General features: G+C 40.4%; 18 protein-coding genes and 5 long non-coding RNA genes across 71 annotated transcripts; 12 read left to right on the top strand and 11 right to left on the bottom strand.

Moving 5' to 3' along the window:
• Positions 1-388: 388 nt before the first annotated feature.
• On the top strand, positions 389-94,320 carry FAT1 (FAT atypical cadherin 1). 3 transcript variants are annotated; one of them, XR_004315421.1, is made up of 28 exons: positions 389-3,670; positions 35,947-36,261; positions 51,584-51,645; positions 52,316-52,645; positions 52,945-53,155; positions 55,386-55,525; positions 59,746-60,021; positions 60,150-60,360; positions 64,435-68,502; positions 69,049-69,245; positions 71,333-71,486; positions 72,310-72,543; positions 73,373-73,762; positions 75,056-75,270; positions 75,521-75,658; positions 77,836-77,979; positions 78,471-78,668; positions 79,069-79,870; positions 80,006-80,137; positions 81,553-81,710; positions 82,393-82,855; positions 83,527-83,680; positions 83,842-83,952; positions 85,438-86,069; positions 86,653-86,790; positions 87,308-87,360; positions 91,805-91,840; positions 92,851-92,953. XR_004315421.1 is itself a non-coding variant. In XM_032468651.1 (27 exons), exons 1-27 carry the CDS (start codon positions 412-414, stop codon positions 93,477-93,479), a joined length of 13,797 nt encoding a protein of 4,598 aa, XP_032324542.1. In that variant the 5' UTR covers positions 389-411; the 3' UTR covers positions 93,480-94,320. The 3 variants fall into 3 exon arrangements, 2 of the variants coding, with proteins under 2 accessions (XP_032324542.1, XP_032324543.1); XM_032468651.1 differs by lacking the exon at positions 87,308-87,360 and having other exon boundaries at positions 92,851-94,320; XM_032468652.1 differs by lacking the exons at positions 87,308-87,360; positions 91,805-91,840 and having other exon boundaries at positions 92,851-94,320.
• Positions 94,321-103,584: 9,264 nt separating this feature from the next.
• MTNR1A (melatonin receptor 1A) lies at positions 103,585-123,852 on the top strand. Its single transcript, XM_032468653.1, has 2 exons — positions 103,585-103,867; positions 121,994-123,852. Exons 1-2 carry the CDS (start codon positions 103,639-103,641, stop codon positions 122,857-122,859), a joined length of 1,095 nt encoding a protein of 364 aa, XP_032324544.1. The 5' UTR covers positions 103,585-103,638; the 3' UTR covers positions 122,860-123,852.
• Positions 123,853-151,888: 28,036 nt separating this feature from the next.
• On the bottom strand, positions 151,889-175,271 carry F11 (coagulation factor XI). Of its 2 annotated transcripts, XM_006178369.3 has the most exons (15): positions 174,943-175,270; positions 173,954-174,009; positions 169,908-170,070; positions 168,564-168,670; positions 167,767-167,926; positions 166,506-166,615; positions 165,658-165,817; positions 163,419-163,528; positions 163,167-163,329; positions 162,972-163,078; positions 159,515-159,683; positions 158,255-158,430; positions 157,609-157,704; positions 156,909-157,048; positions 151,891-156,627 (listed from the first exon to the last, which is right to left on the bottom strand). In XM_006178369.3, the coding sequence occupies exons 2-15, from the start codon at positions 174,006-174,008 to the stop codon at positions 156,466-156,468; spliced, it is 1,878 nt and encodes a 625-aa protein (XP_006178431.1). In that variant the 5' UTR covers position 174,009; positions 174,943-175,270; the 3' UTR covers positions 151,891-156,465. The 2 variants fall into 2 exon arrangements, with proteins under 2 accessions (XP_032324378.1, XP_006178431.1); XM_032468487.1 differs by lacking the exon at positions 173,954-174,009 and having other exon boundaries at positions 151,889-156,627; positions 174,943-175,271.
• Positions 175,272-178,733: 3,462 nt separating this feature from the next.
• On the bottom strand, positions 178,734-199,163 carry KLKB1 (kallikrein B1). 2 transcript variants are annotated; one of them, XM_006178368.3, is made up of 15 exons: positions 198,900-199,156; positions 198,239-198,297; positions 195,038-195,200; positions 193,578-193,684; positions 191,648-191,807; positions 191,162-191,271; positions 187,434-187,593; positions 186,579-186,688; positions 186,280-186,442; positions 186,071-186,183; positions 185,739-185,907; positions 183,526-183,701; positions 182,681-182,776; positions 179,716-179,855; positions 178,734-179,184 (listed from the first exon to the last, which is right to left on the bottom strand). In XM_006178368.3, exons 1-15 carry the CDS (start codon positions 199,064-199,066, stop codon positions 179,002-179,004), a joined length of 2,076 nt encoding a protein of 691 aa, XP_006178430.3. In that variant the 5' UTR covers positions 199,067-199,156; the 3' UTR covers positions 178,734-179,001. The 2 variants fall into 2 exon arrangements, with proteins under 2 accessions (XP_006178430.3, XP_032324329.1); XM_032468438.1 differs by having other exon boundaries at positions 178,735-179,184; positions 186,071-186,442; positions 198,900-199,163.
• A 2,261-nt stretch (positions 199,164-201,424) lies between these two features.
• LOC102512100 (cytochrome P450 4V2) lies at positions 201,425-222,312 on the bottom strand. 3 transcript variants are annotated; one of them, XM_032468767.1, is made up of 13 exons: positions 222,173-222,282; positions 219,073-219,116; positions 218,350-218,458; positions 215,673-215,785; positions 214,169-214,254; positions 213,217-213,407; positions 212,756-212,825; positions 211,300-211,426; positions 208,927-209,112; positions 206,197-206,299; positions 205,197-205,331; positions 204,924-205,103; positions 201,425-203,740 (listed from the first exon to the last, which is right to left on the bottom strand). In XM_032468767.1, exons 3-13 carry the CDS (start codon positions 218,456-218,458, stop codon positions 203,568-203,570), a joined length of 1,473 nt encoding a protein of 490 aa, XP_032324658.1. In that variant the 5' UTR covers positions 219,073-219,116; positions 222,173-222,282; the 3' UTR covers positions 201,425-203,567. The 3 variants fall into 3 exon arrangements, with proteins under 3 accessions (XP_032324658.1, XP_032324659.1, XP_032324657.1); XM_032468768.1 differs by lacking the exon at positions 219,073-219,116 and having other exon boundaries at positions 222,173-222,312; XM_032468766.1 differs by lacking the exons at positions 219,073-219,116; positions 222,173-222,282 and having other exon boundaries at positions 218,350-219,065.
• Positions 222,313-223,626: 1,314 nt separating this feature from the next.
• Positions 223,627-253,705, bottom strand: FAM149A (family with sequence similarity 149 member A). 5 transcript variants are annotated; one of them, XM_032468771.1, is made up of 14 exons: positions 252,757-253,705; positions 238,805-238,915; positions 238,349-238,487; positions 236,210-236,352; positions 234,772-234,897; positions 233,930-234,100; positions 233,144-233,334; positions 232,199-232,353; positions 229,829-229,932; positions 229,023-229,232; positions 228,043-228,163; positions 227,073-227,201; positions 226,908-226,986; positions 223,627-223,957 (listed from the first exon to the last, which is right to left on the bottom strand). In XM_032468771.1, exons 1-14 carry the CDS (start codon positions 253,437-253,439, stop codon positions 223,884-223,886), a joined length of 2,436 nt encoding a protein of 811 aa, XP_032324662.1. In that variant the 5' UTR covers positions 253,440-253,705; the 3' UTR covers positions 223,627-223,883. The 5 variants fall into 5 exon arrangements, 4 of the variants coding, with proteins under 4 accessions (XP_032324662.1, XP_032324665.1, XP_032324664.1 ...); XM_032468774.1 differs by lacking the exon at positions 252,757-253,705 and adding an exon at positions 242,616-242,778 and having other exon boundaries at positions 238,805-238,912; XM_032468773.1 differs by lacking the exon at positions 252,757-253,705 and adding an exon at positions 242,616-242,778.
• Positions 253,706-253,851: 146 nt separating this feature from the next.
• Positions 253,852-265,631, top strand: LOC116660093. Of its 3 annotated transcripts, XR_004315469.1 has the most exons (4): positions 253,975-254,180; positions 256,063-256,373; positions 257,321-257,433; positions 265,497-265,631. It is a non-coding gene; the product is annotated as an uncharacterized LOC116660093 (long non-coding RNA). The 3 variants fall into 3 exon arrangements; XR_004315468.1 differs by lacking the exon at positions 256,063-256,373 and having other exon boundaries at positions 253,852-254,180; XR_004315467.1 differs by lacking the exon at positions 253,975-254,180 and having other exon boundaries at positions 255,363-256,373.
• On the bottom strand, positions 262,474-275,083 carry TLR3 (toll like receptor 3). Of its 3 annotated transcripts, none has more exons than XM_014553913.2 (6): positions 274,980-275,083; positions 274,477-274,576; positions 269,683-270,128; positions 267,983-268,174; positions 263,923-265,775; positions 262,474-263,685 (listed from the first exon to the last, which is right to left on the bottom strand). In XM_014553913.2, the coding sequence occupies exons 2-6, from the start codon at positions 274,493-274,495 to the stop codon at positions 263,457-263,459; spliced, it is 2,739 nt and encodes a 912-aa protein (XP_014409399.1). In that variant the 5' UTR covers positions 274,496-274,576; positions 274,980-275,083; the 3' UTR covers positions 262,474-263,456. The 3 variants fall into 3 exon arrangements, with proteins under 3 accessions (XP_014409399.1, XP_032324661.1, XP_032324660.1); XM_032468770.1 differs by having other exon boundaries at positions 274,675-274,999; XM_032468769.1 differs by having other exon boundaries at positions 274,477-274,999.
• A 148,475-nt stretch (positions 275,084-423,558) lies between these two features.
• Positions 423,559-609,459, top strand: LOC102510351 (sorbin and SH3 domain-containing protein 2). Of its 23 annotated transcripts, none has more exons than XM_014553908.2 (27): positions 423,615-424,112; positions 455,387-455,526; positions 520,938-520,987; positions 525,713-525,805; positions 528,048-528,074; positions 528,305-528,429; positions 529,377-530,018; positions 538,401-538,436; positions 540,701-540,839; positions 544,362-544,534; positions 549,255-549,321; positions 550,042-550,086; positions 552,595-552,784; positions 555,001-555,115; positions 562,591-562,749; positions 563,439-563,522; positions 565,327-565,383; positions 569,716-569,765; positions 572,415-572,602; positions 579,474-579,562; positions 580,930-580,976; positions 584,884-584,998; positions 585,081-585,209; positions 586,679-586,882; positions 601,569-601,618; positions 605,337-605,443; positions 607,309-609,459. In XM_014553908.2, the coding sequence occupies exons 3-27, from the start codon at positions 520,978-520,980 to the stop codon at positions 607,368-607,370; spliced, it is 3,003 nt and encodes a 1,000-aa protein (XP_014409394.1). In that variant the 5' UTR covers positions 423,615-424,112; positions 455,387-455,526; positions 520,938-520,977; the 3' UTR covers positions 607,371-609,459. The 23 variants fall into 23 exon arrangements, with proteins under 23 accessions (XP_032324626.1, XP_014409394.1, XP_032324614.1 ...); XM_032468723.1 differs by lacking the exon at positions 423,615-424,112 and adding an exon at positions 441,830-441,928; XM_032468722.1 differs by lacking the exon at positions 423,615-424,112 and having other exon boundaries at positions 455,263-455,526.
• Positions 575,222-713,024, bottom strand: C26H4orf47 (chromosome 26 C4orf47 homolog). 4 transcript variants are annotated; one of them, XM_032468747.1, is made up of 8 exons: positions 712,868-713,024; positions 710,792-710,979; positions 708,540-708,759; positions 706,709-706,846; positions 706,542-706,617; positions 704,620-704,799; positions 585,351-585,470; positions 575,222-575,351 (listed from the first exon to the last, which is right to left on the bottom strand). In XM_032468747.1, exons 2-8 carry the CDS (start codon positions 710,889-710,891, stop codon positions 575,310-575,312), a joined length of 876 nt encoding a protein of 291 aa, XP_032324638.1. In that variant the 5' UTR covers positions 710,892-710,979; positions 712,868-713,024; the 3' UTR covers positions 575,222-575,309. The 4 variants fall into 4 exon arrangements, with proteins under 4 accessions (XP_032324638.1, XP_032324636.1, XP_032324637.1 ...); XM_032468745.1 differs by lacking the exons at positions 575,222-575,351; positions 585,351-585,470 and adding exons at positions 698,735-698,974; positions 700,560-700,729; XM_032468746.1 differs by lacking the exons at positions 575,222-575,351; positions 585,351-585,470 and adding exons at positions 698,735-698,974; positions 700,560-700,729 and having other exon boundaries at positions 712,842-713,024.
• On the top strand, positions 619,473-639,371 carry LOC116660085. 2 transcript variants are annotated; one of them, XR_004315461.1, is made up of 3 exons: positions 619,473-621,026; positions 625,753-625,898; positions 637,959-639,371. It is a non-coding gene; the product is annotated as an uncharacterized LOC116660085 (long non-coding RNA). The 2 variants fall into 2 exon arrangements; XR_004315460.1 differs by lacking the exon at positions 619,473-621,026 and adding an exon at positions 624,277-624,943.
• Positions 649,857-678,692, top strand: PDLIM3 (PDZ and LIM domain 3). Of its 3 annotated transcripts, XM_006178353.2 has the most exons (8): positions 649,857-650,062; positions 658,042-658,193; positions 659,842-659,926; positions 667,910-667,977; positions 672,710-672,973; positions 674,614-674,744; positions 676,318-676,429; positions 677,734-678,692. In XM_006178353.2, exons 1-8 carry the CDS (start codon positions 649,970-649,972, stop codon positions 677,921-677,923), a joined length of 1,095 nt encoding a protein of 364 aa, XP_006178415.1. In that variant the 5' UTR covers positions 649,857-649,969; the 3' UTR covers positions 677,924-678,692. The 3 variants fall into 3 exon arrangements, with proteins under 3 accessions (XP_006178415.1, XP_006178416.1, XP_006178417.1); XM_006178354.3 differs by lacking the exons at positions 667,910-667,977; positions 672,710-672,973 and adding an exon at positions 667,351-667,538 and having other exon boundaries at positions 649,866-650,062; XM_006178355.3 differs by lacking the exon at positions 672,710-672,973 and having other exon boundaries at positions 649,866-650,062.
• On the top strand, positions 682,224-695,458 carry CCDC110 (coiled-coil domain containing 110). The gene is made up of 8 exons (XM_032468744.1): positions 682,224-682,829; positions 683,151-683,255; positions 688,224-688,279; positions 688,664-688,729; positions 689,944-690,054; positions 690,154-690,213; positions 690,895-692,980; positions 693,583-695,458. The coding sequence occupies exons 1-8, from the start codon at positions 682,820-682,822 to the stop codon at positions 693,720-693,722; spliced, it is 2,634 nt and encodes an 877-aa protein (XP_032324635.1). The 5' UTR covers positions 682,224-682,819; the 3' UTR covers positions 693,723-695,458.
• Positions 713,025-713,301: 277 nt separating the features above from the next.
• Positions 713,302-730,336, top strand: UFSP2 (UFM1 specific peptidase 2). Its single transcript, XM_014553901.2, has 12 exons — positions 713,302-713,385; positions 715,992-716,070; positions 718,737-718,920; positions 719,002-719,068; positions 721,264-721,421; positions 722,036-722,228; positions 723,530-723,676; positions 726,281-726,445; positions 726,641-726,765; positions 728,186-728,262; positions 729,089-729,213; positions 730,166-730,336. Exons 1-12 carry the CDS (start codon positions 713,383-713,385, stop codon positions 730,250-730,252), a joined length of 1,410 nt encoding a protein of 469 aa, XP_014409387.1. The 5' UTR covers positions 713,302-713,382; the 3' UTR covers positions 730,253-730,336.
• Positions 730,337-730,399: 63 nt separating this feature from the next.
• On the bottom strand, positions 730,400-733,167 carry ANKRD37 (ankyrin repeat domain 37). 2 transcript variants are annotated; one of them, XM_006178350.3, is made up of 5 exons: positions 732,923-733,164; positions 732,551-732,703; positions 731,594-731,685; positions 730,878-731,081; positions 730,400-730,632 (listed from the first exon to the last, which is right to left on the bottom strand). In XM_006178350.3, coding segments are annotated over exons 1-5 (477 nt in total). In that variant the 5' UTR covers positions 732,950-733,164; the 3' UTR covers positions 730,400-730,631. The 2 variants fall into 2 exon arrangements, with proteins under 2 accessions (XP_006178412.1, XP_006178411.1); XM_006178349.3 differs by lacking the exon at positions 730,400-730,632 and having other exon boundaries at positions 730,874-731,081; positions 732,923-733,167.
• Positions 733,168-733,249: 82 nt separating this feature from the next.
• Positions 733,250-753,228, top strand: LRP2BP (LRP2 binding protein). 2 transcript variants are annotated; one of them, XM_032468465.1, is made up of 10 exons: positions 733,250-734,980; positions 739,428-740,018; positions 740,132-740,258; positions 740,966-741,078; positions 743,690-743,803; positions 747,084-747,226; positions 747,303-747,408; positions 748,305-748,528; positions 749,921-750,095; positions 752,364-753,228. In XM_032468465.1, the coding sequence occupies exons 3-10, from the start codon at positions 740,153-740,155 to the stop codon at positions 752,427-752,429; spliced, it is 1,047 nt and encodes a 348-aa protein (XP_032324356.1). In that variant the 5' UTR covers positions 733,250-734,980; positions 739,428-740,018; positions 740,132-740,152; the 3' UTR covers positions 752,430-753,228. The 2 variants fall into 2 exon arrangements, with proteins under 2 accessions (XP_032324356.1, XP_032324357.1); XM_032468466.1 differs by lacking the exon at positions 749,921-750,095 and having other exon boundaries at positions 739,428-740,258.
• A 1,971-nt stretch (positions 753,229-755,199) lies between these two features.
• On the bottom strand, positions 755,200-837,270 carry SNX25 (sorting nexin 25). Of its 2 annotated transcripts, XM_032468460.1 has the most exons (19): positions 836,586-837,269; positions 814,214-814,298; positions 810,473-810,689; positions 805,437-805,609; positions 804,112-804,298; positions 792,576-792,646; positions 782,913-783,094; positions 782,359-782,490; positions 780,520-780,792; positions 778,193-778,357; positions 775,193-775,324; positions 772,438-772,578; positions 769,670-769,783; positions 765,495-765,659; positions 763,670-763,787; positions 759,835-759,901; positions 756,912-757,093; positions 756,304-756,404; positions 755,200-755,773 (listed from the first exon to the last, which is right to left on the bottom strand). In XM_032468460.1, exons 1-19 carry the CDS (start codon positions 836,952-836,954, stop codon positions 755,693-755,695), a joined length of 2,955 nt encoding a protein of 984 aa, XP_032324351.1. In that variant the 5' UTR covers positions 836,955-837,269; the 3' UTR covers positions 755,200-755,692. The 2 variants fall into 2 exon arrangements, with proteins under 2 accessions (XP_032324351.1, XP_032324352.1); XM_032468461.1 differs by lacking the exon at positions 778,193-778,357 and having other exon boundaries at positions 836,586-837,270.
• A 742-nt stretch (positions 837,271-838,012) lies between these two features.
• On the bottom strand, positions 838,013-845,688 carry LOC116659997. Its single transcript, XR_004315350.1, has 3 exons — positions 844,702-845,688; positions 841,208-841,355; positions 838,013-841,028 (listed from the first exon to the last, which is right to left on the bottom strand). It is a non-coding gene; the product is annotated as an uncharacterized LOC116659997 (long non-coding RNA).
• A 5-nt stretch (positions 845,689-845,693) lies between these two features.
• On the top strand, positions 845,694-869,242 carry CFAP97 (cilia and flagella associated protein 97). 2 transcript variants are annotated; one of them, XM_032468462.1, is made up of 5 exons: positions 845,694-845,807; positions 850,957-852,011; positions 857,623-857,891; positions 864,848-864,998; positions 866,159-869,242. In XM_032468462.1, the coding sequence occupies exons 2-5, from the start codon at positions 850,973-850,975 to the stop codon at positions 866,284-866,286; spliced, it is 1,587 nt and encodes a 528-aa protein (XP_032324353.1). In that variant the 5' UTR covers positions 845,694-845,807; positions 850,957-850,972; the 3' UTR covers positions 866,287-869,242. The 2 variants fall into 2 exon arrangements, with proteins under 2 accessions (XP_032324353.1, XP_032324355.1); XM_032468464.1 differs by having other exon boundaries at positions 845,805-845,937.
• A 6,512-nt stretch (positions 869,243-875,754) lies between these two features.
• Positions 875,755-879,825, bottom strand: SLC25A4 (solute carrier family 25 member 4). The gene is made up of 4 exons (XM_032468467.1): positions 879,587-879,825; positions 877,804-878,290; positions 877,145-877,285; positions 875,755-876,256 (listed from the first exon to the last, which is right to left on the bottom strand). The coding sequence occupies exons 1-4, from the start codon at positions 879,695-879,697 to the stop codon at positions 876,099-876,101; spliced, it is 897 nt and encodes a 298-aa protein (XP_032324358.1). The 5' UTR covers positions 879,698-879,825; the 3' UTR covers positions 875,755-876,098.
• LOC106728871 lies at positions 879,770-884,518 on the top strand. Of its 2 annotated transcripts, XR_004315352.1 has the most exons (4): positions 879,808-879,901; positions 880,391-880,476; positions 881,100-881,223; positions 884,239-884,518. It is a non-coding gene; the product is annotated as an uncharacterized LOC106728871 (long non-coding RNA). The 2 variants fall into 2 exon arrangements; XR_004315351.1 differs by lacking the exon at positions 880,391-880,476 and having other exon boundaries at positions 879,770-879,901.
• A 6,925-nt stretch (positions 884,519-891,443) lies between these two features.
• Positions 891,444-927,377, top strand: LOC116659998. Its single transcript, XR_004315353.1, has 4 exons — positions 891,444-891,712; positions 892,384-892,534; positions 919,314-919,425; positions 926,441-927,377. It is a non-coding gene; the product is annotated as an uncharacterized LOC116659998 (long non-coding RNA).
• A 33,036-nt stretch (positions 927,378-960,413) lies between these two features.
• HELT (helt bHLH transcription factor) lies at positions 960,414-962,189 on the bottom strand. Of its 2 annotated transcripts, none has more exons than XM_032468708.1 (4): positions 962,163-962,189; positions 961,658-961,762; positions 961,288-961,384; positions 960,414-960,910 (listed from the first exon to the last, which is right to left on the bottom strand). In XM_032468708.1, exons 1-4 carry the CDS (start codon positions 962,187-962,189, stop codon positions 960,414-960,416), a joined length of 726 nt encoding a protein of 241 aa, XP_032324599.1. The 2 variants fall into 2 exon arrangements, with proteins under 2 accessions (XP_032324599.1, XP_032324598.1); XM_032468707.1 differs by having other exon boundaries at positions 960,414-960,913.
• Between the last annotated feature and the right edge of the window lie 81,605 nt (positions 962,190-1,043,794).

Consider the following 1,043,794-nt stretch of genomic DNA (forward strand, 5'->3'; position numbering starts at 1 on the left):
GTGGTAGCCTAAAGTCTGTAAGCTTTTGAGCACTTAATTTATTGTGTACAAAAAAATGTAAGCGATGTTCATCTACCTTTTCAGCAGTCACTTATATATGCCTTGAAGATTGAAGTTTAATACTATTTAGTTATTACAGCTGATGCTCATTATGATTCTTTAAGTCATTAAAATAAAAAAAGATTGTCTTAAGCTTAGTAGTTCTAGCAATACTAGTGTTGATACTTGAGTTGAAAAACAGAAGAAATCAAAACCGTTGCATTTATCCATATTCTGTGTAGATGGAAAATACTATATTAAAATGTAAGGTCTGAAACAAACCTTAAGAAAAAATGTACACCTTTTGTTTGCTTATTTCTCCAAAGTAAGGATTCTTATTTTCCTCTGTTGCAGGATCGAGAAAGTTAAGCGATGGGGAGGCATGTGGCCTTGCTCCTGCTCCTGCTCCTCCAGCATTTTGGAGACAGCGATGGAAGCCAAACACTTGAACAGACGCCTGTACAGTTTACACACTTCCAGTACAACGTCACGGTGCATGAAAACTCTGCAGCTAAAACCTATGTGGGGCATCCCGTGAAGATGGGTATTTACATTACAAACCCATCGTGGGAGTTAAGGTACAAAATTGTCTCGGGAGACAATGAAAACCTATTCAAAGCTGAAGAGTACATTCTTGGAGACTTTTGCTTCCTGAGAATAAGGACCAAAGGAGGAAATACAGCTATTCTGAATAGAGAAGTGAAAGATCATTACACGTTGATAGTCAAAGCAGTTGAGAAGAATACTAATGCTGAAGCACGAACGAAGGTCAGGGTGCAGGTGCTGGATACAAATGACTTGAGGCCGTTATTCTCCCCCACCTCCTACAGTGTTTCTTTGCCCGAAAACACAGCCATAAGGACCAGCATCGCGAGAGTCAGCGCCACGGACGCCGACATAGGAACCAATGGAGAGTTTTACTACAGTTTTAAAGACCGAACAGACATGTTTGCCATCCACCCCACCAGTGGCGCTGTCGTTTTGACTGGCAGGCTCGATTACACAGAGACCAAGCTGTATGAGATGGAAATTCTTGCCGTGGACCGTGGCATGAAGTTGTACGGGAGCAGCGGCATCAGCAGCATGGCCAGGCTCACGGTGCACGTCGAGCAGGCCAACGAGTGTGCGCCTGTCATAACAGCGGTGACTTTGTCGCCGTCAGAGCTGGACAGGGACCCGACGTATGCCATCGTAACCGTGGAGGACTGCGATCAGGGTGCCAATGGGGAGGTCGCTTCTTTAAGCATTGTGGCAGGAGACCCCCTTCAGCAGTTTAGAACAGTCAGGGCCTCTCCCGGGAGTAAAGAGTATAAACTCAAAGCAGTTGGTGGCATTGATTGGGACAGTCATCCTTTTGGTTACAACCTGACACTACAGGCGAAGGATAAAGGAACGCCTCCCCAGTTCTCTTCTGTAAAAGTCATTCATGTGACTTCCCCACACTTCAAAGCTGGGCCAGTCAAGTTTGAAAAGGAGGTTTACAGGGCAGAAATAAGTGAATTTGCTCCTTCCAACACACCTGTGGTCATGGTCAAAGCCGTACCTAGCTATCCTCATTTGAAGTATGTTTTTAAAAGTGCACCTGGAAAAGCTAAATTCAGTTTAAACCACAACACTGGTCTCATTTCCATTTTAGAACCAGTTAAAAGGCAGCAGGCATCCCAGTTTGAACTCGAAGTAACAACAAGTGACAGAAGAGCTTCGACCAGAGTCTTGGTTAAAGTCTTGAGTGCAAACAGCAATCCCCCTGAATTTACCCAGACAGCCTACAAAGCATCTTTTGACGAGAACGTGCCCATCGGCACTACTGTTCTGAGCGTGAGTGCTGTTGACCCTGACGAGGGGGAGAATGGGTATGTGACCTACAGTATTGCAAATTTAAATCATGTGCCATTTGTGATTAACCATTTCACTGGTGCTGTGAGTACCTCGGAAAACTTGGACTACGAGCTGATGCCGCGGGTGTATACCCTGAGGATTCGGGCGTCGGACTGGGGCTTGCCATACCGCCGGGAGGTGGAAGTCCTTGCTACAGTTACTCTCAATAACTTGAATGACAACACACCCTTGTTTGAGAAGATAAATTGTGAAGGAACAATTCCCAGGGATCTAGGCGTAGGGGAGCAAATAGCCACTGTCTCTGCTATTGATGCTGACGAACTTCAGTTGGTGCGATATCAGATGGAAGCCGGGAACGAGCTGGATTTGTTTAGCTTAAACCCCAGCTCTGGGGTGTTGTCATTAAAGCAGTCGCTGATGGACGGCTTGGGTGCAAAGGTGTCGTTTCACAGCCTGAGAATCACAGCCACGGACGGAGAGAATTTCGCCACGCCACTGTACATCAACCTCACTGTGGCTGCCCTCCGCAAGCCAGTACACTTGCAGTGCGAAGAGACTGGCGTGGCCAAGATGCTGGCGGAGAAACTCCTGCAGGCAAACAGATTACACAGGCAGGGAGAGGCCGAGGATGTTTTCTTTGACTCTCACTCGGTCAATGCTCATGCACCGCAGTTTCGAAGCACTCTTCCAGCTGGTATTGAGGTGAAGGAAAACCATCCTGTGGGTTCCAGCATCATTTTCATGAATGCCACTGACCTTGACACTGGCTTCAATGGAAAACTGGTCTATGCCATCTCTGGAGGAAATGAGGATAGTTGCTTCATTATTGACATGGAAACTGGAATGCTCAAGATTTTATCTCCGCTTGACCGTGAAACGACAGACAAATACACCCTGAATGTTACAGCGTCAGACCTTGGTCTGCCGCAGAAGGCTGCCTGGCGTCTTCTGGAGGTCAGAGTTCTGGATGCCAACGATAATCCACCTGAGTTTTTAAAGGAGAGCTATTTTGTTGAAGTGAGTGAAGACAAAGAGATAAACAGTGAAATCATCCAGGTTGAAGCCACAGATAAAGATCTGGGGCCAAATGGACATGTGACGTACTCTATTCTCACAGACACAGATAAGTTTTCAATTGACAGCGTGACTGGAGTGGTGAAAATAGTGAACCCTTTGGATCGTGAGGAGCAGCATGTGCATTACTTAAAGATTGAAGCCAGGGATCAAGCCAGCGAAGAGCCCCAGCTGTTCTCCACGGTGCTTCTGAAAGTATCATTAGAGGACGTTAATGACAACCCACCCAAGTTCATTCCCCCTAATTACCGCGTGAAAGTTCGCGAGGACCTTCCGGAAGGAACCATCATCATGTGGTTAGAGGCCTATGATCCTGATTTAGGTCAGTCTAGTCAAGTGAGATACAGTCTCATGGACCACGGAGAAGGAAGCTTTGATGTGGATAAGCTCAGTGGAGCGGTTAGAATTGTACAGCAGTTGGACTTTGAGAAGAAGCAAGTATATAATCTCACTGTGAGGGCCAAAGACAAAGGGAAACCCATTTCTCTGTCCTCTACTTGCTACATTGAGGTTGAGGTCATTGATGTGAATGAGAACTTACACCCGCCGGTGTTCCCCAGCTTTGTGGAAAGGGGTGTCGTGAAAGAAAACGTCCCTGTTGGTTCATCGGTCTTGAAGGTGTCAGCTCACGATGAGGACTCGGGAAGAGACGGGGAGATCCACTATTCCATTCGAGATGGTTCTGGTGTTGGTGTTTTCAAAATAGATGAAGAAACAGGTAAATATGTTCTTACTCTGGTTTGCTTTTCCCTCCCTTTTCTCTAGAGGAAATATGCCCTGTGGTATAGCTCCATCACAGCTCCCCACTGGACTCTGTGAGGGCTCACTGTAGAAGTGCGTGTTTTTGTGTAGGGAGCCATGAGGGGGATCCAAAGAAACCTAAATGAGTTGGCATAAAATGAGTTAAAAAAAAAAAAACAGAAAGATTGAAACCATACCACTGATACTGATCTCCAAGTACTCTGTGTTATCAGGAGAATCATTGTGGTTTTGCTGTCACTCTGAGAGGCCCTTCCAAAGGTTTTCAGCCTAGTAAGACTGCAGACTTGGAAGATCACGGCCACTACCTAGCATGCCATTCAGACGGTGTTGCACACCAGTTCTTAACACTGACTTGCTCCGTCTATACGATGGGGGCGCTCAAAATTACTGTAAATCTTATTCGGGGATAAAGTGAAATAGCAGGTGTTAGAGTTATTAACGTCTTTTGGAAATGGTAGCAATGCTTTGGCACGATATTCTACCCCCTAGAATGAGGTCTGAAAACCAGAGCATCCAGGACAGCCAACTCGTGCTAGAGGGTGTATTTTCTGTTTTGCACATTGTACATCCCTCTACTTCAGTTGCTTTTCGCAAATTTCGTAATTATATGTCAGTCTCCCCGACGGGGTGTGAGCATTATTATTAGTTGGCCAAGAGCTACCGTAACAAGGTTAAGCCACAGATGGGGCAGCTTAAACAGCAGAAATTTATTTTCTCACAATTCTGGAGGCTAGACATCAAAGGTCACGGTGTCGGCAGAGTCGGCTTCCGAGGCCACTCTCCTTGGCTTGTAGGTGGCTGTGTTCTCCCTGTGACGTCACATGCTCTCCCCTCCGTGCGTCTGAGTCCTGATCGCTTCCTATAAGGATACCAGTTGCGGGGACCAGCCTCTAATGACCTCTTTTAAGGCCCTGTCTCCAAGTACAGTCATGTTTGGAGGTACTGGGGACTTAAGACTTAAGCACATGAACCTTGGAGGACACAGTTCAGCCCAAAACCGCCCTTAAGGACAGGCTTTTAGCTCATGTATTTTCTTTCCTCAGCACCTGGCAAAAAGTGCCTGGCATATAGAAGCTGCTCGTTAAATGGTAGAAGAGTGCATGAGTAAATGAATGATGATTTTGGCTTTGAATGTCCTGCCTTCTGAGAATGGTAGTGGAAATAGAAGGAAACGGGGTAATCCCAGCCCTGATCAGCCACGAATGGGGTTCAGTGTGTTTATTGACCTCACTGATGTTTCCTTTATGAATATGCCCATTCTAAAAGGAGTGTTTTTATTATTACAGTAAACCTTGAAGTTTTTATTCAGTAATACCACAAATGAGTTCTTCCATCAGTGCCCACCCCGGTACCCACGCCTTCCTCTTAATAGGTGTATAGCACATAAGAAATATAACTGTTGTCCTAGAAATAAGTTATTTTAAAGGCTATAAATTTTTAATGTGGTTTTGTTTATGCAAGGGATTCTTTTTCTAGTGAATGATACACCTCTAGCATGTGCTGCAGATCTGCAGATTAAATACCTCATCTAAAATACCTATAATAGTTTAATTCAAGAGAAAGTAGCATTACCAGGAGCAGTTAGTAATCAGTCATCTGAAGAGCAGAGTGGATCTTGTGACACTTTGCAGTCTGAATTAGTTTTCAGGTGCAATGGCGGTGTAGAAAAACACCCAGAATTTAGTAACTGAAGCTGAAACCATGAAGTGTTTTTATGAATTTCTTAAGGACAATTTTTCCTACTTTTTTTTTTTTCCAAGGTGGACTTTGAAAGCCTGTAAGTTCAGACAGAAAATAAGAACAAAATCTTAATTTACATTTCCTTGGTGACTTCAGTTATATGAGCACTGCCTTTTGGTTTTTTTTTTTTTTCTTTTAAGTGGGAAGAGTATTTTTATTGTTGCATTTTAAAGACCCATTTAGAAACTAGTATTTTGTCTATGAATTTAGAAGACTGGGATATTCTTACCACCGGGTACAAGGGCGGGGGAGACACGCAGCCAACATCTGAGCAAGGCAGCGTCCTGAAATAATCTGTAGTCGTTTTCAGGCTGGATGGCAGTGCCAGACTTTCCCAGTGGTAACTTAGTAAGAGGCCAGGGGATGAGTTGGGATTATGGGCCGTGGGATTGCTAAGTGTATAATAAACTGTCATGCATTGGTATAAAGACTAAGATTTAAAGGTGAGAGAAAAATTGGAAATTTCCAGGTCATCTATTCTGTATTCCTTGCTTTACAGAGAACATGTAGTATACAGCAGACTTATGTTTATATGCTTTTCGAAGTCAAATAAAGGTGAATATTATATATTATATATATAATAATATTTACGCATTGACCTGGTATACGTTGTAAAGTATCTTCTTTTTGGCAGTAGAATTATCAGCCCAGGTAATTATTTAGAGAGATCCCTGACACGACGCCTGGTGTCATAGTGTAGAATTCCTTTATGGAAAGTCTATGTTTTGTGCAGTAGAAATACTAAAATTAGATATGCTGATTTCTCATGTGGGGTTTGTCTACCTGACTTTTAGGGCAGGTTGAAAGTGTGGAGAGGTGCCCGTCAGATGAAGAAAGGTAGGGGCGGTTCAGGAACGCCAGTGGGGACCCCGCAGGACGCAGCAGGACAACTCTGGGGTCAATTGGAGTTGCCTTCTGGCCCAGGTCAGGTTCATTAGCACCTTTCTAGAACTTCAGTGTCTGCTCCTTGCCCATTTCTCCTGAGCTCTCAGTCTCTCCTCTCGTGATACATTTGATATCAGGCTGATGGATCTGGGCCTGTGCAGAACTGCTTTGGCAAGAACCTGCCCCCTGTAGTTGTCTGTGTGCTTCTTGCCTTTGACGTAACTTTAAGCAATATGGTGTTAGTCGAATAAAATAACCAGGGTTTTGTGGTGTTACCTACTTCAGCATTGTCACATACGTGTATCACTTGTGTACTTCTCACACGACAGGGGACGTATTCAGCTGTCTGAGTTTAGTCCTTACTATGTTTAAGACATTCCCTTTAAAAAAAATCTGCTTAAAGTTGAAACATCTCCTGCCAAGTTGTTTTTTTAGAAACAGAAACTCTGTGGACTGCCTAAAATACACAGTCGAATGAACAGCCCTGGCAGCTCTGGATTTTGTGCATATTTTGCTAATTGGCTTTGCAGGGAGGTAACACGTACTAGCAGCGTGGGGGCGACAGTCATTTGACTCATCTGATAATCTCGCACTGTGTCACATGCTCTTCCTGGAGAGGCTTCTGGGTGTTAGTGAACTGTTCTGACAGATCCAAGCCCACATGATTGCTTGTCCATTTGAGGTTTGGAAGGGTCGAGTGGTAGGCAGAACATTATTTGGAAAGTCTGCCTTGTTAGAGAGCCAATCTCCAGCGTCTAATTAAGATCCTCCCCCTTTTTGTCCCTTAAAATCTACAGTAAGGAATGTAAAGCAGGTTTGAGGAAATGTTGGTGGAGTATCTTTGACGCATGTGTAACTTCACATTTAGGCTTTTATTTGCCTGACTTTATAGTCCTCAGTATTCACCCCACTCTCACCTCTAGTATGTTCCTGGTTGCTTCGTTGTAAGCTTCCAAGTTCAGCGGAATAGAATCCTGGGCCTTCCTCCTGGAGATTGGTGGAATAAATTCAACTTAGCGTTCTTGGCTGACAGGGACCCATCACTTAATTATTACTTGAACACCAATAAAACGTTGCAACTTTTTGCTCAATTTTAAAACTAAGGTTAATTTTTAAGACTAGCAAAATGTTTAGCCAAAAGATTTTTTTTTTTTTTAATTGTCAGCAAGCCCTCGTGTTGAAGCAGTGTTGAGTTGAGGTCTGTTTCACCCATGTCTGTATGGTAATGAGATACCTTTTAGGTATGTTTTTCCGTTCTGTCTAGAGTACCCTGGTTCAGCCTGGCTGTGAGTACAGCGCAGCCCAGTAAGAGTGTTTTCCCCTTCTGATTCTACGTATTTGGGGAGACCACATTTTTCGCTAAGATAAGAGCAAATTTCTAAACTTATTAGTGCTGTGTTACTCCTAGAATCCCAATCGTGGCTTCAGGACTGAAATTTGCATTTTGATGAAAAGACTTAGAATGAGCTAGTAAGGAAGTACAGCTGTTGCGACAAGATAAATCACTGTTGATGAAATATGGGAGGGAAAATGAGGGCGACATTTTTCTTCAGAGAACCTGGCTGCATTCTCACTACGGGGGAGCGTTTTTGCTCCATCCCTGGATTACCCGTTTGGAGACTGGCTCCTGGCCTGCCTTGCTTAGGGGACACAGGAGGGACGTGTTTGGTAGTCGGAACAGAAGGGAACTCGAGCCCAGGCTAACCTTATTGTTGACTTCAGGGAGAGAGAAAATGTTTCTGGGGATTCTGTCTGGCTTGGCAGGACTCTGAGTATTTTAATTATCCACTCAAGCTTGAAGAACCTTTTCGCATCTTAAAGTAGAATATTCTGCATAGGACCTGTGTTTTTTCCTAGGCTACTTCTCTCATGACAGAAGTAGAACATAGAGGAAGGATATCCATGGGTCCAAGTGTGACCCAAAACTCTGTAAGAGTGGCTGGGAGCTGGGCGGTGGTTAGCGGTGTGGTCTGCTGTGGTGGGGCCAGTTACCTCTCTCGGAGCTGGGTCTAGAATTCCTGGCAGTAGGAACTTAAATAGATACTGGTGGGAGGCCCGTTAGGGAGTTAAGAAATTTGCTGGTGAAAGGGCTTTTGTGTTGCCCTCCCCTCCCTTAAGTAGCCACAGCTGCTGTCCTTTACTTTTTGTTCTCCTCCTAAGAAAGTTGAAGAGAAAAGAAGCTGATTTCCTAGCCCCAGTGAGATTGAAAATCAGGCTTTGGCAGAAATTGTATTACGATCATGTGCTGTCGCTACGTTTGGGAGTAAAAATCTGCCCGTGTGTGTGTGTGTGTGTGTGTATCTGAGTCAGGGCAGGGAGGGCACAGTGATCGTTTCTGCTGGGGAGAGTATCCTCCTTTGAAGCAGGAGGATTCTAGGTGAAAATCAGGTCTCATTAGAAATCGTAAGGAAATTCTATTTTGTTTTAAGGGAAAACAGAGGATCAGCTCTTCTTTAGTTATTTGTATGATGTTTATCAAGTTGATGCTCTAAGTACTGAGTGAATATGGTTGGAGGAGAAGTCGGGATATAAAGCCCTGTGGACTGTGAGTCCGGGTGGTATCCTGTGGAGAAACTGTGTGGGGCCCTTACTTGCATGGTCATCCTGGATGAGGTTTAATGGCCAGAACCTGGAGGGGATGGGGTGAAAACCACTTGAAGTCTGGTCTCTGGCTGGGTGCTTTCAGTGATGATGGCGGTAATGACCTTGGGCATCACTGTATCATAATAAACCACAGGTACTGATCAAGTGTCACAACCAGGTGCTGTTCTGAGCACTCTATATTTATTTAATCCTCACGGCTACCAGATTAATGTTATCCCTGTGTTACCCATGAGGAAACATTCACAGGTTATAACTTACCTGAGACCACCTGAGTATTGAGTGGCAGAACCAGGGAGCCTGTGCATGGAGACCCTGCATTTGACTGTCTCTGACTCAAGAATGGTCTTGTGATGGTGTATGGGAGCCCATTTAAAAGCTACTAGTAGAGTGGGATTCTGGGCCAAATTAGGTTTGGCTGAACTGGGCTGGATGCTTCAATCCTAGATTTGAGGCTTGGTCTTGAAGGAGTATTGACTCTAAGACTCTTCTTTTTTTTTTTTTTTTTCCTCAGAATGATGAATTGCTCTTTAGCACATTTAGTAGGGCAGGATTTTAACGTTATAAAGTGGTGGCATTTAAGCAAAGATTATTCCACTGAAGTGATGAGCAGTGGGTGAGTCATGCTGAGTATAGATAGTGAGCTTTGCTGTCTAGTGGAGATGGACAGGTGCCTTACCTGCATTTACAGTTGTGAAAATTGGCCTTCTCATGAATAAAAATGCTGCTTGTCTGAACTGTGCTGGATATTTAAAAAAAATTTTTTTTCTTTAATGGAGGTACTGGGGATTGAACCCAGGACCTCATGCATGCTAAGCACACACTCTGCCACTGAGCTGTGCTGGGTATTAATCAGAACCTTTCTCATGGAAACATTGTTTTAGATGGTTGTGAGGGTCCTGGCTAACCTTTAAAACCAATTTAAACCACACAGTAGCTGAAGTCGTTGTCTTGCATTGTCCTCCTTGACGCCTTGGCTTCAGCCATTGTCCTCGCCACCATGTGGTGTGTGGCATGAAGTCCTGGTGAACCCGTTCTCTTTCTAAGCCCTCTTGGCAAGGAACCTTCATTATGTTCTAAGAGTGTTGAAGAGCTGAGTGTTCATAACTGGATGAGCAGCCTATGTGTATAGAGATTTAATGCCCAGTGAACATCTGGTTTTTTCTTTCCATCTTGTCTGCCTTGCCTAATTGTGAAAATTGAGTAGATCTCAAAACTTTTAGTTGTTTGTCCATGTTGGTTTTTTTTTTTTTAAACATTTAGTTCCTATTGTTTTGACTTTAAGGATTACTTTAGTTCATAAGGCTGGGTTTGTCAAATTTTTATTATCTATTAGTTTGTATTTTGTGTACTGCTTTCCTTTGCAGCTCCCTTAAAGACACTTAGTTTTCTTAAAAACCAAACCATGTTGTTTGTCAATAGTGCATGTCACCGTACAGGACATAATGGATGAAGCACAATCTTTCGTGTCTGTTACTGGGAACAAATGGACTTGGAAAGATTGCTATTCAAGGGCACATGGCTGTACTTGTTAAACTGGCAGTGATCCAGTTTAACAGCAGTGATAAAAGTCTAGGAAACTGTTCACAAGGGCCAGTCTTATCAGTTAACTTGCCTTGGCAGTTAAAGTATGCCATCTCCCCTTGGAGCATCTGCTGTTGTATTGGACCTGTTTCATTGCTAGGCCTCCAAGTGGCCGAGTAAACTGACCTATTGAAAGAGATTCTTTAGAGGTGAATATTTATTTTATGCTGAGGAAAGTCTACCAAATGTAGTCTTTTTCGTTTTAACCTAGAAATCACTTTGCTGTATATTTGTACACATGTGTAAAGAGATTCAAGAGAACCTGTCATCGAAGGCTATTTCCAAGTGAAATAATAACCTCCAGTGCTTTTGCAAACCTGTGTCATCGGGTGTCCCTATCTCCCCATTAAGGTGTACAAGACAAACGATTATAATAAAATAATAAACAGTCTATCCATTTTTAACTTAAGCAAGCCTCTGGGCCAGAGTTTGATATTTAGTATTGCCATATTACCGTGGAAATCCTCGCTAGGTCAACTCCTAGTATGCCTTTATTTATGAAGGTAAAATAATGTCAGAAAACTCAGGCTTCTAATACTAAAGTTAACTTTCTTGACAGATTGGATTTTTATTTAAATGGCCTTCAAAATAAGAGCATATGGGATTTAATAAATGGTTTTAGTTTTATAAATAGTCCCCTATTCAGAACAAAAGAAAGAATTTGAAGAATAATGCCTATTTTTAAGGCTACTGTTTATTGTAAAAGGAGCAGTAAATAACTTTGTAGTGAAAGATGAAATGAATGTGTAGCCACATTTTCTGGTCTGTGATTTACAGGTATTGATATTCACATCACTTCTAGTCAGTATGTTTTGTCACTTTTTGTTAAGAGTGATTCTGGAATCTTTCATGAAGTAATATGTTTTCTTTATCACAAGTTGAAGGTATTTTGTTAGTTGAAAAGAGCTTATTGGAAAAGGATTTTAGATTTCAATTAACTTCTAAAATATTTTAAGGCAGTTTCACCGTAAATTCTTAGTTAAAAGATTCTCTAAAATCCATTTGCTTTTAGCTCTTTATTAGCTGTTTTACTTGCCTGTTTACTCTGAAAGCTGCTTGACATCAAGCTGTCTTAAACATCTTTATCCTGTCATAAGTGCTTGGCACACAGCTGGTAGTCAGTAAATCAGTAAATACCTGTTCAGTGATGGTCATCTTTTGGTAAACTCAGTAAATGTTTGTCAGATAACATTGTTCTTCTTCTGATTTGTTCCTCAGCTGAAGATGTTTGCATTTTTAAGTGAAAAAAGATGAGCTTCCCATATAAATACCAAGTTAGTTCACAGGTTGAGGCATCAGAATTTAAATCCATTACTGTTAAAGGATAGATAAATAATTTTTTTAAAGAAGTATTTTCTCTTAATAGAGGGATGACCTCATGAAGATGAAGCTGATAAGGAAAGCATGAATGTGAATATTATTCGTGTTTGGTTTTAATTAGCTCAGTGTTGTTGATTTTAGAAAGAATTCAAACTAAGGATCACATCTACAGAATATAAAGTTTTTGATTTAAGGCCCATGATTTTTTTAAATAATGTGTTTTACATAGAGTTTAAAGAATTATTTGACCATATTAAAAAAGAAAGACAACTTTTGTCATTTTATTTCCACCAGGATAGGCACTGTATGAGAGCGGGGACTTAGCTTTGCTCCTCCTTATATTGCTGGTGCCGACAACTGTGCCCGGCTTGTAGTGGACACACAGCAAACACTTAATGGATGAGTACAGCCTGAGCTTGAAATAGATTATTATAAAATATTAAAAGGAAACACACATCTAAGTAACCATTATTGGGAAAGATCTTTTGAATTTGTTGCTCTGGGAATACAGAGAGAAAATTCTAGTTGGTAGAAAGGTGTCACATGTGCTGTAGGTCTGCCTGTTCTTTTAATGCAGTTAAAGCTGTGATCTTCCACTTAAAATGCACCCCGTTCCTATATCTCAGAAATAGCTAAAAACAAAAAATTAGAAAAACAGCCACAACAGAACTTCAGTAGCAAGGCAGATTCCTCGTTTCTGTTTTGCCTTCTCTAGAAGCCAACTTCATTTGTCAGATTGAGTACCAACACCTAGAATTAGAAATCCTAAATTCTGTGGCTTTCTAGGTGAACATGCCTTACAGATTGTTGTTTTCTTCGGCTACAGAATAATATTGCCTGTATCATCCTCTGAATTGAAAAATATTTCTTCTGTTTTAGGTTCAAAAGATGCATATCCATTTATATTGTACATTTTTGGTGAAAAATTTGAACTCTTGAAAGACTTTCAGATTAGTAGAGTCTATTTTTATATTCCAGTATCATTGATGAATTTCCTAAAGCTTAAAAGAAGTTATTCCAGCAATTCATAGAGTATTTTTGAACGTGTCAGTTTCCTGCAATACATTGATCGCATTGTCTTTTAAAAACTGTTGTATATTGTAAATCTCTTGGTTATTTCTGTTAATAGAGTGCTTTTTACTTATAAGCGAACTTTTCCTTTAAAGCCTGGTTGAATTAAGGAGAAATTCAACGACCAGACTGTTTTAAGAAGAAGAATAAATGTAAAAACTGAAAACACTTTCTCATTTAAGTGACTGCATCTAAATTAAAAAAAAAAAATTAACTCTCATTTGCTTTTTGTCTACTTTTCTTGCTTACTTAGGGTGTCTGATTCTAAACTTGTCATCCATATGAATAGACAACAAAAGCTAATTCAGTGAACTGTTTTTCTGATTTATAAGTAACAGCTTTAGGATGATTAAGGGAAGGGCAAAAAACCTTTGTGAAGTGTTTGGATGGAGATCTGTTCATAGGAGGCACATTGAGTGCTGGGAACAGTTGAGAGTTCTACGAAGTAGAGAGAGAGTGTCTAGGGAGAATTCACTGGAGTAAATGCAGACGGAGTCAAAGATGGATTGAAACTTCCATTATCTTTGGGCTGTTTTGAAATACTGTGAAGGAAATCAGAGAACTGTGTGTTATTTAACCTTTTGCTGGGAAATAACCCACTCTAAAACTTGGTGTCTTCCAACAGCCGCCATTTATTTAGGTTGTAATTCTGTGAGTCGGCGGTTGGGGTGAACTCAGCTGGGTGTGTGCTGGCTTCAGCTGGGCTCACTTACGTGCTGGGTCATCTGCTGTCAGCACGGTGGCTCGGCATCTGGGAGTTGGTGAGATGTTGGCTGGGGGCCGGGACTGCAGGCCCTGTGTCTGTCATCAGCCAGCAGACCAGCCTGAGCTTGTTCACACAATAGGCTCGGGGTTCCAGGAGCTTGAGAACAGCCTCAGCAAGACCCCTTGAGGCCTGGTCTCAGAACTCACACGTCGTCGCTTCTCCCACCTGCTGTTGGTGACTCAACAGGTGGGAAAACAGACTCCACCTCTCTTGATGGGAGGAGTTGCAGAGCATTGCCTTCATTTTTCAGTCTATCACAGAGGCACTTTACCTGATTTTTCCCTTTGAGGAAATTCCTTTTGATTATTAAATGTACGTAAGGATTTAAAGGCATTTGAAAATTGTGAAAATATCTATCTTGAGTGTCTTGAAACATTTCTACCTTATATAGCCAGCTCTATCTACATAAGGTTTTTGATGCTGTTAAAACATTTCGTGGTTTTAAAATACTTTTTCAAGTTATTTTAAGTATGTTTCCATGTAAGCTGGAGCTTGAGCCGGGACACCAGGAGTCTGCATGAGTCTAAAGACACCAAAGCCATAGTCTCTATTCCTTCTCCTTCTCAGTTTCTGTCCCCAAGTTTTCTGATGTTTCTTGCCCCAAGGGACTTGCGAATCCCAATTTTCAAACATCATTTTAGTGCCAAAGGCAGATATTTTGAGTGTTTGCTAAAGGCAGCCAGGAGTTCTTCACAACAGCCTTTGGCTTGTAGGTGTAATTTTTCACACCACTCTTCTTGCTAATTAACTTATCACAAATTATTTCATTCATTGATTGCTTTTCCTTAGAGGGAGACTTGGGGGAAACGGAAAGGGAAGTAGATGGACGATTTGGGGGACGTGAAAATGGAAACCGAAATAGAGAGGAGAAGATAGGAGTGTTCCTTTGCTGACTTTTGACTTTGTGCACTTGGAAATGTATTAAAAATAACTTAAAGATGTGTTCTAATGCCACTTAGTGTAATATTAAAGTTAGCTTGTATTAGAGTTATGGGGCATATATGCGACAGAAGAAACAGGAATATACCCCGTGGTGAGTTGAAACAGAAATCTCTGGATTTGAAACAAACTCTTCAATGTACTGACTGACAACGCACACTGATGTTTCTGTCTGGAAATCCGGGGAGTTAATGTCTTCCTATCCATGGAAGAGGAAACTTGTGGCTGTCTCCTTTAATAGGGTTTTTTTTAGAGAAGATGTAGTTAAACCCTGGTTAGTATTATTTGCCTCAAAGAGGTTAGAAAAACAAGCAAGGAAAAATGGTCATCCTGATCACCCTTAGAGAAGAAAAGAATGACCTCAGTAAAGCATAAATGTTCATTATTTACAGCTGGAGAGGAGTACAGTGATCATTAAATATCAAAATGAATGGTCTTGTTTCTAATAAAATTTTCTCACAGGGTGAAAGTAAGGTTCTATAATGGAAGTTTAGTTTAGGTTTCACTAGAAACCTAGTCTAGAGATGCTGACCTAAAATCTGACATTTTAATAAATCGTGAGTCTTGAATAGAGTATACAGAAGATCATTTTATCTAGGAGAATAACAGCCCTAAGTTTTGGGGATTAGAGGTGAGCCTGCATTAAGACAGGCACCTAATCGGTACAGTCTGTGTAATCAAAACAAATCACAACACAATAGTCCGTGTCCCAGAGTAGACTGTAAAACCGTTTATTAGAAATACTCTGTTGTTTCAGCATTTTATTCCAATGCAAGTGCCCAGATGAAAAAAGTGAGCCTCTATTAACAGCTTATATTTGCACAATTATATACATTCTGTCAGCGTTTACTTTTATTTTTTACTTTTCACGTCTTCAAAGAACAGTTAGTTTACAGGTTACGGCAGCATTACTCAGTAGGACTGTCCATGTATATCATTTTACATATTCTAGTTGCCACACACAAACAAATTAGATAAGTGAAATTAATTTTAATAATATATTTTATTTCATCTAGCATATATTTCAGCCTGTGATCAACGTAAAAGATTAGGAACGAGACCTTTTACTTTTTTTTACTCATGTGAAGTCTTTAGTTGATGTATGTTTCGCACTTAAATCACATCTCCATTTGGACTAGCCCCTCTTCCAGTGCCCATCACCTCAGTGCAGGTCTAGAGATCTGTGTGGAGTTCAATTACTTTAAAGAATATTTAATATTTAATTTAAAGCAAGGCTCAGTCACCCAGTGAGGTGATGGCCCCACGTCGGTTCCTCCATGATTGGTTGGTGCACCCTTGCTGGGAAAGGGCGTTGTGTTTGGTGTTGTGTGGGAGCAGAAACCTTCTTGTGATGGTACTCGGTGAGGATGTTAGAAACCCATTATGCTGGTGTTGCAGAAAATCTCTTTGTCAAAGATGTTAATGACCTACATCCTGGCATGGCTTTTTAAATATTATAGTGAAGCATTTCTTGTGATGCTAAAGCTAGTGTCAAAGCTGGATGAAAACTCATTTTGCAGTCATTTGACGGAGGCTCTCTCTTGCTTTGTGTTAATGGATTGCAGGAAAACAGCCTAACAATTTCAAATTAGAACTTTGTTTTCAATTAAAAATTGTCTAATAATAGCTTTTATAAAATTCTGAGTGAATCAAGTGTCTTTTTTTCAGGATAAACTTCTTATTAAACTAGTCCCATTCACATTGCCCTTTAGGGGTATACTTGGGGTTGGTAGCATAATTCTCCCTTGATTTGACCTATAAGGCATCAATCTTCTTTATATGAATGTATGTAATGTCTTAAGACAGTATTTTACAGAGTGATTTTCCAAAAGATGTGATTAGACCAGGTCTACCATTTCCAAGTGAAACAAACAAGTTCCTGTGGGCTTGCAAAATTGTTAGCCTTTGTGACTCAGAACCTGTATTTTTCAGACTTCTCTTTGGAATTAAGGCAGTGATGAAAACTAGTCCTTCTTCTGTAAACTTGCTCTTGTGTTGCTTCAGTTTTCATTCTTTACAGAGTTAAAAAGGTCACATTTTCAGATTTTGGACTTTTCCATGAAAGTTTCAGGATATGCACGCTGAGATGGGTTTTTTTTTTCAATCACATCCTAGTAAGGACACTTTCCATGGCATATGAATGGACACAGACCTTTGAAACCCACTTTGCCATACGTCTTGCCACTGCCGCCTGGTATCTCACACATCTGCCTGTTTCCTTTGGTCTTCAGCAGTTTCACATCAAAAATTGTGAATGAAACTTAAGTAAATATGTGTATTTTGAGCTGGCTGCTGGCTGGGAGTCTGCTGAAGCAGCTGGAGATTTTTTTTTTTAACCCCTGCCGAGGGAACCATCACTGTGACAGGTAAATAGCATTCCTCAGCAAAGCTTGAATGCTCCTCCGGCCCCCCTTCAGGACTGTAGAATGTCGGGATTGTCTTGCTAGGAGCTCTATTGATTAGGTCACAGCCTGGTCTGCGGAAAACAGAGTTGCCCTGGGGCCACCTCACCATGGGGGATTTGCTAAAGCCCGTGTGAAAGGGCCACATGGGGTCTCCAGATTACCTTGTGAACAGGAATCAGTTCAGGCAGCAGAGTCTTCATTAAGGACCTATTAACTTCTTCAAGCATCTCCTTGGATTGAAAAGCACTTGGGAACAAGGAATAATAAAAGGAAATTGTTGCCAAAGCCACTGAAGGTGCATCTCTGGGGGTGCGTCCGTTCAGTTGTAAATTTATTTCCTGCTTGGAGCTCCTGTTAGCTTTAGAAGTCCCCCTTTCAGATCTCGGAAGGGGAGTTTGAAAATGATTATGTAGTGTTGATTCTTGTCTTTGAAGCTTTGACTGTCCATAGAATTTGGGCAAAGTTGGCAGGGAACTACTTGCATTTTAAAATAAGCTTTATTTACCAATTTAAAAAAGCAGTATGTAACCATTGTAGAGATCTGGGAAATATAGACTGTTAAAAAGAAGAAAAAATAATTTTAAGTTCTACTGTGTAGAGCACCACTGAAATTTTTTCCTGACTTGTATACATACACACACACACACCCCCCCACACCCCCACACCCACCCACACCCGCCCCACAGAGCTCCAAATGCTAGACTTTTTAAAATAAATTTACACTGTACATATGGCTTTGTTGACTTCCTTCTAATATAAATATTCAGAGCCTCTTGTGATTTTTAAATATTCTTAGAGAACATGATTCTTGATAATACGATTTGCCATCACAGAGATAAACAGTACGTGTACATCAATAACGAGTTTTTGAACACTGATTATTTCCTCAGACACGTCCTGTTTCTTGTTGCCCTCGCAAATTCCAGGAGGTGGAATTACTGGGTCAAAGGACATAAAAACTTTAAAACCTTTTTGATACAAAGCAAATTGTTGCATTTTTATCCAGAAATGAAAGCCTCATCAGCAGAGAGAGTTTGAGAGAGTTCGTCTCTCTGCAGTCTTGCTGCCCCATCTGGCTTTAAAAACAAAAACCAAAAAGGTACCAGTATTGTTGATGAAAAAACTTCATTCAGGGAACTATCGTAAGTGATACGGTGATTGTTAATTGTGTGGCTGTACTTTTGGTTGTATGTGTGAAAGTTTTTATTTTGACAAACCAACTTTTTGAGACTGTACTCTTGGATTTAGTTTAGCTTTTTTAGATCTTTGTCCCCAGTGACATGTTAATGCTCATTTCTTCATTTTTTAAAAAAATGAATGTCTCCTATGTGCTAGATAAAGGTCCTGTGGAAAAAAAATAACTCAGAAATGGAGGTGCACTTTTTATTTCACTTGGTTAGATACTGCTTACTCCGTAAAAGCATACGTTTGGTATGAATTTCTAATTTTAGCTGTTGAGGCTTTTCAAATGAAAAATATGATTTTACTATTAAAACCAAGAATACATGTTCTTCTCTCTTCCTCCCATAAGTAGTCTTTGTAAATTAATTCACTGGCCCACTTTCGGTTTATATATACTCAGCAGCATAGTGATTGAATTAAAACAAATTATCTTATTTGTGGGATGATTTGAGAACAGATAATCCAAGATCTGTTATCAGGCAGTAAGCAATTCCTCGTCAGCTGTTAACTCAAATTAAGTACCCAGGAGAGACTATGAAGCAGATAAAAGACATAGGTTTCTATTCAAAGAGATTTGTGTGAAGAACAGTTTTTTAAAAAAAAACCAAAGTGCTGAAGTTTTAAGATGATGACTTAGGCAGTAGATCTAAGAATTAAGTATTGAGAGTAGATTTGCAATTGAGGCAGTTCCACATTTAAACAGATTAGGCCCAGATGTTATGAGGCTAATCCATTGATTTAAATATGCAGATGTGATTTTATTGAGTCCTTGAGGGGTGGAACCCACTTATTTGGAAATCCAGGAGTATTTTATTTTTTGTTAGCTTTCTGTTGCAGTTACAATTGCAGTAACTTGTAAAAACTGCATTTTAGAGTCTTATTTGCCAAGAAAATGATAAAGGTGGGAGGAAGAATGCAGGAAAAGAAATTACTACGTTTTTTTCAGAATTTGGGTGGAGAAGAAAAGTCACAGATCATTATGGAGCACAAACTTTCTACCTTACGCGCCGTTGGGGACTCCTTCTACGGGTGACAGCACCAAATGGATGCGTCTTTAATCATCTGGAAGTAAAAATTCCATTATTTTTCTAAACCAGACAGTGGTTGTCTGTTTGAATGGAACAGTTGGTTGATGACAGCTCTTCAGGGCTTTATTTCCCAACGCTTACTTCCTGTACATATTTGAATTCTAGCTTTGGGGATTGTCACAAGTGAGAGAGTCAAAGAATTTAGGGTAGGGATCTGAGGTTGATTCATTTATTTTAGTAGTTTTTTGGTAACCTTACAATCAGACTGTTTAACTAAGGGAAGATTTCCTTTTAGCAGACTCCCACAACCTGGGTGCTTCAAAGTGGATTCTTACCGACAAATACAGAGGCAAAACTTTGATAAATTACAGAGCAACCTACCGAATGGAGCAGAGAATTCAGGGTCTGCCAGTGTTTTGTTTTTGTTTTTGTTTTTGTTTTTGTTTTTATTAGAATAATGCTTCTTACCTAAACTGAAGGAAGTAAAATGGTCTGTGGCAGAAGTTAACAAAAAGTCTTCACAGCTTTTTAAGTAACCGAATGTACGTTGGCTTTATGGAAGGCAGAGTTGGGTTTTAATCACAAAATCTCATGTATAGAAAGCATTACGCAGGCTGAGTGTTACTGGCTACACAGTTCCTGGCTAAATGCTTCAAACTTAAAGAAAGAAACCTCTGAGTTGTGTTCCAAGGAAAAGTTAACTGGAGTAAAAAGACATTGAATGAGTAATCCTTACCTAAGGGATAGCTGGAGGCACTGAAGCAATCCCAGTCCTGATATTTGCTGGTTGCAAAATCTGCTGTGATTTTAAGAAGATCTTAATGAAGATATTTCCTTTGAAGGAGGAAATTGTAGGGCTTCGTGTGTCTCGTGTTCTTACTGAAAAATAAGGATGTTTGGCTTCCCGGTTATCTTTCCCTCTGTTGCAGTGGGCGTTTAACGCTCTCTGATGGCAGTTCCATATTCCAGCAGCTCTGTGAAATTTTATTTCAGGACACAGACAGAAATGCTTCATTACAGCTTATTCATTCATGAAATGTCAGGCTTGTTCTTCCCTTCCCTGGGAGAAGAGTTCATGTGTGTGCCTCTGCCTGTTTGGAATGCTTTGTTTGATCTGAGGGCAATGCCCTTGGAGTGCCCTTCCTGTGATGAAAGTAAGGTGAGGTGAATCAAAGTGGAGGCAGATAAGACAGGAATGTGCTTCTTGGTGACTTCTCCCTTGTTTTTGGCTTTGAGACTCTGCCCCTACACTTTACCTTTCTTGCCCAAGGGATTAGGACGCTGGTTGACTTTCATCCTCCTAGGTACAGTGTTTCATGCACAAATGGGGCTTGCCTGCTGAATTCCTGAAATACGTGACTTAACTTCGGACATAAAAGAAGTTGCCAAGAATAACAAGAGGTTGACATTTTCTGTTGGTTGAGACTGAACTCAGAATAGTAAATGAAAACCACATCTCTTTTATTTAATATGGTACCCTATCCAAAGGTTACCCTTTCTGTTTAACTTGTTAAATTTTTGTTTGCTTTGCTTACCCTATTCAGATTATTTGTCTGAAAGTGTTTCACTGTGCTGCCATTAACACTGGTGGGGTAAAGGGACCTGTGATTTTTTTTTTTTCCCTATTACTCCCCAAAGCTAATGATTAACATATGGTTATTCACTTGTGAAAGAATGTTGATTGCGTTGGAAAATACTTGGTAATTATTTAAAGTTTCCTAAAGAAGTTTCTTAGAGTGATTTCATTCTGTTGAAGATGGGCCAAGTGTCAGTTCCACTTTCTGCGCTCAGAACGTTCAGGTGTGGAAGGCCGGCACGTTCTCCTAGGTGGGAAGCACACTTTGCGGTAGCTGGTGAGTCTTGTATGGGAGCCAACAGGAAATTTGCAAAAGCACTTTTTCTCCTTCTCGCGGCTGCCGGCCTGGCCTTTCTAAAGCACTCATTTCATCGTGTCAAGCCCAGAAGCACTAAAAATGCACTGTGCGGTGTGGGTATAGTGCCTTTGCAAAGGAGGTTCAGTCTAGATCTTTCTAAAAAATGGTGTAATTTTTAAAAATCTTTCAGAAGTTTGTTTTTTCAAAAAGAAGATAATATAGTTCATTATCCTCAAATACACATAGTTCATAATGATCTCATTGAGTGAGTAGGTGAGGCTCCTATGGAATAAAGAATTTCTTATAGATTTAATACATTCTTAAATACGATAGACATCAGAAACTCTAGCTTGCTTTCTTAAGTAGGTAAGCATCTACCTAAAGTTCTGTCTATGCTATTAATTTGCATATTCAGTTACTTGCATAAGTGAGTCATAAAATTACACAGTATGTGTTCGCTCCTTGGAATTAAGGAAGTAGTGATCTTATTGTGCTATAACTCTTGAAAACAACTGGAAAACTCAGTTTTGTTCAATTTTTTTATTTGATACCTTGTGATTTTTTTTTAATTTTCTGTGAATATTTTGGGGGGTCCCTGTGGGAATTTAACCATTTTTAGATTTTCAGAGGGATGTCTACTCCCTAAAAGGGTTAATAAGTCCAGAAGATGAATGGAGAGAAGGAAGAACCAAACAGTAAGCCCTGTGATCTTGCTGGGTCTGTGGCCTCGGGGAGAAGAACCGGTTGACTGAACCATCCTAGAAAGAACGTGAGGAGGGGAAGGAGGTGGGCAGCGCATCAGTGCTCTCGAATCCTGCTTGGGTCCCTGAAAGATGAGGACTTTGGAGGAATCACCCGTGGCCTTTGAAGGTGGATCTTTGGGAGAATTTCACTGAGGCCCGATTTCAGAGGACGAAAAAGGCCTCCCTGGAAAGTTCCTTCCTCCTTCCCTTCTTTCCTCCCTGTGCAGATACACAGCGCTGTGGTCTTCGTGGAGCTTGCTTTCTGGAGAGAGGAGACAGCGAATAAACGAGTAGATAAGAAGATGCGCACGCAGACTTTCAGCTTAGCTGTGGAGAAGATAAACAGGGCAGAGTGACAGTGGTTTTCTGTAGAGTGTGGACCATCTTCTTTAAATGGAGTGGACAGAGGACGTCTAAGAGGAGTTAGGAGCGGGGACTTGAATAGCAGGAGTGGCGAGCCAGCCATTCGAAGACAACTTTTGATCAGAGGGAACAGCAGCCCCAAAATACAGACAGGCTTATGGGGCTGCACGTCTGCACTGAGGGAGGAGAGAATGCAGGGGCCGCGTCACCTGGAGGCTTGTGGTCTGACTGAGGGTGAAGCTGGGCATGCAGGGCAGTCAGACCCGGGGAAGACTAGCCCTGTCTCACCCGAGGAGAGGACCAGCCCGCCGGCCCTCCCAGGTCCAAGCAGATGCTCCTTTCTCCCTACTGCTGACCGTCCTCTCCCGGAAGTCCCGCTGCGAGTTTTTATCCCAGTGCAAGCTTTACTCCTGGCTTCCCGGGGGACCTCTGTGATAGCCGCTAATCACTGGTGACAAGGAGAGAAAGAAGGAAAATGCTCTTTTCAGTTTTGATGGTTTGCCAAACCAATTTTCCTCTTTGGTAATAGACTTTCTCTTGGATATAAACCCTTGAAATAAGATTGCTGTTTTAACTACTTAAAAAAAAAATCATTAAAAGCAAGTTGGTTTCTCTCAGAAGCAAGTTTTTTATTTCAGAAAAGTTTTTCTTTATGCTCATACATCATAAGTCTTGAATTAGAGATATTTATAGTATTTAGCAATTTAGCAGGTAACTTAATGATACTTTGAAAAGAATTTTAGGAGGTATATGATTCATATTCCTGTACCTGGATGGGGACCTCGGTCTTCTTCCAAGGTCTTAGATCCTAGTGTCCCTTATCTCCACATGATACTAAGAATTTTGTACCTTTGGTGACAAACAGATTAACTATAATACAGGTATACGGTTTAGTCTTCAGATTTTTTTAGTCATCATGGTATATTCTAGGAATGACTTCTATTGAACTTGGTTAGTTTCAAGTTATAGGTCTGTAATGGCTTTTGAAAATTTGATGAAACTTGATCAAAATTTGATGAATATAATTGGGGAAGGACAAAGTATCTGGGGGCAAAGATGGACATAATGTTCTTTCTCTGCTCCAGAGATGTCTAATTTGATTTTTTCCTTGTTTTGATTCTCATGTCATACTTGAAATGAGACTGTATTGTTTCTCCTAAAAGTAGTTCTGTACTTTACTGGGGTTTGGGGGGAGAGTTTATGACAGAGCTCAGTGGCCACTTCAGCAGTCTGGATGCATGCGGTGCGCATCTAACATATTTTTTTGTGCTGTCCATTGAAATAACTTATTTGTGTGTCTCTGTTGAACATGTGGCCACATTAGTCTCAGTGTCTTTCTCTCTGCAGCACTCCATTCAGAGCGCTCAGAGTAGTTCAGTCACCTGGTCGTTAAGTGACTAATAGTTCTGTCTCACACACTACTTCACAATAGTGTGGTTTCTGTTCGCTAGTTTTCTCTCTGGAATAATAGTAGCCTCCTTGTAAAGTACAAGGTTAGAATTAAGGTATCATACCTCTTTAAGAAATCTTTCTAAATCTTGACTTTGCTTTAGCTTCTCAAGCATCAAAATAGATTTAGTAGTAGGGACTACCTTTATTTTTATACTGATCACTTAATCCTTATAATGCATCTATCCTCCCCATTTTATACATGAGGAAACTGAGGCATAGACAGTAATAAATTGCCAAGGTCACACATTTCTTAAAATGTAGAGTTGGGACAGTTAACAAGAACACTGTAAGAACGATTGATCATATTGCTTGAAGACTAGTACTTACGAGTAACAGAGTTGGAGAACAGAATCTACCTTGTCTAGAAATCCTGTTTCCCTCTCCAGTTCTGAAATAAGTAATACTCGTGGTCAGTGATTGGGCTGTGTGGTGAATCAGAGTCGTTTCTGGTACCCCTGTAAGGTATGGCCAAGAGTACTTTTTAAGCTTTCTTCGACTTTATGCAAATAGTTAACTCTGCGATTGCACCACTGACGCTCATTGTAGTCATTTCCCCCACAAAGCAGAAACCATATTCACCCCCAGTGGATGTGGGATAAGACAGCCTCTCACTTCTCTGCCAGGTGCCGCTCTTGAAGGTAGGTTGGGGATTCAGGAGACGGGATTCCAGTGACGACTTTGACTCAAGCTCTGCAGCCTGAAGACAAGTCCTTCACTGTTTAGACCTTTCAGACCTGCCGTTGTCTTTGCCTCTGACTACTTCTGACCCCTTGCACATTTGTTTGAACAGATTAAGTTAGTCTGTTGGATTGTATTTCTCTTTTAAAGACAACAAGTAAAGCCATGACTATGCCAGCATTATTTCAGAATATCCCAGTAAAGTGAACATCCTTAAAGTTCCTTTAATATTTGGTTAAATTATTTGAGACTAAATTTACAAACATAATTGTTTTGTTTTTCTTTTTCTAATTAAGTACTGAGATCATTTGGGAAATATTTGTGTATTATTTCTGTTAATGGATATAGTTAGCAGTAAATGGATTAGTTTACTGGATCTGTGAGTTATGGTTGATTGAGAAGTTACCAAATTATAAAGTAATCATTTTGATGACTTTTTTTTTTTCAGATTTTAACAAATAACTTGTTACAGCAAACCAACCAAAAAGTAAAATAACTAGGGAAAAAACGTCATTGCTTTGCTGTCTTTTTCATAAATGGTTGGATGAAGAGGCAGGTCCATCCAGGAGTTTAGGATTGGATGACTATTTTAAAAATCATTTTAAAAACGACAATCAGACTTGATAACAGGACATCTGGCCTCTTGCCTTTGAACTTCTCTATCTGACATCCTGTCAGGAGCTAGAAAGATCTGAGCTTCTTTAGAAATGCCGGTAATGTTTAAGTACCATGCTTTTTTTTTTTTTTTCCTTCTTTGCATTTTGAATTTGTATTAAGCTTTATGGAAAAAGTATTTTGGAAAGTACAGACAATTTTCAAAACGAAGTGTGAAGTACTTTCATTTTGTTGAATTGCCAGTTACTGAACTATGGAGGAAGTGTTTGTTTGATTGTTTTTTAGTGTTTTGTACTTTGACCAGTTATACTTTTGATCAAGAAGGTTTTACTTTTATTTATTTATATTTTTATATTATCTCTGAGACATTTCAGTAACTGTCTTACAGGCTAATTACAACTAGTATGCTGTAATTAACCACTGTGCACTTTTGAATATATTTCTTCTAATGGTTAATTTGATTGTATACACTTCTCTAGTGGCTACATGATGTCCCTGTGTTTATTTTTATACCATATATCATCTATTATCACTTCCATTTTATTCATGGTTAGGAGAATTAGAGAAGAAAATATTTTACTTTTTCATGAGATGTTTGTGATTACTTTTTTAAAGAACAACTTTATTAAAGAATAACTTCGGGGAAAAAACAAAGAATAACTTTGGCCTCCACAGAGGGAATTAAGAACAAGGATAATCTAAGAGCTACTGCAGTTATTATTCTGTGCGGTTAATTTTTCCCAAATTCAGGTCTTGGCTTTTGTTTTTTTTAATACAGTCATGTGACAGCTATTTGAGATCCACCAATCTGCTTTTATATAGCCTCTTATTTTCTCAAGTAAGAATGATGTCTCCAGTCTCAAAGCTGACAAATTAGCAAGACCCTTTCTCCACATGCGTCTGCTCAGGGTTTCAGAGTACTTCATGAAATATGTTCCCTGTGTGCTCGGCGTAGTGCAGATTGCATAATCCCTCGGTATGCCTCACCGTTACCACTGAGAGATCTTGGGTGTGACTGTTCCACCTGGGAGTGTATACCGAGTATTCTAGATGCGTTGAGTCTTGATTGTTCCCCTCCGATTTGAGAATCCACTGATAAAGACAGGTGTGCCCTGTCTTTGTGATTTTTTAAGATATATCAAATTAGAAATCTTCTGGTACAAGTCTTTCATAACACACCTTTCTTCCAGAAAAAAAATTTTTTTGAATTTAGAAAACAGGTAAGGGTTAGAGAGGAGATTGTGTATATTTACAAACTGATGCTTTGCCCCAACAGAGATTCGTAGTAAAGTTTAAATAATCAGCTCTTGCAGGGCATTTAGATCATTGTTTATAGGTGTTTGATTTAATCTGAAGCGTTTGCTAGCATAAAGCATAGCATACTCGAAGTTTATCCTGATTTATCGCTGTCTGTGAATCAGTTCATAACTAGGTTAGCTTCACTTAAGTTTCTGAGTTCTTTTAGAACTCAGAAATACTGGGATTGGGCAGCAAACTGGATATTAAAAGTAGCTGAATATTGCCTCTAAATTGTACCTTTTTGATTTGTAAATTAGTTTGAATTTTTTAAATTTAAAAGCTGTTTTATGGTTAAAATAGAATTTAAGAGATGAGCAGGTTTGTTTCATTCAGTTGATCAAAAGGAAAGAAAAATGCCACTTGGGAGTAGATAGGAAAGGGGGAATTTGTACAGGGATTTTTATTTGCTTCAACTGGTATTCAGTTCATGTAAAACACACCTTTTTGCATAGCTGAATTGCATGTGGACCTTAGGTTTTACTTTAAGAAAAACAAATAGTTGTACTTCTCAGTGTTTAGAATCTGTTTTTTAGAAGCCCAGACAAGCCTTAGAAAGGGGAAAACTTGCTCTTCTTCAAGCCTGGTGCATTCTAGGACTCTGGAGACAACTGTCTGTTTTGGAAAGAGCTGTGTTTACACGGTGACCAGTGTAATACTTGACTGTAGCGGAGGAATCTCATTCCATTCCTTCTTTAGCAAGGGAGTGCTTTAAGGAGTTTGGCATGAGGCTTAGTCATTTCAACTGACATTTTAATCATTGAATAGTGCCTTGTCTTCTTCATGCTGGAACACACTTTGCAATACGAGTGTTTCAGGCAGTTGTTACTTGGCTTATGGAAACCTAGAAGTCACTCTTAACTTTTAAAGGTTGCCTTTACATTTCTGACATTTCTTAAGTTCTGTGGATACACTTTGGATTAATCCTTCATACATGTGGGCTTAAAGAGATATTTTTATGCAGCACATATGTAATTCTTGTAGAAAAGTTACAAAATATGAACACAAAGAAGAATAAATTTACTCACCCCTGTAGCCCACCTATCTTTTCTCACAAAATGGAATTATGTTCTATATATTTTTAAACATCACATAATTACATGTTGCGTCCTAAAATTCCGTCAGGTGTCATAAGCTAAAAAAAGATTTTTTTTGATCTTTGTGTAAGAGATATTTATAAGAGATCAAATAAAGGAAAATAAGTATTAAAGTAACCAGTTGTTAAAATACTCTGTGGCCCTTCTTAACAGGCAGTTTGTGGGAGTATATTACTATTTTATTTAACTAGCTTTCCCATAATACCTTGCTTTATTTTTCTTGATTTCTGTAACACCTCCTACCAGGCCTGGCAAACAGTAGGAACCATGTGTTTGTTGAATAAATGAAAGAAGGTATAAATCAATGCCAGGTTCCAGATTAATTTCTAGCAAGATCCAGGCCACTGTGAACAACATTAAATCCTTTTTAATGATGAAGATATTATAGGGTACAGTTTTTTAAAAATCTGTTATTTAAATATTGGGGAATAAATTAAAAAGTCACCAAAATTTCTCTCCCAAAGGGCGGTTTTCTTTAAAACATCAGTTTTTATCTGACACAAAAACTTTTACAACTGGCTTTTAGGATTTAAAACTCTGATCTACCACTTAGTATTTTAAAGTTAGCAACAATAAGCGCATTCACAACTCAGTTACGGTTTTCTCACAGTGATATGCAGTATTCTGTAATGCCTTGTAACTATTATGCTTCATTTAATCTAAATTTAGTGCACATTTTTACGTAACGCGATGATATAAGTATCCTAACTTCCTGAATAGAGAATGGTGTCGAATTCTCTTTTATGTCCTTTTTCCTCCTACACTTAGTCACGTGGGATTCTTGAACTTTGTGTGAGGATCTGTTTGGCCCACATTTAGCTGGGTTTATACTTTAATTCATGTCATTCCTCCCACCATGGGCAAGTGCTGGTAAACTTCTGTTGATGTGTTGATTTTTTTTTTCCATCATTGGTGATAGATTTGTGAAGATCACCTACCCAGGCTTAGAAGGAAAGAGCCAGGGCTTGAGAGTCAGACGTGCCTGCTGGGTCACAGCTCTGCCACCCCATAGGGACAGGAAAAGCAGAAGAGGGCGCCCTGGGGGTGGTGAGTTTGGGCCCTGGTCTTAGTCAGCCAGGTTTTGGATTCTTGCTTCTCTACAACTAATTGGGTAGCTTAAGGCAATTTACTTAACTTCAGAGGCTTAAACAAGTTAATAAATGTAAGCACTCATTTGATGGCTAAGTGTTAAGGGAATTCATTAATTAAGTCATTGATTAATCTGTTACTGTGATGATGAATGATGAATTAATGGCCTTAGATCAGTGACTTTTCCACTCTGACCTCTGCATCTGCATCTGGAAAATGAGGATCCACCACTGAGCTTGCAGAATAACTGTCAGGATTCAACAGTATGGTATATAGGAAACATATGCTGAGTGTGCAGCCAGTAAATGTAAGGTGGGAAAAGTAATCTAAATTGAAACTGTAGAGCTTTTAAAATATAAAACAAACTGCTAGCAACACTGCCATTGGTATGAGAAATGTACCCTTTGGATTTTAATGCTTCCAAAAGCTGTCTGGTGTCTATAGTTTTATCCAATTAATACGAATTCAGATGATACTTTTGATACCCAAGGATGGTCCTCTTATCCGTGAAAGCCCTCATTAACAATATTAATGATTCTGACATGGAAGTCAGATCTTAGAATCATTTCTTCACAAAGCATGAGAACATGGTTTAGCGGAGCTTGCTGTGGGAGTGACTCTCTTTGCAAAGCTAAGGAAATCCCTGGACTTGAAACATGATGCTTAAAATCTGATTATGAACTTAGTATGTTTTAGTAAGTTTGCAAGTCAGAAAGCTTCCTCAGCTGATTTTAAAGTTATTGCAACAATTTTAATTGAAAGAGTTGTAGCTATACATTTTAATTAAAATGATTTAAATAGGCAATCTAAATGATGAATAAACGGGTTGACAGTTACTACATAAAAACCTTTCCCTTTAATCATTAACTTATGACCTAGCTCTGAGCAATATAATTATAGAATTTCCTAGACCTAAAACTTTGTAAGTAGTTTCATATATGAATACTTTAGAATATTAAATTGTTGAAGCTATCAGAATATCCATTGTTATTCATTGACTCAAATTAAATGAAACAGGTGAAAGTATATCTAAGATATAAAGGGAAAATAAAACAAGAAGTTTATACTAGCAAAACTTTTAAAGGACAATTGGTACTTAGACTTTGGCCTTTTATTGTATGCATTTTAAATATGACTTAAAATTCATGGTTATAGAAATTTACAAGTAAAAAATACCTTAGTTCATTAGGTTGATTTTCTTTATTTTCCCTCCATCACTTTGTGTATTCTACACTTTTTCCTGCACAGGTAATTGTGTATGTGTTTGTGTGGTTTAATTTTGAAATTGAGCTAAGAAAAACCAAGGTTGTATTTTATGTACTTTTATAAAATAAAGGTTTATATTTTTTGTTCAATTTCTGTATTGCTGACGCTGTTCCTCATAATTAACAGACACATCATTTTTGTAAAGCTGCATCGTATGTACCATTATAAATTAACCAAGTCTCCCTTTTATCCTGATGCTGTGCAATGTGCTTAATGTTTTAATAGCACAAAACAACAAGGTTTTTTCAGCATCAGATCCTTTACCTGGATCCCCAGATGTTGGGAAAACAACAAAACCCACTTTTTTCTATCTGGTCATTCCATGTGTATGTTCTGTTGAAGCCAGGACTTTCTCTGTGTTCAGTTGCTCACACGTGCTTCTCTCCAATGAGAGGACACAGCCAGAGACTCAGGTGGTACAGCCTGACTGTCTGGGGCCAGTGTCTTTGGGGTTGAACCCCAGTTCAGCCACCACTAATGAACTGTGTGACTTTGGGCAAATTGTTGACACTGTTTCCTCATCTGTGAAATAGGGATGATCACCTTACCTACTTCGAGTTTCTGTAAAGATTAAATGTTTTGAGAAGTGCTTAAAATTGTGTCTAGTATATCATGAGCTCTGTGTATGTATCACTGTATTATAATATTATCACCACCATCATTACCAGTCCACTGAGTTTGCTGTGTTCCCAAGTGCAATGACTTACTGCAAAATGACACTCATGGCAAGTTAGTGGTTTTGAAAGGTTGGGTCATGGTGACAGTTCCATGTTTTCCAGTTAAACCAGTTAAACTGGAGGGTTAGTTTTACAACATAATTTACTCTGTTTTTAGCTGTAAGAGGGCAGAGGGGTTTCTGTTGAAGTGTGCAGCGTGCTAGGGGACTGCCTGGCAGTGTGCTTGGCCTGTAAGGGACGCTTCTTACTTAACTTATTTTATTTTACTGATTTTTGACCTTTCTACCATGGAATATTTACCTTATTCGTGTGGTCTCAAGTATTTACATATATAAAATAAGCATTTAAAAGTTTAATTATGTATGTATCATTCTCTTTTTAAAGATGTTAGAAACTTTTTTACAGATAATTTTTCTCTGCAAAATAAACCATTAAACATGACTCTTTACATTTTCCTTATGTTTTATGGTTACCAACACCAGTAAAGTAAATGGTAATGTCTTGTATACTTGAGGTGAAAGGAAGTGTCAGATTTTTGATTACTGAAAGCATTTTTTCTGTGTCTTCCCCTAAGTGGACTGAATAGCCATTTTGGCATCTTAAATGTCTTCCGTTTAACAGACTCTTATCTCAGTTCCTGTATTTTAGTCATCAGTAACAGCACAGTTTTGCCAACTAATGTAGAAGCAGGCAGGAACATTAACTGTATATATTATACATTCACATTATGATCTGCTGTACTTCTGTCTCTAAAAGAATTAAAGGGTTTTGACTTATTAGATACTTTTGCATGTCAGATTGATATAGTCATTTTAAAGAGTGGTAAAATTTCAGAAATCTCACTTTTTATATCAGGAAACTCATGTTACCACTTTTCTTTGCACATTCATGTTATCAAGGCAAGCCAAAGTAATACAATCTTTCTTACATTTATAATAAATTTAGAAGTTAAAATATAAGCAGATATGTAATTGATTGCTTTAGCCCTGTCATATAAGGTTTTATTATGTACACACTGGGATCTCTCAAGGTATTATGTTAACAGCATGATCAGTCTAAATCTCATATTTAATGAAAATGAGATTAAAAACAAATTCAAAAGAGTTTTATGACTTAAAGAAGGAAACAAATTAATCTACATACTATGAACTTTGGTGGACATCCTTTAAAAAGAAATTAGGTAGGGGAAGGGTATATCTCAATTGGTAGAGTGCACGCTTAGCATGCACGAGGTGGTGGGTTCAATCCCCAGTTCCTCCGTTAAGGAAATAAATAAATAAACCTAATTACCTCCCCCCTCAAAATTAAAAAAAAAAATTAGATAGATTTAGAGAAAAACTGAGCAGATGGCACAGAGTTCCCATACAGCCCCCTCTTCCCCACACAGTTTCCTGTTAATTCTCTTACACTAATATGTCTAGTTGTAATTAACGAAGCAATCTTGATACGTTCTTATTAACTAGCCCATAGTGCACTCAGTTTCCTTGATTTTTTACCTAATGAGCTTTTGCTGGTCCAGGATCCCACATTACCTTTAGTTGTCATGTTTCCTTAGGCTCCTTTTGGCTGTGCCTGTTTCTCATACTTACTGTGTTTTTTTGATGACCATCTATGTTTCAACACATGCTTAATAAGCACTCATTTACCGAGCCCTGGACGTAACAGACAACAAATCCATGCCCTCAAAGGGTTTAGTTTTTTTAGCAGGGAGCTTATAGTTGACTTCTTAAACTTAATTTTACGAAAGACTGTCTTATAGCAGATTACTGTTTAAGGTGACAATTAATGGGACTTCTGGTTTTTCCATAATTAGCAGAAAAAATTGAGTAACCACTTACAGATTAATTGCAGAAACATAGATCTCTAGTGTGTAGAAGATATCTCTGTTCTTTTTAAGTGAGTGTTGTTTTTATTTTTGGGAAAACACTTAGTTCCAAAAGAGTTACTCTGTTTTTGATAAGACTATGGAATTGGAGAAAGGAGCAGTCAGTCCCTTGTTGCCTGCAGGGAAAATATCATCAAAAATGATGTTTCATGTTTAAGTTTTTCTTGTGATTGACTAAAGAGCCTTTTCATGCAATTGCTGCCTTAAGCCTACTTCCAGAAAAGTTTAAAAAAAGAAAAAGTGACATGATACATCAGAGAGGAGGGTAGGGTTTGCAAAGTTATGTTGTCAGACTGTTGCTGATTGTAAGTATTTTTGAGTTGGAGTTGCTGAAGAGACTGAAATAGCAAGGTTTTTGTTGAAAGCTTTGGCACTAGGACTTGCTAGGAGCCAAGACCTGTTAAACAAAGAAAATAGGAAAATTCTAGGAAGAAAGGTGCTGTGTGGCCATGGAAATTTGAGTCAGTTAAATTATTTTGGGCAGTATAGTGGCCACATACAACTTTATTTTTGCCTTAAACATCACTATGTTGAAAGCATTTTGTCTCACCAGTGTCAGTTGGAGGGACGGACAACTGGCTGTTCCTATCCAAGGACAGTGTTTGCATTCACACGCCATTAGCCATCAGTGATGGGTGTAGAAATTATTCTTGGAAACCTTTATTTACTTTTGGACCATTTACTTGAGCAACTAATGCTGTACTATAACCTTTGAGTAATCAGGCAATACAAGAAGATACCATCTGTACCTGTTCAAGTAAAATATATGGATGTGATGAATCCTTCTAGGAAGAAGTTTTGCTGTGGGCTGTATTTTCAGCCACATTGGTCAAGCTCTTTTAACAATTACATTGTTTTATTTTTTACTTTTAATTTTGCCCAGATTTTCCACTGTGGGCACATTTGAAATCAGTTTCCATAGTGACATCTGGTGGCAGTCTTGACATCCTAGAGAGTATGTTTGGAATGATAAATATTTTTATTTAATAGCTCCAGATTTCCGGCCTCTTTCAAATTTTTCAGCTTTATGAACAACTTTTCCTGAAAACATCTTCATTGTATTCTTGAGATTGGAAGGCCAGGCATTTACTGCTTCCGTCATGTTTCATGAAAGCAAAGAAGTGATTTCTTATAACACTGATGGGCAGTGTATAGATAACAGTCTTGTCTAAATTTATCTTCTCTGCTCAAAATATGCGGCGTAGAGTCACGCAGCAGCGCCCTTACCTTGTCTGCTGCCTGTGCACCGTAACCTCTTGACAAGAGATGTCATTTCCACATTAGTCACCTCGCTGGCTTTCTCTCTTCCAGCACTGATTCTCGTCTGGCTGGAGGGAACCCTCGGTTCACAGCCAGGTTTATGGATCATGTAGGGACATGCTATTGTTGCTTCCCCTAAAAGTGAAGGAAGAAATAAAAAAAAAAAAAAAATAGGATCAGAGATGGAGAAAAGAAAGGTTGCTGAGAGAGGGGGAGATATTTGAAGACAGGAGGGAAACCACAGGAAGTTAGCACATGGCTGTCTGTAGGTGCCAAATAAGATGTGCTGTTACTTTGGGTATGTGTGAAAAAGAAATGATTTTAAAACCAGAGTTTAAGTATTTATCATTGCTGTTGATTCCTCAGAGAATTGCTTCAGGTAAAGTGAATGTATAACCTGTGTGCAAAAAAAGTAGGAGTGATTGCAAATCAGTTGGTAGAGGACATGGGTTGAGAGCAACAGGAGTGGGTGGTGCGGAGAGGAGCGCAGTAGGTTGATTGGCTTCCAGGGATGGCTGGGAGTTGTTCGTTGTTGCTTTTCTGTATTGAAGGAAAATTACTTTACTTTATCTCAGCCTCTGTCTCCTCATTTGTGAATCTGGGATGAAAATCATTTGATACCTGAGTTCTTTAAATGATTTAATGCATATAAAGCACCCAGGGAAGTCCCTGACATACAATAAATCCTTGTATTAAGTTTTTTAAATACAGTAAATATACTCGTATTGTTATTTGAGCATTTTGGTTAGAAGAGATTGGCAGTTAAAAATTTTGCTTTATTTCTTAGTCATCTATAAGCTGTATTAAGTAATTTCTTTCTATTACAAGGATGTAATAATTAAAGTAGATAAAAACATAGACATCTTAGCAACCACTTTGTGAAACAGATGTAAAAATATACATTCCAAGAATTCATGAAGTATGAACATCTGAGCATCTCACTTATGTATGTTTAACTGCTAATTAATACAATTCCAGTTCCTTCCATATTTGAGTAGAGCTACTTTGGTGTCTCAGTTTGAACCGGGGTAATATCTGGAGATTACCCGGGACTTGGAAACTTTTCCTCCTGGCTGTGGCTCAGAGGTCAGGCACAGAAGAGTGTGACTGCCAACCCCCCTCCCCAAGTTACCAGGTTGATTGGGAGGGAGGTTCAGTTCCAAGGAGAAGCAGCCATCCCATAATTGTCCATTACAGTCCAGACTTGAAGTGGAACTTGGTGGGAAATCAATGGCTGTTTTTGTCTATGAATTAAATCTCATAATGTATTTGCATTTTCTCCTTATTAATATTCAAAATAAATGAGGGTTTTTTGATATTAACCTCAAATAAGCAAATCTTTAAATTTACATAATGATCAAAAAATAAGAAGTACAGATTTGTGTTTGAGATAAATACTGTTTCATTTATGAGCATAGATTAAATTGATACTTGTAATTTTTCTCATAGTATTTTGCATTCAATGGGAAACTTTAGTGATTCTAGAGTTGTAGGATTTCCAAAGTTCACCCTGGACCTTGTTGAACCCTGAAAGTAGCATTAATTCAGAATGATTAATGCGCAAGAAAGAATGCTGTGATATATTTTGGGAGAGCCAAAGGATAAGATTATACCAGTGAATAAAAAGGTTGTATTTGCCTGAGAGAAATGGATATTTCCACTGTTAATCATCCTGAGAATAGGTTAATCCTGGGATTAACTAAGGCTTTGACTGGTTTCAATGGCTGGACCAAAATGTGACAGACATTCTAACCCTCTTCTTTGTAGTTATGTAATTTCATCTCTTAGTAGTTGACTTTGTAAGAAATGTGTCCTAGTTTGGGTCCCCATTGAGGACTTTTCTGTACCCTGATGAAGATATCTATTCATTTTGTTCATTCATGTAATAATTACCAGGCTTTGGGTAAGGTGCTAGGTAAACTGGTATTTGAGAAGGATGTGGTCTCTGCCCCTGGGGACCTTGTAACATGGTGGGAGAATTTATATTTTCAGCACCCTGGTTGTCTTTGCCATTTGCTTAAGGCAATTAAAAGAAACTAAAGGATTTCAGGACACAAGAAATCCCATTTATCTCATTGGGTTGTTTTGAGACTTAAGTGAGATAGTATTTTGTAAAGTGCCCCACATAGTACCTGGCATTTAGTACTAATAAAAACAAATTTTTCATAGCCAGTATTATGTGCCAAGTGCTATTCTGATCATTAGATGTATATTAGTTCATTTAATCACCTTACGAACATACTATTATTATCTCCATTTTATAGGAAAGGGAACTGAGGCACAGAGAGTTTACACAGTTTGCTTAAGATCACACAGCTGTGAGTGACACAGATGCCTTCAAGAAGTCAGACTTGTCATTTAGGTGGACACTTTCTTGTTGACTTGCTGCTTCATGGTTTTCTCCTTCCTTCTCTAGGTGTCATAGAGACTTCAGATCGACTGGACCGCGAGTCGACCTCCCATTACTGGCTCACAGTCTATGCGTCCGATCAGGGCGTGGTGCCGCTGTCCTCATTTGTAGAGGTCTACATAGAGGTGGAGGATGTCAATGACAATGCGCCACAGACGTCAGAGCCTGTTTACTATCCAGAAATAATGGAAAACTCTCCCAAGGACGTATCTGTGGTCCAAATTGAGGCATTTGATCCAGATTCCAGCTCTGATGACAAGCTGACATACAGAATTACAAGTGGAAACCCACAAGGATTTTTTTCAATACATCCTAAAACAGGTACATGTTAATACTATTATGTATGAAATGTTCATGCTTATACTCTCTTGATACAGGGAAATTTAAGAATTAATTTTCTTAATTTGCCACTTTAGTTTTTGATAAATCATCTTCGTTTTGAAGGGAACTTTAGAAGGCAGTCTCCAATATAAAAAAAGAAGAATGAGAAGTTTATAAAAATTTCAGAGGAGGATTTTGGAGTCAAGGAACTATTTGCCTGGAAGTAGGGAGGGGTCACAAACCTCAAGAAGCAGAAATCTAGACGCCAAAGCCTTGAGGTGGTAATTCAAGACAAAAATCATCCCTTTTTAAAAAAATCACGTGATGAATTAGACTTTAAAATGTTTTCATTTTTCTTAATGTCTTCTCTCTCTTTTAGATTAGTTTTTAAGTCCTCTCGGAAGGGACAGGCAGGCAAGGCAGACATGCCCTTTAGAATATATGAGTAGATACCATAGGTCTGGACATGATGTGTATTTGAGGAGAAGGAGAAAGAAGAAAGAAACTGAAAGAAAGGATATAAGAAAGGATATAAGTTAGAACTGTTGTGGGGAGCCTTGAAACCTTGGTTATCTCAGGCCTCTGAAATGGTGATGACACTGCTGTTGTGTCCCGTCTTGTAGAAGTGTGATTAACGTGGCCTCGCCACTCCCTTTTACGTCTCTCCATCCTGACAAGTCGTAGGAAGAGATGTCTGCCGAGGCTGCCGAATCCTCCTTACCATCAGGGAGAAGCAGTGCCCTGCAGGGGTCTGCTGCTGGCTCCAGGACCCCTGGGTGGGAGGCACATGCACCCTGCTGATAGAACAGCAGGAGAAAATTCATGAGGATGGCAGAGAGGCTTTATTTCCTAAGAGTAGCAGGCAGATAATAGTGGAGAATACCGATAGTTCACAGCCAGGAGTATGTGCTGTGAAGTATATAGTAAACTGTGTGTCCAGTAGGGAAGTCTGATCATTTCACAAGTCACCCAGCGTCTCTAAAGATCAAGAAGTCACCTGTTTTAGCATGGGCATTATAAAATATTGTAAATTTAGCTTCATGAGGTCTGTCTCTAGATGATTCAGTTCCCCCAACTCAGCAGAACCTCTGGGCATGATGTTCAGGGTCCAAATGTAGTACCTCAAAGGCTACATGTTCCTCAAAACTTTTAAAGCAGAACTGATTTTTGGTAGGTAGGTCAGCATTATTAGGGACCAGACTGTGAAAGCTGGGGAAAGACAGTCCGGTGGAAGAAAGTTCCTGTGATGTGCTGACTCATCACACCGCCCGGGGGCTCTTCGTCATGTTACTTAATAATTAATGGCTGAGTGAGAAAAATCACAGGGCTGGGAATCAAGAGATGTGGGCAGTAGTGAGGCTTTACCCCTGGAATCTTGGAAAAAACTGTCTTCCAGGTCCAGACACTTTGTGATTAGTCGTGAGCGTTTCTGCACACCTGTTACAGCACGTGTGTGCCCGGCGCAGCGCACTCACAGTCGCACTGAGGGAAGGAGGTCACAGCCTTTCCCCCTTGCGAGTGTTAGTTCATTTGCTCTGTTAACTCTACATGAGAGAATCAGCACCTTAGGAGATGGATAAATGTGTGCCTCTTCTTTGGATAAACAAATTTGACATAATAAAATGAGTCTGCTTGCTCCTTAGTGGGAAAGAGAAATCTAGGACCCTGGTGATTATCACAACGTCCAGCAGACTGGAGAAAGCCTAAATCTACTGCCATTCAAATCATTTGTTTACACATCACGTGTTCACTGAGCTTCTGCTGTGTGTCTAGCTTGTTAAGGATGCTTTGAGAGTTTGTCACCTGCATAAGTGAAATAGCAAAGAGAGACAGGTGGGTACAGGTGGCGTGCCCGGGAGCTGACAGACGCCTCTGGGGAAAGCGGGAAACAGGCGGATGTGATGGTGTCATTGGGAGGATGAGGCCCCGCGGAAAAGTGATTGTGCTGATTCTGAAAGTAGTAAAGTGGACGCAGGGAGAAGAGGCAGGGATGTTCCTCTTGCTCAGGGACAATCTGAAGGAGTGGTGATGCCAAGAGAGGGAGTTGATGAGTGTATGGGAGAATGGCTACCCTTGATGGAAAAGTGTAAATACCAGAATGAGGGGTAGAGGATAATATTTATGTTATTTTTATAAACAATGACCTATTTTGGAGACTCAACATGCAATCCCCTGGAATGTCTTATATAAACTTAAATCAGATGACCTCACTAAGTCCTTTTAGAGAGGAAACATCTCCCCAGGACCCTTCTCTCCTTCTGTTGTAGTATGACACATGTTTAAAATAAGAAAAAAACCCTTTCTAGGACTGGGTTTGATGATCCGAATTGGGGATTCTCAGTGACAAGTTTGGACGAACATTTTAAGAAGCATTTTGTGTTCCAGTCACAGTTTTTGTGCCTGGAACTGTCTTTCTGCCTCTCAGACAGTTCTCATTAGGTCATTTATAAGTAGGGTGGCAGGTGGTAGGGGTGTTTCCTTTTATACAAGCAAAAGAGACTTGATCCATTTTCCTTTTCTGATACCCACACTTTTGTTGACACTGGAGATTCTTATAACATTTTTTGTTTGATTATGTTCAATATCAGTTGGAGTAAATTTGCTTTTCTTAGCAAAACTTGCGCAGTTGCCCAGGGCTGGGGAGACAGCAGCAGGAGTGTTGGGTTGTCTGGGCCCTGCCAGCCCCGGCTCCTAGACGCGTGCGTCACAGCCTCCTCTGCAGCGTGTCAAGGACGGAGACCACGGGGCCCCAGACAGTGGGGACCAGTGTGCCCTTCACAGGCTTCGTTATCCACAAGTAACCTTGGGAAACTGGAGCCACCCTGGAAAAGTGTCTTTTTAATATTATCAGTTTGAACTTTGTTTATCTTCCTGTTTGAGAACAAATACACTGAGAAATAAAATTTTTTATGGTTAAAAATAAATTCATCAGAATTGTGTATTAGGTAAAAGTAGAGGCATCTTTTTTGAATACATGTGTGTTTGTGGGTGTGATTTCTGTGTGTCTGCAGGGGTGTCTTAAAAGGGTTAGGCTTTTTGACAACTACTGGATCAGTGCCCATCACTTGAAATTTTAAATGGTTTAAAAACATTGATGAGACTGTTTCAGCTCACTGTTTTCTTAGCTCTTCCTTTTATCAGTTCTGTAGAGTTGAATGTATTTTGGAGGCTGATCTTTAAATCTCTCATCACTATTGAATCTGGAGCACGTGGCACTGTTTGAATCAGGTCCTCATGGTGCCCTCTCTTTGGGCTGATTTCCACCAGCTGGCTCCTGCTTGTTACCTCTCAGAGCTGAGCTTGGAGGAGATGGCCAAAGAGAAGCCAGCAAACCTTGGCTTTCCTTCTTTTAGTACTCCTCTGTCTTGTTTTCGGATCTTTCTTGTACTCGTCTTCCACCCTTGACCTCACTCTTAGGTCAGGCTGGGATAAAACTTTCTCTCAGAGCCAGCAGGGCAGTGACTAGTGTAACTTGCTATGTGCATCATACTTTATATATTACAAGTGACCTCACGTTCTTAATCTTGACAAGAAACCCTGTGAGATGGGTAGGAACTACAAATGCTAAGAGTCTGCTGTCTTCCTCGTTTGTATTTTCCCCATTTTTCAAATAATTAATACGACGTCAGAGAGAGGTAAAGGCCACCCGAGGTCGGAGCCAGAAAGGCGTGCATTTCAGCACTGCCGCTTCTGGGTGCACAGCCCCTGGTTCACGCCACGTGCTTCTGGGTTTGCCATGGAAATGTGATTTGGGAGCCGATTTTTTTCTGTACCTTCTCAGTTTTTCCCCTTAGGGGATATCTGAATTACATAATTGTTGCTTTTTTGGCTAATCTTATTTCTAATCTTATCTTCACACCAAAAAGCACGAAGCTTCTAAATAACACTAGGTGTTTAAACTTAGTTTTATTAGCTGTGTACTGCAGGGATCTCTTAAAGTTTTTCTGTGAACGGCCAGGAAGGACATACTTACGGCTTTGCAGGCCATGCAGCCTCTGTCCCAGTCACCGGGCTCTGTCCCTGTGGAGGGAAAGCAGCCAGACATCAGGGACATGAATGAGCATGGCTGCACTCCAAGAAAACTTTATTTATGGGCAGTGAAGTCTGAATTTCATATACTTCTCATGTGTCACAGTATCTTCTTTAGTTTTTTTTTTTTTCCCAACCAGTTAAGAATGTAAAAGGCACTTTTAAGCTTGCAAGCGTACAAAATCAGGTTGGAGGCAGTTTTCCGACTTCTGATATGTTGGTGAATTGACTTATTTAGGCTGGTTAAATTGCTGATTTATTCCTGAGGGGTTAGACTATTTGATATTCTTGAAGTTCAAATTAAATTTTTCCCCATTGCTCTAAGTGAATACTTAGAAAGGATGAGATCTGTGTTTTGCTTCTCCAGGTTATTAAAATTATTCTTTAAAGCATAGTAGTTAGAATAGTATTAAGGTTAAAATCTGAGATGAGATTTAGCAAGTTGATAATACACTGTGAGTCACATGTTTTCTGCTTTGAGAATTAAGTATTTATCATTAGAAGATAAAATATTTCCAAGTTTGGGGATGTTCACACTTCTTGTGCTGATGTAACCTGTTCAAAAATATTTCAGAGCTTGAAATTCTAGCTTTCACAGTTGGCTCTATGTATATTTATCTGATCTTTACCATTTCCTTTTTTTTTTCTTTCCATTCCCTAATTCTGAATTGAGATGTTTGTGCTCAGATTGCTAAGTTACAGCTTCTTATGCTTAGCAGAGGACAGCTTTATACGGTGGCTGTTTTTCATTCATGTATTTCCATGCAGGATAGAGTAATGTAGGATTATTTTGTGTTCCATATAAGAAATGTTCTTTAGTTGCAGCTAACAGGTATGCTGGGTACTCATCCATGTTCTAGTCCAGGATCACATTACAGCTACCTTTTTCTCAGTCAAGGCAAGTGGCATTTTATTGTGGCTGGAACGGAGGCTGAACGAAGTGCAATAGGAAACAGCTATAGCTGCAAACAACTTCCAAGGGTTTCCGGAACATTTGATAGCTGCGCAGGAAGGAAGTGAAGGGCCAGTCACTTCACAAGGGCAGGAGTCATTTAAAAAAAAAAGTTTACCTATTTGTAGTCTTTTCCCAAAGATACGCAGATGTTTTAAGGAGGAATTTACCAGTTTCTCCTGCTTATTTTTAATTCTATATGAAGTGTATGTTATCCTTAAAGGCTAAAAGAAGTCAGATTTTATGCAGTGCCTTTTCTGTACATGTTGAAATGCTGATAATGCTTTCCCTCCCAAAAATCTGTTAACCTGGAATCCTTATGACAAATTCTATCAGGGGGTATTTAATTTTTTTGTGCATGTTGCTGAATATCATTTGCTAAAATTATTTTAAGAAGTAGTATTTTAAGATTTTGCACTTAAGTGCCTGAGATTAGCCCCCCTTTTTTTGTCATCATGACATTAACTTTATAAAATGGGTTGGGTTTCTTCCCCTCCCTTATTATCTCTGCTGTATCTGACATTTAGAGGAATGTTGAAGGCAATTCTCAGTAAATTGCATTTGGCTTTTGATCTTATGTTTACCTTATGTTTCCGTAACACTCATTTTCAACAAGAAACAGCCAGTAGGACAGAATTAAAACCAGAAGAGAAGCCTGGAGATTTCCAGATGCCAAATTCCTGCTCATGGCCTGTGTGACTGTAGACTAGTCATTTGATTCTTCTTCTTTTTTTTTTTTTTTTTTTTTTTAAGGTTTTCCATGGGACTCTGAAAGTTTGAACTAAATGAGTTCTGAGCGCCCTCCCAGCCTTGACAGGCTATGAATAGAATCCCACTTTTGGCTCCAAGCCTAATCCTGCCGGCACCAGGACTGCAGTGACAAACAATAGCAGTTCAGATGGTGGCAGCTGTCTGAGAGCTGGAGATGGGCTGTAGTTAAATGCAGTCTGAGCAGCACCTAAATGCAGACAGCACGGGGCTGCCGAGGTCTCTGAGTCATGGTATGAAGCTCCAAGGGGATGGATGTTGAGTGATAACTACAGAGAAAATTGAAAGTTTGCTCTTGGCCTGCAAGGCAATCTATTTTTAGGCTGGGGCTGGGGAGTAGCGATGCCCGCCTCCCTGCCTGTCCTTCCACGTCTGCTCGGCCTGCTCTCTGCGCACGCGCGTCTTGCCTGTGTTTTGTGGGCGTTCAATCCTGGCTCAGGTCCTGGAGCGCCAGGGTAGAACCAGGCATGATACGGAGTATGTGCTTACTGCTTAATTCTTGTTTTCCAGTTGACTAAGGATAAAATTTAGCGAAAGCCATATGATTTCCATTTCACCTGTTGAAAGAGGAGTCTGAGAGGTTTGAACAGGAAAATGCCATCCTTGGTCTAGTTTCTGACCCTCCTCCTCGTCTGGTGTCCTCTGTCTATCCACTGTCAGTCCTCAGGACTTAGCTGTGATCTTTGCACATTGCAGTAAGCAGCCTTGTCCTGGGAACATTTTCACTTTATTCAAGCTGGCTAGGTACAGGTCTGTAGTTGAGAATGTCCCTTGGAAAAGTATTTGTCGTGCTACAAGGAATTCTGCAATTATTGTCTCCCGCTTTCCTGTCTCCCTGTCGTTTGCTGTAATACTTTATTTTAAAAATTAGAATAATTACTGGTTATTACTAACAATTACTAATGTATTATGTTCTTTATTTTCCATACATTTGACTAGTCCCTATAGTTCTTTGATAGCTTAACCAGCTCAAAATGGGCCATATTTTCAATAGTATACCATGGAAATTAAAAAAAAAAAATTATCCAGGAGTCAGAGGTTTAAAATACATATCCCATAAATTTTTTAAACACTTTTGTTTAACTTCTGTTAATTTTTCTTGATAATAGGCATTTTACCCTTTTTTTTTTTTTTTTTTGGCCTATATAAGAGGCATGAGAGGTCATTCTGGCTAAAACAGAAAGACAGTTTTGACAAGTGTAGGGTGCGCACAGGTAAATTACTAAAGAGAATACTTTATTGAGTAAGTTATTTTTGAAAACTTACTTTTTGTTATTGTTGTTGGATCCTGAGGGGCCCGTGTTGCTTGTTGAATGTACTCTGAGAAGAACAGAGAGAAAGTGTTTCGGTTTGTTCAGAATATAAGAGTCTTTTCTTTCTTAGTTCTTAGCTGAAACAGCTTTCTAATTGGGACTTCCTATTTTATAGGCATTAAGCTAGTGTGTATACTCTTTATAAAGGAGTTACTGAAAACTAGGCTATTCTTGTTTCATCATTCTGTTATAGGGGAGGAAAGAATATGAGAAATAATATATTCAGAGATACACCTGATATGCACAGTTTGTGGCATATTTTATATATTAATTTAAAAAAAGACGACTTAGTTCATTTGCGGTTCTCAGCCAGAGATGTTCGGGAGGCCCTCCCAGGGCTGAGACAGCCTTCCTCCCCTCAGGGAACATGTACAATTAGCTTGGATGATTTGCAGCGTTTGGTACTTTCCTACCCCAAATCATCATTGGGCAGATATTTTTTTAATTCCCTGCCTTTTAATTGTCTTGTCTATAGAATGATACCCTATAAAGGCATAAGACATGTCAAATGATGACAGTAATAAAACGGAAAATAAGATGAGTGGTTATCTTTGGGTTATCACCACTGGCCATATTCTGGAACACAGTGTATTACTTCAGCGTACTACAAGAGGCATTTCCCAAAAAAAAGGGGGGGAATTGGGCTGTTAACATGGACACTGATACAGCCATTTAGATCGTTTCCTTTTATGTTGTAAAGACTACATTTCACTTATGTTCTAGCAGGATTTAATGATTTGGGTCAGTAGTTGCAAATTTGTCAGGAAAATTCTGGGAGATGCTTTAAGCTTTAGTAAGCAATTTCAGAGCAGTTGGAATCTTCACCTGGGCTCTCCTGGCCACGTCTTTGAAGTAATTTCTGCAATGCTAATTGTGGTTCTTAAGTGCTGCTTATTTCTCCTAAATCCATAATAGCCCTGTTACATTTTTCTATATCTCAAATGGTGTTTTGAGAAATGGATAATATGCTCTGTTCCAGAATGAGGCCAGTGGCGATAATTACAATGACTAAAAGCAGTTCTGCATTTAGAAAACTATTAAAGTGTGGGAACATGGAATTTCTTCATTTTTCGTAAGTGCTTGGCCTGAGATGGTTGGCATGGGATGGACTGCCTGATCCCCTGGAACGCTCTGAAGCTGTATGAGCTGGTAGAGATTCTGACTTGGCTGGGATGTGGGGTGGGAAGGCAGTGGGTTCGGCCGTCACGCCTCGGGGTTCCGCTGCTCCCCTCTGGCTGAAGGTGGGCTAGAGCCACAGAGGCTGCTACACACTTTCTTTGCTGAGAACTCAGCTCTGGTTCTAACTCTGCTGTTGACTCTGACCTTCAGGAATTAATAACATTCCTGGACCATATTTCCTTTTTAAAGTTCAGGATTTGGGCTGGAAGATTTTAAAAGACCTTCTGGCTCTAGCAAACTTTCACAGTGAGAGGATATTTTAGAATGTGTGATACATTTCATTAAAATTTTGTTTCAAGAGCGTATTTTAAAAATTGTGAAAGATATGCTACTGTAATATTTCTAAGAAATTTTAATATTTTATTTTTTAGAGGAAAAATAAACACGGCCAGATGTTTCAGAGTTTTAAAAAAAAAATCATTTGAGAGTTTCCAGCCTGAGATTAGTGTTCAGCCAATAAATATTTCATTATCCTTTCATGCTGACCTTTAAAATATTTTAATGTTTAAATTTCTTTAAATAATACACTCATTAAAGAATAAAAGATGACCTTAATAAAGAAGTGTACACGTGAAAAATGAAGCTGCCCTCTCCTCTCTTCCCTTCTTCTTTCGGCCCACCTGTTCCCAGGAGTAGCCGCAGGCAGTCATCTGGGCTTTAACCTGTTAGGAACGTACACATATTATATATTTTGTATGTAGTCTTTGGGGGCTTGTAGCCCTTGTCTAACAGTTGCTCGAGCAATCAGTGTGCTGACTGTGGTGTGACGGTTGTTGTACCGTAATTGTCCTTGGTGTTGCAGATTATTAAAGCGTGCTGAGTGTCCAGGGAGCAGTCCTGCCAAAGTGGGGCTTGGACATAGAAAGGTAGAAGGAGAATTTCCCCATTATGGTGGTATCAGCTACTGAGGAAGTTCCCCTGTCCATACTGGAGATGCCGGAGACTTAACTCAGTACTCCCTTTACCACCAGCTATACCACAAATCAAGTTCTTAAACTTCATGAGGAATAGAATATATTAAAGTGTTCTAGAAAAATCAGTGGGGAAGATGGTTGACAATGATACACTTGACATGCATGCGTACAGCCAAGAGTTGGTCAGAATAGGGCTGTGATGAGTAAGACGTTGTGGGAGAGACACAGAGGTGTAAGGGTTTCCCTAAGTAAACTGTATACCTTTGTGGACGAGGGCCTTGTCTTAGGCTTTTATATCTGTGTCTCAGAGGGACATACTTGGGGAAGACTTTCTGAAAAATCAGTTGAATAACGTACGTAGTACAGACTGAACAAGTGGGTGACTTTGAGCTAATAAACTTTATGGCAACATCATTACTATTTATAAACATACATTTCATTAATTTTTTAGTCCTCAGCAAGAGATCGTCAGAAGCAAAAAATGTAAATTGGTAGAATAATAATTTTTTGAAGGTTATTATTCAACACAGAGACACTTGACTTGTCGGTATTCAGATAGAGCTGTGAAGTATCCACAAGCCAGGCGTCCTCATGACCAGCTGAGCGCAGGAAGGAGGCCAGTAAGAGGGCAGGGGTGGACGGAGGGGAGCCTTAGGGAGCAGCATCAGCTCTTCAGAATCTTGGAAATTTTCACTTTTCTCACTGTTTAGAGTTAAGACAGTTGCTTATAGAATTTGGAGTTGGATAAATATATTTGCTATTGAATTATTGCTTCAAATTTTAGCCACAGAAAAAAAGATTCTAACTACTGTAAATGCTGAAGTTTTGGGTTTTGACATATTTAACTTGAAATCAGAGACTCTCCAAAGGAGCAGAGATGATTTGTGACGATGTAAATTTAAATTATTTAAATTAACTTAAGGATACAGCTTTTCAGTCCTGCTAGCTACATTTACAGTGCTTGGTGGCCGCGTATGCAGGGGGCTACCGTGTTTGGCAGTCCTTCTCTGGAACATAAGTTGGTATAGTTCATGCATTATTGTAAAATAAGCAAAAGGCTAAAAAAGCCATAGTAGTTGCAGGGGCTAGAGGAGAATAATCAGAGTGGTGGGCAGTGTAAATTAGGTGAGCAGACTTCTGTTTTCTTCCTTGATCTTGCCCCTCCCTCTCCTTATTTTCCAGTAGAATAATTGGAAAATGCTTCAAAGTAAATTTCCTGCCAAGTAAGGTGAACACATGACCATACGGCTTTTTTTTTTTTTTAAAAGGCAGGACCTTTTCCTTTACAGTTTTGGTTCTTAAAAAACTCCTACTGCAGATCACAAGTTATGTTCTCTCTCAACACTGTTGGACCTTAATCCTATTCAGAAATCCTTTTTTTTTTCCTTCCCCAGCTGCCACCTAGCTGCATTCATGGTGCTGATGTTTCAAACCCTTTCTTCCAGCACCAAAGCCTTCGGTCCCTCCCTGGCTTCTCGCATTGTTAATGTGGCCTTCAGACTGATTCTCTGGGTTTATTGAACTCCCATCTTACCCCTTCGCTACATGACATTGAGTTAGCAACTTGATCTCTGAGCCTGTAAAAATACTGATTTATGGTACAAATGCTGCCATGGTGTATACATATGTAGAATGAATGAGAAAATACATTTAAAGCTCATAGCACAGTACCTTGGCATTTAGTAAGCCAAATAACAATCAGAGATGAGCTCATTTGATGCATTAATTAACTTTTGCTTTAGAGCAAACCGTCCCAGAACTCAGGGGCTTGAACAGACACCATTATTTGGTTGGGAATTCTGCTGGGCAGGTCTGGGCTTGTCTGGGCTGGGTTGCTCTCATGCGGTGGTGGTCACTTGGCTGGTTGGCTTGAGCCTGGCTGGTCCCGGGTGGCCTCACTCGCCTGTTGGCTGTGGGTTGGTTGTCTGCCGGAACAACAGAGATGACCCAACTGCATGTGTCCCTCATGCAGCAGGGTACACACTTCTCAGCAAGAGCTCTCAGCAAGGGGCCCTGCTTTTTTCTCCCCTTTTCTGTGTGTAGACTACACTCTGATCTGTCTTACTGTTTCTTGAATGTAGTCTTTACATATATTTATGGGTTGAAGTTACAATTGCAAATTGATGGTGGGAAGAAACCACATTGGCTCTCTCAGCCCACATACATTTATAAAAGTATTGGTCTGCAGAATGGGTTTTTTTTTTTTTAGGCCAAGGAAAGTTTTTGTCTTTTCATTGTTATTTTTAATTTAATGCAGCTCTGCAGAAAAGAAAAATAAAACACAGAATTATAAGAGGCAGCGTTTGCGTATGCATTTTTCTGCCTTCTCCCACTCTTTTATTCTCTAACTTGCTTTTTTGGACCTTTTAAATGAATAACAATTAACTATTTCTGATTTCCTCTTTTTCTTGAATTTCATGTAAGTCATGGTTCAGAATGTGTGAAGAGATGAAATACCATAATGCAGTAAATTATGCAGTGTGGTGGGGAAGGGACCCCCCCCCCCCAACCTCTCATCTGGGCCTCAGGAAAACTGAATTCTAATCCTGGCCTTGATAATGGCTTATCGGTGGTTTGGAACAGTTTAATTTCTCTTTGGCTCAGGGAGCCAAGTTTGATCATCCTGAAGGTTTCTCTCCATTTCTGAGCTATTGTGCTGATCCTTCTGGGACTTAGGAATAATTATTACAGATGAGCACCAGTGTGCAAAAATGAAAGAAATGGATGCACTTGTTAGCTATTTAACACCTGCAGGGTTGATAACATGTGTGTAGAAACGTATACTTTGGATTCATTTTTGAAAATAGGTGTTGGTCAGGCAGGCAAGGTGGAAGGATCAGCAGGACTGAGATGTGCAAAATTACAGAGGTGCAAATGAGTGTGGAGTGCATGCTGAATTCTGCAGCTCGGTTGGCGGGGCGGGAGTGTGGGACACTTGGATAGCATTTCCACTGTCCTAAGCTCCCAGTGCGGCTGATCGCTGGAAGGTAGCGTGTACCTCCAGAGAGCATCCACAGTTTTCCTAGTGTTTTCCTGCTCCATTAGGAAATTTTATTCTCTCTTCAGGGTTCATTTGGTATGGAAATTGCACACGAAGCACTCATTTTCCCTTTCCCTTGGTGACTGCCCCACCTCCTGCTAGCCACGTGCAATGTCCGCACACTGCCTCTCCCGGTCATGGCGTTAAGGACAAGAAAACTGTAACCTTGGTGATAGGATTCCTTCTGGTGCAGGTGTTGCAAAGCTAGGAAGCAAGGTCTTTTTGTCGATCTAAAATACCTTACATGTTCACGGGACAGCTTCCACGTAACTTAAATGGTGATAGCCACGTGAGGCTCGTGGCTACCGTGCTGGTTAGTTCACGTCTAGCTCCATCTCTTCCATCGCGGTTATAGTCACTCACTACGTACACTCTCACGAAACAGTTCATAGAAGAAATTCCTTTCCTGTCTGCCTCCTGCCTCCCTGGCTTTCGCTCCCTCTTCTTTTCCAAGCATCTCTGAAGGCCTTGGAGGAGGGACCTGCCTTTCAGACTTCTCTGCCCCCGGCTTCTGGGACACCTGGCTCCCTCCCAGCCTTTGCCTCTCAGCCGTCCTTATGACTTTCTAAACACGGATGCCCCACGCTTAGTAAGATCGGCCCTCCCTTTTCTATATTTTTTTGTAGACCCACCATCTCTATTTTTCGTACTTTCTTCTGTACCTGGGGAATAACCAAGTCTGTCTCTGCCTCCGATGACTTCCTCTGTGCCTCTGAGTGTCTGCCAGATGCCACCAGCACCTTGACCGCCTGTTGCAGTGCCTGACACATCTTGCCTATAAACACACGTTAGATGGTTTTTCTGTTAACACGCACATAAACTGTAAATTTGTATCATTATTTCCAACATAGTATAGTTCCTGTGGGCCTCTTACTCTAGTGTGTATTTTTAATTCTGCTCTTCTATGGTTTTAAGAAATTCTTGTGTTCACACATTTAAGTATTTTTTAGGGTAATTGCTTGGTTATAACAATACAACCAAGATATACAAGAAAGGCAGAGTCTCGTGGGCGTCGAAGTACACAAAAAAAGACTCTTAAACGAGTGCCTGTAATACTGTGGGGTGATGTTACAACAGAGCAAATAAAAGAGCTCAGGGTAGCCCCACTGCAGGACCCCAGGCTGGGCCGGTCATGGGAGGCCTCAGAAGGGATGTTTCAGGTGAGAGGTGGGGGAGTGGATAGGAGGAGCTGGGCTAAAAAATGGGTAAAAAAGGAACATAGAGTTCACTGTAGCTGAATGGAATTAATATTCCCTTTGAGTTAAGAGAGAATTGAAGTATAGAGAGCATGCAGGTAATTCCTCACCCAGGAGATGATGGGCAGGTTTGCTCTCTGTCTTCATATTGAGCTGGTGGTGTGGGCATGAGGACATCTTTATTAGCAGGCTTGTGTGCTGTACGTAAACTATAAGGTGAGGAATTGTATTTGCTAGTGGATCTTTGTTTATTTGCTAACAGATACCCCTGCAGTGAATGAGTATGTTCTGTAGAAGCGGAATACTATTTTCCTAGTGGACATGCCGAGTTGTAGCCGCTTGTGATGTTACCATTGGCGAGAAGTTTTTGGTGGGCACGTGAGGACAGCGAGATGGGGCCACTCACAGTGATTTCCTGTCATTCTTGAACTTCTTAAAACCACCGTCAGCAAGGGTGGTAAACTTTTGATAGAAAACAGAAACAATTAGCTTTAAAAGGTTTTTGGCTAATGAAAATCAAGCTTGTGCCACAGTAAGCAACATTTTCGCACCATTAAGCCTTGCGAAGCTTTTTCCTCGAACCACTTTGAATCTATAAGTATGGTTTGGGAAAAAACCCAGATTACAATATAGTCTTTTGTTGCCCTTATTATAAAGAGAGCATTGTTTCATTGAATAGTGTGGAAGATAATGTTGATGTAGATTCTTAGTGACTATTAAGAAAAAAAATAAAGACTTCAAATTAAATGAAAATGCAAACCTTTCATTTACGCATTTAGAGAAACATTTTGAATAGCCTTTAATTGGTAGTTTTGTGAAATTAGGATAATAGGAGGAAATCAATTAGAATGATAAAGTCTGTTCTAAATATGAGTTACGGGAAGTACTTCTCTGAGAAACCGCAGACAGCTGGGCAGGAGAAGACTTGGTCCTCGCGGCGGTTTTGCCGCATAAAGACCTTACCTGGTCTTCATATCTTCTGTCAGGACCACTCAGCTTGCACCTGTCCTTATCTGCACACGTTGTAGAGGATATTTTAGTGTTTGGGGGAGTTTTGTTTGTATTTTCTGGGAAATACGAGAATGTATTTCATCGGTTTTAATGGTCTAGGTTCAAACACCTTGGCAGTTTAGCAGACAGTTATTAACAGTTATTAAAGTTCTAGAGAGAGATTTAAACTATAGACATTTTAGTTTGTTAGAAAAATCAAAGAAATAAAGAATATGGGTTTTTTTTTTTTGAAGATCATTTTATTTTCTTCTTTTGAGGGGAAATTAAATGATTGTTATTTGAGCAGCACGACCTGGAAAATCACATTACTTTTTGTAATAGTTCTTCATTTTCGAGGGTAGATGATTCAAAGGTAATAAATCACAGCCAACTTATATTTTCCAGTGGTCCTTTTTAATACAGTTACAGAAGTTATTTCTGCCGATTCTTAATCATCTCTGCAGCAAAGGAGATATGGATGGGGTTGAAATCCTGGAGAATTTCCTCTCACTTTTTGAAAGTCTTTTCTGACAAAGTGTATGTTGAAACTACTAACATTTTTTTAACATGTAACTGATTCAAGTTTTTCCACTTTCTTAATACTTATGTATCTAACATGTTTAAGAATCATTAAGAGGGGAGGGTGTAGCTCAGTGGCAGAGTGCATGAGGTCCTGCATTCAATCTCCAGTGCTTCCATTAAAGTAAATAAATAAATAAACCTAATTACCTCCTCCACAAAAAAAAAGAATCATTAAAATGAGAAGGTGTAACATGTTGTTTGTAAATAAAATAATCAATTGTACCTAGATAATCATTTTTCCCCCTTGAGAATAAATTAGACATTTGCTCAGACTTCTACACTCAGTGTGTGGTTTCATTTACAATATTTCGTAATTGATTTTATTTTGTGAGGATTCATGAACTGTTACTGTTTTATAGGTCTCATCACAACTACATCGAGGAGACTAGACCGAGAGCAGCAAGATGAACACATATTAGAAGTAAGCATTTCTCTATTTTCAGTTATTTTAAAAAATATCATTATGGGAAAGAGCAGTCTTCTTCACGTTAACTAGTATTTATAACTGCTACTATTCTGTTATATTAGCTTCTGGTCACTAATAAACAGGAAACTAAAGAAAACATTGTGAAAATCATTCCACTCTCCTTTACACCCCTTTATCCCCAGAAAAGTGAACAGATACCAAAAGATTCAGAGCAGCAGGTTACAAACAGTGGCATCCTGCCTGGTCCCCTCACCCTGGTGAGAGCACACTGCACACCTGTTAACTGTGTGTCTCGCTCCAGAGCCTTTTCTCAGTGAATGTCAAAGGCTGGATGGGAGTCAGATACAAGATGCTTAGGACTTTCAAGATGCTGTTGTTAAGAGGTTGACAGAAATGGTTGTGTCATAGCGATGTGTGAACTACAGAGACTTCTACAAAGCTGATTATCATTAGGAAGACATTTGCTTTTTAGATTGTATATTTTTAAAACATTTCTTTGGTGGGGCAGGGGGTTAATTAGGGTTTTTTTAATTTATTTATTTTTAACGGAGGTGCTGGGGATTGAACCCAGGACCTTGTGCATGCTAGGCATGCACTCTACCACTGAGCTATCCCCTTCCCGCTAAAACGTATCTTGATGTTACCTTTAAAAAAAAAATGACAGGTTACTGTGACAGACAATGGCAGTCCCCCCAAGTCAACCGTCGCGAGGGTGATTGTGAAGATCCTTGACGAAAACGACAACAAGCCTCAGTTCCTGCAGAAGTTCTACAAAATCCGGCTCCCGGAGCGCAGCAAACCAGAACAAGAAAGAAGCGCCAAGCGGGAGCCTTTGTATCGTGTTATAGCTACAGACAAAGACGACGGTCCCAACGCAGAGATCTCCTATAGCATTGAAGACGGAAACGAACACGGCAAATTTTTTATCGAGCCCAAAACGGGAGTGGTTTTGTCCAGGAAGTTTTCTGGAGCTGGAGAATATGATATTCTTTCAGTGAGTGGAGATCTCGTCTTTGAATGTTACATACTTCGCCTGTTAACCTAGTCTTGGGTCTCTCTGTTCACTACGCCACCTGCGTTGTGATCTAACAGTGGGAAGCGTGGGTCCGTTTTCTCTGTCATTCCAGTCCCTCCTGCAGAGTGTGGTGGGCTTTTTATCAGGCACTAAACACGTGGAATGCATAGCACAGGCACTAAATGTTTGAAATTGGTTCAGGTTAAGACCGAAGTGCTTCGGTGACGGGATGCAACTTTTAATTCACTGTCTTTATCCCCTCTGCTCCTGTGTTATAGATCAAGGCCGTTGATAATGGTCGCCCCCAAAAGTCGTCAACCACTCGACTCCATATTGAATGGATCTCCAAACCCAAACCATCCCCAGAGCCAATTTCATTTGAAGAATCATTTTTCAGCTTTACAGTGATGGAAAGCGATCCAGTTGCTCACATGATTGGAGTGATATCTGTTGAGCCCCCAGGCATACCTCTTTGGTTTGACATCATCGGTAAGTATTCGTGATCATTTTCATCGTCCTTGTGTAGGTTACACCAAGAACCCGTCTGTGATTTTTCTGATTTTTTTGTGCACATCTCAGAATTTAAAATTGGGAGTAAGACCTATACGTGAAGAATTTGTTTTAAATTGCAGTAAAATTCTTCACAATGTCCAACATTTATTATTAAGCTTGTTTAAGATAGATGATCGGTATGTACCTTATTACTATAAAAATAAGGTTTTTTAAACGTGCATCACAGAATTACAGAGAAATCTAAACGTTTTGCTCCAAGAGCACAGCTTCTTAATTTTTCCCTCTTCATATACAGCATATGGCACATAACTATTTTTGTGAATATGATTGGAATGTTTAAAAATAACTGTGCCTGTGTGATTGTCATCTATCAGTATTTTATAAGGCATAAGCTTACACATTTTAATTTGTGAGTTGTAAATGATAGCGTCAAGTAAGGTTTTTTAACTTCGAAGCAGGGTTCACTAGACTAAATCACCCTGTGATAAAAATTACATGCCTAAGCCAATTGTTTTTTTTTTTTTCTTTGTCATTTAATTTGGCTTGGACACAGAATGGAACACAACATACGTAAAACAATTTCTCATTAGAGTTTGACATCTTAGTTTCTTAATTCTTGGAGTCTTCACAGTGTTTTCATTACAAGCACGTTTAAAATCAGAAGAGTGTGTTGGCATCGTCTCTGGTTGGAACCTCACGTCCTTTTTCCCTGTCCCCCCACACCCCACCCCACCCCACTCCGAGCCCTCCTGCCCCTGTTGCCGTCTCAGCAGGTTGAAGCTGCGGGGACCACGGACGCAGGTGGTGCAAGCGTCACCTCTTGAACTTTCACTGTAGACAGCTGGGCTGTTTTTCCAACTTTGGTCGTTGTATGAAATTGTTGATGTTATCACAACCTTTGAAACCATTACAGTTTTAGTTTTAAAGGAAAAAACAAGATTCTTTTCATAGTTAACTGCAGCCAGGATAGTTTGCTTTCTGTTAACTCTGATCACGTCTCTAGTTGAGCAGGCTGCCGCCGCGCGGCATCTGCCTCACGTGTAGGCTGACCGCCTTGGGAACCGCCGTGACTGATGGCCCTCCTTGTTCTGTGCTTGCCTTCCATGCTTGCTTCTTTGGGGCTGTGCCAGGAGACTCACTTGCTAGAGAAGTGTTTTACATCTTTCAGATGACTTGTGACCTGAACTGTACAGCAGAAGGTATCTGCTGAGATCACATAATTTGCCTGAGATTATGAGATCTAAAAGAAAACCATCCGTGGTTCACACTTTTTTCTTTCCAGTGACCATCTTTCATTGCTTTTTTTTTTTTCCATAGCGGGCTCGTGGTCACCCATTCCAATTGCAAACATTCTGACTTTTCATACATCTCTAGATCCTTATTTTTAGATTTTAATTGAAGACTTTGTTTTGCTTGTGTGTGTGTGTGTGTGCGCGCGTGTGCTGTTTTGCTTTTTGGTGGGATTTAGTGCTAGAACTTCATCATGATGTTTAGACTTCATTTTCATTCCATTGCGTCTCATTGATAGAAGTATCTCAAGTTCAGTGGGTTTGAAAAGAGAGTTTTATCTGGAATATAATGGGGGGAATGCATTTGGATAATGTCAGTAACACAGAAAGCTTTGCAGCATTAAGCTTTGTGTTTGACAGCAATGGGGAAAAACTTCAACTACAGTCTAGGAAGAATCAGGACTAACTGATGTTAACTACCACTTTTTTTTTCAGAGTTAATATTTGTTTTTAATAGTTATTTTACCTAGAGCAATATGCTCAAATTGTCAGAATTTTTTTTTTTTAGTAAATTTTTAAATGGCCACGTCTGGTCAGTAAATGGTGTGCTAATGTAACTACTGAAATGTAAATTAAAGAAGTTTTCAGAACCCATGAAAAGCAAACTGAAAGTAACTCACTGGCAATGTTAGCCGTGCTTTTCTGTTCCCAGAGTTGCTTTCTGGCCTCCTCTCATTTGGTAGCTTCCTTGACGATTACAGCTCAGCTTTGCCTTAATAAGCAAGCATCCTTCTTATTTTCTGGTCTTTCCAAAGGAAAGCTCCTTGGAATCACTTTGATCAGTATTATCAGAAGTTTTTCTTTTCTTTTTTTTTTTTTAAAACTACCATTAAGAATGAGAGAGCCACAAAATAAATGACAAATTTTCATCCTGTTGATCTGTTTTTACTTTTCTGTTTGTCCTGACTTTAAACTAGGTGGCAACTATGACAGTCACTTTGATGTGGACAAGGGCACTGGAACCATCATTATTGCCAAACCTCTTGATGCAGAACGGAAATCAAACTATAACCTCACAGTCGAGGCCACAGATGGAACCGCCACTATACTTACCCAGGTAGGCGAATTACTGACGATGATGTGTTTGTCCGAGGAGGATGGATGCAGCGTTCTGAGGTCAGGTTCCCAGCCAGTATGAACAGTTGATTCTGCCTTCAGAGGTTCTCAGGTCAGAAGTTACTGTGTTGATGGAGTTTATGCACGTGTACACACCAAGGACTTTTGTTTAGGGAATGAAAGTTCACTGCAAATCCTGATTTAGATTTTTTCAGGTAATTAACCAGTTTTGAAAACTTTGAAGGGAGACTTTAAAAAAAGTTATGATGCCATTAAAATCTTTTAATTTTATACTCTTTGAATCGTGTTAGTACAAAGTGTATCACTGTTGAGGATGAATTTTCCAAGTCATTTGCAGTAAAGCTAGTTAAGGTGATTTAATTATCTTTTTAAACACTTTTTTGGATTTTTTTTTTTTTCCTATTTGATGATTAAGACAAGGCCAGGTTACTGGGATTTCAAATTTAAATGGTAAAACAATTACACTTAAATTCTCTTCTTTCTTATTAATTCTCTTTGATTCGCAGCGGGGGCTGTTTGAGGATTTGTTGAATACTTGCTAGATGCCAGATGTTGTTGTAGAAGCTGAATGTTAGGAAACAAAATCCTGCCCTCCTGGAGTTTACATTAGGATGCTAGAGGCTGAAGGCTGGTGTATAATCTACTGTATCTGAAAAGTGAAAGGAAGAAATTAAATTATCAGAGGATAAAATGCTTCTGAATTCCAGTTTTCTTTCTTTAGATGATACTGTTTTAAATCTTAAATGACAGATCATCTGCTAAATCATTTAGTTGCATTGAAGAATGGAAGTGGTGTAGTCTGTGATGTCTTTTCAATTAATACATGAATAGGTAATTTAAAGCCAGTTTTGAAAAGACCTTATTCCTTTCTCCAAATGCTTGTGATTTTTTATTATATTTAAAATTGATACATGTGTCATGCTTTGGGGGTCATTTTGAGATTGTCATGTAAAAGTTCCAGGGCAATTATTAACATTTCAATCTTGTCGGTAACTGTTCTCATTGTAGAAACTAGATTTCAGAGCATGAAAATGAGAATAAAAGCATCAAGAATTGTAATAAATGTAACAGGGTAATTCTGAAAGGTTCAAAGAATATAACTGTAGGTAGATCAGTTGAAATAATTGACTAACCAGAAATCTAGCAAAGGAAACTTAATAAGCAGTAGAAATGACTCTGTGCCAAGCGTTCTCATTGCTAAAGATAATGTATCTACCTAAGATTTTATCACTTGTGACACAGCTCCTAGTAATTGTAGTTTTAGTTAGCATAGTTGAAACCTTAGTATGAAATATGGTGAAGATTGACTAAAATTCCTGTAAAACCCAGTAAATATATTCTAGTCTTCTTTTCTCAGGGACACAGAAGATCTTCAGCTTCAGTGCCTTGCGTATACTTCCATAACTTCTTTTGAGTCATTTTCAGAGGGCCTTGATAATACCCTAATGACCTGCTGGGGAAGAGGCAGTAAGAATGTCAGAGCGGTTTACATTAGAGCCCAGGCTGACCTGTTCAGATGTGGGACAAAGGGAACAAGCAGTAATTAGGTGTTGATCCCAGTCTGGGGCTGAGAACAGGCAGATAGCCATCTGAGTGGGAGCAGAGCACCAGAGAGCAGCTGAAGAGGGACACGGAGATCAGAACCTGCTTGACATCAGAACCTGCTTGACACGGCCCTGATCACAGCCAGAGGGTTCCTGTTTGTCGGTGAAACTCAAGAACCAACAGAACAGGTTTTGCTGCATCAAGGTCAATGGCAGCAGTTGTCAGTTGGAGGTTTGGAGAGCGTTGTGGGCAGAGGAGGCAGTGGGAAGGTCAGAATGACTACCAGTGCTCTGTTCAGATGGCTTTCCCGTCCTGTGTTTTCCACTTAGGATGCTGACCAGTGTTAATTCACGTCATTTTGCTTTATCTGGTACCTCAAGGCAACTTTGCCAAATCCAGTTAACATTTGGTTCCTTCTTGAAACAGCTTTGCTCTCGTGTTTTCTTTCCGTTTCTCTGGAGCGTCAGCATTGCATACCTGGAGCAGGCCCCGTTTGAGTCGGGCTCTGCCTCCTACTCCTGTGTGTGGGCAGGTGGCTCTAACCCTCTGTGCTTCCATTTCCCCTGGAAAGTGGGCACAGTGACCTCATCCTCATGGGATGCTGATGGAGGCTAAGTGAGACAGGTGACACACCGGTGCTTGCCCTGCCAGCCCTCAGAGCCTGTCCCCAGGCAGCGCTCACCACATGTTCCCAGTCTCACATCAGCACTGATTTGGGCTCTCGTCCCCCTAGCTTGGCCCAGAGTCACCTTCCTGTCTGCACCCTCTGTCTGTGCGATTCACCCTGCATTGCCTGCTGCCGGAATGGTCCGCCCAACTGGGAGGAGCACTGAAGGTGAATTTGCTCTCATGGGGCGTCTCAGAGCACGCAGGACCTGTAGCTGTGAGCCCCTGCTCCGGACTCAGGGCTCTACTTGTGGACCCCACCTCCCCCCTGCTCCTTTGCTGTGTTCCCTGGTCCTTCTCTCAGAGACACGACATTCCATTCCACCTCTGGCCTTCATGTCTCTGGCCGAGCTTTTCCTCCTACCCCAGTGTACATTCATCTGCCAACCTGAAACCCCTGCGAGCAGAGCCCGCGTCCTGCTTCAAAGCTGCCTGAATGTCCAGACCACCTCTGGCATCCTGAAAACTCACTCGATAACATGGGAACCTTCACTGGGCTTTGCACATTCAAGACATTGCCCGGTGGGGTTGAAAGCTTTGCAAGGGCAGGACTCTCCACGTTTCTTTTTCACCTTCAGTAAATGTAGCAAGTGCTGATCATGTAAGTACCCAGGAGATATGTGTTGATGGAATTATTTGATCAAAAAAGATTGTTCTTACTTCAGCTGTTCCAGTGTAATTGAGATCAGTTGATCTTGGAGCAGCATTATACCTCTCCCCAACACTCACTATGTGAGAAAAATAAAATTTTAAATATACAGTGGAAGGGAATATATAATGATTTAATTTATAGAAGTTGCCTTTTTTACTTATTTATTTTAATGGAGGTACTGGGGATTGAACCCAGGACCTCATGCGTGCTAAGCTTGTGCTCTACCACTTAGCTATACCCTCCCCTCTAGAAATTACCTTTATAGCCATTGCTTCTGGATCATCATTGACCTTTCAAAGTGAGGCATCTTTGTTTTAAATGTTTACATAACCTTCACCTAAAACCTTTCTGTGGTTTGGTGGATGCATTTAGTATTGATATAGTTTAACGTTACAGATCCATCCCTGAGGTTTTTGTGTTCTGGGAGAACGCTGGGAGAGTCTTCACGGAAAGGCCTCCAGTCCATATGCTGCCCCAGTCTAGTTAACACTGTCCCCGTGCAGTTCTGGGACTTAGCCTCCTGTGCCGTTCAGACTAGAGAAATCTGTCCCATGTGAGCCAGCGAAGCTTAGGTTTCTCATCATAACTGTAAACCATCTTTTATAATTGGTAGTGATTTCCACTGTGCCTTATCCACATGTGTCTTTTCAGTCTGAAAATTAATCTTCTTACTGTCAAAGTAATTTTTTTTTTAATTTAGCTTGGGACTGAGTTTTTTAACATCTGCTTTTTTTCCTGTAAGGTTTTAATTCTGTGCTGACATATTTAAGAGAGTTCGCTCTCTCTCTCCAGTGTATTTAAATTGCTTTTAAGAAATAAATGTATTTACTACTTATGTGTAGATTTTATGATCATAAAAATACAAAGCTCATTTCTAATTTTCATATTTATATGTATCTATCAGTAGGGATTTGGAGTCTCAAAGATTAGCACAAGAACTTCAGATACTGTGACCATTTAGTTCTAGAAATATCTGGTCTGTGGAGACCAAGAGAAACCAAGCCTGCATTTCAGTAAAGAGATGTGTGTTTCATTTGTGTGTGTGTGTGCGCACACACCCATGCATGCGATTACATTTTCCCTCCAGAATTAGTCTCAAGAATTTAGGAAGGCCTTTATTATCTTACTCATAGTTATAGAGATACTATTTCAATGAAAAATTTAAAAGATAGTTTTGATTCCAGATTTGGTTGCTTTTCTTTCTCATGCTTTTCTTTTTCATTTTGCTCAAAAATTAGTTTTTTTCCAGTGTGCATCTGATTTTCCCTCCCCAATTCTCTACCTGTTCAAACATCATACTTAGGAATATTGTGACGTGAGTCATTTTGTCATTACAGGTATTCATCAAAGTAATAGACACAAATGACCATCGTCCTCAATTTTCCACATCAAAATATGAAGTTGTTATTCCTGAAGACACAGTGCCAGAAACAGAAATTTTGCAAATCAGTGCTGTGGATAAGGATGAGAAAAACAAACTCATCTACACGCTGCAGAGCAGTATAGATCCACTGAGCCTCAAGAAATTTCGTCTTGACCCTGCAACCGGCTCTCTCTACACGTTGGAAATGCTTGACCACGAGGCAGCGCACCAGCATGTTCTCACGGTCATGGTACGGTGCTCTGATTATTCTGCCCATTCTGCCGTTTGGCTCCTGGAGGGTGCCCTGTGTCTGAGAGTGACCTTTAATCAGTTCAAAGGAAAACCTTAACAGGACTGATAACGCGTTGTTTCTTTTAGGTACGAGATCAAGATGTCCCCGTAAAGCGCAACTTTGCAAGGATCGTTGTTAATGTTAGCGACACCAATGACCACGCCCCCTGGTTCACGAGCTCGTCCTACGAAGGGCGGGTTTACGAGTCCGCCGCTGTGGGCTCCGTCGTGTTGCAGGTTACAGCTCTGGACAAGGACAAAGGGAAAAATGCCGAAGTGCTGTATTCCATCGAATCAGGTATTTTGGGAGCACTCCACAGGTTTATAACTCTGCATGTGTTAGAAAGTGTATTTCTTCTTTTCTAAAATGAGTTCTAGATGCTAAAACATTTCTGTGTATCACTGTAAAAATTGCTTAAATTTTACCATTGGGGTACCATTTTACATGTTAGAAAGAGGAAAAAAAATTTTTTTTTAACTTTTAACTCATTAGTTCTAGCAAAGATAGAGAGTCTTAAGTTTGGGTAATGTTCTTGGAGATTCGTAATATTAACATAATTCAAGGCTCTGAGAAGTCCTGCAGTAAAGAAGATTTCATTTGACCAATTCAGTATTTTCAAAACGGTTTTAGCCACACACTCCTTTTCCTCCATAAGCTATGAAGCACTCTGGCCTAGTACTTTAACATTTTTCTTTAAGTCAGAGAGTGTTTTCTCTTGGGCAGAGCAGGAAATTCCATGACAGAGAGCCGGCTCATCCAGTTCTGATTGGGTCACGTCTCATGAAGGGTGTCACGCCTCTCCTGCCCCTTCTAGGTTTCCCTTTTCTGCCGCTTTCACCCCCCTGCATGTCACGGTTGCACTGCATGAATGGAACTGGGTTGTTGCAGTAGGTCCCAGGGTTGGACGTAGAGCTTGGAGAAATGTTGTAAAGTCTAAGGGGCCTGTGGAGTCAGGCAGGAGACAGCAGGGGCAGGAAGGCCAGCTGGAGCTGTGGACCTGGACAGTTCCAGGGGCAATAGGACGAGAGGTCCAGAGTCTCGCGGGTGATTCCAGGAAGCGGGGTCACCAGGAAGCAAAGTGAAATGTTCATGTTTTGTTTTATGTTGCTCTTCACTCATTCGTTTCTGTATCCCATGGACTCTCATCTTCTGTGCCAGGTACCATGCCAGGAGCACTCGGACTTGTGCTTGATGGGTAGGGCTCACCATTGGTCCACAAATGTATGTTCTTGCAAAAGCATTCTGCCCCTGATTGAAACAGGGATCTGCTTGAGAGCAGGTGATGTATACAGTCAGAAATCACCTTGCTCTGGGACTTCCCCTGCTAGTGCCAAATACTATGAGTAAGTGATTAAATACCTGAGAAGGCAGCTCCCACTTTTCCATCTTTCTATGTGTCATTGTTAGTTCAAAGAATACACACTCTTTCATTTTTCTGTCTTTATAATAATTTTAGAATATTGAGATCATCCACTCAACTTGCCTTTTTTTTGATAAGTCTATACCTCTGCTATATTTAGAAATGTGTGTACCTTTTCTAGGCATTAGAATTAATAGAGGTATAATTAACTGTAGCTCATATAATCCAAAGGTGAACAAGTGGAGAGTAATTAAAAAAAAAAAAAAACACTGCTTAATCAATGTGTCCTGTGTGGTTAAACTATTTTTATTTCTTAATACATTTGAAGTTTCATTTCCTTCTCTGCAAATGGCCAAATTTAGGCCATTACTCACAAATAAGACCTCATATACTGTTTGAGGTTGCAGTGTTAAAATGTACTGTAATGTAGTTAGTGCTTTGAATAAAGATGGCTTTTCCACTGGTTCAGAAATTTAACTGTAAAAAAAAAAAAACAAAAAAAGCAATGCGTTCCACTTGTGCATGCCTGAGCACTTCAATAAAATAATTTTCTCCTAGACAAACTAACTGGGTTTGTGTAGGAGAAAATGTGAAACTTTCCCTTAGCTTTCACATAATTTTCAACAACTGGGTGTTTAAAATATGATTGTTGGTGCCCGACTGAAGGCATGTGCATTCTTTAAATGCTTGTAATGACTGATGGGATTAGTAATTTGGTATTCCAAGAATGGAACTGTATCTCCACTCAAAGAATAGATAATACCAAGGGCCTATTCTGATAGAAAATTTGGACTTTTATAGATTCGGTAACATAAAAATCGTGCTATACAGTAGGAGATGATTACCACTGAAACGCAGTAGGCTCATGTGTGTGTAAATCTTTTGGAATAGTAAGAACTATAAAATGGCCCCATTGCCTTTCATTCAACAATACGTTCATAATCACCTGCTTCTGATTTGTGTCAGATGACATTTAATGGAGTTCAAAAGAGTAGTTATAAATTCAGGCCATCACACTGTATGTTTAATTGGCAGCAATTTATTGAGCAAAAGGTTTGGCCTGGTTAGGAGTCTTGAGGGAATGAATGCACGCGTGGAGAAGCGATGTGACTAGCTGGGGGAAGACTGGTCCAGGAGGGGACCCACCAAATACCCAGGTCCTGGGGTGAGAATGTGCTCACCCGATTGAGGAGCCTGCTTCAGTGCAGATAGAATCTTTTCATTCCTCCATGTGGGGCTGGTGTATCTGAAGCTTTAAGATTTCACTGTACAAAATAAAAGAGACATGCATATAGATGAATGAATATAAAATAGAGTAGGTCGGCTGCTTTATTAGTACAGACATGGGAGAGTCCAGAGGGTGGGGATGCACAGTTGTCCAGAGGTTTTCAGTCCAGGATCAGTCCAGGCGACCAACCAGTCACGGTTTGGAAGTGGGGGCACGAGGGATGCACAGGTGGGTAAGAAAGGACCTTAGAATTCTGCTGACCGACTGAAACACAGTGAGAGGGCACCCAGGGTCGGTGACTCTCCTAAATACAGACAGGCCCGAAAGTAGTGTCTGCGAGACCCGGCAGAGGCAGCGTCACCCCGTTCACGGGCCAGGGTCCGGCTCAGAGCTTCGTGGCCCAGAGACAGCCCGCGTCTCTGTCCTGCTGCAGATCGAGGCGCAGCCTTGGGGCCTGGACGCAGAGCCAGGCCGACTTAATGAAAACAAAACTGGGTCTGGCCTCAGAGAAAGCTATCATGGAGTTCTGGAAAATGTATTCAAGAAAGGAATTGAAAGCTGTAGAGGAAGTGTTTCCTAGTGATGATGTGGAGGAAGGAGTGCTTGGTTAATCCCCTGGTTTGCAAATCACACCGAGTTCATCCTGGTCTGTGAAGTGCCACATTGATTGCAAACCTAAGGGAAAACAGAATTTGAGAAAGTGGTTAAGTGGCAAGTCAGTTTTGTTTGGAGTAGTTCATTTGAGGAAATAAATTCGGTTCTAGGACTAGAATGAATGATTCTGGGCTCTTGTTTATAAAACAGAAAAGGGATGAAGGGTTCATGGAGAAATCAAAAGCTAGTAAACTGTTGACCCAGATTTCTTCAGAAAGATTTCAATCAATGGTACAAAACTGTGGAATACTGTGGAGTTGCATTTCCAGCTAAATACATGTAGATAACATAGCAGGGAAAGGTCCAAAGGAAAGCAAGTAAAACTATCTTAGAGGTTTTTCAGCCTCAGCACTATTGATATTTTGGACCAAAACATTCTTTGGTGTGGGGGCTCTCCTGTGTATTGTTACACGTTTAGCCACGCCCGTGGTCTCTAGCACACAGAGAGTGGTGACTGAGAATGTGTCCAGACATTGTTGAATGTCCCCTTCTGGGTGAAGTCACCTGCAGTTCAGAACCACTCACCTAGAGAATAAATTAACCTAAAAAAAATATTTAGAAGGGAATATTATCGGAATCTTCAAAACCTATGAAGTGGAGCAGATGAACACAAGCTTAGTCATCAATTCCCTGAATGTTGAAAATAAGGGACAACTCTCTTGAAGCTTGCTGAATTTAATTGAAGTCTTCCCTCTCATAGTGAATAAGAATCTTGAGAATTTGCAAGTGATAAATGAATATATCCCAAAGGGTTTTTGAGGGACTCTTGGAAATTATTAACTTAACTGCTTTATGGAAGGATAACCAGATCCTTTCATGACACATTCCCCGTTCAACCAGGGAGAGTGAGTGTTGGCTTTAGGTGCAGAGCGATATTTCTTCTGGTTCTTTTCATCATTTATGGGCAACACTGGACGTTTGCCTTATTTTAGGTGGGTCAAAATGAAAACAAGTGCCAAAATGAGACGCAGTTGAATGAAATAAGTTCCATTCAAATATTGATAACCCCCAAATTTCTGTTTGATTTCAGAATGTAATTTTTGAACATTTCTTTATTCTTGTGATCTCCAACTGCTGCTTCTGTTGGTCGTTGTGTTTTTCTCTGACATGCTTGTTTTTCTCCTCGCAGGAAACATCGGAAATTCTTTTACGATCGATCCCATCTTGGGCTCTATAAAAACTGCCAAAGAATTAGATCGAAGTAACCAAGTCGAATATGACTTAATGGTAAAAGCTACAGATAAGGGCAGCCCACCGATGAGTGAGATCGCTTCCGTGCATATCTTTGTCACCATTGCCGACAACGCGTCTCCCAAGTTTACATCCAAAGAATATTCCGTTGAAATTAGTGAAACCATCAGCGTTGGGAGTTTTGTCGGAATGGTGACAGCCCACAGTCAGTCTTCAGTAGTATATGAAATAAAAGATGGAAATGTAGCGGATGCCTTTGATATTAATCCACATTCTGGAAGCATCATCACTCAGAAAGCTTTGGACTTTGAAACTCTGCCTGTTTATGCATTGACAATACAAGGGACTAACATGGCTGGTTTGTCTACGAACGCAACTGTTCTAGTGCATCTGCAGGATGAAAATGACAACTTGCCAGTTTTCACGCAGGCAGAATATATGGGGCTCGTTAGCGAATCAGCTTCAATTAACAGTGTGGTCCTAACAGACAAGAATGTCCCCTTGGTGATTCGAGCCACTGATGCTGATAAAGAATCAAATGCTTTGCTTGTTTATCACATTGTCGAACCATCTATACACAAGTATTTTGCTATTGATTCGAGTACTGGTGCTATTCATACGGTACTGAGTTTGGACTATGAAGAAACAAGTACTTTTCACTTTACTGTGCAGGTGCATGACATGGGAACACCACGTTTATTTGCTGAATATGCAGCCAATGTGACTATACATGTAATTGACATTAATGACTGCCCTCCTGTGTTCTCCAGATCATTATATGAAGCATCTCTTTTGTTGCCAACATACAGAGGAGTAAAGGTCATCACAGTGAATGCTACCGATGCTGATTCAAGTGCATTCTCACAGTTAATGTACTCCATCACCGAAGGCAACATCGGGGAGAAGTTTTTAATGGACCACAAGACTGGTACTATAACTGTGCAAAACACAACTCAGTTACGGAGCCGCTATGAGTTAGCTGTCAGAGCTTCTGATGGCAGGTTTGCAAGCTTTACCTCTGTGAAAATTAACGTGAAAGAAAGCAAAGAAAGTCAGCTGAAGTTTACCCAGGATGTCTACTCTGCAGTAGTGAAAGAGAATTCCACAGAAGCCAAAACATTAGCTGTCATTACTGCTCTTGGGAATCCAATCAACGAGCCCCTGTTTTATCAGATCCTCAACCCAGATCGCAGATTTAAAATCAGCCGCACTTCTGGAGTTCTGTCGACCACCGGCATACCGTTTGATCGTGAACAGCAGGAGCTGTTCGACGTGGTCGTGGAAGTGACACAAGAGCATAAGCCTTCAGCGGTGGCACACGTCATCGTGAAGGTCACTGTGGAAGACCAGAATGACAACGCACCGGTGTTTGTCAACCTCCCATACTATGCTGTTGTCAAAGTGGATACTGCCGTGGGCCACGTTATTCGCTCTGTGACTGCCATCGACAGGGACACCGGCAGAAATGGGGATGTGCATTACTACCTCAAGGAACACCACGAGCACTTCCAAATTGGATCCTCGGGTGAACTTATGCTGAAAAAGCAGTTTGAACCTGACACCTTAAATAAAGAATATCTCGTCACAGTGGTTGCAAAAGATGGAGGAAACCCAGCTTTTTCAGCTGAAGTCATCGTCCCCATTACTGTTATGAATAAAGCCATGCCTGTGTTTGAAAAGCCTTTCTACAGCGCCGAGATCCCAGAGAACATTCAGGTGCACAGCCCCGTTGTCCACGTACAGGCCAACAGTCCGGAGGGGCTGAAGGTGTTCTACAGCATCACAGATGGCGATCCTTTCAGCCAGTTTACTGTTAACTTCAACACCGGAGTTATAAATGTCATAGCGCCTCTGGACTTCGAGTCCCACCCAGCATATAAACTGAGCATCCGAGCAACTGACTCCTTGACCGGCGCTCATGCCGAAGTTTTTGTGGACATCGTTGTGGAAGACATCAATGATAACCCTCCCGTGTTTGTCCAGCAGTCCTATGCCGCCACCCTGTCTGAGGCATCTGTAATCGGAACGTCCATTGTTCAAGTCAGAGCAACAGATTCCGATTCAGAACCAAACAGAGGGATTTCGTACCATATGTTTGGGAATCATAGCAAGAGTCATGATCATTTTCACATCGACAGCGGCACTGGTCTCATTTCACTGGTCAGGACTTTGGATTATGAGCAGTCCCAGCAGCACAAGATTTTCGTAAGGGCTATTGATAGTGGCATGCCCCCTCTGAGCAGCGAAGTGATTGTCACAGTCGATGTCACTGACCTCAACGATCACCCACCACTATTTGACCAACAGATTTATGAAGCCAAAATTAGTGAGCATGCTGCCCACGGGCATTTTGTGACCTGTGTAAAAGCCTATGATGCAGACAGTTCAGACATAGACAAGTTGGAGTATTCCATTCTGGCTGGCAACGATCATAAGAATTTTGTCATTGATGGCAAGACAGGAATCATCACACTCTCAAACCTGCGCCGGCATGCCCTGAAGCCATTGTACACCCTTCAGGTTTCCGTGTCTGATGGAGTTTTTAGAAGTTCAGCTGAGGTTCATATAACTGTGATTGGAGGCAATTTGCACAGTCCCGTTTTTCTTCAGAACGAATATGAAGTGGAGCTGGCTGAAAACGCTCCCTTGCACACCCTGGTGACTGAGGTCAAAGCGACTGATGGGGATTCGGGCATTTTTGGCCATGTTACTTACCATATTGTGAATGACTTTGCCAGAGACAGGTTTTACACTAATGAGAGAGGACAGATCTTTACTTTAGAAAAACTTGATCGAGAAACCCCAGCGGAAAAAGTAATCCCAGTTCGTTTCATGGCCAAGGATGCTGGAGGAAAAGTTGCTTTCTGCACCATTAATGTCATCCTTACAGATGACAATGACAACGCACCACAGTTTCGAGCAACCAAGTTTGAGGTGAACATAGGATCCAATGCGCCCAAAGGGACGTCGGTCATCAAAGTTCTGGCGAGTGACGCCGACGAGGGGTCCAATGCCGACGTCACCTATGCCATCGAGGCAGATTCTGAAAGTGTTAAAGAGAATTTGGAAATTAACAGACTGTCTGGCATCATTACTACAAAGGAAAGCTTAATTGGCTTGGAAAATGAGGTCTTCACTTTCTTTGTTAGAGCTGTGGATAACGGGGCTCCACCCAGAGAGTCTGTTGTTCCCGTCTATGTGAAAGTACTTCCGCCAGAAGTGCGGCTTCCAAGATTTTCAGAACCGTTTTACACCTATACGGTTTCCGAAGACGTGCCTATTGGAACAGAAATAGATCTCATCCGCGCAGAACATAGCGGGACTGTCCTTTACAGCCTTGTCAAAGGCAACACTCCTGAGAGTAATAGGGATGAGTTCTTTGTGATCGACAGACAGAGTGGGAGACTGAAACTGGAGAAGAGTCTTGACCATGAAACAACCAAGTGGTACCAGTTCTCCATCCTTGCCCGTTGCACTCACGAGGACTATGAGGTCGTGGCTTCTGTAGATGTTAGTATCCAAGTGAAAGATGCAAATGACAACAGCCCCATCCTGGAGTCCAGTCCGTATGAGGCATTTATTGTTGAAAACCTGCCAGGGGGAAGTAGAGTCATCCAGATCAGGGCGTCTGATCTAGACTCAGGCACCAACGGCCAAGTGATGTATAGTCTAGATCAGTCACAAAGTGCGGAAGTCATCGAAGCTTTTGCCATTAACATGGAAACGGGCTGGATTACCACCCTTAGGGAACTTGACCATGAAAAGAGAGACAGTTACCAGATTAAGGTTGTTGCATCAGATCATGGTGAGAAGGTTCAGCTCTCCTCCACAGCCATCGTGGACGTTACTGTCACCGACGTCAACGATAGTCCCCCACGGTTCACGGCAGAGATTTATAAAGGGACCGTGAGTGAAGATGATCCACCAGGTGGCGTAATTGCCATCCTGAGTACCACGGATGCTGATTCTGAAGAGATTAACAGACAGGTCACATACTACATAACAGGTAACACATTTAAACTAAGCGGTTTAATTTTTAAAATTGTATTAGAAGTACAAGTTCTGAGATACACATTTTATGGAAATTGGGAGTTAAAGGGATGATTTTTAGTGTGTCTAAAATAAGTAGAAATAACACCTCTCAAGCTGTGTTTCAGGTTCTTTGCCTAAGCAAAGCCTGTCATTGTTTATTGGATTGTTTTTGATTTTTATGACTCATGCTCTTTTTATACATAGTGTATAAAAAAGATAATTTTTTTTAAAAACTATAGTTTCAGTAAAGGCTAAAGTGTTGCTGACAATCTTTATATTTTATTTGGCTGACTGTTGTGTTTAAATACACATTTTAATGCTGCTTGCTTCGTTTTTCGGTTTTTTGAGGTCTTTTTTGATAAATGGTTTGAAAGGTAATATAACAAATTTAAATGTAATTTCTTTAAAAACTTAACTCTTTTGAATTACAGCATTACATATTGTTTGCACAATTCACTTCTCCTGTTACTTCTTTTATTTCGTCACATTTGACTGTCATCTTCTTCCATTGATTTCATAGGGGGGGATCCTTTGGGGCAGTTTGCTATTGAAAATATACAGAACGAGTGGAAGGTCTACGTGAAGAAGCCTCTCGACAGGGAAAAGAGGGACAGTTACCTGCTGACTGTCACAGCGACTGATGGGACCTTCTCATCAAAAGCTATAGTTGAAGTGAAGGTTCTTGATGCAAATGACAACAGTCCCATTTGTGAAAAGGTAGGCTGCTCTTTCCTCAAATTTATATGCTACGAACTCAGATTTCTTCTTAAACCTCTCAGGAGGACTGTCGTGTGGTGCTGGGGTGTGACTCAGATGTGTTTCCTGTTGTAATCTCTTGCTGTTTAAGTAGAGGGGAAGGTTAAATGGGACAAGGGTTAGCTTCAGAACTACTTCTGAGGAACACTGAATGGCTTAAAAACCTCCTTTGATTGCGGTTATATTTAACTCTAAACATACTCTTTAAGTTTTCATGAAGACGTTCCCTTCATTTGGGGATGAGGGTCTTTGGGAGGACATACTAGGCCAGGAGTTCTGGATACGGAGCTCCGTTGTGCTTCCGCAGACTGTGTTGTGGGCACCTGGCTCCCGCACACTGGAGACACTGCGAGGTTACCGTGTGGCTTCTGCACCTGCCCGAGGTTGTTCAACGAGGGCAGGGGTGACCCCGGAGCTGGACAATGAGGCAAAGCCCCGCCTTGGGAGGTAGTGGTGGGAGAACCAGGAGTGGTCGTGGACGGGCAGTGGGGCGGGCGGGCGGGCAGGGCAGTAACCGGATTTTAGGGGCTGTGAAGGGCATTACCGGGGGGAGCTGGGACTCTCTGAATCCTTTCTCATTTGAAAGGTGGAGCCGACATGAGCGGAGAATCCCTGGGAGAAGCCGAGTTTGGTGGTGTTCTGTCCGTTTAAGATGAGGAGAGCGGAGGCAGGGGCATAGTAGAGGGTGGGCCGAGGTGCGGAGGGAAGGAAAGGACAAGAAGGCACTGCAGTGGGAAGGTGGTGGCGCTTGGTCCTGCCTGGAGACAGCGCGGCAGGCGAGTGAGGTCAGGGTGGACTTCACTGTTTCCCCACGGGAGTGACTGGGGAAGACCAGCCAGAAGCCGGGAGTGGGAATTGGTTTTCGAGGAGGCCCGTTGAGTTCAATTTCAGATTTGTTACGTTTAAGGTCCTGGGACGTTCAGTCAAATGTGTCGTGTAGACGTTCAGAGTTGGCCGGGTTGAGGATGGGTATGTAACCTTGGCAGCGTGGATGGCTAACTGATAATTGGTGGAGGGGAAGTGAGTGTGAGGGGGGACGGGGAGTTGGAGACTGTCACGTGGCGCAGCAGAGGGGCCAGCGTGTCCTCAGGGGAGGGGACGCTTAGAGTTCAGTCGACGGCAAAGTGAAGCTTCTGAGGGACAAGGAGTTCACTTCAGTCTGTGTTTTTGGTGACAGTATTTTCTGGAAGGGAGGGTTTTGTGTATGTGTGTGTAACTTAGAGAAACTAAATGTGTTTTGTTGTTTTTTAGCACTTTCCCTGTTATCTTGGGGATTCATAAAATTCAGACAGTAGATCATTTGAAATCATCAGTGTTGCAAAATATGCTGTTTCATGAGTCAGAAATGTAGTTCACCTAAAATTGAGCTCATATTAAGAAAATAAATGTAACAGCGTCTTATATATTTGTCTTACATTTTGGTTTATGGCCTGGAATTCTAAATAGTTAGAACTGGGAACAGCCGTTCCCTGTGTTTGAGAATTAGGTCAGGTTTGCAGGGAGATGGGGTGAAGCAGAGCAGTAGAAGAGCCCTGGCCTGAGCATCACTTGTCCTCCCCACCCCACCCCGCGGCCAGTCTTTGTCTTCTCCCATGACGCGGGAATCACATCTCTTCTGCTGCAGTTGGCTTGGTTATGTGTTAAGACTGATTGCAAACAAAAAATTCCTGCATTGAAAATAAGTAGATCTAATGTAAACAGGCATTTATTATCTCTAATTTTGGGGTAAATATGGAGTGCTATGTGTATTTTCTCACCAGAATTTACATTAAATTAAATACGAAACCAAATCAAGGGCACGAAGTATTCAGCATCCTGTAGGTTAAATGTCAGGTCAGCCTCTTCAGCAGTGTGGAGTCGTTAACTGTTACGTGACTCCACTTGTTTTAAATGTGTTTTGTAAGAAAAATAGTTTTGGAAGCTTCTTAGATTTTAATTTTAGTTGTTTCCCATGTGTTCAGTGACCAAAGGTAAATGATTCTGTATTTTCTTGGCAGTCATGTTAACTTTTAACGTTGCATGTTAATACTGTTTAAAATCTTTTGTAGACTTTGTATTCGGACACGATTCCCGAAGATGCCTTTCCTGGGAAATTTATCATGCAGGTGTCTGCTACAGACGCAGATATCCGTTCCAACGCTGAAATTACTTACACGTTATTTGGTACAGGTGCAGAAAAATTCAAACTAAATCCAGACACAGGTAAAGATGGGGTTCGGGGGCAAAACTAATTGTGTTCTGACGAAGTCACATATGTGGGTCATCTTGGATCACACAGAAAATTTGAAATTACATTTTCTTCTTGTAAAATTGATTCTCATACTACGAAAATGCCATCTTTCAGAAATGTAAACAGCAATTTAATGTGTAAAATTCGGGGTGAGATAAAAAATTAACAGCAATATTGTCACCTACTTGAACTGAGGATTTAAAATATGTTATTTGTATCAACTTCTTTTTAAAAAACTCAGAAGTTAAACTATATTTCAAACTTTCTACTTTATCCATTTTATATATATTTGGTTTTCTAGGATTTGTGACTGTCAATGTATAATTTAGTATAATCTTTAAAATGATTAGTGATATTTTATTTGTCTTTAAACCTCTAGGGTTGTTTTTCTCTTACAATTTGTATTTTGTTAAAACTGAGGGCCAAGGAACAGTTTTCTATTAGGCTCCCCCCACATTAATTAGAAGCATATGAATCTAATTTTTGAGCCAATTTAAAAATATTGTGAATTTGGTAAATTGGTAGTAGCTCTTTCGCTTTTCAACATCACATGTAATGCAAGAGGCCCTGGCCTTGAGACCTGTATGACTGACAGCTGGCCCCTGGCAGGGTTTAAAAACCTCCAACCTAGAGGGCTGCTGCCACTGTCTACTCACCACTGGTAAAATCGTTCTCCAAAGGAAGGCTGCTACTCGGATTTTGTAAACTCAAGAGAAAAGAGGAAGAAAGAAGATGCGCTGGTGCAGTTCACATATTCAATCTCAAGCAAGTCCATTTATTTCTGTTTGTTTTTAGGAGAGCTGAAAACATCAGCCCCCCTCGATCGCGAGGAACAAGCAGTTTATAATCTTCTGTTCAAGGCCACGGATGGAGGAGGAAGGTTCTGTCAAGCTAATATTGTGCTCACATTAGAGGATGTGAATGACAACGCCCCCGAGTTCTCTGCTGACCCTTACACCATCACCGTGTTCGAGAACACAGAGCCTGGCACGCTGTTGACCAGGGTGCAGGCCACAGATGCAGATGCAGGTACCGCCCAGATGATGCTTTTGCCTTTGAGCTATGCTCTGCGACCTCACGAGCCTCTGTTTAAAACACACCCACACCTCGTGTATCCTACCTCATGTGTGTTGAATCGTTGTTGTGTTCTCATTAAAAGTGGAGTGAAATCTTTAGAATAATGAATTCATTTTTAATGAATATTTGAAGCCTCAGAATTGTGCCCAGTGAACTTACTGTCGTGCCCCCAAGATTCTGGTCAGTGATGAGATTAACTGATCTTTATATCCCGTTGAATTAGTTAGTGAAGTGTTGTTTTTTGTGTATAAACCATTAGTGACAAAGAGATTTAGTATCATAGGAACATAACAGAAGCAAATGCTAAATTGTTCTAATTTTACAGAAGTTTCAAAATTTTTATGGAGAAAATAAGACTCTAGGGTATATATATTCGTAGCATTTTGAAAGCAGAGAATAAAAGTAACTTCTTCAGTCATACTAATACCAAACAATTAGAAGAATAGCAAAGATGTTAACTTTTCTAGTAAATCTTCGTCAATGAAGCTAAATGCTAAATAGGCTTCATTTAAAAGATCTGCCGGGTATTATAGCATAAGTTCCTATATAACATAGTCTTAAAAACGCCAGATAACTATGAAATTATGTTTACATTTGTTTAAAAGCAGTGAATTGTTAATCTAAAAGTTTACTTTTTAAATATCATAGTCCATAAGAATTTCAAAATAATGTATATTATTAGCATTTTCCCTTTTTCATATGTATGCTACATGTTTTTTCAAAAAAATTTGTTTAAATTTCTTGAAATAAAACATTCTGACACAATGTCATGTCTTGACAGGATTGAATCGGAAGATCTCCTACTCGTTGGTTAACTCTGCTGATGGGCAATTCTCCATCAATGAATTATCTGGGATCATTCAGTTGGAAAAGCCTCTGGATAGAGAGCTGCAGGCAGTGTACACCCTTACTTTGAGAGCTGTAGATCATGGTTTGCCAAGGAGATTAACAGCCACCAGCACTGTGGTTGTATCTGTTTTGGACATAAATGACAACCCACCCGTGTTTGAATACCGTGAATACGGTGCCACAGTGTCTGAGGACGTTCTTATCGGAACAGAAGTTCTTCAAGTGTATGCAGCAAGTCGAGATATTGAAGCCAATGCAGAGATTACCTACTCAATAATTAGTGGAAACGAACATGGAAAATTCAGCATAGATTCTAAAACAGGTAACCTACCAGGCAGACGGGAGGAAGCCCTTTACTCTGCCAAGAAGATGAGACTGCTCAGCACTTTGCCTGATGCAAACTGACTGGTCATAGAGGTCAATAGATACTCTACACATAAAACTCCAGTTTTCTTTGTGTTGTTATTTTAAGTGGGATTCAGAGTGGTTTAGAAGACTTTAAACAATAGTTCTACATAATAAAATACATTTCTGGCATATCTGTTATAACTGTCAGCAGAAAAACTTAAAATAGGAAATCAAAACATCATCCTCTAGTAGTTTAGTAAAGTTATAAGATGTAGTAAATCAGTAAAGATAAAGAGTGGAAGGTAGTAGAAGCTTTTGCATAATGGCGCCTTTTAATGTCCCACGCGATCTTACGTGAAGTCGCTTCCCGGGTGAAACAGTAGTTTGACTCTCTTTGCTCTTAGTTTCAGTAGAGGGCATCTGATCGTTCATTACATTGACTTCTTCACTGCGGTTGTTCCATACAGCAGTCAAAGCACTTGGACTGAGTCACTTCCTGAGTGACTGCCAGCAAGGCCAGAAGTCATTGGAGCTCTTGACTCTCGCTGCATCAGTGCCTCTGTAGTCTTGCTCATCTGTCCTCTAAAATAGCTGAGTCTTAGAGCACTATAAAGCATGGCTCCATTCAAACTGTTTTCAATCGTATGTGACTATTTCAGCTGAAAGGTAGCTGTGTGATGATGCTATTTTAAAATGTATTTTAACACATATCATAAAATGTTATTTTGAGGATTCTTCAAGTAGGATATAATGGAGTGAACAGGGAAGAGTTTAAAGGAATTATTAAATCAAAGGAATTACTAAATCAGAAAGGGATTTTTTTTTAATAATAGGATATAGTTATTCTAGAGATTATTAAAAAGGATGTGCATTTCTGTGAAAGAAAATATGAGACGGAAAAGGACACAGAAAGCCAAAGAATAGAATTTTTATGTTTTCTTTTTGTTTTATTAAAGTCTGTAATAAACTGTGGTTAAGAAGAGATAAGACATGTAATTATTTTTATAGCAGGGATGTTAGTAGTACTGACTAGGAAAACAATTTATCACAAAGAACATCAGGAAAATAGTGAAGAGAAATATATAAGGTCCCAACAATGGGCAAATTCATGTTTCAATTGTTGAATTAAGAAATCAGAAAACATACATAAAAGGTATGTAATCCATTGAAGATTCAATTTGTCTAGAAGTGTTTGTCTGTTTCCGTCACAGGAGGAGAAAGTGGTGGCATTCTAAAGCACTGGAAGTAATTTTGATTTTCTGTTTAGGGGCCATATTCATCATTGAGAACCTGGACTACGAAAGCTCCCATGAGTACTACCTGACTGTGGAAGCCACTGATGGAGGCACGCCTTCCCTAAGTGACGTTGCAACTGTGAACATTAACGTAACAGACATCAATGACAACACCCCAGTGTTCAGCCAGGATGCCTACGCAGCAGTGATCAGTGAAGACGCTGTTCTTGAACAGCCTGTCATTACGGTCCGTCCGTTTTCCCCAACAGTTTTCTTCCGGGTCTTTGCAAGAGTTTTTAGTGAGATTGATCCAGTTTTCGTAGTGGCTTTGCTTGAAAATAATTTGAAGATACAGAAATGTCCTTTGTTAGTCTAGTTACTGACTCTGTTATGAATAATTGCGTTAAAACAGCTGGCTAGCGATAGCAGAAGTTTGCTTAACAGACCCCTGTCCCTGCCTTACCCTGTCTGCTAAACCAGAGCCTGGTATTTTCTAGGTTTTGGCAGATGATGCTGACGGACCTTCAAACAGCCACATCCACTATTCGATTATCGATGGCAATCAGGGCAGTCCGTTCACAATCGACCCTGCCAGGGGAGAAGTGAAGGTGACCAAACTTCTAGACCGGGAAACAGTAAGTGGAGAAATCTGACTTAAATTGTTCACAGATTATCAGATCAGCGGATGGAAGTGCCTTGTATCCACCTCTGCTGACGTTTTGGGAAGTGTCAGAAGGGTCAAACCAGCCTTGTTCTCAGGACCTGACAAGCACTATAGAAATACTTCAAAAGCAGTTGCACTATGAAAATCTCCAGGATATGTGATGTGTTTCAGACTAATACGAAGTTTGGATAATAAAAGTTTGTATTCAGGACGAAATTACCGTTGGTGTCAGTGTTTTGAGATGCTTCATGGAGGTAGACACTGGATGTGAAATAATGGCAGAGATTTGGAGAACTGTAGTGTTGAGAGATGCGGATTCCCCGTGAGGAACGACTTGAACACAGGATGGAGGGAGGCGACCAGGGATGTGTGTCAGGGATTTTATTCAGTTGTGCTGGAGTGGAGGGGTCATACCAGCAAGTGAGGGAGAAAAGTTGGATTAAGTGTTTCAGGAACAGATTAAGGGCCACAGACAAAACCAGGTTGGGCCCGGAGCTGCAGGCAGTGGGCAGTTACCACTGCCTGTGAGTCTAGGTGAGACAATTCAGGCAGGTGGTTCTGGAAGACGAGTCCTTCACTAGGTCTTAGGGTTGCTCAGAGCAGTGAGAGACCAGGGAGGTGGGAGGACAGTGACAGTTCATCATTATGAGGCAGGAAGAGCCCGAACTAGGAAAGTAGCGGTGACAGTTGAATGAAAAGACAAACGCAGAAACTCTGTAAAGGAAATGGGACCCGCTGAGCTGAGGGAGCCGTGGTGGCTGATGGCGCAACTGTTTCAGTCTTGCGGTGACCGGCCGGTGCAGGGAGGTCGGTCGCAGGGTGTAAACTTAGCCTGGGAGAGGTGGTCGGATGTGGTTTTCCATTCACTGGTTTTCAGAGGAAAATGGCACATTGAAGTAAAATTATTCAGCCAGGATTTGGAGATTTAATCAAACTTAAGAGACTTGAAAGCACGGCTGTTACACCTGCCTCTGGAGATGATTAGGGAAGTGATCTGGGTATTGAGATAACTGTGGGCAGATGAGGAGAGAGGCAAGCCAGGCTGAACCTGCCTCTGCCCATCCCTCCCCCTGCCCCACTCCATCTATCCATCCACCCATCCACTTACTCTTCTGCTCCTACAGACGGGAAGGGAGCTGCCCCAGAGCAGGTGAAGTGAAGAAGTGAGGGAGCCTTGGTTTGGGGAATTAGAAGGGCATTGATGATAATACAGACTGTAATTTCAGGAGAATAGTGGCTAAGTTGAGGAATTTGGGAAGATAGTGATGAGCTATTGCAGTCAAGTCTCAACTCTCTCTTTTTCTGACCTTTTATTTTTGAGCAGAGACTTTCCAAGAGATTCATAAGCATGACTCTTGTGCTTAGGTTTGCAGTCCTGCTGGGCAGAACACGAAGAACTTCTCAAATCCTTTCATATACTAATGTCCATTGTGAGTGAGCAGAAGAGAGGCCGAAGGGTTCCCAAGCCAAGCTGCCCTTCTTTTGTTGGAATATCCTGCAGGACAACATCCTGCAGCACTGCTCTGGGGTTAGCCAGCTTCCTGGCCTTGTCCACTGCTAATTCTGGAGAAGAGGCTGCCTCATAATTCACTTAATTTTGCAGGAAGTCACGAAGAGGGAATCTTAAAAGCTGTAGACAGTTGCTGCGGTCCAGGTGTTGGGGAGGGTGGTCTGGAGTGTCCTGAGACATTGAAAATGACCGAGCAGCCGGGGGTGGGCGGCGGCTGGTGTCTGTCCTCAGACTTGTGGCTGAGAGTCACATTCGGGCCTTAGGGACATTGCCTTCCCTGCCATCACTAACGTGGCAGCCTTTGAGATCTGTTACCATGTTTTCTCATCATGTGTATTACTTTTCTGTCTTAATTTTTTGTTAGTCTGCGAGTTTTTAAACTTAGAACGGTTTAACAGAATGGGTATGTTTTTGAGTATCGTCAGGTTCTCAGTGCTCATAGTAACTTTTTCTGTTGGGCAAATACATTCCATTTCGCAGACAGTCAGTTGCAGGGTGCTTGTCTGTAGGTTAACGAGTCGCCCACCTACAGGACACGGTTGTGCCCCTCCAGGTGGGCAGAGGCACACTGCAGGGTGAGCCCTGTTCTCGGGGCTCGTGGAGATGACACGCATTCTCTCTGTCTCTTCCCCGGAAAGATTTCAGGTTACACGCTCACTGTGCAGGCTTCTGACAACGGCAGTCCCCCCAGGGTCAACACGACCACCGTGAACATCGACGTGTCTGACGTCAATGACAACGCCCCCGTCTTCTCCAAGGAGAACCACAGCCTCATCATCCAGGTGAGCTCCAGTCAGCGCCCCCCTGTTCACATGAGCTCCTTCAGTGGCCTCAGTTGTTCCTTTGAAGTTTCTTTCTTTTCCAAAGACTGCTTTTTAGAAAAATGGGAAGAGTGACATTACGGGGGTGTCCATCAATACTAAACGATGGGCCTTCCCCGGATGCTTTTCTCTCTCTTCTTTTTGTGCTTCGGTTTTTAAGCTGTTCTCGTAGCTTGATTCTTCACCCTTGCATTTCCTCCTTGGCCCTCCCTCCCCTCCCCCTCCAGACACCCATCCTGCCTCCCCTACCCCTCCCCCACCTCCCCCACACCTTTCTTCTCACCGCCCCTCCTTTCCCTCTTCTCCTTCCCTCCTCCCCATCACTGCCACCCTCTCTCTCCTCCTTTCAGATGGAGCAGCAAAGTCTGTTTTCTGTATGTTCTGTCTGATAGAAAGCATGCCTGTGCGGTGGGGTGGTGTTGACAGCTGTGTGGTTCCCTCACTCTGCGCAGGAGAACAAGCCGGTGGGGTTCCGCGTGCTGCAGCTGGCCGTGACCGACAGGGACTCCTCTCACAACGGCCCGCCCTTCTCCTTCAGCATCGTGGGTGGAAATGAGGATGGCGCGTTTGAAGTCAACCAGCAGGGAGTCCTCCTGACCTCGGCTGCCATAAATAGGAAAGTGAAAGATCATTACCTCCTGCACGTTAAGGTATGACAGCCTTTCTTTATGATTTTATTGTGGATTCCTGCTTTTGGTGGTTATCTTCCCAAATGTAAACAGTTTACGTTTCATGAGAAGACAAAACTGAATTAGAATGAGGGGCTTTTTTTGTTCTTTGTCAGATCTTTATTTTTATCCCAAAGCACTTTGAGGAGGGGCTTATTTATTTGTTCGGTGACTTTATCATAGACATTGGTGGAGCTGAATTTCAATATGAATCAGTGAAAAAGCCAAAAAGAGGTGTTTATCCTGTCCTTGATAATGCTCACATGGCGGATTAAGCATCTAACAATTGATAGTATTTTGGAACTCGAACAACAAAAATACATTTTAACTAAGAAGCTGTAAACAAAGATGAAGGTGATTTTTTTTTCCCCTTTCCTCGTAGGTGGCAGATAATGGAAAGCCTCCGCTGTCGTCTCTGACGTACGTTGACATTAGGGTCGTTGAAGAGAGCATCTATCCTCCTGCGATCTTGCCCCTGGAAATCTTCGTCACTGCTTTTGGAGAGGAGTACTCGGGTGGTGTCATTGGGAAGGTCCACGCGACCGACCAGGACGTGTATGACACGTTAACCTACAGTCTAGACCCCCAGATGGACAACCTCTTCTCTGTGTCCAGCACGGGGGGTAAGCTGATCGCCCACAAGAAGCTGGACATCGGGCAGTACCTCCTCAACGTCAGCGTGACGGATGGGAGGTTTACGACGGCGGCTGACATCATGGTGCACATCCGACAGGTGACCCAGGAGATGCTGAACCAGACCATCGCTATCCGCTTTGCCAACCTCACCCCCGAAGAGTTCGTGGGCGACTATTGGCGCAACTTCCAGCGAGCTTTGCGGAACATCCTGGGTGTGAGAAGGAACGACATTCAGATCATTAGTCTACAGCCCTCTGAGCCACATCCACACCTGGACGTCTTGCTTTTTGTAGAGAAGTCAGGTGGCGCCCAGGTTTCCACAAAACTTCTTCTGCACAAGATTAATTCTTCCGTGACTGATATTGAGGAGATCATTGGTGTGAGGATATTGGATGTATTCCAGAAGCTCTGTGCAGGACTGGATTGCCCGTGGAAATTCTGTGATGAGAAGGTGTCTGTGGACGAAAATGTGATGTCCACTCATAGCACGGCCAGACTGAGTTTTGTGACTCCCCGCCACCGGAGGACAGCTGTGTGCCTCTGCAAAGGTAACACGCGGACGTCTGTGGAAACAGACAGTGCAGATACTTCACGAGCAGCCTCCGAAGGCTGCACAGTAAGGTCGTTTTCTTGAAGCTCCTATTAATTAGCTCTCCCCCCTCCCCTCTTCTTTTTAAACAAAGATGGAAAATGCCCACTTGTGCATCATGGGTGTGAAGACAGTCCGTGCCCTGAAGGGTCTGAATGTGTCGCTCATCCCAGAGAGGAGACGTACAGCTGCGTCTGTCCAGGTGGCAAGTTCGGTCAGTGCCCAGGTGAGAGCTCAGTGATTAAGAATGCTTTTTTTTTTCTTTTTTTTTCAAAAAGTGACTTGCAATGTTTCTTACCATTTTCTTCTTTGTTGGAGTTCATAAGGATTGTAAAGTGTGTTTATTGTAACAAGTCGGACATAGAGATGATGAATAAAGTAGTAACTTTTTCCCTCCTCTTCAACTCACCTGAGTTAATAATTTGATGTTCTTCCTTCTCTGTCCCCAGAGCTCACGTAGACACACAATCCCATGTGCACAGACTTACTGTTCTTTTTCTCTCACACTCTGCTTTTTTTTTTTTTTTAAAGAAGTTAAAAAGTGATCATATCTAGCATAGTCCTCTTTCCCTCTGCTTAGCGGGATATTATGAGCATCCTTCCAAGCTCCAGTGCTTCTCGGTGGCTGCACAGCCTTCCCTGGCTTGGCTGCACCACCGTTCATTCAGCATTGTCCTCGTGTGTGGAGACTCAGGTTATGTCTTATGTGAAAAGAAGAATCTTCGTGCGTGTGTCCTCACGTGTTGGTGCTTTCATTTCTGTGCAGCAGATTGTAAGACTAGGACTCAGCTCTGTCAGAGATGAAGCACCTTTTTAATTTGTAAATATACTAGTATATTAGTTTCCAAAAAAGTGGTACCCATTCCTGTTTCTTCCACTCATGTGTGAAGGTCTCATGCCCCATTCTCTTGCCAGTGTTGAAGGTTTCCAATAAAAAAAACACATTCCGCCATCTAATGGGCATGAAATGATTATCTGATTATTTTAATTGCATTTTTCCTAGCTACTTATGCAAGGTGTCTTTTCATTTACTCCTTGCCTGTTACCACGTCCTCTTCTGTGACTGGCCTGTTCATACGCTTTGCTTGATTGTCTGGATTATTTGTCTGTTTGTTCTTTTTAATGTGTGGAGCTCTTTGTGTGTTACGAGTATTAACATGATCTGCATCCTGCTCTCTGATTACTGATCTTTTGATTTGTTTAATTTTTATTTTGTCGCTTCTGCGTAATTTTACATCACACTTTTCATCTCTGAATTGATATTATCTTCATCGTTTTTGAAGAGTGAGGATTGTTTTATATCTTGAAAGAGAGGGTCTCCCAAACCACCTTGAGACTATATAAATATTTTCCTAGATTGTTTTCTAGTAGTTTATATTGGATATTTTATGTCTAGATCTTTCATTATTTTAGAATTGATTTCTCTGTGATGCAGTAGTCTAATCTACTCTCTCCAAGTGGAGATCCAGTCGTGCTGCACTCTTTGTTAAGCAGATAGACATTTCCCACTGAATTCAATGTTACACTGTTACAATCTTGGGTTCAAAACTTGGATCTGTTGGGGTGGGGGTAGATTTGTTCACCCTCTTCAGAATATGGTTAAACTTGGATCTGATTTATTTTTTCCTCCGTGATTCACAGGAAGTTCATCCATAACGTTTACTGGGAACAGCTTTGTGAAATACCGTCTAATGGAAAATGAAAACAAGTTGGAGATGAAGCTGACCATGAGGCTGCGGACGTATTCTGCTCATGCGGTTGCCATGTATGCTCGGGGGACTGACTACAGCATCTTGGAGGTGAGCACGTGTGCATGTTTGTACCTCCGATCGTGGAAGGCTCTAGAAACATAAATTCTGTTTTATGTTCAGATTTTCTGCTTTTGGAAAAAAAATAAAATCAGCATAATGAAGTGTCTGAATTCTACATTCAAATGGTTTGTTGATACCCACACTTAAGTTTGGGGGGTGAAAGTTCGTGGGATGAAAAGCTCTTTTTGCTCTGCAATAACTTAGAGATTTACTTCTATTTTTTAGAAACATTTTTAGTTACCTGTGACAGCTACATTCAGACTCTAAGTGACATTACACCTTATTAATGTTAGAGTTTACAGGGAGATCCTCCATATGCTTGAAGTGATCATTGGCTTGCCTACTGTTTTTTTCAAAGCATGATTCATTTTTGACTTTTGATATTCCCTAATGCTGTTTTTGGTGGTGGTTCAGTTGATGGTTAGTTATCAGTTGCCTGCACGATGCCTTTAGGATGTGCAGTTGGCACTTGATATCCCTAAAAGGTCCGTTCTTACCAGGTCATGTGCACAGTGAACAAACGAGCACATTCTCTGTAGCACTTCAGCGCAAGGCCTTGCTGAGTTTCTGCCTTCCATCACCAAACACACGTCTTCGTTAGGTGTTTGATCAGAAACTGTCCTTGCAGGCCGTGTGAGAGTAACGTGACCAGTGATTGTTTCCGTCACAGATTCATAACGGGAGACTGCAGTACAAATTCGACTGTGGGAGCGGCCCCGGCATTGTCTCCGTGCAGAGCATCCAGGTCAACGACGGACTGTGGCACGCAGTGTCTCTTGAAGTGAACGGAAACTACGCCAGGCTGGTTCTGGACCAAGTCCACACGGCCTCGGGCACGGCCCCGGGGACACTGAAGACCCTCAACCTGGATAACCACGTGTTTTTCGGTGGCCACGTCCGTCAGCAGGGCTCCCGGCATGGTAGAACCCCCCAGGTTGGCAGTGGCTTCAGGGGTTGTATGGGCTCCATTTATTTGAATGGGCAGGAGCTCCCCCTGAACAGCAAACCAAGGAGCTACGCGCACATTGAGGAATCGGTGGACGTGTCCCCGGGGTGCTTGTTAACAGCCACGGAAGACTGCTCGAGCAACCCTTGCCAGAATGGAGGCGTGTGCAACCCCTCCCCAACTGGAGGTAGGCTTCGCAAGGGCATGTTTTGTACGTGTTACACCTGCATGCGCTCAAGGGGCAGTTCCCCACGGGTTTCTGTTTTTCCCTTTTTATTCGGTCGGTTTTGACGCACAAGCGTCAGTGTGGCATCTGCGTGGCCGGAGAGGTGCTCGAGCCACGCGGGAGCTTAGACGTGGTCCTGAAGCAGCTGCAGGGCCAGTGTCTCCCCGCTGGGCTGCAGACACGCTGTGGCGTGTCCATTCTGCACCAGTAGCCGCAGGCAGCCACGGCGGATCCTGGACTCTGCTTCCAGCAGCATGGACACTGCCCCAGGGGGTTAGAATGGGGTCCTTTGGTTCTTCTCAAGGCCTCCGGGGATCTGATGGCCCAGCAAGGGGACAGGCTTGCTCTACACAGGAGTGGGAGTGTGGCATTCCAGAAGGCCTTGGGCCCCTCATAAATTACGATGAACTCAAGCTAATTATGAGTTCTCCCTTCAGTTCTTTGTTTTGGTGATACCAGCAGTGGAGGTTCTGCTGAGAACTCTTTACCCAGAGAGACTGGGAACTTTACTAGGTTTTACAGATCTTGGTGAGCTAAGTCTTCACCTGCTTAACCTAAATGTAAACACAGTGTCCTAAGACTTTCTGAGCCACTGAATGACAGGACTTTGTTGTTCCCTTTCGCTGGCTTAGGTTATTACTGCAAATGCAATGCCTTGTACATAGGGACCTACTGTGAGGTGAGCGTCAATCCGTGTGCCTCCAACCCATGCCTGTACGGTGGTACCTGCCTCGTGGACAATGGAGACTTCGTTTGCCAGTGCAGAGGGTTGTATACTGGGCAGAGGTGTGTCTGTTTTTCTTAACTTTCATCGTTAATTGTAGCATTAAAATGTCTAATGTAATCACGTACATAAAATGTCTACATTTGTTCATGTTTTCTGTTTTGCTGTATTTGTTTGCTGTAGAAAGATCAAGGTTTATGCTTATTTTTTCCTTATTTTTTAGATGCCAGCTTAGTCCATACTGCAAGGATGAACCCTGCAAAAATGGTGGGACATGTTTTGACAGTTTGGATGGTGCTGTCTGTCAGTGTGACCCAGGTTTTAGGGGAGAAAGGTAACTGGCTTTTTTCAGGATTTATATTTGTACCTGTCTTTCATGTCACAATGATTAGCAGATGCAACAAAACTTTATTTGGACTACACTGCTTCCAAATTTGAATTCAGAGCTCCTGTTGGCTCCCTGAATAATTTATCTTTTCATCTTTAAAAGAAGGAAATATTGAGCAGATGAATATAATATTATAATGCTTGAATAGTATATGCTTGCATATGTAATGTTTCCATACTTTAGAAATATTATTTATAAATAGAGAATGTATGGGTATTTGCAAGAAGTGGATGTTAGTGGAATGCATAAGATTGTGGTGTTTTTAAAGCAGACACCTATGGATTTGTTACCCATCTCTCTTCGAGGGTGAGGGTAATGACGTTTTTTCATCATTTATGTAGCATCTCAAACGGTCCTCAACTCTCTCATTATATTTTGTGAGCCTTCCGTAATCCTGAGAGGTGATCATTTTTTTCCAAGTGAAGAAAATGAGGCGCTGAGGTGCTTGGTGACCTTGAAAGGACAGGCTTTTAGTTCCAGATGTCTCTTCACCTTAGACTTTCCACCAATTCAGTTTAAAAAATTCCCCAGTGCATGTTATCTATAAGTGCCTAGTGCTGTCCATTTAGAAACGCCTTCATCATGTCAGTCTTGTTCGAAGGCTTGAAGTGGGACCTGCTGGCAGGGATTCACATGATGTCTTACTCCGGTGGTGGATATGGTCTTGAATTTGGCCGTCAGTCACGTAGTCTTCATTCCTAACTCTGCCTTCCTGGTTCTAGTCAATACTCAGTATATTTGATGAATTATCTCAGTAATCAGAATGCTCATGCCAGGTGAGCATAGAGGATGGAAAGTGGATACATTTTATTACAGGGGGAAGGGTTTGAGAAGTGTCAGGTAGATCTGTACCGGTACAAAATATGTCCACTGGGGAAGGCAGAGGGGTGGGGACTTGCATGTGGACGATTCTGGTAGGACGAGGAGCTGAAGGAGGTTTTCAACAGGGAGACACATTTAAAGATGGGAAGCAAGGATTCTTCTAGGTTTTCACATGCTTTCTGGATCTGTCATAACCCCACACAGGAACATTCTCAGAGAAATCTAATAAAGCCTCTTAGAATACACATATCAATGTGCCCATTCTAAGTTTCTGGATCAGAAATCAAGACAAACTGAGGTTTAGCCTGTGAGTTTGACTTAGTAACCTGTGAAATCCTTAGAAAAATGGCAGTTAAACATCACCTCGACGTAATGTTCATTGCCCACTCGTACAGAGCACAGAACCAAATGGTGAATTACTCCAGGAAAGGGTTTGTGTGTACTTACGGTTGTCGGACTGTTGTTCCTTGGTGGTTTGACATATTTGGCTCCATTCTGGGTGGATCTTACTAAGGAGGGAGTAGGCGTTAGTGTCTGAGATGTACAGGCCAGGCCCATCCTGATTCGTGTCACAAAGGCCTCTCTCCTGAGTCTGGGCTGTCCCAACAGGTGTCAGAGTGACGTGGACGAGTGTGCGGGGAACCCCTGCCGCAACGGGGCCCCTTGCGAGAACACACACGGCTCCTATCACTGCAACTGCAGCCACGAGTACAAAGGGAGGCACTGCGAGGACGTGGCCCCCAACCAGTACGTGTCCACGCCGTGGAACATCGGCCTGGCCGAGGGGGTCGGCATCATTGTTTTTATCACGGGGATATTTCTGCTGGTGGTGGTGTTTGTCTTCTGCCGCAAGATGATAAGTCGAAAGAAAAAGCAGCAGCCGGAACCTGAGGACAAACACTTGGGACCCAGTGCCGCGTTCCTGCAGAGACCGTACTTTGATTCCAAGCTAAATAAGAACATCTACTCCGACGTCCCACCCCAGGTGCCTGTCCGTCCTATTTCCTACACTCCGAGCATCCCAAGTGACTCTAGGAACAACCTTGACCGAAACTCCTTTGAAGGGTCGGCTATCCCCGAGCACCCCGAGTTCAGCACCTTTAACCCCGAGTCGGTGCACGGACACCGCAAGGCCGTGGCCGTCTGCAGCGTGGCCCCCAACCTGCCTCCCCCGCCGCCTTCCAACTCTCCTTCCGACAGCGACTCCATCCAGAAGCCCAGCTGGGACTTCGACTACGATGGTAGGAGCAGCTCCTTTCACCTCCATCGGGAAATCTCTTCCTGGTGCCTGAGCCCCGGCTGAGCGCTGTGGCTGTGATGTTATCCTGATTGAGAAATTGCATCCAGTCGTGTTCCAGTTCACCTGGAAAGATCCCTTCATTTTGGGGATTGATGTGGGTTCTCAACTCCAATTTGGGGGGATTATTATCACAAAAATATTGGGGGGGCATTTGCATGATGCAGGTTTTTTCAGACATGGCCAGAAGAAGTGACAGTATTTATATTAGTTGCGTGACTAATATATTTGATGCTTTGAAAAAGGCCTGTGTACCATTTTCAAACAAAATTTTAATTCCCCAGTGTTGTCTCATGATATCCGCAGGCAAGTTTATTGCGAATTTCTTTTCTGTGATTCTGCAGGAATATTTGTCAGTTTGGGGTTTTTGTCTTTCATCCGATGCTTCTCTTTTTTCCTCTTAATTGTTCTATTACATCGGTCTCGGGCAGCCTTTGGGTCACGCGGGCTTTGGGTCAGGATACAGCCGGGAACAAAGCAGTCTTTGCCTTCATGGAGCTGAACTGTCTGTCGTCTCCTCCTTTCAGCCAAAGTAGTGGATCTGGAGCCCTGTCTCTCCAAAAAACCGCTGGAGGAAAAGCCTTCTCAGCCATACAGTGCCCGGGAAAGCCTGTCTGAAGTGCAGTCCCTGAGCTCCTTTCAGTCGGAGTCGTGCGACGACAATGGTGAGTGAACGGAAGCTTGCGCGCTCGGGCTCGCCCGCTCACTGTCCACAGCCCTGTTCACGCGAGGTCATAGAATCACGTGGGCGCGCCCAGTGCCCCGGTCGGGTCTCAGATTGTTGTCACGTTTCACTTCGGACCCCCGTTAAGCAGTGCCTTGGACATCCTTGCATGAACATCCGCTGGGGAAAACACCTAAAATGTTCCAAATGCTTAGGTATTTGAACCGTAGCAACTGCTCGGTAATAAGGAAGAAAATATAATTAATTGACAGATAATGTCTATCCGATTGGTTAATTCCGGATTGACTTTTTTTTCCATGATAGTGAATATTATAGAAGTTTTGTAGGTTTTTTAAGAAACCCTTGTCACAGCTTCCTTGAGCATGCCCCACGCGCACAGGCTCACACCCCTGCACCCCTGGGAGGAGATGTTGGAGCCTGAAATGTTCGCCTTCAGTAGCACCTGTGGTATTACAAGGTCTCATTTGTCTCTCCCCCCGACTCCCCTGCGGCCTCAGCTCGCATTTGGATCAGAGCGTACTGACTGAGAGCACAGTTTAAGAGATTGCTAGTAAGTTTGATTATATTTCTAATGAAGAAAGTTTGACAGTGGGATCTTTGGTGCCAGTTACGTTAATCTGATTTCCTAGGGCAAACTGCGTTGGTAACCAGCTTTGCCGTCTTAGCACATACCAGTAGAGAAAACTGTCAATATTCAGTAACACAACGGAGTGAGTGTACAGTGGAAATTTTTGAATGTCAGAATTAGCCAGTTTGACTGTAATTTATTTTGCATAAAAATGCATGTGTAAACATTTAAAATATTTTATTGATGGAAAGAAATATCTCACTAATAATTATTTTGGTTATCTCTATATCCACAGTAATCTTGTCCATAATAGACTGCAGAGTCCTTTTCCAAACTAAGGACATTCCATTCATTCCTGAGCCATTTCAAGCATGTTATGTATGACATCAAAGTACACCTGTGTTTATTTTTTAGTAATGACGTCTGTGAACCTAGCTTTGCCTATTAAGCCAACAACAACAAAATACGATTATTTCTTTCATCAGGTTTAATTCTAAGACGTTAGAGTTGCCAATTTGTGTAATTATATCTTAGTCCTTAAACACTCTTCATAAATACATTTTGGAATTTTGTCAGTATTTTATTTCTTTTCCTAGTTTTTTTTTCCATTGGAACATCATTCTTAATACTCCTGAATACTTTTACTAAACTATAGTTAAATTAGTTATGAACATTAATTGCCAGATAATACAATGTGAGGAAAAAAACATATCCAGGAGTATGTGTATGTTAGTCTTTATCATAATTTTAATTATCAATCATAAGATTAAACTCTGTATCAGGGGTGTATTTAGTTTATGTTTTGTTTTCTAAGGCTGTTGTAATAGGTAACTACAAACATAGCTGCTTAAAACACGATGAATTATTTATCTTCTGGTTCTCTCGGGTGGAGCTCTAGCGCGTGTCTCTGTAGGTTAGAACTAAGGTGTCAGCAGGGCTGCCTCCTTTCTGGAGATTCCAGAGGAGAACCTGTCTCCTCCACCTTGTCCGGCTTCTGGAAGTGCCCACATTCCTTGGCTCATAGCTTATTCCTCCATCTTTCAAAGACGACAACATTGCATCTCACTGGCCATTCTTCTGTTGTCATATCTGCCTCCAATCATAGCTGGGAAAGTTTCTGTCCTTTTTAGAACCCTTGTGATCACACTGGGCCTGCACAGATTATTCAGGAAAAGCTCCCCATCTCAAGACCGTTAACTTAATGCCATCAGCAAAGTCCCTTTTGCCAAGGATGGTCACATGCTCACAGGTTCCCAGGATTAGGATGTGGACATCTCTGAGGGCCATCCTTCTGCCTGTTACATGCATACTTACTTATCTTGGCATAGATGCTTCAAAACAATTCAAATCACGAATGAAAAGAGAATTTACACAGGAAACAGCCAGACAGTCTGCATTTCTCTGCTGGTATGTTAGCTCACCAGCTGTTAATGCGTCTGAAAAAAAGACAAGAAAATTGGGGTGGGAGTACATAGAACAGAGACAAAGCCATTTTTGTATTTATATTGCGTATTTTACCTGGTTATCTAGCTCTTAATTTTTTTTTCTTGGGAACAATGTATGAGTTTATTAAATGGACCCAGAGAATTGGCTTAGCAAGTATTTGATTCTTTGAATGTGAAGTCTTTTGTCCATGGGATGTTAAAATAAAGATTGTTTTGTCATGATTTGTTTCATAATTTTAATTGTGAAACAAATTTATAGCTAAAAAATTTTTTCCTAGATTACAATATAATGTTTACTCTGTTCCTTTGATGAATAATAACAAATATATAGCTTGATTAGAAAAATCTCTGAGACATGTAAGGAACAGAGTTCAGGGGTCGTGCATAATTATATGATGTAGTTAAAATATTCACATTTTTAAATTACAAGGTTGAAATTATATAATCAAGAAGTCCTATTTAATGTACTGTTTCCTAACTAACTGAAGATTTTCCTAATTTACTCCTTTTGTACCTTTTTACAAGCTTCCATAGTGACTGTAATACACCTTGTCAATGCTGTAGTTGACATGGTGACTAAAGAAGGTACAGTCATGTGTGTGCTCTGTGTCTGTGTTCACAGTGACCGTCCCTGGAGTTGTGTGTTTGTGCCTATTATAGTGCTAGAAAAAGTCCTTCTGTTATGGTTCTGAGGAGGTTGAGTACTTCTGTTTTGTGCAGTGTGTGTATTCATTATTCCAGGTACATTGCAAAAATACGTTTATATTTGTATATAGTCTTTGTGACTTCTTGCCGTTCACAGTGAACTTTCACAGATGCCAGATGTCACCCATAGGGTCTTCACAGCTGCCTTTATATGACCCGATACTGAGAAGTTAGAGATAATTCTATCCAAAAATATTTTTAAATATAAAAAATTCTCTTCATATGGATAGGAGTAAGACTTAATAGCACACAGCTTTTATAATTACCTCTAACCAACTCTTCCCTTTTGGGTTTTCCCTGAGTATGATCAAGGAAATTGTAGAAGGTATATTTTTATATTTGGTGGAGTGAAAATCATTTAATATGAGGCTTTATCTGTTCAAAATGATAAGAACTACCTGCCTTATTTTAAGTTAGCCATTTATCAGTGCACTGAAATTCGAGCAATCACGTGCAGACCGCACAGGCATTTCCAGATTGTAAATCAGATCTCTGGAGGGCTTGTTAGAAGCCGGGTAGCGGGGGCCCCAGCCCCAGGGGTCATGATGGCGTAGATCTGGGTTGGGCCCTGAGAATTTGTGTTTCTAACAAGCCCCCAGTTAATTCTCGTGTTACTGGTTTAGGGAATCACACTTTGAGAACTACGGCATAGATCACCAAGAGAACATAAAGCTCAGGGGCCCTTTTTGCTCAGACAAGTCTGTTGTCAGGATTTAGGTGAGAAGAAGGATGCTTTCAAGGCAGATTTGATAGGGTGGGCGGGGGCGTGGTTTCAGTGTTTACCAGTTACAGTTACTGATGAGAGTAACACTTACTTCCCCAAGATGTACCATGTCTTTTGCTTGGTGAATCAGAAAGTCAAATGTATTTTGTCTAGTGACTTCTAGTTTTCCTACGATGAAATTATAGTGTTTCAAATATTGACAGAGTTTAAAGAAGCAGAATGTAAACAGTTATTTCATTGCAATCTCCTTCATTAAAAAAAATTGTCATATTAAATATAAATTGAGTTTAAAATTGGAAACTAGTTTAAATTTAAGAATTATTGAGTGCCTGTTTAGTACCATAGTTATTAATCCTGTTTTCTTTTTAAATTTAAATCCTGTATTTTTACGTTTTTTGCATCCTTTTTAGAATAAAAAAAGATACGTGTTAGCTAAATACTCGCTTATCATTTTTTTAGAATCACCACAATTTTTTCAGTTTTTGATTTGAATTCCTGGAAGAGAACCATCAGTCAAGTCTTATTTGTTCCAAATGACTTTATCTCATGGGTTTTCAAGAACATCATTGAAAGAACATAAGAAAACAGTTGACCTTGTTTAGAAAATCACTCATCACTGTGATTCCTGCTTCCCCAGTAACGAGAGTCATGCTGACGGCCAGCAGTCAGTGCTTGACCTGCGTTACTGATTAATCCTCATAATAACTAAGGGGTTCCCACCCCCTTTTCAAAGATAAGAGCCTGCCGCTCTGGCCGGGTGAGCAGCCTGTCCCCGGGGTCCCGCGACTCCCGGCACCTTTCTGGGCTTCGTGCTGGAGTCCTGGGTGTAAAAGGAGAACTCTGAGAGAGCAGGGGTTGCTACAGCTTCGGGTGGGCCCAGGTTCAGTGCAGCCAGGGGCGTTCAGTGCAGGCAGGGTGGACAGTGTCAACGTAAATCATATTCCAAATGGGCATGGTTTGGAGAGATTTTCTTTTAGCTGTTTGTAAGTAAATGTGTTGGTGGTTTCTGAGTTGAACAGACACGTGAAGGCTATGTTGTGCTGTAAATAAAGCGTGTCCCCTAAGTAGCTGCAGCTTATGTATTTGGATCATCGCCTAAGTGGCCTGCTGTTACTGAGCCTTAGGGGGGAAAATGACTTCATAGCACTTCTCCATAAAATGAGGGTGTCATTTCAATTCCTTATCAATTTATGTTTCATTAGCGCCTACAGACTTCATGTTAATTATTCCTAACAAAGTCCTGTGTTTTCAGGATTAGCCTGCCAGAGACCAGGGAGAGAAAGTAAAACCATGTCTGAGTTTCCTGGCAGAGTCTCATTCATTGTCACTCATCTTTTTGCTCCACTCCCACGTCCCATTTTATCCGTGCTGCACAAGTTTCTCACCATTTGGAATTTTCACGGATAATGGTTGACAGGCACAGTCCATGGCTGACTGGGCCTCGGAAAACAGTTCCTGTCGTGTTATGTACTTAGCTTTATTATTGCCTTTTCAGCCGTCTTTCTCTTTTAATTACACGTGTTTTCTTTTCTCTCTACTCTGCCACCAAAAGAGTCTTTGGCTGCTCCTGACCTCAGCAAATCAAGAGGTGACTTATGCATGCCAGTTGTTCACTGATACTCGCTAGAGCAGATTGGCACAGCTCTGACTTGCTTCGCGTGTTTGCGCAGTAACTAGTACCTGGTTGTTTGTGCCTGCATCCTAAACGCCGACTGCCTCACCTTTTCCTGCAAAGGATTTCAAAAATCCTCAGAGGGTGCAGGGGTGGGAACTACCCCCAAATTGGGAGGGTTTTTTTTTTTTAATATTTACACTTTTATGTAGTTGAAAATGATCCTTAGTCCTTTTTAAAATAACAAAAATTTGGCTGTTGTAGTTTTTCAAAAACTCTGTTATATTTTTCAGGGTTTGATTGCATTTTGCTTGATTTGGAGGCATGCTTTTCATATGTCACTATATTAATATAATTTGGTGGGGTTTTTAGGGCTGATGAAAAAAGTACAATTTTTAATATTAAGCATATGACGTTATTATAAAGGAAATTTTTTTTTAATTTTAGCATGCTAAGATTACTTTTGTTATTTTAAAGACTCGCATTACTTAGCATTTTTTAAATGACAGATAGTGCAGATTAAGTAACATTTGATACTTTGATTTGATAAAATAAATAGAGACTTCTTTCTGAAAGGACAAAACTCTACTGATGTCCTGAGACTGAACTAATGCTCTTCTTCGTGAATGGGTTCTAAATTACAGAACGAAAGCTGAAAGGATGATTGGAATCATTTGAAGAAAAGTGCATGTGATGTAGCCACTAGCACACTGCTTCTGTTAAAACTTCATTTCTTTGAATGTTAGGTACTTACGTTAACTGTAAGTCCACGTTTTAGAAGCAGAGCCTAATTCGTAGAGGTTCTTAAAACTGGTTCGAGATGGGAGGCTGTCTTCAAGCAGAGACCAGGGGTTTCCAAAGTGCTGTGACCCGCCATGTGCGGGGACGCCTGCGCACTGTGCCTGTTGCATACGCTGAGCTCTTTTTTCCGTGGCACAGATGCTCGGGAGGAAAACACATTGAAATCTGTTTTCTTCTCTGCCAAGGGTATCACTGGGATACGTCGGATTGGATGCCAAGCGTTCCTCTGCCAGACATCCAGGAGTTCCCCAATTACGAGGTTATCGATGAGCAGACACCCCTGTACGCGGCAGACCCCAGCGCCATCGATACGGACTACTACCCTGGAGGCTACGACATCGAAAGTGATTTTCCACCGCCGCCAGAAGACTTCCCCGCGCCCGACGAGCTGCCGCCCCTGCCTCCGGAATTCAGCGATCAGTTTGAGTCCATACACCCTCCTAGAGACATGCCCGCCGCCGGGAGCTTGGGGTCTTCTTGGAGAAACCGGCAGAGGTTCAACTTGAACCAGTACCTGCCCAGTTTCTACCCCGTCGACGTGTCTGAACCTCAGAAGGCAGGCCCTGGTGAGAACAGTACTCGTAGAGAGCCCTGCAGCCCGCCGCCCCCGGGGTACCAGAGGAACTTTGACGCCCCCGCTGTAGAAAGCCTGCCCTTGTCCGTGTACGCCGCCGCGGCTTCCTGCTCCGACGTGTCCGCCTGCTGCGACGCGGAGTCCGAGGTCATGATGAGTGACTACGAGAGCGGGGACGACGGCCACTTCGAAGAGGTGACGGTCCCCCCGCTCGATTCGCAGCAGCATACGGAGGTCTGACGCTCAGACTCCCCCCAAAGTGCCTGAACTTCCCTGAACCTAGAGGTTCTCTCCGCGCTCTCCTGCGTTGTTCTCTGCAGCAGTGCTTGCGCGCTTTTTTCGGTGAGCTGCAATGAGCATGGCTGCACTGAATCCCGCGCCTCCTGACCTGTTAGCCATCTCCGGTGTCCCGACCTACTGTCATGCGACGAGACCTACGTCCTCTGGGCCATTTCTGAACATCGTTCTGTATTGACATCTGTCTGTGTTAAAATAATGCAACGAAAATCAGTCGTACTATCTTGTTAGCATGATTCATGTATTTATATAGATTCGATTATTTTAATTTTCCTGCCTTTTTTTTTTTGTAAATTTTATGTACAGATTTGATTTTTCATAGTTTTAACTAGATTTTCAAGCTATTTTGTGCTATTTGTTTTTGACTGGATTTTGGTGGTGTTAGTGTCATTACCTAGCACCCTGTTGTTTTTTTGTTTTTGTTTTTGTTTTTTTTTAATATAACCAGGGTTTCATTATATGTCCTTTTCAGCTAAAATATGGCATTTCGTTAATACATTTCAATATAGTCATTCATTTCTAGCTGTACATAGGATGAAGACAGATCTGGTACATGGACATGTCTTAAATAAATGGGTTGCTGTATTTTAGAATTACAAACATTTTTCATTACTGGAAAGTGTACTGGGGACCTTCTGCATACCTGTTTAGAACCAAAACCACCATGACACAGTTTTTATAGTGTCTGTATATTTGTGATGCAATGGTCTTGTAAAGGTTTTTACTGAAAACTACCATTAGCCAGTCTTTCTTACTGACAATAAATTATTAATAAAATACTTTAGCTTTACTGCCTGTTTTTCTTCCATATTTATGCTCCTGTTTAGGATTCAGTTAATGAATTGAGAAAGAAGGAAGGATGGAAGGATGGATGGATGGATGGATGGATAGGTGGGTGAAAAGATGGATATAGCTTCTTTGACTTGAATGTGGAAAGTCTTCCAATGGCCAAAACTAGGCTGTACTTACAGTTGTTGCCACAGGGTGGCAGTAAATGGCCACTTGATTCTGCTCAGAACTAAAGGTATAAAGGCAAATAGTGCTCTTTTCTATAATAAATATTTTCCTTTGGAAATGTCAAAATTTTTCTTACACATCTTTTATTTTATTACTGTTTCTCAGCCACAATTTAAATGCTCCTATGGTTTTCACCTATGATTTAAAGCAAAACCAAAGTTTCTATGAAGCATTTTATCTTCCTGTTGTCAAAGATGTCTATATGATTTAATTTTGCTGCTTTTAAGAAGTTTTCAATTTTTCACAGAATTCCTAACATTAATGTCTTTCTTAAAAATCCAATATTAATGTCTTTATATATTCATTTTTGTTCCTCTTCAGGGCAGATTTCTAGATATGTGGGTTATTTGTTTTCAAAGTATTGAATATAATATAACAACATTCTAGACATAAGACAACAAAAAAGCTGGAACAGGCATTCTTAGATATTCTTCCCACCGAGTTAGTGCTCTGCTGTGGTCTTTCTATGACAATGTTCTTCTCATGCCTGTTTCATGTCATGGCACGTGCAGAAGATGATAATATTTTTGTGGTCCAGTAGCATGAAAGGACTAGGCTGCTCTCAACCAGAGGTTCCAGGTATGTTTTACGATGCCCCGGGGTCCTTCCAATTGCCCAGAGGGCAAGAAGGTCAGCATCTCAGTGCAAGAACTCTGGATAATCTTGCTCTTTTTTCTCTTCCTGTGAATTTATTTCCATGGAAAATAAAATCTAGGTAAGAACCAATCATCTTCATTAAATTAGCCTTTATTTCCATTTAATCTTCAGGGACTTTATATAAATATAGCATTTAGGTTTATAAGCTATCCAACCTGGAAAACTCTCGCAGCCCTTGCCAGCCAGCGTGCCCAGTCTTTTTTCAGTCGATGGGTTCCCTATAGCGGCCATCTCCACATTCACCAGGCTGCGCAGTCTGGTCAGTAACTTTGTGAAGGTCAGTGCAGGCTGTCCTTTCTCTTTTGCAGACTGGCATTCATTCTGCAAACTTTCTGATTGCTCTTCATCTAAGACATGAAGTTCAATTTCAATTAGTGTACCAGCTGAGAGCGCGAGTTGTTCGTCAGAATTTAATTTCCTCACCAGCAGTTTACTGCCTCGGCAGCAGACAGAATGAGCCACTTGAAAAGAATGACAAGTAATTTTTTCTCCCAAGAAAATCTCTGCTCCTGTGAACACTCAGGCAATTAAGGCACTTGTCACTGTGCTATTGGAAAGTGTGGCCATAGACAAGGCTCCACATTCAGATGATGCTGGATGTAGAGGAGAAAGACGGTGTGTAACAATTGAATGATAATGTCATGGGACCAAATATATCTTGGAAAGAGCTAATAGTGCAGGGTCTCCAAGGAAGAGATGGTAAGTATGAACTCAGTGATTCCAAATCAGAGCTGTTACCCAATTATCTTAAGGAATGAAATGAAATTCTCAAAATGTCTAATGACTATTGCTGCCATTCATTTTAATGTTTATGGGTACTACCTAACAGTTTTAGGATGAGGGGAGAATGTCGGAAAAGGGACAAGTAATTACCCAGAGGGCATATCCGTCTCTCATGCCTGTCTAAGACAGACGCGCTGTCCCACTTCTTTGCCAAATTTTAAGTGTTAACCCACCTGCAAATTAGGATAACAAACAAACATTTTTAAATGATGCTCTTCTCTTGTGATTTACATTTTTACCTGAAATGAGTATTTTTTTCTCTTCTTTCAAAGATAAGCATACTTTCAAATAGATGAACCTTATTAAAAGCACAAATTCCCTTAATTAAAAACTGGATATTCAAATATGCAAAAAGGTTCTCCAACTAAAACCGCTTATTGGACTGAGATAGTTTCTAATAATAAATACTCTGGAATGCTGAGTTTTTACTTCTAATGGGGAGCATGACAAAATTTTTAAATGCCCTCAGGTCACTGAAAAGTGTGGTTCTTCCAGGTAATGTCTCTGCTGTGGAATGATCGTGTGTCCTGATGTCCTCACACTGACTGACAGGGCTAGGTTTGTCCTTTACTTGCATAATTACAACCCTTAGTGAGTCTCTGCTTCCTTCTACAAGCTTAGCAGTATAAGCCTTACCACCATGATACTGGGGAGCTCTGTGATTACCATCAGCCCCCTTTTATATAAGAGAAACTGAGACATTTGTCCATAATGACGAGGCTGGTACATGGGAAGCCCCCTTCAGCCTTGGTGGTCTGACATCAGAGCCCACCCTCCTTACCAACACCTCCCCCTGCACCTGGCAGAAGCCCTCTTCATGCGGGTGGGATGTTCTGGGACTGGGTTGGATGGTCATCCACACCCCTGCTTAGGTAGCTGTACAATCTTCAGATTCAGTTGATTTCATGGATCAAAGTTCAGTCATTCTTATTCTGCTTTTTTAAGGGGGGCTGCTTCTTGATACCTGCACCCCAACGTTTATAGCAGCACTATTTACAATAGCCAAGACATGGAAACAACCCAAACGTCCAACGACAGATGACTGGATAAAGAACATGTGATATATCAACAGAATATTACTCAGCCATAAAAAGCAATGAAATAATGCCATTTGCAGCAACATGGATGGACCTAGAGATCATCAGACTAAGCAAAATAAGTCAGAGAGGACAAATAGCATATATCACTTATAAGTGGAATCTAAAATATACAAATGAACTTATTTACAAAACAGAAATAGTCTCACAGACATAGAAAACAAACTTACAGTTCCCAAAGGAGAAAGGTCAGGGGGATGGATAAATTAGGAATTTGGGATCAGCAGATAAAACTACCATATATAAATTAGATAAACAACAAGAGCCTACTGTACAGCACAGCACAGGGAACTACATTTGATATCTTGTAAAAGCCTATAATGGAAAAGAACCTGAAAAAGAAAAGATTTATTTACATACACACACACACACACACACACACAAACACACAAACACACACACACATACATATATGTATAACTGAATCACTTTGCTGTACACCTGAAACATAAATCAAATATATTTCAATTAAAAAAAACTAAAGGAGGGCTGCTTTTCAAACCAAAGACCCTCACGGCACACTCTCAAATGCCCACACCTTCGGGCATTGGTGCCTTTTGAGTCACAGACTGAGTTTTAAATTGTGCCCTGCCACGGATGCTGTATGATGAGTGTTGCACCAGCTCCTCAGCTTCTACTTAGTCTCCTCGGCTGGAAAGGAGGAGTGACTAACACTGGGTAGGAGTGGTGTGGAATCAACACCGACAACCTGAAAGGGAGCTAATTACATTCCAAGCGTTCCGCGCGGAATCACTCTGAATCCATCCAGCAGCCCTGGCACAAAGTAGATGTTCTGTGAATGCTTTATTACTGTTGTGACTCTTTCTTCCCTCACTGCCATCCAGATTTTCAAATACGCATTTTAATAGTTTATTATTTTTTAATGCATCCCTTACATTTTTAAACATCCCTTAAGTGCCCTCGAGGGACCTGTTATAATTCAAAGGAGTTTCCTAAACTACTAGTTTACATCATTTGATGAATTGACTCTAACGCCGAAGAGCTTTGGCCGTTTGAATCATTTTCCCACCAGTTCAGTGCCTTGAACCCTGGAGATTTTACAGGATGTGGGTGCAATGACGTCTCAAAATGCTACTTTTTGCTGTTCATCATCCAAAAATGATTTCTGAGTGTCTCCCCTAGTCAATGAAAGCCAGAAACGTTGTTTGCCATTCGGTGAAGGATGAAGAAGGTCAAGTCCCTGCTCTTCAGAGGAAATAAGATGAGAACATTCAGGGTCAAGTTCACAGCTTCCTACCCTGTGCCCTCTCATCCTACCCCCTGCTTCATTTAACAAAATAAAAATAGTCTCCCTTTCCCCTTGGCTCCGAGTACTTGTAGCCCCCCAACTGTGGGAACAAAGCACCGAGCCTTGGGCTGGAATGGTAAACAAGTTATAAAAAGCTGCAGACTCAGAGGTGAGAAGGCTGGTTAGCCAACGACGGGTAAGATCCCCAGAGGGGGGCAACCTAGGACAGGCACAGCCGCCTGAGTCCAAGAAGAGTATTGTTAAGCAGCTGCTTCTCATACATTCCGCCCTGACAAGCTGTAAGGCTCGCTGGTGCCAGCACGAACGTGATTTACCAAAACAAAGGGTCTTCTGACCTTGAGCCAGACGCTGCCTGTTAACCATTTCCCTTGTCGTTCTTCTTTGCTATATAAGACTGTGTAACTTAATAAAGCTTCAGAGTAGCCACCAGCTCTCTCCGCATATGGGGTGCATGTGTACATGACATCGCGACACCGACAGTACTAGTGCTCTGAGGCTCGGGTCCCCTTCCCCATTCTGCCCCTTGTCTCCTTCATTCACTCAGCTCAATTTACGTTGTGGGTTGCATTAACAAATATTTGTTTAATCTCCACCCTTAGCACATAAAAGTGAACAAAGCTTGCTTGTAAGTAGTCATGGCCTTTGCCTGAGGAAAAAAATACTTCAGGGTGGTCCAGGGTTGTGAGCTATGAAGCAATACATTTAATAAAAACAAAACTGTGATACTTAGCGCGCTTTTTTCTCCACTCCTAAAAAAGCTCTAGTAAATGTTAATGCTGAAATAATAGTTATATGTTTGAAGCAACAGAGAGTAAATCAAAATCAGAGGAGTTTCCTCACTTACGAGTTTTCTGCCCGGTAACTTGAAACTCATGCAGCACGATTCTGATGCAGTCCTGAATGCCTGGAGAACCTCGGCCGGGACAGTAAGGAGGGCACAGGGATTAACTCTAAGTAGTTTTCAGGTGAAGATATAATCACAACACCATGGGTTTCTGAGGCTCTGATTGCTTCACAAAAGGACATATGAACACAGAGTGGAACCTCTTATCCTCCAGTCAACCTGGATAACGGGCCAAGGTTGATGCATCCCCACCCCTACCCCGACCCCCCACCCCTCCCCCCACTTGGAATGTTAATCCAGCCAAAGAGGTGGAAGGGGAAGTGATTTACTTGGGGAAATCTGCCTGTGTCACTGTGAAACCATCCGTATCTGTTCAAGCCTTTGCCTGGGGTGATCCCCATGTGTGTGCGTCCTTTCCTGGGACATGAGTGTGCCCACACACACACACACACACACTGCCATCTCAGCTCTGTGTGTGGCAAAACCTCTTATTTACACAATCGTACTTCCTGAGTTATTAATGTTCTGACGTACTGAAATGTTTCAGAAGTACTCAGTAAATATTTGCCTTGAAATCACCCGTGGAATGCAGGCCCCCTGCAGAAACATGACTCCTATTTAGATCAAAGGGACTGGAATCTCCGACTAGGGGTTTAAGAGGAGGTCTTGGCCCCGCCAGAGAGGACCTCGTGGCTTGTATTCAGTGTTTCAATAAGGAAGAACCACACTGATTAAATCCTTGGTGAGTGTCTGTTGCTTTAAGTAGGAAAATTCTTTTTCTTTTTTTGCTTTTTTTAAAAATTTTATTTCAGATTTTTTTAATTGAAGTATAGTCAGTGTACAAGGTGGTGTCAATTTCTGGTGGACAGCATAATGTTTCAGTCATACATGTACATACATATATTCCTTTTCATATTCTTTTTCATTACAGGTTACTACAAGGTACTGAATGCAGTTCCCTGTGCTCTACAGTATAAACTTGTTCTTATCTATTTTATACAGAGTAATGTGTTCTGCAAATCTCGAACTCCCAATTTCTCCCTTCCCACCTCCTTCCTCCCGCCCCATAACCATAAGTTTGTTTTCTATGGCTGTGAGTCTGTTTCTGTTTTGTAATAAGGTCATTTGTGTCTTTTTTTTTTTCCCCAAGGTTCCATTTATAAGTGATACCATATGGTAGTTTTGTTTCTCTTCTGGCTTACTTCACTTAGAATAATGATCTCCAAGTCCATCCATGTTGCTGCAAATGGCATTATTTTATTCTTTTTTATGGCTGAGTAGTATTCTGTTGTATAAATATACCACAAGCTCTTTATCCAGTCATCTGTCGATGGACATTTATGTTTTTTCCGTGTCTTGACTATTGTAAATAGTGCTGCTATGAACACTGGGGTGCATGTATCTTTTCAAATTAGAGTACTAGGAAAATTTTTAATGACTACAGCCATGGGGATTTTTGCTCGTGTGTGTGTGTGTGTGTGTGTGTGTGTGTGTATGTGTTTGCTCTCCACTTTATCACTGTAGCTGAGTACAGCAGGCAATATTAAAATTTGTATCTTTGTAGCCCCTTCTCCCTGACAACGGAAGTAAGAGGTGTTTTAACGTACTTAGCTCCTGTGTTCAGTCATTTATTCGATGGGTGGCAAGTACATTTATAAAGAAGTTAATGAGGCGATTCCCAACTTCACTTGCAAAACAGATCCCTCTCCACCAGTCTGCATGGACGGACCAGCCACCTTCCCCTTCTGGTCAGCCTGAGTCCTTTCCCTGCACACAGGATAAATAAGGACAGTCCCCTCTTTTGGAAGTGACACCACACCCGTCTCTTCTGTCCAAATCCTTGTATAGTCCTATCACTGGGGGGAGATTTGCTCAAGTTTTTCAGTTTTATATAGCTTTTCACTTCCTCTTTGCTACTAGAAACACTAGTATGATACTTTCTTTGGAATGCGATCATGGATTCACTGGCCTTTCCCCCCTATATTCTCAGCTTGCCTCCCAGAGACATGGATTGAGTTCAGTGCCCCAAACTGTGGCTTTTCCTGTGGGATCAGTCGGTGAGTCCCCCCCGAGTCAAAAGGAAAAGTCTCAGGACCTCCCAGCCGGACCGGCCCCTCACTCACCAATTCCAGCCCTAGGTGGTCCGTGTTTCTCTAAGTACAGCCTTTCTCTTTATGCCACCAAGTTCCGGCAGAATCATGGGGTATGTTTAATTTTTAACAGCCACCACAGTGCGTACAGAAGGCACATTACTCAACTGCTTTTGTCATACGTCCTTAGGCACGTCAGCAAGACACTTGATTTATTCCTACTATTCCTTGAGCTACTCATTTCCTTCTGTAAACGATATTTGACTTGGGTTAGCTTGAAATGAAACCTTGAGACTATCATTAAGTGATAGTAAAAGATTATTTATTATATGGTATATTTAGCTCCTATAATTAGGATACACGTATATTTAGTGAAAATACATACACACTTTGGGAGAGGATATAGCTCAAGTGATAGAGCGCATGCTTAGCATGCAGGAGGTCCTGGGTTCAATCCCCAGCACATCCCCTAAAAGAAGAAAATAAGTAAATAAACCTAATTACCCCCCCTTCAAAAATAAAGTAAAATTTAAAATTTACTCAACAAAATTTAAATTCCTGAGTTGTATTGTTTTACATCTTCCAGAGTACCTAATGTAATACTCTTCTTACAGTAGGCAGGCAAATAAAATCCATATTAACTAACCCGTCATTATACAATTGTCTAAACCGACAGCATGTAAAATACCAAGGGTGAACCGTAACGTAAACTACGGCTTTGGATAATTACAATGAGTCAATGTAGGTTCGCAGATTGTAATAAAAGTACCACCGTGGTGTGCTGTATAGCAAGTGGGGGCGGCCATGCACGTCGGGGCATGGGGTATATGGGAAATCTCTGTACTTTCCCTCAATTTTGCTATAAACTTAGAACTTCTCTAATAAACTGAATTTATTAATTAAAATCTTATTATTCAACTCATTTAACGTATCGACGAATCCCCAAATTCCCACCCCACTGCTCTGGTTTGTGGGCGCTTTCCTTCTCACCCCAGTATCTCATACACATGTCCACAGTGCTCTGGGCCATTTGGAGGGTAAGAAGGTTATTTTAAGCAGAAAGTCAAATATGTAAAATTTTTCCTGAATAAATACATTAACGAATGACAGGAAATTAATTTTAATCTAGGACTTTACCCTTAAGGCATGGATATGGAGAAGATATAAAAGGGGAAACTGGGATACAGGCAGATTGATTTATTTCCTCGATAAGTGCCCGTCGTTGGTTGATTCACTGAAGAGTTCCAGACTGCTGCTGTCTCATCACATCTCAAACACCTCTGGAGTGACTCCCATGTCCTGGTGGCTGGCAGTTACATACTGAGGTTGCAGATTCGTGGACACCTCCGATGGTCAAGTGAAGTTTGTTTTCAAAAGCTGCGGGGTGAATATGTGCCTTGCAGATATCTGCAAGGAGAGCGTGGGGGTTTGATGGCTAAAGGTGTTTCTGCTCTGTTCTGTTCTGTTCCTGGAAGAAATCTGCTAGAAAACAATTTGCCTGAGTTGAATAGCTGTAGAAGCAAGGTTGTAGCTACTTTGAATCTATTTAATCCGTGACATCTGAAAGCGAAATGACTTTGCAGTTGCTCTGAATCAGCGTTCCCTGTGAAATCTTCTGTTATTTCAAGCCGACAGCGTCCTCCATTCTGGTTCTGATTTTGTGGGGGAAGCAAGTTAGAGGCGTGCACAGAAGTTGAGGGCAAGAATTTGTCATTTTAAGGGCAGCGCTCAAGAAATCTCAAAATAAAAGTACCTTTGGGGGAAAGATTATCACAGTTGTGTATGGCTTTTGCAGTATGTGAGGCGGGGGTGGGAAAACGATTCCTGTTTCAAGAACGGTGCAACACCTGACTGAAAAAGTTCCTTGATTTTTTCACCTCTTTCTATCTGGGAGGTAGATGAGATAACTTATTTTTCTTTTTAATCCCATGGTGGTTATCTAACGTGCCTCAGTCTGAGGTAGAGTTCGAGCCCAAGCAGTCTGGCCCCGCTCGGTGAAATGTCCCGGAAGGGACAGAACGGTTCATGGACCACGGAGTGTTCCGTGGGCCACAGCGCGGCGTTCCCTGCGAGGGCTTCTCTGGGCTCGCGGCGCCCTCGGGCGCAGGCGGCCGGCCCGGCCTCCCCGCACGGGGGCGCTGTCCGCACAGGCAGAGGCGCCCCAGGCGGACGCCAGGTGCCTCGGGCCGGGGCTGCAGGTGCGGGGCGTCCGCGGAGGAGCCCGCGGGATGGGGCGCGGGCGCGGGCGCGGGCGCGGGGAGGGCGGGGGGGAGCCATAAAAGGCGGCGGCGGCGCTGGAGTGCGCTGCGCGGGGGACTCCAGGGGCTCCGACCCGGCCCGCGGGATGGCCGGGCGGCCGTGGGGCGCCCCGGGCGGGACCTCCAAGGGCAACGGCAGCGCGCTGCTCAACGTCTCGCAGCCGGCGCCCAGCGGCGGGGAGGGCGCGCGGCCGCGCCCCTCGGGGCTGGCCTGCGCGCTCGCGCTCATCCTCGTCTTCACCATCGTGGTGGACATCCTGGGCAACCTCCTGGTCATCCTGGCCGTGTGCCGCAACAAGAAGCTGAGGAACGCAGGTAGGGCCCCGCGCGCCGCCTCAGCCGCCGGCTGCCTTTCCCTAGGAAAAGCTTAATCCTTTTTCTTAAGAATGGGGGCCTTTGGGTCACTTTTTAAAAAATAGAGACTGAGGCCCGTCGGTTTACTTTTCCTTGAAGCAGCCCGTCTGAGGAGGTTTTGTTGTTGTTTGTTGTGGTGATTGTTTCCTGATACGGTGCGGCGTCTTCAGCCCCGAAGGCGCAGAAAGCTTTGCGAGAGTCGGGGTCTCTTTATTTTCGGGGAAAGCGCCACTGTACAGTTTTTACTTTCTGAGGTTTTTTAGGTTGACGGAGACTGGAAACAGGTTGCAGAAAGTTCCTCCAAAAGCCCCTTCAGATCAGGTCGACGAACGTTATCAGTCAGTAGCTTGGTTTTCGCGTGATTCATTTTTCCCCAACTTCGGTAAAACGTGAGAAACTATGCAAGTGGGCACAATGGTAGGGCAAGTATTTTAGTTTTGTTGTCAGGAAAGTTCTCGGTTTTCAGCGTGCAATTACGAGAGAACCCTAAGCTCCTGTGCACGCTTGGCAAAGTGACTGTTACTCCCCCAAGTTTAACAAGTTTACATTTTAAACACAGATATTGTTGCAGTGTATTTTCATATACACTATTAAAGCTAATTTGGGGCTTGAATTTAAACTTGCTTTTTCCTGCAGGGAATGCGTGGAAATTGGTTTATCCTGGATGGGAGCCCAAGGACCATGCGTCCATGGGGCAGTGGGTGTTCAGACCCCTAAATGATGGTTAGGTGCCTAATTCTTTACCTGGAGGAAAATTTTTTGGAGGTGGGGGTGGGGAGGGGAAGAAACCTTGTACTGACATGTTTGTCAAAAGCAATATTTTTGTTCTAATTGGTAGTTGATCAACTTTAATTTTATTTAGCTCCTATCCAAGATGGTTCCCTTTTTTCTATAATACTTGGGACGGTCCATAGTTTAAAAGTTAGTTAGTAAGCACCTGGTAATATGAATTGAATTTGCATTAGCCTATGGAATAACCTCACTTCATAGACACTTAAACGAGAGGAATTCTGCCTTTAAGAAGAGACTCCTCGAAGAAAACATAGGCAGTAAACTTGACATTGGTCTTGGCAATGATTTTTTGAATTTAACACCAAAAGCAAAAGCAAAATTAAACAGGTGGGATTACATCTAACTAAAAAGATTCTGCACAGCAGAATGAAAAGGTATCCTGCCAAATGGGAGAAAACATTTGCAAATTATATATCTGATAAGGGGCTAATATCCAAAATATGTAAAGAACTCATACAACTCAGTAGCAAAAACCCAAACAATCTGATTGAAAAATGGGGAGACAAGCTAAATAGACATGTTTCCAAAGAAGACACATAGATGGCCATCAGGTACATGAAAAGATGCTCTGCATCATAAATCATGAGGGGAATGCAGAGCAAAATCACAGTGAGATATCACCTCACAGCTGTTAGAATGGCTGTTATCAAAAAGACAAGAGGTAAGTGTTGGCGAGCATGTGGAGAAAGAATCCTTGTGCACCGTTGGTGGGGATGTAAGTTGGTGGGTACAGCCACTATGGAAAACAGTATGGAGGTTCCTCAAAAAGTTAAAAATAAAGCCACCATATGATCTAGCAATTCCACTTCTGGGCATTTACCCAAAGGGAATAAAACACTAACTTGAAAAGATATGTGCACCTCTGTATTCCATGCAACAGTGTTTACAGTAGCCAAGATATGGAAGCAACCTGCATCCATTAACTGAGGAATGGATAAAGAAGTTGTGTATATGCACAATGGAATATTACGCAGCCTTGAAAAGAATAAAAACTTGCCATTTGCAACAACATGGATGGACCTTGAGGGCATCATGCTAAGCGAAATGAGTCAGACAGAGAAAGACAAATAGCATATTATCTTTCTTACATATGAATCAACCCCCTGCCCACCCACCCTCCCCCTCCAACCCCAGGAAAAAAAAAAAAAAAAAAACAAGCTCATGATACAGGAAACAGATTGGTGCTTGCCACAGGTTGTGGGTGGAGTCAGAGAAATGGGTGACCTGTCTTTGGTTTTTTTACTTTAAATAAACTGAATTGTTTGAAAGGTTGGTATGAGAAGACCCAGCGCTATAAGGCTGGCGGGAGAATTCTCTGTCTCACCCCAGGAGCGAGCCTGTGGGAGAAGCCTGCTTTCTCCCCAGGGCTGGTTTCCCAGTCCTCCCTGTCCCCTGTATCTCTGGGTTCTGGCAGTACTGGCCCTGATTATGATATGTTAATCTGCTTTGCAGTCTTCTCATTGCATAACTGACTGTTTTGATTCCTTGGATTAGGGTTTAATAATAGGACTTTCTCTTTGACCTGTCCAGTGACCTTTGCTCCTTCAAAAAAAAAAAAAAAAAAAAAGGCAGCAACAGCAGCTCATTGCCTCTAGCAATAAAAGCCTCTTTCTCTGGACCAGACACAGTGTTGAGAGCTGTGTTAATTGAATCCTCGGGGCAGCCCTGTAGTGAGGTGCCACTGTTACCCTCTTCATGTGGGAGGAACTGAGGGCACAGATTGATTATACCTACCGACCCTACGTGGTGGATCTGGAGCTAATTCACAGAGCTTTCCCCTAGAGCGAACCTCACTTCGTTGATACCAACAATTGCAGTACCTGGGAAGTCTAAATCCTGCAGAACCTTTCGTAGAAAAAGTATTTCCATGCCTGGAATAACTCTATGTATGTTTTATGAAAAAGAACTTAGGGAAATTGCTCCTTCTGCACTACTTTGTATTTTGTTCATTTTCTAAGCAATTTAATTTTTTTGGTAGGGAGTTTATAAAACACTGCATTCCTGTAGCCAACAGGGAGACAGATCCATGGTGAACTTTAATCTTCGAAGCTTCTCTCTGAACTTTTGTATTTTTGTAATTGGAAGTTTTTATTTAGATATACCACTGTTGCTGTTTAAACCATTTGAGGCTTTCTGGAATGGATGGTAATTTGAAACAGTGATAGAGACCGCTGATTTAAATATGAGTTTCTGGATGCTTATGAAAAGTTCTTATGATTGTTCAGTCCTTCCATTTCACTTAGGTTTATTTTGTTGGCATTAGGGATGAAAAGATGGGTGGAAGGGAATAGAAGAAATGTGATAAGAAAATAAGAACACTAAGACATCTTAAGCTTTGAATTAGTACTTTCTTTTGGGAACCTGGTATAATTGCAGGGTTATCTAAGCCCCCCTGCTCCCTTGAGGGAGCGTGCTGACAACTGACTTCCCAGGGCAGAGATTCAGATGTTTAACAGCCATTCACAGGGACCAGTGCAAATGCAGGCTCTAAACAACCACCAGGATCTTAGGTGCTGGCGGAATGTCTGCTCTGCTCCTATCCAAAACTCAGTAGAAGAATCAATACTATCATATGTGCATCTCCTGAGTAAATTTCATAGCATAATGGGAAAATCCCGGCACTGGAACCCTGGGATTCACATCCTTACTGTCCACCTTGTGATCACGAGAAATCAGTTAAGTTACCCACGCCTCACTTTCCACCTTTGTCAAACAAAGAACATATCTAATCTTTTAGCCTCACAGAATTGTTGCAATTACCTAGAGAGATGATGCATCTCGGAAAGGATTCTTTGCAAATTTTGCATGTGGAAAGTGATGTATACTTTGAAAAGGATAAAGCAGGTGCAGTTAGTGTTCTTTTTTCCAGATACACCTAACACGGAGTATTCAGTTTGTTAAAATGATCAGGCTGTAGCTTATGACTTACACATTTTTCTATATGCACATTATACTTAACTAAAACTTTTGCTAAAAATAAATAAAGCAAGAGTACAATATGACTTTGCCTATTCAAAATTCAATTATCTGGCAGTCCAACCTCTCTAGAAAATAACCAATAAATGGAAATAAGCAAAAATAGATCTCACCCACAGCTCATTTGTTCTGCCTTCAAGTTCCACAAAACTCTGAGGCTAATGTCTGGGTCTTCGTAGATTATAAGCAATAAATTAGGAGAAAAATCGACACATTTAAAGGAAGAGTACACTGTGACCAACAGCATGGGTTGAAACAGACTCATTAAAGCAGGTCTGAAAAACTGAACAAGCACAGCCTTATGTGGGCATGTTGTGAGCGAGCAAGTAACCCTGCCCACCGTGACCTGCTCCTGGGAAGAGCACGGCCCAATAATGAACTTATTATCTACGACCCCGAGCCATCAAGGAAAGGTCCAGTCACATAGGATTCTGCTTAAGAAGACAAGGATGTAATGTTTTAGAAGGATACCTATCTGAAGAGGTTGAGTATCGTTTTTCAACCTGATGCACAGTGCAGTAAATTGTCAGTCTTTTAAAAAAAAAAAAGGAAGGAAGGAAGGAAGGACAGACATGTTCACAGGGTGATCGACCTGTGTTATTCCACTCTTGCACTATTTCATCTTTCAGGTCTGTATTGAGGATTATCCATGTCCGTCCTGCAATGCCACTCAGAGAGGCTGTGTAAACTGCAGAGGGAATGTGGACTCTGGGTCTTGGGATCTGAGTTTAAACCTAGGATGCTCCAGGGCTGGTTTTAAGATGCTTTTAGGTCTTAGAAATGCCTACCCCAAAAATATTATTTTTAAATTGAGGCATAACTTACAGTAAAGTGCACAAAACATAAGTGTACAGCTCAATGTATTTTAAATACATTTATATACACAAGTGACCATCACTTTGGGGAAATATTGGAAATAAGGGTGTTGATCAGTGGTATGATTGTTAATTATTCACAACTTGAACCAGAACTTATGCCAAATCTAATTACTGAAAACCACCAACCTGAACTTTTTGCCTTTACTATCCACGAGCAGATTGGTGCCTGTGTTGAACTTGACTCTGTTCTTGTATCAATTGCTCAGGCAATGAAGGCTGAGGCTCGCTGCCTTCTCTGTTACCTTTGGCCACACTGAACCTCAGGTCATCAATTCTGCAGTCCAGGTCCCACTGAATGTGCTCATAGCTGCCTTGATCGAGCTCTTGCACATTCTGATCATCATGCCACGGTGCTTTTTCTCTCTTTCCCCTCCTTTCTCTCTCTCTCTCTCTTTTTTTTTTTTTCCTTGCTGTCTGATTCTTACTTCTTGGCCTCCGATATTTTTTAATCACCATAATTAGATTTGATCTCTTAGTAGAGGTCACACTTGAATCTCTTTTTTCCTAATTATGTCTGTTGTACATCAGCAAAAAAGATGGCCCTGAACTTATAATCATGTTACAAGCTCACCTATGGATTTCTTGGAAGGATATTTTATGTGATATTTTGGCTCTTACATGAGCCCGTAAAGTCATTCAAATCAACAACATGGCTGAAATAATGCTCAGAATCGCCGAGTCATCTGAAACTTGTGAGTCCCTGAAAGCAACCCTGCTTTGTCTGGGAGTTCTGAGTTCTGAGCCCCTTGTGAGAATGGGAAAGAGTGGTGTGGAAGGGACCAGGTGGAAGCTTCCCTTATGAATGCAGACATGTCCGGAGAGGGTTCGAGACAAGATAATAGAGAATGCATTTAGCATCAGGGATGCGGTGGGTACAAATGTAAGCCTATACAGCTGCTCATGAGTCGAGTGCTCCTGTGTTGCGGACAAACAGGTCAGGTCCTACAGGGAGGTATAGGAGGAGCTTGTACGGAGAATGAGTCCAGAACCTGGACTCCAGGGCTTCTTTACTGAATGTCTGTGTTCATGGATAAGCCATCATTTCTTTGGACTGTTTTCACATCAGTAAAATTGATGGAGTTGAACGAGATCTATGACTCCTTTCTGATTCTAGTGTCCTTTGCTTTACATGATTATGAAACTCACTACGAAGATGGAAATCATAATGCTATGAAATTGACAGCAATAAGGAGACGTGTGGATACAATGACATATGTGTATATTGTCATTATCGGCATCATCCATCTAGGAAAGTGTGTCATGTCTCACTTGTCCTAAACTCTCTGGTTCATTTGTCATCTGTCTGCTGGAGACAAATATCTTAATGACATCTGGTTTCCTTGCTTTATTTCCTAAGGAACGATTGCAAGTTTTAGAAATTTTACAGAGCGTTTCCCTCCCTTGGAAGAGAATGAAGTAACCAGCTACCGAGAATAATTCAAGCCTGTTCTGGTGGGACTCTTTCTGGTTGAGAAACAATGAATGGATTGGTTCTCTAGGACATATGAGGTTCTCGTGGGTTTGGTAGTATGAGTTGGGGACACTTATGATGAGCTGACCAACAGTGTACGTGAGCAGGCCGTCCTCCTGGATGAGCCGACTTTCATGCCTCTGGTTCCTGGGCCCCTGGGGAGAGACGGGCTCCTCTTGGCCTGTGGTGATCCTTTCAAAATGTAACCACTCAGGAGGAACAGCCTCAGTAGGCGGCCAGCCTGGCCATTCAGGCTGCAACAATGCCTGTGTAAAGGACAGCAGCGTTCACACAAGCGAGCACTGCACGCCCACTGAGGTGTTCAAAGGCTGACAGAAGACAAGCACTTCACCACGTTACAAGCAATTCTGAAATAAAGACCCAGACAGTCTCTCCTGCGGTATCAATTCAGGACGTCTGGATTGAGGTCATGGAGGTGGCTAGTCACAAGGTGTACTGGGGATTTGAAAACCAATGCTTGGTGGGATCTTTAAAGCCAAAAACATGAAACAAAATACATAGGAACCAAGTGCCTGAATACCAAAAGAAAAAAAAGACAATGCATTTTGGACAATACTTTTGAGTCACTTTATGCTTTCAGAAATTTTCTTTTGTCATAAAGATTCATTTTGCACCTTATGGCCTCTTCTCACTCTAAGTGATGCTTTTCTGTGATGTACTGAATACCCATGGTCAGCAGGTGTAAGGTAAATAGGATTGTAACGGAGGTCTAACTTCTGGAGTGTACAGCATTCCTCAATAGTCTCTCTGGGTCTTAATGGTAAATCTAAACCTTTTGTGATAAATCGTAAGCCTCCTTTTTATTGTTCTGGTCCTATAAATCATTTTGCAAAAACTGCTGGCCATCTTTTGGTGAAGATTTCCATTTAACATATGAATACTTTTCAGCACCCATATCAAATGACCAACCCTAGTTATTAAAGGAATTCACCTGTTCAAACCTACAATTTAATTTTTTAAATCTACTTGTAAATTTGTGTTTGAAACATTTTTCAAGCTTCAGAAAATTAAAGTAAGAAACTGGTGAAATTGTACTTTGTGTCACACTTTTCACAGACAGTTAATTTGGTCTGATTCCTGTGGATAAAGTTGGAAAGTAACTTATTTCCTTACTTAGAATGTCTACTGCTTGGTACTTATACACACAGAGGAGTTTACAAAATTTGAAAAAAAGCACTTTCCCACATTTTGTTTTATTCATGCTTATAGCAACCTCCTCAGGTAGATAAGAAAACTAAAACCCCAAATTCACAGATAATGATCAGTATTTCTTATCCCAGCACACAACCCAGTGTGGTACCATGGACGGAGGACAGAAATTAAAATCAGAGGATCCAGACTGAGGCTTGTATTTGCAGCCTTTATTTGCAATATGTTGAGACTCCAGGTACTCAATCTCTGTAAGCCTCAGCTTCTCCATCTGTCCAATGGGGTACTTATCTGACAGGGATGCTAGGAAGATAAACTTAGATTCTGTCCATCCAGCCATCCAGCCATCTACCTATCACTTTGAAGTTATAAAATACCCTATGTATAATGGTATTATTATGTTATTAGTAGTATGCATTCTATGATTAGTTCTTTTTAGGTTGTTTTTATTTTTTTAATAGCTCAGTTCATTTTAAATTTTTTTTAAGTGGATACTATGAAATGTCAAGAAGTGAAATCAGTCAGAAATTGAAGATTTAGGATCTAATTCTCTTTTGCAACATTATGCAAATTACAGAAATTCTCCGATGACTCATTTTCCCCTTTTGTAATGAACATTATCTTTCCCACAGCAAGTAGGGCTGAGATTCTGATTATTTCAAAATCCAACCTCTGAGAGACTGATTATCCCAGTATCCAAGCTGCTCTCTAATTTCAAATGAATCAGCTGTGGAAGCTACAGTAACTTTCTCAGACAAGAATCTTACCATTCAGAAAGTTACGACCTAACTTGTAGGTATAGACTTGGAAATGAATAGCTAACAAAGTTAATGTTTAATATAATCCCCAAACTGATAGATTTCTTTTCAAATTATTGATGTTTTCCTCCATTTCTCCATGATATTTGAAATTATTGCCTCAGGGCAGTTTTTTTTTTTTTTTTTTTTTTACTTTTAAAGTCATTTTTTTTTCCCCTTGCATGCTTAGCCATTGTTTAAAGTTTTATGATTTTTCTTCTGGCCTATGCAGTACATTATCATGAAACCCCCAATTTTTCCAGATTTACCAAAGCAATTCTCAGAATACCTTATAAACCTTAGGGCAGTGGCTTTAGATTCCTAAATATGTGATTATATTTGGGTCTACATGACTGAATTTGGATCTTGGGTTCCTTCCACTATTCAATCTCATACGAAAGTGGCAATTTTCAGCATTAAATTAATCACGGATAAAATAAAGCTTACTTTTGCTAGCTTTCAGAATCATTTTTCTGTTGGCAATTTTGAAAGTCAACCAAGGATAAAATAGCCCTAGAATTAAACCTCCTGCTTTTAGTTCTTACTAATATTTGATGGTTCTGCTTTGAAAAAATACGTGCTTTGAAAAATGTCTGTCTTGGAAATCATTTTAAATCTCCATAGGGTCTCTGGAGTTTGTTTGTTCGTTCTTCACTAGCACCTTTTTAAAAATAAAGACTAGACTATTTGAGGTGAATGGTAAGATCTTTACGAGATGCCTTGAGTTTTCCTCTTTTTCCTAACTATTCTGCAGTTGCCTAGCTGACAGAAATGCTCTATCTTTTAAGAAAGAAATACACACACTCAGGATTTTCTAGGCTACCAAAGAGGCAGTTAATGGATTGTTTTTAAAGAAGGATTTTTGCCTGCTCGGAACTCTGCCTGGGATCATTAACGTCGCCTACTCCAAAGATGGTTGCTTCATCAGCAACCTGATCTCACCTTTCAAAGAACTTGGCTAATCAAGCTGACCTGGGACTGCAGGGCTCAGTGTGGTATCTCAAGGAATTGTAGTGAAATTACAGTAATGCTGCATATGAGGGATAAGCTTCTAAGTTTTCTGGTTGAGGATCTCTAAAATCTTTTCTTCTATAGAGCTATACATATGTGGCAATCACATTGAAGAAATTACTCTTAGAAAAAGGGACAGAAAAGGGAAAAAAATGAATCTACTTGGTGCTGAGTATTATTCAGACTAGCTAGGGTGAATCTGAGTTGTTGAGGATTAAATGGTGCTTACCTGCTTTGATGTTGAGCACTTTTGGTGCTCACTGAATTGCGTATTTATTTAAATAAATATTTATTGCATACCTGCAGTACGAGACAGGGTAAACGCTCAGCAAATCCTTGTTGGTTTGTCAAAATGCAGGACACTGTGCGAAGCTTGTGTAAAACACGACTCCTGCTTTCAAAGAGATCACTTTCTATCAAGGTACTTTAAAAATTTTTGTTCTTTTATTTTCAAATGAAAATAGAACATGGAGTACAAAGATCTAAGACTGGAAACATGTTTACATAGCAGAAAGACTTTTCAAGAGCAAATCTAAAAGTTGGTTGGTGGATGACAGCGGGAGCTTAAAGTAGTCGTGAGAATTTTAAAAAGATGTTACCTCAAGATGAAAGAACGATAGTTATAAATAAGGAAATGTGAAATTTCCTTTAAGGGAGAACTAATGAGAGAACTTCAAAGAACACAATCAATAATAGAGACAAAGCATAGCTATTTGAGAAGAATGTATTGGCCCCATATCTTTTGAAAAAAAATCACGCAGCCTGAAAGAACACCTGTTGGGGAAGTTTCCAGAACCAGCAGGCTAGCTTATATTTTTAAAAAAATTTCTCATATAGCTATTAAATGGCAGATGGTAAACATTTATAATCAATAATTTGTATTTCCTCTTCTGTAATTTTCTTAACATTTAGGAATACAAAACTCTCTTGAGGGGGATAATGTGCTTTTATCTTCCATGCATTCATTCCTTTTTTCTTTATTTAAATACCTGTTGGGTGTCTCCCAGATGCCAGATCTAGGATAATCTCAGAGCTTGGGACACAGTTCTTTGGTAAGACAAACACTATTCCAGTTGATTAATTTTTATTTTAAAATTTGTTTTAAATTTTAATTTTTATGTTTAAGAGTTTTGTTTGCCAGTTTTTAAAAAAGTTTTAATTTCGTTTGTGCCCTTTGTCACTTACTTTACTTACCCTCCTCACCGACATTCATTATTTCCTCTAGTTAGAGTTTGAAATACTTTTCACCTATTTTCATTTTGGGGTGTGTGTGCGTATTATATTCTTTTACCAAATATGTTTTTTAAAAGGTTGACATATGATATACATATACTCTTCATATGGTCTCTAAATACATCAAAAACAGAAGCAAATTTTGAATTTTTAAAAATTAACTTTATGAGAATCTTATTTTATACATTTGTACTGTTAACTTTTTTTCATTTCATTCATTTCATTTCTTCTCTCATTCACTTAATTTTTGCATGTAAATAGGGCAATACTATGATTGTATGTTTTTAATATTGACAGGAGTTTTTCTGGAATTTAGCAATGTAGAGCTTTTCTCTAATTAGAGATATTAAGTGCCATTAATTCATTTATTTAAGCTGGCATTTCGCTGAGTCCTTCAAAATTGGGGAAGATGTCTATGGAAGTAAAGATTACTATCCCAAATAGAGTTGATAATAGTTTTTGATTGCCTATTAATGTGGCCAAAGTATTACAATTCTGTTTTTAAAGTTTTATCCTTAATTCTGTAAGATAATAATGCAGACATGAGTCACTTCAGTAATTTGTAGCATAAGGATGAAAGGTTAAACCAACCTGGCTGTAACGTGGATACTTATATACTGCAGGTGTCTCCCTAAGCCCCCTTCTAAGAAAGGAATAAGCAGACTTCTCAGCAGGATTTCACACCTTTGAAAACTGACTGAAAATTGAACTAGGGCAAGAGGGTCATGAGTATTACTTTATTTTCTTTTTTTCCTCTTAAGTTCTTCTAAAACTGAAATATAGTTGGCTACAATGGTATGTTAGCTTCTGTACTGTATGACTTTATTTTAAGCTACTTACGTTATTTTTAGTCTCTTTATATATATATGTATATATGCTATATTAATGTAACAGTTAAGACGATTTAGCCATCAACTGTGTTTACAGTATTACGGAGTCACCACCAGGTTAAGGAGCAGGACAGGGAAGACACCGTCAGACAGAGAAAGAGACTGAAGGTCCAGGAAGGCCAGTGGGGTCGAGGCGGGGAGAGCGAGTTCCCAGATGAAACCAGGTTCTGTAGGAATAGTGTCTTTTCTATTCAGACAGGGTGGTCTAAGGACAGGTACTATAGGAACAGTGTATTATATTCCAGAGACTTTAAAGAGGATGAACGCTGAGAAAGGGGGTCAGTAAGAATGTCACTGATGCCTGCGGGGAAGTGTAAGCAACCTGGTGTGGGTAGAACCCAGATATTAAAGGAAATGAATTCAAAATGGATGGGAAGGAAATAGAGGGACAGTGTTGTCTGAAAAGTCTGAGGGGAGAGGAAGAGGCTGATAGTCAGAGGGTCAGACCAATGAAAGGAGGCTTATTTGCCTAGAGAAGCCCGAGCAAGGTGGCAGGAATCGGGCGAGGAGCCAGGGCGGGGAGAGATGCCTCCTCGGCCTTGACGGCCTGATCAGCGGAGGAACCGTCCGTGAAGCAGGGCACTCAGTTTCCACCACAGCTGGAGAGAAGGAAGGAACGAGTATTTCTCCAAAGCCAAACATGTTCCGTGCACTCTCTTGAATCTTCTCCATGGCCATTATTATCCTGATTTATAACATATTAAGTGACCGAGGCTCTGGGAAGCTGTGATTTACCCAAGGTCATTTACCAGGTGACATAGCCAGGATTTGAATTCAGATGTGTTTTATTTCTAAACTTATGGTCCACAACCCCTCTAATAGTCTGCAAAGACATGTTTCTCAGATACAGTTCTTTGAAGTTGAAGAATGTAAGATGTGGCTGGTGTGCTTTGATGTGCAAAATAAACCCTTTCAGATTCTCTGCCCTGCGCTGACCTGATGCTGATGGAAAGAAGCTTCTCAGCTTCCCGGTCATGCCCTGTCGTTAACATTTAATATGCACATGGAATTTTTTCTGTACTAATCATGTTTGTACATGGCACCTTCATTCAACCAGCCATCTTAGATCTGAGTCTGTGGATTTGCTGTGTAAAACAAATGAAAAATGTTTCCAAGAGTAGCTGAAGCACTTTTTTTTTCCTATTTGATTCAATCACTCTGATGTTAAAGGCAGGCACGGTCAGGTTTTGGGGGGTTTAAAAGAAAAACCTTTTGAATAATAATTTAGTAAGTCTCTAATCAACCTAGCCTGAAGTTCTGTCCAAAGTTCTGGTCACTGAGGATTTTCCTTCCTCCTTGTCCTGGATTAGCTTGGGGTGCTGCACCGTCCAGTTTGGGGGAGTGCCGGCATATCATGAAGAACCTTCTGTAAACCACGCCAGAAGTCTTCTTCCTTATCCAGCTGGTCAGAGGGAACCCTCCGTGAGGCCGTGGTTGCAGGTTGGGAGGAAGTGGGCGGTGGGTGGCCTCCATGGTCATCTGGGCCCCTTACTCACGCAGCTGGTGTGCTTTCAGGGCGAGCTCGAGCCAGATCTTGCACACACTGCTCCTCTTTGATGTTGTGATGCCCAGCGTTGGGATTTGGTGGCTCAGACAATACCTCGTCCGTGAGGGACCTTTCAGATCACATGGTCACTTGGTCAGAGGTTAAGTGTTCAGACTCTACTAAGGCTGAGTAGCAGGTCACAAACTCTTTCTCAGAGGGAGAACATTTGTCTGAGAGGGTAGCTTAGATTTGCTGCAAAATTCTAAGGCTCTGTGTTATGACTGCCCTGTCTGTGCCTGCCAAAGGCTCCTGCACCCTGCAGATCTCCCACGAGCAGTCCAGACACCACGGGGTCAGGACTGTTCAGAGCCTTTCTTGTTCCGAGTTCCAGTCACACCTGGCAGCTTTTGAGGTTACTCGTAAATGGGTTGGTGTAGCGTGTCAACGTGAGGGGTCTTGTTTTTTCTTCTTAGTCTTAGAGGGGCAATGAAGCAACCTGTTACTCACCTTGGCAGGTGAGTACAGGTGATAAGTCACTGAAGCCATGAACTACCAGCGTCCCCTTCACGGCTGGAAACAGAGTTTTTAAAGCCTTTAAATTGAGTCCTCTTAGAAAACCTAATTCAGGTAACCCGGAGCCAATACAGAGAATCGTTAAGGTTCTCCTTGATCTGTTATCAGTCAGGGTTTAATCAACCTGGGAGGCAGAATCACTGGAGAAATTATGGGAGCTGATTAAACAGATTATCCGAGGCTGTTGCTTCTGTGTCTGGCACTGGAACCTTGTATTATTATTGTATATGTTATTATGTTTATATATATATAAGGCATGTTTCTTATGAAGAATCAGCTCGGGTGATTACGGAGGCTGAGAAGTCCCACAGTCTACAACCTGCAATCTGGAGACTCAGGAAAGCCGGGGTGTAGTTCTAGTCTGGATGTGAAGGCCTGAGAACCAGGCGCACCTGTGGTGGACGTCCTACTCCAGTGGCAGGGGAGGACCGAGGTTCCGGCGCAGGCAGTCAGGCAGGGAGGCTGAGTTCTCCTTTCCTTGGACTTTGTGTTTTATTCAGGCCCTCAGTGGAATGGCTGATGCCACTACTGATTCAGATGCTAATTCTTTCTGAAAACATCCTTACAGACACACCAAGAAATAACATTTAATCAGCTATCTGAGCACCCCGTACCCCGGTCAAGCTGACACATAAAATTAGCCATCACAAGCCTGAAGTCCACCAACGAGGCGGCTGAGCAGAAAAGGTGGATGTCAAGGGGAGAGCCAGGGCAAATGTGAACCTTGGAGGAAGGACTGGAACCCAGGAGGATGCACGGAAGCCCTGGGGCTTTCTCCCAGCTGAGGTGGAGTCCGGCAGGGCCACACACTGCCTGGGGCTTCCTGCGGACCTTGAGTGCGGAGAGAACACAGCTGCTGCCTCGCTTCCACTTTTAAACTTCCTGCGCATCATCTCTGACATGGAGGTCTGCGAGCAAATGCCCTTTCGGCTTAGCTAAGCTGACACATTGTAAATCCGCTGTACTTAGTTTTAAGGGTCTGCCTCTATGCCAGGTCCTTTTCAAGGGGGAGAAATCTGTCTGAGACAGACACTGCCTTCATAGTCCACAGCTGGGGCATGGGAAACGGGGGAATTGGAGAAATCCTTGTCGTTGGTAGAAACACAAAGCCACCTTGCTTTGGCTGTTCTCCAGGGGGGGCCACAGGGCTAGTGCTGAGGGAGGCAGCTGAGAAGGGGCGCCTTTTTAGCTGTCTGTTAACTTATTTGATTCATATCTGTGCCGTATTTCACTTACAATTTATGGTTTTATTCACCAGAATGAGTATTTGCTCAGCATTTTATGGTTTGTCTGTGTCTTAACCTCTCTGAGGCTCTCAGCTGTGTCTTCTGGTCACTAGTGTAGTGACCTCCAAGTGTCTTCCCTTCCCTACATCATCTCTGTGTAATTTTCTGGTTCTAATATACTTTTTAAGAATTATGCCTGGAGAGGCTGTAGGCCAGGGCCTGGCCCTCCTAGATTTATGACCACATGAACTTTCTTAGGGAAATGCACTGAGCAACATTGACAAGTAAACAATACGATTGCAGTCTTGCACTAGCCAGCTTTATAATTTCATCCAATTTAATTCCGTATGTCTCAGTTTTCCTCATCTCTGAGAAGTAGAAATTCACCTGGATGATCACTAACGTTCCTCTCAGTCTTAACATCCTGTAAGTCTGTGATTCCTTCGTGGCAAGATCTGGAACTAAATCCAGCAGAGAAGGAATTGTTAGCCATTAAAGAGATTATCCTAAATTTCCAAGTGCATTGTTGTGCCGGTGGGAGAGTCTTGGAGAGTCTGCAAAAATGGATGGGTTGTTATCTATCTGAAGTTGCACAGAGCTGAGATGGAAGAGATGACCTTATAATGTGTATAATTATGATTAAGTTATTTCATTCTTCCCTGGTGGAATTCTTAAATGAAAAATAGGAACTATCTTTCCTCCCCCTCCCTCTCACACAGCAAAGGCACACACGCCTCACAGACATAGAAGCCGCGATAAAGCTCCCAGCGGAGCTGCCTGATAGCCACATCTGCACAGAGTCCATGGCTTCATTTTTTTTTCTCCAGTTGTAAAGTAGGATTATTTCAAAGAAAATTAAACTATTAATTTAATTAATGTAATTACTTGAACAGGAAAGAAGCATAATTGCTGCCAAATAAATGGAGCAGAGGATGAAAGCCATGAAGGAACTCTGTGACATCATTTATTATCTTATTTTTAAAAATAAGTTTATTATGCTTATATTATGTATATTATGCTTATTTTTTAAGTTAAAACATACTGAGTTAAGCATTTATTGAGCTATGCCCACTTTGTCATTTAAGGATTTCATTGGTAATTGGAATTGATCTGTGGGAAAAATATGTTTGCTTTTATTGGTTGAATTTGGCCTAGTTGAACCAATTTTCAAAGAAGCTATTTTTATGACATTTCATCCGAAATTCCTACTTAAATCGCCAAGCCTTGCCTTTTTTTAGCCACTACTGCTATTTTACTTCACTTCTTTGCAATGTTCTTCAGAAGGGAATAAAATTAATCAGGCAGGAACCTCAAGTGCAAGGGTTATTTTATTTCAGATGTTGGGAGAAGACAATTTAATTCACTTCCTCAAACATTTGAGCAAAAGTCTCAGCTGAGTAATATTCAGGATATGAATATGAGGAAGACATAATCTCAGGGAACTACAGTGCAGAAATATAAGACAGCCATGTTCATAAATAAATACACTGCAAGGCAAAATACACATCACTCTGCCTAGACTGTTCCTCCCCACCCCTGTCCAGCTCTCTCCCTCCCTTGATGCCTCTTATTCTGTATGTTCTCTTGTTGTGTGTCTTCCTTTCTTTTAATTTTGCTTTTCTAAGATCAAGGGACGTAGGAGTCCTGTCTGTTCATTCCTGTTTCCCCAGTGCCTATTATATGCACTTAATACATTTTTATTGAAGGGAATTTATTATAATTTAATCTAAATTAGAAGTGATAAAAATTAAATGATTTAGGAGCCTTCAAAAGAGGAGGCTCTTCCTTGTGGTTGGGCAAATAAGCCAAGGCTCTGGGCATTTCTGTTTAAGATGGAGCTGGAAAAATGGGTAACATTTAAAAGTTAGAGGAGTGGGTTGCTTGTTTTTTTGTTACTGAGTTGTATGAGTTGTCTGTATATTCTGGGAGTTAAGCCCTTGTCAGTCGTATCATTTGCATATGTTTTCTCCCATTCCGTAGGTTGTCTTTTTGTTTTGTTTACTGTTTCCTTTGCTGTGTGAAAGCTTATAAGTTTAATTAGGCCCCATTCATTTATTTTTGCTTTTATTTCTATTGCCTTGGTAGACTGCCCTAGGAGAACATTGCTATGATTTATATCAGGGAATGTTTTGCCTATGTTCTCCAACGAAGACATACAAATGGCCAATAGACACATTAAAAATGTTAGGATTGCTAATTACCAGAGAAATTCAAATCAAAACTACAATGAGGTATCACCTCACATGGGTCAGAATGGCCATCATTAAAAAGTCCACAAGTAATGAATGCTAGAGAGGGTGTGGAGAAAAGGGAACCCTCCTACGTTGTTGGTGGGAATGTGGTTTGGTGCAGCTACTATGGAAAACAGTATGGAGGTTCCTTCAAAAACTGAAAATAGACTTACCTATGATCCAGCAATCCCACTCCTTGGCATCCATCTGAAGGAAACTCTAATTCTAAAAGATATGTGCACCCCAATGTTCACAGCAGCACTATTTACAATAGCCAAGACATGGAAGCAACCTAAATGTCCATCAACAGATGCCTGGATAAAGAAGTTGTGGTGTATATATGCACAGTGGAATACTACTCAGCCATTAAAAAGAATAAGATAATACCATTTGCAGATAAATACATAAAATAAACAACAAGGTCCTACTATACAGCACAGGGAACTATATTCAATACCTTGTAATCCTATAATGAGAAATAATATGAAAAGGACTATATATACATATATATAACTAAATCACTATGGCGTACACCAGAAATTAGTACAACATTGTACATCGACTATACCTCAATTTAAAGTAAAACAAAAGTTAGAGAGAGGAGCCATTCAAGGTAAAAGGAATAGTAAGCAACAAAGGAAAATGAGCCACAAAAATAAAGGACATACTTGCAAATCATCTCATAAAATTTGACTGCAGTTCTTTTTTTTTTACTTTAAAATATGTTAAGTTATTGTGTTAATACAGAAAATTATCACTTAATCTGACTATTTAGAGTTTAGTTTTTCTGCTGTAAGTTCTTAATCAAACAGCTGATGACAGAATCCTTTTTCTCTTAACTATGCTACAGATGAATATCTGGTGCCTCTCCAAGGAGTCAGAGGCCTATTTGAGAACCTGTGAAGAGCCAGAGAAGGATAAAAGGCTGGAACTTAGGGCAGCCGTGGCTGGCTTGAGAAATAGCATGAGGTCAGGTTTCTTGGATAAGGCAGAAAAGACTCCAGAATTAAAGATGTGTTATGAGTATCATGAACTCGAGATGTTTTTTAAAACACGAGAGAAATCAAACAGTTTGAAAGACAACAGTTTTGAACATGGACAGCAGTTCTGAACATCCCCCTTTTTGGGGGGATGTGGGAATTTGGGACCAGTGGAACTGATTTGACAGAAGCAACGATGAGCTCAGTTGCTGTTGAAAGTGGCTTCCATTTCATTGGTAACATGGCAGGAGCTGTGATGTCAGGTCACCTGAGTTGCAGGAACAGCTCTCTCGCTCTTTTGTTGCAGAAGAAAACCAATGCAGTCCATGTGAAACCGGTAGTAACCCGTATTCTGTAAACATTTCTCTTGTAGGAAATGTATTTGTGGTGAGCCTAGCAATCGCAGACCTGGTGGTGGCTGTTTATCCATACCCTTTGGTGCTAACATCTATACTTAACAATGGCTGGAACCTGGGATATCTGCACTGCCAAGTTAGTGGCTTCCTGATGGGCCTGAGTGTCATTGGCTCCATATTCAACATCACGGGAATTGCCATCAACCGCTACTGCTGCATCTGCCACAGCCTCAGGTACGACCAGTTGTTCAGCACCAGGAACGCCCTCTGCTGTGTGCTCCTGATATGGATGCTGACGCTCGTGGCGGTCCTGCCCAACGTGTGCGTGGGGACCCTGCAGTACGACCCGAGGGTCTACTCCTGCACGTTCACGCAGTCCGTCAGCTCGGCGTACACGATCACCGTGGTGGTTTTCCACTTCCTTCTTCCTATCGTCATAGTCAGCTTCTGCTACCTAAGAATATGGGTCCTGGTTCTTCAGGTCAGATGGAGGGTGAGACCTGACAGCAAACCCAGACTGAAACCGCAGGACTTCAGGAATTTCATCACCATGTTTGTGGTCTTTGTACTTTTTGCCATTTGCTGGGCTCCTCTAAACTTCATTGGTCTCGTTGTGGCCTCGGACCCTGCCATGGTCCCCAGGATCCCAGAGTGGCTGTTTGTGACCAGTTACTATATGGCGTATTTCAACAGCTGCCTCAATGCAATTATATATGGACTGCTGAACCAGAATTTCAGGCAGGAATACAGAAGAATTATCGTCTCACTGTGTACAGCCAAGATGTTCTTTGTGGATAGTTCTAATAATGTAGCAGATAGAATTAAATGCAAACCCTCTCCATTAGTGACCAACCATAACCTAATTAAGGTGGACCCTGTTTAAAAAAGCAGAGCATTATTGGCAAGATGTGAACACTGCTCAAAGTCTTACTCGTTTTCATGTTTGCTCCCTCTTGACGGATGCCTAGAAAAACAGTGTGGTTGAGAAACTTACCCTCTGAAGAGACTGCCTCTACAGTTCCTGAGCTAACGTGCAGCCAGCCTTTTGAACACATCTCTAATTCTCCGTATCATGAGAAACACAGAACGTATACTGAGTTATATGTTCATTAAAGAATATGGCTCAGGGACAGAGTTGGGGTAATTTTAAATAAAAATGCTTAATATTTTCAAGTGGAGAAGAGTGTACAACCTCTTCTTTTATTGCCAGTGAGTGCCACAAAGGTAGCAATTGCTTTTTCCCTTCACTTTTTGAAAATTTCTAGTAGAAAAGCAAATGATGTATTTTATTTAGAAATGAGTACATGGAACAAAAAGGAGAAAGTGAGGTGAGTGACTCATTACACAGTGAAAAGCTGCAAATAAACCAGTGAATAACAACAACCATAACCACTACCACAAAGTCTTCGACCAGCAGTGTTAGCACTGGGTAGCTGGAGTTACAATCACAACTGTTTGTCACTCTCTATTAAAAGTTGCACATTCAAGTAGATGAAGGACTAACTACATGACAGAGCTCTTTTTCAGATGTCAATGACCATATTATTCCAAAACAATAGCTGCATGTAGAACTCTATTCAACTTTGTTAGACTTTTGGCTTCTTATTATTTTGTCACTGAAGATCATCATCATTCATGTCACTGACCAGCATTTTGAGTTGATCTCTGTTAATTTATTTAGTCATCTAATCTGTTCAGTTAAAAATGCCAAAGAATTAAAGAGCTGTAGATTCTTAGATACATGTGTTACGTGTGATGAATGTGTTCTAGACTGATAATTTGAGCAAGCAAATATCTAGACCAGAGTTTTCCTTTTATAGGTATCTCAAAACAATGTTCTTTAATAATTCATTTCAGTTTTAATTGCCCTAATAATACTTAAAGTCTAGAATTAAAAAATAAAAAAGCTTGAGTAAACTATGGTGTCATAATCCATGGCTCTCGTTTACCCCAAATAGCTGTTTGGAGCTACTGTGAGGTTTGTAGCATGGAGTGCTTTGCAGGAAATCAGAACCATGTTTTCTTGTATGTTAGAGTTCTGCAACAAAACTGTCACATTCTAGAAGGAATTGGTGATTGGCATCTATATGCAGATAAGAAAAAGCAATCTGAATGTGTTTATCGAGGTCTCTATAGCTAGATAATCAGGATCTCCTTGGAAAGTTCGAGGGTCAATTATTTTAAAAGGCTCCTTTGATAATCCTGTTCATCAAGCACGTTTGGGAAACACTCAGTTATGGTTTGTGGTGATGGGGGGGGGGTGTGATAGTAATGGGGGGTGGGTGTGTGTGGAGTTGACAACAAGCCCCAGTAGGAAGCCACTTTCTACTCTCTCTGGAAGAGCACAGCACAGCAGTGTCCGCCTGGCTGTCTCTGGGATATATATCAAACAGTACCTTTTCTCATAATAAACCCCATGGGTTACTTCTCAGGTGCTTTCAAAGTAAGCATTTTATCATAATATCCGTCTGCAGTATTGCTAAAGCTAAATTTCCAGAGCAGTCTTCTGGGCCTCTTATGCAATACAGTAAATCGATTGTAAATCATCTAACTTAAAAAAAAAAAGAAAGTTAGCTTTAAGAAAGGAAACTTCCCTAATACTACTTTTTCTGGTTATGCCATAAACATAAGCCCAGGAGACAGGTAGACAGGTAAGGCATTTCAGGTAAATATTGTTGGAGTTCTTAGAGCTCCAGTATCTGAGCTAGATTCTCCGTGCCAGTGAGTTACTCCATCTCTTTATTTCCCTGCTGTTTATGCGTTTTTATTATGCGCCTTCTCTAAACACAACATGTTCCTTTTGTGAATTAGAGAACAGACGAAAAGGAAAACTTCTGTAACTTATCATTCAGAGATTGTAAGATCGGCCGCTGAAATTATGATGATCATTTTTATTCCTTCCATGTTCCAAGTCTTTAAAAAATATGACTTGGTTTAGTTCTCATAATAGTCTTTAGACATTCATAATCCCCTCACACCTTACAGGTACATGTAATCCAGTTTTCAGGGATGGTGTTTCTCCTTAAAATCCAAAGAACAGTAAACAAAATGCTGATTCTGTAGGCAGTAGGCAGGCCATTTCATGGACAGCCAGGCAACTTCCAAACAATTCCTGTGAATTTTTTCTTTTTTTTCCTTTTTTATTGAAGTATAGTTCGATTTACTATGTTGTGTTAATTTCTGGTGTACAGCACAGTGATTCATTTATATTTATATATATATTCCTTTTCATGTTCTTTTTCATTATAGGCCATTACAAGGTATTGAATATAGTTCCCTGTGCTATACGGTAGGACCTTATTGTTTATCTATTTTATAAGACCAATTTGGCACCCAGTAAGTAATTGTTAAATAAATGAATGAATTATTGATCTATAGATTAGAAATTAGTATCTTTTGCATCTGTTTACAGTTAATATATAGTAGTGAGAGGAGAAGGGGTTAAAAAGCCAAGTAACATTCATGTCATCATTAGTGACACAGTATTACTTTTCTAAGTGCAGTGTCTTAAGTAGTCAGTTTCTAAAAGGCTCTACCTGGAAATTAAGTAGTGGGTTATCTATGCTACTTCTGCTTCCCTTCAATAAACCTGCCTTTTAGCCCTTATTAAAATATATGTGTTGGATTTTCTGTAGAAACTAGCTCAACAAGACATGGGAGGTATCACACTTAGAACCAATAAATATGAAGTTGGAGTCATTTCTACTAGTTATGAATTTTCAAGTGCCTAGTCCCGTTGAAAGGGAGACTGAAATGCTCAGGAGAGAAGGAAGGAAAATGAGTATCTGTTTTAAGACTTTCTTTTATGCCTCAGTCTGCGAACCCAGGCTTTTGAAAAGAGAAGTGTCTCACGCTAGGGCTGCAGCCATTTCTAGCACAATTGTTTCAGACAAAGACACTTCTAAGAGATTCAGAGAGCAGGTGCTTCAGAAGCCGAGAAGGTTCCACCTGAGTGCCCTCAACCATCTTTTCTCAGTCCCGGGCAAGCACGGAAGTGGTATTTCAGCTCTGCCAGCTACATAAATCTATCTGTAGAACTTCATGTTGCTCTCGTCCAAAGGAAACATGCTACCTCAAAAGCAAAGCACCACAAATTAAACCAAGAACAAACAATAAACATGCTTAAATAAGTTCATTAATGTCAGTGTGTTCACTGTAACTTTTTTAGCAAAATGATCCAGTTCAGAATTATGCTTCATGTCACTTAAGTCTTTAAGTTTGGAATAATTCCCCAATCTTTCCTGGACTTTGTAGCTTAAACACTTTTGCAGATTTCAGTCATTTTGTTGTGTCCCTCATTTGGGGGTTTCTGATGTCTCTTCACGATTAGGTGCTCTCTGGACGTGATGCTGTGTTCCTGCTTAATCCTATTAGATGTCAGAGGATTTCAAGTTTGTCCCATAACTAATGATGTTCGTTTGATCACTTGATGAGTTACTCTTTGTAATTAATATTTTGTGAGGAAGCACTTTGAGGCTATATAAATATCCTATTCCTCACCAACTTTTCAAAATATTTGTTTATTTATATTTGGATGAACTCACATTTTCCTACTTTATTCAGAGGATATAGTTTGTTACTACCATTAACAATTTATTTTGATGCTCAAACTGCCCCCAGTTTGGCAAACAGGAAGCCATCAAAGTTGTCTTTTCTGGATTTTTGATATGTTCCATCATTTATTGAGCACTTTCTCCTCTTCTGGTACAATGAGATCTTCCAGGCTATCTTACACTTTCCTAAAGTACATTTGTACATATTCTAAAACTATGTTTCCAATAACTAGTACCTACTCAAAATGGGAATCATAAAATGTTCTTTTTCTCACCTTGAATCTCTTGGGCACACGAAATAAGGTACCTGAACCATATGATTTTCCACTAAAGTTATGAAGGGCAGATAACAAAAAGGTATAAAAGAAAATAAGATGAAAGAGAAAAAATTGTCTTGGCAATTAGATTTTGTTTATAAGAACTTGGTTCCTGTTATTGGTAAATACCATCTGTCTGGGATAACCACTCAATTTAAGTAAGTGAAAGCACAGTCTCGAGAGATAGAGATCAAATCAGTAGGGAAAACAGCTCTTAAGGAGATTGTGGTTGTTAGCATTGTGGGCTGTTTATCCACGCGCAGTGCTGAGTCATTACGTAATCGTCATAAGGACAAATGCTTTGCACAGATAATTAGTATCTTGGTGGGGAGTTTGACTCAGGGAAATAAGAACTGGAAAAAAATAAAACTAGCATGAAGTGAAAGATACAGAATACGTGCATGAGGAATAGGGGCATGAAAGAAACGTGTCTTTCATTCAGATGTTTGCCGATCACCACTGTATGCCAGGCACGTGTCGGTTCTGCTTCTCTGCAGACCCTGACTGATGTGCTGGCGGAGAGGGGAGCACGCCGGGGGGAGCAGTTGGAGAGAGGAGCCAGGAGCAGGCAGGGCAGCCCCTCGGAGGAGCCGGCCAGCAGCATGGCCAGTGGCCAGTGCTCCAAGACCCGCAGAATAGGGATGCAATAATTTTTCACAAACCGTTTTTTTTTACTTCAATAAAGTGGTTTCTCATGTACCTTGTTTCTCACTAACTTTGGTTTTTTTCAGATAGAATTATTTATCTCAATTCATTAACAGTTAAAAAAAAAAAAAAAAGCAACCCTGAACTCCTCCTATGAGGGCATCCTCATAGGGGTCGGTTCTAGTAAGACATGCCTGAACTCTAGCCCCACCGAGAAAGAACTGCTGTTCTTGCTTCAGTAGTTTTTGGTTTTTAAAATTAGAATAGCCAACCACACAATATGGAGTCTAAAACAAAGCCTACAAACTGTGGTGTTCTTGAAATGGTCAAGAATCACATGAAAATGGCATAACTAGAAACACGTTAGACAATTGATTTGTTTCTTTAGGCTGAAGTCATATTTTAATGGAATCATAGTTAAGGTGAGCTGACACTTTTTAATTGTTTAATCAGATGTTTTGTTTCCAAGTAACTAGGAACATGGCAGGTGAATACATGCTATTCAGTCCTTCCTTTTAAAACTATATTCTTCTGTTCTCTGACGGGATAGAAAATAATAGGTTAAATTAACACATGTGTTTGTTACTGCTCTTCAGATAAACGTTAAAAATCCTTAGTATAATTTATGAGGATTCGGGCCCCAGCTCATCTCTAAGCTTGATTTCCTTCCCCTTCCTCCTCGTTGTATGTTTGAAAGTCAGACTGGACTTTGTTCAGCATCCTTTTTCAACTCCACAGCTTCCCTGAACCCCCCCGCCTTTGCTCACCCTCTTTCCTCTGCTCAGAATGTTCTCATCCATCCTCATCTTCACCTGGCCAAGTCTGGTCCTTCTACAAGGCTTAGTGTCACGTTGTCAGAAACCTCTCAATGCCCCCCAGTCAGCCGCTGCAATCAGATGAGGTCCCACACACACGCACCTCAGAACAACATCTAACTTGATAAGCGAACTGTGCCCGGCCCGTAACACAGCCTCTGGCACATGTTAGGGTCTCAAATAAATATTTCTGCAGCACAATATCCATATGGCTCCTTAGGCTAAAAACAGAAAACAGTTTGTACCCAATTTTAATTATATAGCACAAATGATCTTTGATTCCAAATATCTCTTTCAATCAAAAACCTTACAGTTTAAGAACTATGTCTCCGATAGTTCATTTTATGTGTCTACTTGGCTAGGCGGTGGCGCCCAGCTGTTGGGTCAAACATGACTCTTCATGTTGCTGTAAAGGTGTTTTTGTAAAAGTGATTAACATTTACAATCAGTTGACCAATAAACTGAAGACCTTAGAAACAAAAACTGAGACTTTGGTAAGGAATTCTGCAAGACTAACCTAGAAATCCTGTATTGCCAATCCACTGGCCTGCCTTACAAATTTCAGAGTCAACACCAACTCTCACCTGAGTTTCCAGCTTTTTCAGCGTTTCTAAGACACAAACACATACATAAATGAATAAGTAAATTTATTTGTTCATCAATGAATAAATCCAAGTGAAAATTTATTTGTAGTTCTTTTTAAACAATAGCAGTATCTCAATCATATCAATATCAACCAGTGTTATATATTTCTTTAGGATAGCAAAGACAGTAACAGTAAAAGAATAAAGGATATTTACTTTCTCTTTTTCTATTTATCTGTCTTCCCATATATCTTCATCTATATCCTTTCTGGGATCTTTTAGGGTAATACGTAACATGGACCAAAGTAGAATGTATTAGTTAACTCAGAGCAGCTCCCAAATCTGGAAATGCATTTTGAATTATAACTCTTTGTTTCTATTATGTGATAAGTTTCAAGGCTTTTCTGCATTCTCTTAATATCATTTTATTACTGTCTTTCTCCTTAATGTGTAAAATGTTGATGCATACCTGGCAAAAATTATGGTCTTCGTTCACATTAATAAATTTTGGCTGACTCATCACCCTGGAAAACTCTTAGAAACAACTTCATTAGCATATGGTCTATCGAATTCCTAAACAATGTTATTAATATTTTCTTTGAAGCTTTTAAAATTCAGTGGTTCTAAGTGTGACACCGCTATATTTCAGTCTTACTCTCCAGTTTTTCGAGGTTATGAGAAGAATCTGACAACCGCAAAATGAAACCTGCTTTGTTCATACAGCATAGCGCTGGGTCGGGGTGTCCTGTCATGAATGGATTATGAGAGGTAAAACCTGAGAAATTTCCAAACTGCTGCTATTATTGTAGACGTTAAAACTTTTTATTATGAAAAATAGTATTTTTGATACCCAATATCGAAGTAACCATTTCAAACACATAACATCCAACTCAATGGCCTAAGAAACCTCGTCTTCTCATCACCCAGTTTCCCAAATTATCAGCTCAAAGACCATCTGTGTTCAACTACCCCCCAAATTTTCTGCACCCATATTATTTTAAAGCAAGTGCAGACACTGTAGAGTATAGAAGACCTCATACTTTTCAAAAAGATAACTCAAAAGGGATCATAGACCTAAATATAAAACACACACCTAAAAAACTACTAGATAACACAGGCGAAAACCTGGAGGGCCTTGGGTTTGGTGATGAGAGTTTGGACACAACACCAAAGGCGAGATCCACGAGGGAAAGACCTGATATGCTGGACTACACTAAAATAAAAAAACCGCTCTGCGAAAGATGCCGTCAAGAGAATGAAAAGACAAGCCACAGGCTGGGAGAAAATACTTGCAGAAGACACGTCTGCTCAAGGGCTGTTACCCAAAATATACAAAGAAGTTTTAAGAGTCAACAATGCACAAATGAACAGATTGATTTTAAAAATGGGACAAAGGCTTCACAGAAAGTGAAATATACAGATGAAGAAAATATATAGATGGCAAGTAAGCATATGGGAAGATGTGCTGTGTGTCATTAGGGAGACACGCAGTAGCTGAAGGTTCTTGAGCAGGTTATCTAGTTGTTTTATTCATCAGTCTCCTCATCTGGGACACGGGCAGAACAAGGGGACTTAGCACATGCACAGAGTGGCTGTGGTGGGTGAATATGTGCGTACACGGTAAGCTTTCTAGCATAGTGCTTGGCCCATAGTAAGTCCTCACGTAGTATTTCCTCTCAGGTCTTCTCAGTTACTGCGCTGAGCTTTCTGTCCCACAAGGCGGTAATGCAGTATTGCCGGAGGTCTCTCTGCTGTCCCTGCTGGTGTCAGAGCTATTCCTCAGGCATAGAACTCCTCGAATCTCCAGCACATAACCCTTACTGAGTGTTGAAAAATTACACACATTTATGAACGAATGCATGGCTAAAAAAGAAATGATTAATATATAAGTCAGGATTCAGCCAGAGAAACAGAAGCAGTAGGAGATTTATTTCAAGGAATTGGCTTAGTGATTGTAGGGGCCAGTTAGGCAAGTCCAGACTTCACATTGCAGGCGTCAGGAAGGGCAGGCGGGAACTGTCAGGCACGGACTGAAGCTGCTGTCCACAGGTGGCATTTCTTCTTCAGAGAAGCCTTAATTCCTTTAAAGGGCCCTCAACTGATTAAATCAGGCCCACCTAGAAGAGGATAATCTTTCTTGATGTCAGTGGATTATGAATGTCAATCACATCGTACAAAACACCGACCCAGTAACACCTAGATTAGTGTTTAACTGAGTAACTGAGGACTGTAGGCAAATTGACACATAACCTGGCCATCCCAAATGGTATGTAAATTCTTCTGTGCTGCACACACCAGTAAAATATGCCTTGACAGAGTATAGAAGAAGGGCTTGCAGAGGGCTAATGTCTCTTGGAGGAGATTTCGACACAGTGTAGACTCTGCTCCAGGAAATCTCAATCTTTTAGTGGCTGTGTAGACCTCAATGTAGCTGAATTCTAACTCCTAAAAGTAGGGGCTATAATTCTTATTTTATTTTTAAAAATTCTCTTTAGGATTTATTTTTTAAATGGTGTCTCTATTCATAAAAGGTACTTAATAAAATTGCATGGGAAGTTGAAAAGCCAAGAGGAATTTACTTATTTGTCATGCCTAATATTATTCACCACTCCAAGTCTGCATAAAATTTAAACATTACAAGAACATTTGGGGGATTAAATCCTACTGGAAAGCGAGGCGATGTAGAGAGTGTGTGAAAGTAATAAAACATTTCAAGCACAGGATTAAAATGTTCACTTCACTTGGAAGAAATAAATATGCTGTTTTCCAGGGCAAATGATCACTAGAATAAATGGAAGGCTTTGTTGCTTCTTGCCCTCATTGACTGAAGTGTAATTCACACCAGACAGTCAACAGGCAGAACTTTAGTCTCATAAAAATGGAATAATTTGGGGAGAATTGTTAGGCCAAAGAATGCTAAGTAGATGGGAGACATTTTTACTAGCCGGGTTCGGACACATACTCAGATGAGCAGGTGCAGGGACACTGGCCTACGGGACATGCTGGGCGTGTGCGTCTGTGCCTTGATCACCTTAGTTCAGGCAGCTGAGACATGAAAGGGGCTCTCCCTTTATTTGTTTAGTTTTTAAAGAGACTAGGGTCCACTGCTGTCCGGCACAATCTAAAATTTGAGAAACACTGGTAAAGAAATGCCTTTGTGTAGCTTGAATTTGGAGAGGATGGGGCACGGAACATGCAGATTCCCAGGTCCCGTCAGTGACTGGATCCCACAGGAGTGGGATGGGAACCAGACCATTTCTGAGATCCTGGCTTGAGCCCACAGGGACATCCCTGAGAAGAGGCCCTGCCTGGTCGTTTATGTCTGCGATCTGAATCAGCCAGGACTCTCCAGTGAAACAGTCTTGGCCAATCTGTAGTCCTCTGTGCCATCCTAGGGCTTCTCTTCTTGCTTGAATGTTGTTTTAACCCTTATCAATTTGTGATAAACAGAACGGAACATTTAATTTATCTTGTGAAGAGGGGAGCTAATGAGCTAAGAAACTTCCAAGGGCAGCTTAAAACCTGGAGGAATAAGGAAGAAAAAAATGTACTTTCCTTCCCCCAGGAGGAAGCTAAAGGGATTCAGAATACCTTTGTTTTGGTCCTCACTAATTTTGATTGCAAGCTCTAGCAAATCTAACTAAATGCACTCTCCTAATCAAATGGATTAATCTAAAAAGCCGTATGTGATTAGAATTTGTTTGAATTTGTGGGCTTTTATGATGACGCAGATGAGGATTCTGAAGTTTGTGGATACAGAACCTTCCCATAGCAGAAGCTGTTCCAGGGTGGAGCTGACAGTGACCTGGGGTTTGCTGACCTGGGTAAGGACTAACACAGTGCCCTTCACACAGTGGGGGAAATGTTTGCAGCAGGTGGCATTTATTAGTGCTGAATGCCTGAATCAACCGACATCACCTCCCATCATCATCCCTACGCTCCCTTACAGGCCTGGGGGATGCTGGAGGGAATGGCTTTCCCCAGCTCAGTGGAATTTAATTGTTAACATCCATATCATTTACTTACAAACATTATCACTTCAGTTTTCTGCTTGTTATGTCATTGAGTGTAAAGGTACAAAAAAAATTACATGAGATTAAGTAACACAAGTTTTAATACATTTTAAAAGCATTTACTTGATCTTGGCCTTAGTATACAAAGTCATTATTTCACAGTAACCTCCAATTTTTTTGAGTTAGACTTGAAAAAAAGTTGACAATTTCTTCCTATTTTGATATCATTACCAGACCTACTGTGGTTGCAGAAGTAAGACTATGGAGGCAGCAGCCTGGGGCTGTTGGAGCCCAAGGTGTCAAACTCCCGGGTGGTGCAAACATTTGTCTCATGGGCTCTCTGGCCTGCCAGCTGCCCCAGCAATAACTTTTTGAGAAATTCTGTATCATGCTGATTCACACGGATGCATCTCTTTGCATATCATCTATGAACTTTTTTGGTGATTAATAAGATGTTGGAAGATGTCAGAAATTAAGAATGAATTTGTTTGCACATCAATAAACTCATTAAGTTCGTTGGTGAAAATCATTGTAACGATTAACTTCCTAGAAATTTGTTTTTTTTTTCAGTAGTACTCCTGTCTGCTGAGAGAAATAGTAGCTTTTTTTTTTTTCCCACTTCTCTGATTGTTATTGTGTTTGTGAGAGTAGTCATTAATATTTAACCATGTCTGGGTCCCAGCAAAATCATGACTTAGGCAAAGGTTATTTTGATCCACTTACAACTCTGTGTTCAGCATTGATTTTATTAATTCATGCGCCAAATATTTATTCTCAGTGTAAGATGCTGATAAACTTGAAAAGGGCATTTTTTTTGAAGGAGCAATGAAAGTGAAAGCCAGATTGATGGGTATTGGAGGGAGAATGGGGTGAGAAGAATTGGGGGTAATTTTTGGAAAGTTTTGCTGCATATGGTGACCAAAAATTGGGTGATAAACATGGTGGGAGTGAGAACAAGAGAAGGTGTTTTAAGTGGGAGAAGTAACAGTGTGTTATAGGCTGAAGGAGCGGCTCAGCAGGTGTGGAAGGCCTGGTGGTGGAGGAGAAGGGGGGCAGCTGCTGGAATGTGTCTTTCGGTAGGGAGAGGGGAAGGGACCCTGAACCCGGGAATCTTCTGATTCAACCAGCTTGTTGACTTGGCCGTGAGCAACTCTAATAGCAATTGAGTAACCCAGGGATGACCATTCTCCTCACTCCCAAAGGCAAATGGAGTGTTATGCAGAGAGTGCAGAATTTACTTAGAATTTAGGTCAAGTTCAAAATGTATTTGATCTGTACACAAACCAGGACTATCCCTACTAACACATTTCTGTAGATAGATAGATGCAATCTGGGGCCTCACTGGTGGGTCTTATGGTACCTACATGATTTAAAAAAAAAAAAGCAGTTACTATCCTAGAACATTTAGTTTGAAATGATGTACTCTTGACCTTACCAAAGAATTTGTCTACATGTAAATACTATCATGTTTTTGCCCGTCAGAGCTTTGAGGAAGCAGTTTAAACCTCTGAGCAATCCGAATCCCTCTGAAAGTTTTCTTTTTCTTAACAAACCTAAGAGTCCGTTTTCACTAATGCAGCCAGGCAAAGAAACAGGGTTAGAACAGTTGGTACAGGTGATGCCCTGAAAGAGGTGAATCACTGTTGGAGGCAAAAAACTTGAAAGCATAAAGCTCCCTGCAGTGAGTACAACGGAGACGTGGTATGCGTTCACAGGATGATGACCTTGTCTCCGCCATCACCTGGGTTTGTGAATGGCTTCATCAGCGCCTCCTGGTAACAATATGAAATATGAAGTGTCAGGCTTGGCACAGACCGAGGGTGACCTGGACCAGAGCCTGGCTGAATGAAGGATCAATGCCCTGCAGGTCACCAGGCAGAATAATGAATAGATGCAGGACAAATGCAAGCAAAATTGGCAGGAGAAGTGACAAGACCAAGAGTGAGTAGCTGACAGCAGGGCTCAGCTGCAGAAAGTTGAGGAACTAGGGTCACTGGAACCTGAATTTGGAGGCACTGACTGGAATGACCACACTGTCTTTAAAGTAAAGGCTGATTAACTTCTCATCCTTCCCTGCTGCAGTGAAATGAGTGATTGGGGGCCAGGTACGTCCCAGGAACTAGGATTGTCCTGGAAATGCTGTGAAGATCAAGTTCAACACGATCTCTGGCTTCATGAAGCTTGGCGTTTGGGACATGAGACAAATATTAGCTATGTAAACTGTACAAGATATATGTAACCTATGTATGCCATTTTAATATCACATGGGGGTGGGAAATTCCAGCTTTTTAATTTCCCCCCTTTTACTCAAAACAAAGTAGAATTATACAGGATTAAAACTGCAAAAATATTTAATTCGTAGACATGTATACACAAAAAAATCTGGATGGGAAGGCAAGCTTGTTTACAATAAGGTAGTTTGTAGTTTTTCTATGAAACATAAAGAAAATTAAACATTTTCTACATGGGTTCCACTATTTACAGCAGTATTGAAGGAGAGAAAACAACACTTGTTGACAGACAAATAGACCACAAAGTCCATGTTTTACAATATCTGTGCAGTAAGTTCACGTAATAACTGTATTATAGGTCCTGAAGCAGAGTTTAAGAATGGCTCCCAAATATGCCCCATTTTCAGCCCCGAGAGGTTCATTCCTGCATATTTCAACTTACTCTAAATTTCTAGCTACTGAAAGAGAGAACGATTCTGAGCTTTCCCAGGAGTTACAAACTCTCTGTAGACCAGAGGCCGACGATCGTCCTGTTAAGTCTGCTCCCACCAACAGCCCTCACATTTTTCAGAGAAATATCTAGAGAAAAAGTCAGACGCCACAGTAGTCACTATCTCCTAGGCCAAATACATGTGTTGCATGTATCTCTAGGTGGACATGTGCTTATGAAAGGTGATGTTGAAAACTGGTGCAGAGAAGTGGTCCGTGTCCCAGGAAAGCACACACCAGGGATGTTCGTGTCCTCTGAACAGTCAGAAAGTAACACTTGGTTGAAGTAACAGTTGAGCCACAGCTAGAAGGAAGAACCGATTCCTGGGAGAGATGGTGGAGGGCTGTGGGGAGGCGTCACAGAAGGTGATGGATGCTGAGAACAGAAGGTGAGGGGCAGCAGCCACGTGGTGTGAGAGGAGGCCGAATGATGTGAGGCTTCAGAGATTATAAGAAGCACTGGGACTCTATCCTAAAACCACTGAGAAATATTTAAAGTGTTTTAAGCAAGGTGATTACATATTCAGGTTTTCTTTATGAAAAAACCATTCTGGAATGACTAAATACACTGAGCAAGCGAAAGGCTTCCCACATTCAAATACAGTGCAGAAAGCGTGGTGGTCCCATGAGAATGGCGCCCCCTAGGGTTACGCAGTTTGAGGAGCCAGATGTGTTAGCTCTAGCAGTGCAGAGAAAACCCAGGGAAACGTTTAAGGCCAGAACAAGACTTTCTAATGATGTTTTATTTTCATCCATCCAGTGGGGATGAGCACTTGGCAGGCATCCTGCACCAGAGCTAATCCCTCCCTGGTTCTGTTTACTGAGGAAGAAGCTGAGTTGAACCCCCAGCTGAGTATAAGACTAATTACCCGTATTATACAAAGAAGCTTTTCTGTTACAAAAAGTAAAACGTGCCAATAGTTGCTAGACTATGTGCTCAGGGTGCCTGCAACTGGGAAGCCATTGTGTCTCTGCGTAAAGTTGTTTGGATTTTTCCTTTTGGTTGCCCTGTGTACAAAGCCTTTTGGTTTATTTCCACGCTAACAACTGCTTCAGAAAGTTGTCTCATCCTGCAGCAGTCAGAATTAGACCCATTCAGCTGGGGGAAATTCCATTCTTCATGGGGGCCTTTTACAAGTGTTAGTAGTTTTAGGTAGGACATTTCCAAAGCATAAGGAACCAGACACTATTCTCACAGAGTTTGTACAGTAAAGCATTGCCTAATTCACTTCCGTGTCTGTCCTGATACAACAGATTGACATTATTAGATTAAATCTAAGCCCCAATGAAAGGAAAACTAATTGTTACAGTGCGTGGAGGCGCAGGGTTACTGCTTTGATCGTGGAATATCAGTTGTCTAGCACTAAGTACAGTATAAAAAGCCTTCTTGCAACCAAGATGTCCTTCAGTAGGGGAATGGATCAATAAACTGTAGTGCATCCAGACAGTGGAGTATTATTCAGCGTCAAAGAGAAATGAGCTGTCAAGCCATGAAAAGGCATGGAGGAAACGGAAAGGCATGTTACTAAGTAAAGAAAGCCCGTCTGAAATGGAGATATACTGTGTGATTCCAACAATGCAACGGATTTCCAATTCTGGAAAAGGTGAAACTATGGAGCCAGTAAAATGTTCAATGGTTGCCAAGGGCTGGAAGTGGGGAGTGGGATGAACAGTCAGAATACAGAGGATTTTTAGGGCACTAAAAATACTCTAAATAATACCACCATGATGGCTACATGTCATTATACATTTGTCAGATCTATAGAATGTCCACCACCAAGAGTGAACTGTAATGTAAACTGTGGACTCTGGGTGATTAGGAGTCACCAGTGTAAGTTCATCAGTGACAACACATGGACCACTGTGGTGGGGGATGTTGGTAATGGGGGAGGTTAGGCACATGTTGGGGCAAGGAGTTCAGAGGAGATCACTATATCTGCCTCTCAGTTTTGCTATGACCCTAACATTGCTCTAAAAATTGTATTAATTAAAAAAAAATTTATAAGGGATAACACATTAAGAAGATGTTTGTATGAGCAGTCATGTTTGGTTAGTTTCAGTTCAATGCCATCTAAAGGAGACAGCCTATTACATATTCGTATCTTCTGTTAAAAAGATATTTGAATGCCTCCAGGGCTATACGCTTGCATGACTAGGGTCAAATTAGAAGCTACTGAGAAACATGAAAAGTCTGGAAGAGGGGCTGGTTGTGGAGGAATGGTTATAATTTGTACTTAGAAGCACTTTTTTTTTTATCTCAGAAAACCCCTGCTAATATAATGCTGAATATTATTAATGACACAATATTCCAGTAGTATTAAAATACAGTTGTTACTGTACTTTTCTCATAGACTGATAAAAATGGATAAGGATCTTGAGATAGACTTCTATCTTTGACTTAGTTGCACACCTTGAATCCGCACGAGCATACCAGTATAAGGTGAGATAAAACACAGGTTTGCTTTGGCTGCTACACTTCTACTAATGCAGAAATAGTAGTAAAATAATAATAATTTTTGTGTCAGTTACCCAAGAATTTTTGGAGTAGCAGATAAGATTATGTTGAAAAGTAAATTGTAAGTTTCTTGGCTGAAGCTGCTGTGAGGTTTTTTTTCATTGCATGTCCTAATACATAAAATGCTTACCCGTGAGGCACTCCAGGACTCAAGGAGACAGGGAGGAGACTGAGGCCAAGGAAGGAGCCCGGGAACACAACCTAATACAATCTCTACCCCCAACTACAGCGGCCAAGTGATTCCTTGTACAAAAGGCAAGCTCAGCCCTGGTTGAAGTCTAAGGGTATCCAGCTGTTCAGTAAGGCAGGGATAGAGAAGAAATCTATTGTGCCAGCTCATACTGAAAAACAAGTGATCATTGGCATCGCTTTGGCTATTTATTCCATGGCAGAAATACAGCCAGTGGACGGGGGGCTGGGGAGAAGGCAGGAGGTGATGGTATTGGTGGGAAGAGTGTAAAGGAAGCAGAGTCTGTTAGGGAAACTTAAGGCAAATAAATAGAGATTTGGGGCTGGGTTCAAGTCAAGGTTGGTGGGGGAGGCACTGAGATCATAGGCAGAGGAAATTGAGGCATAATATCACTGAGATGAACGGGCCCAAGTGGTTTATTAACTATAATAAGTAATAAACATAAAAATAGTAACAGCTACAATCGATCGAATGCTTAGTGTGCACCGCACATTATATACCTCATTTCATTTGAATTCAGTTTTTACAACATCCCAATGAGATAGTTACTAGTGTGTCTGTTTTTAGAGATGTGGAAAGTGAACAGTTGGAAAATTTAGTAAGTTGGGCAAGTCATACAGTTAGTAACAAGCAGTGGTGGGATCTGAGTGCAGGCTTTCTGACTCCCGCACCCGTGCTCTTGGCTGCTGCCAGATACTACTAGGGGTTAAATCCTTCAACTCTCTGTCCTACTTAGAATATGTTGAGGAACTAGATGATCTGAATCCTGACTGCTGGGAGTTGTCCGTGATTTTATTAAGGGACTCTGAAACATTTTCTCTTTTTTCCATACCGCCTAACTATAGTGCATTACACTCAGTCAGCAAAGTATTCACTGTCCATTTTGGACTATTTGAAACCCAAGTTAGGAAGATTAAGGATAAAAACAACAAAACCTTCTCTTCTGCTACCCTAGGATGGAGATTTATGCTGTTTGAGACAGAGGAATTTTCTTCTCCATAGAGGCAAGATGCAACATACATCTTCTCATAAATCCTGAACCTTCAGGATCCACCTGCGTCGCCATCTGTACAAGTTTGAACAGTTGGCCGATTATGTCAGTTGACCCAATTTAATAAATGTACACATAACTGGAGTTAGACGTCCGGGGGCTAGCCAGACGAACTAATTCAGTCTGTCTTTTCAGGGATTGTCTGTTCCCATGTGTGTCTGGCATATAGTAAGCACTCAGTAAAAGCTGGCTGTTCTTGTGCGTTATTATTATTATGTACAAAGTAGTTGATGTTACAGCTGCAAAGGTTTTGGTTTGAGAGCCCTCTACTAACATAGTGCTGTATTTCTAGTGGCCATTAACCAGGACATCATTAGAGACTTTGGAAAAGATTAGCTAATGAACGGCTCAATTCATTAATGAAACAACTCAGCTGTGCTTTTTCTTCCCTTAGTGGCAGATCTTCTTACTCTCCAAGGCACTATTTAAACTATTAAAATAACTAATGAGATCATTACCGTTGTCAAAAAAGTTCCAGCCTGAGCAGATATCTTTACTGGTAAATGTGAAGTAGTTGCTCCAGCAGAACTTCTTACATGCCTAATAACACCAAAGAAGAAGCAGGTGAGAGCAGAGCAGAGAACCAGCTCCAGGACTTCTGGGTCCAAACACTAGTAAGAATACAGTAGTGACATTTTTTTTCGGTCAGATATGCAGGTAGACTCTCTCTTTCGTGTAAAGTCAATTTCAGGTTGAATCTTTGATTTTTAAGTCTGATGAACACAAAGGGCTTAACTGTCAATCAGACTCACACAAAATACATGTCATACCCAGCACAGACTGTTATTGATCATTCATAAAGTATTTATGGTCATAGGAGTAGTATGTGCAGCATCAGTATCTCAGAGCACCCAAACCCATTAAATAGAGCGTCCAGAGTCCCCCTTTCTGCCAGGATGAGTTTTGGTTTCTGGGTGAGAACTCTGTTGCGAGTAGGTTGATACAAAGCTGCCACTGAGTTTAGAGGTCTCTTGGCTTATTTGTCTTCTGTATCATGTAGCTTTTTCCAGTTCCACCATTTACTCTTCAACACAGCTGCAGCCCACAGCTTGCAGGTTTATTGACAAGAAATGATCTATTCTAGACAGACAAGGAATATCTCCCTAAAAGCATTTCTAGATGAATAATTAGTCTGTGGCAACCCTGAGAGATCCCAGTTCAACAGATTGCATTTGCAGGGGGTTCTGCTCATGGCCAAGTTTGCTTCTGGTGTCCATATGGAGGGAGAAATTGTTTACAGACCTGCTGGTGACCCTTTCCTTCCTAAGAACAAAGAGAAGTCAGCTGGAGTGTCAAAGACATTTGAAATACAAAGCAGCCAGCTGTTATTATCAGAACATCAAGTGCTGTCAAGGGTCAACCATTTGAGTTCCAGCCTGTTTTAACCTGAATGCAGCAGAATATTAAAATCACCATTGCTTGATATCATGGTGAACCCAAAATAAAGTAAATTTTGGTCTTGGGGGGAGAAAAAAAATTTTCTTCTACTCTTCTTTTTAAATCATTTTAGAATCAGATTTAAAAGTGTTAGTAAATAGCAATGAGGGATGGGTCTTTGAACACTTTGGATTTCATTGGAAAATATTAAAAATAATTATTGACCTGTGATTCCTTTCTTAACATTGGTTTATCATGGCTTATTTACCATTGCAAGTTAAAGCTACCACTTTTGTTAGAAGAGCACTGTTTCTTTAGGACATTAAATCAACCAAAGTTTCACCAGGATCCATTTCCATTTTTTTCCAAAGGCATTTTTTTTAATTGAATGAAGGATTCTTTAAATTCTATAATACTTTACAATTTTCAGATGTTTCACATACATGATTTTATATAATCCCATAAGAACCCTTTTTTTAAAACACCCTACACTTACATTGCCCCTGCACCCTCCCCTCTCCTCCCTGGAAGCCATTAGTTTGTTCTCTCTATCTGTTTGTAAAGCTACTGCTTTTTGACTGATTTTTATGAGCCAATTTGCTGTGCTAAACACTTTTTAATTTATTTCAATCAAACCTACAACAGCATTGTGTGATTGACAATTATGCCTAATTTGCAAAGAAGAAATTATTCTCTCAGAGGAAAGTGATTGTCCACCAAACCCCAAGAAGCAACGGGCCAGAATGGGAGCTCGTGCTTTTCTGATTCCAAGCCACTGGACTCGCAGTCACTACATCACCATGTTCCCTCTGCCTGAGATGTTTCCGTTGTGCCCATCCTGGAAAATTCTTACCCATTTTTTGGCCATCTGACTCAAATACAATTTCTTCCGTTGAGTCTCTCTCGACTGTCAGGCAGAATTCGTTACTCTCAGTTACTGTCCTAGATCGTTCATATATACCTCTTTCAAAGTACGTTTTATGCTCCTTCAACTGTCTGTCTCTTCCTGGAGACGCTGAGGTCCCACAGGGCAAGTACCTGGTCTCTTCCATTTTATTGTATTCCTAATATCCAACGTAGTGTGCACTTAGTAAAATCACAATAAATGTTTGTTATTTGGAAAAAATAAATGGTGAAAACTATTTCATAGTTAGGTAAAGTAGAATCCCAGCTGTAGATGCATGAAGTATAAAATCAGAGCACAGGTATGAGTGCTAATTAGGCTACACTGTGCAAGTGGACCTCGTCTCTCTAATGAGGCTGATAAGTAATTTCTAGATATGTTTCTGGCATTTAGAACGAGCTGCAGTTCATCTACTTGCCAAGTTTATGTATTCCTGTGGGTGATGCTCCCAAAGATATCTGTCAGATGCTTCAACTTATTGGTTGTAATCAATAAAAACTTGCATATACACCAAGTTACAAATGAGTAGAGAGGATCATGTTTTATCTGTTTTTAAACAGTATATATAACTAAGACCCATGTAGAAAGGGGACAAGTTGTGCTTTTTACTCCCCTGCTCTTTGATGAGTTTAGTACACCAGACATTTACCAGACTAAGTGGTTGACATAGCGATGAATGAGGCAGAGTTCTTCATTTCAAGGATCGTGAGTGACAAGAACTCTCAGGAAAAAAAGTTTGAGAGTAACACTCAAGTGCAGGTCCACATAAACAAAGGAGAGCAGAGGACTCGGTAAGACTGGCGCATGATCACAAATAACAGCGTTAACTATGCATTCCAAGTGCATGTGTATCACACGCAGACCTCACTGGAGTTCGACAACCACTTACAAGGTTATTCTTTCAGCAAAATAAGTACAAAAATAAGAAAACCTAGGAATCACATGACTTTCTATGGTGCCTATATGCAGTGAGCGTTCCCAGAAGCGTTGCTGTCAGGTTGAAAGCCTCATTTCACCACTCCCCGATTGACAGATGTGTGGAAAACCAGAGAGGGCAGTGGCAGAGTCAATGGATGGTTTAATCACTGCCTGTCTCAAATAAGCTTCCTCTCTAAGTAAAAAAGAATGCCTCACAGCCACCTTCCTCCAGGACTGACATTCCTAAATTACTTTTTTGTAGAAATTGGGAGCCGTGAATGATGCTAAGTAACTTCCTAAGAGTCAACCTTGAGACATTTGTCTTTGGCAGAATGTCAGGCTAGAGATTATGAGGGACCCTTGCACTGGAAAAAACCTGCGCCCTGTAGAAGCCATCTTTCAGAGCCGTAAGTACTAGGCATTAGTCACATAAAAGAAAAGTTCCTCCGAGGCCCAGTGCCAGCACAGCCATCCAGACTCAGCAGAGCTCACAGAAAGGTGAGCGGGAACCCCCTGGACTACACTTCCCCACCCCCACCCCCTCAAAACTGATGTGATTCTAAGTCAGAAGTGCTCCCTGGCTCCCGGCAGAAGAAAATGCATTTCCTCTCGAGAGAAAAACATTTTATCCACGCAGGCTCTTCAAATATTCAATTAAACCAAATATTTTTTGCATTAAAATGATTGAGTCTGTAATCAAAATTCTCTGCACAGAGAAATTAACAGGCCCAGATGGGTTTACAACTAAAAGTCTACCACAAAAGCCAGATGCTCAGAAATACATCTAGTGAGAGATGTTTAAAAATAGTATGGAGAAAACTTAAACAACTGTATGGAAAGACAACACTAAAGACAAAGCAATGAAGTTCTATGCTCCTGGGTAGGAAAACTCAATATCATAAAGCACCAAGCAGCATACTCAGTGGTGTTCACTCCCCAGATTTATCTACATTCAATCCAATTCCAGTCGAACTCCCACAGCTTCTTTATTCTGCTTTTTTTTTCTTTTAGAAACTTGACAATATGATTCTAAGATGAATGCAGAGTAGCACAACACATAAGAATAGGCAGGATGCTGAAGAAGGAGACTTTGGAGAAATGTTTCCTGCCAGAGAGGAAGACATGTTGTAAAGCAAAGGTCAATTATGATAATGTGGTGCTGGCCCTAAAATCAACAGATTGAGAAGAAGAACATAATAAAGAGCCAAGAACCAGACTAACACATACATGAAACACTGAAATAAGAAAATGGTGGCGGCATTGCAGATAACTGAAAAAAGGAACAAGTTTTCAAAACCACTGGGACAATTGGTTATCCAGGATCCCTTCTACATACCATATCCCAAAGTCAGTTCCTGACTGATGAAAGACTTAAACGCGATGCAAAAAATCGGCAGATCTTACTGAAGAAAAATTAGGAAAGTCATTTTATAAACTTACTAGTGAAGAAGGGTGGACAATAAGACCTAAAACTACTAATCATAAAAGACTGCTAACTATAATTTTATCAAATTATTTACTTAAAGTCCATCAAAAGACTTAATAAAGAACATTAAAAAGACAGCCCATAAGCTGAGAGAAGATACATACAGTATGTGTAACTGAGAAGAGATTCGTATTTAAAACTGCTCCCTATCCCAAAGAAAGAAAAAACCCAAACAAGGTGAATAACAGGCAAAAAGGAATGAAGAGCTGTTTCAAAGAGAAGGAAGCCAAATTCCAAATAACCACAAAAATCCACCCTCATTAACTTTTCAGGAAATGTATCTTGAGATCTCAATGAAACACAATTCTGTAAACATTAGGTTAGAAAAAAATAAAGATTTGATTATTTGAATCATTGTAACAATTTATATTATAAATTATTATAACCATCAATACGGAAGTATCTAATAAATTTGAAAACTTGCCTAGTAGACAAGCACAAAAATGTCATGAAATCATTGTTCGCAATAGAAAAATGTTGTCAATAACCCAATATCCACTGATAGAAAAATGAATAAATGTTCTGAGGTATTTTGCATAGTAGAACATGATTTGGCAGGCAATGAATTAGCTCCTGTTACATGAAATAACTTGAAAAAATCTTGGAAATATAATATTGAGTACCATGAGCAATTTTCTGAAGATTGCACATACCTTGGAAAAAATATTACATAACTCACAAACAAAACTATAATCTTTTAAATTTTCTGACTTTTTAAAAGTTTTTAAAAGAGGTAATGCTAAGCCTTCTCTTGGGGGAAGAGAAAGTAATAAAATGAAGAAAGCTCGCACAGGTAGATAAAAGGTATTTTTAGTGGAAGGAGGGGAGTTCACAGGTGTTCATTTTATTATTATGCTTCATAATAGGTAACATGTAGCTTATCTCTGTTCTTTTGTTTTTAGCATGTATTACCCAATATCTTTGAAGAGTTAGTGTTAAGACATTATTTCTTCAGCTAAACAAAGACAGTGAAGCAAGCAGTTTTTGTTAAGTATTTCCTGTAATATAGAAGGAACAGCCAGTGGGGGCAACGGTCTGCACAGAGTAACAGCTGGAAACGCTCTCCCATAAAAGGGTGGTGATTGCGGAGTTTTGGGGAGACACCCCCAAAATTCTCTTTGTTCTAATATGAATGTGTAGTCTTTAGGATTTTGGAAATGTTACCATAACTGGCAATCACGATGCTGGCGTGTACAATAAAATGAGCCCCGAACCCAGGTTTGGACCCATAGTTTAAACTCAGCTTTCTCACTAATTAGCTTTGTGATCGTGGGGAAATCACTTAATATCTTGAGCCTCATATTCTGCAGTTCTAAAGTGTAGTTGAATTTATGAGCACCGAGCTTTTCTCCAGCTCTGAAATCATATAATTTCAAGGCTAGTGAGAAATTTCTTTGACAATAAGCTGAAATATGCAGTTAAGAGCAGAGCTGTTATAAACAGTATCTTGATTGCTTGGATTTTACAGTTTCCTAAATGGTTTTACATGCATCATCTATTTCATAGTTTCTAATAATACTTTCAGTTTTGAAAGCGATATTAGATGGCTTGCTATCTGGTCATCCTTTGATGATGTGTTTCTTTTCAAAATTAATACTAAATGTATGATCAGTCTACACTTGAATATTCCAGTGACATGAAACGATTTCACAAGGGAGCCCAGTTCCACTGAGAGATTTTCTCAAAAGAATTTTGTCTGATACTGATGTTAGCAACCGTCCAGAGGCACTCAACTCTGTGCTCCTCATAGATTATCTCATCTGATCCTCAAATGAGCCCCATGACCTTAGGCACCATCACTTCCATTTTACAGTGCTGCTTGCTCAGTGTTATTTGGCATTTCTGGGTCCAGAGCCCCAGAGCGCCCCGCGGGAAGGGCTGAGACTCCATGGCAACAGCATTCATTACAGCCCGGCTTCGCCTTCACAGGTGTGGATCCCCATCCGATCCCCCCAAATCTCCTGCGTGCTAATCAGTCTCTATCTTAGAGACTGTGTCTGGGGCAACCGGCCTGGTGTCTCGGTATTATTTTTATGCAGAACTGGTACACTGGGGCTGGAGTAAGGTGGGGAGCCAGACTTTAACTGTCACCTGGAGCTCATGAGACAGAAGTCTTGTCAAGCAGATCTTCTATAAGGATGATAAATAAGACTGGTTTACGAAAGGTTTAAATATTTTAATGGTTTAGATATTTGCACAGAACAAAGATAAATTACATAATGTAGGTTTTCTTCCTCCTCCCACCTCCCCTCTTTCTCTGTCCCTCCTCCCCCACGCCTCCCACCCCAGCAGGCTCATGGCTGATCCCTGCCTCCGACCCCTTACCCAGACCTGGGGCTGTGGCTTATGGTGGACAGCGATCCCCAAGGAGAACTTTTCTTTCCTTCCCCTCAACATCCCAAACTGACCTCTCTGGGGCAGGTTCCTTAGGCCCCGCTAGGGACTCTCCAGGACGTCTCTGGACTGCACTAAATGCACTAAATCACATGCTACCTCCAAGTAAAAAAAAATAGGTTTAATTTGCAGGACCCAGTACATTGCAAACATCTGCACTCCAGGAAGGCTAGTATACAGTGGATGGGATGGTGTAATATTCGTAAGTCTCTAGAGCTCTGCTGTTTCTGTACAGCAGCCACGAGACACATGGGGTTATTTCAATTTAAATTTTAGTTTAACTTAATTAAAATTCAACTTTTTGGTTGCATTTGTCACATTTCGGGTGCCCAGTATCCATAGGAGGCCAGCAGCCTCTACGCCGGACAGCGCAGTTCAATACTGCGCTGGAAATTGTTCCAACACTGCTGGAAGTTCCACTGGACTCTGCCACTCTAGAGGTAATTAAAGAGCCAATATTGTCTGAGATAAGATAAAGGACCTAAAGCTGGTGCTAATGTCTAGCCTATGAGGTGCTAAATAAATTTCTAGAAGCCATGAAATCAAAGGCCATCTAAATTTACCTAAAAGATGATTTCATCTTGCAGGCTGCCTTGCTAATATTCAGCTTCCTATGGGCTGGCTGAAGGTACCTCTGATTCCATCTGCTCATTATCCGTGGAGACATGTACCTACCTACCTCGACATATGAAACAGGTGGAGTAAACGGAAACTCAAGGGATGTTGTTTTCCCTCAGTGCTCGGAGCAGTGAGAAGACAGAAGCTAAAATAAAGCTAAGTAAAAAAGAAATTCTTCTTACACATCCATCACTGGACTCTGCAAAATAGCCCAGCTCTTACTGTTTTAGTTGCACTAATGCTTGATCCCTCTGATTTTTTTTGAATGCGTTTGTGTGCAATACTTGGCAAACCTCTGTTAAGTGTTTATGGGGAGCCAGACACTGTGTTGCGGGGGAACAGATGGAACAGGGCACACAGGAAGCCCAGGAGCGGTGGGGCACACATGGGCCAGCCTCTGATTACAGTGCAGCACAGTAAGTTCTAGACAGAGGCAGGCACCAGGCAGCGGTGTAGCCCAGAATAGGAGCTCGTCCTGAGAAAGCTACTTTCTCACTGAATAATAGTATCTCTCAGGAATGCGAGTTGTGCTTTTCTTTATTATCATTTTCCTTTTGCAACTTAGTTCTCTGCTTTGTAGTGATAGGTCTAAAATATGAATAAATATACATCGTAAATGAAAGGGCAGGCCAACAAGAAAGGTCAGTTAAATAAATATTGAAATACTTTATTTTTGCTTCTACATCAGACCAAGTACTGAGGAGGAGGATGTTGCTGACTGTCCACAAGGACTCCAGGTCAACTGTGTGGTTGCAGCCCTGGCAGCCCTGGAGGGCAGGACAGGCAGTGCCAGGCTGGCTGCATGCGAGAGGCTGGAGGAGGGTCCAGGGTGGAAAACCAAGAGACAGGTTTAACCCCTTCGAGAAAGTTCCTCCTGTGCTCCCCTAACAGACCTCTCCTGAGTTGGACAACCACTTTTTCCACTAGAAAAGACTGGTTTTATTTCATCATGAACAGTATCGAGAATATTCTCTAATGGTTTTTTGTTATTTTTTTTTAGTTGTCTTTATTGAAGTTTAGTTGATTTACAATGTCATGTTAGATTCAGGTGTACAGCATAGTGATTCAGTTATACATATATATATTCTTTTTCATTATAGGTTATTATAAGATGTTGAATGTAGTTCCCTGTGCTCTGTAGTAGGTCCTTGTTGCTTATCTCTTTTATATATAGTAGTTTGTATCTGATGAACCAAAAATGAGGGAGCGAGGAGCGGCTCTTTGGCTCCACAGATCAGCCCATCTGCTCCAGAAGGTGAGCTCTGGGGGACCTGCAGGTGCTGGCAGTTTTCTGGGGTGGCCAGGTGGAGGCTATAAGCAAGCAGAGAATCAAGCAGCTGATATCATAATCACCAGGCTCTTGCCTTTGGAGAGCGAATGTCCCACAGTCTGTATGCTCTGATTAAAAGCTTGAATTATTTAGCTCGATATAACATTCTATTTTGCAACAAAATCTAGTCAAAGCTGGTTTCAAATTGGATTTTTTTTTCCTCTCCTTTGTTGGGATGGGAATTCACAGTGTAATCTCAACCTGCCCGAGTTACCAGCACTGCCAAAAACCAGTCTCGCTCTCTGGAAATTGGCCTGTCCTTTCTTCTCCTTACAGTGTGGATTGTTATGTCATCTTTTGCAGCCAAAGGAATACAGCCTCTTCTCCATGAGAAGCATCCACTGCTTCTCCAAACATTTCTTGTATGTTTGAGTGATGGTAAGAGATGAATTGTGCTCAAATGAGGCCCCAAATGAGAAAGGAAATGGACCAATGATTGTGACCTAATCTCTAAGATCAAAAGTCGAATGATGTTGGAAGACTCACATTGCCCAATTTCAAAACTAACTACAAAGCTATGGTAATTAAGACTGTGGGAAACTGGCATAGGGTAGATGAGGATCAGTGGAATGGTATTGAAAGTCCAGAAATAAACCATCACATTTATGGTCAACTGATTTTTGACACGTTTTCCAAGACCATTCAATGGGGAAAGAATAAGGTCTTTTCAACACATCATGATGGGACAACTGGATATCTACAAGGAAAAGAAGGAATTTGGACCCCTACGTCACACTATACACAAAAATTAACTCTAAATTGTTCATATTAAGAGCTAAATCTATAAAACTCCTAGAAGAAATCATAGGAATAAATTTTTATGCCTTTGAATTAGTGGTTTCTTAGATATGACACAAACATTACAAGAAATGAGGAAAAAATAGATACATTGGATTTCATCAAAATTTAAAAATTTGTCCTCCATGGGACACCATCAACAAAGTAACAAACCACAGTATGGCATAAATACATATGCAAGCCATATATCTGACACGGCACTAATATCTAGAACATATGGACAACTCTTACAACTCAATAATCAAAAGCAAATAATGCAATTAAAATGTATAAAAGATTTGACTAGACTTATCTCCAAAGAAAATATACAAATGGTCAATCATGATCTTCTTAACATCATTAATCACTAGGGAAGTGTAAATCAAAACCACAATGAGGTACCACTTCACGCTCGCTAGGATAGCTGTAATCAAAGAGACAGAAAATAACAAAGATGTAGAGACATTGGAACCTTCGAATATTGCTGGTGGGAATGTAAAATGGTGCAGCTGCTTTCAAAACCAGTTTGACAGCTCCTCAAAATGTTAAACATAGTGTTACCTTATGACCCAGTGATTCCACTCCGAGGTATATATACCCAAGAGCAAGGGAAACATGATCACCTACCTGGTTTCATCAATGTAGAATTACTTTTTCAGCCCTTTCCATACTCTATCCTTTGGAAGTGTTGACTGCTAGATATTTCTCTAGCAAAGATGGGATCAGCAGAGAATTGCAATTCAGGGTCTGCAACCACGGGGAGCCACATGCAGGTCCCCACACAGCAAAAAAAAGGACAACATCTTTTTAGGGAGGGAAAGGAAGTGGGGAGGGCTGTCATAAACAGAGTCCATGGCTTTTTCTCAGCTAAGTCCTTGCCAGGAAAGATGAGGAGTCTTTCTTCTTCCTTTTGGGCTCTGCTAGCCTCACAGGGTGTGAGAGCCCCCCTTTGTGGTCTCCCAACCTCTCTCTAGAGCCACAGAGGTTTCTTGGGCAGCGAGCACAGCGGGAGCGGCAGGGAGGGCACCATTTCATTCTCTTTTGTTTCAAAGCACATCTCAGACCCACCCCAAGCTTAAAACAGCATTTTTTTTTTAAAAAAGAACTAAATCTCAACATTTGGTTGACCTATAATAGAGTCCCTTTTAGAGAATAGAAGAATCTATTCAGCTGTTTGTTTGGCGTATTAATGGCAGCACTCTCATTTATGACAAATGTCTGTTCCTGGGGACAGATCTTTCAGGGTAATAATCTTCTACTGGGGAAAATTACACAGAAACTTGAATTTCCAATAACAAGCATGGGAAAACAGAAAAACATTGTGAATTATAAATATTACGTTGCTCTGGCTTTATAAATAGATATTTATAATAAACCAGCAAGAAGCCATGGGCTCTCTGCTGATTCATTTACTCATTCATGTATTCATTCATTCAACGAATAGTTACTGAAAACCAACTATGTTTCAGAAGCAAGTTTTGATGGTAAAAGCCAAATAGTAATGAATTTTCATATGCCAAAAAAAATAGGAACCATTGACATAAAAAAGACAAAAAACCACGTAAGACATATTTTACTGTGATAGGGACATAAAAAGGGTATTGTGTTAGTGATGGCTATGCATGCAAAAATATTTGTTAAGTCTCTCCTCTGTGTACACTGGGCACTTATCATGTAGGAACTGATCGGCCATTGCACGGATGCTGCGTTTTGTTTTGAGTGTAAAGACGAGTCACTGAGAGCTTTTGAGCAAAAGAGTGACATGAGTACACTTACGTTTTAACAGGGTTGCTTTGACTCTTGGGTTGCAACTGGAGAAAGGAAGGAAGAATGAGGCTGAGGAAGCTCATGTAAACAGTGTGGTGTGTCTGTGCGACAGGTTACCCTGAACAATAACCGAGGAGTGGTTGCGTAGCATTTGATGAGCCCTAATAATGAATCAACAATCCGGACGTGGTTACTTAGTATTTCCAAAGATGCTATCAAAATCTACACAAGAGAGTTTGTTAGCAAAATTAACAAAGCAGCAAAATTGTGATGTTTAGGGTGGATGTTGGCTGGCTAGGAACATATGCATAGTTCCCAGGACCCTTGCATGAATAGAGTGTAAGAAGCTTGAAGTCCTAGACTTGGGTCTTTGGTGTTGAGTTCAAGGTCTAGAGCGGGAACCTCACTGATCTTGGATTTGTCTGCTAAGCCTCACCTCAAGGTTTACTGGTCCTCCTGTCAGAACTTTGTGTCCCCCTCTCAGTAAACCTTCCATGCCTGAGGACAGAGGGCAGGATGCCCCAAAGCCATGAGAACACGTAGTGTAACAGTTTTGTATGTGCTTGTTAACAAATATTGGTATATTTGGCAAAATTTGGTCTAAGACTTGCTTTCTCTGTCACATACCATCTTCTAGGGAATTAGTGGGAACAGCAGATGTATAGCAGCGACATTCCTCTAACTGTGGGGACGGTTTACCAAAAGAACCTGACATTTACATCGAACAATATGATTTATCTCATTTTTAAATCCAAATCTGGATTCTACGTGCTTGTGTTTCATGTTGGATTTTTCCAGCTGTATTCAAACATGACATTGCTCTGAAGTTTCCCTTTTAAGTTATCTTTACTGGGTTCTAGAAACATAAAGATGACTGGAAAGAATTAAAGTCAGAATACGAGCAGTGCATTAGGATAATGGAGGTGGTTTTTATTCATTTCTCTGTATTTCGGCATATTTTACAAGTTTCTTCAAGAAACATATCTTGTATTTACACTCAGAAAATACCATTAAAATTCCTAAATATTTAAAAGACTGTTAAATGGTTATTCTTGATCATTTGAGTATGAACATAGGCAAAAGCTTTCACTAGTTAAAAACAGAAAGCTTTTCAGCATTAAACACATAATAAAATATTTAACAGGCATTTTACATGACTTGATCCATTGCTAGTGAGGTAACCACATTTTTAGGTGTACATTAACAAAAAAAATCTTTAAAGAAGTTGATATTTATTTTAAGATTCATGAATGAGTATATTTTAGATTCACCTATTGTTTTTTTAAAGGAAAAATTAAAATACCTGAAATATAATAACATTTGAATAAGTTCTCCAGATGAAACATCATTTAACATGGCTCATTTATACAACTAACAATTGTGTTTTAAAAGTTTCTTTCCCATCTCTTGCCTATAGTAATAAAACATGATCGTTACAGGCCTCAAAACCAATTGTAATTGTTATTCCTGGACGGATTGGATAATGGGCAGGAGAGTTCGTTTGGTTAGCTCGTCTCTAGGAGTCCTGAACGTATTTGGTATTTACATCTTGAGTCCTCTTTGCCCTGGGGTAACTGGAGAGGAGCACTTGAGCCGAAATCCACTCTGAAATAACACTTGTATGTAAAAGTTTGCTCTGTGTTCTAACAGGCTGTACTCTTCTCCTTAGATAAACAGCTTAATGGCTTACGTTTGAATACAATATGACTTCCTAAGGTCTCATTTCTTCCCCAAATATATGGCACTCAGACACCTGTCCAGCAGGCACCTCTTTGCAGAGGGGCGTCATCTGGACTGACCTCCTGAAGGGACCTGTTTTTTCAAATTCCACAGAAGGTGGTAATTCTAGTTTAATGGTGTAGTGGATGCACTAGGGAGGCGTGTCAAGCCCATCCCTGCAAAGTCCAGGCACAGCCGGGGGCCAGAAGATTCTGAAGAGCTTTGAGAGAGCCAGATAAAGATGGAGAGTAATAAGTTTTCAGACGCTCTGCAAAACTTGACCTCACCAACACCTAAATATCTCTGGTTAGTGGGAATTACAATTTTGTTATGGGGGCTCCAGCTAAGACTGAACTACAGTAATGTTTGAAAACTTGAGGCCCACAAATGGAAGACAGGCTACCTGGGGACCGAGAGGGGCATGACATTTTGAGGCTTCAAGAAATGTCTCAGTTCTAGACACTGGAGTCTGGAATCAGTCTTCAGTGCACAGAATAACTGCACCTCTGGTTGCGCGTCATGGAAGCTCTGATGCTTTACGCTGCCCTTTCCAAGACTGGCAGCCTATGTCCATCCTCCCTAGACTTTCTTCCCATCAGTTTAAAAAAATTTTTTCAAGCCCCTAGCCAGCTGGCCAACGTATTAAGACACTGTCCATGAGTCAGGGAAGATTCATACCTCCGGCCTTCTCTCTATCCACGTGTGGTGGACAAACCCGAATATTGATGGATATTCTGCCCCTAAGAGACTTTCTTTGTCAAAGTCATGAAATAAGAATAAGCTTCAGCCCCAAGCCAGCTGGTCTCTGCAAGCTAGGGGGCCAGGGGAACACACAGCCAACGAGAAACCTCTGTGGAGGAACTTGACTCACGGAGCTTTGGCATTATTGTGTCCATATCCACTTCGGAACGTGTGGCGTGTGTGTGTTTAGAGAGGAGGTACATTTTTTCTTTTTTTCTCCTATCACCAAGCCTTCAGAATTGAAAAGTTTCTTCTTGCTTGTTTGTTTTAAATATTTCAACGTGATCTTTGCGATACTCTTGAGTGATCAGGGGAGGGGATTCTGTTCACATGGTGGAGAAGGAGCCGGGAGTGACTAGAGGGTTGTGGGGCGCTGGCGGGAAGTGGGGGAGGGCTAGCAGCTCAAAGGAAGCCACAAAGAGATGGCAAAAAGTCCCGAGCCATGTGACTCAGCAAGATGGCAAGTGGCCACGGGAATGGGTTGGTGGAAAATGGGTGAGCACGCCCTCTGCAGCCCTAGAGATCTTTGGGAACACGGCTTGGGATCCATGACCCACTGTCACCCACCGCTGGGGCCTCCTTCACCTCATCACTAAGCGGAGGTGAAGTCTCTAAAGTTGGGGGAGTCTAGAGCATGTGATTTCAAGACAAAACTTCTGTCTAGGGACTAGATATTTCCAACAATTACATTTGAAAAGTCAAACAAATTTATTGGGTTTTTTTGTTTGTTTGTTTTTTAAGGGAGTAGAGTTATTTATTTGTTTATTTAATGGAAGTACTGGGGATTAAACCCAGGACCTCTTGCATGCCAAGTACACACTCTACCACTGACCTATATCCTCCCCTACTCAAGCAAAGCAGTTGATCTGATTTAGTGTTTCCAGATATGGCATATACATAAAAATTTGTTTACATGTATTATAAATTAAGTGCATTCAGATGCTATGGGTTAAAATGTGGCAAAAGGAGGTATTGAAGCGCCATCTAGAGGAGAAGTGGAGAATTGAGTGGAAAATAATTTCAAGATGTTCTGTCTTTTTTTTTTTTCCCTCTGGAAAAACAATAACGGGATACTGTGTTATAATGGGAATAATGGTACCTCATCTTGCGTGGTGGCAACAAGGGGGATGAGGTATAGCGAGGAGTGAGGCACATCTCAGGCCCTCCCGGGAGGTGCTTCTGTGGCGGTCTTACCTGCATGCCTATTCCAGTTAGTCAATGGGATGTTTCTATTGTTATTAACAACGCTCATTGCTGACTGGTGGGCCCACTAAATTTTAAGTCTAGGAAAGCCACTTAACAAGCTGTCCACTCAACTCAGAATGTCCACCTTAACTCTTCTTGGATAGAATGAAATGACAGTGATAGAAATGATTTCCTTATGGTCACGCCCTCCGTGGGATTGTTTAAAAGGCTGCTCAAGGGGCCCCTCACTTACTTCAGCGCACACTGTTCCCCGACACTGTCCGAGAAGCTGCCGGAGTCTAGGGGAATCTGGGGAGAACGCACAGATCCGGGCTCCGAGGACGGCAGCTGCCTTCAAGGTCAGCGCTGTGAGCGCAGACTGAACAGCAGCTGAATGGAAAACGCCTGTTAGGTCGTAAGGGCGGCGGCTCCTTCTAACATGTATGTAGCAGCCAAGAGAAACGCATGGCCTGACAGAGGGGCAGCCCTTCCATCTAACTCAGGCATCGCCTTCCCTTCTGGTTTAAGGGCCCTGAAGAACTGGGACCGGTGGTTAGGAGACCTGGGTTTTCTAGGCTCAGCTCCTGTTCTGACTCGCAGGGGAGCTGGGAGAGGCCCCCGGCAGCCAGGGCTTCCTTTCCGTGGTGATGCCCACTAATGCCTCTTCCCTCTAACAGTTGTGGGTCCCCAGAATCCGCGTGCCAGATGTTACCTGCCATCAGTCTCATCACAGCGCAGTGACACTTGGGGGAAGGCAGAGAGTCAAAAGGAACAGGTGGATTGGACACTAGAGCCACACCCTAAGGAGCAGGAGAGAAAAGACTGGAACCAGGAACAGAAATACGTATAATGCTAGCAAGTCACCTCAACTAGAAGAGGGAGCACTTCAGGAAAAAACCCCGCTACTTAGAATATAGGGAGCTTCTTTAAAGATGCTGAAGACTCTGCTGTAACCGTCCATTTGTTCCCAAATCACGTCCCCCATAGTGCAGGTGGACTTTATGCCGATTTCTGTCCAATACATTTAGTATCTATAAATGTAGCTTCATAAACTCACACTCCCAGTGGCAGCTCATCTTGGGGAGTCTTTTGCTTGCCCTCCTCATCTTCGCCAGCCTCCCCTACCCAGAATGATGCCAAATAAGTATGTGACCTGTGCACAGATAGTTTTCTAGGCAAGTATAGCTTTAAGATTCGTCCCCTAAGGTACCGGTTCCAGGTAAATTACTGCCTCTAATCCTTACCCACACAGATATTCTGGAGTCCACATTCATACTCACTTGTAGCTTATTGCTACCCAAACTCTTTTTTTTTTTAATGTTAAAAAATGAAAGAACAAGAATTCTTGATTATTCTGAAAACCTGCCACTGAGTTCAGTCAAGGTCTTCCTTTCACAAAGGAGCTGTGTTCACGGCACGCAGAGCACAGAACCTTGCTGTTCGAATGGTGACGGTTCATGCTCGCGTTTTCTCCAGCTCCCGTTTTTCAGTTAATGAATCTTTTCCCGACGGTGTCCTTGAGCAGCTGTACCCCATCTTTTGGTGCCACTACGTGATTCTCTCCTAGAATATCTGGCTATGTTTTGGTCTTCAAATAGTTAATCTTTATAGTATTTCTTTGGCTCAGGAAAGGTGTAACCAAAAAGCAAGAGGCTGGATGCTGAGAACACACTCTGATGACGGTGGGATGGAAGTTTGTTTCCTTTGGTGTGTTCTCACCAATACCAAGCCCTTCCGTCTCTTAAAGTCTCAGTACTGTAGGCTGTGGAGGAAAAGGATGGTGCATGTCTTCTTCAGTGAAGTCCAAACCCCCTTCCAGGGAATAATCTGGTTTACCCTTCAGGGAGTCGAGCGGCATCTGGAAATTCCTTCAGGCTGCTTGCGTTTTCTCCAAAATCCAGTCCACGTGCTCGATCACATTGGTGTAAACACCTGGCCGTTCCCTTTGGGCGCAGCCTTCACCCCAACTCGTGATGCCCACCAAATGCCAGACCTCTTTGTGTTTACAGGACAGGGGGCCCCCCGAATCTCCCTGTGACAAGGAGAGAAAAGAAAAGTCATGCAGAGCCATTCAGGTGCTTCTCATCTTAAATACGTCTTCCTCAGAGTGATTTCACCTAAAATTCTGTCTTGACCCTTTAATAAACTTCAAAGAACCAGATTATTTGTTTTTCCCCCCAGTCTACCCACATCAGATTTCAGTGTAAGGAAAACAAATCCACTGTGTTCCCCGCTCATTGGCAGAAGACTGCTTTAAAAAATGCATTAAACATTCTAATTTGAATATATTCAGTTGGTTCAGGACACTGTTACCTTACAAGCATCCTTCCCTCCTTCTTTGTAGCCTGCACAGATCATCTTCTTGGTTATTTTATGCCCTCTGTATCCTGCCTGGCACTCTTCGTTTGTCACCAAGGGTATCTTGGCTTTCTGGAGAGTATTTTGTATTCTGTCTGAAAACAATTTTTGATTTGTTAATGGAATAACCATACATAATATAAATTAAATTTAAATATAAGTATATATATTTAAAATCAAAGCCATACCTATCTCAAAATGTGGAAGGAAAAAAAAATTAGGTTTACCTCGTAGACCTTTTATAATCACAGATTGTAGAGAAGAAGTTATTCTCGCCATGGTGAGTACCATTTTGTTAACGTTAATTAAGTTCAAAATCAATTATGGCTCGAGCTGGGATGACTTCCCAGAGGAAATAATTGGATTACAGGCTAGGACATTTATTGAAAAGTGCTAGGTTTCAAATTAAACTTCATTAAAAATAATTAATCTTTAAAGAGGTTGTCATATTTAAAATTTCTAGTCAAACAGACATGGTATCATCTTCACGGGGGTGATTTTGTCTTTCCGTCTTTATTAATATACTTTTTGCAACTGGATATGTCATTATTTTACTCTCATTTTAGCCGCACGACTTGGTATAGCAGGAAAGGCTGTGATTACGCTGTGTTGTGTGCATTGAGGATGAAGTGTACAGAGAAACCTCATTTCTTACCTCTTAATTTTCTGTACCCCCATCCAGTCACCCAGCAATCAGTATACATTACATTTCTGTCTCCTTTGGAAGGTAGGCATATGGGTCGTTGAAAATCTAAATTTTTAAAATCATAGTTTAGTTTTCAGAAACAAAGTACATCTTTTTTCCCAGGGGAGACTCTCTTCTTTCACTTTCTGTTATTTAGTGTGTTCTCTGTTTATTATATTCATTTTTTGCCTCCTGGTCATATATCTTCCTTCCTCGTGTTCAGTGTTATCACATCCCAGGATGAGGGAACAGGGGGAAGACAAGCCACGCCCCCCCCAACCCCATCACCCTGGCGAGGTCTGTGACCCTGTAGAGCTTGCTTCCTCGTTCTGACCTGCAAACCTTTCTTCCCTCAAAAGGGGATACAAATCATCTGGTTCATGTTCCAATATATTATAAAGTCATTCTGTGCACCTGAGGAAGCCTGGAGAAAACTTACCGTTTCACCCACACCCCAAAATAAGATTCAGTCATCAGGAAGGAGTCAGGATTAGCTTTGCAGACCCTCTCCCTTTCATGATAACAACACACAGAGAGCTCACCATGGATCAGGTAGTGGGGGACATTGTCTCTACATCATCATTGTACATAACTCTCCCTTGAAATGTTTCCATACCTGTGTAATTCATTGTCGTTTCCAGTTTCAGCAAGGCAATATCATATCCACTTTCTGCCATTTCATAGTGATCATGAATTATTATTTCTTGAACCCCAAAGAAAGATGTATCCTCTTTTATTTCCGATTGATTTAAAATGCCACTATAGACACGCAACACTTTCGGTGACTCTACCCTAAGGAGTAAGTAAAACCGGAAAAGAAAATCCCTTTACTAAAGGATTCCCAAACATTGGGGGTATATTGTCATTTAACTGACTGTTACTAACCAGCTAATATTTTCTGCCAGGGGTGGGGTTTTAGGCGGAAAGAAGTGATTTCATGCTGAGGTTTGTCAGTCACAAATTTCTCCTGCATGGAAGGTCCTAGGCTAGCATGTACCTTATACTAAACACACAAAAATCAATGAATGCTTTTTCCTCCCTCCAGCACACACACACACACACACACACACACACACACACACACACTCATGAAGAGTTCTGGGTGTTCGTTTCAGTGCTGGTGTTGATTGGCTGCAACCCTGAGAAACTCAGTTGGACTCCTGGCACTCCACCGTCCCATAAGTAAAAACGGAGACGATTGTCCTCAAGTGCATCCCTGGGTTATACTATGAATAAGCTGCATACTGATAAAATAAACTAAGAAAACCACAAAACTGCGATTGGAAACAACTCAGAAGGTACAGAAGTGCAAAGTGGAAGTTTGGCCAACTAAAATTTCCCGGGATACACGTACTCCCCCAGTGGAGCTTTTATGTTTGGCCGGGACTGAATTTGACCTAAGCGGGGAATCCAGTTTGAGGATGCATGATGAATAATTCCTTCTGTGTCTGGAAACAGAGAGAAAAAGAAGGGGGAGGAGGAGTGGGGAGAGGAGGCAGGGAGGGAGGAGAGCGAGAACAAATGGGAAATTCGATTCAGGGAATAAGAAGTTCTCTTTGAAGTTCGTTCGGACACAGTGCCGAGGACAGTCACCAAAGATGGTATGCTCTTAAGAAGAAATAACAAGAACTCCCCTGGGGATGTGTATACGTTTAAATGGGACAGTGGAATAGTATGCAAACAGCCACATTCCTGCATCTGTTTTGATGCTGGTAGACCATGATGGCTCTTCCTTTTTGCTTTTTTCCCACTAAAGATAGAAAATTAATTTAGTAAATAGGGTAATTTACATCTTTTAAATATGTGCTAAAATACTAGAGATAGATTTAATATATGTGTGAGCATATGAACAAGTAAAAACAGTAATGGTACTGACTCGTTGAAACAGTGAGCAGCTGTTAATATCCACTGGTTTCCAATGATGGAGCCTCCACACAGGTGTCTCTGGGTGGGTGAGGTGATGTGCAAAGTGATCTGCCACGGCCACTCACCATGAACAGACTCGGTTCCTCCAACAATTCTGGGCTTAATTTTGGTGGTGCATGCTACAGCAGAAGGATTGCAATGAGCAGCTTCCTAAATCTTCACTTTCCATCAGTCGTCATGTTCCTTCAGGTACATGGGGAAGGAAACCTTCCCTGGATTCAATACTTTACCATGACCTTGACTTGAAGAAACTTTGGAATCAAGTTGACAAAGCACAAGACGCAGATAAAAACTGAATGAGGGAGTCAACCCTGTGATTACACACCCCCAGATAATGCCCCATCTGGGACTATGAGTAAGCCTTACCCTCCCTCACATGATAACCCCAGTGGTTCTTTTAAAGCAGTGGTTGTCAAGTGTGGCCCCCAGACCAAGGCATCACCTGGGAATTTCTTAGAAATGCGCATCCTTGAGCCCCACCTCAAGCCCAGTGAATGAGAAACTCTGACAGTGGACCCCGGTCATCTGAGTTTTAATCAGCCCTGCTGATGTTTGAGAACTATGGTTACAAAGAAGAGTGGAGCACCTTCCACTCAGTTTGCAGCCTTTGTCCAATCGCCACCCCCCGTCCCCTTCCACTCGGGGCTGCCCTTTGGTCCCAGTCTCTCCTGCTCCACCCACACCCAACCTGGCTGCTCTTCTGTTTGTGAACCGCTTCCGCCCTTTGGTCTTGTTGACAGATTGGGATTCTCTGTTCAACCCTTGATACTTCCCAAGGACTCTGATTCCAGCTCACCCCTCTGCTTCTTTCTTGTCTTGGCCGCCCTGAGCAGCAGAGCCCATTCTCCTTCTACTTCCTGGGATGCCAAACACAAGAACCCACCCTCCCGGTTGGAGCCTTGGCCAAACCTGCCCCAGTAACCTCAATAGAAAAGGAGTGAGGCGATCACAGACGGCATTTCTCTAGACCAATGCTTCTCCTGTCTTAATATGCATGTGGATCACCTGGTTAGCTTATGAAATGCAGATTCTGATTCAGTCAGTGGCAGGGCCTGAAATTCTTTCCAGCAAGCTCTCAGGTGATGCCAAGGTGCTATGCCCAAGACCATACTGAGAACAGCAGGGCTCAGTGGATCAGGGATGCTCCATCGTCCTTAGACACAGGTGGAGCGTGACGTGGTGTGAGGTTAACAGAAGAGTCACTGGCCAAAAGCCAAGTCCTAGATGCTCCCCTCACTAGTTTTGTCAGCATAAAACAACCTCTCTAGGCCTTTCTTTCCTCAACAGGAAAAGGATGTGTGATTCTGGGGCGGATTTCAAATAGAAGAAAGGACAGGATAATGAGTTTTAAAGGAAACATGAGCTGGTGGCAAGCTGAAGTGGAAACAAGCACGATGTGTCTGTGAATGCCTGAACAGGACTATCAATATGCTAGAAGAGAGTTCTCATTTGAGAGTCTAAAGGGTGGAGATTAGTTTCAGAGGACTGTTTTGAAGAGTTTGACTATATTCTGGAATTACTGGAAAGCCCTTGTAATTTGCAAGCTGGGAAGTGGCCATAAAAGGCAAAGCTTAGGAAAATTAATAAGTTAGCAGTAACTAATACATGTTAGGAACAACTCAGTAAAGACCTTATTAAGGATGAGTTACAGGTCTTGGTGTTCATTCTATTTGGTTTCTCAGCTCAAACAAAATGCTGAAAATACCTGTGTTTAGCCTTATGAGATGTTCTTTGTGTTAAGAGATGGTTCTTTTGATGGCAATTGCTCTGTGTCTACAGAAAGTTAAGTTATATTGTAGACTAATGACAGTACAAGATATGATAAACATCTCAGTTCGACAGTCCCTCTCCTATTAGGGGATTGTTTCATCCAATATAGTGCAGCAATACCTAATTATCAGTTTCACTTATTTCAGAAGGTGCACTAAAAAGACATAAGATTTTATTTTCCTTTGTCTTATATTTTCTGCTTTAGCTCTCAGTCTATTCCTGATATATTCTGTAACCTCTAGAGGCCAGAGTCCATAGATTCATTAGAGAAAAGCATAATGAAGGAAGGAGGGTGGGGAGTGGATTCTGAAATTTAAGGTATAAGTGTTGGTTCCTGTTTTCTAAACTATGTCAGTGCCACTAACAAAATTTGCTGCATCCTTTCTATTGCATTAGTGGCACTAAGACAATAGAATTATTGTAAACACGCCTTCTTCTCTTAGGTACATTTATTGTAAGAAAAACAGAGGTTGTCTGAGATACAACTTAACTATCTTTTAAAAGAAGCTCAAGCCTTCCAAAGATTCCCACCTGACCCCCTCTAAGCTCTAGGAAGGCATAATTTCCTGGCCAGGATGTTCATATTGGACACAGTATAATACTGCATGTTCTACAAAACAAGTTCTCAGAAGTTAAGGATTTAGTTACCTCTCAGTGGAGCCAATATATCTCATACATAAGATTTTTATACTTTGAAACCTATTACATAGCATAATTATCACTTCCATTTCACTCATTAAATCTTAGTTGCAAGTTAATTTAGACCACATTATAATATTGGACATTAAGCAATAAATGTCTAAAAACATGTAGTGTATGTAAATCAGCGAATACTAAAGTCATAATCGGTCATTAGAATAATTTAGGGAAGAGTTTATGTATTAGGCTCTGTCCTGTGCCATCCCTTGGACAATGTCATTGGCCTGCAAACCATTTTTTGTCACTAATGCTCAGAAACTGGCCAGTGGAAGGGAAGTACTGCTGACCTGATGTGTATTGTAATTTTTATACTATTATAGGTCTTGTTTGATATAGATAATCTTATCTCCACCCTACCATACTCATTGTTACAAATTAATAAGGTTTTACTGTAGCATTTTCTAATGTTCGTAAGTATGCAGAACACTTGCAGGAAATCTAAAGGAAATCTAGAAACACTGGAGAATACTTGAGTATTTCTTGAATAGATACCTAATTTTACAAGTGTATTGGAAATGTATTTCAATAAGATCAGGTAACAGCCAATAGAAAGAAAATGAATAATCTGATTAACCAAGATGCTGGATGATACTTCAATTATAAAGGATAATAAGAAAGATCATTGACCTTGATAACAAGAATCAGACATAAAAGTACTGGCTGAGCCCGTCTCACCAGGAAATACCAGTTTTATAAACGTGTCAAATTAAAACACACAGTTGATTAATACCAGGCAACACAGAGTTAGTCAAGACCCAGTATTTACCTTTAAAACATGGTCAGCTGGGGTGATAACACTAAAAATAATGGAAAATTGCTTCTAACTTCATTATTTTACTAATTGCCCTCTGTGGCTATTATTGACTCTCTTCGTGATGACATATTTGGTGTAAAAGAACTCCTTCAGATGTATGTTTTTCAAGTGACATTAAACTCACCATTATCCATTTTACATAACCTTAATGTATATCCAGAGATGCTTCCTCTCCCACGAAGTATTTTAGTTGGCGATCCATTTGAAGAAAGTTTTAAGTAACATTTACCCCTGCAGGTTGGAAACAAAATGACATAAACATGAGGCCCCCTGAACGAGACAGGACAGGAGCATGGATGTAACTCATCCCATATCTTACCCCTCTCCGTTGCAAGATTCTTGAGATGGAGAATAGGTAAAAAATTGGCAGCGGATGGTGTTGGTACATGCTTTCTGGCAGGCTTCGTGCCCAGGCACATCCACAATGTCCAGTTCTTCTCCCAAGAAGTCAGTGTCATGGTAGAATGAAGAGTGACAGAACACTGGACAGCAGAGCACATATGAGACACGAGACACAGAACCTTAGCTCCCACCTGCCGAGCTCCTCAGAAGAAAGAGCAGCATCGTTTACCTGGGATGCTGTGCCTGCAGCTCTGAAGACTAAAGCCAGAAAGAGCTTTGTTCCTCCTAATGCGCGTGCTTGGCAAGCCACTTTTAGAAGTCTTAAGGAGACAAAGATTTCTAAAGGACAAAAAGGGAAATATAGATAGATCATATAAAGTATACCACACACACACACACAAAAACACTTTTTCAGCAGGTACGGACGTCAGCTCATGTTGGCATTTCACAGGGAAGATGCTCCCATTTTGAAAGTACTCTTCGTAAATGGCTGAGTCTGAGTCAGGCTCCATGGTTCATAGGTGGCAGACGGATGTTCCAAACTAAACCGCCTGCTTCCATACAGATTGTCTGAGCCTGCTCTGTTGTCGGTGTTCCTGGCACCTTCCTGACTCACTTCCTTTCTCTCAACTCTTCCAGCCCATCTCAGAGATTCAAGAATTTTCGTGCTACCTAGAAATCTGTGACCCAGAGTTGCTGTAAGCTTAGACGGGGGTCAACAAAATCCAGGACAGGCTCCGCACCCAGGCGGCACCTTCCCGGGAGGAAGCAACTTCTCCTAATTAGCACCCAGTCACAGCCTGGAGCAGCGCAGTCTGACAGAATTTTCTGCAGTGATGGAAATATTCCACGTCTCTGCCAGCCAGTACAACAGCCACTAGCCAGCCATGTGCTGAGTCCCTGAAATGTGGCGAAGACAGCCAAGGAAGTGAATCTTGTTTTATTTAATAGTTGTATTTAATATTCATTAATTTAAATGTAAGATGCCAAGTCTCGGCGTCTAACCCCCACGTTCCTCTGTCACCCCATAATGAGGATCAGATGCGTCAGTAGTGACTGGGAATTTTATAAAAGGAATGAAAAAGAAAAAGAGCTGTGATTAAGACAAAAGAACACATTACAAAGGCATCGTTCTAAGTTCTGAAATTTATAATGCATCAAGGCTCCATCTTTGACCTCCTGTCTTCTCTGACTGGGTTCAATCCTTTGATATCTCACAGTTTCAATAGCATTCATTGCCAGCTGTATGCTGGTGACACCCAAACACGGATCTACAGCATAAGCCTTTCTTCTTAATTCCAGACTTCTCTGTCTACTTGACAATTCAACCTTTCCCTCTGGACGTCTACCAGGCATCTCCCCCCGTCTTGAAGTCAGCTCCTCAGGAAATCTGCCCCTTCATTGGCATTTCCATCCTTCCAATTTTCTTGGACCCAAAATCTTGGCGCTCTCACTGACCTTTCCCTTGCTAGCCAGCATCCAGTCCGTAAGCAGCTCTTATCGGCTCTACGCTGACAATATATCCCAATCTGATCACTTCTCTTTTACTTCCACTCTAGTCCAAGCAGCACAAGGTTTTTATCTATTTAGTTCATTAATGGTATCCCTGCATGTGGATAACAGATATCTGAAAGTAACAGATATCTTTTCATGTGGCAAACCTAGTATTTCTGGAATTATGTCTCCACTGAATTAAAAAAAAAAAAAAAAAAAGAAGTCTTGCCTGATGGGCAGCAACTCAAGGGCTTACCTGGGCTAGGTTGATCTGGGGAACACTCTCCCCAACAGTGAGCCGTGACAAACAAATGCCCAGAGCTCTGAGGGTTCAGATTCAGGGAACATACAGAATCTTGATTTTCAAGCAGACTTAACCATCGAATTTTTTTCTTTTTTAAGTGAATCTTGTTAATGAGGGGCAGCAACCCCAGCAAACTTCCCTTTGACGAGCATAGAACTTTCTTGTGCTTTATTATGGTTTCCTGTGTTAATACCCAACAGTAGGGAAACAGGATCTCGGTTCTCAGCTCTCCCTCCACCATCACTCCCCGTTCTGTTGATGAAGGCCTTCTTTTCCACCCACCCACCTCCGACTTCGGATTTAATGTGTCACTGATATTTCCACCTCTTTCTGCTCCAGGTTCAATTATCTTAAACCAGGCATTGGACTAAGATGCCTCTTACTGACTGACTGTTCCTTATTTTCTTCATTCCGTTCAGAACTAGAACTCTCCCTTTGCTGAAGGCAGAGACCTCCCTGACCTAAGGAAAAGCAAGAGTCCTGGGTAACACTGGCTTCGTGTCAAGTGGGTGGGGAATGGAAAGAGGGAGGAGCTGGGAATTCTTCTTGGCAACTTTGATCAATCCTAGACAGGCATTTAGATGAAATTTGTAGCTGCTCAGAATCTCTAATGATGGCTTTTGATCAACGGTCTTAAAAGCGAACACACAACACAATCTTAGCTCCCTACCTTTCGGATTCTGTTGGCCATTCTTGAGAAAAGAAGGTGAAAAACAAACAGCTGGGGTGGTGAGTACAAATGCTGCGACAGACAAAGGCATCTGGAGCCATGACCCCGTCAACGTTGCTGTCTGCAAACACTGTTTGAGGGAAAATGTCCCGAATACAAGCTGCACGACAGAGGAAACTGTATTCAGGAAATCAGTTCACCAGTAGCATCAGTAAAGTCCCAGTCATGGTGTTTGTAAATTCCATGTAAAAAGTTAGTTGGAGGATGAGGGAGGTTTGTACAGGCAGAACATAGAGGAATTTTAAGGCAGTGAAAACACTCTGAATGATACTCTAACGAGGGAAACATGCCAGTATACATTTGTCCAAACCCACACAATGTACAACTCCAAGAGTGAGCCATAATGTAAACCATGGGCTTTGGGTGAGTACGATGTGTCAGTGTAGGTAACAGCAGTTGTGACAAAGGTACCACTCTGGTGGGGGATGCTGACAGCGGAGGAAGACTCTGCCTGTCTGGGCAGGGAGGATGTAGGAAATCTGTATACCTTCCCCCCAGTTTTGCTGTGAACCCAAAATTGCACTAAGTCTTAATAGTAACTGTTCAAACGTGTGTTTTTCCCAAGATTATTTACATTTTAAAAATTAGGATAACTGAAGCTTTAAATTCAAATATAAGCTTTAATCATTCAGAACATAATGAAATTTTTCACATGGAGAAGGTTAAAAGATCACTGGGTCCATTCCATCAGCGAGCACAAACTGGTACTCTCAGTTAGGCCCATCGTACGTATCTCCAGCCCCTGCTATGTAACGGCTGACCCACCTCAGTAAGGAAATAACAGTTACCCAGATTCGAACGTGCACAGGACTTCAGTGAAAATCCAGACACCACGTGCCCGAGCTTCGTTATGCTGGTTGGCGTCCCCGTTTGGGTGTACTTCAGTAGGCAAACGTTACTGAATAGAGACACAAATGGAAAAATATTTTATCCCTCCAAATGCAGGTAGGGAAAAAAAACATAAGATAATAAGAAATTCCCGTTTAGAGACGTCTGGGCATTTTAGCTAAAGAATTGCTCTGAAAAGCATTGAGCTGAGAGGCTGGACAGCTGGTCTCGCGTCCTAGCTCCACCAGGAGTGGGTGGTCCTGTCAATTCTGTCAACTTTTTTTTTTTTTTTTCATTTTAACTTTTTAATAATGCCTCACAACTCCTGATTTCCTGGCTTGCTGTTCACATTGTGTTGAGTCTTAGACGTAAAATATGTAAAAAAGTGTAGTGTGAGCTGAGCTAAAGACAAGCCAGGAAAGTTTAATGATCAATCTGAGGATTTCATTTTGTGTTATCATTGCTATTCTTTGAATAAATCTTTGATGCTCTATTTCCACTCATCTCCTTTCTGTGAATGTGTAGCGCAGAAGATTAAAATCCAAATATTAGTCACTTGAACTTTCCTTTCATTGTTGGATGTCAGATAAGTATAGTTTACTACACAAATCTGGAATATCTCAAATATTTCTAAATTTAAAAGTTAATGATATTTTCCCTAAAAATATTTTTAGGAGATAACAGATTAAGCTCTTACAGATCAGATCTTTTTATATTCTTACACAACAGATTTATCCCTGGAATATTTCAAAATCCAGGAGGAGATAGGTTTTAAAATATTTCACATGGGCTTCAGTTTCTGTCTCAAGAGGGGAACTGTTATGTCGAAGGATATCTGAGTAGGTTTTTCTTTCTGATTCTGCAGGTTCAAACTGTAGCATCCTTTAGGCTGGGAATGGAACAGTCAGACTCATTGTTTATGTGTTTCAAGATTGCCAGTTTAAAAATGTAGCACTCTATAGATTAACTAGGAAATGAATGAAGCATTTTTTATAAGTATCGTTAAAAGACAGACTCTGTGCTATAAAGTGAAATGCATCCAAGTTGGACTTTAAAATGCATTTTCCATCAGGAAAACTGTGAACACTTATGATAGAATTGTCTTGTAAGGGGTAAAAATAAATTTTGGCATCAAGTTGATGAAAAAAAATTAATGAATCCCATTTTGTTTTCCATCTGATCACCTAAGGGTCACCCAGGCTGAGTCAACAGCTCACTCACCGATGCTGTACGCTTGGGAAGTGCCTTGTTGCAAATGTAAAAAAGTGACAGTGCATGTCGTTCGTGCATCTCTCTTGGCATTCCTGAGCACTCTTGGTCATAGAGCTGTTATAGTTCATGCCTTTCATGTCTAGGTTCACATAAACATTTCTGTTGCAAGCTGGAAATAAAATCAGAAAGTATGGTTGTCTTCCAGACTCCAGGGTCAAGGCTGATAGTTCTACCTTAGTAACTGTCCCTCCAGACTTACTCTTTCAACTTTCACGGACTTTTGCTCAGACCTCCTTTAGGTTTATTTAAATCTGCCTTAATTGCTGCTCTCATGTGGAAGAGAGAGCTGATGTCCTTCTTACACAGCAGCAATGGTAGACTTGTAAATTTCTGTTTCTGTTTTATGAGCTGGCCTCTCTAGTCTCCTTAACTCCACTGATTGATTGGCTAATTAACCTTTTCACGTATCTGTTTCACTATCAAGACAAGTGTCATCTCAACCTTTATAGTTGCTTCCGTTGATTTGAATTAATATGTTTAATAAGGACTTTCATATAAAACCTTAAGCTGGGAAGGAGAAATAAAATAAATGAATGATGAACTGACATAGTCAGAAGATCCTACGAGATAGATTTTAATGAACTTGTATAATGAGATGGGGGGACATGCATGTATGCGCGTTTTTACTCTACACGAAAAGAATGTTATTAGGAAACTCTGTTTCATAGCCATAAGTCCACACTTGATGTAACTGCATGTACACATCACAAAAACTCATATATATCAATTCTAGTAAGATATGTTACCACTTATTTGGTGTGAGCACTGCTTGAAAGAATATCCAGAAATTGCTCCTGTCCTGTTCACCATTGGCAGGGTTTCTGTAACACTGTCTTTCAGGATGCAAGTAAACCTGTTTTTTTAAAAACAGAACATTCCTGGATGAAGATGTAGTTTTTAAAATAACGGGTCTTAAAAGTCAGCCCACAGAGAGTCAATGGAAAGGAAAAACACTATCTCATACCAAAACAAATATTTTCTTAGCAAGACTGTGAGTTTGTTTTTCATCCCAACATCCCGACATTTAAAAGATCATGATGTTCCTTCTTAACAGAAAACAGGAGTGTGTGAACTATGACCTGATGTCAAGTGCAGTTCACTGCCGTTTTCTGTATGGTTCATGAGCTAAGAATGCTTTCTGTATTTTTAATGATTACATTCTAAATGATTATATAAGTATTTATATAATATCCCTGATTTTGCCTCAGGACCCACCCATATTTACTCTCTGCCTTATTAAGAAAAAGTTTGCCAACCCCTGTTATAGATTCTAGAATAGCAAATTTTGTAAGTTTAGGGCACTATGTAAATGTGCAGCAATAACGCACAAAGATGTTGATAACTTCATTCTGCAGTAAAACTTCATTATTAAATTTTCAAGTTCAATATGAAAACAGAAGTGGTGGGTGGAATGTCCTAAAATGTTTTAAAATATGACTATAGAGACCAAACCACTAAATGCAATTTGTGAATCTTGATAAGACTCCGGTTAATAGTTATACATTACATTTGGGGGACAGTTGAGATGCTATAAAGGGATTCTTGTGAAATTTGTAACGTCTTTTGTGTAGGAATAATGTATGTTGAAATATTTAGAGGTGAAGTGTCATGATGGTTTCCAGTTATTTCAAATGGTGAGACATCTACCCATACACAGATAGGGAAGGCAGAAGAGGCAGAAATTCTTGGTGGTGACAGAGAATCATTGTACTATTCTTTCAAATTACCTAGATAAATAGTGGATTTTTTCTAATAAAATAATGGAGGGAAAGTACCAGTTTAATATCAAATATCAATAGCCAGTTGAAAAGCAAAGAACAAGATGATTAGGGGCATAAAAGTAGAGAGAAATAAGAGAGGAAGCGTCAGTGTCCAGAGCACGAGAGGCTGCAAAGTCCACAGGAGGCGGCACATTGTTCCACCCACTCTGCCTAAAACTGTCTTATTTCTGTAATCATTAATATTTCAATCAAAGGACAATGTATCTTCCAGTTGTTAACACTGAATTCTACAAAATGGTAGGTGGCAATTTATTGCAGGGAATTGTCGTGTAAAATCTATTTCTTCCATGTAGAAAAGCAAACATTTACCATTTGGTAGGATCTTCAGCTGCTGAGTCAGCCAGAAAAGTGAAGAGCAAACACCGTGGATGGTGGGTGCAGACCATCTGGCAGTGTGTGGCGCTTGGCGTGAAGGTAACGCTGAGGTCTCCTCCTTTAAAGTAGGCATCTTGGAACAGCTTAGTCACACACTCTGTGATGCAGGACATGGCACGTGTTACTTCGGATTTTAGTGGGCACATTCCTAATCAGGTAATAATGTCCCAAAGGCAAGCGAAGTAGGTCAACTTAACAGGAAATATGCCTGAATTTGGAAATCAGGGCAATCAACACTTTGAGTTTATTGGATAAGCAGCCCCTGATAGAAAAGAAAATCTCAAAATGTGCCTCAGTGGAATGGTGCTTATGAGAGATTGTCTGGGATATGTGGATGCTTTGTGGGTAACTGACTCCTTTCTCATCTTTACCAGCAAAAATGCTCTGCAGTATCCCAGCCAGGTCTAGAATGGCCTCTGCTTTTCCTTTAACCCATGGCTGCTCTGTGTCTAAACTCCATGTCTATATAAAACAGAGGCTCCACAGTGATCATCTCTGGTAGCATGCGATGGTCCTGAATGTGACAACAACATACTGCTTCCTCTCACTATTTCACATGGGCCAGTGTAACTGGCCCACAGCACCATGTTAGTTCCTGGCACACAACATAGTGATGGGCTGTTTCTACACATTTCAAAATGATCATCATGATAAATCTAGCTTCCGTCTGTCACCATACAAAGATACTACATGATTACTGAGGGTATTCCCCACACTGTACATTTCATACCCGTGACTCGTTTATTTTGCAGCTGGAAGTTTGTACCTCTTCATCTCCCTCCTATTTCTCTCCTCCTCTTACTCACCTCCCCTCTGGCAACCAACTGCTTTTTCTGTGTTTCCGTCTTGTTACGTTTGTTCATTTGTTTTGTCTTTTTAGGAACTAACATAGTACTGTAGGTCAATTATACTTCAAAAACAAACAAACTCATAAAAAAAAAAGATCCGATTTGTGGTTACCAGAGGCAGGCACTGGAGGAAAGGGGAATTGGATGAAGACGGTCAAAAGGTACAAGCTTCAAGTTATAAGATAAATAAGTACTAGGAATATAATGTACAACGTGAGAAATACAATGAACACTGCTATACGTTATATATGAAAGCTGTTAACAGTAAATCCTAAGAGTCTGCATCACAAGGAAAACTTTTTTCTATTTCTTTAATAAGGAATGAGATGTAGATAGATGAGATGCATCTAACTGAGATGTAGATATTCATTAAACTTACTGTGGTCATCGTTTCATGACGTATGTAAGTAAAATCATCACGCTGTACACCTTACACTTGGACAGTGCTTTAGGTCAATTATATCTTAATAAAACTAGGAGAAAAATTAAAACCTAATGAATAAATAAAGGTAACAGGAACCTCAGATTTGGGGGAAAATTATTGAATCCCCTTCCACTGAAATCATAAAATAAGTTAAAAGTGCAAAAAAAAAAGCTATATTGCATAAAATTGACATTTTCTTCTGTTTCTAGAAAGAGATATCTAATAGTTGAGATTGTGGATTTTTAGGTCATTATTACTTAGTCACTATAATAAAGGTGTTATCATTTTAATCTTGGTATATTTTAATTGATGATACGATACAGCCCTTGGTCTTATTAATATAAAAATAAATATATAAATATATATAACAAAAATTAAAATACTTCAGACAGAATAAAATATAACTCAGATTTATTGGAGCAGTAATGAAATAGATAGAATTAAAAATAAGTAATTTTTACTGTAGAAACAACCAACATACCAATAAATATGTGGAAAAACACATTGGTAAAAAAACTGTAAAAAAATGAGCATTAGAGGCTTACAGGATTTGGGTAATCCATGGTCTTGCCTGGGGGGAAATTTCATCTTATTTTCACTAACTTCTCACTGAAATGTGGCATATCTTTCTATTATTAAGGTAAGAACAAGCCACCTTAGTGTTCATAGTATCTGTACCTTTGTCGTAATAAAAACCACAGATCTGAATACACAATAGTTGCTGGTATCTCAAAATATCATTATGATTCATTTCTAGTTTGATGGTAATTTCTATGCAGTTTAAACCCACCACTAAATCTTGGTACCTAACATGTTCGTAAGAAGCACATCTATTTCTGTATCAAATTTTTTTTACATTTTAACTAATTATATTTCAATATAATTGATTGTTGGTTAATCCTATGTATTTTCGCTTTATTTCTTTATTTCATCAGTTTTGGCTATGGGGTGAATAACGCTGCTGTGAATTTGTCTTTTTGGTCCTCTGCTTTCGTTTCCTTTGGGTGTATACCCAGAAGTGGTTCATCCACTGATTTTTCAACACTAAGCTAATTTTTCATTCCTGGAATAAAATCAAATTTATCACAATGTAATCATCCTTTTTGGTTTTCTTTTAACATACTGCTGGGTTAAGTTTGATATTTTTAGTTTCTAATAATTACATCTATGTTCATAAGGAAAAAAGGCCTATGGTTAGTCAAAATGTCATAATGTCCCTGTTAGATTTTGGTATCAAGATTACACTGACCCCACCCCCCCCCCCAAAAAGACTGCACAGATCTTATAAAATGTTTTGCAGACTGTGACTAAGTTAATTTCCCCTAATATATGTTTGTTTTTCATTTAATTAATTTCTCCTATTTTGTTTATTTTTTTCTTCTCTCTAGCTTCTTTGCATTTAGTGTGCTATTCTCCTTCTGTCTTCTTAAGCTGGGTTCTTATATCATTAATTTTTACCTTTTCCCTGTTCTAATGTATGTGTGTAAGTGTACACACTGCTACATCCCAAAGTTTTGATAAGCCATATTTTCATTATCATTGAATTCAATATACTTTGCCATTTCCATTATGGTCTCTTCTTTGACCACTATTTATTTAAAAGGGTATCATTTAATTTTCAAACATTTGGGATTTTCTAGTTCTCTTCTGTCATATTTTTGTTCAATTCTATTATGATTGGATAACGTGCTCTGTATAATTTTAATCTTTCAGATTTGTTGAGACTTGCCTTAGGGCCTTATATGTGGTCAATTTTTGTAAACGTTTCATATGCATAGGTAAAGGACGTGAATATGTATATATACAGTTATTGGGTCCAGTGTTCAAAATATGTCCATTGAATTAGCACTGACCTACCAATTAAATAATAGTATGATTTCATAATGATGACAATGAAGAAATGTAATAACCTGGATAAGACTCTTGTCACAGAGAGAAATGAAATTATGAACTATAGTGAAATATATTTTATCTTAAATCTCTTTACCTAGATTTACCATTTTTCACATATGCCAGAAAAAGTTTACTGTGTACTAAATGCTAGCAACAGTAGCAGAAATTAAATGCGATATATGTAAGTTATTTTTAAAAGGAATGCTTAAGCTTTCATTTTAAATAAGAAGTAACATAGGGGCTAAAAATACTTGAACTGATACGTCCTTCTGAATCCTGGTTAAGTGATTTATAAACAAATTTAGTGGATATGAGGTAGAATGGAGAATTCACAGTAGAGGTTAAGTTATAAAAATGCATAAACCACATAGGAATATTTGCATAACCTTTTTCATTCCAAAATTGCTTGTGTGTGTGTGTGTTGCATTGAACTGACTGCTTTATGGAAAATTGACTAATCAAGACAAATAGAGACTTCTGCTTTTTAATATTGCTCTTAAGTATCATTTAAGTGTATGATGTAGATTTGGATATAAATATGGTATATATATGAATATAGATAGAGATGTAGATTCTTACTTACAATTCCTTCACCTCAGTTTCCTTCCCTGCTTTGAAAAACCCTGAAGGCTTAAATGGAAAATAAATGAAAGGATTTTATTTCCTTCCCTGGCGTAGATGGCATGGAACGCTCCCACATCTCTGGGGTCAGTAGTGTGATTTCCCCCTCTGGCCTTATACCCTACTGTTTTCTAATCTGCAAGTCAGGGAATCAAGTTATTTCCCGTCCATACTAAAGATCAAGGTCCACTTACCACCAGAAACTGAGGCAAATAAAATGAAATGGACCATTTCATAGAATAAAATCATCCTACAAAAAGAAAAATGCGCATGAGTTTAGAATATAAAATGTGAATTTATAATTAACTTATTGACATCAGAGTTTACCAAAAAAAGTCAAAAATTTTAAAAAGTGTTTTTTTGGGGGGAGGGGCAGGCAATGAGGTTTATTTATTTATCTTCAGGGGCAGTACTGGGGATTGAACCCAGGACCTTGTGCAAGCTAAGTTTGCATTCTGCTACTTGAGCTATACACCCCTCCATGAGAAATGAGGAGAGAGAGAGTAGTTAATTCAATAATGTTCACAGAGCTCCTATCACAATGCTGAATTCTGTTTTCCCCAATCCTAGAACATTCCTCAGCCTGGCCAAGTGCTGTGTTGACATTTTCATGGTGGGGAAGAGCCTAGGACGGAGAGGAAAGCGTCCTCTCCCCCTCCTCCCCTCCCTCCCTCTCCTCTGCCTCCAGCTCATTATCAATCAGGCATTTCTCATGGCCGACTTCTGACCCTCTCCCCACCTGAGGTTTTCCACATTTTATCTTCTCTCCCAACTTATTTCCTTTCTTTCCACCTTTGCAGTTTCTTTTCTACATCTATCAAAGAAGCTGTAAGTGATTCTCTACCTTCAAAATTTTCTGTTTTTAAAATTCTGTTGCAAATATATTCCTAGTTTATCTTGGTCACCTATACATGTACTTATCCGCACGGAACCCTGAACTGACAGTTCTATGAAAAACCTGCTATCGGTGAGACAAATCCAGTCTTTTAATTTTTTCGTATTGCTCTTGAATATCTCTTTAAGTTGTAAAATGCTTGCTATTGAGTTCAAACTATTACTTTTCCTCCGTTTGGCTCGGCATCTCTTCTAAAATTGCTTATGGATATTAACCAAAAACCTCCCAAACGTTAAATCAGACACATTTTAATAATCAATCCTTAAATAATAATTTTTGAAATCATACCTGAAACACCTTGTTTGCTGCAATTCTTAATAAGAATGTTCTTCTCCCACAATGGTCTTCATCCTCTTCTAAATGAGCGTTTGCAGGTAATGTTCATTTAACTCTGATATTTACTTTTACTGGTTCCCAGTGTTTTGTAACACTGTCTCTTTGTACAGCAAGCCTGTGAATGTCCTTAAAAGCTTTTCCTATCAAACATGTACCTTGGTAGAGGTGCTTGCTTTTTCAACACGTTAATTTTTTTCTCTTATTTTACTGTGTATTCAAACAAGTGACACCCAGAGAGACAGCTTAGAGAACTCGAATTTGCCTGTGTGCCTTAGCAGTTGAGCAAACTCAAAATTAGTACACCTGCTCGCCAAAGCTGCACTTAACCACACTTTCATGTGTCAATTGTTAATCATTAATTCCAGCCTAACTTGAGCCTCACCGTCTAAAAAGAAAACGAGGGACGTGGGATGGACTTATTGATGCGCAGTACAGCAGGGAAACCAGACTCAGCTTCTGAGGGCTGCGAAGTGGGTAAAAAGTAAAGGGCCGAGTGTAGACACCTAGCAGTTCGACATCAGTTTCCCCTTAACGTAGTAGCGTTACCTCCTCAGAGGCCTATGAAGATAAAATTCATTTTATTTTTCCAGCTCTTTTTTATCCCACTTGAGAACATTGAAAGTTTAAATTAACATTTTTTTTGAAAAATGGAAAATATGGGACCTTCATAGCTTTCTTTAGATCTCAGCCCACCGAGACACAAATGGAGGGCTCGGAAGTGACTGTCTAGCTGTTGATTGACCAGCAATCAAAAAATCACAGGTCAGTTACTTTTGTCCCAGAAGGCGCCTCCTAGTGGTAGGACTTGTTACAGTTCATAGAGAGGAAAGCTTGTGAAATACTTCTGGGATTTCACCCTAATTATCTTTCTGTTTAGAGCTTTCCCATTGACGTTGAGGAAGGGCTAAAAGCTCAGTGAAAGTCATGATGACGCACGTCCTCCCTTACCCAGATCTATTCATTAGTTTATTAGTTACGTAACTCAAGCAGAAACCAGACTCCTGTGCTTAAACCAGATACCTGTGCTTTCCTGGCCAAGCCGCCTTATCTCTCTGAACGTCGGGTCTTCATTTAGAACATTAAACACTAGCTCGCTCTGAGGATTTCTATGTGGGCCCCTGGAAACCTAAAAGAAATAAAAATTTTAAAAACCTTTACTATGTCTGATTTAAATACATTTTAGAGAAAGATGCTATGGTTCAGAGAACACATAATTTTCCATTGAAAAGCAAAATGAGATCTTGGGTTTATAAATGGAGTCATAATTTTAAAAAATATTTTGAAGACAAAGGGAGAAATAAGATGATAAATTTGCCCCCATTCAGGACCTTGCTGAAGTCAGAGGTATTAGAGGAAATACTGTACTTTGTTCAGGAACAATATTGCTGATGTGAGTGTGATCTTCCAAAGCTAAACAATGTTGCCAGTTTACTTGGAGCATTTCAATATTTGGAGACAGGGAGACGGTCTCGTTTTATGTCTATCACAATAACGTTGTCTTTATTGGAATGGTTTCTGAAGGTGCGGAATAGCCAGTCCCTGGTTGTCAAATGCCTTTGTAGAAAGATGACCCAAGATTAGGAACACTGGACAGTCTTTTCAAAGCTCTTACAGGAAGGGACATATGGGGGAAAAGAGAGAACTTACTGAAGGAGACAGTGAGCAAAGGTCACTTTGAAGCTTAGCCCCATATAGACTGACTGGAGTCCTTTTGAGAAGAGAAAAGCCTGCATTTTTGTCTCAGAGGGCAGAAAGTTATGGGGTGATTTAAACTTACAAGATGTCTTTATGTAAAATGCTAAGGAACTATTGTGATCTTGTATCTGGAGGGCAGTTATTAGATATTTTTATTTGATCTATTATTTGATCTTTATGCCAAGATAGCTTTTCTGACCTATCAGGTGTGTACCTGTGCCGTGGATCCCGCAGGTACATATGCCAGTGTCCCAGGGCCGGAGCGGTGCTGGCATCCAGGCCTGGTGCCGCCCCTGCCCTCTCTTGGACGGCACTGCCAGAGACCCACGCCTCCCATTTCCTCTCCCTCGTGTGGGCTCAGTCATCCCAACCTCTCTCCTGCTTAACCTCCTACACGCTTCTCAGTCCCATGAGGCTCTTACTGTGTGAAGGGCTCCTCTGTTCACCCCTGTACTGAACACGTGGCGGGTAATAGGCACCATTCCAGTGTCACTGGTTCCAATTTGGCCACTTTGAAACGATCATTTATACCCCAGCGGAATTCCACATTTCAAAGCTGCCCTCTCCTTTTTGCCCAAAGGAGGTCATTCCCTGACCAACAAAAGCCCAAGGGTTACCCTGCAAACACTTCAAAGTCCTATTCAAACACTTGCTTTAGAATACTAAAAGCTGAGATAAAAGATCTTCATTGCAAACTGTTTTTTTTCCTTTTAAATATGAAGCAACACCCACACAGAACAAAGACCATTATCTTTATTGCATGCAAAAGTAAAAGCTGAAGTTGTAGGAGTGTTTTTTGTTTAATCATTTCATGAAATCCAGCCAGATATTACCCAATCCGGAGAATTTACTGGCAAAGTAAACCCTTAACTCCTCCGTTTCCTACCATATGGCTTGTGAGTAACCCAGACCTCATGGTTTTCCTTCCCGTCCCTCCACGTTGGCCCTTTCTACCACTCAGTGTGCCTTTGAGCGTGGAAGAAAAAACTCGATCTCTTTTAGAAAGTTTGCTTTTCTATTTTTCTACTTAGTTTACACAATATTTTGTAAGTGGTCATTTCTGGGTTGATGTCAAGTCAGTTTAACAGAACTGAATTCAGCTCCCTGCTGTCTGTCATGGTGGCCACGGGCAAGCCTGCAATTTGTGTTGCATGAGAACTGATATCATTCATTCCAGGGCTACTTTCTGCTTCCATGAATTTGCCCAGTACTTCTTGGGTTTCTACAACAGAGCCCAGTATCTGAACCCCTGGCAAAGCAGGTCCCTTGCCTTCCATGAAGAATGTATGATGAGCCCATTGCAGGAGCCGCACCCAGACACCTGCAGCCCTGCGGGTCTCCCCTGCATGGCCAGTCTTGGAGCCCTTGTGGCGATGCCCAGGGAGCCAAGGTAGGAGGCCAAGGTGGAGAGGTGCACTACTGTTCTCCCAGGTGCGGATAACCCATCTCTTCCTTGGAAAAGTGCTTGTTACACAGGTTACTTTCCTTCCACTTGGCAGAATAAAATCCAGGCTTACTGGCTCTCCACCCCACACAAGGCAGGCAGGAGTAGTAGGTCTGAATGACCACATGCGTGAGCCCGAGAGAAGAAATGGGGATCGCGGAGATCGACTGAGTTCCAGCGGGAGCGGTAAGATTAGAGTGGTCCCAGGCGTAGGGCTAGAATCTGGGCACTTACCTTCCATTCCGTTTCACAATCAGAAGAAGCCACTTTGTTTTTTTCCTTTTTCCTTTCTGGCACTTTATTTTTTTTTAATTAAAGTATAGTCAGTTTTCAGTGTTGTGTTAATTTCTGGTGTATAGCACAGTGATTCAGTTACACATTAATAATTCCTTTTTACATTCTTTTTCATTATAGGCTATTACAAACTACTGAATATAGGTCTCTGTGCTCTACAGTAGAACCTTGTTGGTTATCTATTTTATGGACAGTAGTTAGTATCTGTACATCCTAAACTCTCAGTTTATCCCTCCACCCTCCCCTTTCCCCCCTGGTAACCATAAGTTTGTTTTCTGTGTCTGTGAGTTTGAGAAGAAACCACTTTTTGATCACACTCTTTTGCCATTTTATTTCACAACCAACAATCGTGGAGATACTCAGTTGTTAGTATCTCCCGCTATAGCATTGTTACTGAATGCTGAAAGCATTATGCATTGTCCGTTTTTGTCCGTATGACAAGGACAGGAGGTAGACATCACTCTCCACATTTTGGCTGATGAGGACCCCAAGGCTCAGTACTTGAATTGAACCCAGGTTGCAAAACTAATGCGCCCAACTGGCTTCTTCCCCATCTCTGTGAAGCTTCGTCGGGCTGGCTACTTCATCAAAGACTGATCATCACCGTCTTGTGTTTTCTCTAAAATCCAGTCCATGTATTCAGCAACTTTGGTGTAGACCCCTGGTTGTTCCCTGCGGGCGCAGCCTTCACCCCAACTGGTGATGCCCACCAAATGCCAAATTCCATTATGTTTGCAAACCAAGGGACCACCTGAATCACCCTGCATCACAGTGGATGGAAAAAATAAAATGATAGACGGTTATGACAGATGTGCCTTTAAAATTCCATAGTCACGCCACACACACCACACATACCACACAGACAATTTCTTATAGTTCTTCAGACATCCCATGTGCCTCATTAGCTATGGATGTGGTGAAGATGACTTAATTCAATAGTGTACAGTTGTATTTTCTGTTTATTCCAACAGAGGAATTTTGACATCGTCATCCCAAAGTGAAATAAATCTAATGCTTTTATATTTTAGTAGAATTCTTGTCTGCACAACTGTCTTCTCTTAAATACAGCGTGCTCCTGCAAAAATTGTGACATATATAATACATCACACATAAAAATTATAAATGTGTATTCACTTTATTAAAGGCTATTTATGAAATTATTAGATCATTTGGCCCCAAAGTTTTTAAAAAGCTATAGTGAAATATAGCGAAGTATACTATTGAAAATACATATTTTGAAATGATTTTTCTCAAGTGGCCTATTGTGTGTTTTTCATAATCAAATGCATTACCTTACAAGCATCTTTTCCCCCTTCTTTATAGCCAGCACAGATCATCTGTTTGGTTATTTTATATTCTTTATAACTTTTCTGGCATTCTTCATTTGAAACCAAAGGAATATTTGCCTTTTGTAGAGTATCTTGGATTTTACCTATGAGGTAACCAATATATAACTTCAGAAGTGGCAGTAAAATAAATATAGAAATAAGACTAGCGTCTTCAAATAAATGAGAATGATGAACTTTTCCTTAAGATCATTTTTTTGGATAAAAATAGTAACAGTGAGAAGGTAGAGTTACATGCACGAACTCAGAGAGAGGAGGGGCACCAGAGGAGACCTGCTGTGAGCTCTCAGGCAGCGTGAGGACAACCCAGGGACCTTGGGCAACCAGAGAACTGACTTCCATTTTCTCTGCCACCCTCTCAACTCCATACAAGTCTCTCAGAAATTCCTTCTTACTGCCTACAATCCAAAAGCCTAGAAGTTCTTATCTTTCGGTTTTTGTTTTATATATTCAAAAAATCATTATAAAACATATTATTTTTACCAACAAAATGCAAAAACGATCTATGGAATGAGAAAACGTATTTGCAAACATATATCCAATAAGGAGTTAATACCAAAATATTTAAAGAACTCACAATTCAATAGAAAAAAATCCCTGCAAATAATCCAATTTTTAAATGGGTGAAGGACCCGAACAGATATTTTTTTCAAAGGAGGTAATGAATGGCCAAAAGGTACAGGAAAAGGTACACAGCATCCATAATCATAAGGGAAATAAAAGTCAAAGCCACAATGATATTACCTCACACGTGTTTGAATGGCCAATAGCAAAAAGATACGCGATAACAAATGCTGGTGAGGATGTGGAGAAAAGGAAACTTTTGTGCACTGTTGGTGGAAATGTAAATTGGTGCAGCTACTAAGGAAGACAGCATGAAGAATCCTCAAAAAATTAAAAATAGAACTATCACATGATCTAGCAATCCCACTTCTGGGAATACATCCAAAGGAAATGAAAACACTGTGAGGAAGAGATATGTGCATCCCCATGTTCATAGCAGCAATATTTATAATAGCCAAGACATGGAAACTTAATGTTTCCTTTGACGGATGAGTGGATAAAGACATTGTGAGATATATGTGGATATATATATGATATACACATGATGAAATATTATTCACCAATGAAAAGAAGGAAATCCTGCCATTTGTGACAATATAGATGGACCCTGAGGGCATTATGCTAAGTGAAGTAAGTGAGACAGAGAAACATAACTATTGTATGACCTCATTTATATGTAGACTGTAAAAACAAACAAGCCAACAAAAAAACCTCATAGAAAAAGTGATCAGACTTGCAGATCAGAGAGAGGTAAGGGGTAAGGAAAGGGGAATTGGAGGAAGGTGGTCACAAGGTGAAAACTTCCTGTTGTAAGACAAGTAAGTACTGGGGATGTATGTACAACCCGATGGTTATAACCTAGCACTACTGTATAGTATGTTTGAAAGTTGTTTAGAGTAGATCCTAAGAGTTCTAACCATAAGGAAAAAATTTTCTTTTTCGTGTGTGTGTATCTGTATGAGATGATGGATGATAACCAAATTTACAGCAGTGATCATTTCACAATATTTGTCAGTTGAACCATCATGCTGCACAGCTTAAACTTACGCAGTCATATATGTCATTTATATCTCAATGAAACTGGAAAAAAAGATACATATATAATTTTTGAAAAAAAAACAAAAAACCCAAACCTTTGGCAGCAGAAGAGTATTTTGTTCTTTGAGTAATTGCAAGTGAGCATTTTTCACTAAGAACAGTTTATGAATAGTTTAACTCCCACCAGTGTCCAGGCTGTCCTTGGACATCATTTGGGAGTGTTCATCATTTAGTTAAGATTAGTTTACATTTCTCCCCATCTCAAAGAACTAGTCAAAATTTTGAAAAAAAAATTTTTAATTCATTGGATAAAGGACTGAATCAGGACAGATGGAGAGAGCTTATCAAGCTGTCTCCTTTTGTAAAGAATGAGGCAAACCTCTAGTGTCTACCAAGAACCTAATTTTGGAAAGGAAGAATGGTCTGTTTCTCAGAAAACTCAAGGGCAATGAAAACACCCCGAGTATCCATAAGCAGGGGTTCTTAACCAAGGGCCCATAGGAAGAATTCACATGGTCTATCAACTTGGGTACGAAAGAAATACATCTTTATTTTCACCAACCTCCAACCGAAGTCTAACACTCCCTTCAGCAGTGTTAAGGGCACCATGACTTTGCCATCAGCAGAGATCACAGACGTTTTCCTGTCACATTATAGTTGTGGCAGATGACTCAAATTATCATTGTGGTCATTGCAGTTTCAAAATTGCGGTAGTTATTAGAACAACTTACTATTTAATATGTTAATAAAGAAGCACAGTATTACTGTAGCACATTTTAGAGTCTTTTGGTAAGTATTCTGCAGTTTCATTGATTTCCTTTGTAATCCTACGTGTTTTATTTAAGGATTTAAAAGCATCATTAGAGAAGGTTTATAGGCTTCACCAGATTGCTAGGAGGATGCATTTAAAAAAAAGCAAAAACAAGAAAGAGAGAGGGCGTGCCTCCCTATGCTTCTGGTCATTAATACCAAGTTAGAAAGAAGACTGGTGTTGGGAGATGAGAGCTCTGTTAATTCTGAGGCCGAGATGGGTTTGGGTGGCCTTTTAGTCCTCTATGAGACCAATCCTTTACGTGAAGCCAAACCAATTAAAGTAAGATGCTGAAAAGATTACCCTATAAATTTCCAGACCCAAGCAAAAATCCATTTTCTCAAGAATCACTGAATAAATATTTGGGAATGGATAATTTGGAAAAAAAATCATGAGTTTGGAAAAAAATTTAGACAGAGGCCAATTAAACGGATCTACTCCACGAATTTTACATATAAGACTTGCTTTAGAAACAACATTTAAAATGTCATGCTGTACCTTTTTCCTCTGTGAAGCCCCATCCAGTTACCCAACAGTTGGTGTAAATTGTATTTGTATCATCTTTGGAAGGTAGGCATACTGGTTTTTGGAAATCTGAAAGGTAATTTTTAAATTAGAGTCTGGCTAGATAAAGTTATGGATATCGACTTTAAAAATACATAATTTTCTCTTCCCATAGTCTCTTTCTAGAGAGTAGCACCAAGCAGAATAAATCTTTTGCTTTCTGCTCCATTTCTAAGGTCAGTGATTCCAGAAAATTTCTCACCGTCAGAGTCAGTTTTGGTGTTAAATTTTCTGGATTAAATTTTAAAACTCAGAACCCAGATTTACTGCCAAAAGCACTTAGAAGTTCTTGCATCTTTTTCTGTGTGTGAGTCTTAATAGTAACAGAAGAGTGTCTATACCATATAAAGCAGGACTTTTAAGTGCTTTAACTTGCAGTTCTGTGCTTCCAAATGCAGCACCTCCAACCTCAATGCTACTTCCTTCTCTAGTCAAGGTCCACCTGGCTCTGCTTGCTTTCACAGAGTCCTTTGTGCCCAAGGCAACGCTAACGCTGCTACTCTTGACAGAGGAAGCCACGCTTCCCAGATGGCAAAGACATGTCTTATGTCTATTATTTCAATAGTGTATATGCAACTGTTTTCCTACCTGAAAGAACCAATTAACATATCTTGGCCCTTAAGTCTTATCTTTCATGGCAACACTCACCTTTCCCACCACTCCACTAACCAAAAAAAAAGAAGAAGACAATCTCTCTGGATTCTGACCTTTCCAAACTGACGTGAAAATTCAAACCAGCACAATTTAGCTGTACGCTCCTCCTTAAACATGCTACGTACCAGTGTAATTCAAAGGAGTCTCAAGTTTTATTAAGGCAATATCATGACTACCTTCCGAGATTTTATAATTGTGGTGAATGATAATCTCTTTTATTTGTGAGAAAGGTGTTTCTTTGGTTATCTTGGACAGATTTAACATGCCGCCATAAATGCGCCAAACATTCGACAAGGGAAGCCTAGGAGGGAAAAATAAATGCCGATTTGAAACCAGAAAGACTGGTCTTTGATATTGGTCCTTTTTCCTTGCACTTTAGTTTTCAAAAAAAAAAAAAAAAAAAAAAAACTAGGAAGAAAGTACTAATATAGCATGTGTTTACATACCTAATTTCTCCCCCCAGCAGTTTATCACCAACAGCAGCAGTGTTGAAGGTTTAGTCTGAAGGTTTAGTTAAAAATATTGGAAAATGTAAAAAAAAAAAGAAATTGGAAAATGTACATTTACGCAGTTATTTCATGTTTACTGTGAGTGAAAATACAAGAAAGTCGCTGTCCCATTCAGGGACGCTGGTCGGGACATGACTAGCAGTTTTTCTCGGGAAAAGCATGCTCAGTTCTCCAGCCTGAAAGCAGTTGCTTCCACGAAATTCAGAGCTGGCAGGAAGTCAGGGTGCCTTTATCCAAGCTCGTATGTGATCAGATAAGGTATGGGGTCCCGGACAAAGAGAACCAGACATGGCTTTCTTGACGTGAGAGAAGCCATTTTTGGCCTAAGCCTTTTTGTGACCTCGGCCTGGCCGCAGTGGTGCCCTTGAACAGGTCTCTGTAATGAATGATCTTAAGGGAACAAAAGAATGCAGAAACACAGGGCTGTTACCGGGCAAGAGAAGTAACAATAGCAACTGGTTGTAACGACGCCCAGTTCTCTTTCAATAGTAAAGATTAGCCTGAAGGGCTCAATCGCCAGATCCACTGGAACCTAAGGGAAGATGATGTTGACCTTTTCTGACCCTCACGACTTCAATCAACTAACGCCTGGGCTTTGTCGGCAGTCCAAGCCCCTTCGCGAATGTGCATGTACCCTTAGCCTTAAACTTCCCCCATTCTGCTGTCCAGGGAGACACGGTTAATATATCAATTACAGCTCAGTAAAGCTGGAAAAAAAGGTGAAAATTCTTGGTCCCAAGTTGGGGTACATTTAGTAAAAGGGGGCACTACTGTTTCCTTTCAGAGTGTCTTTCCTTCCCCTTGGCAAAGCCACGCGCAGCAGAGCCCTGACTGGGGGCCCAGGCTGCCCCGGGGGCCCGCGGAGGAGCCCTGCCCTGCGCCGCCCCGCCCACTGGGCCCCGGCTATTACATTTCGGGGGCAGTGGCTTCCATCCTGGTTCACAGCAACCCATGATGACAGGGGATACGGAGGAATTTTATGAAAACAAAAATACTTTTTGAAAGAGCTCAAGTGTCTTTTACGTTAGGGCCACTAGTCCCTCTTTCCCTTATCCATATGTTTTGTCCGTTTTTACGTGTCTTGTTTAATCATTGCTTATTTTTTTTTTTGAGAAATCTTTATGTTCCAGGTATAGTATTAGGCATTTTAAATGTGTCACTTAACCCTTCCAATGACCTTATGAATAAGATACTCTTTTTATTCATGTTTTACAGATAGGAAAATTAAGCTAAGCGCTGATTATTGCCCGAGGACACTCATGCCTCTAACAAGTGGCAGAGCTGTGACTCAAGCCCCCTTCTGTCGAACTACTACGTCTGTTTTAAAATGGCAAACCCCCCACCATGTGCACTATTTATGTGATAAAGTAGAAATATTATATCTGGTCATATTTATTGAATTATATAGGGTAATACGCAATCACTTTTTTGTTTTACTGTTAGTACTACATTTGTGAATCAAAGAGCTGAAAGTAAAATATCAACGGGTCTGAAAAATATGTCTTTGCAGAATACATTTGGGAAGCGGTGGGTGAAGGTAGCAACAGCTGGGGTACTTTTTAGTTATTCTTGAAAGCAGGAGCGACATCCTCCCGGGAGCGTCACTCCAGCAAACATGCCGCAGTCTGTTCTGATGGGTCCGATGGTTCAGAGCTTGGGCCCTACCGGTTAGTCGACATTTTGAATCCCATCTCTGCTCTAAAATGCCTTTTATTGAAAGAGAATAACCTTCTCTTAATAAACTGACAACATGATGGAGAAATTGATTATAGAGTCTTCAACACAAAAAGGCAAGCGAAGAGCCCAGATAAGATGCAGCCAAACCTTACCCGTCGAAGCAATGGGCTGCAGTCAGGACCCACTGGTGTCCGATGATTGACCCTCCACACAGGTGGTTCTGAGCTCTCAGCTTCACTTGCAGGCTGACCTGCCAGGGCCACTCTCCCCAGTCAGAGTTGGTTCCTCCAACAATGCGTGTGTTTGTTTTTGTTGCACAGACTAGAAGAGAGCGTTGAAGTTAGTGGCTGAACTTGGGGGAGAATCAGAGTCCTCTTCAGCCAAGGAAAACAAGACACATAATTCCACTATAAAAGACCAAACAAGCTATCAAAACAACTCCAACATCCCCTTGCAGTTCTATGAGAAAGTGAGATGTACTCACCAGAGCTGTCCCCACTTTTACACAACCTCAGAGAATAACCAGAGCTTGCTCGTGTCCCATACGTAATCCCAGTGGGGGAGCCATCCAGAGATAATCGTAAGGAACACTTACACCTAGATAAAATCAGGACAAAGATTAACCCTTCACGGAGGAGGAGAGCTCGTGAAACTGTCTTGCCAACTGTCTTTGAAAAAGAAATTTTCACTAACTTCTCTCCTCTACAATCTTCTGGGAGTAAAGAATAAGCAAAAAACTGACAGCGCATCATTTTCGTACAAGCCTCTTGGCAGCCACTCACTCCTTTAACAAAGGTCACATTCAATTCTTCTCCTTCAAAGTCAACTTCTGAGTAAATTTTGGAATGGCAGGGCTCTGTGCCGGTTATAAAGAGAGAGAAAATGCAAACAGCCATAAACCACATTTAGCCAAGTTTCTGGTACATCGTTGAGGATTGTTAGGCAGCCATAACTTTTGTCACATTTTGTGTAATATTATTGAGTCACATTACCAGGCAAAGTTTGTTTGCAGGTTAAAAGGCTGTATCCAGACACGGCGTTTTCCTGAGGAGAAGGGGATCTCGGGGTCCCACTTTGGGAAGTCTTAAGGAAACAGACATTTCTATTTTGAAAGAAAGCAGGAGAAAGAAAGAACACTACATTAAAGGCAAGTACAAAGGCACCTCATATAAAACAACAACAACAACAAACAAACACCCCCTGCAAATTCTGTTCTTCTGAGAAATTCTCTTCAAGGTCAATCAGACTACAGGACTCTCCTAAATTACTGAGATTAAATGTAAATCAAGCCACATCTCCCCCTGAAGAAAACTGCTAAGAACAGACAACCTGAAAAGAGGAGAAAGATAAAGTTCTGCCTTTTAAAGGAAAAAAAAAGGAAAGAACAAATTCTGGAGATTCACCGTGCTGGTGCTGTTACATAACCGTCCATCCTTCTCGGAGCTCCATCTTGTGCATAAAGAAAAGGACAGGTTATCTGAGGGTCAGGGGGTCGAAGCAGGAGAAACAGGGCTCTGGTTTCTGAAACAGAGCGGTTAGAATAAATACGTTCCCGGCAAGTAGTTTTTACTTCCAGCTCATGGAACATTAAGCTCAGTAGGAAAGATACCCTTCTTTCCCCAGGGCTGTTGTCTCAAGGGTTCAATGGTATAAGTGAGAGAAGGTGGGTAGAAAGGTCGGCTGATCTCTTAACTAATCTGCACCTGGAGGAAAAGTACCTAAAACTGTGAGTTCAAGTGTTTTATGGGAAATGAACAAAACTTAAAAAAAAAAAAAAAAAAACAAACTCACACTGTGAAACTAAAGCGCTGTCAGGACAGCCGCGAACGTTTCACAGTCACGCTCACCTTTGTGACTCTGTCTTCTGGGCGTTGGTGTAGAATGTGAAGAAAAGGCAGCTGGGGTGATAGGTACAGATGGTCCGACAAACAAAGGCATCTGGAGCGAGAACCCTGGCGACATCCACATCTGAGAATGCGAGCTGCTGGAAGACGTCCCTGTGGCAGCCTGCGGACCCACGGAGGGGAGATGTGCGTGACGTGATGCAGATGTGCTCGTGCTTTGTCATCGTAACTGCAGGAAACTGTGACGGCTTGTTATTCAGAGCACTGAACGTCCTAAGTGCAAAGGTGTCTGTTAAAACATCCCCAGACTTGTTTGTTTGTTTACCGTTTAGGAGAAGGAAAGATTGGTCTCACGCTAATAAAAGACAGATTCCTATGTGAGGGAAACAAAATGGCTTAACCCGTGCTCCCAGCTCCGTCCTAATCAGTGCGAAATACCTCTGTTACTCAGCCTGTGTTTGTATTTTCTTTCTATGACCCTCACCCTGAATTCCAAGCCTTAGATACATGAGGTTTTATGTTTTCCTGAATATTCTGAAAAAGATTTTGTTTTAAAGGGATCAATAGAAACCTGAGTAGCTAATGCAAATGCCATGTGCCCACTGAAATTAGAACAAGAGGAAATCCACTTTCATTGCCCTTACATAACCCTGTCTCTTAATTACATTTTTTATTTGTGTTCATAATATTTACTCCAGTTTACTCAATTCGATAACTTCTATTCATATTATGCAAGCTTAAGGAATAAGGATAGTGAACGTGGGAAAGACAAAAATAATCCAAATTTAAATGAATGAACGTAGTTGGATCAAGAAAGTGTACCCACCATAACACAACAGCCTGGTCTGGGCAGTGTAGGAAATCAGACCTCAGCTGATCAAATCTTTTTTTAAAAGACATGGACTCTTGAAGCGGGAGGAGAACTTACGCGTCATCCGTGTCAACCCTCAACTGCAGCCTCTCAAGGAGCTCCCTGACAAGTTGTTCAGCATTCACTGAAGACATTTACAGTGGCAAGTTGCTGACCAGCTCATGACAAGGCTCACTTCTTGTCTGGACCACTCTAGGTGTTAGAAATTTTTTCTCATTTTTATCATGGTAGGAGCTACCTAGATCTGCCTTCTGGAACCATGCAGATTAGTCTAATTCCCTTTCCCGATCACAGCCCTTCAAAAACAAAAAAATAAACGACAGTCATCCTGACTCTTTGTCAGGTTAAATGTCTTTAACCTGTTTCTTTAACCATATCTTATTGTTCACTATTTCTAGATATCTTACCATCCTGGTGACTGACTTGTGAAGGGTTCCACTTGTCCACTGGTCCACACAAAACGTGGAACACAGAACTGAATACAAAGTTTCCATCACCATCTGACCCGTCCAGATGACAAAAGGACAGGGGCTGCCTTGTTCCAAAGGACCATTTTCTTTTTTAGAGCTAGTTTGATTTTCATTCGTTTTGTTTATCAGGACATTAGTGGGAAGGACAGAGTAAGGACCTCCGAAAGTCCTCTCCTCCATGAAAGTAGTGAGAGCCCGGGGAACACTGTCCAAATCAACATCTCAACTCTAGAAATTAACCAGAGGTTTATAACGGTCCAGGGAGTGTTTATTGAAGACGAACAGCCAAATCTCCATAAGAACAGCAAGTTTTGTGGTGTTTTGGGACCCCATATGGAAGCTCCATGGAAACCCTGGCAACAGCCCCACAATCACAGTGAAAATCCGCAGTCTAGCAGCACGTGGAAGGGGCAGAACGGAGTTGGGGCTACTCCAAAGCTCTGTCCCCAAATAGTTATTACATGATCTCTGTGGAAGTTCTCAGTAAAACCCCACTTGCAAGGATTGAGTTTATCTGACCTGACTCAGCGCTTCCTCGGTGTTAGCAGCCTTTTCCTTGGAAATGTTTGTCAAAAAAAATTGTGGCAATGACATATCATTGCAGCTGCCTAAGGCAACAGTAACAGCTTGGACAGACAACAAGCCAATAAAAATCTTGAAAGGAAAACCAGGGGGTAGGGTGAAGATCTCTGACACACTGCGGAGACTCTAGAAGCTGTGTGCGTGTACAGAGCTGTGTGCGTAATCAGGGCTGTGCATGTGCCCGTGAAATTTCCGAGAAAGCCCTGAGCTCTCAGTTTGGCTGATGTTGACCTCTGTGAGCTCTGTGTCAGCAGAAAGTGAAGGCCAGGGCAAAGCTGTAAAATCCCCGCCTGAGCACTGAAGGCATGCCCCCTCCCCAGCTCTCCCAAAAAGCCCCTGGTGGAAGGCTGGGCAGCTCGTCGGATCCAGGCATTAACGGAAACCTCGGTCCCGTCATTAGTTAACTACTAGGGAAACCAAGCAGAGACATCAGTGGCTATACACAGCAAAGGCTAACCTCTGTACAAAATTAGTTCAGGAAAGTCACCAGACAAACAGCAGCAACAACACAAAATGGTAACAACAACACAAAATGGTAACAACAACAAACTCTGGGAAAGGAGGGGATTTCATTTCCAGAGTTGGCACATGCTATTAGTTAAAAGACCTAATTTTTTTTTTTTAACAAAAAATTGTTAAGACATGTAAAGAAACAAGGAAACGTGCCCCATACACAGAATAAAAGGCTGATATAAACCACTGCTCAGGAAGCACGAACTTTGGGCTACTATACCGAGGCTTTAGGTCAGCTACTTTAAATATGTTCAAAGAACTAAAGGAAACCCCTGTCTAAAGAACTGAAGAAAAGTATGAAAACAAAGTCTCACCAAATAGAGAACATCAATAGAAATAGAAACTATATTTATAAAAGGAACCAAATCTGACTATTAAAAAATTAAATAATCAGTTAATTTGAACCAGTCAATCCGGTGCACAGCATGGAGGAGGTGTGCCTGCGGGGAGTGGGAACAAGTAGGAAGAGCGATGTACTGTTGCCAACTTCCTAGTCTTGCAGGCAGCTCCCCATACAGGACTTGGCACGGAGCCGGCACTTGATACTGTGTAGAAGTGGCTGTTGGTAATTTGGTTTCAATAACATGTTATCAGTGACACGCTGATACGCTAAATAAGGTAGAATGTGAAAGCAAATTTTCTGGAAAATTCAATTAAAATTACTTCTGTGTCTGAAACTATAAGGTTTCATTGAATCATTATGCTGGAGCTATTTCACTCGACAATGGATTCCACGAAGAAATGACCTTATAGTCTTTCTACAAATCACCGTACTGATTTCTTATTGCTGCTGTAACAAATTAGCACAAACATAGTGCCCTCAAACCACACAAATTTGTCATCTCAAGGTTCTGGAGATCAGAAGTCGAACAGTCTGAAGTGGGTCTAATTGGGCTAAAATCAAGACATGGGCAGGGTTTTGTTCCTTTGCAAAGCTCTGGAGGAGAACCTGTTTCCTTGCCTTTTCCAGGTTCTAGATGCCACTCCTTGGCTTCTGAACCCTTCCTCCATCTTCAAAGCCAGCAACGTAACCTCTTCAGATCTGTCTCTCTCTCCCTCTGACTCTGATCCTTCTGCTTCCTTTTTCTTTTATAAGGACCCTTGTGGCTACACCAGACTCATCCCTATGATCCTGAATAAGCTCCCATCCAAAGTCTTCAACGGAATCACATTTTTAATAAAGCCCCCTCTTCCATGTAAATTAACATATTCACAGGTTCCAGGCATTAGGACATCTTTGAGGAGCTCCCATTCTGTCCACTACAATCACACAGTAATAGTAGCCATATAATTACCGATTTCTGAGACTGCACAGGGCTTCAGTGAGAATCCAGATTCCACGTTAGCCAGCACCTTTATGCTAGTAGGTGTTCCACTCGGGCTGTGCTTTAATAGGCAGCTGTTCCTGAATGGGAAAAACAGAGGTTACTTTGCTTCCTAAACTTCAAGGTGCGTGTAAAAGTCCATTTCAAGTTGAAATGGTCCAGGGTCAGTGGAAAATAAACAAAGAAATCGGAATGATGACCTCAGTATTGAATGGGTTAAGGATTTGGGTTATTAAAGAGACGTCTTCTGCAGAAGGATGGTTAAAGTGAGAACACGGTGGGAGACATCCTTCCACAAGATGTTATTCTGCTAAACCCTCATTCCACAAGCACAGCCTATTTGCGGACCAAACGGAAATTATTCTCTTCAGAGAAAAAGGCACCAAAATTGAATAAATAAATAAATAAGAACTAAAAACACCGTCAGAAAGAACAAACGCTATGGATTTTACTCACCGGTAGTCTGCACTGTGGAACGTTTGCGTGGCGTATGTGAAAAACTGGCAGTGAATGCTGTTCGTGCACATTTTTTGGCACTCCTCAGCACTTTTAACCTTAGAGACATTGAAATTGACTCCTCTCATATCAATTCCTTTATAAATGTCTCGGTGGCACGCTGCACAAATAAAACACATAGAGCGAATTCCGTCAGTTTCTCTTCTGGAAGTAAACCAATTTGGGCAGAGTAGTTTTGAAGGCTAGTATTCCATTTCTGGTAACTGTTATTAATTAGGAGATTTAGAATTTTTTTATAGCCCTAAATTATCAGACTCTGCTTGAAATACATACATTCCAATACGTTTTAGAGGACTAGCATGGAAGAGGGGCTCGTTTACTTCCAAAACTGCGAAGCTTGTGCAGCAATACAGGTAATAGTTCACAATGGAATTATTGATGAGCAGCGGCGGATAAACAAGAACAGAAGAATGATGACAGGCGCTTGCAGGTTATAGAAAAGGAATCTCTTGCCAGTTCTGCTTTACATGAAAAAAGAGACAGGCTGGGAGTTGGGATGGAATACTTCTTAAAAACTTTTCTTAATGGTTAATTGAAAGCTATAAACCTCCCTCGAAATGTTTTAAACTAAAATGGGTCCTGAGTTTAGAAGCTTTATGTGCCCGGGAGCAAGTTTTCGCTTTAATTTCACAAGATATTTGGGAAGAGTTAGAAGGGAACATTAAATGAAGTTCTGTGAGTAGACTAAGTCTGGGGGGGAAAAACAATAACTAAGGAGTATGGAGAAAGGCAGAGTATTATTTTTTCTTTAAATTTTACTATGATATCAAATTGAGAACAACATTTAATTGAATCGTTTACACTAAACTGTATTAAGAGATAAATTTGATCTTATATGATAGGAAAAGTACTCCTTCTCAGGTAAACTATATACTGACTAAGCCAGGCCCCCGTATTTAGAACTAAGGGCTGGTTACTGTGCAAACTGCAGGTACAATGTGTGTGTGTTGAAGGAGAGGTGTTACTGGAGGGGAAAAGGATGAAAAATTTAAAAGCATCTGAAATGTAAGCCCACGCAATTACCTGGTCAGAGTAAAGGTAAAATAGCAGAGGTGTATAGTGCTGCCATGGCTGTTTTAAGGTTCTGTCAGCCCATCGGTTGAGAGAGCCTTTTCAGCACTTTGCACTTGCAGATCAGTCAGGTTAGAGAAGGAGTTCATTTGCCTTAAAGTGATTAGGATGGAGTGGGAAGTTGTTTCCCAAGACATCAGTAGGAATAAGCGTCAGAATGACAGTTTCCTGGCCTCCTAGTCCTCACATTTTCCCCTAAAATGTGCTATTCTTGGCAAGATTTACAGAGTCCAGTTTTTCAGTTTGGGGGCTTAATGGGGCTTCTTAACTTCGACACTATGAACATTTGGGACTAGGAAATCTTTGTCGTGGGGGCGTCCCTGTGCCCTGAAGAATGCTTAGCAGCATTTCTGACCTCTGGTCCCTAGTGTAGCATCCTCCAAAGCTGTGACAACCAAAATGTCTCCAAACGCTGCCAAGCGCCCCCTGGTGGACGGAGAAAATCCCCCGGGGTTGAGAACCACTGAGAACCGCTAGTGTACAAATTACCCTGGAGTGAAACCGGGAGAGAGAGAGAGATGCCCTCTGTGTTTTCTTTAAGGTTCTTGTCTGGAATCAAGGGGAGACTATTGTTTGAATGTGTATTCACTCTCTGTACATCTTACACCATAAATAATAGCGGCTCCTTAAGCATGTGATGGCTGATAAACACAAGAGGATCTGTCCAGAGTCAGACCCCCTCTGTTATCTTTCTGGGGGCTCCCTTCCAAAAGTCCGTGGCAGGACAGAGTTTGCGCAGAAGCTGTTCTAAGGCAGACCCATCCTCCGTTCAAATTTAGCTCAGAAATCCACACCTTACCACTAATTTGATGACCACACTGCTTTAAGGAATGTCCAGAAATTGCACTGGTCCGTGACACTCTTGGCAGGTCTCCTGTAACACTGTCTTTCAAGAAGCAACCAAACCTGTTTTTAAAAGTAGCTTCACTTAGGAAGTAGAATAATAAACACACATTGAGGAATGTCTAGCATTTTTATACACTCATAAATATAGCTTTCCCTGACACCTGCTGGAGAGAACATTCTTAGAGGCGATTCCATAATATCTAACGGTCTTTAAACTACCTAACTTCAGCATTGTTTTCCTTTACATTCACAGTTTGAAGTACAGAAGGTCAGTCATATTAAAGAAATAATGATTTTTCCTGTGTTTCCAAACTTTAGAGGAATTACGTTCCCACCTAGTGATTATTTTTATAAATACTTTCATTTACTTAAGAAATGAAATCAGTCATGAGAGTTGCATCTGTATATGGTGTTCATCTTGGTCACTAACTCCTTCTAGTCCACACCTAATGAAAGACTGCTTTCTGTCTTTAATGTCAACCTTAATGTCATTTCATCATTCACAAGGGTTTGGAACCTAACTTGACTTTTTACATGAAGAGTTACTACATCTTACATACAGTCTGGGTTTTCTGTGCAAGTTTAACATGTAGAATCAGGGGATGATTGTCTTAATTCCTAGTTTTTAAGTTCAAACAAGGTAAAGATAAAAGAAAAGAATTATGGACATGGAAATGGGAACAAGGGAGAAACATTCATTCTGGATATTGATTAAAATGAATGAAACTAGGGTTGTAGCTAGGCACATCTATGACCAAACAAGATTTTTAATCACCAACTATTTTTCAAATTCTCTTACTTTTCCAAATCACCGGTTAATAGTATATATCCATGGCCACGCGCGCACACACACGCATATGCAGGCACACACACACCTTGCATACCACAGTGCCCAAGCTGGCTCACTATAGGCACATTCAGACCTAACCTCTCCCAAGGTTACAAGCTCTGGATCTTAATTATATTCTCAATAAAACTGCTTGCTTTCTACTGTGTTTTCTTAGGACTGTGCTATCCACACACATGATCAGGGGTCAGACAGCAAGTACTTTTCTCGTTCAGGTGAAATATCCACCTATTATTAGACCCTTTCTTGAGATACCCTCTTAGCGCAGTGCTTTTCAAGTGTTTTCCTTGAGGTCTTGGATAGAAAAAGACCACCTTCTACTATTTTAAGTGAATACAGTGATTCCTTAAAATACAGACTCCCAGTTTCAAGAGACTTTGGTTCAGTAGGTCTGGACTTGAGCCTAAGAATCGCTTATTTAAGAACCACTCCAGGGGATTCCACAGAGGCCGGTCCTTGAACCCCCTTCGAGAAACACAACCTGGCTATACGTTACCTTTTTGCACACAACTGATTCCATTTTGAAAAATGACTGGCTTCCCCAGCAATGAAATATCAACTTTTACCTTTTGTTTGTGTCATGAGTGGAACTCGCAGGAAGAAAACTAAATAGCAAACACCTGGGATGGAAGGTGCACATCATCTGACAGTGCTGGGCGTTCGGGGTGTACACGGCGGATACATCCCCGCCTCGGAAGAAGGTGTTTTTATATAGTTGAGTCAAACACCCTGTGATATAGTCATTGAAAAAAAGACACATTAATTTGGAACAAATGCAAATAATACTTTCAAAAGAAATGCACCTGTGTTCTGAACCTTCTTACTTTATCCATGAATATCTTTATGACATGACAATTATAGAGGCAGAATGAAATGTTAAGATTTGATGTATGATGTTACAGTTACTTTATGGGAACTCCTGTATAAAAAACTTAGTTGATTTTTATTGATCATGCAATTCTGTACATAAATTATTCCCCCAAAATGCAATCTTAGCTCAGTTTCTCCCTGTCTTCTAACATGCTCTGAAACTTGCATTAAAAATAGCGATGTATGATCTCTTTTCCAAAATTCTGTCACAACAAACATCCCCACTGGATTCCCTCAACAGCTCGGTAAGGGAGGCTAGAGATAGGTTTAGCACATGCATCTTGAGTTTTTGTTTGTTGTTTGTTTGTTTTGTTTGTTTGTTTTTAAGAAGAGGTTAGAAACTGAGTCTCAGGGCTATGCAGACTTGCCCAAGATCCACATGGCTAATGAATGTCTTGGGACATAAACCCAACTCTTCTGACTCCCAGTCTTGGTCTTTTTTCTTGCTTGCAGTGTTAAATGTTGTTCCTCATTTCAGTTTAATTCAAGCTATCTAGCGGTAATTGAGTATTTATTACTTTAGAAATGAGTGCAAAGGAGGCAATATTTGCTCGATGCCTACAAGCTCAGTTTTTAGATGGTTTAAGCAAATGCATGAATATACCAAATTGAAAATACATTTTGAATCATTTGTTTAGAACTGTTCACAGCTCCAAAGTACCCTGTATCCCACATATTATTAGAATATTAAGTGTTACCTTCACGTTTACTGTTTCATATACTAAAGATAACACTTAAACACGTGCATTTGGGGTTACCTTGAAAGGCCCACTTCAAAGTCTGCCTAATAAGCTTTTCCAAAGGCCATTCACTTTAGTTGGTCAGCAGTTCATTAACCACAGGATATTCCAACGACAACCTTGTCCATCCCCAAGGGCAATAAACACACTTCAATTTTAGCATTTTTATATTGCCTTTCAGAAAATGGGCAGCTAAGACACATGCATTTCATTAAGCACTGAAGTAAAATTTTCTCTGCGCTATCCTGCCCAGCAGGTTGCTTCTCTTCCTCTCAGAGGTGTGGCTAAGATGACTAAGCCTTGGATGAAGTTCATTTTTAGAAAGAGCAGAGATCGCTTCAGGTGGAAGCTCCTGGGAATGCAAGTTGCCAAGTGTACCAGCCTAGATTTCCTGGACACACAAACACTGGGTAGCGGATCCAGTGACAACCCTAACTGCAAAGTGGTCTGTGTTTTAGACAATTGGTGCTTTTGGCTGATTCATAATTATCAAGCAGCCATCCTCCCCCATCCCCATGCAGAAACAAGACTCCAGACAATGGTGGTGCTAGCCTGGGTGTTTCCACGCTGCAGTTGAGCCTTTGTGAATTGCCATGTGTCTCTGCTGACTAGAAATGGACCAACTTTGGAGTGGACCAAGAAGAAAGTTCTAGGAAGTGGTCTTGCTTATCCTCTTAAGTTGGTTACTAATGACAATGGTAGTCATGATGATGACAATAGGCTTGTTTGTATTCTATCTGAGAGTGCATGTACCGCACTGTTACATAAACTGTCGCATAACATAAAATATTTTGTTCTATTGTCACACTGGCCCCTGTGTCCAAGGACTTCGGGCAGGTTATTCAGTCTTGTTTAAAAACTGCCTAATCAATAAGGAGAAAAAAAGCACTTTAATTTTTAAAATTTGAGTGAAGGATATGAAAAGGCAATTTGCAAAAGAAATACAAGCCACTCAGTAAGTCTACGAAAAATGGTGAGAATCGTAAATACAGGCAGTTAAAACAACTAGGTGCCATGTTACACGCCAAGTGAGCAAATATTTTAAATTAGCCTGCGTCGATGTACTGATTCTAGATGAAAATTATTTTTTTAAAAACCTAGTTCAAAGTGACTTGAGTACAAATGAAATGTGTTGGTTCAGAAGCCAAAGAGCCCCTGGTGGATCTGGCTTCAGGAGTAACTGGAGGTGGGGCTCAGCTGATCCCGTCGAGGCAAAATTTAATTGTCTTCACATCTCTGCTCTGTTCCAAAGTGCTGTCTCTTTGTTCTCAAGCTCCACATAGTGGCAAGATGATGCCAGAAACTCAGGCCTCTGTATTCTCACATAATTCAAGTTCATTTGGGAAAAAAAGACGTTGGAAGGCGTTGGTGCTGGTCAGGTCACTGCAGATGGCAGGATGCGTGCCCTCACTCACTGGCCCAGCCCTGCCTGGGTCACAATCACCTGGTCCCAGGCTGGGAGGCAGCAGTTCCCAGAGTAAATTAGGGTGCTGTTTTCTTAAAGGTGAATCTGTACCAGGCCACAAAAAAGTAGATGATTTTCAGCGTTGACCAAAGTGGGGCAAATGATTACTCTCAACTGCTGGTGGAAAAAGTCAACTTGGGAATAACCTTTCTGGCAGACAATTAATGAAAAACAGTGTCCGGCATCACCCTTGTTCTCTGAAAATCTAATGGAATGGATAGAAGGGGAAACAAGATCAAAACCTGATGCTGAAAGTCAAACCATTCAATGGCCAGTTTACTAAATTAAATATAAACCAGGTACTTTCATTTCTGAAATGGTTCCCTAGAGGCTTGAAAGAGTGAAAATATGTACTGTGTACCTGTTGTCCCAGACACTGTAAAATGTCTGACACTCTTTTTGAACATTCAGATAAAGTTAATTTTTTAAATACTGATAATTAAAAATAGAGGGCTGACTACTTTAAGACGTGCTTTGTAGAGAATCATTTCCAAACAGAAGTTTCCATTAACACCTGCCCAAGACATTCTCACTTCTGGCTCCTCCCTCTGGTGTGTTTAGGGCATTGCATCTGACAAGTGGCCGTTGGTGCTGAACCTGAAAAGGATATGTGTCCTGAGGGGTGGACGTCTGGCTTAAGTACCTCTCTCCCATGCACCCTGAACTTCATGTCTTAAAGGTAATCCACTCACCGCAGGAAACGGTAGCAAACAAGCAAACGAAATAAGCGGCTTGCCTGAGCGAAATCATCCTAAAAGAGAAAGCAACACATGCAAAACTCTGCTGGTTGTAGATTGTGTTTAACATGAACCTTAATTTAGGGTGATGTAGATTTCCTCATCCATGTCTGAATCGCAAATCTAAGCCCACCATTAGCAGTAGAGAAAGCAAGGGTTTTTCTGTGCCTTTTGTACCCAAGGACTTGGCACAAGCTACAAACTGAGACCTCTAGACTCCTGTTGTGTTTATTGTTCACTTGGCTCCCATGTTCTTGATAATTATGGAAAGGGGATTGCTAGAAGGGAATTAAACACTTGTGAAACCTCTCGATGTGAGCAAAAAGAAAATTATTGTAAACCATGGCAATAGTATCCACACAGAATCCCTGTGGAGAGATATTCAAAATATTCAAGCCCATTTGAAAATTTTGAATCCATCAATATTCTCTTGGATTTAAAAATACCGCCCACTTAAATTTTTTCTCATTTAAGAATGTCAGTTCCTTCTACATTCTCTAAATACACAGGAAATTAGAACATCAACTTATAGCTTCTTCATAAAGTAAAAACAATGCTTAATGAAGAAAAAAAAAAAACACATTTGGAAGCAATCAGAGTAATAGAAATCCTGTACCTGAAAGCACAATTGCTTCTGTGGTTCTGGAGGTGACGGTGTCTCCTGCCACCTAAAGATGGCCGGTCTTCGAGCTTCCCCAGTGCGGCCCTACGGGCGTATTTGCTTGGCTCCGATATTGACTTTGGTGTTCTGCCAACGGTTTCAACTTTTTGTCCTGTCAGCATATTCTATGAATGTCCCATTCAGCTATTTAATATATTAACTATTTCATGATAGGGCCACACAATTCATGCACAGGGTTTTCCTTTTCCACAATGTCCATAACATTCCCAGTTATTTGGGGTCATGATACATTTCATCTGAGTTTTTCCGGCATGATGACCTGGCGACACAAGTGAATAAGGGATAGGGGTGGCTAGCTCATCCTGGAAGGATCTTTTGGCAAATGATACCCACGCCTTCCTGTATCCTATCCCACTGACGTTTTAAATATGGAAGGGACTCGGTCAACGTTTAGGTCTTTCTCCCAGCCAGTTCAGGAAATAAGACAGAGCAGGGGTTGACAAACCACTGTTCACAGACCAGATCTGGTCCAGTGCCTGTTTTTGTAAATAAAGTTTTATTGGAACACAGTCATGCCCATCCATTCCTGTATTATCCATGCTTGCTTTCACCCGACAACTGAGGAGTTAATAGTCGTGACAGAGACAGTAAGGCCTGTAAACATGATAAAGTTGGGTAAAACCTGCTGCATGGTGCTCCTAGCATAAGAGTTTAGCCTTTTCTGTCAGGATACTTCAACCTGAAAGAAACATCCTGGCTTTCCCAGGAGCCTGTTCCTGCTTAAGGGTTTCTCTTTTATTTTTATTTTTAAGAAAAAGTCTCCCCAAGACCTCCTTGCCACATTTATCCGTCATTCCTAGATTGACTTACTAAATCCACACAAAATAATTTATTCTCCTTTTTGTGCTTTTTAAAATATTTAAAGACTGTAATCCCCTGCCCACTAAATCTCCTTTGTTTTCTAACTATTCTTCAAAAAATGCAGTACATCTTTCTGGCTAGTAAATTAGATTTTTAGGGAGCTGGTTCTTCAGTAAATATTTAATGTGTGTTTCTACCATGCAGAACTGTGTTCATTTAAAAATGTAGGATAATGTTGCCAATAAAATATTTTCTGGCTGTAGTGAAGTAGCATATTTCAAATATTGATGCTGCCCTGATTTTAGATTGAGGGTATCAACTGCTACTCCAGCAAACAGCAAAAGGGAATCAATCTCCTGGTTTGTGCAGTATTATAGAATTTAAATTTGGGATTTCAATTCCCACCAGCCTCAACAGAAATAAAGGATGACCTGGGAAAAAAACTACTCTGTCTCCAAATCACAGCAGAAACTCTCAGAAGTTGTTTCCCTAAAAGGTGCGATTACCAATTTTAACCTGTTTAAATAGATTCCTGTGTTTCTTTTGAATTTTTCTAACAGTGGAACGTAAATTATGTTCTAGCAATAAAGTAAAATGACAAAATTCCTTTATGGCTCCACAAGAACCAAATTGGAATGAAGTTGAAAAGAGGCAGTGGCAGGAAGAATTCTAAAATGTTCCCCAGGATTTTCCAGTCTAATCCCAGGAAGACAGGGATATTGAAGAAGATAGGGTATTCCGTCCATACTTATGTTATATTACAGGACAAAAGAGTTTTGCAGTCTGATCGGGTCTACTCTGAGCTAACCAAAATGGGGGTTATCTGGGTGGGCTTGGTCTCATCACATGACCCCTTTAAAAAGTTTTCTTCTGCTATTTGCACAGGAGAAGTCCGAGAGATTCAGAGTGTGAAGGCGATTGGACGGGAAGGATGCGCTCCATTGCTGGCTCTAGAACCACTGTTTACAGCAGGTGAGGTGTGTTTTGAAGAAGCAAAAGGAAAGGATGAGGAGAACAGAAGGTGGGGATGTGACAGGATAGTTCCAAATATAAAGAGGATGCTGTTCCTAGAAAAAGGGGGTTTCTAGGCAGATCAAACAAAGTTAAGTGTATCTATTAGCATCTAATTTGATGCTGGAGGTAAATAGAGCTGATCTTCTAGGTACATTCCAGAGTGAACATTGACCTTTTTGTGACCAGTATCTCTTTGGGACACCGGTCAGCTGATTCAGAAATGGACACGCTTTGGTTGTCTGCATTACCTGGAGAGGTTTCTAGACTGTAAACCCCTGGGACCCAGTGATGCTTATCATTTTTGCTGGCTCCCAGGTAGCCTGAAGAGATTTTACTTGTTGCTATCAGCTGAGCAAAACGTTCTGGTGTTTCGACTTTTCCTCTAGTCTATTCAGAGGAAGGGAAACTCGAAATCAGTCTGTGATAACAGTGTAAGGATCATTTTGTTGGAAAGTCCGAGTAATACTGATGACATCAGCTCAGAAGTGCTGCTTCTTTTATTACATTGTGAGTCAGTCACCCACTAACTTATCTTTTAAAGTTATCCATGTTTCAGACTGACATCAATTCGTAGCACCCACGTTTGAAATGTGATTTATCTTTCTGGAGATACCTCTTTCAAGAAGGAGTAAGACAAGGTAATGGTGATAGGAACACATATTTGATCATCCTTTTATTTAAAAAAAATCTGCACCTGCATTTCCATTCTGCAAATGATGACATAATTTCTCAATTCCAACTCTGACAGTGTTTCAGAGAATTTCCAATTAAAATATGAATAACAGATTATTCTGGGGCTAAATGAAGATTTTTAGGCCGAAAGGTAACATTTAGCAATGTTTTACTTTACATTTAATTTCACATCTAATGTAGAGTCACTTTAGAAAAAAAAACAAAACCAAGGTTTAAATGTAAGTGCAAAAAATTGAGAAACAAGGCTGATTTCCACAAATAAAAGTCTAATTATCCAAAGTCATCTGGGAACAAGATTTTCTACATATGTCCACTTCCTAGATAACACAGTTCCCAATGGGATGGGAGCCTTTTCCCATTGTATATTTCCTTGGTCTCTCATCAGCTTAGGGACTGGCTTGTCTACACTGGGCTTTCTGGGATATTAAAGTGGGTAGAGATGCTGCCCCTGTCCTCATTGCCCCAGCCTGCAGTGCTTCCCAAATGGCTTTGGTTTCATAACCCCTTTCTTTGATATCCATTGAAGAATACTTATTCTATCCTCTTAATTTGTTGTTTATATCAGCTATCACCTTGGAAAAATTAAAGAAACAATTTTATTAAAATTATTTATTAAAAGAAGTTTTTTAGAGGTACTGACTGAGAGAGTAGAGTTATCGTCTGTAGCATTAAAATTCAGGGAATGGGTGTTAATTATTAGTTTCACAGGTATATCCTGGAGGACTGAATTTACTGGAAGTCTAACGCCAAACTAAGGGAGATATTCCTGGGTTACTTAAAATAGATGGATGGCTTCTCTTTTCCTTTAACGATGGAAGAATTTTAGAAGAATTATTCCAAAATCAGAGGCAGAAGGTCTGTGTTTTAATGACACATCTAGTTGTAGACCTGAGTTCCATTAAGCAAGAGCGTGTTGTAGACATGTCATCATATTGGGAGTGGAGAGACTTAGAGTAAAGACCTCTGTTTCCAGCCCTGTCACCCACTAGTGGCATGGCTTTCGGCAGAAATTTGCCTTTCCTTTCATTTCATTCCCTTCCTTCTAATAAAAGGGAGTGCAGTAGTACAGTCATCCCTTGGTATCCGCAAGGGATTGGATCTAGGACCCTCCATGGATCCAAAAATCCATGGATGCTCAAGTCCCTTACATAAAATGGCGAAGTGTTTGCATATGGATAGGCACATCCAACCACAGACCTTAAATCACCTCTAGATTACTTACAATACGTAATGCAGTGTAACTGCTATGTAAATAGTTGTAAATACAATGTAATGCTATGTAAATAGTTTTGCTTTTTGGAGCTTTCTGGATTTTTTTTTTTTTTTTTTTTTTACTATTTTCAATCAGCAGTTGCTTGAATCTGAGGATGCAGAACTCACAGATAGAGCCCGATGCTCTAAGCTCCTTCCAGCTCCAAAAGCCGTTCGTTCATCAACTCCCTGAGACACAGTGAGGGGCTGGAGATTACCAACAGGAACCTCTCCCAATAACAAATGATATAGAAAGGTAATTGTGATGCTCTGAGGAATGAAAGAAGTCTGTAAGTATGTAAGTACATAGTCCAATGATCTACTGTAGGTGATAAAATCTGAAAGGTACCATAACAATTATTCTTCTCATAACTGATGCCACTGATATAATATTTAAAAATTAAGCTCCTTAAGTCTAAACGCTAAACTATTCACCCTTTTCAAGTTAAATGTATATATACACATGCATATGTGTATTCCCAAGTCAACAAGAATACCTTAAAAGTATTCTGGAACTTCAATTAGATTATACCCTTTGGGTCTGTTGGTTGAAACTGACTTGGCCTGTGGATGCCTCTGTTGGGAAGTTTGTTATGCAAGTATTTGGGTACAGTCATCAGTAGACTCTAGTTATGGGATCAAGACCAGGGGTAAGAGCTCTGGTGGTGAAGAGAGTATAAAACTCTCTTTGGTAGACTTGACCCCAAGGTAAGTAGGAACAAGAAAAAATTAGGTCAAGGGATTGAGAGTATTGAATTCACGACCTACAAATTGTAAATGGAAAGTTTCCTTCAAAGAAAGACCCTTTTTATGATAAGAGCACAGTTCAATGCAATTACACAGTTAGGATTCATCTGTGTTCCTCCTCTTCAACTTGACCCAGATTCCATTACTTGGACGAAGAATCAGCTCTCCTGCCAGACCAAGTTCTTCTCTCTTTTGGTTGGATTCTACCCAAAAATGCCTCAGAATGCAAGAAAGAATGGTCTTTTCTTCCATGATGGCAAACTTTTGACCTTCAAATTAATGTAAACACCAACATTTTAATGATGGATATATCTCAAATGTGAGAAACCACAACTTCTATTAGAGGAAGCAAGCAGTTTTATGTTTTCACAATGATCCCCGAGAGAATCAAAAATCACTTCAGATGCTTGTTAAAAATGAAGAATCGTGAGTGCCCTGACCTGCTCCCATCCAGTGCGTCTGAGTAGCTGGGGTGGGCCAGGTATTTGTAGTTTTGCAAAATCCCAGGTGGATCCTGGGCTATTCAAGCATGAGAATCGCTACTCCAGAATGCTTTCTTATTTGGGTCTTTAATTTACTATAGAATCACTAAATCAGCTTCGGGTTCATCCATTTAAACCTGGCCTGATTTTACAAATACCTGCATTTGCATAAATGATAAAATGCTAGAGATTCTAAAGCCAAGAGTGTTTATAACGCATGGTGATGTGCCTTCATTTTGTTTAAGCACTTCAGCTGGCCCTGTGGTAAGCATTTTGTGGTTTGGTTTTGCAAAATGCAATTCTGAAAAGTAACACACACAGAAATGAGGCTCAATGTAACCGTTATAAATAAGTTGTCTACCATATGACATATATTCTGTTTCAATCCAAAAGCTACAACATTTTCAAACTCTGCCTTGACGCTGATGAGGCTTTGTGTTATGGGCTAAATTGTGTCTCCCTCAAATTCATCCACTGAAGTGCTAAACTTCAGTACCTCACAGTATGACTGTATTTGGAGATAGGACCTTTCAACAGGTAATTAAATGAAAATAAGGTCTTATGGGTGGGTCCTAACCCAATCTGACTGGTGTCCCTATGAAAAGAAGAGTTTAGGACAGAGACACACACACAGGAGAGACCACGTGGAGGCACAGGGAGAAGACCATTGACAAGCTAAGGAGAGGTTTCCAAAGAAAGCAGTCCAGCTCACACCTTGATCTTGGACCTTGAGCCTCCAGAATTGGGAGAATTTAAGTTCCTGTGGTCTCAGCCACCCAGTGTGGTACTTTATTATAGCTGCTCTCGCAAATGAACACACTTTATGACAGCCGTATTTTAAAATAATCACGTATAGTAAAGTGGAGGGAAAAGGGAGCCAGTTTTTTAAAAGATTGTTGCATGTGGGACACCACATCTCAAGAAATTTTTGTGAGCCTGAAAGGTCACACCTGTTCTGATGGATACAAACCTATACAGTTGCGGGGTCCAGCAGAGAAGGGCACGTATGCGTATGAATGGCGTCCTTTCGAGTTCTCGGGCAAGAACCGTTCTGGCACGAATTCCTCAGGATCAGGGAAGTATCTTGGATCTCTGTGCAGTGCGTAGGGCACGATGATTACTTGAGAGCCTTTCACAATTTTGTAACCCCCTGTCAGGAAGTAGAAAATAAGCCATGAGGATGGGGCAAGACAGACATTAAAATAATCTGCTGTCCCTACTATTCAAACAACAGAATTCTTACCAACGTCACAGTCTTCATTCAGATTACGGGCAAAGAAGGGAACAGGAGGGAAAAGGCGAAGGCTCTCCTTAATAACACATTCCAGGTATTTAAGTTTCTTCAGGTCTTCCAAGGTAGCAGGACGATCAGACTTCCCTGGTTTTAAGTAAATGCATGGGATAAGCAATCAGAGAATTATCTGAGCTTGGAGGATGGGACGTCAGCGAATACACTCATCAAAACACTGAATGTTAAAAACCTATGGCTAAAGGAGGATTCCTATTACCCATAATCAAAATAAAATGAGACATGTTTGGTAAAAGAAACCAGACACCAGAGGTCACAATTGGTGAGATCCCATTTGTAGGAAGTACTCCGAACAGGTAGTAAATCCTTAGAGACAGACAGCAAAGTTGCGGTTGCCAGGGGTGTGGGGAAAGGGGAGTGGAGTGGCTGATTAATGGGACAGGGTTCCTTCCAGGTGCTGGGACTCGGATGACATCACTACTGACAGCGTCTAGGACTGTTCACCTGCGTATTACTGGTTGTGTAATAGAAATTCACATCCCATCAGCTTTACACACCTTTTCACTCATCTGTGGCCATATGCAACGCTGTATGAAGCAGTTTTCCTGGACCCCTCGAACTAATGTCACCTGCTCCTCTCTGCTCCCAAACAGCACCTTCTTCACATCACTCAAGCACACAGCCATGACTCGATGCTTTACGTACATATGTCTGCTTCCTCTGTTACGCAGCGGGACCTCAGACAGTCACATTTATCTGGGCCTCCCGAGCATCCACCCCAGGGCAGTCACATGCCAGGCAATGAGCAGATACCTGTACTCTGTAAGTGATGGGTAAGGCCTCGCTAAGAAGACCGGTACGGGAGGGGATCCCATGTGGGAGCCTTCCGGCTTATGTGGAACAGGGCCTACTGCACATTCTTAATGAGCAAGAACAGCATTTGCTCTGGTGGACGTGATACCCACAGTGTAACTAGTGAGGGGGCCAAACATACCAAATATTTCCTCCAGTTCATTGTCCACTTTTTTCTGGACTTCTGGATAAGAACCCAGTAGATATAAGGACCAGTTTACTGCAGCTGCGGTTGTGTCGTGGCCCTACAAATGTTAAGGAAAAAATGACTTACCAGCAGAGTTGCACTGAGAGGATTAGGAGAGAGAACTATTTTGAACTGTCTCTGGATTTGACAGCTGCACTGTGGCTTCAAACATAACAAATTAACTGGGTACAGGATTGCACCTTGGTGAGAAACCAACAAGCAAATAAAACAGTCCCTTCAAAGGGGAGGTTCGTGCTTAAAGAGACGTTTCAACACTGTACAGAGATGCGTACGTAGTGAGAAGTGGCTGGGCTGTGCTCATAAGGGGGCATTCCAAGGGGACTGGGTGCTCTAGACTCTTTTTAAGGGAAAAAATGTCGGACTTTCATGGGCCAACTTTCCAGATCTACTTCTAGCATCTGTAAGGTAGGCTTTACCTGTCGATGCTGGACACCAGGCAGTGTGCGTGTGTTCTGAGTAACATCCTCAAGAAGTTGATAAATAAACCTCATGCAACACTTCCTGAGCTTTTAGGCAAAATACTAAGTACTCTGCAGAAACTAACTCCATTCTTCATCAGAGAAACTCCATGAACTCCTTGATACAGCTATTCACATTTTCAATGTTAACAGACCAAAAACAGTTTTTACATTTACATGAGTTCTTCAGAAAAAAAATATACTTAGAAAATCAAAAATACTATTATAGCTCTATGAATAAGGCTTTTAGGGGAACTAGAGAGAAAACAAATTATCTCCTCTATGGAAGACCTCACTTTTCCATTTTCCCTGTGTGACACAAGCGATGGTTTTCATTTTTCTTTGGCTAGAAATCTCCAAAGCATTTGTTTCATAAAACAGCTCCTAAGATGGTTTGAGGCTTATTCTGCAATTTTTAAAAATGTATATATTTGATGAGTCTCTGATATGGGTGTGCTGTTGCCTCTTCTCATGCTTGCTGTGTATTTACCGAAACTACTCTGAACTCCAAAGATCTGGCCATTTCACTCAGTTGTTTACCAGAGTCACAGAAGGAAGTGCTCTTGCTAAATAGTTTTTAATAACTTCCCTTGAATTTATAAGCGGACGCCTGATCCAAATGTGTCAGAGAAGTCTGCTGAACTTCCTGTTTCAATCGGTCTGATAGCCGAAGAACACAGGATGAAGCAAAGCATAAAGTACAAAGTTTGCAGACGCACAGTGCGGGGACAGGGCCGGGCAGCAACCTTCATATGGAGGGTCTGGCACCTGGGCACGAAAGGCATGGCGGGGACAGCCTGCCTCTGCCTCGAGGAGGGGGTCACGAGATGACAGTCACACGTGGTATGCCTCCTATTTGACGGGGAAAAGGAAAAGTAGAATTTCAAGGAATGCTGGAGCTGGAAGAAAGAGATCATTAGTCTGGCTGTTTTCGTGAAGGTGAGAGGTTTCATCCTTCTGGGAGAAGGATGTGTGTGCACATGCACGTGTGTGTATGCGTGGATTTGAGTGTGTGTGCACATGGGGATGTGTGCATGTGCGTGCAGGCTGGAGATGTGAGACAGGATCTCCACTTCAACATCGAATACTAATAGCCAGTGTCACGCTTCCCGTGTGCCAGGCACGAGTCTCAGTGCACTTTAAGAAGTCATTAATCTAATCGTCATAACTATTCTGTGAGGCCCATGCTGTAACAGTGAGGACACCGGAGCCCAGAAAGCCTGGAGGAGGTGCCCGAGGTCCCACCTCTAGGACAGGTTAGAGCTGGGATTTGGCCCCAGAGCCCACATGCTTAACACCTCTCCATTTTTTTAGCTAATGTAGATGTCCATTTTCTGCATAAAACTTCTTTTCAATAAAATGCTCTGCTTAAAAAAAGATGTTAAAAACCACTGATCTAGTCCATCTCTCTATTTTAGACGCAGGGGAAGTGTGACAAAGATCCAGGATGGCTGGCACCATCTCATACAGCTAGTGAGCATGGAGCCAGAATGAGAACTCGGTCTAGGGACCCCTGACCCAGCTGGCCTTCCTCCGCTGTGCCCCGGGCACCGAACCCACATGGCTGCAGGCAGAGCAGCTGACACCACCCACTGCTTTCCTCCACTTCCAGATTACCACGTGGTGCTTTTGAAAACCACTTCTTCATCTTTATTCGGCAATCCACACACTGAGAGATTCACTCTTTGTAACATTTAATGCTAGAGTTAGTTTTTGTAAAAACTGTACCCTTTTTTCCCGTGATTTGAAGACCAGAAATCCCTTTAGAATCACAAACTAGTTAAACTCTCTATGAGAGCGCCTTACTGTGGTCTTCAGTTAGGGCAGCTCCCAGCAGGAGCCAAGCGCTCCTTTGCTAGACCTTCGGGAAGGAGACAGTCCGGGGACAGACTTGTGGGTTTCAGAGACTTTTTAAAAAGCATGAAGCACTATAGGGAACTGACAGCAATTTCTGGCTGTTGTTCTGTTTGGAAAAGTCTGACGGGTTTCAGGTTTTCTTGAGAAAACGATGTGTGTGCTGCTGTCCCCATCATGAGTCAAAAGCTTTTTCTGAAGAAGGAAGTTGATCTGGTGCTTAACCAAGCTCTGATATTTTCTCATTTCTAATTATAATGACTCTTCCTCAGTTATATGATAAAGATTAAAAAAAAAAAAAAAGGGAATTGGTTTAAAAATACCCAGAAAATAACATGACAATAGAAAATACCTCAAACATAAAGGTGTCAACTTCTTCTCGAATTTCTTCATGACTTAGCTTGTTTCCTTCATCGTCCGTCACATTTAAAAGCAAGTCAAGAAAAGCCCTGCATTTATTTTTGCGCGTCGGAAAGTCCTTGTCATCCCATTTACCCTCTTCATCTCTCTTCATTTCGTTGGCCCGTTCAGTGATGACCTGTGTGATTTAAACAATCGCATGCTTTTGTTTGGAATTTGTTGTAGCCTCATAATGCATTTTCCTCTGAAAATATACTAGCTTCTTTAACTGATTTTTTCCCCTAAACTTTTCCTCTTCTGTCTAACTCAACAATAACTGAGGCTCTCATGAAAATATAGTAAAGCTTCTTGTTAACACTTCAGGGCATTTTTGGATAAGCCTTTTGGAAACAAATTTCATGTCAGACAAATTCAGAACACGCAAGTGTTATTTTTGCCATCTCCAACTCGGCAACAGGGTGTGTAGTCCACTAAATGGTGCCCTAGAGATTGGAATGAGCTAATGAGAAAAAGTTTAGGTGGTGGAGAGAACGCAGTCATTATGCAATAGACTAATTATAGATCACTCTAATTACAGGTTGTGCTGGAGAAAAGAAACAGCGGGTTGATCAGTCAGTTCACACTACGTGCGTGGCCGTTCCTTTTGCCTGGAATTCCTTCTTCAGATGCCAGCATGGCTGGCTCCCTCCCGCCTTTAAGGTCTTGGCACTTTTTCAGACTGTCAGAAAGACCTTCCCTGATCACTGCTACCTGGTCCCTGGCATTCACCGTCTTCCTAACCCTACTTTATTTTTTTCCATTTCACTCACCACCTGATACCGCATTATATTTGCTCTATAATCTAGTACACAACTCCAACATGCCATCCATGTGGCAGCAGATTTGTCTTTGCTCGTTGACTTAATTCCAACCTCTAGAACACTGCCTGGCATTTGAAGAATGTTCGTTCAATCTTTCTTGAATGAATAAAAGAATTAAAGCCCATAAACTTAATTTGGTTATACATTTCAGCTTTCTTCTCCTATCAGGCAGTTGACCAAACCTGCTAGTGAGTGGTTTGAATGAATAGACCCTGAGTGCTTTGAGGACAGAAAAACATATCTCCTTTCATTCTTGGTGGAACCCCAGGTGCCTGGCACTCAGTGTGCAATTTTCAATATTTATTAAAGGAATAATATTGTCCATCCAAGTTGCAATTCATTCATTATTGATATTGATGTCAATGCATGTAATTTGAGGAAAAATGTGATTATAGTTATAAAATACAAACTGTCGGTCATTCTCCTACTGCCCAGCCATGGAGATTACTCTCTCCTCCCCCGTGGCCAACTCAACCCAACGTCTCATTCACCTGACATCTCCTGACTTGGTGCCCCAGGATCTGTTGGTGATCGGCTGTACCTCGCCGTCAGGAAGCACTTCCATTATATTTTAAACCAAAGTCTACAGCAAAGGGAGAATATATTTAACCTGGCACTTTTATCAGTGCACTTAAATCATAATTTAATGTATATTTTAAATTAAATATTGCTTTGTTAAAAACACATTTTTAACACACGACTGACATCCTGTGTCTAAAATGATATCACCATCTCCTTGTTATTTTTGAATTGGGAGTAAAACTCGTAGTATCTAGTTAATTTTAATCTTTTCCAAGTTGAGATACAGCTATAAATGCCCTTTGCCTTTGAAAATGACTGCCTAATCCAAACATTTTCAAGAAGGCTCTTGTAACACAGCTCTTTGTCTCTTCTTTCTTTTACTAGCACCCTGTTTGTTAACAAATGTTTATAGTTCATATCACATTTTGTAATTTTTTTAAATAGACAAGCTCCTCTACTAGAGGTCTTACTTATTACAATGTTTCTAACGCTTGGTACAGTGCTTGGCACCTAACAAGTGTTTAATTAATATTTGGTGAATATATCATCAAAATGTACTCATGCTGGCTACTTTTTCCCATTATTCTTCAGCTTTTATGTATTTTTTAAAAAAATTTTTTGGGGGGAAGGTCATTGTCTATTTATCATTAGGGTTTTTTTTTTTTTTTTTTTTTTGGCAGAAGTACTGGGGATTGAACCCAGGGCTTGATGCGTGCTCTCCACCATTTGAGCTATACCCTCCCCCCAATTCAACTTTTATTTTATGTGATGCAGACTCCAGGGTCCTTCACAGGTTATGTTAACAAAACATAACAATCATGGACTTAGAAGAGACCTGGAAATGGAGGTGGGGATGGTTGCACAACAAGGTGAGTGCACTTAACGGCACTGAATTGTACATTTAAAATGGCTAGAATGGTAAATTTTATGTTGCATATATTTTACCACAATGTTAAAAAAACAACAAAAAAACAAGGACTTACACTGTTGGTAAAATTATGTAGGATCTTTAGGCTCCTTTTTTGCTCCCGCCCTTCTTTAAACATACAGAACAAAAAGTCAAGCCAGAGCCAGGGTGTCTTCATTCTCTGATGTATCGAGTCACTCATCCTATAAACAGGATAAAATTACATCAGCTGATACATTGAAAATGTGTATTTCTTGAGCACCTATTTGATGCCGGGTGATACGCAGGAATGAGGGTGATTAGTCTGAAGGGCTGCTAAAAGCGCCAAGCTTTATGCTGAACCACGAATACATGGGTTGTTACATATCTAGTGAAGCTTAAAAATTTAATGGAATTTTAGGAATGAAGAATCCTTTATAACACATCCTTAGTAGATGGCCAGCTGATCTCTGCTTCTGTTTCTCCAGGGAGAGTTCTTGACCTTCCCGGGCTGCCTGTGGCTCTTGTACCATAGGTTGGCACGAAACCTGCCTCTTTTTAATGTCCACTCATTTGCTTGATCACTCGTCTGGAGTGCCAGGAAACAACAGGTTGCCCTCTCCCACGGAGAAGTCCATCGGCCACACTGCTCTCCCGAGCGCCGCCCTCATCATTTCCAGTGCAAAGCAGAAAGACCTCGACACCATCTCCATCTTCACCACCAGCTCTGAGGCCAAGTCTCCAGAAGACACCTTTCCTGGCCACTCAGTCTGTTAAACGTATCCCCGTTTTCCTCTCATATCAATTTGATCTTTTCTTTCCAAGCAATTATTCTAATCTGTAAGTTTATATTCATCTGCTGTAACACCTGTCTCCCCTGCTATTCCGTCTGTTCTGTGTGCTCCTACACAACTAGTCAGTATGTTGTGCAGTGACTAATAGATGCTCACTATTTATTAAAATGATGTGAGATGAGCAGTGGACTTAAAGATGGGATACATCAAGTCAAATCCTGGCCCTGCCTCTTAATAGCTGAATAGTCACAAGCAATTTTAAAAGTAGAGTTGATTATTTCAATTAAAAAATACTACATACTCAGAACAGAAATACAGGAAAGGAGAATGAGTCACAACAAAAACAAAACACAATCAGAAAGAGAACAACACTTACAAAACAACAGTGCCCACAGCTAACATTTTAGTGTAGTGTCTTCTAGCTTTTTTCTGTGAATAATTTCTTATACCCAGTGGTAATCAAACTACCAAAAAAATTGTTTGTATATCTTTCTTTTATCACTGAACATCATAATGTAATCTCTTGATAATTATAAAATAGTCATTTAAAATCACTGCATAATCTGGATAGGCCATAACTTACACAACGATTCCTCTGCTGTCGGAATACATGCTTAAAATGATGAGGTTAATTTTTAGTATAATGTTTCACTTTGAAATGATGAAAAAGATACACTACAGACAGAAATTATTAGCAATAATTTTTTTAAAGCTCTAATCAATAATAATTTTAGAAACAATCAAGAGGACTTTATTTACCTATAAACTGCTCGAACATACTCGGAATCACCGTTACTTTGAGCACCAATATTCTTCCCCATGGCTGTTTCTGTAAAACACAGTGAGAAGCAACCATTCAGTTCATGCGCATCTCTTGTGTACATTTCCCCATGGCAGACCCTTGAAAAAAGGCACCTGAAAAAAGCCATGTCCCATTCTGTCCGATGTACTTTAGAATCGCTCTTTGCCCTCTTCTCTTATCCCAGTTCCTGCCCTTCCTTCCCTCTGACCTTCCAGGCACGTTGGCTCTGTGACTGCTCGGTTCAAAGTCCTGTGAATGGCTCTGGAGTCCAAGTGGCTAATTTAGCAGCAGGACCACCCAGAAGACCCCAGCGTCCTTCCTGGTCCCCTCATTCGCCTTCCCCCAGCGAACTGTTATCTCCGATTTGAGCCATTTTATCTTTACCGCCTAACTTTAAAAACAAATCAATGAGACTTACCACAGATTATATCTAAGGCACAAAGAGTGATGTAAAAAAAGCAGTTAAATGCTTCTTGGTTAACGTGTTTTTCAAGTTTATTAACCAAAATATTTGCTTGTTCATTCATGACATCTAAGAAATCTTCCAGAATTGCAAAATGGAAAGTAGGTGTTAACATCTTTCTCCTAGAGCGCCACTTGTTGCCAGTACTAGAAATACAATACATGGTTACAAATAAAAAAGCAACATCTGAAACAAATAAAATATAAATATAGTCAAGTCACCAAATTCTCCAGAAATAGCCTATTCTACAGATTCTCAAATGCTTTGGTCAGAATGACAAAGTCTCATGAATAGGCATAGAATGTGGATACTTTGGATACTGTTCTATATGACATGTATAAGAGGGTACTCATTAAAAATGGAAACATTTCAGAATTTTTCTCAATTTCTCAGTTCTGAGGTTCTAAAAATTAAAATTTTTTTCTCCGCTCTATCAGTGCCTTAGTCCTCAGAGATCCACCTGCTCCATGGTTTAATCTCTCTGGTCTTTCAATTCTCCAAAGTGCCCACAAGAGTCACGGATGGAGACCCATTTCTGGATGCAGCTCGAGGACTGAAGTTACTGTGCTCGATATATTTCTCTGGGGCCGACTGCTTTTGTCATTGGATTTTCACAATTTCCCTGCTCCAAAGTCGCCTTTGCTTTACTCCATTCATACCTCACTACCTCCTCATTCTTCTTGGAAGACTGGGCATTACCATTATTGAACGCAGTGACTGGAGAGTACCATCACCCTGGACTCCTGTCTGTCAAAGGCCCATTGTTAGCTGGACTTTTCCTTCCAGCTTCTCCCACACTTCCTGATAGCACAGTCTTACTACCTTGTGTCAATTCCTGAAATAACAAGTTACCCATGGAAGTAACAGTTCCCACAAGACAGCGCTTTACAAATTTCCACTGACATACCTTGTAAGAAGTCCTAGGCCAAGCCACGGTTCTAGGAATTTGTACATAGAGGATTTGTCGATGTGCTTTGAACTAGTTAAAATTACCTTAGAAAGAGAAAACAATAGTTAGAGATACAGACATCAAAATGATCTCAATTATAAGAATCCCCGGCTAGAACACAACTACTTTTTAAAGCAACATTTCATAACCGTTATTTCTCTTTGATTCATTTTCCTTCTTGTGCTTCAAAGAAATTCAGTTAGAGTTCTCAACATAAAACTTTCATTCAGTCTTGAGGACTAAATGGAGTTGAAAGAAAAGAAACTGCCCATGATGATTCCCTGGTACTTGCTATGAACTGGGAACCAAGTAGCTTCATTTATTGAGGGGAGCGGGGGAAAGGCAGGTGAAACTGGAGGGTGAGCACACCTAGGGAGATGGAAATCACAAGTTCATTTTCAAGTATGTTGCCTTGGAGACAGTCAAGTTGCCACAGTCCGAAAGCAGCTGTGAAGCTCAGGATAAATACTTGAGCTAGAGGTACACATTTGAGTGTCTCCAACATGTGAGTAACGTTGGAAGCCATGGGTACGATCAGGTCATGTGGAGTCAGGGTGAAGTCGAAAGAATGAACATTTAGGATTAAGCCCAAAATGCTGCCCAAGCTTCTTACTTGAGTCCCCGACTCTGGACAGATCTCTACTCACATCCACCAAATCTGCTTCTACAAGTCAGCAGTGGCTGAAATCCTAGGCCTGATCCTCTCATTATCTGCTCTGAACCAGGATGCTAGAGTTGATATAAGAGAAACGCCAACATTTTCACCACAATAATAGACAGACATACCCTAGCGCGGATCCCTAGGAACTTCTGTCTAATTTTGTTCCATGAAGGGAAGCTCTGTTTATCCCATTTTTACTCCCTGATCCAAATCCTGTTCTCCTCAAACCACAAAATAATCTCTCCAGTGTCTTAATAATAAGTAAAGGGTATACAGTCTTTTTTGAGGAGTAACTTCAATAGCACCGATGAACGATATCTGCCCTCTCATTATCAGATTAGCATTCTCTTTTAGGAAAATTAATTTGGAATAAAAAAAATGTATAATGGATATAGTATGAGGCTGAAAAACTAGAGGGAAATAGTCATATTTTATTAATCTTATATTTTTAGAATCTTAAAACAGTGCCTGGCAGAAAGCATGTGCCCACCTTGTAGAACAATCTATTCATGGTTCTATTAGTCAATATCCTTCTTCAGACTTAAAAAAAAAAAAAAGGGAAAACAAATATATTGGGATGTGATAAATGTGTACAGACACCTAGAGATGCTCTTCTCTTGAGGATTCAGACTGCATCTGAAAAGCATTCGCTGACAGCTACAGAGTCTAAAATATTTAATGGAATGCTCAATGTACTGAATTCAATTAGATACAAAGACACAGCTACTATGTCTGTTCTAATGAGCTTCTCACGCCTTCTGATACACAGTGGAATATTGATCACCTTGGCCACTTACACACCTCCACATTCTCTGCATTATAAATGGCCACCAGAGGTACAGGCCCAAGCCAGAGCGTCAGGAGTGGCAGGTTTCGGTATTCTTCAGTGCACTCAATTATTTGCTGAAAAAAATCTGGGAGAAAACATTTAATCTTAAAATCAATTGAGATAAGAATTTTGGAATAAGTTCCTTATTGTATCTTTTTTTTTTTTTTTAACTTTAGGCAAGTCACTTAATATCTCCCAGGGCTCTCATATCTTAAAACTAAACCACATGGCCCCTATTAAATGATTTAATAATGAGGATAATTTAATTGAATTATGAACAGGATAACATTTCTAATACCTGTGAAACAAACTGGCTAGCTGTGAAATGCCAGACGTCAGACACGTTCACGATGAGCCTCACCACGTGAATTTCCCAAGGACCCTGGGCTCCCACCTTTCTCCAGGCCAGGTTTGATGCTGCCCTTCTGTGAGAAGAAAAACCTGCCCTCCCTCTCCAGCCCTGGTGGACGCTTCCCTTCCACTCTTGAGAAACGCTCCTGTCCCACAAATCCTTCGACTTCTCAAAGGTCTCAGGGCCTGGAAAGTCTCTCTCCTCTTTATGGGAAACTCCATCCTTACTGCTTTTTGTCTAAAACACCTACCTTTTCTTCAAGTATTGTCTTAAATGTGATTTCCCTGGGGAGTCTTCTCTGATACTTCTAATCATGAGAAAACTGCAGACAAGCCTAAGCTGAGAAACAGCCTACAAAACACCTGACCAGTACTCAACAGAAGTGTCCAGGCCATTCCAGACATGAAAAAATCTCAGAAATGATCACAGATTAGAAAAGACTAACAAAGGGGAACTCAACATCAAAGCACTACCCGAGATCTTGGACTGGGTCCTTAAACAGGACAAGGATATTGCCGGGAAAAGTTGTGAAACTCAAACAAGGGCTGTAGTTTTGTTCATCATATTACACAAATGTCAGTTTTCTACTTTCGATAATCATACTAATTATGTAAGATATCACCATGAGCGAAAGCTGGGTAGAGGGCATAAACGAACTCTGTACTATTTTGCAACTTTTCTGCAGATCTAAACCTTTGAAAAGAATATGGGAGTTTTATTTTTTTGAAGCTGAAGAGCAAGAAGTAAGCTGGGGGAAGATTTTAAAAAATACTTTGTTTGTAGGGGACGAGCACATACACACAGATACATAAATAATTGGCTTGTGACTGTCTTTTCTCTAATGCTGAAAAAAAGTGTTTGCAACTTAACAGTCCATGTGGTGGGACTGGGTTTAGAAATGTGACCAAAAAAATTGTAGAAGAGCTGTCATGGTGAATATCAGAGTCAATGAACTAAAAAGAATTACTGAGCAGCCTTGAGGACAATACAGGGATTAGGCAGGGACATTTTGTAGTCAGTCCTATTACAGGTCCAGAAATGAGAATGAAGATGCTGGAAGTAGTTTGGGGGGGCATGGGAGAGTCTATATTTCTACATAATTATCTTTAATACTCTAAAGCCTTAGGGCAGAAGGGGAGGTTGTCTCTGCTTTTAGTATTAGCCAAGATGATTTTTTTGCAAATGCGGTTTTCATATATCCAATGTGTTGTTGAATCACTTGTGACGTTAGTCACATTGATGTTTGGCTGGTGAAAAAAATTTACTTGGATTTCTTCTGCCCCAAAATACATTCAATATTTTGGTAAACACTCTCCCATGAAGCTTCATTGTATTCTTGTGAGGTTAAAATGACAGTATTATTTTTCTTTGGTGAAACAGAAGTGGAAAAGAATGAATCCCTCAAGCTTCGGAGTTCAATGTTTAGCCTGTAAAACTACTAGTAAACAATGAATCTGAGGGTGCACTGGGGTCTGGTCCTGGGCTCATTTTAAAATATGTCCTGTTGGGCAAATCCTTTCAGCTCTGGCCATCTTCATGTATACACCCAGGAAAATAACCCGCTCTCGTCAAATTCACCCTCCCCAATGGGGGGGCTGCAAATACCAGATACTTTTGAGAGCTTTCTAACTTAAAATGATTCTCTTTCCATCAACAAAGATAGTATAAAACTATCTCTTCAAAAAGATGATTTCAGTTTTAAAAATTCACTCATAAATAAGAGTTTCTGAAACTTGCTGTGTGAGTTTGCAAGAAGGCCTGGCCATGAGTTTTGTTATCATGTAACCTCCTTAAAAGAGCTAAAATATTAAAGGAATCAAAGTTGTGGTCAAGTCTTGTGAAGGCTTGGGGAAAGGCCTCAAGGGAATCACAAGCCCCTTGTTGGAAAGAGAGAGACCCTTTTAAGCCCCGCTTAAAGTTTCTGCCCTCAAGGCTTTAACAGCCAAGACAGACGCAGAGGCAGCGGTGTTTTGAGACCGGAGCCGCTAGGAGGTGGGAAAAGAAGAAGCGAAAAAGCAGAACAAAAATTTAGAATTACTGCAATCTGATGCTGCACATACAGAAAAAGTTCGTTTGGAAGAAGGGGCACTAGCAATTTTGTCCGGGGTCACAGCGGAGCGGGGTGGAACTGAGACTCCCTCGTCTAGCGGGTGACAGATTCTCCGCTCTCCCTGCGGCCGCACCTCAAGTACCGGTGTCCGCGCTGCGAGGGGGCCGGCGGGGCGGCGCGGCCCGGGGGCCCCCAGCCCTCGGGAGGGGGGGGGGGGGACACGGCCGGCCTGGGCGCCGTCCCTTACCTCTTGCGTCCGGCTTTACCATCAGCGCGTGTCCCAGCAAGGGGTAGGCGCCCTCCAAAGTCGGGAGGGCACGCAGCTGCTGCCACTTCCACGCGTAGCTCGTCACCATCTGCAGGAGGTTCAGGGTGAGGGTGACGCCCGCCAGGGAGACGGCGCACAAGCCGCCCCAGAGCAGCAGCTTCTGCCCGAAGCCCAGCATCCACAGCGCCAGCATCGCGCCGGCCGCCGCGTCGCGCGAGGGCTGAGGCTGAGGGGCGGGGTGCGCGCGCGGCCGGCGCCGTCCGGCCCCGGGAGTTCAAGTGCTCCGGCCCTGGGAGGAGCTCCGGGCCGGGGCCGACGCGAGCGGCGGGCGGCAGGGCGCCGGGCGCTGGGGGAGCCGGAGGAGGTGGCGCCAGGCCCGCTCACTTCCCCCTGCGGCCGGGGGTGGGCACAGGCCTGGCCTCCCTGAAGCGAGGATCGCCCCGGCCCTCTGCACAGGGTTGGAGCCTCCGAGGCTCCGCGACAGAGCACCGCGGGGGTTGTCACCCAGCACGGCCACAGCCTACGCAGTGAGCACCGACCCCTGCTTCAAGCGGAAACGAAAGTCCGGAAAACGACCTCATCGCTCCTTAGGCTGTGCTGATGTAAATAAAGGCACGTAGGTGGGCGGAGTGGAAGGATAATGAAGGTGAATTGAATGCAGCTTAGTGATGGAGAGGCGCCCTGGGGCCAGAGTTCGCTTACCTTTGAGTTCTACGTCCCCGCTGCTGGGAGCGGGACCGTTCGGGCTGGGTTGAGCAGGATGTTTTAAAATTGAAATAAAGAAGCATTTGGTTAGAAACTCAGTCTTTGGAGCTCATTTTTTTCCCCCGCTGGGTACCTAACCTCGCTTCCTTGCACGTGGGGCTGTGGTCCACTCTGCTGGGACTGGCTGCCTGCCTGCCTGCTCGGAGGTGGGTAGCATCCTGGCTTACGCATCAGGTTCACTCTGGGCAGCTACCTACTTTGATCTAGAGTAGCCTTAGGGGCACGACCTTAAGGGCATCGAATGGCTGATTGCGACAAGAGAGAGCAAGGTTGTAAGGCTGTTGTGATCTAAATATTTTACAAAATATTTTCGGGACCAAGAAAAGCCAGCACCCAAGAGAAGATAGGGGTAGATAGGAGAGGATGGAGGTCGAAATCTCTGAAACAGGTTGTAGACTGAAATAAAATCACACAACGTGAGAGCTGTGAGTGAAGTTTTATTTGGGGCGAAATAAGGAGTGCAGCCTAGGAGACAGCATTTCAGGCAGCTCTGAATACCTGCTCCAAAGTGGGGGAGGGGAGAGTCAGTATTATATACGATTTTAGTGAAGGGGGTTCCATGCAGTCAAGCACACATTTAGGCTGACGCTTGCTGCTAGTCAGGAGGAGCAAAGGTCAGCAAAAATGATTTTAGTGCTTTTCTAGATATGAGGATATCCAAGAATTAGGGCTCATAAAACCTCCTGAAAATATCTAGCTATCTGAAGGCCTGTTCTGTAAGCTTTCCCTAGAACATAGATTGCCTGATTCCTGATCTCCACCCTGAACTCCTTTCAGGGAGTGTCAAAGGTGAGAAGCTGCAGCGGCTCGTGATTTAATCCAAGCAGAGATAGATGACGAGGGATTTTTAGTCGGCAAGGTGGATAAGCGATGCCGGGACAGGAGGGTTTGATAGAGGAGTAGTTATGGAGAACTCCCAGAAAGAACAAACCACTGAGCCTGCAGAAGGAAACGGTAAAGGCAGTGAGAAGGCTGCCCCAGTTCTGCCCAGGGGCTGTGTTCCCTACCAGTTTCTCTCTTTTCTCCAGGCAGAGGTACCCATTCTTGACTCTGGTTCTTTCGTCTACACTTGATCCTTCTTACAAAGGGGCTGTCCCTTACAAAGAGGGACACCTCTTCTGGCAGCGGGTCCCTAAGCTATAGGAAAAGTGTTAAGGAAAATGAAACACTGAGCAATGCTCTCTGTGTTTTTATTTTGTTTACTGTATAGTTTGCCCACAGCCACCTGCTGAGCCTCTTCGTTGTAGAGAAAAACATGTCTCAGACTTTTCTCCAGCTGATTTTTTTTTTCAGATCGTCTATATATGCTGACACAGAAAGATGTCCGTGAAATAGTAAGTGAAAAAATAATAATAAAACAAGTTGCAGAACAGAGTATAAAATGTAATGCCCTCTTTGGGAGAAGTTTTCTTTTTTCCTCTACAGGGAGACTAATATCCAGAAAGAAAAATACTGACCAACTTTATGGTGTGGGAATGGAGAAGAAAAACTTACATTTTTATGTTATTCACTTCTATGTTGTTTAATTACTTTAAGACTTTAAAAAAATATATTTCTGTAGTACCTTTAAGTGTTTATCTCCGGGGCTTTCATTACCTTCTCTCTAAAGGGTTGAGACTGAGCTATAAGGTCAGTTATGGCTATAAAAGTACAGGATTTCTGTATATCTGACTCTGCTCATCTCTGCGGACAAAACAAGGACTACAACATACAACTGCTGCCCTGGAGAAGTGGAGTGGGGGCGGGGCGGCGGTGAGTGCGCCCGGCAACAGCAAACAGTGCTCCAACAAAGCAAAGAAATGCTCCAAGTCAGGGAAGGTTCTGATGGGCTCAGGAGGCAGTGTGGAGACCCCTGCTTGGGGCACAGGGTGGCTCACAGAGACCAGAGTAAGAGAATGTTGTTGGGTGGCATGGAGCAAGCTTCTGTAGCCCTTGATCACCAGACTTAGATGTTTTATCTTTATTTTGAAGGCAATTTGTGGGTGGAGAAGAGGGCACTGGAGAGTCTTTTTTAAAGGGTCAACAAAATAAAAGCCTGTCCCTTTGTTCATCTTGTCCACTGGTCTCCTTGTCACCAGTGGGACGCTTCTCATACTGCCTGGGATATTGGAATATTGGAATTTCAGACGAAATCACTCCGACAACCTGGCCTGCAAGAAATACATGGCACCCTCCTTCTCTCCTGGCAGCAAAGTACACAGTGCTGCACCTTAGAGCGTCCAGCAAAAACGTAATGATGCTCAGTGTAGGACAAAGGGCATTGCCAAGGAGAAGATAATCTATCTCCATTTGACCATTTGATTGTCAGCTTCCCAGGACTAATCCAACTGAGTAGAAAGGCATGTTCTTACTTCCTCTTCTGAAGATTCATTCTACAGTAAAGGATGAAAACCTTCCCGCTTGGAAGATCTTTGCTTGCTACGCTCCCCAGCTTGAAATAAGTGCTTTTGAAATTTAAAGTCATGGGCCAGACGTGTTATAAGCTACAGAAAGGCTTTGTGTAAGTTAACACTTAGATTTTCTTAAACTTTATGTCACTTGGAATGATTCCCAATTTGAAGAAGATATTTAGTTTAGATTATAAAAATAAATTCTGGCTGGACACAGAACTATGTCAGCTATATACTCACACCCATCAAACCATCAGTGCAAATTCCTCTTGTCTTCAGTTCCTCTCCTCTGCTTCTCCCCTGAACCCTCTGCAGTTGGACTTTTGCCTTGTCCGTTCCACTAGCACGGATCTTGTCAAGATCACCAGTATCTTCTGTACAGCTAAATCTTTAAGTCATTCTGCAGACCTTATCTAAATTGACTTACAATTAACAGCATTTAACCTATTGGAGTCCTTATCATTTCTTTGCAAAACTTTCCCCTCCATTTGACTTTGAGGAGTCCACATCCACATTCTCTTGATTTTTATTCTCCCTCACCAGTCATTCTTTCTGCCTGCTTGCTAGCTTCTCTTCACACCCCATTGCCAAACTTACACCCCCATTCGGCACCTCTCTCTAACACGCAGGTGCTGATAGCCAAGTACCTCGACAGCTCCGCGTAGGCATCTCGTAGGCGCCTCAGGCACACCTGTCCCAACGTGCTTCCAAGTCTGCTCCCCCTGAATTCCCTCCACCCTCAGTAAATGACCACATCATCTTTCCAAGTGACACACCAAAGCCTTGGAGTCAATTCTGAATCACTTTTTGTCACACCCCACATCCAATCCAATAGCAAATCCTCTTGGCTCAAATTTGAAACATGTCTTAAGTCCCTTGACTTCTCACCAACTGCACCACAATCACCTGATCTGAAACAGCATCTCCCAGATTACATCACTGTTCTCAGAACTCCCCAGCGACTTCCTGTTGCAGATAATTTACGAACTTCCCAGGCCAAAAGGGCTCTTAATCCCTCAGCTCCTATTACTTGCTGATCTCACGCTTATTCTTTACCCCTGTGCTAATTCCATCCATGGCTCTTCAGACCTCCGGGTACGCTCCTGTGTTAGGCTTGTGTGTTTTTGCCTCTGTCTAGAATTCTTTTTTTTTTTTTTTTTCTAATCTCTCCAGTGTTAATGAAAGCTAGATTGGTATAATTAGCTGATAGAAAAGAAGAAAATTATGGCCATTTGAGATCTGAGAATATCAAAATGAGTCTAAGAATTTAAGTCACTATAATGGAAAACAATGGTAGGTTGGGGGAGGGGGAGGAGGAGGAGGGAGAGACCCTAGAGGTGTGCCTCCAATGGATCACTGCTCCTGTGCCTTCTCTGTTCCACTTTCTACATTAATGTCAGGTCGGGACACATGCTCTGGAGGAAAATAAAACAGGGCTAGAGGACAGAGGGTGGAGAGAGCTGCTGTTTAGACAGAAAGATCCAGGCAGGCTTCCTGCAGAGATGACATTTGAGCAGAGGTCAGACTGTGATGGCATGAGAAAGATGATTCAGCAAAGCTCTCCCTCTGGTGGACGAGCACTTCCGTTGTGAACAACAGAAATGAAACCATATGTCATATGTTTCAATGACGTTTATATTCAGCTTTTAGAAAATCAATAAATGTGGGATAGTTTTAAATAAACTGCCCGAATTAGAACATGAAAACTAGTGAAACAAAATTGACCTGAGACCCTCAGCCACTGACGTTACTCAGAGAGGTTCATGACTGAAGGGCTTTTTTAAAAGGTGTGAGACCGTTAGCCCAAGGACGAGGGCGCTCTGACTCTCAGTCAGACTGGCACGTTGCGCCAAAGATCACTGCCGTTTCCTGAAGGAGGGAGTGACAGCTACCAGCGACTGGGATTTTGAGGGAATTATTCATAGAATGAGACAAAAAAATATATGTCAAGATATAAAGGTTTTATACAGATTCCTAGATAAAAATGACATATTCCTAGACAATATACTTTCATGTGCTCAGTAGTGTGTGAATGTGAGCGAAGTATGTGTGTGTCTACAGGTAACTGATGAAGGATGGATTATAAACACACGCTAGATTCTTTCCAGCAAAGCTTAAGAGAATCTTTATTGGAATGATTCCGGTAAAGAAGAAGGTTGGTGAGTTTGACTTGTATTCTCTTTACAATGCAAAGTGTTCCAGATTCAGTTGTTCGCCTGCATTTCTCTCAGGAGTCCAACATCTCAGCCGGTCAGACAGATACATAACATAATACTTGTTCTTCCATTTTTCAAGTGATAAACGGTGTGCTGAGGCTTTGAACGCTCCAGCCAGCGTTGTAGCTCTGGTGAAGTCATATCAAGAGGCCACTTGGAATCTCTTTCTTAAGGTCAAAGTTGTCCTCTGGAAAGATTTAGGCAGATACGGTGAACCTGAAACACAAAGCAAAATTTTCATTAAAATGTTAAAAAGGGGAAGGGTATCGCTCAAGCGGTGGGGCGCATGCTTAGCATACACAAGGTCCTGGGTTCAGCCCCCCGTACCTCCTCCAAAAATAAATAAATAAACCTAATTACTGCCCCCCTGCAAAAAAAATTTTTTGTAAGTTAAAAAAAATTTTAGTTCTCAAAAGGACTGTGTTGTATAGTCCATGCAGATAATATTTTATAAAAAGAAAAAAAATTATTTTAATGTCACTTTTACACAAGTCAGGAAACAGTCATGCAAACACTGCCATTTTGGGTGCTGAGAAGAAAGATGGGCACCCCTCCCTGCTCTGAGCCTCCATCCCAGCCATGTGTTCTCCCAGAGCTGGTGGGTTTGCAAGGACCTTCTACCCAGAGGTGGAGCCCTGAGGCCCAGGAGGTTGCACGGGGGGCCGGGGCAGCCCCACTACTTCCCACCGGCAGAAGTCATGGCGTAACTCCTGCCCACTCTTGGCTCCTCTGCCTCCCGTCTTTCTTTTTTTTCTGCTACAGAACAGATGTTGATAAGGTATAGCCCCTGCTGCTTTCTGACCTGGAAGCAAAGCTTAAGAAAGAGACTCCCTGCCTGCTTGTCAGAGAGAAAGAAAATAAACCCTTAGACCTACAGCAACATCTCTCCTGTGTACCTCGGTCACGTCTGTAGAAATGAAAGTGGCCTCTGACCAGCAGTAATAATGGTGGTCATAAAGTTACTGATAAAAGAATGCACTGACTTAGTATTTGGTGAAAAAATGAAGAGTTCAAGTTTAAAACAAATTCAGAGCTGAGTTTCCTCTCCTAACCTCTGCTCCGGTGCGCCCAGCAGACTCTCAGACACCTCCATGTAGCATGCTGCAGTCAGCATCCCCAGGACTGAGCTCATCAAACTCCTGGGGTCCCTGCCTTCAGCACCACTGTCTACGGCCCATCCACAGACTCGGACTCATCAGCCTTCACTCTCCTCTCTCTCACACACCAGGGCTGTCTTCTACAGGAAGAACTATCGTCATTGAAAACGACAGCAAACACTGCTAGGGAAGTACAAAGGAAAAAGCAAACCAAAGGCACAGCAGCTGAGGAGAAAAACCTCAGAGGAATAAAGAATCTTCGACATCACTACGCTACAGAACCACAGAAGGGCTGGTGTAAACCGCGCTAAGCCTGTGTTGTCCCACTGCTTGAATTACACTAGGTTTATTTTAGGATGATAATATGTTAAGTATTTCCCTTAAAACAGCAAATCATCCTCAACATTTCAGATTATTGACAATACAAATGGTTCATAATTTTTGAGCAAACAGTGTACACCTGGCATCTAACTTGTTCCTTTCCATACATTTCCCCAATAATTATTTTTTCCACCCAGTCTATTATAAAGAAGAAACTGAAGCCTACAGAGTCGAGGCTCTCCTAAGACTGCCCAGCTGGTAGAGTCAGAATGGAAACCAGGCACTTGCTTCCACAGTGGCATACCTCATGACAAGGAGATGCTGCCTCCTTGACCAAAAATGGTGGTGACAGTTTTGAGAATTAAAACATCATTGGCCTGAATTCAGTCTAGAAACTTATCCTTTAAATAGCATACTAGCTGAGACGAAGTATTATCTAAAACTCTACATTATAAAATAATTAGACTATTTGTATTATTTTTATGAAGCATTTTTATAATTAGATCTTCAAAGAGAATCTGAAATTAGAGTTTCATTTAGAAGAAAAACATGGATTTCCAAAGTTTATTATAAACCAAAGGATAGAAAAGCTTTACATAAAAATGTCAGTTTTAGCTTCCACATTGTTGCTAGGAGTTTGGGATTAAAAGATACACATTATTATATATAAAATAAATAAGCAACAAAGACCTACTGTATACGACAGGAAACTATATTCAATGTCATAATAATGGAAGAGAATTTGAAAAAAATATATGTATGTATATGTATAACTGAATTGCTTTGCTGTATACCTGAAACTAACATTGTAAATCAACTACACTTCCATTAAAAAAAAATAAAAACAATACATAACTAGAAGAAAAAAAATCTAATGTCAGACCTATCACTGATGGTATATTATTAAAATAAGGAAATTAAAGTTAGTGGCACCAGGAAAAAAAAAAGGATGGAAACTCTATAGTGGAGAGATACATTGACTTCTTGTAAGACTCATTAAGACAGCATTTTATTTTTTGTTTGAGGGTGAGGCCCTAAGTTATTAAGTAGATTTGGGCATTTCTCCTTTAAGACTGTGAAAATTCAGAAAAGGAAATCTCAACCAGAATTGGAGTCAGGAAGGCCTGTAGAGGGAGTTCTCACACTCTACCTACCATTCGCCTTCAATTACCCCAACAGGAGGACATCAGTAACTGTCCCCAACAGTTGGTGACTACGGTGCACTCCCAGACAGGAAGTGCAACTACATTCCTATCCCAGCAGAAGGAAGGAAGACTTCCTTCCTGCCCAGCAACAAGCCAGCCAATGAGAAGCCATCATCACTTGACTTTTACTCTCCTCCAATGAACTTTCACTTCTTCCTTGCTAATGACTTCCTTTCCTTGTCCCACCCTCCTTACTATAAGATATAAAAGCCTTGCATGTCCCATAACCCCTCAGAGAATCTCTCTCTTTGCCAGATGAGATGTTGCTCGATTCGTGAATCATTTAACACAACCAGTTAGATCTTCAAATTTACTCAGCTGATTTTTTTTTTTTTTTAACATGACCAGCAGCAGAGAAGTGCTTGCCTTTGAAGTTTTGCTCTTGAATGCGATTCTGAGGTATGGCCATTGACTACAAACATTTGGAATTTCCTCTTACAGTGATCAAAATGGTCCTATCAAGATAGGTAATCTTTAATTTCTCTTTCCAAAACTTGAATCTTCACATATTATATCATTTATTTGTTTACGGAGGACACTGACCTGTCAAAAAGCCTTGACCGGTCCATGTGTGACCAGCGAATTCCATCAGTGTCAGTGAACCTTTTCTAGGTGTATCTGACTGTCGGAAGAAAAATAAAATGAGGCATGAGTTTTATTGTTTCAGATATTTTTAAAAATGAAAGTTACGGTTAACAGAGAACCTACCCAAAATGTATGGGTTGTGCTGGGCCTTGAAAACTGCTCCACAGTCAGAGATCTTTCTCGAAGAGGGGTTCCTTCTACACTGTCAGGAACCGCACTTAACACACGGTTTTGTGGATGCTTTCCTCTGAACTAAATGAAGGACAATATGTTCTTGTTTAAAATAAGTGCACTCCTTAAAAAGACAAAAGAAAATCTATACATGCTTCCATCACTCACTCGTTTATTCATTTGCTCACTTGCTTATTTGAAAACTTTCATTTAGAGATCGCTAAGCCTTTATGTTCCCTGCAGCTGAGATCCTTCCCTGTTTTATAAAACAGATACAGTTACTTGTATCAGAGTGAAGGGAGCTGTCCCTGTAAATCTGGGGGCATCTGGTTGTGCTTCCTGCGAGCAGCACACCTCCCCTAGACCTTTGGCGTCTGCTTGGCTGAGCTGAGCTCAGGCAAAGAACACACTGCCTCTACACTGCAGTGAACATGGTGAAGGTTACCTGTAAAAACGAGAGCTCGTAACACTGTGCTCGTAATCTATGCCAGGTGTTATCTGGACATTTGTAAATTCATTTAATCCTTGTAACAATTTTTTGAGGGAGCAGTCATTATTGCTCTTTTATAAATGAGAAAATTAAGGCTCAGGGAGATGAAGGATTCCAACACAGATCTCCCTGTCTCCTGACCTAACTTTCATGCTCTTTTCTTCACTACACCATCCTGACTGTCAGATATTTCCTTGGCACCTGGACTTTCTGATTTAGTTCTTGCCATGTTTTTTTATTTCACAAAACATTGAACTACCCCTCCACCACCTGTAAATTCTCACAAGCCATTTACTTTCAGGGAGCAGATTATGGACGCATTTTACACTACTGAGTTCATTTGGAAGTGCCCAAACTAGGTTTTGTTTGTTCGTTTGTTTTCCAACCAACTATGCAAATTGGTGCACTTAAAAATAATGAAATCTGTCTTACAGAAACAGGGCGAGATCCGGGAACCGCCGTATTCTGCTCAGCAGCCTCTGAGCCTATTGGGGGCAACCTGCTCCGAGGGGTCTGCACCGGTGGGGAGGGCCTGCGCTCCGTGCCAGTCTGCCTGCAAACACAGAGACGCGACCAGAGTGCCTGGGGCTGGGGCAGGGGCGGGGGCGGGGGCGGGGGCGGGGGGCGGACCCCACCGCGAAGCTCCTCGCCTTCCAGGGGTAATGCCAGGTAGGAGGAGCTGAGCCTCAGGAAGACGACTGTGGGCGGGGGACTGAGCTCCAGCTCAGGTCACCTCCGAGTTCAGCAAGGACCGGCAACCTGCATTTACCGAGAGCGCTCAGCTAAGCCGGCCATTGCCCGGAGCACAGAAGTTATCCGAGGTCTAGTTCTTCCTCTTAAGGAGATTACAAATTATCGAAAACAAGATGAAAACACATCCAATGATTAGAGTACAAGGCAATGCAGCTGGTATGACAGCGCTACGGTGTGTGGTTCCAAGTGTAAGCACTGCAGAAATTTAGGGAATGGAGCAATCAGTGAAGGATAAAATTAATTCTAAATGTGCAGGGCCAAGATGAGGAAAACTTACAAACCTTTGTGTAAGGCCAATAACGGGAGAGGTAAAATATGTTGTTTCGAAAACTAAATTTTGTGAAAATGCCAGTTATTCCTACATGTTAATAGATTTAATGCTGTGAGGCCCAATGTGATACTTTTTTAAAAATTTGACAACCAGATTGTAAAGTTTATTTGTCAGGATAGGTGAGTAAATTTTAATAAAAGAAGAGTAATGATGATAAGAGATGTTCCCTAACAAGTATTAACATTGAAAAATATCCAAATTAATGAACTATTTAGAAAGCATCCACATAAAATCTGATAGAGGATGCTTTGCCCGGAAGAAACAATAAACCTTAATTGACAAGCATCCTCTGTGACCTTTGGTTTGCCACGAGAGAGACAAGACTTACAGCTTTGTTCCCCTGAGAACTTCATCGCTGTACACATTGGGGGTTTTTATTCTCTGTGAGTCTGCAGTAAGAGAAGGCAGCCTCCTGTGCGCCGGTGTTTTCTTCGCAGACGTCTGTAGTCCGCGAGCATCCCAGACGCGCCCCTGACGGGGCCGGGCCGAGGAGAGAGCAGTGGCCCCCACACCCAGCGATCTGTCCTCTTGCTCAGTCCTGGGGGAGGGAAATCAGGTTCATTACTCAGAGGAAAGTTCTGTGAGAACAGAGTGCAGGCCACGTGTACGCCTTGCTGGACTTTGTCTAGGACAGCGCCTGGCCTACAGATCACAGTCCTGTTTGTTGCATGAATGGACAGACTATCATTTCCAGTTCCATTTTAATTTCTGTGAAGAATCATCCGCAGGGAAAAAAGAGCTAAGTTTCTCACTGTTTGTAATCAAACAATACGGCCATAAGATTAAGAATTGACAGCTACATTCCCCTCTTATCTGCCCCAACCTAACAGTAACTGTTTCGTGGTTGATATTAGAGTAGCATGGGTTTTTTTCAAATTATAGTTGATTTACAATTTAAAAGTTTTTTTAAAATTTTATGTATGTATATATGTATGTATGTACATATGTATGTATGTATGTATAGAATAGCGTGGTTTTGCTCTTACACATCGGCCGTGCCCTCCCCTGGCTGTGCTCAGGCACATCCGGAGTGTGGGATTAAATGCGATTCTCACTATCTTGCCCTCTGTAGTATTTGGTGCTCAGGTGCACCCAGCATAGGGAAGAAACTGGGCAATTATTTTTAATACGTACTGTGTTCTATCTGCAAAATAGGTAGATCTCTGCTGAAGCGGTTTTGCTTGAATTGTCATCACACCATTCAAGTCACTATAAAAATTGTTGGAGAAGCGATGAAACTGAGAAAAATAAAAACAATAAAAATTAAAAAGCATCCGGGGCCATGGTGGTTCCTGACGCCCATCACGAATCCACAGGAGACACTTAAACTGGCTAATTTGTGGAATCTTTACACTCGGGATAATGATTCCTACTTCACAGAGTTCTTGGGAGAATTAAATTAGATAACCTTGGTGAAAGCACAAAGTAAGGGCTAGATAATGATTAAATTCCTATTTGGCCCCAAAATATGGCCAACTAAGATTTAAAATCATATTTAGATTTAGGCAAATGGGATTCTGAAACTAGAATTCTAGTTCGAGAAAAATGTGGTGACCATAATCACATTTTCCTCATACTGAGTATATAAAACAGTAAATGTTCAAGGAATAAATTAAGACATATTATAATTACCACCGAAATGCTTTGACTATTTCAAAATAAACTCTACTAGTATTTTATTTTTACTTTTAACTTTGGTGCCCATTCTCTTCCTTTTAACATTTATCCAAATGAAAACAACAAAACAGTTGTAAAAAGCATTTTAAAAAATCATAAAAAAACATAGAAACAACCAAAAAATCTGTAAAAAAAAAAACAAAAAACTCCTTAGATTTTTAAATTTTCCATTTTTTTCAAGTGTATTTATATTGCCTGAGAGTTAAAGGTTCTTTTCTATCTTGTCCTCAACTGTTCATTTTTGTGGTTTATAGTTCATATTAAAAAAATTTTTTTTTAATTTTTAGTAGAAGTGCTGGGGATTGAACTCAAGACTTCTTGCATGCTAAGAACACACTCTAATGAGACAGGAAGGGGGCAGGGAACAGCCATTCAAGGAATGCTACAGCAATTAACATCAAAATGGTGAAAGATTCAACCCCCAGTAGGCCTTGAGGCTCAAGATGATGAGAGATTTAACTTCTAGCAAATCTTAAACTTCATTATAAGCTCATTGTAATATATTAACATGGTGAATAACACGCCCACAGGCACCATGGCAGTCCCAAGGTTAGCCTCAAAAGGTCAAAGAGTGGAAAATGGCCAACTTCCTGGAAATCCCAGCCCCTTCCTCAGGCTAGTTAGACTAGTCCTTCCACTTATTAGCATATGAAGCCACTGAGCCCATAAAAACTGGCAACACGGTGCCCTCTCTCTCTCCCTCTTCGGAGACGGCCCACACTCTGTCTATGGAATGTGTACCTACTTTTAATCTGAGCACCCAAACCCCACACCTCGTGGCCTTTCTCTTGCCTTTCAATGTATCTCTCTGAATAAATCTACCTTTACTCAACTGTGGCTTGCTTTTTAATTCTTTCCTGTGTGAAGCCAAGGACCCACACTTGTCAGGGCAGGTCCCAGGAGCTCAACCGAAGCCTGGGACACAGCCCTCCTCGCGCCCCACATCCGTTTTTTCTGTATCACTACCACGGAGCTACATCCTCCACCCCATACTTCATATTTTAATATGAAAAGTGGACAATACTGTTGAGCCTGTCAGAGCCACCTAAAGAGACCAAAAAATACAATAAGCTGGTAGCAATTCCAAAAGTTTCTTTTGAACAGCACAAGTGAAGAAGGCGCTTTGGAAAGCCCTTAACGGTGGAGGCTGAAGCAAGCCCAGCAGGCGTCTCTGAAACCGCTGCTCCCTGAACCGCCTGCCCTCCTGCTCTGCCGCGGAATATTTCTGCCCCTGCCTTGTCATCCTCCCTTTTCTTTTTCAGCTTAATAAATCCTGCCTATCATTTAGGATTTAATTCACATATTATTCTACTTTCGGACGGGTATGCTATTTTTCCTCTGAACTCCCCAGCACTTAGGAGCCAAAGGACCTCTAATTACAATATATAATGGAATACAATGTGATATGATATATAATTAGCATCTTATTATAATAATAAAGGCTAACATGATGAAATGTCTTGCTCTGTGAACCCAAGGTATACTCACTGACTGAGTCTTTTATCAGTTTGGTAGGAGAACAGGAAAACATCTGTAACCTTCAAACTGGCTAGAAATATTGGGGGAAAGCATTTTTTTTCTCTTCAAAACTATGGAAACAGCTCTACATCTCAAAGCAGGTGGAAAGTCTCAGATCTGAGTGTCCCTACTCTATTTAATATTCTATTAAACTCCATGAAACAATTATTTTAAAATTTTGATCTTCTTGGCCAACAGACCCAAATTATCTTGCTAACAGAATATAACAGAATGGCACTGTTGACAAACGGAGGCCAGAGAGATAAAGATTGAAGGAAAAAGAGAGAGAGAGTGTGGAAAAGCATCTACCTGAGGTGGATTAAGATAAGAAGCCAGGGGTATGCTTCGAGTTTCAGAGCTTCTGGACGGGGGAACACTTGTGACTTCGGTGTTGACACGGGAAATGACGACAGGTGGAGATTTATTCTCAGCTACCTTCAGTTTTTCTTTCTGTTTTTTTCCTTCTGTGCCAAGAGAAAAAGCAACATTATTAAGAAACATACTATCTAATACATGCACCTAAAATCCACTGTTCCAGGAGAATATTCGTTCTTCAAATACCACGAGTCTGCTGTGGCCACGAGTCTTGCTACAGAGAGGAGACCCTATAGAGCAACAGGCTGATGTGACACTTTCTCGAGAGCACAGAGCGAAATGCCTGTCACATCAGTGTAGGTAGAAAAATCAAGATTATACACCAGGGCAAGAAAGATTCTTGGTATTTTATAATATCCCAATTAATTCCTTTGATTGGAAAAAGTAGTATGTAAATTAACATGATTATTACTCTCTTGTACAAACTGGTTAACACTAGTCACTTCTTGACAGTTCTGTAGTTTGCTTCTCCTCAATTTCAAGTAGTTTAGAAAACATGTTACATAGGTAAATGAAACGATTATTAATTAGCTTTGTTTACATTTTATTTTATAAATAATGTCATCTATAATTAAAAACCAGTACAACATTTCTAGGGATTAATTAGGTAATTTTTTTAACCACAATTTTAAAAGTGACTTCTAGCTTCTTTCTTGTATAGTTCTGTGTTTTTTTCCAGGAGTGACTCTATATGATTTTTATAGCTCAAAAAAACCATAATGTCCTTTTTGAAGTGATTAGAGATCATTTTTGCATAAAGGCAGAAAACCCCATCCCTTCTCACCCCACTCATGTCCTAGGGTTGGCCAAGCTGGTGGGGCAGGAAGCTGAGGAACAGGTGTTACTTCTTCATTAAGCCGAATTCTACAAAGTAAGTACCTGCGAGTGTAACTTCCCAGTTTTTTCTAATCAGCTTTCCCAGTATTTCTACCACATTTGTCCAGACGTGATCAAACACTTCTGCAGCCACCGCATCTCTGAGACAGTCGTGCGGGGACACGGGAGGAAGTCCATGTTTACGCTGCGTCCGGTGATGCCGAGCTGACTTCTGTTCAAGACAGTCCTCATCACTAAGGACAAAACCCATTCTAATTACTGACGTATGAACGGTTAAAGTTAAAATAACGCTGTCTTTCTACCTATCCAACATGCATGCATACATATACGTTAAACACATATAAATAAACCTAACTTTTTTTTTCCAACAGCACTTTGTTAGTTTTTAATGGACCAACTTTCAATCAGGAGGCAAATTTTTTATTATACAGTATTTATAGCTTTTGTCTAAGAACCAAATAGGCATTTAGTGCAGAGACTGGACCTTCCCCTTTGCCCACCTGGGCAGCCGGGCTTGGGGCACGGGGAGCCCCCTGGGGAACAAAGGCCACTAGTAACCTTGTCTGCTTTCGACAACACGCTGAACACAATTCTTTGTTTCTGTCTGTGCCTAACTGTCAGTACGAAAGGGAGCCCCGCTTCACATCTCCACTTCCTGCCAGGAATCTAAAAACTTCGGGGAGCATGTGACTCTCAAAAGAATACAAAATCTTTTGGACAAGTGAAAAATTCACAACACACTGAATGAACATATACTCAAAATACATGCCAAATAAATAAATACTAGTGTACTAAGTCAATGTCAATGTCAAATAAAATTCCATTTACTCTTCTTTTCTGTCAAAAGCGAAATACTCTTCAATCTTTCCATCCACATCATAAACCTCTTCTTCCAGGGATGAATGTGCCGTCAGATCAGTAACCCCTGTGCCGTGAGGACCGGGCAGGGCAGGGGCTGAGAGCACTGCCGGGACTACATGGGAGCCGGAGATGCACAGCCTATGGGAAAATCAGATTCTCCATGAGGGTTTGTGGAACCTCAACAACATAATGTTTACACCATCATGACGGGTTTTTACAATTATCCATAAAGCCACAGAATTCCAAATTTTAAAAATCACTAAATATCACATTTGACAAAAGCCATATATTTAAAAGCAACATTTTAACGCAGGCATCATTAAAAAATTTTGAGGGCTTCTTAAAAGTCTAAATTATTCTACGAGTTTGTATCCTCTTTGCTGTAATGACAGGGACGTCGTGGCCCAGTCCCAAATATGTATGAATGGCATAGAGGGATTTACCAAAATCTGTTCGTGCGCACAAGAAAATGGAATGGAGCTTTATTTCTTCTGCTACTGCCCTGGGGCTTAGGATCCACCCCAATGAGGCAGTTTTTGCTTTTGCATCTAGCCTGCCTTTCAGAGTCTTTGAAACAACAATTTAGAAGTTAACTTCCTTGTTATTTGTATTACACACATCATCATCATCATCAATTTAGAATCAGAAGCATCTTGGGTAAAAAAAAAAATGCTCTGTACCTCCTGCCTGTCACTGAAATCTGAATTTCCAGTTTGGTTGAGCCAAGGCTTGCGGCTGAGATAGACATGAAAAAGCACAACTAAAATGCAATTTAAAACACTTTTCAAAAGCAACTTCTAGGAACATACTCTCTGACATTGCTCCTGTGTGCACAGGCATCAAAGGAGGGTTTGTGGACGGCAGAACCAGGCTCGCTGCCCTGGAAGTGCTGGACCCCTTCATCAGTGGGCGGGATGAGCTGTTTCCCCAATAGTCTGTAAGTGCAAAAAAAAGAGAAATTAGTATTTCTGATTGGAAAGGGAAAGATGTTTTCCCATTTTAAACGCTGGTAAAAGAATCTTCTGAAGAAGCACGTATGAAGCAATAAGGTAGAGTTAGGTAGGTACGTGAGCAGTGCAACGGGATCCCAGGAAAAGCACAGGCTTTGAGGAAGAAGGACGGACTGTTCTTGCAACTGAAGAAAAGACTTGAGACAAAGCTTTCAGGCTCCCTGAGCCGCTGACTTCACCTGTTTGATTTTACATGCAAGGCAGACTAACAGTTCCCTTGTAGGACTGAGTGGCTTAGAGATAATGTGATCAGGATTCAGACAACTCGGGCACACAGAAGCTCTCTGTAAACGTTAGCTAATATACACACAATGAAGAAAGATATATAAATATATATATAATTGGCCTCTGGTCCTTGTCATCTTTTCTTTTTTTCCAGCCTCCCCTCCGTCACTTTTATGTGAACTATGTAAGGCAGTGGTGAGAGGGGCAGGTCTGAGTTCTGGGATTTCGGGTCAGTGCACCAGGATGCCTAGGATCCACCGTTAACATCCAGTGAACACATTATAGTATCTAGGGCAGGGGCTTATGAAGGACTGAAGAGGAACAATGAAAAACCTAGTGAGTCAAGATTTTTTTTTAAAAAAAGCTACCTAGTTGAGATAATCAGACCTATCAACATTTGTATGAATGTTCCCATTTATTCTCTCTGGATACAACACAGGGGAACTTCAGATACTGACATGGATTTTTTTCTTCTAAGAAGGTTTGACTGAGTAGTTGAAGGAAGATGACCTTCACACCCAATCTATAGTCTTCATCTTTGATACAAAAAGTAGATGACCCTTCCTACATAAGGCATCGATTGGTCAGGTGGTAAGATTCATCTATCCAACCGTTCAGCCAATAACTGTTCCTCCCCCCACCCCACTCCAAGCACTGCTCTGGGCACTGAGGACAGACACGCTGCTCACATGTTCAGCGAGTGAGAAGGCAAAGGGGAACGTCCGCCATTCCTCCGTTCCTGCACTGTGATGTGTGCAATGCCTTTCTGGGGACAGAAAGCTAGATTTGCTGCTTCTCACAAATGAAAATGCACTTGAGTATTGGCATGTCTCCAGATTTCCTCAGACACTGTTTCAAAGGATGTGATTTCTCAGTAAGGAAAACGTGTTCCAGATACATATTTTGACAGGGCCAGTGCTTTCACTCAAAATATACCAATTTAGTCAACAGGTGGGGGAGTGAGCAGTTCCTAAACGAATTCTGCAGAGTGACTATGAACAGGCCTCCTTACCTCAGATGGAGGGACCTCCTTGCCCACTCACTGCATTCAGCCAGCAGATTCTGCGTCTGAGGGCTTACTTTCCCTTCAAATAACATTTCCTCGACCTCCCAGAATAACTGCTGTACTTTCTGTGCGTTGGCTTTGTCAAACTCCTAAAATAAAAATGCACATCTACTTACAAGACCAGAAGCTGTAAATACGGGCTTCAGAATCAATGATATGTACAAATTTATATAGGAGGGACTATGACATGAATAAAAACCAGTTATGCCAGTGCTGCAATTTTTACTCTTCTGATAAATTACATCCCGCTCTGAGACTCAGCTTCCTTAACTACTAATAGAGATTATTTCTATGACACCAGTTATGAGACTTATTCAGGTTTTTACATAGACATGTTACAGGGATAGACATACACACTGACGCAAATGTTGCTGTAGATACGCATACACACACCTAGATATCTAAGCACACACGTGCACACATATGTGTACACAGACACGTGTCCCTCACATCGCTGGGTGTGACACACCTAAGCCCTTCTGCAAAATACAAGCTATTTTTTTTCTGATGATCATGACACTGAAAAGGAAAATTGCTTTTATAGGAAGGGCGGTTCATCTTCTTTTAATCAATGAAACAAACAAACAAAAACCTTAGGTAATTTAGGAGATGAGGCCAGAGTACTCATTTTTCCTGTCTGGCCCTGAGACTGAATCTAACTCACAGCTGAGAGCAACCAAGAGCCTATTCAGCCTGACAAACCTGATCCAAAATGGTCAATTCAGGGTGATTTTCACAGAATGTGATTCAATGTCTTCCGTGTTACTTCTTCCCCCAAACTGATAATAAACTAGATTCCCATATTGCTGGGGAGTTGAAGTATCTCTTTTGAAAAGCAAATAAGGAGAAAACTCAGAAGAATGTTTGCTTCCAAGGAGGGGACTGAGGGGCTGGGGTGGGGAAAAGGGCTAATTTTCATTTTCCTATCCTTGGCGTTTTGTCGCTTTTGCAAATATTATCAAAAAGTAAATAAAAGTTTTCAAATTCAAAGCAAACTTTAATGCTTATGGGCTGGATTAATTTAAATTCTATAAATGGAAGTCATAAGACTCTCTCCGGATAATTACGTGGAAATTTGTATTAAATGAATCCCAGAATCCGGACAGTTTGAAGACTGGTCCTCAGCCTTCCTCCTATCTGCGCACTTAACGGAGAAAGAGTGTGAGTGGAGGTGGACAGGAGGGGCGTGCGGGTGGGCGCTGTTTATTTCCAACAGCCCCTTTTTGGAAAAGGGCCCGAGAGGCTGGGAGCCGGCCCCCCTGCAGAGCGGTGTCCCCGCGGCCCTCTCTCCCTCCCGCCGCCTTGAGAACCGCGGTGTAAAACCAGCCCGGGAGCGGAGCCATCGGCGTGTGCAGGGAGGGGCGGAGAGCTGCTGCAAAGAAAGCAAAGAATCCAGGTCACAAACAAGACAAGACCCGGGGTCAGAACACCCGAGGTGCTACGGTGCAGACTTCCACAGCCGCCCCGGCGTCACAGAAGACTGTGTCCCGGAATTCTCAGGGACACTTGCCGGGAGGAAGAGCTCGGAAACCGCGCAATCACAGAGATTTGGCCGCAGCCTGAGCTGTCGGCTAAAGTCTCACCCAGTTGAGTCCCACTCTTAACAAAAACAGGATTAAAGTGAATAGCTTCCGCTAGGGTTAGAAGTAAAATATCTGATTTAAGAATATTCAGGGGAAATTCCCTAATCATGGCGATTTTTTGTTTACAGCTTTTATTTTTCCCCAATTTTTCTCTTATTCATGTTCCTCATTGTCAGAGTCTCTCCTGAATTTCCAACCATAGTTATTACACAAGAAATCATACATAATAAACTGAAGGAGAGGGTTGGGAGGTGGGATAAAACCAAAACTATCAACAGCTAAGTCTCTGGGTTATGAAATTATGGGTGATTTTTATTTTTCCTTAGTGTTTCTGTATTTTTAATTTTTATATGTGACACGTTAATGTTTTTAAATGTATGTCTATGCATGTGTGTACTAGGTAATGATTTTAAAATTGGTGAAAAGATTTTTTTTAAATAAGAAAGCAAGTCATCATTATAAATTGTCATCATGGGATTATCCAAAGTTTTCTGAGACATACATCATCTCTCCAAGAGTAAACGGAGATCCTCTCCGTAGATAAGCCAGTGGTTGAACTCTGTGTCCCAGACCCAGACCAAGAGTTGGCGCCTTCTGTGGGTGTGGGGCTGCCACTTGATGAAAATGATGACACGGAGTCACTGCAGGAAGAAATGGAAAATAAATAACATTTACTGGGAAGAGGTGTATATACTGAGGACTGGCTTTACCTCTCTGAGCCTACGTTCTCTTTCTTTAAATATATTGGTTAATTTTCACAGTGCTCTGATTTTAGAAGATGTATGCAGTGCAACATTTCACTAGGCTAAAAATAAAATTGCTTTTTTTCCCCTCACTTTTACAAGTTCACGGCCTGTCAGTGACTTTGAGTTCACGCCCATCAGTGACTTTGTGTCCCGTATTTGTGATGGGCATGTTTTGATTTGCAATAGGAAGCATTAAACAGGCTAATTCTTACCTGGTGTATTTATCAATGGCTTTCTGTACATTTCTTGTAAAATGTGTAGGTAAAGGATCTTTGCTTTTTTCAGCAAAACTCTGCTTTCCAGATCCTTCTGACAGTCCTCTTCTGAAAAAATAAAATATGAAAAGTATCTGTACGACATAATTTTACTAAGACATTTAAAATTCCCTTTTGTAGAAAGTTGTCCCTCTCCTCCTGCCATGCCCCCCTAAACACACATGTGCGTTCCCATGCGGGACGGGCTCCCGCGGGCACACACACGCCCCTCAGGACACCAAGGTCTAGGACTCTACCATTTTTATTTTTCTTAGAATCAAGGATGTCATCAACCTAGACACCTTTATGTAAACTGGAAAAAAGCAACTTGTGACTCCACCAGACTGGTCAAAGTTGCCCAAAACCTAGGTGGGTAAAGCCTCACTCTAAAACTTGGCAACTGAAAGTGAGCTGGGTTTCAGGTCCCGCCTGTCCCTCGACCAGGCGCCCTTATGCTTACAAAAGCCAGTCAGCCTTGGGGGAGGGCATAGCTCAGTGGCAGAGCACATGCTTAGCATGCGTGAGGTCCTGGGTTCAATCCTCAGTAGCTCCATCAAATAAATAGACCTAATTACCCCCCAAAAAGCCAAATAAACACAAAAAGTTTTAAGCCAATCAGCCTTGTGAGCACACACACAATTATTCCATGTTAATTGTGAAATAATATCAAATTCTTTTGAATTACTAAACACATAAATAAATCAAAGAAATAGCTGAAACACACAAGCAATAGTGCACTTTAGTTTGGTGGCGTAGCCTGATTTGCAGGGAGTTTAAAAATATTAAAATGAATGGAAAACTGAAACAGAAGAAAATTTCTCAATTTCTAATAAGGTATTAAACCTGGCTGGTGCAGCCCAGTTAGTGTTAATCATTAAACTGCCCTTTCAATGGACCTCATAAAACATTTACTTTCCTCTAGTCAAAATACTTTCTTAACGTTTAACTGTAAACAACTTCTGTTCATTTATAGAAATCATATTTTCCCATACAAATAACATATTTTATATTAACTTAAAATATGGTAGTCATTTGGGGAAAAAAAGTCAACTTTCAATATTTTTAACAGGGACACCACTCCAGCATTCATTTTAAAAGTTTGCTTTTGCTTTCAAATGGTACCTAATTTTCAACATTTGTATTTCTGAATGTAAATGGAGTTTTAAAAAATATTAATATAAGAGAATCAATTTTGCCCTTAGTTATATACCTACAGTACTCTACAACAAAGGGAATTTTAAGAACAAATTAATTACTATAAACAGAGGGTAGTGAGAACCTCTCACATATATGTCTTTACAAGAGAGAATAACAGAATTATATGATTTTTTTCCCCCTCTCTTTATTGCTCAGTAGTCTTAAGTACAACTAAGCAATTCTGAGAGTAAAGGTAGCAGAGAAAAGAATAGAGGACAAGCTTTTATGCTAATAAACTACTTTACCTCTCACCCTATTCAGGTGTTTCAAAATCATCAATTATTTGTCGTTTCCATGTGACTCAACAATTCCAGGTAAACATTAAAATACTTAACGACATAAAAGAGGCATCCAACAGATCTGCTTTGAATGTTACAAAATATATACTGGTATAGGAGTTAATTTGCCTGTCATTAAGAAAGAATTTTAAATCTCAGGTGGTGAGTTAGATAAAATAATGTTTCTTTGCCATATTTATAGAATAATAACCCAGATTAGAATCTTGCTCTGCCACCGACAGGCTGTGTGCTTGAGCAAGTTACTTCTCCTGATGTTTGAGACTCAAATTAATGTTAAGTGCCCGCATAACCAGGCGAGATGAATCGGGTTACTCTTACTGCTGTTACTGGTAGCACTTGCCACTCGATAAAAACAGTCTTCTTGCTTCTTTGCGCCTCTCACGGCATTTCCTATCATATACATCTCTTTGCTAGCTTTAGTTTTTTATTGGGATGACCTTGACACTTCGTTAGTATTTTCTATCTGTAGCACCTAAAATACTGCCTGTCACCTAGAGATACTCTACGTTTGTTGAACGAATCAAAAGGCAACGATTAAATTAGGGCCTCGAACAAAGAATGTGCTTTTGCTTACTCTGAATGTCCATGCTTAATACAAAAGATGACGTTGTGACCGAACATGGAAATATCCTCCACATTTAAGACATTTCTGGAGTTTTTTTTTTTTTTTATCCTTTATAAGGAAGGAAAAGCCACAGCTCTTAGCATAGCTGATATTTCCAAAAATGACTTTTACAACCAAATAGACCTTTAATCCACTCACGTCCACCTTGCTTGCTTCGAGCTCCCCTTCTGCCTTATATGCAGCTTGAAAACGAAATTCACTAACCAGACTCATGCCAGCTTGTTTTGTTTTCAATGAACAGTCATTTCTTCCTTCAGATAATTCACCCTTTTTCTAAGGGAGGAGGAAGGAGACCTTTCAGACTAAGAAGAAAGTCATGTACAAAATGGAAAAATGAATTCCTCTCTTCACATTTTACCATACCCTTGCAAAGATCAACGCTCCCACCCACTTCCAAGTGTGGCTGAGGACAGGGGTCTTCAACATTCAGGGATGGTGGTGGCAGTAGTGTGAGAGTGTGTGTCGGGTGGGGGGTATTACTATAAAACAGATGTCTGAAAACACTATCTACTTCCACACCATTTCTCCAGCTTTTTCCTCCTCTGTTCTTCATATCCTCATCTCCTTCAAAGTTTCCATATTTCTGTAGAATGTATTAAACTTCAGAGTTCAGCTTACTAACATATAGATTTGACCACAAAATTCAGAGGAATTCTAAAGAAGAATTTGACCACACACCACACCCCCCACCGCCAAACCCTATGACGGCCCAAGGTCACAAAAAACAATAAGGCTGGAGCTAGTCCCAGGACTCTAGCCATTTGACCTGGATGTCTCTTCAGAAACCATGAGTTACTGACAAAGTCAGCTAAGAACAGAATGCTAGAACTTGCCTTTTTTCTTTGTATGTCTTGTTTTGAATCTTGCGGATTCTGTCCTCTAACCATGCATGGCACAGTTACTTCAGGCATAATACTGAACATCTTTAATTCCCTGTAAACTGTCAACTCCTGTGTAATCCATACAGTCTAGGTAAGTGTACACTAATTACTGGATGTGTCCTACAGATATCTTACAACTTTTTTTTTGAGATGATAAAATACTGCTAGTCAGTACATTTAAGGCTGTTCATTTGGGGACGGGGTTTGGGTTTTAGGGTGGACTGAAGTGCAACTGTGAACTATATTGCAGTAATTTGCTGGTGCATCAAAGTTAAATTAAGGCTGAGTTCCAATCTCCCTAAGTCACCCTCCTCCAGTTGTCAAAAAAATGACTCAGTGATTTATTTTTCCTTTTTAAAAGTTGCCTCTTGACAGCTCACAGACTTCTGCCACTATGCCGTACAGAAATTCAATGATTAAACAATGATCTCAATATTTTATATTTCTGCGTAAAAGGATTGTCTGAAATGAGAACTGTATTCTGAATGGGTTGGAATGCAGGATGGCAAACCCTGACTTATGTGACGCATCCTAGAAGCAACCCAGGTGCCTGGCTCTTGGGACTGATGGAGAAGTCATCTCAGAGCAAGTGAGCAATTGGGCTTGGGAAGGCCGGAAGATGTCAGCATGAGAGATTTCATGAATGGATGCAGGGAAACAGACCAGATGGGTTCTGGCTTTGCAAGCAGGAAAATATCACGCACATGGCACAAAAATGTGACAGGAAGGCAAGTTCATCCCCCCTCCCTTCCCCGATCAGGACTTACCCAATCACCACCAGCCCCAGGCCCGGGCTCGGGTCCCCCGGGCCGGGCCCCGCGCCTCGAGGCCTGGGCGCCGCGGGGCGCTGAGACTCCGCGCCGGCCCCCCGCAGGCGGCGCCCCCGCGCGCCCGGGGCCGGGGCTCCGCGCCCGCCCAGCCCGGCGCCCCCGCCCCGCTACCCCTGCACGTGCCACCGCAGCGCGCCCGGGAACCGCGAGTCTCGAGCGGCGCGGCCAGGGGCACTCCCGGCCGGTGCTGCGGGGCCCATGGGCGCGGCTGATCGCCGGGCGCCCCGCGCGGCTTCCCCCTCCGCCTCCCTCGGCCGCGAAAGCCCAGATTCCGGCGCGACCGGGCGACGCCTCCTGGCCCCGCGCCCGCCCTTCCCTCCTCCTTCCCTGGTCGCCGCGCCCCTCCCGGAGGTCGGGCTGGGCCAGGAGGCCGGTCCCCGGCGGGGTCCCCTCTTCCCGAGCCCGGGCGCTCCCCGCTCCCACCTGCCGCCCCCTGCCCTCGGCCTGCGCCCCGCTGCCCCTGGATCCCGACCTCCGGAAAAACACGCTGTGCCGCCCGCGGCCACATTTCGTAACCCGGTGCCCCGAGCTCTGGCCGCAGGCCACTGCCCCCGCTCGGCCCCGCCCCACCGCCCTCCCCGGGCCTCCAGTGCGCGATGGCCTTCCCACCCCTTCCCCGCGTCTGCCCGCACAGGTGTTTGCTGGCCTTCATTCTTTAAATAGAATTTTAATGAATAGGAGAACTACACAGACTGATTTCACCCAGCCCGCTCCTCCCATCAAAGCATTCCTAGTTGGGCGGGGGTGAGGAGGGGAGGTTGGTAGAGGTTAAAAACAACAACAAAACTGAAGTCCCAACCTGGTAAATGCAAGATGCTAATCTGATTAACAGGGACTCTAGGTCTAATTAGGCGCCGAAGATTTGTTTCCTGTCCTGTCCTGTGTCTCCATCTTCAAATACATGCTCTATCTCATGCAGTCCAATAACTACAAACCAGAGAGCATACCTGCGTTGTGGTTTATTAGCATATGCTTGTTGCAACCTCGGAGTCATGCAATTATACCAGGACCAGAGTCACCAGACTCTATGCTGTGAGTTGACAAAATGGCCATTGTCATAAACTAAAAGAAACAGGAGTGAGTTGGCTTAAGTACAATACATTTTCAAAGCAAGGTGCCCAAGGGTGGACAATGCCTAGGGCCGGCCTTTCCCCACCATGAGATTCTCAATAATCACAATGAGTCAAGTGGCCACCTGAACAATTCCCAGTCCCTTCTCCTTTGAGATCTTAGGCCTGCTAAGTCTGAACAGGTACAGAGAAGCCGACCTCTCTCTCCTGCTCTGTATCCCACAAAAAGGAATTCTGCCAGCAGATTGCCTTTGGTCTTGAATTGCAAGTCTTCCCTGGGTCTCCAATCCCCCCTGCAGATTTTGGATTTACCACACTTCCACAGCTACATGAAACAATTCCTTAAAATAAATTAATGTCTGTGTCTATATTAGCTCTAGAGAGACTAGATACAGATACAGTAATACATTCACATTCTGTTGGTTCTGTGTCTCTGGAGAACCCTGACTAGTACACTGATAAAACTGGAATGAAATGCAGAGCTTACTTAACAGTAATGCACCAGTGTTGGCTCATTGGTTGTGACAGATACACCATTATTACAATATAATGTAATATAATAAGATGTTAATACTAGGGGGCAACTTGTCTGTAAATTAAAAACTGTTCTAAAAATTTTAAAGTCTATTTTAAAAAATGCTTGCATTAAACTCCTCTACACATTTAAATATATTTTACAAGTTAGTAACTACTTTTCAAGAAGACCAGTAAAACAATGTAATGTTTTGTTAGTTTAATGTGAAGAGTATAATAATCTTAGAAAGTGCTAGGTAAACTATAAAGTACATAGATTATAAAAATTATAGAAAAATATAGAATTAATATATTTCAACATAAAAATTAAAAAAAGTTTTTACCTAGGTGATGAAATTTATAAGGACATTTTTCTTAACGGATTTTAAGAAATTATATAACATAGTATAATGTGTGATATTATCTGATAATATCTGCTATTAAATAATAACATAAATTTGCCTTATATGAAGTTTTTCTAAGAACAATCAATGCAAAATAAAGTACAACCACAAATGACTCATTTGGGGATTGAAATGTTTGCATGCAATACTGCTGGAAAGCCACTAGATGTCACGCTTTACCACTTTGAAAACCATGACCAGCTGGATTTTAATCCCATTATGTTTTTGCAAGGATTAGAATTTAGTGAATTTTCATTCTAGTACAGACGTAGAACCCTGTTTAGATCAGAAATTACGATTTCAGTAAATAATACCTAGCCTGCACAACCAACAGAAAGTGTCAAGATGATAACACCCTCCATGGAGGGAGTGCTTTCACTCTGGCAGGCAATTAAGGTCAGGGACCTACGTACCTTGCTTCCAAACTCACAACAACTTCTTTGTACAGGAAAGAAACCCAAGGATGAGAAACATTAAGTAAATTACCAAGGGTAAACAATGCTATCCAGACATGTCCAGCCTGACTTTAAAAGTTTACCCTTTCTGGGGTTCATCTCAGATCTAATTTGCAGATTTCTGTTGACGTTCTTTTAAAGATACTCTATGAATACTTTTACACACAAACTATGTTCTATAACAATATTCGCCAAGCACTGCTTGAATACTTAACCACATCCCCAGTCCCTGTTTAAGCACCTGATGTATGTTAGTGCATTTAAGCTTCACAGTCATTTTCTGAAGGGGGAATATGGTTAGGACCATTCTGCATATTCGTAAACTGAGTCACAGAGAAGTTGATGGCAGGGCACAGCCAACATTCTAACTCAAGCAGTTGGTGAGAAAGCTTATTCAACACCATACTTCAATCTTCTCTGCATAACTCACACTCCTCCAAATTCCCCTGCAGGTGATATGGAGAAACCAAAGCTCACTCATATTTAGCAAAGAATATTTAAAAGTTTTAAAATGTAGAGAAGTGCTGTATCTGGAAAAGAGATAGCAGGAAGAATAATTATTAGACTTTTCACGTGAAAAGTATAAAAATCGTAGACAGTCCTAAGTCATCTATGGGGTCAACAGCTTATGTAAAATTACAGAAAGATACAGCATTAGTATGCAACTCAAAATAAAATACCTAAGTTGGTTTTTCAGAAGCCCAACAATTTCTAAATGTGCTGAAATCTCTCAAAGACAATAATTTTTTATGCAAGATCATATGAAATGGCCAATACTATACTATTTTGAACCAGAAAAACAGAAATTTTGTGCTTTAAACTAATATATTGGACGAATGGGTTCAAAAAGCTTCTTTTACATCCAGCACTTTTTCTTACTTTTAAGCATTGACTTTATAATACTTTTGTCAGTAGAAACTGAAAGAAATAACAAGCTATCAAAAAGTGTTTTATAAATATTTTTTTTTATAAAAAAATCAGGATTTTGAAGGGAAAACAACTACCTAAATCCAGTCTATGAAGAGCTCAAGGTCCCAAATGGCCCCATCAATATAGTAAAATTTTCCAAGAAAGTGTTTTCTAATGTTTGATTTGACTTCTTTTAATAAGCAGAGCAGAAAATGAAGACTTTGCAGTCATTTCTAGGCCACTATTATAAGTTTCACTTTATGTAATTGAACTATTAAAAATACAGTTAATCATCATCATTCGTGAGTTTCATATTTGTGGTTTCATGTACTTGTTAAAATTAATTGTAATCCCCACATCCATCAACACATGCAAAACAGTAATAAACATGGTAGCTATTAATCCATCTATATCAATAATCACTTTGAATGCCAGTGGTCTGAAGGCACCAGTTAAAAGACAGAGATTGTCAGAGTGGATCAAAACAGAAGACCCATCTCTATGTTGTCTACAAGAAAAACTCTTTAAATAGAAAGACACATATAGGTTTACAGTAAATTGATGAAGAAAGATACACCATGCTAACACCAATCAAAAGCTGTCTTGGGGTAGTTAAAAACCTTCCAGTAAATGGTCTTTTTTGATTAAGTGAAGTTTTTGATTTTAACATAGTGGAATTTAACAATCTTTTCTTTCTGGTGAGCATTTTTTGGGTCCTACTTAAGTGATCTTTGCTTACCCCTAAGACAAGAAGATCATCTCCTATATTTTCTTATATTTAGAAGCTTCACTGGTTTACTTTCATATTTAGATCTACAATTCACTTGAAATTTTTTTGCATGAAGTATGACATAGGTGATCCAGTTTCTTTCATTTCCTTAAGGCTATACAATTGATTCTGCACCATTATTGAAAAGACTATATATATATAATAGCTTTATAATAAATTTCATATCCTTTAGAGTAATTATTGTGTTGTTCAATTTTTTTTCTATGTATCTGCTATCAATTGTTGCAAAAGGTATGTTAAAAATTTTTACTACCATTTTGGATTTGCTTATTTCTTCTCTTAGTTCTGTCCGTTGTTGCTGTAGACATCAATAGATCATTGTTTTTGTAAACTCAAAGTTTAGATTGCTTTTCTGGAGTAGAATAAGCTCTTCACTGTTTACAAGGTTACTTCTGAGTGGTAAATTTTCTCCCACCATGTATGATAATTCCTGTATTCCCTCATTGAATCTGGCTGCCGCAATCAGACAGAAAGCATGAAACACTTTTCCACTAGAGTGGAAACCTTAGCAGCAGATGTTAGGTGCTACAGCTCTGTCAAAAATAGATCTATCTTTATATATTTTGATAACGATTTTATTGGTGCCTACAAATTTGTAATTTTCATATCTTCTAATAAACTGACCCTTTCATCTTTATAAAATGGCCCTTGTTACTTCCACTAATTCTTCTTGTTTTAAAGTCCATGTGGTCTTTAAAACAAGATATTATTAAAGCTACCCCAGTTTTCATTAGGAGTTGCATGTACAAACACTTCATCTACACGTTTATATTCAACATTTCTGCACTCGTATTTAAACTATGCCTTTGATGAATAATATATAGTTATAGCTTACGTCTTAAATACAGCAGGGGATAAATTTGGTTCTTATAGCAGACAGGGCTGGGGGCTCTAGCAATCCCACATCATCTTAATCCAATCAAAATTAAGAAGACTTAAATCTGCATTTCAAGCCCTGGGAGGCTGGTCTATTTCCAGTTTACCATAACTCTTGAGTGTGTGTGTGTGTGTGTGTGTGTGTGTGTGTGTGTGTGTTGTAATTTACTGTCCGGCTTTTCTAGTTGCACTCAGGTGGTGGTTTTTTGGAAACAATCCAGTTTGCCATTGTGGGAAGTAGAATGGAGAGAATTTTTGTATTGGACTATCACACAGTGTGTGATATAAATCACCATTCATCTCCCAAGGGAATCTTCAGTGACATAAACATTTCCCCCTAATTCCTTAATGCAAGAATAATTCACTAACACTTAATGGTGAGAACAGCGCTGCATGCTGCTTCATGGTCAGCGTGAGGCGAAAACAGAAGTTTCCAGTGGGAACACGTGTGTGGCTTAGAAGCGTATTCGGAGTAAACACACGTACACACACACACACACACACACAATGCTAAACTCAAAGTGCAAATGAAGAACTTAGGTACATTAAAAAATAAACATTCCCATCTAAGATGAATTTCACATCAACTTTGAATTCACAAAAATCATGAGGTCTGGAACCCAACAAGACATGTTTCCATTAAGCACAGCTAAAGTCTTGGCTGAAACAAAGGCAAAAACTACCTCCTCGGGGACTTCGAGGGTTAAATCAAGAACCAACTTTACTCATCAAGTCCAAGGTTAAACTCCACCCCAAGGTCAAACCAAAAACAAAAGGATCAGAAGTAGAACTTCAATGAAGTCATAGGAGGAAAAGACGGACAGAAGGACAATGGCTGGATATAGAATGACAGACAAGGTTCATTTTTTTCAGCCCCAAACCAGGTGGTGCGCATGTGTGAGGCAGCCCGGAAGGACTGGCACAATCAACGTTTGCATAGTCAGAATTCAGTCACTGTCGTCAGTACTTCTTTGACATCTAGCATAGAGTCCCACCATTTTTTTCAATGTAATTTTGATATGCTCTATTAAAAGAAATTTCATTGTAAGGAATTGAAATCACTGATTAATTTTAAAATTGCCACTTTAATGAATCTTTAAAAAAATAACCAATATCTCATAGATTTTTTTAGATTGTCAAAATTATACCATTTCTGTTAGAAATTAACAAGCAAGAAAGATCCAAAATGTTAAAGGTTATGTGAAAGAAACATACTCATTAGATAAACACGAATGCAAGTGCCTGGCAAAGATTACAGTTGTCAATATTTAATCATAAGACTTCTAAAACCCTTAAGTGCGACATCTAATTAAGAAAATGCTCATGTGTAGGTATACCCTTTTCCCTAGCAAGGGCCATATCCAATCGCTTATTCTCTATTTTTTTTTTCTAGTAAGACAATGCTGGGTAATTATCTGCCTTACTTGTACGAATAAAATATTTGATTTACTATTAAATATACACAAGATAATTGATAAGAAACACATATATAATAAACTAGAAGAGAGATGACAAACTTCATGTTTTAAAGAAGTCATGAATTTACAATAAAAGCCATTTGTTATCTGTCCTTCAAAATGGACAAACGTAAGCTTTAATTTTGGCCTCTTTATCAGTATTAATAGGAATAGCTTCAGGAAGATACTTTTAGATTAATTATTAACATGATTTTTATTTTTCAAACCTATTTTCATTGGAAAGAGTATAATTTCTTAGAGCCAGTTTGTTCCAGGAAAAAAAAAATACTACCAATTACCTTAGAAGTAGATCCTTATTACCATTTTAATTCATTAAAAACAGTTGGCTACACATATATGTGGATGATAAAAATGGATCCCCTGGATTTGAATCTTACATTTTCCCACATGTTAACAACGTGGGATTAAACCATTTCTTATTCTTTCTGAGCCTCAGTTTCTTCATATGTAAAAAGAAATAAAATTCCTACCCTGTATGTTTGTTTTGGGGATTCATGCTAATGACTATAACGTGCACACAGCATCTGGTACCCGGTAGACATGGAAACACTAGTTGTTATTTCAAATGCTAAGAACCTCAGCTTTGTAGAATAAAACATATTTGAGCAATGTTCACATCAACCCATGAAACACATACTAAAAATATTGAAACTAGTAAGTAAAACCAAGACCTTTTCTTGAGAAGTGGAGGCTGACCTAAGACAGGTTTGTGAGGTAAGGGATCAGAATGCCCTGATCCTTCAGGAGAACTCAGGGAAGGTGGTTGAATCCCAGAGAAAAGACAGGCTGTGTGGTGGGTTGGCGCCATCCTGGAAGTCCTGTGACCTAGAATGTTGGTATAAGAGCAGCAGGCTGATCCCAGGGCTCCCATTAGGACCACCGGAGTCAGGGAGGGAGACCCCTAACTTGAAGGGCCTTTGTGGGTAAGGGGGTAAGACCTGGGTTATAAAGAAGGACCAGACAAGACTGTGGATATTTCAGTGGATTCAGCAAGAACAGAGGTTCTCAAAGAACACGTTCCCCGCCACAGAATGTCCTGGTCCCATGTAAGCCCCCCAGAATGAGGCTCAAGTCCAAGACAAAGATGAGAGCCATCCCAGACAATGGGGTTTTCATTTCTACCAGTGGCAGAATGTGAGCTTCAAATGAAAAATAGACCTAAAATACGGGAAAATATCCTGATGGAGCAGCAGGCTCACTGCCCTCATCATGACATGATTCAGAAGGGATAAATACACTACGATCACCCATTAGTCATAAGTAAGGGACTCTTCCAAAGAGACTACGGACTGGCCACAAGAGAGTGGGTCATGGCCGTAAATTTCCTGTCAACAGTTCCTTTTTGTTTGGAAATGACCTACGTTTGCAAGTTATGCTTTATGAGAGAAATTGCCGTCAAGGGTTGTAGTGGATTATGAGAGCTCTGATGCGATGTAGCTGTTGGCGTGCAAGTTCCAAAAAAAAGGCAGTAATAGGTATGAGAAAGCCCCTCCTTTTGAGCAGCGGATCTTGGCCCCAGGTTACATCGCCACAGCCGTGGCTCCCAAAGACACTGTGAATGGAGTGTAATGTCACCTCTAGATTGTGTGAACAATTCAGAGACTCTCATCTTTAATCAGAGGCTACTATTCAAATACTGCTTAGCCTTGTATTTTAGAAAGAGTAAAATGGTAGTGTGATCATTTGGATTTTTATTTTCTCTCTTGGTGTCCTGAAATGTGTTGCTCATTGTGGTCCAAAGGCATCTAAGTAATGTCTGCTTCAGTGCTTCTCAAACTTTTGTGTCGTTTGATCATTTAAAAAGTTTTTTTTTCAATTCATTGTGGATATATAATTTTTGAAGTACAATAAAAATAAATTACTAGAAAATAAAATGGGAAAAATGCACGAAAGTGAAATCTAAAAGTTTTGCTATCAATCAACAGACATAAAGTTACTCTGTCAATTGCTATAAACTTTTCTGAACACTTACTCTTACTTTCTGTACTTATGGATTGGTGACAGGTAACTGCTAATAGTTAACGCATGTTGAGAAGCTCTGGTCTAGCACAGAGAGAAGATCCCTCTTATTTCAGGAGATCTTAAATTACCTAGCAACAAGGACAAAGAACACTATGCATCTTGCAAAGTAGGTCATACTGTAATGTGTGAAATAATTTGTAACTGCTGTGTCTTCACCATCAACTCTACATGGAAAGCTGCCCCATTTGTTTTTCCAGTCCTGTTTTCTCTCCCAAGTTCCACTCATGCATGTCCAGCTCTCTGCCTGACAGCCTTCTTCAGATGTTTACCTAAGACCTTAACTCACTGAATCCCAAAGTGAACCCCTCACCTACCTGATAGACCCACTTCTGTGTTCCCCACTGTGTCAATGACATTCTCCTGGCGGACACATGAAATTATCTTCAACTCTCCCTCTTGCTTCTTTCAGCCTCACCAATGCGTTGCCAGGTCTTGTGATATTACTCATTTCAACATCTTTATTTGTATCATCTTTGTTCCTAGGTTCCTGTACCTCGCACATAGATGGATTTTAGCTAGAGCGTGCCTTCTATCTGTGTTTACTCTCTCCTTTGCATTAGTTTAATCCTGTTAACGCTCAGTGCAGTTCATGCCACTCCTCTACCTAAAAACACTCAGTGGCTTTCCCAGTGTTTACTAAACAGAGTCTGGTATCCAAGGTTCTCCCCAGTTTTCTCTTAATGCTGCTTCACAAATAGGATGCTCCTAACAAATGGAAATCCTCATATGACATGTAGGTCTGTGCCTCTTTGCTTGTGCTCCTCCCGTTTAGCCTCCTCTTACAAGAGGAGTGTTTTCATCACCGCTCTTGGTGGTGAAAGGATAGTGTGTGTGTTGAGGGAAGTGTCCCCCATGTCCCAGTGAGGCGGTTCCCATGATGTCAGTCAGAGCTGCTGGAGGACCTCAGGGCCTAGTGGCAAGAACTCAGGAGCTCTAGGGTATATGATCAGAGGTGTCCTGAGTACTACAAATGCCTTTTGTGTCATATGTAAATTAACTGGATGTCTCCCAGAAAAAAAAAAAAAAAATCCCACTTAGGATAAGAATTGGGGCTGATCCTGGAAAGGAATGGAGACACGGTGCCTCATGGTTTCTCAGAATTGTAGCTGCCACCGTAGGTATCAGGTTACCCTACACATCTTGCAAGGCCTGCATCCGAGAAAGGGACTGGAAGGCTCCTTTCAAAGTCCTTAAGAAACCCAGACTATCAAATGATCTAAGAGCCAAGCCTTCAGCTAGAAAAGAAACAAAGTTTTGTCCTCCTTCCCTGCAAGGCCTGCTTCCTCGCCCCTCCCGCCCCGCGGGCACACAGCAGAGGATTATCTCCAAGAAAATTGAGCAAATGCGTATCAAAGCCTACGTTTGAAAAGAACAGAAAGTCAAGAAACAAAGGACCTAGGAAAAGAGCAAGGAAGGTGCTCAGGGGAGTTAGTGAAGTTATTGCAAATAGTGCAGTTTTATAAAAGACCCCTGGCCAGGCCGGGGTCGGGGGTGGCAGGCGGAGGGGTAGGGATCCCAACCGAGGAAGGACCTGCCTGGCCCCGTGCTGCCTGCTACTCACGCTTCCCCGCCGTCCTCCGAGCTGCTGTCCGAGGCCCATTCCTCGCCGATGCCCGGAAGGGTGAAGAACAGGGTCTTGGGGCCAGGCCCGGGGGGCACCCAAGCGCTGGGCTCTCTGTCCCCGGGGCCAGGCGGGCGAGGGTTCCGTGGGCTCGCGGTCAAACTGCTGCCGCCCGTGGGGCCCCCGATGGAAGGCAGCGCCGCCCAGACCCCGCCGGGGCCCGGGGGCGGCCGCGCCACGGCCACCAGATGTGCGGGGGAGCCCGCGGCGCTGCAGCCGCCGCTGGAGGGGGCCGGGGGCACAGCCAAGGGCTGGGGCTGCGGCTGCGGCTGGGGTGAGGACTGGACTTTGGCTGCTCTCGGGCTACTGGGCCGCGAGAGGGGGCTCCCTAGTGCTTCTGCCGCGCGGCTGGCGACCGAGACCCGGGGGTAGGAGGCGGTGAGCAGAGGCTGGAGCGGCGCCCCCGGTGAGGCGGAGAGCGAGTCGGGCGCCGGGGCCGGGAAGAGGGTCAAGGTCGGGGCCGTGCTCAGCGAGGTGTCTGCGCTGGAACCCGCCGGCCCTGCGGTGGCAGCGCCTCGCGAGTGGCTGGGGGAGGCGACCGGCGAGGGAACCGTCGGGGGCGCCGTCGAGGACTTGAAAATTTTGGCAAAGAGAGACCCAAGGTCCAACACAGCGACCTTCATGTCCTGGCCTTCCAAGTGCTGTCCTGGCTGCTGCACGAACCTCAAGCCCAGGGGGAACCGGGCTGCGGGGCTCCATCCACCGCTGCCTGCAGGGATCTGGACAAGGAGACCTGGGCGGGGGCGGGGGTCGTGGGGTCCCCGCACACCGCGCACCCCAGGGGCCTCTGGTGCTCTCTCTACGCGGAGCAACGCTTCTGGGCTCTGGGCCCCGCGACAATTCGGCTAGACCCTCCCTGACGCCCGGTTGGCCACCGTCTGCAGGGAGCAGTCCCTTCCGTACCCTAGTGCTGCGTGCGAGACCCCGAGGGCCAGGGGTCCGGGAGCCCACGGAGGCGACTGCTGCAGCTGCCAGCGCCACCCCGGGCTAAGGGTGGAGACTGGGGCCTCCGGCAGCCGCAGATACCCCGACCGGCCCCCGGGACCGCGCAGTCGGTTGCTAAGCCAAACAAAAACCCTGCTTAGCTCACTGCTAATTGGGCCCCAGACTGCAGCCTGGAGCTACGTATACAATAGATACCCTGGCTCCCCTCCTTGATCCCTGCCTTAAAGAAACACTCTCCAATTTCTCCATCACCCTTAGAGCTTCCCCAGATTCGCAGAACTCTGGGCTGAGGGTGAGGAGTTTGAACAGAAACCTGGGAATGGTAACCCTGATTCCAAAAAATCTGGACCTTATCAAGACCAAACGAGCCATGGCCAGCTTTCTGATACGAGGGAAGGTTAGTCAAAACATACATTCAGGTGAGTAGACTTGAATCAGCAGTGCCCTTCCTCCCACCTCATGGCCAAGTTCAACGTGTGTCATTAAGATGACAGAGGGGAACAACAGGGTGGCCCCTAATCCAAGAACTTGGAAATAAGATTGAGTTCTGAGAGATAAACTGGTAAAATCCACATACAGTGTATTTATCCGTTAATGTTCAGTGGAGAGTTTCTGTTTTGATCTCAGAAAATATGTTTTCTGATTGGGCAGAGAAAGGAGATGAATAGTCTGGTAGTGAATAAATTAACTGGCATTCGTGATTATATACATTAGTCTTTTGCAAGTTACTGGACTGGATTCTGAGCCACAGTACATTTCTATGGTAATGCCAAACTTTGCATTGTAGACAACTAACTGATCTATTTATGATACCACATCTTGTCTTGATCCCTTTTCTGCATCCAACTACCAGGAACAAACATGTGCTGGGATTTTCTATTTTTCTACTTCAAAATTGGGTTAAGTACTGAGACGCAAAAAAGGTGTTTTCTTGCCGTGGCATGGAATAACCAGCTTCATCTCCCAGGCTAAGTGTCCGTGAGAGCCCCCCAGAGAACAAGTACAGCTGGGCAGCCATCGAAGTCAGCAGTAGCTTGAGGAAGGAAGACTGTGTGTGTGCTTAAGAGAAGTAAGAAACAAGCCAGTCAGGGTCAGATTGTAAAGGTCCTTCGATGTTGGGAGACCGAGAGCATGCCATTGTCAGCATGTAAAGCGCCTGCGAACAAGGAAGAACCAAAATGAGGGAAGGGAGGATTAAATAATACTCATCCGGGAGCAACTATGGAAACTAGAGGCAGGGGTCTCAGGGTCAAGTCAGGGAAGCTGTACCAACTCCATTGTCTGCGGGGGCACCAGAAGCAGGCTGGTGTCGAACCATTACCATTTCTTATATTCTCATTGTCCCCTGTTCATAGCAACTCATCCTGTAGGCTTAGAGGTCTGTGAGCTCCATCAGAACACTGGACCGTTTTCATACAGCACTCTGGCAGGATTGCAGAGCTGTTGCCTAAAGATTTTTTGTTTGTCTTTTTCATAAGGATCTTGATTCTGATTCATAGGACAATTCAATCCTCAGTGCAAGTAGAGAACACTTCTGGAGTATGTGCTTTCAGCGTTTAAGCTGCTAATCACCTGATTGACTCTGAACAAATATAATATAACTCAAAGGGACAGGCAGCAAAAAAGGGTCACTGCCAAGCGAAGCCTGATTCAACTCACCCAGCTCCTTGGGAACAGCTCTTGTCTGCTGCCACATCTCAGGGTTCCGGATTTTACAGACCCATAATCTTCATAGCTGACCAGCCTCTTAGGGTGGTGCCCCACTCACTTGACTTATAAAATACTGATGCATAAGCCACAGCTCAAGTGTGTTAACTCATAACCACACAACTGCCATGTTGGCCTCTGCTCTTTCTCTCCGAGAGGAATTCCTGTTGAGGTCAAATGAAGTTGGAAGATTGTTAGGTGAGCACAAAATCAAAGCAATACATGACACATATTCACATACAGAGGGCAGTAACCCTAGAAGTAAATCACCCCCCTCCATCTTGGAAGAGAAACTCTACTTGAACAGTGGGCACTCACCCATCTGTCTTCAGCTCTCTAACTTGAGCTATTTCTGTGCTTTGATTACCAACCACTTCCCTTCTAGGCACACACTTTCCTTTAAGTATGTAGATACAGTTAATAAGGCTACGGAAAAGCTCATACTCTTCCAAATCCCGCCTTGAACGCAGTCTGTTTCTCAGGTGTGTTTGCGTGCATCCCATCTGTTACGTATGGGTTGAATTGTGTTCCCCATAAAACTACAGTGACGTCCTAACTCCCAATTTGTGTGAATGTAACCTTATTTGGAAATAGGGTCTAACAGACAAAATCAACACAAGACAAGGTCATCAGCATGGCTCTGATCCAATCGTCTTAAGAAAAGAGAAATTTGAACACACACACACAGAAAGAGCATCATGTGATGACAGAGGCAGAGACTGGAGTGATGCACCTGCGAGCCAAGGGACATCAGTGATTGAAGGCCACCGCCGGAAGCTCGGAAGAGGCAAGGGAGAGACTTCCTTACAGATTCCAGAAGGAGCATGGCCCTGCTGGCATCTGACATCAGACTTCTAGTTTCCAGAACTATGACAGAAAGCATTTCTGTTGTCTGAAGCCACCTGGTTCGTGATGGTTTGTTATGGGAGCTCTGGGAAATGAATGCACTATTGGGGTAGTAATTAATTACTGGGGTGCAGCATGATCATAGAATCTTTCTGGTACCTCCCTGAAAGTCTTCAGTGGGCGTATGTGCTCTAAAAAGCTGGCTACAGATTGTCTAAAAAACCTACACCGAGGAAAACATAAAAAGGACGGGGGACGAAATATCATCGCTGGTTAAACAGTGATGTAAAATCTGGCCAGCTTCCTGAAGGCGGCGCGATGAATGAGTGACTGATCCTTTTGTCTGAAAGGCCTTTGAAAACGATCTATTAATTGCAAACGTGATAAACAATTCCTCGCAAGTTGCTTGGTCTTTTATACCCACTGTTCATCTGTCAACAGTCTTTCAGACAGATGTTAGATGCTACCAGGCTTTTCTGTTAATTACCACCAGTGCGCCATTCTCATAACATGAGCCCAGGTGACGTACCACAATGGTCTGGCCCAGAGTAATGAAATGAAAGTAAATGCAGCAGTCTTTGCTTCTAACTGTGACCGTGTTGATTTTAGATAGGTTTTATTAGAAATGTCAAAGCCGTGTTTTATGTGATGAAATTCTTCTGCTTATCTTGCTTAATTACCAATTTGATGAATTGTTTTTCTGATGTGTATAATCACGCTGGGCTACATTACTGAGAAAATATTAGGAAGTTATGACCACGTTGCTGTGAAGGAATGTTATGTTTTGGAAACCTGAAACTTAAAATAAATAGCCTGAGGAATTAATCTGTTTAAGGATTTAAATTGTGTCACTTAGCATGACACCAAGGCCAAGGAAAATACTGTCAAATTTGACTATAGAAAAAGTAAACTCCTGAACAAGGGAAGTGGTATGGTAGACTCTGGAGCTGGACCTCCTACCTTCATGTTGTCTCTGCCACCAACCAACACCCTCTCTGTTCCTTAGTTTCCTCAACTGTAATCCAGGAATGATAACAGTTCCTACCTCAAGTGACGGGACTTTGTGAGAGTTACACTCATCGATACATGCATGGGAGCTGGAACAGAGCCTTGAGCAGGGTAAGTTCGTTTTCATTACAAGTGTTGCAAGAAAATGGGGCATGAGAGGATGATCATGTCCTGGGTTTTGGGTGAGTCCCTGGGACACGCCCTGTCAAGTGAGGGTCCTTGGCTTTGTGCAGAAAAGAATTCAAGAGTGAGCCACAGTAAAGTGAAAGCAAGCTTATTTAGAGAGAGACACACTCCATAGACAGAGTGTGAACTTTTTCAGGTTTCAATTTATTGGTCTTTCACAAGACTGGTAATTATGGTCAAATATAAGTTAAAATAAGTTATTTAAAATAATTTCTTATACAATATGGACGAAATTTCAGTTAACGACTGTCCAGGGTACATGTAACTAAATTTGCCTTTAAGAGGCTCATAAATAAAAAATAATTATATATATTAGATTATTATAATACGTAATATATAATTATATTGTTTCTACATTTTGGCTATTGTGAACAGTAGCTGCAATGAATCTGGGAGGGCTAATGTCTCTTTGAGATCCTGATTTTAACTCTTTTGGATTGTTGACCTGAAAGAAATAGACAGCCAGGTATTTCTCCAGCAAAGATGGGCTTACTTGGGATCAGAATAGAATGGCAGTTGGGGTCTGTAACCATGGTGAGCCACATGTAGGTCCCCCTGTGGCAAGGGAAGGAGTGTGCCTTTACAGGGAAGTTAAAGGAGGGGGTAAGGGGGGAGCTATGGTAAACAGAGTCCATGGCTTTTCGCTGGCTGAGTCCTTGCCAGGAAAGAAGTGGAGTCTTTCTTCTCCCTGCTTGGCTCTGCGATCATCACTGGGCATGAGAGCTCCCCCTTCTGGTCTCTGTTTATCACTTTTTTACAGAATAAATACTCTGAAGTGGGATTGCTGGATGATAAAGTCTTTCTATTTGTAATTTTTTGGAGGCACCTCCATATTACTCTGCGTAGCAACTGCACCATTTTGCATTTCCACCAATGCTGTGCAAGGTTTCCAGCTGCTCCACAACCTCACTTGTTGTCTTTTGGCTTTGTGAGAATACCCATCTTAACAGGTATGAGGTGATACCTCATTGTGGTTTTGACTTGCATTTCCCTGATGATTAGGTAGGTTACATCAGAAGAGGCTGCAGGATCACTGAGCTGCCGGGCCGGGAAGTTGGAACCATTATCAGGGAAGTCCAGAGGGAACCTCTGTTTCTTAACACTGCGTAGGTAACCAGGTTTCTCCGAAGAAGGAAGAACTCATCTGACCCAGTGTTTATCCCCAAAATTGCTTTATACCAAAACAGCTCCAGCAGAAGAATAGCTCTTTAAATCCTCTTGCACTGAAGGGTTATCTTCAGCAAACAAGTAGAATGTAGAAAAGTCTCCCACCTGAGAGTCCCTCCAAGGCAGAGCTGAGGCAAAGCCCTTTCTCCTAACGGGGTTTGTACAGATTCTTGCATCGGCAACAGTGGGCCTTAAGGTTACACATTCTTTAGACTCTTTCTAGGCACTCCTACTGTTCAAGAGACTGACCCTTCCTAACCAGGAGTACTCGGCACAGGGTCAAGTCCTACTAAGTCATCCTACCGAGGAGGTGTGTTTAGGAAGGCTGTAAGTTTCCAGGGTTGGATCAGGTTGAGTCGAGGGTTAGGTCTCCTTATAGAAGCCGATACCTGACCTAACACTTGAAGTCGCCAAAAGTAGTCAAGAAAAGAAGGAGCTAGGACAGCAGTGAAAGCAGAATCACATTGACATAGGGATGGAAACTGCAAAGGGCCAGGCATGCTTGGGAGCCTGCAGGTAGCTCTGGGTGACTGAAGTTCATGGCCTATTCATTCACTTAATCCTTCAATCAACAAACATTTTGTGACTGCCTACTGTGTGTCAGGCACTGCGTAAATATTAGGAAATGATTGGCGATGAAGCATGAAAAGAAAGAGAACAAGATCACAAGAAAACTTAGAATGTAGACTAACGGTATTTAAGTGGGGACCTGGCACGCCTTGGACCATTCCTGCACAGGGTACTGGCCTTTTTGGGTGTAGGTATTGCAGAGTTAGAGGAGGCTGGAGGGCATTTTGAAGCATCCTCATTCTCTCTTGTTTGTTTTCTCTCCCAGAAATAGAATTAATAAATATGAAATTTCCTGGCGTTAAAAATATATTTAAAAAACATCTAATGTGTCTATTTCCTTCTTCTGTCCACTGCCACGGTGCCGATGTAACATTTTATTTTCAATAGCCTCTTGTTTGCAAAATTACTATGTTCCAGTCATTCCTCTAGATATCAAAGACACCAAGATGGATAAGATGGAGCTCTGTGTATTCCAGGTGCTCATATTCCAGGGGTGCAGGGAGGAGTCAGATATAAACAGTGTCCAAAACCCAATGTACAGTTGGACTAAGGTTGTGAATAAAGTGCTGTGGATGCGGAAGGAATGAAATGATTGACACTCTGCATGGTGTGTGGGGCAGAGGTGGCATAGCAAAGGATTCCCACAGGAGTTGCCTGGACGGGAGTGCCAATATAAAAGTAAAATAGGAAACTCTTTTTGTTTCTTTTTCACCTTGATTGGAAGGAACAAATATCGTTATGCTGTTAGCATTCTGAAACATAACATAACGCAGGAGGGACCATGCCATCTTCTTTAATACCACCCTCTGTGACTCTAGAAGTGTGAGTTGGTTCACGTCTTTCTGCCTCTTCAAAATCCACGTATCAGGGCAAATTGATAATTTCTGGAAGAGACTTTATTTTTAAAACTAAAATGGCTGCAAGCTGGCAGAAGTGCTTGCAGAAACCAACTGAACTGTCAATACCTTCGGAGGCGTAGTGGATGCTGCGGGGAACCACCAAGATCTCCGCTACAAGGGCCCAGGCAGCTCCTCTTCCAGTCGCCCCCGAGCGTTAGTTCCTGCCATTTCACAACTGAGCCCCTTCTTTGGAATTGCTTTGTGGCAAAGCTTATCGCTTAAAGTCGCACTTCCTTCCTGGGACTGCCCACATCCGGGGACTGGCTGATGGAGGGCATAGCAGTCCAGCCCCTTTGTGTAGTTCTGCGTTGACCCTGTAGGGGGCTCTGGAGCTCCCCGTGGTAACAGTATCCCCTGGTATAATTAGTGACTGATAATCGATTGTCATGCTTTGTTATTTTAATACAGATTTATATATTTATAGGAAAAAAGAAATGCTTCAAATCCCCTTCTGTTTTCTCAGAATAAGCCTGGCTGTTTGGACCATGAAGTTGTAAGTCATGCTCCCTCTCTTCAGCTAGGTGTCACATTAATCTAAGTCACAGACCCAAGAGGGAATTTCATTATAATTTCTGATTTTGCCAATGGAAACCCATAAAGTTACAATTTCAGAATACCTAACTCTTTAAATCCAAACTCCTTTGCCACGCTCTCTGCAACACAGTTCCATCCTCTGCAGTATCCCTGCTATCTCCCAACGCCGAGTTCATGCCTCCCTCCCTGCCTTCCACCTTGCAATTCATTCTGCCATCTTCTTCCTCACTCACCAAAATCTTCCCCGCCTTTGAAAGATCTGATCCTCTTCCAAGGAGCCCTCCTGTGTCCAGGCCCATCTTTGACAACCCCTTCCTACTCTAACGCCTCTTGCCAATTTCCTACGATGCATCTCATATCCAATTGTACCTTTTAGTGTTTAGCACAGGTCCAGGCACATGTAGCTAGCTCCTCAAAGAATCCTATTTTTTAACAGATTTATTAATATATAATTTATGTACCAAATGTTTTACCCATTTTAGGTGTATGATTCAATGATTTTTAGTAAATTTACATAGTTGTGAAATCATTACCACAGTCTACTTTTAGAACATTTTCATCACTCCAAAAAGATCTCTGATGCCCATGGTCTCTATTGATTGCAAGAAACTTATTTTGAGCTCTAGGTTTGGAACATCTTTACATTTTCTAATGATCACCATCTCTTACGATTGAGACCATTTTACAAATAATCTAAGGCAGACATTTGAATAAGTAAACGTTGTTAAATAAATGGCACTGAAAACTCCCTTCCTCATTAACAAATTGACTGCGCTACTTCTGATTATAGCCTAAAAGGTGCCATTTTTAGGTAAAATCTAAATACCTAGATTTATTTTAATCTCCATGTTGTTGATTCAGCTGGATTTTGTTTTGAAAGTGAAAACAGGACAGAGTTGGGGTGAACAGATTACATGATGACATCCAGAGAGCGTTCAAACAAGTCAATTCACATGTGGAAATTAAATAGGTCAGACAAACATCCTTTTCTGCACTCCCTTTGTCTTGAGCCCAAGGGATCCGGACAACTCTGAGAACAATTAGAAAGCCCGCAGAAGTTCAGGATGCTGCCTCCTGTGTAGGTCAAACACGAGTCAAGGTTTAGACCTTTTATTAGTCTTACCTACATTCAGTTAAACGGGCCATCCCTTGTGCATCCTAACTTCTTGAATATTAAGCAACTTTAAAAAAAATGACATTGGAACTCAGTTTAAATTGTGCCCATTTGATCAATTATCTCATTAAACAAGCAAATAAGAGAAAGAAGGCAAAATTACTTCCCGCTCTGCTTTTCACAAGTGGATAATATATTGATAAATTCATAATAATTTATTTAGAAATATTTTAATGATGTTGAGAGTATCAATAGATAACAAAGTGCATCAAGAAAAAAGTAGTTGTGATTTTTTTCTGTGATGCTAAAATAAAACAGGATTATTTACAGCTAGAAAACAAATCTGAACAAAAAAAGCTATAAAACAAATGTCTCATGTGTGAGGGTGGCTTATAATGTGAGAGTAAAAATTCTCCAAATACTCACATTATTGGGAGACTATAGAGTCTTTCAGAACCAGCAGTACTGCAGATATGACTTTTTTAAAGGATTATATGAGCTTAGTTCTGAGAATACTGAACTGTTTAAAGTTCCAAAATGTCACATCTCAAATGCTCTCTAAATTCAGCAGACAAATGAGTGCCTCAAGTATAAAAATTATCTCAACATTATTACAATTTCAATTCTCCCTTATACTTGAATGCCAGAACTATAAAGTTTTTAAAAAGTTATTCACATCTGTTTCCAATAATTACTCATTTTATTTTAAAACAAAAATAAAACTTAAAATAATCATAAGGACTAATGTACACAAAGCATCCTTTTTATGGTACAATCATCTAGTCTATGTGAATGTACTACACCAGGGTCATTATCACTAAGAATCATGGGAATAGTTACGATTTTGTTTGTCACCGTAATTTTTGAGATCAGCAGTCAAAAAAGTCCTAGTGGAACCAAGTGATTTGGCCAGGGTCATCTCCTGAGTCTGTGACCAGGGGAAGGCAATATTTTGTCTACACAAAGCTAATCTACTAATTAACCTTCAGGAAGCAAGCCTTTCTGCAATACATTTAAGTAAAAGAATTGTTTCTCCTAATGCCTTCTATAGCCGAAATCTAAATAGCAGGAAAATAAAGGTATTTATTAAAATATTTTTTATTAAGTAATCAAAATGAATTGCAAATGTTTTCTGCCCTTGAGTATATTTATTAAAATATGACATTTAATAAAATCAACACTGAGACAGGTACCACTAAGATAGAAAGATTTTCAATCGAAAAACTACTGCTAATTAAACTTTCAAAAATATGGGTGTATGTATTCTTCTGTCACAACTGAAATAGCATTGTACACATTAAAACAGTTGTATTTTATTCTGAGTGCGTCCAGGAAAAACTAGAACATAATTATCACAAACTCTTATATAACTCTAATTTTTCTTTATATGGGGAATATTTTGAAACTCTAAGTTTGCATAGGCCTCAGTAACTAACTGTGTACTCATCAGTAAAGGATATTCTTACATGTTTATTTGGGGTTGAATTAAATCAACTGGTAATGAAAAGCCTGAAATGTCTACGGAAGAGATATAATTGTGAGACAATACTCCCACCTATAAATACAAAGAAACAGGTTTACGTTACTTCCAAGTAAAACATCAACTTACCAAGGAGCTTTTTAAATTAGGGAAGTTACTCCTTTAATTTAGTCTTTAAATAAATTTAATGTGCTGAATTTCTGGATCCAAGTGCTACTTGCAATTTATGATGGAAGGCATCTATCCGTTCTTTCTGAACCGGCCAGTTCAAGATACAGTGAGATTTAAACATTCCTCTTCGCAAACAGAGTGCATGGTTCAGTTTATAATCTGGAATCTCCTCGAGAAAGATCAATATAATGGAATCCAGATTTTGTTCAATAGCTTGCTGAACTGCATGGTGCACCTTGAATCTAAGTTTAAAAAAAGACTGAATTCAGTTATATATCAATATACAGTTTTTAACAGCCCAAAGCTCTAAAATTTAAAATTCCCCTTCCAATTAACTTTAATCTGTCACTAAAAATCAGGTTATTTTTTTCTTAACTTAATTTTAAAAATTCTTTGAGTTGTGAGTAATAACAATAGTAATATTTAAAAGCTCAATTTAAAAACAAGTAGACACTTCAAATTTCACAGTGTTCACCTACCTTTTGCATAATGGATCTTTCAAGAGATGCTGTGTGATAACAAAAATAATTTTTCTGCTCCTTTTGATGCTATTAACGATTGCCTCAAGTTCAAGGGCACCTGCCTCAAAGTCCCTTTCTTCCAGACAAAATTTGAGAGTTTGATCATTTTCCTCCATTGGGGAGAAGTGTTCCCAGACCCAATCCCTATCTTTATAGGCATGAATTATATATGCTGCATATTCAAATTGCTCTGGCTGTCTGTCTATTTCTTTGTAACCAAGAACTCGATGCACTGAAACATTCCAATAAAAAGATATCCTCCAGCCTTCAAAATGGATGAGCAGGACAATAAAGATGAAAATCAAGAGGATACTGGTATTTATCATGAAAAGGAGTTCAAACGGGGCACTGTCTTTGCAGGGTGATAAATCAAAAAGCATCACTGGGAAGCCATGGTATTGAGGTGGAGTATTGCAGAGGTAGTGGCTTGATAGTTCAGAGATGTTGGTGTGGGTACCATTAATCCAATTAACAAACCAGGCAATGCTTTCACATGTACAATCAAATGGATTAAAGCGCATATCTAAATTGCTCAGGTTCTTGAACGCTGGCCCAAAAACATTTTTCTCAACGGATGTTATGAGATTCTTCTGAAGATTTAATGACTTCAGAGACACTTGATTATCAAAGACAGATGGTGGAAGGATGTTTAAATTATTCAATCCTAAATTGATGCTCTTCAATTCAAATAAGTCCTTGAAGACTTCTGCTGGAATCTCATCAAAGCCATTAGACTCTAAGTTAAGGATGTGGAGGTGAGAAAGACCTTTCAGAAACTGAACAGGACCACCAGGGTTTGCATGTTTCCAGAGCCGTGCTAAGTTGTTATGCTGCAAATCCAGAATTTCTAGTTTCTCAAGTCCTTTCAACAGGTCATCGTTTATGTTGGCTATGTTGTTGTTGCTTAGATCCAGAATGGTCAAGTTAAGAAGAGGGAGAAAAGGGGAAGGGGAGCTAGCCACATTTTTAAGGGCCACCCTCCGGAGCATCAGTCGTTGAAGGCTGGGAACCAAGGCAAAAGAGTTGCTAGTCAGCTCTAGGTATTTGTTGTAGGAAAGATAGATTTCAACAATATTTTCCAGACCTCTCCATTCCTGGCCCGTGAGTTCTTGTCCAATTTCATTAAGGCCAAGGTCAAGCACCCTCAGGTGGCCCAACCAAGAAAAGGCACCACCCTCTATTTTTGAGATTTTATTTTTGGTGAGGTTGAGTATGAGTAGAGGAGAACCAGCAAGCGATACAAATGTTTCATTTGTTAAAGTTCGCAAACTTGAGAAGGCGTTGGCTAGACTTAAGTATTTTAGTTTTTTCAGTCCTGTGAACATATTGCTTTTTATGCCCGCAAAGTTGTTATCTTCCATGTTGAGATACTCCAAACAGTTTAGCCACTGAAAGGAAAAATCATCTGTCTTGGAAAGCGTAGGCAGGGAAGTGCTTTGTTTAGCAAAAGAGCGTCTCAAATTCAGGTATCTCACATTGGCAAGCCCGTAAAAAGAGCGAGAAGACAAATGCTGTATGTTGTTATATTCCAGAAAGAGATATTCCAGATGTGGAAGCCAAGCAAAGGAATCATTACCGATCACACTTAAGCTGTTCCGGGAAAGATCAAGCATGGTGAGATTTGTCTGCTTTAGTCCAATGAAAGTCGTGTTGCTGGTTCTGTACAGCTGGACATTGCTCAGGGAGAGATTCTGAATGCTTGTGTTTGATAATTCCAAGCAAAGCTTCTCTGTGAGACTGGGGCCCAGCTGGGCATTGTTCAGAGAGAGGCCGAATAATTTTCCAATTGCGTGAAAACACCCTGGAGAGAACTAAGAACGGGATGGAAAAAGAGGTTAATGGACACAACAAGGTAGAGTCTCTATGACCTTGGAAAAGCTGAAACACAGTTTTTACCCCGTCCCCTCTCCCCTTTCACAACCTTCTCTGGGTTTTCTCTCCAAACTGCTATTTCCCAGCTCTTTCCTCAGTGCCTGTATCACCCACCTCCTGCGCCAGCCCTCACCACCCCCACCCCACCTCCCCGGCCACTGGCTAACTTCTACTCAGCATCCACGTCTCAGCTTAGACACCACTTCTTCGCGGGTCCTCCCTGATCTCCCAGTCTAGGCTAAGTCTCCTGGTACTTTTACTTCACCGAGTATAGTCGTAATCAATACACTATTTGTAAAGTCTCCTTTGGGGCAGATCCTGTTTCTGTCTTGACCACTGTTCTCAGTGAACATCCTGGAACGCCCGGGTGGATTTTATTACGAAGCAGCGGCATGCACTTTTCTTCTGTAACTCTGAGCTCCAGCGATCCTCACTGTCTGCCACCAAGGTTTTCTCCTGACTTTATTCCACTACGGTGTCTCCTGCTCCCTTCTGTTCTGCCTCCACTCCCTCTCCGGAAGCCCTGGCTGCTCTGGGACTTGGCGCTGGGACGGAAGGCAGGAGAGAAGGAACCCGGAGAGGAGAGCGGTTAAGTCTCCCAGGGGAGCGAAGAGGCTCTGATGGCTGCTGTACCACATAGGAGACGTTAGGGCTAACAGAAGAAATGACAGAAATGTGGAAGGAGGTGCGCTTTACGGTGAGTAAAGAGAGTCAAAATACCAAGCAGGAAATGATTAATTATGGTACATCTATATGACAGGATTATTTTGCAGTCACTGAAATAAAGCTTTTAAATAATTCTTAATGACACGGAGGATGTTCGTGACATGATATTCCTTTTACATGGCAGGGTACAGAGCATCCTCAGAGAGGCACTACAGTGCAGCTGTTAAGAGCCTGGGTCCCGGTCTAACACTGCCAGAAGCTCAGCTTTGCCGCCATCTGGTCACCTTAACCTTTCCTCATCTCAATTTACTCTGGTGTAAAACAACGATAAACATAAGTTGGTTACAGGATTATGTAAAATTATGCTAAAAAATAGCTGGTCACTGTGCCCGACATGAAGTGCTCTGTGAATTTCAGCTGCTGTTGTCTTTTTTCCCTTTGTTACAAGCTGGAGATAAACATACCCAGATGCTGACATCGACTGGCCTCGAACTGTGGGCTTTTGGGTGATTTTTATTTTCCTCCTCATTATTTATATACTTATATATGTTATATATATATATATTTTACTTTAATTTATTTATAGATTTCTACAGTAGATGCTCTAAACAACAACAAGAAAATGCTGTTCAAAAGTTAACATGAGTAGCTTGCATAAAATAGTTAATTATGATCTCAGGATAATTTAATTCACAGTCTATTTTTATGTCTGAAAATTAATACAGCCTTTTAAAAAATCTGAATTTGTTTAGAATTCTCAGCATTCTTATTCTTGTCCTGGAAAGGAATAAAATACAGACATACTTGGATGCAAAAATAATTAGCAAATTGAGCATCGTGGACCCAAAAGGAGAAGGTTAGTTAGGTTTATTCCATTATAGGAAGGTTTCTGTAAAAATATAATGCTAGTTATTGTTTACTGAGCATTTACTATTTGCCAGACACTGCTAAATTCCTTACCACATAATCCTATGGGGAAGTGTTATTATTATACCAATTTTAAAGCCAGGGAACTAGAGCAGAGAGGTCTGGAATAATTCGCCTGATTGCACAATTATTAAGACATAAAGCCCAGATAGGCAGTCAGCTAACCTAACTCTAAAGCCTGTGCTCTTAACCATCATACTATTTGAATTCTTCCAGAGATTTTGTGCAATAGATAAAATTATTTCCCCTTGACAAGCGAGGAAACTAGAACCAGAGAGGCTAAGTAAATTCTCCAGGATCAAGGTTCTGGTCTGTAATGGAACGAGGATTTTAATCCCTTCTGCTTAACAGCAGAGCTCCGGGTCCTCATTGCTACCAAACTCCCTTTCTTGGGAGGATGACGTAACTGACCCTGAGTAGTAAGTGTGAAGGATTTCTGGGAGACACGACAAAGGTTATCACCCCTTTATCTATCTCTGTCTTTTGATTCTTATTCCTGTGACACGTTAAGGGGCGGCCCACAAGTACAAGCACACAGACATTTTTACCTTACCTCTGTGATTTTATTTGACGACAGCTCTAACCTTTGCAGAGAAGAATTGCCAAGGAAATCAAGTTCTTCACTTCTTAGTGCATGTATTTTATTATTTGATAATAGAAGTTCTTGAAGATTTTCCAGTTGGAGCTGAGTTCCCAATTTAGTAGATGATAAACCATTATGAGATAGCTCTAACTTGACTAAATTCTGAAAGAAAAAAAAATGTATACAGATTAGAGTCTTGCCATCAAAACCCGTTCATCGAATGTACGTGAATCTTAGAAATAACTCAAGAGCAATGTGTCACATATCTATTACTCTAAGAAAACTGACAGTAGGAGTAAGAATAAATCTTGGTTGTGACTGCAAATACTATTATTACAAAGATTTCGTTTCTCACTTCAGTGAATCACTTTATTTCTCTTACCAAAATACAAAGACTTAAGCTTATTTATTTGTGATATAAGGACTATTCATAATAAGCATTTATTTATTTACTTATAATAAGCTTTTATTTATGATGTCATGAATATTCATGTGGCTTATCAAACATAAATGCTTGTCACCATCAGCCTTGAAACTAAAGAACAGATAGAGATAAGAAATGTTTTCTTAGAAAGAACAAGGCAAACCTTGCTGTCCATGAAATCCTAAAAAGATTTTTATATTGAAAAAGATTGATATTTATATAAATTTTGCATCATGTCTAGTAGAGATAACTAATTTTTGCCTGTTTGTTTTGTCAGTGCTGTGGGACGTTTTATCACTTTGTGCTACTTTTGAACATGTCAACTTCCACTCAGGTAAAACATAAGGAAAAACTGATATATGTTAGGGCAAAATCTTACGTAATGTCTCATAAAGAGAACAACACTTCTATTTATGCTTTAAAAATAAAAATAACATTTTGCCACTGATTGACTAGATTCTGAAGTCTTTGTGTCTAAAGACACTTCATCCACATCAGAATCTAAGGCACAAGAATTTCAGATCCCTAGCTAGCAAGCAAATCATTTCATAAATGTTTCTAAGCATATTTAAATTTGTATGTTTTTCTTGGTAATTGAGGTCAAGGAATGCTCAATTTTTTATAAGTCCACAAAACGAAGAAAAGAGTTTTGAAAATAGCTTAAAAAAAAAAGCACTTAATAATTGTCTCAGACTTAGAGACAAAAGCATACATTTTCATAGATTTAAAATTTGAAGTACTGACAAGAAAAAGGTGGTAGCCAGAAGCAATATTATAGACGACTTCTTAAATCAAAAGCAGATCACTTTTAGTTGAACAATTTGCTTTATCATGCATCAAACTGTTCTGTTAAGTCATAATTCGCACTTCTTTTTTCATTACTGCAGGTGCTAACGGTAGCACTGAGAGGTTATTTGCTGTGTTCCTCATAGGGTATTCTGATTCTTCTCTGATCTCTACCTCTTGTTCCTGAGTTCCACTTCCAGTGGGAGGACGCCAGAGAGGAGATTTCTTTAAAATTAAAATTGGAACTTGATTTAAGGTGATATTTTCTCTTTTGAAAACGTCTCCAGTCATCATGGCCGTATTTGTGTGGGGCCCCCTACCCCCTATTTGGGGAGATCTGGTTTCTTATTCTTCACCTTGATACTTACATACGAAATCTAAGGGTGAATAAATGACTGGAAAACAACATTCGATAACGTATTTTTCATTTTTTACATGGAAATGTTTATTTCCATCTTACCTTCAGGTTTTGAAAGGGATTGTTCTGGATTTTCTGGATTGAATTGGACATTAGATGGAGTTCAGCCAAATTCATGCAGAAGAGAAAGGTTTTATCAGAAAGTTGAGACAGCTCATTGTGTTGGAGGTTCAAAATTTCCAACAAAGGCAGACTTTGGCACAATTCTGGCTCCAGCTTTGAGATGGAGTTAAATCCTCCATCCAAGACAATTAGTTGACTGTATCTTGTGAAATTGGCAGGTGGTAATCTTCTGAGTTGATTATGGGTAAGATTCAACACTGTTATGTTTGCCGGGAGGTCATCAGGAATTTGAGTCAACTTCAGGTGACTGCAGTCGGCTACTTGGTGTCTAACAGCACATCTAGAAGATGTACACAGTATCCAGAAGGGGAACAGCCCCAAAAGGGAGTAGATATGATATCGCAAACGCCTGCTCATGACTTTGCCTTATGAAAGGAAAACATAAAAAGTAATGGACAACATTAATAACACATGCTTTCATATGCATTGGTTTATTCCTTGTAATATATGTAACCAAATGTGACTACGTGTGATCTCATTACTCGTGACTTTTGTGATATACAGGTAATACATCAAATGGAAATAATTCAAACAGCACAAAGAAGTAACAAATGGAACAAACTACCTCCTCGCTCTTCACCTCCACCCTCGTTGCAATGTTCCTAAGGTAAACCTCTTGACGGCTTCTGTTTTTAATTCTCATGGTCACTTCCACAAACCTAAATAATATACTCATGCCTCTGTTTCTTCATTTCCTGACTGAATGCCTGTATTTTCTTGCTACTGAAAAGATAAGGGACTTACCTGTACTATTTCCTTATCCTCTTCGCATTTTTCTTTCATTATTTTTGATTTCATTTAATCATATTACATTTCTAACTTTAAAGACTATACTTAAAATTCTGTCTCTTGCCCAACCAACTTTAGGTAAAAATCTCTTGACCACTCACCTTGAGATACAGGAAATGTGCGCCCCTGTATTTTTCTACACATTTCCTCCATCCTTACATTTCCCCAAACCATCAGCTGTCACATTGCTTGACATTGTCAAGATGTGAAATGTTAGCATTTTTATCATGAAACTATGCCTGAGTCTGACATACGTCATCGAGATCAATTCAGAAAATCTCAATCATAAATATCATTTGCAGTTTTAAGATGATATAAATAAATACTCCCTGCAAAATCAGGAAGACTTAGAGAAACATAGTGATTAAGAGGATAAACCCTGGAATTATGCCCTCTGTGTTCTGATCCTGGCTTCTCTGCTTTGTAGTCTCTGGTGAGTTCATTTTTCCTCTTCTTGTAAGTAGAGAAAATCATGGTAGCTCCTTCACAGGTTGTTATGAAGATTAAAGGAGAAAACCTTACAGTATCTGGGGTAAAGCAGCATTTAACATCATTACTCTTCCTATTAATCAGTACAATGATCCCATGACTTATAAATGGATAATTACAACTATTTTATAGTTCGCAGATTTTTCACTATAAAGAAAATCTATCCACAATGAAGATGAATTATATCATAAGACAACCAGAGCCAATTATTAAACAAGAAAGAAAGAGTAGAGGGAGTCAGGCATGTGAAATAATTAAAATTCCAGGAAACTCATGGATGTTTGGGAAGATTCCAGAAGTTCCTTAGTAACTTAACTTTGTGTTAGGTGGGGAGTTACAGCGCAGATTCTGGCGCTGCTTTCAAAGCCAAAAAAGCAATCATTATCTTCCCTGAACAACTACAATGGTCTTATTTAAGGTCTGACTTCTTTTTTTTTTTTTTTTTAAGAAGGTCTGACTTCTTTAAAATTGCTCTGCTTTTCTCTGCTCCTCAATTTCATTTTAAAGAATAAAAGGGAAGTCCTAGCTTGTGAGGTATCCACGAATCACTTTATCATATTACTTGTTCTAAAGATTGAAAGCAGTAAGTTTAATCATTTGCTAATACATCATTCACAGCATCCAAAGGCATTTAAAAGTTTTAGTAAGGGAGGCACTTCAAGATCGCAGAATCAAAGGATGCGGAGCTCACCCTCTTACACAAATAAAACTTTTAGTAAGAACCTTTTATATATTGTATAATTAAGATAGCTTATGAAATATTACATAAACTACTTTGATTTTTGTGTAAGTGATTCCTATAAATTAAACAACCATGTTTGGTGTATTAAATGGGTGATTTGAGAAGCCTTAATGCTTCTATGACTCTCTTAAAAATCAAATGAGTGCTCAACTGTGTATTTAGCCCCTCTACTCACTTCTACTGAAATATTTGTCAATTCTTATGCCAGCACACATCGTTTCAATTATTATAGCTTTAGAGTAAGTTTTGCAGCCAGAAGTGTAAATCAGCTGCTGTCCCTTTGGAGATGGACCTCATTCTTTCAATGAAATGTGTAGCTCTCTAAATAAATTTGCTTTCACTTAAAAAAAAAAAAAAAGAAGAAGAAGTGTGAATCCTTCCACTTTATTAATTCTTTTACTAGGTTGCTTTTTCCATGATATGGCTGATAGGAATTATCTGAAGTTATTTTATTTATTGTTTACTTAATTATCCCTCCTCACCAGAACATAAAGCTATAACGGTAGAGGCCACACTTGTTCTCATTCTGTGCAGTGTTGCCTCTGCCTAGAAAAATAACTGGAACATAGCTGGCATCGAATACTTGTATGTTGGAGGACATTTATCCCACGGGCAGTTAATCAGCTCAAGAAAACACTCTTATCTCCATATTATAGTCACAACTTTATTTTGATGGGATGTGTACCTGATGTGGTCTTCTCTGCTATGATCATTTACCAAGTTTCCCTTTCAGATATTTTAAAAAATTGAATATATCCTCAGTGCATGGAGATGAATCAGTAATAATGATAGTCAAATAGATTTTCCATAAGATCTAAAAGACCAGAAGAATTCCAGGTAAGTTTTAGAGAATAAAATCATTTTAGAAGATTAATTCTAGGAAAGTAGAGCTAGTGTATTTAGAACTGTTCGAATATGCTTTAAAAATTTAATGGTCTTACTTATATTCTAATTGACTTCTCAGAAACAGGAAAAAAATCAGCTTCCCATCTGATGCCCTTTATAATACTGCCATTAAATATTTTTAAAGCTATACATTTTCCTATGCATAGGCTGTGAGGAACATCATTGGACACACCTTGCCAAGTTACTCAAGTGTGTGGCTGGAAATGATTCTGGAAATCAGGACCAGCTCCCTACTCTCCCAAACCTCTCTGCCCAGCACCATAAGGGTACTGCCTCTATTTACCAACTCACAGGACAGTCCCTGCAATCACTCCACTCTTTGTTCAGGCGACACTTATCTCTCTTGGAAGGGCTGTAGATAGAGATCAGAATTACTGAGAGGGACTCAGCCATTTACAAAACATGAAAGGAATGAGAGACATTCCCAGATCTGAAGATACACTGGAGAAGACTCACCGAAGGCCAGACAGGATGAGTGAAAAAGGAAACACACACAGAATCTTACAAAACTTCAGAATTGTGACCATTCACAAGAAAAAAATTCCTAAACCCTTCCAAGGGGAACATACGGCCAATTGCTTCAGAAGGAAAGAGACCATAATTGCCATAAAACTTTCCCTCAGGATCATAAGCCACGAGAAAACAACAGTGATGAGCTTTCAAAACGTTCAGGGGGAATAATTTTGAACCCAAAACTCCATCTCTAGCTGAACAAGTAAAGATAAGAGGAAAAGGTATTTTGAGATACACACAGACTCAGTAAGTTTATCCCCAGGCAACCTGTAGGAAAAAGTTACTCTAGAATGTGCTTCAGTAAAACAAACAAACAGAAAGACAGTGAGAGAATGAGATGAGCATGAAGAGGTGACGCTGCATGAGACAGAACAGAAACAAAGAAAGCTAAAAAGAGATGAAAAGTAGACTCAGTGGGGCTTGCAATTTTGGAAAGCCTAGGATCACATTTCTTTGTCCAAGTGAGAGACAATGTTGCATCACGATTGGGACGTGGGGTCTGGAGCCAGGCTGCTTAGAGTTAATCATTATTTACAGTTTGGCTTGTAGAGTTTGGTTTGTAAATTCACAATATTCTGACCCTAAATTTATTCAGACACACCTACATGCAGACACGCACGAACACATAGTCATGTTAGGTCGGGAGGCAAATTCCTGAAACCAGCGCTGCCCAAGGCTGCCCAAGCCACATTTGCCGGTGATCATTTCTGACCTTCCTACACATCTGAACATCCTTCCACTTCTGATCCTCCTCCGTTTTCCTTTAGGGGGCCAAAGAAAGCCATTTTCTTACTCCCAGGAGCACCCACAGTGTTTTCTACTTTTCAACCTCACCATAAAATGCCAGCTCGCGTCTCCTCTCCAGCCAAGAAAACTGAGAACAGGAGATAAGCGCTTTCAAGTTCACAGGGCTTTGTATCTTTAAGGCAGAGATGTGATTTTTTTTTTTAAAGGCTGATGGAAAATGATTTCTGTTGCTTCCCTAATAAGCTTTTCCAGTCACAGAACACCACAAAGGGAAAGAAAAACAAATACTGCTTGAAGTGTTCTATCATGTTAGTTAGAAACTGTTGCAATTTCTCATCCTCTGAGCTCTGTTCACTTCTCCCACACCTGGACCATCCCCCTTTCTTCTGCTCTCCTCGTTGAATGATCTGACCTCAAGCACCAGATCAAAGACCAAACAATGCTGAAACCCACAAGGTGCTCTCTAGCTTTACCCACCGTGAGAGATCCCACCCCAATACGAGTTTAAAATATATATCTTTACTTACTCTGACAACAGCTGACCATTCCTTTTTCATTAGTCTAAATCCAATTGTTTCCATCAGGAAGTGTGGCAAGTCTGCTGCAGACTCGAAAGTGAAACTACAGCTTAAAAAAAAAAAAAAAAGGCTTTTCTAGTTAGTGCATTCTAAGAAGGGCAAAGGGAAACCCCCCCCCCCCCCAAATCTTAGCAAGAGATGTTTTACAAATTGCTTCTTAAAAATGTCTTGTTTTTCCTTCTTCAGGTACAGTCCCTTGGGTTTTATTAAAAGGGTCCCAGATTGAGCAACAGAGAAAGTTTAAAGCGTAAGATCGCTCGCTTTGATGTGGGCAGGGCTGATCTGCCACAGGTTAATGAATATCTGAGTGTGAATTCCTTTTTTTTTTTTTTTTTTTTAAATCAAAGCCTGATGCCTGGCTGTCAGAATCTAGCAGAGTGTGGTTAGAGGGACAGAAAACACTCAGTCTCTAATCCAAGCAGAGGACTTTCACTTCTCTTATCTCACTTTACCTTCTTAGCAATCCTGGAAGATAAGCAATGCAGAAATTAACCTTTTGCTCCAAGGAAAGACCAAGTTTCGCAGCAGAGAAAGAGCTGGCCTTGGCAGAGCCAGGAGCCAGGCCTTGTTCACGCCGCTCACGCGTGACTGCGTCCCGGACCGAGACACCCATCTCCATTCACCTCGGCGCATCAGACAGACGGCCGTTTGAGCTGTGCTCACCAGTGTCCCTTCACAGCCACCATTCAGAAGGGACATGGTCCTGCTCTGTGTTACCTGAAATTCTAGCAGACCTTCCTTTTTCTTTGTGAAATCTTTCTCTGCAGTAAAGGTACAGCCTCTCTTACCAGTGTCATTTCCATTTCTGCTTATTGGGCTTCGGCTGACTTAAATTAGGTCTGTTGTCACCCAGACAACAAACTCAGCAAGAACTTGACTGAGAGAGGAAATCACACCGTGCCCTGCCTGCTCTGCTCACTCGCATCTGCTGGGCAGCACTGACCATGAACTTCCCCTCCGAAAAAGAAGCCAGCCTTTGACACTCAGAGCTTCTACCTTAGCTTGAACCTTGATTTATTTACTTATTTGGTAATTTTACCTGGCGATTGAAGAGTGGTGATATCTTCCTACCCCTTGTAAATCTGTGAAGTGGGTCTCTGTGAATGGGGTCTTACTCTCCTTCACTGACAGACTCATGATAGGGCGAAGGGCTCTTTAAATGCTATGCCAAGCTGGATATTCATGTACTACTATGAAAAATAAAATTCTAGACCCAACTTCACTATCATCCTATGCTTTAAACATCTTAATAAAATTTGAATGAACTGATGATGCCTGCTGGGCAATGAATTGAGTCAGAAATGTCAGACAAACCCATTAAGCAACCACACTTAGTACAAGAAAGTTCTAAGTACAAAAGCAAGTCATCATCTACGGTTATCAGGCTGAACTGGTCCTTGGTGAGAGTTTAATGTTCCTGCAGGTTGATCTGCATTTTATAATGCAAATTTTGAATCAACACGGAAAATTACAGAGACAGCCCTGTGTTGAAAGGAAAAGGCAAATGCTTTTGAACATGTTTCTTGCTTTTTCTCTAAGAGGAAGCTGTATTTGTATCTGGGATGATTTATAATAAGAATATGAGAACTGGTCCTTAAAAAACAAGAAGTAAAAGTGGAAGGGAGGTGGGGAAGGGGAGGTTTACTACGCTAAAGATTTGGAAATAAAGTACATAAATCAATGAAATTCAGAAAGGTGCAATATAGGGTTTACAGTCTGTATAAAACGTTAAATGTATTCTTTACTTTAACTAGAAATAGGCTTATGTAACAGTTGAAAATGCACTTCAGTATCACCAAAAGATATGGTAACATTTCCATCTGTTTAAATTTCCGTATGGCACAGTGGCTTGGAGTGTGAAAGCCCTACAAGGGAAGTGGTTGAATTGTGAAGTTAATCAGCTCCTTAAGAAGAGGAGTTGGCAGCCCCCTAGTCAGGGCCTCGAAACTGGTTCAAGATAGCATTTTTTAAAAACTATATTGCAATGGACCCCTTGATGCCTTGACATTAGTTTTGAGTTTTGTTTTTTAGGGTACTTGAAGGCTCTAAATAACAGAGGAGAAGTCTAGAGCAATTTATCATGAGACTGGAAAGGAGGAGAAGACATTTATGGAGTCTTGGTGGTCAGCCCAAACCAGTTCCTCATTTATCCCATTATCAGCCAAGAAAACAGGTCTGAAATTTCTGGGGTCTCTAGAAATATCTTGGCAGTGTGTTAAAATATGAGTTGTATCTTGGTGATAATAATATCCTGGTGTATTTCTTGGGTCAAGGTGGGAGGAGTTACATTGTCAGAAGGCATAAATTAATCATTTAGGAAAGTATATATGAAAGTTAATGGTATTTGTTTATAACCAAAGAGAGGGTCCAGCTGTGGTGGTCGTGGTCAGAATGCGGAGTGGGAGGTCACGGAGGAAAGCTGGAGAAGGGAGTAAGAGAAGGCACTGGGCAGCGGGAGGCCTCTCTCCAGGGACTCGAGGGGTGAGCTGGTCATTTTCATTAATTTGTAGAATGTCACAGATAGCAGTGGCCTCTGTAAGATTTCCCTTTAGGCATGGGAGTCCAGGGGTTTTGGCAGAGAGCAGCAAGGTATGTGCCAGGGTCGTGCAGTAAGCAGGCAGTGAGCTCAGGGAGTGTGACAGCATCTCTAGCATCAAAGGTAGAAAAGCAATCAATGTCCTATGTACAATTTGTGGGCAGCTTAAAGAGGCAGCCATGGCAAAGGTCTGAGAGCCCAGGATGAAGTTATCTCTGACGAAGGGAGCAACGTTATCTTTAGCAGCGAGCTCCTGGGCCAGGGCAGTGTTGTCTGGGATGTGGGACCAGGGTATCCTTCCCGCGTGGATACCCCGTAGATGTTGAAAGCAGGCAATGTTGGGCCTGGGAGCTTGTAAGTACCTTTTAAGTCAAGGGACTTTCTGCGTGCACAGCCAGCAAAAGGGATGCTAGCGCTGGTGACCCAGCACTCCTGCTGCCCTAGCGTGGCCCCCACCTGGGCTGGCATCCAGTAACCCAGCTTAGCCAATTAGGACTGCTCATTTTGAGTATTCCCCCGTCCAGGACATTTGCATAAGGAGAGATGCGGCAATCTCTGACAGACGCAGCAGCAAGCAGCGAGCTTCAAGGGCAAGCTCATCGTCAGGCAGTGATGATGCCCTCACTGGCTCTCACAGCAGCTTGGCACCGGTTAGTAAGGCGAGAGCAGTCCCTTCACAAGGCTACTCAGCAGTTGAGGCCACGCCATCCTGCTCATAGCGCTAACTGTTCTGTAAGATTCGAAGGTTCTTTTGACAGTGAAGAAAGACACAATAAAACTCAGATTAAAGGCATCTCCAAACATGAGAAGGTTGACAGGCAGGCCCACACAGGGAGTTGCAAGTGGGGGCAGGGTGACAGCGAGCTAGGCCATGGGGGCAATATGTATACGGCCGGCTGGGTGGGCTGAGCCGGTTTTGGGGGGCTCCCTGTGGACTGACTAATTTGAATCATTCCCGCAAGATCTGGGGCACAGGGGCTGTCCCTACTGATCTGGTACCTAACTCCCAGGGGAATAAGGGCAGATGTACAGTAGCTTGCGTGTGGAAGCTGAATAAGGGAAGTGGTTGGGGTGTGGACTTAATCAATTGCTCAAGAACAACTGACCAGCCTTTAGCCAGGACCTCAAAGCTGGGCCAAAACAACATTAGAAAACACACAACAGAACAAAACTATATGACAAACTAGGAAGAGAGGAAACTTCCTCAACGGAATATTATGAAAACCCCATGGCTAACATCACACTCAATGATGAAAGACTAAAAGCCTTTCCCTTAGTATCAGGAACAAGACAAGGAAACCCACTCTTGCCACTTCTGTTCAACATAGTATCGTATGAACTTGGACATTCATTTGCTCCCTCTGGAATTCACTTAGTAAGAATATCATGTTTAGCTTTCTTCGAAATTCATTGCAATAAAATTACAATGTTCTTATAATAAAAGTAGATATTTTACTGTATGTGAATTCTAAAATATGATTCATAACTATTGAAAAAGGCATCTACAGTTATAGAAATAATGTGAACTTTGGAGTTAATCAAACCTAAATTCAAATCATGATTCCGCCACATACTAGATTCAAGATCTTTGGCAAAAATGTTTTCATATGAGCATGAATTTCCTCCTCTGAGAAAATGTAACCAACTGACAGAATTGCTGTGAGGATTAGGGACAATTAAACTAAATGTTCAGCACACACAGTGTACTCACTCAATTACAGCTATCATTTTTACTATTAAGAGAAAGCAAGTAATTCTTACACGAAAAATACATAGGCAGTACCTGTGAGTTTTGAACACTCAAAACAAATTGTGTACAATAGCTTGTTAGCATGTAAGAAGAACTGCATCAGATTAACAATGTAGTATTTCTCGAGGAGTAGACACAGATACAGTCTAGGAAAATAGTACCTGATTTGATCTGTAAAATCACCATCTGGTGGCACTCGGATCCCATTACATCCAAGTACCCATACGTCCCAGGGCATGCCACCAGCACATCAAAAGGGGAGACTGGTTAAGGAGATATCATTGACAAAGACTTTACTTAAAGATATTAAGAGACTTAAATGTTTATGCTTTAAAAATAAGGGTATGCTGTTAACATTATGATAGCAAGTGTTCAATCTTCATTCCAAATGTTATACCAGTTACAGAATTACAGTCCCACCAAATAGATCTTCAGAGTTCCTGCTTTCAGATAGCCTCAAGGACATTTAAACTTTGACAATTTGATAAATGGAAAATAGTACCTGGCTGTTTCATTGTGTGTTTTAAATGTTATGAGTGAAACTGAGCATTTTTCTAATCTTACTTTTGTTTATTTGTATTTCTTTTTCACTAAAGTGTCTGACTGTCATTTTCCAGTTTTTCTATTGTTTCTACCCTTTTTCTTATTACTTTAAGAAGCTTTCTAATATTAATGAAATTAACTTTTTGTTATATACTCTTTCATTTTTGCCTGGTTTGTTATTTGCTTTTTTTTTTTTTTTTTTGAGTGTTGTTTAGGCCATGAAAAAGTTTAATCTAATTATATTTATCCATTTGTTCAGTGTCTGAACTTTGTTTCTTGCTTAGAAAGACTTTTCCATTCCATCCTCTTTAATTTCATTTCAGGGAATTTGGCTCCTAAATATACTCTCCAAAATGACTAAAACATTATGTTCAAAAACTCACTGTACCAGTAGAGGAGTGAGTGGTCAATAACATTTGCTAACGCAATAAACAGACTACTTGCAGAGTAGTTTAAAAACGAGATGGAGATACATTTACCATTAGAGAAAGATTTTCAAGTTATGTTGTTTAATAATAGAGCCAAATTGTAAAACAATGGATGATATGACTCCATTCGTGTAAGAAGGAGAAAAAAAAAAAAAGACCTAAACTATCTTTCTTTCATATCCTTAGGAAAAGTCCAGAAAGTTCCATAAGACTACGTGAACAGTAGTTACTTCCAGAGAGTGGGGGGTGGGAAAACTCCAGGTATGTGTAGGAAGGAAAAAGGATTTAACTTTCATGGTAAACTCTTCCATGTTCTTTAAACGCTTATCACGCCCAGGCTGTTTTTACAATAAAGAATGGATATTAAGGTGCACAGGCTTTGAAGTTACGGCAAGTGCTCTTCGAATCTCCCTGAATCATCATATGAAAGACAGGTAGAGCAACTAGCTAGCAAAACCCCAAATCCACGGACCGCATCAAAACCAAAACTAGATGGCAAAGTGTCACAGGGCCAGGATAAGCGACCAGCAACCATAAGACCAGCAATACATCAGCGTGTGTGTGGAAGAAAGTCGAGCGCTGTGGCATTTGGCAGACCTAAGTCAGCTTTCAGCTTTTGGTGTGCAAAAAATCCAGTCAGGTCCCTAAAATTCTCCCTCCTACATAAACCCAGGAATAGTAAAGAAACAAACCTTTCCTTGTTTTCCTGCTGACTTGAAGTTACCAATGACTTTATCCTTAAAGTATGAGAAAAATCAGCTATAAAGTTCTAGAAGGGGCAGATGAGATCTTCCAACATTTCCCTGCCGTAATAGTTCCACCTACTAAGCTTGCCTCCTTTAGCAATAAAACACACTTTAGGCCTAAATCAAACTATGCTCGGATGCTTTGAAGACCTGAAAAATGCCCCTTTGGCCTATCACTCTTTTATGTCCGTTCATAGAGTGTTTCTCTTTTTTTGTTCCAGACTTGAAGGGTTTAATGACCCAGAACATTATGGAATGGTTGGTCCTTGTACAGAGCAAAATTCTCAGCAGGAAGATAATGAAGCAACTTAAGACAGTTGAAGGAGTGCTCGTGAACAAACCACACGTACCTCGTGAGAACACCCCCCTCCCCCATGTTTTGGTTTATGTTTTCGAAAAGCTCTTGACAAGACCTAGCAGGAGACACACGAGTCTTAGGAACTGGCTTCTTTCCTAAGCAAGGAGAGAGTGTGACAGGCTTCCCTCGTGTTGAGGCTGCAGATCTGCTGCTCCCTAATCACGTCAGTGGGCCAAGGTTTCTGGAGAAAAGACCGCCATTTGGAAAGCAACCGCTCCTCACACGGCCCATGTGCTGGTGTTGTTCTTTCCTGGTACTACCAGCCACTCATGTGGAGGGATCACTGTGACATTTGCAAATGTCAAAGGAAGTTATGAAACGCCTCTTCCCTGGCCTCCCAGTCTGGGTGTCTTCCAAGCTTTAAATGATCATCTCAGCCATGTCGCCCTTTTTGCAACAGTAAGTCATTACTTCTGGATATAGTTTTAAACTATTCCAATGGAAATGACAGGAAACAGATAAAGAGGAAGTTGAGCTTTTAGATTTATACATAGTCATGAATTTAAAGCACTTCTGACAGAAAGGGGGCAGCAGAGCACAGCCGTGAAAAGCAGAGTTTTGTAATCAGAAAGACTGAGGTTCACATCACAGTTCTGTTAATGACTACACGTGACCTTGGGTGGCCTCAGTTTCTGCATCTGAGTAATGGTTACAGTGATCTTATCTTAGAGGACTATTGTGAGGAGTAAATGAAACAGTGTATGTACACGTCTGGCATAGAGTAAATATTCAATTAATGGTCATTACTATTATTAGCATCTTTCAGCAATAATTTTACTTTCCTATTTAATGCCTTTTTAGCAATATGCTTATTACAATGAAATAGCCTTATGACCCTGTATTTTATGTAATGTATTTATTTATTTTCAACAGATATGGTTACATGGGAACGATAAACTCTGTCTCCTTCCTTCTCTTCCCTCTTCTCTCCCCCTTTTCCTTCCCTCCTTCCTTCCTTCTATCCTTCTAGAATTGCACATAAATTTCTATAGTCTATGACGTAATTGTCAAGAAATCTGATGTTCAGATAACCCGTAGGAGTTACATTCGAGGCTATGTTTATTCTCATTGGACGGGGAGCTGGAGCTGTGTCCTGTATCTGAACTTTCGAGTCAGTAATTGGATCACAATTACTGCCTTGCCTTAGGTTGGGCAATTTCCTTGGATTCCATCGAGAAAATTCCTTTGGTGCTCGGAATGCATAATCTTCTGCTTTGGAGCACTTCCCGGGGTTATACAGCAGAAGAGGCTCGCCTTCCCCGTTGCCTGCCGTTGTGTAACACTGCCGTTCCTTTGGGGTGTGACAGGTGTCAAGGAGCATGTCATTTCAAGATGCAACGCTAGATGGAGCAAAGAGACCAATTTTTTTTTCATTTACATCCTGAAATTCCAAATACTGGCATAATTAAATTTCGTCTTAAAGCGAGGTGAGTATAAGGCTACTCCGAGATTAGAGTAAGTAGACACTTGAGTTTGCTCTTTGTTCCTCCCTTTCCTCTTCTCTCTCTTCTCGTTTTCCTTGTTTGGACGTGCAGCAGCCTTGAGACTTGGGCTCCCTTGCAGAGCTAGAAGGAGACGGTCCGGGGTAAGTGAAAGACACACAGGGACGAGCTTCCTGTGTCTGTGGAAACGCAGGGGGCTGAGATCCACGTTTGCTTTACATCCACGTGTTGAGGTGCTTATCCTGTAGATTCTGCAAGGCTGGTGTGTTGTGCTTGTGGCCAGCCTCTGCCCTCAGCATCCTTCCCCTCCCCTCATGGGGTCAATCAAGGTCAACGGTGTGCCTCCCTGTCGGTATGACAGCTGTTGCTCCCTCCCATTATTTCCCAGCCTTCCCCATACATCTCCCCTGTCCTCTACAACTTCATTTCTCTTATCCACAGCCCTGCCTAGAAGAACACAACTTTCCATCAGTTCCCTCCTGTGTGTAATAGACAACCGAATCAGATGACACGACCACCACTCTCCCAGCTCACAGAGCTCATAATCCTTGGTCAAGGCCAGTTTATCCCTTCGTTCTTCTCCCCTTCTGTTCCCTGTATTTCACCTCTTGCACAACCTCCTACGAAGTTTATTCTAAATAAGCACTTACTCAGTCCATGAACGCACTGCCAAGTGGACGAACGCCTTGCTCCCTTGACCTCATCCATCTCCAACACTTCCTTTCCTGTTCTCTTCCCCACCCAACCCCCCACCTCCCATTCTATTTACTTGTCCCAATCGTTTAATCGTCCTTTGCCAGTAATTGAATTTAGGGCCCTCGTTCAAATTCCTCCCTTTCGAGTTAATTCATTCGTGTAATCTTTCCTGTTGCTCTCTCATCACTTCCCTGCTGTGTCATTTTAATTGCCAGTGTTTCGGTATTTTGTTTTTCACATTTATCTCTGGCTACGTGCGTTAGATTTCTGCTCCCCAAAATAGAGGGACTGAGATAGTTATTGAAATGGCAGATTTGGCTTTGCCTTAGCTTGCAAATGAGATTTGAACCTGGGTAGTAAAGTTATAAAAATAACACTGAATTGGTAACTTGGATAGTTGGGGAGAAGCAGGGAAACAGAGGAACAAATTAGCTTTACTTCTTTGGAGAATAGTCCGTGGGTCAACGGTCTGAGATGCAAATAAAAAGACTACAGAGTTGAGACTGCTGCTCACCTCCACCTGGGTAATTGCTGGCCTCCACCAACAGGTAACTGATTTTCTGCAACGAAGAGAAATATTTCTCTACCGGTTTCCCATTATTTATATTAAATGTCGGGAGCAAAGTTTCTCCCAATACACGCCAGTCCATGAAATTAGCCACTGAATATGTTACAAAAGCTTATTTACTTCTTTATATTTAAAACTAAGAATGACTGAGATTTTGATAGGTAATTGTATATTTAAGGATTATTCTTTCAAAAGTTGATATATGTAAAAATAAGTTTTTCCACACCATCAACTGTTTCATAACAATTTATTTTTACTTGAAATAATATGAATGGGTAGATGTTTAGTTGTTAATTAGGAAAAATAGCTAGAAATTTTCTTTCTTTATTTTTTTTTTAAAGAATCGTCATAAATCTTTAGAAGAATTTCCTTACTTTGGGGGAGTGAGAATGGGATGTACCACAATGTTACAGCAGGGGCCTGGGAATCCGTATGTGCATCAAGAATTATCCGTACACTAAATAAATCGTAACTCTTGTAGCTGCATGATTGAGCCACTCAGGAGGCCTGCCCTCTTGCTCTGGGTACCAGGTCCTGCTCTACCAGTCCCTGCCTCACCTACACCCTTGCTCACCTGGCTGACCTTCCCTCTTAATCATCGAGCCTGATCAGTATATGCTTATATCCTCGCCCCCAGCCCCAGCTAGGGAGCCTTCCAATCTTCAGATCAGAACTATCTCCACTGAGATAGTTTATCAAAGGGGCAGTGAGGGACGCGATAGTTTATCAAAGGGGCAGTGAGGGACGCGCTCCTCTGCTGGTTTCCACTGTCGATGGACGTGCTCCTCTGCTGGTTTCCACTGTCGATTCCCTTTATAACTGGGAACCTCTCTACCTGCCCCCTACACACACACACACACACACACACACACACACACAGTCTGTCAAACCACTGATGCCTCTGTCACTGATTCCGGGCTCTTTCTTTGGTCTTGAGGATGGGCAAGTACTTCGCTTGCAGCCTGCACGGTGCAGCCCAACACGTGTACAAATGTACACAGCAATCTTTACCTACATAGGTGCTGTTTTACTGAATGAGATGACATTTATTTGAAAGAAATAACAGCTTTGGGTTTTTTGGTTGTTTTGTTTGGTTTTTGCCTGTTCACGTAGTTTCCACTGCCGTCCTAATGAAAGATTTGTGTACCTCAGGGGGCACTGGAGCCCTTGCTTCAGGTAGTTGGCTCCATTTCCCTCAAAGTGTGTTCATCGTCCTTCAGAACCACCTGCTCACTTCCTTGGGTACCTTCTAGGCTTTACAGCAGTCTGCACATCACAGCAAAGAAGCCAGTGATGAGCCGATTGCCGACTGTTCTGTTGGTTCATATAAGCCTGGGAATCCTCAAAAAATAGAAACAAAAGTTGACCAGCTGCTATTCCAAAGCCAGGTCATTTCAGATGCTAAAAATGATTAAAGAAGACAATTTAGCTGATAGAAGCAAACTTGAGCACTTCGTGAAGGGGGCAGTCTCTCTTTCCATGTGTCCAGAGAACTGTAAAATGGAGCAGAAGGCAGGAAGCTTTAATAGGGTAAAGAATAAGAAACATGGAGGAGAAAAACAGAAAATGAATAAGGAACAGGAAGTCAGCATAGAGCCCAGAGCCGCCTTGGCGTTTGGGGCTTGACCGCCTGGATGAACTGTGTTTCTGGAGAAGAGGAGCGTCTACAGGGACAGAGAAGCATCTATAGGGACAGAGAGGTTATTATCTAAGTTTCGGTTTGCTGATGTGGCTCCTCGGTGCAAGCGGCTGCATCTTGGGTCTGGAAATTAATTTCAACACATGTCACGGCTGAAAATAACTCGAGGTGCTGGACTGACTAGGGCTTGACTGGAGTTCAGATTGATAAAAAACTTCGCCTCCCTGTGGTGGATTATGGGTTAGGGGGAAATGGATATGCCCAGTATCTTTTTTTTTTTTTTTTTTTTTAAAGTTTCCTGCCTCAGTGCCTTGTAGTCAAAAGAAAGGACCTGGTCACCAAGATGACTTCAGGTGTCATTTCATGGTCTCCATTTGCCTCCCACAGGATTGTTCATTGACAAAGGAGACATGTAGTCACTGGCTACGTTTAACTGTGTGACCGGGCAGCAGAATTACCCACACCACACTCAGGTGGGTAAAGAAAATGTGGCTTCTCAACTTCTCTATAACTGATCACATCTCACAACAAGTGGCAATCTGCTGGGGTTGGTGGTGGTAGGGCAGGATGGTGAGTTAACCTGATTTTTTAAATTTAAATCCCCCTTCAGTAGATGCTCAGCTTCCAGACTGGCTCTCTCTCCTCCTTCCCACCCGTGCCCGACACCAAGGGAACAGATGCGGCTGTTCGCTCCCCTCCCTCAAAACTCCCCACATCCATCACATCCTCCCAGTAGAGCGGGGCAGGTCTCCCAACCATGCTCTGCTCGGCACATGGTAACTTCTCTACCACCAAGGTGGAAGCGCTGGGACCCCAGCATCTTTACATGCTTAAGAGATTCACAAAATTCTTCCCCGCCCCTCCCCGACCTTCGTCTCTCCATCTCCTTGCCTTTCTCGCTTCCCCTTACTCATACTTTTTTCTTTCCCGTGCTCTTCTCCCCAAAGTCGAGCCTTTGGTCTTACTGTCTTGCTGCCCACAGCAACAGAATTCAAATTCTATTGTCAACGCATATTGCTGCAAGCAGGAATCCACTTTTCCCTGGAAGCACCCTACCACCCCCAAAGGATGGGATGCCCAGGCATTGAGATTTGCCAGAAATGGAAAGATGTCTACAAGGAAACAGCTTGGAAAAAATACACTTCAAAAAACATGGTGCTTATCAGGAACCAGCTCTCCTATGAGGGGCGATGAGCACAAGGAACTTTCTTTTTCCCCTCTTTCCCCTCTGTCGTGGCTATCTTCATATTTCGTATGGGGAAAAATGAGTCTGCAAGGATGCCTAAATTGTCCAAATGACACAGCTTTAGGAGGCAAAGTCATCAGGAAGAATGGCCATTGGAAAAAGAAAACTAATGCAGAAAGCCGATCGTTGTCAAGAAGTTTGGAACAATCTTATTAACTTGCTGCTCACTTGTCTGTTTGTTCGCCCGTTGCTGGCTCTCCTTTGAAAGATGGAAGCCCGACAGATTAATCACTTGAAGGAGTCCGCCCCCATGCCAAGGCCAGGCTTCTCGGAGGCACCAGAACGTGTCCTCCCTCCCTGGGCGGCTGAACAGAGCAAAGCAGGCCTCCTCCTTACTCTACCTGGAGGGGTGGGGCTGGGAGGCTGCATCGTGGTGACCTTGTGACTGACCTTGACTTCGGTCCCTTCCTAGTGAAAGAAAAGGAAAAGCCAAGTGGGGGCTCCTGAGATGAGCGGTGGGCGATACCAACCGAACTAGGAAGTTGAACACGCAGGCAGTGCCCTAAGTTCTTCTCACTAAAACCCAGAACAGTCCCAGCGCCCTGGAACTCACATAACCTTCATTTCTTCTTCACATAACCCTCCCTCTCTGGCTGTTATTCAAGGACTTTGAATCCCTTCTCAGGCCTTGAGCCTCGTTTAAGCCGCAGGAAGAGAATGAAAAAAATGCACCCTAAGACCTAGGATTTCTTTTCCCTCCCGTCCTGTTGCCCGGGACGCGGCCTGAACGGCGAGCTGGCCCCGGTCCCGGGAATGCGCGCGCGCGGGCGGCGCGGTCCGCGGCCCGGAGGCGCCCGGCTCTTGCGAACACGGTGCGAGCCGCCGCCCGCGCTCCCAGGGCAGCGAGCGGCCCGCCAGGGCCACGCTGAGCTCTCCTTCCTGCCCAGGGGCCTGACACGCTTCAGACTCGGCCTTTCCACTTCACTGCGGGCAGAGGGCTGTCACGTACATTTTAATCACTCCGTGAGCATAAACGGCGCTTTGACAGCAAGGGAACGAGGAGGGGATCTGTCACCGCATCCCAGTCTCCTCCCTGCACTTCCCTCCTGTGGACGCTCAGAAAGTCGAATGTAAATGTTGTGCCTGTGACTCTAAGTAGTTTTCCATGGAAAGACTTGTCATTTGCTTTTATTTAATTCCCGAAGGGTCTGCTGATTTCTTCCCCCAGTGTTTACTGAGGGTCAGCTATCTGCTGGGCACTGTGGTTTCCAGTGAGCCCACAGCAAAGGGCTAAGGGACAGGGTCCCTGCATGAGTGGAACTTATAAATGAATGGGGTAGAGGCAGACATTGAGCAAATAAAAATAAACAGATTTCCATGTGTATTTTTGTTTTCATTCTGAGGGGTCTGGCGCTAGAAGGAAATAAGCAGGGTGATGGAAGTCTATCTAGTCGGGTGGAAGGCGCGGTAAATATCACGGACTGGCTCTTATGACTCCTATTCCAACCCACTCAGAGAATCCCTTCCTGAGCTATGGCTAGCATGCATATTTGAACTGCAGAAGCAGAAAAGCCAAAAAATAAGTAATTCAAACAATCCCCAGACTCCCTCATCACTAGGGTCTGACTGAGGCCCCACAGAGGAAACAGGAGGTGCCAGGCAGTGGTCACTTGGGAGGAGGTGGGTTTTGTAGCCAGCCTGGTGGCAGAAGCATTGGATTCACCCAGATTGCTCTTTGCCTGATCTCCACGCTGTAGATACGGAGATGCAGGTGGTGGCAGCGAGATTAGCACAGACACATCTGTGCTGTGTCCTTTCTCTCAGCTGCTGCTCCTGACAGCAGAGCTCCCAACAGCCTTGGCACCTGAGACATCCCCACCTCTTTCCCCAAGGGAACTACCCCAAGGCAATTCCTCCCATTTTTAAAAACCGAGTTATAATTAACATGCAATATTATATTCGTTTCCAGTGTACAACATAATGACTCGGTTATGAAATGATTGCCTCAATGTCTAGTTACCATCTATCACCATGCAAAGTTGTGCTCACATTGTTGGCCATGTTCCCTGTGCTGTACATTACATCCCCGGGGCTTTTTGTTTTTGTAGGTGGACATTTGTACCTCTTCATCCCCGTCACTTAATGCGCCCATCCCCCGCTCTGCCCCAGCAACCGCCCATTTGTTCTCTGAATTTGAGTCTGTTTCTGTTTTGTTTTCTGTATTTGTTTTTTTTTTAATTCCACATATAAGCGAAAGAAATCATACAGCATTTGTTTCTCTCTGTCTAACTTATTTCACTTAGCATAGCACCTCCAGTTTCATTCATGTCTCTGCAAGCGGCAAGACTGACCACTCAATGTCAAAAAACAACCCAGCTGAAAATGGGCAGAGGACCCAAACTTTTTTCCAAAAAACACATACACATGGCCAGCAAGCACATGAGAAGTGACGCTCAACATTACTAATCATTAGGGAAATGCGCATCAAAACCATAAAGAGATACCATCTCACACCTGTCAGAATGGCGCTCATCAGAAAGATAAGAAATCAGTGTTGGTGCGGATGTGGAGAAGAGCGCCCCCTCGTGCACTGTTGGTGGGAATGCAAATAGGCACAGCCACTACGGAAAACAGTATGAGGGTCCCTCAAAAAACTAAAAATAGAATTACTATATGATCTAGCGAGTCCACTCTTGGGTATTTATTCAAAGAAAACAAAACCACTAATTTGAAATGTTCATTCCAGCATTATATACAATAGCCAGGATATGGAAGCAACCCAAGAGCCCATTGACAGATGAATGAATAAAGTAGGTATGGAATATTACTTGGCCATAAAAAGAACATCCCTTCATTTTGTAGCCAGTGCAGGACTCTGCACCTGTGCATTTTCCACCCCACCCCCCCCCCAGGGGCAGCAGATCTGCCTCAGCTCCTCCCCCAGAAGCAGAGCCTGTGTCAGGGACTGTTTCCTTCCTGTCCTGCCCCAGATCCTTCTCACATGTGCACAGCGGGAAAATGATGGGGAAGGGACGTGAGTGCCCCATCTCCCTGTGTTGGAGGCTCCCAGGTGTTCTACATTCTCTCACTAGCCTGCCCTTGGCTTCTAAGACTTTGTGAAGATGTTAGCTGTTTTCTTCCAACCTGCTCTCACAGCAGTTCATCCTCCTCCCGGGCTCTGCCAAAGCTGAGACTTGTCACCCCTTTTCCCTCTGTGGGCTTGTCACTCTTCAGAGCTGAGTTCGCTTGGTTGCCTGACAACCTCGGCTTTCTGACGTGCTCAAGAAAAGTTATGATTTTGTAGATTATCTGGCCTTTTCTCATCCCTAAAGTGGGGGTGGGTGACATCTTCTTGAAGCTACCCATGTCCTATGTGGACACAGAATTTTCTACTTCTGTTTAGAGGCCCAGCATTGGGGGTCTGGAGTACACGTCCCCCTCTGGCACGTGATCAAGGTACTAGCGCAGCTAAAAGCTTCCGATGCGCAGCGTTTGTTAATTTACCACGCATTTATTAAGCATCAACTGCACTTCACCATAGGCAGGGCTGAGGCTGCAAAGAGGAATAAGGCACAGTCTTTGTCCTAAAGTTCCACACAACCCAGAGGGAGCAAAGGCACATAAACAGACACTGGAAAGGCGAGTGCTGAATGCCATAATAGGAGTGGAACGAAGCCCTACGGGAACACGGGCACGAGGAAGCAGGACACAGGGGAATGAGGACGTTTAATTATTTGAGTTATTGCTGAAATTCTGTGCAAGAGTTTTCCAGATGGAGAAGGTGAGCTGACAACCACAGAAATGTGTTCCTTTTCTGTGGATGTCTCCTTCACAAATAAGAATTCCATTTCCTGGCAGGGTTAGCCCTGATCCAAATTCTCTTTCTGAGGTCTAGTAGGTCATCCCCGTCTCAGCTGCAGTCCACACTGTGCCCGAGTCCTCCCGGTGGACTCAGCACGTCTGTGTGGGCAGCAAGTTCCAGGTCGTCCCGACTAGTAACAGGGAATCTAGTAGATGGTTTTTGCTTAAAACCAGTATATATATATATATGTATATATATGTATGTATATATATATATTTTTCAAAAGCAGAAGTTTGAAGCCAATATCTAGGATGCTGTCACACTTGCCCTCTTTATATTTTTCAGAACTCCTAGATTGGTTGTACCCCAGGTGGTGGATGTCTGGCTGTTGGTTTTTTGGGACCACTGGGAGGAGATGTCAGCATGGCTCTGAACAGAAAAGTGATGCCAGGCGGTTGCCAAAGCTCTCCTTTTTGGGCCTCTCTGAGCCCAGGACAATACATCAGTGCCCAGACAGGACTCGTGGAGCCAAGCAGGGACTGGCTAGAGTCAGGTGCTTGTGGAGAGCGTGTGATGCAGGCCAGCGTGACGCAGAATATTAGCAGAGCAGAAGATGTCAACTCCCAGGCACTTGAGCACAGCGATCAGTCTGTGGACAAATCCAAGACCAGAAACTGGTGACAGAGACAAGGACAGGAAGCTAGGCTCCAAGGTGGCCTCAGGAGGTGGGTGAGCAGGTGGGCAGAGTCTGTCTGAAGGCCTCCAGACTCAGCCCCCTGTTCTATCTCCACCGGCATGTGCGCATGGTTTCCGAAAGCCACGCGCAGCAGAGACCTCCAGGCCGTGCGTCCCCAGGGAGGAGAGCAGAGAGCAGGCAAAGCACCGCCCGCGGGCACGAGTCCCTGGGCTCGCCAAGCTGCTGGATGAGCTTTAAAACATTCAACTTGATGACGAGACACGCTGAAAAGTAACTTTCAAAAATGAATAGTGAGGCATAAACATCATGATTCTAAGAAACAGAGAAATTCTTTGGCGTTTGAAAAATTTCTTTTCTTTAACTACTGAGTAATGAAACAAGCTGGAGAGAGTATCAGACTGTAGAAGGAGATGAAAAATTGATGTAGAAAACTCCGCACTCTGGCACCGCACACACCGCCGGTCCTTGTTCCCCAGCATTTAAGGTTCCACCTGGTGGGGTAAGCTGAGCCCCACAGAGTGAAAATTAATTCCACATGCAAATCAAACAGCTGGTTCGTTCTTGACTGTTCAACATCCCTTTGATCTCTTTTGCCGTGATTTTGAACTTTCAAGGAAGCATGAAGTGAAGTAAAATAGTTGTCACATTTGTCAGACACGATCTTAAGTATCTTAAGGGTCATTATAAAAGAACCCCCCAAATTAAGTAACTGTTCCCCGTGTTAGAAATGTTTCTTCATACCCCATCTTCCCAGCACAGCGCATGAGAATATATGTTTCCTCTTGTTTTGTATTTGAATTTTCACTGAGAATGTTTTTCTGGCTGAGGTGGAAAAAAAAATTACCACCACATTATATAATTTGAACCCAAGTGTCACCACCCAATTTTTAACCCTAATGTAGTGAAAAATTCCACATTCCAAGCAGTAATTTAAGATCATTCCCTTCCTTATATTTTAATGACCTGGAAGTGATTTCAAGCAAGATCATTTGGCAGTGATACTAGGTGAGAAACTATGCTCTCGGATTTAGGGCGAACTGTCCACTTTCCATTCCTTCCATACCGAGCATGTGTGTACTTATAGTAATGGCTTTGCAAAGGCACTGTACTGTGAGGATGCTCTGAAAATGTGGGTTATACAGTCATTAAAGAAAATCCCCTTGGGTGAGTCATAAAAGGGTAAGGACTTATATCTCTCAAAGTTTAAAATTGTAATAAGGTGTCTTCTTCATAATGAGACTTTCATTAGTAGGTCTAGAGGGGAAGTAACTGCATAGAATATAAATTACGTTTTATTATTTATGTGTATATATACGTATGTATTCATTATTATGTTGTATTTACAGGTGAAAATCCTAAAACACAGGATTGAATTAGAGAATTGTTTTCAATGATAACAGATAAACATGCATTTTCCTCAATAATAATGCTTGTTCAGAAATTTATACTTTTAAACTGTTTTTATATGCTTTTACTTGATCCTCATCAGAAGTCTCTGAGGTGGCGAAAACAACATTATTTCCTCATTTAACTGATGAAAAACTACATACATATTTAATGGAGATAGAAACATCCTGAATTTGCCATTAGAGAAGCTGAATTATGAATAAAATGGATACACAACTCACTGCCCCAAAGGCTGGCTAGGACCATGCAGTCGCCACTACCCAGACAAGTCAGACAAAACCAGGATTATTTGGGCCTGGATTTAATCCAGTAAATTGTATCAATTTTTCCCTCACTTTGGTAGCAGTGGATTTGCTCTGGGAGTTACTGACAACATCAGGCAGAAAAATAAAAACAAGTGTCTTGACTTTCAAATCTTGCTCTGACCACTAGAGGGCAGTATTGTTCTCTGCACATCTTGCCAGTCACTGTTCTAAGACAAAAGATTAGAACCCTGCGATCAGTCTATCCCACACCTTCACAGGGTGCACCTTGCCAGTAAATGTCAGGGATGGGGCTTTGAATCCCCAGTTCTAGACAGTGTCTCATTTGCCAGCCCTAAGCACTAGCAGGTCATTGGCCTCTATACTAGGTGGTGCAGTTTGGGTGGAGGGAGGAGACAGTCTCTCTTTCCATGAACAGGTCTCTGCATCCAGGCTCCAACTAAGTCTTTAAAACCCAGAGGCCTCTTCCTAAGTGTTAAGTTATCAATGAGCAATTGTTATCTTAGGCTCATAGATTTTCAGCCTGATTCATTTCCTAGACAAAAGAAAACGGTGAATGGATTGCTTTAATCACACTAATAGGCATCAAAAAATTATAAGGGGTGGGGAGGTGGAGAGAAAAAATTCTCTGCCCCTGTGATTAACTACTCTATAAAAAATACTATATAAAACTACTACATAAAAACATATATTGCACTACCTTAAGTATAATGAACTTCCAGTGATATTCAAAATGCTTCTGTGGGTGTGTAGGTGGAAAGATGTCTTTGGTGATTGCAAGACAATTGAGTGTTTCCAGGAGGATATAAAAATAGCCTGTGAAAGTTTTTACTGTGGATAGAAATGGTCCCTAACTCTGCCTGGCTTCATGGTCAGGATGGCTGGTGCTCGTTACAATGCAGAAGATGGTAACTACTGGTCCTCGAAACTTCTGCCACAAGATGAAGCCACACATGGCCCCATACCCTGTCTTACAGGTGAAGTCTTCACTCCTGTTTGGAGTTTCATGGTTTCTGCCTCCTCTGAACTGAACATCTACAGCCTTCTGGTGCTTAACCTACTGCTACTTTGTGTATTAAGTCAATTTCTAGAAAGACTAAGTTGGTAATTCTTTTCAATTCAATAAAGATTTACTACAAATGACTCACACAGCAGCTGAGCTATGTCCTGAGATACATGGATGTGTGACGCTGGCTTCTCCAGAGCTAACCAGGCTATGAGTTCCTCGGACAGCCCGTTCACTACGATGATCTGTTTCACCAGTCAGTCCTTCTTCCTGCAGACACACGCTCTCCAGGCAGCCTCTCCTTGCAATGCCCAGTGCTTCACTCACTACTGCTGGGAATCCTTGAGATGGCTCACCAGCGCCCTCCCTGGGTCTGCCGTGCACACCCACCCTTGTTCACGTTTGTTACCCTCAAAGCCCATGACAGCCAGGCTTCCTTCTGTTCTACTGCCCGTGATCCAGAAGAGGACGGTGCCAAGGGAGCCGTGTCCCAGGGAGCCCGAGCTGCCGATCCCCCGGGGACTTCAATAAACCAGGACTTTCCTCTCCCACAACCCTCCTCTCTATATACATCCCCGCAGATGCAGGTTGAGGGACCAGCCCATCAAAGCTAAACTCTCCTCCTCATCTCTCTTCATCACCACATATCTGCGACAACCCCTGGCTCATTCTCATTCAGCCACAGACCTCCCCCCAGCAGTCACCTCCGTCACCTCCAAATTCCACCACGACCCTATGCCGAGCCTCCCCTAACGGGGGACAGAGAACAGAAGATACCCTTCCTCAGGAGATTCTCCTGCTTGGCTCTGCCTGTTCCTGATACTCAGCAGAGTAAACTGTCGCAAACACCGATGAAATGTTTGGAGAGAGGCATGATGGTGAGTGTGGGGATTTGCCTTACTTTTAGGGGTCCCCAAGCCTGTCTTCAGGTTAATGATTATTCTGGCAAATGCTAAGATAGGAGTCAGGTAGTATTTTAACCCAGAATCCACTTGCTTGTGTGAACCGTACAGCAGAATCCATCTTTAATTACCAGTTTCCAATGATTTCATGTTAATCAACCTTGTCTCCTTTTCTTCCTGCCTTACTTATAGTCACGAGCCCCCTCTCTGTCCTCTGCTTCATTTACCCCATTGCACTTACTGCCCCCTGGCAGGACATTCATTTTTACTTCATTTATTGCCAGCCACCCCCGCTCCTGCCCGCCCGCTGCCAATAGGAAGTAAGCTCCAGACAGGAGTTTTTGTCTATTTCGTTTGCTGCTGTAGCCTCAATGCCTGCACAGTGTCCAGCACATAATCAACACTCAGTAAACATGTGCTGGATAAACTGGTAAACCAAGCTGTTAATGCAGCATCTCCCCAGAGTGGCAGTTAAGAAATGCTTGTGTTTGTGTGTGTGTGTGTTAACACAGCTATGTTGTGATCCGTTCAGGAAAACGGAAGGTCAAGGGCCACTTAGGGATAGATGGTGCCACAGGACCCTGTGGAAGCTCGCTGCCTGTTAAAGTCTCCAGAAATGGTTCTTCTGTGGCAAAAGAAGCAAAACATGCTTTGATACGAAGACTTTGGGATTGGAATCAAGGAAGGCCCGGAACTAGCTAAGCTTCCAAGATGATGAGTTCAGGGATTTCAGAACATTTTGCACAGCAGGACACTTTCAGTGGAGTCAGGCGTTTCAACTGAAGATACTTTACAAGTGCCGAGAAGCACCTAAGGGAAACTCCGCAGCAAAAAATCCGTCAATGACATGACGGTTTTGATCACCAAGGCTCCAGGTTACAGACCAGGGACAGTGTTTGGTGGGAGAATACTTTTCCATATTAACTCTTCCTAATATTCCCCTTTTTCCTTCCAAGTGGGGAGATGAGATGTGAATTTTCCATTGTCTTAAGTGTTATCTGATACTGCAGAATGCAGGTGTACTAAATGTGTCTTATTTTTTTTCTTTTTTCAGCTTTATTGAGACATAACTGACATAAAACATTACAAAAGTTTAAGGTGTACCATGTGGAGATTAGATGTGTGCATAGATTGAAAAATGATAGCATGTTTAAGTTAATGCGTCCGTCACCTCACATCATTGCTATGTCTTGGCTGTGGCTGTGGCTGTGGTGGCGAGAGCATTTGAGATCTACTGTCCTGGCAGCTTTCAAGTCTACAACACAGGATTGTTGACCACATTCACCACATTGTACACTGGATCCCCGGGACTTTTTATCCTATAATTGGAAGTTTTTACCTTCTGTATTTTCTGTATTCTGGTGCTTTGCTGACGCAGGAGGGACTTGCCCTTCCAGGGTTAACCAGTCCCTAGAGATGATAAACAACTCACCCTCAGGCTCTCAACAGCCTCACCTTTCAGAAAGCCAGCCAGCCATTCCGGAGCCCACAACCCCAGCCACCTCCTCTGCCGGGTTCTCAGACTCAGGGTGACTCCCTGCATGAATTACCCAGAGGTCACCAGACCACCCAGGAAGGCCCCTACAGAGCCCACCGACATTACTCAGACTAGCCAGTCCTGAGACTGCTCACCTTGTCTTGCCTACTCCCTCCCGGGAAAGCCACGGGAAAGGCTCTCGCCCACGTTTTCCTTTGCCACCCCTGCCTCCTGACCTACCTTAACGTGCCCCTGGGGACCCTGCGTGGTGTGATGTGCCCCCTCTTCTTGGGGTCCGTGAGTAACAGACTATCTTTCCGTGGTAACCATTCCCTGATTGAGAGCTTGCCATACCTACATAATTATAAACCCTCTATTTTAAAACAGTAGAGAACAAAGTAACTTAAGTCCTGGTTTCTGAGGGTGTCTACAGCCATGGTCCTGGCATGTAACACACAACTCCTACATTAACAACAAATTAGGTTTGAAAGAGTGAAAACTGATTTGGGCAAGAGGGAAAGAGAAGAGCAACAGATGAGAAGAAAGACGTCGGACTCCGAAAGTGACCCCCAAAGTCTACATTTTCACTTGCCCACCTTCCCCTCCCCTGGCTCAAGGTGAGTGAGGAGATTAATAGAGGTGAGGGCCAGGGTTGGGGAAGCAAGATGAAGACCAGTCTTCATCCTGCCTCCTCTCTGGGTTCCAGTACATGGTGATCTTCAGACATCTCCCTCGTTCACACAGAAGTTCTTGAAGCTGGGTGTTATTAATTTACAGATGAGAAAAATGTGATTTATGGAGATGATGCCCACACGGTGATCAGCTTCATGGTGCTGAGTTACAACAGCTGTCACTTACCAGCCAGTTCCTACAGGCCAAGTGCAGTGACGCTGTTTTATTTCATTCGTTCAACCAGAGACGGAGCACGAGGACTCAGACTCCACGGAGCCTGGGCTCGAGTTCTGGTTCTGCTCGGCAATGGCAGAATAGTTCATCCTTTTGGTAGGTCCTAAGTCAGTTTCATCAAGATCTAATTTTTCACTTTAATCATTTTTTTTACATCTTGTCTTTAAAAGCAAGAGATACACAAAGGTTTTGGGGGTTTTTTTTTTTGTTGTTGTTTTTTAAATCAAATGTCCCTAAAGGCTTGCAATGCAAAAACAGCAGTCCCCAGCCTACTCTTAATCTTTCATCGACCTGCTGTCCAGGGGCAAGCACTGGTTACTTTTTCAGGTGACACTCCCAAATAGAATGTAATATGTTATGCTGTTATTTTTGATTCATCCGTGTTAGACAATCTCTATTACCTCACTGTTACGGACGATGAGGATTTCGCGGCCAGACTCGCTGTCTGATGCCATGCTGTGCCCTCTGCATCACCAGCTCCGCCTTCACAATATGCATCAATTACTTACTAATCGTATAAACGCTGTTCACATGCTCGTGGCATGGTGGCTTTGGCTTACTGAAGAATAAGCATGTTCTATGATTACATTCCTTGTCTTGGAAAGTGTCCCTTTTTCTAGGAGTTACCTATAATCCATCTACCTTTTTTTTTTTTATCACCATGGTACTATAATCACTTTTATGCTTTCACTGATGTGTTTTTCTGCCTCCTCTCTCTGGAATGCCGGTGCACGGGGGCCAGGACACATGGCTGTAACACTGGCATCCAGTAGAGGCTTAATAAACCCTACCGAATGAATGAGAGTCTGTGAGAAAGAACATTCTAGTGTGGAATTAACAAAGCTGTGACCAATCCCTGGCTGAGAAAGGTAGAAATGTGTGTGATCTCCCCGAGAGGACAGAGGAGGAGATGGGGCAGAGGCAGTGAGTGGTGCGGTTCCCTGCGTGGACGGCTGTATGGCTCTGTGAGCCCAAGGGAGTTGGGGAGGCTCCAGTGAGGAGGAACGGTGATACCCTTTAGCAGGGCTGGGGTGATATTTATTGCATACAGGTGAGCTGACGAGCTAGCGGGAGGGAAACACAGAAACCACTGAAAAACAATCTGCTTCCCGCTGTTTGTTTATCTGAACCACCCTGAATTAGATGTACTAGGTTAATACCCGTGGTTTTGCCTGCAATGAATCAAATTTTGAATAATAAGAATACTTAAGAGGCAAGTGTTTAGATTAATTGATTTTTCTATTTAATGGGTTTGCCAGAAAATCCTTTTTAATGATTCCTTTGTTAAAAATAGTTTTTAAGTATTTAAGTAGACACCTTTCCTTAATAGTATAATATGCTGGTGTGGTTAATTCATATTTGGATAATGTGGTAGTAGTTCATCAGCATTAACCTGAGGATTAACTGCAGCGAGATAATCCCACGTGGAAGAAAGAGCTCTGTCTGGAAGGTCTATGTTCCAGTCCTCATTTGATCTTATCCAGCCGGAGGTGACCTTTACTGAGTCACTTTATTTTAGTCTTTACTATTTTGCCTCTAAACAAGAGGCTGGGACTAAGTGATCTGACAGTCACTGGATCTTAATAGTTTTTTTTTAATGGAGGTGCTGGGGATTGAACCCAGGACCTCAAGCATGTTAAGCATGAGGTCTGCCACTGAGCTATACCCACCCTCAGTCATCGGATTTTAATAGGCTATTATTCTGCAATAGTTTAGACACAGAATATGTGAGAGGAGAGGATTTTTACAGGCTGATCAAACCAAACATTCAGGAAATAGTGGATTTAAAATATACGTTTTAAAATCCCTCTTACCATTTGATTATCATGATTTTTTAAACTTAAACGAAGAGCAAAATTTCTAGGTATTTGGTAAGCTTAATAATGTGCTCTCAGTTCAATTAGGTGTTATTGATTATAGACAGCTACCTTCCGTACTCCCAGTGAGGGTGGAACTGTACATCTGATCATGATCAGTGATGAGCGATCCACTTAATAAAATTCCAGCCTCTCAGTCTCAGGACTCTAGCTATCATTTGGTCGACTCCTTATATCTTTAGGTAGAAAAAAAATGGAGCTAAAAGTGTGTGTGTGTGTGTGTGTGTGTATAAAAGAGAAGAAAATAAAAGATGATTTCCCCCCCTCATTTTAAACCTTCAAAAGAATCTAACCTACAGCTATCCAAATTAGTATATTGTCTGTCCCTAAATTCTCAAAAGAATGAACCTGTGGGAATCCAAGCAAAACTTGAAGACCATTAAGTTCTTGTACGTTACCAGTCTGTCGGATTCCCGTGGGACAGTCACACGTGAAGGAAGAGCAGTGAAGGTGCTGGCGAGTCTGTGTGGAACCCACGTCAACTTTGCGGATGGTGAGAATATTATCGGGGCTCAAAACCTGAACATCTAGTTAGTCATTCTCATGAACTCTGATAAAAACATCTTTTATCTCTTTTTAGCACAGCAGGCAGCTGATACCAGTTTCTTTGGTGGGAATAGGAAAGGAGGGAGTTGCCAGTTAATAAGCAAACAGAAAGTAAATCAAATTTCCCCATTGTTTGAAATTACTTTTTCTAAATGCTTGAGTGTCTTCCCTTAATAAAGAAAAGCTCATGATAAAATACGTGAGTGAGGGCCTGTCCTCCCTAGACAGCTTGGAAAGCGAGCTCCACACAAGACGCACATACCCGGAGTGGTTCATCCCCAGTGTGTCGTTCATTTCTAGGCTTGATGTTTGAAGTTACGGAATTTCAAAACTTCTTGCAGAATTTAATTCTCCCAAAAATGTCCCAAAGGAGATGCTTATTTAGCTCTGACTCCTTTCTCTGCACGTACAACCCTGGAGAGTTAAACAGTAAAAGCTGAACAGGAAGACCAGGGTTTCTGGCACTGAAATTTAGGAAGGAGCGTAGAACCAACATCGCCTGCAACATGGGACAGAAACCTACAGAAAGGATCTAACAGGGAAGTGACTTCCTTCTCACCACAACTTAGGACCATCTATATGTAACCGTGTCCTGTCACAGTTCACATGGAGAGAAGACATTTCTGGCTAACTGGCAGCTTTGAGAGACATTTCGTTTGTCATGGAAGGTGGCAGACCTACTTTGGTCAGTTTACCAACTGCAGAAGTGTGGGGCAAAGTCTGGGTATCTGTTCACTTTTTAGTTCTTCCGCCTTCACTCTGTGTAGGTGTCACGTTACACTTGCAAAATTCATGCATCCGGTTAATTATAGCTTGTTAAGTGATTATGTTACGGAAACGACAGGCCAGTCAAGAAACAAGCACCACTCGGAGGGTTGGAGTACTCAGATGTATTACGCCGGCGGGCTCAGAGGGGCTTCTGCTCCAAAGCTCTGAGCACCTTCAAGATGTGCACATGAGGTTTTATAGGGTAAAGTACAAGCTTGGGGTATTCGGCCAATAGGCATGGAACAGCTTTAGCAGCATTATCATCACAAAAGTGGAGGCGGGGAGGCAGCAAACCAACATTCCAAAGCCAGATATGTATCTTTGAAAATCCAGCTGGCTAGCAAAAACACATAAACAGCAAAGCAACACTAATTAACCTAGATTTACAAGTTAGTCTAGCAGAACTCAGATCAGTATTCCAATACTTAGATTTGTGAGTTATCTTGTTAGACCAGCCCAGCCTCTCCTTCACATTCCGAGACTTGTGAGTTATCTTGTTAGACCAGCCCAGCTTTTCCTTCACAATTAGGGAGAAGTCCTTTCAAGATTGGGAGCGTAAACATTCTCTTCCACGCACAGCAGAGAGTATGTTTAAGGCTAGCTGGCAGTGACAGGAATGTAAAGAAAAGAAATAAAGTACAGAATGTTCTATTGGAGTAAAGAATGATATGATAGATAAAACACAGAAAGAAAGCTCATGATATATGTTCCCAATGAATCAAAGTTATTGGAGGGGCATTTAATGTCAATCAGATGCATGGAAAACAGGAGGGTAGAATGTTAATCACAGAAAACAATGAGCTGTAAGATTGAAAACAGACAAATCCCATTCCCTTGTCAATCCATCAACAGGCAGGAGGCATTCAGAAGACGGTTTTAGAAAGAGCAGACCTCCTCAGAAGTGGCAGATGTGGTACTTCAAGTAGGCTTAAGGTAGGACCAATGCAGAGGCCGAGACTCTTCTGTAAGTGACATCCACAAAGACACGTCCTGCTGCACACTGATACGGGGCAAAACTGGGACTATAAACTGAGGATGAGCAGAGTCTGAGCCAGGAGAAACAATGAGGGGTCCTGCCCAAATCAGAATGGAGATTAACCTCTTAATCCTTTTCCCCTGATAGTTCAATAAAAATCCCAAGGACAACTCCCCTTAGAACAGCTTAGGTCACGTGACCATCCTTAACGCCATCACTGTAGGCAGAAGTATGGGATATGCCCCTGATCCAGACCAGGATTAACCCCCACGCCCGGAGCTTGGGGATGACAGTGGGAACGCCCAGCTCACAGGACTGAGAGGAAGGAGGAAAGTCACGGCTTGCCAAAAGAAAATCAGGACACTGTTATCAAAGGAAGGTGACTGAATGAGCAGCAAAGACAATAGATCTTTTCAACTCAAATTGAATCTTTCTTTCAATCATTGAGAAGAGATTCTGTTTAGGGTGTTTGGATTTGGGCTCACTTCACCCACAACTAACCATACTAATCTGCTACAGCAAACCTGATGGAAAACCCAAATGTTTCATAAATTACTCAGTAATATTTTGTTTTCCACAGTTATACATAAAGCAGATTTTGTAGGCCAAAGGCAATAGTATAATGCTATAAATAATGATGCTTAAAAGTCAATATGTTTAATTGAAAATCTGAACATAATAACTGATCTGGAGAAAAAAAGCAAAATATTTAGGATTTTTATGGGCATGAAGAAAAGTGGTTGAGAAACGGCTCCTAGAGTTTTATACATCAATGCAAATAAAACAGCTTTGTAAACTTTAAACACAAGCCATCCAAGGAACCTTTGGCATTAGAACGTGCCTTCAGTGCTTGACTGGGCTGGTGAATTGATGCTAAATGTAATTCAGCCCTAACGTGTCCAGTGACCCAGATCTGAAACCTGACAGCTCCCACAATATTACTATAACCGAGGGAAAATTCAGAGCATGAAATCTTGTGTTTATGAGTGAAGAGTTTATCTGAATCCTTGTTTTTCTGACTCTAAGCAATAATGCTGTCAGCTTGAGAATGTGGCCCCTAACATCTTAAAATCAGCAATAGTCATGGTCCCAAACAAGAGTGTGTTAAAGTTACTTTGCTGAGTTATAATCCAGTGTTCATTCATTCATCCTATGCCTCTTTGACACGTGAATAAGGGCTTGGTTTATGACCCGAACACAGAATAGAGCTAGTTGAAAGAAATGAAAATTTAGTGGACAAGCAATAACATTTGTGAACAGTATTTTTTTCCTAAATCATTTGCAGAGCTGTGGACAATTTCTGACTCAAGTAAAGATTCAATAGTTTGAGATGAGTCAATATGTGAACATCTGGCAGAAAGTGATGTACAACTAAAATGTAAATTTATGTTCCATAAAAATTTTCAAATTGCAAACACCATGGCTGTTAAAAATATTACAGGTCACTAATTTACAGCATGGGACTTAGAAAGTTCTACCCTGCTAGTAAATCAGGTGTTAGATGCCAAAACTTCTTTTACATGCAACAATTACACCAAGAGTAAGACAGGGAACAGATTTGCTGAATGCCAAGCACTTCTCATCTCGTTTTGTCACCAACCCCATTACATAGATGAGGAAATCAAGGATCAGGAAGATTAAGAAAATTGTCTAAGGTCATACAGAAATGCGCTTACCTGACATAGACATGAACAGAGGTCCAGCTGGATTGCCAGGCTATGTCCTTCTTGCCACACCATGTCACACCAACGTGTGACACCTTTCTTTTTGTCTTTTACAAAGAGAAAACTCAATTTCTGTATGCTGATTTTTTTTACCCTACACTTGTTACTTTTTCCATATATATATTTCCATAAATACTTTAGACTCATTCATTAAATCTTTTCATATGAGCATGCGTGGACATGCCTGTCTTTACCATTCCGATCTAATTCTATAGAAGATATCACAGGGTCCAGCCTATTACAATTGACACATTATAATTCTAGGATATTTCAAGATATAATTTACTCTTGCCTTTTAATGAAGTCAATATACTGGTGATGTTTTTGAAGTTCATTTTACCTACAGATATTATTGGTAATTTGTTGCAAATAAATTCGAGTAGAATATGACGCAAGTCTTAATGTATGTTCTGCCACATTTAAATGACCATTTTATGGGCAAGTTGATTGCCATTAATTTGGCTTAACCCAAATCTAACACTTCTGTATTTGGTAAATTTTTTTTCTAACCAGTCAGTCCATCTGGAACTGCACTACCTGTTAACTGGTCTTAAAAAGGGATGCCAAATTCAATGCTGCGGTATTTTCATTTATCCACTCTACAGTCTCTCTCACTTATAGTCTGGTCTCCCTAATCTCCTTCCCTCCAAGCTGTGGCCATTTTGCAGAATTCAATTTCTGGCTCAAGCCCATGTTTTAGGGGAATGAGGTCACTCAAATATCATTTGCCAGATCTTTCCACCAAAGGACAATAACCAAGGACTGGATGGAAAATCTCACACAAAGCCAGATTAGAATTTGCGCTAATGAGACTGTGGTATTGGTTACAACGATTGGTATCTCTCAAAGGCAGCATAGTTACCGTAAATGCTCCAACCGTCTTTCCTCCTCTTCAAGCTCTCCTGGGCAGACCCAGTGACTCCAAGTCGAGAACTGACCTTGTTTTTCAAGAGCTTCATTTTCTTTACTGCTCGAAGTGACCAGTGTGGTGAAGTGACTCCTAACTTCTGAAAATTAAGCCATAGCATTAGGAAAAAGTGGAAGTCTCTGGTGCCGACTACATTCCACGCAACCCATTGCTCCAAATTACTTAGTTTATTATAATTTTGGTACATTGTAGAGGGACTTCACTGGAAAATAACTGAACTTGGAGACCTGGATTTTAATTCACCATTTACTTGCTAGATGGTTGTGCTTAAGTCTCTGAAGTCTCTGCGCTTTGCTTTCTTCATTGTTAAAAATTGGAAAAGAAATAATACTCGTGCCTGCCAAACTTACCTGTGACACGTGGGAGCAACCACATAAAAATATAAACAAAAAGACTTTCAAATGCAAGTTACTGTTATGTGTAATGTTAAATTAGAACAACAGCAAAAAAAAAAACCCCTTCAACCTTCTAATGACAAAACCAGCAGTAACAACACCCACGGCGGTATGACCAGTAGGATGAACCAAATTAATCTTTCCTTGAGGGGCGTATCAGAAAGAAGAACTAAACTGGTATGTTTTGTACACATCTGAACAGGCGTAACTCCCATGAAATTATGCTTTTCGTGGAAACTTTGACCATATTAATCTTGGCAGGGTTTGGGTAATATTTTTGGAACTCTGAAAGGACTCTTTCATTTTAATTCCCATGAAAGGCTTTATTTTTATATACTGTATTAGGGGAATCCAAAAAGGAAAAAAAAAAAAGGCACCGTCATACTTCTGATAATATTTTATGGAAATAAAACAGCAGGATCAGAAGGGCACCCTCAGATGTCACCTTTACCAGGACTATAATCTATGTATGAAAGTCAGCCTTTCAGCCTTCATTTATTAATTGTTCATGTCACACTTAGTAATTTCACAAATTCATGTTTGTGCAGTACATTCATAAGCTGGCATTTTCACCTTTAAGTTGTTTTGATGCCAAGTAATTTTCTCTCTCTTAGCATGACAGCGAGCCAGACCCCCTCTCCCCCAGCTGTTTTCTACTTCTAAAACTCCTAACTTCTGCAAAGTACACGGGCTTTTCCAGGCTACCGAGGCAGTGACCTAGTCTGAATGCTACACCGGCTTGCTCACTCCAAGAGTTAATTGACTTCCAGGCTGGAAAATGTGCCCCAGAGAAGCTAAAGGAGAAGCAGCATCTTGCTGTCTTTGATTACTCTGCACTTATTATTCCACTCACGTGGTGATTTCAGGAGGCAGTTGGAGCTTCTTTTGTTCCCAACAGTAGCAATGGAGCTGGGCACGCTGAAGGATTAAGTATCAGAGCCGAGCTCGGCACCCTCAGAATATGGTGAAATCGCCCAGTCGTCCCTACTCCGTGAAAACTGCCTCTAAGGGGTTTTGCCAAAACAAGGCTCTCTGACAGTAGGAGACCGTCAAGGCTCCAATTAGTAAGTCCCTAAGCCCCAAAGTTAATTATGTGGGTAATGAAAGGTGCTGGGAAACTCTCGTTCTGGGGGAAAAGGACGAATCAGATCAGCCATCAGCACCACTGGGTGTGCAGAGGGATTAGAATCCACCGCGAAAAGAAAGGTTTGTGCTCCCTACTAAGATGGAATTAAAAACGATTTAATGACTATTACTGTTGGATAAGTTTTGGTAACTTTTTGAAAGCAATGAGAGTCAGCAGAGTACAATGGATGCTGACTCCTCTTAAAATAGCCCCTCAGCTCTTCTGCACTATGAGGGAAAATATAAAATATGTTTAAGGTATTAGGAAAAAGAGAAGGGTAAAGCATGATTTTTCTTCGGTAGGAAAAACCAGGATTCTCTTACTGATGTAATAATAAAGATTTTTATTATTAAATAGTTGAGAGTAATGTCAACTCCCCCCCGCAAGAAAAGAGGAAGTCATCTATCAAAGACAGACCACCTATCAAAACATCACAACGCTAAGTATAAGCATGAAAAATAATGGTGGAAGATCACATATGACAGTAAGTTAGGGCCTGAGACACTTCCAAACCAAGATGAAATGAACTGGTGTTTATAAATCCAGGTAGATTCCATCATAGAGAACTCACAGAAGTCTAGGAACATGAAGAATTTCACCCTTAAATTGCAAATGAGGGAGTAATTCCTCTTAAGGAAGACTGCTGTTTTGGGGGAGGCTGCTGGAAATCCATCAGAATCTCTCCTGCATTTTCCCACAGCCCTGGAGTTGCTGCTGGGCCCATAACTGCCCAATCAGACCCCACATTTCTGAGTCTTATTTGCGTATAGGTTTGACCACGCAACTCGGTTCTCATCCATACAAATGTGGATGACGTGACTACCACTTGGGCTTGGTCTAAAAAAATATCGGCCAAGCCTGCTTCCCTACTTCTCTTCCTTTCAGGCTAAATCATTGAGGAATCATCGAACGAATGAGGACAGCGTCCTGTAGAACGAGGTGAAAGAAACCAGAAGGAACCTCGCTCCCGAAAGGCCCTCCTGGGGCTCAGAGAGGAGTCACACTGCTGCTCCAGACCATGCACCTTAGTCCTGTCACAAGAGACAGAAACAGACTTTTCAACTTTAAAAATACTTGAACTTGAAACAGAGCGAACATAGTCCTAATTTGCTTAGGACAGCCCTGTCTTTGCCTGTGGCTTTGGTGTAACTATAAATGGATTTCTCTTTCACTGCATCGAAATAAATTACGTGATAGCTGCTTTGTATTAGTAGCTCAGCTCCTCTACGACGGACACAGAAACTGGCACCTGGAATTGGATGCTAACATGAAAGGATCTAAAATAGGTGTGATTAGCGGTCACGTGATGGGAGGTGAGGGCATGAGTATACCAGGTTAGAAGACTGGATATGGTCTGGTAAAATACTGGATAAAATTACCTGCTGTGATAGCTGGATAGGCAGGCCATGTACACCTATCAGATCTGCAGCCAGAGAGCCAGAATGTTCATTTGCATTGGTCAGTCCGTGCTGCTTTTAGCAAGGTATTATAAGAACGAAATAAACACAGGCAAGAATTGGCAAATTTAAAAGCAGAGATGAAGTAAAACAGATGAGGTTGGAAATAACCTCCTGCTTCCATCCTTCAAATAGTCGTAGATTCATAACTTGTTTCTCAGAACCTTTCTCAAAGACTTAACATTAAGCCAAAGCAAAAAAAAAAAAAAAAAAAAATCAGATGAAGAGTGTTGCCTTTACACATAAACTCACTGTTTCAAATGTCATCAAAATAGGCACCTTTAAAAAAATGGAAAAGAAGAATGGATCCCAGAAGCCAGAAGAGGGTTTTATGTATGGTGACTGGAACCTGCGACTGATGGGAAGAAATAAAACCACATAGAAGCCTGCTGAATTTTTCAAATCGCAAACCTGGCTTACAAATGCCTGTGACGACTTCAACCCCAAGCAAGCGTCTACTCTGTCTCTACTTCAGGTATGAACGTGGAAACAATGAACAAGGAAGACCCTCCCCGAATGGCATGGCCAGGGGCCAAGGAAGAGGACCTAGAGTCACTCTGTGAGAAGCAGAACCAGAGGCGACAGGATGAAGTAGCCAAGGACTCATTCGACTGTCAGGATAGAGAATCTGCAGGACTCCTGCCCAGCTAAGAACCATCAGTAAATCTGTGTTTTGCTCCTCCCCTTTCCAAACCAAAGTCTTTATTGCAGGAATGCTGTTTGTGCTCCACCCCTGTGCAGGTGTGTGGATGGGAATGGGCCCCAGAGAACTGGCCTTTTGGTTTATAGGACATTGGATACTGAGCAGCTACCTCTGGACCAGATCAAAGAGACTGCCCCTTGCCTGGAGAACCTAGATCTTGAGCTGGGCCCAGGACAGGTGGGACTTTGAGGAGTCCCCTGGGAGAACGGATGGCTGTGTCGTGTGAATAGGAAAATCACACACAAATATTTGGATGATGCTTGGAAGAATCTGAGGGGGACATAGCTAGCTATACACCAAGATTTGTTCCACATTTTTCTTTAAAAATTATACCATATCTTGGCTTGTGGCCGCGCTTATATGGTGACATTTCTGAGCCTCCTTCGCAGATAGCGGTGGCTTTGTGACTAAGTTCCACCTGTGGAATTTGAGTGGAAGTGACATTTGCCTCTGGATCAGGCTTTAAAACATGAAGCCTATGTTCTCTCTCTCTTCACTCACACTGGTGCACACAGGTGACTTAACCCCAGCCCCAGTTGTGGAGAAAGGATTCTCTGAAGCTTCCTTGCTGGGCTGCATTGTTCACTAAGGATTGTTACATAAGAGAGAAGTAAACTGAAAGGTCCGTCCGTCTGTCAGGTAGAGCAGTGTGCAGTGAGCACCGACAAGGTGTCGATGCCGCGCTGCACTCCCAGACCCAGCTGCCTGGACCACCGGCCAGTCAGTAATTCTGTACACTGAGCCTTTGCCCATATCCACGGCTTCCTGACAAGTTTGCAGTCTCCCCATCCACACCAGTGCGGAAAATCACACAGAATATGAGCGGTGGAACCGGAAATGGAACCCAGAACCGTCTTGACTCTAGAACTGTTTATCTTTCTATTTATAGATGCTTAATTTTGTACCTATTTTTCAAACATACTAAAATCTCTCAAGAAGGTAAGGGATTTAAAAAAAAAAAACAACAGAACAAACATGTTTATTTTGCCTTTCCTATTGGATGTTAAAATTATTTTGCCCATATTTTGATAACTTGAGTTTTTGATATAAATAAATAAAAGTACAGTATACTCAATGCCAACTTAAATTCATAGGCTTAAGTTCTGGGAATTTTCCATATACTTCAAGCTGTAATTGAATTTTTAGTAAAGCAATATTTCAGGCAAGTATTAGAACTCTAAGATTCCATGACTGCAGTGAATGGTGGGCAGAATGTGTCATTTCATCTTCTCATATGTTAAACTTTGAAAAGAAGCAGGCATTAATAACTTTAAAGAAAAATATACTTCAGAAGGAATATTCTTTGGTTCATCTTGGTAAAATCTACTTGGTCACCTAAAATCTTATACACGTTTTTTATACACATTATTTCTTATACACATTATTTCTTTAAGAAGGGAAAAGCAGGAAAAAGGCAGGGGTTTTTTATGTTGTCAGTATGCTAATCTGAAGATTATATCACTTTTTATAATTAGTATTGCTTAATGTTGGTTCTTATTTTATCTCTTGGGATCATGGATGTCTTGTAAGTAATGCTGAATAAACTACTCAAGAAACAAGATGCCTTCTCTTAGAAATTCTCATTGCCATAAGGGAAGTTGGGGAAATCACTCCTGTAGATTTTCATTTCATCTAAAACACGATGCTGCCCGTGTCCAGCCTGGTTCTTGGTGCCTTCCGGATTTGCTTCCCGGGCAGTTGTTTGTTACCTCTTTACATGGCATGTCTGTGTCTGAATTGTCCGTGATGGTTTCTAACTACGGAGGGTGGCTGTAGTGCAACATTTCATTACTCCCTCGTGTATCTTCTGAGCTGCTGCCTGGCTTTGGATGGCATCAAATTAGGCATCTCTAGGTGGGGGGCTAGGGCCACGAGAAAAAGGGAGTGGGCTTCTGTTTCTTCACCTACAATGGATGTGTAATATCTACTTTAAAAGATAAAAGCTTTGTCTATTGTCAAGGCTAAATTAATTTGGTTCCATTCCATTTGTCCCAATACCCACATCTGATGCCCTGCCTCCCTGGCAAATTCTCAAGTCAGTTTGTTCCTATTGTAAATACCAATGTCAACAATGAATAGTGCACTCCAAAGAAATCAACTACTTGTATCTACCTAAAGCTGGGGGCTAATATTGAGAGAAACAACTTCTACCACGACTTTATTAAGAATAAATATAAAAATTCACATTTTCCTTTGTCTAAGTTTTTTTTTTTTCAGGTGCCATGTTGATTACATAATCAGGAACAGCTGATCTTTCTGGTTATTTCCACTCATTCATTAACCCACTGTTAAATAGTTGCTAAGCAGTGGTTGTGCACCAGGCCCTAAGCCAGCCCTGGGATGGAGGGGTGAACAAAACAGATACCATGCCTGTCTTCCCAGACCTTACAAGTCTAGTTGCGGAGTCAGATGCTAACAAGAAGTGCAGCAAGAAACATTATTTTATTTGTGATTCTAACTGAAAAAACAATGGCTATGAAAGATAACTAACGTTGCATAATAAAGATACAGAGGAAACCATTCCTGCATTAAACCTGTTGCCTGTTTCCAGAAAGAAACTGCAGACAGACGTTCCTAACCCTTGTTGAAGGACAGGCTTCATGGATTCTTTCAGAAAAAATAATTCTACTCTAAAAATCAACAGAATGACCTGCAATTGATTCATTGAGATTAAATTCGATTCGATTCAACTCAATTCAATTAAACTGAAGAAACCTTCTTTGAGGATTGTATTAGTGTGGAAAGAAGTGATCCTTTCTCTTGGTGCCCTCAGCACTCCCTCCCCTTCCCAAGGCCCTAATAAGCTATAGATCTGAGCTCATTCCACCACCTAATGAGAGCTCAGAGGACGACGTCAGCGGCGAAGCATCACGCCTTAGCAGACCAGCCGGGCTGGGCGGTAAAGTTTCATGGCATTTTTTTTTTTTTAAATGAATCAAGGGAACGATTGATCGACCTGCCCAGTTGGAAGCAATTAGTGAAAAGTTATGCTCTAGTCTTTTCTAGAATAGATGGCAACAATTGCTCTCTCTCTCTGCAGATTCTTCCTCTTTTGAGTTCGAATATTTAAGAATGGTTTGAATTTTGTGTGTTTTTAATTTTTTAAAAAAAAGTCCATGGCTCCTTTCCTTTCCTTTCAGCCCAGCTGTACCTTGTAAGTTCGTTTTGGGGGCATAAATGACTTGCTCAGTTTGCTGCTGAAGAGCGCCAGAAAGGCCTTAGACAGTTTGATATGGATTTTCTAGGAACACAGGGCCAAAAGTATTCAGTGCTGATTGAAATTTCCATCCATTTGGAAATATTTTCTGCCTGTAAAACTCTAGTGAAACTGAAGCAAAATAAACTCCACCACTGAGGGTTCCAACCACGGTAACTAGAGTGGTTCTCACAGGTTGGCAAGGACTGGTAAATATAGGTGTGTGTGCCTTTCTGTCCAACTCAAAACAACCTCCAAAGTATGTTTGTTTTCATTTTCTGCAGAATTGGAAACTAGATTGCTTATATAAAATGTTTCAAGTGAAAGTTAAAGCTGATTTGATTGCTAATTCTCTAGTTGAGCTTTTGACCATCTTAATAGGGTAAGATTTCTAATAATATGGACAAGAACTGCTAATTTAGTTTGGAATTCACTGAAAAAGTATTTTTTCATATTTCTGGCATGTTAATTTCAACATATCAAGCACCAACATAGTTGGCAACATTATAGGAAAATAAGAGACATTGGAAAGTTCATTTAGTGTTTTCCAGTGCCTTGAGATTACGGTGATATCAGCTTGCAAAAATCAAGGATTTCGGACATAAGCCACATCAGACAGAAAGAAGGTCCTGGGTGGAAGTGGCCTTAAAAATATTTTGGCCCAATAATTTCATTTGATAGAACAGGAATCACCAGACAGTTTTAAGAGGCAGACAGCCATGTCTAGCCTACTTGACTAATTTAAATCTAATGTGTCTCTAGGAAATCTTGTTTGACAGACCATTAATTACTCGAGAAAGAACCTGCTTCTAACATAGGCCTGAGGGCATCCTCAATCCTGAGCCAATGTCTTAATTTCTCATTTGGAGGTTGGAAAGATCGTGGGAAAAGCACAAACTCTTATGAAGCCATACCTAAAACCACAATATATATATATTTTTCCCCACTCAGATCTGATGCTGAGGAAGAAGTGTCTTTCCCTTTGACAACAATAGGATTTTTTTCTAACCCATTCTTTGATCAAAAAAGGCCTAATATCTTAAAGACTTCAGATTTATGAAGAAATCTCAGTTCCAACTCTCCACCATGGGTTGACCTAAATAAAGCCTCGCCTCCCATCCCTCCTGTATTAGGGCTTGAAACTAACTTTGTGGTGTCAGCGAACAATTCCAGGGCCTCCCTATGCCAGCCCTTATTTAAACACCTAGAATTATTGTCAGGTCCTTCAGCTGAATGTTCAACGCAATGAATATATACATGTTCATGTATTAACTGAAAAATTGTGCTCTACACTGGAATTTGACACAACATTGTAAAATGATTATAAATCAATAAAAAAAAGTTATATTGTTAAAAAATGTTCAGTGAAGCATTTAAATATTTACTGAATTTTTTTCTGGTATTTAAAATGTTCTTTGAGAGGTGTTTTCTAGAATACCTAATCTATAGGACTCAGGGAAGTAAATTTCAATGTATTTTTTATTATACTTATCACAGGTCACAGCCCTCTCTGTTGTTTTCTATCTGCCCTTTTCAAACATTTATAACTACTATCCATCTAGCACCTTAAGGAATTTGACTCTGGGATTCCAGGTCTCAATGGGAGGGTGAGTAAATACATTTATGTCTTATTTAAATATATTCTGGAATTCTTAATTCCAACTCTACAGTTTCTTAATTTCTTACCCCTCTTTCTAGAAAAAAATATTTCACTTATCAGTTTAAAAAAAAATTCCACGTCATATGCAAAACTTCAAGGAGAATATTGACTGGGAAGGGGGAGAAGTTGTAGAGGTAGAGATTTAGAGAAGTAATTCATGTATTTAGTCCATAACTGTTTCCTGAGTTGCCTACAAGGTGCCAAGCAATGTGTTAGTAACTGGGAATAAAATCATGAGTAAGTCAGCTCTGGTCTCTTCCCTTATGGGGATTTACAATAAAATCGTATGTAAAATAATGAATAGGTGGTATAAGCAAGAAGTGTAATTAGCTTATTATAGTTTTCAAAGGCTATTTTTGGACATAGAGCCATACAGATAAATTAAAATACTATTAAATTAAAAGCTTCTCAAAGGCTTACCTGCCTTTAATGGAAGACATCATGAAATTTGGTAGGTAGTCAACAATTAGCATCATGGCCTTGAATTTCTGCTTTGGGCTCTGGATATCCTTTTTAGTATTTATCCTCACTTTTGCTCACTCCCTTCTATTTTAAATAATATTTTAGCTATATTTAGAAGTCTAAGTTGAGAGGTTTTTTTTTACCTCCCATCAGTTTGAAGATGTTATTCTATAATCTTTCCACATTTCTTCTTACTAATGAGAACGCTGGTCATCCAATTCTTTCACCTAGGTACGTAAACTGTCTTTTCCTCCTCTTTGTCTTTACAATTTTATTTTTAATTTTAACTTTATGTCGTTTCAATATGAATGTAGGTATGGGTATATTCATCTTGCTCAGAACTCAGTGTGCCTTCAATATAAATAACCATGTCTTTCTCTACTTTTAAAAAAGTCCACTTTTATCCAGCACCCATTATATTTTACTCAGCATAGGTATTCACATCAGCCCAAGTCATGCGTTAGAATAACCGTATAGCTTTATGCACTGTTGACCCCTATTCTGGCTAATCTGTTGTTTTCTAGAACTTCCATTGGACATAAGTTGGATATTCTCCTTTTATCCACCTGTGTTTTAACTTTTTTCCCACAGATTCCCATCTCCTTGTTTCTGCTTGCTTCATTCTGCACGACTTCCTTGCACCTCTACAGTGGACGTTCTTGAGGACCACCCTCTACCAGCAGTGCACCCCTCCTCTAGTTGTTGTGAGTGTTGGCTCCTAAAGGCCCCCAAATGTGCCTTCTCTGGAGAGCTGTTCTTAGATGACAGGAGACACCTCACCAGGAAATGTCTGGCAGGTTATGCCTCCTCTCTCAAGGGTAGCACCCAAAAGTGACTGGCTGCTCTGAGATTAAGAACCTCAGCATCTTTGCCTCAAGGTGAGGCAACTGCATGATGCTATTCAAGACGCAGAACTCCCTTTAGGCTGAAGCTGATGCTCTGCTCAAGACTCAAGGCAAGATCCAATTACATGGGAGATACTTCAACTATAAAGACACAGATAGGTTGAATATAAAAGAATGAAAAAGAATATGCCATTAAAACACTAATCACAAGAAACAGTGTGGTTATGTTATTAGACAAAGTAGATCTCATGAAAAAGGATGTTAAAAAAGATAAAGAGGGGCATTTCATAACTATAAAAGGGCCTTTTTATCACATTAAAATTTTATATATATTTGTAACTAAGAGTAGAACTTTAAAATACAGTAAGCAAAATTGACAGAATGAAATGCAGAAATAAAAAATCTATAACCATAGTGGGAAATTTTAATTTTTATCCATTAAAAATTCCTAGAAGGAGTAGACCAAAAATATCAGTAAAAAAAGAGAAGATTTGAACATCTCTATTAAATATACACTCATCCAACGACCTCACAATTCCACTCCTAAATATTAATCCAAGAGCAATGAAAATATATGTCATAAAAAGACAATCAGAAATGTCCTTATCAGTTTTATTTGTAATATTCCCAAACAGGATTCAACCCAAATTATATCAACAGGAAAATAGATGGTCAGTTTTGATATTTCTTACAATGAAATATTACTCAGCAATAAAGAAGGTATGAATTACTGATATATGCAACAACATGGATGAATCTCCAAAACATTATGATGAATGAAAGAACCCATACACAAGAGTGGCTATATGATTCCACCTATGTGAGTTTAAGAACTGGTAAACCTAATTATTAGTGATATAAATCAGAACAGTGATTGCCTTAGGGGTAAGGAGAGTTTAGAGGAAAGAGGAAAGAAGGTACTTTCTGGTTGATAGAATATACTGGAGAATGCAAAGGGTCAAGGAGAACATAAGGACTCTTGAAGCAGAAGACTTTCACTGTCTACTGGGTAACAGATGAGTGACTATCCACCTAATATCATTCAAATTCTTGAGGGTTAAAAAAAATAATATACTCGAATGCCTTCAGAGAGGCACCATTGGTAATAAAACAGAAGGTTCCATAAGCCCATCCCCAAGTATAACCAATGTTAATAGTTTTTTATTTTTGGTATTTCCATACATGTATCAAGGTATTATTTTTAATAAAAATGAGGTTGTACTTATTTGCATCATGTGTATAATGATTTAAAATCTAAGCTTCCAAGTCTAACATCTGAGTTGAATTTGAACCTGAACTTACTGGGTTTCCAGAGATTTCATTCCATTGACTTATTTGGCATGAAAAGTATGTACTTGTCAATGTGCTCACAACTTAGTGGAGAAGGTGAATCCAGATCAACTAAAATCACAAAGTAGAAATAAGTGAGCTCCCTCAAAATGTTTTTGGAATGGCAGTGTATAAATGTACTGATTTTATAGAAAAATATAGTAGCTACAAGGGTACATTTAGAGAGAAGAAAAGATAAAGCTTGATGTCGTATTGGTACTTCTCAGAGACCAGATATTTTGCCATTTAGATTCCAATGCTACCACTACTTTAGAGTTGTGATTTTCAACCCTCTTTTTAGCAAGAGACTCCTTCCTTCAAAGGAAATCCTGCCCGGAACCCCTGTTTATGAGACAGACACGACCACAGCGATTCTAGTTGAATAGGTTTGGCAAAAAACTAAAGTTTGTCAAGACCCACCCACTATCCGTCCCTCTGTCCTACCCATGTGCCTGGTTCCTCAAAAGAACTTGTAGGACTCCCGTGAACATCTTGAAAAACCACCAATTTAAAGGATAACAGTTTTTTTTTCTATTCTTTCACTCATTTTCCCTCTCCCTAATATCATTTATTTCCCTTTTCTTGTGCAGAAATTTGACAAGTAAGGAAGGAAGAAATCGTTTTAGATTTTACTGGTTTTGGTCATAGAATCAGAAGAATGGTTGAAAGGGCAAGGTGAAGTTACAATCAATAAATTAAAAGTGTCAATGAATTAATGTTCATTTTTGATAATTTCCAAACCAGTGCATTTACTGGCCTTCAGTTTTCAATTTCATAACCAGCTCCACTGTTGCCATCAGGGATTGATTTCCATTCTGGGATTCTAACCCAGGAAACCAGAACAGGGACCTACAAAAGTGTTCAGTGTGTTAAAAATATGATTGTCATTTTCCTGTGATGGAGCGGCAAGAGCTGACACAAAATCTTCAAAGTTCTTACTCTTGACTGGAATCATGTCAACTAACTAAGCTGGCTCGATCATCTCATGCTGATTTATGTTTTATTGGTTAGTTATATTTATATTTGATCTATTCAAGACAAAGAGAGATGAACTTTTATCTGATACATGCAACTCATTCACTTGAAATCCTGGGGTCCATCTGGGGGACACCATAAAAGAGGTCGTTGTGGGTACTATGGAAGCATTGACCCTTAATGACAGTTTTGGGGTTTTGGGGGGGGTAATTATTTATTTTTAAATTAATTATTATTATTATTATTATTTTTTTTAGTGGAGGTACTGGGGATTGAACCCAGGGCCTTGTGCATGCTAAGCACATGTTCTGCCACTGAGCTACACCCTCCCGCTCCTTAATGACAGTTTTGACCTTTACCGGCTTTCTTCTAGAATGTGCACACACTGAATTTTCCTTATTTATCCCCTGACTCTCAGGATCTGACTTGGCCTTCCTTACACTTCTTTCTACCCTCTTATTCTTGAGCCAAAGTAGAAGAAAGAAGGAAGACGCTTTGACAAAAGTGCATTCGGCTCAATTTCCACCTGTTTCCCCACCTTCCTTTGCTTTAGTCGGGGGGCCAAGTGTCCACAGCAGGTGGTTATGATTTAAACATACCTGAAGGAGATGGAGACAATAGGAAGTTTAGCTGAGGGATGACAATTTATTTTTATCAGGGATTAAATTGACACTTTGAAACACATTTTAAAGTAGAACCCTCAGAGTTCCCCAGAATTACTCATAGAGATATAAGTATTTTATTCCCTCTGCTTATTGCCCAGTGAGTGAAGCAATTTATCAGAATAATTACTTTTATCTGCACACTGGTCTAACGGATGACTTTCATATGAACGAATCAGCATCCGAAGTCTCCATTTTCATGAGAGTCAATGAATGAAGTAGGTCGAGGTGGTAAATCTAGACCAATACATTTAGATGTTAAGGCAATTCTGAAACAAAGCATTTCAGCTCTAGGAAGCAGACACCAGCCTTTCGCATTGTGCTTGAGCTCTGCGGCTGAATATGGCTTTGAAGTGAGCAGACAAAAGCAGTGACAGACTCAGAAGAACTAGACGACTGTAAACAGTGAGTGTGTGTGCTGAGGAAGGAAAGGGGCCACTTTGTTATGCCAGTGGTTAAGTACCAAAAGTTTATTCTGTATCCCTGTTTTGTGATTTGGAACTGGCAGTTAACATTTATATTTCAAAACTTCAGAGATTTCCGTACTTTATAGTAAAGTTTCTGTTAGAAATGTACACATTCCATTAGTTAAACAGGCAGTTTGCCATTTTAAGTTAGCTGTTTCACTTCTGCACTGCATAAGAAGTTACTTTATTATTCAATCACTGTCTATAAATGCAAAGATTTAAGAAAAAGGCTGAAATCACTCAAGGCAAACCCAAATTAAAGCTAGGAAGACAAAAAGCATCTGTGTGGATTACCTAGGCTGGGAAGACGTAAATAAATTAGAGGGCATCTCTGGGTGAGTAGTATCTCTGGGCAGGTCAGACGAAGTGGAGGGCACAGGATGGCTCAGTCTCTTCTTCCTAACACTGTTCCCTCCAGTTTCTCTTTCTATACCTTGAAATCCACAGTTCCACACAAATTCAGGTACCAGCACAAGGAGGTATCTAGTTTGATGTGTAACTAAACGAATGAATATATGATTGAATAGAAATATCAACCGTGAAAAGCCATCTTTCATAACAAGTTAGTCTTACAGATTACACTCTGAAGATAAAGGTATGTGCTAAAGCAATGTTTATTTTATTTTCTAACTTAAAGGTTGACCTAAAGAGGTATTTTCATGGCTGCCAAATCCTTTCAGATATCTGCAATTGGATCAAGAATCCTCGACCTTCTCAGAATTCCTCAATAGTCATCTAATGGGTATTTAATTTTTTGATTAACCTTACTTTTATTTGCTTAAAAATCATTAAGAAGTAAAATCGTTAACTATAAAACTATAATTGTATAGTTTCATAAAATGCATCTGGCGTTAAAGCAGAAGGGTAATTTATTTTATAGATGCTCTCATATTCATAAACTAGTTTTCCATTTATTTTTATATAATTGTAAATATTTTGGAGAAAAATAATCTGAACACATTTGCATATTTCTCTTGAATGCTGTTTTAGTTTATTTCACTTTTTCATCACTTCAGAGTTTTGAACATGCTATGTGCATGTTCTATCATTTATTTTAAGATGTGTTATTTTTTCTAAAATGCCTCTAACAAGAAAGTAACTGAAATTGATAAGTCTGAAACAGATAGTACCAACAAACGTATTCTACTTGCTGGAGGATTCCAAGTAGAATTCACAATTTTTGTCAAGCCAGAGATGATCTTGGGAATTAAGCAGGGACCGAGTAATAAAATACTTAGATACTGAGGACTTTTATTACCTTCCATAATTTGCAATTTCAAGCAAAGTATCCTACAAAAAAAAGATATTACAGAACCAACTATCACGCTTACTTGAGATTGAAAGAGAAATACACAAAAGAACTACAGTTTGAGAAAGGCAGGAATTATATAGTGTTTTGTAAAGCTCAGATATATCACAACATTAACTTATATTTGCTTATTTAACATTAAACATTTTAAGGATTTACAGACATTAGCTTATTATAGTGTGGGTAATGTTGTAGGTGAGTTGAGAAAGTTGAGATTCTGAAAGTTTGTATGACTTATCCAAGGTTATTCAGTTGGTAAATCATGAAACAAGCATTAGGATTAAGATTTCTGGATGCCAAAGTGTACCATCATAGTACAATTAGCACCTAGATTTCAAGGTTAAGGCAACGGGGTATGATAATTCACAAAATTTTTTAATATGGATGAAAGTGTTTGTGATGAAAAGGATGAAGATGTCTGAAAGCAAAGTAATTTACATTAAAGGGTTCTTGGAAATATCTCATGCCACTAAAAGCACAAAGGATAAATGGCTGGAAGCTGATCCAAACTTGGAAAGAAGTATGACCGTTCCCCAAGACATGGAAAAGATACTCATTTAGTACTGTAAGTTATATCCCAAAAAGGGGGCAAGCACTATCCTCAGAAAGAAAACACTTTGATTGTTAATGTTTTAAAGTACAGTATACTAAGTAAATAACAGTTTTTCATTTTTTATTTCCTATACGTTTAAAACTGTTAGAGTGAGTTTTTAATGTTCTGAGAAGCTTGTTAAAGTTCACAGAACACTTGTCATTTTCTCCATTCATTATTAAGACGGCTTTGCATTGCTTCAGCTAGAATGGTCATTCTTACAATCCCAAACTACCACGCAACTTATTGTATCTGAGAAACAAAACGTTACAAGAAAGAAATACATGGAACATAAAATGCTCTTGGAAAACTCAATAAAAAGATTGGAAGATAAAGTTGTAGAAATAGTCTTGAAAGTTGAGTAAGAATATAAAAAAAAGGAAAATCATGAGAATAAAGGTAAAAAAATTCTAGGTATGGCCATGGTAATTGAAATTCGAGCTGAAATACCAGGGGATGGGTGCTATAACCCAAACCGCGTAACTGACAATCACGCAGACTGGAACCATGCAAAGAGAGAAGGGCCTGTGCAGTTTTATTTCCACAAGAGCATTAATAATAGTCCTTAACTGTTCTCACTATGCACCCATCATTTCCTCTAATTAAGTTTTTTCATATTTGTCTGTCTGTTATTTGCCTGTTTCTTTTTGGTTTGTTCTGTTTTCTGCTTTGATATTAGATATTTGTCCGATCAACTCATACATAAGGATGGGGCACTAAAACCCCATGGGTAGGGCTTATTAATGTGGCTTCACTGCTGGGTGATCTGGCTGTGTCATTTATTAGGGAGTGACCCGTGTGAGTGCCTTTAAGTCTTGTCCTTTGGGATGATCAGCATCCCCAAAGAGCACTCTTCAGATGGCCTTTCTGGAGAGTCTGTACACTGCTACCTGTCTCCCGGGAGCTGACCACAGGGAAAAAGACCCATTTGCCATTAACTCTCATATTTTCATTTTTGGGACCTTTATTTTTAACCATGCCAGTCCAGAGACACTCTTTTAGTCTCTCCAGAGAATCAACCTCCACTGTCCTGTGCAGGTGAAGGATGGGTGGTCAGACCATCTGGTGTTTTCAGCTGCACCTTATCTCCACTTCCAAATGTTCATTATGTCACCAACTCCAGAGCTAATTCAGGCTGGCATGTTGTAAATTTTGTCGTTTCTTGACTTCCCCTGTTGCTAGTTTAGGATTCAGCTTCCCCTGTTCACTTACCTCCTAATCATCTGCTTTCTAGTTCTCTAAATTTGGTTGCAAATTTCCCTTGTTTCTTTGTCCTTCTAGGTTTATTTTTTTTTTAATAAAAATTTATTGCCATTTTAGTGTGGTCTTGCGAGGAAGAGGTTAAATATATGCAGTCAATTCACCATCTTTAATTTAAAGCCTCTCATTAAAAAATATAATATACTAATGGGTATTTTTTAATACCCTATCCTAAATCCTTGACCAAAGTAAAGTATAAAATTGAATCTAATATATGGATAGGAGATAATAAAAGTGTATTTTTTATTCTTATTTGGCTTGCTTTCATACAACACAAAGTTTTTGTTTGTTTGTTTTGTTTTGCTTTGTTTTAAACGGAAGTACTGGGGATTGAACCCAGGACCACACACATGCTAAGCACGCACTCTACCACTGAGCTGTTTCCCTCCCACTAGAATACAAGATTTGATATTCCTTTCTGGTACTTTTCTTCTAGAGATGTTAACAAAGCCTTTACCGTTTGTCATTGATCTTTATGTTTTCATTATCATAGCTATATAAAGCCAACCACAAATATTGTAAGACCGTTTTGGGTAAGTGATTTATAACACTTTCTTGAGATGGCTTCAGCAGCCTTATGCTATAGCTTCTCCTGGCATTTTTAATAACCTTCTTAATACAGTCTGTCATCCCCATCTGTTTTGATTTAATGTTGATTACACAGACTTGCTGTGCTGCAAGAAGCCACCTGATCACTCCAGGGCTGTGTTATGCCTGCGTTAAAGTCAAGGCATTGTCAGAGAGGAAACATAAAACTGCTATTGTTAAATTATATCCATTTTATTAGGTTTCTCCCGGGGAGGTTATGTGGAACTTTGGGAAATTAAACATTAGGCATTTTCATAGAAAATCATGTCACTGCTTTTGAAAACCAGCTCAATTTAACCTGCCTCTAATTCCCTAACCAGCAATTCTCTGACTATATCCCTAGGGAAAATATATTGAACACCGTAGAGGGTTAAGGCAGAGGAGTACAGTGAGACTAGGAAGCAGCCAATCAGACGGCGAGGGTCTAAAGATCTGATGCCGCGGGTAGGCAGCACCAAGCGGGGCTGGTGAGTCTCCTTTTATTGCGGACGGACACCACATACATGCTGTCATGCTCTCTGTGCTGGCAGCGGCCACCAAGCGGACCCTGTAGCTAAGAAGAGAGAGCTGTATGCCCAAGCAGCTCATTCTGCACAGCAGCCGGCAAGACGATATTCCTGTGCTGGAATGTTCTCCTTCAAAGGTATCGGTTCTTTATCATTGAGTTGTTCTGTTTCTTAAGAATTACGGAGACCAGAGATGCTGCTGTTGGAGAAAGAGCTCTCTGCTTTCTAGTGATGCTTTGTTCCTGCTCTCTGTTTAAATGCCAGCCTTTTAAGATGGTTAACCTCTAGAGGAGACGGTAATAAGCAGAATAAAGGAACACTTTTCTGTGGTTTAAGCTGACTGTTCAAAGGTCCTTTATTAGCTCTGACTCTTTGTTATTGTTGCTATTATTCTGAAGGTAAGCTTGCTAAAAATGTAGCTTTAAATCATCACATTCGGCTACAGTTATAACTGAAGAGACCCAGGCAAAGAACTGGGGGGCGGAGGGGAGAGTCTCAGAGAAAAGGGGCCACATTGCTGATCTCAGGTAGAGGAAGAGAATTCTGTCAGTATGAAGATTCCTCTATGCTTTAGATACAAGTTTTATAAAAAAGCGAACACTTTGCATATTCCCATCCTGCTTAATAATTAAGATACCTTAATGATCATTTATTACTGACAGCTGGTGTAATCACCCAAAAGTCATCAGCATATTAGGAGCTCTTGTTTTAGTTGCCAAGGTAATTGGGAGGATAATTTAATATGTTACAGAGTAACAAAAGACCCATGAGAAATAGATTGCGTTAGGGGAGGCATGAGATTGCTTTGTGGAGCATTTTTTTTTTTAGAGTGAGCCCCTTCTTTTGTCTCTTCTCTGCATCAATTATCTTGTTGGAAGGGATGGATGTAACAGGGACTTCCATCATGTCCCATATATTAAGGCAAGATTTAATTCATGGCTAAAACACATAGGGAAAGGTTTCACTGGGATGGTGTACGTTATCCTCTGTGGGACATTTGGAATTACACATTGGTGGGTTATCGGCGGTGGACTGAATGAAGTTGAGATAAAACTGTTGTCTCAGGGAGCAGAAATGAATGCAGGAAGCGCTTTACTTATTTTCCAGTTATCTCTGAAAAGCATGGCTCATTAAAATTCTAATCTGCCTGGCAGATTATCAGGTCTAACATTTTCCTATTACATCTCTGAAAACTCTCTTAAGTAATGCAGATTCTTTGTGCATTTTCTAAAGAGGGGAGCTATTAAGGCATTGGTTAAAGTTTCTAAATTTCTAGGCCAGTGGTGTTTTTTATCCTCATTTTTATTCATTTATTTATTGATTATGGTCTGTGGAGCTAAACACACTTTGCCTCTGGAACACCATCAATTATGTATTATGATATACGTTGTGACTTTCAGGTTCTATAAATATTTATAAGATGCATGATTTTATTTGTAGAATATCATAAACAATAAAAGTAACATGTGTAGCTAGTATTTCAAAATCACTGTTTAAACTTGAAAAGTCACCATTTGGTTATACGTAATATAATATGTTCCTTATGATAAACTAATATAAAGGTTAAAATTCTAAGTTTTAAAATTAAAAAATCAACTCTATGATAAAAATAAGAATATTTTTTCATATATGTGAAATTATTGCCTTTTTATTTCTACGTTTAAAAGACATTGCATTTGAAGAACACAAAATCAGCCAATTAGTTGGGTGGCCTTGGGAGTTCATTAGCAACTTTGATGCATGACAACAGGAAGCCAGGAATTATTCTGCAGAAGAAAATACAGAAAGTGATATCTTGTACTTGGAACTATTAGAGGCATCCTCACACCTGAGATGTAACATGTATTTTTACTAAAGAATGAAAGGAATAGGCAAAGTGTAATCTTAGAAAATAAGGTGAGAGTCAAACAAGCATTTCCGGACAGTAAGAGACAGGTTAAAGGGACTGAATTAAAGCGAAAGAAGGGGCATTTTCCTCTGAAGCATGAGGGCGTAAAATGATGGACGGAGACTGGCTTTTGGCTCCAGACAGATCTGGCTTAAATCTCAGCATTGCCTCCTCCTCTCTGCATAACCCGTGTAGATTAGCCCTACCTGGCTGGCTTGTGGGAGTTAGAGGGACCCACGCAAGCAGTTTACATAAATATGAGAAGGGTGTAATTACAAAGATAAGATATCGAAGTCAATTCTGACCTTCCTGGGGTTGACTGGGTGTAGACGTGTTATTCTTGACCCTCAGAAGAGGGCTTGACTACAGTGGAAGCAGAGAAGGGCCCTAGTTAGTTCATCGCTGCCCCCCTCCCAGTTCTCCTCCACCTCCCAATAGCGTCTAAACTTCTACCTTTTGAGGGCAATGCCTTCAGGATAATGCTGTGAATCCTATTTAAATGCAAATGGCCTTGGCAAGGCGACTTTAAGATGTTCATACACCTTGGTCTTGGGCAGGACCTGGGAGCAGTTGCTGATGTGGGAATGTTGAGTAGGAGATTTTTTTTTTTAAAGTGGGGAGATGAGGAGTCCAGGCAAAAGGGATGCTATTGCATTGGAGGCTGGGAAACATACCCTATCCTACCAAGATAACTACATAAAGGCCCACAGAAAGAACAGGTCTCCTAGGAACATGAAACTGGGCTGTGGGTCCAAAATAAAGCAGAAAGTCTAGGTGTGCAACAGTGTTGGTGGGAAACATGTTACAGACACACTTTGTTCTCCTCGGCCACCTATGAGGATGTTCTGCAAGCTGTGACTTCATGCTGTTTGTAGGAAGAACTTTTTTTTACTGTCTTAAAGAGAAATAAACAAGGGGAAAGAAAATGAAATCAAAGGGACAGAGCAAAATGTTTATTTTTATGGCTTAATTATTTTTGCCAGGGTGAGGAGATAATGTGAAGGGGGGCTTTGTTGAAAACGAACTCTGGCTGTACGCGTGCTCAGCTTAGATCTAAACAAGGCAGCCTCTGGAAAGGAATGATTGTCACACCCGTGAGGCCCTCCAAACGCTCCCCTTTCAAACTAACTCAGCTGGACCTCCTTGATTTTCCTAAGTGGAAAATTAACGCCATCGACTGCTGTGCCCCGACCTGTTCAGGGGTGCCCAGAAGAGCCTGCCTGCTCCCTGAGGGCACAGCCAGGCAGTGTGGCTAATGGGAGGGTCCTGACGGTCCCAAGTTCAAGCCCACCCACTGGCCAGCGTCTTAAATTCTGCCTTCTATACCAGTGCAAGGCAAACATCTCTGGATGAAGTAACGCTGTAACAAGCTCTTTTAACGTCTCTCTTCTATTACTTTTCATACTCTGCCTTCTTTTTAGAGTTTTGGGGATGCTTGTTTGCACTCCCAGATTGGAGTTCTTCCGGGAAAAGGATAAGAGTCTGACTTCAGGTCTCCCATTGCCTAGCAAAAGGCCCGTCTCATTGAAAGTATTACATGAGTATTTGTTCAGCTTCTTAACCCAATTCATTTCTCAAGAAGCTCATCGATGTATGCACGTTGAACTACCGAGCTACCGAAGTTATGTGAAGGGTACAGTGGCTGAATGAATAGCCTCCGTCTGACCTTGCAATAAAATCTGTGAATTAGGAAGAACTTACTTTTGTCCCTCTGATGCAGGGCGTGGAGAACAATGGGGGGATTCTGCCCCCGTGCTACCAGGAAAGGGTGTCTTGTTTTGTTTAGTGTGATGTCAGTAAGGGGTCATTTGAAGGGAGCATCTGGGTTTATGTATGACCTGGGAATCAGTCTAAGACACCATCCTTCCTTCCCCTCTTTCAACGAGACCATTAGAAATCGTCCTACTGGCAGACACAGGGAAACATTTATGTGTTCGTCTGGTGGACATTCACTTCCTCTTGAATCCTCTGGGACTCTGGTCCATTCATATTTTGTTCACAGGGACTTCGAGCTCCCTTCCCCCGGCACCATAAGAACAGACAGCCCCCTTGTAGAGGTCACTATACAACTTCTCAAGTCTCGAAATCACTTTCCACCTGTTCTTAGTGGAAAAACAAGGCAACACTAATGAAAAAACTCAGATTCTCAACAAGTCAAAATGTGTATTAAAAATTTTAAATATTCTTCTTGTATTTCAAGATCTTGTGTTTCTTAAGGCTCCAAATATGCATTTTTGAAAAATCATTGCTGGGATCCTGAAAGGGGCATTTAGCACTGCCCAGCCATGCTATTGGGCACACATGAGTTGATTAAAGAATCTCTGTGAAATAACTTATAAAAACTGCCTCCAAACCCTCAGTCTGCACATTAATACAGAGCATCTATAACCCACTCTGATCCCTCCTCTTCCCAACTGACAAAATCATAACTTTCTCCCTTGATTATAGCCTCTCCAGGAATTGACTGTTTGCCTGCCTCTAATTTCATTTTATTCATCAGCTCTGGGAGTGCTTTCTAATTTGTTATAAAAAATAGATTGAATTTTGAGCAGTAGCCTGATGTTAAAAGCCTCCTTCTTAAAATGTTCCTGATAGGACCAATTACCAGTTGTAGCGAAAACTCTCTTTTCCGTCCCCTCTTTCTGTCCTCCCATCGTTACAATGAGCTGGTTGACCCTCCATAACTTGGGTGTCACGTGATAAAATGTCAGCGAGCATTTTCAGAATGCTGATGTTGTGACTTACTTTTCCTAAATAGGTCTCAGATTCAGCATTTTCTTGGAATTCCTCATTATCTTTGCTTAGAGTCCTGCACCTCTCACCAATACAGCTTTAGGTTTTAATGGGCTTTTCTGCTTCTAGGTTCTTCCTTGTTCAGTCCATTCTCCACAGTCTGCAAAGTTATGATTTTAAAAAGCAAACGTGTTCACATTGTTAATTTGCTTAAGACGTGTCAGGGGAGTGGAGGGTATAGCTCAGTGGTAGAGTGCATGCTTGGCATGCACGAGGTCCTGGGTTCCATCTCCAGTGCCTTCGTTAAGGGGGGCAATAAAAAGACATGTCAGAGGGCTACTCCTCACCTCCCCACCAACTTAGCTCAGTCCCTCCCAAAACGTACCATAATAGAACATGAACTTTCTATCCAGTGGACCTTCGTTCAAGTCCTGTCTGGACTATCTTCTCCATTGACCCTTTAACTTTCATATCAATGAAACCAGACTGATATCTATCTACCTTGTATTTCACTTGAAGTTTAAATAGGATAGTGAATGTCAAGTATCTGTGATGCCATCTGTTGCAGAGTAGGCATTTAATAGTTTGGAAACAATTCTCTCTGCTCCAGAGTCAAGTCCAAGCGCAGTACTTGGCATAGTGTAAAGGAGCTTTTCACTAGCTGACGTCTGCCTGCCTTAGCAGCCTTACCTTCTGCCCCAGCCGGCCCACTGCCTCCTTCTCCCCTTATTCTCTAGAAATACTTGGAGTTGGCCAACCCTAGACGCTGTTTTAGTCTGCATCCCACCACGTTTGCCTTTATACGTGTTGTTTCCCTGACAAGGAAGACAGAAAGTCTTCCTCTTCCCATTTCCCAGTAATCTCCTGCCCACCACTGAATGCACACCTCAAGGATCCTATGCTGCTTCTCAGTCACATTCTTCATGCCTTGTAAGATGTCTGCAATGTGGTGACCCTTACTCTCTGCCAGCTGCTCTTTTGGGTAAGCATTTTACATGTTACCTAATTAATTATGAAATTATTATTCCACTCATCACAATCTATTGTCTCTCTTCCCCACTACATTTTGACTTTCACGAGAAAAATGTGATTATCATAGCTTGAATGAAAGGACGAACAGCAAGACAGATGGGGAGAAGACAGGGAAGACCGAGATGTATTATAGGATGTGAAACTGCTCTCTGAGATGGGCCAATATTTTAGGGGGAAAATTATAATGAAGCTCAGGGATTTTAGAGAAGAGACTATGTGAACAAACAAAAGCAAAGCAAAACAAACTTAAACCAGAGTGGACTGATAGAGACTGGAGAGGTTCAGGTAGGCATAGTTGGTCTGATAGGAAACATAAGGAGGAGAGGAGAAGCTAGGTCAGGAATTCCTGAGGAAAGAGTTGAGGACTGCATTCAGTATGCGTTTCAGTGTCCAAAGAACTTAACCAGGGATGTCTAGATAGGTAGAGAAAGAACCAGTCGCTTCCCAAATTAATAATATGTATTCAGATTAGCACTTCCTTAGTGAGAGATCATATACTCAGCACATTATATGAACTGACTCATTTAAATGCACTTTAAAACTCCCGAGGGAAAAAGGATCTTGTAATCCCCATTTAATAGATGAGACAACAGAGGGCTGGCAGGGGTATCTAAGACCACTGAGCTGGAAATTAGAAAGCTTGAGTTTGCACCTGTTCGCTCACCTCTAGGGGGCCTCCACCCTTTATTATTCTGTTGTCCTGGCTCTTTAAGTAAACTGTGGGAGACGGCACCGGCCGGAGGGAAAGGTGATTTACTTTGGAAAAAAATATACGGCATCATTCCCAAAGTTTGGACCAGGAGGAAAGTTAAGAAATTGAAAGCAGAGGGAACTTGGACACTAGAAAAGACAAAATCTTCCACTCCGTGCTAAAATATTTGAGGACTGTGAAATTTCCCCACCTGGAGAGTGCACCCTGGAGAGTCCCAGGACTGTGGACACTGAGGACTGACCGCACACAAGGACGGCATTCCTCCAGATGAGCGAGTGGGGAGAGGATGGGAAGGGAATTCAAGATAAGGAAATGGGGAGGAGCTACAGCTGCCTGGACCATGAAGCGTGGAGGCAAACATTCTCCTTTCTCCTTTGGCCCCATCCTCACCCTGGGTGTGTAGCTGTCGGAGGATGGGGTAGAAACTGGCGGGGTGATAGTGCCACCTTACAGCCCAGGGACCCATTGGGTTACTGCCCAAGGAAAGGTGTCTGATTTTATCCCTCTACCACATTGATGAAGGATAATTTCTGGAGTCAGAGAGCAGTTCAACAGGTCGTAATTTTGCATTTTATGTTACTGAAATAAGTATGTTTTATCTATTTGATAAAATAAAACGCTAACTGACATTTTTGAGAAGGGTTTTATTATCTTACTCAGCCTTTTACTTTTCGCATTTTAAAGATGTTTGCTGTGAAATATGTCCTGTTCACAAAATGAGCCTCAGCTGTGCATTAAGTGTTGACCTTCTTCCATTGATAATATGTTTTAAAGAATAAATTTGTTATTTAGGAGAGAAAACAAGGTGGATGAGGAGATGGAGGTTTGTTTTGTTTTTCATTTTGTTTGGTTTGGTTTGTACTCCCTTTGCTGACATTTTGCTTAGAACATTGTCTACCGAGGGAAAATATTTTGAAACATGACTGCTAAGAAATGTCATACGTTGATTTTTCTGGAATTCATGTCTATAGCTAACTCTCATCACCATTTGTATGCCTCACCCATTTTCAGATTTTTTCAGATAGGTAAACTGACAAACATACTTGCGGATTTATTGTTCTTTTCAAACCATCTCTTTTTTTTCCTTCATCCTCACCACTGCCTTAATTCACATTCTCAGATGTTTTTGTTCAGATTATAGCAAACTTGTACAGATCTCTAGTCCCGCCCAGTTCAGCCTGTACATAAAAGGCAGCATTATCTTTCTAAAGCCCATTTTACTCATGTTGGTAGCTTCCTTAAACTTTGTGAGATAGCTCTTTGTTCTCAGAACAGAGTCCAGTTCCCTCATGGGTAACAAAGGCTTTCTTGATCACCTCTCAATGTGTGAGATTTTCTCCTGACTGCCCCTGCCCGCCCCCACTCTTATACTCCGCGCATTTTGAGCTACATGTAGGCTGCCAGACATATCTTGTTGTTTTGCCACCTCGAGCCTTTCTGAAAGCTGCTGCTTCTGCCTGGTTCACTGTCCCCCGGCCCCTCCATCCGGTCACTTCCTGACTCCTACTCTTGACATCTCTGTCTTGGGGGGGGGGCACATCCTCTGCTCACTCTTTCTCGGCTCACACTTCGGAATGTGATGGATTAGGTGTCCTTCCTCAATCCCGTTCAACCTCTTGTTCATATTTCTAACATATGGACCATGTTTTATTTATGTTTTCCTGGTTCTCAGTAAATGTTTGTTGAATGAATAAATGAATGAGGAGAAAAGCAAGAATCCTCTATAAAGAAAGTGGCAAAGTAAAACATATTTCCTATGAAAATGTATTAAATGCAATATCATAAGAGGAGTTGTTTATGAAATCAAAGATACTTTTAGGGATTTGCCAAAATCGTGCAACGATCAGGGAATAACTTGGGATTTGAATTATCATTTTTCATTACAAAAAGCTTAAATCTCTTGCTTGAGAGATCCCCCATTAAATGGGCTTCCTTTTGACCTAACCTGAGTCAAAATTTCAAAGGCATAGTTTTAAAATTTGCTAATTATATGGTAAACCTTGACCATGTTGATGATCCTGTCTGTACATCTGGTTTGGCTTCCTCAGTGACTCAACATGATTCTGTTAGAGCTGATGGGTTCACAAACTTCTCAAAATGGTCAGCCTCTCATTGCCATAGTCACTGTCTCAACTAGTTGACAGAATCAAATAGGTGGAGTAAACAGCCAAGCCATCAAACAAATGCTGCTCTAGCGTCTGTCTTAATAATTGCTAAAGGTCAATATTCCACCCAATGTGCAGGACACCTTTCCAAACCAACACTAACTTTTGATTACAATGTGGAACACACCGGTTTATATGATTGCTTTGTTTAATGTGATTCACAAGCTCCAAGGTCTGCAGAGCGCTAATACATTCAGAGCATCCTTAAAAGCCCTTCTCCCCATGAATTGTTAGTTGCTGCATCTGAAGAATTCAGTAAGAGGGTGATTTGTTACAGATATGTGACACCGCATGTTCTAGCTGCTGATGGCAGTACAAATCCTGCACTTAGCTGTGTCATAGGATTAAAGGGAAACACGTTTTGTAATTGCTAGGTACACCAGATTTATTGGCCTACCAAAGACTTTCATAGAATTCACAGACTCATACTTTATACCTGTCTTCACTTTCCAGGACCTAAAGCCACTTGATCTGCCTGTCCAGCGATGCTTTCCGTGAAGCTTCAGACTCATGTGGTGCTGAACGCTTTTCATATGCCAAGTTTTTCTTGTTAAATATTTATGACTCTGCCACATTTCAATTTTCTACAGTGTGAAAAGAATAAATGCATCACAGGGCTGTGTGATTCCTGCACTGTGCACTGCAGATTCAGATTCTGGACATGCTATGTCTTCAGAGTATCTAATTTTACTGTATTATACAAATTCAGAGCCCGGACTCATCTGTTAGAAAAGGAAGACCATGAAATCCAGAATCTTGGAAATAAAATAAAATTTGAGGCTTAATCTATGCAGGTATTTAAGTGCTTTGGCCAACCTTATACACATGTTAATGGGAGTGTAAGTGTTGGAATCCAGGTCTGGATACTTTCAAGCCAGTATCTATAAAATGGCTTTGATTTTGCACCTAATGTCTCTTTTTGGGGCCCTCTCATACATTTTGGCCAGTCACTAATTAGAATTTGCAGCAGATTTGTAAAAGGAAAGTAGATGACTATTTAAATCATCTTACAGGATAGGATATTTTCATAAAATGATTCCTAAGGAAGAATGCAGACTAACCAATGTGAGTGGGACCTAGCTTTGCTGGGTAATTTCCCAGAACACCACCATTAGCTTTGTTTCAACATTTTTACATTCAACATTCAAACAAATAGAAAAGTTGAGAGCGACCCACTACCTAGACTTCACTATTAACATTTGCCATACTGCTACCTCCCCATGTGTGTGCATTTTGAAGAGGCATTTGAAATTAAGTTGCAGGCATCATGACATACTTTTATCCTAGATATCTGATACCCTAAGAATAAGGACATTATTCCACGGAGCCTTAATCCTACAACACAACGAAAAAAATCAATACTTTCCCAATATCTACTGTCCATTTCATTTTCAAATTTCTTTAATTATTCCTTAGTAATTATTTTATTCTTTTGTTCTCCAACCAGGTTATAGTTTAGGCTCATGCATTTGGTCTCTATTAGACAGTAATTTAGTATATTTCCCTCCACTATTTTTCCCCATGACATTGACTTTTTGAAAGGAGCAAGCCAGCTGTCTTGCAAAATGCTGCACTATCAGGGTTTGTGTGGCTGCTTCACCGCAACGAGGTTTACACTACGTCTCATTCCCATTGTTTCCTATAAACTGGACATTAGTTCCTTCAGCTTGAGTAGATGCTGTCTGTATGTTCTGGGGAAGACCGTGTCCTAGGTGACGCTTTCCAAGACATCCCATCTGTAGGCACACACTTTAATCATGTCAACCTTCAACATGCTACACTTGCTTTTTTGGCTTAAGTAGTTGACTCCAGATCTTTCTGTTATAAAGAACGGTTTTCCTCTTTGAATCATTAGGTAATCTGAAGGATGGGAGTTTGTCACCATGTGGAATATCTTGGTCCCCAAACAACTGCTATTGAAATGGCCTTAAACAACCTAAGGGAGCTTTTCTGGATGTATCTTTCCTGAATGTGTTTAAATAGTGACCCATGAAGAAAGTATTCCACTAGAAACACCACTTATCCAATTCCATTCCATCAGAAAAAATGCCAAAAGCCTCTTAAAAATTATTGTTGGATTAAACCATCTACATTGTAGAACATACAGATGATTCATACAGGTTAACTGTGGAATTTCTTTCCTCTTGTCCTAGTTATTAAATATGCCACTGTCTTTTCACCATCTAGGTGTAAACCAAAACCACATGTCTGCCGTTGCACTCCCAGAAATAATCAGAACAATCTGGAGAGCCATGACCTGTTCTTCCAGTAATTCCCTCAGAATGTGAACCAGTATGAATTGTAAAGGAAGAACTAAGATAAAAACACAGAGTGTCTCTCATCTGTTCCAAACTTCCTAAGGGCAAGGACCATCATTCTGATTTTTAAAAAAATAAATCAGAGGCACAGGTGGAAATTATTCTAGATACGCACATGGGGACACATTGTCCTGAGGGTCAGGAGTAAAGAAAATATGAAACTGGGGAAATGCCATCAGCTAAATAAAGTCAGTACTCGACGTGAGGAAAAGGAAAAGCACTTTGCTAAGCTACAGAGCACTTGCCATCCCAGGAGCTTCTACAGATCATCTCCTCCCGCCAGCATCTCAAAGTTACATGCAAATTCCAAAGAGAAGAAAGAGGAATTGTACTTCTTGTCAGTAACTTATTTAGTTTTTCTGGACTTTATCTGTCTCACATGTAAAATGAAAAACTTGAAGTTGATGATCTCCAGAATTCTTCCCACCAGAGCACAAAGTGCATCTATGGACCTGATGTATGATTTGAGGTGAGGCTGGAGTTTGTGCAAGTGTAGAGGAGAGGTGTAAGTAGGACAAACCAGACCTGGGAGAGAGTGTGGGCTAAGTCCGAGGGAAGGAAAGCATGCCTCAAGGACGTCACCATCTGGGAAGTAGACTTTGTCTGAGAAGGTCACGGGGGTAACGCTGGAAGAGTACGTAGGACCCTTCACTCATTCAAGACTTCTGAGTGCCTTGTATATGTCCAGATAGAGAGCATCCAGGGAGAAACAAGACAGACAAGGCCCCTGCTCTCATGGAGATTATACACTAGGGGGAGAAGACAGCTAATAGACACATAGTCGAAAATGTAATCTCACAGCCCTGTAACAGAACGGCTGAAGGGGTAGGCTTTGGAGCCAGACAGCCTGCACTCAAATCCCAGCTCCCCTCAAGTTTGACCTCAAGCAAGATATTTAAGCTTTCCATGCCTCAGTGTCTCATCTATATAATAAAGATAATGATAGTACCTACCTTGTAGGGTTGGTATGAGGATCAATGAGAAAAATACATGTAACACTTTACCATTTGTATTGAACTTACAGAATCGTGTCTGGCACGTGGTAGCCCTGAAACAAATGCAAGCTATTATTACCCTGCTGGTGAGTGCTGTGACACAGGCGTTCAGTGTCAGCATTACTGACATCCGGAGCCAGCTGTGTCCTGTGCACTGTAGGATGTGCAGCAGGACCCCTGGCCTCTCCCCACGGGCTGCCAGGAGCCCCCTCCTAGTAACGACAGCTTTAACTTTAGACCCTAAGTGTTAAGTGTCCCCGGGGAGGCAAAATCACACCTGGTTGAGAACTGCCAGGCTAGAGAAGAAACAGGCGTGGTATTTTCAGAGCGGGTCATATAGAAGGGCTCTTTGAAGAGACACAAGAAGAGAACTCTGGGTGACGGGAAAGAAGCAGCCATGCAAAAACCTGGATGCGAGGATGGGAGCACCCCAGTGGCTACTGATCAAGGATAAAGGCCCCAGGCAGGAACAAGTGGTGTGGCCTGCGTGGCTGGAGACGGGTGCAGAAGATGTCAGAGAAGTAGGCTGGGTCAGAGTACAAAGGTCAATAAAGATCATGGTAATAAATTTGGATTTTATTCTATACGTGCCAAGAAAGCACCAGGGGATCTTAAGTAGAAGAGTGATATGAGTTGATTTCTGTTTTTTACGTTTATTCTTGGACTGCAGAAGGGCAGCGTGGAAGCAGGGAGACCAGTGATGAACGCATAGTCCAGTGAGAAGTGAGGGGCATGAGCAGGATACTTGGAGGTCCTGGTTGTGGACATGGTGAGATGTAATAGGATTCTCATATGTTCTAGTAGAAGAACCACAGGATGGGTTAAGAGTATGAGGATTAAAGGGTAAATGGGCAAGGAGCAAGTCTGTGGGGAAGGGGTTCAATCAATCAATAATCTGTCCAGGACTTACAGAGTTTGAGCTCCCACTAGTCATTGCCAGGGTAACTGGACTTGTTGGCTATACTGGAGATCAGGTGAGAGGTTGGGCTGAAGATATATGTTTAGTGACATTTAAACCCCGGGCCCATGTGAGATCACCAAAGGAGGGGGAAAGGTGGAAAACCAAGGACCGAGTTCTGAGGCATTCCTACACGTAGAGGGAGAGAATGAAGAACAGTCAGTGATGTAGGGGTGAAGCTCAAAGAGTGTGTGCTGTCCGAGAAGATAAAAAAAGAAATGCTTCAAGAAAAAGAATGTCATCTGGGTCAAATGCCCCTAAGAGGTCAAGGAAGAAGAGGGCTTTGAACTCATAACTGGATTTAACAAGATGGAGAGGGTTGGCGACTATGACAAGAATGGTTTCACTGACATGATGGGGATGAAAGGGTCTAGTGTATTATCCAGAGAATGCGAGGCAAGAAAACTGAGATGGAAAGTGTAGGCATTTCTGCTAGGAAAGGGAGTAAAGAGATGGAGGAGCAGCAGTTAGAGGGCAATGTGGGCCAAGGCAAGCACAATCTTTTCGTTAACATTGCAACATACTTGAACGCTGATGGAACTATTCCAGTGAAGAGGAAGAAACTGATGGTCCTGGGATATGTTAGAAATAATCGCATGGCAGAATTTATTGAGCAGTGAAAGAGTTAAAACCTCCAGTCCACAATAGGATGGCTTGTCTTGTATAGAGGGAAGGAGGGACACTTCAGTACTACGGGAGAGAGGAGAAATCTAGGTCAGGTGGTGTATTTGGGGTAGAAAATGATGTAATTCTCAACAGAATACTTCTGTTTCTTCAAAGAAGTATAAAGCAAGATCCTCAGCTGACAGCGTGTGGCTGGAGAGGAGAGGTTGAAAACTTGAAAAGGAGATAAGTCCTTTAGGCACGAACAAGAATATTTATTGGGGAATCTGTGACAATTGTCAGGTGATATTAATACCTATTTGAAAGGTGTCATTGTATATGTAAAGTCAGACCCATCAGCATGTTTGCGTGCCTTTCCTTAGTCACATTCGTGATTTGAAGCAGACATTAAGTAGTGAGACTGGAATATTGTCAGACAAGCACACACAGGGAAACGCGAAGGACGAGAGAACTTGGGAAGAACACAAGGGACGGTTGCACGAAAGGGTGATGGCAGCCGTGCTGTCGAGCAGAGGCACGGGGAGCAGAGCGGCAGGCTGGTGAGAACTGAGTAGTGCCAGCGCCGTGGAATTCTCAGGGAAATAAGTAATTCTTGGAGCAGCCAGGCTAGAACAAGTCATCTATTACAATAAGAGATCATTGTCAGAGTGGACACTTACAACTGAGATTTCAGAAATGGCCAAGTCATTGGAAACGAATGGTAGGTTATAGAGCGCTTTGACTTTAAGGGCAAGAAGTCTGGGCTCTTATCTTCTTAAGTAAGTGGCTTAACCTGGAGTTTACAGACAGGCTTTAGAGCACTGAGTCAGAATAAAAGCATGGTATGTGTGTACATTTTTCTGGGTGAGAGGACCCTAGGTTCTGTCAGATTATCCAAACCATGCCTGAACTGCAAAATGTTAACACTGCTTCTCTAGGATCTAGGAAATGAGCAGCCACTGAAAGTACCCAAGGAGGAGTAATTCAATGAACACGCTATTTAGAAAAATGGGACTGAGTTTGAAGGGGCAGAGAGAAGAGGAAGTATTCTAAGCAAAAGGAGACGAATTTCAGTTAAAAAAAAGAGAAGAGGTGAACAACCCTCCGCTGACACTGCACAGAAAGGGAGAGGTGAGGGGGCCGACAGCACCGAACGTCTCTGGGACTGAATTCCAGTGCCATCTGAGGCAGCGCCCCTCTTTCACATCATACTCTAGTCCTCACGTCCTCTCCTTCCCCCCCTCTTCCTTTTCTTACTAAAGCAAAGTGGTGGTTTATGGTTTATGGTTTTAAATATGCGTCACCTGGTGAGTTCTTGAATCAGAAGCGTGTAGGAAGACTTAACCAAAGATGTAGAGTCCTGCCAAATGTATCTCTTACCACTTTGGGGCAGGAGGACAGACTAGAGGTACTTTCAACAAAGCGGAGTGTGCGTTCTTGTGCTCAGGAGGTGTGGTTGGGGCTCCTCACCTCTGAAGGGCTCGTCATAACCGGAACCAATAAAGCCAATTGACTTTGAGATCAAGGCGTTATGGTGTCCTCAAGGGCAAAAGGTTCGAATTCAGGCATGTGGTTAAGCAGTCATTTTACTTAAGTTTTTGCAATATCTGTTTTAAAAATTTTATCATTCCTACTCCATAACTGAGTAAGCAGAAGTTGAGAGACGTTAATACCCCCACAAATGGACAGCTAGTCAATTGCAGAACATAGGATGTTTTACAGAAAGACACTGAGATGGACAGGAATGCGCTTCTCAAACGTTTAAGAAATCATTGTCCTCTAATTCTCTTAAAGCACTCACTCTCCCACTAGTGGAAAGCTGTGGAAGACTGGATTTTAGGGAATTTTCCCTAAAATCGGATTAAAGAAACAAGCAGACAGTAAATCGTCTCGTAATTAAAATCAATCAAGTTCCATATTAGAATAGAATAACTTTTCATTCAAGAAGATAACTGTGGGTAGAATTTTAATTAAATTTAGAATAAAAATGATTGTGCTGGAATTTTTTAGACTGTAGTTCTATTACCGTCTAAGTAGTCGAATGTACTTTTTAAAGCACGCCGATTAGACATTCCTGAGGAATTTTCACCTTTGGTGAAACTGATACGCAGTGCTGTGCTGTGCTGTGAGCGGTGAGAGCAGAAGATGGGGAGTGAGAGGGGAAAGAAAGCCCTTGCACGTTCTGGGACCTGGAGAGCAAGGGAAATCTGTAAATTGCATCTCTGTTAACTGTGATGACAGTACTTCCTGGCCCTCACATTGGAACATGTGGCTGGACAAAGAGACAGAATACTCAAAATTAGGACAGACACAGAAATATGAGCTTTATGGTTCTCACTGTACTATCAGCGGTGGCGAGAGGTCAGCTTGGAAAACGCAGGCTTACAGTTTAGGTTAGATTGGAGGAGATTTACTTGAAAATTAATTTCTGAATATGTGACACTTCTGAACATTTAATGCTCTGTCTTTAAAAGCCCACCGCCAACTTCTGCTACTGAATCTCTCCTTTCTGAGTTCCCGCACCTGCTCGGTACACATTTAGCAGCTTTATAACACTAGATAGTGGTTGTGTAACACTGTCCACTGCTTGTGCTAAACTCTATCAAGTCTTTGTAGGAGGGTGCTCTTTCCCTACAGGCCTTCAATAGATGTTGAAAGCATGGAGGTGGGTGAACCTGGAGCTGATCAGAGCCAAAATGAACTGCATTTAATGCTACTTTTTTTGTGAAGGCTTCATGCTTACTATTTTAGGTGCATCTCAGGCTCAGTTTAAATAGCAGTTGCCTCCTCATTAAAAATGCCCTCCCTTCCCACTCAATTTTCAGAGATAACCTATGTCTCTTTTCCATGTTCTCCCATAATACTTTGCATTAACTGTCAGTTACATCTCACTTTGATTGTTGGTGTCTCTATGGAAAGTAAATCATGTTTTCCACCTATGCACACATCTCAACAGCCACATGCCCACTTGACCAGTTTTTAACTGGATAGTTTCAAATGGGTGATAACTACCTCTATCAATACCCTAGTTAAAATCACTATGTCTCAAAAACTCATTCTTGCATGCCAACAATGACTAGCCGGTGGTAAAAATGCTGTGCTTTTTTGTCGTGTGTATTCTGATGATTAAATATCTTAACATTGGTGAAGCACTTGGAATCGGGCTGGTACCTAGTGAACTCCATTTATGTGTTTGCCATGATTTTTGTCTCTACGTCTCAACGAGCATATGAGGCAAAAGCAAACTGATGCAAAGTCAAGTAATCTTTTAAACACATAGTCTCCCATGGCTTTTGTTTGTGTTTTCCACTATAGATAAGTGGTGTTTAAGCACAAATCATAAATGGGAAATATTGCATTGACAGTAGAAACTCAGGCCTGTAGGGTCAGGCAGAGGGCCATGGACATGGCAGATACATTGGATTAAGCCCTCTGGGCCTTTAAGATCACATGAGCTCCTCAGTTATTAAGCTTGGCTTGGGTTTTATTACCCAGCTCATTGGGTAACTCGTACTTTGCCCATTGATTTGTGAGTATGAACTGTGTTTCTTCGGATTTTTCTCAAGAATTGGAGAAAGAACAATAGCTTTTGGTTATTGGCTGATTTTGATATCTGTAACTATCTTATCTGAGATAGGAAAGCTATAACTTATTTGATCCACAGGAGGTGCCACCAAAACATCTAGAATATAAATAATGCAAAAGCTGCTTGGCTCTGTATCAAACTATCTGCCAGTCATGATCAAATACCTTATTCTTAGTGGAGTTTAAAGATGCACATAAGGGGCCATGGAACAATTTTCAGGAACGGGGACCTAATTTTGAGTACGTGATCAGACTCAAATGTTAATTGCTTTGTTTCTTCTCTTAAAAAAAAAATTCCCATTACTATGTAAAATCTCACATCGCTTTGTAGAAGGGATGTCTTTACTCGAGAAGAGAACCTTTATTTGGCTTTAGCCCTAGAGGACGAGCCGGGAGAGCAAGGAGAGTATCTTATCCATGTTGTTATCCTTAAGGGTCTGCAGAGGTCATACGTCCCGAGTGGTACTCAAAACCATTTGTGGAGTGAGTAAGTGAAGGAAAAAACAAGTCCTTGTGTTCTCTAGACCCTCACTCAAATAGTGTTTGAGTTGCTATATTATCCAATGAGAGCATGAGGGACAAGACACAAGGGTTGAGGGAAAATTCAGCAAAACTGCCAGCGAGAGGGAGAGCCTCTAATGAAACCTACTGAATAAAGTTTGAGGATGTGTTTTCCTTAAAGATTTTTTTTTCCTATGGGGAAAAATGCTTTAAAGAAGAACCTTTTGATTTAGAATAAAACCAAAATCTTTGGAAAGTGTGCAGCATGGCAGGCTAGAGGGATAGTTAAGAGTCAGAGGTTACCTTCTATACCTAAGCTTTCTTATCTTTTTGAGAAGGATTCTAATTCTGGGTGGCCTACTTTCACCATAATACCACAGTTAGCCGTTAAATTGTGTCCCCTTCAAATTCGTATTTTGAAGTCCTAACTCCCGGTACCGCAGAATGTGACCTTATTTGGAAATAGGTTGTTAGGTCAATTAGTTAAGATGAGGTCATACTGGGAGGAGGGTGGACATCTAATCCAGTATGCCTGCTGTCCTTATAAAAAGGGCAAATTTGGACACAGACACGCACACCCATGGGAGATACCATGTGAAGATGAAGGCAAAGATAGGCTGATGCATCTACAGGCCAAAGAATGCCACAGATGGCCAGCAAACCACTAGAAAAGCCAGGGCAGAGGCCTGGAGCAGACTGCCCCTCACAGCTCTCAGAAGGCACTAACCACAGCTAGTCCCATCGACACCTCGGTCTCGACTTCCGGCTTCCAGAACTGAGAGATAATCAGCTCCTGTTGTTCAAGTTATACAATCTGTGGAACTTCCTGACAGCAGTTGTAGGAAACTAACAGGCTCACAGAGACTGTTCAATCATAGCCCAGCTACTCTAACGCCTCCTGCTAAGCACCACGCTTCGCAGGAATTCCTCAGTGGTGCTGGGGAAGTGCTGGGACTCCAACGCAGACATAAGATCATTGGGCGGATGGTGTTTTTACTGATGTGAAAATTTAATTATCCGTGCATGCTGTACCACCTTTGAAGACAGTCCTGGTGCCAGTGATTCAGACCTTCCTTGAGGAAACTGGCCAGTAGTAGTCACAGAGATGTTTCATTAACCTTGTCTTTCGGAGAGGCTAAAAATACTCATCGGAGCATTGGGTGCATGCGATCTATTCGCCTTTTCCATGTTGTAATGATAAAAACACTTAATTAGCAGAGGAAGATGTGTTTAGGAGGAGCGTTTTGAACCAGAAGGCTTAAGAAGCACCCCGTTGTCCCCAGGAGTGCTGAGGTGTTGGCTACAGAGAGTTGAAAATGTCCTACAAGGATAATTGATGAAGTGGTCCCTAAAGGTCTGCATTGCTGACGGATGACAGAAGTCTCAGGGAACTTTTCATGTGTGGCTGGGAAGGGTATGTTCCCTTCAGAGGATAAGCAGGAAAGTATTTCACACAAATATTTAAGTTTAAAAGAAAATCACTATAATTATGATACACTTCGGGTTGCAAACTGGTTGCCTGAATGTCAGCAGATTTTGACTTGGTCAGCAGTTCATGGTGTTTTTCCTGAAGAGACTTTAAATGCCCGTGCGTGGGACGTGCACCTCCTGTTTCACTACACTGCTCACCACGTCCCAGCACGCCACACTTTTAAGACACCTGCCTGATCCCTGCAGATGGCCGGAAAAGAAGAACATCGTTTTAAACGGAACCCTTGGGCTACTGGCTTAAATGATGTCCCTTCCATGGCCCTCGATGCCCGGCTCGCCCGCCGCGCCTTTGACTGGTCTCCATACCAGTTTTTCTCATGGAATTAGACAAGGAAGGAATGGTTTTTTTTCTTTGTTTCTTTTATCGCCAATAAATGACTCAAAGAGCATCCTCATGTATCACTTGAGAACTCAACTTTTCTCATAAGTTGAAGGGAAACAATGGGAAAGAAAACACTAGAAATAACAGAAACTAGGGGAAGTGAAACTAAGTTTATATTAAACTGAGAAAACATCATGGCAAGTAAAATGTATCAGACTTCAGCGCCATTTGGTGATAAAAGTCAGGAATTATGTATCCCTTAAGTGCTTAGAGTAATAACACTAAGTGTGCTGGCTTGAAAAGAAGAGCCAGTCAAAAGAAATCAAGACAATTTCGGGGGAAAAGATGACCTGTTTGATGAATTAAACAACCTAACGAAAAAATAATTAAAATGACATATAACCTTAACTTTATTTAATCAACATCCAAGCAATAATTAGAAATAATTAGGCTTACATTTTCCACTAAATATATGTGGTTTTCAAATTAAGACCTAATGGAATTTTGACTAACATTTTACTTAATCGCAAGCCTTCAGTTAAGTACTGAGTGCTTTAAAATATTTTACAACAAGAAAATTAAACAAATAATAACCCCTATATATAAATTAAATAACATGACTTTAAAAGAGTAAAACAGATTCAATTAAAAAATGAGGAGGAAAGCTGAAAACAAAAAGAAAGTGGGTAAGAAATGGTATAACCTTCTGTGTGAGACTTTTCCTTGGTTTTTGAGTTCACCTCGAGCAATTCCTTATTTCCTCTGCTGGTTGAGGATTGCTTTTTTGTGATTAGAATTACTGAAACAGTTAACATCAGGATCAGGAATGCATGCGTGTGCAAGGGGAGCCCACAGTGTACTCAAAATCACAAATTGATTGTCAAAGTCGCTTACTTAGAAATAAAGAAAAATTCTTATGATGCATCAAAAAACTTTAAATGTGCCAATGAACCTCGCATGTTCCCTAAGGAAACAGCCCGTGATATTGAAAAAGGCAAACCTGTAAGGATGTTCATCAGAGCAATATTTAAACTAAACTACCTTAAAATAGAAACAAACTATGTTCCAGAATTAGTAATTTGTTTTTTTAAAATTGACTCATATAATAGAATTCTATGTGGTTACAAAAAAAAAAAAAATGTAGTGTGGACATTTCAAACTCAACATGTCCAAAACTAAATTCTTTCCAACCAAATCTTCTCATCTCATCATCTACAAATGAGTCAGTATTTCCACCACCCCGAGACGATCATGCCAGCAACCTAAAAATTGTCCTCTCTAGCTCTCACTCCCTTGTTTTTCATTTCCCACACCCAACACTGCAGCAAATCCTGCTGGCCCCACGGCACTACCTCCAAGACGTACGGGAAGCTCATCCTCTTCTCTCCATCTCCTCCACTGCCATTACCCTAGTCTGAGACACTGGGACTTCTTCCCTGGAAACTATGCAGGAGCCTTTTACCAACACCCTCTTGGCCCTGTAGCCAGGATAATCATTTTCAAAATGTAAGTCAGACCACACCCACTCCTGTGTTTAAAGCCACCCATGATCCTCTATTAGCTTCACACAATATCCCAAACAAGGCATGCAATCCTGTATGGTGAAGTCCTGGCCTCAGTCTCCAACCCCATTTCACACTATTCTCCATCATACTTCCTGCGCTCCAGAAGTGCTGGCGGTTCTCCTTCAAGTCTTCGTGTCTGCTGTTCCCTGTGCTGGGGGTCCTTTCCTCCTATGCATCATTCCTTCTTTCTATCTTATCCTTGACCTCCCAGCTTCAACCCTGCTTTGTCAGAAGAAACCATCATGCTCTGTGATGTGGATTTGGTCCCTGACCTGTCCTTTCTTATAGTACCTTATAACCCTGCACTAGGGCTCAGTATTGCTTATACATTTTGTAAATAAAATGTCATCTGAGATCATATGAGGGTCTGTTTCACTCATTATATCGTAACCCAATGGCATGGAATCATGTCTGCTTTTTTCCCCACCTGTCTCTCCTGGAACCACAGATACAGTACAGAGCCTGACACAACTGTCGCTTAGTAAAATGTGTAGAATGGGTAAATGGTGTTTGATATTTGATAAATATCATAATATACTGCCAAAATGTATTTTTTAAAAGATATTAATAAACATACATATTTTATGTATTTTTTGAATATGTGACTATGACTTTAAGATCATCAAAGGTTATTTGAATGGTTATCTCCAAGTAGTATTATGCATTTAAAAATACAAAACAATTCCTATTTTCCCAATGTTAACTAGTATTTTGAGTGACAGGGTGGCTTAACGCAATGGGTGATGTTCCTGTAACAGGTAGATCCAACGGTAGAGCAGTTCGAATAAACTAATTTCTAGGAGTGAAGGCTTTGAAGATTGTTGATACTCGAGGTGCTGAGGACTGCAAGACTACTTCTTTTCAAGAAGCATCCTGTGAAGTCCTAGCAGGCTTATTAAGACTCTGCATTAAATAATTGGCTCCAGATAGGGACCAGCGTGGCGGTAGGCTGGTGGAAGGGTAAATGGCAATTGCTTTGTGGTAGTCTGTGCGCTCAGGACCTGGACAGACCTGTGTCTTCTCAGGGATAGTCTCTCCATTTCTTACTTTGCCAAAGTAAAATAGATCCCATTCCTTTTTTCTCTCCCGCTTTCTCCAAACTTCGTTGTTAGACATATTCTTCCAGGTTAATAGGGAGCCATTTAATAAAATCTTTTTCCAAAGCCACCATTCTGAAGCATTTGAGTTTCTCATCTTCACCATCCATCCACAACTCACTGTTTGGAGATAGTTTAACTAAATCAGCTCCATAAGAGATGAGATTCAGTTTTCAAGTGACATTTTCAAAAGTTAAAAAAAAAAAAAAACACAACTCTACACTGACTGCTTAGTACCTACAAATATGCTCAGCTAATCCTCATGGTGTTGGTGTTGTCCCCGATTTAGAAATGGCTAAGTGGAGAAGGATTAAGGCTGCCCAGGAACAGATTAAAGGGTAGCTGTCTAATGTCTCTGAGGAAGAGAACCATGGAAAGTTGAAACCCACAAATAGCACAGAAATAGGACTACTTAAGCCAAGAGCTATCTGGTTTACCTGCTTTCTGCCTCTCTGATCTACACCCTCGGTGAAGAGGAAGTCAGGCTAGCAATTGCCAAGGAAGGTGTCGGCCTTCTCCTCCAAGCCCTCTTCCAAAAGTGGAAGTCCCACAGCTTTCCCTCATATTTAATATTCAGACCCTCATGACAGCAAGTCTCATCGAAAAGACCACTGAAAAGCATTTTGATGACATATCTCTAGGACGACCATATTCTACAAATATGTGCAGATGACTTTCCTTAGAATTTTCTTATAAACAAAAGAGAGAACAGTAACATTGTCTTTTCTTTTAAGCAAGATTCAAAATTCAAAATGTTGCCTTGATTCAAAATTCAACATCCTGAATCAATTCAAAATTCAAACTGATTTTATTAAGTTCCAAGACTTAATGTATTGAGTCTCTGAAACATCCTAGCTTCTCGAGGGAAGCTAGTGAAAATTCATAAATACACTATTTTCTTGTAAATTTTGGGGGGGGTTGCCAATTAAAAAATAAAATAAAAACATTCAAGATTTAAGTTACAGTACATTTGAAATGTTGAGTGGCCAGACTCTCTCAGATATACACACTTGGTTCTGCTCTATTTTTTCACTTTCAATCCCTCGAGCACTTTTAGGAAGGATGGAATGGGGGTGCTTTGTGCGGCAGTGCTCGATGAAGCAGGATCTGTTACAAGTTCCCGGGCTGGAAAAGTAGACTTCTTTCAGCACTATTGTACATCAGCTGTCTCCAGTTACAGCCAGAGTAGGTGTGTAATATATGACTGGACTTGCTACTAATGCAGGTACGCAAGTCCTGGGACAGAGGCGCCTTGTGCTACAGTAAATTGATCTGCCCCAGGCTTCCATTAAGTCATCTGGCACACAAAACGGGAGCTCCCATCAGAGATGGTGGGAACTGGTTTGAGTTCTGATTTTTATCTGGCCACTCCAGATCTGTAAAAGGAGTGAATTTTAAAGTCCTCTTTTACAGAAACTACGAAGACCATTGAAATATCCCAAACATTCTGAATTTAGGTCATTGAGTCTAAAATTTTGCTACTTTATTATTTAAAACAGTGTGACATAAAAATCTTATTTGCTTATCACTGTTTTTATCTGGTTTTATAATATTTTCTCTTAGAATTGTTTTTCATCCAAGGTGAATGGCATGTAGTTTGCATTTCTTTAAGTGGAAATGCCAATACTATCAGTATTATTGAGGAAGATTACCGAAGAAGGTGACATCTGAAGTTAAGTCATTTCTTTGAATAATAGTTTAGAATAGTAGCTTTTTTTTTTCTTTTGCATTTTAGCAGAATCTAAATAAATGTTTATACTGTCAGAAATCATTTACCCTATTTTCTGAGTTAATATGAAGCTGGTGGGAAATTATACATGTAAAAGGCACCAAAGTAGCCCCAGAAACACTGTGACAGAAGCTGTAGATGTTGCGACTATGAGAAAAAGGTCAGACATGGGAAAGGCAAAGCCAATACCCCACTTATGTAATCCAACATGTAATTTTGAGCATCAGACATGTGTCATCTTGGTCTGGGTTTCCCAGAGATGCGTGGTGTGGAAAGATGACAGGAAGAGAATAAGACACCGTGGAAATAAAAATGAAAGAGAAGATAAAAAGCCTGCTAATAAGCGGTGGAGCAAGCCCCTCGTACCATCTCTTTCAAGTGATCTCAGTCTGATACCATGTGTCTGTGACGGGGTTTAACAGCACGTGTGCGTCAAACTGCTGCTTGCATAGCATGCATTTTCCTTTTCTCACCTTGACTACTTTTCCAGACCAGAAATTAGAATGAATTAAGAAAAAAAAAAAAAAACCCTACAGACAAATGGTCCGTGCACTTTCTATTTCCTCATTTAATTATTATCACATGCTTGGGAAGAGATATTAATTACATTGCATAGATCATGAAACTAAGGCTCAGAAAGATTCCCAGGGGGGTAACCACCATTCTGTTCTCTGTTTCTGTGAATTTGACTGTGTTGGCTACCTCATGTAAGTGGAGTCAGGCAATATCTGTCCTTCTGTGACTGGCTTATTTCACTTAGCATAATGTTGTTGTTGCAAATGGTAGGATTCCCTTCTTTTTTAAGGCTGGATGTTCACATATATATACATATATAACATCTTCTTCATCCATGGATCAATGGACATTTAGATTGTTCCCGTATCTCAGCTACTGTGAAGGGTGCTGCAATAAATGTGGCATGCAGGTATCTCTCTCAGATCCTGATTTCACTTCTTTTGGATTTATATGCAGAAGTGGGATTGCTGAATCATGTGGTTGTTCTATTTTTAATTTTTGAGGAATCTCCGTACTGTTTTCCAAAGTGCCTGCACCATTTGACCTTCCCACCAACAGTGCACAAGTGCTGTGATTTCTCTATATCCTCACCAACACTTAAACCTATTTTTAAAAAAAATAATAGCCACCTTAAGAGACATGAGGTGATATCTCATTGTGGATTTGATCTGTATTTGCTTTACTAGTAGTAATACTGATCACCTTCTCATACACTTATCCAATCTCATTTTAAGCTACCTGCCATTTCACTCTGCTATCTTGGTACAGAAATTCATATAAACCCCCCACCACAGGGCCTTTGCATATGCTACTTCTGCCTCCAACCTCCTTTCATCTAGTTGACTTCACATTCTTCATATTCCAGCTCAAATGCCGCTCCATATTAAGACTACCAGATGTCAAACATTCAGTTATCAGAGTTAGTTTTTTTGTTTAACTCTCTTATTGAGCTATGTCCCTTCCATTCAGAGATTTATTTTGCTCTGCAACTACACATTCAGTGGTGCAATAATTTGGTTAATGGCTCTCCTCCAGTAGACCAAAAGCCTGTCCAGGCAGGACCTACTAATTTTCTCTCTCTGGTATAAGTCTAGCACATAGGAAATTCTTAATAAATATTTCTAAAAGAAAAGAAGGAGGATAAGAGATAGGCGGAGGAAAGGAGGGAAAGGGAAGAAATGAAAAAAGCAAAGCAAAAAAAAAAAACAAAAAAAACCGATGTCAAAATAGTGTGTGACTGCAAGCCAACCTGTTTACCTTTACTCTCCTGGTCCATCACAGTCTCACTTAATAGATGGCTTTTTTTTCTTCAATGCACAATGATTTTTCCATTCCATCATAATGATCTGTTGAGCTGATTAGGCTTCTGGTCAATGGGCAAAATGTTCCCAAGACTTACCATTTACAAAAATACTTTGCTAGATAAAACACATATGGAGTGTATGTGAATGCCTTTCAGGAAGACTCATGGGAGAGGGAAATGAACACAGCAAAGCTGATGTGAAAACAGATGCTCCATTCAGCTCTCTCTGAAAGCCACCGCTCACCTGGGTCACTTGGTTACATAAAAATCTTGTTGAAAGCAGAATAAAGGCTAAAAACCTTTTAAAATAATGTGAAAAGCTGAAAAGTGATACCTGTGACCTTGTTCCACAGAACATCCTTTCAGACGAAAGTCCTTTGTTTTCCTTAACTGTCCTTCACGTCTGTCTTGAGTGCCGGAAGTCGTTACACGGTCCATCCTCATCTACAATCCTTTTGCCATGCACTGTCGCTGAAGGAGATGGAAAAAATCCATTAGACATAACCCAGGCTTTTTTCTAACAGCATCAAACAGCCCCATAAAGTCATTTCCCATTAATTACAAATTTATTGTGTATAAACATTTCAACACTATTTTTCAAGTGATAATTTTAAACAAGCCATGATTGGTTACAGAGGGCAGATAAAGATGGTGGGACAGGAAGAGGGGACGGGAGGGGCAGAGAAATGAGACAAAACCACCCGATAGTCAGGCTCTGTGGTATTTATAAATGTCAATTGGCCCTGAATGATGGATGTTTCAAAAACCTCAAAACCCAAAGAATGCATAATGTTAACTTAATAGATTCTTTCAGGCCTGGGTTACCACAGTATTTACAGTAATCGCACATTCATGGTAATAACATAATAGTACCTTTCATCCCCAAATCTCAGATATTTACACATTTATAGACTATCAACCTCCGAACCAGCTGCTGAATGACGTTCCAGTATGTACCTATATAACTTGTTATAAAACAAGGCTATGTGTGGCTTCTCTAAGGTCATAGAATGGCAACTCTTTAGGCTACATTATCAAAGCATACTTTTAGCAAAGAGTGAAACAGTGAAAACGTTCTGTAGATAGAAATTACACTGGAATGGGAAAATGATACTATAACAAAGTTTTCAACTGAGATTTAGTGAAACAAGGAAATGCCATGATACAAGATTATTTTTCTTTTTCCAAAGTTAAAAGGAGAGAAAATAAACACATTTCTAAGTTGCCCTGAGAAAAGCGGACATTTTACTTTGGTTTTTTTAATCTTTGCGTTTTGTGTGTTTCCTTGCTTATAGCTGGATGTGGCAACTTTGGCAAAGCTAGATCAAGCCTCTTATTGTCCACAGGAAAAACAACCCAGTTACTGAACCATGAAATTTCAGACTGGAAAGGGAAAACTTTAAGACGTATCTATTTTGATACTTCAAATTTTCTTTCTTTTTCTCTCTCTCTCTCTCTCTTTTTTGTTTTTCTGCTAACATTTGTATGTAAACAGTTGTACATGTTTGAATGTATGTGTGTTGATAACCTTGAGAAAGGTGTATGGTTTTATGAGGAGCTGCTATAATTAAACTCAGTGTGACTTAGAGTTAACCATCTCCCACAAGGGGATATTATAAAGATTAAGTTATGCTTGCTACATGAACTTTTAAAAAATTTAATCTTCAAAGCTCAAAAAAATTATTTTTCTGGGAATACATTCAAAGTAAATCATTGCAGTGAATGAGTCTTTGAAAAGTAGTTCATACACCCTAAAATCCAGAATGATGAGAATCTACTCTAGTTTTAAGATCCTAAAGAAAAAAGGCATATCTTTCTGTTAAGAAATCATTTCCTTGAACTGCTGCCTTGCTGGGATGACCAACAAGACATCGTGCTCTTTAGAGTCTGATCTAATTAAATCTTCCTGAAGGAATGAGAACATCACTAGCGGTAGGTGACTATTTAAGGTTTTTAACTCAATTATTGAGATTAGACAACAGCGAAGTACAGATTCCAAGTTTAAACTGAATTCTATCTTAACTGTACTGGTTTCAACTTGTCTTGAAAGAGTCACTTGGTGAATGAACCCTTTGATACGGCTTTAGCAGCCACTTAAAAAAAAAAAAATCCAGTTGTCTGGTTAGGTTCATCGAAATCAAGGTATACAAACATTCAAAAGAGTTTTGGACAGAATGGACATCAGTGAGAATACTTTATTGGATGCCATCTAACATCTTTTAAAAACTAGCTTTGTTTCATTTATGTTTATTTATTCCATAAATAGAAGTGATAATCATGACTGTTTTATATAATGCTTGTTTATGTAATAGGATATAACTGTGCAGTGGGTTCCAGGAACATTATTATATTTGTTTGCTCCTGTTTTCCCAAATAGATGGAAGAAGCAAAACATACTTGTACATTTTTAAAGCTGATTGTAGCCTTTGGATTGCCATTCAAGCTGAATCAATTTTCAAAACACAGCAAGACATTTCTAAACTCAATCCTACAGCACTTTAGGAAATGAAAACTATATTTTCCATGAGTCATTCTTTGAATTACAAAATGTTCATCATCCAGGAGGGTTTATTGTATCCACAAAACGAATGCAGCACCATAACAGGTGTTAATGTCCGCAGGATCCAGCTGTTTGTTTGGTACTATTCAGTAGTGAAAGGTTAGTGCTTAATGCTTTTATGTGTTGTCTAACACTTCCAAGTGCTCACGCTATCAAGCGCCTTGTCTGTGGATCAAGTTTGTTCCTTGCTATTCTTCAGAGCAAAAATTGTAAGTTTATTTTTCTTTGTCATCAACATGGTGAAATGGAGGACTTTAAAAATAAATAGCAGCCGCCAGGATCTCAGTGGTGATCATGTTTTTTTCCATCTAGGTTCAGCTTCTCATTTTGGATACGCTCCATTTCTCCTACTTTGACCAAGAAGAAACTCTTAAAGATGGAAAGTAGCCATCTTTATGTACCTATAAAGTATATCAACTAAACTGCATTGCAGAATATTTATATTCTGTAACAATACATACTGTCCTTCATGACTTTTAAGATATATGGATGGGACTTACATTTTAACATTCTAGCATAATCTAGAGGCTTCATCCTTCTTAAATCAGTTTCTTCCTTACCCCAATGGAGAAAGGATAAAGTACACAAAATATTTTTATATCCATGTTACTGACTACCACTTTTCCTAAACTGATACACTTAATCTCCAAGTAGAAACAAAATCAGTTCTTCATAAAAACAACGAAAGGTATTTTTTGAGAATTAAGGAGATAATTTTGTATCATTAATTATGTCAAACTTCACTTCTTTATTAATTTGTTTTGTCTCACAAAGAAATTAAATAAATAGGACTAAGAATTAAGACAAAAAGTTCTACATGCACTTTTATTATTGCTTGATCAAAATCAGTGCTCTTCATTTTCCTCATCTGTTTATTCAGAATAAAATACTTGCCCAGTAGATACGGCGTGGGAATAAAAATATGAATTTAGGTAGAAGCTTTTAAGAATAAAAGTATCATACTGTATTAGTTTTATCGTAAAGTGTATCAAGGGCTCACCAACTATTTGCCACAGTGAGTGATCCTTGGTTTCTAGAATTAAAGGTTAAAATCAAGGCTCTTTATTCTTAATGTATCCTTATAATAAGTTTCCCAAGTTATGTAGCTCACTCTAGACTTAGCATAGTATGGGCTTCTGAGTTCTGGATAAGATTTGAAAGGTTAAGTTTTCGAGAAAATGGATAGAAACAATCCTTCAATAAATGAAATAAGAATTGCTCAATGATTGAGAACATTGCACATACAGTAATATTCAGAGCAATTAAGCACAAAATCTCAACAGATTTTTCTTGAAGTTCGACAAAATAAATATAAAACATTTGGGGAAATGCATAAGAATTGGTTAATTTATTCAGTACATGTATTTTAGGATATTTAAAGCAGAAAGGGATATCCATTAGGACTGCAAAGTAGAGATGGTCTGGAGCAGAGGAAGATGGAGGTGGGAGAATGGAAGGGCATGGGGAATGGAGCTGATGGACAACTGCTACTAACAGATGGTAAACACTCCCAGGTCATTTAAGTGCCGACACCTTTGGGACCACACTGAACCAGCTGTCTTACACAGCCACGTGTAAGCATTTCACAGCACGTAAAATCCTGTGGGTGATGCCACTCAATATTTTGCTCTTCCATTCATTCAGTAAATACTTACTAATAAGCATCTACTGTGGGGCCAAGACTGGGCCAGGAGGCAACAATGCATAAGCCAAATAAGATTGTCTTAAAGCATCATTCTAGATTTATCTTTCATTTGGTTGGGAAGCCATGAGCCTACAATTGAGCATCATGGAATCACTGTTACATCAGTTGTAAGGATACTGTCCAGTCATTTATCCATTACTTCCCAGAGCGCCTTCAGTATGAAGGGCCCAGGGAGAAATATCCTCTGCGCTCAGATTCTCAGGTAGGTTATTTGCCGGCTTCTCAACACTTGTTCCGTCTTCATCGCAAAGACACTGGGGATTGTAGAGCCCTTTTCTGCACCTGGCTACTAGAAAGCTGAGATGAGTTTGTAATCTGCCCACAGCACCTGTGAGAACACTCTGATATATAGGTCTAGCTTCATTCATGGCTCCACTTCATTCTCACCCTTAGTGTGTTTGTTTATTCCTTTTGTTTATTTGTTATATTTTCCCTTTCCTTAAACCCATTTCAATTTCATGCTATTTTGTCATGTTCTTAATGCATGAAATCCTTTATGGAGACAGCCCAGGTGTATTTTGTAACACATAAAAAAGATCAATGGGACAGAAAATACAACCAAGAAATAATTTGTAATGCATATAAGAGAAAAATATATGGTAAACATAGCATCTAAAAACAATTAGGGAGAGAAAAACTGCTTAATAAAATGACTACTTAATAAATAGGATAAGAAATTAGCTATCTGAGAAACAAGTCACTTAGATTCATATTTCATATCATGTACTAAGTTTTAAATTGATGAGTTAAAAACAAAACAATATTTATCAGACTTTGCAAAACTAGAAGAAATCACAAAGACATTTAATTATCTACTTATAACTTCCATAACATGGGAATATGAACAAAATACAGAAATTAGACTAGAAAATATTTATAGAAATATGATATACAAAAAGTTTCTATCAGTCATGTAAAGAAGCATACAGATTACCAATATAACTCTTCATATCCTATAGATAAGTAATTAAATGAAAGCAGGAGTAATTAACAGGAGAAAATGTGGTTGATAAATAAACATGAGAAAATGTACAATTTTATTTGTCATCAGAGTAACGCTGATTAAAATAATGATGTTTTCCAATCTAAATTTTAAAATATTCTCTGTGAGTCTATTTCTGTCCTGTATTTACGCTTTGTTTGTTTGTTTGTTTGTTTTTGTTTTTGTTTTTTAGATTCCACATATGAGCGATCTCATATGGTATTTTTCTTTCTCTTTCTGGCTTACTTCACTTAGAATGACATTCTCCAGGAGCATCCATGTTGCTGCAAATGGCATTATGTTGTCCGCTTTTATGGCTGAGTAGTATTCCATTGTATAAATATACCACCTCTTCTTTATCCAGTCACCTGTTGATGGACATTTAGGCTGTTTCCATGTTTTGGCTATTGTAAATAGTGCTGCTATGAACATTGGGATGCAGGTGTCATCCTGAAGTAGGGTTCCTTCTGGATACAAGCCCAGGAGTGGGATTCCTGGGTCATATGGTAAGTCTATTCCTAGTCTTTTGAGGAATCCTCCACACTGTTTTCCATAGTGGCTGCACCAAACTGCATTCCCACCAGCAGTGTAGGAGGGTTCCCCTTTCTCCACAGCCTCTCCAGCATTTGTCATTTGTGGATTTTTGAATGACGGCCATTCTGACTGGTGTGAGGTGATACCTCATTGTAGTTTTGATTTGCATTTCTCTGATAATTAGTGATATTGAGCATTTTTTCATGTGCTTTTTGATCATTTGTATGTCTTCCTTGGAGAACTTGCTTGTTTAGGTCTTCTGCCCATTTTTGGATTGGGTTGTTTATTTTTTTCTTACTGAGTCGTATGAGCTGCTTATATATTCTGGAGATCAAGCCTTTGTCGGTTTCACTTGCAAAAATTTTCTCCCATTCCGTAGGTTTTCTTCTTGTTTTACTTCTGGTTTCCTTTGCTGTGCAGAAGCTTGTAAGTTTCGTTAGGTCCCATTTGTTTATTCTTGCTTTTATTTCTTCTAGGAGAAAATTTTTGAGATGTATGTCAGATAATGTTTTGCCTATGTTTTCCTCTAGGAGGTTTATTGTATCTTGTCTTATGTTTAAGTCTTTAATCCATTTTGAGTTGATTTTTGTATATGGTGTAAGGGAGTGTTCTAGCTTCATTGTTTTACATGCTGCTGTCCAGTTTTCCCAACACCATTTGCTGAAGAGACTGTCTTTATTCCATTGTATATTCTTGCCTCCTTTGTTGAAGATGAGTTGACCAAAAGTTTGTGGGTTCATTTCTGGGCTCTCTATTCTGTTCCATTGGTCTATATGTCTGTTTTGGTACCAATACCATGCTGTCTTGATGACTGTAGCTCTATAGTATTGTCTGAAGTCTGGGAGAGTTATTCCTCCAGCCTCTTTCTTTCTCTTCAGTAAAGCTTTGGCAATTCTAGGTCTTTGATGGTTCCATATAAATTTTATTATGATTTGTTCTAGTTCTGTGAAATATGTCCTGGGTAATTGGATAGGGATTGCATTAAATCTGTAGATTGCCTTGGGCAGTGTGACCATTTTAACAATATTGATTCTTCCAATCCAAGAGCATGGAATATCTTTCCATTTTTTAAAGTCTTCTTTAATTTCCTTCATCAATGGTTTATAGTTTTCTGTGTATAATTCTTTCACCTCCTTGGTTAGATTTATTCCCAGATATTTTATTACTTTGGGTGCTATTTTAAGGGGGATTGTTTCTTTACTTTCTTCTTCTGTTGATTTATCATTAGTGTAAAGAAATGCAACTGATTGGGGGGTGGAGGGTGGGAAGGGATAGCCTGGGATTTCAAAATTGTAGAATAGATAAACAAGATTACACTGTATAGCACAGGGAAATATACACAAAATGTTATGATAACTCACAGAGAAAAAAAGTGACAATGAGTGTGTATATGTCAATGAATGACTGAAAAATTGTGCTGAACACTGGAATTTGACACATTGTAAAATGATTATAAATCAATAAAAAATGTTAAAAAAATAAATTTTAAAATATTTTAAATGTTGACAAGTTAATTCAGTCGTAAAACTAGAATACTATGCTAGCAGCAGTGTAATTTGATTTTATTACCAAAACACAAGCTATAAAAATATTCATTTCTTCTTATCCTATAATCCTCCATCTGTGTGTTTTTTTTCATGAATATAGTACAAAAGAGAGAAACTATAAATACATGAGGAGGTTTATTAAAGTATTACCTATCTTTCATAGCCAAACATTTGAAAATAACAAGAATGTCTAATAATAAGAGACAGTCTAAATAAATGACTGCTTTAGCCCTAGAAGACAGCTGCACTTCTTGGGTGGTTGTGTCCTGGTTTAAAGGTGTGGGCTTTGCCAGAACTCCCTGGAAACTGCATGTTTTTGAGCTTTCTTCTCTTCTTGGTCCAATAACGTCAAGTTCACTCCACAACGTCAAAATCGGACTTGACGTTGTCCCACATCAAACTGGATGTTTATAAGCTGTGTCTTTGGGCTGCACGTAATGTTATCTATTTAATCAGAAATTTCACAGAAATACCAAGTCAGAGGACAGTGTTACATACAGGCAGAGAGTCACACAAGGGAAGGCTTTTTCCTTTCTCACAGAGAGACAGTGTCCCTCCACTGTCACCAAAGACGCCCCTTCCTGTGTCCCACTCTGGAGTCCGTCATCAGGGTCTACAAACTTAGACATTCCTCTCAATCTGTCTCCATTTCTAAAGCACAAAAATATAGTCTCCCTATGAGGCAGCATTCCTTCTTGCATACAGACAGAGGTCCTACTACCTTATGTTGAAGGGAGGTAGATATTTATGCAGGTCTTTTCACCTAAGAAGTCATGTTCATAGTTAATTAATACAGTTACGGGCTCATAAATTAAATTTATAACATCGGGGTTACAATAGGAGGTCACAGTTCTCAGGTAATAAAATTCCAGTCTCAATGTGGTTTTAAATGAATACATGATGGTTTCTAGAGTTTTAAAAAGTACATCATACTGTTGCCAAGGAAATCGGTTTCCAGAAGAATGGGCTATTTTCGCTCTAGAAGTAAATTCTCAGTGGCAAATAAGACAAGATCCTAAGGGCCAGTAATTTTCTAAATCAAGTATGATCTTGACAGCACATCATTGAAATTATCCTATAGTTCTCTGTATGTCCTATTGATTTTGATACTTTTGATACCCTCCATTGAACAATTCCCTTGAACGTGATTCCTTTACAACCAGAGCCAGCTTTGAAAGATTCAAGGTTATGGTGCAATTTGAGAGGCTCTGAGAAAGACTTCACAAGGTAGTTACCATGGCTTATGCAGGCCATTGCATTGTTATCTCGGCTTAATGAATTGTGTAAAATGTGTAAAAAGTTAGCTTAAAAAGAATATATGAAACTCAACTGTTTAACTTACTTATCTAATGCTTTTCCAAAAACATATCTGGCAGAGGGGGAAGGAAGAGGTGTGGATCAGCAGGTATGTAAGAGGTACCTCCTTCTGTGGGGAAAGGGAATTTAAAGAAAGGTTTATACTCAGCACAGACTTAGCCTTCTCCACAATATTGGAGCCTTGTCACCATAACTTCTGCCTGTGGGCCTCAATCATCCATGTGTCAAGCTACAAAGGACATTTATGTTTCTCTAAACGTACGAAATCATGGTGATAACAGTTACAATGGCATCTCTTACCACTGACTGACTATCTGGCACCATGAGACATGACATTTATTACTTCTAAACTTCGCAGAGCCTAAGTGCTTTCTCTAAGGATTAAGGATTTTGAATTCTGGATCCAGAAAGATGCCAAATCATTTCTTATGGCACACTGCCAAAGGGATCACTGCAAAAAATAAAGCTGTGTAGCATTCTCTTTAGTTCTTAGTAACAATAGTGCCGATGGCTGATACTTTCTGCATGCCTGTTGCGCGCCAGGCAGTCACCACGCTGAGGACCCGCCATGGATTTAATACCCCAAACACCCCATGGAATTCTCGAGTCACAGATGAGGAACCCGGGGCTTAGGGAGGTTAAGGAACTTCCCTGAAGACACGCACCTAGTTAACGGCAAAGTCAGATTCCGAATCAGCAATTACAGCTTCAGAGCAAGAGCTTTTAATTACTCTGCCACAGAATTAATAACTCATTGGGGAATGTCGCATGAGGCCCAGAACAGCTAAACTATTTGCTCTCAACAGAGGCCAGCTGAAGTAATTCACATAACACAAAACCAACAACTTAGGAGGTGTTAGAGCAGTTTTAGTAAGATACAAGGCAATTGAACATTGCGTGATGCATATATGTAACTGACTTATATTCAAGTTATTATATAATATTAATTTTATATTAATATATTAATAATAATTTATGTATGTATGTAATTCCAATAGCTACCAAGTTAGAATTTCTTCCTTCTTAATCTCAGCCTTGTCAAAGACTGTCTTTTTATATTGTCTTTAATAATCATTTGAGACCTTGTAGTTCTAATATAATCATTAACTCTTGTTACCCTAATATACTAGAAAAAATTGTAAATAAAAGATTTAAAGATAATTAATCCATCTTATTTGAAGAGAGACTCAGAAATTGAACTTTGAGAAATTAATGCTATTTCAAAGTGGCACTTTTGCTATTTCAAGAAATATTTTTAACCCAGATTTTGTAAATGGATAGAAGAATATCTAATATGCTCATTGAAAATATTATTTCAAGGGAAAATATTATTTCCTGATATAATTTTAAAAGAGGAGGGAAAATTACTCATAATAATTCTGAATGACAGGTAACCTACATAACAGTTCTTTATACAACAGATCTTTCCTTTGATACCTACACTTTTACTAAGGGGCTACTGTTTTACATTTTGTAAAACTGAGGATTTAAAAGTTAAAATAATCTGAAAGCATGAAGCTCATTTAACCACAAAATTCAGGTTTCCAATTATTTGGTTACACGAATTTTCTGACCAATTAAACTTTAACCTTGAGATCTTGTTTCGATGCTTGCCTCATAAAAATTGTCCAGTAAAGACATATTTCTTTCTATGCTAAGGAGTTTGTAATCCATTATTTGAAAACCTAATAAATATTTCAATATTTGCCTTAATAAGAATAATTTAGCAAACATAAATTCATCTTTGCATTCTAACCAAAGATCCAATAACCTTTCCTAAAACTCCAATTGTTAAAAACGCTATAGACATGAGGGTTTTAGTGATTAGTATGAATATGGAATAACCCCAAAATACCCCCTCAACATCTTAAAAAAAATTTGTGCCATAAATTATCTTATTGTCAATTTTTCTCTTCAGATTTTTGGGTAAGGCAAGGGAAAAATCTAGTTTGGGAAACGTATTTTACACACCATATGTATTCTGAAAAGATGGATGTGAATTAAATGTTATAAACGGCACCATCATTTTAGACTGACTAAGGGAATTCCTGGGCTAATTCTTTAGGAAAATAAATAGATACAAACTAATTTATCTATCTTGTCTCATTCAGCTGAGATTGCAGAAGCTGAATTTGTGCCAAGTGAGGTCAGCCTTGACCCAGAAAAAAATAGATGTCTATAAACGACGTCTTAGACAACTTGATAATTGCACTGTTTTCATTGGACTGTCCTTGGGCTCTGAATTAAATTTAGTTCTTGCTTTTAGTTACTGAATCAGATGCTCAGTCTGAACGGCTGTAATGTTCCTTCTCCCCCCCACCCCCTTCATCAGCATACACACACATACACACTTGCACACATGTACAGAATATTGCAGCAAATTGAATCAAAGTCTGGTACTGTTTGTGTAGCTCCATTAAAGAAGCCCTGGACAAGAGTGGCTCAGGATATTACCACCTGAGCCTGGTAATGGTAACAGGATTGTGTGGGGGTGTGCTAGATAATCGTTATTTAGATTTATGCTCAATGCCCCTTAACTAAATCACACAATGCCTCAGCCTCTATAGTGAAGCTTACAGCATCCAATAATATTCTCCTTACTTTTCCTAAAGATATGAAGTTGACGCCTTTTCCATGTCACTTTCCATTTTGTTCCTACTTCATCTTTGATTTTTTTTCCCAGAAAGACTAAGCAATAGGGCCAACATGCAAGTTGATGTAGTCACACGTTAGTTTACTTTTTGTTTTTCTAGACTTTGTTTTATATTTGTTTTGCCACCATTCACTGACTAACCCCAAGCAATAATGTCTCTGAAACACCCAGGAATTATTCTTGATTCTTCCATTTTTTTCTCACCCAGTCCATCTTTCAATGAATCATTAAGTGTGACGGATTTAACTCGTAAATTTAAAACAAAACAAAACTCCCTTTCTCTCCTTCCTTATACACATGATACTTGTTCAGGCTTTTATTATCTTTGACATAAACTACTGAAATATTTTCCTTTCTAATCTCCCTTCTTAGATTGCTCCCCTTTCATTTACCCACCGTTCAGCTGCTAGAATGATCTATTTAGAATACAAATTTTAAAACTTTCAATGGCTTAGGATATAAATGAGTTTCCTTGGACAGCACACAAGTAGAAGTAGTTACCAGAATTTTGCCCTAACATCTTTGCTCTATCTTCCTACAGGAATGGGATGTTAGCAAGAAAACATTCATGAAAGATGCAGGTTTATTTATATGTCAAAAAGTCATAGTATTATAGTCATTATGCTTCGGTAGAATGTTAACCTCTACTACGGGACTGTCAGAGCCTTCAGCTTTTTGAATTCTCTCATATCTTGGCTTGAATCCATATTCATCCATCGATGTTCCATGACTTTACTTACTCATGGCTACACAGAGCAGGTTGTGGGGTAGATGCTTTTCAGCCTTCAATATTTATGGTTGCTACAGATGATCACAGCTTTTCCCAGTGGTTCAGTAATACATACTAATCACTGACGTGTGCTAACATTTTCCCCCATGCGTAAGCAGCATTAGCTATGGAGGACAAGTATTATCAGCGTAGCTGGGAACTGTTGAGTGAAATTCATCAGCACGCTGATATTACTTCCCAGTGAAGTCATCCTTCAAATACGAACCCTCTGACTGCAGCATCTGCAGAAGATACGGCTCTTTGTTAGCGAGAACACACCGCAGACACACGTGCCTCGTTAAAGGGTACAGGGAACACCCAGCAGGGGTCACAGAACATCCCTTATCAATCATTTTTTTCTGCCACACAGTAGTTCTGTGTTTAGTAAAAGAGCAATAAATTGAAATAAGTAAGGAATTCCCATATCTCAAAAACCAGTTATTAGCTGTTTAAAGAAAATTATTCTGTAATGTGTAACCTCAGTGCAACTAACATAAACCGTTATCCTCCAAGTTAAATTTTATCTGTATTTCCGAAAGAAGAGAGCTGAGGAAAATTCTGCTGTTTGAAGTTTTATCTTATCAGCACATTAAGGTGCTAGTTAAGCTCAGTATACATAATATCTCAAATATTTCTAGTTCTCTGGTATCCTTCCCATTTTCAAGTTCTCATTCTGATAATTGTTCGAGAAAGTATAAAGCTCTGCTTTTCCACCATTGTGAGAACTTTCCTTTTGCTTTCAAAATTAACTTTCGACATTAGTGTCCATGTTTAAATGAAAACAGAACACCGTTGGCATTTCCTTTTCCCTGATCTTTGTTTCCAACCCCACTGAGGTCAGCCCCATCACAACCTGTTCTTGCTGTGAAAACTCCTTCAAGACACAATCCTTGCTCAGTGGGAGGGTGTTAATACAATCATCATTACCTATGGCCATTCCCTTTAATCCAACAGCCTATTTATTTTTGACACCTGCTGAATATACTAAGAGCAGCAAATGTGTCTAAATCCTTTCTCTGAGGTTGTATTGAACACAGAACCCATCAATGCATAAAATTACCCATTTTCTTTAAGTGGATCTCCCTATGCATGAATCTACTGGAATCTATCTTTTCCACCTGCTTCCCACAACGAATGCCATCATAAAATGGCTGTGGAAGCCACTGGAGCACTTATTTCACCCAGTTTCACTAAATGAGATCACTTTGACTAATCCAAAACTTTTTTTTTTTGGCTAATGAGCATTCAATTCTTCTTCAGAGATAAATAATTATGGCCACACCTTTTGTTGAGGTTTCAAATCACTCTAATACATTCTTTCGATCAGTCCTTACTGTTTACAATCCAGAGAAGATCTGTGCTATGAATTTGTGATCAAACTTTTTCATTCATAATTATTTTTGAAAGGAAAAGCCAAGCTATAATTTGTCTACAATTAATGTCTCTGGAAAAAGTATTAATGTTACAGAGTGTGCCGAAGTCACTGTTGTTCAAATTTCTTATTGTTATGGCCAAGTTCTCAGAGACTCCGAGTCCTTCATTCTCAGCTGCCTTGTCTGGGCCAGCCACAGTCAAAGTACTGTTTGGGGCCACAGCCAAGGAGAGCTGGACACTGAGCAAGAAAGCAGCCAGGCGCTGGGACCACAGGACAAGAGTTCCTGACCGGTGTGGTGTTACTACCATAGAACGCCAGATGCCACCTCTGGCACCAGGACCACTGCCGCCCGAAGAAGGGATGCTCACGCCACTGCCGCCCTTTCCTCCGCAAACCTCACCTCTTTGGGCTATCTATCCCTTACTGGAAGCCTGAGGCTGGAGCACAGGCTGAGCTAGGCTGCAGGGCTGGGGTAAATGCACACCTGGTTTTCTTGGGATTCTTTATTGGAATGGTTTAAAAGAGCAGGTGTTTCTACAGGAAGGAATTGCTCAAACAGGCATTGAGTTCGGAAGATGCCATGTTGCCAGAACAATGCCCACGATACCTTGACCTTGATGTAGCTTGTTGCCTTTGCTTCAGGGACGATCACACTCATAAGAGCTTGACTTAGGGTCAGAATTTTGATCTCCAGTGAGCCCTAACCCATTCTTCTTTCTTTTCTACGCCTTGGGTCCTTAGAGGCATGAAATTAGTAAATCACATTTTATCAAGTTTAAAATCAAAAGGAAATGTGCATGTGATTGGATGGAGAGATCACTTAAAAACTGATGGTGCAGTGGAGCGAGGTAGTGGAGAAATGGAACCGGCCTGAGAATCCGAGGGCGCGGGTGGGTCCAGGCTCTGTCACGAGCTCACGGGGTGCCAGCTCCCCTTCTGCCTCTTCCTCAGGAAAATGCCGGGCTGGGAGGAGACGGGCTCCAGGCCCCTTCGTTCCCTGACAGTCTGTGATTTTCAAGTCACAGTGATGTCTGCCGTAGCAATGGGGTGCAAGGTCGGGGATGGCTGCGCTTTGTTCCCTTAATGGGGACTGAGGCAGCAGCTCCATTTGGCATGAGCTGAGCTGTGTCAGCACAGTGGAGCTGATTGGCTGGGCCCCAAGAGCAGACCCCAGAGAGATATTGATTCTGACAGGCAGGCAATTAAAGGGGGAAATTGGTGCCTTGTGGATAAGACATCTGTGTGCTTGTGATATCCTTGACCAAGTCTTCAGTGTAACGTGCGGTTTAACCGGAATGGACAGGGCTGCTCTGGGTGAAGACCGTTCTCCACAGGAGCTGCAAACCCTGTCTGTGGAACTGGAAATAGACACTGAGATTTTCAAATCTGTTGTGATTTCTGAAGACTTCGAAGAGCAGAAATGACTATCTCTTTATGTTTCTCACTTCTGCAGCCAAGTAATAGGTTGGAAAATTAGTCAAAATCTAATTTTAATGTTATGTGAATGTGCCGGGGGGTACGAAGCACTTGGCAGGTTTTACTCCCACTTTCCCCCCACACCTCCTGCCAACATTTCCCTCCGCGTTTGATCCTTTTGCTCTGTTCCTTTTCATCTCTTCTCCTTCAACATGGTCCCGCACTATTTTTACTCTTTAAAAACATGCATATGTATTCCCATGACTCCGTCCCTCCCAGACTTTCATAACATCCATGAATGGGGTGCTGGGGGGCCCAGATCCCTCAGGATTGCAGAGAAGGATGAGGTTTTACAAACTCAAGGCCCTGAGTGGGTGTGTCCCAGCCCCAGCCCTCAGTCCCTGGAGCCTCGCCCTGGAGGTGGCAGTGGGTGCTGTGTCTGCTGCGTTTCAGCCTGCCCCTCCGGCTACAGCCAGGCGCGAGGGGGCAGGTGTCAGGGCCCGATACCAAGCCTTCTTACACCCGCGTCTCCAGCACATGGATTCGTCTGCTCGAGCTGCGATGACCGAATGCCATGGACCAGATGTCTTAAACAACAGAACTTCATCTCTCACAATTCTGGAGGCTAGAGGTCCACGATCAAGGTGCTGGCCCATTTGGTCCTGCATGAGGGCTCTCTTGCTGGCTTATGGAAGGCCACCTTCTGGCTGTTTTCTCACACAGCCTTTCCTTGGTGTGTGCATACAGGGATGGGACGGGGAGGGAGAACAGACTTGTGACTGACTCCCCATCCTCATGACCCTGTCTAGCCCGAATTACCTCCCAAAGGCCTCATCTCAAAATACCACTTTGCTGCTGGTTAAAGCTTCAAAATATGAATGGGAGAGGGGCACACATCAGGCCATAGTAGTACAGGACAGCACAGGACAGCCCGTTGCCTAAGCAGAGCAGGACCCGCCGCTTCATCCTTCTTCCTCATGACACAACACAGAAGTCACTGTGCCTTCTTCTGTCTCGTGCACAGCTGTCTCTCCATTCCTGCCCCTCCACATCTAGCATCCTGAGCAATTTCAAGGCCAGTCACTTCCTTAGGTCTAGATAACAACTGGTCAGAATATTGGGACCAGAGGAGAAGGTATTATATACTTCCCTCATGCATGTGTCCTGATACAGTTGTCCTTTTTACCTGCTCAAAGTTGTGTTTTTTGTGTGTGCGGGAAACTATAAATAACATAAAGTTTACCACTTTAACCATTTTTAAGTGTGCAGTTCAGTGGCATTAAGTACAGTCACACTGTTGTGCAACTGTCACCACCCTCCATCTCCAGATCATCTTCCAAAACCGCGATTCTGCCTCGCGTAACTCTTCTTTCTCCCCTACCCCACCCACCGTAACCACCCTCCTACTGTCTGTCTCTACGAATTCAGCTACTCTGTCTTATATAAGTAGAATCGTACAATATTCGTCCTTTGTGACTGACTTATTTCACTCAGCAGAAGGTCTTCAGGGTTCATCCACATTGTAGCATACATCAGAATTTCCTTCCTTTTTAAGGCTGAGTAATAGTCTATTGTATGTATATATTACATTTTGTTTACCTAGCCATGGACACTTGGATTGCTTCCACCTTTTGGCTATTGTGTGTAACGTTTCTATGAGCGTGGGTGTACAATGAAAGTCCTTCTTAATAAAACAAATTGTTTGGAATTCTGCCACTACTCTGAGGAATCACTAACACTGATTGCTTGGTATTTGCAAAAAGGAAATGTTGTAGTTGCCCGAGTGGGTATTTTAGATTATGTCCAACCTTTGCCCCTTAAGGATCCATGACACAGTTCTAAAACAACTTCAAAGTTCTTTCTTAGCTGGATATTTTCTTTAAAATCTGTTTTCTTCTGTATACTCAAGCTAATTTCCTAAGGCAGTTGAAGTGTTCCAGTTTACTTTGATGCGTAAGGATTTGTGGTATAAACCAGAGTAAAGAAATTAACTTGGCATCAAATTTAACATAAAATATAAAAAGGGGCAGAACAGTTTCTTAGAGATAAATTTCAGGAGATTTAAAAGTTCACTTTTTTTTGTTGACTGATGCAAAAGAGAAATACTAGAATATACAGAATCTTAAACTCATAGCATTTTAGATCTGGAGGGAATCTTGCAGACAATCTATCTCAATTCCTTTATTTGATATTGAAAAAACCCAGAGAGCTTATGTGATTTCTTTTTTCATTCTATTCATTTATTCATTCAATGTTTGAGTGTCAACTATATATGATGGGCAGTGTCTGATACTGCAAAACATGCACAGATTGCTCCTAGTTTTGTTCCTACCCTTCAAGAGCATGTATTCCAGCCAGGCAGACACTCTAGGCATTAGAACTCAGCAAATATCAAGTCACCACTATGCTCAGGTCAACGTGCTCGACATTGAAGGAGAAACAAAGACGAGAAGGAAGGCGGACCCGTACTCGGTGAGCACACGAGCCAACAGTGGGGCAGGACGCACATACGCTGCACTGCTTGTCAACAGGGGCCCAGTGAGGACCTGAAGGAGGTGGGGGATCACATCCACCAGGGAAAATAAGTGACTTCTTGAGAGAGCTAGCACCTGTAGCTGGCTTCAAAGGATGCGGATGAGCTGAATAGGCACAGATGAGAAAATTGAGGAGGGACGTGACCAGGACAGGACAAGAAGGCAGGAAAGTGAGGCTCTTGGGGGGACTCACAATGAGAGCATGTGCAGAGCAGGGCTCGAGGGACAGTCTTTCTCCTGGGCTCTCTCATCAGGCTGTGGAGATAGATATAAGGTCCTGTTCTCATCCCAGCTAAACCTCAGGATCCCCACTTAGAACACCCAAATATTAACGTCCCTGCCACACAGGGCTGCTGTGGGGATCAAAGGCGATAATGGATGTGCAGTGCTTCATAGTGCCTGGAACAGAGGAAAGCTCTGTGAATGCCGGCCATGGCGATGACTTTTGTACCACAAAGAGAATGTCAATGTCAGTTGAAGTCAACTGAATTGAATATACTTCATCCAATAGAAAATGGACAACAATTACGGGATTCTGTACAAAGGAATGCTATGCTAATAAGTACATTGTTAAAAAAAAAATTAATCTGTCAGAGCTGCGTAGTGACGGCTAGAAATGAAGGCGGGCAGGAGGTAGCATGCATGCCAGGTGGTGATTGTAACAGTCCAGGTGACAAGGAAGTAATGAGAACCTCATTATGTCTGATGGAGTGGCGGTCATAATGAATAAATTATATAGACGTTAAGGAAATCAAATTGGCAGGGAGGAGAGGGGGAGGATAGAGCAAATGGTTGGGTATCATGGAAGGAAGTTTAAAAAAAAAATCAAAGACGAACATGTAGCGTCCAGGTTAGAGACTTGGGGGGGACACTGAACGATAAACTGGGGTTCGAGGTGATGATATTGGCCGTAAAGATGTAGAATCTAAAAGACCAGTGGAGATGTCCTTTAAGCAGCCCACAGTAAAGTCCTGGGGACAAGGCAAACGAGGTGATGCCCAGAAGCAGACACTGAACTTTATATAACCAGGAAATCACTAGTGAATTTGAAAAGGCAGCAGATGGTAAGCATGCAGACCAGGTTTGAAATGATTTAGAATGAGTGACTGATGACGCATTGGAAGTGATCTTAAAAAAAAAAAAGGCAGTGGAGAAAAGTTCAGTAGGGTGGTAGACAGCTGAGAGCAGTTGCATGTTCTTTCTTTATCTTAACATGGATGGACCTTATTATGTTTTTCAGCATTGAAGAAGGTGCAAACAGCGAGGGATAGACTGAAATTGTTTTTCAGAAGGGGAAATGGTGAGAGCAAGGTCCCAGGGGAGGTGGAGGTGATTCAGAGTAAAAGACCAGACTCAAGAGGTTAGTGACTGTCTCAGTGTTGAGTGTTCAGTGGTGGAGCTGAGTGACTCCCCTGTGATGCTGGTTGGAGTGGAGACGGGAGGGTTCTCAGGCCACACTGTGTGAAGCTAAGCCTTGAAGCACTGGTAGGATTTCAGCACACAGTGATGGGGAAGGGAGTTCCAGAACATTGTGAGAGCAATTTTATGAAGTCAGGAAAAGGCAGCAAACCATACTTGAGAAGTGAGAAACACGGATTCCTGGGGATGCTGTAACAAATGACCACAAACTCAGTGACTTAAAGCAAAGAAAACATACTCCCTCAGTTTTGGAGGCCAGAAGTCCAAAGCCACGGTGTCAGAAGGGCTAATCAGCCTCTGGAGGCTCTAGGGGAGAATCTATTCCCTGCCTCTTCTAGCTGCTGGTAGCTGCCACCATTCCTTGGTTTGTGGCTGCATCAGTCTAAGCTCTGCCCTCGTTTTCATCGCCTTCTCCTCTGTGTCTGTTTCAAATCTCCCTCTGCCTCTCTCTTATCAGGACATACAGATTGCATCTAGGACCCACCCAGATAATCCGAGATAATCCCATCTGCAAAGACTCTTTTTCCAAATAAACACAGTCACAGACTCTGGGAATTAATACATGGACATATCTTTGGAAGCACAAACACTTTACAGATATGACAAATGCAATGAGAACTCAGAATAAATAAATCTGGACAAGCAATATATGGGATGCCAGAGGACACAAAATCCAGAATGGTAGATCTCATAAAATCTGTGCTTATCAAAATTATAATGAAAATGTATAACAATTCAAGGCATACCTGTGTACAGACTGTGTGATTCAGCCCTGTTAACTTAGTAAAACAAAAAACAAAAAATCAACTCTTTCTTTCTACCAGCAACACCTTATGGATAAAATTTTTGAGGAAAAAGAATTAGACATATAATAGAGTATTTGTTATTAAGGTCAGCAATCACACCTTCTTAGCAACCCTCGAGAAGACATGAAATGATGCTAGCGACAATAATAAAACTAGCTGAAGAGTATCTTCCTGTAGTAGAAGGTTCATTCCACTACTCAGGCTGCCCAAACCTTGCTGGTTTCGGTTTGCAGTATTAACAATGCTAACTTGTTTTACTTAGGTTATAGTAGCTCATTTTGCTAAAGTATCAAGAATAACATTTTTCAAATCCCTTACAAGAAAAATATTTTTAACAAACCACAGTGTCTCTAGTCCATAATACATGCATACTGCCTGGTATGAATTTACAGTGTCAAACTCTTAAATAATAAAAAACCACAGCCTGGGAGAGCTCAGAAGTTGTGATTTCCCCTTCCTGAAGCCAGACTGCGGTTCTTAATTAAGCAGTAGTTTCTCAGCTCTTCAAACAACCAGATCTTTATAACAGCCTCAGAACTGTGTAAAAGAGGGAAGTGTGTTTCTTCAAATGCTGTAATTTGGCTTGCTCAAAGACTTCCTCAAGCACAGAGCACCTCCTTTTCTCCCCAGCCCACAGAGCATTCTACTAACAGATGGAAACGTATTTTTTTCATCACTTGAACTCAAGTGTTTAAGTAAGTGAGTACATCTACATTCTCACTCAACAGCCACGCTTTGTTACAAGGACTCCATCCCTTCACTCCTTGACTGAGTTCTACTGCTCCTACCAGACGGCTGTCTAGCCTTCGCTAATGTGACCCAAGCGCACCGACACCGTCAACACCTGCCCCTCAAGCAGCCCATTCTAGCTTCAGATGGGTTGGAAGGTTCTTCCTCTTACGTAGGTTTTTCTTGTGTTGCTCGAGTATTTCTTGAGTTGCAATCTATTCCTCTCTAGTTCCCAACATTTGGTCAAAGTTCTACCATTTGACTATGCAACTCTCACCAAAGCACAGCTCATCAGATATTTGAAGATGGTGACAACATCCCTTCTTGTCACACTGCGTTTGCTCCAGGCTAAGTGACCCAGACCCCTCCAGTCATCCTTTATGCCTCATAAGCCCCAGTCCTCTCATCGTGCTCTCTCCTTTTCTTGTTACAGATGTTCTAAATCCCTCTGAGTGTTTCTCTACACTGAATCCCACGTCCCAGATTCAGCCTGAGCTGGGGATGGTGGCACAGAACCAGACCACACTGTGTTAATAGTACACATCTCTCAATACAGCCTAAAACACCCCAGCCTTTTGATGCCCACCTCACTTTTTCTTTCAAAACAGTTTCTAGCAGGGATTTAAAACTCTTTGGACATAGTCAGAGAAAAAGTCATTAATCGATCCAAATGCTTTCTCATTTAGTTCATAATTTTCCATCTTTGCCCATGGAATTGCAGTGTTCACTTGTGACACATTGTATTTGCTTGTAAATACTTGTGTTTATCTGCTTGTCAGGTGGTTTAACAAGGAGCACAGTCACTTAGAAGAGAAGGAACGTTTCATGCCATGGATTTCCTCAGAACTTTTAAATAGAAAGGATAGGTTGAGGAAGTTGCCTTTTGGCACCTATGCATTAAAATAGAGTTTTATCTGACATAAATCGTAGCAGTATTTTCTTAGATCAGTCTCCCAAGGCAAAAGAACTAGAAGCAAAAAATAAACAAATGGGACCTAATCGAACTTAAAAGCTTTTGCACAGCAAAGGAAAGTATCAACAAAACAAAAAAAAACACAGATTAGGAGAAAATATTTGGAAACAATGCAATCGACAAGGAGTTAATTTCCAAAATATACAAACAGCTCATACAACTCAAAATCAAAAATACAAACAACCCAAGTCAAAAAATGGGCAGAAGACCTAAATAGACATTTCCCTAAAGAAGACATACAGATGGCCAACAGGCATATGAAAGATCTCAAAATCACTAATTATTAGAGAAGGGCAAATCAAAACCACCATGATGTATCACCTCACACCATTCAGAATGGCCATCATCAAAAGGTCTACAAATAATAAATGCTGGAGAGGGTATGGAGAAAAGGGAACCCTCCTACATTGTTGGTAGGAATGTAAATTAGTACAACCACTATAGAAAACAGTATGGCGTTTTCTTAAAAAACTAAATGTAGACCCAACATATCCCACTAAAATAGACCTACCAGCAATCCCACTCCTGGGCATATATCCAGAAAAGAGGAAAACTTTAATTCGAAAAGGTACATACACCCCAATGTTCATAGCAGCACTATTTACAATAGCTAAGACATGGAAGCAACCTAAGTGTCCATCTACAGATGAATGGATAAAGAAGATGTAATCTGTATACACACACACACATACACAATGGACTACTACTCAGCCATAAAAAAGAATGAACTCTTGACATTTACAGCAATATGGGTAGACTCGGAAGGCATTATGCTAAGTGAAATAAGTCAGAGAAAGACAAAGACTGTATGATACCACTTACATGTGAAACCTAAAAAATAATACAAGTGAACTTATTTACAAAACTGAAACAGACTCACAGATACAGAAAACAAACTTATGGTTACCAAAGGGGAAAAAGAGGGAGGAATAAATTAGAAGTGTGGGATTAACAGATGCATATTACTATATATAAAATAGATAAACAACAAGGATTTCTGTATGGCTCACGGAACTGTATTTAATATCTTGTAATAACCTATAATGGAAAAGAATCTGAAAAAATATATATATGCATAACTGAATCACTGCTGTATGCTCGAAACTAACACAATATTCTAAATCAACTATGCTTCAATAAAAAAAATAAAATAGAAAGTTTTGAAATCCAGTATCATTTACTTTATGGAAACTTATATGAATAAGACCAAATTCTTTTTCTCTAAAAAAAATCCCCGAAGAGTGCAATGGAAAGTGGAGTGGGTGTGTGTGAAGCACGATTTGGCATTCATCGCACTACCCTTTTTCTCTCCACAGAGATGCCAAGGATATTCTAGAGGAATTCTAAACAAAGAGCCAAGTATTCAAGTTCAGGTCTACATTATTACATATTTTATCCTTTTGTAAAAATTTTGAAGAGCGTGATGAGAAGTCATAAAAATAACTGGCTAGTTCTCTTTTTTTTTTTTTTTTTTTTGAGTTTATATATGGTGATGGTGACGGCAGGCCTAAAGAGAACTTGAAAAGTAAACTATGAAATGCTAGCCTTTTGAAGTGCAAATGACAATGGAGGCTACTCCACAAGCCAAATGGGGTCTATGAGCCTGGAAGGGGTCTGGGGTAAGATTTGGCCCCTGAGCTTTAGTGGGTGGCCCTGAACAATGCAGCACTCTGAGCTAGGCCTTCATTTTGGTCTTGACCACCCTGAAAGGCTTGCTTATTCAGCAGCATAAACCAAAGCAACAAGTGCCCCAGGGGGCTGCGTCTTTTCAGAGGCAGGAATGTGAAAGGGCAGGAGCGGACTTTGACCTCACTCTCAGGTTGTGCAGTTCACATAACAGCATCTCCCCCATCCCCAGCATCCCATCAGAAGGCTGCAAACAAGAGCTACTTACTTCCAGCTCAAGTCTTAATAGCTGTAAGGAGAAGCCTGCGAACTGGTTCTGATTATCACTAAGTTCATTTTTGCTAAATGGCACCTTCTTTTCTAGCAACATTACTTATATATCTTGGGTTGTTTTTTTTTTTTTTCCCTTCCTATTGGTATTATTCCCAAGACAATTACAAGACAGGTGTCGAAGAGCTGGCAGATGGCAGACTTGATATATCAATTTATTCAGTGTTACCAGTTTAGTTGTCTGCCTTTTCTACAGGGAAATCAGTAGCATGACTACAACTTTATTACTAAAATTATTGTATACAGAAGTATATCATATATATTTATTTAATATATAGTTATATATTTAATATAATGTATGTGTAAAATATGTAATCATTTCTCCCAAGGACTGAGAAAACATTGTATTCACAAAATCAAAGAACTATCTAAAGAAAATGAGCATTCCAGGAATATGTGGACTTTATGGAAGACTCTGTTAGGAACATATTATGAGACAAGAGTGTGTTTGGAACTAAAGAACACTGAGAGATCACGGAGGAAGCCGGTCCTCACCTGAGGACATCACAATCTAGACGATGACTCACCTGTAAAACACCTGCTCAGCTCAGGACCTGAAACCCAGAAAGAAGTCTGATTCAATCCCCCAGTGAAATCCTGGTTTCCATCTCTGGGCCCTCACTGCCAGTCTGAATTCCTTCTATTCAGATCTTAATGATCCTTTCTATTTTTTGAACCTTTATTTTGAGCTTTTAACAAAAGACTAATGACTACTGTTTTTATTAAAAAATAGTACACACTCATATTAAAAATTAAGCAGTACAGAAATGTGTAAAGAATGTAAAATGTCACCCAAAGTCCCGTCGCTTTGATATATAATCATCATTAGTGTTAATATTTATTTCTCTGTAAGGACATCCAGATAGAAAAGATAAATGGGAACCATTTCCATATATAGGAACTATAAACATGTCAATTTAGTTTTTAAAGTCAGGTTTATTGAAGAATAATTGCATTCAATAAAATTCACTCTTCTTAGGTGTACATTTTTATGAGTTTTGGCACACACAGTCCTGTAAGTTCCACCATAATCAAAATAATAAAAAGAATATTACTGTCACCCCATAAACTGCCCCATGTCCCTTTCTAGTCGATCACCAGCCCTCTCTCCCAGCGCCTGGAAAAACTGATCTGACTTCTGTCCCTGTAGTTTTGCTTTTTCCAGAAAGTCTTGGAATCACACAGCTTGTAGTTTTATGCATCTGATTTCTTTCACTTATCATAATGCTTTTGAGAGTCTCCCTTGATATTGTATGTAACAATAGTTTGTTTCTTGATTTTAGTTGTTGAATAATATTTCACAGTATGATCGTAGCACATTTTGTTTATCCGTTCAGCAGCTGAAGGACGTTTGAATTTGGGCTATTATAAATAAAGCTGCTTTGAACATTTGCACTCAGGACTTTGGGTATAAATTTTCATTTCTCTTGAGTAAAAACCCAGAGGTGAAGTTGCTGTTGTCAGTATGTGTTTACACCACCAGAAACTGACAAACCGTTTCCCAAAGCGGTTGTACCATTTTGCAGTCTCATCGGCAGTGTGCAAGTGTTGCAGGTCCTCTACGTCCCCACCAGTACTGGTACTGTCGAGTTTTAAAATAATTTCAGCCATCTAATGGGTGTGTAGTGATATCTCATTATGGTTTTAATTTGCATTTTCCTGATGACTTACATTAAGCATTTTTTCCTGTGCTTCATTTGTTGTTGATATATCTATTTTGGTGAAGTATCTCTTCAAAGCTTTTGCCCATGTTTCAAACTGAGTTGCTTCTTTTCCTGTTAGTGAATTCTGAAAGTTCTTTTTATAGTATGGATATAAGCTCTTTTCCCAATAAGTGTTTTGCAAATATTTCCTCCCTGTCTCTGGCTTGTCCTTTCATTTTCTCAGCAGTGTCTTCCATAGTAAAGAAGTTTTTAATTTTGGAAAAGTTTATCAATGTCTTCTCTTATGGATTGTGCTTTTGGCATCGTTTCTAAGAAATCTTTGTTTAATCCAAGGTTGCAAAGATTTTTCTTCTGTACTCTCTTCTAAGTTTTATGTTTTAAAGATTTATATGTATGTCTGTGATCCATTTGAGGTAGTTTTTGTATAAGATGGCAGGAATAGGTCAAGCTTCATGTTTTGGCATAGGAATAACCAAAAGCTCCAGCAACAGTGTTGTTGAAAAACCCATCCCTTCTCCAATGAATTGACTTTGCACTTTTGTCAAAAACAATTCGAGATTTGCAGATACTAACTACTATATGTAAAATAGATAAACAACAAGTTTATACTGTATAGCAGAGGGAACTATATTCAATATCTTGTATAACTTATGGTGAAAGAGAATATGAAAATAAATATATGTATGTTCATGTATGACTGAAGCATTGTCCTGTTCATCAGAAATTGATACAATATTATAAACTGATTATAATTCAATAAAAATATATATACTTAAAAAAAAATTGGCATTTATGTGTAGGGGGCAGTCTTGAGCTCTGTTCTCTCCTATTGACCTACGTGTATTTCCCTTCGTCAATACCACACTGTCCTGACTATGGCAGCCCTCTGGTAAGCCTTGAAATTGTGTAATGAGTCCTCCAACATTCTTCGTCTTTTCAAATGCATTTCGTCTATTCTAGTCTTGCAGTTTTCCATACAAACTTTAGAATTGCCTTGTCAATATCTACAAAAAATCCTACTAGAATTTTCATTGAGAATGCATTGAATCTACAGATGAGTTTGGGGAGAATTGACATCTTAACAATATTGAGTACCCTCATCCATGAAAACAGTGGTTTCTGGAAGATTCTTTGGGAATTTTTATGCACACAATCATATTGTCTTTGAATAAAGAAAGCTTTTTCTTTTTTTCCAATCAGTATGACTTTCATTTTTTTCACCAGTTTAATTCTCAAAATGTAGTAAATGTAATTTTGCACTAACTGAAGGGAGACATTACATAAAACTAAATGAATTATAGAAATGCAGACAAACGTTTCTTTGTCATGTGAAATACTAATGTCTAAAAGATCACATCAAGATAATGAAAAAATATGTTCAAAATCATTAAGCAATTTGGCTTTTTAAAGTTTTTTATATCTCTATTTTAAATTTAGATGTTATTGATTGATTCAACAATGTGAAAGATTAAGGAAATTAACAACTTTCTACTTTCTTCTTCTTTTCCTTTCCTTACTTGCTGCTCTTTATGTTGTTACATTTATTTTGCTAAGACTTATAACACTTTAAATTCTGTCACCAAAATCCCCACAATAATTTACATTAGTGTTATATTAAGCAAAAATTCATCCTCATACCCATCCTCTCATAATTGCTTTTCTATTCCTGACATTTTTCTTTTCATTAATGACATATTTGGCCAGACATCACATGCAAAAAGTTGTTGGGGCTTTTTCAGGAAGAATTGACTGGTTCTATATTCCCTGAATTCTGAAGAGGTCTGTGACTAGTCTGAATTTTTCATCACTTTTAGATGACTTCCGTTTTTCCTATCTGGATGGCTGAAAGTTCTTTTTCATGCCTGACATTAAATAATTTTAAAAGAATGTGTTTTGCTATCAGTTGTTTTGTATGCATTGTCCCCAGAACACAGTTTCTGTCCCTCATAGCAGAGAATTTTCCTTGGTACAAAATTATTATGGAAAGAAATACTGGGTGCTTTGATAGTTTCTTTTTTCCAAAGTACTATTTACTTGGATCATTGTTGCCTAGTCTCCAAACCCATTATCTTCCCTCCATTTGCTTTAATCTCTTTCCCTGTGCTTACACTCTCATTATCTGTTTATTGCTGTCTCTAATGTACTGTTCGGCAAAGGGCTATTATTTTGTTTCTCAATTTCCTTAACTCTCAATATCCCTTTTTATATCACAGTTTTGTTATTTAACCATCTAAACTTTGTTTTACTGAAGTTATATGAGATCCTTTTACAGTGCTGAGAACTTGAAAGGAGTATCATTGTGTAAAGTCATTTAATTTTTACTACTTTTAAAATTGAGACTCACTGAATTCCTACTTTATTTTCCTTCCCTTTCCTTATCTTTCTTCTTCCTTTTCTCCCTTCCTTTCTTTCTTTCCTTCTCTTTCCCACCCTTATGTCTCCTCACCCCTTTTCCCACCTCCTTCCCCTCCTCTATGCTCTGTTTGTACAGCTACCATCCCATTTTTCATGATGCTTATATGTACCACAGACAGTACTTTCCATATCTTTTTTTGTATATATATATTTTTTTATTGAAGTATAGTCAGTTTACAACTGTGTCAATTTCTGGTGTACAGTATAATGCTTCGGTCATATATGAATATACATATATTTGTTTTCATATTCTTTTTCATCATAAGTTACTACAAGATATTGAATATAGTTCCCTGTGCTATACAGTATGAATGTGTTGTCTACTACTATACTATATACTATATATATATATTATAATATACTATATAATATATATATATATTATATATGTATGTATATAAGTTAGATTCTGCAAATCTTGAAGTCCCAATTTATCCTTTTCTTTCATTTTCCATCACAGAGTGAGGGGAAGGATCCTGAACTAGCTACCTCTTATCAGACTTTATCTGACCAAGGTCTAGACTACCAGTTGAAAATTGGCTATTTTGTCCTATTTGGTTTCCTGTAGTTTGAGAGCCTGGCAAGGAGGAAAAGTGCCAAGTGGCCCTAAGCACAATGTTTGTTAGAAAATATCAGTGAGAAACTTCCAATGATTCTAGTTGTTTATGAAAACCGTATTGCTATTTTTGTAGGTTTCTTTTCAGTGTTTAGAGTTCTTTGTTTAAAAATACGTTTTCAAGACATTCTCTGCCTTTAACTTTAACTGCCACAATAATAAAACAATGTTCTTTTCCTCAAGACACCATTCATGACTTCATCCCTGTTATAATATGACAGATCAGTTTTGACAAGGCATAATATTCCTCATTTTATTTTAATAAGATTGCTTTTCTCAAGAAATCAGTGCAATTATAGAACAGTTCAAATGCATTTGCAAACCATATCAAACTCCACATGCTCCCCAACCATGCAGAGTCAGGATTCAAACTCTGAAGAGTCAAAATACACTTACAGAGGGAGGGTACCACTCAGTGGAGCATACGCCTAACATGTACGAGGTCCTCGGTTCAGTCCCCAGTACTTCCATTAAAAAAAAAAAACAAGCAAATAAAACCTAATTATCCCCCCCCCAAAACGAACAACCAAGCAACAAAACCCCAAAATACACTTACAACTACCTAACCTAACATCATTAAGTGCAACTGGGTTCACTAAAAAACAAGATGTACAGGTCTCTTCTTCCTGTCCTGGAGGGACAGACTCTGAAAATCAAGACATGGATGGCAACGTGGTGAAGGGGTGGGTAGCAGCACGCACAGGGGAAATGCACAAGAATTAGAACTGATCTTGAGCCTGAACTTGGCCAAAGATTAGCTACTTAATCATGGGCAATTTACAGATCTTGTCAAGCTTCATGTCTTCAATCTGCAAAATGGGAACATTTCCAGTTTTCCTCATTCTTTCAGTTGCACAACTGGTATATTCTGAAAGCCCACTATGTGCTGTCGTACCTCTAGACACGGGGTAAAGCAGGAAGCAGGACAGACCCTTGACCTCCCTGTGCTCATGGTGCTTACTTTCTAGTGTTCGTGATAGGCATTTACCCAAGAACAAATAAATGAGATAATTTCAGAGAGTTGTAAGTCCTCACAAAGAAACCAAAAAGTGACTGGAGAGTTGGTGTTAAATTAGCTGTCGCAGTTGCAGACGTGAGCTTGGCCTGGTCGAGGGACAGAAAGTCAGGTACCGCAGCAGCAGCGTGAGTGGTGGTGGGGAGGTGGGAGATGATGTCGAGGTGGCCAGAAGCCAGATCGTGTAGGTTAAGACAAGAAGCTGGAATTTTATTTGACTACAGTGAAAAGTAACTTGGGATCTTCATTGGGGAGCAATAGGATCAGATTTGAGCTGTACATTACCCTGACTGCTAGATGGGAAACGTACTGCAAAAAGGAGTGTCAGCAAAAACACCAGCTCGGAGGTGGCTGCCGTGACCCCAGAGAGACCAAATGGCTTGAGTTAAGGTTGTGACACTGGAAGTGCTGGGAAGTGGTTCTATTTAGCAAGTAGTTAGAGACAAAGTCAACAGAACTTGCTGAGGATTTGGATGTGGGGTGAGAAACAGGGAGGAACCAGGTATGGCTCTGGATTTTTGGCTTAGGAAATTGGGTAGATGGAGGTGTTATTTACCAAGGTGGGGAAGAAGGAGGAAGAGACAGGGTAGGGTGGGAAGAGGGTGGGCTTGGGGTAAATGCTTTGTTTGTTTTCAGGATTTTTAAATAAAATTTTATAGTAATCTTCATATGTGGACGTACTGAAAATTTTATAGCTTTTCAAATTATGCTAATAATAAATTTTTTCACTTTCCCACTTCTACTTAATTGCTAAAGTAAAGCAAATTAACAAGTTGTTTATCTGATATACATGCAAATTCTTATAGCTTCTTTTTCAGGGAAAATCACTTGGTTTTTCTAGATATAAAATAATATCACTAGCAATAAGACATAGTTTGATCTTTTCTTTTTCAATGCTTATGCAATTACTGTACACCTAAATCATGTACACTAAAATCTTCAAGGGTGATAATAGTGGGAAATGTTCCCGTCTGGCTCTTTATTTTAGATGAAAATGCTTTAATGTCATGCCTTTTTGGACAATATGTGTTTTTGTTGTTTTTTTCTTTTTGCTGTATTTGGTTGTCTCTATTTATTTCTATTTTTAAATTTTTTAAAAATTTATTTCTACTTTTAATGAGCATTGACTGCTGAATTCAGCCTTTTCAGTATATGACTATCTGATTTTTAAAAAATTTTATGATTTTAGGAGAGAGAGCTATATTTTCAAAATTACCAACTCAAATATACGTGATGCTGATTCCTGGTTTACACTGATGAGTTAGAGAGGATGAATGTTTAATACGGTTTGTAAATGCCTTTGAACTGTTATGTAACTGCATTAATTTCTTGAGAAAAACAACTTATTAAATAACTCCTTTTTTCCTGCTTATCCTGGCTCTTTTAGAAAAGATAACTTATAAGGTTTTTAATCAGCCTTTAATTTTACAGCTAATGTGTTTAACAGATTGCAAATTGTAATAATAGGTTTTATCTTTCTGACTCTTTCACGGATGGTTTTATGTATGTGACATTATTACAGCTGCTCTTTATTTGTGCCCCCAGGAAGCCATTTTTAAAGGAAATGTAATTATGTTTCTATCCTTCATGATCCAGAGGTTATTACAGATAATTTTATTCTTTTAGTGAAGCAGAGCTCTGACTTTATGGTCTCATCATCGAAGAGAAATTGCGTTTCAAAACTGAAAAAAAACCCTAAACGACCATCATGACTAAAAAGAATTAACCAACTAAAAGGATACCTTGCTATTTTAACATCATCAGCATATTTTCTGATTCTTAAAGTTTGGTCTGGGGGGACATGAATAGTATGCTGACACTCCAGTTTGTCCAGTACAAATTTATGTCTATTGTTTCAGCATCCTCTCTGGCCTAGCATTTGTCCTGGAATTTTCATTTTAATGGAATTATTATCATTGTTGTTAACATAACAATGCATTAATATTCGCATTGCAATAACATTTGTTATTAACATTTGCACTTAAGTAAGCCAATAGTACTTGCACCTACACTTTATTCTTCCAGGTTCTGCCATGGTCTGGTCTACTAGTGTGTAAGATATATGAGCAGAAAAAGAGGGCTCATTTAGAACGGGACTAAATCTGAAAGCAGATCAGTGATAACCTTCTAGGAGGTTACCTGTCATTCAGAAAAACTTCTGGATGTACTAAAACCAGTCCTTTCCTTTCAAATATAGAATGAAGGGTACTCTGTGATAAAGTGCACCAGGGACAAAGGCAGACGGGGCAGCTAACTCCAGTCTTGGTGGAAGTGTGAATTCGTAAGTCCCCTTTTGAGTGTGAGGGCATTTAAGCAGTAACAATCAAAATTTAAGATGCATAAGAAGTTTAAATCTTAAAATAAAAGTTATTGCAATTCTTCTAGGATTCTGTCAGACATAAATACTTTATAGCCAGGCCAAAAGGTGAATGGAGAAGAGGAACAAATACAGAGGAATGTTTGTCATGAAAAAAACCAGAGAAGAGTGTGAACCACCACCAGTGGTTGGGCGGTGGTTGTTGAAGGACGGCAAATTCCATACGATGCCATACTCCGCCACTTTCAAAAAGAACTAGATCTGTGTATACCGAGGTTAAAAAAATATTCTCGTAAGTCGTGTTACTAAAGGAGAAAAAAAGCAAGGCAAAAAGCCGTACAGACTCTGGGATGACATTTATGATAAGCGAAGCAAACCCTGTCTGCATGTGTCACTGCGTAGTTGCAGCGTATGGGAGCATCTGCCTGGGAAGCTCCTGCAAGAAGCCAAGCACAGCTGCTCCTAGTGCTTGTGTCTGCAAGGGCGGGGGGTGGGGGGGGGGGGGAAGGCAGACGCCAAGAGGATGACTTTCACATTTATTCTTTCCGTATCTGTGGTGTTTGAAACATTTAACAGCGAAAATAGAATCATATTGCTTGTTATAATTTTTAAAAACGAAATGCAGAAGAAAGAAAAGCCACTCTCTATTAACTGCGGGCATCAACCAATACCCTTAACATGAAGGTTCACCCAGTTACAGCAACATGGATTGACCACAAGGGGACTTTCAGTGCCTCCAAAAGCCCCAAGAGACGCTTTGGTTTCGTTGCTGTTGTTGTTCCGTTGATTTTGTTTTGTTTTTATCCAGGAGAGTTTGAACCTCAGAGTTGGGTGGGTTATAAAACAAGTGGCTCAGCCCTGACTTCCGGGGTGAGAGTTTTAGAGGGTGTCCGAAGGACCGCCGCCCTCGCATACTCTCTGAATCAGCCCTACGCTTTCATGGTGAAGCCTGATTCCATTCAACCAGGTATTCAGTCATAAAAATAAAAAGACCCAGGATGTTTAAATACAGGACTGTTTGCACATGCAAAGCCTTATGCTAAACACAATACCCTGTCACGTGGAAAAAACAAAGTAGGGTAAAATGTGGTAATAACTATTTAACTTGGGAATTAAATAAATGGCCTTGTCCCTGAATTAGTAGCAAGGTCATTCACACAATTATAGTCAAGGGCAACTAATGGAAATCTAACGTCAACAAATAACTGAAAACAATAGCTGAAATGCTTACAGATATGGCAGGAATTTATTTATAATTAGGTCCTTTATTTAAAAAAAACTACCTAAAAGTAGCACTAGGGAGTTGAATGAGCGTGGGGAGACGGTATGAGAGAATGATGTGGCCCTAAAGCCCCTACCTAACTTTAGCAGGCCCCTAAAAATGCATTCTTAGTTACAGCAAGCAATAGAAGTTTTTAAAAATCATACATATGTAAAACTAAGAATATAAAGTCATTCAACATGCACTTACAGGGCTCTTACACTGTCCCAGGCCCTGTCCCAGGTGCTGAACAAAACAGGGCACAAAACTGACCCAAGTCCCTTCCCTCAGGAGGCTTATGCTCTAGTGAACAGATTCTCCGTAATTCCACCACTTACACAGAACTGAAGTTTATAGTTTGCGCTACAGCTTTTTCATCCTTTCTCTTTGCATTTACGTATGTCTTTCTTCACAAAATTGAAACTGTGGTGTGAGTGTTTTATACTTAAAATAATGTAGCCACATTTTCCACGTTATTAAATATTTCTCAACAGCGTTATTTTCCTGGCATCACTGTGTTCCAATGTCTAAGTGACTGTGGTTTTATTTAAGTGACTGTGGCTTTATTGTTTCAGATCATTTCACGTTTTCTTTCAACATTATAAGCAATATGATGGATGTCTTTGTAGATCAATCTCTGCCTGAGACTAAGATTACTTTTTTAGGATAAAGTATGGTGAAGTGAAACTGCAGAATTAGGGAGAACAGGATGCTCTTCCATTGCTGATGAAGTTAACACACAATACTAATATTTAAATTAATATTTGATATAAACCAGCAAAGTTTTACATAAAAAGGTATTTAAAATAAAGAGGAAATTATACTATGTAATGTATGCTGATTATTTAGAATAATATAAATCTACAGGTTATATTTTAGTTCTCCTTAAAGGAATCACTGACATAATTTGGTTTAAAAAGTCTATCATACCATGTTTTAGGGAACAAGTGATTTTGAAATCATGGTTTGATAGAGTTGCCTATAAAAAGGCATTGCTGGGTCATATGGTAGTTCTGGTTTTAATTTTTTGAGGAACCACCATACTGTTTTCCATGGTAGCTGTACCAATTTACATTCCCACTAACAGTGCACAAGGGTTCCCTTTTTTCTACATCCTCACCAACACTTTTTTTCGGATCTTTTTGATAGTAGCCATCCTATCAGGTATGAGGTAATATCTCATTGTGGTTTTGATTTGCTGCATTAACTTTCCATTTGGAAAATTGTTTCCTTTGAGTCACTAAAATGTACTGGGGGGTCTGGTAAATTACTATCATGATTATGGAAAGAAGCTAAAGAAAGAGACCAACCAATCTCACATAACCTTGTTTCCTCAAACCCTAACACAGGATAGGATCTTAGCAGTGCTCAGAAGTTTAAATGAATGAATGAGACTTCTTTCCTTAATGTTCATAGAATTATTTAGGGGGACAAAAACCTCTTGATTAACACTGGTTTTACTAAAAAGGACATCAGTGTACTCCTTCCAACCAATAGCATTGCCTCACCAAAGTGGAACCTTAAAACATTCCGAAAAGGCTTGGTCCCCAGATTCACCTGGCAACAATCAGGATCCAGAAGCCTTTTGAAAGGTGGTGATAATTTATTGCAGATGGCACCTGAGAAAGCAAAGCAGGGGTCCCTGTGGTCCTCCCTGAGTTATCAGTACAGCATCTGTCTAACCATGCTGACCCCAGAAACCAACTGGGCAGGGTTTTCTGATGCTGCCATCAGTTTGTTCTCATTAGAGGCACAGTTATTGTGATCAAACTTGAAATGAGATCAGAGACAAACTGTTTGAAATATCACACTACAGGAGCGGCTGTGGCTTCCAATTAGTTTGAATGAGTCTCCTTTATGGGGATAAAGAGTTGGGAAGCCCATGGTGGCTCATAAAAAGAAGAGAGGTGGGATCCAGAGAGCAAAGGGTTTTCTCTGAGAGCCCCGGGGCAGGCAGTGGGATGTTACACTGTGGCATCTCTAAGCAGGGGACCCGAATTTCCATTGATACCCACTTGAATTAGATCTTAAACTACTGGCATTATATATATGATGATTATATTTTCTTCACTTAAAAGGCAGATAAATGCAGAAGTTTAGCCCCTAGAAGTTTGAAAATGTCGCGTTTTGTTAACTGTGTAAGTTACTGCAGTGGCCAGCTGTTGTCATTATTTGATATCTAATGTAAAATACAGTGGATTGAAAGCCTTACTCTCTCAGTGAACAACTAAGGAAGACAGGTCAGTTTTTTTATTCCCAGGAGGCTTATAAACAAAATGGAACTAAGAGGCTTTACAGTTTATGGTTATCTTTTATTTGAAGAAAATGTTAATAAAGTAACTGATGCATTGAAATGATCCCTCAAAGAAACCCATTTTCCTAGACCTAGAAAAAAAAATTCCCCTTCATTTTCCAGCTGGGAAATTTGCCAAATGAGAAGAGTCAAAAGCAGAAATGAGGCTCAGTTTCCAGGTTCATGGCTCTGCCCGTGAGACTTTATTCCTGGTCTGGTGACTGTGGCGTGCACTCCAAGTTGTCTACCCAATATCTAGTCTCCTTTCTCACTAGGAGAACCCCAGTTGCATTTGAAGGGAAAACACGCCCAAGCGAAAACTACATTTCCCAGCATCTACTGCAACCAGTTTGGGTCAATGAAATGGGAGCGGCAGCCCCTGCATGGGGTTCACAAAGTGTTGGTACGTGCCTTACCCCTCTTCCTCCTTTTTCCTTCTTGCCCAGAGTGTGAGTGTGAAAGCCGAGGTCGCAGGAGCCGCCCTATATGAGCCAAGTACGAGGCCACAGACTAGGGAGAGCAAAGCACAGAGATGGAAGGAGCCTGGAACAGTAACCATAGCAGGGCCTCCACGTGAGTCTTGATTTGCCCACCTCCTATTTTTGATAGAAAAAATAAACCCTTAATATGTTTAAGTAGCAGTTATTCAGGTTTTTTCTATCAACTGAATGCATCTCCTAACTGAAACAGTATCCCAGTCAGAAAGACGAGAAAGATCGCGTTTTTATCGATTATTCATGTCATCTCTGTCCTTAGATTCTGCTGCCTGGAATAGAAAACTGCCTGCCTGGCATCGTCCCTGGATCTCTGATGTGGGATGTGGTCCCCACGCTTCCCCAGTAGGCTTGTCCATTGTGTTTTCTCCTATCCCACCAAAGGCAGATTCTTCCCCAGCAGTCTGAGGATTCAGAACTTTGTGGCGACTGTATTTATCTTATGCTCCATAAAATCAGCATTGTTCCTCCTCTAGATTTAACCCCAGTGGATTCTGTTTGTCTTTATCACTGTGTACTTACAGCAGAACATTCTGGCCTACCTTGAATGAGCATCAGATTTCTATCTGACAAATTGTCCAGCCACTGCCCAAGACAAGGGATTTTATGTACGAGTTTAGAAGCAAGGCTCTTTGGTGGGTATGGGACACAATGTGACATCCTTCTAGTTATGGGGACAATTTCCCTGCCACTGAATTTTGCCCCATACTTTAGCTTTTCTCACTGAGCAGTCTTTATAGAAAGGGGTCAATGTAGGGGAAAAAAAAAAACTACAACAGATAAAAAAACAAGAAAGATGTTCCTTAGCCAATAATCAGGATCTTAAATAGTGGGGGGGTAATTAATTGAAATATTAAATGTGTCTGTGTTCCCTCTGTTTTTTCCCTCCATGCCCCTCCCCCTACCTGAATTCCTTTCTCCTGAGATTTGAGGGTTTTGCTCTGGAGAAAGTGGAAGCGTTTCATTTCTACCCTACAACTCTATCCCCCTCTACTCCACTTCTCCGACCTCCTGTTGAACATTAGAGGTGTTTCCTGTCTTTCATAGGGGCGTAAACGAATTGAGAGAAGGCAGGTGTCCCAAAGGGAGGGGAGAAAGGATTTGGCCTTTGAAGGCCTCCAGAGAGAGAGATTTCCCAACAGGGAGATAGAGGTGGGGGTGTCTGCCTGTGAGTAGCCTGTGGAGTCAGTGGGACCTCAAGGCACAGGTACCCCAGCTTCTCCAGGGACTTTCAGAGCCAAGTGTGGCAATAAGCAGCAGAGTCCCCAGACCTGGGCGAGATACAGGGAGGCTGGACAATGGGTGGCATTTGTACCCAGGACTGGGGCCTCTCCTCGTAGTTTCTGGACCTAGAAAGACACCAGCACATCTGCAAGGCGGGGATGGGCTTCAAGAAAAAAAAGCTCTAGTAATGACGGAGGTTTCAATTCTTGACAGTCCAATGGTTAAAATCAAATTTAAGCTGACTTAAACGAAAGAGAAATGTGAACACTCCTCCTCCTCCTCCGAGTTCCTGGACCGAGATTCTCACCTACGATATCATCTCTAGTGGAAATAGAAGATCTGCAAATACAAATCTTACAGTCACGATGTGAAGTCTCCTCTGGCCCGCAGCACATTTTTAGCTCTGCTTGGGCCTGTGTGTCTTACCAGGTGAATAGGGATCATCCTGACATCATTCAGGAGTCTGGATTAGGTAACAGTATTTGTTTAACCCTTTGTGGATAGGAAGCACTATTTGAATCTTTAAAATAAACATCAGTATTTTATCACACATTGCATTGCGAATGAGATCTCTTCTCATTAAAGCACTGCCAGCATCATTTTCTCAGAAGTCAGTCTCCCTCCTTCATTCTGGCAATCCTGAAATTCTGAAGTTGAAATAAACCACTAGCTGAAACAAACAATTCAGATTAAGAAACATACATTTACTGAAGCTGGCAATTCAGGGGATAGTAGGACTAGTGATAAAATAAATTCTGAGGGGGCAGGAATCTGTGTCTTTCCTCGAGGTTTCTAGCCAGTCATCAAGATGGGAAACCAATACATTTGTCATAAAATATGATTTGCTATACAGATTAGAATTAAGGATTTTAAGATAGAGAAAGAAGGGGAAATGAGAAAAAAACGACTCTGTCTCTCCCAGAAATAATTTTTTTAAGTGATGTGAACTAAATGCATTAAAACAGAGCAGTCTCACTGTATTTAAAGCAAGCTCATAGAACCAATTATTACTTCAACTATATATGATGGGACAAGAAACAGGAAGAAGAAAAATTATGCCCCTGAATCAACTTCATGGCTTTTTTAGAACTAAATGTGCATTAAATGTAATATATGTGTGTGAGGATTTAACTGTTTGCATCCAAGAAGGGCAGTTCTATATAACTCAAACTCACTTCCAATGTAAGATATTTTATTCTAATGAAGTATTCATTTTTACTAACAACTGGATTAATTGAATTAAAAGTGAAATTTGATTCGGAGTAAGTCCTCCTTTTTGGCCTGTTTGCTGCACTTGGTTTGTTTGCTGTGAGGCTGGAAACACTGGCCTGTTTTGACTCAAGACTGGTACCGCCCAACACCAGCTTCCCCTAGCCGCCTGTTGGTAACACTTATCCGTGTCTCACAATGCCAACTGGCTGGTAACTACAGAAACCAGTGCAGGGATTAGCAAACATCAAAATCCTCTCAAATAAGGCTACATTTTTGAGATTTCCTAAACCTTCTGGAATTCCCCTTGGCAATTTGTTGGAACCATGACCCACATTTCCTGGGTGAGCATTTAAGAGCACACGTGGCAAGAAGCCTAGTTAATCAAGTTATTTGAGACCAGTTTGTGGGCAGTTTGTACCTCAGAGCCAAACCTGTTTCACTGTTAAAATTAAAATCTCAGCACCATGGGCAAGAGAAACTAAATTGTGTTTAAAGTGCTGTTTATCAAGAAAAAGCCAGAACTTTTGCATTAGGTATCTGATGAAAATTAGGTGCAGAATTTAAAATCTGATGGTGCTAGAGCTTGACTAGTGTTCTTGGAGACTAGAACCAGAGGTCACCTCAGAGATACCTAGAGACAAATATGAAGTGTTTGTGGTGGAAGGAGACTCCCAGGAGTCAAGGCAGGGGTACGATGATGCTTTCCCTCCAGTAAGGATGCTCTTGGAAATGGTGTGGTGGAACTGCCAGTGCTCCCTCTCCAGACTGTGATACCCTTCAAAGCCTAAAGCCCTCACTTATTTTTCTCTGGGTCTGAGGGGAGACAGGAAATAGTTAATCTGCTGATTTTTAGGTCTGAGATTTGTATATAGCACTTCAGCAAAGAGGATTATTTCCAACACAGTTAAGCTAATTAGTGGGTCTTGGTGAGGGCGGGGGTGCCAAGGGCAAGGGGGTGGGGGGACGACAGGGCAGAAGCAGCAGAAGCCCTGAGCCCCATGGGCTGTGGCTTCTCCACTCCTAGGCAGGGGAAGGGCCAGCACACCGTTGTTACGAGGCTTGCATTGCAGTCACTTGAGTTGGAGGTTGATAATTAAACTTATGTGAATTATTCTCTTTTACTGTTAAAGGCAACACTAAGTTATTCCACCTTGGCAGCCACATCAAAGACAGGAAAATACAAAACAGAAAGGTGCCTTAGGTCATGTATAAACTAAACATTTATTTGGGGAGGTCAGAGGGCTGCGAGAGTGTGGACTGGGCGGGGCAAGGTGAAGATTTATCCTGAAGCTCCAACCCTGACTTCACCTGTCCTGTACCAACTTTGATGCATCTTTACCTCCTGTTCTTGGTACATACAGCCCACTTTCTACAGGATGTTTGCTTTGCCCCCATCAAGCTGCTTTCTTTTGGTAAATTGTTAAATAATTCCCTTCCTGCCTCCACCTCCGAAGTCCTTAGAATTGAATCCAATCGAACAAATCTAGTGATAGTTAGGGGTGCTGATTTCAAATCTTCAAATGCGACAATAATCCAAATGTCAACTAGATATTTCTATCCTAATGTTTCCACTTTGTAGAAGAGTCTGCAAATCAACATGGAAAAAGTCTCACCATACAAGTAGTAAACAGAGCACCATGGAATAAACAACCTACTTCAATGCTTTCATGTCTGAGAGACCACGTCCCTTCCGGGCTTTATTTGTTTTTACTTTTTACTTATTGAAGTATAGTTGACTTATTATGTTAGTTTCAGGTACACAACAAAGCGATTCTCTATTTTTGTGGATGACATCTCATACTAAGGTATTATAAAATATTCACCCTATTCCCTGAGCTGTACATTCCATCCCTGTGACTCATTTAGGGCTTTTAATCTCTTTCTTTGATTCTAATGCTTTTTTTGGGAGGTGGGGGGAAATTCAATGTGATATTCTTTGCCTCAAAGGTATTTCATTGGTTGAATGAGATTTTTTCCTGAGGTATGTTTTCGCCCTTCTGGCTTTTTATAGCATGATAAGAACAATGATCTCATTCTCTCCGGCTGATAATAATGGCATACTTTTTATAACTTGAAAAGGCATCTGCTTATTGATAGGGGAGTTAAAATTAACTATAACGCAAGAGTTAGCCACCGCACACTTCGCCTTATCTCGTGGAGCAAAATAAATAGAATGGAAAACTTGGGAAGCTTGCCGTGAAGTCTTTGTAAGTGATAATCTGTTTTCCCGTGGAGACTTTATCTGCCTTTTATGCTTTATTTCACTTCTAAAAAATTAAACAAAGAACTCAGTATTGTTGAATGTAACCTTTTCTAAATAACACTAAAGTGGGGAGAACATAAAAGTCCTATTACAAAGAGGTCAATTTAGTTCACAACCGTAATAAAAATGTGAAAGTTGACAAGCTGATCTTCTTTGGAGGTGAATCCTACATTTCCTGTGGGATCCTATTCTGTTAAAAATTTACAAAAATACCGTTAAAGTTGTTTGGAGTTTCAATCCCAAGCAAAAGGAAGGATGATAAATGAAATTAAGGAGCCTGACTAAATGAGACAACTGGAGACTGAATAATTACAGTAATCTTAGGCAACAGCACTGATATTTATAAATTTATGAAATGACTTCACCCAAATGGATATGAAAGTAGTACATTTAACATGTGGTCTTTTGTTTGAGTTAAATCTGCAAGTATGGTGGGTTGTGAATGGTGATAAATTCCATAATGAGACGAGGACGGGACTTTGCACAGGATTGCAATCATCTATTCACGTATCTGTTCCCCTGACTAAATGAAAATATCCTCATAGGACCCCGTGTTATTTTTCTCTCTTTTTATTCAACCTCGGTACCCAGCACATTGCCTGGCACACAGAGGCACTGGATAAAGGCTTACTGCTATCTAGAGGACACACATTGTTGAAAGAAGGCAGATCCTATCTTTCTTAATCTTCCCAATGTTCTCTTTAAATGTTTTAATACCGCACTCCTCCTACTGCATAGATGCAAATGCCTCGTGGAGGGATTGTATGTTTAGTCTAATCAGCACTGAACACATTAGGATAACAGATAATTTAAGCTATTTGAGTGCTTTTTCACCACCCTCTCCCTGACCCTTCTCACCACTGGCCTGGCATGCAGGGGGCTGGTCCTGGCAGGGAGGAGGGGGTACACAGAGGACCGCGCGAGACCACTGAGCTGCGTGAGCTGCAAGATGCTAAAGGTTCTGACAGGTAGGTGGGTGGAAGAGGGATTTTACCAGCTGCCCAATTGTAATTAAATCGCCTGTCCAGAAGGTGGCAGGTATACGTGAGATGGGAAGACACCCCCCTATCACCCCCAAAGTAAGGGAGACACGAGGAGGACCCGGGAATGGGGACAGAATAAGAAGAGACAGTCTCCAAGCCTCACCCTGGAGCAAAAAAATGACCCTCTGACTGGGACAATCATTCAAGAAATATGTTTTCTGGCACACTGTGTGCCAGACACTGCACCTGGTTAAATGTTTTAGAAATGAGTCACGTTAAGCTGCTACCGTTAATACACAAGGAATTTAGTATGGAGGTTGAGGGCTACACACAGATAATTACACAGCAGGCAAGCAGTGATCGCAGCCGCACAAGGGATCTTGATGGACTCAGTGTGCAGGAGAGGGAAACCGCTTGGGAAGCGCTCCCCCCATCATGGTGAGCCCAACACCTGGTGACCTTCCAGTCCCACCTCTTCACTGGAGTCCCAGAAATGCAAATAGATGATAAATGTGACTTGGCTCAAAGTCACATTTATCATGTCGCTCTCCTGCTGAAAACCCCATCAGTGGCCATTCTTCACTGCTTTTCAGAGAAGTTAGACTCTGTACCACAGCATATAAGGGTCCGGGCTCAGCATAATCTGGTCTCAGCAGATCTAATCTGTAGTCACTGCCTAACTCCTGCTGAGCCTCCAGGTTTCAATCGCCCTTGATCTTAATTCCTCTCTCTCTCCTCCCACGTTCGTCTATTACACACACACACGTGGTTTTCTAGTCTACCTATACAATATTTCTAGAAATTATGCTCCTCTCCACAGTCTGTACCCGGTTAATTCCTGTGGTTTCTGCATTCTCTCTGCTACTGCCACCTGCCCAGTCCGCCAGCCCTCACCTGCCCTGTTGCTGTCCCTACACTGCTTCCAGTTGCTTCCCTATTGTCAAGACTACACAGCAGGCAGAGCGCTTTATGAAATACAAATCAGAGCTCTTTTCACTTACTCAATTAAAACCCTGCCATAATCAAATCCAGACTCGGACGCTGCATTAGCTGCCTCCGCCCTGTCTCCAGCCTCCTTACCCGAGTCACTGTTCCCCTGCGATGCTCTGCTCTGCCCACACCTGCTCCCTCTGCTCTCAGCGACCCACACGCCTTTCATCTGCCTGGAACAGTCTTCTCGCAGATGTTCTCATGGCTTCTCTAGGCACTGAGGTCTCAGCATACATGTCAACTCCTTCGAAAGGCCTCTTCTCATCAGCCAAACTCATCCTTCAGTTTTACGCTCTGATCACATGGCGCTCCTCATTATCTGAAACTGCTGACCATGGACTTGTTTACATGCTTGTTTACTTGTCTGTCTTCCCTGCGCTGGAACGAAGGTAAGGAGCCTTGTCCATCTTGCTGATCCAGTGCCTCCTATGGGGCTGGTGATTTTTATGGAGATTTAACAACTTTTTTCTGACTTAACAAGAAAATCTTTCTCCTCCTCTTCTCGGTTTTCATTCGCTCTTTATATTTCTGTGCGGTCCTATTTCATCTCCAGTGGAAAGTTTCCAAGACCCCGCAGCTGCTCATTCGAGTACCAGTGACCTTTTATTTCTGGGCTACCTTCAAGCCACCTCCAAAGTTTAACAGAAAAAAAAAGAGTTATTATACAAAAATCTTTAGCATTCGGTAAAAACTGTAAAGACTCAGTGTCATTCCTACATGCCATTCATTTCCCTCAGTGACTCACTGTATTGCTTTCTTTACCTGTTGGTTCTTTTCAAGCACCTGTTCTTGGAAATAAGAGTCACTGGCGCCTTAGGTTTTATTCATTGTCTACACTCCTCTTGCTTCAAGTTCTTATCCCCTCTACTCTAGCTTTTCATTTATTCGCCATCTTTTATTGGTCACCTCTTTTGCACTGGGCCCTGAGCACACAAAGGTGGCCTGAAGATGGCCCTGGCCTCAGGGAGCCTACCGTCTACTGTAGAAGAATGGTATGTAAACCAGCAAGAGCCGTGTGTCACAGGGTCTAGAATACACACACATGCGGGGAACAGTGGGGCTAACCGCAAAGGAGTGGCCGATTTTCCCACAGTGATGAGGCGGGTCAGGAAACGCTTTGGGGAGGAGCTGACCCCAGAGTGATCTTGCAGAGAGGAAACAGGCATTCCCAGCCAGGAAGCAAAGCCAGTAAAAGTAGGAGCTGTGAACTAGTCCAGCGCTTGGAGGAACTGTGCAGGGTCGGGACGTGTAGGGCATGAGGCGGGTGGAGGAAGGCACGGAGCAGAGCCATCAGGATGAGATGTGCTCTGCTGAAACACGTGAGTTTTACTCCTTGGAAAAAATGGTCACTGAAGGAATCTATTTTCCACCCTAAGGAATCCTAAGAAAACCATAGTCCATTTTCAGAATGATTTTTTTTTTTTATTGAATTAGAGTTGGTTTATAATGTTTTGCTGGTTTCAGAATGACTTTTATTTCTTCAGTCTTTTTGACTGAAGAAAAGTCCTATTAAGGCCAATACTGTGTTTCTTAGACTTGGGAGAAACCTCCTTACAGACCACAAAATAAACCAAGGTGGTTGCTCTTGTTTGGTTTGCAATTTCCTGCAATTTTTCTCATGTCTTTGTTTTCCACCAGTCTTCTGGGTTCACCAAAACCTAGTACGCATTCATTCTAATGCATAAATGGACTAACCTCAATATTGAGAAAATTTTTAAAGTTTTACTGGAACTAATAAATAAGTAGTAATTTCAAGTCATCATTGGAGACTGCTGTAAAGATCTAGACTCCTCTTGACAGGCTTAGCCTTGATTACTTTTATTGTAAAAACAGACGAAATTGTCCCAGGGAAAGAAAGAGGAACGTTGTCACATTTTTGCCCATACATTTTGGATTTTCTCCAGTTATTACATAGAGTAAGTTCACGAAGCCAATTAATTCTTTGGATAAAAACATTCAGTTTTCTGTTTAAAGTTAGAATTTGACCTTATTAGTCATGGTGGGTGATGTGAGCCCCTTTAAAATCTTTTCTGAGCCTCGCTTTTAGCCACATGCTCTGAAATGTGGGCTTGCCTAAGAGAAACCAGTGCTTAAGGCAACCTCAGCAAAAAAGCACAATTTATGGACCCAGTGGAAAGAAAATGTGTCAAATGGCAATCTGCAACCCCCAACAAATGCAGGGCGCCTTATTTTACCAAAGCATTTTCATTTCTGCTGTGTAAGGGAGAGTGGGAAGAAAAAAATGGAAGTAGAAAATATGAAAATGAGTAGCAAAGAAAACCAGAGTATTTTAACTTGTGATGCTAGGAGAAAACTGGCGGTGACACCAGTGAGAAATCTACAGAACGATCAAACTCACAGAGGTCTTTGTGTGGATAAGATTGTGGGTGACATTAACGGAAGGAGGTGGGAGTAAAGAGGATGTAACTTCTGCTGTGTGTCTCCTACCTGCCAGACAACGACGTAGGCATATTAATTCATAATCCTATTTATTATTTGCCATGATTTTGAATCACATGAGATGGCACTACTGGGATTTTACCTATAAGGAAGCCAAGACTCGATGAGTTAGTAACCTAAGCCGGTCACACAGCAGTGTGGGAGACGCGGTTGGGATCTAGTTTGATCCAGAATGTGGTCTTTCTGCTTCACGACCCTGCTGCTTGTCCTAAACGAGCAACAGCCTAGTTCAGATACATGATTTAAGCTGGACTTTGGACTAAGTGAGTAGCAGAAAGGAATGTGAGAAATGCACTGATCTGTATCCTAGTGTTAATCTGTTCGAATTTTATACTTTTTAATAAATGGCAGCTGGAGTGGAAATACAGAGCTGTAATCTTCTGTGCAGGCCTATGTTTGACACATTTAGTGAGTGCTGAGTTTGTGCTGAAAATCACAATGGCATATTTTTTTCATTACAAAAGGTGATTCATTTCACCAACCCAACAACCAAGGAGGTGCCTTATCATCTTTTGACAACTAACCATAGTCTACTTCAAGAGCCGAGAAGAAAATGGCATCTTAATGCTAGACGAGGGTCCAAAGCAGATGTCAAGGACAGCAGCGCAGGTCCCAGGCGGGGCCGGGGGGCAGTGAGCCCTCTGCGGGAGTCAGCGGGGCATGGATACTGGGGTTTTATTCTGCTTTGATTCCTGATGACTCGTCAGTGTTTGTATTTACCAAACACAAACAGACCTCTCTTAAGTGCGCTTTCAGAAAGTGCCTTCCCAAATGGTTTGTTTTTCAGAGAAGGAAAGTTGTTACCAGATCAATGTGCTTAAGGAAATGAAAAGCCCTTGATGAGCCGCCAAGAAGCCTCCTAATGAAATGACATTTCCCTCCAGGGATTTCAAGTGGCTAATAAAACGTGGCGCTTTCTGTGTAAAGTACTTCTGTTTGTTTTGTGAGTTCTGAGGTGCACTTCATAAGTGTTGCTACAAACATAAAGATGGCTCCCCAAAATAGATGAATTTGAATGTCCACATTAAGTACTGAAGCAAAATCTGTAGCGGCATCAGGCCCTCGGATTGTGTAGATAAAGCTAAGCTTACCCTGCGCACAACCCAATGAACTCTTCATAGGTCTTAGGAATTTCAGAGAGGAAACATTAGCCTAAGAACAGTTTCCATTTTGTCCCCTAAAATCTGGGAGAGAACTAGGAATGGAAGATGAGGCAAAACGATGCCCCAAATAAAATAAAGTCGTTTATTCTTGGAGAAACTGATCATCTACAATGATTTTTGCAGAGGTGAGGCAACTGTTAGATTGTGGTCTTTATTATGCCATCACGCAAATGGGTTTAAATACATTGAGATCGTAGTCTTTACGGTGTCTTCATACAAGTGTATGCATATAGAATGCTTTAATTTTAAGGATGAGAAACCTGTTAGTACTATATATTCTGAAACTCTCAGCAAGTATTTTAATGTTGTGAGAGAAGTTTCATTGCACCCAAGGGCAAGGATGCTTTTGGAATCAAAGACGAGCAAATTCTCTCTCTCATTCTCTCTCCGTCTCTCATCTCTGCTTCTTTCTTTCTCCCTGAGCAGCCACTTCATTCCTCTTCCTTACTGTGCGGGATTTCTCTGGCCATCACAAGAATTTCTAGCCATGCCTCTCTGTTATCAAGAGAATCAATCTGAGACTAGACTCTCTTAGCTTCAAATTTAGATTCACAATAGACACGTCTTATTTCCTTAAAACATGGTGATTTGTTCTGCCAAATGGATAACCAAGACAGTGCCTTGCCATCTTTTGACAACTGAGCAAAGTTAACCCCAGCAACTAAAAGAAAACAGGTAAACTAGTATCCCAGATGTAAATTACTGCAAGTGTGGCGTTCTAGCTTGGGACAGCTGCTGTTCCCTGAAGCAGTCAGCTGTGGCCAGGCGTCCAGGTTCCCGGAGGTGAATATGCTGCTCTGCCATTACAACAATACACCTTTGTAGGGGGGACAGGCTCACCCTCCAAAGGAGGATGTGGTGGAGAAAATTCAATATGTCTTCCTCAATGGCCTTATGTAATTAAAGAGATTTCAATTTAAATAGGACCACTGTGTTTTATAGCTAAACTTCAAAACAAAACATGATTACCATTAACGTTTTTCATGTGTCCTGTGAACTTGTCTCTGCCTTCCATCCCCTCACACTCCAACTACTGCTCACCTTCAAAACTCAGCTCAGCTTCTGACCCTCTCTGGGATGCCTTCGTCAACTCCTCCCCTCTTCACTTAGTAACATCTCATTGTTCATACTTGAAAAAAGCACTTGTCACACTTTTTAGTATAATTACCTGCTTCAAGCCTGTATTGGATGATTTACTTTTTCAGAAACTATTTTCTTAAACTCTTAGGTAAAGATAAACCTCAGTAGCACAGATGGCTGACTTCTATAAGTAACCTAAGAATAACACGTCTGTGTCTCTTTTTTTCACCTATTTGGTGCTTACTGAAAGCCTTACCAAAGGTCCTAACACATGTCAGTTACAACTCAATTAAAAAAATAATGAAGTCATTGAGAGTATGAAAAAAAAATCCAAGACACAAATTAAATACTCCATAATCTTGCCCTCACCACAGAAAATACAAAAATGATTTTCCTTCTATCTCCTCCCTAGAACTTGTTCAGAGGTACCAGGCTTCAGCTCCAGCAAAAGGAAATCTGATGTACAACGTAGGGAGTACAGCTAACATTTTATAGTAACTATAAAAACTGTGAGTAGCTGCATTTATTGTATACCTGTAACTTATATAATATTATACATCAACCAGATGTCAATAAAAATAAATAAATAAGGAATAAATCTGACACAGGCTGTTTCTGCCCTTCATGTGACAGTGCGATAATACCATATGCATGTATCAAGAAGAGTGCTTGAGAACCTTTACAAATACGACATACAGAGAGAAATCTCAACAGTTATTTTACGTTTCACGTTGAAAAATTAAATGTTTGCATCTTTCTCCCCAAAGGTGGACAGGAGATCTGTCTCATTACTGTGTCCCTCTCACGGTCTTCTTATTATACCCACAAGAAAGAAAGAATCAGACAGCGGCTTTAATCTGTCACCACTGGGCAGCCCTCCCAAGCCCACCCCACTGCACACTTTGGGGGTGCGGCAGGAATCCTATGTATGAACAAATGAAGCCAAGCTCGTCCCTCACAGAATACCAGGCTAATACACTGTCTGGTTCAAACATTAGGTGTTTGAAAAAATACATAATTCATCCTATAAAACTTTGGAGAAGTGATTTTATTTCTTTTCACTTCAGTTTCTTCATCTATAAAATGACCTGTATGACACCTGCTGAATGGATGGTTATAGCGTTTGATATTAGTTGTCTGAAACTCCAGTTTTTGGTTGGTTTTGAATTTGGCAACTACAGTCACTTTATATCAATGACAGGGGGCTACAATCCTCAATTAGACTGAACAGTACCTAACTCTGCAAACATCAGTTTGGAACCAAAAGCTGATAGTAAGACCAATGAACCTATTACAATGGGCCTAAAACACTAATTTTTAACCTGTTTTCTGCTCCAACCTGCCTGAGTGATCGGATATAGCGATTAGCAACTTAGCAGACGGCATATCAGAATGTAAGGAACAGAATTTATAGCTTTAAAAAGTGCCCTGGGAATGTCTATAGGGATCTACTGCCCGTGGCATCACTGTCTATATGGGTTTTTGCTACTATGCTAAATTTACCAAAAGCTTTGAATTGCAGCACACTAAAATGTTTATTCATTTAGAGAACGATTATTATCCTGATATGGACGGGCCCTACCTAATGTGAGGGTCTCTGTGGGTTTTTCTCTACAATCTTCCACAGGATGTCATTTAAAAAGAGAAGAGAAAAGTGAACATAGGGTCATGAGGACCCTATGAGGACAACTGTAGGCTATGATACAGCCTCGCTTATTTCTCATGGGAATGGTGAGGTTTACTCAGAAAAACGACCACAAATAAATCCACCTTTTCCTTCGTAATCACATTATTATTATATTCCCCAAAAGCAATAGGAAAAAGAGAACATTTTAAAAGACATCCGTAAATAAATACCAAATCATGATTTTTATGAGTTCTTCTTTTCTCAAAACATGGGCTTTCTGAATTTAACAACAGCCACGTTAGAGGAAAAATCTAAAGAAAAGCTGCCCGTCTTCTCAGCTCTGAATGGTTTTTGATAAGGGCTCTGAGCACGCCCCGCCCCCATTCGACAAAACTAGTCTTGCAAAATGTTCTCAGCACAGGCGGCTGGCCGGGTAACTACCGTTTCTCAAAGGAAGGAGGACAGAATTTTAGTCCCACTCATGAACCAAAGGCATGAAGTCCTTTTTCAGAAGTACAAGGACAGAACTATCATTTGGGGTAAGAGTTTTCTAAAACCAACGTGACGCCAGGATCTTAAAGAGCTCCACACTGTTCTTTGCTTTTGTTTCTCTGACAACCATGAAGAAACTGTCCTCTTTCCCTCCAGCCACCCTCTCACAAGGATGTTAGACTTGACATATGGGATGAGCCAGCCGAGCAGCATCTTAAACTTCCTGCGATAGCTCAGCATCCCGCAAGCCTGCTGTGAGAACCCGCGGCACGCGGATGCTTAGGGACTACTGTGTTTTTCCCAACTCAGTCATTACCAGTCGTACAACCCACACGAAAGCCACATTTAGTCCTCCTTATTTTAAAGAGGAAATGGTGACTCACGCCTGAGAGTCAGGACGAGAAACATGGGCTCACAGGCACCTTCATTTCAGATTCTTTTCCGCTCCGCGCTTACGCCTCGAATAAGCTTCATTTCATAACAAACCGGAAACGAAGTCTAAATTAGTATCTACAGCACCTTGAAGATCTGAGGGCTTCTGCAGGGCAGTGGTTGCCAGCGTTAAGTGTGGAGCAAAAAGCAGTGTAGAAACCCGCACGCCCTGAAAGCACATCGCCTTCTCCGCTCCAGCTGTTCGCGTAATTTTAACAGCCGTATGCTTGTCTTCTGTTTTCTGGCAACCTAGATCTGCTCTTTATTTCTTTTTCAGTCTCAATAGAAATTAAGTGGTTTTGGCCATCAACATTCCCGCCTGTCTTGTCTCAGTCTCCTGTGAAGAGGACCAGATGGAATAAGGCCTTTTATAGTTCCAATACATTCATTAGGAATTGAAATAATGGGCTGCTAATTTTCCATTTTCATAGGCAAAGACCCAGTCCTGCCCAAAGAGGGCTGAAGCATCAAAGAGTGCATCTAAAAGAGTAATTGTGGAGGCAGAGAGGACCTCCTTAGGAGAAAATTTCAGAGTGTATGAATAAAGAATTACCCTCATATTGGAGATGACTTATTTTGTCATGGGAATGCTACCAGAATCTAAAAAAAAAAAAAAAGAAAAGAAAAGAAAAGAAAAAAGGCAAGGGGAGGGACAGTGTTAAGTGACAATCAAACTCAACCACCAGTTTGAGTAGTCAATTCAGAATGTCACATTGAATTCACGAATTCTTTACTTGTCAACCGAACAGCACTAAGAAAGACTTTTCCATTAAGAAAAATCCAACTTCAAAATTCAAAGGGTTGCCTTGAAAAATCTCAAGCCAGAATTCACGGTGGCCTTGGGTCGCTCCCGTGCCTCCATCATATGGTGCCTGCTCTCGGGACTGGCAACAGAATCAGCAGGCATGTGCCAAGGTGGGGGGCCATTTACTAGACCCCACGTAGGAAGGACCCACTCTGTGGGTCTGACAAATGGAACATCAGTGGTCACTGTACTACAGAGGAGGTTCAGACACCATTCTCATGATTGAAGGGCCTTATCCAAAAAAACAAAACAGAACTTTTCCAGACCAACTAGCTACAATCATGATGACATGTGTGTGACTATTATTTGCTTCTTTGATATAAATAAGCCACAGTGGTCAAAATGCCACAGTAGATACTTTACTTCACTCCATCAGGGGGCATCTAATCATCTCAAGCAACTTGAAAATGTTTAGCATATGTTATCTATAAGGAAGGACCCTGGGACAGCACCCATCGGGGACCTAATAGTCAGAGGAGAGATCCAAACTCTTTGTCAAGAAGTGTCTTTGTAGAAAGGTTAGAGATAGGGATACAGATTTAGATATAGACATTCTTATATAAAGGACATTTAAAACTTGGGTTTAATTATGAACCATGAGAATCTTCATTCCTGTGACAATTTTCTTAATATTTTTGTAAAGTGTACTTCTCATAAATTTGCCTGTTTAAATTTCCCTATGCATTCAGGTTGATTTCTTGGTTTCAAAATCACAGAGTCACAGAAGTCATTGACATGAAAAAAAATTACCAAAGCAAAATTTAAGACTGTGTATCACTGCAGGAATTCTTGGGATTAAAACTCACGTCCACGCACTGACTTCTACTTCCCTTTTTATTCCATGATTTTAGGATATCTGTGGTTAAATGTAGGTTGACTGTCACCCACATGACACTTTCTTGGAATGTCCCCGAAGACCTGACTCACCATCGAGACCATTAAACTTGAACTTTATGAAAAAACTGCCATAGCCACATATTCTTCTCTGCCTCTATTTCACTGTACCCATATAATTTGGAAGTGTCTGAGACTAGAGCTAAATCATAACTCCCAGGGGTCTCTGAGGTTGATTAGATTCTCTGGACTGCCCCAATTCCAAGCCATGACCTGGGGACAAATTTTGGCATTCTTAAATTTCTAGGTAGTTCAGATCCTAGAGTGCAGACCAGGTCAGCCCTGTGTCCCAGCGTGAATGTGAGAAGCTTGTGGAATGCCAACGAACCAGCTAGCTTTACCGTGAAAGAGAAGTCAACTGTTCTTCAGTGAGACTAGCCATCAAAAATGATAGTATATATAGCACAGGGAACTATATTCAATATCTCGTAATAGCTTCTAATGAAAAAGAATATGAAAAGGAATATGTGTATGTGCATATAACTGAATCACTATGCTGTGCACCAGAAATGAACACAACATTGTAAACCAACTATACTTCAATTTAAAAAAAAAAGATAATTAAAACGCCTTTCCACTGTGTAGGAGATACCACTTGTTCTAGACATTTTAGTCATCGTCTCTTAAGCCAGTTTCTGCCTGATGAACAAGTCTCCTTAGATGTGAGCTTCCATAGTTCAGTCATCCTTCCGGGGCCGTACGGTACAATTCACTGCTCCAGAATAACACGTTACTGAGTAGTCTATGGGGTTTAAGCCGTCACATTCCTTAGGGGGTCAACGTTACTAAAATCACCAGTACAGCAGCTCTGGGAAGGGCCACAGAGTGGAGGGGAATGTCACACATGCCATGTGTCAATTACTCACCCTGCGAGGTCTGGCTTGGATTTGCTGCCATTGGGGGGTGGGGGTGGGGATGTGTCTGGACTATCCAAACACTGGGACCCCAGATCCCATGAGGATGGCTTCTGAGCTATAATTGGTCACCATGACTCACTTGTTCGGCTTGATTTTATGGTACCAGCCTTTCAGCACTCAGCAATCACCTCCATGCTGGGCAGGGTGAGAATTTGGTGCATCAATCCAAAAGATATGGAAGGTGTTTTCAAAGGGAAAGCAAATCAGATCATTTCTTCTAACCCCCCTCAAAAGTGACTTATCTCCACATTTACTCAGTAGACAGAAATAAAATTAGGTCTTTTTTCTCATCTTAAGACAAATTGTTTCTTGTTGGTCAATGATGAGGTGGTAAGAAGAATTAAAATAATATCAATATTGCATCCATTATTAACTACAAAATAAGTGTAAGTTTATGGGCAGAATTTCTCTAGTTGTCTTAGCCTAGGTTCCCTTTTGTCTTAAAATATCTCCTCTCCATTGTCACTCACTCCTGCCACACTGACGAATCCTCACAGGGAGCACGACCCCACAGTGAGTCTTTTTTTTGGGGGGGGGGAGGTATTTTCATCAAACAAAAAGCTTTTGTCAAGCTTCACTTGCCCTAGTTTTTTTTTGACAAATAAGGTTCTTTCTCCAAATTAAATATCATAAATAAGATTTTTCAAACACAAATGCCCTTGAAGAGTCTGAATCATTACCCCCACAGCCCCCTCCTTCTGTCCCGCCCCCCAAACTCTCCTGGTTTTGAATTACAAGCCTAGAGGAAAAGACACATGGCAGTTTAACTTGATTAACACAGCCCTCAGCAGAGGCCCGCTTTCTCATTCTCTGCAGAACGCCTGGCTTTCCACCTCATTGAATAAATGGGTGTTATTATCTCAGTCTTGCTTCAGGCTTTACCAGTGAAACTGCTCTCAATAGGACTGCTGATGGCCTTTCATTTGGCTTAACCAACTGGTATTCTCAGTCATTTTTTAAAGTCAGGTTTATAAAAGGATAATTTATTAGACAGTAAAATTCACCCCTTTTAGGTATACAGTTATACGAATTTTGAAAAAGGCACGCAACCATGTAACTCCCACCACGTCAAGAGAGAGAAAATTTCCATCACTCCAAAAAGGTTCCTTGTGTCTCTTTGCGGTCAGTGTCCTCCCCACTCTCCAGCCCCTGGCAACCCCTAATCTGTTTTCTGTCCCTACAGTTTTGCCTTTTCCAGAATGCCATGTTAATGGAAGCAAGCAGTATGTAGCCTTTTGTGTCTGGCTTCTTTCACTGAGCATTCCGCGTTTGAGATTCGTCCATGTTGTTGAATGCATCAGTAGGTTTTTTTACTTTTTATTGCTGACTAGCATTTTATCGTATGGATGTACCATAGTTGATTTATCCATTCTCCAGCTGATGGAGATCAGTATAGTGATACTTCATTGTGGTTTTCATTTGCACTTTCCTAATGACTAAATAATAATGAACATTTTATCATGCTTTTATTTTCCAGTTCTCTCTCTTTTTTGGTGAAATTCCTGTCAAAGCTTTTGCCTATTTTTTTTTTTAAATTAGGTTGTTTATAATTATTGAGCTGTAAAAATTCTTAATATATTCTAGATACCAGTCTATTATCAGATATATATTTTGTAAATATGTTTTCACAGTCTGTGACTTCCTTTTTATTTTCTTAGCAATAGAAAACACAAAGGTTTTTCATTTTCATTAAGTTCAGTATATTAATTTTTCCCTTTATGGCTAGTGAATTTTGTGTGCTACGTAAGAATTTTCTTTCTTAACACAAGGTTCCAAAGATTTTCTTGTTTGCTTTCGTAGCTTTATAGTTTTTTTTTTCTTGTAGTAAATTACATATAATATAAAATTTAGCATTTTAGCCTTGTTAAGTATACAATTCAGTGACATTTAGTGCAACCATCACTACTATCCTGTTCCAAACATTTTCATCACTCTACAAGGAAACCCTGTACCCACTAAGCAGTCAGTCCCCTTACTGAAACTCTCTTGACTTCTGTGATCCCAGACCCTTGTGGGTCTTCACCCTTCATCTCTTTTGCAGGAATCTCTTACTCCAGGTACCTTTATAGATTCCACAGAGTCTTCCCTAACCAGATGCTCTGTTCTTTCTACGTACATACATACTGGGTTATCTCATATGTGCTTAGAGTATCCAATGTCCCTTATGTACAGCTGACTCCTTCCTCCATATTCAATACCAGACCTTTTCCAGCAGGCTTATTTACCCAACTGAATGCCAACTGCATGTCCCAGAGGCATGTCAGATGTAATACTTTTAATATTTACTCAATTAATCCTACTGTCTCCATATGCCTCAGCAAGCTGTTTTCTCTAGTGGTATTTTTAAAACACAGATCTGACTGTGTTGCTCCTTTGCTTAAACCTTTATTTCAGGCTGAAATGTGACCTTCTTAGTCAAGTTTTCTCTAGTCAGTCGAAGTTAGCCTGTCCACTGCCTAGACATTGTCTTTCCTACAGCCCTCTTTTATTTTCTTCCTAACAGTTACTACCATCTGAAATGATATTGCTTAATTATTGGTCTTCTGTACTCTTTTATTATTTCTCCCTCTAAAAGGTAAGCTCTGTGAGGGCAGGCTCATTGATCATTTTGCTACTGACCTATACCAATGGCCCGAGCATACAATAAGTGCTCCATACGGAATGAGTGAATTCTACAATTCGCCATCTGCCTAGTTACCTAAGCCGGAAATTCGAGTACTGTCTGATTCTATCAGAATTTGCACAATAAAACACTCTAGACAGTTTAAGCAGGAAATTAGGGAATTACAGAATCAATCAGAAGCACTGAAGTAGCAAACGTCCAAGATGTCGCTGCCTGCCTTTAGGAAAACAAACGGCAGGCATTGCAAAGCCCCTCCAGCAAGGGCCTTAGCTGTCTGAACACCGAGGAGGGTGATCCTCTGGAGGCTACCCCAGAGTTACTCGCCAAACCTCAGATCCGCCCTCTGCCAAGACACAGGCTCCTACTCCCGCTGCTGGGGTAATAATAGGTTCTCCTGCTCTTCTGCCTGCTAAATCTTCGAGTACTGCTGGCGGGCACTGAACATGAAACCCTGCTGGCGAAAGAGTGAAATGTGGGGGCTCTGGCCCCTCTGATGTAGGGGAAGAGTAGAGAAGGAAAGGATGGCACCGGAACACTAACAGTCCAGCCCGTGAGCTCACCCACCTCCAGGACATGAGCAAGTGCGATGGTTTTACTGCCACGCTGCCCTCAAACATCTCAAATGTCCCTGCCTCCAGCTAGGCCCTCATTATCATTATCAAAACTGCAACAGCCTAACTGGTGTTCCTTTCTTCAGCCTTGTTTTCTTAAAATACTCCGTCTAAAGTATAACCTTGACCGTGTTATTCCCTAGCTCAAGGCCTTCGATGCTTTGTATCACCTGCAAGGTAAATTCAAGTTCCAGAGCCAGGGAGAAAAGTCTGGCCTCTTGACATCTTTATTCTTCTGCAACACCGTGCACACCACCCATTTCCTCCCGCTTGGCCTCCTCTACTTAATATCTGCTTATCCTTCAAGACACAGCTCAGGTGTCACCTGCTCCAGGAAGCCTTGCTTCACTGCTTCTCACTTCCCTCTCCCTCTGCCCTCCACCTCTAAAACGCACACCCAGTCTGACCTAGGAGCACCCCTCTGGTGCTTCTATTCATATGATCAAGTCAGCTTATGGAACGCCCCTCCAAGAGAGTGATCATCCTCAGAAGATGGATTCTGCCACCTTGTCTTGGCACCAAGTGTCTGACAATTCAGAGTGCACACAAAGCGAACGTTTGATGAGTGGCTGAATGAATGAACGAATACACGCACACATAAGTACCACATGCAATCTGGTCCCTTTACCTATTTGTAAAGACTGGATATATGCAAAGAAAGAATTAGAGAAACGAAATTAGAATTGTACAGGAAGAGGGACCAGGACTTACACTTCTCAGAGACCACCTTTGATTTCTTTTCCAAGAGTAACACATTTCTTTCCTGCTGCTTAGTTGTATTTGATGCAAAAAGAAGATTGGAATGGAACTAAAAGGGTTTTGTACACTCGGATAGCTTACAGACATACTTAGAGGAAATTAATAGCAGGGGCCACGGATCAGATATGCGCGATAGTAGCACTGCTATCCTTTTGAGTACAAGCAGTTGGCCACACAAAAGAGATGCTTGTGAAGGAACCACACCAAGACCCAGCCAGATTCCATCGAGCACGAATGAGAGACTTTTTTTGGTCTACAAATGAGCAGGTGTTCGGCCCTTTGGCCTTCTCTTTGACCCATTCACGTGAAGTTGCCTTTTCTTCTTAGAGCATCTCTGTAATACAGGAAGATCTGACTTTTTTTGTTTACCTAAATAATATGTTTAAAATGAACAAGGCCCTGATCATTCATAAAACACCCTGACTCTACCCGTATGTACAGAACCTCCTTATCAAGTGTCACACTAGTGAAGCACAGCTGTGCTCGGCGCCGCCGGCAGTTTCGTGCACACATGCAGGAGGCACTGGCGGAAGACTGGCTCCCAGCTGCGCTTCGCCACTCCTCCCATCTCACGGTGAGCACCAGCTCACATCCGACCTAATCAGCACACTTCACCTTGCTCCCTTTCTCCTCCCCAATCACCGATGCTGTCTTGTGTTCATCTTTTTAAAACTCCGACTAGTCACATAATTCCTTCTTATCTCTGCACTTGTAGGCGTTAAAAATCAAAGTAAGATTTTTTTTTTCATGTGGAATAATTTGGATAAGAAGAGCTTGATCCTTGATTGTTACTGACATTATAGTGTCAGGCTCTGAGCTTCATTCCCTGGGTTTGAATCAAGGCTCTGCCACTTAAACTTGTTGTGTGACCTTGGCAAGTTATAGAACTTTCTGAGGCTCAGTGTGCTGGTCTGTAAAATGGGGATAAATTTCATGCTCACCTCATAGGTTCATTATAAAGATTAAATGAGTGTTTTCTGTAAAGCACTTAGTGATGGGTACAAAGTAAGCACTTAATAGATACTGATTTTAAAATTATTATTATCGTTTAAATTGCTTTTAATAAGCGTATGATACAATTTTATAATATATTACTCTCAGAATCCCCAGCCTCTTCCATAAGTTGACTTTTATCTGCTCTGATCAGGAAGGACCCTGACAGTGTAGCTGCTGCATCAAAGCAGAAAATAAAGCACAGTGTGGAAGGAGACGCTGAGAACTGTAAAATGGGGACATTGATGAGGTTTCATCATTTACTTTACTTTAGTGGGTCAGTATGGATGTCAGCACATTAACTTTCCAACTATTTTAGTAAAATGCTCCAGGATCATGATTTTTAATAAGACCTCGATTCCAGACCTAAGCTGCAGTAGGCAGCTATGGCTCCTCCCCTGAAATCTTTTTATCAGCATCAGGCTGGGGCCCTGGGTCATCGTGGATTTTACTCTTGCTTAAATTTCCCAGAGTTAAACTTCACTATCATAGTAAGAGACCGCAACTATGAGTATGTCAAGAGGCTTTAGATTTACCTTTGGGTCTACATTAGATTGTTTAGGAAACTTCTTCAGGGCAACAGGTTGGGCTGAGTCTCTTCAGAGATGCCGCATCTTGTGAAGAAAGTTAGGCTCCCACCTTCAAGGGAGGCTCTTAAAAAGCCGAAAGTCGGTTGCCATGTTATTATGTTGGTGTCCGGGTGGAAGGAACAGATCGAAGTGTTTTTCTATTACTTAGTCCCCAGTAGCTGAATACTGCTGCCAACACACACCCACACGCACACACGCACACGCGCGCGCACACACACACACACAATTTAAATGCCTCCATTTTTATCACTTTTTTGGAGAAATGCTGATATAAATTTTTACTTCTGTAGGCACATTCTAATATTCTGTTGGCAAATTCTTTCTCTACTGTAGTCTGGATTCCTCAGGGAAAACATCAGTGGATCCCCAGAATATAAGGTGATATAGTTTCCATTCCTTTTTCCTACTAAGTAAGTCAATAAAATTTTGAACTCTTTTGGAATTGAAATATTTTTTAAATTTTCCTTGATCAAGCAACATTTTTAGAGTAACTTGCGTGCTTTATTTCATTCCACCTTTTCCCATAAAATTATTGAAGATTATCTTTGGAGATATTTTCTATTCTTTTTATAACTTCCATGGTTAGGCTATTTTACGAATTACAAATATCTTTATTTTGGGAATATATTTGAAAAACAGTAGTGCAATTGCTAACAAAAAAATGACTATTTCTTAACATGTACAAATCAAATCAAATATACACTTATATTCCGTAACATCCAAATTAAGTCATTTTTGGTGTTAAAATTTCTAAGGCCCAACCTTGAAATTATTTTAGATAGAAATATTTATATTCACTATTTTGGTTAACATGAAGAGTAATTCTCATTTTAGGATCTAGTACCATGTATCTCATAGAGGGATGGTATATGTACATTTAGCATTGATTGAATTCTGCCTGATTTGAGAATAATATGGGTATATTTTTCCTCACTTCATGAGTCTAAACATTCCAAGAGCAAGGGGGCATATTTTGTTCTTAAACACATTGTCGAAATGTACACATGCTAAAAGAACACTGTAAAATATATGTGTTTCTCTAACTAGGGTCTCGTGTATACATTTTATATTTTGTGTTTACTTATACTGTAGAAGCTGGTTTACCCATTATTTTATCATCTGAATAGCTATTAATTGCCATTTCCAATGTCATAATTTATATTCCTATCACCCAGTGATTAATTCTAGAACTAGCTGTTGAGCATGTGCTATGTGCCAGGAACTGTGCTCCTTGGTACAGACTTACACTCCCAAAACTTTCAATCCAGTTAGGGAATTAGACGTTATTTACTGATGCAAAAACATCAAGTGCCTTCTGAATCAAAATTTAAGAATAATTATTTCCATTAGAATTATAGTATTGAATTTTGTTACATTTTAGCTTTGTATTAATTGAAAGAAAAATTAGTTGAGAATTAGTATTAAATATTAATTGAAAATTGAACGTCAAAACTAAATATTAATTGAATTAAGTGCCCTGTGAAATCCTCATAAAAGCCTGTGAATTAGATGAAGTCATTTCCATCTTATATATGAAGAAACATTAATATTCCACAGTCATATAGTTTTAGACACTTTGATATCTCATATGTAGTAGTAATCTATTACTCAGAATATTTCTTCTCCAAACCATTTCATTTTAAAATAGTGTGTTTAAGGCATATATTAATTATGTGCTTTAGTAGTGCTAATTGCTTAACTTCTTACATTTGAAAGGATTTAATTAGGCAAACTTAAAAGCACAGAAGCTACAGTATTACAAGAAGATAATCCCAGGAGCAGTGGACATGGAGCTATTTAATTCATTTCAATGACCAGTTTCTGGAATGTTTAAGCTTTGTTGGAACTTTCAGGAACAAAGGGGACAGTGACCTCCTCATGAAAAGAATGCTGTGAATGAGCTGATCGGTTACTTATCAGCCCTGCTGTTGTAGCCGTGCCAACCAGACATGTCCGCGTTGCTTGGACGTGATGTGCAGTGGTAGTTACGCTCAGACAGGAGGGACAAAAATAAAGTCATGACTTCATTTTCCACGGATAACTTATCCTTTGTTCTTTGCAATTAGATGTTTTCAGACCATGTATGAAGAAAACGTAATTCCCAAAAATGTTTTAGCTTGTACAGTACTTTTAACGCTTTGTAACAGCTAGATAGCCAAGATCTTATAAATATCAAACCTGCTAAACTCTGTTATTGTGAGAAGAAAAAACTTTTCAGAGAGGTAAAGATGAGTTTCAAAAAATATCAAACCTCAGCATTACACTTAATTCAGACTGACGATTAATGATGAAGAGTTTCGCTTTGTTCAGCAATGATTCTCAAGTTAGATTTTGAAAATGGATTACAATAATTATAAGACTGGCTATATTTCTAACCAGAGAACATCAATCATGTGATAATATTTAACATTTATTGAATAGTTAGTGTGTGCTAGACACTAAGTAAGCCTTTTGTAGGAATTATTTCATTTAATCTGTAGCCCTGTTAGTTAGAGGCTATTATTAGTTCCAATTTAGAGATGAGGAAATTGAGGTCTTTCTAACTTCATGGTTCTGCTTATCTTCAGCCCTAGGTAGACACATGGGGAATGCATTTTTTTAAGCATCACTAACACGACAGAGTCTAGCGGAAAGAGTGGAACTTTGGGACTCAAGAGATTTGCATTCTAGTCTAGACTGTAAGCTCCTGGAGGACTCTGACTGGGCTAGCATTCTATGCCAACACCCATCCTAATACCTGTGACATAATAAATACTTAATCAGCCTTTGAGGATGACTGAACAAGTCAATGAATGAGCGGGCTGTGAACTCAGTGTCTAACCTTGGCCAAGTGGTTTAACCCCTTTGGGCTCCGCTCCTTGTTTCTTTCATTCCTATTTTATATCTTCCTTGCTTCCAAAGATGATTTCAGGTGTCACAGTAAAAGATACAACTGCATAAGGCCTTTAAAGTAAGGATAAAAGGTCAAGAGTGATGTGCTTTAAGAAGGAAAAACCAGACCCCAAATCAAGGCTAAGAATAGCTGCTTCACTTGAGCGTGGAATTCAGACTGAAAGCTGCTACAGAAAAGGAGCATTTGTTGGCAACCACTTCCACCTACCAATTCTTCTGCCACATTTGGACAGAGCATTCTGCTCCCGAAAGAATTCTTGGAGGAAAGAAGAGAAAGGCCCGCAATATCAGATTTGCAATAGCTCGAAAAATAAGGAAGAAGTCTAAGGGGCAGGTTCAAAAGATCAGAAAGCACTAGGTCCCAGCGAATCATGAGTACCAACAGAGCAGCACACATTAGTCCTGAACAGAATGGTTACTGGAAGCAAGGGAGACCATGAGAGAAAGAATAGAAAAATGTCCTGCCGCCATCACACATACCCAGTTTAACAAGATCACTAACTGTTCTAGGGAGGTTGTTTGTTTTGGGTTCCGACGTAGCAGTTTGATAAGAAAAGAATCTGAGCCAATGGTGAGAAGGGTAAATAATTAACCATGTTACTTCGACAAACAGTGGTAATCTGAGCGATTCAGGTTATGCCTCGGAAAAAGAAGAAATCTCATTAGTAGCAGTGAGGCTCCATCCTGAGACGTTTTTCTTTATCCTTTAGATGTCAGCTTCTTTACTTTTACTGCAGAAGCCACCCCCTTTCTTCAACTGGACCAGGTTGCACTTCGGAGATCAAGAGGCCTTTCCTACGCACTGAAGATAGGCCCCAACGTCTTCAGTGTTTGGGGTGATGTTTGTTCAGCTGTTGCTCCTCCCATACTGTTTTCTGTTTGCAGACTCAAAATCAGATACCGGGTAATTCAAAGAGCAATTCAGCAAAAATGTGTTTTATCGCCTCGTAGCCCCTCATACGTGTCCTGCAGTTCCTGCCTCTAGAAGGTTATCCTGCAGATTCATCAAATGGGAAACTTCTGATAGCTTAGTGTCTCGTTCTCGAACTTTCAAACTACGGTCAGAGAGCATGTCGATGGCCAACCAGAATGTGAATATTTTCTCACTATTTTGCTAAGTATTTTTCAATTTGCTACATCTAGGTTAATAATAGTAATCAGAGAAATGGAAATAAGGAAAAAAAATGCGAAGAAGTGAAAAAACTACAACTTGACTTGCAAAATTGCCAGTATAAAATGTATAATCAAGTGATATGCAATTACAATTGTGCCTCTTAAAATTATATCATATATGGGGTTGGAACTCTTGGGAAAATTATAGTGAAAACCTCTGAATTAAAAGATACAGAACAAAAGTGTTAGTTACACATCCCACCCCCTTCTTAGTCCAATTCAGTAAAGTCATTTCAACTGAAGATTTAAATCTGAAAATCAAATTATTTATTTTGATCTTCTTTAGCAATATATCTTTGGTACCACTCAAAAAGTTAGGTGGAGAAATTAGTAAGTATGAATTGTACAAAGCAGAAGGATGGAATTAAAATAATCAATGAAAAAATATCTTGACATTCTTTATGAAATAATTTTTTTTCACGGATGTTTTATTCCAATACGTAAGTACAGAGTAGTTGTTAACATTTTATAAATAAAGGACTTGTGAGTGAAATCAGGAGTAAAACTTGAAGGAAAACTCACTTCCCTACCTTTTGGTAACTGGGATGCTCAACCTGTGTCTCCTAGTCCTTCAAAGTCAGCTCTTGGTTTGTGTGTCTAGTGGGAGTGAGGATGGAATAGTGATTACTTTTTCTCATTCTCTCTCTCTTTCCCTAAATGTTCAATGTTGTTCTGTCCAATATTTTTTTATTAATTTGTGTATTATAATCACCTTAATAGTACTGAGAAAAAAAATCCCCAAACAAAATTAGGATCCACTGAGATCTAAAATAGTTGGAATGAGAGACAAAATTAAGTTTTACTTAGGGCTATGCTGAATTCTACAGTAACATTCAAAGAAAGCCAGCTGCATTCATGCAAGGCTAAGAGACAAATGGTTTTAAAACAGAGTTTTATTTAGCAATCGTATCACACTTCACACATGGAGCTTAGAGTCTAGTATTTTAATATTAGGCCACAGGAATAGAGGTCCAGTAGCAAGAATGAAGATTGTCCCATCTTTTGCCTGGGTTAGAGAAAACTTAGAGCCATCTTCACAGTTTAAGTAGAGAAGAGAAGATATTCAAAGGGTAGAGGCCAAGCATAGGTTTTAAAATTATTAGAAATTTGGGGCAAGTTTTGGGAACTAGGCACACTTAGTTCAAAATGAATTTGTGTATGGAACATATGGAGGATAGATTAAATCTGGTCTGTTGTTCCATAGCAGCAATGGAACCGCTGGTAAAAACCAGGGGAAGGTGAACTCCATTCACATGTGGAGAGATCCCTGCTTGGAAATGTAGGAGCCCTCATCACAGGAGTTAGTCTGCCCAGTAAGGGCTGGCTGGCGTTTGTCAGGGTTCTGAGGAGAGCTCAAGCACAAGGCAGCACTTAAACCAACTGACCTGCAAAGCCCCTTCTCACCCTGAGACTCTATCATTCAATGAAAGAAATGGAGATTGAAGGGCGATCAATGTGGAGACAAGAGATATTCGATATGGAACTGATGGACTGTGTTATGTGTCTGCTTCTTGGACCACGTAGGACCTGATTTTTTGCCATGACTGTGGGTGGACCGCAGTTCCACGACTTTCTAAGGATGCTCTTCAGGTTCAGATATAATTTGCTGCTTAGCTGTTATCAGGGCAGCTCTATCTTTTCTTTCTTTGTCGTGTTATAGAAGAAAAATAAAATGACTGTGCCGCCCAGGATTTCTTTAAGGCCATTTCAAGGCCCATATCATGAGGATGATGACGAGTTTAGTGGATGCTGCAGTCTCTCATGTCTCCCCTTCAGGATCAAATGCCCACCCACCCAGCGCCCAGGAGTGTGTACTGTTGAAGGCTCACAACTGAGTCTCTTTCCAAGTATGGCTTCACCCAAAGTTATGCCATGGAGGCAGCCTGCATGCAGTGAGTGAATGTAGGGACACAAAGGCCCAGACCCCTTATCTTCATTTGGGACAACCTGGAAGTGTTATCTCAGCACCAGAGCTTCCTCTGTCCTCTGTTGAAACTTCACCAGAGTTTCACCTTCTCTCTTTCACTTTTCCTTCTTCCACTCTCTGACAGCTATTATAACCAAGGGCAACCCCCAGCGAACCTCCTGGAGGGGATCCCTTCTTTGACATCTATTTCTAGAGAACCAACCATACTGATAATGATGGTGATGGTGACAGTGACAGTGATGATGGGGGGGGGGGCGGGACACGTAGTGGTAGCGATGGAGAAGGAAAATCAACTGCCTTTCATTTGCATGTCCCTTACACTATAAACTAACAAATAAAAGGATTCATTTGATCCTCATAATAACGCGTGAGTGGGCAGGAACCCAAATCTTTCCCAATCTATAAGTAAGGGAACTGAGAAACGTAAAGTCAGTGCTTTGCTCGTGATCATATAATTAGGGATAAATTTTACAGTAAATCTTGTTTATGGTTCTCATTTTAATGTTATTTTATCTAATGATAGTGCCTGGCACTTCTCAGAACTCAGAAAAATATTTGTTGGATAAATTAGTGTGATTTCATTGGCCCTTTATCCTTCCTTTTCTCCCACTGACCCTGCAAATCAGAGGAAAATCATGTGTTAATGGTCTGCTTTTGCAAGACGAACATAATGTCAAATATTCTGAATTATGTTTTCAATATATTTGCTTATACTTAGCAGCTGACATGATGAACTTCTTTTGTTTAGAAAATATGACATACTCAAGAAAGATTTCCATGACATGCTGATACATTGTGCTAGCGCCTGAATTTGTGTTTCTCATGGACCAGTATAACTTGAATAACAGGTATTAATGGTCAATAAGTGTACATACCTCAGGTGGTGAGTGTGCCTGATGGGTCACTTCAAGTAAAAAAAAATACTTCTACCATATCCTAGACAGAAAGAAAAACTTTAGAGAAAATTCCCAGAGTGCTGAAGAGCATTTGAGCTCTAAGACCTGTTTGTTTTGACATAAACGCACTGACGTGGCAAATGAATTTACAAGAATTTGAGTCCACATTTGATGAGGTGTCGCTGATTTAAATTTTGCTGACTGAAATGTTGCTCCGCTACTTTGATTTTGCTTGAGTCAAGTTCTTGTTTCAAGAACTTGAATCAAGTCATGCTTTCAGGCTAGCTTGTTTAATCAACTACCGAAAAACTCCCTGTGGTGATCTGGGATATTCCACTTTGTAGGAGTTTTAGGTGAAGATATTCTATAGCAGAGAGAAGAAATCTTGAGCAAGAAGCTATGCACTGCAGCTGACAGAAAATCAAAACCACCATTCTTCTTTCTTCACAGTGGACTTAGACCCAGTGTCTGGACAACCGGAAGCAGAAACTGTTTCATTCATGTCAGAAGCAACTCTAGTTTGATATTCAAGTGATAACTCCTGCTAGGTATTTAAAATTTTGATAATGCTTTCCCCCTTTTCACAGTCCTATGTGCAGTACCCCAAAGCAACGAAAAGAAAGTAATACCTTATTCTAAGATGCAGAAACTATACTGAGAACAATCAAAATGACTTATCCTAGATAAATGGCAAAAACATTGGAAAGTCACCATCCCTTTAGAGTTGATTTCCAGTAATCTGATCCAAGTAGAACCAACAGGAGTCTCTACATTTACAGAAAATTAATTTACAAGTGCTTAAATAAGAAATTTAGTATGGTGGAAAGATTATGTGATTTTCTGACCTTGGAAGTCATGATTTTTCAAAACCTCATTTCTCATCTTTCAAATAAAAACAATTCTGACTTGGCAGGTCGACTATGAGGAATAGATTTAATATTTATGAAACTTGTAGCATAGTGTCTGGCACATGTTAATCTGCTAAATAAATTACACTCACTGACACAGCAGTGGGACCATTACACTCTGCTTTGAAATTACAAAAGATTTTCAGTTCAGTAAAAAACAGAACAAAATGAACAACAACAAAAAGATATTCTCTATGAGCCTAATAATTCTGAGATTTTAGGCCCTTTTGAAAGCTGCAAAAGCTGCTTTAGATTATCAGTGGTCTGAAGCCTGCTAAAAGTACTTGTCCTATAACCAGTGAATGATGGAAAGTCTGGGAGAGTCTGAATTAAGCCACAGTGCCTGCCGTTGGGGATACAATGAAATCATACATGTTTTCTCAGAAATTAATGGCTGAAGAGAGTATGGAAGCCCACCGAGTGATCTCAGAAGCCACGCCTGGGCATCAGATTGCCCACCACCCACAGGGAGGGAGGACGTATTTTGAAGTGAGAGTAGGGGTTGGGAGAATTTTGCTTTGGAAGATTCTTCTGGCAAAAGCAATCAATCTGGAAAATATTTGGTAGGATCTTTTCAATACATCAGATATACACCTTTTCGCTGTTGTAGGCAACTTTAGAATGGTGGATTCAGTCTCTATCCAGTAGAAGAATCGTCTAGTCAGGTCAGTACAGGGAAAAAAGCATTTAAATAAACATTTTGTTTGACATTTGTCCATAAATGCTTGGGAATTCACTCATTTATCAATTCAGTTCAGTAGCGTTGTTCATGCTTTTGCTCTTCGCAGACCCAACTCAGGGTGGAGAGCAACAACTTCTCCCTCAAAAAGAATGATGACCGTAGCACCGAAACTGTGATGGGTTGGATTGTGTTCCCAAAAGACATGTTGAAATCCTAACCTTGAATGAGACCTTTGAAAACAGGGCCTCTGCAGATACAATCAAGTTAAGATGAGATCCTGATGGATTAGGGTGGCCTTACTCCAATGACTGGCGTCCTTAGAAGGAAAGAGGAACTTGGACACCGACGCACAGAAGAAAGATGATTATATGATCGAGGCAGAAGTTGCCACTAACCTTCCACAAGCCAAGGAATACCAAGGACGGGAGCCACCTAGAGGCTGGAAGGAGGCAAGGAAGTCTCCATCCCCAGGGGCCTTCAGAGAGGGCGTGGCTCCGCCAACGTCTTGACTTTGGATTTTAAGACAGTAAATTTCTGTTGTTTAAAGCTGCCCCGTTTGTGGTACCTTGTGACAGCAGTCCTAAGGAATGAACACAACCACCATGACTGTTTTGTTGTGAAATGTGAGGCCCGTGAAACTTAAGCAAGTTGTCCGAGGTCACCAGCTAGTGAGGGCCACTCCTCACCTCCGATGAGGTGTAGCCTGTAGACCCTTCATTTCCGGTTATTTCTCTTCAGTAGCTGAACAAACATTTGAAATCCAATCCACTGAATTCTCTCCTTGGCCTTTATATCAAGCCACAGACAAAACAGTCTGACTCATTTGTTTAGAAATCAGTTCCATAAATATATGACCTCGAAACTGACCGAATAAAAATTGCACATGATGCCTATATTCATTCTGTTCCTCTCTCTTCCTACAATTTATGACTAATGCTTTTTTCCTCCAGTTTCATGTGAACTAAAAAAGCCTCAGAAAACAGGTTCCCATCTTCTCACTGAAAATATCTTTATATTCATCAAAGCTTCCCCTGAGATGATAGCAGTAAAACACATATCTTTCTTTGATTTTTTTCCGAAAGTCAGTTAATTATTACTATTTTAACAACTGTTTTCTTATAGAAAATGTCAGTTTATTGAAGAATATATAATTAAACACAAGCAAAGAAAACTTATACATAACCCAATCACTCATTATTAAACATGGTTAATGTTGAGTGTAAATGCCCACTGCCTTTCCCCCATGACAATGTATCCCAAATTTTACTTACAAAAGTGGAATTGTGCAGGTGAACATTTTTATGGGTTTATTGTTGTTGCTGTTTACTTAAATATAATATGAACATCTTCTGTGCTATAAATAGGAAAGCTCTGTATTAAAAAGTCAAATAGGGTCTTTTCTCCTGGCATTCTCAGAGCTTTCAAAATGTTCAAGTACACCAGGAAACTAAGAAAAGGATATGGTTTTTAGGGTCTCCCAAACTTTTTTTGGCCTGGGGTGCCCCTTTTGAATAGCCTCTCATAGAACATATTTTGGAAAATATCATACTACATAATGACTTTTAAACACTGAACCTCTCTCGCAGAGTGGAGGCACCTCATCTGTTTCTTCACTTCCCTATTACAGAAATCTATAAACATTATCTTTAATATATTCCCTGCCTACTTTGTTAAATTCCCATCCTATTTCTAAAAGAAAACACCCTATTTCAGTAACTCTAAGATGCACGTTTTCCGCCAGCTGACATACCAGGCAACGATCTGTTCCTGAGCCAGGCGGCAGCCATGACACCCTTGTCATGTGCGTGTACATAGAAACTCACCGAATGTTTTGAAAACAAAAGATGTGCACCTGCTTTAAGCCGAGCTCCTGTGACAATAGCTCTCCTGATGGCACAGAGCATTGCTTCTTAAACTTTGGGCATCTTAGAAGGTTCTGGAATAACAGCAAAGGCTACAGAAGCCCAGGCTTGTTGGAATGAGGCATTGCTTGGACCTCTATTTTTCCAACTTTTCTAAGTGAATCTGAAACGCGCCAAATTTTGAAAACTACTAAATAGATGATAATACTGTGTGCGCTGCGGGGAGAGAGGGGGTCTAATTGCCACTCGGCAGAGGTGAGCGCTGAATGTGAAGGAGTTTAGGAATAGCTGAGCCACTTTCTCTTCTCTCTCTTTCTTTCTTTTTTGTATGCCCAGCGTGACATGATGAAATTTAACCCACCTACATTTAAAAGAGCTCTTCCAAGAAATAATAAAAATTTGAACATAAAACAGAACGTAGTGGTAGAGTTTTATTGGCAAGTGTTTTTTTCTTCGTAGTGGAACGTAAAATATTGATATGTCATGACTTCTGGGCCCTTCGTTTCGCTGGCATGTCTTTTGGCACCTAATCTAATACCACACCTAAGGAAGCGGCTCAACAAGTGTCTGATAATAATGAGAAATAAAAACCAATCAAAACGTACCGCCCTGTGAGTTGCTCCATTAAAATGTATTGCCTAAACAAAGGTGTCCCAGAGCTATCTTCCTAAAATACATATGTGATCACATCTGTGTTCTTTTTAGAACCCTATGGTGGCTTCCCATTTCCTGAAAGATAAAGGCCAAAGTCCTTAACCCAGAGAACAAGGTATTTCACAAACGGTCACATGTCTACCTTTTCAGTCTCCTCTCCCCTCATGTCCGCCCCAGCCTGTGCTTCAGCTGTGCTCAACCTCTCGGGTTCTACAAACTTCAAATTTACTTTCCTCAGCCTGGAAATCCCGTCTCTGGCAACCCCCTCCTGACCCTTTTGGCCCAGTTCCAGCACAGCTCCTTATAAAGCTCAGGGACTAGTCATTTTCCTCTAGTTCCCTGGGTACAACTGTACTGAAGAGCAAACCACACTGTGAGAGAACTGCTTGGGCCACGTGTGTTTTCCCCCCACTCAGAATGTGAGCTGTAAGTTAGCAACCTGACACCGGAGGAGGTTCTTGGCAAGCAGTACCTGTAAAGGAATGCCTGTTGGATTGAATGGAGAGGTGGCCATGGAGGAAGATACAGTTCACTCGCCACCTCCCCAGCCTGTTCATTCACTCATTCGTTCATACATCATGTCTGCATCTGCCTGCCAGGGGGCTCTGCTAAGCAATGGTAATGGGGTGAAGACGAAACAGAAATGATTCCTGCTCTCATGAAGTTTATAACCCAGCTGAGCAGACAGAATTTAAGTACATAAATACGCAAGCAAATACAACCACACAATGTGCATAGTCTGTAACTGGGCTGCCCCAGGGCGCTGTCTGGGCATAGCTTCACTTTCAAAGTCCAGCTATAGAAGCTTCGAAGAAAAAGGTGGCTCTTTCCTGACAGGGCCACCCTGAGCGGAGCCATTGCTGAGGACCCCTGACTGACGTCTGCAGGTACAGTCTGTGGCCAACCCTCTTTCATTCTCCATTTCTTCCCCAATAACAGAACACTCATTATCTGGGCCCTGATGCCCAGCTGAAGGGTGGCATTTCCAAGCCTCACTAGTAGCCAGGAATGGGCAATGGCATATCAGCAGAAGAACTGGGTGGGAGTGGTGGGAAAGCTCTTCTCAAGAGGCCAACTCATAATGCTTCATGTCAATTAAAAAAAAATAAAAGAGGCAACTAAAGCGGGAAATGTACGCCTTTGCCCTCCTTCCCTTCTTGCCTGGAACAGGGACATGATGGCTGGAGTACTAGTAGCCATTCTGGACCATGAGGATGACTTGAGGATAGAAGCCATTTTCTAAACATGGCGGAACAGAGAGAGGAACTAAGTCCGGACGACCATGGGGCCAACATTCTACTAGCCTTGAATTCCTTGTCTCTCACTTCTGAAAGCAACAGAAAAATACACTGTCTAGTTTAAGCACTGTGGTTTGGGTTTTCCCAGGTATGTAGCCAATCCTAATTCTAATAGATACTGTGATAGGACTCTTTCTTGTGTCTTACCAAAAATTGAACAGTAACTTGAGTTTGTTTACAATGTTGAGTTTTTCATGTATTATCTTATTTGATCCTCATAAAGACCCTGCTAGACAGTCAAGGGATATATGCATTTCAGCCTAATTTATGGAAGAAAACCCACGAAGGCCACTCACATATCTTAGACATGGACTCACGTTACTGTCTTGGCTTATAGACTTTTTTCTAAGCTTTGTCCTCATTAAAACCTCCGTATCTTTCAAGATACAGTTTAGGTATCAGCTCTTAGAAGAGTTTTCTTTATCCCCCCATGTGCCCATAGTAAAGTTGGTTGTGAAATGGTATTTTGTACTCATTTAAACCCATAAGGACTGTTTACAGAGTTAATCTTTGATGTAGATGTAGGCCTTTCCTTTGATGCAGAAAAGGTCCAAAAGGAGAACATTCTGCCCAACTATCAGCTCAAGGTAACTACCTAGCAATTAGCACCTCTGAGCCTGACTTTTGACAGCATGGAAAGTGAATTCTGCTTTGGATAGATTTGATAAAACAACTACTATCCCAGATTACGGTCCTACCCTGATAAATGGAGCTCCCCTCCAGGATTCTGCAAGCGCGCATTGGTGGGTTACTTTTCCTAGTTGTCTGTGTTGTCGCTGGGAGGCTTTTAGCTGTGCACCTACTAAGTCCAGTACACTTTTGTCTCTCTTTTTTAAAAAAATTTTGTTTGTTTGTTTCAACATTTTTCTCATTTGGTATCTGACACTTGGATTCTAAAACACATACCAAATCACATATTACTCATTGTTCATTTTGATGAATAAATCTCATGGAACAATTATGCCAATTATATCAGAAGTCCTTCTAAAGGGCAAAGGGTGACCCCTCTAATTTTCATTCTGCTGAGATTTGCGCATTTGGCTGCCTCTTCAGAGTTTACAGAGGCTGCCAAGTTTCACCTTGGGCCTCATAATTTGTTTCAGCGGCTCAGGTGAAACCAGCAGCATTTGTTTTAAAATGCTTCTCGCCGGGCATTGTTTGCTGAGGCTGATGTGTTTCGTTACTAATTCAATAATGTGGTGACGGCAGAGCCCGATGATTTTCCTGTGGGGTCGGGCACGGTGCCACGTCCCCCGAGGTCCCTGGGAGCCACTGTTTCCATAGGAAACACTGGTAAGTGGAAAAGGTCCCTTAAGATACACTGTTAATTTGGTCAGAGTGCCTCTCGGAGAACAAAGCGTGGCCCCTTGTAGGAGAGTGAAAGCCACCAACCTCCCCTTTCTAGGTAGCTTTTTAAGCTTATCATCGTGAAGTACACACAATCAAATTCCTTGGGAGCAAGTGCAGCCTTTTCCGGATGGCCAGTGGGATCTCTCACACCGCGGGCTTAGCAAACGCCAAGCGTGCTTTTCTTTAACAGGAAACAAGCCCTGGTTACCAGCGCTGGGGGACTGGGAGGGGCGTGGATGAGTCACTGCAGGTTGACTTTCTTCTTTGTTTTTGGCTAACACTACAATTTTCCCCCACCTGGTACTGACACAGTATTAATGTACATTTTCAGATAAAGTCACTCTTGAAAGCTCCCGCAATTAGAAGCATCTGCAAGCCCAGAGCTTGATAAACCTGAGATGTTTAAAACAATGTTGTTATTAGCCAGGCAAGACCAAACTCTCTGGCTTTAAGCCTGGCCAACTCTTCTTTCCGTAGCTACTGTTTCAGTTCCTCGTTCCTCTTAATCTGGAGGGGCTGCAGAGTTTCTAGTGGGTTCTGGTAACTGCTAATGGAATTTACTTCCGCGGTGCACATACAGTATTTTTGTATTAACAGATTTCACTTTATATTTGGCTTTTAAAAACAGTTTTATGTAGCTGGCATTTATAGTCTTATTTGCCCTCTGGTAAGGTTTTGTTCTTCTGTAATCATTTTCTCATTTGTAATTCATTCAGTAAGTGGATTTCCATAAGGCTTTCACTCTGCTGGGTCTGTTTTGGTTTCAGGTACCTCTGATTTATCAAGGTCATTCTGGATACTTATCAAGGTCAGACTTCCTCAGAGGATGGGAAGGCATTTGATTAATAGCCTGTGAGTCAGTCGGCTTCCCAGCATATATTTCTTGGAGTGTGGAATCTTAGAAATAAACCCAATTTGCTCTGCAGAGGTACTCCCAGCCTCTTTCTAATCCTGTCCAAGGTAGTTGTCACACTTCCCATCTTGGTCCCAGTTAGCAGCACATTTTCCATGTTATTGCTAACGTAACGAATTATGCAAGATTTAGAAAGATCTCTGGCATATCTATGTGTTCTTAGGACTTAGCAAACTCAGTCTAAGCTTTATAACAACCTGTACTGCCCCATTAAACAAATCACGCTGGAGTTCTGTCTCCAAGTTATACAAAGAGCTCCTTTGTCATACGGGGGACTAGAGCCCTTGCAGGACAGTCACCCAGCAGTGGAGGCTGAGGGACAGGGTGACTGGAGAACATATTGCTTCAATCAACAGTGACCTTGTTGAATTTTTACAGCAGGGAAGGAACCAGATTAAGAAGGATTTCCATGTGGGAACCAAGGGATAAGTGGCTTATATCAGGACCAGGGAAGCAGTAAATGTAAGGAAATAACAAACTTCTTTAAAGAAAGTGCAAAAATGTTTCGGATACTCTCTACCCAAGTAGCCTCTTCACAGTATTAATCACCATCATCCCAGCTAGTCCATAACCTGTCAACTTCAGTTTTAACTTCGACAAACAGGCCTTTATCAAGTAATCTTTCCTTAAATCTGTGTTTGTTTTGAACACTACTTTATTCTCATTTTATTTCACTTTTTTAAACTTTTTATCTTGAAAACAAAGAACTCCAAAGTTACGAAAAGTGGAAAGAGTAATAAAATAAACTGGAGGAATACTACTCAGTCATAAAAAGAATGAAATAATGCCATCTGCAGAAACACGGATGCACTTAGAGATTTCCACACAAAGTGAAGTAAGTCAGAGAAAGACAAAGATGGTATGTCACCTACATGTGGCATCTAAAAATATACATATGAGCTTATTTACAAAACAGAAAGAGATTCACAGACAAGGAAAACAAGCTTATGGTTACCAAAGGGGAAAGGTAGGGGGAGGGATAAATTAGGAGTTTGGGATTAGCAGATACTAACTACTATATATACAACAGATAAATAACAAGGTCCTACTGTACAGCACAGGGAACTATATTTAATATCTTGTAATAACCTATAATGAAAAAGACTATATATGTATAACTGAGTCACTATGCTACACAGCAGAAACTAATACAACATTGTAAATCAACTATACTTCAATAAAAAAATCCCTCATTGAAGACTCACCAGGTGTTAGTATTTTGCCACATCTGTGTTATCCTTTGATAGACAGATATAGTTGTATATAGATTTATATAGGTATAAATCTATCTTCTATTGTTATAAGACCTAAATTATACCATTTTACACACACATGAGACAAATGCATTATTATGCATTATTATTCTTTCTGCTGAATCATTTGAAAGTAAGTTCCAGAGCCCACGACCCTTTACCCTAAATACTTCAACGTGTGTTTCCTAAGAATAAGAACACACATTTAAGAAACCATAATATAATATAAAATGGAGACAACACTGTTATATAACATACAGTCCATATTCAAAGCTCCACTGTGTCCACAGTGGACTTCAAGGCATCCTTTTTCCTGATGCAGGGTCCAGCCCAGGATCACATGCTGCTTTCAGTTTGTCTCTTGAGTCTCCTTCTTTCATCTGCATCAGTTCCTCAGCCCCTTTTTTTTTTTTTTTTCATTTTTAAGGGACATTTACTGTTTTCTCCTAATTTTACAAGCAATACATGTGCACTGCAGACAACAGTTCCCCAGCCTTTCTTTTTCTTTCCTGATACTTGCAATGTGTAAAATACACACGTTAGGGAGATACGATTTATACGATCTTAGGTTTTGTTTTAGAAAATCATTCTTCACTTTACAGTGTGGTGGTATAAACTTTCATACTGAAAGAAAATTTCTGAACAGGGATTTTTACCCACATTCTGCACAATAAAAACCAAAACAATTAGCAGCAAATTACTGGTTTTCCTTTATCTATCAATGGATAACTTAGTAACTTTTAATTATGTAACAAATTTAATTGTGATATTTAAATCTACAAAAATTTTGAAAATACTTTTCATAGCCATTTTGTTTAAAATTCTACACTAAGACAACAAGCCTCAATAGAGAAAACAGACCAGAGCTATGAACAGGGTATTTGCAGAGGAGATAACCCAAAAGGCCATTGAACATGAAGAGAGATTCAATTTCGTCAGTAATTAGAGACATGCACATTAAGACAGTAAAGAGCTACTACTTTGCACCTATTGTATTGGCAAAAATTTGAAAACCATATAATGCCAAGTGTCCCCACCAGAGCTAACCAGACCAAAGACTGGAACCTGACATTGGGCAGTCCCAGTACACACAACTGCTGGCAACTTACGAGGGGTTTCATCTGGCTCAGCAAGATGAGTGGGGATAATCACATTTGTTTCTTGGGAATTTGTATTTAGCAACAAACAAGTTCGAAGGGAGAATAAAAGTCAGATAAACAGAGGTGGAGCAGAGCTAGAGGGCCAGAGCCACACTGCCGGGCTAGAGCAGCCGGCGGACGAGGGGAGAGGCTCAGGATGGGTGAGGACGCCTGAGCACGCAAAGAGCACAGCCCCCTGCATGGAGTGATTTATGACGATTAACAGAGATGCCGTGAGGGACACTGTGGGAGCAAAAAGATTAGTCTCAGTTCCTGCCAGCTTCCAGTTCCTAATCCTGTGCAGCTCTGGGTGTTTTCCTGTTCTCTTCTTTAGCGGAGTAGAGTTGGGGTGGGGGGTACTGGGGCAAGAAGATAGAAGATAAAAGAAGACCTTCAAAATTCCAAAGGAAAATGACCTCAAGATTCTTAAATCTAGCCAATCAATCACGTCTGAGGGTAGAATAAAGATATTTTCAGACATACAACAAAAAACCACCCCCAAACACCAGATGAACTTAGGATGTTTCTTGATAACTTTTTAAAAATGCCAACATTTAATCAAAATCACTTAAATTCTTCTGAGTTGTAGAAAGTCAGAAAATGTGTGGTATTGAAAAGATGAATGAAAACACAGACTTCACACTCTCCAGTCACTCAGCACCTGTTCAGACAGTGTTTTAAGTCCTCGTTCAAAATGTATTGAGAAATTAGAATATTCCAAGCATGGAAGACAAATGAGACATGGACCAGGTTGGCTTTCAGGGAGCTGACAGAGCAGTATAGGAGTCAGACCACAGGGCATGACAAAGTGTGTCATAGCAGAGGCAGAGCCCCGGGACACTGGAGGCACAGAGCAGGCCACTGCTGACTGCCTGGGACGGTCATTAGTGAGGTGGTCTACGTGAGCCAGGGTGGAAGGCAGGTTGGGATGGAGGCAAAACGTGCTAGAGGCATGTGATCTGACTGAGATGCTTTTAGGTAGCAGGAACACCTGCAAGGCAAGGAAGCAAGGAATGGGATGTCATTCAAAATTGCCGAAACACGGGGAGTGAAGACTAGAATATGAGGCTGAAGTTGAAGGCAGGGGCAAGTTTAGGAGTAGCAAACTCAAACTAACTGAAGGGATGGTCACTTAAACCAGAGCGGGCTTAAAACAATAGGAAGTGGTACCACACGGGAAAGGCTCACCCTCTTCTCCTCAGCAGATATGCTAACCTGAGCAGGCTCGAACCAACCAAATGTGAATCTGACCGGAGAGAGGAGGAAAGTGGGGTCCCCAAATCTGCACCCATAGGATTCTGATGCATATAAAGGTCGGGGAATTGCTACCGAAGGCAGGAGTCCTAATGTGGGTAGGGAAATGCAGTATTTACAAAAGGGTTGATTTAATGACTACCAGCAAAGGAAGCATCTTTGTTTACAAGTCCAACATATTTAATACAACAACTTCAATCAAGTTACTAGAAACAAAACTAAACGGGATGGTGTCTGGGAAATATATCAAATAGAATGACTGGTGACAGGATTAAAAGGTGAGGATTTTGCAGAAAGTATGAATGGTTAATGGGGTATATTATGGGAAATTCCCTGGAAAGGTGAAATTTTTAAGGAAGGGTAGGATGTGACCCATCTAACTGAGAAAGTAAAATTATTCCTAGTTTGAAGGTGATTTTTAAAGCAAAGGACTTCTAATTTGGTTTGGACTTTTTAAAGTATTTTAATATTACAAATAAATTGTAATTGAGTTAAAGACTCATTTTCTGCAGTAGGAAACAATAGGGATCTTTAACATTTCATTTTAAATTCTGCAATACATAAAAAGTGTATTAAAATAATTAAATACATGGAATCCATAGGTAACATCTTATTAAAATATCCTATATGATTTGGTTATTTTGGCCACATATAATGAGTCATAGGGCTTTGTTTTAGTTAAGTGGCCATAAGAGTATCATTGAAAAACAGAAAGCATGACTGCCCACGTTTGCCGGTCTCCTCGATGCGCACCCTGTGACGTGAAGGTACCACCTGTTCTGACAATGGTTCCAGTTACTGTCTCTACAGTGATTTGCATGTTATTAACCTGGATAGACCCGAATCCATCTAGTGAGAAAGGCTTCCCTTTCTCTGTTTCACATGAATCCCTGGCTCGAATAACACAAGTTCCTCCTGAAAGCTAAAAACTCAGAGCACTTGTACTATCGGTGAAATATTTAGAGCGATAACAGGAGCGACCCTCCTCCAAAAACGATGAGTTTGATGAAAAGAAATTAACAAGCCGTGCTGGTGCGCTGCACGTGATCAGCCACGCTTGCGAAGTCTGTCTGTTGGTTGTTGCTATGACTACGAAAAGCCGGTGGAACCCAATGAGCTGTCTGCAGCAGGGCTGGGAGGGCCAGCCATTTTACTTATGGAAAACAGTGTGGCATATTCTGCTGAGCTTTACCCTGGAAGAAGCATTTTTTAAAAATCTATTGAGGGAAGAGAGAAGTAGTGGGCATGCTGGTATTCAGTTAGCACAGCCAAGCATGCCTGCAAGCTGCCATTTGGACGAGCTGTTGACTGCCTTTCCTGGTAGCTGATTTGAGAACGTGGAATGCAGGGAGATAATGCTGCATATCTGCTATCAGACAGCAGAGAAGGGTTTTGTCTGGGGAAGGCAAGCCTTCCCTGCAATGTAGCTCAGCAGCTCTCTGGCTGCTAACCCTGAAAACTAGTGACCCCAGCGGAGGTGTTTCCATCTGTGCTCCCCGGTCCTGTGCGCGGCTGTTGCATATGAGTGGCAGGTCTGAAGAAGCAGGTGTGTGCTCGGACGGGCACTGGACTGTAACTCAGGCGGACGCTCTCGGGTTTACCTGCTTCCTGTTAACAGATTGTGGCTCAGACAGCATCTGCCCGCACGCTGAGGCAGAGGCTGAGAAGGAGGTCCCTGTGTCTCCACTTGACTGACAGAGGTAAGCTTTTTTGTCCTTTTTAAAGCCCAGCATAACAGTAACTCGGAGCAAAACTTAACCTGAACATTTACATTCATTGTATTCCTTGGTTTGACCAAGGCAACACACACACACACACACACACACACACTCACACAAACACACAAAATAGTGTCAGACACACAGAGTTGTTTCAGTCAGTTCAGGCTCTAGAAATCATATGATTTTTAAAAATTACAAATGTGCCTTGGGGTTTAAAATAAATAGTTGCTGTTTTAACAAGCCCTCATGGCTTATCCTTCTGGACAGCCTTCATAACCAGCAACCTTTCTCCCTTACAAACAATGGATTCTTTTATGACCTGCACTTTGACATACATTGAGAGAATTACACGGAAAATCAGCGGCTCAAAAATTGTGAAGCATTTAATTTTAAGCCTCAGAAATGATGTTATATTTAACTCCTAACACACCTCTGTATATGCTTAAATTAAGCAATTCCGTTCCCTATATAGGTCATAATAGCCAGTGGATCACGTCCTTGCTTATTCTGAACGCAGATTCTTGGTGTGCTGTTTGATTTAGTTCGGGGTAGTTGTAAAGCAAATAGTGTAGGTATTGGAAGCTGCTCACCCGTCCTTTCCAAATATCATGCATGCCACACTAGCCCAGAGCACAACACCCTCATTGTGCTCCCTGGCTTGGAATCCAAGGAAAGAAAGGAAGTGAATCGCTGCATTGAGTTCAAGCATAGCTATAGTATGTGTCGGTAAGAATGCTTTTATTGCACCATTTTTCTCACAAGCAGATAGGTTTCAGAGATAGAGAGTGAAACCCAAAACACTACACTCCTCCCACAAATGTGCTAATATTTGCAGTGGATGTTTGCTGTCCATCGCTACGTGATAAAAGCACAGACTTTGAATTGCCGTACGAGTTGCCCCTGACTGAGTATTTCTTTAATTTATAGTCTCTTAGGAACAAAATTACATTGTTACTTGGGATTGAAATTGGTCAGTCAAATTGGAAACCCTGGTAAGGAAACGACCGAATAATGATTAAATTCTGTTTCAGCAACATTTCAGCTTTACGTAAATCAATTCTATTGTTGGGCTCCCAGAAACGGCAGATCATTTACAGTGCTATGGAAAATCTTTAAGGAAAAATATTTTGTTGCAAACTTTGACTAAAAGCCTCTATGTGCTAAAGATGGAATCTACCATGAAAAGTAAAATAAATAGTATCTGAGATCTACTTCTAAGAAATATATTTTTATTTGCTAGACTTTTCCTCAAAATGCGGATGACATAGGAGTCACTTTTTAATTTTAAGTATAATAATATAATTTTCATTGCTACATATGAGCATACATCACCTGTTTCACATATATAGCAAAGTCAATATGCCCTTCGATAAGATAGTTATTGGGAGAGTATTTTTCAAAACTCTGTTCTAAATGTCAGCAACATCCATGGTATAAAAATATTTTAAAAAATCAAGATATAAGCAGTCTTGGTCCAGAAAATCATTTCCACGTTTAATGATAAGAGCTTTAAACAGGAATACATCTATTTATGCATGTGAGACACCGTATAAGATAAAATGGTGAAATGATAGCATTGTACTTCACATAGTTTAACTTGCAAAGGAAAGCTGAATGAACTGACTTAGTGTTGAGTCAAATTCTATAATAAAAATATCAGCCAAGGAAGTGATTCTGTTATAACAGAACGAAAAGTGGAAAAAGTCTCTCTTCGATTTAATTTCTGTCAAAGCTTTGCACGGCGAAAGGAATTCTCAGAATTAACGCAGTTGAGAAGTCCAGCAGCAAGAAAATAATTTTGTATTCGTTTTTCCTGGGGGAGCTTTTAGAAGAACCAGGTGTGGACATACCTGAGTCTGTGTCCTGATCCTTTTGTCATACCATGTGTGACAGGAACCTTAGCCCACGGGAAGAGTGACACATAAACTTTATACCTGTGGGGTTTTTCCCCTACATTAACAACCTTTTAAGGGGATATGCTATAAAAGGTTAGCTTCCGAAATCCACTTCTGCATGGCACATCTACATGGTTATTAACACAACAATATTGAAAACCAGACACAGATATAATCCCTATCTTTCAAGACTTTGCATCTTGGCTTTTATCTATTTATGTACTCTTATTTTCTGCCACTTCCCAACTCACCTGCTAGCAATAGCAAGTACTGTGTAATTTCCAAACACACTGTGCTGAACTTGCAAAAAGCCAGTGACTTCTGTATAGACTTTTTCTCCAAATCTTCCCCACAGCAGCAGCCACTTGCCATGCATCCTTCAAAATGTAGCTAACATGTCTCCCCAGACACTTCCTCACCACCTGCATTGGCTATCGCTGAATCTTATGTCTGTAGCTCTGACTACGGCACCATATCGCATTTGTCTCTCTCACGGGCTTCCGGAGTTTTACTGACCTCTGGACGTACTTTGTCCAGGGTCCAGAACTTGGCATTCAGACATTGTGCTGGTAGCCTCAGACTTCACCATTTTCCTATCAGTTACCGTAAATACAGGCTTGATCTCAAAATAGAGGTTCTATTATCTATTACACTGTCTTTGACTGGAGAAGCTCAAAACATTTAAAAACAGCAATGAGGCTTTAATTTCTCTGATATGAAGTTATAGCTTCAAGATCACAATTTGATAAAAGCTATCAATGTCCTACACTACAACAGAATTTTCAGAAGAAAAATTTTATAACCTATAAGTTAAACAAAAACAGCTTGAAAGATTTAGTATCTAGAAGACGTTGTTTTTCTACTACAGCTATTATCAAATTTTCAGGGGAAAATGAGTATATAGTAAGTATCCCCATTGGAAATGTGCTCTACAATCAGGTCATTTAAAACTAATGTTGAATTGATGGTGATTGGTAGTCAATTATAACAAAGTTATGTATGGAACTGTTTTTTGAAGCCAGAAAAAAGTAGAGATCATGAATTAGAAAGAGACCAAATGATTAATATAAAGTCTACAACAGCAGAATTTCTTTTAATTTTTCTAAATAAACCTGAAAGTTTACTGGTAATAACTGGTTACATTATATATGCCCCTATGACTTGAGTTCCTGGGTAACAGAGAGAACAGACTGTTGGATCACTCTCGATACAGATATGTGTTTGGCTGTAGAGACTTCCCCTTCTTTTTTCTATATTAGATGCCATGATTATTATTTTGTAAAGCCTAAATTTTGATAGTATTTTTATGGAAAAATTATCATGATGTTGGAGTCAAAAATAAGAATGTATCAAAAATGACATGATGAATGAATAAACATACAATCCCCACGTCTTTAAGATACCCATCTTGAAAGCAAAAGTTGGAATTAACATAGTATGAATTTGTGTACATAAAATAGCAAAGATTAAAAAATTTTAAATATCCAAGTGTTTGGAATTAGAAAGCAAAATATTTAGGAAACTATGTAAATTCATATTTCTAGACATTTTAACTTTGTTTTTCCAGGATTAAATTTTATAATCAAAATAAGATGAACAGTAACTCTTAAGTATCACACTGTCCTTTAAAGGTTTAGTTTGGCCTATCTTCCAGCTGATTTTAATGTATAGCATGCTAATTAAATAATAGCTCAAATTGAAATTGGTTCTATTCATCTTAAAAACTAATTAATCATGTTTATTATTTTAAGTTGTATATGGTAGATTTTAGGAAACATGATTCTACCGTATTTCTGCATATTTTTAAGATTTTCTGTTTTAAGTAAATTATAACATTTTGAAGGCCTAAATTATAAATAACCATGTTTGATATTCAGATGAAGTGAGCGTACTCTTATTGCATTTTATAATGAAATACTGCAGTATATAATTGTATTATATAATTTTCTAAAAGTTCCTCAAGCTAATAATTTAATTATGGACGTCTATTAAATTCTAAATTATCACTGCAAAGAATCACACGGAGATTTTCAAAATCTCTTTACATACATCATTTCTGAAAAAGTTAAGATATATACATTCATCTATAAGGGAACACTTCGATAATTACTGAGTTCTAATATTGACAAATAAGAACCTCATTCCAGTCTAAGCTCACTTAAAGTGATCTTATTTGAATAAATGACAGAGAACCAGCAAAAAGAGGTTTTTATTTTGAGTTCTGGCAACATGATATATTCACATGGAACTATAATACACTTTACCCTAATCTTCAAAACAGAAGTTTTGCCAACTAGGAATTTTAGCCACAAAGCCAGTGGTTTCCTCTTCCCCGTACAGGTCTGATAAGCATAAATGCAACATTAATTCTGCACCTTTAAGAAGCATTATTTGAGCAAAAATCCAGAAAACTTTCACTTTTCCTGACTCTAACCAAAGGTCTCACTTTAAAGGAAATTTTCCTATCTCAAAAAAAAAAAAAAATCTAGCAATATGCTCATTATTTTTCCTGATTTCTTTTTCTACCCATGTTAGAATTTAAGGAAATTTTATTTTTAATTAGAACATTATTTGAAAATTTTAGTGATATTTTGGTTTTCTAATTTGTACTGTTGCCTCCTTTTAAAATTTTTGATTTTTTGTATAACCTAGACATTCAGTTCTTCTAACTTTCCTTTGAGATATTTTCTCAACAGTTGGTGTAAATCACATATCAAAGATACTTTCTTATAATGAATTGTATCCTCTGCTTTAAGTAGCAAAGTTAGTCCAATCAATGTAGAAATAATTCTTCTTTTTAGATTCCTTTTCCTGGTAAATCTTTTCAGGAATGGCTGAACATGAGGGGCAGCATAAACCTCTCAGGCTCCAAACCTTCTGACCTTCTACTCAGTTTGGTATCCTCTGGAGACAAATGTGATTTTAAGGATCAGCCATAAGGAATCCCGAAAAACTGTAGCAAAAAAATAGGCTTCTAACCAAGAGCTACAGCACTTGTTACAAAAATCTTTAAGACCAAGCAGGGAATAGCATCACAAATGGGAAATTTTTAAAATGCGCGCACACACACACACACACACACACATGCAAATAAGACCTTTAAGGAATAACTGGCCACGTCGGAGGAAATGTATTATTATTAATGTTCATTCTGTCCTCCTCGACAAAACTGAAGTCCCTGTACCTACTTTTAGTTGGGGGTAGCCAGCGTCTTCAGAGACGTCTGGTCCTCCATGAAGGTGACCATTTGTGGAGGCAGCAGCCTCACTGATGGAAAGAAATATGCTTAAGCTTTTGACTGTGTGGGGACTCATCCTCCACCTGTTACACGTCAGCTACTTCTGCCTCTTTGGATCATATTAATGGCAGATCGTAACGCTTTATAAGGCCCTCCACTTTACATTATTAACCAAAAAAATGTAAGAAAGCAACATTTGGTTGCTTGAAAGTGAGCTACATTGCAGGTTATCGAGATTTCTTCACACCTAATGATTTCAATTCTCTGTGCTAAAGTTAACAAAGGAAAAGAGATTAGATAACAGTTTCAGCTGTTCCTGTGCTGTGCCATCCCGGGAACAGTTTGAGCACTTTCTGAAACAAGTACACTTAATCTGTCAGATATATAATTGCAGTACAGTAAATGCTATGTATTATATCCTGTGTGGATAAATAACTTTAAAAACTGCCTCTCAGTATCTAGATTTGGAGATGTATAGAACATAGCATTACTAGGAGTGAAGACAAAAATTTTCCAACCACTTAGCTTTTCTGGGACAGTGTGCATAGACCTCAAGCACTGGCTTGAACCAGTTCAAGTAAAGAGAGATCCTGAGAGTAGCAAGTAGCCAGAGGACAGGAAAGGTACAGGTTGCTTGGGCAGATTTAAAATTACAAGGAAAACTCAGCTTGCTTTAGAATAGTAGCCAGAACATCGTAGGCACGTAGCAAAGTCAATCTACTAAAGATTCAGTTGGTATTTGTTGAATGAATAAATGGCTCACAGTTCTTCCCACGACCCAGTGCTAATGCTAACACATTGATTAGAAGACAGTGCTTGAATTTAAAGACAAAATGGTAATTTACAAGTTTTTCTGATTTTTTTGGAAATCAGAAGTCAGAAGGAGAAAAAGATGAAAATTTTAGAAAACATTATTATTTTTAAAAATAAAATACAGTCTTCCTGGTGAGAAGCACTGTATTTTAACATGATATAAAACAAGAATATAACCAGAAGCTTAGATAAAACTCAAAGGTAGCACATTATTTAGTGAATAATTCAGACACCAAGAAAAATTGATTTCTACTCTTAACTTTATTAAAACCTCAGGTTACCACCACAGTCATCAAGTAATATGATCAATGCTAAAGAGTTATATTTTTCCTTTTTAAATAAGTGTAAGAGGGAAAAGTTTAAACCTAGAATTACAAAATTTAAGAGGTTTATTTTAGGGCTTTAGAATATAGTTAAACAAAAATTTCTGCATAGAAAAAGGTATCTATCTGCAAGATCTTTCCAAGTTCAAAACCATAAGAATTGGAAGATCTTCCATAGACAATCAAAATATCTGCTCTGGTTAAACTCAAGAAAACAATAAAAACCTGAATAACAAGATTTCAATAAACTAAAGAAAAAATTACTCAATTTTTTCAATACAAAAGATATTGATAATAATAAAAAATAAAGAAAAAAATTACTCAATTTTTTCAATACAAAAGATATCGATAATAATAAAAAATTTCTCTGTGCTCGCTACTATCCCAAGAGACTTACATATACTTTTGTTATGTTGCCATACAAAGATATTACATAATTATTGACTATTTTCCCCACACCATACATTTCATAGTTGTGACTCATTTATTTTGCAACTGGAAGTTTGTACCTCTTAATCTCCCTCACCTATTTCTTTCCTCCCCCCACCTCCTGCCCCTCTGGCAACCACCTGTTTGTCCTCTGTATCTATGACTCTGTTTTTGTTTTGTTACGTTGGTTCGTTTGTTTTGCTTTTTAAGATTCCACAAATAAGTGAAATCATACAGTATTTGTCTTTCTCTGTCTGACTCATTTCACCTAGCATAATACTCTCTAGGTCCATCCACCTTGTCACAAATGGCAAGATTTCATTTCTTTTTTATGGCTGAGTAAAATTTTGTGCGTGCGTGCGTGCGTGTGTGTGTGTGTGTGTGTGTGTCTTCTTTTCATACCCTGGCTATTGTATATAAAGCATAATCCGTGCTAGTTACTATCCCAATAGCTTTACCTGTATTGACATTTAATGAAGGATCTGGAAAATCACAAAACTTCTAGAAGTATTTTTAACTGGGATTTTCCAGAAGGATTACATGTGGTCTTAAATTAGTTCCTGAAGAGGGACTGAGTGAACAGCACATTTAGTTGCTCCCTCTTAGATACTCTCATACCATTTTGTAAATTATATTATTTTTTATCTCATGTTAATGAGGTTTTCCTGTGTGTCTAATATGAAAGTCAACTCTATGAGAGAGCAATAATATTTACTTCTGTTTCACCCCATCATCTTGTCATGGGAATGGCCAACAGTAGATGAGCTGGATGGTTAACCCAAGTAGGCTATTGAATCAAATGTCAACAAACAAAACTGACACTGAGGAAAAGAATGAGGTCAAGGTAATAAAAACTGTATGTGATGCCATGTAATCATCATGAGAAAATTAATTTGTCCACATATCCTTAAATGTTATTTGGTTTTGTTACAGTTTTAGTCTCTGTTTTTGGTTAGTACGCTTTTCATGTAAAACACTAAGCTAAACATCAGAGCTAAATCCTTTTTAAGACATCAGACCTCCTCAACTGAGGAAATCATGACACAACCAAAAATGATCCCCCTCATTTAAGCCACTACAGGCTTTTCCCCTAGAATTTAATCTCCTGAACAAGTTAACTATATGTTAGTTATCTCTGACAATCAAGGAAATAATAAAAATGTGGGAAAGCATAGTTATCTCCTTTTCCAAAAAAACTGTCATTCATTTGCTGAAAATATCTCTTTTGGGAAAAGGGTTTTCTTAGGTCAATAATTCAGATGACTGATAATTTATCCTGAATTCTCTGACACTGACTTTACTTAGAAATGTAACATTTTAGGATATGTGGTCTGAAAGCTGATTATATCACTGACTTCCTTTCTACCATAAATTTAATTTTGTAAGACTAACATAGCTGATCGATGTATATAATGAACATGACTTTTTTCTTGAAAAAAAAATCCTTCTGAAGTGCACAAAGTGCTTTTAATAGATTTTAAATTAATTTTTAGATTTATTGGCAACAGAGGGGAGTTTCATCACTCCCATTTTATAAATATAAGTGAATGACAAAGCCATAAATAATCTAATTTAATTTGAAAATCACCTTCCTTTGACCCAAAGTCCCAAATGTCCTCTCAGTGCCTCATATTGACAGTTCTCCAGTAAAATAATTTCACTTGATCTATGTATTACTTTGTGGTGTATTAACACATCGTAAGCATTTGGAACCCTCAACTTTTGCTTCTTTTGGAATGAGTTGGGAAAACATACCCCTGAAACTCTGGTTCACTCTTCCTGGCACTGATATTTAGCTTTGCAACTGTCAACAACGAAAAGATTATGATCATAAAATTAAGTTTCCTGGGAAATGTTCCATTCATGAACTGCTCGTTCCCAGACTCCTTCGTCATTCACCGCATTCGGCTTCTAACCCAGCCTGTGAGAAGAACTGCTGGCTTCCATAGTCCAGATAAAGCCTGTTTGAGGGAGGGGACAGGAGCTTGACAACTCCAGGGGCCCAAAAGGACCCTAATCCTCCAAGGATTTGTTGTTAGATGGGGCCATTCAACCAAAGGAGCTCTGAGTTCAGTAGAAATTTGGAAGAAGTATTGGTTTGAAAGTTGCATCTTCTGATTTCCAATCAAAAGTAAAGCATTTTTTAAGAAATCTGTACACACTCTATGTAATGCATCTCAGAGAGTGAGTATTTTCTCTGGTCAGCAAAACAGAGTGGCCCATGGTTGACTGACATTGAGAAATGCCACTTCCCAAAGGTCAGATCTTTAATTGGTCAGTGCATTCTTTGGCAAAATAAAATCAGAATCGCACCTGAAATTATAAAGCCAGGGACAAATGATTTTAAGGCTCCTCAAACTCTATTGCCCAACAAACACATCAGAACCAGGAGTTCATAACTGCTAAGTGGACTAGAATGTACAGAGTCACCTGTTCCTGGAGATGGGCTTGGCCACACACCGACAGACCCTCTGCCTCTCTTTTTTCCCAGACTTTGAAGATTGTTATCTCAGTCGTTGGTATGTCAATGTAGGTTAGCTGGCTTCTGATTTCATCTGATATTGAAACGAGGGCTTTTGGTAGGGAAAACAGAATGAGAAAGACCCTAAGTTCTGGGAACAATGTAAGGAGAGACCTGACCCACATACAGATATCAAAGCTGTCACTGTATATTAAAAAATTATTTTTGAATTTTCATATAATTCATATTTTGCACACTTATCAAATATTTACTATGTGTTTAATATTGATGAAAAGATAAGAAAATGAACCAGAAAGCTGTTAAAAGAGCTTCCCCTTTAGAAAAAAAGATGAGACAGGAACACTATAATTGCTATAATTAGAAGATGGAAGGTGACCATGAACTGTAAGGGAAGTATTATCAACGCATTTATTTATTCCTTCAGAAAGAAGTGCACAGAAGTGACTTTCATACAAGGTATATGTAGAATTGTCTCAAGAGATACAGTTCTAGAAGGTGGTAATGAGTAGCTCAAGGAAGGGAGGTATTTTAGAAGATTAGGGACGATGACTCAGAGAAAATGGTATTTGAATTCGACCTTGAATGAGGTGGGATTTTAACAACAGCTTGGAAAAACAAGCTTTGTAGGCATTCTGGATTGTTATATTCCACTAACTGAATTATTCAGCACTCCCTCACGGCTTTCCCATAAATTGTTTAATCTGCACCGCCATCCTGTGAGGTATGTACTATCATCACCATTTCACATGAAAAAAGAAAAAACTGAGGCTCAGTGAAAGGCCTGTCGTATTTTATTTATATGGGTTAGTTGCTGACTTTGAGATGCATTTCATCCCAGGGCAGGGATAAAGGCACGTCCAAAGATTAAGAAATGAGTATGTTTTTAAGGATGTGGAAGTAACACGTACAGCTAGGAAATAAATGCAGAAGACTCCAGATGAGACAATAGGAAAAAAAAAAAAAAAAGAAGAAGAAGAAGAAGGAGAGAGAAAAATGAAGAAATTAGTTTGTGTCAGCAACCTCCCCACAAGGTAGTTTCTCATCTAAAAGGAACATAAGTACACACTGCGCATTGGAGATAGGTATTTTGTGTGGCATATGTAGCCCTGTCTGACGTCGAGAAGGGTTCCATAAATGTCAACCACTACTACAGTTTTCAGTTGTTCATGGATTGGAAGTTTATAGTAAGATTCTCCTCCTAACCTGTGGTCAAGTCACTTAGCCTGAGTCCTCTAAAGTCTTCCGACAACATGTCTACGGTGTGTTTTGAAGGGTTGTGGCTACTTCTGCTCTTCTGTGGGATTGAGTCACCTCCACAAGGTGTATTTTGAAATCTAAGATTCAAGAATCTCAGAGGAACTCTATAATGCTCATCCAGCAATTGATCAATTGAGGCTGTTAAAAGATATGGAATTCAAGGGGGATCGGGTAGCTGGGTAGATGGTGATGCTTTTAACCAAAATGGGAATGGAGAAGACCTTTTTTGCTTTGTTTTTCATGTGGGAGAGAAGAGTATGGACATGTTGGACTTGACATATTTGTTGGAATCATCTAGGTGAAAACGCCTAGTAGGCGGCTGGAAATATTTTTTTAGCTATCAGTAAAAAGTGAGGCAAGATCTGGAACAAATCAGGACCTTAGATGTAGTCTGTTCAAGGTAGGAATGGACTGATGATTGTATATAGCTTAAGAATATATTACTTTCATTAATATCATATTATTACTTCTATTAATATTACATATTACCTCTATTGAAGCCATTTTTCTGACTACAATATGTTCAATTCACAAAAGTTTAGGGGAGGGTATAGCTGAATGGTAGAGTGTGCACTTAGCATGCATAAGGTCCTAGGTTCAATTCCCAGTACCTCACTAAACAAACAAACAAACCTAATTACCTCCCCTTAAAATAAAAAAAGAACTAAAAAAAAGTTTGTAATGATATCTTCTTAGCCACTCTACAGAAAAAGATACACATTTCAAAAAATGCATAGTTTGTTATTTTTTTAAGCTATTGAACATGGTTGCTAAGTATACTCAGGTCAAAATGTCTAAACTGCCTCTATCAGTTTGTTTTTTTCATTTATCTTCACACATGAATTTTTTTATTGAAATATAATCAGTTTACAACACTGCATCAACTTCTGGTGTAGAGCATAATACTTCAGTCATCCATATACATACATACATTTCTTTTCATAATAGGTTACTGTAAGATACTGAATATAGTTCTCTGTGCTATAGAGCAGAAACTTGCTGTTTATCTATTTTATATAGTAATTAGTATCTGCAAATCTGAGTCTCAGTTTATCCCTTCCCACCCACTATTCCCCCTGGTAACCATGTTTGTTTTCTATGTCTGTGAGTTTGTTTCTGTTTTGTAAATTTGTGTCTTTTTTTAGATTCCACATATAAGTGATACCATATGGTATTTTACTTTCTCTTTCTGGCTTACTTCACTTAGAATGATGATCTCCAGGTTCATCCATGTTGCTGCAAATGGCATTATTTTATTATTTTTTAGGGCCAAGTAATATTCCATTGTATGAATGTACCACAACTTCTTTATCCAGTCATCTGTTGATGGACATTTAGGTTGCTTCCATGTCTTGGCTATTGTATATAGTGCTGCTGTGAACATTGGGGTGCATGTATCTTTTTGAATTAGAGTTCCTTCCAGATATATGCCCAGAAATGGAATGGCTGGATCATATGGTAAGTCTATTCTTAGTTTTTTAAGTAATCTCCATACTCTTTTCCATAATGGCTGCACTAAACTACATTCCCATCAATAGTGTAGGAGGGTTCACTTTTCTCCACACCCTCTCCAGCATTTATCGTTCATGGACTTTTTAATGATGGCCCTTCTGACTGATGTGAGGTGATACCTCATTGTAGTTTTGATATGCATTTCTCTGATAAATAGCAATATTGAGCGTTTTTCATATGCCTGTTGGCGTTTTGTATGTCTTCACTGGAGAATTGCTTGTTTAGGTCTTCTGCCCATTTTTGGATTGGGTTGTTTATTTTTTTCTCATTAAGTTGTATGAGCTATTTGTATATTCTGGAAATTAAGCCCTTGTTAGTTGCATCATTGGCAAATATTTTCTCTCATTCTGTGGGTTGCCTTTTTGTTTTGTTTATGGCTTCCTTTGCTGTGCAAAAGCTTACAAGTTTAGTTAGGTCCCATTTCTTAATTTTTGCTTTTATTTCTGTTGCCTAGGTAGACTGCTGTAGGAGGACATTGCAAAATTTATGTCAGAAAATGTTTTGTCTGTTTGTTTTCTTCTAGGAGGTTTATAGTGTCTTGTCTTATATTTAAGTCATTAAGCCATTTTGAGTGTATTATTGTGTATGGTGGGAGGGAGTGCTCTAACTTCATTGATTTTCATACAGCTGTCCAACTTTCCCAACACCACTCTTCCTGGCTAGAGGAAAAGCAACTTCTCCCCAGGCAGGGGTGCTTGGGCTGCACGAGTCCTGCGACCCCCTTCCCACACCCCACAGGCAGACCTCGGTCATCCAGCACACCATCACCCGCATCCCTGCATCACACCAAGGGGCCCATGAAGCCCCCAACCCGGCAGGGATCTGGCAGCTCCTCATTTTCCCCCATCTTCCAGAAAATCCTCTTTCACCAACCTTCCCATGGTAAAAGAGCATCCCAACCTGGAAGTGTAGGATGGAGCCTTCTCAGGGGATGAGGGAAGGAGCGTAGGGCCAAGGAAACGTAACCTGGAACCCCCTCCCCACTGATGCGCAGAACAGCTAGAGAGTTTGGGGTGAGTGGTGTGTCCGCAGTCTCAGTCCCAGGCCAAGACCTGAAGACACATTTGAATTTTTGTATGTACGGCTTTCTTTGAACGGAACTCCCCTACTTTAAAACTCTAAACATAGTGATCAATTTCAGACTTTCCCTGTAGTCCGTTATGTATGAAAGCAGGGATCTCTCATCGAATAGCACCAGGCGCTAAGGTGGCCACAGACACTCAGGCATGTCAGTGTGCCCCTCACCCCGCTACTCAGTCTAGTTCCGTCCTTCCTCCTGCTCCGTGTGTCTCTCCCTCCTCCTTTCCCTGTCTAATGTCGTTTCTTTATGTGGTTATTGTAAAAATCCATATTATAGTTTGAAGTGCCATTTATTATATTTAGTAAACAATTTTATGTTATTTATTCTTGGTTGCTTAAATTTAAAAGTCAGTAAAGAACAATCTTTATGTTTTGATGGCTTATAATTGATTTTCCCTTTGTATGAGCCTTGTCTAAGACAAGTTTTCTCCAATTCTGTATGAAAGGTCCTCTGAGTTTCCAGGAAAGGAGGGAGCAGGCAGGGGAGGAGCCTATGGGAACCACAGAGTGAGGTCCAGTCGTGGACCTGGCCTTCACAGGGAGGTAACCGCTGGCATGTGACTTAACATCTTTCAACTGTGGGTTTGGAACCAGAAAAATGAGGATATTATGCCTATATCATAGGCCCATTAGCTCCAAAGTACCCACAACAGTGCCTAGCATGTACTTGGCTCTCAGTAAATGACACAGTGCCATCCATAAAAAATCTCCTGGGATGAAAGAGAAATGGGGATCTACCAGAGATCTTGACATAATAAAGCAAAAATGACATAAAATAAAAACAAATTTTCACAATAGGTAAATAAATGAATTTTAAACTTAATATAAAACCCACCAGACTTTCAATGATCACATAGTCATTAAACTTGAAGTTTAGTTGAAAACTCAAACTTGTAAGGAAGTCTAGCCACACACTTCTGTATCTTCTGCTCTTGACTGAATTATTTCACACTAAAGCAAACTATGCCGAGTATTAACTGCAAACACAATATGAGGATAGAATGGGGGAGATCACTATTTTTAAAGACCCCAGTTCCAAAGAAGAGCCATGCTGCCATTAACTAAGCTAACAGAGAAGAACTGTAATTAATCCTACAGTCCTAAAGTACTTGCTTAAGAACGTACAATATGGTCTTTTGCCAATACATTTACCTGCTTAATTACATTTTTCTTGGGCTGATCTAAAATTAATCCTCATGCCACGTGGTGCTGAGTTTTGTGACCTGCAAGGTCAGTTAGGAACGTAAAATAACAGTAAGTATTCTTATAAATAATGATATTAGCCACCATTCAGTGAATGCAGACCATGTCAGGCAGCTGGCCAAATTCTTTAAATACTTCTTACTGACTATTCACAAAAACACTCTGATGAGGGTATTATTCTCGTTTTACAGAAGAGGAAACAGGCTCTGAGCAGTTGAATATCTTGCACAGGGTCACACTTGTGGGGAAGCTAGGATGCACACATGGGTCGGCCACATACCACGCCCGGTGCTCGAACAATTTTCTAGTCTGCTTGTTTGTGGGAACTTCAGGTTAATGGCCCCCTCGAAACATTATAACTCCCATGTTACCGTTCTCTCTATATTTTGGGGCTCTAGAGAAGCATTTATTTAAAAGAACTACCTCAAGTGTCCTTATTCTCAAAGACCAGAAATAGCACAACCGATAGAGGTAGGGAGAAAAAAAAACATCCAGAAAGCCAAGAACGATTATCTCTTTGTGATAAGATTGTGGATGACTTTTCTTTCCTTCTTTTGCTTGCCCATATTTTCTAAATCAACTTCAAGTTATGAAAATTTCAAAATAAGGAGATGCATAGAGGGGAGGACCAAAAGAGATGTGTGGGGCACCAGTCATGTTTAGATGTCTAATTATGATGCTACAATGCTAAGCAACAGACATTAAAAACAAAACAAACCAATCTCTGGATATAAATATTTTATCAATTCCCTTTTACTGTTATAATTTGCCTCCACTTTAATTTGGGAGGTTATTTAGAAGATGTACCACTGGAAATTGACCACTGCCAGCTTGATTTTCTGTGCTTGGTGTCAGTGGGTCTGTTTACTGGGCAGTTATGGTTTTACCTCTGGATTAAGAATGATTATTTCTACTTTGGAACCAAATACAGTTCAACTGCAGTTCGAAAAGAATTAAGAGTCTTGTGGCTATGTACATGGGGAACAATTTCCCTTTGTTAACTGTGGCCCTCTGATCTAAAGAAGAAGGTGGCCACTCTGCATGCATGTACTTTTGGGGGGAAAAGTACACATTTCTAAGAGAATTCCTAGTACGACAGACAGCCAGTAAGAGCCCTGACGTGTATGATAAATTACATTTCACAGGCAAGTCCTAACATATGAGGTGAAATAGAACATTCGAAGCATTTAAAGTAGGATAAACAAGGGGGAAAAAATTTCAAAATATCATTTTCAAAGCATCCGTTGTTCAATATACAACACATGGCCTTCCTTGCCTGACTTGGTTATTCCATTATTGCACCATTCACTTTCCATTGGCATCAAGTAAGCTTTTTCTATGAGTTAGGCTTCACCCTATATGAACAAAACAGAAGGCCTTGCCCTCATTAAGCGTACACTCTCGAGGTCTATTTGTACTTTGTATATGAAACGGAATCGCCCAGTTCATGAATACATGAGCCGGTGCAAATAAAACATATGATGATATAAATGTGGAAACGTTTTTTCCTCAAGCATTTACTGTACTCATAAATGTAGTTTCCATATTTTGTTCTAATGTAGATGGTGAATTTATGCATACCATTGGATGATAATTAAATGGGGCGTTGTCATTCTAATTTAAATAGATGTTTCTAAGTTGCCTTGAAAATGAGCATACTTTTCAGAATTAGTACTTCAAAACATCTTTAAAGTTGTTTATAAAAAATGCCATTTTAATAAGTATCATTACAAGCAGTGCATTGTTACGCTTTTAAATCACATTGAGATTTTTTTTATTGCTTTTTCCCACACTCACAGTTTTCAACTCAATGTTCAAACTTCTTCAGAAGACAGACATTATAAATATTAGTAACCAAGCACCAAAATCATCTCTTCTTTGCATTTATGTGATGTGAAAAAGGAAAGCAATTTCAATGATACAGAATTAATGCGGAGTTATAAAAGTAATGCATTTCAGGAAAAAGTGACTGGGGAATCTTGAGTTCTGCCCTAAGTGAATAAAGTCAGTTGTTAAGTGATAAGTATATTTTAGAGTATTTATCTGTGAAATGAGAGATGCTTTCTACCAGCCCAAGGCACTATTGTAAGAATAAGGAAGTTAACATTCTGGACAGTAAAACGTTAAAGTTTCTTTTACATGAAGAGACCGTCTGTAAGGGTGACTGGCTGGGCAAATAAATGGAGTGAAATGTGAGTCCACAGATTACTTGGCTCTTTTAAGGTGGAACTCATTCCAGTTTTAGAGCCATTCAGCTACTCAGGTATCTTGTAATAATTCCTAAAGTTTATAGTCCTTATCCATTTGGGGAAAGCCATTAGTACATGTCCAACAGATGAATGAACAAAGATACATTTATTTTCCTTGTAGAGCCAAAGGGATTATCATGTAAGTGAGAATCAGGAATGTTTTTAGTTTAAATGTGTCTTTGTGTGTGAGTGTGGGCACAGTGTATGTGTTAATAGACTGATTTACTTACTTCATTGTTCTTGTGTTTTATATCTTAGCCCAATGTTAGTTCCTCTCAGAACAAAGTTAACAAAACCCTTGAAGCAGTGAGTGGACATAAGTAATAAGAAATAAGACCTCGAGTCTCCTGCCTCCTGAAGCATGTTTCATCAGCGTAGAAATTAGCAAGGACTGTTCACAAACCTTTTAATCGCTGTAGATATATTGTTTCTCATCGAAATGGAAATGGCAAACACAGCCCTTGAGGAACTGCTCACTTTGATTTGGAAACAGTGCAAGAATTTATATGAATTTATATGTGTAGGAAGAAACTTCAAACTCAAAATTAACTTCTAAAAATACTAAGTGAGAAGATGGTTGAGAACCAGGAATAGCAGCCAAATTACATAACCATTCCTCACCTTGTATGCTTTCAAGATTCTTTAATATTTAAAAAGGAGATTCATGAAATATTCTATTAAAAATCAAGACAACTTCAATATTATATCTGTCTTGAATGACTCTCTTGTAAGAAACTAATATATTCTGAAGGTACCACGCAAGTTTATCTTTATATAAATACATATATTTATATAGGTATATAATATATAAATTATAATTATAAATGTAATTTATTACTGATATCTTCGTATTCAATTAAAATCCAGGTAAGATGAGCTACAATGAATGAGATTGAGTTCTTCATGGAGGTGGTTACTAGAAGGAAAGCAGTACGATTTCCTGTCAACAGTGAAAGTACCTAATAATCATCTCAGGGCAGCCCAAAAGCAAGCTTTAAAAATGGACCTTAAGCTGAATTTTGAGGGTTAAAGGGGGAAAACAAGAGCAATGTTATGTTAACTGGAAGAATAAAATCATCACAACAAAGATGACCTAACCTGGTCTAAATCTGTAAGTCAAACACCCCAAAGAAAAATTGGCGCCCACAGCCTGGGTGTGCTCTGAAACCCGGGTGTGCTCTGAAACCCGGGCATTTATCAGCTCGTGTTCTTCAGTTTGCAGGTTGTGGTGTTTGTTACTATCTGAAATTTCCAGCACCTTTGTGGTTACCCAAAATAGAATGTGGTGCAGAAGTCTAGTCTGGAGTCTCAAAGGTATGTTCAAATGTGTACAAGTCTTTTAAAAGGGGCCAGTGGATAGATCTTAATCAGCAACATGAAAACAGAGTTCGCGTTACATAACAGCAGAGCCACTGCAATTTATAGCTTGGGTTTGGTTTGGCCACAAGTGAGGGGACCATTTGTTAAAATTCCTTTCCAATTCCTTCTTCTCTTACCCAACGTTGTATGTAAAGATCTAAAGGTGACCTGAATTTAGCCCTCTTTATCTGTCTTTGCAGGTAGGATACATTACAGAGTATAACTGTAAAACCGGACAAGTGTAGCCTAGTGAAATGCTATAAAATGAACTCAGCCACAAGGTTCTATTTTTATAAAAGTTTTACTAAGCATGTCCTGCATTAAGCAAAGTAATCTCTTACTGAGCATTATCCCATTTTTGAGTGATTTTTATAATGATCTTAAATGATGTTATTCTCCTTTGATGATTGATTTTGAGATCACTTTATTCTACTTTAGTCAAGTGTGTATGACTATGCCTTAGTTAAAATATACCAATATTGAACTTTGAAGCTCCAAATTTTACTGATTTTTCTCTTTAGCATATAGTCTATTCATTTCTTTCCCCTGCTGAATCCCTACTCACTAGAATTACTGCAAATCTCATCTCTACTGTTCATGTCTTTTTTCTTTTCTAAAAACCTCTTTTTGTTGCAGTTGAAGCTATCACCTGATACTTTAATGAGTCTACTATTGTAGGCAGCATTCTCTCTAATTTAGTTCACCAGGGGTTTGAATAGCAAGTCTCTATCAAAGCTGCTCCCAGGTAGAAGAAAGTAGCAGTTGGTGATGGAGTAGCCCTGGTGTTCACGGTACAGACTGACAGGACCCAGTGGAGATTCTCACCCTGACTCACATCTAGAACATGCTGTCAATGCTGTTCATGCCCTCTCAGCCCCACTGGGACAATGTTTCTCAGCCCCTGGTCCTAGTGATAGCTTTTCTATAAGGTGATCCCCTGTACCCCAACTTTCAAAATGTAAATTAGGGGATAATTAGGTAGGTTTTAGTGGTCCTTTCAGTTATGATTCAAGGTTAAATGAAATATAAGCAATATGGGAAGCCAAAATTGGTGCCCCAAATCTCCAGGCTATACCATATCCGTGGATATGTATATTGTAACAGAGACCTAGGATAGGACCCCATACGTAAAGCCTGCCCTCCGGGGTTAGTGTCACTAGATCTAGGCATAAACCTTATTGAGTCCCGAGGTGGGGACATTCACTCAGTGTAGGGAGGGAGAATGTGGAAGGGGGTGGGGGGCTCAGAGAAATCAGAAGATCTGAGTTTTATATAAAAACTCATGTGAATCAAAAAAGAAATCAGGCAACACTCCCAGAAATCATGGACTAAGGTCATTACCATCTTTCTACAAAGGAAGAAAACACAGGTGATACACAGAAACAGTCTCATTTTAAAGATGCTATTAACTCTCCCCTCAGGCAGCAAAATGACCACTGTGACAACTTCTTTGTCACAACTTTGTCCCTTACAGCTGGCCTTTCCCTCCCAAATACATTGTGTGAAGAAAAGGTGGTCTTTTACTTACTTTTTACCTAAATCTATTGCCTAGAACCAGTTCAACTGGTCAGTGCCCATCACTCTCAGCTCTCTTTTCTTAAACAAGTCAAGCCTTCTCTGCATTCTTGTGGTTGCTTCAGTTTTCCATTCAGGGTGTCACTGTCTGGTTTCATTAGATGTACACTCACTCAGTACATTCTGGAAGCCAGACTCTGTGCTGGGAACTGACAATACTCGTTTTTAAAGGGAGGTCTGTCCTTACAGAGCCTACAGTCTAGTGAGAAAATGACAGCAACAATAATCTATCAAACTCCCTTCTGCAACAGGTGCTTGACTGACTTTCACACAGTCTCATGTAGTCCTCTCTGAAGGCTCCCCAAAGGGTAGGGGATGTTGTCTGCATTTTATAGGTAAGAATGTCAGGGCTCAGACAGACTACTTGCTAAAAGTGACAGGGCTTGCCCCTAGGCAAGCTAAGCCTGATTCCAAAGCCTTGATTCTTTTTTTCTGTAATATAACTATTGCTGTAATAGAGGTGCTTACACTTCAATTCTCATTCATCAGATTTGCAGTCAATGGATAAAAGTTAGTAAAAAGTTTGTTTTTAACAAAGATGGATAGAATTGTAACTCTGTTCCTCCCACCTGCTAAGGGAATCATAGGCTCTTACAGGGACTTACAAAGTCAATTCTGTTTTTGCTTCTTCCGGGTAATTCCTTTTAATGCTAATATCCCTCCTCTTCTACCTTCTACTCACCAAGTAAGATGATGATAATGCTGTTGCTTTAAAGAGGAAATTATCAACTATCAATATAGTCATTAGCAAAGATGGGAATTTTTTTAATCCAGCTGTTTGACAATGCCGTGAATTCTTATTTAGAATTAAAATTGAAAGAAAACCCCATAAAAGTCTAAATGTGAGCTATCTGAAATAAATTATAAGGAAATTAAATTCAGTATCTCAGTGTGTCCCATCCATTTCAGTTTCCCCATCAGCAAACTAAAAGAACATACGTTTGCAAAGATCAATTAATGTATTTGCAAATTTTTTTCTGATTTTTAAAAATAACTGGTGATTACTGTGTACCAGGTGTGGTTTTCCATGCATTAACTTCTGCAATCCCCTCAATAATGCTCTGAGGTAATTAATGCTATGCCGCACTCTTCAGCTAAGGAGACTGACACTCAGAGATCACGCCCAATCCAAAGAGTGAATAAAGGGCAGAGTCAGAAAATTAACTAAGGACTATTTACCCTCCAAGTGCATGCTTTTACCTATGTGTGCTGTGCATCATTGCAATAACACCAACACTTACACCTATTGTGTACCAGGCATTCATTCTCTTAAGAGCTTTGCACGTATGAATTCATTCAATCTTCACGCCGATCATTTGAGTCAAGTACAGCAATGGTTCTTATTTTCTTACTACGAGAACTGGAGCTCAGGGAGGTTGGGGTAAGCACTCTGTGCGGAGCAGTGGAGTCAGACTCGATGGTGCCAGACAGCCTGCAGAACCTTGCTCTCCGCCACCATGCTCTTCACAAGTATGGATGGAAAGACAAGATATTTATACGTGACTGCTTGTTATAAAGTGGAATGTATTATGATTTATATTCATTTTTTCCATTTATGGTGCTTAGCAGAAGCCATGAGACAAGAATACTGAAAATAATTTCCACAATATAGATGTCTCTTTAGTTTTATTTAAAACTGGAAAATGATTGGCTTTCTAATTCAACACACCTTTGCCGCAATGCTGATGGATAGCATTTACCATTCTAAGAAATCATAGGTAGAAATCCTAAAGGTTATTTAATATTCAAACTCAGTACATTACTAGCCTTGAATATCTTCTCAAAAAACACTTTTTCTGTAACAAGGACAAATTCCATTATTCAATTTAGATTTTAAAAGCTCAGTAAACTGCATTGAAGTGACCCTGTTCAAAGTCTTCTGAACAATGCCCTGGCAGTGCACACTGAGAACAGGATAAACACTGGGTTCCTGTTTTGCATTTCCTGTAGGTTACTACGATGCTCTTATTTCTCTTGGTATCACTGATCGTTAAATGTTAGTTTTAGGAAAAAGAGCCGACCACTTGACTATGTTTAAAGCCCAAAAGATTCAAAGATGCAGCTCCTAGGGCTTCAAATGTATTGGCTCTGGCTTTCATGGCAGTTTTCACCCCATTAGGAAATGATCATGGGGCTAAAAAACAGAATAAGGCAACTATTGTGAGGACTAACTGTGGGTGTCCAGAAGCACTTTCAAAACCGAAACTATTTTGTATATGAGATCCTAATGGCCGGCCTTCTATCTTTCAACCAAATGTTGAGAAAGTCGTTCTTAGATGATTGTGTCAGGTAGGTTTCTAGCTTCAAGCAACAGGTTACCTTTAACCAGGTGAGAGGTTGGTGTCCCTAAGAAACCCAGAGTGGGTTCAACTCTACCCTGGCGGGTGCCTCCCAGAACAGGATCTGCATCGCCCCCAGCTCAGAGAGCAGGGGGAGGTTAAGGGGCAAAGGGCAGAGAAGCCTCCCCCTCGGAGGTTCTGTGTTGTTGTGCGTGTCAAGTGTCTCGCCCGTAGCTTATCGGCCAGAACAAACTGTAAGGGAATCTGAGAAGGCAGGGTTTTGAACAGGCACGCCAGCAGGGTGCTGTAGCAGAGCTGAAAGCAGAAAGGGGTCCTCCGCAGGGAGAAAGCCATGTCTGCCACCACTGTGTCGCATGATTTATTTACTTTAAAGAAGAATGAGGCTGAAAGCAGTGACTTGATTGTAAAATAAAACGCATCAGAGAGAAACTTCAGTCAAAAATGATCCGTAAAGAAATCCCTGCTGAGAAAAAGAGAACACTCTCTTGAAGGTGAAGATGTAAGCATTCACTGTGACTCCGCCATCCCTTCCCCACCTCTGCCTGAGCACAGAATCCCCATCACTGCAGGCAGGGCAGGCCCCCCACCACCTTCCTCTGGAGACCAGGCCAGTTCCAGCTCAGCCTAGGGTCTGAACAACGATTCTCCCCCTTTTTCACAAAATTGAGATCTCATTACTTATTTCTTGACATTTCTCACATGCCTCTCCCATGCCATCTTATTTCTTGTGTTTCCTTTTTGTTAATGAGACTATTGTTCCTGTGTTTAGCAGGTTGACCTGCTGGTTAGACCATTCCTTTGCAGATTTTTCTGTGTCTGGCACATGTGGAAGTGAGAATATTTGTAGGCTCCGGGAGGGACACAGATGAGGTTGCTAACAGCCGGAGGTGACTGGTCCAGACGCCCCAGCCACCCCAGGCCTCAGTGGGTCAGGTGATAGCTGAAGGGTTCAATATTGCGGCAACATCTGTAACCCACTTGGGACACACCAACAAGTCACACAAATAGGTAGGAAGGTCTGGATTAGAGGACAGATAACACAGAAAATATTATTCTGTCCAATAGCCAAAGGTTTCCACTTCTGCATTTGTTCTGGGAAGACATTTTTCTTATGCACTTGATAAAATAAATCTATAGTTCCTTCTAACCCTTGAATGCTGGTCAGCTCTTCCTTATTATTATTACTCACTCATCTTTCATCTCTGTGAGTTTCAAGGACACTTTTCTAACATTCTGTGGCTTATTTATGTGCAACTGTCCTTGCAAAATTAACTTTTGTGGGCATAGTAACGATGGAAATGTGCCATGGATTGTTGGGTTAATTAGTTTATTTTTTGAGTGCCTCAGAAAGGACATTTTTCATGCTGTGCCTTGGTGATTTCAAAGTGTTTTACAAAGGTATAAAAGGCATGTACAAAATAGAACATCTTCCAACATTCTTAAGCTATAACCAGCGTCCCTGTGCCCCTGGTGGAAGAAAGTGTTACACAGACTCTTCCAAGGCAACAGGGAGAAGACCAGCCCCCAGTCTCTGACTCTGTTCTGCAACTCAAGCCACATAAATGTCTCCTTTCCTCTCCTGCTGAAATCACATGGCCCTTTACCAGAGAACAAGATTGCAAAACTCCTAGTTTCTCAGTAAAGGGCTCAGAATTCATTGTATGTTTATAACTGATGCACTACATGGACATGAGAAAGGGTTTCATGCTACAGGAGTCATAATGGCCTGTCCAGGTAGCACTGATGGTGTGATACTTCATGTCTGTCTGTCTGTTCATAAAGTACCTAGAAAAAAACGTCAGATATGGCCTGCAGAAAGCCAGGTGGTGTAACTGTCTAGCAATGTACAGACAAATATATCATTCTGTCAACAATCCTAATCAAAAGAAATTTTGATCAGGGACCCCAACTGAGTGATTAATACACCCTAATGGAGTATTACACTGTTCTGAAAAAGGTTTGGAGATATGGTGTAAGAGTGCAGGCAACTTGGTTTATTTCAAATCTATTTTTAGGAGATAAATGGAAATTATTAATGATAGAATATATTACATATGGAGGCGGGAAACAAGTGCTATCTGATTCTTTAACCAACTTTTAAACCAAATATGTAGCTTCAAAGCAGTATAATTCACAGTCCTCTTAGTTGGAAACAGCGGCCTAATTAGAATACCTTTTTTTGGCTTTTTACAAAAAAAAAGATATTTTTTATTTTTCAAGTTCTCATAAATATATAACAAAGATGCTATCATGTATTACTCATTGCCTTCTGTAGAACTAATTTCATGGTTGCCGGGCACAAATACAATCCACGTGTCGGGGTACAGGGTGAAGGGGAAAGAGGCGATTACAAGCTAACAGCGGAGGAAGACATGAATCGATCACTCAGAGAAACGCAACTGAGTCTGCCACTGGAGAGAATGTGGGGAATATGATTCTTCAAGAGTTAAAAACCAAAAGGCTTGACCTTGGCCGGATCAGGGAAGGCCCTCCTAAGGAACAGGCACTTCAGCTGAAGGTGAAGAGGGCAGGGCAGTTACTGCTCAGCAGGGAACGTGGACCAGTGAGAGGGAAAAACGCATGCCAAGCTCATTCCAGAAACTGAAAGACCAGAGAAGCTGGAAGAAATGGAGCTAGAAAGAGGGTAGGGAGATGTGGGTGGACATGCAAGAAGACAGCAGATCGTGCAGAGCCTGAAATAGGCCACTCTGAGAAAGCTCATCTTAAAGATGTTTATGCCATATGTAGCAACTGTTGCTTATGCTCAATTTCAATGGAACAGAAATATCAAGAAAAGCTAAGTCATGGTTATATAAAACAGCAGCGATACTTAAATGCATACGGAGTTCAGACAGTAAGCTTAAAAAACAATAACTAGAAATGGGAGCTGTGACAAAGGTTTTAAGAAGTTATTTCTACGGGATCTCCTGCGTTTGATAATAGTTATTTAGTCGTTCATTAAGATTTTCACCTTATTTGGTAAAACCCCGTCCCAGATTGCACAGTGGCACACGGGATGGCAGATCACCTCCTAAGACACAATCGCTCCACATGGGTAACCAGGAAGCAGAAATCAGTGGACATACGATTTGACAACTTTAGAATAATTACACCTGCCCATGTAGATTATGGGGCCAAGCGGGAACTGCCAAATGAAAGCTCTGTAAGTCCAAGAAAAAGTAGAGATGTTAGTGTCAGGAAGGGGTTTGCAGCCCAGTTCCTCTGCCTGTGTTTCAGGGCGCAAGCACCGAGGGCTTGCATGATTGGTACGGAATCACTTAAGCTCTAGGGCCTGGGTTTCCCCACTCGGTGCATTTATTCACTGTTTAGCACGTGACACACTGAGGTCCTCAGGTGGCCCCGCTCGCACCTGCTAAGTGTGTAATGCTACAAGCATCATCCTTTTGGTTGCGTCTGCTTCACTCTGTTTCATGTGGTTGAAGCAGACGGGGGTAAAGATGTTATTACACTTCATCCAGACTTCATTTTGCATCCAACATGCCTGACTTCAGGGGTCCACCCCTTCCTGTAATCAGCATTGTCTGATTTCTCTCGTCTCTATAGTACGAGACTCTAACTGCCTTTTCAATACATCTTTGAAACTCACACCAGTGTTTCAGGCGGTCTTGCTGCCTCTCCCTAAGCACTAAAATATCTGACTAGGAGAATGACGCATTGTTCTCCTGGAATATTAGACAATGCTACCAAACTGACATGGCCACAAAAGCCTTCAAACATTTGTCGTGCAACTCACTTTTCAAAGGACTTCGTGGGGGAAAAATGTAACCTAGAAAACAATCTTCATGGGAAAACTACACTCACTTCCTTCCTACTGAGATCCTCTCAAATAATAGGAAGTGATGAGGAATCAAATGAGAATTCGGAGTTCTCTTGGGAAAGAAATGCAAACCACTCTCAAAGAAGCCCTCAAAATACATGGATTCAAGAAACCACGCACATAAAAGTCCCTGGAAATCATCGCGGTATCTCAAAACAAAGTACTACATTTGGCCATATATGGAAACCTGCACAGTTAGTCTGCTCTATTTTAATTATTTAACCAATCATAGCATTTACAGCGTGCCAGATTTTTCTACATTCCTTTCAAATGACAACTCTTCGAATACTCACAACAGCCCACGGAGATAGGTCCTATTGTAGAGGAGGAAACTGAGGCGCAGAGGTGCAGTAACTTGGCCCCAAGTCACGCAGAAGTAGCGGGACCCGGGTTCAAACCCAGACACACTGGCTCCAGACCCTCTGCTCTTCAGTGGTACACACTTTTTTTTAAAAATTTTTCTGAAACAACAAACCAACCAGGGAGACATAAAGCTACAAATGGTCGCTACATACAGAATTAGGCGTTTTAAACGTTACCAGCGTGGGCGCCCATTCTCTCTTACAACGAGGATTTTACCTTCAGGAAGCCCTTTGGAGCACACAGCACTTTGGTGCCACCGAAAAAGTGAGAAGTCATTTGGCAAACTGGTGAGATGATTCAACATAGTGTGCTCATTTATTTAAGGGTGGGGCAGAGCATAACAAGAGCCTCTCTACTCCAAAATACCAATCTTTCTCATGGTTCTAACAACTGGAGTGTTAGCTGAGTTAAAAGAGCCTTTCTTGAGATAGAGATGCCCTTTAGGATAGTTTGATGCCTCACAAAACATAGTTTTATTTAGACCATACTTAGCTGAAAACAATTTAGGTTTTTCTGGTGGGCTATGGAGAGACAGAAGGTAATGTACAGCTTACATATCTGTCTATCTTTACCCTCTCTTCATCTCTGAGAGGTTACTCCTGCTCAAGCCGCTGAAACCAATCGGGTCCTCCTGGAGAGTTTAAGAGCCTCCGTGAACACGGCAGATGGTCCCACTCATGCCTTGCACCAGGGTCCTTGGAACTAGGTCCCTATCTTACTCTTCCGGGCCTGCATCTCTGCCCAGATAACTTGCCAAGTTTTCTAGTTCCTCCAAGATCAAGGATATGCCCTGCTTTATCCAATCTTCCATTCAAGTCCAAACTTGGAGCTTTTGGGGACCTCCGTCAGACCCACAAATTCATGGAGCGCCTCCTGACAGGCGCCCCCTGCTGGCTGCGACACCCATCCACCCACCCTTGCTGTGTGGTTTCCACCTTCGCCATCTGCTCAGATCTTGTCTTCCCAGCACCTGACAATCCCTAAGCATCTGCCCTTCACTGAGAGGAACATGTGGCTTCTGAATCCTGGTCCCTCTGCATCTGGTCTGATGGACCCCACTGCCTCTCACACTCTCAGTGTGAATCACTTTTACATGAGAATCCCCTGGGGCGCTTTTTAGCTATGCAGATGGTTGGGTTTCATCCAGATTAAAGAAAACTCTCTAGAGGTGGGTCCTGGGTATTTGTATTTAAAACAATTTTCCAGATGAGTCTCATGCATACCCACGGATGAAAGACACTACTCTACATCAGTTTTTCTCAAATTTCAATGTGCATACGTGTAACCTGGGGATGTTGTTAAAATGTACTTGCTGGTTTCAGTCGGTGTGGATAGGGCCGGAGATTCTGCATTTCTAACAAGATCCCAAGTGATGGCTTAGATGTTGATCCACAGACCACTCTTTTAAGCAGCAAGGATCAAGACCAGTGATTCTCAAAGTGTGGTCAAGAATCACCTGGGGACTTGTTAGAGATGCAAGACTTCAGGCCCTTCCTCAGAACTATTAAATCAGAAACTAGGGGTAGGACCCAGGAATCTGTTTTGACGAGCCTTCCAGGTGACTCTGATGCTTGGTATAATTTGACACCCACTGGCCTCGATGGCACTGCCCAGTAAACATACACTGCAAGCCACACATGTAATTTAAAAGTTTCTGGTTGTCACATATTAAAAAGTAAAAAGAAACAGGTAAAATTCATTTTAGCACAATATCTTATTTAACCCAACGTGTCTGAGTACCGTTTCAACATATAATCAATTTTTTTTTAAAAAAACTGTGATTGTTTACATTCTTCTTTTTCATACTAAGTCTTCAAAGCCTGGTGTACATTTTACACTTACATGACATCTCAGTTCTGACAAACCACATGTTAAGTGCTCAGCAGCCACGTGCACCCGCCATATTGGACAGCCAAACTCTAGACTTACAGAGATAATAACTTTTGTGCTTTCTATGTGTCAGGCATTATTTAGTTAGGCATTTTATGTGCATAATCATATAAGCCCTACCAACAATTCTGTGGATTGGTACTATTATTATTCTGATTTTATACAGGAGAGGGGTTATACCAAAGCCATATTTAGAGTTTCACCAATATAAGAAGCCTGCTCTAATGTAAGCATTTCCCAATTATTTTAAATCAATTTATTTGTAAAAGGAGAGAGAAAGAATACAAATAAAACCATTAACAGAAGTACAGTTGGTATAACTGCTAAGGCATTAATAACTTACAAAAGTCATAGTAGTTGGGTAAGTAAAATGTCCAAATTTACTATCCTATAACTTTTTTAAATATGCCTCAAGTCCAATTTATACTTTTCTGTGACATCAAATCTGTTGAAAGGCGGTTATGGACAGGCTGCTGGGACAGTCGGGATCTTTGGGGAACAAAGGAGACCTGGGTGAGTCACGTAGCAGGTAGGACTCACCCCAGGAGGAGAGCAGCTAAGCAGCTCACAACCTGCTCCTTCAAGTGCAATTGATGGGAAATGAGTCTAATAATAGTTAAACATGAGGCAATGGGCTTCTCCCAGTCTTGGTGTGGAAAGCAGACAGTTTGGAATTTAAAAATAATAGCTGACTTAGTACTCAAATAGTTAATCTTTATCTGTTCCCTTAACTTCCATAGTTTCTCAAGGAAGGCCAATTTTTAAATATATTTTCCTTTTCATTATAAACTGCTCTAAGGAGGAAAAAGTTAAAACAATTAAAAAAAATTTTTTTCTGAGGCTAGGCTTCCAATTTTTTGCCAGAATTACCATTTATCATTTTGACCAAGTAAATATCCAATTATAAACTGACAGGTATTTAAGACATATTCAAATGTGACCATTACAAAGAAAACAAACTTATGGTTATCAAGCGGTAGGGGGAGAGGGGCAAGGGATAAAGTAGGAGTTTGGGATCAGCAGATACAAACTACTATATACAGAATAGATAAACAACAGGGTCTTAATGTATAGCGCAGGGAACTGTACTCAATAGCTTACAATAATCTATAATGAAAAAGAATATATATGTATAACCGAATCACTATCTGATACACCAGAAACTAACATAACATTGTAAATCAACTATACTTCAATTAAAAAAAAGTGACCATTTTTTATTCACGTTCATTCATAAATGAGCATAAAAATGTATTATTTTAGAGATTTTTTTTAAAGCCCTACTGTATTTTTAAACAAAGTTAATCGCATTTTAAAATTTTGATTAAATATTTCAACAGTAAGTTATAATTTTTAAAATTTATATATCTGCATAGTTTTAACGTAAGTGTACTGCACTGAAAGATTTACTCTTTTACAGTCATAGTCGAAATAGCAGTCATGTAACTGTTTTTTTAACATATCCTGCATAGTCTTCAGTATCATCTTTTTTTCTTCCAGTTTTATGGAGATATAATTGACAACTAGCACTATAGAAGTTTAAGGTATAATCATTTGATTTACATATACCATGATTACCACAGTAAGTTTTGTGAATATTCATCATCTCATATAGATACAAAATAAAAGAAATAGAAAAAAAATTTTTTTCTTGTGATGAGAACTCTTAGGATTTATTCTCTTAACAACTTTCAGACATAAAATCCGGCAGTGTTGATTACATTTATCATGTTGTACATCAGATCCCGAGTACTTATTTATAACTGGATGTCTGTACCGTTTGATTGCTTTCTTCCATCCCTCCCCTCCTCCAACCCCACCCACCTCTAGCAACCAGATCTGACCTCTTTTCCTATGAGTTTGTTTGCTTGCTTTGGAACACTATGTTAGTTCTCGTTATACAACAGAGAGATTTGCCATTTCTATCTATATGTTTCAAAATGCTCATCATGGTAAGTCTCATGACCATCTGTCACCACAGAATATTTTACCTAGTTACATACATTTCATACTTGTGACTCATTTATTTTGCAGCTGAAGTTTGTACCTCTCAATCTCCCTCACCTATTTCGTTCCTCGGTATTTTTTATAATCAGTTCTAAAAAAACTGAATTTGATCCGAGCCTCTAGTAACCAACCTTCATAATACGAACTATAAAAAATGTCAAGGTGTTTTTTTCATACTGGACTAAGATCAGAGAATCTTCTTTTACCTCCTTTCCCCTCTCAGCAGTACTTTCTGACTGCTTAAGCATTCTCTTTGTTATGAAGAATAGGGATTTGAAAGGATTCAGGGATTTCATCTACATGGAATAAAGGCTTTTATAGGAATGCTTAAGTGTTTCCTTGGTAGGAAGTTACTAATTTTTTTTCTTAGAGGTGTTGCAAAAGGCATAATGAAGTAATGGAAGTCAGGAGTCGGGTCGATGACGAGTATCTTCCTTCACTCTTAGAAAGAGATCTCCGTCTCCAGTTGCCAAGGTGGAATAGCACTGGAAAAGTCTGTAACAAATTCTGTCATTATTCTTGCTGAGTTTGTGTGCTGTAAACCTTTGGAGGCAAAGACACTGTTAATGTTGTCCACGACTGTGTTCTCAGAGTGCTTGGCGTATAGTAGCCTCAGAAGTACTTTCCACAGAAGTATTTGCTGAATGAATGAATGAATGAATGAAAACAATTTCTAGATCTTAATTCATCACTCTAGAAACAAAATGAAAGCTCAGAGTTTGCTGTCATTGTTAGTGACCCAATCTGAAGTATTGGCCTTCAGAGGGAGAAGCAGGGGATGGTGGCCTGTCTGCATCTTGTCACCAAATGGTCCCCAGTCTCGGCCAACAGATAAGAAATGTCAACAGCTTAACCCAGTAGCTTTCAAAAATAGCACAGCTGATGAAACTGGAAATTTGGGTGCGTGCTAGAAATAAACCATTTGTCTTTGGTCTTAAGAAGGATAGCTGACAACAGCTACTCTGCCCAGAGAGATCTAAAATATTTTTTAAGACCCATATATGCCAGCCAGGAACTATCGGAAGAGTCTTTCCTCTCAATAAGGCGTTAAATAGAACATTTTATTCTCAACAAATCAGGTAAATCACTTTGAAAACTCAAGGATTATGGCAAAAGTACTATGTGTCTTTAAGATTTCAATCAAGTTTTTTGTTTTGTTTTGTTTTCAATAGTGCTGGCAGTTTTCCTTAAAATTTCAATGAATATTTGCACAGTGAAGCAAGTTGTTGTGGGTTTCCTGGTTTGTGCCTCCCCCTCTGCCCCCGTGGAGGGGGGTGTGGCGATTCGGGCAAGGTTTCTTCGTCCCTCTGCAGACAACCCCGGCTGCTGTTAATGCTGAAAATAGCTCAAATGCTCTCTGAACAGTAGCACCACCCAGCAGCTGGGATTCTTTTCCTCTCTCATTTGCCTTCTCTCTTGCCTTTTTTTTTCCTCCTTCAGACACTTGGATTGGACTTAATCTTAAACCTCTGGAGTTCAAGACCTTTTAAAAAGGGCTAAATAAACAATCTCCACATGTAAAAGGCCACTGACTCCTACTTCCTCTCTTCAGAGCAACTGTGGAACCCGGCTGCCTGTAGGTAAGATTTTTTCATTCCGGAATTATTTCGTTGGCTTATGATATGTTTATGATTAATGTTTTTTTAAATAACTAATTAATCATGAAAATAAGCGGGAGCTGTGAATGATCTCCAGGTAAATACGGTGTTCCAGAATACAGCAGTGGCATCTGTGTGTTTCTGTGGCTGTAATTTTAAACTTTGCTGAACGTGCTCTGTAATGCTGACCTGCTCTCCAGACTCTCCTGTGATTGAGCTGCATCAGAACTTTAATTAAGCCTGACTGCCAGCGTAGTCCCAGAGCCTCTCAGACATCATAATTTGGTTGTTTAGGCTGCTTGCTTATTTTTAACTTTCTAAGGGCACTTTTTTTTTTTTAAAGGAATAAGATGCAAATACCTGAGTAAAGGAGATATATTACTAAAGATTCTTTAACGACAGTGAGCTCACTCTACCTTATTCGTCATTTCATCACTGTTCTATTCATTGTTCATGTGGAATTAGAACAGTTTTGTTTGTTTGGTTGGTTGATTGGTTGGTTGTTTTTTTGTATATTCCCAGCACAATTCCATGACTCGGTTTGGAGAATTCCTTTCCTAGCTGAATGTCTTTGGCTAGCAGGTTTCTCTAACATGACAATATAATAATAGAGCGTTTAATGGGCCTTCCCCTTCCCCCATGGTTACACTTGGTCTTGACATTTTACAAAGTACTTTGATCTGTGGACTTTAACTTCAAACACAACATTTACTTTGATTGTGGGTATTTACTAGGTTCAGTAAAAAGTCTTTTTTTTTTTTTTTTTTTTTTTTTTGGTTTAGTGCTTTTACATCATTTCCTTTGAATAATCTGTTGGGCTTTGGTTTTCCCTCAGTGATATGTCTTAGGTTTTATTAGTACAGGGACTCCCAACTGAAAGGCAAAGGCTGTTTTACGGCGAGCTCCTCTGACCATTGTAGACTTTATGACAACCCTCTGCTCCCCACCGAGCAGATGTCTGAAATCCAGCAGCAAATCACGGTGAACAGAACCAGATTCTATCAACCCCTCACTTGATTGCCTCCCAATTACCATGTGCCTGAAGGCCTCACTGTTGCTTTTTTCACATGGACACTGAAATCCTTGGAATTTAGAGATTCCTGTTTCCAAAGAAGATTGCTGGTATCACAGACCACATGTGAAAAGGAAACATGCATTTTAAACATGCAGCGATCTTCTGGGAAACTTTTAAAAAGAAAAGAAAGAAAGAAAAAGAAGAAAAGTTAAAAAGAAAGAAAATTTTAAAAAAGGAAAACTAGGGGGGGAAAAAAAGGAAAAGAAAAACCTTCTGTAGCCAGAAGTCTGTTATGCTAGTGAAACTTCTGCTGAATGAGGGGTAAGGAATGAAAAAAATGTATTTCCTAAAATAGGCAAAGAGTAGCACTTTCTAGCCATTCAATCAACGTGTAGACGTTCTCTTTCATTTTCGAGAAAATTCGTGGGTGTATTACATTTGTTTGTTACTCTTTTCTTCCTACCCCAAGCAAAGGATATTTTCAAAGTCCTCAGCCAGATACTGAACTTGACCTTTCCTGGCAAGCTGTCCCTGGGTGTCCTGGTGAAGGTTAAGACAAGAATGAGCCTAATCCTATCAGGAGACAGTTTAAGTCCCAGTCCAGGGCTGTGGGGCACAGGGCGCTCCCGTATTCTGCACCTTGCTCAGAAGGAAGGGAACCGGGGGCCGCAGGACACACTTTCCGAGAGGTGGGGCCAGGGCGCAAGGCACGGGAGCGGTCCCTCCAGATCAGGCGCAGATGCAATACGGTCTCTAGAATTGGGACTAATATCGTAGGAAAATCTAGAGCTGATCAGTCTAATTTTTTATTTCCAGAAGCTGGACATTTAATTTCTAGTCTCCTCTTTCAGATCTGCTCTATAGAGAGGTTATGAATTATCCCATTTCTGTGATGTGCATACAGTCAAAACCTGAAATCCCCCAGTTACTCTGAGCATCCACTGCACTGCCTTTGGGGAGTCTAGAATACTCTCCCCCCAGGACTAGGAAGGCTTGCTTTGGCATCGCTGAGGACAAATGCATTGCTAACAGGCAACACAGGTTCGGCTGCAGAATCCAGTGGCATCAGGATGAAATGGGTTTGGAACCCGACAGAGGTCATTCCATTCTTAGGCAAGCCATTTTTCCTGTTCTGTTGAGTTTTTAAATTTTGTTTGTTTCTTTGTTTCCCTTTGCTCCTTAATTTTACTCTGAAACTTTGGATTGTTTGAATGTGAAACTCAAGGAGAAATCTAGCCAAAACCACCGAGTTTCACACAGGTTCCACATTAAAGAAGTATTCTACCCAGCCTTGCTCGAAACTTGGCCCATGTTTTGCCAAAAGTTTCATGAATGTCAGTGAGCCTGGAGCTGAAACATAATCCCAAACCAGGTGACTTCTGGCGACTTTGAGGCTGTCCTGTAGAAGTATAGAATCCGTCCAGCAAGGACATGTCTTATTTTCCTAACTCCCGCTGTAATTTCATGTGTACACACATTTCCCCAATAAACTCCCTTTTGCTCTATGGTATTTTAAAGCCAGGTTCAATCCTAATATGAATTTTTATAGCTGTGGTATTGAAACATTGGCAAGTCAAAGTCTGCGTTTTAAATTCCAACACAGTCTGAACCAAGCGGTGGGAACATGTTGGTATAATTCAGCTGAAGGAAGTCCCAGGAGAGTCATGGAATGTCTTTCTTTGCTTAAATATACCTCTGTGCTTGTGCGGAACAAACAGTAACATTTTGTCCTGGTCTATCTGCTTGACAGTATGCCTTTTGTTCGTTCTCCAAAGGTGGTGTCAAATATATCGGTGGAAAAATAATAATAAACGTCCAGATTTTTTTTTTTTTTTTTTTTGCCTGCTCAACTGATAGACTCCTAGGGAACACTGTAAGCATTGAAAAGTTCGGTGCTGTTACTTGTAAAGTAAGGTATACTGAGGATAAAGGAGTACTCAGCAGATTTCATTCAGGAAAGTTTGACCTACAGCTATTGTGGGTTAAAGTCAAATGGGCCAGATTGTGAAGGTGTGTGTGTGTTGAGTGGTTGGAGAGGATTTGTAAGCTTTGTTCAGCAAATCTGTCACATTTAAAACAGAAAATAATCCTGTCACATTTAAAACAGAAAATAATCAGGTCCAGGATCTGAAAACATTCCTTTCTTTTGTTGATCATACAAATTTGTATTGGCTGACCACTGAATTTTGAGGGGTATTACTTCTCTCATTAAAGACTCCAAGGATTACATTCTGATCATTAAAATTCCAGAAATGGTAAAAAAAAAAAAAAAATCCAATGAAAACATGACCTGTTGGGAGACCTACATAGCTGTAGATGGACTTACACGAACCAGTCTCAGACATCTTCACGTGTCTATGGCCATTATAGATGCTAAGCCACCATATAGATGTCATTTTATTAGTTACAGGATTTCTGAACTCATCCGAAGGATTTTCATAAAAATGAATTTGTGACCTCGCTAAAGATTTGGTCAGACTAAATTCTGTGAGATTTGTAGATAGTTATTCATTATAAAATTAAGCTGCCATCAAATTTCATTTCGAAAACTTTATAATATTATAAAATTATTTTTATCTTATTTTTACGTAATACGGTATGAACTTTTTATTAAAGATATAGTTTCCATTTCAGCAAGTGATTTGCGAAATGACTGTAAATGATCCCATACTAAGTAAAACATTTGAAAAGTTAAGAGTGACAAAACCTGGGGGTCTTATATGCAGGAGTCGCATTTTAACACCACCTTCACTATTCATAGTGTGCATTTATCAGCCTATATATCTGATTTTGATTTTCCAAAACTAGCCCAATAGAGCGGAGGAAAGGAAGACACTCAGTGGGAGGTACTAGGGAAAATACAGAAAACAATTCAGGACCATCCTACAAAAACGTTCTCACTAAACACGTCACAACATAAAGAGCTCAGTGTTTTTTTAAAACAATCATCCATATCGATTAAAAACAATTGTCCATAATAAAACAGGAGAAGGGAAAGGCTGAAAATACCATATTGAAAATAAACACCAGACTTGTGCATAGGCAGGGGTTCCTTTAAATAAAAAGAACTTCTTTCAAGAATGGCCTGACTAGCCATTCGAGAACACAAAAATCAGTCACTTAAAAAAAAAAAACTTCTCTTGTGCTTAATTTACTGTCAGAAATACGCAGTCCACCTTACACTTATCCACTCCTCAAGATTATATTATTATAGCCTGAATTTAGATATGTACTGCATTTGTTTCCTCAAAAAATTAGTATCAGTCTGATCAGACCATGATGACACAGAATCGGGTGCCTCCCCTGACAGACCGAAGAGGATTATTTGACTGGAGCAGACAGAATACTTATTTCCAAGAAAGTCAGCATTCGCCAACTGCATTTTTGTGTGTTATTTGGATACTATCATTTTCTCTGAAATAAGAGGTAGTACTTAAAGTACGCTTTAATAATCACAATGCCAAACGCCACGATGATCTTAAAGCCTTCTCTCACTTATCTAAGATGGACTGTCAAGATATGTGGGCGTTTCTGGAAGGTTTAAATGCAAAGACTGCTGTCGGGGGCTACGTCAGGTCTCCTTAACGCACTCCCAGTCCTGGGCTCTATCCTGGGGAATTGAGGAGTCACCCTGATACCCGCCGGGGAAGGGCAGGCCACCTGGGCCACCAGTGGAGTTAGAGCAGAAAAGGAAAGAGAAAGACTCTCCTGTTTATCTTTACCTGTGCAGAGGGCCTCTCACAGTCTCTTGGTCCAACTTTTTTTTTTTCCTTTTCTCATAGCATTATCCCCTTTCCCTGCTATTGCCACTTCTCTTTTCCCAAAAGAATCAAAGGCCTTCCTTGCAAACTTCATTCTTGAGTTGCTGATGGAGGAAGAAGTCCTAAGGTATTTAGCTCTGGGGGCTGCAAGATTCACACACATTCCAGAGCTTGTCCGTGGCCCTCTGAGCTAGAAGAACACTTGCATGTGTGTCACAGGTAGAGTTCTGTTGCATAATTCATAGCGGAATAAAAATAAAATGCACGCGACGGCAGCCCTTTGCGTCAGAACAAAATAGTCCATTTTTAAAAACCAAACTTTTTGTTTAAGAACAATTTTAAATGTGTAGAAAAATTGTGAAGACAGGACCAGAGTTCCCGTATACCCTACAATAAGTTTCCCCTGCCATTAACATCTGACGTGAATATGGTAACTTTGCGATACTTAATGGACCAATATTGGTACATTATTAACTGAAGTTCATGCTTTATTCCGATTTCCTTAGTTTTTATCTAAAGAGCTTCTCCTTTTCCAGGATCCTATCCAGAATCCTACATTACATTTAGTCATTGTGTTTTCCTAGGTTCTTCTTGACTGTGACAGTTTATCAGCCTTTCCTTTTTTTTTTTTTTTTTTTTTTTGATGGCCTTGATAGTTTTAAGGAGCACTGGTCGGATATTTTGTAGAACATCTTTCTGTTGGAACTGTCTGATGTTTTCCTCATGATTAGACAGGGGCTCTGGGGTAGACGGAAGACGACCACAGAGAAGAAGTGGTCTCATCACATCATCTCAAGGGTCCGTGCCGTCCACGTGAGGTACCACTGCTGAAGCTGAGCTTCAACACCTGGCTGAAGGGGTATTTGTCAGGTTTCTCCACTGTAATGTTACTCTCTCTCCCGTCTGCATACTATACCCTTCAGGAGGAAGTAACTTTGCTTAAGGAGTAGGAAGTTACTCTCCTCCTCCAGGTGGAGTATCGACATGATTTTCTAGAATCCTTCTGCAAGGGAGATTTGATTATTCTCCCCAGTGTAAAGTCAGTCATTTATTTATATCAGTATGAATGCAGGGATATTTATTTTATACTTTGGATTATGATCCAATACTGCTTTACTTACTTTGTTGCACAAATTGTTCCAGCTTTGGCCATCGGTAACTCTTCACTTGGCTCCTCTGTCCCTTTGACGTAGACCCTTCATTGCGAGGGTTTCTCAAGGCTCATTTTGCATATTTCCTGCTTCAGTCCTAGAATCACACAGCTCTTCAAGGAGCCCTCATTCCTTTTATCAAAGAATGGTATTAGAAACCAAGACCAAGGCATCCGTTTTAATTTTTGAATGTGACTTTATCAGCCATCTATTTTTTTCACTGGAAGAAAATTTTCTTTTTGTTTATCGATTTTCAGTCTGTAGCTGATAATAACTTGATATGGTATATAAAGATAACCTTTCTTGACTTTTCAGAATAACAGCCCACTTGCTATTCTTGCAAATGCCTCTTTCTGACATTTTGACACAAATTCAATTCTATATGATCAAATCTGTTTTTTATGGTTAGTTTGGTGAGAGATGGAAAATCATAGCTATGGTCTTCTAAAGTCTTAAATGCGGTCTTGAAAGATAGAAATCAGCTTTTTTTCCCCCTTAAATAGGTATAAGGATATTTGCATTATTTAAAATATGATCAATCAAGACTGTTAAAAGAATACAGAATCCTGTTACCAAGCCTTCCACTTACTGTGTACAAGAAATCGTGCCACATGCAGATTAACAGTCTGGTGGGAGAGCCAGACAGCGCGCCTAGATAAAAATGCTCTTCAGGAGAAGATGGATGACACAAGGGTCCACAGTGCTGCTGGAGCACAGAGCTGGATTGGGAATCAGGCATCTACAAAATCAGAGACGTTACCACAGAGAGAAAAACTATTTGAATTGGGACTTTGTGTCCGATAAGAGGGCATTCAGATAGAGGAAAGTGATCATGCGTTAAGGAGGAGAGAAAACTCAGTACTCAGAGAATATCCAGAAATCTGGTACAGCAAAAACTTAAGTCTGAGGGGAGTGGCCCTGCAAAGGTGTACTGGGTTGACATTCATCTACTGAGGACAGAAGTCTCACAGTTGGGTCCATATGTCAGTGTTATTGCTGAATCATGTGCAAGATGATTAGAGAGATGAAACAGTGGACAGTTAGGCAGTTATAACTGAGAACCTTCTTTAACTAGACTTTGTTCTAGAAACTACACTTCTACCTGCAAAATAACTGCACCTGCAATTTTATCTAATATTCAGGATTACCAGAGATAATAGGTTGTATTTTTCTTTTACCCAAAGCATAGCTCTCACATTCAATAACTACTTTGATTTCCTGGGTCATCTAATTTAAGGTAGGGTGGTATTACTGCAAAGATGCGGTTGGTCATGCAGGCACTGTGTTCCCGATGTACAGGTGAGGACACTGCCCCCCAGGTAAGTTGCTGTATCACCATTTTACATCCCTGGTCAATAGCAAATGGCAGGTTGGCTTTCGTGTCCATTCCACCCCATTACAAAATGCAAAGATATAAAACAGGTTAAAAATAAGAGCCAAAGGATAATAAGAAAACTATTGGCCCAAGCAATGAAAGCACTACTCTGAATCATAACAACTTTTGATTTTCTATATTTCACTGACAGAAAAACATAAGCAAGGGGGGGGTGAGGATTACAGAGAAAGACATGCATGTGCCAGTGGTATAATGAACTGAAAATTATGACTTGGTTGATCAAAACAAAAGATGCAGTTCAGCAAAAAGAATCAGGTTAGCAACTTGATACAGTTTAAATAAAATAATGTACTCTCTAATGAAAGGTCAAGTCAATGTTAGAAAAGACAGGATAGAAACACTAATCTCTTGTTCTAAAGATAAATTTGGGCTTGGAAAAAGAAATTGAATTTAGTTTAATGGAAAAACACATGTACAGCATGTGTTTTTAAAGCATTGTGTTTTGGTTACTTTGACCCGTTGCAAATCCTGGTCCAAGTACAACTTCAAATTGGTTTAATTCTAGTGGAGCCGTTGCTCTTGACAAGCATTCAGCTCAGTGGTACTTCTCTCGTCCAATTTTGCAAACCTAAGAAATTTGGTTGGTTTCGAATTTAGCTCTAAGCAGTGTTCAGAAGTTTTGTGTTTGTCTGAACTGAGCATTTAAATATTTTAAAACTATGCAACACTCAATTTTAGAACAAATTCTTAATGTGAAAAACACCAATGAATACTGAAAAAGTTATAAATAGGTAAATTTTCTGTGAATTTAATGAACATACAACCAAGTATAGTTAACAAGTATGGTTTTGATCTATAGATAAAAAATATTTTCTATTCCACCCGTATCTGTTTTATTGTGAAAGTGTTTGCTTTTTTAAAAAACTGTTACTACCCTGAGATTGAAGATCATGGCTAAGAATGGAAAACTACCCCAACACAAATATGGCTATGTAAATGAGCAGTTAGAATAGAAACCACACCCTGTGGTACCAGCAGAACCAAGTGCTGGAAGGTATGATCTGGCATCTGGTTGACCTTCATGTCCACATCTGTGAACAGTCCAGACAGTGAGCCTGGACAGAAGGACTCATCCACAGAGTGTTGGAGACGAAGGAGGAAGTTTTGTGCTAATTCAAGAAGGATGTTAAATGTCAAACTAAGAGATGTAAGCCTCATTCTGAAGTAAGATATGGTCATTATCCCTGACTGTGCAGGGCAGTAAAATGATAACTTTTAGAAGTAAATAGCTTACAGAGTATCACTTCTTAGTGGTTGAGTTTAAATAAAAAGTCAAATTGCTTTCAATAAAAATCCTTTAACAATTTGAAATATATATTTTAATATTATAAATTTTTAATAAAATAAAATTTTAAATAAAATATTTTATTCTATTTTCTTTATAAATCATTTTTATAATTTGAAATATAAATTATTTACTTATAACATGTAAACAAGTGTTTACAAATTGTTTACTATAAAAATAAATAATTTACTGTTGCTTTTGAACATAAAATCAAATCATTTAAATTTTCTTTTTATATCAAGTATGATCATTTTCATTCAAGGCAGAATAAAACCAAAAGTAGATGTGAACAAGTCTCTAAACTTTATATTGATATCACAGAAGACTGTGGTTTATGATGACAAACTTTCAAAAATCAAGTAAAAGACTGAAAAACAGAGTGAAATGATAAATTCAGTAAGAGATGATATTTTTGTAGAAAGAATAATGAAAATTGATTTTGTTCAAAAAAAGCTTTTTTAGGATGACTACTGGTCTTCAATATAAAATATATTTCATTTTAGTTTGTGTCTGAGCTACTTGACTTTAAAAATAAATGGATGAATTTCATATCCCAAAATTAATTTAAAGTTGGCCCTGGGGCTTTTTCTCATGTGGTGAGATCCATCATTTAATACCCACAGCTTGTGTAAAAACTTGTAAAAACTTGTCTGGAAATAAAGTGACAATATTTATGCTAAGGTGAGAAAACTTGACTGCAGTAAGGTTTTTATCCTCCTTCCAATATTTTATGTATTTTGCATATTGAAATTAAACAAAATGCCTTGAGGGTTAAAAATCACTTGTGCCTAAATCATAATTTTATATATTCACATATACCCTTTCTCTAATCAATATCTGAACAACTATTTAGAACATACATGTAAAAACACTTGGCAGAAGACCAGTTTGTATTTTTCAGTGAATATTACAGTTGGTGCATTTAATACTTGACTGTGCTTATTAACTTAAGAAGAATGATCTTACATACAAGTCAGAAAAGAAGGAAATTAGTTTACTAGTAAAACCATATAGTGTTTTAAGTGACCACATACAATTACTTTCAATATCTTAAGCAATTTCATATTTATTGAGTGAAATATTGCCATAAGGATCTTTTTATATTGCTTCAGCCTTTTACTTCCTAAAGACTCCCTTCACCATTAGAAAAATGAATCATGCAGGGCTTGAGGTTCAAAACAGTACACTCTGACATTCTGACTACAGATCAAGCTCAATGCAGAAAACACTGATAAAATCCAAAACAACTTTAAGATAAAAATCCACAACCAGACCTAGGAAAAAACTGTTTTAACTTAGAAAAAAAAAGCATCAATTAAAAACCTGATCATAGAAGTGCACTGAAAATTATGAACCTCAGATACTGGTTACCTGTGGGGAGGTAGGGAAGATATTTCAACCAGAGGGGTGCACAAGAGGCTTTAATTGAATTCATAATGTCATATTTAAGATGAATGGTGGGTACATGGATATTTGTCATATTATTATTCCTTTTGAATGTACGAATAAAGACCTGCATCTCCCATGCCTTAAATTTAAGATACATTCCACATACCAAACAAATTTTAAACGCATTTCTCAGCAACTAATATTGAGAGACAATATTAATTTTAAAGCAGCTCAGATTTTCTGAAAATTTACAAAGAGGAAATAACACAATAGGTGGTATCTCACTTAGCCTATATTTCTATATTTTAACTCGGGCCCAAAATGTCCATAAATGGTAACATAGAAAAGAAAATGAATTTAGTTCTTTCACAGACAAATATCTATTGTAAACTTACATTCAAGATCACTTTTGTAGTATGTATTGCTCTAAAAGGCATCGTTACATAACAATTCTTAGAATCCATTAAATGTGGTATTTATCCTTCAAAATATTAAATAATCTGTCATTTTGCCTTATGAGAATTTGCAATGGGCTTTAAATCTAGCCATGAATAAGCATATTTTATTTTATTTCTTTAATGTAGATTTTAGAATAATATATTGAGATGAAAGAATTTCTGTTTTAAGATACTCTGTGCAAGGAATATATGAAAAGTGATTTTACACCATACAGGCAATCCTCTCAGTGGCTGCAGGACCATGGTCATGGAAAGCAATAATGTGATTCAGTATGCATGAGTTTCCAGTTAATGTGATATTGTGCAAAGCGAGGACTACCTATATTTGACACAAAGATTTCACTCTGTAGCTTAATAATACATTTTTTTAAATTTAACTTATTCAGAAGATTTACATACACACAACAGTTCCTTAACTTTCACACTTAACACTTTGATATCACAGAGGAAAAAACCCTAGTGATTTTTCATTGCCATTTGGCAAGAATCAATGCTTAATTTTGAGAATTTTTATTCTGATTTTTTTTCGGTTTGTTTTATCTAGAGTTATTACAATATGCTGAAATGGAAAAGCTAGCCGACATCACTATCTTTTTAAGAGGTTTGATAAATAATGGATAATATTAAATAATTTTTTTTTATTACAAATAATTTTATAGTAGTCTGAAAATTTAGTACAAAAGTTCATTATTTTAAATCATAAGATTCAAAGAAAAGATATTTCCTAGGTTTCTAGGCAAAGCCCATGAAAGTATATCCAAATATTTAAATAGTAAACAATAAACACACTGAAGAAATTGTGAAGTTCTAATAACATAAAAATATTCTGAATTTCTTCATGTCATTGTTATTAAGTTGAGAGGCCAATTATTACATAATTAACACAAAGAAATACTTGGAAAAAATGTGAGAAAAAGGCTTTCAGATTACTGGCATTAAACACTGTCCATTCCCTGACCTTCATTAAAATCTCTTCTCCTTTGCCTTCTGTAACAGTGGAAGATTTTCCTTCAACCTCCTTGATCACTCCTGAGTTCCACTCACAGGTGCCTCTTTCTTTGCCTGACCTTAGAGGTGTTCCCCTGGGTCCTGTCCCTCTTGTCTAATCTCCCCTGAGTTCACCTGTTCTTCCTTTAGAAAAATCTTAAAATCTATTGTCTCCATCTCTGATCTTTTTCATGAGTTCCAGACTCACATTTCCAAGTAACTGGTAAAACATCTCATATGCATATCTTTAGTGCGCTTCAAACGCAATACTTCTAAAACTCATCATCTTCCAACTCCCAGCCTGCTCTTCTTCCCCAGGGCTATATTTTAATAATTGTGTTATCATAACCCGGTTACTCAGAATTAGAATCTTCAAGAAGCATTCAAATTCTCCTTCATACCAACCCAGTCACTGTTTGTTGCTTGCATCTACACACGCACCGTCAGTACCCCGCCTTGCCCTAGCTAAAAGGCTGCTGCAACAGTCTTGACTAGGATTTCTCAGTGCTGTCCTGATCACTCTTGACATCCATTCTCTCTGCCTTCCAGTCTAATCCCTTAAAGCCAGAGCTGTTTTACCAAAATAAACAAGATTTGCATGAAAACTTCCCATCTACCAAACTCTCTGATCATAAAGCAAGTACGTCCACTTTGCTCTCTCTTCAGCTTTAAGGACCAGGAAAGATGACCATGTCAACCAATGGAAGTCAATTCGGTATATGGTGTTCAGACATAAATAGCACTGGTTTCCCAGATAGCAGGCAAAGCTGGCAACCTTTCCAGACTCATTAGTAAGAAAAGGGTGGGGCTCACTGTGCCAGCCGTGGACCAGAGATTGATGTCAGACCTGTTACTTCTCTCAAAGGCCCTTTTCCTCAGATTCTCCTTCTAACAGAGTAATGACCATATTTGCCTATCACCTGTTCCACTGCCATGATTTATCTACTGATGTGATGGCTGTAGGCAAATGCTCAATGATAAACTGTTTGGTTAAAAAAATCGGATCCCAGTCAGAACACAAAGTTTTAAACCAGAAACTCCATATGACTCATAAATGACAGGGAAAGTCTTTAAGAAATAAATGACTAATTTTTTGAGGACTCTCTATACTGTTTTCCACAGTGGCTGCTCCAGTGCACAGGGGTTTCTTTTCTCCACACCGTCGACAACACTTGTTATTTCTTATCTTTTTGATGATAGCCATTCAAGTCTAAAAAATGTGAGTATCTTCAAAATGAAATGGAAAAAAAAAAGACTGAAACAATATAAAAAGGTCCTTACGACAATATTTCACTGAATAAATATGAAGTTACTTAGGGTATTTAAAGTCATTTACCTGTGGTCACTGAAAACACTAGTTTTAAGTGTTGATTTTACTAGTAAACTTCTAATTTCATTCCTTTCTGATTTATATGTAAGAACATTCTTCTCAAAGTTTAGCAGAGCCAAGTGTTAAATGTCCAAGCTATAATATTCAGTTAAAACAAAGCAAAACAAAACAAGGGATGGAGTTATATTCTGGGACAGCAGGAAGGTCCCACTCGTTGAATTACTGCCATAATTAAAGTAAATCTAACTTTATCTAAATAGCATGATATGAGGGATGAAGTTCTAAATACCAGTCTTCTGGGTCTTTTAACATTTCTGGCATCCTTGGTCTTCATGTCATTCAGTCAATCATCATTTGTTACGAGTCTACTCCATACTCTGCTCTGGCCTCTGTGGCAGTCACTGTGGACTCGTCTTTCCCTCCTCATGCAATGGGAGACCGTTATTGAAAGGTGATCAGCCAAGTGGTCACACAATGAAAACTGGAGTAAGAGCCGTGAAAGAAAGATGAAGGAGACTGTAAGAGCAGAATCTACAATTTTGAAAACCAAGAGTCAATGACAAAAAAGACTGCTAGATTTGAAACTTAGTGAAATTGTCAGGAAAGTGACTTCCTTGGCGCAGCCATCAGAAGCAGCAGTTTTCTGTGCTGGGAAAGCTAGTCCCTTATGTCAGTCACTGAGGATGAAGGATAAAGACATACAGGCATGATTCCTCCAAAAACACGTATGTCAGGTATGACCACAAACACCCACTCTCTACATACACGTGAGTTTATGTGATGGACTTTGTCTCCTGGGGAAAATATCTTTAGAAAGATAGGTAGCTGTACCAGTATGTATAAATTCTCCATGGATTACAGACATAGCGTTTTATTTGTTCCTATTTAAATGCTGAAGGCGTGTGATCTCTGAAATGATCTATGAAAGATGAATGTGACTTTGAGAAAAACTTATTTGAGCTTTGAGTAGGATTTTCAAGATAAACATCCAAGGAAAAATCCAACAAGAGGGATATTGAAACAAAATTTCTCAATGAATAAAGACCTTACTGATTGCAGCCATGAATTCGAATATTTGGACATATGTTCAGGTGTTTGTTTTGAGGCACGTAAAGAGTTAAAAGTGAAAGAAAATGTTTAAAAGTTTTCTTCCTCACTTTTAACTACATTTCAAAGAAATATGTAATTTTAGCATAAAAGATGTATTTCCTCCATAGACCAACACAAACGTGTATATGAATTAAATCTTGTGTTTGGGGTTATACCTGTTAATTTTTATTATGCATCTGAAATAGCCATTATTTAAAATAAAATAATACTGCTTTAATAATATTATTCAGAGTAGGATTAAGATTTTCTAGATTAGATTTTTTAGAAAGCACATTTTACCTTTTATTACAATGTAGTACCTCTTACTGAATCCTTATGCAATTTATAATTCTCCTGATAATGTGTATTGTCTTGTTTTGTTTTTTTACCACAACCTAACTTTTAAAAAGGACTTCCAGACAATTCATCATAATCATGAAATGACTTAGGAAAATGAAAGATGTTAGTGCTGTTGTTAAAATGGCCATAGTTCTATACCTACACCCCTCAAACCTTTTTCTGTATTTGGGGGTCGGTGTCCTACAAAAGCACAGTGGATACAGAATTAAAATTCATTCATTAGGTCTAATTAAGATCAAATATGTATTATGCACCAGTAGCTACACTAAGTGTACTTCCTAGGATGGAAATTGTTTGTGGCTAATGTGCTGTAGAAACCCATAAAGTCCTCATGGCTGTGTTAACTGGTCCTGAGATCGGTTCCCCCTTTGTGGAATGTCTTTCATCTCAGTAGCCACTTTATATAATTTGGTGGGGGGGTTCCCCATATTTAAGCATCAAATATTATGAATAATAGACATGCAATTTTTTTGTCTAATAAATAACCATTAATAACCTCAAAAGGCATACAGATTCTTCAGGACACATATTTTGTCGTGACTAAATGGGTCAGAATTCATTAGCAGTTTGGAAAGACAAATATTAAATGGGACCAGTAGCTGAATTTAATTGTAACTTCTTTCCATGTTTTCTTTAAGCCAATTTTCTACTCATTGTATCTGAATTTTTTACTGAAAAGGATGGTGCTCAGCATATCATTGCTTTCCATTGGCATGATTTTGTTGGAAGTATTTTCAGCTTATTAAAAAAGGGTGATGAAATTGAATGTATTTGTTAAAAGTCTCGTAGTAAATGTATATACTAAATTCTAATCACAATAATAATTGTTGCTTAAATTCATGTTTAGCAAAAGCATAATGTTAACCTTTCCAACTGTACAGTGCTAATTTGCAGCTAAGCCATGGAGTTTATTTTTAAGACAGTGTTCTGTTTTCACCAGGATCCTTTAAATTAGGTGTCTTGGCATTATTAATATTTGGGGCCAGTTAATTCTTTGTCATAAGGGACTCTCCTGCACACTGTTGGATATTTAGCAGCATCCCTGCCCTTTAGATGCCAGTTAGCATCCTCCCCCTTTGCCCAGTTGTGACAACCACAGATGTCTCCAGATTGTCAAATACGCCCATGTCAAAGTCGTCATGGCCTTAGAGAATAAAGCCACTGTGTTACGTAATAAAACACCCCTAAATTTCACCTCCAGGTAAAGGTGATTTTACTTGTTGGTAGATACGGACTCTAGTAAAAGCCCTTCTCCAGAGCGTCTTGGACTTGCCCCGATTGCTCCAGTGCCTAAGCTTTTTCTGGGGAATGTCAGGCACCTTTCCTTGGCTTCCCTTCCCGTTGCTCTCAGACGCCCTAGCCTCTTATATGCATGTGTACGTGTGGACACTCACGCTTTGCCTCTCTTGTGGTCAAACGTGTATCTACTGCATTCAGAAAGCCTCAACTTCTTTCTGAGGACAGCTTGGCAGCTGCCTCTCCTGCCCCTCCCAGCCCTGAATCTGTCCTCCTCGAGTTGGGCAGAGACTGACTTTGTCTAAGGATGCCTATTCTTGTCCCATTGCCACCTAATTTAGCAAAATGTCAAAGATGATCGCTGTTCACCTCACTTGCTCTCGGGCCCATCTTGTTTCAGTCTGTCTTTGGTCTTCCTCCTCCCCAGATCCTTCACCCTGGTTGTTACATCCAGATCGACTGTACTACCTACACTGTTTACAAAAAGTTCATTTTTCCCCTAGCCTCTCCCTCAATCTTGACCAGAAAGCCACAGATTCCTCTCTCTTCCAAATTCAAGACAGTAGTCATGAGCTAACGGGATTCCTTTGAACAGTTAAGTGCCCAGGTTATATGACAATTTGTCTATGATTTGTTTGAGCCCTTGCTGAAATCCTACATCATGATCTTTTCCTGTGGTATGTCTTGTCTCTCCAAATAAGGCTATAAACCTTTTGATACAGAAATTACGTTGTAAGTTTTTTGCATCCCTTGAAGTGCCTGATGTATAATGCCTCACATACAATGGGAGTGTGATTGCTGTTTACTCTTGTGATTTGAATTTCAATACCCCCAGAAGGTCAGGGAGAAGAGAGAGAAACAATATCAAAAGAGAGAGAGAGAAGTTAAGTACTTCTAACTAGCTTGAAGTTTACCCCCAAGTTTCAAAATATAATGAAAGCCAAAAAACAAAATAAGGGGCCACAATTTCTCATTCAAGTTCTCTGTCACTCTTGAACACTACTCATGGTAGGAAGAGGGAGCATTTAATCCTCAAATGAGTAACTCTGGAAATGTGGGTGAACGTGGTATTTGTTTGTTACTTGGGAATTGGCTCATTTCTTTTCCGTATGGCACAAAATGACAATGCAAAGAGTGCACCAGCTTCTCAACAGACTCCAGTAAAGACCAAAAGTATGGGATGCCACATCCGCCATATTCTGTTGTGCCGTACGACCAGGTCAGTGCACACAGATCATCTTAGCTCTTAGGTTATGACAGCTAATATGATGCTGGTGAAGTTGAGACATTCTTTTCAAATATATGATCTGGGGGTTTGGATTCTGAATGCACATGTGCTCTGTGTCCTTGACATTTTCCAATGGGAAACAGACCGTATTGGTGGAATCATGAGGAAGTTTAAACCCACAGTTTTTGGTGATGAATGAAGCTGGGTTTTATAATTTGGATGTAGTTGATACACATAGTTGACACTTTAAAAAGATACTGTGTATCATCTTTTTCATTTACACCTGGGAACAGCTTCAAAAGAGTTAACTTCCTCAAAGTCACCAGTGAGTGGCAGAGCAGGGATTCTAAGTGGGTCTGTGTGGCACGCCAGCCTCCAGACGAGTCCACTACAACCTGGACTCTCTCCGCAGTACGCCGAAGGCTTAAAGGAAGGTATTTGCAAGTCTCCGTCTAAGTGGTCACATTTGAACAGTTCACTATTTCCCCAGTGAATACACTTTGCAACCCGCCCGAGGAGTGTTTGCAGACAGAAAATGAAGCCACAGCACCCAGCTGGGGCAGCAGGTGAGCAACAGTCCCCAAAGAATAGCTTCTAGTTTTTTGTTTATCAGGCACTTAACGGGTGTACACTTGGTAGGCATGCAGTTTCTTTTTTGGGTTGCATTAAAGGCTTCGATTTCCATTTTCGTGTTTGTTTGCTCTACACAGGCAACTGAAAGGCTTCCACTAGAGCCATAAACTCCCGATAAGCCATCTCCCTGGCCCCTTCTGCTTTCACCTCTGCAACATCTCCAAACTTACTTCCTCGTGTGTTAATGCATATGTTAAGAAATTTATCTTTACAGGCTCCTTTCATAAAATTCCACTCACCTCGCAGTCCATGTACCCTAAGGTTACACAACTTCACACGTTTGTCTCTGTAATTCTGACCTGGAATGGCCAGGAGTCAGGGGACCATGTGCTTAATTAACCGGTATACAGCTAGCTTTAATATCCAGTCCCGTCAAGATTTCAGGTGAAAAAGCATCCTCTTTTCCTTTTCTTTCTTTTTGTTGCTTAATACAACATGCGGATCTATCTCCTTCTCTCTTAAGGCTGGGTCTCCGTGGGATATCAAGAAGACAGGAGCTCAAAGCAATTAAACCTTCTCTGACTGTCTCTGCTGTTCCTGGAGGTGGTTCAGGGCAGGGGCAATTCCTAGGAGCTGCTTGCTCTTGGCAACGTCAGGTCTTCCTGCCTGCTGGCTATGACACTAGGGTCCCTCCCAGAGCTCACTGGTTTTTGCAATAGCAACTTATGCTGACCGTTCCAGCGTTCTCTTCCCCTCAGATGGCTGGGAGCAGCTTCTGCCTCAGGGAAGGCTGGCTAATGGCAGTGGTCGCTGATTCCTACTGGTGGCTATGGAATTCCATGGCCTTACCAAGGACGTTTTATTAAGTCTTATTCAATGTTTCCTAAATATGCATTAAAAAAAAAAACCCATAACCATAACAAGCAGAGCCACATTCCTAAACATCTTTTTGGTCTTTGTCTGCTACCCTCTGAGAAAAGGACACCGTCTTTGCTTAGAATTCTCCCTCATTCTTCCTTAAGTTCTCTTCCAAGAATAAAGAGGTGAAACCCCTCATTTCTTCAGATGAAAGGTGCCTTCGCATGGGATGCTGCCTCTTGCAGTAGGGCACAGGAGCTCATCAATAAATTAGGCTCCAGAAACAGCCCAGGGATACCCTACAGTTGCCAAAGGTAAAAAGTAAGCCGGCTCTGAGAATAAGCCAGGCTTAGCTCTCATTTTTCAGTACATTACTTGGATTACAAAAAACAGACAAATAAGCTCACTGACAAAATCTAATAGGATCAGAAAATTACTTCGAGGTGGTTAACAAATCAACATTATTTATGCTTAAAATGTTGCTAATATCAAAACTGCAGGTACGAAATCCATAATAATTCTCTCCCATCTGTTATTAGGTCCTTAAAATTGCCCAAGGGGCCTTCCCTTGACAGCCTGGACTGTCTGTGGAGGGTGCCTTTGCTTTAATGTGCAGGAAGGCTGTACAGTCCTTGAAGGGTTTCAGCGCCCTGCACCCCTTACTCCAAACCCAGAAGCAGATGTCAATACAGAAGGGTAAGACTGATGGACACTAAACTCTGAGAATATTTTCAAGAACAAATTGAATAAATCAAACCCGGCATGATTTCAAAGAGCTTCCCTGGAAGACTGTGTGTGCTCGGGTGGCATTCGTGGATGTACAAGGTCCTGAAACCCCAGCCAGTCACTCCCAGTACCCTGCATCACACCCTGAGGCCCCGAGCCACAGATCACTTCATTAGAGCTCAGTCCTCAGTGACAAGGCCAAGGCCTTGTGTCTGGATGTTGTAGGGTTAAATGCCAATTTCCCAGTTCCACAGTGTCACCAAGAGCAGCCCTCTCTACCTCAGAGGGGACCACTCCAGCACTCACAGAACGTGCCTCAAATAGAAGAAAGCTTTGTTATCAGCTCTTACGACATCTTAGACCAAACCAGAGAGAAATGCAAAGATCTCTGGTCCAGGAGGTGGCAAAGTTCACACCAGTCCCCCTCCAGGCACAGAGCAGTGCATGCTGGGAGAGGACAAGGGGAAGCCATCGCCCTGATCACCTGGGGGGCCTGACTCACCGTCTGGGGCTGAGGTAGGGACCAGCAATGGCACAGTGTGGGACCTCTGGCTGTCCCTGAGACAGGACAGAATGTTCTCTCTTCTATGGGGCTCTTTCTGAGAGGGGTCAGGCAACCCTGAACACATTGCCCATTAACTAGTACCTTCCAGGCCTTTCCTATCAGATCATCGAAAGCTGTTTGAGCTCACATCCAAACACGTGCAATAAGTTCAAAGTACTGCCTCACAAGAAAGGTGCATCCGTTGCTTATAGCTTAAAGCCTGCAGGCTGCAACTAGTTTAGGAGACAATCCGGTTGACTTGGGGAAAGAAGATCTCCTTAGAAAGCGGCGTTTTCTTACAGGGCCTAAGCCCACACAGGAGTATTTTCCTGGGCATTCCTAACCGCATGTCCATCCAGGGTGAACTTAGCTTGTCACAGCTTGTCATAGTTTGGTCTGGCCTGTAGCCACAGCTTCCATTCCCTCTTAAGTAACTCTAACCAGGTCAGAGAGGCCATGTGGAGCCACAGAAATCCATCACACTTCTGCAAATCAACCCCACAGACATGCCTCGTAACGATGGCAGTGGAGGACTTTTCAGAAACTGAGAGAGGACAGAATGTTCTCTCTTCTCTGGGGCTATGCTATTTGTCTGTTGCTGCTTTGTTTTTACCTTTGTTTATTAAACTAACATTTAAATTCTCCTTAAGTATTAAGCTAGTATTCTACTAAATATAATGTAGTACACTCTAGAGCAGTATGTTCACTGAGTGATACAAGGAACTGGATTCAGTACCCACCTACTATTCTTGGGGGCCATGGAAGGCTGTATGGAACTACGTTTCCAAATCCTACAGGAACACAGTAACTTACACACTGAGGTGTATTGTTCTGAAACCACCAGCACTCATGTGATCTCGGTGTAACTGTTGCTGTACAACAGCAACCAGCCACATGAACTTACAGGAAGCAAAAGTAGGAGACAAAAATGAAAAGGAGAAGGCGAGGAGGGGCAGGAGGAAGAGGGAGATGAATTAGGAGGAGGAGGAAGAGAAATAATACAAAGAATCTTAAGCTTGCCTTGTCCAACCACCCATTTGATGCCGGACCCCTCTCTCATACTGAACCTGTGGGAGTGGGAAGGCAAAGTAACTGAGTCGATGATGAAGCAAAGAAACTAGAGTTCTCAACTCCTGGGCGTGCATACTGAAAGGACACAGTAAATCATTGCACGTCATACTGTTTAGCTCAATGTCTTCACTTCATCCTCAGGACTGAAGGACGACGTGGAATAAACTATTACAAGACCCACAGCCTAGTTATTAGTCCTGCTCATCATTCTAGGTAGCAGGCAGCGAGCAGGGTGAGCAGCCTCTGCAAAATCAGCAGCGATATCAGGGACCTAGTGCGTACACAAGACAAAGTTCAGCCCTCAGTTTTCCCGCTGTGCCCAAACTGAGTGAGGTCAAATGACTCATCAATCAAAAATCCCCGCTAAGCAGCAGGTTGTAAAACAAGCTTGCTCACTAGGATGCTACAGAAAAGTAATAAAAATGAATGTGATTGTAAAACTACAGTACCTTACAAAGGAAAGTGTATCTAACAAAGAGTAACAGTACAAAACCTCAGTCTCACCCACCATCTGATCTTGAGATCTGAGGTTCAGAACTAGGGTGCTCTTGTAGATGGGTGTAAAAGAGATACCTCATCAGGAAACTGGAGGCAGGGCCAGCTACGCCCAAAGGGCTCAGAGCAAATGGTCACCATGCTCTCTGTGGCCCTTTAGAGTTAAGGGGGTGGGGGGACTTACGTGCTGCAGGCTGTGCACCTGGGAGTGCTGTCACGGCGTGCTCGCAGGCAGGGCGTTATAAGGGCACGGTCCTGTTTGTGTAACGCCCCATCAGATAGCACCGCTCACCATTAGGAAACACTCAGAATCCATGTACGGCCAGATGCATGAATGATTTTAACAATATTCCTTTTTCCTGCTTTCCCTATATTTTCTCTCCATTTTACTATATCAGATACATCTTTATTTCCCATTTTTAAACCTTTGCCAAAAGTTTATTGTTATTATAATAGCTAACAACTCTTGAGTGTTTTCTATGTCAAAGGCACTATGGTGAACCCTTTCGGTGAATTATCTTATTCAATCCTTGAAGTAAACTGCGCTGGGTTATAAACTTCATGAGGGCATAGACTCTGTTCTGGACTCTTCTGGATTCCTTTTGTCTGGAGGAAGGGGTAGCAGGTACTCAGTAAATATTTGCTAAAGGAGTGAACGAATGGATGAGCCAGTGGAAGAGCAGCCTGTCAAGTAGGAACTATTATTATTCCCATTTTGCGACGGGCAAGGTTAAGCAGCCAGTCGATGAGGACGGGGCGCCAAGGCCGGCAGTCTGCCCCACAGACGGAGCTCCCGGGTGCGCAGGCGCCGCCTTTACCTCCGCTGGGCTTGCTGCTGTTCCGATTCACCACTTGCTTTAAGAGCTGAGTTGCCCTGAAGTGTCAGCTGACAGGCGTGACAGATAAGATTCCCAAGGGTTGTTTGAACCCCATACCCAAACTCTTAGAGCCAGGATTGGCCTCCAAGACGTAGATATTATTTTCCTCACCAAGAACAAGCAAAGCAAAGAAGCCAGTGGGGCGAGTTCAATCAGAAAGAATGCAAAGGGGCTGAGATACCAGTTTCAGAGAAAGGCAAGTGGGGGAGTCGGGAAGGGCTGCCAGCCTCGGAGGGACCAGAGGCTGCAGCAAACTGGAGCGGTTCTGAAATGCAGGAGGTAAGATGGGCCAATACAGACCCAGACCCGGTGGAGGACCAGGTAGGGCCGGGGTGGTGAGCATCCTAATGATCACCTCCTAAGTCGAGCATTCAAGTTTGTTCTTGTAAGCTGGCCACGGTATGATTTGTGGCTGGGTTAGTGCAACGCAAAGGACCAGAAATCAAGCAGATAACAAAAACAAAAATGTATTTTTCGTTTACTTTGTGTAGAGTCTAGTGCAATGTCCCATCAGGGCCACAAAAGCAAGAGTGCAGAGTGAAAGGTGAGAAGGGGGGGTCTCAGGCTAGACCCTGGTTCCAAAGCAGGGATAACACTGGAGAAACCAAAGGCATTTTCCCGCATTTCTCTCCATTACTCTCTGCCTTTTCCCCTCTTGACTCCTCTTGTTCTCCCTTATGTAACATTAAAATTTTCAAACTATGTTTCTCTTTCGTGTCTTGTATTCATAGACATTGTCACATTCAGCAGAGACCACAGGTCCTAATTTTGCAATTTTTAGTTAGACTTTTTTCTACACATTTTGGGGTTCCAATTCTATGCCAAGGGACCAGGACCTGCAGTGAGAACTGGTCTGAGGCACCTCTTTGGCATTTCTGGCCTCTCAGCATCACTCCGTGCTGCGGCGCAGACTAGTTGACCTTAAAGCCTTTATTTCGCTGACTTCCAGCTTTCCTTATGCCAAAGCCACAGATCACTCTTGTGTTTAAAATTACCTTTTTTTCACAAAAGCAAAGAGGAAAACCCAAGCACCATAGATAACCTGGCTTGCCCACTCCACGGTGATATTCTGTAGGCCGCAGTGTCCATGCTCCTTGACTTCTCTCAGGAGTGAATGTGTTTAGCTCTCAGCCATTGATGTAAATGAACCCAGCGTTGCCCGCAGAGTGCCCTGATGAGTGCTGCGTGCACGTGTGTCTGCTGGCCAGCACAGGCGACATCCAAGTTCGATGTACAGGCAAGGCCACCACTTCGCTCTGCTGCAGTCCAGTAGAAGTCACACACAGCAGACTTGTATTTCTGGTCAGGGCTCCGGTTTTCCATCATCTATTTTTTATAGCACGGATACTAAACCAATTGCAGCAAATGAAGGGTATTATTTCTGGCTTGGGTGCATCGCAATTGCCATTCCTAGGAAGCAAGCTCGCTGACTTGGGTTTTATCCTTTACCATGGGGGACCCAGTTCAACAAACCGTAAGTGTTTTAAGATGCCTGATATTTTCAAAATGTAAATTACTAATTCATCATGCACGAGGGGAAAGGGCCATGTGATAACAAGACGGAATTCATTTGGTGCAGTCAGTGGTAGGATGGCAGGGGGTTTGAAGACAAGCAAAATAATCTGCTACCTCCTGCAGCTTCTCAGTGTATCACTAATCTCTGGGGGAAATCTTAGTTTATCCTGAAGCAGCTTTGTGACATTTCAAAGTCATATTGTCATGTGCTCTCTGAAATGTCTGCATGTTCTCACCTTTATATGAGCTCCAAATAGAATAAGCTTGCATTTTCAGACTTTAAAAAGAGTGATAAAGGTTTAAAAACCAGGACATTTAGAGAGAACCATTTATAAAGGACCATAAGCCCCTTTGCCCGTCCCCCCCCCACACCCCCTCACACTCTAACGAACACAAAGAGATTTTAAAAATTAACCAGCTAACTAGCAATAACATTATACATCAACTTGGAATGCTTTTTGCTTACAGGAGATTTACGCAGAAAGATTCGTTAAATGTCAATAACAAATGACCATTTATTAAGTTGCCTTATGTGAAGCTTTAAACCTGCAGTGTAGTTCACCAGGTCGTTTGTGGTTTTATGAGAGCTAATGCTGTTTATTTCTCTGTGAATATTTCTCACACTTCAGGTGTATAACTTATTCCTTTTCCCAGCATGTTTGTGCCCTGTCCTGTACGGTCGACTCTTAAAACGTTATTTAGCTTTTTGACTTTGGAAATGGAATTGCCGTTGTCAGCCGATAAAAAAAGAAAATGCTAAACCAATCCATTCGAATGGCTATTTTTCAGTGGTCCTGTGTGTTTGTGCTTTACCTTAACCTCAAGAGCAACAGCACACCAGGAATGGAAACAAGACAGCTCTGGGCTGCATAACTCACTTTCTATTAAATTTGACAGCTAATTTGCAAGTTCACACTTTTTTTAATGCTAGAGTTCTTAGAACCTTGGCAGCTGAACCCTTCTAACTCCAGCTAAGTATGCAAATAGAGAACAGAACCTGGACGGTTCCCTTGCACTGGTATACATTTCCAAGGTATTACTTTGGTCAAAGACAGAAATTAATTCATATTTAATGCTTTCTAGTGAAAGGAAAGAGTATGAGGGCAGTGAGAAAAAAAAGTAGAACTGAAAATGTTGCAGAATAAGCCTGAACATTCCATGAAGAGTCATAAAGACCAAGCATTTAATCAAAATTAATTTAACAAAATCTTATTAAGGAAGGATCCTTCCTTAGACCTACTGGTAGAATGTTTCACATGCTTTTTCTATATAAAGAGATGTTTAATCTGATAGAACAAGTGGCATTTTTATACCCCAGAAAAATTATTTATTCTTAGAAAAGAAGAAATCCTGGACATGTAGCCAGATATGGGAAAAAATATTTAAGGGGGAACATTTCTTGGCATGAGATAGAAAGAACATAGTTTTTGGATTTTTTTCTGAAACACTTGGCAAAGCAGAAAGCTGAAAAATATTTTTCAACTTGACCAGTTGCAAAACCACATAGCATGTTTTGCTCTTCTGTTAGGGAAGGAGGAATATCCTCTTCTGGGATGATCTTCTGAGTGCCATCACTTCCCTTCAGACAGGGCTTGGTTAAATTAACTAAACTCTTGTCAGAATGCCTAAGCTATCATCTGTCCTGCACAAAAACGAAACACATGGCGTTCTGAGAAAGAAGTTAAAGCAGCCAATTTCTCAGAAAATATTTGAATGACCCTCAGAGGTTAAAAGCACAATCATTTATACAAAAATTGCTTCAAATGTGGCTCATGTGTTCCTCCAGGGTAGGCAAAGTGTCTGCGTCTGCTAAAAGCTGCACATAAACACGCTGTCCTGACTGCAGCGCAGGCAGACGCTTGAGAAGAATGTGCCATCACCATTCCTTCTTAACTCTGTGGGTTTTCTCTCTCCATGTTTTTGTCCCCTGGTGTGCTGTGTTTCCTAAGGCAGTTTCATTGAGATGATTAAGCAGCTAGAAACTAGCTCTTGGAGACTAGTGAGCCGTCGTGCTCATTTGATCTCATATTTGGAGTCAACAAAGTGTGTTTGTAGCCTCTGAGGGCAGGGTGGGGAGGTTTGTCCACTGGAAGGAAACTTCACTGTATTATTAAATATGTATATATTTTTCATTTTACTTTAGAGTTCAACAGGAGGTTGAACTAGGTCTTAGGCAGCCGACAGAAGCTGATTTTGTAGAGATTTCGCTTTACCTGGGGGAAGTCCTTTAATTCCTCACACCTGCCTTCTCATGATGTAAAACGGAAATCCTCATAAATACGCCCAACTCTCTCTGATGCTGGGATGACACTGAATGCACCTGTGCTTCCTACCCAAGAGTCAGAACCTCACACTGTCAGGAGTCTCATAGACCATCTAGTTTTTGAAAAGATGTTTTAAGTTTGTTTTTTTTTTTTAAGATAGAATTTCCCTTCGCTCTCCTTCCCCTGACTTTAAAAATAAAAGCTCATTTCTTTTAGAATTGCACCTGTATTGTCAGCACAGGTCCCCCTTCTAGAAAAGACACAGGTTCTAAAGCAGGAGACACAGCTCTGAGACTGACTGAGGAAAGAGGGGAGCCCCCTGCCTGAGCATCCCTGCCGCCCTCTCCGCCTCCCCTCCTCCGGCCCCCGAGCAGCCGTCAGCCGCAGTCGGGCTGGACAGCTACTGCTCTTCCTACCAAACCTCCTTCAGCCCCAAACCTGAGACGTGAAAGCAGTGGAAATTCTAGGGATAAATGCCAAGTGTAAATAATCATTGGAAAATCAACCTCTCCTTCTATTTTGCCCTGAAAAACAATGAAAGAAGTAGTGCTTTGAAAGCACTACTTTAAAAATTGGTGAAAAGGGAGAAGACGTGGGCGATCCCAACAGCAGTGGGTGCTGCCTGCTCTTCCCCTGGTTGCTCCGCTCTAGGAAGTGAGGCTAGAAGCTCGGATTCCCAGATATTGTGAAGAAGAACCCAGGACTCAGACACTTCGTGTAACTTGAAGCAGAAATGTTAGCAATGGAGGTAAAGGGAGAAATCATGATATTGCTAAGTAAGTATGTACTGTCAGGCACAATGGATCAGCCTTTCTTGTGGGCAAACCTTTCAGTTTACCTCAACATGAACTGTCAGTCCCTGGTTCCAAGTCACTGCTGAGACCGAGTGCTGCGTGGATGACACCTTTGAATGAATGAGCCTTGAGCCCAGGCATGGAGCACCCTTGGGTTGAGTGGGTGGTGTCAGAGTGGCCCTGGGCTGAAGAAGGCACCCAGGAACAACCCTGGAGAACCCCATGGGGACTGGGTGTCACCCACAGCACACACCCTGTGCCTGTGAGTCATCAGCATTGGCTCCACTTGGGAAAGGCATTTTGTCTGAAATCTCATTTTCAGACTTCAAGTCCACAAACAGAAACCAATGCTATGATCATTGAATATCATCATCTTCAACCTCGCTGTAAATAGCTCACCTTCCCTTCCTCCTTTCTTCTGAGTCCCAGGTCCACTTCATAACCTCCAGAATACCTAATTCCTTCATGAACAGACTTCTGGTCCCCTCTTCAGGGACAAGAGTCCACCTTCCCTGGTTAATCAAACACCCCGGGAGGGAATGTATGACAGCTGAGCTCCTTTTGGAGCCTCTGTCTCAGGCAGGTAAGGGGAGTTCAGAGAAAGCCTCTCCCTGCATCGTTGTTCCTGTGCCTATAGCTCAAAACGATGAAAACACCAAAGTAGAATACTGTGGGGTAGTGTATTCTGCTTCGCTTCACTTTTAAATGACAACACCGATTTGCCACTTGTTCTAAGCCTATAATTGCCTTAGATGCAAAGCATCCTTGTTCTTTTAGTTTAGTTCAAACCCAGACTTGCACTAGAGCACCTGCAGGAAGGCCAGGGACTGCTGAGATGGACACAACTGCAGAGTTGACTGAGGTTGCTCTTGACTGACTCAAGTGTCCAAGCCCTCAAGAAGCCATGAGGAGCGAACTCTCTGGGACTATAACAACCAGCCACTTCTCATGCGGCCGCAGCAGAGTATATCTGAGCCGCGCCTGGGCTCCCCCAGAGGCCCGGTCTCCCCACCTAGGCCTGGGGAACTTGGCACCTGTCAATGGCCCCACCTTGTGCATTATTGGGAGGTTTACCTAAGTTGATATAAGAGCTTGGAAAAGAGCCTGACACACAGTCAGCATGGTAGGTGTGGCCGGCACTCGTTGCTACAATTGTGTTGCTGGGAACAGTAAAAATCAAATTCTAAATATTTTCTGATATCTTTGCTAATTGTAAATAATCAGAACTTCATCAAGGCATATGCACAGGATTTTGGTTATCTGCAGGTAAACCATTTATTCTGATCCATTATAGACAAAGAGGACAAAATTATACACACACACACACACACTCAAATACTTTGCAGATATAGGTCAGGAATGGCAATTTAACTAAAGTTTAAATGAATGCAGATGAATTTTTCAATGAGGTTTTCATTAGATATTATTTATAACCAGGTATTTTAAACAGAATGAAGACTTGAGAGATTTGGGGGGAGGGTTGCACACGTGTGTGTGTATGTGTGTGTGTACAGTTTGCCTTTTCCTTTGCTGTCAGAATGGTTCCATTTAGGAAACAAGCTTTCTTCCCCAATTTGCAGATGTCTGCAAACAGTATTCTGCCCAGAAAAAGATAGCTTACTATGATTCATTTGAAGCAAATCCCCTAGAATGTCAAAATGGAGTATTTATTGCTGTGAGAGGATTGATTTATCTGTAGAAACAGGTATTGTTTCTCACCCTAAAATCAGGGCCATCCCTTGAAACAGTATGTCTAGGCAACTTCCCCCTAAAAATATATGAGGACCCCCACAAGTTCCCACTAGCCACCAAGCAGCTCCCCATGTCTCATGACCTCCACTTTCTAGCTGAAATCCTTGCCCACAGCATCAATCTGATGTTTCAAAGATACAGATAACTCACTTAACATAGAATTAACCTGAGAGAGGAGAGTGTGTTCAATGTCCGTTAGCATCTTTTAGAGTCTTAAATGGTCAGATAAGCTACTGCACCCCTTGAAGGTACAGACAGCAGTTCCTGAGAGGCGATTTTCAATTTGTGAAAAGCATTCGGGCAACAGAAATTTGAATTGTAAAGAAGGAAACGATCAAGAGTTAGTGCACCCATCCATTTGAGGAGGGGGACCTCATGGGGCCTCCTGGCAGGATGGACTGGCTGTGGGTGGAGGGAAGGTCAATGGGCACTCAGTGAGGGGGGAGGGCAGAGCATTCCAGACAGCTGGCTGGATCCTGCAGGAAACAAGGTTGCCTCCTTCCTACCCTTTATAGCTTCCTCCTCTGCTATCCTCCTCCATGCACATTTGGAAAGGACTAGAAAAGCAAAGAGGAGAAGGGAATTCTGAGTATAAGATATAATAACGCCATGCTATTTGCTCTACTGCATACATCCAGTCTAATAAAATGCTCATCAGGGGTCATAAAGCTCTGTTGGAGAAAGTCTGTTTCAAATAAAAGGGGAGGGAGTGGGTATAGTTGGGTGGTAGAGCACATGCTTGGTGTGCACAAGGGCCTGGGTTCGATCCCCAGTGCCTCTGTTAAGGGGATAAATAAATAAATAAACGAGGCAAGAAAAGCAGAAATGAACCAGCAAAACAGCTCGGGGCTGCCAAAGTCACACTGCCCGTGTCTCCTGCACCCGAGACTCACCCTGCGGAAAACAGCCCCCATCTACCCTGCTCTGTGTAATTCTGGTGGCCAACTATGGTGTGTCACAAGCTGAAAATAATGACAAGGATTAGTACAGTTTCCTTTTTGTAGTTGTTTCCTGACAAGTAGGTATCAAATTTGTCAAGGAAAAAGTCTACATACAATGATAAAGTTACATTTTCCTCGGTTTAAGCTCATCGCTATTTTGGTTGTTTGGTGGGGCCGGTCCCAGGCACCTATTTATTGTAACGTTTCTTTTCTAGAGCCAGAATAGGACAGACTCATATACCATTCTGATCTGGGTGCATTTCTTCAGAAGGTACGCTGGACTCGGGGGACTGCGGCTGCCTGGGCTTGGGGCTGACGAGGCCAGGGGAAAATCTATGCATGGATTTTAACAAAAAAGATTTCACAGTGCAGTGAACAAAATACAGTGATGGGCACCAAAGAATATGAGGATACTCTGACCTCTCACCTCGCCTTGACATTCATTCCTATCATGTCCCCGCAGAATTTCTGTTGAGATTCTGCAGAGATTCCCTTGATTTAAGCTGACTGATTTAAAGGAGGCCAGTGGGGAAATCAGAGGAAGTGAGGCAGGAAAGGCTAGAGCGATCAGTTTGGAATTCTTTGCTCTGCCTTATTTCACAAGGGAGTATTTTGCTGGGGGTCTTAGGAATCCAGCGGGGAAACTACACCTGGGCCCCACCTCGTCCTAAGGGTCCACCCATCCTGCTGCCTCTCAGCTCCGGCCATTCCCGTACGGTCCCCCCGTGTCGCAGCCAGCAGCTGCCTCTTGCACACTGACACTTCCTGGGGCACAGAGAATGCTCTTATCATCACGAAATCCCCTGAGAGCAGGGCTCCTAAGACCCTCCCGGTCACCTACCTGTGTGGAATTTTCCCTGGCTTTCCACCGGGCTCAACCGGGCTCAGTGGTGGAGAGGAAGTGAGGCCCCACCTCTGGATGCCAGCGCCGGCTGCTTCCGGCGAGGGGGGCGGCCCCACCTGCTGATGCCCGGGCATCCTGGCGCTCTCTCTGTTTCTGACTCACCCTGGCCGAGTAGTATCTGGATCTGATTCCACCGTATGCTGTTCATCTAACTTCTCATGGAGGAATCTATCCCCGGAAAAGAGCAAACTACATAGTTCCCCCACCCCTTCGGGACAGACCGCTGCAGCCCTGGACCGCAACAGAGGAGATGCCTCAAGGTCTCCTTCAGTCACTGTACTCGCTTCCTAGGCCTGCCGCGACACAGTGCAACAAACTGAGGGACTCAACCCAAAAGAGATACAGTCTCGCGGTTCCTAAGGCTACAAGTTTGAAATCAAGGTGTCCCCAGGGCTATGCTGCCCCTAAAGGCTCTCAGGAGAACCCTTCCTTGCCTTTTCCTTGCTTCTGGTGGTTGCCAGAAATCCTTGGCATCCCTTGGCTGATGGCAACATTGTTCTAATCTCTACTTTTATTGTCACATGATAGTGTTCCTTTTCCTTGTGTGTCTGTCTCTGAATCTCTCTCCTTATAAGGACACCAGCCATTGGATTCAGGACCCACCCTAATCCTCTATGACTTCATCCCAGCTTGATTCCATCTGCAAAGACCTTGTTTGCAGGTGAGGTCACTTTCACAGGCGCCAAGATCGATTTCAACGTATCGTTTTGGGGACACAGTTCACCGTATAATCAACACTGCTGGGCACTGGGTCATCTCCGAGCAAGAAGCAGCTTCCAAGTGTGCATCACAAGCTCAAAGCACACCCTTCAGTCCCCAGACTCAGCACTCACCCCCTCCCACACCCATGGAACTGACCTGCCCTGCGGGGGCCGCTGAGGGCTGTGGCCTAATGTCTCACCGGCAGGACTGGCCCACCTGCTCCAGACTATTTCTGAGTGAGGTCAGATCCCGGAGGACTAGTCACCCCTCACCATCACTCAGGCACTTTGGTTGATGTGAACTTTAGAACCCACAACTTCCTTCTTCCTAAGCACTCTGATCATCCTTGTAATAGAGATTATCTTCTTTTTTTTCTCATGCTTTCTGTCACACTTTGATGCCCTCCCAATCCACACACAATATTGAGATTATCTTCCGAGGGATGAGTTTCCTAAAACCTCGTGAGTCCTCTTGATTGATCTGAATTTGGAGAGCGGCAGAGTGCCCTAGAGTGACTTGTCCCCATGCAGACAGTTTATAAGGTCACCTATCTCCACTGAACTTCCCATTTTCTACTCATCTATTAGTTTTAAAAAGAACATTTTGACTTCCTCAATTGTAAATCAGGTCTTAAGTGTGCACATTTTTCAAAAAAGCAGATATCAGGGCACAGGTATCAGACTGTGGAATTTATTATCCACAATGTACAGTAATAATCTCTGTGACACTTTTAGTCCCCATCTGCACACTGATTTGATTGTACATCTAGAAAAAGACAGAGACAGAGGCAGAATGAGAGAGAGAAAGAGACCACTTTCTAAAAGTCGGTGCTTAATCATTGCATCAGACTTTGTGTAAAGACAAAGAATCCTACTGAAAAAGTAAATACCAAGAGGCTTAGGTATGACAGTGCAGGGCATTTTATAAACGTTTTGATGCGTAGATACAAGAGGAAGTGATCTGTGAGATGGTTACTTTGCATTACGCTGTGTTCAAAGCCAACTGAAATTCCTCATTTGCATTAACCATCTGAGCTGTTTTCCATTTGGAGGAAGGTTCTATTCCGAGTTCCAACTCCTCCCATATTAGGTGGGCAGCATTAGAGTCTCTGTTTTTGAATCTGTCCAGATGAGACTGTATATCCAAGTTAAGTTCTATATATCGTAGATGAAGGAAGGATTTAAATTAACAATGGGACTGGGTTTTTTAAAACAGACATTAAAATAATATGGCTTCTTGACCATGAGAAAAACATGCAAAACAGTGAACGGCATGAATCATTCGTTCCCTGATAGAAGGAAATGACCTGTTTCGTGGTTTCCATGGGAAAAAATACTCAGTAAGCAGATGACATCAATTTTTAATAAGTACCATTATGACATTTTATCAGTAACAGTGGAATTTGGGTAAAACACTGATGCACAGCTAAGCAGGATAAAGCTCCTTCCAGGTTTCAAGATGGGTGACACTTGCTCACCTGTTCCAGAAGGCAGGCCAGGTGCCTGGGGCTGCGTTTAAAGCCTGGACCTCCTCAAGAGCATGACTTCTGGGGCAGGGCCCTGAGCTGGGCTATTCCTGGGCTATTCCTGGGCTCTAGGGTTTGAGCTGCCAACCCAGGCTGCAGCGGCTCACATAGGGAATCTCTGACTGTCTTTTTTTGGAGGAACTTAAAAGGGACTTGCTCAAGGACTTCTCGGCAAAAATGCTAAGTCATCAGTATTCTAATTTGTTCATAAGAGCTGAAACATGACTTATTAAAGTTTGTTGATTGTCCTGACAGTGTCCCCACGAGCAGGAGAAAGCAAGCTTCATAAAAGAGAAAAAGAGGTGACTTTTACAAAAATTCAACCCACCCTCGAGATGACGAAATGAACATTTGGGAGTATTTTTCTCATGTTCTTAAAAACATTTTCATAGTGACCTTTTTAAAAAACGAAATTGGAATTACACTGTATTGATTTGCATCTTCAATTTTACTTGATTGTTTTGAGAATATTTTCCCACTCATTAAGTATTCTTTGAAAATGTAAATTAATTAGCTGCACAGGAGTGTTATACAGTAAACAAACACATTACAACACAACCCCATGATAAATACTCAAATGTTATACCTCAGTGTTAAAGGAGCCAGAAATTCCGTACTGAGTGTTATATTTTTTTCATTCCCTGGAAAAAAAAATTTACATATGTTACACTGTACATGAAACATTATGGGGTTTTTTTCCCCCTACAAAGTAGATCATGATAATTCTAAAATTGGGCAGAACCACCTGGACTGTGAGTCACTAGACTAAGTAAGAAGGAAAAGAGAAAGCATAATAAAGTGTCTTCCCAGGAAAAAAAGATCTCCATTATCCCTTGTATTTCACAGTCTGGAAACTAGGGATCTGGGTAAACGTTAGACTGGATGATTTTCTAGAATTAACGGGCCAGGAGCCTTCATGATTCAAGCACCTACAGAAATGCGGCCATCAATCGGCCGGTTAGTGAGGGGTGTTCTCCCCAAACCAGTTTAACGTCAGGACGAGGCAGACAGAGAAGGCACTAAGCTTCTGGCTCTGCTCTTTACTTATTCAGATCCTGGAAGTACGGAAGAAAATCCTGTCTATAGCCCCGCAGAGGGGAGTTCTCTGAACGCGTAGAGACTCGCTCAGGTGGCCCAGAGAGAGCTGGGTAAAAGGGCAATGAAAATCTAGAGTCCTTTTGTCCTCCATGAATACAGACTTCAAAGTTTTATCGGCTTTATCCCGAGTATCCTGGTTTAATACTGGCAGGACTTATACTTTACCATGTAAGAAAACAAGGAGGGGGGGAAATAAAAAAGCAGTTTCCATGAATCAGAGATACGGCCATGATGTAGGAAGATAAGCAATTGCCAGTCATGGAGTTCTTATCATATGCTATTCCCTGTGCTAAACACTTTACGTGTAGTATCTAATTCTCACACAATCAGGGGTAAATAGATGTCATCCTTCTACAGCTGAGGAAGGAAAGATTGGAGGGCTGACTTCATTCGGCCTCTCCCTTGCTCCCTCAGAAAATGTGTATTTGGTTCCTGAGGTGTGGCCGGCATGGTGTGAGCACGGGAGATGTGGTTGGGAACATGGCTATCATCTCCGCCTCCACCCTGAGCGGACAAGAGTCACAGCTGGAATCTGCAGCTGCCTGCCCATCTCCAAAGCACTCAACCCAACACTAACCATGCTATGTCATAAAGAAATCTGTGAGATCTCACAGGAGACCAGTAAATAGCACTGCATCTTCTTCCTGATTTGAGAATCACCATGATTAACTTTAGAATTTGGAATTAAAATAACAAGTGCTATTGTGCGTCCTTCTGTGATGATGAGGTGAACGCAGGTGGCATTGGCTAACCAGACTTAGAACTAAAGCCCTCTGGTTTTGCTCCATCACCAAAAAGAGTCTTATCAACCACTACAGAAGAGATAAGAATGCTCACAGCAAAAGAAGTATCACCAGTATTTACTTAAAACAGAAGATTCATCATGATGACCAGAATTAGATAGAATGGGAAAGACAGAACCTCAGCAAGATACTTTCAAGTGACCTTCATCCACGAATACAGTTTTATTTGGAAAGCCAAGGAACCCTCCTCCCAGACTGGTGAAAACCCACAGCAGGTGAAAACGTTTGTCTAGGTGACTGATGGGAGACCCAGAGCTTGAAAGCATCAATTCATGGCCACATTCCTTCCATACACCATGCAGTGGGCTTTTTGAGGGAATGCAGTCACTGTCATTATCTTAGAGCTTCTGGTCTCCATAATGGAAGAGAGAACCTTAACTTAGTCCTATTCTTGGGCTGGCTGGATAAACTTACAGACCCAGAAAGCAAACACTTTGCTTTTGGCATAAAAATGTTTTTTGAACATTCCAATAATGTCCACAAAACTTATTCTTCATAGGTTTACTAAAACTTAAATTAATTATAAGACATTGACCATGTATATTTCAAGTTTTTTTAATATCAGACCCCTAGTCAAGGATTATACCACCAGGATGGGTTTAGTCTTAAAACCAAATCATATTCCCATGAGAGTCATCAAAAAAAGCGTGTAACCTGTCTGGAGCAGATTCAGGGATGAACATTAATCAGTAATTCAAAACAGTGATCGAGGTAGTTTTACTTGGGTTTAATTATTTTTCCTAAACAAGCTGTTCCTCTTGCTTTATCTTAAAATGTATAGCAAACCTGGTTTTATCAAAATAAAATAAGCCTAACCATGGAACGTTATTTGGAAATCAAGTTTTATTGTTGCATAATGGTTTAATAACCTTGATAAATGAGGCTTGTGTCCTAATGAACACATTTATTTAAAGGAGTTTATTGGAATGAAATGAATCCCTTCAGACTTCTCTCTTAATGTAGGAATGCTCTCATAAAAGCTTAATTTGGTAATCTGTGTAACAAATCATTAATTTTTCACTAACTGAGAAAAAAACCAAAAGTATTGAAATAAACAAATAAGGCCAGCTATTTAAAAATGCCCCACACAAGAGAATAATAGAGCCAATTACTGAATTTACTAAAATCTCCCTAACTTCTTCATGTATGTGAGTATTATTATTTTGATAGTAAGTCACTAACACAGTATGTTGACTCGGACACCTCCTTAGTTAGCGGTAATTGTGTAATTGTGACCATGGAAGTAGCAGGATTGTTAATGCAAACCGAGGACATTCCTTAATAATCTGTCGACTTTTCAGAGGGGAAGAGAATCTGCTTTGATGAAGCTATTTCTATCACATCAGTGTTGACTGAAGTGAGTGACTCATGTAGTAACCATGGCAACAAGGCCGAGGCGCAGGAAGAGGCGAACATGTGTGCACAGGCCGCTGCTCTCGTGGATGCATCTGTTCAGGGGTCCGTATCTGTTAGAAACATACTTAATGCCTCAAAACACCAAGCTCATTTGGTTCTGCTTTCCCATCACACTTTTGCTGATTCTCTATTACAGCCGCAAGTAAATATAAAACAAGGCAACTCAATACTTCCCTCACAGGACCGTCTGTTCTTTCCAGAAATGTGTCTCATATTTAAAGATGTGTGTCCAAATGTGCTAAAAACAGACCCTCCTCCCAGACACATTTCTACTACTTCTATTTCTGAAATCCCTGGTCAATCTCCAGACTCCCATACTATATTTATATTTACATTTATATTTATATTATTTATATTTATGTCTTTCTACTTATCTTGCATCTGTGTCCATAATTTTCTAATATATTAGTACATATATACTTGCAGGACAGACAAGAAAAGAACATCAAGAAAATAAGCAATTTCCTTATTCACTCAACCGAAGTCTAGTCAAGTTATATGTGTATGTATCTCTCTCTTTACTAAAGTGGTTTCCAACACTGTCATCTGTTCAGCTTAAGTACCACAGAGTTCCTATCCAGTCAGCTTTGTTAGATTCAGTATCTTTGGGGACAGACCTTGGAAAAAAAATGACCCACCAAAACTTCGGGTATTTTTCTATTTAAAATCAAAATCTAGTAACATGTTCCTTTGATATTCAGCTGGGATCTACTGGAAGCCTACTATGTGCAAGGCACAGTGAAGAACACAAAAGTGAATGAGGCATGGTCCTTGCCCTCAAGAAAACAGAAACACAAACAACAGAAAGACAAGATGAAGTGACGCAGACAAGGAACTGTATTCGTTTAGATGAAAGAGGGCAATTTATGTTGCCTATGTAGCAGGCAACTTTGAGGTGGACCTCGGAGAATGGGTCTGATTTTTAAGAGTGATTAGGAGTGATCCCCATGGAGGAAACACATCGTAAAAGATGTGACTCAGAATCGTACCTGCCTCGCCATGCCAGCCATGCGCTCCTGGAAGACAGGGGCTGGTTTTGATGATCTGAGCACCCCTGAGACCCAGAACTATGTCTGACACATGGCAGGCGCCCAGTGAAAATGTGCCAATCAAACTCAAGTGAAGGCTAAAACGTAAAATGTGCCTAAAACAGAGCAGCAAAAAAGTACAGTTTGACCAAAGAACAGAATATGAGAATGGAAATAGAATACATCATGTTGAAAATCAGGATGGGAACGTATTGGGCTGGGCTTGATTTGGAAGTTATTGTTAGATAATCTGAAGTCACCAGTCCTTTTCAAAAGATTAACCTCGCAACAGTTGCACCATCAAATCAAAAGAGAGGGAGAGACTGAGAGAGACCCGGGTGGGAGAAGGCTACCAGTTAAAAGATTATGGTAATAATTTGCTTGATAAAATGAAATTACTGTGACAGAAATGATGACCCTGAAATTAATAGCGGCAGTTACAAGAACTCTATGAACAACAGCAAAAACAATGATAAACACAAACAGTAGCTAATATTTAATGCTCAACACTATATTCAAGCACAAAAATAAGAATTTCTATTAATTTACCTCTTGAGACTCCTACTACAAAGTTGTAATTCACAAGTTTATAGGTGAGAAAATTGAGATTTGGAGATATTAAGTAACTTCTTCAAAGAAGCTCTGGACGAAATTTTATTAGGATGTCACATTTTGTTTGATTCTCTGCAATACATGGTAGGTGTCAGAAACACACATGGAGAAGCTCTGTCAAGTACAGCTTCTCCTCTGAACACAAACGATTAGAATATTCAGCACCAGTGGTAATAACTCCGAACTAGAATCTCTGTAGCATGGTGCCTTTTACAGGATAATTCCCACCCTTTTGTAGCTACTGGATTAGAGCAGGCTGTGATGGTTTATAGCTGTTGACCCACAAAAGGCTGAAGTTCACTGTAAATATTAACAGGAGAAATGCTCAAAAATAGATGTCTAAATCTTTTTATGGAACTAGTCAAAGATTTACTGTAATTGCTTTAAAAAAAAAGAGCTCTCCATTAAAATATAAACTGGCAACACAATCTTTTATGTGATTCACTTGTTAAAAAGCGTACTAAGAACGTAAGATGTACAAGGTGCCGAACGAGATGGAATGAGAGATAAACCATGAAAAAGAAATTAGCCTTAATCTCACAGCTATTATAGTGAGAGAAACAGACAGACTTATGAAATAGATAAGTACGCTAGTATTGCCAAAGGACAATGTTTTGAGATCACAGAAAGAATGATGACAGTCAATACATCAGGCATATGAACAAGCCGGTTTTAGAGTCTCTTTCCGTGTTTGAGGCTGTAAGGGATACATGCATGATTTCAAAGACTACTTTTGACTGGGGGAAAATAAATTGTATGTTACAGGATTTGCATAGAGTAAAAGCATTTTTAAAAAAGCACAGAAAGAAAGAGTAATTAATTTGGGGGAGGGAAGCCTTGAAGAATGGGGTGGGATTTGTGGAACCAAAAGGTAAAGGAAATTCTATACCTGGATTGGGCTAACAGTGTGAACACCTGTGGTGGGTTTCAGGAAGAGCAGGCAGACATGGCTGAAGGAGGGATGTGGTGGAAGACGAGACTGAAAAAGGAGAATGGAGTCAGATCAGGGGATGGCCTTAAGGTCACACTAAATTGTTATAAGTTGACCTCTCGGACAACAACGGAGAGCCCTGAGAAGTTTTGGAAGAAGGGAGCGACATAATTGGGCTGGATTTTAGGAAGAGCCCTCAGGCAACAGTATACAGCATGGTGAGGAGAGGTAAGGGGTTAAGTTAGGTACCTCTACCTGAGATCTCAAAGACAAAGTATGAATCTGATCATCAGATAAGGCATTAGGAAACTGTGAGGTCAATAGTGCAAATATCACAGCATTCCAGGAAATACCTGTTGTTGAAGGATAACTAGCTCCCTTCTAGGAGCCATGAAAGCTATTAATGAGTTGCTCATTCCTCTGTCTTCTTTCACTCTCTGTCCAGAAAATACCCCTAAGTATTCAATAAAAACACACCAAAGTGTCCCAGTATAACTTAAGCTCTAAATTCATGATGACTTTTTTCCTTAAAACATCCAAGCATCCTCAAAAAAGAAAAAAAGCCAATGATGTTATATATAAGTCAAGAAGGCCAAGATCTCTCTCTTTTTTTTTTTTTCCTCCAAGATCTTTTTAATACTAAGCTTCTAGGATCGTTAACTTTACTAGGAAGTTGAAACAATGAAAGGTAACTTACACCCTGGAAACTGCTTCCTGCTGTCCAATTGTAAAGAAATTGGCCTTCAGAATAGAGGAATGAAATTACCTGGAGCAGTCAAATAATTTGCTAACACTTAGCATCTATAGAAATGCTAAAAACACTGAAAATTGTTACTTCTTGGGTATCCGCCCTTTGTGTATGTAGCATACCAGGAAAAGTTTAAAGTGATTGAAAATATGTAGCTGCAACGCAGCTGGAATCTATGGATTAACGCACTGCTGCTTATGAATCCAGGACCATGACATTCACGGAAGCAAGATCAACATCCTGCTCTGTGATCATGACCTCTACTGTTTCTTCCTCAACTCTGTAGAGATTATGGAATTAGAAAGATGCATGCTTAAAAAAGAAGCATCACAAAACTCCCCAAAGCTATAATGTTTCCAGAGTGAATAAGACACACTCCCCACCTTGAGCCTCCAGATTCTGTCTGTCTTAACAAATACTGGAAATTATTCTAAGGAAATGAACGGTAGAAGGCTCAGAGTAATAGCCGAAGCAAATCAGAGTCTCTGCTCCTTCTGGGTATTTGAGCACACTTACACTGGTGTGTGGGATCTTTTTTTTTTTCCCCTCTTGGCTTCCCGTAAAGCTCATAATTATTTTCTCATGATCCTCATAGAAACAGATTGCTCTGTTAACATATGTTGCTTGGGTTTAAGCTTATTAGAACATACCCTGTTCTATCTGATCTGTAATTCAAACTAAATTGGCACTTATTCTCCAAAAACACAAGATTGTTTTCAAAGTTCTTAAGGGAGATGGAGCAAAAGAGTCCTTTTCTTTGTGTTTTCAGTGAAGTTGCCGCTCCGCTCCAGCAAGAAGGCATCTGTGTTATTTCAGGTGCTCACCTTTACGGCCAGAGTTGTGCCCAAAATACAATGTACCTTTAAGTGACTCTGGGATTGATTCATTTCTCAGATGTTTCCCCTCTTCCCTCTGTGGTGATGTGAAATTCAGCACTGGCCTACTTCAGTTATTACACAAAATAAAATTATACTGTATCTTAGAATACTGGTTATTTTCTTGGCACTTCGGGTGCCCATTTTGGATAGGGCTTTGGGTAACAGTTAAAGGAGTGTTAAGAAAAGCTCAGGTGTTTCTGGTTAGTGGACACTTAATATCAACAGTATTATCCATGCTTTGGCCATTAATTAAAGGGAAAAGGAGATGAAGTTCTCAGGCCCAACATAAGGATGAAGGAAAAGGACACTCATGGTCTCTTCGAGTCCTACTCTCTCAACAGCTTTCTCAAAATTCTGTCCCGGAATAACTAATGATCCATTCCTGATTTTTTTTTAATCACCAATCACATGCCAGAAGCAGATTCATTGAAGAGCACCATTCTGCAAAACCTGAAGTGAGAGTCAAGATTCCCACACCTCTAAAAATACCCAAAAAGGCAACATGGCTGCTTCCTGTTAAACTCAATTAGAATAAATTGCAGAAACAGTTTGCACATAACACCACTTCCAAGTCAAATACCCACATGAATAATAATGATACTAATTTAAAATAAGTCTAATTGTCCACAGCTGATTAGAACTGAAGAATCATTATGAGATGCAAAGCATTTGGGCCTCTCCTGTTTTACGACACTGTCGTGGATGTCTTCCATATACAAAAAAACAAAATCAACAAACTAAAACAACAGAACTCAAAAAGTAATACGTTCATCCCTGACCCCATTCTCCAGATAAGTAGACACAGCTTATACATGATAATAGCTGTTTCGCCACCCTGTCCGGGCCCAGTGATAAAACATCATCTCCTTTCTATTTTTTTGTGGATTATTCTGGAGTACGACTTTTTCTAACATCTGTTACAGAACTTGTGACCTTTTAACAGGTATCAATGGTGCTCATTTATATAATTACATGGGGCTTTAATTATTGTTTTGGCTAAAATCGAAAGAACTTCTCATTTTTCTCCCTTACTACAGCCTGCTACCACTTAGAAGGTTGTTTTGGAGAAAAATTATAATCTCACATGATAGTTTTCTCTAAATTATTTGGAAGCTGAGCAACACAGGGCCTAATTATAAGGAACAAAAGTCTATAATTTCTAAGAGGAAGCCCTCAGTTCTCTGGAACAGGGCTCTTCCTCAAGGATTGACTTAGTCTCCTAAAACGGTTCTTGTTTTCTCCTTTTTTCTGATGTATGTTAAAACAGAAACCATTTTACTTTCCAGAAAGATCTGCGTATTTTTTTTTCTTCTACTTACGGTAAAATACTTGGCTTTTTGACACTGTGGCCTCAAGTTCATCTTCTGGTTATATTCCCAAATTTTTCTCCTTAATTGTTTGATTCTCAACCCCGTTGGCATTTCACATCTGGATCAAAATTCCAAGTAAATGTGAGAAAATGGGGACAGGGGCAAGACTTCCACTGGTTGCTCCAGAAAGTTTGCTGACACAAGCTTCAAAGAGTCAGCTGTTACCTGTTCTGTTATTCTTTGAGAAAGCTAGGGCACAGATTCAGTCACCATGGTGATTTTGTGTACAAATAGGTAACAGATCAAACATTTCTATCATACTTAAAGTGGGGGTGGGGAGAAGGAATTAAGGAGGTAGTTTTCATTGTAGTTTGTTTCTTGTTCACAGTGTCCTTTGTCCTAGACTGGCTCCCTTTAGTCTCTGACCAACCCCATGAGGTAGACAGATAAGGAACTTGAGCATCACTCCCACTGCAAAGGTGAGAAAACTAGAGTCCAGGGAAACAGAGTGACACACGTCCACAGTCATGTGGATAATCAGATGCTGGAGTTGTGATTGGAGCCTAAGCTTTTTTTTTTCTCCAGCTTTGTAGAGGTATAACTGGCAGACAGAATTGTAAGATGTTTTAAATGTACTCTGTGATGATTTGATATATGTATACATTGTGAAAGGCTTCCTCTAGCGAGTTAATTATTACATCCATCACCTTACATATTTACCCTCTTTTTAAAGTTTTTCGGTGGGAACATTTAAGGTCTGCTCTCTTAGCAAATTTCAGAATCTAAGCAAATTTCCCTGGTTCCACGTTCCTCATCCCACACTGTCTGAGTCCAAAGGGAGATTTATCAGAACCTCTGCTATGAAAAAAACAGTAATTTATTCTTTGGGATGATGATGCAAATATCTTTCAAAAATTCAGTAGATGCATTCTCTAGATCTCAAAAATCAAAGGCTAATAGACAAAAATGCTTTCACATAAGGCGGATTAGCAAGGTGGAACCTGGGCCCCAGGTCTTAGCTACATGGAAGAGTTTGCCTTTCTTGGCCGAGAAATGCTTCTGAAAATTTTTTAGAAAATGTCTAGAAACCTTCTCATGGTCCCTGTTCCTGCACTGCAAAGACAGGGTGCACCCTACACCCCGTGCGGTGCACACCAGGGAGAAGGCGACTTGACTCATCATCTGGTGGTAGCAATCCTCTCACCTGCAAACATGGTTTACATTACATGTGAATAATCAGAATCCACCGTTATAAGATCAACTCAGGAAAAATGAAGAATTCCGGAAGAAATGAGGAATTTAAGGCATTTAAAAAATTTGTTTTCTAAACCTCAGGATAAATCATTTTGTTTCCCATAAGACATTCCATGGATATTTTGCCTTTTATGGTTTTTGGCTTTCTTAACCATTAAATAATTTTTACTGGAAATGATCAATAAGGGAATAAAATAATGGATCTGAAGTGTGTTAAACTTAATGGCTTTATGGACTTAAAAATTCCATCTTATTTATTACAGCATGTTCCTGTTGGTTATGCCTACGGCTATTTCTTGAATCACTTAAAGCTCCAATGAGATATTTCTTTAAATGTGTTACCACTAGTGATTAATAATATTTGTCTGGAAACTTAGACATTAATTTCATATTTAATTTAGACACTTGTTTTTAAATTGTTCATTTCAGGAATTCGATTAAATGCATAGAAATGTTAAAAATTAACAGCTCTGTGCATGTCTTCGGAGTATTTCTTTAAACAAAGGCTCACTCAGACCTTTTTATGTATCAAACATTGTGTTTAAACTATGGGATAGTAAACACTGGAACAGGGATTGTAGGTTTTGACCTCAAAGAATCTATAGTCCATTGGAGATGATAAGACATTTAAGGAAGAGTGGAAGAAAAAAAAATGGAAAGAAGTTAGAAAGGAAGGAAATAAGATCTTTGAAAGAGACACAGGGGTTATAGTGCCACCAGGAATATGATTGCTAGCCAACATTCCACCCAATCTGTGACAGAAAGAAAATAAAATTTACTATAAAATTGGAGACCTTCTCCTTATAACTATGCATGAATATAAATTCAATGAGAAATTACAATTTGCTGGATTCCAATTCTGGTAGTCCATCCACTGGGATAAAAGCTCAGTGAGGTTAGAGACCCCAAATAACAGAGGCTCGAATAAGAAAGATGTTTATCACCCACACGTGCGAAAGCGCAAACTGGTTGCTGCTGGGGAGTGTCTCCATCATTATCCGGGGCCTCGCCTCTTTCCTCCACACTCAACATACGGCTTGGCTTCCCTTTTATGGTCAAGATGGCTGCTCCAGACCCTAAACAGCAGGTCCGCACTCCAGCCAGCAGAGGGGAGACAAAGGGGGAGCAGAAGGCACCCCCTTCCCTGAAAGAACCCGGCGGCCCCTTGGAGGGAGCACATGGGATTCCTCTCCCACGCACCAGCCAAACTTTGGTGGCAAAGGAAGGAAAACTGAGAAATGTAGTCTTCACCTGGTTTAAGCCATGTGCCCAGCTAAACCTTCGATTATAAGTTAAGAAGGAGAGACTGGTACGAGAGGACAGCCGGTTATCTCTGCCGCGGGCAGGGACCGTGCGACAACCTCCGACCGCAGAACTCCGCTGTTATATGTGAGGAAAGTGTTTGCTTATCACATATTACTAGAGCTTTCATTTTCCAAAACAAGTGACAAATGCATCCTGGATGATTTCAACAATCAAAGGAGGATTTCTCACCTTGTCAAGCACTACCCTTTTGCAGCTGAAAGCTAACACCTTATGCTAAGCTAGTCAGAGCCAAACACAATTAATTAGATTAAGCTTGTCACTAAAATATCAAGACGAATGTTCTTGAAACATGGCACTTTCTGCCCTTTGCATTTTTTTCCTCCCTTGTCTGGTTTATTTACAATAAAAAAGTAGGTTGAGGGATAGAGTTGCAGTAACTGATCCTTTTAACTGTTACTCTACATATCACATAACTGATAACCAAATGCTGGAGAGAAAAAGCGTATCTGAATTGTGTTAGCATAGTCTGCCTGACCCGGATCACAGTTAATAATTAATTACAGTGTATGGTTCACGCTGGTTTGAGAGTCTCTATAAAAACCCTCCAGGCAAGTCTGTATACGTCATTCTCCAGGGAGCTTTCTCTATTTAGTACCAGACCTGTGACTTTCATCTCTTGCTTCTCCAAATCAAAAAGATTGAATTTTCCTTTTCTTTCTTTTTTTTCTTCTTTTTTTTTCAGTAACTTCTCTCTAAGAGAATGATTTGCCAGAGTAGTTTTAAAAATGCACCGTTTAACAATGCTGTGGCATATCTTTCTTTATACAATAAACAACAGACAAGATAGTTTTCTGAAAACCAGATTCTCTTTTAGATCATTGGGCAAACTTGCTATTTAACGGAATTTGATAATATATTTGTAGAGAGTATGACTCACTCGCAGAGCAAAAATAAATCATCTAACTGTTCCTGATTTATAACTCCAGGTTTCCTCATGGCAGGTTTGCTTAGAGCTAACCTTCAAAGGAAACAGGACTGCTCTTATAAAGACAGGTCGTAAAATTACAAACTGCGGAGATCAAGGAAACAGTGTCTAAATGTCTGACTCTCCTGTTTGCAAATGAGGAGACGGATGTCCACAAAGGTAGAAAGATTCCTAAAGACACCAGCCAGTTAGCATCCAGAACCCAGACCCCAGGTTCTCCCAAACCCCAGAGAAGTGCACTGTCTGTTGCTTGACATTTGAGAAAACATGACTTTGAAGTGGAATAAACATAGATGTCCTTGTGCACAGAATCCAACTAATATATAGTTAACGCTAGGTAGCCTGGAGCACGTATACACCAAATTTGTGTCTGTCACCGGGAATAAGGTGATAATCAACAGCTACGGAGACAAGAGATTTAAGGGAACTTCAGCTTTCTCTTTGCTTTCTCGAGCTTTTCCTACTTTGGTTAGTCTGCCCTATTTAAAGTGTGTGGCTTTTTGATCTTTTGAAATTTCATATACCTGGTCTTCCAACTCTTGGGAGGTAATGAGCTGTATTCAGGGTGCACCAAAATAATGCTCATCATCATAATGAGAATGACAGCCTGTATTCCTGCAGTCATTCCTAGTGCCAGGTACTCTCCGAAGCATAGTATTTTCTACGTGTATGACATATATTATTTCATTCCCTCCTCACATTGATCCTATGAGGTATGTACTGTTGTTTTCCTGCATTATATGGTTGTGGGAAATGAGGCATAGCACATGCAAGTAAGTCACCCCAAGTCACACAGCTAACAAGTAGCAGGAGTCATTGTATAAGTCCGAGTTGTCAGTTTCAATCCCTGCAACATGCTGACTCTCATAGAAAAAGAATTACGTAACTCATGACATACACAGCTGTATATATGTAGTATGGACAGGATACAGTGATGAAGTGATGGTCGTGAAATAAGCCCTAGTCTTAGGGGCCAGAGGGTGACCGTCTTTTCTCTTTTCACTTCTGCCCAGAGGACTGAGCTAATTATCCTCCCCAGTCGGTGGCCCCTACCTCTTTTGACCCAGGTTGGGCTCCCACGTCTATGTGTAAGCACTTCTTTTGAGCCATAAACCACCCACCACACCTATGCATGATACTGTTTTTTTTTTTAATTCCTAAGAATTATGATTCCATTTGATTAAACAAATAATATGTTTTGAACATGGGTAACGTGCCAACCACATTGGAGAAATACTGGCCCTGCTGAGATAACAGGTCTTCAAAGTCTACTCCATTCATCTTCGTGGCTCCCTTAATCTCCTCCCTTCATGCAAAAGAGTCCAGGTTTCAATACCTCACTGCAAGTAACAGGAAAAAATTATTCTTAAGCAATCACTGCCTTTTTTTTTTTTAACTTTGGCATTCTGACAGTGGGGCGGTTATGCCCTATAATCAAAGGAAAACATAAACCAGCCATCTCCTAGCAACTCACTGAAGATTACTCCCAGGGAATAATTTGTGTGGCTGAGTCTAAGCACATATAACTTTGAACTTTGAAGCCAGCAGAGCTCCTACCCTGGCCATTAACTCTTTTCAGGATCCTGAACCCGTTTTTGATGACGTTGCAGAAGGAATGGGCACTAAAATGTCGCAAGTGTGGGCAATTTTATGTAAAAGAAAGAGTTTTAGCATCGTTTTTGCTGTCGTTAAAATCTAATTGCAGTGCAATGTCACTAGTCATCAGCATCACTTTGCTGCTCTGTGGTTCCCCTTTGCTGAAGCCCGTTCCCCAGCTCTCTCGTATAAAGGGACATCTGTCGCCTAGGGCTGGACTGCATCACGGCATCCTCGCCTTCCCTGATGCTTCCTCCCAGCAGGCTCTTTTATCTGCCCCCACAGTCTGGTGTGCTGATGGAACCAATCAATCAAAACCGGCTCTTTGTCAATCTGGGGAAGCCACTGCTCTTGGATCCTTCATGTGCCAAGTGAAGGTGTAATCAAATCAGATTTTATTCAGCCATCTGTGCCTTAAAGAAGCAAACGTGATGCTAGAAGAATTCATTTCATCTCTTCAAACCAAGAGTTAGTAAGCACCTTTAAAATTTTAGTTTCTAAAGCCTGACTAAAGAATGCATTTGAATGAATGGCCACAGCACGAAAGGGACCCATATCTGAAATGATTCAGCCACTAATCACAAGTATCAACACCAAAGAGACATTCACTTTTTAATAACAGTAGTAGTGACATTGCTAGCATTATGTGCCAGACCCACTCTAAGTGCTTTATGTATATTAATCATTGGATCCTTCAAAAATGCTAGCAGGTTGGCACCATTGTTATTCCTATTTATAAAGCAGGAAAACTCAGTTAGGTTCAGAGAGAGGATAAGTAAGTTGCCTGAAGTTATCCACATGGACATGGTAGAACGGCTTTTTAACCGAGTTGGCTTGGCCCCAAAGTTTTGATCACCGCACTAGCCCGCCCTGGCAGCAGGCACCATCGGGTACCAATCCCAGCTCCCCGTCTGGAAACTGAGGGCAAGAAGGTGACGATGCTACAGTTCTTGAAAATGCTCATAATTCAGATCATAAACATTAGTTCTGAAATACTTCTTCTGTGGAAATCCTCTGATATAGAAATTATGTCTGTTTCTGTTTATTACCAAGAGGAAGAGGACTGCATTCTCTGAAGTCTCTTGCTGGGTGGTTTGCATATGGAAAAGTGTTCTTGTTCTGAGCAGACTGAGACATGTAATCAACTTTAGGATTCCTCTGTGCCCTCCAGTGTAGTAGCATCAAAGGACATTGAGCAGTGAGCATGAATATTCTGTTACATATTCTAAAAATATTTACTTAGAGGTTAGTATTTATTATTTATCTATTGAGCATTTAGTATTTCTCATCTATTATTTAGGATCTCTGTCTTTAAGCCGTTCATAGTCAAGAGAGAAACATGACTGGGGCGCTCACTCATGCATACTTGTAAAGGATTCTGGGTCTGTCTGCATTTTCAGTCTTTATATTTCAAATTATGGAGCCACAGAAATTTTCTACTCACTACATAACATAGTGTTTCACCTACATTTATCAAAAAAAGCTTTTGAAGTGCAAGGAGTATCTTTTAATCCTGCTAAGGTAGGGCTTAGAGAAAAGGCAGAATTATTCTTACCAGTGCTTTCTCTGATTTTAAAATTTGAGTCCCATTTTTATTCAGCCTTGATTATTCTGGGATAAATAACAATTTTTTTTCTTTAATCTGAAAAGTTATTTGTTTTACATCTGTCCCTTTGACCTTGTTATATGCCTTATCTCAACTTTATCTCTTTCTTATAGTGCAGAAATATTTCTTGGAAAGTAAAACTATAAATTGCTAGAGACTAAATTAATATCAAAACAAAACGAACTTTGTTAAGTCCCTTTTTTTGCCTTATTGTCCGGGATAAGTCCATTTTATGCCTGTTAAGTCAGCATAAATAATAACAACATCCGCTTTACTCTTAACACTGCTTTCTCCATTTAGACAAATTTTATGGACATGCTTTCCAAAAGCAGGATAAAGCTAATGATTAAGTAAAATAAATTTGTTTTTATTTACAAATGAATTGACATCTACTGACTAGAAAATCTTGATATTTCCTAAAACCTTTTGTGAAAAATGCCACTGTAAAGTAGACCTTTTTTTTTTAAAACAATGACTGACAAGGCTTTAACTTGTGGTCCAAAAACACAATTCTTATCTTGTCATAGGATCATGTGTTCCAAAGATGACTTAAGTGGAAGCCAAATATCATCCAAAATACACAGTTGTATCTCTCTTGCAAAATGTATTTCTGGGCAAATTTTAGGTTGTAAGTTCTGTGTGCTAATGAGGTAGAAAGGGACTTAAAGCGAATTTAAATAAAGATTTAAGTAAACATTAAGCTCATGCAATCTGCCCTTCTCCTACATGATGCCAGCTTAGTGTATCCATGAAACTCAAGTATAGACCTGGTATGGACCATATGTGCCTCAGTATTGAATCAGAGGGCTAGCTCGGGGGACCAGTGGTGCTTTGAGCCTCATTATACATCATTCCTCAAAAATATACTACATTTCAGCTTATTGGCTCCTCCCCATTATCTGGGATACTCCTTGGAAAGAAACAGAAGACAAGCTATTAAAATACAAATGTGTTATTTTTTATAAGGCAATAAATACCTCATCACTCATAATCTTAACAAAACTTGATGTTTTGATAATGTAAGATAGGACACCAATTAAATACTGAAGGTTCTTAACACCAAGAAAGTAATTTTTTCATTATACTTAGACTAGACGGTAGCTATACTATCCATTTCATAGAATTGAAAGTTAAGATCACAAGTAGAGGTGGCGATTCCAAATTTCACTGAATTGCGTCAGCATTGTTTGGAATCTAATGCCTGTGATCAGAGTCCAAAGTTAGATTGTGATTGTTTGTCTAGTTTCACATGGAAAGACACCAAAGGCAAATAACAGTGTTTGGTGTGAACACGTGGCAGCACTGATTTGTGCAATGCTGCAGCATATTGACAGTGGAGCAATTAGCAAATAATTATGATTATAGGTTCTGTTGATCCAATTAGGGAACACTGACTTGGTCCACTCTTTGACTTTCTCTTGCCCTCTCGTCTACAACAGTGATATTTCCCACTGCTGCCTAAGTGGTAACGTTGACTACCTCTTTGCATTTACTAAAGGAGGGGAAAAGGTGGGTTTCAGGGATCTGTAACACTCATCCCTTCCCCTCACTGCCCTGTGTGGAGCCACAGGGTTCCAGTGTGTGGGCAGAACCTCTCTGGAGGCTCCACCCCATGACTGCATTTCCTGCCTCTGAATCACATTCTCCTGATGAAAGTCCCTGGTCTTCTGAGCTTCCATTCTTGGGGTGGGAAAGAGATAATAAACAAGCACGTAAGATGAGAGATAAGAAGGATTCCGAAGGAAAAAACTTGTCAAGGGTAAAGGAAATACAGAGGAGGGGATTTTTATATGGGGTGGTTAGAAAAGATCTCTCTAATTTGAGCTTAGACCTGAAGGGCTAAAGGAGAGAGCCAGGGATACAGAGGGAGTGTTCTAGGCAGAGGCAAAGACCCAGGGGCCGTTCAGCTTGGCGTGTTCAAGGAGCAGGGAGGTGGTCGGCAAGCCTGGAGCAGGGTGAGCAAGAAGGGGTGGTAGGAGTGAAGCCTGAGGGATCGTGAGGACCCTGCAGGCTGTGGGAAGAATGGGAAGTGAGAGGCCATTGAAGAGTTCGCAACAGGGCATGGAGCGATTTTGCATAGGTTTTGGAGACATCATTCTGAGTACTTTGGGAACAGTAGGATGCAGATGATGTGAGTAGATGAAAGGAGATCAATCACAAGCCCACTGAAATAATTCACATTTGGACGATGGTGTAAGAACCACTCGAACCAAACTCTGAAAAGCAAGTGAGTGTGGTTTCAATGAAGGAAGATGGGATTTTGAGGTCATCAAAGATGTTAAAGAGTACATGAAGGTTTATGTTATGGAACAGGAGGTCCATTTTTCTGCCAGTGTATGGATGTGTGGGTGGGCTATAATTTACTTATATGCTTATGTTTATTTCGCTTTAAAAGTAACAAAATGCATCACAAATTCTTGGAACATTGCAGAAGGAAGTCACCAATAATTATTCCTTCCCTAATACCAAAGATTAGTCTTTCTTTGAAACCTGCCATTTAGTTTCAGCAAAATGTAAGCACCTTTATTGTAAATTTAGTTTCCTTTTATTAAAAAGAAAGATGAAGAGCTCTTTGGTTCACAGGAAGAACTAAATTGAAATGTCTGATGAACAAAAGAAGAGGAATTCAAGTTTAAACATAATCAGCTCTGACTTTTATATTAAATATTGATAAATATTAAAAAACCTGCATAGAGAAAAAGAGAAGAGAGAGAGGGAGACATATTCATACACATGTAGAGACACATACAGAAACAACTAAAGTTTAGAAATCCAGAAATAATGTTTGAACTCAGATTTTAAAAGATGGTATATAAAAGCAGTAATAAAGATAATACTAAACTGTTTAGAAAGCATTTTATCTGTTTCTTTGAAAGATGCTCACTTTGAAAAGATTGCAATGGCGGGGCATTTTCCCTCTCGCCCTAATGATGTAAAGGTTGTCAACACCACATGTTTCCTCCTCCTTTCCTGTTTTATTGGCAGCATGAGCAGGAAGAGAACCAGGAAAGGGGAGAGATGGAAGCAGGCGTCATGGAGGGTGGAAAGAATGGGTGAGATAATTCCAGGGAGAACTCAAAATAGCCAATTAGTCTTTTGCCAAACATATATGAAGTAATTTACTTTTTATAAGGTTTGTTCAGCTAAATAAAATGATTTCATTTTTGAATGTTCCTGTGATTATAACTAAAATATGACTCATCCATCTGATGCCTCATTTCTTCCTCTTGAGATTACACCTTCAGAATTAGGATGAACGAGAACTTCATGGAGCCACACAGGGTGGCTCCCTCAAAGCACAGAGAGCTGAGGGACAGGGAACTGTCAGGAGTAAACCTCAAGCTGTGTTTACTCAATGCTTGGCTTTCAAAATTTTTGATGAATGAATTAAGGCATTAAATAATGAAGGAAAGGTGCCATTCTCTGAGTTAGGGAATGCTAGAAGATGGGGTGAGATTTGGGGAGAGGGGAATATCATGATTCCTGCATGAATTGGGAAAGACATATAAAGTACATTTGAATTATAACTTAGATGCCTCAATTTACAAATGAGGATAACTGGATGAGGGTCTAGGCTGCCATTTACTTATGACTTATTAAAAGCTAGGTTATTAAGCAAAATGCTAGCAGACATACCTGAACTACATACAATAAATCTTTTTTGAAACACTTACTACATGTAAATTGATGTCATATGTACTAATCATTCTTATGTGTTTATTAAAATAGGATCCTGAAGGATCCATTTTTGGAATTATTTCCTGAACCTAGGGTTAATCTATATTTTTAAAGGAAAATAAATAGTTTCTTCACAAACATTCCCTAATTCATACTTCTCCCTAATTCGACTGTCTTTCTCAATTGTTTTAATTTAATGACACATTTATCACATAGTTGCCAGACAAATAATCAAGTATATTAAATCATAATTTCTGTTAAGTAAAAAATCTGAAAAGGGGAACAGGCAAACTGAAATTCTTGTGAATCGTAAGACCCAGCAATTTGTGAGCCCAATGCCAGACTCTTCCACAGTAAGCAAAGCATAAAACAGCAACCATCTACATGAAAAATAACTTGAAATACCACTGTACTTCCCATGCTATTATAATTTAGCAAGTGATGACATGACTGATTCAGCCAGTAAGAAAATGTAATGAAAATACTGGTTTGGAACACAATGTGCTTAGATCTTTTAGCCTTCTGTCTACTCAAAGGTCAATAGACTTTACTCTTTGAAACACAAGATACACAGAAGAATGTAACATTTGGAATTCGAAACCACAGTCTTGACTTTAATGTTTTGAAGACCTCCAGTGCAAACACTAATAGAAAACCCAAAAAATCAATGATTCTTGTCACCCTCAGTGTCCCTTCCACCATCACAACCCCCCCATGATGAAAAAAGGCTTTAAAAAGTTGATGATTTATTGACTGAAGTTTATTTTTATACTCATTGCTTTGGATGTATGTTTATAAAATGGACATTGCTTTAGGCAAGATGAAATCCTAAAAGTGATCGTCTTCAGTGAAGGACACTTGACATAGTATGGAAAGACATGTTACACAGAGAGAGTTCTGTAGATCTCATTTCTGGAATTAAGTAAACTAGGCAGCTAAGAGGAAGACAGCTTGGATGACGGCTTGGACTTGTACTAATAAATACCCATCTCATTCTGATGCTATCAGAAACACTGATCTTTAAAAATCTCTTTCTTTTGAATTTTAATGTGTATGTGAGTTATTAAAATATTGGCTTCCAGTAAGATTCTGCTTGATATCATATACAATCATTTTAGTAACATACTGGTTTGCACTATAAAGGCTCAATAAATATAAGTCAACTAAATAAACCCTTCTTGGACTTAGGAAAATTTTCAGACCATAAAAGGACCATATATACTTCTGAATTTTAAAACAAGACTTCTATTTTATAAGTTAACACATTCAGGTCCAAAGAATTGCAGAGATTTGCCCAAGCACACATTCACACGTAAGACTAAACACTGACACCCCCTTTAATACAATGAAGAATATAATGGGATGTTAAGAGCACATAGTGAAAGTTCCCTACAACGTGGCTGTTGAATCCTGACTCTGCCCCTCACTAGCTGCTGAAGAGGGTATACATATATTTCTGAAGTTACCTATCCCACAAGAAAGAAAGCTGCTAACTTTCTGGCCCACCCATTATCTTTTGCTCCCTCCCAGTATCAGCTCCATTTACTTTTTTTCTTTTTAATTGAGATAGAATTGACACATAAAATTGTGTAACTTTAGGATGTACAACTTGTTGATTTGGTACATTTACATATGGTAATAGGATGAGCTCCACTTTCTTACCCTTACACAGGAAGGCAGACAGCCAACACCCCAACAATAATGAATTCACATTAGAAAACAGAAAAGTGATTGCTCCCCTCAAATGTATTTGCCAGAATCCGTGTAATGGCACATAGTACGACATGCCTTCTAGATTTCCAAATGCTGCAAGAGAAACGAGGGAAAGCTTCTGCTCTCCGTTAGCAAAGAAGAAAAGATGCTGAAGTCAGTGAGTGTCAGATTTTTGTCACAGATGGTCCCTGCAGACACAGTCTCTGCCTGTGAACTTGTCATAGAACAGCAGAGTCCATGGGAACCAAAAGCCCGGAGTGGGTCTGTAAGGTCACGACCCCATGCCACAGCTCACTCCGGAGGGGAACCCAGCCTGTCCTGAGAGAGCTCACATTCTCACGCAGTTGGGAAGTCAAGATGAAGTCTTTTCTGCCTTTCAAAGAGTGGTGGAAGTCCAAAATAAAAGGAAGAAAGTGGAGAGCTTGCTCCCATAGGTAAAAGGAAACAGAAAGACCAATAAAGAGCAGCTCAAGTAAGATTTAACTACATATGTTCAAATACACCCAACAACCATCTTAGAGAGTGTTCCAACCATTTCTAAATGTAGTGACTATGTCAAGCAAGTAAGGGTGTTATGAAATAAAACCTTCGTTCAAATAATTTTCACTGTTCTCCAATGTATAATTTAAGTATAAATTTGTATGTTGTTTTCTTTGCCTATTTTTGGTGGATTGAGTGAAAGTTTTAGCTTTAAATAGTGGCAGGGTATGAAGAACTATATTAGGTATGAAAAAATGAGGAATGCTGGGAACATGTGAGTTGGGTAAAAGTGAGGTCATTAGGGTTGGCATCTGGCTGAGCAAAAGAGCAGCAGATATCAACCCCAGTTTTGCTGCATAATTCAGAGTTATTAAAGCACTTCATTCCAGGACGGAGTCATTTACAGCCTTTCTGATGAAAGCTGCAACCCAGACTGTTAAAAGCCCCCACATGGCTGTAAAAGTGGGACCATACACTTTTGTAGATTTATACGACCACTGCTCATTTTTATATTGACATAATTATATTTCTAGACAACTATATCACACTGAACTCATAGTCCACTAAAGCTTCCAGATGCATTCCAGATAAAGTTTTGAGAAGTCAATCTTTTCAACCTAATCATGAAATGATTTGGTTTAGCTGAATTGCAAGACTTCTTATTTATTCCTGTTAAAGTTTAATTCAGCCAGTCAAAATAACACCTTTCTACTTATTACTTATTCCTCTCATGTGTTTTCTTTCTGTAGAACTGATAAGCATGCCAGTTATTTTTCCCAAGAATAAAAAGCTTGAAAACACACAGCCAGGGAAAGTTGCTCTTGAAAATGTTTTTTTCATTCACCTATAACTCCACCTAACACTTCTACAATTGGTACATAGAGATGTTGTGAAGAATTTTGCCAAATTTCTTGCTAAAGTTCTAGTGGACTACTTTTGCCCTCTGAATATTACATTTCTGGTATTAGGAATAAATCCTTTTAATAATGAACATAGAAAATATGTACCTTTATCATTTATTTTCATTGGATCCAAATGATCAGTGTCATAAACTGTCAGCTCATCAACAAAAACACCAGAAGTTTCATATTTTAACAGGTTCAAAATTTTTCAAAGACAGTATTTTTCCCCCAATGGCCTATTATTTTCTTCCTAAGATTTTCAAAAATTAGTCCAGTTACCTTAAGATGTACGTGAAGTGATGTGAGACACGTTTTCATTCTAGATAAACTTTGCAAGAGAAATATTTAAACGTTAAGATTAGATGACCAACTTAGATCAAGTTTCTTACCACCACCCCTCCAAATTCAAATTCCACGTAGCAAGTAGAGTTTCACCATCTCATATCTGAGACACATACAAATGCAGGTTTGTAATAACATGGGCAGTATACAACAGGCTTTTGACCTTGCTAAGTTATGTAAACGTTATTTCAGGTGTGCAGGAAGCAGGTGTGTTCAATCAAAAGAAAAATGTGACCGTTTCTTTAATAGTCAATTAACAATAAGCAGGATTATTTGACCGTAGTCATTTCATAAAATAACATTGCCATGGAAATACATTAAAATAAACATTCTTACTAACTTAAAATTCTGAGGTTTTCTGAAAAAAATAGCAATAGCTGTTGGCTTATGCTTAAATCTAAAGAAAGCTTTCTACCCGGGCTTGTGCAGTGGCTGAGCCAAAGAAATCCCTGTTGTAAGCAACTATTATTTCCATGTTAATTCTAGAAGAATAAATAGATGGTCCACAGTTAACAATCCTTACTTATTCATCAGCCAGGTCTGCCCTCTATTGTACCTTCTCCTGACATAATCTTTCCTATAACCACTGCCACATACGATTCATCACTCAACTAGGCACTATGCTTAATGTAATGTATTATAATTAATTGTAATGTGTTGAGGGGAATTACCTTGATTCCAATTGACATTTTAAGGTGCCTAAAAAGAAGATGCCTTTTCTTTGCTAACAGGAGAGCTAAGTCACTTCTGAGTTACTATTTGCTCGTGGAGCAGTCATTTCTTTTATCCTCAAATACCTAATCTCAAAATCAAGATGATTGATCCAAGGTTATCGTAATTGTTAATCTTCATTAATAATTAATACTAAATTTTTGATGAGAGTTTAAGTTCTACTTTCTTAGCAAATTTCAGTTACACAGTACAATGTCATCCATCATAGTCATCATGTTTTACATTAGATCCTCAGAACTTACTTACCTTACAGCTGAAAGTTTGCACTTTTTTACCAAGCTCTCCCTGTTTTCCCCAGCCCCACAGCCCCTGGCAACTACTTTTCTCCTCTCTGTTTCCATGAGTTGGACAATTTTTTTTCTTTTTTAGAGTCCACATAAAAGTGACACCATGCAGTATTTGTCTTTCTCTGTTGTATTTTGCTTACAATAATGCCCTCAAGGTCCATCCATGTTGTCACAAATGACAAAACTTCCTTCTTTCTCAAGGCTGAATAACATTCCAGTGTATAAATATACCACATTTTTATCCATTCATCATTTGATGGACACTTAAGTTGTTTCCATACCTTGACTACTGTGAGTAATGCTGCAATGAGCATGAGAGTGCAGGCATCTCATTAAAATTCTATCTTCATTTCCTTTGGATATATACCCCCATGTGGGATTGCTGGATCACATGGTAGTTCTATTTTTAATTTTTTGAGGAACTTTCACATCTTTTTGCATAGTACCTATACCAGTTTATTCCCACCAACAGTGCACAAGGGTTCCCTGTTCTCCACATTTTCACCAGCACTTGGTATCTCTTGTCTTTTTAGTAACAGCCATTCTAACAGGTGTGCGGTGAAATCTCACTGTGGTTTTGATTCGCATTTCCCTGATGATTAGTAATGTTAAACACTTTTTCATGTACCTGTTGGCCACTGAAGGTCCTTCTTTGGAAAAAATGTCTATTCAGTCCCTCTGCCCATCTAAATCGAATTGGCTTTTTGGGTTTTGTTTTGGTTTTTGGTTTTTTGCTGTTGAGTTCTTTATATATTTTGGATATTAACCCTTTATCAGATATATGATTTGCAGACATTTTCTCCCTTTCTGTAGGTTGTCTTTTACTTTTGTGATGGTTTCCTTTGCTGGGCAGAAGTTTTTAGTTTGATGCTCTTACTTGCTTATTTTTGCTTTTGTTGTCAAATATGAAAATCCATCACCAAGACCAATGTCAAGCTTATGCCCTATGTTTTCTTCTGGAAGTTTTACAGTTTCAGGTCTTACATTCACATCTTTAATTCATTTTCAGTTGATTTTTGTATGTGGTGTAAGAGAGGGATCCAGTTTCATTCTTGTGCATGTGGCGGTCCCGTTTTCCCAGCACCACTGAAGAGACTATGTTTTCCCCATAATACATTCTTGGTTCCTTTGTTGAAAATTAACTGACCATATGCACATGGGTTTACTTCTGGGCTCTCTATTATGTTCCATTGGTCTATGTGTTTTGATGCCAATACTATACTTTTAAAATTTCTGTGGCTTTGTAATATAGTTTGAAATCAGGAAGTATGATGCCTCCAGGTTTGTTGTTCTTTCTCAGGATTGCTTTGGCTATTCATCGTCTTTTGTGATTCCACACAAATTTTAGAATTGTTTCTTCTACTTCTGTGAAAAATGCCATTGCAATTTTGGTAGTGATTGCACTGAATCTGTAGATTGCTTTGGGTGGAATGGGCATTTTAATGATATTCTTCCAATACATAAGCATGGAATATCTTTCCACTTATTCGTATCTTCTTCTATTTCTTCCATCAGTGTCTTAGAGTTTTCAGTGTACAGATCTTTCACCTTCTTGGCTTCATTTATTCTGAAATATTTTGTTCTTCTTAATGCAATTGCATTAAATGGGATTCTTTTCTTAATTCCTTTTTCTGATATTTTGTTAGTGTATAGAAGTGCAACTGGTTTATGCATACTGATTTTTTTATCCTGCAGCTTTACTGAATTCATTCACTAGTTCTGACAGTTTTTTGGTGGCGTCTTTAGGGTTTTCTACACATAATATTATATCACCTGTAACTAGAGACAGTTTTACTTCTTCCAAATCAAAAAGGAAGAAGTGGTTCTTTTAAAAGATCAAAGATTTGCTCCTCAAAGTAAAAATTTATGGTACTCTCTGCAGTGGTGGAAAGCAGGGGAGATACTTTCACTTAGTGGACTAAACAGGAATGGCTGTCATCAGGATGTTATCACTCTGCAATTTATCACACTGTCATTATGTGACATTTTATAGACATCTGTTTCCTCCAACCATCACCTTGGGTTATAAACTGTCAATGGTAATGGAAAGTCTTTTTCAAAAGGCTAATTGTCACAACCTTTAAATGTCACTTTCCTGTCGGTTTAGTAGCAGTGACTTAGCTGGGGTGGGAGGCAAGTGTTTGATTCAACTATTTCTTTAGGTCTGTCTCCTCTTATTCACTGCAATGTGTGTGTGTGTGGAAAGGGGCAAAAATCTCAGCTAAAAGAAAGCTCTGTTTAAGGAAGAAAGAAAAGCTGCTTGGAAAGCAGAATTCCTCTTCAACTCCAATATGTTGCTAAGTTGGTTGGGCACAGGATAACTGGGTAATGGGAAAATACATACAAATTAATCTTACAGACTGTGATGGCTCACTTCAATCTAAAGCAATAAAATACTGTCTGTGTATTTTCAGGGAAGTCTAGATTATTTTCTCATGACTCAATCAAAAATAAAAGTCTGTCCCAAAATGCTTGAAATATTGGTTAATGGGAATGATGCCAGTTAGCCAATTTGAGGATGGCTTGCTGCCGTCGTGGAGGGGGTTTGATCCTGCTGCTGTTGCTACTGCTGAAGATGTTAATAATGCTGCTATAAATCATTTAGAGGGCTGGAAATGGGCAAAACTGGATTTGAGTCCAGGTCAGCTTGACTTCAAGACCTATCCTTCCAACGCTATTCCATTCACCTATAATATGTGTTTCTACAGTCTGATTAGTTCTTCACACGTCTCTTTGATGATGTGTCTGACTCACCAGATCCACATTAGGATTTTGGTTTATTTTCATTAGGAAAACATTTGGCTTTTGATTTGCAGAGTAGAAACCAATGGAATTTTTCTAGTAGTGTCCAAATTGAACAATGACTTTGTCTTAGAAAAAAATGCATGTGTAAGTACTTAGATGGATCCTATAATCATCCTTAAGTGTTACAGTATAAAAGTAAAAGATATCATAGCAATATTAAATTACATGACCATTTAGTGCAAAAAAGAAATTAATACTTTTTTTATAACTAAGTATAGTATGAGAGTAAATCATAGATTTTGAGGCTTTGGAATAGCATCAGAAAGATAATCATGTACCAGGTGTTTGACTTCTAACCAGTATATTTTTTAAGGAGAATCTGTACGTATTTTGACTAGCTTGCATTTGAAAGTCTCAGAAAGGAAATTGCTAGTTTCCTTGAAAAACATGGTGCTTTTCAGGAACTTTTTTTCCAGGTATCATGAAATTTGGTATAATTAAAAAGAACATTTTGTATATTTTTATGAAAATAATCAATGGCTTCATGCCCTTTTGTTCATCACTATTCACAGTAATGATTTTGCCTTATGCCTAGAAATGACATTAAATGTGTTCTGACCCCAACATTCATGTATGAATGTCGTGGATAATTTGGCTTCTGAATACTAAAGACCCATTTGCAGGCACCATTAGCTTAGTAACACTGGAAGGGATGGAAAGTTCTTAGTGGAGGCGTAGCACAGACCACATGCCCTCATCATTGACTGTGATGATCTGTACACCCACTCAGAGGCAAAGGCATCATATAGTGGCTGTCAACTGAGAGAAACCATTCAGAAAAGGGGTTGATGTGGATCCTCATTTTTTCTAAACTCAGGGCCTGTAAAGAACATAATAAACTACTTGGGGTATTTCCTGTGAAAATTTCAAAGCAGCATATTAATACATTAGAAAAGATAAAGATAAATATCAACAACCTAAATTAAGTCATTTGGCTATAATTGAAAAGTGAAATCATTTGACATTTCTGAATACTTCTAATCCTACTCCAAAGAGAAAGAGGAATGCATAGACCACTCAGGGTAGTTTCTGTGGAAAGAGTGGTACGTATGATCCCATTTCAAAGTAAATTCAGGCTAGAATATAGTGCATAACATTAATAGACATATTTTTATTTCTGTGTTTAAAATATATCTCTAAAAACCTAACATCCCTCAATGTTTTCTACCACTTTGACTATCTGTGTGTCGCTTTTTCTGAAGTATATGTGAACTGTGAATAGAATAACTTAAAAATAACCCTAGCAATTTACTGGATTAAAACTATTCCATGGAAAATCTTTTGGGCTCCAATCTTAAACTCCTCACATTAACTGAGCTAAAGTTTAGTCCTATAGTTGCCTTGGTGCTTAAATTCAAGTCTACAAAAATAAAATGACTAACAGAATTCTTGGCCAAAGTTGAGGAGAGGATTTGCCTCTGCTCCTCTTCAGAATGAGCAGCCCAGAAATCAAAAGAATTCAAGCAGAATTACAAGATTATGGGCACGAAGTCATGTTGGTGTCCATGAATGAACAATTAAACATCTTAGGATCCTCATTCAAAGTTAAATTACCCAATCTGTTGTCATATGCATGTTGTAAATAAAGGCTACTCTGATCTATAAGGAAAAAATTGGGATGTATGATCACTGAACAAAATTCAAGCAGATGAGATTACAGACACAAAGTCATGCTGTTGCCCATGCATGAAACCAGCACCATCTATTGCCGTATGAATACCGGGAAAGAAGCCTATTCCGACCTATAAGAAAAACAAATCCATGGCTATACACAAATTAGATTACATATAATGTTGCCTTTTATATAAAAACTTTGGCAAGAACTGAAGTAAATATAGCTCCACGCCACCTGCTTAAAATCATTTTGACACTCTAATGCATAGAATGTTCTTTGCTCTGTGGATTATCTGCTGAGGTTCAAGGTTGTCTGCATTTTATGGTCAGTTTTCATAGTCTTGGCCCTGGTTCAATTCCAACTCAAGAGAATGCTGTCTCTCCTAGGAGCATGCAAACACTCTAGGAATTTGATGCTTTCCAGAATGATCTGTGCTTGTTATGTAAGTACAATCAAAGACACTTTTTCAGAACAGGACAAAAGAGATTAAATTCACTTTAGTTTAAACCTTCTAAAGAGAGTTCTCAGTTGTGGACTTGTTAATGGCTTTAGGACAAATAGTGGAAATAGAATCATGCATTTTTATTAGTCACCCAAGAAGCCTTGGGTTTCGGGTTCTTGTACAGAGCTCAATCACTGTTGCTCTTCTTTTAACAGCTTGGAAAATGTCTTGCCTGATTAGGAAGTTAGTCATTTCACGTTTTGACGTCTAGAACAATGCGAAGTTTAAACACCTCACAAATTACATTTCTAAGTAACAGGATACATCACTTTAAAGGTGAAAAGCTCAAGGATTTGTGGCGCCTTTCTTTGTTCCTGTTGATCCTATTTTTCTTTTTGAGTGTCAGATATTTTGTAAATATATGCATTTGAGTTCAAACAACAAATGCTGAAAATCAGCTCCCTAACTTGGTATGAAAATGTTACTGTAGCAGCAGGCTTTGTGTTCTGAGAGTTAATCTTCCTTCTGTTGGATGTTTTCTTTATCAATCAGTATTGTTCCAGCTCAATCACTGTCTTTGTCATTCAGTTTTAAGACTTAAAACCATTTTAGACATCTAGTGTTTTGACAAGGAGGGAGGGATAAATAGAATCGGGGAACTGTCTTTACAGTCCTCATTTTCTGAAGACTTGTTTATTCCTTCTTGTTTTAGCAGCCCTGGTCACAGACATCCCCTGAGGCTTTTCTTTTCCATTTATTTTGTCCATTTAAGGTTAACACATGAGGAGTTTTGCTACTGAGACATTAAAATAAATACATCTGATGGAGCTTTCTCAAGGCTCCTGCACTGACCACTGCCTTGACTTCACTGGCATCCATTCAATCCAGGCAGTATTAAGGCAACCAAGTAGAGTTCCTCAGCTATGTGCCACATTTATTTTTGTATTCTGAAAAAAGAAAATAGAAATGTGCCTCTTTATTTGTATTAGCTGAAAAATAAGAGATAAAACTCACCGTAATAAAGTTTCCCTCATTCGCTATTTAAAAACAATTGGCCTGTGAAATGTCACTGTCAAGTTCAGGGAGACAGTGTGGTGACTCTCTCAGTGCTGGACGGGGCAGTTCTACACATTATCCCTGCCCTGCTCCTCCTGCGCTGCAGTGCTGTTCCAGGGTGGATGTGGCACTAACACAATCAGGTGATACCCAAACACTACGCAACAACGGCCTCTGTTGTTGTTTCATCTGTGTTGTTTTTGGTTTATAGCTCTAAAACAGAAATTGGGTGAACATCAGTACTGTGATTTTATCCATTCTACATGTTCACTGCTGTGGTATGTACTGAGTAGCAGGGTATTAGTAATTCAATCTAGGCACAGAAAAGATAAAATCCTTCTCCTCTTGGTTTATAATCACATCTCATATAATTTAAGTGTATTTTTTCAAGCTATTTTATTTCTCTATTTCTCTCCTTACCCTGGCGGAGAAGATAGGTATCAATTTATTTAGCTGGTATTCACATTTAAATTTTTTTTGTGGGTTTAAATAACTTTAAATTTTTTTTCCAGTTTATTGAGATATAACTGACAGACAGCATTGTATAAGTTTAAGGTGTACAGCATAATGGTCTGACTCACATACGTCATGAAATGACGACCACAGTAAATTTAGTGAATATCTATCATGTCATATAGATACACAATTAAAGAAATAGAAAAAAAAATTTTATTTGTAATGAGAACTCTTAGGATTTACCCTCAACAACGTTCACATGTAACATGTTAACTATACCATTTTGTACATTACATCCCTAGTACTTGCTTATCTTATAACTGGAAGTTTGTACTTTTTGATTGCCTTCATCCAAGCCCTCCTCTCTCTACCCCCTGCCTCTGGTAACCACAAATCTGATCTCTTTTTCTATAAATTTGTTTGTTCATTTGTTTGTTTTTGAAGTATAACTGACCTACAATACTATGTTAGTTTCTGTTACACAATATAGTGATTCCACGTATCTACATACTTCAAAAAGTTCGATACATTAAGTCTAGTTACAATGAGTCACCATATAAACATATTGCATAATTACTGACTATGTACCCTACACTGTATATTTCATACTCGTAATGCATTTATTTTGTAGCTAGAAATTTGTACGTCTTAATCTTTCTCACCATTTCTCTCTTCTCCTGACCCCTGCCCCTCTGGCAACCACCTATTTGTTCTCTGTATCTATAACTCTATTTCTATTTTGTTATGTTTATTCATTTGTTTTGTTTTTCAGATTCCACGTATAAGTGAAATTATATAGTATTTATCTTTCTCTGTCTGACTTATTTCACTAAGCATAATACCCTCTAGTTCTACCCATGTTGTCATTCATGGTAAGAGTTCATTCTTTTTCATGGCTGAGCAATATTCCATTGTATATGTATACCACATCTTCTTTGATCATTCATCTATGCATCAGCACTTAGGTTGCTTCCATATCTTGGCTACTGTAAGTAATGCTGCAATGAATATAAGGGTGCATATATCTTTACTAATTAGTGTTTTTGTTTTCTTTGGGTAAAAGGAGTGGAATTGCTGCATCTTATAGTAGTTCTATGTTTAATTTTTTGAGGAACCTCCATACTGTTTTCCATAGTATCTACACCAATTTACATTACATTACCAACAATGTATGAGCACTCCCTTTTCTCCTCATCCTCGCCAACATTTGTTATTTGTTGTCTTTTTGATAATAGCCATTTTGACAGGTATGAGGTAATATCTCATCGTGGTTTTACTTTGCATCTCTGATGATTAGTGATGTTGTGAATCTTCTCATGTGCTTCTTGTCCATTTGTATGTCTTCTTTGGAAAAATGCCTATAACATCATCTGCCCATTTCTTAATTACATTGCTCAATTTTTTGATGTTGAGTTGTATGAGTTCTTTGCATATTTTGGATATTAACCTCTTGTCAGATAAACTGTTTGCAAATATCTTATCCCATTTAGTAGGTGGTCTTTTTATTTTGTTGATCATTTCCTTTGCTATGCAAAAGTGTTTTAGTTTGATGTAGTTCCATTTGTTTATTTTTGCTTTTGTTTCCCTTGCCTGAGAAGACAGATCCAAAGAAAATATTACTAAGACTAATGGCAGAGAGTGTAATGCCTCTGTTTTCTTCTAGAAGCTTTATGGTTTCAAGTCTTACATTTAAGTCTTTAATCCATTTTAAATTTATTGTTTGTGCATGGTATGAGAAAGTAGTCCAGTGTGATTCTTTTGATGAAGCTGCCCAGTCTTCTCAACTGGACATTTTGATTTTATTATTAGAATTTCACAGCAGTAATGAAGAGAACCAGGCTTTCTTTAAGAAGTGAACTGTGGAGGCCACACTGAAAGAAAATGATGAATGATGACTACAGCAGAACACGTGAGGACAGGAGAAATGGTCAGAAAGGAGGAGAGGGCCAGAACCCTGACAAAGTCAAGAAAGTCAGGAAGCTCATTTGGTGCTCTTTGTAGAGGATGAAGAAAAAGCATTTATTGAAAGTCTTTATTGACAGATCATGACAGATTTCATTTCAACCCTATCCTTACTCATTCATGATATATAAATAAAAATTGTTTAAATCATCAGATGTTGGAGTGCTAATGCCCATGGGAACCGAATGCGTGATGAGGGGAAGTTCACGCTCATTAACAACAGACCCTACTCAAGGCAACGTTGCCAGGGCTAAACATCCCTCAGAGCTCTTCCTCTTTAAAAGATTTGCTTCCTGAAGAGCCTATCCTTTCTCTTTGGTTGCAGGGTATGGATAAATAAGAAACTCTAAAAACAGGCTAAGAGAATATGGCTGGGGAAAGAACTAAGTCATCTCACATATCCTAAAATAATACAAATGTTTTAAAACACTTTTCTACAAGTACCATTTTCCCAACTATTTCTAACGTATTAATCTCAACTGATACACAGCAAACACTTCAATGGGAATAATCACCATATCTGATATTGAAACAGAAATGGGGTTTGCAGTAATCATTTATTTCTTGCATCTTAATAAAAAAGATGAATCTTATCTTCTTGGAATATTTGCTCAACATATGTACTAAATACATTAAATATTCCCCAATAATAAACTGACTCAATAACAAATTGAATATAATAAATTGATTAATAATAAGGTAATATCTCAAATAAAATAAATTAAATAATACAATAAATCGAATAATGGAAGGTAATGCTTCAAAGTACAAGGGTGCTTTTTAAAATTCCAGAAGAGGATCCTTTACAACCTTTCTAGCTTACAAAATAACAAAAACTGCTAGTATGAATGTTTGTGAAAGAAATTTAATTTTTAACAATGAAAACTCCTCTCCATTTTCATCCACTAATGGTTACCATTAAACAAAAACAGAAATTTCTATTTATGATAATAGGATCAATAATAATTGAAGTTTAACTTGAATAGAATTATAAATTCTGCCCACGTTATTAAACTCTGATTTAAATAAGATGAATAATAATGTGATATTAACTCACAGGTATACCAAAAAAAAAAAAAAAAACCCACAAAAACAAAAACCCGCTTTCATGGTATTTTGTTCCCCATGCTAGTGAACAAATTAATACATCATTTTTTTTCTACAGGAAAACTGAAGACTTTAATAACAAACCCTCCAAGGTCAAAATGAATACAGGTATGCTGTCTCTGTTAGTTTTAAACCCTTGCTCTCTAAAAATCATCTTGGCTCTAAATCATTAGTTTAGCAGTCTGGTGATCCTAAATGTGATCCTAAATCCTGAGTTTCTGATTAGATAATCTAAATTCATTACTTGATTTCTTTGTTTTTATGCTTCAATCTTATCGGTATCAAAAGGAGAATTTTCTGTTTTGCTGTCTTTTCTTACTCCTTTTTTTCTGTAATCATATCTTGAAATTCACTCCTATAAACCCTAGGAAGAGGTTAACCTAAACCTAGCATGCTGTTTGATGCATACAAATCTCTCCCTTAAAAGAGGCTAAATTCACAAGCAAGTTGCTCTAGTAGAAAATATTTAAAATCCCCCATTCTATAAACATTTTGTGTTGAGAAAGTCAGTAGAGTCCCAAAGCTTCACAGGAAATCATCTTAATTAATCCACAGACACAATACACTTAAAGTCCTAAGCATTATATTTTTAGATGTGAGAACAGTGTCTGCAAATAGCTTAGTAACAATGGTGCTCTGAACTCTGTATTGTGCACAGATTAATTGTAAAAGTGCTTCTCATGCTTGGTATATATGATTCTTTTTTCCATTTCATATAAGCATTTTAGCTTATATTTTCACCTTTTCCCCTCTGACAATTTTATATTCTCTTTTGAATAATTCTGGAAAACAACTTTCTCTCTGAAACTTTGTAACATGTATTTTTAAAATATCATTTCCTATCCACAAGTGATCGCTGGCAAGTTGTTTTAGCCAAGTCCCTCCATGGCAAAGGGGAAAAGAGAGTGGGAAGATATTTTCTCACCTGGAGCTGGTTGCCTTTTTGCTGTCTCTTGTTATCAAAACGCCTCGAGGAAGGATTAACAACCGCTGGTGAGAACCTGTATCTAAGCCCTGTAGACACGCAGCTAAACCTGAGTCTGCGGCTGCCCCTCAGCAGAAACCTGCTGGAACCGACCTCAGAGAATTCAGGGTCAGCTGGCCCCTGAAGATGCCATCCGCTCACAGATCTGTGATGTGCAGCACAGGCAGATGAGGATACTGGAGGCGGTCAAAACATACAAGGAAGGCTTAGAAATCAAGAGAAATTATAATCCTGGAAATGAGCCAAGTAAAGCCACTTGGACAACTGGAGGTGTTGGGATATTTACATGGGAAATGAAAGAAGGAATATTATTAGGCGAAGGAGATTGAAGAAAGCAAATAGAATGAAGAGGCCACAGCCGAGCAAGGGTAACCCACACTGTGAGACTGCAAAACACCCCAGCGGGATGTGCACAGAGGAACTTAAATATTTAAGTCCTGGGGGCTTAAGCTGAACATAACTTCCCAACTTCATTTTGTGGAGTCTGATTTTCCTATTTATTACAACCCTGTTACAACAGAGGCACGATACCTTACCATACTAAAGATACCATATTCATTACAGTGCATTCAATAATTACTCTTCCTATTCATAGAATTCAATCTGTAATAGCAAAGCAGGCAAATGGAAGTTTGTAAATTTGTTTGGTTCTCCAGGTCACTTGAGCCAAGTTACTGCTACAGAAGCATGAATGTAACCCTCTAAAGCATCCTCTCATTAAACGGAGTGAGCTGGCCTCCATATGGAATGCTAATTTGCATAATTATTTTGATTATATGAGTGAATTTACACAACTATGTATGCATGTAAAATATGACATTCAAATACACACACACAAAATTGATTAGAAGTGACTGGAACCCTTTGTTTTTAAATTCTGAAGTAATACTATTTAAACCTACCACTTTTGAAAATTAATATAAATAATACTGCAGGAAGTTGAAGAAAGCTTTGTCACTGTATCTCAAAATGAAGTAGAGATTAGTTCCCAAATATCCAATAAATACAATTACTCTTCATTATTTACCTATCAATCATTAAAAACATATATTACTATTTCAATGTTTGTGCGTCTCCGTCACTAACATTTAAAAAAAAAAGGTTCTTTTAAATCAGCACTTGGTTTTCAGTCAAATACAAACTTAATGAGCCAAGGGAACTGTGATACATTTTTCATATTAAAGTATCTACGTAATGTATAAAAATATATAAAACATGCAATATTTGTACTCAGAATTTTTGACCCACTATTTTCTAAGGCAAATCCTAGCTATGGAAGAAAGGAAAGAGAGAAATATATCAGAGGAGTCACTGTATGTGGTTTACCCAGGTGAGTGTTTTCTGGCTAGAAAAGCAACCTAGAGTCTTGCAGCTGCGTGGAAGACAGGGCAGGCCATTAATGGGTGTGAGAGTAGCACTCAGATTCTTTAGGATGACCTAAACATGCCAGACAGCCTCCTCATTGTGAGATCTTACAAATAACTTTAAGAAATAGCAGAAAGTATCAACGCATAACTAAGTAGAAACACAATACAATTTCTCTGTTCTGACAATTTCACAAATGCCCCAACTCTTCAAGTTAACCTCTTTATTAAACTGTTAATAAAGACAGATTCTCCATTCATTTTATCTAGTTCTTAGAATTACCCAGAATACAAAAATCATTTAACCTAGAAGTTCCCACACTTTCTTGGTTCACAATGCCAAGACAGCTCAGTAATTTTTCACTGCGCTCTCCAGCCAGAAGAAATACCAAACAGTTGTATTTATTAAGCAGTTGGGGGAAAACAACTTAATAAGTACTTATGTTCTATCAACTCAGAAGCAATTTGAAAAAATAATATACTTCAGTTGAAAAAATAGTCATTTTATCTCATTCTTTATGACCACAGTTACTTGTTAAGGGTTGTGTATGCTTACTGGGCACTGCAAAACTTCTCAAGACATGGAATTAGAATGTACATCACCACTCTCATTTACTGGTCCAACATTATTTCACAGGGTACTTACTTTGCATCACAGCAATCACCAAAAACTCAGCTTTTCAATGCTATGGCATCATCCAAAGGCAGACAGCATCAACTCTTATGTTGAAACTGGGAACTACCTCGGGCTAGGTGTGCATGCAGTGCCTGACAGATATCACTGTGCTTTCCTCAAAAAATGTGAACTATGTCCCCAAACGCTTGTGAATCCACTGAAGTGGCCCCAGGAGCACCTCAACACAAAGTTTTGGAAACCAAGGGTTTAGCCAGTGACTAGGCTCTCCTCATTCTGAAGTTTCCCTTTGCATCTCTGCTTGTTTTCAGATGTTCAGAATTAAAACAACTAGAAAATTAAAACTGTTAGCCTTCCGTTTACACTTTCAACAGGCTGGACTGCACAACCTTTTGGGACAATGATAGGGGCTATTTACTGCATATTCAGTAATACTACCTCCCCTCGATCAGAAACACTCAGCCCCTGTGGCTATTTTCAGTCTGTAGAGTTTGCTAAAATTCTCTTGGTGCCTCTCTTGAAGATATCTTTAGTTGCATGTTTCTTTCATTTATGTCTTTCTATATTTGGTCTTTGATTTAATTTATTTGATTTCTTTTCTTGTGTTGTTTCAACTCATTTTTCTGCTTTAATTATTATCTGCATTATGGAATTGTTACTTTAAGCATACATTTAAGAAGTTGTATTTTGACATGAGAATCATTCTACCACTTTTAAGGTCTGCTGACCCAACTACTTGTGATTTTACCAACAATTAATGCAAATCATGCTTTCAAAAACTCTTAAATTCCTTCATGTCCAATAAACAAAGTGGATACACTCCTTCAGAAATAAAAAAAAATGTGAGACTAGCACATGACAATATATAATGATTATGTTACAATGTTGCTGATGATAGTATTTGTGTTTCTTGTCATAACTTCCAGAAAGAATTAAATTTAAGTTCTTTCGGTTTCAGGGGAATGAGCAAAACTATTTATTGTGCATTCCAAATACAAAGGAATGTGGGAATGGAACTGGAATCTGTTCATAAATAGAACATTAACCTTCCTATTTTAGAAGCCTTGTTACACTAAACTTCTCATATCACATTAAAATATTTGCTGAGTGTTCACATATTTTGCTTTGTGGTATGATTTGCTTAAGTGTAAATAAATAGATCATATTTATATTATGCAAAAGTATAAAAACAAATTAATTTTTTAAAAACATGGTCATTTCAGTACTGTATATATCAATATTCTCTTTCATTTCAATTACACTAATTATTCCCATAACTAACTATAGGAAGACACAGAACTTTCATAATACCATATGTTTCTTTATGAATCTTATCTATCAAATATATTATGCCTGTATCAGCTAACAACTTTTACTTTAAGCAGTCCTTTGAGTTGTCTTCAGGAATCATAACAGCTAGAATACAGTAAAATCTAAATGATGGATACAAAAGTATACCATAGCTGTTAATCCTGAAATACAGGTTATCCATAACTCTAAAAGCTAGTTGCACTGCCTGTAAATGTAATAATTGAATTTAAATGGTATAAACAAAGTTGAGTTCTATACTTGTGTCTTTTTAAAGAAAAGCCATAAAACGCTAAGTATAAAATATGAGTTTTTACCAAATCATTGGCATCTATCTCTAAGACAGATCCCTGGCTTTTTCTTCTGTTTTGTTTTGTTTTAAGTTTGGGGTGGATGTACATTTTGCAGACGTATCCCATGGTTACCAATTCTGACTGTTCATCTTTCTCATAGATGTCTGACACATTGCACCGAAAATGCATGATACTGCATGTGCTTTCTCCTTTGCTGTGGCCTCTGCTTCATCATTTTTTTGCTTCCAGATAGCGGTGGGTGTGCTCGCAAACGTGCCGCCATGTCTGTTACATTAACATCTGTGAAGAGAGTTCAAAGTTCTCCAAACCTATTGGCTGCAGGTATAATATCACTAACTCACAGAATGTCACACTTGAATGGCTTTCTCTGACCTTTCTCTCCTTCCAGAATTATCCTGTTTGGATGACGAAAGTGACCATAAATACCTTTCTAATGCCCCACGAGTTCTTATTTTTCTTGTCTCAAGAATAGCTCCCATCCCTTATGACTGTTTTGCTCTAAAAATAAAAAAGCCAAAGGAAGCTGATATCTTGTAGAAAACATTTAAAAAATCTAATTAAAAACAACAGTCACTGGCCAAAAATGTGTTAAGTAAGTGCAAATGTTAATAACTATGTAAGTTTTTGTATCCCATGAACTAAAGTAACATCATATTTAATTAAGATAATTCATAGGGACTTTTGTTGTTTTTTACCTAAAAACTGTTGGGGGTGGGGGCACAGAGGGTCAGGGAATGGGATTTGTAGGAAATTGAATCTTTATTAAATTGCTTCTTTGCCAAAGGTTGCAAATGTAATGATAGCATATTAGTTTTGGGGAAAAAAAAACCTTAAACCTTCCTTTAATCCAATCAGCAAAGACACTTCCAATATTTATTTTTAAACATCTTTGTCCAATTAAGATTAACCTACACCCACAAGTATATTTATACTCTAGAATGTAATTGGGAGTGTGATATTGTAACATCCACTGAAGTGAATCTCTTTATAAATAAATGTCTGTCATGACTTCAACCCTGGTCTCTCTAGACTCTGAAATATACCCACACCTTTTGGTGACTGGTTGGCTGTTTGACTGGTTTGATTGTTGGTTGATTAGTTGGGGATTCCTTAGTTTTTGGGGGGTTTTTGTTTTTTTAATAATATTTATGGGTTTTGGAACAGAAGTGGAAAAGGGATGAAAAGTGTTTAAGTAACTCTAGTTCTCATTGTGTGTATTTATTGTCTTTTACACACATGCATTTAGTAGTTATTTAAATATTCAGAATGTCCTTGGCTTTAAAGTCACTCGATCCTAAACTACCCAGCTTTGCTGAGGAAAAAACAAGCTTCCATGTGGAGAATCCCACTCCTGCCCACCACCTCCAATCCATAAATGGATTTTAATGTCTAAGTTTAAATGTGAGGCCAGGTGGTTCCATAATATATATTTTTAAAAGTAAACTGCATTGCAGTGTATGTTGTATGATCTCATTTTGGTTTGAAAAAATTTCTCTTTATATTTGTACATGTTTGTTCATGTGTACGTGAGTATGGAAAATGTTAGAAAAACTACAAATGTGTTTACATTGGTCACCTGAGGAAAATGGGAGAAGAGAAATAAGAAAATAAATAAAATAAAGTCCAGGGACATCAGGTAATTGGTATGTCTATACCATGAGTAGCACTGTCATGTCAACCAAGTAAAATTCTAGCCCACGCTACTCAGATGTGGACCACGAAGGCACACGCTAGCGGATGTGGCACTGCCTCAGAAATGCCTCGTGGTTATCATTCATAAAAGTAACCACAGAAAGAAAAATATTAGATTGAATAGAGATTGCCATTTTGGAGAGTCAAATCTAGAATATTAATCATTTTGTATCATTCATCTTAATAGAAAATAATGCTTCAGAATAAAAAAGAATAGAAAAGATTTAATACTTTAATATAAAATAATCTTCAGTAATAAAAGTAGGCAGTGACTCCGGACCATTTTAAATTTTGTTATCACTCCTATTATACCAATAGGATTAAGATTTCTAGAGAATGAGGTCCCCTCAATTTTAGATCTAATTGTTGCATTAAAATTGGATCTGTTTTGTATTAATTAAACATGTAAGGTATGATCCACTTTTCAAAGACGTTTTAATTACCTTTTGAGGAGAGAAATCAGCCTCTTTGCCCACTCAACCTATATGCTAGCCTTCATAAAGAGAACTTATTTGGCATAGAGACTTAAGATTAATAAATATTTATTGCTTTAACTTGATATTTAGAAATTCATATATCCAGCTTAAACAGTAATAAGATAAAACTGACTGGTTGCGGTATTACTGAGGGGAAAAATTGGTGTTTGATAAATGCATTAATTATATAGTATAGCTATTCAATGAATTATATTCTAATTGAAGTAAAAATAACTGCACAAACTTCTTTTAGTATGCTTCACGTACCCAGAGTCTTAGAACTGAGGTCATGTTTGCAAAACAAAAAAAAAGTACATGGTTCTTTGCCAACTGATCTTTACTGGATTGTTTCTTTTCACCCAGAGTATTAATTTCAACATTTCTTTCTCTTTTAGGGCGTGATTCTCAGTCACCAGACTCAGGTACAAAAGAACTATTCTGAATAACCACTACATTTGTTGTGAGTTTTTTAAAAATGTATTCTTAGCTACATGGTTAACCCTACAGTAAACTTAAATTACATACACAGCTACGCATATTTAATTTCTATAAAGTAAACTTCACTTTTGGAAATAAAAATAAATTTTACTTTAAAATTGTTAAAAGTGAATGTAGATATTTTTGTATCCGATTTGTTTTCCCTTAATAAAAGCTTGGAGATGTTACAATGATCGAAATCAAGAGACACTGAATGGAGACGCTACATATTCCTCTCTTGCAGCAAAAGGTTTTAGAAGCGTTCGACCAAATCTACAAGAAAAAAAATCACCAACTCAGGTAATCCTGCACACTGCTGTCTACAGTGTGATTTTTAAGTACAGTTATTAGACCACTGCCCCGCAGCCTCGATTTTAGTAATGTGCATATTTTGGTGTGTTTTACTTTTAATATGTTGTTGCTTTTGTATTTGTATTGCTTGCCAGACTTGTTTTAACAACCTGGAAGACAAGTCTTCGTTTCAAAACAGGTTTTGGTTTTTGTTTCTGATCCAGCTGATAAAGGCAGGACAGTTGCTAACAGAATTTTTAGGATATTTTCTAATTCTTCAAAAATTGTCAGCTGATGATTTGGGTTTCAAAGTTATGAGGTCAGCAATATATTATTTACTCAATAAACATGAGTTATGCAACTGTTTATTATATTAGCAAAGGAACTCCGTGTTGGAGATACTAGTAAAGCTATGTTACAGTCATAAAAAGTGCTATCAAAACGATGTGACTAAATACTGTATGTATATCCCTCAAGGTCTAAAAATATGCCAAGAGAACATATTTTCACTTTTTTTTTTTTTTTTTTTTTTTTGGCAGGGGAAGGTAATTAGGCTTACTTATTTTTAGAGGAGGTACTGGGGATTGAAACCAGGACCTCGTGCATGCTAACCATGCACTCTACCACTTGAGCTATACCCTGCCCACCCCCCCAAATTTTCACTTTTAACCTAATTTCCCAGAATATAGATGGAGACAAACTTTATAATATATTCTTTATAAAACAATTTTCCCTCAGAGGGCAACCATCAATAATAAATTAAAACGTATTCTAAACAAAATTTAAAAGATCATTCAATCTGGCCAACAAAACGTACAGCATAATAAGAAAGTATGATGTTGTTTTACTTTCTTTAAAGGTAGAGTTAACACTGGTTTCTTTAATGACTGACTTTGACTTTCTCTCTGTTTCTCCCTCAACATTATTTCTTTCTCCGGATGCTTTTGGTAATGCAGGCACCCCTTCCACCACCCAGAAAAGAGAGCTTTTGTAGCTCCTTGATAACCAATCACACAAAGGGTGACATTTTAGACCAATTAGTAACTAACACACCAATCCCCTCCTGTGCAGAGTACTTTACTAATAAAGCACCTCTTCAGGGAACTATGCATTCTAATGACGACCCCAGCCAGACAATTGTATATTCTGAAGAATCTAACACAACTGTGTCATATACGCAGAAAATCACTAATCCGCTACCACCAGCTTCCAGCACAGGGCCCTCACCAAAAGCTGACATGAGTACCCCATTTCTCCAAGAGGACTACATGCAAGACTCTCAGACTCGGAGAATTTCTACATTGAAACTAATCCATAACCAGGATCCGGGAAGCAGCACCCCCTTTAATCCTCCACACTTTTCCAAATCTGTTGAAGTACCACCATTTCTCAAACGGCCTTGCTCACCACCCTCTAAACCAGTGCCTGAGATACACACAGCATCTCTTTCCATTCAGATAGCTCCCCTTTCGGGCCACGATCCTGAAAGCCACAAACAGCCACCTGAGCTTTCTCCAGAGACTGCAAAGATACCTCTTCCGCCAGAGAGACAAAAACCTGCAGCTGGTGCGGCCTCTCAGTCCTCAGACTGCCAAGTGGTACCTTACACATTCCAGTCTCTTCTTACAGGCATTCTGTAGCGACCCTAACTCCTTTGGTTTGGGCTCATATAACCCAGTGCTTTGTTAGCTTCCCATCAGAAAGGGAAAGGAGAAAGAAACCATCTTCGTATTCAAAACCCTACTAAATTCATCAATAAATTTCTAGGTATCTTTTAGTTTTAAAAATCTACAGATCTTTTATCCAGAAATAATGTTTCAAAAGTTTCTTCCTTCTAGGTATTTATTAGAAATCACTGATGATTGGTTCTCACTTAAGATTGAAAAGCACTTTAAAGCTATGAAGAAATATTTTTCATGTCAGACCTTTGAGTGCCTAGATTTTACTTTACTTACATGTGTAAAATCTCTTAAAATAATTCTCCATTATAATTCACTTTGGCAAGAAACATTTATCTTAACTTAAGCAGAGCTTATTTTTTTTGTGGCTCAATATTCATTTTCATTGAAATTTGATCAAGCCTACCCTTTAAAATGTATCATTTCAGAAAATATGTAAATTAATTTTTAGTATTCAGACTCTCAAGAAGGATCTTTTTTTCTCTAGATGTAAAATTCTCCCATAGCGTCATTCTGCTGACATTTGTTAATCTAGTTAAAAGAGAAAACTGTCCCTCTTCTTGGCTTTTCCACAAAATGTTACAATGTTAAGAGCACAAGCTTTAAGGATAAAGTACAGATTTCAATCCAAGCTCTATCATCGGCTCTGTGATGAGGCGACCATCCTAACTTCTCTGTGAGTGTGAACAAAGAAATGAGAATATTAATTAACCCCTAATTCATAGGTTGTGTTAAGACCAAGGACATAGCAGAGGTCAAGCACTTAGGACAGAGCAAGCCCTGCATAGACGGTAGCCATCTGTAAAGATAAAATACTAGCGACTGCAGCAGGAATGGGAATCTTGACAACACTAGTACCTGAGTAAATAATCTGTGTAATACTATTTCATGTAGCTGTGCTATCATAGATCATCCAAGACATATTGTTGAAGAGATGTATTTTTTAACTACGTAGAAAACCTTCAACAGACGTCTGCCTGACACCAACATCCTCTCCCTTTCCCCAGCGCCCACCAAGCAGAAGTGTCAAGCTCAGATGAATAAAAAGACAAGTGGGTGTTTTCATACTTCTGCTAAAACTTCTCCTTCATCAGCTAATCATAATATGCAAAATCCATTCATTAGAGCAAATTCTTTGAATTAAGTTAGTATCTTCTGAGAGCCCTTATGAAATAATACAATAATAATAATAGCAGCTAACAAATACTAAGAGTTTACTGTATGCAAATGCTGTTCCAACTTACTCATATTTATCACTAACTCCCATGAGCCCATGCGGTGGGGGGAAAAGTCAGGCTGACACACTACAGACAGGGCTGCGCTAGTGTCAGAGAGCTGACTTACGTGTGTCTCAGGGCACATGCCTGGAAGCAGGTGTAGGGGACGTCATAGCAAACGCCACCACGCTAACAACTCAGCACACTCATCTGACGTGTTCTGGTTCTTCTCAATCATTTTATTATGCTTGGCAACTGTCTTCCCTATGGTTTTGTCACTATCCAGGCTGACTAGAGATGGCTGGTTTCATTATACAGTCCCCAGAGAATCAGCATGATCCCCAAGTTAAGATCTGAGACGCTGTCACTTTTATTCATTCAACAAATATTTATATGTGTCAAGTCTGTTCTAGTCACAGAGCTGGATTTGAAACCATTGATTTGATTGATGATTAAAGTCTTGTCGGGGGTGGAGGGAACAAATATTAGCAAACACTTAAATAAGTAGATCACATATGTCAGAAGGAGGTTATGTAAATAAGCAGCCCTGAGCAGGGATGTGGGAGGGCAGAGTCCATGTTAAACAGGATAGTCAGGGTCCTCACTGAGTAAACGGAACAGCTTTGAAGGCAGAAGAACATTCCCGGCAGACAGCGCATCTAGTGGAAAGGCTCTGAGGCTGAAGCACGCCCGGGCTGCTTATGGACCAGCAAGGAAGCCGGTGGGAAGGACGGGAATTAAGTGAGGCACAGAGTAATAGGAGGCCAAGGCAGAGGTGACAGAGGCCAGATGACAGAAGTTCCTAAAACCCACTGCAAGGATTTCAACTTTTACTCTCAGTAAAAACGGGAGTCACTAGGGGATTTTTGAGGCTACCGTTATTCTTATTTGACTTACAGTCTAACAGAATCATTCTGGCAGCTCAGTTGAGAACAAACTATAGCGGGGCAAGAAGGAGAGTAGGCAAGCCACTGAGGTGGCCATGGCAACACTTTCAGTGAGGAATGGTGGTGGCTCTGAGCAAGGGGGAAGCAGTGGAGGTGGTGAGAAATCGAATTCTGAATGTATTTTGAAAATAGAGTAAATAGAACTTCCTGACAGATTGCATGTAGGAGGCGAGGGAAAGAGTCAAGACTGACTCGAAAGTTTTGAGTCTTTGCCACGGGGAAGGATGGAATTTGCCATCCTTTGTCCATCGAGACTGGAAAACTGCGGGTCAGAGCAGGTTTGGGGAAAGATCAGGGGTTCTATTTGGGACATGGTGAGTTTGACGTGTCTATTAGACACCACACAGAGAGGTCCAGGATGCAGCTGGAGTTCAGGTGAAAGGTCCAGGTTGGAGATAAAAGCCATTGGCTTACAGATGGGTTTTGTAGCCATGAGGGTGAATGAGATGACCAGGGCTTGAGTACAGAGGAAAGAGGAGGCCCAGCGACTGAGCCCACGTACATCCCAACAGAAAGAGGAGTGCACTAAAGAAGTGTCCACTAAGGGAGGAGAAAATCCAGAAAATGTGGCATCCTAAAAGCCAAGTGAGAAAAGGATGAGGAGAAAAGATGGTTAACTGCACAAATGCCTCTGACAGGACAAATGTAAGATGACACTTGCTAACTTGTCACTGACTTAGAAGCGGGGAGGGGACTTTTTTTGGAGTGAGCTTAGGAGAGACTGAGAGGAAGACGATCTGTAAGGGATTATTAATTTAAGACCTTTCACCTACTTATTCCCCCGCTGACCCTCAGCTCCTTCATCTATAACATGGGGATAATCACAGCATTCGTCTCACACCATGGCTGTGAGGTTTGAATAAGGTACCGCGTCTGAGGAGCTGGGCGTCGTGCCTGCTACAGAATAATCTCTCGACATAGAGTAACTGTTGCTATTTTTAAATAATACCCTTTTTCAAACTATGCATCTGATTGGGGAAAGGAAATGTATTCTTTCCAACAATACAGTTTTTGAATGGGTGGATAAAAGTTTATTTCATCTGACCGGCAGTTTGCTCCAAGCTGACAGCGTGTAGTTTTTATCACACATTGTCAAAAGGCGGCATAAAACTGTTGCAGTTTTGACTTTTTCTTTCCATTGTGGTAAGACTACTTAACATGAGCTCTACCCACTTAACACGTTTAGAGTGTACAATAGAGAATCGTTAGCCGTAGGCATGAGGTTGTACAACAGAGCTCTAGAACGCGAGCCCTTAGTCATCTTGCGTAACTCAAACTACACCTACTGAGACGCCCCACATCCCCGTCTCCCCGCCAGAGGCCACCGCCATTCTACTCTCTGATGTGAGTCTGATTATTTTAGGTCCCTCACAGAAGTGGAATCATGCAGGATTTCTCCTTCTGTGACTGGCGTATTTCACTCAGAATAATGCCCTCAAGGTTCAGCCCTATTGTCTCATGACAGGATTTCCTTCCTTTTTAAGGCTGAATAATCTTCCGTGGTACGTATACACCACATTTTCTTTATCCACTCATCCACTGATCGGTGTCTAGACATATTCCCACATCTCGCCCATTGGGATATACGTTATTTTAAAGTCTCATTTTCCACGTAACATTTCACAGTGGTGACCTTTTGTTTTAAATACTGACATTCCACATTCTTGCAAAAAAAGTCTCAGCAAATGCCAGGATCTGTCAGCTACACACCATGAGTCAGCCAAATATATGCTCTATTATAATGAATTATCCTCCCAGGAAATTAGCAGTTTCAAGAAGCAAAAACGCTCTACCCTGAGACGTTAAAAGGAAACTTTAGTGTTCTAGAAGTCCCATTTACATATTTTTGCTATTTTTATTAAAGTCTGACCATTAGTGTAAGAAGAAAACTGTAGCCTACCATTAGGAATTTTAATTCTCCCTGTATTTGATAATTTAACATATTTTTAATAAACTGCATATGTTTTAATTCACCTCTTACAAATTTACATTTAGAGGGAACACGAAATGAGGTGTGTCATTCTTCCGTCACTATGCGAACAGATATCCTGTTGCTAAAAATGTCACATTGTTCTCAACGTCAGATAAGTGAAGGTCTAAGCCAGAAGCTCTGAAAGACAGCAAAATCTACACCCTAGACATTTGCTCTGACATTTGTTAGTGCTGTGCCCTTTGCTTCAGGAGGATAAACTTGGCCCTTCTAGTATGAAATAATGTCATCGCTCATTTGCCAAAGCCTCACTCTCACAGCTGCTGCTGCACGTAGGCTGGGGACTCAGAGGGGACTTTGTCTCAGCGTCATGTAAAGAGGGAAATATCCCAACCCTTCTGCTCCATGGGATCAAGATGTGGAAGTTAAGCAAGGCTGAATAATGAATAAATGTCAGCCGTGTGGGATCTAGAAAAGGTGTAAAATGCAGAGTGTGCTTTCTGGACCAATCCCATCAACGCCAGCCCCAGTCACTCCTAATGGACCAACAGCTCATGACTTCTTTTTTGTGGGTTTATTACACTATTTATTGATCAAGTCTATGGCAATTTCTCCATCTGACCAGTGTGTGTCTGCCTAGTGTTCCTATGCCTTCCAAGCATTTTAATTCTCCTTAAATGGCTGTCACTTACTGAGAGCCATCACAACGCACAAAACTCAGTACTAGCACTTCACACACATTTTCTCACTTAATTTTCAGAGGTTTTAGGAGATAGGAGATTTTCCAAATGCCTGTATTTTTACACGCAAAGAAACTGATGCCAAGGAAGGGTATACAACTTGCGATTTTCCCTAAGATTACATTAAAATAGTGTTTATGTCTATTACTGAGTTTTTGTCACTCTGTTAAATATGGCACCCAAGAGAAGGGCCTTGCTCACCTCACCTTCGGCCTGGCCCTGCCAGACTCTCCTCCCTTTCTCTGTCCCCCAGCTCCAAGCCCACATCCAACTCCTCTCTTTCCACCTCCAGCTTCTACATCTACTGAGTCAACAAACAGATGGCTTAGGGCTTATGACTATAGATATGCTTTGTTTGGTTGCCACTGAGTTTATTTTTAATTTCGCTGCCTTTAGGGGAAACGTGCCCTTTCCCTTCTACCAGCTTTTACCATTTCCTCTCATCTAAGGCCTAGCCTGATTTGCACATTCTGGATACATTCCTGGCCCAGGGTCAGCACTTGAGTTTGCAATGCCCACATCTAACCCAATCCAACTTCTTCGACTGCTGGAGCACACCTTTCCTGAGTCCCCTCGCTCCCAAATCCCTCAAGGAATCCAACTTAGATTCAGTGATCTCTTTCGCCACAGGTTCTCCTTAACACTTTGGGTTGAATTCATTTGGGCCAAGAGGATCAATGCTATTTTGAATAACTAGGCATTCTCTCTTAGAACATTAAGTATGTTGAGGTATAAGCATGGTCCCTTTCCTTTGTAGAGACCAGACATCAGCAAGCTGGTGTCTCTGGCTCCTCGCTCCCTTACAGCTCAACAGTTGGAGAAAGTAGAAAGGAACTTACACTTACAAAAATTTGGTGACCTTTGACTTATATTCAAACATCTTAACCTTACATGGTCGTGAAAAGACAGACATGAAACAACCATGATGATTTTCTGCAGTCATCTATCTGCCACCAATTTGGCAGGAGGAAAAATAACTCCTGTTATTTTAAATTAGTTTTTCCTACTTCAAAGTGGTCCAGATTGAGAAAATTCTTCCTTTCTTCCCACTTTTCATCCTAATCATCTCACATTCTCTTCAGGGAAACATGTATATTGTGATTCTCTCTTCTCCTGTGTCTAAGAGGGTATTTCATTCATGTAGACATCAGGGTCATGGTAGAGGGGCCCCAACTAGTCTAAGAGGGGATTCACATCTTAATCCCAAGATATTTCAGAGCTTTTGTGTGGCTGACCAACAGACTGTTGAACTTCTGAGTTTTATCGACGGATATTTAAGAGTGGTACGACCCAACAGGAGGCATTTAATCTGTTCCCTACACACTCATACACGTGAGCACTGTGAGTGTATCAGCAGGTGGTGAGAAAAATTCAGAAAGTGAAACAGCTCTGCTTTCTGTAGACACTCTCTTTAGAAGGACAAATGAATAAAGACCATTCCTAGACACAATGCTATACAAACAAACCGATCCTGTTGCCCATCAGAATGGCGGTTTCAGAATATGCTTTGGCTTTTGACATGTTTCGAGTCCAAAGGACATGGGCAAGCCAGTCCCGTAAGGGTTACAGTCATTACATTTTTCTTTCCATGTTAAAGGAATAAAAACCTTCCTTGAAGCAGATAATTCAAAATCTTTGGAATGACTTATATTATTTAAGAAAATTTTCACTTAGCATAAGCAAAACTAAAGAGATTCATGTTATGTGAAAACCTCTTCAGTGAAACTGCACTGTTAGGAGACATGCCATTGACACTGCTTCGAAGACTGCTCTGTACTGAATTCCATTCAGAACCGTAGCAAAATTCTAACCTATTAAGTTGTAATTATTATAGTTTCATAATATTATAGTTTTATTTCCAATAAAATCTGAACTCATGATAAAAACTTTACTAATAAAAAAGAATACATTCCTACTAACACCTTTTAAATTCTGGGCAACTTTAAGGTTTCTGTCAGTTAATTCTAGAGATCTTAAAACCATATGAGCATCAAACTGTAAAGTATCATATTTAAAATGAGTGTCTTTAAACAACAACAAAAGCTTATTAGATAAAAGTAGAATAAGAAAATCTGTCTTTTTATCTAGAGCTGGAGTTTCTTAACTTGTTCAAGATGTGCCTTCAAGTATCCATGAACCCCTAAAGCTGATGCATAATTTTATATATACATGAATTTGTGCATTTTTTCCTAAGAGAAGGATCAATAGCTTTCAGATTTTAAGGTAGCTGTGACCAAGAGAGATCTTGGTATATAATGGAAATTTTAAAACTCTTCAATTAAAAGTCTGAGGAAAAAAATTATAACTTTTTATGAGATCAACAGTCTGCGTGACATCAACTGTTATGAAAATGATGACTGGCCAAGAACCTCTTACATCTTTAGTAGGCAAGATTTCTAAGTTTATATAGTTCTCTTTAATACATTCCCCATCCTTGTCTTAATATCCTATAATACTTTGGCTATCTGTGTGACAGTCGGCATCCACGTCAAACACTCAGAAAAACCCTTCTATTCTGAAGATGCGGGGTGGGCGGTGAGGAGCAAGAAAAAGAAATTACTTGCGAGTTTCATTCACTCATGTTGAGGTTGACGCTTATCATTATATTTGACCTGTGTGGACAGACAACACCTTTACCAGGCCATCCACTCTCTTCGTTTTACAGACGACTCCTCTGCCATGTTTAGCCTCTTGGGCTGAGAGCCTTTTAACGTTTTCTAAGCCTAATTAAACCTTTTCTTCCTTCAGTTTCTTTCTCCTTTACCTAAGATGTAGAACCAACAGTAGTTCTAATCAGCAAAGGTTCTCTAACAACATCAATGGCTGTTTTTGTTTGTTTGCTTGTTTCTCATTTCATTTTCACACAAGGGTACCACTATTTGCACTGCTCAGATATTTTAAAGCTCAATCCTTTATATTTTATAGTGAAATCAAAAAAGAGATCAATGAGCAGAAAGGGAACAAAATTCCCTTTGTTGTTTTTAGTTAGATCTCTAGATCTGTAAGCCAGATAAACATGAAGGCAAACTGATTTATATCTGGGGGACACTTTCCAGGAAGGAGGAAGTAGGGAGAAATCTGCTATAAGATTTTTCTGATGAAGGGAAAAATAATTCTGCCAACAATGGATAATCTGATATTAATTCGCTATCACAAGCATAAAAACTAAAACTTCTGAGAAAAAAATTCCATTATGCCAACACTCTTAAGCTCCGACCCAAAGTTACAATGCAGTGCTGTGTGAAAACTGGACTTCTTTACAAAAAAACACTTACTGGATTTATTTTCTGCATGTTTTCATGCTTTTCCTGTACTGTGTGGTTGGCACCTAATCTTTCTGAATGCATTTCCTTAAAGTGCTTGCAAATAAAACTGATGCTTTGCTTTCTCTGCCATATTGCAAAAAGAGATGTTTTTATTAAGTGGATAATTCATATCTCTTCTCATTATTTTTTCCTCAAACTCAGCTTGGAAACCAGAACTTAACTGCCAATGTGCTGGAGGTAAATGCTTCACAGGCACACAGACAAGTCCCACCAGAAGCCTCTTCTTCATGCCCTCCTTCCATGGTATCTTTTAACAGAACCACCTTTTCATCAGACAGTGGCTCCAGCCCAGCATCTCTTACCCTGCCACCACCTGAGGATTCAGGGCTTTCACAACTGCAAAGACCCCCAACCTTTCACATTTTTTTATAAACCCCTTCTCCTTGCTCCTGCCCCCCTATCCAGGGCAACACTGCAGGCTCTCTCACTGCAGACTTCTCCCAGGGCAAGCAATCCTCCTGCTCCTCCAGGGAGTCCTGCCCAGCCACCCTAGATGTGCTGCAGACAGCTGGCTCTGACACCACTGACCGTTACGAAACACCTTCCCCCACTTTAGGTCACCAGTCTGCCGTGACAGATGGCACCACCTTAACCACCCCTGCTATCATGCATGTAATTATTCTTCCTTCCTTTGCTCCATCACTTTTAAAACAGATCTCCAAAGGCTAAAAGGACTGATTTCTTATCTGCCATCTGATTTTACGGCTGAGCATTTTTATCTGCCTGGGCATTGATTCCATCTAGATCAATTCTGTACACTGTCAGGGAAATCCATTATAGTCATCCTCATAAGCCTATTTTGGGCTGAAAAAAGTCAACGTATTCTGTTCACTCATTTTAGAATCACTTACGTTTACACTGTGTTGCTCTAGCTAATGAGTTGTACGAATTGCCTTAATAAGAAGTTTTCTCAGAAATTCAGATAGGTATACATACAATATTATGATGATTAGATTACAGAGAAAGTCTAAAATTTTAACCCAGTATTAAATCCTGATAGGTAACAGTTTACTTCAGAAATTCATATGAATGTGCCCTGTGTGAACTGTTCATATCTCCTTGTTTGTCACAAACATGATTATTCACTGTATGATGTTAATTCTTCCTGCTCCTCTCTCATTAACAGCTGTATCTTTTGAACCCATCTGTCCAATAGGAGTGAGTGATGTAAATACTCTTAATCTACATTGCAGAAATGTAGCTCTATGATTTTTTGGAATTTTTTCCCAAGCCTTTCCATTATAGAAATTTATAAATATTTATCATTTTATATGTCAATAATACATCCCATTCAGAGTAATATATAAATATCCCCATATATATTTATATCACTTAAATATGTCTATTTGACAAGCAGTCCCTAATAAATGATTTATGAATGACTAAAGGGCTTCAAAATTTTGTGGCGCAGATTTTTAACTGCATGCAATGTATAGATAATGGCTTCAATTTGAAAGGTACATAACTTTGGGCAAAATAAAGGGAATTTTTTTCTAAAGTTGATTTCATAATGAAGTTCTAAATATGCACTATCATAGAGAAAATTTTACTCATGCTACATAATTTTTATATTGTAGCAAGGTCATAAATCTGTGAATTCCATGCATGGAGAAATATTATAAACCATATGTTTTTTAAGATACTGCAATTACAGAAGACAAAAGGTACTTTTTAGTATCCTTACTAAATACTTAATAACACTTTCAATGGGCTTCAGTATTCATTCAACAGCTGGGTATAAAACTTTGCACTGAAATGTTCTATTCAGTGACTAGCTACAGAAGGAACTTCGTTTTCCACGGCTAACACGTCCTCTGCCACTTGTGCTAGAAGCACAGCAGGCATGAGCCATTCCATGTTCTACTATGCTTTCAATAATTCTTTACTTTTAAAACTTTAAAGAATGCCTTTAACCAAAAATACAAAATGGTGATAATATATCAGCTTTCGTACCAGCCTATTTAATTTACTGTTTCTAAGTTCTTCAGGAACCTGAGAAATATACACATAGCCTGAGAACCAACCCCCTTCCTCTTGTCAAAGAACATACATTCTAAATCCCACACACAGCAGCATGACAACGTTCTGACTACTTACGTCATGACAGAAGGGCCAATTCACCCTCCACATTTATTTTATACTGACTCCTACTGGTATCTTTGGACCTAACTGTTGGCGGAGTGGCGTGCCCACTGGTCAGCTGCTTCCTTTCTCCTGATCACTTCTTGTGCCCTCTGACATATACAGTAATTTTCAGAATTAAAAAAAGTAGAGAAGATTGGAAAAAATGCCCCATGGCCTTCTCGACATCAGTCTTCAAAGTAAATAAACACTTGACAGCTGATTACTGTCATGTGAATGGAAGTCTTTATTGTCACCTAAGGCAGTGATGTTTGCAAGGGAACATGTGCTTTAACAGAATGTCTTTGCACTTTTCTCAGAGCCAGATAACAGTGAATGGAAACTCTGGAGGCACTGTGAGTCCAATGAGTTACTATCAAAGGCCGTTTTCCCCTTCTGCTTACTCACTACCAGGCTCACTCAATTCAAGCATTATCATGCAGCATGGCCGGTCACTCGGTAAGTCATCTGACAGTCATGATTTTCATGACAATTTCAATATAGCAAGTACAAACCGCAGGAGAAAAACATAAAGCATCAAAGTAATTTTTGAAAAAGGAAGCAGAAACATTCAACATTCCACTATTTAAAGAACCTATCCTAGGGGAGGAATTAAAGGCAGAGGATTTAACACTGGAGAAAATAGACACCCAGCTATTCCAAGATGATGACTGCACCTTTATCTGAGTCTGGAGAAGGCTAATAGACATTTGAGGTGATGGGATAGAACAAAAACATGGCCAGCGAGGGGAGGAGAGTTCACACCACTGGGAGACATTCATGTAGCACATTTCCAGGGATGGCAAATACTGTCCATGATCGGGACAGCCCTTCTTCGGTGGAAAAAATTTTATTGTGGAAAATTATTTTGATATGTCTAAAGAACTGTTTAACAGTTAAAACAGTCTAACAAGGGGATAGGCTGCTTCACAAAGGAGTCAACTACTATGCAAACTGAGACCAGAAGACCACCAGTCAGGGATGTGAGCTCCTTTAGATGATGATTCCAGAATTTTATAGAAAGATAGATCTTAATCCTTTGGGAATTAAGAAACAAACAAAAGATAGAGCTTTCCTCTAGAAAATAAATGAACATTAGAACATTCATATAAATGTTTAAAGATATAATTTCATGGGGCTCATGAACTCTGTAATGCCTTCTGGAAAAGACGCTGGGCTGTATAACGCTAGAAATGTTTTTCTGCGGCAAAATATATTATGACAATTTAGAAAATAACTTAATATATATTTCTTAGTTTTTAAAAATGTAAAAAAAAAAACCCAAACATTGAAAAGTAGACCAAATTGAGCCATCATCTGAATTCAAGCTGAAAAAGATTCCATGATATCGAGCAACTAGAAAGCTTTCAGGGCAGCAGGAAGCAGGTAAAAGGCAGGGGACCGCGTGCCCGCAGCATACCTCTCAGAAGAGCAGAAGACCGATCCTTGGGTCACCATCAGCCAGCACCCAGAGAAAGAAACTGGAACACGGGGCTTTAACTCCCATTTCCTCCCTGACAGCAGGCAGATCTTCTCTTTCCTGACACTGTGGATTGAGAGAAAACGAGGCTATTAATTTTCCCAGGAACATTCAGCATGTGGACTGTGGAACTCAACTTCCGTGGCCAACAAAACCTCTATAACTAAGACTTCCATGTAGCCATGAGGCCCATTTAAAGAAGAGTCTAAATATACTGGCACCTTCTCTAATGCTGCTCCTGGGATCATCTGTGAATCTTACAATGCTGTCCGGTTAGAGTATAAGAAAGCTCAATGTCTTGGTGCCAAAATATTGCCCTTATATCATCAGCCCATGGTGCAGTATTATAATGGCAGGCCATTATACCTAGATGTCTTATGGAGCTATGCATGATCACATATCCATAGTAAAATTCTACAAGTTATTCTAGCCATAATATTTTCCCAAATAATTATTACCAAAGTTGGATTATTTGTCTCCCCCCTTGTTAGTCCTAATGAACACAATTTTGTCCCTCGCACTCAAACAAACAAAATACAAAATACTTGTATGTGGACAGGCTTTTATATTAGAACACTGTCAACAGGTAGAATTCACCTATAAACTAAACCACACAGAAAGAAATTCTGTACATAAATATTGAATAAATTCCAATTGGCCAGTGCTCAGATAGGTTCTGAGGAAGATATACAAATCTATTCTGCCCTAGAGAAACTTTATAAATATAAAGTTGATATAAATATAAAGTTGAGGGCAAAAGACTGCAAAAATGAGAGTTAGTGCACCATATAAGAGTAGAATAAATTAAACAGCTAACTTGTAATATGTAATAAGTTCAAAGAATCTTCTGAATCATATACGGTAAGAAGACAGTTAACATTGTTTACGCTGGGACTTTGCACATACTGGATATTCAAAAAGTACTTGCTATTTGATAGAAATACTAGCATCATGGTTGCCCACCCACATCCTCTCTGTAATTAAATGGAAAACCAGAGTCAAATATCACATTGTGTCTTAATTTGGAGTTGCTTGGAAAAGATACTATTTTTACATATAATCGCACATTAAGCAGTTTTATTCCTAGCCTTATTCATTCTTTATCAGAAGTGGATTAGAAGTGCTTTTCTGTTGCAAACTAGAATATAATCATAGTAAGAGCAGTTATAAATATTATAATGGATTTTAGTTTACAGGGGTCTCATCGCTACTTATCCTTCTAATGATGAGTTAAATTTTTAAAAGTCTTATTTATGAAGTTTTCCATAGATTTGCTGTAAAACACAGTCCTATCTTTTTAGATCTATCTGTATTTATATTTGTATCTGTATCTATTTGTAATCAATGGCTGCTACCCTGACATAAGGACTTTTCCACATTCACATAAAAAGAGACCTGAGTGACAGACCTGACAAACCATGGCTAAGAATCATTCTTGGTCAACAGAGTTTTGAAATCTAAAATTTTTTAAATTTAAATTTTTAAAAGAATTTAAGTGTATTTAAAAAACAGGAAGTCATCTTATCAACTGTACTAAATAAATGATAATAATGTTGATTTTCATAAATACCTGTACCTATGAGTAAGTGGAATGTGTAATACACGTATATCCTCTCTGTTTCTTATGTAAGTATAGCAAAAGTTACCAAAGATGGCATGAAGATAAACGGCTGATAAATCTCATCTGAAAATGTACACTTAGGGCAATTTTTACATTCAAGGGGCAAGAAGCCATGGTTTTCCTACTTCAAACTAAAAGCAAAGCTATTACGGCCATCGTGGAGTCTTCAATAAAAATGAATTACTAACAGTTTAAAATCGTTTCTTTACCTATAAGCCTTCACATCCAAGTACATGTTTGGATGTGAAGATTTCCTAATGTGATTTTTGTTTTCACTTTATTTCTATAAAATCACTGTCGTAGACGCAGGAGTCATGTTCTTTCATCCTAAAAGTACATTTTAGTACTTTAAAATAACGGTAGTCAGCAATTTCACAAAAATAAGATTAATGTAAATGGTGACCTGAAGGAAATTACTAAATCTGTCTCAGCTTCTGCCCCTTCACTTATAAAATGAGCACCCCCTCCCCCCACGGCAAGATTACCAGGACAAGATGAGGTATTGTATGTAAAGTGTTTTCTTAACACTGTGGCTGCCATGTGGCCCCGTGGTCTGTCAACAAATACTATTCTTCCCCTCACCCTTATCACTGAATGATAAGGATCTTGTTATAGGTCTGTTCCATATATACCTACATGTTAATCATGAGTGGCTCAAATTTAAGGTAAATTACCTAAAACAGTGAGTGATGGAAATACAATTTATAAATATAATGTGTTATAATATGGTATTATATATTTACATATAATTGATTACATAATTATACATTATTGCACACAATTATAATATATTATTATTACAGTAGGCATAAATTTACAAGAGGCTTCATTAATTTGATTCCTTGTGTATCAAATACATTACGCCAAACTTCCTCCCCAGATTCCGCAGAGACATATCCCCAGCACACACAGTCTCTGGACGGCTCCCTGGGCAGCTCGATACCACTGTACAGGTCCTCAGAGGAGGAGAAGAGAGTGACAGTCATCAAGGCCCCGCACTACCCGGGGATTGGGCCCGTGGATGAATCCGGAATCCCCACAGCAATTAGAACGGTAAGAAATGCCAGCGCACGCCGCTCCGGGACTGTGCACAGACTCCACAAAGGGCGGATTGTCAATGGCTTTGTGCATTCCTGTGGTCTTATATAATGGAGATTGCCCTCTGTGCCATCTGAGTTCTCATGAATATTATGCTGTGCGCGGCAGAGAAAGGGAACTGTCGACTGAAGATAATGACCCAATCTGTTTTTCCATTTCAATTAAAAATCACGAAAATTGTGATTCTGTTAAATGATGAACGTATACTTTGTTTTGTTTTACCTTTTACAAAACAAGGAGTACTAGGGCAACAGAGAGAGAAAAGAGAAGGAACAAAAAAATGTGAATTCTTTGGCTGCACTGAATTCCCATGCGCATTGCGAATAAACCAGTGATTTGTTTCTTGCAATGGGTGTGTATTACACCAGGAGACTGGGAGCTGTGAATTGGGAGCTGGGAACTGAGACGACTGGAGGGAAGGGAGTTCATGTCATGGAAGGGAAAAGCTGTCTGAAGAAAACACACATCACATTTTAGTGTCCCTCTTCAGCTGTGCCTGCTGAGAGCGCTCCGGGGACAAGTGAATGTGCTCGGATTTTTTTTTTTTTTCCCCAGTCTTTAAACTTTGCCAGAGCATTGCTCAGTGTGTCAGGGCAGCCCCTTCTGGCAAAGTTCAGCAGCAGCAGCAGAGGCCGATCTTGGGCAGGCAGCTGCTTGCTGATCCAGTCCAGTTGGAGAGGAGGTTTGTGCTAGCCGGCGGGAAGGACGACTGGGGGCCCCAGCATGCGAGCCGCCGCACCTCTGCAGGTGAATGTGGGGCAGGGCGGGGAGAGTGGAGCGCAGGCTGCAAACACTCGGTCTGCAACACCCACGTACCTGCGGGGCTGTTGCCAAGAGCTGCCTGCCTGGAATGCAAGCCTGGGGGGCCAAAGACAATAATGGACAGAGGAAAACCACGGGCAAGAGATCAGAAAAAGAGGTCAGGTACGATTGGAATTACTGGAAAAGAACGAAAGACTAAGAGTGGGGGTTTTCCTCTCTTCTTGAATTTGCATTTGTTCTATGGGGATCCCGTGCTCAGAGAGAAGAGTTAAAAATGGATTATTCTAAGCATCTGTGTTAGAATTGGAAGCCAAAAATTAAACCTGCAGAGCAATTGCTGGGGCTTTAGACTTGTTAGATTCCAGGAATGTTGAGTGTGACTAATTAAAAAGTCCTAAAAAACTATGTTGGAACTGATGATTGTCATATTTAAGTGACATGAAAAGTTCAGGGATTGTGATTAACATTCCTAATCTTATGGTGACTATGTGCTTCTGGTGGTGGCGCTTTGTTGTTTGTTTCTCTTTTAAGATTTCAAAATGGTTTAATTTGACATTGTTTCCTAATGATGGAAGGACACAGTGTCAGACAGGTGTGGTGTCACTGGTTTCATTTAATTGACCTTTTAAGCATAATAGATACCCAAATTAGGAGATCCTGATTCTATGTAGTTATAGATTCTGTCTGAAGGGATTTTTATCCGAGACTTCTAGGTGTGTTTTTAAGTCAATAAATGTTATACAAAGATGGACATGCAAAGCTGGAGCTGTTTTTATCCACAGGACAATTTTCTTAAATAACAGGGCCTTGCTAATTATGTTTTACAAGGAAAAAACTGAGACGTTATAGATGGTTAGTGAAAATCAAGAAATATAGCATGTTTATATTGTTTATCTCCTGCTAAATCCAAAGCATGATTAGACATGCATAAACAAATGCATACACTAGACATTCAGTGCTAGTTCCCCTTCTATAAAATAGAAAATGAAATACGAGCAACCCAGAAGTTCCTTATAAGGAACCATCAGTTTTATGTACAGCTGTGCTCTTATTTAGACTTTTAAAAGTTTGAGGAGAAGGTACAGGTCTGAAGTCTTAGTCACATTTCCTCCTTTCCAGCCCTGCAGGGCACATCCCCAAGTATAGCTGTGTTTACAGGAGTGGAGTCAGGCCATCTCGGAGCCGCAGCATGCCAAGAATCTCCAAGGTTGTTTTTCTTTCCCATCCACACAGAAAGTAATGATTATCAGACGTACATTGCTTCACACGGGCTTTCTGCTCAGTGTATACACCACAGGCAGTGCTGTCTCATTTTAGACAACCAGCATACACCAAGGACACAGAACTTTGTAAAGTAACCTAGAAACTCGCGGAAGCCAAGAGTTAAACAAATGTACCTTTGAGCTGTTTGAGCGAAGGGAAGCAGCTCCCGAGACTGCCCTCCCATGTGACCTGGGACTTCTGGGGTAGCCTTTTACTGCCGTCCTTAACAACAACAACAGAAACCGCGAGGGTTCAGATCCCACGAGAGTGTGTAATTAAGGCCAGCTAGTTAAGTGAAATACAAGATTCTTTCCTTCTAGTTCCAATATAACACCATTCGAGCCTTTTCAAAGCTAGAAAGGGGTGAAAATAGAGTAATAATGTATACTGCTGTGTTGAAAATATGTGTCTTTTCTCTTTTTGGAAATCTCTGCGTAAGTCAACATAGAGTTCTGCTGTTTTGTAAACTACAGGAATATAAAATTTCAGGTTTATTCTGCCAAGGTTACAGAAGACAGCTGAAGAGTGCTTTACTGGTAGTTACTGTCCATGCAAACCCATTTTGAAGGACACATACAAAAGTAAACTCCTCAAATTTGAGTAGACGTCTATTTACCTAATCTCAGTATTTGCCGTAACAACCTCCATAATGGCATTTATAAAAGGAACTTTAAATGATTAGAGGATTTCACTTGGGAAGGGACGGAGAGTTTTCATGCCCCTGTTGACCAGTTTCATATTCCTCTTTGCCAACTGACTTGGGCATTTCCTGGCATCCCTGTGCTCACCATATAAAGCTAGCAGACAGCACAACTGAGATCCTGCCTGATACGTGCCCTCCGGCAAGTGAAGAAAAAAATCCTGTCTGTCAGGATACACTGCCATATACAGCAGTATAACTCACTTATTTGGCTTCCTCGTGGCCACTGGTTGTGTCCAGGTATGGCTGGGAAACACTTCTATACAAAATTATGTCTTATTTTCTTATTGCTAAAGACTGCAAAGGAATTAAAGTTTAATGAAAGAGAAATCCACCTTTTATGAAAACAAATGCCCCTTGAAGATACATGTTCAGCTACTTTGTTTAAACCAGCAAATAATAACTAGACCCTCGCTTTATCGCTGCCTTGCCCACCAGCTCCCGTCACTTGAGTACAAAGTCAATCAACAATCCACTCGATTCTTCCCCGGTCGAAAGAGCCTAGAATGAATGAAGAAGTGATTCCCAACAAGGTCCAGTAGCCCCCGATGTTACTGTGTATCTGTGGTGATCACTAAAAGCAGATATTCCCAGAGATCAAAATAAATGTAGATATAGCACAAACCCCTCACCCCTCAGGTGAAAAACACAATGACCCCATTGGAGAGGAAAATCAGGACATAAGATCTGCACCAAAACTTAGTCTAACAAGTACAAGGATATTTTTGTGGCCGTCCTAACAGAATATTTTATATGAAAAGAACTGTCTCAAAAAATCTGGAATATTTAGTTACCGTATACAGAATGGTCGAGTTTCTTACCAGAATAGCTCTGGAAGAGTTGAGATGAAGATCTTGCCAAGCAAAATCTTTAATTACGATTATAAAGGCATATGTCCACTTTCACAGGTATGCCGTAAGGCAGCCCTCCATCCAATAACCTGGATTCGTTCGTTATCTTGTTCCATAAATATCTGAGGCTCGCTACTATTATTATTTATTGAGCATTTCTTCTATTCTAGGCATTATTCTAGGCCTTTTTGTATATGCTTTCTCTTTCAATTTCCATAACAAGTCTATGCTGTGGATACAACAATTTCATCTCAGAGAAAAGAAAACTGAGGCTCTAAGAGGTTACTTCACTTGCCCAAATTCACTTTGCTAGGAAGTATCAAACAGTAATTAAAGGAACCAGGATTTGAATCTAGCTTGAGCTGACATTAATCTCAGTTTTCCACCTCAGCCGACTGTTTACATTATGCCAAAAGCCGGGGTGGATAAGGAGCTTCTGCTCTTAAGGAACTTAGGACAATTCAGCACAGCAAATGTTGCCAACATTTTATTATCACGTTAAAGGAATTTTGAAACAAGAGCTACAATGTTTGGACTTGCTCTAGGACCCTAGACTGTTTACTACATTCAGTATTTTAGTAACTCAGACTAGGAAATATCAAATTTTTATTTCTCTAATTCCAAGCCAATGATCAGACTACAGTTTGAGTTAAAAATATTCCCTAGTTAATTTTTAAAGTAATGTCCTGAACAGTGTACTCACTAACAAGTTTTTAAGAATAATGATAATTACCACCAAAAGGAGTGAGGCGAACTATTACAACACTATTACTTTCATTCAGTTAGTTTTATATAAATAAGCTTGTGCAGATATCAGCCACCTAGGGCTGAGCACAGCTGCGACCTGGAAGAAGTAAAACCATAACATACAGTGTTCCAGCTCAGCCTCAGCTCCAACAAGAGGTAACAGGTTTACCAGCCACACGCATACCTAGATAAATGACTGATACTGTCATCATGAAATAGCAAAGAGTCATAAATTTTTATCGCAGAACAGAAATCTGTTATTAAAAAAAGATAAAAATGTAAAAAGAAAATCATGGAGGAACAATGTTTACTTGGAACCCGTTTTGTAACTGTTGGACATTCTCTTTTACAGACGGTTGACAGACCGAAGGACTGGTACAAGACCATGTTCAAGCAAATCCACATGGTGCACAAGCCGGGTATGTCTGCATTCTGGCCGGGTCCCAGTGGGCTGAAGGATGTATACTCTTTTATGCAGTTTTGGCTCACACAAATGTCAAGACTCCAGGAAAATTCACAGCCCTCCCTTCTCTCCAACATCCCTTCTTGTTCTTATATCACCCCTCAACTCCCAGCCCGCCGTGCTCCTACCTCACCCTTGAGCTGCCAGGAAGCCTCTTGGAAGGTGACCCTGGAGGACTGCCAGGTGCTCTGGTCTCATCCCTTCCTCCTTCCCCACCGACAGTATAAATCAGTGTGGTGTGCTGTCTGCTTAAACAGACTCGCTATCCTTCGGTCCACACATATCTGTGCCTTATCAAGGGAGTGAGCCTCACTGGGTCTCCCTGAGCTGATGAGAGACCTTTAAAGCCCTTTACTAAAGGAACTTCATGATCCAGAACAGGTGGAAATGAGGATAAGGGACTGATGTTTGTATGCTGTGAAGTGGGCCGCAGAGTCAATCTCTTACAGACCAGAGAAGTCAATCTACAGAAGTCCAGCATTAAAAACAAAACAAAACAAAACAAAACAAAACAAAACAAAACAAAAAAAACACACAAAAAACAAAAAAAAAATTGAAAAATGGTATTATAAACTCAACAAAATATGTTGGTTTCTTTGTCTCTCTGAAGCTGTTACCTTGTTCGGATGTGCTGACCGGATCTGCATTACCATAATATTTATGTTTCATTTTCTAGATGATGACACAGACATGTATAATACTCCTTACACATACAATGCAGGTAGGATGGGTTTCCTTGCTTGCCTTGAGTCTGCTCTGCCCTGCCATGCTTGGAAGCACCTCCCAGTCACTTTTTTTTAACCACTCTGTTTGAGTGCACGTTTTGCAGTTTTTACAATCAGGAAGGTGCTTGCTTTCTTTCCTCAGCATGCATGACAAAAGGTTTGATATTTTTCTCATGGAAATGAGGACTGATAACGTTTTTATCCCATTCATCCCCACTGTTAGTTTATCCTGGGCTTCAGGAATGTTTAACCGAAGTGTGAAGGACAGCATGAAAGACAGACTGTAACAGGAGGTACAGAATAAGATAAAGAGCTCCTTTTATCAGCAGAATGATGACAGTTGCATAAGATCTTTCAGATACACTTCACAAAAAACAAGTCAAGCAGAGTATTTTGTGACCCTGTCCATGCTTTTGGCTCCAGAATGCAACCATTCATTGAAGGATGTTTTAAAATCCCACTTTGCTGGGCCGCTTTTCTGACTCAGAGTTGCCAGTGGTCATAATGGAACGGCTTCAATTCCGGGCATTTCCCTACTCGTATTTGAGGGAGCTGGTGTCTTGTGAAGTGGTTGCAGCCTGGAGGGAAGGACTCCTAAAAAATGTTTCCCATCATCGCTTTCTCCTAAATGCCACATGGTAGGAATCCCACACTGGGGCTCCTGTCACTTGCCAGCCCCAGGCTCAGGACTGTGGCAAGTGTCTGTCATTCCTTTGTTTAGAGCGGACTCCCAGGCCCACGTCACCTTCAGCAGCTTTAACGTCACATCAGGGTCCCCTTGCCAGCCTGGCCCGGAACTGGATGAAGTCCCCTCCGCAAGGCCGGAAGGCCAGCACTCAGGCCTTTCAACTGCTTAGGGATTCTGCTACTAATCTCCAAAGACAAACAGAGGGGACAAAACCAGCAGGACACACTTAGTAACCCGTAAGAATCTGGCTTTCAATTCTTGCTCTTCCAGATGAGAGCAGGAGGCCTGCTAAGATTGCCTCAAATTTTATTCCTGGTCACGGGTACTGCGACCTCCCCTCTCGTGTTTAGCTTGGCAAAACACAAAATTCAACTAAGTAAATTTTAAGGATCTTATTGGCTTTATTCAATGATTCATGAATCGGGCAGCATCCAATCTAACAGAGAGAAAGGAGCCCCGAGGACCTGGGAAAAAAAGTGGAAGGATTTAAATAGGCAGAAGGGAGTGGGAAAGTTACACTCAGCAAGTAGGCTACTGCAGGATCACTTTTCCTCATGGGTCTCAGGGTCCATCAGGCAGAGAATCTAACACGTGCTGATAAGGTGACTCCTGATTAACTGGTTTAAGGGTCCCTCTCCAGTTTGGAGAGCCAAAATTGTAATTAAGTCTCAGTTTGGTGACGTGGGGCTGAGGATAAGCAACTCCATCTTGGGCCTGTTGTCTTTCTCTTTAACAAGCTCTAAAGTTGAAGTCTGACTGTAGAATTGAGGCCAAACAGAAGTACAAATTTTGCCTCTTATTTGTCATAGCAATTTGCATGGACCTTTGGGAGAAGCAGATGAGTGAAAATAGACTTACCTCAAAAGTAGCGGGAAATTTGGAATTCTTATAGTTATTTTTAATATTGAAGTTTGCATTCATTAGTAATTAGCAAATTGAACAGTAATTCCAGAGCTCTTTGCAGAGTTTTACCATTTAGCCCTTTGCAGAGTTTTACCATTTAACCCATTTAACAAAACGACTGCAACTAGTCTCCTCCCTTTCTATTAACCTTACATCCCACTGTTCCAGGTCTTGTACCTTCTGCCTCTTTTTTTTTCTTCTACACCATCTCTGTGACCATATTCCCCAACCCACTCCACTCTAGTACCACCGGTTCTATAATATCTTCTCTGACCAATCCACCACCTTCTAAAATCTTTCATTCCTAATATAGATTTTCTGCATGTGGCCTTTATCATGTTTTATTTTCAATTATTTTCAATCATAATTCTATTTGTGTCTCCTCTCCCGGATGCTCTATAAGCTTACTGAGGGTTTACGCTTCCTTAAGCCTTGCACAGCACACATATAACTCGCTCAATATTTTGTTTGATTGTAACTAACATATGAATTATCATATGTCAGTCAGAGCTTTTAAAGCAATGGAAGACATCCAGAAACAGTCCTATTAAGTATTTTTAATCTTCTGAAATCTTACCTTTGTGATTAGTTTACACTATCCAGGAGAAAATTTGCTAAGTATCTGCAAGTTTATTTCTAGTCTGAATTATTACTTATTCCAAAATGATTGATGAAGATTTACTGTACCCACTGCTTGTGTATATAATCTATTAACAAATTAATAGATTAATAATGATCGATAATTATATTAATAAAGAGCACAACATGCAATGCATGCATTATGAATATGCTTGCTGATGATAATCTTGGTTAAAATCATTGGATATTTTGTGGGCTACAAACAGTTTAACACACTTTTAAAACGTTATTTGCTTCTGTTCTGTTTTTGTCGTGTTGTGCTGTTTCCTGGCAGGCCTGTACAACTCACCCTACAGCGCTCAGTCACATCCTGCTGCAAAGACCCAGACCTACAGGCCCCTCTCCAAAAGCCACTCTGACAATGGCACCGATGCCTTTAAGGATGCTTCCTCCCCCGTCCCTCCCCCGCATGTCCCTCCTCCAGTCCCACCACTTCGACCAAGAGATCGGTCTTCAACGGAAAAGTAAGGCACTTTTCCCCAAAGTGTCCTATATTTAGCTTAGGGTAAAAATAAGCCAAGACGGCATTCCACAGCAGAACTGGAGCTTACCTTACTGAGATAGTATGTGTGTAATCTTATTATCAGTCTTAGATGTGCGATCTTATTAGTCAACACAGGTGCCATGTTGACCTCTTCTATTAAGAGTGTAGTAAAGCTTTTCACAACCTTGGTTCCTAATATTATAGTGACCTAAGTTAGACGTGAAGTGACCTGAGCACCATCCCCACTCTTTGATCAATAAATGCATTAAAGAAGACAAATAACTGGAAATAACTAACACGTGATCCCTTTGGCACAGCAGGTCAGAGACTACACAGTTAATTTTCAGTTTCCTCAGATCTGAGATGTTAGACTATTAATAACCTAAAATTTCCCCTCTGGTACACAAAAGTATCTTTTTGAAAACAGGGGAGGTTACTCATAAATCATAAATAAGACATTAGTTAATAAGTGTCTATCTGTGACTCATTTCCACAAACTAATTTGATTTCCCCACTGAACTATTTTTATAGAAACTATTCACACAAAAATAAAAATTTATAAACATATTTTTATTGTGCCATTTTTATTAGGATAATGACTAATAATCTTACTTATAGGGAACCCTTTTTCGAGACCTCACTATGAGCCAAACACTAGGCCAAGCACTTTTCCTGTATTATTTCACTTAATTCTGAGAACAACTCAATGAGAAATGTTCTAATTTAAACCCATTTTAGAAAGAAAGAAACTGTAGTTTAGGAAATTCAAGTAACTTGCTCCGCTCATACAGCCAAAATGTCCAAGCCAGGATTCAAACTCAGCTCTGACTAAAGTCATAGCTCATGCTATTCTAACAATCATAAATAAGAATATAAGAATTATTCAATGTTAATATTGGTTATTAAGCATCCATCCATCATACACGTCCCGGAAATATTATAGTCAACACCCCGTTGTACCATTAAGAGTAAGTGATGTTCACATAAAGTAGAAGATGCCACAAAAATAGACACACACTATGTATAGAGAGGTTCTCATTTCAGTACCAATTGCCTCATGATGAATTATACGTGTGATGTCTGAAATTTGAGAATTATCTAGACGTGAAACAGTATCTCTGCCATAAAAAAGAACCATTATTAACTGAGATTTAAATTATTTGTCCAATGTGTTTTAGTAAAAATAAATCTTTCATTAAGAAACATGATAGTTCCTTAAAAATTTCTACGCTTTCATATACATTGCCTTGTCTAATGCTCAAAATACCTCTGCTGAATATTACTCCTCAGTTTACCAGAAAGCCAGGGACCTGTCCCTAAGTCTCCTGTCTTGTAGGGTACTTTTATTTCCAACGTGCCATGGAGTCAGAATTCCATCCCAGCCCAGGAGTGAGAATTGCCCCCGTCTGTAAGTCAGAAAATCCCTCTTCCTCAGAGACGGTCCCCCTAAAGGAAGCCTTCTTCAGCCTCAGCTACCCAGGAAAGCTTTATGTTTTAAGTCCCTCTTTGAATGCCTCTTGAAGGATATTAGTTCAGAGAAAATGGCTGATTTCAGGGCTCCTGTGCAATGGCAGGCGAGAATTCTACCACTGAGCCACCAATGCTCCTATGCAATGGGATTAGATGTCTCGCTCTGGTTTTTCAAGGGTGACCCCAAGGAGGGTCTCCTCTGCCACACAGCTTGCTTCTATGGATGGCAACCCAAGTGAGACTAAGGCACTTTTCCCAGACAAACTATGATGCCACTTGCAAGATAAACAAGATCAAACATGATGTGTACATTACTCCTTGTCACTTTGGATCAAGGATGGCAGGTCACACAGCGGTGGGATAAACTCACATAGCTTAATGGTGCATAGCCGCCACTTACACTAAACACAAACGCACACAGCTGCTATCTGTGACCCCGGGTTTACTAGCGTGTCACTAGCCACAAAGTTATTAAGCCAGCAGGAGGACAGTCCTTGTATGGAAAAAAATAGAAGAAAATATGAAATAAAAGAAGTGGCTTTCCTTAAGTCATTTATGTAAAACAAAACGTAAATGTGGTACTTTCTGCAGGCTGACATTTTATCCTGAAACACTTTAAAAAAATCTATACTAAAAGTTACTTTGAAAACAGATAGCGAGTGGTTTTATACAACCGCTTTAAACATACAGAATTACTTGAACATGTAATTTGTTGTTTATTCCTAGGCATGACTGGGATCCTCCAGACAGAAAAGTGGACACAAGAAAATTTCGTTCTGAGCCAAGGAGTATTTTTGAGTATGAACCTGGGAAGTCATCAATTCTGCAGCACGAAAGACCAGTAAGCACTTGCCGTTCAATAGAGCGCCAGTTCTCCAGGCTTCCTGGGGTTCCCAAAGAAACCAGAATTTCATATCGTTTAGTAATTTTTTGTCACAAAGGTAATTTATTTAGTTGGCACTATTGAGAAAGCATGTTTATTTTGTGTCATGATTTGTGCATCTTATCTCAGAACCGAAGATGCGCTCTCTACTATGTGGTCCCTACCCACCAACCGTAGGACTCATTTGCATGTAACCAGAATTGTGCCTTATCATGACCCTGAGTTTAATTTAAAAAAAAAAAAAAAAAAGAACAACACTCAAATGCAACACTGAATTGCCAGTTCACATTGCTAATGAGAACAATCATTCTTTGACCTCTCTGACACAAATGGACCCAGGCAGGTCCATCCCTTGGTTTCCAAATTGATTTCTTAGTATTTCTTTGGCTTACAGGGAGTTTTTCCAAATGCCTTTCTTATAACAAGTCATTTTAATTGATTCTTATTAAATCTCTCTCAGGTTACCAAGCCTCAAGCTTCCTGACTGGTTGTCAATATAATGGATCAAGATTATATTTAGCTTTGCAGTATTTTTTCCAATTATGTATTTTAATTACATGCAAAGGGAAAGATACATAAAGTGAAAAATAACCGCTTGCCTCCTCAAAGAGCAGCTGAACAGACAGGTTCTTCCTGGGCCCTCTTTGTTTTGATCTCCCCACTCCTCCCTGAGACCTGTGCTTTCTCTCCTAGATCAGCGCCTTCAGGACCTCTCTGAAATTCTGTCACTCCCTCGCATCCTCTCTGGTGAAAACTGCCTCTAGAGCAACAGTTGATGTCGCTTGCAATTTACTCTCATCCTTGTCTTAAAAGAATTTTACGTGTCAGTGAACAGGAAAAAGAGTTTTCTGCGTTAGTGCCTTTAAGAGTATCCCAGAAACCACACTATTATATATATAACATAAGGTCGGCCCTGAAGTTTGATTGGAAACCGTTGCTCACCACACCCAACACGAGCGTCCTTGATTTAGTTTTTGAAACCCTGTGTTTATGGTTATGTTCTTGAGAAGCATGTTCAAAAACCTTGTAATCACACAATTCATACAGGATATTTACCTAAGCCTTCTTTTCCTTTCTTCAAATAACTTATCTTTTAGAGCATCAAGACTTCACCAGAAAAACTGAAAGAAAAAAAAAAAAGGAACAACACTGATCTGCAGGTTCCCCTGCAAACGTATAACCCATTTACTAGGTTACATGACTGAATAGCATGATCTCTGACATTTCTAGGAGGAGAATTGAGTGAACCGTGATGTCACCATTGCATAAAATTGAAAATAGCAAAGTAATCATGCAGAGTAATGAGTCTCAGATTTAAATGTAAATAACAAAAGGTTAATGACCTTTTGTTCTAACGATGTATGAGACTTTGAGGACGATGAGGGTTGTAACTGTACTGGAATGCTTCTGAAGCTGTGGTGTCAGGAAACAGGACTGATTTTAGAAGCCATCCCATTAGGATATTTGTAGTATTTACTCATGCAACAAAATTTATTAAGTACCAACTATGTGCCGACATTGTCTTAGGTGCTAGGGACACGGTAGTGAACAAGACACAGTCTTTACCTCAAGGAACTTAGAGCCTATCATTCAACCAGTTTGCAGAGTAGACCGACGTTTGTGTGAAGTAGACCATCTCCTGGGCGGTGAAAATGGGGACATGCTGGATGAACTTGTCCCCTCAAGAGCTTATTCATGGGCCCTGTCATTGTGACTGAGAGTCCACTTTACTCATGTTTTTTTAGTTCAGGCTTTGAAGGCTCCCACTTTAAAACCAGTGATAATAATAATAATAACAACCATAAGAATCGCTGTAGGTCTTTATTGAGCACTTTCTATGGGCCAGGCCCTGTAATTAGTCATTTATGCCTTTATCTCATGTAATGGTCCCAACAGCCCTATGAAGTAGGTGTGCAGAATTCCCATTGTACAGATAGACAAACTGAACACTTGCTTAGTAACCCTGCCCAGGCTCATGTGGTTGGTGAGTCCTGGATCTAGGAGCCAGGGCAGACGCACGCCTGGTGCACTGACTCACCACCATACTGTCACCCCATCAGGATTAGCTAAGTCCAAACCCTTTTAGCTAGTAGTCATTATCACCTAAGTTAGATTTGATTATTTAATTATTTTGCAGGATATAAGTTAATTTACTTGTTAACTGACAGTAAATTAGTGCACTTGGTTTATTTTACCAGTACCCTGGGCCCTGAGTAGTTGAGACACAGGCCAGTATACTTAACTAGCCCTCAGAAGAATGGAAAGATCTAGAACACGGCTGAAGATTTGGGTATGGATAGATCTCTGTTGCCATGGGGAAAGAGCAGTGGGAAGAACCTAGAAACATGGAAGGAAATGAGAATGGATATCTTACGAAGAAATGGAAAGAACCAAAATGTTTATCTCTCCTAAAAAATTCTGCTGAGGGTCAGCCTTAAGCAAAATGATTTGAGCTAGTCATCTGTATCATTCTGACCAAGCTTTGTATTATAGGACTCAGCTATTATCTTTTTCTTTTCATCAACCCTGAATCCATTCCAAGTGCCTCTCTAAATCAGAAAAAAACAAAGAGTGCAGGGCATGATGGTGTGGCAGAGACTGGCTCTATCTTGGTAGAGTTTACATAAGATTCAAGAGTGTCTTGGACACATAGAAGACAGAGGATGGAGAGCAGATTTGCTAAGTAAGAGCAAAGGAGTAGCAAATGGGTAGCACTCTAGGAGTGCAAGGCTTAGGCACTCTCATGTCTTTTTACTTCAAGATGATTTTGAGCATTCCTTTCCATCTTTAGTTTTTTGTAAGTTATAGACAACAGCTAGGTTATTCTCTGTTGCTCTTTTGCATTCTGAGATGATGCCACCATCTGCCCAGTTTTTCCCAGTGTCATCTTGGTTTCCCCTCTCCCCAGCAATCTCAAAGTCCTGACTCCCAGGAGAAATGCCACTGCTACCCCTCTCTTCCGGTCTACAATTGTCCATTGCCTGGATTAGAATGCCAGCCACTACCTCATTTCCCTAATTCTCCAAACTAGTCTCCACACCACAGCGAGGGCAATCTTAGGAATCCTCCTGCTCAAAACTTTCTCCTGGCTTTCAAGTGTCCTTCTTGCAAAACCCGAATTCCTTAACATAATATACAAAACACCTCGTGGTTTGGCCCCCGCTGGCCTCTCCAGCCGCAAGTATCTTCCTGCCCTTCCTGCCTCACTCACTATGTCCCAGCTCTACAGAGAGCTTTCAGTTCCTTCCTTCCTGGACCTCTGCACAGGCTGTCCCTCTGCCAGGAATGCTCTCTCCACCATTTCTGTCTTCCCATGGAAAGTTCCGTCTCCTCCTCAGCCTAGTCTAACTTCCACCAGGGCACCATCTCAACTACTGGACACAGCCTCCCCTGCTGTGAGCCAGAGCACGCTGCACTGCGCCCACCACACTGAACTGTAACAGCCTGTTCACTTGTCTGTGTCCCTCACTAGACTGTAAGCTCCTTGAAGGCAGGGACCATGTCTGGCGCACCACATGAATCCCCAGCACCTAGCACAATGCCTGGCACATGGCAGGTGTTCAGTGAAGACTCATTGAATTAACATGTAAGTGAATGAATATAGGTTTCACCCTTGCAGTTAGTGGGTAAAGTCGGTGGGATGGAATCCTTGTTCGGTAGCTTATCTATGAAGTCTGCACACTTCTAGTGACAAAAGGCAGCATGGGTCTCCATCAAAGCACGCAGGAGGGACTCCACATACTGCTATTAGTAACCGTGGCTCACTAATTCCATGATTCCCTAGCGCACAAAGGGAGCAGAGGAGGCAGAACTGTTTGAATGGAAGTCCTCCTCCAGACCCTGGCCAGAAGGATAGCCCTCTTAGAAATCAATGCAACATGCATTTATATTCTTTAACAGAAAAATAAAAGTGAATGCAATTGTTTAAGTGCTTAGATATTCATTTGACTATAAATTTAGAAATGATGATTACATGGGCCTAATGTCTTATCTAGAAAAGTACTTTGCAATCACTAAGGATTTACCTTAAACTAACTTGAACCACAATTTATTCCATGAGACAATCATACAAACTGTCTGCTGGGATTATATTAATAAAAATTTCACATCCCATCTGGTTGGATATGTTTATAGGTGAGCCACATAAAAATAAAATAAAATAAAATAAAATAAAACAAAAAACACTTACTTAGGACCTCTTGATGCTTCAAAATACAAAACAATGAGATGTTACAACCTTTCTGTACAATAACTAAACCCATATATGATGATAAAAGTGAAAGAAACACTCACTGAAAACACTATGCAGAGTTCAAATGTAATTTAAATCCTCAGTGAACTTAAGCTTCTTTATCAGTGAAGATTGTCAATCAAAGCGTAAGCTATAAAAATATTGAGTTTCATCTGTTGATCTGAATCATAAAATATTATCCCAACCAACAACATGTAGAGCATTTACTACAGAATCTCAGTAAATGTAAAACATAGTAGCCAAGGCAATTAAAGCTTAAAAATCAAATGAGCATAAATTATAAAGAACCAAGGTATGCTGGCAATATTTTTGTGTCTGAAGCAGCAAATAGAAATCACATGCCTGCAATAAGAATACTGGGAACAGTAGAATTTTTATGACCTGAAAAGCAACGAAATGCTTTTAAACTGTGGAAAACAAAACTTTAAAAATGGGTTACCTTGAAATAAGAATCGTGTGTAATTTACAGTTTTAGGTTTTCCTAAACACTTCCTCTTGTGCTGATGCCCCTGACGTTAGTTGTAAGCACAGGGGTGCTGAGTTTTTAAAAAGAAAAGAGCAGGGACCAAAAGAGGGTAGCAAGACATGCAGCAGGATCGCTGCTCTTTTGTTGTCTTTTCTGAGCAAATAGAGTAAATCCTAAATGAGTTTCTGAGTGTTAACATTCGTGTCGAATGACAAAAAAAAATTTTTAAAGTCATTCATGAAAAGTGCTGATTTCGTGAGACTATGCGTACGTATGCATGTCTGTTGGCTGATCATCTGTATCACTGCCTTCTGTGAGGCCTCTGTGTACCTTAGAGTGAGTCTAGATTGCTGCTTAATACCTTTAATTGTTGCACGACTAAAGGGATTCAAAAGGTCAAATGCAGCAGAGAAAATTCTAGTTCTGCCACTTACCATCCTTTACCACAGACGCTCTGCTTAAGCATGTGCCTTTCATTACGTTCCAGGGTTATAGATAATTACCAACTGTGGCTGCTGGGGAGGGGGAGAGAGGTTCTCTTCTCATTTCTATTGGCATGGATTCTAGATCGTTGCCCCTTGAGATGATAAATTGAATTTTTAATCTACAAAATCGTAATTCATGGAAAACTGCCATTCTAAGGTGGGGTGCAGGATAGTCGATATTCTGATCCCGTTTCCACATCTTATCATAGAAACAGATTTCTATAAATCAGGAATTCGTATATTTGTTTGTTGTATATATTTTTTAAGGCGGAAGCCCAAGTTGTAAGCCCTGGTAAATATACTTGTTTAGTAAAGTTGCTGCCCTCTACTGTTCAAAGTGTTTTTTAAACACATTTTCGTTTAAGAGAAGTTTCTCTCTCTCTCCTTAACAAAATAAAGTACCGTACATGAAAACAGACATTATAAAATTGAGAATTAATAGTATTATTAAGTGAGTAACGTTAGAAACAGCGAGATTTGAAAGAGCCAAAGATTAGTTTTCCTGTAGAAGCAGTAGTGGGCCTCTACAGACAGAACAAAATTACTGGAAAATTCTCTCTAATGTCAATTACACTAAGAATCAGCTCCAACCAAACTATCCCATAAAATAGCCATATGCCGCAGCTATAATCTAAATGATAATTGGAGAAAAACAGTATTTTACTACAACCAAAATGTCAATTACTACTTTTGCATTATTGAATCGGATATAAATTGAATCAAGTTTTTAAATTAAACAGAAGATGGTAAAACAGAATATTTTGTATCAATTTCACTGTTACTTCTGAAATATAAACCAAATAGAATGTTGACATAAATAAGAGACTATAGCTCAAGATTTCTGCAACATTTCTCATAGTAATTACGGGATGTTCTCCACAACGTTATGACAGTAAAGGAGAATCCTATTTTAAAAGAAAGAAAAGAACAATCTCAACGCCGTGCTTGTCCAGACACAGGCTTTGTGACCCCACCAGAACTGTCATCGTAGTCTGCTTTTATCACTTAGCGCCCCATTGTAAACATGTCCCAGGGTTACGCAATCTTTCTCATTATGATCACCACAGATTTGGGATAACGTAGACCCTTTCACTCTTGTGTCATGATGTCTCAAACTTTTCTTTCACTGCCTGTGACTACTATTATAATCTCATAAAATATTGAAATAAAAGGCACATCTCTAAAAAGACTTTGGATAGAATTGATCATTAAATACAGACTATGTTGTTAACAAAACTATCGGGAAGGCAACAGGTCAGTTTCACACTCGGACAAGCTACTGTCAAAATAATGGCTTTTGTTCGAATGTGGCGTATCTCAAAACATCCAATATTACAAGATTGTAGGGCATTTCTTCCAGAGTGGAGATATAACTACTCCGTGGAAGTCCGTGAGCTCTTTAGAAACTGTAAGGGAATGATACGGACCTGCTTTGAAGCAGTGAGCACGTAACAGATCTCCTGGAATATGTCCCCTCCCGGCCAAGGTGAATGGCTTTGAGGGAACTGGAGCTTTTTTTTTTTTCCCCTTGACTTAAAATATTACCATCCAGTTGCTCCATGTTTAATTAGTGTCATGTAATAAATTCTCAAAGAAGTCATAACCCATATTAGCACTTCAAGCATCTCTTTTAAATGCAAAATCAATGGCTTGAATCAATCTGGTCAGGCATGTATTATTCAAAGGCATTAAGGACACTGCTAGGAAAAGTAAATGCTCTTGTTTTCTATTACTAAAGCAATTGCATATATTTTCTCAACTTGTTTATATTAACAGTCCTGGTTTTCATATCTTAAATATAACATTCAGAAAAAAGTACACTGTAAGTCAAGTATAAAAACTGGCTTTTTCTCTAAAGTGTTAGCCAAACCCTGGTGGGATTTTCTCCCCCTCTCTTTCGCAACCTTGACCAACCACAGCAATCTGAAAAACCTAACCCCACCCACACCCATTTCTCTAGCTTAAGGTGGACAGGTAGGTGACTGCTGGGGTAGCTCATAAAATGTGACCTTTCTTCACTTTCCAAGTGGCTTCTTGTTGTCACACCTCTTCAGTGGTCCAGGCCATTCCTAAGTTAGCGGGGACCCCAGGGGACATTTTATTTTTCTGGAACGTGTCCTCCCGCCTTACCTAAGGCAGCCCGCAAAGCGCTGCTAGCAGGTGTCCTCTCAGTCCCATCAAGAACGTCTACCTAATGAATCAGTTTTCCCTTCACCCCTTTTTCTTACAGCCCCCTCTCCCAACCACTCCGACACCGGTTCCAAGGGACCCTGGCCGGAAGCCTGTTTCCCTGTCACCACATGGAGAAGTAACTGGTAGCCCCTCCCCTCCGCCCAGGACCAGCATCCCCACACCAAGCCCGTGCACCCCGGCTCTCTCTCCCATCTGGGTGAGCTCCTTCCCCCTCTACCGTAGCAAATGCCGCCAGGAAGTTCAGGTGTCGCCCTCGTTCCCCAAAGGTTAAGATAACCAGAGGCTGGCTACTCACCGTCACCACCACCGTGCTGCCCTTTTCTTTCTCACCCAGACCCCAGGTTCTTCATGTCAACCAACCCCCTAACAGTCTCGCAGCACCTCTCACTCCTCCCCCCACCTTGTATCTCTTCCTGCCGTATCCTTCCCCTCCCCCAGGCTCTCCAAGTGCCTACACCTGAGCCCACTGCCCAACGCGTGCAGGCTCGCACGCCGGGGCCAAGGAGGGTGTGCGCATGGAGCCACTCACCCAGAAGAGCTATCTGGTGGCTGAGTTGAGCCCATTTTGACACCCTGCTGTGCTACCAGGCTCATTCTCACTGTCCCAGGGAGTTTGTCGAAGTTTATGCAGCCAGCTAAGGAGAAAACCAGACAGGACAGCAGAGGAAGCAGAGCCAGGGGCCTAAGTGGTGACACCGGAGCTCGCCTCCATGTCCTGAGTTTGCTCATTTTACTTTACTTCCTTTGTTCTCTCTGGCTGAGATTTGTCGGATGAGAGTTGATGCATGTCTGCGTGCGAATGTGTGTGTTTTTCATGCCTCACAGCGTTGCCCTCACTTAGCTCAGTGTGACTTTTCCTTCCCTTTTCCTTCACATCTGCTCCAGACTGATCGCATAAATCCAGATGACATAGATTTAGAAAATGAGCCCTGGTATAAATTCTTTTCAGAACTGGAGTTTGGACGCCCGGTAAGTGAGGCTAGACTGTTAATATAAGATGATTAGGGGAATGTTGTTTGATTTTTAAAGCATACCATTATCAGAAGAGATAGGCGTCACTTAGAGAATAAAAGCAGAATAGTATATACACTAAAAACACACTGAAAAAAGTGTATCCTACATACACAGATTTGGTACAGCTTAGCCCACATTCACTTCTCTACCAGTTAAACGTGCTCAGACGCTTCCTGTAGAGTTTTTCTTTACCATCAAATCATGCACTAGGATTACTTTATGTGTAATTGATTGCAAATTCAAAATGTTAAGACAGTTTCTGTCTTAGAATAGTCTGACAATCATTACAGATTTATAGAAGATTTGTATTTGTTTACAGTCCGTTTGGGTCTAGTTCAAGCAGAGGAACACTGTGAAATTTACAATAAAGATAATTACTATTATGATAGCTCCCGTTTGCTGAGAACTCACCAAGCGCCTGGAGAGTGCTGGGTTCTGTACTCATCCTCTCAGTGAGTCCTCACAATGTTCCTCCAGGAAAAAGAAACCGGAGGCCAGAGGGATTAAGTAATTTGCCCAAGATAGTAAATGGCAGAGTCAGAAGTTAAACCATGGCCTATCAAAAAACAAAAACAAACAAACAAACAAACAAAAACCTCTCGCAAATCCCCACTGTAATACACTGCCTGAATATCTCCGCTATAAAATACCTCACCTGCTCTTAGGGATATAAGGAAAAGGAAAAAGAAGGAAACCCTATGGACCTTGATTTCTGGTCCTGCTACTGAAAACCACCACAACATCTGTAGTCCCCAAAACCCAACCAAAGGTCAGCCTTCGAGAATTGCTTAATCTGTTTGGGATAAAGAGTCAATCCGAGCTTCAAATAACAATTTCCATTATTAACTCAAGTTTTACCAGGGAACTATATCTACCAACAGCAGTGCATTTGATGTCTGTCAATTACATATTTTTTATACTCTCACCGGTGTTTCTGAATTTTCAACACGTAAAGAACATACTGAATACACTGTACAGAAGTTTCATGAAAGATCAGAGTGTACAATCTTTCTTTTATCATAATCATACACTGATTTACATACTCAAGTACTGACTATATATTATATACTAGGTGGTTATAGTTGTTAGTCCCTTTTGTCCATTAAAACGCAAAGCAGACTTGGTTAGATATGTTACATCTTACTGAACTGGATCAAAAGTCACTGTAAATGAATATAAACCAAATAATTTTTTTTAGAATTTCTATAACTAATAGGAAAAATTTTTTTCTAAGTTGTATCCAAGCAGTCACATAAATGCATTTTATTTCAGAGAAAAAAAATTCCCCAGCTTTATTTTATATGTATTGTTATTTTTGTTTAGATAGTTTGTAGAGACTAGACCAGTTTCTGTTCTGAGCCGAAATTATCAGCATTTTTCTATAGTCATTTTCAACCACACGTGGAAACTCACCGGCATGCTATCCACCTGCCCTTTCAGTGTTTCTTTAATATACCTTGCATTCCTCTGTGGCTAGAGACTAGGAGTGCTAATTTTGATTTGAAGAAATGAGTTTATATATATACTAATCAAATCACTAGTAATTTTGCCCAGCGCTTGAGAATATTTACAAACATTGGGCTCTGCCTCCTGGGCTACCCCCATTTTGCTCCATTCATGTCACTCTTTGTGTGTATCCAATGCTATCAGCACTCAGTTTCTAACTGTTGTCACCTTTTCCACATGTTCATTCCTTGCTGCCATTGATTCTCCTCCATTCCATCTCCACACTCTGCTTATGTGGTGCATCTACACCCAGCCTCCTAAAAAGGCTCTGGACTATGTTCAAGATCATTCTTCTGGTGTTTCCAATGAGGTAAAAACAAATTATTCTCTTTTTCAGATTTCTCTCTTAAGACCTGTTACTGTGATTCTGAACATCCGTGTTTTACAATTCACTGTAGTGTCTAAGCTGTTTTGAGAATCTATCTTTGCATCATTGTGTTGTATCCAGTATCACTGTTTGTACGTTAATTATACCAAAGCTGTTGGCCCGCTCGGAAACATAGGTGAAAAATCATTCCAATCATAACTTGTAGTTGAACTATCCAGTGCAGGCTGGTATCCAGAACGTAATCAGAAATCAAAATAGTAGTGTTAGTGCACATGTTCAATTAGACAGAATAAAATACTACTAGGAGTCTCCTCAGAGCCATTTAATCACCATGCTTGCAGGTGCAGAATGACAGTTTACATTCTTAGATAATCAGATTTTTATGTACCATGTTTGCCTAAAATTTATTTTAGTTCTTTCATTTTCCTAAATACAATTTGTGGAATTTAGCATCAGATAAAATCAAGAACAGGGCTGACAAATAACTGGCACATATGTCACCACTTCCCAGTTCCACACCCTTAACAGACATTACTAATCCTTCTCAGCACTGTAATCCAGGTAGCCATTATACTAGATTATCGCTCAGTTAAATATGTGCAACCAGAAAGTAAAACTAGTAGGATATCTATGTTGCAGGAAGTACTACTGACACACGGTGGTGACCACTAGAATTGCAGGCATGGTCTCAGGAGGAATACTCAACTTACCAGAGCTTCAATTTGCAATTCCAAATAATTTCTCCCAAGGAATGCATCAGAATGTATGTTAAAATAGGGAAGTGTCTAAATATTTATATATTAAGTAAAAAATAATCGGGAACATTCTGGATTATTGAATTCAATCATTTGTAAAGGCTAATGTGTTGTAGATAGGCATATAATCTGAAGAAAATCAAATACAACAAGCAGCTCTATTCTGAGCATCATGTTCCCCTCACATCTGAAGAAAGAGTATCACCTCAATACAGGAACAGGCAAAGAACTGACTTTGGCATTCAATTTGGTCAGATATTTCTCTCAGATATCTTGATGAGGTATTTCCAGGATGTTTTTAAGGCAATTAGCTCACTGAGAACTGAAATGGAATTCAGAGATCACCATGTCCAACTTACTCATTTTTCAGTCAAGAAAAGTAGAGCCCAGCAATTTTAAGAAATATGTCCCAAATCACACGGTAAGATGGTGGCGAATTAAAAATAAAATACAGATCTCTTAACCTTCATTTCAGTGCTATTTTCTTTATATCATACTTCCGAGCACTTCTAAGAGATGTATTTAGAGTTCAAGTATTTTGCTTAATACTATTCCTTATTAGCTATTGATTTCTGTGATATAAGTTCTGATAGTTAACATTACACAATAATTCCTGGGACAAAAATAGTAGAAACTTAATTCTATGCTTTCTATAACGTTATAGTTGTGGCACAAAAAAAAAAAAATCACATAAAAAGCACTTTGCCAATGGTTAAACTGATTTTCCATTCTCTCTCTGGGATTGAGAGGGGGTGTCGTATGTTCTGATAGTATATCAACTATGTTACTCATTTCACATCACAGTTTTTGGAGTGTTAAAAAACATTCTGATAAGGTACTGACTCCTGTCTCTAATGACCTTATGTAAAACATTTCTAGTAAAATCTATAATTGAATAGACATTATCTTGGCTACTATTTACCAAGTGCCTAGTATATACCATGAATAACATACTTTTTACATACTTTTTAATCCTAAATATAACTGAGAAATGGCATTAATAAAGAAAAATTAAGGACTTTTAAGCAAAGTTTAAGAGCATGATCACTTAGCAGAAAGACCGATTCATTGTCTACACTTTATTAAAATGAGCTTCATTGAGATGTGTTAAAATGACGGTAATATGTAAATACTCAGTAAAGCACAATAGGTAAACATGTACCTCTTTTCTGGAGACAATTTCCATTTCAGAATGAGTATCATTCACATAATTATCATACAAGTTTTTCTCTTAGTCATCTATCTAGACTTTTTACTATTTCCTTATAATTTAATACTGAACCTTTTCCTTTGAGCATACATAAAAATCACAATAATGGTTTCAGTTTATTTTGGATTGTGGAAATCAGCAAAGGAGGAACAACTGTAGTTTCTTAGCCTAAGTCTAAAATACAGTTAACTTATCAGCATGGAACCTTCACTTCTTACACTGTGTTTAGTTCATATTACAGTATTGCTTAGCTCATGCTGGTGATTCAAAATTTCTGATCACTCTAGGGTTGTTTTAAGAATGTTCTGAAATTGACACATTTTGATGGCCAACTGTGGTTTGTGGCTGGGTGTCTCACGAAAGCCACAATCAACACAGATGGCAATGCTCTGAGTCACTTTTGCGTTTCTCTTCTGCAAACATGCAGAATTAATATTTCTAAATCGGAATATGATTATCCAGTTTTATTTATTTACTTATTTGCCTTCCTTCTTATTTAGTATTTATCTTTCCACCTTTCCAGTGTCCAATTCAGAATTCAGCAAGTTAAAATAGTCATGTAAACTTACCCGATTAGCAGACGAAATTTTTTTCTAACTTTATATTTGTTGAGAACTTAGGAATCTAAATATTTTATAGGAACTAAAAATACTATATGCTTTTTTCTGTTTAAAAAGAGGGGATAATATTCTCTTGCAAAGAGGTGCTTTTGTTTGTTTCTGGGCAATTTCATTCTCCTCATTCAGTAAAGACAGAATTAAGTGAAAATATTAGTCAAAGTAGCAATTTTAGAGTTATGCGTAAGGGGACTTGTCAGACTGATCTACATAAAGAATGTCAGAATTATATACTAATATTTCAATTCATTAATTAGTGCTAATTTACAAATAGAAAATAAAGCTATAGAAATAGTTTTTAAATTGTGGTCTAATTTCCACTAAGTAGGTTTATTAAACTCAAGTGAAATATTTCTGTGTGATGGGGAATTTAAGATAAAATTTGTCAAATCCTGCCTTTCTGGCTGACATTTTTAAACATTCATACAGAAGAACATTTTCAAACTAGAATTTCAGTTCTTCATCAAACTGCAGTTTAGTTGTGATGAAGAACTAATCATCAAATATGACCAAAGCCCAGACTTTATAAACACTGTGTGTGCATATATATACACACTTGGTATGCACCCTATACATTCTAGACATCATACAACTACACTCATCTTAAATTTGTATCTAATATTTTTGCTCAGTATCTATTTCGTTGTATGTTCAGAATGAAAGAGTATGAAAATGGTGTGTATAATACACACTTGGAATTATTTATAAATTTGTATTATTTATTTTTCTTTATTCCTACAACCGTGGGTAACTGAGAGTTGATTTTCTGATTAAAGTGTTAAAATCCACTTTTTAAAAAAGGGTTATATTTTGGTTCATTAAATCATTTATTTTAAACTAACTCTGAACTTAACTAATTTCAAAGATATAAATATGTACCTGATTTAAGTACCAGATAGTCTGGTTTAATTTCAAACCAAATTCTGTGGCTTTTATGAAAATGTCATGTCTATGTTGACAGATGAAAGTTCTGCTTAAGTTTTATGCCTATCTAAAGATAACACCTGGCCACATGACAAAACATTTATAAAGAAACCTTTTATAAGGATTGAATGATGACTACAAATATTTCTTTAAACATCAAACCATTCCTTTATGTAAGAAGTTTATATTTACAGCCTATTTCTACATGAAAGAGTGGTTATTGATTTTTCTTTTTTCTCCCCAGCAGTGTTTGGGTTGTGGATATTTTGAGTTACACAGAGAAATGCAGGGCAGTACAGCCAGCCCTCCATACCCATGGGTTCTGCATTCACAGATTCAACTGACTTGGGGACAAAAATATTTTTGAAAAAATATTTCCAGAAATTTCCAAAAGTCAAAACTTGAACTTGCCATGCCAGCAACTATTCACATAACATTTACACTGTATTAGGTATTATAAGTAAGCTAGAAATGGCAGATTACATGCAAATACTACAACCATTTTATATAAGGGATTGGACATCCTCAGATTGTTGTATCCTCGGGGTGGGCGGGGGAGTGGTCCTGGAACCAATCCCCCTCAGATACCAAGGGATAATGGATATCAGAAGCGAAAGTAGATAGGAAGAAGTAGAAATTAGATTGTATGATTTCTGTTTGGGAAGACATTTTTATGACCATAGTAAATGGTATTCTTAATCTCAATTTTGACAATATTCTTTCTAGGATACCTAATTTAATGTCCAGGGACAAAGGAAATTTTGCCATGGTAAAAATTTCTTATGGAACTATCTTTCTGTCTTAACAGGCCTCCTTGTATCAATCCTCTATAGACAGGAGCCTGGAAAGACCTGCTAGGTAAGCATCTCCTTACATTATGCAGCCAGAATATTCTATACCAGTGGTTTCTTTTTCAGTGAAATGGTAATGAGAAATTATTTGTTCCTCATCTTTATTTTAAGCACCATAATTCATAAAGTTGTCTTAATTTGCCTCTGCATCATTTTATATCATCATATTCGAGAACGTATAAAAATTAGGTGAAATAATTCTGGATTCCTTCACAGGCTGTGAAATTCTGGCCTTCCTCATCTCCTCTCTACCCAGTTTTCGTTTTCCTTGGATAAGGACTATAGACATCTAACTTTCAATATTGTTAGATGACACGATGACAATACATTGGGAAAAACCATGATAAATTATTAAAGATTTTATAAATTTTGTCCTACATACGTTTGTTCACTATACTCTGACCACACAAATCAGAAATACTGTTATAACCAGTAAATGAGGACTTCTTATATACCAGACATTCTAAGTACATAAACATATTCAATCCTTAAGAAAACATTATGAGTTAAGTACTGTTATCCCAATTTTATCTTTAGTAAGCTGAAACCTGGGCTCCGTAACATACCAAGTATTTACAGTTGGCAAGGGACAAAATAGAATTGAACCAAAATTGCTTGTAAACACTGGTCCTAACTACCTAAGAGTCTACCAAGGTAAATTCTATTCGTAGGCTTTGAATATGACACTTACTTAAAAACAGTACAGAAGTTCAGACATAGTTCAGTAGCAATATTGAGTAAAGCAAACTCCCAGTCATATTGTATCAACAACAAATATCTGTATAACAGTAACTTGTTCTTCCACAGATTTCCATCAACATAAGTGGAAAACTTTGTAAGTTGGTTTCGTGAGTGCCATTCAATGGCATTAATGTCACTAAGAAAGGAGCTCCCCAAACCCTTCCTTTTACATCTTTTACAACTATATATGCACCTAAAATGTTCAAATTTTAGAGTTCTAACCTGGCCTAAGGATTGCTGTAAAGACACAGAGACTCTCAGGTGACAGGATAATGACAACAAAAACAGGTGCAAAGGGGCGTCCTCTATAGAAGAGTACAGATGAATTCTGAGGTCTGGCTACACCTCTATACTTGCAAAGCGTGTGGGTTCCATTTATTTGTTTGTAAAACAGTGACAGCAGTGTATACATCACTGTGCAAGCTGTGAGACAATAATGCCAGTAAAGCAAATAGCACACTGCTGGCTCACAGGAGCTGGTGCCGTGGCTGCAGTTGGTGGTGTAATTTTATCTAATGATTTGACAGACAGCATGCTGTGTGGTGTATATAATCATTCACTAATGTTTGTCTTAAATGACACTGTACTCAGATCCAGAGCCATGATAAAAATCCCCTGCCATTACAGACTGTTGACGCCTTTTAATACACCTAGTGAAAGAACTGTAATAGTTTATTTGATAACCAGATTATTGGTCATTCATTATTTAAACAGAAATATACTGGCATTCCAGTGCAAGGCTTTTAAAGCTAAGATTATTAGGAAAAGCCATAGGGAAGGCTTGAGGTAAGAGAAATTGGTCTTACCGGATTTCCTCCCTTTTTCCAGTCATCTCTTCCATTTTGGCATACCTCCTCTGGACATATTCATGTCGTTGAAACTCTTCTACATAGAAAAAAGACACATGGTACAAATCATAACACTGAGCTGCCAGTAATAAATTACACCAATAAGAGAATTTTTATTTAAAAGGTGATTGTAAACTTATGTTCATATAAAAACCTGTACATGAATGTTTATAGTAGCTTTATTCATAATTCCCAAAACTTGGAAGCAATGAAGGTGTCCTTCACTAGGTGAATGGATAAACAAACTATGGTACATCCATATAATGGAACAGTATTCAATAATGAAAAGAAATGAGTTACCCAGCCACAGAAAGACATGGAGGAACCTTAAGGGCATATTGCTAAATGAAAGAAGCCAATCTGAAAAGGTTACGTACTGTTGATTCCAACTATATGACATTCTGGAAAAGGTAACACTAGAGACAGTAGAAAGATCAGTGGTCATCAGGTGTTCAGAGGGAGGAAGGGAGGGAGAGGCAGAGCAAGGGGATATTTTATGGCAATGACATGACTCTGTATGATACAGTAGTGATGGACACATATCTGTCAAACCCATAGGATGTTCAACAGAAAACATGAGCCCTAACATAAACTATGGACTTTAATTACATTTAATAATAGTGTATTGATATGGTTCATCAATTGTAAGAAATGTACCACACTAATAGAAGATGTCAAAACAAGAGAAACTGTGTGCAGGGGAAAAAGGATATATGAAAACTCTCTGTACTTTCCAATCAATTTTTCTGGAAACCTAAAACTGCTCTAAAATATATAAAGTCTAGGAAATCCTAGCGACAGCAATCAGACAAGGAAAAGAAAGAAAAGGAATCCAAATTGAAAAGTAGGAAGTAAAGCTGTCACTATCTGCAGATGAGTCTATTAATTTTTAAGAGTGATTATGAAGAAATCATTTTTAATATCAAGGAATAAATTCCTAAAAATGCAGCTTGGGCCATGGGGGATGAGAGTCATACTACGGCCACCAGCACCTTCCACCAGTCTTTCTGGTTCACATGCGAACCCCCTGCAACAGCAGCCAAACTGAAGGTGATTCCTTCTTTCAGTTCTGCAAGCATGGCCAGCGACTTTAGGAAAAGGCGGAAGAGCGAGCCTGCGGTGGGGCAGCCGAGGGGCTTGGGGGATCCAAGTGCAAGCAGGACCAGCCCAGGTCGAGCGGACCTCCCAGGATCAAGTGCCACCCTGACTAAGTCCTTCATCAGTTCTTCTCCTTCTTCCCCGTCAAGAGCAAAAGGTGAGCAACACTAAATGACATGTAGACAATTCTCTGGTTTAAGTTTTAATCTAGATTACCCCGGGAGAGCTGATCCCATGATAACTACCCAGAGATAGTTAGCATTTAAATTCAGTGTCTTAAAGAAAATAGAATTTCACAACAATAGCATTCTTTACACATAGACTAAATCAGGCTGGTGAACCATTTGAGTAGCTTAAAGGACTCTCATTATCGTATATTGATGCTTCCTTTTCTCCAAATACATCATTTGTGTTTTTCGGAACAAATTTAAAGTGTCAAATAATGTACTGTCAGACTATTAAAAGATTACATTTATAAATACTTGCATATTGTCCAATGCTAATGTTACTACAACTAGCAAAACTAATCAGATTTATAGAATAGAAATTAGAAGTAGCAACAGAGAGCACTGTTGCCTAAGACATAAACTGGTTTGGGGTATTTTTTAATTATTCATTTCTAGATAAAAATTTATCTAACCTTTGAGAGTTGGTATATTTTGGTCAGTATTCATACATAGAATAGAATATCCATGTTCAGCATGTAACATAGTGTTCAATTCACAACAGTCCGCTACTAAGAACTAACCGGTTTCAGGCCATAATTGTAAAATTTAGATACCATCAGGCCATTTTCCTGCATGGCCTGTCTCCTCTCTGGAAATTTCAGTGAGTTGTGTTGAAGGGGAGCGATCACTCCTTCAAGTCTCTGAAATACTATTTAATGCATTACTGCAGCTATAACAGAAATATTCCTAAGACAGAGACCTGGGATTGAACCAGCATCCATAAGTACCTGGGATTTGGGGGCCCAAGGTCTCCTCCAGTCCTCTGGAGTTGACAGAGGAGAGAAGAAATCTGAAATGTGTGAAGAAAGTGAGCTGTAACTGACGTCTCCCTAAGGCAGCAAAGATTGAGCTACACGTATCAAATGTGGGCACCGAAAGTGTTACCACGTAAAAGCAAAGCTAAGAGCTGGTTTGTGTGCAAAAGCTAGGCTGGGCTTGATGACTGGGCTCGGGATGGCACTGGCTTTTGTCCCCACCTAGTAAAGCTGTGAATACTTCCTGGAAGGTTCAGGGGGAGCGATGCTCCTTCATTATACCATTCCTCAAATTAACAGAGGTACCCTTATCAGATTCTACTCATTTATACAAACAAATATCCTAAGGAAACCAACAGGTCATGAAATGCCATTGATGCATTATGCTCAGATACCACCCCAAAGTTAAAAGGATTCTGATTAACTTAGATATTCGTTTTTATCCTAGGGATTGTTAAGTCAACCTCCTTTTCCAAACACTACATAGCTACTCGATGTGCTTACCCACTTCTGAAGAACTTGGGGAAGGCAGGAGATATTAGTAGAGAGATTTTCCTCCACTACGCTTATTTCTAAGAGGAAAATGTCCCATTAGATGTAATCTGGCCTCTTGTTTATAATCAACTCAGCAACACAAAAGACTATTTCCATAGATACCTGGAATTGAGGTCAGCTTTAGCTCTACATTATTAAATTGCACATGAGTTTTTTAAAAAGATCCTTCCTGGAAAAAAGCAAGTGCATTTACCTCTGAGGAAAGTTTTGCATTATATCCAGGTATCCTTATGAGAATCTGCCTAATAAGAGGTTGAAGGCAGAGAAATTTAAGAGATAAATTATTTGTTTAAGGAGGTGCTGGTTTGGGGTTTTTTTTCCCTTGAAAAAACATTAGCAGCAATAGTTCACAGCAACTGAACTTGATTTTACAATTCTGGAAAATATTTTGTCTTGTTTTTTCTATCTAAAGCCCATGAAAAATTATTTGATATGGTTATGGGAATATTAATTAAATGTAAATTTATAACTTACTCTTTAATTCTCTATTATTATAAATCAAATAAGACTCAAATCCTGACCCTATTGAGCTGATTAAAACTCAACATTTTTGGTATTAATTACAAAACCTTTAAATTACTACAGGTCATGCTATTAGCTTACAAGGTAGTGTTGTGTTCTTGACATACCAAATTTGCAAAAAGATGGATGAATTATGCAACAGAAATAGGGGTATTAGCTACACCAATTACTTTTTATACATGGTTCCATTAACTCTAATACCTACAAAGCTACATTTATTGAAAAAGTATTACCTTGCTTTAGAATCAGACTTTTTCCTCTAAAGTTGAAGCTACATGTGTAACAGTCAGTGTCTGGATTGACCCCCACTAACTGCTTTCTCTTTGCTGTGCTATCTGATGCTAACTGACACGCTCTCCTCTTTCTGAGCCTTTTAACTTCTCCAAACGTCTCTCTTCCACCACGCTGCCCTGGATTAAAAGGTGGGGACGATAGCAAAATGTGTCCACCCCTTTGCAGTTACTCAGGGCTCAACGGCAACCCCTCGCACGAGTTAGATTACTGTGACACTTACAGACAGCATCTGGACGTCCCCCATGACTCACAGAGGGCCATTACTTTCAAAAACGGCTGGCAAATGGCCCGGCAAAACGCAGAGGTCTGGAGCAGCACTGAAGAAACGGTTTCCCCCAAGATCAAATCCCGCAGTTGTGATGACCTCCTAAATGACGACTGCGACAGCTTCCCTGACCCGAAAACCAAGTCGGAAAGTATGGGTTCTCTGTTATGCGAAGAGGACTCCAAGGAGAGCTGCACCATGACCTGGGCTTCCCCCTTCATCCAGGAGGGCCGCGGTAACAGCAGATCAAGGCTTCGACACAGGTCCGCCCACGACGCCCCAGGGTTCCTAAAAATGTACAAGAAGATGCACCGCATCAACCGCAAGGATCTGATGAACTCGGAGGTGATCTGCTCTGTGAAGTCGAGGATAATGCAGTATGAAAAGGAACAGCAACACAGGGGTCTGCTCCATGGGTGGAGCCAGTCCTCCACCGAGGAGGTGCCCAGGGACATGGTGCCCACCCGCATTTCTGAATTTGAGAAGTTGATTCAGAAGTCAAAATCCATGCCGAATTTAGGAGATGAAATGTTATCTCCTATAACCCTAGAAACACAACAAAACGGTTTGTGTCCCCAAAGGCGATTTTCCATCGAGTCTTTGCTGGAGGAAGAAAATCAAAGCAGACACCCTTCTCAGGTCCAAAGAAGCTACACATCCACAGCCCTGGTGCCAATCCACATTGAGGTCACCAGTGATGAGCAGCCCAGAGCTCACGTGGAGTTTTCCGACAGCGACCAAGATGGAGTTGTATCTGATCACAGCGATTACATTCATGTAGAAGGATCGTCCTTCTGCAGTGAGAGTGATTTTGATCACTTTTCCTTCACGTCCTCTGAAAGTTTTTATGGATCCAGCCACCATCACCACCACCATCACCACCATCATCACCGGCACCTCATCAGCTCCTGCAAAGGCAGGTGCCCTGCCTCCTACACTCGATTTACCACAATGCTGAAACACGAAAGAGCTAAACATGAAAACATTGAGGAGCCCAGAAGACAAGAAATGGACCCTGGCCTTTCTAAGCTGGCATTTCTGGTCAGTCCTGTGCCTTTCCGGAGGAAAAAGAATTCGACTCCCAAAAAACAGACAGAAAAGTCAAAGTGTAAAACATCCGTATTTGAGGCTCTGGACTCCGCCCTTAAAGACATCTGTGACCAAATTAAGGCTGAAAAGAGAAGGGGAAGTTTGCCAGACAACAGTATATTGCACCGTCTTATCAGTGAACTGCTGCCGGATATTCCCGAAAGGAATTCCTCACTCAAAGCTCTAAAAAGGAGCCCCGTGCACCAGCCTTTCCACCCACTGCCTCAAGATGGTGCTATTCATTGTCCATTGTACCAGAACGACTGTGGGAGCATGCCTCACAGCGCCTCCTTCCAGGACGACACCAACAACAACTACCACCCCCAAGACCATGAGAGTGTGCTGAGCCTCCAAGGTGGATGAGCTTTTCTTTCTTTTCCCTTGTGGTTCAGATACCCACCCTCCAGCTCTCTCATTTTCCATTCCTCCATCTCATCATTCTTAAGCTGTGAGACCATTTGACATCATTACGTGTTGTGAAGCAAATGCCTGTTGTGCAAACATGTCTTACTGAGTAGATCTCATTTGCTTGTGGGAAACTTGGACCTGATGTGGCTTAAAGTGCTCCTCAATTCACAAAAATTTACTCATTCAAAATCGAAAGGGAAAACCATTTTGTAGCTTGACATTAGGGTTGAAACAACTGTTACATGAAACAACAAACTAAACTTCCTTCACCAGTTTAAAAGGATTTCAAGGCAGAAATTATAATTGAGTATCAGTATCCTTAAGAGACTGACAACTTTGCATTGACTCTTTTTTTTTGTTGTAAAATGAATCAAAACCAGTAGTTTAACAAATAGTCTTTTCCTGATTCTTATATTAACTTTATAGTCATCCACTCAATAAATAATTTGCTGGCATTCTGTATAGAAGACACTATATCAGAACACTTAGGAAGCAAAACTGAAATATGTAATATAGTAATTGATGGATGATTAAAAGAGAATAGGACTTGATAAATAACTTCCTCCATTTAAAAGACACAATTGGGATAAAATTTTTGTGAATATATCTTTAAGCTGTGTTTATAAAAGTCTCGTTTCCGTCATTCGGTGTATACATGTTCTCTTCCTTTTCATTATTTAATTAACATATTTTCTATTTCTGCTAAAACAATCCTATACTGACATTTGAATTAGACTATTTAGGCTAAAAGTGACTCTCAACTTCATTTTCATAGATGGATTAACCCTTGAAGTAGAACACAAGGACAAATAGCAATTCAAATTCAGAGAACATTTTTTTTTTGAGGTTTACATAATTGAAGAACAGAGGATGTTTTGATATTTTATCCAGTCATTTTCATTAATGCTTAAAGTGCATCTGTTTACTATGTAAATTTCCAGAAGCTAGAATGAATATTGCAGGCTGAAACTTGGCTTGCCAGCAGTCTTCTAGGCACCAGACATTGCAAAGTGCTTTACATACATTCTCTACTTCACACGGACCTAAACCTATGTGACAGGTTTTACTGTAAGCACTGTTTTACAGTGGAGGAAACTGAGACCCAAAGAGGACAAGAAATCTGACCGAGGTCACACAGAGAGTAGGCAGCAGAAACAAGATTCAAACTCTTGTAATTCACAATTTGCAGTAAAGAATATAATCTCTATAGGCAAAAAAGAAATGTAATTCAGGTTTCATATTAATATAATATATATGGCCCCAGTTTTTAGTTACCAGTCAGACTTTTTTATCTAATTCGTACTTCCCTTTGCTTTCATTTATACTACACAACATGTTTCAAAAACAATAAATGCAAATTTTTAAATCAATGTCAACAATTTGAAATTTTCACTGATTGAGACATGTCGCAACCTAATTTTTAAATAAATTAGCTACCTTTTCCAGTTATTCAATATCCTAATATAATCGTATCTAAACTTTCTGTACCGATAGAGTACAATATTGAAACAGGATCTGAGAGGGTTTTGAAATGCATTTAAAGGGTATTTTGTTTTTTAATAAAATATTTAATTTTGAATTTTCTTTAGCCCAATCCAAAAATAGTTTAAATTTGAAGGATTACTAAAAATAATTTGAAATTTATGATCACTATGAAAGCCCTCACAATCATAAATGTATATTAATTAAAAATGGAAAATATACTGCACATAATCCTCTTGCATTTGTGAAAATAACTGGTTAAATTTTACTTGAAATATCTGTGGCCATGCTGCCTCCCTAAACCTAAAGACTGTGGAATTCACCACTGACAGGGAGGCAGACAGTTATCCTTATATGTCTTGTAACTGACATCCCAGCTGCTAAGAGCAGACAATTCTTCCTTATAGTCGAAGCAGTCAAAACCTTTAAGCAATGTTTTCTTTTAATGGATCAGCATCAGTCATTCTTTTATAGATGGGTGTATTTTATTTTTAATGCTTTTTAAATTTAATACAACTAAGTTTATTGAAGGAATAAGAGAAAAAACTTACAAATTTTGATCGAGTTATACTGGTAAAATTCTGTAACATAGACTACTCGAATACTTTTAGCCTTTAGTTAACACTTCCACATATAAATGCAAAAGATACAAGATATTATTAAGAGATAGTCTGCAATCATGATTTTGTAATGTAATTAATTATTTATACTTTGTTTTATGGTGAACGAAAACAACGCAGTAGTTAGGTCATAAGCAATTTGACAACTAATATGACACCTTCTGTTGAGAGACTCTTTATCCCCTTGTTTCTCGGAATAAATATTTACTTTCTGATAAGACAGCTGAGCACAGAGGAAAGCAATAGATAATGGCCTTTTAAGTCTTAAGCCTTAAGATGACACCTTCAGACTCAGTAAGTAGTTAGAAACAGGAAAGGAGGGACATGACCATAGTTCTGTCATCACCACACTTTCTTTTTCTCTCTTTTTCATTACTACATTCTTAAATTGTGCCACAAAATGTTTCCGTTTTCATAAATTGTTGCTATGTTCTCCATCTTGTATAGGCCCTATTACAGCCATTATAAACTGGTGGCAAAAAGTATAGAAAGTATGGAATCCTTGAGGTGAAAAATCTAACTATGAACTGTCTATACTGGGTACTCAGTAGAATTATGTCAGCAGCGTAACAATTATATTTCTATTTACGAGCATAACACTTCTGCAACCGTGGGTATTTATTCTCTTGAAATGCTCTGTTTTTGTGTCTGATACCACAACTTTATAGTTACCTATGGGTTTTAGACCCATGTTTTCCAGTGAGATGTCTCTTCAATTTGAAGAGGAAAAGAGTTGCCACCAAGGAGCATGGCTAAACAAGTCTGCTTTTGATTAAGTGGATACTGACTCTGGCCCTGTCCTTTCCAATAGACCATGAGTCCCCTAGAAGTTACTCATCCGCCCTGACTGACCTGGGGAGAGGCGCCCCAAGGGAAAGAAGAGGAACTCCAGAAAAAGAGGTAGTCCATTTAATAGCATTTGAGTCTCTTTCAACAATATGCTTGATAAAGCACTTGCCAGTCAAAGTTACATCCAAAGCCAGATTAAAAACACCAAATGACAACGGAGAAACTACAAACACTTTCCCCTGGAGCCTGAGCAAAGGACTTGCAGCCGTTTGCACTTGGAGCCTAGTTGTAGGTCTCCCCTAGTTGTGGTCCAGTTTTGACAGTGAGGTCTCTGTGGGTGTTGACCTGACACCCAGGGATTAACAGCTGGGTCTAAAAGAGTCCTGAGCTGGGCCATCCCTTGGAGGAAGAAGGTGTCCCCTGTACGAACTTCTGGCCCAGTGATGTAGGGGAAAGCCCTTGGTCAGCTATGTTACAAGTCAATACAAATCCTACAGAAATAATTTTTGCTCACCTGCTTTTGTTGGAGAGAATCCTGGGAGGGGAAAAAAACACCGTTGCCCCTGAGAGCCACCTACCAGCTAGCTCTTTGTCCACTGTCCTGAGCCAGGGCTGGAGGTCTGGTTCTTACTGTCTTGGACCCACAAAGGTGTGATAGAAACTGAAGGCTGGTCTTAGACTGGCAGCTACTCCAGAAGGATCTTTACAGGTGTCTGATGTAGTCCCTACCTTTGGGACTCCCAAAGAAGTCAGGAAGTTGTCCAAAATTCACCAGAATCACAGGGAAAGAGAGTGAGGTGAGGGCATTAGTGGAATCAGGGAAAAAGAGCAGAAGTCGTAGCCACAGGTGCCCGAGGCAGATCTGTGGGCCCCAAAGCTTCAGAGGGGCACGTGTCACATCATATCCTGACTCAAAGTGAGCAGCTGGTTTCCCACGTGCTGAAGAACTCCTGAGCTCTCCAGGGAATGCAAGGTGACCAAGCCCATACTTCTGGCCACTGTCTAGCCTCCCATTGACAACTGGCTAATAGTCCTTTGCTACTATAAGTGTTCAGTAAAAGAGGTGATGATTTCCCTCATGACTTTTTCCAGTTCTTTTTTTTATAATTCAGAAGGAGTTGGGTCAATACTTAGGGCATACAGCGACTGACCCCCAACAATTATCCCAGGAAAAGCCAAAATTATCCTACGACCAAATCCTCTGCAGGCATCTTATTCCCATTTTATGGGATAAATTACCTCAGTTCCTAAGACGAAATATGATGTTCAACAGTTATGTCGAATATTACCTGTTATTTTCCTGTTATAGTTTAAATATCTAAATGAACTAATCGATTTATTGATAAATTGCATACATGATTTACACTGTATATGTTTAATCACTCCTTGAGGTTTCATTTTTCTTTAATTCACATGAAAATGCTTTCCTATAGGAAACCCAAATTTTAAGTTATTGCTAACCATTTCCTTCCTTTCAGAAACTGCCTGCAAAAGCTGTTTACGATTTTAAGGCTCAGACATCCAAGTAAGTAAGATAAATCATATGATTTAAGTTGACTTTTAATACTTTAGTAATACTTTAAAAGATAAATATTGCAATGGGATGTGTTAAGTTTGAAAGAAGACCTAATCTACTCTAATTAAACGGTTCCTTCTGAATTAATTGGGATGCGGGTAATTTTATTTTCATTTTGAGTTTAGTTGTGAAACACTGGGTTTTAAATTACACTAAACATCTTAGAACACAATGAGTCCAAAAGGATAGGAAAAAACAAAACGAAATTAAGGATCTTTGCTTCTAGAATTTTCGTGTCAAGAATGAAGTAAAAATAAAGTGTGGGGGAGTAATTAGCGCTGAGTGGGAGAACTTGATGCTATCCAACTGCATCGAAGATAGTTTGCATTTAAAGACTAGAATGGTGCACAAAGACTTCTGTAGGAAGGTCTCCTACTTCTCAATACTCAGAGCTTAGAGATGCCGAACAAAGTTCTATCCTGTGGTTTTTTGATGTTGCTGTTTTCACACTCCTGTGTTGCAACTTTTTATTTTTCACCCTTTTTCTTTAGGAAGTTAGGCATGTGGAAGGCCAGTAGTAAGCACATGAGTAGGCTTCAACAGGCAGCAGTCTTCCAGCTCTGTCGTGGCCCATGTCACAGACCTAAGAAAGTCTAGTCTCCATTAGAATTCAAGCTACTGGCATTAAATTAAACTGTGCTGTTTAGACTGGATATATATAATAACCAAAGCATTTATTCATAAAAATGCATGTTATATTAATGAATAGTTGTAGAATCTGTCTCTGGCAGATGTATAAAAATAAAATCACTCAGTTTTTGGGAATGAACTAAATAAGAAAATGCTATTTAGAAGTGAAGATGTTGAACATGGCTGAAATCTGGGGTTAAAAAAAATCCTGAAGGAAAGCATACATCTTTTTTGATGGGATAAATAACGTCTGCTCTGTTTCTACTACACTCTGATCCTAACTACTATTCTTTGCATATGGTGTGATAATTCATGCGAGGCATGTCGGTTTTATAAAATAATGATATAAAACATATAAATTTCACTTCTTCTTTGTGACAATCAATCAGAAGTGTCCTTACGTGTATGAAGCCCTGAGGAATAGGTGTTTTGAGAAACCTTAATTAGAAACAAGCATGGAAAGAAAGATGAGGTGCAGTGCAGAGGAAATGTGTTTGTAATGTTGACAGTGTCACTGGATTTCGTTTGCTCCAAGTGCTAAGCCCCTCACCCTCCTCCAAGGCCACGTGCTCATCGTGAATGCCCGGAGTTGGCAAAAATTCAGGGAAACCCACCCTCCCACAAGCTGCCCGCAGGGAGGGCACAGCCTGTCTGAAGGGTTGTCTGCACCACTCCTCCCTTTCACAAAGGTCTTCCTCAACCAACAAAATCTAATCGTATAAGCTTTCAGAGAAGTGGACTGAATTATTGTCCATGGAAGCCATCCCATAGTGTTAGTGAGGGAAAAAAAAATTGTTTCCCTCATACCATCAATAAATTTATCCAATGGCAGCTTAATCACATTCCTCTTGTCCTGTTCTCAGGACATGTAAAGAGGGATTGTCCATCATCCCCACACCGCTCCCTGCCTGACACAAAACTCAAGGTTATGCATGACTCATGCAGCTCAAAGGCTCACACACCCAGAAGCCCTGAAAGTTACAGGAAGACTAGCTACACTTTAAAGTCATTTCAATCATTAGCTAGATGTGAGGGTTAGCAGACATTGGTCCTGCCCAAAACATCCATAAGACATTTGGTCCACGCCACGTCCTTGAAATTTGGTCCTATCTCAAATGTCTATGAGCATATTTGGTCCATGCCAAATGGTTCCGGACAGGATGAAATATCAAGGACCTTTTGTCATGGACCAAATGTCTTATGGATGTTTTGGACAGGACCAAATGTCCCACAAGAGATGTGAGTGCTTTTTGTGCCTGACATCTTATGAACAAGAGACAGATATGTCTGTTTTAAGTAACTGTCTGTTTTAAAGGCTATCCTTCTTTACCTTATACAAGAAGTTTAATTTTAAAAATATACCTAAGGAACTCACTAAACATAATGTCTTGATTGTTAAATAGGAAAAAGAGGTACAATGCCAGCCCCAAAGATTGTCAGTGGCCCTATTCAGATGTGGTGGGGGTTGGGGTGGAGCAAACTTATCAAAATGGGACTCAGAAATCCTGAGATGAGACAGACACAATTTTGAAAACTGGAGAGTAAAACCCCTGTCCTTTTTCTTGATGGCTTCACAAATTTAAATACAAGTCTTCACACATAGAAAAGATTTCCTTTCATATTTAAAAGAAAAATAAATTAGTTGTCTCTTATTTACTTTTCTTTTTTTAAAGGTAAGCTTCCTAGTCTCATTTCCAGAAACAAACCGTAACTAGCATAAATAAAACTGCTGGACTGTAAATATTAAACATTTTGGGTGTTATTTTCTACATCAGGCACTTGCCTAAAAGAGGGAAGTATTGTGTTTGAATGTGAATCCTTTTCGTTTTGAAGGCTACTGAAAATTTAACACATTTTCATTGTGAAGGTTTTAGCACTTCTAAATGTGTAATAATTCTTTTTACTATGCAGTGGTATTTTTTTCAATTAATTCTTTTAAGCAATGAGAAATATTCTACATCTGATATAAACCCCTCTCCATTATATATTCTGCACACATAAATGAGCCAGCTCAAGATTCTGAACTAAAAAAATATAGATTTGGGAGTGGGAAGGCAGATGTGTGGGGGAGTGGGGCTCTTGGCCAAAGTAAGTACCCTCCAACAAGATACAATTGTGGAAGCAAAATAACATGGACACAATTACCTGGAGGATGAAGCCATGAAAAACTGAAGCAGTGAGGGTGAGAATTTAGGCATAAATGATTCCTGATGAATAATGCCTTTATAATCCTAAAATTAAATACCCAAATTTACCCACTGTCTCCTTAGAAGCAGCCAAAATGGAAAAGGGTAGTTAATATCTTGAAAATATTTTTATTTTTAAAAAACAAAAGATGTAAAGGAGGCCACAAGCAATCTGTGCATGTCTTTGCACTTTAAACACATTTGTCTCTGTGACTGTCGTCAATAATACTGTATTGCATAATTGAAAGCTGCTAAGAGAATAAACCTTAAAGGTTCTCAGCACAAGAAAAACAATTTGTAGCTACGTGTGGTGACGAGGGTTAACTTGACTTCTTGTGGTGATCATTTTGCAATAGATACAAATATTGAACCATTATGTGGTACACCTGAAACGAATGTAGTGTTACATGTCAACTATACTTCAATTAAGAAAATGTTTATCTTTGTGCCTCACTGAAAAATAAAAGTACAAAATCTCTTCTGTTTCACAAAATAAATTCATTATCAAGACATTCTACTTAAATGCCTGTCAACCAGCTTCAAGGATCCACAAATAAAACTTTTTCTCAAGTTGGCACTTCTGTGCTAAGGCTAAATGATATTGATTTCCCTACTGTAAGCTTCAGCATATCAAAAGAAGACAGAAGAGAGAGAGAAGTGAGTAACTAGCTAACTAGTGCAGCGTAACGAGTAATCAGTGCAGAATGAATCTATTACTATGTCAAGCTTCACAACTCCTATACTACACACCAATGAATAGTTAGCAATAGTCTGTCCCCGCCTTTAAATTTCATATTAATCTGCCTGTGATTTAAATCAGACGTGACATTTATACTTGTCCTTTATGAAATCATTTCCTAAGTTAAAATGGTACAAGTGAATTCTAAAAATGTTCAAGAAAAATCCTTATCTAATTGGGCTTGACAGATTTTTCAATATCAGAAGTATATTTCCCAGCCAAAATACAGATCTAGTGCAAATACTGATCTTAAGAATAATTGCTATACATCAAGAAAAACATTTAAACGTATTTCTTCCAGGGAGCTGTCATTTAAGAAAGGAGATACTGTCTACATCCTCAGGAAAATTGATCAAAATTGGTATGAGGGAGAGCACCACGGGAGAGTGGGCATTTTCCCAATCTCGTACGTGGAGGTAAGTCCTTTCCCCTTCCCTGTTACGTGGTGGTTTCCAGAGTCACCACAGGTCGAGAATAAATAACTGTTCTCCTTTGTAGAAACTCACACCTCCTGAAAAAGCGCAGCCAGCGAGACCACCTCCCCCAGCCCAGCCCGGAGAGATCGGAGAAGCTGTAGCCAAGTACAATTTCAGTGCTGACACAAACGTGGAGCTCTCGCTGAGAAAGGTAGCCTGCTCTCTTCATTGGTGCATTTGGGAGGCTGTGTATTTTCAAAACTAAAATAGGTCGTTTCTGCCTTAGACGTGTTTGTGTCTTCCTCATTTTCTGCAAAGGAGTCTGTGAGGCTGCCCCGAGTCAGTTACCTACCGCTCCTTCCCGATGAGGCCGCCTTGGGAGGCACAGCTTCTCAGAGACACCTTCCCTCCATGGTTTAGCCTGGGAGGCTCCAAAGCCTGTCGAGGGGAGCCACGGGGTGAATGTCAGGAGCTGCACATGTGAAAACAGCAAAAGAAATAGCACTTTAACACACTTCCAAGTATTTTTGTTCTGCTGCCTTATTTTCAAAGTTTAAAAAAAGAGATGTACCAATATTTACTTCTCTTTTATCTTGGAATCAAATGGTCCTAAAGTAAAGAAGACATTTCTTTCTGGGGAGAATAGAAAAGAGTTTTATTTGAGCCAAACTGAGGACTAGCCCAGAAGCCAGCTTCCTGGGTTGCTCTGAGGCGCTGCTCGGGAGAAGCATGGTTTCCAGCACAGTCTTCTATCTTGTTACCACAAAGAACATTAACAAGTCAGTACATTCCTTCAAGGTTTCAAAAAAGAAAACCCAGAGATCAGCACACATACGGTGAGTCAGCGTGGCCTTGGCACCTGGGAAGGGGGTCTTATCGTCAGGGGAGGACTAGCATTGGCGTCCTCGGAAGAGACATTTAATCTTTTTTTTTTTTTAACCACTACTCTGTCCTCCTTATCTACACATTTGTTTTTGTGTGGTTTGTTTATTTATTTTTTTGCATATGTCAATAATTTTATTTCTTAAAAGAAAGATTTTTAAATGCTAACATTTTACCACAATGCTTCAAATTTTTGAAGAAATAAAATGTTACTAGGTAATTTTACTCCATAAATACCCGCAATATACTCATGCATACCTACACAGATACATATTTTTATATTTAAATATATACATTATTCAATGAGTAAAATTACAGAAAACTTTTATCATTCAGCAACTTTATTCTTTTCCTTAACATCTATTTTTATAATTTCTGTATATTGATACATGTAGGCCTGATTCACTCTGTCTAGTTTCTGTATAATATTCCATTATATGAATAATGCATTAATCTACATAATATATGCATGTATGTGTCTATCTTGATCAAAATCTTTAGTTTAACATGTACATTCTTCTAGTCAATGTGCCCTTTTCTTTAATAATTAAAGCAGATGTACAACGTATGTCTGATGGGCCACAAACACACTGTTTTTAGTTAGCATAAAAATCAAGTTAACGCATGTGCAAGCCAGAACAACGTCCCTAAATTTCAATATGTGAAAACAAAACAAAACACCGGAGGTATAAGACTTTCCCAGGTGGAAAACTATTGTTTATTAGAAAACATCGACAATTATAATTTTTATGTTATCATATCTCTATTTATAATGCATTTTCCTAATATTCATTACAGGGAGACAGAGTTATTCTTCTTAAAAGAGTTGATCAAAACTGGTATGAAGGTAAAATTCCAGGAACCAACAGACAAGGCATCTTCCCTGTTTCCTACGTAGAAGTCATCAAGAAGAACACAACCAAAGGTGCTGAGGATTACCCGGACCCGCCAATACCCCACAGCTATTCTAGTGATAGAATCCACAGCTTAAGTTCAAACAAGGTAAGAAGACATCCTAGAATATTAATATAATATTTAGGAGCTTGCAGTAAGATCATCAGTATGTGATTTTAGAGCATTAGACTACAACATCGTTACCTACCGCAAAGCGAAGATTTACACGTTATGTTTCTAGGTGTGAGTGCCGGGTCACGTCAGTATACTCTGTTTTTTCTTATGGGTGCTGGCATAAAGGTTTAAGCTACAGAAAGGGAAACTACCTAAAGAATCTACTATCTAAAGAGAAGCATTTTCTTTTAAAAGGGCTAAGGCTAGCCTTTTTATTTATTCTATTTTTCTTTGAAGACTGGGTTTCAGGTGCTGGGTCATTACTCTCAATCCTTTATCACTGGATAATGGAACAGTTTGGGGCTTTCCAACTTTGTTTGCTTGCTTATAAACTTTTCCAGAATCATGCTTAGTATATTTGCTTCTCTACCAGAGCTCAGCATTTAGAGATCAGCATCTTTCCTTTAGTAGTTCCTACTGATAAACAGGAAAGAATCTTCATCCATAGATTTGTCTTATATATGACCATTGTATGACCATGCAGTCATCTTAAAAGAACTACCAGATAAATCTCAAAGCAACTGTACTTTCAAATAAAAGTTTATAAGAAAGAATAAGCACATATCTATAAAGGCTTATTTAAAATTTAAGAAATTCTTCCATAATGTCCTAATTGATATTGGCAATGTAACATCTTAGATCACAATGTTTTAATCGTTGTTGTGAATATGATTTAAATGTATTTTCAGTTGCCTAAGTCTTTTCTTAGAATACCAGATTTTACATTTTATAAACAGAGAAATGTACAAATGTCACTAATAACTAATTAGTGTTTTAGTCTCACTGCTGGGGAAAAAATATGTTGAAAAGCTTATGTCCATAAATTGAAAAAAAAAAAAAACTTAACGGTTGCATCCCAACTGGTAATCTATGCTATGATGTCATTGGCTTAATGAAGGAAACCTCTTGGTAGTGTTGAACTGAATCATTTTCAGAAAAAGAACTGTAAGGTACTTCTAAACCATGACACCCAAAGTACACTAAATCTTAAATATCCTATTTTCTAACCGATATTTGCAAACAGAGGAAGGAATTCATTGTAATTTATGAATCACTCTTGGGCACACATCATGTTTCTTGACATACGATCTTTATGTACATACATATATGAGTTGATATTGTTTCTGATTTTTCTGCTTTTAGTCTAGTAGAATCCAATTCTCATGCTCTGGGAAGACAAGATAATTATCTGATGTTTGTATTAAAGGTATATTTTTGTGATAGAGGTTATCTCAGGATACTTAATTTAACTTTCAGCAGAACCAAGCCCCATTGTAAAGCTGAGCACTTCGAACCTGTTAACATGTTTGTTAGTGACTGTGGCGGTAAAAGCTCTGAGCAGTAGCAGCGGCAGGTGTCATGTCTGTAATGGGGTTTAAAGACCCTTCTCCCTCAGCCGCAGGATATTGCCAGCACTAGATGTGCTATGCAGCCTGTAGTCTGGAATCTTCTGTAAGGATGCTCACATGAGTTTTGCGACACTTTGTCTCATTTATCTCACCCCATGGTGACGTGACATCACATTTCCTTCTTTAAAAAGCTAAATAAATTCCATTAAAGTCCCATTCCCATCATGGGAGACAGAAATCAAAAGTGAGGTGGAGAATGCGCTTTGCACAGACACTTACCAAGGTCCTCCGACCAAGAGTGCTGAGGGCACGAGTGAAAGCTCACCCTAAACCATAAGCTAGGAAGTGCATCTCCAAATCTTTCTTGAAGATCTTTTCTTTCCCAACCCAAACCATCTACCTGCAAAGGACGAAAGTAAAATGTCTTCCACCACCAGCCTCGTTCAAGGCCTTCACATGTGTGGCGTGTCGCATTGGTCCTGGTCCACCAGCAATAGATAAATGTATTAGAAGGTTACTAGGCAGCACGTCTGGAGCTGCTTTTAATAAGTTTACATGAAAATTCTGTTTTGTTCAATATATTCAAAATACAGCAATAATATTAAAATATACGGAAGTATGTTTCATGTTCAGGAGATGAAACTTCATAATTTAGACCTCCACTGGTTTACACAAAACGTCAGGCTCGAGAAAGAGGGCGTGGAAGTCCTAGCAGAAGTTTACCCCCATTCACATCACAGGCTCCCTTTCTACGTTATCAGTGACTTCCAAGTCTTTTTTTTTTTTTTTTTTAACGTTGAAGTGGTGGTTCTATAAGTTCAGTCTCATTTTGATCATGGGTTTCTGTTCTTGAAATTTTTTTTCAGAACTTACTCATTTAGAAATGTGTCAACGTATAATGACGTAGAAATATTTTATGCCCTATGTTAGACAACCACCTTGCAAAACGTAAGTGAGAAAATGATGGCAGGTCAAAAGATTTAGCACATGAAGAAAGAACACTAAACAAATTCTGGGAATAAAAAAGGTTTAGTTATTGGTTTTCATTCTACATTCACATTATTTCAGAGTCATTTGTACTAAATCAATATCTGGAAACCTAGTTTCAAAGAGGTAGTCTATTAAATTAAATCTCTTAAGATTTTGCTGTCTGTTCTTACAATCTCTATGACAGCTTTATCTTGTCATCTAGCATTTAAGACTTATTCCAAATACTAGTAGAGTTTCATTTCTACAGTTAGCTCTCTAATTACCATGCTAATGATTTTATGTATTTAAATCTAGCAAAATATCATCAAATCTAGACCACAGCATAAAATATTTTTTATATTCACTATCATACATTTCTGCATTTGTCTGTCTCTGTGTTTTGATGCATTATTATTATTTTCATGGGTTTTTTTAACTTCATAATCCCTGCTCATTTCTAAGTTGGCTTCCAGTGAACCTGTCCCCCTTCCCCTGCACAAAGTTTCATCTGGCCCAGATAGAGGTGCTTTCCAGGGACTCGCCCAGGGGTGGCTGTCCCTGACAGCCAAGTGTCCACCGGCAAAGCCTTTGGCCCCAACACCACCTTCTTTTCTGGACAACTTCTTGGAAGAATTAGAGAAGCTTGCTGCTGTAGCTTTATCAGCTGACCAAGCCAAACCAAATCTCCTAGAGGAGATCAGCCTTGAAATTAAGGAGGAACCCTCTGTTCTCCTCCCATTGCCTCCCGCATCTGCACCGGCCAAATCACCTTCCTCTCCGCTGCCTTTCCCCCAAGCGGGTGTGACCTCAGCTGCGGTCCTGCCTCCTGCAGCAACGCCACTTCAGGATCCGAGAAAGACTCCTCTAAACAAGTTTGCGGATCTGACAAAAGTGAGAAAGGGCTTTGCAAGCCCTGAAAAAGTACCTGAAGTCCTAGGTGATAAGTTTGTGAGCCTCGCACATACTCATCTGGGTCCCTTGTCCAAAACCCTCCCTGTCATTGGAGAGGAAGATGAGGAGATGTCTGAGGGGGTTACGGCAGGCATCCGAAGAGGGCCGGAATCTCAAGGACCAGACGCCTTGTGGTGCGGCCATGATGGCACAGAGGTGACACCATGCCTGCACATTGAAGAGGAGGAAGAGGAAAGGGAACCTGACCGCTTAAAATATCCAGTAGCCAGCCCCACAGATCCTAGGACCCCTCAGGAGGACAGCAATGCAGCAAAAACCAGTACCGAGGTATTCTAATTTTGCCTAACTCCTGAAGAACTAACCATTCTCACTACAGTTAGCTAGTAGTTAACCATATCAACAAACATCAACTCTGACATGGCCTTAGAAGTCTTCCAGGCAAGAAACACAAGCCTTATATAAGGTGAGGGGGGAGGGATGGAGAGCAACACACCAGACTTCAATAAGATGATGTAAATACGTGATAAGAGTCCATTATTTACTTATTACTATCAATCCAGATTTAAACATTCTTTATAATTTAAAGTCTTTCTAATTTTAAAATGAATCATAATAGTTAATAGTTGAGCTCTTACTGAGTTTCAGTTTTCTAAGAACACTACCATGTTTTACTTTTCAAAACTCAACAGGATGGGTTAGACATTATCAGACATTATCCCCACTTTAGAGATGAGGAAATTGATACACACAAAGAGAAGTTCACCTCCAGGAGGAGAAAACTATGTAGCATATCCTTGATATAGTAGCAGAAGAAAGAAAGAGAGGGAGAAAGGGAGAAAGAAAGAAAGGGAGAAAGAAAGAGCGAGCAGAAAGGAAAAATCATACCCTAGTTCCCTTTCAACTGTTTCTGAAGAAGTCATTTCTTAATGCTGGGGACTACTTAAGAGTTGAGTCTTGCATTTTCACTTTACAAACAAAGAACCTTGGGCAATGATTTTAATCAATAAAGAGGGAAAATACTCTGAATCTCTAGCTCTAGAGGGTCTCTCTCTTTAAAAAAACAACAACAACAGAAGAAAACCCCTTGATATCTCAAACACATAATCTGTGAATTAAAAAGCAAATATGATTACTGGCAGATATTGAAATTATGAACCAAAATGAATGATTTATATTATGTCACTATGTAAGTCACTTTCCTCCATGGCTCCTCAATTTAGAAATCTTTAAAAATGAAAATCATTTTTAAAATCCCGTAATTTCCTACTAAGATCTTACCAATAACAAATGTAGATGTCCTATACAGAGTATTCTTGGGATTAAATATGGTGAGTGCTCAGAAGGTCACTGGACACCCACAAAACCCCGAGTCTTGGCTGTTCCCCAACCAGGTGAGAAAATGTCATCTGGACAAAGAACCAAGCATGCCTGCATTTGTATAAAATAAACACACTGCTCAATAATAGAGATCATTCATTCACTGCAGTAAGTCAAACATGTTTGTAAGTCAGTTACTTAAATAACTAATTTTCCCTTCAATTTAATCAGTTTTAAGATGTGAGTGGATATGTGGCTTGGTTCCCAGGAACTGCCACTGCCTGTTGCAGGCAGTACCGCAGGCCGGTGTGGTGTTCAGACTCAGGGGGTGAGTTTCACAGCCAGCTCGGGCTCTGCTGAACGCAGGCGCGCGCACAGGCAGAGAGCATAACTTCCCTCACTTTGTAACAAACTAACTGTAAATTGTGAACTACTTCACAAACAAGTTACAAAGAATCATTGCAGGGTTTTATACTTTTTTCCTACATGTTTAGAAGGACCCATCATATAAGTACATTATAAAATTGTAGACTGTGGGGGTTCTTATCTCCACATGCTTATATCAGAAAAAAATGAAACTGACCATACCCATTAGGGATTTTGAATCAAATTCAAAAGAAAAGGTTAATGCTTTTAAAGCAAGAAAAACGTCACACCCTAGAATATTTGGTAACTTTCAAATTATTTAGCTGTGGGAGATATTCTCTAAAAACCATGTAGCCTTGTTCTGAACATAAGCATAACCACATCTTGTCTTTCCTCAATATTTAAGCCATCTTCATCTTCTTCGGGAGAGCGAACGTCTACACCTCTTCCCAGCTGTCTGCTTTCCTCCCCTCCCTTTCATTCCTCCTTGGCCACTGGCTCTGACCTGGTCCCTACACTTTATCAGCCTACCCAGCCCTCCTCATCTCTGCTCCTCCCTAAATACTCTTATCAACAGGAGATAAGTTCACCAAAATTAAAGGTAACTGCATCTTGAGTGTGGTTTATTGCATGTCTTTCAATGAACTTAATTAATTAGATGTATGTATTTAGACTTGTGCCATCTTACAAGATCGAAAAGGTCATTAAATATTGGTTGCTAACTTTTAACATCATTAGCATGGCCTCTGTTCAAAAATTTAAAAGATATATCTGCATAGCAGCTATATGTAGATTGAGGAGAAAAACAAACTAAGATTTATGTAAGAATAAAAACTAACCATTAGGGTTTTTTTTTTTTTTAAGTTGAGGATCAGCAAGAGAACCATCCCATTCAAAGGCATCAGTTTTGTGCCTGTCATCCTCTGTCACTTTCTAGTGGGCTCATTGCCTCCCAAGTTTTCCAACCAAGCAGCAGGTTCAGCAGAGCCTGAGGGCTCACGATCTTTGGCATTGACTGTGTTGAGCCCTGTTCTTCCACGAAACTGAAGTTAAATTAATGAGGATGCGGGAAGGAGGCTTCTCTTCCAGCAGTTAACAAAGCACCCATCTCGAAGACTTGCTGGCTGGCTGGCAGCTCTGCTGGTATTTAACTCCCTCTTAGGAGACCACAATAAAGGATCTTTAACAAAATTAATGAGTGGCCTTGGAAAGAGATTTAATGACAACCACAGAAGGAAATCAATCCATCACAGAAAAGTTTTACTTCTTTGTTCAAAATGATCCTGAAACCTTTTCCTTTAGACAAAAGGTCTTCAAATAATGACTCATCATCACATTCAATCTTCTCAACCTGAAATGAGAGCCTCTGCAGATCAGCTAAAAAAAAAAAAAAAAAAAAAAAAAACCTCGAAGGTGCAAGTAGTCATGTTTTTCAACTAGGAAGCACCAAAACCTGAGAAATGCCATTTACACAGTCTTCCAAACGCCCATCACCAAATCGACCCACCGAAATAGTCCATCTATGAATTTTATCTTATGTAGAAAAGGAATCTTTGAGAAAACGTAATATACCTTAAAAAAATAATCGTTCTTTGCCCTTTGAGGTTTTCTCTTAGCTGGTAGGAATTAGGAAATTTTTAAAATAATAACAATAATACTTTAGATAATGTCTAAGGCTAGGAATTGCCTTTTTTCCTCTCTCTGCGGTTTTCTTTTTAAGGCCAAAATATTTATCCCTTGCCTTTCCCTACTTGTTCTTCAGCCTTTATGCTTAGTCAGTAAGTAGGCAAGTAACTTGAGAATCATAGTTCTCTAATTTAGAGACATGGAATACTCAGCATTGTAGTAGCAAGAACAAAACCAGAATTTAATCAGGTTTACTCTCCTGCAAGAACCAAGCTCATCTCAGCTGTTTATCCACATCATTCCAACAGCTACTTTTTTTTCTGAGTCTTGACATTTATAGAACCCCTGTATTAGTCAAGATTGGGGCAGCTGCAGTGCAAGAAAACTCAAAATAATTATAGCTTAAACAAGGTAAAAGTATATATTTTTAATGCATAAATGTAGGACATCCAGGGCTGATATGTGGCTCCACAGTTATTAGAAAACCCAGGAGATTCCATTTTATTTTGGCATACCACCATGCTCAACAAGAAGCTTCCACTGCATGGTCCAAAGTGGCTGCAGCAGCTCCAGCAGTCCCTTCCTCATTCCAGACAGCAGGAAGGAGAAAAGATGAGGGGAGCTTATGCCTTCTTCCTTGAAGGCTATTTTCTAAAAATTATACATATCCCATCTGTCAGAACTTACCACATGAGCACATCTAAGTACAAGGAAGTTTGAAAAATAGAGTTTATTCAGAATGTCCACGTGCCTTCCTAACATCCAGGATTCCACTACTGAGAATGACGAAGAGAAAGGATACTGGAGAACATCAAGCGTTCTCTGCCACAGCCCTTAAAGAAAAATTCACCCCCAGGGATTAAAGATATGAGATCAAGCACTTACTAGTTATTATGAAATTTTTCTTAAATGAGGGTTAAGAAAACCGCATGCTTTTATTTAAAAGTTCCTGGGTCCTGCTAAAGTTCCTGTAAGCCAAATCAAATACCAGACAGTACCTCGTTAGGTCTTGTCCATAAATGGAAAGAAAATAAAATATGCTCATACGTAAGAAAGGTTAGCTTATTCACTGTCATATCAAAAATCTTGCTTTGAAAGGATACCAAAATAGTCACAAGATCCTGGGAGTTAGAACAATATCCTGTATTTAATTATATTTTATGATTCTCGCCAGAAAAGCCCTATTTTCTTTATATGTGTTTTGTTAGAAAATCTGCATGTGACAAAGGCTTGACACTTTCTATGAAATTTGATGGATATTAAATGAAATTCCCCTCTATTTTATCACATCTATTCAAATATGCACAAAGAAAACAGGTCAGATTTGAGAATGTCTTGAAACCAATTTTTAAGCATTTTATTAAGACAAAATTTCTTGTAAGTGTTCTTACCCATCTGTAGTGCATCCAAACATCTTCTCTATGCCAACTCCCCTCTGTAAATCTTTCTCTGCTCTGCCTGTGAGTTCCCTATTAAAGCAGCAACTGATGCCTATGCTGTGAAACTTCTGGCAGCCACAAGAGCCGTCTGCAGACTGTTACCCCTTCCCGCGCTACTCTTATTCAGGAGTTTGGCATGCTGTGTGTGCATGGGAGAAAACAAAACAGGAAAGCTCCTCCTGAAGGCTGTGTAATGAAGATGAGAACTAACTAACTTCTTATGGCTCTTCCAGGCTGATTTAAAAGGCGAGATATTTGTCTTGGGTAAGCCTCCGCGGAGCCCTGTGATGTCCAGGAGGTCCTGCGGCTCACCGGTCAGCAGGCTCAGCGGTCCCCACAGGGTAGGGTCAGAACGCCCCGCCGTGAGCCAGGCACCCTGGCCACCCCTCCACCCTCAGTGGGCTGGCTCTTCCTTCCTTGTCATTGCTGTGCTTTGCCAGTAAAGTAGGGCTGGAAGCACCCTTGAAATGAGATGACCTACTGATGATGCGCTATGAAGCCAGACCAGCAGGAAAAGGCTCTCCTGAGTCTTTGGGCAACGTGCTTCCCTTTTACATGCGTGTGTAAGCTTTCCAAAATCCAGAAAGACAGTCCCACGTTCTCCTCTGCCCAAATAAGGGTGTGTATATGTTGTCTTTCTCATCCAACTCGTGCTTCTGTGCAAATGCTCTCTGTAAATCACTGCTTTCCCGTCACTGTTTTTAGTGCAAAGAATAAAACTGCTGCCAATCATAAGCTGAACTCACACAATTCTGGTGATGTTTGCCTCTGTGTTGTTCAGTCTATTTGGATTTTTATTTTTAATCCATGATCCTTGTTGTAAAGTACCTTGTTGCTCTGGTGACCTGCTGCATTCACTCATGGCCCTTTAAGCCAATGCTGCTTCTCTGGGCTCGGGGCACTCCCAGTCTCTTGACAGCTTTGATTGACTTAAAGGTCAGATTACTTTCCCTTTAACTACGTAGTTCTGTAGCACCGACAGCACTTTAAATGAACAGATTCTAAACGGTACCATAGATTCTAAGGACGGCAGCCAAGGAGTTTGAGAATGTCCATCTCTGCATAAGTCAGACCTTCCCCACTTCTATTTTGATGGTCCCTGGTGTCAGCCTTACATACTCCACTACATGACTGTGGTTCTGCAAGCTTATAAGGGCTTGATGGCAAAGAAGAGTTTCTTTTCTGCTTTTTAGAAATGTATATGTTTCTCTGTGTGTAGGCCATTTTGTGCTTTTTGCTTTGCATAAGACTTGATTTTATTTCTGAAGCAGAGGTTTGTGTTGCCATAGAGAATGAGGAATGTTGACTGGGAGAGATTCTTAGACTCCACAGAAGGGCTTCCCAGAGCCAAAACAAAAAGAAAGCTCTTTCCAAAATTCATATGGCCCATCCATAAATTTCCCATGGGTCAATGAGATGTATGCATTCGGTCACCTGAAGTCTTCTTCTTTGCCAGATTTTTACATTATGTACTTAAATGTTCTATTGTATATGTTTGTATGGAACATAAATAGGCTATATTCTTTATTTATTTTATTTAAAAAAATTTGGGGGGGAGAGGTAATTAGGTTTGTTTGTTTACTTTTATTCAATTTTTTTTTAATGGAAGTACTGGGGATCGAACGCAGGACCTTGTGCACGCTAAGCAGGCACTCTACCACTGAGCTATACTCCCCCCTATATTCCTTGAATTTAGGCAAAGTTGAGTTTTCATAATTTATAAAATAATTTAAATATTTAAACTAACTTTATAATGTAAGAAAGAAAAATAAGCCTATAAACATAAACATGGTGCTGTTATTAGGAGAATTGCATCTCACTCTGGTTGGTAAGTATCACACCTAACATTTTCTGGGAAAGAATAATAACTTAAGAACTCTAGAACTGCTTATAGCTCTTTCAGAGATGTTTCCACACTAGCATTTAAAGTCATGGCCAATCCTTACATAGAAACTGCCTAATACTAGGTATAGCTAATCCTCCAGAGATGCCCCTGAAGAAGCACAGATGAATAGATGGGTTTTGGACAGACTGTATCCCACCATCTGAGCAAGGGAAGGATGTATTTTACTGATACCAGAGATTCTGGGATATTTCAAACCAGCTTTCTTATGAACAGTGGCTTGTGGTTGGTTCTGGCTTTGAAAATTAGCATGTGTTTAAAACCTGTCTCATTTGTATCTGCTTCTGACAACACTAAAAAATGACTACACTAAAAGAGGGAAAAAAACATTGCTATATTGCCAAGGAAAAAGTTAAATATTTAGGGTTCTATAAAAACTGCATAATGCTTCATTGGGTTTTCTAATTTTTATTGTACTCTTATGACTCATTGAAGAAATGTAAACATGACATAATTCTTGCTCGCTCAAAATTTCCAGCACAGCGACTGTAATCTGTTAACGTCAAAATCATCTCCTTAAATTCACAGCTCATATGAGCTTCTCTGAATATCACTAATGTATATCATTCTATTTTTATCACAAAAGTGCTAAGACATTATGAGTAATAGAAATGCCTGAGCAGCGAGTGAAAATACAAATGAACACAGACCAGAAATACTGGTGGCTGAAGAGTGATCCTTTCTCAAGAATTTAAAACGTGGGAAAGGAAGAACATGGCCAGAAAAACAGATGAGCATCTATTCCACACCATCCTGTGGTCTTTAAAATATCCTTGCAAAATGAATCCAGGCTGAAGGAACTGGCGTGAGCTGTCCAAAGGCAAAAACTTTTAACATGTTGCTGCCATTGCTCACCATCAGGTGGCAACAGAGTGCAGAGACCGTCTGGGTCTTTGCCGCAAGGTCTGTGCCCGCAGAATTACAACACCAGGAAGGGAAAAAGACAGCCTCCCAAGACAGTTTGAGTGTCCACACAGAACACACACACCTGCCTTAAGGAAAAAAATTAAGACATTGATTTGAATAAGTCTATGCCATCTATTCCATCATAGTAATCTTTTATGTAATGAAGAGTGAGTCAAAATCATAATTCAGTTCCTTCTTACCTATTTGTGACATTAAGAAATTATCTTTGGGGTTTGGTTTACTGATCTGAAGAATGAAGTTTAATTATTATTTAAAAAGTAATTGTTTTTACATGACTGAGACACTTGGGAATTAACCAATGTCAGTTGTCACAGCTCTCTGACAACCGAATAGGTAAGGTTGATGATGGCGCCTCTACTATACAGAACAGAGAAAATATATCCGGAACTGTGGATTCCTTTATGGATTCCCCGAAGGGGATGAGATCTAAACTATGATCTTGTCCAACTCCTTGATTTTAGAGATAAGGAGGCTGAAGAGCACATCCCAGGTTATACAGTTAGTCACTGCCAACCCCAGAAAGACACAAATGTGCCTGCATAAATATCTACGTTCCTTATTCCTCTATTGACCAAGTACTTTTAAAATTAATTAATTCAGTTACGGTACCTGGTCATCTTTCCTCAAAAGTGGTTCCTAGTTAATCCACGTTCACATGAAGCTGATTCCTACTGAAGGTGATGTCAGAAAAGTTCTAAAACTCACCATTATAATAGATACGCAACTTCTCTGCTAATAAAAGCTGTGATAAATCCTGGCTAGAGTATGTGAACAGTATAGGAAACTGGTGGTTCGGGGGGGGAAAGTAGGGGGTGGATCCTTTTAAAGGATACAAAGGAAGAGAAAAGACACATTGAGAAAGATCAATAAAAACAAGGATGTTACTGGCCAACACACCCAGGAATACAAGTTCTTAAGACATAGAGGCCTGTGTAATTAAGGGAGCCACTGGGCAATGGCCCAGTTTTCATAATCGTCAAAGGAGTGGTTCATTTAAATGATTTATAAGTTGAATTAAGGGAATTAAACTAGTAAAATCATAATGACAATAACAGAAAGGTGTCATAGGGGTTTTATAAGTAGATTGTTTTATATTAATGAACAATCTGATCTTTAAAGTTGTATTCACACTTTAATGTAAGGGAGCAATGAACTCAGACCAACCAGTCTTACCAAGCACTGGATGCCAAGATGTAAAAGTGAAACTTTTACTCAACTCAAAAATATCAGAATGGCTTAAATATGTGGAAATAGGAATGCCATTTTTAGAGCACAATGAAATATATTTTACAAAACATTTTCTCTTAAGACATGAACAAATAATATTTTCTTATTTATAACTCTGTTGTGCACTGCAAAGGATGCTATGATTGTTTCTGTGTGAGAACAGTAGCTGTCTTGGTATGTGATTTGAAATATGGCATTTTACATTTGTTTAAGTTACATTTTTAAATATAATATCTTTGAGTAACTAACACCAGGCATTTTCAATATCATGCGGCTTGAATGCATGATCTTTGGCCTGAAATTTTACTCCTGGAAATGTGTTCTAAGGAGTAGTTCAAAAAAAGAAAGTAGCTCTTCATATAAAAATGTTTATAGCATTGTTATTCAGATAGTGAAAAAGGCTAGATCGATCTTAACTTCAAAACCAAAAAAGAAAGAGATATGCAGAACAGATAAACAAGATTACACCATATAGCACAGGGAAATATACACAAGACTTTGTGGTAGCTCACAGCGAAAAAAAAGTGACAATGAATATATGTATGTTCATTTATAACTGAAAAATTATGCTCTACACTGGAATTTGACACATTGTAAAATGACTATAACTCAAGAAAAAAAATTAAAAAAAAAAAAAAGCAAGCAGCAGCTGTGAACCAGGAAACAGGTCCTCACCAGACACTGCATCTGCTGGTGCCACAATCTTTATTTAGAAAATAATTTATTAAGGAAAAAAAAAAAAGAAAGTGATATGGTTAAGACAACCAAAAAAGATACATACACACACATAAGAGAATATTATTCTGCAGTGATCGAAAATGAAAAAGAAAATTTAGAAAAGGAGACTGGAAACAATTATAAAATATTAATAGCAGTTGATATATACAAATCTTATTTCTGCATAAAAGCCATATATATAAGCTGTATATGATATATAGCTTACATATATGATTGGACAAGAACTAGAAATGTAACAGAATATACACTTATATTTATATCTACCTCTTCATCTGTTTAAATTGATTTTAATAATATGTTGAATTGAATGACCTTAAAAATGGCTAGAAAAGGGTTTGTTCTTAATCATTCTTAAAATAGTATATTTTACATTTTAATAATAGATACATTATTAGTTATTTTATATTGATTTATAGGGTATTATACTCTTAAGTCACACATGTCCAATCATTTTTATCCACTCTTTAATCTTACACTTAGGTATTCCATGCACAGACTGTTGAGTGAAATTTCTAAGAATACTATTTGCAAACATTTCCAATTACTATTAATTGAACACTTTAAAGTTTTAGCAATAAGCACCTGGTCTTCTATGCTAGATAGACAGCTTGAATGGGAAGGCAGTGGATAAAGAAGGGAGGGAGGGAGCAGATTATAGACCCATAGACTGAAAGGAACCCCAGAGTCCCCCCCATCCCCATTCTTGGACCAGTGGGGTTTCCATAGACATTTTGCAGGGGGAATTCCTAGCCTGTCAGCAATTCATTCATAAGTCTGGGATCCAGGAATTGGCCCTGAAGTCTAAAGACACAGATCTAATAATGCAATTGTCATCAAGAAGTCACTTTTATAAATTCCATGCAATTTGCCATGCAAACTCCGGTTTATCTCATTTTACCATGTAGCCATCATTTAGAAGAAAATGCTTTTGAAGTGTGTTGTGAATGAACTATAACGCTTTCTTTTCCCCTCTGAAAGGTAACATTTAGGTAGTCGGTATAAACTACATTGAGTTTACATATGCAAGAAACGTGTTAACTTTCATTCATTGCAATATTTATGTGGATATATGGGACGTGAAGGCTTGTCATTTCCAATATTATAAGTATCTATTACAGATACTGATCTTGATGCTTAGTTTAAAAAGAAAGGAAACTCTTTTGAGAGTTCAGTGCACTGGGAATTTCTACCAATATTTCTCTTCTAAGGTAAAATGTTACATGTTACCTGGATACTGTTTGTTACATTCTATTTCAAAAATTCTCTGTCTTCTCTTTTTAAAAATGCATGTGTTTTCTCCACACTGAGAACAGAGAGTGTTAATTCAAATGTAGCATGGGATGTCTGCCTCTTGACATGTTTATCTGTACTGTATGTGAAAATGTTGTCTGTGAAGGAAAAGTATATCAGAATGAATGTGAATACTTTGCTGTTAGACTAAATGTGGTTTATTTTCTGCTTGTTTGAGAAAACACTGAAGACTAAGGTTGTATGAAGGTGTCCAGACTTCCCAGTCTAGTGGTTTGGTGTCTCTGTTCTTGCCATGTTCCTGGCCTTTGAAAAATCAATGGGACTAAAACCTGACTCTTCCTTAAAGCTTGAGCAGACTAGATTGCAGACGTGTTCAAAACATTTGAACCTTGGTTATTTCGATTTAATTTAAAGCTCCTTTCAAAACATTCTAATTATTAATCCTGCAGAAACCCTTTATTTGGTCTTTTTCTTCCTCTTGGTTTTTTACAACAGGAAATATTAAATGTCAAGAAAAGTACCATGCCATTATCCAAATTATCTTTTAATTAGTACCAGTTTAAGCATTGATTACATTAAAAATCATTTCATTTCAGCCACAGCGTCCTGTGTTTACTCATGAAAACATTCAAGGTGGGGGGGAACCGTAAGTATGCTTCTTATCTTCTAAATTCTAGACTAACCTTGACCCACAAAATGGACCACTGATGTACCACAACAGAGGATGGTACAACTTTTAAAAGGGAAAGAGATCAGAGTAACTAACATGAGATGAGCGCTCCCAGATTAAGAGAAATTGCAATAGTCTCCATGTTTCATAACAGAGAACAGAAGCTACTTTGAAAAAAAGAATGATTTTGCAGAGAATTTATTTAATTCCCTTGATTTATGCACTAGAAAAGCCTTCCAGTGCTGCAGTGATTTCTAAGACTGATGAATCTGTCTCCCTTTCTGTTGTCACCACGTAGATACTAGTAACTACAGCCTTCAAGACACACAGAAAATGTTCTAACATTGTTTTCCCACAATTTGAAGAGCAGGAGAATGTCAAAGTAGACCTGAAGTGATAAATTTGTGACATAATTCCAAAGTTACATTCTCTTGGAAATGGCAGTATTAAAACATGCACTGTCCTTCAGTTACATGATATTTACCACCCAGCAGACCCAGAAGGAGCCTTTTCATATTTTCTTTCAAAGTCCCCATCCTTTCTGATACTAAGTCAAGTCAACCTGAAGGTCACACATTGTCTTGAAGGTTGTTTTTGTGTGTGTCTTTCTGCTCCATTTGACACATGAGAGCTGTTCAGAGGGCATCCGCTTCCTGCTGGCTACTGGCTATTCTGAGTCAGGAGTTAGACCCCTGGGAAGGCACCTTCACAGGACTGCACCTCGTCAGGCTGACCTGAGTGCCTCCTGCCCACGCTGCGCAGCCCTGGAGCAGCCCAGACCAGCAGGGGTGAACTCAGCCCTCAGCACCGTCAACTCCCTCCTCCCCCGTCACAGATCTGGCACTCAGCTAAACGCATGCTCCGCAGAAATAACCTCTAACCTGCAACTGGCTCTCACTGAACTCAGCCAGAAAGGCCTTTTTTGTTAAGGAAAAGACTATGAAAAGAATAGGTGGGAGGTCGAAATCATTTAAAATTTCATTTAATTGGAAAAAGCTGTGAACATAATTAGAAAGGCTTGGTTTGTTTTCTTATTGACACACAAAATAATTCCAAGCCTGTTTAGGTTTACAGCTTTATAAACACACTATATTAGCAGCTTGTAATGAATTTATGAACTAAGATGACTGTAACATTACACTGTTTCAGGTCATATGGAGTTAATGCCCCCAGTTGTGTTTATGAGCTCATAGGTGGGAGAAGCCATATTTTCAAGGACCTGCTTTGAACATTTCAAAACATTCTTTATTAAATTTCTATTTGACTACAACCCCAGTTAGGGAGATTATGGGGTGTCACTTAATCTTCTTCATTAAGAAACAGGCTTTGAGTGAACATAGGAACATAATGTAATGTCACTGTAATTCAGAATTCTGGTCAAATACATCATAGAAGAAGCTGCAAGTTAGGGAGAGAGTTTCAAGCTTGGCTGAGCATTTCCTATTTAAAAGACAAATTTCTTTTTGAGGCATCCTGACCCCACCACCATCATTCATCTCACCAACACATCTTTCAAAACAGCATTTTTTAATTGTAATTTGACTGCATTTCCTGTCATGCAACACTGATTTTGAAAGCCCACAGAGGCAGGAGGATTTCCGGAAGGTTTGTTTATGTTTCCATGAAACTCCCAATTTTTTTTTTCCTTATGGTGGTCTAATTGAACCAGAATGGTAAGTACATTTTGACAAGCGCACTGGCTTTCATCAAACCAAAGTGAAGTAGGAGTTGGTGCCAAATTGGGGTGTTTTTTTTTTTTTAGCTCTTGGGACCTTGAGATTCTTCAAGCAGCTAGGGTTTGTAGCCTTAAATAGGCCTGTCTCCGTTAAGTGGTTGGAGATGTGCCTGGGTGAAGGCTGAAGCCTGAAAAGCTCAGAGAATCAGTGTTGTCCTCCCGAAGTCAGAGATGTGATGTACACCCACTGAATTAGAGCCCAGGAATGCTCACCTCCCTCCAGGGTGGAACTGGAAAAGGAAAGGTGGTGAAATTAACTTCCCCCAAGGATAGACAGAAGCTACCACCCTCTCCCCTGAGCATCCTCAAATCAAACAGCAGAATAATTTGACGGCTCCATCCAGGGCCAGCCCCATGCAAACATCCAAATTAAGTAATGTTGGTATTCAAGAACCCCCTGTCTTTTTCGCCACTGCTCTGGGATTCAGGCTGCCTTTCTCTGCCCTTCCCCACAATCAGAATCCTTTCTCAATAGAAGACCTCAAAAGCCCAAGTGGCTAAAAAGGTTTATTTGCTAGAAGGACAAAATATTAACAGGGGAAGAAATCTCTCATGTTGGAATTTGAGGCTTTGCTATCCGCCAGGGGAAAGAATGTTTTCCAAGAGAGAGTGTTAGGCAGCTCTTTCTCCAACACACCCTCCCCCAATCCAGCTTCATCCAGGTCCTCCAATCTGACAAAAGTTCAGGGACAGGGAGGGGAGCCAATATAGCCATGTCCCTGATTTATGACATGATGTTTGAGTTCCAGTGATGGAACAGGTTTGTTCTACCAAAGGATGGTTTTCTGACTGAATGAAGTCATCAGAGATAAATCATTCCTGTTCCGGAGCAGTATCCAATAGTCCAACCTTTTAAAATTGGCTTAAAAAAAATCCAGGGTGCCCTGAAATGTGGTTCTTATTTTCTTACATTGGCAGAATTACATTAACTGTTGTGAAGAGCAGCAGAAACAAATTCACTAACTTAAAAATAAAGATCCCCCCACCACAATATTGGTAATAGTTCCGTAGTAGTATGACGTTTTCATATTAACTGCCTATCAAAGGCTTCCTGACCTCCTGCGTGCCTAGAATTTGTATCTTTCCAAAATGTCAGCCCATAGTAATAGGCATTGAAATGCATGCTACTTTCTTACTAAAAATTCAATGTCTAAATTTCTCACTGATCAATGTCACCAAAATGTGTGCTCTCAAAAAATTCAGACAGAGAAAGGAAGGTGGTAGCATTCCATCAGTTATTCTGCTTTATAAAAAATTATTTCAAGAGAGAGATTTTACATTAAACACAATTTCTCCAGGACCCATTGTAAAAAGGAACTTCTGTCCCTAATCCACTGTTTGAGATCACCACTTACACTGATTCAAACTATGAAACTAAACTGTTTTAAAGACTTCTTCCTTGGGGGTGGGGGCGGGGGGGAATCTTCTCTTTTATAATAATAACCCCACACAGTGATTTAGAAGACATATCTGAGAGATTGTGTACATCTCAATTTAGAATCATTGGAAAACTCAATTTGCAAGCTGCAATTACTTGCTTCTGATTATGGCTTGCTAAAACTGTAATTCCTTCTTGTTTTTATTTAGCTGAATAATGCACATATTACTTCTTTTATATTCTGGACTGTTATTTAATATCTGAATGATAGATATCTATGACTGGACAATTGAAATACAGGTCTGATTTACAAATGTTAGAACGTTTTAATCCAATTCATGGATACTATAATCCTCCATAAATGTTTTTCACTGTGAGTTCTGAAATGCTGTTAGAGTGCGCTAATCCCCATGAAAGTCTGAATACTTCTACTTACTTTATATGCTTACAAAAGACTTATACTACCCAATTAATATGTTAACAAGAATAGAAATGTTACAAGTAAAACAAATATTATACCATCTTCTATAGTTTCACAAAGGTGTACATTTTTTTTAACATACCCATTTGTCCTGTTTAAGGTTTCAGGCTCTGTATAACTATACTCCCAGGAATGAAGATGAGCTGGAGCTCAGAGAAAGTGATGTCATTGATGTGATGGAAAAATGTGATGATGGCTGGTTTGTGGGTATGTGTACATTTCTTTTCAGACACATTTGGCCATTTTCTAATTTGCTTATGTTTGTCCCCTTGCATGGCTTGATGTGATAGTCAAGTGTTTTCTGATTTTATAAAGCCTTTGATCTTTCATACATCCATATCCATTATGGAATTCAAGGCCACTGCATTTTTAATATAGTTTAGTATTTACTGCTTCGGGTATGTGCGATTTTCCACTAGTTTTATTTCCAATTTAATTGGGAGAAGAAAATTTCTTCAAATGGCACCAACCAGAAAAGACTAAGATTTAAGAGCAACAGCAACAAAAATGTTCCCTAGATGAGAAATACAAATATTCTGTTCAGTGGAGAACGTCTGTCATCAGCAGTGAGGATCTAATTTGAAAAAACAAGATGAGATGAACAACTCACCCATCACCAGGTCTGCTGGAGGTGCCCCAAGAGTCCAAGGAGTCACCTTGGCTTTGATTTGTGGTCAAAGTAGAGAGAAGTTCCCTTCTGACCACTTAAAAATCAATCCCATTCTTACCATCTTAAAAGAAAACTAGAGGTTTTCTGAGAAAACTTTTGTAGGCAAGAGTGGCACACACCAGGTCCCAGAGGAAAGAGTGAAAAGGAAACAGAGGCACAGGAGGATGGAGGAGACAAAAGATGAGGGAATGAGGGCTTTCTGTAGACAGGCCAACAATGGGAAAATGTCAAAGAACAAAGGCTGCCTTTGCAGCCTCTGTTTATATTAATTCCCCATTTAGAAGAAGGGAAAAATGGCTGACCCACACAGGGATAAAGAAAATCAGTCATCAGACCAGGACAGTAAGTTCTAGAACATAAATAAGAAAGGGAACCGTAAGAGACCCTGTTCACTCTATTTGAGCTGGAACTCCTAGGGGAGGATTTAGGGCACCAGCGCTTACAAAAAGTTTCGAAGGAATTATGTTATTTGAAACCAAAGGCGATCATGATGATGGCCATTCATGCATTTGGCTTTTCTCCTCATTAGTAATCATGCCCAATGACAGACAGAACCCACCACCTCCAAAGAGTGGTCTGTCTTTGTTTTTCTTTAGTGACGTGGTAAATTGTTCACATTTTGTATATTTCATTAAGGACCAGCAGTGCCATCTGTAAGCGAATGATCTTCTGTGAGATAATGTGACTAGATAGTGTCAGTGTCCCTGAGGAGCCTTAATGTTACACCTGTGCCAGGAGCCGTGCCAGACCTCTTGCTCACCGAACCAAGCCTTGCTGTTGTGCTCTTCAGGTCCCTCCTATCCCACTGCCAGCCTCGTCCTTATACAGAAGATAGGATTTGAAGTTGTCACTTCCCAGATGCGTTTTCGTTTTTTTTTTTTATTTAATTATACTTATTTTTCTTATCAACTTTTTTGGGGGGGAGGTAATTAGGTTTATTTTCAGAGAAAGTGCTGGGGACTGAACCCAGGACCCTGTGTATGCTAAGCATGTGCCCTAACACTTGAGCTATACCCTCCCCCTGCAGATGCATTTTCTATTCCGCTCCTCGCTCCCATCTGGCAGCCTTGGTGATGGAACCTCGTCATACTTAAGTGCCATTAGACTTAAAACCCACCTCCTCAGCAAGACTGTCTTGCCCCTCAGACTGAGAGGCTGAGCTTTTCTGTCTAGCCCGGTGTGATGGAAGCACAGCACTGAAGCCTCAGAGGCAACGAAGGCATCAGGCAGGACAGATAAAACTGCCTCCTCTGTCTTCCTGTCTTTTTTTTTTTTAAGTCAATTTTCTCTCTTCTTTTACAAACTCTGCAGGCTTGCTCTCCTAGTGAGTTTTCAAGCCCACATACATGAACTGATAGTTCATCACTGCTACTCTCCTTTCATTTATCACTTCTATTTTCAGGAACCTCAAGAAGAACCAAATTCTTTGGTACTTTTCCCGGAAACTATGTCAAAAGGCTGTGAATCACTCTCCCTCGTTATTTATGCCGCATTTCAGCACCACATCCGCATAACCTTGCCTGAAAGATCCCTGCAGGCCTCCTGCTGTTATGCCTTCCAGTTCCCAATAGAAGTCACCCACCATCACCACCTCCACCTGCCACCTCCCACCAGCCACAGACCTGCCGCCGGCGAGCCTCGGGGAGACTGGCGGATTTGCTTCCAGGTGAACGTGCATATTCCTGCTTTCTGCTCTAAACTCTGAAAAGTCAATATATGGCATCGGAAAGAAAATCATTACACTTAATAATGGTCGACTATTTAAGGCACGAAAGTGTCTGAAGGAGGCTCCTTGGTCCACTTTGGAAGAGATTCTCCCCTCCGAAAACCAGAAGATTGTTTATTACGACTTGCTGTGGTTTGCATTCTCCCCTCCTTAGCCTGGCAGAATACTTTCCTTTCACGAGTTTGCCTAGTGTCCTGGTTTACACATAAGACAACTGTACTTCAGCTATTGTTTGCCTGCACTTATATGTCGTAATATGCACAGTGATTACAAAATCTAAAGCAAGAGTAGGAAAGTTAATTCGAATGAGTGTGATTTTGCTGAATTGAATGTGAGTTTCAAATAGGAGTCTTTTCCTGCAGTTTTAGTTGTACTTTTTAGAAGTGCAAACAATAAGTGAATAAGAGCCTTTGGTAATAATCATGAGACTATAAGAGGTTTAGCTAGACTACAAAAAAAAAAAACCAAACTATTGTGTTGTAAAGTTGCATTGCTATTTTATATTAAAATGTAATAATCAGCATCATGAACAATGAGCTCTTAGTGTTTTATTTATCTGATAAAATTTAAAGAGAAGCAGTGTTAGTGAGAGGTGCAAGGAATTAATCTAACGTAGACACTTGAAAGTATCTGTAAGCAATACTGATAGGTAAGATTTCACTGTGTGTACACATACCCATCTGAGATTGTATGAGAACAGACAATCCATATGATATGCTGTACGTTTTATGGAAATGTAAAAGAATGCCACACATTATTTTATAGAAATAGAGTACTTCAGAAGCATCATGAGTATTAAGGCTGGTCTTAGCAAGGATTATGATCAATACAATTATTTTTACTATGATAATTATTTTTTCTTATATGGAACTCAGAATCCTGGCTACATTTGAGGACAGGAATATGTTGAGCCTGATTTTCCTGGTGTGTGTGAAATATTTCCTCTGAATACAGTAGGCACTCTTTCGAGGCAATGTTAAATCATTCAGGTTATGTTTTCCGCCCTGAGGTGGAAACCTGCAAGATGATGCTGGCACCTGAAAGATTTCACGTGGTTACCAGTGCCTGAATTACACATACACTGAGAACTAGCTTTGTATTTCTTATGACTTTGCATAAGAACTATTCATATTTGGACCTTGAGCACCTTACGGATAAAACTTTTTATGACATTTCTTCCGTGGACAGTGATTGATCTTTTCACAATGTACGTAGACTCTAGGATTTTGTACATACGTTTGCTCTTATTTTGTACAGATTATTTAGTTGTTGAGAAAACAGGGGAATTTCCTAATTTGGTCTTTATCGTTCACTTCAACTAAGCTAAAACACTTTCAACAGATTATCCTTTACATCTGTCACAGACGATCATCACGTCTTGACAGTGTGATTCTATAAGATAGCACTTATGCAAAAGTTTATGAAAATAAAAGATCTTAACAGCCAAACTGAAAGGTATATATATACTGAATACAGAGGAATTTCATTAGGAAAAAGGTAAAGAAACACCTTTGAGTAGCCTACCTTGATTACTGTCAAGTTCACAGCCAGCTTTATATTTTAAAGGCTTTGGGTTTGAAATTAGGTCAACTGCATGCAGCTTTGCTGAAAAATGAATAATTACCTTTGATGCCATGTATGAGAAAAGACTTCAGTATCTGTTGCCTGTCATATTTAAGAAAAATTACTGTTTCTACTCTCTGTATCTGATTTTAAAAGGAAAAATATTCATACCTAGCTTTTAGGTAATTGACTTTGAATTCTTACAAGCAAAGGTCGTTGTGTTTTTCTTGAATAGACATCTAATAAATTTTGCTTGGAAATATACTTCAGTTTTTCTTCTTGACATTTATCCTTACGTGAGTTGTGTGTTTTATCCCAATCTGTCAGATAAAGCTCAGAGAAAGTGCGTTTGCTCTGTGTTCTCTTGATGCACAAATGGAGAAAAAATGCACTTGCATCAGAGAAAAATATTTTTTAAACCCACCACCAAAACTCATTGGCTAAAAATTGTTTCTCCACTAAAAACAACACATTTAAAACTGTTTCTGCCTCCAAAGTAGCTATTTTCTTAAGGGAGAGTTAATTACAAGAAGTTCTAAACACTTTCCCAATTCAACTATCTTAAGTTCTAAAATTCTTGCCCTAAAAAGCTTTATCACCATTGGCAGGGCAGACTGTGTTAATACCCACAGGCTTTCGATGAATCTCAAATTATAGGCTGCCACTGGGGGTCACTCCTTCCTCTCACACAAGTAGTAAATAACCAGCTCCCCTCCTTGGATCCTTCCTAATACACCTTAGTCCCTTCTGGCTCTGCGTGATCCAGCCTCTTCCATACCTGTCACTTACACGTTCAGAAAGACGTACATTCCTCTGTTGGTAATTCAGTTGCCAACGATGTCTTGTCGTGTTGCTTTGCCCAAATATCCACCCTGACCCCCTCTATTCCATTGGAGAGTTTCCACTATATGTTAACTCCATACGAAAATGTGCTTACTTTGTAGGAAGAACATGGCCCATATTATTCTTTCATTCCTGTTTTCATGAGGATTTATGGGTGATTTAACTAGATAAACCTGAGTCTCATCTAACCCGGGATGCTGTTCGTGTCCTCAGAGGTTGCCTGCCATTACTCCCTTCAAGGGAATCTGTTGCCAAGTGACTGGCACTCTAAAAATATGTCTGGGATTTTAAAACCACGTGCATCAAAAGCTGAATTTCCTTGTCCCACCTGAGAACGGATCACCTGTGCTTCTCTGTAGAATCTGCTGAGACGCAGCAGCAGCTGTGGCCAAGCCCTGAGCTCAAGAATCCCTAAACAGCTTTGCGCTTTGCCCAGACCTCTGTGACAGTATCCAGGCACTGCGGTGGAGGCCAGAAGAGCCACAGCCACGGGTCGAGCCTCCCGCCATGCTTCCTCACTGCAGATGCCACGATTCTGGGTAGAACACTGAATTACTTTTTCCTTCAAAATTGGTGCTAGTAACCTATTTTACTTGATTTTATGTCAATGCACACTCATCCATCCACACCAAAAATTCCTAAGTGCGTTTCATTTATGCCATTGCTTGCCGCCCGCCCCCGGTTGGAGAAGTAGGATCCACTGCTGTGAATCCAATACAATGAGCCCCACAAAGCACTGTCTCTACTCCACATCCTCTGTCTGCTGTGGACTCAAGCATCTGTGCACTAACAGGCCATCCAGGTCAGTAGAAGAGCAGCAGGAAGGGACCCTCCGATATTTTAGGTGCCAAATTTTAATCCTTCCTCTAGCAACACCCTCACTACAAACAGGCATGTCCATCTCTTATTTGATAGGAAGCAGAAAAAACCTGTTTGATAACTGTCTCCATAATCGTCTACTGCTTGATCTCTCTGCGGAGGTGGGCAGTTTGTGGGGTGTGGTAAGTTCTTCCTACTGTTTTCCAGACTTTGGCCACAAATTGACCAAACAGAGTTAAGTACTCTGTCAGCTTCCAAGAGCCTGTTTGTTTAAAGATTAAATTATTTCATCTTGCTTTTCCAGATGGTAGCCCTCCAACAGTTGTCTATGTGGCAGTTATGACTTCAAATTATTTACTCATCATGGATGATTGGGTTAGAGCAGAAGCAGAGATTGGCGTTACTAGTGAACAGTCTACACCAGGGATTGGCAAACTATGGCCTGTGGACCAAATTCAGCCTGCTACCCGCTTTCACACGGCCTGCAAGTTAAGAATGGTTTGTAGAGATGAACATGGGCAATTAATTTGACTGGTAAGGAACACTGAGCCCCAATTAAGTGAAATGCCATCTCCCCCAAAAAAGAATCCCTTCCTTTTCACTGGTAGACGTCTGTCAGAAAAACTTCACCCTGTTATTACATTTTGAATTTGATCAGTAAAAAATTGGTGGAACTTTGTTTTCTCTTGGTCATATAAGTATGTACATATTAGCCTCACTTTTGCCTCTCTGCCCACAAAACCTGAAGTATTTGCTATCTGACCCTTTATCTGATCTATGCAAATATCAGCAATAATATGGAAACTTGACTAGAGGGAAAGGAATACTGAATGTCTGCTACGTACCAGACTATTATTTACATGTATCCTGGGTCTTTATCTTCACAATAGATCTAAGAGGAAATATTACTTGTGTCCATTTTATAGATGAGGAAACTGAGGCTCTGAGAAGTTAATACAAAATCTGTGATGGAAACTGGATTCAGAATCTGGCGTCTATCTACCAAGCTTGTACTCTTTCTTCTAAACCAGCCAAGCTTGGTGCTAAACACTTTTGATCAGACTGTGCACTTCAAGTTAAACAGCTACATCCACCTACCTCCTTCCCTCTCCACCATTCTCACAAATTCTGCCCACATGAATAGCCAGTCACTCATAACAGCATCTTGCTGTGAACAAGAGGACAATAAAGAGGGATGTGTTCAGTCCAGTGCAACGGTGTTTCCCTGAGGGAAGCTAATTTTGCTTTCTAAAAGTACACGGTAACCAGTGAAGATATAATTTCAATTATCGACATGCCTTAACCGAGCATGAGTCTGCCCATGAGCTGTGATTCACTAAGGTCCTAGAGGCTGCTGCCTGTGAGTCACATCGGCAGCTGGTGGTGCTCTGGGAAATGCTTGGTATTGTTGAGCCGTCTGGAGACAGGCAGGACCAGCATGCTCTAAGGACATGGTGTGCCTACTGGACATCTTTTCTTATACAAAGCCCCAGGACACTCTAGCCATTCTCTGCTGGATGACACACTAAGTGACTGGGAACCTTAGCTCACTGCTAAATTCAGCCCCTCCGTGGCTCAGGAAAGTTCCATCTGAGCTCACGCACGTACATATATCTTGACCCAAAAAACTTTCAGTACAAGACAGAAATCTGCCTAGCAAATCTTCACCTGTTCCTTTGGGGTTTCTTGTTTCATCCTTTTCCTTAAAATATGGTGGATGACTCAGTTGTCTCAGTGTCTTCCAAAAATAAGTGCCATTTCAAACAAAACTCTTGTTCCCATTAACAACACCAGTGGATGAGTGTCAAAGCTTGCACTGATAATACAGAAAGCTTGAGAATGATTTTTTAAGCATTTTTTCTTTTTTAATTACACAAGCAACAGATGTGTATTGTAGGAAAAATTAGAGAATATAAATGAGCAAAAAGAAGAAACGTGGAATCACTAAGAGTCCCATTTAGGGTAAAGATTACAGTTGGGAACACATCCCTCCAGAGTGTTTTCCTGCACATGTGTATTAGAGTGTGTATGTGTGTGTGTGGCATGTGAACAAAAGTGGAATCATACTGAACATATTGTTTTACAATCTACACTTAAAATTGAACAGGACTCTGAAATCAAGTGAATAAATCATGTTTCAAATCCATTCAACATTACCAAGGTTAAAAAAAAAAGAGTGAGAAAAAGTCAGAGTCAATCACTGGGATTCATGAAAATGCAATTAATTCAAGGCCAAGAGGCAAGAACTACAGAATTACCACTAGGCTAGGAAATCTGTTGCAATCTGAGGGATTGGTAGAGGAAGGAAGGAAAAGATAAAGAGAGAGAAGAAAATAATATGTATTATCTCCCTACCAGAAGCCATCACATGCATTAGGAATTTCATAAAAGGCCTTTTTAATCCAGAGTTAAAGAGCTGAAAGCCACAGTCCTTATGGTCTCTATATTCGGCCCTATGGCTGGCAAATCCAGATCCTTTGGCAGAAAGCAGTCCCTTCATCCAAATTCTGGAGGTTGGAAGAGAATGCACAGGAGAAGGAGTAAGAGCATAGGTGAGGTTGAACAAGTGCTTCTAGACAAACATGAATCAGTGGGGAATCTCCCTGGGCAAAACAGGGCATCTACAAAACCATCTGAGCCTGAATCTCAAGAGCCAACCCCTGGCAGAGAGGCTGGCCTCTCCTATGGTGGAGTCAAAGGCTAGGCATGGGAGGGCAGATGAGTTCAGTTATCAGTAACCTGATCGGAGGTCCCGTGGATGGTAAGGAGAGACTTTACCTCCTTCCAGAAGACATGCAGACCATGGGGAACTCAGGACAAGACCAGCCTGGGATCTGAGTAAGAACATCGACAATGCCACCTCCTCAGGCTTACCTTGGGGCACCCAACTGTACCCCTCTAACCATTCCCACCACTTGCAATATGAGTCACACCTACGTTTCTGGTGAATAAAAGCGGCATATACTCATTTCCAGTCAACGTTTTTAGTAACAGTGACCACGTTTAAAAATAAACCCAGGAGTTTAGTCCTTGTTGAGGGCTAAATTGTATCTCCCAAAATTCATGTGGAAGTCCTAACCCCAAGTATCTCAGAATGTGACTGTATTTGGAGATGGGGTCTTAAAGAGGTAATTAAGGTAAAACGAGATCAGACAGGTGGGTTTTAATCCAGTAGGACTCGTATCCTTAAATGGAAGGGAGATCAGGACACTAATTCAACATTTTGCTGAATCTTTAGAAGATAAGACTAAGCACTGAAGAGCTATCTCCTTTTGACAAATTTGCTGAACTCATCCTGGGGGCTGAAGCTCTCTGTACAGGGTCTATTGAGAAGCTATTCAAAGAATTTTATGTCTCCACAGGCTCCAGGGATTTCTGGATTATTCTCATTAACCCTCCAAAATTCTGAGTTCCCAAGTTTTTCAACAGCTGCTTGCATGATGGCTATACCCTCAGTGAGAGACACAGCACATTTCTAAATTATAACTGCACAACTTAGAAAGGTTGAGCAGAGAAGGCAAAAAGGAAACAGGAAACAGATACCTGTATCTCTTTAAATGATACCTCAGGCCCTCAGACTCTTGAAATTCCACCAGACCAGACTATTTGACCTAGTTTGTTTTGCCATGCGTTCTCAATCATCTTCCTCAAGAAGCAATCTCAAATACAAACTCAAAGGAGCCTTTAAAGGAAGTGTTACCTGCCTGCTAGTTTCTCTCCCACAAGGGACATAAGATAGCACTGAAATATTCAATCAACCCTGTTTGCCTCTGAGTAAATATCTATCTATCAATTGATCAATAAGTAGATACATAGATAGACAGAGACCTGGGCTGTGTTTAAATACAAAAAGGTAGAAAGTGAAAGCTAATAATAATTAGAAGTTGTTGACTGGATACTCATGAGATATCTGTTTTCCCTCAGGGTGAAGTGCTGATAAGGCCATGATGAGGTATGATTTCAAGAATTCATAGATAATACTCATCCCGGAAAAACTCCCTTGGACAAAATGGCAAGGGTTCAGTATACGTTTTTTTAAGGACTCACTCATTATTCTTTAATCATACTGAGTAAAATCGGTCTCAAAATTAGATTGACATAAACATTGATTTTACTGGGTCACTAATGCAATGCCAACCCACAGCACTTATTTTTTACTGCCATTGCTCAAAGATACTAACCTGTATCTGAGCCAGGGCCCCTGGGTTTTTCTGCAGATGAGCTTTGATACAAGGAATAGGGTATCAAGACCAAACATTCAAGGCCCTCTGGCTTGAAGAGTCCTGACTAAATGCTGCCAACATCTCAGCTGAGTACCCCGGGGGCCGGAGACTCAGAGTTTTGACGCAGCAAGACATGACTTTGGTCATTCCACTGAGCTCATGTCAGTGACTCAGTATCAATAGAGGATGTTTAATTCAAAAGAAAACACACACATAGACATCACGCTTTTCAGAACCTGTGTATGTCACTATAAACCAGACTGGGGACATGAGATTTGCTTACTTTCTTAAAAACTTACTGAAGCAGAGTTGACATACAATATTATGCTTATTTCAGGTGTACAACACAGTGATCCGACAAGCAAATGCATTATAAAATGATCACCATGACAAGCCTAGTCACCATCTGTCACCATACAAAATTATTACAGTGCTATTGACTGTATTCCTTCTGCTGCATATTACATCCCCATGACTTATTATATAACTGAAAGTTTGTACCTCTTGATCCCTTCTACATCTTTTATCCAGCCCCCTCCCCTTTTCCCCTTTGGCAACCACCTACTTATTCTCTGTATCTATAAGTGTGTTTCTGTTTTTTGTTTGTTCATTTGTTTTGTTTTTTAGATTCCACATGTAAGTGAGATCAGGTAGTACCTGTCTTTCTCTCTCTGACTTATTTTACTTTGCATAAGACGCTCTAGGTCCATCTGTATTGTCGCAAATGGCAAACTTTCATTCTTTTCCATGACTGAGTAATATTCCTTTGTAGATAGATACCACATCTTCCTTAACGATTTGTCCATTCATGAACACTTAGGCTGCTTCCATGTCTTGGCAATTGTAAAATGTGCTGCAGTTAACATGGGGGGGGTGCACATAGCTTTTCAAATTAGGGTTGTTTTATCAGGTAAGCACCCGGCAGTGGAATTGCTGGATCATATGGTAGTTCTATTTTAAATCTTTGAGGAACTTCCGTATTGTTTTCCATTGTGGCCGCACCAATTTATATTCCCACCAACAGTGCACAAGGGCGAGGTGGTATCTCATTGTGGTTCTGGTTTGCATTTCCCTGATGATTAGTGACGTTGAGTATCTTTTCATACGTCTGCTTGGCATCTGTAGGCTTACATTTTTAGTAAGAATACCCCTTCAAAGGCTTCTCCTGTACAAACTACCCAGTTGTTAGGTAGCTTAATAGAGTTGTTGATAGATTAGGGTTCTGCCTAGAATTACTGGCATTTTCTTCCTAACCCTTCAGCTAAGAAAGATAGTTACTGGCAGACACAAATGAGTTGGAACTAGCAAGTTGATCTTTGACCTACTCCCTAGGAAAAACACTGGTACTGTTCGTTCACGTATTTATAATGAGGCCTCTAATGTATCGTCTTCCGTCCCTCTCTGCCTTACTCCCTTTCTCTCCTTCGCTCTTCTAGTAGGGGAATCTCAAAATGCCTATGAACTCTGAGCTAGTGCTGCCTAGTCCTCCCACCCACCTAACACCCCTCAACACACACAGCTATGCCTTTGGTCAGCTGTCAGACGATATGACAACAAGCTTAGCAGACATCTGCCCATGGATTAACAGGCCTGGTATTTCTTTCACTATCAAAGATAAACTTGCTAGACAGCTGTACTGAAAATCACAGCATACTTCTCAGCACTGATGATGCAGTGAGGAGATGACCTATTTCCTAAACGGGGTCGTGAATCATCTTCCGACCTCAGGAGTTCTGTTTCCCTGCAAGAAAAGGCTTAAAGACACAACAAGGACGACGGTGTAAACTTCAAATCCAAACGTGGCCAAGCCTCCCTCTTGACTACAGTGTAAGTGCTGATAATGACATATTATTTAAGGATCGTTCTGGAATTCAGAATTTACGAAAAGTGTAATAGAGTGAATGTCTTGCTTTGCCAACACGAATCCTGTAAAATGGTATGAAAAGTATGCTTCTCAAATTCAGACGCACTTAGGTTTCTAAAGAAGTGGCCCTGAACTGGTGACAACTTCAGTTAGCTTGTAAATGGATACAATTTTTTAAAAAACCATGTAGTATTTATCAAGGAGTAAATGAGATCAAGTATACAAAGAGAATCTAACACATAGTTGGCACAAAATAAAGGCTAGTCTCCTGTCCTTTTTTTCCTTTTGAATTTGTCGTTTTGGCTGATTCTATTTAGCGTCAAAGATTTGGATTTCACTGTAGATAGTCCTGCCGACTGCACTGCCAAGTTTTAGAGTCTAAATATTTGAAGCGAACAGTCAGAATACATCATTTTTAAAAATAATCTTAAACTAGTAAGATTTTTAAAGCAGATATCGTGTAAAACAAGTATTGTAATTTTTCATAGGAAGCTAATTGTTCTTAAGGAAGTGACATAAAAACAGAGTGAGAATCTAGAAACAGAAAAAGAACAGAGCAGAAAATCTGGATAAAGTAAGACCAGCCATGAGCTATACTGATGGCTCCAACACAGAGATCTGGTCTACCTGCAGAAACCCTAGTGGGACCTGATGTTGATGAATATACAACCAGACTAGACGTCTAGAGTGGCTTTATGGACCCCTGAGTTCTGTCCTCATGTGATCTGTGATCCTGTAAGTATCTGGAAGAGCCAAGATGTCAATATTCTCATTGGTAAAATGAAGAAAATCAACTGAATTATCAAATTTCTAAACTGTCCATGAAATCTTTATGGGAAATTCTTCAGAAAAATGCTCGCAGACTGAGTGGCAACCGGATATGGATCTCACAGAAATGGAAGTTCATTAACACTGGTTCTGAGGCCAGAAATCCTGCCTTGAGGTGCGAATGGGAATTAATGACTCAAGGCCAGACTGTGAGCTCAGTCTCCTATGTGGGCAGGTCCAGTAAGAGTACAGCACAAAACAGAAGACACTAAGAGATGGTATTTTTTTTTAAGGTAAAGACAAAATAAACATGGAACTACCAATCACATAAATAATTATACAACCCCAGGAATCAAAAATACAATGTTATAATGTTTTATCTAGCAAATTGGCAACCATGCAAAAGTTCATTTCCATGTCATGTTTGTGGGAATGTAAACTGAATAAATTTTTCAATGACAATCTGACAATTCATAAGAAAAACTTTAAAGTACTATGTAGCCATTGCTAGCAACATCATTTCTCTGTATGTATTCTACATATATACTTCTAACTTATCTTTACATGTTATTTCTATAGATTTATTCTATATACATTTATTCACCAAAAATAGTTATGAGTGCTTTCAAATTTTTAGCTACAAGTATGTACTGTCACGTTACTTCTGATATTAAATAATTATGGAGAACCTAAATACCTAACAATAAGGGAATTGTTAAATAAATTGAGGCACTTTTTTACTATGGAATACCACGTAATCATTTAAAAAAGACTCATGGAACAATATGTGACAATGTAGAAACATGTTCAACAAAACACTGTTAAGTGAAGAAAAGCTACAGAATGATGAGATCCCATTTTTCTCAAGAAGAATGTATATTTTTACATATGTACCTAGAAAACAGGAGTGGGGGGAGGTGTGTGTGTACCTAAAACAAATGTACCAGGTTGGCCCTATGAAATCACAATTTCATGAGTCAGAAACAGTCAAGTATCAGTCACTTCATAGGGTTCCACCTAATACATCAATGCATATATACTGAAATAAAGCTAGAAAAATATTCACAAACACGCTGACTCTGGGCATGTCTTCAGTGATTATGGATACCTTTATGTTTCAAACTTTTTATAATTAAGATGTACGTCTTTCGATATAAGAAAAAAGTTGTAATGAGGTCAAATATTTAATCTGTATACAAGTTAAAAAAGCCTAAACTATGTAATTTCTTAACTACTCTGGCTTTCAAACTGCCACCTTCTGGTTAACAGAAATATATAAATATATACATAATTTAGGTATGCATATATTTATGATACATATTTATGTATATGTAAAATTAATCAAATGTCTAATCCTGTTTCAGTGCAATCTGTTCCAAAGATTGAAGCACTCCTATTAGGGAAGAACCACTTAACAGGATAAAAACGCATGGTCCTTCAGAATAGCCTCCAGTCCTAGGCTTCCCTCCCAGGATCGTTCCCAGATGAGTGGGAGGAAGGAGTTTAACATCCTCATGTTGGTGGGAAAGATCTGGGGTCTTCAGCAGGATGTCCTCTGCTCTTCTGGTCTCCAGGGCTGTGTGTACCTTGTCCCCTGGTGTCTCCTGGCCTTCAGGGCTGAAATCTGAGGATGGTGCAGCCGGTGATCTGTTCTCCCTTGGCTTGGTCAGATGATCACTTCCTGGCTGACCAAGCCCCGGGTTTGCTTCCGCAGGCTGGAGACTCCCCAGCACCCGCCACGGCCACTCCCAGCCCCTGCCTTGGGGTCGCCTCACCTTGCCAGGGTGTGCGCCACTGCTGAGTCTTTGCTTCTCAATCCTGCACCCCCGTCGGATAAAGAACGAAGGTAGCCTGGAAAAGCTAAACGCCAGGGCTCCCTTTCCGCCTGACCTCACCGCCTTGCCCGGCTCACTTTGACGTGTCTGAGGTCCGACTGCTCTTGAAGATAATTCACCTTCAAGTACAGGCCTCCAGAAAAGAAATCAAGAGACACCACACCCTCTTCCTTCTTCCTCTTCTTCTACATCTTTCCATCATTTTCCAGGACAGAATATGGCCTGGCTTTTCTTTGACTTTTACCCGGTCCCTCCCCACCACTCCAGCTAAGCATGCAGGGGTGTCTTTTCTGGACTTTGAAAAGACTCTCTGAACAGAGGCCTCTAGGCTCAGTTATTAATTTGATAAAGGGAAGTGGAAAGTCCTTCTCAAGAAATAGCTTACAAGACAATAGTTTGTATCAGCCTGTGTTTCAATCATGTATTATTAATAATGAATATTACTTTGGTCCTTCTTTAGGCATTTCTCCTACAAGAATTATATTTAAATGCATGCTGACGGCAGAAGAGGCAAAGGTTTTGACTCAAGAAAGCCAAAAAAAATTAAGTATTTTAAAACTTTATCTCCATTATAAAGTTATTTAAGAAAAGAGTCAGCCTAAGTACATACCTAGACAAAACAGGGAGACACCAGGAAAGGGTGAACTGAGACTAGGAGGGAAACTTAATGAAGAGAATCAAGAGAAACCAGTGCAAAATTCAGAGAAAATCTGAGAGATACAAACTAAAATGTCCCATGTATCTGTCATTTGATACTTCTCTACACACTCAAGTTGCTTCAGAGAGAAATAAGTATGCTACCCACAGTCTTCCTGCTATGGGCATAAAACTTTCTGCCCAAGATAAATAATCAAGACACCAATGTGCATAGTTTATTTCTCTACCATCTTGTTCCAGAAAGGATGCCAAGCAGGTGACAGGGAGAACTCTCACTCTACTGGAAAAATGAATGATATATGATGAAGGAGCTTCAAAAAAGTTTCTTCTTTTTAGAAGAATTTAAAAACATAAACTCTCTAGTTCACACAGAAAAAGTAGAATTATGAGAAGAACAAAATGTTGGAAATGATACAGCTTTGTAAAGAAGATAAACTAAAGTATGGAAGAAAATGATGATTTAATCAGAGAAGGTGCCGTGAGACAGTGTGTGGGAAGTGACCGGGGCAGCACGAGGCTTTAGGAAGATGACTCTGGAGGCTTCCAAGGGAGCAGGATGGGAGCCAAAGAGCCAGCAGCATCCTGGTCCAGGTGGGGGAAAAGGATAGTCTAAATTAAGGCAGCAGCAGAGGAATACACGTGAGAGGGGCTACAAAAATAAAATAAGCAAGACTCGACCAATGAGTGGACTAGGGACTGAAGGAAATGGTGGGGTCCATGAAGACTGCGAGGCTCCAAGCCAAGCCAACTGCAGGAATGATAAGAACAACACGAGAAATGGAAATGGCCCACTTTCCATCTTGCTCTTAAAACAGAATGACGGTAATTTATTTTCCACATAGAAGTATTCTGCTGTAACAATATCAATAGACCTAAAAGTAAAGAAGGAAAATTTAAAAATTCAAAAATTTGTTCTGATTCAGTGTATTTACTGGCTGTAAGAAACACTCTGATTTAGAACATGTTTGTCATTTCTTATCATCAAAGGATAAAAGAAATCAAAAAGGCAAATGACTTAACCAAAAGTATTTGAATTTACCAGTGTCATCTCAAATTGAGTTTATACAGCCTGTGGATTGCTTTATTTCTGCATAGTTATCTAAGTACTTTTTGCTTCAAGTGGTAGTTGAGTTGAATTCTGATGACCAGCTGAGTTTTTCTTCAAGTCTATTATTTTGGTAGATATAATGTAAAGTTAATTATAGACTGTTATCCAACAAGGTACCAGATAAGAATATTTGTAAAATCAATGTTTGATTACCAGTTATCAAATAGAGTGGACGTTAATAATATGCCTACTCAAATGTGTAAAAGAAAATCATAGCTTCCTTATTCCCTTTAACTGATCTAATCTTTTCCATTTTTTATTGAGATATAATTCACATACCATGCCCCTTCAAGGTGTCCACTGAGTGGTTTTTAGCATATTCACAAAGTTGGGCACTGTCTAATCCAGGTCATTTTTGTCACCCCAAGAAACCTTATACCCATTAGCAGTCACTGGCCACACTCCCCTCCCCCGCCCCTGGTAACTGCTAATCTACCTCCTTTCTGTATGTATTTGTGTGTTTTAGGTGTTTCATACCAGTTGGATCGTATATTATGCAGCCAACCAAACTGCCCCTATGAATTCCCACCCCATTGGGTGGCAGTAAAAATTTACTTTAGCTCAAATTTAGCAGTTAATCTCTCAGACATTTCTAGTTTAGGACAACTTAATTTGGGTAAAGACTCATTAAGCTTAAAGTATATTCACTAACAGGTTGTTTTTCCCCTGCCGTCTTCCTTCCCAAGTTGATCTGGGCACAGGGGAAACCTTATGAGCCCTCCTAGCAGTGATGGGGGTGCGGGGGGGAGCTGTCCTCCTCTGTTGGCCTCTGCGGGGTGACAGCCTGACAACACTGGGCACTGGATCCATGCCCCTCAGGACAACTGGTCCCCACTGGACTCCTGACAGACGATGGCTTCCCTTACTGCTTGACATCTGAGCCTGACACTGCAACCCGCCATGCAGATCACTGTCCATGGCAGCCTCCTCTTGCCAACTCCTGGCCTCTGCCAGTCCACATCCTCTGTGTCCACACTGAGGGTGGGCCCGGGCCTTCCCCCCACTGTACACCCTGCACCTGTCATAGAGTTTAGTATATAGTAGGCAATCAACAATATTTTTTGAATGAGTGAACAAATCCTTCAAAATTCAGCTAAAATATTATCTCTTCTGTAAGCCCTTCTTTAATGCTCCCGCCCCTCCTCCCCCTCCTCTGCCTGTTCTGTGCTCTCATAACAAGTGCGTCTTGCTGCCAGACGAGCATCTGTGGGCTGTGTTATAACTGCTGTGTGTGTATCATCTCTCACACGTTATAAATCATCTATCCCTCACTGCCCCGGTGAGGGGCTTCCCAGGGCCTCCCTCAGATCCTTGCCACGGTAAAAAGTATGCTCGATAGACATTAAAAGTAATTGAGGCCGTGTCACTTTTAATTAGCTAGATTTTTCAAAAATAATAATATGCAAATTTTATGAAATAATCGTGTGGTACAAGTGGGTATAAAATGAAAAGGAGTCTCCATTCGGCCCCAAACAGTTTCATGTAGGCTCCTGTTTATGGGAATTTAGGTTGCTCCCAGTATTTTGCTCGTCAAGTTTCTTTTTAAATAAGTACTTAAAGTACTGCATGATCGTCTGAGTTAGTAACGGAGAAAATTTACACTAGAGGTTTCTAAGAGAAGAAGCACAAGAAGGAGTGAGAGGCAGAGAGAATCACATTTGCAGAATCATCTCTCAGAGGATGAAAAGGCAAGGAGGGACCTTGACCACTAGAAATCTGAATTCCATCCCGAAGCCAAGGACAAACCCCGCTTAATCAGTTTTCTACTGAAATATAAGCATCTCAGCTCTCCAACAGGATTGAAATCTCTCCGATCGGAACTCGAGTTTTTCTCCACTGATGACCTGATACAACGTGCCTACAGATGACTTCTGACATAATTAAGACCCCAGAAAAAATAAATCCAGGCACTTCTGCGTGCAAGAAAACACAGAGATAGTGGTACTGAACTAAGAAGTTCAGATTTTGTGCTAAGTTGAAAAAAAAAAAATCACATCAAATTTTTTTTTTTTAACTGTTCTTTTCACATCAAAATTCCATGTGTTTCCTTAGAGGAGGTTTAGGGGAAAAGAAGAGAGGCAAGTAAGGCATTCTCCCTACTAAATTGGTGGGAAAGATTTTCCAGGGCAGTTTTCCTAGAAACAGAAGTACCATCAGTCAAACTAAAAGATGGGGAACAAAGGTTGAAGCTTTGAGAAGCAAGGCGTCCCAACAGAGGCCACAGACGGCCGTGGTTAGGAGCACGGGTTCTGAACCAAGCGGCCTGGATTCAGGCCACAGCTCCACCATTCCCTGTGTCCCTTGGACAGGTTATGTATATGCCCTTGGTCTCCTTGTAAAATGAGAACATTACAGGACCTACCGCTGGGGCGATGGTGTGGCCTGAGTGAGTTGATACACGCTGAGGACCACTGGAGAGGGCCTCACTTTGCCCATCCCCGCCGGCACCCACCACTCTGACCTCTCTCTGTTTCCCTCTGCTGAACGCTAGATGCTCACCCTGTTCCACTGAGCCTCCTTTTCAGTAAGCATCACTTCAGGGCCTTCTGTGTTATCCCACTGTCACCACTTCTCTCCTACCGTGATTAGGAAATGAAGAACCCAAATACTACAGAGGTATTAATATTAGATAGAAAGACAAATTCGTTTTCATTTTTCTTCGCATAATACTTTTCCAAACTCCAGCCCAATCAACGCCATCCTGCTCTAGGGCAATACCACCAGAAAGGAGTAAATCCCCCCAAACACAGAGGCAAGCAAGGCGAACAAGAAGGAAACTGCTCCTGGCTTCTCTCTATTGGCGGGTGACACTGCAGCCTCTGACCCGAGGGTCCAAGGATCTTGTTCTGAAAATGGGTACAAATCATACTGAGATTTGGCTCCTGTTAATGAGCAAAAACTTCTCTGAGAAAGAAAAGACTATACCATTTAACCGTCCTGTCAAGTTCTACAACCCTGGCTAAATTCTGGAAATAAACGTCATTGAGGGCAGGAGGCGAGCACCTTCGTGAATTACTTCAAGCAACCTGCGGAAGCACGATGCCAGCCAACACTCTCAAAGGCCTCATTGTGAGCGTTCGTGCTCGGAGGCTGCTAACTGCTGGACTCCTTCCATCCTCCTCATGCAAACACAACACCATATTTGCCTCTCGGCTGTCACTATGTGTTAGGGGCCTATAAACAGAGAAGATTCTTTCTTAGCAACCACCGTGAGAAGGAGAACCCTACCCTCTCCTCCCCCTCAAAACAAGCCTGAAAGGAGGAAAGAAAGGAAAAGGAACCTTACACAATCAGATGTGAAAGTCAAAATGACAATCCAATACGGAAAGTTTCAAAACTGTTGGCTGCCTTTGGCTTGGGGGCGAAAAAAAAAAGAAAAAACTCTCTAGAAGCTTTCAGAAGCCAGCTGCCAACAGATTAAAGGCAACTAGAAATGATCTCACCGCCATGTGTAGACGTCTGGTCACACGGATATCTGCGAGATAACCAAGAATAATCCAGTTACGTTATTCGGCTGCATTTCCTTGGAGACTGCTTTGGGCTTCATCTTGCTATTTTTAGTCTTCTGTGTCAGACGCCATGGGAAGCCATCACCAAGGCAGTTCAAGAACTACATGTTTATCCAGAACAGGTAAAAGTTCTGGAAATCAAAATCACTGAAAAAGCAGCTGGAGGTCAGAACATTCAAGGGATTCTGGAAAGGAGGAGCAGTGGGAAGACGGGGGTGGTTTTCTGTTGACAACGGCAGACCAGCCTGTTCTGATGCTACATTTTAGCCCTGATGGATGCTATATTTTAGATAGAGAATTACAGAAAATTGTCCTATCTGTAAAGAAAGCAGAAACCTTGACCTTAAAAAAAAAGAATACTGCAGAGGATCTGTGTGGCCGTTGGAGCTTTCAGGAAGTTTAAAATGTTTCTGGAGTTAAATCAGTTCACTCTTGCCAGCCTGAGAACAGCCAGTTTGGAAAACAGGACTTGTAGGCATGGAAACAACAGGCATCTTGGTAACAAAACTCATTACAGGGTTTCATGGAGAAAAACTGTGGAGAATCCTCAAGGGGGGGAAGGACAGATCTGGCACAATTTTGCAAGGCCAGACAGTATGAAATTTACAATGAGGGTAACTAAAGTATGCTAAGCTCCAGTAATTGAGTGGAAAGAATTAAACTTTTGTGAGCCATGACCCTTCAAGTGCTGCCTGCCTGCAAATATCAGGGTTGCTAATAATCAAAGCAATGAAAATAAAAGACACCCAGAAGAAAGTATTTTAAGCCTATGTTCCCATTATGTCCTTGAAGACATAGGACAATTAAGAGACTATGCAGAACTGAACTCTCATGAATATTATTTCAAAACCAGAAAATGTGAAAATACTGTAAACAGGAAGCTTTTATATTGAGTGTCAACTTTCACACTGTCTCATTTTGATCTTCACAGCAGCCCTTTGATAAGGATGTTATCTCTGCTGCATCACAGATGAGGAAACCAAGGCCCAGAGGAGTTGAGGCTGGTAAGCAGCTAAGCCCGGCTTCCGACCTCAAGCCAGGACTGCCTCTCCCCTTCCTGCGGGTGCTGTGACTTAGGTAAGGCTGCACTGACACATCTGGGTATAACCAGGGACTCCTGTGGTGCTGGTACTCCCCCACCAACAAATGCCATTGCAGGGGTCATAGTAAGTATTTTCACCATAAAAATGGGAAATTTTGCTGTATAGTGTGTTTGTATCTCTTAAAAGCTCTTTTCCTTGGTCACAAAGTTTTTCCTTCTGTTTTCTCTTCCTCTACCTCTTCCTCTTTTCCCCCTTCCTTCTCCACTTTTACACACTCACCTTACACTGGAGCCCACGAGCTCTTCTACACTATTGCCCTGTGCGGGGGAGCTCGCAGGAACATAGTGAATACTTGCCAGCGTATTCACTATGGCCGGTGGCACCTCAGGGACCACCCTGCCCACAACCTCTTAATCACCCAGGGCTTCCACCCCGCGCTCAACTCCGGCTGCTGCGTTTGCTGACACCTGATAGTAAGGGCAGCGGCAGGCAGCATCAAGGCCTACTGAGCAAACTGGAGAATCAGGCCACTGCCAACTTCTCATGACCTTTGGTATCCTAGGAGGCCCTGTTAACATGGCAGGAGTAACAGCGGAAAGTAGAAAACTGAGTGGAAAGCATAAGATGTCAATAGATATGGTCCGGCTCAATTTGGCTGCCCAGCCTTTGAAATAAATCTACAGGTGGAGCTCTGGTCTAAGGACAGCAAAATGACCATATATGATTAGAACTATTGTGGAAATCACCATACTCCAACTCCCCTACATACAATTTTTCATCACTTTTTTTCCCTTCTCCATTCTTCCCCTGTTGTAATTTAGAGAATTAAGAAGTAGTCTTTTCCTGCCAGGAAACTAAACGTGTTCCTTTTGTTAACCCCAGCTACAGTGGGTTAAAGTGTCCCCTAGTGACCTGAAGGATATGAATTTTCTTTCCTAAGTATCCAATTTAATAGAACATAAGAGATGAAAAGGAAGAGGGAGATCTAAAAACTACTTTGGTGGCTAGAACACAAAAATTCTTGAGGATTATTTGTAACATACATAATTTTTTTATATTTGTAACCATTCATTTACATGAATTTACATTTTAAGAAAATGTGATATGACAATACCAAATACTGGGAAGGATGTGAAGTAATTGAAACTCTCATACACTTCAGGTAGGAATGCAAAATGGTACAACCACTTAGAAAAACCATTTGTCAGTCTCTTAAAAAGTTAAATATACCATCTTCCTTAGGAACCAGTCAGTCCACTCTTAGGTATTCACCCAAAAGAAATGAAAACATAAGTCCACACAGTTATTTGTAAGTGTTCACAGCAGCATTATTCATAATAACCCCAAACTGGAAACAACCCAATTTTTCATCAACACCAATAGATACACAAACTGTGGAATCCATCCAATAAAATACTACTTAGGGGAAAAAAAGTCAGGGGATGAGGAGGGGTGAACAACTGATACAACAGAGTGAATCTTAAAATCATTATGCTGAATGAAAGAAACCAGATGCAAAAGAGTTCATACTGCGTGACATCATTGGCATAAAATTCTAGAAAATGTGAACTAAGTCCAGAGTGACAGAAAAGAAGGTGAGTGGTTGCCCAAGGCCAGGTAGAAATGCTGCAGCACAGCCTACACTGAATGACATCCCCCAAAATAAATAGTGGGCCCAAACCTCAATAGTGCTTAGCTTGAGAAACCTTAGTATGACCAGCCAAAAAAGAGAAAAGATTCAAATCACGAAAATCAGGAGTGGAAGAGGAGGAGACATCACTACAAGCCCTACAGAGAGTAAAAATATTATAAGGGGCTATGAATAAATTTATGCTAAAAATTAGGCAATTCAGGTGAAATACGAAGATTTACAGAGAGGTACACATTAAGAAAACTGACTGAATGAAAAGGATAAAACATGAATAGAGCCATAACAAGTAAAGAATTTGAATCAGTAATTGAAAATCTTCTTTCAAAGAAAAGACCAGGCCCAGATCTCTTCACAGTTTCATGCTATAAAATAGTTAAAGGACGAACCACACCACTGCTTCCAGAACTCTTCCACAAAATATGAGAGAATGCTTCCCAACCAATCCCATGAGGCTAGCATTACTCTAATACTGAAACCAGACAAAGACGTCACAAGAAAACTACAGACTAATATTCTTCATGAGTCTAGATGCAAAAATCCTCAACAAAATGTTAGCAAAATGAACCCAACAACATATAAGAAGGATGATTCGCCATGACCAAGTGGGACTTCCCCCCAGGAATACAAAGTTATCTTAATATCTAAAAATCAATCAGTGTAAAATCACTTTAATAGAATAATATGAATGAAGGACAAAAACCACATGTTTGTGTCAACATACGCAAAAAAATCATTTGACAATGCCTAACACCCACTCATGATAAAAAATCGAAAAACTAGAGATGGAAAACAATTTCCTCAACTTGACAGATTCTACAAAAAATGTGTAGCTAGCATCATACTTATTGGTGAAAGACTGAACGTTTTCCTTCTAAAATTTGGTCAAACATACTGTACGACCACATTTATGTAAAAAGTCCAGAAAAAGGAAATCTACAGAGACAAAAAAAAAGGTACTGACAAGTACTATTTTATCCTTGATAAATGTAGTTTTCCTTTTTCAAGTTGTTTGTCGACTTCTGACTAAGCTCCTCTCTGGCCCCAGGATGGTTCTATTTTTCCAGCAGCTCATCTCTGGTGCCAAGGAGCAGGCACTGGGGAACACTCCCTCTGTGTGCAGAGGGATGTGTGGTTCCCTCAGAACCAGAAGGGGCTTAGCTGCAGGAACACAAGCAAGAAACACTGAAGAAAATGCTTTGAAGGCCCAAAACCTGAATTTTATCACTCAGAGGAAGAGGCCAGGTCTAAGGAAGAAATGTCACTTCAACAGGAAGGTATTGCTCTGGAATCAGGAGTGACAGCACCCTGCCTATAGTGGCAGTGCCTTGCAGGAAAGTCCCTCTGTCATCACACCACTTGATAAACAAGCCACACAAAGCCTCTTGGCAACTGCAGGCATTTTCAACACATAAAGAGAAAAAAATGGCATCTAGTCAGACGGGACTGTTGAGAGCAGAAACACTGTTACCTGCGAGCACGTGGCCCTGTACTTGGGATGTCATAAGCCCTCGGTCGTCACCATGTGGACCCACCGCAGGTCCCTTCGGCATCCTCACGTCACGTAGGGCACGGCAAGCTCTGGAGGCCTGGACGCCCCGGTGGACAGAGATGTCATCTTCCATCAGCACATCTTTCTGCATTTCAGCTGCTGCAGTAACTGCCTGCTGTCCTTCTGGGGGATCATTTTGCAGCCGTGAACTTACTAAGGGGCAGAGGACCTAGAAAAAAAGGATTCGAAGCCTGATCCATTCTGCTTAAAAGGCAAAGATTTCAAAATATGCCTAATCACTAGCATAATCTACATGAGTTCCCAGGACTGAAAAGGACGACAGAGACATTTATCACAAGGAGGGGAGAAGGGTGTCTGGAGGATGGATCCAGACACAACAGCAGGGCCTGTGTAGAAAAGTTGCTGATCCTGAGCCACGTGTGCAGCTGATGCTCCAGCCACTCTGTCGTGGTGTATGTGCTAAAAGGCAAATGGCTACACATGGTCAGGAAAGAGATGTTTCACCAAGATCCATAAGGCTTAGGACCCAAGGAGTTTTGTTGCAGGATGTTCTTGGCTGAACATGAGCTTGAGGGACCACCGGGAGTAAAAAGTCTGTTCCGCCCCCTTGGCCACCCAAAGAGAGGCAGAGATGCTCGTGACCAGGAAGACCTGAGTGTGCAGGGGCCGGCCTTACAGGGCCTCAAGTGCTAGCCTCGGCTCAGAGTCTCCATCTTCCAGGAACCTGTGGGTCTACCTGTCATGCAGACGCCTCACCTAAATACTGGTACCACTTGGAGCAAAACACAAGCAGGTGTTTTCTCATCACCGGTATCTGGGCTACCTGCAGGTTGAAAGGAAGAGACCAAGAGAGGAAACTGGGCAGATTGACCCTCTTGTGTTGGGAATTGGCGTCTGAGGAAAGAGACCCAGACCCATCGCAAAAACAGGAACATTAAAAAACTGGGAGCATGTCCTGCCCCACGTTCTCTGAGTGGCACGGGCCCTGTGGCGTCACTGTCCACGTGCTCCTGCAACACGTCACTGCTGGCAGGAAAGGAGGGGTCAGGAGGACGTCCAAACTGGGGGAGATGGGCACCATCATCTCTGTGCTGGGCATCAGTACTGACTTCCCGTGGAACCTCATCTACATGGAAACTCACATTATACCAATTAACTTTCAACACTGCATACCTGAAGTTTAGGACTTTAATTCTTGACTCATTCACAAGTACAGTCTGTGCTTAGCTGGTCAAATAGCAACCCCCCCCCCCCAAAGGAATGTATTTGCTTTCCAGTTTGGAAAGGAATGTGTACTTCATCCACAGTGGTCTTATTGTCTTATATATCATGTTTGCTCAGTTTTAAGCTTTTTGCTCAGAACTATAAGATGGGTTTAAATAAAGAGGAAATTGGATTCCATCAATCAATACACTAAAACACAACCAAGATTAGATGACATAAGGTTACACCATTTCATCACTTGTAACTAATATTGTCTGTGCAGGCCCCTTCTGAGAAAATATTTATGTTATGTTTCATTTCCTACAAAGAAATTCATCTTCTGGCTTCCCCACAAATTGAAAAACTACATAGTGAGTTAGGGAAAAAGAGAAAACTATTGTAGCCCCATTGACTCATTTTAAAGTGAACTTTACCATAGAAAAATATACTTCCATCTAAATAGAAAAAAAATTGATTTTGAAGCTTTCTATTTTTTTCTTAACAAAAAAGTCCGTCTTTAGAGAACTACAGTTTTAGGCCATGTACTCACTCTTTGCTAAAATCAAAGTTCAGTACTAATATTTAAATCAGGAATAATTAAAATGCCTGACGCATACTTTTTTCTTTTTCACTAGAAATGCTCATTTTTCAGATCAGAAGAGATAAAGTTTTTCTTATGCTTCCTTATATGGATTAAATAGGGTCTTTTGATTCACTCAAGGAATTATAATATTTAGCAATGAGAGAGACAGGAATTGTGTGGGAACCCAGGAAGCTGGACTATAGCTCAAGAACTGGAAGATTCTAGGGGCACCCTAGGACTGGACTGGGTGTGGAAGGCAGAATTCTAAGATGACCCCAAAGATTCCCACTCCTGTACACACCCTGTGTAACCCCCTCCTCTTGAATGTGGAGAGAACTGTGGGCGTGATGGGACAGTCGCTCCTGGATTATGTTGTTACATGAGACACCAAAGTAGGAGATGGGAGTGAGATTCCCCTGTCGGCCTTGAAAAAGCAAACTGCCATGTGTGGAGAGGGCATGCAGCAGGGAATGATGGGCAGCCCCTAGCAGCTGAGAGCCTCAGTCCTACAACCACATGAACTGATTTCTGCCAACAACCAATGAGCTTGGAGGAAGACCCTGAGCCTCGTCTGAGTGCAGCCCCAGCCAACCCCTTGATTTCAGCCTGTGAAAGCCTGAGCAGAGGACCCACAGAAATTGTGAGACAATTAATTTATTTGTCTTAAGCTGCTGAGTTTGTAGTCATCTGTTACTCAGCAATAGAAAATTAGTGCACTGGGTTACCTTCTTGCCCCTCAGGGATAGAAATGTGACGATTCCTCTCATCTGTGTGTGAAAAACAGCCCACATCCTTGCTTCTCTGCCTTTTGGCTCCTCGTACTCATGGTTTGTTCAGGACTCTCGTGCTTCATGTCTGTATGTCTCTTCTATTTATGCTCCTGTTCACAAGCGAATGCCTCTCTCTGTCTCACAGAAGCTGGGCAGACAAAATACTAGACATCCTTCAGCCTTAGCTTACTGAAACACCTTCATAATGTCAACTAACCCTCACAATAACCCTCTGAGGTGAGTACTATTATTATTCTCATTTTTTAATAAATTGAGGAGTTAGGTGACTTGAGTGGAGAGGCCAGCCTCCAATCCAAGACATCCTGCATTATGTCTTTTGCTCTTTTCTCCTCTTCTGCACTGCTGCTAACTTGAAATAGCAGAAAAGTCTCATGAATGCCACACAGATAGTGAAAACTGTAGCCAGGAGAGCACTAATAACATGTATTGCATTCTTTCCTCTGGAGACAAGCCAAGGACAAGCCACTGCGGAGCCATCATTCAGCTTCTCTGAATGTGTTGCTCTTGCTTCCCCAGGAGAACCCGAGTCGGGGAGACTCAGGCATAAACATTTGCTGGCTGTTCCACCGTGAGCAGACAAGTCAGCTGCCTCCACGAGCTTCAGTTTTCTCAGCTACAGAATGAAGCCACAGCAGCAGTTGCTCCATAGCGTTTCCACAGAGAAGCTCAGGCAATGGCAGTTGGCCGTGGGGGTGGCAGTGGTGGTTATTCAACAAGGGCAACTACCATGTCTTACACCTCCATAGCTTAACAGCAATTAAGCAACTTCTAAGTCGGACTCAGATGAATAAGTTACTTAGTTAATTCATATTCTAATTTGAACGGGTTTCCATACCAGATGAATGAGTTCCCATGAAAGAAAGAATTGGCTTTTTTATTTGAGAAATAATTTCTCAAGAATTTAAGAGCAGTCAGAAGTCCTTGTAGGAGTCTACTAGGCATGGATTTGTTCAAGGCATAGGGCAATCCTACTTTTGGAATTCTGTGAATGGGCCGATCATCACCATCAGAAAATTTCCAGAAGGTTCAACATCGTATGTAAACTATGTACAGTCAACCTGTAGAATTAAGGTGAAGATAACAGCATGGACTTCAGAGTTGCATCTACCTGGATTCAAATCTTGCCTCTGCCATTTTTTTCTCTGGGCTTGCCCTCACTTCTTTGTGTCTTGGATTCCTCATAAACAAAAGGAGGCTATTGATGGTGTTTTCTTCACAGCGTTATGGAGAGTACTAAATAAATTCATAGCGTTTAGAACAGAGCCCGGACATGGTAAACACTCAGCAAACTTTAAATTTTGTAAAGTCAGCCAAAGTTTATTGAGTTTCTACTATATACCAGGCACTGTGCTGAGAACTGTGAATACAAATAACAAGAAAGGAAAAAGGAAAAAAAATAATGTTTATTATGTTTTTATGAATAAATCACTCTGATAGGTGTTTTACGTATATTACCTTAATCAGTTTTTAATTAGTAACCTTATTAGGTAGATATTATTTGCCCTGTTTTATCAATGGGAACACAGGTAAAGAGAGATTAACCATGTTTCTTAAGGTCGCAGAACTAGTACATGGTAAAGCAGGGATTCAAAGCCAAGACTAGGCTCAATCCTGCTTTTGCTATAAATAAGACACAAGCCCTGTCCTGGAGGAATAAACAATCTACAGTGAAGATTCGCACGTAAGTGACTGAATGTAATGAGATGTAAGAGCCAAAGTAGAGCAACATACAAAGTAGAGACATTTACCTACAGGAAGGAGGAATTCCTTGGAGTCAGAAAATAGACATTTGAAAGATGAATAAGATTTCTCCAGAAGAACAAGGGCACTCAAGGGGTGGAAGGGCAAGGGAGTAAAACAGTCACAGATTCAAGGAAACACAAAAAAAAAATGCCTGGGGTATTGGAGGACTAGCAAAGAAAATAACCAAGAATGCTGTCTCCGTGAATGGCAACTCGGGTGCCGGTCCAGCAGTCATCCCACACAGCGTGTTCCTACTTGCAGGGACACCAGGAATTCACCTCTGCTTACAACGTCAGCAGTTTCTAACTGCAAGCTCCAAAGTGCTTCCAGCAGCCAAAACAAACCTAGGTCTATGGCACACCTAAGTTCCTTGCACCTTTAAGGTCCTTCTGCTGTCCCCCTTGGTTGCTGACAGTCACCGCCATCTACGGTACAGCATTTACTCCACCCTCATTGTGTCTCGAGTGTTCTGCAACAGCTTCTACTGCCTGCTTCATCCGTTTCATCTGTTTAAGATTTTTTCCATCAGTTCCATCTGCTTAAGAACATATATTTTCCCAAGATTTTTCAGTCCTGCCTCCACTCCAGGCAAAAATGAATCCTGCGTCATTACTAGGCAATTTCCTACAGGCCTCTTTAGAGCCATGATTAATTATGTTGTGATGACTGCTTATGTGGCTCTTTTCCCTGATGCGAATCCCTTAGAGGAAGCAACAGGTCTGTTATCTCCGAAGTCTAGTCCAGTGCCTACACATGAACATTTGATCAATAAACGAACAAATGCATAAAGGAATGATACCCCAAAGGCTCTTGCTGGACATTTAAGAACCTCCACCAGATGGACCCACCCATCCTATCCAATGTTTCCTTCCGAGAACCTTAACAAGAATGATTTTAAACTGGTCTCTTCATGCTCAGTCTCTCTCCTATCACTCCAACTGTCATCCAAGCTCCCACTGCCTCTTCCTTTACCTTCCGTCACACAAGATGTTTTTCTACAAACGTTAGCAGTTTTGCTATTAGCCTGCGAAGCCAAATTCTCTCTTCTCTGCCAAAATCAAATATTTTCCTCACGATGTGCAAAACAGTCAGGTATTCTATCCCGACTATTTCCCATTCCTGCGATTTTTCTCTTTTCAGAATTGCCTTTAACTTTCGAAACCCCTTACCACTGATTTGCCCCGTGTATTACCCGCAAGTTATTTTGCATAAGCACGTCTTGTCTTCTCAAGTCAGGGAACGCCATTTCTTGTTCCATTTTTATCTGTCATTGCCCAAAGCTAGACACATGGAAGTTTATTAAATAAATGAATAAGCGAGAAGCTGGTAGAATCAGAATGGCTACTCAGAGGTGAATCTAACACAATATTATCCAAAATATTTCTAGTAGGAATAATAAATCAGTATTTCCATTATCATTAAGTATGATATATGGACAGGGAATTTTGGAGGAACTAGGCAAATTCTCCTCTGCTAAGACAACTGATATATAACTGACCTTTGCCATGTGTAAGTATTTTCAGGGGATATGATGCAACATACCTAGATTCAAGACTATGTGATTGTTCCATGATTGGATTTTGCTGGCTTGAGAGCTCCACATTTGCTCCTTTAGCACACAGGCTTCCAAGTGTGCAGATTTCATCTGCACTCCTGGGTCCAGCTCGCAGTGTACGTGTACTGCCGCCTTCACTCCGATCTCTGGCAGACAGCCACACCGTTTCCATCCAAACCTTCTCATCTGGAATGAGCAGATCCATCTTTGCCAGAATAGGCTTTAGCCCTAAACCAGGCTAGGGCAGCTGTTTGCCAAACTCGGAGATGACGCTTGATTCTAACGATCAATATGGAGCTGAGCCACTGAGGAGAAAATGTCAGAATGGAAAACAATGATGCTCACTTTCCAGAGAAACTGCCATGATGTATTGTTAAAGCATCTATCTAGTTGGTTCTGGCCTGTGGGGCTTCAGTAAAACTCATCCTCCTTTCCATCCTTTTTACATTTGTAGAAAGAATGCAAACAGAATATTTACTCTGATAAAAGCTTCTTTTAATGTAAAGTTAAGTTAGAAACCTTGAAATTAAGGAAATTTTAAACCTTTTTTAATGTGAATAGAAAGAAGAATGGAAAGAAAATGGAAAAGAATGCTTTACAATTCTCATTTCTTAATTATTCACTGGTTCCCTCTACATGCTAAGCTTTCAAAATCTCAAAATTTAAACTGATTATCTGGCCCAAACTGGTCAAATCTCATTCTCAGGTTGCTTTAACCTGGGATAAAAAGAAGGTCACAGTTACAGGCAGAGGACAACACTGTTTCTGTCACCACAGTTTCGTAGTAACTCCATCCCTGTCCTCCCCAGGAGTATTTTACATGGACTCCACTGTACCGTCTTTCGTGGTCCAGTTCCTAGAACTGTTTACACCAAAAATGGCAGCCTATGTCAGTGTAACGTGATGAAGTCAAAATCACCGATGCCCAGAGGAGCTGCCATTGCTCCTGTCTATGCCCACTGGAGTCACTGGTCCTGGTAACAGGTCCTAGGAGACTGGGCAATAAAGCTACACCACGTCTGCCATTTGCTCCCTCCCAGAAGCAATGATATTGCTGCTAATGTCTACTAACGTTCCTGGGCCACCAAGCCCCAGTAGCTAACCATGCCCAGTGTTGAGGGGGTTGTTGGCTAAGGAAGTTGCCCTCTGAAGCTACCAGTTTGCTGGCACTAGTGTAGCTGGCAGTATGTGTGCTTAAATCACATCGATACTTTCATGAGACCACTCTCACTCATTCTTATAACTTCTTGCCTTAGGGCTTTGGAACACTTTGATGTGGCTGACATAGAACGATAACTACTGGGTATCTCTCTCTCTCTCTCTCTCTCTGTCTCTCTCTCTCACACACACACACACACACACCCCAGACCATGGACTGGCACCAACCTCTCAGTATTTATCCAGCCTCTTATTCTCTCTTCCTTTAGGGTCAATGTCTTCAGAAGGGCTTACTCATGTAACTACTCTTCATTTAAAAATCCACTGAGCACCCAGGAGGTACACAATCCCTTCACACATGCCAGATAATCTTGACTTCCAGGGCCTGCCTGCTGCAAATACATGTTTTCTTTTATTGAGAGTATTTACTTCAAAGACAATAAGAAATGGTCTTATCTCTGTTCATGCCAAGTGGTGGACAAACCTAGAAGTTCAAAATGCGAGTTGCAAAAAGCACAGGTTATCTGCTAATGTGGCTACCTCGTTACTTAATTTTTCTGTGTTTTCTTTTGTGGTGTCTCTGGAAGTAGCCTCATGATCGTCTTTAGATCAGTTAAAATCTGTGTCCTAATTCTGGGATAGCCCATCCAAACCTGAACAGAAGTTGGTAGAGACACTTAATAAAAGTAGTTCCAAGTTCCTGACAATTCATTTAAAACTGCAGTAATCAATTAAAGTTGAATTTCATAACTGGATATCACAATGTAAGGATCTGAGGACTCGGACAATTCTGAGATAAAGAGAGCTTTTCTAACTCGAGGGGCCCAGTGAAAGGTCCGCAAGAAGGGTCTGGATGCCCTGGTGGCCACTTCTCTGGCCTCATCACAGCTGGATGGCCAGGCAATATTAAAGCCCCAGACAGACTAATTCTGTGTCTTCTATTTTAAACTGCTTTGTAAAATGAAATCAACGTGCCTGTAATTCTAGGAATGCCTGTTAAGCCTCCCACCAACCTCTCAAGTCAATCACCGACTCATCCACCTTCAAAAAATATTTAGCTAAAGGGCTATCTTGCTTCCAATAAGGCCCTGTGTTATTTAAAAGTACACTGTAAACTGGGGATGGGGAGGCTAAATTTAACCCATGAGAGAGTGAGAGAGAGAACACAGCATTTTTCTAGAACAAAGGGGCACATCTCCACCAAATAGATGAACATGTAGCACACGAATGGCAGGTGGTCTGTACAGAAGTTTCTCTGCGATACCCACAGATGCAATTTTTTTCTTTTTCATCTTGGCTTCTTTTAAACATCATGCTGCCAGGTAGATGTACAATTCATTATTTATGTTTCCCTTGCAGACTAGCATAATGCTCAAACTATTTCACTGATATTTTTAGGCAGCACCCTATCTCAAGAAATACATAATCAACTAACATTTTTCAATATTTGACACATCTCAAAATAACTTTTAAATCACTTCACGGTTTAATTTTCAGGAAGTTTGTAATTAATCTGTGGTACGTCAATTTGCTAGTTGAAGAATGGAACTTTAAGGAACTGCAAATCAAAGGATTCAGCTGTCATATTAACAGAGCTGGCTTCAACTCATCTCATGCCCTCAGACCATGAGCCTGTCTAAAGTATGCAGGTCCCTAGTTATAGGGAAATTAGATAAGAACGTATGTACAAAACAGCAAAATCTCCTAACAGTTGGTAGAAGACTCCCCAAAGCCCATGACCTGTTGGAAGGCACTCATTTTTGCACCTAAAGGAATGCACAATTTAAGTCTACCTCTTCCAATTTTCTGAGAGTACAGATGGCCCCAAGAACATCAGTACCTTTCACTATCCCAAGAATTGAAAAGACACACCAACTGGATGTACCCGATTGATTTTCAGGCAATCAGCTCCAAGAAGATACCACTCTTTAGCCGTAGGAATTCAGAAAACCTTCAAAGAAGACTACAAACTCCAGCTGAGTATCACAGTGCTGAGTTTATCCAAAGCTTGAAAGACCTCCAGTTGCCTCGCTGAGCATCTTTTGTAAGCTGAATGATTACACCTCAGTTATGGATCCAATCCCCTCCATGATTCAAGGTAACTTTTTTGTGTGGTAAGAACACTTAATATGAGATCTATTCCCCTCAACAAATGTTTAAGTGTCTGGTACGGTCCTGCCAACTATAGACACCGTGCTGGACAGCAGATCTCTAGAACTTACTCATCTTGCATAACTGAAATTTTACACCTGTTGAACAACAGCTCCTCATTTCCTCCTCCACCCAGGCCCCTGTTTCTGTTTCTATGAGTTTCTACGAGTTTGACGATTTTAGAGCAGAGGGAAGAAAAGGCACAGAATCCCCCATCCTTAGAGTAACTCCACCCAACTAAGACGTGTGGACCAAAGGCTTTCAAAAATCAACTGGGAACCAGGGAGAGGAAGGGGTGGGGTGAGAGGCCAAGAGTTGGGGAGAAGCTCTCCCCATGACAGTAAAAAGGTAAAGACTAACTGCCCCTCTCAACCAGCACCAGCATCTCTCGCTTGGACAATCATACTAGTTTCTTAACTCATCTCCCTCCTTTCACTATAATCCATGCTCCTCCACACAGTAGCCTGAGTAATTTTTTTCTTCCACTGTGGTAAAATACACGTAATGCTATGGACTGAATTCTGCCCACCTCCCCAACAAGAATTTATACGTTGACACTCTAACCCCTAATGTGACCGTATTTGGAGTAAGGAAGTAACTAAGGTTAAAAGAGGTCATAAGGCTGGGATCCTAATCCGATAGGATTACCGTCCTTGCAGGAGGAAACACCGAGAGCCGGCTCACCCTCTCCAGGTGCACTGAGGAGAGGCCAGGTGAGCGCACAGCAAGGTGGCCGTCTGCAACCCAAGGGGAGAGCACCAGACGGCAACCCGGCTGGGACCCTGATTTTTGATTCCCCAGCCTCCAGGATTCTGAGGGAATTAATCTCTGCTGTTTAAGCCACCTAGTCTGTGGTAGTCTGTTACGGCGGCCCGAGCTAACACACAGAACATAAAACTTATCACTTTAACCACTTGGAAGTGTGCAGTTCACTGGCATTAACTGCATTTGCAGTGCTGTACAACCGTCACCACCATCTCGTTCCAGAATCTTTCATCAACCGGAAAGGAAATCTGCCCCCATTAAGTGGTCACTCCTGTTTCCCACACTCTCCAGCACCAGCAATAATTAACCTGCTTTCAGTCTGTATGGACTTGCCTATTCTGAGTATTTAAATAAACGGAATCATACAAACGTGGCCTCTTGTGTCTGGCTCCCTTCACTTGGCGTAACAGTCTCAGGTTTGTCCATATTGCAGAACATACCAGTCCTACCTTCCTTCTTACGGCTGAATAATATTCTGTTGTATGAATGTTCCACGTTTTGTTTACTCATTCATTCGCTGATGGGCTTTTGGGCTGTTTCCACCTTTTGCCTATTTAAATAGTGCTGCCATGGACATCCATGTGTAAGTTTTTGTTCAAACACCTCTTTTCAGTTATATGCCTAGGAGCAGATCACTGGGTCATATGGTAACTCTGGGAAGTAACTTACTGAGAAACAGTCAAAGTGTTTTCCGCAACAGCTGCACCATTTTACACTCCCACCAGCAAAGGGTGAGGCTTCAGATTTCTCCACATCCTGCCAACACTTCTTATTTTAGAATAATATTTTAAAATATAAATCTGATCATATCACTCCCCTGTTTAAAATAAAAACTAGACTCTGTGCCATGGTCTGCAAGTTCCAGCGCTATCTGGAGCCTGCCTGCTGCTTCATCCACATCTCCTCTCTTGCTCTCCCCTGCTCTCCCCCGGCTCCGAGCTACAGCCACACGGGTCTCCTTTTATCCCTTGAAAACGCAAAGGACCTTTACACCTGCTGTTCCCCAGACCTCACGGCTGCTCCCTCCCAGCAAAGATCTCTGTTCAAACGGCCCTGGTCAGGAGGACCTTCCCAGAGAACCCGAGGGAAAGAAGTCCCACAGGCTCCCATATACATTTAGTACTTGCTGTCTCGTGCCCCTGTCCTTCACAACTTGTGGGGCTCTCTGCTTCCACTGTGTCCTCCCACTAGAATGTGTTTCATTAGAGCAGGGCCTTGGTCTGTCTGTTCATGTTCACCACTGCGTCCCCAATAACGGGAAAGGTGCCTGGTACAGAATAAACATTCAAGCAATATTTGTTGAATAAATTATTAACAAATAATTAATGAATTTCAGGCCCAAGAAGCATCGTGGTCAAAAACTCATAAACACTAAGCCGTTCAGTGAGTTCTGTCGAGGACAAGAAGTTGGATGTGGTTGGAGACGGGGTCTGGTCAGGAGAATAGCGTTGAGGACAGGGGTCTGCTTTGAGGCAGAGATTTGAGGCCTTGTGGGCTAAGCTAAGGAGTTTGATGTTTACCCTGGATGTGACGGGGGGGCGGGGTTGAGGAACTTTTAACAGAGAAAGTACATGATTCCACTTGCATCTTAGAGAAGATCACCTTGGCAGCAGGGTGCCGAGCGAACCGGAGGGGGTGAAACCATGGACGAGGGAAGCAACGAGGACAGTTTGCTCAGCATCCCAGGAAGGCTCTGTAGGAGCCTGAAGTGAAGGAGCGGCCTTGGAGACAAGCGCTTAGAAACAGGAGCCGCTAAGTGCTGACGTCACCCTCCAGACTGGTGGGCGGAGGGGAAGACAACACTCAGGTCTGAGCCTTGCGTAACAATCACAGCGGGGCTTTTCACCAGAACCCAGGGGAGGGGAAGGAAAGAAGCAAAAGAGCTGAATTTGGGACAAGTTGAGCCTGAGTTTCTCAGAGAGAAAATTTTTTTATTGAAGTACTGTCAGTTTACAACGTGGTGTTTATTTCTGGCGTACAGCATAGTGATTCATTTATATAAATATATACATATATACACACACACACATACACACACTCTTTCTCATATTCTTTTTCATTACAGGCTATTACAAGATACTGAATATAGTTCCCTGTGCTCTACAGTAGGTCCTCGTTTATCTATTTTACATATAGTAGTTTGTATCCACAAATCCCAAACTCCCAATTTATCCCTCCACAGACACTTCAATATATGGATCTTGCATCCAGTTAAAAAAAAAAAAGTAATAATAGGATATATATTTGATTAGGGGAGAGAAGCCTTAATTTTTAAGTAGAAAAAGCCATGAGTTTTAATAAAACCACCCAATGAGATTCCAGAACATGGGATGAGCCTGGGAATCATTGACATTTAAGAGGCAATTAATTATCAAAGGGGCCTTCTGAAGGAACTAAGAAGAAATATTCAGTGATATATGTCAGAGAAAACCAGAAGATTCTGGTATGGCAGGATGCAAGAGATGCACGATTCTAACAGCATGGCTAGGCCCAGAGCCTTCTCTGGGTTTGGTTTTAATGTGTACCATGAACGTCCAATTCTATGTCTAAAACTTAGTCATCTCATCATTCTGGGGGAAGAGCGTTTGTCTGTTCCTTGCAGATGGCTGTCCTGTGGAGAGAAGACCTTCCTTCCAGCCGCTACCATTTGGCCAGGACTTGGAACCTGAAATGCTCACTTCCTTCCCAGTGTCACCAGGAAACTAGGGAAAACAGGGCAGAAGATTTAACCTTCCTCCAGGGCAGAATGTCTCCCACACAAGAAGAGGCTGAGCCCATTATTCAAAAATAGGAATAACATTTTCCAAATAATATAAACATGGACTATATAAAGTAATTACTCATTAGTAATTAATCCCATTTTTCATCTTAAGTTTTAAAGACTTTTTTAAAAAAAAAGAAAACGAGAGGCCACTAAGCTGACTATATATGGAACCCAGTTCTCTCCTGACTAAACTGGTGTGTTGAGCACAGAACACACACGTTTACACGTTTTATTTATTAGGACAGCAGCCATGGCGCCCAGTGGCGAAGCAGGTGGAAATGCTCAGGGAGATGGCCAAGACGTCTGTGAGAGATTAAATTCTAGCATTAGTGCTTCGCTTCAAACCTTCTGAGTGACTAAACCCAGGCCAGGCGTTCAGCCGTCCACATCTAAAGCTCCCTGTACATTTCCCCAGGGTTTCCACTCACTCCGTCCTCATCTGAAATGTTTTTTATAGTGATGATAAACTGACTCCAAACAGAAAAGTCCCAAAACACATGGTCTCTGTTACCAAAGAATGGGTCCTGATGTGTTTCCGTGATAACTACACACCCTGGCTTTTCTGATTGCTGCGGAGGGTCATTAAAAACAGGAAGGTATGTCTAGAGAGAATCTGAGAGCAGTTAACCCTAGCAAGTAAAACAGCATTCACCTGAAGCATAGGTCTCTGATTTCCCAAGACACATTTCGGCAGGAATTTCGAGGATCCTGACCACAGCATTAGCAGGCTGCGGTGAGTGAGATTGACTTCAACTTTCTGAGGAGACCTTTTCCACTGTGATGTGTGACTCCACCTTGGCCCCCGGGGAAGATGAAGTTGCAGTGTGAATTGAACTGCTGGCTCTTCAAAGACCTCAAACCACTGCACTAGACAGTCTACAGAGCTGTTAGAAGTGCTCTGGGGTCAATAAGCCTTAGCAAATGTGCGTAAAGAGGCAACATGAAACAGAAGAATCAAGAGGTGGCAGAAAGGGGCAGATCTAGGTTTGATTCCAGCTCTGCCACTTAGCAGCTATAGGATCTTGGACAGATTCCTTATCTTTCTATCCCTATATCCTTGGGTAATAACATCTATTCTGCAGGACTGTAGAAATAATTAGCATATTAATAGCTTAATAATTAGCATGCTTAGCACAATGCCTGACACACCATAGTAGCTCTTCTGACTAAGTTCACTTTAGCAGAATCAGAAACAGGTAAGTGGCCCACGAAGAAAGAAGCATCTTTGTCAACCTGCCAGTGGCAGGAAGCAACATGTCCTCATTCAGTTTCAAGTTCACCCAGAAGGCAATCCAGTGAGGAAGGAAATGCTCTAGCTAAGCTGCTTCCATAGGAAAACATTAAAATCTCCCCTCCTTTGACCAATGTCTCTCTCTCTGACTCTGCAATTTGCCAAGGCACTAGCACTAAAATGGCAGCCATCAGCGGGAACAGAAGCTGGTGCCCACGAGAGGCCCCTCTCTGCTGCGCAGCCCACAATGCTCAGTTCATGCTTCTAGCATACTAATGACTCCCTTGATTGTCATTACTTAATTCAGTACAAACAGTGGGAAAACTCAGTGACATTTCAGAGGGGAATACCAAATGAACTTGAGCTGAACCATCGCATCGTCCCAAGGAGCGTGACGACGTGGGAATGAAACAATGTAGGCTCCTGCCAGCACTGAGGGCAGAAACAAAGCATGGAATTCAGTGCGGCTAATTCCCCAGAAGAGATTTCACAAGGGCCCAAATCCTCCAAAGCATGAAAATCACACGGGCTCTTACCAAAGAGGAAGTCAGACACAATGCATGGAAGGGCTTGGGAACACTGGCTGGCTGCCCGGGCCCTTGGATAAGTTGGCCCTTGGATAAGATGGTGCAGCCAAACCAGCAGGTACACGCAAATACAGCAAGAGCAAGCTGAGGTTGGGGAGATGAAGCTGTAAACGACGGGCATAACAGCAACTGTCAAGGAAGGTGCTTCTTGGTAGGACTACTGTGGGAGAAAGCATTGAGAAGGAAGGATGAGCTTCCCCGATCCAACCACCTGCAATCAAGACCCAAACCTGTTTCTACCTATCAATAATTCCTGACCACCTCCTTACCTCCTCAGTGCCCAGTACGGGACGGCAATTGTGGCAAACTCCAAAGAAATACAACCCCTGCCCTGGGAGAGCCTACTGTCTGGCCAGGAATGCAAAAATAGCTCTCATAAAAAAGTCACCCTTGCAAGATTACATGCCTCTCAAAATCCAGATCCATGCCTTGTTTAACCCCAGCACCCATCACACTGCCAGAAGCATGGTTAAACTGGAGAATAGTTAAGTTCAAAATTGAGATATATTAACGAGAAATAAAGTTAAGTAGATTAAAAGTTTGACGTAGATACTGGTGGGCAATCTAGTCTTCCCAGAAAAATGTGGAAAGAGAGTGAGATGTGACAGAGGAAAGAGAATATTCCAGAATGAACCACACATATAAAGACATAGTGTAAGAAATTATAATCCTACATGTTGATTTGAATTACTTGTTCTTAATGTGTGGTCCACAGACCACGCATAATGGATTTTGGACCCAGAAACTTAATTCAGATCTCTTGAGAGTGGAGCCCAGGAATTTGCATCTCTAATAAGCACTTAAGCTGTTTTAATGCTCATCAAAACTCAGAACCAGTGGCTAAGGGATCTCAGACTTAAGCAAACACATACTCTTCCTTTAAAAACAGAAATGAAGGGAAGTCAGGAAGGAAAAAGTGAGGAAAGAAGAAAGGAAAGAAGAAAAAAAATGTTTAAGTATAGAAAACATCTTGGGAAGGGGAGTCAGAGCCCCCTGGCAGGCTCCAGGGTGTCTGTGTGTGATCAGGAGGCCACGTGTGAACAGCATCCACGGAACGTGTCAGATGATGAAAGCCCTTCATTGACAGAAGTTGGCTCTGTCTGAGGGCAGTGGCGTGCTATTGTAGGTTCCTGACCAAGAGAGTAACAGGACTTCAATCCAGCAGTAGTCTGTGAGGTAGAGGGCATGGGAGGGATTTTTGGCAGGGAGGCAGTCTCAGAACACTTGCCACCATCAAAAGATGAAGCCACTGTGTGCCTGAAACCAGTAGGTAGAATGTTGAATGACAAGACCTAGATAGTCGAGTATGATGCTAACGCACGTCATTGAGGGGAACTCCATCCGCTCTCGGCAGGAAAGCATCGGCCGTCTTCAAGACCTCCACTTCCACCTCTCGTGTCCATGTCCTGACGCTGCTGCATCCACATCCTCCTTGGCTCCTCAGCATCGTCTTCCCTCTGACTTCAGCACACATCACTATGCTTCCCATCTTTTAAAAAAAGTTCTTTCTCTTGACCTGCACCCTCCTCAGCTGACTTCCCTTTCCTTTCATTAACAAATTCCTTCAGAAGATAGTCTATCTTCACCTCTCCTCCCATTATTCTTCAAACCACAGCAGTCTGCTTGTCCTCACCATTTCTGACTCTGACCTAAGACCCAGAACGGCACAATTACCAAATCTAATTGGCACCTACTGTTCCTTCACCTCCCAGTGATATCTGCCTTCTCTCCTTCAATTTTTCTCCACACTTGTCTTCCATGACACCACTTTCAAGGTTTTCTTTAAATGTTTTGTAAGAGGAAGGCCATCTTCTCTGATCGTCCTATTCTCCTGCCCCTTAAAGGCTGCTGTTTCTGTCATTCCTCAGAGCATAATCATTAATCATCTTTTCTTGCCCTGAGTATCTGATCTCCTTGGGTGATTTCATCTTGTATTTGTTACTATTTCTGTGTCACAAATTATTTTAAAATTAGAAGCTTAAAACAGCCTTTTAATTGTGCTCACAGATTCTGTGGATCAACAGAACGGAAAGGGGGCAGTGGGGATGACTCCCCCCTGCTCGACAATGTCTGAAGCCTGAGCTGAGAGGACTCGGGAGCTTGAGTGACTTCCGTGCTGGGGACTGGAAGGAGGAGTCTTTATTCACAGGTCTGGTGTCTGGTCTGGGGCTACCAGTAGTAGTACTGACATGTGACCTCTCCATGCAGCTGGGGCTTCCTCACAACATGGCACCTCGGAGCTTTTACACGGGAGTTGAGGAATTCAGGCACAGGTATTAAGATCAACAAGGTAACAGTTACACCACCTTTTCTGACCTAGCCTCAGAATCACACAATGTCACTTCGACCACATTTTACTGGTAACATAACACTCCCACATCTACACAAGTTCAAGAGGATTCCACCTCTTGAAATGAGGACTGTCAAAGAATTTTCAACAATTTTTTTGAAAACCTCTAGCACTCAGCTACAGATTCTACTATAGCACCAACATATCTGTCTCAAGTCCAGATCTCTAGATTAATATAGTCAGTTGCTCTAAATTTATATACATCCAATTGCTTACTACACTACGACCAGTAATAATAATAATAGCAAAGGATAATATGCGCATAGCACGTGCCAGTCACAGTTCTAACAATTTTGTACCTACTAACTCGTGTAAACCTCACAATAACTCCAGGAGGCAAGTCCCATTATTATCATTTTAACAAAAATGTTAAATGATTTGCCTGAGCTCACACAGCAAGTGCAATGGAACTGGGACACCACTCAGGCAGTCTGGCTCCAAACTGTAGTCTTTCGACCAGTACACTAAACAGCACAGATATTCTCCAGGTATTGCCATTCCAGCAGGACCAGAACTGTGCTTTAATCCATTGTTCCCTCATTAAAACAAAAATGCCTTTCTGTACTTCTTATATATTTTATCCTTGACAGTAATTCTACTATTCATGTAATACCCAGTGAAGAAGTCTGGGAACCATCCAAATCTCCTAACGTCTCCCTAATCCCCCATGTGAGGTGTGTCCCCAGATTGTGTCAATTAACCTTCTTAAGGATTCCCACGGCTGCCACTCCTCTCAATCCCCACTGCCCAAATCAACATCTTCCCCTGCATTATTGCAGGAATTTTTAACTGGATTCCTTGCTTCCTGTCTCCTGTAATCGTGGTTCATCCTCCCACCTCCCCGAACGATACTTATAAAATGCAAATGTGAGTACTATACATGTTGCTCAAAACTCATCCAAGGCTCCAGAGAAGGGTATATTGGTGCAACGTGTAAATGCCCTCTGATGTGGCTTCTAATTGCTATGACCCTTGTCTCCTGTCCCTGCCTAATGGGCCAAGGTCTGTCCTTACCACATCACCTGCTGTTTCCTAATTTGCCTTCTGTTTCTTGCCTCCCTGCCACCGCACATTCTATACAGTTCCTTCCGCCTTGAACGTCCTCCTTCCTGTTCCCTTTCCAGTTCCTGATCACCTGGAAAACTCTTACCTATCAAGATGTAGCCCTAACATCCCTTCCTCTGGAAACTTTCATTGATACTTTCCCCAAGGAGAGTTGATTACTTACTCACTGTACAAAATCTTGTCCCAGCACTCAACACATGATGTGATCACACTTTCCATCTCCATCTCTATTTTATTACTGGCTCCTAGAAGAAAGTAAGTTGGTCTTATTCATCTTTGCAATCCCAGTGCTCGGTGTGTCACAGATGCTCAATAAATGTTTGTTGAATGGATGAATAAAAGAAACCATAATACATAGTGATATATATAGGAAATAAGCAGGGTGAAATTTACATCCATTGTAGAAGCCTGGAACAACAGCAGGAAAATGAACAGAAACTAGACAATTGAAAGGCACAAGGTCAGAAAATCAGTTTGAGGCGATTAAAGAAAAGGATGGGTTTGGTTTTGCACAAGTTGAACTGTATTTGTACAGTTTTGTATCTAACCAGTGAGTGGTTAGAAAAACAGGATCAGGAAATAGATGAAAGTTCAAGGTTAAATGATAGACTTGAGAATTATAATAGAAGAGATAATTAGTTTAATCAACAGAAAAGGTTTCCAGTTACATAAGAGTAGAATGAACAATTTTATTAGCCCTCTTCTAAAAGGAAAAAGTTAAAAGACTTTCTAAACATGGTTTAAAATAATTATCACAAAAGTATTATTTAATGGAATCATAGGTGATCAAATCCTTTAAGAAGGGAAACATAAAAAGAAAACAGATGAAAGGCTCATCCAAAAAAGAACTTTTTCTTAGGACAGGACCCAAACCAAAAGCAGGCGCCTCCAAGACTATTTAGGACTGGGTCACTGCTTCTTCCTCAGAAGACTGCCTTACAGCTATTTTCACCTCCACCTTGACAGCCACCTCTGAATACCTTCCCGGTGACCTCAGTGGACAGTAGGATACAGGAAAGCTGCCTATTTCAGATCCCTGATTTCCATGCTCTCTGCAAGGCCCCTATGAAGTCCCTGGGTATTACACTGATTGTGTATAGATGCCACTTACAACTAAAGAATGCCAAAATGACTGGTAAAAAGGCAGGGAAAAAAAGACAAAAAACAGAAACATATAATCAACTTGTCATACAAGTCAGCTCATAAGGTAAAGTATAAACGACTGATTGTTACAATTACACAATACCAAATAACTTGTCTGATTTTTTTTTCTGAATTGACCTTTCAGGTTGTGTGTGTGTATCATGCAGACACAGCCAGTGACTGACAGAGGAAATGTGCTTTGTGATAATATAACCAACCCAAATAGGCAAAAATCAACACGAATACATGATTATTTCCTTGATAACCCAACATAGGTGGGGCACTGGAAAATGTTTGGGACCAGAAAACACCAACCACTGGGGACTTTTAGATAATCCATCACAGTGGACAAAGAAGTTCCAATCCAGGTTTTTGTGATTTACACTGTCCCTGGGCTAGTCCACTTTGCTTACAGCTTCCCGAATCTCTTTTCTCTATCAGTCTTAAAACCACATCCAAACAGACTACTCTATTAATAAAGTATTTTGCAGCTCTGTTCTCCTGGACTGATGAGGCCCTATCACATTGGGCATGAACCTCATTCTTGGGTTTTTAAAGCATTTCATACTTCTCCCTCGTCCTTCCCCCTCTCCTTGGGAACCAGAACATCCTGGGGTGTAACACCAGAAATACTTGACTCCACACTGAGACAATGACAGGAACCTCCCCAAACTCTCCTGATCTCCAGACCTAGACCAGCCAGACAGTGGAGTCAAACAGACCTGGTCTGTGATCTCAACTATACCACTTATTAGCTGTGTGAACTTAAGCAAGCAACTCAACTTCTAAGAAATTATTTCTTTATTTAAAAAAATAGAAATAGTTATACAATCTGATGGACTTGTCATGAGGATGAAGATCATATGGTAAAGCAATCACCACAGCATCTGGACCATGAAGATGCTCAACGAACACCCACCCCCTCCTTTCCTTCTGTGTAGTTTCATCCGGTTTGGGGGTCCTCTTGCAGCGTCCACACAGGACAGTCTCAACTCCTAGGTTTCTGTTACACTTGCCACCCATGTGTCAAAAACGTAAGCTGAGAGACTGAATTTGAGGGCGGTGACAACTACTGCAACCAAAATTGCACTACACTGAATATATTGATGAACCATCTTCACACGTGTACTTTTAGGTGGTTCATTGGATTGGCTACTTTTGCATGACATTTTCACTTTCAGATTTCTTCACATATACCCACGAGTATACAGGACTATATGTACTTAACTGCAGAAATGCTTCACACTTACTGAGCACTTACAGGCACTGTGCAGAGGTAGCTCATTTAATTCTCAGAGCAACCCTATCAAAGAAGTACTATTATTATCCCCATTCTATAGATGAGGAAACTGAGGCTTAAGGATATTAAGTAATTTAACCAAGGTCACAGAGCTAGTAAGAAAACTGCTAAATAACCAACTGCATTTATGATGCATGTGTTTTATTTTAATTGAAAGTAAAGGGTCTGTGGTTTAACTGCTTTTAACTTCGAATGAAGCTCACTGCTGAGCTGCAAGCAGAAGATAAAACAGGAGGACAGGTGTTGCTTTAAGAGAGTGATGGGCGTTGTAACCCGAAGCCTCCTCCACCCAAAAGGTCTGAGAGGCTGCACCCCGCCGGCCGGTGCGCGTCTGTAAACTCCCGCGGGTCTGGCGCGTCTCCTTCTTCCAAAGTTGGAGCTCTCCTTGGTGGGAGGGGGCGGGGAGGAGGGGAGGCCAGTGACGTCACTCTGGGATGGGAATAAAGCTCTCGGGCCGCGGTCCGGCGAGGACACTGCCCCGAGAGCAGAGTGGGCTGTCCCATTCGGGGACACTCGCTGCGCCCCCGCCGGAGGAAGGCCGTGCCAGGAGGCACCATGCCCCAAAACGTGGTCCTGCCGGGCCCTGCGCCCTGGGGCTTCAGACTCTCGGGGGGCATAGACTTCAACCAGCCTTTGATCATCACCAGGGTAGGTGTTTTCCGTTCTTTTGCTGCAAGTGGGGACGCTGGCGTGCGGCCGGTCCCCCTGGAGAGGATAGTGGCCAGTGAGGCAGTGGAGTGTGCTGGGTGGGTCCTCGGCTTCGGGCCACAGTTCGAGGGGCGGCAGCATCTCGGCAAACTAAGGTTTGGGGATGCAGAGCAGTTAAGAGAATTAACCACGTCAGTTCCACTGTCTGCAGCGTCTTGGCCCCCAACAACTTTCCGAGGAGAGGTGAACTGACAGCGTGGTTCCCATGGCCTCAGAGAAGCTGGGCTGCGAGGTGGGCTGCCTTCTCGCCCTCCACTCCTGGTCTCCTTTCCAGTAACAAACGAGGTGGGGGCCACGGGAGGAGAGACGAAGGACCAACAATAGTGGTTGCTTCTTGGAGCTAGACACGCATCTGAGCGCTCTCCTTGTCTGGATGAAAACTTCGGCAGGGAGCTGTTCGCAGGGCACAACCTGGGCCCGCCAAGCTGGAACCGCCCTTATCAGCTCAGACAGGGAATATATTACTAATCTGTATTCCTAGGTTTCCAGGCGTTTTGAATAAATATTTTCCAAAGCTGGAAACTTGGCTAAGAAATCATCACCTATAACTCGAACTACAAAGAAAACATGTCAGATTGTTTCCTTTATCTGAGGGAGAGTCATCACTCAGCCTAATAACTCAAAATAATACTTTCCTATCAAAGTCAAGCTTTCTTTCCTTAATAGTCTCTAAAGTATTTTCTAATCAAAAAGAAAGAAAGAAAGAAAGAGGGAAACTTCAGGATCTGTCCTGCCAGTAAATTTCTAGTTGGTCTAATTGATTTTTTTCCTAACATATGTTTGCCTGACTAACAATGTTATTGTTATTATTTCAATGATCACATATAAAGCATATTAAACCTAATTTTAAAACACAAACTTTCAGATTATACCTTTACTTAATGCTTTATTTTCTTCCTTATTTTTTATACTGTGTTTTATAAATGTATACTTTATAATCTGATATACTCACATCAATTTTTAAACAAGGTAATACCTTTAAAATTCTGTTCTACTTACCAGTTTTGAGAACCAATGTCTTTTTAAAATAACCTCAAAACGTACCATACAGATGCATACTATGGAACATTTCAAGCTTTGTTTTACATTTTTCGAAAACATGTAAACACATCTGACATGTGTGTTTTTATATAAGACATAAAAACTTAACACACCCCCAGAAATGTTCCTAAGTAAATTAGGCAGAAAATGGTTCAGTGATCTGGGCCAAACAATGCCTTTTATGGATTTATCAAAGGAAACAGCTTCCATTATCTCTGCTAAGAAATATTCTCAAAGTTTCTAAAGTACAGTTTTCCTTTGTTTATATTAAATGAAATAAGCTTTTGAATCGTAACAGAGAATAAATCATATTTATATTAAATCCTAAAGAAATCACTCAGTCACAAAAATCCTTCCAGTGATTTATAGAAGAAATATCTTACTATTACTGTGGAACATAATATGATGACTCTTATGCTTGAAACATTGAGTTGTTGATATTATAAACAATGTTTATTTTAAAAAACTCAACATTTTGGAGTTGACTGCAGGAGCATATGGTAAACAGCTGATATAATGACATTTGGGAAGCCAATTCTGTTTGAATTTTTAACTCATAAGTAATTTGCATCACATTGACACTTGTTTCAATAATAGTGCACAACCATAGATGATTATTTCATTTGACTGTGGATTTTCTTTTCAGTTAATTTAACTCAAAGAGAGCAAGTTAAAACTAAACTGTTTTGTAGTCCAGGGGTCCCCAAAACCATTCACATAGAAGATTCTTGTTGAATAAGTGAAAACATATTCACTTGAAATTTTTTGCTTTAGTGAACACCTAATCGAGAATATTTCCACTGAAATTATAATAATACTAAAAATCATTTGGAAAAAACCTAAAAGATATTACCCCAAAACAGTTATCAGTGTTGTAATTAGGTATTAGAATAATTCTATTAAGTCAGTAATTTTAACATTGTGCTAAAAGGTGGTGAATGAGGTTATGTGTGTGTTAGCGCACACTTTCGCCTGCCATGCACTCTCCTAAGCCCTTTATAGGCACTAATTCACTTAAATCACACCATTATCCTAAAAGATAGTAGTGGTAATATCCCTGCCGTTGATCACAAGTGGTGAAACAGAATTCAAGGCCAAGTCTACCTGCCTCCCAAGTCTTCATCCTGAAGCCCGTACATATGAAAGATTCTGTTTATTGTACAAATGTTTCCAAATAGGTGTTTTGTGCCATCCAGCCCATCATCGGGTCCTACTGATATTATGTCTTTAAGATCTACCACTTTCTTTTTTCCAACCACTGTCCCTCATTGAGATTTCATAATTTCATGCCTAGCTGTTTGTCTCCCTGCTGCAATTCGTCCTGAATATTCTTACCAGCCATCTTTGAGATGGTTGATGGCTGCTCCTACCTTCCTCATTCTTAAAAATTCTTCAGTGGCAATCCCCAGTTTATAGAGAACAAAATGTGTGGTCTTCAGCATGGCATTCATGGCTTTCACCATCCATCCCGACTCACATCTCCCACCTCACTTCCTCCCTCTTCCTCCTCTCTCCCCTTCCTCCTCTCACTCCATAAATAGGTAGTAGTCCAAAACTGGACCACTTATAATTTCTCTAACATGTCTTTGCTGCTGTCATTTTCCCCCAGAATTCTCTTCCCCACCCACCCCGTAGTCCTCTGTGCTTGTGGAAATCCATTACAATACCACTTCTCCAGCCTTCCTCCGGGAACAATCACTGCATCCGCTTAATTGCCCTAGCTCTTGACCTGCAACCTCTCTTTATATCACACCTTGTACCACAGATGTTTGAGTACATCTGTATCCCACAGATTGCATGCTCCCCTCTCAAGGCAAGAACTCGCAGGTTTGGGGCTCCTCAGTGCCAAGCACAGGGTCTAGTGTATCACATATGTTATAGAATAAATACAGACACAATATGAGTAATTAACTAAAGTGTCCATTTTTGACATAACTTCATTATCATAATAGATGCAGACTGTGTCTTCAGAAATATTCCACGATAAAGAAAAAGGAGAGTTGTTTTATTGTTCATTGATTTGTCTGTTTTAGATAAGTTCTTAAGTATGCAAAGAATTGAAATGCCAATGCCTGCACTTAACGTCACAAAAAGTCCCATAAATGAGATATATTCCTCAAGTCAATTAAATCAGTTTTTGTCCTACAAGCAATGCCCTCCCTTCCTCTCCTCACACTCTACAAAAGCAGACTAGAGCAGTGCTCCTCGACGGTGGTCCTCGGCTCCACCGTCTTCTGGGGAAGGGGTTTACCAACACAACTCTCCATTAGCTGAAATTACAATTCACAAAATGAGGACAAAGGGTCCTCACCCTATAGTTGTTTACAATCCAGTGGGGTGAAACTTTGTATCATAAAAAACCATGAGAAGTAAGGTAAACCAAACACCAGACATTCTCCCCCAAAAAGCTGAGCCATTGGTTGTGATACAATTTTTAGGAAAGCAGTTTCTAGGCAAGGGTGTGCTATACTTCCCGTGATATAAATTTAACTTGTGGATGGATGTTCAGTGCAGGGGAGGGAGCTATTATGGCAAACACTATGTACAACTGGCCAGCATTTCATAGAATAAAGTTTAAGGTTCACATCTCTAAGTGAGAAGCTGTTCTTTTTCTGGCAAGAAGGTCCTAAGGAGTCTCTTTCTTAAGTGTTAGGACCACCCAGAAGGTGGATCTACTATCTCAGCCAAGTTACAGATGGTTTGTTTTCACAAATTGTCCAATTTGTAATAAAGTACAAGCTTCTTTTGTGTACACGATGTAAAATCGCTGTGTACATCGGATGCCAGCATGTCCCTTCCCACTCAGTTCCTGCTTCATGGACCTGGGTACCAACAAAGAAAATGCTAGTGTATTCTTAAGTTTTGCAGGGTTTAACATAGAAAAGTATAGTTCTTTAATATATATTTGAAATTTGAACTTTTAGAAAGAAATATTTACCGTTGAATGCAATCTTCTCCCAGGTAGCCCTCAGTATCCTTGGGGGATTGGTTCCAAAACCCCCACCCTTATACCCACCCCACCCTCCCAACCCCCTAGCCCTTCCCTTGAGGATACCAAAACCCCAGGATGTTCAAGTCCTTTATATAAAATGGAATTTGAATATAAACCTACGTGTGTCCTCCACTTTGAATCATCTCTAGATTACTCATAATACCCAACACAATGTAAATGCTATGTAAATAGTTGCTGGCATGCAGCAAATTCAAGTTTTGCTTTTTGGAAATTTCTGGGATTTTTTTTCCAAATATTTTCAACCCTCGGTTGCTTGACTCCTGGATGCAAAACCTGCAGATTGGGAGGGCCAACCATTTTTAATTTTGTTCCAGACCTGTCTGCAACGCTGACATCTGTTCCTAACATTCATACATCCCACAAGTATATTCCACCCCACAGCCATAACTGTCTTGCTCTGTGACTATTTCAATCATTTTTATTCTTCACATAGACATTCCATCAGGGCCACATCTTGGACTTCCCTCATGTCTCCCACAGTTAACAGGTCATTATAGATGCTTCACCTGTAATTTAAATTCGTTTTTCCCAAATGGACCCAAGTAATAGGCTGATGTGAATAACGGAAATCATCTGAGGCACTTGTTAAAAATCTAAATTTCCTAGTTCTTCTGCTAGAGTTTCTAATTCCTGATTCCAGGCATTAGAGTGGGACTGGGAACTTTGTTAAGCAAAGATTCCCCACGATTCTCCTAATCAGACAAGTTTGAAACCATGTGCTAAGTGATGAATGGCAGTGCTATTTCCAAAGATCTCTCTAATGCTTTTGATATTTGAAACCCTAATGAATCTGAATAATAAACCCACTGAAAACCTCTTTGCCTTATTTTAGTCTCTCTTCTCCTAATTTGGAAAAACATGTTAAAAAATAAACTGTGAGCAATAAGATCAAGCAACAGAAATAAAATAAAAAGTAATAATATAATAAAGTCATAATATAAAATAAAGCTGAGAACTAATATATCCTTATGATTAAACAGAGAGTTTAACTTACTAAAACCAGGCCATCTTAGTGGTCATTTGCTGATCACTAGCCTCGCTGTGCGTGAGACTCAGGAAGAAGTGAAAGAACATGTGTTCTCCTTCTCTCTCAGCCCTCTCTCTAAATACTATTTTCTTTCTTATCAACTCCCACCTTGGAGGTCCCGGGACATCAGTGGCCAGGTTGGACGCAAGGTCAGAAGTTGGTTCTGGCCACCACTATCAACCACTGGTTTCCTATTTGACTAATGAAACTGCCAGCGACATAGCCGTACAGCTGCTCCCACCTTAGTGAGAAGCCGCAAGTTCCTTAGTCACTTCACCTCTGAAAAACAGAAGCAACCTTCTACGTCCAGCCTGTCTTAGAGTGGTTGCAATGGTCAAAGTTATTAGAAAGCGCTTTGCAAATGTAATCTTTTGGGTAAATATAAGACAGTGTTATTAACTTCCGTATTAAAGCTGTGAATAAAATTTAGTAATATTCAGTATCTAAGTTCAGCACACAAAATGCCTCTGGTTAAAATTTATATAGACAGATACACACAAAACCCTTCCTTCCACTCATCCTAATCACAGCTAAGAAATACTTAGGTTTTCTAAACCAAGATCGAGTGTCAAATAGAAATCAAATTCAAGGATATTAGAAAAGCTAGGTGAGGCTTTAAAAGCAAACACATTGAACCATGCTTTCTCATGTTTTAACTCAACAAATAGCACACTGGTCTTAGACGTTTAAAAATAGATTGTACTGATTTTGACAAACTATAGTTAGAGGAAATTAGAAGTTTAAGGTTATTTTTATCACTATAACTCATATTAGAGATGGAAACTTTTATTCTTCTAACAGTTCTGAGTCTGGGAGAATTTCTAAATGCAAAAACACCTATGAAATGCCTCCCAAAGCTGAACGTAATAATCCTCAGTTATCTTCATCCAGCTCCCATCAACTGTCCAAACGGGAAAATTATCATGATCTTTCTTAGAGCCACGAGGTTAAATCAAATCAATCATTTGCAAATTAAGCAAATAGACAAACAATGAATTAATGATCCTCAAGTTTAACATTAGGAATGACCTAGTTTATTCCTGGAGTCAAGTCTTACATGTTATTCTGCTCTAAATAGTGGGAACTAGCAAAAGAAACAATGGCAAGTTGACAGTAGTAGCCATAATCTTTGGGTATGTAAGGACTAGTTCTTTTCATTTCACAAGCTCTGATTTAAATGTCCTTTTCATTCATTTTTCAAAGAATTATTCATTGATTACAAATACTGAATTTATTGTGTGAAGCATCAGGAATATACATAATATTATGGATATCCTCAAGAACTTCTGGTTGGGAAGACAGACAATACACAAGTGAAAAAACAAACATGAGAGTACACATTGTCTTCATAAAGGCAAAGAACAGGTAACAGTGAAGAACGATGGGGAGGGGCTAGAGAAGCTACATCAGATGTCTGGGGAGGTCTCTCTGAGAGCATGACCTTTAAGCCTAGACCTCAAGGATGAGAAAGACCAACCAGGTGAAGAGTAGGGGGAACATTTAAGGCCCAAGTAACAGTGTGTGCAAAGCTTGGAAGAGGGTGCAAGCTTGGCCTATTTGTGGAACAAAAAGGAATTCAGACTAGCTATGGAGCAGTGGATGAGGGGAGGAGGAAGGGTATGAAGTGATAGTAGAGAAGCAGGCAGCATAAGACCAGGTGAGGACTATTAGGGACTTGTCAATAGTTGGGATTTACCCAGAAAAAATGGGAACAGGTGTAGCAATCAAAAGAATAATTAATGGTATACTCAACATGTATTTATTGAAATAACTTGAAATAATTTCAGATTTCCTATTTTCTAAACATTTAACAACCATATTTTTCCCATATCATTTCCCATACCATTCCTCATATCCCCCCCCCCAAAAAAACCCATGTGAATTTCTGCAGACAGCATCAAATCAGATCTTGCTTTTTTTTTTTCCTACCTAGTTTGACAATCTCTGTTAAAAAACAGAATGTGATGTGTTTTTAGGTCATTTACATTTAATGTAATTACTGGTATGGTTTAATTAAAAAGCTATCATCTTGTTATAGTTGTTTTCTATTTGTTCCATCTGTTCTCCATTCATGGAGAAGAGCTGCGCATGGATACAAATTTCCCTCGTGTCTGCGGTTCCCAGGGGTTCTAAACTCTGAATATTTAACTCACACTTGGCCTCTAGCAATTTGTTCAGAATTTTAGTGAATTCTTCTTAACAGGTAGTATGGTGTCTTCATCTTCTATTTTCTGATACAGGTGAGCCCACACTTACATCTCGTCTTTCCTTGGAAGCTCCTATCTTTCCTTCCATTCCAAGCTAGTTGACTGCCTTATAACTTCAGCTGTCTGAAGAGTCCAGGGAAGTTATAATTTTGCGTATTAGCTGGCTTCTTCTTTTTAACACAAGAGGGATTGATTCTCTTCTGAGCTTTCTACATCCCAGGGGCATGACAGGGATGCTGAAGCAGTTTCAATTCAAATATAAAAGCTCCCCAAATGTAGTATACTTCTATTCCCAAATAGAGAATTCTAGGTGACAAAGAAACACTAAAAAACAAATTATTTTGTTTAAACCAAAGAAAATATGATTCAAACAGGGAGTTATGGAAGATGTTTTAAAAGAGAAGAAGAGATACATGGTAGAGTAAATATGGTTAGTAAGAAATAAATTAATTCACATAATGAGAAAATAGAGATAACAGAATTGATCAATTAAGAGTTATTTTAAGTTAAATTTAATATTTCCTAACCAATAAAACATATAAAATGTTACCAAGGTTAAATACAAATGCCAGGCACAAAACTCAAGATATTGCAGGATGTTGATTTTAAAATGTGCGATGATTTCTTCCAGATCACTCCAGGCAGCAAGGCGGCAGCTGCCAACCTGTCTCCTGGAGATGTCATCCTGGCTATTGATGGCTTCGGTACAGAGTCCATGACTCATGCTGATGCACAGGACAGGATTAAAGCAGCAGCACACCAGCTGTGTCTCAAAATTGACAGGTGCTCTTTAATTAATGGTGTTAAAATTTGATCTGTTTTGCAGGAGAACCTGAATCAGAACTATAAATGATTCATCCTCCCACTGAGGAGTATCACAGGACCCAGAATTCTGACTGGCTTTTTAATATATCAGCCACTTTGGTTTGTTCTTCACTGAAGTCAGTCAGTCTAGTAGCTGTTAACAAATGATTTCTAAAAAGAATGCTCTGGAATGTCAGAATACTGAAAGCAGCTGAAAGAATTTTTTTCCCTCTACTAACCCAGTTAGTTGACAATGAAAATAGAACCATTAAAGGTATTGGCCATAAAAACACGGAACAGCATGTCGCGTTAGTTATACTGCTGTTCTAAACATGGTAGAGAATGGAATGGAATTTAGAAATGCTCCTGAAAGAATCTCATGCTTCCCAAAATGTGATCATGTTAAAAATTGGTTGCTAATATCCTCTATGCCATTGGCTTTTTTGTACTGAATTCAGCCTAGAAGAATCTCACAAGGTGTGAGAGTGTATGTGCACATGAGGGTTTCAGACAATGAGACATTTCTGACCAAAAACAGTATTAGGAAATTGAACCTGATCTATTGCCATCAGATCTGAAACTGAGCTGTGAAAATAATGATTTGTTACAGCGTTGTTAGTGTGTTGATTCTGTTGCTGCTGTATTCGCAGTTTTCCCTGCTGTGGTACAGAAGGCACAACCCATCAGCCACTCTGCCATGCCATGGGGTGAAACTGACTCTTCCCCATCTCTGCATAACCTGTGATCCTGCCAAGCACACAGTTTCTTAAGAGCCACACGATCCCAAGTAGATACATGAGAAAGGCTGGACAAAGCACATTTTCTTCATGCCAACGGCAAATCCACCTGGCAAATCACTCACTGCCTCCTGTGGCGCCCTGGGTAGGCTAGGAGGGAAGTAGGGGAGACCTAAGGAGCTTGCCCTGGGGTCATCTGTCTGCAGGGCATGCCTCCCGAATCTCCCTCTCCTGTACTGCTTCCCACATGCGCCGGAGACCACTTCCTCCAGAAACGGTACAATGTCCTTGCCTCAGTCAGTTCCAGATGCTATAAGTGAACACCACAGACTGGATGGTTTAAACAGCAAACATTTATTTCTCACAGTTATGGAGGCTGGAAGTCCAAGGTCAGGGAGCCAGCATGGTTGGGTTCTTCGTGAGAACCCCTTTCCCGGTCAAGTCCTCATATGGCCCTCCTTGGTATGTGCACACAGAGGAGAGCAAGAGAGATCACAGGCCTCTTCTTTTTATAAAGGCATTAATCCCACCATGAGCGCCCTACTCTCATGACCTAATCTAACCCTAATTACCTCCTAAAGACCCCACCTCCAAATGCCGTCACACTGGGGAGGAGGATTTCAACACGTGAATGGGGTGGGGGGTGCAGGGGGCACAAACATTCAGCCCATCGCAGTCCTCCAGGCAATTCTGATCAATTCGAGCCTTCCCAAAAGTACACTGAAAACATAAGACTAATTAGATGAGAGAGTACAGGATAATGAGCAAGGAATATTGCTTTTGCCTTTATCAAGGGTTGATAGTATTTTCACAAACATAGGCAATTAAAGTATCTCAAACTGGAAGTGCCATTAGAATTTGGGGGTTTATAAACTTTATTTTATTTACAGGGCGGACACTCGCTTATGGTCTCCACAGGTATCTGAAGATGGGAAGGCTCATCCTTTCAAAATCAACTTAGAATCAGAACCACAGGTATGAATTTTGGAGTAAATGGTGTTCACATTACGTTTCCTTTTAAATGATGCCCTCCAAGAGGAAAAAGTGACAAATAGAAAAAACTGGAATAAGCCACCAGATGAAGTAGCTATCTTTACTCTCTGAGATTAATTTACATTATCCATGCCATCCTACATCAAGAAAAAAGAGATGTATGCCTAGGCAAACATCTTGTTCAAAGACAAACAGATTCTCATCAGGAAAAATGTGGCTATATCCACGTAGAGTCTGCTTATTTTTTCATTTTCCTATGATGGACTTTTGCCAAATGACCATGAGTTAATCCAAGAAATTTAAGATGTTAAAGCAAAACAAAAAATAGGGTCTCTCATTTGAAACAGGTGTCTCTAATCTTATAGTTATCGTGAACTTCAATTCCTCAAGGTCTTCACCCAGATCTTATTTTACATCCTTCTTTGATGATCAGTTCTGGCATTCTGTAATTAAGCTGACTCTAGGGAAAGAGTTTTGCATTATGTAATCATGATGATATTCTGCCTGTGCAGCTGAATTACAAAAGATAAAGGATCTTCCCTTGAGGCAACTCTATCTACGAAGCTAAATTAATCTAACACTCTGATGCTGACCTGACTATGCCTACTTTCAAAAGCTCCAAAAAAACTGAAATTAAACCAAACCTCCATTGTGCCATATGGAAAATATAATCAATAAAAGGATTTTTGAACCTCTCCTTGGTCAGAAGCTCCCCAAGTTTAGAGAGACAGAGATATATAAATTGAATACCCCTTTTTAAACAAGCACCCCTGCTAAGCTAATTATATATCCCCAGAGTTCAACTAATGAAAATGAACTGAAAATATGGTTCTAATTTATGCTTCAGCAAGGTTTCCCCTTTCAGGAACACCGACTCCTGAAACTGTCCTTCAGGTTTTTCACTGTCTCCATCAGCCTCCATTCATTTCCTTCTTAGTAAAATACATGTAGGATACATATGTACATGTGTCTTACAGGGCTTCTCAAAGATTTCAATAAAATAATATAGAACAATAATTTGGCACACTGAATTGCTCATAGAGATATTCAGTCAGGTGGGCTCTGTCGTGATCACTGGGTACGGCACCCCTCTCACCAGGCGGTGCTCAGAAGGCCTCCTGGCCTTTCCTAACAGTGAGACAGAGCTTCCTGGAGACCAGAAACGTCTTCCTCACTGCTCTCCACGGGGCATTACATATTACTCTGGATGAAAACTTTATCATCAGCTCAAATACAAACCCCCCCAACCCCAGGAGAAGAAACATACTTCAACTTTCAGAGGGAACGAGTTTATCAGATCCTTGTCCGAGACTTTTTACTGGAGGGAGAGAAGAGCGTGAGCCTAAAAGCCACTCAGAGCAAAAGGGGGAGAAGGGCTTCAAACTGAGTAAGATAAGGACAATCACGAAGGCGGAGCTGGTGTGTCTGCTCGTACTCTGAGTTACCCCAGGTGTAGCACACAGCAGGCGCTCATTAAACAGCTGACGAATGAATGAAAAGAACCGGAGGCCCTAAAGAGAAACAGTTCTAACATGGCAGCCGTGGGGACATACTCTCAGGCTGGGGTTCTGCCACCGCCCCCAGAGGCTGCGTGCACAGCAGAGTGATCCTGAAGGCTGCGGCGGCCCTTCAGGTGAGAGCTCTGCTCTTCAGGGTGGGTGAGTACGAGGTAAAAGGGACGAGACAGGCAGTCAGTGCAGGGAGAAGGGACCTGCAACCTGGTGGTGGCTTACCCCGCATCTGAGGTAGATGGGTGAGTGACACCTCTAAGCATCCTCTCGGATGGAAGGAGAGACCAGAAGAAGGAGGCAGAACAGTTCTCCAGGCAGAGCTGTCATTTGCAGACAGCCCGTGGCAGTAATGCCCAATCCGCCTGCTTCCTCTAACCCTCAGCAGTTCATCACTTAGAGGCATCACGGGAGCAAAAGAGACCATGTGGTGCTTTAAAAAACAAAAAAGGGAAATAAATTTAAGGCTCACATATACACATATATTGACCCTCCCCCAATCTCTGATTATCACTATGACAAATTGGATAGAATTCTGAATTTGCTTTTCTATATAGTGTACACATCCAAAATTGGACTGCACCTTTTGCACATTTCCATTCAAATTTTTTTCCTAATTTTTTTAAACCCAACTTCATCAATATGAGATGCTAAAATATGGGACACATATTTGACCAAAGTGCCAAATCCCCAGTGATCACTGATCACATTGCAGTTTCCACTCCAGCATGTGGGCGACTCAGCACGTACGGATTTCATTAGGCACAGGGTGAGCCAGAGCATCACGGGAGCCTGGGTTTTGCTAATGTCTCTGGTCCAGAGTTGGAGTTTCAAGGCACCTGTCTGGGCTTTACTCTAGAGGAGGCCCCTTTTGTAGACCTATGAGTATTAATTTATGACTATGGTTATTCTAAGAATTGATTTTAGAAGATAATCTAAATTTTAAATACTCCGGCCACTTGTCAGTCATTTATTAGCCCACGTGTCCTGCATTTTGCAGTTAGACAATATGGGTATTTATGATACTACAAACAGGAAAAAGATAAAAAATGGGAACGGTTTTGTTTTTGTTTTTTTTTTTAAAAGGGTGAAGATTGGGTTAAGGGCTACAGAACTTGGTCAGATGGAGCCTCTGAACATTCCATTAGTTTGAGTCATGACTAATTCTTACTTGCACCCTCTCCAAGAGGCCAGTGTTTGAAAGGCTCAGGAATAAGAACCATTTCAGTTCTTCCCCTCAAGGACCAAAATATTCCTACTCCTTATGAACCTCAGGCCAGATTCCTGCAAGACCAGTGCACGTAACTTGGCACTTCAGGACAGACCTTCCCTATACGACACAGCTAAATGTCAGCACAGCCTCTCCTATCTGAAAATCCTACAGCATAAACTAGAACAAAATGCAGTGGTAAATATCAAACAGTGAATTTAACTTGTAGACTGAGATTGGAGAAAGGCTAAACTGTGGTTATGTTTATATTCCTTTTTAGAAAAAAAGTAATACAAAGCTATGCAAAGAGAGGTCCTACAAAGAGAGGTTCTTTTTCTTTCCCCAAAACAGAACCCTACAAATAAAGCCAACCCCTTCTGGACAACAAAGGTGTGTCAGGCTGAAAAACAGATGTCATTAAATCTTTCAAATGCCATTGAGTGATACAATATTTGAGGTCTCATTTCTCAACCCAAGTCAAACTTCTGTTATAAGTTATATGACGTTTGCTAATGGAATAAAATACTCTTTCATTTTAAAAGCAATACATACTCATTGGGGAAAAAAGATTATATCCTACCATCCAAGCCCAACCACAAATAATGAAATGTTAGTGTATTTTTTTCCAGTTTTTTCCCTAGGAATAGGTTTAGGCTTTGGGGACATTTTCTTACACAGTTACAGTAATAAATGACATAAAATCTTAGTATCTAGAGTTTTTACTTTTCCATGCTATTATTAAATAGCTAAAATTTTGATTTTATGAATTTAGACTCAAATCTTAGGGTTAAAAGAAACCTTACAGATTGTTTAGATCAATCCCCAGCCATTGAATAAACTTCCATACAATTCAGAACTTGGCCCGTGAGCAGACAGGTGCATTTTTTTACACAAAGCATTACTCTAGACTAAAGGTACGTGTTAGAGTTCTTTGTCCCTCTCTAATGCTTACATTCTCCAATAAAACATTCCCCTCGCCTTTATTTAATATTCGCTGAACAACTCAAGATCATAAAGTACTTATCACAAGACAGGAAAATATATTTTTCAGAAATAAAAATGCTGTTTTCTAAATGAGAAAATAGTTGTTTCCATCTCCATATAAAAGACTGCATCCTTTCCATGAAAGATTTGATAATAAAGATATATTGCATGCACAGTCAGGTGGGGTGTGGGTTAAAGTTGTCCTATTTTCATAAAATAACTTTACACTGTTTTGAGAACTGGACAGCAGCCTACACAAAACAAGTTTTCATAAAATCCCCTTTTCCCCACACTCTTCCCCAGTGAGATATGGGGAAACACTTGAAACAGATCACTGAAGAAAAAACAATGATACGGGTGACTTTTCATCTGAGGGGTGAGCATGAGAGGGGGGAAGGGATTGCTCACAAATTCCAAACATGATTAAATATAACCATCTCCTCAGTTTGGCTTGATATGATCACTTGATAGAGTTTGTTTCCCTTATTTCACCACCATTTTTCTTATAAATAAACAGATCTGCATATTATCACACATGTATCAAACATGTTGTTTCTGTTAGTAAGTGCCTCAGTTCTCAGACTGAATCTTTATCCAAGTAAGAAATTGAAAGGTGAAACGTCTTTGAATGATGTCATTGCTGAGGTCGTTTCAAGGACTTGGGAGATTGTTGTCAAGAGCTGCATTCTCCCTGATGTCAATTGATCTCTGTCAAGTTACTTAGCTTTTACTCTGGCAGTGCTAGCATTTCATGAATTCAAAATATTATTCCTTAATATGAGCTCCTAACATTTAAAAATAATATTTTAAAATCTAATTAATTACAATGATTACTTACTGAATTCCTAAGAGAGAAGAATCACTTGGATGCTTTTGTCTGGGTAGAATAAACACAAGAGCTGGACTGTATTAACTGCTATATAATTTTTTTTACCAGTATTTTCCATTACTAATCATTTTCCAAGAAAAAATAAAAAGGAATAAAGTGGAACAGCAAACTTCTAATTGGCTTTGTCTTTTGATTCTGTTTGACCATCAACAGTGATGTAAGACTTGGATAGAATGTTGCCTCTCCGTGACATGTTTAAATTTTTTGTTTACCTTTAGTGTATACACTTCATTGTGCTTTTATGGAATGACTCCAGCAGCCCATAAACTAATGCTTTGCAAAGCCTGAATACAAATGTTCGAAGCCTGTGTTAGAAACACTTCCTTTTATGATCTGAGTAGAAAATAGAGGTTTTTCGTGTTTTTTTTTTTTAACAAATTACACTTTTGTGACCTTTGCGGTAACTAAAACTGAAAATGGCAAAGAAAAAGCTTGGAGTTGATTAACTTGTGTGCTGCTTTTTAGAAGTACTACTAGAGATTATAACCGCACAAATATTTTCAGAGAAGATGCCTCATTTACAGGATAGTTGCTATTCATGTGTATCATTTTAAGACTAAGAAGAAATAAGAGCATCAGATTTTGCCCCCATAAAGCCATCATATTATGTTAACTGATCTTTGTAAATCCAATTCTATACATCAAGTTCTTTAAAGCATATCATACTTATCTTTAAAAAAAAAAAAGATAAATTCCACAAACCTTGAGTCCTTCAGTACTGCCTGATTTACTCTATTAATTAACCTGAGAGATTTTATATATATAATCCACCAAAACTAAATTAGGCGATTAACCTTCTGTCTTCTTTCATATCCCAAAGAGTAACAAAGCTTTGAATCATGGCCGTTGTCATTACTTACGATTATTTCCCATTCACATTTTTCATGCCGTAATAATAGCTAATCATAACAATTAATCATAAAACACAGCCAATCCAAATTCATTATTAAATCAGCCAAAACTATCAGTCTGTACCACTATATGAATGTTTGACTACACACGTTTTCACATGTTCTGGGATTCAGCATTTTTCTAAAGCCACATGTGGTTGTTTCAGTCATTCTGCTACCTAATATCAGCAACTACATTGTCACCCAACCGACTCTTAGGCAATGAACCATTATTGTGGAGGAAAAAAATAAAAAGAATCCATAAGATATTAGCCAATTCAATCATATTATAACCTCATCGGCTATTGTATTCAACCCAGGCCTTCCTTTCAAGTTCAGGAAGCTGTTAAAACATGCTGTCCAAGGTTGAGGAGAGGAAAGCTCCTCTTTATCACATCACAGATTTTCAGGTGCCATGAGATTTGGGGCAGCTGGAGTCCAAGAATCAGCAGGGCTAGTGTTTGAAGCTGCACCCCATTTGCCTCATTGTAACTGTAAGAGGGCTTTGCCAGGAGACCTAGGTGGGGGAGCAGGGAGTATGTGTGATGACTGCCTGCCCAGGAGAACCAAAAGGAAGCACCTCGCTGCTTGAGTCCCCGAGGAAGCTGCTGGTGTTCTCCTGCACAAGAGTCGCAACACAAAACTCTGGTTCCACCCCTAAGAAATGGATATAATCTCTTTTCTAAAAAGCACCATCCCACAACTCACTCTCTAAAATGACAGGAAGAAAAAAAATGATACGAACAAGACTAGTCTAAGATCTTTTTATTTTTAAAAAAAACAGTCTCCATTAACATTTCAAATCATCATAAATGTGTGTAGTATTTGAGATCTGTTTGAAACACTGGTGGCAGAGTCACTAAGTAAAGGAAGTTGATGTGAATGTGTGATTGAAAAATACTGTAAAGATTTATCTTACCAGTTCTGCCAAATGAAAAGATTTGGAAAGGGAATCAACTCATGTGTGTTTTAGCATTCCCTCTTGGTTTTCTTCCGTTGCTTGGAGGAGAAAAAAATTAGTGACTTTACAAAATTATAAATCTACATAAAAATTGGAAAACTTGATCACTACATTAAAAGATAATAATATAGAGTTTCAGATCATTCAGGTATGTTTCAAACTCAGAGTTTAGGACTGAAGTTTGGGCCTTTTCCCCATAAAGCAAAAATTCTTTTGTGAATCATACATTCGCTATCTCTGAATTGCTGGGAATTGCTTAAGTCTTTTTGGGACTAGAGTAAACATAAACACACAACATGAAATCATCACAATAAAAAGGGAGGCATTTCTATATATGTTATTCTGCTTTCAAAAAGAAAAAGTCGTTTAACTCTTATTATTTTTTCTAAATTTAAGGTTATATCTTAATGCAAATTAAGAATTTTGTTTTTTGTCATAGGTATTAAGAAAAAAATCAGAAAAATGTGGATTATTTAAAATGATTCAGTCCAGTTACTCATAAATGTTCATTCCCTTTCTGATGGTTTTATTCTCCCATTTCCTACAATGGGGGAAACGTTAATAGAGGAGAAAGCATATGTAATTCCTACTTGAGAAAATGTCAAGTAGAATCATTTTTCTAAGCCAAAAATCTCATTTCTGACACAAAATTTCTGTATTCGAATGAGTCCTGTGAGAATGTCTTAAAAGTCAAAAGAAGGCATTAGGGAGCAGACAAAAGGTATAATATTCAAATTATTTTATAATATTTTAAGTAAGGTCAATCAATCCCTTTGCACCTTAACATCTGAAGGATGAATACAGCACGTGTACAGTTCACGGAGAATGGTGTCCTCCTTTTACCCGGCCATTAATCTCGTAGTGGGTAAAGAAGCCTTGATTAACAAGAGCGATGCTGTCGGTCTGCATTAATGGCTTTGTCGTGCATTCTGTGGCTCTGTGTATTTTGTCTGCCATTGTACAGGAGTTCAGACCCATTGGTGCCGCGCACAACAGAAGGGCCCAGCCTTTTGTTGCAGCAGCAAACATTGATGACAAAAGACAGGTAGTGAGCGCTTCCTATAACTCACCCATTGGGCTCTATTCAACTAGCAATATACAAGATGCGCTTCACGGACAGCTGCGGGGTCTCATTCCTAGTTCACCTCAAAAGTAAGTATTCGACTTGGTTTCTGGCCACCATGTTTTAACGGTGATAGTGCGACTTCTTTTCCTTTCAAAAGTCCAGCTCTTGCTGTTTTATTTTTACTTTCCTGAAGGCACCATCAGGTTTTTATTTTAAAGACAAGCATCTAGAACATGGTTCTAATGTTCTGGAGTCCAGTCCGCCAGTTACCGAACATTTAGTGAATAGATGGTTAAAAGGAAGAAATCGCTCTGGTTCCATCATCACCCTTCTTAGCCATGTCAATATTTGGTGGTAAATAATCCTTTCTGTACAGTTACTGTTTAATTTAATCTAAAATATAAGTATATGCATTAATCTTCCACTGAGGGACTTTTTTAACCCTTTGTCTTTACAGGATGTGAACTACTTTGAACACAAGCACAATGTTCGGCCCAAACCTTTCATAATCCCAGGCCGAAGCAGGTCATAAGCTTTAAGACTGTGAAGTTTGAAGTGCATGCTTCTTTAACAAATCCTGCTAAGCACCATGCAATGTAACTCTTAGGTGTTTGGAGTGACTTTTATCATTTTGAAGCTTATTTCAAAAGCAAAAGAAACAAACTCACTAAGCAAAGAATAGCAGCCAACTAACCTCCATTTCCGAGAGTAAATACTGACAAGATTACAGTGCTGTGAAATATTATGCAATCCCCGTGTGTATTTATAACTAATGCCCCTGCTGTTCACAGGATCGCATCCAGAACACGGTGACCTTTGAGGCAGGCAGACATACTCTACCCCAGGGCAGGAAGGCCCAGTCAGAGGGAACAAAAATGAAAACCAGCCCCAGTCAGGAGTGAGGAAGCAGGAGACAAAGCTGGAAAGGCTGGTGGAGCTTTGTGTGCTTGAGAGGCTGATTATTTCATCTTAGCACCTGCTTCTCACTGTGCCCTCAGAGCCCACCAGGTAACCCCACTCATTCTACGTAAAAATATATCTGCATTCTTATGGGTGCTTGCACAGGAAGAGAGGCCACCTGAAAAGGAATTATTCCACTTGAGGGGAAATAAGTACAAAGAAAGAAAGAGTTAGGAGGGAGGGAGATTTATTCAGTTATCCTCAGAGGTAACTGTCAGTCAGAAAAACAGATCATCAATGATCCTGTTCAGATCTTCTCCAGAAGTTAAATTCCAACTTACGAGGGAAGAAATTAATGTCCTGTATTGCCACATCATGAAACAGTGACTTCAAGAAACCTCAAACCCATTTCTCTAACCTCAGCTACATCAGTCAGCCCAGAGGAAGGAAGTTGGTGGTTAGGCTAGATTGATCCTAACAAGTTAGAATCACTGAATAATGATCTACATCAGGTGTCTCAAATTAGTGGCCTGCAGGTAGTCAATTCACAGTGTTTTATTTAACCCTCCTGTTGTTTAAAAATATTAAATTGAGTTAAGTGCTTTAAGATGGAACACCCACTCTCCATCTTGTCAGAATGCCCGGCACTCCTAAGCTATGACACCTGGTCCATTGTCATATACGTGTGACCCTCCTGGGCCCTGCAGACATCTTAGTTTATGATGCCTGCTGTAGATAGTAAGTCATCACTTGATACATGATTTCCATGTGCTGACCTTTCCATAAGCTAGAGTCAGGGCCAGAGGATTACTTCAAAATAAGCCAGGCAATTTAGTGATATCAGATTCAGAAAGAAGCAACGGAGTAGAAGAGCAGGAGAAAGATGCTTAAAAAAGGCAATGACTACCAAGTACATCTCCCCCGACTGGAATGTAAACATCATATCCCCAGTACCTAGAAATGAGGCTCGGACAGAGTAAATGCTCCACAGGTGTTCATTAGGAATAAAATCCCAAGAGTGCCTAATCGTACTTCCTGAGTAGCAAGAAGAGTCAGGAGCTGTCATTCCTCTCTCAGACTTGTTCTACACAATTCTTTTTTACTTCTCTTAGTTTTTCCCTATTTCATTTTCAGTTGTTCCTATTCCATTTTTCTCTGCATCTTTTCTCTATTTCTCCACAATCAACAGCTTCCTAACTCCACTCTCAATAACATTAAAAAACATAAAAGCTAAAATGCTCTTTTACTGTTGAATATATATATACACACACACATATATCTTCCTTAAGAAACATAGTGAAACTGATATACTTGCATTCTTTTGAGGTTAGCATAAGTGGAAGTTCACTAACTTGAGCGTTAGGACTTTAGGAGGCTTAAATAAAATAATACATTACAGTTAATACAGATCTTGCTTTTGCTAAAGACCAACAACATTAATAAAAATTCAGGAAAAGTCAGGGAGATTCAGTTATGTAATGCCTTTCTTTTATATTTTCATTTCAATTCAAACATGGTGATGATGACAAGCCAGTCAATTCTGTCACTGTGAAGTGCCTTTCAGTATAGCTGAATTTGGGAGAGGGGAGAGGAAAAACAGGGATGAGGGGATCTGCTTAAAAAACAGGTACCAGTACATAAACCTTAAAAAATCGTAAAAATGATTCCGCTATCCTTCCTTTCTTCCGTGCCCCCTCACTATTTGCTCAAGTTTCTGAATTTCTTGTTCTTACCAAATGATTCCTCATCAAGGTGGAATTTTGAGTGGCTACTTACCAAGCAATAATTACACCATTAATGCACAATTTTTGAATCTGAAGTAAGTTGGAGATGCTAATATGTCCATCTCCGTGGGGTCTTACTACTAGCTAGGGTTCTTTTAATGTTTTCACCAAAAATTGAAGCATTTTAAAAGACCAGTATTTTCCTATGAAAATATGTAAATCTTTAAAGTCAAAGCTATCAATAAAAATAAATACAAGGCATTTTACAGATCTGAATGATAAAATACAATCTGGTGAGTGGTTTTTGGACAAGTCCCCGCTGGAAGCATGTCCCCAAAAGTCTGTATACACACCAGGGAAATTCATTCTCTGTCTAATGATCCATTCAGGTGCACAGCAGTAATGGGGGGTATAATCAACCTTAGGGGTTGCCAAGTCAGTAAGTCAACGTCAAGAAATCTTGATAATACCTACCTTTCCAGGTCACAGGAACAGGTCATGGTGACCCATGATGATCTCCACAGTGACTGGAGTCCATGAAAACTATTCTGTTTAGAGCATGAGTTCACAAGATCTTTTAAAATTGTCCCAGAAATTTATAAAAAGATAATTCTTGTTTGCTTAGGGTTTGTTTCCTATGTATTCAATTAGACATGGGCCCTAAATAGAATGATAAAGAAATTAGGAAACAGAAGACACGATCTCTGCTTAAATAAAGTTATGCACATAAGCATGCATGGATGTAAGAACACAAAAAACAGAAAAAGACAACACTAACCACAACTGTAAAATAAGGTATGTCTGGTATCTGTAAGTTCTGAGTTGGTCATAGTTTGCCTCTGCTCTGTCTAGCACTACGCCTGGCTCACAGGAAGCTCAGAGCAGTTATAAATGCTTGTCGAAAAGTTCACTGTTTTGAGCCCAAGTCTCCCAATATTTAACTCAGTGTCTCAAATCCCTAAATTACAATTTAATAAACTTCACCATACTGAGGTCCATCAATATAATCCTGACTAAACTGCAGATAACTGAAATTTTATTTCTGTTCTTTTACCAAATGAAGTCAATTTCAGCACCCAGTATAGTGTGGAGTCTCTGAAAATGGTGAATAAACCACTTGACATTTTTGTATGGGATCAATCAGTTTACAGATTGAGTTTCAAACAGGTTCTCAACAGGCAGGAAGTAATAGAGCAAATTTGTATTTACCTGCCTTGTTTAGTCTGTGTAGATGGTTGAATTGGATAGCACAATACAAAAAAAAAATTGTTTAATTCATTTAGTGACATGGGCTGCCCAGACTAATCAGGCTGCAACACTGATGAAGCCAACAAAATCAGTTTTCAGTACGTCCTTCTGGTTTTTGCTCTCTGTATGAGGCTGAGGTTGGCATTAGCAGTCCTAGAAATCAAATGCAGATACAAGGCTATACCTGAGCCCTAAGAGAACACTGACCTCAAGATAAACACACCATATAAATCGTTCTCTGGCTTGAGTTTACAGCAACACTAACCTGCAGGCATGATAGAAGTTTACGTTAATATTTCTTTTGGCTTTGTCTTAAATGACTGTGCTTTAAAATATATATATATAATATATTCTCAGAATTTTTCTCAAAAAATGAATTTCTCATGCTGAACTTAAACTGCATGTAGAAAAAGGACATTTTGGTCATCAGCATGTCAGCTGTGACTAACCTCCTACCCACAGAGAATTCTGTTTATAGAGACTATGAAATTTCTGCAGTTGTTCTTAAAGTTGCATGACTGGCTTTTCTAATGGTTTAATAAGTTCCCTTAAGTGGTATTTAAAGGAAATGAGAAATATGCATGGAAATATATGTGTGCTTTACAAAATTTTACATATAGCTATGTATAAAAGAAATATATCTTAGCCCTATGTGCCATCTGAAGAGGCTGAGATCACCTTATTTGCCCTCTAATCATTAATTTCAAGGTGACAAGCATTTATTGGCTGCTTGTAGAGCCTACATTAAATCATTGAACAATTTTTAAAGTGTAGTTTTCACAAAAAGAATGAAAATAGAAAAAGTTAAAATGGTAATAAAACATTTCCAAAATAGTCCTGAAACATTATCTTTATTACACAACCTACAAGTTGCCTATTGCCATTCAATTAAAGCCCAATTGCATTTCTGAAAATACTTATTTTGAAATGTGTAGCCTAAATATTTGATTGGATCTTCATGCTGCATATTCAGTTACTCTTTGTGAAGGATCATTCATTAAAATTTCAGTTTTAAATACTGCAGCTCAGAAATGTAAAAGGGTGCCCAGCCAATGTAACTTCTCTGAACCGCTTACTTCATGCACAACTCTTTATATGTGTAACTCTCGCCTAATAGAACATATTGTCTAGAAGAACAGAGCCAAAAAATGCAACATCACCTGTAACTTCTAATTTCGTTAAACTTTTTTCAATCATGAATTTTTAAACGTCTTCCCTTTTAAAGTAAAGTCTAGCCAGAAAGAAACATTTCTTTTTAATTTGATTTGCTTCACTTCTTACTTTTTGCCTTCAATTCCTTTTAACCTCTCTGTACTTGTTCTCTGTGTTCTGTCTGGACTTTCTGGTTTCTGTGTCACGTCTGTGTAACGTGTTCATTAACACAGTGGATGCAGTACTCCGTCCGGTATTGACGGTGGCAGTGGACGTAGCACCCCTTCTTCTGTCAGTACTCTTAGTACTATTTGCCCAGGTGACTTGAAAGTTGCTGCTAAGATGGCCCCTAACATTCCTTTGGAAATGGAACTTCCGGGTGTGAAGATTGTACATGCTCAGTTTAATACACCTATGCAGTTGTACTCAGATGACAATATTATGGAAACACTTCAGGGTCAGGTTTCAACAGCTCTAGGGGAAACACCCTCAATGAGGTAATATGAGTCTTTCTGAACCATGGGCATATTAACTAAACACATGGGCAATGTCAACTTTACTGGTGTCTTGAAATGCTGTCTTAATTGAAAGAATGCTATGTGAAGAACTTTCAAGAAAAAAATACTAAGGATCTATCGCAAATATCCAGGCTTAATGATAAAGGTGATTTGAAAAATTAACCAAGTAGAGTTTTATGTGACAGATCGCAAGAAAATGAAATCATGGAAGGGCCAAATGTATATATCTTTTGAAAAACTACAATGTACTTTATGCGTGGTACAATACTTCTCAAAAGTGATTTACAATCTAGTATACTCTGTGTTTCTTCTTTGGGGGGTCAAAAACTGGGAAAGGGATGGGAGGTTCAGAGAAGTTTCAAAAGAGATGATACCTCTTCTCTCTTCTAATGGCATCTTCTAGAGAGGTTCATTATTTTTCCATTTAAAATGTTTGCCATGAATAAGAGTTTATAAGTGAATACCTCAAACTATTAATGTAGATATTTAGTTTCCACTGGTCTCCATTTTGACTGATTTCTTCTTTGTTATGCATAATTGTTCAAAGTAATTTTGCCATCAAGTATTGTCAATTACAAAGATTTATTACAAGATAAAAATATTATTACTTCTTTCAATATTACAGAACCACTTTTTATAAAGTATTATGATGCTTATGAGTGTTATGTAAAAATATCCCAAAGATAACTCTTGGGATAAATACAATGAGATAATATTAGGGTGATGTATTTCAAAGCCATTTTGCAAGGGACTTCAGATATACAAGATGATTATTTCCAAATATGATATAGGTAATAAAAAATATGTGCAAATAGCAACTACCTTTTATAGACAATGTCATTATATGACATAAAATCAAAAAGCATTTGGTGCCTAACATGTAGTTTTACTGTGGCATTTTTTATTGTTAATCATGAATTTATCTGTAGAAATTTTATTAAAATTAAGTTTCTATCATTTTTGTAAATGAATTGTAATGTGGCTATTTAGAAAATATTAGTGTAGTCAATATAACTGATATATATCTGAAAGTTGCTACATTATGCACTTTCAAACACTAACAAGTTGAATTTCTTCAATTTACAAGCAAAACGGACACCTTGGTTGTTTCCAAAAGTTAACAAAGCAAATTAACCTTAAAAACAAAACTAAACCATACACTTTTGCTTTAATATCAGAAATGAATCTGAATTTTATTGACCACTTGATGACTGAGAATAATCAAACGGGGCTCACTCGAGCACTTTCTATCATGTATATGTTGCTTTTTTTTTCCTGAGAAAGGTTAATTTTGTTCACATTATAATTATATATCCAACAGACACAGGTGCTATTTTTTAAGTTATTATTTCCTAACGATCACATTTTTGTCACCCTCCAAAGGATTTTGCCACGTGGAGAAGTGCTGATGTGACCCCCAGGTTCATTAATGATATTGTTAAGGCCACCTATGTGAATTCACATTTTATTTTCACCTGTAATAGAGATTAACTTGAAAATGCTGAGTCTCTGCTCAGGAGTTGCTGTAAATATAGTGATCACTGCTAATTGATAGCTTGTGACTTGCTGCATGTACACGACGCCCCTGACGCTGCTCCGCCTGCCACGCTGTGTTTCAGTGAACCCACGGCCTCCGTGCCCCCCGAGTCGGATGTGTACCGGATGCTGCATGACAATCGGAATGAACCCGCTCAGCCTCGCCAGTCAGGCTCCTTCAGAGTGCTCCAGGAGCTAGTTAACGACGGCCCCGGTGAGCAGCCGTGAACGTCGGCTGAAACATTATAGACAGAGTCTACTGGAAGGGTCAGGGGAGGGGAAGATGACAAACATGATGGGGATGAGTCTAAAAACTGATTTCAATCAGGCATCAAATGAATCTTTGCTAAGAAGGGTTTGGGTGCTGCCTGGTTTAGGAAAGGAACTTCCAGGACATAGACAAGTAGTCCCTAACCTGATGGTAAAAGGGCACCAAAGATAAATCCCATCCACAGTAGTCAAGGGCTAGCTCAGCTGACAGATCATAAAATACAGTTTTAAATCAATATTGCCAAATTTCTCAGCCTCCCCCATGTCCCATGTTATCGTGATCATCAAAATTTTTAAATGACACTGGAATGAACCCTTACTGTGTTCCAAATCCTGTGCTGAGTACTCTGCATATATGATCATTTAATCCTCATAATAACTCAGTGAGGTAAGAGCTAGTATTTTCCCTATTCAACAAAAGAGAAACTGAGGCATAGAGAGGGCAGATTTGTACAGAGTCACACAGCAAGTGAGAAACAGAGCTGGGTCTTCAGCCCACTCCTGCTGTCTTCAGAGTTCATACTCTTACTAATGTTTTTTCACTTTCTCCAAAAAAAACATTATGCCATACACCAGAAATTGATACAACATTGTAAACTGACTACAGTTCAATTTTTAAAAATTAAAAAATAATAGCTATGTATTGCTGGTGGGGGATGTAGAATAGTGCAGCTGCTCTGAAAAACAGTATGGCCGTTCCTCAAAAAGTTAAGCATAGAATTGCCATAGGATCCAGCAATCCCACTCCTACGTGTCTACTCAGGAGAAGTGAAAGCAGGGACCCAAACCAATACTGTACACCAGTGTTCATAGCAGCATTATTCACAGAAGCCAAAAGGTGGAAACAACCTAAATGTCTACCCATAGATGAATGGGTAAACATAATGTGGTATATCCATTTAATGGAATATTATTCAGCCTTAAAAAAGGAATGCTACAACATGGATGAACCTTGAAAATATTTTACTAAGTAAAATAAGCCAGAGACATAAGGACAAACATATGATCCATTTATATGAGGAGCCTAGAATAGGCAAGTCAGAGAGACAGCAAGTAGAATAGAGCTTACCAGGGACTGGAAGGAGGGAGTTAATATTCTCTGGGTACAGAGTTTGCTTTGGATGATGAGAAAGTTCCAGAAATAGGTATTTGTGATGGTTGCACAACATTGTGAATGTACATTAGCTACTGAATCACACAGTTAAAAATGGCTAAGATGGTCAATTTTATGTAATATTTTTAAATATTGAACCACAATAGAAAAAGAAAGAGTGCAAAATGTCCTCTGCCCCTTTCAGCCCCCTACAACAACAACAACAACAATTTTTAACTAATTTCATTTTGTAAGGTCCTGCTTCAGAACAAGTTATGCTTAAACCAGTCCTGCTCTTTTTGAAATGATAGTACGGGTGCAACTAAGAATTCCTTAGGTTAAAGTGCACACCTTAAAATAGAAGCAAAGTATAAACTGCAGCCAGCTGTTCCCTTGCCATAAATGGCAACACTCTGTTTTTCAGATGACCGTCCTGCTGGAACTCGGAGTGTGAGAGCTCCAGTTACTAAAGTCCATGGCGGTGCCGGCAGCACACAGAGGATGCCACTCTGTGACAAATGTGGGAGTGGCATAGTGTAAGTTTCATCTGCAACCCAAAAATGCATCATAAGGTGTCAGTTCTCTATTTCTTCTACTTGAAGACTCCATATAACTTTTATAAAAAACAAATTTCTGTTCATCGATTTGAAATATAAGGTCCATGACATTTAGCACATTTTGACCGGAATTCCTTAGATGTACCCCTAAGTTGGCATAAAATGTAAGTCAGAAATCTTGACTTATAATTTCATATATATATCCAGATATATTCAGGAAAGAAATTGCCGCAGAGGTATATTTTAAAATCTTTTCCAAGAATCATAACTTCACTTCAGAAAGCTTGTATATTTCCTTTTCTGTATAAATCCAGGGAAACACATATGGGGGTCATCTGGTTGTTAATTAAAACACATTATCTTTACGCAGTTTCTTAAGTTGCACAAATACTGAAATACGATTTTACAAAATACAGTTAGCTTCCATTTCAAGGGACTTTATGTGTGAATAGCCACACCTGCTGGTTCAAACCTTCAAGTGAACCAGATCACTTCAATCTGTCCACTTAATGCCCCACGGGGCTGCTTCTTCCAGCCCTTTTTTCTGTTTTTCTACCATCAGCTCATACACTGAGGCACCATCTGTCCAGTTACCCAGAATATATCCCAGGAGAGCAGTGGGAGAAAAGCGTGGTTAGAGCAAAAAGGAGACTGTGAGACAGAAATAAGCAGGACAGGGATCTCGGGAACAGAGAGGACCTCATTAAACACGATAGTTTGTGACATTACCCAAAGCAGATATTGCTCCTACATTGGAGTTAATTGTTTTGACAGTAGAGGCAAGTCCACCCACCCATGGAAATTCCATCTCTGCCTTTTGATCTGTTCTCTCTGTGTTCCATAGAATAAACAGAAGCTGGACCACCAAGATAGAAAGCAATCAGAGGGACATTTAGTGATATGGACAACAACCTTGGTCAAAGTCAGAATCCCCTGCAGAGGTGTCTGTCTTATCTGTGTCCTGTCTCCCTCTTTCAAAGAAACACTGGGGAAGGATCATGAAGTAAGATCCTATAATTTTTCTAAAAAAAAAACTTGTTTAAAAAAAATCTTAAAAATACACGTCAACATCAGAGAGAAACACGTGAAGGTTTATTATGGTTGTCTTGCTTCTCCCCGACAATTACATCAGTTTCACAGCTGTGCCCAGTTTCACAGCCGGAGGCTGTTCCTGGATGTGAAACAGATGACACCCACCTTATCCATAGTGCTGTCTCCCTTTGTATCGTGTTTTTGGCTTTGTTTTGTTTTTGTTTTCATGAGCCCTCCTTTTCCCCCAACAGCGGTGCCGTTGTGAAGGCGCGGGACAAGTACCGGCATCCCGAGTGCTTCGTGTGTGCTGACTGCAACCTCAACCTCAAGCAGAAGGGCTACTTCTTCGTGGAGGGGGAGCTGTACTGCGAAACTCACGCCCGAGCCCGCATGAGGCCGCCTGAGGGCTACGACACAGTTACTCTTTACCCCAAAGCTTAGGTCTTCAGCAGAACCGGCACGCATGCACCCACGCGCACCCACGCAGGAAGACGTTAATGGCTTGGGGCAGACGTAGAGCAAACTGCTGACTCCAAACCTAGAAGCAAGCTTTTAGACATTTATCTGACTGTATTCTCAGGAGAAGGAATGGGAGGCAGATGCCTGCTGTAACAGAAACATACATTCAACTCTTACTCTCTTTGAGGCTAGCAATAACTTAATGCTACTTAAAGCAATGATTTTTTATGCCATACTCTACAGTTTACATTTATATTATGACCATCAAACATGTAAACTTCAGGATATTTGGGGGAGTCTAATTGTCTTTCCTTAACAAGTTGATTTTGCAATTGTAGTAAATACCAAATGACAATCTTGTATTCTAACACAGCCTGCAGGTGTCTGTTATCTGTTTTAACTACTACAGTGCATGTCAGGGAGAAATTCCCTAGATTTCTCTAGTTTCATATTCAATTATACCACTGAATGCAACATACATAATAAATACACAAAATATTTTTTAAATACCTAATGAAGTGGCACTCAATGAATTCAGATGAAATCAACATTCCAACGAGAGGGCCCAGTCATATGTTGTGTACACTAACAACTCAGGTATTTTAAGAAAAATGCGGCTTCTTTAGTTTTTATAACTCCTTTACTCTCTCTTATGAGCCCATAGTTTCTGCTGATAAGAAGGGAAATTTTAAATTGGCTAGTTAAAGGCGATGCAGTCTCTTTCACATTAAAACCACTTCTGCTTTGAAAAGTCTCCTTCATTTTAAATGTCTCTCTCAGATAAATACTCAGAGTCAAGGCTCAGACTCCATTAAGGCTCTTCTTTATTCTCAAGGCTCACCGCCACTGCTTTCTCCTTTCCAAGGTGGCATCTCCAGGAGGGGACATTTAGGGGAACCCCTGAGGAAGGTGAGGGTGCTCGTCTCCCAGGGTCCTGCTTGTATTCACTGCTGAAATCCATGGTTCCACCTGTGGTCTGTTTTCTCAACGTAGTTGGGACCAAGCAACAACCCCACTTCTACCACCACCTCCAAAAGTCTCAGCTCAGCCTTCCCTGGAGTCCTGGACCCTTTGCATCTCAGACACGAACTCCATCTGGCCCTTGGCTGTACTCTAGTCACCTTGCCTCTCATTATGGTGGCCCCATGGCAATGCCCCTGACCTGCATGTCTTACCTACCTCCCATGCTCCTCACCAGGGACACATGGGGACATATGAAACTGTCCCCTCCAAGTACAAACCATGGGAACCAGCTGGCTTGGGAGGTAGGGAATGTCTTAGGCCCTTGGTCTCACCATCTTGTCACAAAGTCATCTCTACCCTACAGCAGCGGCTGCCTTTGGGTCTGGAGCAAAGGATTCTACTAACGTCCCAAATGGAAAATAGGGCCCAAGTTGTATTACTCTGGGGTTCTCCAAAACTTAACTATCTCTGACCCTGATCTGTCTGGGGTTTTGAACCAGTGAGAAGAGTCAGACCACCTGCCGGTCTCTGTGGGCACTGGAGATTGACAGTGGGATCCCGCACCAAAGCACTGATCCATTCACAGAGCTATTCAAACAAAATAGGAAACTCAGAGATCAAAGAAATGAATGTATCCAAATACATTACTTTTTTTTGTTCGGATGTTATTTTAAAATACTTTTTCTTCTGGGAAGATATAACCTTAAAAGTTTGGAAGCTGAGAGCAAATGAATGGTAACTGACTTCAGAAACCTGAGAACGTTAAAAATCCAAAGCAGCAATGGAAAAAAGTGACAACCAACCCAGTTTACTCTACAGCATCTTGAAAAGGCACGGGAATTCATAGCACCAGGCATTTCTGGACTAGTGGATAAAGGTGGAGATATGATAAGGAAGATGAGGTACAGGTGTGTGAGCAGCACTTAATGCTCAGAAGTGTCCCCTCTCCACCCCCTCCACCCCCACATCCCATGGCATTGCACAGTGGAAGTCTGCTAGGAATGATCTGGAGAAGATAAAACAGTATCTCTGGAGTCAGGAAACATGGTTGAGGGTACATGCACCGTACCAAGAAGAAGTTAATAAATAAGAATGAAAGACTTATAAGAAAAGTGTACATTAGACATTATATTGTACATTAATGTATATTTATGTTATATTTTAGGAGTGGTTTGGTCACTTTTTCCTACTGCTATAGACCTCAGCTATGATAAATGAGAGGCTTGTGATCTCAGGTTTTAAAAAAGATCATCTGAAGCTGAAAAACCCAGAAGTATTTTAGTCTGGTAATAAACTGCTAAGAATAGATGTGACTAGCTTGTTTTTGTGCAAGCTCTTGAATTTGTTCCAGATTCTTGAATCTGCAGCTGTTAGTCAACAGGTGAAAATGGATTCTCTAAGAAGAGCTACTATTTGAAGATTTTGAAATATTGTGACTCACGGATTTTTTTTTAATTGGCAGTAGAGATTTTAATTCTATCCTTTAGCAATGAACTTCCCAATAAAAAATAACTCAGACATTTTCAGGGCAGTTGTTAGACTGACTGACATGTGACTGGAAAAAGCAAATTCCCTGACAGAACACGCTCCACCACCTAAGGCCGAATGAAACAGAAACAGTCTCAGCACATTGAGAAAGGAGCACAGGTGACGTGTAATACCGTATCAGGAAACAGGAACTTTTAGTTCTAGTTTTATGAGATAGGACAATATTTCACTTAAATTTTCCAAAAGGATTTTCTCTCTATTTTTTAATTTATAAATTTATACCTCCTCTATCCTTTTGGAAAATTAAGGTGAAATATTGTCCTATCTCATAAAACTGTAACCTGTTATGGAGAGGGAAAAAAATATCAAAATAAACTTATTTGGGCAAAACCAGGGTTTCAGAATCAGAGAGTCTAGCACAGACCAGTTGGAAGAGTTTTTGAAAAGTTTCTAAACTTTCCCACGTTTCAGTTTTCCCCCATCTAGGAGATGGGGTTTTCCCCATTTCTGCAGTCTAAAGGAAATTTCATTATACTAGCTTTTTTATCTAATTCTAAACTATGTTCTGGGTAAGTAAATAATCACTTTACTTGACTTCAGCAACTTGGCAATAAGGAATTTTAGGGTCAAGATAGGTAGAATGAAAGCACAGATAAGAAAAACACATTTTAAAATTTATTAAAGTGTATACATAGCTGGTATAGGAAATTATATTCTTTATAATAAATGACAGGTCAATTGGATAGCCATATGAAAAATTAAGGACCTAAAATATAAGACTGGTTACTATAAAACTCTTAGAGGAAAACATAGGCAGAACACTCTTTGACATAAGCTGCAGCAATATTTTTTTGACCCAGCTCCTAGGGTAATGGAAATAAAAGCAAAGATAAACAAATGGGACATAATTAAACTTGGAAGCTTTTGCACAGCAAAGGAAACCATAAACAAAATGAAAAGACAGCTCCATTCTTCTTTCTCAAGATTGTTTTGACTATATGGAGTGTTTCCATACAAATTTTAATATTTTTGTTCCAGTTCTGTGAAAAAATGTCGTTGGTAGTTTGATAGGAATTGCATTGAATCTATATATTGCCTTGGGTAGTATGGCCATTTTAACAATATTGATTCTTCCAATCCAAGAACACAGTGTATCTTTCCATCTGTTTGTGTCATCTTCAATTTCTTTTTATCAGAGTCTTATAGTTTTCTGAGTACAGGTCCCTTGCCTCCTTAGGTAGGTTTATTCCTAGTTATTTTATACTTTTTGATGTGATGATAAATGAGATTGTTTCCTTAATCTCTTTTTCTGATATTTCATTGTTAGTGTATAGAAATGCAACTGATTTCTGTATATTAATTTTGTATCCTGCAACTTTACCAAAGTCATTGATAAGCTCTAGAAGTTTTCTGTTAGCATCTTTAGGGTTTTCTATGTGTAGTATTATGTCATCTGCAGACAGTGACAGTTTTACTTCTTCTTTTCCAATTTGGATTCATTTTATTTATTTTTCTTCTCTAATTGCTATGGCTAGGACTCCCAAAACTATGTTGAATAAAAGCAGCGAGGATGAGCATCCTTGTCTTGTTCCTGATCTTAGAGGAAATGCTTTCAGCTTTTCACCATCGAGTATGATGTTAGCTGTGGGTTTGTCACATATGGCCTTTATACATTGAGATATGTTTCCTCCATGTCCACTTTCTGGAGAGGTTTTATCATAAATGGATGTTGAATTTTATCAAAAGCTTTTAAATCTATCTTTTGCAAGTTGTTTACTAGGTGCACAGAAAATGAGCATGCTCTGACAAATGAAGTCCCCTGCCTCTGCGACAGCTCTAAAGTGTACATTTCAATACACTGTTATTTTAAGTTCATTACTGGAAATAGGGATCTTCTCTTAATTGTAGCGAACAGAAGTCCTTTCACAATATTGGTTTAGGACCCATCAAATCCACAAACACTGAAACTAATCTGACAGATGGGTTGAAATAAAAGGAACAGAAGAAAATAAAACAATGAAATGACGATCAGAAAAGACACATTTCTAGGTGTTCGCCTGTCTCTAAACATTCCCCTTTCTCCACTCAGCTTTGGTCCAGCCTTGGTGCTTTGCTAAATCAGAGTTTGATCTAGATCAAGTTTTGGGTCAGCAGGAGAGATGCGAGGGGATGGGGATGTCCTAGGAAGACTGTCCCTGGGTTTGGGTCGCAGGCGCTGCTCTGACACGGCGAGCGTCCAGGACCCGGGACCCAGACCTCAGCGTGCACCTTCCTCCTCCCCGCCCCCACCCACGCGTGCGCTCCACGGCTGCTCCCGGTGTCCCGGCCACTCTTGTTACCAGGCAACCGGCTGCCCCGGCGGAATGCGACCGAGCAGAATGCCGGGGGGAAGAGAAGGCAGTTGGAAAGAGAGTTTGAGGAGCAGAAATGAGCCCAGGTAAGATCCGGGCTTGGGCTGTCCCTTGCGGGGGGGCCCTGGGAAGCGGACCGGTAGTGGAGATCGCCGCAACCCCCCCCCGGGCCCTTCACCCCCAAGACGGGTCCTGCCGAAGTACAGGTCTTATGAACTAGCCACACACCTCCGCTCACCCCGGAGAGGAGCACTGCCTCCAGCCCCACTTCCCGCTATCGCTGCGGCCTTCGCGGCGCGGCCCCAGCGCGCCCTCCCGTGGCTGCTCAGGGCGCCCGCGTCCCGAGTCCCCACGCCTCGCCGCCCTTCTCCCAGCAAAGCCAAAAGCCCCTTCCTGTTCTGTTACAGAAAAGCATCCTGAGGAAGAGGATGAGGTTGACTGCGTTCTCCTTTCAGCGTCCAAGATCCTAAATTCCTCTGAGGGCGTAAAGGAAAGTGGTGGCAGTGAAACAGGTAAAGTCTCCCACGCCAAGGCTCCGATGGCAGTGACGTTTCTGCCTTTTGCTACAGTTGCCTAAATCCACTGGCCCAACTGGGGTAACTCCCGTAACTATTAGTTACTAATAACAACTAACACGGCACATTTACTTTGTGCGAATGTTCTAAGCACTTCAATGTATCAACACATTTAATCCTTACAACAACCCTATGAAGTAGGTACTCCCATTCTCCTCACATTACAAGTGAGGAAACAGGCACAGAGAGGTTAACTAACTCCCTAAGGTCACACAGGCATCAAGTGATAGAGCCAGTATTCAGCAGAGTAGCACCAGCGTCCAGGCCTTCACCTCCATGTTATGCTACACTGCTTCTTGAATACCAAATAAGAATTGCTGATTTTTTGGACTGTAAAGATACTTTCCAAAAGTAATACTTTTTATAGCAAATACTTGTGGACTACAGGATCTTATATAGGAGGCTGTTTGAAATCACTAACGAGCTAGTTTTCAAGCTCTATATAAACCATGAAGAAGAACCATGTGTGTAAACACCCGGCTGGGGGGATCTGACAACACTTAAGTTGGAGTCTCACTTCCTGGAGAGAAGGCCACGGAGGCTGCTTACTTCTCGGAGGGACATGGAAGGAGCAGAGCACTGTGGCTGGAAGGCGGTATCTAAACTGATGCGCCGCGTTAGGGTCCTACAGTGGCCCCTAACCCACACGTGGCACATGAGTAATCCAGGCAGAGGTGCTGGGAGAAGCGGTGAGCTGGAGACCCAAGGTCAGGACAGGATTTGTCCACCTTCATAAACCCAGGACCTTCACAAATGCCGTGTCAAGGCCTGAAAGAAGGGCCAGAGCAGCCACATCTCCGTAGACAAAGACCAATGGATGCCCAGGGACCGCCAGGGTGGGCCACACCTCAGTGGAGGCCAGTGGGACAGTGCACTGACCTGCCCCCTCTTGGCACCCCGCCTACATTAAGTCCTTGATAAACGTACAATATCGTGTGGTATTTAGGGCAACAGGAAGCCCTGAGCGGGGGAGAAAGGCCTCACAGTTTATACACTGAGAGAGCTCCACACCTCCGAGAGAGCATTTAAGGTCAGAAGAGATTACCGGACCTTAATTTGGCAAGATCACGTGTTCCCTAATGTGAGCGAGACTTAAGGCTCAGGAGGAAAATGCCAGCGTTTGCAGAAAATGAAGTTACATACAAAACAGCACATGTGCTTGTTTAAGAGTTACAGTCTTTCTTGCTAGAGCACAGTGGTTATGAAGGCAGGGACTCAGTACGTGATGGATATTCTAAGTCAGGCACCATCAAGGATGGCAGTGATCTCCTGCCTGCAGCTAGAAGGCAAAATCAAGAGGTGTGCCTTGGGGTCTCCCTGCTTTGTTCTCCTAGCTGTACTTTGTCACCAAGTGACCCATTCCTGTGTACTGACAACAGAATATTGACCTGATTTGCATAAATAATGCTAAACTACAATATCGTATGTTTCTGAGGTCTCCAATTTTAAAAGAACAAGTAGTTAGCCTAATTAACCTTTGACCTACTGCAACGGGGATGTCAGCCACACTTTCAAACTACAGGATGCCCAGTGTGTTGTTCTTAGAACCCCTGCTCTACCCAAGCCTTCATTCATTCATTCATCTAACAACTATTTCCCAGCACCCGCTAAGTATTAAGTACTGTCCGTGGTGCTGGGGATCCAACAGTGAACAAAACAAGCAAAATCCCTGCCCATGTGACGCTTACACACAATATCCTTTGTTCCCCCTACTAGAAGGTAAGCTTCACATGGGCAAGGATTTTGCATATTTTGTTCACTGTTGGATCCCCAGCACCATGGACAGTACTTGCACAGCAGGTTTCACCTGAAAATAGTTGTTTGTGGAATGAATGAATGAAGGCTTGGATAGAACAGCTCACAAGGCTTCATAAAACAATCACTTCTAGGAGTGAGTCTGAACTGTCATAGCAAAACTCAGTATTTGAACCTGAGCATCATAAGGCTTTGACTACAGAGTGTCTAACACCCTTTACGGAATCATTACCACATTGCATTTTTAAAACTCATTTGTTTTCCTTGGTCTGTTAGCTACAGGTATTACAAATATGCCCTTAATACTTTCTCTATATCCTGAAATTAACATGATCTTCTGCAGAATAAATTCCACCTCCCTTTACCTTAATTACCTCATCATCCCACAGATAACTATCCTGTTTTTAAATTCTGACACTTAAATATGAAGCAGCTAGAGAATTAAAGTTGAATATAATATGAATCATATTTCTTGCATTCCCAATGGAGTCAAAGCTTCTTCAAGGCCAGGACCATATCCTCTACTTAGTCTAAATACCCCCCAGTATTGTACAGTTAGCAAGGACTTAATAAATGGGGACATGTGATTGTGCACCCTCTCCTGTGCTTCATCAATAATTTCCCTCCCAGTTCTAGAATCACACAGTCCTATGTGCTTCTTTAAGTATTGCTGAATTTTAAAATTAATATTCCCTTTGGGAATAAGTGGTAGTCAATGTCTCTGAAACTCATAAGAAGAACAAAAAGCTATTTTAATAGCTTTTAAAAATAGATGAATCCAACTCTCTGCCTACTCTGTATCTTCACTGAATCATCTGAACTTTGCTGGAGAAAAACACTTCTCAGTGGTATTTGGAAAAGTGACTATGGCAGTAGGATACACCTCCTACTAGATTTCCACCAAAAGTCTCAGGGAACAGCAACACAGCAGCAGAGGTCCCATCCTCCAATGAAGGCTTCACACAAGTTCCAAATGATCTCCCCTCCCGCAGGGGCCCTCACTTCATTTTATGCTATAGAAAATTAGACAGGAAACACACTGGCCCTGAAACTGTATCTCAGAGGGCTGATCAGTAAGACTCAGGGAAAGATGTCAAGAGAAAGCATCTATACTCTGCCAAAGAGTATAGAAATTCTGAGCAGAATTGCTTGTGAAAAGCAGCAGCATGATAACTGGTCAAACTGTGGTCAAAACAGAAGGATAAGGAGGGAGGGAAGCAGATGGAGAAGTTTTTAAAAGCCATGCTCTTTCCTTAAGATCTTTTTATTTGCTATATCCATTAGCCAAGTCTTTAGATTTCCTTTGGACTCATTTCTTAGTCGATTTTAGCAAAAGGAATCCTTGTATTTAGCCTCAAACTTGCAAATCCTAATGAGACATAGGAAATCTGTGCAGAACAGGGAGGCTGTTGCTGCAGGTGCAGGAAGGAGATGAAATTGTGAACAGTAAGTCATTAAGAATAAAGCTGAAGGCTGAAAATATTTACAGCAGTAATATCCTATCTTTGTGTTTAAATAGCTTTGTGGGAATTATGGTTACAGAACAAAATGTAAACATCATAAAATGTTATAAAATGTGTGAAAATAATATAACTATCAAATATCATGAAAAGTGGGGAGTAGATATGGGAGGAAATATGGTAATTTTCTCATAATTCACTCCCTTTCTTGGCATGGATGGAGTAAACCAACACTGAGTGCAATAGAAATGCTATGTTATTTAAAAACATAAAAATTAAAAGATCTTAATCCTTTTCATGACATATTTGCATTATTTTAGAGGGATCCCACAGGAAATAATCTCTCATGTAGTGAAAAAAATCTGAATACTAGTGATAACTTTGACTATCTGCAGTTTTCTTTATTCTACTAAATTTAAGTCTAATAATATTAATTTAAAAGTAGAATGTATGACATGATCCTACTGCTCTTAATAAAATCATTTCTGTTTTTTCTCTGTAGAGAGAGGTGACTGAAGGGTGGGTATCTAGAGTCAACAATAGTTAATTCTGGATGATAGGATTCGAGGTGATACATCCTTTTTGATTTGTATTTTGATCTATTTGTGTTCATTAGAAGAGGTCATTTTAGAGACTGAAAAACATCAGGAGGCCTTACTGTAGTGGTCCTGACCTCACCTGAGTTCTTTTTTTGTCTCTCCGAGATGAACATGTCAGCTTATTCCCAGTAAGATGCAAAGCTGAGCAATATCCAGGTGAACCCGCTGCCCTCCCTGCCTTCGGAGGAAGGTGGGATCCAGCTGGCTCCAGGCTCTGGATCAGAGCTGCTATCTCCGTGATGAGGGCCAGGCTGAGGGGATGGGGCTAGGAGGAAGTATACTTTGCAACCAGCTTCTATAACATCTGGCAGACTCTCACTCCCAAGGAGATATGCTGACCTCTTTAAAATCCTTCTCTTACAGCAGAAATCGTCAGCCTAGGGGATCATTCTAACATAGCTCTCATTTTATTCAGGACACTGAACATTTTTTTTAATTCTTTAATAAAAATTTACAAAGCAAGTAGCCTAACATTTAGAAAACAGTGGAATGTATGTCAGGAAATTTGCAAACATTATGTAGTCCGCGCCCTGTTGTAGTCCCACAATCTGTTTTCCAGGGAGAAGCACGCGGATCTTTACTGCACTTTCCTTAAGAGCATGACAAAAATTAGGCTCTATTAATCCAAAATGTTTTCTATGTTAAGGGAGAAAAAACACCATAAGGCTGTTTCATAGACACTGAGACCTATACAGCACTTTGCCAAGGGTCTCCCACAGGATGAGGGTTATTAGGGTTGTTTTTTTTTAACCAAAAAAAAATAAATAAATAAAAAGTAGTTTATATCCCAGAAACAAAGAAAGATATCTGAGTTTCAGAGAGTTCTAAGTCTGGTGTTATAAGATAGTGGCTTCTTATAAAAGTAAAACCTCTATTACAACCTCAAGTAGGTCAGTATTTTAAGTCAGGTGAGAATTATTTCTTAAATTCATTATGTGGCCAGCACTGGGTTCCTCCTAATATGAATGTCAATCTTCTCATTATCTCTTGGCCTCACTATCCAAGAAAGTTAGGAGACTGCTTTCCGTTAATGTTGTTTAAAAATAAAACTTAAGAATTAAATCACATGGTTTTTCACTTTTGCTTATTAGAGTACGGCTGCATACCAGAATCAGAAAATCAAATCCAGCCACAATCAGCACTGAAAGTGAGTATATTTCATTTTATTGTCTCCAAAAACCTGCATAAAGGCTGATCTTTTTCAGAATAAATACTTCATAAATATATGAGTTTTCCACAAAAATCTCCATCAAAATGTGCTGGAGAGTTAGCAAGAATGACTAAGAAAGTGAGTCACCTGACCCTCACATGATCCTTGTAACAGGCAACTTCAGGGGATTTGTTAATTTTTCTTTGTTTTTAATTGAGGTGTAATTGACTTACAATGTTGTGTTAGTTTTAGGATTACAGCAAAGTGATTCAGTTATACATATATATATATATGAGATATTTTTTAAAATCCTAACAACACAAATATATGTTCACCTACCTAAAAATATTCAGTTTCATACCTTGTATAATTTTGTTTTAGGCCCTGCAGCATCAGCTGGAATCATTTCAGGCTCTCCGAATACAGACTTTGCAGAATGTTAGCATGGTATGGTTCTTTCAACTTATATACAAAATATCCAATATCTCACCCCACATTTCTAAGCTGATGGTCACTAGCCAATTGATTATTTGATATCAAATGTAATAAAAAAACAAAGAGGCCACAACCTATTTATTCTAGGCTCAAAATTTGGAGGAAACTACATTCTGTTATTCTGGTATTTGAACAGAAGCCAAAAAGAAGCAACACTCACTGACTTTTTAAGTCATATGTTTAAAGTGCTACCTATGTATAATCTACAAATAGGGACTCTCATGATAAGTGATATGAAATCTAACTCAGACTAAGGGAAACATGTACTTTCTTGGCTCTGGAAACTGAAACCCGCAGGGACGGTTCACTTGGGGATGGCGTCAGCCACATGATCAGGACTCAGGTCATCAAGGAACCAGCCTCACTCCTTATCTTGGTTCTGCTTTTGACAGTAATGGATTCTCAGCCTCCGTGTGGCAGCAAAAAGGTTGCTAGGAGTTGCAGTCTTGATCCTTCCAGATTCCAGTCAGACGAGGAAAAGACCACATGCTTTTCTCTCTTAACAGTTTATACGGGGCTCTTGGCCTGATTCTGACTGCCACACAAGCAGGGCTTGAAGCAATCGCTGTTCAAAGGGAGGCTCTGCTCTGACTGGTTAGGTCGCAGTCACATGCCCATCCCTCGGCGCTGAAAGTGGGGTCAGTATCACCAAAGGCAAACGGGCTTTATCCAGAAGTAAGGGTAGTGTTAACAGAAGGCTAGGGCACGGATATTGGGAGTGCATGACCCGCGCCACATTCACGAAAGACCCAATATAAACTTCGTCCTAACAGTCTTGTACTAAAAGCAGCTGAAGGGAAATGGGAGGAGATGATAAAATCCTCCTCAGGCTGACAGAACAGATTCCATTCTGATGACAGAGATCAAAGGTCTCTGATTTATCAACAATGTAAAAATCAAACATCTAAAATTATTTTAACTGATGAGATTTCATTGTTCTTCTAAATTAAGTCTTCCTGATACTACAATCATGTAATAAAGGCATACTTAAAGATCTCTTCAATGATAGAGACTGCAATAAATTAATTTACATTTTATATGACGGAAAAGAAGTTTATGTGTAGGAAATTTAAAGGGCTCTTTTAATTATAGTATCTATTATTCTTGTGCATTCATAAGTTTATAAGTCTGAAATCAAAACCTGATTCTTAATTTATCTTTTAAAGGTGCAGTCTGAAATCAGTGAAATATTGAACAAAAGTATTATTGAAGTAGAAAATCCACAATTTAGCTCAGAAAAAAACCTAGCATTTGGAACACACAATCAAAAGGCTGTGGTATGTTCTTCAGTACAAAATCACTTCTGTATTTAGGTTCTTCAGAAATGTTACTATAACTAGTTTATCTCCACCTTTACATTCTCCCCTTCTTCACAGGGTGACTGGATTGTCAGAGATGAAAACAAGGAAATTCCTGTCCTGAAAACCCTAAAAGGCGTGCGTTTACCTCCGTACTTCTGCGATTGTCTTGTTTCTCTTGGGGGGGGGGGGGGGGCGGAATTCGACTTAGTCCTGATACTTAGATTCCCAAGTAGATTGAACTACAAGGCAGTTTTTACAGCCTTTCTATCCACTTATGACTTTTTCTACTTTTAGGATTGGCTTGGACCTCGGGGGAATTCTCTAGAACAGGTCCAAACCACAGTCACTGTGTCTACACTTATTAGAACTCACATTTCCAGAAGAGTCACAGCCCTAGATTCATCTGACACTAGGAAGGCAAGCTAAGGTTGACAAATAGTCCAGAAGCGGAAATTTTCCTTCTCCTTAAACTTCCCTTTGACCTGTTGTTTCTATCTTCCCACCTATCTATGATGGGCTCTTGAGAAATGCTCAATTTCTATGTCTGAAATTGAGGGTTTGGGCCTTCTATCTCACCTGCTAAGGAAATAAGTGCAGGTTCTAGGCAAACTGTGAAAACCAGAGTTACAGATCTCAAAATAACAGTTGTTAGATTTTCTGGAGAAAATGAATCATACTTGGTAGGCTTCTTTGCTGCAGAAATGGATAAAATGTTCATTCTGGTTATAAAAATAAATCTGCCACAAAATACTCTTAATTTGTTGGCCATGTAGCAAAATAACAGTACATTTATAGTGTGATTTTTACTGTTACCAGCCTATACAGAATCAAGAAGAAACCCTTTCTACGGAGAAAATTTGTCATTCCGAGGATTCTATGAGTCTTCGTTCAGTGAAAGAAAAATTCAGTAGCGACAATTTTAACAGTCTCTCTCAAGGTATAAATAGCCCATCCCAGATACATTTCAAGGACATATTAACTCTGAGAACTTCAACAGATAATTCAGCTTCAGAAAATTCTGACATGTTGAAGAATTATAATAACCTTTATAATTTTTTACCTAATGCACCTCAAAATGGGATGTCTCAAGCTGACAGAGTAATTCGGGATAAGTCCAGAATTACTGTGCCTTTTCTCAAGCATGGATTTTGTGAAAATTTAGACGACATTTGCCATTCAATCAAACAAATGAAGGAGGAGCTTCAAAAGTCACATGATAGGGAACTGGCACTTACAAATGAACTTCAAACTTTAAAAGCTATTCCAAGTAATGGTAAATATGACCTTCCCACCATTCACAAAGAAAAAATTAACAGTATTAGGGAAGAAAATATTGAAAGTAATTTAAATGAAGATATAAAATCGAAGAGAATTTTAGAATTGGAGGCATTAGTAAACAAACTGCTCCCACTCAGGGAAACAGTGTCAAAATTCCATGTGAATTTTTGTAGGAAATGTAAAAAATTATCTAAGAGTGAAATGCATAGGGGAAAAAAGAATGAGAAAAATAATAAAGAAATCCCTATCATTGACAAGAATATTACAGATTTAAAACTCCATCCCAGAGTTCCACGACATACACTGTCATTCTTTGACCCAACAAAATATGAAATGAAAGAAAAAGAAAGGCAAACATTTGCAGTAAAACAAGGCTCAATAATATATGAAAATGAGAAAATATCCAAAGCCAATTCTGTTACTGAGCAGTGTGTTGCAAAAATTCAGTATTTACAGAATTATCTGAAAGAATCTATGCAGATACAGAAAAAAGTAACAAAATTAGAGAATGAAAACCTAACCCTTAAGACCAAAATTAAACCTCTTGTCTTTACCACACAATCTCTGATACAGAAAATTGAAATATATGAAAAGCAACTTAAGAATTTGGTTGAAGAAAAGAACACTATTCAGTCTAAGTTAATTAAAACAGAAGAAGATAGCAAAGAATGTCTTAAAGAATTGAAAAAAATAATTAGTAACTATAATGTTCTCCAAGGACAAAATAAAACTCTAGAGGAAAAAAACAGCCAACTTTCTTTGGAGAGGCAACAAATGATAGAAACATTAGAGCAACTAAAAAGTAAGGAAAACAAAACTCTAAGTGATATGGCCATAGTCAGTAATGAAAATAAACGATTGAGCGTAGAAATGGAATCAATGAAAACAAGCATTCTATTGATACAAGAAGAAAAGGAAACATTAGAGAAAAAAACATACCAGCTTCTAAAGGAAAAAAGCTCACTTGAAAATGAACTAAAAGAAAATCAGCTAGAGATAATGCAGCTAAAAGAGAAAGAAATATTGGCAAAAACTGAACAAGACTCACTTCTTCAAATAATAGAAACAGCTAAAGATGAGAAGCTTAATCTTGAAAGAACCTTACAAGAATCTACTGCTGCAAGAGAAATGATGGAAAGAGAAATTGAGGATATTCAAACATACCGATCTACTGCCGAAGAGAATTTTCTCCAAGAAATAAAAAATGCAAAATCAGAAGCCAGTATTTATAAGAATAGTTTGTCAGAAATGGGCAATGAATGTGAAATGTTATCAAAAATGGTAATGGAAATTAAAACCGATAATCAGATTCTAAAAGAAGAACTCAAAAAACATAGTCAAGAAAATATAAAATTTGAAAACAGCATCAGTAGACTTGCGGAAGACAAAATACTTCTAGAAAACTATGTGAGAAGTATAGAAAATGAAAGGGACACCTTGGAATTTGAGATGCGGAATCTTCAAAGAGAATATTTAAATCTAAGTGAAAAAATCTGTAATCACCATATTGACGTATCAAAAATGGGTTACACTTCAAGGAGAGAGAAATTCTATTTTGACAACTATGATACTTACGAAGACAACTCTAGCCCTTGGAGTAGGCCTTCCGCTCCTGATTTGAAAGGTATGTGTATAGTAGTGGATCAGTGAAAACGTGTTTAAGGTTCTTTTAGCCTATTGGGCATTAGCCAGAGGACAGCAATAAGAAGAAAATTTTTAAGATGAATACAATTTAGTTTTGTACGATTTGTACCCAACTTATTACATAGTGGATTTAGAGATTTCGCTCTTTTGATAAAATCCATGCTGTTGTTTTAGTTATACTATTTCTATCCATTGTACCTGCACAAAGCAACTTTGGCAGTAAGCAGGGATTTTTTTCAAATCATTATTTTTCTGAAGTACACTTAGCAGTCCCACCTTTTAAATAATTCTTTTTTTCCCCAGGAATTCCAAGTAAACTGTATCAATTACTTCCATCCAAGACATGTAAATAAATTTCTAAAATCAATGTCTCAAAATCCCTTGTCCAAGTACTTTTTTTCAACAAAAAATTTTAAATTCACTTTTCCATGTGATTAAATTTACCTTATAATTGGCCAGACTAGTTTTTAATTAGAAATTGGAATTAGGTATTTATTTCTCTGTTGTCAAGAACTGTAAAGTCAGATTTTATCCAACTTGTAAAGCTAATATGTTAGCCTGACACAGTTTCATTGGTTCCAGTGGAAGACATGCGACTCCTGGGCCAGAGCAATACCAGTAGCCAAAGAATCAGCACGTTTCCATCAGTTCTCCAAGCCCCGATTCCTACAGGCAACGTGAAAAGGACCACACAGTGGACGCATGACAAGAGAGAGCTCTGAGGTTAGGGAACCATCTCTTTTCTGAGTGTAGTAAGCACGCCTGCCCCTTTACTGTAGATGGAAACACTACCTTTATTACACAGGACTGTTAGCATACCTGCCCTTGCTCCAGAGGAGACACCATCTCTCGCTTCCAGACTGCTTGTTATATAAATAAACTTGAATTCTGTCAAGTGCTTTACTGCATTTATTGAGGTTATCATGTGTTTTCCCCCTTTAATCTGTAAATATGATAATTACATTGATTAATTTTGATACATTATGCCAACCTTGAATTCCTGATAATGTATTATCCTTTTAACATACACTTCTGGATTCAATTTGACATTTTGCTAAGGACTTCTGCTTCTATGTTCAGGATATTGGTGTCTGTATTATTTTCTTTATGTCTTTATCTGATTTTGGTGTCAGGAAAATCCTGGCTCATAAAATATGTTGGAACATGTACCCCCCTCCTCTATTTTCTGATTAGTGTAGAATTGGTATTATTATTTCTTTCTCAATATGTAATAGAATTCACTAGAGAGCCTGGAGTTTTCTAAATGGAAAGGTTTTACATTGCAAAATCAATTTCATTACTAGATATAGAACTATTCAGATTTCTATTTCTTCTCTACTCAGCTTTGATCATTTGTATGTTCTGAGAAATTCTGTATATTTCATATAAGTTCTCAAGTGTCCTGGCATAAAGTTGTTTATAATATTCCTTATTATCTTCTTAATGTCCAGAAGACCTGTGGTGATGTCCCTTCTTTCACTTCTGACTGATAATTTGAGGTTTCTCCTTTTTTCTTTATCAGTCTTGCTAGAGTTTAATCAATTTTATTGATTTTTCAAAAATAAGCATTTTGTTTTATTGATTTTTCTCTATTGGTTTTCTAGTTTTTAATTCATTAATTTCTGTTCTTGTTTTAACTTCTTCCTTCTGTGTATTTTGGGCATAAGTTGCTCTTTCCTTAGTTTCTTAAGGTCATTGGTTTGAAACCACTGTTTTTCTCTACTCTGTACAGTTAAAGCTAAAAATTTCCTTCCAAGCAATGCTTTACCTGCATCACATGAAGTCTGATGTTTTAAATATTACTCACTTCAAAATATTTTTCTTCTCTTGTGATTTACTCTTGGACCTAATGGAATATTTAGAAGTGAGTTACTTTCTAATTTGGGGGAGACTTTCTGATGCTTTTATCAATTTAAAATTTAACTATATTGTGATCAGAGAACACACTCTGTATAATTTATCTTTTAAAATTTATTACTTATTTTATTGCCCAGAATATGGTCTATAACGATTAATGTTTCATGTGGACTTGAGAAGAATGTATATTCTGCTGACCTTGGGTGGAGTAGTTTATAAATGCCAACAAGTAAAGGTAGCCAACAGTGTTGTTCAAAGCTTCAATATCCTCACTGATTTTCTATATACTTGTTCTAACAATTACTAATAGAGGAATAGAGAAGTATGTATTTCCATTCTATCAGTTTTTGTTTAATAGTTTTAAAGCTCTTTCACATGTGTACTTTTAGGACTATTATGTCTTGTTGGTGAATTGATTGCTTTATTATCTCTTTACCCCTGGTGATACTCCTTATTTCAAGGTCCTTGACTGATATTAATATAGGCCCTCCAATGTGTTTAGTGTTTGCACTGTATATATTTTTGCATCCTTTTATCTTTTTATAATGGTGAATTAAGAGGAAAAAATTTTAATTAAATAATAATAATTGTTAAATGTTTAACAATAATTGTTAAATAATAATAAATATAACCATGAAAAGTTGATGACTAAAACCTAAGCCTATATATAAGGAATTTAGGTATTGAGAAAAGGACTAATGGTGAGCACTGTATGCATTCAAGCACAGAACTAAGATTAAAGAAGTGAGAATTATAGTTACAAAATAGAGTATCTGTGTAAAAAGCATTGACAATATAAAACAAATAACATAACTAAAAAGCCAAGGCTATCCTTTTACCTTTAATCTATCAGTATCTTTGCATGTACTTTAGAAAGCATATAGATGGGTCTTTCTTTTTCTCAAGTCTGACAATCTATGCCTTTCTACTATAATGTTTAGCTATTTACATTTAATGTAATTATCAACTTGGTTTAATACAATTAACTAGCATCTATTTGATTTCTATTTGTCTCATCTATTTTGTTCCTTTTATTTTTTCTCCTGCTCTCTTTTAGATTAATTAGGTATTTAGGATTCCATTTTTCTGTCCACTTTGGCTTATCAGCCATCCCTCTTTGTTACTTTTTAAAGTTTGTTCTAGAATTATAATATACATCTTTAGCTTACCACAGATCTTCAAGTGATATTATACCAATTCATATACAATGAAAGAATCTTACAATAACATGTTTCAATCTCCCTCCTCTCATTCTTCGTACTATTGTTTTTACTTTATGTATGTTATAAGCCCCACAACACATTTTTAATATTTTTACTATAAAATGTAAATTATCTCCAACTCTTTAAAGAAAGTCAACCATGAGAAAAAAAAGTATTTTATATTTACCTACACATTTATCATTCCCAGCATCCTTTGAGTAGATCCAAGTTTCCAACTGGTATCATTTTTATTTGCTTGAAAACTTCCCTTAATGTTTCTTGTAAATGCAGGTCTCAGCTTTCCTTTTTCTCAGAAAGTCTTTATTTCGCCTTAATTTTTTTGAAAAATATGTTTCCATGAATATGGAATTCTGAGTTGCCAGTTTCTTTCAACACTCTGAAGACGTCATTCATTGTTTTCAGACTCGCATGCTTTCTGGTAAGAGTTCTCATATAGGCATACCTTGTTTTAGTGCGATTTCTTTATTGCAATTTGCAGATACTGCATTTTTTTTATAAATTGAAGGTATGAGGCAACCCTGTGTCAAGCAAGTCTATCAGTGCCATTTTTCCAACAGCATTTGCTCACTTCTGGTCTCTGTGTCACATTTTTGGTAATTCTCACAATATTTCAAACTTTTTCATCATTATATTTGTTATGATGATCCGTGATATGTGACCTTGATACTATTATTGTAATTGCTTTGGGGCACCACAAACACTGTTGTCTTATTTTAAGAAATTGCCACAGCCACTCCAACCTTCAGGAACCACCACCCGGATTGATCAGTCAGCACCCATCAACATCAACACAAGACCCTCCACCAGCAAAAAGATTACAACCACTGAAGTTTCAGATGATGGTTGGCATTTTTTAGCAATAAGTATTTTCAATTGAGGTGTGTACGTTGTTTTTTTATACATAATGCTATTGCACACTGAACAGACTACAGTATAGTGTAAACATAACTTTTATATATACTGGGAAACCAAAAAATTCATATGACTCACTTTATTGCAATATTCACTTTACTGCAGTGGTCTGGAACTGGACCCACATTATTTCCAAGATATATCTGTACATAGTATATCTTTTTACCTCTGGCAGACATTAAGAGTTTTTTTCTTGACCACTAGTTTTCTGTAATTTTATTATGATGTGTCTTCATGTGCATTTTCTTTGTGTTTATCCTGCTTGTGGTTCTTTGGGCATCTTGGATTTGGATTTATAAATTTCATCACATTTGGAAAATTTCAGCCATTATTTCTTTAAATCTTTTTCTCTCTGCTCCTTTGAGACTTGATTACACATATGCTAGACCATTTGATATTGTCCTAGAGCTCACTGGTGTTATTTTCATTTTCTTTTCAGTCTTTTCTCTTTCACTTTGGATACATTCTATTACTGTATCTTCAAGTTCACTAGTTTTTTCTTCTGCAATATCTAATTTGCTATTATTTCCAATTACTGAAGTTTTTCATTCCAAGTATTTTATTTTTCATCTCTAGATTGATTTTTCATTGGGTTCTTGTTTATAACTTTCATTCTTCTCCTCATTGTGCTCATATTTTCCTTTAAATACATTAACTTTTCTAGGTGCTAATAACCATAAACAAAAATAGACATGGTCTTATGGTACTTATAAACTCACAGAGGATAAAAGGCTAAATGTGAACTAAGAAGGTGCTATTTGAATACATAACAGGGGCACCTAACTTATTCTCAAAGATCAGGAAGGCCTTACTTAAGGAAGAATGTTTTAGAAGAGATCTGAAAGTCTACAAGTTGGAGTTAGGAAGGTAAGAAGATGATGGATGGTAGGAAAGGTTCCAAGCTATAGAAAATGGATAAATCCCTTCCAGGCAAGGGACAGCATGTCTGTCATTATAAGAAGTGAAATAAATCCACCACAGATAGACTGAAAAGAGCAAGGGAGAGTAATAAGAAATGAAGGAAGAGCAATGAGCCAAGTCTCAAAGAGCTTTTTAACCCTGATATAGATTTTACCTTTATCTTAAGGACAATGGGAATCCATGTATTTAAATAATATCTTTTAAGAATACTTTTAAGCAGTAGGGTGACTGAGGAAGAGATAACCTGGTAAGGAAAGGGTAAGTCTTAGGATGCTGCAGGTCAGGCAGCTCTGGACAGCTACAGAAGAGCATGAGAGGACACCAAAGATCAACTTCACCTTGCAACTGTGCCATTTTTTATAAAATACTGAACTAAAAATGCATTCCCCACTCTCCCTTTCCCCTGCTCATCCTGAAGCTGCCATTGGCTGATCTGATGCTTTACATAGGCCATAAATAGAAGGCATGATACCACATAAGCTGAGATACTTGCCTCACATATAATGTGTGTATATATGAATCAATGAAATATGACTGTATCAATATTTCTCTTTGATGTTAAGAATGATTTAATGGGCTATGACACCTGGATAGCTATCAACTCAACTTGCAAATATCTGGAGGAACAGCGAATTAAGAATTCGCTCTGCACTTTTAAGCCTCCAGCCCCAACTTCCACCCCTACCCCCTAGCCCTACAACTTTTTAACAGTAGGAGAGGAATAGAATCTTTCAAATGATAAGACTACACTTCAAGATTTTATAACATTCCTAAACATCTCCTCAGAAACACAGACCTAAACACAGATCAGCAAGCATATGTTAAATTATCAACAAACATTATTTATTACATAATAGTACTAAAAGCAGGAAGAGTAGTAGAGTTGCAGGCTTAAATGTTTTTTAAATGCTTAAGCTATCTCTTCCACAAAATCTTATATTTTTCAAATAATTAGTACTTGATAATAAATTTTTGGTAGTCAGGACCTATAAGGCTATTTGTCTTCCAGATGCTAATAGGACTGTATTGAAGCAGTCTTGTAGTTCTTCGTATTTAGTGCCCTAAAATTGGAAAATAAATGCACATTTAATTTTGTAGGTGCTGGCAATATATCTGTATATTTCAAAATGTTTTTGTAATAAAAAAAAATCAACAATCCCAAACCAAATTTTCTCACCAAATAAAAGCTTCACTTTATCTGTCAGATATACTTTCAAAATGTAATTTAAGAAGGAAAAGCTGGTTTATGAGACCAATTTTAAATACTACTGCCAAGAGGTTTATTATTTTAAAATTAGGATAAAAAAGCTAAAACTTGACCTAGGATAATATTTGTGATAATGTAAAAAAAAAAAAAAGAGATTTCAATAAATTCAAATAAAAGATAAACTTCTGATTTTCCAAAAGAACAATCTGTTACTTTTTTCTTTTCTCTGCTCTAAACATATATGCTAAGGCGTCACAGAACTTTCCCAGATCTGTTCTCTGGATAGAAAATAACACACAGAAAACCTGAAGCCACCCTCTCCCCACCCCTCCAAAAATTCTATTTGAGGGTGAATGTGGTGAGGAAAATTCTTATTCTACTCTCAGTTCTATTGTATAGAAAAAGTTGGGCAGAGTACTGATACGTGACTTGCCGAAGGATAAAGTTCAAAGGACACGGAAAAAAGCTCCACATCCCAGTCCAATCCTCTACCAACTAGCCCACAAAGAATATTATTCCTGTAGACAACAGTTAATTTACATAAATAATGAAGAGCAATCTTACTTTTGTGATGTAATAATAATGTTGATATTATAATCACTGTCCACAAGTGATAAGGATGTACTACCGTTTTTATAAAAGGGAAGAATGTGAATTTGATGTCCTTTACCTAATCTATTGTATGATTACACTTAAGTTAAAAATACGGAAAGTAAGTTTACTTAGCATTAAAACATTTTCACTGAATAGGTGTAAAGGTAGACAAATAAATTTCTCGTTATTTATGATCTTGCAAACACACACCAAAAGAATGATGGATTGTCCTTTTCTACTTCATATTCTGAACTTCTAAGAACTTCTTTTCAGTTTTGAGAGTATTCAAAATTAAGTAAAATTAAACTTGTATGATACACTAATAACATATGTATACTTTTCCTCGAAGTATTATAAAGTGATGACAACAGCATTTTTAATTAATCAGAGTATCTCCTGTTCTTACAGGTCATTTCAAAGTTAAGAACAAAATGAGTGTCATTAGGACTCCTCACAATTACTGAGAGCCTGAAGCCCACATAGAAATAATAATTAAACAAGGGTCAAAAGATTCTTTTGAGAAACAATGTTAACATGGACTGCAAACTGAACTATATATATCTAAATAGTCTCAACTCAAAATGAGGTTCTATAGGTTTGCTTTAAAAATTATGGACAGAGTTGCTTGGTATGGATAAAATAAACTTTTCCAATTGGGAATTTCAGAAGATGAGAAAGAACTTCTACAATGGAGGGCGGGTATGAGGAAGAAGCTGAGATTTCTAAAGTCACCCAAATTTGTCATTTTTTAAAAGTATGTATAAATAGAAGATATTATTTTGAAAAAGTCTAAAAGTTGAAAATAATTTGTCTTGGTTTATGGGCTAAATGTAACATATTACTACCTTTTGACATTCAAAGTCATTATGCTTTCAACTGGTCTGCTTTTTGGTCCACCTGGTGGATGAAAAATCTTAGGACCTTTGCTGGAAATCTGGCTTGTCAATTTAACCTCGTAAGGGTCAGCAGAATGTGAAGGGTAAGGATCAAATGTTCCTGCCTTCATTCCACCAGCCTACAAATAAAAATGAGACAGTTTAATGTGGTTTTGTAAAAATCCTTCTAAAAAAATTAGATTTGGAAGAAGTTCCTACATATCTGTGTATTGTCCACGGAGTTGGCTTTACATTTAAAGAAAATTGTCGCTACCGTTTAATTCAAATACCATCAAATACTACCTTCCTATCACAAATTTTATGAGGTTAAGACACTGTAATTCCTAAAGTTCTCTATTAAAATGTAAATGTTTATAAGAAGGTAATATTCTAAACCATCACCAAGGGTTACTATTTTAGTGAGACTTTATCAGATCAAACTATCATCTACTTGGGACATGAGCCCATTACCGAGGTCACATGTATTTTGACAGAGAAAGGAGTTAGGGCTCAGAACCAGAGGATGAGAGAAGAGGCCAAGGGTAGAGTTTGTCCAGCAGGGAGCCTGGCACAGCATGAGTTCACCAAATGTCAGTAAATTATGGGGAAGATACGAAAAAACTTTTTTTTAATTAAAATAAAGGAATAGCACATAGAAATAGAAAGTGAGAGGAAAATGTGATCCACAGTCAACTCTCTGCACCCACAAGTTCTGCATCCTCAGATTCAACCAACCTCAAATTGAAAATACTTGAAAAAACAGAATTCCAGAAAGTTCTAAAAAGCAAAAGTTGAACTTGCCATGCACAGGAAACTATTTACATAACATTTACATTGTATTAGATATTATAAGTAATCTAGAGATGATTTAAAGTATATGGGAGGACTGCATAGGTTACATGCAAATACTATGCCATTTTATATACAGGACTTCAGCATCCTAGAATTTTGGTATCCTAAGGATAGCGGGGAAGGGGCGGTCCTGCCACCAATTCCCCATGGATACTGAGGGACAACTGCATTGTACCTTATGCTTTTCTTGCAATCTATTAGAGAGTTCAATCAAAATATTTTTCACCTATACACAAAACAAACATATGCTTTAACTTTTTAAACTGATTTACCAACATTATTTTACTATATTAACAATATTTTACTAACATATTTACTATCATTATATTATATATGATCTCCAAGAAAACTATATACAATCACAATAACCTGTTTAATTAGAAATCTTTTCTCTTACAATGTCTAAGCCAGATATACATGAAAATTTCATTTGAAAGACATGCTTGTAGTTTTTCAAATTTTCCAGATTGAGACACATGGATTATTAAGAACAACAAATAATAAGAAAACTTAAGAAAATAAAGTAAATTAATTAAACAATGTAAAAGCAAAATGGATGAATTGAAAATAGAAAAATATATATGGCAAATAAACCAATTCACCAGATGATGCGATAAAAATAAATAGACAAATCTATAATTATAATTATAAATAGATAAATCTATATTATAATTAAGATAAATCTACATTATAATTAAATCCATATCATAATTAAGATTGAAAAATAAGTGGTAGAAACCCATATATATGGAATATCAAAAACTACAAAATAATATTTTTTAAACTTCTGTTAATTTGAAAATCTGAATGAAATGGTTTTCAAAGAAAATATAATCAAAGTTGACTCAAAAAGAGATAGAACGCTTATAGAAAACAGATGAGCACCATATAAGAAATTAAGCCCAGAACACTTCCTATGAGAATTCTTTCAAGCTTTCAAGAACAAATATTTCTGATGCTATTCAACTCTTACAGAACATAAAAAAAGAAGGCGATCTCCATGATTATTTCAAGATGCTAGCATCTATTTACATCAAAACAGAACAAGGCATATAAAAAGTACAGACCAGTTACACTTAACATTATTGCTGCAAAAATACATAATAAAGTATTAACAAATAAAATACAAACAAATCTCTTAAAGATTAATACAACACAGCCAAGTGGGAGTCAGTCCAAGAAATCTATTAAGTCACTTATCTTATAGCAAGTCAATGGAGAAAAAACTGGTGGTCTAAGGAGATTACACCAAAATATCCAATATAATTCTACATACATTCCTGATTTATTCTTACTTTTGGCATCTATAATAATGAACACTAGAGGTAGTCCCATGATCCCTATATCATGTCCAAGTACTGCACATGAGCGTGACATAGAGATAAAAATACTGGAAAGGAGGGAGCAAAATTATTTGCAGATAATATAACCTTTAACCTTACATCTAAAAATCCAAAGAGAATCAACACAATAAATAGAATACCCATTAGAACATAAGAAACTTTAATGAAGTGGCCAGTTATTTTAAAAAATCAAATGTTTTTATAAGGACAAATAATGTAAGGGGAAAGATGATGGGGGAAAAAATCATTGACCAGAACCTTAAAATAAGTAGGAATAAATATGATATATAAACCTACATAAAGTAAAAATATTAAAATCTACAAGGGAAATAAAGGTTTTTTATAAGTAGTTTATTTCTAGATCAGAAGATTCAAAATATAAACATGCTAATATGAGCAAAATTCTAAAGATTTAATTTTAGAGTAAAATACCAAAGGTCTCTTTTTTTCCCAGAACTTTACAAAATAATTCCAATTCTAAAGAGCATTATTGGAGAACAGCCATATAAAACTTTTTTAAAGAGCAAGAAAAGACGAGACCACCCAATATTAACATGCGATAATAACGCAAAGTAGTTTGGTACTGGTAGAAATAGATCAAATAGAATGAAAACTCAGGAAAAAAACAAAAAATGATAATTTTGATTTGATAAGGACGGCATTTCAAAGCAGAGAGTATAGTTCAGTGGTAGAGCATGTCCTTAGCATACATGAGGTCCTGGGTTCAATCCCCAGTATCTCCATTAAAAAAATAAATAAGTAAACCTAATTACCTCCCCCACCCCTAAGAAAACAAACCAGTCAAAACAGTGGTGTTCAGAATTGCTCTATCAGTGAGATCAGGAACAACTGGCTTTTTAAAAAATCAGTTTTATTTGCATCTATTTTAAGTATAATAAACTGCACCCATTTAAAGTTGTACAATTCTGAGTTTTGACAGATGTGTAACACTCTAGAAACCACAACCACAACCTAAATACTGAACATGACCTCCCTGCAAAGCTTCCTTCTGCTTTTAAAACTGAATTTTGAAAAAGATAAAAGCTGTATCCTTACCTTGCTCCTTACATCAAAATATATTTCAGATGAAACTTTAAATGCAAAAGGTTAGGACTATTAAAAAAAAAGTCAGGAATGTGTACCTTTCTAACACTGCCAGTAAGGAAAGTCATTCTGAGAATGACAAACTCAGCACAAAAGACTGATAAATTTGACCATATCAAATTATTAAATTTCTGAATAGCACAAAATACTATAGCCAAAATCAAAGATTCAACAGACTGGAAGAAATATTTTCGACACAAAGGACAAAACAATATCCTTAAAATATGAAAAGATCTTACAAACCAATATGAAAAAGACAAATATCCTAATAGAGCATCTGCAAGGAAAATGAACAGGCAGCTCACAGAAGACAAACCAAAGTATAAACTACAGTTTAAACTGTAAGAAGCATTTTCATTTTTATTCACACTTGTAAACCTCAGCAGAAGGGAGACAGCTCATTTTAATCACCATTTCAAAACCTAAAGATGGTCTGGCTTTTTAATGGTTTTGAAAAAAACTATGCCAAAGATCTAGAAAGGCACGCAGAAAATTCATTATCAATTAAAACACTTTTGAAATGATTAATAATTATTTCATTATAAGAGATTCATTATTCCTTACGCCACCCATGCTTTGTGACTTTTCATAATTTCATAAAAACAAGTTTCAAAATTTGGGGCAAGAACATAAACAAAAGTTCATCATTTACATAAGTAATAATATGACAGTAAGAGGCAACATATCTTCAAAATACTTAATACATTTTCATTCTAAAATTTTTAACTTACCTTTTTACCAGGAGAAGAGGGCTTGAAAGGGTTTGTAGGTAATTCTTTCTTCTCTGCTTTTTTAATTGGTGGTAAAGGGTTCTCAAAAGAGTAAGGATTGGTATCAAAATATTCCCTTGGGTAAAGATTTAATTTGAAAGCTGTCCCTTTAAGTAAACCATGGTGTTCTTCATTCTCTTTCTGTCAATTAAAGAGTTTAAAATTATATAGCAAAAATTACTCAAATTGGAAGTAAGGTAGAGCTGAATATACTTTTAAATTTTAATATAAGCATGTAGATTTTTAATATATACTACTGGTTCACTTTTTTTATATATTCCTTTGTTAGGTTCTATTTTTATGATACAAAAAATATGCTTACTTATGAACAAGCACAACTATGACTGTCCATTTTGGATACACGTTGATTTGAAGTATAGAAATCTATCACTTAAACAAATCTGTATTCACTATCTGGGTGACATAATGCAGTAAAAACAAACTGGTCTCTAGTTCAAATCCTAACGCCTTCCTGCTTTTTCTTAGTGACTCTGGGAAAGTTACTTACACTTTCAGTGTCACATTTTCTTCAAATGTAAATGATGATGATAATATCCACCCCCCCCTCCACCCTTAATGCTGTTATAAAGATTAAATGAGTATTATAAAATACCTGGCATATGGTAGGCCTTAAAAAAAAGTCAGCTTTTACTTCTAAGAATAAGGAATACTGAACTTTTTATAACGTTTTTATATTATAATATTATTTTAGGAAAGCCAGGGACATAAAATTTCTGACTTACGAATAATAAGTTCTAAAAGTAAGAATGAAGGAGCTTTACTATAAAGAGAGAAAAGTATCTTATACCCATAAACTTTGGATGAAAGACTAATTATTGAGCCATTGATAAAACTGCCTTGTGTGTATTTACATATTATGTATTATTATTCCTACAGATGAAAAGTAATTTACATAGAATTTTATATAAAGTGAATAAATCCATACATAGAAATAAGAGATGCTTATTTTCAAATGACCAAGGTTTCTGCCCAGTTTAATAGAAACCTTTTCCTGGATTTGGACACTCTCATATGCAAAAATGGCTACTATCCATCTCACAGCCCCACTGCCACTTAAAATCATCACAGACAAAATTATTGAAGACTGAATGCCTAAACAAACAAAAATTTAAAAACTAACATAGTTGCTGTTCAATTTCTATTTCTTAACATCCAGATGCACTTGACTTTTCATTACTACCAGCTTTCTTTAAAGTTATATTGATTTTGTTAAATTATGTTGATATTCCAAAATTTCTACAGGTTCCTCTGCTCATTCACATGTAGGCATTCTTCACATGGGTGAATATGCTTTATTTTAAGTCAAATAGTGTAGAAAGTGAGTGTAAGAGGCATAGACCAGTACGTCTAAGGTTTTATTTCTGCCATTTCATAAAGTGAATCATTTTCTCCCATCCTTTGGCTCTCTCTCCTGTAGGTACTCATTTTCTCCTCTCCACTTCCTCCCTTCTCCCAAGTCCACTCACTCACCATAACGGCTCAATCGGCCCAAAAGTACCACCACTACTCCTTTTTGGGCACAAAATAGTAGGCAAAGACTAGGATATGACTCTTCTCCAAATAGAACACAGCTGATCAGGCCGAGTTAACAGAAGCTTCACAGCTAGTCTACAGACATGTAGGACAGACGTGGGAAACCACAGCAGCGATTAAAGCTCATCCTGGGAAGAACTGAAAGGAGCTATAGCAAGATGTGGAAATCTAATATCAAGAAGGTAAAATTATCGTAATTCATAAACATCAACCTGCCACTACCCAAGTAATACAAAGAGGACAAAACAAACCCTCATTAGATCACAAGTGAATTCTCTAAGTCAACTAAATAAGAGAAATGTTAAAAAAATTAAAATAGAGTCTTTTACCTTGTAATTTAGTTTTGGTGCATCATAGAAATCAGCAGAGTGTGAAAACTGCTTACCTATGGTAACATTTGCATAGCTAAGGAAAAGAAATAACAATGACTTCAGGGTTCAGAAATTCATTTTTTTAATCAAAACAAATGACATGAAAGTGTTAAAAAATATCTTACCCATATCCGGTTCCTTTCTTTCCTGGGTTTGTGTATAAATTCTTCCCAGGTGGCTTATATTTTTCTTTGGGTTTTGACTGTGCACTGAAAAATGGGACTGGTCCGCCAATTGTTCCATAGTAACTTCCTAAACCACATCTAAATACAGTTTAATAACAAAAAAAGGGCAAGTTAAAATAGCAAATTTTATGTTACCAATGAAGAGAAGGGGGAGAGGCAAGATAGTGGGAGGGTCTATGAGACAACCGAAACCTTTGTTACTGTCAAAGTTTGACATTGCTTATAAATTTGAATTAAAAATTTCAAGAACTAGACAGACATCAACATTGGTTACTTATTATCTCTGGCCTACAAATAAAGGTTCTGTTAGGAAAAGATATTCATTCTCATTCATTGCTCTTTACGCATACATTATAAAATTCTCTTAAAAATTAGTAAATAAAGCAATGACATCACAGAGAAAAGGAAATTATGCACAGGCATGATCTAACTAGAATTTGATTTAATGCAAGCATTACATATTAGTACATTTACAACGTATTAAATGCCCATGGTTCTATAATCTATTTTGAGTAAGGACCAGTATGAGGACTTCTTATTTATTCCACCAACCTCTCTTTTTGGAGACACTGTATCCCACTATATCACAGATGTTTTTCACGTATCTGTGATCTTTAAAAAGAAAGAAAAACTAGCCTAATTGTATAACTGTTCTTATTTCTTGGCTGACAAATGAATATAAGCACATTATAAATACTATATCAAGCCAGCAATTCCCAATTATTGCAAGAGGTCAAAACTCATCAATTGGGGTAAAGGAGGCTGAAAATTAGGAAAAAGTTATTTGAAGGATAAAATACATATATTACATGAAAAAGAAATGAAGTAGTGACCCAAAAAATGCATGTGTGAATTTATATCTAAGAAGGAAATAAAGGAGCCCAAATAAAAGTAACAATAATAAAAATTAACAATTCAAACCTATCTAAAATGTGAAAACGTGGAAAAAGATAAACTACCGTAACAGAAAAGAAGACATTCTCCACACTTAATAAAAACTACATAATTTGACTTTGAAGACTGCAGCTTTACTAATCTCATCAGTATGACAAACACAAAATTCACCTTCACCAATCCTCATCTGTCATAAACTCTAAATTCAGAGTCAACATTACTGAGTGTGAACTAACATGATATTTTGAAGCCCTGCTGTATGATATCACAGACTATATGATTTTGTTTAAGAATTTAAAGGTAAGGGAAAAAAAGAACCTCACATTGACAATTTTCACAACTAAAATGTTGTTAAACCCCGTACATGTATCTTCGCACATGATTTTTAATAATGTATCTTTGATAAATTATCTTCCTTATTCGAAAAAGGTTTCTTCTAATTTCACACTTTTTATTTATACTTTTTTAAAGTTTGAAAAAGCAGAAAAAACAGTCAAGGGCACAGATATGATGACCCAAGACAAATTTTTCCCTTGGGTTAGGGAAAACTAACCCAAAGTTGAAACCTTGAAAACCTGTTGCAAGGTTTTCAAACAAACTTATTTTCATTATTTAGTTGGCTTTTTTAATGAACTGAAATAAACAGTGACATAAATAACCAAAAATTTAACGTGATAATGGAATCTACTTAATCAAAATTACCTGTCAACCTAAATCATCCAATATAACAGTCTTTAAGGCAAACTTAACGTAAGAATCATACTTTACAAAAAATGAGTCATACATATGTAAGTCCTACAGAAAAACAACACTGAATTTAACCTAGAGGACAGAGAGATGCAGGAGATATATGTAAGACTTTTCACCAAATACTTACGGCTTTTTCTCTCCGTTAGTAGGGAGAAAGGCTTTGCCTAGATTTTTTTTGGCTTCTTCCATCATATGCCGTCTCCGCACTTGATTCAGGTTTACGTAGCCTTCACCTTCAAAAACCCTTACAAAATGGGGATCAAAATAACCTGCCTGGAGACTTGACATTTCTTTGGATCCCCCAGGTAGTAGCTGTCTATTTTTGCTTGCAGCCTCATTAAAGGGTCCTTTAAAAATAAATTAGGAGTATCATAATTTTGAGTTCACTACTAATTAAAGGACAAGAAAAAATAATTTAGAAAAAGTTTTAAAATGTGATTTGGGCAGTGAGTTTTGAGCTCTTGAACACAGCTTCAAAATGTTTGTTGAAAGGTCTGTGTCAGGGGCAACGCTGACAGTAAGAACTAAGAGGTTTCCATTATAACATTTTAACAATTAGACTAAACTCCTGTTTTACTAGTCATCTAATCCAGTCCTTTCCCATCTATATACCAGAAAACACTGTGTGAGAATATAGTAGGAAACACTATTCGTGTCAGTACGTAAGTGAGAGAGAGAGAGAGAGAGAGGGAGGGAGGGAGAGTGTATGTGTGTATGTGTGTGTGTGTGTGTGCGTGTGTGTGCGTGTCTGTGTAGGTTGAAGGAAAAAGGAATTTGACACAAACTGAAGCAATTCCCCTCCTGGGTATATACTCATCACACGAGCGCCTACGTCCACTAAAAAGCAGAAACAAGGAAAAAAAAAGACAAATAAGAATGTTCATATCAGCTTCACTCATAACAATTAAAAACAAAAAACAACTCAAATGTCCACTGCTAACTAAAATTGGCACTTGCCATCTGCCTCTACAAGGACTGGATCACGCTGGCACTTGCCATCTAACTCTGTTCGGATTAAATCACGAGCCACTGCAGCTGCTGACCTCCAACACACCCTGAAAGGAGTTCAGGACGGAGGTCAGGAATGAGGTGCTCTGTGCTCTGGGAAAACTGGATGAACAGGCCTTCAGATAGTCAGATACTTTCAGAAAATTTTATGGCCCCAATTCTTGCATCTCCTCATATCTAGAAAAGTACCAAAATCACAAACAGTGACATCTGCTCCTCGTGACTAGCAGCAAGCCTCTGCCTAAGTGTGTGCTTGACTACACGTGCCCCCCTCACTGAAATCATGTGTAATATTGAGCTTTCCCCCTGCCTCTTGGGAATAGTTTCTCAGAGCTTTCTAGGATGCTGTCTCCTGAGCTATAGTCCTCATTTTGCCCCAAATAAAACCTAACCCACAATGCTCAGTAGACACCATCAACAGGAAAATAGATAAATAAATTGTGGTATATTTACACAATGAAATACTAGTAGCCCAATAATTTTTAAAAGGCTAGTTTTATGAATATTTAGAACTTCTTTTGTAATTTGCTTCTAGGAGAGCTCAATTTGTAAAGTCCTTCTACAACATGAAAGAATTTTTTGAAGTGCAAAGAATCCTGAATTCAACTGGCTCTTAAACTGTACATTTGTACCATTGATTTTTTTTTATCTTAAGGTTTTGGAATGGTAATATATTCACACAGTTCCAAATTTAGTAGTGTGAATATTTCCATGATAAATCCTCCTTCTACACTTGGCCACTCAGTTCCTCTCCCACAGGTGACCATGATAATAATTTTGTTTTCCAGACAATGTTCAGGCACGTTCCAGTGAATATTTTCATATATACCCTTTTCCAATTTCAATGTTTAGCATACTACATACAACATTCTGTACCTTGATTTTTTATTTACTAATGTATCTTGGAGATGTTTCATATCAGTGTATTCTTTCTCATTGTTTTGTTTATTACCCTAAAAATCCCTCAGCTATTCATTTAGCATTTCATTTTTCAAGAAAGTGATCATGGATGGCCTTTTCAGATGCAAATGTAAATGCTGTTTGCATAGTATAGTTTCCCATCTAAGGAGGAAAAAAAAAACAGCTAAAAAATAATATTCCAGGAGAAAATTGCCATGCACCTTGGAAAGAAATAAAATTACCTACAAGGAGAATATACAAAGGTAGGGTAGCCCAATAAAATTAGCTTCTTGCTATTATGAAATTAAGTTCTCTCTTAATTCTATTGAAATTTCACAAGTTTACTCAACTTTAAACCTAAGGCTTTAAAATGCAGGCCATTAAAAATATCATTTAGCTGAAATACGAAATCTAAAATTTCACATAGGAAATATCCACTCTTGGGCTACAAAGAAAACCAAATATACTTACGATTAAACTGTGATACATATCTGTCACCCACAGTAATATATTCCATCTCACTGAAGAGGCCAATTCTCTCCATGTCAGTTTTCCCTCCTTCCGCAGGCATGGCTGCTGCTTGGGGTGGTGTTCTCTGTATTGGAAACTTCAGTGGCTTCCTTACAGCTACTTCTTGTATAGCAAAATCCTGCTCTACACTGAAAAATACGGGAGGAAAATTTAGGAAACAGGTAATTACTAAATTCCAGTCCAAGTTACTTTCAGTCTGAAAGTTAACATGCAGAGTTACATCCTAAAACAACAGTCCCAAAATATGTGGGGAAAGAATCTACTTTGTGGGGCTGAGGGGGAATAATGAGGATTCAAAATTCCCACCATGAACCTTCCCCTTGACTCTCCAGGGGAAGTAACCATAAATTACAAAGAAATGTGTATCTGTTGCATTGCCAAACAACTGTCAAAATAATAAAATGATTACTGCACAGTATGGAATAAATACTGTATAAACAATATCCTTCTTTTGAGAAGTTCAAGGTTGACTGACATTTTCAGTTTAGATAAAACAGTTCAGACATACTGCACTGACCCTCCTATTGAAAATGACTTACTTTTTCAGAATGTGCAACACACGCAGGTATTATCCTATAGTTCTTGAGTTTTTGCACGTTTAAATGTATATAAGAAATGTGCCACCTGGTGAAATTAGTTCATAAAGGGGATGAGAGGAGAGACAACGAATCAGAGTATTGGTTAAAAGGGTTAAAGGGTAGACTGCAACTATGAGTTTTCTTTTGAAATATTACACTAAATATGCATCTGTTTATTTGGATATTGCTTATTTTAATTACACATGTTCTAAAAGAACACTTGCTTTCATTTCATTGTAATATTTTTTAAGCACCAACTAGATCCAGGCACTGGAGGTACATGAGTGAATAAAACAAACACTGGCTTATGCTTCCCAGCTTATAATTGAAGGTAAGAAACTTTTGCCTGAATTTAGGGCAAACTGTTTCAATGACACTAAACAGGTCTAAATTTACTACTTGAAACTGTGGCTCATCTTTCCCCCACCCCTCCCCATCCTACCTCTTTTTCTGATCAGGTATGATTTAAAACTAGACATCAGTCAGTTGGAGTGTACTAATTCGACTTGCATCACATTTCAAAGCTCTATCTCCACTGTCCAACCTCAAAGGCTTTCTGTGCTGCTACAGGGGCTCAAATCCTTTAAATGGCTCGCAAAGCCACTATCACCCTCATCTGTCACCACGAGAACCCCCTCCCTGGCCCCTGGGCTCCAAACTGTCTTCTTTCAGTTCTCAAGTTGAGTTCTCTCCAGCCACAGGACTGTAGCACATGCTGTTTCACTTTAGGCAGGTACTTCACTGTGCTGACCCCCTTTCGTTTCCCAACTAATACTAATCCTTCTCATCTTTTAGCTCATTCCTCATTTCTTTAATTCCCTATATCATAGCGGCATGTACTTCTCTTACCAAGCCCTCGTCCTGGTTATCTAACGGGTTATTTTACTTGACTTAACAGCTGCTTTCCCCATCAAATTGTTGGCTTCAGGAAAGCAGGAACCATGGTGAGTTTGGTTCTTCCTTACCACAATGTTCCAGTGCACAACAAAGCGAGCCGTAGAGAGAAGAAGGGGGGGGGGGGAGGAAAGAAAAAGGAGGAGGAAAGGAAAGTTCTTCCTTGACTTTTTCCACTACTTAACTTTTCTTGAGCAACATTTGCAAAACCATTCACTCATTTATCTAACACTTTGCAAACCCCTCCTCTGAGCAGGGCTCGCTGGTAAAAGCTAGGAAAAACTGAGAAAAGGCATAGATCCTGCCCCTTTGGGAGCTTACGCTCTGGGAGACAAGACATAATCAGGTATAAACACAGTAGAACATGGCAAGCTCCCTTCGAAAGGTAGGGACAATGTGCCGTTGTGGGGAGGGGGGTGAAGGAGGGGCATAAAACTTCTGTCTGAGGTGGTGAGGGAAACGATGTCCCATTAGGGAAAGGGGGGGCTCACAGTAGGTAGGTATACAAAGGACAACACCTTGGAGGCCGGGAAGGCCAAGTCACCTTTGAGTAGTGCACTCAATCGGACAACCGAGCTCAGATCATCCCAGCTCCAGCCCGAGTCCACCCAGCTGCAGGAGCGACCAGGCCCACGCGCCACGCAGCGCGAGCGTTTCCCGCGCTGGACCTCGCTGCGCAGCGCCGCCGCACGCTCCGCGCGTCGCGGGGATTCATTGTGCCGCGTTGCCTTGGCTACGGGAGAATCCATTCCGAGAACGCTACAGGAAGGTAGGTGGAAGGGTCCAATTCGCACCGAAGAACACACAGAAAGACGTAAGAAAGTATGTAGGATACGAATGACACAGTCAACAGAATTTACCGAATAAGAGTTTTCTGCTTCCCGCCCCATTATCTACCCGCTAGAGGTGGCGTGGTGGTACGCTCCACTACGTATGCTGCAGGGCATGGTGGGATTGTAGTCGGCGTCCTCAAGCCCCGCCCCTCGGTGACGCCACTTCCGGGCCAGCCTCTTGAGCTGCGGGCGGACGTAGGCCTTGCATCAGCGCCGCGTCGCAGGCATGGTGAGTACCCCAGTTCGCCTCCCACTCCAGCGTTTCCCTTCAGGCTTCGGTAGCCGCCACGAGTACGACTCCACAGCCCTTGAAAGAACTGGTTCTGCCGCGGCCCACCGTGGCAGCTGAGAACTCCGTGGTCTGGGCGGCCTTGTCCTCGGCCTCTTCCCGGAGGGCCACTACCCTGCACAGTTTTTGCACCCTAGCCCTCCGCTCTGCCGCGTTTGGATACGCGCTCCCTGCAGCTTCTCCTTGTGTATGCATTTTGAAAATGAGAGATTATTAGACGGTTTTGAAGGTTTTGAAGAAGGACTGGAACTGGGAAAGATATGAGTAACTTTCCAAATACCCTTTACCCTTAGCTCCTGTGATGTCACGCTCCGCTAGTTTCCTTCCTAATTGCTTAGCTAGGTTCTCCAATCCATATCCTAGATGTGTTTAGCGCTTTTCTTTACACCCTATACTTTCTCCAAAATTTGTATCTACAGCTTAGACGTTTGTTCTGAGCGCCAGATTCGCATATCTAATAGCTTATACCTCCACTTGTATAGCTCATATGTATCTCAGACGCAGTAAGTTCAAAACTGACTTACTCTTCCCACCTCCTCTCATCTCTCACCTGCTCTTCCTACAGTGATTCCCGTCTCAGTTCATTGCGCCACCATCCACCCCACCCTTGTTCACGCCAAAAACTTGGATGTCATCCTTGACGTTTCCCTCTTCTCAACTCCTGAACATCTGTTCAGCAATCAAATCCTATGGATTCTACTTCTAAATGGCTGTCACTTGTCACTGTCTCTGCTATAACCATCCTTATCTTTGCTACCCTCAGATCTAACCATCTGCCGTGGTGTCTAAAATGATCTTTTAAGTAGGCTTTCAGCAGTCTGAGCCCCTGCCTGGAAGGGACTCTTCCACCGCCACCCCTGTCTTTCTTTTGGAATCGTTCACACGCTTACCAACTTACCCTCAGATCTAAGCTTAAGTGTTATTTCTTCAGAGAGGATCTCAATTCAGAAGTCTAGGGGGTTTCTAGTGCTTTCACATATGATTTCTTATGGAACCTTCACAACAACCCTGTGAAGTTGTATATTTTTCCAGCTTTACAGAAGAAAAAACACACTTGAGTGATAAAATTTTGCAAACTCATACAGTAACAGTTAAATTTGCTCTTGCTTGTCTTGTTAACTTTCATTGTCATTAAACATTTTTTACTCAGATGAGTGAGTAGTATTTTGTATGATACTATTGTTCTTTATTTCTTATTGATAGTAGCTATTTAAGTGCTTTCTTTTTTCTTTTCTTTTCTTTCTTTTTTTTTTTTTTTTCACTATGAAGAACAATAGTATGGTAAGTGGACAGCAAGGAAGCTAAATTTGTCCTGAACTTTCTTGACTATTTCCTTAGTATAAATTCCAAGAAGTAGAATTAAGGCAAAGGGTATGGCCTTTCAACAGGTTACAACTTATGGAATAAATAAAAGCAGTCACCCTTTTAAAAATGTGATTTATAAATGAGAAAAACAGTAATGGTACCTGCTTTGTAATGTTCTGAGGATCAGAGTTAATACATGTTCAGTCATTTAGCATAGTGCCTTTTACTTTTTAAGAGCTCAGTAAATGTTAGTCCTTATCCATTTATTTCAAAACAGGGTTCTTACTGTGTAGTACAGGTTCTTCAGCCTGTTTGGGATGTATTTTGAGATTCTAATGAAGTCTTTGACACCTCTTTCCAGACGTTCCTTTCCTCCTTCCCACCCCTCCCCTGCCAGCACAATGATACGTCTTTTGTTTTATGTCATCAACTACCTGAAACTCAGCATAGGGACCCAAACTAAGAACTGCTGATAGATTCCATTTTATAAGTGTTTTTTTTTCCCCTTTGTAAGTTGGAAGCATTTTCCTGTGCCATTCAATATTCTTGTAAAGCATGATTATTTATGGTTCTATAATTCATAATTATTTAATCAACCTCCTCTGCTGACATTTAGGTTAACACCCTTATACCTGAAACTTTGTGTGTTTTGCAGACTTCCTTAGAGTAAATTTTTTAAATGCAGAATTACTAGGTCAAGAATGTGAATATAAGACTTCTGAATCTTATTGCCACATCACCCTGTGAAGAGTTCTAAGAGTTTATATTCCCCCATCAGTGATATATTAGTTTCCTCTCATTGTCTTGACTACCAGTTTGTTATCATAATGTTCAATGTTCTTTACCATTGGTTTTTTAATGTCATTGTTAAACCCTATAATTGTTAGGATTATAATTTAGAAATATTGTCTTAGAGCTGTGCTCCTCACTGGCATGGGGGAGATTTTAAATATTCTTGTGCCTATATCCTCCTCATACCAATAATCAGAATCTCTGGGGGTGCAGCCCAGGTGTCAGTATCTTAGGCTCCTTGGGTGGTTTCATTGTGGAACAAAGGTAAAGAAGCCCTAATTTAGAATTTAGGGTATTTTGTTTTCCCTCCATAAGACAAGTATTAACTCACAAAATAATTTGAAGAGTCAAGGTTAATTAATGCCTTAACCTAAATTCAGTTAGAGTCTAACTTATATGAGGATGAGTTGGTTTGTTTTACAATGGAATTTTTGTTTTATTTATCTTAGGTGATTTCAGAGACTATGGATATACTTTTCAGAATAAGAGGAGGCCTTGATCTAGCTTTTCAGCTAGCTACTGCTGATGGTAGGTCCACCATAAAACTTATTGATAACGAAATATACTGAGATTATCTCCATTTTTCAGATAGAACTGAGTGAAAGACAGGATGAATAAACTAAGATCACACAGTTAGTAAGTGATATAAATTGGGTTTAAATTTAGGTGCTTTATTCCAGTACCACCCCTCACCCATTCAGGTCTTCTGCACACATTAGAAAAAAGTGTCCCCTTTCTTAAGAAACTTTACTGCCTCTGGCAGAAAATTGTCACAATAAATATAAATATCCACAGTGAGCACAATGTAAACAAGGCACCCAGACTTGTACATTAAAGACTTGCAACTGTGCGTAATCCTGAGTCTCCAGAGCGCACTCTCTTGAATGTCGTGTTGTTTAGGAATGGTAGGCAAGCTCTAGGGAGAAAAATCAGCAGGGTTTGTTTAACCAGATTCTAGGATGTCTTCCTGTTTCTGATTGCCACCACTAATTGAGGTAAAGAATACCAGAGGAGGCAGATGAGGAGCTGTGTTGGAGGTGTGTTTCATTTGAGATGCCACAGTATGTCAGGTGCCCATTCCCAACAGGCATTTGGTAATTTGAGTCTGAAACTTAATGAGAATGGTCAGAATTGGAGATGGAGAACTTAATATCTCTTAAGGATGATAGTCAACACCTTGATGGTAAGTGAAATCACACATGAAAAGTATGATCAGTGGTGTCAGGAGCCACAGAGAAGTTCAGAGAGACAAGGAATAGAAAGTGTCAGAGTTCTTTGAAGGAGATCACCAGCTGACTGTTGTTTCTGGCCCCATGGAAAGAGGAAGGGAGAGAATGCAGAAAGTACTTCCTGACCCGTCCCTTCATACTAAAAGATATTCTCAATCTTAGTCCACATTCCAGTCCCCACTCCCAGAGCAATTAAAAGTAAGTCCCTAGGACAGAGACTCAGGCATCAGTAAACTTTTTAGGTGATTCTCTATTGTGCTATCAAGATGAGAATCATTTTACAAGGACTAAATCAAACTCATTTTTAAGCCCCTCTTGTTAGTAAAGTAGAGTTGTTCCCTAATATGTAGCTTGTGTGGATAAAGCCTTATATTCACAACTTAATATAAATTGAAGTTATAATTTGCTATGAAGTTACTGCAAAGTATAATTGATTTATTAATCAACAGCTATAATGATGTAATTTCAAATGTAAACAAGGGCTGCAGATACTTTCTACCTAGTAAGCTACATGTATGAGCTTGTCCCCTGACTTGGTAGATTTCCTCCTCCTGTATCAAACCCCTTCAAATACTCAGTGTCAGGGAATTATTAATGAGGAAATATAGAGGAAAGAGGTACCTAACTTTAAAGACATCACAATTGTTTTAGATTACTTTACCTCATGGTCCTTCAGAGATAAGGTAATCCAGGAATTATGTTTGTTTTTTGTAGTGCAGCTAAAAACCATTAAATTTGGCTTTCTGAATGTATCAGGATGTCTTTAAATTTGTTTTGTGTAAGTAATCTTTTCTCTACCACCAGTGTGTTTATTTATCAAGCTATCTATGTCATAGTTAAATATCTTAACCACAGGGTTACACATGGTTAGGAGTATAAAGCTAGGACAAGTATATAAGTATTGTCTTTTTCTTCAGATATATCTTCTTAAAAGTTTTGACTTTGGGTCCATGAAAATGTTTTACATATTCAAAAAAATCATGTCAAGAGAAAATACTAGAAAATAAAGTCAAAGAAATATCAAGTTGATGACATACCACACAGAGAATAGAATTGGGACTTGAGAGCACAGTACTTTGAACAGTCTTAGTGGGATGTAGTCCAAGGAAGAAAAGAACTACAAAGAAATTTAAATTTCATTCAACAGTTTTATTGCTATAAATAATATGGTATTTTGAAAGTAACGGGAATCCTCATGCATTGCTGGTGGGAATATAAAATAGTGCAGCTCCTTTAGAAAACAGTTTGGCAGTTCCTCAAATAGTTAAACAGAGTCACCTTGTAGCTCTGCTTGTAGGTGATCACCTAACAGAAATGAAAACATATATTGACACAGTAATTCAGGCACAGGTGTTCATAGCATTACTCATGATAATCAAAAAATAGAAACAACCCAAATGTGTATCAGCTTATGAATGGATAAACAAAATGTGTTATATTCATGCAGTGGAATATTATTCAGCCACATAAAGTGGTGAAGTACTGATTCTTGCTATGGATGAATTCACAATATGGATGAATCCTGAAAATTTTATGCTGAGTGAAAGAAATGAGACACAAAAGGCCATATAATGTGTGATTCCATTTATATGAAATGTCCAGAAATAGGCAGACCTGTAGAGACCAAAAGGAGGTTAGTGATTGCCATGGGTGAGTGTAGGGAAGTGGGGAGTGACCCCTGGTAAGTCCTGGGTTTCTTTTGGGGTGATGAAGTGTTCTAGGATTAGATAGTGATGATTGTAAAAAGCAACTAAATTGTACACATTAAAAGAATGAATTTTATGGTCTGTGAATTTTATCTCAGTTTTTAAAAAGTGGCAAAAATTTTTTCATAATTATGGAACCTGGGGAATGGATATTTGGGAATCAGTTTTACTGTGCTCTACTTCTGTGTGTTTGGAAGAATTAATGTTAAAAAGTTAAAATTTTTTCTTATTAACTTCTATTAATATTCTTTTAACTTAGAAATTTTTGTCAAGAAAGCACTAAAACATGTGTTGAGTGACCTGTCAACCAAGCTTTCTTCAAATGCGCTTGTGTTCAGAATTGGCCACAGCTCAGTGTATATATGGCCTAACAGTGACATGAACACCATTCCAGGAGAACTGACTGATAGTTCTGCTTGTAAGAACATAATGCGATTTATTCAGTGAGTATGCTTGAAGACTGCTAGAATTGTTTTCACAGCATCATTTCATATTTTAAACATCTTTGTGTATTAAAAATTTAGATTTGAACAGGAAGAAGATACAAAACGAAAATTCATGAAGAAGAAAGACAGAAAGTTGTCAGACACGGTAAGCAAATCACTTGTCTTCTTAGCGGTAAAAATTTAAATCCTATAATTTGGAATCAAGTGAGATCTTAGAAATTACTTAACCCAACTCTCTTATTTTTTTATAGATCAGATTATTCAGATCTACAAAGATTAAATGACTTGCCAGAGGTTCTATCTCTGTTTCACATATCTAAACACTTTTCCCATGATAATACATATCTTAAATGAGTTTTTTAGATGCTTTCTTTGTTCCCACAAAAAAAAAAACAGTTTGAGTACGTTTACAAATTATGTAAAGATTAAAAGGAATCATTCTGAAACATGACAGTGACACATTATGCTATATAAGATAGTAAATAATAAATGATTTACTTTTCTTCACACTGTTTTTGTTCTGTTGATTTTTGAACCAATGCTGTTGAGTATCTGCCATGTGCCACAAACTTTGCCAGATATTGGAGATATAAAATGGAGCTGCTACTTCAAGGCAGGAAGTTGTATACAGTTAATATGGCTGTCGTGTTTTTCCAGACTGATAGGTAAAATAGGGTGGACATGAAGTTGGAGATGTGGGCAGGGACCACTCAGTAGAAGCCGAGCTAAACCAGTAGCTGTGGTCATAGAGAAGAGGGAATGGATGCAAGAGATACTTGGGCAGTAAAATGTATTGTACTTGGAAGTTAATTGGATGTGGGATGACCAGCTTCTTGCTTGGGTAAAGATGGGAGATGAGGAAGACATGAGGTCAGTTTTGGTCATGTTATGTTTGAGACATCAGGGAGGTGTCCCCATGAACTGTTAGATTTATAAATGTGGAGTGTACAAAGAAGCTGTGGGCCGTAGATAAGGATTTGAGAATTACCAGCAGTTGGAACGTGACATTTTGAGGGATACAGGTCGGTTATTTTGTAGACTGTTCCTCAGCTTGGGTTAGGGTTTGTTTTAGGCTTCCTCATGACAGATTGAGGTTGTCATTGTTGGTAGGAATTCCACAGACTGTGTCCTCCTCAGCACATCTTAGGAAAGAGGCATGTGCTGTTTGTTCTGATATTGGTTGGTGGTACTTTGGTCACTTAGTGTGGTATCCCCCAGTTCTCTCCACTATGAGGTGCTACTTTTTCCCTTTATAATTAATAAGTATCTTGCGGGCAGATGCTTTGAGTGTATGTATGTATCATATTTCTTATCAAATTTTTACCTACCACCCTAGCATCGATAGATAATTTTTGCCAGAAACTACCATTAATCTGATGGTTGCAAAGTGATGATTTTTCCAAGTCTGTTGTTTCCTTATACATTTATTACATGACATTATACTGTGAGGAAAGAGCTTTTCCTTTTCCCCATTTATTATCTGCGTGGAAGCATGGATTCTTACGCAATGAGTTATAATCTGTTACTATCATTGTTTTGATGTTCACATTTCCTAAAATTTGGCCAGTAGAAACTTCAGGCTGGCTCCAGTGTCCTCTTGGCACTGTTTTTGAGTACTTCCTTCTTCCTTCCACAAAATGTTCCAGGCTTATCATGTACTTTCCCTGTTCCAGCTCAGGAATCAGCCATTTCTCCAAGGAGCACACACATGTGTACATACATACTACACATGTGTAACACACAGATATAACACACGCATCCTTATTTACCTGTGTAAATCATATTTATAACTCCAGTGCTGTTTCAGCATCACACAATTCCTTGCCTTTTCCCAGGGAGAAACCTGGCTTCCAGTACTCTTAATATTTTGCTAAATTTGTTTAACCTACCAAAAGTATCTTTAGAAATATTTTTCCATACCACTGTCAAAATCAAACCTACTAATAGAGTTCAGTATTTGTTTATAGTTCTTTATGTCTTCAGACCAGGGGTATACAGTCAGTGGACCTTTTTTAGTTCCTTCAGTTTGTGATTATTTTATCCTGTTCATTTGATTTTCTTCTTTTTAAGTCTTTACAAAAGTATAGAGAATAGTGTAATGAACACTGATGATCCTATCCCAACTTTAACGGTTATAAATACATCATCAGTCTTCACTCCTCACTCACTCTACACCTCTCCTCAGATAATTTTGAAGCCGAGAAAAACTTTTCTTTAAGATAAGATTTGTGCTTTTAAACAGTTTACCATAATATAGCTTATATGATCTTTACAAAGTCCTTTTATTTACCTTTTATATTATTGTTCAGTGTGCTGTAAACGAACTGTTTGTCTTTACAGCATCAGATAGTAAATATAGATCTTATGCTGGAAATGTCAACCCCTCTGGCAGCCGTAACGCCCATCATTGAAAGAGAAAGCGGAGGGCACCACTATGTTAATATGACTTTACCAGTCGATGTGGTTGTGTCTGTTGCTCCAGAAGAAACATGGGGAAAGTAAGCATTTTATAATACTACTGCCACATTTAAATAAGGACCCTCCCCTGAAGTAATCGGAGCCCATTTTTAAGTATCATATAGGCAAACCAGGGTTGCTGGTGATGTTTTTACTATGATTTACTCGTTTATTTTTAAACTAAAAACTATCCAGTAATTAAGTGTTTATTGGAGGAAGTAGAGTAATATGCAAAACCTGTAAGGTTTTCCCTTTATCTACACAAAGAAAACTTATAGTTTATTTAACATTTAACTTTGCATTATTTAGAACTTCCTTTAATAAACCTGGTCCAGCTAAGGGGATTTTTTTTGTTTTTATTTTTTGGGGGAGTTTTTTTGTTTTTGACTTTTTTTAATTTTTTTTTTTTTTGAGGTGGGAAGTAATTAGGTTTATTTATTTATTCACTTAATGGAGGTGCTGGAGACTGAACCCAGAACCTTGTGCATGCTAAGCATACACTCTAGCAATTGGGCTATACCCTCCCCACAAGGGGTTTTTTTGGGTTTTTTGCTTGTTTGTTTTTTACTATATTAGGGATATATTCACTCAATGCTTTCATGTATCATAACCACTGTAACTTTTGCTAATGCACTTGTATATTTTTCCCCTACAGGGTTCGTAAAATTCTAGTTGATGCAATTCATAATCAACTAACTGATCTGGAAAAATGCATTTTGAAACACATGAAAGGAACATCTATCGTGGTCCCTGAACCATTGCACTTTTTATTACCAGGGGGAAAGAATCTTGTAACAATTTCATATCCATCAGGAATTCCAGATGGTCAGCTGCAGGCCTATAGAAAGGTGAAACCAGTTCATTTATTCTTAGAAAAAATATGGCTGTAGTTCATTTTGTATTCAATTATATGTTTCTAATAAATGGAAATTATTTCATGATTTAATTTTAAAATGTGGACACAGACTGTTTGTTTTACATCTTATTTAATTTCTGTTCTCATGTAACTTTTTAAAGTATTATTAATGAAAAAATATGCTAAACCATATGTAACAATTTCATATGTTTAGTATAGCTCATATGTTATTTTTCTGTAATGAAATTTGGACATGAAAAGATGCTTACTTGCCTAGAGCAGCTGATGAGTATAATGTAATAAATTCCTTTTTCCTTCCATTACTTGCGGATTTGTGAAAGAGACAAGATTACAGTTAGAGCAGGGAAATTAGGATTTATGCTGATTCTAATTAGGATTTGTAGTAATAGTCCATCTTCTACCTCCCAGGATTATTTGGGTTTTATTAGAGGCATTTTAAAGAAAACATGATCAGCATTTAAAGAAATGAGATTTACTGGCAAAATGACTGGTTTGGGAGTACGTATTTTTGATGTGTGGCCTTGTCTGGCACCCATCAAATTATACCTTGGGAACATCTTCCCAATCTCTGTCCCTGAAAAGAGGTGTAACACTGTACCTCTCTCTAAGTGCTAGATTAATTGATTTGCAGGGGCAGCAGTTACACAAGCTGATGATCGTATTCAAACTGCTAGAATAGATAGAAGATACCAAAAAAAAGTCAGACTTTTCAAGGTGTCTGTTACCTATTTGTATACACTCAGGAATATATTGCCTTTTAAACATGTATGTGTATTTTTATTTTGATGTCATATTAATTGGTTTCATACCACCAATTTCTACTCTGTAATTCAATCAGTACGCCTTATATTTGTCAAGTATTCTAAGCATGATTTTTTTAAATACTTTGATGTAATTGTATCATTGTTAATTACAATTGACTCATTTACAAGTCTGTTTCAAAACCAGTCTTTAGCCTGGATGTATTTTAACAGACTGGGTTATAAAAAATAATTTTAAAACATCTCAGTTCCCTCACTCTAACAAATTATTTTCACTTTTCTATATTCCCTTCCACTTTCTATCCATATACATAAACAAAAATAAATCTTTTTTAGTTTTAGTTTGAATCTCACCCTCTTTCACCATAGTTAAGTTGTGTGTTTGATGACTTTTGTAATTAATATATAGTAAATTTTCTCTGTGTCATATCTTTAGTTTGAGTTTATTTACTGACTAGGAATCTATGTCATTTAACTTCTTTTCTCTCCTGTTGATTTTTATTTCATTCAGGAGTTGCATGATCTCTTCAGTCTGCCTCATGACAGACCTTATTTCAAAAGGGCTAATGCTTACCACTTTCCAGATGAACCATACAAAGATGGCTACATTAGAAATCCGCATGGTTACCTCAATCCACCTAACGTAGAGACTGGTATGGTGAGTTTAATAATTACATATGGGAGTCAGTTAATCGTTACTGTCATTAGTTGTTTTTTGCTTATACTGTCATTAGTTGTTTTTGTTTTTGATTCATAATGTGTGTCATCCCTAGAACATAATTTCCCACTCGTTTCTTTTAATGATCGTGAGTAAAAGAGCAGTAATTCACAGTGATCTAAAAAGGTTGGGAATAGATTCTGTTCCTTAATTAATTCTGTTCCTTAATTTCTTTAAAGGCTTATCCAATTTTACTTTTATTCTGAAGCTGAGAAATCATGCTAACTAGGGGCCTGTTTCTACCCCACTGACACTGTAGGCAAAAGCTAGTAAAGTCCTGTGTTTCCTGTACCACATGTACCTAGTTGTAGGGGGTAGATCTTTTCACCAAAGGTAGCTCAGAAAAGGAGCGGGAGGGAAGGGTTCCCTTAAGGATGCATGTAGGCCAGTAGGAGAGGGTCTCATGAGTAACCAGGAATAGAAATTGTACAGCTGCGCTTCTTAGCACAAAGCAGCCCTGTGACTGGCAGCTGCCTCAGACTCAAGGCTTACGTTGACTCCTGAAGTACTTCTCAGGTTTCTGTGTGTGTGCTTTTGATCCTGACTGGCCTGTTCCTTCCCTTTATCTTTTCTCAGCCTCATCTTCTGTTTCCTCGTTGTTTCAGCTTGGTGTAACCTTTCCTGCTTTCCCTCTTGCTGCTCGTTGTATGCGTGTTTCAGCTTCATTCCTTGCGCTTGCTGCCTGATTTCCCCTTGTACCTCTCAATTCAAATTCCCAAAAGAGAAAACTTGATTGGCCCATCTTGTCATGGCATTTATTCAGTACCTGCTGAGACTCCAGGTGCTTTGTAAGGAAATCTTAAGAATTAAAAATGAATGTATGATACAGCATCGACCCTAGGGCAGTTAGGGGCCCACTTCCGGTTCTGGCCAGCAGCGTGCGCTTGGGGCGGCAGCTGCACCTGCAAGAGCTCTGGGCAGACCAGCTTCCCACAGAAGGGCCCTGACTGAGGACTCACCGTTACTCGTATACAGATGAGTCCTTAGTCCACAGTTGAGTGATCTTAAATGATTTCACTTACTTTGCTTATATGGGAGGAAATCTTGAGAGACTATTCCTGGTTGAAAGTCTTGTTCTGTTACAGTCACAGAGTCAGAATAGGAAATAGAAAACTTAGAGTTTCTGACAAACAACATAACTCTTGATGGTTTTTTAGTAGATTATTACATAACTCTTCTCTCAGATTATATTTGAAACTCTTCTAGGGTAGATATTATATCATAGATTCATTTTTAATTCCTAATAATTCTTTTCTAAGCACCTGGACACTCAGAAGGTACTGAATAAGTGCTGATTGATTTTGCACAATGAAATGGGTTCATGATCTGTATGACAAAAATACAGGAAGCATTTATGTTTTCTTAATATTTGTTGTATGACATTTAATACATACATGTAACATACATGTAAATTATAAAGCGTAGTAAAGAAATGAAATACTGCAGAGCTCCCTACCCAATTTAAGAACTAGAGTATGACCAGTCTGACTGCTGTGCTCCTTCCTTATCCTTCCTCTGCCTCCCCACACCCCAGGAGGAACTATTATACTGAGTTTTGTGTTCATCATTCACTTCCTTTTTTTTTTTAATGGTTTCACCATATATGTATATATTCTCTCAACAGTTTAGCTTTTAGTTTTACTTGCTTTTGAGTTTTACAGAAATGGTGTCATTCTGTGCATACTCTTCTACAACTTGTTTTTTCACTCAATATTATGTATCTAAGATTTATCCATGGTATTGTGGCTAACTGTAGTTCAGTTATCTTTACTGCTGAATAATATACATTTGTATGATTTTTCCCCCAGGTTTTTTGCTATTTAGACAACCCTGCTGTGAACATTACTGTATATGTCTCTTGTTACACATGTGCAACAACGTCAACATTTTGCTATATTTGCTTCATTTCTCCTTTTTTAGTTGTTGTATGTTTGGTGGGGGGCGGTAATTAGGCTTCTATTTATTTTAATGGAGGTGCTGGGGATTGAACCCAGGACCTCTTGCATGATAAACATACACTCTACCACTGAACTATACCCTCCTCCCCAAGCTATACCCTCCCCCCATTTCTCCTTCATTTTTGCCCCTTGAGTGTTTTCAAAGAAAATTATTACAGGCATCATGCTATTTACTCTTAATTCCTTTAGTACAAATCTCCAAACAATATTAGATTTGCATTCATGAGATAAACCTAGTTTGGTTATGATTCATTATTATTTTTTATTCTCTGCTGGATTTAGTTTGTTAGTATTTTGTTCAGTTTTTGCATCTATGTTCATGAATGGTATTCTCTTATAATTTTCTTTTCTCATATTGTCACTTTTATATCATTGATATACTGGCTCACTGAAAGAGTCAGGGAGTGTTAACTCTTTTTTAAAAAATTTTTATAAGGAGCCAGTCTAGCTCTGAGAACAGTAGACACGACTCAGGTATTTTTTATATATATAATGTAATTATATATATAGATGTATCTTACGTATATATCTTAAATATATGTCTACCTTAAGTTGATATTTTACCCTGTTTCTTCTTTTTATATAGACGCACGTGGTCCAGGGCACGTATGCTTACCACCATTACATGCAGGATCGGATCGATGACAGTGGCTGGGGCTGCGCTTATCGCTCTCTGCAGACCATCTGCTCCTGGTTCAGACACCAGGGATACACAGAGAGATCCATTCCAACACACAGAGAAATTCAGCAGGTACGGAACATGCCATTTTGAATTATAATCAATTGTACATTTTATTAGCCCTTAAAGTACCATATAATGATTATTCATACTACCTCATGGTACAGACTTATTTCTGCTTTGAAGAAAAACAATATACTGCCCTGAACATAATTTTTAATAGCTGTCTTGTGTATGGATTTTTTTTGTATCTTTAAATACACAAAGGCGCTAGTTGATGCTGGGGACAAGCCAGCGGCATTTGTCGGATCTCGGCAGTGGATTGGCTCCATCGAGGTGCAGCTGGTACTGAACCAGCTTATCGGTGTAACTTCAAAAATACTGTTTGTCAGGTAAGGACACTTCCAGAAATTTGAGAAATCATTTCAAAGTGGATTTGTCATTTTCATTAAAAAAGAAAAATTGCATCTTTTCCCCACGTTTGTTTTCACTCTTTTCTCTTCTTCCGCGTTGCCTCGTTGCTTTATAACCCTCATTTTTCTAACCCTAATTTTTTGGGGGGTTATTTTTAAGAAGGTGTTTGGGTTTATGAGTAAACTTTGTGATATCTGCTTGTCTGGCCTAGACGCAGTTTTAGTCTAGAAGAGGAAAACGTAGAAATATGTCAACTTTGAGTAGAGTTACAGGAAGTCTAGTTTTTTAATGCTTAAATCATTAGAGTCTTGAAAGGAAGAAATCAAATGTTGATCTGTGACTGACCTTTTTGTTTATCTCCTGCTCTTTTTCTTACTAAGATTTTTAATAAACTAATAATGTGTCCAAATAACACATTCATTTTATCTTTTCCAATATATTTTAATTATAATTCTAATAATAAACTATGAGCAAATATTAAATAAGGTTGATTTCTGTGACCATCACTAGCTTTCCTTATTTATGAGCTTGTTTTAAGTCCGTTTTCTGTCACAACCTTGATAACCATAGTGTCACTGTCCCTATTGTCTTAAGTGCTTTAATACATCTGATTTCACAGTTGCAATTTGGATTGGCTGTGGAAGTCAGCACTAACAAGTGATAAGTTAAGTAGTGATAAATTAAGTAATGATTAAAAAGTGAAAGTTTGGGCCCATTAAAACAGTGTTTATACTCTACTTACAAAGCAAGGGCTAAGGGTTAGCACCACCTGGCACCTCCATTCTAAAAAAAAAAAAATCTTCCTTCATCTGGTCATCTTTCTCTTCTCAAAACGAAAAATTGGATGACATTGAAATATTTCCTAAAAATATGTTGTACTTGAAAACATTTTGCAGTTTTCACATTGGCTGCACAGACATAGTTTGCTTTAGTCCTGAAATCTCCTGTCATGTAGGAGATTTTTGGTCCAGGTACTATTGGTCTCATTTAAAGATGAGGAAATACAGACTCAGAGTCTGACAGCGAGAAGACAAGGACCTAGCACTTACAAGTCATTCTTCTGAATTTAAGTCCACCCATAAGAGCCCCTGGGCATCAGAGTGACCATGGTGCCCACTTTAAATCTCACGTTAAAAATCCAGGACCTTCTTTATGCAGTTCCAGAAGCGAAGAATCAAGGTCTTCTTTCCTAGCACATTTAGTGGCCTTAAATTTTTAGAGAGGTTGTATTGCTTTCAATTGCTGTCTCAGTCAGTTCCCTACCACTTAATTTTATTTAAATTTATAGTGTTTTTTTAATAACCAAAAAAGAAACCAAAAAGATAGAAAACATTAGCTCTCAAGCTCATTATTTGACCTTAGACATAGTTCATCTGACAGAAAATGGTTTCCTTTTAGCCAAGGTTCTGAAATGGCCTGTCAGGGACGGGAACTGGCTAATCATTTCCAGAGTGAAGGAACTCCAGTAATGATCGGTAAGGTGTTTTGGACATCTTGGGTTCTTTTGATTATCATTAACTTAAATATTTAATGGCACATAAAATCATGCATTTTTAAACATTTTAAAATTAGCTTTTACACCATACCTACAGACCTCTGGGTATTTATTTTAAATTTTCCAAGGTGGCTGGAAAGTTACAAAAGTAAAGGCTAAGAAGAAAAGTGATAACTGTGTTCAGATACTTAAAGAGTTGAGAGCAGAGTGGAAAAGAAGCATAAGTGAGGGTTGTCATTAACTTGGCTGGCTACGTGGTGTTATGCACATTGTTTAACCTCTGGACTTTATTTGTAAAGTAAAAGGATTAGACTAGCTAAAGAGTCACGGTTCCATGAGGAATAGGAGTTCCCCTGGGATGACAGAAGGCAGACTAAGACTGGTGTATAAGAAATGTAGGTAGACGGATTTCAGCAGAATATCAGAAAGTACTAAATGAGCAGGTGGGCTGCACCTTTGGAGGTATTCACAGCAGAGGCAGCATTGCCCACAGTGGTGCCTGTTACTCTGTTGGAAGGAGTTAGACCCTCTGTGGCCTTTTTTTTTTTTTTTTTTTTTTACAGTTTAGGTAATTTTATGAATATAGCAGTGGAATATAAACCTTGTATAATTATAGATATGATTGTATCTTTTCTATCTTAAAGATGCAATTTTATATTTTCAGAGTTTATTTGACATTGTATGTGGCCTTTTACAGTGTAGGCTAGTTTTTAATGCTCTGATAGGCAAAATAATCTTCTAAAATTGGAATTGAATGGGAAGTTGAGATTAATATGTGCCTTTTCATGTCATATTTCCTCCTATAGGGGGAGGAGTTTTGGCCCACACAATACTAGGAGTTGCATGGAATGAGATTACAGGGCAGATAAAATTTCTGATTTTAGATCCGCATTATACAGGTGCTGAAGATCTCCAAGTTATTTTGGAAAAGGTAAGTATTCATTTAACACAGGTTTAGTTACAAAGCACAGAACCCAGAACAAAAGGATAGCAAACTGGCAACTAACAGAAAAATGGATTATAAACTGAGGGCAGTGATCCTCACTGTAAGGAGGTATTCTAAGGGTATGATGAGTGACTCTCTCTCTAGATAGGAAAAAAGAACTAAAGTAAACTGTGAGAGACAAAATTTAGGTTAGATTTATAAAGGCTTTTTCAGTCATTAAACTCAATAATGGAACACAAAATTCATAAATGTATTTTTTGGACTTTTTTATAGCTTTGCATTAAAAAAATATAGTAAGGTCTAGCAATGCTTTGAAATAGAGTGGAATATATAGCCTTTATAATTTTAGAATTAAACCAGAAATTAGCTAAGCAGTGTGCTGGACATTGTGAAGGCTTGACCACTTTTAATTTATTTACATATAACTTAATTTCATTCTATAAAGGATTTGAATTTGAGACAGATTTAAGAGTCTTTGTTGATGTTTAAACTACTAGTTAAAGGAGGTAGTTAAGTTAATTTACAGGCAACTAATTCTCACATATGGTAGCTTCAGTACTAAATCATTAGTAGTCTTGTATGGACAGATGCCAGTTAAACTTCACCTGACATCATCGGCCAGAATTGTAAAACCATACATCTTAGAACCAATAAAATGTGATAGTAACAGTATGATAATGAAGCTTTTCTCTTTTGTATGATTTCTATGATTAAGTACTATAGAATTTTAAAACATTTAATTATATCTTACGTGGACCCAAATAAGCTATTTTTCTATGCTTTATAGGAATTCAGATCTTTATATAATACTTTATATAAGTATTAAGAGTCTTATTCCAAGATTCTGCTGACAGAGCAGGATTGTAAAATGTTACAATTTCAGTTATGTAGTCCTATAATTTTGTAAAAGATTTTTCTCTCCCTTCTCCCAAACTAGGGCTGGTGTGGATGGAAGGGCCCAGACTTTTGGAACAAGGATGCTTACTATAACTTATGTCTTCCCCAGCGACCAAATATTATTTAAAATATCTTGGACTCAAAAGACTGCAGTAAAGTTATATAATAAATTTGTTGATAAAGAATAAATTTAATTTCAAATTAAAACCTGGGTATAGTTTGATGGTTTCTATGTTTTTTTCCAAAGGTTGTAAATTTTGCATAAAGAAAAGAATTTATTCTTGAGACATTCCTTTAATAAATTAAAAGACAAAGCACGCACAACCAAAAAATTATAGGCATGTAAATACATGTATTCTTCAACGTTATCTTCGCTTAGAAGAAAGTTTTCTCCTTCTTAGAAGGAGTTTGACACACTGACAAGCCAAAACCCATAGGTTGTAGCTGAGCAGCAGATCCGCATGAAGTGAAAACCTTCTTCACACCTCTTCATAACCAATACGACATCTGTTGTTAAAAAAATACTAACATTAAAAACTTTTTTAAAAAGGTTTCCTCCCCAACCTTCCACCGTGCAGGACAGATTTTGGTCTCTAGAATCTAGTAGTAGTAACTGCAACCAGTATGAAAGTGTGTTAATGAGAATAAAAAGATATACTAGAAATAAGACTGCCAATATTTAAATGAAATGATAAATCCTGTGCTGATTAAGAGATCCTTGAGGGAGCAAGAAGAAATTACGACTTACTTACCAACACTTCCTTTTCCCATTTGTATTTTCTTCACTCCCAAAACTTCGTTTCTGTCTGAGCACTGGAACACAATGATCTTTATTGGACTGTTCACTTGATTTTATTGTCTGCATGCCTTTAATTGTTGTAAGAAACTTGGCACATTCTGGAAATCCACATGACCAAGCAAGATCTTCAGCTGTTTGCCCATTCTTATTACATAAACTGAATTTAAGACAAAAAATGAGTTAAGTAACAGCTGACAATTGCTTAGCCTTTTTTTGTATCTTCCTAAAAAAGGCACTTTGGGCTCATACAAATGTTGGTTGCAGAACAGAAGAGGTAAAGGGAGAATAGAGGAATTCCATTTTTGCTCATTATTATATCCTCAATGACTAGCACAGAGTGGGCATCTTTAGAATGAATGAACCAGCATTCTGTGTTCAATACATTGAATAGCTACGAAAAGGAAATCAATAAGAACGTCTATAGAATGGATTTGCTAAATCAAAACTAAGATGTAACACTGCTGTAATGTATGAAAAGAATTGCACTTAATTGCTTAGGATCCATTTTTTATTTACTTGAATAGTATCAGATATTATTAACAGCTTAAGTTAACATTCAAATAACACTATCAATTAGCCATTTTTAAAAGCACATGTAATTAAGCTGCAGGAGTCTGGTTAGTTTAAACCAAGAAAGTACAAATTTGAAGCCAGTAATTTCATACTTACTCAATTTGGGCGTCACTGGCTACAAGCAGGCTGAGGCATTCCATGCTTCCAACTTTTGCTGCCTTGTGTAGTGGAGCTTCTCCAAAAACATCCTTACAGATAAGATGGCACATTTTAGTCTCTACCCAAAATACTTTCTTTTGAAAGTTGGTAGGTGAAGTCTATTGTTTGAGAAAGCTATTTGAGGAAGACAAAACTGCAGTGTACTGGACTGAATTTTTTAATTTTTTAAATAAAGTTCACTTGGTACCCTATTAAATACAAAGTTGTCATTAATGAAAACGTGCAGCCACAGCTACATACGTTAAGTTTTAAGTAAATAAAAGCATAATAGAATTCTACAGAAGTAAAAAAAAAAAAAAAACTTTTAAAATTAACCATACTTTTAATATTCAATGGAAGGTGCAAACTACCCTAAGAAAGCTCTGTAAATTATATTGGTTGTCAGCATGCCTCACAAGTAGTATTTCAGCTGCTATCCTGAGACTTTTAATTTGGTAGTGGAGCAACTGTTACTTTGGCAATGAGCTGCAGACCTTGGAAACGCTGTCCAGTGTAGTAGCCGGCAGTCATACATATGGCTAATGAGCACCTGAAATGTGGCTAGTCTAAACTAAAATGTGCTGTAAATGTAAAATACACACCCGATTGAGAACACACATCAAAATAAAATGTAAAGTACCTATCAGTAACTGTTACACTGGTTACATATTGAAATGACAATATTTTGGATTAATTGGGTTAAGTTACTAAAACTAATTTCATGTTTTGCTTTAGTTCATTAATGTGTCTACTAGAAGTTTTTAAGTTACAAACGTTCTCAAATTTCTGTTGGACATCGTTGCGACAGTCATGTTTGTAACAACTGAAAGGACTGGATATCTTGGCGTCTACGAAATGTTTGTGTGGATCTAGGGTGGAAGGGAGGGTTGCACACAGCAACAGTTACCTAGTTACCTGTTGATTGAGGTCAGCTCCCGCCTGCAGCTGCCAGAGAAGAAAGCAAGCAAGGCCGCCACCTGCGGCCAAGTGGACAGGCGACTGCTCGCAGGGATCTGGGGGTGCGTTGACGGAGGCCCCGGTCTCCAGCAGATGCTTCAGACTATCCACCTGCGAGAAAAGAACAGCTCCAGCACCCCTCTCACCTTTGTCCAGGCTCATGCCCTCCCAGGGCTTAAAATCTTCACCCCACTCTAAAAACCTTCCAACTCCGAAGAGGCTTGACTCGGCAGCGCCCAGTGGTCAGTCCACCATCACCCTAGCTAGAGCTCCGACCCCACAGACATCCGGACGCTTAAGCCTGCAGGACAAAAGCGTCCCAAGTCTCACCTCTGGGTTGCAATCGAGCAACAGCATTTCCCCCCTGAAGTAGAGAACAGGAGTCCTTGGAAGGAGAGCAGAGCGGTTGGGCACTCGCTGCAGACCGGCAGGAAAAAGTGCGCAGGCCGCCCAAGAGCAGAATTTTAAAGATCGCCAGGGCGAGCGGGCCAGTCCCTCCCCGCCGCGCCCCAGCTCTGGCTGAGCTCCAGCAGCCCAACCCTTGGCTGCCGGGCCTTTCCCCGCCCAGCGGCCGCCGCACGTACGCAAACACTAGCACGTGCAACCGGGAATCGAAGAGGCCGGCGGGGAGTGAGGAGGAGGAGACAGCGCGGATCCGCCAGCTGATTGGCCAGCGGGGGGGGGGCGTGCCTGGTCCGCCCACCTAGGGGCGGGGCCCTGGGCGACCCCACGGAGCCCCAGTGGGCGTGCGCCGGGAAGGAAGGGCGTCGGGGTGGCTGGGATTTTGAGGCCGCCATGGTGCGCGCCGAGTTCGGCACGTCTCACTCTCTGGTGCTCAGCCCTTTAGTCCCTTTGGGGAAGCAGGAGTCACTGGCGGAGGTTTTGGTTTCTGCTGGCACGCACGTAACCAGGAAGCCAGGGAGCTACGAGGAGCTCGGTGGCAACACCACCTTAGGAAGCTGCTACGGGTGGTTAACCCAGCCTCCGGGCCTTGAGGAATGAAAAGTTCCTTCTGCCTCACGTCGCCCCAGGCTTGCCTCTGTCGCCAGGCCCTGGGCATTTAGGGAGAAAAGGGAGCTGGGGGTGCGAGGTGGGGGTGGAGGAGCAGCCAAGGTGAGCTAAGGGGATAGGTTTTCCCACAGGGTCTGCCCCACCTACTCCCCCAAATTAAGCAATTTTATCAAACCAGACCCTTTCGGGTTTAAAATACTACAGCCGTACAGGGAATTATGTAAAATGAGCCAACCATTGTAAGGTGTCCCCTCCAGCAGCTAGGTTCTGCGCGCTGCTGACTTGTTGCCTGGGGAAATGTGGCGTGGCCACCTGTTAACCCTGAGCTTGCTGAGACGGGCGAAGGAGGAGAAAACGTGTTTGCCTCCCGCTCGTCACTGGGGAGTTCGTGGATAAACGTAGGGACCAGGCCACCGGCGTTTATGACCCATGGGACTTATCCCCGGGGCAGGACTCACTATACCTATGAGCTGCTCTGGGGGCAAAGCAGGGTTGGGGAGGAAAGAGCTCTTTACACTCTAGCTTGAGACTTTCCTTCTTGTAAAACTTTAGAAACATTTCCTGACATCGTACCGTAGCCGCTGACCACACATCTCATCTCTGGACTCGTTTTTGTTTTTTTTTTTTTTAAGGGCTTTTTTTCAGGTTGATCTAGTGAAAAGCTGAAGATCCAGCCATAGATTTATTTTCTCTAACATCTTCAATGAGTCCCTTCTATCTATTGATAACCTTTGAGAGCAGGACTGAAAAATAGTTTGTTGCTATGCTTTTACAGGACAAGCTCAGGTGGCCTTTAGTTCTGTTTTTGTTACAATTTATTGTTTACTTGACAATAGGAGCCATAAAATAATTTTGCAATAATTTATATTACTAGACTTACACACTGATCCAAGGCGTTGACTGAAAGAAAAATGCACAACAGGAGAGTTGTGAGTTGTTTTATTCAGGGTGTTAACTGAGGACTATAGCCCCGGAGGCAGCCTTCAGATAGCTCTGAAGAAACTGCTCCAAAGAGGTCGTGGAGGAGACTAGTTTACATGTGATTCTTTTGTTGTTAGGGAGTACATGCAGTCAGCATACAGGTGAAAGGTAAAAAGATCACCGCTAGTCACAAAGAAAAAGTAACTGAAGTTAATGACTGTGGTGCTCTTCTATGTATGGAAAGATGCAAGAAGCCGGATTCATTCAAATTCTTCAAAATACATCTGTCTAAAGGCCAGTTTGTACAAAGCACAGAGCATGCCGTTAGCCTCTTCAGTTTCCTCTGTCTGAGGCACAGAGTGCTTCATCCAGTTGTCACCTTCATCTCTTCGTCTGAAGCACCGAATGCACTGTTGGTCAGCGACCACAGCAGGTTAACCTTTGAAGACTTGGATGGTGAGCAGAATGCTATTTGCTCTTCTTTTGTTTGCAAAGGGGTAGTTTTAAACATTTTTTAATGCATACTTGAACATAAACATGTATATGTATTTACATTCAAACACATACATAGAATTGTGCTTGTGTTCTGTATTTTTTATATTTAATCTATTCACAGTATCTTCTTATGACATTTAAGGAACATCAGCAATATGTGAGAACACATGTCCATATTACCAAGTTTCCTTTTCTCGTGTTTTTCAATTAGATAAGTACTAGTTTTCAAAGCATATAATTAAGCTTCAAGTTTGCACAGATGTTCATTCTCAGGAATTCCTAACTAATATAAAGTATCAGAGTTCTTAGAATTCTAAACATATGTACTGCAGTTAACATATGCAATCAGACATTTGTGTGATGCATGCGCCTCTACATTACATCATTTTTCTCGAAAACAAGATTCTGTTCAGCATGCATTAAATCTGGTAACTATTGTTAACTCGTTACATATGTAAGTTTCACGAGGAAAGGGAATTTTGTGAGTCGTTAAAGCTTTTGTCCCTTTATTCACTGCATACTTGTCTACTGCTCATAATGTTTCAAAAAAATTCTTTATGGCTCAACAAAGTATCTGGTTCTCTCTTAGAAATGGGCCTAAAAGCTTTCTAAAAACTGAACAAAGCTGGTGGAATACAAAAATATACAGAATAAATACATTTGGTGGGCAATATCTTACTGGCAAGTGATGAGTTTTTACTGAACACATAGCAGGTGGGATCGCTTTTCTAAGGTAGGAGATGGTCTAAGATGCAAAGTCAGCAGGCACTCTTCTAACCAGTGCTAATTCTACTTACGTTTAATTTGCTGGTAGATGTGTTTCCAGGAGGAATATATAGAATACCTTCAGAAAAAGCAAGCATTATATTTTTTCTGTAGACCATAGCTAACTGATACATTTGATATATAATTTATTTAGTGTAAAAAGTTGAAACTCATTTTCTTACAGTAACTTAAATTTGTCAAAATTTGTTAGCATCCTATTCAAATTAATCTTTGTTCCTAAGAGGAGGAAAAAATATAGATAAAATGCTGGTTTTACTAATCAAATAATTTTAAACAGTGAGTAACAGTAATATATGACATCAAGATAAGTTTTACTCAAAGCATTTATCTAATATTCTGCGATTTCCAGCTACTTTAAATTATATGTATTTTTAAAATAAAACAACTGAATTTCAAACTTTTGACACATTTTCCCAAATTATCTAATAAATTATTTTTATTATCCAATTATTTTATGCAGGTCCAACTGATAACATAAATTTCTTACATGCTTAATGTTTTTTAAGAACTAAGTTACCACAATGTTACCTAGTCCAAGCATGTACTGCTTGCCACACAACAGGCCAATAAATTGAGAGACAAGTTGTTGGGGCAAAGGAAACAACTTTATTTGGAAAGCCAGCAGACCGAGAAGATAGTAGACTAGTGTCCCAAAGAACCATTTTACCTGAGTTAGAATTCAGGCTGGCTTTATACTAAAAGGGGAAGGGGTAAAAATCAAACATTTCCTGGTTCCAGTCTACCTGGAGAGGGGATGTGTTAATTTCTTCCTTCCTGCCATCATTCACAGGCGGGCCTGGTCAGGATGTTTCCTGTGAGCTAAACAAATTTTAGCTTAATACTTATTACCTGGGAAGCAGAGTTCCCAGAGGTGGGCCATTATGTATAATCTAAGCTTATAGACAACATCCCTTTAGTGATTAACAAGCAATAGAATACAAAGTTTAAAGTAAAAGAAACAGATCTAATGTAGAGTCAGATTTGTTCTTCCCTATCACAAAAATACTTTGAGAGTTCCTTGTATAAGTGCCATTAAGCATAGAAATTACCTAGATTAATAGTGATGTTTGGAAGTTCATGAAATCTGATCTCTTGCCCAAAGGAATTGAGAAATAGGTGTGAGATGATACTATCTGTAACCTATAGGTTGTCTAAGAACATGGGGTGGAGACAAGCAAACTTGTGGGGCTGCTCATGATTCTTCTATGAAAGATTAACCCAGCTTTCCTGTTCAGTGAGGCTCTCATAGTCATTAGGACAGCAGGTCAATTTAAATTTGTGTTGTTACAGACTTCTGTCACTTCCCCTTATGATTGCTCAACTGTCACCACACTTTGCAGATAATGAGCAGTTATTACACATTGGAGAATTTACTTATGTATTTTACTACCTGACCCCTGGAAGTAAATCATTAAGGAGTGTCACTGTAACAGCATCGGCGCTTCTGTACAAATAAGCTTCCATAAACTCAGAAAATAAACAGACAGTCACTAAATGATATTGCTGTTCATTTATCTTTGGATGTTGAGTGAATCCCCTCAGGAAAGGACCAAGTAGTCCTAACTGGCCAAAAAATGTTTCCACACAGTGGGAACAGCGCAGTGGGGGCATTTGAGTCCCACATAATTGGCATTAAGAATTTGAACAAATTTGTTTTTCTTATAATGTTTTATTTGCTTATATATTAGAGAAAAATAAAATTAAAAAGCTACTAGGATCTCCCATCCAGTGTTTACCACCTCTTTTATCTGGTAGTAAAAGACATCCTGTCTCTTCTCCTACTTTTTTTTTTCTCATTTCAGGTCATAATGTAAATTTACCACACCCAAAAGGAAGGGCATGGGGGGAAAAAAGCACTTTTGTTTTAAATAAACAAATGGAACTAGCTGGAAAAGGAGGAGGGGAATAAAGAAAAAATAGAAAGCTATTGCCTGATTCAGTATTATTTTCTGATATCTCAGTAATAATTAGAATAATCTTTCTAAGTTTCATATATGCATAGATTATGCTTCCAGTTAATATATGAAGATTACATTTTTAAACTCCCGTTGGACAATGGCAATGAAAGGAACAGTGAACACAGGCCTTTGTACTTTGTACACAGGCCTGGTAAACATCGCATGAAAGAAGCCAGACACAAAAGGCCACATACTGTACGATTCCATTTATATGGATATGCAGAATAGACAAATCTGTAAAGACAGAAAGTAGATGAGTGATTGCCAGAGCCGAAGGGAGGGAGAGACTGGGGAGTGATGCTAATGTCTACAGGGTTTCTCTTGGAGTGATGAAAATGCTCTGGAATTAGAAATTGGTGGTGGTAGCACAACCTTATGCAATTAACATTCACAGCAGCTGGAGATGGGGCACCAGCTAATAAAGACCGGGAAGGTCATCACCAGCGTCCACTACACCTGCCCTTCCTTTTAAAATCATATATTTCTTTCAGATTTTACGTCTTTGATTAATGTCTACAATGTCCATTCTAGCATGTTCTAAGTTTACTGCATGCTATGCAAACAATTGTCAAGTTTCAAATGATAATTTTATATCTAAACACAAGATTTGGCAGAAATAAACACATACTCTTGCTTTTTTAAATCTTCTCAGTTGTCATTTTCTGAAATTAAAAAGTACTAAATTTTGACTTACCCTCTTACAGGAGTCCTGCCACTTTAAACAATCGTGTTAGTTCTGGTTTTTGGAGAAGAGTATGGAATAATGATGAAGTACACAGGTGCTGTGTCATCCCAGTGCTGTGTCACTTTCCAGCCCTGTGACCTGAGGCAAGTTACTTAATTTCTTCACTGGTGCCTCAGTTTCCTCATATGTTTAGTGGGCCTCATAATAGCCTCAATTTTTGAAAGTTTTTATAGGCGTTAGTACCTGTAAAGCACTTAGAACAAAGAACAAGTCCTGGCATATAGTAAGAGCTCAATAAATCTTTGCTTATATTTTCTAGATCCTCTCCAAATCTTCTTTTAAGATACAGCAAATAAAAACCATGTGCAGTATTGTAACCACAGAGGGCAACATGAGTTTAAATGAGATAAGGTCTTGTTTTCTGATTTGTTTCATTTCTGATGACCTTCCTGAATGTGCCAACTTTTTTCTTAGCCTTTTTGGATGCAGTAGCACAAGGGGGTAATATCTTCAGTGAAATTAAAAACTTCTATAACCAGTTTCTGAGTAAACTGATGGTGCTAGCTACCTCATCCCGATTGGATTGTCTTTTCTTCTAAATACTTTACCTAATATTGCTTCACCCTAAATTTCACTGGAAACATTTATAGTTTACTAGTACAGCCATAGATTTTTGGAATCACATACTCAAATAATTTTACGTATCTAGGAACAGACATTTGGAAATCCTCTAGTTCAGACTACTTATAGTCCAAACTACAGATGAGGAAATAGACTCTTAAAAAGAGTAACTGACTCTTCCAAAATCGCTGATATTTCAGTGATTTTTTTCTTTAGTGTACTGAATCATCTCCTTTTTCTGCACTTCATTCTCATTAAGAAGCAATTTATTGTCTAAAATAGTATCATAAAATTGTACAAATGCTGCTTTCCAATCATACTAACGGTCTGCTGAGTTCTTCTCTTCACCCCCCATCAGGAACCTCTGCTGGAAGCTTGTTCCTGATTGGTGAACGCCTGCTGTAACAGTAGAATTCCAAAGAGTAAACAGAAAAGCATAGCAACCACGGCGTTGGCTGTCTCACTCCCCTCAGCCTAGGCCACCCTGAACTCCTTCATCCCAAATGAGGGGGCCTCTACATTTTATCTGAAGGCTCTGATTCTCCATTCAGCTGTGATCCACCTTGTAACATGGCAATCCACTACAGACGAGAAGATAAAACTGAACAGCACAGCTGAAATAAAGTGTATTCCCAGGTAAAGTGGACAAATGCTTTCATTTGAGATGGACTGGTCTGATGAGCTTTAGTTACAAGGCAACAGGAGGGGACCAGTGCACAAGAACTGTGTCTGTGGGCAGTGTCACCAGTTCCTCCTCCTGGCAGCAGCTGCGGTGGGCGACATGACTCAGCGGAGTGTGTGATCTCAGAGCCAGAGAGGACTTGTGAACAGCTCTTATCGTGAACTCCGTGCTGTGGAAACAGACCTGAGGGAGGGCTGTGCCTCTCATAGCTGTGGAGGGTCCTGGTTTCCTCAGAAACAATGTTCAGTGTTGGCGCCCTGTCCATAGGTAATGAGGAAAGGATGCTTTTCATAATGACTGCCAAGTGGGAGTGGAGTCTCTTTTGCAGTTTTCTGGAGGAAGCTCAGTCTACCATCTTATTTTTTTATTCTTGTTTACAGAATACCTATTGTGGAAACAGGATGAAGTTGACCAGTGAAAAGTTGCCCAAGAACCCCTTTTATGCCTCTCAATCCCACTATGCTGCTAAGAACCCAAAACTCTTCCAGTGGAGAAAGGAAAAGACTGGTACAAATCTTGATAATATTTCCACTAAAAGTTAATCATGTATGCCAGAACAAAAGCGGCAAGAAATAAGAGTCCATTGCTGTCAAGGAAGTGGTTAACTTTACTGTCCTTTTTAGCTTTTCTGTAAGAATCTGTGAAATTGCTACTGAACTTAACTGGTAGCAGATCATCAGTAAAGAAGTTTCATAATTAGATCCTGACCTTGATTTTACTCTCAGGACTTTAGGATTCCCTTCTGGAAAAGAGAAGCCGGATGCCACTTCCTATTAAAGAGAACAATGCCATTTAAAGTTACCATTTTTTTCTGTAGACCTAAAAAATTAAATTGGGGATGGTTAGCTCATTTACTTAGAGTAGGTCCGTTAAGGCTCAAAGTAAGAATTTCACTCACCCACAGGACAGCTTTGCCTAAAGAACTGCACGTAGACTGCACTGCTAGAGCGCCTGCCTATTAGTAAAGAGGGTTAGTTTGACAACCAACCAACATACACCCCTGGTTGTAGAAGGCACAGTGTCAGGTGCTATGATAGTACTTTTTGTTTAAGGTGGTGCTTTTTCCTTGAACTAAGGAGGTCTGTTTTAGGAATGAGAACTAGGAAAAAATGAGTATAAATAGCATCAGATGAATTCTATATAATTTATCACTTCAAGAGAGAAAATTCATGTTGTATGGATAAAGATGGATTTCTTTACCTTTTTAAAATCAGATCATTACAGCCATGCTGATTTGGTGGAAAAGGCATTGCAGCTCTTGAAGGAAAGAATAAGAAGAGGGGATGCTCTGGCATATTTCCTACAAGGTCAACTGTATTTTGAAGAGGTATTGTTTGTGTTGATTTGTTTTCATTTCATATAAAGCTGCCGTTAGAGCCTCATAGCAAAAGTACCTGCAGAGTTCCTTACATTGTTAAACCAGGGAAATTCTGTCAAATTCCACAGATTGTGGTTGTGGCTTTAAGTATGACACATTGGTCCCAGCTTAAGGAGATACCTGATCTTTCTCCATAAAAATCCTTCTAATGAATGTCACTTAGAGGAGTCATTTTGGTATAAAATCTATTTTCACATGATAAATTAAAAATCTAATTTTATATTTTTTGCCCCAAATTTTCAGTATCATTCATAAAATATTTTCATATTAATAACAATTGAAAATCCTGATTCTTATCTAGTACTTAAGGTAGCTTTAGATGTTTCTCTTTGGAGTAAGGAGGGAATCACTCTCTTTGTCCACATTATGATCAGTCTTCAGAGCAGGTCTAGGAGGACCTGTGCAAAGTATCACTCCAATCTCAGTAATACAGCTTCAACTTTCCATTGAACCCAAGGGAAGATGTGAAAAAGGACCAGCTGTCCCCAGTCCTTCACTATCCATTGAATGTCTGGGCAGCTGTTCACCTGTATCTCACTTACTAATCTTTTGATAGCGCCTTCATTCATTCTGGCAACAAATATTTGTTGAAGACTCATCATGCACCTGTCACTAAGAGAATCACATAACATTCTGGTTAAGCAATGATCTTTCAGCTTTGGGCATAGTTTCAAATATGGCTCTATTGCTTGTTAACTGTGTATCCTTGGGCACACAGTTAATCTCTTGGTGCCTCAGTTTCCTTACCTGTAAAAGCACTATAATAGTATGTGTTTCATAGAGCTATTGTGAGGATGTATTAATTGTGAAAATACTAACAGGGCCTGGCACCTAATAAGTGCTTTGTAAGTATTTGCTATTATTATGCTAGGCACTAATTATATAGTGATGAGGGAATTAGAATGGTCCCCATTTCACAGAGGTTACAGTCTAGTGGAGGAAGAAAATAATTACTATATAATTACAAATAAGCTAAAGTAGTAGGAAAGCAATTAAATGGGTGCTCTGATAGAGAATCACTTAGGGGTAGGGGGAAGGACTTGAAGGAAAGGAAACAGGCAATGCAAATAGCCATGGGGAAGTGAATTCCAGGTAGAAGAGAGAACAGTTGCAACATTTCTGAGACGAGAGAGAGTGGTGAGCTCTGGGAATTAGGAGACCAGTACGGTGGGAAGCAAGGCAGAGAATGGCTCTAGATGAGCCTTGTTTAAAATGTAGTGAGAAGTCGTTGAAGTGTTTTGAGTCTGTGATGAGTGGATTGGAAGGGAATCATGGACCCAAGACCAGTTCAGGGGGACATTATACTAGTTTGGGCAGGAGAGTTTGGTGGTCTTGACCAGAGTGGTAGCAGTGGAGCTGGGTCCTGGATTTATTTTGGAGACTCAAGTAATGGCATCAGGGACTGAAAAATAGAGAATTGGGAGGAGCAAGTTTTGAGGAGACCATAAAGAGTTCAGTCTTGGGAAATTTTATGTTTGAGAGTCCCCTTTGGTCATCCAAGTAGACAGGTTTCAAAGTAAAAACTACATGTGAGAGTCTAGATCTCAAAGGAGAAGACTGAGTTGAAGGTGTATATATTTTCCAGCATGTATACGGTATTTAAAATCAAGAAAATTCACAGGACTTCCTTTCTCTTCCTTTGTATAGAGTATTCTAACTTTTCCAGTCCCCTTGTGTCTAGGCCAAACATTTGCCAGAAAGGAGAATGAATCTTTACAACTCAGCCATTTACTCATCGTTATGGGTTAAGATAAATATTTGTTAGTATTTTGATGCAGTTTTTACTAATTGTATCAATTTGTTGATTAATTACAGTTTATGAAAAGAGAAATTCAATTGTGTTTCCAAAAGTTGTTTTTCCCTGGTCCGCTCCTCCCTAGTAATGACCTTCCAACTCACTAAGAGACTCTCTTTCCCCCATTGCAAATGATTTATTCTTTAGCAAGGCATTTACCATGACAGATTAAGCTATAAAGCCCCTTGTTGGTTCCTTACACCTTAGCCTATTTGTTATTCTATCCTATAACTCTGAGGAGCCTTAAATGAATGACACGTAACATGTAGGTTTTGTAAAGGAAGTATGGGAGAAAGATAGTTTTGGAGAATCACACTTTTGTTTTTCCATGTCTTCTCCCTAGCTGGAAAATGGCAAAATTGGAAGATAGGAGCCATATAATAGTGGATATCCTTTTTGTATTTTCTATGAGACTTTGGCACCAGCTCTGAAGCTTCACGGATCCTGGGAGTGGTGGGTGATGCAGCAGGCTGGAATGAGCAGAGGGCTAGGCTACCACTTAGACAGAGGCTTGGCAGTAGCCAAGAATAAGACTGAAAGCCATAGAGTCTCACCCAGATTCCTCTTGGTCACTTCTCTCAGTTGCCATATTTAGGTTTATTTAATCTGTTTTATAGTTTATTGATTGTTGTCAATGACTTAAATTTGTTGCTGTCTTTTGTTGTTTTATTCAGTGTTGCCAGCTAGATTTAGGTGGGAATTAAGTATTTGGGGTTACTGTGAGATAATAATGAAAATAATTCACTGTTTCCTGGGAGCTTATAGGGCTGGTATGAAGAAGCGTTAGAACAGTTTGAAGAGATCAAGGAGAAGGACTATCAGGCTACTTACCAGCTAGGAGTAATGTATTATGATGGCCTGGGGACGACCACAGATGCTGTAAGTTACTGTTTTGTTCACAGTGTTTAAGATTTCATCGTTTATGGATTATTTGATACATTTAAAATTATTTATATTTTGGGGGGAGGGTATAGCTCAATTGGTAGAGCGTGTGATTAGCATGCATGAGGTCCTGGGTTCAATCCCCAGCACCTCCTCTAAAAATAAATAAATAAGTAAACTTAACGACCTCCCCCCTCAAAAAATAAAATAAAATAAAATTTTAAAATAAAAATATTTTTAAATAAATAAAAAATTATTTATATTTTAATAATATATTTCTATACTTAGATTTCGATACGATCTACTCTTTTAGCATTTAGCGTGAGGAGTTTTCATAAAACAGCTGACGTGTGCTGAATTTTCAAAGACCAGCATGTAAGGGAAGGAGTGGCATTTAGACAGAGGAAGCAATACTAGCAGTGTTGGGGAAACCTGCTCCAGTAGCCGAGATCCAACTTCCTAAGCTTTTGTTTTGTTTTGTTTTGTTTTCGCACATTTAAGTGTATTGACTGAAGTAGTCTTGGAACTCTTACCCATTAACTGTGCTGTATATAGATAGGCAGTGACGCACTGGAAAGCTTTCCATATAGGAACCTGGGCCAGAACAGTAACCATAATACAACTACACATCCATCTAATCATACTCTGAGGCATTTGCCACTTAGTCTCTCAGACCATTATATCCTATGATATACACCACGTAATTAAAGTCAGAAATGTAAATTGACATACTAATTGCATGAATCTTTTGTGATCTTCAAATAATAAAGCAGCTTTTAGGGAATTTACATTTAAATAGTATCATGGCTATGTCATGGCACAAGTTATAGAATGACTTAACATGGAGTTTAGAAATGGGTCCTTGGAAATGGTAACAGAGGTAGGATAATACTCATAGCTGTATCTTTTTAAAACCTTTAAACAATCTAACAGAAAAATGCACAAAAACAAAAATAATAAACAATTTGAATTTACCAAAGAAATAGTAAATCCCCAAAGCAATTTGGAGAGCAGTGAAAAATATTTGCTGCACAAATGAGAGTCTGATGACCATTCTGTTAATTTTCTAGCTATATAGTTGTTTGTTTTGGTAGTTGCTTAGAGATTACAATATGCATTTTTAACTTACCACAATTTACACGAAGTGAATACTGAATTACTTCAGGTATAATGTAGGAACCATGCAGAAGTATGCTTTCATTTACCACCCCCCATTCTTAGTGCCGTTTGTCACAGCATCTGGATTAAATTTACATGCTATAAATCCCGAAATACAAAATAGTGTTATGTTGGCTTTAGTCATATATCTTTTGGGAAGAATTTAGAGGAAAAAACACACACATATGCATGTATACATGTGTCTGTGTCTCCTTTTACATTTGTACCCATCACTGTTTCTGGGGCTCTTCATTCCTTCCTAATCTGACACCATGTTCCTTTTCCTTTCAACCTAAAGAACTTCCTTTAAAGGGCATTTCTTATCCAGAGTGCAGATAATGAGTTATCTCCGATTTTGATTACTGAAAAATGTCTTGTCTGCCTTCATTCCTGATGAACTGTTTTGCTGGTTGAGTTTTTTCTTTCCTCACTTTAAAAATGCCTTTCTAAACCCTTTGGGCCTTCATTCACTCTCATGAGAGGTCAGTCTCTGGTTGTATTGTTGTTCCCTGTATATAATGTGTCATTTTCCTCTGGCTATTTGCAAGATTTCTATGGCTTTCAGCAGTTTGCCTATGATGTGTGCCTGGGAGGGGGGTCTTTGTTTAAAATCCTGTCCGGGGTTCACTGAACTTCAAGGATCCCTTTCCATTGCAGTTTTCAAGAGTTATTCCTCTTCCAGCTTGTGTTCGCTTTCGGTAAACTTTCCATTGTCTTTTAAAAGTGGTTCTTTATGTTTAATCATTACTAGCTGTAGGGGGATTTACACTTCAGTCTCCTACCATTATACCGCAAGTTCTCTCTCACTAACAAATGGTAGACACCTGCCTCACACATTCACAGAAAGAAATCCATGTGATCTGGGACTTTACTTACAAGTAAAACATCTTTATTTTCTCATCTATTACTGTGTTGTTTAGCCGGCAAGAGCGCGTTAAGAGAGCAGTGAGGGGGTAAAAGTTAGAATGCAGTGTATAAAAATGTACTTGACTGTGAAATGTTATTTTCTTCTTTGGAGTGATTGTTGAAGGCTTTGAAACTGTGGGTTAAATGCATTGATTTTTGAAGCTTTTGACACTGTGGGTTAAATGCACTTCACCTGCCTTCACTAATCAAGGTGGTTTTTAAACTTGCATGTCCTAGAGGCCTCATGTAGGCTAAATAATCTATTTGCCTGAGTGGTTGTCTACAGACTTGCAGTCAGCTGCCTCTAGTTCGAGCTGAGCTGGTTAGGACTGCCCACCCTCCAAATGGGCATCCACCAGTGTCCGTTGGTTGGTGACCTTTTGAACGTGCAGAGGCCTGTAGCTTGGTTACACCTGCAAAGAACTAAGATTTCCTGCATCTTTTTCCAATCACCTTTCCCCACGCCTCCCCACACCTCATACTGCCCTGCTGCTCGTTACCCCATGAACACCTTGAGCTCCTTGCCTTTGGGGAGGCAGGTTTGAGATTTGTTCTCCCAACTCCTACTTAATTGACTTGTGACTAAGCCTCTCTTTGCTGCAAACCTCAGGGTGTCCGCGTCTTGGCTCGCTGTGCATCGGGCAAGATGAACTGGGGTCGGTAAACAGTTTGTGTCTGGGTTTTTCGGAGGGGGCAAGCCTTTTGTTGCTAGCGCTTAGAATGTCTTCTGTGCTTGTGACCGTGCAGATGTCACAAGATGAGTGTATGAGATGTAAATGGTCACTGGGCACACCTAGTGAAAGTGTGTTGAAGAGAGAAGACAGTATTTAGGGGCTCACACGTGTACTGTAAGCATTGTTCATGTAAAAGGCTGGCCATTCGTGTACTTTGCTAAGTTCTAGAAACTGCCAATTCAGAAAAAGGGCTACGAGGCGAGAAGGAGAAAAAGGGAAACCATATTGAGACATAATCTGATCCTGGAAGCTATAAAATGAAGGGAGTGCTTGACTTCCCAGAGCTCCTGGGAGTGCTGACTCAGGAGACAGACTGACTTCTAGCCCTGTGGAGCCCAGGACAACATGCTAGCTAGGCACAGACTTACGACATTATACACGTCAGAGGGGGAACGCTCTACAGCACTATTGGGAGGAAGAACTTAGTTTGGGTAAAACTAAACTAGGATTTTTTGTTGTGTTCTCTTCCTTCATGGAAGGAAAAAGGAGTGGAATATATGAAGAAAATTATTGATTCTCCATGTCCCAAAGCAAGACACTTAAAATTTGCAGCAGCTTACAACCTTGGAAGAGCTTATTATGAAGGAAAAGGCGTTAAACGATCAGATGAGGAAGCCGAAAGGTAACCTGAACTGAGAAGATTCTGTTTTAATCAAATGCTGAAGCAAAGAATGACTTGCCCCGCCCTTCTCTTTCAGACTGTGGCTTTTTGCTGCCGACAATGGAAATCCAAAAGCTAGTGTGAAGGCTCAAAGTATCCTAGGATTGTATTATTCAACAAAGGAGCCCAAAGAGTTAGAGAAGGTAACAGCGATCTATTTGCTTCACTCCTCGCGTCACGTAGAGATTAACATTTGTTCCACTATTTCTTTCACGAAGGGAGGGTGGTGAGGACTAAGTATGTGGTTTTCAGTATCTTACTACTTCTTTAAAATGTAAAGAAAGCTTACATTTCAGGATCTCCAAGCTCACTCCACCCTTTCCTCTACTATGAAGGCTGCCTTCCCTGCCTCTACCAAAGGACAATACGGGTGTGAGCATTTTGTGTGGTATAAAAAAGCACACATCCAAATATTCTACCATAGAAAGTAAAAGACGAGGGAGAGTAAATAGTCTCTTTAATCATCAGTAATGGGAACCCTTTCCAAGATCTCTTACAGGAAGAAGGAAATGAGGAGGCGTTAAGGCCAAACTTGGAAGAGGTACATAACCACTAAGACCCTTGTCTGATAACTGAGCAGCTACTTGGAAATTTAAACTAACTCAACTTCACTGTAGCTGAGTATTAAGCAAACATTCTTAAGATGTTCTGTCCTTGGTGCCCTTGGTCCTGCTAGAGCGCCGAGTGGATCTGAGGGAGCGGCTGTCCCTCAGGCATCAGCCGCTCCCTTCTCCCCACTGCACCTCATCACAAAGCCTGTCAGACACTTAGCTCCTGCTCCCATCTGCTTGACCATTCCTCTGGAAAAGCTGAATCCTGAAGCCTAGGAGCTCTGGAGACCCACACCGTGGGCAGGCCTGGAGCAGGCTCCCCTCAGCATCCCCCCTTAGGCATGTGAAACTGGTGCCGCCCCAAGTACGTTCAAGAGGCCGGAACGATGTCCTAGAGATGAAAGAATGGTTCTGTCTTAGAGAGATTTTTCTTCCAGTATTCTCATAGTTCCACCTCGTGAATAAGGTGGGACTGTGGTTTTCCTTAGGCATTTTATTGGCATTCAGAAGCTTGCGGCAATGGAAACCTGGAGTCCCAGGGTGCACTCGGGCTCATGTACTTGTACGGACAAGGCACCCGTCAGGATACCGAGGCCGCGCTGTGCTGCCTGAGGGAGGCGGCAGAGAGGGGCAACGTCTACGCTCAAGGGAGTCTCGTGGAGTATTACTATAAGGTGAAATTCTTCACCAAGTGTGTCGCGTTTTCCAAAAGGTAAGTCGGATGAAAGTACCTAGAAACTCTGACTAGAAGTTCTGTGCAGCTGACCTCGCTGCAGTATTGGACATGCCGGCTAGGAGCACTTGAAATGAGGCCAGTGCAACTGAAGACTGAACTTCAGATTTTCATTGGATTTTAATTTGAATAGCCACAGTAGCTAGTGGCTACCACGCTGGATAGAATATCTGTGCTGTCAGCCTGAGGGATTTCATTTCAGGGCCTTTTGCTCTACAGAGCAAAGTGATCTTTGTACACCAGCTGAGTGATCTTAATCGATGCCCCTGAAGTTAGACTTGTGTTTTGTAATCTTACAGAAGTATTTTCTTCATAAAAACCAGTATATATAAAATATTTTAATATTTCTGATGTGCCAATCTATGTTAAACTTCTCCTTCCTCCGCCATAGTTTCTGTAACTACACAAAGGCTATTAGTTTGAGGGCTGTAAAATGAAAATGGTTAAGACTCTTAAAGCTAACACCTTATGAAATATGGAAATTTGTTTTCTGAGGCTGTGTACCTTCCTACATGTATTTATGCACAATGTACAGATGCAGCACACCAAGAGAGACAGACGTGGATGTCCTCTAGAGTGACTATGAGATGCTGATACTCCCCTCCTGCAGCGCCCTCCCGACAGAGCCCACAGGCTCCCCCATCCCCCAACCCAGTGTAAGGCCCACAGCTACTCTGAGGGACAAAGGAATGGCTTCTGCCCTCTCCTCAACATCTTGGCCTCCAGTGGCAGGCCACTTAAAGGTGTGATCTGCAATGTCCCAAATCTCCAAGTGCCCATCTGGCTCGAACTAAGACTTCAAATAGTTCTTTATTGGAACTTTCCATTATTGTCTCTGTTCCTTTTCCCATAATATTACAGCTGATATGGAGTTGACACATCTCATTTTCATCTAATTCTCCATATCTGTATCTGAGTTATAAAGAGGGACTTTTTATTGCCCATTTTTAATGGAGATGTGCAAGTTTCCTAAGGTGTCTTCTGGTCCTGTGTGACTAAAGTCCAAGTTTAAGGTTGAGCTTTAAATAAATGACCCAAAGAAAAGAGAAAAAATGCTGTCTCTCCATTGTTTAAATCTGCAAAGTGATATCCGTATTTTAAACCTTTACAGAAACTCTTGTTTCCTAGAGGTTAAGCCTGACGAGGACAATCCTAGGGGAGCTGTAAAGTAACCACTGAAGTAGCTCCTCTTCTCCTGGTGTTAGCTGACTAGTGTATTTACCCTTAACCACACAGCAAACAACTTAGTTCTCAAACTGGAAGGAATGATAGGGAAATCACTGGGGCACAAAGACAGTTCCTGGGCATGTTTGTAAGAATATAAACTCTAACTGATACCCTTTTTAATTCCACAACTGGATGTTGTGACAGGATTGCTGACTACGATGAGGTTCACGACATCCCTATGATAGCGCAGGTCACAGACTGCCTCCCAGAATTCATCAGCAGAGGCATGGCCATGGCCTCTTTCTACCACGCGCGGTGTCTGCAGCTTGGCTTGGGTATCACAAAGGATGAAGTGACAGCTAAACACTATTATTCTAAAGTAAGCCTGAGAACAAATATAAATTGACTCCAATAGGAATTCCTGGGCTTTTAGTTGAGACTTAAACATCTTTATAAATTAGTGGTGTTTCCCCCCCCCCCTGCTTATTGTGTAGATAACCTGTCTACTGAGAAGCTGTCAGACGTGGAGCCTGTTTGCAGACAATTCTGTCATTCTTAATATTATTAAGCTCAGATGGTACAATTTCTATTTTTGATGCAAATTATTTGACTCTACCTGCAGCCTAAGACCCAGCACTGAGAACTTAAAGCCAGAACAGAATGTTCATGCCTTTCACCCAGAAAAAGTATGAATCTCTGTCTTCATTCTAGGACCTTAGAGTACATTTCATTAAAGTTTTTGATGTATGACATCTACCACACTTAGGTAGATATTCAAGAGTTTGAGGTAATCAGTTAAAATAAGCCTTTTTATGTTTTAATCCACATAATCAATTTATTTAGGTCTTGAGTGGATTTCACATCTAAAATCAAGAACTGTTAAAAAGAGCAAAGGGATTGTGAAAAGAAATCATTATGAATAGTAACTGCAAGTTCCTTTTTAAAGAAAACAAAAAATTGCACACCTTAGGTTCATAACATCCATGAAGTCCAAATTAGAATTACATCATGAAACTTACACAGCAATTCGTGTAGTGCACAAATTATCGGCTGGAAAAGGAAAACAAGGAAAGGAACAATTTTCTAGGTCCTTTGCCTAACTCTGATCATATTACAGCAGTGGTTCTCAAACTTATCTGCATATTAAAATCACGTTGGGTCTCTGAAATTCCAAAGCCCAGGCCGCATTTCAGAACAATTAAATCACTGTCTCATGGAGTGGGACCCAAACATATTTGTTGAAGCTCACTAGGGGTTCCAATGTACAGGTAAGTTTGGAACCCCAAATTTTGTTAGAAATTAAAATTTCCAGAGTATTAAACCCACATCAACACAAATATAGGAACACAGCACAAAAATACAACTGACCTTTGAGAGATTTACCATGACACCATTCTATTAGTATCAGTAATTGTCTTAATTTTTAAAAATCTAAACGTTTTGTGTATATACTGATTTCCAAACCAAGTCATTTTGGGATTCTATGCTATCCTTAATATCCTTTCCAAACAAACATAAGCAGAAGACTCTGGATGAAAAATATCCTAAATGTGGTATATGTTCATCCTAAACCAGCGTAACAAATAGATTACAGCCTTAGGCCTATTTTCCTTGTGGGAGATAAGAGCCCCATTACTCAATTTTAGCCACTGGATTTTACGGAAGATACTTTCAAAATAGGGAAGCCAGTTGAAGGGTCTGGAATCCTGCCAGATGAGGCATGATAAGGGGAACTGAGTATTTCACTCAGGAAAGGGAGATGAGGGGCTCCTGATAGCGGTCTTCACCAGACTGAAAGGCTGTCCTACAAAAAAAGGCACTCTCGGGGAGGAAGAATTGCAGTCCAGAGCTGTGTGTATGGGAAAGGTGAGGCCACAGCTGAAGAGACCGTGGGCCTAAAGCCAGGAGACCCAGGCCTGGTCTCAGCTCTGCCACGGCCAGGCTGGGTGACTGCCAACTACCCTGCCTCTCGGTTTCCAGGAAACCAGCAATGTGTGTCCTCCTAGGACCCATCAGCGATTTGAGAAGTACAGGGAGGGGAAACTGTAGCTTAATACAAAGAATATTCTAAAATCACTGTTTAGAAAATAAAAAACGTTTTACCTGTAAGGGGTGACTTTTTGCCACTAGAAGCAAAACCAAGCAAATACCTGGGGACCAACTGTCCTGGGCATTAAAGGGACGATTTCTGCATGGAGTGAGGTTTAGATGAGGTAACTAACCTCTGTCTCTTTCAAATTCCTGACATTCTATGAAATTACGTATCTTATCACTAATTTAGGCATAACAGAACCACATAACATAACCACGTAACATTATACATGCTGCTATTCACATGAGATAATACATTTGAAGCCAAATATTAGTGCTTTCCATTTTACTTATTTTAATCATTCATAACAGAATACTATCAATGTGTAAATCCTTTATTCTTGGCACGGAAAATTTTCTCTCAAATGAGAATAGCATGCTTATTTTTAGTACGATCTATTTTGCTTAGGTTAATTTGAACTTCCCTTAAGAGGTCAGAATAGAAATGTATCATAACTAAGAAATTCGCTAATTCACTGTACTCTATTTTTCTTTAAAAACAAAAAAATCTAACAATTCAAAATATACCTAAATAACTTTTTCTTTGATTTTTAAGGCTTGTCATCTGAATCCTGCATTGGCAGATGAACTTCATGCTTTACTTATTCGTCAGAGAATTTAGACCACAGTGCATTTCTAACACCTTAGAACGTGTGTATTTTTATAATAGCTATGTTTGTTTTCTGCTTCCCAAGTTACATTATCCTGGGTATTGTACTGATGACATGTTACCTTCACTCTTTAATTTGTATCATGCTGCAACTTGAAACCGAGCTACGAGATCGAATTGCAGGAAAAGGACTCAAAGATCTGGCTCTTGGCCAAGAGACTGGCTGAGATCATGTCAAATATTTGAAAACTATTCCATAAAGCAAGTATTTTTTTCTGTTCTTAGTGTCCTTAAAGACAGTGCAGTATAAATGCTACAAACTTACCCAAAAAAGTCTAAAAGTTTAATTCTTTAAACTTCTTTAACCCTTAGTTTTGTGAATTTTCAATACTTTAAAATTTTAGTTATCTAAAACTTTAAAATCTAGAATTCACAAAACTGAATAAAGGTCAAAAAGATCTAAAACTTTGAAATGTTTTTAAAAAGTTTCTATATAGCATTTATACCTCTGAAGTTATTAAAAGTAAGACCACACTAAGTCTTTTGGGACAGCTTGTATTCTTAAATTAGCCATTTATTTATAAGACTCTCTTATAAATTTCAAAATTAGTGGGTTTAAGAAATTACTCAGAATCTTGCCCCTCCATATCTTAAAAGATCTTAATAAGTAAAACTGCTATAGTCCTGATCATTGAAACAAGATGTTTCTTTGTGCTTCAACTCCTTTTCTACATTTTAAAAACCCTCAATGTATTTCAAAGCAAGATAAAATGTGGAAAAAATCTCGAATTATGTACCAATGTAAGAAATGTAACTAAATTGTTAAATTACATTAGCAAGAGGTTTTCTCTATCAATTACACCTATAAAGGCAGAAGTTGACAGTAAATATAGGATCCATTTGCAGAAGCTGGTATGGCAATGAACGTCTGTGAATCAAATACTAAAAATGTTTTAAAGAAACCTGAACAAGACCTTCTTTGTAAACTGATATGGCTTTATTTTATAAATCACAACCCTCCTGTCCAAAGTGGATTTACAAGATCTTGTCTTAGCTGAGAAAACGCAACTGATATGTAGGTGCCAGTCACTAAAGAAGTATTGTAGGACAGAAAATGACTTGTTCTTGTATGTTCTGGTTCACCTATATTAATTTGAACTTCATTTTGTCTTTATATAAAGAGAAGAAATTTCAACAAAATTAGGCCATATACTTCTCTCTTCAATCTCTTAAAGAGTATAAACTTAAACCACCCCTGAAACCCAATCCTTTTAAAGTACCTTCTGCAGACTCTGTCTTCCTCCAGTAACACATTTCCATGTCTCTGGCCCGTTACAAGATTCTGTAAACTCTAACTTAAATCCTTCTACAACACAAGCCCACTTGCTTCACTCTTGTTTTCTTAACACCATCCACAGAACATTCCTTCAGTCTTTTGAAGATCCAAATTCCCAACCAGTGTTTTCTTCTCCACACTCAATCCAGTTCCTTAAGCTAAGAATCTAAAACAAATAAGGCAGTGTATGGGGACTTTAACAGCACTGTTAATCTTTCTTCATCCCCATCGTGAAGACCACTTTTTTAACTTCCATTAAAATGGCTCTGAGAAATCCTAAAGGTAGGAGGTGGACATATGTCACAGTTGGTAATACAGTTATATGTCTTCAGTGAATCCAGAACAGAATTTAAAAATTCATTTTACCGTAGTTACCACGAAGCTGGAGCTTCCGGCACAGGTGAGCCCTTCCCTGCAAACCGACACCACTGCATCCATGGTGCACACCGTGGTCTGTGATCAGGTCAGTCTTTAACTCAAGTGAGTTGAAACTAAGATGGTTAACTTTTTAAAAAAATCAAAACTTCAAGAGTCCTTATAGCTGGTACCTTATGAAAAAGTGAGACTTCCTCTTCAGGAGTCATTAACAGCTACAGCTTATGCCTAAGACGGCCCTTTCCAGTAACTAGTGTGAGTTTGGGGGCTGGGTGACTTCACGCTGCTTCTCTTCTCTGAATGCCACACATCCCTATAAAGGACACATAATTCTTATCCACATAAATAGTCAACTCTGAGTTCTCTGAAAGTGTCCAAGTATCTTGATTGGAAAAAAAGGACAAAGAACTGTAGCTAAAAGAATCTCAAAGATAAAATTTGACTTACTAATTTTTAATCATTTATCTTTCACAACTGGTGTTTCACATCAGGAACTCGGCAGGTGTGATCTGACATTGCCAAGACCACTTTAATATATATACATAGTACTTTTCTTTCATGGATTTCAAACTGAATTTCTACTTAATTGGTTTGCTCTCAATATTCCTGGAGGTTAGAAAGGAAAAAGTGTTTTAAACACATCACTGCAAAATAAATGGTGAAACCCAGAAAAATTGTCCTTGGTCACACTATTAAAAACACAGCAACACGTGTGCCCTGGATCTCACCTAATGCCTCTCCTAGTCCCCAAGACTAGCTCACACAATCAAGTCTGGAACAGCCTGAAGTTTAACTTCCCTCCTCTGTTTCCCCATCTCGTTTCCTGCCCATCCTTCAAAGGTCGGCTCATACCCCACCTCCCTCATACAATATTTCAAGCACCAATTTGGCTCTTCTCATTCACACTACAAATTATATTTTTCATTCATTCCGTGTCTGGAGAAAGGCAGCAAACTTTATGCTTCCTTACGGAAGTACTCACATGCATGGAGTTTTCTACAAAAAAGGCACTTGGAAATAACTGCCTTCAGTGTTTCAACTTTGAGATATAAGCATCTTAAACATCAGTGCTCTGATTCATTTTTATATTTTATTGCTTCAAATGCTTCAAACTATGGGAAATCTTTGGTAAAAATAAAGACAGTAAAATTTTCACAATAACTTCACACAAAGCATTGCACAGTATTCAGTACACACGAGTATAGGAATGTTCAGAATCCTCAGGGAGGAAATCAACTGTACAGTGTTCATAGTTCTTCATTTAAAACAACTTCATAAATATTTAAAATAGTTCCTAGGGTTCTTATCATGTATTAACATTTATGTTTCAATCATACATTGACCTTGAAAGGATTTATATTAAAATAAAAATTAACAGAAGAGGTTTTTTCTGTTGCCTATATACAGCATCAAGTTTGCCCCCCAATTCTGCTTCCTTCACATAAAACTAGAGGGAGGCAACTAGAAGATCAATATAGTTCTCAGTCAAGCCCTCTGTGGAAAAGAGGAAAATGTTTCATGTCTATTAGCACAGACATTTCTCTGGTGGCTTATCTGCATAGTCTCAAACTTGACCAGCTTTCAGTTGATCTAAGTGAGTCCTCAGCTCAGGACACAATTCCACTAGCAGCACCTCCATCAGCACCTGAACCAAGACAGAAAAATAGAAGAATGTCTTTGTTTCCTCTAAGGGTTTATTCAAACATCTACATCTAAGACAAGTCTAATTTTAGGTCTGAGATGATTCTCTGAAAAAGTTACTTAAACAAAAGGAATTAGTATTATATAAACTCTATTTAGCATCAGATTGATTTATTTCATGCTCCATTAACCATCATCAAACCATCTACGATATTTACCACTGCTCACTATTACCAGACGGCTAGGAAACTGTGCTTTGCTGATATAAGAAAGCCAAGCAGTCAGGCAGAAATGGTACATCACGAGTCAAGAGAGAAAACAACCAGCAGGTGAGGAGGACGACGCTGCATCCACTGGGGGTATTTTTTTTTAAACCAAACTGAACAGACAAAAATGAAGCAGAGAAAATGAGTTCAGAGTTACAAAGAATAAGAATGATTAAGAATAGAAAGAATTAAAATCTACCCCCATATGTGAACAGAATTATAAAACTGAAGAAACACTGAATACGCTGGGAGGCTTTAAAGTACTCACATATAACAGATGTTTATTGGCTCTTGTTTCTTGCAGTGCATTGAATATTTTTATTATACCGTGACGTGCATTTTGCTGTCCAACAAGGCTCTGAAGCATATCTGAAAAATTAAGTTTATATTCCACGCTGCTACTGATACCGTGCACGTGGCACGGACCTTCAGGAAAGGGGCTACGGCACGGCGCACACTCGGTACAGAGAGGCGCGGAGACGTGAGGGACATGAGTGACTCGTTCTTTCCAACGTTTAGAGAGAAAATAAATGTACACATTTTCAGCATAAGGCATTTACACAAACTACAGCTTTAATATGAGGCTACCCAATTAAAAACTGAGCTCCCAACAGGGTACTTTAGCAGGAAAATATTTTTAAAGCATAAAATCTATTCTCTGTTCTAAAACACTTTTCTAGTTAAATTATAACCAGTACTGTCCTTATTGGGATTCTCAGTAGAATTTCTTAGCAAGGGGCAAGGCATGATTTAAATGAAAAAAAAGTATGATCACTTTTTTTTTCATTGTAAATGTTTCCCGTGTGAAAAACACCTTAGTAGGGCTAACAGTCCCTTCTTTGTCTCTGACTTTCAGGATGGGAACCCAGGCCTCACCTGGAACGTTCTCGAGCAGCTTCTGCTGCGCTCTTTGTTTTGTTTCCTGGCTTTGTTCTTTGCTTCGGATTGTGGTCGGTGGTGCCAATTTCCCATTGGGCCAGAAAGAATCCCGGAAAACATTGATGTAGTAAACCAACATTTGCTCACTGAAAATCCAGTTCACTGTGTCCCGGATTTGTCTTTCAAGAGAAAAATATTTCTTGGATGAGGTTTTTAAAAACATTCTCTGTTCTCAAGAGGCATTTATCAGTGGGTAGATTAAGAGACAGCCCGACTCTAAGCATTTGATGAATAAACTAGGAATGGGATTTTTAAACTCTGGCTCTGGAAGTTACTTTTCATTTTGCTAACACTGATGCCCCCCAGTCCTGGGGCTCACACGGTCACTGGTACTGGTTTCTCTAAATGTCTGCCATGTGGTGTCATTCAATCTGAAAAGACAAGGGCTGAGAGACTGATTCGTCTGAAGCTTGCAGCTGCTCCGCCTGTGCCTGGGATTTAACACACTCATTTCTCCATGGAGTGGCATAGACTGAAAACATGAATCCATTTAAAGCGTGGAAGCCGGCCTGGAACGCCTCCCCGCGCTCCCGCAGCCCTGGGGGAGCAGCAGGCCTTCTCATGAGCTGTGGCTTGGGGTTGCCGTGGCAGGAGACTTTGGGCGGGGTTCTCTGACCCGGGGGACATCTCCCATGCTCAGAGGCACAGAGGGAAAAACCCTTCACCAGAAAGGGGAGGACTCTGAAAAGATACACTGCCGTCCAGCCCCTCCAGATTCCCACAGAAATGACAGGGCAGACCCGGGCCTGCAGAGGTATAAAGAAGTGGTTTTACCCGGCTGCCCAGGTCTTCCCACACCCAGGCTTCAGTAGTCACTAGTCCAGTCCCAACCAACCACAGGATTTCTGCTGTCAAGAGCCTGGGAGTAGTTGTGGGGTTGGGAGGGGAAGTGTTTCTGCTGAAAAGGGGAAAAGAATCACCTTAGACTATTAGCACTGGGAAGACCTGAAATTTCCAACTTAACTCACAAATAATAATAAATCAAAAAGCCCTGTAAGAATCTGACTTCCCAACCAGACTTTTAAAGGGACATTGTGAGGTTTCCAGGAATAGTGTCTGAAATAGATGTTCCAGGCCCAGCACTTGCCCACAGTGATCCAGTCACCAGTGAAGTCAACTCTGCAAGTCAAAGCCTTGGTAATGCCGTTTGCAACTGCAAGTCTCCTAAGATTCTTCCCCATACTGCCCAGAACTGTGAAGTTCATATCTAGACCAAATAAAATAATTTTATTCAACAAAGGGAACCTGCTGACCTGCTTGCCCAGGTAAAATCTACATAAAAACGCAGACAGCTTGCTTTTCCTGCAAGTCTTTGAGTTACTCACTGGCACTGCAGGGAGAAATGAAGAATGAAAATTGCAGTTTGCAACCTAAAATTGAGTGACTCTTGCCAAAGGCCATACCTAAGCATTTTCTACCAATTTAGGGCTGACTTTGTATTAGCCAAAACTGTAGAACGCTTTGGAAGCAGTTCCGGGATGTGAAATTATAGTTGGTACAAGGCAAGAGGCTCATATTGTTCTGCTGCTTAATTTTATGATGTGTCATCATCTGCCTGAGGCAAAAACAGCAGAGGGCCAGGTGCTCGGCAGTCCTCCACCTGAGAAAGCCCCGCTGACCAACAGCCTGAAAGTTCTCCACATGACGCTCCCCCCACCCCCAGCCCCGCGAGAGTAACTGTCAAATGTACGCACCACTCTCAAACCACATTTGCTCACCTGAAAATTAAGAGCCAATAGCATAAATAGGAGCAAGGAACGTACCCGTGATTTACTGAAACTGGAAAAGAAAACAGCAAGTCTGGAGTTCTGAGAAAAATGGGGCCATTTTGGAAATTTCTTTAGCCAAGGCCTGTTAGTGCTCAGGTTACGAGGTTTGTCTTAGACTGAAACCGTAAGTTAAAGAGGACTTTTTTTTTTTTGCTTAAAGCAAAAGCCTGCGATACTAATTCAACTAAACATGCCACTAACACCATTTTTTAAAAAAATCTTAGAAATAAAAAGAAACTGGCTTATGACCACAGGGGAAATATGTTCTATTTGCAAATGAATAAAAACATAACATGTTCTTTATTATATTACCCCTTAAAGATCTGTAAGATTCATGATAAAACTATCATGTTAACCCTGTACATATATTTGACAACTAAATTAATCTTTCACTTGGAAAAATCTGATAATTTCATCTTAACATGTATTTTGCTGTACAAAAAAAAAATTGATTTTCCCCCTTATTTTTAGCAGTTGACTCGCATTTTTGTTGTGCAAGGAGTCATGATGTTTACAGTCTTGAAGAGTACTGGGTGTGGAGGGTAACGTGTATGTGTACCGATAACGTAATACAGCTTAAGGATACACATGTGGCTCACAGCTGTGTTATACGATTCACACACCCCTCATGGGTGCCCAGTAACCAACAAGGGGAACTACTATTTTAATGTCAACCCAATTCTAAAAAAAAAATACACGGTTTGCATTTCCCTCCAAATAAATAGCTGCCATGTGATGCTCATCCTACTTTCATTTTGGCTCAGAGTCTAAGCCTTAAACTGATCTCCATCACGTGACATCAAAAGGCTGTACCCAACATTCTCAAACCAGTCATCATGGTCAAAAGAGAACTTTATAGGACAATCCCCTGACCCTCGCCAGCCAGCAGGCCAGAGCCAGCTCAAGCTTCCGTCAGCTAGTTCACCGAGCCTCCTGCGGGAGAAATTCTTGCAGAAATCTGCTTCCCTGTCCAAACTTAGAATCGTATCAGAAATAAACAGAGAAACTGAAACGCCTTCAGTTGGAGAGCAATCTGACTATTAAGGCAAAGGGCAGGGCCTGAATTCAAAGGTTCATTTCGTGCAACTCACTTGTTGATGGTTCTTCCAAAAGTGACCTGAACGAGAGCGATTAATGTTCTTCTCACCCATTTAAACACTAAAATAGAAATCAGAGGGAAAGTATTATCACAGGCTATCACATCGTGACATTTCATACTGACACAAAGCATAGAGCTTACCACATCACTCAGCCGCAGTCCTGACACCAAGTTGGGGGCTATGATACCTGCAGAACTGGGGTCTAGGTTAGCAAGCTTCTGCCCAGGAAAAGTCTGATGACTAAGCTTCCATTTTCTACACGGCAACTAATGAGATGAAAGCCAAGACTTTTACAGCCTTTCAGTGCCTAAACAACGGCTGAGCTGGAAGTGGAAGTAACACTTCACGTGTCCCTGGGCGGCTGACAACACGTCTGTTTCCCACCAGCACTCAGTGCAGTTCCTATTTTAGATTTCTGTCTGGCTTTATGGAGCCCAATTTTCTAACACACTGCTCCGAACGAGAAACATCTGTAGTCAAATGTTGACAAATATTTTGAAATATTAATGAACTGATGGATCTAACTGCTCCCTTTTGAATTGCAGTTTGTAGATCATCATGTATTTTTACGTATTTTATGCATTTGGGGGAAGAAAGGTGAACTGGGAAGAGCCAGGATCCCCAGTGAGACGTGGACCCGGCACTCCTGTGACACTGCCTAGAGCAGTGGGCACATCCTTCCCGGAGCCTCAGTTTCCTCATCTGAAAAAGGACAGTGTTTGTGTGTACCTTTTTTTGTTTTGTTCAAGAGCGGTATCAATATTTTGTGTGAAAGAGTTTTGTGAAGGGTCCTAAAGATCTAAACTTGTATTATTAGCATTAGATTAGGAGACACATTGGTTATAAGTGTAGAGTATGAAAATAAACCAAAAGAAGGCAAAGAAATGCCATGAAGTTACTTTTGGTCTGCAAATTATAATCTAAACCCAATATTCTATTTATATATTCACCTCCACCCACTGAAATGTTTAGCTCCTGACACACGGCTTGGCTGTGATGGAGCCCAGAGTTGAAGGCTCCTGCACCAGTCAGAAAACCTAAAAAGAGGAAATTCACAAACACCTCTGGTACAAGGGAAGACATACAAACAGAAATCAACAATTAACACAGACTTGGTACTAGACTCTCAAACATTCTCCAGTCATTTCTAACTTTTAAGTGTACCTAAGTGTCCAGTTACAGTAGTGTTGTTATTCCTTCAAGTGAGAGATCTGGAGTCACAACGAGGTCTCGGAAGTGCCTGCAGTGGTGGAATTCAGAGTGGGCTGCAGGCCTGCGGACGTGCCCACTGGCTGGCGTTCAGGCCAGAAGGAGTGTGTCTGTCGGGGGTGATAACTCCTCTCCGCCTTTCTAGGGCAGGAGAGAAGGCGCTCACACCCAGAGGGCCGGAGGACACGTGCAGCTCCAGGAAGAATGCCTGACAGCCCAGTGACTGGTTATAAATGTTTAAATAGGCTATATTTCTGGTCCCTTTCTGTAAACTGAACTAGAGCAGGAACGGCTCTGCTACAAATTCCCTCCCATCACCGATGCCCGACTCTACTCCTTCCTGCCCCTCCCCAGGCCTCACCTTCCCCTCCAAACAGCCCCATCACTCCTTCTGAGGACTCATTTGTTCAACGCCACAGAGGCAGCTGCAGCAACACTAGGATTCTGCTGACGGCAAATATATCACATCTCATTATCGGTGATGTTCTATTTGTTCTCCTCTGAAATGTCACTAGCAAGACCGAATCTTCTGAGCAGGCACATGAGGGAGGAAACGCATGCTGCAGAGAGAGGATTTTGAGCCCTACTCTGGCCCTGACTGGCTCCTTCCCATCCACCAAGTCTCTCCATCTCTTCGGATGGCAGAGAACACACTGCCCAAAGGCTGAAGTGGTGCTTCCCTTTCCTTATCAACTTGATGGCAAGTGGGAGGATTCACGACTCAATGGGCCAGATTTCACTGAGGAAAAGCCAGACTTTGAGGGGAGAGACTGATTTTTTCTGCCTACATGGAACCAAGTTAAACATGAGTACACATCTTGAAGTATCTAAAATATGGACCAGCTCTTGCTTTTTCATCTGAAAGGATCCCTCGTACTTGGATGATATTCTATCATGTGGATATTTCTTAATTTAACTATTACCCATTTCTGAAGTTTAGCTTAGTTCCAACTTTTCATTATTGGCGGGGGGGGGGGGATGTAATTAGGTCTGTTTGTTTATCTACTTATTTATTTTAATGGAGATACTAGGGGTTGAACCCAGGACCTCATGCATGCTAAGCACGCACTCTATCACTGAGCTATACCCAGCCTGCAACTTTTCATTATTGAAATTATATTCAAATTGAGCATCCATATAAATAAATTTCTGCCTGTAGTTCAGAATTTAATTATATCTATTGCTTAAGGTAGTGATATGTTTGAGACCCTTATATTGTAAATTTGCTGAAGGAAGACCCTACCTCTAAGATATTTTTGTTTCCCCTACAGAGCTATATCTAAAACATATGTTCCCAAAGTATTTGCTGATTATTTTAGATTTGGCTGAGACAAAGAAAAAGTTCAATGACAAAAATAATTAATTCCAGCACTGAAATTTTTCTTGCCTATCTATCCATCCACCCATCCACCCAGGCATTTTATTGGTCACCTCCTATGGATCAGGAATTATAAGAGATACTGACGATTAAAAGATTAAACATAAGATGGACTAGGACAGACTCAAGTCTGCAACAGGACCTGAAGTTTCTTTATCTGCAAATAATTCTTTAAGTGACATGTGAAGGGATATATGTAAATAAGAAGCAATGCACAGCCCCACGTCCAGTTGGTCTAGGACCAACTCCCAGCCCACCTTCTTTGCCCCAAGGGAAAAGATGCTCGTCCGAGTGGACAGAGCCCAGGACATTCTCAGGGCCACGTTTTACTGGCTGGTGGCATTACTGCGCCTTGGAAGACCTTGCTCCTCTCATGTGCTTCCTCTTCTAGGTGGTCATGTGTGCCTTTAGGGACCTGTCACGCCTGTAGCTAGTACTTGAGGCTCCAGGTAGAACCAAGTATGCTGGCCTCATGACTGAGCGCACTCGGGTCTGTGGGAGGTGAGGGTGGGCAGACAGTCCTATTCAGGACGCAAAATAAAAGCCAAGCAGTGCAGTCTGACCTTTCACCTCAGTACTATTAGGGCAGGATTTCTCAAGTCCGCACTACTGTCATTTGGGACAGTACAACTCTGTTGTGGGGGCCGACATGCACACTGCAGGATGGATAACAGCATCCTTGGCCTCCACCCACTAGACGCCAGGAGCTCCCTCCCTCAAGAAATGTTTCCAGACATGCCCCATGTCCCCTGGGAACAAAATTTCCCACCTCCACTGATGACCACTCCTCTAGGAAGAAAGGTGGCTGGAAAGCAGGCTTGGGCCTCCCTGCGCTCCTGGCCACATACCATCTTAAAGCACCCAAACCTCACCTTTAACAACAGGGCTCTTCCTCTGCTGCACAAAATTAGTGTTTGCATGCCTTCTACTTATAAAGAAATGAGATTACACTGAGTCACATAAAAAGAAATTCAAAGCATTCCACCTTTCTGTATTCAGAGGAACATGGTGCAGGGTAAATCAGGACCCTAAGTTCCACTAGTCTAGAGATGACATCTGTTTTAAGGTCATGTCCTCAGAACCTACTTTGGTATCTGGTCGCCCCATAAAAGTATTTGCTGAATGAATGAATGAATATAAATACACGTCTGATTCAGGAACAAAGGGGTATTAAATGTGTGTGTGTGTGTGTGTCCACTTAACCAGCAAATACCACTGAATGATAACAAAGAGGCTTACTTCCTCGAAGTTCAAAAATCTCCCCAATCAACATGAAACATGGTTCAGCCAAGGCGTCTTTCCTTCCATCCACATCATCACCGTAATCTGACAGGTCACTGTCCTCCTCTGCCTCCTCCTGGGGGAACAGCGAAGTCACAGGAGGCAGATCACTCACCCAGGGACAGTGGTAAGAGTTCTTCAAGTGTAAATTCCCAAACATGTGCTCACATTTCAATCTCACAGAACTCTCCAACTTTCCTAGATGCAGAAATCTACATTTTCAAAAAAAAGGCCAAAGTGTATGTAACCTCAGGGAAAAGCTTGATCCTAAAACCCTATTCAAGGTCTAAAATAATTCTGAAAAACTTGTCACTGTATTAATGAGGAATGAATTAGTAGTAACAAAATAGTTTTGTAACCATTTTAAGTTTTAAATGTAAGGCTTTTTAACTTGAATGATTTAAACTGTTTTTTTAAATATATATATATATATATATATATTTGGAAGTAATTTAGTTATTTAAAACTCTGATTCAAAAACAAAAACAAAAAACTCTGATTCAACCTTTTATCCTGTACTTGAGCTAGTCTCATTTCCTGATCTGCATATCAGCAAATTCCAGCTGAAAGCTCATTCTATGCCAGGCCCCAGGCTCGTGCAAATGCGCAAGAGGTGGGGGGAGGCTTGGAGCCGCCACAGCTCGGCGGGAGGCCGGCGGAGCGCTGAAACAGGGGCCGAGCTTTCAAGGGCAGCCCAGAGAGGTCAGCGCGGGCTGCAGACAGGCAGCAGCTGAAGCTGCGGGACCACGCGGTGGTCTACTGCCAGGGCTCTGCGGGGCGAGCCGAGCCGAGAGAGGGCTGAGAAGTCACAGAAGCAGGAGGCGCCCCCGGGCCTCACGGCTTTACTAGTGGCCGAGCGACACCGACTACTGCGGAGGAGGGAGCACTCAGGGCTGGGAGGAGGCACTGTCGGTGTAAATCCCAAGAGGCTCAGGGACAAACGGCAGCGATGGAGGCGGGCTGGCCGGTGCAGACAGACGCGGCACGTGTGGCTGCGAAGGAAGAGGTGGCAGAGATGCTGGGGAGGGAAGCGGGTTCACACGTGCCCTGAGCGCGCGGGCCGGACACGTGGACTCCTGCTCCCACTCAGGGCGCAGTGAAGTAGAGGCTCCTTTTCATCGTCAAACTGTTTAAACCAATTCTCGTGAAGGGACAGTGACAGGTGGCACTAAACTAAGGAGACACCAGATTTCCAAGACAGGCTCGTGCAACCAGCGGCCTCGCCCCAGGTGCGGAAGCCAAGGTACTGGCGCCGCAGTCTCGGTCTGTTGATCCTTTACCCACACAGGCCACTTGCTAGGTGAGTCTTGCTTCAGAATATTCCATGGCTTTCCAGACCCTGAGAACAAAATCTAAAGGCCTCAGCCTGGCGTCGCCATGCCCCCTCCTCCACTCTCCACCTTATCTCGGTCCACCTGCGATAGAAGCCCCACCCCCCTCCCCGCCGGGTCCCAAGGCCTCTGACTTCCCCAAATGCATCTTTCTCTCCTGAACCTTCTGTATTAGCTCGAACCCCTCCATGATGACAGTCCCCATCTTGGGGACGGGCCAGTCCACCTTTTCCCTTCTGTAGAGGGTCTCCTACAGAACCTCCCATCCACATGTCACTTACCTAGTTTGGAATTAATCTTGTCCCAGAATATGACAGCAAGCATCACTGAATGTACTTGCTTTTCCCCCATTCGTAGCAGGCTTTCAACAAGTATCTGCTACTTCAAACCGCCTTCACGATGACATCTGCTTAAATATGCTTCAAAAACAGTACAGCCTTCAGAGAGCTCACCTCCTGATGGGAGAAGAAGTCACGCGGGAGTCTTTCCAAAAATGAGGATAATGAAAAAGTGGATTTTTTCCCCTGCACATCAATAACCTTGAGGTAGTCAGGAGAAGGGCTCAAAAAGGCATAAAGTGCTTCACTCTGACACAGTCTCTCATCTGAAAGCAGACTCTGTGGAAGAAAGAGGATTAATTCCTTCTCATGGGGGGAATACATGAGCCATGAGCCACCAGGAGTAAAGTCATCCAACGGTGGGATGACTGTCGGGAAATTTACTTTCATCGTAATTCTGAACCTAAAACCACTTCCCCTTGAAATAAAATGTATTAGATCAATTCTCAATTACCTTAATGGCAAACAGTCCTCTCTAGGTTACCCGAAGCACCCTAATCACTCGGCTGGTGGGAGACACCATGTAGACAACAGAACTCACCCGCTCAGGGCAACATAAAATTCTCACTGTGCCCACTGCCTGCAGACCCCGGGGCCACCGCCTTTCAAGTCCAATTAAGTTTCACTCATCTGTGTGAACAACGTACACATCTGCACATGAACCCAAGGATCCCACTCAACCACCCTTTAAAGGCCACGTGCAGACTTTGTGCATCAGCTGAAAAAAGGGCTCTGGGTCGTCACATGGTGGTACTGTCTGCCAGGCAGCGGTTTTCTGTCCCTGTGCTGCCCCTTCCACAGGCAGCGTGTGTTTACATCCTTATATAACTGTTGTTATTGGCCCATAAACTGGAAACTTCCTGGGGTTCTCTATGTACTTATCCGGCCCTAAGAGACAGGAAAGGAGACCACACAGCAGGTGTGCTGACATACAAGCAAGGGTACTGACAAGACAGTGAAATTAACCACATGACCACAAGAATGTGTAAACGCCTAGTATTCACAGATACAGGGTTTAGGAAGCAATGAACCAATGAGAAATACTGCCCCAGGTACGATGTAGCCCCCTTGGGGGACGGAACAATGCGGTTCTGATGACAGAAACTGGGGTGGGAGAAGAGGTTACGTTCTAGTCCCAGAGGAATTGGTCCATGATGTTAACACTGTATTTATGAACGATTAAGCATGAAATCTAATAAACCCTATAGTTTTCCCCAGAAAAGCACCTCTGTGAGGGCCCAGTCGTGCCACACTGGGCACTGGTGTCCTGCCGAAGGCTGGCCTGAAGATGGAGGTTCTGTCTCAGACTAAGGGGATGGGCGGATGGTGTCACTACTGCCTTCTCCGGCCCCTGAGCATTCACTCCCTTTATGGAACATTAAATGTTCAGCTGCGAGGCTGGATCAGGAGTGAGATATTCTCCTTCTGCCTTGATTTCCATTAGTTAATCTACTCCAACGCTATTTTATAAAATAGTAGGAAATGATAACTAATGGTAAATCTCAAACAATACAATTAATATAAATAAGGAAATCATTAAGGACAATAAGTCCTTGGACTGTTATATTGTGTTATGATGGAAAATAACCGACTTAAATATGCATGAAAATTATGTCTGTGGGGCGAGGTATAATAGGGATTTTATCATTTTTAAGCTGAGAGTGGAACCCTGTTCCCACTTCCTCCCTCTTCAGCGCTTAGAGCATGTTGTCCTGCTCCGACAGAGACCTAAGGGGCTGTCCCATGGAGGACGGAGAAGGCTGTAAAGCATTCCGGGAGAGTGAACAGCACGTACAGCCCCAGACATGGGCACCACACTGCTGGGGGCACAGCCGGAGCAAGAGCTGTGTGTGTGAGGAACAGGGAACACGACATGTAGGAGTGAAGTCGGGGAGAAGTGATGTCACGGCCGAGGAGGAGTAGCTGGGTTATTAAATATCTGTCATCAGAATGCTTCTCTAGGGAACCATGTGTCATACATGAACATTCACGTAAACATATACTCAGTGGAATCCTTTTTCTGGAAGATCCTGTGAACCTAATAATACCTGCCTCTCAGACCAAATATTTTCCACCTTGCTTTTCTTGTGTGCAGTTGGTGGGATAATATTTTGAAATTACAGTGTGTTGTGTAATCTACCTAAATATATTAGTGAGCACTTTCAAAGAAACTCTTTGAGGAAATGGGAAACAATTTAAACCATTATTTCCTGACTTACAATCCTTTTGATTAAAAGACAAATGGCCACTTGTGAGGACCAGTTCACCTGTTTGGGCAGATTATTCCTGCCCCAGCCACGCCCACGCCACCTCCCAGCAGTGCACATGCTCCCCGTGGCACAAAGGCAGAACTCACTACCCCGTTTTCATCACCATTAACCCGACGGGGGCACTGATGGCCCCTCACTGCATCCCCAAAAGTACAAAAAGGACCCTCATCTCTGCAGCACGAACAGGAAAGGCGGCTGAAGGGCTGGAAGCACCAAACAAGCCGAGCCCCTCCCGTCCCCAACAGCAGAGGCTAGAAGGAAACCGAAGCCTCAGCTGGAAGATCCCAGAGCTACAGGCAGGGGGCTCAACAAGCTTGGATTCTGAATAATAAGTACGTATTCATTTCTCAGACAAGAACTTCAGTTCACCTGAATGATTTAGTCAGCTACCATGCCTGAGTGGGCTTAATTATTTCCTAGACATTCTGAATCGGCAATAAGATGGTAATATTGCAGTTTTAAAGCCTCTCCTGTAAGAGCTTTTAAACATTAATGATTCTCTACCCTAGGTCTGCCATATTTAAACTCAGAGGGTGTTTTTAAGGTGCAATTATTTTATTTCTTGAGGGAAATTCATATATATGTACATATATATGAATATAGTCATATATATGAATATATATGCACATATTTATTCATACATATTTTAGAAATGAATATATGAGAGAAAGAGAGACTGAAAACACTTGCAAGGCAACTCTGGCGTAAATGTACCTACTTTAACCATGATGTGTACTTCTGATTCACTGCATATACTTTCATAGAACCTTTACTAAAATTTGACAGCATCCATTAAGTCTCAGGATCTCTAGCTGCACAGCCAAGAAGTGTTTTATGGGACAAAGGTCCATGTCCCCCGAGAACTACAAGGGCTGTGGGGTCCATGGTTTCAGTAACTTACCCACACTCTGAATACAGAGGCCCCACCCAGCTAAGGAAAAGATAAATGGGGTTGCTCCTGGAGACAGGGTAACTTTGTCCAGTCTTCTCTAAAAATAGACTGAAGGGAAACAATTAAGTGCTTAGAGGAAATTAGGAGACTATCTTTAGGAATCTGGAGCAGGCAAAGATTTCTTCACAGCACAAAAAGTATTAACCATAAAAAGAAAGAAAAAGTGGTAAATTGGACTAAATTAAAATTGAGAAATTATGCTCATTAAAAAGACTCATTAAGAGAGTGAAAAAGCAACCCACAGAAAGAGAGAGGGTATCTGACAAGAGACTCACAACCGAAACGCATCCAAAACTCCTGCAAAGTGATTCAGAGGAAGAAAGGCAACGAGACAAGAGAGGCAGACACACTAACTTCACAGAAGAAACCATCCGGGGCTGGGGGGGAGGGTCAGAGCCCTGCGCACCGCCAGTGATAGCCTACAAGCTGCTGCGCCCGCTCTGAAAATCTGAAAAACTCAAAACCCCAGGGATTATCCAGCGGTTGTTCACCGAAAGCCAAGAGCTGGACGTGCAGACACACCCGTCATAACGGCCTCCACCTGGAGACCCTCCAAACGCTCACAAACGACAGCGTCAACAGGCTCTGGTATTCACCCAAGGAGGGGTCCCCCCAACAATGAAACGGACACAAAATCACAGAGCGACCTGCAACTGAAACAGCACCGGGCGAGACTCTAGGAACACGCCCGAGTGAGGAAGTCCCACAGAAGGAGGTCCTCGCCCTGACAGTCCCCCCACGTGACGGTCAGACAGCTGTCACTCTGTGGTCGGAAGTCGGGATCCAGGTCACCTGGGGTCAAGCTGGCAGGACTGGCGATACTGTCTCCAGGACTGGGTGCCAGCTATAAACTGGAGAAAGTTGTACACGTAGTATGTACACTTTCTGTATGCACAGTATACTTCAGTTACCCAACCCTCCCTCCCAAACCCAAAACCGAAGATGTTTTGAGGATCTGGCACCACTGGTGAGAACAGGAAGCAAACAGGCAAACTCTTAGAATGATGACAGTTTCACTCCAAATAACTAATTCTCCCTCCCATATCCAAATTTTTTCAGTTGCTTACCTGTAAAAACTTATTTAATTGATTCTTTGACTTTTCCATAAATTTTTGATCTATAGATTTGAAAGGCAGCTTGCTAAGAGAAGGCAACTGGACTTTTTTTAAAGAAGGGAAACACTGTGAAGGGAAAAGAAATTAAATGTTAGTATCTTAAAATTACATTTTAATCTTTAAAAATTTAGATTTTTAATAAGAACAAGCCACATATCTTCCTCCCGTACTTGGTTCCTCTGAGATTTAAGACCTTGAAAATCTGCCTGTTCTAATGAGGCTCAAGGAATCTGGAGCAACAGCACATCTGATGGAAAAAGCTAATGCTTATCCCTCAGCTTACAAACGCCCGGAAGCTGGAAATCCCAGAGCCGGGCTGACAAGACGCGTTTGCACAACGTGCACGGAGCACATGTGCTGGGAAAGGGCACCTGGCTCACGGCAGGGGAGTTTTTCTCTTAGAATGTGTTTGTTTTACAGCACCTCTGTAAAGTTATCAAGGTTGGCAAAAGAAGACAGTGGAAAACAAGAACTTGTGTTGTAGCTTTATTACTGCCTTTCAAGGGCAGAGTGTAGAATATAAATATATTAATAATAGTAAAATATGTTAGTAAGTAATACCAATAGATGTCCCTTTGCAGATTAAGCCCGACATCCTGCCAGACACTATGCTGGGAGCTTGGCAGACGGAACAGCTCTGAGTCACCCCTATTTTCCGTATGAGACAGCTGAGGCTCAGGATTAAAACCCAGATCCGACTGACTCTGAAGTCTGAGCCTAGTGCCAAAGCCCAGGGGACACTGCCAGTCTGCCCCTCAGACCTAGGAGGACAGCAGGTTCCAAGTGCTCCAGACTCTTCATTAAGGCACTGGGACACTGGAAAACGCAGGAAAAAATCAACTCGTGCTGGAAAGTAAGTGAGCAGTCTACCTGCCAGCTTGTCCTGCTGCTGGCATCATCAGGGTCACAGCAGCCCTGCCAGCCTGGCCACAGCAAGGACGGCAGGTGACAAGTTACTTGCAACAAGGGCATGTCAGCGCCTCAGGTGGTGGGAAAGGGAACAACGGTCTTTCCTACGGAGCCCAGCACGCACCTCAGGTACAACGGCGTTTACCTGAGAAGGGTACTGAGGTTCAGGTTCAGGATAAAAGTTTTTGGAGAAATGAAATAGGCAGTGAGAGGTAGAAGGGAAGACTGAAGACACCTGGTACCTGAAAAGGCATTTCCTGTCACAGCTGTCAACGGGAAGAGTTCCTTCAAAAATGAACTCTAAAAAAAAAAAAAAAAAAAAAAAACAGGAAAGAAAGAAAAGAAAAAGCTCACATGACAGAAAATATCAAGGGTGAGAGAAGAAGGCGGTCATCAGGCCACAGATGAAAAAAGGTAATGAGATGAAAGGACAGATGAGAAATTTTATAAGCTTTGCTTCCCCTAATGCTTCAGTGTGACTTGTTTTTGACAGAAGTCAGTGATTTAAAGAATCATCCTAGGGGAAAAGGTGAAAGGAAACTGACATTTCATTTGCAAAAGAGGGGTCTGAGAGGTGAGCACAGCATTTTACCAGCATCAGTTCATTCTGAGCAAGAGAAAAATGGACTTAAATGAAGGTAGAAATGATCAAAGAACTCTGATTGCTGAGATAAAGGGCAATTAGCTCCAGTAGGTGGGAGTTAGAAAAGATGCAATTCCTGAGAAAAATGGAAAAATAATGAATGGAAAGTAAGATGACCTGGATTCTAGTTCTGGTTTGGCCCTTATGTATACATCCTACGAAAAGTCAAACTCTCTGGGACCAGTTTCCCTCACCTGTTGAGTAAAAGAACTGACCTAGATTAGTGGCTTCCAAACATTTTAAACTAAAACCTATAGTAGGAAACACATGCCACATTGCAGCCCACAAAGTGTGTGCAGATATACACATCCATACATATAACACACACACCAACACTATAATACACACCCACACGTATAATACACACCCATACATATAATACAATCTGTACATACAATACACACACTCTTATATAATACACATATCCATATATAATATACACACCAATATACATTAAACACATAAAACTGAAGCAAAAGTTGCATGAAACAAGGCTCGTTACGACGACTGCTGTAACTACCAACAAGTAACGTTTACTGTGAGCAGCACATTCATCCAAACACCCTGTGCACGCTTACTGCCTTCCTTCCCACAGCAGCTCGGGGGGACAGGTGAGGGAGGCACTATCAATATTCGTATTTCACTGGCGAGGAAAAAGAGGCACAGAGAGAGAGTGACAGGTCCCAGGCCACAGAGCCAGTAAATAGTAAAGCGAGGATCCAAACTGGATCCTAACTCGGGCGGCCTGGCTCCCGAGTCTGTGCTTTCAAGCACGACACCTGACTGATTCCTTCACGTGCTGAAATGCACTGCAGTCCATTCTCTTTCCACGGCTGCAACCCATAACTGACCCTACACCCACTAATGGGTCACAACTGGCAGCTTCGAAACCACTGGCTGGAAATGATCCCCAGTTCAAGATCTTCCAGCTCTGGGGTTCTGTGGGGTTCAACAGACGTCAGACGATTATCCATCCTGAGGGATTCAGACTAGACTAGATGGTTGATCTATGAGTACATTTCCAAATGTCAGGTCCAAATTGCCACTTTGCCAGTATCAATGGCAAAGGAAAAAGATGCATCAGTTCCCTTGTGTGTAAAAACTGAAATGAGTTCTTAAATCTCTTCTTGCTCAGTAACTCTAAATTCGTGTTCACAAGTATTCATACCTCACTAAGTTTCCGGTGTAAGTTCTGAAACTCACTGAGCCTTCTGGGGACTGTCCAGTTCTTCGTTTCAACTCCTCCAACTTCTTGTAAGCTTACCAAGACAAAGTAACAGGGCATCTGTTCACCGTTCTCTTCTGTAACCTTGGAAAAACGACAAACACAACAGTAGCAAAAAGCATGGTGAGCAGATACGGTAGGCAAGATTTTTAAGTGTCTCTGAAGATCTCCCTCTCACTGGTGTGTGTGCCCCACATCGTCCCCAGGACCTGACGATGATGGGGTCTGTTCTGGCAATTAGGTAACGTTACATGCACAGCTGACTTTAAACTAGGACGACTATCTGGGTGTGTCTACCCTAATCACACGAGCCCGTTCAAAGCAGAGGGATTTCTCTGGCGAGTAGTGGAAGAGGAACCAGAGGAAGCACAAGGGCCTGGCGCATTGTGCCAGCTTAAAGATGGAGAGGGCCATGGGGAAAGGAGCCAGGAGAACTTCGAGGAATTAAGAATAACCCTCCACTGACTGCAAAAACACAGAGACCTCAGTCCCACAACCATGGGGAACTGAATTCTGCCAACAACCTGAGTGAACCTGGAAGTGGACTTTCCTCCAGATTCTTCAGACAGGAACACAGTCTGGCCAACAGCCTGATTTCAGCATCATGAAACAGTGGGTAGAGAACACAGTCACACAGAGGTGGACTTTAAACCCACAGAACTGTGAGCTAATAAATGGTGTTCTGAGTCATGAAATGTGTGGTAATTCGTTGTGCATCAAAAGAAAATGAATACAGCAGACTTAACATCCTTATTGTGTTTCCTGGAAGAAGCAAATTAACAGCAAGCAAACAGGTGTGACAGACCAAAACTTCTCTCAAAGAAGGATGAGGGCTTTCCCAGTTTATTACAGGATTCAACAAACCTTAATTTTCATTTTCATGAAATTTTACACTGGATGACATGTCTTCTTCCTCTCAACTTGGATTAATTCTTAAACACTTACACACATACCCTGTTATAATTCAGAATAGGCCACTGTTGTTCTCAATGTAAATAGAGAAGAGAAGAAACAAAAAGAAAATACATCGAGTTTAAGTTTGACTTGGTTTCATGAATTGAACTGGTGAGTGAACAGAAAGGCAAAGGAAAGAGATGCAAGACTTATAAGCAGCGGCTGAGCCCCCCGGGGGGATGACGATCCACCCTCCACGGGGATGCGGAGGGGAGGGGGCAACAGGCCCCGGATGGTGCCAGGGCCACCCAGCACGCGGGTGGCTCACTCAGTCTCAGAAGCCGGGGGGTCTGGCTTGATGTAAACACCCCCCCCCCACGTGGGGCTGCCTTGTGAACTCTCAGCAGCCAGGGACCCCTCCGTGTCCATTTCCACTATCTTTTTGGGGATCAAGGACACAGCAGACCCCTGAGGAAGCACTGATTACCAGGGCAAAGTGCCTTGTGAGGGTTCTTCCTCCTTCCCCCTCCCTCTCTCTCAGTATTTGCCTTTGGAAGATTATTTTAATAAACTGTGAAATGTCAGAGGCAGCTCTGGGCAAAACTGAGGAGGTGACAGAATGTGTGTTCTTTCCCTTCCAACGGCCTCCTCGATTACCTTTTGACATTTCATAGCCCTGAGCCTCGCCCCTCCTAGACCTTCACCCTAAAGAAAATTCCACCTGCGGTTATCAAGCGTCTCTACCCGGAACTCCAAGGTTCTGTGCAACCTTCCCCGGCCCACTGCCCCCACCTCCCCTGCTCACAGAAGGCACACTGCCCCGCAGCTCACCTTACCGGGAGCGCCAACCAGTGCCAAAGACTCATCAGGGGCACTTGGTCAAGCTCTCACGTCACAAGTGTGCTGTCAGGATGGCTCTAGGAGAACATGCGTTGTTTTACTATCTAAACTAGAAGTGAATTTAAGATTGTGAATTTTAAGCTCTTCTCCCAGTAAGAATGTCCAGCCACTGAGTTGATGGGAAAAGCAGGGAAGGACCAAGGTACGCTGGGCAGCCAGGCCCTTGCAAATCTCAGGAGCTGAGTATCTGACAAGCCATTTGAAACGACGATGGGGCCAGTCACACAACCTTCCCCAGGATCTTGTCCTGTGTGTGTGCTGTATGATGGACCTGCCTTTTATCCCCAGGTTTCCATAGTTGGCTAGGTGAGAAGGCAGGAGTTGTCAACACTAACACTGTGCCTATAAGCATCCTTCCTTTAAACAAAATTACTTATACAGACGAAAGAAAAGGGATACAGTGTATTCTGAAAACTACTATCCCATATCTCTCAGAGAATAGCAAAATTTTTTCCAATACAAGGGAAAAATAGTCATTATTAAAGATCTTAGAGCTGCTGACATTTGAGCCCCTGAAGTCAGCAGGATGGATCGATCAGAAACACTTAACATTTGTAATGTTTCACCCGCAAATTTCAAGTAGTCCTTTCCATTTTTTCAACCCTCAATGGCAAAGTATATTGGTAATTCAAGGACATTAAGTGTCACGATTCCGGTGAACAAGGACGCTGAAGTGGAGGGAGATCAGATCTACACCAGCAGCCTAGTGACAGCTCCCAGTCACAGGCAAACCAGCCTGAAAACGTGGGGCAAGGAAAGCAGGACAAATGCAGTCTAGAAGAGTGAACAAAGTTTTCTGTCCCCAACCTTAATTCTCTGGGACAAAATCTTGTCTGATAAAGTCAAACGCAGAAGTTTGGGAATAAATACCTAATAAACTGGGAAGACAAGCAGTCGCACCTACCTCTCCACTGGTGATGGAGGCCTTCCACATGCCCAGGTTCTCACACCACCAATCCGTCCTTGCCATGTGCAGCTGAAGGTCCGTGCGTTCTTTCTCCATTAGAATTATCTCCTCCTTCAACTTAGAAACAATCTGCCACAGGGAAAACATCCCGGGAGTCATGAGACCATTTAAAACGCTATGCAACTTAGCTGAGTAGCAGGATACAAAATCAACACACAAAAATCAGCTGTGTTTCTATACACCAAGAATGGATAACCCCAAAAGGAAATTAAGAAAACAATTCCATTTACAATAGCATAAAAGTAACAAAATATTTAAGAATCAACTTGAGAAAGGAGGTAAAAGACTCCTACAATGAAAACTACAAAACACGGATGAAAGAAGTTAAAGACATAAATGAATGGAAAGATGACCCATGTTCATGGGTTGGAAAGACTAAATATTGCTAAGATGTTAAAGCTATCCAATGCAATCTACAGATTCAGTGTGTTCCCTATCAAAATTCCAATGATGTTTTGGCATAAATGGAAAAATCCACCCTGAAATTACTATGAAATCTCAAGGGAGACTGAAGAGTCAAAACAACCTTGAAGAAGAACCACGAAGTTGGAGGACTCACCCTCTCTGATTTCAGAACTTACTGCAAAGCCACACTAATCAAGATGGTATCATACCAGCATAAAGACAGACGTACAGACCAATGGAACAGACTAGAGAGCCAAGAAATAAACCCTCGCATATATGGTCAAGTGACTTTCGACAAAGGTGCCAAGACCATCAATGGCAAAAGGGCAGTCTTTTCAACAAATGGTGCTGAGAAAACTGGATCGTCATCCACATGCAAAATAATGAAGCAGGGCCCTTACCTAATACCTACAACAATTAACTCAAAGTAGATCAAAGGACTAACTATAAGGCTAAAACTACAAAATCCTCAGAAGAAAGTGTGGGGGAGCTGCATGACATGGGATTGCTAATGCTCTTGGCTACGACACCAAAGGCATAGGCAACGAGAGGAAATACAGGCAAACTGGACTTCACAAATTTTAAAGACTTTTGGGCAAAGAACACTATCAACACAGTACAACAGCAACTCACAGAATGTGAGAAACTATTTAGAAATCACATATTTGATAGGGGATTAATATCCAGAATATACAGAGAACTCCTAAAACCCAACAACAACAAGAAAACAAACAACCTAATTCAAAAATGGGCAAAGCAGTTGAATAGACATTTCTCCAAAGAGAACAGTCAAAAAGCACATAAAAAGATGCTCAACGTTACTAATCATGAGGGAAATGCAAATCAAAACCACAGTGAGGTACCACCTCACACCCATCAGGATGACTGCTATCAAACATCAGAGTAACAAGTGCTGGTGAGGATACAGAGAAACTGGAGCCCTTCTGTGCCGCTGGCGAGAAGCTAAAATGGGGCAGCCACTATGGAAACCAGTAGGGAGATTCCTCAAAAAATTAAAAACAATTACTATATGACCCAGCGATTCGACTTCTAGGTATATATGCACAAAGAGCTGAAAGAAGGGTCTTGAAAAGACATTTATACACCCAGGTTCGTGGCAGCATTTTTCACAATAGCCAAAATGTGGAAGCAAGCCAAGTGGCCATCAATGGACAGATGAATAAACAAAATGTTGTATAAACATGGAATTGAATATTAGCCTTTAAAAGGAATGAAATGCTGACACATGCTACCACAGGGATGAATCTTGAGTACATTATGCTGAACCTCAAATACATTATGCTAAGTGAAATAAGCCAGTCACAAAACAACAAATACTGTATGATTCCACTCATAGGGGGTACTCAGAGTGGTTAAATTCATAAGAGACAAAGAGAGAAGGGTGGTTGCCAGGGGCTGGGGAAAGGGGAATGGGGAGTTACTGTTTCATAGGCACAGAGTTTCAGTTTTTCAAGATGAAAAGGATTCTGGAGATGGATGGTGGTGATGGTTGCATAACAACGTAAATGCTCTTCATGCCAGTGAATTGTACACGTGGAAAATTTTACTGTTAGTATATTTTTCCACAATTTTTAAAAATAAATAATTATTTAAAACATTCTATGCTCACCATCTCCCTGGATCTCTTTAGTGAGAAAACCTATAGGGTTATGTAACTCTGAGTCTGAGGACAGCAGCTGTGCCTCAAAACATTCCTGAACGCGCAGCGGCAAGGACCCTTTGCCTCCTCCGCAAGCCTGCCGGAAGCACTCGCGCCTCTGCCCTCATGCGCATCTCACTGTGGGTAAGGACTGAAGCTACCCGCTGCGTTTCGGTGGGAGTGTGTTTGGTTCCACAGTCAGCACGTCTGCTCCCTGAGGGCAGGGGTTAGACTCCACTTCAGGGACCAGCACAGCCTCCTGCATTTCCCCATCACTTAGCCTCTGAATACACATTCAGAAAGTGCCAGGGGAGATCAATTTGGCAAAACAAAGAGCTCCGGCCATTACATTAGGGAAACCTGCCTCTTGGGCTCCAAAGATGTATGAACACAAAGCAAAAAGCCTCACCACCTCCTGGGTTTGAGGAATGCCAGTTAGTAAGATGCTGTTTACATTTTTTAAACTTTCAAACTCTGTTGGCTTTTAGCAGAACAATTTCTTTCTTGAATAATTCTGTGAAGTGCTCTAAACTGTACTTGCAAAATTTGAAAGAAAAAAAAAATTAAGATCGTCCTTGCATAGTTAGCTCACTTCCAGAAATGACTGGAAGCTCCACCCCTTCCGTAAAGGCACTGGAGGCAAGTCGGATAAAAGACACAGTAACAGCTGATGGTGCGGAAGGGACCCCGCATCGTAACATGTAAAAGACAAATGCCTTTCTAATCCTATACTGGAAGCCAAAAAATAACAATGCAACTTACAGTTAAAATTCTTTAAGAAATTGTGACGCTTGTCAACATAAACAGAAAACTACTACATATCAAACTGAAAAACAGAAACTTTTAAAGACAACTTTGAAAGCAAGAGTTACCTTCTTGTCAGGTTTTGGCGCATTTTGTATAGAATTTAGGGCTTGCCTCTTATACTCAAGTTTCTCATTTAGTTCTCGTAGTTTGTTTACAGCAAAACTGGCTTGTTCATTAATCCGACTGGTACCTTCATCCACAGCCTCCTCACCAGCCTCACCTCCTGGGCCCTGGGAGAAGATGGCACGTGAACCACCCGCCTGTATAATGACGGACTATTCAGTGCATGTCGCCTGCAGAATAGGGTCGACGTCATGACAACGCACTGTTCCAAAGCACTGGATTCCACTAGGGAGAGAATCCTTGGTAGGAAGCCTAGAAGTAGACTGCTTTTTCCTCAGCAAAGTGAAAAATCAAAGTATTTACAACCAAAGTAACTGGTATTGGGAATTACAGTGAAAAAAGAAACACAGCCTAGAGAAAGGAGAAAAAATTCCACACCATTATTCCCCACATGGTACACTCAAGGAAACCTGCACAGAACAAGGCAACGCAACTGAATGTTCTGCACCTAAACTTTGACATAAAAACACTGAGACCTGGCTTCCTTTTGGTCTTTTAAGAATATTATGAAAAACTCATGCAAGTCCTTTTAAAATTTCCAAATTCCTATTGGTCAAGGTATTTTCAGTATGCCCTTTGCTCGGTCCTTCTTTTAATGATATACTTTACTAACCAACAGATTATTCTACAAGTAAAATACTTAGCATTTGAAAGTGACTTAAGATTCATGAAGAATGAGATAACTTGAAAAACTCTAAACAGCTTATCAACAAACAGCATGTGAGTAATTAGATCTGTGAGCAGCAACAGTATGAAAAGAACTGCAGGGAACTGTCTTCTGGTTCATTTACTCCTTAACGTGCTTCCAGATCTTTTTCTTCTAATTTTTATTAATTGTAACAAACAGTAACGCAATTTTTTTTGAAGAAACACAAAGTATTAATAATCAGAGAACATCAAGCTGTCTCATGTTTTCTGTCTAATCGTTGTCCATGAATGTATCCTGCCTTTTTCATACAATATTCAACGCTGTGTATTTTGAGGGTGATTGCTATGGCTGCCCAGAAGTCTATGAGTTGATAATATATTGAGGCATGTTCCTATTGCTGCTCCTGCTATGGGCTGATTTTGCTTTTTCTGCTATCCCAGATGTACTAAAACTCCACTGTGCACAAACTTTTTCCCCTAAATTTTAGTTATTTTCATAGAATAAGTTTCTAGAAGTGGGGCTCCTGGAATAGAGAGTAGGAGCTTTCAAAAGATCAGTAATACATATTACCTTTCTTCGGATCCTAGGGGAAGTTTGACATTTTTTCCCCTTTCTTTACTATTTATTACCTTTCATATCAACTGTCAGTTCAAGTCCTTATTCAATTTAACTGTTAGGCATTAATGCTTTTCTTGATTTGAATACACTTTTCACAACATTTGCATATTAACTATTTTAATTTTTGAGGTACAGAGATAGATCAGTTTGTTTTAGCTGTGCTATCCGAAAAATAAAATGCAATGAGTCATGAGTTTTGGACCAGTTTAGTGGTTTTAAACACTGAAAATGTAAAGAACCAAGTAACAAAACTTACAAAAAAAAAGTCTGAATGAATGAATTTAACAACAGTTCAGAGATGTCAGCTTCTAATACCACCATAAACAAGCGCCCGATTCCTCAGGGCTTGAGATACAGTGAACTGGACAGGAAGAAAGAATCTAAATTATAATCTTCCCATGCAAGGTGACTTTACTACGTAAGGTGCTTCTTCTTTGTACCTTCAAAACCTTCAAACTCGTAAGTCGTTAATAGGAGATTGCAACTGGGGCGATTCAAAATGATCCAGGGCACTATAAGACAATTAGACTTCAGGTATGGCTGGGGCAAGGTTTCCTTCAAAACATCTTAATTTCATCTGGTTTTGCTTTTTTTTTTTTAATTCCAAAGTGTTTCCTGCAACTCTTCCTGTATGCTCTACTTCTCCTCATTTTCCCTCATCCTTCTTGTCTGTTCTCAGGCTGGACTGTCATGCCACTGACTCTCGAACCTGGCCTAAGTCACAAATGTCCCATCCCACAGACGTCCTGCCCTCACTTTCCAGGAGTCAGACCCAGGTGTGTCTCAGGCAGACAGAACAGAGAGGTCTCTGACTGAACTCTGGTGGTGGTACCCAGCTGGTCAGAGGGACAGAGAAAGAAGCACGTAAGACCACAAGCAGCAACAAGGCCTTCAACTTAAAGTCCCACTCAAAGTCCTGTACATTAAAAGATGAGGGTGCCCACCTAGTCATACCCAGAGCTTATGCAATCAAAAGGGAGCAGGAAGTTAAACGTGACTCACCGTTTCATCCCTGTTGGAAATCAGCTGCGAGACATGTTTTTCTTCCTCTTTTATCATCAGTTTCTCATACAGGTCACTGACAATAAATGAAGGGTAATATCTATCCTTCAAGGTCTCATAAACATCTCCCTGGATTTTGCAGAACACTTCAATTCCTTTATTTCCCACAAGACACTGCTGGATTTCTTTGTAAAGTGATTTTTCCACAGGTATTTCTTTGCTCTCCACAAAGAAATTCTGGTAAATTTCACCAACCAGTTGTGGGATTTCATTCTGAAAAGACAGGAAGGTGAAGAAAGAGAAAGGAAGAAATACCATCTCTGAGAAAAACTATTTTCTTCTGAATTCTCTGCATTTTAAGGGTGGAAGGAAGTTATTTAGAACGTGGGATGAGTGCGGGGTTTGGGCTTTTGTGTGAACATTCACAGCCAAGGGGTAAGCGTCAGACCTTGAAAAAAACAACTGGTTCCTTAAAATGAACACATTACGTTGAACAGTTAACAAATGTAATTTCTTTTACATGCTGGAAGGAAAAAAAGAGAATGAGAACAGTTCTCTTGCAATGGATTCCTTCTCATAAATCTGGATTCCTCAGGAATACAATTTATCAGCTAAATTCTATTTGACTTTTTCATCTAACATAAATAATCAGAAATGAGAATTTCTCACTCTAGAAAAAAGTCAATAACTGTGTAATTTAAGAAAGCAAGAGAAATAGCCTTCAGAATGATGACTTACTTTATTGTAATCAAGCTTATATTAGACAGCTTGGCCTTAAACATTACACGTAGGTCACTGCTGGTCTACTTCGGAAATGCAAACATCTCTTCTGATTAACATAATCTTCATGTTTCCACTAGAGATAACTTATTAACTCTAGGAATGTTATGCAAAGTCTTCAACAGTAGCAAAGTGAAAACAACTTAATGAACATTATGAATATGAAAAGTATTTCAGAACTTCTACATCCAAATCAACGTTGCTAACTCAAAATATAGCTACTCAAGGAAGCTATATCCTCTTATTCCACTGACATTTTTCAACTTGTTTTCAGTAGGTTAGGAAAATTTTTTAGATTGTGTTTTACAAAATTCCCTTGAGAGTGGCCAAAAGTCAAGTTTGAAGTCACGTCTGGTAAATAAAACATGTAATAAAATTGGCAAATATAATATTGAGAAAAATGAAGTAATTTGTGGCTTATAAATTGATAATAAAAGGCATTCCTAAAAGATTTTAAAATACTATGACTGGATTTAGCTCCTTAACCAATGTAGTGTGTGATTTCTGATGGATTTTAAGTTGTTCGGCTCTCGCAGTGCTCACACGAAGTGCAAATGAGGAACTCAGTGTACACGGTGCTACCTGTGCTTATTTGAATAAGCCTCTCAAGACACATGTGTTATATATTATTTTCCATCTTCCTTATTAACATAATCCTATTTTTAATGAAATAAAAAAAGGTATAAAATATACACACTGTGGTATTAAAAATAAGAAGGTCATGAGATTGAGGTGTAGGTGAAAAGACCAAATTTACTGTAATAGCAATGTGGGTATGTGTATGCCTTTTTATAGTGGGTTAAAAAATAACTACCTGAAACTAAATTCAATATTTGGGTACATTTGTAAATATATTTTCCTTGACTACACATATAAAAACAAAATCTAATTTTATGTACCATTATGGGCTAGAACATAATGCCAATAATATATTTGGCCTAAAATATTCTTTGAATGTATACTTATCTTGTAGCTTTACTGAGAAACACAGATGCGCTGTCCAATACACAGGTTTTCACCAGCTAGTGATTAATACTGCTTTGAGCCTATATATCCTACCTTGTTAGCATTCTTCAGACATTCCACAGACTCCCAGAAACGAATCAGAGCTCTCTTATCCATCCTTTCCATGTATGTTCTAAAATGCTCTCGGTAAAAAGGACTGGCCAAGATGTCTTCGAATTGAAGAATCTATTAAGGGAATTTAAGAAAAAGTTTTTCAAAACCAAATTTTAGTACTCAGATTTTCATTTTCTTTTTCAGTCAGTTTTGGTGATTTGTGCAATCAGTCTAATTTAAATTGTGAAATTTATTGGCTTCAAGTTGTTCATAATATTCCTTTGCTATCCTTTTAATGCATGTAGGATCTATAGTGATATCCCCTCTCTCGTTCCTAATATTTGTAATTTGTGTCTTTTTTTTTCTTGGTCGTTTTAACTAGAGTGTATAAATGTTGATCTTTTAAAATAAGGACCTTCAATTTCATTGATTTCTCTGTTTTTTCTGTCCTCTATTTCACTGATTTCTGTTGCTATATAATTTCCTTCCTTCTAGTTATTTTAGTTTTAATTTGCATCTTAAGGTGGAAGATCACTGATTTTACACAGTTCTACCTTCTGGCTTTGAGGCCCTTCCCCCTCATCCAAGGCCCCGTCCTCTTGCTGGTCGTAGGCGGGGCCTCCCAGGATTCTGATCCTCTTCTCACACTGCTTCTTCGCCACAGTCAGCTGGTTAATGTACCTTTTCATGTTCCTGGCCCTCAGGAGATCAGCCTTCATGGCAGCGGTTTCTTTACCTTAAAGGAGATGGATGGACAGTACCTGGTCAGAGGACAAGGTACAAGAGAGGAAGCAGTACAGCTCTGGACCAGACCAGTGTCTGACGTGTACATTCTGAACAACAGTGGGCACTGAAGAGCAGCCACTATGGATGGGAACCAGGATGGAGGTTCCTCAAAAAATTAAAAATAGAACTGCCATACGATCCAGCACCAGTGACACTTGGGGTGGATAAGTCTCTGCTGCAGGGCTGTCCTGTATACATACTGGGTGATTTTTAGCAGCATCCTGGCCTCCACCACTAGATGCCAGCACCATCCCTCTCCACTGATGTAACATCCAAAATTGCCTCCTGATCTCGTCAAATGCCCCCTGTCCTTTGGTGGGCAAACTGTACCCCACCCCACTGAGAAGTTCTAATACAGAGGTAGAGCCTCTGTGCGGGGGGAAGGAGCAAGGCTGCACTCTCCCCAGCCCCCGGCGCCCCCAGCACGTGGCTCTGCTCCCCAGGACACACAGGCCTCCTCACGCCCCTCAACCCCAAGCGATCAAGGGAAGGGAGTAAGGGGGGTTCTCACTAGATGTCGGGCCTCCACTCCTCAGCCTGTACCCACACTGACGGACTAGCGAGCCTCTGAATCTTTCCCGTACATTTAGATGGAAGTTTCAGTAAGCCTCCCTGAGAATCTCTGAGAAGAGGGTTCACGAAACAGGAATGTATTTATTTAGGTACCAGTCAAATTTCAAAATGGGAAATGATGCTCCACACTTCTCAACATGAGGCTCAGTTACTGACCAGCACACACTCCTTCAAAGTTACCTGAAAATCATCTCAGAAGCCGCCCAGGAACTACAACAATATTTACCTTGCTTTTCAACTTGAGATAAGTATGCTATTTGAAAGAAGAGGAGGAGGGAGGAGGAAGAGGGGAAAAGGGGGAAAGGGGAGGAGGGGAGGAGGAGAAGGGGGGGGAGGAGGAGGAGAAGGAGAAGAATTCTCTTCTCACACCAAACACCTGCAATTTCACCATCTAAAGTGTCTCCACTTTAGCAGAGAGCGTATTTGAGGAATAAGCAGCGATCGTGGCAGGAGCCGACAGCGGGGCCTCTCACGGTACCGGAGACCTTGCAGCCTAGCACGGCTGTCAGGGTGCCTGCAGCCACGTCTTATTTCCTTCCTTTAAACATCTCAAGTGCTGATACTTCCAGCATTTCCTTTGGTTTGAGGTCCTCCAACGTACTTGAAATACATTTGCAAAGTCATAATGTCATGTCAGTTAAATCCACACATTAAATTACCAGGAGAACCCTGCTCGCAAATTAGAACCACGACTCGAAGAGATAGGAGAAAGACACGCAGAACACAGATCTGGCCCGTATAATTTCTAAGTTCGAGCATGACTCTTGTAACACCTACCTGCACGAGTGAGGAGTGGAGTGAGATGGGTCCAGGACAGGTGGGTTCAAGTTCCAGATCAGGGTGTGACTAAGACCTGTTTAACATCTCTGGACCTGAGCTATTTGTATAAACGCAGGCCTCAGAATGTAGGATGACTGAAGCTTCCTTGGGGGAGACAGGTGGGAGCAGGGTTGGATATAAAACTGTGAGCCTACAGAGAGTGTGACCGAAGTGCCCTGAGCTCTCAGTCCCTCGAGGCAGAGAAAGGACGGGAGCTGGGCCAGATGAAGGGGCTGCAGGAGCTGGAGGCCGCAGCGCTGAGGGCATGAGGGCTGGGCAGGAAGAAACTGGCAACGGCCCTGCAGCAACAGACTGGTGTTTTTTAAGTTTAGGTCATTCATAAATTAGAAGCTGAGTCCAATTACTGCAATGCTAGAAAATCAGATCACATCGATCATGAGGAAGCACTCTGGGAAGCCCTCCAGCATCTATAGATCAGCTCCTTCTTTCAGGCAGGGACACCTTTAAATCCCGAATCAGGTAAGAAATATTATTTAAAAAATTCTTGATGGGGATCAACATCTGTGTGTTGTTTACATTCATATTCAATCTATTCTGAAGTTCTCCTACAGTTTTGCTTGATATATTCAATTCCAGAACTCTTTATTTATATTCTAAACAAGACACAATTTTTCGAATGCCTCCCAGTCTATACGACGGGCATGTCACTCCCCAGTGTGCAGTATTTATACACAGCAGTTTCTGCCTGCTTCAAATCAACATCATGTCCTTCGTCGTCGTCAGCTGAATAAATACCACTCTCGAATCACCTTAACTATTCTTGGTAACATTTCAGGATCCAGAACAGCCGGTGGGGGGGTACTTTAAAGGGAGCTGAAGCACTGGGCTTATTTTCATCCATAAGGACAAATCAGCATATGTTCCATGACTACCAGAATTCCTACACTTGGCCCATGTCTTAGTGCGTTCAGACAGCTATAACCAAATGCCACAGACTGCGGCTATAAACAACAGACATTTATTTCTCAGTCTGGAGACTGGAAATCCAAGCCTAGGGCACCAGCGTGGGGGCGTTCCGGAGAAGGCCTGCGTGTCGGCCGTAGATGGCCACCTTCTTGCCGTGTCCTCACGTGGTGGGAGGGGCTGGGGACCTCTCTGCCGCCTCTTTTATAAATCACTTAGTCTATCCATAAGGGCTCCACCCTCATGACTTAAGCACCTCCCAAAGGCCTCACCTAATACCATCAATTTGGGTGTTAGGATTTCAACAAAAAAAAAACTGGGGTCGGGGGGACACACAAATATTCAGACCACAGCAGCCAGCTAATTTAATAGACCATTTCTCAACTACTTGGGCTATTCTAACTGTAAATAAAAAGCTAGAGGGCTGGGCACTGAAACGGAGACATGAATACATCAATGGCTCTACAGCAGTGGTTCTCAAAGTGTGGTTCCTGGAGAAGCAGCACCAGCATGTCTAGGGAGCCCTGGGACACGCACACCCTCAGGGCCCACGCCAGACCCACAGAATCAGAAACTTCGGGGCTGGGCCCAGCAACCTGCGATTTAACAAGCCCTCCAGGTGATTCTGATGCACACTCCACTTCGAGAACCACTGGTCTACAGGATTAAGTCCAGACTTCTCAGGACAGCTCACAAGGCCCTTTAGGATCGGCCCCCCGTCTTCCTGTCAAGCCTCACCTCTCCATTACATGCCAAGTATCAGCGCAGTGTCTCACCTGACAAGACCCAGACACAATCAGGTAATTTCTCCCAACCTGCTGCACGGCTTTTTTTCCTTTATATCCTCAAAATGTTTTCATAATTGCATATTCTTTCTTAATCATCAATTATAATTGAAAAAGACTTGCCCGAAGCATATGTAGCAACAAATGGACATTTTAGCACATATATACTACTTTCATAAAGTTCCCATCTCTAGTTTGAATCATAAATATTCTTAGGATCTTCCATCTGTTCAGTTTTTTTTAAACTTCTTCAGTTTCCCACTCACAAAAAGAACGTGGAAATAAGGAGAAACAACATTGGAAATGAAATTGCTTACAACTGCACCTACAACCTGGTAGCATCACAACCTGGTAGAGACACGAATGGGCACAGCCCGCCCGATTTTCCAGGTGTAAGGAAACAGAGCAGACAGGTGGGGCCAGTGAAAGGAGGTTAACATACAGACTGAGGCTTTTCCCAGATTCTTTGCCCGATGGTATTTTCACTGGATCGTACCGTCTCTAAAATGCAGAGATCTCCAAAAATAACAGTTCTATTCTGGGGAAGCCTTTAATGTAAAAAAAAAAAAATCAAAATTTCCTTAATGACTTTCACAAAGAGGAAAAAACACATATATTTCTCTGGAAATAGAGATAAATTTGAGAAAGAATGAAATAAAGTAACCTTTCATTTGACAGCTGTACATCAAAATTCCAAAGGTCACAGAGAAGCAAGAACTGCTTCCTATAATAACATGTTGCTAGATACTCAATTAAAAGAAAAAGAACAATAGAGAATTCTCAATTTGACCACCCCTTTAATTAAAAAAAAAATCTGCACTTAAATTATAACAACCTAATTATTTAAAATTGAAACCACCCACAAAGGAACTTCAACGGTGAGACAGCAGATGGCATTATTTATGAAGGAAGTCATTCCAGACTGTTAATACATTGTTCTCCTCTAATAATGTGCTGTGTGAAGATACATGGGGACTCGGGGACAGCAGAAGCAGAAGACTATCAGCTGTCACCTCCATGCTGGCAACTTCCAAATACTTCTCTTCAGGGCAGCTCTCTCACGACAGGGTGAGAAATGGCAGGCGCGCACCCTGCCATCCGCCTGTCGTCCCGGGACCACTGAGCGCTCGCACCCCTGAATCAGTCCCCCTTTTCATTCTGCGTTTTTCAATGTCTTCACTGAAAAATGCTTTCTAATCATCTGGACCAAGCAATCGGAAGACTGAAGAAACTGGGTTCTACAGAAATGAAGGACGTGCCCAGGTTTCAAGGGGAAGCTGGCAGGAGAACCAAGGTGTCCAACGCCAGCTCCAGCACTTTTTCTTCTACACCCCAAACTTCACCTCACCGGCCAAAAGCCACGGGACGTAACAGGAGCAGCGGAACAGCAGCAGACTAGGAGTTATGACCTCAGATGAGTGAGTTCATTGACCTTCTCCGGATAGGCGTGTCCTTACCTGTGAAGTCAGCAGGCTGTCCCAGCACCGTAACGTCCCACCATCTGATTCACCCCAAACCCAGTGAGTCACTGACCAGGTCACCTTTCCCTCACAGCCTCCCTTACCGATCCCTTCCTTTTTGCCACTGTCACCAGCGCCTACACTGCCGTCCTTCATTCCCAGACACCGCATCACCCTCCCCATAGGAATGCCTCAAAAATATTTTTAAAGATTTCATAGCTAATCGACTTTTACATTTTTCTATTTCCATTTTCCATTTCCATATGTGACTGTGCCTTACAGTGTTAGGGCTAAAAGGTCCATCCAGCGGCACTGCACTGAAATGTTTTATTAGAAAAATATGAACATAAATAGACTTGAATCATAACTACATCATAACCGTACCTGAAAAAATTAGAAATCAACTTTTGAAATTACTTCTTTTGTCAAAAACTACTCGTATATGATTTTAAACATCTAATAACACAAATAACTTATGAAAAATACTGAACACTTTTTGGACGGAATTACTTGATAAAAAATATAATGTCAATGTTACACCAAAACACCCTAGTAATGTAACACACTGAAGTGGAAAGTTAATCATAAAAGTCCTTGGTCACACTCACAGCTCCACATTTATCTGTCACATGGGGCTACAGAAAACCTAAGAGCTAGCTTTGTGAAGTAACACCAAAGCTGGTTCCCCCAAAGGGCTCCAGCACACATTCTGTATCTACTGATCGGTCAAAGGGAGGCAGAAAAGCTCACACCATGTGACAAATACCCAGTCACCTTTACTGTTCTCCTGCAAAGGCTTGTCTGATTTATTCCAAGCTCGAGATTCTTATCCCTAAATGAAGGACCTTTAGGGGCCCAAATAAGCCCCTGTGGTGCTAGTTTACATTAGGGTGGGAACTCTGACCTTCACAGAAGCAAATCACTCAGAACCTCTGAACCCGACATGAAGTCCCCGGGCATGGAAATCCCTCCTCCCCCACTCTAAGCCTGTTAGGTTGTTTCAAGCTAGTTTTGCAGACGCGAGTGTTAGAGCCCTACACTTTAAGAAAGGAAGAGATTCTCTGGCTCAAAGTCAAACCAAACAAACCAGGACGACTGACTTAGAATTTAAAGTAGGACTTAAAATGAGAAATATATTCGATCGAAGAACTTTTATAAAATAGGACTTTACTTATTATTTAAGTTCAACTTTACAAAGTACCCACATGCCAGAAATGAGGCTAGACACTTGAATAAGGTATTACATGCAGTCACTGAATAAATACTAAAGACCCCTAGAAATTCCCAATTACTTCCTGTATTATCCAGTATGGCAGCCACTAGCCACATGCTTAAGCTAGTTTTGCCAGAAAATGAAATTTTCAGTCTCCATCTTCTCATTCTTTTCTTTATAAAATAGCTTTATTGAAATATAATTCACACACTATGGATTTTACCCTTTTACCACATACAATTCAAAGTTTTTTAGCATATTCAGAGTTATGCAGCCAACACCATAATCTAAACATAGAACACTTTCCTCACCCCCAAAAGAAAACCTGTACCCAGTAATAGTCAACTCCTCATTTCCCATCTTATCTCACTTCCACCCTGGCAGCCCTAGGTAACTGCTAATCTATTTTCAGTCTCTATGGATTTGCCTATTCTGGGCATTTCATTTAAATGAAATCATCCAACATGTGGTCTTTTGTAACTGGTTTCTTTCACTCAGCATAGTGTTTGCAAGGTCCATCCATGCTGGAGCACGTTCACCACTCCCTTCCTTTACCGCTGGATCCGAGTCCACTGTATGCACAGGTCACCATTGGTTGACGGCCATTTGGGTCATTCTCACTTTTTGGTTATTCTAAATAATGCTACTACAAACATTCAAGAACAAGCTTTCTTGGACACGTTTTCATTTCTCTTAGGCAGATACTTAGGAGTGGAACCACTACACCTCATGGTAATTCTATGTTTAATATTCTGAGGAGGTTCCAGACTTTCCCATTTTCACCAGCTGTGTACGAGGGTTGCAACATCTCCACATCCTTATCAACACGGGTTATTACCTGTTTTTTATTTTAGCCACTCTAGTGGGTGAGGAATGGTATCTCATATTAGTTTTGATTTCCATTTCCCTAATGTCTAATGATGCAGGGCATGTCTTCATTCGCTTATTAGCCATTTGTATATCTTTGGACAAGTGGCTACACAAATCCTCTGTCCATTTTTCAATGGATTACTTGTCTTTTGATTATTGAGCTGTATGAGTTCTTCAGCTATTCTGGATACAAGCTCTGTATCATATACATGATTTGCAAATATTTTATTTCATTCTGTGGGTTGTCTTTTTACTTTCTTGTGGCAGACACAAGTTTTTCACTTTTGATGAAATGCAATTTACTTTTTTCGGTCACTTGTGCTTCCCCCCATTCTTACGCAGACCCACACAATTTGAGAGAGCACTGATTCCCAGAACCCGCCTTTGTTCTGGACATGAAGACACACTGTGGCTGAAGTCACCTACGTGGCTTTAGCTACCCTACTTTTTTCTGAGGTTTTACTCCTTACTTTGAGCCCCATTATAAACTTGAGACAAATTTAGAAAAAGCTAACTACTGGTAACAGAATTAACCCAAAAGGAGAGTAACGGAGCAAATCTTAATGTGGTTATACAGCTTACTGAAAATAAATGCTTCTAGCATTTTCACAGGAAAGAAACTACAGTGCTATCTTGAACTTATCAGTTACAATGTTGTGGGCTAAATTATGTTCCCACAAAAGACATGCTGAAGCCCTAAACCCTAGTACCTGTGAATGTGACCTTATTTGGAAATAGGATCTTTGCAGAAATACTCAAGTTCAGATGAGCTCATCTAAGGGTGCACCTTAATCCAGTATGACTGGGGTCCTTGTAAGAATAAGAAATTTAGACACAGACATGCACAGAGGCAAGACAGTGTGAAGACACAGGAAGACGACAGCACTCTACAAGCCCAGAAGAGAGACTTGAAACAGATTCTTCCATCACTGCCCTCAAAAGGAACCAAGCCTGCCAACACCTTGACCTCAGACTTTGAGACTCCAGAACTATGAGAAAATGAGCTTCTGTTGTTGAAACCATTCACTCTGTGGCACGCTATTTTGGCAGACCTAGTAAACTAACACAATTACACAAAATAAAAAAGTTATGTTTCTGACTAAACTCATATAACAAGGAGATGCACTGAGAAAAGACAATGGTGGCAACAAGAAATCCCTTCCTAGTATTCTCCTTAAAACCTGTCAAACTGCCTGAAAATACAGCACCTTCTCTGCAGGAACAATGAAAAAAAGGAAAGGAACTAAGCCCATACTCTTGCAGGAATTCACATCTCCTTTGCTCAAAAGCCTCTGAAGACTTCCCTCCTCATTCAGAGTAAAAGCTGCAGCCCCTACTGTACAAGTAAGGACTTCGTGCTAGGGTCTCCTGTCACCTCTGACTTCGGATTCTCTCCCAACTCAGCCCTTTCCAGCCATACAGGCTGCCTCCGGTAAGCCCTGTGTGCTTCTGTCTCAGAATTCTACACCCTTCCTTCCTCAGACACCCCGCCCCCGGGCCCCAGGGCTTTGTTCACAGGTCACCACCTTGGCGAGGTCTCCCCAAATCACCCTGTCCAAGTGCAAAATCCTCCCCTTCCAGCTGAACCAACATTCCTCTCCACATACCTCCCTGCACAATTAAACAAGAATGTCTAATTTGTTTTTCTCGAAAGCACATCTCATTGTCTGAAATACCGTGTATTTTATTTGTTAATTGTCTGATTGCCCCCCAGCCTAGTTCAGGGACTCGATGAATGCAGAGATTCCCTTGTGTTCACTATTGAATCATAATCGCCTGGCAGTGTTCAGTAAACACTTTAAAATGAACACATTTGCACAATTTTCCTTGCTGGGCTGAGATTAAGAATTAGTGCCTCTTCAGAGTCTATACCCTCATCTCTCTCTCTCTCTTTTTTTTTTAATATGGCTCCTACCTTCTGGCAGTGACCCAGAGAGACAAGCACAAGTCCCCAACCCCAGTGTCCCTTTGCCTCTGTGTGCTGACTGGAAACCCGGGCACAGGTCAAAGTCTCTGCCCAAGTCGTCCTTGTCCTCCCGGCACTCCACCCCCAGACAGGAAGCTGAGGGGCCGGACAGTTCTGCGGGATGTCCAGCCCATGAGGCAGCAGTGTCTGCTGCCTGTCACTGCGAATCCAGACCTGCCCTGGCCTGGAGACAAAACTCGACCTGCAGCTTCATACATGAAGCGCTGGACAAACCATCAGGGAGCTGGGAGCCTACTTCAAACCCTGATTCCTCCTCAGGATCAAACAGCCCTTCATTTGAAGAAAAACAAACAGGATAAAATATATAGAGTATTTATATAGATACATGTATTTTAAATCTGCAAGGGTAGGAGGAGGAAAGTTGTTCACAATACAAATGCTTAACTCGAGGAAAAGATTAAATTATGAAACGTCAACTCATAGAAGTCATTTATGTGACTATGAAGATTATGCTTCATATAAAAAAATTAATGAATATTAAGATCAAACTGTAATATGAGAAAAAATTATGAAACCATGTTTAGTTTAAAAACAGAAGTACTATATACCCAATGATTTTAATCTTCTAAAAGTTATGACTACAGATGTATAAAGTTTATAAGTGTACACAGAAATACAAAGATTTTTGTTAGGATGAAATTACACTTACTTTCTCTTATGCTGTTACACCATCATTTTAACAAATTTGAAATATTTACACGCAGTGTTCATACCTGCCAAAGCTCTGACGGGAGAGGGAAGGCTGGGGCTAGATCTGGACCCTTCGGGTGTATAACCGAAGAAAACAAACTGGTTCTTACCCTTGTGCCTCTTCAGCTGGGGGAAGCTGCTAATTGTAGTTGCTTGAATTATTTCCACTACAATTTGATACCTGAGTTTTAAAAAGAGAGAACAGGAAAGATTGAATAGGAAGGAAATACTGCTTTCAGAGATATTTTTAGGCTGTGTTTGTACTAAGCAACTATAACACAGGAACTGCAGGTCCTGCCCAAGTGTCATCAAAAGCGTCCAACACGAACCAAGCACAGCGGGCTGGGCGCCGTGCCAGGAGCTACTCATTTCTGAGACCTGAATGTCGGGGTGCTGGACTGACTCCCTGACCATCATTCCTGTGCCGGAGGCATTACTACCTGCCCCCTCACTGAAGGTAGAAACTTCGAGGTTACGATCAACTCTTCCCACTCTTCACCCCCACCACTGCCCTCCTCTCCCGCCAGCAGTAACCGGAACCTACTGACTGGCCATTCCTCTCTGAAGCTTCTTAGATTCCTCTTGTCTACAGGGTGAAACACTTGCTCCCCCTCACTTCTTTAGCTCTTCATACGCTACTTCTGGTCTGAACAGCCTGCTTCATATTCAGCTATTTATACCCACAAGAGTCTCCAATGCTGGACAACAAACACCTCGATGGCAGGGAAAAGATCCGAAGGATCCAATTCATGTTTACAAACACCAGACCCTCCCCCACACGGTGCTTCGCACATGGGAAGCATCTGAAGATGATCACTGAATCTGCAGAATTCACCTTCACTTGATACCAAAAGGCAAAGTAGGAAATGAGGGACAAAACCATACAACATACATATCCAAATGCTGGCCATCCTGGATGGCACAGGCTCTCAAGGCCCCCCAGGGAGCTGTCCAGGGTCCCTGGCGCTCGCCCGGCCTTCCCCCTCCAGAGGACGGCATGGCCCTGCTGGTGTCCAGTTTGGTTCCACCAACAGGAGAACTAATATTTGTAAACATTGTCTTAATCAGAAGAGCAGAGACTGTTAGTACATGTTTCTCCAAAATGATAATCTAAACTCAAGTCTTCGGAGGAAGCAGCCTAACAAGGATTCAGCTCTTTTCCAGTTCTGGCAAGACCCTGCCCACAGCATCCCTTGTCTCAAAGGGAAGGAAAAAGTCTCACAAAGCCACCTGCTCTGAGTCTCCACCTTCACCTCTGTCTGGTTTTATACACTTAGCTAAATTAATAAAGACTTGGAGCAAGACTTTTTATGAATGCTTTCCACCAATCTTAATCTCGCCTGAAAGCTAGACAGGCCTTCAAAATGATCCCCTTAGAAACCGACACCTCTTACTGTTACAATTTTACTGTCAGTTGTCAAAGCTTTGGGACTCTACTAGAACTGATTTCAAAGTTATTTAGCAGCCAAACCAAAAAAGAAAATTAGTCTCTTCATTTCATTAGGCACAACTTACACAGATTTTTTTTAAGCATTACTTTAGAGCTATCCTGAGTGTGCACATGCTAGAATGTCTTAGGAGAGTTAAAGGCTGGACAAATCCTAGCCAAGGTGTACAACATGATAAATGGTCTGAAATACTGTTTTATATCAAAATTAGCAAGGATCTATAGTGCAACAGAATACCATATACATACAAACGTTCAAGAAAAAATCAGAAATCTAAAAATAATGTTTCAGAGTTGCACCAGGCTACTTTGTACTAGGCAAGCAGTAATGTTTTCATTAAAGGGACTTCAATTAAAGCGTTTAAGAAATGAAGCCATGGTGATTTCAGCCAGCTAAGCTGAAGCTGTTTCCTACATCCACGGCATTACTGAAAGGGTCTGTCGGATAATTTAGGAAGTGGATCAGAGAAGTGAAGCACACGCGCTCTGGCACCAGATGGCTTGTTTCAAATGCTGCTTTCAGCACTTACTGTGTCACCCTGGGAAATTATTTAAGCTTTCTAAAACTCAAGAGTCTTCATCTGTAAAAAGAGGAATGAAGAACAGTAGTTTTTCTTATAGGGTTACTATGAAGATTAAATGAGAAAACATCTTTAAAGTATCTGGAACAGTGCCTGCCCCACAGTGAGAACTTAACGCCTATTAACAATTACTGTTCCTTAACACTGCTGTTGACTCTTTAGATCTGTGCTGTTTAGTGCATGTGTGTGTGCGTTTATAAAACATACCTAAAACCAGTTTTTCCCTGACTTGTTATAAAAGTGTCTCAGCCTGATCAACTGAAGACCCCCCGGTTCACTATAGTCCAACAAAATCAGGTTCACTGACCCACTGCCAGGAGCAAGAGGAACCAAGGGGCAGCTCCCCAAACAAAGGAAAACATCTAGTTACTACAGGATTCTGGGGAAGGGTGGGGTGCAGATGAAATTTAAATGAAGCCGCATTGTGACAGGCTCAAAACAGGGCTTGTAAACAGGTCAATTTCAGATGGATCCAGGGTCCCACTGCCTCAGAAAAACTACAAAGTTAAGATACATGTGGGATGCTGAGCCCAGAAACCCCTTATCTGCAGCTCTGCGACTGGGTTATGAGTGAGGCTGCTTCAAAGTGACTGAAATCCCCTAGGCAAGAGTAGGATGTGTTGTTCTTACTGACAGAATTTCACACAGCGAAGTCTCTGATTGCATTTAGAGGGCAATGTTTCTCAGTGCATGAGAAAGGACTAGTTACTCAGAGGAGCCTTACATTTGATGACATTTTACAGCCACTGCCTGTGTCTGGAAGAAATACCATCTCCTGTTAACTTTGTAGCTGGCTTTAGTGTCTGTTAGCCCAGCCTGGTAAATAGATGGGCAGATTTTACTTTCACTTTCTCAGTCTGAGCCAATTTTTACTTTCTCTAAAGTAACACATGTTCTTTGAAGAAAATGGGAAAATACAAAAAGCACAACAAAGTTAACTACTATTAACTTGTGGTGTATCTTTATGATCTTTTTTCTATGCAAACATAAAATTTTGTTTCATAAGACTGATAAATTTTAATTTATCAGTTTATAAATTTTAACTTATCAGTTTTATCAGTTTATTTTCTAATTTTTTTTAAAAAATTGGGTGGGTAATTAGGTTTATTGTATTTGTTTTATTTTTAACGGAGGTACTGGAGATTGAACCCAGGACCTTGTGCATGCTAAGCACATGCTCTACCACTGAGCTACACCCTCCCCCCTCTAATATTATTAAATATTCTCATGCAACACCATCGTTACATGGCCATCTATTGTACAGATGAGCCAAAATTTTTTAACCAAACACTTACATGTTTGACACTTTGATAATTTCAAGCTTTTTTCTACTTAAATAAAACTTACAAGAAACATTTTCAGACAAATCTTCCCCTATATTCATGATTATTTCCTTAAGATAAATTCTTACAAATAACAACTGCATCAAAAAGAAGGCACATATTGTGATGCGTTATTCAGATTATAAAAACTGTGTAACGGAAAGGTAATAATTTTTACTCCCACCAGCAGGACATGAAGTTGTCTATTTTCCTATGCTCTTGCCAACACTAGGGGTCAAACTTTTAATCTTCATTAATATTATGAACAAAGAAAAGTATGTCGTTTCAGTCTTTATGTCTGAGCCCTACTGAGGATAGCAACAAGGGCCTGAGCTCTCCCTGCGCGAGGCACGTGCAATGGTGCTCAGCAGTGAGTGCCAGGGAGCTGGACTGCAAGCAGGGGGCGTATTTTCAGTTAGGGCTTGGAGGAGTAAGAGGCTCTTTCCACTAAAAGGGCTTTTAAACCTCCTGTCCGCTTTTCTAGCACGCAAAAGGTGGCTGATTCCACAGGAAATCTAAGGCACGCTTCCCAGCCTCAATCCACGCGTGGCGCACACAGCAACTGGCAACATCTGATCAGAACACTGGGGTGACCAGTCATCCCGACCCTACTCGGCCACCTTGTGGGCCAAGGAGACCATCTCCACACACCAGCTAGAAAGTTCTGCACCAGCGCAGCCTGAGGAATTCTGAATGTATGTAAACACACACACACAATTCATGTTATATTTACAAAAGATAATCCAGATATATACATACCAAGCATTTAGTTTTTATCTACATACAGGAAATGATTTCTACTTTCTTAATCTTGTTTGTATCTTTTAATCTTCCTAAAATAATGACCATATATTCATTTTCTAGTTCTCAGAGCCTGTAGAAATCACATGTTACAGAAGCAGCCAAAGCTCTGTCACCACTGGCTAGCTGGTGCCCTTCAAGTAACCTCAGGAAAGCCCAACTCTTCTCCCTGCGCCTGTATCTAGTCTCTACCAGTGTCCCTCATGCTTCCATGTGGGCTCTTAGTATCACTGTATGGTATTTATCTACAGACGCATGTACAGCACCACTGCTCTGTGTCCCACTCTCAATTCTTACATAAAGCATTTCCATCAGAATGTTTACTGAATATCATCTTTAGTCGCCTGGTTTTATGTTCTCTGTTGAAAATGTCCAAATGACTTCTTACACATTCTGAATGAAGTTTTTCTGAAATAAGATTATGATGCTGCCTCAGCTCATACAGTAATCTGATTCAAGCCAGGACATGAGAATGTTGTTGCCTCCTCCTGACAGCTGTTATTTTTTCAGCTCTTACTGGGAGCCGAGGGCGTCCTGAGAACTGGGCTGCTGCGTTACATGCATTATTTCATTTAATTGTCACAACAATCCTAAGCAAGAGGAACTATTTTCTCTGTTTCACAGTGAAAACCGAGGCTCAGGATGTAAACGACCTGCCTCAGGTCCTGCAGTTTGCACAGCGCAAACCGGTTCTCGAGCCCATGTTCGTGGCCAGGGTCTGCCTTAGATGCTCAATCCATCACTAGTCATTAAAAGTTGATTTCTTGTGTTGTGAACCTTCATCTACCTGTGGAAGAACTGCATTCCTGTCAAGTGCAGGGGAATCAAAAGACAGCACACGTGGCCGCTTCTCAGTGTGGTGCTGGAGTCAGCTTGCGAGGCTTTTGTCGGCTCACGAGTGCTGGCTGTTGAATTTCAGAAATTAAACCTACCATTATTACAACTAAATTAGACAAGCCTACAAATAAATTATGTTTTAAAGGTAAGAGTACTCAAAACTCATCATTTCCTAATAATTTCATTCATTTTACTATTACCTCTGTTGGAGGTTATGTTCGTCTGTTGTCTCAGTGTGGTGGAGGTGCTACATGTGTGTATGATGGTGTGCTGTGCAAGTGTCTTCCCAGCTCCTCATTCAGCGATGTCACGCTGGTGGCTTTAGATTGGCCACAGTGGGAGAACTAACAGCAGAGAAATCGGCAAATGCTACCGGTCAGGTGGTCTCACTCCTCCCCCACCAAAGCCAGTTGTTAAAAATCACTTCCACCATCATTTCCACCATCCTGCCCTGCCCTGTGAATCACAAAGTTCTTTTCTGTTGAGTAGGGACTTAGCACCACAATTTTTGCCTTTGTTTTTTTAAAGAAACAAGCACTATACCCATCGATTCTGCCCCACCCTCAACTCTTGATGTTTCATTAAGTAGAAGAAGGGTCTCTCCACCTCTCAACTCACTCCTCTCCTCTCCTCCCTAGAGAGGAAGAGGGTTTTAATCTGACACAGAGGAGGAGGAACTGGGAGTGTAAAGCACAGCCCTCTTATTCGTCCTCTTACTGGCATGTGTTCTCTGCCTCCAAGCGCAGCCAGCAAGTGGACCGTGCACCTGCCTGGGAGACAGGGAGGAGGGAGAAGCAAGGATGGGAGGCATCTGGTCTAGCAGTGTGAGGTAGGAAAGACTGTGCAGTTCTGAAACTCAGTTTCAGAAAGTATACTACTTGCATATATAAAACACATTCTCCATGATCTGTTAGTAATAAGATGGACACTGTGGTCTTCATTTGCCTGATTCCTTGGCCCTACGATGGGTCAGACTTCAGGATGGAGAGAGGATCATTGCTATTTACTGGGCCTCCTCAAACCCCAAAACAAAACACTGCTTTCCAGTGGGCCACTAATGACTGATCAGCCTTCACAATGAAATAAAATCTATTTGCAATCCTTGGTCTAATGATTATAACAACAACAGTAATAGTAACAATTAGAAATACGCAGATCCTGGACTAAATGCTTCACAGAAACTGACGCATGGTCCTAACTGTCATTCTTAAAGCAGGTAACACCTTACCCACAGCTCCAGGGCTGCTCCAAATAGAAGCACATGATGAATCCTTTAACTTCAGAGACTTCATAAGCCTCTTCATACCAAAACTTCCCCTTCTCCTATCAAATTTTACATTGCTGCCAACACTTATCTTTCCTCCTAAATGAAAATAATTTGTGTTCTCTGTTATATTTAACTCCCACCTCTGTGCCCTCTGTATTCCTCAGATACCAGAAGGAATTACATTCTCAAGTCAACACACTTACATTTTTCATAAAACTGAAAGATCTTTTAGAACATTTTTTTCCATAGGCAGCCTTGCATTTTAAAGCATTTTTTAAAACTAAATTTCTATTCATTTATTCTTTTCATAATAATTTGCCAGGCTTCTCTTTGTCTTTCACTTTATGAATCTTCATCTCCCTGTCCACCCACACTAACCTCCCATAGCAGTTTCTGTGTGCTCATTGATTTCTGACACGCTGCAGTAGCTTGTCTCACGTATACGTGATTTCTCTTTTCCTCTTCTCTATTATAACCCTATTTCTTGCTCAAGACTCACATTTTTCAGAATCTGTACAAAACACTGAACATTCAAATAATCTAAATTCTTCTACACAGAAGATTGCAGTTTAAGAACTTTAATGCTTTCAATATATTATCTTCATATATAAATGCACCTAAATTAATGTGGAGCTGAAAATCCATCCCCTAGTGATATCTAAGGAAAAAACATTCGGCAGACGCCCTCAGTAGCCCACTCCATTGTGCCCACTGCCTCTTGCTTTATTTTAGTAAAACAGAAAACGCCACACCAGTCTCAGCATGTGCTAGATAAACAGTTTCCTTCTCTTCTCCAAGCTAAATAATCCTTAATCTCTTTAATTTTAAACCTTTCATTCATTATTAAAATTTCCTCTCTACTATTTTTAGATTCTCCACATTGCTTTCTAAATGAGGGTCAGAAATAAACAAATACAGAACTGAAAAATCTAATAAAGTTGGGCTGGCGATAAATGAGATTACGGCGGTGACAGGCTGCTCTGATTTTCTTTATTACTACTTCTTCCTCTGGCAGTCTGCCACCGTCGTAATAAAAGATGGTACTTCTGTTGGTATCATCCTTCATGCAAGGGTTTGTGCCTGCAAAGACTCCTGGACAGTAAAGAGTTATCTCCACTCTTGCAGGAAATCCCACATGGTTGGGGCCATGTGTCACTGCTGATTTCTGTCACCTGGCTACCAAGTTACCCGGCTTCACACATGGGGTCTGAAGTCAGACAACCTGAGTTCAAATCCCAGCTCTGTTACAAGCTGTGTGATCCAAAGCAAGTCATTTTACTTTCTTAAACCACAGGAGGAGAATCACAGGACCTACTTCACACAGTTGTTTTAATGATCAAATGATGATTATGAAGAACCTGGCGTTGTGCTTGTTACATATTAGATATTCAACAAGTGATAGCTTAAGAACAAAGACAGTTTTCCCCTCCTGAGCATTTGCTTGGCATCTCTCTAACCCCGGCAAATGTCCAGTCCAGGAAAGGAGCACTCTCGTCAGCACCTGGGTGGGAAGTGGTGCCGTCCTGCCTCACGTGACTGGACAACACGTAGTACTTAAGCAAAAGCGGCTATTTGTCTATTCCGCACCCACTCGTTTTTCTTCTGTAGTAACAGAATTCTCCATTTTTAACTAAACCTAGGGTACCCAGAATAAGACTACTTGTTTTCTCTCAACTGTTTTGACCAACAAAATATAAGCAAAAATGTCATGTAGCAGCTTCCAGAAATCTCCTTAAAAGCCAGCCAGTGCATGACCTCTGCCACCATCTTTCCCTGCCTTCGCTCCGCTTCCTGGGATTAGGGGTTGGGATGTAACGGATGGCGATCCAAGCACACCCTGAGCCCTGAGGCTCGGGGTACAGGACGGCAGAGCAGTGAGCGAGAAGGAGCCTGGGTCCTTGAGGAGGGTGGAGCCCCTGAACCAGTCCTGGGCTGCCCGCTCCAGACCTCTTTTACTTGAGGAAGAAAACGGCTTTGGAAAGTCATCATTACTTTGTGGCTTTTCTATAACATTCAGCTGAATGTAATCCTCACTAACATAATCACAGTATCTCCAAAGTGTTCCTGGGGTCACAGTGGCTCTTACGCTGGGACAATTTTGGCCCCTACAGGACATCTGTCAGTGTCTGGAGAGACTTTTGGTTGTCACGGCTGTGGGGGTGCCACTGGCATTCAGTGGACAGAGGCTAGGGATGCTGCTAGTGTTCTACGATAAACAGAACAACCCCCACATCAAAGAATTAGCCAGCCTTAAATGTTACGTTTGCCAAGGGCTGAGAAATCTGTCAAACACGTCTCTCAGGAAGGTCAGTGGTAAAATGCCCCTTGTTCATTACAGTAAACATGGTAGAAGAATGACGTGTCTTAATCAATATTGTCCTCAACAGAGTTACTATATATCTCAAACAGTAATAAACAGTTTTCAAAGAACCAGAATATAATGAATTATATGACACGACACCTAGCCAAGACTTCAGACTGGTCGCATGAGAAAGGATATTGCATTTAAAAGAGATACTCAGTATATTAATTGCATTTCATAACCACCTGGGAGCTTTTAAAAAATACCGATGCTCAGGTTCCACTCCAGACCAAGTACATTAAAGCTCCTGGCAGTGACGCCCAGGCACCTGTGTTTTCCACGGAGGAGCAAGTAAGGGTCATTAGAGTACTTATCGCAAATATGCTGATGAGTTACAGAACACAGGCGGCCCTGGACGCACCAGATTCCCAGGCCACAATCTGCCTACTTCTTTACAAGGGGTTCTGTCAGGGCAGAACCCTTCACTTCTCCTCTGCTTAATGCTCACTCTGACGCCCACTTTATCTTCAAAGTAAAGGAACACACGGTCCTGTCTCTAGTAATGTTGTGACTGTCGAGTTCCACTACAGGATGCATCTTTGCTCTGAACCTGGCTTGCCTTCCTTGTGGGTGGTGGCCAGCATCCCGCAACCCCACCAGCAGCGGGAATCTATTCAGCTGCCCCTTAACATCCTGCATCAACATGACATTCAGATTCCTGGCTCCTGTTTTGTTAGCTGAGTTGATCACTGCACCTCCTAGAAGATCCTGGAAAATTCAAAATATTTTACCAGTCTAGCCACCGCATCCTCACTTGGACATCTTGGATGCCAGAAAAGAAGAAAAAGGAAGCAGCTACAAACGGACATCAGGATACCAAACTGTAACTTTTTCAGAGCCTAGCAGATGCTCATATACGGCCAGGGTTAAAAACGACTAATTTAGTATACCTAAAAGGCGCACTTCCAGCCCGACAATCCTGCTGTGAAAGCATCTCACGCTGACTCAGAAAAAAGCGAACTACCACAGTACTACAAATAGTATCTTCAAGGGCTTTTTTTTCTTATTTGTTTTTAATGCGTTCCAGCCTGGCAGAGCTGAATGACGATTTCCTTTAGAAAACATTCATCTCGCTCCCAAGTATGTATGAAATAAAGGTGGAAGGTTTCTCTTAGTCTAAATAAGACGTATTCCCTGCCTTAGGTGGCCTATCCCAAATTTTACTGAGAGCAATTTGAAGATAATGACCTAAAATGCTAACAAAGTCAGCCTCTAACTACACTGGGAAAACACCAGAATACTTGGGACTATGACTGAAGAAAGCAGCTCCATGAAAGCAGTGCCACGTGGCTGATAAGCCCCATCGATGAGAGTTTTAGACAGGAGTCTGATAAAAAGCAATTCTGCCCATCAATAAGAGGGAGCAGAACCGACCCTTAAACAGAGGGCCAATTTTTTTATCAGATAACAGTAAGTAGCTAAGTAACAAGATCATTTATGCAGCATCGCCATTTTTGAGCAAAAAGATCAATCTCTGCCATCACAAAGTTGTTCCCGGCAGCCTTTCTAGCGCAAGAAGCAGGGAATAAAAATTAGTCCTCAGGTCTGTTCCCCAGATACAACGAACAGGGACAACCTCCTGGTGGAGAGAAGATATTGTATCAGTGCCACATCAAGGGGACCAAGCGGACATTCCACGACACGGCAAAGCCCAAGGAGCTGTCTCATGGTCTTGGGTCTGGGGAAGATGCACAGGATAATGGAGGATTTACACAAGCACTCAGAAAGCAACTCTGGCTGTGTGTACCTGTCATTGCCAAAAACGCTCTTCGCACTGTTCTCCCCGAAGGTTCTGTGTCAAGCTTGCTGGGGGGACTATGATGTCTTCACGTGCATGTGACTCTACCAAGAAGTCTACACCTCTGTTACAAGAGAATTTTGCAGACTTTCTAGAGGAAGTTATCAACATATTTCCCAAGATTTACATGAGGTACTGAAAGCTTATAAAGGGATGGATTTCAGAAGAATAGGTCATTCCACTTGGACTCAGTCTTTATATCAACTTAATAAATAAGCACCTTACAGGCTATTCAAGATTATACATAGAAAGAGAAACATAATTAAAATCTTCAGAGACTATATTCCGTAAGAATTAAATTCCTTGTAAGCAAAGCCATACAATCAAACCCATCATTATACACGTGCGGGACCTACATTAACACCCGGCACAGTTTACAAGGACACAGTGTCATCTACGGTGTATACTTCTTACAGCATGTATTATTCAGATTAGAAAATTAAGCAGCAAAACTCAGTTTAATGTTGACCCTTGTTCAGGGGCAAATGTGGCAAGTCTAAAATCCTCAAATAGTTCAAAGACCCAATATCAGCCAATATTTTACTTCTCCATCAATGATCTACAAAAATTACTTGTCAGAAGCAAAACTGATAGACCAGAGTTTCATTTCTTCCCATGTGTGCTCATTTGGGGACACTAAAACGAAAGGTAACTAGATAAACAGAAGGCTAGAAAATCCACCAACTACACAGTACTATATAATCATACTGTATATGCATGTACAATATTAAAGAATAAAAAATAAACACACTCACCCCTAAAATATCTCAAGCACAATAAGGGAGATTGAACTCTCCTATAAATCAGACTCCTGGGGTATATACTTCAAAAGTGTTTTCGCAAAACAATTAGTCAAGAGCCCTTTATTCCCAAACCTGTGCCTCTGCATTTTCTAAGAAAAATGAAAATCAACACAATGTTTTACATTGTAATTTTAAAAACACAGCCTTCACTTCCACTGCTTTTCCAAGGCAAGCATCTGAGCAGCTGCACAGTTCTAACAGCTGAACAGCTTTCTATCTACTCTAACCTCGTTATTTGATAAACATGATACTCTGAACAAACGAATTCCACTGCTAAGGGAGAAGCTGGGTAAATTCTGTTGTCACTGACTTGATAAGATTTGTGGACTTCCTTTATTTCTGCTTCCCTGACAACCATTTTTTTCACCTAACTAGGCAGAGGAAGGTAATTAGCAGCTATTGTCATGCTATAATTAAATCACAAGTACCTTAGCTGCTTCAAGAACTCAACATCAGAGTTGCTGTTGATAAGCTTGATGAACTCTTCATAAGAGGGAGCGTATGTGTAGGCTCTCTTGTGGTGCTCATTCACCTGCTCTCTGCGCTCCAGCTGGGCCAGCAACATTTGGTTAATGTAATCCGGATGACTGAGTAACTCTACCACTGGCTTTAAGACTGTGGGACAGAGGAGAAAGCGTCACTGAAAAGGATCTTCTTTAAAGGAACCGTTTTCACATTATATAATTGAAACTACATTTGGGAAGTATTTTAAAACTACCCAACGGGCCGCAGACACACACATGCACATACACACGAGCACGCGCACACACAGCTACCCATCCCCCTGGGTTTTCTACCAGCAATGGCTACAACCAACCAAGTGGTCGTTTTAACAAACGAGTTACATGTAAATTTATTAATTAATAATAAAAGAAGATCGTTTGGAACCCAAGTTGTTAACAAAGCCATCAAAATTAAGTACACTCATTTTCCCCTTTTATTGCGTCCATAAAGCTCAGTATGCTTTGTCTGCCAAAAGATGAGAGTCAACACTCTCCCAACTGGTGAAAGCAGACCTCAGGGAGGAAGTTGTTAGAAAGTTAATGACACTATGACAGATTTATCCTCCTAACTTTAGGTCAAAAAGTTCCCCTTTTCTCTGTGGTTGGCTGTATCAGCTGACAGGCACAGCTGGCTAATTCTGAGATAATAAATGAGACAGTCAATCACTGCATATCCAATACAGTGTTATCTGTTTGAGATTCTGAGATAGGAGAAGTCTTAGATCATATAGTCTTCCATTTTCCTCACCCTGGCTAAGCATTTCCGTGGATATACTTTTTGTCTAGTAATCACATTATATTGCAGCATAGTTCCTTTTTTTATTTATTCTAAGTTATATACAGGCATTATCAATGAATATACTTCAGCAAAGATGTTTTAAGTAAACACATATTCCAGTTTGAGTATAGATATTCTTTCACTAATGCATAATTGGCCTGGGTAACTCAAAAGCTATCCCAAATGAATGCCTCCCTGTTGAGAGCATAAGGACTAGTTATCTGTTACAAACAACAGAACGGACTACATATCTGGCAATATGTTACATAAAAAATTTGTCTCACGTATGGACAAGTGATGCCCTCTTTGAATGACATTTAAACTTGACATTTTGAAAATGATTTAATGTTCGTACGTCCCACAGTATACAAGTCTGCATAGGTGTCATATGAAGCGTTATCACATTAATATGTAGCACGTTAGTTTGCAAAAGTATCGCATTAGTAACATCAATTACTTATAAAAAGTCTACCTTTTGTTGTGAGAATTTCTGCAAGCATTATGCGTAAGCTGAGAGACTGGACATCCTTTGAGGGGAGGAGACAAAACACCAGAACCCGAGAACATGTTTGCAGGAATCTTCTTTCATCATCTGAGTTCCTCAAGCATGCGTGCAACACAAAAGGCCTTGGCTGTTCTTCGTGTCTGCAAAAATACATGATGAGAGGGAAAAGGAAGGAAAGAAGTTTCCAGAAACAATTTGGTTATGTACCATTAGGTTAAAAAAACATTTCAAATGGGCAACACATCAGTTTTAATAACTGTGTCTACTCTGACAACATTAACAGTCAATAATTTTCTCAACCACAGACTAATCTGTGAAAACCTGAACACATGGCCTTTTGAGATTTCCAATCTTAAGTAGCATCAATAGGTAAACACAACTCCCAAATCACAGCAACAATCCAGAAAGAGATGAGTTATCTCTTTACATATTTTTAAGTCTCCTAGATCTCTTCTTCAATGTGATCTACGGCTTCATTGTGCAGGAAAAAAATCTATCAAAGCATAAACCTGGGTCACCAGGCAGCTTTCCTATCAGGGTGATCCTAAGATAAAAAAAATGGATGGGAATTTCTACTAAGGAGAGGCTCCATGACTGACGCTTCATTATGTGATGACTAACTACCTTCTGCGTGGCTCCCAAGTATTTCCCAGCCAGCCTTACCAACCCAGGTCACAGATTTCCTGTCAGCCCTGACCCCATCCCATCCCAGGACCATTAATTTCAATGATATGAGTGAAGAGAGAGGAAAGCAGAACGTTCCATACCTCCTTGTCCCACAGTATCTTGATAGCAATTCAAGAAAGACTGGGAAGCTAATTTTTCTAATATCTTCTAAGCAAGAGGCAGTTTATGGGCTTCTTATAGTAACTAGCAGCCAATAGTGGGAAAAAATTAAAAACCAAAACACTAAACAGAGGGGGAGGAAGCACAGTAAGTACCACACAGGAAATGAAACAAATAAATGCATAATGGTGCCTTTATGACCAATGACCATTTTGAAAAGTAAAACTTTACTTTAAAATATATATTTGGTTAATATTTATTGGGGGAAGCTGCCCCCACCCCCCAGATCCACTTTAACAAAAGAGCCTTCTTTATAGAATATCAAAATCGCTCTCCAGGCCCCTTCTCTACTCCAGTGGAGGGGAGATAATAAACGGAGCCTGGTCCTCAGACTTCCAGGAGTTCCCCTTCCTCCTGGACAGTGAGGGGAAAACCTTCCGAGTGAACCAAAGGCCAGATGGCTGGTCAAACAACCTTGATGCAGGAAGAAAGGAAAGGTGAATGCTTCCCTGGAATCCTCCACTAACTCTAAGAAGGGTACTCCTGTGATGCCCGCTAGTAAGTGGGCATCAAGTTCTCCTTTAGAAGTCTAGAAAGGAACATAAGGCACATGGCTCCTCCTGGGCCAGGTCCCTCTAGTGTTCTGGTGGACTGCAGCCTCAGTCCTGGCAGCAACCTCTGTCAGTGCAGATTGTTTACTGCAATTCCAACTCCTCACTTCTGGGTTCTCACGCCTTGAGTGAGCAAAAGGACACTGACCTTCCGTAAATTTCATATGTGCAATGTTACTTAATCTTCCCACGTACACCCAGAAGCAGATATCACCATCACCACTTCATAGATGAGAATATTAAAGATCTGAATTGTTACGTGAATAGTTCAAAGTCACAGAGATAATAAGTGGTAGAAATAACTTTCAAGTCCTTTCTGACTCTCAAGTCCAGACTCTTTAAAACTACACCATAATCAAAGATTGCTAAGATGAAAGTAAAAAAGAAAATTCAGAGATAAAAAAAGAAAATATATGAATAAAAACATTATTTTTTTCCTTAAACAGCATGCCAGTGCTCGACTGGTAAACAGAACAGAGACTGTAAAAAGGAGGCTGTGAAATTAAAGATGCTATTGATTTAACAACATAAAAACAATCATTTTTAGATTTTCCTGAAACATGCTGGAACAAGACAGATGGGGCAAAGGAAGAGGAAGCAGAGGCAAGAATTAAGTGGGATCTGGATTGGCTTAAAGCGGCCAACAGAATGCCGGCTGGGAAATAAATACAGGCTGACCGGAAAGCTGCCTCCACACAATTACCTAACAGTCAACCAGAGGATGTGTTGCTTTTATTAATGCAATTTATTATGCTCTAGTCTGATAGTGGCCAATTCAACTGGGTGCTTCCCTGGCTGCCAAAGTCATTCTGCACCCAATGGAAATCTGCACAGCAACGGCAATTTCAGGACGAGGGCACTGTTCACCTGGAGTAGGCAAGTACAGAGATAACCATCAAACCTAATTGCATTTCTGTCAGTCCCATTACGTGATCTGTAGAAGATGACGCACAGTCAGATATTAGATCCCCAGCATTCACCTCCAGGGCACCATCATCCATATGCAGAACACCACTGACCTACCAGCATTTTTTCAAATATCCATAATCTCAGAAAACAGTGATAGATTTTCTTTTCTTTAATAAGAATCATCAGCTAGCGCTCCTAGGCATAGCCTAGACAGCAAGACAATACATCTGCCCTTGGCCCAAGCAAACCAGAAGTCCAAAGAGGAGGAGTTTCTAAAATGGAATCAATCTCTGTTTCTATTATTCTGATGCTTGTCCATAATATCTTCATATTATCCACAGAAGCAGTAATTTCAGAAGCTGGTAAACAAATGTCTCAACGAAAAATATACTCTCATGCTGAAATTAGATAATCATAAAAACACCAAAATTTGTCTAACCACCTGCTCTTCCCCCAAACCTAAATGAATCAGTCTTCTAACTGGAATAAAACAATGATCTAAAATGCTGTCCTATACTGAACCGTAATTTAAACACTTTACTTTAACATGAGCCTCCACTGAATTGAAATAAGTCTTTTCCACCAAGCAGAATCCTGGAGTGCTTTATTCAGCGGAAGCCACAGCCAGTTGGTAGGTGCTGCACAGGGCTGCCGAACACTCAGGAGAGGCTGAAGCTTTCTGGACTCCAGGGAGGTAAACCAAGAGTCCTATTTCTCTTCTTTCCTTATAAGTTCACATACCTCCTTACTGGAAGTTACTTTCTCTATAAACAGTGGCTATCAAAGGGTGGCCTGGAAGCCCCTGTGTGTCCCCAAGACCCTTGCAGGGGGTCTGTGAGGTTGAACCCACATTCACAGCAATAGAAAAAGGCCGTGTGTCTCTCACTCTTCACAGGTTTGTGGAATTTTCCAGAGGCTACATGACGTGATGACATTGTCACTTTGATGGTGAGCGGAAAGTGTACTGTGTAGTCCTATAGTTTAAAATTTTCTTAGTTTAGAATCTAATATGGTAAATATTGACAAGATATGATGAGTGGTAAGCTGGTAAATGTTTAACACCTGGCTCTCCAAGGGAAGAAAAGCTCTGATTTGTAGATTTGCCCATATCATGGTGTAAACACTCCCACCATGGCCAACTGTGAGCCAGAGCCGGGAAGAGATGTGCACAGTCAGCTCTTGCAGATCAGTACAAGTCGGCCCCGGACATCGTGAGCTGTGACCCACGTAAACAAAAAGCTCCTTCAGGTTCTCAGCAACTTTTAAGGGCGTAGAGGGATTCTGAGACCATGAACCCTGATAATTGCTGCTCTACAGTAATTTTTTCAAATCATAGGCTGTGACCCACAAGGAACAAAATAAAATTTAGTCTCAAACACCTTTTAAATGTTAAAGAACAAAAGAAATTTCAAAGTTATCACCGGTAATGAGCAGTATTAGATGAAACTGGGTCACAATATAAAAAGTATTTCTTACTGTGGGTTGGTCACTGTTTTTAAAAAGATTGCAGAACACTGGGGGCAGCAAACTGAAAAGTAGCAGGCATATGGTGGCTCTGCAGCTTCCGTCCTCAGGGGCCAGAGCCGGGCAGACACGGGGAGGGGGGGGGATGACTCACTGGGAAGAGGCAGCATAGCCAAGGATGGAGCTCTGATGCTGCACAACAACCTGAAGCACCCAGGTCCCTGAGGGCCTCCCAGGCCGGAGCAGGGAGTGCCTTCTGACAGAGCCGCACAACAGGGCTTCTCAGAAGGGTGTGAGTTACCGCCTGCCAGGTGAGGATGCGGATGCTTACATATTTTGCAAATACTTTGTCTCTTCCCTGACAGCAGAGGAAGAGGAGAATCAGCGAGAAGAGGCCACATTAACTGCAGGGAGCTCCCCCTCCTACTCCAACTGAGTCCGCCTCCAATCAGGCAGAAGGCCACTCATAACAGTAAGACTGCCTTTTACGCCCAAGTCAGAGGTGCTATGTGACTCACTCTTTCACTCCCGCAAGAGTGAGACCTACATTTAAGATCTGGTCAGCAAACTAAGAAAGTAAGAATTTGTTATCAGCCCAGAAATGGCCTTGTGGAAGTCTTCTTCCAAAGGCAGAATCATCTCACAGGCACAAACCTTTCCCCTCTTAACAGCACAAAAGGCTAAAAAGCCTAAATATTAGCAATCTTCACACGGAAACACCCTCTCTAATTACAGCCCACACATTCCAACATTAAGGTCCTTTTAAAAATTGATTCTCAGGATATTATGATGCTATAGAGCTCTTAACACGAGACTCACAAAAAGAAACATGAACTTTATTTAAACTTTTCTGATAATTGATAACTCACTGACATTCTTCAGAGTTTCAAACACTACATTAAAATTTTCTGTTTCTAGGTACCCCATTCTAAATAAGTTCATGATACTGCTCGCTCGGTAAAATCTGTTTCACTGTTTCAGTTACTTACAAAATCAAACAAGTCTATAAAGTGGTTTTCTACTAAAAAATAATTTTTAAAAATTTACTCTGTCATAACATTATGATTTCCCCCAAGTATGCCTACATTTCCAGCCAAGGGCCAGCAAGAAGATAAATGCGCTAGAGTTTTGTCTTGACTTCAACCCCTTTCTCAGTAAGAAAGATATATTAATGTGAATTAAGCTGGGGGCGGGAGAGAGCTGGTGAGAGGTTGTTTCCATTTTAACGGTTACCTGGAATTCGCCGCCTTCAGGTCACAGAAGTGAGTGAGCAAAGCTCTCACGACGTCATTGCAGACGACTTTGGCCACGTCCACGTGGCTCAGCCTGTGGCGCAGCTGTCGGGCGATTTCCCAAAAGTCCTCTGACAGCAGATGGTAGAGCTGCCCCTCATCTCTGCTGAGGCTTCTGTACCAGGACAGGATGTAGTCTCTGTAACTGTAGTCAAACACTACCAGGAACAGACAAAGCATCGCGTAAAACTTGGGTGAAAGCAGCGGACACCGAGACAGCTTTCCTACTGGAATCTGGTCACCTGCTGTTTAATAGTCACTGTTTAAAATACAAAAAGAGTAGAAAACAAAACAAGGCAAGACATGCTTTTTCCTAAAACCTTTCAAAACGAGAGGTTCTCATCTATCTAAAATTTTGAGGATGTGGTGACCATAGGTCCTGGATTTTCTTGGATAGCCCAATTTTTAAATATTCTATCTTGGTATGAAACTCTATTTTTTTTTTTTTTTGTAATTGAGCATCTGACACCGTAAAACATACTTGTGGAGTGTGTCAGTTATCAACTCAATTGTCTCTTAGCTCCAATTCACAATTTTTTGCCCTGCTTTATGATACTGGAGCTGAACCCAGTAAACATTTTTTCTTTGCCGACTGGCAGACTGTTGAGTTTAGTCAACAGAGGATGCTGGCGGGGGGACACTGGAAGAGGAAGGGGCTTCCTTCCTGGTTCCTGGGAGCTCTTCTCTCACCATTCCTGCAACACGCAGCTGACAGCAGCTCGCGGGGCACTGGACAGCGTGCGTCCCCAGCAAGCTCCTAGGACCCAGAGAGCAGTTTTCTGGAGAATTCTGCTGGCACCCTGCTGGTGGCTTCCCCTAGCTCATGGTATCTCCTGAACATCTTAGCTCTGGGGTGGAGAAGGAACGTACAAATAGGGCCAATGAGTGGAAAACACAAGGAAGTTGTTTTTTCTGTTCAGCATAAAGAGGAAGTGAATAAAAACATTCAAGCTATTCAAGAGGTTGCCACAGTAGATGAGGAATGTTCCATCATTCCATCATAAGAAGCTTTTAAACAAGATGGATATCTAATTGACAAGGAAGACGTGGAAAAAACTACTTTCTGAGATGGCAAGCTGGATTACTGACCTCCAAGGGTCGTCTGCAAGGCCTTTATTGTCCTTTTATCCTCCTTCTGGGAATCCCAACGCCAAGCAACAAGAGCATGAGGGGAGCCACCTTGCCAATAAAACACTGCTAATTTGCTCATGTGCAATTCTTTCTTACTCTTTTATTAAACTAGAAGTTTTCATGCCTAGAGTTTTTAACTAGTAGCAAACAAATCTGAAAACTAAAACATTTGGAAAATACAACAATTTTCCCTTTCATTAAAATGTAACTTCAAATTAAAGCAGAAAATTAAGCGCAATTATAAGAGACAGTATCTAAAAATAAGATCTTTTTAACATGGTAAAGGATTTATGTGATGGGTGTGTTCACCTCCATAATGTCTCATTACATTTAACCACATTGCAAATTCTAATTATTACAGCTCCAAAATACTCCTCTGATAATACACTTTGGTTAGAAATTGATAAAAATTAATACTGGCAAAGCCTGTACTCAGTAATAGAGATGTATGAGCCACACGTTTATCTTCTATCAATAGCTCATCAGCATCCCTCTTCAAACTAAGTATCATAAAAAGACGACAAATGTAAAATGTACAAAACAAAGCCATGATTCTAAGTATGCATTACATAACTACATATACTCATTTATATCAGTACACATATAAAAATATTTTAAAATATACCTTTTGGGTCAATTCAAGGAGACAAGAGAAATTCATGTCATAAAAATCATTTTATGGTCTTCATTAAGGAATGAGTGTAAGTAATGTAACAAACCACAGTGAGACATAAAAGAACACTTACTCTCAATGCCAAGCAGAGAGTTTTTCTTCTAAAGACATAGTAACAGCCAAGAAAAATTCAGGTGCTATCATCACTCAAATACATTTATTTTCTAGGACTGCTCTCAAAGAAATACGTTGGTAAAAGGGAATCACTGGGGATTACAGAGAATGGAATAACATGATTAGAACCTTAGTTTTAGTCAGATTAATCTGAAAAGAAGATTTAGAGTAACAAAGTAGAGAAATACGAGAGGTGAGAGAACCATAAGGGGAAAGAATATGAAAAAGAATATATATATATATACACACACACATATATATGCATAACTGAATCACTTTGCTGTACACCAGAAAGTAACACAACATTGTAAATCAACTATATTTCAATTAAAAAAATTACTTCAGCCTTGACAAATGTCTCTATTATTTGTATTTTGCTAGCATACCAAGACATCCTCAATTTTATCAATTCAAGTTTATTATAACTAGCTAATAACACTTGAATTTCAATCAAATATACTGGTAACAGAGTTTAGAAATGTTAATTGAAATACTCCAGAGATGCAAATTATAATCATTATAGATTTTCTAAATTCTTATGGAACCTCTCTTAGCCTTCTCAACATACATTTCCAGATTCTAATTCCACATTAAATTAAATGTCCAAATTTTTAGAAGGCAGTTTTGGTTTTAGTTTGCTGTTGTTTTTCTTTAACAACAACTACTGCCAAATGCATAAATTTTACTTCCAATAACCAATTTTATAGTAGCCTATAGTGCTCCTTTTGGTAGATGATATAATGTTCATCTTCCTTGGAAATCATTTTGCTTAAAAAAAATGGACAGGAAATTGTAAACATTAAGAATATAGTAAAAATAAAAGGAAAGAAAAATTAACTGTATCAAAGCGTAATCAACTAAAGCTCTTACCCAAAAACTTTGGATAAAATTTTCCTTTCAAAATAAATCATTCACAGAAATTAGCCTGAGGATAATGTTTTGTTTTTATGTTGTGTTTTGGTTTTTGCCAACTAAGCCTATCCTTATCCTGTCTTTTTCTTTTCATAAATATTTCTGGAACAAGTTGGTCCATGCTAGATAAGCATGCCACGTCTAAGTGCAGAGTAATTTCTACGTCTTAAAAAATTAAAAAGAGACACCCATGTTCACAGCAGCACTATTCACAACAGCCAGAAGGCGGAGGCAACCCAAGTACCTACTGATGGATAAACAGATACACAGAAGACGGTATATACATAAAATGCAATATTAATCAGCCTTAACAAGGAGGGAAATTCTGACACATGCTGCAAAATGGGTGAACTCTGATGACATTATGCTAAGTAAATAAGCTAAACGTTTAACAAAAGAACACACACTATATGATTCCACTTATACAAGGTACCTAGAGTTAAATTCATAGAGCACAAAGCAGAATGGTGGTTATGAGGGGTGTGGGAATTGTTGTTGAATAGGTATAGAGTTTCAGCTTTGCAAGATGAAAAGAGTTTTCTAAAAGAAAAAAAAAATTCCTGTTACCTATTTTAGGTAACAGAACAGATCCTTGCTTCACATGGTAGAACTAGCTCCCTGGCTAGCTTCATGTGACCTGCAAATTCCTACTTAATCAACGTTTAAATCTCATCCATTCAACTCAAACATGGATGTGTTTATTTAGTCCTCAAGTAAAAATTCATGAAGGAAAAATCCTAATGCTACACAAAGACAAGGAGGATAGATAAATTTGTTAGAAATTACCATTTTCCTTATAGGACATAACAAATTGTTTCACATGGTAATTATGCATCCTCATTTAATCCTTACCTTCTTTCAGAGCTTTGTCCATATTATGAGAAATTACTACCCTTCTAGACTGAACTGACTCATGTGAGTTTCCATACATAGGACTCTGAAATGTAAGAGGAAAAAAAAACATATTATTGAATGAATAAATCATAAATAAAAATAAATCTAAAAGGTATGAAATACCCTTTAAACAGGCATTAAAATATTACTTAACAGATCATAAAGTTCTTCTGGAATGCTTAAGGTTAAGAAATTTTTTAAAAAGAAGAATTAAGGAAGGATTTTTCCCTACTAGATATCAAAACAGTATTATGCCAGTGTTGGAATAAAAAAATCAACAGAATGGTAGACAGTATAAAAATATCTATATACAGATGCATATATATAAATATATGAGAATTAATAAGAAAGAATTTGAAATCTGTGAGGAAAACATAGACTAGCCAACAAATGGTATTGAGATAATTTGATATGTGGGGAAAAAAGGTTAGAGTCTTACCCCACAATTCATACATAAATAACTACAAACTGACTAAAGAGCTAAATTTTTTTAACTGAAAAAAGTATTTAAAGGAAACAAGGGAGATGCTGTGTGTAACCTTGGGATGGAGAAGATCTCCCTAGAATAAGACACAAAATCTAACAGTTATAAAGAAAAAAAAAACCTGACAAATATGACTATAAAAATAGAAAATTCCTGTTTGACAAAAGATCCTATAAAATACAAATGACAAACTAGCAGACTAATACCTGCAGCATATATAACAAAGGACTATTATTTAATAAGAAAACTATTATTTAAAACAAGAAAAATAAAAGAAAATCAAGCAAGGAATTGAAAGAGCAATCATAAAATATAAATACCAATAAATGTATGAAAAAATGCAACCTCCTTTTTAATTAGAGAAATGCAAATTTTAGCCATGAGATACCATCAGACTGCCAAAGCAGCGGGAAAGAATCATAATAGCTAATGATGGCAAAGATATGTAGAAATGGTCATTTTTCACACACTATTGGGGGAAATGTCTATTTCTACAAGCTTTTAAGAAAGCAACTGAGCCACACATAAAAATTTAAATATCTATCTTTTCATTCAGCAATTCCTTGCCTAGTAATCTAGCCAACAGAAATAACTGCACATTGCACAACAGTTTATATACCAAGAATTTCACTGCTATATTGATTATAAAGGCAAAAAATGGAAATAACTTCAGTGTATATCAATAGTCAAAGATTTAAATTATGATACACTCATATTTTAGAATACAATACAACCATTAAAAAGAACGAATTAGGGATACATAAACCTTCATGGGAAGTTTTCCATGATGGAAAATGTTTGGAAGCACATACACCAAACCATTAAAAGCAGTTTTCTCTAGGCAAGGGCATAGGATTTTAACTTCTCCATATATGCCTATTTAACAGTATATTTTAAAAACTGTGTAACAGTATAAATTCTTTTTAATTTTTAAAAGATACTAGCTGGCAAGAACCAAAAACAGAGAAAGGCAATGTACAGGATTTAAATCCCACTATTTGGCCAGTAAGACTACATTAAAGAAAATTTTTTAATTGATCACATACCGAAGTAATCAGCAGTATGTATAATGTAACTGGGCCTACTTACTGGTTTTGGAGGAGAAAAAGAAAGTAGTATTAGTGCAATGCAGAGTACTTTTTGTGCACAGGAAATAAGTCCTTGAAATAAGTGCACTTTGACGTCACTCAGGAGATCTAAATGGCTAACGTTAGTATGACCCTCAGCCAGCAAACACGCACGAGGAAATCCCCCTGTGTCAGGCGGGCCACCTCAACACAGCTGCAATCAACCCCGTGGCCCTGGACCACGCAACCAGAGCCAGAAGTGGAAAATCTCCAGTCCTTCGCTTAGCTTCACACTACCCACGGGTCAAATGCCAAGAGTGTCATCCGTTTTCATGATCACTGTTATTAAAAAACAAAAGCCAAAGTCTTAAGATTCCTTAGTTGAAATACTTTTAAAAGCCTTAAGATGTATGAGTTACTCAGAAGAGAATCCCTCTTTGTTATAAATTAATATTCAACACTTTCCCAAGGAATCATAAAAAAAGTAGATAACCATAATCCTGTACACAAAAGCCATTTAACGCCTAAAAGGAATACACTCTCAACTGTTTAAAACTATTTTCTAGTCCCTGAGTAGCTTGCTATAAAATTAAATAGTCTACACATTTTATTGTAATTTTTAAAATTTTATTTCATAAGAGAAAAAAATTGAAGAAACGAGAGGAATTTTAAAATGCTAGTGCTTTTCAGCACATCAGGCAGATAGTTAAACAACTTAAAGATTTTTGGACAATCTCTTAATTGACTTAATACTTTTAGAGTACTATACTGATAAATAACTTAAATCACAACTTCTCAAGCTTCCGGCCAACAGTCTGGTATAGCTTCCCAAATACAGGTGTGGTCGTTTTCACACACAACACTAACCGAATGATGAAACTACAGCCAAACAATACTTACTTGAGAAGTTTCTGAATTTGGGTTCTTAAAATGGAAACTGTCTTGAAGGGCCGGGAGAGTAGCAGGTATGAACCTGGCCGGTGGAAAGGCAGGGCATGGTATTTATGCATATTCTGTGCTTTGTGTCTGTCATTACCACTTCCTACGAAACTTGATTTTATTCTTACCTTCTACCTTTTTTTGTCTCCCTAGTTTGGCTATACTACTTCTTGCCGTCTGCCTGCATCTTTCTTTTCTCTCTCCGCTTCATACTGAGACATAATACCCACAGTAAGTGTATGTCTGTCACTGCCGACTGTATCTGAATTAGGTCTTTACTCTCTTTAATTTACATAGAAAGCTTAGGAGAATAACGTTTTCTATTTTGGCTCTTTACGTAGAAGCTCTACTATTTTTTCAATCTGATTTTCCATTCTGGTCCTGGATTTCCCTGCACCCCATCTCCCAGGGGTCACTCGCCTTTGTTAGAAAGAATTTTAAAAGTTTTTCATCCCTATCCTGTTGGGGCAGCCTGATGAAGTCTGTAAGGAGGAGAACCGGAAGATAAAATAAAACATCAAGGGCCAAAAATAACTGGGTAACCATGCATGGAGATTCCTTTTTTAAGGATTTAATATTTATGGAGCCAGAATCTCCTCGTGACTAAATCACTACCCGAGTGTAAATCAGTCACTACATGGAGGGAGGGAGGGGAGCAGAGGAGGGGAGCAGAGGAGGAGAGAAAGCGGGCAGCTAAACACATGCACACATTCCTGTGGCCCAGAGGACAGTTGAACAAAAATTGTCTCCATTCTCCTTCTATTTATAGGTTTGAAAAAAGAAATTCCACACAACAAACTTCCCCACAAGACGCATTAAAGCCAACACTGACTTTCCCTCCCTGCAGCACGCAGGTCCCACTCCTCAGGGAAAGCCCGCCTCCTCCGGACAGTCACTTTCCTAATAATGCTGGTTCTAGGGAAGGTGGGAGAAAACCATGTGTCCTTTTCCCTCTGTCACAAAGGGTAAGTGATAGACATCCTCACTACCCGAATCCAGAAATGAGGACTTCAAATGTAGTCTGACCAGTCAGCTCTCCTTAGAAGTTTCGTATCCACATCCCGGTACGAACAGAGAAAAGCTTTTGGTGAACCAGAACCCCTCCCAAGTAAAAAACAGACCTTATTTTTAATTCAGTAAAAATAAATGAAACCCATCTTCATTTTCAGATTTAAACCTAGCTTGAAACCAACATATCGAGATCATTCTTAGTCACTCAGTGAGTTCCTGGAGAGAGAAGCGAGAGGTCTCAACGTAAAACTGCTCATTTTGAAAATGTCTTCCAAGGACAGGGCAAAACCTGAAAGCTTTTCTCTGACATATGTAACTAGATGCTCAGCATCAAGGAGTAGCTGCCTCATGAACAAACCCTTTCCTGAGTACATGTCAGCTTTCTGTTTACTCCTGAAGATCAGCTCTTAGTCTACAGCCATAATACACTCAAATTGTCTGTGTCAGAGGTAAGACACGCCATCCCGAGGAAACAACATCTGCAGAGAATCCACACAGACAGACCTGGGTTACTCTGACACCATCAGCGGCTAAACAACAAGGAGCAACCTGGAATGCAGCCAGGACGTACACTTCATTTTCCATTGTTTACAAGTAAGATGTTGCTTACTGTGTTGCTTCCTGCGGGAGCCGAGAAGGGGCTAGGACAGCCAGCCCCATGACCTGTAAATCCTTTTCTGCCTATTTCCTGGAATGCTCAAATAATCACATGTCTCTCTCCTGCACTATATACTTGTACATTAAAAAAAAATTTTAATGTATTTTGATTTTAAAAAGAAAAACAGTTGTACAGAGTTAAAGGAATGATGGGTATAATTTCCTGTAAAGCTCCTGAAATAGTGATTTATCTTAGGAAAACAAACGCAAGTCCCCAATCATCATTAGCCACATGGAGCTGTCACGTGGCCGAGTCTTTTCAAGTATTTTCAGCATCTGACAACCTACTGAGATCCCATGACTAATATTCTCATTCTTAAACTATGCGATTCTCAAAACCATGGCTCCTTTCAAAGCAACCATATTCTGCCTCATCCTCAAAAAATAATTTATTTAAAACCAAAGAAACAAAGAACCCACACATACCCCTCCTCAGGAAGACTAAGACACTAGAAAGGCCATCTGATGTGACAAAGAGCCTGACAAAAGACTGTGACGTGCCCGGCACAGGAGCTGAGTGGCAGCACTGAAGAGCTGTGAGGGGGGCAGAGCAGGAAGAACAGGGGCTCCCAAGTCCAGCAGGACTTCCTGCTAACGGTAGGTCCTTGACCCAGACACTGCCTCTCCAGCTTAAGTGGGCTTATAATGCCACAGAGGATTAAACACCTAATATCACGGGTCCAAGAAAGAAGCCAGACCACAGGAGCCTGGCAAGGAAAACAAATTGAGTTAAGGGGATTGCCAGGGGTTCCAATTCTTCTCGACAACAACAACAAAATGGAAATCAAGAATTTTAGATGATATCTTCAAGTAATTCATTTTATTCCAAACACTGTGGGCTTACGCTCTTTGGGTCAAACCTGGAGCCACATTCAAACCCTGGGCGTCTCGTCTGTAATTGCTGGCTCACAGAAAGCATTGAGCAGAATGCCTGGCACAGAGTAGCAGAGCACAGCTATTATCACTAATAAAACTCAAAATGTTACCAACTTTCAACAAATTGAGGCTAATCAGTTGGTTGGTTCAATGGCTGACGGGCTGGTTTTCTGAAGGGAAAGGAATAGTGGAAATGAAAGTAAGAGAGAAGGGCTGAAACGCTAAGCCACCAAAGTTAAGACAATAATAGAACATATTGTTACTGAAGTATTTTTGCCTTTGAGGCTGTATTTTCCACAGAGGAAAGTGTCTGTTTACTGGAGATGTTCTATTGTGTATGTGCCTTTACACGTTCTATTATTGGTGAAGTATTTAGTACTCCAGCAAAACCTGGTTTGATCAGGTCCTGGATTGTGCTTTACAATGTTTAATCATTAAATAAAGAAGGTCTTGTTCTCCTTATTGATAAAAGGAAATTGTCAAACATATACTGAGAGGTTATCAGTTAGGGAGACTGTACTGATAGAAAGCGGTGGTTATGTCTCCCTCCCCAGTCAAGTATAATTTGTTTTAGGTATAAGAAAGAAAAGATACTCTTCAAAATTCAAACCTACCCATGTTCTCATGTTGTTTTTCTAGATTCCAAACATGCTTCAATTTTTAAAAATGCTATTGCCAATTATATCAAGACCAGAGACACATTCTATATTATAGATTGAAAGAATTAAACCAATCTACACCACCATTATCCAGAGATAATAGCTATTGGTCTATTTTGGTCTATTTCCTCCTAGTCAGTGACTCCAAACCTTACTATTTAACTCTGGACAACTTACTTTCCTGTACCTTGATTTCCTCATCTGTAAAACAAAGGTAACAACAGTACCTACCTCTTAGGGTTGATATAAGCATTAACTGAGTTAATACACATGAAGCGCTTAAAACGATGCCTGGCAACACATTATTAATTATAAATTCCTATTCGTATTTTTTTATTTTCATACACCTTTAAAGAAATTAGGATCATGGTATTCACATAGTTCTGCATCTGGCTTTTTACACTCAGTATTTTACCATGAGCATCTTTTATGTAATAAAAGATTTGGAATATATTGTTTTGAATGACTTATACCATAATTTAACTATTCTCTTATTACTGTATATTTACATATGCTCACCATTTTTTTCTATTTTAAAGGAAAAATATTTTCATATCTATGCCGTTGATCTAAGTGTAGCATCACCAAAAGTGTTCTAAAGAATACTGAGTGTCTATGAAATACACAGTGGATTTGGACTCTTGACTTCAAAGGACTGTGCGCCTCAAGAATTTTACTGTGCTTTAAGGAGAGTCTTCTACTAGCTAAGAAGAAAATGAAGGAACAAGAGGACATGGAGGGTAGAGGACACTCTGAAGCACAAACTACGCTAAGGTGAATGGGAAAAGTTCCTTTCCAGCCTCTTCAACCAACACTAACCAACACCAATCTATGCATCTTGAAAGCCCAACGCTGCAGGTATTTCCAGATGGGGAAGCGAGTAACAGACAAGAGAGGCAGGGCCAGGTCAGAGCCTTCTCTACCTTGGGGACACTTTAGGCACTGAAGTAAACCACCTTGGCCTCCAGAAGCATAAATCGTTATCATGATTTTACCTGAAATGAACTTGGCAAAAGAAGAAAAGCAGATTAGATCATCAGTAGCTCCTGCCACTTACTACACCAGTTATCAAAGTATTGCTGTGTTTGGGCTAAAGGCCAACCCTGCCAACAAGCAAATGTAGGAATCGAGGTTCTGTTTTTATTTCTACAACGAGAGATAATCGTCAGTCAGGACAGATCCTGAGACTAGACCCTATGACTGGGTATGAAACCAGATCTTTTCTCTGAACAAATATGAAACTCAAATGTGCTTCAGGCTGGGGTGCAATTCTGCTATTATTACTTGGCAAAAACACAGACATCACATGATAGTGGCAAGAGCACTTGAGACCCAGAAAAAAGTAGGCTGCGCTTGATCCTTTGCCGTTTTCTTTCTGCAATGAACACGTCCATTTCTGAGACTCAGTTTAATTTAAATAATGCCTGCCCTATTTATATTACAGTGTTATTATGCATCTCAAGAAGGTGAATGCCTGTGAAAGCATTTTTAAAATTATAAAGCAGTATACAAATATAGGTTGTTGTTATGGTGCCAAAAGTCATAGTCTAAATATTTTTTACAATATTGACTTCCTTCCTGAAGAATGATTATAGTTGTACTGCGTGTGATTAGTATTATGACCTATCATATTTTCAGAGTTTACTGTCACAAGCAGATTCCTTTAGTAGTGTTTCTTGGTTATTAATCTGCTTTCTAAGAGAAAATGAGCCTTAATGCAAAGGCAAAATTTCTATTAGCTGATCAACAGAGGTAGGTTTTCAGAAAGGTTAATATACAAAGGACTGTTTTTCTATTCAGTTGGAAGGATTAGACTCATGGAAAGAAAAAATGTACTTTATTTCTAACGTCAAGGACTCAAATCTGAAAATCCTTAGAAAAAACACTTCACTTGATTACAAGAAAAATTTAAGTATATTTCAAGCCAGACACAGGTTTGGAAACTGAAATTATAACTGTGCACTTGAAAGTACACAGGCAGACAGCAGTTTGCCTAAACTGACAAGCATAGAACAGAGACTAGGGCTGGAGGAGAAGAATGAAGAAAAAGCGAATTGGCTTAGGGAAGGTAACTGAAAACCTGCATTAGCTTTTTGCATTCCTGCAAAGGTCTGTGTAATAAAAATTCTGTAGCCATTTTATCACTGGCTTCCATTGTAAATTTAAGCTCATAAGGGAAATCAGAGGTTTCAGGGATATGAATCCCATTTCCATCAGCTCATTTAATCCTCTAACACATACTGAGGACTGTGTGTGTCTGCCACTTCGTTGGGTACCAGAGACAAAGGTAAATAAATGATATTCTCTGTGCTCAAGGGGCTTAATCTACTCTTGATGGAAGCTCATAGTAGAGTAATTAATGAGCGATAGCACCATGGGAGGCTGTGCTTAGGAATTCTAATATTCTGCCTATTCTGGAATCTTCACAATTCGCTCTCCAGCCCAGGTCATGGAAGTAAAATTACTCAAATATACAATCAGTCCATGAGATCATTTCTTAACAGTCTTGAAATTCATACATATTAAAGTAAATTACAAAAATGATTCTCATTTCATAAGTGTTCTCACTGAAACCACTGAATATAAATGTAGAAGGTGCCAGAGTGGCTGCCCCTTCAAAGCTGCCATGTAACTAATTCAACAATTGGATGAGTCACACAGAACTGAGATCTTTTTTTTCTTTTCACGGAGATCTTTAGTAATAAAAGCAATCATTTTTTTTTTAACTCCATCACTGTCCTAGAATACCATAATACCATTCTTATTAAATTTGTTGACTGGCTTTTAAATGAAAATCAGTGATAAAATATATAGGACCTGGTTGGAAAAATATCACACTGATAATTGGATTCAGTGAGATTTCTATTTCCATAGTTCCCTTGAAGTGAAAAGCTGAGGTCCAGGCAGTGGCCCAGATAACATACATGTACAAGATATTGGGATGAGTGAGATGGATTAGTGCCATAAAAATATTAGTTGTGAAAAACTGAAAATTCAGTTCAACTGAATCTACTCAAAAGAGGCTGACTTGTACATCCCTTCTAACTGGAGAGTAAAAATTATCTGCCCCAGCCTAGATCTAGATCATCAAAATTCTTTCCTCCTTTTCTATCTAAAATAAATGTGTTGAAATTCAAATAAAACCCCCCCTTATGAGAAACGTGGTCTTAAAGACAAGCCCTAGCTCAGCAGCCACTCTACCTCTGAGCAGAGAGGAGGGGAAATGCACCTCCGCCTCCACCAGCATTGTGCCCTGAACCCTATACCACAAGCTTCCCTGCTCTCGTGAGGCAGCAGAGCACAAAGTCTAAGGCGGCTGCCTCCCATGCAGAAAGAGCCTGGGGCCCTTGTTCACCACCTCTGCTACCTGTGACAAGTCCCTGGGCCTCTTTAAAGCTGTTTCCTAGACAACCTATGGACTGGAAGAAAGTATTTGTAAATGATATGACTTTGTCGACAAGGGCTTAATTTCCACAATATACAAATAGCTCATACAACTCAACAAAAAAACCAAACCACCCAATCAAAAAATGGGCAGAAGACCTAAACAGACATTTCTCCAATGAAGACATACAAATGGCCAACAGGTACATGAAAAAATGTTCAGTATCGCTAATTATTAGAGAAATGCAAGTCAAAACTACAATGAGGTTATCACCTCATACCAGTCAGAATGGTCATTATTCAAAAGTCCACACACGATAAATGCTGGAGAGGCTATGGAGAAAAGGGAACCCTCCTAACACTGCTGGTGGGAATGTAAATTGGTGCAGCCATTATGGAAATGGTAGGGAGATTCCCCAAAAACCTAAGAACAGACTTACTATATGATCCAGCATTCCCACTCTTGGGCATATATCTGGAGGGAACTCTAATTCGAAAAGACACATGCATCCCAATGTTCACAGCAGCACTATTTACACTAACCAAGACATGGAAACAGCCTAAATGTCCATTGACAGATGACTGGATAAAGAAGCTGTGGTATATTTATACAATGGACTACTACTCAGTTATAAAAAAGAATAAAATTATGCCGTTTGCAGCAACATGGATGGACCTAGAAATTGTCATACTAAGTGAAGCCAGCCAGAAAGAGAAGGAAAAATACCATATGAGAGCACTTTTATGTGGAATCTAAAAAAAAAAAAAAAAAAGACACAAATGAATTTACTTACAAAACAGAAACAGACTCATAGACATAAAAAGCAAATTTATGGTTACCAGAGGGGAAAAGGAGTAGGGAGGGATAAACTGGAAGTTCGGAATTTGCAGATACTAACTACTATATATAAAATAGATCAACAATAAAGTTCTACTGTACAGCACAGGGAGCTATATTCAATACCTTGTAATAGCCTATAATGAAAAATACAAAAAGGAATATATATATATATATAACTGAATCACTATGCTGTACACCAGAAACTAACAACATTGTAAATCAACTATACTTCAATTAAAAAAAAAAATTCCCCTCCCCCAAAAAAGTTTCCTGAGCCATAAAATGGGGATAATAGTAGCTATTTCATGGGGTCACAGTGAGGATTAAATGAAGATGTACTCAGTACACAGTAAGGGCTCAGTAACTGCTTCTGCTGTTGTTCTCATTATTTTTTTCAGAACCTTTTACCACCTCTCTTAAAACTACCCTCAACACATCATCCTCCTCAACATCAGCAATTAATTCTGCCTCCCACTTACCAAGAAAGTCGAGGTAACCCAGCCTGAAGTATCTCAATTCCCCGCCACCTCCCACAGGTGTCCCTCTCTGTGTGCTCCCATTTTTCCTTTTCCCCTTAGTCTCAAGCCAAAACGCTCCTCCTGCACTCTGATCCTGTCTGCTGGACCCTGCTCCAGCAATCATCCTCTGAAATGCTCAGGCCCTTCCTCTCTACTTCTCCCGATTTCTTTCACCCAGAAATGGGATTAAGTCTCTCCCCTCAACCACAGAAACTCCCAGGACACACACACCTGTAGCCACTGCCTCCTCGCCCTCTCGGCCAGGCTTCCAGAGAGCACCGCGCACCTGCTGTCTCTGCTCCCTCCCCTCCCCATCGCCCTTCACCTCAGAGAATAAGCACCACGTCTACCCCCGTGTCCACTCCGCCCTCCTGGGACACCCCCAGCACAGTCTCCAGTGTCAAATCGGGGACACTTCCAGGCCTTCCTCCTGGCCCACCCTGCACGCCCGACGCCGCTGCCCCCTGCCTGCTCTGGGCTTCCTCACCCCTTCACTGTCTCCAGTGTTCTTCATCGCACTCCTCTGCCTCCTGCCCTCTGCTCGCTGCTTGTCAGCCATTACAGGCTGCCCTCGGCAGTCTCACTGGCCCTGTAGTTTTAATTACCACGTGCAGGCTGACCACCAACACATCTGCTTCTCCGATCTTGCCCTCAAATCGCAAAGCTGTAAACCTTCCTGCAGCCTGAACGTATCCACAGGCATCTCAAAATCCACATGGTCAAAACTTCCTTCTTCGCCTCCCACCATGCCCAGCCTGCACATGTGGATGGTCTCCACTCAAGCACCCAAGCCAGAAACCTGGAATTCACTAGACTTTTCCCTCTCCTCCCTCCACGAATGTTTACTGGGCAGCTGACAGAATGGAAGGGCACTGACCTGGGCTGTTAACAAGAACTGAATGTGTAGAAATGAGGGCAGAGGCCTCCCCAGGAGCAACAGGTGCAACACATACACCCATGAAGGTAAATTCAGGGACAGAGAGAAGGTTCCTTAAGGTGAAGAGGGAATGAAGGTGTGAAAGACAGGCTACAAGGGGAGGTCGGTCCTAGTCAGGAGAACCTGTGATGTGCAGTGCAACGTTCATTGTTTTGACTCCACTGCTTCCTTGCGCTCGGTAGGACTGGCTGGGCCAATCACAGAAATCATGTCCCCGCGGGACGTGAGGAGTGGAACCTGCCCAAACCTGGCCAAGAGGATGAGAACACCACCACAGCACTTCTAAGAACGCTTTCCTCATTCCAGAAAGGGCCTTCCCTCCTCTGGCTCTCATCCTGTGTGGCTGTGAAACTCCTGCAGCCATCTGGCCAATAGCCTGAGAGTCAGTCCCACTCACGGGGAGGGCAGAGCCAAGAAAGATACAGAGAGATGCTCCTGGAGGCTTGACGTTCCCACATGGGCCTGTCCTACCTCTGGGTTACATGTTATTTCCTAAGATAATAAATCTCTTTATTGTTTAAAAAAGGCGGTGGGGGAGGGGGGATACAGGGCTCAGTCATATTTAGAAAATACAGGGTTAAAAAACAGTTGACCAGCTTCCTTTACTAGGATTTCTCAGACTGTTAATATAACAATGGCAGGTGGGTCTCATGCTCTGTGTCAACTCTAATACATTTCTAGTGGCTGTCTGGAATGCTACGTTGAAAGGGATTCTGAGGCCTCATCCTGACTCAGCCATGGGGGGAAAAAAAAGCAGCCTTACTTGATTAGCAATAATTGTCATGAGCACAGAAGGGGCAGCTGTGACATCACTCTGAGACCTCTCAAGTGACACTAATTCTTAAACAGATCCTAGAACCATCCCAAGGATTCTTAAGTTTTTTAAAACGCGAATCAGTCCACGTAATAAAGTGGTTAAGGGTACAGGCTGCAAAGTAAGGGACCTGGGTTAAATTCTTAGTTCTTCCACTTGCTCTGGGCACATCATTTAGCCTCTCTAAACCTGTTTTCCCATCTGTAAAATGAGGTTAACAGTCCCTACCTCACATAGGAGATACAAAAATTAAGTTAGGTAACACATATATGCACCTGCATACAGTAAATGCAACAAATACTAAGTTTAGCTATGGCAATTACTGAGGCGCTCACTTCATGACATTCACATCATGACTCCTGGAGTACACGTATTTGTCCACTGTATTCACAGCCACTGATTAGAGTAAAATGAATCAAACTGAGGGCACAGAAACCATATTCCTGGACTCATTAGCAATGTCAATTTATAGGCTACAATAAGAAAATGGCAAAGATGACCGCAAAGCGCTGTTCAAAATAAGGGTTACTTGCCTTTAATAAGACACAGAATATATAAATCTAACTTCTGCAAAAGACAGATCTCATACACATTTTTTCCAATCTCTCCATAGGGAAGGCCAAGACACGATGAGCAAACCAATAGTGGTGAGTCCCCCACCCCCTTCAGGGCACAGGACTTTCAGTGCTAGGACCAAGACAGGTCTGAGCAAACCAGGACAGCTGGTCACCCTACAAACAAACAAGCAGGTGAAGTCCCAGCAGCTGCTTCTGAGTCTGGCTGTGCTGCTCGGAACTGAGACAGAACAAGTTCCTGAAATACCATTTCCCCTTAAAAGAAATCAAGGCTCTTTTTGGAGAAATGGCTAATTCCAGGTGTGAGAAAAGAAAAAATGGTCAAATTGAACACGAAATAGCTTATTATCCCAGATAGCAAGAAAACTCTCGGACCAGCGGGGTCATATCAAAAGGACTCAGGAGCCAGTTTGAAAAGGCTCCCACTGGCCAAAGATGGAATTGCAAAAGCTTCAAGAAAGGTAATAATTACAACTGGCTGAAACCCAGCAAGTACAATCAAATCCATGAGTTCATATTTTTTAAAACAAAACTAATTGGTCACCTTCAGAGGATGACAGGGAACCAACTCATTATCTTGGAAACTGATAATGGGAAAGAATCTATCATTTATCCAGCTTTTCCATATGAACTGTACCACAGTGTAACCAAATAGTAGATGATAGAAAAGTGTCTCCTTTTAAAAATGAAAATGAAAGGCAAATGACAGGATTAAAACATCCCTATTTGTCACCCCAACAAATTCATGGGTCCAAGTATTGAGCATCAACAGCTACTAATCTAACTAAAGGAAAGACAATCAGAGGTTATGTGCCTCCTGATGAACAGTCACACCACCTAGTCCTGCCAAAAGGATCAAACGTAAGTTCGGCACGAGGTCCACGCCAATTCGCAGGACGTACAAAGTAGAGAGGACCGTGCTGAGCTGTATTATTCATATGCAGTCAGCAAAATCCAGACTATAGGACAAATGCTCCAGATTCTTCAACAGATAACCTATAGGGAAAATAAAAGAATACAGGGAAAACTCAATTTTTGAAAATGGGCAAGACTAAACTAAAATGTCCATGGATGCACATTTGAGTGATAAAACCATAATGACAAGCAAACGAAGTGGTTATTATTGGGTCAAGACGGCATTAGCTAGGACGGAAGGGGCTGACACTGGAGATATAGAGGGGCTTCTGGAAGTTACAGGAGTATTGTCTTCATAATCTCTCATCCAACTATACATTTATTTTGTGTGATTTTTTTTTCTGAATCTACATCTTTAATCTTGTAAGTTTTCTAAAAAGATAAAAGTGTAAAATCTACCATTTAACATCTTCTAATTCAAAGCACTTTTACAAATACCGGTATTTTTATTTTCAAATACTATCACATTATTCCAAACAACTCTTGAAGGTATTCACTATCTCCACTTTTCTGATAAGGAGACCAAAGCGTAGAAATCTGAAGTAAGTTGCCCATTATCAGAGTTATTAAGGCAGAGCCAGGATTCAAATTCAAATGACTGGTTGACTCCAAAACCATTCTCTTAATGCCTGTGCTCTACTGATTCCCAGTTATTCACTCACTCAAGAAATATTTATTGCTTACCTACTTAATCATGCTGGGTGTTAAAGATACAGCGGGGAGTTTCTGCCTTCATGGAGTTCAAAGGTTAATGAGAAAGTGGGGCAAGGAATCGTCCAAGATTAAAACTACAGTTGTAAGTACAATGGAGGAAAGGTATACAGTGCGGCTGGCAGAAAGGGGAAGCTCCTCTGCAAAAGTGACAGCCGAGGCCTGAGGAAGAGAAGTTAACTAGGTAAGGGGGCATCAGGGGACTCAAGGCAGAGCAAGCATTATTCAAAGTCACCAAGGACAGAGAAGGGTCAGCACTTTGGGGGCTGAGGAGGAAGCATGGGGACTGAAGGTAATTATGACAGGAGAGATGCTGGAAGCTTGGGAGAACAGGAAGCTGCTGATGGCTTTTAATTAAATATGTTGCATAAGAGGATTAGATTGGGTTTGCATTTTTAAGAGAATGAACTGGAGGGGCCAACAGGGAGGCAGAGATATGAATTGAGAGGCTACTGCAGTCATCTAGGTGGCACATGATGGTAGCTGGGACCAAGCAGGAGAGATGGAAAGAAGTAGATGGATGCAAGATACTCAAGAGGCAAGGAGACAAGGATGCACTGCATCTGGGGAGCAAAGAGAGGAGACGGCAGGAAGGACTCAGGCTCCAGGATGTGGGACTTTCGGAGGTGCCAGTCACTGACACCAGGAGCAATGGGAGAGGGACAGGGATACTTGGACCTGTGCAGTTTCAGGCACCGCTGATAGTACCAAGTGGAAGTGTCAAGTTAAGCAGTTGAGTAAGTGAGTCTGAACTTGAGGAATAAATTTCTAATCCTCAGCGTAGACAAGGTTATTGTAGAGGGCCCCAGAGTGAGACTGCCTGAGAGAGAGAGATAATTTAAAAAACGGGACCTCAAGAATGATCAAAATTCAAGTCTAGAAAACAAAGCAACTTCCTGAGCATATCAAGGGGCTGCAATCTCAAAGGTTTAGTAAAACAGGAAAAAAAAAACCAGAAGGAAAAATATGAGATTAACAACTGTGCCTCAGGAAAAACATGGTGAAATTTCTGGAATGTTAAGATGTTAATTTCAAGTCTAACAAGTTGGCAGAGTCTGCGTGTGGCCCTCAGGTGTGTAATTTGTAAGAGTATATTTGCATGGGAGGAAGAGGCCATTTGGGAGGTGGCTTGTGTGCAGTGCCTCAAGGTTGGGGACCAGAGAAGGCTTTGGAGCTGGGAGAGATACCCCTAGCTTGACCTCAGGGGCTGCTCTGAGGAGCCAGACATAAGGGATGGGGCTGTCTTTACAGGAAATGCAAATAGGGACACAGCTTCTCAACTTCTATAACAAGGTAAAAAAAATTTTTTAAGCATATCTGAGTGACAGAAACAGGGCTACATCCTCATCTATAAAGCACATATTGTGGCTTTGGCTCAGAAAAAAAATAGAAGGACCAAGCACTCCTGGATATCCAGTTTTATGAGACCAAAACAGTAGTAGCGCAACAAGAAATATGCTTTTTCACAGAGTGGCACAGAGAAGCCTCTCCAAAATGTTTTGCAGTGACCAGGAACGGCAGAACATAAGTGAACGTATTCATAAATACACAAATATTGCCTGTGGACTCACAGGTATGGGGGGTGGGGTACAGGATGAGGTCCTGCATGAACAGACAGGAGCAAACCCTACACCATCTGAGTTACTACTATTAACGTACCCTCACTCAAACATACAAGGTGGGTAAGAACTGCAGAATTTTAGATCACTTTACAACTGAGTGTTCATTAAAAAATGTATCCAGTTTTCCAAGAGCTGCATTCTACACTAAAATAGGAAGGTCACTAAGTACATCCTAGTGACCTAAATGAGTTCCAATGTCTTACCCTAAAAATGCACAATTCATTCCGGTTTCCCCCTTGGCCTCAGAGGCTTTATACTTGGAGTTACCATATTCATTTTTCTTTATATCCAGCTCACGGCTGTTCACATATGGAAACCCCAAGGGCCAGCCCCAAGGATAAAGCCAGCACACCCCATGCTCGTAACTACATTCTCCCAAAGCAGCATCTGAGCTGAGAAGTCTACCAAAATGCAACCAACCCCCAACGGGCTTTCTCGAAGTCTCCACTCTGTTTGGAGAAACTACATAAGCACACAGCCCAGGACTAAAGGAGGGTGTAGAAACAACTGACTAAACCCAAGCCCTGGCCCCCAGGTACCCAGCAGAGCCCCTGACAAGGCTGCCTGTCTACTCCTGCCACATCAGTCACCTCCACCCAGACGACCGACCCTCGTTTAGAAAGTAACCTGACACTAAAGGGTGAAAATAGAAGTTTCAGGTTTCCAAGGTTTTCTTTCAAAAGCAAAGATGCAATTAAAAAAAAAAAAGGCAACTTTGTATGCCATCATTTTAATACTAATAACCTTGCACAGACACTATTCCTTTTTTAAAGCCTAAACCCTTGGCTCCAAGTTTGCCGAGTCACCTTTTTTAGTACAATTGTGTGCACCATTCTGACTACACAAGGGCTCATAAATGCTAAGGAATCTAGGGCACTTCCTACATGCAAAATGATAAGGTTGGGAAATGAAACTGGAGATATTTTTAAGAAGGCAACACTCAGTTACTAAGATTCAAGAGAGTGAGAAACAAACCTCCTGAGAATGGCCAGGACTGAGGCTCCTAGTAGAACATTCAAGCTTGGAGGCTTTGGTCTTCACATCTGTGAATAAACAGTAGGACCCTTTGGTCTGAGGATGGATTTATTAAAGAGAATGTTAGGATACTCTTGAGAAGATTCTTGAACCAATCTGTAATGATAACTACTGATAATTAACATCAAAGAAATATCTTTCTCACTCTTGAATTTACAGCCTCCTGTCTCCATTCACACAGCTTCATTAACTCTCACCTTTTATCACTGCAACCGACTGGGGCTTCTCCTCCTGAGTCCCTCCCAATCGCAATTCCATGTAACATTTCTAAAGCCCAGCTCTGATGCCACTCCAGTGCTCAGAAGCTTGAGTAGGTGCCATGTCTACAGACTAAAATCCAGTCCTCCTCTCTCAGTTGAGGACTCCCACACCTGGCGCAAACTAGGATTCATCTCTCATACTCACCGGCAACTCAGATCCCAAACAGTAAATGGACTCCGTCTTTAAGACAGTTTGCTTGGCTTTTTATGTTTTCATACAAATTACAAAAATATGTATTGCCTCCTTCAGACAGTTGTGCTAAATTGAAAAACACACGTTCATAATTTCTTAGGATACATTTCCTGGTTCTGATCAGCATTTTTTTTTATGTTCTAAGTCTAACTGTGAATGTTATCTACCTACTTTGAGGTTATCACTAGTCATATATAACTTCTTATGCTATGTTCACTAACCCTAGAACTAGTTCCTTCATAATAAAGATACACGAAATAAATAATTATTCCTTTACGAGTAATCACTGTTTATATATCAAGAGATTATAAGTATCAAAAGCTCCTCTTTTTGAATACACATTTGTACTTGCTCATATATGCATAACATATCTCTGAGAGAATAATCTCTTAATAATGGCTGCCTGTAGGGAAGGGAGATTTTGTTTTCAACTACATATCCTTTTACATTTTTTTTTTTTTACTAAAGCCATGTGATTGTACAACCTGTATAAAAATTAAATTTAAAAATGACGAATAGGATAACTTTAAAGTAGAACAACCTTGCACCACAGAGTTACGCAGATTTAAGGGGGTCTCAAAAGCCATCTTCCTCAAAAACATTTTTCCCACTAGCCACCACAGCTTAAGTCCCCCAGTTAAAATACAAACAAATATTCTGAAGACACTAAGTGTATTATGCCACTATCCACATCAAATTATTGAGGATTAGTTTATCACATTAGCATAATAAAGGGAAGTCACAAAGAGGCTGTGTATAGTCTCCCTGAGTCTTGTTTCTTTTCCTTTTTCCCTCAAGTAACTAAATCAAGTTTGTTTTACTCAAAAGAACTTTTGTATTAGTAATAGTGAAAGAACTATTTAGGGATTCTAGAAGTCCTACCCAAGCTAAGTGGCGCCATGGATTGCTGTGTGAATGTCTCCACTGTCTGTATAAACATCTGCCCTCCCATTCAGTCTTCTGTATCTCTAACCTACTTAGCGGGAGAGGGCAGGGACAGGGAGTATCTTGTTCATCTTTGAATCCTCCCCAACACTAAAAACGCTGCCATGCACTTCACAGAAAGCCACTATCCAAGCTCTAAGTGACACCTATTGCAAGACTATGAGCCCTTCTCTAGGGAACTACGGTGGAAATCGGAAATCTGAAAATGTCAGTTGGATACTCAAGACTGTTCTCATCTCAAATAATAATCCATTCATTCATGGGGGAAAAAATCCATCTATGGAGAACCTACTATGTGCCTGGCACTGACACTCAGCAACTAACTAGGCCATAAATCATCTCATGAGATAAGAAGAGTAGATACGCAGCAGATAGTAAATGCTTACTAGAGCTGATGAACTTCTTGAAATTTTCTATCTGACTAAACTTGGAGAAGTCTTTCATTAATGTTTTCTTCACAAGGCAGTGGACTTTAGTTTCCCATATGCACCAGACTTTTGTGGACTTTCTTGTATCAGCTCTCCAGTCCACATTAGCTAACTGCTTATTTTTGAACCTATAGATTGTAAATCAAGAAGTATTTAATAAATTACAATGTAAAAAAAAAAAAGTCCATAACTATGTGAATAACGAAATTTAAAGAAGTTATTCCCTTTTATCTTTCAATCATCAAAATGCAAGAAATAATTTACCTTTTTTCCATTATATGAAGATGCACTTTGTACTGCTGGTCCAGTAACGAACATAAGCTTTCTAAACTACTAAATTCACTATTCCCAGATTTTTCTTGCTGTTGCCTTGGTTAGATCATTGCTAGGGTCAAGTAACCGCAGTTGTGAACCTGAGCTCTTGGTCCACGTGAGTTAACTGGCCTGGCACGAGACCAAACTACAACCTCAGAGGAGGGACACCACACTCTGATAGCCTACTCAGCAGAGCTGGGCTGACAGCTGTTACTCCGGGAGCAGGCCAGCCCCAGAGCATCACAGCTCCAGTTGGCTGGCCTGCAACAAAATCCAAGTTTTTCTAGAGTGGGGCCCAGATAGCAATTGTCGAGACTTCAGTGTCAACCTTCCTGACCTTACAAAGCTTACCACCTGAGTATACCACTGGATATTATTTCTAACCAAGATGAAACTTAGTTTTACCACTTTAATCAGCCCTTATTCCCACCCAAGGAAAATCAAAATCCTTGCACATTGGAGATGCCCAGTAAATACTAGATTAATCGAAGAGGGAAAGCCCTGTATTAGTGACCAAAAACAGACATAATTTTCTTCATTATCATCAGCAAACACTTCTGGAGCTCCTACAAGATACAAAGGATAACAAAAGGGGTCAATCATGGGTCCTAATCATATGGAGTTGACAGCCAGTAACGACACTGTGAAGCATGCAGGAACATTTGAACACTCCCAGCCATGAAAACACCTTTCCCCTTTTAGTGTGGGCTTCTCTGGTTGCCTACTTATAACAGTACATGCTTTTTTTTTTTTTTTTTTTGCTCTATAGAAGGCAGCCAAGAAGAAAAAAAAGAGGAAGAAAGGAAGGATGGACAGATAGGATAGATCCCAATGTCTGGCATGTCTAGCTGACACCAGAAAAATCCAAAATGTATAAGAAAAAATGAGAATTCTTTTCTGAATGCAGAATCAAAACTTCTGTAGTAGTCACTGAATCTTAACAGTCACCATTTGGTTCACTACGAAACAGCCTCCCCCTTCACATATGTTCGATGACCTGTGTGGTCCAGCTCCTAACCCCACAGAACTGACAGATATTTTATATACTTCACCACATGCTTATGTTCCATTCATAAAGAACATTAAAAAAAAACCTTAAGCATAAATTATTGGAAATACAGCACAACTTAAGGCCAGAGTAAACTGCACTGGTACTATCAATAATATGTAATTTTATGTGAATAACATACATTTCAATTCTAAGTAACATAACTTAGAAAATAAACTTCCTAATGTGCTTACTTTCTTATTTAACACTATCATAAGAAACTGAATTAAAAAAGAATGACCTATAACCTACCTTCCTTAAATTACACTTCACCTCTTCTACTGCCCGAAGTCTTAGGGTAGTATACATGAGATATTACGTGTGCTGCTTCGTTTTCTGCCACTTAAAATATTATTTTCTCTAATTCCTCCACTAACGTGTCTTTCTGGATGATAACCCAACTTTTGTCAGAGGTACAAATGAGCTGGGAGGTTTGAGGGAATTTTCCTGGAAATAGGGAGGTCCCCCACAACATGAGGCTTCCAGGCCCTGAAAGTGGACTGCAGTACTAAGGCTTGGACCCTGACCCCACCTGCCCCACATACCAGGCACTCTTAATCACATAATTCTGAGTTACTTTTTGTTTCGTAAGCATTTATCACTATCCTAAAGGACCTTATTTATTTGTTTATTGTCTGATCCCCCATGAGAATATAATCTCCAGAAAGCAGGGCTTTTATCTGTCTTGTTGTTTCAACCCCAGCTTCCAGATAAATACCTGGTTTGTATAAAACACTCGATAAATATGTACTAAATGAATTATAACCTCTTACAATACTCTAAAGAACTGCATTATCACTCATAGATCAATAAACCAACTAGTAAAATCTTGGGATCCTTATTTTTTAACCATTTTAAAGAAAAAGCAAGAGGAAAAATATCAACTACTCATCAACTCTTGCTAAATTAGATATGAAAAAAATGGACAGCGGAGTGAAGGTTTTCAAGAGAAATAAATACAACTTCAGATGACTTATGAAAACAGAAGTTCTCGTTCCTTAATATACTGAATTGCTGCTCAACTTACAGAATGAGGATGCCTGACTCCTTTACCTACAACCCTTCAGCCAATATCTCAGTTCTGCATTCTGAACTGACACACTCAGGAAAGGATACTTTTGGTGAAGAGTGGGATGACTTTTACAAAAAAGCAAGCAGATCATATAACAAGCAAATGCAAAACCCAGGAGGTAATGATGCTTCCAACAAATATTCTTGGGAAGTGAGCCACTGCCACTTCTCTTACCCCAGAGTGCTTGGTCAATTTCAGCTTAATGACAGTATCAGTCAGTCAAGCAGTGTCAATCTACGACAGAATCAAGTTTCATTTAAAGGGTTATTGGATAGAAGCTGGGAGGCAGATAAAGCAGTGGTTTAACACTAAGGAAGCGTACATTTAAAATACTGTCATTTCCCATATCCCCATCCCTCACTGATGATAGCCTCCATTTGTTACAAACTACAGTGATTTCGGGCACCTACTTTCTAAATCACAGGAACTGCGATATTCATCAACATGGAGGAAGACGGGTCAGTGTGGTAAAAAGTGTATACAGGCTTGGGCACGAGTGACCGGCTGGGTGACCTAAGCCAAGTTGGCCCCTCTGAGCCAAGTTTCCCCGTCGTCAAGGGGCATAAAGTTGCCTCTCACAGAGAAAGGTTACCAGAACCCCACGTAATGACCAGCACAGGGCGCAGCGCCTGCGTACAGTGCACGCCGTGCTCCCCTTTCTCCCACTCGCCAACTGCAGAGCAACATCGAAGGTCTGGAAAGATTATTCAGCTACCGAAGCTGTGGCTGAAGACTGCTGCCGAGCAACTACATCGCCTACTAACTGCGCATCTCGGCAAACCCCACGGAGTCGGGAGCCCTCTCCCCGCGGGGGCCGAGGGGACGCAAGCGTCCCCCCGCCCGGTCCGCCAACCCCAGCCGGGTTTGTGTCCGGCGTCCAGCGCAGCGGCGGGGAGCCTGGCCGAGAGCACGGGCCCGCCGCGACCCCCGGCTCTCCCGGAGCGGGCGGCGGGTGCCGGAAGCGGGCGGGCCGGGGGAGGCCGCGGGTGGGCGCGCGTGCGGCGGCGACGAGACCGGTACTCACCTCCAGCTCGCGGCGGGCTACCGCGGCCCGCCGTCTCCAGGCGGCGGCGAAGTCGGGCGGCGGGGCTCGCCGGCTCCGGCAGACCAGGGAGAACAGGGACCCCAAGAACAAGGCGCCCATGGCGCAGCCCATGTACAGGCTGAGGCAGAGCACAACGGTGCCCGGCCTCGCGCCTTCCGCCGCCAGCCAGCAGCCGTACCCCAGCCAGGAGACGAGCACGGCGGCGAGTGCGGCCACGGCCACCGACCCCCACCAGCTCCCGCCATCAGGGCCCCGTGGGGCCGCCGCGTCCTCCCGGGGCTCCGGCCGCAGCTCGCCCCGGCCGCCCGTGAGGCCGGCGCCGCTGCTGTCGGTGGCATCGGGGTGCATGCTGCTTCCTGGGCCGCTAAGGACAGGCACATCTCCCGCCTTGCTGTTCCCCGGCGCTGCCCTGGACGGTGGCCTCCGCGCGGCGCCTCCTCCCCTCGCCGCTCCCGCCGCTCCCGAGGCAGGGGAAGTCCGCGCTCATGCCCTCACAGGCGGCCCACCGAGGGAACGGCTCCCACAGACGCCGCAGGAGCTTCCCCTCGGCCACCCCTCAGCGCCGCCAGCCGGCGCGGGGCCCGCAGCTGCCCGGCTGGGCTTCCCCAGGTAGCCGGACCCGCTCTGGCCGAAGCTGGCGAAGCCTGGGGCGGAGCGGAGGCGGCCCCGGAGTGCGCGTCGAGGGGCGGAGAGCCACCACGCCGGCTGAGTGACAGTTGGGAGGTGCCCGGCCCCGCCCCACCCGGCCGCCCACCGGCGGCGCGGGGGCGGGGTCCGACCCGCCGCTGCCCCCCAGGAAGGGGCCGCCACCAATCCCGGCGAAAACTGCTCTTCCCTGAGCTCCTCCCCGCCCCTCCCCGAGGATACCGTCTGTGGATGGAAAATTTTGCTGCAGGTGTCAGAAGCATTTGTAATTCTCGAGCTCAGGGGATCCCTTAATCCTTGTCCCGCACGCTCATCACTGACAAGTAACTTCCTCACCTGCTTACAGCCCGCAAAATTTCTGCCTCGTTTGCACCTGCTATTTAAATAGCCAACCGTTCCCGATCCTCACTTTTAACACAGTTCCCCCAACAACCTTCCCTTTCCCACCCAGCCGCCTCAGGGAACGCATCAGGCAAATGTGGGCAGTAAATGAAGCCTGCAATTCCTAGTTACGGAAAGGCCCAAATAAGTGCCTGGTGCCAGAGGGTGTGCACAGCTGCCATCATCACTTTGGCTCCAAGTCCCTGTATTTTTGTCGCCAACAATTCAGTACAAATGCTATTACCTACGCAAGTGAAAGTGGTCCAGGTAATTTTTAGAGTACATATTTTCTTCTATCATGGTCTCGGCGTTAATATAAAGATAATGCTTACGGAGAAGATGCCAATATGCTAATTACTAGAAATAACTACTAAGACCAATAAAGCAGCTGATGTATCTTTAATGGATAAATAAAGGAATTCTAAAGGAAATGGAGGAATACTAAGGAGAGTAATGATTATTTAAAAGGGAGTGATACAGTAGATAGTGCAAATCAAGAACAGAAAGGGGAAGAAAGGGAACGGGAGGTAAACAGATGAGGAAGACGTGACGGATATTGGAAACATTAAAAAGCAAAAAGCCCAGACCTCTCCCCATGCAGCAGTCACAAAGAATCTCAACAGTTTAAAAGCGCTATTGTTTTCCAAGTTAAGTTATATCCTGCTTCCCGGGAGGCACAGTTAAGAAAAGTAAGCATTAAAATGTATTTTCAAATATTGTGTGACTATACTTTGTTTTTCTATAAGGAATCCCTGTCATTTCAACAAAGAAGAAAATACAACATTCATACGAAGTAAAGGAAAATAGTTAGTGGGCATTTATTCTTTTAAAAACAACATATTTTCCAAGAGGTTATTATTCAAAAGAAGACATGCCAGTGTCCACACAGCCCCACTGTGATTCATGTCTTCGTAATAAACTTCCCTGGAATGGCACAGATTTCAAATGGGACATGAAGTAGGAGCCCTAAAAAAATTATCCCTAATATTAAGCTCTAACAAAACAGTACAGAAATGAATTATTTTATGTATCTATATAAAAATCTGTTCACAGTTGTCATTTTTTAAAAAGCTTACAGTTTTTAACATTAGTATTCATGGAACACTTTATTCTTATACCTTGTAAGTCAAAGACAAGGAGATAATGAGTGCCTTGTGCCAGATGTGACTTTACCATGCCTAGGTGATGACAAGTAGATGACATCAAAAAAAGTTACTACCTTCCTGATCTCCTTGCCTTCTTCTCTTTTTTATTTTTAAATAAAGCAGCGACTGATTTTGAAGGAGCCTTTTCCTCTAAAATAACGTTCATCCCACTGGGGCTCCTCAAAGTGTACCCTACAAATCCAAATTATTTCAAATAAAACAAAATCACATCCATATTTCCCGATCATTTACATGCCAGGGCTTGTAAATGAGGGCTGAGGGCTTTATATACTTCTATATATTTAAAATTTTCCAAAATATGGGTTTACCGTAGTTGACTATAATAGTAACTAATTGAGCACTTATTGTGTGCCGTGCTTCATTTAATCCTCACAACAACCCCTACAATGTTATCTCCATCTACACAAGAGGGAACTGAGGCACAGAAGGTAAAATAATTTGCTCAATGTTACAAAACTAATAAATATCAGAGCTAGGATTTGGTTATCACCCCATGTGGTCTGGTTCTAGAGCTTGTGCATTTAAGCACTATGCCATGATACTTCCTAAAAACTCTACTTCATTTAGTCATCCTATATTACAGAGGATGAAAAACAGGATTAAAATTCATGAACTTAATATCTGTATTCCATGCTTTTAAAAGTGTTTAGTTTTGTTGCTTTGTGGGTAGGATATGGCCGGTATCTTAGCCAGCCCCCTGACAAGTGCTAAGTGATTTATAACAATCACTAAAGTCAGAAAATCACATAACCAGTAAAGGCGAAACTGTCTAACTTTTACTGAGAGCCCCAATCTGTAACTCTTAAGGCTGTGATCTTTCCAACACACTTGTGTATTGTTCCCAAGAATGAAGATCTGGAGAAATATACACTTGTGGTCAGGAAACTTCCTTAAAGCCCGTTGTTCTGCTGTTAAGTCAGCATTGACAGTTCAAACATTTACTTAACAAGCAGTAGCTGGGTTTCTATGCTCTGCAAGGTTTGAGGAACACTGAGAGGTGGGATCAGGAGGTATTGAGGGAGACGTGGCCCTAGGTCAGGTTTGAAATAAGAATCCAGGTGTTCCTTCCCAGAAGTCAGTGTCGTTGAGTCCTACCAGGCCTAAGTTAATGACCCAATTAAGTAGTGGTGCCTTATTTACATTTCTTTTGGCCAGCACATTCTGACAGGCTATAATTGAATGCTCTATGCTGTCTCCACAATTCTCTCTTGTAAGATGGGAATAGCATCCTCCTAAACTCACTGGGATATCATAAGGATAAATTAAGTGAAAAATAACTGACATTTAAAATATCTGTGCAAATAGGCAGACAACACCCAGTCTCTCCAAATATGTGATGCATCTTCCTCTTCACTGTTCAGTATCTTTCTCCTTAAATCCCCTAGCTCTCCTTGGAGGTACCCATGGGATTACAGAGAAAACCACAGTATTTGCCTTCGACCACTTTTAGTAAAATTCTGAATAAAGGTGTTAACATGAATCAAAAGACCTAGGTATCATTATAGTTTCTTCTACTGTTTCTCTGTAAGACCCTAACAGGTCCATTAACCCTTCTTTCTTTGTAAACTTTCAAGTAGAGTGTGGTTTATGGAAAATATGGATATAAGTGTGGCCAAACTTCAAAAAGTAAAAATGAAGAAATTATATAATACTTTAAAAACAAATTGTAGACCACTAAAGCTTATAAGAAGCATACTGCAGCATTTCTAAGAGAAAGATGCATCTCTGAATACAATTTTAGAACATAGACCTATAAATTATGCTGAGCAGTGTTCCCTATTAGTAAGTAAAAATATTCATATTAGGAAAATTTCAGTCAGAAAAGTCTTCACACTAATCTTCAAAGAGAAAGAGAATTACACAGGAAAGTACTGTAAATTAAATTAGCTGGTATCAAGATAAAGAATTGACAAGGACAGATCACATGATTTCAATTTATCTAAGTTTTCACCTGAAATTTAGGGAAATAGGGTATGTCAATTATCTGTCGCTGTATAACCACCTACCACCAAATAACAACCGTTTTCTTTGCCCATGATTCTGTAGGTGAGCAACTTGGGCTGGGGTCCATCGGGCAGTTCTCTTCGTGCCTGGGTCACTAGTGATACTGTGATCTCCTGGAACCCAGGCTGGGGCCGCTTGGGCTATGCAGTCTCCATTGAGATGGTCTGTCTCTGCTCCCTGTGCTCTTATCCTCCAAGAGGTAGCTTGGGCTTCTTCACATGACAATCTTAGGGAAGCCATAGACAAGTCCTTTTTAAGCTTTTGCTTGTGTTATGTTTGCTAACGTCCCATTGGCCAAAGCAAATCATATGGCTCAGCCAGGAGTTAGGGGGCCTACACATGGACTTAAACACTGGAAGGTGTAATTCATTGGTTCCATTACTTTAACAATCTACCACAACTTACTTGGACAGAATATACTAATCAGTTTCTGGTGGATCATCAGGCTGTTCACCAAAATCAGTAGCATCTGAGGACTTGACACTCAAATATGTTTAAGTTCACACTTCTTGTTCCTGGAATTGTTAGTTCTTCATAATCCACTCCCACCTACCTGTGAGATACAGAAAAGAGCCTGGGTAAGGACAGGGACCTGGGAGGCAGTGCACAACTATGATTGTCAGGTGGAAGTTTGGAGATATAGCCATATCATTTAGCTTTATTTTACCCTAACGTTTTCAAGTTATGAAACACAAAACATAAAAAAATTCTAAGCTGACTTAGATTTTGATATCCAGTATTACTGGGCAGCAGATTAAAGAGAAAGAAAATAAACTGTGTTTATTTGCTGTCTAATTTCTCCAAAATATATGTAGGCTGAAACACTTTTTGAACTGATCTATATGCTGTTTCATGATATTTGTCATGAGCAGAGTGAAATATAAAGTAAGTGGTACACAATTATTGATTAAATATTCTTCCATAAATTAGGAAAGGATTTTGAATATTTTAAGATAAACATTATGTATTTAAGATTAGATAAAGCTTTTATGCACTACCTAAAACAAGTCAGTGTGTCTGATTTGTCACAGGAAAGAGAACATACTCTTGGGAAGTAAAAAGTTAGTATTTCAGAATTAATCAGTTTAGAACAGGAGATGTCACTGAGTAGGCCATTAATAAATATTTTTCAATGAATAAATCTGTTATTCTTTTATGATCATATATCTAGAATAACTGAGTAGACCAAAAAAAGTAATAAAAATAATATTTCATACTTAAGTGGAAACTTTAAATTTCAGAAATTCTTTTTAAATCATGTATTTTTCACTACAATTCTATAAAGGAGATAAGGCTGATACCAAAATCCCATTTTGCAGATGAGGAAACTGAGGTTCAGAGAAGTTACAATGACTTACTCCAAAATCACATATCTAATTGATGGTAGGACCTAAATTGTAGGATTCTCCTTCATTATGCTATCTTTCAAATGCAATAGTTAAAAAGTAATGTCAAGGACAAAACAAACTGCTTTTTACATTATATAGAAATGTCCTTATAAAACCAATACAATAAGGGCATTCATCTGGCTTTTAAACAGATTGTAAACTTCTGGACCGTAGTATATGAGTTATATTCGTTCTTTCATTCAGTCCAAAAATATTAGGCTTTGTTAGAGACTAGTATAAAATATGGCCTCTGACCTTGAAGAGCTCACAGCCTAACGGGGGTGGGAAGAGGAAGAATGCGATAAGGGAGGGAGGCATAAAGCAGTGTAATAGATATTACAATAAAGGTATTACCAAGTTCTAGGGTCACAAGACAAGAGCTACTGTTTCTGCTTTGTGGGAGTGAAGGAAATTTCAAATGTCACCTTCTCTGTGAATCTGTCATTTTGCTTTCTTGATTTCTTCTATTTATTACAGCATTTAGGTATTTCGAACTAACCCTTTAGATACTGAAAAAATATGAGACTAAACTACACTTAATTTTAAGTTGGTTTATAAATGTTAATCCAGTAAAGATACCATCTTTCAAAACTTGATTCGTAAATTTAAAAAACAAAAAAGTTTTCCACTGGGTGGTCCATTTGCTCATAACCCAAGAAAAGTTTAGCACAGATGAAAAAACTGCCATGTAAAATGGAAAGGTCTTTTAACAGCTCTCTATAGAATTAGTCAAGTCTATATTATTTCAAGAGATTTACAAATAAGTGAGGAACAATTTTAAAAAAGGAGAGGGGAGATATTATTTACGTCTTTCCTGATAAAAGACTTCAGATTCAGTGAATTTGGGGAAAGGCTTTTTTTCACCTATGAGTTGATGACGTTCTCTGAACTATGAAGAGGGACAAAGCAAGGAAAATCTCTGCCCTGCAGGAGCTTATTTACAATCTAGTTCACACATTCACTGGTTCATCCATTCAATACTGATGACTAAGGAAGTGATATTGCAGGAAAAGAAAACCAGAGAAAGGGCAAAACTTATAAATTCATAGCCCAGAAAGAGTCAAAATTAAAATTTGAGAGATAATAATCTCTTATTTTTTCATCATGGTAAAAGAAACACAAAATGTACTATTTTAACCATTTTTGAAGGTATAGTTCAGTGACATTAAGTTCTTTCACATTGTCACACAACAATCCCCGCTATCCATCTCCAGAGTATTTTTATCATCTCATACTGAAACTCTACCCATTAAACAATACTTCTCTCCATTCCCTTCTCCCCTCGAGAATTTCTAACTTCTGTTGCTATGACTTGACTGTTTTAGGTATCTCACGTAAATGGAATCATGTAATATTTGTCCTTTCGTGTCCAGCTTCTTTCACTTAGCACAGTGTTTTCAAGTTTCATCCATGTTGTAGCATATATCAGAATTTCATTTCTTTTTATGGCTGAATATTTAATCGCATGTATATATCACATTTTGTTTACCCATTCATCTGTTGATGGACATCTGGGTTGCTTCCATCTTTTGGCTATTGTGAATAATGCTGCTATGAACACACGTGTGTAAATATCTGCTTGATATTAATCTGTGTACACCCAGAAAAGTGAAATTGCTGCATCAGATGGTAATTCTATGTTCAATTTTTTGAGGAACTGCCATAGTTTTCCACAGCAGCAACACCATTTTACATTCCACGAGCAATGTACAAGGGTTTCAATCTCTCCCCATCTTTGCCAATCCATGTTATTTTCTGTGTTTTTTTAATAGCCATCACAATGTGTATGAAGTGGTATTTCATGGTTTTAATTTGCATTTCTCTAATGATTAGTGCTGTTGAACATCTTTTCATGTGCTTATAGGCCATCTTTGGAGAAATAGCTATTCAGTTCCTTTGTATAATAAACTTTTGACCAAAGTAGACAACCATCCCTGGAATATGGTGCTGGCAGTTTTTTTTCAAGCAATTGAGTGCTTGAAATCCTTCTTTTAGCCTACTAAAATAACAGAGAAATGCTTCTCTGTATTTGTTCATAGTTATGACCAACAAAAACAAAATGCGTTATGAAGAATGAAGAGATTCAATTCCTCAGTGAGACTCCCAAGGATTCAGTTAACCAGATGTTCCTCTCTCTACACTTTTATGCAAAACAATAGAAAATCTGCCGTACTAACTTCTAATGGCTGCTATAACAAACTACTACAAACTGTGCAGTTTTAAACAACACAGATTTATTCTCTTAGCATTCTGGAGGTCAAAAGTCTAAAATCAAAGTATGCACTGGGCTGTATTTCTTCTGGAAGCTTCAAGGAAGAATCCTTTTTCTTTGTCAGCTTCCAAAGGTGCCTGCACTCACTCCTTGGCTCACTGCCTCTTACATTACTCCAACCTCTTGCTGCTTTTTTTTAAATTAAATAAATTTTTATTAACTTTTCCCGATTTTGAGGTATAACTGACATATGTTAACATTGTATAAGTTTAAGGTATACAACAAAATGATTTATGTACCGTATTACGAAGTGATGACCAGAAGTCAACGTTGACCACCTCACATATGTACGAATTTTTTTTCCTTATGATGAAAACACTTAAGATCTACTCTTTCAACAACTTTCAACTTCACAACACGGTACTAATTATAGTCACCACGCTGTACATTACAACCTCTTGCTTCTAGGGCCACCTCTCCTATTACTGACTTCGAATTTCCTACCTCCCCTCTTTTAATGACTCTTGTGATTACACTAAGCTCATCTGGATAACCCAGATTGATTTTCCCATCTCAGGATCTTTAATCACAGAGCCAAGTCCTTTTCACCCTGGAAAGTAGCATATTCCCAGCTTCAGGGATTAGGAGGTGGACGTCTGTGGGGCGCCATTGTTCGACCACACCTACTATGTGCCTGCGATTCAAAAAACGAAAATTTGCAGCATTCAATATACCGGACATAAAGAACATATATACTGGACAGAGATCATTTTTCTCTTGAGATTGTTTCAACCACCCACCAGTAGTCAGAGGACTCCTAATATGTTACCAGCAACTGGCCCGAAGAACTAAGTAGTTGTTTTAACTAAACTTTCCCCCTTTGAACAATCAGAGACAGCCGCCTCCATATTTATTATTATTGTTCTAGTTCGGGTAGGAATTACAAGTTAATTAAAGCAGCTTCCCCCCATTACATTAGCCACCAGAACGGCTAGGCCCACCCGCACGGCCGTTAATAGCGGAGGCGGCAGCACTGACACCTGGGCGGTGCACCGCACAGCCCAGGGCCTGGAGATTAATTACTTCCCTGCCGCGTCCCTTCCCATCCGAGGGAAGGGTCGCGGGACCGGCCTTACGCCCCAACCCCGCAAAGCGGGACGGACTCGCCGCGCTCTGTGACGCCCGCAGCGAGGAGCGGCGCCGTGCCGGCCGTCTGGCACCGCCCGGTTCCCGCGGGACTCGCCGCGTGCCCGCTGCGACCTCCTTTCCCCTTCCGTTCTCTCCGCCTCCGGAAGCTCGAGCCCGCCGCGCCGGCCGCGTGGAGAGGCTGCGGGAGCGCGTGCGCGTGCGCGAGGCCAGAACGCCGCCGGCGGCGCGTAGCGGCTGCAGCGGTCGCGGCGCCCAGGTGAGCGGCGCGCGAGCGACGGGTCCTCCCCAGCTTCCCGCGCCGCGCCCGTCCCCCCCACCCCCCGCCCCAGCCCCGCGTTCGGGGTCCGTTTCCCCTTCCGGAACCCAGGCCGCGGCGAGTACGCAGGGTGGGTATGCGGAAGCCGGCGCGGGAGTTCGGAAGGCGGGCCAGCCGGCGACCCCAGCCCTCAGGCCCGCCACCTCTCCGTCCCTGGCGGCCCTCGCGGCGGCTGTAACCACCACAGAGGCGCCGGGGCCCGCGGTCCGTCGGACCCCGCACCCCGAGCCGGCCGCGGTGGGACGGCCCGGCCTGCCCTCAGGGCGCGTCCTCGGGTGGCTCGGCTAATCGGGGTCTGCCCTGAATTAACATGTGATCGCGACCATTGAGTCCGGCTCTGGTCACCGCCGACCACCTCCACAGACTTGATCCTGAAGCCGAGGGCCGGAGACTGTCAGTTATCTCCCGCTACCTGCGGCGTCAGGAGAGGGTCCGTATAAGGAATTCGAGTTTCTGGAATACAGGTGTTTACTTTGGGCCGAGATTTCGTGTATCCAGTTACCTTCTTTGGATCAAATTATGTCTCACTAGGGATATATAGTGTCACGGTATCAAAATGACGGTTAGAAATAATGCCAGATTTGTGTATTTTCCTGATGTAACGTGAAAACATTAACGTTTCTGTTGCTGGCTCTGCAGGAGCTGTGCAGGGAGTGTCCAGGTGACTCCCGGGTAAATACTTGTCCTCACTGAACACCAGAGGGGTTATTGTAGTCTGATGAACTGTCGTTTAATTTTTACCCTTTCCCAACATACAAAGAGAATCTTTACTATCTTATTGTCTATATTTGTATTATTCTCTCATGTAAACTGAATCTCACTAACTTTGAAGTGAATGTTATCAAAAAGGATTGCTTAGCTGGATGGGCTAGTTGGATAATTTTTTCATGAATTAAATCACCTGAATGTTTAAATCCTTACAATAACCATATCTGTTGGATGTTATGAGCCTAAATTTAAATCTGAAAAGTCTCCCAGGCACTGGGCTATGTATGCACCTCTTCTCATGAACTGTGATCACTTAAGGGAAGGCAGATGCTTCCAACTACTGGGACCTACAGGAACCATGTAAAGGTGGACAGGGGAATAGTTGACTCTGGTGTGTGCGTGGGTGGGGAGATGGTTAGAAAACTAACTCAAGTGAAAGAGATGATTTTTCTGTTTACATAGCTATCTGGCAAAGAGCAGAACTAGGGTGCAGTCTGTCTTGTAACTCCAAACTCCTATATCAGATAAACACTTTCTGAATGTCTTGCATTTTGTTAGGTCCTACTTTAAGCACTGGGATGTAAAGATGAGCAAGATGTCACGAGTTCCCAGTCTGGTAAGGAGACAAGCAAGGCAGGAAACAGCTGTGACAAACAGGGATTTCAAAGAAGTATCAGTAACCATTTGGCTTATGGATACACTTTGGGATTTAGACCTAGTTCATAAAATGTTAGGGTTGGGAAAGAGCATATCCTCCTAATGCATAAATTCCCTCTGCAGCATCCCAGCAAATGGACATGCAGTCTTTGCTCTAACATAATCTAGTGATTTATGGCTCATAATCTTAGAAGGTAGCCCAGTAGGCCACAACTCTTAATTTTTGCCCTCTCCTCTTACTTTCTGTTTAAATGTCTAAATTGTATTATTAACCCAGTATGGATAACAATTTTGTATTCTGCATTTTTCATGCTGATAAGGTACCTAAATCAGGGGTCCACAGACTTTCAGTAAAGGGCCAATTGATACATATTTTAGGCTTTGTGAGCCCTACAGTTGCGGTCACAGCTTCTTAACTCCGCATTTGTAGTGGGAAAGCTGTGAGAGACCGTGCCTAAATCTGTGAATGGGGCTGTGTTCCAGTGAAACTTCATCTTCAGAATAAATAGTAGGCCCATGCACAGTAGTTTGCTGAGCCCTGATTTAAATAATTATTTCAATAGAATCATAATATTCCTCAATTCAGATTTTTTTTTGATATTATAAGTAATGCTGTAATGCATGTGTACAGCCACTAACCACCAAGCAGATAGTCTCCCTAAGACTGAAGTCAGAAAAGTGAAAAAGAGAATGACTTGAGTTAAATATTGTGGGCCTGAAGCTGTGACCTGTGAAAATCACAGGGGTTAAGCAAAAACATTGTAACCTATGGGGGCTCCACAGAGGAACAAAAACTTGGGAGGACTTCAGAGCGGTAGCTGAGAGTGACACTAATGCCTTCAATTCTGGTCACATCTCTCATGAAGCTGAGTCTCATCAAAAGGGGGAAGTTGTTAAAAAGAAAACCACAGGCCCCAAATGGAGTCCCTTATGTTAGGCCGTGCCACCAAAACCATACCTAACCCACTTGAAGCTTCAGCGTCCCCCAGGAATGTAGTCTTAACCTGTCAGTCAGGAATTTTCTGGGCAGCACCAGTGAGGTAATCTGTCACATGGCCCTCTCCACCCCTCAAAGGAAGATGAGGTAAATTGCCACATAGACAGACCCCCTTGTGTCCCCCCATGAGTAGGTTACCTAAGCCTGAAATAGTCTTTTTTTGTGTATGACTTTTTTGTCTTCCCTTTAAAAACCTTTCCCAAAGTAGCCCTTTGGAGCTTCCTTCTACTCTAGATGGAATGCTGCCTAATTGATGAATTGTTCAGTAAAGCCAGTCAGATCTTTAAAATTTACTTGGTTAAATTTTGTTTAACATATCTAAAACCTTGTTAGATATCTCTCTCGAGGATTTGGGGAGGAGGCTTCCTTCTGTTGATTTGGTTTTTACAACATAAAGAGGGCATTGATTGGTGCTATGGGAAATAATATTTCTTATACTTAATAAATATTAGGTATAAGTTTTATAATTAATTTTTCTTAAATCTTTAAGATCTACTTACACATCTTATTTCAGCTTAAATGTAATAATGTTAGAATTTATAAACTCACATGTATTTAATCCTCACTTAAGTTAATTAATGTTTATTTACATTTTCCTGAATATTGTATAGCATTTGCAAACTTGCTTAATTAATGACACAATTACAATTTTAGTATATTTGATTTTCTTAAGTACCTCAGACAGCTGACATGACACATTTACAAATCTCATAAAGGAAATATAAGTACTTAGATGTTTTTATAAACCTAATAAGTCTAAACTTACTGATTTAATCAGATTTCTATTATGTATTTAAAAGTTGATTATAAACAGTTAAATTTTTATAAGTTTAATATATCAGAATCTCTTATATTTTTCAAAACTTTAAAGGTGGAAAAAATTACGCAATGATGATAAAATGTATTACCACACATACTTTATCATATTAACCTATCACATAAATTTGGTTGAGTTTTAAATCATGGCTATGTGCACTTGTTTTTAGATTGCAGGATCATGTAGACAAAGACTGCAGAGTATCATGGCTGATTTAGAATATAGATTACATGATACTGTATTGCTTGATGTGGTATAATGGAATTAATCATAATTTGAATATAGTGAGCCCATAATTGGATTGTTGGCTACATGTTATTGGAAATTTATATACACCTTTCCTTTAACATAGCTCATGTTTTTTGACCCTTTTAAATGTCATTATGAACTAATGGCTTTCCAAAGAATTACTTTTTCATTTTTAAGTGTATTTTGTGTTTTTTATTTTTCAGTGTTAAACTGTCCAGCTTGGACAGTGAAAGCTCCTTTAAACTGGCTCCTTTGTTTTATTACCACTACCCTAGGCATATTTGAATATGGAATCAGCTGCCTTCCAAGGAGTCCGGGTTTTTGTTTTTTTGAGGAGGGAGGATTTAAGTGGAGAATAATATTAGAGGTTAAACTCTGAATTCTAGATTACCAGGAACAGATAATGTGACACTGCTGTGTAGGCCAATATAAGAGAAAGAAAAATAAAACTTTATAGTGATATTTTCAATTTAACTCCAATTGCATGAAGTATTAAAATACTTTAAAATCAAGCAATTGACACATTGTAAACTGATTATCCTTCAATAAAAATACATATATACAAAAAACAGTGATCTAGATCTACCCTTATAGATATGAAAAAAATGTTCACGATAGATATTTGAATGAAAAAAAGTCTCTGAAACATCAGATATCATATACCATGTTTGTAAGCCCATAGAAATACTTGTATATACATAGAAAATAAAGTGATTTTACCCAGAAAAAAAGTCTAAATATTACCAGAGGTTATCTCTGAGGGTAAAATTCAAAACTATTTTCCTTTTTCTAATGAATGTGTATTCAATAAGTTAGTGTTTCAAAACTCCTCAACAAAAAAATTTTAAAATTAATTTAATTTTTCTGTTAGTGATACTTACATGAATTTACAGGTCAACCAATAATCTAAGATTTGTAACCAAAATAGTGGTCCCCGCACCACACTAGCAGCAACTGCTGCTCTTTTAAGACGAGATGGGGAGCTTTTACTCTTAATGAGCGTTACCTCCCACTGCTTCCCCAGTAACTGCAGTGACGGAACAGAATAGGACAGAGACAAGTACTGAAATAGGGAAGCTTGTTAATCATCATTGAACTATTTCTACCAGAATAATGTGTGTTTGGGCTGGCTTAGCTGATCTTATGAGGTTGGTTTTTGTTTTTTGTTTTTTTGTTTTTCGGTTTTTTTGTTTGTTTATTCATTTATTTATTTTTGATGGAGGTACTGGGGCTTGAACGCAGGACCTTGTGCATGCTAAGCATGTGCTCTACCACTGAGCTATACCCTCCCCCTTATGAAATTTTAACACCATCCTTTCTTATTCTAAACTTTAACTGTACTTAACTTGTAGAAATTGGATTTTCTTTGGAGTTCACCTAGATATCCATGTTTGTGATATGCCTGCCTTGATGATCCATTATTTTTCTGTAAACCAAACCATTACACTTATTTTTCAGATCATTGGTGGAACTTGATATTAGCCCCATTATCATTTCACTGCGTTGTTTTTTTTTTTTTTTGGTATTTTTTTTTTCTTCATGTTTCTCTTTATATATTAACCAAACTTCTCAACTTGGGAAAATATGCAATTACTGTATAAAAATGAAAAGTATTTGGAAATCACTCTTCAGTCTGATGGTTACACTTTCCTCCTTTTCAGATATATTTTTGTCGTCATGTATCGGTTTGGAGATATATCAGAAGGTGAAGTGGATCATTCTTTCTTTGACAGTGACTTTGAAGAAGCAAAGAAATGTGAAAGTAACTCAGTTTTTGAGAAGCAAAGTGATGACCCTAAAGCGAGAATAGATAAAGGTACAGAAAATGTAAACTTGGAATTTGGAGTACAAAGAAGGGAGAATGATCTTACTGAGAAGGGAACTGAAGGAAATGAGAAGATTCCTCCAGAAGAACACCCTGTAGAAAATGATGATATACAAAGTAGGAATTGTTTGACCACTTCTTCAAGGTCAGAATTGTGTGATGCTACAACAGAACATGAAATACACCTGCCCACTCCGGACAGAATTCCCAAAATCGTAAATGAAGGTGAACGTGATTACTATACTGATGGAGAGGAAAGCAGTGATGATGGGAAAAAGCATCATGTCAGGTCCAAGCCAGGTAAACCATCTAATCACTTTAAAAGAAGCCTAAGTAAAAAATATTCCAGAAGTAGTTCCTCTTCCTCCTCTTCCTCTTTGTCCTCCTCATCCTCAAGTTCTGGTACAGACTGCTCAGATACCGAGTCTGATCTCTGTATATCTGATTCATCTCCATCATTAAAGAAACGTCTATCTGGTGCAACCCAGTTGTCTCCAAAACAGAAGTATAAGCCTGGAGAAAAATCAACAGGAGCACAGCTTTCGAATACTAAGCCAAAAGTTGGTGACTACACCGAGGAATCTGAAGACACTGTGACGGATGTTACTCCTTTATCAACTCCAGACATCAGCCCTGTTCAGTCTTTTGAACTGGGTGCATCAAACGATCAAAAGGTGAAAGTTAAAAGGCAAGAAAACGTGAGTCAAGAAGTGTATGAAAATGCTGAGGATTTTAAAGGTAATTCAAAATCTTTGAAATCGGCCAAAAAAGGGAAGGAAAAACATGAGCCCGGCCTCACCTCAAAGTCGTCATTGTTTGATTCCGATTTAGACCACAGATATAAACAAAAAGTCTTGCACGACACAGTGGACCTGAATCATCTTTTAAAAGGTAATTTTAAAAACTATATATTGAATTTAAATTTTAAATTTAATGTTATATTGACTTAAGTACTAAATGAAGCAGTAACTATTCTGTGCCCTGGTTTCTTCACTTGTAGGATGAGGTAGTTGGTATAGGTAGCTAAGGTCCGTTCTAAATTCAAGGTTCTGTGAGAAATACTAGAAGAAGGGAAGATCAGTGGAGACTAGAATTATTAGACATCTTATTTTACAACAGAAGTTGAAAATTTAATAGAATTTCTGAATATGCAGCCTCTTTTGGCTCAGTAAGGTGGCTGATATGAGGGACTTCCCACTCCCATTCCAAGCCTGCCTTTGTTAGATAGATGTTGACAGGGTGTGGTTGGAATTAGTTCTTTGGCCTTGAGCTGTTTATCCCTGAATAGACAGAAGAGGGCATCAAAAAATGGAGTAATAGAGTAAACCCAAGTTAGGCATTGGGTTATGGCATGAACCGCTAATATTTGGAGAGCAGTCACATTGACTTGAATAGATTTTAGAAGTATGTTTCATGCTTTGTTACGATAAAATTAGGTCAGTTTAGGAAGAATCTGGGGGCCAAAATAGAGGTGGTTTAGAAATGCACCACCTGAAATTTTACTGCCTAGATTCTGTATGAAATAATTAATAAGATATCTTATCAGAGGTTGTATCCTGAGAAGAAAAACTAATATAAAAGAAAGAAATGGGATAAGAAAGCATTAACGAGCAGAGAAACCAAGTAAGCCTATTGCTAAACTGATACCAACATAAGAGATGAAGCAAAGTGCCTTACTGGAGGGGAAGATACAGACCCTGTTAAACCCTGTGTACAAGAGGATGCCCATGCTGGGACTGGAGGCTGCTGGCACAGCCTCCCAGCAGCATGTTTTGTCCCTTTGCTGGCAGGCCACAGCATACAGGATTCAGATAGACAAGTGGGAAATCTCAGATATCCTCAACACACCACTAGATATTACCAAACATTTGAGAAAAGCTAAAATCAACAGAGGCACCAAACTCAGGTGAAGAACATAGCACCTGAAACAGAATTAAAGGAGCAAGCTCAATGATTTTAGAGAGGATCTGCAAGGACAGAACTATTTGCACTGATAAAACTAAGGCAGGATTTGCTTTTTACCCTCTCCCATCACATGTGGAGTTTTCCAGGGCTCATGACAGTGACAGCACAACAGTGAGTGCAGAAGCCAATGGGAGATCCATCTGTCTTCTATTAAGGCAGGCATTAAGAGATTCTGAAAAATGTTAACTCTGCCATTCTTCTCACTAACTTGTTTGTTGTTTTTTGTAAAAATGTGATGTTCACATATCACTGGTTACTATTTTACTATTTACTATATTACTGTTTTCAGATGAATTAATAAATAACTAAATCTTCTCACTTTTAGTTTCTAACATGGTAAATATTGATAGATGTAACCCATATAAACATTCTTTGGGGTCCCCAATAATCTTTGCATGTGTAAAAGGGCCCTGAGACCAAAAAGTTTAAGATCTTCTAATCTAGAAGAATAGAATTGGAATATAGGATTTGTAGTCTATTAGGGGGAAAAAATTAGCATAGTCTTCCAAAATGGGGAAAAATAACAAAGAAAAAATAAGATTGTAAGAAAAGAGATCAAACAATATAAATGGTTTTAACTTATCAGAAGATAATATCAGAGGAGGTTAAAAATTTTTTTAATTAAATCTAATCTACACAGATATTTAGAATAGCATAGGAAGAACAAAAATAAGGACTGGAAAAAGATATGCCAGGCAAGTAAAAAGGAGAAAATAGAAATATCAATCCTATTAGTATAAAAAATAGAATTCAAGATGTGAAGATCACTAAAAGGGACAAAGAATGTTTTACATTAATAACCTGACCAAATACACTGAAGATTTAACAGCCATTGATTTAAAATGTATGATATAAACAGAACAGAACTAGATGATGAAATTGATAAAGCCCTAATCACTATGGAAGATGGATAGATCAATTAGACTAAGAAAAAAGCATTAACTGGCTGTGGGCTGCTTGTGTGCTGCACTTGGCCCACTGAAATTTTGTCTAGCACACTATTTTTTGGGGGTGGTGAAATACCAGTTACCATTGCTACGTAACAAATTACCCCAACACTTAGGGTATGGACAGTCTCAAAGGCAGAGGTGACTTGACAGCTGGGGACTGGAATCATCTGAGTGCCTGTTTACTCACACATCAGGTGTCTGGGCTTGGGGTGACTTGAAGACCAGGAGTACTAGGCCCTGAGTGCTCACGTGTGGCCTCTCCCTGTGACCTGGCTTCACATATGGCAGCCTCAGTATAACTGGCTCAGGGCTCCAAGTACAGTGTTCCAGGGAACAAGGCACAAACCTCATCACCATTTATGACCTAGCTTCAGAAGTCACATAGCATCATTCCTTCCATATTCTATTGGCTTAAACAGTTATAAACCTTCCCAGATTTGAGAGGAGGGCATAGCCCCTCCTTCTTAATGGAAGGAGTATGAAATAACGTGGACATGTTTCAAAACCTCTTCAGTCCAACCTCTGGCTGTACATTGATTTACATTCCTCCCAAATACAAAAATACATTCCCCCTTTCCAAAGATCCCCCTAGTCTCAGATCCAGGGTTTAAGTCAGTCCAGTTGCAGCTGTGGCTCCTCAGGCATGTTTCCTCAGTTACAGCACTTTGAGTGCTTTAGGAATCTTCTGCTGGGAGAGCCCAGGAAGGTAAACCAGTAGTTATACTTTTGAACACTGTGAGTCCTGACTCTTACATTCTGTCTGAATTTTGCTTGAAAACTGGCCGGTTCCTTTTTTAGTTCCCCTCTCTCTCTCCTGTCTCATTATTGTGGTGAAATAAATCATTGATACTTTCAAGATTCTGCCTGGAGATCTGCTTAGCAAAATCCACCAGTGGCAGTAGGTATTTTTTTCCACTTTCTTTGTCACCACAGCCAACAGTGTTAACTAAAATTCTGCCACTCCCTCTTCACCAACAATCTCCTCTAGACCTTTCTAGCTCTATTCACCACCTGGTCTCAAAGCTAGTGCGACGTATTTTAGGTTTTTGTTGCAGTAATACCCAACTCCTGGTACTACATTTTGTGTTAGTTACTATTGCTTTGATAACAAATCACAAAACTTAGATGGTAAAGCAGCAACCTAGGATGACTCAAAGACTAGGATCATAGTGCCTATGCAACACAGAGCCCCTCCACTGTGTGGTGTGATTTCCTTACAGGGGAGTCAGACACCCAGGGTGGCTCAGGGCCCAAAGCACAAGGATTCCAGCCAACAAGAGGGGGGTGGCCTGCATCTCCGTTTTTACCTAGGCTGTGTCGTATTGGTCCACACAGTCATAGGCCTGCCAAGATGCAAAGGAAGGAGACAGGAAGAATGTCGCAGAATTTCTTATCTGACAAGATGTTCATAAAGAAGACAAAGAAATTTAGTAAATCTAGTTACTACTCCTTGAATTGCCACCTCAGTTACAAAAATGTTGGGGTTTTTTAAACCTTTAAAAAATAATTTAAAAAAGCAAATGTCATTGGTTTTTTAAATAAGGATCTATGAATGTGCCTACAGGATGAATTTTTTAAGAAACTAATTTTACGTGAATAAGAACTTAATATAACTTGAGATAAAATTTCCATTGATAGCATTACGCACAGAATTTCTAAATGCTGTCTGTATCTCAGTTAGCTTAGGTGCATGTTAAGTTCAGTAGAAGTACTGACTTTAATAAATGGTGTTGGATGACTCTAGAAGTGGCTCTGCTGATGGTGGACATATTGAAATACTGTAAAGAGTTCGAACAAAATTGTTTCATTAAAGAAAATTAGGGAGAAGCAATATTTTTTAAATGTGTGAATTTAAATATGTCCATATTTATATAAATGTTTGTATCCCTGAAAGTTTATTCAAGTTAAAACTTTTTTAGATCTTAATTGGGAAAACAATGGATCATATATCGGAGGTTGCCTCATACTGAACTATATAGCCACTGAGAAAAATGTGGTAGGGACACATGGCATCAGTATATATGCGCTCCACATAGACTTTCCATCAAGGAGAGTTAGAATGCTATTTTTTAAATGAATTAGATTGAAATTCTTCCTTTATTTTATTTTTTAGCTATTGCCTTCTTTTATTTTTAAAAACTTTTAAAAAATACCATTAGGAAAATAGCTTACCTTTAATTCCGTTTAGAATTTGATTGTAAAGGCTTTCATATGTGGCTAAATTAATCTAGAAACCTTATTAAATCCTATGAAGTGGTTATTTCTTGGAAGCAAGATAATTCAGTGATGTACCTATATATCTTTCTAAATGTGTTCTCATTCAGATTTTGTCATTAATTTGGTATGGTTTTCAATAGATTATCAGCCATTAATATCCTAATTTTTCCTTCAGGAAGCCACTGTTAAATCATTTTTTTGTAAGTTTCTGTAATCTTTGATAGTCTTTTAAACATTGGGAGGTAGATTTACAGTTTTTGTGACCTTGCTCAAATAATTTAACTTTTCTGCATCAGCCACATTGTAAAATGAGGTTAAAAATGCCTCTTTCCCTTATTGCACTGTGCTTTTAACAGCGTAAAATGCTAAGCGAGTAAAAGAAATTAATATAAAGGTACTCTAATAAAAACAAATAATGGTTACTTCAAAAAATATTGTTAAAACAAAACCAATGTACCAGTTTGTTAATCTGATATAATATATTCACTTTTAGTACAGACTTAAGCTGAAGCATTCAACAAGCTTATTTTTAGATGCTTCTAACAAATGTTTAGTAATAATTGTCACTTACTGAAAATTGTTATAGTAATATGAAAATTTAAGAATTACACATGTTGATAAAAATTTCATTTGATAATCATAGTATGCAAAATATTTTTCTTGGTTAAAAACTCCTTTTATATAATGTATTCATTTTGACTTATGTTTATTCAGGAATAAAAGTTTGACTTTTACAGTGAAAGTATTTGTTTTCATGCCAGTGTTAAGACCATAAATCTTTTGTATTGACTTCTAATAAATGGTGTTTAATGACTCAAGAAGTGGTTCTGCTGATGATGGACATATTGAAATACTGAAATATTTTCAGTTTAAGGTGACAGTTTCAGAATATTCCAGGTTTGCTTTTGCCATTTTCCAACCATTGTTTCCATCAGTCATTGCCAAGGATGTTTTATCTTCTGAAGTATGCCATCCAACTAATAAAATCCATCTAAGTATTGTGTTAGTGCCCTCCACTAGAAGTTCCTAACTATCAAGCTGTCTTAGGGGAACATAAAATGAACACAGCAAAGGCATTTACCATAAATCACACCTGCTGTGTACAACCAGTACCATGTACATTTTTTATTAAAATATTTTCATCGTTTTGTGTCTACTGTTTATTCCCGAAGAACCCGGTGAGCACAAAACTCAAAGCTGCCTCTGAATTTTTTCCTACACAGTTGTAGTCTGGATGTCGTTGACATTATTTCAGACATCCCTTTTCATGAGTTAACGTAGTTTCCATTTATGAGTTAAAGCATGTACCATCATATTGCTGTGCTGCTTGTTGGTTTAGCCATTTTTCCTTTTTTTGTTCACTTCTGTAGCTTTTCTGCAATTAGATAAAAAAGGACCACAAAAACATCACTTTGATCAGCCGTCAGTAGCACCTAGGAAAAACTACTCTTTCACAAGAGAGGAGGTGAGACAGATTGATCGGGAAAATCAGAGGCTCTTGAAAGAACTGTCGAGACAGGCTGAAAAACCAGGAAGCAAAAGTACGATTCCAAGAAGATCGGTTGCTCATCCCCCCAAGTTATATCACAGTGCTCTTAACAGACAGAGGGAACAACAAAGGATTGAAAGAGAGAACATGGTAAGTAACTGAAATTTTTACTCAGCAAAGAAAATGCAGTTGTACTGATCTGTAAGTCCAGCTTTCAGGAAACCCCAATACAGCCAAATTTTCAAATTTAACGATATAGAAGTCAGAATAGGTATGTATGGCATGAAATACATGATGAGCCATGAGCCTGGAAGGTACAATGTGTTTTTTTATCCAGCAAACTGTATTTTAAAGGATTATTAGATGAAAATACTGAAAGCTCCATTATTTATTTGACTACATCTGTTAAATCACTATGGTAGAATAGGAAATTACGTCCAAGGGTCAGATACTTATATCTTCTGTGAAGTATTCAGTCACTAGCAAAATCTGTTTCACTTTACTGTATCCTTGAAAGCTAAAATAATTTGTCATTTATTTTAAAGAATAAGTACATTCTTAGGTCAAGTTTGGTGGTCTGCTTGAATGTATGGATTGATTGTTAAAAATCATATAATTACAGTTTGACGTCCTAGGGAATATGCGTGGGAACTGTTGAAAATCTTCACATTAAAAACTATTATTCATAACATCATTTTCTTTATAAAATTCAATTTATATTAATTGCTGATATTTACTGAGCTCTTATTTTAATGTTAGGTTGTTCTAAGCATCTTCTAAAAATTAGCTTATTGAATTCTGATAATAATTCTTTCAGGTAGGTACTATTTTTATCCACATTTTACAGATGGAATAATTGAGACCTAAAAGGGTTAAATAATTACCTAGGGCAGGGAGCTGGTAAGGAAGTGGCTGAGCCAAGATTTTAAACCCAGGTAGTGTCTTAAACTAAAATTAGACCCTTAATGAGCACATAAATTCAGGGCTAAAATAATTGATAAAACTATTATTGAAATTATTAAACTTGTTCCCCAAATTCACCCTTATTATGTTTCATCCCCAGTTCAGTTCTATTTAACTATGTACACAACCTGACCTTGCAAGAGGAACACCTTGTATCAATTTCTTAATTACCATCACTGACACCAAGGGTTGGGAGCTGAGGTAGTATAGTTATAAAACATGGTAAAGTCTCAGGCATTTCAGGAAGATTACCCTGCGTGTGGCCAAGAGCAGACAACAAAACAAGCTGAAACGAAGTTGGCGGGTGGTGAGCTACGTGACAGCTTTCTGTACGTCACTGTAGCAATTTCAAGATTCGTTCATGATTTATGGAAATTTGGTATTACTGTACATCACGAACATCTGGTTTTACATTATTTTCACTCTCCCATGTGGCTCCAGAGCTTTTTTATTTAACAAGCAATTACATAGTGCACACTGTTTTACAAATTTTAGGTCATTTAAGCCTCATAACAGCCTTATAAAATAGTTACTATTGTCTTGAAGGAGAAATGAGACACTGAGTGGGACGCAGAGACTTCCTCAAGGTTAAATAGCTATCAGATGCAGAATCATACCCAGGTTACCTAGCTTTGGGGTTACTTTTAATTTTAACAGCTTTTTTGAGATACAATTCACATACCATACCCATTTAAAGTGTATCATTCAATAGATTCTGGTACTTTATTCATTCTGTAAGTTGCAGTAAAAATGTATGTAACATAAAATTTGCCATTTTAACTGTTTTTAAGTGACTGATTCAGTGGCATTAATTACATTCACAGTGTTGTGCAATCATCACTGCTACTTATTTCTAAAACTTTTTTGATCACTCCATACAGAATCTCTGTACCTATAGTCAATCCCCACTTCCCCTCAGCCCTTGGTAACCTCTAATCTATTTTCTGTCTCTATGAATTTGCCTCTTCTAGATATTTCATTTAAGTGGCATAATAGAATTTTTGTCATTTTATGTCTGTCTTGTTTCACTTAGCATAATGTTTTCAAGTTTCATCCATGTTGTAGCCTGTATCAGAACCTTGTTCCTTTTTGTGGCTAAGTAATATTCCTCTATAGGAATGTGCCCTATTTTGGTTTTCCATTCATCTGATGATAGGCGCTTGGGTTGTTTCCACATTTTGGCTGTTGTGCTGTAGTGAACACTGACACATGAGTATCTGTCATGTCCCTGCTTTCAGTCCCTGTGGGGATACCCGAGTGGGACTGCTGGATCACGTGGTAATTCTGTTTTTCTTTTTGAGGAACCTGGAGTTTACTTTTGAAAAGTTGACACCATTAATGTCTAATGGCAATTCTATATATGAGTAGGATGAAAGCTGTTAAGAGGTTCTGTTTACAGCCTTTGCTCTCCCCCATATCAGTTGTACATCTCTGCTATTTTCATCAACAGTGGAAAATCACTATTTCATTCTTTTTACTTTATATACTTAGTAATTTGTATATATGAGCAATATTTTCCTCCATTTCATAGTAAGATCTTATTTGTTATACTGGAAAACAGTAGGACATAATGTGAACCATATGTATACTTTAAATTTTTCTAGTAGTAATATATCAATATTACATTGATATACAAGCAATATAAAAAAATTAATGATGAGATATTTTACTTTTTTATGCTCTGTTAGCTATATGTGGCTCATGGCGTTGGACAGTGCAGCTCTGAATCAAAACTTAATTCATACAGAAGTGGAAAAAATAGCTTAAGGCTAAACTGAGAAACATAATTTATTATAAAATATCATTTATGATGTTATTATAAGGAAAACTAATCTTCCAGATTTATGTTTTAACTCTGCATCCTCTAAACCAAAATAAAATAATTCTGTACATTTAAAAATTTTTTCTTGGCTATTCCTTTGCATTTATTCTTCATAATGACTGATTTTTTTTTTCTTTACAAAAAAAAGTTACTAGAAATTTTTGTTGGAATTGTGTTCAATTGCATTTTAATTGCAGAGTGTTTGGTACTCTTAAAATATTAACCTTCCTATCTAGAAATGTGATATGTCTCTCCATTTATTCAGGCCTTATGTTCTACCTTAGGTTTTATAGTTTTCTTCAAAATTATATATTTTACGCTATTGTGCATGAAACTTTTTCATTACATTTTTATTTCATTACGTTTTCTAATTTATAAACTATTCATTTTTGTGTGTTTATTGTATAACAATCGCCCCCCAAATCCTTAGAGCCATGTTGGCCCTAACAGTTCTTCTGTGTGAGATGGTATACTTTTTAACCTGTTTGCAGACTGTTCATAGTCAAAACACACATGCACGTGTGTACACACACACAGCACCCTTGTGTCAGATGTGCTGCATAAGCAGGGTCCATTATTTTATAATTTTATGCTTTATAATCCTTTATTTGCCCCATCTCCAGTGATAGAGACCAGTTCATATGGCTGACAAGTGTGATAACTCACACAGTTCTGGTCCAGTACTCTTACATGAGCTCGTTAGCAATCCAGAGGCTGTTTGAGACTGCTAAACTCAAGACAAAGAAGCAGTGCTGTGCAGAAAAGGGAGAAAAGGGGCGCAAAGATGTGTAAAACTGAGTCCTGTGCTGTAGTGTTAAAAGCAGACTGTTAATCTGGTTTTCTTTTGAAGTTTGAGTTCTTCATTATTTGTTTCAATGGGCAAATACTACATTTCCCTCTCATTCACAAGGGAAATAAATCAAAGGAAAAATAAAGAGAAAGTAACTATCCAGTAGAGGGCGTGCTTGCTACATAAATTCTATTATAGTAGAACTGTTATTTCAAAAAGGGACAAATGTGTTAATTCATGAGTTTTGAAATATTCTTGTTAGACCATGTCTCTTTATATTCATTTCAAGATTATATGAATTCTGTTTTTATGAAAGAGTGCAAGAATAACCTTAGCAGAAGGAGAAGGGGTCAGTAAGGATACTTAATTTGTAGTTTCACTTTCCCTTCTACGAGAAATGAGGTTATTTCATTCTTTTAACTGTAGGTATGTCAGTTTCCTGAGCTGTGAAGGAAAGAGGGGTTGGGAGTGGGAGGAATACTCGAATAAAGTAAACCATAATCTTCCCACTCAGGAATTCCTGTGTTAAAAATGTTATTTTTAAAGTAATATTATTGCATGTATGAATTTATAAAATTCAAACCATTCTTAAAACATTAAATGAAAAATAAAATTCTTCCTCTTCTGTTCTTTGTCTACTGGTCAAGAGAGGTAATTTTAGATAGAATGTGAAAAATGTTACAGAGAAAGTGATATGTTGTCGCAAAGTTGAAGATTTATAGCAAATCTGATACCTAGTGTGAGTATTAATCCGTGGAATAATCAGTACCTTCGTTCCAAGATCTTGAATTAGTTTATAGTTCACTATAGTTTGTTTGGTTTTCCTCCTCTGGTTATTGTCTGTTGTATTCTTCTATAGAAGAAGGAAAGGTAATGATGACTAAATACAACTCCGGCTATAGAAAAATATGCAGAACAGCCCTGTCTTTCCCTGACTGTTGGACACTTGTTAGTCTCTAATGTCCTTCACGATCTTTGCTTTTTCACTTTAGAAACAATAAAGCAACTCTCCTCTGCTGACAACTGCAGAAATCATTAACTCACTATTTGTCCATTAATTTGTTTTAACCTTTCTACCTCAGAAGGCAGGATTCAAGCTGGGTTAATTTTTTTTCCAAAAAGAGTGATACTTCCTGGATAGAAAAGAGATATTTAGACAAGCTATGTTGGGATTCATTATTAGAATCTGATTTGAGTAGCAGTTCTAAGATTTTGTAAACCATAAATTGGAACATAAGTAACCATTCTTACCATTTTTCAATCCACCATATAGATACCTGTTTAATGTCCACCATGAGCTATGTAAGAAACTGGAATAAATATAAGGAAAAATATAATTCAGCTAGGAAGATAATACTGTTGTGTGTCAGACAACTAGAAAATAATCAAAGCAGTGCCAAGGATAGCATTAATATTCAGTAAGTCCTTAGTGTGTGCCAGGCACTGTCCCGAGCACTTTATATGCCTTATCTCACTTCTCAAAACTAACTCTTTGAGTTTTATCTCATTGTTAAATATCTCTATTAAGTCATTTGACCAAGATCACACAATCAGTGGCAGAGCCAGGGTTTAAATCCAGGTCTTTCTGACTAGATAACTTATATATATTTTTTATCATTTGATTACAAGTGTTACAACATTTTTAACTATCGTTTTTAAGTTTTACTGAGGAGTTCTAAATTGATGACTAGATTGAAATGTGTATTCTTTTGATTTTAGGACTTACACTGTAATCAATCCTTTGGATTTTGATATTGTTTCTACAAGTAAGAGATATTTCTGTCTGCAATCATTCCTTTAGCTTTTGCTTAGCTTGTTACTACATTCATGTGACACACAGACACATGATCTGGTTCCATGTGATTTGGAGAGCTGAAACAAATCATGGCTCTCCGATTTCCCCAAGATTCTGCATGTAAACTTGCTAAGTGACACATCAAGATCACAGAATAGGTTTACTCTTTTGCTGTATTGTCAAATTATTTCAAAATGATTTTGACCATACTACTTTATGTGTTTTGTATCTGATAAATAAGCATTGCACTTTTCTTGAAGTTTATAAAAGGAGAATATACATACAGCCAAATGAATAAATTTAGGAAATTAGCAGTTTATCTAAAAACCATTGAGACTTCTACCAGGAAAAAAGCAAAATTAGTAGGTAACTGAAAGTATCAAGTTTTCTGTCCTGTCCATTTCACCCTGCAGCTCAATGGGTAGTTAGTAGGATGCTCAGATAAAAGAGCAAACATTGCTCTACCCAGTAGAATACTCTGATGATGTGATAAATAAGAAGCTTCTTACTCAGTTATAAACTGCAGGTAGAGAAGCTATGCTCTTAGTAGGTTTGGGCACCTAAATCATATAGTTTCTCCATCTACAAAGAGAAAGAGACAGTATGTTATGATGGAAATACCGCAGCTTTACAGTCAAGTGGAACCGGGTAACTTTTATGTATATTCTACCACAACAGAAAGAAAAACACTAAGTTGAGGAAGAAAGGGAAAAGATTGTGCAGAGAAAACTTGTCCTGTGACTGAATTCATGAGGCTGAGTTTTTCATGTGAATCTTAAGTGCAGAACAGCATTCTCTTTTCAGATAAAGCTCAGCTTGCTACAGAAGTTTAAATCAATAAAGAAGATACTGAAACACCACCGTGGATCAACTCCCTGATCCATTTGGTTCTCTTAAACATTCCTTTCTCACCGAAGCCTGTGAAAATCAAACAAAGGAAACTCTTTCACCTTCTAATTTGTGAAGAAAGGATTATGAATAAAATTAGGGACATTATACATTAGCCTCTGTTACTGAATCGTATTAGTGCAAATACCACATTACTGGATATTATGTTACCTTGGCTAGTTGGTTTATATATCCTTTAAAAAGTTTTATATTCTATAGTAGTTGGTTTTCAAACTTCTTAAGAGCAAAAACTTTTTTTTCCCAAGTAATTTTATGCAGAATCTGCAGTATGTAAAACAGACAATACAGAAAGCACAGGTGGGCTGGTGGAAATTTAGGAGCGGGGACCGGAGAGTCCGGCTCCCCTGGCCTTTCCTCAGTGTACTGGGGGCCCTTGAGGCACTGCTGGGAAGTAAACAGGTTCTGTAATCAAAAGCAGGCTCTGTAATCATATACAGAACTTAGAGGAACTCAGAAATGCTCATGGCCATTTCTAGGGTTGAACACTGGGCTCTTAGCATTGTTACTCCCATTATGTCATTCCAATGAGAAAATCAAGTTTAATGTATTTCAAGTTACAGCACTTTCCCTAAGATTGTAACTAGACATAAAAGAGATACGTGCCTACAATCGGTTGTTAAAATCCCAGTGGTTTTTGGTTAGCTAAGGGAGAGGTGAAAACCCTTAGATTTTCCTGGAAGAACATTACTTAAAATATTTTTTCACAGTGACCTGAAGTCTTTTCTAATTTATTCTGTGAATTTCAGGTTCTAGAAAGTATTTGCCTTTTGCGAAACTCTTGCTATTTATCTGACATTGGCTTTTAAATTGATTGTCTTTAAATGAAGGCTTTACTGAAAAGGCTGGAAGCTGTGAAACCAACGGTTGGTATGAAACGCTCAGAACAGCTGATGGACTATCACCGCCACATGGGTTATCTCAGCTCATCCCCGGCCTCAGGGCGAGTGAGGTCCACTCTTGGCCAGTACAGCCCATTAAGTAAGCATATGCAAAATTATTTTGTGCTTGTGTGTATCTTTTGTCCTTTTAAAAAAAATGTAACAAGTTCTATGGCATTTTAAAATACTGATTTCTGAAATACAGTCTGTTGTTTTTCACTGGCATGCTTTTTATTTATTTGTGTTAGGTCACGTAATTTCAGGTTTTGTCTACAGCGTATAGTGGCAGCATAGGAAGGAAACCAGGAGATAAAACAATTGAAAATATCCTCTTAGATAATGAAGGAGAGACTTTTAGTTTCAGTGTTCATTAAAAGAAGAAATGAACAGATATGGTTTAAAAGTTGCCGAAACATTCTCTTTAGCTAATTAAGAGTTTTTAGTAACATCTTCCAGCCCTTATATATGCTTTGTCTTCCTCATCGGGTAACTAAAAGAAAAGGTAGCTATCTGTAGTCATCAGATGTAATCCTTCTCTAATGCTCAATATATGATCCATTACACACCTAGGTGTGATGTATCCCAGGGAAGGCAGGTGTGGGTGACCACTTAGTGTTAGGGTGTGCGGCCCAGGGAAAGGCCAGACTTTTCCCCTACAGGAGTCTGTGCTGTTACTGCATGTATGCATTCCAAACTATAGAGAATAAAAGCCAGTACTAAGAGAAAGTTGGAACCACTTATAATGCCACAACTTCCCAGTTCTCGTGTGAGTCTTAAACATTCAGATAACTAGTAATTCCATTCTTTCATCCTCCAAGCATCACTTCCTTGATATAGTTAGAGACTAAAATAGGGTCTTATACCAGTAATTCACACTTAGTATTATGCCTTGAATGTGATAAATTATTTGTTGATATTCAACAAATATTTGTTGATATTTGTTGATATTGTTGTATAGATGGTTATACAAAGAGTTTTTTTTCCTACTTGAATCCTTTGAGAAGCTTTTAAAAACATTGATTCTCACACAGAATCTATTGAATCAAAATGCCCTAGTGTAGAGTTTGGGCATGTTTGTTATATTTTTAATTTCCACAGGGAATTCTGAAGTGCAGTCCTGTTTGATAATTGAATTAGACTATTAAAAACACATGTGCACTGGGGAAGAACATTTTATTCTGGGCTTAAAAGTAGGAGAGGAAGTTTATCAGATGCGGATTTAGATATTCAAATTACTTCTTGTTCTTTGTATATTTTCAGGAGGAGCTTCAAGGACATCCAGTGCTACCAGTGGTCTCAGTTGTAAGAGTGAGCCATCAGCTTTTGACACATCCAGTGGCCTGTCGCTAAGACCTAAGCCCCCTAATGTCCGTACTGCTTGGTTATAATAACTCTTTTTACTTTAAACATTGTTCATTCAATTCTTATGAAATCCTCTTGTATATTACTATAATTCTTTGTAAACATCTATAATACTGTTTTAAGCAATTGAAGATGTACAGCAATGACTTGTAATGTAATTCAGTGCGAAATTGTTTTCAAAAAGACAATTTAATATAAAATCAGTGTTTCCTGTGAGATGTTTGTTTGAGAATGTATATGTATTTCACAGAGAAATGGTAGTCTGCATGTGTTTTCTCAACATAGAGATTGGTTCAGCTGTCAGACTGACAGAACAGTTGCGACCCAAGGTGTTAGCTATGTAGTTCTTGTTTGATGTGATTTTGTTGTTGTTTATTTCTTGTAAACTTTAAACTGTGAGTGTAGCTCCTGACTTTGTTTTCTGTTTGATTCAGAACTTGGGTGGTGTGACTTACAACTTGATTGTAAGATAGTTACACTTTCTTATCTGTGCAGTTTGCTTTCATTGGTGGAGCTAATTTTGATTTGATGAGCAGATTGAGAGAAGCATGAAATGGGGGCAATCCTTGTGATTCAGCAGTGGTACCTACTTCTGTAGAGGTGCATTGAGTTAGATCTTCAAAATTTTATCAACCATTCCAAACCATTTCAAACGGTATTAGAAGGTTTAACTTAGAAGCTCCTCCTTTGTGTTTTCATACATTCAGGTAAAGTACTATTAATGATTCGGAAAAATGAAGTTTCTTTAGAGCTACAGTTACTGCATTGTGAATAGTTTGTCCAAGGACCAGATCATCATAAGCAAAAGGAAGTGTTTGTTGATTCAGCAAAACAGCACCGCCAGTTTGAAGAGCCGAGAAGCAGATCCTGAGTTGTGTCAGAAGTGTTGTAAGTGAGGCTGTTAACAAGTTGTGTTAATGTTTATTGTTTAAGGAAGAAGAAAAATAAGAAATGCATTGTTTCACAGCTTTAAAAATTCCAACTAGTGTTTTTTGAGGGCTGAAAAAGAAAACAAAAGTATGAAGGATAAAGGAAAAAAATTACGTATTTGTTGAGACTACTTTAAATGCCATCTAATTTTCTTGCTTTGTTTTGGTTTGGGCTTTTGGGTTGAATCCTGGTAGTATCATTTTTGCCAGTTCCACTTTTAAAGTCCTAGTAATCGTAATGGAATTAGTAATGGTGAATAAGTTGTGATATAGTTGACTTTTAAAATTAGAGTATCTCCATGTCAATCTGTAGGCTCCCATTTTATGTAACAAGGTGTATGTCTTGGCCATGTTGGTGCTGCTGCCCTGGTTATCACGGTTTTTCATTACTGGCCTTTTCTGTTTACCTTTAGAATGTACTGGGAAGTTTCCATATTAAATGCCAGATCTTTCTTTTTTAATGTGAATTTTTGATCTGTAGCCACAGTAAGAAGATTTGTTTTTTGTTTTGCCAGGTTAACTGAAGCTCTGTAGCGTGTATGCTGAACTTACTTTTCTTAACACATTTGGCAGTAAGCCCAATCGCATTTTAGTAAACTGTCGGTTCAGAATTTCTTGGTCTTGGTTTATATTGATCGATTTTGTTTAGGATAGGTCACGTGAAGCACGGGAACAAGGGGTTAAAAAATTTGTGCGGCCACAGCCTGACTGGGATTTTTCTGCTTCTCTTTGAGCTATAATGTTCGTTTATTGTTATTTGATATTCTGTTCTGGTGAACAGGTTTCTACATTATTTAGTGCTCTGCTTTATATATAAAATTCAGCTATGCTAAACCAAGGTTTTGTTTTGTTTTTTAACTTATTGTACTTTTAATGTTTGTATAACAACCTACCTTTAAGGAGATAAAAGATAATGCCGAATTTAAAATACAGCTTTTGAGTATCTGCCCAATAGTGAGTAAGCCAATTTTTTAAAATTGATTTTTAAGTTGTTAGGGAAAAAATATGTATGAAACCTTTTGTGTAATAGCATTAGCCTCTGAGTACATTTTATATGGTCTTTGCTGCCATATGTCAAGATACAATTATAATTTCATAACTAAAGCTGTACTTTTATTTTTGATCTTTAAAAACATTTTTTTCTTTGTACTTTGATTTTAGCTACTAATTTAATGCCTTTAATTTTTACTGTTTTGACGGGAGTTTCATCTAAGTGTTACAACAGGAATTCAGCTGGAAGTGAAAGGAAGAGCAACAATATTCATCTTTTCAAAGTGGAATTTACAGTTCTGTTGTCATGATTAGTCTATATGAAAAGTATAAACAGAAGGATAGGAGTTGAAAATGTGATCTTCTCTGATAGAAGTCAAGGTACTTTGAAGCTGTTATTGTTTAGGGCACATTTTTATGAAGGAATCATAAGTATGCTCTTCATTTTCGAGAACATAAAGAAGTGAAGGATCATCTAATACTACTTTATATTTGGTTCACTTATACCTAAAATACATATTAGACAAGGTTTTTACTGAGAGTTATTTTCATATCTGTCAAATGTTAAACTAACATCACATCTTTTTTAATAAGATCTATAAGAGATTTTGAACATTAATTTCCTAAGGGGGATGGCTATTATTTCATACTTCCCCTATTTCCTTTTTTTTTAATCTCCATAAAAAGCTGCTTTCTTAGCTATTACTCCAAATAAAGTGTTTCTTGTTTGCTTACAAATGTAGTGTAATGCAGTTGTTTTCAGCCTGCTAATCCAAATGTCCAAAATGGGTATCTTAGAGAACTTTAAAAAGAGGTCATTGGGACGCATATGATTGTGTGCTTCTCATTTTCAAAATCAAATACCACATACTATGAAAAGTATTATGACCAAAATAAAGTTGGAGACACAAGTTTTAGTCAGTCTATTTTAATAATTAAATTCAAAAAATGTTTAATATCTTAAATGCCAAATTCTTAACCTATAAATGATTGTAAACCATCCTAGAAAATGGGCTTAATGTTCATGGCTACTTTATGAATAAAGATAGTAAGAAACTGAAAATCAACATCCTTTTTTAATTTTCCAGGCCACCGTAATGTCTTTTAGGCATGAAGAACTAGCTTGGCACAGTGAAGAAAGAAAGAAAAGAATTAAAGATAACTGAGTTCGGATCCTATTTATCTCTCAAATGCATTGTCTTGTTCCTATTTTGAAAATTAGAATAATAACTTGTGAGCCTTATAAGACTAAGAATTAATGAGAATGAAGTTGGAAAGAGGATATTAGTTATTTCTATCTTTGAAAGTATGGCTTTTATGTGGGAAAGTGTTTGCTTAAAATTACATTCTTGATCATCATCTCTAAACCACATCATCAAATTTGTTCTGTAAAATTGTTATGCTACAATGGATACCCTTTCATACAAGCTTGAAAGAGTGTTTTTTTAAAAAGTGTCTATTCATACCAACATTTCACATGTATTATATGTATTAGTGATAAATAGTTTTTAAAACTTGCTGCTAAAGTGTTAGGAATTTTTTTTTATGAGGGTTAAATACAACAGTGCCATTAGAATAAATGACTAAGTAGTACTGCTGGAGTCTATTTGAGCTCTCAGCTACAAAGTTAAGGGATGCTTATAGCAAATAAGATTACTTTATAGCAGAAAATTTTATTTGATTTTAAAATTCTGGTGACTTTTTTAATCCACTTAAAGATATTGCTGGAACCCCTATTAAACAATCTTAATGTTCCATGCCTTTATTTCAGAATCCACTTTGTAGGTTGCACTATTTGTTCTAGAGGTTTTTTTTAAGGTTTTTACTGCTTTATAAAGTAAAATTTATGAGGTAACATCAGTATTTTACTATAATGAAACATGGGTTTTTTTCCTATAAATCTATAATTTTGTATCCAGTATTATAAGATAGTAAAAGAATTTGGGTAGTCACCAAAAAAATGACTTAAAACTATGGTTTGAAATTCTGAGAGTATGTATATTACAGTGATAGTCTTCACCAAAAATCACACATCACACTTCTTTCATATATTTGGGGGTTATAGCTATCTCCAAGTTTGGAATGTGCTTTGTTTTCTTTATTTCATTCTGAGAATCTTTACATTTCATGAAGAAAATATCCAAATTAAGCAAATATATCTGCTAGTTGTGAATACAACTAGAAAAACCTAATTCTACCATCAATTTGAGAAGATTTCATTTTAAATTACATTTTGGGGAATGTGAGAGGGTTGTGGTCTTTCAGGTGAATGAACAGCTGCAAGAAAATGACATTCCATAGATTTTGCTGTTAACTGTTCAAAAGTATTACAGAAATACAGAAAGGGGGTACAAAACAAATGCACAACTCTTATATTGTCACAAAGCAAACACCTGGGTCACCACTAACCAGATTAAGAGTTAGAATATTGCCAAGAACCATACGATGCACCTTCCTCTGCCTTTTTTTTTTCAGACTAGTAAGATTTTTAATTTGTCACCATTCAAAGTCTGAATTTTAAACAGTTCTTGGACCAGTGGTTCAGATCCACCAGCTCGTTGGACTGCAGTACCTCTCTCATCCCCAAGCTTGTTCAGGAGTGCTATTTTCACCTTGAAGCCCCGTGAGTGTCCCAGTCCAAACCTGGCCTTCATCAGCATCCTTACTTTTCTGACAAGTGGATAAATAGGCTGGCAAGCCTCTTCTGTGTCTTGTCCAGGGTTGTCTGGAATCAGTTTATCGACCACTTCGTTCGTCTGCACCTCTCGGTTGTGATTTCTACCATCTCCCGGATTCAGTGGACCTGTAGGTGCCGGGCATTGGCGGTGGTGCCAGCACTCATGAGGACCCATGGGGCTCCCTCCCCGGCCCCTCGCTCTTCGCCCTCCAGAAGGTAACTACCAGCACTGTTGTGTTGAACGTCATATGATTGGGATTATTTTCTTTTGTGTCTCATTGCTTTTGCTGAACATACTTAATGTTTGTGAGATTCTTCCACGTCGTCGTGGCGTGTGGCTGTAATTCATTTGTTCTCGTTTCGGTATAGTGGTCTGGTGTATGACTATACCATGATTCAGTTATGCAGTCTGTGGTTGATGGACATTTAAAGTGACGTCCAGGTTTGGACTGTTAACAAATAATGCTAATAGGATGATTTTTGTAGATGTGTCTTGATTAAATATAAAAGTTATTTTTGTGTTTTTGATTTATATGAAAAATTATAGGAAACACTTGAAGCCCTAGATCAGGGTTCAGCAAGTTACAGCCCACCAGCCAAATTCAGCAGCTTTTACCTTTTTTATTACCTGTGTGTGCATTTTGGTTGGGCATATGCTTAGGAGTGGAGTTTCTGGGCAGAGTCTACATATTTAGTAGGCAATGCCAGCATTTTCCAGAGTAAGGGTACCAATTTACTCTCACCAAAGTGCATTAGTTCCAGTTGCTCCATATGCTCACTAATATTTAGTGTCAGTCATTTTTAAAGTTTAACCATTTGGGTGGGTTATATAATGGTATCTCCTGATTTTTAATTGCATTACTCTGGCTGATAAGATTGAACATTGGCCATTGGAGTATTTTGTGTGAAGTATCTTTTCAAACTTTCTGCCTATTTTTCTATTGGTTGGATGTCTTTTTCTTTTCGATTTGTAGGAGCAGTTATATGTTCTGGATATGATCAATCCCAGTATGAGTTGTGTTATAAAGAAATTTCCTCCCAGTCTGGTTATTTTTTTAACTTCTTGAGATGGACGTATAGTTCACTGATTTTCAGCCATTCTTTTCTAATATATCCATCAAAGGCTATAAATTTCTTCTGAGGATAGCGTTAGCTGTTTCCTAGAAGTTTTGGTAACAGGGTATTTTTATTTTAAGTCCAAAATATTTTTGTGTTTCCATTTTGATTTCCATTTTGTACCCCATGGCTCTTTAGAACACATTTTAATAGTATTTTTAAAATTTTGTATTTATTTAGAGGGAATTATATTTATTTATTTTTAACAGGATATTTTAAAGTTTTATTTGTGTTTTTGGTTTATATGAAAAATGGTAGGAAAAACTTGAAGCCCTAGGTCAGGGTTCAGCAAGTTACAGCCCATTAGCCAAATTCAGCAGCTTTTACCTTTAAAAATTTTTTTGAAATAAAAAGAATATTTTGTGACAGAAATTCACATTTCAGTGTCCCTATGTAAGTTTTAGGGAACAGCCACGCTGGTTCATTTACTTGTCTGGGGCTGCTTTTGCAATAGGGCAGAGCTGTGCTGTGTCAAAGAACATCTGGCCAGCACAGCCTAAAATATTTACTATTTCGTCCTTCAGAGAAAGAGTTCGTTGACCCCTGCTCTGGGTGATATTTTCTCCCAGATAAGATTTACTTTTGCTACTGGCAGGCACAGAGGTGCTCGCAATCACAGATTGCCGTGATCCAGTTAAAGGGATCCAGATGGCCTGAAGGCCGGCATCAGCGGCCACAGCGGCCACGTGGTTTCCGGTTCACTCTTCCTGCTGCGCTGTCACCCTGTGGGCCCCCAGTCCGAAACAGGATTCCCAGGGCTCCCCTCCCTGGGCTGCCCCGGGGTTCCAGCTTTTGTCCTCTCCCTGAGAGGGCTTTCGGACTCTCTTTCCAGTTCCTCAATTTTCCAGCCGCATTTCCACAATTTTCAGACACCTCAGGGGGAATTGGACCCCAAACACCAGACTCTTTTCTCTGGATGTCTTCTCCCAAATCTTGGCCGATTTCCCATGCCCTGTCAGCTCCCCAGTGCCTTCCTGTGAATTTTTATTTAAATATTTTATTTTAGCCAAAGGGCTGCAGTGGAAACTTGACTGTGTCACTTCCTTGCTTTAAAAGCTCAGACTCTCTATAGACTGTTTAGAAAGTTGAAGTTCTTCAGAAGAGCCCACTGAGCGCGTCGTTATTTAGCCTCACCTCTCATCACTCCCCCGGGCTCCTTGAGAACGACTTTCAGCGGGGAACACACGTCAGGCAAGGTTTTTACTGCTCTGCGCATGCCCACGAATGAACACAGAGGGGTTAGAAGTAAGTTTTAGGGAGCAGGCTAATTTGCAAATACAAAATCTGCAAATGAGGGCCAACCGTACTTTTTCATGCATTGATAAAAACTGATATTCAAGAGAAGCAGAAAAGTTAAAGGAATTTATGGTGTGGCAGTCTTTGAAAAACTGTATTTAAGGACTTGAGATCTAAATTTAAGACAGCCATAAGTTTTCATCTGTAACGTTACACACCATCCCAACATACTTGTCCACTTACTACCCTCCACATGTTCAGGATTCCACCTGACTAGGGGACTCGCCTTTCCCCAAACAGTCTCCAGGTTCTTTTGGTTTTTCAGATGTGCCTTTTCATCATTCATTCTTGCATTCAACAAATCTGTATTAAACCCTGTCCATGTCCCAGGCACAAGGTGGTGAAACAGATGGTCACTGCCCTCACCAAACTTACAGCTTACAGCGTAGGCTCCCTCACAGCCTGGCACGTTGGAGGTGGTTGTAAATTTTGCCTCGGCACAATTTATGCTACATATTCTACACAAAGTAAAAAGGAGTGGAAACTTACCCAGTTCATTGAGGTTTAAAATACAGACTGAGGCAAGCCTTCTTTTACCTTCTCCTCTCTCATCCTAAATTAAGGTGGCTAAAAAGACAAGATGCCTATAGGCAAGGCTTTTAAGGAGAACACAAAATATGAAAAAGGCTTACTAGGGGTGGTGGTGAGAAGTGGGCTGCATTTAGGGAGAGAGCTTTGCAGGACAGACTGAGAAATCCCTGGGGGCTGGACACACCATTCCCAGTTGTTACTTTAACTTGTACCTTTCTCATTTTCCCAGACTTTTAAGCAGGACAGCTTTGCACAGGGAGAGGGTTGTAAAGATAGGACAGTAAAGCAAGGTACTGCCTGTCAGAGGCTTGGAGGTCTAGGAGCCCCCGGTGCATTAAGGAGCCAGAGTGAGGACCAACTCAGCAACTCAGCAAGCTCTTGAGACAAAGTCCATTCCCGATGCCGCAGAGGTAACATTAGCAGGAATGGGGGAGGCCAATATCTGGGTCACGTGCAGAAGGGAGATAATCACACCATTTAGTAAACGTTGAATCCTCTTCTCCACTTCCTGTTCCATGCCAGGGAGGAGCCAGTTAAAGACTGGAAAACAATGCTGGTTCTGGGGTGGGCTGGGAGGACCCATTGTTCACTGACCACTCGCAGTTCACCCCTGCTTCTCGTGGCCTCTCCCCGTCCCTCTTAGGTTTGAAAATACTCAAAGGGCTGGCCTTCCTTTGAGATCCACATCACAGAAGTATTTATCCTCCAAGCCTGCCCTGCTGTTTTTTCTCTGCATCAGCAATAGAACTTGGACCGTTCACCCTTAGGATGGAAAGCCACATGAGGACAATGTATCCAGATGGCCCCTAACAACCCGTGCTGTGGCCTGGCCTTGAGATGGGCTTGAGAGAACCTCTTTTTAGCTTGTTAGCCTTTTCCATGGGCAGAGCCATCTACTAGATCAGGATGGATGTAACCTGGATATGACAAAACGCAGACCTTTGTTATTGTGGTAAAACAAGGCAGCCGGTTTTTGCCCGGGAAGCAGGGGTGAAAAGGTGGAAGAGCTCTGGAAGGAGGGTGAAGAACAGAGGGTACAAAAGGACCTGTCAGGAGAACCCTAAAAGACACGTGCCACCCTTGAGGCTTCACCTGGGATACAGGGCACGTTTCCTCCAGGTCACTCCCAACAGTCGAGGACTATAGGAACTGTGTGGTCCTCTGGACCAAAAATGCTTAATTCCCAACTTGAGACTGTAATTACTTTCCTCTTGCTCACAAATTTATGAGAGTCAAATCCAACACTGATTCTTCCTCCAGGTCTTGATAAATTGTTACAAAAAGAAGTGCTGGCAGATACTTTCCTATAGCGGGTGTCTAATATGAGAAAATACTACTTTCTATACCCACGTATCTAAATCTAGTTACCTTCTTTCAAGGCCTACCTTCTACCAACCCCCCCCACCCCAGTTCATCTCCTGCCTTCTACTCCTACTCAACCAAGATCCACTGTATTAAAACATTACATTATTTAACAACGCCATTTTGCTCCTCTCTCCTAACCTCATTTAAGCTTTTTTCAGAATGGCTCGTGCCTTTCTGTATCTTCCACAGGATGGAACAGGCATTAAGTACTAGCTTTCTGACTGATTTTCAATGAATACTGTCCATCGGTCACAAAGTTCTAAGTATCACAATTCTCTAAAGGCACTAATAATACAGAGCACTTCCCAACCATGCAAAGCTCTTCAAACTGTGATTCAAAGCTTTTAGCGGAACCTCAGAATTCCTGAGGACTATGAAGATACATACAATACGTTGAGATTATGGAAGCCACAACCCGAGTTACCACCCGGAGCCTACAGGAGACAGTACGAGGGAAGGTGAAGAGAGAGCATTTCAGTTTGAAAACCGGAACTTTAAGTACTGTAGGTACTCACACGATACACAGGATAATAGCTGACATTTAGAAGCTTGGCCACTGAGTTACAAATGAGTCATGCTAGAAAATAAGATTTATGGTCTTATTTTTTTAATCCATTTGTCAGTTAATAAGAATTCAGTAAAATAGAGAACGTGCATTAAGTGGTCTTTATTGACATTTCGCATTCAGTTATTTTATCATCAGTTCTTCAGTTAATTGTGTCAGTACGATAAGTTCTTTTATATTTGCTATGGGAATTTAAATGTAAAATAAATACAAAATACATCTGTGGTTTCATGAACACTCAATGAAGCTTTTTCTGAGGTATTCCTTCCAGTCTGGTTTTATGCCAGATCCTGCTTTTTACTTCCCCTAGGAAGAGTCTCTTAAACCACACAATGAATCTGGAACCAATGAACTCGAGTTTTAATTACATTAGACAAATTTTTTGATCTCGTCATACAATACCAATACAAAAGCACCGCCCATGCCTCTCAGTACGTTGGACCAGGCACCTTTGAAGAAAGCCTTGGGTCCTTCATCTTTTGCAATCTTTCTCCAGCAGTCCACTGTCCCGGTGTACATAATGTCCGCTGTGGAAACAAATGTTGGTAAGGGCTCCATAATTCTGGAGGAAAGAGACTTTTCCTCTGGAAGACACCTGCACATGGTGTTACCAGTTTTACTAAAGGAAGGTCCCTTTAGCCTTACACCCAGCTCTGGACATCCCCTCCCCTTGCGTAACTGTTGGGCAGGGTCTCTTGTCTTTCCTACTTCAACTGAAGATCAAGTGAAGAACTGGGCGATTAACCAGCTAATTCACAGATGTCAAAATGTGAAATAGGAAGGGAATGGGGTGGGGAAGAAATATTAAGCTGGGTGGTGCCCTTTCTTATGGAGAAGAAAAGTGAGGCCTAATACTCAGATTATGCCCAAGTTTATAGACTTAAAAAAGATGCAATTATTAGGTTGAACAATATGAAACCGCTAACATTTCACTATTTTTTGATTTTAAAAATGGCAATTCCATATGTCTGAACCTGTGGAAGCCAAAACTTTTTCTATCGCAACAGACTGCTTCAGACCATCTCTCCCCCAGCTAAATCACCCTCCCCAGTAATACTGGTGATAACTAGATAAGAGAAGTAAACAAATTAGCTAATTACTTCAATTCTTTCCCCTTGTTTCTGTACCCAGGCTCTAAGGGAAAAAGGCCTATGGCCTCTATGATGCTAGATACCCAGTTAACTTCACTTCTGAGTATCCCACTTTTGATGTTCTTATCATTTCTTTGACTAAAAAAAAAAAAAGAAACCTTTTCTCCAAAGGAACAGTTGAGAATGTTAGGGAGGAGTCATCATAATCTTTCCTTTCTAAATTCTTATCACATAATTTTAACTTAGAATAACAAAGGCTGAAAAGAGCACTGACTAGTATTCTCCTTGGGCCGAAAATAAGATTTAGATAGGTCTGAGGCTTACCCCCTTTTCGGCCAGACTGCATCATCATCCTACGGCGAACAGTGTCAAAGGGGTAGGACACCAGCCCTGCCACCGCCGTCACGGTCTGGGCAATCATCCAGCTCACGATAATGTGCACATTCTTGGGGTCAGGCAACATCCCTGAGGGCAAAGCCAAAAAGCCAAATGGCCATGATGTCATTCCTCTGAGCCACTGAGCAGAAAGCAGGTGAGGATGGAGAAGTGGCCCCTAAACTTCCAACTCCCTGCCCCACCCTCCCTGAAGTACCCGTCCCTCATTAGGTGTCTCACAAGTAGCCAGGCAGCCAACAAAAGTTGGTGGCGCCCTCCCTGGACTGGCAACATCAGAGCTGTGCCCAGTGTACGGGGCAGGTTGAAGCGGCTCCAAGTTAAACTTGGTAACTGATAGAGGGAGCCGGGCTCCTTCTGTCCTCTCTGAATAACTCAAGGCCAGGGCTTATTTCACTAGAGGACAAGGAGAACCCCCTGGCTGTCGATCCACAACTCACAACCTCCTCACCGAGAGGCCTCAGTTAAAGCCCAAGGACAAGGGAAAATTGAGATTAACAAATGTAAAGTTCTTTATGAGTTAGAGATCCCTCAGGATCTTCTCTGCACACACCCTCCTCCTGCCCCCCACCCCGACACCCTTCTCTCACCCTTGGCAGTATCATAGACTCCAAAGTAGGCAGCTCTGTAGATAATGATGCCCTGGACAGAGACGTTGAAACCCTGGTAGAGACCCCTAAGGCCATCAGACTTGAAGATCTTGGCGAGACAGTTGCCCAGACCAGTGAACTCACGCTGGGCGGCACCCTTGCCCACGTCGGCAGCCAACCTGGTCCTAGCAAAGTCCAGTGGGTAGACAAAGCAGAGGGAGGTGGCCCCAGCTGCCCCGCCGGAAGCCAGGTTACCAGCAAAGTAGCGCCAGAACTGCTTATGCCGGTCCACGCCCCCCAGGAAGATCTGCTTGTACTTGTCCTTGAAGGCGAAGTTGAGAGCTTGGGTGGGGAAGTAACGGATCACGTTGGCCAGGTTACCCCTCCAGAAGGAGAGAAAGCCCTGCTCCCTGGGGATTCTCACCACACAATCAATGATCCCTTTGTACTGCTTCTCAGCACTGATCTGTTTGCTGGCATGCTGGACCTGTGGGAGGGGGAGGGGAGGAGTAGGGCAGGAGAGGACAGGAAGGGCAGAGAGAAGGAAAGAGACAGGAGAACAAGAAGGTTTGCACTTCTTTGATTTCCTTTTTTTTTTTTTTTTAAAGTACAGGGAAATCAAATGAATATAGAGTAAATGTAAATGTTAAGCTACTTGGATAATGAGCCCCCCAAATCCAACTTTGCCTCAATTATCAGGGCATTTGAGAGAAAAGGTTCTGCTCCAAACAGAGAAGATGATTTAACTGTGAAAAGGGAGTCGTTTATTTGTTGCAGTTTCCCTAGATGCCAGAACTATACTAGGGGCTTACAGGAGATAGAAATGATTACAAGTCCCTGCTCCAAAGGGCACCTGCTCTGATTTAATAAAGATGATGGGCAGGAGATGACGATTCCTCTGTCTCTAGTCTCCCCGAGACCAGGGTCCCTTAGTAGATGTTCTAACAGAAGGAGAACGAATCCACTAGGCATTTAAGCCTGAAATTTTAAAAACAGATTATCCAAGTAATCAAGTTTTGAAGGGTTTGTTGCTGTGAGCAGTTTGTTGGGGTTTCTCTTGTTACTGATCATTTTGACTCCCAAATTGAGGACACCCAATTCCTCATTGAGCTGCCTTTGCCTTTAAGGCAAGTGGAGGAAAAAAAGATAGATGGGATGAAGAGGACAAGCCATTCAGAGACCAGGCTGGGAAGAAAAGGATTTTGGGAAAAGATGAGGAAGGCGATCTGAGTGCATTCTGAAAATTGTTTCTTAGTCTCTCAAAACTTGTTTCTTCATATGTAAAATGGAAACAATACCTATGTTACAGAGGTCATACAAAAATGCACAGGCATGTCAGCATACAGCACAGCTGATGCGACACCGTAATAATAATCTTGAGTACCAATTATTTAGATGTCTTCATTGTAAAAGGTGGATGCAGGTAAGAGGGTGCAAGGGACATTGAAAATTAAGAGTTGAGGCCGACCCAAGAGGCCTGAGTGGCGTGCCCGCACTGTCCCCGGAGCAGGATCTGGCTGGCCGCAACCTACTAGGAGTGGGTTTCCATATATAGACACCCGCACGCGGGGCGCCATCCGACACCAGGAATCCGCTACTGACGCTGGACCTGTATCTGCGCAGAGGGCACCTTACCCTCCGCGCAGGCCGTGCGCCGGGCCCAGGCCTAGCGCGGATTTTCCGCAGCTCCGGGCCCCGCTCCCTTTCGCCCGAGGCTCACCGGGACCCCGCGCGCCCGGCACCGCGCCCCGCGCCCCGCTCGCCGCGCCCGCGCCGCCCTCACCTGCAGCAGCAGTTTGACCCTCTCTATGGGGGCGACGGCGGTCTTGGAGACAGCAGCGGCGACGCCACCGGCGAGGAAGTCCTTTAAGAAGCTCAAAGCCTGATCGCTCATGCTGACAGCCGGGCGCACACCGCCTCCGGGAGCCGCGTTCTTGCTCTCTCCGCCCGGCCAGGAACGCCCTCCCTGGCTTCCTCCGTGCGCAACGCGAAGGGGCCGCTCTCCTAGCCCCGCAGCCCGCCTTATATCCCCCGCCCAGCCTCTCGCGAGAGGAGGAGGGCCCTGGGGCCGTGCGCGCCCCGCGCATTGGCTGGGCAGGTGCGCGGACCCCCCCGGCCGGCCCCCTCCTCTGCAGAGGGCATCGGGGGCGAAGGCGCTTCCGGGAGGCAGGGGTGGGCCGGGGGCTGTGCCTTCGCTTGGGACGTTTAAAGGGCAAATTCATGTTATCTGTCCCGCGAGCAGAGGGAACACCGTGTCTCTGCAGCATGTGGGCCACTGTATTTATAGCACAAGGAGGTTTAGGCTAGGCCAGACCTGGACTCTGGGCCCTCGGCCTCGAGCCCGGCTCGCTTTAACTTCGGGCTTGCACGAGACCCACTCCTGGCCAAGGCATTTCGGCCCATTTTCCTTCTTCTTTGTAACTGTGTCCCTCACCAAAGCTTCCTGCCTGGATGTGGGCCTCTACAGAGTTGTGTGCTGTCACAAATCAATTAAGATCCGCCAAAGTAAATACACTAACGTCATATGATGCTGTGATTGCTTCACGTAATCTGGCAACCTGCTGAATCTCCTCTTCTCCCCATTCAGTCGTTCAATCATTCATTCTGCTATCAAATGTTTATGTGCCTAGAACTCACTGCCACCAGGACAGGCCGAATGCAAGGGGCCACTAGGTGAATACTTGTCTTAGCAAGTTGAGTGTGTGTGTATGTGTCTGTTGCTTTTTTGTTAGGTCAGCCTGTCACCCCATGACGCACAGCGCCTGGTAACTCTTAAGAACAAGGACCTTATAGAACACCTTTTTTGTGTGTGTGTGTGTGTGTGTGTGTGTGTGTGTGTGTGTGTGTAAATCCCTTAAGGGCTTAATGTTCCACTCTGCTCTCAATGGAATCTCAGCACACATTCTGAGCAGAATGTTCTCAGGCAGCTGGCGGCTTCTTGAGGGTCAGTGGTTTTACCCTTCCTGTCGGACTAGCTGAGTGACTGGGATGTTAAGTAAGACAAGGTCAAATCCTTGGCTGTATTTGCCTTTTTAATAGACACCTGGGGTTGGGGCGATATATGCTATCTAGTCCTAGGAGTTGATTGCAATTTTTTTTTTGATATACATTACTATGAGCTTTGATTTTCCTTAACTTATTTTTAGGCAGTTCCTATAATCATACAGGTTTTCAAATACAGCTGTTACTTCCCCTAGAATCACTGCACTAAACTGTTTACACTACTCAATTCTCTTGCCAGGTTTGTTAATGTTCCTTTGAACGTTGGACAAAGTTTATTCATTTTTTTTCAACAGGCTTGCTGATGAATGCAGATAGACATCATGATAGGCACTGAGGGAGCTGCAGTTCAGTGTCACCCGGGGTCTGAAGGCGTCAGTAGAGCAGAGGTCACTTACTTGGGTGCCAGGACCACAATAGGTATGCATTTATCTGAAGCTGGAGCAGGCTTGTGGTCAGAAATCCAGGTGAGCTGTAGGAAAGCTAGCAAAGTGCAAATTTACCAAGGTCATTGCAGGCAGAAGGTCGAGAATTCAGCATAAAGAGGAAAGATATTTATGTATTCATTCAACAAACCCTTAAGCACTTATCAAACACCAGGACCCCAGTTTGGCCCTGAGGATTTAATATAAGATATGACTCAGCCCCCCAGAACCCCAAAATATTCCCACTACTCAAAGAAGTTCAGCAGTGGATATATTTGTCACTTGTGCAGATTTATCACAGCTTCACATACAGATTTTCATAGGTCACCATAATCCACATGTTCGTCATTGTAATGATCATAGTGTACTGAATTCCATCCTGTTCATACAGAGCAGCTGCCTACACCATTTCCCTTTTAATTGTGCATGAGAGATGTGTCTTATTTTTATTATGAAAAGTAATACTTCTATATAGATACTTACGCACAGATTTCATTTCCCCCTTGTTTTGCCTTCTCATGTATTCCCAAAATGGAATGAATAGATACAATATTTTAAAAGTTTTTCAGCTCCTGTACAGATTGAGAAATTGTTCTTCAGAAATACTGTATGATGTCACTTACATGTGGAATCTAAAAAATACAACAAACTAGTGAATATAACAAAAAAGAGACTCACAGATACAGAGAAAAAACTAGCGGTTACCAATGGGGAGAGGGGGTTAAGATTACAAACTATAATGTATAAAATAAACTACAAGAATATATTGTACAACACAGGGAATATAGCTAATATTTTATAATAACTGTAAACTGAGTATAACCTTTAAAAACTATGAATCACTACATTGTATACCTGTAATATATAATATTGTGCATCAACTATACTTCAGTTAAAAAAAAACATAGTTTCTTGAAAAAAAAAATGTGGAGCCCACCAGCTATGTAAATAGGCTCTTGTTTCCCACAGATCCTCCTCCAACACTGGCTTTAAAAAAAAAAAGGATCTTTAGTTATTTGTGCCATTTTATGTGTTCTAATTTGCACCTCTTTAATTGCTATGAAACTGTGCGTATTCCATATGATTCAACCTAATTTCTCAGCATTTTCCTTTTGTATAAATTTTAATCTTCCTTGACCACTTATGGAATGAAAGCAGAGTTATCTGCCTGTATTTACAACAATTCTTTATACATTTGGGACAATATACATGTACTGAGTATTTTTCATTTTTGAAAAATATTCATATTATTGCATTGCTCTAACAGCGTTATTTCTTTAAATACACACAGATCCAGAATATGATGATATACGTCCCATACTGGTGTAACTATATCTCTTTGGTAGATATACTAGTTTATTTGCCCTAATAGATAATTAGTCTATCTTCTACTTTTTTGGTATTTTTTTTAAGTGTAGCACTACGTTATATATTATAAGGAGGTATGGTCCAATTTCATTTTTTTTCATACCATTCTTGAGTAAGCCAACACTAATTCTTATGTAGATATTTTCTTCTCTCCATTATTTGTCTTATGTTATTAATTCTAATTTGTCATATAAGTGCTTATAATAGCTTTAATTTAAAAAGTCACCATACTATCACTTATTTATTTGATCATCACTCTTAAAAAAAAAGAACGTTTATGTGATTCCACAACCACTTAAAAAATAAGAGTTTTGTCTGCCTATATGCCTGGATTTATTTTTACTGTCAAGTTGTTCAATTATTTAAATATCACAAGAAAAAAATTTTAACAGACATGTAAGTTAAATGAAATATTAACATATTAATTCAGGAAAGTTTATCATCTTTGTTACACTTAATTTTACCGATCAGAATTGTTGGTATTTTCTAACTAGGAGATATAATATTTCTTCTCGGCTTCTGTCCAATTATCCTGTCCCCTCAGGGGAGCTGTAGCTGGAATCCTCAACAAGAGGTTTTCCATGGAAATCCATACACTGTTCTCACCCTCCATGGACTTTCTCAGAAAGGAGAGGCCTCAGATGCCCTCAGGGGCACGAGCTGTCTGTGATCACAAGATCTGGGTATCACTTACACAGGCGGAGAGAGAATGACCTGCAGCAGAGCATATGTTCACCAGCCAATCCCAGTACTCAGTGGCCTTCTGCCAGCTTGAGAGTGGACAGGGCATCTGAGATAAGAAAGAAATTTCTGCTTTCAAATGCGGTGTGGTATCCTGGAGCCTGGAGGAGTGGGGGGCGGGCAGGGCTGGGTACAAGTAAGAGTAGGGTATTGAGCTAGACTTCTGGATTTTTCACGGCAGCTTTTAAAGAATTAGTCTCTTTTACCAAATTGGGACTGGAGAATGGGAGCTGCTAAAGAGTAAAAGGATAAGAAACACTTTAGGATTTGCTGATGATGGAGAGAACGCACTGCCTGTGTGTAGGTGACTCTAAAGCTGCTAGGATTTAGAGCACAATCTTGTGGTTTGTTCACATGGTAAACTCAGGCAATAAGCAAAGAGGAATGAATTTTGAACTTTGATTTTTTGGGGTCATATAAAACCACATATGAATTGCTGAATTTCAATCAAGGGTATTTAGTAGACTCATTCATACTCACGCACTGATGCATTGTTTCCAAAAGACAAAACAAAACAAATGCAATATTGCTCCACAATTCTTGTTCAAGGTAGCTTAATTAATTAGAATACCCTAATTAACAAATTCTTTACAATCAAGCACCTTAATAGTTAAGTCCTTATTAAAGCTCACACACACATACCACATGCCTTCAGAAATCATGCATATTCATGCAAAACACTCTAACTTCCAGCTCCTGCGTAGCTCATGCCAAGCAAAACTTTGAAACTAGAAAATCTATTGTCTTTTTTTTTTTTTTTAACCCATTTGTTCGTTGTAGACTCTTCTTATCCTTTAGTGATCAACTCCTTTGGGTATCCACTCTCTTCCTGCTCGTATGCATCAAAACAGAAATTACCTGAATCATTCATTCATTCATTTCTTTTCTTTTTATCTTTCAGCAAGCATTATTGAATGCCCGCTCTAGACACCAAACACTCTGTTAGGTACCAGTGATACAAAAATCACGAAGGTTAAGATCGCTGCCCTGGAGAAGCTCACGTGGCGGGAACAGACACACTGGTGTTGCCTACAGAGCCCTTCCAACGTGGTGAGACAAGGCTCCACGCAGAGCTGTGGCTGTAACTTCCCGCTGAATGACTGTCAATGTGCTACCCTAGTCAGAACTAGTATTTTTAACATTTTATGAATGCTTATGATAAAGACGTTTTGTTAGAAGGATTTTAGGTGTGATTATTTAAAGGGGGTGATTTCTGGGAAGATGAGTCGCTGAATCATAAAAAAGATGGTCAGATGGATTTCTTCTCCCAGAAGGCCCTCCTCCCCGGAGAAACTGGCTCAGCAGTGCTGGAGGCAGGGAGCCTGGGTACTTTCAGTCCCTGCAGCCTGTCCTCAACTAACAGAAGTGGACAGCCCCTTCCTAAAGGAGGTCCAAACCTCTTCTCTCCCACGTAGGAGCCCCCTCTTTACTTTATCCACGACTGCAATAAGTATATTCAGATTCTACAGTGCAGTTAAGGTTATGTTTATGCATGTGTAAGAATGTCTTCTGGCCATAACCACCCACCCTCCCTGTTTCACTGCCTTCTGGCTTCAGTGAATCGCAGCCTCCGTGAATAAAGCCATTACTCACCTGGAGCTGACTTGATTGGTTTTCTAAGTACATTTTGAACTGGCTTCCCCAGGATTTAGTATTTCCTTATCCTAGCAGTTGTTTTATTTTTCTTTTTAAAAAACACTTGCTTTATTCCTGTTATGATTTAAATCAATGTTTAATAACTGTTATCAGAGAGACCATTTTTGCTCACCTGTGCTGTTGAAGAGCAATATATTGCTGTTTTAAGGTACGGAGTCTTTTTCCCCATGTGCTGGCTTTTACCCCATGACCTTTTCCTTTTTCAGTCAGCTAGACATCCTGTGTCACTGCCTCAGAAAAAGAAAACATTCCGAAAGCAAAAAAAAAAAAAAAAAAAATAATAGAGTCTGTTCTCGGCATTTGGATTTCCAGAGGAAGGGAAAGAATTCCAGTCTACACAGGAGATTTGGTGGAATATGTGAGGGAAAGCAGAACTTCCTGCCCAGCACACCCTTCCAAAGATTGATTCAGGTTTTCCCAAACCTGGGGAGAAAGAAGGAAGGCTACAGAGAAAGCAAGGAGTGAGATGTTAGTTTGGGTCTTGAGAAGATGGGGTCCCCTAACCTCCCCAGCCCTGGGGAGGCAGCGAGAAGCCAGAGGAGATAAGGCTGGGTGGCGTTTTAGGACACAGGTCAGAGAGACAGCCTCCCAGAGTTCATTCATCATGAAAAAGAACAGGAGGACAAATCTCAGTCACCTGCAGGTCAGCCTGCTTGGGTGAAGGACCCTAGAAAGCCCCATTAGGTTTCTCCTGCCCCTGTGTGATGTGGGAGCTGTGGGATAACATTTTCTACCCAAGGACACCAAAGTCAGCCGGGGGCGAGCCAGACCTGAAGAGCCCCGTGGTTGGAAATGAGGCCAGTGTCAGGCGTGACCTGACGGAGCAATGACTGAAGACGGGACGGGGAGAAGGAGGGCCCCGGCAGCTGATGCCAGCACGGGTAGATCCAGACCACACGCCTCTTCCTCCCCAGCCTTCGTACCAGAACCATCCTTGGAATGCAGATGGAATCCACCAGAAAGCAGTGGAGAGAAAAGGGGACCCAAATTGTTTCCACCACTTGGCAGAGTGGAGTCTCTTCATAGAAATTAAATTGCTTTGCACAGCTGTTTGTGGAGCAATATTCGTGCTTGCTATAGTATTTTCTTAGTTTTAAAAAACAATAGCTAAAGATTTGTCATAATTTTGGAAACTCTTTAGTGTTGCTCATTCCATCAAGCACATTTCTTTAAGAAGGAGAGGCAGCCAGGGTGGGTGGCTATCTCTTGGTAGGGTGCGTACTTAGCATGCACGAGGTCTGGGGTTCAATCCCCAGTACCTCCATTAAAAAAAAAGGGAGAGGAAGTCTTAAATGAGAATGTGTGTGTGTTTTAGGGGAGGGAGGACCTTCAGGGTCGTTCTCTATAAATCACTATGAAACTCCAGCTTGTGCATTTGTATTAAATGGCTAAGTAAGTAAGTACAACAAATGACTCTTTTAACACATAAGCTCCATGGTAACTTTTTGTTGAATGACAGGGAAATACCATGCTTCAATTTCTAGTGCACTTATTCTTAAATTTTTCCAATAAGGGAGCACCTAGAACCCACCCTAACTTTTGTGGACACTGAGAAGTGCAGGTATATGGGATTTCATCATATAAAGTAGGAGTAAATATACTGGCAGAAATATGACTGTCTGTGATGTGCATCTGCCATATAAAATCATAGCCACTTCAGTGCTGGGTTTGTCCCGTTTCTCCTTACAGTTCTGTCAAATTTTCCTTTATATATTTTAAGGCTTTGTGGGGTTTTTAATATTTTTTTATTGAAGTATAGTCAATTTACTAGTGTATACTTTAGTGTTGTATCAATTTTTGGTGTACTGCATAATGCTGCCATCACACATGAACATACATATATTTGTTTTCATATTCTTTTTCACCGTAAGTTACTACAAGATATTGAATGTGGTTCCCTGTGTTATACAGTGTAAACTTGTTGTTTATTATATCTGTTTGCTTTAGACTGGTAGTCATGTAGGTTCAAACACATCCTAAAAAGAATGAAGAAAAAAGAAAAAAAAAGAAAGAGAAAAAAACCTAAGTTTTCTTGCTCCCTTCTCCCACCTTTCATGATTTTGATGTCCTTTTTTTTTTATTGTTATTTCACATCTTCATGTTTATTCCCTTGCAACTCATTGTAGTTATTGCATTTCCAATTATGGTCTTCTCATTTCTATAGCTTCCTGCTTCTTTTCTAATTAGAGTAGACCTTCCAATGTTGCTTTTAGGATAGGTTTAGTATTGCTCAATTCTTTCAGTTTTTTCTTGTCTATGAAATTCTTTAGCTCTCTTTCTACTCTAAAGGATAGTCTTACCAGATAGAGTATCCTAGGTTGCAGCTTTTTCTCATTCAGGGCTTTGAATACATCTTGCCACTCCCTTCTGGCCAGCGATGTTTGTGTAAAGAAATCAGCTGAAAGCCTATGGGGGATCGCATGTAACCAACTCTTAGTTTTTCTCTTGCTGCATTTAGAATTATTTCTTTATCTTAAAGCTTGGCCATCTTGATTATAATATGCCTTGGTGTAGGTCTGTTTGGGTTCTTCTTGTTTAGGACCCTCTGTGCTTCCTGTACTTGGATATCTGTTTCCTTTTTTAGGTTTGGAAAGTTTTCAGTCATGATTTCTTCAAATATCTTTTCAATTCCCTTTTCTCTTTCTTCTCCTTCTGGGACCCCTATTATGTGTAGGTTGGCACACTTTATATTATCCCATAGGTCCCTTATATTGCTTTCATTGGTTTTTACTTGCTTTTCTGTCTAATGTTCTGATTGGGTCACTTCTGCTATCCTGTCTTCTAAGTCACTTATTCGTTCCTCTGCATTATCTAGTCTGCTTTTGACTGCCTTGAGCTCAGCTCTTATCTCAGCCATTGAGTTTTCTCTTTTTAATTGACTCCTCTTTATAGTTTCTATTTCTTGTCATAGTATTCTTTGTGTCTATTCATAGCCTCTCTTATTTCCTTCAGTGCTTTTATCACCTCCTTTTAAAGTCATGATCTAGTAGACTGTCAAGGTCTATCTCATTGTTCATTCTTTCAGGGGACTTCTCTTGTTCTGTTAATTGGGAGTGGTTCCTCTGCTTCTTCATTTTACTTATATCTCTCTGGCACTATGGATTATGGAGTATCAGTTTATCTACTGTGGTCTTGAAGGGCTGTTTTATTTTTTGTTTGTTTTTATTTAAAGTGGGAGCATTCCTTTGCAGACTACGTGTATCTAATAGTTTTGTTGCGATGGCTGTTCTCACTATGGTCAGTTGCCATGTCTTTCTTCCGTGTGTGCTGGCTGTTACCCTTTGATTGGGGGTGTGGTTGGTGTTGTGATCAGAGCCTGCCCTGATTGTTGTTGTTGAGCGGGGCCTCCTTTTATGTTCTGTGGTTTTCACAGCCTTGACAGGGGCTGGGTATGTTCCCCTGATGCAGGAATAGAGGCTTCTAGACCCATTTCTGATCTGTGGTGTGTGGTAGGCAGGGCTGGAGCACTTCAGCTGTGAAGAAGAGTCCACAAGACTCTTCCACTGGGCAGTGCCCTCTGTGGTGTTGTCTGTCACTTGTCATGTGGGCTTACAGAGTACTCTTTGATGCTGCTGCCTTTGTTCCCACCTTAGCTGTGGGAATGTCGGGCCCCTGCTCTGGTGTCCCTCAAGTTCTGGGCTCCAGGAACCACCAGTGCAGATCCACCAATGTCAGGCACTAGGACCCGCCTAGCGAGTGTGCAGTCACACACCTGAAACCACAGGGAAGCGCAGACCCCAGCCCTGCCTCCCCGTGCAGTACAGTACACCTGCCTGTTGTAAATACCGGTGCTTGTACTCACCCCGCTGCGTGCCAGAACGCTGCTCACTGCAGGCTCTTCCCAGAGGCACGGGTCCACAAAGCTTCCAGAGAGAGCGAATCTGCCCTCTCTGCCTGGGGCTGTAAACAAATCCCACTCCCGCCTGTGAAGGTGCAGGGCCTCTGGGTATGGATTCAGCTTGCAGCCCCGGCTCCAGGCAGCAGCAACGGCTATGACCGAGCCCCACCTCTCTTCTCGCGAGAACACGCCAACAGTGGAGCCACTGCGGAGGAAGCGGTATGGCATGGCTGTGTTGCGCCCCCCTCACACACACAAACAGTGGTGTATTTTTTTTAATGGGGGTCCAGACTGTTCTGTTCTGCACACACCCCCAGCCAGAGCTCACACCGCCCTCCAGTCCCGAGGCTGCCTCTGTGCAGTGGGCCCCTGCCCTCTGCCTGGGCTCCTCATGGATCTCCAGCAGCGAGTCCCAGCTCGTCCCTGCCAGCTGGCTCTAAGGCTGGGGTCGCAGGGACCCTCCGTTTCCCTTGGTTCTGTCTGCCAAGCGGTGCTACTTTCTCCTCTGAGCCTCCGAAGCTCCGCTGACCTCCTGGCTGGAGGGGGCATTCCAGCGTGAGGGCGCCTTTCTTCCTATGCCGCTCCCTCCCTGCAGGACTGGTCCTGCACCGATTTTTCCTTTTCTCTTTTTTCTGTTACCAGATTTTGTGAGAATCCTCCCATATTTCGAAGGGAGAAACACTCTCCCAGAGTTCAGTAGGTGTTCTATGCCACTCATTGGGTTTGTAGATGTAATTCTTGATGTATTTGTGGGAGAGGGTGAGCTGTGATCTCTCTACTCCGCCATCTTGGCACTTACAGCTTTGTGCCTAAAGGCGGACAAGATTTGAGTTGCTATACCTTCATGGTGAATTTAGCTTTCATCATTAAGTTTTAGTCCTTTTTATCTGTACTAATGCTTTTGCCCTAAAATCCCTAAATGAACAGAGCAACGCCTGCTTTCCTTTGGTTCGTATTTGCCTAGTTTATCTTTTTCTGTTCTTTTACTTTCAGCCATTCTACATGTCTGAGGTATGTTTTCCATGAACTCTTATATTTTCTTTTTCCTTTTTTAAAAAAATTCTAAGTTGATATGCTTCTTTTAGCTAGAGAGTTTGGATCCATTTCCATTTGTTGTGACTGCTTATATTTTTAAAATTTTATTTTTAAATAATTATAGATCAAAGGAAGTTGCAAAGGAATCACTACACATGGTTTAAAATTTATTTCTGTCATTTTATTTTATGCTTTCCATTTGTCCTCCTTCATGTTCCTGAAAGTCACCATTTATATCACATGTTTACCATGTCTATCCTATGTCAACTATTACATATGTTTCTGAATTACATATTAAGGTGCTAGTAACACTATAATAATCGTTAATTATTTTAGGTGGCTACCATTTTGCCACCTAAAGAGAGTGCCACATTTCCCCTCTTGGCCTATTTCGGCACTGAGTATCTCTCTGGGCTGTGATGCCAACTTATTTGCTGCTTCAGAAAACACTGAAGTCAAATTAATAAGGAATTGACGCAGCTGTCGAGTATGTGCAGCTCGCCTTGGATTAAGTTGAGCTCTGGAAGAATTGTTTGGATTTCATAACATTATTCAATGTGGCCACTAGGGGGAGATCACATATAGCGATCCTCAAAGTAGGAGGCTGGGTCTCGAATTTTTATTAAAAAAACCTGTCAATAGTACACTAAACTAAGGGGGGAGGGAATCTTCCTACTTTTAAATAAAGACATACTAGTGCAGCCTCAAAATAGTAGACAAAAAGAATTCAGTCAAAGCAGAGACTCCTATAAGAAAAGAAAGGGAGCCCAAGTATGTGATGCCCCAAGAAATGCACTTTATTTTTGGAGAGGAGAGGGAGTAATTCACACTAACTCCTTTCAGATAAATAAATGTCTGGTAGGACTTGAGAAAATTTCCAAGGCTGAGTCTGGGCTCAACAGAAAGAATGATGTGATGAGTAGAATTGTCTGGTAAGAGCTAAGGAGGGGAAATTGGTGGCTCACGTGTCTCCTGTTTGCGATCTCAAGATCGGTACTTGTCAGTTTTATAAAACGTATACATTCCATCACATGTGTCATCTCGACTAATGCAGGTACGATGAGAACAGAAAAGGCATTCTCAAAAGAGATGGGGCTCTTAAAATACTGGGGATCGAGGATCACAGTGGATCATCCCAAAATGCCAAAGTTTCAGGTGAAAACTAAACAGAGGAAGAAAGCTTCCTTTATTGACTCTTTGACACTGTAAACTATGTGCATATAATAAAAATCACCTTTCTTAACAGAACAAAACCAGAACTTCCAAGATGAAGTGTGAAAAAAGAATCTCCTGGTGGAGTCAGAGACTGTTTCCGAGATGCACTTTTGTAAGGGAGTCTCGTGAATTCTTGCTGCTGCCAGCACGCCCACGGTAGGGACTAGTCTCCCCAGCGGCGGCCTGAAGTCCCCGTAGGATTCTCTGAGGTGCAGCTGACGCTAAGCTGACGGTCCAAAAAACTTTACCAAAGGTCGAGGATTACGAAAGAGAAGCAAAAAGACACAGCATAATTTGAGCATGCCTCGTCAGGTAGATCTTATCTCAGGAGTTCAAGGTCCCCTCCTTCTCTACATGGAATCCTGTGGAAATGGAAAGGTCTCTGCTGGGTCCTTTCTTCTGATTTCTAGCTTATCCTCAATTAGGGCAGAATTAGCTTAATATGTACCATTTGGGAGTGCCTCCGACACCCGGGCCCGTGGAGAGCACCTGAGTCCCCTCCCACCACAGATCTGGGTTCTTATGTGATGACGTGTCTTTTCCCTTCGGGACTGATTCTGGGGGTGATCTTACCAGGACAGTCATACCTCAACCTAGTAATGCAGCATCCACCAAATACACAGGACCAAAGGTAAGAGTTCATGGCAACAAGGGAGTCATTTACAAACTGCAGTTAGTCTAGAAAGTAAGTGGGAGAGATACCAGGAGCTCTGGTTTGTGTACAAAATGATTCTCAGGACACAGGTTAAAAAGAAGGAATGGCAGTATTCTGACTTAAGAAATAATCTTCTAACTTTTACTTATACATTCAGTTGTGTCTAATTAAGCCTGCATTGTTTTTCACCTATTATTTTTCATCAAGCTTTCTTGGATTGCAGATGGAGTAACCACCATCCTGGTTTGTCTAGGACTGACGGGTTCCTAGGACTCAGGACTTTCTATGCTAAAAACAGTAGTGCTGGGCGAACCAGGACACTTGTCACTCTTATTGCAGACCCGATTTAGAACCTGCTTCAACTCTGAACTCTCTTCCTAGGAAGATGCATGTACACTTGCTATTTTGTGTACAATTTCCTGAACTACTTCCAACATGTTTGTGAACCCCTAGCTGTTCATGGAACCTGGGTTAAGAAATTCTGACTTATATAAATACATTTTGGATTTTTTAAAAATGTACACTTATTTAAATCTTTGTTTCCTGAGGTAAAATCCTACTTTATGCAAAGGGTCAAATTGAATTATCTTTTTGAGATTTTCATATAATTTTAAATCAAGATTAACTTTGGTACTTTTCCTTTTCAGTCATAATCTAGAGGCCATGTTGGAAGAATAGTAAGTGAAGAGGAAGAGCAAGAAAATTCACTTGGTGTAGAGAAATGACTGAGAGACAAGTTCAGAGAAGGATTCCGAAACGTGAGAAAAGAATTCAAAAAGTATGATCCAGAAAAAGCAGGTAAGGTAAATGTATCATATTAGACTCACATTTAATTATTTTATGCTTAAGGATAGTTCCTTTTGAAACTAATACATATTCAACATGAAAAAATTAGAACCTACAGAAAAATATAACCAAGAAAATGTAAATCACCTAATAATTCCATCACTTGGTGATCACCACCATTATCATGTCGCTATATTTCGAACTAATCTTTTAAAAATTAAACAAATAAAACAAAAATTAGGATCATCCCTTATCACTTTTATTTTGTGGACATAGTTTTTATTATGTTGTGAACATTTCAACAAACCATTAACTAGAGCTTTAACATGAATTTTAATGTCTGCTCAAGATTTTATCAAATGACATGCCATAAAAGAAAACTATTTTTTTTCTACTTTGTTCTCAACACTCTATGCTCAGTACTTCACTTCTTGTCACCAAATGTGTGTGGTTTTTTTCTCACATCAACCAATTCTCCAACTCTCTGTGGGAGCCACCAACTGAGTGTCCTACAGTTTAATTCAGTTCTGCTACCTGAAGATGGCATCCCTCAGGTTACAGGCTCAGACCTGCAAGAATGCCTTTCCTCATTCCAAACACCAGTTGCACATCCAGGTTGTCATCTGTGCCTCATACCAACTGGCTATGAGTTGGAGGGTCCACAGTGAACCCCTCCTCAGATACAAGAATTTGCTAGGATGGCTCACAGACCTCAGGAGAACAGTTGACTTATTAGATTACTGGTTTATTATAAAAGGATACAACCGAGGATCAGGCAGGTGGAAGAAATGCACAAGACAAGGTACAGGGGAAGGGGTTCGGAGCGTCCATGCCCCTTCTGGTCATCCCACCCTCTCAGTACCTCCACGTGTTCAACCCAGAAGTACTTCGGGGATTTTTATGGAGGCTTCATCATGTGGGCATAATGGATTATTAACTCAATCTTCAGCCCCTCTTTCCTCCCCAGAGGATGGGGGGTGGGATTGAACAGTCCAAGCTTCTAATTATGGCTTAGTCTTTCTGGAGATCAGCCTTTGTCTAGGAGACCACCAAAACTTGCCTCATTAGAACAAAAGATTCTTGTATCACCCAGGAAACTCCAAGGGATTTAGGAGCTCTGGATCACGAACTGGGGTCAAAGACCATGTATTAAAACAAAAGATGCTCCTAGGACCTTTATCACTTAGGAAATTACAAAGTTTATAGGATTGCTGACCAGGTGCCAGAGATGAAGACCAAAATATGTATTTCTTATTATATCACAATGTTACTATTCCCCAATTAGTGTTGGGCATGTAAGTTATTACCGGTTATTCACTATTCTATTTATTATATTTAATACTTCAATGAATATACATCAACTTTTGTGTATGATTTATTTCTTTAGGGGAAAAAAACCCCACTGTGAATATCTTTAGAAATATTGCCAAAATTGCTCTCTAGAAATTTATGCCAATTCACTTTCTTACTAACACTATATACCTCCACCAGCATTAGCTTCCCTGGCCCACACTGGGTATATTAGTTGTCTATGGCTGCGTAACAGATTACCTCCTCCCTAAATTGTCAGTTTAAAATGATAAGCGTTTATTATCTCCGAGTTTCTGTTGGTCAGGAAGCTGGGCTGGGTGTCTCTGGCTCAGGGGCTCTCACGAGATTGCAGCTCAGCTGTCAGCCAGGACTGCTGAATGAAGGCTCAGCCTGGGGAGGATCCACTTCCAAGTTCACTCACTGGCCCTTAACCAGGCACATTCATTCCCTGTTATGTGGGCCACTCCACAGGGCAGCTCACAACCCAGCAGCTGGCCTCCCTAGAGCAAGCAAGTGAGAGACAGAAAGGACCCAAGAAGGAACCTCGGTCTTTCTAAAACCTCATTTTGGAAATGATCTTCCCATGAGGCTGCCATATTCTGTTTGTTAAAGCACGTGGCTGGGTCCAGCCCACGTTCAACGGGAGGACATTATACAAGGGCACGCGTACCAACATCTAGAGGCTGTCTATCACAGTATTTTCATTTCCAGATCAAGCTTTGCCAAAACTCACAAATCAATTTTATTTTCCTTTGCTCACATCTGATTACCCGTATACTTGAACACATTGTTTTTTTTCTAATTTAATATTTTATTTAGTAAGCTAGTATTTATTGAGCACTTACAATGAGCCAGACACTGAACTAAGCATTTTATATACATTTTCTCATGCATTCTTCCCAACAATCCAATAATGTGGGCACTATTATTAATCCCATTTTACAGATGAGGAAACTGAGGGATTTTTTTTAAGATTATCAAAGATTATATAACTGGTAGGCAAGAGGGCCCCCCAGTCCATGCTCTTAACCACAATTTTACCTTATAAGCTTCTTATGCCCATATAGGTATTTCTACTTACACATACGTATACACCCATAAACAATATATACAACTTTGTTTTTAAATTACTCATAAATATCACACTGTACAGCTGTTTTTGAATTTTTTCACTGAACATTGTTTTAGAGATCTATCCAAGTTGATATATGCCGATACATTAGTTCGGTCATTTTAACCACTGTGTAGTATTCTATAGTGCGAATGAATCACAGTTTATTTAGCTAATGTCCTGCTAAGGAAAGGTTAGTTTTAGCTTTTTCGCATTAGAGGTAATGCTACTCTGAATGACTTTCTGTACATTTTGGGGGGCACATTTGCAGAACCTTCTCCAGGGTAGACACTTCAGATGGAAGTAGTGTCCAAAACGTTTATGCCAATTTATTCACCAACAATGTATGAAAATTGCACTTTGCCTTGATCCTTGCTGTGTTTGCTAGGGCTGATGTAACAAAATACCACAGTCTGGGTAGCTTAAACCATGGAAATTTATTTTCTCATAATTCTGGAGACTGGAGTCAAAGATCAAAGGGTCGGCAGGGTTGGTTTCTTCTGTGGCCTCTCCCCTTAGCTTGTGGTTGCTGTCTTTTCCCTGTGATGTCATTTTTTAGATTTCCTCTGTAACAGTCTGTGTCCTAATTTCTTCTTAGGAGGATACCAGTCATATTGGATTAGGGCCCTCATTGCCAACCTCATTTTACCTTAATTATCTCTTTAAAGATGCTGTCCCCAAATACAGACACATTCCGAGGTACCGAGGGTCAGAGCATCAGTATCATCATATGAGCTTTGGGAAGATACAGTTCATCTCATGACACTCGTATTACTTGGATTTATCAACCTTAATAGTCTTTCTTAATTGAAGCATAGTTTGTTTACAATGTTGTGTTAGTTTCAGGTGTACAGCAAAGTGATTCAGTTATATATATATATTCTTTTTCAGATTCTTTTCCATTATAGGTTATTATAAGCTATTGAATATAGTTCCCCGTGCTATAGAGTATGTCCTTGTTGTTTACCTATTTTATATACGATATTGTATATCTGTTTATCCCAAACTCCTAATTTATCCCTCCCTTCCCCCTTCCTCCCTTTGGTAACCATAAGTTTGTTTCTATGTCTGTGAGTCTATTTCTGTTTTGTAAATAAGTTCATTTGTATAATTTGTTTAGATTCCACCCATAAGTGATATCATATGATATTTGTCTTTCTCTGTCTGACTTACTTCACTTAGTACGATAATCTCTAGGTCCATCCAATCTTAATAGTTTTAGAAATGCACTTAATGGTTGTAAATGGTGTTGTGTCATTTATCCTGTATCAATGTGTCTATTTTCGCTACTAGACAGTAGTTCTCAAAGCTAGGGCCTTTGTGTTACTGGTCTTTGTGACCCCACTGGGCAACAGGTATTTGGCATTTAGTAAGTACTTACCATTTGAATTACATTTTTTGATCAACTTGAAGACAAAGAGGCCAGTAGGTGCTGTCGGCTTAGCTCTGTTAGAATTCTTATTTTCTTTTAAATTGTTTTGATTAGTTTCCTAAAGTTTTATTAAATTATTTTAAGTTGTTTTTATTAATTTCAAGATTCACAAGGTACATAGTTGCCGTTCACATAAATAATTCCGTCTTGATTCTCCAGTTTGCATCTTATCAAGGCACTCTGCCTTCTTCTTTTACTGTGAGTCTCTGAAAAGCACTTCCCTGATTTTTAGAAATCCCAGTGAATGTAGGTGAGGCGGGGGCATAGTAAACAAAATACAGAATTAACCTAATTTGCTTTGGCTTTTAGTTCTGCCAAAGGTATGAATCAGTTGAGTGAAGGGAAGATTGAGAACGAGCCTATAGATTAAGTTACCAATTAGAAAAGATGCTTGATTTAAGTGTTAATCACGTATTTGTATATATTCTTTCATCATTTTATGAATGGCATAATTTTATCAAATTTTAAATGAAGTTAAATATACAGGTTCTAATTAGAAAGAAATGTCATTTCATTAAAAAATTTCACTGCTACCTTCCTCTTCCTAGATGTTTTATCAGGGAACGAGCCCTCCCTCTCCTATACCTTTTATGTAATTGTTACCTTGTATAAATGACTAGTAACATGGAGTTTTAATTCTCCAATTATAATGTAAGCCCCAAGAAGATAGCCATTATACTTTACAGCCTTATTGTGTCTTATAGGTACCTAGGAGATCCTCTAAAAAATACGTGGAATACTTCCTTTGAATTGTTCTCTGTCATCCTCCCTATGACTCTTAACAGGAAGAAAAAAATTTAAAAATCCAAACCCATGATTTATGTGGAAACTGCAAAGTAGCAGTGTGTGATGTCTCTTTCCCTTGGAGTTTGGAAAGGAAGATTTCTTTTCATTCCTGAAAAAGTTTGACTTGCACCTGAAGGAAGAATATTCAGATGATATCCCATAGAGATGCAACCGTATAAATAGTCCAGTTGGCATTAGTTATTTGGATCTTCTGAGAAACGTACAGAATCGCAGCAGTGAAGGGATCGTGCACAAAATCCTCCCTAAGCCCGCGCACAGCTGTATGGACCCTCCGTATTGTTATGGCCATTCTCCTAATCCACTAAGTCCCACCAACCATTGATAAACTTTCAGGGAGACTCAGCTTTTTAGCCTCCTCCCCTTTGTAGTGCTATGTCTTCCTGGAGACCTTGAATTATGGACAAGGGGCAGCCTGGTCCATAGACAGTCCATTAGAAGTTGGCCTTTAGGAACAAAGGTATTACAGTAATGAAACCACTCTGTGTTGTTACTAAAACTATTAGTATTATTATTACAATGACTTTCATGGAAGAACCAGTCTGCCTTCCCTGGCTGAGGAGGTTACCACAGGGCATGGGAGGATACAGATGTGCTAATTTTGGTCTGACTCACTTCCCCTTCAACAGCTCCTTAGTTTTCCCAGTGCCACACTTTATTTTTAGCTTTGGTCTTCTGCAGTGCTTGACCTTTTGCCTGGATGGAGCAATGTACTGTGGAGCTCAAACCTACAGCCCTCCCTGTTATGTGCAATGTAAGGGATATATGTGTGAGATTATGCCTTCTTTGGAAAATCTGCAATCCAGAATGGTCTTTTAGGATAAAGTAAAACTGTTTATTTACACACACACACACACACACACACCCCTCTTTGGTAACACTGCCTTGCACATCTGGATTATAATCTTTTATGTTTCTTCTGCTATCTGCTGCAAGAGATTAGTATAACCTTAACATTTATGAAAATAGTTCTAAAATGTGGATAGGATCATGTATCAAAATTTGCATCCTACTTGTTTTAGAATAACAAAAACTTACAAACAACTTTCAAAAATAGAAGAGTAATTAAATAAATCATGGAACATCCATGCAACAGGATACCATACAGCCACTAAAAATGATTACCAAGACTTTTTTTTTAATGAAATAGGAAAATACTAATTACGGACTATTAAGAAAAACAACTTAAGTCCAAAAGTATAAATACAACATGACTTTGGCTATTCCTTTGCTTGTCTCACCAAACTCACTGCAACAGCCCCCTAAATGGGCTCCTGTTACCAGATGTGACCTTCCCTTCAATCCATTCTCTACATTGAAGCCAGAAGGGTCTTCCTGAATTCGAATCTAGTCTTGTTCATTCCACCCTTAACACTCTCCACTGACTCCCTGTTGCCTTCAGGAAAATTCCAGGCTCATTAACATGAGGTCCAGATCCCTTTGTGCTCCCGCCCTGGTGGTCTTCAGCACTGCATCTCTGGATGTCTGTCCTCTTCTCCCATCTCAAGCACCAGGCTTTGCATTGCCCAGACGCCTGCCTTTGTTCTCTCTGACTGCGATGCTGTTGCCTCCTTTTTGCCTTCATATCTTCTTCTCGGCTTTCACATCTCAGATTACCCACCGTTTCCTCCAGAAACTTCCCCATCCTTACCGGGATTGGTTGCTCCTTCTCAGTGCTTCCATTGCCCTCTGTATGCCCCCTTATGGTAGAACGTATTGCCTTTTAATGTAATTGCTAATTTACTTACCCATGAGAGCTGGGTCTGTCTCTCAGGTCCATTATTTTGTTCCGTACCACAGTGTAGGTACTCATTAACTGTTGAAAAAATCACAGTCAACCGTCAAGTGGTTAATAGAAATTTTGTCTGAGTGATTGAATTTTGGACTGTTTTAAATTTCCTCTTTTCTTATTCTAAATCAAATTTTTTTATTGTGGTAAAGACACATAATATTAAATTTACCATATTAACCACTTTTACGTGTATGGTTCAATAGTGTTCATTATGTTCACATTGTTGTGCAACAGATCTCTAGAACTTTTTCATCTTGCAGTGCTGAAACTCCAGACCCACTGAACACTGACTCCTCCTCCCGCCTTCCACCATCCCTTGGTAAACATTTTTCTACTTTCTGCTTCTAAGATTCTGGCTGCCTTAGATACTTCATATGAGAGGAATCATACTGTATTTGTTCTTTTCTGATTGGCTTATTTTGGTTAGCATAATGCCCTTAAGTTTCATCCATGTTAAAACACATTTGTCATATGAAATCTATTACCTCTATAACCAGAAAAAAGTTCTGTATAGAATCATAGGAGCTAGAAGTGATGCTAGAATTTATTTAGACCAATTCCCCCCACCCATAATGTTATTTTTTTCTAGATGAGAGACCCAGAAATAGAAAAGTAACTTGTTCAAGGACTAAAGGTTAAATAATGGCAAAAGTGAGCCCAACAAATATTAAAAAGTAAGGAATAGAGGTAAATGTTTAGTTTTTCACATGGTTTACAACATTTTCAATGCTTTTATCTTCTACGCAGTATTTAGTTGTTTAAGAATAATTATGTCTTCCAATATTCCATTTCATCTTTGAAACAAAAATCATCTGCCTGGGTTATTTCTTTGTTTGGAAGGTACCCAGCACTTTGCTTAGTTAGGGACTGTCCTTCTTCAGTTTTGTTTGTAAAATGCATTCCACATGTGGTCAAGAATTTCCATTCTGGGCACGGGGATCCTGTTGGCAGGATTTAAAGGATTCTTTAGGTTTGTGGGGGAATTTGATTCCCAAGCCACAAGGACCTAACAGGGTGGAGTTACCGGCAAATTACCAGAGATATGTTAGTTCAGCTGCTTGCTGTTATATAGTATTCTCTCCTCCTAGTTTGAAAAAGGAAGATGTCATTAATTATAGTTTATCAAATAATTGCCAAAGAAGAACCTCTTGTTCTTAGTGCCCAAATTAATTACTTAGTTCAAAGAGCATGTGTTATGAGTTTATCATGTGCCCTGTTGTCAATTAGAGAGACTTTAGTACACATGCTTCCTGAGTTGGTGGGAAAAAAAAAAATCAGTGATTTTTAGAGCTAAGGGTAAGGGCTCTTAGTAACCACGTAGTCAAATTCCCTTTTTATATGGGAAAAATGGAAGCCCGGAGAGGAACTCAGAGTCAAACAACTAGTTAGTAACATGCTAGAACTTGAGATGCCTGCTTCTGAGTTCCTGACCAGGGCTCTGGCACTGATCCAAGCAACAGCACATCCGTCAAAGAGGATGTCACAAACTCTTGGACGGTACATAGATTTGGTTTGAAGAAGGGCACAGAGAATCTCACTCAGCTTGCTTTTTATTAATACTTTATTCTTTTTTCCTAATTTACTTGTCAACATGATTTTCAGTCTTAATACCTGCATGGGTTTTGAATCATTGAGGAGAAAACTCTGGAGATATCTAGTCCGAAGTGATGTCAAGCTTGACGGTCTGTTCCAACACTGAGGGATTAATTTTCTTCCCTCCAACAGGTAGAACTCCGAAAGGAAATTCCAAACCTCAGCTGAGACTGGGTCCTGTGATATATAATCCACGTCCCTTGGTTTTATGTAAAAGAATGACTCAAACCTGCTTTGGGAGGGACCTTTTGCTTGGTGCTTTCAGTTTTGTTTATGACTGGAAAAAGGAGTTCTTTTCTAAGTGTGAGGTTACAGTACATTTTGGCAGTATTTCTAACATAAACACAACGTTTTATATGTTAGGATTTGAGGGTGAAGAGACTCCCCCAATGTTTTACGTGATTCTCCCATAAAGCACCATAAAACACTGTGAAAAAACTTGAGGAATTTTTGTTCAGAGGTCGACTGCTTCACACTTTGTCCTGCTTTCTGACTTTGTAAGCTTATATTACTGATCTGAAACTTAGTGGATATATGTACAAACAAATGATCAGAATTCTTTGAAAGGGAGGAAAAATTACGTCATTATGACACTTTGTTCTGGAGGGTTCCAAAAGACCAAATAATATTCTTTGGACAAAAAAGTACCCCAAACTATAATGCAGAATATTCATACTAAAGAGGAATATGTTTATATTTATGTAAGGAGTTTAAGGAAACATAGGCTGTAACATTTGTTAAATATTATTCTATAACTAGTTCTACAGATTTAGATATTTAACAAAGGAATGCAAGCCATTGATAGGGCTTAGTGCCGGAGTCCCTGCCATCCTCAGCTGCCCCTCAACAGACGCTGTAGCTTCAGAATCCCCCAGAATGTTCTTTTCCATGGAGCAGAAATTGTTTTGTGTGTGTGTTACTCTCTGCCACACAGGCTATCCGTTTCTCAAGTATCATGGTCACCAGATTGATCTCATGCTCTGTCAGGTACGTGCTAGGTTCCTGTTTTCTGAACAATTCTCTTTCCAAAGATAAAACTGACATGTATCTTCGCACTGAGAACTAGCCGAGGGGGAACCCACCCAGGATCACTCAGTGAAAATCAACCAACCAAGCTAATGTAGATGAGCAGGAGGTCTGGAAGTGAGTGACTGAGCGGCTTTTAACAAATGTCCCCAGAAGACAAATTAATTATTAAATACATCTGATTGATGACCCCAAAGGAGTGAGGGGATTTTAGCAGCATCTACTTTCTACTTCCAATTTTAAAAGGGAAGTCAACTTACTCTAAGGTAATTGACCTTTGCAATTACACCATGCTGTGTGTTCTTACCTGCCAGAGTTCTGGGTAGGCAAAACAGTGGTTAAACTGAAGTGACAGATTTTTAGCTGCACTTTAGCTTTGTTTTTAAATAAAGCGCTATTGCTTATATCTTTCAGAATAAATAATTCAGTTCTTTTATTCTTTTGAGTAGATCCGGAATCAGAAAACATTTGTGAATGTTGGCTGTCTCAGAGGGTCACAAATTCAGTGCCTTCATGGGCCAAGCAAGTAATAGAAATGAAGCAGGCTATAGTTCAAAGACTAAACATGTAGGACTATTAAGAATATTTTGAGAATTTATTGAATGATTTTCAGGAAGTTGGAAATATAGCTACTTGATCTACTGTGACCATATTTGATTGTTTTGCTTATTTTTTGATAGAAAGGTCAACAAATTAAAAGAAAACATCATTAGTCGACTGGCATTTCGAACAGCCATTGAAAGTAGGTAACAAGAATTTACATATATGCTTTTTCAATAAAGTACTAGAAAGTATGGAATCTTTGATAGTTTCCCACAGTGCACGTAAATGGATCAAAATTTTTTTGTTTCTCCACAATAAAATGACAGATGAAAGTTTCTTTTTCTTAAGCTCATAAAAGAAAACTGTATGAACTATATTTTAAGAATTTCTGAAATTAGTTGATCATAGGTGAGAGATTTTTGACATTTTCCTACTGAGTGAAAGAAAAATGATGGTAATTTCCTGGATTTGCAATGATAATATTCAGAATCAGTCATTTTATTTCCTTCTTTATATCCACGCATCTTGTAATCAAGTAATTCACCTCCCTGATTCTGTGCATTAAGAATCAGTTCACCATCATGCTTGGTTGGACAGGTTTTTATTCCTGCTTGTGACCATGAAAATTTCGCAGCCACCAGGTGGCAGAGTATCCTTGACTTAGATTGAATAGGTTTGCATTTATCCCACTGATTGCTAAAGGTAGCTTATAGCTAATGGGAATGGACTTTAAACCTTTCACTCATGTACACCTGAAATATTTTTAAAGTCTTGTACACCCTCCACAAACTTTGAAGTTTATGTATAAAATTATTCAACAAAAGTTTAAATAACTGAAGAGATATAACTTCTGGCATACTGTAAATACTGAAATTTAAAAATAAAAATTATATCATCCTTTTAAGTGAATCTAATTGAATATAAAATATCATAGGGATTTGATGTCCATCATCATATTTTTTTATAATTCCAGAATCAGCTTCTCTTTTTACTGTTGGATACTTTATATCACTCCTATTTCTCCTTGGCATCTTTTTTTTTCATTTTATATTTTATTTCCTTTACAGAATTTTATACTAATATAAAATGTTTTATGCTTAAAAGATTTAATCACTCTATTATTTTCTCTGCCACAAAAGTCTGTGTATAAATGTAATAAATTGTTTTATATTTCCTGTGACCATAAAGTTCTAAGTGTCAAATTCTTATATTTATAAACTTCTAATATATATATATATATTTCTAGTATATGGATATATATTTCTAAATTTGCCCAGAATACATTTATTCTTCCATTAATTTGAAAAATTCTGAAAAACATTAAAAGACAAAAATGACACTTAATCATACCACTTAAATATTTATAGAGAATAATTAATGGAAACCTTGGTTATCTTATTTCTTCCCATTTTGCCTAGCTTGCTCCCGTTAATTAGTTGGTACTCATTGTTCCATATATTTTCTAAGTTTATAAAGATCTGCCTGTACCTTTAAAATCTGAAATACAAAATATTAAGGTGCTTCCAAAATTATCTTTTTAAGAGGTTCTTTGTTTCCCAGCATTAAATGCACAGTGTTCCATCGGGGGTATGTGTGTGTATACACATACGCAAATATGTACATACATGTACATACAAAGTAGTTGAGGAAAAAGGACCATCTTTTTTTTAAAATCACCTTCATTGAGATATGATGTTGCTAAAGTTTAGAGCTAACTCCTTGGGAGTTTTGGAAACTTCAGAGTTAGCTGGAACACAGTTCTCCACAAGACTGCCCTCACTTCTGACACCAATTGCATGTTCCAGGGAAGAGGAGGTTCCAAAAACCACCCTCAGTTTCAGTAATTTGCTAGCAGGACTCAAAAAACACTTTGAAAGCTGTTGTGCTCACAGTTATGGTTTATTATGGGGAAAGATTTGGATTCAAATCAGCCAAGAGAAGAAGAGCATAGGGCAGAAAGTATTAAGTGCAGAGCCCTCACTGTCCTCTCTCCATAGAGTCCTGTATGTGTTTTTTCCTGGGACCTGTGTGTGACACATGGAATATTGCCCCTACGGAAGCCCACCTGAGCCTTGTGGCTCAGAGTTCTTATTGACGTTCCATTACGTGGGCATGACTGATTGCCTGTGTGGCTAACCTCAGTCCCCGGTCTCCAGCCCTTCTGGTCAAGCTGATACTGTGTGACCTGAAGTCCTGACCCTACATCACATTGTTGCTCTTTCTGGTGTGCTCAGCTTCAACTCACTTTGTTAGGCCACTGACATAATCCAAGGCCCCTGGGTAAGCAAAGACACTCCTATCGCACTTGGCATTCCAGGGGCTTAGAAGTTACTTCCCAGAAGCTGAGGGCAAAGGCCGGACCCCTTTGTGGTCTTTTTGATGAGGAGTGAGGTGATACCTCATTGTGGTTTTGATTTGCACTTCTCTGATGATTAGTGATGTTGAGCATCTTTTCATGTGCCTGTTGGCCATCGGTATGTCTTCTTTGGAAAAATGTCTATTCAGGTCTTCTGCCCATTTTTCAATCAGGTTGTTTCTTTGATGTTGAGTTTTATGAGCTGTTGATATATTTTGGATATTAAGTGTCCTATCATTTGCAAATAATTTCTCCCATTCAGTAGGTTGTCTTCATTTTGTTAATGGGTTTCTTGCTGTACAAAAGCTTTTAAATTTAATTAGGTCTCATTTATTTATTTTTGCTTTTGTTTCCTTTGCCTTAGGAGACAGATCAAAAAATATTGCTACAGTTTATGTCAAAGACTGTTCTGCCTATGTTTGCTTCTAGGAGTTTTACAGTTTCGGTCTTATATTTAAGTTTTAATTCATTTTGAGTTAATATGTGTATATGGTATTAGAAAATGATCTAAGTTCATTCTTTTGCATGTAGCTGTCCAGTTTTTCCTTTATATAGTTTAAAATATAAGTCCTTTTCCAAACATATGTTGCTTTTTTCATTTCTTAATGATATCTTTTGAAGAGGAGAAGTTTTAATTTTGATGAAACTGAAAAAATAGTGCTGTGAACTCTATTTTAAGGCTGTTTTACTGCCATCCAAAAATTCTACAAATGTCATCCAACTCGCAACTGATGAATTATGAGGACATAGCCACTTACAAAGCCTTTTTCTAAAATGAAGTTATGTGGTATTAATAGTAGTATTACACAATATCCCATATGTCATTATCAGCAAAGTCCTTCTTTGGTGGAAACGGCAGGTGCTTTTTGAGGATTAGGTATTAATTCTACCTTCTACTCTACTTTGTGTGTGTGACATAGCAGACGTGTAAAGACCGTTCAGAAAACTTAACATTAATGATTCTGTTATGTATTTTTCTGGCTGCTACATTCTAGACACTGAACTAAAATAATTACTCCTTATAATGGCTCTGTGAAGTAGATATTTTTGTCCTCTATTCAGATATTCAGATGAGGAAAATGAGGTCCAGAGAAATTAAATATCTTGACAGAGATCACACAACTAGTAAGTGGCTGAGCTGGGATTCCAAGGGCAGTTTGTCTAACTCCAAAACTCATGCTTTTCATTAGGGATCTGTACATGTCCTGGACTCATTTGATTTGAAATATATTGAGCATAGATTTTGGCAGGTCGTGGAGAAAGCAGGGGCTAGGGGCAGGAGCTGTTCATGCCTCCAGTTCCTGATCCCCTAGATAGACTGGCTGACTTTACCTAGAGTCCAGGGTAACTAAGCCATTTGGACCAATATGAATACAAATCCAGAAGCATAACTACCTCAGATAATCTAACCAGTTAGTGGGCCATTCAGCTTACCACTTGCCACTGCCAACATTTCATAAGATCTTCCTTTTGTTAAAGAATATTAGAGAGTGACTTCCTCAACCCTTAATCATGTGAGGACTTGGTTTCTAATTTTACAAGTAATCTGTTCTTTCGTTGGTATTACTTATTTCAGATCTCCTCATTAAAGCCATGTAGTTATTTGGAAACTTATCCTAGTGATTAAACTATTTACACTCAACTCCCTTCTGAAATCTTTAACACAGTTATTTTCCTATCTGGCAGATGTGAAGTTCCTTTAGTTTCCTGGAGCTGTAAGTCTGGACTGCAGTTAGCAGCCTCACGTTACTAGTCACACATGCCTTCTGCTTGTCTACTCTGTTGTTGGTAGAGCAAAGATGAAATGCTCAGTGGGATCATTACATTATAGTCGCTTCAGTCAGCAATATGATGTCCACTGTTGTATAGTTCTACTGAATTCTGGGTCCCTGGGCTTTCATTTATGACAGTGAAGTGTTACATTTGAAAAGTCAAATGATCTTGATTATTCAGACTGACATGAGTATGAGGTTGTGTGTAATCTATTAGAAGTTATGTACTTATTAGTAAAAAGACAAATTTGTATATTCCCCCTTAAGAATCAGAGGCCAAAACAACAGTTTATTGTTAGAATACATCAGTATGGTATTAAAATGCATTGGGGAAGGAAGAACTAATTTAGAGAGGAAGTGATAGTAACGTATGCTTAGAAATATGCTGTTTTCAACTAAGAAAAAAAAAGAACCCTTGGCTTATGTATTTAAACCGAGGCACTTTCGGTTTTAAATTTAAAAAAGTATTTCATGATAGTTAAAACAAACTTTCTCATCCTTTTCTTTTACCATAAACTATGACAGGAGATGAGATCAGCAATTTTCTGGAATTTTGTCCCACAGAAACTCCTAAAATGTTTCTTTGTTTTAAACCTGAAAAGCATTAAAACACCTTTCTCTTCAGGAGTTTAGTGTCATTTAGATTTGTTCTAACAATTTCACAATCCGTCATCTGATTATTAGAAGGTAATGACTTTGGTGGTGGTTTCATATATATATACATATCTATCAAAATTCATCAAATTATACATCTGAAATATGTGTAGTTTACTATACACAAATTATACAATAAATTTGTTTAAAAAATAAACAAAATAAAAAGCTGCAAAACGAAAAAAGAAGGTTATTGGCATTTGGCATCAAAGTTCCACCAATATTAAAGTTGGAAGCCTCAGATACAGACAGATTAAGACATTGGCCCAGAGTCAGTCAAATACCAAGTTGGTTTAGAGTTGTGGCTTTTCTAACCAACTTAACTATGGCTTAGAAGAATTATTCTAATTTTCTAAGTACCTAACTTACTATCAGTCAGGAGTTTAGTCTCCTGATAAAGTTTTTATGTTTATTTGAAAGTTGCCACTTAAAATTAAGGCCTTAATAATCATTTAAAAATTCCAGAGAATGTTTCAGATACAAAGTAAGTTTGAGCAACATAAAAAAAGATAACAAGCATATCTTTCTCCCTCTCTGAACCCACCCCCCCAAAAAAACAACAAAAACCTCTGTTGAAAGAAGGTCTCATTGGAAATAAATATAAATATATTATCTATATTTCATAAATAAGAGCTAATTTGTGGAAAGGAATAGGTACATACAGCAAGAGAAACCTGAAATTATTTGCAGATATAAACAAAGGAAATCAGTTAAAATATATGTACAAAAAAGGAGAAGAGACATATCAAATAATAAACTGTTTCTTTGGGAGCTTATCTTCAAAATGTTTCTAAGATTTCCATGCTTATAGTATTCTGTGAGTTAAATAGACAGTTAATTTTCTTAACTGATATTTAATACCTAAGAGGTAAAATATACTAATCTTGTCCACAGCCTCTGAGCCGGCGGCTGAAGTAGTAAGAGAACCTATGTCCTAAGACTTAGACTTGCACTTCGTCCTTGCTCTACCCTCTGCCTGTGGCATTCTGCCTAGGGGGTGGAGAGAGTCATCCCACCCTACAGGGGTGAGCTGGGCCCACTGGGAAGGGGCCATGATGAAGAATAGCCTGGGCCTCACTCCACGTCAAGCATAGAAAGAGAACAACTCATGGGTAAGAAGAGTCAAGTGATATTGATCGGTGGCTCCCCAGGGTTGAATTCAGAACATGTTCTGCTGTCTCCTGGGTGCCAAGATTTGACAGAAAGGGCAAAGGACAACTTGAACAATGTGGAGTGGGCGGGTGAAATCTCCATTCATTGTTGTTCACGTGGGAATGGAGTGCTCAGAATGAGGGAGATCTTGACAAGTCTCCCTGCCAGTAGCAGCCTCTTGTTTCTTATCAGAAACCTAATATTCAATGCCTCTTTCTCTTCACCGCTGGGGTTGGAAAGAGTGTGAGGAGAGCACACTGGTACCAGAGAGGTGAGACTTGGTTTATAAGAGGATCTTTGTCCTTAATGGAAAAAAAAGAAAAAGGAGAATAAAAAGAGAAGAATCGAAAGGAAAGGACAAGACCTAAAAGTCAGAAAAACATTTCAGAAAATAAGCTAAATGAAGAAGAATTAAAGTGGTCCTGGGTCATTAGAAAACATCAAACTGATGGGAGGGTGGTCTGCAATGGAAAAGCAGAAAGCCCTAGTACAAGAGGCTGAGCTGTAAGGAGAAATTAGAGACAACAAATACATACAGTAGTAAGGGGTTGGTTTTAAATTATGTTACATCCACACAACGCAGTACCATATAGGCTTTTAAGAAGAATTAGCATACAAAATACAGGTATCTAAGTTTGAGTCAGTAAAAAAAATAAAGTGACAGAATAATTTTTCAAATATAATTTTATTAGAAATAATGTATGTTAGTATATGTATGGTAAAAATCTGGAAGATGAAGCATAAAGCAGCCAAAGGTAGTTATTTCTGGGGGAGGGAGGGAGCCTTTATTATGGAAGGGTGTTAAGTTTTATGAGCCACACTTTTTTGTTCAAAATATTTTTTATAAAATTCATATAATTTCCACTATGTATTAGGAAAAAATCAATAACAAGTATAGAAGTAAGTTACATTGCAAAGAAGAAACAATACATATAAAGTTTAAAAAAGAAAATTTTATTATTTACAGTAAAACTCAACATTGAAGTAATTTATACAGAGGTGTGTCTGTATCTATATCAATACATGTATCTATATCTTTATCTATGAAATAGTGATCCCAAAGTAAATGTTTAAATTTTATTTAAAAATGTTTGTCAGTTTAAAATGACATGTGATAGACTTTCAATAGGTGATGATTATGATTATGTGTTCTGTGTTACACTGTATTCACTTTAAAATAGAATATTAAACATAATCTATAATAACATAACTTACCTATTGATGTAATTAATATTTTTTCAATGATTGAATATTTTTTCTGATTAACTTAAATTATGCCCTTCAACTCTTCTGCTGTTTTTGTAAATCCCATAAAGCAACTCTAATTGCTTTTAACTTAAAGACAGTCCTTCCCACAAATCACAAGGCACTAAGAGGAAAGGGAAAGCAAGAAACGCTTTATAAGTAACTACACTTAACAGAATATTTTAAATCATATTTTAAGAAAACAACAAAATTTGGAAGCTAACTGGATCGCAGTGGTCAATCTACACAGATGGATCTAATTGCCCTCAATCTTAAACTAACTAGATTAGGTTATTTATGAAAAAGAGAGTAATGATGATAATTCCACCTGGGAGTTAGCATAGTCTTCCACTTATTACTTAAGAAAACCTCCAATGTGAAATTAGACCAAGAATCTACCCAGCGCATTGTCAATCTCAGGCACAGTTATACAGAGAAAAAAAAGGGAGGGGTGGTGGAGACAGAGAGTAAGTAGAAGAGAGAAGAAAAAGGGTAAATCCTCTATCCTTTATGTGTTGAAAATGACACAGAAGCTGTATTCCAATTTGTTTGCATATTTCAGTCAGGTCCAGTAGAGTTCTATATAATAGGATTTCACGTATAATCCACTCACACAGGGCTAGGGCTCTGTCCCAAATTAATACAAGCATAAGATTAAATTGTCTGAAATGAAAAAAAACTTACACTGGGATTTAAAGTATGGTTTTGGAAGGCTTTGAGGGCCTGTATTATCTATTTCAGGTGGAAAAGTAAAACTTCAGGGACATTTCTCCCCGCAGTATTATACAAAATTAGAATCCAGGCAGAGAGGACTTAAAGAGCCAGGATGAGGAAGTCAGTACAGGTGGGGATAGTTAACATTCCGAACAGTGGGACGAGGCCACAGGAAACAGTTCCCTTTGGGCGATCTGGACCAAGCTCCGGTACTAGGGAAACCCAAAGAGGGAGCCACATCTTTGGAGAAGAGGTGCCAGTTGTAAACAATCCAAGCTGTCTTGTCTTGTAAGAACAGCTCTAAAATGGACACGACAAGGGCAATTTCCCTTCTGAGTAACTGAAGACATCCTCTGCTCCTGGGCCACCTCTGTCCTGGGAAGGTCCCAGAGACCTGCATTCCATTCTTTCTCTCTCAGAGTGGTCAGCATGGCAACTTCCCAGCATGCCCCGCACCTTCCCGACATGCCCTGTGCCTTCCCAACATGCTCCACACCTTCCCGGCGTGCCCCCTAGCTTCCCGGCATGCCTTGCACCTTCCCGGCATGCCTCTCTGCCGCAGGCTCTCATGCAGCGCCTGTCCGCAGTTTAGCGGCCGCAGGCGGTAGTTCGCTACAGACTGGAGTTGTCCTTCTGCTCCTTCAGGAAGAGCCTTTGTGTGCGGTAACAAGAGTTCTTCGAGGTAAGATTTCCACCTAGGCCCTTAAAACTTGGAAAATCTCCCTGACCTCCTCCCACAGGATCTCCGGTGACTCTCACGACCCTGAAAAGCCGATGGCCCCGGCGATTACACACCTGGGAACAAGCCGCATTTTCCAAACTCAGTCAACCTCAGGTTAGACAATCTAGGGAGAACACCTGCTCAGGATCAAACATCTCATCATTCTTTTGTGCAAATCTTCAGCTGTATCCTGCCTGGACTATTACTCATTGTCTAATTGCTTTGTTTCCCAGTAACTCAAATTAAATCAAATTCAGCAGAAACCGGGTTTTACTTTGTCTGGAGGAACAGAGAATGCAATGGGAGTGTGAGGGCATTAGCCACCCAACTTCAGTTATAGCATTGACGTGAAGGCAGACGTGACTTTACCCAACTGTATTGTTAATATTATCAGTGTCTGGCATCAAGAGACTGCTTTAGAATTAATAGGGTAGTTTTACATGTTTATTAACCGTTTTGACCCTAGAAATAATCCTGTAGGTTGGTAGGTTGAAAGTGGTTATTTTGCTCATTTCACAGATAAAGAAGCTGTCTGTCAGAGATTAAGAGACTTGCTAAAGTCTAGCAAGAGGCTGAACTGAGGACTGAAACCCAGTACTTCCCACTTTATTACTTGTGCTGAGATTTCTTAAAAAAAAAAAAAAGCCATTATTCAAAGAACTTCACTGGTGTTCATTTTGGTTAACATAATAAAAGACTACCCTACAATATCAAATATCCTTCTCTTTGATTTTTTTTTTAAAACAAACAACAAAACCTTCCAGATATATAGATACAGATTTTCTTTCTTTCTTTCTTCCTTCCTTCCTTTCTTTCTTTTTTCTTTCTTTCTTTCTTTTCTTTCTTTTCTTTCCTTTCCTTTCTTTCTTTCTTTCTTTCTTTCTTTCTTTCTTTCTTTCTTTCTTTCTTTCTTTCTTTCTTTCTTTCTTTCTTTCTTTCTTTCTTTCTTTCTTTCTTTCTTTCTCCTTTCTCCTTCCTTCCTTCCTTCCTTCCTTCCTTCCTTCTTTTCCTTTTCTGTCTGTCTGTCTGTCTATCTGCCTATCTATCTGTCTCTATCTATCGAGGTGATACGGCCCTAAAGGCAGTTGGGAGATCCTCTGGGGGTTTGGAGTGACCCTGACTACTTGTGGTTGATAATGCCAAGATCACAGTAGTAATTCTCATATCTTAGGCTCAGTTCCACCTGGTCCGCTAGAACCCTTCCAGTTAAAGCCCATGGGATCTATGAGGGTAGTTCAGCTTGACTTTGGAGCACAGGATGGAGAAAAGACAATACATATTATTCAGGACAGGTAACAGCTATGTCTTGTGCCAAGAGATCTAGCATATGTGTTATGGGTTACTGGGTTTTCCATCACCCTGGGTTTGACCAGTGTTTTTTGATATTGTGCTCTTGTTTTAACATCTAATAATGTTAGAAGAGTATATGCATGGAACATTAGCTTAAATTATTTCTCCACTTTGAAATAAAGGCTGAAGATACTTTTTCCATAGCCTGAGAATTTATTTTATAATGGAGCACAGATGTTATCTGAGAGAACAGGATATTAAAGATTTTGGCAATAATGAAGGGAACAGAAGTGATGAAAAATACTGTTTTTTCTGTGCTGTATATACTTGTCTATATTTTAAAGAAAAAGTAGTCTAGTTGGGAAAAGCTTGAATGAAGAAATTAAAGAACGTTGTAAAAACAATCCCCAAATACTTCTTTAAAGAAAAAAGTATCATTCTTAAATACTTTTTGAATATTAAATATGATTTAATCTCACACTAAAATAATTTAGGTATCCAAATAAACATAGATTAATCAGGAAAATATATGGTCCTGTCCTCAGGTATTTGGTTGAAGAATAAATGCTAAAATACAGTGAAACAAACCTGAATTTATGATAGCAGGCATAGTATTGTCTCTATTCAAAAATACATTTAGCTAATATAGATTGTATTTTTTTGGTTCCTAAAGAATGTAATTTAATAAAAATTACAAAGTCATTACTGAAGAACTCAAAAGTAATTGATACATAAACATTTCAGTTTTAAGCTTTCCTATTGTACTTACCTGTTGCAGTAAATAAAATAACCTTCATTAAATATGAGTCCTTACACCACATTTCTATTTAAGTCTTTTAGATTCCTTGGAAGTACCATCCTCTTAAAGCAAAGTCTAACTGCTAAATCAACATTAAGATAGAATCCAAATGTGGTTTGTTTCTTTGCTGAATCTTTATTTTTTATTACTTCTTGCATTCTGTACACAGATAACAGTAATTCCCCCTTTATCCTTAGTTTTACTTTCCATGGTTAGAGTTACCTGAAGTCAACCTCAGCCTGAAAATATTAAACGGAAAATTCCAGAAAAAGCCAAAACAAAACCAAGACATTGTCTGTTATAGAATTTAAAGTAGCAAGCCTGACAGTTACTTATTTTTTGTCCTCATGGAGAAATATCAGAGGCTAGTTTCCACACTGAGGATTGAATAAAGTTATTATGTAACAGACAATTTTTAAACACTAGATCTGTGCTAAAATACTATCTTTGGGCTATATGCTTTAAGACTATCTTCTAAGTAAGGGGTGTCTTTGGGTACTCAAAAATGTAAGCTCTCTTGGATAAAGTCCAAGATGAACTGTCCTTATTTCAAAATCCACTTACAGAGTATAGTTTTAAAGGTTAGCTTTGGATATACTGACATTGTCATAATCTGTCATACATTAACATTTAAGTTTTTCTGGAAAGATTGTGGAGAGACCTTTTCTGTTAGGGGAAGTGTATAATATAGGAAAGACAGTTGTAGGGAGAGAAATGACAGCCCTGCTCAAGCAGTAAGAATAGCAACATGGAAAGCTTTAGGGCTCCAGAGTCAGTGAGCAGGGCTCAAATTCAAACTCTACCAGAGACTAGCTATTTAATGTTTCACTGTACGATGGAGGTGATAATAGTACATACCTCATAGTGGTGTTGTAAGGATTAAGTAAATTAATACACACAATGTGTCTGACATGTAGTAAACAGTCATAAATTTTGGCTATTATTATAGTCTGAGAATTTAAGTAACTTACCCCATTGCCTGTAGAGACAGAATGAGATATGAGCTAAAAATAGGGGCTGGATAGTTTTGTTTGAAGGTTTCTTCTAAAATCTAAATCCACGTGGCCTCATTCCCATTTTCCTTGTCACATTGCCTGTGAGGTAACCCCCTCAACTGTCTCACCTGTATACCCTCTCAGTGTTCTCTTATGCTAATGTTCACCTGGGCTTCTTGTTCCCTCTTCTGAACTCTCACTCCTTGCCTCCTTCTAAAATCCTCCCACTGTGCCTGTCAGAACACCCAATCCACAAGGAATAAATTTTGCTACATCCTTAACTTCTTCTAAATGTTACAGTCTAGTTTAACTGTAATCTGGTCCCCCACCAAGGACACTGCCTCCCCAGAAGCCCTTTCAATAGGAAGCTGCTCATTGTCCTCTCTCCTCAGTGCCAATTCCCGACCATTTTTCTTCTGCCATCTTTAGGCACCACGTATCTCATTGACCAGGACGGTATTAGAAACAATAATAATACTTAATCAGTAGTTGTGGGGATTATATGGGAAAAATGCATGTAAAATGCTTAGCACAGTGCTAAGAACATACTAAATTCTAAGTAGATATTAGTTTTTACTCATGTCTATGTGTCTGTCCCAACAGAGTATGTCATTATCCAAAATAACTACAACTATGAAATCATACTTTCAGCCTATTCCTGACTAGTATCTTCTATCTGTTCCCATTCTTTGACCCCTCTGCTTTTTCCCGAGTCCGTCACTGTTCGCACTTCCTGCTCTAAGCTCGAACACAGATTAGATTTATTTTTCCACATGTTACGCATTTTTTTTTGTCAATATTATAAATTCTCTTGCTTTGCTGTCTTTCATTCATACCCATCTGGCAGATTCCCAGACCTTGATGAGCCCAACTGTCCACCTTATCTTCACCTGCATCCGGTTGCTTGGGAAAATCACAGTACTGAGTAGATTTATACCACTGTAAATTCAATGTCACCAACCTCACCTGGGCTGTCAACATATTCTGTCACTCCCTGCTATGTTCTCTTAGTCAGACTCTGTATCCCATTCTCCACTATATTTATTTCAAACCTTTTCCAGTTTCTTCAAAACACATACCCTCACCTTCTTTGCCTGCCTCACTCACAGTAAATAACCTTGCATCTTACTTCACAGTAAAAAGGGAAGAAAAAGGGAAGCCCCTGATATTTAAAAGCCTATAAACCCATTGTTTCCTCATTTCCCCATTTTTGTGAAAGGTATTTTTTTCTCCTTTCTACCTGTACTCTTGATCTTTCTTTCACAGGATCTATCAGTAATTCCTTATCTTTTTTCTGTTTTTAACCTCTACCTTCATATTGCCCCTGTCAGCATTTAACAGTTTAACAGTGCTCATACTACTCATCTTAAAAAAAAAAAAAAAAAAAGACTCCCTTGACTTACCTCTCCTTCCTGTTTGTCTTCTCTTTCTTTTCCCCTTCTTATCTAAGCTTCCTGAGAGAGATCTGCATTCCCAGTCTCTATTCCCTCAAGTTCCCCTGACTCCTCAGTCCATTACAATATGGTTTTGGACCCCATCACTCTACTAGAACCTCTCTCCCCAGGGTCATCAGCTCCATATGTCCAAATTCAGTAAAAATTCATAGTTTGCTTAACCTTTTGACTGCTTTTGAAATGGCTGACCACTGCCTCCTTCTCAAAGCCCACTGAGTTCTTGGCTTCCATTACCATTTCTCTTGGCTTCCTTTCTGTCATTTGTTCTACTACTTCTTAAATTTTCTTGCCAGCACCTCTTCCTCTGTTCATTCCTTAAATAGGATCTCTGTCCTAAGTTCTCTTCTCAACTCAATTTATGTATTTTTCTTTACAATCTCATCTAATCCTGTAGCCTCAGGATTTATATACATGTCATATAAATTATATAAAAGTGACTCCCAAATTTATATCCACAGCCAAGGGCTCTCTTGAGCTTCAGACCCATATCTCTTAACTACTTATTGGGCACTACCTCTTGAATGTATCATAGTCCAAACTTAACATGTCTGAAAATGAATTCATGATCTTCACTTACACCATCATGACCTGTCCCTCTTCCAGTGTTCGTTTATCTCAGTTAATGACACCCCTATCTACCCAGTTACCCTAGCCAGAAACCCAGGAATTATCCTTGACTACTTCTCCCTTACTTCCTACATCAAACCAAAAATCAAGTGTTGTATCTTTTACTTCTGAAATATCCTTAATCTGTTGCTTCTCCTATCTGTACTTTTACTGTCTTGATTAAGCCACCATTTTCTCTAACCTGGACTGTTTCAACAGCCTCCTTCCGAAGTGTCTGTTTGACTTTAAGTATTGTTTCCTCTCAGATCCCTCTAAATTAAGATAAAGTGCCTTTAAAAACACAAATCTGATGGTCACTACATGCTTTAAATCCTTTAATGGTATAATTAGTCAGGGTTCGACCAGAGAAGCCAAGCCCACAGGAGATACATACTAGGAGATTTATTGTAAGGAATTGGTTTACACTGGTTGAAGCTGGCTGGCCAAGTTCAGACTCCACAGGGCAGGCTGTCGGGTAGGGCAGGGTGGAATTTTCAGGCATGGGCTGAAGCTGCTGTCCACCGGCAGAATTTCTTCTTCAGAGAAGATTTGGTTCTGTTTTTAAGGCCTTTTGACTGATTGAATCAAGCCCACTCAGATTGTCTGTGGTAATCTCCCTTACTTAAAGTCAACTGATTATGAACTTTAATCATGTTTGCAGAATACGTTCACAACCAAATCTAGCAACACCTAGGTTAATGTTTGATGAATAGCTTGGGACTGTCAGGTTGACACATCAAGCAACCCATCACAATGGCTTCCTGTGCCTTTCAGATAAAGCCCTTATTTCTTAAAAGTGCCTGTTTATAGTGCCTGTCCAGCCTGGCATTCATCTTTCTGTCAAGCCTGGTCTCTCTCCCTTCTCTCACTTGAACTCTAGGCTTTAGTAAAATTGAGATCCTTTTATTTCCAGAATGTACCTGTTCTCTACCTGAAATGCTCTTTCTCTCTGGTTCTCTGCTTCACCTAGCTAACGCTCAGCTCATCCCTTCCTTAGGGAGCCTTTCCTCACCTTAGTCTAAATTAGGACATGTTGTTAAAAGTTCCCTTAATATCTTGTATTTCTTCTATCATAACATTCATCACATTTTATTGCAGTTTCTTGTTTATTGTCTGTTTTCCTTGCTATAGAGTAAGATGTCTTATCTCTGTATTTCAAGCATTTAATATAATGTCTAACACAGTAGGTGGTCCTAAAATATTTGTTGAACAACTAGAAGAATGAATAAATGTGGTTTTATTATTTTAATAGAATTCAGGTTAAATTTGTGAATATAAGATACCCATATTTAATTAGAAGTGTAAAATGTATTCCAAATCAAAAATATCTAACTTTAATTTTTCACTGTTATGGGGCATCCAGATATCTTCTGTTAGAATGGGTAATAGAATGGTAGCTTTTAAAAGTTCTTTTTATAAGCACACATACCCTTGTAGAAGACATGAGTTATTCATTTGTTCACTTATTAAATATTTGTTATGCACCTTCCAGACATTGGTACAGATTCTAGGGATACTGTGGTGAATGAGATAAACAAGATGCCTCCCTTCATGTAGCTTACGTAAGAGGTGGGAACAAAAGGCAGTCAATAACCAAGAAGTCAGTAAACCGGTAAGATAATTTCAGACCGTAACGAAGAAAGTAATAATAAAAGTAGTGTGGTATGACAGTGACTAGGACACAGGTGGGATTGAAGTGAAGTGTTAGGGAGAGCCTCATTTTATCCACCAATAGAATGAAAGTAGTTTAACTATTAAGAAAATACATTTCCCGTTCAAGAGAGCATGTGCATATTACATGTATGCATATCCACTTGTTCAATTTTAAAATTAATCTTTCTTTTTATAGATATAGAAGCTGAGGCTCAGGGAATTAAGTAAATCACCTAAGGCCACAAACAGCTACTAAGTGGCAGAGCTCAGATTCAGCTGTTGGCATAGTTAATCTGAAGCCGTGCTTTTCTCTCCTACAGCATACCACCACCCAGAGAGACGGCCTCTTGAGGAAAAGGGCCGCTTATGTCCCTGTTAGGTTTAAGCAATCTCATCTAATATTTTTTGAAGATTCTTTTTAAAACCTGTACTCTGTATCAGTAATAGTAATACACAATACATAATATTTCTATGATACTTTCTATTTTTCAAGGCACTTTTATTTTCATTATCTCGTTATCCTGTGACTACTGCTAATTAAGATAAAGAGACTTTACAGACTATTGGAGTGTTCAGAAAACTGAAATATGGAAGTTAAGTGATTTTGCCATGATTACAACTGTATAATGGTGGATATAGACTAGATTCAGTTCTCTTAACTTTTAGTCTGGTATTTTTTCCAGTATGTCTGTGAAAAAACCTGCTTATTTTCTTTTTTAAGAATTTATGAGTAAAACCTGAGAATTAATTTTAATTTCTCAGGCAAAGTGCCAAAGACTTATTCATTAGTACTGGTAACTTCACTGTTAAGAAATGAAAAAGAATAAAGTGTAACAAAGGATAAGATAAAAAGTGTTATGTGTCTCATTAAATAGTTGATTCTATCCTTTTTTTCCTAACTTCATGCAAGTGACAAAAAGGAACCCAAATACAAAGTCCCTGAGACGCTATTCAAATTCAAGTACTTAAAATACAAATATGTGACAACTTTATTCTTTGCAGCTTATGAGAGAGCCATTTTTGCTTGTTGCATTATTCTTGATGACATATGTGTTTGTTTTATAATTATCAAGAAATTAATAATGAAAATGGAAAAAACAGTTTTTCATGTTTTCACCGAAAGAAAATATATTCCCCTCTTTTCCAAAAGTCAGCTGGGTCTTACCAGCTTTGCAAAATGATGAATGAATGCCTTGTTCATTATTATTGCTCAAGTCATTCTTATTTATGCCAGTAATTCAAGGATTATGTTTTGATTGTTCTTGAGAGATGAAAACACTTTCTTGCTGATGAATAAACACTGCCACTTTTTAAATATTTGTATGCAAAATATCTTTAGAGCCATTATGAAATGCTTTGCAAAAGCATTAGGAAGCTGTTTTTCGAAAGGCACTTTTTTTCTCTACCTTTTCTTTCATGCTAAGCAGTCCAGTTGAAAGGCCTTTCAGAGTTAACTTGTTTAAGCAATACCAGTGTTTTAGTGTAATGAATAACTTTTTATAGAAGACAATCACACACAATTCAACGTGCCGGTATTTCTATTTCTGTGCACCACCAATGCAGGGATTCTGTGGTAGAATCTCTTTCTTTGAGAAAGCTGAAACGATCAAAACCCTGATTAACCTCTGATATTCACGTGGTGCTCTTGATCTTGAGGACTGCAGCAGTAACAAAGCATTAATGGCAGCCATATGCTTAGGGTATTGTGGGTATGGGTGACCCAAATGTGAACTTGGGGGTGACTGATGCTAACTGCTATTTGTTTCAGGTTTGGTGTGGAGATTACTGATGAAGAGTTTGAGTTGCTGTTTGACAGAATCCCCCTTGATGAAGATGGAAATGTCAGATATCTCCAGTTTCTTGGCCATGTTTGATTCTCGGTACTCCTTCACATTTTCTCATTCCTTAGTTGTTTTCTATTCTTGATGTTTTTAATTCAGAGAATGGACCTCCAAAAGAATTAGGATTATTTAAAATTTCTCTTAATGGATTTGTGTCTCATTTATTAGTCTTTTACAAGTGACAAAGATTTTCAAAAAGCAATGTTAACAAAAAAAGTAGAATCTTTTAACATTGATTCATGGCAATTCATTTAAAAATATTTAATACCTCAGTATCTGAAAATGGACATGAGAAGGGATAGTGTGACAGAGATGACAAGGGAGAGGAGTATAAATGGCAGAGTTAGAAAGAGAATTGTTGTGAGTGGCACAAGTCAGGTCCTGGAGATGAACTTTCCCAAGTTGAATTAAGCACCCTCTCACACACACTGACCTTTTGCCCACTCACTTACCTCCCAAGCACTATGCATTTACAGGACTCCTTACTGCTTCCTCCCAGTGAGTTCTAGTTTGGACCTTACATGGCTATTGCCAGTGGTTGTGTTAAAGGTAGAGCAAAAATGTTTCCTAAAATATTCCCAGTCTGTATTTCTCTGTCATGGAACCCAGGTTTTTACTCTTTTATGGATTTCACAGAGTAGTTCAAGACTTAAGTATTTAAAATTCTGATCAGTATTGACCATTATTCCTCAAACACCTTAAGGGATATTACAGTCCCAGGCATCTGCTGTTTTTGGCTGAGACCACTGAAATATGATCTCTTCTTCCTAAAGATACTTCTCTTCAAAGTAATTTCAGGAAATAACCATCTTCATCCCGTACAGCTCCTGCACCGTCCTCCAAATCACATACTGAACTTTTTAACCATGAAACTCATCTATCATTTCCTGTTAGCTCTTGATAGCAGAGGAGACCTGATTTGATTTGAAGGATATGGCAAGACACATCCCTCCAAAATTATTTTCCATCATACCTATCATAGAGACTGAAATTCTCACCTTAACAGACCCAGTTCTTGTAGTCAGAAGGTACTGGTGTGCAGAAGAAACCATTCAGATACTGATATCTCTGAGATGGGTAATACTTTAATTTGTCAGCCATTAATGCTTAGTTTAGCATTTCCCAAAGTGTACCAGAGGAACACTAGTTTCATAGGATGGTCAGAGCTCTTACCCTTTAAAAGTTTCCCATGGCCAAATAAGTTTGGGAAACTTATTAAATAAAGTTTCTAATGATATAAAAGTCGAATGAATCTTTCCTAAAACACTTCGCATAGCCTTTAACATTGCTAGCATGTGTCCTGAATCCCCAAGAGAGAAGAAACAGATCCTAAGACAAATAGTTTATGTCAGTGATGATCCCAGGAAGTACTGGTAAGGTGTCAGGAAAGGGTGCCAGGGAGGGGAAGGAAGCCAATTTAGGATTCATTAATGAGCAAGTTATTGGTGTGGGCGTCTGGGGGCTCTCTCCCACCGACGACCTCTGGGAAACTGTGCAGAACCGCCTCAGAGCTGTGCCAGCTGAGGACAAGGAAGCTGGAGTAGATCTCCGTCAGCTCTCATCAGCCATGGGGTGAGGATTTCTCCTGGCAGCATAATACCCTGGCTCTGCGCAGAGGCTGGCACAACATTCTCCCAGTCAGAGAGTGTCCTCAGGCGGAGTCATAGATGCTTACAGTGGAAAGCCCTCAGAGTGAAAGGGAGCCAGGGGTGTTGAGGAGATACTGGTAGGCCTTATCTAAAGGTGGCCTCTGCTGCAGTGAGATTTCGTGTACAGCATTTCCCAGACTCACCTGGCCTTCTTTCATGGAGCATCGCAGAGGCTAGTTACTTGGGAAAGCTACCATAGTTAGATAAATTCATCCACCAAGTAGTCATTATCTTAGAAAGTCAAGGTCAGGTGCCTGAGAATGATGTGAAGGAAAGCAGAGTTTTAAAAATATGGAGCCTATAGAGAAAGAGAAACACAAGCAGGATGCCGAACACTCAGAGGCAGCAGTATCAGGGCACTTAGGCTGAAGTGTCAATGCCAAAGGAACGGTGAGGTGGCGAAGGAGTGAGGTAGAGGGGTGATAAAGATACAGCTGGTGTCAGCCTGGCCTGTTCCCTTCAGTTTTTGGGTGGGTTAGTGTTAACGACAGGAGTCAGCTCTCTTAATTTTTATATTCTTGATTTAAGATACCATGTAACACTGTAACTTCACTGTTGATATCAACTAGTGCTTGTACTAATCCGATATTTGGCATTCCTTACCTCATTATTATTCCTGTCTTGCATGTGAGAAAACAGATGTAGAGAAAGATTAAGTGGTTTTCCCAGATTACATAAACCAGTGAGTGGACACTGCCAGTAGAACTCAGGTCCATCCGATTTGGAAGTTCCCAGGGTTCCACTTTTCACAGTACATCTCTGAATTACCCAGCAAGAGTGGTTCTGTTTAACAGCATACCCCACATCATGCTAAGAGCTATGCATGCATTATTTCTTTTAACGATAGGGACCATTTGTCTAAACTCTGCTTAAATTCACTGATTGATTGCTACCTGTGCATCTCCTCTGCCAGCCAGGATGATTATATTTATTTCTTGGTGTTGTGGAATAAGGGGCCCTAAACTGGGTTTCTGGAGACTTGGGTGACAGTAGTTAACAGTTTGGACTTTTGTTTAATAACTTTATGACATTGGTCAAGTCTTTAATGTTCTCTTGCTCTGGTTTTCTCATCCATAAAATGAAGTTTAGATCAAAAGGTCTCCAAAGTGCTTTCTAGGTCTAAAGTTCTACTTGAAGCAGTTTATATTCTTATAAATATTAACAGAGATTTAAAGAGGTCATTTAATATTCTTAAATGATACTGTAGTAGAAACATGTTTCCCTTGGAAATCTGAAGAATTAATAAAACATAACATTGAAATCACAGTATTTTAGAATTATCAGATGAAAATCAATACAATAAATATGTATTGAGTATTTTCTGTTTTCAATGAGCCAAGCACTCTTGATTTGGGAAAACAAATATTTCTTTTAAAGAAATTATTTCTTTGCTAATTTTGTCACAAAATCTGCATGTGACTTAGAACTTTTTTTTTTTTTTTAATATATACGTGTGGGGAGGAAAGGAACAGAGCTGTCAATAATTTAGGAGAACAAAGAACTGTACAGAACAGTATATAGAACAGTTAACGGTACCAGGAGTATTAAAAATCCAAAATTCTGTATCACTTTAGATTATTTTTTTAAGCTTCTTTGTATGTGCCATCTTTAGTGCCCCAGTTTTTAAGGATATACAGAAATAACCTTCTTAAAGAACCCAATTAAAATTAGTATGCTTTGATCAAAATAGGTTGTTTGGGGAAAAAATGTGGCCAAAAAATGACCACATCCATTAAAAACAAATGAATGGTAGACTTTGTGACTTGATCTCACCAGTGTAATTCCCAAGGAACCAATGGAATTGTTTCTCTGGGTTTGTGACTTAGCTCATTCATTTTACAGGCAGCTGTCCCACTAAGATACCATCTCCAAGGGCAGAATTCTCCTTCCAATGTACATATATGGAGTTAGGGACCAACCTAAGAGCCCTTTGGAAAATGGGACTGTCCAGACTTTATGAAAGCCTCCATTAATTCTGGGAGACTTTGCATTTGCCAAGTTGTCAGTCATCCAACCTTGGCTGTTTGTAAGACAGAGTGCTTCCTTTTGGATAAGAACCCTATATTCGTTTCCTGGGGCTGCTATAACAAAGTACCATAAACTGGGTGGCTTAAAAATAACAGAAATTTATTCTCTTATCCTTCTGAAAGCTAGATTTCTGAAACTGAGGTGTCAGCAGGACCCTATTCTCTCTGAGACTCTGGGTAGAATCCTACCTTGTGTCTTCCTAGCTTCGGGTGGTGACAGGCAACCCTTGACCTTCCTTGTCTTACAGCTGCATCACTCCAGTCTCTGTCTCTGTTGTCACATGATGATCTCCTTGCATGTCTCTGTCTCTATAGCCACATTTTCCTCTTCTTAGAAACCAGTCATATTGGAGTAAGGGCCAACAGTATAACCTCACCTTAACTAACTGTGCCTCCAACTACTATATTTTCAAATAAAGCCTCATTCTGAGGTCTGGGGGTAAGGACTTCAGCATATACTTTAGGGGGACAATTGAACGCACAACAAATCCTGTTACAGACCCAATGTGTTTGGTGTCTTACAAATTTTGTTGGGGGAGGGCACAAATGAGAGTGAGTTCCCATGTGTTCTCTGATGACAGCAACAACAGGAGCTAACATTTAATGCCCCCCAGTTGTCAGGCACTAAATACTAACTCATTTCATTCTTACAATAACCCTAGTAAATATTTTACATGTAAGAAACCTGGGGCATAGAAAATCAGTGCCCATTGTCACCCAGTTAACAGTGGTGAAGCAGACTGGCTGATTCCTAATACTACCCTGCCTCTGTGGACAGTAAGTACGAGCAGTTATATCTGCACTAACCAGTAAGGCTACTTGTCACTACTGAGCATGTAAAGTAAAAGAGTCAGAGATTCCAAGGAAATAATATTTTCTTGCCATTTATTGTTATTATTTTTTAGGCTTGAGTTGAACATTTATGTAAGTGTAAAATACCAGATTTCTAAGACTTAGCATTGAAAAAGGAATGTTAAAATATCCCATTAATGATTTCTCTGTTGATTGCATGTTTAAATGATAATTCTTTGGACATAATGGGTTACATAAATTATTAAATTAATTTTACCTTTTTAAAAACCTTTTTAAAATGTACTATTAGAAACTTTTAAATTATTTTTGTGGCTTACAGTGTATTCCTATTAGACAGTGCTGAATTAGACAGCAAATCTTTCTAATTAGAGTAGGCAGCATAATGGAAAAAAGGAATTATTTTAGTCATTGTGACTCCAAGTAAATCAGTTCTTAAAATTTCAGTTCTTAAAGTTTCTCTATCTGTAAAATGTGATGGAAAACTTAAATTTTCCCCCAAAATTGAATTACCAAATTGAACAAAAGTAATTATGAATCATTTTCTTTTAGCAAATTGATGTGTAGCTTTGAACTCCAGATACACAAAATATTTCTGTGGTATGGGGTCACTGTCATTCTTGGCTTTACAATTTTTTAGAATAATGATCATTTTCTTTAGCATAGATCTGTGAGGTGGCAAGTACAGCTATTGTTGTCTCCATTTTATAGACTTAAAAACAGATTCAGAGAGGTTAAGATGCAGGTCTCTCATTCTTAGCTCACACTTTTCTCATTATACTTTCCCGATCATGGAAATTATAGTTAAATTTTAGGTCTGGTGGTGTTCGGCTATGATTCCCCTCAGGAATGGTAGACAAAAATAGGTAAGCCAGATGAGGTTAAAGCTTCTATGCTTTTAATTAACATGATGTATTATTTTGTGTAGCCAGTCTGGACATAAACCAGAATCTAAGAACCTTCACTCTAAAGTTTGCTGTGACTGTGAAGTTGCCATAGTGGCACCTTCATATGAATAAGTTCAAAACTATAATCACTTAAAGAGGATAAGACATTCCAAGCAGTCCATGTTTTTTGGCTACTTATTGTTATTATTTTTTAAATTATTATTTTAAATGTCCAAATGTTACAGAAGTGTATTATATAAAGTCAGAGGAAGATTTGGAGATGCCCTCACCATCTTCCCCCAAATCCAGCTTCAGAAATAACTGGCTGATTATTAATTTTAACATGAAAGAAGTCAACACATTAAACAGTCTTATGGTTCTAAAATTTTTCATAAATTGTCATAGCGTGCAATATAAACCTCTATATTGAATAGAAAATATTTTTTTAACATTTGACATTTAACATACAATTTATTTGTCTTCTACAGCCATACATTGGTTAAATGTATATATCTCATATTCATCAAAGATGGCATTTCTTCTAAAATTATATGTAATTTCCAAAAGATTTTTTTTGGAAACACTAAAGAAAAATTGATTTAGAACAGTTATCTTCTCCAGAGATACTTGTTTTTTAAAAAATCATATTTTTTTATGTCACAACTTGATTGTGTGCTGAGCATGGCTTATTAAGTGTTTTAGAAAGATTATGTGGTCTCAGAAATATAGGAGAGTATCTGTAAAATTATAGTAGCTATTGGTTTTATTGAGATATATTTTAGAATACAGAGAAATGGCATTGCTTTAAAATATTAGTAATCCATGGAAAAAAATAATTAGGTCAAGATGATGGTTAGCGTGTAGTTTCTTTATCTTCATTAATTCATTCACAAGTCCTTTGAAGTGTTAATGTAAACATGTTTATCCCATGCATATAATTATGTAAAAATCACAAATGCATTTCTTCTTCATAAAAGTCACTTTCCTTCTATTAAGGGGAATTGTCTGTGAATAAGTAGGTTTGAACCTTAGCGGAGTCCCACAATATAGTAAGCCCTAAGATTTTCTCTGTTGGAAAGTATTTGAGTCAGGAGAGTCTTTGAGTCATGTCAGAGGGGTAAACCACTGGTATCTCAATATAATTAAGGAGATTTTGGAAATTTATTTGGACAAATTCTCTAATTCTGTTACATGTTATCTGAGAGCAAGGGGACAGTATTTGCAAGTCAAATGGTGGAAGAATCTATTGTCAGACAATTAAAACATCTTCACTGAGACCTACCGAACTAACCTTTGTGTGGTCTTGTTCTCAGATGGAAATGGTTCCTAGAGACAGTTGACAGCATGAATTTTGAGACGACACTAAATGTGTGTGGGAACTTGCAAAAACAAATCTAAAAAAAGATTTAGGACTGGGGTTTTCTTTGCCACTTTTTTACCATGATGGGGTGGGAGTGGGAGCTGGGGCCAGGGGTTGGGGGAGGCTCCAGAAGGAAAGGTGACGTTAGAGATGCTGGTAAAAGTTAGTCCTGGTCAAGCCTGGGGTGAACAATGACACAGTGTTGTTGTGGGCTGCCTCCACGACTTAGATATTCTTCCCATGTCAGTATAATCACTACTGGGAGGTAGCTCGATTAAGGATTACCATATCATTAATAGTATCCATGACTTTTGTTCAAAGGCTACTTGTGCAATGTTGCCTTGTGGATGAAGCGCCGTAATCCTCTGAGCCGCAGCTGTAGAGAGGGAGGCTCCTCAGAGCCGCCCACACTGACTTCCCTGTCCTCTCGGATCAATTCTAAAAAACAGACAGAAACAACAGTCAACTCAAAGCCAGAAAAAAGAAACATCCATTCTACATTTCCACATTCATCCCCAAGCTTCAATCCCTGCCAGTGTCTCCCATTCAACTCTTCTCTAACATCCAGATCACCACTCGGATGGTGGCCAGATTAAAGGGGAACAATGCAGTTTTAAATGTAAAGTTTGCATCTAATTTTTTTTTTCTTTGCATGAGAAAAAGCACATTGATTCTATGTGTCTGTCTAATGCTTAGCCTGTAGTTTGTCAGGTCTTATTTTCTTTGGCAACATGAGGCATGCTTGTGTCTCTCAACTGTCTAGGGCTTCTCAGTGTATTTGGTGAAGACGCTTAACTTTGAAATTTGTACTTGAGTAGAAAATTATATACGTAGGTAATAAACAGTGGGGGTTTACTTCATTAATATTGCTGTTAAGAAACTTCTGTTTCCAATAGGTCTGAGCACTGAGAGAAAATTTAAAACTTAGCAGTAGTTTGAAACCTAGGTATTGGGGGTTGGGCAGAAGAAAATAACTGAGTGAATCACATCTGGTAAAAACTCGAGGTCGTAGAAGACAGGAAAGAGTGAATGTAACTTTTCAAACACATTACCATTTCATTTCATAAAGTTTACCCCCTCAGAAAAGGAAAAGGGGGAAAAAACCCATTTATTCATTTGGCATAGGAAAATGTAAACAGTAAAATGAAGCCTAGAGTTACGTTTCTTGTTTTATACCTTAATAATCACACTTTTATTCCAAATTGAAATCAAGTTTTGCCTTGCTTTACTCATAAACCATTATTTAGAAGAGTTTTAGTTTTACATTTTCATCTCATTGTTTCATTTAAAAATCACTGTAACATTATTTTTATAAAAAATAAAACAACTCTTTTATCTATCCAAAGTTGTTTTTCAGATGAATCTATAAAAATATTTGGATTATTGCCTTTGAATCAAAATGTCTTGAGTTATTTCCCATTGCCCAAAGAATTATGTTTCTGTAGAGTATTTTTTTTGTATCTTGCTTAGTGGTAACACCCTCTTTTCCTATCTGTCCCTTTTTCTCTGACATTGACCTCCAAACTATACTGTAATTTTAATGTCATTGACATTTCTTTCCTAAGAGGCATTTATTGGTATGGAAATTACATGAGCCTTGCTACCCAAAACACCGATAAGTACAGGAACTTTCACCTCTTAGACAGATGGGAAAATGAAGGACTAGTTCAGGTGCTTCTCTAGGCTGAGAACCCATTCAACAAAACTATTCATATTTGTCGTGAAAGACTTAACATTGCTCATCAGAGACTTTAATTTAGATCTGTGTGTCATGAATTTGTATTCTCAAGGGATGTTATGTTTAATGGTGCTTAATCTTGTGTGCAGTATTTGAGGAACAGAAAACCAGGGAGAATATACTCCTAACTATGGGAAACAATCTAGTTCTGATCTTTAGTCAAGGTACTACCCAAGTCTAGTAAATAAACTGACCGTTTTTGAAGGCATAGATCACCATTTTCATCCCTATTCCAAGATCTGTCTTTGTTGAACAGCAAGAGTGTATGTAGAGGTTCCTCAACTTAGAGTTATTTTAAAAAGGCACATTATTCCTAACATAGATTACAAGTATCTGAGATTGTTAAGAAATAATTTAATATGTTAGGAAAGTACTTATAGGTGAAGGTAAGAATTAGCCAGGAGAAGAGAAGGAGAGCAGTGTTCCAAGCAGAGACATTAACATATGCAAATGTCACTATTAAAATGTAGTACCCATTTCTGTGAATATAAATCACATCTCTGTGTTTCATTCATTAAATGTTGTAAAGAAGTTTACAGATTAGGAAATTTTTTTAGAATAGGGAAAATTTGTAAAATTGGTACTCTGCTAAAATACAACATTTTTAACGATACAACAGAGTTGATGCTCAGTGTTATGAGGTAATATTTATTCAAATAACACTAAGGCGTTCTTTGCCTTTTTCACACTCACTCTACAGGCGTAGAGTGAAGTTTCCAGAGGCTTACATGATGTATGATAATATCGTTTCTCTAATGGCTACTGGAAAGTGTGTTTGTATATTGTTCTCTTTTAAGAATTTCTCAGTCTTAATATTGATAAATATTGATAACTATAATGAATATATGCATTCTGGAATTCTAGTAAGTAAATGTATATCAATAATAGTTATATAAGTATAATGTTAACAATTAATATTACTATATTAATTATAATAGAATGATAATATATAAATTTACTTATTTGTACATATATAAAATCTTACATAAATCAATACTCTTTGGGGTCCTCCCTAATTTTGAGACTGTAAAGGGGTTCTTGGACCAAAAAGTTTGAAAACTGCTGCTCTAAGCCGTAACAGGAAGAGAAGTGCTCTTGCTTAAAGCTGGAAGCTTCTGAATAGCTCTGTTTTAGAAATGTGTGAGTTCTCTCAGGAGATAACTTGATTTGTTCAAATAGGAAAAAAATTCAAGGCTGGTTGCTCTGAGATCTTGGACATCTCAATTTACCCAACTGAAAAATAGAATGGATGAATTCATAAACCAGTGTTCATTGAGGGTCTTCTATGTGCTAGGCACTGTTTCCCAGCCAGTGGGGGTACGTGTATGAACAGCTCTGTCACTGCCATCTAGAAGCCCCCAGTCAAGTAGGGGGAACAAACCAATGAAGAGACGATAGTAACAGAGAATGGCAGGTGTACATGAGGTGCTACAGAAACACAGCCGGGTACCTAATCCAGGGAACAAAGACAGGGGTGAGCACTTTAAACTGGGCCTTGAAGGACAGATAAGAATGGGCCAGAAGAAAAGGTGAACAGTATTCCAAGCAGAGAGATTAACATATGCAAAGACCTAAAGAAGTGATTTTTAAATGGGTTGGGATCCATTAGTAGGTCATTGAATGTGTCATGACCAGCATTTAAAAATTAACGAAATGGAAAAGAAGATGTCAGAGTGCACCTCACATAAAGTGGTAAATATTCTTTCATGAAACATTTTTTCTCATTGTATTATGTATGTTTGTGCACGGGGGTGAAGGGGAAGGAGGAAGACACTATAGTGGGTTACAGTGTAAAATGCCTTTCTTATTGTTGGTTGAAAGAAAAACTTTTAAGAAAACCACCAGTCTAGAGGCATAGAGGCATAAGAGACCATTATGTGTTCAAAGAACTACAGGCAGTAATTCATTATGGATATGGATGGGCTGCATGTGGGTGGTGCTGCTGAAGAGATGAGTAGGAATCAGATCACAGAGAGCCTTAATGACTTGCTGAAGTAGTTTGAATATTATCCTGAAGATAGTTAAGTACCATTAGAGGATTTCGGAAAGAGGGGTGTATCAGTTTAAAAAACATTCTAGCAGCTATGAGAAAGATGAATTGAAAGGATAGTGATAAAATCTGATGCAAGGAGACCAAGCTGCTGTAAAAATTCAAGAGACTGAACTGAAGCAGTAGGAATGGAGATGGCTGTAATAGTTTTTAATCTATTAGAGCTCTTTTTTAAAATCATTATTTCTCATTTGGCATTCTGCTGTAATTTTACAACTACATTATACGCAAGAATATAAGCTACATGAAGGCAAGAATTTTTGTATTTTTTTAAACCTCAGCATTCTCAGAAATGAGAACAATAGATACATATATCAGATACTCAAGAAATCTTTATTGAATGAACGATAAATGTATCTTCTTGTATCCGAAGAGGATATTATTATAGGAAGTTGTTTTAAGTTTTCTTCTGCTCCCTACGTTTTATCTCTAAACCTCTCTTCTTTTTTCTTTTTTTCTTTTTGCCATTATATTTTTTATTATCTAATCTTTCATGTTAGAGACTTTCCTAAATGTTTAGTGGTCTTTCTGTGTTCGTTTATATTTAAAAGTAAAAGTAAGGCATTCAAGTCAGTCAGTCAAATGCTCTCCGTGGTTGGTGGGAAGATACTAATTGTTGAGGGTCCAGTCACTTTACTGGGTGACCCCCCAAATTAATTTCTATCACTTTTCTCTTGTGAATGACACTTTCTTAATGGAGGATCTTCTCATCTTCTTCGTTGGGGCTGTAACCCTGGCTACCAGTGTTCTGGGGACCGAATGGAATGATGCATTCTGGAGTTAAACTATTGAGTGGGTGGATTTCCATTTAATTCTTTTTTTTTTTTTTAATAATGGCACCTGACCCTGGGCGCAGTTTCCCTGATGTCTCTGAATCTAGAACCTTGCTGGTTCAATTTCTCCAGAGATTAATTTTCTCTTCTCTTGGTGGGGAGGGGGACCTTGTTACCAGGTTGCAAGGGGTCTAACAGCTCTTTAGTCAAACTTTCTACTTCCTTTTTCCAGCCCCTCTCCTTACCCTTGCCTTCCAAGGTCCTTGATGCATCCAGATTCCCAGTCTCTCCAGGGATCTGTGCTGAGTTCACATCCTTATCTGAATACCCCAGTTCACGTGTACTGGGGTTTCAGCTCTGCTTCTCAGTTACCATGCACTGCTCTGCTTTCCAGTTTTTGTTGACATCTCTTAACATGGTTTTGACTTCACTACTGTGCTCTTTGTCCTTGTGAGTTTATACCATTTTTATTACTTTATTGTTATTGTTATTTTAGAAGGGTTTTGGGGAAAAGTGGAAATAAATTCATGTATTTAATTTTTCACTTTAAAAAGAACTCTCAGAAAGGCTTTTTAGAGAATAGCTTTATTCACTGACTAGTCCCACTTTCTCTTTCATTTTCTCAGATTTAATCACATTTTTTCAATTATGTTACTTAGGAAAAGAATTTGAGAGTATTGTGTGCTTTGATTTTAGCAATAAAAATTTTCAGTATAAGGAAATGAAATGTTACATTCTACTGATAATTCTTTTAGAATTCTGTTATGTTACCTGAACATTGACACCCATTAATAACATTTAACCAGGGAGTTCATATTTGTATATTTAGCAGTTCTGACATGGAAAAGCCTGGTAGAAAATCTTTTGATGCAACTGAAAAGTTTTTATACATTATACAGAGAAAAAAATTGGAATGATTGATCATAATAAAACAAGAAAATGCTATTGAGGAACTCATCAACATGCCTAAAAAATAAAATACCTATAAATAAATGCATATTATTAATCCATCCTGACATTTGTATGTGACAGAATTTCAGGGTTTCTAATTCCATATCCGAGTCCCGGATAATTCTGATCTAGTGTTCTGGCCTGATTCCTTATTTTACTCACTAGTGAATATATTTCATATAGTTGATGATAAAATACTGTTTTATCTCTAAGTGAGACTTAGTGGCAACACTTTTTCCAAATGTTGTATGGCATCATCTAATGTCCTTTTAGTCTAATGCTATGCAAGTGGTCAAGACACTGATTCTAGCTAGGATTTGTGTGTGTGTGTGTATTTAAAAATGCCCAGAGAATTGGATTAAATATAATAATCTGGTTTGTGTCTTTTGATGTATGATTTTATTTTTTAACTCAGGTAGATTGATGTGTAATTTATATACAAGAAATTTACTTCTTTTAGATACACAGTTCAATGGATCCTGGTAAATGGATACCACCATGACATTTAAGATCCGAAGCACTGTCCTCGCTCTGTGGTCAGTCTCCTCCCCAAGCCCCATGCAGCCACCAGTCTGTTCTCAGTTTGCCTATTCCGTAATTTGTCTGTATGATTTTAGCAATAAGAATATACTGGTATGCAAATTAATATGCGATGATTAAACACACAAGGAGCAGTTTTACTTCCTAGGATATCACAGCCTTTTGGGTGTGAGTCGTTGCTTACTGTGCAACTTTTGTTATGTCTGTTCAGTTAGTTCTTGTTGATAAACTGTTTAGATTTCAGAGAGATTTAGGATTCCAGGAATTTAAAAATGTTATCTTGTGAAAAATGAGTCTTTAGATTCTTAGAACATCAAAGTAAATACCTATTTTTTGACTTGTCAGACCAGGAGCTTGCTAGCCACATTTTCTAATTTCTAAGCCCTTCCAGTTTGTTTTAGCGAGGTCAGTTTAGGCATACTGACCAGAATGATCATATACTGAGTTTTAAACTGTAGGGAAGAAGTCTAAATGAGCCAAAAATGGAAGAACTTTGTGAGCACTTTATTTTCACAGGATTGCGTTTAGTAATCTCTTAGGATTAGCTTGGAAATCTTAAAGGAAATTTCATTTTTCTCAGTATCCAAATTATTTACACTTACTGCACTGGGAAGTATGTTGGTTTATTCCAGAAAATTTCCCTTCTCTGTCTGAAGACAATGTATTTAGTATGCGTGGTGCTTTTATTTATATTTTTTTATTTTGTGTTAATCTCAGGAGAAAAATCATATTCTTAGGAAGCTAGCACTAAAAGGAGCCTTAGAGGTCGTGTCCATCTTCTTTCTGGTATAGGGAAGAAATCTGAGACTCAAAAAGATGACTTCCTAAGGCCTCTGGAGAAAAGATTAGTTTAAGGAATTAATCTTTATGTGAGTCTAAGTATTTTTCTTATTCCTTTAACAATTCCAAGCCTAAATTACTAGTACATCTGCAGTGGAGCCCAGACTACCAACCCATGTTTATTCCACCAGTCAATAAAGCGTATGTTTTGTAATAGTTCTTCACTGAGAACATTGGTATATACATTATCTGTCATACTTGCAACCACCTCAACATTATCATGATTATAAAGTCATCAAATTTGTATCATCTAAAATATTCATTCAACACCTATCTGCACATGACACTGAGATAGCCACTATATTCACATTCACTAAAGAACACTAGAGGGTGCCTGGCACATGTAGGACTCAATACCTTACACTCTGAATGTACATCATTTAGATTAAAAAGTCACAGAAGACACTGGATGATATACTCACCTTGTATATAGCCAGCAAGTACTGTAATTTTAGGAATTTTAAGAAACTTCAAATTGAGAATTTTGTGCTTTAAGGGAATGTTCTTCTGATTCGATCAGCATTTCAGGAACTCCTGAATGGACTTAGCTTTCACCTTATGATAATTCTCCAATCTTTGGGAAAGATAAATCAGATTTAGGAAATGAACATTTGATACATGTGTGTACTTATCATTTGTTGCCTTACTAGGCAGCAGTTATTAAGTATAGTTCCATAAATCCTATTATTAAGATGACTGCCAACATAGCAGCTGGAGTCATCGTTACCATGGCTACTGAGTATCACTGTATCCCCTCTGCTGAGGCCTCACAGACATGTTGCTGACAACATTAGGATCTTCCTTGCTCTCCTCTTTCCTCTCATTTCTTAGAGAACTGATTCCATTGGATCCTTTTTCTGTCAGATGGTGTATTCCATTGAGGTTCCTTATGAGTAAAAGAAGTTTGGCTCCTGTGTGTTAAACAAGATAGAAGTGCTTTTTCCATCCCATAAAAGAAGAATGGAGGCAGGCAGCTCCCAGGTATTATTAGGACTTAGGCTTCTCTAAACAATTTAAGCTTCTTTTTCATCCTTTAAAGGTTACCTCATAGTTCTAATGGCTGTTGAAGCTCTGGCCTTTATGTTCTTATATCAGGCCTGAGGAAGGGGAAAAGGCAGAAGGGGAAAAAAGGGGTTCATTCTAGCTGAGTCTGTTTACCTTAAGCATCATTTCCAGAAATCTCACACAATACTTCTGCTTATAATATATGGCCAGAATTTAGGCATAATGCTGCAAGGGTGGCTGTGAGATGCAGTCTTTTATTCTGAGTAGCAATGTGCCTACTTGGAAGGAAGACACGGTGGAAGGGAGGTGGATGTTGTAGATTATTAAGTCTTTGCCACAGATAATTTAGGTGGAATATTCTGTCTGTATCTGTGAAGCCTTCACTGCTCATAGTAACCACTATTCTACAGAAATAGTAACTGAATATGATGCAGTTAGCTCAGTAGGCAGTCATTTGGATATCCTCAGAGAAGCTCAGAATTCTTATGTCATATGAGCACATTCATAGTAACCATTTGCTCTTTACTAGAATGCTTTCAGTTATAGGAATTAAATAAAACAAAGCTTAAAATAAAGTCACAAAAAGATATCCATCTCATATATTTAACAGAATCTTAGGGAATATAATAGACTGAAGAAAAAACTGAGAAATCTGTATCATAGTAAAAGACTGTAAAAATAATTATTGACTTCTTTTGAAAGAATCACTTGAAGTATGATTGCTTAATATAACCCCCCAAATAAGCTTTTGTTAATTCTTAGGGAGATTGAAGAAATCTAGTACCAAGTTACACTCTACTTCCTACCTCTTTAAATAGGTTTATTTTTCATAGATAATCTTTCAAGATAACTTTACTTGATATTGCACTACCATTTACCAGCTGTGTGATTTTTAAAAACAGGTCTATTGAGGTATAATTTACATACTATAAAATTCACTCATTGTAAATATTCAACTCAATGATTTTAGTAAATTTATAGTGTTATGGAACCATCACCACTATCCAGTTCTATAACATTTCCATCTGCTTTCTATCGCTATAAATTTGTTCTTCTAGACATTTTCTGTAAATGGAATCATGCATTTGTGTCTAGCTTCTTTCCTTTAGCATAATATTTTCAAGGTTCACCCATGTTGTAGCATGTATCAGGAATTCATTCCCTTTAATTGCCAAGTAATATTCTATTGTATGAATATAACACATTTAGACATTTAGAATATTTCCAGCTTTTGACTGTTATGAATTATGGTGCTATGAACATTTGTGTACGTATCTTTGTGTGGACATGCATTTTCATTTTTCTGGTAGAGTCCTAGGAGTGGGATAGCTAGATTGTGTCCTAAGTTTATGTTTAACTCTTTAAGAAACTGACAAACTATATTCCAAAATAGCTGTACCATTTTACATTCCCACTAACAACGCATGAGGGTTTCAGTTTCACCATTTCCTCACCAACACTTATTGTCTATCTTTTTGATTGTAGCTATCCTAGTGGTGTCTCATTGTGGTTTTAATTTGTTTTTTCCTAATGAATAATGATTTTGACCATCTTTTCATGTGCTTACTAGACATAGTTATAGCTTCTTTGGAGAAATATCTATTCAAATCATTTGTCCATTTAAAAGTTTGATCACTCATCAAGCACTATATATTGGTCATTTAAATGTTCTCTATATATTCTGATATGTCTTTTATCAGGTATATGATTTGTACATATTTTATCCCAGTGTGTGTTTTTATTCTCTTAATGATGTCTTTTGAAGTACAAAATTTTAAAACTTGATGTAGTCCAGCTTATCAGTTTTTCTTTTGTAGCTTGTGCTTTTGGTGTTGAGTTATGGAATTTTGAGCAAGTTGTCTAACCTCTTCAGGCCTCAGTTCCTTTGTCAATAAAATTGGAATAATAATTCTTACCTCAAGGGTAACTAATTTAAATCTGATTTCCCTATTTCTGTTCAAAAAACGGAAGGTATAAGCAGAGACTACAAGTTCAAGGAAATTCTGTTGTTGGTATTTATTCTGTTCTTATTCTGATTTGCTGGGAGGGAGGGACTTGGTATATGTAAAAGCTGTTGAGTATATCTGCTGACCAATTTTGCTCTCATCTTCTGATCCAAGAGGTCAAGTTTACAGATGGAAGGGAATAAGCAGGATAGGTAAGGGGAACCAAAATACATAGGGGATTAAGAAGTGGGTGAAGTTGCCTGGGAAGGATGAGCAGGAGCAGGGAAGGATTATGAAGGGGCCTGAGACTTTTGGCCTGATAGATATGATAATAATTTTAATTGTGATGATGGCTTCAAGAGTGTATACGTGTGTCAAAACTTATCAAATTATGCACTTTAAAATGTGTTATTTATTGTATATCAATTACTTCAATGAAGCTTTTTTAAAGCTGGTCTTAATAGCCTTTAGGATGGCTATTATTTTAAAAAACTGAGAATAACAAGTGTTGATAAGGATGTGGACAAATCAGAATCTTTGTGCATTGTTGGTGGGAATGTAAAATGGCGTAGCCACTGTGGAAAAGATTGGCATTTCCTCAAAAAGTTAAACATAGAATTGACATATGACCCAGCAGTTTCACTCCTGGATATATACACAAAAGAACTGAAAGCAGGGACTCAAACTGATATGTATACACCAATGTTCACAGCAGCAGCATTCACAGTAGCCCAAAGTGGAAACAATCCAAGTGTCTGTCAGCAGATGAATGGATAAACAGAATGTGGTAAATACGTACAATGGGATATTATTCAGCCTTAAAAAGAAATAAAATTCTGATACATGCCGCATCTTGGATGAACCTTGAAGTTATTATGCTAAGTGAAATAAGCTAGGCATAAAAGGACAAGTATTGTATGATTCCACTTATATGAGGAGCCTAGAACAGACAAGTCTTAGACATGGAAAATAAGGGTTTCTAGCCCCTCCCCCCCAATGGATGAAGTGATATATAAATAACAATAAAAGAGAAGAAGTTGATGAATCAGCCCCAGGGATAAAGTTAGAAGTAGGCAGATTCTGCTTCCTTCCTGGTTCCTTTATCCTACCACTCATACCTATCAATTACTATAAATTTATTCTCCTATTCCTTCATTCCCTTGTTTTTAGGCATAGAGAGTTATAAAGTGTAAAATAAATTGAATGCATTTAGCCTGGGGAAAAAAATATTTGGGGGAGGCCATGACAGCTGTGTTTATATTTACAGGGCTGTCAGGTAGAGGGGAAGAGGAGGCTTATTCTGTGTGTTCCAGAGACAGAAATGGGATTTCATGGGAAGCAGATATTTCCTGCCTCTGGAAAAGGAATAAAATTTTAATAAATAGAATAGTCTATAAGTGGAGAAGTCTCCTTGGAAAGCTGGAAATGGGCAAATGGAGGCTAGGGACATTGCAGAAGAGATTACTGCATTAAATGGATGCTGGACCAGGTTAGCCTCCCTGCAAGAAGAAGGAAATTTCATGTGGGACTGAGGAGTGTTTACTGAAGGAAGTATTTTCAGAGGTGTGACCAAGATTGAGGGAGCCTGCAAGGGATGTTGAGGTACCTAAGAACTAACAGCAGTGGGAAGGCTTTACCATCAGGCCTGAAGTAGCAAAGGGAGGCAGCGCTGTTTTAGGAGCCCAGTGGAGCTGTGGAGGAGGAGTCGTCAACAGGGGATGGGGGACCACCCAGTAGGAACTGATAGTCTTAGAGGGAGGAGCCAGTGGCAAAATTGTGCACCAAGACAGAGAAACTTCAAGGGTAGAACTTCCTGTCTGCCTTCCATCTCCTGCTGTTATCTCTTGCTGGCAAATGCAGCTGGATGCCAGAGGGTACAGTTGACGAAGTACTGCAGATCGCAGGCAGACCAGCTTCCCGGGGCGCTGAGTAGAGAAGAGAAGTGTGTCCCCAAGCTTTCTTCTGTTTCGGAGGTCTGTGCGTTTGGAGGCTGTGATATTCATAGCAGGCAGCCCAGTTCCACCCCACAGCCCCCAGTTCAAAAAGAGCAAAAGACCCAAAGATTACACCTGACTCTCTGTGAATGACCAGTACATTGTGTGAAAGTAAGGAGGGTCAAGGAAATGCCCTTGAAGGCTGAAAGATGGGAAAGAAACCATCATTCAGTGAACATTTATTTCTTGAGTACCTACTGTATGTGAGGTACTGTTCTAAGTGCTGTCGACTTAATGGTGAGTGAGGCAGAAATTCTCCTCTTACATAGTAGAAGTAGGAGGCAAACAACAAAGACATAAATAATTCAGGGTGCTATCACACAATATGGTAAACTGACTAGATCATGAGCTACACCATTTCCTAGTTGTGTGACCTTCGCTAAGTTACTTGACCCCTCTGTGTCTCAGTTCCAGATCTAAAAATGGAGTTAATGATTATACTTGCCCAGTAGTGTTCTTATGTGGTTATAACTAGTTAATATACACAGTGTTTAGATCAGTGCCCGGCACATAGAGGTGCTATATATAGATGTTTGTTATTATTATCAGACACTATTAAATACTAGATAATAGAGGAGATAATAAAGCAGAAAATGCAAAGAAAAGAGAATGGTGGTTATGAGCTTGATGGCAGTGGTAAGATAGAGATCAAGAGAGCTGGTGAGCAGAACTGCTGACATCAGAGAAGAACCAGAGGTTCTGGAAAAAGGGAAGAAAGCAGCCATCTGTGCCCTAATGGAGTGCTGTCAGTCTTCAGGGACAAATGAGGTGACACTACAGAAAACACAATGTTATGGCCTGTGTAATGATAAACACAAGGCCAAGTAGGTTAGAATCCATTTTGTAATATGGGTTCTAATAATTTTTAGTCATTTAAAGGCAAAAGGCAAAAAGAAAAGATCCTTAAAAGAGGCAGAAACCTAGTATCTTAGCTCAGGCTCTGGAATCAGATGGGCACAAGTTCACATCCAGCTCTGCCGTTTACTATTGTCTCACTTGGGACAAATTACTTAATCTTGTTAATGACCAGTTTCCTCTTTTGGAAAATGAGGATGCTAATACGTACCTCAAAGTTATTTTGAGTCTGAAATGAAATCATCCCAGGTAATTGGTTAGCACAATTCCCAGGACATTTTAAGGTACCAGTACATGTTAGTACTGTTGCTTACTGCTATTATTACAGAAAGAGAATGAATACCTGTGGAGGACATGAAAAGGATGAGCGCAGTACAATACTGACACCTTTCTGCTTTAGTTGCTTTGTATGATAACAGCTTATGAAGGATAACTTTTGAATTTCTTGGCTAACTCTGACTCATCCTAAGGGGCAGCATCCTATGATACACTCACCGAACCAGAGCATCTGCTCATGTTCTGTGTGAGCAGTTATTGACAAAAAAGATCTCCCAGTGCTCAATGAAAAAGCAAAATATTTTAATGATAAAATATGGTACTTGACTATATTTATTTTTGAATGATTGTTTTGACATTTCAAACTTACAAATAGCATTAGTAAAATGGGTATTGCTGGTGAAAATTAATTGGAAAATTGGTAGTTAAAAATTTCGTGATTTCTTTTAGAAAACTTTCTAAGCACAGTGTGTTCCCTGAACAGTCTTATGGTGCTGATTTTAAAAATGAGTCTTATTTTGATGATACCTGCTAATTTCTGCCCTAATAGTTTCCAGTAAATCACATTTCGTAGATTAAAAGTGAGTAAGACAATGATATTCTCCTTTTCTCTCCCTCCATAAAATATTTTGAGGTTCACTATCTGTATTATGAATGAAAACCTAACTAGAATAAAGTACTTTTAAAATTTCTGTTTAAAGCAGGCATATATTACGTTGTGTGCCACAAACAAAATAGAAATTTGACATATGAGAATTAATTGTAGGATTCAGAGGTTGAGAATACATCTGATGAATTCATGATTTTTTGAGGCTTTGGTTTATAACTTACTGGTTTTAGACAAACTATCTCATTACCTTCAGGTTAAGTCTAAGAGAATTTATGAAGGGAGAAACTATTTTGAAGTTTTGTTCTTTAGGCAGTTTGGTATTTACTGTCAAAATACCTACAACTTTCAAAATAGTGGAAAATAAATTAATCATGTTCAGCAATATAGAAAAGTCCTCTATATTTTTTCCTTTTCTCTTTTTGAACTTATTAGTTTATTTAGCACTTGGGTGCTAATCTCTCATATTTTGCTAACCAAGAACAATTACATATATAAAATAAAATCTTGCTCTTATATTTAGAGACATTTCTTTTGGTTCTTTTTCTTTTTTCTTTCTCCCCGTTTTGGGGAAAGCTTACCTCTTTGTAGTTCAAGAAAAGTTTCTAATTCTCCTTGAGAGGCAGCTATATATTGTGAAATGCAGTGTTTCCCAAGTCGAATCATTTGCTTAGCATCCCTTACCAATTGAGTAGAAAGATTCTCCTCCAGGGACCATTGGCTGTCATAAATCTCTTGCAAAGTAAGCAGGCCGTACTCCTTAAGGAGAACTCAGTGGCATGAAGTTCCTGGCTTCAGTATGTGTGGCTTCTTGTCTTAATCCCCCACGCTGGGTTCTTGTATTTTCTTCCTCCAGAGGTCATGTCTGACACAGCGTGCCCACCGTGCTGGGTCAGCAGGAACACAGGATGACCATGTTACTTCTTCATTATTTGCCTAAATTTAGAGAAAATGGTATCACTATTGATTTCACCCTTGGGTTTCCACTCCGAACGATGTTGCTGTACACAGAGTAATCATTTGTTTTCATGCTGCAGGCACGTGTGAGAGGTAAAGATGGATTCTCTGCTTCTCAATTTGAGCAGGACACTATTGAATAGTGAACACGGTACAGAATGGCTGAAAAAACTCCTTATTTCTTCCAGTAGTCACATTGGGACTATTGCAAGCATGTACAAGATCAAGCATCCATTGGACCTTTTTTATTTTTTGTAACTTTTCTGTGGATTTCCATAGAAATCCAGAAGTCCTGTGCCTTCTTTCAAAAATTAAATTAAATTAACTAAGAAGGGAAAGAAAAAAAGCCTGCATTTTCTGGGGTTTCCCCAGAGGCTTTTTATCTGTTTAAACACCAGGGATTTTTCACATATTGACATAAGCATTCATTTGCTAATTTCTTGGACATTAAACTGCTTGGAGCCTTCCCCAGAATCCTGAATGAAGCAGCAATACTTGGGTCCTTAGGGCTACCTACCTCCTGCATCATTCTCTTCACACATATGGTTTTCCCTTAGATAAAAGTCAGTGCTGATCGCCTTAAGGAAAAGAATGAGTTAAATGGACCAATATTCTAGGCCTGGATGTAAAAAACCTGGCCTTTTCAGAAGCCCCTTAGCACCTGCAGCAGCAAGGTCATTTGCACATACATAAATAAATAAATTAACAATGAATAAATAATTTAATCCTGGCCACACAATGCCACCTTGCAGATTTGATCCTTCGCAGCTCCCAGTGAATTTGTCCATTTCTAATTCTTTCTGATAAAGTCCTCAGATACTTGCTGACTGTCAAGCTCATTTTCTTATTGTTTTCGCTTGATTAGATCTGTATGACCTGAGGTCGCCCTTAAAATCCACATCTCTCGTGAAGACTCCGAAAGGCCTTCTTTTTAGCACCCTCCTAAAAAAGGATGGCAAGTGCTTGCCGTTTCTCTACACAAAAGCCTAGAAGGTTTTTCGTCACTAGCCAACTAAAGCAGCCCAAGCGCAAAAATAACTCATTAAGGGGTACCATGTTTTCGTGGCCCCTTTATCCAGTGTACTTGGGTGTGCCTGTGCCAGATCTCCCAGGTCCTGGAGGAGCTGGGCCACCTCCCCTTTAACCCCCCGAGGCACCCTGTCAGTCTGCCTGTGACAGCACCAGGTCGTGGTGCCTGCCCACCCACACTGTTGCCCCAAGCTGTTTGTCCCACAGTCTTTCAGAAAGGATGCTGGCCTTCATTGGGGGATGACAGTGGGGGAGGGGGGAGGAGTTGCTTTTTGCTTTTTTTCAAAGCAGCTAGTTACTGCCAGTTCCTCATTTTCAGGGTGGACATTCAATTTAGGCTGTAGGCCCAGCAGCAGGAGTTCCAGCTAATTCTCAAGTCTCTGTGGTCCTGTCTGTGCTGGGTCTTAACCTTGTGTAGCTGGGGCCTCCTCATGCTGTATCACCACTGCCCCCCCCCCCCCCACTAGTCATTCTCCCCACTGCCAAATGGTCAGCTCCTTCAGTAGGGGAGGGGAAGGCGATTAGCCCTTGTGTTGGCTGAATATAATAGCCTTTAATGGGAACCACATTCCTCACTTCTGTTTTTATTGAAAAATTAACAAATATTTTAAATCAGTTGTTCAGTAGTCTTCAATAGTTCTGATAAAGTTTTTTTGGATTTTCAAAAAGATTTTTTTCTCCTTCCTTCTTCTGGACCATAGAATAAAAACTTGCTATATTATGTGGAGTCCTACAGTTGTTACTTTTAAGTAATAGTGAGTCTCTGGAGTCCTTGAGAGAGGCGTTAATGAGAATTGTAGTATCATATGAAAGTTTCAAAAAGTAAACTCCAATACCAACATAGAAATCTACACAATTAAGTTTTCAAGTTTCATTTTTTATGTATATATATATATAATATATATATATGATCCTTATATAGATATCTATCTATATATATATAATAAAATTTTAGGAATGGATTTTCATATATTTGGTGCATTTCAGCAGTTTTCCAGAAGGACAAATTACCTAGGCTGAACTGTCAACGTCCTTCAAGTATTTGGTTCCATCATCTGAACTCTAAAAAGGCAAATAGTCTTGGCCCCATGTGAAATCAAGATACTTTGTCAATGAAACCCCTTAACTCAGGAAGCTCTGGAAGAGCACAGTGATGTGTGATGCACAGGAAGGGGAGCTCTCTGACCACAGTTATATTTTGTATGTCAGTGGCCTTCCAGCACAAGCAAACCTTCAGGCAGCAGGCACCAAAAGTCATGAATTAACATCAGTCTGTGTCATCTCTGAACCATTTTTTAAAAACTTTCATCCTCTGAAAGTCCATCATCTTGGGATGGTAATGGCAAAGAAAAAATATAACTTCAAACACTTACATTACCAGTTTGTATTCATTGTGCATTGTTCTCCAGTTATGTTAGGCACTCTGTGAGACACTGGGGCAATCACAATTTTATATTACTAAAGAAAGAGAAGGGTTTTTTTAAAATGATTGTACCTGTCTTTTAAGCAGAGAGTTACCCAGTCTTTTTTATGAATCTCTATTGGATGTTTCTGAGCTTTGTGAAGAGCAATTTATGAAAAAACAGAAGAGTCTGCACTCTCGGAAAGAAGACTGTAGCAAACAGAGATCCCCAGAAATGGTAGAACTGCTAAAACACTAAGCTAGGCAGTTCTAACTTTTCCTTATTTTGGAAGTTATAAAACATTGCAAATTTACAGAAAAAATAGAAAGTGACATAGCAAGCACTTAATTTACCTACTACTCAGATTCAATAGATGTTAACATTTTGCCATATTTACTTCAGCTCTTTTCTTCAAAAAAAAAAAAAAAATTTACAGATGCAGTGAAGCCCTCTTAGTCTCCCTTCCTGGTCACGTTCCCTTCTGAGCCTCCCCAGGATAAGTCTCAAGATAACATTAGTTTTTAAGGAACCCTTACTTCCATTCTCTGTTTCCGTAATTTACCTGCCAGAATGAAAGTATAGTTTGAATTTTGTAACAATATTGTGTATACATATATACACAGCAGAGAATAAAGAATGTACATGAAAAGGTCAACAGTTGATTTTTATAAAATTTGGGATTTTCTTCTTTGTACTGTTGACCTAAAACAAATAGACTTCCAGTTATTTCTCCAGCAAAAATGGGCTTATTAGGGATCAGCAAAGAATTGTGATTCCAGGTCTGCAACCATGGTGAGCCAGGAGCAAGGTCCTATGCAACAAGAAGAGGAGAACTCCTTTAAAGAGGGGAAAAGGAAGTTGGGAGGGTTATAGTAAACCAAGAGTCCATTGGAGGAATTGAGAGTTCCAAGTACAGTGGCTTTTTATTGGCTGAGTTGTGACAGCCTCTCATTGGCTGAACTCTTGCCAGGCAAGGAAAGAAGCCTTCTTCTTGTTGGGCTCTGCTGTCCTCCTAGGGCATGAGAGCTCTCCCTTCTGGCCTCCTGGCTCTCTTTAATTGAGGATCCTGTTTATTTTTACATGTTCTCATTGATCATATGTTTAAGTAATGACAAGTAATTATAAAGTAGTAATTAGGTAATAAGTAGTAATAAGGTAATAAGATAAAAATGCTATGAAATAATGCCCTTTATTATTTATATAAATAAAAGTATTACATTGTATGGAAAAGTATGCCAAGACTCTTTTCTAAATCCTAAGACTATGGGAAGCCTTCATGTACCTACTCCTAACTTCATGATTGCTTCCTCAGCCAGAAGGCATAAATCAGCAACAAAACAATCAGGCATAGATATAAACCAACAAATGGATATCAAACTAGTATCTAGGACTTGAATGTCATTAGCTTGAGATTCTATAAACCTATTAGATCAGCACGTTTGCTAAGTAGCTAAACTTTAGCATCTGATGATAAAGGACCAACATTCAGACATATTTATGAGTTGGGTCAAGAGCAGATGGGAAATTCTCAGAAAAATGTCAAGGAACTAGAATTGGAAGATACTGATAAGAAGAATGGCAAGATCTTGTATCTTCAATGAAGATTTACTAGGGAGGACTGTTCTAAGTGCATTGAAAAGTCAATCTTTGATAAATTTAAATATACTTGATAAAGTGCATGGCTGTTTCATTGAAGCAGGGGAGGAGCCTGTCCAAAAGAGCTTCTAGCCTAATGTCACCTTTGTATGATGTTAAAAAGGGTATCCCCCACCTCCTGGGTGGCCACAGTTCATGTCAGTACACAGCACTTAGGGTGCAGGCTGGTTCTGAGCTCCCACAGATCCCTGTTTCCTGGTGCCTTTGTGCAGTGCCAGCATGTCCAGTTGTACACAGCAATCCTGAACTGCACTCACTTTTCCACCCCTTCACTGTCATTCCCTCTTTGGTTCTTTGGAAATGGCCACACATGCTCTGGCTCTGTACCTTGGAGTATAGACCTATTGCTTGGGTTTGCGCTCTGGGGAAAGTAGGTTGATCTGTTCTCACAACCTGCTTTGGTTCTGCTGTTTACACTGATCAAACTTGGTGAAAGGAAAATTTTCAAGTTCAACCTAGCTCACTCAAGCTCTGCTTTTAGCAGTTAGGGTAGACTCTATGCCTTTCAGGTGTGTTTATTTTCTGTGTTTCATAATTTTTGTCTACATCTCCCCCAGAATCCCTTGAAAACAGGTGTCTTAGGCAGGATTAGGATACTTTTATTTCTCATCGGTCCTTGGTCACACCCCATTACCTAGACATTTGTCATAGTCAGTGACAAAACTTACATCAGGAACTTTTAACTCAAGAGAAAGAATATGTCATCCACTCTTATAGTGAACAGTAAAATGTCCTTGGTCTTGTGGGGCAGAGTAAGGCAATGTCCTAGTCCATCCTTACTGGAGAACAAAGGAGGATGAGTGAGGAAATAAAGAAGGAAAGAGATGAATGGGTTCTTTCTAGAGGCCACTAGCTTCATTTGGACTTACAGGTCGTTTTCTGGATCCTATTTCCATAGTGATAGGAAAACAGTAAGCATGTCCTTGGACCAAAATCCTGCCTGACCAGAAGAGGATCATTCAGTATAGGTACCTTCCTTGTATATGGGGTAGTCAGCAGTGAGGGATGAGTGACAGGGGTAGCCACTGGGTTTGCTATTCAACTGATGGTTGGTGTAGTCAGTACATTTAGCACACAAGAAGAGCTTTATCAGATATTTTATCAGTTACTGAGCCATGTGAGAGGAGAGAGCTATCTACCTGATAACTGTGGGACTTATTAAACGCTAAGTTTAAGGGCTGTTGTTCCTTGTGAATTTGCTATTTGTTTTATTAAGTCCTTATGTATGTTTCTAAGTGAATTTCTGTCTGGGACTTTTTGTGTTGTTCTTCTATGGTTCCTCAGGATACCTATAATTTGAAGTTTCTGCTGATGGCTTGTTAGTGCTGAACATTGATTCTGGTCTCCCGGGCTAAGGTTCAAAGGACAACATGGCAAGTAGAACTGTCACTTGTGATTTCTCCCAAATAGGAGAGCGTTCACATTTGTCACACCACTCCTGTTCTTACAGAGGGAGTGACTTCTTATCCTGACCTTAAAGCTCAGTACGTAGCTTCTGGTTCCCGTCACTCTTTCCAGTGAATAAGCACTGTATGTCTTGTATTCTTTCATTATTCTGTGGTTTACAGCCCAATTTTTTTACACTATTTAAACTGTTTCCCAAAGAGAATTTCACTGTGTATTTTAAAAACATGCTTAGAAATTTAAGCACAAAGCACAACTACTCAAAACCTATGGGACACAGCAAAGGCAGTGCTAAGAGGGAAGTTTATAGCGATACAGGCCTTCCTCAAAAAAGAAGAACAATCTCAAATAAACAATTTAACCCACCACCTGAATGAATTAGAAAAAGAAGAACAAAAAGCCCCAAAAAGCAGCAGAAGGAAGGAAATAATAAAGATCAGAGGGGAATTAAATACAATAGAGATTAACAAGACCATAGAAAAAATCAACCAAACCAAAAGCTGGTTTTTTGAAAAAGTAAATAAAATCGACAAACCTCTGGCCAAACTCACAAAGAAGAAAAAAGAGAGAGCACAAATTAGCAAAATAAGAAAGGAAAATGGAGAAATTACAACAAACAAAATAGAAATACAGAATATCATACGAGAATATTATGAAAAACTATATGGAACCAAACTGGATAACCTAGAGGAGATGGACAAGTTTCTGGAAACATACTGTCCACCAAAACTGAATCAAGAAGAATCTGAACACTTGAACAATCCAATCACTAGAAAGGAAATAGAAATAGCAATTAAAAACCTCCCTACAAATAAAAGTCCAGGACCGGACGGCTTCACCGGGGAATTCTACCAAACATACAAAGAACTCATACCAGTCCTTCTCAAACTCTTCCAGACGATTGAAAAGGAGGGAATACTCCCAAACTCATTCTATGAAGCCACCATCACCCTGATACCAAAACCAGGCAAAGACACTACAAAAAAAAGAGAATTATAGGCCAATATCACTGATGAACATAGGCGCCAAAATCCTCACCAAAATTTTAGCAAATAGAATCCAACAACACATAAAAAAGATTATACGTCATGACCAAGTGGGGTTCATCCCAGGGACACAAGGCTGGTTCAACATACGCAAATCAATCAATGTAATACATCACATCAACAAGAGAAAGGACAAAAACCACATGATCATCTCAATTGATGCAGAAAAAGCATTTGATAAAATTCAACACCCATTTATGATAGAAACTCTTGCCAAAGTGGGTATAGAGGGAACATATTTCAACATAATAAAAGCTATATATGACAAACCTACAGCCAGCATAGTACTCAACGGTGAAAAACTCAAAAGCTTCCCACTAAAATCTGGGACAAGACAAGGATGCCCACTATCACCACTCCTATTCAACATAGTCCTGGAAGTCCTAGCCACAGCAGTCAGACAAGAGAAAGAAATAAAAGGGATCCAAATTGGAAAAGAAGAGGTAAAAGTGTCATTATATGCTGATGACATGTTACTATATATAGAAAACCCTAAAAGGTCCACACAAAAGCTACTAGAGCTGATTGAAGAATTCAGCAAGGTAGCAGGTTACAAAATTAACGTTCAAAAATCAGTTGCATTTCTTTACACTAACGATAAATCAACAGAAGAAGAAAGTAAAGAAACAATCCCCCTTAAAATAGCACCCAAAGTAATAAAATATCTGGGAATAAATCTAACCAAGGAGGTGAAAGAATTATACACAGAAAACTATAAACCATTGATGAAGGAAATTAAAGAAGACTTTAAAAAATGGAAAGATATTCCATGCTCTTGGATTGGAAGAATCAATATTGTTAAAATGGTCACACTGCCCAAGGCAATCTACAGATTTAATGCAATCCCTATCCAATTACCCAGGACATATTTCACAGAACTAGAACAAATCATAATAAAATTTATATGGAACCATCAAAGACCTAGAATTGCCAAAGCATTACTGAAGAGAAAGAAAGAGGCTGGAGGAATAACTCTCCCAGACTTCAGACAATACTATAGAGCTACAGTCATCAAGACAGCATGGTATTGGTACCAAAACAGACATATAGACCAATGGAACAGAATAGAGAGCCCAGAAATGAACCCACAAACTTTTGGTCAACTCATCTTCGACAAAGGAGGCAAGAATATACAATGGAATAAAGACAGTCTCTTCAGCAAATGGTGTTGGGAAAACTGGACAGCAGCATGTAAAACAATGAAGCTAGAACACTCCCTTACACCATATACAAAAATCAACTCAAAATGGATTAAAGACTTAAACATAAGACAAGATACAATAAACCTCCTAGAGGAAAACATAGGCAAAACATTATCTGACATACATCTCAAAAATTTTCTCCTAGAAGAAATAAAAGCAAGAATAAACAAATGGGACCTAACGAAACTTACAAGCTTCTGCACAGCAAAGGAAACCAGAAGTAAAACAAGAAGAAAACCTACGGAATGGGAGAAAATTTTTGCAAGTGAAACCGACAAAGGCTTGATCTCCAGAATATATAAGCAGCTCATACGACTCAATAAGAAAAAAATAAACAACCCAATCCAAAAATGGGCAGAAGACCTAAACAAGCAATTCTCCAAGGAAGACATACAAATGATCAAAAAGCACATGAAAAAATGCTCAATATCACTAATTATCGGAGAAATGCAAATCAAAACTACAATGAGGTATCACCTCACACCAGTCAGAATGGCCGTCATTCAAAAATCCACAAATGACAAATGCTGGAGAGGCTGTGGAGAAAGGGGAACCCTCCTACACTGCTGGTGGGAATGCAGTTTGGTGCAGCCACTATGGAAAACAGTGTGGAGGTTCCTCAAAAGACTAGGAATAGACTTAGCATATGACCCAGGAATCCCACTCCTGGGCTTGTATCCAGAAGGAACCCTACTTCAGGATGACACCTGCACCCCAATGTTCATAGCAGCACTATTTACAATAGCCAAAACATGGAAACAGCCTAAATGTCCATCAACAGGTGACTGGATAAAGAAGAGGTGGTATATTTATACAATGGAATACTACTCAGCCATAAAAACCGACAACATAATGCCATTTGCAGCAACATGGATGCTCCTGGAGAATGTCATTCTAAGTGAAGTAAGCCAGAAAGAGAAAGAAAAATACCATATGAGATCGCTCATATGTGGAATCTAAAAAAACAAAAACAAAAACAAACAAACAAAAACAAAGCATAAATACAGGACAGAAATAGACTCACGGACAGAGAATACAGACTTGTGGTTACCGGGGGGTGGAGGTTGGGAAGGGATAGCCTGGGATTTCAAAATTGTAGAATAGATAAACAAGATTACACTGTATAGCACAGGGAAATATACACAAAATGTTATGGTAACTCACAGAGAAAAAAATGTGACAATGAGTGTGTATATGTCCATGAATGACTGAAAAATTGTGCTGAACACTGGAATTTGACACATTGTAAAATGATTATAAATCAATAAAAAATGTCAAAAAAAAAAAAAAAGAAATTTAAGCACAATCGTTTTTAAGCCAGCTGTCTGGTTTTGACATATGAAAAGTTTGGTTAAGGCTCTAGAGCAGTGATGGGGTCTTGAGCACCCAGGGGTACATTGGGCTATTAGGGAAGGTAAGGATAGCCTGAGAACTGGGCTGGTAGGTCTGGATTAAGTGATAGTTTGTATCAGTCCTTTATTATATAATTGATTTTGGCTATTTTCACCTCTCATTAAAAGACATTGTATTTATTTATTTTTTGCTTCCTTTTCTCTTTGAGTATCTCCGTGGTACTGTTCAGTTTACACTTAATGCAATGTTTTTTGGAGGGGAAGGGTGGCTGGTAATAGCTGCCTTAAAAACCTCATGAGCTCCCCCTGCTGTTTTGCAGCTGATGATACAAGCCCCATTCAGTTTTAATTCTGAGAAGCAGCCAAGTAAAAGAATTAAAGAGTCACTGTGGGGTTCTTGATCTAAGAGGTGGATTAATACTTGTTAACTTTCTCCTGAAAGTTTATAAAATCAGAAAGGAAGACTCTTTTAGTGTTTTATCTGTGTAATACTTAAGCTAGTGCAAGGGGGCTGTACCCTTCCTTTGATGTAAGGAGAAGGTCTATACCACTTTTGGAAAACTGCCAATGAAGAATGAAAAAATAAATCATGAAGTTATATAATGTCTGAAGTGGACAGACTAAAGTCTGGAAGATGGGTTTTTAGTCATTTCGGTTTTGATCTGTAATGGTTTGGAAAAAAATAATATGTTTAGATAATAAGCAATTGATATTGTTTCTGTTTTGTTAAATTTTTTTTCTTCAGCACTTCTTGAAACTTTACAGGTAGTTTGATTTACATTTATGTGTCTTAATTTAGTATGAATTTTCATGTTAAAGATAATTTAATATCTTATAGAAATCACTTTTATTAATCAATATTTTTCATAATTATACAAGTTAATAGGGTATCATACTATATCACATATTAAAAACATCAGAAGATATGCATCCATCAGGTAACAAATATGTATTGGAACACCAGCTAGTTACCACCCCCAGTGTAGGCAAACAGGGGTTTCTGCCTTTGTGTAACTTACAGCCTATTAGGGTAGGCATTTATGAAAAAAATTTTTTGGATAAATGTATAATTAAAACTATTAATTATTTGTTGGATATGACATCAAAAGCACAACAAAAGAAAAAAATAGATAAATTGGACTTCATCAAAATTTAAAACTTTTCTGCCTGAAACAACACAACAGAGTGAAAAGACAGCCTAAGGAAAAGGAGAAAATATTTGCAAATCATATATCTTATAAAAGGTTAATATCTAGAATATATAAAGAGCTCCTACAATTCAACAACATAAAAACCAAACAACCCAGTTTAAAAATGAGCAAAGAACTTGAGTAGACATTTTCTGAAAGATATACAAATGACCAATAACCACAGGAAACAATGCTCAACATCACTAATCATTAAGGAAATGCAAATCAAAACCACAATGAGACACTACTCCACACCCATTATGACGGTTATTATTTTTTAAAAAACAAGAACCAAGTATTGGTGAGAATGGAAGCCTTGTGCATTGCTGGTGGGAATGTGAAATGATGTAGCTACTGTGGAAAACAGTGTGTGATTCCTCACAAAAGTAGTTTTACCATATGATCCAGCAATTCCACTTTTGGGTATCTACCCAAAAGAATGGAAAGCAAGGACATGAACATATACTTGTACACCCACATTCATAGCAGCATTATTCACAATAGCCAAAAGGTGGAAGCAACCCAAGTATCAGATGAATGGATAAACAAAATGGTATATACATATAATGGAATACTATTCAGCCTTAAAAAGGAAGGCAATTCTGATACATGCTGCAACATGAATGAACCTTGAAGATACCATGCTAAGTGAAATAAGCAAGACACAGAAGGAGCAATGTTGAGCGACTCAACTTGTCTGAGATGCTAGAATAGTCAAATTCGTAGAGACGGAAAGTAGAATGATGGTTGCTAGGGATGAGGCGGAGGGAGGGATGAGGAATTGTTGTTTCCTGAGTGCAGAGCTTCAGTAAGGGAAGATGAAAAGTGCTGGAGACGGATGGTCAGCAGTAGTTTCGCAGCAGTGTTAAAGTACTGAATTCCATAGAACAGTACACTTAAAAATGGTTAAACTGATAAATTTTATGTATGTTTTTGCCACAATTTAAAATAATTATAAGTAATTTGAAGGGAGAAAAGCAACAGGTTTCTACTACAAGATATTTAGTAAGTGTGGGTGGTCCAGGAAGACGTTGCTGAAGCCTGACAATGAGAGAGTAAAGAGTGGAGTGGGGAAGGATGTTTGAAGGCCTCATACTGAGAATGACTTGAGTGCAGTTGAGGAACTGAGGGAAGACCAGGGTGGTTGGCACATAGAGACCCACGGGGAGAACAGAAGGCAGTGAGGTTGGAGGGGTGGACAAGAGTTGGGAACAGAGTCTTGCCACGTGGTGAGGAGTCTGGATTTTACTGCAGTGACAAGAAGTTATGGAATTAATTAGTGGAGGAGGAAAATTCAATCTAAATTCATTTTAAAAGGCCATGCAGATTGTTGTGTGGAAATAGATTTTGAGGAGCCGGAAGTGTAGCTTAGGAGGTCAGTTAGGAAACTATGGCAATATTGTGGCTGAGAAATAGTGGCTTGGACTATGAGAGTGTCAGAAAGAACATGGAGAAAAGTGGAAGGATTTAATGTTTTGATGTAGGATTGTATGTGTAGGTAAGAGAGAGAGGGAGGTGCCAAGTTAAATGGCGGGTCATTGCCATATTAAGCATGAATGGCTCTGTGGTTTGGTCTGATCTGAAAAATAGGATCTGTTATTTCACCTTGGGAAACATGAATTGCTAAGGTTCTTTTATTTCTTCAAAGAATAATGCTGCAAAAATTTTGATTATTAAAATGGCTATTCTAAGCTATCCAGTGCCATGATCTAACCTAATTTCTGATCAACTGGATCATAGGATATGATGACAATGATGAGTAATTAGTGTGTTGTTTTAAATGCTTCAGGGCCGTAAGTGCTTCCAGGAGATAAAAGGTGACATAAAACTACATTTCAGAATTTTAAATGAGGTCAGTGGAATACTTTAAAGGCATTTTTTTCTTCAATATGACTGAAAGTAGTATTTGGGAAACAAACAGGAAAAGGCTGGTGTACCTGAGTGGAAGACAGGTTGTCCTTCAGTTTCATGAAGCTTTGTAGGTGAGGTGTCAGTGAGTAGGCTGGACTGGAAGCTCCAAACTCAGTGAGCCAGGGGAGCTTCTGCCTAAAGCAGTGAGAGCCTGAGTCACTTTTCTCCAAGTCAGAGGAACTTACTAGTTCAGTGAGCAATTAGAGCCAAAAAGGATGTGTGCAAATGCAGTGAGCATCTCCGTGACTGACAGCAGAGAGCAGGATGAAATGGAGAGCCGAGCAGAGAGGCAGAGCTGGGAATAACTCTGAAGAGGCTAAAGGTGAAGTTCAAGACTTATTAATAATTCATTCCAGTTTCTTTTTAAGTACTTGGTTTTGTTAAGGGTCAAACCTGAGTCTGGTGTAGTCTCTGGATCTAGCTGCAGATGGGGAAGACAGAGGAACATGATGCGCTGCACACAAGCCCATCAGCAGCAACATCCAGTCTCTGCAGAACTACAGGTCAGATAGCCTGGGCTTCCCAGTGGGTACCTTGTAAGAAAGCGAAAGGAGTGGAGGGAGAATCTATAGCTTAAAAGAGATTTAGAAGACTTAGTGAATATTTTTAGAGAAGCAAGACAAAACTGTATTGGCCAGGGATGCACATTTGGGTGATAAAACTACTTTGAAAAAAAATCCAAAGAAATGATTTCTACAAAAGTCAGGATAATGGTTACTTAGTTGGAGAGAAAGGGAGTGGGATGAAGCTACATGGAGATGGAAGTGAGTCAGGTCTAGAGAGTAAGAAAACCTAGGTATATGTTTGTATTTACTCATAAAATAATGTACCATTTAAAAAAAGAGTTTAAAAATTATTCATTTTATGTGTATACATGGACTCTCTGTTAAAGGATACATAAAAAAAAATAGTGATTGCTTCCTAGGAAGGGCACTGGATGGCTGGGGTCAGAGGTGGGAGGGACTTTTGAAAGTATATCCTTTTGTACTTCTAACATTTTGTACCACACAAATGTATTAGCTATTTGAAACTTATTTAAAAATTAGTGTGTGCATAGAAAGGTTTTAAAGAAACATACTAAAAATGTTCTGCTTATATTGGAATGTGGGATTGTAAGCGTTTGTGTATCCTCTGTATACTTTCCTATGTGTTTCCAGTTTTCTACAGCAAGCATATATTGCTTTTGTTATTAGTTTTTTAACGTTACATTATTTTTTAAAACCTGAATTTTAGACACCAGATACATTGGGACATCCCTGCTCAATGTTGAGGTCCTGGAGGACTACAACTTTACACAAGAAGAGTATTCCTAACTTAGATCTGAATTCTACAATTCCAAGAAAGTGTGAAAATGTTCCTGACTGTGGCAGCCGTTGCAGAGAAGAAAGGGTGCTGGATCAGGAAGCAAACATATTATAGTTCAAATCCTAGCTCTGCCACAAAGTAGTTATGTGACTTTGGACAAACTTTCTGAGTTAGGCCTCATTTAAACAGTTCAAATCCATGTTGTTTGAGGGTCAACTGTGAAATCAGGTATTCTTCAAGCTTTCATAAATGTATTACTTGTGACCAGAATATACATTTGTAAATGACCCTCCCTCCAATTTGACTTTTTCCAAACAGCTTCTCCAAGTGCCCAGAATTTGGCCCTTCTAGGCTTCCTCCCCAGTATTGCTGAGGCTATACGGGTTGCAGTTGTGGCTGTGCCACATACGTGGCACAAAACACATCCAAAAAGTAGACAGGTGGGTTGTAACTTGTACTCCTAAAACTTACGTGCATCCTCTCCGTGGCTGCCCTTTACAGCAGCCTTTTTCTTCACTAATTACACTTTAGGTTGTATTTAGAAAGACCAGCAGTGCTAGATCACAGATTTATAGTCTGACATAAATATAAAATAGAAATCATGTTTATATAAAAAATAAAGTTCTGATTTTAGTGAGTGGAAATGAAAGTGTTTTATGTGGAAGACCTCTACTGATTATCTACGACAAAGGGCATATGACAAGGGGAGACTTACTTTTATTTCATCCAACATTGCAAAGGGGCTCCTAGAAATATTGTAGTAAGAAAGTTTCACCATATTTATAAAGCTGTAACTAATATGTTTTTATTGACTCTTGCTTTTAAGCTAAACATAATAATGAGGCTAGGTGGGACTAGCAAAAAGTACTCAGGTTCCCAGTTCTTATGGGTTCTTTTTCCTCACCCCCCCTCTTTATCACTCAGTCCAGAGTTCGTGCCCACGTTTCCCACCCCCGTGTCTGGTTTTGGTAACTTTCCTGTTGTCTTTCACGCTCCTGCTCGGCTTTGACACTGTCTGCTGCCTCTCTTCTGCTTTGTCAGCTCTTCCCACGATACAGAGGGTTTGTCAAAGATTATAATAGGACAGATTTGCAGAGCTTCTGAATGATTGCTTCTTGTCTTCCAGGTGAGCCAGAAATAGCTGGCTCCCTCAAGCTTTAACCTAGCCATTCTCTTTGGGGGCAGCGCTTTCCTCTGGCCCCAGTCCATGCTTTCCTGTGTGCACCTGTGTACACAGCAGCCCTGCACCTGTGCTGCTTGCAGCATGCAGGTGCATGTGTACGGCCACCTTCCTGGCTGCGCATGTGTAGGCACCCAGGCTCTGGGGTTTAGGGTGTCTAAAAAATAAAGATCTTTTTTTTCTCCCACCTCTACTCAGAATCATTTGGGATGTAGATGTAGGTGTCAGGTGGAGATAAAAATGTCTATTCTGTGACTGACTGGGGGATGTGACTTCTGTGTGCAGAGAGTGGGCTTGCAGCACTTCACTTTAGGATCAAACTTACCCATCAAAAGCCCAGGATGAGCTGGAAGTCTTCCAACCAACCTCATAGGAAAGGCTTGCTTCCTGTGGACTGGAAGAGGAAGGGGCTGAGGTGAGTATGCTTGAATCTGCCTTCCACTCCCTACGATGGGATAGCTGAAGAACAGGAACAGGCTTCTGAGAGATGCTGAGAGTGTTACCCCAGTAATACCCCTCCATGTGGGGCACAAACATGGAGATAATTCTTGTATCAGGGCATGGATCCATGGAGAATTGGATATTGGGAGCCAAACAATCAGAAACCAGAGAGGAGGAGAAATGAAGGCCAAGTGAGAAAGGGAGTGAGAGTGAAGGGTCAGGACCCAGGGAGCTGGGGGTCTGCAGCAGAGCTTTCAGTCTGGAGCCAGGAGGTGATAAATAGGATGGATAAAAGCCTTGAATGGGGGAGAGGGTATAGCTCAAGTGGTAGAGCACATGCTTGACATGCACGAGGTTCTGGGTTCAATCCCCAGCACCTCCTCCAAATACAAATAAATGAATAAACCCAATTACCATCCCTCCCCCATAAAACAAACAAAACAAGCTAAATGTATGCTTAAAAAAAAAGACTTGAATGGGAAAAAAGGGGGTAAATGCTGAAAAGAACATAAAGCTATCAGGGAACGTGTTTTTAAAGAATATTGAATTAGTTTATTTATTTACTCCATGTTCCAAAAAAGAATCTGCAACAGCCGAAATCTGTATGTTAATAGACATTAGAATGTATACTTTGAGACTGTGGGAATGCAGGCATAAGAGCTATTGTAAAGTAACATCAAGCCAGATTTCTGTGTATGAAAGAGCTTTGGAGTTAGCATTCCAGTGTTATTAGGGGCTCTTACTACCAATTATAGCTTGGAGTAGCCTCCAAATTGACCATGGGATGGAATATGAGCTCCCTACCCCCACTTGCTCTAAATGAAGAATATTGCCTTGTTTCAGAACAAGCCTTGGGGTTTAAGGAAGAGCCCTGGGGTTCAAGATTTTTTCATGATTTGCCTTGACATTTTATTTTTTAGTTTGAGGTGCTCCCAAGGATCTGACTCTTTGGGAGAAGGGAGGGAGGAATAGATAATTATTATAATAGCTAACATTTATTGAACATTCACTATGGGCCAGACTCTGTCCAGAGTGCTTTGAATATACCCATTCATTTAATCCTTTTAGCAACCCTATGAGGTATATGCACATTTAATGTCTCTATATTATAGATGAGGAAACAGACGCAGAGAGGCTTAGCAATTTGCCCAGAATCGTAGGCAGCAAAGCTGGAATGAAGATCCAGGTAGTTTGAACAACTAATGGTGCAGAAAAGAGGAGGGTAGAATCTGACTCGGCCAAGTCATGGATCTTCCCCATGTGAAGAAGCAGAACCTTCGTCAGGCTAGTTTTGAATTCAAATTCTATATTTGGTGCCTGTGTTTAGCTGGGCCTTCAGGAAAAGTTAACTGCCTTAACCAAGCAGACCAAGCATGTCTCCTGCTGCCAGACTACGAGGTAGAATTTCTAGGCAAAGGCAGAGACTACCCTCAGAATGAGTATAGATTGCTCCACAGATTTTTGGGTGGGTATACAGAAGTGGGGAGGGGACTAAGGGCCAGAAACAGGAAGTCCAGGGGAGATGTAGAACCCGTGAGGCTCAGCGCTGCGATGTCATTCTGCACATGTTTACTGATCTCCTACTACATGCCCCGTCTTGCCTTACTTTTCTTGGTGTGTTACTCTCTGCAGATACCCATTACCAGATTCCTAGGAATTCCATGCCTTTGTGGGGTCAGCCAGGCGCTTGCTGCTCCCCCACCTTCCTTGCCTGATATCTAGCAGGCCAGACTGCAAGGCCCCCACTGGTACGCGGGCTGTGTTTGCTCACTAACGCTTGGAAGCACAAGTGAGCTCTGTATTACCGCCCTTTTACTGGGGCGGCTGGACTGCCTGGAAGCTCCTAGTTGTAGCCCTACAGAGCCACAGGGACCGACCCAAAGCACCAGTCATCAGCTTTGTTCCTCAAGCCTCTGGAGAAAACCTTTGATTTCATGGGGATGATTATTTTTATACTTGCCCACTCAAGGATGAAGCCCAAGAAACAAGAGGTTGCCCCTTTCAGAGGCATCACAATGGGTCACCTCCAGCCAAACCAACTGTTTTTTGTTTTTTGTTATTTCTGGGTTTGGTTGAGCCTCTCTTGGAAACCATTACTATACAACTTACCTAAAAGAAAGAGTGGAGGATTGGGCGTAAGAGACTCAGACAGCGGGGGGAGTAGGTGGGGAGGTTTGGGATAGAGGCTGAAAGTAATGTGTTCTCAGAGAAAGTCCAGGAAGAACACATTAAAGTCACAATCTCATTTGAATTGATTCCATTTTGTAGTGACATTTTAAATCTTTTACAAAGTTTGACTTTTGGCCGAGCTTGGAGAATTGGAACTTTGGAAGAAGGTTTCAGAAAAAGACACAACATACACAGACAGAGAGAGAAAGGGGGAGGAAGAGAAAGGGAGAGAGACTTTTATCCTAAAGTCATTGTAAAGCCAAAGCAGGGTTTTATCCTCCACAGTTAAATGAGAAAGAAAAAAAAAAATCAAGAATACCAACATTTGAGGTACAAAGACTGTCATGGGCCAGTGGAAGTTTGCAAAATTATATGTAAATGACCAAAGTTTTTACTGTGGTGGCCCTGTGCATTCCCAAAGCTAATCCCAAAGAGAAAATCTACTTAGCAAAAGAAAGTTTTGTCTAATTTGGTTAACAGTTGAGAAGTGACAAAAATGCTGAATATATTAATAATTTATATTTCCAGGGTAACACCATATCTTTAATGCTTCACTGCCAAAGGGAATTCAGATTGGCTTAATGCTCAGAGATAAAAAGCCTGAAAGGCCTTCTTCATATTCTGTATCCAGCACTGATGAAAATGAGTGTAAGACATGTGTTCCAATAATAGGCACCATGCATTCTCCCATTTCTGCATAATTTGTTTTCATCCCACATTGCTTAACGTATATTTGTTACCCGAATGGCCTCTGGTCTTACACTTTCATGCTCCAACTGTACCAGTTCATAAGGGAGAGGATACTTGTTTGCATCTTACATTTTATAGGTAAGTATTGTAGTAACATGTGGTGCATGCAAGGACAAGAACTCTCTACTTGAAAGACCTGAAGTTTATAGATTCCCCCAAAACATACACATTTAAGATTTAATTTTCACTTTATGGACAACATAATGAAGTGGGTTTGTGTGTGTGTGTGGTTTTTTTGGCCGTCTCTGTGTAATCAAGTTTGATGGTTTACAAATTGAAGGTCATCCTATCCCATGACCTCAGTAAACAGTCTGGGTTCAAGTTCCCTTTAATTCTGTCCACAGAAGTGGAATAAGTTAATTTATTATCCTCCAGATAATCTAAGAGATGACAAATCATCCTAGTTCAGCCAAATGGCCTCAGGAAACAGGAAAATCTGCTACATAATTTCAAATTATTTAAAGGGCATTGAAGAGAAAAAAGGATAGAATAAAAGAAAAAAATCAATGAAGGAAAATTTTTAAATTATCACAAGCACAATTTTGACTGGTTGGATACCTTGTTTATTCTTCCAGTTAACATAAAACAGTGAGGCTCATTTTGCTCTTTGTGTCTTAGAAAAAACTGATTTCAGTTTGCTGTTTTAAATATATAGCTGTTTTGTAGTTAAGACGCAGATCCACCTGTCGTTGGAAACTGCAAGCCCCTTTAAGATCACTAGCCATGTATCCCCTAGACCCCAAGCTTTCCTCACTATGTTCTGGGTGGGGCGAGAAAAAGGGGGAGAAGGAACCCTTGTCTCACCAGGCCTGGGAACCCAGCATCTCGACCGGCACCAGTGGCCAGAGGGTGGGGATGGACAGAGGGAACAATCCTCTAGGGGAGCGCGTCTCCCAACCTGGTGGGTGCTGGCCTCTCACCAAGTAGCTTAGAGCCGGGAAGCTGAGCTGTTCCGTGCGCCGGAGGCAACGCCAGCTTCTTGAACCCTCTAGCACCAACTAGTAGTTGTCATTAAAAGACAAACTTAGTCGGAGAGTTTTTAAGCCATACTAGTAAATTACCTCTACATATTTTTTTACGAGACAAGTTGAGACCGTAAGCCTAGTCACGCACCCCGTTGGCCTGAATTTTGCCGCGCTCCAGACCAGCGGGCGCGTGGTGCGCGCGTGTCCCCGAGCCTTGTCTTGGGTTAGGGAAGGGCGCCCAGGTCGGAGCTGGCGAAAAGTCCGCCAAAGCCAGCTTGGGGCGGGTCTTTCGATTTCTATTTTCTGAGAACCGAGGGCCCTGTTCCTCGTGTCCACTCTTCTCTGAGGCAGATGCCTAATGTGCGCGCGAGGAGGGTGCGGGTCTGGGGCCCCCGGGTAGCAGGGAACAAGCCCGGAAGCGACGCCCCCATTTAGCCTCCCCTCCCCCGACGTTGCAAAGACCCGCCCCTGTCCCCACCCAAATTACTAAGGGCTGACACCTTTGCCCCTATCAGCCTTGCGCCCGCGACACCTCGGAGGGGATTAGCTTTGGAGGAGCAGAAGGTAACAAGAAATCCATCTCTCTGGGTCCTTAACAGAAAACGTTTATTGCCAGGGGAAGATCCTTCAGAAGACGAATTCGCTCTTGGCCTTCCCCCATCCAGCTTTTTTGTCGGCATAATATTTACACTTGTACAGTATACAGTATTTCTCCGGTGCAGCGCCCGAAGCGCAGAGAAATCTTCGGGCGAGTCGGCGTCAAAGTACGGGAGGGTGCTGGGGCGTGTGCAGGTTGAGGGCGTTGGGGTGGGCGTGGCCGATCAGGTTGAGGTAATGCCGGTCCAGGCCCTGCACGGGAGCCAGGAAGGGGCTATGCTGCTGCGCCGGGCTCGGGAGCGGCACAGGCGCGCTGGGCAGGTAGGGCAGCGCCGGGCTGCGGGCAGCGCCGTGAGGCCAGGGGAAGGGCCCTGGGGCCGCGCCCTGCGGGAACACGGACGCCTCACCAGGGCTATGTCCCGCGAACTCCGGCCCCGCTGGGTGCAGCTGGTAAGAGAAATCCGGCTCCGGGAGTGAACCCACCGGCTGGAGGGCGGGCTCGGAACCCAAGCGGGCCTTGGACTGCAGGAAGGCGAGGATGCGCGCGTACTTGGTGTCCTTAGTCTCCATCCTCTCCACGGTGGTGAGGTAATGCACCAGGTTCTTCATGCACTCGTGGTAGCCGTAGTGGAAATAGTTGGCAAACTCCGCTAGCAATTCTGCTGGAGGGGCGAGAAAAGCCGTGGAAAGGAAAAAATCATGAGCGGCCTCTTTCCAGCCAGTTTTCTGGTCAGAGTCCCCATTTGAGGCCAGTCTTCCCTTTTTCCTAGCCTGGAGACTGGAAAAGTGCAAGCTAGCGAACTCCTTTCCCTTAAGAGGCTGAGCCCCCCGCTCCCCACCTGAGAGGAGGCGACGGAACCTGTATCCCCATCCCCAGACACCTGTTCTCTAGTTCCCTTAGCTTTCACAGGACCCCGGGCCGCCCCAGCTAGGACAGAGTCCAGAGAGGAGATCCTTTCACTCCCACCCCTACCCCCAGGTCTCTGTGTGGTGCACGGTCCCTGTCCAGGTTCCTTTCTGCCTAACCCGCGCCCACCTTTTTCCCTTCCCCGGGGAAAATCAGCGGAGTGCAGGGCTCTCAGGTACTGTACGGTCATCTCGAGGATCTCTGCCTTCTCCAGCTTCCCGGAACTCTGCAAAAGGAGGAAGGGCTCCTTGTAGCGGCCCAGCGAGGGCCAGCCAACCCCCGCAGGCTGGGTGCAAGGTTTTATCCCTAGAGGACCAGCGAACTGGGCGCTGCTGTGGATCTGCACGAGGGCAGCCTGCTGCTCACTCAGAGCTCAGGCACCGAGGGAGGGAAGCCCACACGTAAGGCCCTCTCTGGCTGCAGACTCCCGGAATTACTGCCAAGAGCGGCAGTAGAGGATCCCCAGTGCCGGCACCTTTCTTTTGGCAGCGGATGTTACCTGCTTCGCCAGGGCCATTGGCACCGTCTTGCCCAGCTCGTTCAAACAGCGGTTAATCCGGTCCCTTCTCCGCTTTTCTATCACTTTGTGGGAAACGGGGGTTCTCTGCGAACAGAGGTTTGTACGTTTAGGATGGCTTTGCCTAGGGAGTCGTCAAAGGCAGGGCTGTGCCAGCCGTCTCCCAGCCCCCAGTGCTGCCCAGGGACAGCCCCAGGCCCCTGCCCCTTCACACCGGGTCACATAGCTCTGCCTTCTCACACCCGCGCTGGTGCGCTCCCCTTCCAACCTCCTCTGGGCCACACCAACGCGCTGAGCGCCATGGCAGTGGGGAAGTGGCCACCAGCCTCCGGGCGTGGGCTCCTCCGCGACTGAGGAGTCCCCTCCCTCTATCCTCATTCCTTTCCCAAACCACTCAGAATTCCTCTCGCTCCAGTCAGGTGGTGGCTTGGGAGTCAGACGCCCCCGCCATGAGGGCGCAAGAGCCATCTGGGCTCAGCGAACTCACTTTGCGTTCTTTGAGCTTGTCTGACATCCTGGTCAGTACGCGCCCTCGGGAGAGGCGGTGGCGAGAGGCACCCGTCCACTCTTCGCCTCGTGTGCCTCCTCGAGTGTCCCAGGTAGACTGTAGCCTCCCAACTACGAGGGGCTGCCTTATAAAGCGGCCATCTAGGGCTCCAAGTGCATTCACGAGTTGAATTATTCCATAGGATTAGGGGAGCTGCGTTTGGGGGATGCATGCATTCAAGATCAGTTTTTAAAAAGTTAAGAGAAAAAAAAAATTGCAACCGAGGGGGGCGAGCTGGGGGCAGATCAGCTTTGTTAATCCACGTGGCCCTTCAAAGGACACGTGACCGGCGGGGGAATAATATTTGCATGGCAACAGCCGGGGCGGGAAAGGAGGCGGTAAAACCCACGCCGGCGGTCGAGCGAGCGCAGGGGCGCAGCAGCCGCGGGCACCGGGGGGCGAGGACCCTCACAAAACAGTGTCGCCTCCTTTAGTCCCACCGCTGAGTCTCACACGATTGCCTGTTTACAAATCCCAGCAAGCCCGCGGTCCCAGCGCCGAGTGCGTTTTAAAGCCTGTCCAGAGTCATTAAAGTAATTAAGTAAGCCTTTAATAGGCTGTTCCGCCGGGTTCAAGGGAGAGCTCTTGGAGACGGAGGCGCCCCGTTTGTTCCCAGGCTTTTCTCACACGACTTGGTGACACGTCCATCTCCCCCCTTTTTGTTTACACCGCTTTATTTGTCCGGACATCCCGGCAGGTGTGGGGCTGCGGCTGGCACACGAGGCTCCAGCCTCGCCTCGCCCCTCCCGCAGGTCTTTGGCACGCGACGTTCCCCCCTACTCCCTGACCACGTCGCTGGCTTTCTTTTCTCCCCGCCTCGGGCTCTCTCTTCGCGGGGGGAAGAGGCTCAATTTGTAGCCTATTATCCTATACGGAAAATGTCCATTGAAAAGTATGAATAGTTTCATTGGGCTAAATTTTAATAATGACAGAGGGTGGGGGAGGAGAGACAGGCAGGCGTGTGTGCATGTGTGTGTGTGTGTGTGTGTGTGTGTGTGTGTGTGTGTGTGTGTGTGAGAGGGGGGTGGTGAGAGGATTGGGGGCAACACGGAGAAGAGTGGGCCAAGAAGAAAAGGGGGAATGCAGCTGGCCCAGGCGAGCATTATGCGACGTCACCTGCGAGAGGGGGCGCCTACAGACCCCTATTCATTTGCCTAATTTTGGTCAATTTAACAAACTTCAGGAGAAATTATTGTGGCTTTGTCAGGGAGGGTGAAGCCTTCTGATCGAATTAACAGCATGTTTTGATCCGGTAAATGTCATTAGAAAGGGAGAAACAATCGCGCTTAGAGGGCTCTAAGTAATGCGCCCAAGTGGAGACGCCAAAGCGCACGGCTCACAAAGGGAGCAAGTAGCTGCCACAGGGAACTTTTGTACCCGCCCATCGCCCAAGTTTTGACACAAAAAGGCATTATTTCATACTTGAATACGTTTAATCCAACGATTGTCTATTTTCTGCAAACATATTTTCACAGCATTGTTAACTTTTTATGTCCCCCTTTCGCGGGCGCCTTTTCTTAACGTTTGGGGGCGGGAGAGCGCAGACACTTTGGGCATCAATATTTGTCACTGAAAAGGGCTCCGTGAAGTTAGGGAAGTTGATCTCTTTTTTATGGTTTTAGAGAGCGAATATATCGGGGGAGGAGGAGGGAGGGAAAGCACGAACAGAAACGAGGGAGGAAATTTGCTGGACGGGCCCGAGGGGAAGGAGGGGGGCGGCGACGGCTGGGAACTCTGCTCCGCCTGCGCCTCTGCGGGCAGCCGGGGGCCTCCTCCCCCATCGCCAGGCCTCGCTCACATTTGCTGCCTTGGAACTCGCACTCTGGGGGATTCACGCTTGCAGGCTGTGGGTGGGGGGGTGAGCTTTGTTGCAGATGGAAACTATAAAAATGGTTTTTGTTTTATGACCTGCTCTAGAGCCACCGAGCTCTCACCTTTTTCTAATCTGTTCCATCTGAGAACAGCTGAGACCTCTCCTTACAGAACTTTCCCTCCCTTTCTGCTCTCCACCTCACCTAAATACTTTCTATTCTGCTGGATTATGGTAGGGCCCGACTCTCCCTTTGGGTGTCCTTAGTACCTTGGCAGAGGTGGCTAGCGGGGAGTCTTGCTCACCAGTGGCACCTAGGGATCTCCAAGGGCGCAGAGGTGGGCCTGGGGCACCAGGCCTTGGGGAAGCAAACGGCCCACCTGCTGCGGCCTGGGAGGTGTGGGGCCCTCGGTCTGCACTATACACCCCAGGGTGTCCCCCTCTGTCTCGCTTTCAGCCTCCTCAGGACATTTCTTTTCTACTTCACGCCAGATTGGACACGACCCGCACCCTCCTGCAGGTTGCTCTGCCAGCCGCTGGTGCCCTCTCAGGGGTTGTCGATTTCAGTATATTCACTCACACACAAAGGGATTAAACATGAACCCTTATCATCCAAATTAACTAAAGTGAATGGGTAAAAGGAAGCGCGCACACTTCTCACCCCCACCCCCTTTTTAAGCCAGCGGACTGGGAGTTGATCCTCTTACTGCTGGTGTTAACCGCCAGCTGCAGGCACCTTCCATGGCCAAATTTCATTCAGTGCAAACTGTTTAATTTCCCGTGTTTGCTCAGGAGCTGGGCTCTAGAGCTTGTCCAGGGCTGCAAGTTTCCGTGTGTAGCTTGGGGGGGCCCAGGTGAAGGTAGGCAAGTGGGTGGAAATGGGGTGGAGGGGCAACCATCCTCACTAGGTCCTCCTGGAGACTAGGAACTGCCTCTTCCAGTTGTGATGAGGGGAAGGATGTGTTTCATTTCTCCCTTCCTGCCTAAAGGCTTGAATCACGCTGCCAGAAGGTGGGGCGCTGGGACCCTCATAGTCACCTTCCCTGTAATCCTTCTCCCCAGGATAGTGAGAAAGTGTTTCCTGATGGTGACTTAGTTTCCATTCTAAATGAGAGCAGAGTAAGGAAGAGCTGTGGTCGCTGGAGCCAAGACAGTCGTTCAAATTCCAGCTCCACCACCTCCAGCTTGGAGAGACTTGGGCTAGTCACTGAATCTTGCTGTGCCTCAGTTTCCTCTGCTGTAAATTGGAGATAACTACTGTATCTACTAGGTCACAAGGTGGCCAGTGGAATGAAGGAAGTAAATACAGGGAAGGCACCTAAAAGAAGGCTTTTCAAATCAATTAATAGTTTCACTTTACCCAGAAATCACTGCTGTAGTGGTGTTTTGTGGGGCTTGTGCAGTTGTGTGATATTTTCATTCATTTCATATTTGTTCTCATTCCTAAGAAAGCTGCACTCTCCCTAAAAAAGCCCCAGTAGTTTCACCTGAGGTTTGTTAAATTGACCAAAATTAGGCAAATGATGAAGGCCTTTAGGTGCCCCCTCTCACTGGTGACATCACCTAGTGCTTGGTGATCAGTTGTGTCTCCCAGGGTGTGTGAGGCTGAAAAAGGCTCTAATTGCAGAAGCCCTTCAACTCAACATCATGGTCATTTCAAGCGGTTCGAACATTAGCATCAACTTAAAACAAAGCAAGGAAATAAGAGTACTTAGAAATTAGGCGATGCTGTATAAATATTAGTCTGCACTGAGACTCCTGGCATCTGAAGACCTTTGTTGGAGAATATAGCCAATCATAAGCAGAAAATATTTATTATTGTTGCTGATATTGTTATTTTTACTATTGCCTTTTTTTTCTTTAGCAACATAGATTTGACATATAGCTTCCAAACGTGGAAAGGTGGATTCTTTTGTGTTTCTTTCCAATTCTAGAAACTGAGGACTTATGAGCTTGGGAAGTGGAAGGGAAAATGAAAGGGAAGAAACAAAAACCTAGTGGGTATTTGGTAATTTTAACCAAATTGCTGTAAGACTAAACGTTCTGGGTGATTTCAGACCTCTCCCTCTACCTCTCACCTCTAATACAGACGTTGTAGATTCACTTGCAGGACTGGGTTGTTTTCAAGTGAGGAAGTGTAAGGAGTCTTGTCTGAGAGTGGAGAAGCCCCAGCAGCGGCTGACTGTCCTGAACTTCTGAGGTACCCAGGGGACAGGGCCCAGAGGGGACCCAGCTCGATTTCTGAGGTGAATAGGATCACAGAATGTGGGACTGCAGGAGGTTTCCTCTGAAAGGAGCCTAGAAGAGCATCAAATTCAACACACCACTTTCCCACCGGAGATTCTAAAGAGCCACAAGGAGACCTGGGAGTGACAATGGCACACAGCACGCTGCCATCATAAGTATTTGTTGATTTACTGTGACCTCCCAAGCTGACTGCCTCAGTTTACTCCTCTGTTACTGTGGAGGAGAGTCCAGGCAGGGGCGCTGTGATTTAGAACTGGCAGACATTCTGTAGGATGCCTCCTGCCTTTGGCTGGTGTGATCATCGTCAGAGACATCAGCTGCATCCCTGAGTCCCCATCCACATGGTCCTGCTTCTCACAAGTCCAGGGATAGGAGCATGTTGTGGGCGCTTATGTGAGCCAGAGATTGGGAACACCAAGCAGAAAGGGACACAGCCCAGGGGCTTGTACTCTAGTAAAGAAGAAAATGTTGGTACTCATGACCCCAGTACGGTAGCCTCAACACAGCCGTCACTCTCAATGCCCATTCTTGCAGGTGTGCTTGAGATATCCTGTTGGGTTGGTGACTTCTCTAGACTTTTCCTTACTCAGCACCCCAGATTACTCTGCTCCCTCTGATCACTAGTAGAATTCTCAACTCAACAAGGACATCAGCAGGAAGTATGTGACAGGCGATGGTGCTTGTCAGCCTGGTGACAATGAGAGGGACCGGGGATCATAGCAGTCTCTCCAACCATGAGGACACACATTGAAGGTGTCTACTGTCACCTGAAGCCATGTCTGAAAGGAGTCCCGAGACTTCGGAAAGCTGTATCCATAATAGAGTGATTTCCCAGGACTTTGGTCTTCATCTTCTTTGTTTCTGTCTCTGACACAGTTTAGTTCTTTGCTTTCTAGCTCTGTTTTTAGGTCTAGTACCTGGCAGTTTTTGGTGAGTGAGGCAGCAGCTCTGAAACAACAGTTGGTAATCAGCACCGCCCTCTATCCGAAGGTTCAAATGCTTCCAGCTTCTCTGTCCTATGGAAAGTCTTGAAACACTAACACACATGCCACTAGAATCTGATGCTTTCAAAAGTTGGTTTATTTTAAGTAAAAATGAAGTGCTCTAACCCAGTGTGGTCCTCAGACCAGCAGTGTAGTTGTCACCTGGGAGTTCATTAGAAATGCAGAACCTCAGGGTCCTTCCCTGACCTAAGCAATTCAGAATCTGCTTTGAAACAAGATTCCCCAGCTGATTTGCGTGCACTTTGAAGTCTGAGAAGCACTGCTCTAGCTGAAGTTGGAGGCCACCATTTGGTATTTCATAGCTGAAGGCTGCCATGTGGCAAACCCCAGGGGGGAACGAGCACCCTAGAACGACAGCAGCGAAGGTGAAGGGCACTTCCAGGCCATCAGCAGGGGAATTAATTAACTGCTCGGATTGAAAGGCTTCCCATGAACAAGGGAGACTTTGTAGCACTGCTTGTTCAACTGTTCTCTGGGGTGTTTGCAATATTTTCCTTAAGTACTATCTCCTATATGTGAAGATTTATTTCCTGCATGTCTTTCCAGAATTTGCAAGTAGTAGATGTTCAATGTAGTTTTGGTGAATGAAGGAAAATTGGGAGAGAGACTTTGAGGATGACTGGCAGTCTCTCACAGGGCCCCATATGGTCATATTTTACCATTTTTTGAACTTTTAAAAGAACTAGGGGAAATGTAAATATAACTATTGAGAAAGAACACTCTTAGGGAGACTGCAGCATAGATGAAGGAGTTGTTTCTATATTTTGATGTTAACATCACTTAGAAAATACATTACAGACGTTGTAAATGGTGTCCATTGCAGGCTTTGGCTTTTCTTTGGGGGCTGATAATTCCAGCCCTTTGCTCTGTGTTAACTTGAGCAACATCCAGAAGTGATCACTGGGGAACTTCATGGCTGCCAGCATTCCTTGGCTTGTGGTCGCATTACTTTAGTCCCCACCTCTGTGGTCACAATTATGTCACCCCTACTCTTCTATGTCAAATCTCTCTCTGCTCGTCTCTTATGAGGAAACTTATGGTTCCATTTAGGGCCAACCTAGCTAATCTTCCCATCTCAAACCCCTTAACTTGATCAAATATGCAAAGTCCTTTTTTTGGCCATATAGCGTTCATAGGTTCCTGGAATTAGGACGTGGGTGTCTTTAGGGGGCCATTTTTTAGCCTCCTGTACCTGATGAAGTGCAGAGTGGGAGCTCAGACAGCATCTGTGCACTGATGCTCTGAGAGCAAGGACACAGAGGGGCAGGGGCATGGGCAGGAGGAAGAGGGGAGAAGATAACAAAAAACATGTTCTTTTTCCAAACTTGGCCAAGCTATCCCTCTCCTCCCTCTCATCTTCCTTCCCATTTCCCCTTCTCCCTCTTCATCCTTTCTTATCCCTCATGCGTTGAGGACCCTTTGCTCACAGGAGTAGAATTAAGGCTGCTGTGATGTATTTATGCTGCATTATGAGTTAGATCACTGCTAGTTTACTAACCTCCAGCCCTCGTTACTGTTTAACACACACGTACACACACACACAGTGGCTTTGTCTCAAAACTACCTAATTAAGACCCAGTCTTTCTGCACTCTTCTCCAACATCTCTCTGCTGCTGATTGACCACTGGTCTTTTGAAAATGCCATGCTCATGCTCACCAGGACCTGTGATTCAAAGAGATCCAGATATCAATTCTAACTCTGCTTACAGAATAGTCTTGGGCAAGTTGTGCCTCAGTTTCTGCATCTATAAAGCAGAGATGGTGGTACCTACCTCCAAGGCCTGCTGAGATGACTCAGTGAGGTAATGTTTGTAAAGTTCCTGGCATAATGTTCAGACCATTGGAGGTGCACATGTGTTGAGCACCTGGTGTGTTCCAGGAACAGTACTGGATCCTCACATTACAATGGGGAACAGAACCCAGTTGCTGCCTTTCAGGAGTTTATCAAGTGAGACAGGCACAGGAAGAGAATCTGATATAAGCTGGCAGGAGGATAATGATGGTAGGAGGAACTCAGGGAGGACTTCCTGGAGGAGATGATGTGTGAACTGAGTCCCCAAAGTTGAGTGTGTTAGTTTCATAGCACTGCCCTAGCAAATTATCACAGACCTGGTAGCTTAAAACAATTGAGATTTTTTTATCCCAGTTTTGGAGGCTAGAAGTTCAAAATCAAGGTGTCAGTAGCATCACGTGCCCTCTGAAGACTCTAGGGGAGATTTCCTTTTCTATCTCTTCCAGCTTTTGGTGGCCTCAGTCATTCCCTGGTTTGTGGCAACAAGCATCCAATCTCTGCCTCCATCTTCATGTGACTGTCTATGTGTCTCTTCTCCCCCTTTATATAAGGACGTTTTCATTGGATTTAGGACCCACATAAATAATCCAGGACAGTCTCATCTTGAGATACTTAAATACATGTGCAAAGGCCCTTTTCCCAAATAAGGTCACATTCACAGTTCCCATGTGGGCATTTCTTTTGGAAGATCATCATCCAGTCCCCTTCAGTGAGGAAGAGGCAGCCAAGTGAAGACGGTGGGGAGGGATGCTCTCAGCAAAGGGACTGGCACAAGGAAGGGCGCGGGGGCATGAAATGGCTTTCTGGTTTTGAGGGGCCACAGTGTAATCTTACGAGATCATGAATTGTGAGGAAGAGTGTGGTAGAGAATGAGTGGAGTGGCAGTCGTGGGTGGGAGCGCAGACCTGGTACCCAGGAGTTTAACTTCTTCAAATCAGTGTTCAGGTGAAGAAGCTGAAGTCATGCATAAGGATTAGAGATGAGCTGGACATGTCTGAGAGATAAAATACACAGGGCTTAGGGGAGGATTAAACACGGCAGGAGAAGAATAGGGAAGAGAATTGCTGGGTTTCTGGTTTGGAAATTGACTACGTGGTAACCCCATTCATTGAAGTTAGCAATAAGGAAGAAGATAAGCTCATTTGTGGGGAGAGGGTATGAATATGGAGGCAGGGGATGTAGAAGATGATCCATCTAATTTTGGAAATATCAATTTTAAAGTTCATATGGACACCCCATAAGTGGATGCCAAGAGATAGCTGAGATAGGAAATTGTAGGTCAGAGATAAAAAGGGTGCGTTGACCTGCAGAGACTGCTCATTCGATCCCCACATCAGTGAGATGAGTAGTATGTTTATTTTACAGGTGACAAAGCTGAGGCTTGGGGAATTCAAGGACACTCACCTCAAGGCACATAAACATTAGGTGGTAGAGCTGGACACAAACAGAGGCTGATCTGACTCTACCAGGGCCCTTTCCTGCAGGATGCCTGGCCTTGCTTTAGCCTTGATCCCATTGAGATTAGAAGTCATGGGAGAGACTTCTCAGCCAAGAGACTCTACCCACCTAACAATAACCGAATGTAGATGCTGCTCCACAAAGCAGGGGAGCAATTCTTAATACGCCCAGTTTCCCTCTCTCAGAACTCTCAGAGGTCCAGGTTACTCCTAAGTCATTTGATACTTGAATTCAATTCTTGCACTTTTGCTCTCCACATTTCTGATATTCCAATTATATCGCAATGGCTTCCAGACTCTAACACATCTGAAGCCTTTGGACAACACACATTCCTGGGCCCCATTCCAGACTTACGAAAAAAAATCTTCATGGATATCTTCCTCAAATCTGTATCTTAAAAACCCCCAAATCCAACACACTCAGGTAATTTGACACGCTGGTTCACGGGTCCATGGTCTGGCAGTTATTTGACACCATTTCTATACAATGGATTGTCAGTAATGCGAGGTTATGTTGTGGTTGTCTATTGACATTAGATTTTGGCAAATAGATAGGCTAATGAGCATAGGTTTTAAAAGATCTTTTATGTCATTGGTTCTGATCTATTTATTAAGACAGTCTGCCACCTCTTTTCTTTGTATTGGGACAATTTGACTCCCTCACCTTCTTATTGGCTGCAGAGTACAGTCTGTGAATTCGGTTTAAAGCTTGCATGGTTCTCAAGAGAGATTTTGAGAAAGATGAAAGGTATTAGCATTATAGATCTGGGAGCAGAGTGACCTAGTGCAGAGGCGCTTCAGGAATTGGGCAGGTTTGGCCGGATGGAGGGTTACTTGGTGCCCTCTAGTGGTTGGAACTTTTCAGCACCTTCTAAGACAAGGGCTGACCCACTTGAGTCTTTATTTTTTTTTTTTAACATTTTTTATTGATTTATAATCATTTTACAATGTTGTGTCAAATTCCAGTGTTCAGCACAATTTTTCAGTCATTCATGGACATATACACACTCATTGTCACATTTTTTTCTCTGTGAGTTATCATAACATTTTGTGTATATTTCCCTGTGCTATACAGTGTAGTCTATTCTACAATTTTGAAATCCCAGTCTATCCCTTCCCACCCTCCACCCCCCTGGTAACCACAAGTCTGTATTCTCTGTCTGTGAGTCTATTTCTGTCCTTTATTTACGCTTTGTTTTTGTTTGTTTGTTTGTTTTTGTTTTTGTTTTTTAGATTCCACATATGAGCGATCTCATATGGTATTTTTCTTTCTCTTTCTGGCTTACTTCACTTAGAATGACATTCTCCAGGAGCATCCATGTTGCTGCAAATGGCATTATGTTGTCGGTTTTTTATGGCTGAGTAGTATTCCATTGTATAAATATACCACCTCTTCTTTATCCAGTCACCTGTTGATGGACATTTAGGCTGTTTCCATGTTTTGGCTATTGTAAATAGTGCTGCTATGAACATTGGGGTGCCGGTGTCATCCTGAAGTAGGGTTCCTTCTGGATACAAGCCCAGGAGTGGGATTCCTGGGTCATATGGTAAGTCTATTCCTAGTGTTTTGAGGAATCTCCACACTGTTTTCCATAGTGGCTGCACCAAACTGCATTCCCACCAGCAGTGTAGGAGGGTTCCCCTTTCTCCACAGCCTCTCCAGCATTTGTCATTTGTGGAGTTTTGAATGACGGCCATTCTGACTGGTGTGAGGTGATACCTCATTGTAGTTTTGATTTGCATTTCTCTGATAATTCCACTTGAGTGTTTAAAAGAAACTAGATTCAGCCTTCCATTTGCTGTTTGGAAAGCCTGGTGTCTTGCCAGGGCACCTCACCTTTCTGGCTCAGTATTTTTATAAACAAATTTGAACGCTGGACAAAAATAGCAGGTAACAAGGAGTCAGCAGTCCAGAGGGCTGCCCAGGAGACCAGCCATATGTGAAGTCTAGGCCAGGGGGCAGGTATGACAGCCCCACCATACCACAGAACCCGTCTCCACTGGCCGTTGAGCTCTCTGAGCCGGGGGCCATGGCTTATTCATCTGTGTGTCCCTAACATCTGGTTCAGAGCCTGGCATGGGGAAGGTGCTCAATAAATGTTGAAAGGAGGAAGGGCAAGGGAAGGAAGGTAGGCTGGTGGACTCCTGTTTGCTCTGGGGATGGTAGATTGAGATGAAGTCTTGTTGAAATGGAGCCCTTCACTCAGAACCCAGACTGAAAGGGGCTCGGACGGCTGCTGTGGGGCTCAGGCTGCCATCCTGAGGATGAGTGAACACCTAGATTCTGACACCTGAGGCTTGGAACCCTCCTGAATTCTTTGATTCCCAATGTAAACAGATTCCCTCTGCCTGCAAGAATGGGGCAAGGATCAATGTAACAGGGTTTCTATGACGTGCAGGTGTTTGGAGGTAAGTTCTCCTGCATGGGGCCTTTTAGTGCTTCTTTGCCTGTACCTACCGGAGTGTCTGGGCACAGTATATGGAAAGAATTCTGGTTACAAGGAGACCTGGTCCTGGTTCTCTGATGTTTGACCTTGACAAGTCTCTCCCCTTGAGGTTTCCTTTCCTGCCAAGTTGGAGGCTCTCCAGGGACCAGTGTGGTCACATCCAGAGCTTTTCTGCTACCCCAGACTCCTTGACTATCTCTGCAGTTGATGGGACCACCAGCATGCCTGGACAAAAAACAAAGTAAAGGAAGAAAGTGAAAAACAGGAATATAGGAATGGTGTTCAAAGAGAAACAGGCAAAGGAGAGAGAAAAAGGAAGAGAGAGGAGAAGAAAATAAACCTAAGGTTAGAAGATTTCATTAGTTCATTCCACGAGCATTTACAAGCCCCTGTTTTTACCTAATGTGATGGTTAATTTTATGTGTCAGCTTGCCTAGGCCGTGGTACCCAGATATTAGTTCATACATCAGACTAGATGTTGCTATGGAGGTAGTTTTTATGGAATTAATATTTAACTCAATAGACTTCGATTAAAGCAGATTACCCTCCATGATGTGGGTGGGCCTTGTCCAATCATTTGAAGACCCTGAGAGGAAAAAAGCCTGAGGTCCCCTGAGGAAGAGGAAAGTCTGCCTCCAGACTGCCTTCAGATGTGAGCTGCAACATCACGTCTTCCCTGGGTCTTGAGTCTGCTGGACCACTTTGCAGATTTTAGACTTGCCAGCCTCCTGATTGCATTAACTGATCCTTAAAAAATCTGTCTTTCTCTCTGTCTTTCTGTCTCTCTCTCACACACACACATGCACGCACGCACGCATGCATGCACACATGTGCACATACACCCTGTTGGTTCTTTCTGAGAAACCCTGACTACAACACCTGGTAATGTATTAGCTGCTGGATAGAGTGGTAAACAGACCCAAGAGGCTTGGCCACCTGTGGTGCACTAAGGGGTCAGAGGTTTGACGACAGACTTGGGGTGGTGGATGGTGGACTGTACAGACACAAAGGAAGGGTGTTGCGGGAGCAGCGTGTGGTCAGAAAGGACCTTGAGGAAGACCTGGGTTTAAGCTGCACCTTGGATTATGAGCAGTTCTGGCTGGACAACCCAGTGGCAGGGATGTTTCAGGCTGAGGGAGTTGTGTGGAGAGGGCACGAAGGTGTGGGAAAGCTGACCGGTAAGGTGTGCAAGGCCTAAGAAATCTCTTCTCTTCCCCTCCCCTTTGGCCAACACCTGTTTTCTCCATTTGGTTGTCATTTCCTCCGGGAAAGCCCTTCTGGCCTTCCTGTTTGGTCGAAGCCCCCTAATGTATCATGTGCTTGTGACATAATTACATAATCTTTTCATCATTTAATTATTTGAGTGATTTTTCAATAAATAGTCTGTCATCTGAGGGTGAAACGGATTGGAGGAGATTGCTCCAGGTGACAGGCAAAACAGTTAGGAGGCTATTGCTGAAACCCATAAAAGAAATTATGGAGAGGCAGTGGTGGTGGCTATGGGGATGTTGGGAGGGGACAGACTAGAGACATGTCAAGGAGAAGGGTCTGTCCCCTTCAGGGCTAGAGATCATCTCTTCCTTGTTTATTATTATTTCCCAGAACCTAGTGTGGTGTCTGGCACACAACAGGTACTCAATTATGTTGGCCAAAGAATGCAGGAACATCTAATAGATACCCTGCCTGGCACACAGTGGGCACTTCAGGAATATTTGTCAGTGACACACGAATGACTGAATTTCTTGCACCTCCAGTGTGGTATCTTAACAAAGAGTCACAGCTGCTGGAACATTGCTTTCAGTGTTGAGACGTCGTGCCACCCTCTGAGTCTTGTGTGAGTTCTAAGACTGTCACATGAGCCACTAGGTTGCATGCACAAAAGGGGTGTCATTCTGTTCATTAAAGCTTAGGGAATATCCTGCATGCATTCAATAAGCAACTACATACAACATGATGTCAGGGGAATATGGTTATAGATTCTTGAGCTCTTTAGTTAGGAGTTAAAGTTCTATATCTGCAACTTCAGTGACACTGCTGGAGAAGCTATTTATCTTGTTGTAGCAAACGTGGCCTCCTGTGTTTTAGAGAAATCCCCATATTTTTAGTTCCCCCTTCCAAAGGTAGAAATCCAGAATTCAGTGTCCCAGTTTACCTTGAAGTCAGAGCACAGGAAATGGGGGGGAAATTAATTATTCGTAAATTATGGTCAATTCCTACACAAATGATTGGTCTTTTGCCAATGGTACCCCCACTTCAGTCAGGTATCTCTCATTTGTGAAAGGGTGGAATGGATTTTGGTTGATTTTAGGTAAATACAATGAAAGCCAATTTGCTAACATTTGACTTTGTGGAAATAAAACTTGCCTAGTGATCAACTCATTGAATTGACCACATTTGCTGATATATCAAGTTTATCATTCATATTGAATAGGAATGATTTTAATAGCAGAGTTTTCTAGAAAGATTCAGTTAACTGCTTTCAGTTTTGTCTAGCATATTGAAAGTAAGCTTAAATTTCTTGAAAGCTAACAATGATAGGATAATACAGTCCTCTTATGAAAAAATACACTTAAGATACAGTAAAGCATATTTTATGACCAGGAACCCCAATTTCAGTGTCTCATATGGAAGTTTTTTTCTAGAATATCAATTTTTATTTGATTAACTTTGGTGGGGGGTGATAATTTTAAGATTCTTTTCCCGATTTCTTAAGTACTCTATCAAACTTCATTGGTTATATCTAGCCATTAATAGCCAAATGTTACTATATTATATTGTTTTTCCTATTCCTAGTTTATTTTTTATTCTATCCATATTTATTTTACCATTTTACTTCTTATTCTTCATTCACATTTTTGTAATTATGGTAAAGATATATTAAATTTGAAGCACTAATTGTGCATTTTTTTGTAGTAATACCTTAGGTCATCACCACTTTGAAAAATTCTACCTGTTCACATTAGTTCTTTCTGCAAACTACTACTAAATCTACATATGTCTATTTCTCCCTGTTAGAAACCAAAATGTTACCATTTTAAAAAATTTAAGCACTTATAAAAACACAATAAACATAGCAGCTTATAAAGTCAGCAGTAAATTGTGGTGCTTTTTCAACAACTTTTGAGTCCATTTTTAGTTTTAGTTATAATTTAGTGATTTAGTTGTAATTTAGAAATTGTTGTTTCACACCAGCCACTTTGTTGCCTGCTCACTGAATGCCAGTTTCTTGTGTGTTTCGTATTTTAGACTATGGGAGTCCTTTTCTTTTGCATACGATATAAGCCAACTATCATTTGGTGAAATCTTTTAACAAATCCATGAATCAGAAGATATCAAAAGGCAATGAACTTAGTTGCAAATATGTCATTGGAAGAGAGAAATCCAACTTGTCATTTATACAATCCTGGACCCTTGAGAAAGTCAACATATTGAAATATAAAAAGAATTCTCATTCCCTAGAGCATTATCCTAAATCCAGAAAACCCTAGAATAGACTGAACTTTGAGTGGGTCATCGCTTGGGAAAAACTAAAACTAAACTAGAAACCAAAACTGAGTTCAGATTTGGGGGGAATTTTTTGAAGGCCATGGAAACCTCTCATGTAAAGCTAGTGATGAAAGCTGAGAGAGAATGCTGTTCATTTCCCCTGCCTCCTTTCCACTTAGTTGTGGCCATAGGCTGGATTCTGGCCGTAAAACTTCCTCTGCTCCCTTCCATGCCCCTTTTGGACAGGCTTGGAGATAAGCCCCAAGGCGATCTTGGAGCAGGTGTAGAGCCACAGGATAGAAGGAAGCTTGGTCCCTGCAGGGGATCTGTCAGCGGAGGGCTGCCTGCCAATCAGGGATGTACGCTTTAGGTTTGACCTGAGAAGAACTAAGCTTCTATTGTGTTAAATCAATGAAACTTGGGGATCACTCATTATTGCTGTTAATCTATTCTGACCCTAACAAAAGACCCTAACTACCAATTTTAAAAATTGGTCATTCAGTGAATGATGTTACTCCTTTGCTCATCTTTGATAATAAAATAACGCCAACCTTTATTGAATGTTTGTTCCAGGAGCTGTTGGAGCATTGACACATGCTAACTCATCTAATGTTCACCACAGCCCTTTGCGGTAAGTACCACTTTTTATCCTCTTTTCACAGATGTGGGAACTGAGGTAGAGATGTTTAACCAACTTGCCGTGGTCACGTAGCTGGTAAACATTAGAGCAGGAATTCAAACCCAGGCAGTCTGGCTCTGTGATCTCCTCTATGAGTAAGAGTGTCACATTCATAAGTGGCTGTAAGAATTTCACGTGAGACTCCTGCAGGTCTGTGTGGGACAGGAAGAACCCTCCAGTGCTTCAGAAACCAAGTCTCAGGCTACTGAGTTAAGAGGTTTAACTTCCGCAGTTCAACACCCTCGTTCTGAAGGGGGCACCTGGTTCTGGAGCGGGAGGCCTGGGGATGGTGGGGCCCTGATTTCTGCGTAGGCTGTAGGGCTGCATGATTCATCCACCCTGAAGGAGAAGCAGGACGGAGGCCGAAGTGCAGTGTCCTGAGAGCCGCCGCTGAGACATCCCACCCTCCATCGTGTTTCACCCTGGCCGTGGGATTACTTGTAGAGAGTCAGTGGGACTTTGCAGACTTCGTTTCAAACCAATTTCAGTAGCACTGCTGACCTGCCCAGCCCTTGCACCATCCAGCTGGTGCCTCAGTTCCCGTGCTTGCTGAGCGGATCACAGAGGGTCACCTTACACGCCATGCCATGTCCTCCAGCACCGGCTTCCAGAACGCACCAGAACACAGAGCAGCACGCAGCCAGGGTATCAGAGAGCTGGATTTTTGCTCAGTCATCCTAATTAAAGTTTGCCCAATATCCTATCTTCTACAAACAAAATAGCAGCTAAACCAGAGACATTCTCTTCATCTGCCTTGGCCCGTAAGAAATTCATTCTGACTTGAGATGTGTTTTGACGGTTTCAGGCGAAATAGCTTCCCTGGCCTCAGACTCAGTGGTGAAGCGTTGCTGTGAAAATATGAGCACAGGTTATGGAGGAATCATAACGATGTCAAAAAGCATTCCAGAACACATGGGAGAAAATGCACCTTGGCAATGTCGAAATGTTTAATGAGTGAGTGTGTCCTGTTCCCAGGCATCTCAAACTGGCTTGACTTGAATTTTACTCAAAGACTAAGCTGTGATGCTGCCAAGGAAAACCATCATTGAAGCCACACAGGTAAGGCGTGGTGTCACAGATCAGTCACTGCCTCCTTCTTGGAACAGGGACACCTTGATTACTCTGTGGGACGCACAGGTGTTACCTCTAAACAGGGAAGCCCAGCCCCTTCCATGGGAAGCTGTGTCAGAGGGCAATGCTCGGAGGAAACCTCTGGGTGGCTGCTGGCAGTGTGAGGTGACTGAGCAGCACACCTGAGCTGTCACACCACCAGTGCGCTGTGGCCTGCGCTGACCTCATCTGGGTGGCGCCACCTTCTCGGAGTTAACTGGATGTATTGCTTTTCTATTGTGGCTGTAATGAATCACCTCGGACTTTGTGGCTCCAAACAACACAGAATTCTTCTCTCATTGTTCTGGAGATCAGAAGTCCGAAATCACTTTCACTGGGCTGATGGCCAAGGTCTGGTTCCTTCTGAAGGCTCCAGGGGAGAAGTTGTTCCCTTGCCCTTTTCAGTTTCTAGTGGCCACTTGTAATCCTTGACTTGGACCTCTCCTCTGTCTTCATCACTACCCCAGTGCTTCTCTTCAGTGGTCAGATCTCCCTCTGCCTTCCTCATATAAGGACACTTGTGAGTCCATGTAGGGCCCACCTGGGTAGTCCAGGAGAATCTCCCATCCAGAATCCTTAATTTAATCACATCTGCAAAGTGCCTCGCACCATACGAAGTGACATTCACAGATTCAGGGAATTATGACATGGATATCTTTGGGGACCATTCCTCAGCCTCCTGCGTGGGGTCAGGGCATGCTGCCCACCACAGATGTGGGCTTGGTTTATTATGAACTATTCCCAGAAAAGTGTGAGGACTGGGGAGGGCTGGGGAGAGACACTCCTTTACCTGGAGTTTTCGGGGACTAGTCAGCCACTTTGGGTGAGAATACATCTTTCTTTCAATGCTGTTGCTATGACTCCTACAATACATATGCGTACCCACACCCCACACCCACACCTACACACACACTCACATGCACATGTCATTCGTTGTCTCTAGAAAATCTATTTCAAATGTTATAGCTGGTTACAGGTTATAGGTTATAGCTCTCAGTAGAGCTGGTCTGATGCAAGGTCTCCGTTAACCTCAAAGCCATGTGGAGAGAGCAATGAATAAAACACACCAGGATGCTAGATTCTAGCCCTGGTTCTGCCACTAACTAGTCTGATCTTGATTAAGCCATCTTAACTGTCCAGGCTCAGCTTTTTAGCTTCAATACAAAGAAGTTTGTTTACAGCTGAATTTCCCCCCAAAATGTGATCTATGCAACACTGGTTGTAAGAACTGCTACATGGGGGGGGGGGGAAGGGTTACAAGTAAATTAGGAAAATGTGTTAGGGTGTGTACCCATCCATTCTTCTTGGAGAGCCACAGTGCACTTAAGCATAATAAAGGCTCTGAAAAGTCCTGCATAAATGCAGTTGGATGACTCTTAAACCCAGTGTTTTGTTAACTATTTTTAGATCACAGAGCACACCTGCTTTTTTTTTTTATTTGTTTGTTTTTGTTTTTTAAATACTGAAGAGCAAACTTTGGGAAATACCATGATGGGTTCTAAGGAGATCACGATTCCTGCCCCTTTAGGGCAGTTTTGAAACTGATACATTTTGCTAACAAATCTGCTCCTGTAAAGAACAGAAAAGGCACCCTGTTACCTAACCTGGCCCCCTAAAGGCTTTGTCCATCTTCATGGTCAATTTTAATAGGGGTGCCAGGCCCAAGGGCTAGAACATGTGAGCCCAGACAGTGAGATGGCCCCACAAGGCAGAGGGCTTTCTCCCTGCCCCCTGCCCCTTTAACAGTCACTTTTACTCTCTAAGTATTTCTTCACGGACTGCTAGGAGTTTCTCTCTGGAGATGAAGGCCACAGAGGAGACCTCAAGAACTGTAATGTTTCTGTAGAGCAAATGACCTTTCTCCTTGAAGCCCGTGAAACGGAAAGAAGCAACCAGGCATTGAGCTCAAGCTGCAGGGGATTAACCACCTCTTGGTTAATCCTTAGGAACAGGCTTTAAGGCAAATATTGTTACTCTCCCAAGGGACGAGAGGCCCACGGCAGAGAGAAGTTAAGTGACTTGCCAAAGCCACATGTCCAGTGGCAGAATCAGAACTGAGCACTGCTTAGGTGAGCTGTGAGGAGGTGTGGTCCGCGGTGCAGAAGGGAGGGGTCCCCCAGAGAGACAGGGGGCTGCGGAAGGGGCCCTGGCTAGGGGTCAAAATAGGATCCGAGGTCAAGTCCAGTCTCTGTGACTTTGAACAATTCATTTAACCTTCCTGGTTTCCTCAAATGAGGAGGAGAAGGCTGGAGAGCATCCTCGCTCAGCTGTGAAGATGATCCGCTTCCAGTCGGGGGTGGGGACTTGAGTGAGTCCAGGAAGACATTACCGTGTGAAGTCCTGGGCGAATGGGGACAAGAGCAGGAAATGAGGAGAAGCTCGCATGCACTGGAAAATATTTATTAAGCACTTCCTAGGTGCCAGACACTGTTGTGGGCCCAGGCAAGTCAGAGAACTAAACAGACCAGAGCCTTGCCCTCCTGCAGCTTCCACACTGGAAGGGAGCCAGATGCACAGTGTAGCGTGTTGGACAGTGAGGCTGAGGAAGAATAGAGCTGAATGAAGAGGACCAGGAGTGAGACTGTCACCTAGATGACAGGGTGTCAGGGACGGCCTCCTGCAAAGACAACATTTGAGGGAAGACTAGAAGGAGAGGTTGTAAGTCAGATAGATTCAGGGAGATGATCATTCCAGGCCAAGCTCGTGCGTGGATTCTGAGGCAGGAGGGTGGCTGCCAGGTTCAGGGACCAGCAGTGTGGTCAGAGGAGGGCCAGGGAGGAGGAGAGCAAAAGGAGACGAGGCTGGTAAAGCTGACCTCTTTTCAATATGCGAAAACTGAGGGAGAAAATTTAGCGATAATTAATTCTTTGTGTTCAATAACAATATTACAGAAGTTTTAAATGGAATGCCTTGTTACTTGTCTCAAGACTCCAGAGGAGGGGCCTTTGTCCTTGATCAGATTCTGTATCCAAGAAACAAATAGCCTCCTAAGAATTGTCTCTCGCCTTTCCTGGTGCCACCTCTTTCGTCTGCTCTCTCAAGACACCTGGGGATCTGCCTGTGACTAAGCGGGCACAGAGCAATGACTTTGAACATCTGTCACACTTTCATGCTGTACTGTATGGTTTTTGTGGACATTAATGTGACAAGCAGGATTTCTACCCTTGGATGTATGGGGTTACGAATACCACGAGTTTCTTGCTATTCAGAATAGCTTCTCCTCACAGTGGACAGTTTTGACCCTGCAACTAACTAGCTGTGTGATCTTGAGCCAATCACTTACGTCAATCTGAGTGAGGGTTTCTTGGTCTGGAAGTGGGTAGGTGTGGACTAGGTAACCTGTAATTTCCCTTTCTATCTGAAAAGCCTTCTCTTCGCAAACAGCATTCCTTTTCCCCAGCGATCTCCTCTCAGAGGTCAAACCAGCAATTGCCTCCACCCTCCCACCCCATTAGGCCCGTGTGTAAGATACAAATAATTCATAAGTGGGCTGGTAAATGGGAGTGGAGGACTCTTTGGCCCCTTCCCGTACGTCCTACGTGACTAGTGCTGACGTACCAGAAATGTTACCAAGCACAGATTCTAGTTTTCTTCCACCTTCAGCCTTTAGCCCCCAAGAAGTCTAAATAATAATCCATTGCATGATTATATATCACATATTTAAGTAAATTTAAAGCTGGAAGGAACCCTAAAGATCCTACAGTTCAGCCTCTTGACAGCTGACGAAACTGAGGCTCCGAGAGGTCATTGACTTGCCCTCGACGGGTACACTCACTGGGGCAGAGCAGGGACCAGAATCCTGTCCCTGAACACTGGCCATGGCTCATTCCCTCACCTCTTGTTGTCTCTGTTCTGCCAGATGCTAACCCTGCCCCCAAATTATGAGATGCTTGAACATACTTTGGGGAGATGATGACAAAAACTTTGGAAGTAAGAGTTTTGTTTTATTTTTAAATATGCACTCGTAAACCCAATGCAGTGGAGAGGGTGACAATTTCCCTAGAAATGCCACATTTAAAAGAATGTGATGAGGCTCTGGTTTCTAGGTATTCCATCTTAAGTGATACAATTTACACTAAAAAAGAAAGAAAGAAAAATGAAAGACTCAAAAGAACATTCTTAACCTGCAAGGTTACAAAGTTTCAGTTATACAAGATGAGTAAGTCTTGAGATCTAAGGTACAGCATGGGAAACTATAGTTAACAATACTGTATACTTGAAATTTGCTAAGAGAGTAGATCTTAAATTTTCTTACTGCACACCCCCCTGCCCCCTCCAAAAAAAACCAAAAGAAAATGGTAGCTATATGGAGACAATGGTTATGATAATTAGCTTGATTTTGGTGATCACTTCATTATGTGTATGTGTCAAACATCAAGTTGAACACTTTAAATATATACAATGTTTGTATGTCAATCATACCTCAATGTTAAAAAAAAATACTCGACCCCTCATTGGCATTGTTGTAGTTCATGACTTTCATCACTAGGTGTCCCCCTGGCTAGCAAACTGTACCTAGAATGCTGCTTCCCTGCACATCCTTTTTGGAATAGAGGTCAATCTGATGTTTCCTGCCTCATGAGGAGGGGTAGAAGGAAGGTGAAGGAGGGGCTTTCTGAGGTGGCCTTGTGCTCTGGCGGAACCGTCCGTTTAACACAGATGAAGAGTCATCATTGAGCTGGAGGGTCTGGCTGTATTTAGAATCAACAGATTGAACGTGAAAGGAACGCTGTCAAACCTCATTTCCATCATGGGAAGTGAATGTGGCCCAGAATAGATACGAAGCATGATTAACTGCAGGATGGGCCTCTGGAGAGGGGGCGAGCTGGCACATATCAGCTGGGAGCTGCCCCAGACCCACACCTGTGCCCACAGACAGAAGATCCTTTGCAGGTAGTGCAGAGAAACAGATGGTATGTGTCTTTTCGGATGGATTCCTACCTAAACAAGCCTAAGTCATTTTTATTCCAGGGCCCCATGGAAGCTGCAGTCCCCCTGCCAAGCTGCACTTACTCATAGGTCAGTTGGCTGTATCACCAGGGTCCTGGATGTCTCTGCTTTGTAGATGGGCTTTGAGGGCCCTTCTAATGCACTTGGTGATCAACAGAGCAAGCCCAAGATGGAAAGAAACTTCATTCAACCAATCAGAATGCCACTGCCAGTGGAAATGTCTCTTGGAGCCTTCCTCCCTAGCCAGCATCCTTCTCCTTCCCATTGCCACCCCTCAACTGTAGCAGGTTCCTCAAGGACACCTGGCCTGGGGCAGGGTGTGTGCCACCACTGTCAGATAGGAAAGGACATCTTGTGGAGCTGTTGTCTCACCAGTGCAGTAGCTAAGAGTCCATGCCTTCGGAACAAGGCTTAGTCTCTCTGAGCCTCCTCTGCTGTAGAATCTGGTTTCCTGTAAAATGTGGCACTGCCCTATCATCATGGCATGGTGGTGAAGCTTCACTGAGATAATGTGGGAAGTATCTCGCGCAGAATCTGACCCCTAGTATAAATGCTTAGTAAGTGGTGTCTAGTACTGAGGGGCTCTTTGGAAAAGGAAAAGGGTCACTACTCTTGCCCCTCTTCAGTGGTTATAAAGAGTCATTTTTCACGATCTTTGCCTTAGTCATGACGGAACTGCTCAAATCTGCATGGATGAGAACTGCTTTCATCAAGACAGGCCAGATGTGTGACTTCCACTCTGTGCTAGATGGCATGCCCTGGACATGAGTTCCCTGCCCCGCCAGGAGCTCAGACATTCACACACACTCACATGCACACTTACACACACACGCACACTCACATGCACACACACGTGCACGCGCATGAAAACAAAAATTATATAAGGGCTCTAAGTGGTGTGGCTGCTGGGGAGTTGGGAAAGTTCCATACGAGGGTCTCCAAGGATGAGTGAGTTCACGAAATGGACAAGAGGTCTGTGCGAAGCAGAGGGAAGCTGAGGTGCGCCATGTGCACCAGGTCAGGGCCTGAAGCACAGCTCAGAGTGGGAGCTGGGGACTGGGGGAGAAGGGGCTGTTAGCCTGCAGGACAGACAGGGAAAGGCTTTACTTACCCCTCGGGAGAGTTTGAATTTGATCTTTTGAAAGCTTGTAAGCAGATTGATCTCAAGAAGAATGACTTAGGCAGAGTGGAGGGTTGAAGGGGTGGAGCCTGGAGGCAGGGGTCCCGTTGATGAATTGTTGCAGTGAGCAGGGGCGGGCGGGTGGGGAGGAACCTGGAATAGATTTTAGGTAGAAGCTGAGTGGGATTTCTGAGCAGCGTCTATGGGCTTGGGGACTAGTTGGGGGATGATGGAGAGCAAACAGTTCCCAGCTTGGGGGATCGCACAGGTGCTTCTGAGGAAGAAAAGAGGCCCGTGTTGAGGCGTGTGAGCTGGAGATGCACGAGGCCAACTCAGGTGGGGCATCCAGGGAGCTGTGGAAATGGCGAGGCGGAGCTTAGTCAGGCTCTACAAGAGATTTGGGGATTTGGGGATTTGGGGTGGCTGTGGAGTGATTGAAGCGCTTGTGATGAGTTAAATCACTCAAGTCACTGAGACCTTTTACAAGCTGTGTGAGTTATTTCAAGTCTGAACTGCCTACCAGATCATCACACCTCTATGCAAGGTGTGATAAGGTGCAAAGAATTGTAAAAAATTGCAACGAATGGTCACAAGTACAGTGTTAACCATCCCCTTCATAGGCCTGATGGGATGTCTTCACTAATCTCTAAAATTTCAACTAAAATTCAAACTTTTCTTTTTCCATAAGAACCAAATATTGTCACCAGTTGTGCCCCACCTCCGTAGGACAGGGGCAGATGTGCAGTTGCTAGGGTCAGTCGTTAGACTCAGCCTGGTCACCTGTGTCTTCTGCAGCCCTGGGCTGGTGTCCTCAGGGTGTGTCTCCAGCACGGCGAGGACCTCATAAACCTCCTGAATCAACGGAGGAAGACCGACCAACATCCAGGAGCGTTCAGTGTCAACATCATTTTTTGCCCTCAGATGTGTGGAAGTTCCATAACCTTTTTCTATGATCCCTTCCAGCCCTCAGTTCCCTGTGTCTGACGATATGATGGATCCTGTAACTGGAAGATGAACTCAGTCAGAGCCTCCCTTCTCCAGTCACCTTATACTGTATATGATGGAGCTGAATTGAAGATGCCATGTTGTACTGGTAAAATAAATACAGCCCAAATATCAAGCATCTTTAGATGGCAGTGGAAGTCAGGAGAGTGTGCATATAAAATGTCACCTGTAGAGTGGATCACATTTCAGCTAATCGTTTTCCCTTCAAAAGTCTGACACTAAATGCTGAGTTGCTAAGGAACTAGGCTGTGGCAGATGACAGACTCACAAAATACTTTTGTGGCCACAATTTAGAAACCTCTTTGAAAAGAGCACGAGGTTTTCTAGCCTGTGGCCCCCTTTCGCTCCATTATTATTGATTCACTCTTCTCTGCGCAAAAGGCAGGCACAGGGGGGTCTCCCGGTGCTGGGGGCAGGGACGGCACACGGGTGGGTGGCGAGGAGTCCTGGCCCCTGTGTCAGCACAGACCTCGGGCTGCTTCCTCCAGCGTCTGTTCACGGTATTGGTCGGGCCAGCGATGAAGTATGTCGTCTCTACAATTGTCCACAAGGTCTTGTCGGTTTTTGAGTGGCCTCCTGCCCAGTCTGGCTCAGCTGACAATGAAAGAGTCGAATGAGGGAGGCCATGATCCGAGGAGGACAGGGTGGGACTGAGGCCATGTGAGCAAAGGGTTCCCATTCATATCCCAGCCACACCCCCAACCCCATGGGGGTTCTGGTTCCCCTTGCTCTGCTGCCCTGTCCTGGAGAGACTGTGGGGTAAGCCACAGCATGTGGGCAGGGCCTGGTGTTCTCTGAGGAAGGTGGCCTCTGCCAGCTGATATTATCTGGGCAAGACCCACACCCTCTATCAGAAATGAGGCTCCGAAGGTAGGTGTTGACCTTGGCTGGGCAGGAAAGGGAGCCCTGCCTTCCTCCCTCTCCCTCTTTGGGATTCTAACCATGTGCCCGGGGGCCCCCATTGCGTGGAGGCAGGCTGGGAGCTGGGCGGGGAGGCGCCTGTCGGGACCTCTTCAGGCTGATATGACTCAGGTGGACCTTTTAAACCAGATCGTCCAGATGCATCTGTCCAGATTTCCCTTTTAGCAAAGCCTGGCTTCGGAGGGGATGAAGGAGAGCGTTGTGTGTACGGCTGCTGATGTATTCTGCTGTACGGCCATGTGCGCCCCCCTCCACCCAGCCCTCTGACACACCTAGGTGTAGGTGGCATCAGTATTTAGGAGATGATTCCAAGGGTGAGGTCTGTTTTCAAAGATAAGGGTTAAGGCTTGGAATAAAAGATGAAGAGACAGAGAGAGAGAAAGATTCTTCTTCCAATGATAACCATGGATGAACCAGGCTTCCAGAACGGCAAGTCCTAGCAGTAAACAGGGCAAAGCCCAGAGAGGTAGGAAGCCTGAGGGGGCCAGAGGCAGATGCAGGTGACTAGAGAGTGGTACCTGCAGCCCTGGCATCAACCTGGGAAGGCACCCAGCGCAGGATTCCAGTCCCCAGAGGGCTGCAGTGAGTAAGGCAGGCGCCCAGGAGCAAGGGGAGAAACAAGAGATGGGGCTGGGGCCAGTACTCCAGCAGTAGGGGCAAAACGGGGCTCCATGATGCTGGAGTACAAGGCAGACAGCCCAGCAATCAGACCTGGCCCTGCAGCCAGGCGGACTGGATGCCGGGTACCGTTCCTCCTGCAGTTAGGGACCAGATTTGTTCTAGAATTGTGCTTTTCAGTATGGTAGCCACTATCTTCATGTGGCTATTTAAATTTAACTTTTAATTAACTAAACATAAAATGTGTGTGCACTTGTTCCAGTAATTCTGCTTCTGGAAATTCATCCAAAGGATATAATCATAGATATTTAAAAAGAGACCAGTGGAAGGGTCTTTCTGCATGAGTGTTCCTTTTGGGTGGGTCATATTTATTGGGACTGTCATCTATGTGCAATAAAATTTACCCTCAGTAGGTGTACAGGTAGATGAATTATGTCAATGTATATAGTCGTGTAAACACCAGCACAATCAAAACATTCTCCATCCCCCCGAGGAGTTCACCTGCGCTGCTCTTTGTCATCAGTTCCCTGCCACAAGCCTCAGCCCCTGGCAACCACAAATGTGCCTGTTGTCCTATAGTTTTGCATTTTCATGAAAGTCATATAAATGGAAGCACACAGTGTCTAACATTTTCTGTCTGGCTTCTTCCATTTAGCATAGTGTTTCTGAGATTCATCCACAATAACTATGTCCGTCTGTGGTTTGTTCCTTTGTACAGCGGGGTAGTATTCCACTGTATGGATGTCCCATAGTTTGTTTATCAGTCTTCCTGTTGCTGTGCATTTGGGTTGTTTCTAGTGTTTAGTGATTAGGAGTAAAGCTGCGGCAAACTTCCCTGTACAAGTCTTTACGTGGACAGCAGGGCCTTCGTCGTGAAGCAACCTTTCAGAAATAACCTCAGTCTAACATCTAACACCTGTTTCTCCTTATAGTGCAGGGACTAAGTGCAGCCACTGAAACCATGTTTTTAAAGGCTTTTTAAAAAGGCTTATTTATGGTATGGAAATATTTCAGTTTTTTTAGTATAAAAATAATGAAACACAAAACAGTATGTTTTCAGGAAGAAAGTGAACAGTGATCATCTCTGGCTCATGGAGAATTTTAATTTCGTTCTTTGTTGCACAGTTCTCTGTTGGACTCTCTGAGCTTTGGGGAATCAGAAAAATGGTACCATCCATAATGAAGTTTACTGTAAGGAGCTGCAGGGCAATAAGGAAGGCAGGAATCTCCTCCGCATGGGAGCTGGAACGGGGACCATCTGCGTAAGATGGAGACAGCTGCCCCCCAAGAGCTCTGCAGATGAAACAGGTTGCCGGCCCCTCAGAGGCATCCATCCACCTGTCTGTCTGTCCCTCTCTGTGCTTTCTCACTGGATGGTTTGGGTTGTCTCTCAGTCAACCCAGACTCTCCCTGGATGACTTCCAGGTGCCAGGTGCTGTTTATCTCCAGGCACAATGCAAGCGTGGTTCCTTCCCTCATGCAGCTAAGAGTCTGATGTTGACTCAGTCTCTCTCTCCCTCTCTGTCGCTCTGTCTCTCCTTCATCACCAGCTAAACTCTGCCTGTTCCCCTTCACTCTCCTCTGTGCCTGCTGTTTCTGCACAAGTCCTGCTCCGTCCAGCTTTCGCTTCCTTCCTTCTCTCTGCACATCCTTAGACTAGAGCTCCTCCCACCCACTTTCCACTCTTGTGTGCCTCATATTTAAACACCCTGAGAGACAGGACCCGATGGGCTCAGTGAGTCACAGTGAAACCAGGGTAAGGCTTTCACAGGAGCCCCCCGTAGACCATGGCCAGCCTCACATCTCCCCTAAACACAAAGAATCCTTTTGCTTGAAAACACCGACTATTGACCTAACTCTGTTATTTTTCATTCTTATCACCGTCTAAACATGCCTTCCCATGGCAGCAATCAGTGAATGTGTGTGTCCTTGTTCTGTTTACTCTTGCACACTTTTCCATGTGTTGACACAGTCCACATATGTATGGTTTTAATGGCTCTATATTTTTTCAAAGGAACGTACAGTACCCCAAAGGTTAGGCATTTGGCGTGTTTACAATTGTTTTGCTGTTATGAAAAGTATACCTTGAAATAATTATGAATTGGGCTTTTGTTTTTGTCAATAGTAACAACTATTTTTGTTCTCTTTATGATAATTTTATTATGTTTCATTTCCTGTTTATAAAGCTAGAACATGTTCACTGTAGACATTTTAGAAAAGATAAGCTGCTTGGGGTGTTTATGACCCATCTGGGGTACAATCACAGACTCCTGTTTTATTTTTCCGGTTAATTGAGACCTTGCTCATAGAGGTTGGGCATCCTTGCCCCTCAATTGTCCAATAATCCCAGGGGTCCATAAGACTCATTTCTCATTCCAAATGTAAGCTGAAGAGGATGCTGGAGAGTCTGGGCAGCCCCCTGGGGCCGGGGTGATGCTGGCCTTGTTCTCTGACCAGGGGGAGAGCTGAAGGCTGATCTTGGTTACTGTCTTAGTTTACTCAGGCTGCTGTAACATAATTCCACAGACTAGGTTGCAGATAAACAACAGAAAGTTATTGCTCACAGTTCTGGAAGCTGGAAGATCATGGTGCCAGGATGGTCGGGTTCTGGTAAGGGCCCTCTTCTGGGCTCCACTCTCATGACCTCATCACCTCCCAATGGCTCCACCTCCAAATTCCATCACCTTGGGGGTTAGGATTTTAACATACGAATTTTGGATGAACATAAACTTTCAGTCCATAACTGTTACTCTGTACCAAATGGCTGGGGCGGGGCAGGGAGAAATTGATGAATCCAAGAACTAGATCTGACATTTTCCACTCATGACCCCATGGAGCCTTCCTGTGATCACTGTGATCCTTCCAGGAAATTATAAGAAAAGTTTTTTTGTGGTTTATACACACAATGGAATACTATTCAGCCTTAAAAAGGAAGGAAAATTCTGGCATATACTATAAAATGGATTAATCTCAAAGACGTGCTAAGTTGGAATAAGCAAGTCACAAGAGGCAGATATTATATGATTCCACTTATAGAGTGGTCAAATTCATAATGACAGAAAGTAGAATGGTGGCTGCCAGGGGCTGGAGGGAGGAGGGAGTGGGGGAGGTCAGTGTTTAATGGGATAGAGTTTCAGTTTGAGATGATGAAAAAGTTCTGGAGATGGGTGGTGGTAGTGGTTGCATGGCAATGTGAGTGTGCTTCATGCTGCAGAACTGTATGCTTAAAAATGGCTAAAATGGTAAATTGTATGTTGTGTATATTATACCACAATTAAAAAAAAAACAACAACACTTGCAAATCCTCTCTTAGCCGAAAGAAAGTGATCTGGAGGGTTAGAGGAATGTGCTCAGTGCTATGGGGACACAGAAGTGCCAGATGGTCCTGCCCTTGAATGGTTTCCAGTTTGGTGGGGGAGAGATGGATTCAACACTAACCAACAAAATGCACATGCAGAAGGAGGGAAAGAGGGAAGCAGTATAAGAATTCAGGGAGGAAGCAGTCAGGGTGTCTGGGGGGTCGTGGCGGGACTCGTGGAAGAAGGGCCACTCCAACTGGGTCCTAAAAGTCTGGTAGGATCTTGAGCTTTGAAAGGAGGTGGAAGTGAGGCTGAGCTCTCCATGGTGGAGGCTCAGAGCAGAATGCTTGCTGGGGGTTGGGTGGTAAGGACCTGGAAGACCCAGCTAGGTAGGGTGGAGGGTTCCCATTGTGACTGCAGGGAGGTGGGGTTGGGTGTCAGAATAATGAGTTGGTGGTGTGGATGGTGGGAGCCTTTGGACTTTTTTTTTTTTTTTTTTGGAATAACTTTTCATTTTAGAACAGTTTTAGATTTACCGAAAGTTGCAAGGACAATACAAAGAGATCCCATGTACCCCTCACCCAGTTTCCCCTGTTGGGATGTTATATTACTGTGGCACATTTGTCACAACCAGTGGGCCAATACTGACACATTAGTATTACATGAAATCCATTATTTATTCAGATTTCCCCTGATGTCCTTCTTCTCTTCCATGATTCCCTCAGGATACCCATTCCAATTTATACCCATCTAAAAGTGCAAAGATAGTACAGAGAGTTCCCATATACTTGACATTCAGTTTCTCTAATTATTGATAAGTTAGTATGGTACATTTGTCATATATAATGAGCCAATATTGATACATTACTGTTAAGTGAAGTCCCTACTGTATTCAGATTTCCTTAATTTCTACCTAATGTCCTTTTTCTATTCCAGGATCCCACCAGGACACAACATTACATTTAGTTGTCATGTCTCCTTAGGCACCTCTTGGTTGTGACAGTTTCTCAGACTTTCCTGGAGTTTGATGACCCAGGCAATTTTGAGGAGTACTGGTCAGGTATTTTGTACACTGTCCCTTAATTTGGGTGTCTGACATGTTTCTCATGGTTACGCTCGGTTGTGGGTTTTTTGGAGGAAGCCACAGAAGTAGAACCTCCTGTTCATCTCACCCTATCAGAGGCCACGTCCTGTCAACGTGGCATCATGGTTGGCCAAGCTACTGTTTGTCAGGTTTCTCCACCGTAAAGTTACTTTTTTTCTGCTTTCCAAACTCTAGTCTTTGAAAGTTAGCATTAGACATTTTTGCATAAGGAAAGTGACTTGATGAAAGTGGTATTTTGGGGTGGAAAGTCCATCTGCGGCTGATGTACTGGGTGGGAGCATCTTAACCTTAAACAGTGCTTACACCGGTCTAGATGTGGCTCATGAATCTCGACATTTAACCCTCACTTAGACCCCCATTTTACAGGAGAGGAAACTGAGGCACCACGAGGTTAAATGACTTGTGAAATGTCACAAAACCAGTAAGTGATCCACCTGGGATCTGAACCGAGGAGTGTGTGGTTTTCAGTCTGTGTCATTACCATGGATGATGGGTTAGCATAATGAATTCAGAATGTGGTTGAGCATCAGGGTTTCCGTGTGAAGGCAGATTCTCCAGCCCCACTTTTAGAGATTCCGTTTTAGTAGAGCTGCAGCAGAGCCCAGGCGTCTGTATTGTACCAAAGTCCCTGAGATTCAGGCCCAATCCTGGGACTCGTAGTTTACAGAACAGAGAGGCTGACGGCGAGACCATTCGGGATGTGCTAGTGCCGGGGGTCCTTAGGTCACAGAGGCCTCGCCCGCTGTCCACGGTGAAGGAGAGGGTGGGCGAGGGGGCCGTGCAGAGGAAGACCGGGAAGGCTTGGTCACTGATGACGTGGGCGCAGGTGGAAAGCAGGGGCATTCGGCCTGGGTGACAGAGGGAATGTTAGCCCCAGTGACAGAAGTACAGGGGAAGGCTGTCGGAGGGGAGATGACCTTGAGGCTGAGGTGGTGGGGACAGTGGGAGGAAGTGGTCTTCAGAATGTGGGCCGGGGCCCTGGCAGGGTCTGGTGTGAATGAGCGGAGGGGCACTGAAGAAGTCCCAAGTCTGTGTCTTTTACATGACAAACAAGGGGAAGATGACCATGGGCAAGTGCCTCATTTCCTTGGAGAGAAGGGAAAAGATGTGGTGAGGGAGCCCTGGTGTCAGTTCACCTCTTCCCCAAAACAACAAGTGACAAACCGAATCAAGCTCCCCCAGGGCTTACCGTCTGGGCTGAACCCCATCACTAGGGAGGGAAGGACAGGGTGGGGGCACTAGACTCGGATAGCGTCCACAGGACAAGGAGAATTTCCCTGAGTCCCATAGATGTCAGGCCTGGAGCCCGGGAAGGTAGATCTGGCTCCATCCTGTCCAGAGTCAGCTAAGGCGATGTCCTGGACAAGGTCCATGGGGCCCTCGCACCAGTGCTCGAAGGGACAGCTAAGTTCCCAAGAGCCATGGCCAGCCATGAGGTCCTCATGGCCTGGAGGCCAGGTTTCTTTGCTCTGGAAATCATCTCACGCTCCCTGCACCTGCTACGACCCAGCCAGTGCCTGGGCTTGTTTTGGCTCCTTGCTGACCTGCAAAAACCTTCCCCTTTGTTGCCAGAACCTCCCCGCCCCTGGGATGGGGCTGCTCCTTGCTCACAGGCAAGGAGATACCTCCTCCTGCTTGTAGTTCTAAAAGGAGCCTACTTGGGTGACTTCACAGGGTCTTTCCTTCTGGCAAATTCTATCAGTAAAAGAGAGAAAGAAAACCCAATCCATAAATTTCATCTCTTTTGCTATAACCGATTTAGGCCAGTTGTAGAACGATTGTAACAGTTTGACACTCTGTTTAAGGGATTTCAGAAAAAGCTAGAATAGGTTGTCAGTTGATTTCCTCCAGCATTGAGGTTCTAAACGGTTAGTATCAGCACCTGGATTTGGTTTAGCATCTATTTCAAGCCACTAGATTTGGAGGCACAGAGTAGCAGAAAGTTGGTTGTTGAGGATGAACAAGTATTTTTGGACATCTTGCCCTTAACACGCTCCGTGGCACTTCCCCTTGCTTGTTCAAACAGTAAACATTTATTGAATGCCTGCTGTGAGCTGGGCATACTGTGCTGAGTGTACAGTGGAAAACAAAATCTTACCTGTCCCTGGATCTCTTAGTATTTTGCACCCAGGGTGAATGATGGCTATTATTCAAATAATCACACAAATAAACTGATGTACAGTCACCCTTCAGCATCCACAGGGGATTGGTTCCAGGATCCCCAAAGACACCCAAATCCGCAGATGCTTAAGTCCCATATATAAAATGGGTGGTACGGTCAGCTGTCCGTTATCTGCAGGGGTTGAGTCCACGGATACAGAACCCACGGATGTGGAGGCTGACTGTAATTATATCACTTCACAGATTGAGGTAAGAGCTTGGGATAAAGGAACATGGTTTTCTGAAAACAAAGAACCAAGTTTAGAGTCAGACTCAGGACAAGTTTGGATCTTCTTCATACCTCGAGTGGAAACCTGGATACTTAGGCAAAAACAAGAAACGAAACAATAGAGCAATTTTTCAATTAGTAAAGCTTCATACTGTAAGTGTAGTCGTATTTAAATATCAGCATAAGACAAGATTCCTCTCGTTTCTCTGTCCCCAGCAGGGCCTTACATGATGAATGGAAATAAACATCATAGCAATTCACAGGCTGAGACTTTGAAATAACCAACTGTTCTTAAAGCACAAAGTCATCTGCTTAGGGCCCTGCTAGTTGAAGTCACCCCCCAACTATTTCTGAAATGGAGCCAGGAGACACGTGCTGAGTTTGGGCCCAGCTCTGGCAGTGGGGCGAGCCTGGGAAGCAGCGGGCAGTCGGTCATAGTGCGAACGCTGACTGCTATCTAGGTAAAAGGTCAGAACGTTGTCCTCCCTTCAGGGTCATCTGAAAGAACGTAGGTAACCAGCTGAAGTCAAAGTTAACGATTCACCACTGGCTAAACGGGAGGCATACAATTTTTGCTGTCTTCCGTCTGTATGCCATGAGAACATATTGCCTGAGTATTACGTTCAGTTTTTAATGTTAAATTAAAATCTGAGTCTCAACTATTTAGGTATTCTCCAGGTACTTCAAATGAGTCAAGTCTATAGACAGAAAGAAGTTCAGGGCAGAAGGGAACCTAGCATTTGGTTAACCTAACAGTTTCCAGATTTTTGGATTTAACAGACTGATGAAATTCCTAAAAAGGATTTGAAAGACCAACTTTTAATTTACTCAAATAAAGTAATTAAAAACACCTATTATTCACTGTCACCCCCACGGTGTTACATCTAAAGTGAATTACAACAAAATATAACTTCATGTTTTGATAGAAATTAATTGACTTTATGAAAAACTCATTACATTTTCGGAGGGTGTTTTCTCACTTCTCCACGGGCCTTTGAAAACCAAAATCTTCCTCCCAGTCCAGAACCAGTTCTTGCACTTGGATTCGAGAACCGCTGAATTAATTCACACACCACCCCATCACCCCCCCCCCCCCATTTTATGAGAGCGGAAACCAAGGCCCCATGTGACCATGAGTATTATCCAATCACAGGCACCAGCTCACAGCTGAGAACAGCCCTGTTTGGGGCCAAAGGTTTTAAATGCAAGTCCTATGTCTTGCTCTCTGCCTTGTTTCCAAGAGTCCCTGTGGGGGCTGGCAAGGGCCCCCACCACTCTGTTTATACTGATGGGTGATGTATTGTCCTGGGAACAAATTGGGATGATGGGTGAGGGAGAAGGAGGGAGAACCAGGAGCCATTCCTTTTCTGATCCTCCCTCTGGGCCCTGCATACCCTGGCCTGGACTCTCCCTCATGTCTGGCACTCTCTGAGTTTTCGATATCCTTTAGTGAGGTACGTTGATTCCTCAGACTACTGCGAAATGTTTTGTGTGCTCCAGATTCCTCATAATGTCCGTTCCTCTACCTCTCCTCTCCTCCACAAAGACTTGTGCTTCCTGAAGTATGGGCTCACTGCTGGTATCTTTGGAGAGCTGAGTATCACATTAAAAGCACCCTAATATGTTCAATATTTTGTTTAATCTAAAATAAAAATCAAGATTCCCTTGTACGCAGCACTAGGTATAACACAAGTAGAATACTTCATTTGGGAATTTAGTTTTTAAGCAACAGAGAATGACTCTATTTTAGAAGAAAGAGTCTTTCTGAAAAAGGATAATGGGTAGTTGACAGAATCACCTGGAGGGCTGGAGAATTAGATTTAGAGATGGCACAACCAGAAACAGCTGCCAAAGGCACATGCCAGAGATTCTGATGCCCCACTGGTAGGGCCAGAGGCCACCAGGAGTGCTGGTCAGACGGTGCCTCTGTGCAGCTGCTTCCCCCCCGCAACCCAGCATCAGTGTGGACGCAGCCCTGGGCCTGCCTCTTCACATCAGTAGCTTCCATTAAAAGCCTGGGCTGGGACCCTCTGATGGGCAGAGACTGGGTCATTGCCTGACCTTCCAGGGAGTGTGGGGAGGTGAGTCTCTGACATTTTCTTCCTTTGTCCTGAAAGGCAAGCTTTGCTCAGTAAGTGGGGGAAGGGGGTTTCTGAAATGGGAAAGTTTAGTTGTTGGGCAGCCAAGAAGAATAACAGATGATTTCCTTACAGAAGCTTCTTAGAAAGTTGGGGCAGCAGACAGTCTTTGCAACAGTAGTAAATGAAATCTGTTGACTTGAGTGCAGGTTTGATCAGCGTTCAAATATTTTTTCTTGCTTTAGAGAATCCTATCCTAACAGAAGCTCTTGATGACCGCTACAGGGTAATGCATAGCGACTTCTTGGAATTCTCTTTTTCTTAGGTGAGTGTGTTGAGCTCCAGAGCCCCACTGAGGCCTGCTGAGAACCAGCATGGGGACCTGGCATTCCCGGGCCAAACTGGGGTGTGGAGTACAACCTTCCAGGGGAGGGCTTGTAAACCACACGGGGAATTCTCCTGGTGAGATGTCACTGCAGCACATAGGGTGGTTCTTTTCCCTTCCTCTTATGTAAACTCCCTTGAGAGTCAGTGTAGTCAGAATGTGTACAAGTGGAGAGTCTTAAGCTGTTCGACAGCGTGTGTTCCCGGGGCGGGAATCTGTGACGACTGGTTCCTTTCGGAGGCTCTATCCCCAGGCAGATGAGGGGAGTTCAGAGAAAGCCTCTCCCTGCGTTGCTGTTTTTCAAGTACCTACAGCTCAAAATAACGAACATATCAAAGGAGCATGTTTTAGGGTGTCGTATCCTGCTACCCTTCAAAAGCAGTGTACAAGCATCTTGTTTAGGGATGCAGAGTTCAGTACCAAAAGCATCAGCTCAGATGCGCGAAGGTGGTTCTCCTGGAGCAGAGGTGTTGGGGAAACTACTGTTTGTCAAACAAACATTGTAGAACTACGCAACTCTTTAAAATTCATGTTTGTGTTACTTTAATAAAAATTTTAGAAGTTCAAACAGCAAAAGGCCCACATGCCATGCCTCTCCAAACTAGGAAAGGAAACTAAGTCATAAGTACTTTATAGCATGATTCTAACTGACATCATTTGAGACACTTTGAGCTCAGAACCAGAAAGTTCCATTTGCAAATGTGAAGAGAATCCCACCGCTGGTGCTGTGGCAGACACAGAGACGGTGGGACGTGGCACCGTCCCTGGGCTGGGAAAAGGCACAAGCCAGCTACGAAGTTCCATTTTTACTCATGATTAAACGCCAGCTGTAACCTGGGATTCCAGTTTCTAAAGTTTATATGTCATGATGCTGAGAAAGAAATCTTGAGAACTATGAAAAGATGACTGGACATCAGAAGATTAGCTGATTTTTCTTAAAAGCAGTATATCTACAACTGCAGTGTTTAAACTTTCTGGTGTGGAACCAAGCCAAAAATAACAGGAAGAAAATATTGAGCACAGGAGTGGGGACTTGAAATTCAAAGTTGTTGACCTATTAGTCACCTGTCCCCACGATTCAGCTCTGGCTGCATATACCCCATCCAGTCTTATCCTATTGTTGATATACTCAGGAGAGAAAGTGTTCAGCAGAAGTTAAAGATGAGTAAATAAACCTGCTCAAAGAAACTCACAGGGGTGGGGTGGAGAGCAAACATACTACATTCCAAGTCTCCCCGGGAGTCAGAAGAATCAACTGCTAGATGCAGAATGTACCTCTGAGCCTCTGGGAGAGCCAGCTGGGAACGCCTCTGGGAGAGCCAGCTGGGAACGGAGTAAATTCATGCAGTACAATTAATTCCCAAACCTACCTTCCTATCTTCCTTCCTTCCTCCTTCCTTCCTTCCTTCCTTCCTTCCTTCCTTCCTTCCTTCCTTCCTTCCTTCCTTCCTTCCTTCCTTCCTTCCTTCCTTTTCCAAAACCTTATTTTGGCTTCAAGTTAGCTTTCCCATACTCTGTTCAGAATTTACTGTCACAGTGCAATCAATCAATCAAGCTTTGGTGATCACCCACCCAGCTGTAATTTGAGCTGGCTGGTCAATAAGACAAAAGCCATCAAAGCTCATTTGTATTGCTATAATCTGAAACACTGAAGAGATTAAATGTAAAGATAATCCTTTACTTAATCACACAGCCTCTGGGAATGTTTTTCCCCTTTGGGTAGTGTCATTATGGGAGTTTAAATTGTGAAAATCAAATATGTAACTTATGCGAAAGCAATCACAATAGTTTTTTTTTTTTTTTTTTTGAAGTATAGCCAGTTTACAATGTTGTGTCAATTTCTGGTGTACAGCATAATGTCTCAATCATACATAAACATACATATATTCCTTTTCATATTCTTTTTCATTAGAGGTTACTATAAGATATTGAATACAGTAGAAACTTGTTTATCTATTTTATATATAGTAGTTAGTGTCTGCACATCTCAAAGTCTCAATTTATTCCTTCTCACCCCCTTTCTCCCCAGGAACTATAAGTCACAGTTGTTTCTTGAATAGAAATGATATTTTCCTGACAATCTATTTTTTAATGTTTATTTTAAAATTTACGTAGAGTAAAATTCTCTTTTTGATGTACAATTCCATAAGTTTTAGCACATGTATAGATTCGTATGACCCCACAACAATCAGAATACAGAACAGTTCCACCATCCCAAACCCCTCTTCCATGTAATCCCTGGAAACCACTCATCTGTTCTCCATCCCTAAAATTTTGCCTTCTTCGGATTGTCATAGAAATGAAATCATTCAGAATGCATGTAGCCTTTTGTACCTAGCTTCCTTCGCTTAGCATAATGTTATTTGAGATTTATCCCATGTTATTGTATGTATCATACATGTGTGTGCGTGGATGCATGTGTGTATAAACTTTCCATTTTGAAACAGAGTCACAGAAAGTTGCAAAAATAGTACCAAAGGGCCCCTGCACCCTCAGCCAGTTTCCTCCAACAGTTACATCTTTTGTAACTATAGTACAAGATCAGAAGCAGGAAACTGGTGGTGTTGATATGATGTTGGCCATGAACAGATTCGTGTAACCACCACCTCCATCAATATTCGGAACTATCCCACCACCAGAGATCTCCCTAGTGCAACTCCTGAATAGTCATCTCTGCTCCTGCCTCCTCCCACCATTCCTCACCCATGGCAACCACTAATCTCTTCTCCATCTCTACAGTTTGTAATTTCAAGAATGCTATATAAATTGAATCATGCATTACATGACCTTTGGAGATTAGTTGTTTTTTTTCCCCCTCAGCACAAAGCCCTGGAAAAGTATATATTAAAATTTCATTCCTTTATATTACTGGGATGTATTCCATTATATGCGTTTATGATGGTCTGTTTATATCTGTTGATAGACATATGGATTGTTTCCAATGTTTGGCAATTATGAATAATGCTCCTGTAAATATTTGCCTACAGATTTTTGTGGGAACATGAGTTTTTATTTCTTTTGGATAATATCTAAAAATGGCTGAGTCATATAGTAAGTGAATGTTTATCCTTGTAAGCAACTGCCAAACTGTTTTCCAAAGACATGGCACCATTCGCATTCCCACTAGTAATGTATGAGGAGTCTAGTCAATTGTTCTGCTTCCCTGCCGGCGCTTGGTGTTTCTTGTTGTTGTTGTTAGCCAGGGGAGGGCCAGGGGCTTCCTTCCAGATGTCTGAGACAGAGGAACTCTGACACTTGGAAGGAGGGGAGTATGTTTTGAAACTAAAATGGACACAGTAGTTACAAGTCACATTAATTAGAGGAAGGTACCTTCCTCATGTGACACTAAACGATGCGACTTTCAGAAGGCAGTACTCAGGACCATGAGGTAGCAGCAACCGGCAGCGCTGGTTGTTGGAGGAGAGACTGGTTTGGAGACAAGCTCTCCATGGGCCCCACCCTCTTCCCTCTCCTCTCACAGAACAGAAACCTCTTCCAGCCCCTGGAAGCCAGCAGAAGCCAGCCAGAAGCACATAGTAGGTGGCCATGGCCCCAGGTGCCAGGTTCCAAAGACACTGGGCCTGGGCGGGGAGAGGACAGCTCAGTGGTAGAGCACGTGCTTAGCACGCATGAGGTCCTGGCTTCAACCCCCAGTACCTCCATTAAAAAAATAATTAAAATAAATAAACCTAATTACCCCCCTGAAAAAAACCCCCAAGGAAACTGGGATTCCCTGGGCATTGAGGGAGGGGCTGGGTTTCCCAGAGAAGGTTCTGGCACCTGGGCCCAATGAGATGTACCTTTTAGGGGCATGGAAGCAGGGTGGGGCTGCAGGGAGAAATATCTTTAGGAGAGGCCAGAGTTCCTTAAAAAATGCTCATATTGAACATGGGGTCGTCTCCTCTGAGAGCCAGTGAGCGACCTTACCAGGAACAGGGAGGGGCCCCCCACGGCAGCAGACTCTAGAAGTCAGACCCTTGTGGTGTTGAAGGCGATGGGGTACATTCAAATAATCATGTGAGGACCCTAGTTTCCTGCACAAATTCTGTGTGACTCTGTATTTACCCTGAGGTCAAAGGCAACTTGGACTTTGACACCTTATTTAAAAATAGAATTATCTGTGTATCCCCATGAGTATTCCCTTGTGGGTCTTTTCTACTTTCTCCCTTCACAGTGTTTGGCGTTTGACTCTGTAAAGGTTGTTAACTATGTGACTTCACACATATCAAGTCCAGGCTCATAACAGAAGAACTTTCCTGTGTATCAGCTAGTAGATTATTCTGAATTCTTACCATTTCCTCGGGGAACCTGAAAAGTAGTCAGAACAGAGCCTCCGGAGTTATTCCCCTCTCGGCTTTCAGGTCATGGTTCCAAGAAAGGGTCATCCTATTGAGTTTTCTCCCCCACTCATCTCCTTTCATTGAAGCCGAGGAAAAGAGATATCCACCTGGCCAATGTCTAGTCCAACGTTTGAAATGTTCTGCTGCAGCTGCTCTGGTTCCCCAGCATTCCTGCTGGGAGAGACGCAGTCTCCTGATAAGTACTGCTATTAAAATGACAACGGCCCCCTGCAGGAGCCCAGTCTTGATTTGTCCCCTGGGGAGATGAGGCTCCAGGGCCAGACACTGGGTGGCTGGGATGAGAGATCCCCCACAGCCCTCTGCCTCCTCTTTCTCCTTATTTCCTTTTTACTTTAATCGTTCCTGGAAACATGGAGTCACAGCGAAGTTTAAAGGTTTCTCCAACCTAGCTCTCCAGATTTGGATAAGATTAAACCAAAGTCCTAGCTGAACTGTCCTGGTCTTAACATTCTCCAAGAATAAGGATTCCATCACCACCCAGAGGAACCTGAACTCAGGAATCTGTTGGTGCGGTTGACTCTCATTCAAGGCTTGTCTGTCTTCTGTGGTATGCAAACAATTCTGTGCGTTCCTCCAGTCAGTTTTCAATCTGGCATTTTCAGTGGCTGTCAGGTGGACTCTACCTCTAAATGAAGGTCCCAGCCTTGCATTGAAGTCTAGGGAGTTTTGCTTTGTTTTATAACGTGATGGTCGGCACCGTCTTTTGGGGATCGTTTGGTAGATTGATCCTTTTCAGCCTTCTCTTCTTTGCATTACAGATTTTCTTTCTTTCTCCTTAAAGGAGGACCTCAGCCCATGGGAGATGTAACCAGAGGGAGAGTTCTGCCTGAGAAGTGGAGAAGGAGGAGTAATTTTACCCAGAGACTGAAGCAAAGGCAGCAAAGTTCCACAATTCGTGGGTCCAGGGTTACCAGGCACTCAGAAGGTTGACATGAGTCTCGTCATTACCAAGGGTATAGATTTAGACCTTGCCTGGCTCTTGGTCGCCTCCTCTATACAGAGCCCTTCCAAGTCCCAGGAGTTCCCAGGGAGGCTGGGACAGGCCCACAGCAGTCCCAACCCTGAGCCATCCTGAGGCCCTGGCAACTTCCCAGGGAAGCCCTCCAGCCAGGGCCCGCCTGCCAGACAGACTCATTCCAGAGCAGGTCTCGCAGCCCACCCCTCACCTCTTCCCAGCATAGGTGTCAGCCTCCTGGAGCAGCACCTGCTAGGCTCACCCGCTGCGCCAGTCAGGGTTCCGAGAAGCCGTTGCAAGACGAATGAGAGCTGACTGTATTCTGAGGAACTGAAATAGCGTCATTTAGTCAAAGGATATGATACAAATGACCCTTCTGTGGTAACATGATTAAAAATAGGCAGTGAGGGGAAATTTTTCAACTTTTAAAAATTAAAGGATGTAGACGTTAAAAAAAAAAAAGACCTAACTTCCCTCTTCTTCCCGTTGGTGGCATATGTGGGCAGACAGGGCTTCTTTTTGCCGCCTCGCCAGACGGAACGCCACTTTGCACGGGACAGGAGTATTTCTAGGCTATTCCCCCTAAATGGCATCTCTGTGTGGTACTGATGGGCTGGCTCACTTACCCCAATCTGAGTGTGTTTCATTCTTCGGGTTTGGGGGCTGGATTTTTGCATGAACAACATAGAGCAGCTGAATCCTCCCTATCAGCCTGTGCCCTCTAGAGCAGGGGACAGCAAACTTTCTGTAAAGAACCAGGTAGTGTGTATTTTAGACTCTGTGGACCATACATACATACAGATTCTATAGCAACTATTCAGCTCTGCTGGCGTAGTGTGTGGGAAGCAGCTGCAGGTAGTGTGCAAACGAAGGAGCGTGGCTATGGTTACAATAAACCTTTATTTGCAAAAACAGGTGGCAGGCTTGCTTTGGGCCTGCATTCTGTAAGTGGCTCAGCCCTGCTCTGAAGTCAAAGAGACGAGAAAATTCACCTTCCTTCACTGTTTTCAGGTGATGCCTGGTCATTATGTGTTTGTTAATTCATGCATCCATCCAACAAATAGTTACTGCGCAGTCTACTGCTATGCCAAGCTCTGTGGTGTGTTTGACATAAAACTTACACTTCGTAGGACTTACACTGTAGCAAAGAGGGGCACGTTGTAGGAACAGCAGGGAGACCCGTGTGACAGGAGAGAGGGATGTGAGGAGGAGAGAAGGGTGTGAGGAGGATACTAACGGCAAGGGATGAGGTCAGGGAGGTAATGGGAACTGGTCATCGTGCTTTATAGGTGATCACAGAGACAGAGACTTCAGCTTTTCCTCTGGAGAATTCTAAACAGAGACATGACATGACCTAACTTCTGTGTTGAAAATAACTATAAACTATGTTGACAGTGGACTAAAGGATCGATGCGGGGGTCCCTATTTGGAGGATGTAGCAGAACTCCAGGAGGGAGAGGGCAGTAGCACGAACTAGAGCGGAAACAGGGAAGATAGTGAGACGTGTTTAGTGCATGGTATGTTTTGAAGGTACAGCCACCCTAATGATTTCCTAATGGTTGTGCGATATGTGTGAGAATAAAGGAGTCAAGAATCTTTGGCAATTAGAATATGGAATTGCCACCAACTGGGGTGAGGAGTATTAAGGGTGGAAGAAGTGTTAAACATGTTAATTTTGACATTTCTCTTCGACATCCAAGTGCATATATCCAAGTTGGCATTTAGGAGAAAGGTCTGAGCTGAAGATATAAGTTTGTGTATTGTCAGCATAGGAAAAATATATGGCATTTAAAACCATGGGATTAGATGAGACCACCAAGGAAATGAAAATACAGGGAAAAAAGGAGAGCCAAGACTCTTAGGCAGTCCAGCATTGAGAAGGAGATGAAAAAGGGGTGTTTAGTGGCGGGAAAAAGAAACCAACAGAGGACAGTGACCTGGAAGCCAAATGGAGAAAATTTATCAGGGAGGAAGGAGGAAGGATCTACTAGGCTAAATACTGCTTATAGATCTAGGATCCAGTGTAAGAAGAGGACTGAGTGTTGTTGACCATTGGATTCAGCACCATGGTGGTTATGGCTGACTTTGATGAGAGCAATTTCTGTGGAGGGAGTGAAGGGGATTGGAATGAGCCTACGAGGGAAGGAGGGGATAGGAGTTGGATGCAGCAATTATAGAAAGCTATTTCAAGGGATTTTGCTACAAAAGGAAACAACTTAATGGGGTTATCGCTGGCAGAGGAAGTAGGGTTAAAAGAAATTTGAGGAGGGGGTTGTTGTTGTTTTATATGGGAGAAATTACTGTATGTTTGAGTTGTGGGAATGATCCAGTAGAGAACAAAAAATTGATGATGTGGGAGACACAGAGAAGAACTGCCCCAAAGATGCCCTTTAGTAGGTAAAAAAGATGGGACCTGGTCCACAAAAGGGGTTTCAGCTTTAGGGAGTTGCTTAGAACACTTCAGTTTGGGGCCATGAAGGAGTAACTGATCCTAGCAGTTCTCCATATACAACTGGAAAATTAGGAAAGGATGCAGTGTCTGAGAGAAGGGTAGTAAATGGGCAAACCTAACAGTCACCCAGACTTTCTGCCTGGTGGCACTCTGGTGTGCAGGACAAGGAGGGAGGACTCAAGCAGAGCAAGGCAGTCTTGCTGAGTCAAGGAGATGGAGTTCAAAGAGGCCGAGGCATCTGGAATAATTTGCAAGATACCAAAAAGGAGGGCAGTACTTCATAAATCTGCATAGGGGTTTCCTAGCAAATCTCAATGCATGGTGCAAAAGGATCAAGCAAGTAATTTAAGTGCCTGTCAATAAACTGCAACACGATTTTTAAAAAGACAATTAAATCTAGACTCTTAACAAAAACAATAGCCCATCAGAAATTACTAGACATGTGAAGAAGTAGGAAAATGTGACCCACAATCAGGAGAAAAATAAGTCAATATAATCAGGACTCAGAAATGACAGAAATGATGGAGTTAGCAGACAGGGACATTGAAATAGCTGTAAGAGCAGATCAAGAATGAAAGAAAAAACATGAATATGATGGGAGAAATGGAAGACATCGTTTAAAAAAGAATATAACTTCTAGAAGTAAAAATATACAACATTTTAAATGAAAAATTCACTGGATTGGTGTCATAGCAGATTAGACTGTACGAAAAAAGATAGTAGTTAACTTGAAGACATAGCAATAGGAACTATCCAAATTAGGACACAGAGGGAAAAAAAAATGCTCAGGAAAAAAAAATGAACTGAGCCTCAGTGACCTGTGTGGCAGTATCAAGTAGCTTAACATACTTGTAATTAGAGTCCCAGAAAAAGGGGGTGTTAACAATCCAAAAATAGGCAGAAGACCTAAATAGCCATTTCTCCAAAGAAGACATACAGGCACATGAAAAGATGCTTGATATCACTAATTATTAGATAAATGCAAATCAAAACCACAATTAAATATCACCTCACACTGATCAGAATGGCCATCATCAAAAAGTCTACAAATAATAAATGCTAGAGAGGGTGTGGAGAAAAGAGAACTCTCCTACACTATCAGCAGGCTTGTAAATTGGTGCAGCCATTATGGAGAACAGTATGAATGTTCCTTAACAAAGTAAAAATAGAGTTACCGTGTGATCCAGCAATCCCACTCCTAAGCATATGTCAGGAGAAAACTCTAACTGGAAAAGATACATGCACTCCAATGTTCACAGAAGCACTATTTATAATAGCCAAGACGTGGAAGTAAATTAAATGTCTATCAACAGATGAATGGATAATGAAGATGTGGTATATATACATACAGTGAAATACTACTCAGCCATAAAAAGAATGAAATAATGCCATTTGCAGCAACATGGATGGACCTAGAGATGAGCATATGAAGTGAAGTAAGTCAGACAGAGAAAGACAAATATCATATATCACTTATATATGGAATCTAAAAAAATGATATCAGTGAACTTATTTACAAAACAGAAGTAGACTCACAGACTTGGAAAACAAACTTACGGTTACCAAAGAGGAAAGGCGCGGAAGGGATAAATTAGGAATTTGGGATTAGCAGATACAAACCACTATATATAAAATAAACAGCAAGATCCTACAATATAGCTCAGGGAACTATATTCAGTATCTTGTAATAACCTATAAAGGAAAAGAATCTGCAAAAGATATATAAATATATTTATGTGTATAACTGAATCCCTTTGCTGTACATTGCTGAAACATTGTAAATCAACTATACTTTAATAAAAAATAAAAATTAAATATTTTTACTTTAATAGACAAAAATAAATTTTAAAATATACACAAAAAAGGAAGTGCGCAAAAATATTTGAAGACATAGTATTTTAAAATTTAATACAAACCCACAGATATAAGGAGTGCAACTAAATCAAGAAGGATAAATAAAAAGAAAATCAGACCAAGGCACATCAAAATTAAATACTGAAAACTTACGATAAAGAGAAAAGTATACAAACAGCCAGAGAAAAGGACAAGTTGCATGCAGAGGAACAGAAGTAAGAACTGAACAGATTTCTCATCAGAAACAAAGTAAGTCAGAAGACAATGGAACGATGTCTTTAACTTACTGAAAGAAAACACCTATCAACCTCGAATTCTGTATTCAAAGAAAATAATATTCAAAAATGAAGCAAAATTAAAACATTCAGATAAGCAAAAGCTGAGAAAATTTTTTGACAGAAAGCTTGTACTGCAGTAAGTATCAAAGTATGTCCTTTAGGCAAAAAGAAAATGATACCAGATGGAAATTTGTAGCTATAGAAAGAAAAACAGTTCTAGAAACGGTAAACATGTAAGAAATTATAAAAGACTTGTCTCTAGTTTCAGATTTTTCATTAAAGGACAATTGTTTAAAACAAAAGTAATAATATAGGTTTATGACATGTAGAAATAAAATGATTATTGACAAAATAATCCAAAGGACAAGAAAGGGAAAATGGAAGTATATTATTGTAGGATTTCTTACATTGAAGTGGTACAATATTATTGTAAACCCTAGAGTAGACACTGGAAAAAAACCCAGGTAGGTATAAGTCATAGCCAATGAAGGAGATAAAATAGTAAAATACATGAAATTAATTCAGAGGGAGGAAAACAAACAAAGAACTGATGGAACAAATAGAAAACAAGTATCAAGGTGATAAATTTAAACTCAAACACATATAAAATTACATTAAATGTAAATGGCCTTAGCACTTTAATGAAGAGACTGAAAAGCAAGATTCAGCTATATATTACCCAATAAGAAATGCATTTTAAATATACAGATATAGATAAGTTAAAAGTAAAAGGATAGAAAAGGACATGTCAAGAAAATGCTAATTGTAGAAAAGCTAAAGTGGGTATATTAATATCACACAAAGTAGACTTCAGGATAAAGAATATTGCCAGGGATAAATACCTCATAGTGATAAATACATTAGCTTATCAAGAAGGTAATAAACGATCCTAAATACACAGACATCTAATAACAGTTTCAAAATACATGAAGCAAAAACTGATGGAACTGAAAGGATAAATAAACAAATCTTCAATTATAGTCAGAAATTCCTCATTTGATGACCTTTCAGCAAGTAGACATAAAGTCAGTAAAGACGTAGAAGACTTTGAACAACTTGTCTTAATTGACACTTATAGAATACCCAATAAAGCAGAAAACATCTTCTTTTCAAGTGTACCTGAAATATTTACTAAGTAAGCCATATGCTGGGCCATAAAAAGTCTCAATACATTCAAAAGGATTGAAATTATAAAGAATATATTCTCTGACCAAATTTCTGGATTTAAATAAAGAACTAGTAATTAAAATCTACGTGAGACATCCTTAAATGTTTGGAAATCATTCCTACATAACCCAAGGACCCAATCACAGGGAAGATTTTAAAATATTTTGAGCTGAGTGATAATAAAAGCACTACATACTTAATTTGTGAGATGCAGCTAAAGCAGTATTTAGAAGGAAATGTAGAAGTTTAATGCTTATATTAGAAAAGAAGAAAGGTCTAAAAATGATTTAAGCTTCTGTCTTATAAAGCTAGACAAACCAGAGCAAATAAACCAAAACTAACTATGAAGAAGAAACATAACAGATTAGAACAGAAATCAAAATAGGAAATGGACAAACAGATCAATGAAGCCAGAAGCTGTTTCTAGATGAGAGCGTGCACAGTAGCAGCGTGCCCGGATTCAAAAGCTGGAGCGGGTAGCTGGGTGGTGGCTGTTCTTTCCTGACGGCCTCAACATTCTCCGTGAAATAGGAAGCAAGTTCAGCAGCTGAAAGTGAGAATAGGGTAGAGATATTAGGGGAAGAGAACGAAGGGGCAGCTGTGAGCTTGACCCCAGGGACAGTAGAAGAGTCACTGGTCTCATGTTATATGCTGGCCAGGCAGCATTAGGCTCCCTTGATCTTCAGAGTACCTTCACATTATACTAATACTTAATTATATTTAGTAACATCTTGTGCAATATGGGTAGTGTAGGTGTTATTACCCCATTTTACAGATTAAGAAACTGAAGTTCCAAATGCCTAAGGTTATGAAATGTGTATTAGTGGTAAGTTGAGGTCTCGAATCTTTACAAATACTGTCTTATGTAACCATTTCATGATTCAAGCTATTTTGCAGGTATAAGAGAATCTGACGCAGTGAAAAGTTAAGTAATTTGCCAGAGTACCCACAACCGATCACTGCTGAAGCCAAAACCTGAGCTCAGTTCTGCTAAGTGACCTCACCTCACTTGCCAGAAAAGATATACCTGAGACAATCACATAAGAACATATGAACAACACATAAGAACATAATTTTTAAACAATCTTTAATTTTTCATTCTATATCTGAGGGACATTCTATATCTTTTGACTTAAGGAGATATTTGTATTTCTCAATTGGATTCAGGTAGGCTGTTTTATTAGTCTTATTATGCAAGGTTTTTTTTCCCCCTAAATAAGGAAAATAGTTTGCTTGAGATCTGCCAGACCATGTTATAGATTCATCCAATTGAAAACTATTTCAGCAGTCTGCTTTGCACATTGCCTTGCCTCTGTTTGTGCTCTGTGTCCTAGTCTAAAGGTACATATAACCTGGTTTACTTATTGCAAAATAAAATCTGAGCTAACTCCTGGGTTGCCCTACATAATGAGTAAATGTCAGATTCCTGTGAATCAGTCTCTGCATTTTAGTTTCCAATTCTGATATTCAGAGGATGGTAGGTTGTTCAAGATCTATGAAGAACACAATCATCTTGTCCTTGGCTTAAGTTGTAAAAAACTTTGGGAGTTTTTTGGTTTGTTTTTAACTTGGGAAATTTGGTTAACACTGTCCTTAAAATGATCAATCTTAAAGGTTTTCTTAAAAATATCTGTAGAATGCATCAAATATTCCGAGGACTTTTAAAGCAACGTTGTGAAGTCTGTTATGATTCCCATCTTATTGATGATGTGTCAGTTCAGATGAGAATGTGAGCAGAAAGGGACGGCCTGGACCCTCATTCTTAGCCCAGTGCTCTTCTCTCAACGATCAAGGGCTCAGACTAACATGCTGGCCAGTTTGCCATCTTAGAAAAACACACGTCCTGACTCTTCCAGTCGTTTGTTTTGTGTGACCCCCATTTCACTTAGGACTCATACCCAGAACAGTAGTTGGACTACTCTACTGGCATTTAAGAGAGGGAGATAAGGGCCCTGGTTGGTGCAGTGGTTTTAAATCGTGACGACCATTTGGACAATTTTCCCATGAAAGGTGGGGTTTATGTCCCCTACCTTGAAAGTGGTCAGGCTTGGGACTTCTTTGACCAAAAGGGTTCAATTAAAGTGTTACTATGTGACTACCAAGGGTAGGTCATAAAAGGCCACGCTGTTTCTGCCTTGTTGACTAGAATATTCATTTTTAGAGCTCTGAGCTGCCATGTAAGAAGCATGATTACCCTGATTCCACCATATTGTCAGGAAGCCCAATACACACGAAGAGGTCAAGTATAGAGGCACTAGTCAACAATCCAGTTTTTGAGGCGTTCTAGCTCAGACATTAGACATATGAGAAGAGATATCGCTGGATGATTCTAGTGCCCAGCTGTTCAAGTTGCTCCCAGCTTTAGAGTCTGCCCAGCTCAGGCCTGAGTCATCGTGGAGCAGAGACAGGCAATCCTCGCCATACTCTCTCTCATTTCCAGACTCAAGGAATTTGTGAGCATAAGAAAATAGTGTGCTGCTAAATATTGAGGCTATAATTTTGTTTGTTATAAAACAGTAGGTAACTGGAACTCTTGGCTTCACAAGCACTGGATATCGATTAAAGTTAAGTCGTGTTATTTTAAAATCATTCCTCTCCTGTCTGCTGCAGATAAACTGAACAAAGACTGTAAAAAGCAGTGCACTCATTTTACCATGATTCCACCACATGATGAACCTAAGTTTTACGTCTCATAGTATTGGTGTCTCCTGTGAAGGCTGCCGGGGGTGAGGGCATGGGCTTTCTGGGCCTTGGTCTCTTCATTGTAAGATGAGCTATAGATAATCTCCAATCATTTCATGATTCTAAGGTTTCAGTCATGAACTGAGTGCCAAAAGTATTATTCCCACACCAATGTTGATAGCAGCATTATTCACAGTAGCCAAACAAAATAAGGTAAACAAAATGTGACCTATATATACAACAGAATAGTATTTGGCCTGAAAAAGGGATGCAGTACTGATACAGGCTACAGCATGGATGAGCCTTGAAAACATTATCCTAAGTGAATAAACCAGACACAAAAGGACAAATATTAGATGACTGCATTTAAATGAGGTACCTAGAATAGGCAAATTCATAGACACAGACAGTAGAATGGAGGTTCCTGGGGCTGAGACGAGTGGGGACTGGGGAGTTAGTGTTTAACGGCTACAGGGTTTCAGCGCGGGATGATGAAACCATTCTGGGCATGGAGAGTGGCGATGGTTGAGCAACATCGCACATGTACTTAATGCCACGGAATCACACACTTAAAATGGTTAAAATGCTAACTTTTATGTCATGTATAATTTACCACAATAAAAACGATGTTTTAGAAGTCTTGTACCTACAAGCTCTGACTCCGGAGCCCCGGGCCTCTCACCGCTGTGAGGAGTGTGGATGTGCACCCTTGCCCCACTCCGTGCAGTTGCCCAGAGTGATGTCCAAGAAATGTCCTCCGCCTTCTCAGTGGTCCCAAGAGATAACCCAGTCATTCATCTCATCAACAGAGATTTCTGGATGCTGAAGGGAGCCTCCACATGTAGGTGGCCCAACACCCTCAGTTTGCAGGTGAGGAAAGAGGAAATACAACTCAAGGAAGTATCTTCTGGTGGGGGAAGTAATCCAGCTAGAAACCTTAAAGCTACAGATAAACCACATCTGGCATTCTCCCTTCTAGGATAATAGTCTACTTTTCTCTAAAAGTCTTATTTTTGACTTGCTTGCCGTTTCTGTGTTCATCTCCAGGCCAAGGAGGTTATGAAACCTAGAATAGGACGCTAGTAAGATTATATTACTGAAGCTCTAATTTGAAATCTCCTCAATGTGCTCATCTAGGCAGCCACTACAAATTCAGTAGAGTTGGCATGAAAGATGGAATCCGCTCCCCATTCCCGTTACAGTGTGCTTTATTGTGATATGGTGACAGGGGCCCTGAACTTGAAGTGCAGTGACCTGAATTTAAATCTAGACTCTGCCATGACCGAGGGCAGTCATTAAACCTCTCTGTTCTTCAATTTGCTTCATCCATCAATAAAGCAATTGGACAAGATAAACCCTAAAATGCATGCCAGCCTCTATAATTCTGTTATCCTCTGATTATGTATTTATTTTTGTTTGTGCTTTGAAAATAAGGAAATATCGAAATACTTGAAAGTTATACATGGAGCACTTCTATTCCATTTATTCTATGGATATAGAATTTACCCTGGTGGGTGGGTTGTCTCATGGTAGCGGATGCTCTGTTGCCCGGCCCAGATCTCCATTCCAAATTGAAGGACTTGCTCCTCCAGCTCCGGGGGTGTTGCCTACAGACGGCTCTCCAGGGTCAGCCCCTTTCAGGGAGTCGCTCTTGCCTGAAGGACGCCATCTTGCCTGAGGCACTCTGCCTTCCCAGGTGCCGTCTGTATCCAGTGACTGACCCATGTCGGGTATAAAGACCTAGCCTATCTAGCCCAACTCGGGACAACTCTGAACGGTTCTACAAGGCTTAGAACTCCTTGCGGGGCTGGTTGAAGCCTTTGAAGAGACTAAATCACAACCCAACATCTCCCTCTGTCCTTCCTTGTCCTTCCTCACCTGAGCTCACTTTGAGAGCAGCCCCCAGTAAAAGGCCTGCATGCTAATCTCCATCCCGAGTCTGTTTCCCAGGAAATCAGCCTGCTTCATTCATTAACCCTCCCAGCAACTGTTATGAGGTAGATACAATTATTAGGAAGCTTGTGGAGTGAGTTTCCACAGTCACCTTTCTAGAAAATGATAGAGCCAGGATTTAAATGCAATCTTCCGGCTCCAGCATCCCTGTTCTAAACTACTATATTTTGCCCTCCTTGATCTCTCATTCATTTCTCAGATATTACAGACGTTTCCTCAAGTGTACATTTAAGAATCACTGCTTAAGGACATGCATATTTTCCAAATATTGCATATGTTTTCATGTTGGTTTACAAAAGTGAAAGCAAGATTTAGAATAAATCCCCAAAAATGACTTCCAAAATAATTTACCCCAGAGTTAGGAACCTAAGAAACAATCCAACAGTCCTACATCCAGCCCTTCCCCAGTTCTTCTGAAGACAGCAGTAAAGACAAGAAAGGAGTCTTGTTTGACATCCTGCAGGTGGAGAACTGAAGAAAGCAGCCCCTCTGGGATGATGCAGACAAGAGCGGTCCCTCTTCACACACTTGGATTATCATTTGTGGTTTCTACCTCTGTTGAGGTGATGCCAAGCGTGGGACCGTGAGCATTCCCAGGTGAGCCCCGGTGCTGCCTGATCTCTCTCTCCCACCACGCCCACCTGCACCAGTGTTCTATGCCACCTTCAGAGAGCATCAGCTACAGAGAGGGGTTTTCTGTTCTCAGAGGGGGTAATCCTGCTTGTCCCCATTTGCCAGGGGAGCCCACCCGAGTGGCTGTGTAGACTGATGCATGGGTTAGTGTCCGTAGACAAGTTTCCACCTGCCGCCACACTCAGTGACTTTAGGGAAACTGTAGACCTCATCCTGCCTCTGTTTTCTCATCTGTCAAATGAGGATGATAATGTTTGTTCTTTTCTTCGTATAAAGTGCCCGTGAAAAACAAATGTGATAATCACCATAGCATTGCTTGGCGGTTACAAGTATAGTTTCCAAGATGCATTGTTATGTCCTCTGGAAGCAGAAGTGGAGAATCAAGATTACTGTTTGTTATTTCCAAGTTTAAAAAATATTTCATATTCTTTTCTTTCTTCCCACAGATGATTCAGATCTTACTCATATTGCTATGGCTTCACATTTTTCTTTCTTGTGTGAGGTCTTGTTATGGATATATGTTAGCTTAATAGTTATTTACCCCTTGGTCTAAGTTCTCAGATTGGAGGTCAGTAGAACAAATTCAGCTGGTAAAAACAGATGGATTTTGACTCTCATAGTGTTGGTTGTTTGTTAAAATTGAATTAGCTGACACTAAAAATCCAGACTTACAGCTTTGTTAAAAGATATTAGAAAATCTGGCCTGATTCCCACATTGCAGTGATCGCCTGGTGCAAAAGAGCAGGTGTCCCCTTAGACAGAGTGATGAGCTTCAGTTTTCCACAATCTCCACCATTCCTTGTTACAGCCCTCTCTCACTAGGGCCAAGTGTTAGTCGCACTTTATCATCACACTTGCAAATCCATTCTGCTCCTTAAATTGCCTGGCCCCCAAAGGCTGCGTCACCCCAGCCTCTCACTTTTTTTAAATTCAAGTATAGTCAGTTACAATGTGTCGATTTCTGGTGTACAACATAATGTCCCAGTCATATATATATATATATACATACACACACACATATATTTGTTTCCATATCCTTTTTCATTAAAGGTTATTACAAGATATTGAATATAGTTCCTTCTACTATACAGAAGAAATTTATTTTTTATCTATTTTTGTATATAGTGGTTAACATTTGCAAATATGAAACTCCCACATTTATCCCATCCCACCCCCTTTCTCCCCATAACCATAAGATTGTTTACTATGTCTGTGAGTCTGTTTCTGTTTTGTAGATGAATTCATTAGTGTCCTCTTTTTTCTTTTTTTTTGACTCCACATATGAGTGATATCATATGGCATTTGTCTTTCTCTGTTTGTTTGATTTATTATTTCATTTCACATAATGCCCTCAAGGCCCAATCCTGCTACAGATGGCAGGATTTCATTTTTTTTGTGGCTGACCTCAGTCTCTCTTTTTAAAACTTCTTCAACTTTTCCTCTCCTACATCTCCATTGCCTAAAACTGCACTGGAACAGAGTTCAGTAAAACCTATATCAGTCTTCAGCCCAAATGACAAACCACTGTGCCTTTAGCATTCTTACTCTAATCCACCTTGCCACTTATCCATCTATTTAAAGTCGTGTGGCCTCAAGTAAACTGTTAAACAGGGCAGAGGGAAGTCACCTTTGCATGCTGCACCTTTTGCACATGCATACACACGTGCACACACACGCATGCACACATACACGCACATGTGCGCACATATACACTACTTTAAAAAATAAAACAATGAATGAATGAATGAAAGTTCTATAGTCAGTAGTGGCACAGTAGATGCCACTGTTCAGTTCTTGGGGACATTCCCGGTACCTTTTCCCATTTGATACGTTTCTTGTTCCTATAACCACAGTCTCCTTCTTCTCTAGAATGAGTCATAAAATATTTTTAAGACATCAGGGCAATTAGGACACCAACATCTGCTGGCAACCCAGACACCATGGGAGGTGTGATGCTGAAACATGGATAAAAGCTACGTTCTCTCTTGAGCTGCAGTCAAAGGCAGGGGTCTGCAGTGGTGGAACAGATCAGGTCCTGCTGTGCTTGCTAAGTGGGCGTGCACGCCAGCTTATCGCCACTGATTCAGCACTTGTTCCTGTGACCCCTTTGGCCAACTTCCCGGCCCTGGCCTGGACTGACCCCGCTCAGTCCAGTTTGAGAAGTAAGAGAGGAGAGGCCCATGTTGGCATTGGTATGGGGACAAATTAGCGCAATAACTACCTGGAGATCCTAGGAACCGACAGGCCTGCTGTGGGCAGGGTTTCATGCCAGCTACACGGCTTGGCTAACGAGCAGTGAAATCCTGGGATGAAATCACGCCCTCTGTGCTCTTTCCTCTCTTGCAAACTATGTGCCCTGTTGATCCCCTGGGGACTCCTCTACTATGTTAAACCTGTCCCTCATCTGTCTGGGGAGAAGGCTGCCCAGGCCAGGGCTTGTGACACTGCGGTCAGACCAATTGTGAGTGGAGTATGTGTGGCATGTCTGAAGGCTCTGTCCACTTGATTCTTCCTTGCGTGTCTTGCTACGTATTGGCAGTTCTTACACAGAAGGCAGTCAGTTTTCAAGGTGCTTGAGAAAAGAAGTACGCTTACCCCCCTTTAAGAATAGATTATTCCTCTCCTTGGGCTGTTTGTTCAAATGCGCACAGAAAAGGAACATCATGTCATCTTGCCAAAGAAATGTCGTGCTAGCCCGGTGATGAAAACATGGACGGCAAACTGTGCCTTGTCCTGTGAAGGCAGCACTCAGGCAGCAGTGAGCTGGGTGATAGAACTGGTAGGCGTCGGAAGAGGCCTTTCTCCTTAGACAGTCTAGAGCAGATCTTTCACATGCCTTATTGCTGTTATGTTTTGTTTTTGCTTTTGTTTACTTGGATGGATAAAGGGGCCCGTGGGGCAGAGAGCTGAAAGATGTTTAGTTTTTATCAAGGTCATCCTGGTTCAAAATTTAGCCCCTGAAAGAAGCAATATCTCCTTTGTCCAGCTTGTCTGAGGGTAAGGCAAAGTGTGGTGATGGAAGACATAATCTCGCTGGTCCCCCTGCTCCTCTGCTTGCCCCACAGGCCTTGGTGCCCCCGGTGAGGCCAGCTTCCGCCTGACTCTTGAGCTGCTCCCGTAGTGCAGCCACCCATGACTCCCGGTGACCCTGGGGGTGTCTGGTCTCTCCTCGCCTGCTCCATCACTGCTGGCTCCCAGGCATCTCCAGCCTGTGTAAGAACTCTCCCACCACTCAGTGCAGCCTTTTCACCTGGCTCCTTCTCCTGGTGACTTAAGCTCCCAGGCAAATCATTCTTTAGTTTTATCTAATGCTGTACAAGTACTCTTCTTCCTGGGGTGCCTGGGCCCCACTATAGGGATGAGTTGGGGCAAACTACCCTTGGGGAGTTAGTCCTCTGGGGACCTTTGGCTCGGACCTCGTGTCTGTCAGGGCCCACTGAGGCCTCAGACTTTTCTGCATGTGCAGTGGAATCCCAGCTCAGGGTGGGATTCAGGTCCCTTCCCAAGGAGCTTCTAGCAAATCAAGGTTATGGCTAGACGGTGCTCACGCAGCCTTTAGCATCCTTTGATTTTAAGGAGCTTGTCCTGTCCCCATTTCAGCGTTTTTGAGTCTTTGGCCCCATCAAAACTCTGTTCCCAGAGTTTCTATGTTTATGTGACAGGAGAAACTGCCACCCCCTCCCCACCATTTATAAGAAATGGCTCTGGAGTCCTGAGAGCCTCCTGTGGGATGAGAGAGCAGACATTACGGGGGAAGAGACCCTTTTGTGATTCCAAGGGGATTCCTTCTATGGAGAACATCAGTAACGGAACTCTCCTGCCCTTAACAATGGAGACCACTGACTTCAAGAGCAGGGCAAGTGCTTTGTTAACTGAGTTTCTCAGAATGAATTCAAACCCACTGTCTCCAGGAAAAATAAATCGTCTCTAAGAGGTGTGTTTGTCTTAGTAGATCAGCCAGTAAAATCCCAGCCTGTATCAGAACTTCAGTCTTTTTTAAGCCTGAATAACGTTCCATTATATGTGTACGCCACATTTTGTTCATCCATTCATCCGTTAGTAGACCTCTGGGTTGTTCACCTTTTGGCTATTGTGAATAGCGCTGCTGTGAACGCTGGTGGGCAAGCCGTTGTAATTCCTCTTTACAGTTGCCCTCACCTTGCAGTCTGACGTGCTCTTCTGGTGGAGATGAAAAAGGCCAGGTGGCAAAGGGGAGGCCCTAGCCCTCCACCTCCACCCAGCACCTTCCCCCAGGCTCTGGCTGGAAGGACCACAGCTCAGAGTCCAACACAGCAATGTGGGCAGTGGTAGACGCCCACAGTGGCAGAGGAACATCCGACGGGGACATTTGCAGGAGAGAAAGTGTGGCCGACTTCCGATCACTTCTCTATGTGGAGAATGCTGCCGCCTGGGGAGGGATGGGGGGCCCACCCCACATCTATTTGGTGACTGCATTTATACTTCATAATCTGGACAGACATCACCAAAATGTTTATACAGTGCTTATTTTGGAGGATAGAGTTATTGGTGATATTTACTTTCCTATTAGAAAAAATAGAACTATTTCTATTTTTAAAAAATGAATGCCAAGTTGATCGCTCAGATTAAAAAAATAACAAAATATTCTATTTCAGTGCTTGCTTTCAAAATACATGGTCAACATTCCAGTTCAACTGTCCCTTCTTCTAGCTCTATCAGGAAGTTTTTCCACATCAGAATTATCATGAATTTTATTAATTTTTTTAATGTTAATCTTAAAGACAGTGAATTCATGGCTTTACTTGAACATCCAGCGTGTGCATAGGGCTGTGTTATGAAACTACAAATAAAACAGCTATATATTTATACTTTTGAGTTATTGTAATAGAAAAACAGACTAAATCCATATAATATACATACAAATATAAGATCTAAAATCAAATTTCCACCAACCTCAATGGAAATGCTCCTATCACAGGCTGTATATGTTTGGAAGATGGAAAGTTTTATGCACCCACATGGGGCTAATGTCCTGGGGGTGCAGTTTTCTGGAGATCCAGAAGGCCCTGCTGCTCCTCCTAATCTCTGCATGCCCTGGGGACCACCGCCCCATGTTAGACACCGCCCCATGTTATCATCACCTTAAATGCTTCCATGGCAGGAACCTAGATGAGTGAAGCAGGCAGGGCCTGAGAGGGTGGCCATGTCATCTTTCTTCCAAAGGAGATACTGGTAAGGGTGGAGAGAGGACTTAGTACTAATTATGCAGGGATAGCTGGCATGAGCTGGACCATCCAGGCAAGTCACAGTATATGCTCCCTCCTGGATATAAGACATGGAATGAGGGGGCCTCTAGCTCCTACTAGAGAGTTGGTCCTTACCTAGAGGCAGTGAGATTCAACAGTCTCTAAAACAGGGCTCAAACCAAACACACAGCCACCGATTCACACTATTTGAAAGCAGATCCAGCCTTAGCAGTTCCCCTGAGGGCATCAGAGCAGGGCGTCCAGGCACATGCTTCTTAGCCCATGACATGCAGGTACGCATGACTCTCCCTTCTGTTACACTTAAAACTGGACACGCACAGCTGAAATGTTCAAAAGATATGAAATGATTGGGAAAATCATGTTCCATTCATATTAGTTTTCACTAATAATGTCCTTAAAGATTTTTCAGTGAGATAGACAAAAGTATCATAATGTTGAATCCAAAAAAGGCTACAAGACAACATACATAATATGAACCTAATTGCGCTATATATATATGTATATATATATACATGTACACACACACACATACTTACATGTATATATATTCATATATAAATGAAAGTAGGAAAGAGAGCTATAAAAGTGCAATTTGCCTCTAAGAGATGGGTTGAGCAATGATTTTTGTCCTTTAAATTTTCCATGAGTTTTTTTAACAGTAAGTATCTATTGCAAAATCAGAAAAAAGCACTTTATGTATATATATGAAAGCTGAATATACATGTAGATGTGTGTTTATATATTCTGCTTTCTCATGTGGTCTGTCCAGCACCAGCCCATCCTGCCGGAGAATCCCCTGTCATCTTGCACTCTGCCTTGGGTGGTAGCCTATGTCAGGATCATGCAGGACTATGGAAGAGCCGAAAAGAAATATCCTGTCCCTGAATTCTCTGCCCAACCTGGTGCCGGGAAGGAGCGATCATGGCATCTTTGCTACCAGATTAGCAGGAGTGCTGTGCACATTCCTGCAGTGAAACACTTTCCTATTATTACTCGATCTTAAAAACCTGGGCTTTCCTGTGCTTAATCTGTTTTCACACTTACCTCCTCTCTGGCCACTCCACCCCACAGAAAGGGAGGTTTCTATTGTTGCTGATTTGTGTTAAAAGCAGTTCTTTTGGTGAGGAGGGATCCCATGGCCTGGCCACAGAGGGGAACCCTCTCAAGACCTCTGTCCTCTGCGTCCCATGGGTGGGGAGGCAGGCCGGAGGGCTGGCACAGCACAGTCCAGGAAGAGAACCTTAAGGTCTCTGTTGAGCTACTGGTTCTTTGGATTCAAAAACATCACGGAAGCTGGCAAAGTTGCTATGTCCTCTTTGAAGTGAATAGCGGAATATTGTATCTTCGTGTGCGCTTTGAGCTTCACTAGGGAGACTTTGAGATGGCGTAAGAGCATTTGTCTTTTTAGGTTTGGTTTCACTTATTACATTTACAATTTTTAATTTACCAAAATGTGTACTTTAAGAACGTTTTTAAGAAGAAGGAAAGAAGTCAGAGCAAAGGGAAAATAAGAGCAGAGGAGGAGGAGACCAGAGGGAAAAGTCATGCACAGAAGGCCTGTGTGAGGTCACAGTGCGTTAGTTTGGGTGGGACGCTCAGCCGGGAGCTCTCATTGGTTAAAGAGGATCCCCAGCAGAAGGGCCGCGTGGTAACTGATTCAGTGAGGAAAGGACACGAGGCAGTCTTTTAAAGCACTATCAACAGGTAGCTGATACCACATGCAAACTGGTGTGGAAAATGGCAGAGCTAAAAGATGGGAAAGAAACGCCTGAATCACTGCCTGGGGGAAAGCTGCCCACCTACCAGAAATTCCTATGAAACATTTGGGAGTTTGTGTGTTACAGCAGTTAACCTGCCCTAACTAATACACTCAGGAGGAGAAATCATTACTGTACCATTTGGTGTCATTATCTTTTTATATGTTTGGGTCCTCTCTCTTCAGTTAAGCTGCAAGTTCCTTTGGAACCCATCTTTTTTTTTTTAATTAAAAAAAATTTTTTAATACCTCCAGAGAGCCCTGCATAGAGGTGTGTACACAATGAGCCCTCAGTAAATGCTGAGTGTGGGATTCAGCAAGCTCCTAATGGGATGAAACTGAGTCTCTGTGGTTTGTTTCCAGTAGTACTTGGGATCAGATTATGTGCTGTTAGTCAGTTTTAATTAAGGTTCTTGCTATTAAGGAACTTGAGACACAGTGGTCTCATAAGGAGTAGAGATCCAGGGGAAAGAGATAGATATGCCCCCAAATCCATTTGGAATTTTACTGAGAGATGTCTCTCTGTAATTCCTGCAGTTATTGGATGTAATGGAAGCTTCAGGAGAACTCGAACAGGGTGTGAGTCTGGAGGCTTGGGGTCTCTTGGCTCAGCTCCGCCGCAAACTGCATGACCTTCAGTTTCCTTGCCTGTAAGAGGAACAGTGGTTCCCAACTGAAATTCCATAGATGGATGGAACATTGGCTACCATTCAGTTATATACCTGTGTCTGTATGTCTGTGTATTCTCCATGTGATTTTGATTCGCACGCAGATTTGGGAACCCCTGGGCAAGGTGATCTTAACCCGTAAATCCTTCTTTTGTAACATGGAAACATAAATTTACTTTCCTGATCTCAGGTTGTAGAATTTAGAACTGGAAAGAGACAGAGGTCCAAATAGTCCGTCTCTTTGAGGGAAAAATACCAAAAGTGAACAGCAATAACAAAAAACTCACCTTTAGCTAGTCCGAAGAGGAAATGGAAAGTTAAGCATGTTTTAAGAAGATTTGGTAGAGGAAATATTTTCTTTGACAGGATATTGGAGAATTCATCAAGAGTTTTATTAAACAAGGAAGTCAAATGTTCCGTTGCAGGAACTGAATAAATATTTGTTGATTAACCAGTTGATGTGCTAATTCAAGCAGAGAAGGAATGTTGTTGCTGTTTTAAAGTCAGAATTTCTAATTGCCCATTCAAGGCAAAGAAAATGCTTTGTGTTGCCCTAAGCAACCTAGCCTCTCTCTTCCCTTATTCCAATAAGCACCAAAAAGGATTTAATATATCCTTTGGCCATGGAAGATAGAACTCCCAATCAAGCTTCTTTCGCGCTGATATTCATGGTTACGGTGTGTGTGTAAAAATAAATGTCCATTTCATTTTTCACTAGGGTGCCAATTGTTGAAAAGCTGATATCACTATCCATGTACTATATGCACTATGCTTTTTAAATTTAATGATTTAGAATTTGATTTTGCAACTTGCAAGGTATTTTCATTCTAATATAATCACTTGATATTTATTGATTGATTCAACCTACATTTTGAATCTCACTGCAGTTCCTGCACTTTTCCAGGAACTGAGGATTCCGACCAGGTAATGTAGAGCATGGCTGACATCATGACAGGAACTGAGTAGGAAAAAGAAACAGATGGTTATCATATTGCAAGTATTGACTGACAAGTGGAGTGAAGACATAAATTGGCTGATGTGGAGAGAGTGATGGGGTAGGGAGACTGCTTTCTGAGATTGTGGGGTTAGAGTTGGTCAGTGTTAGAAACTTAGGTTTAAAACATTTGTAGGACCGTAGTCATAAAGTTCCTTTGCCTGCCGGCTCCTTTTATCCTGTTAAACTGAGCCAACAAAGTCACACACCCAGGTTTTAGATTACAGCATAATTTATGAAAAGGATTTCTTACCTAGAGCCAGTTGCTCTCCTTCCAAGAAATGTCTCTCCCATGGTTACTTTTAGCTATTGAGAAACGTTACATTATCCACGCCCTATGCTTGACAAAGCAGGTTTATGTTCTGGGCCCCACAACCCCGAGATTTGAGGCTGTTCGCCTTACCCTTTAGGGGTGGCTTCACTCCCTAACCCTGGGGGTTACCCTGCTGCTGAGTGAAGCCCGAATGATGATGGCAGAGCTTTTCAAATTAGAAAGGAACCAAGATCCTCTGAAAAGTACAGCAATTAGAAGAACTATTGATTCTGAAATTGGGCAATTTCCAGTGGTGTCAAAGAATTGGCATATTATAGTAATTAGGGTATGTCTTCTATTCAACACATTCCCAGTGATTTTCCATTCAAAAGTATTCAAAATGTATTTTTATTCAACATGTTCAAAATGTTCCTTCTTCAAGAAGTATTCACCGATTCGCCAGCACCTCGCCCCTCCCCCCAGCCAGTGATTCCCACCTTTACTCTGCGGATTTAGAGGCCACTTGAGTGGTCTTTGTTCCAAGTTGCTCTCGTGGAAACAACGCACCCACATTTCATGTAAGCTTGAATTATGCACATTTAAAATCATAAATCAAAATAGTAATAAAAAAATCACAGAATTGATAGCATTTGAAATAGTGCAAATTCCTCCAAATTTGTATGATCTGTCCAGAATGGCATCACAAATCCAGAGCACCGACTTAGGGAAATTTACACCTGAGATTAGACCCTTGTCTGGTGGCCGCTCCACATCAGAGGTAAACAGAAACCCCCACGGGCCTTGGTCTCCGTGAATCATACACAAAGGGTTTTGTGAGCGATCTTGGTGACTATAGTGATGTTATTTTAATACTCATTGTTTTAATAGTTTGACATCTTTTCTATCCTATGATAGTATCACCTAAACTTTTACAAAGTATTAGCACTGAAAATGTGCTGTAAGTTACTACGACATGAAGTTAGATGTAACAGGTAAGGAAGGCACTGGCTGCGACGTCACAACACTTAATTTGGGAGAGAAACTGCAAAATAAAAGGGACATTGCTAGGACTTTTTTTTAAAGCATCATTAAAACAAAAATATGTTTCTATGATTATAGATTTGTATACTCTGGGAACATATGCCCACACCCATTTTGTGATTATGACTATAAGAAAATAACATTTGAATTAGGCAAGTTTTAAATGATGTAGTTCTTCAGGAATGCAGTTTCTTTAAGGCATTTCTGTGTGAAGATAGTGTGTACTTTGCCTAGATTGTAATCTCTTTAAGAGGAAGCAGAAACCATCTGTTATTTGCATAGTCCACACTCCAATTACCTACTAATAATCGTGGTAGTGTTTTTGTAGAAGTTCACTGTTTACAAAGTGACTTGCCTCGATTCACCCTCATTGTGACCTTGAGAGGGCAATTTTCTCATTTTTCCCATTTACAGACCAGAATCCCAACTTTCAGAGAGATTCCTTGATTTGCTCAGTCACTCAGCAAGGTGTGGTAGGAAAGAAAACGTCAGATTGATCACTGAAATGGGAACCTACAGGCATCGGAAGGACTGCTGACATTTGCCTCATCTGATTCCTTCCTCTGTAAAGAGGTACGTTCTGGCAACACAGGCTGAAAACCTCTCCCTGTTGGTTTGCAAACTGGCCCCTGTTCTCACAGGGCAAGGAGAGGCTGAAGAAAGAGGCAGATCACTCCAGATAGGGGAGTGGCAGGTTTAGAAAGCGAAGGAATTTACATAGGAGGCTCGCCTTGGCCCCAAGAGACAGGACCTTCACACCCGCCTGCCAAGCCGTGGAAGTTTATAGAGAGGGCTTTACGCGCTCAGTCACATACATCATCCAAATGGTCTCAACCCACATTACAACGTCAAGGCTGGTCCTTGCGGCAGCTTCTGGGAGCAGGGAAGACAAGTTGGACACACATTCCAAGGAGGGGAGAGGAATCAGGAGCATCTATTTTCCAGGTCCAGCTTGTGGGTCAACTGGGAATCACATCCTCTGATGACCTCCTCCCATGGGCTCCCGGCGTCCCTCCTGCCTTATCTGTGACTGTGGTCCTGTATCCACGGCCCTGGAGAATCAGTTAAGGCAGTGGTTTCCTTTGGGGCTGGCTGGTGATCAAGAAGTGTACCTGTGTGCACTGATGTTCAGTGCCTGGAAATGTGTCTCTAGGGAGGGTGAGGGGGGATGGGACTCAGGCATGTCAGAGCAGAACTGTCATGGCAGCGGGGCTCAGCGAGAGCAGTCAGGGGAATACGTTCTGTTTCCCATAGTAGCTAATCATGAGAGCTCAGAAAAAGCCCTCTCTGGGTTTTAATTTCCTCATTTGCGAAGTAAGAGTAACACTTGTCCAAAGTACCTGACAAGACTTGTGAACGAGCAAAACATTATCTGACATACATTTCAAAAATTTTCTCCTAGAAGAAATAAAAGCAAGAATAAACAAATGGGACCTAATGAAACTTACAAGCTTCTGCACAGCAAAGGAAACCAGAAGTAAAACAAGAAGAAAACCTACGGAATGGGAGAAAATTTTTGCAAGTGAAACCGACAAAGGCTTGATCTCCAGAATATATAAGCAGCTCATACGACTCAATAAGAAAAAAATAAACAACCCAATCCAAAAATGGGCAGAAGACCTAAACAAGCAATTCTCCAAGGAAGACATACAAATGATCAAAAAGCACATGAAAAAATGCTCAATATCACTAATTATCAGAGAAATGCAAATCAAAACTACAATGAGGTATCACCTCACACCAGTCAGAATGGCCGTCATTCAAAACTCCACAAATGACAAATGCTGGAGAGGCTGTGGAGAAAAGGGAACCCTCCTACACTGCTGGTGGGAATGCAGTTTGGTGCAGCCACTATGGAAAAACAGTGTGGAGGTTCCTCAAAAGACTAGGAATAGACTTACCATATGACCCAGGAATCCCACTCCTGGGCTTGTATCCAGAAGGAAATCTACTACAGGATGACACCTGCACCCCAATGTTCATAGCAGCACTATTTACAATAGCCAAAACATGGAAACAGCCTAAATGTCCATCAACAGGTGACTGGATAAAGAAGAGGTGGTATATTTATACAATGGAATACTACTCAGCCATAAAAACCGACAACATAATGCCATTTGCAGCAACATGGATGCTCCTGGAGAATGTCATTCTAAGTGAAGTAAGCCAGAAAGAGAAAGAAAAATACCATATGAGATCGCTCATATGTGGAATCTAAAAAACAAAAACAAAAACAAACAAACAAAAACAAAGCATAAATACAGGACAGAAATAGACTCACAGACAGAGAATACAGACTTGTGGTTGCCAGGGGGATGGAGGGTGGGAAGGGATAGACTGGGATTTCAAAATTGTAGAATAGATAAACAAGATTACACTGTATAGCACAGGGAAATATACACAAAATGTTATGATAATTCACAGAGAAAAAAATGTGACGAGTGTGTGTATGTCCATGAATGACTGAAAAATTGTGCTGAACATTGGAATTTGACACAACATTGTAAAATGATTATAAATCAATAAAAAATGTTAAAAAAAAAAAAAAGAAAGATTTAGACTTAAAAAAAAAAAAACGACTTGTGAACGAGAGGGGTGTTTTCCTTCTAACACATGCCACCCAGGGCGGGACAGACCCGAGGGCCTGTGTACCCGCAGGCGGGAAGCCTTCCCCCCTGCCCGCTCGCCCACCCACCCGGCCTGCTCCCTGATGGGCATGCGCAGGATTTTGTTATTGTTGATTTTGAAAAATAAACTCAGCTTTTTAGATTCAGAGAATAAATGCAATAACTGAGCAAAGAAACTGAAATACGTGTTGATAAGCAAACCTACTTTGTTCATTTTCACAGATGGGAAATTGTCTTCTTCTGGTCTGTAAATTAAAATCTATAAAATTATTCAGGTGTAAGAAGTAAAATCAGTTCAAAACACTTTATTCTGAAATGGCTCAGAATAGGTTCTTTGGATGCATTCTTGATGAATCCTCTCTCCTCGCCCTGAAATGTGCCTCAGGTCACGCTTTGCCACACCAGAAACTGGGTGGGGACTTGTCCTGGTCATCCAGAAAACAGTATATGGCTGTGTCAGTAAGACAGGGGGCCAGGAGGGGCATGCCAGCCAGGCCTGGACAGGCTTGTCGCTGCTCCACACAGCACACCCTGGGGAAGGGGCTGGACAGAAGGCGGCAGCACACCTTTCTTCCAGCCTCCACCAGAAGCATCTCATCCCTGCGGGCCAGCCCCCCTTTTCTAGGCTGTCTCTAGTGTTCCTGGAAATTTCACCTGAGTTCATGGCTTTGTGGGAAACGGTTACACACAGTGGGATTTGCTCCAGGAAAGACAGCAATGAGTTCATCTTGTGACCGATGGGATCTTGGCTGCCTAGAGGACCACGTCGAAAATGAGTCTCGGGCAAGACCTGGGCAGAGGGGAGAGTAGTGAGCACCCATCCCACATGGCTGCATTCCTTCTCTCAGCCTCGAGCTCCCTTGGGACGGTCTTGCAACCTACAGCAACAGAGCTTCTTTGTTTTATTTTAAACACACCAGAATCGTGCATAAAGCAGGGGTGTTATATTAGTCAGAGTTCCCCAGAGAAGCAGAATATACGCAGATAGATAAAAAAGATAGATAGATAAATAGAGAGAGAGAGAGAAAGAAAAATTTTTACAGAAATTGGCTTGCATGGTTATGGAGGCTGAGAATTGGGGGTCAATGGTGTAAATCCTGGTCTGAGTCCACAAAGGCCCAAGAACCAGGAGCACCTATGTCAAGGGCAGCAGAAGATGGATGTCCCAGCTCAGTCAGAAACAGCAAATTTGCCCTTTCTCTTTTTTTGTTCTATTCAGGTTCCTAACAGATCAGATAACGCCCTTTGGTGAGAGCAACCTTCTTTACTCAGACTACCTATTCAAATGCCAGTCTCCCCTGGAGACACACTTGCAGGCATACCCAGAAATAATATTTTGCCAGCCATCTGGGTATCCCTAAGCCCAGACGTGTTGACGCATAAAGTTAACCATCACTGTGTGTGTTTGAGCATTGAGAGCAAAGGCCTTCCACCTTATTCATTGTATAAATTAATTGTGTAAATGTGGTATTCACAAAATCCTCAAACTGCAGATGAGCTGGGGGAGCTTTAGACAGACACCACCCCCTACCTGTCCCCCATTTTAACACCTTTAGTACTTGCCATTCTGAGGTTGAGGAGGGAGGCTCAGGGAGGTCATGTGACTTACCTGGGGCTACTTAACCGATTAGCAGAAAAGCCAGGACTAGAACCATTTCTCTGTAGTTTCCTCTCTTGGGACATGGCTTGCACGACCTGGTTACCTGTCAGGTGGGAAAGAGTGTGAGGATCAGAACCAGAGCATCAGTGTAGCTACCCGACTGGGATAGGCTCTGGGAGAACACACCGAGAGGCCTTTGCTGAGAGCAAGGACAGTCTGGGGAAGAGAATGGGGTCTCTGAAGGCTGTGGCTGCAGAAGGAGGTGGTATAGTCAACAGCTGTTGGAACCCAGGGAGAATCTGGGAGCAGGGGATGTTGGGAGCTCTTGCGGGCAGGTGGTGTTTGATGCCCAGACCCTGGGCCCATTTTCAGGAACAGGTCTCCTGTCCCTGGGAGGGTCTCTGGTACTGGAAACTCAGAAACTCAGCCTCATAGCTAGAGACATACATGGATATTCAAGTTTAAGACATAAGGCAGGAATGCAATGACCAAGCCAGAGATTGGGTTCATTTTGAGGAGCAAAAGCAAGAGCATACCAAGCAGGGGCAGAAAAAGGTGTTCGGGTGTTGGGCTAAATCCACTAAACTATGGACAGGATTGGCCCAGAGGCCAGACTGAGGGTGAGCCAGCAGATTTGGGACGTTTAAAGCGGATGGTGTGGGGACAAAGGTGAAGACTGCTGACTAGGCAGAACTTTGCCCTGACTTTTAGCCCAAAGCTCTCTTCTAATAAACATTTATCTGTTGGAAGTTCTGCTGAGCTAGAGACTTTTCACCCTTGTGTCTAAAAAACAGAAATGGAAGACAGAGTAAAGAGATGTGAGGTTCTGATTCACTTCTGCCAGCTTGGGAAAGGCGGCTGCATTTACCCAGATTTGGCAATCGCATGTTGGATAACTCAAGCAAAGGAAGGTCATAGCCCTCAAATAGAGTCTTCCTTCCATGGCCAAACCTCACGATCTTCTAAAGGTTAGGAAAACGGGCATTTTTAAAATTCTTACTTTTTATTGAAGCGGAGTCAATTTACAATGTTAGTTTCAGGTGTACAGTTATACAATCATATATGTATATTTAAAATTTTTTTCCATTACAGCTCATTACAAGAAATTGAATATAGTTCCTTGTGCTATACAGCAGGTCCTTGTTGTTTATCTATTTTATATATAGTAATGTGTATCTGTTAATCCCAAACTCCTAATCTACCCCTCTCCCCTTTTCCCCCCTGGTAACTGCAGTTTGTTTTATAGGTCCAGGAGTCTGGAAAATGGGCATTTTAACAATGTAACATAAGTTATCCTTTTAAAAAGTCAAGCAGGGAGTAAAAATATGGGATCAGTCAGTGAGGTGATTTTCATAGGAGCTAGTCCTATAGGAAGAGGAGGATTGAGACCCGTATCTGAGGCAGGGAAGAGGCAAGAGAAGAACGCTGGTCTTGGAGTCAGAAGACCTGGGTTCTGAGAGTGGCTCGGCCAAGGCAGTTGCTCTGGGCAACATCCTCATCTGTGACCTGGGGACTACACGCCCCAGAGAGGGATAAGGAATACGTGGAATTGTGCCTTTGCAAGTGCACTGAAGGAAGTTACAGAGAATCGTTCTGCTGTAATTTAAGTCCGTAATCCCTTCTTTCTCAGCTACTCAGGTACTCCTGGCTGGGTGAGGAGAGAGCACTCCACTTGATCTGGCCTCTGTAGACTTAGCCTCATGATCACTCCACTGTCTCTCAGGAGCTTGGTGGCTGGTCCTTCCAGTAACCACTTGCTTTGTGTCCAGTCACGCTCACTGTCTCAGAGCAGTAGAGAGAGCCTCAAATTCCTCTCACTCTCCACGTGCCTACGATGATTGGGATCAAGTCACATCAAACTAAGAGTGAGGGAGGTGGTTTAGATTTGGGAGAAGAGGAGGATGAGGTTCCCACGGAGCCCCTGTAGCTCCTTGGTGAGTGTCCCATACAAATGCTCTCTCATCCCCATTCTTCCGGGGACACATCTGCTCCCCACACCTGCAGGGCAGGTAGCTCAGGCTGGACTCCCTTCTGAGAGCCTTCCCAACACGGCTCTCTGGAATTGGCCAGAGCCAGTGGGCAAGGCACTAACCATCTGAGAACTGGCATGGTCCAGCACAGGAATCAGAGAAGGCCCTGGGGGGCCCTTTCAAGGACTCTGGCATTGATTTCCTGGGCACGGTTCTGTATCTCTGGCACTGTGCCCTCTGCCATTTATATATTGATTCTTACAAACACCTTGAAAAATATGTCATCACAGAGGTAAGTAAGATGTTGATAGCTTATTTAATGTTGCCACCCAGCAGGTAGCAAAGCCAGAATCCAAGCCCAAGTCGGATAGAGAGCAAAGCCCATGTGGTTTATACGGCACCACGAGACCTCCTTCCCAGAGAGGTGCTGACCACCTGGGCTCACCTGGTAGGGCTGGTCGCTGGAGCAGGAGAATCAAAGGCTCACAGCCCATTAGATCAGGGCCAAGAGTCCAACACAGACAACAGAGACCCTCAGACCTCTTTCCTTCACTCCTTTTCCTGCTCCCTCCTGTTCCTTTCCCAGTGGGGAGCTGAGGGGGGTGCTTGGGCTGGGTCTGGAGGTGCAGACCAAAGCAGTGAAGCAGAGCTGTGAATTCAATCCCACGGCGACTCATTGAACGGGTACCATGCGCTCCGTACAGACAGCTTGCATCTTCATTAGGGAGCAGGGCATTCACCCAAATTGTTGAATACTCGTCAGGGTGGCATCCTACTGGAGGCCAGAAGGAGGGCTCCAGGCAGTGAGGGCTCAGTCAGTGGTTGAGCTCGGAGGAGAGCAGCGAGGATGAAGGGAAAGGCTCCTAAGAGGCACAGGGACTTAACCTCAGCCTATGTGGTGTCTGGCCCAGAGAAGTGTTTGCTGAATGAGTAAATGAAAACTCAAGCGTGGTTTGAAATCAGACAGGAAGAAATGAGATAACATTCCAAAACTGAGGAAAGACACCAAAGAAGTCTTAGGGGCCTAAATAAGCAGGAAGAGGGAGGGAAAACACCATGGTTCATGCTGGGAAGGAGCAGGGCTGACTGCAGGTAGTGGGGGGCTGAGAAATGCGGGGCTTATCAGCCTAAGAAGAGTCTGTTTGGTCCCATAGGCACCTGCTACTGGCAAGCACTCTGGCATCTCCACTCGGGTGTCTGACAGCATCTCAGACTTTACTTCTTTCAGGCTGAGATTGTGCTCTTTTTTCACCAAATCCCAGTGTTCCGATCTTTGTTCCATCCTTCCACTTGCTCAGGCCAAAAATTTTGGAGCTATTCTTGGCCCTCCCCCTCCTCTCACAGACTCTATCCAATCCACAAGGAATGCAGACAGGCTCTGCCTTCACCGTCTCTCTAGATTCTGGAAGGCAGCTCATGTCACCACGTCCACTTAGCCTTGCCTGGATCGCCACTGTGGCCTTGGGGCTCATCTCCCTTCTTCCACCCTTGTTGCCCTTGAGTCTGTTCTCAGTGCAGCGGCCAAAGGTGTTCATTTAAAGTACTAGTCAGATCGTGTTGCTCCTTTACTCAAAGCCCATCATTGGCTGCCATCGCTCTCAGAGTGAAAGACACAGGAACTAATGATGTCCTGTGAGGCCGATGGTCCTGTGCGCTTCCCTCCACCCTCTGCAGCCTCGCCTCTGCCTGTCCGTCCCCCGTTGCTCTCTCTGTTCCAGCCCTGCTGGCGTCCTGGCTGGTCCTCTGATGCTCCAGGCACGCTTCAACCTCAGGGCCATTGTCACTGCTGTTCCTTCTGCTTCGAGTGCTCTTTCCCCAGGTATGGACATGGCCTCCTCGCACCTCCTTGATGCCTCTGTCCAGTGTCGCCCCCTCAGGAAGCTCTTCCCTCAAGATCTAACCTAAAAGCGTCTTACACTGCTCTCTTGGCACTTTTACCCTTCCTTGCTGTATTTTTCTTCATAAAATTTACTACAGTCTGACATATTTCTGTCTCTCTCTGGCAACTAGAACTAAGCTCCGTGAGGACCAGAGATTTTGTCTGTTTGGTTTATTGCTGGGTATCTAATCCCTAGAACAGCGCCCAGCACATGATAGGAATTCAGGAAATCTATGATGAATTATGACTGAATGGCAGAAAACGTGGTCAGGAAGAATGTTAAAAGCAAATAACAAGAACAACAACAACAACAAAAAAAAACACCAAAGCTTTTCAATTTCAGCTAGTATCCGCTTCTTTGTTTAAATTCCACCTGGATTTAGAAAAACTCCCCTTAGCTGTTGCTTCATTATCTGTCTTCTCCCTGTTCACCACTGTCAGAGGCTAGTTTTGCAGTTCAGTTGACAGAGAAAAGGGATTAGATGGCATTATGCGTTGAATTCTGTTCCCTCTAAAAGAGGGAGGATGTCCTAACCCCTACTACCTCAGAATGTGACCTTGTTTGGAAACAGGTTCTTTGCAGATGTCATCAAGTTACAGTGAGGTCGTTGGGATGGGCCCTATTCCAATACAACTGATGTTCTTATAAAAAGGGGAAATCTGGACCCCGAGACAGACAGGCGCAGTGGGAAGAAGATGTGAAGACACACGTGGGGAGAAGAGGCCCTGTGAAGATGGGACCAGACACTGGAGTTACTCTCCATAGCCAGGGAGTTTCTGGGGCCACCAGAAGTTGGGAGAGAGGCACGGAGCGAATTCTCCACTGCAGCCCCCAGAAGGAGCCAGCCCTGCGGACCCTTGCTCTGCCTCAGACATCCAGCCTCCAGGACCGTGAGACGATGCGTGTCTGTGGTTTAAGGCCACTCAGCTGGTCATGCTTTGTGGCAGCAGCCCTAGAAGATGAGCACAGCTGGGATGCTCCTGGCCGCCGGGCAGGCGGCCTGATTTGGGCAGAAAATAGAAAAGCCAGGCCTCATCTCCCCCTGATGCTGCCGGGCGGGTGTGGAGATGAACTGGGTGAATGTGGAGGGCACGGGCCTGGCGGTGAGGGGCAGAAGTGTGGCCTAAGGGGGGGGGGGGGGCGCCTCACGGGGGTGTGGTCCCACCTCTGCCACGCCTTTGCTGTAGGTGCACCACTCCACCGTTTGGACATTCACGTTGTCACCTGCCAAATGAGCTGTTGGAGTGAATTTTGTCGACACTTCCAACTAGCGCTCCATGTTCCATTGTTCAGCAGCATTCTCAGAGGTCTGGACATAGGTGGAAGGCAAGAGGAGAGAACATTTGATTAAAGGGTGGCCCTGAAAACATTTTCAAAAAAGCTCTTTATTTGCAGAGCCCAATGAAACAACTGAAAAAAAAAAAGCCTTAGTTCCCATTAGCTGGCTTTTCCTCAGCATTTATTTCCAACCAACCTGGGCTGATGTCATTGATACAATGAATGGAGGGATAAGTCAGTGCTTGAGTAGGGCGACAGGTCCTCAGTGGTAACTCCTAAATTAAACCAGCAGTAGCCTCTAAAGTTCAGTTTAAAAGTGGGGGAAAAAAATCACAGAAAGGAAGAGGCCAGAAGGCAGATAGTTTTCGGTCAGTTAGAGCAGAGATTTGTGACAAGGGGCCTAAAATAATACATAATTGGCAAGCTTCTTGTCAACTCTGCAACTTACATCCCAGAAGAACTATATGTCAGTTGTGTAAACTGCTATAATGATTGGTTTTGCAAAAATTACTTCCAGGCAGAAAAGCCAGTGTCCTGTGGCACTATGTCCCTGAAATATCCAGATATGGAAACAGGATTAACTGCCTCCAAAATCTTCCACCAAAGCCTGCAATTAAGTAAGTGTTGCAGCAACACCAGTGTAAGCACTAGCCCTCCCCTCCTCCGCCTCCTGGGAAGAGGTGGGGGGACACCGTGCCAAATTGGTCTGGACAAGACACAGCTGTTGTCTACCCTGGAAATGGGGACCTGAGAGGTTATCTATGCCTCCTCCCACTCAACTCAAGAGATTAGAGTATGATGGAATGAAAGGACTTCTTCACCGACTCATTCAACATATCCTCATGAGAACCCGCTACTTCCCAGGTGCTAGACCCTAGGGGTACAAAACAGACACTGTTCTCCTTTACAGAGCTTACAATTTCAGATAAAATACCTGAAATTATGATTAGAGCTGGGAATGAAACAAAAACTAACAAGGATACATTTTTGATAGAGTGATCAGGGTAGGCCTCTTTCAAAAGGTGAAATTGAGACCTAACAGATGGGGAGGAGCTGTCCATGTGAAGATGTAGAGCAAGGCCATTCCAAGTAGAGGGAATAGCATGTGCAAAGGTCCTGAGATGGGGAAGTTTAATGTCTGCTTTTGAAATAGAAGGAAAAACAGAGATGAAAGTCTGCACACCAGACAGAATTATGGACCTAGAAGAACCATAGACAGAAATTTGCCAAACATGTTTATTTTGTTTCTAAAGTTTAGAGAGTCTCATTACCTTCCCTAAAGCCTCACAGCAAGCCAGTGGCAGAGAAGTAGGATCCAGAACTCTGGACTATCTATGTTCCCAAACCCTCTTGTTAACCAAGAAGAACAACTGAGTTTACTCCATTCCCATTCTTCCAAAATATTAGCAGCTCTGTATGTCATTCGACAAGCGACTTGCAGATTTGGAAGAGATGTAAGAGGTCATTTTATGTGATTGCATTCATTCATTCATTCATTCATTCATTTACTCATTCCTTCACTCCTTTATTCAGCTGCTCAGTGAGCTCCTTGGAGAAGCCCTTGTACCCACAGTATTGCTACTTTTATGGCAACTGCACTTCACCCTGCTTTTCTTATGTCCTGTGTACTTGTTCCAAGGTCCATGAGGAGGTCAGGATACAGCCCAAGCACTAGGGAGTCCCCAGTGCTTACTTAGCCCAGCGCATAAAACATGCTCAATTCATATTTGCTGAAAGCAGAATGAATGAAGGGATGGATGAATAAAGGAAGGTTGACTATCCTCAGCTCTTTGCTGGAAAACTCACTTGTGAGATCACAGTTCTGTACTTATGCATGTATTTGACACTGCCCATGGGGAGCTGATATATCATTAAATGCTCATCTACCATTAAAATCCAGTAGCAAATTTTACAATGAGCATGATATTCATAAATATTTTCTCAATTTTGTTTCTTGTAGTTTCCAACAGGTAATATACATACATGCAATGATTCCAAAGTCAAAGCAATATAACAAGGTGACCTTGTGAAGTGTCACTCCCCACCTGGTCCAAATGCCTCTGCCCCCCAAGCCTCACCCACACCCCTCTAGGTACGGACTGGTTTGCCTAGGACAATCCCAAGCTGTACCTATTGTCTTCGTATAAATATTAATAGTGACCCCTTTCACTATCAAAAATATCCCATTTTGGCAAAAAATATGATTACCCTAGCTATAGTTAACCACTTTCGCTAATTCCTTCAAGCTTTTCTTTATGTAAAATCAAATAAGAATATATATTCCTATTTCCCCTCTTTCTTATGTATCGTTTTCAGCACTTCGCCTGTTTCCTTAACAACTTGGAGCCATCCCTGTAACAGAACATAGAGATGGTCCTCATCCTTTCTTTCTTTCCTCCTCCTCCTCCTTCTTTTTTTCTTTGCACAGCATCCATTCTATGGACTATGGCTTATTTAATAATCTATTATTGATGGGCAGTTGGCTAATTTCCAGTTGTTTTATATTGCAATCAATGTAGCAGTGCTTTATAATTTACATGTGTGCAGTAATGTCTATAAGAAATCATGCAGGAGCAGGATTTCTGGGTCAAATGGCACATGCATCTATAATTTTGATAGATATTGCCAAATTTCCCTCCACTGGGTTGTGACATTCTGCAATCCTAAAACAAGGTATGAGAAATCCTGTTTTCCTAAAACCTTGCTCTCAAATGTCACAGACTACATGACTGCATCCGAAACTAGAAACTGTGACCTACAGGGGAACATCGTTGCCCAGCCTGGCTCCCTAGACCTGCCAAAGAAATGCTGATGTAGTAATACTTCGTTCCAATGAGTGATGTGAATTTTTAAAAGATCTTTAAATCAAGTGCTTTCATCAATACTAAGAACTCTCAGTATTTTTTTGTCTTTTAAAAAATAATTAATAGTTTTTCTATTAAATCTCCTAACAATATGATTCTAACCAGTGGCTCTTTAGTCTGATGCATTAAGACTACTAAGAACCACGGAAGATTGTTTAGCTGATAAATATGTTGGGGGCACAGTAGTTAGGTATGTAACATTTGGGAAGCACTTGCCTCTCATCACACTTTTCAAACCCTTTGGGCTAATATGGTAAATTTAGTTAATTGCCTGCATCCTACTGTTAGAGTGGCCTTGCTGGAGTAAAGGAAGAGAGCCCAACTGGAAAATAAAAGTCAGAGTATGTTAGCAAAAAATCAGGCTCATTAGGGAAGAGTTTCTCAAACTGTGGCCCTTGGGCCACCCACTTCTGAGTCATCTGAGACGCTTGTTCAGAGGGTGGATTCCTGAACTGCCTTTAAATCTGCTGAGCTTCTCTATACCAGGCTTTTCACATGTTCTGATCATTATCACTTCTGTCCATAATTATTGACGCAATGCCATGTTCAGGACACCAGACAGGAACTTCCTACCTCTCCGCACCCTGATTTTTATAGAGGATTTCTTTTTTGTTTTTTCACTGTCTCATGATTTTTCTTTTTCAGTATTTGATTATGAAAAATTCCAAACATCAGTGAAAGTAGAGAGAATAGTATGATAGCCTCCATGTATCCGTGATCAGCTTTAACAAATATCAACTCAGGGCTAATTTTGTTTCATCTCTGTCCCTACCAATGGCTCCCATCTTTAGAAATCCCAGACATCCCATATTTCATCTGTAAATCTGTTTTAGTATGTATGGAGAGTTCCTCCTGCTCCCTAGAGAAGCAGCCAATAGTAGAGGGGGTTTGAGAAGACTGAGGGGTGGGGGGTGGAGGGAGGGCATTAGAGGGAGGATAGCCCAGTTGGGTGTCTGGAGGGTTGCAGCTGGGCCGGATGTTAATTTGCTATGAGGAGTTCAGTCCTGCGTCCTGAAGGGACTGTCCTGGCCCAGCTATTGGAGTGCCAGCTGTGAGGGCATTGACTGGGCTGGGGAGAAGCCATCCTGATGTGGACACCGCTGGACACGCGGCTAAGTGCATTTTGCTGTAAGTTAAGCACTTTGTTGGGGCTTGAATGTTTTGCCAGACCTTTTCCACCCTTCACTAGGTTTGGTTTATGTATTTCATTAGCATTTTGTCCTGATTCCCTTGCCCCGTACAAGCCCGTCACTCCTCTGCAGTCCTCAATACCCTTCCTGAATTGGAAGTGTATTTTTCTCCCTTTTTAAAGAAAAAAATGGCCCTATGCAATATAATAATTTACGTTTCTATAGAGAAAACCCAAACACTTCACTGACTGTGTGATAAAGTGCCATTTTATGACATTATAGCCGTGGTAGGCTATCATTCGTAATCCTCTAAAACCCTGAAAGCCTTCAATCCATTGTGCCTCTGGCTGAGGCAGGTGTAACAGATGACTGGGAAAAAAAGAAGAGGCATCAGGTTCCATTTTTCTTGTTGCATCTTTAACAGCTTAGTAAATTGGACCTTAATAAAAATGTGAAAAATGTCAGCAAAGAAATGTAAATTATAACAATGAGCTACCTTTTTCACCCATGTAAGTGACAAATATTTCAAGTTTAAGTTGGTACAACTCTTCTAAAGAGCAGTTTGGCAGTACCTGTCAAAAACTGTAAGATGCATATCTTTTAATCTACTGATCTCTCTTCCAAATTTATCTCAAGAAAATAATCAGACTAGAGGTCAAAACTGTCTGCAACAGATGTTTATAATAGGAGAAAATTAAATGTCCAAGAATATAGATTGGGTTAAGTGACTTGTTATAAATTTTAAAATGGAAATCTCTGAAGTCCTAAAAAAATTATAAGGTAGAGCTATATTAATTGGCATGGAAATACTCTACAATACATTTTTTCTTTAGCATATATTTCTTGTCTCTTTTATCCCCCCACTTTGTAATGATGGATGCTGCCATCAGCTATAGCTAACATCAGTAAACGGTCAGGTACTCTACTCCGTTGAAATCTAAATAGACATTAGAATTCTGAAAGGATGTGAGTTTTGTTACAATTTCAGTAAAACAGTACAAGGAAACCTGCTGGTTCCTTTAATGAAATCATACTCAGAGGTCATCATAGAGATCAAATCTCCTTTAGGGAAAAAGTAGCTGGACCATGTAGCCACAAGTCTTATCCTCAGACAATCACCTTCCATCATCATCCTTGGAGGAGACTATCGAGGGAATATTTCCTTATCCCATATTTTTCTCAAAAAGGTCTTGATGGAGAGGTGAAATTAGTGCATCTGGAAAAGTAGAAATAAAGTGACAAAACACTACTTTAATACTGAGGTAGATAAAAAGGAAGGAGGTTCGTTATTATTTAAAAGTCTTTGGATCTAAAAGGTATGTTTCTAGACATTACTCTCAAAGGGACCAAAATGGATACCAGACATCTGAGGTGGGTGGAGAAAATGCTTATACAGCAGTTAGAAATTTGGTCTAAATTCTCCCCAAACAATGGGAAGTTTATTTATAAATTTACAAATTTAATCATTAAAGAAACATTTATCAAGTACTATTGTGTGGCAGCTCCGATATATAAAGATGAGCAAATACAGTCTCTTCTCCTCAAAACATTCCCAGTCGAACTGGCCTGGATTTGGTAGGGAGACTTGACTGTGCTTCAGTTCTGTTCTACATGGGCAAGTGCCTGTCTCCATAACCATCAGCAACCCACTCCATTAATTTTTTCACAAACTTCAACTAATTTAACCAACTGGTGTTTCAGTGTCACACACATATAACCTGTCTCTACTCGTTAGGGTGTCCCGGGGCTTAGTCCTGGTCCCTCTTCTCTTTCCACATTCTTTCCCTAGGTGATTTCATCTAATCTCATGGCTTTAAATACCATCTATTTATGATGACTCCAGATTTGTCTCTTCAGACCTTACCTTTCCCCTGAGTTCCACAATCAAAGTTGCAGTGGCCTATTTAACATCCCCGTTGGACATCTGACACGCATCTGGGATCTCTCTGGGTCAGTGGCACAGATCCTATGCTTCACCTGGCCAGCCCTGCCATAGCCAGGTGGTGCTAAATTCTGCCAATGCAGTCGCTCCACACAAGAGGGGAAAGAGGGGAGACCCACAGCCCTTGGTTGTTCACCTGATTAATTCTGGTCCTTGTTCCCTTGACTCTGAGTTTGGAATTCTGCCAGAAGCTCTGCTGATGCCATAGCTTCCTTCCACAGTGTTTCGGATGGGGGTTTCCTCAGGGAATGTAATCCCATCTGCTTTTTATTATTCATGAATTTTCTCAAAGTTTTAAGATTTCTTGTTGTGCTTTGTATTTTGTTTTATCTCTCTCTTTTTATTTTATTCTTTTAATGTTTTAAAGCATTTTTTCTAGATGTTTGGATGGGTGTAGAAACATACATTCAGTTTCCCATCTCGATTCAATATCTATTCTTTCCTATAGATTCAGTGTTGTACCGAATATAAGCCAATTTAATGACTCAGTTACTTTGTCAATTATTGTTCCGTGCTTTAGGATTATAATACCTTGGGGGCTATTGAGATGTGTTAACACTGCTTTTCCCAAACAGTAGGTGACACTCAGTTGTTTGCTGAAGAAGTAGAAAACAATCAGAGGTCTCATGGTGTTTACTTAGCTGTACATTGTAACTTCTCACTTCCTTTACTGTCTTGCTGTTGTAATTTGTGGACTTCTGTTTCATACAGTTGCCTCTCCTTTAGACAAAAAAAAAAAAGCAAGTGTTTTATAGAAGCTTTTGCTTCTCAACACCACCACCACTACCACAGCCACTCTGGGGGAGGAGATTTCTGTTTTTGCAGTTATATTATTTAAAAAAAGTTTCCCATGTGATTCCTTTCTAGATACATGATGCTTTACTATAATTGTAATTTTTTAAGCCTTGATACAAAGTAAAATTGAGTTTGTTTAGGCTGAGAGCCTATGTTTGAAGAAAGCATGATGTAATTTACATCTTGAATTGTTCTGTTATCTTCAGGATATGGGAAGAAAGAAAAGCTACATTAATATCCTCTGCTCTTAAAATATATTATCCTCCTCTGCTTCAGGAGCTAGGCAAGAGAGTTGTGATGGTTAATTTTTATGTGGCAACTTGGCTGGGCCATGATGCCCAGATATTTGGTCAAACATTAATCTGGATGTTTCTCTGAAGATGTTTTTGGTTGAGATTTACGTCAAAATTGGTGGACTCTGTGTAAAGCAGATTGACCCTCCATAAGGTGGGTGGGCTTTATCCAATCAGTTGAAGGCCTTAATAGGACAAAGACTGACCTCCCCAAGCAAGAAGGAATTCTGCTAGCAGGTGGCCTTCTGATTTCAACTGCAACATCTGGGTCTCCAGGCTGCTGGCCCATCCTGCACATTTTGGACTTGCCAGCCTCCATTATTGTGTTAACTGATTCCTTAAAAATCAGTCTCTTTATATGTATGTATTTTTTGAAACTCCTGAATTGACTTGAAGTCCTTGCATATTCTCACATTGAGGGGTGGATGTTACAGAAATCAGAGTAAACACTACACATATTCATGTATCTGCTTTGGGACAGAGGTCAAAATCCCTTCTCTAGAGACCCAGTTGGGACCCACTTGCTCACTACTGCCTTGTAGACTCCCGTGGACTATGAACTCTATTTGTCTACTAAAAACCATGATGGCAGCCCTGCTTCTAGTCCATCGAGCTTTTCCTAGATGTTGGATTCAGCTCAACTACCTGAATTACTATGCACAGCTATGACTTTCCCACCTTATTTAAATTCCTAGAATTTGTACTTGCTTCTGTCTCCCTGTCTTCCTGGGCTTCCCAGTCACTGGATTGTGTCTTCATGTCTAGATAAGTAACGAATCTCCCAGTCCCAGCAGTTCAGGTGTTCTGCCCTGCTTTCCACCTAAGGACCACAATGAACACCACGGGTCTTACACTGGTTTTTCCAGATTGTCATGACAACCTTATGAATTGATTTTTTTTTTAATGGAGGTACTGGAGATCGAACTTAGGACCTCGCACATGCTAAGGATGCGCTCTACCATTGAGCTATACCCACCCCCTATAAATTGATATATAAGTTTCTTTTGTTTTAATTTTTAATTTAGTTCACATATTTGAATGTTGTATTCTATAATATCAATTTGGCCTTAACAAGAAGGACAAATTTTACAAATAGGAAAACTATTTTTCAAAACTTCAGAGCAAAGTGTGTCATGACAAGCAAATATTAATCTTGGAAAATATAATTGAGACTTGAGAATTCAAATTAAAAAACTAACCAAGAAGTATTTAACTTTTTAATAATATAGAAGTAGATGTACAGATTTTACTTGAACCAATCACGGTCAAGTCACGGGGTACAACCACAGCAGTTATTTTAACAGACAGAATTCAATGTAAAGCATTATTAGCTAGGTAACTGCGGTAACTTCCTATTGCTGCTATAACAAATTAACACACATTTAGTGACTTAAGACAGCACAGACTTATTACCTTGTAGTTCTGGAGGTCAGAAGTCCAAAATCAGTTTCACTGGACTAAAATCAAGGTGTTAGCATTATCATGTTTCTTCTGGAGGCTCTGGGGACAATCTGTTCCTTTGCCTTTTCTAGCTTCGAGGACCACCTCCATTCTTGTCTCATTGGCCACATGTCACTCCAACCTCTGCTTCCATTGTCACATCTCTTTCTCTGACTCTGACTCTCCTGCCTCCCTCTCACAATGACCCTTGTGATTACGTGGGGCCCATACAAATAGTTCAGGATAATCTTCCCATCTCATGATCCTTAACTGCAAATTTCCCTTTGCCATGTAAGGTAACATATTCACAAGTTTGGGGGATTAGAACGTGGATATCTTTGGGTGACCATTATTCTACTCATCAAACTAACTGACAAGGTAAAATAGAACCCTAAGGCATCACATTTTATAGACTGAATCAGCGAGCGCAGGAAGCAGCAAACCCCTCTAGGGTTCCAACAAAAGGAAGATGTTGGACTGTTTAAAACTTAGAAGCTAAGAAAAGGGGCCCACAGTGAAGAAACCTAGGCTCTAAGGACCAGATGCCGGCAGCTAGTGCTGGCATCTCTGAAGGGGACACTGAGGCAGGTTCTCCAGAGGTAGGAGAGAGGCAAACTGCTACATCCAGGAAAAGGACAGCTGCGGTGGGGGAGGAGCAAGGCTTCCGATGCAACCAGAACTGGAAGCAAACAGGAAGCCCATCGGAAGCCACAAGAAGAAGTAGGTCCCTTTCCTTCTTCCCTCCCATCAGTCTTCCTCTAGTGCTACTTGTTGGCACAAAGAGGGAGCGAGCTGGCAAAAGTATGTGTAGACTCCCAGCCCCAGAATTACAAAGCTTAACACAGAAATAAGTTGGAACTTGAGAAATAATAGCTTTATAAGTGACACAGGACACAACTTGATGAAAAGCAAAAAGCATAAATCAAACAATTATTTATATAACATATTCTGGAACCATGACTTTTCCCCTCAATTCACTGGCTTTTTTTTTTTTTTTGACATAGTGCAGCTTCAAGCAACCTTGAGACATACATATGGAAACTAACTAAGCTTTTTAGGTGTTCTCTAGATGATGCAATGATTACCAAACTTTTTAGATTGGTTTTACAACATCCCACTTGATCTCCATAAACCACTTCTGGTGTATATTTAGTTTTTAATTAAAGCAAATTACAACTGGTAATTCCAGTTTGTGGATTTCGTACCCTTCTTTGAGACAACTGAGGAAAACTCAAAACAAGGGGAGGATTCCTGTATCAACATAGTGAATGGTTTCATCAAACCATGTCTTAATAATTAGTGAGAAGAAACTCAGAAAGTGAGGCAGAAAGTGAGATTAAGAAAAATGTATCCTATTTTGAGAGTGAAGTCTATGCGTTTTCACTCATATTTTGGCCTCTTATTTTTTTTTTAAAACATTCTTTTATTGAGTCATAGTCATTTTACAGTGTTGGCCTTATATTTTAATGGCTTGTGTGAACACAGTCTTTCTGGACCTGGTTTTCAGTTTTCATACAGCAGGTTTGTGTTCTACAGCACAATATCTTTGTGTGATATACTATCCATATTTTCAAGCTGTTCTCCAGTTATACAAGCAAGACTAGAAGAGATCAATGTTCTGGTGTTGGTCGAGCATCTTCCGCTCCATGTTGACTTCTAGAATGTATCAAGTTTGCGCACCTGCAGTGCTGTACTTGGTGCATGCTTTCATTCTCAGGGACACAAATTACCATGCTCTTAAATCCTAGCCTTGGTTGGCTGGTTTTGCTTTCAACATCATTCAGTATACTTTCTTGTCATAATAACTAATGAATGGCTTCAAGCTAAAATATTCGTTCACCTGCTTCTAACACTCTGTTCTCGGTAGCTTCATTTTCTTTCCTCTCCTCATTTTTAAGTGCATCTTTTGACTTGTTGCTGTTGTCATGGATTGCTGCAACTCTGAAAGTTGTACTTTTATTTCAAATCATTGATTAACCACATCACTGGAACACTTTTGTAAGCAGGTTTTTATGAAAAAGAAGCCAATACAAGGAAACAGAAGTTATATCAGGAATTTATTCCAAAAACATGATCCAGGATAAATTAGGTCTGTGTATATTCACTCTATTCCTGTACACATTTCATACTTACATCTGTTCAATAAAGATTATGCTTAAAGTAGTGATCCTAAAAAGCTGACTATAAAATCCTAAAATAACAAAAACCCCTGAGCTATATAATATGCATTGTAACTATTGAGGCAGGAAATAATAGACTAATTATGTAAGACTGATTTTTCAGTAAGAATTTATATTTAAAAGAGTTTTCTATTCAAGAACTTTTCTTTCTTTAATTCTTGTTTTACCACCACTTTGTTTTCTATTATCTTTGTTGGTGATAAACTTCTTTGAGATTTCTTTTTTCTTTTATAAATGCTGCTGTGATTTTATTTTGGTAGTACTAATCTGCCCTTAATTTGGTTTTTTTCACCGCCTCACAGCAACCATACAGTTATCCTGATTTTTGTATTTTAAGTCTTTACTCTTCTCACATATTTTTACCAAATACATTTCCTCAGTGATGATGTAGTGTCATGCCATCAAGGAAATGATGTAATGCTCCAGTTTGTACATCACATCCTGCATGTCCCACACCATCTCATGACCTTTTAATATATTGGTCTCTGGGCTGTAGTGGAATCTTTGGTTTTGCATCAGAGGGAAATAAAATAAACTCATCACGTTTGAAACAAAAAAGAGAGAGAATGATTTAACACCTGAAAAAAAGATAAAATTTGTCATATTAACAGAGTAAGGGGAAAATATCATATTACTTTGTAGATAAGTGCTGAAAAAGAACTTGCCAAAATTCAATATATATTCATGATTAGAACTTTCAGCAAATATAAATGAAACTGCTTGAATCTGATAAAAAGGCACCTATTAAAAAACTTACAAACACATTATGAGTTTATGTTAAAAACTTTCCCTCTGGAACTGAGAAAGAGACAAGAATGTCCCAGCCAACTGATAAATTATATAAAGAGAACAAGAATATGAAAGACGAAAACTGCCCCTCCTCATAGGCAATTTGCTGATGTATATAGACTATCCAGAAGAATCTAGATATACCAATGCATAAATATCAATTGTATCCTATCCCAGCAAGCAAAAAAATAAAAATTTTATTTTTATTTTATTTATTTATATTTTTATTATTAAGGTATAATTGAGATACAACATTATAATGTTATAGTATTAGTTTCAGGTGTACAACATAATGATCTGATATTTGTATACATTGTGCAATGATCACTACAATAAGTCTGGTTACCATTTGTCACCACAGTTATAAAGTTGTCTTTTCTTGTGATGAAAATGATTGACTATTTACTCATTTAGCAACTTTCAAGTATGCAATACGGTATTATTAACTATAGTCACCATGCTGTACATTAGATCCTTGTAGCTTATTTATTTTATAACTGGAAGATTATATCTTTTGACTTCCTTGACCCATTTTGCTCACCCCCCACACTCCTTCCTCTGGCAACCAACAATCTGATCTCTGTATCTA

This window comes from Camelus ferus, chromosome 26 (genome assembly GCF_009834535.1).
Source record: "Camelus ferus isolate YT-003-E chromosome 26, BCGSAC_Cfer_1.0, whole genome shotgun sequence".
In the NCBI taxonomy this organism is placed as follows: domain Eukaryota; kingdom Metazoa; phylum Chordata; class Mammalia; order Artiodactyla; family Camelidae; genus Camelus; species Camelus ferus.

Bases quoted from the DNA above. Each gene is read 5' to 3' on its own strand.
- FAT1 (XM_032468651.1), top strand. From the start codon at position 412: ATGGGGAGGCATGTGGCCTTGCTCCTGCTCCTGCTCCTCCAGCATTTT. The intron at 71,487-72,309 runs GTAAAGATGGGG...GTTTGTTTTTAG, and splicing joins CAAACTAAATCCAGACACAG to GAGAGCTGAAAACATCAGCC. The intron at 75,271-75,520 runs GTCCGTCCGTTT...GGTATTTTCTAG, and splicing joins TTGAACAGCCTGTCATTACG to GTTTTGGCAGATGATGCTGA.
- MTNR1A (XM_032468653.1), top strand. From the start codon at position 103,639: ATGGCCGGGCGGCCGTGGGGCGCCCCGGGCGGGACCTCCAAGGGCAAC. The intron at 103,868-121,993 runs GTAGGGCCCCGC...TTTCTCTTGTAG, and splicing joins CAAGAAGCTGAGGAACGCAG to GAAATGTATTTGTGGTGAGC.
- F11 (XM_006178369.3), bottom strand. From the start codon at position 174,008: ATGATTTTATTCTATGAAATGGTCCATTTCATTTTATTTGCCTCAGTT. The intron at 165,818-166,505 runs GTAACTGTTATT...TCTGTCGTGCAG, and splicing joins CTGTGCACGTTCGAATCTGG to CTTGTATTCGGGACATTTTC. The intron at 158,431-159,514 runs GTCAGTACCATT...CTTACTCCTTAG, and splicing joins GCTGCTCACTGTTTCAACGA to GGTAGAGTCACCGAAAGTGT.
- KLKB1 (XM_032468438.1), bottom strand. From the start codon at position 199,066: ATGCTGACAGGACAAAAAGTTGAAACCGTTGGCAGAACACCAAAGTCA. The intron at 179,856-182,680 runs GTACAGCATGAC...GTTACCTCATAG, and splicing joins GGGCTTCACAGAGGAAAAAG to GTAAAATCCAAGATACTCTA. The intron at 179,185-179,715 runs GTAATGCATTTG...ACTGTGATGCAG, and splicing joins GGGGAAAAGATGCTTGTAAG to GGTGATTCAGGTGGTCCCTT.
- LOC102512100 (XM_032468766.1), bottom strand. From the start codon at position 218,563: ATGCTGGCGCTGTGGATGCTGGGCTTCGGGCAGAAGCTGCTGCTCTGG. The intron at 214,255-215,672 runs GTGTGTAAGTGG...TCTCTTTCTAAG, and splicing joins ATAATGCAGAGAATGTGGAG to GTAATTTTAACTAGTTCAAA. The intron at 203,741-204,923 runs GTTTGTATCCAT...ATTAATTTGAAG, and splicing joins TGGACCCCGCAACTGTATAG to GTCAAAAGTTTGCCATCATG.
- FAM149A (XM_032468771.1), bottom strand. From the start codon at position 253,439: ATGAAGGTCGCTGTGTTGGACCTTGGGTCTCTCTTTGCCAAAATTTTC. The intron at 233,335-233,929 runs GTAAATGGAATT...TTTTGTCCTTAG, and splicing joins GCTTTTGACAGAAAAGAAGA to TGATGAGGACTGTCTTGAAC. The intron at 226,987-227,072 runs GTAGGTTCTCTG...TTCTTCCGACAG, and splicing joins GCACAACCCATACATTTTGG to TCAGATACACCTAGAAAAGG.
- TLR3 (XM_014553913.2), bottom strand. The intron at 268,175-269,682 runs GTAAGATGGAAA...TTTTTCTTTCAG, and splicing joins ATCCCTTTCAAAACCTGAAG to AATTTAGTCAAGTTAGAGCT. The intron at 263,686-263,922 runs GTAGGTGAACAC...TTTTAAACTTAG, and splicing joins AAAGATCCATTATGCAAAAG to ATTCAAGGTGCACCATGCAG.
- LOC102510351 (XM_032468743.1), top strand. The intron at 550,087-552,594 runs GTAGGATGGGTT...GTTTCCTGGCAG, and splicing joins TCCTTACACATACAATGCAG to GCCTGTACAACTCACCCTAC. The intron at 586,883-601,568 runs GTAAGAAGACAT...ATTTCATTTCAG, and splicing joins ACAGCTTAAGTTCAAACAAG to CCACAGCGTCCTGTGTTTAC.
- PDLIM3 (XM_006178353.2), top strand. From the start codon at position 649,970: ATGCCCCAAAACGTGGTCCTGCCGGGCCCTGCGCCCTGGGGCTTCAGA. The intron at 658,194-659,841 runs GTGCTCTTTAAT...TTTTATTTACAG, and splicing joins CTGTGTCTCAAAATTGACAG to GGCGGACACTCGCTTATGGT. The intron at 659,927-667,909 runs GTATGAATTTTG...TTGTCTTTACAG, and splicing joins ACTTAGAATCAGAACCACAG to GATGTGAACTACTTTGAACA.
- CCDC110 (XM_032468744.1), top strand. The intron at 688,280-688,663 runs GTGAGTATATTT...ATTTTGTTTTAG, and splicing joins AGCCACAATCAGCACTGAAA to GCCCTGCAGCATCAGCTGGA. The intron at 692,981-693,582 runs GTATGTGTATAG...CATTGGTTCCAG, and splicing joins TTCCGCTCCTGATTTGAAAG to TGGAAGACATGCGACTCCTG.
- C26H4orf47 (XM_032468745.1), bottom strand. From the start codon at position 710,891: ATGCCTGCGGAAGGAGGGAAAACTGACATGGAGAGAATTGGCCTCTTC. The intron at 706,847-708,539 runs GTAAGTATTTGG...AACTGTATTTAG, and splicing joins ACTAACGGAGAGAAAAAGCC to ATGTGGTTTAGGAAGTTACT. The intron at 700,730-704,619 runs GTAAGTTAAAAA...TTTTATTTGTAG, and splicing joins CCTCTTCTCCTGGTAAAAAG to GCTGGTGGAATGAAGGCAGG.
- UFSP2 (XM_014553901.2), top strand. The intron at 719,069-721,263 runs GTAAGCAAATCA...TTGTCTTTACAG, and splicing joins ACAGAAAGTTGTCAGACACG to CATCAGATAGTAAATATAGA. The intron at 721,422-722,035 runs GTAAGCATTTTA...TTTCCCCTACAG, and splicing joins CCAGAAGAAACATGGGGAAA to GGTTCGTAAAATTCTAGTTG.
- ANKRD37 (XM_006178349.3), bottom strand. From the start codon at position 732,949: ATGCTGTTGCTCGATTGCAACCCAGAG. The intron at 731,686-732,550 runs GTAACTAGGTAA...CTTATCTGTAAG, and splicing joins GAGCTGACCTCAATCAACAG to GATGTTTTTGGAGAAGCTCC. The intron at 731,082-731,593 runs GTAAGTATGAAA...TCTTAAATTCAG, and splicing joins GCCAGTGACGCCCAAATTGA to TTTATGTAATAAGAATGGGC.
- LRP2BP (XM_032468465.1), top strand. From the start codon at position 740,153: ATGAAGTTGACCAGTGAAAAGTTGCCCAAGAACCCCTTTTATGCCTCT. The intron at 741,079-743,689 runs GTATTGTTTGTG...GGGAGCTTATAG, and splicing joins GTCAACTGTATTTTGAAGAG to GGCTGGTATGAAGAAGCGTT. The intron at 748,529-749,920 runs GTAAGTCGGATG...ATGTTGTGACAG, and splicing joins TGTGTCGCGTTTTCCAAAAG to GATTGCTGACTACGATGAGG.
- SNX25 (XM_032468460.1), bottom strand. From the start codon at position 836,954: ATGCACCCCGATGCCACCGACAGCAGCGGCGCCGGCCTCACGGGCGGC. The intron at 775,325-778,192 runs GTAACTCTTGCT...TCCCTGTGGCAG, and splicing joins CGCCAAAACCTGACAAGAAG to ATTGTTTCTAAGTTGAAGGA. The intron at 759,902-763,669 runs GTAAGCCTCTTT...TTTCTATTTTAG, and splicing joins GATTTTTGAACTTCGAGGAA to TGTTTAAATGGGTGAGAAGA.
- CFAP97 (XM_032468462.1), top strand. From the start codon at position 850,973: ATGTATCGGTTTGGAGATATATCAGAAGGTGAAGTGGATCATTCTTTC. The intron at 857,892-864,847 runs GTAAGTAACTGA...CTTTAAATGAAG, and splicing joins GGATTGAAAGAGAGAACATG to GCTTTACTGAAAAGGCTGGA. The intron at 864,999-866,158 runs GTAAGCATATGC...GTATATTTTCAG, and splicing joins TGGCCAGTACAGCCCATTAA to GAGGAGCTTCAAGGACATCC.
- SLC25A4 (XM_032468467.1), bottom strand. From the start codon at position 879,697: ATGAGCGATCAGGCTTTGAGCTTCTTAAAGGACTTCCTCGCCGGTGGC. The intron at 878,291-879,586 runs GTGAGGGCGGCG...CCCCTCCCACAG, and splicing joins GGGTCAAACTGCTGCTGCAG to GTCCAGCATGCCAGCAAACA. The intron at 876,257-877,144 runs GTAAGCCTCAGA...TTGTTTCCACAG, and splicing joins GCAGTCTGGCCGAAAAGGGG to CGGACATTATGTACACCGGG.
- HELT (XM_032468707.1), bottom strand. From the start codon at position 962,189: ATGTCAGACAAGCTCAAAGAACGCAAA. The intron at 961,385-961,657 runs GTAACATCCGCT...CTCCTTTTGCAG, and splicing joins CAATGGCCCTGGCGAAGCAG to AGTTCCGGGAAGCTGGAGAA. The intron at 960,914-961,287 runs GTGGGCGCGGGT...TCGCCCCTCCAG, and splicing joins TCCCCGGGGAAGGGAAAAAG to CAGAATTGCTAGCGGAGTTT.